Consider the following 1,153,433-nt stretch of genomic DNA (forward strand, 5'->3'; position numbering starts at 1 on the left):
CTGCATCAAGTTAATTTGATAAGATTGGTTGTGGAAAAATATTTGACCTTAAGATATCACTATAAGACAAAATTGGAAAATATTAACCGGAATGTAAAATCTAAACGAAATCTGTTTAAAAAACAAATTCAAAGGGAAGGTCATTAAGAATAAATAATAACTATCGATAGCTTTAGTTTTAAAAAGTTGCATTGTCTTTTTTAGTGTGACGTGTTTTATTATTATTTTGTACAACAGACAGGTAAGTCCAATATTGGTACAATTTTCTTACAACTAACAATACATATACATAATTTATTTTAAACATGGTATAGTGATATTAAACACATCTATATTTGCTGGTAGGGCATTAAGCAATGTCATACCTCTTGTCATGCTATGTTGAGCCATGACATCTGTGCGGTATGCAGAATAGGGCGTGGCTACGAGTTCGACAGTGTTTATCAGGAGCGAATAAGCCACAGCATGACAGGAGATATGGACAATCGATAAGATGTTTTAATAACTTTAATTCAAATACCATGAGTCCGGCATTACGCATGGTCTCCAGGCTATGATAATTTGTCTCCTTTAGCATTTCCACGTGATGCATGAATTTCGGATATATTCCGTATGATCACATGTAAACGTACCTTAGGAATTTTTTTTGAATTTGGTCAATCATATTTATGTATTTAAGTTGATAAGGTATCCAGACACTACTTTTTAGGTAGGTATAGATTTACCTGGTTGTGGGCCACCTTCTTTAATTGATGATGATAAAAATTTAAATTTAGACACAGCGATACCTGCCGGCCATTTGGCAGCGTCTAGGAATGTATCTTTCTTATTTTCCGTATTTCTTGTTTATTTGTTAAAAATAATCAAATAAAAATAAATCTCTTTTAACAATGATTTTCTTTTCATTTATATCATTATATTTATGTAGAAAACTATCTTACTTAAATGAATTCAAAATTAAACGAATTATAGGTCCCGCAAAATCGAAACATATTTTTTCCCAACTTTTTTGGGAAATACTAGGGAGCTGGTATCACTCAATACGCCTACAGTGACGTTAAGCGCTTACGTCAACGATATAAGTTGCGTATACTTGTGTGCGTGACACGCACACAAGTATTTCAAATCTGGCCTGTTCTTTCTGTCGGAATAACAGTGCGACACTATATCTAGACATTTATATAATCAAAGGTTCAAACCAAAGATATTTAACTTCAAACCCAAAATAAAAATTTGTATAATTTATTATAAAATAAATAAACGAGACTGGGGGAGATGGTTTTGGTAGATTGAACTGACATGGTTAAAGGTATCAAATCAAGATATTACTTTCCTCTCAGCAAACTAACTACGGAGATGAAAAATACCTAACTAATTTACTCCTCACTAAAGAGGAAAATCTCCTCCGAGAGGGCCCGATTTGAATTTGTTCTATAAATAGAGAATCGTATTCCATACAAAGTATCGTATTAAACAACTACCTCTAAAAGAGAATCCTCTCTCCTGAAGAACCATCTCCAAGTCTCCAAGAAATATTTTGAAGTGTTTTATTCAGTATTAAATTCAGTTTTGCCAGTAATAAGTTCTTTTCGTCAGCTCAGATTTGGAAATAAATTCCTTTCTGAACTTGGCTTTAAACTTCACTACAAACCTCCACTACATCCACCAAGACTGAAACGCTGACAAGTGTACCCAGCTTCCTTCGTATTTATAGTTATTGTACGGATGGTAAATTGTCTCGTACAGATGTATTGGTGTAAATGTTCCAAAAGAAGAAAATCTTAAAATCACAATAGAATGTAACTTTTAAAAAATAGGGTGTGAAGACTTACTGGACAACAATAACATAATAAACTCCTACACCAACCCCCTAAAAAAATTATTACCTCAAAAATGGCCACTAAAGAAGCAAAAAAGTTTGTGTTCTTCTTGGCTCCAAGAAACTTGTCATTGGTTGTGTCTACATTCCCCCATCCTCTTCAACAGATATCTACAAGTCACATACTGAAGCAGTTGAACGTATTTCCATAAATGCCGATTCATTAATTATTTGCGGTGATTACAATCTACCGAAGGTAATGTGGCTTAATGACAATCATGGTGTGAAAACTCCTAGTAATATTTCCCTTCAAGCTTCCATAATAATGAATCTATTTGCCTACTTGAACATGTTCCAACTAAACTCGATCCATAACTGTCAAGGTTACTGTTTTGACCTGATCTTTACTAACACGCCTAGCGTTTGTGTAAGTGAAACTTCGGACTCATTACTACCAATAGATAAATGTCACCCACCACTCGATATCAACTTCACTAATCCTTTCAAAAATGTTACCTTAAAATCAACGGTTACATACCACTACAAATTTAACAAAGGTAACTATACTAGCATGAACAGATATCTCGCCCAAACTGACTGGACATTTCTTGAATCGAACATCAATATTAACGATGCTACATTTAAATTCAACGAATGTAGAACTCATGCCATAGACTTATACAAATAATAATAATACTGTTGGTCATTAGGTACAAACCTAAGGGAACTTATTCCCAGCCTAAGTTTCCCATTTGGTTCAGCATGAAACTGAAAAGAAGTTGATAATCTAGAAAAATAAAATACACAAATTATTCAAATGTACAAACAACTTAGCGTATTATCAAAAATTTTCTTAGCTAACAGAACTATCCAAAATCGAATCTGCTAGGTGCTACAAATCCTACATCGAACTCACTGAGACACAATTAAATCTTAACCCTAAACAATTCTGGAAATTTGTTAAACAAAAACGTACTGATGATAATGATCTCCCTCCAAGTATGTTCTTTTATGAAAATCATGCTACCAACGGTCTCGACATTGCTAACCTTTTCACTGAACACTTCTCCTCCGTCTACTCTGATACCTCGTGCACTATCCCTCCACTCAACTATACTAATACTCAGTGCTTTTTTTTCCATTTAACGCGGTGGAACGGCGTTCCGGCACCTTTTTTCACGGTTTTATTTCAAAATCAATTAAACGAAAAAATATTTGCGCTTAAGTAATTAAATAATAATTCGTTAAACTGATAACATAGGGTACAGGTGGAAGCCATTTTGAATGTTGGCGTGTTAGTGTTAGTGAAGTAACCGTATAGTTTAAATAGCAAACCTGCGTATATAACTAGCTTCATACGTATGTCTTTGCGTATTATGATTTTGACAGTTTGACGTTTATCGCATGGCGATAAAAAATTTCCTGTTACTTCTCAACCACCGGCAGCGGCGCCGATTCCGCAAATAAAAAGCTCAAAACAGTAACAGAAACGATGACAGAAGATATGGAAATATCGGTACGTGTAGATGTTCCTGAATCATCTCGAGCTGATCTCGGGGATCAAGGTCGAACTCAAAACGATTGGCCAGACTGCTGGTCATTAGATCAAAAAAACGATTTTTGCTCAAAAAACGAATGGTTAAACGTACAAAAAATGAAACTTGGCTGCACAATTTGCAGAAACGTTGGAACTCTTGGAACTGAAACGACAATGGGAATGAAAATATCCAAAGAATGGGCCAATAATGAAATTACGTATTCTGGGAAAGAGAGGAAGCTACAATTGGGGTCACTTCGAAAAAAAAATTCAATCACAGAGGATCTATTGCACACAAAGCAGCATTAAAAATCATTTCTGAAGTCAAAAATAAGCGGAATGAAAATACTTTTTTAAAATCGTTATCTCGCGAAAAAGTAATAACAGCAAACATTTTTCGAACTGCATATAAAGTAGCTAAGGAAAATCAACCATTCAATATGTTTAAAAGTGAAATTAATCTCCAAGAACTAAATGGGATCGAAATGGGTCATATTCTCCATTCCACTAACGCATGTATTAACATTGTAAATCATATATGTGATGAAATGAGAAAAAATGTTTTCAAAGAAATTGTTCAATCGAAAAATATAATTTCTTTGATAATTGATGAGTCTACCACCATAAAACAAAAAACCACCCTCATTGTGTATGTTCGATGCTGTGTCGAAAGTGTTGGAATGAATTCACCAATTAATTTGTTTTTGGTTTTAATGAACTTAAAGACGTAACGGCAAAAGGAATATTTGAATCATTACTCCAATCTCTTGATTTATACGGGATGACAGAAGAATATTAAGAATAACATGAGACGGCGCTGCTGTGATGTTAGGTTCTAAAAATGGAGTGAAAAAATTGCTGACAGAAAAATTTCCTTCAATTATAGTTTGGCATTGTGCTAATCACAGATTAAAATTATCAGTGTAAAGAAAATTTCAGGGATCAATAGATTCAAATCATTTATTGATAAACTTTATGTTTTATACCATGCGTCGCCGAAAAATAATAGAGAGTTGCATTTATGTGCAGAATCACTAGGCGTTGAGGTACTGAAAATCGGAAGAGTTTTAAGTACCCGATGGGTGGCATCTAGTTTTCGTTCAGTTTCGGCTGTGTGGAATAATTATGAATCCCTTGTGCGTCATTTTGAAGAAGCGATGAATGACCCTACAAGAGATAACAATGACAAGTGTACTTAAAGTGACTTAAAGAACAAAATAACATCAACAGCATTTTTATTGGATCTAGCATTGATGTGCGACGCTCTCCAAGAATTGTCGAAACTTAGTTTGGACCTACAAAATCGCAATGTGAACCTTTACATTGCAAATCGAAAAATAAATGAACTCGTTCAAGTTTTTGAAGAAAGAAAACAGAATTTTGGACCCTATTATAAATGTGCTGCAGCTGCTATAAGCAATCTGCATTTTCGTGGAGTTTTACTTCACGAAAAAGTTTCTAAAATGATCCTCCTATTAATCCGAAAATATTTTATTCCACGTTGAAAACATCAATTGAAAAAAGGCTGCTAGATAATAAAGGTGTTGAGTTTGCACTTTGGGCTCGTGTACTTGACCAAAAATATTGGCCTGAAGACATTGATAATCGGTTGACATTTGGAGAGATGGAAATTAGAAACATTTCGATCAGGCTACAACTAGATGAACGAGAAATGATTCGTGGATTTCGCGAATACATTCTCGAAAAGACATATTCTGAAAAACTCTTGCGTTTGGTATATGCTCTGAATTCTATTCCCATTTCTTCAAGTGAATGTGAACGGGGGTTTTCGCAAATGAATCTTATTATTACCCCAACAAGAGCTTCGTTAAACACTAAAACAGTTTCGGCACTCTTGTTCATCAAACTCGTGGGACCACCCTTGACACTTTTCTAAATATGTTGATAGGTGGTTACTTAAAGGAAGACATTCGGCCTTAGACTCTAACACTAAGAAAAGGAATCGAGATGATGTATCAGACGAGAATTGGAAAAAACTTTGGAAATCACTCTAAACTTTTATTCAAGTTCATAAATAAATACATTACATATGTATTTACAATTATATTTTAAATTTAGTCTTATTTGTACAATATATTTCAAATATAATGTATGTATTTTATTGTTTCTGTAGCTTAGTCTTGACTAAAATAAAAAATTATCGTAAAAATCAACCTTTTTTTGTTCGCTTCGTGGCATAGCTCCTTTAAATTTCATTTAAGTGACATTTGAATATAATTTTATTTAGTAAAAAGCTTGACATGAAGTGAGTTCCGGCACCTTTTTTTTTAAAAAAAAGCCCTGCTAATACTATTGATTTAAATAATTGCCAAATCACACTTATAGGTGTCTTTAACTCCTTAAAAAATCTCCCCAACAAAACAAGCACTGGTCCTGATGATATTCCAGAAATATTACTGAAGGAATGTTAATTTACTATATCTAAGCCAATTTGTTTGTTATATAACTTGTCAATATCATCTGCCACTTTTCCGGACTCCTGGAAAGTTTCTTATATCAGACATATTTTCAAATTAGGCAATAAGTCGAACGTAGAAAACTATAGACCCATATCGATATTATCCCATATTCCTAAAGTATTTGAGTCAATAATCACGAAGAAAATCACACCTATCTTTAAAAACGTACTGATCGACGAACAGCATGGATTTAGATCTGCTAAATCTACACTACTAACTTACTATCCTTTACCAATTCCATCGTCAATGGCCTAGAAGATAACTCACAAATAGATGTTCTATATACCGACTTCTCTAAAGCTTTCGACAAAGTAAACCACTCAATCCTTATGGCCAATCTATATGCTATCAATATTAGAAACCCCTTGCTATCGTTCTTTAATTCTTATTTAAGCAATAGAAAACAAAGAGTTAAATTAAACAACTTTGTGTCTACTATTATTGAAGTAACGTCCGGCGTAACTCAAGGAGCACATCTTCTTTTTAACTTGTTTATAAACGACATTATTAGTATTTTCTCTCATACACGCTTTTGGCTTTTTGCGGACGACAATAAGATTCTAAAAATAATAAAAAATCACGATGACTGCCTTCTTTTCCAATCGGATATCGACTCTTTCTATGATTGCTGTAAAATTAATCGTTTGAAACTAAATGTCGATAAATGCAAAATTATGTCCTTCTATAGACCAAAAAAACCGATTGTCTTCGAATACAAACTTAATAATATTTGCTTAACAACTGTTACATCTATTAAAGACCTTGGTGTCTCTCTAGATAGCAAGCTTTCTTTTCGGGATCACATAACTGCAATCGTTAATAAACCCCTCAAACTACTTGGTTTCATCACTAGAATCACTTCGGACTTCAAAAACGTAAATACCCTTAGAACTCTTTACTGCTCCTTGGTTCGCCCAGATCTTGAATATGCTTGTGTTATCTGGTCTCCTTTTTATGCTGTCCACATTCGACGCATTGAATCTGTTCAACATCGGTTCTTAAGAGGGATTGCTAGGAGGCTAGGATTAGAAAAAGGCAAATACTCATATGATGAAATTGAACTAACTCTAAGAGCGGGAGCACACAGAGAGCGGTCAGGAGTTCCGAGTTCCGCGTTCGGCGTTCATTAGAATGTACTGATACTATAACAACAACGCACACAGCGGGCAGTCAGACCGCGGCGGTCAAAACGGAACGTCGCGTTCTAAGAGTTCTTTTCCCGCCGAGGCAGAGAACGCCAGAACGCCGCGATGTCTGAGGTTACAAACACGGAAAAGTTAATTGAATTGGTTAGGCAAAGGAGTTTACTATACGATTTAAGTGATGTAAATTATTTATTTGTATATATTGTTATTATTTCTAAATATTCTAATGTCTTTTCTTATCCTTAATAAATAAATACATACCTTAAAAATACAGCCAGCCTTTCTTTTGATGAAACACAGTTCCTTTAAAAAACTATTAATCGACATTATTATGATTCATTAAAACTATTAATCGACTATTAATTCGAAAATAAATATAGAATTGTTGTTCATCTTTAAGTAAATCCTGAAAAATACTAGTAAATTCGCCGTGTTCTTCTCGCGTTGTGTTGATTGGGTGCACCCAATACTTCCTTTTCTTTTTAGAAGCTGCTAAGCTCCACAAGAGCAATAATTCTTCATCGGATGATGAACTTTCTAGTGACGTGTTGCATATGCAAAGACCCAAACGAAACTAGAACAAGAGAATTTGAACGCCGCTTGTGTGCTTTGGAACTCTTGAGCGGTCAACGGTCACTAGAACGCAGAACTCTGACCTCTCTCTGTGTGCTCCCGCTCTAAACCTCTCTCCTTTGGAAGTCCGTCGGGAAAGAAATGACCTCATTTTCTTCTTCAAAATTATAAATGGTATTATTGATTCACCTACTCTACTGCAACTCATTCCCTTCAATATCCCCTCGCACAGACTCAAAAATAATGAACTGCTCCTCAACCATCATTCGACAAATTATGGATATTATTCACCATTGTCCAGAATGTGTAGACTGGTCAACTCAAGTCAAAACCTTAACTTTTTTGGAATAAGTCTGAATGATTTTTGCCAGTCGCTAAACAAGTGACGTAATATTATAAGTGTCCTGTGGTCCTGTCCCACGGCGTAGTCTTGACTTGATTCGACTTGTAACTTTATTTTCTTATATTATATCTGCCTTATGTCTTTGCTTTCATGTACCTTTGTCTACTCCTGTATTTTTCATTTTACTGTATTCGTGTTATTATTTTGTAATTTGGACGATGTCCGTTAATAAATAAATAAAAGATAGGATCATTTTCCAAAAAAAGAAAGCGGAATATTTCTCCACCAGAGACATCAACCACTCCTCTTCAGAAACCCCGATCTACATTAACGAAAAGCTGACGCCACATAATAAACAACTGCTCTAGCTAGCAAGAGCAACAAAAGCTGCGGGTTATCAATACGCGTGGACGAAAAACGGAAATGTCCTTCTCCGCAAAAACAAGGAAACACCAATTATATATGTCAAGGACGCGAGCGACATTCTTCTTCAGTGACTTGGACTCCCTTTAATAACGACCCTTGTAACGGGATAATCAAGTACCCCGTTATTTTTATTATTGGTGAGACGTCTTATATCTGGCGACACTAGTGAATGCAATCCCGGTATACCGGGATCCCGAAATACCAAGATCCCGCAGACATTTTGCGGGACTAATCTCGGCGAAAATTTTGCGGGATCCCGCTGGACTGGGATTACAGAGAAGCTTCTACAACTGCATCGACGTCCAGTTCTTCCACATCGGCTCATTGTGAACCTCAACCATCATCAAATTCAAATTAAACCAACACTTTGTGGAATCATACAAATTATTGTAATAGATTTAACGATTAGATATGTTATTGTAATGTTTTATATTATATTTTGTTCTTTGTTATTGTTAAATATTATGTTGTTTAAAATGTTTCTTTACGCCATATTCTTCAAAAACTACTTGTATATTTTTTTAAAATTCTTCACTTTTATAACTCTTAGTATAAATTCTAACTCGATAACTTATGTAAAACTTATTTATAATCTATGTAAAAGCCCCTATGGGCGTATAACAACAACAATAAACAATAAACAATAAACTTTGGCAAAGAAGCATAAAATCACTGACCATTTTTCAAGCGAAAACAATACCGTCGAAAAGAGGGTATCACGAATGGTGTCTAAAGATGGTTTACCATACCGAGTTTTCTGTACTTCGTCGGATTTGCGAGATCTTTTTAAAGCCAGGGGTTTTAACTTACCAACATCGTCTAATTCAATCAAATTAATGGTTATGAATTACGGCAAGACACTAAAAATGATGGTTATTCAAGATCTTTTAAAGCTGAAAGAGAGCATCTACAGATTTACCCTCACTTACTCTGAATTACTTCGAGTCCGGTGGATTAAAAGGCACATTACCTTCAATTCACTTACAATGCGCTAATGACTATTGTGCCAACCAGCGTGGAAGCTGAACGAGCTTTTTCAGCCGCTGGCTACCTTGTGTCCAATATCAGAAGCCGTTTATCAGATGACACAATTAATACTTTAACTTTTTTACGAAGCTATTTCCAAAATAATTTTTAATTAAACTTATGATGCTCATTGTACAAGAATATTGTGTATCGTGTGAACTTTGTTATTTAAATTTAAGTTTCAGTTCAGTTTCAGTTTCAGTGCCGGCAATCCGGGCGTTTATTTTATTTCATTTGTGTACACAGATTTCATGTAAATTTGTATATTATCTTATTCTTTGCCAATTTATGACTTAAACTTTACCTATGTCTAACTAAAGGTATACCTATTAATAAATCATTTAAAATGTCCCAAAGAACTTGTTTTATTATAGGTATAAATTTAAAAGTCTAAAAACAAGGTTGGTAGATCGAAGTCTTTATTATACGATTGATTAGATATCTAAGTCCACTCTGCTGGATCCCGCAAATACCTGGATCCAGCGGGACTAAGATTGTTCAGTCCCGCAAATACCTGGATTGACATTTTCTTGCGGGATTGCATTCCCTAGGCGACACTGACGGAGAGCGGTTTCAAGCTTGGCTGATAGAAGATTACAAGATGAGACAGCAGTTTTCAAGTGACAGCGCTTGTAGTCTGACGTATGGGAAAGAGGACTCTGCGGGATGGCGTTCGACACTGAATCAATCATCCAATGAGGTTTTACCAACATGCATTCATCTCTTTAGTTTCTCTCTTTTATTTTAATAATAATAATAATAATAATAATAATTAAATTTTCTAACTAAGGGTATTACTTATATGTTACCCAAAAGCGAAAATATTAATAATCCTTCTCAGTACAGACCCATTACATGTTTACCGACAATATACAAAATTTTAACCTCTTGTTTAACAGATTTAATATATACTCATTTAGATGAAAAAAATATTTTATCTGAACAACAAAAAGGTTGTCGCAGAAAACATATGGGATGTAAAGAACAATTAGTTATCGATTCTGTAATTCTAAAACAGATTCAAACTCGAAAACGTAATTTACATACTTGCTATATAGACTACCAAAAGGCTTTCGATAGTGTCCCGCACTCGTGGCTGATCAAAGTATTAAAAATATATAAAATTAACCCCATTATTATTAGCTTTTTGGAAAATATTATGTCCTTTTGGAATACCAATTTACTTATCAATTTAAAAGGTAAGAAAATAGTAATACCGGGCATTTCAATTAAAAGAGGGATTTTTCAAGGAGACTCATTGAGTCCTCTTTGGTTTTGCTTAGCATTGAATCCTCTATCTAAAATGTTAATTAAAAGCAAGTTTGGAATAAAAGTTAAGGGTAATACAAGGGAGAGTAGTACAATTTCGCATTTATTATTTATGGATGATATAAAATTATTTTCGAATTCTGAACAAAATTTAGAGAAAATGATCGAGGTAGTTAAAAACTTTTCAGATGGTATCAAAATGACATTTGGTTTAGATAAATGTAGAACGATCCATATAGAGAAAGGCAAAATTGTAGATGGGGACGAGAGTATATTTAGAAATTTCCAAATTACTAGTATGAAAAGGGATGAGGTTTATAAGTATTTAGGATACCCACAATCAAATAGATTAGACCATAGTAGTATTAAAAATGATATTAGGATTAAATTTCAAACTAGGATAAGGAAAATTTTAAAATGCAATCTATCTGCTAAAAATTTAGTAAAAGCAATAAATACTTGGGCAATACCTCTATTAACGTACTCATTTTGGCATAATTAAATGGTCTAATACAGATTTAGATAACTTAGAAAGATTAATTAGAACTACGCTAACAAAGTTTAATTGCCATCATCCAAATTCAGCTATAGAACGAGTTAATTTACCTAGAAATTTAGGAGGTAGAGGTATAGTCAAAATAACTTCTTTGAAACATAATCAGGTAGAAATGCTAAGAACTTTTTTCCATAGGAAAGCTCATAGCTCAGAAATGCACAAAATAATTTGCAAGGCAGATAGAAATATTACACCTTTAAATTTATACGATGAGAATGCCAACATTTTTATAAATCCCAACCAGGAATTATTAGATTCCTGGTCAAATAAAATTTTACACGCAAAACACTTCAATTATCTCAACCAAACGTATGTTGACAAAATTAAGTCAAACAAATGGTTGAGTATTGGAGAGTTGAGCGCAGAAATAGAAGGATTTATGCTTGCAATTCAGGATAGAGTCATTAATACTAAAAATTATAGAAAGCATATAATCAAAGATACAAATCAAATTGATGATTTGTGTAGAAAATGTTTGGCTTTTCCGGAAACTATAGAACATATTATATCGGGATGTTCTATATTAGCACCGTCCGAGTATACATTTAGGCACAATCAAGTTTTAAAAATAATTAACCAAAATTTGGTAATTAAACATAACTTGATTGACTGCCGTAATGTAGTACCATATTATGAATACGAACCAAATTCATTTTTAGAAAACGAATTTTATAAAATATATTATGACAAAACTATACTAACAGACCGAGCGATTAGTCATAATAGACCCGATATAGTTTTACATGACAAAATTAAAAAAATAACTTATATCATTGAAGTTGCTATTCCAAATTCCTGTAATATTCAAAAATCTGTTAGTGAAAAAATAAGAAAATACACAGATTTAGGAAATGAAATAAAAAGAATTTGGCATTCTCAGACTATAAAAATATTACCATTCGTTATTTCGGCTACTGGCATTATACCTAGCTCTCTAATTAAAAATTTAGGCGTATTAGATCTATCAAAAAATTTATATATAAAGATGCAAAAGTCGGTCATTTTGAATACATGTAGGATAACAAAAGATTTTTTAAATATTTATGTTGAGGGATCAGTAGGATTTATAGGCCCTGTTAGAAGTTCTACCGAGCCGAACCCTCTGATATGAAAATATCTGGAGACGGTGAATTTTTTTTTCCCATTTGATATCTGGTGATTTGACGTGTTGTTGTTCTTGTATTGTTTTGTATTTATTTTACTTATATAATGCACTTACATAGTGTTGATTGACTAGCTGATCATTTGTGGAAAAGTGAGTGGAAGGGTTAAGTTTTTCCTTTGGGGAAGACTTAACCCGGACAACTAAATCGGAAGTTTAAAAAAGAAATAATTCTTTATTCCAGGATGTGGGGAGGTTAGTGCAATCCCACACATCCCATAGATGAGATAAGTACAAATAATACATTGGTTAACTATAATTTTAATTATAAATTTCGTTTCATTTTCATTATATGGGAACGTTTGAACTGTTTAATTGTCGAATTGTTGGTCTTGAAAATGCTTAGAGTTTGTAAGAACTCAACCTCAGAAACATAAACTGACACATACAAACTGTATATTAATGATCAGAGTCAGACTAAACTTACGTTGTCGTCTCCTAGTTTACTACAAATAAAAATATTAAAAGTTAATGTGATCCAAGTGTAGAGAGAGAGTGAGGTGATAGGGGGTGGGGGGGGACTTGTAGGTTCGGGAGAGAGAGTGTGGTGACAGGGGGGGGGTATAGCATTATCTGCCTCTAATAAAAAAAAATCATTCAGTTACCAAATATAGAAAATAAACAATCTTATGGTTCTTAAACACAAGTTAATCAAATAACCTATACCAGGGAAGTTGTATCACTCAAGCGTAACGTTTAATATAAAAAACAGTGTCCAAAACGTTCAAATAAATAAAATAACAAGCGTTTGCATTTCGACGTAGACCGCGCCACTGTTTTGTAAACACGCAAGTACCCACAACCTACTTACTGCCAGTGTTGCCAACTTAGTGGATTTTCCACTAAAACTGGTGGTTTTCGTACTTCACTTAGTGGCGAAATATTTCATTTAGTGGCTAGTGGATTTTTCTAGTGGTTTCGAAAATTTTTGTTTCATTACTAAAACTACAATGACTCAGCCACTTATATGTTTAATCTTATACATACTTCTTCGTTCTACTTTCTTTAATTTTAAATGGAATTTACGTAGGTATACTGTGTAGGCAACACATCTTACTAAAAAGATGCGCAGTGTATATGGGAATCCCCATGTATTTGTACATGGGGATTCCCGTAAAACATTTTTCAGTCAACTCTTTTATTGAACTGTTCCGAGCAGCTCAGTTTATTGATTTATTGTGTTATCATTTATCATCACGAGTGCGCAACTATGTCGAAACCACAATATACGCAACATTTTCGGGATTCTTGGCTTCAAGATCCACATTTAAAAGATTGGCTACAAGTTATTGAAAGTACCACGGGTCAACTAGCGAAGTGTAAATTTTGTGGAACAACTTTAAGGAGTCACTATGGAGACTTAAAGTCTCATGGGATGTCAAAGAAGCATCTACAAAATAAAAAGGTAAACAACTGCTTTTTATTAATTGCTTATTTATTGGTCAGTTTTAAGTTTTTACACAAAAAAAAGAATAAAGCGTTAATCTACTCATTTACTTAACGCTTTGTATGTTTTAATTTTTTTTATGTAGACAGATTTTCGTTTTTATTTATTTATTTTGACATCTTAATTTTGATAAGTGAATGGTTTCAGGTTATAATTGCGCAGCCTAAAATCCTGTTCAAGCCCAAGCCCATTGGAAGTAAAAAAAAGGAAGAAGCCAGAATTGCATTATTCACAGCCATGCATACTAGCATACGTGTAGTTGACCATTTAGGAGAGGTAATTAATCACAATCATGAAAAAGATATAGAAAAAGTTCAACTGCACCGTTCTAAATGCACCTCGGTTATAAAAAATGTGCTAGCAATGCATTTCACTGACGTCCTAAAACAAGATTTTAAAGATCAACCATTTAGCGTATTAATTGATGAATCTACAGATATTGCTGTGCATAAATACTTGGGTTTGGTTATAATTTATTACAGTAATTTACACCAAAAAATTGTTTCCACGTATTTAGACCTCGCTGAACTGCATGAGTGTAATGCTGAAGGTATTGTTTCTGCTATAAAGAAGACGCTATTACGATTCGATCTCAGACTTGAAAATTTAATGGGAATTGGTACAGATAACGCTTCTGTGATGGTTGGAGTGAATAACGGAGTCTATGCCAAATTGAAAGAAGAGGTACCACATCTGATATTGGTGCGTTGCTTGTGCCATTCCTTGCAACTGGCCGTTTCTGCTGCTGCAAAAGATTTTTTACCAAGAAATTTGGAGTTCTTAATAAGGGAAACATACGATTGGTTTAGTCGCTCGTCTTCCAGACAATCGCTTTATAAAGAATTATACAAAACCATCAACGATGGACAGAAACCGTTGAAAATAGTTCAAGCATGTCAGACAAGGTGGCTTTCAATAGAGTCCGCTGTATCGAGAATATACACGCAATGGCTAGAGTTAAAAACACATTTTTCCATAGCTAAGGTGCATGAAAGGTGTCACACAGCTGAGGTATTGCACTCTATGTACGCGAACGAGTTAAATTACGCATATATTTCGTTTTTATATCCAATATTAATTGAAATAAACAGAGTCAATAAAATGTTCGAGTCTAAAGATACGGACCACACCAAATTGTGTGAAGAGTTGACCGGTCTGATAGATATGCTTGTCTGCAAGATTACGTTGCCTACAAATAAAGTTGATATTTTCACTCAGAATATTCGATCATTCTTGGATCAAAAATGTTATCTTGGATTCCGATTTGAAAAACAAATAACGGAAATGAAAGAAAAAGGATTACCAAAGGAAGAGGAAGAAATGATGCGGCATCGGTGTATAACGTTTATAGTCAGTCTAATTGAAGAAATAAAAAATAGGTTACCAGAAAATTTGGCACTGATGAAAAAAATTTCCCGAATAAGTGTTGAACAAGCACTTAATCACAATAAAGAACCACTAATTGACATAATGGCTCAGTTCAATAAAAATGCAGAATATATAGCAAGAGTCGATGATCAGTGGCGTCAAATTCATTTATTGAAATGGAATGAGACTAAAAACACAAAAAAATTTTGGAACGAAGTTTTGAATTTCAAAGATGCTCAAGGAGGGTCGAGGTTTAAGGAATTAGCAACTTTTGCGATTAGTCTCCTAATACTGCCTCATTCTAATGCCGATGTTGAGAGACTATTTAGCAGTATGAATATAATAAAAAACAAACAGAGGAATAGAATGAAGTTAAATCTTTTAACTGCTATATTGAGAGTACGCTGTGGTTTGAGGTTAGAAGGAAAATGCTGCAATGATTATGAAATTCCAGTAGCCGTTGTAAATCAAATCGGTACCAAAGAGTCATATCAATCTGAAACCGACGATTATGGTGCAGGCAAAAATGATTCGTCTGAAGAAGACGACTTAATTTAGAATTAGTCATTTCTTAGTTTCTTTATCTTTAAGTCTACTACCTATTATATAAATCTTGCGTTCTTTCTTACATATTATTTACTCACCAATTACAATAGTTTTTGTTACAAACTTACATGGTTCATTAATTTATAATGATTTTTTAATTTATATTATGATTTTTTAAACTTATCATGATTTTTATTTTAAAATTTATATACGATATTCTAACCTTACTTATTACTTAACCTTACTTATTAATAGTCGTTATTACTAACTTAAACGATCTTTTAATTTACGAGTACTATTTGAATTAGAATTCCCTCACCAAACACAAAGGCATTATCTCTTTATGGTGAGGAAAGGCAATTTTTTGTTTCTTTGTTAAAAATTTATGTAACTATGTTATGTAACGGATGTAACTTTATATGTATTTTAATCAGTATTGCCAAAATAAATATAAAAAAAAAATAATAATAATTGAACAATTTTTATATTGATTTACCTACAAATGTTATGTTGGTTACCAATGATTATTTTTGTAATAATAAAGGAAACTAATAATTTCTAAACTTGTTTTCTTTCATTAAAATTTTTTTTAGTGGATAATTTAGCGGAGAGTGAGTGTAGTACTATATTTTTTAGTGGTTTCCTGGTGGATTTAAAGGTTGAATCTGGCGGAAACCTGGTATAACTGTTGGCAACACTGCTTACTGCGGGAAGTTAGCCCTATTGCCTACTTGACAGCTGTCAGGTGCAAATTATTAACTAAACATTAACAAAGACGGTGATTCAAGTTGTAAACAACAAATTTTTCGTAATCTCGTATTTACAAAATAAAAACTCAAGATGGATCCCCAGAGCTACATAACAAAAGCAACGTAAGTGGTGAAACAGATGCAATACTGTATTAATGACGCTTCAACGAAACTCACCAAAGAACAAATGAATAAATTAAATCCAAATACTATAACAATCAGTGGCGGTCGGTGACTTTTTGTAGAAGGGATGCTGGACATCAAATGTTTATACTCGTACTTACTACGTACTTGATATCAAATATGCATATCTAGACGCTAGCCCTCGAACAAGATTCAATTAGGTACTGTCTAAAATTATCTCCATAAATCCATTAAGCTCCATAACTCAATATTTCCAGTATCCAGAATAAGTTTTTTTTCACAAATGGCCGAGACACAAAACTTTTTCGCATTAATGATTCAATTATGCAACCACACAAATCACTATCAACATTTAGAACACGTTGGCGAAGTATCCATCTTATTTTGGGTGTTCATTTTTATTTATTTAACCCGTAAGTGTCAAACGCCCCATTTATAAAACGGTTAGTAATTTCCGATTAAAACAATATCACATGCTTTTGTTTTTTTTATGACTAATAATTTATTTATTATGATTCCTTGCAACACTAATAGATATTTTTTACGCGCAAGATGCCATTTTGTTTTTCATTATTCACGTCAAAAGTGTCATAGTGGTCCTTGTAGCAATGTCGCGGAGAAAAAAGTAAGTAAATGTAATTTCCATAGTTTTGCTGCAAATTCGATATTATGTCATTGTATAATATGTATACTATAAAATAATAATATAAATAGTTTAATTAGGCAAAATTTCGGAATCAATCAAGACAGTTTTGTTGTACGCCCCATTTTAGGGGCGGTGAGCGCGGCAGTGTACACATTGTATAAGTGTTTCTTTCGATATAAACTTTCGATATTCCACAGTTGCACATAAAGATTATCAAATATTGTTAAAAATAATATCATAACAGCATACTATAATTGAATGCATCGCCCGAATAACGTTGCAAACAACAAAAAATCTTAAAGTGATTTTTTGGTGGAATAATGTTCTTTATGAGTACACCTATCTATCCTACTCTTTCTCCCTCTTTTAGTAGCATCCGCTGTGCGCTGGGGAGCCAGTCTCAGAGGAAAAACGTTGCGCGAGCCGACATATCGTCTGCACAGCAGGTAGTTTCGGTGTCTCCGTGTATGTTAAATAATATGAATAAAGGGAAAAAATGTAAAATTTCTTTTGAAAACTGGAAGGATAATAAGCAGAAGGCATTAAGAAATTCTTATACAAGTCGTAAAGGCAAAGCGGTTAGCGGCAAATCGCCCCCAACACAGGTTAGTGGAATAACGTTACACTTATATTTCTTATGTAAATAAGTTTTGAAGACAATATTAGCAATTTTTAAACGAAAATCTGAAACAGAAAAATCAGAAAAGGTGTAACGATTTGAAACTACTCGCCCCGGTGTCATGCGCTTGCAAGAACTGATTAACTTAAGAAGCGTGCAATTGTGAACACAGCGACGGCCGAGTACATAATCATAGACATCAGAGATTGCGAGCCAGTTCTAGGGAGATTGGACAGCGGTCAGGACGTGCGTCACGGAACGGATTCCAAAGAGGTTTTGCGCCATTAAGCACGTGAGCGATTGTCATCATGCTAATTTAGATTTCACAACATGGTTTACTTTAATTTATAAATTTGTTCTTCACAAGATGATTGGGAAGAGCTGGCGCCCTATGTAATCAAAGCAAGATTAATATTTGAGATGTGAAACTTTATCCTTTTAATTTTTAGTATCCACAGATTAGCATATTAGAATTGTAAATTCGCATCACTAGTCAGATTCAGTTTAACGATCTGAACATGCCCTGATTTTAATAATAAACGTAGAGTCTCTTGCTATTTAACTTGATAATAATGTAATTTAATAGATGATAAAGTACTTTGATAAATAACCTCAATAAATTTTGTTCTTAGCATCCACACTATTCTTTAATTTCAGATTCCCTTATTGAATATTGTGCAACACATGAGATATATGTTTACACACCTTTCAGAAATTTCACACCAATAAATCACGGTACATTTGGCCTCCCAACGTGGATTAAACCTAGTGATCTGTTACTTTGTGGGTAGGATGTAAATTTGTGCTCAATGTTTTTTAGTGTAGTTAAAAGTCTCAAGTGGTAATCTTGCTAATTTGTGAATATATGATGACGGTCACTCGCGGTTTTGATGCTCTGTGGATCTGTTTCGTGATGAAATTCCATAATTAAATAATAATTTTACAAAGTTTATATATTTGAATGTTCCCCCAAGAACTCTAGCGCTCTGCGTTTTTTACTGTTTATTGACTTACAGTACGCTGTAGTCAATTTTTTTTTTTACGAGGCAAGGTTATTGTCGTCGTGTATATTTGGTACATGTGCTAATTATTTCTTTCATACATAGCATAGTTTCTTCACGTCATGTCGGAACCGCAAATTGTAACGAGGAGTCAGGCCAAGATTCAGGATTCTGTGACAATGCTGAATCAAAATGAAGCTTCGCCGGAGGGAAAGGCGGAAACCCAATCCTCTTCCTGCAAGTCATTCCCCGTACACAAATGGAATCTGGTTTTTGACGGATCCACATGCGTACGCAATTTCATAGAACGTGTAGAAGAACTAGCAGATTCTCGTGGTGTAAGTACCAATAATCTATTTTCTAGCGCGATTGAATTTTTCACAGGCGATGCTTTGAACTGGTTCAGGGTGAACCGTTTTACTTTTAATTCATGGTCAGAGATTGTTGCGGGTTTGAAGGAGGAGTTCGAACTCTTGGACCATGAGAAACGTCTTGTAGCTCAGTTAAGAACTACATGTCAAAAACCCAAAGAAAACTTGGGTTCATTTATAACTACAGTCTTACTAATGAATAATCGCCTCTCTAAGAAATTGCCGGAAGAGGAAATATTAGAAATTCTAATGTGCAACATGTTGCCAAGATACATACATAAACTTTCTCTTACAGAGGTGACTAATATTACTGCTCTAAAGAAATATGGAACGATGATAGAATTGGCGGATAGTCGCACGGATACTAGAAACCATCCTGCAAATTCAAACTCTTACAATTCCAAAGCCAATAATTCTGCCAACAATACTTCATCTAATATTAATAACAGGGAGGCTTCTCGCAATAATAACAATTATAATCCTAATGTCAAAAGAAATCAAAGGTATTTTTATAACAATAATCAAAGCGCTCAAAACGTGAATTTCAGAGAACCAGTGAGATGTTTCCGCTGTGGTCAACCTGGTGTAAAGGCTCCTGACTGCAGATGCAAGAACCGAAAAAACTAGCAGCCCGGGTTGCCTGTGCAGTGGGCGAGGAGACGTCTTCATCTACTGTGCCGTGTGACCCGGAGTGGTCTAATTGGCTTGCTGTCGTGGAGAAATTCTACCAGAACCTTAGAACGTCAAAGGCGGAGAGAGCGGGTAACAATGATGGCCGTCCTCACATATCATTTCAGGTTCTAAATACTAAATTTTCTGGTTTCCTAGATTCAGGTTCTCACCTGTCTATTTTGGGAAATAACTTTCACACACATTTTGTGAGATTAGGATTTAGTTTGGCGATTTTAAAAGAAAAATTTTCTCTAACTTCTGCGACAGGTCACTCAGTGAAATGTACACAAAATATAACAGTTCCGGTGCTGTATAAAAACATTGTCAAATATTTCACTTTTGTAGTTATGCCTGAGATCACTTCAAATGTAATTCTAGGTATAGACTTTTGGAAACATTTTAATATTTGTCCGGAAATTTGCAAATATATATCACCACGGGAAATCAGTCACAGAGATAAAAGGATTAGAAAACAGCTTAAATTTATCGAATAGACAGAAGCATGAGCTTAAATGCGTTATAGACGAATTTAAAGGTATCTCGGGAGACAGGTTAGGTAAAACCGATTTGGAATATCACGTCATTGACACAGGTGATGCTCAACCGGTAAAACAAAGATATTACCCAGTTTCACCACACTTGCTACCGGCGGTACATAAAGAATTAGATAGAATGTTAGAGTTAGGAGTCGTGGAACCAAGTCATAGTGCGTGGAACAGTCCGATCTTACTTGTTCCCAAGAAGGATGGGTCATTTAGGTTATGTTTGGACAGTAGAACTTTAAACTCGCTGTCGAAAAAAGACAGTTTTCCTATTCCTTATGTTTCAAGCATACTAGATTCCTTAGGCGGTGCTAAATACCTGTCTACTATTGACTTGACAGCAGCTTTCTGGCAAATTCCTTTGGAGGAAAACTCTAAAGAGAAGACAGCTTTTACTGTTCCGAAACGAGGATTATTTCATTTTGCTAGAATGCCATTCGGTCTTCATGGGGCGAGCTCTAGAATGATGCGCTTAATGGATAAAATATTTGGACCTGAATATGAGGGCAAAGTATTTTATTACTTAGATGATATAATAATTATAAGCACTTCATTTGAGGAACACATGTCTCTTTTGAGGAAAGTTCGACAAAAACTTTCTGATGCGGGTCTAACTATCAATATGGACAAATCTGTTTTTTGTAAAGACTCATTAAAGTTTCTGGGTTATGTCGTCGATAGTCAAGGTTTAAGAACCGATCCAGATAAAGTTAAAGCCATAGTGGATTTTCCTATACCGAACTCGCAAAAAAGCTTAAGACGTTTTATAATACAAATTATACAAAACTATACAAAAATTATACAAAACAGCTGCTGGACAAAATTCAACAGCTTGAGTCAGATCTGGGTCCAGTAATGCGCCGTGTGGCTGATGCAACAGAGGCTAGCCTTTCATTTGCTGAAGTTACAAAGAAAAAACTCCCAGTGCCTCCACCACTCACTCGTACCAGTATCAAAATAGGGAAACCAAGACCATCTGTATGTTTTTTTCCCAAACTACCGGGGGTCGATGATAGCGATGGGACTAAAAAAATTATTAAGGACATCGTTAAGCCATCGCAATTAGGAGTGAGGATAACGGGAGTAAAAAACATAAAAAACAAAGGAGTCATTATCCACACTGCCAGCAGCCAGGAACAAGAAAGGCTTTTAAATGATCCTGTTATATCCAGCTCTGACTTGCTGAGTGCCCGTCTTCCAGTTAGGAGGCAGCCAAGGTTAATATTTTTTAACGTGCCCCGTGAACTATCGGATGAGAAATTTTTAGAGAATGCCCTCTCTGGAATCTCTGAAGGTGACAACTTTAAAGAGTGTGCATCCAAGTGCAAACTTAGTCATATGGCTGGAGCTCGAACCGGACCGTCTTGCCACAGAGTGTACTCGGTGCCCGCTAACATTCGTCATGCATTGGTGCAACAAGGTCGTGTATTCGTGGACTGGACCGTTTGCGGTGTGCGTGACTTTGTAGGACTTACAGTGTGTCTGAACTGTCAAATGGTTGGACATTCTCACAAGTACTGCAAAGATACAAAGAGATGCTCTCACTGCGGTGTAGAAGGAGACGCGCGCGAGGCCTGCCCCGCTGCTGCTGCAGCACCCAGTTGCGCTACATGCGCACGTTTTGGAAAGCCTGCAGTTTCCCGGGCCCACCCCACTGGAGATAAGGACTGCCCGGCGTACAAAGCGGCTTTATTGAAGGATCTCTCCACCATCGACTTTGGCGTTTAATCATACGGAAAAAGATGACGAGGCAGTTGCTGTTGATGCATTAAATATACTATATCAAAACGTGAGGGGTATTCGAACAAAGACCGTAAGTGTGCGCAATGAAATTTTAATCAATAATTATGACATTATTTGTTTTTCTGAAACATGGCTGAACTCAAAAGTGTTTAGTGAAGAACTGTTTGATGACAGATATATAGTATTTAGGAGAGATCGTGAGTCAACCAAATCTGCGTCTAAAGAAGGTGGCGGAGTTCTAGCCGCCGTTTCTAAAAAACTGCTTGTGTCCAGAAAAACGGAATGGGAGAGTGACAATGAAGATTTGTGGCTTGTAATTAAATCTCGTTCCAACTCGCTCATCTTTATTTGCATCCTCTATATTCCTCCTAGTGTAACTGTAGACAATTATTGTAATCAGATTGAAAAATTACAAGATCTGTATTTAAAGTATTCAATTTCCAATTCACAGTTTATTATTATTGGTGATTTCAATTTGCCCGAAATAAAATGGTTACCTGACAATTCATTTAAAAATAATGTACTTTCACCTTCTAATTATAAAAGCATGAAAGCACACAGTCTTGTCAACCTTTCATCAATTTGCAACTTGTATCAATTCAATAATGTACTAAATACAAATGAAAATTTATTGGATCTTGTTTTCTCTGATAAAGTTAACATAGATATACATATAGCACCAGGCTTAACCAAATTGGATCAATATCACCCTTCATTTGAAATAATGGTGAAACAGAATAAAGATCAATTTTTAGAAATCAATAGAAGTGACTCAAAATATAACTTCAGGAAGGGAAACTTTCATGAATGTCGACAGGATCTATTATCTGTTAATTGGATAACTCTTTTTAAAAATGAAAATGTGAATAGTATGGTGATCTTGTTCTATGAAAAATTATGGGAAATAATTGACAAACACTTTAAAAAATATATGACTAAAACAAAAAATCAATATCCTGTCTGGTTTAATCAGCATTTGATTGCTCTTCTTAAGAAAAAAACAGCATTAGACTTAAGGTAAAAAAACATGGTAACGAGTCAGATTATAGAGAATTTTCTTATTTAAGGAAAGTTACAAAAAAAATACAAAGCGAATGTTATAAATCATACATCAACTCTGTCGAAAGTGGTCTGCAAGGTAACATAAAGGTGTTCTGGTCATACTCAAAATCATTACGAAAAACCAATTGTATTCCTAAAGTAATGCATCTTGACGATATTTCCGCAAATGACGGTGAACACATAGCAAACATATTTTCTAAATATTTTTCATCTGTTTATACCAATTCGGAATCATCCACTAATGGTTCAATGCCAAAAATAACTGAACACAATCAAAGCAATTTGGGTAAAATACATATTGGTGCAGATGAAATAAAATGTTTTTTGAGTAAAATAGATTCCAACAAGGGTCCAGGCCCAGATAATATTCCTCCTTTCTTTGTCAGTTGCTTTGCAGACTCTTTATGTTTACCGCTTTTTATAATTTTTAATACATCCCTAACCACGGGAACTTTTCCTGATCTGTGGAAAAAAGCACATGTGGTACCAGTATTAAAATCGGGAGACCAATCTTTAGTAAAAAATTATAGACCAATCAGTATATTATCCTGTTTTGCTACGGTTTTTGAATCTTTGATATATAAAAATATTTTTTCGCATTTTAAGCCCCTTCTCTGCACTAGGCAACATGGGTTTGTTCCTCAAAGATCTATTAACTCAAATCTTTTGGAATTTTGTAATTATGTATGTAATTCTTTTAATGAAAGATTACAAGTAGATGCAATTTATACTGATTTCCAAAAAGCTTTTGATAAAGTTAATCACTCCATCTTATTAAAAAAACTTGAACAAATAGGAATACATGGAGATCTACTTCGCTGGGTGAAATCATATTTATATAACAGAACTCAATTAGTTCTTATTAATGGATACAAATCATGCCCCTATAATTGTAACTTCCGGTGTACCACAGGGTTCAAATCTTGGCCCCCTGCTTTTTCTTATATTCATAAATGACCTTGGCTCGAAATTAAATTGTGATTATGCTTTTTTCGCCGATGATCTTAAAATTTTTCGTAAAATCAAGTCTGTTTCCGATCATCAACTGCTTCAAAACGACCTCCACACACGTAATAACTGGTGTACTGTCAATGATATGCACTTAAATGTTGAAAAATGTTACATTTTAAACTTCACTAGAAATAGAATTATAAAGGATTTTTCCTATGTTATTAATAATATTATTCTCAAAAAAGTATCTTCAATAAGAGATCTAGGAATCACTCTTGATTCTAAATTCATATTTGATGTACACATTAACGACATTAAGTGCAAATCATTAAAAATGATGGGATTTATTCATAGAATATGTAAACCTTTCCAAGATCCTCAATCAATTCTAACTCTTTACAATGCCTTAATTAGAAGTAAACTTGAATATGGAAGCTCTATTTGGAATCCACATTACTGCAAATATGAAAATATTGTAGAATCCATTCAAAAAAAAATGCTAAGAATGTTATCCTTCAAATGTGGATTACATGACCATCTAAGATCATATGACGTACGTCAAGATTGATACACTTAAAACTAGAAGGCAATTGACTGATCTCATATGTTTACATAAAATTATTCACGGTCAACTTGATACTACATTATGTCTTAGCAATATTAAAATAAATGTCCCCAATTCGCATTGTTTAAGGCGCCATAATATTTTTCACCTGAATACATTTATAAATAATATCGCCTACTTTAGCCCTCTGACCCAGATGTGTCGACTATATAACAAGATAGAGTGTGCTGAAATAGATATTTTCGTCGATAATTTGTACGGATTCAGAAAAAAAGTTCTGGCGTTATTAAAAAATATTAGCTAATTCATTGTGTCAATTTTCTCTCTATGCATACCTCTCGTATTTCTTATGCCTCTTACCACTTGTAATAATGTAATGTGTTACTTGAGCGAGCTTGTGTATGATTGTGTATTTTATTTTTATTTTTTGATGTTTTTGTTTTCTAATTGCATGTATCTGTATTTAAATTGTATGTATCTGTATTTAATTTATTGTATCTTTATTTAATTGTAGATTTTTGTAATTGTACAATAACTGAGTTTTTATAAGTGGATTGTTCTCACGTAAGTGTGATCATCTGTAAAACCCAGTATAAATAAATAAATAAATATAGGCATACTATCTTGGTATAAAAGGTTTATTTGTAACTTTTCCATAATAGCAGCTCCGTTGCATAATTTAACAAGAAAGGAATTTACGGGAAACAAATTTAAATGGAACAGTCAGGCAGATATAGCCTTTAAAAAACTTAAAGATATTTTAGTGAGCGCACCTGTTTTAGCTTGTCCTAACTTTGAAAAACCTTTCATCATATCATGCGACGCATCCAACACCGGGATAGGGGCGGTCCTGACGCAGGTAGACGATTCGGGTAGAGAACACCCTATATCATTTATTAGTAGGTCTCTGAGTGCTCAAGAGAGAAATCATTCAACTACAGAGAAAGAGCTAAATGCAATGATTTTTGCTCTGGAAAAATTTAGGGCTTACATAGAAGGTTCTGTCATACCGGTTAAGATAATAACAGATCATTACAGTCTAAAATGGTTAGTGAATATTAAATCTCCTACAGGCAGATTAGCAAGATGGGCTGTCAGGTTACAGCAATTCAATTTTATTATAGAACACCGTAAAGGAAAAGATAATATAGTGCCTGACGCATTATCACGTGATCCCGTAGAATTAGCTGTAGTAGGACAAACTACACCAACCAAAGAATCGTGGTACGATAAAATGTGTAGAAATGTTCTAGCTTTTCCAGATAAATTTCATGCTTGGAAAGTTAATAATAGAGTATTGTACAAACACATACAGAGTATGGAAGCGCTACACAGAGTGTATGACTGGAAAGAAGTGGTACCTAAAGAGTCTAGGAAAGATATAATAACGCAATATCATGTACCTCCTTCGTGTGCTCATTTTGGTATTATGAAGACTTTGAATAGAATTAGTCAGAAATATTACTGGCCGAAGATGGCGGCCGACGTAAAATCATTCATTAGCAAATGTCACACTTGCTTGGGTCATAAGAGTACGAATCAGTTACCACCAGGTCTTATGGGTGATCCCAAATTGGTTCAACGTCCTTGGCAAATGATTGCCACAGATTTATTAGGTCCTTTCCCCAGCTCCTACAAAAAAGGCTATACATATTTGTTAGTAATCTCTGACGTCTTTACAAAATACTCTAAACTTTTCCCATTAAGAAAAGCTACTGGAAAGAATATTGTTGAGATCATGGAAAATGAGATATTTTACAAGTTTGGGGTGCCTGATACAATAATTCTGGATAATGGTCCCCAATATATTTCAAAAGACATGAAGGCGTTAGTTAGCAAGTTTCATATAAGACACCTCTTTTACAACTGTAGATACCATCCGCAAAATAATCCGGTTGAAAGGATTAACAGAGTGTTAGTGTCTGCTATTAGCTCGTACGTCGGTGGTGATCATCGGAGCTGGGCAGATTGTTTACATGAAATTGAACTCGCTATCAACACAGCAGTACATGAGGTCACCGGATATACTCCCTTTTTCTTGAACTTTGGTAGGGAAATTATTATTTCAGGAAACGACTACAAGTCTTCAGACTTCAACCCCGAAGATATCAGATTTGCCGCACGGGATTCTTGGGCTTCGGATTTGGACGAGTTGAACGATATTTTTTCACAGGTTCGTACGTCTCTAAGGCAGTCGTATGAAAAGAACAAAACTCAGAATAATCTACGTCGTAGGGACATACAATATGAAATTGGTGACATCGTTTGGCGCCGATCGTTCGTTCTTTCAGACGCTAGTAAGTATTTTTCAGCGAAATTAGCTCCCAAGTTTATTCGCAGCAAAGTCATTAAGAAATTGTCTCCGGTTGCTTACATTTTAGCTGATTTAAATGGAAAACCTGTGGGAACCTTTCACATCAAGGATATAATCAAACATGAAATCTCAAATTAACGTCGTGTAGGTCAGGAGCGTATTTTAACTATTTTATATACTTTTGTTTCCATTATGCGCAATAATGGAAGCGATTAAAAGATTCCATTTAACGTGAGAGAATGACTAAAACTTATGTTCTCACATTGAATGCAATTTTATATTTGTTTATGATGTTATTTTGTTTGTCCGTGTCCAGGTATTACTAACATATGTATTTTGCTATTTTTTATACTTGTTCAGTGTGCAAGGGTGACCTACCCTTACCCTTACGCATTGAATGTGTGCATATGAATGTACATAGTACTAAATTTTGTAAATTTATATATTCAAGTCATCAAATTTTGATTAAGTTTGGATGTGTGTGATTACATTGTACATCCGTTTGGGATTTTGATGATTTTCATATGTACTTTTACCATATTCATTTTTAAATGGTTATGTAATTAACTGTTTTCAAGATGCGCTTGCTAGTCCGGAATGGTGGGCGTATCTTCAAGATAGTTTATAGTAGAATACAGTTGGGTATTATGTTTCGTTGTCTTGTTCTGTTTCTTTGTCTTGTTCTGTTTCATTATGCTATTATTAATAAGTTTTTTTAATGCCCTTTGGGGATGTTACATACTATAAACTGGAGAAATAGTGCATTTTCAATTGCATGTGGTACAATACCGTGCCTATAGTTATCAAATGATTAATGTTAATTTGGGTTATCCCATTCATTAATCTATATTATCAAATGAGTATGTATATTCCTTGCAGGATCTGCTGGATATTGGTTACAATTTTCTTATAATAGAATTAATGATTTATAGTTAGTACTATTTATTATGTTGCTTTGAGTTAGAAGGCAAACCGAAGAGTTCATTCAGAATCTTTGGCATTGGGTTACTATTTTCATCACATGATAGCAATCAGATGCTTAGAATATCTATTTAGTAACTTTAGGAAGTTATGAAACCCAGCCAACGGTTTTCTATGTAATTTCTTTTGGTAGTGCTTATTTTATCCATTTGGGTTTTTTTTTCTTTTTGGATTCACATTTTATGTTGTTTTTCATCCTTACAAATTAGAATAAATATAAATATAAATTAATTAAATAGAGAGTTTTGAAATCCTCAACAAAAAAAAAAAAAGAATTGCATGTGGCATATGCCAACGTCGGTTTACTTTTAATTTTATTTTAAATATAATAAAGCTTCCTTCTTCGGGTTGCGGGGGTCATTCTTGAGCTCGGAATGACCTCAACAAGTCGAACTAGCATTCGATAATTCAATCAATACCTTGTTCTTGATCGAATCATTGAATGTTAATTGGTTCTTTATTCTTAGAGATTTACAAAATAGAAAAAGAATAATTCAATTTTACTGCAAATTGCATCATCGGATTACATTTTAACTGAAAATTCAAATTTTGATTTATAGTATACTACATTGGGGTATTACAGAATTTGTTTATTCACAAGCTAATTTATTTCTCAAATTTTATCAATATCAAAGACAAAACTTATTTTTACTCAGATCTATGGGAAGGATAATAATGTTCATTTTCATATAGAAATCTTAATATCTATTTCACAGTTAAAGCTTAAATTTTTAAACTTGGAATTAACTTGTTAGTAAAATTATAATAAAATTTATTTATAAAGATATTTAAAATATCATTCTATTTTAGAGGAGTGACATCTAGGTGGTCTGTTTTGAAACTTCAACTTATAACTAAACAATCAGTTCTAACTTAATTTTTTTTCTACTTTTCATCAGTAAACCATTTTATAGTACAATAGCTTAGTCTTCGCAACATCAAGAATTAAAATCAACGTTAGATCGCAATCATCACTACAAATTCAAGACCTTAACATATACTGTCCGGTGGAATTCATTGCTGCTTTTGGCCAAAACAATTACAATCTACATGGAAGGAAGAACTTCAAATTCATATGGACATATTTACATAAAATGGACCCGTCATCTGCACTGGACAATATCAAGAATAAAGACTATCAAAATTGAACTTCAACTTTCTTCTTCTACATTGATCTTCGGCTTTCATCTGTACACTCTTTGGATGCTCATCCCAGCAGTTTCAAAATTCATCATGGCCAGATTAGGAGGAGGAGTTTCGCTTTCATACAATCACCAAACAAACCTCTAAGCTGATAATCACCACTTCTGCCTTCAAGATAAGTTGTCTATGGACAAGTGAAAACAACAGCTGATTCTGACAGATCCATATTTAATGACAAAAGTAGTGAAATTTAAGCAAATTTAGCAAGTAATCAAAGTTGAAACACATAAACTAGTGAAAAATTAATCAAAATAATAGTGTATTTCGTGTTGACAGTGCGAAACAACTTTACATATTGCCCTGAAAAATTACGCATAACGAATTCACTGTCATTGTAAGCTATAACCACAGACAATTTATGTTTTTGAATTTTTGAAATCTTTTTGAATTTGTGAAGAGGTTTTTTTTTGTCATAGACAAATAAGTTAAATTAATTTTAACTCAATAAGGGGTATTTCTGAACAACTATAAGAAACCTACCTACAAACTAAGATATAAATCAACCAAAATGTCTAAAACTCGCAAGGTTTGCAGTGCAAAGAAAGATACATCTTCACCTTTAGCAACCACGTCTGGCCCTATTGATTCACCGTCGGCGCATCAGTCAATGATTAACATTGACACTGACTCATTAATCAATTTTTTTGAGTCGAAACTTGAAATCATGCGCACTGAAAACAAGAAAGCAATTGACGCTGTTCAGTTAAAATTAGATGCGCTATCTAACGAGTGGAAGGACCAATACACAAAAATTCTGGGATGTGTGAGCGTTCTCCAAGAAGAAAACTCAAACCTCCGGCAAGAAGTCCAGTCACTCCGAGATGCACAAGATGAGATGGAGCAGCGCAGCAGAATATGCAATGTAGACATCCATGGGATTCCCGAAGCAAAGGGCGAAAATTTGATGACATTAATAGAGAAAATAGGATCCAACATTAACGTCCCGCTTCCAAGTAGCTATGTGGTTTCTGCGCATCGCGTCGCTCGCGGCCACTCCTCGCCCTCCAACCGTCCGCGCAATATAGTCGTACAGCTATCCACAAAACGACTTCGTGATGATGTCATCGCTGCAGCAAGGACTCGCCGCGGCCTTACCACGGAACAATTAGGATTTGGTGCTCCCACCACCAATTTTTATATAAACGAGCACCTTACATTGAAAAATAAAATCCTATTTGCCAAAACACGAGCCGCCGGAAAAGCTAACGGCTTTAAATACATATGGGTGCGGAACGGCAGTATTCTGGCGAAGAGAAACGATCTCTCTCGGGTTTTCACCATTCGCCGTGAGGGAGACCTTCAAAAGATAATCACACATGATCAGCAAAACATGTGACTACAAACATGTTACTGCTGTCTTTGGTATCCGCTTTCTCACAGTATTCTGTATCCTGTAATTTGTTTCTTTCAAAGCTACTTTATATTTTTGTTTAGCGCGCAATATCCCTATAACTTTAAACCAATACCATGTTTCTCACATATTCATTCACATTCTAAAATGTCAACATATTTCACATTCATTGATCTAATAAGTAGTCTATGTTTTTTATGTAATTTCGAAGCCTCATATGCCCTGCATAATGTATCACTCGTGCGATTGTGGAATATGTCAAACGGCACTCCCACTCTGGTGAAATGATCTCATCATCATCTATAACCGTTTATTACCAGAACTGTGGTGGTATTAGGACCAAAACCCAGGAGCTACTAATTAATGTATTATCGAATAACTACGACGTTATAGTTATAGTTGAAACATGGCTTGTAGCAAATATAAATACTGCTGAATTCATAGATTCGCGTTACACGGTATTCCGACGTGACAGGGACCGTACACTCACTGGTAAAATGGATGGAGGCGGTGTTTTGGTAGCAGTGCGCAAGGAGCTTGCATCTTCCCGGCTCGATGACTGGGAAAATGGTCAAATCGAACAAATCTTCATTTCTATTCCGGTAAGGTCTTTCAATCTCATCATATGTGCAGTATACATACCTCCTGCCTCACAACCTACGGTCTATGATACGTTCTCCAAAAACCTGGAATCTGTATATTCATCACAACCAAATAATACTTTTTGTGTACTAGGAGATATGAATCTACCAACTCTGACTTGGTCATTTTCCGAAAACAGCAGTCAAGGTCTCGCCTCCTCAAATACGGCTGCATCGAAAACGTTGCTTCAAGCAATGTCATTGATGGACTTATTCCAATATAACTGTATACCTAACCATAATGAAAAATACTTAGACCTCGTATTCTACAGTCGTGAAACAAATGTTACACGTAGCAACAACCCTCTCATCTCTTTATGCTCAGATTAATGAGGACATTAATTGTATTGATTGGTTATCTGAAATCGCAAATTTATCAGCCGAAAAAGCAGTAGATCGATTCTATTTAAAAATAAACAATGTAATTGATAAGCTTATTCCAGTATTGGCACGACGAAATGACAAATTCCCCATATGGTTTACTCCAGAACTTATTAGGTTATCAAGGAAAAAAGATAAAGTCTGGCTCAAATGGAAGACATATAAAGGTCTTTCTGATTATCGTGAATTTTCCTTCTTACGTGCTACATACAAAAAATTGACTTATGAAACCCGAAGGTTATTTTTTGACAACATCGAAAGTTCATTTCAAAATAACATCAAAAGCTTTTGGTCATACATATCCTCATTAAAATCGTCTGATGGATACCCTGCTGCAATGTCCTTCGAAGGGCGCAAATCTGACGATGCCCAGGAAATTTGTGATATGTTCTCTGAATTCTTTAAGTCAACATTTGAACCTTCCTCTATCAATGACCCAATTATTAACATTGACCAACTTGAGGAAGTTCAGGACTCTGGACTTGCGCACATTCACACAATTAAACTAACGGAAAAAGAAGTGCACTCGAGTTTAAAATCGATGGACATAAACAAGGGTGCGGGTTACGATGGAATACCGGCGTTTTTCCTTAGATCTGCTGCGTCGTCACTGTGTGTGCCGCTTACCATAATATTTAATAAATGCCTGAGTGATGGAGTTTTCCCTGATAGGTGGAAGTTGGCATATATTATACCGGTCCACAAGGGTGACTCGCGTCAAAGAGTGGAAAACTATAGACCAATATCCATTCTCTCGGCGATCCCTAAACTATTGGAAAGACTTGTCCATAACAATATATATCCCCAGCTTGCTGCCAAAATTACTGAACAACAACACGGGTTTGTAAAAGGCAAATCTACCATGAGTAATTTACTTATTTACTCAAATTTCTTATTTACTAGTATGGATCGAGGCCACCAGGTAGATGCAATATATTGCGATATCAAAAAAGCTTTTGACAAGGTTGACCACCTTATTCTTATCAAAAAAATTATGTACAACGGAATTAGAGGAAATTTATTACGTTGGTTTATCTCATATTTAACAAAAAGACAACAAGCCGTATCATTACGAGGACACACTTCTACATGGGAACCAGTTACTTCTGGCGTGCCTCAGGGGTCAATCCTGGGTCCGCTGTTGTTTATTCTTTTTATTAACACTGTTACTAAATGTTTCGTGCATTGTTCATATCTTTTGTACGCTGATGACATAAAAATATTTGCCATTGTTCGGAATCTAAACGATTGTCTGCTCATACAAAGCGACTTAGTAAGGTTCGAAACGTTTTGCAATGAAAACAAAATTTACCTAAGCTACAATAAATGTAAACAAATAAGTTTTACTAAAAACCACAACGCTATCAAATACAATTATTGTATTGGTAATTATTTACTCGAGCGCGTTTACTGTATAAGAGATCTAGGCGTTCTTTTTGATTCCAAACTCCACTTCGATGCGCACATTGATAATATTGTGAATAAAGCTTACAGCATGCTAGGATTTGTCATCAGAAACAGCCGTGAATTTCGAAAACCTGAAACATATCTTCTTCTTTACCACACTCTGGTCCGTTCTCAACTTGAATACTGCACCTCCATATGGAATCCACTTTACGATATCTATAAAGAAAATATTGAAAGTATTCAAAAGAAATTTCTGCGTTGCCTCAATTACAGAATGAGCGCACCCAAACGCGGGTACATAAATATGCTCTCGAGTTATAAAGTCTCCACTCTATCTAACCGGCGAACATACCTTGATCTCATGACTCTGTATAAAATCTGTAACAACGTTATTGACTGTCCCGACTTACTGAAATTAATAAACTTCAAAGTACCACCCAGAGTAACAAGGCTTAACGACTTATTCCACATTAGCAGGACGCGTACAAATGCTGGTGTCAGGGATCCAATCAGAAGAATGTGCGAATCACTTAATCAGAACCAAAACCTCAAGGACTCTGACTTATTCTTTGATACACGCACTACTTTTAGTAGAAAAATGAAGACTGTTTTCCTACAAAGTTCACAGTAAAAAACTTAGACATACTTGTTTAAATATGTATATATTTTTTAATTTCTGTTTAACATTGTTTATCTATTTATATATATATATATATATTTTTTTTTTTGTTTTACTCTCTAAATTTTTTCAAAAATAATTTGTAAATTCTTATAAGGATATTGCGCATTTCTTTCATATCTCTATTTGTAAAATAATATTCTTATGTATATATTTTTCCCCTATTTATAAGTCAAAATATTTGTAAATGTTTTTAACTGCTGTTTAAGTTAATTCGTGAGAAATAGTTTGGATGCAGGTAAATTCTCTAGTTGATGTTTTGTATATTCTTGTCAATTGATATCTGTATCTGTTTTTTCTCCTAAATAAAAAAAATAAAATAAAAAATAAAGACCTGGACCCTGTACATGACCTTCATATTGGACATAAATTACCTGGTTTCAAGGTTACATTCTGAAATCAATTCTTCCAGAGCAAATCACCTATTGGCATGATCAGCAAGCTTCCTGTCTTGAAATGTGTAAAGGCGCCAGGAGGGCCTCAAATTTCCTTGGAAATTTTTTGAAGGGAAGGGAGTAATGTAACGATTTGAAACTACTCGCCCCGGTGTCATGCGCTTGCAAGAACTGATTAACTTAAGAAGCGTGCAATTGTGAACACAGCGACGGCCGAGTACATAATCATAGACATCAGAGATTGCGAGCCAGTTCTAGGGAGATTGGACAGCGGTCAGGACGTGCGTCACGGAACGGATTCCAAAGAGGTTTTGCGCCATTAAGCACGTGAGCGATTGTCATCATGCTAATTTAGATTTCACAACATGGTTTACTTTAATTTATAAATTTGTTCTTCACAAGATGATTGGGAAGAGCTGGCGCCCTATGTAATCAAAGCAAGATTAATATTTGAGATGTGAAACTTTATCCTTTTAATTTTTAGTATCCACAGATTAGCATATTAGAATTGTAAATTCGCATCACTAGTCAGATTTAGTTTAACGATCTGAACATGCCCTGATTTTAATAATAAACGTAGAGTCTCTTGCTATTTAACTTGATAATAATGTAATTTAATAGATGATAAAGTACTTTGATAAATAACCTCAATAAATTTTTTTCTTACCATCCACACTATTCTTTAATTTCAGATTCCCTTATTGAATATTGTGCAACACATGAGATATATGTTTACACACCTTTCAGAAATTTCACACCAATAAATCACGGTACAAAGGATACGGTCACATCTAGGACACGAACCCAGGACCCTTGTCTTTCCGGGACACTGCTCTACCACTGAGCTAATGGGACCCTATCCCCCTCGGTCACTTTTAACTGTATCATACTTCGAATAACAACTACCAACATTGTCTTCAATTTTTCACCGCACATTTTTTATTGGGAACTATCTTTATGTATGATCGCAAGATTCAACCCAAACTAAATGCAATCTAGACAGCGTCGTTTTAGATAAACCTATCTTATTTTTTCTTTTTAATGTGCGACATCTATTGACTTTTCTGCAAGTCTAGAATGAATATTTATTTTTCGGAATAACTTTATTGAGTAAAACCTCAAATTGTAATATTTAATTATTGAAGACAATATTAGCAATTTTTAAACGAAATACTATCCACTCAACTAGCACTCACTCACATTATTCAACCAATAATACAAAACTATGCGATTCTTTATTTAGCACCCCAGGCACCCTTACTATATTAAATCAAAACATAAGATCCCTAAACAAAAACTACGACGAACTAGACATACTATTGTCCTCCTTTGAAATAGACTTAATTACTACTATTAACAGGATGCTGGATCCCAACCTCTTTTACTGTAAAACACAAAAAAAACTACTCCTCATAATTCACAACAAAATACCAAAACCAAAATGATGGAGTTGTTGTTTACATAAAAGATAATCTTAACGCCTCTGTCTCAGAATTCACCCTAGAAAACTCAAACTGTTTACAAATAATCGCTGACCCAGATACGTGCATACTCGCTATTTACAGATCACCTTCATCACACAACATTACGCCCTTTCTAATAGCTCTCGATTCTCACATAAAAAAAATTACCCACTTCAAAAACATCATCGTAACTGGTGACCTAAACATAAATATACTTCCACAAGGCCATCCCCAGAATATCGAATACCAACTGATGCTCCTGGAACATGGCATAATAAGCGCCATCAACACTCCAACCAGAGTTACCAGAGACTCGGAATCATGTTTAGATCACTTAATGATCAAATCCAAAAACAAATTCTGTAGCGTAGTATTCGAATCCACAATCACAGATCACTACACAACAATAATAGGACTGACCACACAGGCATTGAACCCAACAATTCAAAACAACATCACAAAATTTGAAACTGACTACGTGAACCTAAAACATTGCCTAGAAAAACAAATGTATGAACACCTTAAAAAAATTAACAACACTGAAGAAGCCTGGAATTACTTTATAACATACCTACAAACGCTCATCACTCAAAACACCACAAAAACATTCAAATCCTTCACGCACCGCAAAATAAGACTTAAAAAATGGATTACTCAAAGCATAATAAATAGCATTATAAAACGGGACAAACTGCACAAACAAGTAAAACGCAACCCAAATGATACTTTTCTGAACTCTTTCTATAAAAGGTATAGAAATACTTGCTCTCTAATTATACGAAAAGCCAAAGAATTATATTACAGAAACAAACTGGTAACTGCTAACTTTGACCCGAAAAGCGTTTGGTCTATTCTGAGGGAAAGTACAAATACACAAAAAAACAAAGATGATGAAATAAAAAAATACTTATCAACGACGAAGAAGTCGACTTCCACAAAAATCCTACACTTATCCTTAATTACATAAACAGACATTACACAAATATCGGAGCTAGCCTAGCCGAAAATATAAAACAAAAGTCGTCTAGTAACGATAATCAAGAACCTCAAAAAATTCCGACTCAGTGCACTCACAAAAATAGTGACAGTCTATTCAAATTACATAGAGTAACTCTGGAAGACACCAACAAATTAATACATTCCCTAAAGAATAACACAACATCAGGTCCCGACGGAATAGACTCTAAAACAATAATTACACTAAGCCAACAACTACTTACTCCACTAACATACGTTATTAATCTTAGCCTGGAAGAAGGAATTTTTCCGAGCATCCTAAAAAAAGGTCTGGTTATTCCTATTCATAAATCAGGACCTAAAAATAATGTAAACAACTTTCGACCCATTACACTATTAAACACGTTGTCAAAAATTCTTGAAAAAGCAATAAAAGAACAGCTGCAACAATATCTGGAAAACATGCAAATACTCTCAGTTAACCAACATGGCTTTAGAAAAAATAGGAACACAGAAAACGCAATTGCCACTGTAACCGAGTTTATTACACATAATTTAGATGCAAAAAAAAAGTTATTTCAATCTATTTAGACTTATCTAAAGCCTTCGATACAATTTTGCACAAAAAACTTTTCAAGAAGCTAAAAAACATTGGCATAAATGGAGTAGAATTTGAATTAATGAAAAGTTTCATGTCTGACAGAACACAACAAGTTAAAATTGACAACAAGACAAGTGAACCACTTTTAATCACGTACGGAGTCCCACAGAGGAGTGTCCTTGGCCCACTAATATTCCTCATATACATAAACGAATTATGTGACATTGAAATTGATGGTAAAATCGTGACCTTCGCTGATGATACAGTTCTTCTGTGTCAAGCAGCCACATGGAAAGATTTATTCATAACAGCTGAAAAAAAATTGTCAATTGTCATAAAATGGCTAAACAGAAATACTCTTACCGTTAACACAGTCAAAACAAAATATATCACACATAGTATTACACAGAGAGGTCAACCTCCTTCTAACTTGGACTTGTTTTTGCATGAATGTAAACAAACATCATCCAATTGCCAATGCGAACACATCGAAAGGGTAAAACAAATAAAGTACCTAGGAGTTATTATTGATACATACTTACAATGGACTGAACACATTACTTTTATTACCAATAAACTAAAACCAGTCTTGCACCTAATAAAATCCATTAAAAACATTTTCCCACTAACAATACTCAGATCAATATATTTTGCACTGTGTCAATCCGTTGCCACTTATGGAATATTAGCTTGGGGAAGCGCTACAAACACAACAATTAACCAATTCAAAAAGTTCAAAAGGCAATAATAAAACTCATACTGCAAGTACCATTCTACACAGACTCAACCAAAATCTTCAAAACACTAGACGTCATGTCAATAAGACAACTTTACGCCAAAACTGCTCTCCTACACCTCATCCATAATAATCTTCATATTACAAATCAAGCAAAAGCCATAATAAAAACCAAGTCCTCAACAAATAAAACACTGAACATTCCGATAACACACACCACACACGGACAAAGACACTTTCAATACTACGCAACCAAACTTTTTAACAGTATGCCCATTACTTTGATACAATTATTGACTACACACACATCTACAAACTTTCTCAAAAAACATCGTAGCCTGGATAAAAAATCAAGATATTCACTTTATTCAAAAGATTATAATTCCAAACCAAACATAACCAAAATATAATAAGTAAAATTAAATATTATACACGTTCTTCAAGAATTACCACAAATACATACACTCTCATATAAAAGTGTTTTTTCATGTTTCAATATATGTCTGTGAAAAAAAATAATAATAACTTTCTACCACAACACATAAATACCTGTCACCCTTAATCACAAACACGTTAACACCTCAGCACAGGTTTTCCTAGCGAGGTGCTCACTAGTGATGGGAATGATCGAAATATTTATATAATCGATTTTTTTTAACCGAAACATCAAAAGAATCGAATGATCCATTCGAATGAATCGCTCGGAGTGCGGGAGCAATAGCTACGGACAGGGGCAAAAAATTTTCCGTCGGGGGGGGGGGGGGGGAGGATTCGAAAATAGAAACTTTGACCGGTCAGTGGTTGAGTGGGCATAGCGCTTGGGTCTCACCCGAGCGTCGCGTGTTCGATTCCTCGGCTGGCTAAGTCCTCCATCACAACACAAGCAACATTTTCGGCTTTCTGTGGTGGTAGTAGGAGATTTTCAAACATTGTTGGGTTATTCGTAACCCGGGAATGTTTGTCTTTCTTTTTAAAAAAAAAAGAAAAAAAAAAAAAAAGAATATCAAGACCATTCCTATCGTAAAAAAAAATTGTTTGCATATTCCGGTTGTAATTTATTTTCATGGTAGTATGGCAATATTTTTGGTAAGCAGGTACTAGCGAAATTTCAATCACTAATTTTCATTCCTGGCAATGATTCCCTTGTTGTCTGCTAGCAACATTAGTATTATTCCTGTTAGCCACGAATTTCAAATATGTTGTATATAATATTGTAAGCTCCTGCTGAATAGCTACTTAGTGTAGCCAGTAGGTACAAATTCCCATTAATAATATTTATAATGTACCTCTTAATAATAAGATAATAATTATATGCCGTTTTGTTAAAAATAACCTCTAAATCTCATGTACGTTGTAGGCGCCTACTAGAACCCAAAACAAACCATTCATTCATTTGTAATTTGTATGCAATTCACAAATTATTATTAAGTAAATAAAGTTATTTTACTACAGAAAGCGTTTAATTTTAATTACTAACTAAGAGACACCGATGTTAATTTCATTCATGTTAATTTCAAATAAATTAAATATATTTGTTCGTAGCATAGGTAGCAGAAATTGTCTAGTGAGTCGGGTAGCGCACATAATTTGTTAACAAATATTGATGTCAATAAACGCCCGGGTTACCGGCAAAAAAAAAAAAAAAATTATGTTTATATGAACGAACACATGTCACTTGATGAGTTTAATATATACTGAATATTGTATACTGCCCGAAGAAGCTACGGTTGTAGTGAAACCCGATCAGCATTAAATATAAAAATGGTGTTTGCTAAGTTATTGGTTTATTTTATTTTAAATATACACTACCCGAATGTCCCGAATAGATGATACATAACCTAAAAATAACATAGGTAGGTATTAAACCTTCAATTGTGAAAAACTATCACCATGAAAATCTTTTACACATAAACTATACCTACTGGAAACGTAAATCGTCACCTAAAAGTATTAATTCATAATTTACAATTCACACACGAGGTTGATTATAACATCAACATGCTTCAGTAGGCAGCCAACAATGTACTTATAAAATATTTCGTTTGTGTCAAGCAATCTGAGATATTTTGACATCTCGAAATATAACCTCTCGAATGTGAGAATCGATTTGCGTTTTCGAACGAATTCTGACAGTTTGAAAACGATTGTCTCGGATTGAACATTCGAATGATTTCTGACATTTCAGAGCGATTGTCTCGATTCCACTTTCGATGACATTTGAAAACGATTTTTTCGGACCGTGCATTCGAATTAATTCTGACCAATCACAACGCTTGGCTGGCATCGATTATTTCTGACCAATCACAGCGACGACTTTCGATGACGTTTCAAAACGAATGTCTCGGAGTTGCATTCGAATTAATTCTGACCAATCACAAGGCTTGGCTGGCATCGATTATTTCTGACCACTCACAGCGACGACTTTCGATGACGTTTCAAAACGATTGTCTCGGAGTTGCATTCGAATTAATTCTGACAATGAATCGAGATATTTCGAATGGTAAAAAAGATTGAGTAAACCATCGAATTTCATCGATTCCGCCCATCGCTAGTGCTCACGTTACATATAATATCACACACACACAGTTTTACCTAAATCAACCTATGTTCTTCATTTTTTATACATTTTTTCTGTAATTTTTTCTCTGTACTGCAATATAAACCACTGTAATAATTTGTAAAACGTGTATTCAAGAATAGACATAAATAAATAAAATTTCTATCTGAGAGATAAACAATTCCTTGTCCATTGTCAAGTTCTTCAATATGTTTTTATTTATTTCTCCTTTATTTTAATGGTTTTTTTAAATATTTTTTCATATGTACCCTTGTTTATGTCTAAGTAATATAAAACTTACTGTAAAAAATGGGATGTTTTCTAATAAAAAATCATTTAAAAAAGTTTTTTCTTGTTTCTGAAAAATCTTGTTTTTGTTGTTTGCAACGTTATTCGGGCGATACATTCAATTGTCCCTAAATTGTTTTTTCAGCTTGACGGTGGCCGATATATGCGATATACTGGAGCAGGATGACGACATCATAGAAGGGACGATATACACTTGTCCGCCGAGTAACCATTTGCTCAGTGATGAGGACAGTGATGAAGAAGACGCCCTTGTAGGTGATTTGAATCGGTTGTCTGGCAATCAACTTAGAGCGGAAGCACAACTGGATATAACCAGGAAAAGCGGAAGTGGTTTGCAGTCTTAAATAATAGAACAGGCTGTTATTAGTTACGAGAGTGACAGCGATGGCGACATACCTCTGTCGGAGATGGCATCGACATCAAACAATAGTCTGCCGCCGAGAAGTAGAAATATAAGAGTGGAAAGAGATTGAAAAAAACAGGACCTACCAGAGTACAGTAGACAAGAATGGACACAACCAAATTTCTTGAAAACTAACAAATCACCAGTGGAGTGGTTTGAATTCTTTTATGATGAAGAAGTCGTAAATATGTTTGTTGAGAACTCAAAAAATATGCAGTCTTTGTTGGCAACAATAATTTTGATGTGACAAAAGAGGAACTGCGCCTGGTTATAGGCATATTTTTGTTGAGTTTATGTGTTTATGCCAGAAATAGAATGTATTGGGATACTGGCTCAGATACTTACCACCCTGGTGTTGCTGAATCAATTTCCAGATCCCGATTTGAGCAAATCATGCGCTTCATTCATGTTTGTGACAATGCTGCTTTAGATGCTGAGGACAAGTTCACAAAGGTCAGGCCATTGTGGAAGATACTGAATGAAAATTGGATGGCATATTCTCCACAATTTCCGGAAGTGAGTGTCGACGAATCAATGATTCCTTATTATGGACACCACACCACCAAACAACATATACATGGCAAACCAATACGGTTTGGGTTCAAGAGTTGGTGCATAGCTTCACGGCTTGGTTACCTTATACAAGCTGAACTTTACCAAGGCGCGAGTACAGGAAACACTAATCCCGAGTTAGGCGTTGGAGGTTCTGTGGTAACTAACCTTATTGCAAAGTTACCGGCAGGACAAAAAGTCCATGTTTATATGGACAATTTTTTTACGTCTCTCCAACTGCTTACCCACCTCAAAGAAGCAGGCAATCAAGCTACAGGTACCATTCGTATGAATCGTGTTGAAAAGGCGCCTCTGAAAGATACTGCACAAATGAAAAAGCAAGCGCGTGGCAGTTACTATCAACTGACTGATCAAATATCAGGTATCTCCTTGGTCCAATACAACGACAACAATGTGGTAACTGTAGCATCCAAATGCGAAGGAGTCAGCCCGTTGGGCTCGGCTCAGCGATGGTCTAGCAGTGAAAAGAGAAGAGTTGCAATCCAACAGCCGTCGTGCTTTCTACAATATAACAAGTATTTGGGCGGAGTGGATCGACTTGACCAAAACATCGGTTGCTATAGGATAAGTATCAATCGCAAAAAATGGTACTGGCAACTTTTGATGTGGCCTTTGAATGCATCCATGAACAATGCATACCAGCTCTACAAATTGTCTCCAGCCGGTCAGGCAAAAGGATATTTAGATTACCTGGCATTTATACGAGAAGTTACCCGAACTTACCTTGGTCGATATTCATCAGCACGTTCTATCAGTAGACCACTGAAGCAAACGACAAAAAGACGAAGAGTCCCAGATGGAGTCAGGCTGGATGGTGTAGGGCATTTGATAGTATCAAGTCTTACACAAATTCGTTGAGCCGAGTGCCACAAAAATACGACTAAGAAGTGCAGGAAGTGTGATGTTGGCTGTCACACAAACTGTTTTGTCAATTTTCATACTTAGAGTTTATAGAATGTTGTGTTTAGTTGTAAGATTTTTTTTTATTTTTTTTTTATTTAATATTTGAAAAAAATATTTTTTTACATAGATAAGTATACAGGATATAAACAAGATATAAAACAATAGAAATTAAAGTAGCCTTTCCTCACCATAAAGAGACAATGCTCTTGTGTTTGGTGAGGGAATTCTAGTTCAATTATGTACATGTTAGTATTAAGGTAAATAAATTATTAAGAAACAACACAAGATTTAAACAATATTACTTCTAGATGTAAGTAGTGAACGTATTTTGGACTTATAATAGTTTAAGGTAATTTTTTTAATTTAAGATGAAATTCCTGAATATTTTTGATATTTTTTTAATTTAATGGAAGGTTATTAAAATAAATTATGCCTAGATAAAAATAGGTATTTTGAATGAGCTTAGTGTTAAATTTTGGGAATTTAATAGTTTTCTGGTATCTTGCTGATGTATTGAATTGCAAGTTATGAGTATTTGACTGTATTTCTTTGTAAATTTGAAGTATTGAATATTTTTGATACATTTTGTCTACTGTAGGTACTTTGAAAATTGAAAAAAGAATTTCGGTAGAAAATTTTTATGGTTTTTTCAAAATTACTTTGATTACCAATCTTTGAACTACTTTAAGTGGCTTCAAAATTTTATTATATGTTCCTCCCCAACCAATAATACCATATTGTAATATAGATTGAACAATCGCATAGTACACTCTTTTTAGGTTTTCTAGTCTAAGAATATTTCTAAGTCTTATAAATATATAAATACATTTCCTAATCCTTTTGAAGAGTTCACAAATATGTGTTTTCCATTTAAAATGTTGATCTATATATACACCAAGATATTTTATTTTGGATGTTGGACTAAGGATAGGACAATTTTGATTGCAGTTAGTTCTGCTACATTTGCGTTGGTGTATTATAATGTTTAACTCTGGTTCTGATTTAAATTTATTGATTGAAAATTGGATAAATTTGTTATTATTATACTTTTTGATACATTCATTTTATACTATAATCCCATTTTTATTCTCAACTTCCTAACATTTTTTTATGCTCGGTAATGCGCCCAGCGCCCCATTTTTGAGGCGGTCGATTTCTCTATAAAAAAATAAAATTATAACAAAAAATTGTATACTACATCATTATTAAAGACTAATCGAATACTAAAATGGACATATAATAAGAAAAATTTTAAAAAAATAAAGTTGAGGACGAACGGGTTAAATTATGATTAAAAAGTATATCGCAGGTTAATAATATTCAATAAGAATTCAAGCTCAAAGCAAACTGTCAAAGCAGCGCGCATACAATCCAATGGATTAATTAATACTAGAGTATACGAATCTGTGCATCATACGTATGAGCATTAAAGACGGTTTTTGTACGTTGGATGCTGTCATTAATATTGTATAAAGTTGACGAAGATATTGGTTTGCGGGTCTCAATGCGCATGCGCGGAAAGAACGTACATTCTAGCATTATTGGATACGGTTACATTATTATTGGATACATTAAGGTCGCTGTAGAAATATTAAAATATTTAAATTGCAGTATTGCTGTTTACGACTAGAAGTCCAAATCTTTTTACTCTAAAATGAAACGAATGACATTCCTTCAGAAAAAAGGACCAACTAACCGCATTGCACGTGAAAATAACTTATATCTTTCAAAATGTCTGATGAAAATTTTTTGTACGAAAATTACATTTGTAAACACAAGTGAACTAAATAATCACTTTAACGATGTTAACTTTTCAATTCTTAATATGAATATTGGAAGCTTAAGAAGGCACTTTGACGAACTCTGTATTCTTCTTGATACAGAGAACAAGAACAGAAACACAAATGAAAGAAGTAATCCCATATAACCTGCCAGGATATGTAACTATTACATCTGAATATAAATATACTGGTCACGATGGAATCACTGTATTTATAAAAAATTGTTTTAAAAAAACTGACTTCGAAATTCTAGACTTTAAAACAGCTAATGCAATTAAATTAACATTTACCCACAGTAATTGTACTTATCTGCTATTAGCTATCTATACATCACCTTCATTAAGTGAATCTCTCTTCACTAACGAACTTAATTCGCTTTTAAAAATGACCAAAAAAAATAACTTGCAATATTCACTGGTGATATCAATATAAACATAAATGAAATCAACAAAAGAGGAATTCTGTTGCTTTTTTTTTGTTCGAATACGAAAAAATCTAATTTTATAGCCTTGTAGGTTAAAACTATATTTTTTGTCCTCTTTGAGTGCCTTTATTGCTGACCAAGTCCAGTAAGTGTAATTTTCTCTTAATATACATTCCTTTTTGCCCCAATGGCCTTTGCCGTGGGTAAGAAGCCACCAGATCCCGTCCCCCCTGACCCTGACCCTATTAATTTTGAAAATGATATTGCTAGCGAGGTAGAAATAATGACGGATTCCTCTACTCCCAAAAAAAGAAAAGTTAGCGTCCTTCTGAAAAAGGAATATTCTCAGGTTACAGTTCCTGTAGACTGTCACTCCTCCACTCGTTTCTCTGTACCCGACTTTAGCAAAAGCCTCCTTCATTGTGTACATGCAAAACAACACACAAGGCCACTCCCTGCATCCAATTGATTTCGGTAAATTTGTAGGAAAAAAACCACTTGGCATTTCACCAAGTGGTATCAGTTCGAAGGGAAGATTCCGCATTTGTGTAGAGTTCACAACTGCACTCAATGCCAACAAATTCATAAATTTTATTGACTACCTCTCTGCCAAAAAATACAAGGCTTACAACCCTTCATTTAATGTCTCGCGCATGGGTCTAATGAGAGGTATCACCACAGACCTATCAGAGGAAGAACTCATCGCGGAACTGATTATCCCAGTATCTTTGGTGAAAGTTTTAAAGACTAGGCGGCTTAATTACAAAGATAGGACTCCTGATTCTATAGTTTGGAAACCATCCCAAACTGTAGTTCTTACATTTGAAGGCCAATCTCTTCCCTCTCATGTGTACCTTTTCCACAACTCTCTCCCAGTGGAAATTTATTCATACCCAACAATTCAGTGCTTTAACTGTTGTCGGTTCGGCTATTCCAAGCAATCATGTCGTTCTTCTCCTCGCTGCTTTAAATGTGCAGAAAGTCATTTAGAAGACCAATGCCCCTCCCCTTCCAATCCCCCTACTTGCATCAACTGCTCAGGCTCTCACACAGCCATTAATCCATCCTGCCCCGAACTTTAACGCCAAAAAAACATTAAAAGTTATATGACTTCCAATAGTGTATCATACTTCCACGCTTCTAAAATAATAGCTCCCTCTAAAAAAATCTTTTGCTGAAGTCGCCTCTTAACCACAGCTATCTCAAAACATTATTCTTCCAAACTCGTCATACAGGAAGACTGTAATGACAAAATCTGCTTCTCGTCCTCTTAAAACCCTCGGATATGATCATCTTGACCATAACTCTTGTTCCAGCTCTTGTTCCCAAATGGTAACATCAGCTCCCCATTTCCCCAAAATACCATCTTTCCTAACAGCAATACTTTGAACTGCAATGCCTTTATCCCTGAATCAAATGGCAATTCTTTAAACAACGTCATTTCTAATTGACAATTCTTATTTTATTCAAACTCTCATCATGTTACTTATCTCTATAATTAATAACAATAATTCCCTACCGTCCAACGCTGCCTCTTTACTCTCCTCCTTATATTTCGCCCGTTGTCTGGAGGTTTGTTTGGCAATATTTATAGCCATACCAACTAGAATGTTTGAGGACGTTCTTCACCTTATATAAGCGACAGCGGGAAGGAACGCTGGAAAATTCATTTTCCCAAGCCTACGGTGTCTTTCCTACACCCACCAACTCGCTCCGCCGAGCCTACCAGCCCAGTACGTCCACCCACTGTGTATAACCCTCCAAATACACTGGCATCACAGCCCGCTGCGACTTACCTGCGCTCCCCGACCGCACCTTCCTCATCCTACTCTGCCCGGTGACCTACCTGTGCTCCCCGACCGCACCATCCTCATCCTACTCTGCCCGGTGACCTACCTGCGCTCCCCGCCCTACCCTGCCCCAACCCTCCTGCCCAGCACAGACCACCCACAGCGATAACAACTAACTCTTCCAACATGGAAACCTACCTACTAGAGTTAGAGAAGTTAGATACACCATTAGATGCCCTGCAGACATATATGAAAAACCGCTCCCGCACCCTGACCAGCACCTATCCCCGAAAGGTCACCTTCTACCCGGACGGGGTAAACTTATCGGCAACAACTTTCATGCACACCACGTAAAACCCCGCCCATCGCCACCCAACCACCCACCACCTCCGCTTCCACCTCCACCGCCTCCGCCTCCGCAAACAACAGCTTGGCCATCACCACCGCTCTACCCCTTTTACCGTCAAAAAAATCCACGCTAGATTTCCCACCACTATGGACCACCCCGAGCAACCCAATCAAGACCAAACCAACCACGCCTCCTCAGACCCTCGCTAAAGCCAACTGTTTCCAGTCCCTGACCCCGCCCTCCTCTCAGTCAACAAACTCTGACACTGAAACAACTGACCGCAAAATCAATAACGTTTTAAATCTACTCCCCAATACAAATATCCATTTCACTACCCAGCCAAGGTCATCCGCGCTATAAAAAGCCGGAAAAATAATAAAGCACCCGGCCCGGACGGCGTCACAAACTTCGCTCTTAAAGCCCTCCCCCAAAAAGGAATACTTGCAATAGTAAATCTCATCAACATCGCTCTCAGACTACGCTATTTCCCGAAAAGCTGGAAACACGCGCACGTCATCCTTCTCCCAAAACCGGGAAAAGACCCCCTCTTCTGCAAAAATCACCGTCCGATCAGCCTTCTTTCAAATATTGGTAAAATTTATGAAAAAATCCTTTTGACAAGGTTCCTCAAGCACATTGACGAGGTTTCTACATTACCTGAAGAGCAACACGGCTTTAGAACAAATCACTCCACCCTCCACCAACTCCTCAGAGTCTCCGAAATTATCATCGGAGGCTTCAATACCAAGCGATCAACTGGCGCCATATTCCTGGATACTCAGTGCCTTCAAATCATTTCTACGCCTACGTACTTTTCAAGTAAAATACGGAGGAGCTCTCTCAAAACAACGCTTCATGACAGCAGGGGTCCCGCAAGGGTCTCCGCGTTCTCCTATCCTCTTCAATGTTCTAATTCACACAAAGCTCTGTACGCAGATGATACCACAGTTATGGTTAGATACTGTTCACTATCTCTACTATTTTATCTCCCGGCCTGCAGAACTAACTTGCCAATGGTCAAGCCTGTGGGGAGAGCAATCTTGCTGTTGAACAGAATCAATTCAGATATCGACATTTTTAGCATCAATAAAGCTTCCTTTAAAAGGCAAGCTCTATTATCACTGGCATAGTTGATATACACACTGTTAATATTAATCTAAGAATTCTTTTTGCAAAAATATTTTAAAAACGCATTGAAATTAACAATTTTGTAATGTTTTTGAAATGAATAACCAAAATTGAACTAATTGAATTCACCCAGGATGATTACTTACCGACTACAAAGAAACATCGAATGACTTCAAGATTGGTATGATAGATGGCGTATAGACGTGAATCCCTCAAAGAGCATAGCCGTCTTTTTCTCTCGTAGAGAGAAAAAAAAAAAAGTTTCACCCCTATAAGTTGCTATAGGCAGCCCACTCATCGGGTAGAAAAAAACCATCCCATAGGTACTTACCCTCACTTCAGTTCACAAGACATGGAGATTAATTTCCCCACTCTGTAAAGTTTTACAATAGGATACCGAACTCACCCCAGTCATCAATTAGCAGTTCTGCAGGGACCAACCTGTGAGCCCGTCAACTGCTTGCTGCCTACTGAGGCGGCCGGCTGCTACGGCCAGTTCCCCCACGTCGAGCCCTGCTGTTACTCCACTGCGCCGCTACACGGACCTACCATACCTACGCCCCGGCTCTGCACGGACTACGGATTACCATGGATTCTTCAGGATCGCATCAGCGCCCTGGCCCTGGATATTATGCTTTCTCTCTGATAATATAATCTCGCAAGTACCTGTTACACCCTAGTGACGTCTAACGGACTCTGGCGTAAGCTTTATGACTACCGCCATCTATCGATTAACACTCAACCTAATTACCATACATCACAGCTATTAATATTGATTGCAATGAGCTTAAATGATATATCTTTTAATTAGATTGTCAACCATCTCATTGAAGAAACCTGCCTCTTTGTCTATTCTGAAGTAAATAATAATCCTAATGAAGATAGTTAGCATTATGGGGATCGTATAATGCTCCCACAAAGTTACGGACAGCGAAAGTGGATAAAATCCGAACATATTAGCATACCGACCAACCTTAATACCTTAATGCCATTCCAAAAGACATTTTATTGTCTTCATTGTATACTTAAGGGACATTGTTGGCATTGTTAGTGCACCTTTCGGAATTTTTTTACTGTATTCATATAATTAGAGCAAATAATAATTTGCAAAGTGCAATTTGCTAAGCAGAGGGAAATGTAGGCGTACTCTTCAACCTACACTTAAGAAGTGAGAAATAAATAACATATTCCCAATGTATGACCTACACCAAGAAGTGAGCATTACTTGATGTTATTGCCTATGTCCAATGAATGAATGATTGTCCAATGCCGGCGGTAAATTAGCTCATTCAAAATTGAAATTGCCGAACAAATAAAAGCACTACATTATTAATTTATTTATTTTTTATGATTATTTAACGCCATCTCTGTCTGCATGCAAATAATATGCAAATCCTCTACAACTCAAGGCGTGCAATGCTCGTCCTGTAAGGAAAATCTGCACTACAAGTGTGGAGGTACGTCAGAGGAAAATTATAAAAAGCTGAAACTGGACCTGAGAAGTACTTGGCGATGCAGCAGGTGCAAATCTTCAAATATTGCCATCGGCGTCCACGATCTGACCACCATTATGGAAGATATCAAAAGGATCCAGATGGACTTGTCATCATTCAAGGCACTGCACGACGATATTAAAATCCTCCGTGAAGAAGTACAAGGCGTACAAAAGTCGGTTGAGAGCTGTCACCATGATGTAGCAACATTCGGAAACAAGATTGCCGATATGGAAAATCGACTTCAAAAGGTCGAACATCTGGAGGCAGAAGTCTCCCACCTGAGAACCGAAGTACGTAACATGATCGAGGAATCAAACAGAAAGGACCAATGGGCAAGACTGCAAAACCTTGAAATAAGGGGTATCCCGGATAAGAAGGGTGAAAACTTAGTAACCATTATTTCAAAAATTGCTAGTCTGAGCAACGTGGATATCGGCGAAAGGGACATGGAGTTCGTAACACGTGTTGCTCACAGAGGCCGTGAGACTGGGAAGATAAAAACAAAATCAATAGTTTTGAAATTTACCAGCCGAAACTTAAAAAACCAGCTTCTGCAGGCGGTAAAAGACCGCAAAGGGATATCATCAACGGAATTAGGATTTACGGGATTCCCGCAAAATGTCTATGTAGGTGACCATCTCACTAAACAAACAGCTATTTTACCGCGCAAGGCTTCTCGCGAAACAAAAGGGTTTTCAATTTGTATGGCCAAAATCTGCATAATTCACGCTCGACGAAATACGTCATCAGCGCCCATCATAATCTCAAAGGAGGCAGACTTGAAGAAGATGGACCGCGAGCCTCCGACCACAGGACCCAACCGAGGAGATGCAGCAGGCCCTCAGCCGAGCCAAGCCTCAAGATAAGACCATTCAAATTGATCGTATTTCATACTAACTTCATTTTAACTATTCTTAATGTTTTATATTACTTTAAATGTACCCTTCCCTCCCTCATCCCCATCACCTACCCTAAGGATCTATTCACACTAACACACTTTTCTTCCTTTAAACATTTTGCAAAAATATTTGGGAATTATATAAAAATAAACACAAACTTAATTATCGATTTTTCTCGGTCCAATGACTCTAAATAAATTAAATATATATTACCAAAACGTAAGAGGGCTACGCACTAAGACTGACACATTGCTGATGGCTGTTCGATCCAACGAGTATGACGTTATCGCTCTGACCGAATCGTGGCTTGTTGATGGCATCCGTAATGAAGAGTTATTTGATGATCGCTACGATGTACACCGCCGAGATCGGGACTACGCTTGCACAGGGCAGCGCTTGGGCGGGGGTATCTTAGTCGCTGTTCGTCGTGAACTGGTAGCTCACGAGCGCCCAGGGTGGCATTCACGAGCTGAGGACATCTGGATATCATTAGAATCCAAGGGATCCAAACACACAAATCTTCACATATGATGTGTTTACCTCCCTAAAGGACCAACATATCGTGAAAATATGGAAAGCTTCCTCACCCAAATTTCAGCACTTACGTTGCAATTTCCCTCAGACAAATTCATTATCCTAGGTGACTTCAACCTCTCTGACATTTCATGGAATAAGTCTCCCAATAACACGTCCTTTATACACAGTGATCGCTTATCGCCTGTTAGCACATCATTTATAGACTGCATGCATTTTTCTATTTTTAAAAAATACAATTTTTTTATTTTTAAAATGGAAGGTTATGACGACTGGAAACATATTGTAGACGCCATAGAAAGACACGGGACATCTAAAATTCACCTCGATTCTTGTTTAACGTATCAACAATAAAACATTACAAACAGAACACTAGATGAAGAGCAAGAATTCATGACCAAGAAAGAAAAATCTTTTTGGCGCCAAGTACTCTCTAGACTCCTTGATGTTACTCTGACACTTTCAACGTGTAATTTAGCCTTTCTTTGCCACTGATAAAAGGTAGATTGCAATGATCCAAGTTCCCGAGGAAACTTTTTGAGTATTGTCGAGTTATTAGCAAAATACGATCCGATTTCACAAGAGTTGTTAAGTAAATTAAAGGGCCAGATAAATACTTATGTTCAAAAATACAAAATTAGCTCATTCTGTTCTGGTTCTAAAAATTATAAAATCCATATCAAATCCAACCAAATTATTAAACCCATAAATCACAAATATATACCTCTAAATAAATGTCGAGGACAAGGATATGATGGTGCTAACGAAATGAAAGGCACTTGGAGTGGAGTTCAAAAACTCATAAAAGATATAGAGCCAAATGCGGTATATGTTCACTGTGCTTCTCATAACTTAAATCTAGTACTTAATGATGCAGTAAGAGAGGTTATTGATATGCAACATTTTTTTGAAACAGTTCAACAAATTTATAATTTTTTTGGGCATAGCATCAAAAGTTGGAATATCTTATCAAGTTTTATATCTGATAAAAAAGGGGAGTCTTCAACTTTGATAATATTAAAAACATTGAACCCCACTAGATGACCAAGACGTTATGATGCTATTTTTGCTTTAAAAGTTCAGTTTGTTGAAGTCCAAAAAGCGCTAACGAAAACAATTCTGTTAAATTGCAAATTGGATGAAAGAAATGAAGCTTTTTCAATCAAGAAGAAGATTGAGAACTACAGTTTTATTATGTTATTGGTTTTCCATTGAAAAATTCTACAAACTATCGAAAGTAGATATTATATTATTTAAGATAACATATTATACTGACAATCTTACAAGAAAAACCTTTAGGGGATGCCATACGTAGTAATTCAAAATCATGTGTTTTTGGTTTGAAAATTTGGTCGCCTAGAAATGTTTCAGATGCTTTAATTAAATACTGCGAGTAGAATACATCTTGGCCTTTGAAACAATCGAGTATTTTTTAGATCAGTCTTTTTATAAGCCCAGAAAAAAATAATGTAAAGGCCTATGAAAACTTGTTTAAAGTTCAAAATCTCCTACTTACGAACCCATTTTCGATTATGATTTTATTGTATAATGTGGCAAATTAAGTTATTTATAAAATGATCCAAAAAAAATTAAATATTTATGCCTGAACATCCACAAAATAAAATAAAAGGCACTTTTTGGCCATGTTTTTTTCTTGCATAAATCAAAACAGGCGGATGGTGTTAAGCGGGAATTTAAACCTTATCGCCATCTACGTAAGGGTTGTTATTGATAGCGGCTCTATTTAAAATACTAGACGACGTAGTGCATCGCCTTAATTCATTACGATAAAAAATGGTTTTAACTTTATAAGAGAAACATCATTTAAATAAGAATAATTTTTTTAAATATGTACTAATTTGATAAAAGTATAAAGTATTTGTATATATATATATAAGAGTTACATTATAATATATTATTAAAAAAAAAACTAAAATAATTCCCACGGTTTGAAAATTACCGGCATTTTAAATAATGGAGACTTATTGGTTGTTGTCTTTGATAAATTTTTCAATGTTTTCTATTATCTTCAACATTATGTAGCAAATGTAATCTCTTAATTTAAATTTGCTTATATTTAAGGCTGGCCGCATACATACGTTTCCCGTATTCAATTACCGAATTCGTTTTCCGTATTCGGAATTCCGTGAGACTAGCGCAAACGTTCGTTTTTCTTCATTCGGAATGTATAAACGTCAGTACCAGTGTTGCCAACAAGGGCGATATATCGCCATTTAGGCTACTCAGAGCGAGAATCGGCGCCGAAAAAATCTAAAAGGCGACTGGTCGCCAATTAAGCTACTTCAAAAACATCAATTTTAAACATGTCCCGAAATTCTCTAGCCACCCCCCCCCCCACGAAATTTTTATTTTCACGTAAAAACATCAATTTTAAACATGTCCCACCTAACAGCAAATTCGGCTACTTTACGCTACCTTATGTATGAGAAACGGCGATATTAGGTCAAGATCCGTTGGCAACACTGAATTACGAACGGAAATTTCCGTACGTTTGCGTCGGCACAAACAAACTGTATGCAATAGCTGCGTTCCACATGACGTCATTAGGTTTTTTTCCATTCGGTTTCTCCAAACGCGCCGGCTCGCATTCGGAACGTGCGTAAGGAATTTGTTCCGTTCGGAACTAAAACGAACGTGTGCGGCAGTTAATGTATTTTCTACTGATTCCGTGCATTCGGATGTCCGAATACGGAAAACGAATTCGGAAATCGAATACGAAAAACGTATGTATGCGGCCAGCCTAAACGACTATGGTGACCCTATACAAACTCGATGAAAACTAAAAGAGGTGGGCGTTGACCATTTACAATTCGAAATAAAGAATGCCGCGTCTTAACCCAATATAAATATGTATTTTATGTTTCTTCTTTTTTTATTTAAATATGTAGTTTATGTTACATGTGGATTGTAAATGGACAAATATCTGTTATGCACAAAAAAAAACCTAGACTCAAGAAATGATAAATACATACATACCATTATTCCCATTGTACAATTTTCCATAACAGATTATTTTCTTAAAGTTAAAAATAATGACAAGTTACCTGCTTGAGGATCGCTAATTTCTGGAACTACCCATATTGTTGATGACCTTTTCATTCTTATGAATGCACAGTTCCATAAAAGTAATACACAAAAGTAAAGTTTGACAGAGGACTTCCCTCTGTACGTCCGTTTGGCTGAAGTAATATTGTGTTATGGGATCGCCTATATGCAAAGGTGTGAGCCTGTCTATTATTTCACCTATTTCATCGTGTTTGTTTGTTTCTTCAAATTTATCAAGCATCCTGGCGATGACAGATTGAGATGAAACCCTCTCATTTCCCACAAATGTCCTGAATAATCTGAAATAATGTTTTAGCTAATTTATCATTCTTGTGGGATTTCTTGTGGTTTATGATATGAAAATTCACATTACTGGAAAGGAAAAAGAAATTGATTATTTTACAAAAATCACAGGAGTGCTCAAATACAACAAGCAAATATAAATAAATCCACCATTGAAATTTTAAAATCTAAAGTTATTTACAAGATGTCTATTAAAGGTTTTAGTGTAACGTGAAGCGTCTTGCTTTTAACCCTTTGAAGCCTGAATTTATTTTATTTATTTATTTATTTATTTAGTACAGGAAAGAAAGAAAGGAAAAGGTAGAAGCTTGTTCATATTTTAGATTTTTTTATTATTTTGAGATAGAATAAAAAAATTACAATTACGGCAAAATTAAGTAAATCAATTTTTACCAAAAATATGAATAACTCATTTTAGACATCATACAAATTAAAAATAGCGTAAGGGTAAATCATAAAAACAAGCTGTCTTATTGTGACATAACCACATTTTGATAATGGCCTTGAATGCCAAACAGCTGTCATCACAATAATAAAAATAAAAATGTAGAAATAATAACAATGTATTATGATATTTGATTTACTTTAACCTCTCAGAAAAGGACTTTTATTTACTTTGTGTTCCTTTGCGAACTGTCAAAACGCGGAAATTTTTGTGTTATTCACGAGTTTTGTTAAAAGCTCCATAACTCACGTTTTGGGAAACGTAGCCTCATTCTAAAAAATGTTTTGGAAAGATTATGAAATTCACTATCGTATTGTTTTGTTATACGTAAATATTTGCGTTTCTAAATATACATTTTCTGAAAACGTCAAAAATATCTAAAAATCGCTGACCATTATTTCAAAGCTGTGAAAAATGTACTTTTTTCTGAGTATCATAAAGAAATAACACTTTATATATTGAAGAAATATAATTAAAAACTATTGGTCACCTCAAAATATTAACCGTCCAAACTAAAATATTTTTAATAAATTATTTAAAAACGCAATAAATTACGAACGAACAAGCTGACAGATTCAATCGACTCAGAAAATGCACCTCTAGATTCCATAGATATTTTTTAATGCAGACGCGTAGCGTTATTCATTATCGATACTCTGTTTTTTAAATCATGGCAATCCGTATACTAGTGATGGAAATAAATCGATTTTTGTAAAATCTCGCGCGTTTACGTGAAAAGACGTACTAATGTCTTGACCGCTATTATCATATTTACGTCTTTTGACGTTCTAATGTTCCGAGTGGTTAAATCATAAAAAAGTTAAGTGGAGTTATGTTGTGGGGAACATTCATAAGAGCTGGGTGTACACAATGCTATTTTTCATACGATCGACAAATTTATAGAGCGAGTGATTGTGGATTGGCACACTAATCATTCAGGGTGTAAACCAAATTTTCAACCTAGCGAATAAAGCTGGCAACTGACTGAAATATTGTCGACACAGCAAGCTGAATACTTTCCACAAGCACTATGTGTTACACTAGCTTGTCGATTTTCTTGCGAATACCTTTGTTACAAAATAATTCAGTACAGACACTGAGTACAAAAAATAACAATTAAAACCAGAGTATCGTCGAGCCGAGTATGCAAAACAAGCATTTAAGGTAACCTAATAAAGGGTGTAATATAAAAATCTTACCTCGACAGTCATATTATGAAACAAGTAAATGTTTGAAATCAGTGGCCGCCTTGGATAAAATGCTCTTGTATTTTACCAAACACTTTATTTAAGGATTTGCTATGAGGAAAGAAAATCTTACCTTGATGGTAGAGTTGATCGAAGATAGAATACTTTATGATGAAATGTTTCCTGGTGATGTTCGTATTCTGAATTATCACCGTCAGTATTCACATTACTGGAAAGGAAAAAGAAATTGATTATTTTACAAAAATCACAGGAGTGCTCAAATACAACAAGCAAATATAAATAAATCCACCATTGAAATTTTAAAATCTAAAGTTATTTACAAGATGTCTATTAAAGGTTTTAGTGTAACGTGAAGCGTCTTGCTTTTAACCCTTTGAAGCCTGAATTTATTTTATTTATTTATTTATTTATTTAGTACAGGTGATGATACAATGACACATGTAGATAAAAAAATACTTTGACTGCCCAACTAGGAGGAATTCCCGTTTTAGGACAGTCAAAATTGAGTTAGTATTCATGCACGCATACATATTTTGTAAGAACAAAAACAAAAAAGGAAAAAAAAGAAAAGTAATATAATATATACACAACTAAAAAAATATATACATATATAACTAAAAAATAATGATACATTAAAAGAAAAATATTAGTATAAAAGATTAAAAGCAAAAAGTTATAAAGTTAACTGATGTTAACTTGTTGTTTGATTTGTTTAGTTTTGTTTATTTTCTTGTTTTCTTAATGTGTTTGATATTTTGTTTGTTTTATTTTTGGAAAAGTGTGAGTTCACGCTCTTTTCTCCCTAATTGGTGAAGCCAGACAGTGATCGATTTACGAAGAGCACCTATGCTTTCCTTTTTCCAAGCATCAGGTATAAAGTTGTAAAGTTTTGGGCCTAGGAATGAAAAATGTCTTTGAGCAAGTGAAGTTTTGGTTGTGGGTGGTACGATTGGATTCCTCCGTGAGTGTCGGGTGTCGTGACAGTGGTCGATAGATGGGTAGAGATGACGTTTTTTATGAGTGTTCAAAATTATTTTCCTCATGTATAATTGTCTGACATCTAGAACTCGTAACTCTTCAAATAGTGAATCGCTGTGGTGCCTAAAAGGTTTTTTCATGATTACCCTTAGTAAGGATTTTTGGGCCTTTGCTAAGTGGTCTAAAACCATTTTTGCGCATCCACCCCAGCCTAATGATGCATAATCTAATAGTGACCCACACATAGCGTTGTAAATGAGTCTTAAATCTTTTAGACATAGGATATTTCTAATTGGCATAAAGATATGCGTCAGCTTTCTAACCTTAGTAGTCACAAGGTCTATATGTCCGTCCCATCTAAGATGTTTGTCGATAACAATACCGAGATATTTTATACTGTTCACGCATTCTAATTTATAGCAATTACAGATATTTGATTCGTTGCATTTATGTATGAAAATATTGTATAATTCTTTGGGTTGGCCCGCTTCTGTCGCACTAAATCGTAAAAAATTTTGTTTTTTCTGAATTGAGAGTCAAAAGATTATAATCTAACCAATATTTAAGCTGATTAATACCGTCTTCTGCTTTGTTGTGTACAGCATTCCAGTTTCTTCCTTCAAATATTAAGACAGTATCATCCGCAAATGTTATGATGTGATTGGAGAGATTACTGTTACATAAATCATTTATATAAATACTGAACAGAAGTGGTCCTAGGGTACTCCCTTGCGGTACACCAAATTCTATAAGGGCGGGATCGCTAACTGTATCATTAATTTTAACTTTTTGGTATCTGTTCGCTAAGTAACTATCCATCCATTTGAATAGCTGTCCCTGAATGCCGATGGCCTGTAGTTTTTTCAGAAGTATTTTATGCGAGATGGTATCAAAAGCTTTTGCCAGATCAAGGAAGAGAGCGATGGACTTAACTCCCTGGTCAATATTATTGGAAATAATATCAGTCAGCTTGGCAATAGCATCTTCTGTTCCTAAACCAGGTCGAAAGCCAAATTGGTTCTTAGATAGGATCTTATGATTTTCTAGGTAGAGACTAAGACGATTTTTGACGATTTTCTCAATAATTTTTGAAATTGAATTTAGTAGAGATATAGGCCGATAATTTTGTATATCCGATTTGTCTCCATTTTTGTGAATCAGTATGACAATTGATTCTTTTAAGTGGTTCGGAAATATGCCTGATTTGAAACTAAGATTACAGATAAATGCAATAGTACTAGCTATAAGTGGTTTCAACACTTTTAGCAAATTTGTTGACACTTTATCTGACCCGCAAGCATTCGATGTCTTGAGTTCATCTATCATTTTCATTATTTCATTAGTCGTAGTTTGAATCTCATCTGCTTTACAATTATAAACAGTTGAAGGTATGTTGGCTAGATCGGATTCAGTTTTCTTACATTTATCGAGTATTTTGTTGGCGAGTGAAGCTCCTACGGAAGTAAAATAATGATTTGCAAAATTAGCCATCCCCTTGGGGTCAGCAGTGTTTGTGTTTTTAGTGTCTAATGATTGTATGAATGACGACTTATTATTTTTTGTTTTGGTGATTTTTCGAAATATATCCCAGAAACGTTTCGGAGTTAATGTGTTTTCGTATATATATTGTTTGTAGAATTTTTCTTTTGTTGTTTTAATTAATTTTTTGCACAAGTTCCTATATTTCTTATATTGTTCTTGTAGTAAAATATTACCTGGTTGCCTTTTCGCAATTTTGTGGAGTTGGTTTCGTCTGTGAATAGATTTGACAAGGCCAGGGGAGATCCATGGCATGAGTTTAAATTGTTTGTTTGGGATACATTTGTTGACAGTGTTATTAGATATGTAGAATTGCAATTTCTTAATAAATTCGTCCATTGCTTGGTTAGTGTCAGTCTGATCTAGTACGTTATGCCACTTTTCTGTACGTAGCTCCTCGAGCAGGCTGCTGTAATTTATTCTAGAAATATATTTATTTTTAGCAGCAGAGGAGGGCTTATTTCTTAGACCGAGCGCCGTGGTATAATGGTCTGAAATTGTTGTGTGTATGACAAACGAGTCTATGAACTTAATATTTTTTATGTTAATGTGATCTAAGCAGGATTTGCTCGTGCCTTGTACTCTAGTGGGGGTGTTAATTGTTGGAGTGAAACCGTTTTCGCTCAGAAAACATAAATAATCATCGCATTGACGGTGATTGTCTAAGATTATATCGACATTTAGGTCTCCAATGATTATTTGATGTTCTGAGTTGTTTGTGTTGTTAATGATGGAATGTAGTGAATTAAGAAAGGTATCAATATTGTTGAAAGATGGTGATCTATAAATTGCAAATATGCATACATTTTTGTTAAGTACTATTTTTAGACAATTTGCTTGTGATAAAGCGAGCTCGTCAACTTGAGCTTGTATTCCGTTCCTGACATAGATAACAATTCCACTGGATTTATTTATTTTTATAGATGTGTGGTATTCAGTGTAATTTTGTATTTCTTTGGAGGTATAGTATTCATTGATCCAGCACTCAGTCAAAACTAATATGTCAAATGTGAATTTAAGTTGGTCAAGAAATATGAGAATATCATCAATATTGGTAATACTTCGTATATTCTGGTGTACAATTTTTAGACTGTACGATTCCCAACAGTATTTATTTATGTCTTTAGGATTATCAACTACATAATTGTTGCATGTGAGCATAGATTCATCGGGAATTTCAAAAGAATGTTGGATCATTTTTAGAGTAAGTTATCTGTAAGTAAACCCACACGGTAATATTAATTTGGGATGGTAAATTTATGTTTTTGATGTGTGAACAAAGAGTACATAAGTTTGGTTGCTCAGTTATTGAAATAAAATAATATACATAAATTATTGTAATACATAAATTGTGAGAAAACATTAGCCATTTCATGTTCTTTGAATGGTACAAATAAAAATAACAATTGGTATTAGTGGTGAATTGGGGGTTAGCTAGTAATTTCTTATAATAGGTAAGTAAAGTAGTGGGGTCAGAGAGACACAATGATGTAGTTGTAAATTTGACATATGAGAATTTCCTGATAATGTGTGGGTAATATAAATGCACCACGATGTTAATAATTAAATTATTAATTGAAATGTCTGACATCGTGCTTATTTGGGGATTGAACAATGCAATATTGTAGTATTTTTTTGAAAGGAATAGAAATATCATGAAATATAGGAACACTCTGATTAACATTTTGAAAAGGGATACAGGTAGTATGGGTATGATTGCATTTGTGAGTCATAGTGCAAGTAAGATATTCTCAGAGGTGATATGTACAGCTCTCGATTCCGTGGTTTGGCGTATATATACTCGTCCCGCTTTTACCCATACGAATGCAAATTTTTTATCAATAGCCGTCTTCTTCGCTAGGTAAAGTAGGCGTTTATTTGTTGAAGTCAGGTGTTCCGATATATATACCGGCGTGCGCGGTCCGGAGAGTCCTATTGAGGTCGTGTTGAGTTTGTCTTCCTTTGTCACAGCATTCATATTGTACCTTTTTACATCGTTTAAAAAGTCATCTCTTACGTGAACGTGCTTAAACCGCACAATTATAGGTCTGGTTTTTTGGGGGATTGTCTTACCCGGAGCCCTATAGCTAGTCTCAATGTCATTTCTCGTAGTGTTTGTTTTTATTTCTTCATTTATGTTAAATAAAATATTTGCCAAATTCTCACCTTCAACTTCCGGTATACCTCTTATTTCGGCGGCAAAATTTTTTTGTTGCCGATCTTGATCGTCGATCTTTAATTCGAGCATAGTTAGTTTTGCCTCGAGTTCTGTGTTTTTTTTTTGAACGGAGTCTATGCTTTGTAGTTTTATCAGAGATTTTTTAAAGTCTTCTTCAAATCCCTCCATTTTGCTATTAAAGAATGTTAGCGAGGCCTTGAAGTCCTTGAATTCATCGAAAATTTCGTATAATTTCGTCTGGACATTCTTGAATCCCTGTAGCTCAGTCTTGATTTGACGTAATTCATGTGTGATTAGGTCGAGCTGTGTTTCTCCTACTTTAGTGGTGCTGGCCGCTGGGGTCTCCTTACTGGAAATGGAAGTAGAACGCGCCGTACTGCGCGTTTCCGTCTTGCAGCCAGTGCATTTGGTATTATTGCGTTTTTCTTGGGAGAGTTTTCGGTAATGACCTTCACTTACGCCACCGCAGGCGAAATGTAGACTCTCCTTGCAGGAGGAGCACCAGAACATTGATTCCCTCGTGAGTATGGGTTCCGGGCACTTGCTGCAGGTGGTGCTCTCCATATTACAGGGAGTTATTATGTATTACAATGAACAATCGACACAGAAACTGAGTTGTAAAAAAATTATATTTTAGTATCACAGTGTTGAAGGATTTGTATTAGAATATTATATTTAGTTTATTTTGTTGTTAGATTTAATATCACATTTATTTTTAAAATTACAGTAGGTATATATTTGATTTATTTTGTATGATTTATTGGATTGCCATCTGTTGGATAGTAAGTAAATCAAACTTCACAACGTAAAAAATAAAAATAAATGTTTACTCTGGGTTTCGAACTCACGTCCCAGGAAGGTAGATCGGAATGTGTCGGCGCCTCTCACCACTCTGCCAAGTACCGATAAACAGCTAGCGTGATTTATTCCAATATAAATGGTAGACTTGCGAAATAGTCGTACAGAAGGTCTAAATTGTGGTTTAGTTGTTTGACACTTATATAACGACTGTTTTTTTCGAAAATAAATCGTGAAATTCACGTTCGCGTACAACGGGTTCACTGGTTTAGTAGTAATTATTTTTAATGTTTGTTATTTAGATTCACTTTTCACTATGTTTATTGCGATTGTTTGTTGCCTTCTTTTGTATGTCAGAAGGTGTTGATATAAAACACAAATTTAATGTCGGTTTGTCGTTATTTAGAATAGCGCAGCTCACAGATAGTGCGCAAAGCAAAAATGATTATATTCACTTGAATTCTAACTTTAATTCTAACTTTAAGATTGTTTTATTTTTAATTTAGTTTATAGTAAAATGAGATGCGACTGGTCGGTAGGTAGTTTTTTCTTACGATTTTCTTACGACTTGAAAGAGGTATTAAATTAATATCCAATGCTTGATAACACCTTCAGTGAAATTATTTTGTACCAGTGCTAATTGACTGAGCATAGTGAAGTCCTTTTTTAACTCGACCGTATGGAATTTCATCTGTCTAATCAATATTATGGTACCTACCGGCACGAAGAAAGTTTTTTAAAGGAACTGTCATTAAGATGGTGACATTTCTTTGGACGAATTGCATAATTCCTTTTTTCAAATGAAGAAATGTTACGTAAAATATTTATGGTTGATAAATAAGGAGGTTTGTTTTTAAATACCTAATTATAAATCTTATGTTTTCAGAGGAAATTTTGGTTTAGATTTATTAGAGAAGAGAAAATTAGAAACTTTTTTGGTCGCAAGGTCTACAGAACTCCTAGTTTTAGCACCATACAGAATTTAAATTATTTTCGAAGAAAAGGGGTTACTACAATAATAATCAAGCCGACGATATACATATATAGAAATAGCGGATGAAGGCAAGTAGAAAAAGTTCACCTAGATGTAGGGTTGCCGATAATAGTTAGGGCAGAGGCCAGCATGGCAATCAGCTGGGACTTCTGCAGGTTGATATGCACAGTCTTAGGATTATTGGCATCAGCTCCGGCAGAGCGCAGAACAGTCGGAGAGGCCTCCATCACATACACATCGCTCCGAGGAATGGATTGGCAAATGGACCACACCTATAAAAATAACATTAATATTCAACACATAAAGTTATATTTTTCTGCAAAAAATAAATTACACTGTGTTAGTGATAGACATATTTGAGAATCAACAATAAAAAAATATATATAATTAGAACGAATTAATTTTCCAAAATTTTCATATGATTTTCTTGGGCGTCACTGTAAACATAAGAGAAACTTTTTCATCCATTTTGGCGTATCATGGTGGATTCACTATCAATATCACTTCATCATTATACCGGAACTTGAATCTATTTTTCGAGGTATGAATTAATGATTTTTTTTCTATAGCTACTGGGTCAATCCGCACCAAATCATCCAGAAAATTTTGGATTTGTCACCCACCATCTCAGATTTTGATGAAACTTTAAATTTTTAATCCTTCCATATAGATAAGAAAATATACCAAATTTTACCTTCCTACCTCAACTCGTTTTTTTTTTATGGGCAGTTGAAGTTTGGGCAAAATAAGCGTTTTTACATATTCCGAGCACTCCGGAAGAGCTTGTACCTTCAATGAAAAAAAATTGTATCTTTGTCATTTATAGTGCAAATGCAATGAAAATTTTCAATATTATCAAGAAAACTATGCTGATTGCAGAAAAAAATAAATAAACCCTTTACATTTATCTACTTGACTTTAAAAAATTACCAAAAGTAATTTTTTAAGTAATTTTTGGGACGGAAAAGGTACTTTACAAAAAAGCAATATCTCGGGAAGGTAGTGTTAATGAAGTAATTTTTTTTTTTATTCATATCTACAAATAGCATAGAATCACATACAAAAATAAAATTCATGGCATTTTACTTGCTTCAATAAATAAAATCCATTTTAAACTTTTTTCAAACTTTTTGTAATTTTTTTTTTATTCTTATCTACAATAAACATAGTACAACCTAAAAAAATAAAACTCCTGGTATTTTGTGTGCTTCACAGTGTAGAAACGTTTTTAAAATGAGAAATCTTAATCATACAGAATTGTTCCAAGTTTTTTAAAATCTAGATACTGTATTTGCAAATAAAAAAAGTCAAACTTATTCGGTCCTTTACAACATGCTGGTAAGCTTGCAATGTAAGCTTAAGGCACCAACAAAATAATGTACCTTGTTCCTTACCCTGAATGCATACACCATAGCAATATTTTATAACAAGATCAACTTTTTAACTCTTTTCAATACAAAGTTAACTCTTTAAAAAACAAATACAATAAAAATAAAACAGGCAATGTAGGATTAGGTTAAATGAAAGTACATTACAATAATATTGTTTACAAATAAATGTTCAAGTTCATTTTTTACTTTTATTCTTGATCTGACCCATAAGATGGTTGAACTTTTGATCAGCATGATGAACGTCTTTTTCAAGAAAGTAGTAAGCTCTTCCTGAACCTTTTGTTGTGGGAGGGTCAACGATATTAAAAATATTTTGTAGTGGAACAAAACAAATATCTTCTTTTTGATGTGGCCAGTAAAAGGATGGAGCTGGGCCAAAAGGATGCATAAACTTGATTGATACATCACACTCGTCTTCATCTTTGGAAACCACAAGTCCAAAAAACCAATGGTTGTCATATACGCAAGCTACATAAGAGTTTGTACAAATTTGTACCATACTTAGTTGCTCAGAGCGATTTCGTTCCCCACTGAAGTTAAAAATCAAAGCATAATCTGAATCTCAACTTATCCTTTTTGTGCCAACTTCATTTTCAGACAGAGGAACAAAGCAGTGGAAACCTCGAGTGCCTGGTATTGTTTTAGCTTGTGAAAAACGCTGCTGTAATTGTTGCCTGCAAGTGAATAAGCTTTCATTTCTCAGCAAGTAAAAATATATATTTTCTACTCTCGACTGACAAAACTTAAAAGTTTTGTCTACAGTTGTGATAGTGTTGCCAGGGCCAAGTTGCAAACTTTCTCTAGTTAGAAGACGTTTTACTGTTCCACCTATTCCATCACAGGGAGATTTCCCATGACTCGTAGCAAAAAACGACCAACATGCTTTCAAGTTGAAGTCTTTTTGATGGTGACACAGATTTAAAAAGTTTTTGCAGTTTTTATATTGCGCTGCGCAACCATCAGTAAAATAATGAACACTTTGAATTTGGGGAAATTTTTGATTTAAAAATTGAGCAACAATTTTTTGAGTTTCGTAAACGAAACTTACATCATGTTCCAAGTCATCTGAAATTACACACAAGCTTGACACTGTGAGATCTTTGCCAGGCTCTTCACAAGTGTAAATTACCACTGGGTGGAGTGAACAACTGTCTTGCGTCCAGTGGTAACCCTGGACTTCATTCTGGATAACATAGGAGAAGTTTTCACTGAAGTCTAATAACACAACAGCTTCATTTATCTGAAGCTGTGCTTTTAGGGACTCTTTGAGATATTTTGATTGAGACTTTGTTATAAAAGAATGAGGAAGAAGTTTTACAAGACTCTTCACAAGATGTTCTACATATTCATGAAAGGGAACTGTAACTGAAACCTGCTGTGTTCTATCAGTAGTTACCCATGCACTGTATGTAATTTCATCTTCTTGGTCCCATTCTTCAAATTTTTCTAACAAATGTTTCTTAAGATTTTCACTAGATGTTGAACACTTATCGCAATGTCGAAGCATACAGTCTCTATTGTTCTTTGAGCACACTAAGTAGTCCATTAAATCATTGTACGTTTCTTCACTGTCACAAGCATTAAGAAGCAACACTACATTTTGATGAATTGCACAAACGCAGACAGAATGAGAGCCTGGAGAACCTACTGGCACACACCATTTGGGACGCAACCAACAAAATTTCGAAATCCCAATTTTTGAAGCAGGGTATTCAAACTTGAAGGTAGCATGAAGTTCATTCAGGTTACAAAGCAATAGTCTTTTTTGTTCATAAACATTTTTGGTTATGCTAACTTTATCTTTTTTCCCTGGCATAACACGAGAAAATTCATCGTTTTGGTAGAAATTTTTAACCAAAGTAACTGTTCCTTGGTCTAATGGTTTTCCTTTTTTTGGATCAGGTAAAGCAATGATACCATTTTCATTTAGTAGCTCTCGTGCTTTACGAACTGAGTATTCACCAACACTGAATTCTTCAGCAACCTTTTTTCTACTCCACGAAGTTGGAGCGAGAGTTAGAAGCTGAATTCTCTCACGGCGTGTAACTTGTGTTTCCAATTTTTTTTTAACCAACTCAACAAGCCTGTCCATGTCATTAGCTTTTTCTTGAATACATCTTGATATTTTTGCATCACATTTTACTGGGGAAAATTCTTTTGCTAAAACTTTACTTACTTTTTTCTTTAAGAGTGGGTTATAGGGCATAATGGTGATTTGCTGGAAAACGGCTCCCTAAAACGGCTTAATACTACCTTTCGTATGTCATTCTCAGACTTCATATTTTTTTATACCAATTAATGGACTATTATTTTTCAGTCTGCCTATTTTTTTTTGTAGTTGTTGTAGGCATTCGACTATAAAAAATAAAAACATTGATACACCATACAACCCACTTTTAAAACTTCGATCCATGATTATCGCATTAAAAACGCTTTTACACAATATTTTTAATTTAAAATATGTATATAATACACACATCTGTAGAAGTACGGCCTCTTATTATCGTTATGATATCTGTGGATATTAACAATTAAATAAATACTTCATCTTGCACCAAATTTTCAAGACATTTCACAGTATTTTACTTATTACGGGTGAGAAGCCCCCGTGAACGGTACTGAAGTTATCGCTCCCTGTTTCACGGCGTATATATTTCGAAAATGCCATCAAAATGTTTCATTAATGGGTCTAAAAGTAGAATACCGACTCACTTGAAGCATTGCAATAATTTAAAGAAGCTACGAAAACAGTAAGTACTCACAAATTCTCTTTTTTCATATAAATTTGTCGCATTGTATATTTTCAAGTGTCAAATTCTTTGAAACGTGTAATATCCAACATTTAATATGCGTTCCGTTTCCTAACGGTTAGCACTAACGTCATGTTGTTTACTGGCGGCATCTTTATGCAAGTGTGTGTGAGAGAATTCATTGTCTTTACGCGCTCTGACTAAGTGGGAGATAGAACGTTTTTTCATAGGGCACGTTTGGTAATTGAACCAAAAATTACCATCTCACGCCGAATCATTTTTAGTTCATATCACCTTTCCGCGTATAAACACGTAACCATTCACACATTGTCAAATCAAAGATATTCTATCTATGTGTTGTGTTGTACAGTTTCAAATAATTATATTATTTTTCTCTTTGTAGATCAACACATGATTTATCCATAGCAGCCGGAAAAAATACTCCAAACAAGGTATGCTTCGAGCAACAAATTAATTTGAGTGCGTTGGAGTCACGGGGGGGGGGGGGGGGGGTTCTGGACTTTTTCATCATAATATATTTTTTTTTTTGCTTTTTTATTTAGGAAAAAATACAGCAAAAACACCAACATACGATAGAACCAAATGAGTCTACTGTAAATATTGCACACAAAGGACCAAACTTGGAAGATTTAGACCACGAGGATATTCTTATTGGTTCATCAGCCACTACTGTCGAAAAGGTACTTATATACTTCAAATATCTCGCATTTACTATTCGTCACCTCATTTGGATAGGGTTCTAACTTCATTTAACTTGTTCTGAGATATGAGGTGTCAAAGTTTGAAAAGACGATTTCTCATAGCCTATTTACCTATATTTAGAGATGGCAAAATTTAGCATTAATTTTCAGATTTTGTTAGCATTAGCAATTGGAAATTTAGGGTTTTATAGCATTTTGAGGCATAATTTAGCGTTTTGTAGCAAAATAGAAAAAAATGTATTTCGTGAATGTTTTTAGCGCATATTTTAAGTATTTTTGGTAAAATATATGTTTAACCTTCATTTGCAAGTACATATTTCCATGTGAAAGATTATAAATAATTATTTTTAATATTAAATTAATAAGGAAGGAAACTCTAAGTACGGGTCGAACACAAACACAACAAATGCAGATTGCGATTAACATCAATAGGCGTAATTTATTTCGCAAAAAATGGGTAATGTCAAAAAGCTATTTTAACCTACAGTATAAAAATATTAAATATTTACACATAAAATAGTAACAAAGTTATAAAAAATCGTAGGAAAGGCTTCCAAAAATTAAATAAAGTAGGCATAATACTTTTCCCTGCACATTCACATGAAACTACCTTCCTTATGCATTTTTCTCAATTATTCTTTAGTTGTACAGGACTAAATATTACTGTATCAGCTTCTCCAATTTGTATGGTTCTTTGACTTACAAAATACGCTATATTCTCGGAAAGCGTTTAAATTCAGCGTACAGTATAAATTAAAAATATTAAATATTTACACATAAAATAGTAACAAAATTGTAAAAAGAGGTAGGACAGGCTTCCAAAAATGAAATAAAGTAGGCATATTTGAAATACAGGTAAATACATGCAACAATGGATGTGGCACTTTACTGATTGAATGATAGCATTGCGCACGTTTCAATAGTGGGCTCCTTCATTCTCGTACGCCTGTCAGTCAATACCCGGTATTTTCGGGAAATTCGCGCCTATTTTGCTAAATAGAATAATTTAGCTGAAATACGGCCAAAATCACGTTTTTCGCGTTAATTCGCGAAATAGAAATCACTGGAAACACTTTCAAATGCCTTGAAACGCAAAGAAAACTTATAAATGCCCTATTTTCGAACCATAAATATTTTTTCGCGTTTTTTTTTGCCATCTCTACCTATATTCCTGATATATCGGAACACTTGTTACATGCACCTGCTTTAGCCCTCATGAAGTATATTGTCGAAAGGCGAGAATTTTTATGATTTCTATGACGCGTGTTCCCAACATCGTAATAATAGGTTTGTATTTTACTAAAATTTTATTTTATGTTCAGGACCAAAAAGACAGCAATTTTTTGGGGAAAAAACCTGTGACCAATGACCAAGGATGGAGCTGTGAAGAATCAGAGCAAGAGCTTGTTATTGAAAAGGCGATAGAAGAAAGCGATGATATTTGCATAGAAGGGCGGAGAGTAGTACAATTTGATTATTTTTTTAAACAACTCCAATGTATTAGTCAACATGATTCCCTTTTTAACTGCAATTTAAAGCATTTACGATTTACCTCAGAAAATAGAAATGGTTTGAACTCTACTTTTAATTTAAAATGTGTGTTATGTGGTAAACATTTTAAACTTAAAACGTCCGAAAGCATACAAGAAGGCATTGGCATCAACGAATCTTTTGTGTCGGGAATAATGAGCATAGGATCGGGTTATTCGGGCATGGAAGAAATATGTGCTACCCTTGAAGTTCCGTCCTTATCTATTGCTGGATATGGAAAATGCCATAAGAAGGTTTGTGAATGGTGGGAGAAAACCAAATTTACCAGTATGGCTGCGGCAGCCGATGAAGAAAAAAAACTGGCTATTCAAAGCGGCGATGTTGATGAAAACGGGACGCCAATGATCACTGTAGTAGCTGATGCATGTTGGTCTAAACGATCTTATAAAACCAACTACTCCGCCCTCTCAGGAGCTGCTACGATAATCGGTTACCGCACAAAAAAAATTATTTACATGGCAGTTAAAAATAAGTACTGTACGAACTGCGCAAGAGCTATAAATTTGAAAATTCCTGTGCCCGAGCACACATGCTTCAAAAATTATGTTGGTTCTTCAAGCGGAATGGAAGCTGAAGCAATTTTAGACGGATTTCAACAATCGATAAGTATGTACGGTCTTATATATTCAACCCTCATTGCCGATGGAGACTCCAGCACTTATGCCAGAATCAGAAGTAGTCACCCATATCCCAATATTACAGTACAGAAAATAGAATGCTCTAACCACTTAATTCGAAACTACAGCAATCAAATTGAAAAAATTACGAAAGATACCGGCTTTCCTTTGGAATTTAGAAAAATTGTTTCAACCAACAAACTTCGTCTTAGGAAGGCGGTAGTTGGAGCTGCAAATTACAGGATGCAATCAAATAGTACATTAGACCAAAAAATTATCGATTTAAGGAAAGATTTATTAAATGGACCCAAACATGTTTTCGGTGAACATAAAGATTGTTTACTGTACTTCTGCAAATTTAAAATTGATCCAAATAAAACATTAGACCACAATCACGTTCCAAAGTTACAAAACAATATTATATTTTCAAAAATTATGGAAGCTAATTCTCGTCTTGTCAACAATGCCCGGAGTCTAGTACATTGTTTAGACAGTAATATTGTTGAGAGTTTCAATGGAGTTATTGCAAAATTTATTGGTGGAAAACGAATTAATTATTCTTTAAAACAGTCATATATGGGTCGTTGTGCAGCTGCAGTAGTTTCTTTCAATTCCAAGCGACCGTATTATTCTTTACATAAGCAGATTTTCAACAGGAGCCCTAGTAATTTTTTGAAACGATTAGAATTGAAAAGAAAAAAAAGAAGAATGGCTTCTAAAACAAACGATAAAAGATCTTTACGAAAAAAACAAGGGAGACATTTACTTACAAAATCAGGAGCACCTGATATCCATTATGGCGAATTGTGCGAAAAAATGGATATGGAACATGATGCATATGAATGTGCTAAGGCAGAATTCTTAAAGCTACTCGACATTTCAAAAAGTGAAAAGAAGGCAGTTGAAAGACGAACTGTCTTGCAGTCTGATAGCGGGGAGTGGCTGCAACGCAGAAGAAACATGTTAACAGCTTCTTTATTTGGTAATATCTGTAAACGAAGTCAAACCATCAGTTGTGCTAATTTAGTTAAATCAATATTATACGGCCGCTCTCTAGATAATATAAAATCTGTGCAATATGGTAGAGACCATGAGCAAGTTGCAAAAAGGCAACTTTGCATTCAAGAAAATATTGTGGTCGATGACTGTGGCTTATTTATTGATGAAATTTTCCCATTCTTAGGAGCCACTCCAGATGGTTTGGTAAATGATAGTACAATATTAGAAATTAAATGTCCGATTTCTGCTAGTGGGATGCTATTTGAAGAAGCAATAGCAAAAAAAAAAATTACGTTCTGGAAGGAAGATAAAAACAAAAAAATTTTTTTTACAAATACAAATCACAACTGGTATTATCAAGTACAGGGTCAACTTCACATTTCCAATAAGTCTGTATGTATTTTTGCCGTCTGGTTGGGTGAAGCAATTCCATTAAAGATAGAAATAATAAAACGAGATGACAGATTAAGTACTTTCTTTATGGATTGTTTATTACCAGAAATCATAGATCCTAGATTTAAAAGATCAATGCCCATTCGTGACCCACAGTATATTATATCCGCGTTGGAGAAAAAACGAAAAGCAGCGACACAAATTCGAACAGAAAAACTTAAAAAATGCAAGAAAAATCTGTTACGTGTTATTGAAACTAATGTAAATATTGTTCAAATTTTAGATTCTGATACGATTTTAGATAACTTCCTGAAGAGCTCACTCTGAAGAACCCTTCCTTGAAGTTCCTTTTATGTAATGTATTAAACATATACACAGGGTGTTGAGGGACGTACTTGAGTTACTTTAACCAGTAAATCCTGATATTATTTGCAGTAAAAACTGTAAATGAATTTACGGTCACCGGTGACATTTTCGATGTTCGATGTGACATTTCCGGTGACATTTTGAAAAAGTCACAGGAGAACAAAATTTTATTTACATTTTTTCTCTAAATAATGTCAGGAATCACTGGTTAAAGTAAGTCAAGTACGTCCCTTAACATCCTGTGTATATTAAAATAAACCTTTGTTCCACCGCAGGGGAAGCTTATGGCGCAGACTACGCCAGTCGAAGAATACCATCATCACTGCCATGGTTGCCTGGATGGAGTCCCCCCTGATGGCCTTCAAACGAAACAGGAGCCTGTCAAATATCCCCCATGAACATTTATTAACATATACTATATTTTTTGTTTCTTTTCTGTTCCATTCTATGTATGAATGCATTGTTATTTTGTCAATATTTGTACTATTTTTGTACATTCTGGAATAAACTCTCATTATTATATTTGTTTTATTAAAATAAAGAGTGAGTGTCGCTGCAGTTTTGTCATGGTTTTCTGCGGCCTTGCACGACAGCTACTGCCATGGTTAAAAAATATTGTTGTTTAGTTGTACTAAATAACACAAAAAAATTAAAAAATAAAAAATATAAAAAAAAACTTTATTTTATTTCTCGAGGTCAATATATAAGAAGAATAATACAAGATTGCCATTACGGAGAATCAAGCAAAGCAACACTTTAACATTACAAATACAGTAACAATAAAATGTATAACATGATAACATTAAATAACATGTAAAATTTATTGATAATAATTTAATGGATTACTTGAACCATGAGATCCCAAACACCGTTTACAATGGAATAGCGCTCACTCCTACCCACACTTCAGTCCCTAACGAAACGCGACCACGAAAGGAACCAAGCAACCGCTAACGGTGCAAAACGCCGCTTACGGTTGCTTTCCTCCTTTCACATAATATCGCGAACTTAAAAACCTATTGTCAGCTCTTCAAACCTAATATGATTTACAATAACAAGCAAATGATGAAACATTTGTAAAAAAGATCATACTAAATACTCTACCCAAATTGTAAGTTCCATAAACAAGCCACATTTTGTTATTGGTTTGTTTTTTTACTTGAATATCTATATGTCTCTTCATAACTCACGTATAATGTTGAATATTGTACATCGGTGAAGGCATCCTTACTGCCACCTAGCGATGTAATAATAAACATATTTTGGTAGTTTCGGAAATCTGCCTTGCCTATTATATGCCTTTAAGGTTGAACAAGCAGAATCTAACTTCCGTTTAGCGTAATTAGACTTACTGTGGGATGGTATTGCATGTATGTAGTTTAAATGGAGATTCTCCAATGTCAGTTAAAGAAGTGTTGATTTCTTGTAAAAAAAATTTCTTTGTTTAAAACATTTTCAACTTCACTTATGTCTTCTTGAAAAGTGTTAAGCTCTTCAATTTCATTGTTAAGGTTTTGGCTCTTACTAATTTTTGCTCTGCATGCATTACAAATTTTTTGTCCAGGGATTGCTTTATTAGTTACTTTTAGAATGGTATTAATGTTCTCTGAAAATTCCAAGGATACTGTTCTTAAAGTTTTTGTAATTTTCCTTTTGTGGCTTTGGAACGGGTCAAAACAAGCTTTTTGAAATGTTTCATATTTATTTAAGTTAAATATTCTGTGGTGCTCACAAATGTTGAAAACCAAGTCTGTAGATACAAAACTTCTTTGTTGAATAAGCTTTTTTTCAAATTCACTTAACAAATCCACACTCGTTAATTTCTCTGACTTAGTATAACTTTTTTTGTGACATTCAGTACCATTATGTTGTCCCACACTACATTTAACTAAACTTGTTTCGATTAGAGACATTTTAACAACGTACACCATAACATGAAACAACTACTGTATTTATATAGATGATCACTGCTTTGAAGCTGACTCAGAACTAAGCATGTCAGAGGAAACAAAGCATGTAGTATCCTGCAAACTTAGTGATGAGGCAGATAGTAATTTTCATGTTCTGTCTTGTTCTTGTTGCAGATACATCATTTCCATGTAGTGACTTGTCTCTAGGACTGTTTCTTTGATATTAGTCCATTCATTCAACCTATATTACTAGCTATATACCTAAACTATAACTTGCCCAATTACAAACTAAAAATAGATATAAAAAAAATCACAAAAAGTTTGAAAAAAGTTTAAAATGGATTTTATTTATTTTTGTATCTAGATTTAAAAAAACCTAGAACAATTCTGTATGATAAAGATTTCTTATTTTAAAAACGTTTCTACACTATGAAGCACACAAAATACCAGGAGTTTTATTTTTTTAGGTTGTACTATGTTTATTGTAGATAAGAATAAAAAAAAATTACAAAAAGTTTAAAATGGATTTTATTTATTGAAGCAAGTAAAATGCCATGAATTTTATTTTTGTATGTGATTCTATGCTATTTGTAGATATGAATAAAAAAAAAAATTACTTCATTAACACTGTACCTTCCCGAGATATTGCTTTTTTGTAAAGTACCTTTTCCGTCCCAAAAATTACTTAAAAAATTACTTTTGGTAATTTTTTAAAGTCAAGTAGATAAATGTAAAGGGTTTATTTATTTTTTTCTGCAATCAGCATAGTTTTCTTGATAATATTGAAAATTTTCGTTGCATTTGCACTATAAATGACAAAGATACAATTTTTTTTCATTGAAGGTACAAGCTCTTCCGGAGTGCTCGGAATATGTAAAAACGCTTATTTTGCCCAAACTTCAACTGCCCATAAAAAAAAAACGAGTTGAGGTAGGAAGGTAAAATTTGGTATATTTTCTTATCTATATGGAAGGATTAAAAATTTAAAGTTTCATCAAAATCTGAGATGGTGGGTGACATGGCCTGGATGATTTAGTGCGGATTGACCCTACTCTGATATTGGGGTGTGCGACAAATTTGAATTAATAATTTTTTTCATTTATTATTTTCGCTCGTCATGGGCCGTGCGAGCTGCCGGCCCCCCACACGGATTGATGGTGTGTGAACCAATCAGAGCGGCGCTAATTTATTTAAGAATGACAACCTACTATTTCCATAATGTTGCTAAGCTGTAGCCTTTTATCATCCCTGAGGCCAAAGTCGAATATGTTCCAATCAGACAGGTGGTTGTTTTCCCGGTCTACTTGCGCCCAGCCGACAAATTTTAGATCTATAAGCAAGGCACAAGCAGACTTGATATTCTGAAAGTAGACGTACTAACATTAAAACACACATAAAGAAAATGAAACTAATACATAATATCACATTAACTATAGATATATTAATAAGATATTATTGAATGCCACACAAACTTTGTCTTGACACACACGCTTTACTACTTTCACACATGAGAGAATGTTTACTACATTCAGTCTACCTATGTCTTTCCTGACAATTTCATACCTCACTGCCGTACGTAAGGCCCATGGAAGTAAGAAGCCATGGAAAGGCAATAGAACCCATATTCCATACTAGAGAATAAAGCATATTTTTTGTGTCCCTGGTCGTGTTAATGCAGTTTTAGAAACAGGGCCGCATTTGGGATTTATGTTAAATAAATTTTGGATACGAGGTAATTTTTTTATTAACAAAAATACAACATTTATGTAATATTTACACAGGCTCAGAAGTACATTTATAATAAAATAAAATGTAGAAAGCATTATTCTTTAAAATATTATTTATACTCTAACCTAGTACTTGAATTTAAAAAACATCTTAAAGATGATGAACTGGTAAATATCTGCACTTAATTTTATTTAAAACCTAGATATGAGGGAAATTCGAATAGTTTCCGTCCTGTAAGTTTTTAGATTCTCACGGCCAAAAGCATTTTTGTTGTTTGTTTTTGGGGTGTTATGCCGTGTTGCGCTAACTCCTCACACATCTTCGGATCTACCGGATCTGCCCTGATGATGGACACTGCAATGCTGTCCGAAACGTCGGCTAAAGAAGGAGTTAGCGCAACACGGCATAACACCCCAAAAACAAACAACAAAAAAGTTTCCGTCCTCATCAGTTTTGGCCCTTTCATTTACAACAGTCAAACATTGGGTAGCCGAGTACAAACCGCTACAACTGATGAAATGGTCGATTTAGTGCATCAAACTGTGATGGAAGATCGTTGATTGACTGTTAAGGATATTTCTGAGACTTGTGGGATATCATCTGAACGGGTGCACAAGATTTTTCATTAAGATTTGGATATAAGAAAATTATCCGCACGCTGGGTGCATCGCTTTTTTGTTTTTCGGGAGCCCGGAATGTTCCTCGTCTAAAATGCTCGCTTAAACTGACCACAGTTGTTGTCAGTTAACTTTTCGAAAGTTACTTTGGTGAAATCAATTAAAGATATTGGCACAGCATCTAGTAATAACATTGATGTATTATACTAGATTAGCCCTGTCTAGTTAAATTAATTTTAAAAATGACACCACATAGCATACGTCCCAAATATGGAGATGAACTTAACAACCCAAATCTGTTTAAACTCCTTGTACAAGCGTTCAAACTCGTAAACGAAACCAAGGAACAGCGTTCATTTCGTTACCGAGTTGTTGTAATTTGAATACAAAGCCGTCACCAAATTAACATTTTTTGCTAAACCAGGTCTGAATCAGGACTAATAAATAACACAAAATGATTTTTATTTTAATATTTTAAGTTTTGGATTCTGTACACTACAATATTGAACCAAAACGGGAAACGTACACATATTTACTATTGAGTAGAAGTTTAATGAATTTACAAAATTATTTATATAAAATAGTATTTAATTATCAAAGAAAGCGTTTACTTTGTGGCTTGACACTTTAATCAAATGAAAAGTTATTTTGTTTTAACCGCTTTGTTAGGTTTATAAGACAGCATTATGTATAAAAAACTATTCTACGTACAAACATTAATAATGTATAAAATATAATATTAAAACAAAGCGAGAAAAATCATATTAAATCATATTAGACGAGAACAGAGCTTAAGAGAGGGTGTGGTGGGGTGGGACAAGGGAGGGTGGGGGTTACATTGTAATAATATCAATTTATTTATGCCCATTAAATAAGCTTTTACATTTTTATATTGTGTTTGTCTCCTTTTTTTCGAATATAGGCACAACTTTACATATCTACGGAAAAAATTATGATTGTACCTTCCTTCCCAAGGATTGGAGTGAACCGCGCCAACAACCTTGCCAAATGCATGCCGATCGGGTAGGACCGATATTTATTTCGTGTATTAACTGCTGTAATGTCATACGATTTCAGAGAAATGCCTATTCGGTTTATTTTTGTAGTGCCATTTTTGTGAAATATATAGATGGTGCTTAATCAAAGCTAGAAAATAACAACCAGTAATTAAAATAACCTTTCTCAGATTAAGTAACGATACCTAATTTGTGGGTATATTACATTCTCTCCTCCACACAGAATGCTCAAATATTATAAAGGACCTGAAGGAAATTGCAGTCTAAACGTTTGGGATGAAAATGATTTCAGCACACATGGTTCCCTGATGATGGTACGGTCAACGTGTTCCGATATCGTGATAATTAATGTATTCGAAATTTACTAAAAATTTAACAGGAAACCTGTTAATTCATTCATTAAGGGCCTGCAATCCCTTTTTTAAATAAATTAGAAAAAAGCTGTTCCGACATCGTGATAATTAATGTATTCGAAATTTACTAAAAGTTCAACCGGAAACCTGTTCATAGTGTTCATTCATTCGTTAAAGGCCTGCAATCCACTTTTTTAAAATAAATTAGCAAATACTCTTTTTTCCGTATTTGTAAACATACAATATATAATAAATATTACCCAGTTATTTTCACAAAATTGAATCCGGATTGCTTATATCCATTTCTCAATTTTTTCTCGGTTTGTGGGGAAACCTAAGCGAAAATAAGACATTTTAAGAATAATTATCGGAATGTATATAGAAAATATTTATTCCTATACCTAACATTTTAAGCCTACATGAACGTTCCTTTTCATGTAACATATCTTCCACCACCTTCATCACCTCTACAGCAATAGTTATAATAAAAAAGGTAAGTGTAATATATATATAAATACTTTGTAATATATATATTATCAATGAAAAGAAAAATGTAATTAAAATAGTAAACACAATAAATTACTCAACCACGCGATTTTTTCATATAATTTAACACGCAAATAATTGTGGACTTAATACAACCCTGAATTAGAGACAAGCCCTAAAAATAACCCATACTTCTAAAGTTTTTTGCGCAAGTTTTGTATCAAGTAAAAACGCGTGATTTTAACCAACACATCAATTATTATCATGTGCCAGGCTCGTGCCATGTCGTATTGTTTATATGTATTTGTTAAAAGTGTATAACACACTGCATGACATGACGTCATGATTGTGACTAGTTTGAAAGATTACATCAGAAAATTTACTTGTCGATAGTGAAATTCTATTAATTTCTGATATTTGTTAATGCGCTGCCTTCAAGCTATCTGTAAGGTACTTATATTTTTTTGTATTCAGATAGCTGATTATATTTTCTAAAATAAAGTCCGCGATAGGTACAATCTAAAATATTTGGAACTGGGTTATTTTTGTGATTGAAAAAATGAACTTGTCCAGCATAGCTGACAAGCAAAATAGCTTAAGGTTAAACGCAACGCTCGTTGTATTCTACATGTTCACAGATGGCGTTAATTAATTAATTTTGTTTAAATACGCTTTTGCAAGGTATTGCTTTACAGTGTTAACACGTAATACCCGGAGGTTGAAAATGAAACACATGCGGCGGTGGTGGGTCCAGATTGACCCGGCTGAAATGATGAAATTAAAAGGCTTTTTATGCATTTTTCGTTCATATTCTTACTTTTATATGATATTATTGTAGTTCCTCATTAACTCATAACATATCCCCTGTGTTTCTTGTATGAACATGAAAGTTTTAGAAATTAGTGTTCCGTAAATTTTGCGGTTCGTCGATATACAGCGGCGCGGACAACCCGCGCAACAGCTAATCAACGACTGAATCGAAGACGGCCCCGACGGCCGATGCGGGTGCCGGGCGATGGTCAGGGGAATGAGGAGGGCAGCGCGGGAGAGGGGGACAGGAAGCGTTCGTCAGCGGAAACAAACATTTTTATTTCTATAATTATTAAAATTTTCGATGGTGTGCATTTACAAGAATATCGTGTATTATTTAAAATACCAGAAATAAATCACGTATTTGATAATTTCCTTGTGGCCGTACCTCTAATAGAAAGATGTGTAAAGAGAAAATAAATTCAATTTATAGCCATATTAAACGATGATTGCTTATGCAAATATTAGAAAATATTATATAATGGCATTCAAATTCAAGTTTAGTATTTACTTCCTCACACATTTATTTGTCACAATTAAAACCATTGAATGACACACATTAACCTTTTCTATGCGTCATTAATTTGTATCACTTCGTTCACACGCGGGGCTATTTATCATCAATCTAATTTATGACTTTAAACAATAATCACGCATGGATTTTAAAATTTGTTTTAAAAAATACGTCGCTTATGTCTTGAATTATCTTTTCAAGTATAAATAAACAATCCGAACATCAATGGGGCTTGATAAAAATTCGAAGTATATATTCATAATGTAACTGATATGGTATGCCCGGGCGGCCATGTTTATTTCAAGGATAACGATACACATGATTATAAACATGCCGGAGTAGAGCTCTTCAACTGTGGTGCGATGTAAGTGGTTGATTTATGGGTGCGATGTCGCGTTTGACTGGATACATGAAATATTGACACACTTAAAAAGGTTCATATAATAAAAAATAACTACACTTAAATTTACAAAAATAATGAAATAATTTTTCTGTTATTATGTCACCGTAAATATGTATCACTTAATATATTTTTTTATCGTGATTTTGAAACAGTTCTCAACGCATAACGGCAGAATCATGGCTTTCATGTATTTCAGCAGCTTTGCAATTATTATCGACGTCACTGTCACTAATTTCAAAATCTGAATCTATTTCTAAAGTAGCACCAAATATTTCTTCGTCATTAAGACCACGACCCGACATTTTGTATTTTGGCAATAAAAATACTTTCAAAAATTGATAAAAAGTCAAACTTGTACAACTTTACACTTGATTTTTCACTATAAAAAAGTTTTAACCACGTATCTTTATTTGAAAATAATCTAACACTGACGAAATTTTATATTTCTTCAATAGTTTGAATGAATGTATGTAACTGAACTTATTTTAAAATATGATAAATCAGATTAATGTACACTGTAATTAAAATAGTTCATATCCACGAAGAAGCAAACAATAATTCGATAAAACAATGTAATCTACACGGCGAGCGTCTCTGTTTGAGAATCTTATAAAATGCGCCTGCGCAATAACGTGTGTAAAGACGCGGGAAGAATTCAAACTGATTCATTTTTCGCTCTGAGTTGGAAGATCCCTTCAAATCTTTGTATCCATGATTAGGATACGTATTATGGATAAATATCGTAAGATGTCAGTAGTGTAAAGATGTGAGATTTTTTAGGAGTATAAGTTTTACCGTGCTCAAGCATGTTTCATACCCATAACGCCGAAGAAACTTTGCGTCGCACAGATGTGCCACCCGCGTACAGGGCATGCACAGTGCGTCGCAGGCGTGCGTCTCCCGCGGGGATAGGGTTAAAATATACTAAAACTTTTATTTTTCAATATAACAAATTTAAATTAACAATTTTCATTTAAAAAAAAGGAATGAAAGCAATATTTTAAATACGAAAATACAAAAATGATTCGACGATCAATAAAATTTATATACATACACAAAACACCAAATGGATTTATTATTACAAATTCAGCGGCAAAATAATTATATAGCACTACCAATTATAAAAAGTTTAACAGTTTTTTATTAGTTAAAATATATTAAAAATGCTAAAATTCACAAAAATAATTCATCGATATATTATATCATTCAATAAATGTCATCGAAACGTATATTGCTAAAAATATAGCGGAAGCGATCTCTAGATAAAGCGGAGGGGAAAAAATGCTGCCGGAATAAATCCTCGGTAGTCCAAAGTTCGCTTAGTTCTAACTTTCGGCCGCGATTTCTTCCTGAAGCCAAAAGAACTCCAAAAAATGCATACATTTCTGTCTTCGTAATGTTAGGAAAGCTGGAATTTTTCGGATTGAGCTGACAGAATTTATTCGTATTTTCAATAATTTCCTCCACCATTTCATTTGAAATAAACAAATCAAAAGCATCTCTGATGGATACTATGTTCTGGCTACCGTTTTTCAATCCAGGGGTAGAAGAAATAATGTTATGGCTTCTGGTACGTAAGCTGGCTGGTTGCGCAGAATTCCATTGGAATCCGGAATTCGACACGTATAAATGTTGATCTGCAACGGATTCATTCGAATTTCCTACACTAACTTCATTATCACTTCCATTTCCACTTTCAGATATTTCCTCTAGTAATATTTCTTCCGGATCACTTTCAAATTCTGGATCTAATGTTTCGAATTCCAAGTCGCCATCATCACTGATCTCACTGTTCGAACTGTTAAGTAGCTTTTTGATCTCATTATCAGATAAATAATTTTGCTTTGCCATTGCGTTCGTACGCTACGAAAAAAAAAATTAAAACAAAGTCACTAACAAAAATCACAATACTAGAAATGTGCCCGAATGGTTGACAACATCTGCGCGGGACTGCGAGAGACAAAGACGGAAGGACAGAGCGAGAGATATGCTGTTTCGTCGGCTGCTCGAATTCAACTGAGAAGAAATGAGTTTTTGCGTGTTTTTAAACACAATTATTCTTATAACTTTTTTAAAACGTGTCCGATTTTAATCATTTTTGAGTCGAAATATGGGTAAAAATTTGATGAAAGAATAGACAAAAGGAAATTAGCCTAAACGAGATATTTGCGGCAAAATCTTTTTTTTAAAAAACACTGGGTCAAACCAGACCCATCACCGGAGTCGAGGTGTTAAGACAAATTATTTGTTTGCGCCCTCATATACGCAATATGAATATGAATAAATAGTTTTGTCCATATAAAAACTCAATTCTATCGAGAAAGGCATACAAATACAATATTGGATTGAATCATCGGTAAAATATTGTATTTGTGTGCCTTTCTCGAAAGAATTAAGTCTTTAAACGAACAAAACTATTGATTCATATTCATATTGCGTATATACGGGCGCAAACAAATGATTTGTCTTAATATTGTAAAGCAATACCTTGCAAAAGCGTATTTAAACAAAATTAATTAATTTACACCATCTGTGAACACGTAGAATACAACGAGCGTTGCGTTTAACCTTAACTCTAGACCAGAGGTCGGCAAAGTGCGGCTCCGGAGCCGCATGCGGCTCTTTAGCTGATTATATTTTCCATCTCCATCTCCATCTTCCGATGGTATCGGCGGGTGACGACTGTGGGATGCGCGGTGCGAGGGAGACTCTTCTCTCGTTTCAATAAGTCTGGTTGGCGTTGGATAGCACTGATAGCAGTCACCTCGCCAGTCGCGTTTGTCGCGTACGTGTTACAAGGGGTTTTTTTTCCATCCAGCTGCACATTCTACAGGTATTTACATCATTAATTTAATATTTATTTGATATATGTATATGATAATCATTTATATTATAATGTTATTTATTTAGTGTTGATGTCGGAAAAAAATTATATTATAATATGATAGTTATTTAGTATCGGTGACGGAAAAAAACATTTTTGGGATTTTTTTATAGGTCCCCTATTTCACATGGCTACTGTTATATACAGACTTGGTGGTACTGTGAGGATCTCAATAATTATACGCGTGTGCGGATAGAATGTTTATTAACACTTTAGAACGGATTGTCTACTACTATCTTCTTAGCTGTCGGTTGGGAAAAGAGAGCGAGCAGATGCATCCATCATCTTTTATACGTCGATCTGTCATCTCGCTCTTACACATTCAAAAAGCAGGCGTACCACCTAAAACCTTTCTTACAGCTACCAAAAAGAAGCAAAGAAAAACGGAAGATGAAAACCGTAAATTTAGAGTTGAGTGGACCGAGACTTTCGCGTTTATTCAAAACTTAGATGGCCTTCCGACATGTCTTATTTGTAAGGAAAAATTGGCGCATAACAAGAAGTGAAATTTGGAGAGACATTTAAAAATAAACACACTTCATTTAGCAATAAATATCCTGTCGGTAATGCAAGGAAGAAAGCAGTTGAGGAACTCCAGAAGACTCAAGAGACATTAACTTCTGTATTCGACAACTGGATGCAATCTTTCAGTAATGTTAATATGGCAAGTTTTGTTGTTAGTCGAGAGATTACTAAGAGAGGGAAACCGTACACAGTCGGCGAATACATTAAAAGTTGTTTTGTAAAGGCATCCGAAGAACTATTTCGGGATTTTAAGAACAAGGCAGAAATTTAAAAAAAAATTAAAGAGTTACCGTTGTCTGCCAAAACAATGAAAGATAGAACACTTAAAATGTCTTCGAATATAACCATCCAGCAAATCGAAGATCTAAAATTGGTTTAGGCTTTATCAATAGTAGTTGACGAGTCTTGTGACATAAATGATACAGCGCAAGTTTCGCTTTTTGTAAAATTTATTTCTCATACAGGTCCTAAAGAAGAACTTTTAGGATTATTGCCACTCAAAGGTCAGACGCGTGATCATCGCAAAAGCTGTAATTGGATGTATGGATAAACATCAAAATTGTGTCGATTTCAACAGACGGGGCCAAAAGTACGACCGGCCACAGAAAGGGGTTAGTTGTTCTTTTGAAAGAAAAAAATTATCACGAGATACTTGCTTACTATTGCATCATTCATCAAGAAGCGCTTTGTGCGCAGACATTTCTAAAAGAAATTTGTAAAGTTATGGAATTGGTGATTACGATTGTTAACTCCATTTTAGCTAAAGCTCTTAATCATGGCCAATTCAAAGAATTTTTAGTTGAAATGGAGAGTGAGTATGGTGATCTTCTGATTCATAACAAGGTACGTTGTTTATCAAGAGGGAACGTTTTAAAGCGTTTCGAATTGCTGTTTCCAGATATCAAAGCATTTCTCCTTGAGAAGGGTGTTAACTATCCAGAACTAACAGACGATAAGTGGATTCAAAACTTTTATTTCATGGTAGACGTTACGTATCACCTAAATAAACTTAATCATAAACTACAAGGGAAAGGAAATACAATTTTTTCGATGTTAGAAGAAGTCGTTTCATTTGAAAACAAATTACCCTCTTTGCTGAAGATTTTTCAAGGAAAACATTGTTTCACTTTCCGAGTCTGCTGAAGCATCGCCAAGAAAATAATTCTTTCATTGACAAGCACTACTAAACATGGAGCTCTAAATTTGAACGTCTTTGTGTTGATTTATAAATACTGGAGAAGAAAAATGTGAGCTTAGTTCACAACACAAGTGGTCTACCTTGAAAGACCTAGAGAAGGAAGACATGATCATATTCAACGCTTGGAATAGTATTCCCAACTCTTATGACCAGCTGAAAAAACTCGCTTTTTCTGTACTATCCCTTTTCGGTTCTACATATTAATGCGAACAATCTTTTCAAGCATGAACTTTATCAAGAGTAAACTGAGAAGTCGTCTTATTGATGACAACCTGGAATCGTGCCTAAAATTAGAACAACAACCTGCAAACCTGACTTACTCAAACTTTCAAAGGAGATGCAAGGGCATGGTTCGCATTAAGTACTTATTATGATTGTCATTGTCATGGTTTAATATATATTATTTTTAAACTGTTTTTTTAATTTTTCTTCGTACAATATTTTACGTTACTTAAATCTTACAAAACTGATCAATCAATTTGATTGTAAGAAATTACTCATTTTTCCTGTTTATTTGTTTGAAATAAAATAATTTTATCTCAACTTAATATTTGAATAGGTAATACATCATAATTACGTAATAGTGTAATACTTAATATTAAAATACTTAACTGATTATTATAATGCTTTTATAATTGGCTCTTATTTTTTTTTTAAATCGTTGTAATGTACATATTTGGCTCTTTGGCAAATAAGTTTGCCGACCTCTGCTCTAGACCAACAAAAGGTAAAACGCAATGCACAGTGCCCATTTCGCATTTCGACACAATGCGTGCGCCTTTTCATAAATTTGCACGAGAACCAAACCAAAATTGTGTTTGGGTTATTTTTCAACGGTTAGGCCGTGTCTAGTCGTATTTAGTCTATGAGAAATAATGATTAAATACTTTTTTTTAATTGACATATTATGTATTTTTAAACAGTTTGTGATAATGTGGGCCTCACTGGGTGTACTTTGCCCGTGCTGGGGCAATATAAAATCTAGTAATCTAGAATACCTTCTATAAATTAATATTCAACAAAAGTAGAAGAAAGCGAGATAAAGTATACATAATCGACGTATCTAGCCACTTGGGGCAAATGAGGTAAATCCGATTAAATGGGTACCTAGATACATGGAATACATTACCGTCTTATCGACCAACATTGTGAATTGGAAACCAAGGTCGGGCAGTAATGATTGACCATTTCTTTCGAAATTTAATTATTGACATTTGTTTAAGCTGTGAACCTTCTAATAAACAAATCAATTATTCTATGTTGATATCGTTACTTGGGCAATGAGATTTATAAATTAGAATTATTATTGCGATGCGTTTGTGATGATTTTCTGATTGATATGCGATGCATTATAGGTAATATAATGTTCACTTCGTGTCACAGCTGTTGGTTTTGGACTCCATGCCCGGGCCACGGGGGAGAGGTCTCAAGGAGAGGAGAAAAGGGGGTCGGGAACAAAATTCATCGCCAGTAAACTAATTCTCTATGAATCAACAATTAGCCATTATTGGCGTAAACAACATTCCTCACTTCGATTGTAGTAGTTAAATTTTAGTCACCAAAAATAAAAATAAATTATAATAATAGGCTGATGATGTAGCATAGGGAAGTGTAGCTGACCTAAGAAATCTAAAGTACATTAAATTTTCAGTATTCATGATAAAACATAAAAAATCACATGGTGGTCTTTAGGTTTCCAACTCAAATTTCGAATCAGTTTAATCGACGCTTCAATTCTCTTGGCAACTTGATGAAACAATAAAAAAAATGTTGTATAAGTATCTTAGAAAGGTTAAAATGAATTAAATTCACAGTAGAATATGCATGGAGTTTTAAACAGTTTTTTTTAAATAGGTGAAAGAAAGTTAATTTATTTAAAAAAAAAACCTCAAAATTTGATATTACACAAATGCAAAATAACAATTATTAATGCTTTACATATTTTTACTGGTTATATATTTAATTGGGAACTTTATAATTATAAAACTTTAACGATGGGTTGCACAGAATTTTAATAATTCATCAAATTTCAATGTTGATTTTCGCGTCCTGTGAAGGGTTTATTCAAGTGCCGTTATAATATCATTATTGTCCACTTGTTTCACAACACTGAAATAGTGATAGAACTTGAATATAACCTTCACAGAACTTGAAAATTATTAACAATTAACAATTCAATAACAAAGAAGCAATGACCTCCATGTTCAACGGAGTGGTCAGAAGCAAGCTGGAGTACGCCAGTACTGTCTGGATACCTTATCAACTTAAATACATAAATATGATTGAACAAATTCAAAAAAAATTCCTAAGGTATGTTTACATGCGATCATACGGAATATATCCGAAATTCATGCATCACGTGGAACTGCTAAAGGAGACAAATTACCAAAGCCTGGAGACTAGGCGTAATGCCGGACTCATGGTATTTGAATTAAAGTTACTAAAAAACCTTATCGATTGCCCATATCTCCTGTCATGCTGTGGATTATTCGTTCCTGATAAATACTGTCGAAATCGTAGCCACGACCTATTCTGTATACCGCAGGGTCGGACAGATGTCATTGCCCGACATAGCATGACAAGAGGTATGACCTTACTAAATGCCCTACCACCGGATATAGATGTGTTTAATATCACTATACCATGTTTTAAAAAATATATGTACATGTATTGTTAGTTTTAATAAAATTGTACCATAATTGGACTTACCTGTCTGTCGTACAATAATAAAAAAATAAAAATAAAAAATCAACTTTGAAATTTGATGAATTTTTCAAATTCTGTGATACAACTTCATGTATTAAAAGTTAATTTTAACTATTTCAGCTCTGGGCACCTTCAGTTAAATAAAGGTAATATTTTTTTTAAATTCACATTGTAAAACCGCCATTCGATTTAGATTTTTCATTGCTTTTGTTGGAACATGAAATCATCGACGAATCGAGCAACGAATAGAGCAACTGCGAGCAAATGATGTCTGTACAAATTTTTTCGACCTAAATTTCCAATTGTCTGACCTTGACCAAGTATGCCCTAAAAGCTGCTTACCATAATTTCCACATAGACTTCCATTCTTTCGGTTCTTACTTCCATGGTCAGGTCGGTATCAAAATCCATTGTTAACTGCAACTTGTTTGTATTAGTGACTATAGCACTCTAATGTTATATATTAATTATATTGGGTACATTCACCCATCTGTAATAATTATTGTCCTTAGCAGTCATCCTTGAGAACATACTTCCTAAGTAAACAAACTCATCCATTTGCTCCAAAAATCCACGATTAACTAGGCACATCGCAAAAGGGTCTTTGTATACTTTTAAATAAATACCAAAACTTACTAACAATCACCACTAAATCACTTTGATTTTGCAATTTTTCTGTACTATAAATAATGAACAGTTCACACATAGTTAGTGCCAAGGACAGTAATAACTAAATCACTGTCCTGAGGAAAGTAGTAAGTGCCATCCACGAGTGCTATTAATTAATTGATTTAGTAAACTATTGTATTTGTAGTAAAAATTGAGCACATGCTTGTACAATAAAATAATGTCTAATAAAATAAGTGTGTGTTTTATATATTTTTTCGTTATCAGTAATTTTAGTTACAAAAAACGTAAAGTGAGCCTTTTTAATTTGTGTCTGTATAAAATATTTTTAATAATAAAATTTGAAAGCATATTTTATCACCTTTCGAAAACCAGTTTTCAGATATGTTCAGAAATATTGCATTTATTTGGATTTTATTGCAAAGTGGAAATACTCAGACCTTCTGACAGAATATGCCTGAGGCTTTAAACGAGGAGTTAAACGTTCTTTTTACAACAGTTGGCTGGTACAAGGGTGAATAAAATTTGATATGAAAATTACCCTTCGCTGATCAGCTTCTAAAACGGGGTCCAAGATTTGTCCTTTTATTTTATTATTTCCACTAGGAGTTTGTATGGCTTTTTTTCCTCCGTTTAAAATACTATCACACAGCCTCTCCATCCCCGCTGCACCGATTCCTCTGAGTTCCAAAATATCAGAGAGTGAGGTGAATGGCCCCTTGGATTTTCTACTTAACAATTCCTGAAGACGGATTTGACTAATGGCTAACCTAAAAGAATGAAAATGTAATATATAATTAGATATCTTGATTTGATTTAAATGACTAAGGCTGGCTTACCACAGCCCGTTATATTGCAGGCCGGGCCGCCTTTGAAGTTACCCACTTGCGATAGATTGGGCACGCCATCACAGATCTTCTTGGGCAGCACCCTTCCCCTGGCATATTTGGCACTTCTAGAGTTAATCCCCAGAAATAATCTAGCATTTCGTGGTTGTGCTTGCAAGACCGGCTACGTGAGTTTTACCAAATTTTACAGGGGAAGCAAAAACTTCCCAGTTTTGTAATCAAAAGTGTCAACAAACAACGTTTGAATGGGTAATGTGCGATAATGCTTAAACTTATGCACATAGCCGAGATTTGCCCGATTACTTTATTTTTTAGAAATCTAAGGTGTAAAATACATTTTGCTAAAATCTGATAAATAGCTGTTTTTGCAAGCGCAACGACGATGTGTAGTTTCCCCGAAATAGCTAATTATATCCAGCGAAACGATTTTTTTATGTATCTTTTTAGGCACGTCCCCTGCAGCTAAATGTTTTCAAAACATCCAACAAAAATAAAAACGTCGGGGCAGGGCACGTTGTGGCCCCGACCAAATGTTTTGTCGTATATTTAAAAAAAAAAAATTGTTGCTTAAGCATACATTTAGGAGGTTGAGGGAATATAGTGTCGTTCTATTCAATGTCTTGCCCGGTTGTCAGGCGATTATGTCATGACTGAGCGCACTGATTCAGCAATTACCCCGGCAGGTCTCGTCCAGGGGCGGCTCTAATGGTCAGCATTTCAGAAAATACTGTCTCCTCCCCCCCTCTGCTGGGCCCCTCAGGGGCCCCCTTACAGTTCCGTCTTTACCCTATGGCACACGGGCATGAGATTATTGAGGTACATACCTACAGTAAATTAAAAGGTTACTTGAAACATGACACGTCATAACAAAAATATTGCCGTCATGCACGACTGTACATTACGTTTATGTATAAAATAAATTTGACGGGCTTAGTGCTAGATAGTCGTAACGCATCGTCTCTATCAGGGCTGGACTCCCGCCTAGGCCTGAGAGGCCCCAGCATAGGGCCTAATATAATTTCGGGTTGAATACCATCTGGTATTTATTTTAAGTTACAATAACAACTAATTTGAAAGTTTCATATCAATGGGATAACCAAGAGTAGTTTGACACATTATACTTTTCAAGGTATCTACTGGATTGCTGGATACAAACTTACTTGGATAATTCTTCTGGTATTGAAGTATTAAGCATGGTGAGTATTTTAAACTTTTCAGTTTCACTATATCTGGATTCATATTGTACTTTTTGAAGATCATCGTTCGTCCCTGATTTCAGAGACGTGTGAATGTTTGTTCCCAAACAGTTCGAAATAATCCGATTCTAGAAAAAAAAACATAATAATGTCGAATACGATAAAAATATGTTGTTGTTAATCATTGATGTATGTTGTTAGTTATCGGCATGTTATCGGTGAAATCACCGACGACCATTGATGTATTATACATTTTTTAGTCAATGCCGGCGACAGTCTGACGAAAATTTAACCTAAAAATAATATTTTTGTGCCTACCTTGCGAAATAAAGAACAACAATTTCGCATAATCACAGGAGTCATTTTGGAAGAGGTTTTTGATCATTTGACCATTAATCAATTCACAAAATCACAATTATAATAAATATTATTCTCGTGTGTAACAAAAGAACAAAAACATATACAACATAAATAAAGTTGATACACAACAAGAATCATACAAGAATGGTTCAGATTGTTCAGAACAAACTGGGAAGAAGAAACCAACAAACAACAAACCGAAACGCCCGAAATTTGTTTTTCGGATTCCGCAGTTATATTTTGTTTAATTTATATAGACTGATTTATAATCACTATAAACATAAACAAACCACTAACTATAAGTAATTATTCAAAAATATAATAATTTTTAAAATAACACTTTTTTCTTCTATGAGGCAGGGTTGCCAACGAACATAAATAAACCAATCACATATGTTCTAAAATACCTACAATCTACGAAACTACAAAGCGGTCCAAAATCCCCAAATTGGGGAGAACCGGGGGGTATACAGAGAATAAAATCTAATCTCTAATCTACAAAATAATAATATTCAAATTAAAAAACTCTCACCAAATTGCAGCCATGTATGTACCTTTGCAATTTTTTTAAAACAAAAACTAAATTATAATCAGCGCCCTTGAGGTGATTTTGCACAAAAACGGCGCTATACAAATCATCCAAATATTATTATTATTTATTATTATATTTTTTCCAACACCCAATTATAAACACATGAAAGAAAAAAGGGCCTTTTTGGCCTGGAGCTCTGAATGCCATTATATAAAAAAGTAAAAATAAAAACAAACAATTTCCCTTGAAGTTCATAACATGAACACTAACACTAACAATGACAAGGGACATAAGTCCATTTAAATGTAAACGTAACGTACGTTATAATATACGCTTTCATAGATCGCATTAATTTAATTATTTTATGAATTATGCAAGTTATGCTTTAAAATATTAAGACGAATCAATTGTTTGCGCCCGTACATACGCAATATAAATATGGTTATACTGGTTATTTCAATTTGCGCTCATCGGCGGTCAGTGTACGACTGATGTCGTAATTTATTTAAAGCATTCTCGAACCCTCATGGTGCAAAACATATGGTCACGTGATTTGCCTCCAACCCGTCGAAACCTTGTGAAACCCCATGAAAAAATCAAAATATCCCTAGATTTTGTTCACTTACTCTTTTCCCTAAAAAAATATTTTCTCCCCTAGATCTAGGGAAGTTTCCCTAGACATACCATCACTGGTTCGATGTTGTGAAAACTGCAGTCGGTTTTGCGGGTTTTGCCGCTTCTTTGCATTTGCAGAGAGTTGAACAAATTACGAAAAATTCATGACCTCCGGCGGAACAAAAGAGAACTAAAAAATTTACTTTGGTAAAGTACCTAATATTTTCGATTTCCATTCAAATTCCACTGCCGTTTATTGTCGATATAAACCTTGCCGCGAGGGTCGCAACACTCGCAGCTCTAGAAAAGTGTGTTTCCCTGAAAGAGATTCCAAATACAGCGACATCTTGGGTCCTTTTGTAACGCATAAATCTAAATCATACAGGAAACTGCATACATTTGGTAAACATCATTAATGATCCACGTAAACATCATTGGCGTTAAATATTATTATTATAAAATAAAATAATATTATTACGTCGCGGGTGGGGAAATAGCAAACAGCAGATATATTTTTTTACATAAGTTTATTGCCGCAATCCTAAAATAAGAAAGAAAAAGTATTCTAAATAGCATGATGTTAGGTGTGTGTTATTATTTATTGTTCCCGTCTCCAATCGTGATGTTTTCCTTTGAACTAAAATGTCTACGGAAAATGAACACATTCCGGCCGGACAAGGAGTGAATATATTATGTTATAATAATTAGCGTCAATAATTGACGACCCCTGAGATTATGAGAACAGTAGAACGGTTCTACTAGAACCGTTGAGGTTACTTAATAACATGAGTGAGAAACATTTAAATTGTGCACTCACTTATTATTGAAGTTATGTACCTAAAAAGTCAAAAACATTTTAACTACTACGAAAATACAAATGATTAGATACACTTATATTTCCTACCTACCATTTTAATGTGTCTATCTTTTTGAACTATTAACCTCTTGTTTTTCATTCGAATCCGTAGCTTACTAGTTTGTAGTTGATTCTCAAAATGAAATCCATCAATTTAACCTAACCCATCTGTTCCACACGGCGCGGCAACCGTGACAAAAATGAATTAGACATCACTTACAAAAATAGTACGTATACCTAATAATAATGACATGTTATGTAGGTTTTCAATTAACTTCTACAGATTAGTAGAATATAACCAGAGCAGAGTAGGAATTAGTAGAAGTTTGTGGCCAATCGGATGACAGAATGCGCGTGCTCGTGTCATGTTTTGTATTCTCATCTGGACATTTGCCGAGAAAGGTTGTTGCCGCTTCTACAACTCTGGTAAGTTGTTGTTACTTTTATCTTTGTCTATAGATGTCATGTTTTTGTTGTCTAATTGTCACCATCGTTGATAATATAATATGTACCTAGGTATTTTATCTTTATTCAACAATCTAAATGGGATTTATGATAATAATATTATTGAGGTTATTCTCACATCAACCAAAATGTCGACTTTTAGGATCAACGAAACGTCATTGATCAACGAGGTATTATTTTTGACAGATGAATCATGTTATTTTTATGTTTGGTTGATATAAGTACCTAATAATATGAACTTGTACGATTTCAACAACTGATTAAGGTAGGTCAGGTTAGTATATAGGTAGGTGCTACGTTTTTTTTAGGTTAGGTTATTATTATTCTTTCATTAGTTGGGTTAGGTCACAAATGACAGGGAGGTTAGGTTTTGCCAAATAAGAACACTGTCTTCGTTCAATCTTGGAGTTTGGAGAACGATGTATTTTCTCCAAGTGTTCAGTAATAAAATAACTGTTATTGTTAGGTGGGTAGATACCTATATTATTTTGTTTTGTATTTCCAGTGGTGTAGGTGGTTGAATTATTTTTATTCGTGCTACATTTTTCTATCGTTAATAATCGATTTTTAAGTATCTCCTTTATAAATGTAAAACGACGAATTTAGCCACTTACGTAATTTAATTTTTCAAATGCATGTGCATGTATACCTACCTACATACTTAGGAATTTTTTATCAACATAACCTTTTTATGACTACTTACCTACTATAAAAGGGACGTGAAGTGACGTTTTTTTAGTAAAATCTTATTTCCAATGTTTTGAATAACAAGATACCTACGCCACTGGTGAAATATTATCGGGCGCTCGAACAAAATGAACAAATGGCTTCGAAAACCTTCCATCCGTCATCCGATTTTCGTTGAATATTACCGATGACCAAAGATAATACCCTCTTAGTTTTTATTTATTCAATGAATATTACGATGTAGTTACCTACGCAAAAAACAGACCTAGAAAATCTGTCAAACATGCCGTAAACATCATCGAAATGCCCATAAATATAGGTATATCGGGAGAATCAATCGAAACCCGTTTTTGGTAATGTTATTAAATTGTTGCATTTCTTCACTTATGTCGTGATATTTCCATGCAAAAGTTCAAAGACCAGATCATCAACCTTAATGAGGTCAAATCTAGTTTTTCCGATAAAAAAAAATTACCATCCGAGCTGGTGGTCGCTGGTCTGGTAGTCAGAAGTCCACAATGCACCAATTTCCATAGTTCTGGCTGTGTAACCATAATAACTCCACTCGACCTCCCCCTTCAAACGGCGCTCTCTGTCTCTGTTCGCCGGGCGCGGTGCGAGCGGGACGCCAGCATTGGCGCGCGGTTGCCAGACGTACGCGCGGTCGATACCACGAACCACGGCTACTTTCATTTGTTCTGGGTGGAGCTGATCGCTGGGTCTGTTTACTCCTGCTCATTCTTTTGAAGACCATACCTCATCCGACTCCTGCTCATCATTCGGTAAGAACTTCTTAGCTGGAATATTAACACCTGCCGCTCTTTGTGATAGCATAATCGTTTGCTTCCGCGCGGGATATTTATGCATTACGGCGCTAGATTCCAACATGACAGCTCGTTTGGCTTCTTCCGACATAACGTTGACCCGGAGCCATTTTGATGCTTTAGTCCACTGCGGATTTCACATTATTTTAATGTTTTGAAATATTTACGTTAATCATAATTATTAGATTTTTATCACATCATTTCATTTAAAATATTATAATTATACTTTTTAGAGTATTTTGAAAAAAAAAAAAATTAAGTGGAGGGGGGGGGGGGGGTGTTTAAAAAAACTCCAATTTAATTTAATTTTTTTTAACCTCCCTCGTTTATAATTTACTGTCGGGATAAACAAATCAGACTTTTTTATTTATTTATTTTCTATATGCATTTATTTCAATAATTTTCTTCAAATATTTTGAAATTTTAAATAATTTACTAGTTTAAAACAATCTGTTTTTTTTTCGTATTACTTATGATATGATTTTACTCTTTCATAAATATATTGCGTTATAATTAGTCAACGATCGCTTACATTCAAAGTAAATACCGATCGATACCGAATGTCCGGATTTGGACAAGAATGTAGGATTCCTCTAAAATCTTGTTTGATTCAAGCTTTATCGAATCTGAGCGAAAACTTGTTGACCGCGCCACTCGACTGCAAAACCTTCCTACCTACCTACATACCACTCGTGCCGCGAGCGCCGATTTGAACGGACCAATTGTTATTGACAGCTGTAATGTGACGAGATAAGGATAATAATGTTTTCTAAAATTTAAAACGGCAACATTTTTGAGCATATGATATTTATTTATTTTCCAACTAATATAAAATTTCGGAACTTTTTTCTAAATTCCTAACTACGCATCCTTGTGTTAAAATTATTATAATTATAATTGTCATAATAGCTGAATAATTAAGTGAATTTTTCAATTTTGTATTAATATCACGATTTTTATCTAAATCTTCTGCCAATCAACTTATTTATTACCGCCTATTAATCTGAAAAAACGAGGTCAATGACATTTTTATAATATGACACCATCAAAATGTTCCCGACCCCTGGCTGCCAGCTGTAGAAGTTGGAGCTGTGGCGTGTACTTGGCGGTTTCGCCCGGCAACGGCGTGCTCCTACAGTTTGGCTTCTACCTCTCACCATTTTATTATCTACTCTTTGTAATTCCACTTCCGCGAAATCGCCAAGAGTTAGTTGGCGCATTAGAAAGACCGCCGTTGGAACACTACAGACCTTTTTATTGCGTGGTTTAATTTACTTGCAAATGCCGCAATCGCACGATCCAGCTGACAGAGACTGTGATATTATAATACGTGGCGCTTTAGGTGCTAGAGCGGGAGAGCACGATTTTTTATCATGTAGGCGTTTTCGTGCAACGAAATGAGTAGAAATTTTTCGTTTCGAAGGTCATTCTACATTATTTTTTTATGGAAATTACTATATTTCATAAAAGATTTGTTCCAGGATCGCGATTTCACCCACTAGACGGAAAAAAAACAATCATTAATTAACCTCATTACGTAAATATGACGAAAATGCATTTTGAATTTTACCTCTGTATTGCTAACACATCTAAATGCAATAACATTCGTCATTATCTAAATACATTTACATTAGAATGTTTTTTGTAAAATGTTGTTTCATACTTTATAGATATCTCATAATCAGAGAAAACAAACGGTGACAATAATATTTGATATTCTACTGATCTGTCAATATTCTACTCGTTCTACTGCGGGAACACGCGACTGCGCATGCGCGCGCTTCGCCGTTCTTGTGTTTTCAAGGTATTTGTGAAGAGTGGTCGCTGGCGGACGTGCTAGCGTATTTTTGATATTTATACCATAAAACCAAACCGGTAACCGGAAAAATCGCTGAAGACAAGTCTTGGGAGTAAGTTGATCTCTATTTTGACGAATATATCGCGGAAACCTTTGTCAACCAGCCGTAGCCAACGAAACTAAAAAATACATCTTTGACAACTCCGCTCAAGCTCAAACTCCGGTTGCGTTCACTGAAGTTCGTGAATGCGGTGTTGCCAGCTTTATTACTCAGAGCAGCAACACCGCATTTTCTGTTTTTCGTCCCCGTAATTTCATTTTGGCCTTGGGTAATAATATTAATACAATAAGTATTTATATTGCATTGGTGTTACAGTTTCGTTGCCATTACGAGGTCTTAATTAGATTATTCTAACCTCTAAAACAGATAATTTAAAATCATAATAATTAGAAAAAAAAAAAACGATTTTTACCCATTGTTGTATAGCTTTGATTTTACCTAGTTATTTCGAAAAAATATTTTTATAGGTAACTTTTCTAAACATTTTTGTATATATTTTATTTCCATTTCCATAGAGTGTATTTATGGACATTTTATTTTTTCAATATTTAAAAAAAAAAAAAGTGCAACAAATTTAGGGCCGGTATATCGGTCATTTTAGTATTGGTATCACTAGGCTTATCTTGCCGGGGCTCCCGCCTATCAGAGACCAAGTTGACGGACGTAAATATCTCACATGCCGAGCTTGAAGAGCAACTACTGCAATATCAGCCCTAATAGACTAGTTAGCATTGTTTGATTTCCGTGACTTATTTCAACCCTCCGTGCCCTTTACTACACTAAAATTCTAATATAACATGTTAATCTATTGGCGCGAATACATTTGCGAGCCGAGCCTTGAATTATGGGAAAGGGACGAAGCAACAGCAAATTGCGCGAAACGCCGCTTGCGGTTGCTTCGTTCCTTTCCCATAATTCGAGGCTCGCCTCGCGTTTCGGCTCGGAAATGAATACGCAGCATAATATTTTATATATTTTTGTGAACTGTCTTTGGATTACTCATTATTTTGTTTCGTCCGTAATAACTGATAATTATTTCGTGTAAATGATATTATCGTCTGCGCGACTTCCATTCCTGCCAAGTAATTCTTGGCTTGGAGTTATTTTTCATCCCAGTGGTGCCATTTTGCAAAATTTATCCCGTTATGCTATTGATCAGTTTTCTCTCACTTATGCTGTTATGGCCACCGGTAGTTTCTTCTCTTTTCCTAGATTCCTCTAGTTTTTGTGTCGTTTTCGAGTTGCCGAATTGTAATATTGGTTATTTTATTTATATAAATACACACATTCTGATTGCTTATAATAATTGTGACCTAATAACAACTCTCGGACGTTAACATCATCTCCGTTTTCGGAATCGGATTTATAATTTACAAACTTATTATTGTTTTATTTTATTTTTTATTATCAATATAAAGTTTCTTTTACAGGTTTTTTTTTTCGATGTCTGTCTCACTAGGATAAACCTGTGTCGAGACAGACGTATTTGATACATTAAAAATGTTTTCATATTTTTTGATACATTAAATATTTCACTACATTAAATGACATTGTGAAAAAGATAGAAAATAATAAATAATAATAATAAATGATACATTTGTTAATCAGCATCTAGTTGGAGTACATACTTATGTAGGGATTTTTGTAAAAAAATTTATCATGGATCTGTCTTGGCTGATGATCCAAGATTTGATGTCTGTTTTATATTTCAGAAAAAATTCGTTCAGTCTAATGGCTAGTGGGAGAGCATTATAGCCTTGTTGCAAAATATCTAAAATTTCTCTGGCCAAAAGTTGTTTTAGCGAAAGGGATTTGTAAGAAATTATGTCCTTTTGTTCTAGTATCACGAGCAGTTTGGATATTGTCAAAAGTAGTTTTGTGTTTGAAGAGGTATGTTAGTATGTTTTTGGCATAAAGTTGCCTAATGTCCATAACACAGATTTTCCTAAAGATTTCATCCGAACTGCTTGTGATTGGTAGTTTGAGGATAATCTTTATTATAAGTTTCTGAGCTTTAGATATTGGATCAATGGCGGCAGCGTTTGCTCCTCCCCATGCTATGATACCATACTCTATTAAAGATTGACAAAGTGCATAGTAGATTGTTTTGAGCTGGCTTAGGTTGAGAAAGTTGCGAGTTTGTCTAAAAAAATAAATGAATTTTCTAAGTTTGTTTGCTGTAGAGGTTATATGTTCTTTCCACTTTAAATTGCTATCAAAAATAATACCTAAGTATTTAATTTTAGTTACCTGTTCTAAATAAATAAGTTACGATGATGATATTGTCGCATTATAAGGCTTGCAGGATTCAGGGTTAGGTGAGGTATTTATACGGAATAGAAATGAAATAATGCCTTCCATGTAGATTTGTATGGAAAACGATGTCGCCGCTGACTTAGTAACTTTCGGTTCTAGCCCACTTTTTCGCACTTGCTTGACATTGTACATCACCATCATATTTAAATTTCATAATTATGATGATGAGTGGTAGATACTTTCAGTATCGCCCTGGTGAAATACCACTATTCAGAAACGTTGCTTGAAATGTCTTTAGCCGTGTTAACTGTTCGTTAACCTTCAGCCTCACAACAACAACAACAATTGGGAATGCCATGTCTCACTGGCTCCAGACGGTTGGGAGCAGTTGGTGATCTTGCTTGGTACTCGCATTAAAAATGATACAGTTCTGTTTTTTTTTTAAATAAGCAAAAAATGGTCGAGAACAGTCAATAATATCGTATCACTTAACACACCCACATCGCATTTATTCTGTTATTCTTAATTCTATAATAGGTACTTGCTATAAAATGAAGAAAAAAATAGTCGTCTATAGAATTTATTGACGGCAAAATTTTTGTTTTCCTTGTGTAAAAAAAAATGTTGTCCATATAATTTATTGACGGCAAAAAAAATAATTTTCTTGGTAACAATATTAGTTCATTATTTATTTTCATACAACAGATCTTGAGCAAACTTAATCTGATGCGTAGGTACCTACCTACTCTCGCCTCCGTGGCGTATTTTCGTTCCGTTTTTTACCCATTGTTGTATAGCTATGGTTTTACCTAGTAATTTCGAAAAAAAAAATTATAGGTAGCTTTTCTAAATATTTTTGTATTTTTTTATTTCTATTTCCATAGAGTATATTTAGAGACATTTTATTTTTTCTTTGTCTTTAGCCCTGTACTACGAAAAGGAAGAAAACTTCAGTACTCGCGTTAAATTTACAGAAGTGGTTCCAGCAACCTTTTGACTTGTTCCTCGCTAGTAATGCGTCATTTATCCGCCCGCCGCTGGGCACGGCGTAGTTTAATTTTGAGTAGGTCTCGTAAACATTTTGATTTTTTTTTAAATTTACGTCTACCTACATATATTTCCGAATTATATGTTACTTCATTACTAAGACTGTTAACACTGTGTTAAATTTATTTTGTCAGGTAAATACCATCATTCAAATGCGTTACTTGTTTTTTCTTTTGTTTACAAGAGTTATTACACCTACCTACATTATTAGCGAGTTAATGAAACGTGCCTTATTTCATTTTTTTGATGTCTATACTATTGAAGCGGCTGAAAGATAATCCGCGCGTCACCGTTTAAGAAACTTTGAGAATAAAACCCATTTACAGTAAAGGTTTTATGAATCTTTTTGAAGTTTTACAATAATAGTTCAATATTTTTATTTAAATGAAAATTATAAACGTCTATTTTATTTTTTTAAATTATCTACGCGTTCTCTTTCATCAGGATACAAAAAAGAAGGCCAAATAATAGACAAATAAGCTTAGACAAAATGTTTATAATAAGAGGTGATTAATTAGGTATTATTCTAAAAATAATATTATATTAATATAATATTAATAAAAATATCATCGAACATGATAATTTATGTTGTGGGTGTCTGTCTGTGAGTAACTGTAACTCTGGTTCGGTGAACTCGGTTTTATTTTAATGTACATGTATTTTTTTAAATTGGAACTGAAGGTTTCGAGAATTCTGAAAAGTGATAAAACATAGATAACGCAGTGAGAGTTAGTTGCAATTAAATAGCTAAGCATTGAATGTAGTTGTGTACTGTTATACGCTTCAACCAGCGAGAAACAGCCCTTTGTCTTGTTTACGCCTACTTATTGTCACTAGCGGAATAGGGACAGCAAATGCTTGTAGAATAGTTTTGTTAGGAAGCTTACAGCGTGTCCTATTTATATCGGTTCCAGTTCGATCAGGTGCATAATATCGCGAGTGATATAATCTGAGTTTTCATTATTTTAAGTTCGCGTCGCTATTAATAGATTTAAAATTTTAAAAAAGCCAAGCCAAAGAATTTTTGTAAATTTTACCTGAATTCGATAGGTTTTCAATTTTTTTTTTCGTAATTTCGGTAGGAATAGCATCACTGCTAACACGAGTAAACAATGCCAACAGTTGCTTGGAAAGTGAACGATTACTCGATTAGTCAATGCTCAGACTATAGCCGTCCCACTCTCACTATTGAAGTATACCGGTTGGAATGGATTGCGAAAATAAATTTTAAGCAATCAAAAGGCCCACCGAGAGTCCGAGATCTAAGAACAAGAATGTTATAATTTCACAAAATATAATATAAATGTTATCAATTTACGAGAACGAATTTTTGTTGTTATACGAATACCAAAATCCAAAACATAGAAAACTAAAACTTAATTTCAAAAAAATTTTGATTGGGCCGCAGGTTGAACATGCGTGGTCTAAACCAAACACGCTATATGTAAGTTATGCATCTGTGTGAGTATTGTCATGAAGTCAACTGAGGTTGATAGGCCTATTCCTTACCCGTAATATAATATATTATATATATGCCGTAGAAAGTAAATAAATTTTAACATCAAATTATTTTTATTTTCTATAATTTTCGGTAACTGATAGAAAAAATATTGTTGTTAGTTGCTACTGTAAATATTTTTTTTTGATCATTCTGAAGCAATTGTGCTTGTTCTGATGTGTTCTTTACATAAACTTCCAGCTTCACAAATCCTATAATTATAAGTATCCCCGTAAGGGTCTGCGCTAGTTATATAATAATTAAATTTATTATAAACGTTACGAAATTATAAAAAAAAAACAGAATCAAGGAGCTACCAAGCTAGATAACAAAAAAATATTATGAATGTAGGTATCAAAGCTAAAATGAATTTATGAGGTGTATTTACAAATAAAAAGTGTGATTTTGTTATTAAGAATATTTAATTGGCTATTAAAAGTTTTTCTTATTTTAAATTTATTATTTTCATTTAATTTACTTTTCTTTACCAATGCTCCCATGCTCTATTAAAAAAAATGTAATTTTTACACATTTTTAACACGGCTTTTCTTTTTTTTTAAATAAAAATATTAAAATATATATATTAAGAATTCAGGAGGCCTCAGCGCGGGTAAGCCACCCAGTGAGGCCAACATTACTGGAATGTACCATGAAATGTAAATTATTTTACAAAAAAAAAAAAAAAAATCAAAAATGAATGGCCTAGCCTCTGGGGAACAAACCCGAAATGTATTTAATTAGTTCTAGGTTCAGCTACACTAATAATTTATTTTCTAAAAATTCGCCAATTTAGAATTCGTTATTAGAATTTGAATCTTTTAGGTTAAGTAATAATAGTTATTTACAGTGGGTGGTGCAATTTTTAAGGTTGTTATTTTTTGAAGATGGATTGTAAATACTTCAATGACATTATAAATACGATACTTGCTATACTTCAAGAGACGTACCTGATTTTCTTATTATATCCTGAGCTTATTTGGACTAAAAAATGTACATCACATTTTGTTTTCTGGTGAGTTTTTTCAACAAAAAAATCGTACAAATCAGTATGTATTAGACTGTCAGGGTCGTGGTGGGGTTTGGGTGGTTAACAACACGTGAAGGAATTTTTAGTTTGTTTTGAAAAAAATATATTTTGCCACCTGATACCAATTTTTTTCTAGTACAGTAATATTAATAATCACTGGTTAAAGTGTTAGGTAGGTACGTATCGTACACCCTGTATAGATACAGGTACCTAAATCATTTTAAAGAGGTTCTTGCTTGTGCAGTGTTGGAATTGGAAAAATAATTTTATTATTATCTTGTTTCTGTTACGAATCATTGAAGAAAAAAAATTAGATTAACATTGTTGCGACAATTTATCCACTTTTTCTTTCGAAAATGTGAATCCTTTCTATCGAAAACTACATCTTCTTGAAAAACTGAAAACTAATTAAAAAATCTTTTTTTTTTTCAGAGAAATGCAAAAGATTAAATCCTGGTGCCACTGTTTGTAAAATGCAACTCATACCCGAAATCGGTGTGAAAGTCAGTGATAAATTACCATCTGAAATAACAGACCAAGCTGCCGACATGGAAGTTAGCGAAAATCCCACAGCGCAAAACGCACTCGATGATAAACTTTCTGGAAAAGAAGAAGGGTGCGCTTTGAATGGAATATGCCAAGAAGAAAGTCCGTTTGTAGCGAAACAAGAAAGTAATGCTAATGAGAGCATGGAGGTTGATCAAATAGACGATCCTGTTAAAACTACCACAGAGAAGCAAACTAATCACAAGGAAATTGTTGAAGACGATGCACCTCTGTTGAATGGTAATAATGTACTATTTTGCTTTGTTCTAATTTTTAAGTTATTATTCAGCTTAAAAAATAGTGTACAGTATAAATTTTTTTATCCATGTATATATATTTTTTCAGATGTGATGGTGATGATCGCTGATTTAGACCATGAGTTACTAACCAATGATCACTCTGAAGAAACCAGTAAGAAAATAAGCACGTTAGATGAGATAGAAATGGAAAAATCACTTCTAGCCTCCCCAACTAAAATCGAAGAAATGGACTGTGATGATTTGCCGGTTTGTGATCCCGTTGATGAGGAAGGTGAAGAGCCGCCCAAGAGCCCAATACCCATTGAGGAACCAGTATCTGAAAATTTCATAGACCCTTGTGTTAAACAAGAATTTGTTTCTGACCCAGCTTTTAACGATTCACATAAACCAATTGATGAAGATATTTTGAACATTCCTGAAAAATTTAATACTGGTTTATTGCCAACTGTAAAAATGATTGATTCAAATAATATAGATATAAGAGACAATGTAAGGTCCATCAATGGGATTGTTGATGCAATAGAAATTGAAAGTTCTCAAGAAACACCGCCGATAATCAACAGCCCTAAAGTTAATACTGTCACAACCAATGTCTCTTTTGAAATATCTGATGATGAAATTGATGTAATCAAGAAAAAAGTTGTTGAAGTTGATGGAGTTGAAGTTGTCGAGGAAAAAGCTGATAATGTTGAGCTTGAGGGAAAAGTTAATGAAGATGATAAAGTTGAGGTGGTCAAGGAAAAAGTCATTGAAGATGATAAAGTTGACATTGTTGAAGAAAAAACAATTGAGAATGACAAAGTTGACATTGTTGAAGAAAAAACAATTGAGAATGATAAAGTTGACATTGTTGAAGAAAAAACAATTGAGAATGATATAGTCAAAGGTGTTAAGGAAAAAACAATTGAGAATGATATAGTCAAAGGTGTTAAGGAAAAAATCGCTAAAGATGATGCACTTCCAGAAGTAAAAGATCCTAAGGAAAACGCCATTGAACATGAAAAAGAAGAAAATAAATCTGAGCAGACTATGTGTATAGAAGACGATGATGATGACATTGTTTTAATAGATGATTCAATAAAAGGAGACAAAACAGATATTACAAGTTCAATAAAAAACACCAATGAAAGTGACACTTCGAAAATACTTGATACAATGGAAAAAGACGAAGGTATTTCTATGAAGTCATATATCTTATTTTGTTTAGGCGGTTAGAGGAAAAAAAATTCTTCACATTTATTTACTTTCCTTTAAGGTTTAACTTCTTCAAGTGCCAAAAGTACAATACATTTTATTTGTGGGATTTTTACCTTTGGCACACTACGAAGGTATTAGGTCGCAGGAGCTCGGCATTCCAAAGGTTGAGCGTGCTGTGACAATTTTTTTCATATCTGGGAATAAGTGAATTTTTCTATAGATTTTTTCGGCCTCGTTTTTGGGTTGGCTGTCGTGCATTGTGGAACTTAAAACATTATGTATATTTTTTTTTCCACTAATAATTCCGTTCTTATTGTTAAGAATTTTTTGTGTGATAACAGAATAGTTTCTATTATTTATATTATTTGACTAATTTTACTGCAGAGTTATATTTGTGAAATATGTTATGTTACTAATATTTTACAATTTTACATGTCTAAAGCAATTATATCTAATTTTTAGACTCTACTGGAAAGAAGTCTCCAGGAAGCACTTTGGAAACTAATAATGGAAAAGAAAAAAATACACTAGCCAATGATGAAGAAGTATGCCCTTGGAAATTTATGAAAGAAATTCAACCTCCTTTAGGAGAGATGACTAGAGTAGATTTTGAAGAATTTTGTGTTGTGAAAGTTGTGGAAGGAATAGCAGGTAGAAGTGCACTAAGTGATTTGCGATTAAAGTTGAAAGCATATGAAAAGAGCATGGAGGAGTGGCGGAAAAAAGTTATCAATCTCAATAAACAGAATAAAGATTTACAAATAGTTTTAAAAACTGTTTGTGATGAACAGCAAAAGAGGGCAGTTGAAAAGCCCGTACCTATTAAAATAACTCGATCAGTTGGTTTACAAGTTGGATTCCCTACTATAAATAAAGACAAGATCGAACAAACCAATCCCACCCAAAAAGTTAATGCTCCAACCAGTACACCTGCATCAGCTGCATCTTTAAGAAGTAGAGGAAGACCTTCCAAAGCAAATATACCTAGTGTTACTAATTCTACCCCTACAATCAGTCCAATTGCACCACAAAAGTCAACACCAGTCAAAAAGAACAACAACGTGCCCATCCCTCGTCTGGTACCCACTACTTCATCATTGTCCAATTCTCCAAAAGCCACTGCTAAAACCCAACCAAGTGCTCCGTTGGCTGTCGGTAATGGTCTGCTCAAATCAGCCCTTTCAAACGATATCAAACCGATTGCAGAGAAGCGGTCAGCTATACAATCCATAGATCTAACTGATGATGAGCCTCCTGCCAAGCAAATTGCCTTGAAAACACCGGCCAGATCACCTCAGCAGGCATTCAGACCGGTCAATACACAGCAACTTACCAATCCTAATCCCAGGGTTACAACGTATGTTGTGAATGCCGGTCTTTCAGGTAGTGCAGGTCCACGCCAGGTGTTTATCCCTATCTCTGCCCAAGGTCAACCTGTTGGCCCCAATACTGTGATGGTACCACGGAAAATGTTGGCTAATAAAAATACTCAAGGAATTAGAAATTTCGGTCCGCTTTCTCAACAGAATCAAGCAATTCGAATTGGTCAAGCTATTCCCATTAGACCAAACAATATGTTCACTAATGCTTATCAACATCCCGCCCCATTACCCCAATCCATCAATTCTAAATCTCTTATGAATTCGGGATTTAAATGGATTCCCCCAAAGCCATCATTGAAGATTGCTCGAGTGGACAATGGTATTGTAATATCTTGGGAGATGGAAGATTTTTCAGAATCTCAACATGAGATAATTGCGAGTTATCAAATATATGCTTACCAAGAAGCCTCAACTCAACCAAGTACAGATTTATGGAAAAAGATTGGTGACGTGAAAGCCCTTCCCCTTCCAATGGCATGTACGCTAACTCATTTTATGGCCGGCTTCAAGTATTACTTTGCCGTGCGGGCCATCGATATCCACAGGAGGGTAGGCCCCTTTAGTTCTCCTGGAAATATTATGTTGCTAAACAATAAATCATAAGTCAGGAACAATGAAGTGCGAAAATTGAGATATGTATTATGCATTTAACATTATTATTGTGCTGCTGAACAGTTTTGATACTATGATTGTAATTTACCTAATTAGTACTTGTAGTCATCATTTTAAATAGGTAGGTACTATGATGTATGTTAGGTTATTTATTTTAGTAAATTTTGACTGAGATGTATTTGTTAATTATTGTTTTATATGTTTCATTAAACCTAGGTATTTTATATGTTAACTAACACGGCATTGTGCTGCAGGAACAAAAATAATGTGTGTGCTCCTCTTAAAAAGTGTCAATAGGTTTATAGATTTAAATCTTTTTAACTACAACCATAATTAAAATCGAAACATTATTAGTTAATTAAATTATTTGAGAAAAAATATTCTGTTTTAATAAGGCAGTCTGCAGACAACAGAATTTAGCTGCGGCGACAGTTGCGTAGCAACAGTTAAAGGCATAAAAATCCATTACGGTATATGGAGGTACAGTATGTACATGAGCGACAAAACTTTTTTGGAATTTGTATAAATTTTGGAATAGTTTCCGACTGCCGCAGCAACTAAAGTCTTTCGTCTGCGCGCAGCCTACGTAATAAATAATGTTTTACTGATTTCAAATATTATAGTAGAAATGGAAATAAATTTTTAAAAACTCTGTTGTATTTATTCTTCTTTTAAACTAAATATTAATATCACAGGCTTACACTAGGTTACAACCACCTCGCGATAAAGCAGTTATGCAGGATGCAGAGATACCACTGTCAAGTTTTTGTACCCTCTGTTCATGTCTGCACCATCTTTCCCGCCACCAATACATCTTTCATTCTACATTTCCCGTAATAGAAACCATAGATATCGAAGAGCTAATCGAAACCCACAAAGAAAACTTATTGAAGGCAAAAATTAATGGAAACGCACAAAGCTAATATTTTGCCAGCGATTAGTGAAAATACAACCAATGATATAGCACCCGATCCACCAGTTTAAACGTAGGAAACTAAAGAGCTTGCATTCAGTTTATATAGAAGGTGTGACAAGGGCCGGCCCCGAGCCAACGCGGCGCCTAGCATGGGTAAAATGTTGATGCCCCTTATCAAAATCAGTAGATGCTTAGGCGGGTATTCAATAATATTCGGATGATTTGTATTTTTGTGTAGCGCTGTTTTAGTGAAAAATAATCTCAAAGGCGATATGTTAGGTGCTGCGCCTTGATGATTCGGCGCTCAGAGCAGACTGCTCCAATTGCACCAGAATAGGACCGGCCCTGGGTGTGATGAGAAGTTACTGGCAGACTTTAACCTATTCCTGAGCTTATTTGAAGTTAAAAACATAGATGTCTTTTTGCTGTCCAGTGAAATTTTTCTCATGAACAAAATTATATTTGTCACTGGTTACAAGATAAAGCAAAAGGCGCCTCAACCATTACTGTCGAATATTGCAAGAATAGGACGGGGCAATTCACCTGATACCTGAATTACATCAATAATTTTTAATCCATATATTCTCAGGAATCAAAGATTAAAATTCTGCGAGGTACTTGATTACATCTGTATACTTTATTATTTAGATAATGGTCAACTAGCTTTACACAGCAACACTTTGTGATAAAATCACCTGGATGGGTACATTTCAGCTAGTTATTAATATGGAGAATATTAAATAATAAAGAAATCTCTTAATAATAATGAGTCCATTGGTATAAACAAAAAATATTTTCTTACAGTCCCATCTTAGATAATATATGTTCCCATTCAACATCCGTTCCATCCCCTCCCCCGTCTCTTCACTAATCCCTAGTCACGTCTCCACCCCTACATCAACAGTTAATAATATATGTTCTCCGATTATTTTGTAATTAAAATCTTTTTGTTCAACTTTTTTATTCCAGCATGACTAGGAGGATAGTGCAATCCCAATTTATATAGATATATATATACCACTATGTATATTAAAGAGAAAAATAAGAACAATGAAAAAAACATAAGAGATACTCCTAATGATAGCATAAAATCAAAAAATTACTTAAATTAAATTAAAGGATCGTCCATCAAAGAATCATTTGCCGTGTCGTCTGCATCCATCACTCATTAAGTGGAGAGCCACTCGGAAGCAACCACGACGATGACGTTTGTTGATTTCATGCCCTGCCCCAGAAGCCGGCTGGTCGGTTGTGAAGCAAGGCGGGGAATGAGTTAAATTAGTACGTGTTGTGTCCTGAGGAAGGAACGGTTGTTCTCAAAGCGGTCGGTGTTGGTATAAAAAATATGTTGGTTCGAACAAAGTAATATTGTTCAATTTATTTATTATGGCACCACATAGCCACATATAAAATTTAAAAAAATCAAAAGTATAGATTTATAAAGACACTGATGAAGACAGAGAGGACACAGTAAGAGGATTTTGCTTACTACTCAAGACATAGGTATGAATTTAAAAAAAAAATCACTTATGTAAAAGTATGGGGAATGACAATTCACAATACAACTACTTTTTCATGAAACTCATTATGGTCATAACCTTGGGTTGCAACCTATCTCTTGTATATCTGTATTATATCCTGAAAAAAAAACTACAAAATGATAAAATTTTTGCTATTTCAAAATAAATAATTTATTCAACTATCTTCATTTCTTTTTTCAAATACAATTTTGAATTAATTATCCCTTTAAAAATTGATCTTTCCTTTTTAGTAATGAAATTTGTGGGCTTACGCTTATTGAACTAACATGAGAGTATGTAACTGTTTGCGATTCATTCCTGCCCATCACTACCGCTCCACTGGCACCCGTATATGGATATACCCCATGGGCTTCGGCAGGGAGGGGGGGGGCGGCTGCCCCTTCCTAGACAAATTGGTGAACAATAAAAAAACGAATGGAAAAAAGACGTTCGTAACTGTCGCCAAAACTGCAAAATGTTTTTTTTTAATAAATGTGACAATACAGATATAAACATAACTCGTCATCTCGGTCGGGGCAGGACTTCCTTTTAAACCCGAGAGGTCTCAGCCTAGAGCTCTAACCGACCAAGAACCAATTTTTATTTTATTTTTTAATATGAATTCCGCACTGGAGGTCCCGATGGGAAATAAGTACCTTAAATCATAATATTGTATTTCATCTTTGAGGTTGCTGTGAAAATGGTACACATTGAGGACACAGGACTAAATATTTTCTACTGTCGTGTAAATGGAAAACTTTTTTGTGCAATGGTTGAGGACTTAGTAAGCTATGGTTTTATCTTGCGACGCCTGGGTGGGAATCCGACGCATTTGTTCACTCGGCTACTAACAGGTTAAGCTGGTATGTTTTAAATAGTACTCAAATATTTCTGTTTAAGAAAATACTAAAGAAGTTTTATCTAAATATCGATACTGGTCTCCAAAATACAAAAATCGAAAGCATTTATTGGTTAGGGCTTCGACCAAGAAAATTTTTTCCCTTCGGCGCTTTTTTCGTGAATATTATTATTCATATTCCACTCCCTTCACCCACACCACATAAGTACCCCGAAGGAAACCATGGAAAAAAATTATCGTCTTTTTTATTTATTTGTAACTTATTTTCCACTCCTCCCGCTCTTATCACTTATTCCACTTGAGGATGTCATAGTTACACAGGGCTCCGAGATTGTTGAGAAATTGGGACTGACGTGTGGTATTTACAATTATTTTTAATTAGTATTTGAAATTTTTTCTAATATCAATGTAGTTAATCTATACATGAAAAAAATATATAAACCCCGAGCAACGCCGGGGACACGTCAGCTTGCATGTAAATATTTGTAGTTTATTATAATTACTTCTTTGTTCCTTCCTTGTAAGCTCTATCCCCCCATTACTTTCGAAACTTTTTTGTTGTTGTAATGAAGTTAATTTTTCTGGACTTCTACGGTCAGTCAGAATTTGAACAATTCCTCAAATTTCAAAGTTAATTTTTAAGTTCTGTTTTTATTTAATTTTGGTTAAACAACTAGCATTAATATAATAATAGAACTTAAATGGGACTTTCACAGAACCCAAAAATGAATGTTCAAATTCTGTGAAACGACCCATCCTTAAAAAATTTCAGGATTGAGATTACTAATAATAAATAATATCCTAATCGAGAATGTTGTGAGTAAAGTTTCAACCTCTTTGCAGTATTGCACTATAATCAGGTGTGGCGAACCTTTTTGGGCCCGCGTGCCAAAAATCCTCAAATATTATTTCTAGTTTGTGTGGCGTGCCCAAGCTGTAAAAAAAATATAGAATAGATAAAATAAAAAAAGTTTTTTTTTTTCTTAATTTTATTCATAAGCTTAAAAATCACAATAGAGTTTCATAAAAATAAAGTCATAATCAATAAATGTACATATTATTTATTTATCAATGAGATTTTTGCTGTTGTACATTCGATGACAAATTCTTAATATCTGGATCATATTTCGTCACTTTTAGTAACACACACGACTAACTGGATTCATCAGTCATTCTCGTTCTTGAATCACATTTTATGAAATTCATTTCTGAAAATAATGACTCACAAGCATATGTAGAAGAGAAAATTGATAATATTGCTCTCGCTAGTTTTTTTGAATCGCTAAAGATTTCTGAATTTTCCAAGTTCTCATTATTTCTTATTCTGCATTTTTATTATTTATGTCCGTTAAGCGATCGCTTTCAATTATTTCCAAATCATTTCTCAAATCAACAAATTTTTGTTTCCATGGCGAACTCGATTGGAATTCGATAAATTGCATTTCAAAATCTTCTAGATTTAGCCACTCGAAAATCTCCAAATTGAGGTCATCTGCTGATAGTGTATCTGGATATAAAATAAATTTTGATATGTTTTCAAATCTCCTGAATTGTTTGAATCTTGAAGAAAACTCGTTGATTATCGATTGAATAACTACAGAAAATTCTTGTGTTAATTTGATTTGATCTGGCTTTTCTTCTGCAAAAAGTTTTTTTGTATTTGGGAAATATTTGAAGGTGTTAGATACAATGTCACGATCAAAAATTTGTAATTTAGCTTGAAATTCATATAACCATAATGTTTTTGTTAACGCCTTGCAAATTAATATTTAATTCATTTAAATGTAAGCACAAATCAGTAAAAAAAACATAAATTTTGAAAGCCATTCGAGGTCTAGTAACTCATTATATTTTTCAATGAGATTCTCATTTATTAAAAAAAGCCTAACTTCTTCCAAACACTCAACGAATCAACAGAATGACTGTTACATTTGAAAAGAAAAGAAGAATATGAACGATTGTTCAGATATTTTTGAAACAACTGGTCAAATCAAAAAAAAAGTATTTTTTAAACTTAAAAATTAAAAAAAAAAAAATTGAACTTGGAAATCGTTAGTGTGCCATCCAAATGATCAAACGTGCCACCTCGGGCACGCGTGCCCTAGGTTCGCCACACCTGCACTATAATATGCTAGTCATCATAAATATACCACTCTCCAGGGCTAGCATTACACTTGTAAGTTTGTTCGTAAATTTACGACTTCTAGCCAATGGGCATCTTGCATTTTGAAAATCCAATGTGCCCATTGGCTAGAAGTCGTAAATTTACGAAAAAACTTACAAGTGTAATGCTAGCCTGTTATAACTCTACTTAAGGGAAGTTAATAATTAATATTATTCAGGTAAAAGATAAGGAGGAACGAGTACAAAAAAAAAGAAGTTACTTAAGTTCGAACACGATTAAAATTTATTAAAAAAAATGTATAAAGAAGGGTTAGTCTTAATCTAGCTTAATGATAGTTTTAAATTGTAATTCTTAAAATTAATTGTCCTTTTTCTTAATCCTAAATTATTGTTCATTCAATGTCTTAAAAGTTGGGTCACGTTACGAGAAAAATATGCAAAAATTGTTCAGGCACTTCCCTTTACGATGATTCTGGAACCGCGTACTCCACGTTCGCACTTATCACTGATACACAAAAAGCGGCAACTTGGGCTGGTTCCGAAGGGCGGAATCAGTTCAGCTTGGGCCACGGCTCCGAAGGGCGGAGTCGGCAGGCAGCGACTTCTGAGAGGGCAGCTTCCTGGGCGGAAGTCTGGCGACCACTCTGGCTTCCTGGGCGGAAGTTCGCGGGGTTACGGGAGAAGCCTCAGTGACCGCTCCAAGGGGGGGAGGGCAAGAGGTTTCTCGGCGGACGCGAGATGGTGACTCCTGAGAGGCGAGAGCGTGACTGGCAGAGCTGAATCAGTTGTATCCACCCGCGCGATCCGGCGACTGTGGCACGCCTGTGGTGCCGTGCTGGAACTATCGTGGTTCCGCTTTACACCACTTCGGTGCGTCTTCTCGAGTCCGTGGCGCTGGCATCGCCATTCTCACCGCTAGATTGCGCTGTCTGGCTGATTCCGATTAACTAACGGTTCAAAATCTTAATTTATATTTAAGTATCTTAACATTATGCATGCATACACATAATTAATATCTGGTTGCAATTAAATTTCTAATCTAAGTTGACAATTACTCTTACATCTAGATTTATACTTAATGTTCAATATTTTAAAATTACGTTTTTAAATATGACCTTCAAACAATTACAATTTAGCCCAGCCTTGGGCGAAGGTTTGTTTTATTGCCGGGTCGCTGGCTTAACGTTCCCATTTCAGAATTACTACTTAATGAGGGTCTAGAGATAAATCTGCCGACTAATGGGTGTATTGCTTGAGTTGGCTTTCTAAATTTTTATTGCGATTTCCGGCAAGGCTCTTTACTAAATACTTAAGGTCTAATAATATCCGACTGCCGCCTCCGTCTGCGTGTAAAATCACAGTCACAGATGCAGGCGCACGTGTTTGCTTTGGCCTTTCTGTGAATTCAAGTCACATGGATACCTAGGGACATATCAATCGCCCCCGGTTTGTTTGACTTGAATTCACAGGGAGATTATAATTAACTTATTAGCTATTATTAACTTTACTATTGCTACGATATTAACCTAACAACCTAAATTTACATTATTATGATATTGATATTGGCATAAGTTATATAAAAAACTAGGTATCGCTTGGCGTCTGTCCTTCTGGCCTGGGTGCTGGACGCAGTTGGTCCGCGTGTACCTTACATGGTTTCCCTCTGCGTTCGATCCAGTAGATATTGCCTCGGCCTGTAGGTATTAGAATTTTATGAGGTCCACTCCACGTGGGGGCAAAACCCGCGTGGAATCCCGCTGCCAGGTCTGATTGAGGGTGTTCCCTCATAAAGACCTTTTGACCCGTCTCGTAGTTAGATCTCTCTTCAACCGGCGGGGCATAGCCCTCACTGTAATTTCGTTGGGAGTCCCTGATTGCTTGGTCTTGTTCTGCGCGCTGGCGTGCGGTACTTGCCGGGTTCGTAAATTCATCAGACGTGTGCACCATCCACTCGCCGGGTCGGGGGAGGTCGTAACCTAGAAGAGCTTGGCTAGGTGTTATCCCTGTGGCGGCGTTCTGGCGGCCACGCAGGGCCCCGAGGAGCGTGGGTATATGGGTATCCCATTGCGCGTGAGCCTGTCCTTGAAGGTAGATTCGTAATCCTTTTTTTATTTCTTGATTGCGCCGTTCCGTAACGTTTGCTCGGGCGTGGTATATGGCTGTAGTCCAATGCAGGCATTGCCAACGCTCGATGGCTTGGCTCCACAAGGCGTTTCTGAACTGGGGACCGTTGTCGGTGAGCAAGGCTCGAGGGTAACCGAATCGGTTGAAAACCTCTGTCTCTAACAGCGTTACTAACTGCGGGGCTTTACTCGAACGAATCGGGAAGGCTTCAACCCATCTAGTGAAGAGATCCGTAACCACTAAGATGAATCGTTTCCCTCTGGCGGTCGTGGGATATGGTCCCATCAAGTCGATGGCCACGAGTTCGAACGGATTTGAAGCTTGGGTACTGCCAAAAGGAGCCGCGGGGCGTCTTGGCCGGGCTCGTGTAGTTAAGCACACCATGCATGCTTGAACATGTTTTTCTACATCAGTGCGCATGTTAGGCCAGAAATAGTGGGCTTGAGCCGCCCTAAGGGTCTCCCTTGCTCCCGGGTGTCCGGCCACAGAACTATTATGGTAGGCGGTGATAACTTTGCTAATCATACTGGTTGGTACTACCAACTGGGGCTCGTTGTGGTTCCTTCTTCTCCAGAGGTAATCGCCCATTCGCTCGTAACTTCGCATGTAGCGACGATCTTGTGCACTGGGAGCATGTCGTGCGCTAATTTGGCGTAGCCGCCTAAGTTTATGTTGAGTTTCTGGGTCCGTTCTCTGTCGTTCTCTGATTTCTTCTGTTAAGGCTAAGTTGATCGGCGTGTCATTGCTCTCCCGGTCCTGGCCTTCCACCTCCTGGAGTGGGGAGTCGCTCTCCTGAGCGACTTCCACGTGCATCACCTGAGCACCTGATTCTTCAGTGCCGCAGTCGCGCGTGGGGTACATCATTCGGTCCAATTCCTCTATGTCGGGATTTATGTACGTATCGCTGGGCTGGCGAGATAAGGCATCGGGTAATTCATTATTCCTCCCTGGGCAATGTTCCAGCGTGAAGTCGAACTCCTGAAGAAGCAACGCCCAGCGCATCAGTTTGGCTCGTTGGTCCTTAGCGTTATGCAGCCACGTTAGAGCCTGGTTATCAGTCCGAAGTCTGAAGTGTCTACCTTCGATATATGGCCTATATCGCTTGATCGCCCATACAGCTGCCAACGCTTCTTGTTCGTTTGAGTGTAGACGTTGTTCGGCTTCAGTAAACTTTGCACTAGCGTAGGAAATAACGTCTCTCCCTCCATCTGGGCGGGAATGGTACATCACAGCCGATATTCCAAACTTACTCGCATCCGTTTGAATAATAAATTCTCGGCTAAAATCCGGTCGAGCCAGCGTGAGCGGGCCACTAAGCGCTTTTTGGATCCTCTTCATGGCATCCTGGGCGGCTGGGGTCCAACGGAAGTTCCTACGTGTGTTAAGCAGGTCTGTCATTGGGGATGCTAGCTCCGAAAATCGAGGGACGTACTCCCGCAGCCAGTTGCATAATCCTAAAAATCCTCTTAGCTCTTTTCGTGTCCGGGGAGGCGTGGCGGCAGCTATCGCTTGCTCATGAATAGGTTGTGGTTGGTTACCCCTGGCGCTGACCGTATGGCCTAAATAATCGATTTTTTTAGCGATTAGGTTGCATTTTTTTGGGGCACAACGGAGCCCAAAGTGTTGGAGTCGTTCGAAGACCAGCCTCAGGTGGTACAGGTGACTTTGTAAGTCGGGAGAGAATATCACAACATCGTCAATATAAACCATGCAAAATTCTCTAAGGTAGCCGGCAAGTACCTCTTGACTCATTTGACGTTGAAACGTTCCTGGGGCGCCCTTGAGCCCGAAAGGCATAACTCTAAATTGGTAACATGCACCATCAGGGGTAGCAAACGCAGTCAGGTGCTTCGATTCTGGGTCCATCGGCACCTGCCAATAACCCTTCGTTAAATCTAAGGTGGTGAACACCTTGGCTGTCCCGAGATCCTTTAGTGTTTCGTGGATAATAGGTAGTGGTGATATTTCTCCTTCGGTAACGTCGTTCAAACGACGATAATCAATGCAAAATCGGAATCCATTCCGTCCCTTCCGGGGAGCCATCACGACGGGGAAGCAATATGGCGATCTACTGGCTTCTATCACTCCATCCGCCAGCATTCCTTCTAGCTGATCGTATAACGCTTTCTTCTTTGCATCGGACAACCGGTGCGGGGCAATGCGAATTGGGTTTTTATCCTTTAGGTGAATGACATGTGGTTGCAGAGGCGCTGGCCCTGCATATGGCCGGAAAAGCTCTTCGAATTCAGTCAATAAATTGGTAACTGCCCGTTTCTGGGCGTCGGGGAGGTTAGGTATCTCCGGCAGTTCAGCATTCCCTTGACTGGTTGGCTGGCGTCGTGGGATTAGGTGAGTACTCAGCCGTTCGCCACGGCCAAAGTGCAAACATCCCCTGTAGAAGTCCACCACGGCTCTCTGAGCGGTAAGCCAAGCGTTTCCTAAGATTAGGGCTTCCCGTAATCCGTCTATAACCAAGAAATTATCTTCGAGCTCCCTTTCCTGTATGGTCCAGTGCAGTGTTGTCTTCGCTAAAATAGCCATTGACGCGGATGCGTGGGCCAAGTTTATTGTGTTAAGCGATGATTTCTCGCATTTATCGACTGAAACTAGTTCGGCCCTTACGAGGTTATGGGAGGCTGCCGAATCGATGAGTGCTTCGAAATCTCGCCCTTGAATCTTAACTCGAATACGAGGCATGAGGGTAACACATTCGGCTGTTGCTGTGTTGCACGTTGGATATGTGGAATGAGTTTCCATCTCGGGCATATTTGATACTATGACCGCTTGGTTAGGTATATCTGGGCTGTACGTACTTATTAGCGGCGGCACGTGGTTAAACTCATGTTGCGTAATATTCGTCAGAAGTGCGCGTTGGGTGTTTTCTTGCAATATATCGGGTGCTCCGTCTAACGTAGTAGAGACTGAGTACATATCCAGGCCACTTGGCCCGGCCAGCGGCTCTTGAGGTGTGAAATTAAATTGCGCAATAGTAAAGGCATTATCCGGTGTAATGGGCGCGCGCGTGTGAGGTGGGGGTTCCCTGACTGGAACGTAGGCAAAGGAACATTGAGGAGACTCTTGAGTGGTTTGTGGTCCAGTTCGCCCTTCTCGTGGGGTACGCTGGTAAAAATCTGGGGGCCCTAGGCGCGACGTTGTCCGACCTGTTCGGCGCCCGGGCTCTGCCAGTTTCCCGCCCTGCGGGGCAGACGTTCTGGGCAATCTCTATTCCAATGTCTCCCTGGACAAAATTGACACCAGGGGTCTAGCGGTTCTCTTCTATCGCGGTCGTTACCGCGTCTATCTCCCCTTTCCTGAGGTTGGGGTGGCGGCGTACGGAATAGTGGCTCCTTTGGAAAATCTATGAGGTTAACACGCGAGGTAAGAGTCTCCATCGTGTAAGCCCCGAAGATAAGGCCCGCCTCCAGCAGTTCCCTGTAGCGGGGCGTCATCAGCCCTATCAGCTCTGGGCACAACTCGTCCATGCCCGCTTGTCCAAAAACGCGTTCGTAAACGGCTCGCTTCCGTCGTAAGAAGCATACGCCACTCTCGTTGCTCCGTTGTTGATCCCCATACAACGTGACAATGAGCGATGTTCTGGCTCCATCTACGCCGTAGCGCCTGCGTAGCTGGGCTGTAAAATCTTCCCAACTCCACCGTCCGCGTGAATGTGGCAGCCACCATTTTTGCGCTTCCCCTTGCAACCTGTTAACTGCCTTCTCGACCTTCGTTGCAGGTGAGCAGCTTGTACAATTAAAATACTCCTCGCACGCGGAAATAAATACTTCCGGATCTTCTTCCGCTAGACCTCCAAATCGGTCTTCAAGAAGTCTTGGTTGGCACGTGGTCTGACCCTTGTTCTCCATTCTTGGGGGAGGCTGTGGGAGAGTTTCTACCGCTCCTGCCGCCTGACTAACTTCTGCTGTGGCCGCTCGCGTAGTCCGGGTGCTAGCTGACGCCATTGTTCAAAATATTCTAAATTGTCTAAAATTAAAATCTATTCCTAAATTTTAAAAATATATATACTTAATTTAATTTTCAAAAATCTATACCGAAATTAATAAAAAAATCAATACCTAAATTAATTAAAACTACACCTAAATTAAAACAAATCTGTACCTAAACTATTACTAAGATTTTTGGGCGCCAAATACTCTTTTGATATGGGAAGTATTAAACCCGGATGTACATATTATAGAGACGAAAAAAATACTGTAGAACATAAATCAAAATTGCCACTTAAAATTAAACAAAATTATAAATAACCTGAAAATCTTATCCTAGATTCTAACAAGGCTGTGGGCGAATAAATTATTTTACAAATTATGAAAATCGTTCCTCCTTTTGAATTAATTGCTCTAATCTCAGGGTCGGGAATCGGAAGTATGCACTTATACTTCTACCAGCCTAAAAGCCGGTAAGCCCCACGTTCAGGGCCGCCAATTGTTATAACTCTACTTAAGGGAAGTTAATAATTAATATTATTCAGGTAAAAGATAAGGAGGAACGAGTACAAAAAAAAAGAAGTTACTTAAGTTCGAACACGATTAAAATTTATTAAAAAAAATGTATAAAGAAGGGTTAGTCTTAATCTAGCTTAATGATAGTTTTAAATTGTAATTCTTAAAATTAATTGTCCTTTTTCTTAATCCTAAATTATTGTTCATTCAATGTCTTAAAAGTTGGGTCACGTTACGAGAAAAATATGCAAAAATTGTTCAGGCACTTCCCTTTACGATGATTCTGGAACCGCGTACTCCACGTTCGCACTTATCACTGATACACAAAAAGCGGCAACTTGGGCTGGTTCCGAAGGGCGGAATCAGTTCAGCTTGGGCCACGGCTCCGAAGGGCGGAGTCGGCAGGCAGCGACTTCTGAGAGGGCAGCTTCCTGGGCGGAAGTCTGGCGACCACTCTGGCTTCCTGGGCGGAAGTTCGCGGGGTTACGGGAGAAGCCTCAGTGACCGCTCCAAGGGGGGGAGGGCAAGAGGTTTCTCGGCGGACGCGAGATGGTGACTCCTGAGAGGCGAGAGCGTGACTGGCAGAGCTGAATCAGTTGTATCCACCCGCGCGATCCGGCGACTGTGGCACGCCTGTGGTGCCGTGCTGGAACTATCGTGGTTCCGCTTTACACCACTTCGGTGCGTCTTCTCGAGTCCGTGGCGCTGGCATCGCCATTCTCACCGCTAGATTGCGCTGTCTGGCTGATTCCGATTAACTAACGGTTCAAAATCTTAATTTATATTTAAGTATCTTAACATTATGCATGCATACACATAATTAATATCTGGTTGCAATTAAATTTCTAATCTAAGTTGACAATTACTCTTACATCTAGATTTATACTTAATGTTCAATATTTTAAAATTACGTTTTTAAATATGACCTTCAAACAATTACAATTTAGCCCAGCCTTGGGCGAAGGTTTGTTTTATTGCCGGGTCGCTGGCTTAACGTTCCCATTTCAGAATTACTACTTAATGAGGGTCTAGAGATAAATCTGCCGACTAATGGGTGTATTGCTTGAGTTGGCTTTCTAAATTTTTATTGCGATTTCCGGCAAGGCTCTTTACTAAATACTTAAGGTCTAATAATATCCGACTGCCGCCTCCGTCTGCGTGTAAAATCACAGTCACAGATGCAGGCGCACGTGTTTGCTTTGGCCTTTCTGTGAATTCAAGTCACATGGATACCTAGGGACATATCAAGCCCAAGTTGATTTATGCCAATCTCCACTCTCTAGTCATCTTTTGAGATTAATCCATGATTAATCGAAGAGAAATCCAGAAAACCATAGACAAGTAATTTAATTAGATGACGAATGTTGTCTTTCTATTGTTTTGACATTTCTGTCAAATGGCTTTTGGTCCAAATGGGAATATCCTATACTCGTAAAAATGTCCGATTTAAGATACAATTTAAGGAAATTAGAGTTTCCTTTTTGTGCTCGGGAAGCTTTGATAAGAATAGGTATTGCCTCAGCATTCTGTTCAGTTTATGAATACTATGTATGTGTTATTTTCATAACGCCCCGACAACCAGTTTTAATAACATAAAAACCAGTGTCAATAAACGATTATTCTTAGCATAATTTATTTGTCATGAGTGTCTTTCTAATACTTGTATGATTATTTGCAGAGCAATTGATAACTGGTAGGAATGTACCGTCTACAAAGCAATTAGACCTCGCCGTAGACTTGATGCGGGAATTTGTCTTCTGCGAATCTGACCGACGGGGAATGCGGAGATCTACTGGAATGAATCCTTTGCAAGAACTTCAACTGCTGGATGTTCTCTGTGAATATTTTTCTGGCCCATTAAACGAGACTGCAAAAAACACAATATTTTTATCCTTATTCGGGGGACTTGAAGCCAGTAGACGAATGAAGTTCATGTGTAAATTGGCCAGCATGGCTATTTCTGCATCTATAGCACCCGTAAGTTACTTCCTATCTAGATATCAATTTTTGATGTACTATGTGCGTAGTTCATTTGCACAACATAAAGGCATACAACTTACAGCTCCTTTGTAACCACCCACGTTTGTTACGCATGAAACCCTTTTGTCTCGCTTGTCGCTCCTGATCCCGACCATTGTTTCGCAGCGTCCTGTAGCCTGTGTGTTATACAAATTGGCTCGTGTATAGACTGTGTAGTGATGGCAGTGGTCATTAAATTTGCTCCGTAAACTTGTTATAAGTGTTGGACAAACCGCTGCATTATAAATTGCGACAACAACTTTATACAATATGCGACAACAACTTTATACAATATGCGACAGCAATATGCAACAAAAAAGCATTTAACAACATTACGCGATAGCACGCTAGGTCAGGCTAAGCCTATAATATTATTCCTGACCGTTTTGTATTGCATTAGTCTTCTGTTAATAATAGTGGCCCCCCACGGTAAGTGTCGTATTAGAGCTTGATTTCTGGACATCTACCAATATGTCAAGAATGACAGAACGCATACTAATTTAGGCATTAGTGTAACGTCATATTATTTGACCCGATATTGCTGAAGTAATAAAAGCTCCCGTATCACATTGGAATTAGATTTAACAATTTTTCAATTGTTAAATAATATACAATCTTTCCGTAAGCAAAAGAGGATAAACTTAATTTACACAAAATTTTTCCCTATTTTCGATCTTCGTAAATTTGTTTTACTTTTAACCCTTTCAGAGAAAGATAGATTGCAATGGAACTCTCAGCGGTAGGACCTAGCTACATTTTGACTAGACCAATGTTATTGAATCATACTACTACAATCATAACCTCACTAAGCCTGTGCCTTTATATTTGCTCGCCACAATTAGATTCACAAAATTCCATTAAATTATTGTAGGTACGAGTACTTATTACTTCTATAACTTCATTCTTGACTAAATTATACATTTTTTTATAATTATTGAAACATGATCCCTTGCAACCATAACACAGTATGAGGGGGATCAAGCTCCTTCCAGCTCGCCTCACAATCCTAAACAACATATACATCCACCTCCCAATAATTGGAAGTCCACTTGTATGTGAAGGCCATCGTGATGCCAAGCGAAATCTCGAACCCGTATGGGGGCTGGTTTGATGCTAGTACTAAATTCCCGGACTAATGATTAATGAGTGTTTAAATAAGTTGACACGAGAAGATTTATAATGATATGAATGTGCCAATTTTTGCTAATGGCTTTAAATGTCATTGGGCTTTGACATTTATGTTGTATACAGATAGAGAATTAGTTGACAATATTCAATGGAGCGATACACACCTGAAGAATGCGGAATTATTGTTACTGCTTATTTAACCGATTTCTGTCTGTTATGATGCAGCGTGAATGTCATCGTCCTGCACCATGTGAGCGAACGACCGGTCAGTGGCCGAGTTGGCATCGCGTTTGGGTCCCACCCAGGCGTAGTGTGTTCAATTCCTCGGCTGGCAAAGTCCTGGCAAAGATTTTCAAATATTGTCAGGTTATTCGTAAAAAAATTAGCGTTTGGCAGAAAGTCTCGTACAAACCTTCAAATAAACTTTCCGTGAAAACAGAGCCCAATTTTTGTCAATTCTAACAAAATGGCAGCCAATTCACATAATGACATTAATTTTGCTCCACCTTCGTTAAAACAACAGACCGGAAATTGGTCAAATAAGCAATAACAATAATTCAGCATTCTTGATGTGTTTGTATATTTGGTTATTTGAGCCAAAAGCCTAAAGCTAATAGAAATAGAAATCAAAAAAGAAACTAATACTAATTTAATTTGGTTATCGGGACGCCATTCTGCTTAAGTCCATGCTAAATGTGTCTCAACAAACAAATTGTAGTTAAGAAGGGTGGTCGTGCGGTATGCATCGTTGGTGAGGGGAAGGAATGTGCCACGCTACGTTTGTCAATAATTCGGTAGACTTTGCCCACACCGGCTGTTCGCCCTCCGCCGACATCCTTCACATAAAAGTTAGGTGCCAAGAAAAGTCTTAATACTTTGAAGTATTATCGATTTGATGAATAAAATTAAGAGGCAGCCATTTCACAAGTCTCAGCTCACTGAGTCAACTGGTGTACCAAAATCTACCACATCACGTCTTCAATTGGCTGGAATTTCAAAAAAGGATCAGTCATAGTTGAACTGAAGAACACAGAGTCAACAATAAAAATCCAAAAGGAAATCATCACTAAGCTTGGGGGGGATAGGTATGACATTGACATTCCTAAACCCAAAAATCCAACGGTAAAAGTGATAGTTATTACGGATAAATATACCGCTGAAGAAATCGAAAATAAAATAAGAATGCAAAATGAATACATAGACAAAGAAAACTCAAAAATAACTGTAAAATTTATAAAAGAAAATAAATAAAAGTAGTGGATACAATAATTTTACTGTATTCATAGAAGTAGATGGAAAAAAACACTCTAAAATGATAGAGGAAACGAAGATAAATATTGGATGGAACAGATGTGCTGTCTACGATCATCTCTCAGTTCTGAGATGCTTCAACTGCAACGGATATAGACATAAAGCAGGGGATTGTAAAAATAAAAAATCCTGTGGAAGATGTTCAAATGAACACGATACGTCAGAATGCATGGAAAACATTGACAAAATAAAATGTATTAATTGCCAACTCACAAATGATAAACTGTCATTAAATTTGAACGATAACCATCAGGCATGGAGCAAGGAGTGTCCTATTTATAAAAGAAATATAGAATCAGAGAAGAGAAAATTTGATTTTTTAGGATAAAAAAAAGCAACTGTATACTACCTAAATATTTCAAGCCTTTTGGCTCATGTAAATGAAATTGAAGTATTACTGCAAGAAGTCAAACCAGAAATTTTAATGCTAAGTGAAACGTGTATAACTAACGATGTATACGATTCTGAAGTATCATTTATAGGGTATTCAACTGTAAGATGCTATTCATATAGTCGGCATACGGGAGGAGTTATTATGTTTGTTCAAAATTGCATATCTTTTAAAATAATATCAAATGAAGTAGTTGATGAAAAAAATACATGGATGCTGGCAATACAAATAACAAAAAACTTGATTAAAGTAACATACACTGTATTATATAACTCACCCAACCAAAGCCATTAAAATTTTTTAGATTTTTTTCGAAAGTTGGTGTATTAAAAATATGAAAAATCAAGATATGTTTTATATAGCTGGTTACTTTAATATTGATATGAAAGTAAAGAATACCTACAGTAATAGACTCCAAAGTATAGTGAATGATATTTTATTATAGGAATGAAACAACTTGTGACAAAACCAACGAGAATATCAAACACATCAGCAATTATTGACTTGGTTATTGCAAATAATTTTTACTTGGATGTAAAGGTTGTGGATACACCAAAAATTTCAGACCACGAAAATATAATAACGCTATTTGAAACGAGTATAATTAAAAATGAGACAAGAGAAATTATGTATAGAGATAAAAGGAACTATGATCACTCTAAATTCTGTGAAATTTTACAAAATAGTATTTCACAAGTTACCGAGTCAAATTCCCTAAATGACAAAGCAGAAAATTTTGACTGCAGCAGTCGATAAAAATGTGCCGATAAAAAGGGTTAAGTTTAAAAATGCTAATAAATGGTATTCTATAACATTACACAACCTTCAAAAAAGAGAGATAGTGCATATAAAGCGGCAAAATTGGAACCATCCAATGAAAAATGGAATGCGTATAAAAAAAATCGTAATATTTATTCAAAACAAATTAAACAACATAAGTGCAATTACTATAAACAAATATTAGAAACACAAAAGAATGATCCAAGAAAACTTTGGATAACACTAAAAGAAATCATAAAGGGTAAAGAAAAAGGAGTTTTAAAATCGATTGATTTCCCAGATGGAACTGAAGAAGAAATTGAGAATATAGCGACTAAATTTAATAAGCACTTCATTTCGAGCATAGATCTTATAAGCGAAAGTATTCCACAATATCCTGTAAACCAACTAGACATAGACATGCCTGTATGCACCGATGGAGAGTTTAAGTTTAAAAATATAGATTTACTTAAAAAAAGTCTTAAATAACATGAAATCGAAAGAATCTCCAGACGGTATTACAATAAATATAATCAAAGACTCCATTAATATTATTGGCGAATCAATGGTCCAAATTATCAATGAATCTTTGAATAGTGGAGTGTTTCCCAAAACGTGGAAGACATCTGCAATAACTCCTATTCCGAAAATCGATAACCCAAAAAAATTTGACAAATTTTGACCGATAAGTTGTTTACCCAAATACGAACAAATACTTGAATACATTGTAAAGGAGCAATTAACTGAATATATTGAGTCAAAACAGATATTAGTTCGACAACAATCTGGTTTTAGAAATAAATTTTCTTGTGAATGTAATACATGAATGGAAAAATTTTACTGATAAAAACAGTAAAACTGTTACAGTATTTTTAGATTTAAAACGGGCCTTGAAACAATTTATTTATTTTATTTTAATATTACATTTAGTATTATTATTATTGCCCATCTCACTAGATGTGTAACGCCTGCGTTGAGATGGCAATTGATAGAGATAGACTAATAAAAAAATGAAGAAATATTGGAATTAACGGTAAAGAAGTTAATTGGTTTGTTAATTACCTATCTAAAAGAATGCAAGTAACAAAATATGGTGGTATAACATCTGAACCACGTCAGGCGTTCCACAGCGATCTGTCTTAGGTCCACTATTATTCATAATATATATAAATGATATTGTTAGTTTTAAAGCATTGTGCCATTAAATTATTTGCTGATTGCTATACATAGCCAGTAAAAACTTACAGGATGCTATTGAGAGAATACAAAATGACTTGAATAATGTAACGCTTTGGTTAAACCTAAACAAACTAAAACTGAATGCAATGAAATCAAAATTTCTGATTCTGGACAGTCAAGGTGGAACTGATCGTGCAATACTATCCATTGATAACATAAATATAGAAAGGGTTAGCAGTATTAAATATTTGGGTGTAATATTAGATGATAAATTAAAATTTGAATACATAACTCGGTCGGTGGCCGAGTTGACATCACGTTTGGGTCCCACCCAGGCGTAGTGTGTTCAATTCCTCGGCTAGCTAAGTCCTCCATCACAACATAAGAAACATTTTCAGCTTACTGTGGTGGTAGTAGGAGATTTTCAAATATTGTCAGGTTATTCGTAACCCGGGAATGTTTGACTTTCTTTATAAAAATAAAAAATAAAAATAACAAAAAAAATTGCTAAAAAAGTTGGCTTCTTAAAAAGAATGAGAAATAACTTGGATCTCAAGACAACGGACCTTGTATATAATTCTATTGTGACTCCTCATTTAAATTATTGTTCTAGTGTTCTATTCTTATGTAACGAAGCCCAGAATAATAAACTACAGATTATACAAAATAGGGGATGAGGATGATTCTGAAATGTAATATCTTTAATAGAGTTAAAATTATGTTACAATACTTAAATATGATGACAACTAAACAACATATAATATATAATATGTTAACAATGATTTATAAGCTTAAAAATAACATGCTCCCAAAATATCTGCAAACAAATATTATGTGAAATGAAAATATTCACAATTATCCTACGACGAGTTGCCGAGACTTCAGGCTTCCCAAAAATAGACTTACGTGCACACAGAACAGCGTGTATTATATAGGGGAAAAGCTTTATAATAACCTGCCAAGTGCCATAAAGGAAGCCTCAAGTCTTGACACTTTCATATATTAAAAAAAAAAATGAATTGTATACACTCACAAATATTATTGTCACCTTAACAGGAGTTAAATGTATTTTTGAAACTCTATTTCTTAAACCGGGGTAACTGTTTTTCTTAAGTATAGTTCTTTTTCCCTATAATTTTTCTATTTGTTATTTTATTTTGTATTTTACATTTTTTTATTACTAGATGTATTAAAAAATTTGCTTACAAAACAAAAACAACGACAAGAAAATCAACTGCATGACGAATGGGTGTTAAATGAAGAAAAAGCAGAGACATTGAAAAGAAAATGCGGGGAAAGGATCCAGATGTCAGGGAGGCACTAAATCATTTGTTTTCTATGGTTACTGGTCGAGGTGTGAATATGAGAGGCCTTGTATTGTAGTTCGCTTATTTGGAACAGTCGCTTATTCGGGACAAAATGTTAGGGAGTTGATGTATCCCAATTAAGCGGAATTGACTTATATGAATTTACACAAAGTGAATAATGCAATTCATAAATAATTTTTTTTTTAAATTAGGTTTTATTGGCGATGGGGACTTGGCTCCAACAAACGGGTTGTACATCTCCCCCCTCGCTGCAGCTCGCACACAGTCTGGTGAGGGACTACTTCATCCTGCACCCCACCCACGAGGGAGCCCTGAAGATTCTGCCCCAAATAGCGCCCCAATTCGTTGCCAACTTCATGACGGCCGTTGTGGAGATTTACCTCAAGGAGGGAGCCGGAGGGACCTTCTCACCTCCTCCCAAGAGCTTGTTAGAAGTCATCACTTCTTGGGTAACTTTATTTGTTTATTTTTAAACAACTGAAAAAAACATTGTACACCATAACAAAGAGAGATAAAGAAGAATCTTTAACATTTTTTATATACCCCAAACTAGGCAAATGCCCGTATCATGGTAACATAATACTATGATAAGCATATATCCAATAAAACTAAAAATAATAATATTAAAAAAATATATATATAATAATATCAAAACCAAAATAATATCAATAAAAAACTGACACAACACAGATTTACAATAAAAGCAACCTCGGAAGAGGAAATTGACAAAATAATAAACACATTAAAAAACCGAATTGCTCCTGGATTAGATGAGATAACAACGGATTGCATTAAGATATTAAACGATGAAATTTTAAAACCTATAACACACTTAATCAACCTTAGTATAACACACTCCTGCTTTCCTAGTACTCTTAAAAAAAGGACTAGTGATCCCCATTTATAAATCCGGAGACAAAATGGAAATAACTAACTATAGACCAATCACTCTGTTAAACTCGCTTTCAAAGATTTTCGAAAGAGTATTAAAAAACCAAATTATAAAATACCTAGAAGAAAACAAATTAATCTCGGATAACCGATATGGATTTAGAGACAAAATAGGCACAAAAGAAGCTTTGGCATGTACAATAGATTATATACATAGCAACTTAGATCAAGGGTATAAATGCATAGCAATATATCTAGATTTAGCTAAAGCCTTTGACTCAATCTGCCACAATTCACTTTTAAAAAAATTAGAAAACATGGGTATCAAAGGCAAGGAACTTCAACTATTAAAAAGTTATATGAGTAACAGAACTCAACAAGTCAAAATTAACAACCATACTAGTAAACCACTGCCGATTACATATGGAGTTCCACAAGGAAGCATACTAGGGCCCGTTCTTTTTACTATTTACATAAATGAACTTTGCAGCATGAAAATAGACGGTGAAATAGTTAGCTATGCTGATGACACAGTTTTACTTTTCAAATCTAATTATTGGAATAATGTATATAACATAGCGAATTTGGGAATCTCGCAAGTGAAAACATGGCTAGACTCAAACATACTTACACTTAACATATCAAAGACAAAATTCACAACATACAGTATAAATAGCACGGGACAGCCAAAAAACAACACAAACACCATAAAAATACACAAATGTTTAAACACCAACATCTGCGATTGCCCTCCTCTAGAAAAAACAGAACAAATAAAGTATCTAGGAATCGTAATTAGATGGATACCTCATATCAAACAAATCACAAATAAACTTCTCAAAACAATACACATTTTCCTAAACATAAGAAACATATATAAAATAAAACAATATATTTTGCACTTTGCCAATCAATAATAGAATATGGAATTATTGCTTGGGGAGGAGCAACAAACTCGGCTATCAATTACATAGAAACCGCACAGAAAATGATCTTAAAGGTAATACTTAAAAAACATAGACTGACTGATACAGACCAAATATTCAACAGCTGTGACGTACTAGATATACGCCAATTATACGTTAAAACACTACTAAACTACATTTTTGACAAAAAAAATAAATTTCAACATACACAAAATAACACTAACAGACCAGTTAGACAAGCTTACAAAGAAAACATAAAAACTCCGACAGTAAACTCAAGCTTTGGACAAAGACACTACCAATACCATGCTATAAAAGCTTTCAACAGTGTAAAACATGAAATTAAAATTGAGGAAAATAAAAATAAATTCACACAAAATTACAAAATGGATTAAAGAACAAAAGAGACAATATTACCAAAATGTCATAGCATAAAATAAAAATAAAACCCACACGTAACACACAAAACCAATATAAACACACATCACTCACAAACACACAAGATTATTTTCAATGTATTATTTTTTAATTTTAAATGTATTATTATGTATTACGTATTTTTAATTTTAAATTTATTATTTTCTTTTTAAATGTAATATGTAGATTATATTTATATATTATAAAATGAAGGCCTCAGCACGGGCAAGCCACCCAGGGAGGCCTACATTACTGGAAAAATTAAAATGTAAAAAATATTGTACCAAATAAATAAATAATAAAATAAAAATCATCGGTGCCTCGGTGTTGGTAGGCAAATCCGGAGATGTCATGTTGTATAACAGCAGTCTCTAAAATCTGCTTTTCCAGTCCTCAAGTCCAGTCCAGTCATCAAGTCAAGTCCTGTCCAGTCCAGTTCTCAATTAAGTCAGACAATGATTTTATTCAGGAAGCTTTCTGATTCTTTTCTGCCACTTTCTATCAGCCATGCTGTAATTAGCTTTTTAAGAGGGTCTGTTTTATGCTTACTGTATTGCTGTTTGAATCCATTATGTATATCTTAGAAACTAGGAACATATGAAAACGTTGTCCAAATGATTATTCAATTTGGTACTATCGCTCTTTGTTCTTTTCTTAGTCTTGTCGTGTAACTGCGATCTACAAGACTGTGAGTAGTACGTTATAAGTGCATGCATGTACATCTGCCTTACGTCTAATAACTTTGTTTCCTTGAATAAGGCTGTCGATGGATACATGTAAGGTTTTTTACCCATACTCTTACTACAGCTTTTTGCGTCTTAGCTAATGGATCTAGAATGGTTTTGGCTGCATCGCCCCAGCTTAGTATGTCATACCTAATAATTGAATTGCCCAATGTATAGTACACAATTAATCTTTAACATTGTACAGAGTTTGGAATAGTAAACAAGAATATAATATGTATTTGTATAATAAAGATTATCTTTGAATGCGTTAATCTGTGCCTTTGTGAACATAGAAAATAATGGTTATGCATGACCAATTCATGATTACTGCGATACAGATTTTAAAATTTGGACTTCTTGTTGAAGCAAATTATGTGAGACTTTGAAATTAGATTGAATGTATAACAATAATATAATTGACTACAATATGGTAGGTACTTGAAATTAGATCTAAAACAATAAAAAAAAAAAACTCGATAATGCTTCATAATATTATTAACTAACTAACCATCATGCCGCTATCCGCAGGAGTAGGCAGAGAGGACGGACCGCCAAACAACTCGGTCTTGGCACAAACTCTTTGCCTCATTTACATTCATACATCGTCTCATACATACTCTTCTATTATTCTGACTCTTGACATGGCCCAACTCAAGTATCTGATTCACTTGGTCGTGCCATGTCTTCCTCGGGCGTCCCCGACTTCTGCTACCATTCACATTTGCATCGTATATTCTCCTTACACTCCTTTCGTAGCTCATTCGCTCTACATGCCCAGTAATAATATACTGTTTGAATAACTGTTTATACCATCAGAAGTGTAAAAAGTAACATTAAAACCACAGACATATGAATATTAATAGACTAGAACTTAAAGGTGAGGGGTAAAATCAACTGTTGAAGAACGAAGAGGGTAAAGTTGACTGTGATTCGTCAATAAATCAATCTGACAGTATATAGGCATCTCGCATTATAACATCACCATTTAGTTCTTAAAAGTAAAATCTGCTTTTGAATGAATAGACATTTTTACATGGGAGCGCAAATTACTCGCCACGTTATGAACAAATTTGCGAAGTCCAAATTCGGCAAAAAAAATTTCTTCTATTTTCAGAGTCGAATATTTTGTTTACGTATTTAGTTAAGACACTTTTATAAATGTTCATAATTTACTTCCCAGTAACAACGATGCGCACACTTGAGAATCGCTACATTCGACCAATGTTGGAGGGTTGTCACAACCGCTCTGTTCCTATTAATAATAAAATATTGAAATCTTTAAGAAAATATATAACATTTCACTTTTAAGAAGATAATAGAAAAGTAAAACAACTAAAAAACAAATGAAATTATATACACACAGCTTTTACCAGCGATTCCTAAGAGTATTTGGAGTAAAAATTTGGACATCATTTTGCCTTCCGATGACACTTTTTCAATTAAAAACCAAAAACATGATTTTCTATCACACATCACTCGGTATAACCTAGCGCATTACGTGATATGCACTCCTTCTCGTTCCAGCAGTACCGTACATACGAAACAAGCGCGTACCTAACACGTGGTCCGTTGCGACGTGTGATAGTATGATCCAAAGATAATATGTGATCGGTGGCGACGTGTGATAGAAAAATATAATATTTTTAATTTTAATAGATAAAAAAATATCATCGGACAGCAAAATGACACATACATTTTTCATTCCAAACATGCTCACTGTATCTACATTTTACTTCCAAACATACCAATTTTTCACAATTGATAACCAACCATTTATCCTATATTAAGTGTTGTTTATGAGTTGTGTAAAATTCAAAACTCGTTTAGTAATAACGTCATTAAAGTGGAATAAATTTAAAAATGGTTGGTTTATTATCCTTTATTAATACGACGGAGTTCCAGCAAGATATAACAGATGAAAAAATAGAAGTTCCAAATGATACGATTATGGATTTTATCAAAGCGCAAAAGGCGAAGGCACATCCCTGATTCTTATGCAAACGGCTTTGTATTTTGCGTCCAGATGTATCTCGATGTGATAGTATATGTTTCTTCAACTGATCCATATTATACGATGTGAATAAGCTTAAAATAATGCTTACATATGGAATGTAATACGACAATTGGGTTTATTCTCTTTTTCACATCTATTTTTACAAGTTTTCATAGCACAAGCCACCATTTTGCCGTGTTATTTCGTAAAATGCCTCGACCATAGCTCGACGCTAGTTCGAACAAGAATGATGACGTCACATTTTCAAGATTCACGGGAGGCCATACGCGAGCCCAGCCGGCTCCAATGAAACCGGTATGGGGAGTGGGGAATAATACGCTTTTAATCACTTAGGGCAGGTCTACTAATATTCATATGTCTATGATTAAAACAGATTTAAAGAAGTTTAAATGTTATATGAATTTAGATCGCGTAATAATTTATGATTTGAATGGATTTTGGATGGCGTGTATACGACCTGTGACGTAATATCATTAGTAGCTACCCCAAACATCGCGTGAAATGTAGGTACCTATCCAGTGTATTTTGAGAAGTGGGATTTTTTCAAACAAAGATGCCGTATGTAATATGTCATCATTTAGGTTTTCGCCATTGTAATAAGGAATTTGAGTACATTTAAAAAAAAATAACAATTAATTATCGCAATCCAAGCAGTAAGAACCGAGAGCGTGCGTGACGTCATCTGTGCGCTGAACGCTGTGGTTGGTGCATTTTGTATGGAGATTTTTTTTATTCTTTAGTAAGGTATTCCATTACATTTTTTTGTCAATGTTTTCTGTCTAACTAAATTAAGGGTATTTTTTTTTACATCAAAATTTCATACTGAAATCAATTGTTGACGTTACAATTTGATATTCTCGTCAAAACATCGCCAGACAAAGCCCAACACTGAAGTCTACACGGTATCATCGATATACAGGGTGGCCACAAAAAACGGATTTCAAAATTCCCTGATAATTCCAGGTTTTCCAGGGCAGTTTCTATATTTTTCCCTGATATGTTTTATTTGGTATAAGGACATATCGTTCAAAATTTTATTTTTGAAACACGATTTTCATCTACGCCAGAAAATTAGAACAGATACATAAATAAAGGGAATTCCGACATCTAAAGCATTTATTATTTCCTTGCACCACAATAATCTATTCAAAACAAAATACACTTATTACGAATTTATGATATTTCGCCTGAAGACAATTTGTGTACAAATGAAAAGACCAGACAAATGAACAAAAGTAAGTACAGTAGAACCCCGATAATTCGAAAAAACGCGTGATTCGAAATTTTCGCCAAAAAAATTTCCGCAGAAAAATTTTTTCATACAAATTTTTTTTTAATTCGAAATTCGTTAATTCGTAATTCGAAATTTATTTTTGTCCGCGCACGAAAATTTGTTCGTGAAATTCGAAAAAAATTGATTTTTGCGAAAATAAATCATAATATTTCGTAAATCTGAATCTAAAAGTCAGCCGTGGCGGTAAAACGCCGAAAAATGTATTTTTACGTGGTTATACATCGTCCTAATTAGTATTATTATTTTGTAAATCTGAATCGATTTACACTGGAATGTTGTATTTTTTCAAATTTATTTCGAATATCCGAGTTTGAAGGGCCGAGAAAATACGTATTACGCGGATATATGTCGTATTTTTACGAGTTTACACCAAATATCTGTATTTAAAGGGTCGGCCGCGACGAAACTCGGCTGCGAAATTTCGATTTACGCGTAAATGTATCGTATATTTACGAATTTATTTCGAATATTTGAATTTAAATGGCCCGCTGCTACGGAAATCGGCCGCGAAATCTCGATTTACGCGTAAATATATCGTATTTTTACCAATTTATTTCGAATATCTGAATTTTAAAGGGCCCGCCGCGACGGAAATCGGACGCGAATTTTCAATTTACGCGGAAATATATCGTATTTTTACTAACTTTACTTCGAATATCCGAGTTAAAAAATACGGCGCGACGGAAATCGGCCGAAAAATTTCGATTCACGCCGAAATATGACATATTTTTACGAATTTACTTCAAATATCTGAACTTAAAAGGCCAGCCGCGACGAAAAACTGCCGATAAAATTCGATTTACGCGGAAATATTTCATATTTTTACGAATTTACATCAAATATCTTAATTTAAAGGGTCGGCCGCGAGGGAAATCGGCCGCGCATTCTCGATTTACACGGAAATATATCGTATTCGACGGAAATCGGCCGCGCATTCTCGATTTACACGGAAATATATCGTATTCGACGGAAATCGGCCGCGCATTCTCGATTTACACGGAAATAGGTATATCGTATTTTTGCGATTTTTTTTCGAATCTGAATTTTAAGAGCCGGCCGCGACGGAATACGGCCGCGAATTCTCGTTTAACGCGGAAATATATCGTATTTTTACGAATTTAATAATGATGATCTTTAAATTTTATTACGACCGTACTGTGTCCGACCCTTTTGACACTTTGTTGTAACTTTGCTAGCTTTTTCTTTACAGATTTCGCACCTACATAGTATAGGGGAAAAACCTAGGCGGGTGGTTTACGACATCATTGTGTTGCAAGGGCTATTTACGAAAATAATAATAAAAAAATACCTACTTATCTAGTTTGTCTTTGTCAGCATATCTTTTGTTACACACGCCGCAAGTAAAAGTAATAAAACACAACTTTGGGACTTCACAAATCGTAAATAACGAATTTCGTTTTATTTTTGGAATTCCCTGATATTTTAAGAATATTTCAAAATTCCCTGACATTTCCCTGATAATTCCCGGTTCGGTAAAATTCCCTGATAATTCCCGGTTTTCCCGGTTTTCCAGGTCTGTGGCCACCCTGATATACCTACCTAGCTCACGCTGCGGCAGTACGGCGGGCTCTCGCCAGCGGGGTTACTGTCATTGCTTTTACATAAATTTGAAATGACTTCATACTTACTCATTTTTACAAAAACCCTAAATTGTCATGTAGGCGATTTTAGTCGCGGTCGCGCTAGTTATTTCAGTTGCGTTATATTATGGAATAGCTTCCATTTTACCGCTTTGAATTTAACAAAACCTTCTAAAATGTTAGGAGATACTACGATGTAAGTTGAAACAATTGATAAAGTAAAAAAACGACCACAAATCATCTCAAAAACTCAGATTAACATACCTAACTATGCAATATAAAACTATATAGCGACCTCTCCTTCTTATTATCAAAGTACGCATGTAACAGAAAGAGATGTTTAATTATTAAATTGTACTAACTTAACACGGGGTACATTTGACATCAGATTTAATGCGACTAATCATGGAGCGTATGTACAGTAAAGCTGTTAAATCATTTTTCAAGAACGATTTATCAATTCTGAGAATAAAAATATAGAAATATATAAGTATATTCAAAATCGGTGTTTTTTTATCTATATATTTTATATATATATACCCGGTACCACGGTGTACCCGGCGTTGCTCGACTTTTCTCTAATTCAATACATATAATATCTATGTATTATATATATATAAATCTTTCGGAAGAAATTCTCTAAATTGTAGTGAAAACCCTATCAAACCATCAGACAGACGCGGATAATGACTTTCTTTTATTCTATTTAGAGATGCAAAAGGATTTAATGGTTTTTTGTACAAGTTAGTTACATTCGTGTACCTCCTAAAGTTTAAAAGGTGTAGATCAGATTCACCTGTTTGTTCACCTTTTAATGAGTTTGCTAAAAATATACATTTGGTTTATGTTGCAATTTGACACCTCTCGACGTTCTTACTTTGCTAAATCCACAATTTATTACTTAGTTGAATTATTAGAGTGAAGATACCAAAGATATTAGAAGAACGAGATATGCTATGTTGGCCGCCGGACCGTAGCCGGAGTACTACCTAATTAGGGTACTTTGAACGGTATCGGGACGTGTACGCACAGAAATCTGTTCTATGTATTAGTGCGGATACCTTAGCGATGCCTTAGCGTAAGCGAAGGTGTGCAGTAGTATTGGTGAACAAAACCGGCGACACTCGGCAAAACAATTCCACTCAGTACGAACTGCGCATAGCACATCTCGTTCTTCTAATATCTTTGGAAGATACGTTACCGAGACAATGCGCATGGTTTCACTGAACTAGGTCCAGTGTAGATACTTTAGTGTGCCATTCATGTAGCTATTTCATTTGTACACACATATTCTCTGAATGGCTATCCTTTCCATAAGCGGTACTACACTTTTTGTTCTATTAGTATGAATATGACGTGTCTTGTATTTCTATAATGTAATACCCAACTTTTTCATGGATGAAACAGAATTTAACTTTTCCTCCTGTAGTGGAGGAAAAGTTATCACAGAATCACAGAATTTATGTCTATAAATATATTTATTATGTATTATAAAATATTACCTTCACTTTGCTCCATGCAACATTATTTTGTTTTTTAGGTTTGTTCGAACCCAAAACTTTGCTTATCGGCTCAACTTAATCCTGCCGTCCTACCTAGCGGAGGCATTACAATGGCAGCTGTTTCACCACTGGCCGGATTAATACAATGGTGTGCCTTAGCTCCCCTCTACCTGTCTCTAGCTCATGAAAATGGTAAACTATTATTTATTGATGATCAAGATGAAAATTATTATTATTTTTTTTTAAATAGTCTCTATCGAAATATAAGTGCATATTTAAAAACAACAAGAGAAAAATTTATTGCCGCAACCATACAATAATAAAATAGTGAAGAACACAAGAAATGCATGTGGACGTGTTTCGTGATATAAAAGTCTGACCATTCTTTGCTTTACTTAAATTTCATAATATCTGCTGTTCTTTGCTTTAAATTTCATAATATGTAACTGTTTTCACCATCATTACGAAATTCACAGGTAAGTGTAAGAGAGACAGAGCGCGTGTTAAATTTTCAGTGGCGACATTGGTTTCCATTCAATTTCTAGTATTCTTTTTATTCTATGGCCACAATTCAATTCACCTATATTTGAACACCAGAACCTTTCGCTAACCGGGCGAAGTCTCTAAACAAATGAGCTATCGCGACAACCTTTAGAGCATCTGTGATTTGCCAATACATCTCTGAATAAAACTATTACTACTGTTTTATGTTTTTTTCTGTTGTCCCCAATGCAGAAATATGTTTTGAAAATCAATTGTTAATACATAAAAATATGTAGCACAATAATAATATCTTAATTCGAAGAATATTGCAATCCTTAATTAATTTTTATTTTTAGATATAGAAATGGTAGACTGCACGGCTCCAATAAAGAAAATCAAAATCGAAAAGCTGATGAACATGTCAGAGAGGATCACAGATAAAAACTCGTCCAATTCTCAATCAGAGCTACAGCTTTACGTTAAATTACATCTGGGAGTGCTGCAAAGCTTGTACGAAGGCAAGAGACCACATGGGCCTCCCAACACTGTTAGTGCTCAGCACCTTGCTCAAGTTGTACCCCCCATTCAGCTGAGAATAGAACAGGCCAGAAGAACGGAGAATAATGCCATCTCGGACGCTAGTCTACAGGTAATAATATTATGTTATGTATTTCAATGATTAATGTTGTGATGGAAGAGTCAAGCTTGAAATATTAATTCTAGACTAGACGAAGAGACAAGATATTCAAAAATAAAACTGGATAGTTTATGCATTACATCCCGTAAGTTTGCGATTTAGTTCTAATAGAATCTTGAATGAACATAACGATAAACTTGTCGAATTCAGCCTCACGCTTAAAACGTAAAAAAATATAAATAGTACATGGTTTCAACTAAATTACTACTAGAAACAACTATTTATGTCAGGAGGGATGGTAAAAGATGCATTAAATTCCATTTTTTCAAATGGAAGTTAAGTTAGAAGGTTAGGAAATAAGCATGAACTATTAAAATAACCCGAACCAACAACCTAATCTGTGCATGTTTACGTCTACCTCGATTTAAATAGTTATTCCCATTAGTAATTAAGTTGAAATCAAGTTTTTTTTTTATTGCATGCGTGAGGCGGTATTCATCAAATTTACTGAACATAACTCTGAAGAATGAACTTGAATATCAGTGATTTTCAAAAAATGGGCTGCTCGTGTGTAGACCATGTTAACTGACATTTTTGCAAAACTGATTTTTTTCATGTAAATAGTTTCTTCTTTTCTGGAAATTATTTTCACAGTGGTAGAACTGTTTTAATGGAGGATTTTAGCTGCGTATCGTATGGTATCTGACATACTGTTTCATGTAAAGAATGGTAAGTGATGCAAGATCGCAGACGGCTGATACATATGTACCACGTTCTGTGTCATCACAATTATTGTATAAAGTGATTGCAAACACTGTAAATTCTTATGACAGTGTAAAATGTTAGTGGGAATCTTCAAGTAGTGAAGATATGACCACGGTAAGATATTGATGCATTTCTAACCTTTTTCAAGTAAACCATGTGTTTTCACTTTAGAGAAACGTTTTCACAATCTAAATCCGATTGTCGGGAAAAAGTCCAAGTATTCTGTATTTACTGTACTTTTTCTGTGTGGTAACGGGTAGCGGGAAGGGGTCCCGAGTCATTGTGGTTTGAAATGTTCTTGGGACATTTTCATATCCTTTGCTATCTCGCTCACTTTAATTCGGCGGTCGTCTAACACTATTTGGTGAAGTTTAGCAATGTTATCGTCAGTAGTTGCAGTTTTTGGACATCCCGAATATTCATCGTCTCCCAAGCTCTTACGGCAACTTTTAAATTAAGCTGCCCAAAATTTCACTGTGGTAAATGATGGTGCAGAGTCCCCATACACAGACTCCAACTCATCTTTGATTTGCGTAGGCGTATTGCCTTTCAAAAACAAAAATTTAATAACAGCTCGATACTCAATTTTTTCCATTTTCACAAAAACACACACATTGACTCACTCAAACTTTGGTGAGTAACTGTCAAAAGATGCACAACTACATTCACTAGCTTTTATTGACGAGTACCGCCATCTTTGCGTTGAGGTCGGAAACTTTTCAGACCACCCTCGTATATAGCAAAAATGACAAGATAATAATATTGCAATAACTGTATAAGTATATTAAAAATAAGTACAAGTGTTATAGGGTAGTACAAGGGTTGATATTAGTTCCTAGCTAGGCAGATTGCCCGTTCTAAGGAACCAAATGCTGTTAAAATTGCTAAAAATTTATTCTGTAAAATTAAAGTGTTGTTGAATATATATTAAGTTTTTACTAAATGGGCCATTAATAGGTAAACATGTAAAATTTTAATTGACATTATTTAATAGTTTTCTGACTCCACCCTCCCCAAGCCTATCAACCATTTAGTTATTATTGAACCGATAAAGGTATACCAAGTAATCACATATGCTGTAAGTATACCAAGATACTTACAGCACATTCCAGATTGGTAGATACTTTCAGTATCGCTCTGTTGAAAGACCACCATTCAGGATCAAAATGTTGCTTGAGATGGCTTTAGCTGTGTTTATTGAATAGTCAGATACTTCCCAACCTTCCCCCCCCTTTACCTTCAGCCTCCCAACACAGCGCAATTGGAGATGATACAGTCTCACTTGGTTCCAGATGGTTAGGAATTTATTCATTAAATACATATATTGAAATATTAAAATAAACCCAGACACGCGTAAAAAAATTAAAAATAATTCTTTACCGTTCAAAAAGCTTTGTACCATAAAATCACAAAATCCAACGAACGTTATAAATTAAATAGTGACAGAAAAATACACAGATGCTGATGTGCGATGCAAGGTGTACATGTATTGGTTTTTGACCGGCTGACTACTACCCCCGGTCGTCTGGCCTTCCTCAGTCCTGTTCACGCTCAAATTGTGCAAATGCGACAAACTTAAAAATTCTTGTGAAATATGTTTCAAACTAAATTAAGGTTTTTGTGTAAACAAAACTCTTTTGTTTCCAAAGTTATCTACTAAAATTATGAATAAATTGCAATATTTTAGGGCTTATATTTTATAATTTAAAGCAAAAATCGGATACATATCCGTACTTTATAGAGTTTGATTTGGTATTTTAGCTGTAAATCCATATCTAAATTTTGTATGAATCAGGTCGCGCAGCCTTTCTTCTTAAGGCGATCCACTTTTATCCAAATTATTTCAAAATCGTGAGGGGCCTGGCATTTTGTGAGGGATTATAGAATACTTGAAAAGTCTGGACAGCCAATAAAAAGAAAGCACGCGACAAACCTGTTAACTTCTAGTTACGCCCTTAAACTCACACTGGTAAAATTTGTCTAAAAAACAAAAATTATAGTAAAATAAAATAATTATTTTGGATTATCAAAATACACTGTAAAAGTCTTACATCCACAGCTTAATATATTAATTTTTACAGTATGCAAAAAAACCTTTTTTCAAACTATTATGAATTTAAAAATTTAATACGTAAATTTATACAGGGAGCTATATCGCCACCGGTTGGGCAGCGTTATGGAGAGTGGTTAAGGAAGGGGCTGTAGGAAGGGATTTGTTAATGCTGGTTTTGAAGAGGTCCGGAATAAATGAAGGAGGTATAACAGTTTACGTAGCTCGTTCCACATACAAGTCGACTTACACAAAAATGAGTCAAAGAAACGACCCGTTTTCATCAACCAAGATCAACTGTGCACTGGTATTCTTCTAGAGTCTGTCGAATTTCGCAAACGTTCACCTATGCACAGGCGATCAATGCTGCTAATTCATTAGAGCAGGCTCCATTGAAATACCTGTAAAACAGACTCAGCATTCCTAGGATTTAAAAAAAATATATGGTAGAAAAAAATGAATGTGGTAGTTCAACCAGTAACGCTAAGTAAGTTGTTTTTTAATTAAATTTATAAGGAAAATAATTAACTTAATAATTATTAAATAATATAGGATTTTGTAGTTCGAAAGCGCCCGATATTTAAAATTCTGTCGAGACTCTATTTATCGCTAGCAACGGTACTTTTTTATATGACAAGGATATTTTTCACCCAGCGAAGCATTATGCAGTTAGAGTCACGTCCGTTCGCCATGAATCTGGGCAGATACCAACCGATACGATCTAAGTCCTTCGGTAGGTAGATAGGTTGAAATTCTCAGTTAAAAAATCAGTGTTTTAATTTGTTAAAAAAAAAAACATTGCCAAAATGGACATTTTATTTCATGAAATTTAGGCACAAATATAAAAAATATTTTCAGATTATTTTGTGAAGTATTTAATTTGCCACATTATACAATAAAATTACAATCGAAAAGAGATTCGTGAGTAGGAGATTTTGAACTTTTAAGTATTTTTTATAGGTCTGATAGTTTATTTCTAGGCTTATAAAAATATTTTTGAAAAAAATGCTCGAGTTTTTCCAAGGCCAATAATGTGCTCTAATTGCAGTCTGAAAGCATCTATAATATTTCATAAGCGATCAATTTTTCAAACCCAAAAAACATGATTTTGCATTAAATCGACTCTTGACTCTTGACATTATATGAAAGTTAAATAAAAAAATAAAACTACCCTTAATTTTTAACAACTTGTTATGAACCCAAACATTCAAAAAGCAATATCTCAAAACTTGTTTTCATCATGGTCTACACCAGTGTGTCCCACGGTGGGGCATAACGCCTCAGAGGTGGGGCATAACGCCTCAGAGGTGGGGCACCACGCTTCAGAGATGAGACACGTAGGCATTCCACATATAAAGGGGAATACTCATTAAAAACGAAATCGATTGGATATAACTAATATAGAGGGGACCTAAGACTGAAATTAAATAAGTTAGATTCGGACATAAAATTTCTTTGTAGCAAGCGTAACTGAATTAATAATGAATTAGGCGTCAATATATGTGTGTTTGTAATAAATTTCAATTGTAACTTGTGTTTTATTATTGTTTTAATTTTTATTTTATTCTACTTAATTATATTTTCAATTTGTCTTTTGTAATAATTTCATTTATAATATATGTATTAGAATAGGTTTTATTTAATTTCATTAGGGGTTCATATGTTTACAAACATATTACAATATGAATAGAAAATTAACCTGCTGTTTAATTAAAAAAGATGTCGGCATGGCATAAAGAAGGCTGGGAAACACTGGTCTACACCCACCCGAGCAGTTCAAATATGTGATTGATGAACAGATAATGAATAATTTGTTTGATTTTTATTTTCAGACATCATTAGAAAGAGTAGCTCAATCGACTCAAGTAGCTCTGGCCCGCGGTTGTGTCTACGGAAATATTCAGAGTCTCTTGACAACCCTGGGTACCTTACCTGAGAACCGAATGCTGAAGATTGTCATCAAACATCACCAACAGTGCACCTAGCATTCAAACATATTCATCAACTATTTTTTACATAGATAGTAAAGAATCTGAATCCAGTCAATATTTGAAAAGTTTCAAAAAATGGACTCAGCATGGTTCTGGCACAGCGGAGCATATCTTAAGATAGGAGTAGATTTAAAGAGTGTAATCCCTTCTACTTCGCTAACGCAGCATACCTTACATTATTGGGGATGCAATAAATACCCCCTACCTGGTGTTTCCAACTATGCTTAAACAATAATAATTAAAATGAAATAAACATATTTTATGCAGAAACGGCTTTTATTCACTGTTCTTAATATTATATTGTCTGAGGGTTGCATTGACTTTAAATCGCAGAGTAATAGACATAATATTACTGCACTACCTCCTACATTGTTGAAGTAATTAAAATGGTCTGAACCTTCGGGATTCTTTCAGTAAAGCTATTTTCTTTTTGTCCTCTTCGAATTTCTGCCGTAGAGTTATAATGTGTTTCATTTTAGATTCCCGAATTTGGAAGGAATAGAAGTTTGTCAATTCTTTCTTCTGTTGCCTATTCTTTTCCTGGGCCATGATTTTATTACCCACTGTTTCTTTACGCTCGAATCCCGGCTTCCTACTGTGTCGCGTCACCGTAATCCATCCATCATCGTCTTCTTCCCCTAACGATTTTTCTGTTTGGATTTTGTCTTTAGTTTTCTCATCATACTTTGTCATGAATTGTTCTATGTCTGCTTTAAGTTTGTTGATATTTGGTATAGAAGAATTATATTCCTTTATCCACTGAACGGCTCCACTATAAGCACTGGTATTGTCATCACACACTGGCGAAAGCTGTTTAATGCTAAGCGCATTCTTTAGTTCCGATTTCTTGCTGAAAACTAAGTATGCCACTTTAAAAGAAGCATTCAGAATATTGGAGTTTGTTACTTTTTCTGCCGATGGTTTTTCTTGTAATTGCACTGATTCAATGTCACCGGCTTTTCCAAATACATTTTTGAGGCCTTTCTCATCAACAAATGGTGGGACATTTAAAACAAACAATGTTCTCCCGGGTGGCCGATTATCACTATGCTCTCTTACTGAATGTTCCTTTATGTATATGGTATGTTCAGTGAGGCTGCTAGGTAAGTATTTAATCCTCATCACTGAAAATAAAAGAACAAGGTAAATATTTCCCTAACCTTCACACTTAAAAATAGGAACAGATTATGGAAATTACGCTTCATTTCAACTTAATTATAAAAAGAAACAATATTTACTTCAGGATAGATCGTAAACATGCAATGTAAATCCATTTTTATAGAAAGTTAAAATTTGCCTTATAAAACACAGATCCCTTTTCTGCTATTTTGAACTTTTTTGTATGGGGTGACACTTGCAAATGTTTCATTTCAATCTCATATGCATAAATTGCTTAATTAACCCAATCTAAGAACCTTTGTGCACGTTAATAGTTGTTTATTGTAGTAATTGTTGATACCAAGATTAATTTCCACAACCTGTTAGGAAAATAATTAACAATAAAAAACTATTCTGATATTATGTGAAATTATTTGTTTTTTTATGAAATACCTACTAAAATTGATTGTTTTCTATTTCCGGAAACTGAAATTACTTCCTTACTTCTCATTATTATCTAACTGATACAAAGCGTTTTTAAATTAAAACGTGAGTATTAAACGTGTACCTATTTTCTATATATTGATCACATTTTTTATTCAAGATGATTTTGACGTCAAATAAATTGGAAAACAAGCAACAAAAAATCATAAATGATAATAATTACCAGTGAATCCGTTTATTTTCTGCTCCCCCATCTTCGAGATACAATTTTACGTGCGTGTTGTTTTAAATATATTGTTTTCATAAACGTGTTTATAACCTATTAGCCATTATGTCAAAAATTTGATAATGTTCACATTCGCATCTTCGGGAAGAAACACTCATAGATATACCCATAAATATACCTGGATATACCCATAAACATAAATAAGCCACTTAATATACCACTCAGAAACCCGGTTTCATAAATAAACCACCCACCGCGATTTCTGTCTTTCTTTTAGGTTAAAGATAAAACCATTGAATTGAAATATGTCATTTACAACAAAGTGCAACAAAGTCAACAAGCATGGCCCAGTGTGGTCGACGACAAAATTTTTTTGTCGTAGAGCACAAAAAGTACCTACGAAAATGCAAGTGTAATTAAAAGAGTGGCTTTTTACGAAGTTTGAGATTATATTTCCATCTTTTATTTTGTGTGTTTTGCGTATTTTAGGTGTATCATGTAATGTAGGTACTAAATTTTAATCTACACTTACAAACATTCCACAATCACCCCTACTTGACATTGGCTAAAACACTTCTTTGGGGTGAAAAGCCATAAAAAAATAACTATTTTAGAAACTCAATACTGAAATATAATTTATTTGCTTACTGAGATTAGCCCGGGGCATAACAATAAAATAATCATCGCTCGATTTCCTTACTCCCAAATCGGCAACAAACTTGCACTTGAATGCATAATCCAAAATACAAGAAATTGATTATAATAATTGGAATAAGTAAATAGAAGAAAACCGTAAGTCATAAATGGAAAAATATGGAACACACCTTAAACCAGCAAGGTATTTTATAACCATGATGATAAACTTTTATGTTAAATCTATACTGAAGATAAATCCAGTAAGAAACCTACATTATTAATATGTTACTAGCGCAGACCCATGAAAAATCACTAAATAGTCTGAATTCTTGGAAAACTAGTTCCAATTTAAAATTAAATACAATAAAATTATTTGTACCTTCCAAAAATACGAGACAAAATTCCACCTTTTTCTGTGACAATTTCAAATCTAATTATCATGCGCACATATCGTTAAATCGAATACAAAATTTTGGTAATAAATTTGGTAATGTTGTTGATATATTTAGAGATTCCGTAGCAGTGCTTAAACGAAATCTACATAAACACTTTGCTGAAATGTATGACTTCTCCACTCCATAGTAAAAAACCCATTTTTTAGCTTCTGATTTTTCACTCTTTTCTTTTATGACTTTTTAACTTTAATATATATGTTTTAACTTTACAAATTAATATTGTAATTTAAATAACAATTCGAATATGATTTTAAGTCCCTATAAATGCTGAATAATTTCAATCCATTTATTTTTCTAAGTAAGTAAAAAAAAAAAAAAAACTGTTCTCCATAGTGGTATTCTGTATTATTTGTAAAACATTTATGTACTACAGATATAATAACTATTTTATTTATATATGTACGTAAACTTTTAAATGTCACATAGTTAATGTAATAACACTAATAACAATGTATGTAAAAGCCCAATGGGCGTTTAAATAAATAAATAAATAAATAAATAAATTTTGAAAATGACAATGAAATTCAAAGCTGATTTGAATTCATTGAACCAGTTACGTAGGGCGCACCGACAACGGAAATTAATATTATTGATGATGATGATTGATTGATGTCATAGAATTTCAGTAAATATCATCACAAAATCATTCGAGATCACAGTCCGAGACAATTGTTTCAAAACGTCACCGAACAAGGAAACGATTCTGTCAAAATCATCCGAAATCACAGCAGTCACGATATTGGTCAGAATCCATTAGAAAACGTAAATCGATTCCCAAATACGTCCGTGATACGAAAATATCTCGGATTGCTTGACAAACGAGATATTATCCCCGTATGTACATTGTGTTACTTAATACCCAATATGATTTAATATGCATTTGGGATTGCTAATTGTCAAATATTGGAATGTTAGGTATTAGATATTAGCTGTTTGATTATGCTATTATCTACCAACCGAAGAAGCTGCTAGTGTGTGAAAAATTCATTCATTTTTGGGTTGGGATTTACGACGCCCTTGCATTTGGTTGTGTAAAAAAAGCATTCTGACTTATAATATGTTGGGAAGGTTTCAGTAAAAATAAATAAATCATTTTTATAAGCCTTTTTTTGTACCATACTCTGTCTATTTTGAAGATTCGATTAAAGTATTTCGATCATGTTAATGTTTCGATCCTGTCCATGTGGTGGTTTATTTATGCTGTCCATCACTAGTACCCGTATCTTTTGGGAGATGACAACATTTTTTTTCTACATAGAAAAAACTTTATCTATGTAGCAGACGTTACAACATGTGTCAAACTTCACAAATATTTGCTACGATAGTTTTCTTTAGTATCGTTAATTTAACAATTTAATTTTGTATATATCACATAACCGAAGGAAAAATGATTGTTTTTTGGTCTGTCAAACTGTGTACAGTCATTATTAGGTAATGCTATCTAATAACTCTACTGGCAAGCTCAAAGCTTCCAAGAGCTCCAGGGATTTAGACTACGAAGCAGCTGATGATCCTGAAAGCAATCCATCAGGACGTGTGGTTGCTCGATCTCGCTCAAACATTAATTCCAACGAAAGCCGATTACACTCCTCCGTGGTGTATTCTCAGAAAGATGGACGTATTAAACCTCGCTCCAAGAATGTCAACGAATTTCGGGAGTTTCGTGGTCAACCCAGCGAAAGAAGAGGAGCCGGCCGATCACGTGGAGGGTTTGGGGGGAAGAATGACCGATATTCTTCCGAAAGTACTTACAGACGATTTCAAGAACCGTTGACCAAACAAAATATTGGGGATTCGAATGCCAACGTAAGTTTTACTTACGCTAATTCTAAATTCGACTCCGATGCTCTCATGAAATCGAACTTTGTTTATGCTTTACCCGAAGACACCAGAATATCTAAACTCCTACGAAGGCTATGCGGAGAAACTGATGTAGAGAAATCGCTGTCTATTTGCGCCAAATTACAAGAAGCTATAATGCTGCCAGACAACGTTAGATATATTCGTCGGTCCTACGATATTTTAGCTGACTCTTTACTGGAAGTGTTATATGATGCTCCCAGCTCCGAAACTAAAGGACAAGTATCTGCCTCCCTTGGCCGTATAGGCTACGTGATGGGCCCAGAATACAAAAAGCATCAAGACTGGGTCATGGGCAGATTTTCTATTCAAAGGAATGATGAAGTCAAGGCTATGCTCATACTATCATTTTCTCACCTATTTCTGCTGGATGCTGAAAAACCATCTTTGGGAGATCATGTGACTACGGCAATGACACAACTTCAGAGTGTTATAGAGGCAACCGATTCTGCCAAAATCTTTACTGTTGCAATAGAAGCCATTGTAACCTTGTCCAAATCTTATCCTGACGCTTTTGCAAAACATTTTATTGACATGGTGGACATACTGGTGGGCTGGCACGTGGACGCTGCCCAATCGAGGAAAGTGAAGGAGTTTGCTCTGGGAACTTTGGGAGAGTTTAGCTCCCACTGGCGAGCAGATCTTGCGTTCTCCGTCAAGTTGCTCGGCCAATTCCTGGAGGACATGTTGGCCTACGGAGAGGAGTTGACCCAACTGACCAACGGACACTTGAGTGACCAAGATGAACCTTCTGCTGGTCCTGAAGAGTGTGTGCAAAGAATCACATCTTTCATCAATGTGTTTAACACAGTCGCAAAGAGTTTAGGAGAAATGCTTAATCCTAATATGTCTTCATCCATCTCATGGACATTTTTAACCGATTCATACAGTAAAATGATCAGAACATATTTAGGCACTCTCAAAATTAACTTCAACGATGAATTGATTGTAGCTGGAAATGAATGCACTTACTTGTTTTTGGCTTACTTGCAGACAAAAGTTTCATCTAATTTCCCTTTGCTGTATGAGCTTATCAGCTTGCAATTGAATAATTGCTCCCCTATGTCTGACGAAGCCACAATATCACTCCTGAATTTGGTGAGAAAAACTATTAAAGAAATATCTGGTAATTTGCCAATAGAATTCATAAAAACTATTATCGGTAGGGATTCTAATCTACTGAAGCTCAGAGTTTCTCATAACCATATCATAAGAGAAGCTGTTATCGCCGTTTACCAAGGCTTGCTGAACTTGAAGAATATACCTCTGCTACAGGATGCCTATAAGTATGTCCTGAGGGATTTAGAAATTGCCTATAGAATGCTCGTTCCAGGAACAGAGATTCTTTCTTCCGAAGCACCTACCGATCCCACCATCTGCAGCCAATCTGAAGTGGAGATGATCATCCTGTTTAATCTACATTGCCTGACCGATATTGCCAACGCAAGCAATTCTATTATCGGCATGTGGGCTCTGCAACCGACTATTCTACAATTACTGGCTGTTAACTTGAAGCCGTATGACCAGAAACTAGCATTTGATAATCCATTGGTGCAATATTCAGTAATCTACTTACTGTATTCTCACTGCAAGAAGAATAACCATTTTATCGCTTCCAGTGACTTGATCTCTTATGGCCAACCGAGATCTAATGTGTGCGATATCTATGTCACTCTGGGAGAAGTTTCCAACGTGAGTCCAACCTCCGGGCATTTCGGAGTAATTGTCACATTATTTAACAAGTTGTTTAGATGCAAACTACAAACGGACACGTTGATTCTGTTATTAAATTGGACAAATGATATTTTTATTCAACTTCGTAAATATTTTCCTGCTGGATTGAATTCTAAATTATTATTGGAATTAGTAATGAATATTATCGAAACAGGATTTTCTATAAATGAAAGAATTGTCGAAGGAGTTGCCCTTAATATGAATACTCTGATGGACCATTGTACTGTACCCTGGAATGACAGCATTATGCTTAAGTTGGGTGAATTGTGCCTCATCCACTTAGATAACAACAATAATTCAATTAGGCAAAAGTATGCCACCCTTGTCCCATTTGTCCCATGGGATATTATCATCTTAGATTTAATAAGATCTTCCGATGTCAAAACTGAGAAATACAGAGCATCTCAATCCCTGCTCTTGAATAAGACAAATATTGTGAGTACACAAAAAGAACACTTGATGAGAGATACATGTGGCCAAATGTCAACGCAGCAGTTTAAAAAATTCATGAGCTATTTACTCAACGCCACTTTGTATAAAGATGGTTGGCTTCCTGAAGCATTTATAAATTGTTGGCCATTGAAGAATTCTCAAGGGAATGACGCTCACATAACCTTCTTTAGACAATGTTCACAGCATTTTGCCTCAGTGTTAAGTATGTGGGCCACGTGGGAATCGGCACGATTATGCATAACCCAGAAGCTGAGAACTCCCATCGGTAAACCTCAAGAAACCTTCACTCACATTGAGACTGCCATCAAACAGCTGGCTAGAAAATTAACATCCCATAACTTGGCAATTGATAGCAAAGAAATAGGTGAAATAGAAAAAGGCCCTGTGTCAGAATTAAGACGAAGCAGATTATTAATAGAATTCTTGGAATGCTTAGAAAAAGCCATACACAATGCGGCTGAAGGATGTGCCACAGTAATGGTACCAGTTATTCCAGCTGTTAGAACATTCTTCCATACCAACAAGTCCACCTGCCGAGAGTGGCTAAGCCGGGTGCGGCCCGCAGCGCTTGTGGTGGGGCTCCACGCAGGCCACGCTTCAGCCGTCATAAGACATGCGCATTCCCTACTGACCAACTCTACCACTCATTCACCCACCACTACACAGTCACTCTCAGCTGATGTCCTTACTTACTGCCTCTCATTGACCAGAGCTCTCATTCAGCTTAAAGAACCCGAGGCTCTGACAGGATTATATATGTGGATTCAAAAAAATTACAATGTAAAATTACCGTGGTTGAAAGCAGCCGCTGATCAAAGTGCTAAAAGATACGAATTGGCTATCGAAAGTTATTACTTCATTCTTTGTCAATTACCAAATGAAGTTAAACCTACTGAGGGCGAGACTTCTCGAGTGGAAGCAGTCCATGAGCTAGATGAGTTAGAAAAGCAATTCATTAATGATCAGATTCAAGAGTGCTTCAGAAACATTCAGTGCTGGTCCGATCTGAAGAATTGGATGGACAGAGACATAAACACCCTGTCAGAAAGTCCGCATGAACAAATTATAAATCAGTCTATAGAAATGTCGTGTCTGGATAAGTTTGCCAATGAAGAAATTATATTTCCTCAAGAGTTCTGTGATTGGGATAAATGGATAACCGATAGTCAAATATTAAAACAAGAATGGTCCTGCTTCAATCTTCTAGACAAAACCGAATCAAGACTGAAAAATGCCGCATTTAATGTCTTACTTCATCCCGACAGTCTACCAAATGCTGCCCAGACTATCGAAGAGTGCTTCGATACCCTCCAAGCCAGCCTTCATGAACTTTCTAGAAATCAACCTTGCGAATTTCTCTCCAATGTTCACATCCTGCATTATGCTGCCTCAGGCCTGAAGCGTATGATTAATGATGGTAAATTACTGATGAATCCCTTCTTCTCTTCCTTGGGTCACTCCACCTTGAAAAATATCGATCCTTCCACACTGAGCAAGATAATATGGTGGTCTGATTATTTTTTAAAAATAAATTCTTCAGAAATAGAGTTAAACATAGTGGAGAGTATGAGACTTGACTTGGTGAAATCCAGCCGCAAGTACTCCAACGTCGACGCTTCCAAAAGAGAATTAATAAAATATTATTCCACATTTAAGCATCAAAGTTTAGCGGATGCTTCCATTAAGCAACTAGAAGATGTTTATGAGTTATTTGTGGGGGCAAGCAACTCATATGATATGAATATGTGGACTTTGAATAACGTAACAGCCATTATGGAAACATCTAAACTTCTTTACCTACAAGATGGTACTAGAGAAATGGCTATCAATCTATGTGCCAGCGCTTCTCTCGGAGTATCTCAGCGATTGACATTGGCTGAGCACACTTATGAATTTAGAGAAAAGGGAACTCGAATGCTTTTAACCCTCTCCAAATGGGTGCAAAATGAAAATGACAAATTGCTTATTAATAATTTGCGTTCTCCACTGACCAAGCTTGTAACTGCTTTGCCCGAAATTGGTCTTGTGAATAATAATGTATCTGCAAATGTGATTCCCATATCTGATTCAGCAGTTGGAAAATTACTTCAGTTTAGTGTGAACCAATGTCCTGGTTTGGCTAAAGCCTGGTTTACGTTTGGTTCCTGGTGCTTCAGATGGGGTAGGAAAATGGTTGAGTACAGTTCTAAGATTGGAGGGCAGCTGACAGAAAATGACAAACTTCAAATACAAAGTGTAATGCTACTCGGCAGCCCAGAAGACTTTGAAACTATCTGTGAGATTTTATCTAAAACTCGAGTTAATTGTGATGATGAGGATATAGATTGGAACCAAATAAATACCTCAGAAATGATTGAAAGTCAATTGAGAAGTGTTCAGTCTCTACGCAATGCATATCCCGAGCACCTGGTATTGTTGGTTGATATTTGGAGACAAGCGCAGAAAAGAGTATTTTCTTACTATGAGCTTTCTGCCGATGCCTACTTTAAGTTCTTGGAGTTAAGTTCTGCCAGTGAAAATGTCAATCACAATGGAGAGTGTGCAATTGTGACAGCCACTTTGAGGTTGTTAAGGTTAATAGTAAAGCACGCCATGGAATTACAAAATGTCTTGGAATCAGGTTTAGCCAATACTCCTACACACCCATGGAAGGTTATAATTCCACAACTATTTTCACGGCTTAATCATCCAGAAAATTATGTAAGACGCAGAGTGTCTGAATTGCTGTGTCGCTTGGCTGAAGATACTCCCCATTTAATTACCTTCCCGGCAGTGGTTGGAGCTGAAGAAAATGAAAAAATTAATTTAGCAGACATAAGTTTTCCGAAATCTAGTATTATTATGGATGCTGAAAATATTGAAAGATGCACTGGCGAATCAGCTGATACTAGCGACGCAGAAAGTGAAAAAGATAATGATTTGAATTCTTGTTTCATGGACATGGTGGATACATTATCCAAACAGGCACCAGAAACTATATTACAAGTTCAGAAATTGGTTAAAGAGTTGAGAAGAATAAACCTGCTGTGGGATGAACTGTGGCTAGGAACCCTCGCTCAACATCATTCTGAAATAACCAGGCGCTTGGCCCAATTAGATATGGAAATATTAAAAGTTAAAAATAATGTCACCCTCCAACAAGATGAAAAAGAAAAACTGATTAGCGAAAAACACCGCATTATTTTAAAACCCATTCTTTATGTACTTGAGCAGTTGGCAGATATTACTTCTGCAACACCAGAAACTCCTCATGAAGAGAGTTTCCAGGAGAAATTCTTAGATTCCATAAAAACCATGTTGGATAAATTGAGAAATCCCTCAGATCCTGACAAACCTAAAGAATCTTGGCTGCCTATCAAAGAACTTCAAATCAAACTACAACAGAAATCTAGCAAAAGATCTTCATACATGTTAAAGATGTCCGATATCAGTCCCACTTTGGCGAGAATGACCGACACCGTGATATCAATGCCCGGGGTACATACGTCTTCAAATGTACGCATTACAATAATGTCCATTAGTAATACTGTAGCAATATTGCCAACTAAAACCAAACCTAAGAAACTTATTTTCCATGGGTCGGATGGTAAAACATACACTTATTTGTTCAAAGGCCTAGAAGATCTCCACCTGGATGAGAGAATAATGCAGTTTTTGTCTATAATGAATACCTTGCTGGCTCATGATAAAGAAGACAGTTGCGACCAGACGTACAGAGCTCGTCATTACTCAGTCATACCGCTGGGCCCTCGCTCGGGACTCATCAGCTGGGTGGACAACCTGACACCTCTGTTTGCGCTCTACAAGCGTTGGCAACAGCGTGACTCCGTCACAATGTCGGCCAAGAACAACAAGTTTGTGACAGTTTTGAGGCCATCAGAATTGTTCTACAACAAGCTGACTCCTCTTTTGAACGCCGCTGGCATCAACGCGGAGAACAGAAAAGAATGGCCTGTGAGCATATTAAAGAAAGTGCTGACGGAACTTATGGCGGAGACTCCCAAGGATCTCTTGGCCAAGGAGTTGTGGTGTGGCAGTGTGACTCCGGGACAGTGGTGGAGGACAGTGAGGCGTTATTCCTTCTCCGTGGCTGTCATGAGTACTATCGGGTACATCATTGGACTGGGTGATCGCCATCTAGACAATGTATTAGTGGACTTGAGTACGGGTGAATTAGTTCATATCGATTACAACGTATGCTTCGAGAAAGGGAAGACACTGCGAGTGCCAGAGAAAGTTCCCTTCAGGATGACCCCCAACCTGGAGCATGCCCTTGGAGTCACCGGTGTGGAGGTTAGTACATTTTTAATTTGCTCTTTGATTTTTTTATTCAGCATGTACAAGACAATTCAATATTCAATAGAAATGGATCCATAAATTGATTAGGTACAAAACATTTTTGAGGTTGCTATCTAAAAAATTATCATGTTTTCAATGGAGTGTATTTAAAAATGAATTTTAGCGATAATTCTAATCTGAAATATCTGGTAACGTTATCTTCTAGTGATTATAAGTACTTTGTTACCAATTTTTTTTCAAATAATACGGTAGGACGTGACGTTGTCTACCGTATACAATTTTTTTGCAAAGTTTGAGACATCTGTGGAAAATCAGAAATACTTTTATTGTACTCCGTCTCCAAAGCAGATATTTGTTTCCAACTTGAAACATAGATGTCTCATTACAAATTTTTCATCAGAAAAGTTTACTAATCGCTTATTTATTGTTTTGGTGTTCGTAGAACTCCATTTAATTTTTTTAAATAAATATAAAATAAATCAAATTTAATAATATTATAATAATTATTAAGTTCTGCAAGTATTTTTCTTATTTTTACAGTTTTTAATGTGACAGCTGTTTCGGCTTTTGAGGCCATTATCAAACTGTCATTATCAGTTTGATAATGGCCTCAAAAGCCGAAACAGCTGTCACATTAAAAACTGTAAAAATAACAGAAATACTTGCAGAACTTAATAATTATTATAACATTATTAAATTTGATTTATTTTAAATTTATTTAAAAAAAAATTACTAATCGCAGTTTACAGGCGGGACACAATAATATTATTTACTATTTCCTAGAGGAATAAAAAATAACAAACTGACATCATAAACGGATTATTCTTTTTCATCGAAATTTAGAAAAAATCTTTTGGAATTCTACGAAAGTTACGAGATTCTTTACATATTCGTAATATCACATTAAAACATTTATTTGTTGGTACTAAATTACTAACATATTATTATTTGTTTTGTATGAAAAAATAAGGAAATCGATAAGATTTAATTAGTATTAATTGGTGATAAGGTGACTAGTCCTGTATAATGTGGGAGAATTTCAGTGAAGGTGTAGGCGTGGTAATCGAACCTTTCAAATATGTCTCCAAAACTTACGTAAGGTACAATCATAAATCAAGATTAGGAATTTACATTGTTTTGTATTAATATAACTGTGTCTTGGTTTAAAAAGGCCCCAATGTCAGTTTTTTAAATTTTATGGGCTACATAGAATTTGGTCCTTTTAGCATGTTTTAATTTTAAGAAAGGCGATTTTCTGGTGTAACCTTTCGATTTAGAGAAAGGTTCTTTTAGAATTCGGAAGGTAACCCAATTTTGAGACGAAATCGCGAAAGTATATTGTATTAAAAAAACTGACATTGGCCCTTTTAGAAGCTAGCATATAATATGAAATTATTAGTTTTACTATCCGGCTTTGCCCGTAATTTGAATTTCACTGCAATAACTGAAAATATTGATACTTACGAGATAGAAAAACTGAAACAATCGTGCTTTTGATTTTGGTATAATTGATAATTTTATTTCTTTTCGAAAAATAAAAAAGAACCAACAATAATAATGTGGTCTAGTTTCTTATTGTTTTATAGTGTTTTTATTGACCTAGAAATTTCAGAAACAGCTATGCAAATTTCATGATGCCAAATCTCCCCATTCGAGAGTTTTTGCTGGTCCTGGATACAGATTTTCTGTTAAGATATCTAACAACAGTTGACCCGGGTTAATCTCACAAACGTTTTGCAAGGCGGTGTCGGATCTCGGTATCGGACCACCGATCTCTTGTAGTCCGAAACTTAGCCTTAGATGTCAAGAGAGCTAAGCCACAAAATCATAAAGCTGAGAAAACGGCGGAAAAAGATTTGGTTGGTGACAAAAGTGTAACATTTTATTTGTTATAACTTTTTTTTTGTTTTTAAAGGCAGAACAGTGAAACTTTGAACGTACATGCTTTGTAGTGTTATCTTTTTTATTATTTTGGTTGAATAAGTACAAAAAATAGCATTCTGGAAATGATGTGTTTTAACCCCTCCAGCATTTGAGGGTCATATATGACCGGGCTTCCATATTTAAAAAAATATTTTTATCTTTTTTTCTCTCATGGAAAATGCATAATTTTAGAAAGATTATACGCGTTATGCCGTACGTATACGTGCGTTAAAAGCATGTCGGATTATGGGGTTGCTGGATTAGACAGGGGCCGGATTACCGCGGATCATTTGCAGAGATGTGCTTTATTTCAAATAAATCCATTTCAAATGGAAATGCAAAATGCAAAATCGGTATTTTCCATTTTGCATTTTAAACGCTTTTCTAAAAACCATTTTGCATTTAAATGCTTTTCTCAAAGCATTTTCCATTTTAAATGCTTTTTTGCAACATTCTTCCTACTATCTCCACTCATCTTTTTTTCATACGCCCCAAATATCAGTCGGTCCTCAACCTCGCTATGAGAGATAATTTACATTTGTCAAGTTGCTCCCTGGTAGGAGCCCTGGCAATTGAGTGATACCATTACAAAAAATACTGATTCAAATACTGAACATGGGGCCATGACGCTGTAATATTAAATGTTAGATAGCAGTTTCTATGTTTTTAAGTTGGCAACATTAGTCCCTCGCAATTTTTTTGTGGTTTCATAATCTGTAGTCGTGGTGTTTTTGGATTTACCATCATGTAATATGTTTGTTCTACATTGATGTCCATTATTAAATAAAAAATTGTTTAAAAATTCTATAATTATTTTAATTGTTTGAAATGCTTTTCTAAAAACCATTTTGAATTTTCAAATGGAAAAGTTTTGACCCATTTCCATTTTCCATTTCAAATGGTTTTGGGTACCCATTTTGGACATCTCTGATCAACTGTAATGGTTAGGTGTGATATTTTCAAAAATTGGTTCAAAATATTAATAATTAATACTTAACCTCGCTTTAACTAATATAAGCTCAACCAAGAAATTATGCCCAAATTAAATCGTAGTTCTCACTTCTATGTTCATCAATTAACTCGTGCATTATTCACGCTTTACCCATTGACATTAAATATTAAAACATAAAAGTAATATGTGCACTGACAGAGAAATTTTTAATTTTATTTTTACATATTTACAAATACATATATACAAACATTATAATAAATTTAAACATTTTTTAGTGAGGAATGATTGCAGGAAATATCATAATATTGATAATTTTTAATTTACAACAACTATTCACACCAAGATTTTTTGAGAATTAACAAAAGTGTTGCAAGACCTACAATTCTTCATAGATATTAATAATTCACCTAGATTTTATTTACATCGAAATATAGGCAGATTTAAGAAGTACGTATTTTTTCTACGTTGTGTTTTAGCTGCTCTAAATAGGCATATTTTAAAATTGTCGGTTGATCCTTAACATAAGGTACGAGTATATCATTGCGTCTAAATCTAAGAAGTTCTATATATTATATCATTGAAGAAGAAGATAATACCAATAAATCTAAACGGAACTTGAAACAGAACAAGTCACAAAAAAATAAAAAGATAACGGTCACAACTAGGAATTTAACCCAGGATCTCTCGTCTTACCGGGACAGGCGGACCTATTCATTAAACGTTATATTTGTCGATCTCATATTTCAAATTGTTACCGTTATCTTTTTATTTTTTTCTGTCTTGTTCTGTTTCATGTTTCGTTTAAATTTATTAATATTATCTTCTTCTTCCATAATATATTACATTGATGGGTATTACCTTCGAAATAAGTTAAAAATAAAATTTTCAACATTAATTTAAAGTAATTGCCACGAAGGCTGCATTCCCGATTTAATAGATTTTCTTTACTTCTTCACACATCCTCTCCAAAATATATCTATAGTCTTCAGTCAATACATGAATAGTTTGTGTTAAGTGATTTGTGCATCCTGTCTCGTCTGATATAACTATGGTAACTTAATATTTTACCCAAATATACCCACAAATGAAGAGAATAATAGTCAATTTGTATAACGCGGTTTTGTGAAGGCTCACCTCTTGTGCACTTCACACTAAATAAAACACACTAACCGAACCAAACAAATCAACGAAACGTATTATTTTCGACTTTCATTGACAAAATTTGAAAGTTTTTCGGTTCTGATAAATATATATTTGCAATAATTTTCATATTTTGACCTAAGACCATAGATAATTACTTAAGCCGAACAGTTCTCCCAAGTTGATCTTCTGCGTAGAATCCTGGTTTCTGAGTAGCGTTTGAATGTGTTACATCTCCAAGACATCAAATCTCCGTTGTAGAACTGCCCAAAAATCTCGATATCCTCTGTAAACAAGTGAAAAGGAATGATTAATTCTTGTTATTTCATAAAAAAATTACAATGACAGATGTTTATAGCGAATGTGTGGTTGTATATAAATAATGTGTCTGATAATCAGTGGTTTCGGTATTCAATTTTTCCTAGAACGAAATAGTGTTCTTACAGAATACATTGTGAAGATTGTGAGTCATTTGTAAAAACTAAACACATTAGCATACCAAGCTTCTTCCCAGTGTGGTGGTCAAACGTCGTCGCCACAAAATCCCCGCCAGAGAAGGCCCTCTTCAGATTGACCTCTTTGTTGACATTTTGTTTACTTGGTCCCAAGAAAAAACGATATTCCTGGAAAAATATTGAAAATCATTATAATCATGTACGATTTGAGATATTCACGGCCAAATGATTATATTGATTAATTTTTAGGTTATTATATCAGGTTGCGCTTCCTCCTTTAGCTAACGTTTTGGACAGCGTTAATGTTTACAGCGTCCGAAAAGTTGGCTAAAGAAGGAAGAAGCGCAACACGGCATAACAACCATAAAAAATAATCACGATAAAATGTTTTATATTTTTGTTCTATTAAATATGTGTTAATGTTGTATGATACTAATTTGTTTTGAAAGAAAGTTTTTATATGTTTTAAAAAACTATGGTAATACTAAACAATAATAATAATTTTCACAGTTAAAATAGATTGATTTCCTTTCGCTTTTATCCGAAAAACGCTCTAATATCTTTTCATTTATTCCCACTTAGTGAATGTAGTCAATCATTTCTTTCTTATCTAGAGACATACTAAAACGTCTTCTAATCTACTTAGTCAAATATAGAATGTATTCGTCCTTCCTTCCGCTCTCGAAAAACGCACCGAAATATTCACACATTTGTATTGTTTATGTAAAGATAAAATCTTTTGTTAAGTCATTCAAATTCAAAGTATGAAACCCTTGCAAAAGTTTGTTCTATGACTAAATATAATATAATTTCGTTTTGCCTGTACCTGTACAATGCTACTGTTGACCATCGGCAGAGCAAAGCATCGCATCGTTGGGACAATATTTGAAAGTACACGGTTCTTTATTCTTCTTGCTGTTTCTTGGTCCATTCCGTTGATCTTCCAATTTCCAATGTGAGCCTGTTAGACTAGTGTCCGTGTCTAGCTTTGATATGTAATATTATTCATCTCCACATTTATTTGTGAGGAACTAAGTTGATAGCTTTATGCCCCAATTTTCTGCTGCATTTTTGTAATATCGCGTTTCTGTGCTTGCTGCAATAAGGCCCTAATGCGGCTCTTTAATTATTGGTCTGTAACTCTAATGGGTTGCTCGCATTTATCCGGTACTGCTCATATTTGGATATGAAATTCTCCATTTCTAAACATGGCTGACTACAAATTATGCTAATGGAATGTTGCGGGTCTACGTATTAACAATAATTGTATTTCGATAGTTTTTTAAATTTTATTTTTGGTTTAGAGTTAAAAGGGTCACTTTATTTTTGAAAGGAATGCATCGGTATTAGTTAAAACCACCCTAATTTAGTATTCGGAAGGAATCACGAGTATTTTATTATTACGACTTCACGCAAGTAAACTAAACAATCTATTTTAAATATTTATGTTTTGAGACAAAACACTTTTAGTCCTTCTGCTGATAGTCATAGATTTCTTTGAATTATTTATCTAATATTTTTTATGTCATCAGGGAGATTATCCGGACAACATTTAATTTATGATTTAAGTACAATTATTAAATATTATTTGAGATGAACATCGTTATATTCGGTGAGTTCATTGTCGTCATTGAGTATCGCATCCTATTTATTTATTATTTAAATCTGAATTATTTTTTGTCGATACTCAAGTTCATTCTTTATTTATCGTCCGCGTAAACAATGGTTGTATTCCAGTCATCGGCAGGAGCACGGTTACGTAAAGTATTACTTTTATGTCCATACCAGGCAAACTGAAAGAAGGGAAGGATCTCGGGAGTCGGGATAGTACCCCATTTCAACGGCGGCTATTATATTTTATTGAGTTCTATTGTCTTGTAAAAAAACTTCGTCTATTCATCGAGTCTGTCATAAACTCTACGGCATCAACGTATTCGTGATTTTCACGATGAATCCCCGGTGAGTTTTATTTGAGATCAAATAAGGAAAACGTTCCGTGTCAAGTGACACCCCCGTGAGAAAAAAATAACCACCAATTTATAGTCTCACATTGGTCTCACCCTGTAAAGGTCACTTTTAAGTTTAATTATACACCGTCGTTATTCTTTCGCTTAACGTCTTCACACATAGTAGTTTTGTTTGTTGACAATCTGAACGCGGGCGCTGTGCGTTTCTGTTTGACCTATGGGGAGTGTAGCCACCGAGTCACCGTCAGAGTCCTTACTGCTGGAGTCTATCATCTTGAGGTTTTGGCCGTCCAGAGCATCCTCGAATCCAAGGTTTTCTATGATATGGCACCCGCTGACACTGTCCGACATTCCGGCTTCGAATCCGGCATTTTCTATAATTCTACACCGATTACTTTTAACACTGTTATTGTTTGTCACTAAAGATCGATCTATCACGTCTGTGTCTTTGAATATAATGTTCGTACTATTTTGGTTTGTTTCTTCTATGTCGGTTGTTGGTGGACCGTGCGATTGCTCCCTCTGACTGATAGTTTCTAAAGGAAGCTTTCTTTCCGCGGAGGCGTTTGCCGTGGTGTGCCGGAAGCTCCTGCAGAACTCCGGGCTGTCGGGGGTCTGGCAACGCAGCAGGCGGAGGAAAGCTCTCCGAAAGCCCGTATTCTTCCAGGCGTAGATGATGGGGTTTACCCCGGAGTTGGCCATGGCCAGGGAGAACATGGCCTTGTACAGAACGGGGTTGTTGCTGGAGGTGGATGTCACCGCCTGAGCGCAGATCACCACTACGTAGGGCATCCAGCAAACGGAAAAACTGCCCAGTACCATAAGTACCACCTACAAAAAGAACGTATTATAATTTGAATTATCTGTACGAGAAAAAATGATGTATCGAGGAGACACCGTGCTTGCAATAAATCGAGGCCAAAAGGGAAGCCATGTTTCCTGGGAAATAGGGCGAAAACGGTGATAACGATAAAACAAACAAAGGTAAAATACTTCGGTTACCAACCTGGATACTTTTCCAGTCATTGGGTCCCGATGCTAAACAGGTGGTAGTGCGCATTCTCTTGGTGTGAAGTGCCGCCTCTCTCCATATCCTCCAGTACAAGAACAGCATCACCACCCAGATCATGGAGAACATGGGCGCTAGAACGTTGGTCGTGTATTCTTTCGGGATAACCTGAAACACGCGCCATTAAAATGTTACTTATTGTTTTCACAATATGCTGGAGTCCTTATCTTATCTGAGTTTGCCTAAATTTGAAAAATTCAATAACGTAATCATTCATTACATATTTTTTCTACAACACCCATCTATTATTATCGGAAAGAGTCAATAACATTGTCACTATTGAACTTTATCGCAAGGGAAACATGTCGTTTTGTTTCCTTGTCACTAGTGTATGTACAAGTACATGAATAAGATTGCAGCGAGCCGTTTCTCTGTTTGGAGAGCAATGCAATGATAACCATGTCCGATGGCGTTATAAGAATGTGCTGGTGGTGTATGGACCCCACACAAATATACAAAGCACTCTTTTGAGGGTGAATTGCCTTATACAAAAAAGAAACTAAACATATAAATATGCTGGAACCGTCTATATCCGGATGCAAGGAACTTATCCGAGGTTCATGAACCATATAGACTTACTTGAGGCAACAAATAGATTTAGCTTAGAAACTAGACGTTATGCAAATCTTGAAATAATTCGTTTTAATATAATTCATAACTTTATGATAGCAGGTTCCTCTTGGAATGCTCTGGCTTATACGTGCCTGAAAACTTCAGCCGTAGTCGTCGCCACAACCTCAAAATACCACACGACAAAACAGATGTTCTAGCACAGCATAGTATGACAAGATGAATGGCGCTATTGAATGAAATCTCTGAAACAGTGGATATATGTAATTGTTTTTTTAAGTGACCTTAAAACGTTTTTTTGTATATTTTTCTTCCAAAACGTTAAGTACATCAAAATAAGAGATTTTGTACTTTAATTTGATTAAATAATCTGTCGTACACTAATAAAGAAGAATAAAACAATAATGAGTTACCTTGTGCATATCGCAAGAACTGGCCATTCCCCAGTTATTCCAGAAGATGGGCACCAGGCTGATGCTCACCGCCAAGGTCCATCCCACCCCCATGAGGGTTGCGGTGACCAGCTTGCTCATATATCTGCTGTAGTGAAGAGGGTGCAGTATCGCCACGTATCTGAACCAAATTATACATCCACTGTTAAATACCTTTTTAATGATACAATGCATTTATTTTAAAACATTTAAGCCCTCATTGTGCATAATATGGCCAACGATGTTCATTAATATAACACTAGTCGAGTTATTTTTATATTATCCTCAATAATTTTTCTCTTATACTGTAATTACTTAATAAATATGTATTATCAAAAAGGCATTAACCATATGACATCTTCAATAAAGTTGTTTTTTTTAAATGTATCAAGACGATTTGTCGTTTTTTTTATATTCCTATTGAGACACAGGTATACCTGAAAGAATAAAATAAGCACACATACCTGTCCACTGCTATGAGGATTAGGTTTATGATGGACGCGCAGCACGCCAGTGTGATTAGTATAAACCTGAGAACGCAGGTGATCTTCATCCTTCCAAGATCATCGTTCAAATAGAATGCAAGGTGGTAGGGCAACGTGAGTCCCACGCTCAAGTCCGAGATGGCCAAGTTCAACACGAACTTGTTGGATATCAAATTGGATAGTCTTCTGCTAAGGGTTACGGCGAGGATAGTGAGGGTGTTCCCCCAGAGGATGAATATCATCAGAAGGCCGTCGATGATGGTCCATAACCACGTGGCCTCGAATGACTCCTCAATTGGCAGATGGGTGGTGTTGTCCGGGTGGAAGAATGAACCTGTCAAGTTGAACAGAGTCATCTCCCCTGCACCCAGAATATCTTCTGGGCGACTCATTTTGTACAAAGTGTAGTTTGTTAGGACGGGTTCCATTTTACACGTTCTTTATTTAGCTATATTTGGAATGTAAACATCACATTTTATTTTCTCCTTTGATTCACTGATTTTTTAGTTTCACAGTTTTAAAATAACTTTGTTTGAGTGTAAATTTTTGCCACTGTTACTTTAATGCTTGTATTTGTTCGTAATACGAGATATTCACTGCAATAACTCTGCCCTTCACATTTTAAAACTAACATGGTCGGTTGGAACTTCTGTCGCTTGATTTCATTCTGCAAATTCACTTAAAGTGTTGAATGTTTTTATAATTATATATGTATATATTTGTTTTACCTTATTTGGCGGCATTTTATTTAGTCAAATTTTCAGATTTTCACAAATTATTTCTCACTTATCATCCGTAGTAGACAGAATGGTTAAATCCACCTGAAAATAAAACCATTAATGTAGATATTAATGTAGATAATAATGGAGACTCATAAAAATCTGTAAAGAAAGCGGGTATGTACAAATGTATTTGTTAAATTATCTTATATTCATTTTTCATTGTCGATACCTATTATAAACGTTGGAAAATAGTTTCCGAACCGCATGCGTTTCGTTCGCCGGTCATAGTTTCCATTCACATAAGCCACCCCACCTAAATAAAATTCAAAATACAGATGTGAACGTTGAGAAACCAAATTCCATAAGTTTTAATCCATCTGTTTCACGTATGTCTGTCTTCACAGGGAAAGATTTCTGCTTCAATCAACTACTATTTTCCTATGTATCATCTAGTTCTGGTACGTATTTACGAATTTCGACCCTGACCTTAAGTTCCATCACCTCTTCGCGGATGGCAGTCAAATTGAGCTTTCGCGTAAAAGAGTTATTTTGTTCAATATCATGTGAAATCCAACTGCATTTTAACAATGACCTTTTCGTCTTTGTGCCGGAAACTAGAAAACCTTGATATACATATTTGTGGACGAAGCTTATTGAACGTCGCCTGCAGACGGTTCCAAATTCGGCCACAAAAACTATTGAAGAATAACTCGTTCATTAATAGTAATATCACTCTAACTAATAATTGCTCATTAGCACAATAATACAAAAGTTCACGTTGTATGTAAGTTGTATAAACTTGGTTATTCACAATTGGTATTTTTGTTAAGGTTCGCATTAAGTTCAACGAAGTTTACAATATATTTGCTATCCCAATTTTAATACGTTTTAATCGAGGAAGGTGTGTGTTAATTTTAGTTTTGTAGGCAACACTTTAACCGACACAATAAAATATTTTTCTGTTAACCTTTACATATCTTAAGGCGATGCCATACGTAGTGATGGAAAATCATGTGTTTTTGGTTTGAAAATTTGGTCGCCTAGAAATGTTTCAGATGCTTTAATTAAATACTGCGCGTAGAATACATCTTGGCCTTTGAAATAATCGAGTATTTTTTTAGATAAGTCTTTTTATAAGCCCAGAATAAAATAATGTATAAGGCCTATGAAAACTGCTTTAAAGTTCAAAATCTCCTACTTACGAACCCATTTTCGGTTATGATTTTATTGTATAATGCGGAAAATTAAGTTATTTATAAAATGATCGAAAAAAAAAATATTTATGCCTGAACATCCATAAAATAAAATAAAAGGCACTTTTTGACCATGTTTTTTTTTCTTGCATAAATCAAAACAGGCGGATGGTGTTAAGCGGGAATTTAAACCTTATCGCCATCTACTTAAGGGTTGTTATTGATAGCGGCTCAAATTAAAATATTAAACGACGTAGTGCATCGCCTTAAGGTAAAAATTACGTACAATGCGAAGGGGGGGTCACTCGCACCCCATATATCGCGGGGCGATGGTGTCTCTTGATATTCCTTTTCACCCCTTCCAGTAATACTCAGATATTAGTTAAAACGGTAAAAAGATAGTACGAAGTCGAGCATAAATCAAATACAGTATCATTGTATTTCCAATAAAATGCACCTTTTACGATCGCACTCGCGTAGTCAGGATTTGTTCGTGTGCAGGGACAGAGTAGTTTTTACACGAGTCCACGTGTGTCTTGAAGGAGTAAATTTGTTACTTTATACTTAACAGCGTGGGAAAGCGCTGAGTTAACGGTATTGTTTAATATCTTAAAGAATAGTAACGGCATATTTTTTTAATTATAGATCGATTACCGAACAGTTTCAAGGATTACTTAAATTATAGAGTATATAATATAATACATATTGTGTGATGTAAAAACAACTTAGATATCGCACAAAACTCTCTTTGGGGTAACATTATTACCCCCTTTCGGGACGGGAGATTAGATCAGCACCAAATAATACTCAGGAAAAATAAAGTCATTTCAAAATGTAAAAGGAAACTTTTTTTACTTATTGTTATTTTGAAACGAATGTTGAACATGTTAAACATATTTTCGTGGATTAAAATATGTATTTTTTATGATGTATTTCTTACTTCTTACTCTAAACACGTGTCTAATCCCCCAGGGACAAAATTAATACATTTCGTATTATACACCTACTAACTTGCATAAATTTTTCAAAAGCAACTATAGAAGTATTGTTTTACATTGAAATAGTCAACAATCTTACCCGTCGAAAAGCGATGTAAAAACTTACGTGACAGTTAATAAAAACAGCGAATTACGTAGAAGAAGTCTTGTAGAACGGATATATTTTTTAATTTTATAAGGTCACACACATTTCTTTCATCATGCAAATTCAACAGTTTGTGTTTTGCGCCCCAAGGTTTTCGTTCAGAGAATTCTGAATAAAATGGTTGGTTGGAAAATATACTCAGTATGGCTATGTGTGATGGATAACTTACAGAAGGTATATCAAATTTTCTTGTTTGCTTCATTTTTCGCAATATAAATGATGGACTGTTTTTTTACTACCTTAATGCCAAACAACATGTCTCCAAATTGGGTCGTTGAAATTTATTTGGCCCATTATATTTGATAAGAAAACATTATTTTGTTTATTTCCCCGTGTAGCAAGAGACTCGTTTAGCAATGGCATTGTCTTCTCATGCGCAATTAAAATGCTGAAAAAACCCCTCTCTGTAATCAACGTTTGCCGGCCTTTCCTATTGATAACATAACGAAAATAGATCTTTTAAGCCATTTAATACGATACCTTCCTATTGTTAATCCTGATCAAACTTCATCCGACGAGCGTCCGATACAAAAATGTTACAGTGTTAGAGAGTAAAACTTGATTAATGTACATATAAAATGGTACACACAAGATGGAGCACTCTTTTAGATTGGAAGAATATTAATATTGTTTATTCTGGAATGTAGGGAGGTTATAGCAAACCCACATATCTTAGTATACATACATACACATAGTTTTGATTGAGTTTTTACCAGCGACACGCTGCCTCGAATATCGAAAATCTCACCGGAGACCAAAATTTCACTTACATTTTCTACTCCAAATAATCTCAGGAATCACTGGTTAAAGCAAGTCAAGTACGTCCCTTATCACCAGTGTAGACGAGAAATAATAGGTGCATGTATTGTGTTCTTCCTGGAGTGAATGTTTCAGAAAAATACATTTTGCCGTATTTTAAAGTTGATTAGGTGCAGGAGTTCCCAAAAGTCTTGTTCCGAGTGAATAATTTGAAACAAAAAAGTTATATTTCTTCTATTTTCTAGGGTGTGTGTGCATTAAAATAGGGCACTCATTAGTTTTGATTCGATGTCGGGAAATTAAAATAGATTTGTGTCGAATGCATACAAATAATGTAAGGGTCATTCCGCCGTTTCGTTCAAATTTGCCTGTTTCCGCGGACTTTTTTTTTTTTGCCTTTTTACTATATATTTTTATAGAAATGGGTTCCCGTACCTATCAGATGTATAAAAGTGAAAAGGGCACCTTTGTGCGACACTTGGATTCGAAGAAAATTGATGGAAGGTAATGAAGGTGTGGATGGTAATGAAAAACTGTTGGATGGTAATTTAAAAATTTGGATGGTAATGAAGTTTGGTAATGAAATATTAATAGATGGTAGTGAACATGTTTAAGGTTCTTAAAATGTCTGTGAATAATGAAATTTGAATAGAAATTGAATAATAAAATAGATTTCAAATCATGCTAAGTATCATTTAACGTGGTGAGCGGATAAGGAAAAAGAAGAAAAACCTATTATAGTGAAAAACTAAATGCTTTATTCAGACTTTTGAACATTGGAGACAAGAAATACATTTTTTCATACGTAATCAGTTCTGCTTACTTATGCTTTTGCAATATCTGTATGAATTGTTAAAAAATAATGGAAAAAAATATCAAAATACAAATTAAGAAAAGGCAGCTGGAACATCAAACCCAACACAACTAAAATTTTCCTATTATACTACTTACCCAGAAATTATAAGGAATAGTCAAATTCTTTATAATTACGTTTTATAAGTAGGTTTGTACACAAGAAATACAAAATTTTCACATTCCTAAGCAAACATTGTAATATTTGAAAAATAGAAATAATAAAAATAATAATTAAAAATAAGAAAAAATCAGAAGTCAATTGAAATGCAGTTTAAAATAAAATCAGAGATACTTAAAACAAACACAACATATGTAACTAATAAGTACAAGATAAAGGTCTTACATCTAAATAGGAACATAATATTTAAGGAACTTGAGATCATTCTTGTGAAAGTTTTTGCTGGAAAACTATTTCAAATCAAAGTTCGGCAATTTTTTGAAAGTGAATTGTCCTCTTTCATTCTCATCTGGATCTTGCAAGCGCTGAAGAATTTGTGATTCCAAAATGAAATCTTCGTCACTAATTGTTGGCCAGACAAATTTTTTGGAATTCCCTTGAGCTTTTTTCAAAAAAAATACTTTGTACTCTAGTGTGTACTCATGTTTTCCAAGAATTTTCCCAATGAAATGATGTGTCGTGTTAGTTATTTTATATTGAACCATTATCCAGTCATCTAAGTAGTATTTGAATGGCGCCTCCTTATCCTCTTTGTTGGTTTCCTCGTCAATGTCCATGTGTGGGAGTTCCACAGTTTTGGGGGACTGCTGTTTTGATTCATCGAAATCAGGATATTCTACTCTTAGGGATCGGATGAACTTCTCGAACTCACATTGATCGAAAGGATTGAATTCTTGCGTACTATTTTTATAAAGGGAATAATGCTGATAGTCGAACGGGACGTTTGAGAGTATTTTCACTTTACATTTCTTTTCTATAGTTTTAGCAGGCTCTGGCGTTGAAGCAATAGTATCGTCCAAAAACATGGAGCCGTCGAATTCGCTCAATAGCATATTGTCATCAATATTATTGAAAATAGTAGGCGAGTCAATTTGTAGGCTTAAGTTTTCAATATTCATGTCAACTCTGACATCTACCCGTCTGGCTGTCTACATAGTAAAGTACTCCTGTATGAAGAGAGACTTGTCCTCGGCTGCCACCAAAATGAAAGGACTGAATTTCTTCATGGTATTTCAACCAATAGTTCTCGCTAAAATCAACATGTATGAGAACCTCCGTGTCTGTCAGATTATCTTTCAATTCTCTGATAGCGGAGTACTGCATTACGATGTTTCGTGTGTATTTTAAGAAAACATCCATGGTGGCATCTAACTTTTCGATTATTTTACAAGGGTTGTCCTCGAGCTTCTTTTTAGTTGCTATGGTTTTCATTTTCTGGATTCCATCATTTCCCCTGTAGGTTTGTTTTTCTATTGTCCACTCATAGTAGTTAATGTTTGTGCTGTTATTAAATTCTCCGTAATTATATCATTGAATAAAAAAATCGATTTTCAAATAAAAATTCGCAGGGTAAATTTTAACAGATTGTTTTTCCATATCAGTAAATAGATAAAACGAAAATATGTATTTCACCAAAACTGAAATTGTCCGACGCTAGAACGCAAGAAACTGCTTTTATTGATAATATTAACTTTTATGAACCCCCAAACATGGTCCCAGATGCACGTAAAAATAACCCTTACAAATTTATCATTACCCTCCACACCTCTAAATTACCATCCGGCAAAAAATTTTACGATACGGAAGGTAATGAGACGGAGGGTAATGAGGTTTTGACAATCTTTCCTTAATAACTCGCTTAATAATGACATTACAAATCTTTATGTTTCAATAAAAAATAGTCCGACTAATTATAGTTTATAGGTTCATGATTCGAATTTTTAAAACATGTACTTACTTTAAAAAGTGCTGGAAGGTAATGATGCCTGGTCGGTGACAAAGTCGTTTTCGAGCACGGAGATCGCAGATATTTCTTTATTCAGCGACGCACGTCCTCCCCCGTCCAGATATAGCGGTACACTGATTAGTAACGGAGGCGCGGGGTGGGGTACAGCTGACGAACAGTGACAAACACGGTCACAATTTTAATTACCGCTTTGGCGGAAGACGACAGCGATTTTTTCTGGACAAAAACAAAATATCAATTCTTTCTATGATACAGTAATTTTAAAAATAAATTAAACACCAATAAATATGCAAAATTAGTTGTACATTCAGGTCGATTAATGAATGTAGTGATTTTACTAGTGTAAAATGTTCTTATTTATTGATCAATTTACCGGTCCCTCATTTACACGGGGAAGGTAATGAGATTTTAGCATGTTTTTTGTATACCATAAAGTTATTAAGTAACAAATGCCTAATCCGGTAAATACTACTTTTTCCTTTTTTAAATAACTACATTTTCCAATAAAACTTTCTTGAAAAACATTATTTTTCATATGACTTTTTTGCAAGAACATGCGATTTGAACGAAACGGCGGAATGACCCGTAAATGTTTGTTCGGCGAGATCTTCTCGTGCAATCACCGTGAAGATTGGTTTTAATTCGCTTGAGGGGTTCCGCTTCTTTAAATTATAATTTATAACACTCTCCGTTTCTCCACGAGCACTGGGTAATGGCACTGACTTAACTTACCGTGAGATGGGCAGCTCCTAAGAGCCACTCGGTAGAAGAACATTAGTGTGTATTTCTATTACACAACCACTGTTACTGTTTATTTGTTATATACCCGAACAGCATCTTGTCTTGACAGTCAATTGGATATTTCAAAGCTCCACAGCTTGCGATGTAAATGAATTTGATTATCAGAGTTGCATTGACCTAGTAATTCCATTAACATAAAAGCTATGCAAATTTCAGAGCTCACCCTTTTGCCGAGATTTTTTTCTGGGACGTGCAACCAGGTTTTCTGGGACGTGCAACCAGGTTTTCTGGGACGTGCAACCAGGTTTTCTGGGACGTGCAACCAGGTTTTCTGGGACGTGCAACCAGGTTTTCCCATTTATAATCAATACTATTAAAACCTACCTTTTACTTCGCTTGTGAACTTCTACGTTGAAATTTTATCGAATTTTTACTAATTTATTTGACAGTAATTCAATTACATATAATTACATTTATTTTTTGAGCGTTAAGCATTAACCAGCAATTTAATATTGTAATTGTCTGTCTTTGGTAGATATATGCATACTAGATTATTTTTGTAATGATTATTATCATTACATTTAATCTTAAGATGATTATAAAATGGTGCAAAATGTTTAACAAGCGTTCTTAATGAATAATTGAAATTCATAAAATGAAATAATGTATGTTCATAGGTTTTTCCCATGGTAATTTATGTAAGTATGTAGATAGCGAATTTTAAGAAACGTCGCAGTTCGTATACTGTTTGGTGGTTTGGGAAAACGAACGCAATCTAAATTCGTCCAGTTTTTTCTCCTTATTGATTAAAAGGCTAAAAAATTAACGCGATTTTAATATCATACTTGTGGTTACTAAAAATAGGAAACAAACAATATGGAGTCTTCTCTTTTTTTACCCTTAAATGCACATTCAAAGCCTTATAGCACACGAGTAAAATGGCGTTGCACTCTTAAAATAGTTGCATTGGACTAAAAATTCGAGACAAAAATGTGTGCAAATTTCGTGACGTCAGACCTCACCGCTCAAACATTTTGGGGATTAATTCAGCATTCAGATTTTTTTTTAAATGTTTCATAAAGGGTTGGAATGGATTCGTTCTATATAATATTCGACAAAATATTCTTGTTCTGTTTTTTATTTGAGTTAGAGCAGTGATACGCAAACTGTACGTGAATTCATTCATAAACTTAGAAAGCCCTGGACGGAGCAATTCGGTAACAATTTGAAGCCGCAAGGTGAGAGGGAAGATGTATGAAAAATGCCAAAGCATACATAATTTTTTTAATGTTGTATCCTATTTGTTGTCTCATAAAACAATAAAAATGATAAGCCGTTATAACTGCGTTAGCAACCCAAAATTAAAATAATAATAATAGTTCATTATGCACCACTTTGCATACATATCAGTTCATAAGTTAGCCATACAAGATGTCTGCCAGACAATTTCTCCTCACTTAGATTTGGCTTCAATGCCATTCGTACAAAATCGCACAAATGCTCTGTCCAGGGCCTTTTTGATCCACGACGTAAATTTGCCGCCCTTCTGCTAAAAAGGTTGCGGCATCACTGATTTAATAATAATAGAATGACAGTCGTAGTACAGTTTCATAACAGCTAAACAATCAGAGGAAGAACGTCGTTAAATAAATATTTAAGAAAGGAATGAATTTATTAATTTTAGAAAATATTTGTACAGGAGATCTGCCTATTGAGAGGAATGAATTTTAAAAGGTTTTCCGAGAAGGTTTTTATCTGGCGAGAGACGCACATCGGGCAAGATAGGGAAATATTATTTTATCTGCTTGGTGAAGCGCCCCGCGACGTTTCTGTTTCGAGACATTCCACATGTTACCATTGTTTCGAAAACTTCTGCGCCGTTACTCCCTCACTACTTCTATATATTTATTACGTATTTGTAGCATCGGTTTCACTCGGTTTAGTTCCAGATTACATGATACGTTCGACATAAAACATACAGTCACTATACCAACATGCATCATGATTTTATCTTATAACCAGCGGTGACTGGTGACTGTTTTCTGACTGAGCACTTTTCCATTTTTCTTGCGGCAAAGATCAAAAATTGTACAATTTTTTTAGAAAAGTAATGTTTTGGTATGAACGCTCATAGGAATTTGTTACGTCTCTCCAAATAATTATATTATAAGAAGTTGTCTGCAAATGTTACATAAATAGGCATTTTCACTAAAATTTGTACAACATTTTATCATTTTTATAGTTTCCAATCCGTTGCTTTTCGTTTTATTTTTATGTTTTCATCGCTTTCATCAGATTACTAGAAGACGAGTTTTTTTTCAGTGCAGAAATTATGGGATTAACTACCACAATATGTACTCAATCAGACTTTGTTTCGTTGAATGTAGAAATGGGACAATTTTTACGTGGTAAAAATACGCTTCGTTTTGATCTAAATAATTAATTAAATATATACAGGTTCGACAGTTGTATTTAACTGACTAAATAATGCATATTAAATATTAATAAATTTTCATGTTAAAAATGTGTAACTTTCTAATATTCTGTAAGACATAACAGTGAAAAATCCAATAAAAATCGTGGGACATGTCAAAAATGATGTTTCGAATTTTAAATTACCTATCCCATTACCGATTAGCAATCTTAAATTACCTATCCCATTACCGATTAGCAATCTTAAATTACCTATCCATTACCGATTAGCAATCTTAAATTATCTATCCCATTACCGATTAGAAATCTTAAATATTTCGATTCAGCAGTTCAAATTGATTAAAAACATCCTGGAACCATTAATCATTCGTCTGTCGATCGATGTTCTCATCTTGGAATTATTAAACTTCCAGATATATAATCATACTTTTAGCTGTATTTGTTGGATTCGTTTCTACTCGAATTCTCATTAAAATAGATCCCGAACACTTAATACGATTTGCCTACCAAAGTTTGAATCCTTATCATGATAAATTATTAATCTGTCTTTTTTTTGTTTCGAGAAACATCATTGTTCGTTGTAACTACTTATGGGATAAGAAGTAGTTACATAAGTAGTTAGTAGTAGTAGTAGTAGTAGAAGTAATTATTAGTTGATATCTAGTGATTAAAATATTTGGTCTTCGTTTTTAAGCTACATTAGATCCTATATGATTGTGATTTGAATATGTAGGTACTTGTTTGCTGTAAGGCGGAGTTTTTTTATTCAACAAGTGGCGGAAGTTTGTACATGAGTCAGCATTATATATATGTTATTTAGAGGTCGAGGCATTTCAACTTGAACAAATTTTAATTGACGATCATATTTGTATTTAGTAAATGTCGCCAGCGCAATCGAAACACTGAGATAAATTTTTGATAACAAATAAATAGTGATAATTTTCTACTTAAATATGGTATCACTTTAGTTAAATAAAATTCAAAAGCATGATTTTCTATTTATTAGTTGAACTTTTTTAACGTAATGGTTTTTTTAACAATCAATTTTTTTTAAATGTTTTTATGTTGGGATCTTTATTACACTGTCTCCGAATATTAGCTTTTTTGTAATTAAAAGTTTTCTAACCAAGAACTAGGTTGGTTGGTTGATTTCCCGGAACATAAAAGAATTATAAATCAAATCAAATCAAAAATTATTTATTGTAAAATAAAAATTACAAAAGGTGTAGCTTATGGGTAGACCCCATTTCTTCCAGCTAACCACATTTTTTGAAGTGAAACTTCTTTACGCGCGTCATGCAATTTCTAGGACCGGAGTAAAACCGACTCATGACCGAAACGAAAATGCGGGTACCCCCACCACCGATTAAAGTTCATTTGATCTAGTCAAAGTTTTGAAGTAACATATAAATGCTTCTTAGCTCATCTCGACAACTGGCGTTGGTGGTGTAATGGTCAGCATAGTTGACTTCCAAGCAGTTGATCCGAGTTCGATTCTCGGCCATCGCACATTATTTTTTTGTTTTTAACGCCTTTTTCATTCAATATCTTATTTTTTAGTAGGTCAGAACATTTTTTAAAAGAAAATAATATTGCAAAATAATAAAAACACTTATCTCACTGTGATAAAACATTACTCCGCTAGAGCGCGCTTTGCGTTATTGTGTTGGATTAAAATTATTATCTAATCCGTATATTATGATAATTGTATTACATTTATTTAATTAATTTATTTATTTTGATAATATGTAATAATTTACAGAAAAAAAAATTAAAACTATCTCCCTCTGATAAAATATCCGTTCGCTAGAGCGCACTACGCGATCTTGTGTGGGATTCTATTTCTGTACATTGTACATTATTTTTAAAAATATATTATATTTTGGGTGTGATGTAGGTAACATTATAAAACATAACAAGCTCTCATATTTTCAGAACCTACATAATATAATCAATTTATGCGGCTTTGCTTACAGTTGGTGCTCAGCGTGGTTGGCTTTCAATCAGTTAAGCGAGGTTCGATTCTCGGCTGTGGCATTTTTGAAGTGAAACCTTGTTGAGGTGGGGGAGCCGCTCACGAACGTTCTCTCTCTTCTCTTCTTTCCTCTCTCTCAGACACCAGCGAACTGCGCCACGCCAAGCATCAGCTGAAACTAGAAGTTTCACTTCTGTCTTGCGTAGGCTTGACACACCCACTTTTTTAATTTTTGTAAATTATATAAGTGATATGGGGACCGATATTTGATGTGAAGCACTTTTAATTGGTTTCCCAGAAATGTGAATTATTTCGTAAAACTTATCGGAAAAAGAAATCAACACTAAAATTTCACAATAATTTTCATACATAGCTTATATTATTATAGTATACCTGAGGCTTGACTACCTGATAAAGCAATCAACGGTGTTTTCACTCTCATAATATCTCATTGTTACACATGTTTCTGATTGTATAATCCGAAACAGTATATTTTGGGCCGTAATCACCAATCGTATCTGGCGAGTATAAATTCTCCCACCGTTGGGTAAACAGCATGTACTTGTTTTCTATGGGATCTCCCATGGGCCCACTTCATTATAACACTATCTCGCTCATTGAGGATTTGATTAACATACCCGTATTGCTGTCTGATTAGATCTGCAAATTAAGAGAAGCTGAAATAAAGCGTTGAACACTACGGAGCTTCTCGTTGATTCATTCGAACCCTGTGACAGTCAGTCTGAAATCGAGATTTAATATTAATGCTGCATGTTTTATTCCGTTTGGACCAGTCATTCTCAAAGTGGGTGCAGGGGGTCCAGGTCAATGAAAAAATGGGGGTGCATGAGGTGTGGACGGGGGTCCACGAGAGTGGAACTTGCTCATTTGATACCAGTAGCAACGCGTTTCGCACTGCTCAATAGCAACGTTTGACCAAACTTGTGCCAAAGCCTTGCAAGTATGGCAATTGTAACCAATTGTTCTTGCACGGACTGGTTTAATTATTTATTTATAAATACAAGAGAGAGATACAAACACTGTTCATTTGTTTCCTAAACGAGAAAAAAAGTGTTAAGTAAATATTTTCAAAAATATAAATAGTTAACTAGTGTTTCGTAGACATATGTACGAGTATACCACGATAGTTAACTTTTGAAATATGTACATAATATTGAGATGTCAAATATTACTATTACTAGATTTGTATGTTGTATATCTCTATATATTATAAAACAAAGTCGCTATCCGCGTCTGTCTGTTGGTGCGCTTAATTCTTCTAAACAACGCAACGGATTTTGATATGGTTTTCACTATCATTTAGAGATTTTCTTCCGGAATTTTTGTATATATAATACATGCATATTATATTTACAGAAAGAAGAGAAAAGTGGAGCAACGCCGGGTACACGTCAGCAAGTTGCTTAATAAATGTGTAACTATAAAAAAACATATATGGTCTACGAGACAAATAAGTTTGGGAACCTCTGGTTTGGACTTACTTTGGAGCGAAGAATGTCTGCTCAATTCCTGAAAGTTTAAAAGTCAGCCCAAACGAATTTGGCACTTCGTGCATAATTGACTGTCTGAATGGAAAACTGTGTCGTTGCTTTGAATTCTTTCAGAAGCTGTCATTTTCCGTGAAACTGTATATCGTTAACATTATTGTGATTAATTTCAGACATCAGCACTGAACTTTCTTGGCCTCGGTTAATAAAATACCGGAAACTTAAAGGTCGCAAGTGCCAGAAAAAAGAATACGTTTTTGTTTTGCGGAATGTATAGTATATCACAAATTCCATTTCACGACTTAAAACATCTTTCAATTTCTCTGGCCCTTACACCCTTTTGTGTTCCCAATGGTGTTCTAATGCATTTCGTTCTCGGATCATCGGTGCAATGCTTTGATCGAGCTTTCAATGTTTAATGTAATGGCGTCGCGACTGTCTGTTTATTTCTGCAAACAAATTATCATTATTCCTACGTTAAATAAAGCCCAATGTTTCAGGGTCGCTTACATTTATTTACCTGAGGGATTTGCTCCGCCAAAACTGTGTGAAACATTATTTATTATTCAAGGTTGCCCGGTAATGTATTTCTGTGTAATCGGGCAATATGTTGTAATTATAACTTTAGTCGCCTTTTTATTTTTGCAATTGATTTTGTTACATCTCGTTCGTGTTTATTAATTATTTTATTATGTTTTTTTTCTCCATAATTTCTTAAATATCATGTACCTACTGTAAAGCAGAAATCTTACTTTATGAAGCAGTTAAAAACACTCGAATTCTTGATCAGCTTTTTCTCTGAAATTCCCATTGAGTTATAATTCTTTGTTTTTTGCTACATGTTGAACTTAAAATTTTCTACTTAGCAGCCAAAAATAAGATGGATTCATTAAGGAAAAACAATGTTGAACATCTTTGATGAAGCTGGAATACCTTCATAAAGATTCATGTACGAAATATTTCTTAGTTCATACATATGAAAAAAAAAGAAAATAATGTAAAAATATTATGGTGGGTTGTAAATTATAAATCTACCACGCTTCGTGAACACGCGAATAAATCTTTTGTTTATAATTATTTTTAATCTTATAATAGTAATTAAATTATTCTCGATGTTGTGGTCATTTTATTTAGCGTGAATATTTACGTTTTATCATTATTTAGCATCAAAGCTGCTTTAATAATATATAATAATAATAAACAAGTGTGTTTTGGGATTCTTATTTGATTCTGGGAGTCTTTACTTTGTACAATTTTTAACTTTAAAATATCGTTTAGGTATAAATATAAATATTGAATCCAAGAATCAACTTCGTTAAAGAGTTTTTATTTTAAATTGAAAATATTTTTGTAATGTAGCTAATCTGTTAAATGCGTGTAGTGAATCAATAAATGTTTATTTGTTTGCCGTTTAGATTAATGTAAATTTGATTAATCGTTTGTGAATGAATTACGATCTAACAATAATAAATTGTAAGATTTAATTACACCTAGTTCGAAGAAATGTTATAATTATTCAATGCGCATACAGCTCGCGTATTTAAAATACGAGCAAAAAACTTGTAAAATAATATTGATTAAAAACAAATTTTCAGACAGACGAAATGCAAAGTGGTCGATTTTTTTTTGCTACGCTCAGTCTAATACGTTTTATTATACCAACCCCAATATAACTTATTATAATAGTTTAGTTTACTTATTTAAAATACTGCAATCAACGCTACTTAAACTCATACCAAAATACAGCGTATGAAATTTATAATAGATTATGTAAACCGTTATCAAAACAAAAAATTGAATTACATATTACGTTAAAATATCAAATACAGTTTAGTGTTAAATACAAATGACGTTAATTTGGCAGATCTTGCGTCTTAAATAACTGCAGCTTGGCTAATACAAATTCGCAAAGCAATACCAGCATCTTGCCAAGGCTCCTCCCAGAGAACAACTTGACAGGTGTAAATATCTCTAAAGCCGAGCTTAAATGGCAATTGAAATACCGACTGATAGTGCACTGGACAGACCCATGTTGTATTTTTTATTAACGAAAAATGATTGCACATCGATTTTCCTTATCGTGATTTTTTGTGTGCCTACGGACTTTATCTTTTCTGGGAAGATACATAATCTTGTAGGTGAGCCGTGTTCGGTCGTTGGTACCTTCCCATGACCTATGATGTCATTATCAAGACGTTGTTCATTTCTTATTTGCGCCCGCTGTGCGGAAATCACAAAACATGTGGTTTGCGGTTAAGTTAGTTGCAACTGAAGTGGGTATCATTATTTCGTAGACTAACTTGCTGCCTTCTATTCGTGTTTTCATTTTAGAGTGTTTTGCTGCCAAGAGATTTGTGTATCTGCTTTTCCACTTGTGGAATTATAATCTTGGTTGCTTTAATGTAATTTTATTCTCATGTTGTAACCAAATATTTATATCCTTATCAACACTCTTATTTGATTCATCGCTAAAGATTATTATAAATTTGTGTTATTTGTACGTACAAAGATAATAAGTTTTTTGGCTAAGGCTAGCACGATGTATTTGAAATATAAAGTCTTTCATGTTGTCTTATTTATACTTCCCCGTCGGTGTATCAAGTGTTTGGCACTTGATGAATAGAATTGCTTAAAGCCTTTCATGTTGTCTTATTTATAGTTGGCACTTGATGAATAGAATTGCTTAAAGCCTTTCATGTTGTCTTATTTATAGTTCCCCGTCGTTGTATCAAGTGTGTGGCACTTTATGAATAGAATTGCTTAAAGCCTTCCGTGTTGTCTTATTTATAGTTACCCGTCGTTGTAACAAGTGTGTGACACTTGACGAATAGAATTGCTTAAAGCCTTTCGTGTTGTATTATTTATAGTTCCCCATCGTTGTACCAAGTGTGTGACACTTGATGAGTAGGATTGCTTAAAGTCTTTCATATTGTCTTATTTATAGTTCCCCGTCGTTGTATCAAGTGTGTAGTACTTGATGAATAGGATTGCTTCAAATTTTAATGTTCGCTTATTACCCGGTGCATAAAACAAGGTTTCCCATTTAATTGTTATGGTTTCTACCATTATGCCGTGTATCTAGACACTAGTTATTTACGTGACTATTTTCACGGTGGAACAAAAATTTTGTATTTAACAAATATCTGTTGCTGTGTAAAATTGACTTTAACGTGTACCCTTGCCCGCCTTAGTATTTTTGTTGGAGGGTGGTGGTAGCTACTACTAACTATCTGTAACCTATGTTCAACCCTTTACGAATGTTTGTCTTCGGTGTCGTATTTTACCTGCCAAAGCATTAAAGGGCGAAATCATGAAATCTTATTAATCTCTAAGATTGATGTTGGTTCTCTTAATTTCCGTCGAAGTTAATACCTCGTTAGTGCTGGAAACCGGACCAAGGTTTTTGAGGCTTTTATCTCCCCGAACTCGCTACCCGAATGCTGCCTCTCCCCCTATAAATATGTAACCTACTTACTTTTAGCTTCAGCGTTTGATATAATTGAAAGCTGCTTTTCATCTTCTTAATTTGATTATATTTATTTACATACTATTATTTACTTATCTGTTAGAATTTACCCATTTTAATTTTCATTTACTTATTGTTATTTTTTGTTAATAATTATTCATACTATCCCTATTAACATTGTCAGTAAGGTCACCCTATGATTTTAGCTGATAAGCCAACACGGGTACTTTGTAATACTATAAACGTACTGCAATAGTGGAATACGTTTCGATGAGATATACATAACAGCGCCTGTAATAGTATAGATCTATGGATAGACCTAACGTAAAAAAATATATTATTATTATCTTCGCTACACAAAAAAATTGTCTATTAAATTAAAAACATCTTCTATCGTTCTTTAGTTGGAATTATACATTCCTTACTAGTTCACCTCTAACATCTCACGATTCACGACATGGATTTATCAAGTTTATTTTTGGATCTTGATCCTCCATTATCTCTACTGTTATTAGGCATCTATAAAGGTATATACATATATGTAGGGGGGGGGGGGTTGTACCTCATTTTTTCCCCGCACTCCGCCACTCGCCCATATGAACCATCCCCTTTCCTCCACAATTAGAGGTATATTGTAATGGCGGCAGCGTCTCTTCTTATTAATCAACATGGACTAGCGTGTATTTACATTCCTAATTACGCAGCTGATACAAAATATTTCACACGAAAGGGAAACTCTACTAATTAGGAAATTAATTTCATTGGATGAACTCTTTGGTAAATCCAAGCATTGACAATGTAATATCTCCCTTTCCAGAAAATATTTTTACTATTGTCGATAGTTTAATTCAAATATTTTGTGATTAAAAATCGTTCACCCGTGTAGCGGGGTATAAATCTATCGTATATTATTTTTTGGCGTGGGTGTTAAAATATTAGCATATCCAATCTGCGCGAAAAAATTGACATGGAAGATTCTACGGTGTGCTATTTCGTCAAAATCAAGAGTCTAATGCCATCAGTTGACCTCATCACTCGGCCGTCAAGGTCACCAACTTTCATGGCCATATAATATTATATTAAAGCCTTGTTCGGTTCAAATTAAATGTACATGCGGAGTTTGTTCGATTAACTGATTAAATTAGATTTTTATCCATTTAATTTGCGCTAGCTTTCTGTGAAAACATCCAAAGCAATTTGTGCTAAATTTGTACCGTGTTCGGATAATAAATGGTTATGTTTTCACCAAGAGTGGATACTGTTCGGTAGGCTATTTATAAGTTTTTGTGTGGCCGGCTACAGATTGATGTTATGGTCACAATTGCACCGTTTTACAATTACGGACAATCTGCGAACAGTAACTGTTCACCCAAGCAATTACGAGTATGTCGTTTTTTAGCCTAAAATTTAATGTATTCTGTTCGGAAATTTATCCCAAAGTTATTTGTGTGGACAGCTTTATATTTATTTGTTTTCTGCCACATGTGATTGCGCCGCGTTACTTTAGTTGCAATCGCCGACTGTAATAGCGAGAGGCACTCTGTTTTGTTGCTGTATCGCGTGACGGTTAACATTATAAAACTTGACCGATACTTAGCAACAGTTCTAAGTACCTTGGTATCCTCAAGTTGAGTGCCATCTATACCTGTGCAGATCATGCACAGACAATTAAATGTTTATTGTTTTATAAAATACAAATAAGGCCAATTATTTTATAACTTTATATTGGCTGTTTACTTCCTGCAATTATTCTTGAACTATCGGGAACATAGTTTTTTTTCACATTATGTTTTGTTTAGAATTAAATCAAGCCAAATACATTTCTTTTAAAACTTAAACTTATTTTGTAAATTAGTGACTTTTTGGTGTAACATCATTAGTGTAACACTAACTTTGTGAATATCGCTTTATTTATAACAACATTCCAACTTATTTCGGTATCAGTCTATACGTAAAAACCGGTTGGAGAGCTAATAAACCATAGCCTTTAATTGTTTTATGTGATTGAATAGCAAATGTAAGTAACCATAGTTGTTTGGCAAATGTTATTTTGAATAGCTGTAATGAGTATTATTATTTATGACCGTCGAATCTAATGATGACTATGCAATGGCGCACTCCGGCCCCCTAAAATAAACCAATTTTCCATAGTTTTGGAGTTAATATTCCATTCTGACAACATCCGCGCAGTAATTACTCCTGATAAGGTGATCCCCCATGATGGAGTGCCTAACGATTATCTCTCCACTCCACAGCACACGTAGCTACGATTATCGTCCCGATATTACCCGGGGAGAAGCTGTGATGGGAGTAATCCCTACAATTAGCCCGGATTAACCAACTTGTCTTCTCAGCAGCTGAAAATGGCATTAAAGCATTCACCACATGTCATGTCGCGACTTTTGCCGCACATTTCCGACTCTGGCGGAAATGGACACTTAAACTGGCATGTAACTCAGATAAGGAGACTAATAAATAATATTTACTTGTTGATATACTTTTGTGTTGACACACTCACAATGTTCGGAGTCACTTTAACCACAATTCACTAGTTATGCAGGAGCATGTCTCACTCACTACACTGTTCACCTTATTAATAACAGATATAATCGGACGATTAATTAGATTACCACTTATCAAAATTGACGTGCTTATCTCGATAATCCCTTTTAATCATTCTGTGAATTGTTGGGATTGTATTGACGATCGGATGATTCAATTCAAACACTTTTTGCACTTTTAAAACCAGTTTCGAACAACAAATAAAAGATCCGTATTTAGTTGATCACCGTAAACAAAACTTTAAATGCCTTAATATAAATTTAACGAAGCAATTTTCCTTTGAATGCTAAGATTTCGGAAATTATCTATGAGTTACTTTGTTTCAACGCTTAAAATTATTACGATCTGTCATCTGTCAGCCGGCGTTTCGCGCGCTTTTTTGTGTAGTCTCGTTTGCACGTGCGGCGTGCTGCGTCGTCAGCGTACGACAGGCGACTGACGACTGGCGGCTGGCGGTTGGCTGACGGCTGTGTGCTTTGTCGCTGGCGAGGGACGCCGCGGACGGCCGCCGCGACGCCAGCGCCGTGGAAATTATGTAACGGGATTTACATTTTAATTTTAAATAAAAGAAGCTAGCCTGTTGATAGAAGCGGGGGATAAACGGTACACGGTTGGAAATTCAAATAATGTGACTGCTACTTGTTCGAACGGGTGACTTTGAAATAGGTTACCGCTTGAAGATTTCCATATCTGCTCTCGTAATACTTGTGTCAATCATCGGCGTGACGTGTGCTCTGAATTCCCACTGGAGTAAATGTCTATAAAATGAATTTCTGTTAAACTGCCGTATATAATCCTGATAGAACTCTATAAAAGGGGGAAGGAATTTTCTTTACGCAGCCACGATATTTGATTACAGAATTTTCTACCCTTCAAACATTTTTCTTTCTGATTAGGTGCAATTCTTGATATCTAACTTTATTATAGTATATTAAAACAATTCAAAACCTTCATCCAAATTTATATTATTTACCATAAACTATAAGCATATCGACTTGGTATGGTAAAACCCTTTAAGCCACAAAATAAAATCTTTACAGGATACCATAAAACGAACATTTCCGGATTCGTTAAACTAATTAAAAATGTTTAAGTGTGTCTGATTTGTTTTTCAAAATGTTGATGTAAAATATTGCAATTCTATTTATAGTTTTGAGAAATATGAGACTTGCGTATTTCATCTAGGGTTTTCTCGAAATAACCAAAAAAAATAAGCTTAAATTTAGCATTAAATAGTTAAAATCAGCGAAATTAATTTCCCATGCTGTACTTTGAAAACTATTCTATATGAAACCACTAAAAAGTGTTATTCCAAAAAACACGTGGCTTGAAGAGTTTTACCAAAACAGTCAATATAATATTAATATTACTACTCTAGTGATCGCTAAAATAACCGAAATATGTGTCCAGCGCTCGGCACTTTTAAGCTTTCGTTTTAGAAATTTCCCGCCCTCATTAAAAAAAAAACATACATCTGAATTTCAATATGAAGACATATAAACTGATTGTAGTGCTGCTATATAGCCTATGAATTCACCTATATTTTGCCGTTTATTCCATATGTTTATGATTAATAAAAAAAATCATCAACTTTATAAACACATGAATTCTGCATCCGTTTAAAATTGCTTTACTTAACACTTTTAACACTTTCGGATAAAAATTGAATATTTTATATTTCTGTTTATTGTTTATAGCCTTCTTGATACTCACAGATACAAATGTATATTACAATACTTAATTCTTAATCGTTAACAGCTATTTTGATAGTTTTTATGAAAAAATATTTTATAGAATTTGTGTTCGCGATCTGGCAAAATTGATTTCACTAAATTAGCACATTAAATACTTTCACCACATAAACTGGAATTGCTTTAACGTTAACTGTATTCTATTATCAATAAGAATAATCTCGATTCTTGCTTTATTTACTTCGAAAATTAAATAATAAGTTTTATACAGACAGCCATTTATACGACATTTGACTATGTAAAAGACACGTGACAGAGAATTTGCATCTTGATGGGAAAAATATTGAATAAAAACCACTTCACGTGAGTTAAAAACATGTTGAATATATGGATAATTCATTTACGAATACGCTGGTATGTATATAATATGTGATAGACATTGAATAAAACAAACATCGAAACTTCGATTCTGAAAGAATTAATAATCTTTGATTTCTAGAGTATGTCTACACTAGGCGTTAAACTGCGGAAAGACATCCATTGATAAAATAGCAAACCATTATATCAGTTCAATTCAACTAAATGTTTTACAATAGGTAAAAAATGGCTTATTTTGTCGTGCGATCACTCAAGACGTTTTGCAAAACTTGGCATAATATCCCGAAAATCACTCGAGTAGATGCATCACAATCACATCTCGATAAAAAACGTTATATACCTTTGATATTTTCAAAACCAAATACATATTATATAAAGGTATAATATAAATACGTAAAATCAGGCTATGAAAATAATTATTAATAATTTATTACCACCCCGATACCCCTACCCAAAAATTGTGTATATACATTTATCCTAATTTAAGGACAAATTGAACCAGTAGATAGATGGCCGTGATAAGCTGAAACCGATAACGGTCAATAAATTCAAAAGTCTTATTTCAATATAGCACAATGGAATTCCATGACAAAATTAACAAAAATAGAAATATTACTCTATTTTTAACCATAGTTAAATATAAGTAAGTTGAAGGAGATGGAACAAATTATTCAATTCAAATTCAGGTGCCATTTTTTGTCTAGAAGGCTAAATGAAAAGATCCTTCAGGCGTATTTTTATTCTATCAATGTTCAGATTGGTGTACCCAGATTTTTGGTACACAGTATATTTTTCGCATGCAATTCTTGGGATATTACTACGTTATGGCTGAAGGTCATTTGGTATGTGTGCAAGTGACGTGGGTATAAAAAGTCAATGCATATATTTTCATGAACTTTTACAGGTCTGGTCTAGGCTGAATCCCCGTTCCAAATAGTATTTGAAATAATCTTAAAACAAATTATCACATTAATCAAAATTGTAAAACTGTAGGTACGTGTATCTTATATTATAGCCTTAAAATGTATTTTTGAACCAGGGTACCTGATAAAAATAATGAAAACTAATGTTTAAAAGAACAAAACAATACATCTGATGCTACCCCTTACGCACCTCATTCTTCAAAGTTAATGCATACATTTGTCTTGTCATGAAAGGGGACAACTAGCAGGTGTTTACAATTGAAATCACAAAACATCTGGCTTATAAAAATGATTATTTACAAGGGTAGATAAACCTGGATATCTTGTTACGGAAATGGATGTTCTCGTAATTTAATATTCGCAACATTTTGTTGTCGTTGTTATTTTATACATTTTCTCTTAACATTTTATTTTTAAAATTCCGCTAAGTATAGTTATTTTTATGCACGGCAGCTGTTTCGCCTTCCGAAGGCAATGTCAATATATTAGGTACCTATTTATTAACTATATATTTTTATGACTAAAATTCTCGTCTACAAGCTGTTTTTTTTTTTAAATACCTGGCCACTAACAGACATGACACGGTGCGAATTTCATAACCCCAGACCTCACCGTTCAAGAGTTTTTTTTCACAGACAGATTCTCACATTTGTTTTGTGCTTCAGGTAATTCTAATCAATTGAAATCAAGTGAAAATCAATTAGTTTAATGTATTATAAGACCCCCGCCCTGCAATGAAAACGATTATCGATTAAAAAGGTAAGCACCTTACTCTAATATACATTATCCCTTACAAATATGTACGTAGGCAATTAATTACCCACAAACCTCTGGTCGAGCGTACAGAATAATTCTGTTACACACTACAGCTGTAGTTGTTACGATATACAGATATCGAGAGTGGATTGCATTCAGGGAATGAGGCCGACATTCCACCGCTTAACATTATTTATTATTACTTATATTGGGCGCGAAACGGTAATGTGTTTTTAATGCCTTTATCGAATTTCTCGACTCTATTTACCAGGGCCGCAGAGGAAACAAATGGTGGACAATGTGGACATATGAATTTTACCCCCTGTGATGTAAATCTGGAGGGATAATAATTTAATTGCGGTGCGAACTGTTCTATACTAATAATTTTTATATTTATATCTACAATTTGACAGAAAAAATAATAGTAAAACTAATATTATACACCAGGAAAGATTAATGTTCATTATTTAATTAATAAGTCGTTTCTCTTAAAACTGCCTTTTTGAGATGTTTTAAATATGGGGATGAGCGTATGAAAAATTTGTAATCCCTGTAAAGGTGATACAAATACTAATTGTTAAAGTAATTGAGAAAAACAACATACATTACCTTCAGGAACATTGTAAAAAAATTAAAGGTCCGAAAATTGAAGACATCTATAAAGAAGACTCAATATTACATTTATTCAAAGATTATTTTTAAATAACTAAGGCATAAATATAACATAAATTTCTATACTTTCTACACAACAAATGCATAGTAATTATATTTACCAAGGGATGAAATAGTTTAATAGTTTTTTATTTTTCGGAATAACATTATTGAGTAAAACCTCAAATTGTAATATTTAATTATTGAAGACAATATTAGCGATTTCTAAACGAAAATCTGAAACAGAAAAATCAGAAAAGGATACGGTCACATCTAGGACACGAACCCAGGACCCTTGTCTTTCCGGGACACATGTGACACGTCCGGGACACATGTGACACATGTGACACGTGTGTCACGTCCTAGATGTGACCGTATCCTTTTCTGATTTTACTGTTTCAGATTTTCGTTTAGAAATCGCTAATATTGTCTTCAATAATTAGTTTAATAGTCTTCCCGAAGAGGTAAAAAGAATAACAGATTTGGTATTATTATTCAAGAAAAACCTTATTCTTTTGAAAAAATTGAACACTAGTAACATAAAGAAAACTCAGTAACTTCACTTCAAATCATATTTATATTTAATATAACTAGCTGTACTCCGCCACGCGTTGCTATGGCTCAGTCTATATGTGTAGATAGAGAAACAATAGCGCGTGTTGCTTTACGTCCAACAACAGATGGCGATAATTAAAAAATCCATGTTTGTCCAACAGATGGCGCTATTTAAAAAAAATATGTTTTTACCTGTCACAGGTGACATCTATATAATATAGTTATATAAAAACACACGCGTATTCGAATGCAACCTTGTGTCAGAATTTAAAATCAATCGATGAAGAACTTTCAGAGATTTAAGATTTTGAACAGACGAACATTTACATTTTTATTTATATTGATAGATGTTACCACATCCTGTACTTTTTATAATATTGTACACTCTAATATTAAAGGTGACCGGTCGGTGGCCGAGTTGACATCGCGCTTGGGTCCCACTCAGGCGTAGTGTGTTCAATTCCTCGGCTGGCTAAGTCCTCCATCACAACACAAGCAACATTTTCAGCTTACTGTGGTGGTAGTAGGAGATTTTCAAATATTGTCAGGTTATTTGCAACCCGGGAATGTTTGTCTTTCTTTTTAAAAAAACCCTCTTTTATGCCCGGCACACGACGGAAGTTCCCGCTCTCGGGAATCCGGCATTCCATACGTTAAAGCAGGCTTGCGATTTTCTCAGTCCTTGTGCCTCAGATAATTGTTTTCATACATTATTATTGTGAAGACTGTAATAATAATAATAATAATATTTGGCTAATTTATATAGCGCCGTTTTTGTGAAAAATTACCCCACGAGCGCTGCAGTACCTTCCTAAGTTGAAAGTCTGTTTATATGAAGCAGATTAAATTTATAGGTCAACGCAACAGTTTTTTAGCTCACTATTTTATTTTATTTCGTCATAAGCTATGGAGTTTTAGTCGATTCATTGACCTGAAAAATAATAAATGCACATACGACCTCCGTGGTAAAGCTCTCGATTAGCAATCCGAAGGTCGCGGGTTCAAATCCTGGCGTACGCAAGTAAATGTTATTTGATTTATTTGTGTTATTTCACATTTTAATCATTTAAAATAATATAAGGTATATTTGCGGCACGTTCCAGAGTGCAATACTCTCAGTATCACCCTGATTTAAGACCACAATTCAGAATTGAAATGTTGCTTGTAATGGCTTATATAGCCGTGTTTAGTGACCAAATATGAATAGCCAGTTACTTCTCCATCATCCTCTCCCCCATCTCTTTCCCCTCCCCCACTACCTACAGCCTCACAACACACTCCAATTGGGGATGCCATAGTCTTACTGACTCCAGACGGTTTGGAGCAGTTGGGACTCGGTTTTCACATAAAAAATACACGCATAACAAGACGCATATTTCTTGTCTCAGATTTTCCAATTGTTCTCTGATAAAATGGATTTCGTAAAAATAATTTGAAATCTATTAGGGGTAATTAAAACTTAATTTTTCATATTTTTTAATTCTGAATCAATCACTTGAAATTTGAAATGAAGCTCTTTAATTTAATTATCTCGGGATGTGCGAATTTTACGTTTCGCTGTAAACTTTTTAGTCAAAAATTCTTGATTTTCGGTTGTAAATAAATAATTTGTAAATATTCCTTGTATTCCTTTGGCTATATTACCCTAAAAAAATGCTTGAAGTTAGACTATTTTTCTGGGCGCTAGAGTGGCATTACACTGGGCAAATTATAAATGGCCGGTGAAGCCGGACAGTAAAGCCATTAATTTCATAAAAACCACGTTTAAATTGTTATCTTTGTTCATATTGAATATTCATTCGGCCTCGGCCAGTATGGCCCTATAAAGGCGTGAAAACACGTGTAATTCTGAGCAGTCTACTATTTCTGTATACCTAGTATAACCTTTCCCTTCACCCTTTCTCTCCTATGCTCGATATAACCACTCTTTCCTATGATTCATGAGCCCCTTTGCACAGAAGGGGTTTCAGCACCCGATATATTATTTTTCCTTATTTATTTTTATTTATTTATTTAACGCCCAGAGGGCTTTTACATGGTTGGTAGTATAATTTTAATTTGACAAATACTTTGAAACATAAAAAATAAGAATAAAATTACATTTGATAAAAGCTATGCAACAAGTCATACAAACACAAGAAACAAAAACAGAAAATTACAGCTATTTGTTGGTTTACATGATGTGTTTAGGAAGTATTGTTGAAATAAATGTTTTAAATGATCCACAAAACTTGCCAAGTTGGTATTGAATATGTCAACATCACCCAAGTAATGATTTCCCATGGTGTGAAGTCGTTGTATCGGAGAGTGGGCAATGTAGTTACGCTTATGTGTGCTGCTGTAGAATATTGTATTTTGTCGTGTTGTTACTGTGGGTGTATGTATGTTTATAAGTTGCAGGAGTCCACAACAGTCGAATTTAGAGTTAAGTATTTTGAATAAGAACGTTAAATCGTTTATTTTACGTCTATCTTCTAATGTATGTATTTTTAGAGTATTTAATAAGAAATTGTATTTTAAGTATTCGGCAGGGATATTTAATTTAAAATTTATAAAACGTAGAAATATATAAATATAATTATATTCGTATACAGGCATCTAATTGGCACAGCACGGAACCTGGTCAGGGTTGAGCTTTTAAATCTGCACTAATTACTCACAATAAAATTCATTACCTACCTTTATTTTTTTATTCGAAATCTGTACTTATTCTTCAATCATATTACATTAGCTCGTATTTATTCTTATATTCCGTAAATGTTTTGTTACATTTTTCCTAGTCAAAACTCTGACTCTGGCGTCATTAAATTTGTGCTGCTTTTGCGGTCTTAAATCATGAGATAATGCGCCATATTGTTGTATCCTACCTACGATAATATATATTTTTTTAAAGAAATACAAACATTCCCGGGTTACGAATAACCTGACAATATTTGAAAATCTCCTACTGCCACCACAGTAAGCGGGAAATGTTGCTTGTGTTGTGATGGAGGACTTAGCCAGCCGAGGAATTGAACACACTACGCCTGGGTGGAATCCAAACGCTATGTCAACTCGGTCACCGACCGGTCAATTGAATACGTACAACTATGTTACTGTAAAATAATATTGGTATAGTCAGCTAACATTTTAAGCTCGTGGGATTGCACCACCCTCCCCGAGATCTGGAATAAACAATAAAAAAAAAAAATTAAAAATATATCATTTGTCCACCACCTTTTATCACTGTCATTTTTGCGATATTTTTTTTGATATACTTAATATCTAAACATAAAATAATATATCTACCCCATCTCTGGGCTGCGTTCTCCATTGCCATCCCGTCGGGAGCAAAGATTGAGGGACTGGTTTAAAAAAAAAAATGTTGTTATATATTTTTTTAAATTTATTATATATATCCCCCACCTTCCTCATCCCCATCTTCTTCCCCTCCCCACTACCTTCAGCCTCACAACATACTCTAATTGGGAATGCCATAGTCTCGCTGGTTCCAGACGGTTGGGAGCAGTTGGGTTTCTTGTGCGGTATTCACATATAAAAAATGTATTTTTAATTTTTTTTAAAAGCAGTCAAGGCCGAAACCCGAATCGTACCCAGGTTAACTTCTTAGAAGGCAACCCTTCTGAATATTACACCATGAACTGTTTTAAATAACTATGAAATTAATGCGTCGAAACCATATTTAACTTTTTGCTACTTGTTTTTGGAATTTGTAATTTTAAACGTTTTTTTATGATTGAATACCATCACGAATTGTAAGTATCAAAAATAGAAGTATTTTACTAACGGCGGTAATTTTTTATTATAATAACATAGAACTGAAAAAAAATTATTATAGTGCAGACCCAAGGTTCGTAGAAAATGTGTTAAATACGTTGTTTACGAACCCTGGAGTTGGAATATCACGGGTAGTCTTAATTCACCATTTTGTTCTGCAATTCTGAATTTTGAAAAAGGCAATTGAAATAATTTTCTTTTTAATATACAGGGTTTTCCAATAAGAGGTGTTATTTTGAATAACCCGCTATTTCGGTAGATGTTACTTTTGAAGCTGTCATTTTTTGACGTTTGACAAGTAGAAACTACGCCATTAATAAAAATGGAATGATATACGCTTCAACAACGCATTGAAATTATTAAAATTCACTTGAGTGAATCAAATGCAAATCATCTTGAGTGATGAGGCCCATTTCCACCCCGGTGGCTTCGTCAACAAGCAAAATTGTCGCATCTGGGGCTCGGAAAACCCAATAGTTATTGTTGAAAAGCCTGTCTATCCTCAACGTGTGACTGTTTGGTGCGGTTTATGGTCCGGCGGAGTCATTGGACCTTACTTTTTCGAAAATGAGGCTGGAGCAATAGTTACGGTGAATGGATTGCGCTATAGAGATATGATTAATTTTTTTATGGCCGGAATTGGATGGTATTGATCTGGACAACGTTTACTTTCAACAAGACGGCGCTACGTGCCACACAAGCAACGAAACCATTAATCTTTTACGAATGAATATCAAAATATTATAAATAGGTACGCACTTTATCGCGTCAGCATTCTGAAAACAAATCAATTTTTAAAATAACACTTAAATTCAAATCCAATCCGAATTCTCGAGTTCGTCGAATCAGAGGTTTCAGACACGACCGAAGTTAGTATTTTTAAAAATATTATAAAGTAATTTTATTTAAAATATTATAATAAGTTAGCCACTGGCATGAAAACTAAATTGTGGACAAAACGAAAACCGTGTGAGTAAACATGGGAGACAAAGGAAGTGTTACTTCTTCATATATTATATAAGTACTTACCCTACATGTTTCTATTTAAGGCGATGCACTACATCGCGTAATATTTTAAATTGAGCCGCTATCAATAATAACCCTTACGTAGATGACGATAAGGTTTAAATTCCCGCTTAACACCATCCGGCTGTTTTGATTTATGCAAGAAAAAAACATGGCTAAAAAGTGTCTTTTATTTTATTTTATGGATGTTCAGGCATAAATATTTAATTTTTTCGATCATTTTATAAATAACTTAATTTTCCACATTATATAAAATCATAATCGAAAACGTGTTCGTAAGTAGGAGATTTTGAACTTTAAAGCAGTTTTCATAGGCCTTTACATTATTTTTTTCTGGGCTTATAAAAAGACTTATCTAAAAAATACTCGATTATTTCAAAGGCCAAGATGTATTCTACTCGCAGTATTTAATTAAAGCATCTGAAACATCTCTAGGCGACCAAATTTTCAAACCAAAAACACATGATTTTGCATTACTACGTATGGCATCGCCTTAACATATATAGGTATATCACCGACCTTCTTTTGTAAGATCCGGTGCGATCGCTTCGAATAAAATGAAACATTGTTTTTGCCGACGGTGTGAGGTAAAGCAAATACTTATTCGGTGATTGAATGTCCCAAATCTGTTCCTGGGAGGCACAGAACATCATGTTCATTAAGATCTTTTTACAGGAAAACAGAACCCCCCCTTCCTTGATTATCAATTTATGAATATTAAAAGCATATAGCGATATGTTGATATCACTGAACGGAATTGAATATTAGAAGCATATAGCGATATGTTGATATTAAATATGGCCGAGCGGTTGATATCCTTGGACGTGTGCATAAATTTCACCCGTAATAGATATATATATTTTTTAATTTGAACAGCCAGCCATTTGAATCCCAACCTTCCTCTTTCCTATATCCCTCTCCCCCGTTCCCTTCAAAATCCCAACACACCTCAATTTGGGTTGCCGTAGTATTTTAAACGTAATGTATTTAAAAAAAATGTTGAATTTGAGATAATGATAAATGCCCATAATTATTGTAAAAATGTAATTAAAATACTATTGCATATTGAATTATTTGGCAGGTTTGGAATAAGCCGACGTAGCTTAATGATTGCAGCAGCTGACCGGCAATCAGAAGGCTGCGGGATCAATTCCTGCCGGCTGCATTTATTTTTCCAATTTGTATGAATGTTTCATCCGAATAATAATTTGTTATCCTTTGTTCTATGCATAAAAACTTTCGTCTTGTACATATACTAACTGACGTGTACCCGGCGTCGCTCAATTTTTCTATACTTTTTATAAATATAATATGCATGTATTACATATATATAAACATTCCGGAAGATATTCTCTAACTGATAGTGAAAACCCTATCAAAATCCGCTGCGTGGTTTAGAAGAACCAAGCGCACAAACAGACAGACGCACGTAGCGAACTTGTTTTATACTATTTAGAGATAATTTTATCATTTAAAAATAATATAATTATTGATTCGAAAAATAACTAAATGTACTTTGGTTCTGTGTTTAGTTTTCTTGTTTGGTAAAAAATGACATGACGCGTTATGCCTCCGTGCTATGTTGACGTAAAGCACAGAAGAGATCTCACCCTCGCTGTGCCAAATATGTTTATCCAAATGTATAAATATGTACATATATTATGTATTATTATAACCTGTTATTAATATTCATGTCGCTAGCTAAATGTTTGAAGTGGGAATCGCGTCCTGTTGATTTTACTTGGCGTGCGTTAATTGGTTGCCACTACAAACACGATTTACCTTCCCACTAATTGCACTAAAATTCGCGTTGAATGAAGAATAAAATTGTTGACCCAGTTTTGTGCCGACGACGTTTTAATACGGTAAACGTTCTTGGAAAAGAGAAAATGAAGACTTTGTTCACAGGTGATCAATGTATGATTCCACTTCCCCATATTTCAGTGATAAATTGATTTATTTGTGAAGAGAAGTGTATTGATCTCTCTTATATGGTTATTTTATTACCATCTTGAATTCTTCTGAAGGAAAGTCCCTTGAAAGTATCGACTACGTAAAATGATATGTTTTATTATCCGATAATAATTTTTGAAAAGTACCTCACCGTTTTAACATGTCATTTTTAGACACGCGGAAAAATATACGATTACCAGACACGCAACAATCAATAATAATAATAGGAATCAATTTTGAAATATATATTCATTATAAAGAGTATATTTTTCGCAAATTGATTAAAAATAATTTATTTTATGTTGAAATTAAGTGTTTATGGCGGTTTATTTTTATCGCCGATTTCATTATTCAATATTGTTCATAAAAGTAATCACTTAACCCCTCAAGCTAATTTGTTCGTTTTTGGGAACAACTCACATGGTCTCACAAAAATCGTTTGTACTGTCATGGAAAGAGAAAACACCACGCTTTTTATTCAAATCTCGAAGTTATCCGCAGAATAATTAAAATATACACTTCCATGAAAGCAAGGTTCCGTCCGCGTGAATTATTTTTATATGAAATGAAAAAAAAAAACGTAATGATGTTTAAAATCGATTTGTCTAAACAAATGTGTGTTTTTTCGTTACCAGTTATTCTATTTCAGTGTTTAGACGAAAAAAACGTAAGGTAAGCTATTTTTGAAAATTTTGAATGTTTGCATAGAAATTTTCAATATTATAAAAATTATATGTTTATTACTAAAAATAATATTTGAAAGCGTATTTCACCACCTTGAATAGTTTATAGTTTTCGGATGCGTTCGGAAATGTTCCATTTATATGGATTTTATTTCAAATCGGAAATACTCCGACCTTTTGAGAAAACATGCCAGAGGCCTGAGAGGTTAATATATATTAACATTGTATGTTATGTTACTTATTACTAAACGACCCGTTAACATGCATATTTTATATTATAGTGCTCGTAATTTATTTTTACAAATGTCGTGACTTTCACAAGTTATTAAGGGGTTAACCTTTTTAAAATTACATTGATGTTGACATTATCATTACAATACTTGGTCAAAATGGTAATTTACAAATATAACTTTATGTCTGTATTATGTTTAACTGAGTAAAAAATATTACCGTTTAGATTTTTAACAAAAAACCTTCAACTACTCAAATAATAATATTTTTATTGAAGAATGTCTTCATTTCTAACGTAAACATCATTTCCCCCTCGAATCACAATCACATTTTGTTGAATTTAAAACGTTTATTAAAGCTCCGATATTCTCGTGTATATTTCATAAATCTTATTCCCTCAAATATTTACGAATCATGACTATAAAGAAGTTATGGCTGATTTGATTGGGTTCTTTGACTAGAAACAACGGGGAACATTCCGTCATTGTGATTTTAAAATGTTCTGGATATTTCTGGCTCAGGAGCTTTGAATTCAAATGATGAGCTTTTTTATGGCAAACTAAATGAATATGGCCAAAATATCGCCAGATATACAATATTATAAGATTGTTTTGTCGTGATTGTAGACATTCTTGTTTTGACGGTTACATCCTATGCCAAACTTCCAAAAATAATAAAATTAAATACCATTTAAATATTTTAATAAAAAGACAAATAACTTTGTTTACATCACTTTATTTGTACACAATCAACATGTTCACTGGTCAATGGTATTTTTATTAAAATAAATAATGCCATCACAAAGTGAAAACCTTTCCGAAGAAGTTTTCTTCGAAAAATTAACATTTAAATAGTTTTCACGCACATTATTTGATTCGTTTACGTATTACAATCTCCTTTAATGAATTAAGCTGAAATCGGGTCTGGATATTGTATGAGTTGATTGCATCTCTTTCCTGTGCGAAGTTTGTACTATTATAACTTTAATACGAAGTTCTGATACTTTCTCCGGAACTGCTCTTAAAAGTCTATATATCTGGAGTATTGTACAGCAGAAAATCGTTTGGTGCACTATTACTAACTTTATTACATTACCCTATTCAAATTTCTGCCGTTTTCCCGAGCGCATTGCGGCTGGATTTACCCTTCTCACAGTTCGTAATAATAATATGCTTTCGAAATGCTTCGAACAAACAAACAAAAATCATTCGAAGTGTATTCAGAGAAACTTTTATTTAAATACTATCAACATGATACCATTTATAATATGAACACATTATTCAGGTCCTAAGATCTTTGGATATATTCACATCCAATCTACGGATCATTAGTCGATACCCATATTCCTACTGCAAGTCATTCCACAAATAATAATAATGCACCGATTCTGTACACCCACGAATCGGAAATGACTTACAAAGTACTGTGTACAAAATAATGTTTGAATTTGGCCTAGAGGAGAACCGGGTTGTAGGAGAGACGATACTCAAAAACCAGCAAATCATTCCACACCCGAGCTGTCAAGTTCAAGACAGCCGTTCAAACAACCCTTTACCACATGGAAAATGACTTGACCTAACTGTATCAAGATTTTTAAAAGGGCTAAAATATATTTTGCTAAAATTTAAAACAGTATCTTTTTTGATTCTTCAAAAATTATATAACTCAATAATTATTGATGTGCCTCTCGGAGAGCTCTTACGAAGGGATATTATAGATTAGATATAGAGAATATGCCCAGTTTGTTTTATAAACCAAAAGTCCAACAGTTCAACTCTACTACGGTATTCGAGGATATTCTAACTATTGACGCACCCCACCGAAAGCATATTATACAAGGGAAAGGTCACCGTGCCGTGCCTCGCATGTTACTAATAGTCCTCCGACTCCTTAGGCACTCTTCCTCTGGGAATTTTTCTAATCGAATAATGTAACACGTCCCGCTGTCCGTAGTCCTTTATCTATATTGCTTCCTGGAGATCCTGCGGGACGAAATGTATCGCCTATCGGTTCAGGGTCGTCCCCGTCCTAAGCTAACATTATTTTTCTACGTATTATGGGTAAACTTCGACCTGCTTCCCTATATCAAACTCGCGAGGGTAGTTTAGAATCACACCTAATAATTATTTCCATTTGAAATATTCAACATAGGTCATATTATTATTATGTTGTTCTGAAATTCTTTTCTAAAAATGCTTCAGTTTCTTATTTTTTTTTTTTTTTTTTTTTTTAATTGTACAACAGAACATTCGTTCCAGTTACAGTACAATTTTACAAACAGTATAATTTTACATCATATCAGCATTTGGGTAAGTGACTCTTCAATAATTGTTTTAGGTCGTTTAAAGAACAGTCATTTACATCCAAATTCTTTGCTAGTTCGTTCAACAGCACCACTCCCCTCGTCATGCTATGCTTTGCCAGGACGTCGGTTTTGCCTTTTGGTACTCTAAATAAGTCATGGTATCGACTTCGGCTGTAGTGGTCTGGTACATATAAATCATAGCATCCCAAGAGGAATGGGCTATCAATAAAATTGTTCCAAATTTTGAAAGATATAGTGGCTAGGCTTGCTTTCCGCCTAGTTTCCAGACTCACAGAATTGGTTTCCTCAAGTAAGTCGATATGGTGCATGAATCTGGGATAGGTTCCATGCGTCCGCATATAGACATACCTGAGGAATTTCTTCTGGATTTGCTCTATCATTTCAATGTACTTCTGGTGATACGGTGCCCAAACATCGCTCGCATACTCCAGCTTGCTTCTCAGTATGCCATCGAACAATGCTAACATAGAATCTTGGTTATTGAACTGCTTGCATGTCCTAATGACGAACCCAAGAAGTTTGTAGCAAGACTGAGTGAGCTGCGATATATGGCCAGAGAATTTCAGTTCGGGATCAAAGACGACACCGAGATCCTTTACGGAATTTACACGTGATAGTGTTTCGCCCTTTATCTTATAATCGTAAAGTATAGTGTTTAAAGAGCGAGTGTAAGACATAGTGACACATTTTTTTGTATTGAAATCTAATTTGTTTATCAACGACCATTCAGATAGTGCATCCAGATCAGCTTGCATTTTAAGACAGTCTTGTTGGGAGCTTATTTCCATTAGAATTTTAAGGTCATCTGCAAACAGTAGACATTTACTATTCTTAACAAAGTTTTGGATGTCATTTATTAGTATTAGAAACAACAGCGGTCCGAGGTTAGACCCTTGAGGAATTCCAGATTTCGCTGAGAATTTTTTTGAATTATGTCCATTTACCGAAACAAATTGTTTTCTGGATTTTAAATATGATGAGAAAAAGTTTAGTGTTGGTAGGTCGAAGCCTAGTTTAAACATTTTCCTCAGTAAGATATCATGGTTAACACGGTCAAATGTTTTGACAAAGTCGGTGTAAACTACATCTGTTTGGTGCCTTGAGTCTAAACCGGTGGCTACCAATCTCGAGAAAGTAAGCAGTTTTGTGACTGTTGATTTCTTTGGAAGGAAACCGTGTTGATTTTCTCCAATGAATGGCATAATCTGGAGACTTAATTTGTCACAAATCATTTTTTCAAATAGTTTTGGTAGCACTGATAATACGGCTACCGGTCTGTAGTTTTTGACGTCTGTCTTGTCACCAGCCTTGAAAATGGGACTGACTCGGGTCAGTTTCCATATCTGGGGGAAAGTAGAAGTCAAAATACTGGTATTAAATATATGACAAAGAGCTTCACTTATCATTGGCGCTATGCTAATAATAGTACTGGAAGGGATTCCATCCGGCCCTGTAGCCTTGTCAGTCTTCAGTTTACGGATATAAGCTTCTACCTCTGTCGGGCTCGTTAATCTTAGGGAGATGTTACCTACGTTCCATGGGACCTCTGTTCGCGTAAAATCTGTACTAAGATTAGGGGTTTCACTATCATACACAGATTGAAAGTAGTCTGCAAATTTCTGACAGATAGATTCTGAGTCCGTTATAAATTTGTCTCCACTATTCAGGCCGTTATGTGACCTGGAGTTAGCTTTCTGTGATTTTATAAAATCCCAGAAGCATTTGACATTGTCTTTAATCCCGTCCTGAATTCTGTTTAAATATTGTCGTTTAGTTACGACAATATCTTTTTTGAGCTCGGATCGCATCGCAGAAAACAATAAGTAGTCTGATTGCTTTTTGTGTACTCTATATTTTCTGCGATGCGCTTCCTTGATTTTTATTTTGTCAATAATTGATTTTGTGAACCATACCGGGTAGGTTGCACTCACATTTATTGACTTCTTAATTGGAACACATAAATCAAAAACACTTGTTAAAACATTATAAAAATACTCTACCGCAACATCAACAGAATGTATACTTTTAAGAAATTTCCAGTCAAAATGTGACAGAATGTTTTGACACAGTTCTATATTAGCACGTTTAAAGTTATATTACGAGTAGCAGTTGATATTGTGTGTAGACGAGGCGGGGCGGGCGCGGGCGCGGTGATGTTTGTGGCCGTTGCTATGTGATGGTGCGGCTCGCGTTAGACGCGCCGCGACGGCCAGTGTCGGATGATGATGGTCTTCCTTGACTAGCGGCTCTTCGCTTCTAGTCACTTCACACAGGGACAAGTTACTTAGGACGAGGTCCAGGATATTGTCATAACTGTTTAATACTTCACTGTGCTGAGTTAATCCATTTGAACCACAAAAATATTTAAAGTCGTTTAGCACGTCCTCAGGTTTATTATGTAGGTTAAAATCACCCAGTATAATAATATTTTTATTCAATAATAAATTGGATTTAGTATCTAGATGCTCATAGAAGTTGCGTCTAATTTCAGTATCGTCTGAGCAATAAAAATACGTAACACATATGACTACGGTAAAGTTAGATTTAACTACTTTTACCCATAGATGCTCGCCGTCTGTTTCTAGTTCCTTTAAGCGCATCGATGCAAGTGGTTTGCGGACAGCAAGAAGTACCCCTCCCCCTCGCTGCCCGTCTCGATCCCGCCGATGTACTGTATACTGATCGGTAAACAGTTCCTTGTCAAAAACAGAGGTTTGAAACCATGTTTCTGTCAAAGCAATTACTTCTGAATTTTGTGAGATAACGTTTCTTGAAAATTCATCTATTTTCGTGTTTAGGCCACGAACATTTTGATATTTTAATTCTAGTATCGCCATTAAGTCGGCACGCTTTTTCCTAGGAATTTATATTTTGAAATTGAAATTCCTGCCGGCCAATTTGCTGCGTTTAAGAATGTGTCTTCTTTGTCTTGAGGAACGCCAATTTTAAAGGAACTGTAGTTCCCTTTCGCATTCAATTTGACAATGTCAAAATCTATGTTTGCTTCTATAGACCTAAGAAAGGTATTTATATGCGCGATTTCGGTGTTCGGGCTAAAACGCCAAGTGTGAATGTAGAATTTACGTTCGACGGCGCGTAAAGAGGTGTCTTTCCTAGTACCCGTTATTGGTCGCGTGCGTTTCCGAGGTTTGCGGGCTTGTGTTTTCCAGTCTCCTTGTTCTTCCAGGTCGAGAGAAGGACGGTTTGGTTCTTCTTGATGTTGCGCAGCAGGCACCACTTTCCTCTTTCTCGGTTTTCTGTTTTTCTTCGGTTTTTCCGTTTCTTCAGGTTTATCTTCACCGTTGTGAAATATTTCGACAACCTCCGGAATTTTCGATGGTGTCGGGATATTGTCCGCAGGTAGGGCGGGCGGGGCGGGTGGGGCACCCGGATCGCTGGTTGCGCGCCCCTCCGTACGGTATGCCGCCTCTAGTGCTACTATCTTCGCCGATAGATTGGCGAAGGTAGAATTTTGAGTGACAATAATATTGGATTGCTCACCAATTTTGATGTTGAGCTCCTTTATATGACTTTTAAGTCCTCCTATTTGTTCCGTGAGGTCCTTTAGGGCCGTGGTAATTGTTTCCCAAGCTTGGGATGATCTGGTCGCCATATCAGATAGTTGCGATGCAGAGCACAGTCCGACACGTCCGACTCGAATTACGACAGTTCTTACGTTTGTCCTTGTAACTTGTTACGTTCCACATACATTTAAGACGTAAATTATTTATTTTTTATATTTTCCGATTTTATGTCCGGGTTAAATCTTCCCCATAGGAAAAACTAAACCCTTCCACACACTTTTCCACAAATGATCATCTAGCAAAATAAATACAAAACAATACAAGAACAACACGTCAACTCACCAGAGATCAAATGGGAAAATAATTCACCGACTCCAGATATTTTCATATCAGAGGGTTCGGCTCGGTAGAACTCCTAACAGGGCTTATAAATCCTACTGATCCTTCAACATAAATATTTAAAAATCTTTCGTTATCCTAAATGTATTTAAAATGACTGATTTTTGCATTTTTATATATAAATTTTTTGATAGATCTAATACGCCTAAATTTTTAATGAGAGAGCTAGGTATAATGCCAGTAGCCGAAATAACGAATGGTAATATTTTTATAGTCTGATAATGCCAAATTCTTTTTATCTCGTTTCCTAAATCTGTGTATTTTCTTATTTTTTCATTAACAGATTTTTGAATATTACAGGAATTTGGAATAGCGACATCAATGATATAAGTTATTTTTTTAATTTTGTCATGTAAAACTATATCGGGTCTATATTATTAAACATAATATTTTCGTTGGGTACTATCTATCTATGTATTTATATTTATGTACTTCAATCATCTTTCGTGTTGAGCTTATCCGTTTCAAATTATTTTTATTTTTAAATCATATAAAGCTAAAAGTATGTAAAGTTGCGTTTTTGAAATTACTTACGTAGCTTTTGAAAAAGATGTAGTCATCTGAAAGAGGTAAAAGAAAAATAGGCCACGAGTGTGTACGTGTACACATATACAATCTCCTTCTCGATAGCATAAAAACATAAAATAGAATAAACATATTTAATAAAAAAACTTTTATCTTAAGACATATTATTTGGAGTAAAAAAATAAATGATATTTTGCACTCCGGTGACTTTAGATTTTCTTTTTTTTCTACAAACACATAGAAAATCAGTAGGAATTGCACAGCTAGGGTCAATGTGAGGGGTTGGGCGGGACCAGTATCGGCATGTAGAAGATTTAAAAAATATTGTTATTTAAAAAACATTGAAAATATTGAGAAAAAAAATATCAAAAAAGTCACCGGAGACCAAAATTTAATTTATTTTTTTTACTCCAGATAATGTCAGGAAGCACTGGTTAAAGTAAGTCAAGTACGTTCCTTAACATCCTGTATAAGAATCATATTAATCTGCGTATACATACGCTGAACGGCCGAACTGAACCTCAACTTATGGGAAAGGAACGAAGCAACCGCAAATGGCGTAAAACGCCGCTTGCAGTTGCTTCGCTCTTTTCCCGTAATTCGTGGCTCGGTTCGCGTTTAAGTTTGCAAATGTATACCTACCATAATATCACTTAGGTAGTAAACAATAATATTAAGATATTTTTAATGTGTGCTTAAGTTAAGAAAGTGTTATGCATATATTTCTTTTAATAGTATATTTATATATACAGGATAGGGCAAATGTAATCACCCTATTGGAAAACGCTTTTGACATTTGTGAAGTAAACAAACGCAGAATACAAATCGACAAGACATGAATCGATTTACAAACAATTGAAGAAATTTCACCAGCAGTACCAACGTTTATCATGAAAAAAATTACAGCTTAAGAACATCGGGTGATTACTTTTGCCCCACCCTGTATATATATTGGCTTGACTGTTTTTAACATGTATATATTTATATTTGTATTTTATGTATAAGCTGTTTGTCTCTTACCTTTACCAATATATATATTTTATGCCTGCCGTGGATTAGGGATATCTACCGGGAATAATTTTATTTAATTTACTGTCAGAAAATAATGCTCAATTTAAATGTTCATAAAATAAATGAGTTGGTAAAAAAAACCAGCAGAACTTCATAACAACGTATAGGTACCTATTTATAGGAGTTAATGTTTAAACTTTGTTTATTAATAGCAAATTAATTATTTCTGCTATTACGTTATGAGTAATTAATTATTTACATTAAGGCTTGAAAAGTACTTAAATACTTGTAAACAAATCAACCCATAATTTCACTATAATACTTATGTTTTCAAATTAAAAAAAAATGGTTTTACCGAGGATTGATTCTTCCTACCCGGTAACTGGAGTCGACAACCTACCAACCGAGCCATATCTCGTTTGGAAAAGACCGACATTTATTGCGTATATAAACTGCTGTAATGTCATCGAATTTTAGAGAAATGTGTATATGTCTGCGTGATTGCCACCAAAAATTGATAGAATGCATTGTCACCGACAACCAGTCTATCTGCTGAGTTTCGGGAAGATCCACTCCCAAGATTTGCATTTATTCACGAAAACAAAAGTAAAATTCAAATAGATCTATTTACAAAGAATGTCGTATGAATGGCGTGTTTTCATTACCACACGACCGAGAGACAAACCCTTAAGAATTGCACTTTTTGACATTAATTTTGCCGTGAGATTATATTATTTGAAAGTGAATGTTCCAGTTCCTAGTTTATATTTCATGTTATAAACAATAAGTAAAGTGCTCCTCAACCGAAAATTCGGATTTAATTGAGCTTAATCAATTCGTGTAACTTTGTGGTCGCTCCAAATGACAACAGAAATAAACTTAGGGTTTGGAGGAGGAGTGTTGGCCTTACTAGTGTATTATTTTCCCCCTGTGCCTCGCAAGCTGTTAAGCCAAAAGTTCACCGTTATCATTGTTTTCTTTGTGTTTAAGGCGACATAAGACTGTAGTAACAAAATTTTGCTCGACCCTCACATTTTAATTATTTCTGATGAACGTATTACTAAAATCTGAAATCTTTCTAGAGGGATCCCTACGGATGTAAGTTATTTATATTTAACGTTAATAAAAACAGGACCATAACATTAAAATATTTTGTGTAAAACGGTTTGAAAATTTTATTAAACGTTTTTTAACTACAAAATAAGCACGAGGTATCAAAGTTTATTTTTTTAGACGATGAATTAATAACTTTCGGAGGGATCCCTCTAGAAACATTTCAGATTTTACTAATACGTTCATCAGAAATAATTAAAATAAACCCCTCGGAAAGATCGATTTTCTAGGCCTGCTAAGGCACAGTCGATCGTACGTCCGTCCATTACGTCGGGCCGCACGCCGAATATTGTACATACGTCGTTAAGATTCGCACTTAATTTAGAGATTTGATAGGGCAAATTCAACCGCATGTCTGTCAAATACACCTGGGCCACGCGACGCATATTTTTTTGCCCGGCTGCTTCACTTAGGTCGTTAAGATTCTGCCCTTATTTAATGATTTATGAAGGATATTGTCTCGTCTTAATCATAATGGATTATTTATGTATTCTGGGAATGTTTGTTTCAAACTATTTCCAACCACAGCTAAACGGGTGTATCATCGTGTCGCTTGACATTGAATACTTTAACGCTGTTGTTTTGATTATGAATAACTAGATGATCCCTTCAAATTAAATAGGATATTACAACTTAATAAAATGTATGGATCGGAACGGGCATCGGAAGGCTTTCGAAAGACTACCCATTTTTTGTGCTTGCTTCACACAACAACTCAGATTTTGACTCACTATATTTGAAGGAGTTCGCTACGATTGTTATATTAAGTACCGATTCGATCCTGCACGTAGTATTTGTGACATAGTTCCTATGGAATAAATCCGACACATGAGGTGTTACAGCGATTGCTTTTAAGCTTAAACCAATCGTACGTTATAATGTACGCGTACGTAGATGGCGTTAATTGAATTATTTTATTAAAATACACTTTATGGAAGTTATTCTTCGAAATGTTATTTTTTTATTGCACCCGTACACAGGCAATACGAATACGATTAAATAGTTTTATCCGTAAACAAAACCAATTTCTTTCAAGAAAGGCATACAAATACAATATATCGATGATTCAATCCAATATTCTATTAGTATGCCTTTCTTGAAAGTATTCTGTTTTTATACGGACAAAGCAAATTTATTCATTTTCATACTTCGTACGTACAGGCGCAAACAAATAATTCGTCTTAGTATTTAAATCATAAATTGCAAAAAGTATATTTTAATAAAAAAAACTTAAATACCGCGATCTACGGAAAAGCAGATAATGAATTATTTTAAGTTTACCCTTAACCGACTTGTTTTTTTATGTTATTCTTGTGAATTGTGACAATTCTATCGGCCTTGAATAGAATATTAAGGCGATGCACTACGTAGTAATGCTAAATCATGTGTTTTGGGTTTGAAAATTTGGTCGCCTAGAAATATTTCAGATGTTTTAATTACATACTGCGAGTAGAATACATCCTGGCCTTTAAAATAATCGAGAATTTTTTAGATAAGTCTTTTTATAAGCCCAGAAAAAAACTGTATAAGGCCTATGAAAACTGCTTTAAAGCTCAAAATCTCCTACTTACGAACCCATTTTAGATTAAGGTATATTTATTGTATAATGTGGCGAATTAAGTTATTTATAAAATGATCGAAAAACATTCAAGTATTTGTGCCTGAACATCCACAAAATAAAATAAAAGGCACTTTTTGGCCATGTTTTTTTCTCGCATAAATCAAAACAGGTGAATGGTGTTAAGTGAGAATTTAAGCCTTATCGCCATCTAAGTAAGGCGTGTTATTGATGGCGGCTCGATTCAAAATATTACGCGACGTAGTGCATCGCCTTAAGGAAAGGCATGTAAAAAAAGGCATAAATTGCAAATGGGCCTAACCGATATTGTTCTACTGTCACAACATTTACGTCAGCAATATTATATATAATGAGGTGGCTGACTGATCCTGTGGTGATTTTTGGCGCCGCATTATCTATCTCGTGTTTTTGATATCACACTTTAGAGGGTATCGCGTGTTGTACACAAGCGCGGTGGTATACATTCACCGAACATTAATAATTAACTTTGTTGTCTGACGGCTGCCGAAAATACACATATCGCGTGGAAATCTCTTCTCAAATACTGTGTCTGCTTTCAAATGAAGTGCCAACGTGATTGTTTCATTGTTTGGAGTTGACTTTCAATACAACAGTGTTTCGTATACCGAATACCTACCGCTACCAAACGTGAAATTTTACGAAAGCTATAGATTAATAATAATAATAACGCTATGATAATTTTCGCTTCCTTTCTTACCCGGACCTGTTTCCTCCAAAAATTCTAAATTTGGAAGAAAGGAATATTTATTCCGTTACGGAGTATTTTCCTTTTTTTCTGTTCCGTTCTTTAACAAACTTTATGCAATATTCACGCACATTGCCTTGAAGGGGTCGCCCTTTGCCCTGAGACTTAGTTACGAGAAATGGTATGCGATGAATAATAATTATTATGGAGGATTTTTCATATTCTGGGACCCTGTGAGTGTGAATTGTTAATTCTTGCGGTATTCCGTAACACATGCAAATGTCGTCAGGCTTCGTCATGTAGCTTGGCGCACTCCATCTCAAGTTCCAACCATCTCGAGACTGGAGGAGGCCGTTGAGTCGTTAAACTCCAATATCGCTGGAGATCTTGAGCAAACATTATTATAATTCAATTAGACTTTCTGGGAATCTACATAATACTACTTATTAGTTAAAATTAATATAAGCTTACTCATTTCGTAAACTTACAAAGATATCATATTTGTCATGTGACTGAGTAATGCACTACATTTTATCTATGTTTTTGTACACGTGCTTTTTAAAACCAGATTGATGGTTTTTAAACGTGTTGGACGGGTGGTAAGGGTTTCCAAAAAGAAGAGGAATCGTCAGGAAAAGGTAAATTAAAACGGTAAACATCCAACAAGTGTTACGGAGGTATCAACGGTGGTAATTATTAAGAGCAGTGGAATGGTGAGTGATTAAATTAACCCAAACGAGCCATAAAACTAATAAACATGGTAAAAAATTACTGCAGGAGCCATTAAGACCTTTAAGAGGATACTGACACTATAGGATCTCAAAGTCAAAACAGGAAAAGCTGAAAATAATAGGAAAGCAACGATACATGGGGATACATGTTGTGGATAATATCGTCAAATACAAAATGATTACCCAGGTTTATTCCAAATGGTACTATGTCACTGTAAGGGTTTATGGCAGAGTGCTCACGAAAATTATCCTGAATTCTGACCGTCTCCGTATCAGTGGACAAAAATAAAATTTATGTAGTCGTCCGGCCGGTGACCAGATAAATCATCAAAATGATCATTCATCACATCTTTAAAAATTTATATAAAGTCTTGGAAAGTGATGAAACAAAAAATGTATCAACTTGGTTAAGTAGGTTAGGTTAAATTTTTTTTCATCGTTTTAAATGACTTTATATGACTTTTTAAAAGTGTGTTGAATAGTCGCTGTGTTGAGTTTGCATGGAACCGTCCGGGCATTCGAGCCACCGCATTCCGGAAACTTAAGATTTCCAAATAATTTTGTATTACTTCGACCTTGTTAAGGTATTTTGAACTTGTCGTATTTAAAAGTTGAGACGTGGAGCTTCTTGGTAGTGATGGCATCGTTTCGTGTTCAGACCCTGTTATGTAGTTGTTGGTAACGAGTTTACAAACAACTACCCGCGCCTTCTCTCGCCCAGCGTCTCCAACTAGTATTATGTCGTGTGCAGTGCATTTTATCCGAACTTGAAGGAAATTAAACGCTCGGCATGTTTTGAATCCGACGCTTGACGTTTTGAGTGGGAATTCTTTCTTCTTTAGTCGTCGTTCCTTTGCGCCACAACTGCAACTTGCGGGGTTATTCACTGCGTCTTACACTCATAACGTGATTAAATATTACACGTGATTTTTTTTTGTAATAATTAATTGTATGTACGGTGAGCCAAATTAACTTTATACTTCTTCGTCAACCGGATGCAAATACAATAGTTGTTAGCAAAAGTCATTTTACACAATTTAACTCCACCTAAAGTTGAGCGTGAGACAGGTTGTATTAGATGCTACAAATTTAATTGGCCGGGATATCTTTTAAGTATACCAAATTTTAACAAAATAACAAACTATAATGACTGTGCTTTTATAGAATGACAAGTAAAATAAATTATAGACTCCGAGACGATAAATATATTTGTTTCGATAGCTCTTGAAAAACTTTAGCGTCTTGTCGGGTGCAAATTGATCGATATACGGGAACGGGAATAGGAAGTTCGAGGATGCCACCAGAATTAAAGGAAAGTCCTACCTTGTACTGGTATCTCCTTACAGCTTCCGTGATAGCACCAAACTCACACAGTATTATTCTATTTCCGTCACTAGGTATCGACCACGAAAGAAATGTCCATTGAAATGTATGACCCGAGACGCGTATCCGTAGGTGGTAGAAATTGTACTAGCGTGCGCCGGTCAGACAAATCCCTATATCCCGATGGCAAGGTGGGAACAATAGGATGTAGGTAATAACATAATTATAATTTCTTTGCGTTATGCCCGAACATATACCGCCCGCCAAAATTAACAATTTTTAAATACCCATCGAAACTGGTCGAACCCGAAAAAAAAAAAAAAAACAAATAAGCTACATGAAAACAGTAGGTATATGAAAAGAAACTTAATCCTAACAGTTAGTCTATTACTTACAAACTAGATGCACGCGAAACTAAAAATACACGTACAAAATACAAAAAAAAGTATATACGAACGTTACTATTTAGTCTATGGGTAAAAGGCAAAGCTTTGTCACAGGCCGTAGATATACCCCGTCGTTGGTTTGAACTGAGGCTACTCTAACGACCCCGTCCGAACCTGGTTTCACCTCCTTTATCCTGCCGAGCGGCCATTTTAAAGGAGGACTCCTGGTATCCCTAATGACTACCAGGTCATTTACTTGGAGGTTACGTGTAGCCTTGTACCATTTAACGCGATTTTGTAACTCTTGTAAGTACTCGGTATTCCAGCGCTGCCAAAAATGTTGCGTGATTTTCTGCAAGTGTTCCCAGCGATTGAGTCGGTTGGTCTTAACCTCGGAATAATATGTATGGCCTCAATCTTGGTTAAAATAGTAGTAAACTCCTCGTACGTTAACGAACTATCTCCTAATACCCTCTTTAAATGATTCTTTACCACTCTTATGTTACCTTCCCATAGTCCCCCGAAGTGGGGACTGGAAGGAGGATTAAAATTCCATACTATTCCCCTTTCCGAACATGTGCGCATTATAAGTTCATCATCACGACATTTATTTAAGAATTTTTGTGCTCCAATCAAATGGCGTTTAGCCCCAACGAAATTTGTACCACAATCAGAATAAATGGCTTGACAGATCTTCGACAAGACAGACGTCTTGAAACGAATCTATTAAGTGTAGCGATAAAGGCCTCAGACGAAAGATCCGAGAGTACCTCGAGATGTATCGCCTTCGTTGACATGCAAACAAAAATCGCAAAGTAAGCCTTGTATGTTTTAGCCCCTCTGCGTTTTCCTTCCTTTATGCTATATGGGCCCGCTAAATCCACCCCTACACAACTGAATACGCGACTCGGTGTGACACGAGCTTCTGGCAGACTGGCCATGAGAGGAGTTGCTGGTAAGGCTCGCAATCGTGCGCATCTCACACATTTTGAGACTAAATTCTTTATTTTATTGCGGGCAAATATAATCCAGTAATTTTGCTGAATCAGGAACTGCAAGGTTCGTGATCCGGCATGCAAATATATATTATGGTAATATAATATAAGAAGCTCAGCTATTTTACTATTCTTCGCAAGGATTATTGGAAACTTAGTATTGTAATTTAAACGAGAATTGCAGAGCCGCCCGCCAACGCGAAGTAAATTCTCGTTGTCAATGAAAACATTTAATTTTTGAAGAGCCACTGTGGTCACCCCATCTCCTTTGAGCTTTCGGAATTCAGCAGGAAAATGAAACTGCTGATCGCATTTTAACAAGACCATAGTCGCGTGGTTTATTTCTGAGCAGGTTAGAATTCCACGCTTACAACCGCTCTTGCTCTGTTGCCTAGCATTGTTTATGAATCTGAGGGACCACGCAACCACGTTCACGAGACGTGTCCACGATGAAAACCGGAAAAATCCTAGGCCCTTAAAATAGTCATGCGGCTCATGAACCGTTGAGACGTGAGACTTTACCTCTGGCAATTGTTCAACCTTTAATGTTTCCGGTAAAGCTAACGGCCACTTCTGTAACGACTGAACTAGCCACGGAGGGCCTTGAAACCATAATTCATTATCTATTATTTGAGGCGGATATAAACCGCGAGAAGCTAAATCTGCTGGATTCTCCTTTGAAACAACGTGATACCACCTTGCGTCCTCGACTTGATCGAGTATTTTAATTACGCGGTTCGCGACAAATGTTTTTAAGGTATGAGGAGGTGCCTTAATCCATGATAAAACAATTGTAGAATCCGAAAATAATATTGTATCTGTAATTGGTATAAGAGTTTCAATCGACGATTTCGTCATTTTTATCAGTTTCGAAAGCAGATGAGCTCCCAGGAGCTCAAGGCGCGGTATTGACAATGTCTTCAGTGGCGCAACTTTAGATTTACTAGTAAGCAATGTCACTTTAGGGTGTGCTTCCTTCGTAACCAAATATACACAAGCAGCATAACCCAACTCACTAGCATCTGAAAATCCTACTAAAATACAGTTTGACTGTTTAATTGTATTGCAATGTCTAGGTATTTGTAAAAAACGTAACGATGGTAATCCATTTAAGAAATTTTGCCACAAAATGACAATATTTTCAGGGAGCGAGTCATCCCAACCTATCTTGATTTTCCATATTTCTTGCAAAAGGCATTTTACTTTGAAAACCACAGGGGTTATTAATCCAATAGGATCGAATATGCGAGCAACACAGCTTAGTATTGCACGCTTTGAAAATACCGTTAATTTTTCTTCCACGGAGTATGAAAAGGTATCCTTTTCTGGATCCCAAATTAAGCCTAAAATTTTTAACGAACCAGATGTTTCATCATTAAATACAACCTGACCACTTGAGTGGATCCGATGTTCACTCGGGATGTCCTTTAATACCGGCAGCGAATTACTCATCCATTTTCTTAATTGAAAGCCTCCTTTCGCAAGTAGTTCTTTCAGCTCCCTCTGAAGCTGAAAGGCGCTGTCTGGCTCCCAATCACCAGTAACAATATCGTCTACGTATGTATCCGACAACAGTGCCTTGGAAGCTTTTGGGAATTGTGCACCCTCATCCTGCACTAGCTGATGTAAAGTTCTGATTGCCAAATAGGGCGAAGAAGTCACACCAAACGTGACTGTGCTAAGTGTGTATTGCCCTACCGGCTGCAAAGGAGAAAAACGCCAAAGAATCCTTTGATAGCTAGTGTCTTCTTCTCTTATTCGAATTTGCAAAAACATTTTTTGAATATCCGTAGTAAATACTACCGGGTATATACGAAACTTTAGTAAAATTTGTCCTATCTCATTTTGTAATTTGGGACCTGAATATAAACAATCGTTTAAAGAAATTTGTCGGTCTGATTTACAGGAAGCGTCAAAAACCACTCGAATTTTAATATCATTACTAATTTTTTGCACGACCGGATGATGGGGAATGTAATTGGTATTCCGTATCTCAGTCGATTGGGTAACTCTTGACATGAAGCCTTGATCTATAAAATCCTTCATATATTTACGATAATGTTCCGCTAAGGTTGGATTTAACGACAAACGTTTTTCCAAATTATATAATCTCTTAAGAGCGATATCATATGTACTTCCTAAATTTACTTCCGATTTATTTTTAAAAGGTAGCGCTACTACATATCTGCCACAAATATCCCGTTTAACCGTAGCCTTAAATATCTTTTCGCATTCACTATCATCTTTATTATGAATAATTTCGTTAGAAATCTCTTCGACTTCCCAGAAACGTCTTACCGCGTAATTTAAGTCGTTGTTTTCGACTGCAGTTAAAGCTGACGTCACAAAAGCCTGTGTTTCATCTTTCATTTGTGCTACACATGAACCCATGACTACGTATCCGAATATTGTATTCACGGCCAGCAAATTACATTTACGGCTTGAAATACATCCTGGTCTCCATATTTTTGATATCAAGTCAGTTCCCACTAAGAAGTCGATATCGCCTGGAAATTTAAAATCTGGATCCGCCAGCTTCAACTGTTTGAATTCTTCAAACGGTTCATGCATATTAACGGGCGGAAGCTTGGACGTAATATTTGAAATAACTATCGCTTGTCCTGACACAAAAGAATGATTCTGAATGGGATATATTTTACAAGTAACTAAACCTTGCACATTGTTGACTATTGCATTATTGACCCCAGTGACAGTACCTAACCATTTCTTCGATTTTAATCCCAAAGCATTATATAATTTTTCAGACATGAACGAAATTTCACTGCCCGAGTCAATTAATATCCTGGCGCGTTTTCTGCGTCCTGAAATGTCAAGGAATTCTGCCAGCGCGGTAGGTAAAATAGAGCGTTTTGTCACTGTGTACGCAGCATTACAGTTTGCTAAATTATTGTTTTCAGAATCGCGGTTCGGTGAAGGTGACCTTTCGTCACTATGTAAAAGGGTATTGTGTGACTTGTTACAACTTCTACACCGAAATTTAGATCGGCAATTTTTAATTAGATGTGGATTTAAACAATTGAAACATAATCTTTCTCTTTTGACGAAGTCCCTCCTACTGTCTACTTGTAATCCAAGAAATATTTTACATTTTGTAATGTGGTGATCGGCTTTGCAATGATTGCAAATAATTTTCTTCGTGTAATCGTTTTTAACAAATAAAACCCGTTTAGACTTACGATTTTCTTTTAAATCTGAAAGCATATTTACGCGGTTTTGCGTTGCCAAGAAATCAATTAATTTTTCGACATTCGGAATTTCATCCTTATCAATCCTAGATTCAAAGGACCGCCGCGTATTCAAATCTATTTTTTGTAAAACAAAATGGCAAATAAATTCCTCGAATAATTTGTGTCGTTTTAGTTCGTATAGACCGGAAAGATTTTCACGTAAACCATTTAATATCTCCACATTGCTAGTGAAATCGCAATTTAAAATAGAGTTTGCATAGTGTATAAATAATGCTCTCGACTCCGAAAATTGATTTAATAATGTTTCCCAGGCTAATTCATAGTTTTCTCGTATTATTGGAATTGTTTTAACCAGGGATAATGCTGTGCCCTTCAAAGAACTTAGTAGGTAGTGAAATTTTTCAATATTAGTGAGAACTGTATTTTCGTGAACGAGACTCCTAAATAAATTAAAAAACGGAGGCCAATCTCTAATGTGGCCACTGAACGATGGTATTTTTATTTCTGGGGCCAGAAAACTTCGTCCCGGGCGCTGCAATTCCTCGCCTGATGAGTCATTATGACCATTCTTATTCGCCTCGAGAGTGTCACGCGCCGACGTGACCTCGAAGTACAATTCATCAAAAACACGGGAAACTTCCAAAATATCATTTTTTGACTCAAATTCGGGAAGTGAAACCAGGTCCGCCAGTTCGCATTGTATGCTTTGAAATTCCTCATATGTCGGCTCGATTTTTTCCATTCTAGCCTTAAATTGACATAACTTTGAACTTATACTTAAATCTTTAATAAGATCATATGCGGCTTGTATACGCCCAAATAATCTTTGCCTTTTTAACTTTAAAGAACCAATCTTGGATTCATTCTTGTCCATATTGAAATATGTACTGAAATTACTACCCACCTATGAAATGCAACCGCGGCGCGCGGTAAGAAATAATAACTACTTGAAATAATCTTTTAATCGTACGATTATTGAACCATTTACTATTTGAATACAATTTCTACGCAAATCTTATCCGGCTGAAGACCAATGTTTCGATAGCTCTTGAAAAACTTTAGCGTCTTGTCGGGTGCAAATTGATCGATATACGGGAACGGGAATAGGAAGTTCGAGGATGCCACCAGAATTAAAGGAAAGTCCTACCTTGTACTGGTATCTCCTTACAGCTTCCGTGATAGCACCAAACTCACACAGTATTATTCTATTTCCGTCACTAGGTATCGACCACGAAAGAAATGTCCATTGAAATGTATGACCCGAGACGCGTATCCGTAGGTGGTAGAAATTGTACTAGCGTGCGCCGGTCAGACAAATCCCTATATCCCGATGGCAAGGTGGGAACAATAGGATGTAGGTAATAACATAATTATAATTTCTTTGCGTTATGCCCGAACAATATTTATTTAAAGTACAACTGTTGACGGTAAAAATGGAAGAGGGCGACTGTCACGCTTACTGGCCTTTTAGACGATATACCTTATGCGTCGTACATTCACCTGAGACATACGTTTACAATTATTCCTACGTTCATTACACTAACTAAGTACAGGGTTTTCCAATAAGAGGTGTTATTTTGATATTCCATCGTAAAAGATCAATGGTTTCGTTGCTTGTGTGGCACCTAGCGCTGTCTTGTTGAAAGTAAACGTTGTCCAGATCAATACCATCCAATTCCGGCCATAAATCATTAATCATCTCTCGATAGCGCAATCCATTCACCGTAACTGTTGCTCCAGCCTCATTTTCGAAAAAGTAAGGTCCAATGACTCCGCCGACCATAAACCGCACCAAACAGTCTCACGTTGAAGATAGAGAGGCTTTTCAACAATAACTCTTCGGTTTTCCGAGCCCCAGATGCGAAAATTTTGCTTGTTGACGAAGCCACCGAGGTGGAAATGGGCCTCACCACTCAAGATGATTTGCATTTGTTTCACTCAAGTGAATTTTAATAGTTTCAATGCGTTGTTGAAGCGTGTATCGTTCCTTTTTTATTAATGGCGTAGTTTCTACTTGTAAAATATCAATAAATGACAGCTTCAAAAGTAACATCTATCGAAATGAAGAATAAGGCATTTGATTGGTTCAAATCGTACCTCACAGACAGAAAGATATTAGATCCATTAATTAAAGCTCAAAAATTGATAATGCGTCTATTTACAAAGTACACTATATTCACCCCACGAAGGACTTATTTAACGACTTCAAAGTACTCAACATAAAATCCTTATACGTCAAAAACATATCCTCCTACTATAAATTCAAACATACGAAAAAAAAAATTTTGAATCGACCCATAATACAAGATATTCCAACAAATCGAATTATACTATTCCCCCAATAAAAACCTCAATGGCACAAAGACAATTTAACTTTCTTGCTCCAAAAATATTCAATAATTTAACGCATAAACCATCCCATTCAACTAGCATTAACTTTGGTGTGCCACAGGGCAGTGTACTCGGTCCCACACTTTTTCTCATTTATATCAATGACTTATGTAAACTATCTATTATTGATGGCAATATAATCACTTTCGCCGATGACACTGCCCTAGTACTAAAAAGTAAGACATGGGAAGAAACATTTCACAGAGCGGATCTAACATTGCAAATTATTAAACAGTGGTTGGATGATAATCTACTCACCTTAAACATAACTAAAACGAAATATATAACGTTTAGTCTTAATATTCCGAGTCAGCCTTCAATCAATCATACACTAAAAATACATTCTTGTAGAGATAACTCTAGTTGTCTGTGCAATCCACTAGAACGAGTAGATTCCATTAAATATTTGGGTGTAATAATTGACAATAAACTACGATGGGAAGATCACGTAATAAATGTTACAAACCGTATACGGAAACTGGCATATATCTTCAGGTCATTACGAAATATTCTAAATAAAAATACACTAAAAACGGTATACTTTTCTTTATGCCAATCAATTATATCTTACGGTATAATAGTCTGGGGAGGATGCTCTAACACGATATTAGATCCATTAATTAAAGCTCAAAAATTGATAATGCGGACTATTTACAAAGTACACTATATTCACCCCACGAAGGACTTATTTAACGACTTCAAAGTACTCAACATAAAATCCTTATACGTCAAAAACATATCCTCCTACTATAAATTCAAACATACGAAAAAATATATTTTTGAATCGACCCATAATACAAGATATTCCAACAAATCGAATTATACTATTCCCCCAATAAAAACCTCAATGGCACAAAGACAATTTAACTTTCTTGCTCCAAAAATATTCAATAATTTAACGTTAGAAATAAAATCAATAGCCAAATACGACAGTTTCAGGAAAGCGCTCGGGGATTTTTTGATGTGTGATTGTTATAGTGTTAGTAGCCTATTCCAAGTACTCAGATAGAGGTGTATATATTGTTTATATGCGTGAGGATGCGTCATATGGGTGTATGTATACATGTGCTGTTATATGTATATAGGTATGTCTGCTGCTATATACACATGTGTGCTTGCATGCACACATATTAAAAATTATATATATAATTATGTACATTTTTACAATCTAATGCTAATTTACTTCTTTCTCCTTTCTAATTTCTATCTTCTACTTTTTATTACAATTTTTCCAAAATTTTAGCTTCATCTATAGTTACTAATTTCATATGATTACACTAGATTTCATATTTCATACAAATTAATTACACTCAATTGGTCACCATGAAACAGGCAGCCGCCTAGTATGGTGATTCATTATATCTACTTTATGTAAATTTCATAATAATGTAACATGTATTAAATAAATAAATAAATAGCGGGCTATTCAAAATAACACCTCTTTTTGGAAAACCCTGTATTATGCATTATAATTGTTGTATTTATTTTCCATTGTAATTGAACATGAACGAGATAGTACGTTTAGAAGAACAATAAATACATAAATAATTTTAAAAAAACAGAAATAATAAGTTGAATCAACGATGATTCTAATTTTGACTTGAAACCCGCGAAACCCACCACTTATTCAAAACTGCTCCTCTTTTACCGTATCCGAACAGTTTTAAAAGTGTGTGCTTGTTTGATTTGATTTTTAATAATAAATATTCACATTTTCTACCGCATCCTTGTTTTCATACAAAGTCTGTTAGTTATCTCAGAACAAGGTTAGCAGCAAGATTTGAGCGTGTTCCTCCAGCATCGCCGATCTGCTCATGAATAACGTATAGGGGCCTCCCCCGGCTACCCGGCAGCGCCCCCCGGTCCACTTTTTCGCCCCCCGGCCCACCCGTGCGCCCCCGCCCGAGGCGCTCAGGTATGCGGGACGTCCTTTGGCTCGGTTGGGTTGGAAAGCAGGCCCCGCCTATGGTAGATGTGTGTATGTAATTGCATTCCGCCGCTTTCTCTTGTTTTTCTTTCCTCACCCAAACTCCTGTTCTTTATTAGCATTTTCTTTGTGCTTAAATCATGTCGATTTTAATAAGCCTTGGTTAAATTTCTGTTTTTTCTTATGAAGTCTCTTCTTTCATCTTCAAATCACTTGTTTTACAAAAATAAACTAATTTCCTTTATAATATTTCACATATTATTATTTATTACTTTCTCAACTAAAATAACAGTAATACGTATTAGAAAGTATATTGTTTTATTTTTTTATTTTTTTATATATACAATAATATTATTATTGGGTTTATAAAAACAGTTTATTTTTAAACAAGTTCTGCTGTGTAATTATTAATACGCGTGACAGCTGTTTCGCCCTCTGAAGGCATTATCAAACTGTGGGTAGCCCACTTACAGACGATACATTTATATTATTTCTAGGTAGGTATTTTAATTTCAATTACTGATTTCTTAATTGATTTCTGTGTAAAACTGTTAGAAATTATTGATGGTTATTACCCTAGTAAAGTTTCCCCAATTAGTGTAATGTTTAAATTTGACTGAATGTCTTAATGTTAGTTAATCCCAAACGATGACTCATAGGGTTATTTTAATAGTATAATTAAGTACTTCAATGTGCACTCGTATTTGCACTAGGTTTGAAGATATCTAGTAGGGGTGAACGAATTATATTGGTTTGTTCATTAATTAGAATAGCTTTCGGATTATTATAATTTTTGTTAATTTCTAACTGCTCTAAAAGATTCAGTTTACGGCCTTTATTTTGTACGTGTAACGGAGTTGGTTTATTACTATCATTAAGTGAGTGATTTTCATCTAGGAGATGTTTGGCAAATTGAGATTGTATTTTATTATTATTTTTAAAAGATCTTATATGTTCTTTGAACCTAGTGTTAAAGGACCGGCCCGTTTGTCCAACATAAACAGCGTTGCATTCGTCACACTGGAGTTTATAAATGCCACTATTTTGTAATTTGAGTACCTTACTTTTTGAGTTTTTAAGAGATGATCCTAAGTTGTTATTTGTGCGGAAGGCAATATCTAAGCCACATTTTTTGAGGACTTTGGCAATTTTATTAGATGTCTGTCCGATGAATTCTAAACACCCGAATTTATTATTCGTCTTATTATTAGTCGCTGGGTAAATTAATTTAAGGTTATTTTTGTGTTTATTATTATTAATTATTTTTTCAATGTCTCTACCCTTGAAGCCATTATTTTTAGCAATAGTTAGGATTGTATTTTTTTCCTTCTCGTATGCTTTCTTGTCGAGTGGGATGTTAGTAAGCCTATGCACCATTGAGTGGTAGGCAGATAATTTATGTGACCATGGATGTAAAGATTTATAATTAATGGTCGTATCTGTAAACGTAGGCTTACGGAAAATTTCGAACGTATGTTTATTATTTTCTCTACCGATTGTTAGGTCTAAAAAATTAATTTTCTTATTACACTCTCTTTCAACCGTAAAGCAGATTTTACGGTTGATGGAGTTAGCAAATGTGACAAAAAGATCTAATTGTCTGTTGGTGCCTTTCCAACAGACCAAAATGTCGTCAACATAACGAACATAGTAAATGATGTGTTTGCTAAAGATTGAATTTAAAATTTGTTTTTCAATGTAATCCATGAATATTTCTGCAAGAAGTGGACTGAGGGGCGATCCCATTGGTAATCCGTCGTTTTGTTGATAGAATTTATTGTTAAACTCAAAGTAGTTGGTTTCCACACAAATTTTAAATAGATCGAATAAGTCTTTTTTAGTAATTGGGTTTATTTTAGATTCGTCTAAAATATCTTCAATGATTTTAAGGCATTCTTGAATAGGTATATTGCTAAAGAGGCTTACTACGTCTAAAGATATGAACTGGCAATTGTGCGGTAGATTTATGTTTTTTTATTTTATTTACAAGTTCGAGAGAATTTTTAACGCTATGTTTTGGGGAGAATTTAGTATGTTGTTTGAAAAGAAAGTTAAGTTTTTTGGCGAGTATTGTCGTTGGGGCGTTTATAAAAGAAACAACGGGACGTATGGGGATATTATCCTTGTGAATTTTAGATTGTCCGTATAATGCAGGAGCCCTTGGATTCATCACCATTGCACTTCTTCTAGCGTATTTATTTGGGAATATTGATTGGCAATTATTTATTAGGTTGCGCACGTTTACTGAAATTTTGTCCGTTGGGTCCTTTTTTAAGATTTCAAAGTCTTCTGGTTTTAGGAATGCTTCTACTTTATTTAAGTAATCAATTTTGTTTAATATAACGACGGAATTCCCCTTATCCGCTTTAGTAATTGTGAGGTCGCTATTTTTAATTTTGGCTTTAATATCATTTAAAATTTCCGTTTCTTTTATATTGAATTTATTTTTATTTTTACTGGTTGATTTCAAAGTTTTTCTCAATATATCCGCTGTTATTTGTTTAGGTAATCCGTTATTTTTTATTTTAGACAGAGAAATTTCTGTGTCGATTGCCAGACATTCAATTTGTTTTTTAGTGATATCTGAATTTATTTTATATTTGAAGCCTTTATCTAGTAAATTTATTTCATCTTCTTCAAAAGTTTCACCTGATAGGTTAATAGTTTTTATATAAAACTCCGTATTTGTATTACTTTGATATTCATTGACTTTTACATTTTTATTTTTAGATTCGACAAGTTTTTTAAGTTTATTTTCCTGAGTTTTGAATTTATCAGATATAATTCCGCCGATGTGTTCACGAGTATCGTAATCCAGGGTATCAAATTCCCATGGATGCAGTTTAAAAGTTAATTCCGAATGCAATACCTTGACGTAGTGAAGTATTGTGTCCCTTTTCCGACAACATTCCTTAGTCTCCTCCTTCAACCATATCCTCTGCGCTCGATGCACTGTTTATGTTGGACAAACGGGCCGGTCCTTTAACACTAGGTTCAAAGAACATATAAGATCTTTTAAAAATAATAATAAAATACAATCTCAATTTGCCAAACATCTCCTAGATGAAAATCACTCACTTAATGATAGTAATAAACCAACTCCGTTACACGTACAAAATAAAGGCCGTAAACTGAATCTTTTAGAGCAGTTAGAAATTAACAAAAATTATAATAATCCGAAAGCTATTCTAATTAATGAACAAACCAATATAATTCGTTCACCCCTACTAGATATCTTCAAACCTAGTGCAAATACGAGTGCACATTGAAGTACTTAATTATACTATTAAAATAACCCTATGAGTCATCGTTTGGGATTAACTAACATTAAGACATTCAGTCAAATTTAAACATTACACTAATTGGGGAAACTTTACTAGGGTAATAACCATCAATAATTTCTAACAGTTTTACACAGAAATCAATTAAGAAATCAGTAATTGAAATTAAAATACCTACCTAGAAATAATATAAATGTATCGTCTGTAAGTGGGCTACCCACAGTTTGATAATGCCTTCAGAGGGCGAAACAGCTGTCACGCGTAATAATAATTACACAGCAGAACTTGTTTAAAAGTAAACTGTTTTTATAAACCCAATAATAATATTATTGTATATATAAAAAAATAAAATGGAGTTCTACAAATTAAACTTAATAACAATAAATATATTGTTTTATGCAATGATTTTTTTGTATGAATTATCTATTTTTGTTTGATGAATGGATTTCAGTTTCAGCGGCGATAGATCGGTGTTACAATTATCATAATTAATTTGCTACATAATTAAATTGTATGTTTTACATTACGTACCTCCCTAGGTGTGAACTGTCGTACGGTGGGTGACAGGAACGTCCAATAAAAATATTTCAGAACAATGATGTTATCAGATTAGGTAGAGTTAAATTTAAATATGTGAAGGAAAAAAAATTATAAAATATGTGTTGTGTAAAAGAATGATTATTACAAAGCTACCTACCTATTCACTAAGACAACAATATTCAGCTTTATAAGTTTTCCTATAAAATTGCAAAAAATAATTTTACTCATCTAGAAAAAATGATTGGTGAGCTTTTCGCACTGTGAACGTTCACAAATTTCTTTGAAATATCGAAATGCTTTGACTCCGCAAGCTTTCTTTTATCGTTTGTACGTGTTCTGAACTTACATTGTTTGGTTTTACCATTTCAGAAAAGCTCCGTTAAGTAAATACATTCCACTTAAATTTTGTTCAACGCATTTGTCAAAAGTTATTTTTTCAGCCTAATAATACCACCGAAGCTCGAGACGGGGTACAATGCCTGGCGGGAATCGCTTTGAACTCTTGGGACTTTTCCGTCTTGGCACATTCATAATTTGAATGTATAAAAGTTTGAGTAGTTACTGTTCATTTTGTTACTTTTACTATTTTGTTGTTATTTGTTTTGGTAATTTTTTTCGCTGGTCGACTATTTCGCCCTTTTGTTTGAAGGACTATTCTCAATAATACATATAAAAAGAGATAAACGTTTCGCACGGATAATGCAATTGTTCTTTGTTATAGTAAATACTATTCAAGAAATTTATTTTTTGTTTCATTTAATTTGACACCAAATAAATTTAATATACTTACATATATATGCATGAAGTTATTAAAACTAATCACAGGAACCTCATTAAAAATACATCAATTTAAGAATGTGTTATCGATTTGCCTTGATAAAATCATGACGATATAAAGAATTTTCGTTGTAATAACACGTGTTCCGACATCATGATAATATATGATTTTTTTACTAAGAGTTTTTCAGGAAACCTCTCAATTCATATCATAGCTTTTTATTTGCTCGGAGCTTTAGCTATTCGAAATAAATTTATTATTTATTCTGTTGATGCAGTTTCCAGCATTGAGAACACCGTTATGAAACAATCCGTGAATATATTACGTGATATCCTTGTTTTACGTATGAATTTTGGGGATGCAAAGGAAGGTTTAGGTACACATCCAAATTTATGGTTTATTTATGTTTAGAAGCTCGTATTTCCATTTTACCTACGCAAATATCCCCTTATCTGAGAGAAATTCGACAGATTTCTGTATACATACTGCGAGAAGGCCAGAGTTGCACATACTAAACTTTTTGATGGGATTCCTACTCTAAAAAATTGAGAAATAAAAATAAAATTAGTTAAACGAACGTTTGAATTTCGAAACTTTCTTGCAGTATTGTCTAAACGATAATTAATATTATAATAGATGCAGATATAACGCTCTTTTAGTGCTTACCTGACAAAATAACCATGCAATACGTCCGTTCCCTCACAGGGGTTGGCATATAAGATTGAACGTTCCACATACATTGGTTCATTCACATTCATACTCCGTCTCATACATACTCTTCTGTAATTTGAACCCTTAACAAGACCCGATTCTGATTCACCCAATCGTGCAATGTTTTCCTGGAGGCATATCCTACTTCTTTTTGTTTCCATTTGAACGTCATATAATACATATATTCTCCTGCAAGGCTTACTATAGTACCTACAGGTCTAGGCGCGCAACCACCAAATTACAAAGTCAGTGATGTCGATAAGTAAACATAACTGTTTAACTGTCTAATCACTCGATGGCACTGACTTTATCACGTGACACTTGCAAAACCAGAGCGCCCCAAGGCCTGTACTGTAGTCGGCATTGTTCTCCTGAGACTCCTTCCTTTTTTTTTCTATATTATTTATTACGCATGAGAACTTCCTGTAGGTTGCATTATTGTATCATTATGTCCGCCAATTGGAGCAGTTTACTCCGGGCGCCGACTTGACAAGAAACCAAGGCGCTGATAATACCTAACCCCTAATGCAGTGTCCTTGAGGTTTTTACTAGCGCCAGTTGCCATTTGACTCAGGGCCGGCCCTGTGTCCGCCTTCCACTTTCAGAGCATATTAATTAGGGTTAAGTTTTTAAATCACAAAAATTAATTGGATAGATTTGGGAACATATCAATAATCTGTGCGCTCGGACTAATACGATAACCTTTAAAACTTTCATGTCGTGTAATTGATATTTGGTAACTCGCTATAGCTGATATGGAAGAGCGAACCACGAAATGAGTTGATAAAAATAATTGAACTGTTTGGTGTAATCAATCATCGGATCAGCCGCGCACTTCATTGATCCGGCATTTTACGTTACAATATTTTCCTTTTATCCAGTTCCACCGTTTCATACATTACTTTAGATTATATCATTATGTACTCTATGTAGCAGTTGTCGGCAACATTTTTACTAAGAGGGGCACTCCGAGTGGCTTAGTTGATTTCGACAAAGGATATTATGTCTTAATTTTACTGGAAGAAGGGGTTGTGAGCTTTAGGCGATGCACACAGTACCGCGTGAAACATTCGGTATCGGTCGAAATCACACAGTCCTTATGTATACGACGATAAGGTTGAAATTCTCGCTTATCTCGCTTATAACAAACAATCGAATACTATAAAGCCAGAAAAACAACGGTGTACGCATGCTTCCTAGACTTAAGCAAAGCCTTTGACAGGGTTTGTCATAATGCGTTGTGGAAAAAACTGACCGAACGACAAGTTCCACCACAAATTGTTAATATATTGAGAACATGGTACAACCAACAGGAAAACTTTGTCAGATGGAATGAAAGCCTATCAGAAGCAGCCAAATTAAAGTGCGGCGTTAGACAAGGAGGCTCAATGTCCCCAGTGCTTTTCAACGTGTATATGGATGAACTTAGTAAAACACTAAATACGACAAGAATCGGATGCCATATTGCCGGGGTATGTATGAACAATATTAGCTATGCAGACGACATGGTCATACTAGCTCCATCGATAAGAGCGATGAGAAAACTTCTGGCAATATGCGAAGCTTACCTTGATAGTCATGGGCTGATGTACAATGCTAAAAAGTCATCCCTGCTGATATTTAAAGCAAATACTGGTCCCACTGTCATTCCACCCATACGTCTCGGCGGGGCCAACCTGACAATTTGCAGCGAAATCAAATATTTGGGGCATGTCATCACCGATGACCTAAATGATAAAAAAGACATAGAACGTCAAAGAAGAGTACTGAGTGTGCGAGCTAACATGCTTGCCAGGAGATTCAACAAATGCAGTCCTCCGGTGAAGAAGCAACTTTTCCAAACATATTGTATGAGCTTCTACACTAGCGAATTATGGACAACATACACACAAGGCGTCATGAACACACTCCGAGTACAGTACAACCACGCATACAGAGCCCCTGGCCTCCCCTGGCGATGCAGCGCCTCACAGATGTTCACCGAAGGAAGGGTGCATGGGTTCGCTGCTTTGATGCGCCACAGAATAGCCGGGACGAGTCAGCGCTACCAGAGATCGGACAACACTCTTGTCCAGGCCGTTGCCCAGTGGCAGGGAGCGCCTCTACACCAGAGATGGAGAATTTCACTCAAGCCACCATAAAGTCCTAATGTGCACATCAATGTATTGATTTTTTATTTTTATTTATTTCTTTGTTCATTTTATGTTTATGTATTAACTTAAATGTAAGCTTTTATGGCAGGCAGAGCATTGCACACACCGCTCTGTCCAGCTGAAATAAAAATTATTATTATTATTATTATTATTATGTATGTATGTATGCAAAAAACATCGCCAGAAAACATGTTTTATTTTATTTTGTGAAGTTCCTGCACAAATATTAAAAAGTTTTCCTTTGATTTACTAAGGAACTTTTTGCCACTTTATAAAATATTATATAAGTAGGAGAATTTGCACTTTGAAACAGTTTTTATAGGCCTATGATACTTTATTTGTTCTGGGCTTATAAGCAGATTTTTAATACATGCTCAATTATTTCAAAGGTTTGAGACGTGTTCTACTTCCAGTAGTATAACAAGTCTTTAATATTTCTAAGCGATAAATTTTTCAAACCATAACCATACGATTTTGCATTACTTCGCAGTGCTTCGGCTTAAGTTCAATAAATAATTAATAATAATAAAATTTTAAAACTTTTTTTTAAGAACTTGACTTTTTAAAAACAAATAAGGTCGGGGTATTTCAAATTTCATCGCGTTTGATGACCATCATAATCCATTTGAACGTGGCGTCGTTCTAAGCGAATGTTGCTTGAAGGGTAATAAACCTAATTCTACGTATAAATCCGCGAGCCGAACTGCCGAACTGAACCTCAACTTATAGGAAAGAAACTAAGATACCGCAAATGGCGCGAAACGCCGCTTGCTGTTGATTCGTTCGGTTCCTTTCCCGTAATTCGTGGTACGGTTCGCGTTTCGGTTCGCAAATGCATACGTACCCTAAGAAAAACGCCATAAAACACCGTAGGCATACATAAAAGTCGTTAAAAGTTACAAATGAAAATTGTAATTTAATTTACAAGATTTGCCAAATTTCTGAAGTTATTTAATTAATGTTTTCCTTTGTTTCAGGTAAGCATCACTTTTTACCGCCTTTGGAACATATTTGATTTAGTCAATTGTAAGTGAACATTTTAATTAGAATTTTTAAAATATCATTCAACCACGAAGAGCATGAGTTTGTTTGATACCACAGATTTTCTTACAGTATATTTCCGAGAGTATCTTTCCACACTTCACTTGAATATTCTTCGCAGGCACACGCGTCCCGTGTTGCCGACCACTGCCATGCGGGATCATATCCCTCTGGCTTTATTTAACCGTAAAGATAAATCATCCCTTGAATAACGACTCGGGAATATGACACGTAAAGTGAGCGCGTTAGTTTATTATTATTATTATCACCTACTGAAGAAACTTTTACAGATGTATGCAGAGCACTGGGAATATATTATTTACCGAGATGTGTCAATACATTATATGTGTGTTATACACATTAGCTATGTTTGCAGTCAAGTTCAGACTGTACCTGCTAGCTGCGGAATCTTGTGCAAATCCAATTCAAAATTGCCACATTTCCGCAATCTCCGCAATGACACTTCTTTTTCTTCTATCATTAATAATTCATGTTTAGAAAACCAAAACAATCACTTACAGCATTCGTTTTAAATTCTTATTTTATTAAGGTTCCGCAGAAAGCTTTCCAAAATAAGAATAAAATGGTTTGAAATGGAGATATGTAAGGGTACGTAGGGTAAGCCGAAACGGTAGAAAAAATCGCAAAGTAAGCTCCGAAAATGATTAGAAACACGTTTTGTTGTGTTATATAATATGTTTTGTCCTGTTATATAATATGTGTTGTTCTGTTATATAATATGTTATAGGTTTGAAAAAATACACAGGGTATATTTAAACGCAACTTATGCATTTACTTACGGCTAGAGATTTTTGCTCTATTTAAAACGAGTTGTGTTTGATGAAATATTTTCGCTTCTTTAAAGTTGTTTTTTTTTAAATATTAACGCGCTCCCTCTAACATTCATATTTACATACTTCCAAATTTTGGCTCTAGAAATGTTTAGATATTATCTTAAAAAATCAACTTTTTAGTAACTTAAAGAGTTCAAGAGAAATTTGTTATGAATCGGATGAAATTCGCAATGCGGGGCTTAAGGTTTAGTTGTTTCAACACATAAATAAGTTATCAATTTTTTACATTTGGACGAACCCCTATCAAATTGTGATCTATCGTCGGGCATAAGGGTCGAATAGCAATAATTAAGTAACGCTGATCGTCGATTTAATCATCATTCAAATGTGACAGCTTTCGAAACAACCCAACCTAATTCAAATGCTCCAATATCTCGCTTAACGGGAAACACGCTTTTCTTTAAAGAAAACGGTTTTTACTCTTTATTTCGTATCTCGAATTATTATAACTTGACCGATTTTGTGAACAAATAAATGGTTGAGTTCTTAGGGGGTGTAAGCACACCCAATCGCATTTCTGTTTTCTTTATGTAGAATTGTTTTACATATTTACGAAATAGTATTTGTTGCTATTTTTCTTAGAAACTATGTCATATTTTTTGTTTTAACGAATAGATTATAATGTGACTTTTCGTCACTCAAACATTGCGCTTGGTTACTATAACATAGCTCTAACAAAATTTAGTCCAAGTTATAATGTATAAAAAATATGATTTCTCGTGTCTCGCCTCTCTAAGGAAGTGTAAATGCTATGATTTTTGGTAAACTTGTCGAATTCCGCTGCATGCAAAGGCTCTTTAAAAAAACAACACTTAATTTGTACTTAAATATCGAAAGTAGACAACTATTTAACAGTAATAATGATATTTGGCTAATTTATATAGCGCCGTTTTCGTGAAAAATCACCTCAACGGCGCTCCACTACTAACTTAAAACAACGTGACTAAAATCTAAGACTTATATCTAGTGACTTACGAGTAAGGCCTATAACTACTATCTTAATGACATGTGTAGAAACTTACAACTAACATTAAGGTCTGGGGTATAAGTAAACATGCATGAAATAGGCTTTTAGGGCTTAGTTTGGGTTATTTAAATTTTTTTTAAACTAACTTTTATGCATCTTTTACCATCACATAAATAGTTATTTCTTATACTATTTAAGTTGAAACCAAGTGCTGTATATATATTTTTTGCTTTTAATAGCAGCGGAGTTCGACAAGACTAATCGATATTTTTTGTGTTGTTTTTCTTAATAAATTAAATTCGGTTTTAAAGGTGGTTGGAACCCCGCCATCGTAAGTCGCGAGTACGCAAGGTTGAAAGCGTTTTATTTTTATTTAGTATTTTTCTCGCCTGCGATATTAAGTAAAACGTTGCGTACATAAAAAGCAATATTAAAATATTCCAGACACGTCATTCAATATTTCTATTCAATGTTGAACGTTTCAAGACTAAAGACACGAACATCACGAATATTTCAATTTATTATTGAAATCGCCTTGAATGTTCATAAATATAAGTCCAAAACGACCCCTAAAAGTGTTTATTGGGCTCACACTGCCATGTTACCAAATACTGATTAATTTTGGCATTTATAGTTGTAATTTTAATTAACTTATCATAATGTATGTTAAAAGTTTGTTACATAGAAGGAAAAAATGTGAGCATTGTAAACGGAACAAGTTAATAAAATTAACAAAAAAGATATGTAATTACAATAAGTTTGAACCGATCACAGAGTAAAACTTGAGTTTATATGCTCGTGGTCTAGAACTAGTTCAGATTTGTATTTTAGTGCGTTAAAATTAGTTTTACAGTATTATAGTGATATTGATTTAAAATATATTTTGTGCTCATATTCGATTCCTACGTTACTTGATCTGGATATTGAGAAGTTAATATTATTTGTTTTAAGCATTACACCATAAAACGAATGTTGTACGTGACATTGTACGGTCGATTTGGAACGCGTGAATTAATTAAATAAATATAACAAAACCGGACAATCAATTAAGGGGGGGCTAGGATTAATTCGTACGAAAAAAGGCACTTTTTTGTGAATTTTTTGTGACAACACAGTTAATTTTTTTTTTATTAAATCTAATAAGATAGTGAAGTATGACATTTTAAGAATTTTGTATACATTTTCACGGAGAAATATTAAAAAACACGGCAATGGCAGCAATTATTCGGACGTGTCTCAAAAAAAAGTAGAATGGCGGTGACCCTCATAACTCGGTGCTGGGTCATCTGAAATCAAAAAATCAAAGTTCATTCGTTAGATAATAGTTTTTCCCAGGTAACGCTGGGAGGGTTTTTCGAAATTTTAATTTTTCACTTTTTTGGAACACTTTGAAGGGAAAAACGCTATTTTTAGTGAAAAAAATCGGCTAATTTGTTATTGTAAAATAATAATTATTAACAAATTTGAAAAAAACTCCAGCGTTACCTCGTAAATTATGTGCAGAAATAGTTTTCAAAATTTCAAAAGGATCGGTGCAGTAGTTTTGAAGTGATGACGGTCACCGACTTTGAAAACGTGACTTGTGGGAAAAACGCTATAAAGTTTTGAACACTAAAAAATCTGGTATTAAACGTTTATAAGCAAATTTTATCGGCTTACCTCACACTGAATCATCAATGCCAGGTCCATAAAGGATGTTGCTGTCATCCATGATGTCTAAAGCACCTTTTTTGCTCCTGTCTACGACGAATCCTGCCTTCTTTAGTTTGTTTCTCAGCTTCCTGCTATGCTCGGCTTATACGTATGGTCGGGTAGGGATTAAAATCCGACAGGTTAAAGTGTAGAAAATTTAAAATTGGGAGTGAGTCAGCAATAATCCTTCTGTTACATAACACGCTAGCTGATGTGTACCCTGCGTTACTGGGGGTTAACATTAGGAGATAGACATATGCCATCACGGAATTTTCTGTAGACCTATATATATCTTGTTTTGATGTATCTCATAAGATTTTGCCAGCGTTAGCAATGTACGAGCCCGAAAATATATAGTTTTACGACTTGATTAAAAATCATCGACTTTTCTCTACTTTCTACAAATATAATATGCATGTATTATGAACATAAACCTTCCGGAAGAAATTCTCTAAACGATAGTGGAACCCCTATCAACATCCGTTGCGTAGCTTAAAAGAACTAAACGCACAAACAGACAGACGCGGATAGCGACTTTATTTTATACTATTTATAGATTTACTGACTCTAGTCGGTAAGAAGTCATTATGAATCAATCAGTTTTAGAAGGTTTTTCACATAATTGAAGACCCCAAGGCAAGAAGTTGTTAACTTACATTGAAGGCATTCTGAGATATTTAGACTTTTGCGTTTTGCCTTATAATTTTTTATTTGAATGTCATATACAATGTACTGATCCTTCATGGTGTAGTAAACAAACCAAATTTACATTACATCTAGTAATATTAAGTAGTTTTGCAGTCTAAAAGTTAAAATAAACATGTTTTCTACAAAAAAATGTAGTTAACATGTTCATGCCATCTTCAGGGATAGGTGAGGAAGATACAGAATTGAAAGGCAAGAACATGTTAAATTCTTGTTGTTTTATTTAATCAAACAAATTAAACATTTTTTTTATATAAAGTAACTAAATAATAATTATTATTGAAAAGAAAAGGTAGCAGAGCATGTGTCAATTTTTTTTTGAGACTTAAGTCTATCAATCCACGAAAAACCTCATCCAGGTATGGTAACAATTTTTGGATATCATTCCATTTGGCCGCATCGATTTCTTTGTTATCTCTCACTTTTGATGACAGCATTGGCGGGGAAGATAATGTTTCACACCTTTTTTTAAGATCCACTTCTTTCCAAGGCTCTTCTTCGGAGAGTGATTCGCGATATTTATAAATCCCGAATTCCTCCACTCTTATCCAGCGAATTCCTTTTTGAAAGTTAACCTTTTTTCCGATAGTGTTTTTTGTATTGTGTATAAAGTTCAATTGCTGCCCTATTTCTTTAATATTAACAAACTTATCAGCCATCATTGTCACGATGGGTATATTTTTTGTGTTAGCCGACATCATTAAATTTACATATTGGTCCACTGATTGAATGGACTGGCATCTATTAATTTTTTTTCTACCAATGCAAAATCTCTATCAGAGTCCATATATGAGTGACCAACCTCAGGAAATTTATGGTCAATTATTTTGAATTTTTTTGCTAGAATTAAATATTTCCAAAACATAATAAATTATATTTTGACCGGCACAAGAGTCACTCCTCGCAATAAGGTAAGTAACTTGTTGCTCTGAAGTTGCATGGTGTTGACAAAGGCCATTAAACAACTGGCAATTTCCTCGCTCCCTCTGCCCCCTTCGTTTTCACTCCAAACATGGAAATATGACCTATTTAACTCCTTTGTCACACAATGTAATCCCAAATTATAGAGCCACAGTTTTCTTAAATAGAAAGCCACTTTGTGGATATCTTTGGGAGAGGTAGCGTCTTTTCCAAATCAAATGTGATGAAACAAGTTTCATCACATTCAGATGCCTTTTTCTTATCATGTTTTTGCATTTCAAATGCAGCTTTGTACATATTTACATGAATTTGGTCAGATTTTTTGCTAACGCAAGTCCCACAAGTGTCTGTCTTAGGCACACCAAACGACAAGTTGAAATCCTCTGTAAAGATTCTAGTGTAACGATTCAACGAAAGAGGGGCATACTCTTTTTCTCCACAAAACATATTATAGAGCTCATACAGTTTTGGGATTGACAAATCGGATGCGAGGTACAATTTACTCAATACTTTAAATCAAACTCACCAGTTTGATTTAAAGTATTGAGTATCTCATCTTGTTGTACGTATTCCAAAATTATATCTCCTGTACCAGTGGTAGTAGCGATATACTCTAGACTACTCTGATTATCTTCTGAAAATACAAAGTACAATAAAATAATCATTTTTAGTTCAATGTTCAAAAGAATTTAGTGTCACAATAAAGTATGTTTAAGTTTACCTACCATTAACATGACATCATATTGAGATATTCCTAATAATATCCCAAACTCAACATCAGTCAAAGAGTCTTGAACACTTTCTGAAACGAAATATTGTAAAGCATTAATGAAGGAATTTAAAACATAAGAAAACATAAAAGAATATTCAGAGTCACAGAGTAAAACATTTTTTTTGCATTTACCATCCATTAAAATTACATTATTTTGGGGTATTTCTAAATGCTTCTCAGGTTGTACTAAATTAGTGGACTCTTGAACACTTCCTGAAACAAATTAATAAGCATTACAATAAAAAAATTGTTGACTTTTAGACAGAAAAACACCAAAACAAAAATGATTCACCCATTTTAAAACTACTTTAAGGATAAATTAAGATGAACAATAATGTTTTATACAGCTTACCTGATTCCCTGATCATCTTTTGACACATCTTCACCATTTTTTCACCTCTGGAACTCATTTTCGATGATTTTTAAATAAAAAAACACCCACTGCAAAACTTTTTAAAACCACCAAAGTAAACGTTAAAGTGAGTGAATAACATGTTAACCATAGAAATCTAAACCAATGTAGATGGGAAGAAGTTGTTAATTACAGAATTACGGCAAGAACTTGCTAACTTAGTAGTTAACAAGTTCTTGCCCTGATTTTATCAACTTAATGTCACAGAAACACGTAGTTAACATGTTCATCACATTGATTTAAGCATGTTCTTGACGTTTTTAAGCTCTGGCATGGTGTTCATTGGAAAGAGCGTATGCGAATTAGTTTAGAGAGCATTCTAACTCATTTTTTACGAAAATGTAAGTTAACAACTTCTTGCCTTGGGGTCTTCAATTGTAATAAAAAACTAAGGCGGCTTACACAGTTAAAGTTTACGAGTCTTCCTAATTTGGCACGTGCATAAAAAAATCTATTTCATTGGATTAAGATTTTCGTTGCTTGAATTCCACAAAAGTTTATGAATTCTTTTGAGTTTCTCTTTTGAAGTCTTTTTACCTTAGCGTTATTGTGTTATCGTTAATGAATTAATTTCCTTCCATTATAATAATTGATAAGACAGCAGAGAATCCCGGGAAGTATGATGGGAGAATTTTCCCTTTGTTTGAAATTAAATGATACTCATCACAATCAGAATTTTATATTCCGCTTCAAGAAACTGCTGCTTTCTCAGCACCTGTTTTGAACATTTGTTAATTTAGAAGTAATATATTTCATGGTTAATATATATATGCTATGTTATTAAAATTAATATATATATACACAGAAAGTCGAGTTGTTTATACCATTTAATCACCACTGTGGGAATAATTTTATGTAAGTAGAACACTCCTGAAAAGTAGTATCTAAGTCATATATTTGTGTGTATAGTAAGTGTTAAGCGCACTCGGGGTGAAATATAACTAAATTGTGCTATATAAATGTAATATTATTAGTATAATCTCAATGTTTATTATAAATATTCCGTACGACAAATGTAAAGCATGATTTGTAAGGGTCGTTGAACAAGTAACATAAATTTTAATTCTGTATTAAATGAAATAAAATAAAGTGGTATTCAAACAAAGTTATTTTATTATAATTATGTGTACCCACAAAGTGTTTGCTACAAGTGAAAATAATTTGCGTTCGGAACTCCCAGCATTAACCTGCAAAGTCCAATGTGTAAACCAGTATTTCGTGATAAAATTCTAAATCAATGATTTTAAAAAGCCAATTTTTCTTTTCAAAATAATAATTTGTCACCAAACGCATTTAGTAACAGCAAAGCTTTATATTACTGGCCGTGGGAGCTAAGAGATCGTGTCCTTGGAACGACACGGTTATATCTGCCATTATTAAATTAAACTGAGATATTAAGGTTCAAAGTTTGAATCACGAATAAAATACTAACATTTGAAGTTTAGGAAAAAGTGAACATAAAGGACGTATTGTAATTGAATTTTCTTTCTGGTTAAGAACATAGACAGAAAACGCATGGCATTTAGCCAAACGACTTAGCAAAAACAACAAGATAGAACCTTATTACTCAAAAAATCAGCTAAACTGATTATATAAATGAGTTTTTTTTTGGCTAAAGGCCATATTTTTTTGCATATAATGGTCTTATATCTATAGATAATTCAATTACAACACTTTCTGCAGATAAATGTATTGTTGTTATACATTATACATTGTTGTCTCAAGTGAATAAGCTCAAAGTTCAACGCAAATGGAACCAACTGTGTTGCTCAAAAAATATTTTCTCTACGGCAGATGGAACTAAGTTCGGAAAACCGGAAAATTGCAAAAAAACCTTGTTCAAAAAATGAATAAAGGGTATTTAAATAAAACTTTGTTGCATAATTATATGCGAACTTAAATGGAAGTAGGACATATTATTTTTAATATGGTTTTAAAGAGAAACAAATTCCAGGAAACATTAATAATAATGTCTTTATTGAAATAATATACTATTGATATTTTTGTTTTGTTTTTTTTTTTTTTTTTTTTTTTATTTATTGTTTGTTTGTAAATATTACATAATACAATTAATGAACTTAAAATGTCCAACTAGGCGATTGCCCGTTTTAGGACATTCCAATATGATAATGTTTTTACATGTAAAATTATAGTGTTGACTATTCTGTTGTTAAAAAAAATACATATGTATATTCATATTCTAGAATACTTTCAGTTATATCACGACATATTTTACTATTGTTTAGCTGACATAATAAACTAAAGAAATATTAATAGATAAAAACAAGAAAATGAATTTGAAAATGAAACTGAATTGAAGAAATTCTGTTGGTAAAGTAATACAAATGTATATTCATAATCTAGTATACTTTCAGTTATACCACGACATTTTTTTTTTTTTTTTTTTTTACTATTGTTTAGCTGATATAATAAACTAAAGAAATATTAAAAGATAAAACAAGGAAATGAAAAATAACAAAAAATAAAAAATGAAAGTAAAGAAGGAACTTTTCCTTTAAGGAAAAATATCACGAAGAATTGAACAATTTTCGAACTTTCTTTATGTAAAAATACAGTTCCTGTAATGCTAATATAATACCAATATAAGTTAAAATGTAAAGAAGAATGTAAAGAAAACAAAATTTACAATTTAATTACTGTTTTTTAGCATATTCTCGCATTCAGCTCTCCCCAAGACCAGAAGCCAATTGTTTACCTGCATACGCAGAATATTAGTACTATTTGCCTTCCATGCATCAGGTATGAGATTGAGCAGTTTAGGGCCTAAGTATGAGAATTGTCTCTGTGCTAAAGATGAGGAAGTGGTGGGCGGAACTGTTGGGTTTTTTTTTGCATGTCTTGTATTATGACAGTGGTTTACGGAAGCTAAGTAGTGCCTCTGTTTTTGAGTATGTAATATGATTTTCCTCATATATAATTGTCTTACATCAAGAACACGAAACTCTGCGAACAATGAATCGCTGGGGTACCTGAAAGGTTTTTTCAGTATGACTCTTATAAGCGATTTCTGGGATTTAGCTAAGGGATCGAGTATGGTTTTAGCACAACCTCCCCAACCTAAGGAAGCATAGTCTAGTATGGAATTGCACATTGCAAAGTAAATTCGTTTCAAATCATTTAGACATAGAATATTTCTTATTGCTATAAACAGATGTGTAAGTTTCCTGACCTTTGTGGAAGTAAAGGCTATGTGTTTGTCCCATCTCAGAAATTTATCAATGATAATTCCTAGGTATCTTATATTGTCCACACATTCTAAGGTATTGCATTTACATGTAATAGTGTCGTAACAATGGTGTATTCTAATGTTAATAATTTCTTGTGGTTGACCCGCTTGAGTTGAACTGAAGCAGATGAATTTCGTTTTATCCGAATTTAGAGTGAGGAGATTACTATCTAGCCACTGTTTAACTTTGTTTATGCCAAATTCAGCTTTAATGCAAGACTCATTCCAGGTTTTGCCTTCGAATAAAAGTACTGTATCGTCAGCAAATGTAATAATGTGGTCTGCAAATGAAGTATTACATAAGTCATTTATATAAACATTAAACAATATGGGACCTAGTGTACTTCCTTGCGGTACGCCATATTTAATATTGGCTGGATCACTTAGAGTACCGTTAATATCCACTCTTTGGCTCCTGTTTTCTAGGTAACTAACAAACCACTTGAAAATTTGACCCTGTATCCCAATTCGCTGTAGTTTATTCAGCAGAATTTTGTGCGAGATAGCGTCGAACGCTTTAGCTAGATCTAAAAAAAGTGCAATGCATTTATTACCTTTATCTAGATTATTAGAGATGATTTTTGTCAAATTAGCGATGGCGTTTTCAGTGCTTAAACCTTTGCGAAAGCCGAATTGTCTACTAGAAAGGATGTTGTTATTTTCGAGATAGAGGATGAGACGGTTCTTTACAATTTTCTCCATAATTTTAGAGACAGAGTTAAGCAAGGAAACAGGCCGGTAATTATGTATCAGTGATTTGTCCCCACTTTTATGCAGTAAAATGACGATTGACTGCTTTAAATGGTTAGGGAATTTCCCTGATTTAAAGCTTAGATTCGCAATGAACGCAATCGGTATGGCTATGTATACTTTAATGATTTTTAGAAGATTTGATGAAATCTTATCGGGACCACATGCATTTGATGACTTAAGGTCGTCAATTATCTTCATGACTTCGTTAGTTGAAGTTGTGATTGAGTCTATTTTGTGACCGATCCTAGGGATAGTTAAATTGGCGAGAGCGGTTTCTGATTTCTTACACTTATCGAGAATTTTTTTCGCAAGTGTGTCACCCACAGATGAAAAGTAACTGTTTGCAAAGTTTGCCATATCTTTGGGGACTTCAGAGTTTGATGTGTTAATGTATAGCGATTTTATTTCAGAAGATTTATTGATTTTGGATTTGGTTATGTTGCGAAAGGTATCCCAAAAACGTTTTGGATTGCAGTTGTTTTCGTAAATGAGTTTTTTATAATAATTTTCTTTCGCCGATGTAATTAATTTCTTACAGAAATTCCTATATTTTTTATAATAACATTGTAATATCAAATTCTCAGGATATGTTTTTGCCTTTTCATGAAGATGATTTCTTCTGTGAATCGATTTAACTAGCCCCAGGGTGATCCATGGTGTGAATTTAATTTGTTTATTAGATACGGTTATATTACTTGTGTGTTTTGATATATACTCGTGTAGTTTGATAATAAATTCTTTCATTGCTAAGTCAGTGTCTGATTTATCTAGAACATTTAGCCAGGTTTCTGCGCTCAAGTCCTCAATTAACTTGTTGAAATTAGTTTTAGCAACGTATTTAATTTTCGAAGAAGTGGGAGGTTTGTTTTTAAGACAAAGAGATGTTGTATAGTGGTCTGAAATAGTTGAGTGTATAACAAAAGTGTCAATAAAGTTAATATTTTTTACATTGATGTGATCAAGACAGGATTTACTCGAGCCCTGTTCACGAGTAAAGCTGTTAATAGTCTGTGTGAAACCATTTTCCGTGAGTAGACATAGATAATCGATTGATTGACGGTGGTAGTCAGGGATAGTGTTAATGTTTAAATCTCCCATTATAATTTGCTGTTCAAATTTTTTCGCATTGTTTAAAATTGCTTGCAATGAAGAAAGGAAGGGGTCAATATTGATGAAGGAAGGAGATCTGTAAATGGCAAATATGCATATGTTATTATTCAATACTATTTTCATACAGTTTGATTGTGCTAAAGTAATTTCCTCTACATGAGCTTTAATTCCGTCCTTGATGTAGATGACAATTCCACTGGATTTGTTGAGGTTGGTTGTGGTGTGATATTCAGAGTAATTGTGGATTGATTTTACGGTGTAGTATTTATTTAACCAGCATTCGGTTAATATTATAACATCGAAAGATGAATTAAATTGATCCAGAAAAATTGTAAAGTCATCGAGATTAGATATGCTTCTAATATTCTGGTGTATAATTTTTAGACTATATGAGTCCCAGTTATAGTTGTTTAAATTCTCCAGATCTCGAATTATATTCATATTAATGCTAATTACAGAATCATTGTAATTATCCGAAGGTAACTGAAACATAATTATGATTAAATTTACTATGATGTGTGGTGGTGAACCCGTAGTTCTTTTGCGAAAAGTCTGCAAACAAAAAGTTAAAAACGAAAGTGTAAATTACTGTGTTGTTAATCAGTGTTTTATTAATATATTGTATAGTAGATTGTGAGTTCTGATAATTCGAGTATGATGCGTATTTTACTTCGAGATGAAAGTTGATTCCACTAATTATATTAGATATAAAAGATGTTATAAAAGATGATGGTGTTGGTATGTTTCGTATAGAGCAATCTAAGCAGTTGATGATTATGTAGATATCTGTCACGAAGGCTGCAAATACAATAAATATGAAAACAATAAAATCAATAAAATGGCCAAATGTAAAGTATGTGCTGATTCTGTAGAGGAGTTGATGCGAAAAAAAATGCCAAAAAACAATAATTAAATACCATAACATGCGAAAAATGCAAAGAAGAACCAATACTAGGACATATTTATGTAAATTAAGATTTTTTCCAGATTTACATAGATTTGTTGGGAACATAATCTTACAAAGATTCTCGCTGCTTGTGATACGTACATATGAGTTTGATTGAAGCACAGAGAGAGAGAATAGAGAGAGTGCAATATTATGAGATAATGAGAGAACATTATATAACATGAATGATAATGTTGATACATAGTATTCCAACCTAAAATATATTTTAACCGTAAAGTGCATACTATAGTGTATAATGCTTTTGATTGTAATTGTTAGGTGTGATAAAGGACAATAATTAAATTTAGTAACATGTGAAAAATGCAAAAGTATGATTAAAAATGTGCGAATAAAATATGTAAATAAAACAGTAGTAAAGGTTTTTGAGAAATACAAAAACATTATTTTGACCGAGCTCGAGCATTTGTAGTTAATGTAAATTCTGTAAATACAAGTGAATATAATAAAATTTAGCCAAAATAAAAAGATTATTGAAGAAAATAAGAGCATCATATAGTGAGTAAATAAGATATTACTACTCTGATTCCTACGAGAACATGCAGGAAGAATAATATTTACACAGTAAACAGATATTTTAAAGAATACTAAAACAGCGTGGTTTTTGTTGCTTAGAGGAAGAGTATGGTTAGAATTTTTAATTGTAAGATTCGCAATTTTTATAATAATTTTGATGTTACTAGGGAAAGCTACTAATGAAAGTAAGAATGAATTATTTTGATAAATATTAGGTATTATGCTTAGGGTGTGTGAAAAGTATATAGCGGTAATATTCAAATAAAAACTTGTAGTGAAAGTATTATTTATGGAGATATATAATTTTTTTTTAGAGAGAGCTAAAGAAACGTGAGTTACAGTCAAAGGAGGTAAATTATAATAAAAATAGTGAATACTGATATAAACAATTTTCACACTGATATTGTTGCTACATGGAAGAACTCCTAAAAAGAGTAAGAATGCATTATTTTCAATTAAAACATTATTATTTTTAAAGACAAAGAAAAAACTCATGAGAAAACTTGCGATGAATATGATATTATCCGGATTATTTTTGTTTAGCCGTGCAGTAAATGTTGAGGTACCCTTTATCATCTGTCACAGTTGTTGGCGTTTTTCTCGATCAAGATCAGTGATGTTTTTAATCGTAATAATTTTGGATGTATCCGTATGTCTTAGCAGAATGCGCCCCGATGATGACCAAGAGTATTTGTAGTTATTTTCTCTGGCGAATTTTTTAGTTTGGGAGAGTAAGAATTTTCCTTTTTGCGTTAGATGATCTGACACGTAAATCCGTTTTGCTTCTTGAGATAGCCCTAGATCTGCTGTATTGAGTTTGCTTGAACTGGAGGTAGAGGATTTTTTATAGTCTTTGATTTTGAGTAGGAAGTCATCTCGAGATTTAATACTATTGAACGACACTATTACAGATCTGGGATTTTATGTATATCCTATTATTTTGTTTATCCACTTTGTTACGCTATGATTTACATGAATTTGTAGTAATTTTTTGTTAGTATTTCGAGTATTTTGAATATTTAATCTTTTTTCAATGTACATATGTGTGCTTGCATATAGATGAGTGAGGATTTTATTCGTATATCTGTCGAACGTCAAACACATTCATATAATTATAGATTGGGTTAGTGGTGCAAAAGGTTTATTTTTGCCAAATTGTCCGATAGAACCTCGTTGTCTCAAAGACACGAGATATGCAGTGGCTACTCCATCGACGGTAGTATATATATTATACTTGCTCCTGATGAGGTGAACATTTTACATGAAACATGTAGAGGTTATACATATTAATGTGATGTAAACAGAGTTATTTGTGTTTTATTCTAATAAACAATGACATCACAAAGTGATAAGCTTTCAGGAGAAATTTTCTTCGAAAAATGAATATTGAATAATTCCCACTGGCCAGGGTCGAAGCCTTAACCTATCGATCTCATAATACCCGATTAATTTGATTCGTTCAAAAAAACCTGCGTGTTCTGTGACTTGCGAACGGCTGATCGAGGTCCCACTAACGTACCAATTTATTTACCTATTCGTCGAAGAAATTAATTAGACTTACTCGTATGTTTCGGACCTTTTTATTCAAACGGTAATTTATGTTATTACTCTATCACTTATTCATTGAAGAAACGTGTTGAAGCCAAATCATTGTTATTTATCGGTAAGTGTACAAAACTATATGTTCTAGGGAAAGCCTTATTTTTATGCCGATTATTTTGTTAAAGTTATGTAATATCTGAGAATTTTCATGATCTTTTCTCGATTTTTTTTTGCAAAATCAACATGAAATCCATTACGCTGAAATTAAAGTTTTAATGCGCGAACCATAAATTATGTATGAAGATACTAATTAGAACAAGCAAAGTATTCTAAGTCTGCAGGTGTGTAAGATGTTCAGCGAGTTAACGTTTTTCAAAAGTTTCTTTGTTTGCATAGTAAACTTATAATTTTTAATATGGAAATATCTCGGGAAATATGCAAGTTACTCGGCGCATTATTTTGTAGTGTCGCGAAAGTTTTCTTTTACTTGCTTGAACTTTATCTCCAGAAAAGACATGTTAGTGTTTGAAATAATGTGGAATATATTTAGGTATTATTACATTAGTATGCAGTCAAATCAGCTAGACTGCTCAGTTCATCCTCGGTTCAACTACCTAAGTAACTACTCCTAATTTGGAATTCTACGAGAATGCTCGACATTGAAATAAACATGACGAGATTGTCATCGCAAAAATTAAATAATTTTAATCTTAATTGTCTCTGGTGAGATTTTTAGTTTTCCTATACATCAGACCAGCAAAGTAAAACGATGTTCTTGTAATGTAATATAGTATGTAGGAATTATTAATTAAATCCTTCCAAATTCATTTCGCCGTTCTTGCAATAAGTGGTTTTGAGATTTACTCTCTGGACCATTCTTCATTTTTACACTCTGGATTTACCAGGCGGATTCTGCGTCAACGACGTTATTAGCTTTTTGAAACCTGCTGAATATGTCAAGTCACCCGACAATTTTGGCTTAATGCGCAGTCAAAATGTGCAAATATATTAACGGAAATAAAATAAAAACACATTAAAAAAATACAATAACTCTAGGGTTAACGAATAACCTGACAATATTTGAAAATCTCCTACTACCACAGTAAGAGGAAAATGTTTCTTGTGTCGTAGTTGAGGACTAAGCATCCGAAGAATTGAACTCACTGACTATAAAATAAATAATAAAATAGATCATATGTATTTGTACAGCGTCCTCGAGGTGATTTTGAACAAAAACGTCTCTACACAAATACAAATAATCAATAAAATATTATCATAGGTGTATTCAAATCGAATTTTACATAAATTAGTTGAAGCGGCCTTTACACAATCCAGTGTAAATGGCTAATTTAATTTCTCATTCATTTTGCCCATTATTCGCGCACATTTGCTCCTGTAGGGATATTCCCCTGTATAGAAGGTGCAGAACCTCAGCGAGTCCTTGGGTTTAGGAATAGTTTTACGGTATAAATCAAGGATTTTAAGGACTCGAAATTATGGGTTTCAAATGACCGACCTGATCTTCCCCCAGACTAGAATATAACAAGTCACCCTCTTAGAAGTGTGTAGCAAGCAGCAAGGTAGTCTTTTCATTCGGCGGCACGATCTTTCAAGGGTCGTAGTGAAACCACCGCTGGCACGCGGCGCATGCTAATTTTCTACAAATGAAACTTCGTTGTCATTACATTACCCGAAACCCGCGGGACGGAAATAGCCAACATTCCACCAAATGTATCGATCTTCTGTTTAACTGCTTTCTGCAGCATTCTAAAAATCGAAATATTTATCGTACCCTGTGAGTATGCTACACACGTCGTACGAGCTTTGCATCACTAAATTTTATTTGAACATACAGTTACATTTATGGATGCATTTCAACTGAATAAAAGTATCGTATCTAATGTATTTAAATAATTTATTGGATAAGTCAAGCAAGATGTTTCCTTTATTGGTGAAGTTTTTTTTTTTAAATTGAATCAAGGGACGCATAATCTTCTTAATGGTATGACCAATTTATATATTTTTTTATTCACAGGCTGCAAATGGTACAATTGTTTAATACTGCTACCAAGAAGACGTTGTTTTATAAAGGCCTTTCGGTAGAGAACTAACACTAACAAAAAAATCTTAAAATACACTGCTAGGAGTAACTGACGATTTCAGATGTATTCTGGTTCAATTCTCTCGCAGCTCAACAATATAATGTTATTATGTTTGGTTGTTCACTTTGGTTAACCTTACTATATGTTAGGCTGCTTGTCAGCTTTAGTCTTGGAAAATTTATAACAATAAACATTTTATACTTTTACGTGTCCATAGATGGGTGGGATTAAAAGTTGTAAAACCAGTAAAACCGACAATTACTAGAGAATAAAGAATGGGAAATTATTTGGGTATTTTCTTGGATTTATTTAAAGATACCGGAGTAATTTTATTTTCATATAATTCATTTGTTACAAGTTATATTCTATTTTTTAAATAACCTTAATTCTTCGTTCTTTCTCTTTAGAAAGAATATAAAAATAATGTAATTTCTTAAATTTTAAATGGACACATACATATATCCCGGATTCTAGTTTGGAGACAATTTGAAAATTCATGAAAAAAGAGTGCTGCCAGGTAATTTTACTAATCTTTCTTTTTGTAAAGTGAGTGTTGCCTGGTTTGGCTACGCCCTAAGCTTTAACTACAATTTTTGACAAGTAGGTGAAATACCAGGAATTCGAAAATATTTCATTTTTATGGGCACCGCTGAAGCATTTTCCATGTTCGCAGGGATTTATGCTACCGAAGGTTAGGTATCATGTTAGACATATTTTCGTATGTTGTTAGTTTAACGTCCCGCCATTGTGTGACGGTTCGCGTCATGATCCGGTCTTTCGACACCGGGTAAATTGCCGTCGGCATCCTGACAGATATCCTCCGCGGGTACGCGCACCACCCCGGTACGACCGTACTATAGTACCAACTTAGCGTTCACGATAATTTCATCCAACGGCGTTATCATTGGCGATTTTCAACTGTTAAAAATATGCGTTAAAAATAACGCCGACGTTTACGCGTTGGAAAATTAATGACGTAAAAACAGGTAACAACTATTCTTTGATGGTCACCGATATATTTGCTTGACTTTCACTTTTCCTTTTTATTAGGTGCCAATAGTGCCAAAAATAATAGGTAAGTAGGCGTTAGCCAGCGTTGGAAATAATATTAATATTGATAAATTCACGTTAACAGCTGCGCGCCAGCTTGGCGCTACGTATATACATATCGGATAGGAAAATCCCCAAAAACGTCTAGTGGGACTATACGTAACCAAAAAACCATTCCAAATTTCGCATAATATCGTTCACAAAGTGAACACTCTCAACCTTTTTTTGATTAATCAGGTGCCAATACCGCTAAAATAATAGGTACAAGCCAGTTGAATCGTTGACTACGTGGAATTATGTTCTTGATGCAACTTTTTTTAATAGAGTTTGACGTTGAAGGAATATAGCTATTATTTCCAACGGCTAGTTATATTTTGATACAGTATTTGTACGTAACCACCGAGCTCCGGGCTCTGGGGGCAACCACCTTGCGACCTTACGGGGTGACCTCCGGCGACGAAAAATATCGCCACTATTTATAGTGCTGGACTATGTAAACATTGCAGTTATGTATGTTAGTGCTTGTATCCACGATGTAGATATACTATGTAGTTTGGTAGGTAGGTTGTTTAAGGTAGTAACATCGGTATTTTTTGATATGCGAACCGCTGCTAGACACTCAAGTACACACAGTTAAGTACAGATGCAATAACCTCGTATGCGGCTTGCGGTACAACGCTCTAAATGTCGTGAAAACAATATTTTTACTCACAGTTGAACAACCAAGTTTTGAGTAGAAAAAGTAAGCAATAAAATGTTTTTATAATATTCGTGAATGCAACAGCTTTGTAGAAGCCATTTGGCAGGTACGACAACTTTAAAGTCGACAAGTCAGTATTACAACAAAATTTAATTTAAAATGATCTCTGAGAATCGGTTTTGATAAAATTTACTTACTTGTTACGGACTTTTTCGTATAAAAATGAATACTAAATCTTTTTGTGTACATGATCAAGCCTTTTTTTCTCGGGTGTTTGACAATTGGAAAAGAGTCATATATGAACATAATTGGAATATGAGTAATTGAAGGCCCGGCTGCAAGAAGTTCATATATATACGTAATTAGAATTGAGTAATGAAAACCCGGCTGCAAGAAGTTAGTTCATATGTATACATCATTGGAATAAGAGAAATTGAAAACCCGGCTGCAAGAATTTAGTTCATATGTATACATCATTGGAATATGAGTAATTGAAGACCCGGCTGCAAGAAGTTAGTTAATATATATATAAACTCGTACATAATTGGAATATGAGTAATTTAAGGCCCGGCTGCAAGAAATTAGTTCAATATTTTTTATGGTTTTAAGTTATGAACGCAAATAATAGCGAAAAAAAGTGTGTCTGCTTCGATTTAATAAGTCGATTTTATTTTATGAAATGAGCTGCATTTGTTTTGGATCACCAACAAAATAAAATGGGGCGTAAGTACATATTTATCGAAGTAACTTTTTTAATACATCTACTTTAATTCTGTGTATATTTCAAGACCTTTTGCTACGTCGCGTCGTTTATTTTAATTTCTCATTTCATAAATACCCACAATTATTTTTATTACAAAAAGCGTCTCATAACAAGCTCTCTGCTGCCTACAAACGTTTTAAAATAAAATTAACTAACTAACCATCACGCCGATTCCCCGCAGAGGTAGATGGAGAGGACGGACCGCCAAACAACTCGGTCTTGGCACACACTTCTTGCGTCATTCACATTCATACATCGTCTCATACATGCTCTTCTATTATTCTGACTCTTGACATGGCCCGACTCAAGTATCTGATTCACTTGATCGCGCCATGTCTTCTGCCACCAATCGCATTTGCGTCATATATTTTCCTTACACTCCTTTCTTCCCTCATTCGCTCTACATGCCCAAATCATCTAAGCGTCCCTTTCTTAATCTTACTAATTACGCTTACATCAGCCTCGCACTCTTTGCGGATCTCCACATTTATCACAAGATCATACATGGTTTTACCACACATACGCCTCTCATTTCTACAGCATTCAGTCTTTCATCCTTTCTCTGCCAGTTCGATGCCTCACTTCCATACATCAGGGTAGGTACCACCACTCCATTGTGGACTGCTAGCTTCGTTTCTTGGATATTTTTTTACTAGCGCTAACTGCGTTCGGTCCTCCATTAATGAAGTTATGGTTACCTGCATTTACCCTTCTTTCAATATCTCTGTCAGCCTTCCCATCTCTCTTAAACATACTTCCTATATAAAACCAATTGAAAAAAAATCCCGATGCGCAAAATACAGCATTCAAATAACAATTTTAAGAAATGTGATTATATTTGAAACCACTTGGTATATAGGTAAAATTAACACGGTGCCATTTTCTTGTATATTCCCGGAGAAGAGTATAAGTTCAAAGTTTTCTTCGTAATATATTGAATCTTCATAAAAGCCGTTCGGAAAATTACATATTTTCGTTGGGATATTGGACTTCCGTGTAGATAGTCGATGTTCCTCGGAGAATTGTTGGAACAGGACACGGTATGTTACTCTTACATACATGTGAGTTTCATTTTCTGCAAACAAGGCAACCAACTTGGTTTATTTTAACTTCAGGCTGTGTGCTTTTAAGCCGAAAAGAATTCTTCGAACGTAGCTCATCATAATCCAATAACAGCTCCTTGGAACTTTATCGGAAGAAAATGCCCATCCGAGGGTAAAAAATACAATTAAAAGTACACAAAAAGAAATTCGCAAGTTAATAATTACCCGACAATAAACATGTCATCTCTTAAATAAACAAATACATCTTTTGTGCAGAAGCAGCAATTTTGTTTGAATGTACTGTTGTGCTCGTAGCTTTACAATGCCCGGGTTCGTCCCACCTGTGGGAATATGTATGTATGTGTATAGCCAATCAGTCGCTAGGCTATGGTCTAAAGCTACGGTATAATGTTTGCTATTAAAGATTGGTTACACAAACACTTAATTTACTGTAAATATATTTTGATATATCATTAGGCACATAATATTATTTTTTCCTTGGGTTTTTTATAAAACACAGTATATAATATATTTATAAAAACTTCTTGTTCAACACTTTCAATTTACTAGTTTAATTTCCTCAACTGTATTGTTTTCTCTGGCCAAATGAATCGGAAGGCGCTCTCTGGAAAAACACAACGCCAAGCAGTGAAAACCTTTTTCAGGGCAACTTTTATTTTGTATTGAACTTATCGCCATTAACGTCATAACGTCATTTCTCGTAGGTCGGTTACCAATTCGCGCGAAATTATGAAATATTTATGATTCTCTTTTTCATAATTATTTATTTTTTTATTAATAATTTTTCTGGTACATAAATTGGTATAATTTTACAATAAAGGAAACACTTTTTATATAAACAGTTAAAAAGTAAAGAATAATACATTTAGCAGATTAACCAAAAATATCCCACATAGGCATCGCCACATAGGTTCGTGGGTATACTTGTGTTTATTAACAGTTAAAATTTTACTCACATACATACATTATCTTTGTAGAAGATTAGAAAATAAAATTGAAATAATAAAAAAATCAGTGTTTACTGAATTACAATTCAAAAGGCACGAATGAAAAATATATAATTAAAAATGTTAAGTTACATCAATTGTAATTGTATAATTTTTAATTTATGTTTTTTCCACTTTTCTGTTTTTATTTTGTTTTTCTATTCTGTTATGCAATGCACAACCTTTGCATACCTTCTGGAATCATTAATTATTATTATTATTATCTACCAGCTGCCATTCATCAGGGTTGGAATCAGAACCCCATTATGGATTAGTAGCCTCGCTTCTTTTGACATTTTTCCGTTTTTCAATTTCCTTTACGATATTTGTGATGTGTCTATCGGCTTCGTCCATCTTAAGAAGAGACAATACCCTAAAATAACGTGAAGAAGCCATTTACAGGATATATGCGACGGGCGGCCCTGGTGTATTGGACCTAGGGTTGTTTTTGCCCTAGCAAATCTCTAAAATAAAGTGTTAAGTGTTGAAGTCGTGTAAAAACAATATTCGTAGCGCGGCCCAGCGTAACGGACGGACCTACGGTTGAATTTGCCCTTGCAAGCCTAGAAAATTGATGTTTCCGTGGGGTTTATTTGAATTATTTCTGATGAATGTATTACGTTTCTAGAGGGATCCCTCGGGAAGTTACTAATCCATCATCTAGGTAAATAAAAGCTGGTGCTTACCGCTATAAAAATACTATACCACTATAAAATATTACCACTATAAAAATAGTTGAAAATGGTTTATAAATACTGTTTTTATTAATCTTAAATATAATAGTACGGATCGCTCTAAAAATATATACATATTATCGTAACAAATACGTCTGAATTAATTTAAATGTGAGCCTGAGCGAACTCCCCTTATTATAATCTTGTGCCGCCTTTGAACACATAACCACTTTTTGATTTTTGGCATATTATGGAAAGTTTGCAAAAACGTTTGGAGTGATCGCTTTTCATAATGTGCCATATTTATAAACCCTCAGTAAGCAGTTACTATGGTTCCATATTCATATCTTGAGGAATGATATGAATTAAATTGTGTAGTGAATGTATATAGGTGTATACAACCAATCGCTCGAATTGTTATTTATTATTATTTTTATTTTATGATACCTATAATGCTATTCCGGAATTTATTCTCACCATACATTTTTTATAGAAAGTTGGTCAAAAGATCACAGATATTAAATGTTCACTGCAATAATCGTCGTTATTCTCCACAGATACTGATCTAGGTTATTACCTATGTAGTTATATCCGAGATAACACGTTGTGTATTTTCAGCGGATGCTTTCGGTTTTTACACGTAGCGTTTCATCACTCATATTACTGACACACGCATTGTTTTTAACTATAATTACGAATTAGCAATTAGCACACATTTGATGTAATTCGAAATTATACGATCGTCCTACGATAACTGTGCCTCGGTTAAATAGTATATTAAAAGTGCATTTATATTTATTTTCGTGTTTAAAAAAAATAATAATTTAACTAATTATTTTATAAGCAATAATTATTAGCCTGAAACACTCATCCACATTGAAAAATCTCCTGATAAAAGATACATGACGCCAGCGGCATATGCTTTATAATGCTTATAAAATAATTGTTACCCTTCGTACTATTCATAAAAAATCTTGTCTTAAAACATTAGTTTACCAAAAAAATAATAATTTAAGTAATTGGTCCACTTAATAAGGCTAAAATTTGTTTAACAATGATTGCCGCATTTTTGATTAAGCACAAATAAATATTTTTTACCAAAAAACTGTCACATAACCTAATAAATTCAACCCGTAAAAACGAGGTTTAAAAAGTAAAAGTAAAAAAAAGGTTTCTATGAGGATTGAGCTTTCCTCCAAAATGTCCTTTAAAATTTAATTTAAAAAATCGTCTGATCTATGATTGAACCTTACTCCCCAGGGACTGGTGTCAACCGCGCTAACAACTGAGCCAAATCACAATTGACTAAGACTGACATTTATTTCGTATATTTACTGCTGCAATGTCATCCAATGTTTTGCATTATCATCTATCTTCCGAATTTCAGCTCGATCGGATGTCAGGAAGTGGGTCAATTTCCACTTCCACTTCTTTCGAGAAAACAAAAATGAAATTAAAAATCCCGTTAAAAACGGGACTGCAAGCCGCTTCCTGATAAAGTGTAATTCGTTTATTTTTTTCTTATTTAAACGTCCAAAGGACTTTTACGTTCACTCGTTATACGATATCAGTGATGATCAAGCCAAAATCCAGATTTTCCAAAATATAAAGCGAATCCATAATGCGGCCCAATTTTGGTGTCCATAAATTATTTTATGAAATATTATGCAAATATTGGGGCATAAAATTAAGTTTAATTTATCAACTCCCTACTTATTTTTGAAATATTTATGAATTTATACGTATAAAAATAAACTTTTTCCCCAACTGATAAACAACCATTATAGTATGTCAAATTGATGTTTATCATTTGTGTAATATTTGAAACACGTTTATTAGTAAGGCCCAAAGTATATATCCATGTTGTAATAATAATAAATGTTTAAACCATATAATTACGGATGTTCTGTACCTACGTAACATTAAAAAATAGATAGTAATTATTTTTTTCAGTACCCACATAAATATTATGAATTTATGCCGTAGTTCCTAAAATAGTTTGATAGTATAAAAATTGTCATTTAAAAAAAATATATATAATTAAAAAGGTGAAAAATTTCAGATTTATAAATTCTACAATTATAATATCCTGTGATTTTTCTTTGCAGGTATTAATAAAAAATACATCACTGGCAGAAATGTGAAAAAGGAAAGTTATTTCAGAAGATACAAAAAGTAAAGTTCGACTTGAAAAGTAATCTCCGAACAGATTTTATGCTGCAAAAAGTTTGAATTAGAAAAATAAAGTTTTCGGGTTTGAGAAAACATACCAAAAATATTTTTATCCAAAGTAGTTATTACTTGTTACTTACAATCCGGTGTGCGAGAAATAAGCGGGGTTTGGACAAAAATATGGAAAAGCGAAACCTTTCTTATTTTTTTTTAAATATGTATATGCGAGTTGAATGACTGGGTTCTAATGAAACAAACATCAAATTTTATGGGGCTGACATACTTCGCTTGGCTATTGTAGCTTGGCCTATTTTAGCATGTCGCTCGCCATACATTTCCAACGGGAATGTATGGCGAGCGATGTGTGGAAATAGGCCAAGCAACGAGAACACTGCGCGCTTATAGCGAGGTTTTTCACAGGCATTACTGTACAGAGTGACTGGTTCTGCGATGGATTGATGCGATATATACCTAGGCAATTTTAAGGATCTGGTTGGGCGGTAGATTCAAGTTTGACGGCCGGCATAGTCCAGTGGTAACGCATTGGACTGCCATTCCGAAGGTCGCGGGTTCGAACCCGGCCTGCGCAAATAAATTTTATTTGATTAATTTGTGTTATTTCACAATTAATTAATTAAAATAATAAATAGTATATTTGCGGCACGTTCCAGAGTGGAAGATACTACCAGTATCGCCCTGGTGTAAGACCACCATTCAGAATTGAAACGTTGCTCCAAATGGCTTTAGCCGTGTTTAGTGACTAGATCTGAATAGCCAGGTACTTCCCCACCTTCCTCTTTCCCTTCCCCACTTACCTTCAGCCTCACAACATCCCCCAATTGGGGATGCCATAGTCTCACTGGCTCCAGACGGGAGCAGTTGGGACTCTTGTGAGGTATTCACAGTAAAAAAAAAATTCACAATAAGTTTAGAAAAATTGTTTGAACGTTTTCTAAATAAATAAATTAATTAATTCCGAATTTCGCTAGATAACAGAATATTCCAATAGGTACATAGTAGTCTGCTAATACACGGAGAAAATTTACTGGTTTAAAATATTGCTAATTCCTTAAAAATCTCTTCAAATTTTTCGTATTCCTATTAAAAACGGGATTGCAGGCATTTAACGAATAAATTGATAGTTTCGTAATAAACTTTCAATAAAACACGAATATTTTATCGCGACGTGTTCATAAAGATTATAATATTTACGCATTTCGTCATTGTATATTTTTTAGAACAAACGCTGATGCATGAACATGTGTTCAGATAAATTATGAAAGTACTAAAAGTTTATCAGGAAGTGGCCTGATATCACGTTTTTAACAGGATTTTAATAAATCGGCAACACTCATTTTTCTCAGTGTAGTTTTTAAATATACGTATTATTTTAATGCAGAATGCCGATGTAGGTACGTTTCTAACATTGAATTAGCCTAATATAATCTTGTATATATATTGTAGTAGTAACACTTACTTGAAGCCACCGCATATAAATTAGACATTTTGCATTGACCATTTGAATCAGCAATGAATTTTTATTTGCTTTCAAGCCTTTTCTTTGATGCTATCGCAAAAAATATTGAGAATTTATATTATGTTCATATTTTTTCTCTGGTGGTCTTTTAAATTTCGCATCAAGTACCACACAACCTGTATAATCTTCCACTAGTTGCAGCTCGCCCCTCATGGGAAATTAATAAAATAATGAATTTTATTTTGCTTTCCATAATATATACATTTACACGTCCACTGAACAATAAAATGCAACATGTTATTTTGCTAACCACAAACATTTTTTATTACATTCGTTTATCTACTACAGTTTTTTAGAGATGATGAAACGGATGCGAAATTAATAAAACTTCAGTGAGTGCTTTTTTATTGTATTTTCTTCCGTTAAGTACTGAAATGTATTGGTTGTTTCGTTATATTTTCAAAATAAAGTAGCTCCTTAAATGAATGACATCGCTACATGTTTTATTTGCCGTGTACACAAGTACATCGACAGGTGCTCGATTGACAAGTGTGCATTGGTCATTTAATAATTCTTTCTAGTAATAACGAATCTTCAATCATTTTGACACTTCGCAAACTTGTCAATCCTGTATTGGAAATATCGGTAAAAATAACACGTTACATCATCGATGCTTACACGAAATTGTCGTATTGACTTTTGACATTCCTTGCAAATAATATGTTAAACAGAAGATTATTTTTATCTTTTTCTAGTATTAATTTCAGTATTTATTTGGCTTCCGTGGCGAGGCGTTAGGCACTCGACTGACAAGCTGGAAGTCGCGGGTTGAAATCCCGGCGTGCGCAAGTAAATTTTATTTAATTAATTTGTGTTATTTCACAAATTTATCATTTAAAATACATATATAGTATATTTTCGGCACGTTTCAGAGTGGAAGATCGTCCTGGTGTAAGACCACCATTCATAATTGAAACGTCTTTGGCCGTGTTTGGTGACCAAATCTGATTAGCTAGGAACTTCCCCACCTTCCTCTTTCCCCTTCTCTTCCCGACTACGTCCAGCCTCACAACATACCCCAATTGGAGATTCCATAGTCTTACTGGCGCCAGACGGCTGGGAGCAGTTAGGACTATTGTGCGGTTTCACATTTAAAAAAAAACATTTATCTTTTTCGCTCTTATTTCGTATCAACCTTTTGTTGAGTAAAACTATTTTACTGATTTTAAATATAGTTATGTATGTTTTTACTACTGATTAGGTATAATATATACTTTATCTTTTTACTGCTGATTAGAGTGATTAGGTATATACATAATCCTTTTTACTGCTGATTAGATGTATATATAATCCTTTTTACTACTGATTAGGTATATACTTAATCCTTTTTACTGCTGATTAGGTATATACTTAATACTTTTCACTGCCAATTAGGTATATACATGATCTTTTTTACTGCTGATTAGGTATATACTTTATTATTTTTTCATCTAAAACCCCATTGGGCGTTCACTATAATGAGTAGGTGTGTGTTTTTATGTTGGGATGAATTTGGACGATAGTGATCATTGTTTATAATGTGTCATGTTTATTCACTTGTGAAATTGTTAACTTCGATTCAGACTTAGTCCTAGCGAGGTTAGCGCATAATTGAATTATAAAACAATACATTTTAATGTCGCATGAAGCTGCAATAAATAAATAATAAATGTTGTTGATATCCTAATGAACAACACGCTCGGCCAATAGTCGGATATCGTAGGAAGCATTGCTATCAAAAAAATTCAAATTAAATTGCTCATAGTAGGTACCTACTTACAATGCATGATTTAATACAAGTAGTTCTGTGAACACTAGACCATAACCCCAAAATAAGTATATTTCTAATTTTATAAAATAAAACCAAAATTCCCTCTGAAATTATATTTTTGAGTAGGTACTTAAATACCTACCCACTTAATTAAAAACCACAAATTATGTGTAACATTTTTAAATTTTCAAATAACTTTGAGTGAGATATCGCAAATATTTGTTACTTGTTAGAAAAACGACACGAAACTTAAAAATGCCACTAATAGGAATGCGTAGGTATTTAAACAAAACTTGTACAAACATTAAGATATTAACAAATTATGGTGATTAAACATGTTATTACCCTGAGCGTGAGAGAAAAGAGCAAAAAACAATGTGTTCTACTATTATCGTCATATTTGCCATCAATAAATAAATAAATTTTAAGTAATATATATTTTTAAATGTTAAATAATATACGTTAATCAAAATAAAAATATATATATAGTTGCTTTTACTATGATTTCACATTCATTGTACGGTGTACACCTGTACACTCTTTTGTCAATATCCGTGTATTGACGTAGATTTTAATAACACATTAGCGTAGCGACACACCCGCTCCACGGCAAACTTGTTAACCGGACCCTCCTATTCGTAGCCTATTCTAATAAAATCGAGAGTCTTTGTCTTCGCCTTAGATTAGACTTGAACAATATGGAGCAAGTGCCTAATAATATATGACGTCTTGGCATTTCATAAAATACTTTTTTTTTGTATATGTTTCATTGCTCAAGTTGGAAACGACGCTACGAGTTATTTCAAGACAGAAACGAGCTGTACAAACTTTATAAAGCCAAAGCTCACCGTTTATATTGCGTATCTTTCACATAATGTACATTTACAAAAATATATATACATATTATTATCTGACGCGGGCCCCTTGGAGACCTGGACCCCGGACGACTACCCCGGCTACCCAAGTTGTTGCTACGCCACTGAAATTACAACATTTCCTACAGCTATGAATGATAACATCATTAGGATGTTTATCGATCGCCAAAACTAGTAGACCCTCGGTAATAATGATAATTGCGACCATTAAAATAGCCGGTAGTACTTGACCGCTTTGTTAGCTTTATCATCGATCACCAATTTCAATTTTCATTAACATCACTCGGAGGTTAAAATAATCAATATTTGGTTCGTCAAACTTGGCGTGAAATGCTTCTAAAATTATAAACGATTTAGTAGATTACTTTGAAAATCAATCGAGTCATGAATAATGTTTCACGGGAAACTTACGTTATTAGAACAATCAATAAAACTAGCAGTTAAAAACCCGCTCCGCGGGTTTTTTTCTGCTAGGCCCTGCGGGCGGCTCTTTGTTGGGCTTCGCCCATTTTAAGTGATATTAACAACAGTTACATTTAATAGATAGATATTAGGACGTTCACAGAGAGAGGGTGAGTATATATATTGTTAAAACACGGAACAGAAAGGAGTTAATTAATAATAACATGCTAAATTTACGCATAATAAGAATGACAGTTGTTTGAATAAATTAAATTTTACGTATTTGTGATGGATTATTTCAAATGAAACACTATTATTGACTACATGTCTACAACTGATATTAACTGTTATCTTAGGTACCTAATATAATTAGCTCATAGGAGACTTGCAGTGCTTAAATATGTGTTACAACCGTCAATGTCTATAAGTTGAATCAATATCGTTTAGTTTGTCACAATTAAAGATAGTTATAACAAAGTTGACTTAAATAATAGATTATTACATATTGATTAATTGTACCCGTGTTTATGAATAAAAGGAGGGTAATTGTGCGATGAGATTAGAAGTCAGTTTAATTAAAAGGTGTTAATTTTACTCCAACTGGTGGTAATTCTTTACCTACAACTGTTACTGTATCTAATAAAGTTTAAAGTTAGATTATATATACAACATCATCAGGAGAGTAAAAATCTATATATAAAGGTAGATTATTACAATATAGCGCCCCTGAGGTGATATCTCACAAAAGCGGCGCTATGCAAATTGTCCAATAAATAAATAAATATAATGTTTACATTTTATTGTGTATACACCGAAGTCAAAAATTAAATATAGATTGCAATTGGGAAAGAAGAAGTGGAAGGAGGGAGGGGGGAGGGGTAAGAGTAGGCTGGGTTTATAATAATTAGGAATTACAATATCGTTAGACGGGAAAGACCAGTTGAGTGGGAAAATATTTAAAAGAGAGTTTATAAAAAAATTCTTGTTAATTATATCTGCTTTTATATTAACATGTTTCCTCGTTTCCAAAATTTATATATTATTTATAGTGAAGTATTTTAAGACCTGAAAAAAACAAATAGCATACAACCTTAAAACAATATATCCATAAGACAAATAGCATTTAATAACGGTTATTCTAATAAATTGATAGTTGAAATACTAAATAAAAAAATTAAACATATTCTCTTCAAACGGTCTTTCTAAAGATAGAAATAAACAATGGCGTAGAATTCTGTTTGTGGATAACGATACTTCTAAAATTATATATAAAAACAATCCTGATACTATTCAACTGGCGTTTTACACTAATAACAATGAAGAAATATATTCTTAATAAGAATGACAGTTGAACAAAAAAATCAGGAGTTTAAAAACTCAACTGGGATGATTGTAATTTCTTTTACAAAGGTAGAACCAATAGAAATTTTGAAGTCAGAACTAAAGAATATCGCACGACTCTAAATGGAAATAGTGAATCTGAGTTTGCAAATCATCTTTTGAATAATGATCACACTTTCGATAAAAAATTCAGGTCTTAAAATACTTCACTCAGGATATAAAGCATCGCAAATAAATAATTTTGAAATTAGAAAACATGTCAATATAAAATCAGATATAATTAATAAACAAAAAAAATATAAATAATAATGAAAAATGCCATTACAAAGTGATAAACTTCCAGAAGAAATCTGCTCATCGTAAGTACTCAAATATTGTGAGCTGCATATTTAAATATTCGCGCCATTCATTTGGTTCGTTTTTAGACCGCCAAAGGTGCGCTCTGTCGGCGATCTAATCTAAAGCCGTGCGTATCGGCCATTGAAGGATCGCGTGATTTTTTTATAAACGTCAAACATAATTACGTAACTGTGGATAATTTTCACTGTAATGTAATTAATCCAATGGATTATGAACTTTCTAAAATATATTTTCTTTGATATTATCCAAAAATTATATGAGGAGAAACGATGCTTTTGAAGAAATCTCGTATTATTATGAGGCGATCCTATTTTAGTATGAAATCGTGTCATTTTCAAGTTGGCGGAATTTAACCGAAACAGACAATTTAAATTTGACCAATCAGAGGGCCTACACCGTCCAGACGCTGAAGTATTAATACTATCAGATTCTAAAATAAATTAAGAAAAATCTCCCGTTTGCAGAACCGGCGCGTTGACAATTTTTTCCTCAGAACCGCCAATTTTCGAATTTTCGACAGTCATTTGTGACCCCCGAAAGAGACGTGGCACAATCAAAAAAAATAATCCGTCGGGTGGCGACAGAATAACAGAAGAATACGCATGAGACAATGTATGAATGTAATTGAAGCAAAGAGTGTGTGCCAAGGCAAAGTTTTGCGGACATTTATCATCTCTGCCTACCCCTGCGAAAACGGCGTGATGGTGGGTTAGTTATTTCTGCTGTTAGAAAATTATTTAATTAATTAACAGTATCGTTTCTATTTATTTACATTTTTTTTATTATGCACTCATTATCTCTTCTCTTCGATGGCGCTACAGCCCATATCGAGCTTTGGCCTCTTGCAACAGTCGCCTCCAACTCCTCCTGTCCTCAGCGGCTGACTTCCAGTTTGTCACCTGGAGAAGCTGTGCTGCATCCCCTCTTACCTCATCTTCCCACCTCAGTCTGGGTCTTCCCACTTTTCTCTTTCCACCTGGGTGACCAGTCAGAATTCTTTTTGGGACGCGTGTATCCGGCATTCTCTGTACATGCCCAGCCCATCTCAGCCTGAGGAGTCTCATGTGTGCAGAGATGCTAGGGGCCTTATATATATCGTACAATTCTATATTGTGCCGGATACGCCACTGTTCGCCCTCTTTCACGGGTCCACATATTCTTCTCAGCACCTTTCTTTCAAAAGTATCCAGCATTTCAGCCATCTTTACCGTCAGTGTCAGCGCCTCACATTCATATGCCAATACAGTTCTTACAATGGTCTTATATATGGTTATTTTGGTTTTTCTGTGGACACTACGTGACTTAAACACTGGCAGCAAAGAGAAGTATGTTTTGTTGGCTGCTGTGATTCTCCTGCACTTCTTATGCACTCATTATACTAGACTATATTGGGTACATTCAAATGTTTACAATTTTGTACATAAGGGTTATAAACAATGATTGCAAAAATAATTACTTACGTTACAGTGGTTTACAACAGGATAAAATAAAATAATTTTCATTATTATAAACTGCAATTATCAGAAATAATATCCTGCCATAAAAAAAATGTTTCGGTATGTTTTAAACATCGAATTGGTTACATTCAAAATTTCGTATCATTGGTTAAATATTATCGTATTATTCATTTGCTAAACTACCTATGTAGACAAGGAATTGGTGAGTTTGCTACACAATTTGTTTGTGAATGGTGACATTGAAATAGGTCCTTATATCATCTTGTGTCGAGTAGGTACTCTTAAATTGACTAGACTCAGAAGTTCGCAAAAGTCGAGCTCTGAATTTACAATTTTCGAAAAGAAGCATTGGTCGCTTATCCTATGCCAGTCCTAATGTGTATTTTAAGGTATTTAATAAAAAAGAGTGGTTCATTTGTTGTAAAGGGATACTTTACTTAAAATTAATAAATCGTAAAATCTTTCGCTGAATTCTTTGTGAACATTTTGAATGTGAATTTTATGGTGAGGTGACCAAATAACGGAATTATGCTCTGATTGGCTATGAACTAATGAGACAAATAAAATGTTCATGACATTTAAAGTTTTTGATGGTTCTCAGCAAAAATCATAATGTTTTCATACTTATGTTTGTATTGTGATTTGTAGGGTGTACAAATTTTAATTTTTCTCCAAATATAATTTTAGTTAATATCTCCAGTTATATATGGTTTATTTTTTGATGAATTATCGCACCTAGTTGTGGTTTTTCATGGAAATTTCAACATCGGAATCGACACGACGACGCTGTGAGGGAAAAGTTTTTGCGTTGTATTTGAAGTTTGCAGCAGAATGTATTTTTCAACCAATATTATAACAATTCATATAACATGTACAAATAAACATAAAGTCCGCTTACGGTTTTTTAGTGATAGGAAATGCAAAATATTCGTGGAAAAGCATTTTATATTTATATCAACCACGAAGTGACCGTTATCTACGAAAATACCGTCTTCATAATTCTATTAAAATTATCGATGCGGCAACTTTGAATGAGGATTTTCCAGGCTCTTGGTTCGAATCTTAGCTTCTAGACTCCTTACAGTAAATTTTACATAGGGAACTACCCCTGGCTGAATAAAACATCAGCTTGAGGGTTGAGGGAAGTAAGTTTTATCGTGTGCACTTGCACACGAGATGAAACGGGCCACTTCCTATTACAGAATGTAGGGCAGTTGTTGTATGGCCCAGAAAACCGCCCAACCAACCCCATTTTAATATATTATTAGTTTTGCTACCCGGCTTCGACCGACAAATCGATTTTTTTTTTAAAGAAGACAAACATTCCCTGAACAGGAAGGTTTCGTAGGTTTCTAACTTATGGGTCGCGACCAATGGTTTAATATAATAATTATTTTTAATTGTTTGTCTTGAAATGTAAAGTATTATCATTTTTTCGCCTTAAATTTGGTATAAAAAATGTCGAACAAACAACTTACCGTTTTGACTTATTTTTTGACAAATGCATATTTAAACATTTGAATTCATCGTGGAGTTCTATATTTACTCACCTTTATATGACGGTCATCTTTAGACTGAAATCGGTCCGGTCATTGATAAAAAAACTGGAAGAATTTACAAAGGTTTTTTTAATCCATAAAAAGTCATATTAATATTTAGTAAAAAATTATAAGCTCTCAATGGAACTGACGTTTATCCACGTTTAGAAAGTATTTTTTGGAGTATTTATGACGCCAGACTCTAGATAGTTTTTGCTACGACAAACAAAATATCTGGTTTATAGTTATGACATTCACGTGCCGATAAGAATACGTTCAGTGGGCGGTGATGACTCCGCTCTGAACTGCATCGACACATTTTCCAATACTCTCCCTGCCTCCTATCTGTACTCTGTATAGTACAGTATATTCTAAGGTATAGGTACAGGGTGCAAACTTCGCACCGTGCATTGTTGGAAGTTACTCGAGCAATAGATTTCACGGTGAACTTTGTACGCTATGTCGCCGTTGGTAGCAAACTAAGTATTTTCCACTAGAATCGCTTTCCGTTAAGAAAGTAAAAGGAAAATTATTATCACAAAATGTTTAGTATCCTGATTGCACAGAGAATTACCGAAGTTTGCCGATCCAGCAAAAGCTCTCAAAATGCCAGATTTGGCTCAGTGAAAAGTAGTAGTAGTTTTTAGTTCAAACTAAAATTTACAATTCGGAAACAAAAACGCGATGTTTTTAATTTTATATTTCCAAAATAATCTTATTTTATATTTATACAAATAATTGCCAAAGTTGTCTCTAAAATCATTATTTAAAAAAAAAACTATTGATGTATTTTGTGGATTATATGTTATTATTAAAAAAGTATCCTGATCAATAAATATATATAAAAATTATTATAAAAAAAAATTATATTAGTGAGTTAGTTTAGCCAATCCAAATCAAAATATTATAACAAGGCACCTCCCACCTCACACCGCACCGCGAGCGTTTCTCCAAAACTCTCTTAAATTTACACACTTCTCTTGTGGAGCGTATGTATGTATGTTAATTTTGACATTGCCATTAACCTATGTGTTATTTGTTTTGAGTTCTCGGTTATAACAATACAACAAGATTTTGACGAAACCACGACCTTTAAGTTAATGATATTCTAGTAAAGTTATTTGACTTTCAAATGGGAAATATATTCATTCGATGGGCTCATAATATTTCTTGGAAGATTATTCATTTCTCTGCTCATCCGAACAACCGAGTGTTATATCAAGAATACCTTTTTGAGTAACTTTCCCGTCTATGTTCGTCAGCGAAGACGAAAAAATGATCTTGATATGAAACAGGCTTTCGAATTCTCATAGACACGCTTTTTTCACAAGACATTTTTAAATTTATTTGAAGGTCGTGTCAGTTTTCAAGGTAAAAAAAGGCAAGAAACCAGAAATTCTATAAAACCAGGAATTGACGGAATTGTAGAATTTTTAAGAGTAAGAAAATGGAATTCTTATTTTTATAACGCTTGTCCCATATCGCACAAAGAATTTTTTTAATTTATAAAGAATCGATGTTGATTTATTATTTAATATTATCAAAAAAATAAAAAGTATTCAGCATCGTAGCAACAATATTGGGAAAAGGGGATAAATACAACCGAACTTTTGTGACGCTTTCTATTGTTGTCAATTTTGGAAAATTGTCTACTACTTTACCTAATTTTATTTATTCTACTTAAATGTTTATAGCCTCAGAAAATTAAAAACAGGTTCTAATTCAAAATATTATTCGATTATCGTGGAAAATAATGATATAGTATTACCGTCACTGCAGCGAACACCATTCCATTCCTTCTGGGTTCCTCGGAAAGTTGTTAAAAAGAAAATCGTTTCCGTCAAAGGGAAACTCGAGTAAAGGCCTCAGTACCCCTTTCCGCAATACGTTGGACACAGTCGCAGTTCCAGAATGCTCTTCACAGTCGAAGAACAAAGCTCCAGATCCTAATGCAGCGGGAGTTGGGAGCTTTACGCGCCCAAAAGGTCCTCGAGTCGTTTTCCACTAGGAAATAAATATCCGTAGAATGGTCACGGTCGACCTTTGCAGACATAAGGCCACTACTAGTTGCTTCTTTTTCGATCGTTACCGCCTGTGACTAGCATTTTTTCCACGAAACCCGACGGACATTTTCTATTAGCATGTCCATTGACCTGCACCCCGTGGCAGTGGCCACATAAAAAATTGACGTGATGAATTTTCTCATTAGTGTAAGTTTATTAATTTAAAAACTTTTAGTTGGTAACTGCCAGCAGAATAGTGATATTTTATTTTAATTCCTTTAACTCCAGCGTTTGAGGGTCATATATGACCGGGCGTCCTTATTTTATAAAAAGTATTTTTATCTTTTTTCCATCATGTTTAAATACTTGATTTTTTGAAGTTACAAAAAGAAATAACAATTCTTTCTTGTTTACCTTAAATATTTATTCTGGAATCCATTAATACAATCCTAAAAATAGCCAATCACTCTTTTCAGGGTGAAATGCCTAAAACCAAAAAAAATGAATAATTCATATTTCGCGTCGCTATCGTAACAATCGGCTCAACTTAAAAAAATATTTCTTATTTTTTATTATACGAACGAGATAAAAGTGCAAGTCCAGTTTTCTTACAAATTACCTAAACAAAACGAATGTGTTTTCGAAATATCGAGTTCTCTCAATTTTTCTTTAATTGGAGTAAAAAAATAAGTAAAAATGTGGTTAGCGTTTTCAACAACATTTTTCACGATTTATATTAAAATGTTATTATTTAGAAATAGTAATGTTTATTTTAAATGCATAAACCGGAAAGATAATTTTATTTAGTTTCTAAAGCAGTATTTTTTTATTGGAAAATTTAAAAATATGATTATATGGTCCATTTGAATAATGCAATACACAGAAAACATTGCAAACTGAACAAATGTGATAAATGTACTTAAGGGTTAACTGTGATGATTGCCGGACATTATTCTTTCGAGAACATCTCGGAAGAATAATGTACCATTGAGAATAAAATTATAGAAACAATCATAATATTATTAATTTAAAAGAACGCTGTAATTTTGTGTACATCAATTTATTTTATATGAACACCTCAACTAGTTTCGAATTTATCGCATTTTGTCTCAATGTTACTAATTTGCAAAATATATTTTTGTCAAAATATAACACATAAACGCATATCCTTGAATATCGTTACGAAAGCTGTAACACAGCTGTGTTCATGCTTTCTGCATTGAATTCAAGATTTCGAATGAGCGAGGTTTCTGCCGGAGAAAATGCATGCAGCAGTTGGAACTAGTTTACAATCGGTAAAGGAAGTGCCTTAGAAATTACAATACATGTATGCTACTACAGCAATATGAAATGTTACGTGGTACATAATAAAGGATAAGGTCGTGCCGGGCGCATCAAAGAATGCTTCGAGACCTTTCTTCTCTACGTCGTTTTATTTATTTTTTAAATGTCACTCTTTTCATCATCTGATAAACTTATTTCAACATCCCCTTTTTCAATCTGATCTATATAATTGAATTTTTCTTTTTTAATTTGTTTCAGGTAAGCATCACTTTCTACTGCCTCTGCCGCGTATTTAATTTCTCCAAATTTAATTTCTGGTAAGTGAAAGTTGTTAAAATCTTAAAATCAACTCGTAAAAAACAAGTTTTTTAAAAACTATAATACATCAATTTTTTAATAGACTATTGGGCCCGTGAGACGGTATCCTGCCACAGACCGCCTTTTATGTGGGGAATTAAAATTTTGTGGTTGTATATATTTTTGGATGAGAAATATGAAGAAAAAAGATCATTAGATCTCGACAACAGCGCCTCCTATCGAGTCCAAAATCCTAACTTTCAAGCTGGAACCAACCATACACACTCACTAAATTTCGTTGAATGGGTTGGGCGGTTTCGGAGATTAGCGTGTACAAACACAGTGACAACTGATTTTTATATATTTAGATGTATTTAAAAAAATGGTGTGACTGAGGATTGAACTTTCCTCATCAGGGGCTTGAGCCAAATCCCAATTGGGTAGGACCGACATTTATTTCGTATATTAACTACTGTAATGTCATCCAATTTCAGAGAAATGCGTATATGCCCGCGGTGTATATGCGTGATTGCCACCAAAAGCTGTATTATCATCGACAATGAGTCTCTTCCAATTTCCAATTTTCATCTGGATGGGATGTCGGGAAATGGCTTGATTTCCCCTTCCAAGATTCTGCTTCATTATCCATTCATTCTAGAAAATAAAAGTGAAATCAGACAGAATCAGCCATGGTGGATAATATGAGATAATTTGTGTTTTTATTGTATGTATAAGTCGGAACTTAGTTTGGGCTATTGCAAACTCCATCACATTTAATAATCATCAAATCGACAATCAGCGCCATTTTGAATATTCAACACATTTTTACACGGCCCCCGTTAAATGCAGATTCTCGGCCTGTTATAGTTTTGATCTCATTGTGACTAACTGAAAAGCATCAAAACGTGACCGCTATGCTTGACAGCTTATCAAATTCTGATCAAAAACTGAAACGGGCTGAGTATCTTGTAGATGTTTAACGGCAACCGTTAAAATTTCAAAATGGAGCCGATCAACGGCTTTGAAACACTCCAGCCGTAATAATAAAATGATAAGTTATAAGCGGCCGCTACACTACTCGCTTCGGCGCTTCGACGAAGTCCTCGACGAAGTTAGCCGAAGTCCGAAGTGCGTGCCCACACACTCGTGCAACTTCGCGAGTAGCTCAGTCTCTCGCCTCTCTCGGAGTCCGTGCACTAGGCAACATGGACGTTCAAGTGGCAAATAAAGGATGAAATTAGATTAAATGCTGTTGATATGAGATCCCTGAGGCGTATAATAATAATAATAATAATAATTGGATAATTTGTAAAGCGCCGTTTTTGTGAAAAATCACCTCAAGGGCGTATGTGTGGTAAAACCATGTTTGATCGTGTGAGGAATGTGGAGATCCGCAAAGAGTGCAAGGCTGATGTAAGCGTAATGAGTAAGATTAAGAAAGGGACGCTTAGATGGTTTGGGCATGTAGAGCGAATGAGCGAAGATAGGAGTGTGACGGCCGGCATAGTCCAGTGGTAACGCATTGGACTACCATTCCGAAGGTCGCGGGTTCGAACCCGGCGTGCGCAAATAAATTTTATTTGATTAATTTGTGTTATTTCACAATTAATTAATTAAAATAATATATAGTATATTTGCGGCACGTTCCAGAGTGGAAGATACTACCAGTATCGCCCTGGTGTAAGACCACCATTCAGAATTGAAACGTTGCTCCAAATGGCTTTAGCCGTGTTTAGTGACTAGATCTGAATAGCCAGGTACTTCCCCACCTTCCTCTTTCCCTTCCCCACTTACCTTCAGCCTCACAACATCCCCCAATTGGGGATGCCATAGTCTCACTGGCTCCAGACGGGAGCAGTTGGGACTCTTGTGAGGTATTCACTATAAAAAAAATATAAAAAAAGGAGGATATATGATGCAAATTTGAATGGTAGCAGAAGTCGGGGACGCCCGAGGAAGACATGGCACGATCAAGTGAATCAGATACTCGAGTCGGGCCATGTCAAGAGTCAGAATAATAGAAGAGTATGTATGAGACGATGTATGAATGTGAATGAGGCAAGGAGTGTGTGCCAAGACCGAGTTGTTTGGCGGTCCGTCCTCTCTGCCTACCCCTGCGGGGAAACGGCGTGATGGTTAGTTAGTTATCTTTATGGTCCCTTTCAATTGGGTCCCAAATAACCGCCTCGGATTGGAGTGTTTCTAGGAACAAAAAAATTAGGTCCTGTGACCACAGTGTAGAAGCCATATTTTATTACGTATAGTCACTAAGTCACTATGACTCTGCGCACGCACAACCACCAAACACGACGTCTCGAAGCGAACTGAAGTGAACCGAGTAGTGTGGGCAGACACTTCGTGTTCGAACTTCGAGTCCTTTGACTCGGGCGCATTTACCGACAACAATCGGAAGTCGGGCCAAGCGAAGCGAAGATGCCCGAAGCGAAGCGAAGTTCGTGCCCACACTATCGTATTAGGTCAACTTCGATCAACTTCGCGAGTAGTGTAGCTGGGCTTATAGGATGTGCTTTACATTATAAGTTAGCATTTTCTTCCGACATTAATATCCTCCAATCGTCCAATCAGTATTTTTGCTGGGAAGATGTTTACAGATCCGACTGTGGCAGATCAAATCACGCACGTCGGGTTGACATTTAAAATTCCTGTGATTAATATTGGAAAAAAAAATGTTTTCAATAATTAAAATTGTAATTTACATTCTTAATTCCAAATTGTAAAATTCTCGTTATTTGGACGATATAAAAGTTTTCTGAGATTTTAGGTAGATACCTATTCATTCATGTATTTTAAAAAGAAGTCATTGATTTGTAGTAAATTTTTGTATGCCGAACAACTTTGATAAATCAAATCAAAATCTAGGTCATCTGAAAACCTTTCACTGTGTTTTTTTCATTTCGTCTACATACGTATGTATTATATCCACATACCCTCGAAAAAACATGAGGATTTTTTTCGCTAATGGTAAGGTAATGACTGCTTCGAATACCGATTAGTTCATTATATTTTAAACAGTTCACATGACTTACAGCGAAACGAGTCTAGTTCAGAAATTAAATATAAATTTTATAATTGCTAATTGAATCTTTGTCACGTAATATTATTATAATAGCCATGTTTGGCGTAATAATTCCTACGAACACTCGTTTCCATAAAGAGCAGTGGATCTTTGAAGAGAGTGAGACGAATAGGTGAGTCTCCATAAGGAGTAGCGCGACGCGCGACCTCACCTAGTCTCTGTCTACACCATACAATCAAGACAAATTAGTTCTCAATTATAGTAAACAATTCAATAAACGACATCAAGTAATTTTGGCGCAGCCGGTAAAGTATAAGTTAATAATAAAAATAGTGATTTGTTCCATGTTTTTCACGTGGTTTGTATTAGCGTACATCTATCTCATCGTTTTCTTCAATGTCACCAGTTTACGTCCGTCAGATTCTTCATTTTTATTTACCGCAAGAAGTAAGAAGTGAGGGTTTTACGACTATTTTTAGAGATGCATTACATAAAAGTTTGGTTCCCCTCAAAGAAGCCGGCAATCTGCACGAGCTAAATCGTCAGCGTTTTCCCTCCGAAGCGATAAAGACCGAAGGCTTCCGGGCCGCTCTGGAGTGGACGTGGAATGCGAACGAAGGATGCAAAGACTGACTTTTCTTTTTTACTTTGTTCACTTGACGCTTCGAGTCTCGGGCGAAATCTACACTGCCGTATTGATAGAGCAATAGATACACGACAATGATAAATTTTTATGATAAATTCGATAAAACTCCTTCTTTACTTAAAGTCCACGGAGAAAAATGAGTACGGCTGATTTATTAAAATCCTGTTAAAAACGTGATTGCAATCCATTTCTAACCTACTTAACCCAGTTAATAAAGTTTTTGTTTCATCACTTTCCATGACTTTATATAACTTTTTAAAAATGTGATGAATTATCATTGTGATGATTTATCCGGTCACCGACAAAATGTAATTTGAACAGATTTTTAATAAATTAGCAATATTTTGTATCGGTAAGTTTTCTCCGTGTATTTATTAAAATAGTTTTACTCACCACTTTATGATGTGTAATATAAACATACATTTTAGCATTTTAATTTACACTTTGCTTATTTCTAATACTTATTTCATACACGATTTTAACATTTTTCTTTAAATTAATATGCTCATCTCGGTACAATCTTTTTAGTCTAATGTTATTTTATGTGGTTTATGTTGTCTGTATTTTAAAGTAGTTTGTCTTTTAAGTATGTTGGGTAGTAAATTGTTAAATAAAAACCTGTAGATAAAGGTTAAAACGTTATAGATAATTCTTTCTTTAACACTAATTATATCCTTCGCATTCTCTGTATTGATTTATGTTTGTTACACTTCAAAATTTGTCTCATTGCTTTATTCTAGATTGTGAGTTTTGCTAAGCTACCGACACCATTAAGATAAATAATATTAGAACATCAGTCTAATTGTGATGCAAAAATTGTTTTATAAATTATTAACCTTGTTTTTTTTTTATCGGTTTTTTTTCTAATTTTTCCAAGGAAAGACACCTTCTAAACAATTTTTTTTGCAATTAAATTGGCTAAATATGTCTATGAAGTCTAGAATTATTCCCAAGTACTTTATTTTATGGACGTATTCAAGCATACCGACGTATAAATGGGTATGTCTGCTTTCGTATTGTGTCTTATTTACCAGTATTTGTACAATTAGTGCGACAATAAACAGTGTAAATAGATATACACTATACTATAATCTGTTATTATTAAGTCTACTTATGCTGAATATTACTCTAAGATCACCCACAAAATTTCTACCAGAAGACTATTACAATTTGGAACCAGTTCACCACATTTATCTTCTTAACCATTTCCAAGTTTTCTCCGTCCATTATTATGTTCATCGTACTTTTGGTTACCAAGGATCATGTACTTTTGACTTTCGGTTACCAATGATCGTGTACTTTTTACTTCGGTTACCAATGATCATGTACTTTTTAATTTCGGTTACCAATGATCACGTACTTTTTACTTCGGTTACCAATGATCATGTATATTTTACTTTCGGCTACCAATGATCATGTACTTTTTACTTTCGGTTACCAATGATCATGTACTTTTACTTTCGGGTACTAATGATCAAATCCTTTTTATTTGAGTTTGTTATTCTCAGCCATTTGCGTAAATACCTGTGATATAAATAATCGTATAACCGCATTTTAATGGTTAATAATCTTCATCTTTATTATTTTTACTTCACTGACAATGATTACATGTTATGATTCGCGTTGTCGTAAACAGTTATGTGCTACGGTTATTTATCGGGGATAGTGGAGGTTGGAAGAAGGTTATTCGGAGCCAGGCGGGAGTGTTTGTCGCTACCGTGAAACGAATTTCCTGATCCTAGACGGGATTCAAATTAATTTCGCCGTCGCGAATCGAATTAGCTAGTTAACTCCAATTTCCAGCGTGCTCTCGGCGGCTGGGTGCATTCGATCCATGAAATCACCATCAGATATTTCATACTTACAGTGGTAGGCATTACAGGTAACTCTTTATAGTACTTAATTTTGTGAGTACCTATATAATTAGGATACTGGAGAATTCTCTCTCTTCTCTCATTATATTTGGATATTTATCTTTATATAAGTTCTCTCATAACAAATAAAGGCGTAATATGATTCAGTTGCGTTCGAAATCACTAAATCCCTGAATAATAATTACGGCATTGTCAATAGCTAATTAAATTTACCTCATGACGTTTTTCTGAGCCTTTTCTATGTAATTCTTTGCTCCTACGTGAATCAGTTAAAGAACACTAATTGTTTCTGCATTCAGAATAAAAACGTTCCTCGAAATGGCAATAGCCATATTCATTGACCAGATTTGAATAGCTATCCTTCTTAACCTCCCCCACTCCCTTCAACCACACTGTATAACCCCAACTTAGGAATGCTATAGTCCCATTGTCTGTTCACGTAAAAAAATGTATTCAATTAATTTCATTTTTGCTGCCGTGTAAGTTGAAAATATGAATATCCAATGAAAGTAGAAATATTTTCGAAACATAATTAAAACTTTTTTAAGTGGTCGCAATATTGTATTGCCATTGTCGCCCAGGGCCCCGATTCTCGACGAAGTCATTCCACTCCAACGAGTAATTCGACCCACTCGTCGTTCGAGTGGAATGACTTTTGGCGTTTGGCGTATGTAAGTGTGTAACCAAAGATATTAGAAGAACGAGATATGCTATGTTGGCCGCCGGACCGTAGGCGGAGTACTACCTAATTAGGGTACTTTGAATACTATCGGGACGTGTACGCACAGAAATCTGTTCTATGTATTAGTGCCAACTGAAACGATACGTCCTTAGCTTTTTTAAAAAAAATTTTTTATATTAACTCCACATAGGAGGCCCTGAAGAAAATAATTTCCCTCAGGGCCTATGTCATCTTTGGGGATGCTGTGTGGAAGCTTAAGCGAAGGTGTGCAGTAGTATTGGTGAACAAAACCGGCGACACTGGGCAAAACAATTCCACACAGTATGAACTGCTCATAGCACATCTCGTTCTTCTAATATCTTTGGTGTGTACCTTTGACGAGACTCAAGAATAAGGATGTCGACCAGTGTATGTACTATCGACGGCGATGGCGAGCGGCCTGGATTGGAGAATCAATACCCTGGATTTTAACCGTGGGAATATTATTTCTTATCCGTTCTGTCCGCTACGCTGGCTGCATGTCAACATTCTGCGAAGTTCTACTACTGTCAAGTACAAGCCACGTCAAAAGTACATTTTCCGTTTCCTGTCGTATAACGAGATTCTTGTTACGTCTTGTTCTTTATTCGTTCAAATGCCTGGCGAAATGAAGGGCGCGGCTTAAAACGTAAATGGGTGTGGCATCCGTTTCCAATTCTGTTATATTGTTTATTTATTATCTCATTGAATTAGATTTTATGACGAGGTACATTTTTACCTTTAATTGATTGAAATTATAGCTCCGAGGAAGTATTAGGAAATGCCCTATAATGGGCACCCATCAGTAATTAATCAAAGACGTCTTATTTCGGTTACTTTGGTACACACAAACATATAATTTAGAGTATCAATTGCTTAGAATCTCTAAAATCCTAAATGGATGAAGATATATATTAAGAAGAAGAAAAGTGTTAATGTATATACTCGCGACATCGAAACATATTTGTGGTGGGAAGTTAATTTATTTATTTGATTTTTATGAATTTAATTTATTTATTTACAGACTTGTTAATAGATATACGAAGACCAAACTAGGCACTTGTCTGTCTTTTGGTAATCTGCATCTCGAATCTGAAAGTCAATTGAAACTGCGATGAGTATCATAATGATGTATACTTGTAAAATTATTTTGTGGTGTTACTGTAAATTAAATGAAAATAACCAAAGTTGTTAACACCACTATTTTCAATAAAAAATATTACCATTTTTCAAAACTAAAGGTTTCTTCATCAGTATAAGTATACATTTTTTTTATTTATTAAAAATAATTTTTAAACAAAATTGGTTATTTTCACTGAGGAAGAAGATATTACTAATAAATCGAAACGAAACGTGAAATACAACAGAAAAATAACAATCTCGACTTGGAATCGAACCCAGGATCTGTCTTTCCGAGACAACGCCTCAATCAACTCGGCCATTGCACGGAGAAAACTTAATGATATAAAACAATTTCTTATTTATTGTAAGTCTGGTCGAATTATTCGTATTCGTAACGAATTAATTGACCGATTTCCTATTAAAATATCGGTAAAACGCGAATGTGTTATGACGACGGCGGAACGCGCGTTCGTTGAAATTCTAATATTGTGGCTTTTCGTCATTAAATTTATCACTCAAAGGACACCTGCATATGTTCCGGTTTATTATGAATAGACTGATATTTTATCAGGAAATGGATTGCAATCATGTTTTAACAGGATTTCAATAAACCAACCATGCTCATTTTTCTCCTTGTGGGATCTAATTATTTTACATAATTTTTGTTGATCCAATATTTCAAATTAAAAATTTTCTTTTTCTCAAGTATTTTTTTTTCATTTATTTTTTTATTTTTGACTGCTATCTTTTATAATGTTTATAAAGTTCTATGGAATTTATTTGTAACGTAGTTAGTATCTAGGTTACAAATAAATTATCTTAATCTAGACACATATTGACTTTTAAAAAAGTTTAAATGATTTTTCAATTTTATATGAATAGCTAGATTTTTAAAATAAAATTTGAAAAAGATTATTATAAAAGTTATACCCACCAGTGAAATATATTATAAAGAGTCGGTGATGTGTGAATGTGGTGCGGTGCAGACCACCGAACATGTGGTGAATGAATGCCCGCTCCATTCATTCCCCGGCGGGATTGATGAGGTTCACATGGCGATCCCTGAGCCCCTAGAATGGCTTGCAGACCTAGATGTCCCCCTCTGACCCCCCCACCATACGAAAGAAGAAGAATATATAATAGAAGAAGAAGACAATTCTAATAAATCTATGCGAAACATATTCAATTATATATTATGTTGATGGTTATAACCTTCAAAAGTTTAAAAAAAAAGTTATTGCGGTTAATATGAAATGTCGTTTTTTCCACTGTATTAGAGGAATTCCATCGTATTAATAAAATATAACAATAATATAATAACTCTAATAATATGTTTGCATATATAAAGTATGTAATTGGTTTTCTTATGTTTTATAACGTAATGACTTACTGCGGAAGAGTGGGCATTTTCTCCGTTGGAAGCTTCTCAGTCAGACATTCTAAAGTTCTTTACTAAAGGGTAGGAATTAAGGAAAGTTCAGGATAAGGCTTGCTTCACCACTATTTTAATTCAATTAAATCAGGATAACCGTAATAATGTTACCAGACCATTTAAACCAACATGTTCTATAAAATGTATGCAAATTAGGTGATTTATTATATAACAGGTTTTATGAAAATTTCATTATACGTGTTGGGAGCTATGCAGAGCTTTTTTTCGTTGTTTTATCACCTCGGCCATAATTCACGGGATAATACGTGAAACGTTCACTTATTTATCCTACATGTATGCGGTATCTCTCCCTTTCCACTACCTGCGCTCCTGGTTTACTTTACAGTCATAAAATAAACACTTTGGCCAGAATTCCGAAACAACAACCTAGTCAAATTTTCACTCTAAAGCCGATTAAGTATGACATTATGTTGCCCATTTCAGAACGTTAAATGGTATTCGCAGTTCGTTCGTGTTTTGTAAATCGATTTCATCTGCGTAACCTTCAGTTTCGTGTAGGTAGGTTCGGGCCATTTTGCATGCCCAAGTAGAGTATTTTTCTTGCCACGTGTGAGCGGTAAAAAGTGATTGCCCGTTGTTTTTATCATTATTTTACTGAGATTTATTTACCTTTGTTCCGGCCGGAAAAGCCGCTAAGCTAGGTTTTATCTTTTTGGTAACCTTATTATTACCAAGCATAACCAAAAATAAAACCATGGCATAACATAAATCCAGATTCATCAGTATTGCCCACAATTAGATCATTAATTATTACTTGTTACGTGTTTTTTTTCTGGAAAAAAAAATATTTCTACGTAATTATTTTTTCGCCTTGTTGTTATCTACCTCAAAACATTTTTCAGTAAATATTCTTCTTTGACGTTTTATGGCATATGAAATATAAGCTTGTCCCTTCTTTCTTAATGGTCCATGTTTTCATTTTATTTTTATATGACTTCTTTGAATGATATTATTTAGTACTCCTACACACTTTTATTTTTACACGGTTTTAAGAGGATTACACAAGCCAAATTTTGTATATTCTTAGTGTGCCTTATATCAACCACGAATACAGGTAACAGGTATTTCTACTATCTTGGTACGAGATCACCCCTATGGTAGGCAGGAAAACAATTTCTTCTTCTTCTTTTCAGCACAGCAATTTTATTTTTATTAAGTACCAACACAAATGTTAATGACTATCAGCCACGGCTGAAGTTTACCGGTAGGTACCAAATTAAGGGTTTAATTTAATCAGTAGTGGAATTCCACTACCTACCACATCTGATAGACGTCTGTCACAGCCTACTCTCAGATCAAGGGTCTAAGTTCCCTTAATCAGTAGTGCTTATACTCTCTACCACTTGTGACAGCCTACCGTCTCAGACTATTTTTCGAGACTGCCTCTGGATGACAGCTCTACATCACGGACTCCGTTTTCTGATTGACTCTACATGACTAAGCCCCGATACCCGGGGTATCTGACTTTTAACTAAAAATACAAAAACACAATAAAAAGTTGACCTTGCTAAGGCCCTTTTCTCCCACGTCTTGGTTGTCATGTGGGGTACATTTTTTTCTTAGCCTAAAACAATATTTTTTAAAGGAACGTGACATTAACAATAGGAATGTATTTACATTATCTTAGGCAGAGGCGGTTCCTTGGTACGTGCATTTGTGCATTGCACTGCTTGTCTTCAATCTCCACATAACAAATTACAACGACATCTGTGCCCCAGTGATCGATGTAAGAAATTCGTAATTCCCGTCAGGTCATTATTTGAGCTATCTTCTAGTAAAAAAATCCCGCGCAAGAGCAAGCGGTCGTGCATACCCCGATATGCACAGAACCAACTTTTACCATACTACTAAAACAGCGTCGGGCGGTATCGAGATAGCCCGAAGTAGCCGAAACGGTGACATGAGCGAGACAGATTACACTCTTAACGTCAAATTACGTGTTAGAGCAGTGCAGATACATAACCCATCCGTGCATTATCGAAGTGCTTTGACGGCGAGTGAATTTTGCATCACTTTGATCATGCGTAATCCAATGCGTTTGGAATGGATTCGCTTAGAAATACTAATGTTCAATGTTAACGCAACAACATTAACACATTGGAACTCGTTCGCGGTGAAATCAAACGGTTTCGCTATATTTTCAACGATGAATTGAGTGTCCTTTATTTTCAACAAAATTTTGTATTATTTAATCAGTTATTTTACAAATATAACTTAAAAGATAGAATAAATTTCAGTAGGTGTTCCCATTCATTAATTTGCTCCACCTAAATTACAGACTAGGTACATTTTAAAAGTGAAATGCACTGCTGGTAATTACAGTCACGGGCCGCGTCTGATCTTAGGGTTGCATTTTGCAATTTGCTAGCTCTTATTTTATGATAGGTTAGCGGCATCCTTGCAATTATTACATTCAGAGTTTCATTTTTAAAATCTTCCAAATTTGGAAGATTTTAAACAACAACAAAAAATATGCAGAGGCTTCAGAAAGGTACTTAAAAGTAAAACTAACCGACACTAAAATATTTTAAAGAGAAATAATTTTTAAATCTAGAAAGACATTGTGATTATAAAATACCGGGCTGTTATATATTTATTTGGGATTTTACATTTCAGATGTGGAAAAGAAATATTCTGTTGTGCTAATGTTAAAATTAAAAATGGTGGTAAAATTAATCTTAAGTCCAAGTTATTTAAAATGGGTATTGTCGCATTCTGGAATGAACAACTTTTTTTTTGTTTTTTTTTTTTTTTTTATTATGAAAGTTGTTTCTTAGATACGTTAAGGGGGGACTAGGGTTAATTCGTACGAAAAAAGGCATTTTTTTGTGAATTTTTTGTTACAACACAGTTAAAATTTCTTTATTAAATCTAATAGGACAGTAAAGTATGACATTTTAAGAATGTTGTATAAAATTTTCACGGAGAAATATTAAAAAACACGGCAATGACAGCAATTATTCGGACGTGTCTCAAAAAGAAGTAGAATGGCGGTGCCCCTCATAACTCGGTGCTGGGTCATCTGAAATCAAAAAATCAAAGTTCATGGTTCAGTTCTGGGAGGGTTTTTCGAAATTATAATTTTTCACTTTTTTGGAACACTTTGAAGGGAAAAACGCTATTTTTAGTGAAAAAAATCGGCTAATTTGTTATTGTAAAATAATAATTATTAACAAATTTGAAAAAACTCCAGCTTTACCTCGTAAATTATGCACAGAAATAGTTTTCAAAATTTCAAAAGGATCGGTGCAGTAGTTTTGAAGATATGACGGTCACCGACTTTGAAAACGTGAGTTGTGGGAAAAACGCTATAAAGTTTTGAACACTAAAAAATCTGGTATTAAACGTTTATAAGCAAATTTTATCGGCTTACCTCACACTGAATCATCAATGCCAAGTCCATAAAGGATGTTGCTATCATCCATGATGTCTAAAGCACCTTTTTGCTCCTGTCTACGACGAATCCTGCCTTCTTTAGTTTGTTTCTCAGCTTCCTGCTCTGCTCGGCTTATACGTATGGTCGGGTAGGGATTAAAATCCGACAGGTATAAAAATACTCGTAATTTCGTCAATTTTGCTCCAATCAACTTGAAATTTGAACACAATATTCTTAACATATTAAGCATTTATTTAAAAAAAAATTAAAAAATGCAAAAAAAAATATTTTAAAACCCTAGCCCCCCCTTAATACATTTCTAATGAAAACGTACATGTTTTGGTAGTTTTCACTTATATTTTTGGCCAACGTTTATACATTGCATCATTATTTTGTTTGTTACGATCTTGTAAGACCAACTAAATCATTATTAACAACTAGACACGACAAATATTACAATGAAGACTTACTGAACACTAGGAAGTTTAGTCTTTTTTGATATTATGACATCTTTTATATAAAATAAATAATTTATTGCGTTTCTTGAAACCCCATAGGGTCTGTAAAGTTGAAGGAATTATGATTATTGCCTTTTCTGAAACTGCTTTCGTAGCAGTGGTGGCCGGTACGTACACGGAGTAAATGAGTATTGCTTATTTATTAAGAATGAATAGATTGGTTTCATGTTATCACAACGTATTATCATAATGTCGAAACACATGTTCATAAAGATCATAATATTTTCGCATTTCGTCATTATATTTTATGAAGGCCAATGCAGATGCATGAACACGTATTCCGATAAATTAGGAATGTACTAAAAGTTTATTAAAAATGGCCTGCAATCCCGTTTTGAACCGGATAATGTAATAAAAATATTCTACAAATAACAACGTGAAAAGACCTTTTACGCTGTCAATAAAACAACATTTTTTCAGTCTCACAATAAAATATCGTTCTATAGCACTGATGCCTTACGAGATATTTTATTTAAAAAAAAACGTTTTCTGGTACAAAAATGTAAACGATAACTTACGCTATATTCAATATTAGCCTTCTGAGAAGAAAACGCACACTTCCGCCACTGTTCCGTAGTAAACCTTTAACTTGTCCCCGCGTGGGCGGGAGCGCCTATCTCCGGGCGGCAATGTCTGCCGTGGGCGGCCGTACCAAAACCCTTACTCTGCGACCCTGGCTTACTCGTGCCGGCAATGTAGACGTGTATTTTAAACTGGGCCAAATTTACTTATTCACTGCTCTGTACTTTAATTAAATGCCGTATCAGAAAGCTGATACCTGCGCGAAACTTACTTATCGCCGAGTGTGATCTTGAAAATGTGGGTGATTATTATCTATGCGAAATTAAATAACCAACAGTGAGTGACAGATTTCGTGATTACGTGTCACGAATAATTAAAGACTTGTGATATTTGTATAGTATATATCTACATGAACATTATTTAACATCTTTAAAATGAAACAAAATTACACAAAAGTAAATTAAATTCTTGAAACGGCTTTGTCAAAGAAAGTAGGCGTGGTAGTAACCCTATTATAACGATGGGAATAATCGAAACATTTCATTTATCAAAGAATGTTTCGGATTGTTGTTCATATACGTCTAAGATATTTAACTAGTTTTGATTTTAAATTGTGTTATATTTTCGTTGTCGTTGGAAGGGGTAACCGGATAAATCATCACAATGATAATTCATCACATTTTTAAAAAGTTATATAAATTCATGGAAAGTGATGAAACAAAAACTTTATTAACTGGGTTAAGTAGGTAAGGTTAAGTTTAAAAAAAAATTCATCGTTTCTAATGACTTTATATCACTTTTTAAAAGTGTGTTGAATTGTCACTGTGTTGAGTTATCATGGAACCGTTGGAACGATATTGATTGCAAAATAATAGTCTCGTTGATGACTATATTTATGTCACAAACGGTGGCGGTTTTCTCTAATATACGGATGTGCAATGAACGCTCAAAAAATAACTACGGCCAACAAGTGTTGGATTATGGTTGGTATAGGGTAGGCCAACATTCGTTATTCGTCTGCGCCGCGATGACGTTGTTGGACAGAACGAACTTACCTTTAATGATTATTATAAACTTATACTTAAAATTTAAGAACATTACTGAATGCATTCGGGTGACATATTGTCTAATCTGCATCTGTGTGTGGGCTCCGAACCTAGGCACTTGTGCAGATTTATCAACCTTTTTTAATAATAATCATTTATTTATTAAATAATTGATCAATTTACAGTATAATAGTATTACAGAGTATAATCAATAATGTTAACTAAATTAATGCATACAATTATTTTTCACTGATTTTGATTTTTTAATGTTCCTCTTCTATAGAAGCTGGCGCTTATGTCTAGAAGAGTGGTGAGCATCAAGATTAAGAATATTTAGTGTTTGTAATTATGAATATTAAAATGAATAATTAATTAAAAAGATAGTTTCATCATTTTGGTATTTTTACATTGAACTTCTTTTTAATTGCTTTTAGTAGGTGTTTATCGTTTTCTATTGTTCTGATATTTTCGGGTAGGCTGGTGAAGTATTTTTTTCCTAGATATATGTAATGATGTTAAGCAAAAGTGGTGTTACATTTTTGTCTTATATATATGTTTTTGACGAGTACGACTTTCAGTTAAAAAGCTGTGAATTAGTTTTTCTTTTATTATTTCAGTTATTATGTTTTTTTGGACAAGATCATTAAATTTTAATACTTTAAATTCAACAAAAATTAGGTATGTTGGATAATCTCTTCGTTTTTTTATAATTAGACGTTGTACAATTTCAACAGGGAGTAGATTGGTTTTGTATGCAGCTCCCCAGCTGATTATTACGCACATCGCAATATTTGCTTAATTATTATCAAGTATATCCATATTTTATTTACTTGTGTGTATGTTAACAATTATTTAATATTTGACAGAACATATAAATCTTCTACAAATGTGACGATTTTAAGTAAACTGCTATTTTCGTATTTAAATATACTTTATGATTGCAACTTGTTATACGTATTCCTAAGCTACACATGTATTTGTCAATATACGTATTATTTCAAGTCGCTATTGTAGAATGATATTTTTTACGTTTGTTTAACTTCGTACACAAATAATTATGCTAATTCTTTTCAAAACTGTAGAAATGCAGTCTTGTTAAATGACGTGACTTCATATATTCGATGAAGAAGGAGATCTGCTAACTGAAAGTCGATTTTCTTTCCTTTTTTAAATCGCTTTAATGTTGACTAACTAAACTCCTGATGATTTATACCACGAACCGCCACTTTTCACTTACGAAAAGCTAAAGCCCCATTCCGACTATTAATTCATTTCTATGAATATTATTATTATACATATTAATTTGATCTTTTTCGTCGCGAAAGTAGTCTGGACAGAGTTTTATGATGTCCCCAGTGTTCCCACATACCACCCCTGTGACTCGAATATTGTGTGAGTTAGTTACGTACATTCTTGTGTATGTAATATTTTATACGGCGAATCCAAGCATAGTTTACGAGCATCTCTCACACGGCAAAGTTTTGCCAGTCGCGGTAATGAGTTCTGAAGACGAGACCCCATAATGGCACCAACTTGCTTCACCAATTTGTGAGGAAACACCAGTGGCGTGTCGTGTCGTATAAAAATGATTTTATAGATTTTTCAAAGCGAAAAATATTATTTTAACAGCCTCTCCAAAAATACTGTGTATATAAGAAGAGGGATATACACAGCACCAATTTATTCTTCAGCTATTTTTTGTTTGTTTCGAACATCTAGTAATTTGAAAAATACAAAGCGCATAATTTTTGCTGTAGAAAATCGTTATGATCTATAAAAAGTCGACAGCACGCCCCTGGTAACCGGATCTGACATAAATTTCTGAAATTCTTCACGTGTTCGCATTATCGGAAACGTGTGTTTGACTATAACAAACTTTATTGAGTGTGGTAAAAATGTTCTGAAATTAACGAGCAATCCATCACGTTTTTTTTCTAATTAAAATATAAACTATATAAATCGCCTTGTTTTTTTATAAACATTTTTTACTTAAGGCGATGCACTACCTCGTGTAATATTTTAGATCGAGCCGTTATCAATAACAACCCTTATGTAGATGGCGTTAAGGTTTAAATTCCCGCTTAACACCATAGGCCCGCTCATCTGGAATAGACTTCCCTCAGCTCTTACTAATCTCCAGAATTTGGCTGAATTTAAACGGGCTTTAAAGACAAAATTATTTAAAAAAAATCTTACCATTCATAAATTTTAACTTCTTTTCAATATTTTATAATAACCCATATTCTAAAACTTCCGGTAATTGTTTGGTTTTGGTTGTCTCCTTATTGTACCTTTTTAAAATGTCTGCTCAGAAAATTCTTATTTCTGAGCACAAATTGCCTCCTGTTTTATATTATGTTTTAGTTTTAATATTCTTGTTTTGTCCTGTCCTGCTGTTATTGCTATTCTAAGTTTTGTCATCACTTTGTATAAACAGTGTATTTAGTGTTATAATATTAGATCTGTATTGGGTAAGGCACACTGTAGGAATTATTTTAAGAACCACTAATACTGAATTACCATTTTTTATGTTTGTTATACGAGTAGTTAAGCGCACTTGAAGTGAAATGACACTAAACTGCGCTATATAAATGCCATGTTATTGTTATTATTATTAAACATTAATAGATGTCTTGCTGTACCATGTTCCCTGTTACTTCATCAGAATACAAAATTTAAAAAAAACATTATAAAGATTTCTAGTTATGTATGACACCAAAGTCCCAATAAAATATGCAAATCATATTCCGAATCAGTAGGTTTGTAGGTTACACTATCATGCGTCTATTTACTTACTTTAATAGAAAAAGTGCTTACGAATGGTGTTTTTTAAACTCAGACATTGTATTTTGTGCGATAAAATAATATTTGTACAAGAATTATCATTGGAATACGTCCCCAAAATGTTATGCGGTAAACTAAAGACATGACAAAAAAAAAAACAAATAAAACTTTTTTCGTAATTTACTAGCACCAATCAAGGGAAATATAATTCCTCGAATGGAATTAAAGCTTTAAGGCGATGTACAACGTAGTAATGCAAAATCATGTGTTTTTGGTTTGAAAATTTGGTCGCCTAGAAATGTTTCAGACGCTTTAATTAATATTTTTCATTTGAAATATACTTTAATATGTATTTATAAATTGGAATATTTTAATTTAAAACGTGAAAGAAGTTGAAAATAAAACACATATTTGTACTCCAAACAAATTTAGAAAACACACTCCTTTTTTTAGAAAATCTGAAAGAAAACTGTCACTTCACTGTTTTTTTTTGTCATATAGGTATATGAGAAAACATTATTGTAATAATTCCAAGAGAGAGATAACAAAAGAAAAATTACACTTTGATTCATTTCTCGGATTCATATTGACCTACACTTGCGTAATTATTATGTTATTAAAAAACACCACTTTCACAGAATACTTATGAAATCCACGCGGTAACAGTCTATTAAAAAATAAACAAATGTCCGAAATAACCTCACTCTATCTAGACGGGAATTTCAAGTGTCAGTCTGCTGAAATGTTAAGTTGCCAGCTCGGGAGCTCGGTGCACTGTTTTTTAATTACTACCAAAACGAATCTGAGCTTGTACAATATTCATTCAATGTGCTGCTAAAACATATTTCAACGGTTGGGAAGAGTTTTTTATTAGTGAGGCTTTACATATTTACATTCAAAGGTATTTTCAAAAATTAAATCTTGCTGCCTACACGTGCTTATTTTTAAGGTGATAATCATTTTGCAGCCTGCGTGTAAATTGGAAACCCGTGCACCGCCTGCTTTGTAATTTCCTCAAAGGAAATGTATTTGTAATATTACTATCCTCAATTTACAAATCTTTAAAACATATTCACGTGAAATGAATACTGGTTTGGGAAGACCCTTTGACCGCTCCAACCGGTCTCTCGAAGTGGGAGAGATATATTCAGAACTCCTTCACTCCTGGACATACTGTTCCCTTGATCCCTCCCCAACCATCATACCATTTACCCTCCCAGAAGTTCCTTTCCTTAAAAAAGACCCTCCACACAGAATCCCCAAAGATGACAAAATAATTTCTCTCAGGGCCTCCTGTGTAGGGTTAAAGTAAAAAAAAACTCATAAAAGCTTACGAATATTAACAGTTAACAGTAGACCTCGCGTCCAAAAAAGTGTGTTTCTAATTTTCTCTTTCTTAAAAAATCAAAACCATTTTCTTCAGAAAAGATTTTTAAGCAGGTATTTAAATACCTACCTACTTAATTATGAACTATATTATATTTTATTTCAAGTAAGATATTATAAAGTTTATCCAAAGAAACGTCACAACTCAATGACAATTCTTTTTTTAAACATTTTTCGGGTACATCAAAAATGGTATATTAAAACAATGCTAATAAGAAAGTCCAAATAAATACACATTTCCACATTTGAAAAAAGAATCTTAACTGAACCATACTCAAAAATAGCCATCTAATCAAAATAAGGCTTGCTTGAATAATAAAATGAACGCAGCATATTTTGGATACTACGACTGTACTTTCGAATATCCAAGTATCGCTCGGAACTGAGTTGAATTGCATAGAACAAAGTCATGATACTCGCTTGTACCTGAATTGCATGCAGTTGGCAACACTTTCCTAGAAATTGTTGATGTGTTCAACTGCACGGAATATAGTTACAAGAAGGCTATAATAACGTGCCTCCATAATAATTATTAAGGTAAGCATAATACTGTTCTTCTGCATGGGTTCTATATAATTTTAATAGCAAATTTTACTTCATGGTTACTGTTCCATTTATGTACAGTACTTATCACATGTTTGTAAAAGCTCGTATGGGCGTATAATATATATAAATAAATAATTATTAGCCGCCAATTATTTTTTCCAAAAAACAATTTATGTGCAAAGGATATTATTTTGCAGGGTCTTCTGTCGTGTTTAAAATCAATGGCTTCTCGTAAAATTCAATACTGTGAATGTAGTTGCGTTCCCAGACAGACGAAAACGCTTGATATAATAAAGGAACATAATATCTACGGAAAAGTTTCACTTGGGTTTGGAAGAATAAAGGTGGATGAACCCTTTTCCCGCGTTCATGAACTCGTCGCTATCGTGAACTTGATTTATGTTTACGACTTTAACTTTGATTTACCGTAAGCCATTGTTTATTTTGTCACATCAATGGGGAACACAGTATGTTAGGTTTACCTGAAATCGTTATATTTATGTATCAGTATTAAAATCTCTGAAATTCTCTACTTTAAGTTCGAACAGTTAGAGTAAAGTTGCGGAAAATTTATTTCGTGATCAGTTTTCACTTTAGCTATCCCTACTTTACGTCTATTTTTTTCATGAAATATTTTTAATTTAATAGTTAGAGCTTTTGATTTAATAGTGAAGTTCGAATAACGTCGGTATTTTTGTGTTTAGCAATGATCTTTTGTCGGTTACGATTAATACAAAATGTTAGACAAAAAATAGAGATTTCAGTTTGTGATTAAATTATAAAAGGCAAAGTATTATGATAAAAAATAATCGTTTAAACTGATTGTTATTTTATTTTAAAGCCGTTCGTAAATTAGTATTTGAAATATATTTTCTTTAGTCGTGAATCGAATTAGTTTTTTTTTAACTGTAAGGCGAAGTCGAATGAAAGAAGTTCAACCGTGTTCAATATATTTACCCCCTTATTCTTACATGCACCTACTGACGGGTAACCATCTCGTATACAAAATATACGATATTAGAACTGCCAAAAATTCACATTTTTTCCAGGTGATATGTTATTCCCTTGGAATTTTTGGCCAAATCGACTTTTTTGCACCAAATCTCTTAGAATTTTTCTCTTTAAAATATGTCCAACTTCCATGTAAGTTCGCAATTAAGTTCTATTTAAAATACTTCATTATTATTTTTTAGCGCAACAAGGTTTAACAAGGATTATCAATTTAACAGCATATTAGTTGTATGTAAAAGAAAATTATATTCACTTTTAGAACAACAAAGGTTCTTTTGCAAATTTCACGGGCAACTTAGTTTTATCTACCACAGATAGAATATTTTTGGAGCAACATGGTATCATTTGCGTTGTACTTCGAGCTTATATTCGCTTAGAACAAAAAAGAGAAAATAAATGAAAAATTACATTTATGGAAAAGTGAATATGTAGAAAGTATTGTAAGAGAATTATCTTTAGGTTTCATAAAATTATTTGCAAAAAACGTGTTATTTGGTCAAAAAAACTAATTAAAATGATCAGATTGGACCTTGTTGCTCTTAGTTTAGCTGATTTTTAGAGCAACATGATTCTATCTGTTTTTTTTTGCTTAGTTGTTTGACAAAATGCCATGTGTTTTTTTTACCGAGAATGTTCTTAAACACAAAGAAAATTCAATTACAATGCATTTTTCATAATATTTTTTGATACATTTCGTAGTTCATCGTCTTAGTATTTTATTCGGGATTTATACATTGAATCTCAATATCTCAGTTTCATACAAATTGTTGTATTGCCCTTGATGTTCCATGGGCACTATTTCGATTCTTACCTGGCTAGCTTTTTTTAGGATACATTTTAAAATATTTAATTTTACAGCGGAAAACAGCTCTTTTCCATCAACACATTTTCAGAACACTCAGTTTTCCATATATTTTGCATAGAATCCAAGTCCCGTTCTAGTAAAGCTCTGTTTTCATCACGTGTAAAGCTCATCAATTCATCACTCTACAGTAAAACTCAATGCACTCCGACCCGCCCAACATAGTTGGGATTAGTTTGTTACCATAAGGTGCCGGTGTCGGTGCCGGGTGCCGGGTTCCTGGTGCATGACTCTGATAGCACGTCATAAGTCAGTGTTGTGCGGAATCTCACGGCATTAACAGCGACAACATCATTTCGAGTGGGATACGTGATCAAGTTGTATTAGGTTGTTACAGCGGAGACGTGAGAGGGCCTACGTCACTGTTTGGAAAACTTAACAGAATACATTTGGCAAGATCTACTCCAGAAGTACGCAAACTTTATCAAACAGAACATACAGTTACAATTCTTGTGAGAAATTTTGATATAATTACGTAGGTACCTTAGAAAATAATAGAAAAAATAACTTACTTCCTATGATCTGAGGTAGGCACTGAAGAGTGTAAAACCTAGATTATGCGAAACAAATGAAGCTTTAAAGCACCATATGATATATATGATTTTTTGTCAGAATAATCGAGGTTCTATAATGACAGTGTTTTGCGTCCTTATCAGCCATTTAGGCCTGAAACCCAATGACAGTGATTTTTTTTTATCTGTTTCGATGTACAATCATTTTCCGCAATTCAGCAAATTTTCACCCACGTACGCTTTACTCTAATGGCTAGCTGTTATTATCATGATATACATTTTCATATATTATCTGTTTGGGGGTGCTATGTTTACTCAAAATTACATAAATCGTGGGGTTAAGATAATGAAAATAGATAATTAATCTAACGTACAATCATGTAATTCTATGTCGAATATGATTTTTTTAAACTTAAAACCTCGTTACCGTTAGTGTGTGTATTTCAAAAATATACAAATTTGTGATGTAAAAGCCCCTTGGGCGTATGTGAAATGAAATAAAATACGACCTATTGGTATTGGCACGATTGGTATCGTGTTGCGCCGCAAGTCGATTTTTTCACCAGATCCAATTGTTTTTTAAATATATTTTATTTTTATAAATTTAATATTTTATATCTAGTGTACATCTATTCTAAAACTACTATAAAAATATTCCATTACCTACGTACTAATATTTGGACTTACTCACAATATTGAGATATAATTCATGAAAAACTGCAAGACTTTTGGCTTCCTTAACATTTAAAGGGAGTTCATTGAAGATTTTGAAACCTATAATAAATATTGTTTCGAGTTGTCGAAAAATTTGTCTTAGGAAGCTTAAAATCATTGCAGCTTCTCGTAGGATAGCCATGGACTGTACTATTAATACTAACACTTTTTAACATATAATCCGGTAACATTTTATTTTTTAACTTGTATATAAATACTAGGGATAAATAATTACACAGTAAACGTTGCCACACACTTAATAATGAATATTTAGTTGGCTAATGGCTAATTTAATGCTCACGTTTCCTGTGCCACAGTTTCCACACACCTGCTTTATGCTATTCTTTTCGGTACTGTTGGTAATTTCTCCCGAAAGCATTGCTTTTATCGGAATCAATATATTTTCACTCATGACACCACACGCTATACATAATATGTTCAAATCCCCAAGCCTATCAATATCCGACTCTACTTGTAGCTTTTGTTTATTCTTCTGTCGAATATCAAGATTATAAATGTATGATGGTAAAGATAATAATAAAAGGATGGAGTATTAAGTATATACTGGGTTTATACTACGAAAGACATACCCAGACATAGAGCAGACACTTTAAAAAGGTACAATAAGGAGACAACCGAAACCAAACAATTACCGGAAGTTTTAGAATATGGCTTATTGTAAATATTAAAAAGAAGTTAAAATTTATAAATGGTAAGATTTTTTAAATAATTTTGTTTTTAAAGCCCGTTTAAATTCAGCCAAATTCTGGAGATTAGTAAGAGCTGAGGGAAGTCTATTCCAGATGAGAGGGCCTGTTACACTAAAAGAACGATCATAGTGAACAGCTCGATTTGACCTAGAAATATAGGTATAGCATAACGTATATCGTTAGTTTTATGGTATGATTAAGTTAATTTAGAAAATTCCGTAAAGAAATTACACTTTTTTTTTGGTTTTTTCCCTATAAAATTTCCTTATAACACAAATTAATTTAAGATTATGTTTTTACACTAAGTGTGCGTCTTTCCTTATTAAAATCAAATTTAGATTAATCTTGTAAAGATTACAATACATCCTATCTTTATTGTGTATAATATTTATAGGTTGCTTATTCATGTTGATGTTGATCTTTAATCCAATCCTATAATCTTATTCAGACGTCTGTGTTGGGATTAACCTGAAATGAGACGCGCGCGATTAGCATTATTTATCGGGGGATTATTGAATTCTGATAAATGTTTTGTTTAGGACATTTCATGGCCGAAGACGACAGGAACATTTGCAAATTGAGAGCTCGGAATCAGAGCATCTTAAGCGCCGCTAAATTAATGATGGAAAAATAATGATTACAAGTTTTATTTATCCATATTAGTTTTTATTGCTGTTTATGAATTATGGAGATGAATTTTACTTAATGTATCGCCGTACGAGTACGCCGTATCATTGAACCAGTATCAATGGACAAATCTACTACTTACTTTGACGGCCTACGTGGTCGAGGGGTAAGGCTCTCAACTAGCAAGCTGGAGGTCGCAGGTTCAAATACCGGCGTGCGAAAGTAAATTTTACTTGATTAATTTGTGTTATTTCACAAATGACTCACTTAAATTAATATATGGTATATTTGCAGCACGTTTTGGAGTAGAAGATATTCTCGGTATTGCCCTGTAAGACCACCATTCTGAATTGAAACGTTGCTTTAAATGGCTTTAGCCGTCTTTGTTGACCAGGTCTGAATATCCAGGTACTTCCCAACCTTCCTCTTACCCATCTCCTTCCCCCTTCCCACACTACCTTCAGTCTCACATTATACCCAAATTGGGGGTGTTATAGTCTCACTGGCCCCTGACGATTGGGAGAAGTTGTGCGGCTTCACATTTAAATTTTTTTTATTGTATTTATCTTCCAGGATTATTATAACATGTCTTTTTTACTTTAAGATTTGTAATTCGTAAAATTATATAGATAAGTTAATTAATTGTTTGTATTATATGAAATTGATTGAGTTTTCGCTTAAAACTTGGTATGTTGGTTCGTATCCCCAAATATATATTATGTTCTGTTTAAATGACATTTTCCATTCAATTTAAATGTTTTTCTACACATTTATTTTGTTATTTTTTTTATTAAATACTTCAAAATACAATTACTGAATAATGAAGTTTGAATTTCCAACTGGGAAGGTTTTCCGTTTCAGGAAAATCTTAGTGGGTTATATAAAACAAAAACTTAACCATACACATACAAACATTGATTATGTGGCAGGAAATTCAGAGTCAAACTAAAGCTTTTCTGGTTCTGACCGCTTCGAACGCTCGGCCTGTTTCTTCGCTAAATTAGTAACCATTTCCCCGTCTAGATAATATATTTTCTTACCCGGTTTGATACCATTGTACGGTGTTGTATTGTACAATTGGTTTTAGAAATCCGCTTGCAGGCGTAGTAAACACAAGGAATGGTTCACTTTTCGCTTCCACGTATTTTTTAAATATACTTACTTACGGGGAATTGTATTTAATCTCCAGGCTCTAATGCAAATGTGAAAATTCCATCGCATTTGAATTGGTCAATAGTGTCATTCATATTTAATTAAATTTATTTATTTTATTTTATGCGAAAACCGTAGAAGATTTCCAACCTTCTGGGGCCAGCGGGACGATGTGGAAGGGGAGGTGAGACTTACTAGAATTTTCAGTTCTGGTCACCAAACATCGTTTATGTCATTTCAAGCAATGTTTAGATTTTAAATTGTGGTTTTCACTATGGCGATACTAATAGTAACTTCCACTGTGCACGGAGAAAAATGATCCTGTTCCTGATAAAATATTATTCATTCAGAATATATCGAGAACAAGTGTTCTTTTCCTAATAGAAATCATGACAGAATGCGACAGTATCAGTATTTGTATGAACATGTGTTCCGCCTTTCTCATAAAACATTCGTTTTTGACTGTTATATTGTTAGGAACTCTTTCAATTAATTCGTTGTAGGCCTGCAGTACCATTTGTAACAAGAAAACTAATAATAAATTAACAATGAGTTTTCTCCGTGTGGAACGTGCCGCAAAAATAAGTACCTGTATAAAAGTAATGCGTACGATCTTAAATTAATGCGTGAGTATGGAACGTATCGGGAAAATCTCCTATCCTTATCCTATATTCCTCTTCCTCTCCCCCTTATCTAAAATTAGTATTAAGACGCAACAAAACTCCATGTTTAAGCAACTTTAGCATAAGTAAGTTTTTGGCTTAACTTCAATTAACATTTAAACTGTGTATAAGCTGTATGTTTCTAACGAATAAAATATTTTTAATTTGAATTAATTCCTAAATATCATTAATTTAATAATCACCACGGATGCCGCCGAGGAATAATGAGTTAAAGGTTTTTTTCTACTAGACACGCCTGTGGTTATTATGATGAAAAATGAACATCGCATCGATTTACTGTCATAATATTTTTTTACACTGGCAGCTTATCATCAAAATGATACAGACGACAGCAAGCGATTGATTTGACGGGCTAATTTGATTAACACACTTACCAGACTGATGAATATGAGGCTTTCTTTGTGTAGCAAATATTAATCTTGCGTATTCCATAATAATGGTATGTTCAATTATTAATTCTCTTCTGGGAAATTTTCTTTGGCCAAATTAAGTACCCGTTCTCGTTCTTTTCAAGAAAAGAATCTGTGAACTTTATTCATTCCAGAATTCAATTAAATGTTTCTTTCATTTTCTTAGCGGTGAGATTGTTACCAGTTTGCACTATTTCGCGAGCTCTATTATAACTTTAAAATTAATTTGCACTCCTTGATTGAATTTTAATCTTAACCTGTATTGAATTAAACTTCCCATTTCTCGTGTACGATTTTCAGCTCTCACAACTGCAATAACTTCATCGCGCTGTTCTAAATTTAAAAACAACAATGGATAGATTTGTTGCTTTATTCATGTTTGTTCCCATTTTCTTCCATTTGATCCTAATTATTTAATTGAACTTCAAACAGTGCACAGTGAATTGACTCTAACAATTTAACTAGACAAAATTCAAAATGTAATTTCCATTTTTTTTAGGAATTAAAAAAAGTGAAAACGAGAAAATCCAAAATAGTGTACGACTAATTCCTAGTGTAGTTTCACAAAACTGAAGAAACGAATGACTATGTAAAACTTTGTATTTAGACCAACTATCTATCATTATTTTATCAGTTGCATTTAGTTACGTCTGGTGACTTAATCGTTCTATTCAATTAAAGAACCGTTTTAAAGTTTTCTGTAACGGATATAGTGAAAAAGGTGCGTTTTATGTTCCCAATTAAAAAAATATTGATTTTGTTTTATTTTTATTATATTATTTTATTAATTTTTGAATACATCTAAATTTAATCATTAATTTATAGAAATTTCGAAGCATCTCAAAAGTTTTTACCTTTTCTTTCGCGATATTTTTTAAAATAATATTTTCACTAAGGAAGATGATTAATAATTCTTTTAACGTTGTAGCTTGAAATCGATTCACTGTGCAGTGCTGGGGTTTCTACCTACACATTTGAGTGGGGTGACAAACCTTTCCAATGTGGGGATTCCGACTACATAGTTCGTAAAACTTTCCATTATTTATGTCTCGTGCTTCTCGAATTGGAGTTGAACGTCAACAGGGATGATCTTTAGCTATACTGAAACACTTGGCCTCTGAAGGAAAGCATACTTGCAACAGTTGCAATTACGTAACCTGCTATATGTATATGTACCTACTGTGCGTTTGTAAAGCATATAATGATCGATTACTAAAAAAATTCTAACACCTGTGGTGCTGATGATTAAAATGTCTTCATGCCCGGAAAAGTCTTTCTTATGGGCATCGCAGTATTGTCTTCAGTTTCTGGATATCACGATGTGTCTTTTTTGCGCACATTGTAACATCTCGTAGAGTGTGTCGAGTAAGTTATGTACGGTAAATGATATTATTTGGTCTGAAAAATATTTTCATTAAATTCCAATGATAAAGTTAGCATCCGAAATAATCTAAAACACAAACTAAATACATCTTGTGGGTAGCAATACGCAATCTCTCAAGAACAGAACCTTGCGTCGGATACCTTATGTGTTTACCGAAGTTGCCAAATCGCCTGAGGGTTGGATCCTGAAACTAGAATGTTCCGATAACCGTGACCAGATCCGACTCCCGTCGCCCGAGGATAAAATGACCCTCATACCCAATATAATAAAATACAACACGTAAAGAGAAAATATCATTTTCGGACCCGAAAAGCAAAGGTGAATTCAAATGCGCACATTCTACTCAAAATGTGTATATTTTTTTAAGGAACATCAAACTATTTCTCGACTCATTATAATATTTTGATATACTTAGTTTTAATCAGTACGGGGGAGTTTCATCTAATTGCGTTACGTTTTTCTTTTACAAGTATGTGTTTTTTCTTCTTTGCTCGGTGCCCTTGGAAACCTGATTGGTGAGGATAGGACCAAGGCGGATAAGTTTTCCCCCGGGACCTGCACACTGCGCAGATGTATTTTTCTTCATTCTACCGCCTGGAGTTAACGAATAAAAACAAAAGGAGCTTTTTGTCGAGTCGAGTTGGCAGCCTGGAAAACCATTTATATTTTCTTACCATCACGAGAATTGTGTCTTTTTAATTTACTACTTCCAATATTTATTCTTGCCAATTAAAACATTGTTAGGGCATGTTAGTCTCGGTCTGAAAGCGTTGTTTTTAAAAACACTTTGTTGAACAAAAATATTGCAACGTTTTTAATTACTGAACAAACTTACTGCTTATCATTGATCTTTCTCCTCCTGAAATGGCTCTGACTTCTTCTATCGACTCGCGCGTCAGTAGTCTCCTAACACTCCATTTTTTAATTACTGAACTGACATACTACTTTCCATTGAACTTTCTCCTCCTGAAATGGCTCTGACTTCTTCTATCGACTCGCGCGTCAGTAGTCTCCTAACACTCCATTTTTTAATTACTGAACTGACATACTACTTTCCATTGAACTTTCTCCTCCTGAAATGGCTCTGACTTCTTCTATCGACTCGCGCGTCAGTAGTCTCCTAACACTCCATTTTTTAATTACTGAACTGACATACTACTTTCCATTGAACGTTCTCCTCCTGAAATGGCTCTGACTTCTTCTATCGACTCGCGCGTCAAGTAGTCTCCTAACACTCCATTTGTTAATTACTGAACTGACATACTACTTTCCATTGAACTTTCTCCTCCTGAAATGGCTCTGACTTCTTCTATCGACTCGCGCGTCAGTAGTCTCCTAACACTCCATTTGTTAATTACTGAACTGACATACTACTTTCCATTGAACTTTCTCCTCCTGAAATGGCTCTGACTTCTTCTATCGACTCGCGCGTCATGTAGTCTCCTAACACTCCATTTTTTAATTACTGAACTGACATAGGTACTACTTTCCATTGAACTTTCTCCTCCTGAAATGGCTCTAACTTCTTCCATCAACCCGCGCGTCATGTAGTCTTCAGAATCAGGTGGTATCAGAACTCAGTTGTGTACTAGCCTTATTTCCTTTAACATCTTTTTTTTGTGACTACTATGTTCAGTCCGCAATGATTTGATCTGCTTGCGTATACATTGTACACGTCGTTGAATGTCCTTACAAGACTAAAATTTAAAAGACTACGTTTGCTCCAAAGATCCACCGTCTACAATAATAATTAAATAACGCAGTATCCTCGCTAAAAATCCATTAATTAGAAAATTACATTAATACAAAATCCTCGCTAAACGTAAATACGAATTATTTACGTTTATCAGAACCATCCTTAAAACAAGAGACTGCACTTGTTTAAGAGTTGAAATAAGCATTGCATCATCAGCAAACAGTGCAGATTATTCGTTTTAGTAGATCTCAGTTACAGTTCTTTTATAAAACTTTACTATTGATGTATATTAGGGTGTCCCAGGACATAAGGAAGAATTTTTTTTCATGAATTTAAATATGCATACCCTCTTATTTTATTCCATTTGATCCCAATAACTCATATAATAAATATTATTTTGATTAAACACCGGCAACCCGTGCCGACTTGATGCCAAACATATGGTATATGGAAGGATTTTCAACTTTAATTTTTGTCGGATAAATAAAATTTAAAAATGCACAAATGTTCAATTATGTAGTATTTTATATTTAAAAATGGTTTATTGATTAAATTTTTTCTTCATAGTTTGTTTTTTACAGTCAGGATAAATCTTCCGGTGTTCCTGAACCCATCGTAGCAAAAATTATTTTTGTTCCTCTTTGACCGTGAGATTAAGCCATGAAAATCTTGCATTAACTTAACAGTTCTTTCAGCTGTATCATTCACTACCCTCAGCGGCGACACCTTCTTTCTGACTTCTTGATACGAAGCATTATTTGACCACATCGTAGGGAATTCGTTAAGAAAACTGTCATCTGTGTTCAGACGATCAAACAAATACTTGCTCTTAACTGAAATGAAGTCGTAAATATTTTTCTCTGAAACAAAAGTCACTAAATTATGATATGAACAAAAACCTCAATACAAAACATAATTTAAACTACTTAATAAACTTACCATAAAATTTACCATCAAGATCTTCCTTCGATGGGATGTAACGTTTGTCATGGGTTGATAATTTTTGTTTTTTGATATTTCGAGCATTTTTATTTTAGTTATTTGATCCACAGCGTCGTCAAACAGCGATAAAATAGATCCTTCATCGGTCAAATACCATAACTGCTTACTGAACAGAAATAAAGCTGCCATTGAGATGTTTTCATCAATTTTTTCTTAAGCCTTCATCGATTTCAAAAAGCACAAGTCCTGGTAAGGTGCTTTAACTGCTATAATACATTGTAACCATGGCTTGACATAGGATGTTACTATGAACAGGCAAACGTCTAAAAGTGCCGCCTTATCCTTACCGGTAATTTTAAATTGCGCACAAATTAATGATATTTTCAAGGAATAAAGCGCCTTTGCCATCCATCGAGCACCTGGAGGCCAAATCTTAAATTTTCTCGCTGTATCTCCTCCTAAAACTATCACACAGAGCTTTAAAAACTCTCAATAGTCATCTAAAAGTATTTTTGTTGTCAGTGCAGTATGGTAAAAGTCAAGCAAATCATTGATTTCGGAAGCGGTTAGGTCCAATGTGAGATTTTCTCTGTAGCAGTGAATTTGATCGGGATCAACATTTTTACAGTTTTCTCGGAACTTTTTGAAGAGTGGTATATCAGGGCTTGTAGTCACTTGACTGATTTTTACTTCAAACACAGCTTTAAAAAAACAACTATGGCTATATTTGGTATATATATATATATTTTTTTTTTTTTTTTTCCTTTATTCATGAAATATTAATGTGTACAGTTTTTACATGCTTTTCGACTACCACACTAGACACACGCCCGTATTATGGTAGTCGAAATTTATATACATAGGTTTATATAATTATATAAATGTAATATTTGATAACTTGTTAATCTAAGTATTTTTTTTTACATGCAATGTATGTGTATAATAGGTGACACTTTTACTGGTTCCCAGTTCAGTAGATTGCTCAAGTGTACATCAACCGTATTTTAAACTGTTGATATTAATGAGATAAAATGAACACAATCAGCAAATAAATAGGTTACTTTACTTGTTAAAATAATGAAAATAAAGTAGAAATTATGAAAATGAACTTGTTGAAATAATGAAAATAAAGATTAATTAATTAATTATTAAACTTTTTTCTTTACAGAATTGAATGAAAAAACAAAAATGACTAATAAAGAATATTGACAGTTAAATTCACTTTCCGGATATTGTAGAACAAAACTTCAAGAACTTGTCCATTAGATGGCAGTTTAGAACCCGATATTTGGTGTTTTACGACTCCTATTAAAAATATACTCTTTTCAGAAGTGCGTAAATCTAACAACATCTTGCCTGAACGAGTGATTTTCGTTTACTAACAAAATAGCAAATTACTACAAGCTCATCAACACGTTTGTTCGCTGGCGTCTTAATGTACAAGTACCTACTGACATCTTTCGATGCAAGTCGGCACGGGTTGCAGTTGTCCAAAGTAAACGAAATTTTTTTTATAAGTGTTTTGTCATTATTAAAACAAAATTAGAGGGTATGCGTTCAAAAATAACAACTTTAATTTTTTTGGGACACCCTAATGTATATAGTTAACAACCATGATGAAAATGTAGTCTTGCTTAATAACTTAGCGCACGTAAAGTGTAAATATTTTTTTATTATTTATTTGTTCACGAAGAAAAATGAGTATTGCTGATTTATTAAAATCCGGTTAAAAGGGGGATTGCAGGCCGTTTCCTGTTAAACTTTTAGTACTTTCCTAATATGTCATTATATATTCCTGCACGTGTTCATGCACTTGCATTTGCCCTGATAATTTATAATGACGAAATGCGAAAATTTTATAATTTTTATGAACACGTGTTCGGACATTGCAATCTTACATTCCTTTTTTACTATAACGTTTAAGATGAAACCTATCAATTAGTTCATTATTTACCTGCAGCCTCTGTTTTAACCGGATCACGAATAATTTGAAGTGATTTTTAATAAATTGGCAATGTTTTATATCAGTAAGTTTTCTCTCTGTACTAATTACTAGAATAAGGTCGTATATTTTTCCTTTTAACTCTAAAACAAACACCTTATTCGAATATTCTCGAAAAACGAAACGATGTACGGCCTCCGTTATGTTTTAGAACGTATCCAAAATTAATTATAATATCTTCCATTATTTTATATACCCATCTTAAAGTTTGTAAATTATTTAATTTTTCGTATTCAGATTTCGTATTCAAGATTAAAACTTTGTTCTGTACGTGTACAATACGTTGTATAAGAATTTGACACGCTTCTATGCATAACGTGTTAACTCTGTTAAGTTAGAAGCTCGAAGCATCACTGGAAATATCTTGCAATAAATTGTTCGCAATTACGTTTACCTGTGTAGGTGTAACTGTATGTACTACACTGCTTCTGATAAAGTTTAAAAGTTATTTTTGCGCTTCGTTTAACATAATTATAGATATCTTGGAGAAGGTACTGTTGGGTAAAACATGACATAGCAAACATTTTTAACTTTTCAAATGATAAGTCAAAATATTTCACCATTAAATGAAGATATAATATATCTCGACGCCAACTAGTGAGAAATTAACTATTTAACAATAGCTTTCCTACAGACATAAAGTTGGTGGTTTTCAGGTGAAAAAATTTTAAAAAGCAATAATTGTTGAATGAAATACCTACTAGTATTTATTGAATTATTTGGCGGTTAAAATAAGCCGACGTAGCATATCAAATTTAATATTTCCTCATTGAGGTAGGATAAATTTTGGCATGTTTTCGACTAACAATGAATCATGTTATTATCGATAACGCCGCCCAGTATTCGGTTAAACAATAAACTGTGATAAGGGAAAATAAAGGACATTGTAAAACAGTTATCAACTTGTTTCGGGGTTCATTATTATTTGTGCTTCATCTAAACAATAATAATATGTGCTTACCGATATAGGTAGAGATAGTAATATTTGAGCGTTGATAATAAATGTGTATATATAGGAATGGTATGTACTTTTTTCTAGAATTAGTGATAGCTGGATTCAAATGTCAAGGGTGGATACCCGGCATCGAATAATTCACTGTAAAACTAATGACTGAGTGGCCCAAAGGGCAGAATGCCATTGCCAAGCATGGCGGGTTCAATCAACCGTCACAGAACAAGCATTTTTGTTAATTGAGTGGTTTTAAAAATATTAAAAATAAGTGTTACACGATAACTCAAAACGATGACAATTCAACACACCTTTAAAAAGTGATATCAAGTCATTAAAAGCGTTGAAAATAACTAACCTATAAACCTAACTTAACCTAATTATAATTTCATCACTTTTCATGACTTTGTATCACTTTTTAAAGATGTGTTGAATTGTCATTTTGGTGAGTTATCCGGTCACCAAAAAGAACATGTCGGATTTATACGTAACTCAAGTGTCGAAAAGGGGGAAAGAGAATGCCAAATCTTTTCAAAAATATTTTACATTTCATAGTACAATCCAGTAATATTGGCCTCACTGGGTGGCTTACCCGTGCTGAGGCCTCTAGTTTAGGAAATACTAATAATCTACATTTTGATACAGTATCATATACGAGAACTATTGTTTTAGTAAAATTACGCTTACCTTCTTCCCGTCTTAGAAGGAAGCCGGTGTTCGTGTGAGTGATGGTGCGAACTCTTTGCGTATTCTTCATAGAATGCTTGCCCCTCCTGAACAACAATTTAGATTTTTATTGGGATTAAATTAAATCAAGCAAACTTTTTAAATTCTCTTTTTACATATCAATATATTATTGAATCATTTCTGTCTGCACTCGTGGACAAAAAGTCAGTTCCGCCGTTTGGTATCGGCTATCGGATCAAAACCTGAACATGAAATCTGTGTTGGCTCAGCCGACGTCTCGGCATCTTAAGCTTCAATAAGAGGAGATTCTGCAATGTGCCTCTTGTGTACTTGGACAATATTGGACAAAGAAAGCTCAACGGTCGATTCTTCAGGAACAAAAGATCCATTGAAGCTGTGTCGCGCTGGTCACTCGTGAAGCTTAATTAGTTAAATCATGTTGCCTCACCGAACTTTGCTAATGTTTGTGAATCAAGCAATGTTTTTACTGGTTTCATGCTAACTCAACACAATGATTATTCAACACACCTTTAAAAAGTGATATAAAGTCATTAAAAACGATGAAAAAAAATAATTTTTAATCTAACCTAACCAACCTACTTAAATCAGTTTTTGTTTCATCACTTTCCATGACTTTATATAACTTTTTAAATATGTGATGAATTATCATTTTGATGATTTATCCGGTCACCGTTTTTACTCACTGTCTGTTTGAAAATCTTTTAATGATAAAATGATAGAAAAATCTCGGGGTAAAACTTTGGTTATTGCATCCACTTCAGTTCTATGATCCAGTCTTAAGCTTGCACCAAGAAATCTCGGCTAAGTTTGGAGCGAATTTGCAGTTAGTGGAAGAGAAACTTCTCTTGGACCGAAAGTCAAACAATGGAAACTGCAACTAATAACCCTTTATTGTTATTCTCCGAACAACTTTGGCCGTATTTTAATACTAATTCCGACTGGGTATCGATCAATGTTCAATAAGTTCAGTACGTGGTAAAGTCAGAGGTGTAGATGAATGGTTTCTTCTATAGCTTCTGACTTTTCCATGTACCCACCAAGATATTCATCGTTTGTTTTGCTAATCAATTTTCGAATATTTTTTCGGATTACTCATTTCAATCTCTTTATTTTTATTATTTTTCGGCCATAAAAAATATTGTTAGAAAGAATTAAAATTTTCTCTGAAGATGAAATGAATAGCATTAAGTATACTTTGAATACTGACGCCCTCGGAACGTTCTTTCAGCATTTTTTAATAATAACTGGTTTCACTACTCGGCTTTGTCCGAGATTTAGTATAAGAAAACTCATATACACCAAACTCAAGAGCGAGTTCTCTTCATTGGCATAGAAATACATTAAAAAACTTACATAGGTACCTAATATTTGGTGATGCCACTATGTTTAGAAAACAATAATTTAATTTAAATTTAAAAAAAAATAAACAAACAATTCTGCATTTTCTTTTATTTATTTTTTACTTTTAAATTTAATTTAAGTATACTTTAAAGATCTTGTAGGTTATGGTGGAAATATCGATGCAGGCTTAAAATTCTTGGGATATTATATACATTCTAGATATTGTAAAACCTGCTACAATTTCGTGAAACCAGAGCACACCGTTTGCAAGTTATTAGTGAGACACAAACGATTTAATGACTTGTAGTTATAACTGTAATGATTTTTTCTTCATATTTCAAGCTAACTTTTCCACATAAGTAAGTTACTACTAAAGTTGTTTTCAACGCATATTTTTATGTACGAACATCCGTAGGCAATAGCAATAAAGGGCCGATTGCATCGCAAATAGTTTAAGTTACAATGTTGTTGAAGTTAAATGAAAGTAACTTTTTTGTCATTTCTCGCACACATGGGTTGTTTCAACTTCGTTTAGATAACATTTAATTAAATAATTATAAAAGTGACTTTTATTCGACCCAGCCATGATGAGAGTTTAAAGTTAGATTTTGGCTTAGGTAAAGCAGTCAGTAAGTTGTTTTCCGTCACCGAGGAAAGAAATACTGTTTGAAAAAAATTTTTAAAAATCTGACAAGCCGGGTTTTAATAGAATACAGTCTTGTCTCAATCGTCCGAGTTAGACATCCCCCAATTGGGAGATGTTGTGAGACTGGCGGTAGCGGAGATGGTAAAGAATGTCTGTAGTGTGGACACCCATAAGAATAACGGTAAGTTTATTTTGAAATTATGTTTATATCAAATCCAACGAAAATGAAGAGTATTCGATGGTAATACTGGTAACTTTAAGCTAAGTTTAGTAATGTTGATGAAACTCAATTGTGGTGAATTGCAGATTAAGTTTAGTTTAGGGCTTAAACTCAGTTTAAATATTTAACCTTTTTTAAACGTACTAGATATACGCCAATTATACGTTAAAACACTACTAAACAACATTTTTGACCAAAAAAAGCAAATTTCAACCTACATAAAATATCACTAATAGACCATTTAGACAAGCGTACAAAGAAAACATAAAAAAACTCCGACAGTAAATACAAGCTTTGGACAAAGACACTATCAATACCATGCTATTCATGCTATGTTAAAAGCATTCAAAAATCTAACAATTGAGAAAAATAAAAATAAATTCAGACGCAAAATTACAAAATGGATTAAAGAACAAAAAAGACAATATTACCAAAATTTCATAACATAAAATAATAAAACCTACAGGTTACACACACAACCAATATAAAACACACATCACTGACAAACACACAAGATTATGTATATTTCTCTCAAAATGTATTATGTATATTATTATTTTATATTATAAAATGAACGGGTAAGCCACCCAATGTGAGGCCAACATTACTGGATAACTATGAAATGTAAAAAAATATTGTACCAAAAAAAAACTTCACTGAATACCCCCGTAATTATTTTTACAAAAAAATATTTCTAGTTTTTTTTAAATATTTTAACATTTCTCGTCCCCTTAAAATTTTATTCATACCTATTTTGTATTCAAACTTTGCAAGAGAAATATCAACATTATTACTCCCATACTCTCTTTTGTACCGTAATATCGGTTTCAAGGGTTAACGGTAATTAAAATTCAGCTTCATATTTCAAGACTGCAATAATTATGATGATTTAATGATTATGATTGTTCCCAGCCAAATTTTAATTGCTTATGATAATAATGCTCGACATTCGATCTTTTCAACCATCAAACAATTTATTGGAATTAGAAACGAGTTGTTTGTTCTATTTTACAAATCAATGTTCTAAGAAATTTGTCATTTGACAGATAACACCCGCCCAATGTGCAATTTTATAATTGTATCGTGCATCTTTTGTCACATAAACATGTAACAGAAGGACAAATTCTATCACCTTACTAACTACCGCTTTTTTTACCCAGAGAACGATTCATGATATGCTTATACTTTTTAAATTACTGAATAACATCATCTACTTAAATATCTGTGTACGTGTTAAATCTAATCGACTCCGACATATGTTCAACTGTGACAACCATAACACACACTATTCGTTATAAAGTATAACTGACCAATAGCACGTTTTCACCGAAATGCTAATACAGTGACCCGCGCTAATCCGACAAACGCTTTCCAAGGCGGTGTCGGATGATCCTACGTACCACTGGCCTCTTGTAGTCTGAAACGTTTTTGAAAAGGAGTACCTTGTAATCCGACACATAACACACTTATAAACATGGAAAGATCAAATCTATATGTGCTACATAATATAATTCATTACGATTTAGGCGGTCCAGAATATTTTTTCTTTAATTGTTAATATGTCTCAAACCCAGCAGCCATTGAGACACGTGTAAATACGCGTTGTACGATGCGACAGCAATATATGAACGCCCGCGATCACATTCACTATCAAACTGAAGCGATACGCGTCAACAAGTTACAACATGTTGCATTGAAGAAGATTTTCCGTAATAAATGTGCTTTGTTTGTACTATCGGATTATAGGGGGTGCCGGATTAGACAAGGGCCGAATTACCGCAGGTCAACTGCAACTATAAAGTCTTGCACCAAAGCAAAAAAAAAAAGGTTTGAATGTATTTATTTATTATGAAGTTTCTAATATTACGTTTGTAATGTTAACTAACTACCTACTCGGATTCTACTGTATTAAAAAAATAATCAACAGGTATTAAAACAAAATCAACCCGTAAAAAAAGTTTTTTTTTACTATTACCTCTGTTCGGAGTTTTATTTTTTATAAAAAAATTGTTTTATTTTTATGTAATTTTTTAAGTTTCCAATATATTTTTATCAGACTGTTGTTTCCACTAGTGAAATGTAACCAGAATAACCTATGACAGCTCTTCTAAACTTGCTATGGGTATCTTCAGACCTGCACTTTTTAAATGTTATGTAACATGTTGTGTTATAAGTCACATCTAGGTCAGGGGTGAGACTTAAAACCGCAGATTTTGCGAAACCCTTATACATTTTCGACTTTTTTTTTTTGTTGTTTGTTTTTGGGGTGTTATGCCGTGTTGCGCTAACTCCTTCTTTAGCCGACGTTTCGGACAGCGTTGCAGTGTCCATCATCAGGGCAGATCCGGTAGATCCGAAGATGTGATGTGATGTGTCTACCGGATCTGCCCTGATGATGGACACTGCAACGCTGTCCGAAACGTCGGCTAAAGAAGGAGTTAGCGCAACACGGCATAACACCCCAAAAACAAACAACAAAAATGCTTTTGGCCGTGAGAATCTAAAAACTTACCATTTTCGACTTTGTTTCTTTTTGTACCCAACTAAATAAGTGGAACAAAGACAAAGTTTTTTAATCATAGAAGAGGTGTGGAAGCTATCAGTATATTTATTTATTTATTTTATTTTACGCCTATTAAGGCTTTTACATACATACATAACAATATTTAAGAAATTATACTCGTAAATAGTGCAGGAAATGACTGTTTAAAACACATATATAAAAAAATATTGTTGAATTTGATCCACACAGTATATAGGTACAAAATATAAATATAAAATATCCAAAATAATTTTTTTGTTTCAGCCGACAAAATACTGTCAATATAGCCGGCAATATACTGTAATACTGTCAATATTGAAAATGGTATGGATATAACTAGAAAACTCGCGAACAATTAGACGTGGCGTCATGAAATTTGCATATTTTTCCTTTTGGAATTTTTAGGTCAACGCTTTTTTTTAGTTAATTTTCAGTTGACAATGTTATTTCCAACATGAGTTAAATGAACGGCTGTGATATGATTTCCCGGCCTTTGTGTTTCCTAACTCTACGGCATGGATCTCTTGATGGCCCAGGTTCACTGCTTCCTTTCCTCAAAAAGACCCGCCACACAGCATTGTCCATCGCCCAAAGACGACATAGGTCCTGTGGGAAATGTTGCCCGCAATGTTGCTTGTAAGATTTAGTTGCGTCGATTTGATTTAACTCTCATAATACAGGGTTTTCCAATAAGAGGTGTTATTTTGAATAGCCCGCTATTTTGGTAGATGTTACTTTTGAAGCTGTCATTTTTTGACATTTGACAAGTAGAAACTACGCCATTAATAAAAATGGAACGATACACGCTTCAACAACGCATCGAAATTATTAAAATTCACTTGAGTGAATCAAATGCAAATCATCTTGAGTGATGAGGCCCATTTCCACCTCGGTGGCTTCGTCAACAAGCAAAATTGTCGCATCTGGGGCTCGGAAAACCCAAGAGTTATTGTTGAAAAGCCTCTCTATCCTCAACGTGTGACTGTTTATGGTCCGGCGGAGTCATTGGACCTTACTTTTACGAAAATGAGGCTGGAGCAACAGTTACGGTGAATGGATTGCGCTATGGAGAGATGATTAATGATTTTTTATGGCTGGAATTGGATGGTATTGATCTGGACAACGTTTACTTTCAACAAGACGGCGCTACGTGCCACACAAGCAACGGAACCATTGATCTTTTACGGTTGAATATCATAATAACACCTCTTATTGGAAAACCCTGTTATAAGACAAGATGCATCGACCAACGAGCAAGACCCTATTTTGTTTGCTAAAAAAATACATATAAATATTACAAAAACAGGCAGCTGCGGAAAATCGGATACTTAGTATATAATATTTACTGCCAGTATACTGTTGACAAACCTTACTTCTTCGCGCAGTCGAACTCATCACCACGACACGAGTTTTATTAGCGCCAAAGGGTCATTAGCGCTCTGCATTTGTGACACGTCCGCGCCCGTACGTGGGATCTGGCTGGTGGCTCTTCTTTCGTTACCTATGTCCACCCACTATTTTGTGAATTTCCTCCAACAACCGGCGGACGTCGACATAATCTTAGCTGAGAACGATCAAACAGTAGATACTCGATTAGATGAGATATTTGCTAAAAAATATTATTAAATAAATTTCTCAGTTAATCCAATTTTTTAATAATCTGTATAATATAGATAAATAGTGGCGGTTTTCTATAAGGAGCGCATGTACAGTGAATTCCCAAACATAAAAAAGACAAACATGAGTAATTATATTATATTTTCGTAGAAAGCAATCACTTTGTGGTTTAACATTTTAATGAAAATTAATTGTTTAAAACCACGATTTTTTATTAATTTTAAGACCGACCGGTTTCGCTTCACTCAAGCATCGTCAGGGTACAAAATTAAACTAATCAATAATACAAAATGTGTCTTTATATATACATACAGAGGGAGAGAGAAAGTAAAACCAAAATGAAACAACAATATATTAAAAGAAAACGATTAGTGTATATAAATATTATAATAATAGAGAAGGCATTAATAATTGTAAGGTGATTAAGGGATACTGGGAATTTTACAGTTTACGGGGAATATTCCCAGTATTGGGCTTTTTGACAAATCTAATTGATTATTCAGAATTAAACTTTTGGTTTTAATGGCTTTCTTTATTTCTAGTGCTTCTAGGTTATTCAATTTGTTACTATGGTCTTTTTTATGGAGAATCTTAGCACCGGTGCTTTTATTGAAGGTATGATCTTTTTCAATAAGATGATTGGCAAACTCTGAAAAGCCATTGCTATTTAGGCATCTAAGATGTTCTTTAATCCTAATGTTGACATTGCGCGTTGTCTTCCCGATATAAAACGCTGGACAATTATTACAATTAATTATTATTAATTGTCCAGCGTTTATATCGGGAAGACAACGCGCAGTGTCACAAATTCGTGGTTTTAAACAAAAAATATTGTTTTATTTTCATTAAAATGATATTATATTCTACATTTTGAACGGCGCGCCACTTAAACTCTACTCATAAATCCGCATGAAAATATCGGAATCCAGAACGCACCTATGAACAGATAATTCCCATGAAATATTTCATTGAACAATATGCTGTCCCGTAGAGTGATAGGTATCCACCTCTCTATCGCCAGGGCAAAAATATTCGTATTTTGTCGGTCGCGGCTCACCGTCCACTAACATTTACCATACATTCTGCACGTGACTTTCGAGCTTTTATAAAATTCTCCAGATGTCACTTTCGAATAATGACACATTTGTGTGCGGCTCGAACGAAAGCGAAACACATTTTTTTCATTATGTTGTTCAGTAAAACTTTTTTTTCTACATTTTTATAAATGCATATATGATGCATTTACAAATACAATAAAAATTGAAGAGATTTTTATATTAATTTGTTTTCCTCGCTAAACTTTGATTGAACTCCTTTTAAGAATGACCACGAACCGCCACTGTACAAAACTCGGTTTTTCTAGATGTATAAAAGTTAATATTTTTATATATCGCGCATAGTTTGGTTACCAATATTGAAACAGTTAAATAATATATCTATTTTTCCTCCATCTTTAGAATTATTTTTGAGGTCAATAATAAAATCTAGATGTTTGAACCCGGGTTTATGACGTTGTTGAATGTTACAGGAGCTCAAGCACCTTAAGCCTAAACACCAGTCTTACTTGCAGCGCTGGTATAGCTATGCGGTGATGAGGACCGTATACTGCTCCGGTTAAAATACTTACTCATAATATAATATTTATTCATCCAAGATTATTTTAGACTGGCACCACTTTGTTCCAATCCTCAAACACCTGTTAATTTTGCATTTCGCGTTTAGTCGCTAACTTGACATTTCTTCAGATGACATTTGCGATGTCATAGACCAGGTGTGGCGAACCTTTTTGGGCCCGCGTGCCAAAAATCCTCAAACATTATTTCAAGATTGTGTAGCGTGCCCAAGCTGTAAAAAAATTAACCAAATAGATAAAATAAAAAAAGTTTTTTTTTTTAATTTTATTCATAAGCTTAAAAATTACAATAGAGTTTCATAAAAATAAAGTCGTAATCAATAAATGTACATATTAGTTATTTATCAATGAGATTTTTGCTGTTGTACATTCGATGACAAATTCTTAATATCTGGATCATATTTCGTCACTTTTAGTAACACACACGACCAACTGGATTCATCAGTCATTCTCGTTCTTGAATCACATTTTTGAAATTCATTTCTTAAAATAATGACTCACAAGCATATGTAGAAGAGAAAATTGATAATATTGCTCTCGCTAGTTTTTTTAAATCGCTAAAGATTTCTGGAATGGCTTTCCAAGTTCTCATTATTTCTTCTTCTGCATTATTATTATTTATGTTCGTTAATCGATCGCTTTCAATTATTTCCAAATCATTTCTCAAATCAACAAAATTTTGTTTCCATAGCGAACTCGATTGGAATTCGATAAATTGCATTTCAAAATCTTCTAGATTTAGCCACTCGAAAATCTCCAAATTGAGGTCATCTGCTGATAGTATATCTGGATATAAAATAAATTTTGATATCTTTTCAAATCTCCTGAATTGTTTGAATCTTGAAGAAAACTCGTTGATTATCGATTGAATAACTACAGAAAATTCTTGTGTTAATTTGATTTGATCTGGCTTTTCTTCTGCAAAAAGTTTTTTTGTATTTGGGAAATATTTGAAGGTGTTATAGATACAACTTCACGATCAAAAATTTGTTATTTAGCTTGAAATGCTTTGATTAAATCAAACATAACAATAATTGTTTTGTTAACGCCTTGCAATTTAATATTTAATTAATTTAAATGTAAGCACAAATCAGTAAAAAACATTAATTTTGAAAGCCATTCGAGGTCTAGTAACTCATTATATTTTTCAATGAGATTCTCCTTTATTAAAAAAAGCCTAACTTCTTCCAAACACTCAACGTATCTTTGAAGAACTTTTCTACGACTTAACCATCGCACATTGTTGTACATAAGTAAGCCCTTATATACTGACTTTACCTCATTTAACAATTCTTAAAATTTTCGTTTGTTTAATCCGCGTGCAGATATCAAATTGATCAATTTTGTTACAAGAATCATATCTTCCAGTGACTTAAATCCGTGCTTTGCGCATAAAACTTGCTGGTGTATAATGCAATTAAAACCCACAACGGAATGTCCAACACGTTCAGTAAATAAATTGACAAAACCATTTTCCTCTCCAGTCGTACTGCGAGCGCCATCTGTCGTTACTGATACAATTTTGGAAAGATCTATTTCTCTTTCAGTTGAATGAAATTTTCAAATGTAACGTAAGTTAAATTTTTTTGTGAAGAGTTGAAACAACCCAATTCTGGTTTGAAAAAAATCAACAGAATACCTGTTACATTTGAAAAGAAAAGAAGAATATGAACGATTGTTCAGATATTTTTGAAACAACTGGTCAAATCAAAAAAAAAAATTTTTAAACTTAAAAATTAAAAAAAAAAAAAATTGACTTGGAAATCGTTAGTGTGCCATCCAAATGATCAAACGTGCCACCTCGGGCACGCGTGCCCTAGGTTCGCCACACCTGTCATAGACCATGTCGTGCTTTGAATTTCCTCAAAATTTGGCCAATTTGATAATGTGTTCCGTATTTGCTTTGTTAAATCGATATTTCGATTTAAAATATTCCTCTGATAGTGCTGTCCATGGATATTACTGCTTGTTTATATTTTCACTGCGCGACCGATCGACATTTGTCGAATCAATCAGATTGTCAACAAAGTCTGCAATCTCCGTCATACGATAGTAATACTTCCCTAATCCTGGGGGTCGGGCGGTTTAAAAATCAGCAACTAATACTGCGGTATTCCGGTCGGAAGACGCAGTACGCATGCGCGTGATTATGAAAAACGTTTTTCTACTAACCTGTTCTTCCTTATTATCTATTATGAGTAAGAACGAACTTGTTTTAGTTTTTTTCTGTCATAATTGCAATTACTACGAGAAAAAAAAAATTGGTATCACCGACAAACAATGACAGACGTAACGTTTGGACCGATTAGTGACTGAGTGACCCTAGGCGTCGTTGGTTTATTCCATTCCTGGATAAGTCCTCTATCATTGAACAAGCAATATCTTCAAAAGTTCAATGTTTTATTTTTCATGTAAAATTCTAATTTATGTTAATATTGATGGTAGTACAAACATTGTCCGGTGTTATTCGTAATTCGGGAATAATTATTTTTTATAAAAAAAAATTAAATTGTTACAAGACAGACAGACAATGAAACAGTTGACGAAGCTTTACTACATTTAGTTATTATGGACCTGCATAAATCTTTTGGGTTTTCGACGTGCCAGTTAAGTCGACCCCTGATTAATCGAGAGTCCACTGTAGTACCTAATTATAGATTATTTTATCCGTGTTATCTACGTCATGATAATTTCGTGTACGTACGCTGAGTAGTGTCGTATTCAATGAATATGGACACGATAATTGATTGACAATCTTTTTGAGAAGTGATGCAACGATTACGATTAACATAACCGTCGGTAATAAGTATCTTTAAGGTTATCATAATTACCGGTTATCTGTACTATTACTATTTAACTGCCTTGACGGTCTCCGTGGTCGAGGGGTAAGGCTCGCTACTAGCAAAACTGGAGGTCGCAGGTTCAAAACATTTTATTATATGTTATTTCACAATTCACTAATATAAAATAATATATAGTTTATTTGCGGCACGTTTCAGAGTTTGGCCGTGTTTGGTTACCAGATCTGAATATCCCGGTACTTCCCCACCTTCATCTTCCCCATCTCCTACCTCTTCCCACTACCTTCAGACTCACAACATAGCCCGATTGGGGATGCCATAGTCTCACTGGCTCTGGACGGTTGGGAGCAGTTGACTCTAGTGCGGCTTCATATATGTTTTTTTTTATACTGACCTTTTTCTGTGCGCACTACAGTTCAATGAAAAGCTAACTATTCTACGGCGTGGGGTAGGTACCCACAGTGTTAACATATTTTCAAAGCTACTTAGCTTGGCTCAAAGTTTTATTTTTCTTGTACATTTCTAAATTTGTTGTTGTTAAACATTTTTGGAATAAAATTATTTTTTACTGCTTGTAGCTATATTGTATTTCGCGAGCTAACTTTACATTGTGTAAGTATATTTTCTATAGGTACACGCTAATAAATTTGGATGTTCTTAATTTATTCTTTAAACACTTTTCTGCAAAATATGTTATAACATTAAATTTGGTTAAATATTTTTGTTAAACATGACCTCTTCTTTGTATGAAAAAAATCAAGCACTAGGAGCAACTTTAATAATAATTTATTTATTTAGTGGACAATTTGTATAGCGCCGCTTTTGTCAGATATCACCTCAGGGGCGCTTAATAATATAGTAAGTAATATCTTTGTGGCTTGACATTATAATTTAAGTGAAAAATGACTTTGTCTCAAACCATTTTATGATACAATTTTACAAATAGTCAACTAGTTTCGGTTATAACTAACCTTCTTTAGTACAAACTAACCTAAAATTATAGACATTTACGTGTATATGTAAAGAGTTAACAATAACATATATATGTAAATATTTGCATGGAGAAAAAAAGAGTATTGTTAATTTATTAAGAATATTTTAAAAACGTTAAAATCGGGATTGCAGTCCTTTAACGAATGAATTGATAGGTTTCATGTTAAACTTTTAGTAAAAGAGGAATGTATTATCATGACGTCGGAACACGTGTTCATAAAAATCATAATACTTTCGCATTTCTTAACTATATATTATCAAGGCAACTGCAGGTGCATTAAAATGTGTTTTCATGAAACGGCCTGCAATACCGTTTTTAACCGGATTACAAATAATTTGAAAAGATTTTTAATAAATTTGCAATACTAATTTTTCTCCGTGTGTACTGAAATTATGTTATGTTATTACGGTCCTGAAGAAGGTTAGTTATAAAGTGGTTTAAAACAAAGTAAAAACATTAGTAAATCAAGACACGATTGTTCATAATGATTCATGTTTTAACCTTTAGTAAATTTCTATACAGATTTCATTAAAAATCGTACCAGTAACCGATTGTTGATACTATATACTATAACTGATGAGAATATAATAGTTTGTCACAATTTTTTTTTTGTTCATAAATGTAAATGACATTTTTTTATGAATTTCGCATGCTAGATTCATACCCGTATTCAGTGGCGGTTCGTGGTTTTTTTAACAGGGGGTTCAGAAATTCAAGAGAAGATAAACATATCTAATTAAAATTTACTTACTGTTGTCCTACGTCAAATAGTCGAATACGGCAGCAGTCACACAACTTAAATAAAGTTAGTGGGAGGGGTACCGACATATTATTGTTTTTAAATCACTTTACCTAGACACAATTATTAGATAATGAGAAAAGTTTTATAGGAATTAAATTGTTTAATGTTTTTATAGCACTCAATGTAGGTACGTTGCTAATTATTATTGTTTTTTAGAGAAGAATAATTTCGTAGAATATATAATAGATATTTTAAAACATCAAAAAAACAAATAAAGGTGGCACGAAATAAATTTAAAAATAGGTAGTAGATTTACAAATGCCATAAGCAAACGGTTGGAGAAATGCAGAAACAAGAAAACAAAAATATGTACAAAAATGACTACAAAGTTAAATACCATAATATAACATAAAAAAAATAACACTTAACTTGCATCCCTATGGTTCAAAGGTTAAACGTCGGCCGCGAAGTTCTCGGGTTTCTTCGGTTACATTCGTCAATGTTCGGAGGTCACGTGATATCACAACGCGTGTTCGGCGCACACAATTTGTCTTATTTTTGCAAAGAAAGACCAAATTTTGTATATATCACCGTCATAGGGTCTGTACCGGCTAAGATTATTTTGTATGGAGAGTTTGGCGCGGATTTTAACTCGCACAAATTTGGAATAGGCATCGTATTTTTCGGTGGCGCGGGTTTTGAAGGCGAAATTTTAATAGCGTGCTATCTATAATGTGCTTATATTATTATAAAACAAGGATGTTTTATTTTCTCTTATTTTTAATGGGGGTTCGCCGCACAAACGCACTTTAGAGAAAACCGCCACTGCCCGTATTACAGTAGTCTTATATGATTTAAATTATAATGTAAGTCTAAGAAAATAATATTTTGTAGAAACTTAATAAAACATTATAAAAAGGCTTTTTAAGAAAAAAAAAAACAATACGTGTTTAAACCATTAGAACTTATTAGAAATAAAAAATAAAAAACCAAAATATTAAAAAATATTAAAATTGTGTAAAATTATACCAATGATTGTATGGAAGACAAAAATTATACCATTGATTGTATAGAAGTCAAAAATTATATCAATTATTGTATGGAAAACATAAATTATACCAATGATTGTATGAAAGTAAATAATTATACAAATGGAATACAAAAAATATACCAATTATTGAATGGAAGTCAAAAATAAAACCAATGATTGTGTGGAAGAAAAAAATTATTCCAATGATTTTATGGAATTAAAAAAAAATATACTAACGATTGTATGGAAGACAAAAATTATTCCCTTGATGTTATGGAAGACAAAAATTATACCAATGATTGTATGGAAGACAAAAAATATACCAACGATTGTAAATAAGACAAAAATTATACCAATAATTGAATGGAGGACAAAAATTTGAACTCAAGTTAATCATGGAAGTTAATCTACTCGCGTTCAAAACAGGTAATTTCCAATTTTCTGATCTCACCACACATCATGCCCTTGTTTCTTTAATATTATTGTGGTAGCGATAGCGTGCAGGGTTTGTGCAGTTCAAACAGTTTCGTGCGAATATTTTTCTTCCACTTCGAATATTATTTTATTTTATTTCAAGGCTGGAACATAATGGCAAATAGTAATCAATTCTGGCTTCGTGAATTTAGGAATGACATTCTGTTTTATTTTTAAATTTTATTTCAACTATGTCAATCCATCACGTTACTGATTTTTATTCACTCTAATAAATTTTTGTAGCACACATAAATTGCATTATAATAATGCATTAACGTTGCTTGAAATCGTTGTTATATATCGTGGGGTTACTACCAAAAGTTAGCAACTACATTTTTGTTTTTTTGAGTTAGCGATGATTTTAATGTTTACGTGTTATACATGCTATGCCTGGAAAAAGTTTGGGACCCCTTTTATGCCGGTATGTAGGTTATTACTGATATTTTTAATTGTATAATTAATAGACCAGAAAAATATTATAAAAACACTTCTAAACATAATCATGTTTGTTTAACAAACAACACATTTTTTTTTAAGTTAACTTTAATATTTTTTCCCAAACCCTGATGTTATAATGAAGATAAAACTTTAAAATTGAGTTTACTCCAAAACATGTTTTTGTAAGTTACCAACTTTTGGCAGTAGGTAATCCCACGATATGTTAAGTAACAACATCAGTATAGCTAGCTTCTGAACAACATGCCTCTTGCCCTTCTCCTTTCCTTCTTCTATTTCGTTGAGCCAACATTCCCAAAATGGAAGAGCCATATTCCCAGTGGCAGCAGTTTTAACTCTAGTGCTGTATCCTTCCATGTATATTATAGTTTAGTTGATCTATGGCTGAATTATATTAAAATACATTAAAAATTCCTAAAACAACATACGAGACAGTACAAAGCAATTCTGATTTCGTTTTCACATGCAGTAATTTTTATTGTTTTTCGAAATTATGACAGATGATACGAAGTATGAATATTTGTAGTGTACTGATAAATAATAAAAATGAACGTTTCAAATGTAGGCTTTTATTATTTGATTAGTGCCTCCGGCGGCATGTCGCGAAAACTCAATTAAACACATGCCCCCCGACGGGGTAGCTTTTGATGGGTATTCGAAATTGGATTTTGTCGTTTGCCGCCCGATACTGAAATATGTATAGAAATATTGTATCCAGTCGTCGGAATTAATTTGTTCCGATATTGAGGGCAGTATGTTTTATTTTGATGATTTGTTTTGTGACAATTACAGTCGCGGTTAAATGTTGTTTATAGGGCACCGATAATTGCATTCATTGTGCATTTTAACCCCTTGGGGTCTAATAGCGCGCACCAAGAGACAAACATATTTTTTTAGTACGATTTTAAGTTTGCATTATGCAACACTATGTTAATTTTTTTTCTGAAAGAAAGAACACTTTCCTCGAATGTGGTACGCTTCTTCTAGAAAAGGCAAATTGCACTTTTATATAAATAAATTCCCAACATAACGCATGTTTTTATGGTATGTATATAACATAAATCATTTTGCAAAGTCGTTTGTTGTTTTGCAATAATCCCTTGCAGTTTCCACATAATAAATTATTCTTCATACATGGAGTGTATTTTTTGAGATTGAGTACAAGGATTTCACCATAAATTAAATATGGTTGGTTTCCGTGTGAATCTTTTGCAGGATTTGGATCGCCGTTTCAAATTCCTGAAAATGAGACGTAAAAAATTAAATAGCAAGAAAATATTTTGTATCAATATCAGATCAGATATAAAACTTCAGAATGTCGATAAATGTAGCATGCATTGTTTTCTGTTGCCATTTCACGATTTTTGTTTTGAATCATGTTTAGTGGTTGACTTTATTTTTATTTTCACCGATTATAAATTTCATGTTATTGCAGTAGAAACGTGCTTCAGGCTCGGAACATGACACGCGGAACGCCAATAAGTTTACTGACAAAACTATTGTTTTTTTTTTTTTTTTTTTTTTTTTATTTGTTTAAAGATTACATACAATATTATTTATACCCGCTAAGCTACTGCAAGTAGCTTGTCAGCAGGAGATTAGTTGCACCTATAATAATAGTATAGTACATACAATTAAAATAATCATCAACGCTTTAGCGTAGTAATACATACATTTCTACAAAAAAAAAAAACCAAAAAAATAAATAAAAAATTGTGTAATACCTTAAATTTGAAAATACAGAAACAGTTTTGTGGGGAAAAAAACAGTCTTAATACATGAGGTTACTCCTTAGTAGCCATGATTTTAATATTAAAGAGAATTTACTAATGTTATTTTATACATTTGTAGTCTTGCGGCAGAGCGTTTAAAAAATTGTATTATTATTTTTTTATGTTACGTTTATTAAATCGAAATACTCAGGATAGCATTTAAATCGAAAGAAAAATGAGAAGAAGATGGGTTCTAAACAAATTCACTGTGATACATTATGCTTGTAAGTTGAATGTTTTGTTTCTAAAAAGATTCATTATGAATTATGATACATTATGCTTGTAAGTGAAGTTGAATGTTTTGTTTCTTTATGAAAACTTTGGTGGTTTGATTTTAATGTCTCAACGGATTTATTACATTTTCTGATTAACATTTTTTTTATTTTTTTTAGTTATTACTTCATTAGCGTTTTTAGAAAGAAGTTGCTTGGTTCGTCTACTTTTTATGTAATAATTACATTACATATTTTTTGTTGTTGTTGACTTTAATGTTAATTATGCGTACTTGACATTTTTTTCTGTGTTCATAGTATAATTTTTTTTTACATGCTTTTCGACTACCACACTAGGCACGTGTCCGTATTATGGTAGTCGAAATTTGTATTATTGTATATAAATTATTTATATATATATACGTAATACCTGTTAATTGTTAAAAATACTGTTTTGTTAAATACAATGTATTAGTATAAAGAAGAAATCTATAATTTGTTTTTCAGTTAAGTAAATTGCACATGTATAAACCAACCATTTTATATTTTCGTTTTTTATTTCCCTAAAATAAAATAATAAATAACTTTACTTGTCACAAGAATGGAAATATCTGCAAAAGAAGATACATAATTACGTAAAAAAAAATAATACAGCAAGTTAACTTAATTTATAAATTTATGTATTTCTTCCCTTTATAAATAACCATTTCTGAATGAATACAATATTGTTTACATGATAATGACAATTTCTGTATAAATTCTTTTATTTATTATTATTATACAATCCTTATAGTTTCTTAATGTTAAATTAATACCTCCCTAATTGAGAAATTCCCATTTTCAGAGAGGGACTACTATCAAGTGTTTTTTTAAGAATATATTTATTAATGTTCATATTTCCTTAAATCATAATTAATTATAGATACAGAATATTTTTCAGCCTGATTCTCGCTCCTCTTATACAAGCGCCCGCTTCAATGGGAGAGAAACATTAAAGAATCTGAAAAAACTAATTTATAATTACTAATTAGCCATACTAATTTTCTCCATAAATAGTCAAGTAATAACATAGATCACTGTAGAAATGTATTATAAGTTTGTACAGCGCCCTTGAGGTGTTTTTGCACAAAAACGGCGCTATACAAGTCATCCAAGTATTATTATTATTATTATTAGCCATATATCAACAGTAATACATATTTATATCAACCGTCCAATATATAATATATGTTCCACGATGTTAATTAATACCTCCCTTAAATTATTGAGAAAACTCGTATTTAGGGAGGGAGTGTCGTCTTAATTTTTTAACATTAAATAATTTTAGGAATACTACCATATATATATAAACATATGTGTACAGAATAACAGATGTCTATACGCTATATATTACAAAAATAAATTGTTATAGGTACATATAGTGAATGTTGTAACAGTAACAAATCACATCGATATTAATTATTAATGAGTCTTTATCAAGTGGTCATCAATTTATTTTTGCTTTTCAATCGACTAACCGACCATTAAGCCACGAGGGCTATTTCATACTGCTGTAGCAATAGTACCCGGCAGACATCTGGATATGTACGTTGCACCCCGTACTGCTAGGATAGAATACTAGATACTTCCTGTGTGATTCTGCTGTCGTGCATGTGAACAATAGCGCATCTCCTCTGCATATGGGCCAGTATATCCCATTATTTGATAATCTCATTACGTTAGGGATTTAATGTTTGATATACGTCCTAGTCTCTAATGCAGTAATTCTGGAATCGCAAGTGCAACAAGGTTCTCCAGGGAAGTGGGTTAACGAGCATGCAAGAGTTGGTGCGCCTGTTTATTTTCCCGCGGAAATAATTAACTACCCGTTTGTTGAAGCCGCTGAATAAATGTTTTCGCGCACCTAATCTGCGAGCCCCGCGTTGGGCGCCAGCACTATACACCTCGCATAAATAATCCTGTTTATTTTTCCGACCGCTTGAAATATTATTTTATCCGATATTTGTGTCGAAACTTTTTTTTAATCATCCACCAACCAACCCATTTCGGGTGCTTTTCATTTAAAAATATGTTTAAAATTCAAGCGGAAACAATGCTTAGTAGAAAAATTCTTTTTAGTATAGTGTTTTAGCAAAGCAGCGGTTAAGTTAATCCTAACTATAAATTTGAATTCTGTTTGTTTGTCTGAAGCAGCAAAAACCCCATCAAACGGTAAATTCTGACTTCAAGAGCACAACTTTTCTGTAAAATGTGACTGTTCACCTCGCAACGACGTTTTCATTATATGTTGCTCTAACTCTTCGTCGGCATTATAAGTAATAGTTTTTAACTCTTAACTGGCCGAGATGCCAAATAAAACGTCTGTAACCAAGTGGGTCTTCCGACGACCCCATGCATTTTTCTGTCTTATGGGCTTTTAAACTATAGAAATCCCAATTTTTCAGCAAATTATTACTGGTAACTTATGTATTTGCACATAAATAAATATATAATAAATACGTAAAATAATAAAACTACCTACTCCCCCACTTAGTTGCGGGATAGTTAATGCTACCTATATATTATATAGAAAACAGAAATTCTTCCGTGAAATTCATTTGGAAATATGCTGTTTGCGCTAAATTAAACTTTTTTGTCTATTTATTTTCTTTTTCCGATTCCTTCCTACTCGCACCGCACTTTTCTCCTTTTAGCAGGTTATTCTGTATAAATTTTATTGAGTCAGTTTGATTAATTTAATTATGGGCCTGTATATTATCTGACTATATGTATTATAAATAAAAAAGTACATTTTAATGCAGCATCACGTTAATTAGTCAATTGCATTGAACATATTATATAATAGACCGGTCAGTGGTTGAGTGGGCATAGCGCTTGGGTCTCACCCGAGCGTCGCGTGTTCGATTCCTCGGCTGGCTAAGTCCTCCATCACAACACAAGCAACATTTTCGGCTTTCTGTGGTGGTAGTAGGAGATTTTCAAACATTGTTGGGTTATCCGTGACCCGGGAATGTTTGTCTTTCTTTTTAAAATTAAAAAAAAAAATTAAAAAAATATTTTAGCATTATTGATCGGTGCAATCTAATCTAACCTATTGATGGACGCAGTCGTTGCTATAATATAATATTAATTTTGCCCCTTGAGGTGATTTTTCACAAAAATGGCCCTAAACAAATCAACAAAATATAATTATTATCAAGTTTCAAACTGTAATTCAATCTTCTCGAAATCCCAAAATATGTTTTTATTGAAAACTGAAAATATCTAAATTGATTCATTGAATGTGCGAATGCATCACATATACACATTATTAAATTTACCTGCTTTCTCCACACGCTCTTCTATTCTATTCAATTGGATCAATGCAAATCAAACTATAAACAGAATTTATGCTTGAACAGACTATGTAATAATTATAATAACGTGATATCGAAAGTAGACATTTTCAATTAAGAGCTGAATAAAATTTATAAAAAGTCCGTAAAATAGTGTTTTTCCGACATGTCACGAGTAACTTTTATGTTGTTGTTTAAATAATTCTGTTACGAATTTAATTTGTTTTATGTAAATTATACATCCTGTCTTCTTATTATAATATTATGGTTTTTGTTTTAAATAATTATGATCATTTCTTAAAACAAGGAGGAAAGCCTTAACTGTGTTCCCAATGATAATTTGAAATGTATCTCAGTTAAGGTGCACTAGTATTTGGTCCCACCCGGTGTAGGGAGGTGGTTTAAAAGAAGGGCGAGGTCGCGATCTTGGTTCGGGTCGGGTCCCGGGTCCAAGGGCGCGCCCTGCGCCAAATTCGCCTCCGATCCTCCTCTCCCGAATCTATCACCAGCCAAGGTCCCTCGCCTCCAATTACCGGGACACTGGGGACGCTAAATCACACGAGAAATCCTCCCGTAAGATTTACCGCCGTTGTTCCTTGAGACGAAGCGCCGTTACCCTTCGGTTCATTGATCCGGCGATTTAGTCTCTTCTCTTGTAGCCGACTAACTACCGTTGTTTACATGTCAGACTACACCGAATCTGTAACCTTGTGTCGAGTACAAATCAGTGGCGTGTCGGGATTATGATACCGTGTCAAGTCTATGGTAGCCACCTTACTGAGATCACACCACGTGTCGTGTAGATATGTAATGTGCACTTCTAAAACCTATCACGATTTGTCATTATGGACTTGACACGCAATATTGTGTGAATGGACAGTATATTTATTTATTTGAGCAAATATTTTCTTTAATGTTATAAATTCTGTTTTTCATACCACTGGTCTTTGCTATAATTGCTTATGGATATTTGTAGTTCCTAGCCAGGTTAATTCTAATCAAAACACTTCTCACATTTCTTTTTTTAACTCAAGTGTCCTTTTTTAAAAAATTAAATACGGTGAAAATACTTATATAAGCAATATCCAGACGAAAAAGCTATGCAAAAATCGTGATAACAGAATCTCGCCGCTCGAGAGCTTTGCTACTTCAGAAAACAGATTTTCTGCGTAAATCTCTATCAGTAAATATAAATCGGATTATGTGTTTAGCTTCGAAGTGTTATTATGTCGTACTTAAAATTAAAAAAAAAAAACATTATTTTACCTACTCCAAAGCTCACCAATTCCCGAAAATTGGGACTTTCAAAGTAGGTATGTAAATATTATATCAATACTTGTTAAGCTCGGAATAATGGAGATAAAATAATCGCAACGATATATTATTACTCCTCGCCTTTCACAACATCTCTAATGGGAATTTCGCCTCTACAGGTGGCGATTGTTTATCTTCATTTTGCTATAAAAATGCTTTCTCGTAATTATTTCCGCGTCTATGAAGATTTATATATACAGCCATCAGTTTTCATAGTGGTAATTGAATAGTCTACCCAAATAAAGTAACTTAACTATTTTTAAATGCATTTCGTTACCTCAAAAGTTCATTATTTTTACATTTACCTTTTTTATGCTGCATATCGTGAAGTAATGTTTTTATAGAGCATCGTTTCTTTACAAAATACCTACTTTTTCGAACTTGCGATACAGAAACACGACTGACTATCAGCTATCGGAATGTTGAAGGAACCAAAGTGCACTCCATACACTCGAACTACCTATAATGTTCGGAGATCGCTTCCCGTGTGAGACCCTAAAGCTTGGAATAGACCACCACATGACAAGATTCTACAGAATTTCGAGCGAAACTCAAAATTCATATCTGTATAAAGTCATATCCTTAATAACGTAGAACTGTAGATAACGTAGAGACGTTCTTTCATAGGACTACATTATATCGCGTGTGGTACATTTTATTTATTTTGTTGTGTCCCCTTGTCGGAACTGTAGTAACCGTTTCATAAATACCAATGTTAGGTAATATTACCTAGGTACGGTTTTTATATTCTTAATAAAAATGGCGCTATAAGAATTTTCCAAGTATTATTATTATGAAGTTCGTTTTTTCTAATATTATTCTCATTTCTGAAGTGCACTACAAATATAACATTTTTTAAAGATTGTATTTTCAACTTCATAATTCTATCTCCGCCTGTCTTTTGCAATATACCCAACCTTAGCAGGATGACAGCCGAGATCGGACAATGCAATCCGACTTGCGCGAATGTAGTATTATTATTAGCGAATGCATTTTATTTGGGTAATCCATCCAGCGTGAAAAGCGAAAAGATTTATCCAACCGCATCGAGTTTGGGGAAGTAAATCCTAGTTGGCTTTCCCATTTTCATTTGAGATTAATTCCCATGTTTTAATGCGATCTAGTAACTGTCTTTCTAGGACTTTCAATTGTCGCCTTAGTCTAATGTGGTTATGGTAACTTGGTTTGTTTTTGTGAACTGATAAAATCGATGGGCATTCATCGTACGAGTACTTTACTTTATCAATTACCTTTGATAAATTATTCATATTTTATGTCTGAGCTGGAAATAATTTTAATCAAATTTAAAATTTTAATCCCAACAATTAAAATACATTATTGTCCCGAGTAAGAAGGTTATGTTCTGTTCACCGATAATAAATCTTATTCAAAATAAAGAGTACATTTCATAAAATAATTTATTAAAAAATGGTGTATTACAATAAAATCATAAGCCGCTCATCTCACTAGGGAATTCCTGTGTCGAGGTGTTCAGCTTTATAGTTATCTTAAATAATAAATTTAAAAATAATAGCGTATTTTATCTAGTACCTACTTGATAAAATTATTTTGTCTGTCATCCTTCAATTTATACTTAAAAGTCCTGTATTAATTTGCATTTAACTCCAGTAGAATGTACGTGACAAAAATGAATACGCGCAGACTAACATCGGATTATTTTTCTTGCAATATGCTTTTAAAAGTTATCGAAAAGTTCTTAGTAAAAAGAGTTAGCTTTCTGCATGTTTTCAAGATACAATACTATTGTGTCGTTGTAATTTAAATAAATAAAATAAAAGCAAACAACTATGTAGGTGTTTTAGGCCAATTAGAGTTCAGTAACACATTTTATTATGAGGCAAGGAATACAAAATCATAAATCGGTTGATGCTAATGATAAATAATAATACTCTTCGCTATGCAAATTGCAACTGTGATCTTTTCTTATTAGAGAAGGCCATAAATTCCCTTCTACAGAGCTCCAACCCCCGGGGTATTGCCTCTCATTATTATTTAAATTCCTTTCAAATAATGCCCCAAGTGCATTATACTGCACTACTTACTGTCATCATAATATATATTTAATAAAATATAAACTTTACTTTGATAAAAAAAAACTAGGGTTGGAAATCTATGTTTAAAGTGCCCACACACGTGCGCTGTGTCAGTTGGAATTTAGAACTAGAACGTCCTTGCTGAGAGTTCAGGGTTCTTCCCATCTGGCTATCGACCGCTTAACTACAATGTGTTGATATTATAAAAGAAGTTTTAGTGTAACAAAACAGTTCTATAGCTTTGTTGGAAATCTCTAAAAAATCAGCAATATTTCAGAAAACCATTTCCGCAGTAGTTTCCTTCGTTATTTATTCATGCTTTGTTCGAGTGCAGTAACATGCATAAATGCAAAGAGATAAAATGGCTGAAAGCATTCGAGGAGTATCATTTATATTCCCATGCGCACAAATTCGACTGTACAGTGATAAAAATTTGCAATTTTAGAGAAATTACTTTCATACTGCAAACATCCATTCCTAAGACTTATTTCCTGAAAATATATTTAGTTAAAATATATCTAATATTCAGAGCTTTCAGGTAGATAATCAACATTAAAGAAAATATTCTTACTCCAACGCGCCCGAGGCGATAGAATAAAGGAAGTCATTTAGACGTCTGAAAGGCTTGTAATTATTTCTCGCATCCTGCAGCATCTCGAGGGTTTAAAATCTCCAGGACTAAGATGCTGTAAGCCGTTGAGAGCTTTTATGTCATAACATTGTTCAGCATAAAAGCACACAATATAATTTATAACACAAATTTTACTATAAATTCAACGCGGTATTCCTGAAACTCATATTACCCTCTGAAAGGAAATATTTCTATATTCTTTACTGCATATTTTCTGCATATTATGAGTCGTTTTCAATACACCCGAAATTTAATCCCAAGATTTTTTGTGTTAAACTATTTACGAAATATTTCTCCGTTTTCATTTTCTTTGTGCCCAAAAATTTCCAAAATGAATTTTCGTAGTTTCTTTGTCCATGTTTTATTCATTTCATAAAAGTAGTCGCATCTCTCTTTCGTTATTTTCGTGTCGCGAATGTGTTAGTTGTTTAGAAGCAACAACTCAAATTATAGATGTAAAGATAAGAAGAAATCTTCGACGGGTGTTTTTTTCAAAATGTTATAGTTATTGCGACTTTTTGAGATTTAATGTGTTATGCTTTTTGGATCACTGTGTAGATATAAATAGTCTTATGGCTCTCCCTAATATAGCGATCAGTGCGGGTATTATCCGCCCGTATGCAAAACATCTCGGTAATCTGCATTATCCTCATCTATACAAGTTTATGGGGGTTCCCTGGGAATTAATGTTTCTAACTTAATGAGATGTTACGCTGCTACAGGAGTTTCTTGACAGGAGATAGAAACAGTAACTAAGCGTAGCCTTTTAGATTAACAATGTAAACTGTGAAATTTATAATATGTAACCTATCCTCTGGATTATGGATTAGTGATTTTCTATTGTAAGCGTTCTATTTTTAAATTAATCTTATTATTAATCGACTTCAACAAAAGTGTGTGTGGTTGAATATCAAAATGATTCAAAAATACGCATGTGATTTTATATTATGTCTATTATTATTTTCTTCGTCGGGATTAGTACTCAATACCATATTCTTATTACTCTTACCCACTATTCGAAGGGGTGTGTCGATCTTCGATATAGAATATAATTTTAACAATTTTTACTTTCGTTTAAAAATTCATGTAAATAAATCTGAACTAGTTAATTTTTTCTTCCTTTCCGGCTTGTTTCTCTTTTTGCTGGTAATTTGTGAGTCTCCAGAAAATACTTGATACTTGAATTTACGAAATACCCATTTGAGATCAAATTTCCTATTTCGATTCTTGATTAGTTTCGAACTACGAAATGGAAGGCCAAACTTAATGTGAGATTAAGATGCCCAATTGGCAAAAATATATTGGATGGATCGAAACCGAATAAGACGAGAATGGAGACAGGGTAGGGCAAATGCAGTGCCGTGCACATGATCTTAAATATTTGTTCTTCAAATTTTTATATATATAATATATATTGATTTATTGTATTGTATTGTATTGTATTGTACATATTGATATATATTGATAATATATAATATATATAATAATATAATATATATAATATATATTGATTGATTGTATTGTATTGTACATATTGATTGTCAGCAGCATCGTTAAGGTGTGTATAGAAAAATTGTTTTAGGAGAATAGATTTTTTTTTCATACGAAAGTTGTAGTTTAAAAAAAAAAAAAAAAAACTGTTAATTTATTTTTGAGGAATTACGAAATTCGGAAAATGCGCAGGGTAAAGGTGTGGCCTTAGGCAAAAGGTAAGGGAGATTGACCCTTTTCACAGGTATCAATAAAATCCTCGGTTAATCAGCTTTGAATCTAACCCAAACTAACAAAAGGTGAGAAAAAAGCTATGATTAATCGATAGGTTCAAACTGAAGCAATTTAAATTGCCGATATCGATGTATATCTTTTTGGCACAGTGGAGTTTGGACTCGGAGACTCGAGATAAGCAAAGTGCTTTCAAATGTAGATGAATTACCCAAACTTATTGTCAATACCTCAGTTTCAGATGTATAAATTTTTTTCTTAAAGAAAGACAAACATTCCCAGGTTACAAATAAGCTGGCAATATTTGAAAATGTTCTACCATCATTTTAAGCGGAAGATATTGCTTGTGCAATGATGAAGGACATAACCAACAAAGGAATTGAACCCACGACGATCGATCGTTTTGAAACAAGCGTTATATATAATCTACGCTTTAAAACATTATTGTTACTCTTCACATTAATCAGTTAACATTCTGATTAATCGCATTAATGTTTTTTTAAAGAAAAACAAACATTGCCTGGTTACGAATATTTGAAAATCTCCTACTATCATCACAGTAGGCGGGAAAGTTCATAGTGATGGAAGACTTGGCTAGCAATTGTCCGGTCACACTTCCACCTCGTGCATGCTTAATTCCTCGAGCACTATCCCGCTGACCCTGGTCTTTAGAATGTTGTAATAACGAGGTCCGATGTCCGGTCATACTTCCACATCGTGCATGCTTAATTCCTCGAGCACTACCCCGCTTACCCTGGTCTTTTGAATGTTATAATAACGCATATAACAACAACGTATTTTCAAAGAAACAGCATGTTCTAAAAAAAATCTCCTTATTTTTGTTTCACGATTGAAATATTACCTGGGGCACCTAAGTTCCAAGCTACGAACGATGATAAACAGGAGGTTTATTTTTACTTTCCACCCATTTACTTTCTAGAAGCAATAATTAATTACTCGTTGAAACTGATTCCTTGAAAGACACAAGCAGACCCCACATTTCAACAATAATTGTAATTCCGGCAACGAAATAATAGCTAAAACGACGGTCAAACTTCAGGGTGTTGTTAATCTGGACGCCGAACTTTTGCTAAAAGGCCAAGTGTATATATTGGAGTTAGCACATCACTTTAACTTGAGACTGCTCAAACCAGTTCAAAGAAACCTACAGGGGCGACTGAATCATTATAATAATATAATAATAGCACGTCAGAAAAAATAGTTGTCGGCTGGTTGAAAGAACTGAAATTTACAAAAAGTAGGAGTATCAGGCAGAGGCGGTTCCTTGGTACGTGCATTTGTGCATTGCACTGCTTGTCTTCAGTCTTCACATAACAACTTACAACGACACCTGTGCCCCAATCATCGATGTACGAATGTACGCTGCAGTCGTAATTCCCGCCCCATCATATTTGAGCTATCTTCTACTACAAGACGCCCGTGCAAGAGCAAGCGGGTCGTGCATACCCCGATATGCACAGAACCATGTTTTACCACACTACTGAAACAGCATCGGGCGGTATCAAGACAGCCCAACCTAGCCGAAACTATTATGAATTATGAACTATTTTAAAGGGTTTAAATTTATCTTTCAAACGACCGATTTACGTTGGAACACAAATTTGTCTTATATAAATTTGAATTTCCGTCAAAAAAACGCCTTCTTACGATGTTTTATATTTCATTGTATCTACATAGTACATTGGGAAAGATTATCTTTCAATAATTATCATCAACTCTTGAGATTAAAAATTGTCAAAGTTTCTTCAATAATCTTTAATGGCCTATATTTTCGAATTTAAAACACAAATAATTAAAACAGCACATATCCATTCTATATATTTACTAAATCTTTAGATTAAGAAAATAATTATTCAGTTGGGTTCAAGTATTTTGTCCTTAAATCTAATTTTTTTAGTTTTGTTTGAAGAAGGCCACGCTGCCGTTCCTCTTGAGACATTTCTTCTCCAATTTTTAAGTCTGTCGTTTAACTGCTTTTTTTTGAACATACAAGAAATCTTACGGAATTAAAACACTCTAGTCATAATACTATTTTGCCTGCGTACGAAGTCATTTGGAGTTTGCATCAGTTGTTTGGTCTCCATTTTACAAAATCCACATAAACTAAATCGAAGCAATTCAAACCATATTCCTAAAATGTCTTTGTTAGAAGTCATTTGTAAGATTTAATAATTATGCAGAGGTAGCTTCATACTTTAAAATTGATTCACTGAGTGTACGGAGGCATCATAAGGATGCACTATTCCTGTATAAAGTAGTTAACAATAATATTCAATGCCCAGAGTTGCTAAACAAGATTCCATTCAATGTACCTGCGCGTTCAACACGTGACCTGTTCAGGGTTGATCAATGCAAAACGAACTCTAAGCAGAATTCTTGTCTGAACAGACTATGCAATAATTACAATAGCGTATTTTTATTATTTTGTTATTTTACAAATAACAAAAATACTTTTAGCCGTTAAAATCTTAAATCATATTTTACAATAGCGTATTATCCAAGGTTGATATTTTCAGTTGCGAACTTACCAAATACAAGACGTCCATAAAAGAATATTTCTCTGATGGTTTGTGAATAATGTTTATGTCTCTATTGTTTATATCTCTATTATGATTTGATTTATATCTACAACCTCTCTCCATGGCTATAAATGTATTGTTTTAATTCATATTCCTTTCTTACAAATTTAATTTACATATTCCATATTATGCTGTCTCAGTAGAGGTAAAGTCACAAGGAGGAAATCCATAATTGGTTTATTTTGGCTATATAATAATTAGGTACAAACTGATTAAATGTAAACTATCGATTTCCCGAAAATTACTAAATAAAATAAACAAATAATAACTTTTTTTACAATATTGTCTCTGTTGTTTTCACGCGCAAATTGTTTTGAAGACGCGATAACAAGTTAACAAGGAAGTCATAAATTCTTCAATGGTGGCTCTAAATCTCTTCCTTCCCTTTTATTCATTTAACTCACTGATTCCCCCTCGCAATCCCCCGGAATTCAGGGAACCCCTTCAAATCATTATGAACCGTTGATATATTATTAAAATGGTCACACTGACCTACATTTCTAGCCCTTGACAAAGGATTTATATTTTATGCAGTAACAAATAAGCTGCGCTTTCAAAAAATGAACCCACATAACGCTGAGCTTTCGCGGGAAGAGTGCTGCTGTACTCACTGCTACGCTGAGGATTTATTATTATGTTATAGGTACCACTGATGCAATTTCGGCTCGGCCTTAGTACAATTTATGCTCGGCAGATTGCGGTCAAGTTCCTGAAAGAGAAATGAAATTTGAATGGCGGGGTCTTATAATGGCGTTGCGGAAAAATGTTAATTTTAAGGTGCAAGCTTTTGATACCTTAACCACTTAATAATATGTACACTCTTTAATTATTTTGAATTACATCTATTTTAATTTCGATTTTTTTTTCATGAAAACATAATAAAGATTGATTGAATAATTGGTGTGTAATCTTGCAAGTGGAAATTAACCCACTTCCCTACATCCGATCGAGCTGAAACTCTGCAGATAGACTCGTTGTCTAGTTTTGGTGGCACTTATGCACAAGCGCGCACAAACTCATTTTTCTGAAATAAGATGTCTTTATATTCAGTTGATATAAGAAATAAATATCGGTACTATCCAATTAGGATTTGGCTTAGATGTTAGCGGTGTTGACTCCAGTCCCTGGGGAGGAAGGTTCAATCCTCAGATAAACCATTTTTTTCCTTTGGAATTGGCTACTAGCCGTCCCAATAGATGGCGCAACAAGGTCAAAAATTGAAAGTAGTAGTAGTAAAGTATATTATAGTAAAAAAACTTAGTTTTTTGCGGGCTGATTTTTTTTTATTAACCTGGCTTCTCCCAAGTTTCAACACTCTTGTTGTACAATTTAAATATATTGCAGAAAATAAAAACAATATGGCGTCTTGTTTCAGATTTTGACAGTTGCTCAGAGGCTCGTATCTCTTGGTGGAAATAAACTGAAAATACTTTCGTGTGAACTGAGAATATGTTTGTTGTTCTATAAACTTCACACAAAAAGCTGCTATAATATCGTGTAGCGAACACTCAATCTTCGAGAGTTTTTCTGCTTTACATATCGCACAAAAAGTTTTTTATGATTTTTAGTAACAGCAGATTTGAACTTGTTTCATTGGAATGAGTCGTACTTGACTTTTACTGTTTTTACTATTTAGTTTTTATTTTTTTAGCTGCTTAATGATTTTTATAGTGTTTTTTTAATCTCTATTTTGAAAATCAACATTAACAGCTGCAGCCCGAAAGCTATTAGAATTTGAAAATACTAGTCACAAATACATCTCGGAATCTATGGTACCTTATATTATTAGATCGATCCATTCATATTATGGATCACTTAAATCCCTATACGGAGAAAATTATTCGTTTTCTGTTGAAAAAAGGAATAGAGTTCTATAACGAATGATTTGACAAATTTCACAACACTCTATCAGTAAAGCGCGAATATGTTATAAAGTCGGAACAGAAAAATAATAATACTTTCGTAACTCGTCCATTACATCTATTCGGACAAGGCCACCTGCATGACCACGTGTTCATATATATTCCGTGCCTACTTATGGTTTATTAGGAGTGCCCCCTTACTCAAGATCATGCCACGCCACTGGACCTTTTCACTATGCGCTATAATAGACTTTCGCTAAAATTATTTCTGTAGTAGATTTTACAATTATTTCGTATTAAGAATTTAAATTACCCAACCTTTAAAAGGAAGTATGAACCTTTGTGGGTAATTTTCGTTACATTTTCTGTTAGCGCCCAGTTACAGATTTAATTACGAGATTTTAATGTACGTGCTTTTAGTAGCCGTTGTCTCCAGACATCGTATTTCATCATGCAAAAAAATTATAGTTTTTTATGTGAATACTGCACATGAGTCCTAATTACCAGAAGCCAGTGGGACTACGACGTAGAGATAATATGGATCCTGGGAATTAGGTTATATTTATACGGCGCCATTGGGGTAATTTTTCACTAAAACCATAGACATATGAATATTAGTAGACCTGCCCTAAGTGATTAAAAGCGTATTATTCCCCACTCCCCATACCGGTTCCATTGGAGCCGGCTGGGCTCGCGTATGGCTTCCCGTGAATCTTGAGAATGTGACGTCATCATTCTTGTTCGAACTAGCGTCGAGCTATGGTCGAGACATTTTATGAAATAACACGGCAAAATAGTGGCTTGTGATATGAAAACTTGTAAAAATAGATGTGAAAAAGAGAATAAACCCAATTGTCGTATTACATTCCATATGTAAGCATCATTTTAAGCTTATTCACATCGTATAATATGAATCAGTTGTAGAAACATATACTATTACATCGAGATACATCTGGTCGAATGTAGCGATTCTCAAGTGTGCGCATCGTTGTTACTGGGAAGTAAATTATGAACACTTATAAAAATGTCTTAACTAAATACGTAAACAAAATATTCGACTCTGAAAATAGAAGAATTTTTTTTTGCCGAATTTGGACTTCGCAAATTTGTTCATAACGTGGCGAGTAATTTGCGCTCCCATGTAAAAATGTCTATTCATTCAAAAGCAGATTTTACTTTTAAGAACTAAATGGTGATATTATAATGCGAGATGCCTATATACTGTCAGATTGATTTATTGACGAATCACAGTCAGCTTTACCCCCTTCGTTCTTCAACAGTTGATTTTACCCCTCACCTTTAATTTCTAGTCTATATATTCTTATGTCTGTGACTAAAACTGTATAAAATATCCAACAAAAAATTCTCTAATTAGGGTACCTACCTATGTTGGGAGTGGGTGCGGTTGAGTGAGGCTGAAGAGATTGGGAGAAGGCTTGAAAGCATTGGATATTCAGATTTGATCTCTAAAAACCGGCTTAAGTCATTGTGTTTCGATTATGAATGGCGTTGCCAGTCAATTTGCGTATCTTGCCAGGACAATACTGAGAGTAGGGGAGGGTGGGGCGTGTTGTGTTTACTCAGCACTGTAAGTACCGTACTTACACTTGGTTAGTTTGGGTATCGACCCCGCGATCTCTGGATCCGGAGCCGAGGATGTTCATAGACCGACCACGGAAGCTACTTTCTAGAATTGCGGGACCGCACTTTAGAAAGCTCGCATTCTTAAATCTAACTGTTGGTACTATGAAATTAGCTACTAGCTATGTATGTACTACTAATTTCAATTCTATCAGCATTTCGTATTGAATCACATTTATTTGAGATGTTCTGGCCGACAGCGCCGTTATTAATGCCAGTCCAGAATAGATGGCATTCTAGTGGCTCGTAGAGGTGGGCAAAATTGATTGAATTAATTCCATGAATTAATTCAATCTTGTAACACAATCGATCTTATTCTCATTTTCAAAAGGAATTGAATCTTAATTCCTTATCGTTGGCATTTTTTTCTAAACATTTTACAATTAAATTATTTCATGACAATAAGGTAATAATTAATAATGATGTGCACTTTAAATGATTTAAATATTATAGTGTTTCATAGAAATCTAATTAAATATTATTACGGTACTATGGCGGCGCGCCGCGAAGTTTATATGCACTGTGCCCTGTCGCACTAAATCGCGTATCTAGTATTCCGCGTCCCGCGCCGTAATCCAAAAGACTCTTTTCATCGAGTCCCCAGTCAAGGAATTAACGAATTTATTCCGTTTTCAGTTGTGACGTCACGCGTCGTGACACAAATCCTATGTCCCATGTACCGAGTCTGTCCGGACAAGCGCTCAATCTCAGGGAATAAGTGAAACAGGACAGAGACAGTGACACTCGAGACAGAGTTCCCAATTCCCTATTCGTTATCGAGTCCCTTTCCTTACTAGTTACAGGTCCGTCCGCACCGTCTGCAAGAACGCAATTCATTAATGTCGCAGATAGACACAACACACTTACTAGTCAGAAGTTCCTAATTCATTGCACTATGTCAGCTGTAAATCGGTTCGTCGTTAGTTCCCGCGTGGCTAAACCTTCGATTTAGTACCTAGTCAGGTGAAAACTTTCTACTTCGGAATCTGAATCCTAATAAAAAAGCGAAAGTATCTCCTGTATTCTTCTCCTTTCCACATGCAAAAATAATGCAATACGCTTAGAAACAAAACGATGTTTACGTTATTGTTCTTATAAGTATGTTTTTTATGTACCTGCCTACTTGTAGACGTAAAACGAGATCAGTTGACTGTCGAATTGTGGGTGATGATAACAAGTAATTTGTTTTGATTTCTGTATTTTTGTACTGAATTGTATGCCACTCAATTTCAGACTTTCAATCAGTTTTTATTTGGCGCATGGATTTAAAATTACCATTAAGGTAAGTACCTGCAAACATTAAAATAAATAAATATAATATATATGTGGTTGAAGCTTATTCCAGGTGAACGGGTCGGATATACAAAAGTGGGATAATAATAATACAGTTCTTATAATTGCTTTAAGAACGTATCTCATTGCCCCTAAATTAATATATTTTTTATGTTAACGTACCTACTTTTTGTATTAAATATATAGATAGTTTTACGAAGAAAGATAATAATAATTTTTATTCTGGGATTCAGTTTGCCAGCAAAAATTTTCTATGCAAAAAAAGAAAAATCGAGTGGGACTTTTTATTTTTGGTATCGTTTAATGATGTTTTACCTTCGTTTTTTATAGGAAAAGGCAACATATTGAATAGCCAAGATGTCTTCCAGAAAAAGGATCGAACTTTGGTGTTACTTTTCTGAAGTAGATGGAGGGATGCATTGCTCCACAATTTAGAAATGGCAGTTAAAAAATAAACATCCGACTATTCCTCTCCAGGTCCAGCGCCCTGCGCCTTCCATTTCCTTTGCGTCACCCATTTCAACGATTTTATTAGTGACTTGTAAAATTACTTTTTATTTTTGTTTGTAAAATAACATATTTATTAAAAAGTTTGTAGCATGTTTATTTTGTGGAACGACATATCTTTTTTTACTAAAGTTACTCCAAAGCTCTCCTCGCTTTAAGAACTCTGTGCTATAAAGTGTAAAGCTTAAAAATACAGGTTTTCTAAGTAAAGTTATAAATGTACTTCTGCAATGTACAAAATAAATCCCTATATTTGATATTTTTTGTGTGTTTATTTAAAATGTTTTTTTCAAAACGAACAATTTATGTGAATGCGAAAAAATGGTTCATTATTGCTTTCTTTAAGTTTCCTAAATGTGAGCAATCTAGGTACAAAACCAAAATGAAGTGTCGATTGAAGGAATTAAAGGAATGAATTTAATGAATTAGTTCACTTGACCAGGTGAATAAGACTGAATTGATTCATTATTGTGAATGAATCTGCCCATGTCTAGTGGCTCGGGCAACCATTATGAAATGCGCGGTAAACCCGAGCCCGGGCGATGGTTGGGGGTGGAAATACCAACGGAAAATAGGCCTAACGCCTGCTAACAAATACTTCATACCTCACAGTAAATGCAGTAGGCAAAGCGCTGGTCGTTATGTAATTTACCCGGTATTTTATGTTTTTGTGTGAACATCGCACAAGTGCCCAAGTCAGTGAGACTATCCCTAATTGAGGTAAGTTGAAGGGAGTGGGAAAGGAGGAGGTTAGTTGGGAAGTACCGGGCTGTTCAGATCTGATCATCAAACATGGCTAATGAGGAAACAAATAACATTTCAATTTGAAATATTTTTTAAATTAAATTGGTTTTGAAATTTTCAAATACAAAATTAAAAGATGGATTAAAGAATAAAAAAACAATATTACAAACAAATTATAAAATAATAAAACATATATACCAAATTCTCAATACACACATCATTATTTACAATCATACGCCTCATAATATTTGCCGATTACTTTTTCATTACCGCCTTTATTATGGTATTTTTTTTACTTCATCTCAGTTTTATTTTATTTTATTTCAAATTGTTATTTCATATTATCTTTTTTATTGAATAATATTCAATTGTAAAACGGGGGGCTCAGCACGGGTAAAGCACCCGTGTGGCCCACGTTATTAAATAATGTTTTAAAATTATTGTACAAAATATAAAATTTGTCATCTCAAGCAATGTTTCGATTCTGAATGGTGTTTTCACCTAAGAGTATCTATGGTTTATAGTTTGATGTATTTACTGTAAACATTATTATTTTATTCATTTCACTGTACTCTCGCAGTTTAAATATTTTCATAGATATCACGATTTTTTCAAATATAATGTACCTACATTAGTTATCAACCTAGATCACGTCAGAAAACTTCTGGGCTTAGTGTACAGTATGAACGTAGTTATTAAATACTGGGTTGCATTATTTTCTCTTGTAAAGGAAGCTTTTACTTATATCATAGTAACTTGCATCGGTACATAAAACATTGATGACATGGTAAGACTAAAAAATGTCGCGCGGTTGTATGATCTCAGAATATAGAGTGCTGTCCAATTAATGTTGGTTAGATTACATTGCAGCCATCATTGTCCAGTGTCATTCTTGCTATTGCTGCGGTCCATGAGTGCTATTGAGAGGGTTGCTAATTCGTCCATCGTGTTATTAGGAGTATATACTCTATTATTGCTAGTCTTTGAGTGCTATGCCGATAGTTAGTAATTCACTTGCAACGTCTATTTCTGATGTTGCATGCATTAATATTTCAAATTCTACAACTACCGTCGTACTTAAATTATACTTGTCAATTTAAGCCAAATATAAATGTTGGCTTTATCTAATCGGTTCTCCAAGCTGGGAGAAGTAAAGATGTTTATTATTCATTATTATTTCGTCAATGTAAAGTAGATATTGAAAAATAAACTCAATCGATGAAAAAATATATTTACGTAGTGGTTTCATAGGTGCTTTTTCGATGTTTTGCGATTTATTAAAAACTAGTCAGCTTCAAACTGAAACAACGTGATGTTCTAGAGTATATATATTGTAATTTTTACTCCACCACAATTTTCTGAGGAACGGCAGCCATTTTCATACAATACTTAAATTTGAATTTGAGACCAAAATACTAAACCAAACTGAAATATGATTTTTTTGGTTCCATGATAACTCAACTTTCAAAAAGTGATATAAAGTCTTTAGAAACGATGAAAACCTAACCTAACCTAACCTACTTAACCCAGTTAATAAAGTTTTTATTTCATCACTTTCCATGACTCTATATATGTAAAGATGTGATGAATTATCATTGGGATGATTTATCCGGTCACCGATTTTTTTTAAATCAAAAGGTACAGCAAACATATAGAATGGATATGTACCATTTTATTTATTTGTGTTTAAAATTAATTAATGTAGACCATTTAAAGAAGACAATTTTTAACGATTTTAGAAGCATTTTTTTTTTAATTTTTCATTAAAAATATATTTCCAATTCGAAAAAGGCCGCGCAGCCGTTCCTCTTAATAATTCTTAAAATATGAATATTCCTCAAATATTAATTTTTAAATAATTTACAAATGGAGTTTTCCCTTTTCAAGAAACTCGGGCAACTATGGGTGTTAATTTTAAGCTCGAATTGCCAGAAGTGTTCTATACATTCGTTATTAATTTGGTGTTTCTATGCGAGCGCGGTTCATAAGTGGAAGTGGTTTGCTATTCAGTCACGAATCACAATAATGATTAATTCTGCGTAATTATAATTATCTTTGCGTCTCCTTGTAAACGGTATCCGTGTAATTTGATGGGAAGCATCATAATATGACAACGCGAATAAAGCTAAATTTACTACAGACAATAATTATTTGCTAGTTAGCTCATAGGTACTAGGTACCACATATTATGAATAATACTAATCTCACAAGGGTGCTATACTATCATAATATATATTATATGTGGGCTTGGACTATTTCACACATACATGCTCGCCATACATGTAATACACAGTGGGAATGGTATGATCTGGTGAAATAGGCCAAGCTGGCATATATTATGAGCGTATAGTGCCCGTGTGAGACTAGCTTTAGTAAATTAATAATTATTTAAGGGTTGATTTTTCTTCTCATCGTGTTTGAATCTTGGGCAGACAGTTTTGCCTAAAAGCCTGACAGTTGTGTGCAACATTACAAAGTATATTACTGCTGTCCTTAGTAAAGGGTTGTTACGATTATAACTATATTATACATACGGAGAGTCATACGCACCAAAATTCTTGCTCTAATTATTTGATAAGACAGCTCATCAAATGCCAACTCAAGGGATTTGACTGGTTTGTGATTATTTGTCTAGGACTTGGAAACGTGTTGATCCCAGTCAGTGGTGTGTTACTCAAAGGTCTACCAAAATCTGCCTAGGCACACCTTATTCAATATTAATGTACGTACCTTTCTCCTAGTTTATAGTGGTTGAATCATTTTCCTAATTTATGTGATAACCGGCGGTTAGCGGGAGTTGTTCGTGAACTTTGAAAATTAAATTAAATGCTACCATAATGTTTCACCGTGGGCTGATGTTATAATTTATAGTTCTTAATTAATAATAAACCTTAAGCACCTGATATAACGGCCAATGAAAAATACAGAGAACACTTTAATTTCCATGGACAATTTATTTTAAATTTGGATTTCTTTTATCAAAGTTTTCCAATCTCTGGGTAGCGAGCCGATTTGTAGTAGATCGCGAAAAGTGTGATTTTAGGTCACTTTTACAACATACCTACATTTTACTATATAGAAATTGTATTTGTCATTGCAGCAATCGTGAGGGTATAAAACATGAGAGATTTTCACACTACACCAACGTAGCTATGACTTCTTAACTTCGTAGGGTTTTTAAATTGTATCCGTTGACCAAACAAGAACTAGCTCTACCACCCGTGCTTAAGCCCTCGCATTCCGAATTTACACCGATTTATAACATATTTATATTGAACGCTTTAAGTTCCTAAAAAAATATATTGTTTTGGAAGATAATATCATTTGTAGAACCGAAACGGTAATTAAATGAAATTCCCTTTATAGAAAAAAATTCAATGTACGTATATGCTCCGATAATTATTAAAACACATTTTGTTCTGTTATTTAATATGTCATAAGTATGAAAATAATCACAGTGCATCTTTAAATGCAACTTGGGAATTTGTGGAGAGATTTTGGCTCTTTTTTAAAGGAGTCTGGTTTTATTACATATTTACACAATTATCGCTTAATTATTATCGTTTTTTTAATATTAACGCGTTCTCTCTAACATTTCTAATTACATCTCTACCTTTTCAACCATCTTCTTCTTTTGAGCGCTTACTACAGAGCTTTAAGAAAAACTTTTCGGCTGCGACGTTACTTCTGAACAGTATGGTTGCATTCGGATACCAGAAATTTATTGTACCTTTCGTTAAGAAAAATCAACGTCCTCCTACATTAGGTGGGTCGTAAAAGGTTGATATTATAGTTAGCAATATCTACGACAAAATTTGTAAATTGACTATTGGTATTGGAGTTAAATTCAACTTTATGCTGCCCTTTTCCTGCTATGGCTGTAACTGTTCATTGTACGGTAAATCCTTTCTAACCCGATGCGTGTTGGGACGTACAGGTTAAATTCTGTTTTATTTATACAAAACCTTAGGAACACACAATACCACATATTAATCTAAATAAACTGTTTTATCTTGATAACGTATTCGAATTCAAAACGGTTGCGTATGTTCATCAAATATTCACTTTCCCTCTTAGTTAGCTATTTGATATCTCTCTGCTAACATTATGTATTATGCATTGTTAAGATTTTGCGGGTATTGTGAGCTAGTACTTCTAAAAACCTTTGTATAATTCTATTTTTAACGCATGAATTCGGCAAATTGGTTTTTTCTTACTTGTAATTCTCGAAATTCCGACGTTCGCGCACTAACTAGCAGTTGTTACTAGAGCAATGTTATGATGATGATCAGGAAAGAAATCGTGTTTGATTGCAACCGCTTAAAATAATAATGAAGGACGGGTTGTTTCGGAGAATTTGAATAATTCATCAAATTTCAACGTTCATTTTCGGGTTCTGTGAAAGTCCCATTCAAGTTCTGTTATCATATCATTACAGGCTAGTTGCTTGACAGAACTGAAATAATAACATATGAAAAAATCTTCCGCAGAACTTGAAAATTAACTTTGAAATTTGAAGAATTGTTGAAATTTTCCGAAACAACCTTAGTCTTCAAAACTTACATAACTTTTTCATGGCAAACCTGGGTTAGAAATTCTTAAATTCTCACGTGATTTAACCTGATCGTTTTAGTCCGAGTATGGATTTACAATCCACATAGGTTTGGGCCATTCAAATTTCATAATCAGAATGTTTAAAATGGTCCTTCGAGTCGGATTTTACCATCGCCCTACAGCAAACCCGGGCTTTCCCAGATTCTTAAGTGATCAGTATATTTTACTTAAAATGGCCCACTCAGCCAAATTTGAATCGGCGGTTTATGAATGTACGGTGTGTCTACAGCAGTCGCAGCATTTAATATGTAGTTCATTCGAGCTGCAGCTTTTAAAACAATACAGTCTTCAAAAGTTTAAGCACTTCTACCCGTGGTTAACTCGACCTTCCAGGATCCTTAAGTGATTTGGATTGGCCTATGGATTTACAGTGTATAACATTTTTTGGCGCTTCGACGCAGTGATGGGTAATGGCCCCAACTAAAACAATACACTTATTATTTGAAAGGGAGATTAGCTTAACTTAAGCGGGGCGCTTAAGTCGTGCTTGCTTTCCGCTAGCCCTGTCCGTGTTAATTGCTTTTGTAATTGCATCAACTCTAGTGAGAGAATGCATCTCTGGGGGGAAGTGCACCACTCTAAGCTCTAAACGTTGAATTAAGCGCCCTGGTTCAGCTGCGATATAATATAGTGGATTCGCAACGTGTACATTGCGCAATTACAGAGTAACGTCTTGTTAAACTAACTGGCCACTATTGAACAATGCGTTTATTCTGGATGTAGGTTGTGATTTAATTTGATGTTAGACTCGGTGTGGTGATTTAATTCAATTCTCAGTCGTGGTGTAGTATTATAACGGTTGGTAAAGCGACTTAAACCACATGGCAATTAATCATGAAAGTTGAGCAACGTTCGTAGAAGCTAACTGGTTTATTAAAATACTTCTATGCAAGATGTACATGTTACACCTATCTGGTTAGACACACTCGATAAACTGTCAATCTTAACTGATTTCATCACCATTGATAATCAGATCATCGAAGAGGCTCACCCAGGTGTCCTATCTTGCTATACTTCATTAGGTTCGGTCCATTGTAGACCCAGTGTCTTCTCTCAGCATATTCCTAACTATCTAACTAACCATGCTGCAATGCTCCTCCGCACACTTCTGTCTTAGCACACATTCAAACATACTCTTCTGTTATAGCGACGTGATCCGAGTCAATTAATTGTTTAACTTGATAGAGCCAAGGGACGTCTCTGATTTCTTTTCCGTTTCCTTGCGCGTTATATATTCCCCTGACACTATTTCTCCGTCCCTTTCTTTATCTTCTGGTGCTTAGGATCACAAGGACCTAACTACAAAAACTTATATTATTAGTTATGCTTGGTTTCGGTAATGCCGTAATCATATTTTTTTTATTTTTTTATTTATTCTTAAATATATTTGTATTACAATGGTATGGTATATTATTTGTTAGTGACACGAAGCTCTATCTCGTATACAGTTGGGCATCCAGGTGGGCATATGAGCATTCTAATAATTATTTGCGTTTATCTCAAAACTATGTATTTTTTGTAGATAGGCCCCTGTGATCCTAAACCCCCGTCTTGTTCTTTGTACATTCAGAAGACTTGCACAGATTTCGGATTTCCGGATTCGTAATACGGTCCTACATGGTTTTACCATTTTACCACATATACCTTCATCCCAAGCCAAGCGGTCCATCATTGTACAAGCAACAAATTCAGCATTTTATGATGGGAGGTAACCAGGGATGTTTGTCTTTCTTTAATTTTTAACATATCTTTTTTTTTTCAGGGTATATTCCGTCTGGCCTCTGAGCACGTTCTTAAGACTGCGAAGCGCGGCCGCGAGACCCTGCTGACCCTGCTTGAGGCCTTCGTGTACGACCCGCTGGTGGAGTGGGGTGGTGGCGGGGGTGCGGGGGGCCCGGCCGTGCCTCACACGGCGCCCGGCGGGGCTTCTGGTGCGAGGGGGCGCCGCGCCCGCCTCGAGATGCGGTGCGCGCGCGACATGCTGCTCGTGCGTATCGCGGAGGTGCGACACGACTGGAATGACAATAGGTAACGTTACATTGGTTCTAATATATATTTTTTAAATTTATTAAGTCACATTGCATTGGTTGTAAATATAATTATATATTTTTTAATTTAAGTGAGTTAAGTATCTATAGGTAAGGCAGCGAGAATTGATTCCAATAAACAAGCTTAGCATTGAAAGTATTTGTGCTTCGGTATACGCTTTCACCGGCGAGGAACCGCCCTTTGTCTTGTTTACCCTTACTTATTGTCACTAGCGGAAAAGGGACAGGGAGTGTATATTGTGGTTTTTTTTTTATTCTAGATAAAAGAAAATTACATTTTTCACTTATTTAACTAGAAATAAAAAATACATTACACATAAATATATTACACAACGATATTATTCACTTTCATTGTTTTGTTGATTGAACATAAAACTGAACAATTTTTTTTTGAATGTACCTACACTTTTTTCATTTTTAATTTCGTCTGGGAGGCAATTATATATGTTGCTCCCCTCGTAACCAATGGATTGCTTTGCCATAATGGGTATTTATGGTGTTTAAATGTATTTTATCGTGTTGCCGTGTAAAGTGTGTGTGTACTTAGGACGTTTTAATGAGTTCTGTATTTGTATGTATGAGTTTATTATTTATTTTGTAAATAAGGAGACATGTATTATATTCATATAATTTTCTTAATTTTAATAGTTTTGTTTCCATGTATAATTTTTTGTTGATGTTCTAGGTTTGAAATGAAATAGTTTTTTGATTACTTTGTTTTGTGTTACCTGTAGTTCATTTATATATGTTTCAAATGCATTTCCCCAGATATCAATCAAGTAGTTTAAATGTGAGTGTACGAGGCTATAATATAGACCTTTTTTTAAATTTTATTTGGTAACAGATATGATATCCGGCTAAATACGCTAATCAAGGGGGTGATTTTATCTTTAATATCTTGAATATGCTGTTTAAAAGTTAGGTGTTTATCAATGCACAGCCCAAGATATTTCTCCTGTATCAGGATTTGCAGGTTGTTATATTCAATTTTTAAGGGTAAATGAGGAGGAATTATTTTATGAGTTGAGCTTAAAATCATGTATCCTGTTTTTTTAACATTCATTGTTAGGATATTTGATTGGAGCCAACTGTTAATTTTGTCTAAGTCACTCTGTGCATTTTCTAGTAAGATGTTTAAATCTTTACCCCAGTAGAAAATTGCAGTATCATCTGCATATAAAAAAATATCACCGTTTAAAACTAATTGGGAGATATCATTTATATAAATTTGGAACAGAGGTGGTCCTAGTATGGATCCTTGCGGAACTCCGTAGTTTATTGGTAGGTGGTTGCTATTTTGATTATTGATGCTAACGAATTGCTTTCTGTTAAGATATGATTTGAATAGATTAAGAACAGGACCAACTACACCAATGTTCTCGAGTTTCCTGAGAAGTTTGTCATGGCTTACTGTATCGAAGGCTTTTTGAAGGTCAATTAGTATAGATAAAATATAATTTCCACCATATCAATGCTGCTTCTAAGTTTACTGATTAAGTTATTTATTGCCGCAAGTGTGTTTGATTTTTTCCTAAAGCCATATTGTTTTTTATACAAGAACGATTTTTTTGATACAAAATTGTTTAATCTATCGTAGATTACACGTTCAAAGATTTTAGATAAGATTGGTAAAATAGAAATTGGTCTGTAATTTGAGGTATTCGTTTTGGACCCACCTTTGTGAATTGGTATTGGTATCGTTGTAAAATAATATCGTTAGGAAGCTTACAGCGTGTCCTATTCATATCAGTTCCAGTTCGATCAGATGCACGATATCGCGGTGAAATAATCACTAACATACATACTTACATATAACGGGAAATTTTGGCTTAAATTTGAGGTACCTGCCCAATTTCTCCCGTATTCAATTTTATTATTATTGTATTTAATGAGCAGAGCAGGCAGCATTCTGCTGATGCGTTCAGTTCACAATAAGTTTAACTGTAATAACTAGATAACAGTAAAAATACTTAGAACATTTTTAAATCTATGTATGTCCAACATATATGTATTGGCCGATGTTGCCCAATGTTGATATTTCTTTATAAATACTTTGTTCGTTCAGCTTTAGAATCGGTATTTGTGATCACAGTAATCGGTACGTTAGGCATCGGCCTACCTCAATTTTTTTTTACAGATTTATCTGTCCTTGGCATCTCTCCCATCCGTAGCCAGCATTTTCTTCAAATCGCCCATCATGTGCGCGATCTCTGCTTTTTTCCTCAACCTAGTTCGCAATCGGCTTAATTTCAATTTCAGAAATCCGGAAACTCAAATTTGGAATATCAGGAAAGCAATTAAAAAGATTTTATAACTGGCCGAGAGATTTACCTACCTAGTTAAGTTTACTTGGTTTATACAATTTATTGTTTAAAACTTCCTCCGTTTGTTCCGCGGAGTCCTTCGGGCGTCTCTTGGAACTTTGTCCTGGCGACCACAACACTTTAATACGAAATAGTTTAGTAATGGACTGAAACCATATCGATGACTGAAACACAACATTAATTTTAAACTTTGATCTATTTTCGTCGTCGTCATCTTTTAAAAGAATTGTATAATATTTCTGCAATTTGTAATGCGATTTCTGCAATGCAAGATATAAACATGCGACCTATTCTTCTTCAATGTTTAAAATGAATACGAATAGGTCGCAAGATATAAACATGCGACCTATTCGTCTCCAATGTTTAAAATGAAGACGATAATAATAATATTATATATTCTTGATTAATAAACTTAGTTTCGTTCACTATTAATTAATCGATTAACACGAGCTTTCACAAAGATAACATATTCTTTTTTATTACGGTGTTTTGAGTAATTGCCAATTATTGCCAGAGTGAAAGATACTGTCAGTATCGCCCTGGTGTAAGACCACCATTCAGAATTGAAACGTTGCTTGAAATAGCTTCGGCCGTGTTGGTGACCAGATCTGAATAGCCAGGTATTTCCCCACCTTCCTCTTCACCATACCCTTCCCCACCCCACTACCTTAAAAAAATGTAGCAAATTTTCCCTGAAATTCTCTAGCCACACCTCCCCTCCCCTTACGGATTTTAAAAATTACTGTGGCGATTCATACTTCGGAATTCCATTGGGAAAATTTTGTGGGGAATTATCCAAAATTTTGGGCATACCATGACTGTGCCATGGTCTCACTGGTTCTTTTCGTTTTTTTTTTCGTTCCATAAATTATTCTGAGCTATTTTCTTTCACATAAATATTGCGCTTGAGATGGTTGGGTTGGGTCATATCTTTTAATGAGCGGATGCCGCGACAAAGTTCTGGGAGTAAAAAAGGCACGATGGGAATGAGAATTATTCATATTAATGATACTGTATTTTGTGAATTTATTTTTTAAATATATAAATTACAAACAATACAAAACAAAATGAACCTTTGTCTGTCCAACTGGGAAGGATTCCCGTTTCAGGACAGCCAAATTGTGTATTTAGTACATAATATTCTTACAATGGAATGGCGATGCTGTCAAAACAAATTTTGAGAACATTGTTGATTGCATTCGAAGTGACAGGATGGTTTCTTTATCCTTGAAAGAATCGCAAAGATGTAATTTATTACCAGGGTCAATTTGGATAGCATTAGTAATTGCATTCAGAACAGATGAATGGTTTCTTTCGGGACATCACAAGTCTGAGATTCTTTCCAGGGCATTTTGGAGAACATTTACAATTGTATAGTTAGAATTTCCACATTTATAAATCAGTATAAGACATATAAATCCTATAGTACTTTTTTTAGAATCTTAGGTGATAGAAATTACACATTACTAGACCAGAATATATGCCGTATGACATATGAATTTCCAATTTTAAAATATCGAATCTTTATTTATTAAATGGCTAGTCATTATTATACAGTAATCGAAATAAAACCGCGCAAAAAATTCGTAAATTTAAATTTAAATAATAACAACAATGAAGATCAATTATTAGGAACAAAAATAACCATTTTTAAACTTGAAATAAAAGTGACTTTAGATCCTTATCTCTCATAAGTATAAAATAGCCTTTTGTATTACCTTCTTAGTTGTGTGTATGTTTACTGAAGACAACCTGGTGATGTCAGATAATAAACACTATTTCATCATGTCCGTCTCATAATTATGTTAGCAAACATCACTAGTTTAAATAACACTTCTTGTCCATCGTCAGTTTGTTTATTTTTATACTGACCGTTTCGTAGACCATTCGAAAATCCAAATGATGTTCACGAATGCCGTAAAGTGCAAAACGAAATGAATGGTTCAATTACGTAATAGTAGATTTGTGTGGATTTCTTAATGCGTTATTTCATTTTGAGCCTTAAAGCTTTTTTCTTGAATTAATGAGACTAAGTGATTGGCCCAGAAGCCAAGTGGGTTCCGAAATCAGCTTAAATAGAATATAATTTGTCGAGGCCGTAAATCTTTCGTTGAGTTAATTGATTTATCACGCAGGGGGTAGGTAGACGATTTAAGGCGATGCACTACGTCGTGTAATATTTTAAATTGAGCCGCTATCAATAACAACCTTTACGTAGATGGCGATAAGGTTTAAATTCCCGCTTAACACCATCCGCCTGTTTTGATTTATGCAAGAAAAAAACATGGCCAAAAAGTGCCTTTTATTTTATTTTGTGGATGTTCAGGCATAAATATTTAATTTTTTTTCGATCATTTTATAAATAACTTAATTTGCCATAGTGATACAATAAAATCATAACCGAAAATGGGTTCGTAAGTAGGAGATTTTGAACTTTAAAGCAGTTTTCATAGGCCTATACATAATTTTTTTCTGGGCTCATAAAAAGACTTATATAAAAAATACTCGATTATTTCAAAGGTCAAGATGTATTCTACTCGCAGTATTTAATTAAAGCATCTCAAACATTTCTTGACCAAATTTTCAAACCAAAACACATGATTTTGCATTACTACGTATGGCATCGCTTTAACGTCATACATAATGTGACAAGTCGCACTTCTTCCAAACCCGTACATTCTGATCATAAAATTTTGTTTGCTTTTTTTATCCGTTGCTACTACGATCAGCTGATCGTCCCATCCATCGAGCTACCGACCATCTCTTTACAATGCAATTTCTGCTACAAGTTTCCTAGCATTTTTCGATCGTCATGCCACTTCCCAAAAAAAATTTATCGAAAAATTGATTTTTCAGAATGTTATCTATATTTATATTTATTGTTATTAAGTTTTATTGAATTCTAAACACCCGAATTTATTATTCGTATTATTATTAGTCGCTGGGTAAATTAATTTAAGGTTATAATTAATGGTCGTATCTGTAAATGTAGGCTTACGGAAAATTTCGAACGTATGTTTATTATTTTCTCTACCGATTGTTAGGTCTAAAAAATTAATTTTCTTATTACACTCTCTTTCAACCGTAAAGCAGATTTTACGGTTGATGGAGTTAGCAAATGTGACAAAAAGATCTAATTGTCTGTTGGTGCCTTTCCAACAGACCAAAATGTCGTCAACATAACGAACATAGTAAATTATGTGTTTGATAAAGATTGAATTTAAAATTTGTTTTTCAATGTAATCCATGAATATTTCTGCAAGAAGTGGACTGAGCGGCGATCCCATTGGTAATCCGTCGTTTTGTTCATAGAATTTATTGTTAAACTCAAAGTAGTTGGTTTCCACACAAATTTTAAATAGATCGAATAAGTCTTTTTTAGTAACTGGGTTTATATTAGATTCGTCCAAAATATCTTCAATGATTTTAAGGCATTCTTGAATAGGTATATTGCTAAAGAGGCTTACTACGTCTAAAGATATGAACTGGCAATTGTGCGGTAGATTTATGTTTTTTATTTTATTTACAAGTTCGAGAGAATTTTTAACGCTATGTTTTGGGGAGAATTTAGTATGTTGTTTGAAAAGAAAGTTAAGTTTTTTGGCGAGTATTGTCGTTGGGGCGTTTATAAAAGAAACAACGGGACGTATGGGGATATTATCCTTGTGAATTTTAGGTTGTCCGTATAATGCAGGAGCCCTTGGATTCATCACCATTGCACTTCTTCTAGCGTATTTATTTGGGAATATTGATTGGCAATTATTTATTAGGTTGCGCACGTTTACTGAAATTTTGTCCGTTGGGTCCTTTTTTAAGATTTCAAAGTCTTCTGGTTTTAGGAATGCTTCTACTTTATTTAAGTAATCAATCTTGTTTAATATAACGACGGAATTCCCCTTATCCGCTTTAGTAATTGTGAGGTCGCTATTTTTAATTTTGGCTTTAATATCATTTAAAATTTCCGTTTCTTTTATATTGCATTTATTTTTATTTTTACTGGTTGATTTCAAAGTTTTTCTCAAGATATCCGCTGTTATTTGTTTAGGTAAGCCGTTATTTTTTATTTTAGACAGAGAAATTTCTGTGTCGATTGCCAAACATTCAATTTGTTTTTTAGTGATATCTGAATTTATTTTATATTTGAAGCCTTTATCTAGTAAATTTATTTCATCTTCTTCAAAAGTTTCACCTGATAGGTTAATAGTTTTTATATAAAACTCCGTATTTGTATTACTTTGATATTCATTGACTTTTACATTTTTATTTTTAGATTCGACAAGTTTTTAAAGTTTATTTTCCTGAGTTTTGAATTTATCAGATATAATTCCGCCGATGTGTTCACGAGTATCGTAATCCAGGGTATCAAATTCCCATGGATGCAGTTTAAAAGTTAATTCCGAATGCAATACCTTGATGTAGTGAAGTATTGTGTCCCTTTTTCGACAACATTCCTTAGTCTCCTCCTTCAGCCATATCCTCTGCGCTCGATGCACAGTTTTTATGGCTGCCGAGGATTTGCTTTTGGTAGAAATATGCACGTACTTGGGGATCACGTTTAACTTCAAACACTCTTGGTTAAACCAAAGGTTTTGCACTATTTTCCGATGTTTTAATTTTAATCGTCTGTAAAAAATCACTTGGGTAGCTATATCAGCAACCTTCAATTTATTTATTGTTATTAAGTTTAATTTGTAGAACTCCATTTTATTTTTTATTTTTTTATATATACAATAATATTATTATTGGGTTTATAAAAACAGTTTATTTTTAAACAAGTTCTGCTGTGTAATTATTATTACGCGTGACAGCTGTTTCGCCCTCTAAAGGCATTATCAAACTGTGGGTAGCCCACTTACAGACGATACATTTATATTATTTCTAGGTAGGTATTTTAATTTCAATTACTGATTTCTTAATTGATTTCTGTGTAAAAATGTTAGAAATTATTGATGGTTATTACCCTAGTAAAGTTTCCCCAATTAGTGTAATGTTTAAATTTGACTGAATGTCTTAATGTTAGTTATTCCCAAACGATGACTCATAGGGTTATTTTAATAGTATAATTAAGTATTTCAATGTGCACTCGTATTTGCACTAGGTTTGAAGATATCTAGTAGGGGTGAACGAATTATATTGGTTTGTTCATTAATTAGAATAGCTTTCGGATTATTAGAATTTTTGTTAATTTCTAACTGCTCTAAAAGATTCAGTTTACGGCCTTTATTTTGTACGTGTAACGGAGTTGGTTTATTATTATCATTAAGTGAGTGATTTTCATCTAGGAGATGTTTGGCAAATTGAGATTGCATTTTATTATTATTTTTAAAAGATCTTATATGTTCTTTGAACCTAGTGTTAAAGGACCGGCCCGTTTGTCCAACATAAACAGCGTTGCATTCGTCACACTGGAGTTTATAAATGCCACTATTTTGTAATTTGAGTACCTTACTTTTTGAGTTTTTAAGAGATGATCCTAAGTTGTTATTTGTGCGGAAGGCAATATCTGAGCCACAGTTTTTGAGGACTTAGGCAATTTTATTAGATGTCTGTCCGATGAATTCTAAACACCCGAATTTATTATTCGTATTATTATTAGTCGCTGGGTAAATTAATTTAAGGTTATTTTTGTGTTTATTATTATTAATTATTTTTTCGATGTCTCTACCCTTGAAGCCATTATTTTTAGCAATAGTTAGGATTGTATTTTTTTCCTTCTCGTATGCTTTCTTGTCGAGTGGGATGTTAGTAAGCCTATGTACCATTGAGTGGTAGGCAGATAATTTATGTGACCATGGATGTAAAGATTTATAATTAATGGTCGTATCTGTAAATGTAGGCTTACGGAAAATTTCGAACGTATGTTTATTATTTTCTCTACCGATTGTTAGGTCTAAAAAATTAATTTTCTTATTACACTCTCTTTCTTATATTTTTATCTATATTATTATACCAACTTCAAAGTTCGCTGGGGAGCTTTTGTTAACATTATTTTTTTAAAGATATATTCGGCAGTCAAAATTTACGATATTTTTCAAACGTCAATGATACTGATGAAAAATTAAAATTGCGTAATTATTTGCTTATATTTTTAGCAACTGTTTAGTGACTTCACATAAAACACTATGACACACCCTTATTAGGTATAGATTGAAAACCCATACAGTAGATTAACGTGAATTTCTATTAATTCATCAGTAGTAAACGTAACATGTATTATATCTTGATGACCTGTTAGCTCTTTTATTTGATATTGACTTTCTTTCAATGGATTGTGAAATCATGTTTGAAAATACGATATTACCAATTCTCGTCAGGTCAAGGGAAAGCATTACATGTTTAAAATTCTTTAAAAAAATATGCGTTTTTATATTGGTGGTTTATTTTCCTCGTTCCTAGTCGTATTCGCGATCGCTCGGTAAACGGGCGGCGTATTTACAGAGCCTGTACCATTTCAGTCACAGTGATAACTGTAGTAAGAGAATCACTTTTGTTGGTGGTACAAAGCTTACACCATTCGGTCGACAGACTTTAGTTTATCACTTAGATCGAAAGATACATTATGAAACAAAATTTAGTCTAACGCAGTATGTAGCTTAGGTTAGGTTTGCACAAACAAAAGCAAATCTTTAATTATTGAATTAATTTATAATTTGAGGTTTTAGTCAAGAATTATTCCAAAAATAAGAAAAAAGCTAATCTATTATAGTCGTCGCCATGACTAAAATGGTGTAGGTTTTGAAAATGAGCAAACGGTGAGTGTAAAATCGATCAAATGGCAAGAACGATATTTCAGTCTGCTAGTTTAGACGTAGCGGCGCCAGAACAGCTGTGGACTGTACTCGTCAGGTCAGGGTGAAGGGCCAAGGCCTAGCCATTGTAGTACCTACCGTAGTAACCACTTGAAATCTTTTTGAGGAACTAACGAGGTTTTATCATAAATTAAATTACGTATGCTAAACGGCGATATGATTCTCACGGTCACTACTATTATTTTTTTTTTTTTTTTTTTTACAGTATTACCGCACAAGAGTCCCAACTGCTCCCGTCTGGAGCCAGTGAGACTATGGCATCCCCAATTAGGGTATGTTGTGAGGCTGAGGGTATTGGGGAGGGGAGGGAGATGGGGAAGAGGAAGGTGGGGAAGTACCTGGCTATTCAGATCTGGTCACCAAACACGGCTAAAGCCATTTCAAGCAACGTTTCAATTCTGAATGGTGGTCTTACACCAGGGCGATACTGAGAGTATCTTCCACTCTGGAACGTGCCGCAAATATACTATATATTATTTTAAATGAATTAATTGTGAAATAACACAAATTAATCAAATAAAATTTATTTGCGCACGCCGGGTTCGAACCCGCGACCTTCGGATCTGTAGTCGAAAGCGTATACCACTAGACCACGCCGGCCAAACGAGTACCTACCTATTAGGTAGGTACTCGTTTTTTTTACATTCAATAGAAATGGCTTATAGAAATTAGCTATTTCTTCGGAGTAATTAACGTCCATTGATCATTCTGGAAACCAGTAAACCTGGAGTTTTTCCCAATATGTAATTATCTTAGTTTGCCCGTAGATGCCCGTTTTCAATTAGGGTTTTTTTCCGCCGGTAATGCGGGCGGTGCTATCCCTGACCACTGACCTCCGGAGAATCACTCATCTTAATGGAAAAAAGATTTAAAGACAGACTTCTCCAATCCAACACTGCCGGTTATAATATTGAGGTCAGCTAAAGGAAGGTTCTAGAATGTGCGTGTTGCGACGGTCGTTGACCTCTGCCATGGAACTTTAATCTTGATCGTCGAAAATACCAAGTTCACGTGTTTTAGTTAGCATTATTTATAAATAGTTATTTTTGTTTTCAGGGAAGAGATTTTGAAACAGATTGCAGTGACGGCGAGTAACGCGTCGAATTGGCTAGAACACCTTCGCGCCCTTACGTTGGCGGAGGGCAGCTTGCAGCACGACCACAGGCAGATGGCTCTCGTGAAGGAGCTGGAGGCGTTAGGCCCCGATCTCAGCGAGCACCCGCTCTTCTCCGCAGCCCAGAGGTACACCGCCTATAAGCAGATGAGAGACGCCCTGGACGAATCGGCCAAGAATTTAGTCGACCTTTACGAAGATTGCGGTATCAAAACTGAAAGCTACACTAGAGCTATGGAAACCATCAAAGGTCCCCAACTTACGCAGTGGATCCAAGAGCTGAACTTCCCAATCGATCACGATGGACATCTGGTATTCGACCTCATCAGGGACTTCCTCCTCAACGCTGGACAAAGCAGCATGATCGCGCAGTGCGAGCAGTCTGAAACGGAGCTTGGACAAATCGCCAGGCAACAAACCATGCTCATCAAATCCTGCTTAGAACTCCTCACCCAATACTCGGCGGTTGTGCAATACTATCCGCAAAGCTTCATAGAAAAACATCGCATCGTCCTCTACCGCAAATGGGCGGGAATTCTTCTAGAAACCGACTCTCCAGATGTTTGCCGCGAAGTTATCAACCAAATCCAGAATTATTTGAACTCGGATAACGTGACCCATCCATCAGTTCAACAAGCTGTCACATTCTCTTATAAACTACAGGCGAATCATAATGACACCAATGTTAAGTTGAAGAAATTGTATGAACGTATGCAAGTTGAAGGAGGACAAGAAGCTCTGCCGAGATGTGAAAACAGTCTGTTAGATTCCAAGTCCACAATTTCTGGTTTCATTTTGCAAGAGAATGGTGCGGACAAAGCCATGGAATGTGTCACCATAACGGCTCTGTGCGCCTTGAACAAGCGTTACTTGATGCTAGAATCCGGTGCCCTGAGCGCTGGAGATTGCCTGGTCGACTTGACATCTCGAGATGGAGAGTGGTTCTTTGATGACATGAGCATAATTTCATCGCTGATAACCGAGTTCATAGCATTTATACCTTTGCACCACAATGCTTCTACCAAGAATGATGACAGAATACCTCTTGCACTAGACTGCCTGAAAGCAACTAAATCCATATTTGTAGACCTTCAAGAGTTGAGTTACAACTTTCAGATGATCATTTTGCCGGAAGCCGTAAAGAAGATTCAGTCGGAGGAACCGTCTGTATTGCTGATGATCAACGAGCTGAACACTGTTGTACTAGGCACATCCTTACCACTAAGTGATCTCCTCACACAACTGGAGATGCACTTGAGATACATCATCATGGAGATGGAGGTGTGTATTATGAAACGTTCACATATAATATTTATTCTTCTGAACTTGTTTATTTATTTCTTTATGTTTTGATTGCAGTCTCCGGCAGCAAATGCCCAGATTATCGTTGCAGACCTCCGGCAGCGTTATGATAACCTGGTGGGAGGCTCCGACCCGCCCACCTCCTTACCCTCGGCGGGTCGGATGCTGCTGATGGGATCCGACGGGCTGTTCAAGCCTCTGGTGGGGCGAGGCTCCGCTGTACTGGATGCCTTGGCTGCTCTGCACCTGCCACATGTCTGGAGGAAGATCGATCAGATTGGAGAAGCTAAGGATCTTGCTGTAAGCCTAGAACTTTACTTTGTTTCAACAGATATTCTGTAATCTTGACGTGGAATGTCGCCCCTCTTTTGCTCTTCTTTAAAATCTTTAGTTTATGAGCGTTTTAGTATTTCTCTGTAATATTTACATTCTTCTCAACCCGTCACATTGCACTCAACACAGCCACTGGCCGGCCAACTTTGTACTAATCTGTTGTAACCCCATTTTTATTCAATTGTATTCTGATTTTCTAGGCACCATTAAATAATGAGCTGCTCCGTTCTGTTCTGGAGGACATCTTCTTCATCAAACGCATCCAGGCTCTAACGGAATTCTTCAGCCTGTGCGTGCAGATGTCGTGCGCTTTTAAAGGGGTTGGCGCTCCAACCATACACGATGATGACCGTCTCTATAAACCTATTAAAAGGTATTTATTTACTAGTCACATTAATTATCCTTATTTAAAATTTTATAGACTTATGGCACCATCTGTTGTTAGATTTCTAACTTTACCCAAGTATGCACCAAAGTTACACTTTTACTACCCATTGATATTATTATAGTGTTTAATTATTACCAAATATTAAAAATTTATTTTATTTATTTTTATGTATTTTTTATTTTTCAGATTCATAGCAGACTACATCCGTAGGCAATTCCTGGGAGTGCAATCGCAATGTGTGGGTGTCACCATCTGCCTGCTGATGCAGAGGCTCGGCTTGAGTGTGAACATGGAGATTGAACAGAGAGACATTGGTATGTCCACAATTAACTTTATTCACTCATTCACAAAATAAAATCATCCTTCGCCTTTCGTTTAACTCATAATCTCTTAATCGTTAACGCCCTTAAACGGTGAAAGCCAATTAAAGTAATAGCAATCATATTTATGATCTTCAGTAGCATTGAATATTTGTAATTTTATTTACAGGAGTGTCTTGGAAGGTGCCTTTAGAAGAACTTAGTGAAATTTGTATCAGCAACGCTATAAAGGCAGGTGTTGTAAGTGCGTCCAATTTACAGCAAGCCAGCGCTCTGAATGCCAACTTGGAGGCTGCCTTCAGGAGACGGTAATAAAAACCACTACTTATACATGGTGTCCGGAAACTAGTAGCACAAGCCGGGAAATCTACATAACATTTGGAGTCGAATTTGTGTTATAACTTTTTTTGATTTGAGCTTTCGTTTCGAAACAAATCGAATCTGAATTTGGAATTTATAAGGTCAAATTTTTTAAAAAGTCAATCACTATGGGGTTACTTACTATCTGATGTTTATGGTCTTTTAAAATGCATTGAAGCGTAAACCTGGCTGCAGTATTTTTAACCCAGAAAAAAAAGTAGAAATATATACTCGGATTGAAAAAAAGAAACAGTTTTTTGGGTTCTCTGTAATGTGGATTCATCAGTTTCCAGACACCATGTATAGCATTATATCTGATAGCTCCACTTTCCCTCCTTCTCGTTCTCAGTGACAGGATCATTCCACCGCCTTCCAGCAATTCAGCCTCTACTAATTCTTGACTAATTTCAAGTTTAGTATTTTATCTCCAACAGTTAAATGTGAAATGTTACATTAATTATGTCAATTGCATCTAATAACGCTGTCTGACAATAGAATTATGTCAGTTGTGTTACACAGAGTTATTAACAACTTAATTGACATCAATGCCATCATTGCCACTATTAAATTCTATGTGCCGACTAGGAACACAAGACAAAATGTAACATTCTTCTGCAATACATACACAACCAAGTATCAGACACACTCACTAACCAATAACCTAAAAGATTGTGCATCCTAATGTACGATCTGGCAACAAGATTGGGGTACTATCGGTATATTTACTGACTACATTTATAGAATTAAGCGTAATCTATACCAGCACTTTGTTAAATCCTACAAATTATAGTAGCATTGGTAATGTAGTTGTAGTGATTTTTCTTATATATAGTATTGTTCCAGTTTCTATATGTATTATTTTATGTTATTGTTACATGCTTTACTAATATTGTTTCATATTCAGTTTATCAGTTTAACATTATTTAATGCTATAAAAACTTTGTGTATAATATTCGATAGCTCAATATTTATATTCTTTTCTTAAAATAGTTGTAAAAGCCCGGATGGGCGTAAAACTAAATAAAATAAAACTTCTAATTTGATTATGGCTAAGTTTTTCTCGGACAAAATTACAAACTTATATCAAAGAATCCAAGATACAATTCATTTGACTTTTCACCTCTTTCAATACATTAAAATATCACCTTTCTAAAGTATATTATCTTTTCCAGTGAGGCGATGCGAATGCTGGATCGCACCATCGACACTTTAGCCGCCAGTGCAGCGCGCCTGCGACTACAGACCACGGCCCACGGCTGGCTGCGGGCGGAGGGGCGTCCCAACAACACTGCGGTACCCCTCCCGCCCTCCCCGGGGGCTATGTTGCACCCTGCGCCCCCGGCTGCCGAACTGCGGCGAGCAGCGCAACAGCTGGCTTCATTGCAGCCGAGGATTGCAGCCGCATTGGAGAAGCACAGGGCTCTTGTAGCTAGCGCGGAACAAAGGTATAGATATTCTCTCTAACTTAATACCCCCTATTATAATCTACAGTGCATTTTACTGAGTATATTATTACAAAGTTCAATCGAGATGCAAGCTATTAAAGCTGCGAAGCCAGAGAAGTTGGGCAGAAAGAGGAAAATTCTTAAATTGCCACTATAACCACTGGAACACCAAGATATTTACGATAAAATGCATTGAGCGCCGGAGATTTATGTGCATTTGGTTTTGAATTCACCCGCACTCATTATAAATATCATACCTCCAAATATTAATACAAAAACAGATGAACTGTTAACTGTCGTTTAAAGCCAATGAATTTACCTATATTACGTAATTTATCTTAAGTTTGTAGGTTTTATAAAAAATAAATAAAAAATCATAAAATTCACAAATGCGTGAAATTCGTCTGATAGTTAACAAAAATGGTTTAATTATTTACTTTATTACTTATTACAGGAAATTTTGTGAACATGTTTTTAAAGTTCAATAGAACTAAAAACAAGGTTTAAAATGGTATATTTATAACATTACTCATTACTATTTTAATTTTAAAATAAATTAGAATGTTTTTATCGCTTATCTATTTCTTTGTTATGAATCACTCTAACTGAATTAATAAAAAAAAAATACACATGTATTAAATTATAAATTATGTAAATTATACCTTATTGATATTCAATACATAGGAGAATTTGTGTAAAATAAACATTCACAGTAATTTTTAACGATGTGGCAAACCATGATGAAAAAAATATCTCGCAACTGACATTATTTTGTTTATATTTGTATTGTAGAAAGATGAGAGACATTTGTTGAAATCATTTGCCGTATGAAAGTATTAGCTCTGTAAATACTGCAGATACAAAGATGCAGGAATTTTTAAAATAACTTCTAAAAAAATGTTCATACATATATCTCTTCAAATTGGTCACATTTTAACCAGCATACATTCGTCCGTTTTGCAAATTGGCCAAAATGTGTAAATAATAAACATTATAGAATGAAAGTCCATAAAGTAGAGTTCTGCTACAATATTTAGAGGAGTGGCATCTATTGACATTTTAACAAACTTATTTAATAATCTTTTGCAATAACCTGAAATAAAGTTCACAAGTATTTTGCACTGTGAAAATATAACATTTTCTAACTGTGACACTGGCTATCGACACACAACAATTTAGTCCAATTTTTTTCATTAAGGTATACAATATTTTTCCAATATCGAGGTGCTATTGAGCACCTCTTTCACCTCTTTCTATCAATCTTCTTTCCTTAACCCTTAGAAAACAGGATAATATTTTGTAAATATCTCAAAGCCAAATATAATATTGAAAATTATATTTTTAAATAATTGAAAGGCATCTACAATGTCAACGTTTTACTTAGGAATTTTGATGGACAATATTGAAAAGCGTTCAAAACATCTAAAACCTAGCTCTATACACTGCACATTGTATTGCACCTGAAGGTTGTCACGATTTTACTGAACTGCTATTGTAGTTGGTCGTTTCCTAAGGGTTAAATAAAATATTGATAATACATAATGGGCCTTACTAATTGTACCCGATGGATTGACTTGCCTCGGTCCCGCTTTGTACCCACTACCTGCCGGCCATTAATTTATTGTTTATTGTTTACAAATTGTTTCCGCGAATGTCGACAATCCCAAATAGTTTATTAATGTCACATCTGCGGATTAACATAATACACAAAAACAATAAAAATTTAATTCTTCAAATACGACAGGCTAGCGTCAGATATAAAAAACAATATAAAATTTATTCTTAAAATATAACACACTAGCGACAATATACTAATAAATGTGTTTTAAATTTTACACAACTGATAGACAACCGTTAATGTAATGTTGTTTATCAGTTGTGTAAAATTCCAAACGCGTTTTTATTAGTGAGGGGTAAGGGGCCGTTCAAGTATTATGTAAGCACTATAGGGGGCAGGGGGGTCTTTGCTTTGCTTATTTTTGATGACATGGGGGGGTGGGGGGGTCGAGATAGTGATTACGTCAGCACTGCTCAGCAGTAGTTATTTTTTTTTTACACATTGGCAACCCACACATTGTCTATGTTTGAAAACCGAATACATATTCGGGGATTCCCACAAATAATTAATACGTTTAGGTACTCGCTTAGTTTGTTTAAATGAATATTATGTGCATTAAAGTCCTCTATCCTAACTCTATTTTATAAGTGCTGCTTATGAATCAATAAAAAAACAGAATACATTAACAGAAAAATGCATATAGGTACCAATTTTTACGTAAGCATGGGAGGGGGGGGGGGGGGGGGGTAAGAGCTTTGCTTACTTTTGGTGACAAGGGGGAAGAGGGGGTAAATAATTGTAATAAATCTGCTTACGTAATACTTGAACAGCCCCTAATATATAAAAATATTTTTTATAATACCAAAGGAATGTTTCTTGTTTTCAGGTTAAAATGGGCAACAGGTGCCAACCCCGCCCTGATGGAAGTGATGGCCGCATTCGAGTGCGCCGTCAATATCCGAGAGGACCGGCTGGGCGTGGAGCGAGCCCTGGCGCAGGCCGTGGGCGTGACATGCGGAGCCCTCGGAGGCGCGGCGGAGCTCACAGGGGGCCGGGGGCTGCCCATGCTGGCCAACAGAAGGCGGCACGCGCTGGCACTGCTGGCTAGGGCTGCCCCTGCTCCTGCACCGCTGCACGAGGCGTTGTTGCAACTGCTGACGCCGGAAAACGGGATTGACGCTTTTTGGGTATGTTTTTAATGGTGTATTTTATTTGTGGTCTTTTGAGTTACAGTGTCCACAGTAAGGAAAGGAATATACTTGAAGTCACACGGGAGAGGAAACAAAAGCTGACAAAACAATCCACAGTAAAACTGTTGAGTGCACAGTTGTTGGGCACAAGTTCCAATGAGTAACCAGTAGATCACAGCATTTTCACTTGACGTTTAAAATCAAATTGTATATTTTTAAACTCGAACAAACACTAACTCAACTAATAGATTTTTAGATATTTTAATAATCAAGAATGTGTTATTTATATCTTGACTCCTACTTTCCAAAGTTTTTTTTTCAATATATTTTATTGGAAAGTTAATCTTTTGTTAAAAAAATATATGATTTATCTTTGCAGGTAAATAATGTATCCGCCTTGCTGACAGACATGATAGGCCAACTACAAAAGCACATCGGCGATCTCAAGAACAATCTCGCCGCCTCTGAAGATACACTCAAAACCTCCGCCAACAAGCTCGCCAACTTCCGCAACATCCACGAGAGGCTCATCTTCGATGCCAAGGGGCTGCTCAAGTCCATCTCCAAGAACCAGGAGGCTGTCGGGGCCAAGGTGGAGGAATATCTTAACAGACACGAGACCTATATGGGAGACATGTCCAAGCTGATAGACAGCCTGTGCGCTGACTTCCTGACTGAGGATGAGATTTCAGTGGCCATCGTGCTGTCTTCCAAGCTGGAGCAGGATACAACCGACATCTATAGTGATCTTATTAGGTAAAATAATTGAATTAATAAATGTTGTACCTGCTTTACATAGAGCTATTCTTAACCTAGGGTAGTATATCACACACTTGTTGCTTGGATTATTATTGGTTGTGTAGTAGCTCTTGTAGTTTAAGTACACCATTACCATTATGATGGTTCACTTTGCACCCTTCAACTGATAAGGAACGAAGCACAGATGAGGTGATGCGAAGAACGGTGAAGCGGAGGGACCATGCCTAGGCTCTCTTTGGTCTCACCGAGAATATAGAGCTGTCATTATAAAAATTATTTTCATTTTAGCTTTGAAAACGGGTGGAACGAGGATGGCTCAGTGATGAAGCGCCGAGGAACTCTGGTCCGCCAGGCAGCAGGGAACTGGAGCAGTCCGGCCAGGCAAACTACACCGCCAAAGAGTAAGGAAACATCTTTGAAATTCTTTTTAAATTGTACACAGTAGAAATCTTGAAACAGGCTAGGATTCCACGGCTAATGAAATTTTCAACATTGTAATACAGCAGACAAGTGGGGAATGCGGTTTGCAAACCAGTCTACATACATTCTACTAGAGAGGACACGGCAGTGTAGCATGATTAGGCATGATTAGCGTAACTACATATAATTCATTTGATTTTGTTCTGTTATTAACCACTTACATACCGGACCCTCAAGGGTACGAAAACCTCAAACATTGCATTTAAAAAATATATCTTCTTCTTCGATGGCGCTACAGCCCATATCGAGCTTTGGCCTCCTGCAACAGTCGCCTCCAACTCCTCCTGTCCTCAGCGGCTGACTTCCAGTTTGTCACCTGGAGAAGCTGTGCTGCATCCCCTCTTACCTCATCTTCCCACCTCAGTCTGGGTCTTCCCACTTTTCTCTTTCCACCTGGGTGACCAGTCAGAATTCTTTTTGGGACGCGTGTATCCGGCATTCTCTGTACATGACCAGCCCATCTCAGCCTGAGGAGTCTCATGTGTGCAGAGATGCTAGGGGCCTTATATATATCGTACAATTCTCTATTGTGCCGGATACGCCACTGTTCGTCCTCTTTCACCGGTCCACATATTCTTCTCAGCACCTTTCTTTCAAAAGTATCCAGCATTTCAGCCATCTTTACTGTCAGTGTCAGCGCCTCACATCCATATGCCAATACAGTTCTTACAATGGTCTTATATATGGTTATTTTGGTTTTTCTGTGGACACTACGTGACTTAAACACTGGCACCAAAGAGAAGTATGTTTTGTTGGCTGCTGTGATTCTTCTTCTGATTTCTGCTGGATCCTCATTGTTCTCTGTCAGGCTGGAGCCCAGGTAGGTGAATTGATCGACCACTTCGTATGAGTAGTTGTCTTTAAATAGTGCACTACTTCTTCTTCTGTGCGAAGGGTTCCTGCTCTGTACCATCATTTTTGTTTTGTCAACATTAACTCGCAGTCCTACTTCCCGCGCCGCTATTTCTAAAGGGTCGAAGACCTCCTTAATGGCTGAAATTGATCTTCCGACAATGTTGATGTCATCCGCATATCCGACAACTTGACTGCTCTTGAAACAAATATTGGAGCCAGTGTCTATTAGTGTTTTTCGTATTACATGTTCGAGCACAATGTTGAAGAGAGTGGGAGCCAGACTGTCCCCCTGTTTAAGTCCCTGTGATACTGTAAATTCTTCCGACAATTCTCCGTCTATTTTGACCTGACATCTTGAGTCTGACATTGTGGCTTTTATGAGCCTAACCAATTTAGGTGGAATCTGGAATTGTAGTAGTATGTCATATAGACACTCCCGATCTATGCTATCATATGCTTGCTTGAAATCAATGAATAGTTGGTGTATGTCTATGTCAAATTCCCAGCACTTTGCCAAGATCTGTCTGACGGTGAACAGTTGGTCTGTTGTGGATCTACCGGTGCGGAAGCCTGCCTGATACTCTCCCAGTAGGTTTTCTGCATATTTATCAATTCTTTGTTTCAGTATCATGGTGTAGATTTTATATGCTGTGCATAGGAGTGATATGCCTCTATGATTTTCGCATTTTAATTTATCACCTTTCTTGTGAATTGGGCATATTATGCTTATTTGCCATTCCTCTGGGATTTTTTCCAGTGTCCATATTTTAGTTATTAAATTGAGTAGCAGATTTCTCAGATGCTCATTTCCATATTTGAACAACTCTGCCGGGAGGTTGTCTTTCCCAGGTGATTTGTTGTTTTTAAGTTTCTTTAGTGCAGCATTTATTTCTTGCATTGTTGGTGGATTCGCTGATTCTTCATTACTTGATTCAGTGGGGATGTTGGTAGGGTGACTTCTCAGGTCGCTATTAGGGTTGAGAAGTTTATAGAAGTAGTTTTTCCACACTGTTTTTATTTGTTCCTTATCTGATATAATTGATCCATCAGCGTCTTTGCATAGTGTTGTATTCGGTTTGAAACCCTTCTTGAAGAAGTTTACTCCCCTATATGCTTCTCTAGGATTATTATTGACAAAGTCCTGTTCCATTTTTAGCAGTATATCATTCAAGAATTTTCTTTTCTTTCCCCGTATCAGCTTATTCGTTTCTTTTCTCGCTTGTTCGTACGCCTGTTTTTTGTTTCTTGTTGACGTTTCCAAGTACTTTTTTCTGAGTATATTCTTTTCAGCTATCTTTCTTTCACACTCTTCATCAAACCACGGGTTCCTGGGCTGTCTGGGCATGTTTCCGACACTTGATTCCACTGCTCTTACGATTGCTTCTTTTATATCATTCCAATCTTTTTCGAGTGATTCTTGGGAGTTCTGCTCAGTGATCTGATCTGGTAGTCTATTTACAAGGGCGTTGTGATACTGCTCTTTGCCTTCTGGTGTTTTTAGAGCTTCCGTATTGATTTTTGGAATAGTTGGTGATTTTTGTGTCCTGTTGTTTGCAATTCGGCTCCTATAGGTGGCCACCACCATGTAGTGGTCTGAATCACAGTTGGCACCCCTATACGTCCTTACGTTTGTGATGCTCGTTGCCCCCCTTCTTTCTATCAGGACATGATCAATTTGGTTATGGTGTCTACCATCTGGCGACGTCCAGGTCCGTTTGTGTATGTCTTTTCTTGGAAATTGAGTCGAGGCCACGATTAGGTTTCTTGATTCTGCGAAATCAATCACTCGGGTTCCATTATTGTTAGTGTGCTTGTGTAGACTGTTCATTCCTGCAATGTGTTGGAGCAGAGGATCCTGTCCTATCTTGGCGTTAAAGTCTCCAATTACCATCTTAATGTCGTTCGATGGTAATGTGTCGTAGACCTGTTCGAGTTTCTGATAGTATGTGTCTTTCATTATGTCCTCTTTATCTTCCGTTTCAGCATGTACGTTGATCAATGTTACGTTGAAAAACTTCGTTTTTATGCGTAAGCTGCACATTCTTTCATTAATGGGTTTAAAGTCTAATATGCATTTTCCCATTTTCCGGTCCACAATGAAGGCCACTCCGAATTTATGATGTCTTTCATTTCCACTATGCAGTATCGTATGCGTTCTTGTGTCAAATGGCTCAGATCCTATCCATCTGGTTTCTTGCACCGCCATTATGTCAATTTTATATTTCGTCATCTCCCTAGTGATCTCTCCTAGGGCTCCACTTCTATACAGCGTCCTTGCGTTCCAGGTAGCTATTTTCAAAAATATATATATATTATTAAAAAATTTTATTAGTCACAATTTTTTATAATTTTATATCGATACAGTAGAACCCCGTTAATTCGAACCCCGATAATTCAAAAAAACCCGTAATTCGAAATTTTCGCCAAAAAAATTTCCGCAGAAAATTTTTTTCATACAAAATTGTTTTTTAATTCGAAATTCGTTAATTCGTAATTCGAAATTTATTTTTGTCCGCGCACGAAAATTTGTTCGTGTAATTCGAAAAAAATTGATTTTTGCGAAAATAAATCATAATATTTCGTAAATCTGAATCTAAAAGTCAGCCGTGGCGGTAAAACGCCGAAAAATGTATTTTTACGTTACGTTATACATCGTTCTAATTAGTATTATTATTTTGTAAATCTGATTTTGATTTACACTGGAATGTCGTATTTTTTCAAATTAATTTGGAATATCCGAGTTTGAAGGGCCGAGAAAATACGTTTTACGCGGATATATGTCGTAGTTTTACGAGTTTACACCAAATATCTGAATTTAAAGGGTCGGCCGCGATGAAACTCGGCAGCGAAATTTCGATTTACGCGTAAATGTATCGTATATTTACGAATTTATTCGAATATTTAAATTTCAAATGGCCCGCCGCGACAGAAATCGGCCGCGAAATCTCGATTTACGCGTAAATATATTGTATTTTTACGAAATTATTCCGAATATCTGAATTTTAAAGGGCCCGCCGCGACGGAAATCGGACGCAAAATTTCAATTTACGCGGAAATATATCGTATTTTTACTAACTTTACTTCAAATATCCGAGTTAAAAAATACGGCGCTACGGAAATCGGCCGAAAAATTTCGATTCACGCCGAAATATGACATATTTTTCCGAATTTACTTCAAATATCTGAACTTAAAAGGCCTGCCGCGAAGAAAAACTGCCGATAAAATTCGATTTACGCGGAAATATTTCATATTTTTACAATTTTACATCAAATATCTGAATTTAAAGGATCGGCCGCGACGGAAATCGGCTGCGCATTCTCGATTTACACGGAAATATATCGTATTTTTTGCGAATTTATTTCGAATATCTGAATTTAAAGAGCCGGCCGCGACGGAATACGGCCGCGAATTCTCGATTTACGCGGAAATATATCGTATTTTTACGAATTTAAATTCAGATATTCGAAATAAAGGGCCGGCCGCGATGAAATCGGCCGCGAAATCTCGATTTACGCATAAATATATAGCATTTTTACAAATTTATTGCGAATATCTGAATTTAATGGGCCGGCCGCTATGGTAATCGGCCGCAAAAATAAAGAAAAAATTGGCATTAATACGAATTTACTCCTAATATACCACCCGGATTTGAAGAGGCGGCCGAGAAAATCGATTTTCGGCGTATTTTTTTATTTATTTTTTTCATTAAATTTCGAATTACGTGGGAATTCGTTAATTCGAAATTTGATTTTTGATGTCCGGTGGATTTCGAATTAACGAGGTTCTACTGAACTAGGCTCAAGCCCATATTATGGTAGTCGTGCATAATGTAAATTATAATGTAGCTACTAGGAAAATAATATTATTTTGTTGAAACAAGTAATAAAACATTACGCTATGTACACGCGTATATTCATGCTTGACGGTTAGGATCGATCGAAGAAACATTAAAAGTGACACAGAAATGAATAACTTTAGTCCGCCTCAGCACAGATCACCCTAGTGAGGAGGACTAAGAAATACAATTTACCATACATATATTCACTATCATATTTTGTATGTACAAATAGTCGCTACAGTAAAAAATAAAAATATGAGCTGTTCCCTAAAGCGAACAAATTGACTACGGGTATAACTGTTAAAACTGTACGCAAAAATGAACAAATTAGCCGGAGGGGTTAAAGAAAACAAAAATCTAAATATTAAGTCAGATTAAATACATCATGTTAAATTATAGGTACGAATTATTTTACATAAGACAATAAATTTAATCGTGGTAGGTACCTATCTAGAAGAGTATATGTTTATGGTCACATTTGAATTTAGTGGTATGAAAAACAAACTGCGAAAATATAGAGTAGATATGAAATTTCTTTTTTTGTAAAAACTTTAGAATTGCACCGCTTTATTCTTTAGTTTGATTAAGTGAAGTGGTTAATATATTGTATGTTATTGTTGCCAGGCCGAGTGATCCAGCAGCAGAATGCGTACGCTGCGTCCGTGTGGAAGAGGGTGCGCCTCAAGTTGGAGGGGAGGGATCCCGACCCTGCCAGGAAGCATTCTAACCAGGAACAGGTCTCTACAAATTCTTATTTAACTATTAAAGTATTCATTATTTTATATTATTATTATGCCCATCACTCTAGGACAGTCGCTTTCTCAAACCTTGTTACTGTGTGACTGCAATCTGTATTTATTTTTTGTGAGGTTAACTCCTCAGCCATATTCAGACGGTCGGAGGATTTCCGCTTTGCAATAAAATCCAAATAAATGGAATATTTCTGAATGTATCTGAAAACTGAAAGCTGTTTTAGAAAGGTGATGAAATATGCTCTCATATTTTATTATTAGAAATAAAAATATATATTTTTAAATATTAAAATTTTGAATTGAAACAAAAAAATTATAAAATTTGTCACTTTACGTTTATGAAACAAAAATTAGTGATAACGAAAAAAAAATATAAAAACACATTTTTGACAAATACTGTCACTTCACTTTTTTGTCGTTTCATAAACGTAAACGTAAAAATTCACTTAAGTTTTTTTTCCAATTTGCGATCGGTACCTTTGGTTTCATAAAGGTGCACATTTTAATTCTTCTGTGGTTAACTTCTAGATTCCTATCTGCGTTTAGATCATATTAGACCATATGAGTTGTTCCCAAAAGCAAACAAATAAGCCTGAAGGGTTAAGAGTTGCCGTTGCTGCCATCATTTTCCTTTAGTTAACTATAAGACGAATTTCAGTGTGTATTGTTTGCAGGTGGAATATATAATGAACGAGGCAATGTCTCTGGACAATCTATGCTTGCTGTACGAGGGGTGGACGCCATGGGTGTGAGCGCTGAGGGCGGCGGCCCTCGCTCCCCACCTCCCCTCGCCCCCCGCCCTAGCAGGGGGCCAAGCAAGTGTGACGGACAGACGGCCCCAGCGGCCGGGTGTGACGGGTCGGGCGCAGGCCAGGCACCGGTACCAGTACAGTACCAGGTCCCAGGTCACCCGCACTCAGCTCATCCGCAGTCAACTCTTCTGAGCTCAACTGCATTCAGCTCAACTGAGTTCATCTACAGTCAGCTCTTCTGCAGAGCCAGTGACTGCGAGAGCGTAAAACAAACAAAGCTCGTTTTGAAAGCGAACTGCGCAGATCTTTCGCTTGTGGAGCCAAGTTTGCCCCTGTGATCTAAACCGTACGGGGTAATATACTCATCAAAGATATAATATTAAATTATTATTGCCGTTGTCAGCCTATCATTCTCGACGGTCAGGTCAGGTGGCTATACTATATAATACTAATCAAACAGCATCAGAAAAATAAACGCAACCAACTTTCAACTATCATTCTGTGTCAAATGTTTCCACATAAGTTAGTTGTTTTATTGAATGTTTCCCATTTAATAACACAATATGAATGTTTTAAATTAGTTCCGATGTAAAGGATTGGTAGTTAATACGTTACATTGTTTTGACAATGACTTCATTGATCCTAGACTATTTGAACATCTCTAGCTCTATTTCTTGGAGTTTTATAATTTCACGTTGAAACATCTTTATCTAAAATTGGTGTTATGTATTAGTTATGTATTATAAATAATATGTTCAATTTTTGTCAAAATTCTTTAAAACTTTTATTGATTGGTATTTTTTCAGAACTCACTGTCAATGTTATAAATTACAGGATTCTTATCCTGATACTTTTTTCAATCATTTTAAACAAAAATTATTTTAAATTCATTTCATTATCATCAAATAGTTGCATAAATTTCACAAAAATGTAGATTTAATCAATACTCTATTTTTAAACATTCTTTCTTCTTCTTTATTAATTGATTTTAAATTTATTATAATAGTATTCTCATAGAAAAATTGTCATTGGGTTGCTTCGCTTCATCTTAAATTTAGAAAAATACTTAAATATTTTGCTCTTAGAAAATAAAACTTTTTTATTTCACTCGCTAAAATATAAAAGGAAAATAAGTGTGCCAAATAAAAAGTCTAAAAAATATTTATATTTAATTTAACATATCACAGTTGAAAATAGCAACCCGGCATGCATAATTCATTAGATACATAGTTTTTAGTTTTATTTTTTTGCTTATTTTAATTTTTGCTTAAATTTTTTTTTGCACTTTTCAAAACATTAATATCAAATTGTAATACAAATTTTCTCAATTGGCAACCCATAACCATTCAAACTTAAACTCAAAGTAATAAAAACATTATGAGAATTTTTAACATCACCACCAGATTGATTACACAATGGTTACAAATTATCTAACCTTTAATTTGATATTATTTTAATGGTTAAAAATCAGTTTCATTTAAAGATTATTTTCTTTTACAAGTTGACTGACTATTTCACAATGTGATATTAAAGTTCGGATTTGTGGCACATTGTGTAAAGGCAAATCGCGCTCAAACAACTTTAGAAAATTATTTTTAGTCTAAAGTAGTCTAATCCTAGCGTAAAAAAAATAAAGCTTAATGTTGTCCTATACATTGAAAGCAAAAATACAATTAGGTTAATGTGACAAAGGGTACTTCTAATACAGATTTTTATTTTATCTCATATAAGCTTCTACAAATTGATGTTAATATGTATGTATATGGATGATTTGTATAGCGCCGTTTTTGTAAAAAAAATCACATGCAGGGCGCTGGTTCATATAATCTTGTTCATCTACACATATGTAAAAGACTTGTAATTTTTACCCGATAAAAGTATGTAAATCATCATTCTAAAATTTGCCAGCTAAAAAAAAAAATCAGTTTCCATCACAAAAAGCACATTGAATTTCCATTTTGTCAAAAATTGGGTCCTCAAATAAACAAAGAAAATTCGAATTATTATTACTAAATTAATTTATTGGTTGAATTTGTTTGAATTAATAGCTCCTAATCTGTGTAATTTCCAAAATGTTATAGAAAACAAATTACCAAATAAAGGTAACTTTGTACCTATATAGATACTTTTAAGGTAAACGTCCATAGGTCCGCATCGAACGGATCGCATCTAACAAATTTATTAGGCGCAGTGTGCGGTAGTACGTGCACTTTATTCGGATTGCAGACGCGACGGCCATTCGCAATTGAATTTTCAACATTAAGTATTCGGATTTTTGTAGTGAGCGGACAAACTGTATGTTCGAGTCGAATGCAAAAGGCGGCCAAGCACTCGGCTGCGTCCACAGGATCAGAAATCCGTATGATGTCATCGGCACGCAGTTGGCCCTCTGAGAATTTGCGTCGGCTAATCCGGTGGTCCAGTGCTGATCAGTGGCACGCTTGTATGACTAACTATACAAAGAATTCTAAAATCCGTTTGATCCGTCCGATGTGGATCTGTAGACGCTTACGTCTATACAACATTTAGAGAGATAGAAATAAATTGTATGTCCATCTGGCTCTATGATTCTATTTCACCGAGTGACATTTTTGTTGTAAATTCGGATTTTCTGACAGTGTTGCTTTTCCGTGATGATTTTTTTTTTACCTTTGCCCTAATTTACCAAAATGTCACATTTAGAAATAACGATGATGCTAGTAGTAGTAGTACTAATACTAATATAAATAAATAATAATATGACAAAATGCAAAGCTTCTTTTGCTCACTAGCTGTATTTTATTTTCAGATTTTACTCACTATACTTTACTTGTGTCTATGTCTATTTTTATTTTATTCAAATAAATGTTTTACATTCAAATACAATATTATTATCTACCTTTAAATCCTCTATCCATTCACTCAGTTCTTTTGAGTACATTATAAATAGCTGTCGGTCCAACCAGTGGAAAACCCTGTGCAGACACAATTGGAGCAGTCCGCTCCGGACGCCGTTTTGCCAAGGCTCTGATATCCAGGCCCACCACAAAAGGTTGTGCAGTGTTCTTTGAAATCCCCAGGATACAAAGCTATTCTGAGGAACTTCGCATGCGGTCGTTCAGGTGGCTAGCGGCGGCCTGATAATACCTAGCCAGGCTCAGGGCCAGCAATAATATTTTGTGCTCTGTTCAGTCATGAGGGTACTTTGTGAAAGGGCTCCACTGAAAAGTTTAAACCCGAAGAAAGGTCAATTTTCCGAGCAGCTTGCACCGAGAGGTGAGGATAAGTGTTGTTGGCTAGCTGCCAGCAAGGCAACAGCAGCTGCCGACTCGATAACTTGCAGACAGTTGTTAAAACATCTGTGTGCTGTGAATGAATTTTTTATGTGACAACTGCAAACTGCCGAGATGCGGCTGCTGCTAGCTGCACATTTTTAAATAATTTTAATTTCATTGCAAAATGCTTCAAACCTTTCTAAATCTCTTTGGATGATCAAAAAATCATCTAAATTCTTTAATATTTTTTATATCATCACTCATCAGTGTACAAGAGAAACAATGGTGCATGAAACATTTAGTAATGGTAAACGCATAAATAACAGCAGACCCAGGATTGATCCCTGTGGCACGCCAGAGGTAACTGGTTGCCATACAGAAGTATGTCCTTGTAATCATACAGCTTGCTGTAGTTTTATTAAATACAATACAAACCGAAGTAATAAGTTACCCCTGATTTTAATAAGAACTAGGTAACTTTATCAAAGCTTTTTTGAAATCACAGTAAATCTCCTCTACCTGGTGGCCTCCTATCCATGCTGATAAGAAATTTGAAAACCCATGTTGTTTTTTCCTTGTGTTTGTGAACATAATACAGTCAAACTTGGTTATAACGAGCACGAGGGGAATGACTAAAATTGCTCCAACAGCCGTTAATCGTTATATCCAAAATAGGTATTTTAAAAGTCATATGTACCCACCTACCTGCCTCTACTATCAATATATTCGCAAAAGTACAGTATATTTTCCAATTAGAGTAGGTATTACTTAAATTATTAGAAAAATACACTTCTTTTACTCAAATTTATTATCAGATTTTGCTTTCATGCTTCTCAATTTTCACTTCAAAACAATCAACGCATTATTAATAATGTAAAATTGACAGCTGTCACTCAAATCAGGGACTTGGGTGTTATATTTGATGAACAGTTAACATTCAATCCGCATATAAATGAAATCACAAATAAAGCCCTAAAAATGCTTGGGTTTATATGTAGAACCGCATGTGAATTCAAGTCACTAGAATGTTTGAACACACTGTACACATCTTTAGTAAGAAGTCAAGTAGAGTATAATTCGCCTATTTGGTCCCCGTTTTATAAAGTACATTCCAACAATATTGAAAGGGTACAACACAAATTTTTAAGATTTATTAACTTTAAACTAAATATTCCAATCCAAAATATAAATTATATCCAACTCATGCATCAACTAAATTTGATTACGCTATCAGATAGGCGAATTATCTCCGACCTTGTTCTACTAAATAAAATTATTAATTATAGAATCGACAGCCCTGAAATTCTTGCCACAATAAAATTATTTGTACCTTCCAAAAATACGAGACAAAATTCCACCTTTTTCTGTAACAATTTCAAATCTAATTATCATGCGCACATATCGTTAAATCGAATACAAAATTTTGGTAATAAATTTGGTAATGTTGTTGATATATTTAGAGATTCCGTAGCAGTGCTCAAACGAAATCTACATAAACACTTTGCTGATATGTATGACTTCTCCACTCCATAGTAAAAAACCCATTTTTTAGCTTCTGTTTTTTCACTCTTTTCTTTTATGACTTCTTTTATGACTTTTTAACTTTAATATATATGTTTTAACTTTACAATTTAATATTGTAATTTAAATAACAATTCGAATATGATTTTAAGTCCCTATAAATGCTGATTAATTTCAATCCATTTAATTTTCTAAGTAAGTAAAAAAAGAAAAAAAAAACTGTTCTCCATAATGGTATTCTGTATTATTTGTAAAACATTTATGTACTACAGATATAATAACTATTTTATTTATATATGTACGTAAACTTTTCAATGTCACATAGTTAATGTAATAACTCTAATAACAATGTATGTAAAAGCCCAATGGGCGTTTAAATAAATAAATAAATAAATAAATTATAACTATCATCACCTGGTTCAAGGCTTCCAAAAAAATATCATTGACTGTCCTATTTAATATCACTACCTTGTGCGTACTGTAACTACCGCTTGTAAAATCGCACTTGTCATAAATAACTACATAGCTTGTGAGATTGTTTTGATTTTCGGCTGTAAAATTTTACTTGTCAGAAACCAGTGATGCACAACCCGCGGCCCATTCTTGCGGCCCGCATGTCAATTTCATACGGCCCACTTGGCTATAGAGAAAAATCTAAATGTTTGTGGTAATTCTTGAAAACCCTAGCTGAGAACAGATTTTTATAGAGTTTTGGTTAATTTACGCTGCATTTCCTAAATGGAACCATATTTGAAAACTGGTTTGCATAACCCAAAAAACAAAAAATCAACAGAAACCTTATAACTCTTGAATATCGCTGTCAACCCTCTCCCCCTCAAAGAAAACAAAAAAAATCCGCTTGTAGGTCGCGGCCTGTTTGAAAAATAGGCAAACCGGTCCCTCTCCTGAAAAAGTTGTGAATCGCTATCATAAATTTACCCCGTGCAGGGATGAAGGTACTCGTAACTAGGTACCTTCATAAACATATTTATTGATTTTTAAAACAAAATTGATGATGAGTTGTAATACAAAAGAAGATGTAAAAAGGGAACAAATTTGCGAAGCTCAAATTTCTCAGATTTTATAACATTTTTACATTGTACCCGAATGATAGCAATGGTTCACATAGCTGTCAATCTTAGGTAGTGCCATAAAAATATGTATCCGTCCTAACCTAACCTAACAGGATAGGAAATTCTTGAATAAATAGCAACTATTTTTTCAGACCCAACGACCCATTCATGTATTCAGAAATTGTGTTGAAAAAATTATTTATTCGTTATATCAGTGAATCGACCTCGTTATAAGTCAACAATTATATGAAGATAAGGCTGAACTAAAATATCATTGTGTAATTATTCATTATAGCCGGGAACTCGTTATAACCAAGTTCGACTGTAATTCATATTCCATTGCCTTCACCCAAATCACATACCTACCCCAATTGGGAATACCGTAGAAAAAATTTCTCTTGCGGCGCTTTTTCCGTGTGTTTGCGAACATAATAATTCATATTCCACCCCCTTCACCTACACCTACCCCAAGGAAACATCATGGAAAAAAATTTCAACTGCAGTGCTTTTCCGTATCTTTGTGAGAGTTGTAAGAAATTTTCCACTTCTTTCGCTGTCGTCACTTACTTTGTTATATTTTTATTATTATTTTTGTTGGGGTGTCATAGTTCCACACGGCTCCGAGATTATTAAGGAATTGGGACTATTTAAATTTTATTTGACCTCTCCAAATGCAAAAGAATATTTTGGGCCTTAATAATAATGATTAATATTTCACGACTTAAAATGGCCTTGTTCATAACCCCGAGCAATAATAGCAGGTACACGTCAGCTTGTTTGTAAATATTTATAGTTCTTTCTGACTAATAATCATAATGATTGTTGGATGATTATATAGCACCGTTTTTGTGCAAAATCACCTCAAGGGCGCTCTGTACAAGTAAAAATTTCACCCGAATCATTTGACCTATTTTTATTTATTTTCTTAGTTGTCAGTCAGTCCATGAAATATTTCTCCTATTTCCATCGGTCCGCAGATGTAAAAAAGTTGAAAAACACGTTACAGTGGGATTAGGTGGCAACATTTTTAAATAAAATGAATATTAAAAATACAAGCTAATGTTATTATGAGTATTTTGTCAAAAGTAGCAAACAAAGCCCTGAGTACTCCAATGCAAAATTTTAGCATCTGATCTGTAAAGATGTGGTTTTTATAAACAGAATGAAAAAATATTTATAATGAAAAATATTGCATCATAAATTTTCTGGCAAAACGTGGCTTGCTTAGTTATAAAATCGTAGGTAGTTAAAGAACAGCTTATCATCTCAGCTTGATTTCCACAAACATTCGTCTTGAAATTTTAGAATGGCCTTGTGAATGTTGTCCCCAAGACTAAAGTAAAAGTCCAGGATCGGAAGATGTGTTTGGATTCTCATGGTCCAAGGATGAATGCTTCAGATTTTAAATAAAAATTTGTTGACGATATTAGCAAGCAGATTCGTCGGTCCCCAGCCACACGGTGCCTGCTACTCTGGGCTGTTGAACAATGAATGGTTTGTTGCTCCCATTTCAATCCTGAGGTTTTATGAACTCATCACAGCAACCGATAACGGTTAGGGACCATTAACTGGTTGTGGCCCAAAATATTCCAGGGTTGGCAATCTGATCAATGCAGAATGGTCAATGCGTAAATGCTGGAGGTGGTGTATGTGTAGAAGGATCCATACATCTTGTTACAAATCCCTTATGTAACAAACACATTACTAATCTGAGGGACGTTTTCAATAAAATCATGTACAATAGCAACTTTTCTATGCAAGTGCAAAACAATTTTTTTTTGTCCAGTTATAGTAGAGTTGAAAAACATATTATTGTCATTGCACTTGCAAGACTGGCTATGTGAGTTTTACCAAAGTTTACAGGGGGAGAAAAAATTTACCAGTTTTTTTATTCAAATGCGTCAACAAACAATGTTTCAATGAGTATTGTGCCATAACAATTTATGCACAAAGCCGAGGATTGGGTCTGATTCCTGGATTTATTTAGAAATTTTTGGTGCACAAAATCATTATGCTGAAATCATGCACCTAGTCGTTTTTGCAAGCGCAACAACAATACATGTTAATGTTAAAAGGGAGAGCATGCTTTCGAGAAAAATGCTAATATTTTGGTGGGGAATCATATTTTTTTTACCATCTTCATAAGGCCTGGAATTATTTGAACACGGTCGATATGTGAAAATGGTTTTTAAAATAAAACAAACAAAAATATATCCTTTCATAATATAATGATGATACATAAATATGTATGTAAACACTAATTTGAATAATAACAATTTACAAGATAAATAAAATTATATAACAATATTCCAAATATGATAAACTATATAATTTATTTCATATGACTATAAATTCAAAGTATATGTACATATGATAATAATAAAAATGTAATACTCAATTCTGCAAACCCAAACTACTATATACAATTTAATAAAGCACCCATTTGGTAGGATTTATATTACTATTTAGTTGTATAAAAATTTAATCAACTACAAGTTTTATTTTAACCAGATATTATACCGGGTTTCAGGCAAGCGATTTTGACTTATATTTAGCTTTCGAAAGTAGTCATTCAGTTGTGAAAAAAAAATCATTTTCCCATACAAGCAACATTTTTGTTAAAATACATTTGATAATGACGTTCATTCAGTTAATCTTGTGGAAGAATTAGAAAACTGGAAATTAAAGGTTGTAAAAAAATTGCAGTCAGTATGTGTAAGGATTGAATTGCACCTACTAAACGTTTTTAGACAGATGTATAATATATGTGAAAGAAGAGGTTTAGTTAGAGAAAGGTTAGAGCTACGTCTTGTGGAAATTATGTACAATACGCAAGTGTTATTAAATTTGTAGGTAATGTCAAAAGGAAGAGAATGTTTGGAATTATTATTTTAACCAACGAGAAGGTCGTTCCAATAAATTAATTGATATTACAATCTAACCCGTCGCATGTAGACGTCATAGCAGTTGTTGGGTTACAAGCTACTGTGCCCCGTACAGGGACGTCACAATAGTTGTCTTGCAAACACGTTTAAATGAAAAGTGGTGCGAACAGGGGCAGATAGCATCGAAACATAATGCAATTAAAGAGTCAATAGTTATGAAGCCAAATTTTTAAATATTTTACTCTACGTACTTTAATATTTGGAAAAGCTAAGGAATTGTGTTTTGACCAGGGCTAATTAAAATCACAAAGAGATGGTATTTGAAATCCCTGCAATATAATATGTATGTACATTTTAATAAGTAGTTACGTACAGTACAATCAAGCGAGGACATATATTTATAACAACAGGACTTGTCTTTTTGGACATGAAATGAGTTGTGGAGTTGCAAAACCCGCATTTGGAACTTTTCGGAGATAATCTCGAAAAACTTGAATATAAAAACAATATACCTTTTAGGCTACATATCAAAATTATTAAATTATTTTGAAATTTAAAAAAATATATTAATTTCATATTTATTTTTAAAACCAGCAGAAATTTCCAGAGCTGGTTTTGCATCTTTACCACTCAAATATATTATTATGTATTCATTGATTGACAAAGAAGTAACACAAATGCTGCCATTTTAGAAATGATGAATGATGATTATTAAAATGTAAATGTTTTAAACAAAATGAATAAATCTACAATTAATATAAACATTGTGTCGAACACAAAAAATAATTTAGTTTTGTCGACAACTGACTTTTACTTGGCACCATCGAAATAAGTATGGATAGCATTACATAGAAAAATACATACAAGGTACCGTAGTGTATACAAAATTCTGAATATGAACAAACAAACAGTCATTGACTATCAGCTATACTTTCTTTTTCATTTAACAAAAAAAAACAATAAACAATCCGTATTTATCCAAAAATTAATGTGAAAAAATAATCGGCAAAGCTAAAGGATTGATATTATAATTCTTTTAGAAATCTAGAAATTTATTCAAATGGTACAATGATTTTTTTTTCATTACTATGTCAACACCAAGGTACTCCTTTGTCTTTGAAATTTGTTTTTCACATTTAAATTTCTTCAGATTCGAGTTTGAAAGTTTATTTTAAAAAAACATCAACTTCCAAAGGGAAAATGACATATCTCGATTTCTTAAATTTAAATGAAAAATTACTTTATTTTAAGCCACTTTATTATACAATTTTATAAATACATAGTCAACTAGTTTCGGTTATAACTAACCTTTTTCAGGACAGTAATAATACCAACAAACTTAACAAACAATAAGAGAGTTAAAAAACAATAGGAGAGAAAAAAAAATTAGAGGTGGCAAAACATCACAGCAAGGTAGGTGGTGAAGTGGGAGGAGGGCGGGGGAGAAAGGGAATAGCTTTAAAATTGGACTTTTGGATATTTTCTTTTGTTTATTTAAATTAAAACCTTCTCCCACCTCTCTCTAACTACCACGCTCTGATGTCCAGTCCATTCTAAAAAAAAATTCAATCTCTCTTCTAACAATAGTTAATTCTTTATTTTATGTAAATGTCTGTATTTAAGTTAGTTTATATTATTACGGTCACAAATAAGGTTAGTTTTAACCAAAACTAGTTGACTATTTGTAAAATTGTATACATAATAATAAAGTGGTTTAAAACAAAGTAATTTAAATTTTTTTTAGATTAATAATTTTAAGTTGTGAATTTGGTTTTGTTTTATTTTGATTAAACATGTAATTAATATATGACTATTTTGATACATAAATTTCAGTAATATTAAAAAATCGCCTATCCTTGCAAAGCGTTGAATAATAAAAAACGTTTTAGCATAAAATTGTCGCAGAATCAACATCCTTTCGTAAAGTATCACTAATTTCAGAACACTGTTCAGTTAAAGTAAAAAATATGCACTTATACTTTTTATAGTGATTTGTTTTTAGGGTATTATGCCATGTTGCGCTACCTCCTTCTTTAGCCAACATTTCGGACAGCATTGCAGTGTCCATCATCAGGGCAGATGTGTAATCTAAGGTTGTGGTGAAATTTCTGCTTATGTATGAAGATGCGATACCGTGTTGCCAGCTCTAACCCTCTGACATTAACATATACTTTTAAATTGGTTTTCTGCGTTTAGTTCTGGTGTAAATCAATTCTTCAATTGATTAAATCGCCAATTACCGGATACCAAGAACTACTGAGCTAAGCTCCATCATCTCTATTAATATTTACGGGATTTTTGTGAATTTCAATGGCCTCCGTAATCAGCAGTGCTCTATAAGTTTTGGGACTCCCCAGGACTTCAGGAACTTATACTTTTCTTGAACTTATATTAATTTTCCTAAGAGTTAACTTGGGTGTTGTCATTTGAAACCTTTTGAACGATTGCAGAGCCCTAAATTTTTTTCTATGTACTATTAAATCTTGAAATGCCACCATCCCACGACGTAGTACTCCTGTACTCCCGACAGGGATAAAATGCTAATCGGCTGACACTATTTTCGTAATAACATGTTTTTGGCAAAATTATGTTTTTGTAAATTGTACTATATTACCAAATAACATAACTTAGGGGGTATTTCACTATGTCGGGCTAAATATCTGACTAGCTATCCGTTAGCTGGCTTTAAAGATCAGAATAACTTCGTTATTCAACGGCGACCGTTTCACCATTTATTCCGAGCTTCCGGATAGATAACACTCGAAATAGTCTGGCAACATCGCAAAATGTTTGCAGTTACTCCATCTACTGCCACGGCTGTCATGCGTCACAGTCCGCACACCGCAAAGTGTGCATTTTTTTGGTTATGTTATGTTGATTATCAGGTCATTTTAGATAGATTCGTGTCGAATTAATACATTGTTTCTTATTTTGAACACAATCAAATAATTCAGGATGGATCATACAAGCATTCAAATTCATTCAACAAAATTCGACTCACTTCTCCGCTGTCAAACTCGGAATGTTTTGACGCCATCTTTGATTCGAGGAATAGCGCCTAACGTGAGGTTCGAGCACTGATTAGTCAAATCGAACTTTAACCCGAGCGTTAGCGTTATTCAGATATAGTGAAAACGAAAAAATTACTAATCCGTGGATTAGTGCTTAGTCAGAACATAATCAGAGATAGTGAAATACCCCCTTAGTATGCAAGAAGCATTTTTTGAGGTTCAAAATATCCTCAAAATCGAGACAAGTGGAGTGAGTTCCTAGCAAATCCCCGGTGGATTTGCCGGCAAACAACAAGTACAAACGTCAGAAATCCACGGTGGATTTCTTGGCACACTAGAGGTTAAACATTAAACTGTAACATATTTCAGTAGGCCCAGAGAGAGGTCGTACACATGTCAATGATGAAAAATCTTCCTTCTCACACATCTTGTATGAAAACAAAAAAGACAGAAGATACTAGAATGATGAAGTCACATAAGACCTCTGTCTGGGACTAACATAATGAAACGACAGTGATACAATTGAAAAGTAATATGTAACACCTTTTAACTTTTTTATATTATGAAAGTTGCTGTCAATACATAAATTTTTTTTTTTCCGATTGCCATATTTTTTAGATACAATGATAATTGTTGAAAACTTGGGTTTTTCATAACAATAAAATATAGAAAGATATGTATTTCAAGGATGTTTTGACAACACATGGTATGATGTGAAACAGATATTCAAGGTATAAATGTGAAGGAGACAATCTGTAGGTGTGAAGGAAGTTGGATGTGTTGGGCAGGACAGAACCCCTCATCTCTGATGTCATCTCTGATCGATCTACTCTGTCCATCTATGTTTGATGATAAATATTTATAACTAAAATAAGTAAAGATAATATCATTAAATCGTTAAATAATCGTTATTTAATACTTGCCGATTATGAATACTGCTTTAAAATGAAAAGGCAAACTCTGATCTAAATCACTCTTCAACAATGAATATAATATAATTGGATTTGAAGACTTGAATTGTATTATTTACACATTCACAGTGCTTGAGAGCTTTTTCCCACTTCCACTTCTTATTTTTGACAGCAGTATTCACAACGGACAACGACTCTACTTTCCAAGATGCTTTAGCACTTATCACGACGCCGTAGCAACACTGAAGAAAGAATTTTGGCCCACTTATTCTTTAAATCTCATTTATTATTTCTTTCAGCTGCTTGTCTCTTCAACATCAGTATTTCGTCCAGCTGCATCTTGTACATGTCCTTCACGTCCTGCAGGTCGAGCCGTAACTCCTCCATCTGCTCCTCCTTCTCCCCGTACATCTGCAGGAGGGCATCATATTGATGCTGAAGACTCTGGAATTATAAAAGTAAAGAGTGTCAAAAGACTAAGCAAGAACAAGGAAACATTTTATGTTACTGTAAAAGTAATATATTAATGAGTGAGAGCAATAAAAATTGGCAATTCCAGGGCAAACTTTTATCTTTATATTTGGTACAGAGTCAGATCTTTCGTCCGCAAGGCTATGCAAGTATCTAATTCTAGTATCGATTGAAGTATCTTGGCGACTGCTGCCAATCTGCACGGAACTTCGTAAACAGTTGCTGACATTTTGACACCAGTCTTCCACGACCAGCTAGGAACAACCAGTACTTCATCATCATAAAAGTTCCCTAGCCAGTCTTTGAAGGTAGGTACAGCTTTTCTGTCTTTATGGAGTGCACCCCATTGGTTGATAGTCCTACTAACTCCTTCTTTAAGTTTCTATCTATGTTGAATATGTCTGGCCTTGTAGTTAGTAAAATGAGTAACCTTTGTTGTTTAGGATTAGCACTTTAGATTAGGGATATTATTGTTTAGACCGACCTGCATAGTGTCCAGTTCTGCCGCGTGAGCCGCCAGTTCCCGTGCGAGGGCAGCGCGCTGTGCGTGAGAGGCCCGCGTGGCGCGCCGTGCCGCCTTCAGTTCACCTTCTCGGCGCTGCAGCGTGGCCTGCAGCTGTTCCATGGCCACCAGCCCTGAGTCGCCGCACGTATTCATGCCCACGCTACCCATGGCGTCCGCGTCGTCCTGGAATATTACATTTATATTCAGCAATTTCTTACAGCTATCATATAAGAAATTTGTTTTCATGATTTGGATTTAATCCTAAGTTTGTAAAACTTTTCCTACAACCTGCGTAACAAGGTAACCTACTACAACCTCACCCTAGATTACGGAACTTTCTCTATAAAATGCATAGTATAAATTTAATTTCAATTAGCCAATAAGGATGCTTCATTACACAGGCCACATCTCTGAATCAATTGTAACTAGGAGAGTAGTCGTCAATTTCCACAACTTTAATCAGTGAAATTCCTGTGACGCAATTTAAAGCGTAAATCAAATAACAAAATCTGACTTTCTATTTGTGTGTTTGTAAATAATTGTGTAAGGGAGAAAATAAAGTTACATAGCTTGTTTAAGGCAGCCAGCAGATGAGACAGTTACTCGGGAATTCCGGAATAGTTTCCTTTGAACTGTCACCGCAACTAAAGTCTCTCGTCTGCAGGTGGCCTTAATCTATTATTTCCTTTAAATTTACTGATAAAGTACAATTTATTCCAAGTGTAAAAAGTTATCTATTTAGTTGTTGGTGACATTACCTACTATTGTAGATATTGGTTAAGTTCGGTTTAAGGTCGTCTTTTGGCCGCCTCGTCCATTCCTTAGGGTCGTAGAATAAAGAAGAAAACTAGAAGTGCCTTCCATACAAATTTGAATGGAACAAAATGCTCCATTTAACCAACTAAGCACGCGCTCTGTCTCTCTTACACTCGCATGACATTGTAGATATCCATCACATTGGAATTTCCTAAACACAGTTTTGTATTGGAAATTTAAGGGCCGGTTGGCCAAAAATTTGGATCACGAAATACGCCCACATCACATAATGTGAAACCGCACTAGAGTCCCAACTGCTCCCAACCGTCTGGAACCAGTGAGACTACGTCATCCCCAATTGGGTACGTTTTGAGGCTGAAGGTAGTGGGGAGGGCAAGGAGAATGGATAGGTATAGGAAGGTGGGGAAGTACCTGGCTGTTCAGATCTGGTCACCAAACACGGCCAAAGCCATATCAAGCAATGTTTCAATTCTGAATGGTGGTCTTACACCAGGTTTTTCTTGTGTTCTTCTTTATTCTATGCTTAGGGTCTATTTATACTGCTTGTCACCATTCATTTATTAATCTGTACTAATTACTCACTAGCCACATTCCGCTAGCCAGGGATTCTGAAGCCAGTGAGTCTCTGCCGATGCTTCCATGGGGCGAGGGGGCCTCTGCTCTGTCGGGAACGGAATAGGGGCCCTGCTGGGGCACCTCGGAGGCCCCACTGGGCCCTGCGCCCATCAGGCGAGCAAGGAGTAGACTAGATTCTCCGTGCTCACCAGCTGCGTGTGATGCTTCTCTCAATTGCTCCTGGAATAAAAAAGGATAAAGCATTTAAAACTTTGTAATTATACGTGAAATCGTCACAAAAATAAAAAGCTTAATTCAATAAATTAATAAATAATAACACCCCTCAGTAAATTTCAAACAAACTGTATGTTTTGGATAAACACAAGGTAGATTTAAAGGTTAATGTAATAGCTTAGTGATTACAGCAGCCATCCAGACAAAGTGAATGGAATTGTTGTAAGTTCAGTTCCCAGTCAACAACCATTTTTTTATAATATCCACTTGAGCAATTTTTGGCACACTATGACAAGTTGGCAAAAACGTTTTGAGCAATCGCTTGTCATAATTTGTAAAACCTAAAAATATGAGATAAACGGCGAAATCTGGATGTATTCATTGGCTTTAAACCGCAGTAAGCATTTCACATGTTTCGATAATAATATTTTGAGGAATGATATTAATGAAATAATATGGTATATGTATATACATACAACCAGTCACTCGAGTGGATATGAATGATTGCATATTACCATTATTAATTTTTTAGAATACACACCTGTAAAATAGTATTCCTACGTTTCTCAGCATCACATGCTGCTTTCTCTACGCTCAGATGTTGCTCCATATTCCTAAGCCTCTCTTGCAGCTGATTCGAAGTGTGAATAGCGTCTCTCTTGTAATTCTCATATTCTTTTTTCACTCTGCAAAAATTGGTATGTATAGCAATGCATAATTTTGTTGGAATATCTTTTCCCTTTCACACACAGAAAAATAAAATGGATATGGAGTAACTTTTCAGTCGCATGCGACCACACTTTTTTGAAATTATTTTGCAAAGACTTTGTTGATAGATTTAATGTTATTGATATAATATAAACATTCTTTAACTAGGATCTTTCAGTAAGTTGAGCTAGCTAATTTTTGGTTTTCAAGTTTAATTAGTAGAACTCCATTTTAATTTAAAGTTTTTTTGTTATTTAATAACAATATTATTAAAAAAATATATTTATTTATTTCATTTAAACGCCCATAGGGCTTTTTTACATACAATGCAATTTTTAACCATAAAAATAAAGAGTTTACATAATATATAATAATATACAGATTACATAAAATATAAGATTAAACAAAGCGTAGGTTAAAAAAATATAGGTAACATGAAACATAAGACTTTACGAAACGTAGGTAACATGGAATCTAAGTAAGTGAAATAAAAATGGATGATCTGCCAATATCCTCCAAATCAATTAAATAAAAAAATATAAAATTGTTTTTCACATTAGCCTATAAACTATGTAACTTTAATTAAAAATTTCTATTACGCAAGATTAGGATAAGAATCGACGAAAGGTCTAATAGAAAAACATTTATATCTAATGTAAACAATCCATTAAACACTAAGTTTAATTTTTGACACTGATTGGTAGTGCTAAACATCGATTGAACTATACTTATTACCAAGTCTGTGTAATCTTTGAATAGGCGAGTTTAAAAAATAATAAAGTTATTGTTTGACATTTTTATATGTTAAGAAACAGTTCATTACGGGTGCACCACTCTTGTAGCCTCATAAGATTTCATGAATGAAGAAAAATAACTTAAAGTAGATGATAGAACAGGTATCCGTGGCCCCTAAGTACGCAAGCTTTAAAAATGTCGAGCAAGTTCATTGGAGATGCAACCGGTTTGAAATTTTGCTCATAGCCCGCCTCGGCTTGCGCGTCTGTCATTACCGCAAGCTGCCATTTTTTAGTTTTTCGTAATTAACATTTCGGCCGGGTATTTTTTCGTTGGCGCTATACTGAGTCCGGGCGAAAATAAAGGTCCCGTGCGAATTTCTTTAACTTGTTTTAAATCGCTATATCTTCAAAAATAATCAAAATATTTTAATAAAAATTTCTACATAGTAACTCAGTATACCCAAGATATAAAAGTACTAAACGAAAATCGAATATTATTTGAAATGCAACTCAATTAACCTTGTTATATGTTTATTACAGTCCGCCTATCGGTATTTGCTGATACCTGCTTTCTTTAAATACGCCCGACATCTCTCGCTCGCTTGCACACAGGAGTTGAGTGGGTGCGGAACGGAGAATGAGATTGGAATCAGGTTTCACAGTCATAAAAACCCTCATTCCAGGAATTGAATTACTTCACTAACAAATAATATACTATCCTTTTGTTGAAATACCGATGTAAACGAAAGGCACGAAAATAAAATTAAAAAAAGACTTGCATTACGATTCGACAATTATGTACACATAGTTGGGACCTTTACAAAGAGATTGGTATATAATATTCATGTAAAAACATTGATTAATTCCATCTTTTCTGCCATTAAAATGTGGCCGGCGCAAAAGGTAGAACTACCCTTCCCGGCCGTAAGCATCAATCGACCGAACGGGTAGAACTACCTTTCCCAGCCCAAGTGTGTTAACATGCCTCCATTTATTCCAAAATCCACATAAATAAATTCGTAATTTGCATTAGCCATTGCCATTAAAACAAACTATAATACCCTTTATAATTAAATAAATGTGATTCAGCACCAGCATGAGGCACAATGTTGATTTCCCGTCAACAGCTACTAAGCAATTTGGAAATTGCCATCTATGCTAAAACTCATCAGCAATGAGGAACAGTAGTCCATTTTGTAATTTAAAAAAAATCATAAGTGATTCTAACTTATATACCTGTGTAAATATATTGTTTTTTAAAGTTAGTTGAATAGTTAAAATAATTATCAAGGTTTTCATTTTCCAATGCCCTCTGAAACGCCCGTGATGTATCAAGTAGCTTACTTTTTGTATCAACAGGGTCAACTCAGTACTAAACTGAGATGGACTCATAATATAGTTGTTATATTTCCTTTTGTATTACGGTGAGACATATGATTTAAGCAGTGTTAGAAAGAAATAACACCACGCTTTGTATTTGCATCTAAAAACTTACCATACACTTACAAAAATTGTAATATATTCCAAAAAGTGATTGTTCGTAAAACTTTACATGTTTGCGAAAGATTTGCTAAAGTTGTGCGAATGTCTAACAATTTTTATATGAAATGAAAAAAAACAAAGTGACAATAACCTCTATAATATGTCTGTGTAATTATATATGTTTCCAGTTTCATATAAAGTGGTATTTCTACAGTTTATAAGAAAAAACAATAGGTAAGCGACAAAAGAAATGTAAAAAAAATTCTCGATTTTCGAAACCAGAATTATTATATTTGTAATTGTATTTGTCCGTTTATAATATTAAAATCTGAAAGAGTCTATCATCCACTTTCAAAACCAGTAATTCATTTTTGTATAAATTGAAAAACAGCGAATCAATTCACAAATTTCTGATACATACAATACGAGAATTTAAAACCCGCGTAGATCTGCAGCGTAACTGTAGAAACAGCTGATGCAGTGATGCCAACTAAGCAGGGCGTTTTGAAGAGAGACAATTTAATTCCACATATAATTATGTAATAAAACTTATATATTCAGAATTGGCGTTTGTATGAATAAATATTTTGCGCCATCATTTTTTTCGCGTGTTTGAAGTTTGCCAAATTCAAATTATTGTCAAATACATCCATACCGTTTAAATATAAAATAATGGATGTATGTACCTTTCATTGCTATCCAACGCAATATTTAGTTGCGCCATGTGCTCCTCGCAGGAGGCCAGTCCGCTGTCCAGCTTTTGAGTGGCGTGCATCAGGCTGTACTCCTGAGTGGACAACTTGGCCCGCAGGGACTGGCACTCCTCCTTCAGCAGCTGGTGGGCCGACAACGACTTGGACAGTTTGGCCTGCGACTCGGCTGTAAAAATGTTTCTACTAATGTAACTTTATCTACGTGGCTGTCTCATGTGACCCATTGGAGGCTATCCCCGTAAGTGGATGTCGCTTATATGATCCATGAAGTTTCACTAAGATACGTAATGGGATAGATTGCGTTGAAACTGCCAGCGTTGTAAAGGTTAAATATTATCAGGGATTTTACTGAAGACAGTTTTACTTTACATCAACATTCATGATATATCACCGAATAAGTCATTCTGGAATAGCCAATAATGGTGGAGATTATCCTGCATTGCAACGGTAGAAATGAAGTCAGTTTTTTCCATTGTAAGCAAAGAGTTCTATAATGGTAACAGCATTATAACATCGCTTTGAATGTGTTAAGTTAGGCTGATTTTTTGACGATTTGGAAAGTGACTTATCAAATTTGCATCGACTATTAATACAATGCATTTGAAACATTATTCAATCATAAACTTTCAATACTATTCACGAGTAATTGAATGATTGAAATTTACGATAAAATGGCACACTGCATGTTGATGATTGTAAATGAGTTAAATTATTTGATTAGAATACAAACACCATTATCCTCTTCCCACACACAAAAATTAAATAAAATTAGCAGAATACCAATTTTCAATGGCATTATCCTACAACGCTTTATATTCTGTATCAGTTATCACAATTCACATTACAATATATCCTCCAAGTAAAATATACCATTCAATCAATGCAAATAGAAATATGTTCAATAAAATTATTTCTTTATCTTGGATGAGGATTTGAAGCGACCGAGACAGATTTCAGCTCGTTTCAAACCTTCCACGTTGGCAGCAGCCTTGTTGAGTGGGCAGGCGCTATAGATGATTAATGCAATATCGGTAGAATGTGCACTGCATTTTTTTTAGGTTGGTTTTTTAGCGAATTTAGGAAGTTTATTTAACAATCTCATTTTGCTGAATTAATGTGTTTTAATTATAATTTTAACTAAAACAGTGAACAGAAAACGAAATTTTAAATTAATTTGAATTTTTTAAATATAAATAATGTAAGTGAAGAAATGTCATCTTTATTCTCAAAGTTTAAAAAGAAAAACATTTATAAGACTGCGTACAGCATAAATTAGCTAAACAAATAAAACAAATCCGTTTTTCAAAAAACCGCACATGATATCAACGCACAGATCAAACATATTTATAGCAGGTTATAAAAATTCAAACACAAACAGACGTGTATGTACCACTCTGTACTGCCTGGTAATATTTCATTTTGTTTATACTATTTCAAAACAATCACCTTGAGTTATTTATTACGATTGAGTTATTAATAGTTAAGATATGGATGCATTATTTGAGCAAGGTTTACACTAAGAATGTTTATGTGAAATTTGTTTAATTACAGTTTTTAAAAGCATTATCGGTTGGCAAGACGAGGTGAAAAAAGGCTACATGTGGGTGACTTCACCCATAAGGGATTTAATCCATGATACAATACAATACGATTGTACCACCCCAGCCAGGAGCACTCCTTGCATCTTCTTGCAACTTCTCGTCCATTCTTAGCTAGTCTTGTCTCTTTTTGGCCCTTCAGTCACTTCATGGATCTTCTTACCTCAGCTTGCATCTTCTTGCCCCTTCTTGTCTAATCTCATTACTTCCTGGCTCTTTTTGTATCTTCCTAATTCTTATCGACCCTTATGGTCTATTTCTATGCCTTCTAGCCGACATCTTCTTGCTTCTTCCGTGGCTCTTCGAGTATCCCTGAAATACCTAATAAGATAAAACTAAGAAATAAAAATAAAAATATCTCATCTATTCACATATTCCATGTACAAAAGACACTTCTATGAAATGTATTAAATAATAACAAACTGGAAAACAAAACAAACAATCATGAACAAAGAACAAATTTAATGTTCTGTAAAGCAGTCCTATGGTAATGTCCGACTAAAATATAAACGAATGTAATACAATAAGTTAAATTGAAAAGATCTTATCTCAGTCTTGAAGTAAACCATAAATCACAAGCGTTGAAGTAGGTGTGATCCGTTGTAGCTGTGTTATAAATTCTCTTTTGTTCTCTTGGTGACACTTTGAAACTTTTTGTTATTTTTCCACTCTCACACCCGAAATGCACTCGATATTACACTTTGCACCACTTGAGTTCTAGCGACGCGTTCTTGCTTTCATCTGCGTATTATGAATATTTCCAACAAAGAGATTTGATTATTTTTTAAAGCATTTGCCTTAAATCGAACATAACTTCTTTTCCGAGAGAGATAAAAATATTTCGGTAAATGCGGCAGATTCCCCTCGTTATTATGCGCATGTGTGGCAAATTTCAGATGTATAGCTTTATTAAAACACTAGTTATTTGAAAAAGGAGCCAGGAGCAATCTAGACACATGCTGTTCCAACCGTACACCACTTCACTCTCCGCTGCAAAGGGATTTAATCCATCTGGTTAAAATCAGTCAATCCACAATAGTTACCTGCCACCTGCTGCAGCTGTCTCTCCCTGGCCTGAGCCCTGCGGTCCCTGTCCAGACAGGAGTCCTGCAGGGCCGCAAGTTGCGCGAGCAGTGCCCCCCCGTCCTGCCCCGCGCCCACTTCCCCGCCCTCGGCCCCGGCGCAGCCTTGCAGAGCAGACTCTGCCTCCTCAGCGCGGGCCATCTGTCGACTCACCTCGCTGCGGAGTGACGACTCCCGACTCATCCAACGCTGTTCGTCTAGAAAAAAGGAACACCATTAAGAAAATATTTGGAGTCATACAAGGAAATGGTGAAAGAGAGAAAGTACTGGTGGACAAGGTAAAATCATGAGTTATACCAATTTTTTGAGGAGTCATTAATAAAAAGATTTATAAAACTTGGACTCTACTGGGCAGGACATGTAGCAAGGATGGACGACAGCCGACCACCAAAAAGGTTACTCTATAATGAGCCTGCAGGACTAAGGACTGTAGGGGACTTAACCACTCAGAACATTAGAACGTCAAAAGACGTAAATATGATAATAGCGGTCAAGACATTAGAACGTCTTTTCACGTAAACGCGTGAGATTTTACAAAAATCGATTTATTTCCATCACTAGTATACGGATTGCCATGATTTAAAAAACAGAGTATCGATAATGAATAACGCTACGCGTCTGTATTAAAGAATATCTATGGAACGTAGAGGTGCATTATCTAAGCCGATTGGATCTGTCATCTTGTTCGTTCATAATTTATTGCGTTTCTAAATAATTTATTAAAAATATTTTAGTTTGGACGGTTAATATTTTGAGGTGACTAATAGTTTTTAATTATATTTCTTCAATATATAAAGTGTTATTTCTTTATGATACTCAGAAAAAAGTACATTTTTCACGGCTTTGAAATAATGGTCAGTGATTTTTACATATTTTTGACGTTTTCATAAAATGTATATTTAGAAACGCAAATATTTACGTATAACAACACAATACGATAGTGAATTTCATAATCTTTCCAAAACATTTTTTAGAATGAGGCTACGTTTCCCAAAACGTGAGTTGTGAACCTTTTAGCAAAACTCGTAAATAACACAAACATTCAAACACGTCAGGAGTGGAGGCATTTCCTAGTGACCAGGATTTTAAGGGTAGTAGTGCCAATGGTGTAAAGTAATTTTTCAGGCAAATTAAGACAGCAGTAAAGGACAACAATAATATTTGTTTGTAAGTTGACCCATCTATTGCATGATAACAGAGATATCTTCAAAAATCTTAACATGACAAATAATTTAATAGCTGACCTACATAACAATTCATGCTTCATGAATTGCTTCGAATTTCAAAGATATTCAACCAGTTATACAAGGCCTTTATGATTAATCATAAAGTGTTGACGACTTTCTAACAGACTTTTTACTAGTGCACTGACAATAGAAAAACACCTTTAGCATACCTATGATAAAAAAGTAATTAAACCACAGTAAAGTGAACTAACTAAGCAACACAATATCAGCAAGAGCTCGTAAATTTAGGTAACGCAGAAAGAAGACCAAGGATATTTTTTAAAATCTCACTTGTCTCTACAGCTTGGAAAAAATGAGACTATCGATTTCCCCAATTTGGAGTACATTGTAAGGATAAAAAAAATGAGGAGAAGGAGATGGGAGAGAGGAGTGTTGGGAAGTACCTAGTTATTCAGATCAGGTCACTAAACATGGCTAATGCCATTTCAACCGGTCGATACTGAGAGTATCTACCACTCTGGAGGTAAATATGGTTTATAATATAATATTATTTTATTTTATTTATATGCGAAATAGAAGATGCGCTGGGGTTCTGAATCCGCTAGCTCTGAGTCTGGAACTTACTTCTCTGCCATCAGATCAGGAGGTTGTCAAACTTCTACAACAAAAATAAATTAAGGCCCTTCTTCCACAGGAATACATAAGTATCCGATACTTGATGATTCAAGAACCTTGGCGACTACTGACATACATCCAAGCGGAGGTTCGTTGCTGACATTTTGTAAACTCGTCGGTGACGCCAGTCTCCCGTGACAAACCGCTCGAAGTCGTTACTACTCACGACGTCGAGACTTTAAACATGGTGGAGCAGTTAATTATGACAGTCTAGAAAAAATCATAGTCTCATCGTCACTTTCGTCAGACACTTTGTAACAATGCGTGTACAAAGTTAGATCAATGCTAGGAACGAAACAGTCAACCAAGATGACAGCTACAGCAATTGTGAGTGAGGTAATGAAAGCTAGTTTTGACAATTCGAGAGTTGAACAATGACGAGGGTCTCTTAATTTCAGTTGCGACGTATACGGACTATGCGCGGCAAGTTGTTTGCTGTGTGCATACACAATACTTTAATTATAATGCGTACATACCTTGTCTTAGTTTACTGCGAAGCTCTTCCAACTGGTGTGCAAGCTGTTCATTTTCAGCCTCCATTGTGGCCTTTTCCTTCTCCACGCCGACCAGGGCTTCTTGCCTCTTGGCCAAGTCACCGCTGTTCTTGTTCAACTCGTACAGCTCTTTCTTAGCAGCTTCCAATGAAGTTTTCATTGTTTCCAACTTTTGATTGCTATCGTCTAATAAGGCTTTATTCTGAAAATTTATGGTAAAAATAGATATATGATGAAATTATGAAAATTTAGAAAATCAATCATTAACCTTTTTGTCCCAATTATTATATATGTATAGGACTAGCTGAAGCGCCCAGCATTGTTCGGGCTTTATTCTGCTTTAAAGGGTGGGAAAAGAGGATGGGGTGATTTTTCGAAATCTCATGTAGACAGTGATCTTCTTATTGTTTTGAAGGTCAAGTCGGCAAAATTTCATCACTCTCTGAATAAAACTTTAGTTTTTTTCTATAAAAAACAAACCCACGGACGACACTCTTGTTTATATACATAGTGTTTGGAAACTCGTAGTACAAGCGTACAAGGAAACTGGTGAATCTACACCACGTTGAGAACCCATTTTTATGTTTTTCCATCGCATTTTGATTTTTTTTCTTTTTTCGGAAAAAAATCTTCTGGAGCCGGGTCTGCGCTTTAACACATTTGAAGACATTAAACAGCTGATATTAGCCACACAGAGACCAATGTTTTTAAATTTGACCTAAAATTCCACGTTCAGACTCGATTAACTCAAACGAAGGCTCAAATCAAAAAATTTAACACCACAAAATCAACTCCAAAAGTGATAAAGATTCACCGGTTTCCCGCTTTTACTACGAGTTTCCAGATACTGTATGTTTATATAGATAAAGTGGGTTTGTGACACTCTTTGTGGCAGTCATATATTTTTTAAAAGGATACATATGTTTGGTTTTGCATTAGGGCTTTGGATAATTTGTGCAAAATAGTAAATGAATAGTGACGAAAGGGTTAATAACAGGCAACTGCCTAAAGGATAGTTTTGCCCAGACTAGTTAGAAGTTATCCTTAAGACTATGACTATATATATCCTTAGGAGTACTCACGTCAGCTAATTCCGCATCCAGTTTTTTAGTATTTGTGGTCAATTTATAAATAGATTCTATCTGGGCACACTCCACAGCTTCCTTAGCTCCTATGGACCGCTTCATCCTATCCAATTCTTGTGCTTGCTCGGCTACTTTATCTCTGAGAACAGAAACCGAGATACATTAAGACCTATGAATGATGAAAACGGAAACTTATTTCTCACAAATCCTGTTGCCGAAAGAATGAAAGCAACTAACCTCAATGTTTTAATGACTTGCTCATTTTCCTTTTCCTTGGTTCGCAGTCTCTTGATGATGGTGGAGTGGTGCAGTTGTTGCTTGGAGAGCTTCTCTCCTTCTTCCCTCAACTCTCTTATTGTCTCATCTCTCTCTCCGATGGCATTCTCCAACTCGCCCGAAGTCATGCGTGTTGCAGCCTCAGATTTGTATGTCTCCATTTGTTTACGCATTGTATCCTTAAATAAGTTGTTAGTAAACATTGTTAGTAAATGTATAGCATTCTAAAGTGTTTATATCATTGCCAAAAGTAGCATAAATACCTTTTCTCTAATGGCCTGCTGAAACTTTTTTTCTAGATTAGACATTCTTTGTGTATACTCCTCTGTTATTAAAGTGACATCCCCCACATCTTGTTTACCTTGCAGATTTTCAATGAGATCTTTCAATTCTGAATTATTTTCAGCAAGATCAATATTTTTTCGACTTATTTCGATTAATTTAGCTTCCCTGCATTCCAAAACCTCGGCCATGTCTGATAGTCGTTTCAACAGCCTTTCAGTTTCAGAACAATGACTGTCATCACTGTTGTTGCTTTGACTCGAGGCTTCAGATAATTCTCGATTGTGACCTCTGATTTTGCTAGCGATTGTTTTGCCCAGTACAAAATCTACAACATTGCCGGATTGCTTAAACTTGTTTGGAAGTTTAGCCGGACTGTGTCGACTCAAACTGTACACGCTCCCGTAGTCACCATTTGGACTGGGAATTATTTCAATATCCGAGGAAGTGGTTGTTTCTAGGTCATCTCCCGATGTATGTCCCGATGTTTGTTCCGAACCTATCTTCACCATATCCCCACTCCGCCCTTCAGAACTCACAGGAGAGCTTTGCTCTCTCGTTGCAAATTCTATATTAGAAAGTGTGACATGTTCCAAATGGTCTACGGATGCTTTATCCACTTCCTCGTAACTTTGACTAGAACTTGAGAAAGTGCCGTCTTTCCAAATGGAGTTAATATTATCTGATCCTTCTCCAATTTTACAGTATGACGACTCACTTGTTTTATCATTCAGTTTGTCATCTATTGCATCTTCTAGCAAACCTTTTACGTATAAACTTGTGGGAGCTTTTTCAGCGTTGGATGTGGTAGCTACCAGGGTTTCTTCATTACTAGATTCTGTGGTATTTTCTCCTTCGGGATTCAATGTTCGGTCCGACCAAGAACCTTCATTTGAAGAGGAGTAACTTTCAAGAGAACTTTGACTATTAGGATTTGCTTGAACACCATTATCATTTCCAAAGTTAGATGGTTTTTCGGCTATATCTCGCAGCTGAACATTTGAAAAACTGGAAAATTGTGTTACATTTCTGCTTGGGGCCCTCGTGATTGGGAAGTCGTCATTGCTTCGAGCAGTTGCTGATTTATCTGGACTGACTGAATCTAACATGTCATTAGCGAATGGGCCACCAGATTTCCTAGGTGGTGCTTCTTTATTCCTAACAATGTTAAAGGAATCCAAAATGGTGGGTGCTGTGAATTCAGATATAGAATTGTAAGAAATTGTATCTTCGGCAGCGGAAGTTTCATCATCATCATTATTTCCAGGGTTCAATTCATTAAGAATTTTGATATCTTCATCAGTTGTTGTTTTACTACTAGCTTTGGTACCGAGAGAAACCTCATGATCTACAGGTGAAGTGAGAGGGGAACGGAACTCGTCATCTGATTCATGCGATTCGCCGGAGTTACTGAAGCCCAGAAGTTCCACCGAGCTCGGGGTCATAAGACTGTCGGGCAATATTTCCACCGAACTCGATGGAAGTTTTAGTCCCAAACTCCCTTCAGAGTCTGGAGTTGTCTTTAAGCTTTGTGAACAAAGTACTTCAATTGATTCTGAGCTATTCTTCCCACTCTCCGAGGAAATAATGGACAACCGGTTAAGGTAGGAACTATTCTGCTTATCTGATAATCTGCGTAAAGTGATTGGATAGTTTTCTCCAATAGTGCTTTTAATGATGGAGGACAGATCACTTTTATGACTACTAATATCGCAATCCTCGACAGATGATGAATTATCAGTATTGGTTTTAGAACTCTCCACCAAGTTATCATTCTCGCTGTTGAGTCTGGAATAACTACTGCTTCCTTCGCTGTCTTCCGATAGTCCATGCACAACTAGTTTACTTTTACTGAAAAGATCATCGCCTACTCCCACCTCACTAGAGTCGTCCGCTATCATTTCTAATTGAGCTTTCTTTTCTTTCTCCGCTTCATCTTTTTGCAATTCAGTCTCAAAGAAAGATCCAGTGAAAGAGCCCCATAAAGTCTGTGCCCCAGCTTTAGAGGGGCTCTGCGTTATAACAGAGGGAGCGCTGTCAGAAGTGACTACGCTGTCCGACACAGTCAGGCCCCAGGAAGAAAAGAAGTCCCCCTCTTTGGCAGGAGTTGGAGTCGGATCCGTGAGAGATTTCTCTTTGGCCAATATTTTTTCTGGGTCAGTTCCATCTTGTTGAATATCTAGAGCTTTGTCAATAGTTTTCTGAGCTTCTTTAAAGGCGGACTTAGCGAGACTAGTCAACCCTGTTGTGTCAAACCAACTCATCGTATATTGGTGTCATTTGTGTACTGAAAAACATCAGAACAGCGCGTTAAAATAATGTTCGACAACTTTTACAAAAAATGTGTAAGTTTCTAGTGTATCCATAGACTTTTTTTAACAAAATCAGTGCAATTTAAATGTCATTCATAATAAAAATAAAACGTAATTGAAAATCAACCTTTAAAAATGATGGTCGAAAAAACATTACCGTAATTTTCCTTGAAATGCGCAGTAATCCTATCGTTTGAAATATTGCTGAAACACTTTTATTTTGTTTATTATAAAAACTTATTCACTGACAGCTTCATTGACAACACAACACGAAAATATTTATAATATTTGATTCGCGTAGTTGTCAAAATGGCCGTAATTGGCCGTAATGTCAACATCTACTTTGACTCACGTAGTACTTTGAACCAAATCTGTTTTTTTGACGGGAGATTTAAAAGCTCCAGTGGCGCAATTGGTTAGCGCACGGTACTTATAAGACAGTAAATTTGTGAGCTATGCCGGGGTTGTGAGTTCGAGCCTCACCTGGAGCATGATTTTTGGAGATTTTTTTCTCAAGCCAATATTATTTTCCTTAGTAACTCTGCGTAATAAATTGTGCTTCTTTTATTACCTACCTAAAGCAATCTAAAATTGATTTATTTTTATCACATGATTTATCATAAAAACTACCCACTTTTTGTTAAGTAATTTATTAGCTGGTAAGGTATTTTGCTAAATGTTCAAACTTCCAAATTACAAGACTTTAGTGGCACATTTTATATAATAAATAATAAATTGAATAACATATAACTAAAACACTATTCTTCTTCATCTTCTGTGGAAATCACAATATATTATTTGATAGGTGTACCTACGCATTTTGATCGTGGATTGTTGGTTTGAGTTTTGGCGCTTTTTAAATTATCGAAGACCCTGTATAATGTTCAATTAGTACCACAGACATAGGAATTAATAGACGAGAAGATAATGGCGAGGGGTAAAATCAACTGTTGAAGAACGAAGGGAGTGAAGCTGACTGTGATTCGTCAATAAATCAATCTGACAGTAAATAGGCATCTCGCATTATAATATCACCATTTACTTCTTAAAAGTAAAATCTGCTTTTGAATGAATAGACATTTTTACATGGGAGCGCAAATTACTCGCCACGTTATGAACAAATTTGCGAAGTCCAAATTCGGCAAAAAAATTCGGTTCTATTTTCAGAGTCGAATATTTCGTTTAAGTATTTAGTTAAGACAGTTTTATAAATGTTCATAATTTACTTCCCAGCAACCAAACAGCTTTGTGTTTCGCGTCCAGACGTTTCTCGATGTGATAGTAACAACTGATTCATATTATACGATGTGAATATGCTTAAAATAAAGTAAAATAATGCTTATATATGGAATGTAATACGACAATAAGGAAGTTGAGTGAAAAATATTTTGACTTATAAAAAATATGTTCATGTAGATCAAAAAATATCGATTCTAAATATATAAATATATTTCTATATTATTATTCTTACAATTAGTTAAACGTTCTTGAAAAAGCATTCAATAGCAATATACTGTATACGCTCCACGATTGGTCGAAAGAATTCTGTCGTCACATGTGTCGTGACTTGTACGTACAACGGAACACCTATGGTGCATCTCTTTCTATTACATGAGAGATGGTCGATTTAGATGAGAGAGGTGTATAGGCCAAAGGTTTATTTGGGTTTGTCAAATATATGTACGTATTTGTTATTATTATTATATGAAATGGATTTCTAAAGATACATATTCGTATAGTGCTTTATAATAATATGTTGTTTATTGCATAACTTAGATGTTTTTATTATTATACATGTCACAAAGCATGTGATACACTTCAGGCCGCCGGCCGCTCAGAAAAGTCTCACAGTGAACTGGGCTGTAAACCGTTATTTTACTTTTGGTCTTTACTTTTCTGCGCGGTGGTCCTGAATTCGCGCGGGGAACGTCAACAAGTAGCGACGGCGATACCGTACAAGTACCGTATCGGGCGTGAAAAGCAAATATTCTAACTTAAAATATTAATTTAACTATGAAATCTTAATCAATTTTCTTTTTTTTTTTAATAACATCAATTATAATAGACGGTTAACATTGGTAAAAAAATTACTGGAATTCCTTGTTGAAGAATTAAATTTTTTTCCATACATAATGCTTAAGCGACGTGGTTTTCACAGTTCTAATGACGTCACACTACACCCCGCCTGTTACCGCTCGGATTCCGCTCGTTTTGGCGGGCTTAATAAAATTTAAACTTTGAGAATTAATTTAACTATGAAAACAAACTTTAAAAAAAAAAAAAAAATACCAGTATTTAAGTTTGAATGCGAACATTGATAAAAAAAAATAAAAAAATGGACTCAACTTCCTTATTGGGTTTATTCTCTTTTTCACATCTATTTTTACAAGTTTTCATAGTACAAGTCAACATTTTGCCGTGTTATTTCGTAAAATGAACCGATGATGCCTCGACCATAGTTCGCACAAGAATGATGACGTCACGTTTTCAAATTTCACTTGAGGCCATACGCGAGCACAGCCGGCTCCAATGGAACCGGTATGGGGAGTGGGGATAATACGCTTTTAATCACTTAGGGCAGGTCTACTAATATTCATATGTCTATGATTAGTACAGAGGATTGTATTTTGATTTTCTATACGGTTCATCGTTAACCTAAAAAGCCATGGAAAGAGCATTGGAAAGCCATTAGTACGATTTTTATGAAATCTAGGGTGAGGGGAAATTGCCTGGCAGCCATCTTGTACATATATCTTTTGAAATGATTTGCATACAAAGTGGTATACAGTGAAATATTTTAATTATATTTTTGTGTTGTTAATGCAACTATAACGGCTTTTGAGTTTTAGGGAATTTGATGAGACAAGGAATGGGATATGTCATTAAAAAAAATTAAGTAGTTTTCCCCCTCACCCCTCGGTTTAATTTTTTTACGAATATGGCGATTCATACCCAAGGTTGTTGGGATATAGGTATATATACACAGAATATATTTCGTAAGAACCGTTTGCATTTTGGACTGTCTTTCTTTCATTGTTGAATATCGTGGAATCTGAATATGTAGGTATCTGGATATTTATATATGAACGTATATAGAATTTTAAAAAAATTACTAGTATTATGGAAATTCATGGACGTCTGGGATGTTCATGGAAATGCTTGGACACGGATATTTTACTATGGATAGTAAATGCATATTTATGAAAATTTACGAGTTTTATAGAAATTCATTGATATCAATGGATATTTATATAAGTGCATGGATATTTTATGTAAACAGGGTGTTAAAGGACGTACTTGACCAGTGATTCCTGACATTTTTTCTTCAAAAAAAATCAATTAAATTTTGGTATCCAATGGCATTTATAAAAATATTTTTTTTCAAAGTTTTTTAAATACTTACAATTTTAAAAAAAATCTCCTACGTGTCGTCTCGGTAATTCAGCCGAGTAACCGCTAAACTCCTCACATCGACCCTAGCTGTCCAATTCCTACTGATTTTCTTTGTTTTTTATTATAACAAAAAATATCAAAAGTCACCGGGATCCAAAAATTCATTTGCTTTTTTACTCCAAATAATGTTAGGAATCACTGATTTAAGTAAGTCAAGTACGTCAATTAACACCCTGTATACAGGTTGTCCAGGTAAAGTGCATAAACTTTAGGAGGTGATTCTACATGAAAATACAAGCAAAAAGGATCGATAACTTTTTTAGAAATTTTAACGTTTTAAGGTACAACAGTTGAATTGTTTGTATGGGAAAAATAATATTCTTCTGTGGAAAAATATTTATGAATGGGAAAAAACCGAATTTCGAAAATTTATTTATCTTTTTTACCATCGTGTAGAATCACCCCCCGAAGTTTGTGGACTTTACCCCCGGACACCAAAATGTGTGGAAAATTTAAGAACATTTAAGAGTTTTATGGAAATTGGAATTTCATTGGTACTGTATGTGTGGATATTTATGAAAATGTAAGAGACTATGGAAATTCATGGATAGGTACCCAAATTGCAAGGGTATGTATGGATACTTTTGAATATTACATGGATATTTATGGATTCTTTTGAATATTACATGGATATTTATGGATATTTGTGGATATGAATGTTTAGGATGTTTAGATATATTTATGAAAATTTATCAGTTTTATAAAAAATCATGAATATCCACAGAAGTTCATGAATATTTGTGGAAATTACCATATATATGTATGGATATTTTATTTCAATGCCATGCCATGGTGAGCCACGGTCCTTCATTCCTCAGTCTTTCACCGATTGAAGGTTCCTCTACTTTCCTGCCTTCTACTTTACCAGTGGAAATGAAACTGTAAATAACATATATCATTTTTTATTATTTCTAGCAGATTCACCTATGTCCGGCTGCTTATGGAATTTTGGCCATTCGAGGTTCCCACCACTTACCCGCCCCGGTATAGGTAACTTATGGTTACCCCTTCAGGGCTCTTGCAAGGACGCTAATTTTTTGTTAAGAACGACTCTACATTTAATAGGAACGAAGATTTAATTTTTTTAATAATTTAATTTTGGCCAGTAAATCACAAGGGAGCCGATTAATTTCCTACCACTGACTTTGAGTACCCTGTTTCCACTACACATAGGGAGAAAGGGAAAGATCGCCACATAAGAAATCACGTCCAGACTTAAGAAATAGTTGGACAATCAGTGATGTGCCTTGTGGACATTAATAAAATAAAAAAAATAATAATCCTTTCTTTTGTTTTCATAATGTTATGTTTTTCTCCATGGTATTATACAGGGTGTATCGGCACTAACCCGACAACCTTTAACCAGCTATTCCTTAGCACATTTGGAGTAAAAAATGTTATGGGCACTTTGCTGTCCGGTAGCATTTTTTTTTCAATTAAAAACAAAAAAAAATAAAATTTCCACACTACATCACTGTCATTGGCATTGCGTTTCGTGTTCAACAGCTGTTATAAGCAAGTATGTCAAAAAGCGTCTTCGCTCTTTCGCACACACTAAATAATAATAGTTAAAAATGAGACGAATGGTGCCGTGCCATTTCGCTGTGCTTGTAAAAGTGCGTCAATATAGGTACACACGTGCATTATTCAACGGAATTCGAATAAAATATTTGCCAGATGGGTTTTTAAACTTTGACAAAGGATAAAACAGTGGTGACATGTGGTGAAAATATGAATAATAAATTTTTTATTAAAAAAAAACATTACCGGACAGCAAAGTGCACATAAGATTTTTTACTCCAAATATGCTAAGGAATAGCTGGTTAAAGTTTGTCGGGTACGTGCCGATACACCCTGTATATTGCTTAATTTCAATATTTATTTATTTATTTATTCAAAGTAAAATTATTGTACCCTAATATCTTTCTCGGGCATCTCCGAATTCTTCCACCATTCACTACCGTATACCACAATGTTACTGTTAAAAAAATACATTACATCGACTCCGTATCTCATTCCAGTGCAGAGATATTGCATTAAATATTCCTCGGGCGCTTCCATCTTCTTCTACCATCCAAACCACAATCTAAACACTCCTGGCACTAATAGCAACAAACTCAGCAATATCGGTTGATTCTTTTTTTAGCCTACAGGACACAAACATACAAACATTGCCTGTTCATTCCAGAATGAATGCGACAATACCTATTGTAAATAATTTAGTCATAAGATTCATTTTCCCACCACTTTTAACATTATCATAACTTAATATTTTTCCCCACATCCGCAAACAAGTAAAATCCCAAATAAAATAATTTATCTAACAGTCTGGTATTTGATAAACACAATGTCCTTTAATGATGTCACGAATTCTAGGATTATAAATTATTTCTCATTGTAAAATGTAAGTTTAAGTGTTGGTTCATTCGCATTGACCAATACTCTTAAGTACTGACTTTTCGAAGCCCTTGGTTATTATCATTCTAGGGCTGTTTTTAAAATTTCCCAAAATTTAATGCATTCAGCTCTAAACAAGAAAGTGTCAAATTTTATTGCCCAAACAAAGTGTAATAATTGCAATTAAGGCAATGCTAATATTTACCCTTAACAAAGAACCCCAATAAATATTTCAAATTTCAAATGCATTTTTTTTTTATTGTTGATACATTATTTTACAATATTTCATATTCTAATTCAGTAATGTTGGCCTCACTGGGTATTTCTACATCCCCCTTCCCCCACCCCCAAAATCACCCCACTCACCTTATAAAATCTAAATCTTTCTGTACTTTTATAATTCTTAAGTTAGTTTAAGATTGATAGTTAATGACACGGTTGTGTCGAAACCAGTAGCAAAGTAAATGAAATTTAAGTAACAAATGTACATTGAAAAATAAAACTCAATATGTAAAACAAAAAAGGTATAGAAGTACCTACAGACTAAGGAAAGTTAGACCCATAGTATGGAGCTTAGTGGTTTTGGAGATCACAGTACACTTCAGCCGCAGCTGATAGTTAATAAACCTCTGTATGTGAAGAGTATGCTGAAGAAACAAATATGTTGTATAACCCCGCTAAAACGGCTCAATTGGTCATAAGTCTTGGGCAAGGCCCGAAAAATATTCCTCCAGCTACCCTGAACGGTGTAAACTTGAAGGTGACCGAAGGAACTAAATACCTTGGACACATAATCACCAGTAATCTGATGGACGATGATGATATCGATAGACAAAGACGAGCTCTCAGCGTTAAAGGAAACATGCTCAGTAGAAGATTTCGCCTTTGCAGTACCGCTGTAAAAAGGACGCTCTTCCTTTCCTTCTGCGCAACGTTGTTCACGTGCGAACTATGGGCAAACTACAAAAAGAGTAGAATAGAAAGACTACGGGTCCAATACAATAACGCCTTCCGCACAATGTTTTGTCTACCCAGATACTGCAGCGCTTCCCGTATGTTCACGGAGGGGCGAGTTCCCGGATATGCAGCCCTTATTAGATCCAGGGTGGCAGGAATGAGGGAAAGGATAAGCAGCTCTGGAAATAGCCTCACGATGGAAGCCCGCCTCACTCCATCCTCCAGCATTGACGCACATTGTAGAAAAATACTAGCGCTAAGTCACGGCTCCCTAAAGGCTTCAACTTTCTATTATTTTTATCATTCTATTCTGTTTTGTATTCAATTCAACTGTTATTTTTGTTCTATTTTTTGTTTTTGATCATATTTTTTTGTACCTCTATATGGAATGTGTGTGACCGCACTAACCTCCACGCATACCGGAATAAACACTTATTATTATTTATGTTTTATTAAAAGAAATTGATGTGAAGTAAAATTGAGGTGTTTTCCTGCCTACCATTGGGTGTATTCGTACCACGGTAGTAGAAACATTGCCTTTTGTAAAATAGAAGATGGCTAAGCACTTAGGTGTTTTTCGCCCAGCAATTCAAATGGAAATGCGTATCTGTCTGCTCAGCCACACTGAATAAAAGCATCCTACTTTGTGTTACTCATGGTCATAGGAGATTGAATAATATGTATAACAAAATAATGACAGTGGGTTAACTAGTTTTCAGAATACCATTTATCACCGACTCTAGAACTAAGTGCAAATAATGTATTTTTAATGAAATTATGTGTGTAATAATTCACATAAATTGATTATAATTAAGAGCATGATTAAGATGTTGCAGACCATTTGTGGCATCCCCACTCCCGGCTATGTTGTGGGACTGAAAGTACTGGTGACAAGTACCTGGCTAAGAAGAACTGATCACCAAACACGACGAAAGCCATTTCAAGCAACCAGGGCGATACTGAGAATATTTACTATAAATAATAATGGTTCTGCTATGAATTATTTTAGTTAAATTATTTATGATATAGTCAACATAAATTAATTAAAATTCAAATAGAAGATTTTATTATTATTGTTATATGTAGGAGCTTTTGTGTGACAACCCTAACTATATGTATCATTAAAAAGTAACGCATTCACTCAGCATGCACATAAGCAAATTATAACTCATTTGCACAAGTGTTTAACTAAACACTGTAACAAAATATTTGATTTTCGAAAAAAGCAGAAATTTTTCACAGGATTTGCAATAACGTTTATTACTGTTTTAATGTTTATTGCTGCTAGCAATTTCGAACGCGCTTTTGTAAAAAAGGACTGGTAATTCATACGAAGATTTTATTTTCATGCGAGTTGCCTGTAAACTGTCGGATTCATTTATTGACCAGTCATTGAAAGGGTGACGCCTACACCACGCCCCACTCCTTGCAACTTGGTTTTTTCCCCCTCATCTTTATCGGCATGTCAAATATCAAAATTATATGTTTTGTACAGATTAATTATTGACTTTTCAATATTAAAAAAATAGGCAAAGTAAAATACATTTGTAGTGGTTTTTATTGTGCAGTAGGTCATCAAAATGATAATATAATACTTTCAATACTAAATATGTAAATGCTTCTTTAGCTCCTTTGGTAGAATATACCTATCAATAAAGGTTTCTTTGAATTCGAACATATAGTTTAAAGAAAGCATAATATAACAGAATTAACTTATAATGGGAGTAGAGACCAAGTTGAATAGTAAAATCTAAATCAAGAAAATACAGTTCTTGTTTATTTCGGTCACTGCAATTCGACATTACTAAAAATACGGATAAATTTAATGTTTCACTGTGGAAAAAAAGCTGCTTTAAATAAGGACGGCTGCGGTACCAAGATAGCAGGGAGAATAAAATAAAGCATGAATGCACAAAGTGGTTAATCCACCTCACATTGTCACCCAACCCGGTGGAGATGTAGTTCCCCTGGATGTACACTGGGCTCTTGTAAGGTATGATATAAATACAAAATGATAATGCAAATTCTTTTAGTTTCAACGACACCGTAAATAATGGAAAATATAAATCACAATAAGATTTAATAGTAAGATATAACCTACAATACTTATATTATTTATCAATAAAGGAATTTATACAGATTCATAAATAAAATATAATATTATTAATAATAAACATCACATCAATGGCCAACGTTTGAATTGGCTTTATTGGCTATGCCAACAACAAACGTCTGAATTGACTCTATTGACTACATCAATGGCCAATGTTTGATTTGGATCTATTGACTACATCAATGGCCAATGTTTGATTTGGCTCTATTGACCAAATCAACGACCAACGTTTGAATTGGCTCTATTGGCTATTGGCTGGATAGTTGATTAGATGATGCCAGTTGGCTTGCTGGTGGTGGGCTGGGCGGGCTTGGGCGACATGAAGGAAGCCGCATTCTGGAAGATCTGCTGCTTCACAAAGTCAGATGTGACGGATGAGAGATTCTCCTTTGTGCCAAACTTGCACTTGACGTATCCGTAGAGGTTGGCTCCGTTTAAAGTAAGGGCAATCATCACCAAAAGCTGAAACAAATAACATTATTGATTATTTTATTTAATGGGTATTGAAGATGACAAATCAATTGTTACCAAATGAACTATGCCAACTCCATTTTTTTTATGATTTTGCTGTGCGATTTTTCTGGTGTATCTTGATTACTATTGGATCATAAAAAGATTATTATCATATCTTATTATCTCATAAACATCAGATTAGCAACATTATCAATATAATATTAGGTAGGTATATAAAGTGATTATCTTAAAATATTTTTTAATGAATCGGAAGGAAAATTCATACATGTTAGAGTAATACATACCAAATTAGAGTAATTTTTAAATTTCAGTTTACAAGATACTGACAAAATAAAGCAACATGCAATGAGCAACATGTAGTGAGTCCATTTCTTGCGGCCTACGAGCCTTTTCGTACAACTCACTTGGCTTAATAAAATATCTAAAAATATTGAACAATTGATTCGACCTTGAACTAGCAAAATTTTTGCCTGTGGCTCTTTGATTGATATTTTGCATGTGTTCTGTTTTATAAGAGAACGCTTTCAAATGCTTTTTCCGAATTACATCATAAATCAATTTGAAACAATGAAAAAATAAACAAACTCATGTTTGTTATTCGTTGAAATTTGATACTTTTTTCAAATGTTTATGAGAGACACTACTCAAATAATGAAAATATAAATAATACTCAATGACATTACAAAACTTTTAGACATGTTGTAGAGATCTCAAACCCGCGATCAAAAGGTACGGTAGCTGCCGTCTTTTCGATTTAATACAAAATTGTCATGCATCGCGTGAGTTCATGTGCAACTAATATTACTTATTATAAATTAATAATACAATTATTTTGATTGTGTCTGTTATCTTTGTTGTACACTACTGAAAGTTTGAGAATTTACTGGAAACTTGTGTGTTAGTTACTTCCCACATTTTGTGAGTCAATATCGTGTCTATATGTTTGTAATGTCATTCCAACAATGATTTGAATATTACAGAGAGATTCAAGAAGTTATTGCTCATTATTGTAATGAGAAACAGGGTGTTAAAGTATTTTCTAAGAATCAAAAACAGGAAAATTCAATAAGAAAAGCATGTAACAATGATTTTTTTTGACAAATTGACATATAGGCTACCGGGCCAATTAAGCCCCCTGCTCTTTCAAAATAGGAAATTATTATAGGTGACTTTAGAAATTAATGTTTTTGTTATGAGAAAACATCACATACTTAATTGCAGTATAGCTGCGTTACAATTTCATCGTGGTATCTTTAACTCGGATATTAGAGAATAATTGGTTGATACTCACCAGCCACTTGAACTTGAGTGCGAAGAGCGCCACGATGAAGAAGATGCCCCACATGGCGGGGCACAGGATGAGCGCCATCCAGAACATGCGGCTCTCGTGGGGGTTCACCCGTCCCTGTGGGGAGCCCTATCGTTATATAAACTTTTATGATTTCATTACTAAATGCCTCGCTTTGTATTGCACTGAGCAAACTTCTGAAGGATTAGACCAGTGTTTCCCAACCGGTCGATCGCGGAGATAGTTTCGATTAATCCAATGACGTTACAATATATCTAGACTTGTTATTGTCTCACAAAATGAAGGTAAAATGTGGCTATTAAGAAACACACTTATGTTGCCAGCAAATTCTTAAAACAAACATTGCTCATGTATGACAAAGACAAACAAAAAAATGTATATGTTTATGAACGGAATAAACGATAGAACCGACTAAAGTAGGGGGCGTGGGCACCTGACAGATTTTGAGGTGTCAAGTGATTAAGTCAGTGCCGTGCCATAATAGGGCAACAACAGTTTGAAAATGGCAGCGATTCTTGTTGATACTCGTCGTTACCGCTGATTTTTATGTTATTTTACAGCAAGCATATAAATATTAGACTGTTTCAAACAGTGAAATTTAGTTGGCGACAGTACTAACTTTGTAATTTGGCTGTTGCGGGTCCAACCTGTACTCTAGTCGACCTTGCATTTTCTCTATGATATATAAAATCTTTGAACGGGAAATAACTGTATTATTTATAATAATAAACAACAAATAAATAAAAATTGTGTGTATTTACAAATTAAATGTTATTCCTTGGCTTTAACTAGTGTTTGAAAAGTAATTAAAACGCTTTCTCATCATACACGAGGCCATATTACTACTTTTTTAAGGCAATTTACTTGGAGGTAGCACATGACTTTACGCGATGCGTCACAATTGAAATCGAAAGTACTACAATTGATGTACATTTCGCTGGTCACTTTGAGATTTCTACAGCGCGTCTAATACAGTACAGTATATACAGTAACGTCATTGGAATGATCACAATAATTATGTGAAAAAAATAAATTATTTCAATACATTATTTTTAATTTACAACCATGGATGAAAAAATTTATATCCTGGTCACACGACAAATTGGTTTTTGCTTGATTCGTGGTTTAATGGTAAAATTTTCGAAGAAATATAAAAAAAAGTAACAGAAAAAATTCTTGTAAGATTCTTATTAGAAGTTGATCCCCATGAAAAGGGTAAAAAGTAATCATGGGTCGATCAATCATTTTAGAAGTATCCGATCTTTGACTGGGCAGTTTAAAATGTAGAAAAAATGCCACAGATAGATGGATGTGTTGACGTAGACCATAGATTTATAAATTCTGTAGACGGGGCATCTCAAGCCTTGTTCTCTTATACAGAAATAGAGATGGTTAATCTGAAATGGACATTGAAATCTGAATGGTTTCAGACTGAAAGTGCAATGACAGCCAATATCAGATATCTATCATCTCTGTCGTGAGAACGAGATTCGAGACGCCTGATCTACAATAATTATACATGTATGGTTGCACGAGTGCTCACTGATCTGACAGCACATCGATCAAATGTTTTTTGAAAAAGGGATTGATCAATCATTGGTGGTTTGTGATCGGGTCAATCGAAAAGGATCTAGTAAAATTTAGCTCCCAACTTCAAAAAGGTTATGAGCCCTTGGGTTTTAGACTGATCAGTTCATTCAATATTCAACATCAGAGAGCAATTTAAAGTTTATATTAAAATTATAAGGTCTTTCAAATGCAACATTCAATAAAATTACAACACTACTATATTTTTGCAAAACTGTTATAAAATGCCCAAATTGTTAATTAGCAAGATATTTTTAATTCAGCCAACAATTTGTGCTTCAGGGATTGTAGGAATGGATTCATATTCAGGGATTCTATTGTCAAAAAAAAAAGTAAATGGATGGGTGGATATTTATAAATACAAGGCTTAGACAAACTTGGGTTCGGTTCTACTGGGGTTTTTATTAATTATTATTTTATTGCTTATGAGGCGATGTTCAGCAGGAGATACAACTCTTGTAAGATTACTTGGTTTGTTTACATTAATCAAAACTGCTATTATTCACGATGTAATTGATCTTTTCAAAACTATAATTGGTAAATTTGCATAATGCAAGAGATGACATGAAAACATGCATAAGTACATATAAATTTTCAAACGTTAATAAATACAAATTAATTATTGTGAAATGAAATAATACTCGGAACTCAATAGGGTATTTTCACTGTTTTTTAGTATTCTGGAAAAAATTACGATAATGAAGGTATTCATATTTTATTTTTATGTTGGCCAATAAATATTCTGCAATTTAAAATGTGCCACTTTTGATTTGCTCTTTTTTATTTGTGAATTCAGCGATTTTGGCGTATTCTACATCATAATGACGTAGCCAGATGGAACTGTTTCAGGATGTGAGGTTTTTCAAATCAATAATTATGAATGAATATATTAAAATTACACATTTTTAGTACAATGATCAGAAACAGAAAATAAACTTTAAATCTACTGCACACTTTTAACTGTATACATACTTAGTTTGTGAAAATACCCCATTTATTTGGTTAATATAACAACAACAAATGCTTTTTACAGTTAATAATAGAAATTATTAATAGATATTATAAAGTGATAGATATTATAGTGACAGCGTGCGATGATATTGTCACTATCTTTTGAACTTTTCTCATCATAGAAAATGCAGTGTTATCTTATATTTTTATTATTTAATCTATCAAATAATACATGCTTTGTCCAAATATAAATAAATAGTTTTAAATAATAAGACAAAATTATTTTTGGACGTAATAAAACTTTTTCATCATTTTTATTGTCGGCTTATGCATATTTTCACGAAAATCAAATAAAAAATACTGCCAAAACACGACCACGAAAAATGATATGTAATTGAATCGGCAAATGTTATGTTTGCGAGTACGAAAAACAATGTCTTTCGTGGTGCAGTGTGCAAAGTTGAATGTTTGAGCAGTATTGTTCATTTATAGAAGATTAATAATTAGTACAATTATTTACCCACACCGTGTTAGCTCGAAAAACTAGTATACTTAATATGCCTGCGATTGATTACCTTTCTGGCCTCAAAGACCCAATGAGATTTACCATCGTCGTCAACATAATTCCACCACCTGAGGCCGACTAGCAGTCTTCCCGTTATGTTCTTCACGGTCCAGAAGTCGGCGGAGAGAAGGAGGATAATGCACACGAAGCTGGCTATGAAGGAATCCGAGAACCACCCGCATAGGATGTAGATCACTATTGCTGAACACCGGAACACAAGGTGGAAGAATACTATGTAGGGGTGGCTGGAAAAGAATGGAATCGGGTTTAAATTATGAAGTTAAGAGGGAAATGATTGGATATCTTTTATTGTAAACTTTAATAATGGTTTTCTACACTATTTCAATATAAGATTGCAGAGAACGGATGCTTTGATTAGTTGATTTTGGAGTGTAGGATTACAGTTCTCAGGGCCAGCCCTGATCCAAACGGCGCCTGGCGTAATAAAAAACCTCAAGGGCGCTGTGTTAGGTTATTTTTATGGCTTGGCTCCTTGGCAAGTCGGCGCCGGGAGCGGACTGCTCCAATTGCGCCTGCACAGGACCGGCCCTGACAAGGCTCTATCTCTCTGTTTTGAACATGAGATAGACCCCGTGATCCCGATTTTAAGGTGTTTTTTTGTTGGAGAGTGTCGCATGCCTTGTGAACTATATTTAAATGTAAAGTTTTTAAAGCAACTTATTAGAATTTGAAAGGTAATAATAACACGTGAACACCTACGTGAATTGCTTATCTCCCATGTCCTCCTCGCCAAAAGCGACGGTGTCATCGTCCAGGAGCGGCACCTGTGGTACACCCTGTTTTCAATAACAAGAAAAAGGGAAAGCATTGAGCAAAAAAGCAAAAGCGTTATTATCATTTTTATTATGCGAAATTAAATAAACTGCAAAACAAATGTACACATCACCAACAGTTGGCATTACTGGAGAAACGTCAGTGATACTAAACTACGGCATGCTGTAAAACTAATGTAAATAAGTAATATTCTAGAATAAAATGGGTTTAATAGATTAATCAACTCGATAAAAACAACTCTTTACTGGTATTTCAATAACAAATCACTTTTAAACGTCAAAAACCTTACCGTGGCGGAAGCCATAGTTGTCGGATATTATAGCGACTGAAGTTAGATACAGTTGGCAGGAATAGGAACTACGGCTGAAGGCATGACATCTTCTGTCAAACGCGTATGTAAAATCCATACGGCCAGTGCTGTATTTACTTCCATCCGCGCATACTTCAGACGAAACGATCAGCCGTCATTTTTCCGTTCTTTATCGTCTCGGCCATTTGTTTCTGTGCAAAATGTCGCCTTCTGTCAAGGGTGGTATTTTAACGCGAAATTCTGGAGTTCCGTCGATGTAAGTGTATATTTTAGAGTGGCATCGGAACCCTCGTCGCTTTTGTATGTAAATATAAATCGTGATGGGTGCTAAAGCGAGCACTACGAACGGCGGGCAGAGTCCTCGGACCAGAACTTTTTCGACGAGCTCGAGCTCTGAGGTGGTCGCGGGCAGTACCGGTTTCAGCTTGTTGAGGGCCATCCCGGGGGTCCAAGTGTCTAGTGATAGGCAGCGGGCTCGCTCGCTGTCCTCGGTGCCAGACCTGCACGCGTCCCACGAGGCTATCGCCATCCCCGCCAACTCGCAGAGCTACGATGTGTCCGCTGGCGCCAGCCCCGAGACGGACTCCAGCTCCGCCGAGGAGGCGGCCGCGGCCCCTGGGGGCGCTTCCTCGGCCTTGGGCCGCGTGTACGCCGCACACTCGCTGCCCTCCCACATCTGGTCTCTCAACGGGATGTTCCCAAGTACGTACTCCTTACTCCTTGTTCTCTTCTGTTTACCTTATCTACTTACACAGGCTCTGTGTGTTGTGGTCTGTGCGTATCCATTACTTAATTAGATAATAGACCTTTAACAAAACAATAAGACAGACCGCTAGACTTGACTTCCTTATCAAATCAATTGATGGTAAATAAATGACGTCATTCGTGATATTATTATGCTTAGGCTGCCTGTGTGTTTACATTAGCACCACATTATTCGTGCGTATTAGATCGCAGTTTTTCTGCGGAGTTCTTATTTGAACGTGGTTCATCTTACATCATTGTTAGTAAATAAACAGATTATGTAACAAAATTGGATTTATCATTCCATTGTGAGGGTGAAAAGTTAAAATATAATCCAGAAACCTAAATATTATTAATTACTTTGAATACACGACGAGAAGAAAAGCGATGTCGTGCTATGTATTCCAGCCTTATCTGAATAACAAGCAGATTACATACGTATGACGAGTAGAATAATAAGATGCTAATTTCCATGCCAAATATAATATTATGCATTACACCCAATCGACCTAAAATACCCGTGCAAGGCAGTGCGACCGTTCAGAACAGGGATGGGAAACTACGACACATTTGGTACCTACCTAGTTGTTTATTTATACTTTTTAATTAAAAACAGACCAGAGAGGGAGGCGGATGTTGTTATTTTTTTTACATTTTATTATCCCCGTTCCAAAGATTTTTTTTCCCGGAGCCAGTAAGACTATGGCATCCCCAAATGGGGTATGTTGGAGGGTATGGGGAGGGGGAGGAGATGAGATGGAAAAGGTGAGAAAGTTCCTGCCTATTAAAATCTGGTCACTAAACACGGCTAACGCCATAAGTTAATGATCGTTTTCCAGCTTTTCAATGAGTGCTAGATCAATTTTACTAAACATGTAGTAATAAATTCAATGAAAAGACTAATCTGACATCTGGAAACCCTGTTTATTTCTATAGCGTTACTATTGTGCACACAGTGCCCTTGAGGTGATTTTTCAATAAACGGCGCTATAAAAATCAGCCAAATATTATTTTTGTGAAGTAGGTACCCACTACAAGGGCGCTTCGTAAAGCCCCAAAGAAATTTAAAAAAATTAAAATGTAAGTTACTTTCATTTTACTCAGTGCAATAATGTATCAATAGATAAGTGACATTATAAATTTTTTTATTATAATTTCATTCCGACTCTGTTATAATTTACAATAAACTATTGTTATCGACTTCACAAATGCATAACATTGTAAAAATCTGTCATTTAATGTATTTATAAATATGCTTTTTTACGTTTCGATTCAGTTTGACGGCCTCCATGGTCGAGAGTAAAGCTCTCGACTAGCAATTCGAAGGTCGCGGGTTCAAATACCAGCGTGCGCAAATAAATTTTATTTGATGGATTTGAGTTATTTCACAAATTAATCGTATAAAATAGTATATGGTATATTTGCCGCACGTTCCGGAGTGGAATATAATTTCAGGATTGCCCTGGTTTAAGACTACCATTTAAAATTAAATCGTTGCTTGAAATGGCTTTAGCCCAATGGTGACCAAATCTGAACCACCATCTTCCCCATCTCTTTCCCCTCCCCACTACCTCCAGCAACATACCCCAATTGGAGATGCCACAGTCTCGATGGCTCCAGATGGTTGGGAACAGTTACGACTCTTGTGCGGTATTCACATAAAAAATAAAATTCAAAGTTGACAATACTTAAGTCCACAGACATATGAAATATTCATATGTCTATGCTTAAGTCCCATTACTAAATTCAAATATTATGTTCCAAGTCAACAGAAAACAAATAAACTCGATTAAAAATTATAATTATGTGAGTAAGTAGGTAGGTAGGTACTCATTGCCTACCCGCAACCCGCAAGTATGATTTTTTTCAAACTATTTTTGATCAGTTATTATAGGTAAGTACCTACCCAAACGTTGTTTATTTATTTATTATTGTTATAATAAATAGTGTTCGTTGGGTGCACTGAAGATAATACGTTGTTCTATGGTTGGGTACCAGTTGCTGGTGTATTTCATTGTATATTATTATTATTTATATTGGGTGGCTGCGAGCTGCGAGGCGTATCAAGGAACAAAGTAGTCGGCCATGAATCTGGTCTTGTCTTTGTTGTCTCATTTTTTACACTGTGCTCCACCGCACTTTTAAATCAACCAGACGAATTATTTTATATTTATTTTGTTTTCTATTGGAAGTGCAAATACGTACTGTTCAATTAACAACATAATTTAAAACTTGATTTTCAAGAAATGTGGAAATTGTTTTACATGCTTTATGTAAGTAACGTCAATGTATTGATTTTATCTAGGTAGGTACCGTCCAAAGCGTGTATTGAACAATACTGTCCTTTATAATTTATTTATTATACTAACATATTTTTTAAATGTCAAATGTTTAGGTACCCACATCTCAACTATATTTCCCGTCTCAGGTCGAACATTATCTAGTAAGTCGGGTAAAGTATAACAGGGTGGCCACAGACCTGGAAAACCGGGAAAACCGGGAATTATCAGGGAATTTTACCGAACCGGGAATTATCAGGGAAATGTCAGGGAATTTTAAAATTTTCTTAAAATATCAGGGAATTCCAAAAATAAAACGAAATTCGTTATTTACGATTTGTGAAGTCCCAAAGTTGTGTTTTATTACTTTTACTTGCGGCGTGTGTAACAAAAGATATGCCGACAAAGACAAACTAGATAAGTAGGTATTTTTTATTATTATTTTCGTAAATAGCTCTTGCAACACAATCATGTCGTAAACCACCCGCCTTGGTTTTTCCCCTATACTATGTTGGTGCGAAATCTATAAAGAAAAAGCTAGCAAAGTTGCAACAAAGTGTCAAAAGGGTCGGACATCCAGTACGGTCGTAATAAAATTTAAAGATTATCATTATCAACATTTTTACAAAGTGTCAATACAGTAGAACCTCGTTAATTCGAAATCCACGGGACATCAAAAATCAAATTTCGAATTAACAAATTCCCACGTAATTCGAATTTTTATGAAAAAAAAAAAATACGCCGATAATCGATTTTCTCGGCCGCCTCTTCAAATCCGGGTGGTATTTTAGTTGTAAATTCGTATTAATACCAATTATTATTAATATATTTTCGCGGCCGATTACCGTAGCGGCGGGCCCTTTAAATTCAGATATTCACAATAAATTCGTAAAAATGCTATATTTTTACGCTTAAATCGAGATTTCACTGTCGATTTCGCAAAAATACGATATATTTCCGTGTAAAATGGAGAATGCGCGGCCGATTTCCGTCGAATACGATATATTTCCGTGTAAATCGAGAATGCACGGCCCATTTCCGTCGCGGCCGACCCTTTAAATTAAGATATTTGATGTAAATTCGTAAAAATATGAAGTATTTCCGCGTAAATCGAATTTTATCGGCAGTTTTCCGTCGCAGCGGGCCATTTAAATTCAAATATTCGAAATAAATTCGTTAGGTTTATTTCCGTGTAAATCGAGAATGCTCGGCCCATTTCCGTCGCGGCCGACTCTTTAAGTTAAGATATTTGATGTAAATTCGTAAAAATATGAAGTATTTCCGCGTAAATCGAATTTTATCGGCAGTTTTTCGTCGCGGCCGGCCTTTTGAGTTCAGATATTTGAAGTAAATTCGTAAAAATATGTCATATTTCGGCGTGAATCGAAATTTTTCGGCCGATATCCGTCGCGCCGAATTTTTTAACTCGGATATTCGAAGTAAAGTTAGTCAAAATACGAAATATTTCCGCGTAAATTGAAATTTTGCGTCCGATTTCCGTCGCGGCGGGCCCTTTAAAATTCAGATATTCGAAATAAATTCGTAAAAATACCATATATTTACGCGTAAATCGAGATTTTGCGGCCGATTTCCGTCGCAGCGGGCCAGTTAAATTCAAATATTCGAAATAAATTCGTAAATATACGATACATTTACGCGTAAATCGAAATTTCGCGGCCGACCCTTTAAATACAGATATTTGGTGTAAACTCGTAAAACTACGACATATATCCGCGTAAATCGTATTTTCTCGGCACTTCAAACTCGGATATTCGAAATAAATTTGAAAAAATACAACATTCCAGTGTAAATCGATTCAAAATAATAATACTAATTAGGACGATGTATCAGAACGTAAAAATACATTTTTCGGCGTTTTACCTGACTTTTAGATTCAGATTTACGAAATATTATGATTTATTTTCGCAAAAATCAAATTTTTTCGAATTTCATTAACAAATTTTCGTGCGCGGACAAAAATAAATTTCGAATTACGAATTAACGAATTTCGAATTAAAAAAAATTTTGTATGAAAAAAATTTTCTGCGGAAATTTTTTTGGCGAAAATTTCGAAATACGCGTTTTTTCGAATTATCGGGGTTCTACTGTACTTAATTTTGTTTATTTGTCTATTTATGTCTGGTCTTTTCATTTGTACACAAATTGTCTTCAGGCGAAATATCATAAATTTGTAATAAGTGTATTTTGTTTTGAATAGATTATTGTGGTGCAAGGAAATAATAAATGCTTTAAATTACGGAATTCCCTTTATTTATTTATCTGTTCTAATTTTCTGGCGTAGATGAAAACCATGTTTCAAAAATAAAATTTTGAACGATATGTCCTTATACCAAATAAAACATATCAGGGAAAAATATAGAAACTGCCCTGGAAAACCTGGAATTATCAGGGAATTTTGAAATCCGTTTTTTGTGGCCACCCTGTATAATTATGTAAGGTGAAAAATAAAATTAAATAATGAACCCTCAATGTCTAGCTATGACTAAACCAGTGTAATGGTTCGATTTTTAGTGTGGTCCTTCACCATGGCGTTACTGACATTATCTTCCACTCTGGAACATGATGCAGTTACATTCCTTTATTTTATACGTAGTTGGTAAATTAACTCTATAAATCACAGTCAATTTTATTTGTCGGTTTCGAACCTACGCGTTCCTAGAGTCATGGAGCCTACAGCTCTCCCACAGCCGTCGTCACGTGAAAGTAAATATATATATATATATATTTTATTTTTTTATGATAAACTAATGTTTTTAAGAAAAGGTTTTTATGCATAGCACAAAAAATATTTCCTACAAAAATAAATTTGGTTGTTTGCAGATGAAAAATATAATAAGCAGTAATTGTCGATTGAAGTACTTGTACATATTGAATTATTTGGCGAGTTGGGAATGCGCCGACGTAGCTCAGTGGTCCAGAGCACCCAACCGGACATCAGAAGGCGCGGGTTCAATTCCCGTCGGCGGCATTTATTTTTACTCGGGAGATATTTTCAATTTGTATAGATATTAAAATTTAAACAAATTATTTACTTTAATACCATATTTTTAATCTACAAGATAATCAATGGCCATACGTCTAGTGAATTCCTAAGAAAAATTGATAAATTACAGAACAAACACACACATGAGACGAGGAAAAGAAATGAATTGAGACTCCCCTTCAGGAAAAAAAAACTTACGGTCAAAAGTCATTGATGTACGGAGCGTTGAAGATATTTGGAGAGCTACCAGAAGAAATAAAATCAGAAGAAAACATAAAAACATTTAAAATTAAACTACGAAAATATGTGATTGATTCATTTTAAATGTGTCACTATAATTATATGTATATAAGGATTGTATTAGGACATAGATAACTTAGGCCAGTGCAATTAGCGATTCGCGATCGAAGCAATTCCGGTAGTCCCAATTTTTTTATATGTTATATAAACTGATCTCCTGATGTAAAATCTGAGTTTCCGACCTTGGCGCACCTGTGCTCGCGCCGCCATTTTGAAAAAACTGGCCGAAATCGGGCCAAAATCTAGTTTTTCCCAAATATCTCATTTCCAATGCAAATTTCGGCTAAAGTATCTAAACAAATATAATATAACATAAAATAATCTACAACTTTTTTAAAAACAAATTTCTTCTATTTCTAATAGGTACCGAGGTAGAAAGTCGTAAAGGTGCGTATATTTTTGAAAAAACAAGTTTTTTGCGCGACTAGGTTTGGTTTTTTATAAATACCTCGTTTCCAGTACAATTTTGTGAAAAATTTATTGATAATAATTTTGTAGAAAATAAAATTTCGTTAAAGAAATAGGTATATAATTTATATTTTTTATCTCTATTACGTATCCAAACTCTAATCCACCAAAACCAGGCCAAAAATTGAAACAGAGGTTAGGTGTTTTAAACTTGGCATTCCTTGATTTTATTTTTCTTTAACAATTATTGTTCTAAGAACATATACGTTGACAACAATCGTCATGACTGTATCAGACCTAGCAATAAATATAGTAGATAGACTATTTCAGCATATCGGTCGCCATACATTCCCAATGGGAAGACCACTAAAATTGGCCAAGCCACTACATTTGTGGTCGCAGCTTGGTCTGACATGCATATCAACGTAATCACAACATACATTTAAGATTATTAATACAATTAAGATGATAAGGTACATAAAAAAGATAAAAAATTGGTATTTTCGTAAAATTAACATTTATTGACATTCTTTTCTTTATTAGTTAAGTTGTCAGCATAACAAAAAATAAAATTAATGGTAGATCAGTTTAGACAGAAGTACGAGCCCTTGACTATAGTTTCTTACTTCTTACTTCTGGCCCTGAATAGCTTCTTCATCTGTCTCATCACCCAAATTTGTGGCGACTGGGTCATCATATTCATCGTCATCGTCATCAACAAAGGCTTCTACAGCATTCTCGCAGGAGTTGCCATTGCAATGAATGCAGAGTAGGGAACATTTCAAACCCGACTTTCTGCAGGTGCACTTTCCAGCGCAACCTTTTTTGCATTGACATGATATGAAGTTCAGCAAGGCCTGAGGTGCAGCTTCCTTCAACATTGTTACTGGAGTAAGTAACCCAACAGCATCCTTTTTCCACCCCCATTCAGTCGGATCTTTATCGTGACCAAGCCAAGTCTGCACTTGCAAGTATGTTCTTGAAGCGTCTTACTGGATTGCATCTTTGGTGGGTGGTAGCCTGGATAAATTGAATTTGTTCTTATTTACTCCTTTGACAAAAATGATGTACCTTAAATTTTCCAAATTTGATTTCTCGTTGCCGCCATACAAAAGTGCAAATAGTTGTTCGGCAGCCAAAGTGATTGTTTCTGTCTTTGCTTTTGGGTCTTGAAATACACGAACAAGTTCATTCACTGAGTGGTTCTTGAGAAGAATATTACAAAATTTGTGTTTGCCTTGACCGAATGGAGCTCCAGTTGTATCGCAACCTTATGGCATGAAGGAATAAAATGTTTTCAACTATTTCAATGTGTTTAAAACATTTGTTCGAGTACAACGCGTTAGGTGATTTACCTTTTCCAAATTTTTGGTAATATACGTCGGGAGGTGAGAGAGCTGTGAGGAGTACCAGCAGATCAATATCCTGACCAACGATTATGACTACATCATGTTGAGATGACAATGAATTTGCTGTGTTCAATATGAGAACGTCAGCATCCTCTTCAGCTTGTACTGTCGTTATGTGGGATCGTGCAAATGAGGTTCTGAGTAGGGAAATAAAACGAGACTTGTTCTTCTCATTTCCCAGAAACTTTTCCTGTGGCACTTGTGGGTGCATGCTTTCAAAAAACAAAACTTCAGCAGAAGTTGTAACTCTGGCACGCCGTGCTCTTTCCACCCCTTTAGTGCTTTTCTTTTCCATAGAATCTGGGTATCCATCGAATACCACTACTGCATTGGATCCATAATGATTTTGTACATACCTGACATATTGCTGGAAAATTACTGAAAAAGGTTGAGCACGACCCCATACCACTTTGTGCAGTAAATATCCTCCATCAATTACGTGTATTTTACTGCTTCCCAGTTCTGTATTATTTGGTAGAGGGTTGAATGATGAATAAAATATAGACTTCGTTCCTTTGCGCATGCATTCCTCTGAGAAAAGAGACAATGGTACAGGAGAGAGTTCATATTGAATAGCATTAATGGATCTATTGCCATAGTCACACCCTGATTTTTGACACTGCTGGTCACCGCCGCAAGAGAAACTATCGCATCATTACGTTTTAAGTGTAGGTTTCCAAAGTTCTGGTTGATAACTTTAGACATAGCTAATTTCCCCATCTTTTCAGCCACGTGACAAGTGACTTTGCGATCCCCGATTGTGCCACTGCTAATAGACATAATCACGTTTGTTTTAGGAAATGGTTCATGGCAAGCAAACCAATCAATGAGAGTTTGAACGTCTCGATCATCCCTCTTAATTCTTGTAGGCCTCATCTCTACATGTTGCTCTGACGTTTCTGATTCAATCCCACAGAATGACTCGATACCCTCACAAATGTTATGCAGATAAACGAATCCAGCAGTCCAACGAACGATGGAACTGTCTGTGAAGGGAACCGGAAGGGAGGAGTAGAAGGGTGGGGGGGGGTAGCCCCCCATACCGAAGTGCCCTCTAGTAAATTTATAGATGTATGTATTTAAAAATGCAAACAAAAATCTAATAACGTGATAATAAACCGTGATAGATTTTCTGTGCGTACTTACCTAAATTTGTTTATTCTTTATATCGGTAAAAAAAACTATTTTAACATAAAAATTGCACAACTTTTTTTGAAATTTTATGTTCTACAAAATTGGTACCAATAAAATTTTCATGAAATTCCACTGGAAACGAGGTATTTATAAAAAACCAAACCTAGTCGCGCAAAAAACTTGTTTTTTCAAAAATATACGCACCTTTACGACTTTCTACCTCGGTACCTATTAGAGATAGAAGAAATTTGTTTTTACAAAAAATGTGGGTTATTTTATGTTCTATTATACCTGTTAAGATACTTTAGCCAAAATTTGCATCGGAAATGAGATATTTGGGAAAAACTAGATTTTGGCCCGATTTCGGCCAGTTTTTTCAAAATGGCGGCGCGAGCACACGTGCGCCAAGGTCGGAAACTCAGATTTTACATCACGAGATCAGTTTCTATAACATATAAAAAAATTGGGACTACCGGAATTACTTCGATCGCGACCCCCTTTTTGGCGCTAATTGCACTGGCCTAACTATGTACCTACTTAAAATACCGCAATAAACAATAAACAATATTTCAGGCGAGTTCAATGCTTATAATAATTTGTTATATATATATATTTTTGCTATTTTACTACTTTCATACATAATAAAGACGAAAATTATCGATTGCTTGGTAGGTATCTTGTTTTATATTCTCTCCGGTCCAATTTGTATCGGCGTCCACAATAACTTAAATTGTTTTCCAATACATATTTCGTCCGGACGGGTTCACAGGGTCATTCGGCATACTTGATTACTTAATTCACCATATTCGTAAATTAAACAAGGCCTCCGTCTACCAGGAAGGAACCACTGCAAATATTATTTGTGGTTGTCATTTATTTAGCGATGATTGTTAATTACATAAATTATAATGAATTTAAATGTGTAAATAGTAGTTTGCTTTAGTAACAAATGATAAGCAAATGCATTTATTTATTATATCGTTTTCATAATATACAGGGTGTATCAGAGCCAACTAGGGTTGCCAGCTCCCGTTTTATGAATTAGAGGATTTGATACGATTAAATAAAGGACATATGATGAAAATAAAGGACGTCAATATTTTTTTAATAAAATGCTGTTATGGTATCAGAAGTTACATTTATTAATAAAAAACAATGTTAATCGAAGCCAAGTAAGTAGTACGACCTTAATTATTCATTTTGCATTTAAAGTAATAAAAAAAGTTAATACTTGGTATTACTTTTGGCTGCTCTAAGAGCTTCTTCGTTTGCTAAAATGAAATTATAATTTTTTTGCATTTCATGTTGAAGTTCGACTTTATTTGTAGTTCTGCTTTTACAGTATCAATATTTAACTTATTTCGGTATTTGGTCCACGTATTCGTACACAAGGAAAAATCCTTTCGGCTTGGGCATTAGAAACGGGGATGGAAAATACGTATTGTATTATTTTTAGCAGATTCTTGTTTTCATCCGTAGATTTGAGAATCTGAATTCAAAATTCAAGAATATTTTCACACTTCTTATCGTCTATAATTTTCGTCAGGAGAGGCTTTAATATACAGAACTCTTCATACAATGCATCAATTTACGCTGATTCATTTATTTTTGCTAAATTAAACGATAAAGTATTGTCCTCTATTGAAGATATTAAATTAGAGGACAAGATCAATTTTTGGGTCTGAAATAGAGGACGTCCTTTAAAATATATGACGTCTGGCAACCCTAGAGCCAACCCAACTCAATGTTATTGAACCAACCACTGAACATAATTTAATTAGCTTCTATTCATAGCAACTTTTGGATACAATAAGTATTCCTCAAACCTTTAACAAACAGCAACCATAGACATAATGAATTATTATTACACAAAAGTTTGCTAAAAATACTCACTCAATACGCAGACCTAACACACTTTAGAGGAAAGCTGCGCTACCCTTTTCACACAAAACTTAAATTTGGATTTGAGGCCAAAACACTCAGTAATATCTAGTTTGCTACTTTTAAATTATAAAATATAGCCCTTTAATATTTTCGAGTATTTTTGCCACAGACATAGGAATTAATAGACGAGAAGATAATGGCGAGGGGTAAAATCAACTGTTGAAGAACGAAGGGGGTTAAGCTGACTGTGATTCGTCAATAAATCAATCTGACAGTAAATAGGCATCTCGCATTATAATATCACCATTTAGTTCTTAAAAGTAAAATCTGCTTTTGAATGAATAGACATTTTTACATGGGAGCGCAAATTACTCGCCACGTTATGAACTAATTTGCGAAGTCCAAATTCGGCAAAGTAAATTTCTACTTTTTGCAGAGTCGTAGTTAGTTTCAGAGTATTTAGTTAAGACACTTTTACAAATGTTTCATAATTTACTTACCCCAGTAAATAACGATGAGCACACTTGAGAATCGCTACATTGTGATGTGATAGTATATGTTTCTAAAACTGATCCATATAATACGGTGTGAATAAGCTTAAAATAAAGTAAAATAATGCTTACTTATGGAATGTAATACGACAATTGGGTTTATTCTCTTTTTCACATCTATTTTTACAAGTTTTCATATCACAAGTCAACATTTTGCCGTGTTATTTCGTAAAATGAACCGATGATGCCTCGACCATAGTTCGCACAAGAATGATGACGTCACGTTTTCAAATTTCACTTGAGGCCATACGTGAGCCCAGCCGGCTCCAATGGAACCGGTATGGGGAGTGGGGATAATACGCTTTTAATCACTTAGGGCAGGTCTACTAATATTCATATGTCTATGATTTTTGCCTATAATAAATTCCAAATAAATGTAATATTTCTGAACGTATTAGAAGACTAAAAACTGTTTTTGAAAGGTGATGAAATACGGTTTCAAATATTACTATTAGAAATAAACATATATTTTTTTAAATATAAATTTTTTGAATGCAAACATAAAAAAATATATAAAAATGAAAAACGTTTTTTATTACTGAAATTACTGACAGTAAAAAGTATATAAAACACACGCATTTTTTTTCATTTCACCTCACTTTTTTTTCATTTCATATAAAAAAAATGTTTCATAATTTTTTTTCAAATTGTGTTCCGAATCTTTGGTTTCATAGCGGTGTACTTTTTAATTCTTCTGTGGTTAACCAATGCTTTATAACGTCTAAATGTACTCATTGTATCCACTACGCGATATATTTTGCTAAATAACGTATTTTATTATCAAGAAGTTATGGATAGATACGTAGGTAGTGTTATTATTATTTTTACTATGTTATTTTGTACATTTTACCGTATTGTGGAAACAGCTGTGATTATTATTTATGATAAGACATTTGATAAGGAGGTTATTGCAAAACCGCAAAAAGATTTCCAAGTTGAATAATTACAAATCAGAATATTCATATCATCGTATTCGAATAAGATTCTAATGTTTATGTTAACATGCTTATCATCTGTAAACATAATATTATGTAGGCATTATTATTTCGATATTTATCAAATATACTATTATGTCACAGATAATATTGATTGATGTATTGGTGAAATACAGGATACAATACCGCAAAGAAATATTATATTATTGGGAAGGTGATTTGAAACTTAATAACGAACTATTATGCTTTAAAAACACTATATCATCAAACGCTGATTCTGAATATGTCATTTTTATTTTATATAATTAAACACAATTTAATAAATCAAAAGAATTCATATTTTTTGAAAATCTTAAAATCGGAATTTGTTGATTTCATACCAACCCGAGTGGGATTGACCTTGTTGTTAAACGACAAGACCGAGGCACGTGTGACGTCACGCGTACCCCGACAGATTTGCAAAATATTTTAACTCTAAAAACGACACTTGTAAAAAAAAGGTATTTAAGTTAGAAGGTGAACATTGAAATTTAAAAAACAACTTGACTTAAGTTCCTCATTATTGCCATTTTCTCTTATCATTTTTTAAAATTGTTGGCACTCCCTGGCAGAAGGATAATGATCGGGAGGGGTACACAGATAATCTGTATGTCTTCCCACCCGGGAAAACAACCTAATTTGGAGGTGTAATAATACCTAGGTCCTGCAACCTACGTGTGAACATAGGTTGACTACTTTATAATATTACATATGAATGTGGTTTAAAAAATCACTTTGTTGACAATTTTTCTACAATGGTTTCACAGAATTAATTACCGAACCACATCAATATTTGATAGGAATTCAAAAAATTTCAAAATCTACAAAGTTACGCCAAAACAACTTTAAAAAAAACAAATTAATTAATTAAGAAAATACCCAAAATACACGAAACACGACATTCATCTAAAGAATACCCACCAAAGCCCTAAACAATAACTACACACGAAACACCGCTACATTCATCTAAATCTAAAGAATACCCACCAAAGCCCTAAACAATAACTACACACGAAACACCGCGACATTCATCTAAATCTAAAGAATACCCACCAAAGCCCTAAACAATAACTACACACGAAACACCGCTACATTCATCTAAATCTAAAGAATACCCACCAAAGCCCTAAACAATAACTACACACGAAACACCGCTACATTCATCTAAATCTAAAGAATACCCACCAAAGCCCTAAACAATAACTACACACGAAACACCGCTACATTCATCTAAATCTAAAGAATACCCACCAAAGCCCTAAACAATAACTACACACGAAACACCGCGACATTCATCTAAATCTAAAGAATACCCACCAAAGCCCTAAACAATAACTACACACGAAACACCGCTACATTCATCTAAATCTAAAGAATACCCACCAAAGCCCTAAACAATAACTACACACGAAACACCGCGACATTCATCTAAATCTAAAGAATACCCACCAAAGCCCTAAACAATAACTACACACGAAACACCGCTACATTCATCTAAATCTAAAGAATACCCACCAAAGCCCTAAACAATAACTACACACGAAACACCGCGACATTCATCTAAATCTAAAGAATACCCACCAAAGCCCTAAACAATAACTACACACGAAACACCGCGACATTCATCTAAATCTAAAGAATACCCACCAAAGCCCTAAACAATAACTACACACGAAACACCGCGACATTCGTCTAAATCTAAAGAATACCCACCAAAGCACTAAACAATAACTACACACGAAACACCGCTACATTCATCTAAATCTAAAGAATACCCACCAAAGCCCTAAACAATAACTACACACGAAACACCGCTACATTCATCTAAATCTAAAGAATACCCACCAAAGCCCTAAACAATAACTACACACGAAACACCGCGACATTCATCTAAATCTAAAGAATACCCACCAAAGCCCTAAACAATAACTACACACGAAACACCGCGACATTCATCTAAATCTAAAGAATACCCACCAAAGCCCTAAACAATAACTACACACGAAACACCGCGACATTCATCTAAATCTAAAGAATACCCACCAAAGCCCTAAACAATAACTACACACGAAACACCGCGACATTCATCTAAATCTAAAGAATACCCACCAAAGCCCTAAACAATAACTACACACGAAACACCGCGACATTCATCTAAATCTAAAGAATACCCACCAAAGCCCTAAACAATAACTACACACGAAACACCGCGACATTCATCTAAATCTAAAGAATACCCACCAAAGCCCTAAACAATAACTACACACGAAATACCGCGACATTCATCTAAAGAATACCCACCAAAGCCCTAAACAAACGAAACTTCAGATATTTTGTACTTTTTGTAACTATATAATAACCCGACGAAACAAGACAAATAATAAGCCTAAACCAATTTAAAATCGCCACTTAATAGTGGATATGCAATAAAGGTCGTGCAATAACCATCAACATAAATACAAGGACGCTTTATGTTCATAATAATCGAATAAAAAATATAGCTTGTTCCTGTTTCTAGATTAAAATCGAACGCCTGAGAAAAATAGCCACAACGAATTTGTGCGAATAAATAAAATGGCTTCAAATAACATCATACATAGCTATATGAACGGAACGCATTAAAAAGAGATAGCTATTCAAAGAATATGTGTACGGGTAAAACGGCTACATAACTATGAACACCCCTCGTTTCTATTGCCTCCTCGCGACACCAGTTGCGAGCTTAAAGCCGCCCACTGACGGGCGAGCATGTCCGCATGTCAGCATGTCAAGCATGATGTCACAGACGAGCAACGAGCATTTTTGTATCGACGTCATGCTCAGACTGCTTGCCGCGCACATGCTCGCCCGTCAGTGGGCCGCTTTTACTTTACATCTTGATAAACAAACGACCAAGCAGTGTAGTAGAATTCGACGTACGGTCACTAGGTTGTCCTTCATACTCTTATATGTTTCTGCGTTCGCTGTCTTACTGTATTTTATTCGAAAAGCATTGTGAACAATTTTATTTATTGAAACGTGTTTGGGGCAGCCGGTGACAGCTTGTCCGACCGACGTACTTATGTGCGATACTAAACGCAGTAAATCACCAGTTTGTCCACTGGACCCAGTTCGGTGAAACCACGCACGTCGTGTCAGTAACCTATATTTCCTTTTAATTCATCTAAGGCAATAACCAGTGAACTCAGTGACAACAGTGACGATGAGTTATGTTGTACTTGTATAGTTTTTTTAGCAAAATAATATGTTAAATCTATTGCTAAATCATAGACAGTGTATTAATTAATTTTGCTTAAAATTCTGCCTCAATACAGGTTCGCCTAGTGAGGAAGGCTATGTCCACTTTAAATACACCTACTATTTTTCTGTCATTATTGATGTGCTATTGTATATATTTTCTACAACTACTAAGTAGCTAATGTTACCTTGATTTGTGTGCATGTTTATGTTCCTGATATATTTTTGATGATAAATAAGTTAATTAAAAAACTCCTTATTTTTTTCTAAAATAGGGCATTAATGATTCCGTGAACATGATTATTTATTTCTTCAGCTCTACCAAAACTTTTAAAATTCTATTTGAACATAGTTTTTTTGTCTTTTATTGGGCGTACAATATCCTAAAATTTTATGTTGAAAACAACTTAGGGAGACCTCTCCACAAAGAACTTATCTTGTATTTGTAGCCTTTCTTTTCCTTGCCTCCGTTCGGCTTCCAGGAAGAAGTTTCCATCTAAAGTTCCCGTGAATATTTCTTGAACAATACTGCAGAGTATCATGATAAATCGTATCTGGTTCAATGTCACTCAAGCTATTTAGATTAAACAAATATTGTAAGGATGTATTATAAATTATAACGTTATTGCCGGTTTTTCAGTAGGTTATACACTCGGAAAAATTATGAGTGGATTTGTTTGCCGGTAGTGGCGATAACAACTTGACGTAAGTAAATATATCTCAATCCAAACTTAAGGCTGGGTTTACACTTGTAAGTAAAATTTACGACTTACGTAAATTTTTGATAAGTTACTCACAGGAGCACTTACTTATGCATTCAACTTATCGTAAATAATGCTCACGGAAGTTGTTTAGAAGTTTAATTTACGAACTTCTCACATAGACCGCTACACCAGTAATTCTAGTTTTGGTAAGATGGCTTCCCGACAACAACGCGTTCCCGCCGACTTTGACAGCTGTCAGTTAGTAATATTTGATAACAGGGATTTGTTTATTTACGGTTAGATCATGGATCCCCATATAATACCCATTTCCGAACACAACGGATTACCGCTGCGATAATATGCACAATTTTGTCAAACAAAAACGTAAGGGCCCGCAGAGTTTTGGATTAGGAGTTGGCTTCAAAGAAGAAGTACTGATGGGGCTTTCGTTCGTTTAACGGTAGAATTATGAATTGAGGATCAACAAAAATTCTTTAATTTTATCCAAATAACAGCAACTGACTTCTAATACATATTGGAAATGATTGGGCCGCTAATTAAAAAAGAATGATACTTGTACGGGACGGCACTGTAGTCGCCGGCCGCACAGACGATATAGCGGGAGTGGCCGGCTGGCCGCTTCGACGCCTTGGAAGGGAAGGTCGGGAAAAAGTAGGGAGAATATTGAAAAAATGGGGAAAAATATGGGGAAAATAAAAAATGGGGAAAAATGTGGTAAAAAATGGGAAAAAATTACGAAAGGGAAAAATGGGGAAAATGTGGGGGGAAATGGGGAAAAATATAGGGAAAAGGGAGAAATGGGGAAAATGTGGGAGAAAGGTATAAGGCAGGGGGGAGGAAGGTAGGGGGGAACCTGCGCCCTGACTAGGGACGCTTCGACTATTGTGAAAGTTTCTTCTTGATGAACACCAGGGAGCCGGAAGAAAGAAGAAGGCCAAGTTGAAGTGAAGGTCCAGGGCAGAAGAGGCTTGAAGGCAGTCAGGGCAGTCCAGGAGAGGTGTTGATCGTCCGATGGTTGCTGGCTCTCTCCCGAATTGCACAAGTTGTCCGCCTTTTAAAGGACCAACGGGCCTAGCTCTCCCTTTGTTAGCGACAAATTCCGAGAATTATTTTTGGGTTCCCGGAATTTGTCACAGGAGAGAGCGCCGTTGTTGCGTAACTTGGAAGGGGACGATTTTGACTAGGTCCTGACTGTTCTTCAAACCACTTTGCCCGTGTCATTTTTATTCAATTATATTTTGTGAGTTTGCACATATTACAGAGAGAAACATATATTTAAAAGGGGAAGATTTGCACAATATTCAATTTTGTGCAAACGGCAAGTTTTGTAAAGGAAACTGCGTTTGCACAATTTCAAAATTTCATGCAAATCTTCCATGTTTTGTACAGATGATAGGTATTTAATTTATAAGAGGGTGTTGGGGGGTCAAGCCTTTGTTTTTTGTCTATAATGATGACTGCTTGACCCCGTGGTTTTATTTATTAATCAGCAGATAAGATTTATAGTTTTACACAAGTGCAGATAAGATTACAGATTTTTATAGAGAGAATTTTGTTGCCTAAATTCGAATATGCGCAGAGGTGAGTTTGTAAAGGAACTGCCTCTGCGTAAATTCAGATTTATTAAAATTAATTTAAGTCGGTGGAGGTACGTCCGGTACAATTCTCCCCCCGGTGCAGTCACGGCTGCGCCTAGCGGTCCGGACGTGTAGGTCGGCGGCGTCCTCGACGTCCGGTTCCCCTGGGCCGCTGGGGGTTGTGGCTCCCATGCGGCATCCGTGGTCCGGGTGCTGTAGAGGGCGGCGCTGGTGCTGGTGCCGGTGCGGGCGCTGGTGCTGGTGCGGGGAGGATGAGGGCGAGTTTGACAGCAGGGCGGGTGTACGTTCCTGTGGCTGTTTGGACCCGGGCTGTCCTCACTTGGCCGTCGGCAGCTGGGATGGCCTCAACGATACGTCCGCGCGGCCAGCTGTTGCGTGGCAGCGCGGGGTCTAAGATGACCACCAAGTCACCAGCTTTGAGGGGGTCAGTCGGGTGGTGCCACTTCTGTCGGGCGCCCAGGGTGGGGAGGTACTCACGGAGCCACCGCCTCCAGAACATATCGGCGAGCTGTTGGCTGATACGCCACTGGCGACGGAGACATACCTCCTCCTCCTTGCTGTCGTAGAGTGACAGATGTGGGCGGTTCCCGGCAGACCCCATGAGGAAATGATTCGGGGTGAGGGGCTCTTCGTCCCGCGGGTCGACAGAGACATGAGTTAGTGGCCGATTGTTGACCACAAACTCAGCCTCTGCCAACGCTGTGCGCAGGGTTTCCTCCCTTGGCGCCCTCTCCTTTAAGGTGGCGCTCAGGGCTCGTTTTACCGAGCGCACCAACCTTTCCCAGGCTCCCCCCATGTGGGGACTTAGGGGGGTGATGAAGCGCCACTCGATGCCCTTGGTAGCCATGGCGTCCGTCATCCTGTCATCCTGCTGCAGGGCTGCCGTGGCATCCCGAAACTCCGCGTCCGCACCACGGAAGTTCGTCCCGTTGTCCGAGTACAACACCTTGGGCTGTCCTCTTCGGGCGGTCATCCGTTGTACGGCCATAATCGCTGAGTCGGCAGACAGCGAGACCGCTAGCTCCAGATGGATGGCGCGGGTGGAGAGGCAGGTAAACAACGCTCCATAGCGCTTCTCCCGATGTCTGCCGACGGTGACCTCCATCGGCCCGAAGTAGTCCAGTCCGCAGTGTGTAAAGGGGCGGACGTGGTGAGCCAGGCGGGTCGGCGGGAGGACCCCCATTAGTGGCGGAGAGGGCTTGCTCCGTCGTAAGCGGCAGGTGGGGCAGTCATGGCTGATTTTCCTGCTGATGGTACGGAGGCGCAGGATGAAAAAGCTGCACCGGATCTTGGCCACAGTTTTCTCCGTGCTTGGATGGTCCGCCTTTTCGTGGTAGTGGCGGATCAGCAGTCGGGCGTATGGATTGGAGCCATCCAAGATCACGGGGGTCTTCGCCACGCTCGTGCTTCCGGTGAGCTCCCTCAGCCGTGAGCCCATCCGCAAAACGTCATCAGGTCCGAGGAAGGGGGCCAAACTGACGAGACGACTGGTGGCAGGTAGCGCATGGCTGAGACGGATGGTGTGCAGGTCAGTGGAGAAGGCGTCTTCTTGGGACCTTCTCACCCATCTGCGCTCAGCCTCTGTCAGCTCATCTGCTCGTAAGGAGCCTTCAGGGGGTCGGTTTGGGCCCGTCCGACAGCGCCTGATGAAGCGTAGCACCCACGCTGTAGCCCGGATCAGCCGGTGCCATGACGAGAACCTCTCGACCAGAGGTAGGGCCTCTCCGGCTGTGGTGATGTGCCCGACGTAGTGTCGGGGCCGGGTCTCGAGGGTCTGGTCGTCTGGCTTTGTGAGGGTGCGCTCCTTTGGCCAGTCGCTCTCCGGTGTGGTGAGGAAGGCGGGGCCGTTGAACCATCTTCCTTGGAGAGACAGGTCGGGCAGCTCCAAGTCCCGGGTGCCGATGTCGGCCGGGTTCTGCTTGGTGGGGACCCACCTCCAATTGGCTATGGAGGTGAGTTCATCTATCTCGCCCAACCTGTTGGACACGAACGCAGAGTATGTGCGTGGATCGGTGCGTAACCAGCACAGCACTGTGGTCGAGTCCGTCCAGAAGATGGTTGACGCTATCTTCGCTTGGCTCTCCAACCGGATGGTTCTGGCCAATCTAGCCGCCATGAGTGCGGACTGCAGCTCAAGGCGGGGTATGGATAGCGGCTTGAGAGGTGCCACCTTACATTTGCTGGCGATGAAGGTGGCTTTTAGGGTGCCCTGCACTTCCTCCACGAAGTAGGCGACGGCACAGCAAGCTTGCTCCGAGGCGTCGCAGAAGAGGTGCAGGGTCACGCTGCTTGACCTCTGTCGGAGCGACCGTCGTGGGATGGAGACGCTGCTTTCCTGGAGCAGGCTCATCCAGTCCCTCCAGCGTTCAGCGTGCTCCGAGGTGATGTGGTCGTCCCATCCAACGCTCGAACGCCACACGGCTTGCAGTAGGATCTTCGACCGTATGGTGAGGCAGGAGACGAAGCCCACCGGGTCGAAGATCTTCATGACGATGGAGAGGAGCTGCCGCTTTGTAGGCCGGGTGGCTTCCTCTAGACTGGCCGCTTCCAGGAAAGTGTAGATGAAGCGGTCGGTAGATGGGTCCCACACCAGTCCCAGGACCCTCTCGGTCTCGCTGCTCCCGCTGCTGATAGCTACCGTGGAGGTGGCGCGGTCTTCGGGGGGCACATCGGCGATGGCGTCCAGGCTGTTTGAGGCCCAGTTCGTAAGGTGGAACCCTCCCTTTGCAAGGAGGGCCCTTACGTCTCGGACTAGGGCAGCAGCTTCGTCAGGGTTGTCCACTGCGTCCAGGTAATCGTCCATGTAAAACCGTGAACGAATGGCTGCTGCGGCGGCCGGGTACTGGTGCTCGTACTGACCGGCCACCCTGTCCCGCACGTACTGGGCACTGCTAGGCGAGCAGGTAGCCCCAAACATCATGGACGCCAGCTGGTAGGTGTCCGGCTGTTGCCGGTCCGGCGACCTCCACAGGTAAAGTTGCGAAGACTGGTCCTCTTTCCTGATTTGGATCCTCAGGAACATCTCCTGGATGTCGGCGGCGATGGCTATACCGCCTTCCCGGAATCGGAGGATGTTCCCCAGGAGAGAGGACAGCAGGTCAGGGCCAGTGAGCAGTTGGTCGTTAAGTGACGTCCCTCGGCATCGGCTGGCGGCGTCGAATACAACCCTTATCTTCCCTGGCTTGTTCGGGTTGGTGACGGCGAAGTGGGGAAGATACCACTTCCGTGGGGCAGGGAGCGACGCCTCATTGGGGGAGAGGCGTCTGGCGTAGCCTTTGGCGACAAGCTGCGTCATTTTATCATTGTACGCCGCTGCCAGGGTTGCGTCCGCTGCGAGCTTTTTCTCGAGGGACTGGAGCCGCTTCAGCGCACACTGCCGGTTGTCGGTCTAGCTTCATTTATATACTTTGTAGAGCCGTTTATTCAAAAATTAGATTCATGCGAGAGCTCCGAAGGGGTGACCATAAGTCACCTATACCGGGGTGGGACAGGGCGGGTGTAACCTTCAATGCCGGTTGTCGGGTAGTGTGGCGTCAGGGTGTCTCCACAGGAGGCCAGTTTCCCACCGCCCAGAAGGTAGGGGGCGGGTGGTTTCTGCCATTAATGCCATGGCCTTTGTGTCCATGGCATTGACTCTCGCCGCAGACGTGACGCCGAGGGAGTCGACGGCAAAGTTGGATGTTACCAACTCCCTCAGGCGGGCATCTGCAGCGGTCTCCGACTGGAGGGCCAGTGTGGTAGCTGGCCCGTCATTGCTGAGGCTCGAGCCTCCGTGGGCGATCCACCCCAAAGCGGTCCGTGACACTATTCTAGTAGTGCTATTCTCACGGACCTCTCTTGACACGATAAGGTGGGCATTATCCTGCCCGATCAAGAGTTTTGGGGTGACGCGTCTTCCAGGAACGCGCTGCTCCGGCAGGCTCAGGTCAGCTACTGTGTGGGCGGTGATGTTGAAGGCGGGCTCCAATCCAGCGCCCCGGATCGTCAGCTTCACGCGTTGGGAGCGGGCGTCGGAGGTACACATCCCCTTCGCCCCGTGCAGCCGCAGACTGTGGACTGGGCCGCGTGCGCCGATCTGCGTTGCGGTGTCAGCGTCGATGAGGGTGATGGTGGATCCCTCATCCAGAAGAGCGAACGTTGACACTTCCCCGTCCGTGGGGCCCCGCAACACAACCGGCACTATTTTTAGCAGCACGCGGCTGTCCACTGTCTGGCGTCAAAGGTTTACCTCCGCGACCGTCTCCCGGTGGAGCAGCCGATGATGCGGGTAGCGACACTCACCCACACCACACCACACTGTCTCCTTGCAGTCCCTGGAGTGGTGCGCCTCCAGGCACTTGCGGCACAGATTGTTAGTACGCACTGTCTCCCACCGGAGGGAGAGCGATTTCGCAATGAATTCGCGACACTCCCGGGTTCTGTGTGGCTCACCGCACTGAGCGCACGCACTTTTCACTTTGTTTTTGTTTATTGTTCTCACTACGGGTGGTGGTGGGCGGTTGGCCTTCCCCTCTGGCGGTGTGGCCACAGCGTTGGCCAGCACATGTTCCCGGCGCCCTTTGCCGGATCTCAAGGGATCCACCATCCCGCTGACAGGCAGCCAGGCCATCCTTAATGTGCATGGCATCTTGGCAGTGATGTCGGCCAGCAGGGCGGGGTTGGTGAGGTAGCCTCCCGTCCTCAAGTCCCGCAGGGAAGCCACCAGGTTCTGGATTGTCCCGGAGAAGTCAGCAATCTCCTCCAAGGTGGCTTCGGCAGACAGGAAGGGCAGCTTCCTCACCTTGTCCAGCATCAGGTTCGCTATCGAACCCGATCCGCCGTACCGCTCCTCCAGGGTCGAAATGATTTCGGGCACGCGGTCCGGGTTCAGTAGGAGCGAGTATACGTTTTCCCTCGCCTTCCCCTTAAGCGCACGCTGCAATCGTATAAGATTCTCGCTCAGCGTGAGCTTGCAGGTCGAGGTGGATTGCTCGTACTGCGCAATCCAGGCCGGCCATTCGAGGGGGTCGCCTGAGAATATGGGGAGGTCCTTGGCGGTGGACTGCCGGGCAATGAGGGCGGTCATCCGAAGGTCCTCCTCTACTGAGGGACGAGGGCTGTCCTGGGCACGCGTGGAGCGGATGGCGTCAGCCAGCAGGGTGCTCAGCTGTGCCAGGAACGGGTCGGCGCCTTGTCGGACCCACTCGCTGGTGTGATGGGCAGTCTCATCGGCGGTCGGCTGCGGGGGAAACAGCGGCGAGAAGCTCTGAGATGAGGCGCCAGGGTAACCGGCAGGTGGTGCGCCAGGGTAGGCACCAGGATGCGCTGCAGCGGGCGCAGCAGGGGGCCCGCCCCCAGGGTAGGCGCCAGGATGCGCAGCAGCGGGCGCAGCAGGGGGCCCGCCAGGGCGCTCAGCAGGGTAGGCAGCGGGATGCGCACCAGGGGGCGCGCCGGGGTGCTCGCCAGGGCAGGCGCCAGGATGCGCAGCAGCGGGCGCAGCAGGGGGCCCGCCAGGGTAGGCGGCAGGGTGCGCACCAGGGGCCGCACCAGGGTAGGTGGCAGGGTGCGCACCAGGGGCTGCGCCAGGGTGCTCGCCAGGGCAGGCGCCAGGATGCGCAGCAGCGGGCGCAGCAGGGGGCCCGCCAGGGTAGGCGGCAGGGTGCGCACCAGGGGGCGCACCAGGGTAGGCGGCAGGGTGCGCACCAGGGGCCGCACCAGGGTAGGCGGCAGGGTGCGCACCAGGGGCCGCACCAGGGTAGGCGGCAGGATGCGCACCAGGGGCCGCACCAGGGTAGGCGGCAGGGTGCGCACCAGGGGCCGCACCAGGGTAGGCGGCAGGATGCGCACCAGGGGCCGCACCAGGGTAGGCGGCAGGGTGCGCACCAGGGGCCGCACCAGGATAGGCGGCAGGATGCGCACCAGGGGCCGCACCAGGGTAGGCGGCAGGGTGCGCACCAGGGGCCGCACCAGGGTAGGCGGCAGGGTGCGCACCAGGGTAGGCGGCAGGGTGCGCACCAGGGTAGGCGGCAGGATGCGCACCAGAGGCCGCACCAGGGTAGGCGGCAGGATGCGCACCAGGGGCCGCACCAGGGTAGGCGGCAGGATGCGCACCAGGGGCCGCACCAGGGTAGGCGGCAGGGTGCGCACCAGGGGCCGCACCAGGGTAGGCGGCAGGGTGCGCACCAGGGTAGGCGGCAGGGTGCGCACCAGGGTAGGCGGCAGGATGCGCACCAGAGGCCGCACCAGGGTAGGCGGCAGGATGCGCACCAGGGGCCGCACCAGGGTAGGCGGCAGGATGTGCACCAGGGGCCGCACCAGGGTAGGCGCCCAGGTGGGTGCCAGGGGGGTCCGCCCCTGGCAGGTACTGCGTCGCGGTGGGGAGGGCTGCGAGCAGCACAGCGAGCTGCCTGCTCATTGTCCGGTTCGCCTTCCGGAGCTGCCTGACCGTGTCCTCTGTTGTGATTGAATCCTCCTCTGCATCGGAGGACGGTGCGCTGTCAGGGCCGGCAAAGTGAGTGTCAGCAGGGCTGGCAGCGCGTGGGGCGGCAGGTCCGGCAGGGTCAGGGCCGGCAGGGCCGGCAGGGTGAGGGCCGGCAGGGTGAGGGCCGGCAGGGCCGGCGGGGTGAGGGCCTGTCACCAGCTCCACGTCGGGTTGTGAATCTGGGGTGGAGGCTGAAGCTTCGCGGCCACTCCGCAGGGACGGCATCTTGGGACGTCACTGGGAGGCGTGAAGGAGTGAAGGCGTGAAGAGGCGATCGCGGCTCGAAGGACCATGTACGGGACGGCACTGTAGTCGCCGGCCGCACAGACGATATAGCGGGAGTGGCCGGCTGGCCGCTTCGACGCCTTGGAAGGGAAGGTCGGGAAAAAGTAGGGAGAATATTGAAAAAATGGGGAAAAATATGGGGAAAATAAAAAATGGGGAAAAATGTGGTAAAAAATGGGGAAAAATTACGAAAGGGAAAAATGGGGAAAATGTGGGGGGAAATGGGGAAAAATATAGGGAAAAGGGAGAAATGGGGAAAATGTGGGAGAAAGGTATAAGGCAGGGGGGAGGAAGGTAGGGGGGAACCTGCGCCCTGACTAGGGACGCTTCGACTATTGTGAAAGTTTCTTCTTGATGAACACCAGGGAGCCGGAAGAAAGAAGAAGGCCAAGTTGAAGTGAAGGTCCAGGGCAGAAGAGGCTTGAAGGCAGTCAGGGCAGTCCAGGAGAGGTGTTGATCGTCCGATGGTTGCTGGCTCTCTCCCGAATTGCACAAGTTGTCCGCCTTTTAAAGGACCAACGGGCCTAGCTCTCCCTTTGTTAGCGACAAATTCCGAGAATTATTTTTGGGTTCCCGGAATTTGTCACAGGAGAGAGCGCCGTTGTTGCGTAACTTGGAAGGGGACGATTTTGACTAGGTCCTGACTGTTCTTCAAACCACTTTGCCCGTGTCATTTTTATTCAATTATATTTTGTGAGTTTGCACATTGTTACCGGCCATATTTTATATTAAATGCCATCCCGAACTTTGCAGATTTTCTGCGCGCCAATACTCGGTCCTCGAGTAATGTTCGGGATGGGCAGAGCATGAAACTGTCGCCAAGGCATGGGCACACAAAGGATTACAGGTTCTACTGATTGTAGTGAAATGAAAGCAGTAGTTTTGTTTTTGCACATTATAAAACATGGAGAATATATTTAAGTAAACATGTTACATATTATGACTCGGCACTTACCCCCAGGGATCAAAAATTGGTTCTTAATTCTATCTAAAACTGATTAACCACTTAATTACGGAAAGTGAGCGGGGAGCTTCCATACGGCCGGCGGTGGTCTGTCCCAGACAGATCGAGCTGGCACCATCAGGGCTTTGGTCCAGGAGACGGGTCCAGCGTCTCCGACAAGGTGGCTGATAAGCGGTTCTGGAGCGTATCGGGTCTATCGTTTATGTAACATTAATGGAGCGAATCCATCCATTGAGCTGATCGGCAGATTACTTGAGCGGGTGCCGTCCGGGCTTGTGATTTTATTATCCGTATCTTATTAAGAAAAATACGGCTTGTATCGCGCCACTTGAGGTGAATGCTTCATTTCCCGGAGTCCGCGGAATAACGATTTGCAAGGGATCGCGTATATAAACTTCAGTAGAACATTATTTGTGATCTTCACGAACACACACACGGTCATCCATTATACGGACGTTTATTTAATAGAGCCTGCACCGACTTGGTTTTTGTAAAAAAGAACCGAACAACCCGCATCAGGAATACTGATGTACACTTTTTTAATCCGATCGCCCATCCAGGGTAAAAATGAATTATAATCTCATTGACTGTGCGATCATTACACGGCCGTCCCGCTCGTGTAACAATTCCAGAGTACCCAGCGAAAGGAAACGGAAACAAACAATAGACTGCCCGGCGGTCTATTTGTTGCCAGACCGTGCTCTCTATAATTTTAATCAAAATTAATGCTATGAATGGTACTTGTTCTGAAGAGGTGTTTTAAATAATTACTTTTAAATAAGACTTAACACCGCTTCATAACATTACCCCCCGCGCCACACAAATGTTTGTCCCCAAACATTAATACAACTCTAAAAAAAACTACAACTGCAATAACTAAGCTTGAAAAGATCCTCTGGGTTTCTAAAAAAACAATCAACAATTATACATGAGCATCATAATTTGTAAGATAAGTAAGGAATAAGACAAAATCTACGATTTGGATAGCAAAACTTATGATGAATGGGTGTGCCGCAGCTTCAATCGCACCCATCGAGCGTGCAGCCGGATGGTTGAGCCTGCGATTCATCCATTCTAGAACTTAAAGATAACTTAAGATTAATGTAACTTAATTACAAATTTTAGAAGATATTACGTGAACGGAGTCTGCAAGCACCCACAGTATCGGAATACCGGGTGATGATAAATTGACGATTGTCGAAGACTGCCGTTAGCGTTACATCTGTGACGGAAAATATTCTTAAACAAAATTGTAGGTAAACCTGTAGGTATATAAAAAAATATTATTGTTCTTCTCAACACATCTAAACAACTTAAGCGTTAAAGCTTCACTGGCCCTTTAATAGGGCGATAAGCCACTCAGGCAACACTTTTTTAGGGAGGTAAACCAACCCTCACTTTTCACTGAGTCTACTTCTCCGTTGGAGATAAAACACACTTCGAAGAAATTCTATCTACTCTACCTGACCTGGTTATTGGGTAAGTTTTTCGAAGAGAATTTATACAATAAGACAAAATAATCATCCTTGGAAAGCATTATTTCGTAATAGTAGAAAAAACTTTTAACCTTTACACGCACGCAGGTGTGTAAGGTGGTTTAATCGAGTGGAACTGTCAACAACCAATCTTATAGATGTGGTGCAATTAGTAGTAGTATACATCCATTGTTGTAAATGGCGTCATTGGTCGAAAATTGTATACATCCATTGTTGTAAATGGTGCAATTGGTAGAAAATTGTATACATCCATTGTTGTAAATGGTGCAATTGGTAGAAAATTGTATTATTGTACTAATTTATAGATAAAACCTACTTTTACTTAATATAACTAAAGTTATAGAAGGAATTTAAGGAAAAAACATATGCTGAACCAGCTCTTATAATTGTATCATTAATTACTATGAAATTATTAAACAAAATATCAAGAGTACTAACATAAGTATACCATTTCCAAACATGACAAGATAATTATAATAAAGTAAACAAAAATATATTTGGTAAAATGCAATTCTTAATAATAAAATTTTTAAAAAAACTGCTTAGAAAACAAAGATGTACTGGACCGGTACATCTTCACTTTCTAAGTAACGGGCGAACGTATACAATATGCACATAAGTATATATTAAGAACCTAGAATATACGGGAATAGTGGGAAAGTATCACCGTGCATTCCAAGCTTTGGGCAGTTTATATAACCCATGCTACCTAACTTTCACTTGTTTAGTCAAAGCCATATTTCACGTCGTTTTTTTTTTTTTATTTTTATTTTTATTTTTATTTTTTTTTAATTATTGTCTTATAAGCTTATCTGAACAACATCATTGTCGTGTAACAAACTCGAGTAGGATACTAGAGTGTTATACTAAATTTATTATGTTTCTTTCTATTATTTACCGATTATACTAACCATTTTACGAAATTTCTATATTTTCTAAAAGAAAATTAACTAGGACAGGACTAAGGACTGTCATAATGCTGGGTCGCTCCAACTCGGGTGATCAAGCCGCTTTGTGCTCCCGTGCATTGAAAAATATTTGAAATATTAATTAATTGAGAGTACTTGGTAGGGTGGCCAGACCCACCAAAGCACTATCAGAAACATATTAATCCGGTATATTTTCTGACTTGACGATGTCTTTCACGTGAAAGTTACCAGTTTCCTTACCTTTGAGGTCTGCTAATGTATAGATTAAGTCTGATTTTTTCTTCACGACTATATTTTGCACAAAGCGTGGAGCTAGTTTCTGTGCAAAGTAATTTAAAGCGTTTGATTGGACGAAATTTCTACGCCAAACCCTGTCTCCGACTTGAAAACTAACATGTTTTCTCCGCAGGTTATAATGGTTTGCTCCTTTTTGATAAGCTTTTAGTAAAGCATCTGAGACTTGCTCATAAACTGATGACAGTTCTTCTAATTTTTGTGCGTAGATTCTCTGACTAGTATAATTTTGTGAATTAGATTCCGTATCAGCTATAGGGTTACGATGCAAATCACCGTCTAATATTTGCTCCCGACCATGCATTAGAAAATAAGGTGTAAAACCCGTAGCGCAATTTACGGAATTGTTCATAGCTGATTGTATTTGTGGTAAAAATTTTGACCAATTACGGTGGTCTGATTCAACTAATATCGATAATGCGGTGCCCAAAGTTTGGTTATATCTCTCTACCACATTATTTTGAGGGGTATAATAAGAGTTATAAAACGGAGGAGGTATATTATAATTATTTAATAAGTCCTTAAATTCTTTGGATACAAACTGACGGCCGTTATCACAAACAATGGTGCGCGGTACGCCATGTACAAGAAAGATACTTTCTTCTAAACTCTTCACAATGCTTCGCGCGGTACCTTTGCGCAACGGGAACAGCCAGGTAAACTTTGAAAAAACATCGACACAGGATAAAATAACGGTAAAACCAGAGTAACTTCTCGGTAATGGACCTACCAAATCCAACGATAACATTTGCATTGGACGTGTAACTTTTTTTGGATGTGATGAAATACCGTTAGGTGAGGCCGTACTGATTTTGTGGGCCTTACAGACCGTACAGCGATTTACAAATTGTTTAATGTCTCTGTACATATTTGGCCAAAAATACCGTAATTGTGCTTTTTTATAAGTTTTAAAAACGCCGGGGTGACAAGATCGAATAGACTCGTGAACACTACTTAAAATGTCTAATCTTTTTTCTTGAGGAATTACTTTTTTCCACGCAGTGTCTTCACACAGTGCTAAACGAGTTTTCGTGTGACGAAATAGTTCGTTTTCCCGAATTTGGAAGTTCTGAAAACGTTGGGGAAATTCTTGACAACCCTTCCAAATATTTTGATACCACTCATCTTGAATATTTCCTGAATCTATAATGGAGATTTCGGCAAGATCCATCCGCGAAAGGACATCTGGGACTATGTGTTGAGTACCTTTACGATGGATTACGTCAAACGAGAATTGGGATAGGCGTGAACTCCAACGCGCGAGACGACCGCTGGGGTTGGACAGAGAACCTAACCATTTTAGGCTTGAGTGGTCGGTTACAACTGTAAAATGAGTTCCTTCAATGTATGGTCTAAAGTGTGTAACGGAGTCTAGTACGGCTAAAAGTTCGCGCTCAGTTATTCCATAATTACGTTCGTGAACGTTTAAGCATCTCGAAAAATAAGCAATAGGGTGCTCCTGTCCATCTATAGTTTGAATTAATACCCCCCCAATGCCTACGGAGCTTGCGTCACAGTGTATAGCGAAGGGTTTCGAAAAATCTGGACAACTTAAGACTGGGGCAGAAGTAAGTGCTTGCTTTAGTGCAATAAATGCGGATTCAGCTTCCGGTGACCATTTAAAATTACTAATTCCCTTATTTGAACCAGTAATACTTGTTAAAGGAGCTGCAATGCTTGAAAATCCCTTGATAAACCGTCTAAAGTAACCGCACAGGCCAACAAATGCCCGAATTTGTTTAGCATTTTTCGGTATAGGAAAATCTTTAATACTATCTATCTTACTTGGATCAGTGCGAAGTCCCTGGGAATCCACCATATAGCCCAAGTATTTAAGCTCGGCTTTACAAAATTCTGACTTTTTTAAGTTAATGGTGAGACCCGCGTCTCGTAGACGTTCGTACACCCGATTTAGCAAGTTTAAATGTGATTTCAAGTCTTCCGATACTAATATAAGGTCATCTAAATAGCAAAAAACATTATCATCGAAATCAGGTCCAAACAATGCATCCGCTAGTCTTTGTAATTCGCTAGGAGCATTTTTCAAACCAAACGGCATGCGAGTGAACTCAAAGAGGCCCCGCCCAGGAACAACAAATGCTGTCTTTTCACATGATTTTTTGTCCAAGGCTATTTGCCAAAATGCCTTGGAGAGGTCAATCGAGGAAACATATCTGGCACCGCCCAGTTTATCTAGGATACGCGCAATATAGGGAAGAGGGTAACTATCACGTACCGTGACGTTATTAATTTTTCGAGAATCAAGGCAGAATCTAGCTGTTCCGTCTTTTTTTGTTACAATTATTACTGGACTGGACCATGGTGAACGAGAAGGTTGAATAACCCCTAATTTTAGCATTTCATCAACTTCTGTTTCTAATTGTTTCTGCCGTGCGGGTGAAAGAGGGTAATACCGCTGTTTGATGGGTGGTCCTGTTGTAATTATTTTGTGTTTAACTAAGTGTGTTAGACCTAACCCCTTTTTTTCAAAAGAAATTGACTCGAATTTTTTAACTATTTTAGAGAGTTCCCTGTTCTCTTCAATAGTTAGGGATGAGGCTGGCCGAATAGCCCGCAACCCACTAATATTTCCTTCCGAAACAGGAAGAGTAGCTTTCGAAAACAGTTCCGGTGCGATGTGGAACTCCTTCCAAAAGTTAACTCCTAGAATAATTGAAGGCGACAATGTCGGGATGACGTAGAAAAGAATTTCCTTTGTGGATGATTTATACGTGACCGGCAATGACATTGTCCCTAAGACTGGTTGGTTTGAACCGTCCGCTGTATAAACACTAAACTTAACTTTAACTAACTTAATACCTAATTCCTTAAAAATTTTATAACTATTGCCTCCTAGACATGACAATGAAGCGCCGCTGTCTAGCATTCCACTGTAGAAATTATTTATAATATGTACATAAGTATAAGGACGGTTATCATTTTCAATAGCCATCTCCCGTGGCAGCGGGCCCACTGTTCCGGTTGATGGGGATGAAAGAAATTTATCAACTATTCGGAGCCAACTCTCCCACTCGCTTTTCCTCTGCGCCAAGGACGGCTTGTAGCAAGAGAGACTCCGACCTAGTTTTTTGACTTTTTATGAGCTTTGTCATTGATAGCTCCCACTTTAGGATTGTTAGACCTTGAATTTTTCTTCCTGCAATCTTCTATAACGTGTCCCGATAGTTTACAATATGAACAGAATGGTTTATTGTAAAACGTTCTAGAATTTTCGTGTTCAGTTTTTATATATGTGTTAGAAGTAGAAGAAGACGGTTTATTGTATTTATAATTATTATCTCTGTTTCCAAGACTAACTTTAGTATAGTTGTTGGAATAATTGTTGTTATTTGGTTTTCTGTACTGATTTTGGTTATAACCTTGGTGTCTATGCATATTATTATTATTAAAATTAGGTGTTTGTCTAGCAGTACTATCAAATTTCTCCGGTTTATTAGTGACAGGTAAGTCTACTTTTGGTTGAGAAACGTTGAAAGATACGAAATCATCCGACAGTGATGCATAAGATTCCAAGTTGCCTGCATGAGTAGTCAATTGCTCGAATGTCGATATATCTCTTGAGACTAGTAAATTTGTATACATAGGCAATAAAGCTTTTTTTGCCAACCGCAAAAGTTCTAATTCCGGTAGTTTAGCTTCAAGCATATTGTTTAATGATTTCATTCTGAGAGTGAATTCTAGCACTGACATACCTTTAGGTTGTGTCATGTTAAATAGTTTTACCTTAAGATCTGTTTGAAGGTCGTTTGCTTCAAATTGTCTTATCAAAAGTTTTGAAAGATCGTCCCATTTCAAATCCTGAGTGTAAATAGACCTGAACCACAGGAGTGCTAAACCTTCTAAAAGATCAGGAAAAACGCGTACAAGATGATCCTGGTTAAAATTTTTTGTCCTACATTTCTCCTCAATTAATAGTAAGAATTCCCTTACACTACTTTTTCCGTCATATTTCAGTTTCCAACCGTCTACGTTATTTGAGTGTGAGTCCCTATAAATAATCTTCGTTTGTTTAATTATGTGGGCTTTCTTAATGGTTGTGTCGTCTAATTCAGAATCCGATGATTCAGAATTCACTTCACTTATAGCAGGTATTTTAATCTCTTTATTATAAGCGCGCGCCTGTAAACGTAACTCATGAGAAGTCGACGATGGATCAATATTCCTGTCTTTAAGTTCTTTAATGAGAACCTCCTTCGAAGCCCCATTGATATTTGGTATTGGTATTGGTGAAGACATGATTACGTTCTTTGATGTTCAGATAGAAAGAAAGAAGTAAAAGAAGAGAAAAATAAATATTTAATTTTTTTTTGTTTATAAAACAAAAGAAACTCTTCATTGACGGCTGTAGTATCATTAGACGTAATATTAGCTCAACTTCTATTGTACAATTGTGAAAAAAAACAAAAAAAAATTGTTAAAAAAAATATGCTCCACCCTAATGAGAATTGCGAAAAATGGACCACCCTATTATATTGTGAAACGTTATTAAACGTCGGCCTAATGTAATTGTCAATCAAAGATATCATTTAATTTGGGCGAAAAAAAATGACGTAGGTATGTATATAAATAATATTGAGTGTTTGTTGACTTACGAGTAATTAAAACGCATATCGATTGTAATGTGGACTTACAATTTGTATTGTAGAACGCCGACATAAATGTTTTTAATATTATGTATATTAGCGTAAAAATCTAATAATATTATAAAACGCAAATATGCCTTGATCAAACAAGTGAATGACATCGTAAAATAATCGTAAATAATTATGAATTAGACAGTTTGACATAACCTCCCATATAATCATCTTGTTTACCAATTAGTGTTGACATAAAATTTGACAGCTACAAAAGCATAGATAAATCATAGATTTCATGAAAGATGAAAGTTTACGCAAGATTTTACCATAGAATAACGCAAATTATGAATTATCGTTACAAGAATACTGAGTGTATTTGAGGTTATGAAACAATATTCAAATCACTTGACATATGTGATACAATATTATGTCAATTAATCATGAAACATTTCACCAAAATCAGCACAACATGCAATCACCACGAGCCAAAACACGTTGAGGCGCCAATTGTTACCGGCCATATTTTATATTAAATGCCATCCCGAACTTTGCAGATTTTCTGCGCGCCAATACTCGGTCCTCGAGTAATGTTCGGGATGGGCAGAGCATGAAACTGTCGCCAAGGCATGGGCACACAAAGGATTACAGGTTCTACTGATTGTAGTGAAATGAAAGCAGTAGTTTTGTTTTTGCACATTATAAAACATGGAGAATATATTTAAGTAAACATGTTACATATTATGACTCGGCACTTACCCCCAGGGATCAAAAATTGGTTCTTAATTCTATCTAAAACTGATTAACCACTTAATTACGGAAAGTGAGCGGGGAGCTTCCATACGGCCGGCGGTGGTCTGTCCCAGACAGATCGAGCTGGCACCATCAGGGCTTTGGTCCAGGAGACGGGTCCAGCGTCTCCGACAAGGTGGCTGATAAGCGGTTCTGGAGCGTATCGGGTCTATCGTTTATGTAACATTAATGGAGCGAATCCATCCATTGAGCTGATCGGCAGATTACTTGAGCGGGTGCCGTCCGGGCTTGTGATTTTATTATCCGTATCTTATTAAGAAAAATACGGCTTGTATCGCGCCACTTGAGGTGAATGCTTCATTTCCCGGAGTCCGCGGAATAACGATTTGCAAGGGATCGCGTATATAAACTTCAGTATAACATTATTTGTGATCTTCACGAACACACACACGGTCATCCATTATACGGACGTTTATTTAATAGAGCCTGCACCGACTTGGTTTTTGTAAAAAAGAACCGAACAACCCGCATCAGGAATACTGATGTACACTTTTTTAATCCGATCGCCCATCCAGGGTAAAAATGAATTATAATCTCATTGACTGTGCGATCATTACACGGCCGTCCCGCTCGTGTAACAATTCCAGAGTACCCAGCGAAAGGAAACGGAAACAAACAATAGACTGCCCGGCGGTCTATTTGTTGCCAGACCGTGCTCTCTATAATTTTAATCAAAATTAATGCTATGAATGGTACTTGTTCTGAAGAGGTGTTTTAAATAATTACTTTTAAATAAGACTTAACACCGCTTCATAACAACATATTACAGAGAGAAACATATATTTAAAAGGGGAAGATTTGCACAATATTCAATTTTGTGCAAACGGCAAGTTTTGTAAAGGAAACTGCGTTTGCACAATTTCAAAATTTCATGCAAATCTTCCATGTTTTGTACAGATGATAGGTATTTAATTTATAAGAGGGTGTTGGGGGGTCAAGCCTTTGTTTTTTGTCTATAATGATGACTGCTTGACCCCGTGGTTTTATTTATTAATCAGCAGATAAGATTTATAGTTTTACACAAGTGCAGATAAGATTACAGATTTTTATAGAGAGAATTTTGTTGCCTAAATTCGAATATGCGCAGAGGTGAGTTTGTAAAGGAACTGCCTCTGCGTAAATTCAGATTTATTAAAATTAATTTAAGTCGGTGGAGGTACGTCCGGTACAATACTCGTTTTCGGAATGCTATTTTACCAGCTGAAAAATTAATGAGATTCCTGAGGCGTATGTGTGTAACACCATGTACGATCGTGTGAGAAATGCGGAGATCCGAAAAGAGTACAAGGCTGATGTAAGCGTAATGAGTAAGATCAAGAAAGGGACACTTAGATGGTTTGGGCATGTAGAGCGAATGAGCGAAGAAAGGAGTGTAAGAAGAATATACGATACAAATGTGAATGGTAGCAGAAGTCGGGGACGCCCGAGGAAGACATGGCACGACCAATTGAATCAGATACTTGAGTCGGGCCATGTCAAGAGTCAGAATAATAGAAGAGTATGTATTAGACGATATATGATTGTCAATGAGGCAGGAAGTGTGTGCCAAGACCGAGTTGTTTGGCGGTCCTTCCTCTCAGCCTACCCCTGCGGGGAAATGGTGTGATGGTTAGTTAGTCAATTGTTGCAGATTTCTGTTTTACCATCCCGACACACAGTGGGCTGAAAATCGCCTTTCATAGACATAGAGACTTGAATTTTCAAGGGTATTTTTTTTTGCTAGAAATGGATTCTGATGATCATTAATATGCTATAAAATTTTGTATGAAGCAATTGCGTGTACAAATGAAGGAGTCATAATTTTTTTAAGAAAAATTTGTATGGAACTGACATTAAAAATGAGGCTATCTCTGGAATCATAAGGTTGGCCGTTCTATCCTTACACACAAATATACTACTATTTATTTGTATTTTTTTGACATACTTTTTATTGTGGCGAAACTAGTGATTTTTTTTTTTAAATCCTCAAAGTTAAAAAAAAAGCTTTTTTATGTTGAAGCTTCATTTTAATGCTTAAATGCTTTACATATGAGTATGCTTTGTCTAGTTTACAATATTTTATTTACACTTCAAGCCTAAAAGCATTTAAGCATTCAAATGAATCATCAACATTAAAAAGGGTTTTTTTCAACTTTGAGGATTTAAAAAAAAAAAAATCGCACCTTGCGCCACAATATGAAGTATGTCAAAAAAATACGAATAAATAGTTGTATTATCTGTATGTAAGGATAGAACGGCCAACCTTATGATTCCAGAGATAGCCTCATTTTTAATGTCAGCGCCATACATTTTTTTCTTAAAAAAATTATAACTCCTTCATTTGTACACGCAATTGCTTCGTATGACATTTTATAGCATAGTAATGATCAGCAGAATCCATTTCTAGCAAAAAAAAATACCCTTGAAAATTCAAGTCTCTATGTCTATGAAAGGCGATTTTCAGCCCACTGTGCGACAGTGACGTCAAAACTTACTGTAAGTCGCTTACGTGAGCAACTTACGGGAAAAAACTTACAAGTGTAAAGGCAGCCTAAAAGGCAACGGAAATACCAGCCATTAGTCGTATGTAATTTTTATAACTAGCCGTACCCCGCCATGCGCTGCTGGGGCTCAGTTTGTCTAGTGTGCAGATAGAGAAAAAATAGCGCGTGTTGCTTTTACGTCCAACAGATGGCATTGTTAAAAAATTAAAACACGTTTTTCCAACAGGTGGCGCTGTTTTTTTTTAAAGCATGTTTTTACCTGTCACAGGTGACATCCATATGGGAATATAACAAACGAACATTTAAATTTTATTTATATAGATAACTAATGGGCCGGGCAGACGTTGTTCTGCCACAGACCGCGTTCTATGTAGACAGCATTCTATATAGACCTCATTTTATGCGTTTGGTGCCGTTCTATACCTACTCTTAAAACTGAAGTATATTTCTTTCACAGTGTGACAGATTGCCATACGAATACTATCCATACAAAACAATTTCGATTATCATTTTTTATTTATTTTTTTATGCATCTCATTAAATTAATCTCATCTCATCTCATTAGTGTAATAAATTAATGAAAATTCTTAACTGGTAATGGATAAAAATTAAATGTTATAATTGAAGAAAATAAAGATTGTTTTTTTAAGTCTATTAAATATTGTGGTTTTAAATTATAGTAATTGGTTTTAATTTAATATAGTCCGATTTGGAGAATCATGTTTTTTGCCAATCCGTCGTTTGCGAATATGAACAGATAAAGCTTACACAACTTAAAAATTGTATTTAGTAATATCGAGGGGGGGGGCGTGTAGAGAAGTTAAAATTTGTGGTTGTATATAAAAAAATAGATCCCGACAACAGCGCCACCTATCGGGTCCAAAATTATCCTATGTTTCAAGCTGGAACCAACCATACGCATTCAGAAAATTTCATTGAATTCGGTTAGGCGGAATCGGAGATTAGCGTGAACGTAGGTAACATGGAATTTAAGTAAGTGACATAAAAATAGATGATCTGCCAATATACTCCAAATCAATTGAATAAAAAATTATGTAATTGTTGTTCACATTAACCTATAAACTACGTAACTTTAATTAACAATCTCTATTAGGCACGATTAGGATAAGAATCAACAAAAGGTCTAATAGATAAAGATTTATATCTAATGTATTCCATTAAACTGAATTTAAATTTTGACACTGATTGGTAGTGGTAAACATCGATTGAACTATACTTATTTCCAAGTTGACGGCCGGCATAGTCCAGTGGTAAGGCATTGGACTGCCATTCCGAAGGTCGCGGGTTCGAACCCGGCGTGCGCAAATAAATTTTATTTGATTAATTTGTGTTATTTCACAATTAATTAATTAAAATAATATATAGTATATTTGCGGCACGTTCCAGAGTGGAAGATACTACCAGTATCGCCCTGGTGTAAGACCACCATTCAGAATTGAAACGTTGCTCCAAATGGCTTTAGCCGTGTTTAGTGACTAGATCTGAATAGCCAGGTACTTCCCCACCTTCCTCTTTCCCTTCCCCACTTACCTTCAGCCTCACAACATCCCCTAATTGGGGATGCCATAGTCTCACTGGCTCCAGACGGGAGCAGTTGGGACTCTTGTGAGGTATTCACTATAAAAAAAAAAAAGTCTGTGTAATCTTTGAATAGGCGAGTTTACGAAATAATTGTTAGCAGATTTTAGAACATTATACAGGGCATTCAGTCGAGTGTCCCGTGTAGGTACTCGCAACGAAAGAACGCTTGTTAAATCTATGGCGTCCAGTCTGCCATTCGATAATTAAGATAGTAATGCTTTGTTGGCTTGTATTGAAGTATCACCTCGAGGCTGCTTTCCAGTAAGAACAATAAACAAATTACAATTAAAGAAGTATGTATAACTATTAGATAAGAGTCATGATGGTCATATTAGGATGCTGAGTTGGGGTGGTACGGAATAGCCATTAATCTCATCAACCTAGTCAACTGACGGTGTAAGGATGGGGAGTTCGATACTCTTTACATTAATACATTTTCAAAATGTCCTCCACAAGAGGACCTGAGGATATTATTTTTCCTCAGGGCCTACCCCTTTTTAAGGAGGGGAAGACGACCTCCGTGGTCGAGGGGTAAGGCTCTCGACTAGCAATTCGAAGGTCGCGGGTTCAAATCCCGGCGTGCGCTAGTTAATCTTATTTTATTGATTTTTGTTATTTCACAATTAAAATAATATAATAATAATAATCATTGGATAACTTGTATAGCGCCGTTTTTGTGAAAATTACACGTTGTACAATTTATTACGATTTCCTAGTCTCTATCTAATTTTATTATTTACAAAGAGATTCAGAACAACATACTTATTATTTACAGATACAGAAAAACATACTTACCTGGCTGGTCACTTCAGAAAAACACATTTTTATTAAAAAGTTAACGACTTTCACGCTGAGGACACTATAGTAAAAACACCGGACATTGATTTACATTTGCTATTTTACCCTCCATTACTATTGATATTACATTTATTAGAAGATTGGTGACAAAAAGAGAGTTGATGTTTCTTTTAAAAGACTGGAGAATTTAGGAATCTTTAGGACAGGAGAATTTTAATTAAAAGCTTACAATTTATTTTTTACATTTTTCACAAATTTAGTTATTTACAACTGCGGACTGTAAAGGTGAAAAGTTTCTGACTTTATGGATATGACTGTCTAAAAAAGAGAGTTTTAAGTTTAGCTCTGAATTCTGTCGAGTCTGTAATCATTCTTAAATTATGTGGCAGTCCATTCCAGGCTTTAGGTCCTGACACTCCGAAAGCACGTTCACCGAACTTAGTATTTGGTGTGCGCTTTGGTTCCTCCAACCTTCTGATAGATGATGACGCTGCTGACCTAAGGGTCGACTGTCGTGGGTTGGTATTTTCCAGAATATACATTTCAAAGCTATATAATAATATATAACAAGATAAGCAAGCCGGGGGCATTCCGTTAAGTGATTTAAATACCACCCAACAGTGCTTGTACTGGATTCTTTCAGGACATTTAAACCAGTTAAGATTTTTGAGGTGCTCTGATATTTGGGAATATTTAGATACACCGGTGATAAGTCTTGCTGCAGCATTGAAAACGGATTGCAATTTGTTAATTTCCTATCTGGGGAGAATTGCATATATTGCATTGCAATAATCTTGACGTGAAACAACATAAGAATTGACTAACAACTTAGTCGTCTCTTTCGGCAGGTTTCTCTTCACTGCTTTAATTTGCATTAATTGAAAGAACCCCGTTCTAATAGTTCTGTTTGCTTGAGTTTTAAGGGAAAAAAAATCAGCAGATAATATAAGGTATATTTGCGGCACGTTCCAGTGTGGAAGATACTCTGAGTATCGCCCTGGTGTAAGACCACCATTCAGAAATAGAAACGTTGCTTGAAATTAATTGCTGTATCAATTAATACTTGTTGTACCAATTAATATTCATTGAGCACTTAAATATTTTTGGAATTTTAGTAAAAAGTAACTGAAATTACGGTAAAATCAATCACCATGTACAATATTTTATTTTTATTTAAACCACTGTTTTAAATATCCACATACAAATAATAATGCCCACGCACAGGCCTCGCCTTTGTGGGATTTTTTTTGTTACTCTCTTTTATTTTTTGTTATTATGTATGTACCTGTATATATAGGGTAAGGGAGGGCAAAGTGGAAGGAGCGGGCAAAGTGGAAAGTTCATATAAAACAAAAAATAGCGACTTCCCCCCCCGCTTCGCTCACTTACCGCAAGTCACGTGTTGCCCTTATGCCCCTTCAGAAATTTAGTATAGCTACGGCGACCCAGCGCGGTGCACGTCTATGTTGAGTGATTTGTGCAGATTCCTTACGAAAACATTCAAACTTCAACGGTTGATTTTTCATTGAAAGGTAAGGATTTAGTTACATGCTATTTATTATTATATTGCATATAAGTATAATTCAACGTTATTTTAATACGTCTGTAATATTTTGATACGATTTTTCGAAATATTAATTTTTTTGTTCCTTTCACACCATTTGGGCAAAGTGGAAAGTTGTATGTGAGGGCAAAATGGAAACCTTTCCACTTTGCCCGCGCTCGTGATTTCTTAGAGACATCCAGTTTTACTCTAACGTAACCATTCAATTTTATTTTCAGATGGTTAATAAATATATCAAGCGAAGCAATCAGGGTTCATGGAGCGAAGAAAACATGAGAAGAGCCATGGAAGAATCGAAGACTACTTCCCTATCTGCTGCATCTAAAAAATATGGCATACCTCTTGGGACGCTGCATCGGCATTTGAAAAGTGGAATATGTACTAAAAAATTAGGAAGATTTCGTACTGTATTTTCCGAAGCTCTAGAAAAGCTAATTTGTGAACATGCCAAAGAACTGGATAGTTGTTTCTATGGGCTAACAAAGGAATCCTTGCAAACTTTAGCCTACCGACTAGCTGTTAAAAATGACGTGGAACATCCATTTCAAAATGAGAAAGCTGGTCGAGCATGGGTTACAGGGTTCATGAAAAGGCATCCTGAACTAGCATACAGAACCCCGGAACCAACATCTATTGCACGTTGTGCAGCTTTTACCCAGTTCCAAGTGAATCATTTTTACGATAATCTGTGGACAATGTTGGCACAATATGATTTCATCAACCGCCCTGACGATATTTACAATATGGACGAAACTGGCGTCAAGACAACTTCTGAAAGACCTCCTCGAATAATATCAATAAAGGGTAAAAAACAGGTAGGAGTCATATCTTCCGCTGAAAAAGGCCAGTTGACTACACTTGTGTGTTGTTGCAGTGCTACAGGAAGATTCATCCCACCATGTTTTATTTTTGGAAAAAGAAAAAGGATGAACGAGCGGTTATTGGATAATGCTCCTAATGGTGCACAGGCATGGTGTTCGGATTCCGGCTGGATCGTCAATGATATATTCAATAAGTGGCTGCAAGTTTTTATTGAAAAGTCAAAACCTTCAAAAGAAAAACCCGTTTTACTTATCATGGATAATCATTCCACCCACCAAAATCTGGAAGGATTAAATATGGCTCGCGAAAAGGGCGTTATAATTGTAACCATCCCTCCACACACTAGCCATAAACTCCAACCTCTAGATGTTTCAGTCTACAAACCATTCAAAGTTGCCTTTGAAAGAGCTGTGGACACTTTCCAAAAAAACCACCCTGGAAGACGTATAAACCAATTCGACGTCGCAAAACTTGTTCGATTTGCCTTCGAAAAAGTGCAACAATAGAAAATGCAGCAGCTGGTTTTAAAAAGTGTGGCATTTTCCCATATGACAGGAATCTTTTCACTGATTTAGATTTCGCTCCTTCTACGGTTCACTACATAGCGGAAAACACTGAGCTGACCACGAACAATGCCACATTGGTTGAAACCGTGACAACATCTACAGTTCCAACGTCTGTAGAACTGGAAAATCAACAGCCCACCGAAACAACTTTGCTGAATTTAGAAACCAACGATGGAATAAGTTTTCAAAATTTATCTTTGGACTTAAACATCACTAGCCCTACGAGTCCAAGCAGAAAAACGTGCGATATACCCCCAGATGAAATAATTGCTGTTTCTCCGAGAGACTTAATTCCAATACCAAAATTTTCTAGACCAGTTAATGAAAAACGTGTCAAACGGCCATGTCAAAAGTCAGAAATTCTAACCAGTTCGCCCTACAAAAATCAATTGGAAGAAAAAATAGCCAACAGGACGAAAATTATCAAGGAAAGAGAGCAGAAATTAGAAATATCAAAGAAAATAAAAATTGAGAAAATGGAAAAGAAAAAGAAAATTTTTAAAAACAAAAAAATTAACAAGAAAGACGAAGAAAAGATTTCTCGAAGAGAACCAGTCAAAGTGAAAATTAATTTTCAACCTCAGCCCGGCACATCGAAACAACAAAATTTGACACTTTGCATGTTTTGCCAAGAAATTTACATTGATCCTCCAACTGAAGAATGGATTCAATGTAATGTCTCTCAAGAATGGGCACATGAACTGTGTGTCGATATTGACAATGATGGAAAATTTACCTGCTTTAATTGCCAATCCCATTAGAGGAATCATTCTATCGCATTCTACATTTTATTGTTCTATATTATAAGTTTCCACTTTGCCCTTTCCACGTTTCCACTTTGCCCTGCTATGCGGGCAAAGTGGAAAAAAGTGAGGTTTTCAAAACTGGGTCTCCATTACTAAAACTGTTCGTTTTTATTATTATTTTGTTTCAATTACCAAAAATATGTAAGTTCCTTATTTTAATAAAATTTTAAAAACTTTAAAAAACTTACATTTTCTTAATTAATCTGTAAGCTAAAGTTAAGTTTTCCACTTTGCCCCCCCTTCCCCTATGTATCAAAAAAATTTTCAATAAAAAAAAAAAAAAAAAAAAAAAAAATGGCTTTGGCGCTTTTTTGTGACCAGATCTGAATAGCCAGGTACTTCTTCTGCTTCCCCATGTCTTTCTCTTACCCATTACCTTCAGCACCACAACGTATCCCAATCGGGGACTCCATAGTGACACTAGCTCCAAACGGTTGGGAGCAGTTGGGACTCTTGGGCGGTTTCACATTATTTTTATTTCTTAATTACGACTTCAATGTGGACATACATATATAAATATTATATTCTATGAGCTGTTTATTTTCGTACACATGAAAGCGTGGAAGAGTGTGTCTAAAGCGTAAGTCATAATTCCCTGGCATTTCAAGAGATCATAAAAGTTCACTAAATACGCGAATGAGGACTTTAGTAATTTAAATAACAAGATTTTTACAAAGTCTTAGTTGGAGGCACGTGTTTTTTGCCCGTGTCCACTCGTTCGTGACTTCGTTGTTGTAATCTTACTTAATTGATGATAATTTGACCATTTCGATGACGAAAACAAAGCGATGAATTGTTTGCTCTAACAATATTCATAGTTATGTGCACAGGAACTGTGTATATTCCCGTGAACGGGAATATTCCCCGTCCTAATAGAAATTCCCCAAAGACGGCAATTTATTTATTATAGTAAGAAATTTGTCCTGAAAGATTTTTTTTTATGAAAATTTATTATTATTTCACAGACGGGATTTTATTATTTCTATTAAGAAATTTATTCTGGTTGTTGTCGTTTTTAAATGAAAATGTGTTATGTTCAACGAGTTATTAACGATAGTAAAGTTAGTTTTTCGATATCTCCAAATATGTTATGAGATTTCAAAGTGAACTTGGGTAAAACGTATACAATCGTGTCTTGTAACGTCACAATAGACACAATTCATAATTCGAATGGCAGTGCTGCAGTACGGCTGCGCCAGTCGTTATATGTACCTCGACATAACACCTATACACGGTGTCCGGAAACTCGTAGTACAAGCGGGAAACTGGAGAATCTACACCACATGGGGAACCCAAAAAAACATAAAGTTTTTTGATTTGACCATTTTCAAAAAAAAAAAAAAAAAACAAAAAAAAATATTTTTCGGCTATTTTAGGGTTAAAGTTTTTTCTGGTGTTTAGGGTAACAGATGTTTTAACCCTGCAGAGCAGAAATATTTCATGATTACACCGGGTTAAATGAAGGGTGATTTCAAAATAATGCTTCAAATCCGAGTTTCTTCATTTGTTTTACTTTCAAATAGTTTTAATTAGTTGGGTACTTTGATCTTCTGTAATAATTTATAAGAATTTGATTAAAAAAAAAATAAAAAATAAAAAAAAAATCAACTTCAAACTCGATTTACTCGATAACGAAAGCTCAAATAAAAAAAAAAATACTACAAAATCGACTCCAAATGTGATGTAGATTCACCAGTTTCCCGCTTGTACTACGAGTTTCCGGACATCCTGTATAGGCCCGCTGCAAATATGAACTTTTGGATTGGCTTATTATACCTTCGGTACAATTCGGTTTTTTCCAAAAATTCTTAAATTTCTGTCCTCAACATGCTCAAATTAATATGACACGTTTGTAAATATCATGAAATTTCGTTGTAGGATATTTCACCATTTAGATGAAAATTCCCGGAATATTCCCTATTTTGTTAATCTTCTCGGGAATTTTCCCCAATAATATATTCCATCACTAGGTAGTTCAGACTAATACGAATGGAAAATTAACTAAATCCAACCGATGCTTAAAATATAATACTTTTACCACATTTATCCCTAGGATCATAAAATTAGTAAAATCTTGTAATTTGGAAAATCTTTTAAAGCGAATAATTAAATGTCTGCCTTACGACGTCCATTAAAATAAAAGTGGTTTTAAAATTTTATGGTACCATTATATTTTAAAATGTGCGAGCCTAAAAACCAAAATATGAATATGTCTCGACAGTTAAAATATATTATTAAATAAAACATATTATATGACGGGTCCGTAAATGAAATGTTATATCGATAAGAATTTACACTTGGAATTTGAACACTTTCATAAACAATTATTTAAAACAAAATGCTAAAAAACAAATTATATTATTTCCTTGTCCTTCACATTATAATTCCTTGTTGTTCTTGCTTTAATTCCTTGTTGCTCTTGCTTTCTGAAAGGATTCCGATATGTAATAAATAGGCTGCCTTTACACTCGTAAATGTATGACTTACGTAAGTTTTTGATTACGTTAGTTCTTTGTTTGAATCCAACTTATGGTAATTAATGCTCACGGAAGTTTAACGTAATTTTATTTGCGGTAAGATCGTTTCCAGTCAACAACGATTTGTTGCTGTCAAATTTACGTGATTTTGTCAATAAAGACATAAAGGCCCAAATAAAAGGTAGGAATAGAAGTTGGCTCGAGAGAAACAATTCTCCACGCGCTTTTGTTCCGTTAACGGCGGAATTGGTGGAGTTCTTTAAATTTTCCCGAATGACAGCCAGATGACGGCAACCGATTTCGAATTCAAATACGTCATGCTATAAACAGAACGATTGAGATTAGAAAAAATAAGGTTGCTCATTTTCAGAAAGCATTTTTCCACCTGAAAAATAAATTAAATCTTTTCTGTTTTTGTAATAAGAAAATTTTCTCTCCGTTTACATTCGTTTTCGTAGGTACCTAGTGGTTATTTGAGTTTTATCTAGTGTATTGTCCATATTGTTTTCGGGAGATAATAACGTGCTTATCCACTAATCCTTATCAGATTTTAGTTCATACGAATAAAATAGTAGTTTTTATAGGAAAAAATCCTGCGAAAACCTGTTATTTAATTTTTGACATCTCGCATCGGCGCGTTTCGATACCATTCCTTACGGTAACTTATCAAACTGATTGTCTTAAGCTGTGAGTGTGATTAGACCTGTCAAAAATACTGTAACTTGCTATAAATTACAGTAAGAGGTCCAGTTACTTCACCACCTAGGATTCTTGCTGCAGAGTCTCCATCTTCTATCTTCGTCGAACGTCACAGCGGTACTACCAAGGTCTTTTACCTATGTGAGGATATTGTGTCAGCGCTTTAATAGCAGCAGACACATGTCAGCGCTTTATTAGCAGCAGACACATACCTGAACGGATGACGAACCTCGTGCTGGTACTGTTGGTGGACGCGGAGGACTCTCTCCCTGCAACAGCAGGTCCAGTTTCTTCACCACCTAGGATTCTTGCTGCAGAGTCTCCATCTTCTATCTTCGTCGAACGTCACAGCGGTACTACCAAGGTCTTTTATCTATGTGAGGATATTGTGTCAGCGCTTTAATAGCAGCAGACACATGTCAGCGCTTTATTAGCAGCAAACACATACCTGAACGGATGACGAACCTCGTGCTGGTACTGTTGGTGGACGCGGAGGACTCTCTCCCTGCAACAGCAGGTCCAGTTTCTTCACCACCTAGGATTCTTGCTGCAGAGTCTCCATTCTCTATCTTCTTCGAACGTCACAGCGGTGCTGCCAAGGTCTGTTATCTATGTGAGGATGTTGTGTCAGCGCTTTAATAGCAGCAGACACATGTCAGCGCTTTATTAGCAGCAGACACATACCTGAACGGATGACGAACCTCGTGCTGGCACTGTTGGTGGACGCGGTAGTCTCTCTCGCTGCGGCAGCTGGTCCAGCCTCTTCACCACCTAGGATTCTTGCTGCAGAGTCTCCATCTTCTGTCTTCATGTCTCCTGTTCTTCATTTTACTTTACTTAACTTCACTTTATTTTGGTAATATATATATATTTTTTTGTAATACCTGCATCAACTGTAAAGCGCCCCTGAGGTGATAACTCACAAAAGCGGCGCTATAAAAATTGTCCAATATTATTATTATTATTATAAGAGACTTACACTGTCGTTTACATTGGTAATTTTTCCAGAAGTCACATACGTAAGTGACTTACGGAAAAAACTTACGCGTGTAAAAGCAGCCATATAATATACTCAAAACAATATACAAGCTACAACAGGTGGCGTCCTGTTTATTGTCGGTAACACGTTCGTCCGATGTCGAAAGTTATTGGACATTCGTTGGTTCTTCCCAAATTCATGATACCTGTTTTAGGACCTATCTTTCTTTATATCCCATTTTAATTCATTCATATTCATACATTTATTTTTCCAACTTCTCAACATTTTCTTTAGATTAACGACCCTGCGTGTTAGGAGGGAGGTGAATCTGTGGAAGCGACCTACGAAAAACGTTATCGAAGCGCTGGAATAGGGCACGGGAGCCTAAAGTGCATTCTATATAATAAATAATAACGTTATTGTAGTGCACTCGTATCGTTGGTATGTTTTTTTTTATATTAACTCCACACAGGAGGCCCTGAAGAAAATAATTTCCCTCAGGGCCTATGTCATCTTTGGGGATGCTGTGTGAAGGGTCTTTTTGTGGAGAGGAAGGAGTGAACATGGGTCTTGAAGAGTCCCATGTTGTAGGAGGGAGGAAACACAGAGGCCGGCAGTTCGTTCCACAGCCGAGCTGTTGAACTTAAGAACGAATCGTAGAAGCGACCCGTTCTCATGTGACAAATGTCAACTGTGTACAAATGTTGGGCGCGCGTTTGGCGTGTATCCCGACTACGCACTGGTGCCGAAGGGATCAATGACGCTATGTATCTTGTTTATTTCAAGTTTTTTTATTATTCAAACCTGCTACTACTACTAATTTTGTAGTTTATCAGCGGATTCATATTGACAACAGTTTATGTAATAACATGGTACATTTTCAAACGGTATGTATGTATAATAATTATGATGATAAATTAACAGTTAAATCCATGGGTTAAATTAACGGAACAGTATAAATAGCATTATAAGCATTGTATATGTTTTATGGGATGTGTAAGATTGCACAAACCTCATTATAACAATTGCGTTCGAAACTTTTGGTTTCATAAAAGTGTCCATTTAAATTTTTCTGTGTTATCTTCTAGATTTTAATATAAAGCACATTGTTTTCTCTTTCTAACACCAATTAAATCATATTTCTCATCATGACAGTAAGGGAGATACAACGATTTCTATGAGACCATGTGAGTTGTTCCCAAAAGCGATCAAATTAACCTGAAATGTTAAATATGTTTAGGTACAATATTATAGTTTAGGGTTCTTTCACCGTATTTATTGGTACGTTTTGAGAGAATCTTGTATTATATTTAAGGTGAACTCCTTCCCTATCATTGAGTTATAATATAAATAGAATCTACATTCCTTGCAATATCAGTGTGAAATGTTGTTCCCGTGCGGGAAGTTGGAAGTAATATTCCTCGAGCAAATAAAACGTTTAGAGACTTGTATATTAATTTAATGTTTCCTTTGTGTGCATCGGTATATTTATGGATTTTCAGTTTTGTGATTTTCGGATGTAACTCATATTAGTTTTACAAGAATGTCCCCAATAACTAATTTCATATCGCATTGTGGATTCAGCCAGAGATAAGTGGATTAATTTTGAAGAGCTTATAGGCACTTTCGTTCGAAGGTACCTGCTGTTAATACTTTTTTATGTCCCAACCGTCTGGAGCCAGTGTGACTATGGCTATGACTATCCTCAATTAGGGTATGTTGTGAGGCTGAAGGTAGTGGGGAGGTGGGTAAGAATCTGGCTATTCAGATTTAGTCACCAATAGATTTAGTCGTCCTTTTTAAAAACAGAATTTTGTCTGATTTCTGTAATTTTGGTCCTGTCACTGACTGGTTTAATCCCACAACCAGAATAGAGCCCGTATCATCCACTTTGATGTCTGTATCTCATCCCATCTCATCTCGAATAGTATTTCTTCTAATGGGCGCTTGAGTGTTGACGGATAATCCGTCTCTTGGGGATTTATTTCATATTTATGCGTGACATTTTATGAATTGAATTTCGTTCACAAAGGGAGGAAAAAAATACGGGTTGCCTCTTTCACGGACCGGAACGCAAATTTCATTACCGGTACGTGAAAAGTTTTCGAACATGGCATCGTCATATTCTTTGATCTACATGTTATCGAGTTCTGTAACTTCTGTATCTACAATATTACCTTCCCTGAAGGTTCCTCCCAGAGGGATCTCTTACTAACTGCGTCATGGGTCGGTTCAATATGTTATATATAAGTGTGTGAAGCTATTACCTCCTAGAATAGAAAGTAAGGAAAACTGTCTGTTTTCTAGTACCTATATTCAATATAATATTATTCATGCTTTACGATAAATTTGCTAAACTTCCACCGAACCCAAAAAGCATGGGGAGAATTCAATTTAAAAATCGTACCTTCTATATTATTATCAAACAAGCTTTAAAATTGGTACACCTATCAATAATCGTCACGTGCTGTCTTCGTATTTATATTTTAAATACGAAATGTGTAACCGCACAAGAGTTCCAACTGCACCCAATCATATGGAGCCAGTGAGGCTATGGCATCCCCATGTTGTTAGGCTGAAGGTAATGGGGAAGAAGAAGGTGGGAAAATTATATTAGAAACTCACATAGTTTACCCCTTTGTCTGAAGTCTGATGCATTACGATAGTTAATTTTTTGTTTTAAACGCGTCCATAATATTTTAAAATAATTTGATTTGTCTCTACTCCGAGTAATATGTTTTTTCCTGCTACAAGGTTTGTTATATAAATATAATGACAGCATAAAAATCAACCTTGTCTGGCATTACACAATACGCTAAAATCTATTTCAGATTTGAGAAGGTCGATGGAACGAACCTTCGGTTTAGTGCTTTAGTGCTGTCTGTGTCTCTGATCGTACAAATATGTTAATTTAAAGGTTTTTCCAATAAGACCAGTCACAGGTACACAAGTTCTCAATTTGGTTAACCCAATTTATGATCAGTACAAACATTATTTATCTGAAACAATTTATTGATTTCAACAATGTCTTTTGCCTAAACCTTTGTAAAATGAAGTCTTTCCTTTCAGAGCTAGAACATATTATTATTCTACAACTCTTGCTTTAAAACGTAGGTGTAAGCAATTATATGCTAATTATATTTTAATTTACGCATTCGAAAACCAGGATAACTTTGCACATACAACCTCAGCTTGATTCAAAAGATCCTCATTACAACAACCTACAACTAAACCATGTAATATTTATTTATAAAATATCAGTCAGCTGATAGGTGTTTGTGCGTAATTCCCATTGCCTTGAAAATTAACGTTGCGTTTAAAATGAATAAAAATAAAAACCAGTTATTCTAATTTTTCCGTTTTTGGCGGTATAATCCGTGGTTCAACAATCTCTTAATCGTAAAGTGCATTATTATTGTTAAATCAATTACGTGGAATGTTCTGAGGAGAAAAATAGTTTTTTAAGAGTCGAAATACTACGTGATATAAACATTGAAATGTTTGCTAGAGGTGCCCCTGCACTTCGCTGTCCTAGTGATTTTATAATATCTTTTGATTTCCGAACGAAACTCAATGGATTATTTATCACGATGAAACCAAATGTATTTTGTTGAACTTCTGTATTTATGTAATTGACAAGGAAAATTTCACGCTCAATTTTTCAAATGTTTCGCGTATGGCTGGCTGGCGGTCACATTTCAGCTCTAATGAACCGATTATATTATTGCTTTTTTTTCAATGTCATTCCTAAAAAAACATATACTATCCAAAAAGTTCTGTAAAACATCCCGATTTGGCTCGACTGCCCTTGGTTCAAAACTAATTAAAGCAACTTTACATAATTGGTACGGGAGTAAAATTATTGTTTTGAAACAATCTGTTCTAAAGCTGTGTGTCCGCATTTGTCCATTCATAGAATGTATGATAGTTTTACGTCAGTCATTAATACGTGATCAAGGTTTTAAAAATGGATTGATATACATATCAGGAATGTGAAGCGTTTTGAAATAAAGCTTATAATATCTCTTGAATAATAATATGCATAATTTCGCATTAGAACTACCATAATATCTGCCATCCTATTGTACTATTAGCTGCAAGTAGCAATATGCATGTTGGCAAAATTGGTAAGCTAAGTTGTACGAATCCCATCTCGGATGTCTTGTTTACGTGGACTATTTGTGTCCCTTTCTTCCAAAATATACACCACGAAGTCACGAGATCTCCGATGAGATATGTATATATATTTGGATCCTTTTAACAAACCAGTTTTCCGACCCAGCGCCGACGGTGTTATTGACCTTGTGTCCGCGTCCTATCGCGGCGCGGCGCGTCTTCCCAATCGGACGATCCTCACGCAGATTCTAAACTGATGGTGATGTTTTCATGGAAATATTTAAATTTACTAATTATTATTTGACGGCCGGCATAGTCCGGTGGTAACGCATTGGACTGCCATTCCAAAGGTCGCGGGTTCGAACCCGGCGTGTTGACGGCCGGCATAGTCCAGTGGTAACGCATTGGACTGCCATTCCGAAGGTCGCGGGTTCGAACCCGGCGTGTTGACGGCCGGCATAGTCCAGTGGTAACGCATTGGACTGCCATTCCGAAGGTCGCGGGTTCGAACCCGGCGTGTTGACGGCCGGCATAGTCCAGTGGTAACGCATTGGACTGCCATTCCGAAGGTCGCGGGTTCGAACCCGGCGTGTTGACGGCCGGCATAGTCCAGTGGTAACGCATTGGACTGCCATTCCGAAGGTCGCGGGTTCGAACCCGGCGTGTTGACGGCCGGCATAGTCCAGTGGTAACGCATTGGACTGCCATTCCGAAGGTCGCGGGTTCGAACCCGGCGTGTTGACGGCCGGCATAGTCCAGTGGTAACCAGTGGCGGCTCGTGACTTTTGGGTGTACTAGAGTGCTAATATTTTAAAAAAAATGGCATTTCTGATGTTGTTATAGCTGAAAACGATTTTTAATTTTTTTTCGAAAATCGATTTTTTGTATGAAGATTTTCAGGAAATTTCAGTATAGCCGTGCGCCGCACGGAATTCCTGAAAATCTTCATACAAAAAATCAATTTTTCGAAAAAAAATAAAAAATCGTTTTCAGCTACAAAAACATCAATAATGCCATTTTTTGTAATATTAGCACTCTAGTAACACAAAAGTCACGAGCCGCCACTGGTGGTAACGCATTGGACTGCCATTCCGAAGGTCGCGGGTTCGAACCCGGCGTGCGCAAATAAATTTTATTTGATTAATTTGTGTTATTTCACAATTAATTAATTAAAATAATATATAGTATATTTGCGGCACATTCCAGAGCGAAAGATACTACCAGTATCGCCCTGGTGTAAGATCACCATTCAGAATTGATACGTTGCTCCAAATGGCTTTAGCCGTGTTTAGTGACTAGATCTGAATAGCCAGGTACTTCCCCACCTTCCTCTTTCCCTTCCCCACCTTCCTCTTTCCCTTCCCCACTTACCTTCAGCCTCACAACATCCCCCAATTGGGGATGCCATAGTCTCACTGGCTCCAGACGGGAGCAGTTGGGACTCTTGTGAGGTATTCACTATAAAAAAAATAAAAATAAAATTAATGAGCGTAGCGAAGTCCTGTTTTAACTCGACCGTTTTGTATTTCATCTCTCTGTAAATCCATTTCAAGATGGTAGCCGTTTTAATAGTTCAGTAAAAATTCTTTTTTTCAAATGTGAAATAAATCGTTGTGTTTATTTGGACTTCCTTATTCGCATTCTTCTGCCCGAAGACCATTTAAAAATAGAATTGTCATTGAGATTATTACGTTTTTTTGTCAATTTATAATAATTGCATAATTTATTATTATAAAATAAAAAATGTTACTTTACATATAAAGGGGTTTATATATAATAACTTCTGCTGCTTTGCGTGATGTTGATTATTCCGATTTGACAACTTGTGCCCCAGAGCGTATGAGCGCGCTCTAGCGATATAAAAAGGTACTATCAAACACGACTACCGCTTAAATAGGATTGACCGGACCCGACACGTACACATATTTACAGACAGACAAAATGCAAAGTTGTCGATTTGAAACAGGACTTCGTTACGCTCAGTCAATTAAGTAAGTAGGTATTTAAATACCTACTTACAAATCTCATGATTTCAGAGGAAATTTTGGTTTTGATTTATGTTAAGGTGCTTCATAAATCAAAACCAAAAAATCAACGGACGCGAGGTCTACTGTTACCATTGATTTTGTTTTATAGTCCGTTTTGGACGTAAACTTTTATAGTCCGTTTTGGAAATCGGTGACTTTTTTAGGAAATATAATTGGCCTTTGAGAAAATTAGGCTTTTTATGTGATACTTACCTGCTAAGTTGCTTCAAATAGGTAGTCGAATGAAGCACGTGGACAAAATGTTTGCGTTACAGAAAAGTACACAAATATATTATACAGGGTGTCCGTGGGTAAAGTGCGCTAACTTTGGAAATTGCATTTTCTCTTCGAAAAAAATTGTTCATCTTTTTAACTTATAAAATCATGTAGAATCACCCCCGAAGATAGCGCATGTTACCCCTGGACACCCTGTATATGTAAATCTGAAAGAAAGTTTTGAAGCCAGATAGATAGATCACCTTGTAAGAATAACGTTCCCCGTATGCAATTTTCATTGTTCCGCGATGATTTAAGTTTTTTCCTTGTTCCGTGAGAAATTTTATTATGGCTCTGATTGAAATCCAAATGTCGATCCCGGATTGAAGGGTTTAATTGCTGATTGCTCGATAACGTATGAGCCAGTTTCAAAACACACCCTAATACCAACTCATCATACCGTAAATTAGGTGCTTTCTAGGAAAAACTTCATTAGCTTGCAGTCATTTCATCACCCCGATTCCGCGAACTTAATAATTATTCTCTAGTTCTAGTTCCAGAAAATAATAATTATTATTATAAAACCAGCATTTAGATATTTTTGTTATCGGGGAAATTTGTCTGTAGAAATTAATGTACACCTATACATTTTGTTGCATCCCTTCCAAAACGTACTTCTTGGGAAAGCTACCATATTGAGAAACGAAAATAGACTTCTCAACTGAAAGTGCATATCTCCTGTGAGAAAAGTGCCACCAGGGAGACATTTCATGTTCACTGTTTGTGTTGGGTCAGTCCGCCCGGCCCCCGAGATGAGTTCGAAGTTAGAACGGGCCGAGCGAATGCGGTTCGGAGCGGGCAGCGGGCAGCGGGCAGCGGGCAGCGGGCAGCGAGCACTAGGATGGACAGTACGGGTTACGGGCACCCGGAAAGCTTTCCGCGTCTCGCAGCCCGCAGTGGGATGCCCCGTGCATTTCCCGGAGCCGAGGGCCCGCTGCGCGCACGGACGGAAATAGAACCGCGTGTATATTTTGGATCGGACCACGAGCGATTCCTCGTATCCGCCAATGCCAGGGACGGGAAATTTCGCCTACGAAGCTGAATCGATTTTGAAATAACGCCGGCCGGCTTCATTCGCGTGGCAGAACGCACGCAACGTATTAACCGTTTGTATTTGTTTATCAATACTTTGACTACGGAGGATCACGTCTATTCTCCGAAGGAGCACACACAGTAATTGCGATTTAGAAAATTTTAATATTCGTTGCTACCAGGCTTCGCCCGAAATACGTACTTTTTCTCGATTTCTTTTCTATCGATAATTGGAAGCAACGTTTATGGCGTTTCTGATAGTTAATATTTCTAGCTGAACATAGTTGCGTTCTGGATTGATCAGATAAAACTGTGCATATTTCTTATACAGATTTTCAGCTTTATAATTAAGATTGACTCGACAGTAAAACTCTATGTGTGGTTTCTGTTCGACTTTCAAATTTGTTATCAAACTTCTAGTATTTTTGAATTGCAACGTTTATCAACCCTGAAAACACTCAATAAGCAGACCAAAAAGGCAAGATATTATTCATTCTAATTTCGGTTGTTGGTGTACTGGAATGTTTGTAAATAATCATCGTCTATCATTTTCATAAGCGGTGCTACATGTTTTGTTAGATTATTATGAATATAGCCTGTCTTATAATGTCATTGGATAGATGACGCAATTTTTCAAGCTTTACTTGATGGTTACATTTCTTCTTTTAAAATACAATGAATGATCCTCAGGTAAATATTTTTTTAATTGTAAAATACATTAATTTTCATAAATCTTACAATTATAATATCTCGATTTTTCACGTGTCTGCGCTAGTTTTGAAACAATCGTATTTGTCGATATTACTCGTTTGTTCTTGAACTTGTGATAACAAGTTTTCGCAAATTAATTTGTTTGTACAAAACGTGATAATTTTTTTATTGCTGTTTGCTCAATGCAAGATGTTTAAAGTGGTTTTATGTATCTAGGTTTAAATACTGTCTTATCAACTACTTAGCAGCTAATACCCGGCTTCGCCCGAATCACAGCACTGCACTCACTTGCATTCGTATTGAACATGAAAAATGTGGTAGGTAGTAAATAGGTACCTTCGTACGATATTACGTCTTGTCTTTTTTACGGTTTAATGTAAAATTCAAAGCTCATGATGGAATGATATAATTCCGGACAGGAAACAAATGGTTTTGCTGCTTCCGAAATTATTTTCTCTTCTATAATGAGAGATAATTATTTGAATGGTTCTTTCTTTTATTAGGTAATGACTTCCATGGATTGATCTATACAATGAGAACATGATGATGTTTTCTTATTATTCATTTTGATGTAATAAATAATTCAATTCAAGTGTTTGTGCAGAATACGAGTAAGCGTCATATTCAATAGATGTATGTCTCACACCCCTGCCCTGGCTAACAGCGCCTGAACTTTTGGCATTTTGAAATTAATAGACCTAATTAAATGTCAAATTTATAAGACCCCTCTTTTGACGCCTTTCATTTAACGATGTCTGTCCGACATGTTATTAATATTGTAATAACTTGCCGATGCGCTTCGAAGTACTTACAAATTTTTTGATTGATTCTTGTGATATTATTTTAAAACGGTAATGTAGGCCATTAACGAATGAATTGATAGGTATCCTGATAAAAACTTTAGGTAAAATACCAATATTTTTTCACGTTGTACGAACACGTGTTCATGAAAATCCTATCATTTTTGCATTTCGTCACGATATATTATTAAGGCAAACGCAGGTAGATTAACACATGGTGATATTATTACGAATTTACCAACACTTTATCAGGAAGTGGCTAGCAGTCCCGTTTTTAACAGGATGACTAATAATTAGAAGAGATTTTTTAATAAATCAGCATTCCATTTTTCTTCGTATGGATAGTCAAATTATTTACTGTTAAGTTTTCTCAAAGTTAACCTTTGCGATGTTAAGACCAATGGCCGGTATTTCAGTAGATTTTTAAGCTCGTCTTGAGAAATTTACGCCGGGAAACCTACCCGATAGAATAGATGAACGTAAATATCTTTCCAAGCCGAGCTTAAAAAGCAACTCAATTACCGGCCCTATGTCACCAGTGGCTTTCCGCTAACCGTATAGTGCTGACGTTAATATCACAAAATCCACCGTGTTCCAATTTATCTACTCGATTACATCTCCAAATACTATTTCTTTTATTTGTAACTCACGGATTTGTATGTATTATGGCATTGTAGCTATGTATTACTTGACCCAACTTCGTTGATTCATAGACGATGTTTCATTTAGTTAATTATTAGTATTTATCAAATTACAACTATGTATTAGTCAGTATTTTATGTGATCTAATTGTAATAAATTAATAAATAAATAAATTGATGTTATTAATATAATTGTGCGTGTTTATTACCCTATTTCTTTTGGAATTTCATTATAAAGTTGCAAATGCCGTTGAGTTTTCCCATTAGGTAATTATTCTATGCACTTTTCATTTCTCGAATCTGGTTCGTGTATTTCAAAAATATGTTTATAACAAAGTCTTTACTTTTCCTCCGTAGATTTGTTTAGCTATACTTGCCATTTGGGGCATGCAGTATTCCTGCTTTAAGGATTACAACAGATCCGTTGTGTGCGGGTAGACAATAGAAATAGCAGCCCGGTATTCATAAATGGTTCACAATATTCGTGACTCGGGTACAAAAATTATTGTCGCCGACTCATTTCTTTGTGTAATGGCTCGAGTATAAGCTTTGTTTCCATTCCTTTCTTCTTCACAATTTATTTTTATGGCTTCGTTTTAATCCTCTGAATGATTTAATATCAGAGACATAGATATGATGGTATTATTTTATTATTGTGTTTCAAGTACCTACGTGTAGGGAGCACAAAGAGTCCACGATTTGCTTACAGATTGTTATGAACGAAAACTCGCATTTCTTTCTCGTTTCCTGATTCTTAGCGTTGCCAAAAAACTTCATGTTTAGGTGAGCTCAAATTTTGTTCGCGAGTGACAAGAATTAAATTGCGAATGAAAGATCCTGAAAAATATGTGCAATGTACTTTTTATAATCCCTCGACACAATTCTTTCGTCCGCGCAGCATTTGCTGAACTGTAAAAAAATGTAGAAATCGGGAAAGTAGGCCGTCAGAGTTGGTCGCCTGGTAGGTCACCGCCGCGGAAGCTGTAAGGGAATCGTCACCGGTTTTTACGCGGACGCAGTCTGCCCCCACCCTTACCACCCGGCGGGGCCATCGATCGCCACCTCTCCTCGCTCCTGCTCTCCGGTCTCCGGGCCGGCAGATCCATCCCGGCGCCGCGCGGCAAACCAACCGTCCTCCTCAGCCAACGCGAGTACTGTCGCTAGTACCGTTACTCTTTCTAATCTTCTGTGTCCGCTGCACTCCTGGTAATTTCTCTTACATTGTACGCCCTCTTTGTCTCCGCCACTATTAACCGACCAACCACCCTGTTTCGCGTTGTCTGCCACGTTTTTTCCTCCGAACCTTTCTGTTTTCCGGGCGATATTTTGTGTTGTTGTTTGTTTTGATTAGACTATCCTTTGCATTGTTTTTTTAACATAAAATTTCTTTCATCTTGTCTTCTGTGTATGTTATGCAGCTTTTTTACTTCTACAATTTCATTTTGATGTTTTGATTATAGTGCTTTGTATACCTATTTAATAATTTTTACCGTTTGATAACATTCTGACTTTATTCAATGTGTTCAAATTAATTTTGACAGTTCTTCTCTTCAACTAATTGCGAAGTGAATTTCTTATCAATCTTAACCAATTGAGCTAATTTCAATGGTTTGATTTGAACTGTGAACCATATTTAACCGTTCAATTCACTGAAGTAGCTGCTAAGATTCTAACCTTTTTCATAATAAATAACATGCTTGTTTTCTTTTCCATTTTCCCTGCGGATAATAGTTTCTTTTAAACTAAGCACTTTCCACCTCCACTCGGTTTTTCCGTAATATTTTTTAGCCAGCCTTGTGATATATTTTCCAAGCAGCACTAACTAGTCCCTGGTTGTCAGAATATACGGCTCACCTACTTCCATTTAGAAGGTCACGGTCAAGACAATTATTCTATTTTACAACAGAATAGTTACTTGTGCTTTATAACATTTTCCTGGTTTATCCAACTTTAACATAATATACTCCCGACACAATTTGGTTTTTAATTGCGAAGATCAGTATCACATTAATAAATAAATAAGTTTCTCTGATTTTAATTAGGTTTCTTGTTTGAACCTTGAGTCAATTTAAGTTCTCTTCAAAATAATAATTTCTTTTCGGGGCTCTTGTAGTTTTCAGATTAAAAAGTAAAACTTGAATTAAAGAACTTGACTTTTTTCTATTGATATAATCGTTTAGCACTGGGTTCCATAAATAAACATCGCCTTTCGTATTGACGTAATATCATGAAAAAAGCAGATAGTGTAATGAAAAACATCTTCAAATGTTCGTATGTTCTCGCGTGCACTCTATTTGCAAGAAAACGGATTAACTGGGCCACAAGTGTACATATTATTCTTATAATTATAAATCTACTCTATGAGATCTTAGTTGTGCCTGAAATTTCTTTTTATAATTTTTTTTTATAAGTTTTTTTAAGCTGGATACGGTAATACATCAAGCCTTTAACTTCCAAGTTTTCTTAGAATGTTTAACATCGATCTTACCCTGACGTAACAGAACTTTCCTGAAATTACGTTATAGTAATGGCGAGTGATTTATGATCACATTTTAAAAAAAACTTTTGAAATTCAATCAAATTATTGAAGTGCCTTGATGTGTTGGAAGCAAAGTTAAACCACCATTAGTTTCCTAATAACACTTCGCTTACATTGAATAACCTCGTGCGTCACAGAAACGTAACATTATCATAACTTTCCTGAAAGCATGAAATAAAGTTACATAAACTTATAATTGTTAACTTTTTGGGCCTCTGAAAACAAATCGTTTCGAGGCCATTTCTTCTTTTGGTACCTTCTCCTATCAGAGGTTGGCTATCATCGGGCAATCTTCACTCTGCAATTCTACTATCATAAAAATAGCTTTTCCCGATGACTTAAAATTAAGTTTATTAAGTAAGCTTTTCATGGCTCTTGGCAATTTCATATTTAAACATGAATTTTATTTTCGGTTCGTTGGTTAGTTAAGGTGATGCATGGCCGTTATTAGATAGGTACTCTATCTTTCCAAGATATTAAATCTTAATCATCTCTTTTTATGAATAAAAAAACTTAGTCCATTTCTATTTCCTCTTCTTCTGGCGTATTCTATCAGAGTTGACTTAATCATCTGGGTAATCTTCACTCCACATTTCTACTAACATTGATAAAAGTTCCTAACAACTCTGACTTAATCATATCATAACCTTTAAAATTAAACTCTTACATAATGTTTTGTGTTTTAAAAATTAATTCCCTTTTTAACTGTTGACTGACAACTGCCAACTCTTGCATGAATAAATCAATAAGTGCCTTTTTTTCTCTTCCGCAACTGATTGGTATGAATTTGTGTACAAACGCAGCCGCCAACCATGTACAGACGTTATCCGTCCTACTACTCGAGGGTATCCGTGTCTTCGTCCCTGTTGAACTCATCGGCCTCCTACAGGAGCCGTCTCAGCGTGCTCCCGAGCCCGCTGCCCTCAGTCACCGGCACCCGCACCACCTCGTCGGACAAAGGTACAAGGCTATAGCTTCATCCGGTTCTATGACTAAATAGAACGGTGGCAAAAAAGGACATCGAAGAAAAGTTAGAAAGTGACTCTATCTCGTGACGCACTTCTTGCTTCAGTCACATTCTTACATACTCTTCTGTTATTCTAACACCTCAGCACAGATTCTCCTGGTTAGTGTTCACAAAACAGTACCAATAACCCATATACATACATTTTTCAGACTATTAACATGTTCTGTATATTATGTATATGAACTGTGATCATCTTTAAACTTTATGTACGAGAATAGAAATTCTGACTCTTGATACGGCCCGACTTTAGTATGTGATTCACTTGATCGTGTTATGGTCCTTCTCATTTTTAACGCGGTCATTATTGACTAAACCTTACCTAAACCAACCTAACCTCACCCAATGACTCCCAACCTTTTTGGTCCTATTGTCCACAATTCATGTTGCCCCTCCCCCTCCTCCCAAATTGTAATAGTTCCAGGGAAAAACCAATAAATAATGCTGTTGATTCTTATCGTTCAGAAAGTTTAAAAAATATATCACGAACTCTTTTGGAATAGTGGGTAACTTTTAAATTCCACCAAACATAGATCTCAACAAAAGAAACGCTGAATTATTTATGATAGTGTGCACAAATTATGCTTATCGCCCCCCAAATCATTTTGATCCCCCCCCCCCCCCTTCACACGTTGAGAATCACTGATCTAACCCAACTTATAATTTTGTCGTGTTCTTTTTTGTGACTGTTCTGTTCCGGTTACCCTCCGTCCAGACACTGGCGCACGATTAGGTCGCTACTAGCAATAATTTTGCAGTCAAAAGGGCAAATAAAGTGTATGAAATAATGGGGGTATTTTCAAAATTTATTGAGAGATATGTAGTTAAAAATGTGTTGAAGATTTAATTTTTATAGTATTTTCAGATCCTTCTCATCTCACTGAAAATGCTAACGTTTAATATTTTCACTCATAGATGTGTTGTTTTTAAAACCATATCAAATCGAGAATTTGACTAGGTCATTAAGATATAGAATAGTCACCGGGACCTTATCAACGTTGGCCAGTGTGACGTCACAGAGGCCCCCTGCACTAACGTATCGTTTTGGAGGCAAATCGAAAATTGTATATTTTTAAATTACAGACAATTTATTCGTTAACATTAAAATATAATAAAAATACCGATATCATATTTGTTTCTTAATTTTTACCGGCAGTAAAAACAGTGAAAATAACCAATAATTTCAATTGTTCACAACCTTTTTGAGGTTAGGAGCTACTTTCTACCTTAATTTTTACCGGTAATAAAAACAGTGAAATTAACCCATAATTACAATGCTTCCCAACATTTTTGAGGTTAGGAGCTAATTTCTATCTTAATTTTCATGGAGATCGACGTCTAACTTCTTCTTCAATCTTAAAGAGTTTTTCCGTCACTTTACTGGTTCTTATGTTATTTGAACATTAAATCGTTTCATTATCAGTACCTAGGTAAACACGAATCTATTAAAACAAATTTGTCCTGCAACTATGATACTTTTTTTTTTCTTCCGTGATGGAAAATTAAAATATTTTCAAAATTCACAATCGCAATTATTGGGATCGATCAAATTTTGGTTCGCGTTCGCCCGGTCCTGAACAATTTCCCTATTTATTTTTTATAATATTGATAACATTTTATGCTTTTGACTAGATAAAATAAGTATGTTAAAACGAAGATACATAAAACTACATAAAAAAGATACATAAAAAAGATACATAAAGGCGTTCGTGATAAATAATTATCAAATTACATTTTTTAGTAACATTTCAGAATCAGTCCTGCCTAGATCCAACAACCATTTGTCACTCTTGGGCCGAAGGATTCAGAATTCACACAGTTTCAGAAGGGATTTTATTATATATTTTAGGACCGAGATATGAGAATATTTTTTGATAAGCCGCTCTGTTGCTTGTTGGAACGGAAAGGTCATTCCTTCCCTTACTTCTGGTTTGTTGTTTGTGTTCGGCTGTTTTCATTTTGTTTTTATTTTTCTGAACATGGATTACTATTTTTTTATATAGCACTGTCGGACATATATTATATTAAATTCCTTGAAGAGAGCGTCGCTCGAATATCTGAAAGGTTTCTTCATAATAACACGTAAAATAGATTTCTGTGCCTTCAATAACGGAAATATTGCAAATACTTCAATATTGTTACCTTAATAATATCTTAGGGCCTCTCCATTAACGTTCAACTTAAACGTGCTCTTGAGGTGATGTACCCACGAAAACGGCCCTATAGAAGTAATCCCTTTATTATTAGTATTATTGCTTGATTTTTGTCTAGTTAATTCGACGTCTGAATGATGTTAAAGTGCTACAATACACACACACACACACAGCGCTAACCAAACTCAATACTCGTGCCCAGATTATCCTTATACATTTTATATTGGTATTTCTCAGAATCTCTGTACAATCTGTCTTGAGAAGTTGTCTGATGATTCCTTGTGTTCTAGGAAATATGACGGGTCGTCAAAATTGATATAAAGCAATCAGTGAGGCGACGCAAAAGTGATTCCAGTTAAGGTGATCTTTTTTACGGTCCAACAAATATGTCAAAGATTGTAATATTCCACGTGACATAATCATATTCTTGTTTTCTACGTGATGAAATTGGTATTTTGGGACTACATTTTAGATTATTGACTTGTGACTATTCTACACTTATATATGTCTTATAGTATGTCAAAACATGATGGGCCGAGGTTTGAAAGATCTCCACGCTAAGAAAGTGATAATTTCGTTGTCCTCATATCACACGTCCGATGAGAGAAGTAAATTACGAACATTTCACAAACATTGAGATTCACTAATAGCAAGTCAATATAACTAATTTAATTAGCCACCTGAACGTATGGGCCTTACTAGTAAACGTTTTTTAAAATTTACACAATTGATAACAACAGAGTGAATGGTTGCTTCTCAGTTGTGTCAAATTTAAAACACTTTTATAAATAAGGAATCTCTATGTTTTGTCACTAAGTTTTCGGTTGTTTCTTTGTTCTTTGTTAGTAGTCTGATTTCATTGCATACTCTTAAATTATTGAAATTATATGGTACATGGCATAATAACGTCAGTCAATTTTTATCTTCATCTGCTTTTCAAAATTTCTTGAAAAACTATTGTACGGGACCAAGTTAGTGAAGCCCGCACAAATACTGCAAATTCAATAGGGCACCGGCACACATTGACACCTTGATCTGAGAGTTTTTGCAGGGGCAGTAGGAAAACATTAAATTAAGCAAGTATTACTTTCCCGAGAACTCTCGGATGAGAAGTGACTGTTTGTACCAGTTACTTCTCTATTTATTGGACAAAATTATACATTAAATTTCACACATGTTCAATGAGAGTAATTAGCGATCACCCTTATCTCTTCACTGTGTTGAACAAAACAAAAACATTAGTTTTTAAATGTATGGTGGCGCCGAAAATCCATTAATATTAACTATAGCAGTCGCACATTAAGGATGTGGAATAATATTATAGTATCATATTTATTTTGACGCAGATATCTAAATGGTTTTATCAAAAATATTAAGGACATCGTAAAAACTTGAGATCTTGTTATCTCATAATGACTTTGGCTCTGCACGTCCGATATACTCCCCACGGTGCAGTCTCTGCTGCGCCCAGCTACTCCGTCGGGCGTGTTCTGTTTCATCCCAGCGTCTCGTGTTTGCAGTTGATGTCATAGCAAGGGGTTTCGGCTAGGCAGGTGTTGTCGTGCTGGTGATTGGATCGGCTAGTGTTGTTGAAGCAGGTAGTATGACGGCGATTTTAATGGCCGGTCTAACATATATTCCGGAACTTGTCTGGATACGGGCTGTCCTGACTTGTCCGTCGGCGGTGGGCACGGCCTCAAGGACGCGGCCAGCTGTTCCGTGGCAGCGTGGAGTCCATAATGACCACCAGGTCATCCTTCTTAATGGGTGTGACCGGGTTGTGCCATTTTTGCCGAGCTGCCATGGTGGGAAGGTATTCTAGAAGCCACCGCCTCCAGAATATGTCTGCAAGTTGCTGGCCGATACGCCACTGGCGGCGAAGGCATATTTCCTCTTCCTTTTTGCCAAACATGGACAAGAGGGGACGCTTTCCAGCTGACCCTAGAAGAAAGTGGTTGGGGGTCAAAGGCTCTTCGTCGCGTGGGTCAACTGATATGTGAGTGAGTGGTCTGTTGTTCACTGTGAATTCAGCCTCTGCCAGGGCCGTGAGTAAGGTTTCTTCTCTAGGTGCCCGTTCCTTAAGTGTGGTGCTCAGGGCTCTTTTTACTGACCGTACAAGCCTCTCCCAAGCTCCCCCCATGTGGGGCGTCATTGGAGGTATGAAATGCCACTCAATGCCCTGGGTGGCTATGGCATCAAGCATTCTGGCATCGTGGCTCAATGATACCAGAGCGTCTCTCATCTCTGCATCGGCTCCATGAAAATTTGTTCCATTGTCGGAGTACATGGCTGCGGGTTGTCCCCTTCGCGCAGTCATCCGCTGTATGGCCATGATGGCTGAGTCTGCGGTCAGTGAGGCGGCCAGTTCTAAGTGAATGGCGCGGGTCGAGAGACAAGTGAAGATGGCTCCATATCGTTTTTCCCGATGTCTGCCAACCGTGATCTCCATAGGCCCGAAGTAGTCGAGCCCGCAATGTGTAAATGGGCGGATGTGATGCATCAGTCGAGGTGGTGGTAGCGCCCCCATTAGTGGTGGAGAGGGTTTGCTTCTCCTTATGTGGCAGGTGGGGCAGGCGTGTGCTATCTTCCTGCTTGTAGTGCGCAGACGCAGTACAAAGAAATCGCCCCGCACCTCTGCGACCGTCTTCTCCGTGCTGGGATGGTCCGCCTTCTGGTGGTAGTGGCGAATCAGGAGCTGAGTGTACGGGTGGTCTCCATCCAGGATGACGGGAGTCCGTGCTACACACTTCGTTTTCGCTAGAGCTCGCAGCCGGGTACCCATCCGCAGGGCGCCGTCTTGTCCGAAGAAGGGGTTTAATGGGTTCAGACGACTACCAGTCGGCAGCATTTGGCCTTGCTTGAGGGTGGTCATGTCAGTATTGAAGGCGTCCTCCTGAGACCTTTTTATCCATCTGTCTTCCGCCTCCTTGATCTCTTCCGCTCGCAGTGGGCCCCCTACAGATTTGTTAACTTTCATCCGACATTGTTTCACAAAGCGGAGAACCCATGCTGTTGCACGAATCAGCCGTTGCCATGAGGAGAATCTCTCGATGGATGGTAAGGCTTCCCTTGCAGTTGATAGAAGGCCGACGTAGTGAGGCTTAACCTCTAGTGTCTGGTCGTCGGGCGTTTTGACAGGTGCACGCTCTTTTGGCCACGCACTCTCAGGTAAAATGATAAAGGCCGGGCCGGTAAACCACCTTCCTTTGGGTGATAGGTCGGGCACATCTGAGTCCCTTGTACCGATGTCAGCGGGATTGAGCTTGGTTGGCACCCATCTCCAGTCGAGTATGTTGGTTAACTCATCTATTTCGCCCAGTCTGTTTGCCACGAAGGCAGAGTACGTACGTGGGTCAGTTCGTAACCAGCACAATACAGTTGCAGAGTCTGTCCAGAAGTACGTTTGGGATATACGGGCCTGGCTTTCCTTGTGGATGGTCTGGGCTAGTCTTGCCGCGATGAGTCCGGCTTGTAACTCAAGGCGGGGAATGGAGAGGGGCTTCAGTGGCGCCACTTTGCATTTACTGGCCAGAAATGTCGCCTGTAGGGATCCATTTACTTCTTCGGTGTAATAGGCGACAGCGCAGCAGGCTTGTTCTGACGCATCGCAGAAGAGATGTAGGGTCACGCTGTTCTGCTTGAGATGGAGGCAGCGTCTCGGAACTGAAATGCTGTGTGTATTCAACAGGCTCAGCCATTCGGTCCACCTCTGTGTATGTTCAGGGGTAATGGGGTTGTCCCAGCCTATACTCGAGCGCCACACGGCCTGCAGCAGTATCTTCGACCGGATTGTAAGGCAGGAAATGAAGCCTACTGGGTCGAAGATTTTCATTACTATTGAGAGCAGCTGCCTTTTCGTGGGTCGCGTGGCCACTTCTGGGGTGATCGCCTCTTGGAATGAGTACAGGAAGTTATCAGTGGATGGGTCCCAAACTAGTCCGAGCACTCGTTCCGTCTCCGTACCTCCACCGCTGATCCGCACTGTGGAACTGGCCCGGTCTTCTGTGGGAACACCGGCTATGGCAGCTGGACTGTTAGATGCCCAGCTAGTTAGGTGGAATCCTCCTTTCGCGAGGAGGGTGCTCACACCGTGGACGAGTGAGGCAGCTTCCTGACAACTGTCTACCGCATCTAGGTAGTCATCCATGTAGAATTTAGAACGAATGGCTGCTGCGGCAGTCGGGTTCTCATGTTCGTATTCCCCGGCTACCTTGTTCCGGACGAACTGGGCGCTGCTCGGTGAACAAGTGGCTCCGAACATCATAGATGACATCTGGTAAGTATCAGGTTCGTGTTGGTTCGGTAATCTCCAGAGGTAGAGTTGGGACAGCTGATCTTCCCGCCTTATCTTGATCTGCAGAAACATTTCCTTGATATCTGCGGCAATGGCGATGTTTCCCTCTCGAAAGCGCAGAATATTCCCTAAGAGGGAAGACAGCAGGTCAGGGCCGGTAAGCAGCTGGTCATTAAGGGAGGTCCCTCGGCATCGACTGGCGGCGTCAAACACTATCCTGATCTTCCCTGGCTTATTGGGGTTTGTCACCGCAAAGTGCGGCAGGTACCATTTTCTGGGTGCGGTTGTTGACGCTTCCAGTTTAGACAGCTTCCTGGCGTAGCCTTTGTTGACCAGCTGGCTCATCTTGTCGCTGTAGGCTGCTGCCAGATTCTGATCTGCTGCCAGCTTCTTCTCAAGGGAATGAAGTCGTTTCAGCGCGCACTGCCGGTTGTCAGGTAATGTGGCTTCCGGATTACGCCACAGGAGGCCAGTTTCCCACCTCCCAGTGCGAAGAGGCCGGGTAGTCGTGTTCATTAGTGCGATGGCCCTTTGTTCGCTTGCCTGGGTTCTCACCGCGGCAGTTACGCCAAGAGAGTCGACGGCAAAGTTGCATTTTACCAATTCTCTTAGGCGGATATCTGCGGCTGATTCAATTTGTAGTGCCAGCGTCGTGGATTTATTGTCACTGCCAGTCCCGACACCCCCATGGGCGATCCACCCCAGTGCGGTTCGTGACACTATTCGCGTAGTGTCATGGTCTTCGCGCACTTCCCGTGAAACGATCAGATGAGCATTGTCTTGCCCTATCAAAAGTTTTGGGGTGACAAGGTTTCCCTGGGCCTGTTGTTCTGGCAGGTTGAGGTCGGAGATCGTGTTGGCGATGATGTAGTAGGTGTCACTGCTATCACATCCTCTTATGGTCAGCTTCACTCGGCGGGAGAGTGTGTCAGAGGTGCACATCCCTTTGGCGCCATGGATCCGTATGCCGCGGACTGGGCCGCTCACCCCGATCCGTGTCGCGATGTCAGCGTCGACAAGTGTCACAGTTGAGCCTTCGTCGAGGAGCGCGAACACCAAAACTTTGCTTCCTTGGGGGACGCCCAACATAACCTGCACAATTTTTAACAGCACGCTCCGGTCCGTCGTCTGGCGTCACAAGTTAACCTCACCGACAGCACCTTCCGGTATGAACTGTGGGTCATGAAGCAAACGGTGATGTGGTGATCTGCACCCTCCTATGCCGCACCATGCCTTGGTTTTACAGTCCCGCGAGTGGTGTCGATCCAGACACTTACGACACAGGTTCTTCTGTCGCACCATTGTCCACCGGAGGGCGAGACTTTTCTCCGCGAACTCGGTGCACTCGCGAGTTTTGTGGTTGCCACCGCACTGGCCGCAACTTTCACTAGACAGTTTGCGTTTACGCGTATTGTTCATTTTATTTTCGCGAGGCTCACTCCTCTTTCGCGATGTAACAAATTCAGCGGGTCTAGAGTCTGGTTTAACTTCTTCACCGTTTACTACATGCACCTGCTCGGTCCGTCGCGGTCGAGGTCGCACTGGGTCGATCATCCCGCTGTTGGGTATAGCGTTAGCCATACTTTTCAGAAATGCTGCCAGCTGAGTTATTGTAGCTAGACTCGTAAGACCACGTGTCTCATACAGCCAGGTCATCCGTAGCGTAATCGGCATCTTTGTTGTGATGTCATTCAGTAGGGTGGGGTTGGTCAGGTATCCGTCAGTCCTAAGGATCCTAAGTGATGTCACCAAGTTCTGGACGGTTCCGGAGAAGTCTGCCAGGTCCTCGAGGGTTGCGTCTATTGTGAGATACGGCAGCTTTTTCACCTTTTCCAACATCAGCGTGGCTATTGCGCTGGCGCCACCGTATCGCTGCTCGAGGACAGAGAGGATCTCTGGAACTTGAGCGGGATCCATGAGGAGAGGGCCGACTGCATCCCGAGCCTTCCCTTTTAGTGAACGCTGCAGCCGGATGAGGTTTTCAGATGAAGTCATTCTGCAAGTGGTTGTGGATTGGGTGTACTGGGCTTTCCATGTGGGCCACTCGAGCGGGTCACCCAGGAAGAGGGGAAGATCCTTGGCCGTGGTCTGCCTTGCGATTAAGGCGGCCATCCGTGTATCGTCCTCTATCGTGCGAGGGCTTTCTTGGGCACGGGACGTGCGAAAACCCTCTGCTATTGCTGAGGTGATCTGGGACAGCTGATCAGCGCCTTTTTGCACCCACTCGTGAGTGTGCTGTGCTGTCTCATCGGCCGTAGGCAGTGGCGGAAACAGTGGTGAAAAATTCTGACTCGTAGGGAATTGCTGCGATCTGTTATGCGTAAATTCCACTTCTCCAGGTACTGCTGCTTGGGGTACTGTGGTAGAGTATAATCGGCTATGGGAATGCTTGCCACGGGTGCCGTGTGTCCCGTAGTTTCCGACAGTATGTGCACTGAGCGTGCATTCGAGGCGGGTCCGGGTTTTATGATAGCGTGGCCAGCATTTGAGGCGGGCCGTGTTCCCGGCAGTGTACGCACCGGGCATGCATTCAAGGCTTGCCCGGGTGCTGTGATAGTGTAACCGGCTTTCGAGGCGGGCCACACTCCAGGCGCTGTTTGCACCGGGCATGCATTCGAGGCTTGCCCGGGTGCTGTGATAGCGTAGCCGGCATTCGAGGCGGGCCACGCTCCAGGCGCTGTTTGCACCGGGCATGCATTCGAGGCTTGCCCGGGTGCTGTGATAGCGTAGCCGGCATTCGAGGCGGGCCACGCTCCAGGCGCTGTTTGCACCGGGCATGCATTCGAGGCTTGCCCGGGTGCTGTGATAGTGTAACCGGCTTTCGAGGCGGGCCACACTACAGGCGCTGTTTGCACCGGGCATGCATTCGAGGCTTGCCCGGGTGCTGTGATAGCGTAGCCGGCATTCGAGGCGGGCCACGCTCCAGGCGCTGTTTGCACCGGGCATGCATTCGAGGCTTGCCCGGGTGCTGTGATAGCGTAGCCGGCATTCGAGGCGGGCCACGCTCCAGGCGCCACGGGGGCTTGGGTAGTTGTGAACCTGGAATCGGCAGGTTGGTGGCCTGCTTGCAGTGCGGCGGATGTCTTTGTTGCTGCTGCCAGGGCTGCAAGTAGGTTGGCGGTGTGCTTAACGTGCTGCTTCTCTTGAGTGCGCAACTCACGGCGCAACATTTGTATTGCATCCTCAGTTGACTCTGACCGTTGGTCATCATCCTCTCCGTCGGACTCCTGGGGGGCCGGGGAACTGTGGGTCAGGATGGGACCCCAAGCTGTGGTTGATTGTTCAATGGAGTCCGAGGCAAGCATAGCTTGATCAGCTTGCTGGGGTGCATCTTGGCTAATGGGAACATCAGTCGGAGAGTTGGAAGTAGGGTCCGGGGCTCGGCGAGACATACGTTTGTCTCGGTCTGCGGGAACGCTGGTTGCTGATCGCGACGCCCCGGATGACGTAGAGATTTTATGGCCACTGCGAAGCGAAGGCATCTTTACTGAAGCACGATTAAAGGCGTAATGCGTAGAACCGGCACGAAGGACCAATTTGTACGGGACCAAGTTAGTGAAGCCCGCACAAATACTGCAAATTCAATAGGGCACCGGCACACATTGACACCTTGATCTGAGAGTTTTTGCAGGGGCAGTAGGAAAACATTAAATTAAGCAAGTATTACTTTCCCGAGAACTCTCGGATGAGAAGTGACTGTTTGTACCAGTTACTTCTCTATTTATTGGACAAAATTATACATTAAATTTCACACATGTTCAATGAGAGTAATTAGCGATCACCCTTATCTCTTCACTGTGTTGAACAAAACAAAAACATTAGTTTTTAAATGTATGGTGGCGCCGAAAATCCATTAATATTAACTATAGCAGTCGCACATTAAGGATGTGGAATAATATTATAGTATCATATTTATTTTGACGCAGATATCTAAATGGTTTTATCAAAAATATTAAGGACATCGTAAAAACTTGAGATCTTGTTATCTCATAATGACTTTGGCTCTGCACGTCCGATATAACTATCTTCTTATCGTATCAATTATTATAGTTTTCTTCGCAATATTTCATTCTCGTGTAGACTGTGGCGTCGCAATGTCTCGATATAAATAAGCTCTCCAGTTTCTAGTCGATATGTACACATTTAAAACAGAAATACATGATGTCGTCTACTGTTGGACACCTGTTAATGATCATTTTCCACTTCACAGCTGATCACACTTTATCAAATCGCTGATTGTATAATAATCAAAGGAAAATAATAGAATTAGATACTTGTTCTAAAGTGCTACGATGTTTTATTGTAAGTTTTTTAACTATATTTTATTTAGCTATAATTTTTTAACATTTTATATCTATTCTAAAACTACTTTAATAATATTCTAGGTATAAAAAATTGTATTTCACGGGATTGAGACATAACCCACGAAAAACTGCAAGACTTTTAGCTTCCTTAACATTTAAAAGGGAGTTCGTTGAACATTTTAAAATCCTTGTAATAAATATTGTTTTGCCGATAACTTTGTCTTAGGAAGCCTAAAATCGTTGCAGTTTCTCGTAGGATAGCCATTAACTAGTAACACTTTTTAACTTATAAATAAAATTGCCACACACTTAAATATTGAGTTGGCGTTACATTGTTTTTATCCTATTATATCTGCTACAGCACAATATAGACCATGTGAATATGTTTTGAATTATTTCCATTCTTTTAACTTGTGTTTTATTGCGTATCTTGTGAAAAATTACACTTGTGCAGTTATTTAGGTGGGATGCTACATTTGCGATGCAGATATGATGCATTGGTGATGCAATATCCTAGTTTTAAGGTCTAATTTTCCATGCTGTATAAATATTAATTTTCCCGAGAATTTATTACTGATTAGCAAAAATTAAGTTTGAAAGTATACTAAAAGTATTTCAAATACCAGTTTTCTGTTTGAAATTGATTTACTTAAACCCAATTTCTTGAGCGTTAAAATAAAGAAATACTTTTTCGAATTAGTTTGACCGCAGAGAAGTTCGCTCCCGTCTTGAGTCTTCAGTGTTCAGTGTCTCTGTAGTCGGCTGCTGCGGATTTTCTTATCTCTTAATGTGATATTATTTACGAGTGACGGCACCAGCAAAATAGAGATAACCTTCGTTTGACACGCCTACGCATCAAAATTAACTCGTGCTTTCGTCAAATAGATGGAAAATCTGGAACGAGAATATTAATGGTTCGTCGATGTAGAATTACTTACCTATCTATATATTCTTATATATATATATTTTTTAAAACATATCATATAAATATAAGTGTATAATATAAGTGTAGGTATACTCATATGTATTTAAATTAACATTTAAAATGACTGCCTCAACACGTGCTAGCCTAGTGAGGCAGATTATGAGAAAATTCTACTTTATCTATTTTAAAACATGTATTCTTAGTTATAGTTGCAAATTTCTTAAATAAATATATTAGTATAAAAAAAATTACAAAGCTCAGTTTGCTATTAAAACGTGTGATTACACTGAGCGAATCACGAAACTACTCGTAATAAGCTTACCTACAAAAATACATTTTTAATTTTTGTAATAAACGGTCGTGTCGCCAGATTTACTGGTGATATCTGGATCTCATTAAATGGCTTGTATGGTTATACATGCAATGGTTAAAAACATAAGTTCTTGTTAAAAATCAGTTTTACAATATTTTAGTTATTAACTGGTATAATTATTCAATATATTTAGTACGTGTAAATCGCAAAGAGAAAAGCACCAAGTTAGGCATTTTAATTTTCAGTATCAAGAATTCGGTACACGAGTAATGCCTTAATCATTTTGAAAACACGGAGAAAACGTTCCTATATAAAATATTGTTTATTTATTAAAAACCTGTTATACCTGTTACAAACGGGACTGGGGGCCTAAAACGAATGATTTGACTAATTTCATGACAAACAATAAAGCATGAAAATGCTATGTTGGAACACGTGTTATTACTAATAATATTTGGTTTAGCGTCTCGTCCATTATATTTATTTCGACAAGGCCATCTGCGTGACCACGTGTTCAGATATTCATTTTTTAATTTTCAGGAAATCGACAGTTTACATTTAATCAGTTTGTACATAAGTATTATATAGACAAAATAAAACTAATTATGGATTTTCTCCTTGTGACTTTACCTCTACTGAGACAGCATAATATGGAATAAGTAAATTAAATTTGTAAGAAAGGAATATGAATTAAAAAAATTATACAAACAAAAGATTATATAAAACGAAATATTTACAAAACAATACATTTATAGCCATGGAGAGAGGTTGTAGATATAAATCAAATCATAATAGAGATATAAACAATAAAGACAAACATTTTTCACAAACAATCAGAGAAATATTCTTTTATGGACCTCTTGTATTTGGTAAGTTAACAACTGAAAATATCAACCTTGGATAATACGCTATTGTAATTATTACATAGTCTGTTCAGGCAAGAATTCTGCTTAGAGTTCGTTTTGCATTGATCCACCCTGAACAGGACACAAGAGCGTGTAGAACGCGCAGGTACATTGAATGGAATATATATTCATATATTCTGAATGACTAATATTTTGTTAGGAATTGGTTATGCAGTCACATTTTAGCAATATCTTGATAAACGCCGTACTTATTTTTCTCCTTGAAGATTCATTCACTTATTGCCTTTCTAAAAGTTGTCTCAAAACACTCATAAGTGACTAATAAATTTGTACCCTGTACATCCAAGATAAATATGATTTTTTTTACTTAACTTTATTGATAATTAATATAAAAATATACCTTTATGCATAGTTAGGAACTACCTCCTCAACTAACCATTTGGTAACATAACCTTTTATCTCGGCATTCAAGCGCCAGGGCACCAGAGCGTAAAAATATATCCCGCGTAATAATGCCAAGTCTTTTCCAAACGCGTCCGTGAACTTCGCTAAGCGAGAAAAGTCGTGGCGCCGCACGTCATTTGTCATCTCATCTCCCATCAATCCTGCGCTCCCGTCCTTGGTTAATATGCCTCACATGTCCGACCCCAATGCCATCAGTTCAATTTTCTCAGATCACTTATTCTTTTCCGACACATTTAAAAAAAAATCCACCAGCACAACGTTGATTTATTATTATTTGAAATAAAATACGCTTCATGTTTATTTTGAATACATTCATCAGTTTTTTTATGATCCAATATATTATCTCCCTTTATTTTCTTGTAAATATTTATCTATATACATCAATGGAATAAATATACCGGATTAAATGTTCAGATGCCGTTTATATTTTTTATAAATAAAAACCATATATTTTAAGTCTGTGACCTTACTAATCTGGTAAATTTTGAATTTTTAGTATAAAAAAGTCTGTCAATTTTTTTCGTCAAATTAGTTGCACGTGTTGAAATAAGGCTAATTTCTGCTTTATGTCCAGAGTGGAAGATACTCTCAATATCCTCCTGACGAAAGACCACCGTTCAGAGTTAAACGTTGCTTGAAATGCCAGTTCAACCTTCCTCTTCCCCATCTCCTACCCCTCCCTTATTCTTTCGGCTAGCTCGTCTCACTGGCTCCAGGTTGTTAGGACCAGTTGGGTCCCTTGAAAAGAGCGTATGTTTGAAATGATAATGGTACTTCAAAATTTCCTCTTCCCAATCTTCTTCTCCGTCCCATTCCCCTCAGCCTCATAACATACCCCAATTGGGGATGCTGTAGTCCCAATGGATCCAAACAGTTGGGATTCTTGTTCGGTATTAAAATATATTTACTGAAATATTAAATATTGTGTTGCGGTGGGAATTGAATCAGCAACCTCTCTTCTAGTTGTCAAGTAGATCATCACACCACAGATTCAAACAACAGACAAAACAACAAAACAACAAAAAACACAAAACATAATATTTTTGTTAAATGATTTTGCATTCGGATTCAATTACACGTAAATGTTTATTTGTGGTTGGCATAATTGGCTCATGAGTTTACATTTTTTGTAGTTGTATGTACACACATATGTATAAGATTGTTTTTACTAATTATACATGACGGATGAGTACACTTTTCATGTATGCTTTTACTTCATTTTTTTTGCAACCGTCCTGTGTTTTTGTGTGTTTATTTACGAAGCTGTGATAATTTGTATTTTCCTGACAGTGTAATGAATAAAAGTATAGTGGCATTTGGTTGTCCCCGTCTCTGTGCTTAAAATAGAAGCCTTGTTGGCGAAAAACTTGCATATTTCCGTTCAATGAAAATCGAACAGCGGTTGAGCTTTTTTTTGCTGAAAAAAATATGGGTGTATAATGTATATGCAATGATATTTTTTTTTTAAATATCGAAATGTTTGCAGACTTCTATCTTAATTAAAAACTGCTTTATATTAGAATGTGAACCCACAATTTGAGTAATACGGAAAAAAAGATATTGTCTACGTTTTTTAGCACGTTTCTCAAATTATAATAAATGTATTAATTAGTGAGAAGTACTGCACGTGAATTTGTATTTTCTCTGCCTTATATTATTTACCATTTTTCGTTGCTTTGCAACGTATTTAGTAATACACGTGACAGCTGTTTCGGCTTCCAAAAGTTCATGTTTGACTATAAAAATAAGTACAATGTATTTCTAAGGAGGTTTTAGAAATAAACACAGAAATAATAACTCTTATCTGTAAGCGTAATTTCTATTAATAAAACGGCAAGAACTCTCGAATGGTGAGCTCATTTTTTTTTATCATCTCTGCAATAATATCTGTATCTATCAATACTATATGCATGCGTTACAAATAAAACTTGGCTTAATAATTAATTATTCTAAATTTTCCAAACTTCTTTCTAACAGTCTAAATGGTAACGGACGTTCTTCGATGGATACATTTTGATGCGAATATCGGTTTTCATGAGATTTCTTTAGTATAACAGATGTTCAATAATTGATTTTTTGGCCTCTTGACTCTGAGGCTTCGAAAACTCTGAGGCGTTCGAGAGCGTCTCGACTACCTATGAGGCGTCGCGGCGCTGTCTTCAGCAAGACGGAATTCTTCTGATATTATTCTTACTATTTCCCGAGAGTCTACAGAATAAGTGCCAAGGTCGACAGCTTCGTGTGGACAACGCAAAGTATATTTTTATATGTTATATAATATATGTATCCTTTACAATAATATATGTTGTTACATTGGCTCTATTTTTTGTTAAGGCGATACAAGACTAATAACGGGGGTTTGCTCGAGACTCACATTTTAATTAATTGCGACGTTTTCGTAATAATGATGTATATTTTTTTAATGTTCCCCATTGATGCAAGTTATTTTTATTGAAGATTAATAAAGCAGTACTTTACCATTTAAATATTTTATATAAATCGGTTTGAAAATTTTACAAAATGTTTTTCGGCTGTAATATTAGTGGTAAGCACCAGATTTTTTTTCTAGACCTTGAATTAGGAGCTTCTGGAGGGATTCATCGAGAAACATATGGGATTTTAGTAATTCGTTCATTAACCAGAAATAATTCAAATAAACCCCACGGAAAGATCAATTGTCTAGTCCTACTAAAGCAAATTCTACCGTAATTCCGTCCATTATGCCGCCCGAGCCGAGGACTGAATATTGTTTTTACACGACTTCATCACTTATGTCGTTAAGATTCCAACTTTATTTTAGAGATTTTCTAGGGCAAATTCAACCGTAGGTCTGCCCAATACACGGCCGCGCGTCGCATATTTTTGTGCATAGCTTCTTCACTTGCGTCGCTTTATTAAGATTCCGAGTTTATTTTAGGGTAGTGTCTCGTCTTAATATTTTTTTTTTCGAAATTCCCGATTATTCGTTTTTTTTTTTTTTGTTTTTTAGGGGTCAACCCTTTCAGCCCCAGTGTTAATTCAAATTAATACGAACTTTGTGATTTTTTTACCGTAACGGTAGCGATTAAGAAAAACAATGTTTTTGTTTTCCTATAGCTTGTAATCTTTTCTGTGGCATCTATTTTTTCCGCTCGGTTGAAATCCTTATTCCCTCCACAACAGCGATAAATATTTTGACATCTGCTGATTGTGAGTTTCATCGAATTTCTAGCGTTATTGATTATTTATATTTATTGAAAATATCAATAATTTCTACTCGAATTACAAATATTTTAACGCATAACGCAAAGATGTGTTCAATAATAGTAACATCAGCTCAATTCACTGTCCACAGTCATTTCCAGAATTTGAAATGAATTTCAAAGTTCATTCAAATTAAAACTGGTAGCGACGAACATGTTTTCGACTAGTATGGCGAATTTTTAAAGATTTATTGTCCTAGATTATTTATTTATTTCTGAATGAATTTTAGTTAAAATGTTTTTTGTTTGTACCTTAGAGATTATCCCTACATTGTAAATGTGCATTTTGACATTTATTTTACCTCACTATTTAAAATATACCCTTTGACGTCCAAATTAAGCCAAATTAACAAAGATAAATTCTAAAAAAAAAACAATAATTTAAAAAATAAACAGTTTACAGTCGAATTTTAAGAAAGAAATTAAGTAACTTAATGATTTACAAACTCTGGAAAACCAGAGCTGTTCCGGATTACTCCAGTTGAATCTCAACACTGGATTAAACAAAGAGTTATGTCTGAATCTGTCTACTGTTTCAACTCTCATGAATCATGGAAGAAGTTTTATAGAGATTTCATGAATAAATATCTCATAAAACTTCTTATTTTTATTAAACTGTAAGTTATTAAGTTGTATCCATTATTTGATAGCCCGAAAACATAAAATATAATTAACTGCTTAACAATGGCTTTTCTTATGAACTGCGTTGGTTTAATCTGGATGGGCTTTTAGAAAATCATTAAAAGTTATTATTATTTGCATAAAATTGGGTAAATTTCTTATTCATGAGATTTTATTCAAATTTCAATATTAAAAAAAAGCATTGAAATTGTCAAGAAAATGTACCGACTGATAATAGTAAGTTACATAAAAGTCTCAATTCAAATATTCTCAGGTCTAACTGAAGAGCTACGTTATTATAGCCTTCTTGTAACTTCTGCGAATTTATTGCCTGCATAAACTGCATGCAATCTATGTACAAGCGAGTATCTAAATGACTCGGTCCCGATATTATTGTTGTAATTAAAGTAATTTTCGATAGACTAGTTAATGTGTTGAAAATGATAAGACGCAATAAATAAAGGCTGTCTATAATTCATGAATAATTTTAACAACAAAGTCTGAAACCAGTCTTCCATCTGAGAATTTAATAATAAAGTTGTATGTGTAAAACGGTAAGTAGCCTAGTTAAAAATCCATTAAGTTTTATTTAAAATATTACAAAAATCGTACAGTAAATGAATATATGTGAAAATTATCGGTAAAATATCTATTAGCTTGTTGAGGCTTTTCGATAAAAATCTTTTTTTTTCATTGGAACAGCATTTCTCACTTTTAATTGCATCAGTTAATCGTAATGGTGCTGTGCAGCTGTCGTGTTGCATCTGGTTACATACAGGGTGTATCGGTACGTACCCGACAAACTTTAACCAGCTATTCCTTAGCACATTTTGAGTAAAAAATGTTATGGGCACTTTGCTGTCCGGTAACGTTTTTTTAATAAAAAATTTACTATTCATATTTTCACCACATGTCACCACTGTTTTATCCTTTGTCAAAATTTGAAAACCCATCTGGCAATATTTTATTCGAATTCCGTTGAATAATGTACGTGTGTACCTATATTGGCGCACTTTTACAATCACAACGAAATGGCACGGCACCATTCGTCTCATTTTTAACTATTATTATTTAGTGTGTGCGAAAGAGCGAAGACGCTTTTCGACATACTTGCTTATAACAGCTGTTGAACACGAAAATCAATGTCAATGACAGTGATGTAGTGTGGAAATTTTTATTTTTTTTGTTTTTATTGGAAAAAAAAATGCTACCGGACAGCAAAGTGCCCATAACATTTTTTACTCCAAATATGCTAAGGAACAGCTGGTTAAAGTTTGTCGGGTTAGTGCCGATACACCCTGTATATATTCCCTGATGTTCTAGGTCTTACACTTAGCGTTGAGGATGGTTCGGATTCTTTAAAAACTTTTTTTTTTTAAATCAATTTCTCTCGTTTAAAAATCTCCTGCTTTCTTGAGAATAACTTTAATAATATTTATGTACTATCGGATACTAGTTATTCTTATAAATGCTTCCCCATGCAATTACACCATACTGCAACACCGACTGTAGGTACCTGAGCAACCTAAAAAGTAAATGAATTAAGTTAGGAAGTACTTACTTTAGCAACAGTGAAATAAACTTTTTAAACATGTACTTTAAATACAGGGTTTTCCAATAAGAGGTATTATTTTGATATTCAATCGTAAAAGATCAATGGTTTCGTTGCTTGTGTGGCACGTAGCGCCGTCTTTTTGAAAGTAAACGTTGTCCAGATCAATACCATCCAATTACGGCCATGAAAAATCATTAATCATCTCTCGATAGAGCAATCCATTCACCGTAACTGTTGCTCCAGCCTCATTTTCGAAAAAGTAAGGTCCAATGACTCCGTCGGACCATAAACCGCACCAAACAGTCACACGTTGAAGATAAAGAAGCTTTTCAACAGTAATTTTTGGGTTTTCCGAGCCTCAGATGCGACAATTTTGCTTGTTGACGAAGCCACCGAGGTGGAAATGGGCCTCATCACTCAAGATGATTTGATTCACTCAAGTGAATTTCAATGCGTTGTTGAAGCGTGTATAGTTCCATTTTTATTAATGGCGTAGTTTCTACTTGTCAAATGCTTCAAAAGTAACATCTACCGAAATAGTGGGCTATTCAAAATAACATCTCTTATTGGAAAACCCTGTACTTAAGGCACAGTTATTATTTATTGAATAATAAAACGTAATTTTAATTTAAAAAACTAAATTAACTTTAGGTAATTTGAATGTTTGCGTTGCGTCTGCGCGGCCACTAATTATATTGAGCGAACTTTACCCATGAGATATGATGTAAGATTTTCAACGCCAAAAGTATTTTTGTTATTTGTTTTTGGGGTGTTATGCCGTGTTGTCCTAACTCCTTCTTTAGCCAACGTTTCGGACAGCATTGCAGTGTCCATCATCAGGGCAGATGTGTTATTTTAAATTTTAATGTGTTATTTTACAAATTATAAGATAATAATAAGATTTACGGCAGACCATGTGACATTTGTGTAAATTCGCACGAAACACAAATATTTTAATTTTATTTAGTTATAACAATATAACTTGCTTAGGTCGATCCAACGCAACTCGGAGTTCAATGGTCCTTGACCTTTACTCGTATAGGCTACTTCGAGTTGCTTGGTCTATACTTACAGGATCTGATCACAAAATACGTCATTGGATTTGATGGAAATCTCTTAAAGCTTCCTTTTGAATTAATTTTGTAGGGGACACTCACGCCCATTGGCTTTTTTTTCCATTAACCCCATACAGGAGGCCCTGATGAAAATAAGTTTCCTCGGGGCCTAAATCATAATTTTGGTTGCTGTGTGGAGAGTCTTTTTTAAGGAAAGGTAAAGTGGAATGGGTAGAAATCTAGGGATCGCGGGATAATTCGCGGGACGGCGGTACCCAACCCCACCTCGCAAATGGATGACTACAAGATAGTCGTCGGCTTCCTCATGAGAGACCTAAGGTGAGGTTCAAAAATGAAATAGTTAGTAATAAGGTCATAAGAACTGATTCGCTGTGCGAATCACATCCCTTTTTTGGATAAAAATAATTTTCACGTTAATAAGGGTACTTATTCTTATCTATACTGGAATTCGTATGAACCGTATGAACAAAGAACAGTATTTTTTGTGGACTATCAACAATTTTTGATTGTCGTCGGGTAGTCGGTGCTTGGAGAGGTGAAACTTGCGTTCATAAATGATTTTTAATTCTTTTCATCGTTGCAGTTCATTTGCTATATATTTTCAGTATTAGCCAGGAGAAACACCACAAATTATTGGAATTGAAACATTGCATGAAATGCATTTAGCCATGCCATATGTACTTTTACTACTGTAAGCATATTGAAAAATAATAAGAATATGGGGTAATAAATATTATTATGTTTATAGCTGTGATCTGAATAGTCATTTTCTCTCTCTATCATTTTCATTCTTTCGCCCCTAAACATTCTAGCACAACAACATCGAGGGTGCCATAGCCCCACTGGCCTCGATAGGGAGTTAGACATTTGTCGTATCCACACCAACAATAACAAAAAATTACAAATGCTGAGAAAAATAATTTGGATGGTCCATCCGTTGGCTTTCAAGTACTTATTAAAAATACATCGTTGTATGTTTTTTTGTTATAAAATGTATTTTCGTGGAAAGAAGCCGTAATGAGCTGATTTCAAGATAAAAAAATGCAAATTACGTAAATAATTGACAAATTCTCTCTTTATTATATTTTGAAACGTTGCCAGGAGCTTAATGACGCAAATGAATTTCATTAGACTTTAATATCACCTTAGAGGTTTTAATATAATCTTAGAGGGCATTACCAGACGCAACCGAAAATTAGTAATTTTAAATCGAATTCTATACGTATCGACTCTTTTCTACAAAAAAAGTATAAATTGATTTCGAATGATTTTTCTAGTAATAGCGCTTTTCAGAATTTCAATTATACTTCAAATAAAAGAATTCGAGCACGCATTTCGTGTCGAGAATCCCTCAATTTGACTATTTATTTCCGGACCTACAAAACGATAAATTTCATAATTTTTCAAACACATGTTTTACCCAGACATTTTTGAAAAATTAAAAACAATTATGACCAAAAAAGAATAAATGAAAGCATATGATTCTAATGAATTTACGAAACTGAGTGCTTTTTATTTTGCATTTGACGCGAACGATCCTAGTGAAAATTCTCCACTATCTGTATCTCCCATAGACTAAATACAACTAGACTAGGTGTAACCAGTGAAAAATAACACCAACTCAATTTTGTTTTGGTTCACGTGCACATTTATGAAAAGGCGCACGCATTGTGTCGCAATGCGAAATTGCAACTGTGCATTGCGTTTTACCTTTTGTTGGTCTAGAGTTAATCTATTTTGCTTGTCAGCTATGCTGGGCAAGTTCATTTTTTCAATCACAAAAATAACCCAGTTCCAAATATTTTAGATTGTACATATCACGGACTTTATTTTAGAAAATGTAATCAGCTATCTGAATACAAAAATATATCAGTACCTTACAGATCGATTGAGGGCAGCGTATTAACAAATGTGAAAAATTCAACGAGATTAGATTTATTTCCGGCAAATTTGTGACGTCACATGCATAACACACCTCCAAGTGATTCGACCAATAGGGTGATTCAAGTTAATTATTATCACATGGTGAGCATACGAAAATCACGCAACCAACGCGTGATACTTATGGATGTATTAGTCGTCTAGCGTTGACACGCATTGAGAGGCGCGACAACTCATGTGTATGTGTGATTTATTTGGTCCGTGCATTTTGCTAATCAGGGTTGTATTAAGTCGTCATTGCCTTTCGGGCTTCGCCTTTTCGATTTTTTGCAGAAGAATTGATAGAAATAAAATTGCGTCATTTAATAACTTCATTTATTTTTTGTGTATTTTCGCTTAGGTTTCCACATAAACCGGAAAAAAATGGAGAAATGGTTAGAAGCAATCCGCATTCAATTATGTGACAATAACTGGGTACCATCAGCAGGAAACCGCGTTTGCTCTAATAATTTTCACGCCAAACATATTTATTCAACTGCAAGCGGCTTCCGACGTGTAGACTGAAAAGCTTTGCCTGTTATTCCGGTAATTATTTGGTTTGATTTTCGTGTGAAAACTTAAGCAAGTTTATTATGTATTGATTGGTTTTAATTTTTAAGTTTTTTTTTTAAACAGGTTTTAATTGATAATGTCGTTGTTTATTGGACAGTTGCTGTCCACCATGGCCACAGGTCCTGCGAAAGGAGATACCCTCATTGTTTCTTCTCGAACAGGACTGGTTCTGGATCCTGCTGAAACTTCTTCTGTAATCGACAAGCCGGTTGTTCCTCTACCAGAATTGCAACAACCGATGTGCGTGAATGCCGTAAATAACATGTAAAATTCTATTTAACGGGCGTAAATAAATAAATAAGTATGTATTGTAATCATGTAACCTCCACCCCCTCCCCCCTTACCCCTCTCCCATACGATCCCTGAAGCTCTGTCCTCATCATTGCTGCTTATTCATTTGCGAACCGGAACGCGAGCCGAACTACGAATTATGGGAAAGGAACGAAGCAATCTTATATTTCTTAATAAGTCGTGGTTCAGCTCACTTGTGAACACGCAACATTATATGATTTATCTCTCTCTTTATGTTAATCTTACATTATGTTTAATGAAAAGTCGTTTAGTACTTAGGTTAGTTTTCAATAATGCTATCTTGAAGAAGGTTGATAGACTATTTGACACAATGTCTCAATTCTAACAAAGTGGTTGAAGACAAAATAACTTTTAATTGAATGATAGTGGTATAATTATTTAATGCTACATAGTGTTGTTCTAGTCTCTATAATTTTTATGTTACTGTTAGGGCCCGTTCCCACTTCCGTTTTCAAATCGGAGGCGGGTCCCGTTTTAAAAACGGATGGCCAATGGCCCTGTTCACACTACCGTTTTAAAAACGGACCATACTCTACGAAAAAAAATAATTGTCGATTCAACAAAAACATGTTATTTGCTCATTCTTCAGTAATGGTGCGCAATGAACGACGATGAAGCTCTTGTTGTCATGTTGTACTTATTAAAAAGAAGGAAAAAAGTGAAAAGAAAATTTTGGGTACACCCAATCATAGCCGAATGATTTTCTGTAGGAATTTTCCAAGTGTTAATTGGTGAGTTGAGAAGTGATGAACTAAAGTTCTTTAATTATTTTAGAATAATAATGATTGGATTATTTATATAGCGCCGTTTTCACCATGAAAAATCACCTCAAGGGCGCTTAATGGCTTAAGAGAATGTCTATCACTTCCTTTAACCATCTACTGGAATGAGTTTCAGAGAACTTAACATATCAAAATACAAAATTGAGAAAGTGCATTTGTCCTGAAGAAAGGCTGTCGATATTTTAAAGTAAGAAAACAATAACAACTCAAATATTTTTTATTATGTGTTTATTAAAATAATAAGCTCTTCCGTGCATCTCATTAAAGCTTTAAAATTTAAAAAAAGTAAACTTAAAAAAATAAAAATAAAAATTTTGATGTACAAAAGTTGTGTACACCGAGTGTTTTGTTTTTATTTGGTTAAAGATAAAATATTACCATACTCTTTCTTCGACCAGCGGTATTAAATTTTCGGGATTTATTTCCTTATCCATTATTGTAGTTTTGATTTATTTACTTAACAAAATAACCAAATACAAGCACGCAGCGTGCCTGCTTCCTTGCGACAGGGAGCGGGCGGGGAGGGGTCGGGGTTTGGCGGGGACTCTGCCGGAACGACTGGACGACAAGTGTGAACAGCTCCATACAACACTATGAGCGAGCGTGTGCCGACACGATTTGAAAACGGACGCGCTGCGTAGGCGAGCCATCCGACAAAAAATGTCGGATCCGTTTTCAAATCGTGTCGGACAAGTGTGAACAGCTCCATACATCCACTACAGCCACTAGGGCATCCGTTTTTAAAACGGGACCCGCCTCCGATTTGAAAACGGAAGTGGGAACGGGCCCTTAAACGTTTTACTAATATTATTTTATATTCATCAGCTTTAATTATTTTGTATAATTTTCGATAGCTTACTAGATATATTCTGTATTAAAATGCATGCAAAAGCCCGACTGGGAATAAAACCAAAGAAAATAAAATGATGTCAAGTCACAAAGTGATTGCTTTCTTCAATATTTATATACCATTCTATATAAAAACTATGGTAAATTAAAAAAAAAAAACCTATGCACAGTAATAAAAATAAAAACGTTTTTGGTTCTATAGGACCTGTATAAAATTCAAAAACACAAATAAAATAAATTAAAATCATTTTGTGTTTTTTATCAATTCTTTTCCTGATTCAGCCCTTATTCAGCACATAAAATTTGCTGTAAGTGTTAGTTTCTTTTTGGTTTTATGTCCATATTACAACACCTCTGACAACAAATTCTCCGTGGTTTCGCTTACGAGTTTGAACGGTTGTACAAAGAGTTTAAACAGAGTTGGGTTGTTAAGTTCATCTCCATATTTGTGACGTACGCGCTATGTGGGGTCATTTTTAAAATGGATTTAATATAGACAGGGCCAATCTAGTATAATACATCAATGGTATCTCCACTATCTATGTAATTCGCATTTATCTGCCGACACACGGCAGCGAGTAGACGCGGGGGGGGGGGGGTTTCGAAAATGTGCACATTTTTCCGGTCGCAAAATATCATATCAAATACACATCAAAAATACCCATCGAATATACCAGTCAAAAATACCTACTAAAAATACCCATCGAAAATACCTTTCAAAAATACCTACTAAAAATACCCATCAAAAATAGCTATTAAAAATACTCATGAGTATTTTGGAACCAGGTATTTTGGAGATCTGTCACAAGTATAAAGTATCGCATGGAAATACCCGGTACTCTTACTGGGTACGATAAATACGCCTCACCTCTAATATATTATGAGAAAAAAACAAAGATTATTTAGTGTTGTTTATTTTCTATAGTAAAGAACCAAGTAAGAATTTATTTTAATTCTAAAGTAAAGCATGTTTCATCAGTATGTGTGATTTATACGATTATGTAAATAGGTAAAATATTTAAGTGACCGATTCAACCGTAAATATTGAGGTAAATTGTAAACAATAATATCATTAACTAAATTTGAATTTCCGCCCGCTGGTTTGAGGATATTCTAAATAATTATTGACAAACTTAAATATAATATTTTTACAGTGGAATAACTTAATTAGTAAAATTGATAAAATAATATTTTATCGTTGAAGACTATATTATATTAACGACTCTCAAACGAAAGATGTGAAACAGAAAAGACAGAAAAAAATTCAGTTCAATTTGGGTAAGGATTTGCAAAGAAACACAACTTGCGAATGTCGTCGGACAACTGACTGGTTGAGCCAGTTGTTGGCGTATTTATTGGGTTCAAATTCAATAATTTCTACACGTGTTAATGTGGAGCAATTATTCTTAAATCTAAACATATACTAAGGTCCCACGGTTTGTCGTGCGAGTAATTCATCCTTGAACTGGCGATATGACACGTGTGCAGTGATTAAAAATCTTATCATCGTACGAGACAAGCCTCAAAGGAGTCGGCATCGTACAATGTGTGACATGAGACAAACATTTATTTTCTCGGTTATTCAATAATTATTTAGGTATATCCATCTGCTGTCCGGTACACGCATCTTGAAATGCGATTCCTATGTGCGACTGTCTTTTCTGTTTCACATCTTTCGTTTGAGAGTCGTTAATATTGTCTTCAATGATTATATATTATAAAATACTTTGTTATAGGCTATAGCTATAGTAAAGTTCATCATATTATATTTTCCTGTTGATGTGATCTGGATGGCAACAGACCGAGAAAACTAGGAAAACTTGGAATCTTTCAGGAAAATTTAATTGTTAATTACCAGTACGAAGCGAGGGAAATTATATTTTATGGAGTGCCGGTTTTTTTTGATTTGCTGTAAATCAGAATTTTATAGTAGTTACCTTAGGAGCTTTCCACTAAGCATAATTTGTTAATCAGTGAAGGAATTAAGCAGGTACCCGCTGTGAGTATCGTACTCAGTCAATCCTATAATTAGAACACACGGACAAAAATTATCCTGTAAAAAAAATCATTCAGAATATATTGAGAACACGTGTTATTTTCCTCATAAATATCATGACGAAATGCGACAATATCAGTACATCAATATCAGTATTTGTATGAACACGTGTTCCGCAGTCCTCATAAAACATTAGCTTTTAACAGATACTTTGTTAGTAACTCTGTCAATTCTTTCGTTGAAGGCCTGCAGTCCCGTTTTTAATAGGAAAAATGAATAATTTAACCAGATTTCTAATAAATTAACGGTATTTTATATCAGTAAGTTTTATCCGTGTAGCTTTAATTCATTACGAGTTCTTACTTTTTCGATTGAAAAATTGTTATATGTCGTCACTGTAATTGATAAATAATTGTCATTGTCACATTGGCTACACTTTTCTATTTGCGGATGTCTAAAAATATTATATCTCGACTAGGTAGGCTAACCTAAGAATTGTAAGAAAATTACAATTAATGAATTGTGAGAAAATTATAAAAATACGATAAACGAATCTATTCCGAAAAACTAAACTTTCTGAACTTTTTTTAGGATTAGGTGAATTAGGTATGTAGTTAAAGTAGTGGAAAGGTACATATATATTCTCATAAAACTTATGTCATTTCTCGTGTCACGCTTTCTAGGCTTTATTGAAAGGGTGAAGTTTTATATTGTTCTTTCCCAGTTCGGATGAAACAATGAAAATGGAAAGGTCGTTTATGCGGAAAAAGCTCCCAGAACAAAGGAACCGGCTCTTCCACAGATGATGTTAAAGTTTGGCTATAAGGTGTGAATGTCCTGTGAATGTATTCTGAACTCGGCGGGAGCAGACAAAGCGAGGCTTTTCATGAATATCGTTTTACCGCTCTTCGTTTATCAATAAATGTCGGGGATCAAAACTCCACTCAAATTTGTTGAATTATTTTATTAGAATAAATTATGCACAGCGGTTTGTGGGACCCACTTAGGCTAAATATTTCTATTACTATTTATAGATACTTCCGACGTTGTCACTTATCAGAGTATATTTTGAGTTTTTATATGTTTTTTGTCGACTTATTATTTATGCATTTAATTTCCATATTTTCAAATGGTAGTTAGATACATCAAAGAAACTTCACACGTCATTTTTATTTGACACGAATAAAACATTACACGAAGCTGAGCTTTGGTAAAAATAATTGCCTTGTGTCACGCGTCACGAAGGCATACACAATGTGTATGCCTTCGTGACGCACTTTCAGAAAGTATTTTCTTACGGCTTGCTCCGTAGTAAGCTTTCAAAAAGAAGACAAAGATGATTCGAAAGGGAGACAAGTAAATAAGAATGTTAGAGGGAGAGCGCTAATATTAGGCTAGGCATAAGCGTTAAGTATTTCCTTAAATATTACTTCAGAAACATTTCAAGAATCTCTTGAAATTAACAATAATTTGAAGAGATTCTTGACTAATTAGGAATACTCATTTTTCTCCGTGAATAATCAATGTCTCTGATAATACGATGATAGAGACTAATCAATACTAATCTAAACATCCAATGAGGGTTTAGATTTCACGATATAATTATGTTCTCATATCTACCAGAAAATGAAGTCAATCCATAAAATGAGTACTTTTTCCCACATCACCATTAAAGGAGTGCTTTCAAATGCTTCTATTATTATCAACCACTGAAGAAATAAATGCATTGTATCTGAGGATACCCTTTGTTTCATTATCTCCTATCATGTCAATCTGCTCGGTTACTGCCATGTTAATGGTTATTTTGGCTTCAACGAGTCCTTTGTCTGTCTGAGCGGCAGTGCAGTGCCCCGCGCCGCCCACTACCGCCGCCCCACGCAGCCGCCCAAGCTGAATGCATCAAGAGACAAAACTGCATTTTGGTCATTTTCGTTGCTGTTAACTCTGATTAATGGCCTCTTCCGTCACAGGCAGTGCGAATTATGCACATTAAAAGTGATTAAAATTTTGTGATTACATGTCAACCTCACTCGAAAATTTATGATTTAGGTCTTTGAAAGTTAGATTAAAAATATAAATGATAAATATTTCTTTTCGCTATTTTTTTAACTGGTTAACTATCCCGCAGCCAAATGGGGGAGTAGGTAGTAGCCAAAATGATTATCCTCCTCATATTAGCTTAAGTAGGTACTTGACATATCATTTTAGTATTTTACGTATTACTGCGCAAATACATAAGTTACCATTAATAATTGACTGAATAGTTGGGATTTCTATAGTTTAAAAACCCATAAGACAGAGAAATGCATGGGGTCGTCGGAAGACCCACTTTGTTACAAACGTTTTGTTTGGCATCTTGGCCTGTCAAGAGTTAATCAAGTTTTTTTTTCTTCTTTGGCTCAGCAATAATCTCCAATTGTTTGTTAACATCTTGAGGAGCGACAAATACAAGTTTAGTGTGGAAGATTTATGGAAAACGTAGTAGAGAAATGTGCCGTACTTCATGACATCGAAATCTGTGCAAGTGCAGTTCCGCTGTATTTCGGGGCAGGGCGAACATTTCTGCAGTGTGATTGCCAACCTCCAATAGGAGCTCATCAGAAGAAGAATACCAACTAAGTCGTTAAACTTTACAAAATTGAACACTAATAAAAACCTGGTTACAAATAAGTTTCAACTGATTTTTACTTACGAAAATTTGCTCTTTTCAAATAAATTCGCATGCAGTGCTGTTTTAATAGAAATACCGTATTCAGTCAATTTCATGTCTAATAAAATAAACTACGTGAACCTACAGACAAATAACCATCTATATAAATAAAAATGTAAGTGTTCGTTTGTTCAAAATCTTAAATGTAATTAATTTTTAAATATGTAAAACAAATTTAGTTTGTATAATAATATAATTTTTTTCAACGGTAAAAAAATATATCCAGAAATCCCCAAAGACGATTTCTGTGCCAACAGACTTCTTGTACGTTTAATATTTACGAACGTCAGACTTTGGCGTAGTAAGCCATAATTCTGTCCGTTTTATTCGATTGTAAACGCTGCTGATACTTATCTTGCTAAAATAATCGTGGGCGTCAAATTGGCACCGTTTCGTATTTGCTTTTCCCATTCGACATATTATTTTATTAGCTTCATCTTAACTGTCAAAGCTGCTTTTGTCTTTTTCGCTGGGAACTGAGTGAATGAAATAATATTGAATATACGTAGGCACGTACCTATTTTTAAACCCCTATTTATGATCCAAACCACGTACGCTTGAATTAAGCGTAGATTACGACAAGGTTGGGTACTTAACGATAAATTTTTTTTATTGATTTAAGTCATTAACGACATGAGGCGGCATGTGCACGAATTTTATGGTCTAGTTATTTAAATTAGGTCTCAAACTCTAACTATGTTCGTAAAAGACAAAGCTATTGGGTTTGATACGTTTATATTAATTTGGGGATATGAGGGCACGTGTAGTCGAGGGATAATTTATTGAATAAAGGTGACGGAGCATATCGTATCAAAGCTCTTTGATCCTTGACAACTTAATCATCAAATCAACAGAGAATCCAGAGCGTTTTCATTATGGCGAATTTCAAAGCGTGTTTATGTTTAAAACATATTATTTATTAACACCTTTTCTCCAACCCCATTCTCAACCCACATAACGATGCCCAACCGGTTGCTGGCAATATGGTCTCCTGGTTGTATACAGTGCAGAAAGGAGAGGTCGTAAATCGTAAGGTATCACGTAAACAAGATAAAATATTGGATATCAAACCCCCAACTACTCCTCCATTTAGTTCAATCACTAAGATTTCAATAAATAAAACAATTGAGACTAAATGACACTATGTACATAACTTTGTCCAGACTCCGAAAGCTACAGGTTTCATGGCCAACAAGTGTAACAAAAAGCAATATATTATAATAGTTACAAATGATTTCATACACTTTATTTTGCCCTTTTGACGGCTTAATTGACTGAACAAATCGAAGTCCTCTTTTAACTCGACCACCATGTATTTATTTCACCCTGCCAAGATGGCAGCGATTTTTGATAGTACCTTTTTCTTCCGCCAGAGCGCATAAGCGTTGCGACTGTTTCGAGCTGTCAAGTCGCAGTGATCAACATTACACGAATTTTCTAAATGGTCCATCGGATACGCCGTATTTAATTTTGAAATCAAAATTGTAATGTGTATAATACTAACAAGACTAGTTCTTTTGTATAGCTACTCATTTTTAATATCCTCAATGACAACAGATGACGACTGTCGAACATTACAGTTGCCAACTTGACTCCTCAGGCCTCGGGCCTATTCTATCAGAGGGTCGGAGTATTTCTGGTTTGCAATAAAATCCAAATAGATGTAATATTTCTGAACTCATCCGTTTTTGAAAGGTGATGAAATACGCACTACGCTTTTTTTTAAATGTTAAAATTTTGAATGCAACCTTAAAAAATAATTAAAATGGTTTACTTTACGTTTTTTGTAACTAAAATTACTGATATAAAAAACACTTATTTTATTAGACAAATGTATTATAAACATTGACTAATTATAATTGTCTTATTACATCAATGATTATAAACGATAATATCACCTGACTTTTTGTCGCTTCATCTAAAAATAATTAATAAAAAAAGTCTCATAAGTTTTTTTTTTCTAATTGCGATCAAATAATTCTACTATGATTAACTTCTAGATTTCGATATAAATCGTGGTATTTTCTCTTTCTCACACCGTTTAGATCGTATTTCTCACCACAACAGTAATAATAATATTTGGATGATTTGTATAGCGCCGTTTTTGTGCAAAATCACCACAAGTGCGAATATATAATAAATTTCTAGGGAGATACAACGATTTTTTTGAGATCATATGAGTTGTTCTCAAAAGCGAACAAATTAGCTTGAAGGGTTAAATACAAAAAAAAATGGAGAGAAATTTTAATCCGGCGTGATGGACTGCCCTTTACCGTTCACAAAACTTCTAGGAAACTTTGTTTTTAAAAGTATTTATATATTCAGTTGTCAGATTGATAGTGCCTTCAGAAGGCGAAAGAGCTGTCACGCGTAATAATAATTACACTGCAGATTTTTTTTATAAAATAAAAATGGAGTTCTAAAAATTAAACTTAATGAAAATAAAAAAAAATACATTTTCTGTTTGGGAAAGGCTCACGTGCGTTGTGTGGGATGTCTGGACGAAGCTATTGGCTATGACCTGTTCTCACGATGCTGGTCTTCCTAATATAAAATATAAATATGGTCTCATCAGCGCTAGAGAGTTCCATGCATTGATATTGATTTATTGAGGCCCCCGTAGGGTCGCCGCAGACGGTTCGGCGGGCCCGGCCTCCACCGACCGCACTTCTAACCAGTGGCGTGGAGGCCGCTCAGGCTGCCGATTCTAGAAGGTTGAGTAAATGGATTTTTTTTAAATAATTCTTATTATATTTATTTTTAACAGAAGTAAATATTTTACTGCGGCGATAATTGATTATCCTTGTATTTGGTATCTCTTCTTTTTAGGTAAATATGTATACAAGCTTATTGTTGATTTTGTATTTACCATTACTATTGTCATGTTCCTTATTATTATTTTCCCCTTCACAGTGCGTTCACACAGTCGAAGTATTGATTTCCGTAAGTTGTGCTATAGTTATCATTGAAACTGTGCGGTTCTTGCTTAATAATTTATCACATTTTATAAATGGGTCTGAAAGAGGATCGTAAATCATTCTCTAATCAAATGAAATTGATTGATGCGAATGAATTAGAGCTGGGTCAATCGATCGTTTTACAAGACCCGGGTCGCTCATGACTACCAAGATATTATCTGGAATTTAAATATTAAAAAAATTTCAAATCGTTATTATTGGTATTGACCAAATTTTGTCCCACGATCGACCTGTTGGAAACGTTTGGACTAAAATGAACCTCTTGTTATTCTTATTTACTAAAAGGTTTCTCTGAGGGTTGGAAGTCGCCACGCTACTGGTTTTAGTACCCAGCTGTAAGAACAACTTTAGTTTCTTTTTGCATTTTCTTTAAAAATCACCCCTCCGCGCCATTATCCCCGGCCATTCTTCCGTCGAGGATGCTGCGTCATTAATCATTTGATATTCTTGGGATCTCTTTAGCAGAGAGTATGGCTTGACTAAAACTGTTTTATGATAAAACAGAACAGTGATAAACATAAAACAATGATTAAGCAGAACTGTGATTGAACAGAACAGTGATCAAACAGAACTGTTATTGAACAGAACAGTGATCAAATAGAAAAATGCTGAGACAGATCAGTAATGAAACTGAACAATGATGAAACAGAATAATGATTAAAAAACAGTGATTGATTATAACAATGATAAAACGGAACAGAACAATGATGGATCAGAACAGTCGTGAACAGAATAATTATTAAACAGAACAGTGATCAAATAGAACAATGATGAATCAGAACAGAATTAAAACAGAACAATCATGAAATCGAATAATGATACAGTGATAAAACATAACAGTGATCAAATAGAACAAAGATGAAACACAACAATGGCTAAAAAAATAACATTGTTAACACCGAATCATCGTTAACTATTTTATCACTGTTCTGTTTGTTCCAGTTACTACTAGTATCTTTATTTTTATCCTGAAACTTTCTGGAATGTACTAAAATTTTAAAATGTTGAACTTGGAAATTGATTGAAAACACCATAAAATCTTTGGAGTTTAACTAACGTTTAATTTATACTGCTCTCAATTATTCAATTTAGACTTAAGTAATTCCGCAATTTAATGTATCATTTCATAAGTCATTTTAGTACCATGTTTAATGGCTTCATCAGGCATGTGATACGTATATTAATGTCTCTGTGCTTTCCAACTCATTCCACCCTCACCCTCCTTTACTAGATATGTTCGGTGATCTTTTTAGCTTACATTTCCCTTGTGTATCGTATCGTTCATTCTGTGCAATTAATGTCATTACTCTAAGTTAAATTGATCAATTGACCCCGAAAACCCACAAGCCACGCCCTTATAGATTCTTTATTTCCAAAGAATTTTAAATATACATAATTTTTATGCGAATGCTTACCGCTCAAGTGTCCCAATTGTTTCAACTTACGAAGCCAGTGGGACTATGACATCCCTCATTGGGTTTGTGAGGCTAAATGGAGCATTGAAGGGAAGGAGGTAGCGAAGAGGAATGTTGGGGAAGTACCCGGATATTAAATCTGGTCACAGTGGTCTTTAAATGCGGCTAAAATCGTTCAAGCAACATTTGGTTTCGAATGGTTGTCTTGGCGATACTGAGAGTATGTTTCACTGTATGGAATAGTCTGGAACCTGCTGCAAATGTAATAGATATATGTATAAAATTTACTTCAGCACGCTGGGATTCGTAATCGTGCAACGTCGTGCGGGCAATGCTTTTGCATTGAGGTAATTTTAAATGAATTAGTTTTTTTTTTTTTTTTTTATTAATATCAATAGCAAAATTTGTACATTATGTAGGTTTAAAGTATATTTTTTGTATTTTTTTTTCACAGTCCTCCTCACTAGGGTTTCCTGTTCTGAGGCGGCCTGTAGTTTTTCTTAAATTTTTGTATTTAGTTTTGAATTGTCTTTACATTGTCTTCATAATGTTTGTAAGTTGATTATTACTTTGATCTCTAAGCCATGTTTTGACTTTTGTTTTAAATATACTCATTTCGTTTATTTTTTTGGTTTCATTTGGTAGAGCATTGAACAATTTTATAGCATGGAATTTATTATTTCTCTGTCCAAAGGATGTGTTCAAATTGGGAGTAATCAGGATATTTTCGCTTTTTGCCCTGGTTGTGTATTTATGTTGGGCAGTGGAGTATTCGGATATGTTTTTTTTCAGTTTAAATAAAATATTTTTTGAATATAGTTTCTGTACATTGTAAACATTGAAGTTTTTGAATATTTCTTCTGTCGGAGTTCTAAGCGGAACTTTCAGTATAGTCTTAAATACTCCTTTTTGTGCTATATTGAGCCGCTCTGTGTGAGTGCTCAAGGCAGACCCCCATCCCGTTATTCCGTACTCTATTTGTGATTGACACAAAGCATAGTATACTTTTTTTAATATCGTTTATATTGAGGATATTGCGAATGTTTCTAAAGAAGTATATGTACCTGGTTAGTTTTTTTGTAATTACATCTATATGTGAGTTCCAACGGAGATTATCATCAATTTCAATTCCAAGATATTTGATGCTTTTGGAGTGTGCTATAGTGGGACAGAGGCATGATAAGCCTTGATTTTTTTGATAAATTCCTTGGCATGAATGTAATTTGAGATTAAGGTCCTCTGACGGCTGCCCTCTGGCTGTTTTAGAAAATGTCAGATATTTTGTTTTATTGACATTAAGCGTCAGATGTGACATCTTCGGATCTACCGGATCTGCCCTGATGATGGACACTGCAACGCTGTCCGAAACGTCGGCTAAAGAAGGAGTTAGCGCAACACGGCATAACACCCCAAAAACAAACAACAAAAATGCTTTTGGCCGTGAGAATCTAAAAACTTACGAATTAGTATTTTATTTATTTCTGGTACTACTGTTCGTTTGAGGAAATGTAAAATTTATTAGTGCTGGTAATGCTGTTGGTTTGAGGAAATATAAAATTAATTAGTGCTGGTACTGCTGTTAGTTTGGGGAAATGTAAAATGAATAAATGCTGTGGGTTTTGGAAAGCATGTCTTTTTATTAGTTTTCTTTACAATCTTCAATCTTCCTGACCGGTTTGCATCGTGAAAATTTTATTACAACTCATGGCCAAATTATTAATTACAATAGAGTTTTTTCTTATTATTTACAGCTTTTAATGTACATATAAATATTAATAAACTTGATAGAAAAATACCTATAGTAAGTCAGAGAACTAAACAATGAGAGTAAATGGATTCACTGCGCCTCTAAATTATCGAAAAATTCGTGACAATTAGCCTTGAAAACGGTAGAAAATGTTCAAAGGAGGTGTGCTAGTTAGGGTGCGAAGTACGAAAATTATAAATGAAGCTGGAGTTACTACTTCTGCTAGAACAATCAGGCGGTCGTCTTGTGAAAATGGGGTAACTGACGCCTTGGGAGGTTCTAAATATTAAGAGATTTTTATTTTTGTATTGTACTTTTTCTCAAATACCATGACCGTAACCGTATCGATTATGAATGAATATGAAACAACGGCCACTAGACCGTTCCGTCACCGACCAACACCGTAGCGTGCCATAACCGTATCGTCAACATATCCACGGCTAGAAAATTTTGCCGGTGGTGATACGCTCCGTCCATACGAATACTGCATACATACATGCGGGCATAAAATGCTGTCGATCCGTTGCAGTGGGCATAGTAGTGCGTGTCGTGTTTCTTTTCGTGCTTGATAAATTCATAGCACGGTCATGGTATGCTCCAGTTATGTGGGCAGACTAATTTATATTCGAATTTCAGTGTCTTGACCCCTTCGAACATTTTGAACGTTCTGTTCTGGTGAAAATTCGCCTTTTGTTCATGTTTCTGTACAATATCAAAGGAGATGGCAACTTGCGTATAGTATATTTGACTGCCTCCGTGGTCGAGGGGTAAGGCTCTCGACTATGAATACGGGGGTTGCGGGTTCAAATCTTTGCGTGTTCATATCCTTGCGTGTTCATTTATTTCGTAGTGATTTGTTTGACGTCGAAAGTTGCCATTGTCAATAAGTAACACTCAACTTTAGACACTTTAAAATCGTATTATTTTCAACCACATACGAAGTTGTTCGAATTACCTTATTATCGACGTTTTTTAAAGTGCTGGAACAAATTCACCGTTCGCTTGGAAAACGCAAAACCGTACCACCGCTTCCGTATAAATGGCAAGGTTTTTCTGGTTTATTCCATACCATTTCCAATTGTTTATGGTCTGTGACGGCTATGGTCGAAAGCTGACTTTATTGGCTTTACTGCCTCTAGTGCAATTCGCTATGTGCATGTGAATGCACACATTGCACGGGGTCCTGCGCCATCGGAAGTGGTTTATTGCTGCCGTGCAATTGTAGACGACCGCCTTTGCAGGGATTCCATTAAAATCATCTGCCAAAGGGATTTTTTTTATTTATTTTCTAGATTCTTATTTTCCATGAAGTGGTGAATCATTTAAATTTACTGCTTTTAAAGTTAATATTCTTAAACAAATAGAACCCCGTTATTGCGCCTCAAACAATTTTTCCCTCATATGGGAGTTTTATTAAATTTCCAATCAATGCATTGAAATACGCTACCGTGTAGAAACAACTTAAAACTCATTAAACTGTTAATAAGAAGCAGAAAAACCTTTTTAATTTTCTCAAAGTTAGCTCTGGCGTACAGAAATTTGCACAGCTTTTTCTGTCTGGATTTTCTAGACTGGTGAATCAGAAAGGGATCCAGCTCCTCAAAATATTTTCCTTTCATGGGGGGTAGGCAAAATATTGTAACAGCCAAGGTATATCGATATCTGCTTTTATGACATGTTCTGATGTTGTTCGGGTGTTGTTTCGGATATTTTTCTAAAAATTATTGACTCATTTCAATATTAATTTTAATTGATCAGGCTCTAACTTTTCCTGTGAATTGTATTTTCCCTGTCCTCAATAGGACAACTATCTGGATCGCTCACGGCGGACGCGTGGATAATGAAACGTCGGAAATATTCGCCCTGATTTTAATTCCCGGCGCTGCTCCAGTAATCCGTTTACTCTCAATTCGCCATCATTAATAAACGCCTTTTCTCGTCCCAAAATACATCTGATGGACTGACAGTACAGCCGGTGGCGGGAATATGATTAAATTGCGCTTTTTCACGCAAAATAATTATAATGATGCTAGAAGTCGTAGTGTTAATCCAGAGACAGGATTTTAAAGGCGAAATTATTGGGTTTTAGAATTTGAAGAATTTTTCATTTGGACCATGCAAAAAAATCTGTATCTATATTATTATATTTAGTAAATAAACAATTATATAATGTGATAATTATATTGTGAAATAATATAACATAAACCAATTATTTGAGCGGTTTATATATACGTCGTCGACGGCCTCCGTGCTCGAACGGTAAGGGTCTCGACTAGCAATCCGAAGGTCGCGGGTTCAAATCCCGGCGTGCCCAAGTAAATTTTATTTTGATGAATTTATATTTCACAATTTATTAATTCAGTTCCAGAGTGGAAGATACTCTCGTTGTGGCCCTGGTGTAAGACCATCATTTAGAATTGAAACGGCTTTAGCCGTGGTTGGTGATCAGATCTGAATAGCCAGATACTTCCGTCTTCCTCTTTCCCATCTTCTTCCCCTCTTCACTACCCTCAGCCACACAACATACCCCAATTGGGGATGCTATAGTCTCACTGGCTCCTGACGGTTGGGAGGAGTTGGGACTTAATTGGGAAAAAATACGTTGTAACGATATAAATACAAAGAAAGGGTTTTATTCTGATTTGATGAACTTTTGCAGACTTCACCTGCACCTTTGCACCTTCGAAACAGGAGAAAGTTCAAAGCCTACATTAGATTTTATAAACCATCCCCACCCCCTTTTCCCTCCCCTTATAACAGAATATTAATACTTTGTCTCCGGCGTTGCCCGGCCTTTGAGCAGAGTTTTTCGAAATTTCGTGTAGACAGTGATTTTCCTCTGGTTTCGATGGTCAAGTGTGCAAAATTTCATCATTCTTGATATAAAAAATGCTCGCCACACAATCTTTATATAAATGGATATCATTTTTTTCTGTATTTAGATTCCAGTAGCTGTAAAATATTTGCACTGCTTTTAAGTTTTTCTCTTTCCAGCGCCCCATTTCCAGCAACTTTCTATCAACTCAATAAAATTTGCTCGCTCGTTAAATTTTGCCGTCATTATCTCCCTTTGACTTGATTGATAATTATTTGATGATGCTTTCATCCAGGGAATCTTAATTTTCCCCAGCCGACTTTCATGGCGTAGTCTACAATTTTCCTCTTTATCGAGAGTAAAATAAATTATCTGAGATTTTTCCTGGCAGCGCCCACCTCTCTGTGTGTTGTGATGTTGATATCTGATATTTAGGTAATAATAAAAATGATGTTGCAGCAGCTGTCTAAGGAACGTTGATATATAATTTATTGACAATCTACGTCATCCAAACATTCTGCCCTGTCATAATCTTTACTGATTATAATAATATACTTAGTTTTAAAATGATAATAATACATAATTGATAATAATAAATAAAACGGACATGAAAAAAATCTATTACGCCTTATGTCATTCTCGTATTGAATTATAGGATCTATATATTCTGTATCTAAGTATATACAGAACCTGAACACAATTCAAAAAGGAATCATAAAGACCATACTGAAAGTACCAATAAGAACGCCTTAGATTGAAATTTTCAATAATTTTGATGTACCAAATGTACAAAAATATATGCTAAAAATATACTATTGAAACTATTCAAAAATACTACAGTACTGCGTATTCATCACACTAGGTCAAATCACAATGACATCAAAAATATTCCAGGTCATAAAACCACATTCGGACAAAGAAATTATATTTATTTCGTGACGAAACTCCACAACATCCTTCCCCCTGATATAAAGCTAATAGAAAATTTGAATGATTACAAATCAAGAGTAAAAATCTGACTGAAAGAAATTAATGAAAAAACTTTGAAAAAAACTTATAGAAAAGTAATAAAACAGAAATGAATCACTTTAGTCCGCCTCAGCACAGGTCACCCTAGTGAGGAGTACTGAGAAATACAATTTACTATAAATATATTTATAGTAAATTGTATTTTGTATGTACAAAGTTTAAATAGTCGCTATAATAAAAATAATAAAAAGAAAATGAGTTTCTCGGGAAATTCAAATCATGTTTTTAAAGATGATGATTGTGTGTCTTGAGATTTTTTTGTATTCCCGGAATACCAATAACCTGATAATTTCCTACAACCATCATTTTGAGCGCAAAGTGGTGCGTGTGGTAATGATGGATGACTTAGCTTGCCGAGGAATTGAACCCGAGATGCCTGTTTCGAACCCGACGCATTTGTGCAGTCCGCTGCAGGCTAGTCGGTCGAAATCGCGAATGATCGTCATAGATTCTGATAAATTAGGATAACCCGGAATTAGTTTCTCTCTGTCTCCGAAAGATCCGATAAAACATAAACATCAATATTATTTACAATTGGGATGAAATATAACTAAATTATGCTTTATAAATGAATTTTTATTATAATATTTTATAATAGGATATATTTGTCCGAGACACTATCTAGGATACAAACCACTTCTTTGGAACTTTGTGATCATTTAAAACGATAGCTGCCAAAAATATGTGAAAACTTGGTTTCAAGATAATATTGTTAATTTTGAATTCTGATCGACAAATATGGCGTATAATAATTAGGTTCCAATGGTCGAGTGGATAAAGACGTTGTTCCGGGAAGATAGACATTCCCAGTTGAGACCATTATCTGTTTTATTGATTTGTATTTAATAACTTTACTTTATTGTTCGATAGTTTCGTAGTTCTTAAACTTTCTACAAAATGTTCACATTGTTCTGTCGGCTCGTATCAATTTTCTTCCAAAAATTGCTCGTTCAAATGCTTCGAGCGCTTCGCTCATGTATTTCCAATAAAAGTAATTATAAAGGTTTTCAGCTCTGAATGGAGTGCTACCGGCACCGTCCTACGGTCTCCCAAGTCGGTGCTGACATCAATTTTGTCTCTCACTCTCCCGCCAAGGAGCGGTGAATGAACTGTTCTACGAAATCGTTCACCCAACCAACGGTTGATCACTCGGGTATTTTGGTAAAGTCGTGTACGTGAGATTGCTATTTATTGTCTCCATATATGACTGTATTTATCTGTCTGACAAGCCGCGAACTGCGCAGCGTGTGCAATGTGCATTCGTTCAACTACGAATATTATTAGTACATACAATTCTTGATTCTGGTGCGTTTTGCTTTTCGTATGCATTTGTGCATAATTATAATTACTTCATTAAGCTTTTAGCGTCTGTCCACAGGTGACGCTGGCGTATGTATTATTCACTGACTTGTTATGCAACTGTTGACTGATGACAGTAATGACTATGACTTTGTGAATCATTTTATTCTCGATATATATAGCGCAAAACTATCTGGTTTCGTGCAGCGCAAATGTGAAATTCAACGCGAATCGAGGCTTGGAGAGGTAAATCCTCTGACCTTATCAGTAAAATATTGAGATCAATGGCTGTGTGAACCTGTGACGTCAGCACACCTGATCTAACCTTTAAATAATCTTGACTCCGGCTTATAGACAAACAACAGACACACACGCAACTCCTACATTGAAATGATTTTCTTGGAAGCGAAAATTACTGAATAAAATCTAATTGATTTAATCCCTTTGAAACACGATGGCTTGATCAATTAAGAAGGAAGAAATTATGATCGGTTTATGGGTTTATTATCCGGGATTAAAAAAAAAACGCGAACTCTATATTACTTAAATTGAAAATGAAATTAAAATCTATCGGGCAGACAGTATATGTATTTTCATTTTCAAGTCTCGATCAATTAGGTATTATTGTCTAGAGATTATCATCATAGAATTCACTTCGACCTTCGAAAATGGGTTAAGTAAATAACGAAAATGCGTAAATAAATCAAGAAGAGAAAACTCTGGCAGTTTTTTTCAATAAATGACTGGCAGAGCTGTGCTTGCTTACCCGTGAAATTGATTAAAAACATAGATTTAATTAATTCTGAACAGACCCGAATAAAAAGGGCTTCTTTTAGTGTGTAGGTACTGGGTTTAGAGTTCATTATGTTGGCATGCTTTACCCGGCGGTGTATTGTGCCCGTCTTTCCTTTATTATTCTGAGAAATTAATACATGTCAAGCTTCCTTTATTGTGTTGCAGAAAAGTTGCCGGGTAGGTAACTGGTAACTTTCACGTAGGATATAGGACCTACAAGATTTATTAGCCAAGATAAGGGATCGTTGAAAACGTTGCTAACTTTTGTACGAAGTTGTATAAAATATTTCCAGTTTTTCTAATGCATGATTACTCGAATGTACTGTTACGTTGGAAAGAATTATTTATTTATTTGTTCATTTCTATTCATGTACAAACGGTTTGCATAATAAGTTCCAGTAATAGAAAAATTTTAATAATCTATAACTAGGCGATAACTGAAATAATAACAGAACTTGAATAGGACCTTCACAGAACTTGAAACTCAACTTTGGAATTTTATGAATTGTTCAAATTCTCTGAAACAACCTTACATTACTTTACTTTCAGGTTTTTGTCTACTATTAAAAATGCTATTTGGTGTAGATGATTACATAGCTTCAATTATGTTCCGTTTTAAATACTTATACATTTATTATAATTAATACAGAGATTACAGAGTGTTTAAAATTTGACGGTAGGTGAGAGAGCTTGAACTACCTACATTACTACATTACATACTGTCTTATCAGTATTGCCAGAGTTACCATTATTATTATCCTACATCTACTATTCAATTTTATTGAAATTAATGTACCTAATACTTACTCTAAATTTATGTGATATTCAAGAAATTTTACCAAATAGCCAAATAGACGAGTCCTTTGTTTTTTTAGACAAAAGCAGAAAAATAAAGCGTGGTTCCAAAATCTTAACCATCAAGTAGAACATTGTATTATGCCTCATTAAAATCTCACGAACGGTGACCTCTTATGTCAAGAAATTTGCACAGATTATAACTTGTTGGTTTAGATTTTTTCCAAAACGAACGTTGAAACTCTGGGGAACCACAAATAATTGATGATTTCATTAGTTCTATTTAAAGTTCACTAAGATTAATTTCGTTCTCAATAATAAATACGTTCGCTTCCACCACGTAGCCCCGCTGCGTACCCTAATCATCCCCCTACAAGGCTTTAGACTTCTTGGAATGGGCTAACCAACCACCCCGAGTAGTTTGCCTCTGTATCTTTCTAGTTCCCTGATGCGGAAATGTTCCAGTTAAGTGTAAGTGATCATGAAACCATCCTTATTGATTAGAAATCGATAAGACGTTCCTACCCACGGCTGGATGGTTCTATTTATTATCTTTCGATTGAGCTTAATTAAATTATCAATTATATCGGCAGCCTTCAATAAATACTTGTCACTTCAACTTGTTTGAACACCACAGCGCTCTCTTTTAATGTAAGAGTGCTGGAACTGAATTAATTACTGGCGTGGTTTTATACATGCCTGAACAGGAACAAAAGGTCTAGCACGATCGATCGATAAAACCCTAAATAAATACGATATTTATGATATTCGTAATCTATTGTTAGTTAGCGATATTTGCGAGCACGGTCAGAATATGATTACGACGGTCGGTTGACAAAAGCCGCTACTTTGCGCGACCTCCAAGGTGTTGGATAAGCTGTCAATGTGCACAACTGTTTGGATAATATCTTTCGTAAAATAACTGGCTTATTAATGAAAAGAGGAACTTACTAATCTCTTAGAACTGAAAGAAATCTTATACACGATCCATAGCCTTACCTAATCATCTAAGAAGCGACCAATTTATTCCGTTCCAATTTTGAAAAACAAAAGTTGTCATTTATGAGTTATGACTAATGACATCATGAACTAATTACTTCTCTTTTCAGTGTCAAAAGTACCTATTTATACTAAAAGTTAATATTTCATTTCGACATTGTCAATTTATTTGTCTTTTTAACATTTACGTAGCCGTTTGACGTTTAGGAATGTCAATAAGTAGAGAGATTTGCCAGTGTATATCGAGTTCTGATTTATTGCATTATCAACATCGGTCTGGATATCAATAGTGCGACCGTGCTCGAGAAATCGGTAAAAATCATCGGTAGTTATGCCTATCGATCAGGCATTGCAAAGTTAATGATTTCACTGTACTCCCCCAGATTTTGGAACGGCGGCTATTGGGAGCATTCGGATCACAAAATAATTATTATTGCTCCAGTTTTATTTATTTATTTTTAATTTAGGGTGTTTTTCTCGTCTCTATTCGGACTTCTTTCAAAACATTCCGGAGTTATCTAGTTATGTACTTTGTTGGAACAAACTGTTGTCTTATGTTGATGTGATTACTTTTCGAAGTAGTGTCGTCATTGATATATAATACTAGCGCAGACCCGTGAAAAATCACTGGATATTGTAATTCAAATCCAGTGATTTCAAAATTTCATTTCAAAAATTCAAAGTAAATCCTAGAGTTCAATAAACCATAGTTGCAGACAGATTCATACCCAAAATTTGTAAATTGCTATTTTTTGTTGTTGTTTTTGGGGTGACATTGGAGCAGGTATCTCGTGGTTGGAGTTGATTAATTTTTAACGTCCATGTTATTTCGTAACGTCCATTTCCCAGTAAATGTATTCCTCGGTGGTCTTGTTATTTTTATTGAAACATAAACTGTTGGCGAAGCTGCATTTTTGCTGCGATAACGTTGCAAAGTAATATCTATCATTAGAACATACTACTTCAGCTCCTGGGGCTTGGTGTCACATTTAAACTTTTCGCATTCTTTCACCACGCCTAAGTTGCTTTTAAGCAGTTAGATTATAAATGATACCGAAACATGATTTTTTAATAATAATAATAATAACATGGCATTTATATAGCGCAGTTTAGTGTCATTTCACTTCAAGTGCGTTTTACTACTCGTATAATAAACTTTTAAAAAATGGTCATTCAGTATTAGTGGTTCTTAAAATTATTCCTACTGTGTGCCTTACCCAATACAGATCTAATATTATAACACTAAATACACTGTTTATAAAAAGTGATGACAAAACTTAGAATAACAATAACAACAGGACAGGACAAAACACGAATATTAAAACTAAAAGATAATATAAAACAGGAGGCAGTTTGTGCTCAGAAATGAGAATTTTCTGAGCAGACACTTAATTCTGAGCAGACACTTAATAGACGCTTAAAAGTTAATGTTTCAGTTGTTCAATAGGGTCAAAATTATTTTATGATTCCATTTATAAAATTTATAATTAACATACTCTTTCTTTTCACTACTATTTATTGTTATTATTATTTTTTATTTTAATTTTCAATTTGGAAGGCGGGTTTGGGTACCGCCGCCCCGGGAACAATTTATTGGATAACCAACACCTCTGCCGTAGGTCACCCCAAGTGGTTCGCTACGTTTGGTAATTTAGCAGGGGTGATTTGTTCAGAGGCTGGTTAGGGGAGATCCTTTGACTTCTCCAACTGGTCTCTCGACCCATCGCCTTGCGCCGCAGTGGGATGGATACATTATTTCGTCTGTCGCTCCTGAACACACTGATCCCTAGATTCCTACACTCCCCTCATACCCTTTTCCTTCTCGGGACTCCTTCTTCTTCCTTCCCAAAGATGACAGGCCACAAAGATGTGGGGTTGATGTAAAAAGAAATGAACACCGTCCATTCTTCTGAATACAATGTTTCAATTATATGTTATTTTTACAATCCATTTAATTGCATATCAATACAAGCAATAATACCATTCGATGCATTTAGCAGCTAGGTTTTCGAAAGGAGTTCTATTGCCATTTCAATAACCTCGGAGACCGTAACCGCAAATAGCACATTTCATTTGTGGTAATAGCCCAGGTCGGCCGCGTCGTATAACTTCCCCTCTGTTTGTAGCTTGTACCATTGTATTAAGGAATAATTAACCTCAAATAATAATGTTGTTACGACCATTGTCTATATTGCTGCATTTCCAAATACCTTCGGATTGTGGAAATGTTAAATGTAGCTAGATTATAAAAATATTTGATTTTTATCTTAGTTATTAGAAAGATTTATAGGTACTATTAAAAATAATAATAACCATCTTGTTTTGCTTTGCTACAACGTTTTACATCGCTAAATTTATTTATACGCCTCATTGTATTAAGGAATAATTAACCTCAAATAATAATGTTGTTACGACCATTGTCTATATTGCTGCATTTCCAAATACCTTCGGATTGTGGAAATGTTAAATGTAGCTAGATTATAAAAATATTTGATTTTTATCTTAGTTATTAGAAAGATTTATAGGTACTATTAAAAATAATAATAACCATCTTGTTTTGCTTTGCTACAACGTTTTACATCGCTAAATTTATTTATACGCCTAAAATTTTTATGCATAAAAGTGATATATGATTCATGAGATTATCTGCATTTCCTATTATATAGGAAATAATAACAGTATGTAGATTTAATCCATTATAAAGTAGGTACAAAATAATCTATGAATACCCAAATAAAAAAAAAATTGTAATTACAAGTATAATGAGATTATAATGATTTTTTTTAAATAATAAAAAAAAATTATACAATATTAGTAAAACGTAACAGTAACATAAAATAAAATAGAAACTTGAACAATAATACATATAAGACAAATCACTAAAAATACATTACCAATGCTACTACAATTTGTAGGATTCATGTATGTAATATTTGTTTTTAAATTATATGAGTTTGGAGGAAGCTACAAGCCAAAAATGTGTATATTCTTTGTATATCATATATTGTAGGCATTAAAATCGCTTGGCAAACGGAGTCTAGAAACGTTCGATTTCAAGCACATAACTGGTTTTTATTTATTTTGTAAATAATTTTATAAGAAAGCAAAAAAGTTGATCAAGTGAATCTGTCACAGATAATCTTAGCTATAATACTGTATTTTAGCTATAATAAGTTGTTTCCTTTACGCGTTCATACATTTGTATTGACATAATATTTTTTTTATTAGTTCATTTATATTTTTTATTGAGTAATTTATTTTATTTATATCCTACTCAAGCGAAATGATAGGAAAACCTTCAATTTATCTAAAGCATATTTTTGGTATTCATAATGTAAACCAATTCGTTAAAATGATTTACCATTAAGCTTCGCCTTAACTAGTAGTTTTGTGAACAGTAAACCTCTTAACCAATTTTTTTCTAATATTCTCTTATTTAATTAATACAAACCAAAATTTCCTCTAAAATCAATAATATTTGTAAGTAACTACTTAAATACCTACCTACTTAATTATAAACCATATATTTGATGTAACTTAAAATATATATATATATATATATATATATATATATATATATATATATATATATATATATATATGTTATGGTTAAGGTTTTCACGGGTGTAAGATGTAGAATAATGTTCTCGGTTTACCCGCGTAAAGTAGTCCTTAAAAGGACTTTTTAATTTCTGACGTTTCGGACAGATCTCACTGTCCATCTTCAGAGGCCTTATGTCCTGAATTTCGTCTCAAACTGAACGCAGTTCGGAACGGAATTCTAATTGAGTCATTTAAATGACTCAATTAGAATTCCCAACACCTGGAAAGTTATAATTGACCAAAATAACCCAAAACCGACATTTCCAAAATTCTCAGAAACACTTCCAACAAGTTCAAAACAACCCAATCAGGTCGCTACACACATACTGCTTGATATTGCCAACCCCGCCCCCACCCCCTCTACCGTCAAATCACTATCAACACGCATACTTCGTCCTAGACATAAGAATTGATAAGCACCCACTTGTATCTTGACTTCCGGACCGAACAGACACGCGAAAGCGTTCAGTTTGAGACGAAATTCAGGACATAAGGCCTCTGAAGATGGACAGTGAGATCTGTCCGAAACGTCAGAAATTAAAAAGTCCTTTTAAGGACTACTTTACGCGGGTAAACCGAGAACATTATTCTACATATATATATATATATATATATATATATATATATTTTACAATTTTGTCCAAAGAAACGTCACTATATCAATGACAATTCTTCTTTCAAACTGTATGCAAGCATGTGGGTACCATAATATTGACAAAAACACGTATAAAAAAGTCTAAATGAACACGACTTCTTCTCATTTCAAAAATAAATCCTTACTGAACCATTAAAACGGCCACCATCTTGAAACGGAGACGGAAGGTACAAACAGGTCGAGTTAAAACGAAATAAGAATTATTATCGTAGAAAGCATTCATTTGTACCCTAATGATGGGGCAAAGCAGAACCAAGCGGTAAATAAATTCATTTAAAATCGTGGTTTTTCACAAATTTGTGTGTTTTATTTTTAGAAATAAGAATTATTCTTATACGTGTTTTATTAAATTGTATTTTTTAATACTCATACATTGTGACCGAAAACTAGTTCTACCAGCGGGAAACTGGTGAATCTACATCACACTTGGAGTCGATTTTGTTGTATAACTTTTTTGATTTGATCTTTCGTTTTTGAGTAGAAGGAATTGTTGGTTAAAATTAATAGAAAACTGTTGCTACGTGGTTTGTATCAGCTGTTTATTTTCTTTAAAAAAATAACATAGGTTCGGCTCCAATAATTTCTTAACTCTAAAGTTACCGATAAAAATGGATAAAGAAAAAAATAAAAATATTCGTTCGTACCTCTGGATTCCGGATACCTTGTATTATTTATCAATTTACGGACTCTATACACGAGTAAAATACTCACTACTTTGACATATTGTGTTGCATGACAAACATTTGAAATAACAAGTTTATATTTACGATCCCCCACAAGATATTAATGATTTGTTTTCTTTTGTTTCAGGTAAGTGTGACGAAGTTGCCACCCCCCTCACACACCCCCTACTCCACTCATCGTTTATCCCCGTAACGTGGGGCGCAAAAACTGGTGAAATTTGAATTAGTTAATATTATTAATTTCTGCAAACCGATCGGCAGTCGTCACCGAGAATCACAATAGAGATGACTCGTTCATGAACGAGTCACACATTTGAGCTAGCTCTTTTTGAAGAGCCGTATTCTTACGACTCCCGGTAAACCGCAAAAAGACGCAATTGAACGGTATCTTTTTTTTGTTCAAGAGATATTTTACAAAAACGACGCCATTTAAATTAATTGTTATTTCATATTCAGAGACGTGATCTTACAGTCCGACAGCTGTACTTTACATATCTACCTACCTACGCCTACTAACTACCTAGCATCATATTTTTCTCGTTTTACGAGGCGGCGCGTACCGGTACCAGGAGTCGTACGATCCATACGCTTACGCTGGGGAGCGGGGAGTCGTATCTGGGGAGCACAATATACTCATTGCTCATACGCTCTGAGCTCACGGTACCCGTTCAATTAAGCCGTCGTTCAATTGAGCCGAATCTTTGAGTCGTACGACAATGAGTCATGACCAATCGCCACAGTATTCTCATTGCTCATACGCTCTGAGCTCACAGCTCCCGTTCAATTGAGCCGTCGTACAATTGAGTCGGACTTTTTGAGCCGTACGAAAATATTGCGCTGGTACCGTGGTTCCCGCTCTCAATAAAATGAGTCGTAACCATCGCTACAATGTTCATTTCGTATCACAAAGCAAACAGCAGCGTCTCGGCCAGTTCCGTAAACGAGAAAACCTCTCATCGCCTCACCTTCTCAGAACGACGCATTAGTTATCTTTTTTTGGTTATTTGTTCATTTGTTGTGTACTTTGTGAGTAAGCGATGACTGAAATCAGCGCTACAATGTTATGATTCTTGTAATTACGACTCTCCACGTAGGGAACATGCAAAAAATAATTTTTACTGTGTTACCACCCTTCGTATAATTTATTACCAATGTAAAAAAAATGTTTGTCTTTTAAGCACGATACTTTGATAGATACTATATATAGCCTTCTTCGAAATGTATTTTTTATTAACAAAGGAACATTGTAACGAACGATATGTCATGTCCTAGCTGTAGGATATATTGCAAAAAATATAATTCGGTATTGCCATTGACATCAATTTTTGTCCATGGGAATTGCGTTATTAGATAAGTTTGTATTCATAATTTATCAGCACTATCCTACTGGAACCTGGAATATCTGTTTATTTAAAGAACAGTGTCTGTTGCGGGCGGGCCTGGCTATGTTTTTTGTTTACAATTTATTTAAATTTTACAAAGAAAGACAAACATCCCCGGGTTACGAATAACCTGACAATATTTGAAAATCTCCTACTACCACCACAGTATTCAGAAAATGTTGCTTGTGTTGTGATAGAGGACTTAGTCAGCCGAGGAATTGAACACTGGGTGGGACCCAAACGGGATGTCAACTCAGCCACCGACCGGTCATATATCTATAGGTTTACCCGAGATTGTTGATTTTTTCACACTTGACCTTCGAAAAAAAACACTGCGAAAGCCCGGGCAACGCCGGGGACTTCTGCTATATTATTCTCACGTGGGTCATGCAATAATGCAAGTTCATGGAAAATTTAATCCTTTGCCGGCCCCATTTTTTTTGTTTTTGTGATAATTGTAATTTATTTCGTAGTACTTTCTCGGGCACGACCAGCATTACAGCCTCTGACTGCACTACTTTAACCAGATCCAGAATTTGATTTCATATTAGATACACAATCTGTATATTTCGTGGACGATGTCCACTTCTTCAGGAACAACTGTAAGCTAAATGTATGAAATTAAAATATACATATCAACTTTGAAGAAGGGGGTTAGAGTGGGGGAGGCTTTTTTGTAATTCGAAGAGAAAAATATTTAAAAAATGTTAACCGTTCTTTAACTCTAATATCGTATCTTGTAGTAATTCTACCCATAAAAAATTGCAATAATCAATTTATTAATTTTAATTTAATAACAAAGTGAAAACCATTTAGAAAAATTTTCTTCAAAAAAAAAATTATTATTACTTACGATTTAAAACAATGTTAAATGATTTGTTGTCTATTCTTCCGGATGTTTAGTTGTTAATGACGTCATTACCGCCAGGACCATTTCCACGGTTTCCAACAGTTATCACGGTAATGAATATGTATTTAAGCTTTGACCCAACAGGTTTTACAAATGTTTGTAATGTGTAAAGACTGACTTTATTTGCCTGTGTGGTTGTGACTAGGTAGTTATGTCTACGAGGTTATGCTGTGTAGTTAAGCATATCATATTATGGTGGTGTCTGGGTAGGTGTGTGCGTGCAGTGTGCACCTATGTAGTGTGTGTACTGGAAGCAGGAACAGGAAGAGAGGTGAACTGGGGGGGCAGAGGCGACAGGGAGCGCGGGAAATTAGCTGTGGTTTCATTTTGTGGGCGAGGACGTTCCGCGAAGCCTTCGGATATTCGTTCTCGAGAGGATCTGTTAGTCACAGAGCTTGACACCAGTGGCGTCTCGTGACTTTCGGGTGTACTAGAGTGCTAATATTACAAAAAATGGTATTATTGATGTCGTTGAAGCCGAAAACGTCTTCTTTGTTTTTTCGAAAATTCGGTTTTTTGTATGAAGGATTTCAGGAAATCCGTGCGGCGCACGGCTAAACTGAACTTTCCTGAAAATCTTCATACAAAAAATCGAATTTTCGAAAAAAAATTAAAAATCGTTTTGGAATAAACAACATCGATAGTGTAGAAAGTTTTGCTTAATAATTCGTGTTCTCACAGAACTAGAGAGATTCCTGTTGGCATGGGTAGCGGTGACTGATGACCATTGTCTCTTTGTTTCCTGAAAATTTCCATCGGTAATTTTAAATTACCTGTTTGTTTCTGTGATATATACAAAAACCTTCATGTAGTGCAATTGTCGATTTATCAAAAAAAATAGGTATACCGTAATCTAGAAACTAATAGCACCAATTGTCACAATTGGGGTTTATTGGGTTTTTATAGTATAAAGTACATACATGGTTAATTAACGTTAACCAGGAAGATTCATTAATTATTCCAATCACCGCATCCATTTCCTTTTGAGCAATATTTTAAGTTTTTTATTTATTTATTCACGCCATGTAGGCTTATACAATGTTTAAGGTAAGCTGATCAGTAGTACTATAATGAGTGTATTCCATAGCATAATAGACCGAGTACGGACAGTATAAGCAGGTACAATACAAGTTATCGTTGAGAGTTGTTGTATATTCAAGTAATAGTTGTTCAATAAATAATACAAGATAGGTACTCACTACTTGGTACTATGAATGTAGTAGCGATATTTAGTAACATATATAAAATAAATATGAAATGTTTAGTGTTAAGCATAAGCATGTTAGTATTTAGCAAAACTTTATAATGCCAGATTGGGTATTATACAGAACCTAGCTTAGCATTAGTATGAGAATAAACAAGAATGGTTTGTTGTGAAGCAAATTTGCAATCAACAAATATTTATTTCGCCCGATTGGGAGTTTTATGGAACGTAGAAAAAATTATATAAAGTGTGCATGTAAGAAAAAAGAAATTTTTTAGATCAGTTACAAATATTTTAATATATTGTTCTTTTTTTTAATTTTTACACTGCGTGGTGGCGGTAAACATCGATTGAACTATACTTATTACTTAGTCTGTGTAGCCTCTGAATTGGCAAATTTTCGAAATAATTATTATCAGACTTTGGAACTTTACAGAGAACAGTTTGTCTTGTCTTACGCATGAGTACATGCAAAGTCATTTGTCATTCGATATTTCGAAAAGACAAACTAAATCAGTCACTGTGCGCTTTGCTAGTAAATGGGTCAAGTTTAGTAAGCCCATTAAAAACGTGTAATTAAGATCTTCGACTGGAATTCCTAATTTATAATTAGATATTAGAAATTTATGTTGCACTCTCTCAGTTTTTAGTTAGTGAATCGTGTACAATGGAGCCCAGATTGTCGAATTATACTCTAGATTGCTTCTCACCAACCCAATGAATAGTAAATTAAATGAATGAATTAATTTTTAAAATTTTCACCGTCCTCAAAATAAACCCCAAAAATTTAATTGCCTTGTTTGTTATTTCATTTATATGAGGAGCAAAAGTTAATTAAATTAAAAATTATATTAAGGTCCTTGATTTTCTCGACTCTTTTTAGATTAATTTTATTGATGGTGTATTGATGCTTGATATGATTTTTGATACGGGAATATTTAAGTCGAACCTCTGAATTGTAATTCACAGAACCCCTTTACTACACTAAATCTACAGTGCTTTGGATTGTGAACTACGCAATTTTACTGCTGTTGCTGTTAAATTAGTATTAACGAATATTCATTTTCAACAATTTTGCTCTATTTCATAGCTGCACTGCGTCCGGCTAATTTACATCATTATATGTCATATAAGGTAGCGTTCTCGCCACACTGCGTCCAATTCTGCAATCGCTTTCGGATATTTACGTGTCCCTCTCCTAGGGGTGGAAAAGGGGAGGGTGGAGTTTTGGCTGCAAATTGCTACGTGTTCAATTGGTAACCCCTGGCCGATTTGGAAAACAATCCCATTTCAAACGCAGAATACACAGAACGTAAATTGGATCCACTCTCAGCTGGACCATTTAAAATCGGGATTCCGGACTTTGTGGAGGAAGAGTTTGTGAAAGTAGGATTGAAATGATTTCAGTCCGATTTACACGCTTCCCGTTATAAATCCGTGGAACAGTTACGAATCCTCATGGGGGGATTACCTGAATTCTTGTACATTTAAGTATTCATTTCATATTCTCTCATATTTCACTGAAAACGCTGAAAACATGCCTGCAAAAAAAGCTGAAACAAAAAAATTTATCCAACAACATTATTTTTTCATATTAATGAACAATGGGTAAAATTCAATAATAAGGCGCCATGTCTTATTTTGAGTTCATAGATACTTCAAAACTCTATAGCTCATGATGGAAATGACGTAGCGTGTTGAAAATAGTTGTATCTGTCTCGAAATATCAGACAGAATGATATTCACAAATTTCAGATAGCAAGAGTTCACCGTTCGTGATTTTTTTCCTTGTGACTTCATTCACAGATTTTCTGCATGTTAGTTGCAAATTAAAATTATTCAAACAAATATCATTACAGAGTGTAGCAACGCGTTCTTATAATTGAACTTATTATTGTTAAAACACCTATATAGCTGATGGGTAATAATAATGAATTATTTTGTTTACTCTGCTACAATGTCTTCGTAGTACCGGCACTAAAAGAAGTTTTTTGCTGAACAATAAACTGATGGATGTTAAAACCCATACTCCCAGTCGTCTAGGAATCGGATGAAATCATCTCACGCTGATATTAATTATAATTATTGAATTAAAATAATCATTAAATCAATTTATCACCGTCTTGAACAATCAAACAATATCATTTCCATTCTGACATTTTAAAACTTCTAACGGATGTAACTACAATAAGTATGAGTTGTGAAAATAATGACATAACATTTTCTAATTGTAAGTCAAACCTTTTTAAATAATTATAATAGGCATATATTTCATTATCTGAGCAGCTTCATCCAATCCAAACCACCTACGAACAGATTTGTTTGTCAAATGCCAAATGCTTTTGTACGCCTACATTTTGATGGGCCTACCTACTTGTGGTTTCTCAGAAAACAAATCATCATCGTTCCACAGTTGAATTCACTGTCGTTTCTTTTTCTTTCAGGAATCAGTGAGTTATCAACGCTTTTTGGAAACAACTCATATGGTCTCATAGAAATCGTTGTATCTCCCTTACTATCGTAGTGAGAAATATGATCTATACCGTGTTAGAAAGAGAAAACACCATGCTTTATATTCAAATATAGAAATTCAACACAGAAGAATTAAAATGTGCACATTTATTAAACCAAAAGTTCTTCATTAATATTTTTTTTACATAAAACGATAAAAATTCAGGTGATATTAATTTTTGTATATATTTGTCTAGTAAAATGCTTGTGTTTTAAATAAATATATCGTTATCAAACGTAATGTGAGCCATTTTATCTTTTTTTAGCATTAAAAATTTTTACGTATCCAAAATTAAATTTTTATTTCTAATAATAAAATATAAAAGCGTATTTTATCACCTTTCAATAGCAGTTTTTAGTTTTCGGATACGCTCAGAAATATTCGATTTATTTGGATTTTATTGCTAAGCGGAAATACTCCAGCCATAGTCAAAATATGGCAGAGGACTGAGTAGTTTTTTTTTCCGAAACAACATGTTTCATGTTGTCTTCAAAGCGTATGTATTCGGACAAGAACCTGTATCTTCAGAGATTCTATCTAATACGTAAACCGCACCTGCAATAAAATATTAATAGGGATTTTCAATTTTATTTATTTCTATTTTCGTACATACATTTTACAGATGATTGCAGTTTCCATAGGTACTATGTTTCGGTAATACAAACATGTTAATAATCAGCAAGTCTGTGTAAATAGGTTGGTAGTTGTTTTGTGAACACCTCATTGGGAAAACCTGCGCTGAGGTGATCGCAAGTTTCAGATAAAGTTGTATTCTGTCGTCCATAAGTATCTTATCTAACACAGTATCTTGATAGACTCAAGGAGGGCACTGTGGTTGCATCCATGGCGGCAGTATTGTATATTGGGATATTATATTAGGTTTTATAGACACAACCTAGTATAATGTAGTGAAAACAAAATGGTTGTGTATGAAGTGAACGTAAAAAATTAGATGATCTAATGCCAGTTAGGTTTTTAAAACACTACGAAATTATTATATGTATACAATAATAATCTCTTTTCAAGTAAATCTAATTATACAAGAACAACTTTTTCGTTTTAAGGCGATGCACTACATAGTAATGCAAAATCATGTGTTTTTGGTTTGAAAATTTGGTCGCCTAGAAATGTTTCAGATGCTTTAATTAAATACTGGGAGTAGAATACATCTTGGCCTTTGAAATAATCGAGTATTTTTTAGATAAGTCTTTTTATAAGCCCAGAAAAACATGATGTATAAGGCCTATGAAAACTGCTTTAAAGTTCAAAATCTCCTACTTACGAACCCATTTTCGGTTATCATTTTATTTTTTAATGTGGCAAATTAAGTTATTTATAAAATGATCGGAAAAAATTATATATTTATGCCTGAACATCCACAAAATAAAATAAAAGGCACTGTTTGGCCATGTTTTTTTCTTGCATAAATCAAAACAGGCTGATGGTGTTAAGCGGGAATTTAAACCTTATCGCCATCTACGTAAGAGGTGTTATTGATAACGGCTCGATTTAAAATATTACACGACTTAGTGCATCGCATAGACATATGAATATTAGTAGACCTGCCCTAAGTGATTAAAAGCGTATTATCCCCACTCCCCATACCGGTTCCATTGAGCCGGCTGGGCTCGCATATGGCCTCAAGTGAAATTTGAAAACGTGACGTCATCATTCTTGTGCGAACTATGGTCGAGGCATCATCGGTTCATTTTACGAAATAAAACGGCAAAATGTTGACTTGTGATATGAAAACTTGTAAAAATAGATGTGAAAAAGAGAATAAACCCAATTGTCGTATTACATTCCATAAGTAAGCATTATTTTACTTTATTTTAAGCTTATTCACACCGTATTATATGGATCAGTTTTAGAAACATATACTATCACATAACAATGTAGCGATTCTCAAGTGTGCTCATCGTTGTTTACTGGGGTAAGTAAATTATGAGACATTTGTAAAAGTGTCTTAACTAAATACTCTGAAACTAACTACGATTTTGAAAATAGAAGCTGCCTTACTTTGCCGAATTTGGACTTCGCAAATTAGTTCATAACGTGGCGAGTAATTTGCGCTCCCATGTAGAAATGTCTATTCATTCAAAAGCAGATTTTACTTTTAAGAACTAAATGGTGATATTATAATGCGAGATGCCTATTTACTGTCAGATTGATTTATTGACGAATCACAGTCAGCCTTACTCCCTTCGTTCTTCAACAGTTGATTTTACCCCTCGCCATTAGCTTCTCGTCTATTAATTCCTATGTCTGTGGTGCATCGCCTTAACTTATTTTCAAGGTTATACCCATCAATAACGGTCACAACTAGGATCTCTTGTCTTACCCGGACAGGCGTCTTACATATATATACATATATGGTACTGTTTTACGTATCGTTTAGATTTATTTGTATTATCTTCTTTTTCAATTACTAATTATACAATATCAATACTTTGTTTCTACATTAACCCCACATAGGAGGCCCTGAAGAAAGTTTGAAGATGCTCTGTGTTTTAAGGACAGGAAGAAGAGGAAGTTATGAGAAGGAAAAGGTATGAGGGGTGGGTAGAAATCTGGGTATCAGTGTGTCCAGGAGTTACGGACTTATGAATCTATTCCTACGCTGCGGTCCAAGCGATGGGTCAAGAGTTGGAGACGTCAAAGAGTTTCCCTAAACCAGCCTCTCCATATAGTGAATACTCCCCACCTTCCTCTTCCTCCTCCACACCACCTTCAGCCTCACGACATACCCCAATTGTGGATGCCATAGTCTCATTGGCTCCAGAAGGTTCGGAGCAGTTGGAACTCTCGTGCGGTATACACATAAAAAACTAATGAAATTGTGTTATGTTTCGTTTAATTTTTATTTAGTCTGGTGATCTGTTCAGCAGTTGAATTTAAAGTAGGTGACATGCAGTTATACAGTTTAATAAAATACTATTTAAACGATCTTTGACCGTGGGTGGAGTGCTCTAGTGGGATGTTAAGGGTTAGGTTTGTATAATTAATACCTAGTTATTATCGAGGATTGAGATTGTAAAGGTATGTGTAGTTTTAGACTATTTCTAGTGATTTAAACGTATTAAAAGTCCATTAAATGTTAACGTAAGACATTAGTCATTCTCAGCGATCTGATTCAGCTGAATCTCTGCTCCGAGTGCTCTAATACATTTACTTACGCTGAGTGGAAAGAGAAAACTCTCCAGTGAAATCGAACCACATGAAACGCTGTATTTTACGTTAAATTATTCGTATCCGTGAAGTGGATTGTTTAACTGCGAGATGGTTCCGCCGAAATGCGCGCAGGCTGGGCTATAGATACTTATGTAATCTATGTATTATTAAAGAATCAAACATTGCTGTAATATGATAATTAAATTTAGAAATTAACATTAAATAAACTGAGTAATTTTCTATAATTAAGCAGTTTCTACTTATTCTGGGTGGTTTCCAATTCGTGGGGAATTCACAAAATTGCGGAGAATTTCTAAGATCTTCTCAAGAATTAGGTATTTTATTGGGTATTGGGTATTCTCCCATAGGTATACATCAGCATAAAAACAGTCATACATATATAAAGACCTCATAATACAGGACATCATGTTCTGATGTTACTGAAAGCGTCTCTGTTTCACGTTGACAAACGGCCGCTTCCTCCTGATTAAGGTTTTCTATGGTTTCCCTTCATACAACAGGCGAATGGGGAGGCATTCCTAAGAATAGGCCATAGCCGACTCCTTCCCGCTCCCGACACAACACAAACAGACATATATGTAAAATATGGCCGCGGTTGGCTACTGTCGCTGATGCAAAAACATGCAATTTTAGCAGGGTTTTTATAGGAAACAATTTTTTCCCTACCGTGAAAATATAAGGCCTCAAGTCTATAATAGCCAGGTAACATCTTAAACACCCATATGAGGTAAAAATTGTGAGGCGAAAATGACGCCGTTCTATTTGTATAAAGAAAATTAACTTTAAATTCAGTAAATTTAAATGATTCACCACTTTATGGAAAAAAGTATCTATAAAATGAAAAAAAGATTTTTTTTGCGGGGAGAACGTATTGTTGTCGATGACCCTGATGAAGCTATTCGACAACAATTTGAAGCCGCGGGGTGGAGGGAAGATGTATGAAAAATTCCTTTACCTTCCTAATGTTATCATCTCATGTGCCATTCCCTGTCACATCAAATACTCCCAAAAATCTTAAGCCATCGTAACCATATTCATTAATAATATTAAAATAAAATTTAAATAGTTCATTTTATATCACTTGCAAACAAATCATTTCAACAGTTTGTCATACAAGATGGCCGCCAGGAAATTTCCCCTCACCCTAGATTTGGCTTCAATGTCTTTCGTACAAAATCGCACTAATGTTCTGTCCACGGATTCTTAGGTTCATGCCTATTTATCGTAAATTTATTGGCGACGAAGACATATTAGAAGTAATTATTGAAAACATTGCATATTTTTTACCATCACTTGAGGAAATGCAATATATTATATAATGATAATATATTAAAATAATTGAATTAATTCCCATTTGATCTCTAGTGATTTGACGTGGTGTTTTTGTATTATTTTGTATTTGTTATGCTTAGGTTTATAATGCACTTCCATAATGTGGATTGACTTGATGATCATTTGTGGAAAAGTTTGTGGAAGGGTTTAGTTTTTCCTGTGGGGAAGATTTAACCCGGACATAAAGTCGGAAAAAAATGATCATACGATGAAATCGAGAAAAGTTTTCGAATCACGAAACTACTCAATAGATGATCCTTTACAAAATTATTAACTCAAAGGATGACTGCCCGGAGTTGGTAAACAAAATAAATGTCCTCGCACCGCTTCTATATAGCAGACAGAAAACCCTTTTCTATATTGACAAATGCACCAACTCCAATCAAAACGAATTTATGAACAGAACCTGCAATTGGTACAACAAAAAACTTGCAAATAATAACAAACATGTTGACATATTCACTTGTAGTTACTATCGTTACAGAAGTTCATTATATCACATTTTAGGTGTGAATAGCACAAAATCATGAAGATTAAATTAATTGTACCCTATTTTATCTTTAATTTGCTAATTGATTATTATTTTTTAATTTCAATTGCGCGGCAACATTCCCTCGTCTCTTTCCTCCCCCATCTCACTTCAACGCCAAAACCCGTTTCCCACTCTATCCACCCTGTATAAACACATATATTATTGTATAATGCATTATATAAGTTCATTACATTTGTTCTACTTCCATTTTTATACTTATTGCTTAGTTCGGCTTTTAAATTTTTTACTTGTTCTGCTTTTTATATTTTGGTCTACGTACATGCAGTAAATACTTAGTTGTATATTACCAATTCAACCATCTGTGAAAATTTATAATTGGTCTGTTTCTTTTCATACTCCGCTGTATATTATACTAATATTAAGACTTGTTATATTATATTGTCGGTATATCTCCCATTCCCAGCAACTGTTCTGTATTCCCAGATTTCCTCTACTAACAAGTTTAGTGATGCCTTACTTTTCCAGAGCAATATTTCATAGCATTCAACCTACCAACATTTCAGAACTCAATTTGTATTCGTCCCATGATTAAAATTTTCATCTGAATCGCTGGCTTCAGACCGCGCCTCAATGCCTTTCCTCTGTTTTACGAAAGAATATTTAAAAAAAATGTTTTTGCAATCGTACTGTTCGTCCAGATCTATATTATTTATTGTTTTGGTGTTTAATTCGTAGAACTCCATTTAATTTTTTAAATAAATTTAAAATAAATCAAATTTAATAATGTTATTATAATTATCAAGTTCTGCAAGTATTTCTGTTATTTTTACAGTTTTTTAATGTGACAGCTGTTTCGGCTTTTGAGGCCATTATCAAACTGTCAAACAGTTTGATAATGGCCTCAAAAGCCGAAACAGCTGTCACATTAAAAAACTGTAAAAAATAACAGAAATACTTGCAGAACTTGATAATTATAATAACATTATTAAATTTGATTTATTTTAAATTTATTTAAAAAATCTATATTATTTATTTATTCATTTTCGGGAAATCGACAGTTTACATTTAATCAGTTTGTACATAAGTATTATATAGTAAAATAAAACCAATTATGGATTTCCTCATTGTGTCTTTAACTGAGACAGCATAATATGGAATAAGTTATTTAAATTTGTGAGAAAGGATATAATCCGCACTCACAAATCTGTACTTGTAAATAGATACTATCGAGCGTGATTCCGTTATTTCACTAATCAATATTTTGTATTTATACCTGATAATAACTTTGTATTTATTTATTACTAAAAATTCAAATGATTTTTTTCTTTTAAAAATTCAAGTCGTATGAATAGTTGCATAATCAAGATTTGTGTGTTTATGTTACTAATCCGCCAAATAACACAATGAAGATTCGTTTAACTTGAAAGCACGTTGGCCTGGGTGACGTTTATACACTCTAGCCAGAACTTAAGGGTAAACGGAACATGCGTTCGTAGATGGCGTTAATTTTAATAAAAACACCTTTTGCAAGCCATGCTTAGAAATATTGAAGAATTATTTTTTGGCGCATGTAAGATTTTGAGACGTGTATTAATGATGGACCCAATTTTTTTTCTTATTTTAATTTTTGTTTGTGAAGAAAGACAAGCATTCCCGGGTTACGATTAATCTGACAAATTTTTAAAAATCTCCTACTACCATCACACTAAAATGTTGATTGTATCGTGATGGAGGACTTGAAATTGAACTTAACTAACCAACCAAACCAGACGCGACTCCAACTCAGTCACTGACATTAGGATCGTGTCCGTATCATGATAGTCACATTCAGGTGCGTATATAAGTGGGGGGTTTCCAGGGGGTTCAGTATTTCGTATATAAAAAATGAAGTAGTTATTACAGTTTCAATTCATCGAAAATATAATAATATTTGTATTTCATATCAGAGGGAACCCCCCTCCCCCGACCTTGGGTATGCTTTAACTACGCCATTGGCCATTTTTTATGCATTTACCCTTCGGATTTTTTTTTTGCCAATAGACTTTTTGAAATAAATGCTACAAAACAAAATATATTATTTATGGTATATTTTCATTTGTAATGTGAAACCTTAGAGATGATTTAGCAAATTGTTTGTCTTGAGAAGGGAGTTAAATGAATTGTTAAACTTTCGAAAAAGAAATGTGTATTGGATTGCGAACGGTCGCGCTAAGCGTCGGGTAACTAAATGACGCATCACTAGAAGGAAATGGGAAAATAATGAGTCTTTTGTGGCCAGTAATGGAAATGGCACTTGGAAAAGGTTCAAATTATAAAATTGTAAGTGCTTCGCAGTGATTTGTGTTTTAATTAAGTGCGTAGACGTCGGCTGTTCGGCTTTAAATTCAAATTAAAAAATGAGCTGTCAGCTGACTTGTTGGATATTTTAATTAAAAATACTTCTAAAACAATATTTACTCCTCCAGTTTTGATGGTCAGGCAATTTTGTGGGCACCACAGATAATTCTTGTTATGACTTCTGAAAATCACATTTTTCGATGAACCTTTACCCATAACGATGCTCATGCCAAAATTTTAATCATTGTGACCCTTTCCGTGCTAGCGAAAATCAGATCAAAGAGGATCTTTTGAAATCTCCTAACAATGGACAGACCTTGTCTTATCAATTCGTCGCAATTGGAGCAAGCCGCTCCGTCGTTTTTGTAAATTGAATGCGTAGATTACCACGCTATGGATACCATGGATAATATGAATATGAGATGGACTATCACTTCGGCGCTTTGCGTACCGGAGAAAAATGATTATTGCTAATTTATTCAGAATCTCTCAAACTTATTGGTAATACGGTTAAAAACGGGATTGCAGACCTTAACTAATGGATTAACAGGTTTCCTGATAAACTTTTAGTTAATTATGAATATATTATCACTATGACGGAAAACGTGTTCCTGAAAATTCGAAAATTTTCGCATTTCGTCACGAGATACTAGGTCATACAGAAAGTAATACTCCTTATTAAATTAATATTACACATGTTTCTCCGTGTATACATATATATTTATATTAATATACCTATATATTGCGCTTTTAGAACAGTACTTGACTATGTAATACATTTTGTATTTGTGCCAATATTTAAACTGCTCTTTGTGTAACCAAAGATAGCTTTGTTTTTCATGCAAATTGTATTATTATCACTTCGCTTCTATCTGTTTACTCCACCAATTGCAACTACAATCGCCCAGTTCACCGGCATGTTTTTATTAGATTGTAAAATGTTTTCTGAAGTAACAGAAATAATTATAATGTTAATTATTCGCTGGCTGGCTAGTTTGTTAGTCCGACTGAAGGTCGCGATCGGGGAAACCTGTTCTCTCTTGTTGTGGACACGGGGACCTCCCCCCACCTCCTGGCTTATATACCTGTCGGTGATTGATACCATTATTGTCTATACATGTTTGCATCCTATAAAATGCCGGTCAGGTTTTTCATGATTCGATGGGCAAGTTTTTCTTGCGGCGTGATTCGGTTCGGCATCTCACAAAAGATGACGAACTTCGTTTTACTCCAGCCATAAAATGATTTTACATGTTTGCGGCCAGTCTTCATACTATGTTGATTATCTTATTTATTTTTCCATGTTCTTATTATGATTAGGTAACAATTCCAAAATTCCTTTTTATTTCGCTATACAGGTTGTCTGGGGGTAAACAGCACTAACTTCGGGGGGTGATTCTATATAATTTTAGAAGAAGAAAAGCTTAATAACTTCTTTCGAAATTTCAAAATTTTAAGGTAGTTTTTAGGTAAAAAAGTTGAATTGTTTGTATGGGAAAATAAATTTTCTTCTATGCCAAAATATTTTACTATGATAAAAATAAGTTGTAATTTCGAAAGAAGTTATTTATCTTTTTTACTTATACCATCATGTGGAATCACCTCACGAAGTTATTGCACTTTACTCCTGGACATCCTGTATATTAGTTAACCACCTGGTAAAGCTACAATGTTTTAAAAATGCATACTGTGGGGTTTATTAAAAAATCTCCCTCACAATGCATTATATCAGGACAGTGACAGGTGTCCATGTAATTAGTGTAACTTTCCAATGGAATGTTAATTAAATTATCAGCTATTGACTTGAATTAAACGAGGCATTATTAATTCATTTACACACGGGCTCAGATGCAGATTTTTGGGATAAACTGTCCAAAATTATAACAATTAAAATTTTAAAAAGGTGACCTAAATGTGGAAAGTTTTTTATTATTACATAATATAATGAAGAAATATAACAAAGTATAACAAAAGAGAAAACTCCCAATATACCACTATTTAGTAGTTTTTCAATGGGTGCTTTTGAAGTTGGAAAAACGTATTATACTTGGTAAGGTTAAGGAAGATATGTATATCACTTACACATAAATGTACAAGCGTGTGTAACATACAATGACTTACACATATGCATGGATATTATAAAATATTAATAATATTAAAATGGAAATAACAAAAATAATAAATAATTTTATCATTTAATCCATTCCTAGTTGGCTAGTCAAAGTTTACGCATATGTTTTATTGTATAATTTTATGTGAAATATATTATTATTATTATTTTAAATGTCAACCATGTGGCATGTCAACAGTGATAAAATTTAACAATAATTATGTATATATATAAATATACTACAATAGGTAAAATCTAAAGAGTTGTAACGTAATATAAAAACTATAAGAATATATAAGTAGGTAGTACTTGTTTGTGTTACAAATAATACTCTAATAAAAACTTTTTTTTCAGCAAGTAAAGTCTTCAAAATATTTTTTTTTTATTTCGGCAGCTTAAGGTTATTTAGTAATTAGATATCATGTAGCCCAGCCTTCTTAATAAATCATAAACCTAGAAAAGAAGTTAGTTAGAAGTGTGGTATGCAAATACGTTATATTTAATTGATTCGCAGGCTGATTTTCAATTAAAATAAATATGAATTTTGAAACGCTAATGTTTGATTTTTTTAAATTATGTGCATTATTATAGAATGAAATCTTTGAACCTTTTCTCATCGTTCGTGTGTATTCGTGATACCTCATCTAATGATTATGACCAATAACAATTGTCATTTGCGAGCTGTGTCACGTGCTTTGTCGATATTGGCCAGTAAAGATAATTCTACTTTTTTAATTCATTTGCAATCATAAAATGAAACTACGACATTATTGCACTACTTGATAATGCAACTTCTGAGTGCATATTATACTGTAATAAAGCGTTAGTAATATAATTCCACTAAAAATTGAAGTTGTGCTATAAGTCTTTACAACTCTGGATTTGTAAACTAAACCTACCTTACATTCACGATAGAGTTATAAACGAAGTTGTGGTGTTTTTTCAATGTTTAGTTTGCGGTCTAGACTGGGACGATCATAATTATTATTATTGAATGCTTATAATTTTCAAGTAATAATTTATATAAAATTATAACTAGTTTATTGATGGATCGTAGGTTAGTAATAACCGGATGTCTGGGGTAAAGTGCACCAACTTCAGGAGGTGATTTCACATGATAGTACAAGTAAAAAAGAAAAATACCTTTTTTCTAAATTACAACGTTTTAAGGTAGTTTTCAGTTACAGTCCCCCTCACTAGGGTTTCCTGTTCTGAGGAGGCCTGTAGTTTTTAAACTTCTGTATTCGTGTTTTCAAGTTGTCTTTACATCGTCTTCATAATCTTTGTAAGTTGAATATCACTTTCTTCTCTCAGTCATGTTTTTAATATATTCGTTTCCGTTATTTTTTGTTTTTGTTTGATTGTATAATTTCGTAGCATAGAATTTAATATTTGTCTGTCCACAAGATGTATTCAAAGTGGCAGTAACCAGTATAGTTTGGCTTATTACTCTGGTTGAGTATTGGTTGAGTTTTATGTTGGGCAGTGGAGTATTCAGATGTTTTTCTTTTTTTTCTTAAATAAAATATTTATAAATAAAGTTTTTTTACATTGAACTTGGAAGTTTTTAAATATTTCTTCTGTCGGGAGTTCTAACCGGAACTTTTAGAATTGCCTTTAGTACACTTTTGTTGAGCCGATCCGTTGGAGTGCTCAAGACCCCCAACCAGTTATCCCCTACTATATTAATGATTGACACAAAGCGCAGTACACTTTTTTAATGTAGTTTATGTTGAGGATATTACGAACGTTTCTAAAGAAGTATATGTACCCGTTTAACTTTTTTTAAATTACGTCAATGTGTGAGTTCCATCGAAGATTTTCATTGATTTCAATTCCAAGATATTTGATGCTTTTGGAGTGTGCTATAGTGGGACAGAGAAATTAGAATCATCAGAAAATGTCAGATATTTTGTTTTATTAACATTAAGTGTGAGGGAATTTCTCTTAAGCCAGTTTTGCAGGAGTCCAAGTCCATGTTCCGCTTCTTTGTGGGTACTTATCCAATTTATTTCTTTAAATAAAATTACTGTATTGTCAGCTAAACTAATGATTTTTCCCCTCGTTCCTTGTGTTCCATCCGTGTTACACGTATCATTTATATATATTAGATATAATATCGGTCCTAGTACGCTTCCTTGCGGTACTCCATGGTTGATTAGGAGAGGTTTGTTTTTTCTTTTGAACTCTCTGTGTACGCTCCATCATAAAACTTTTTTTATTTTATATTACTCTAATTATTAGTTTAAAGTTGTATTTGACATACCAATTTTTGAAAGTTTTGCAAAGAGATTTTGTGATCTATTGTATCAAAAGTCTATGAAGACTGCTAATGTTTTTCTACACTGTCTAAATTTTTTGTGAACATATCTGCAATAGTTTCTATGGCGTCACCAGTACTAAAGTTCTCTCTAAAACCGTACTGTGTTTCCGATAATATTTTATTATTTTGTAAGTAGGATAGGAGTTGTTTTTTTTAGTATTCTCTCCAATATTTTTCAATGTTCAATTATTGGTATAACAATAGCTTTTTTGAGAGCTGTGGGAAAAACGCTTTCAGTTATAAACAGGTTGACTATACGATATATACTGTACGATAAGTTCTTTGCAGAGATATTTATTTGCATTGGTTGTGATTAAGTCCTCCCCCGAAGATATATTTGAGTTTAGAGAAAAAAAATGTGTTTTAGTATAGTATTTTATATATGTATGTTAATTTGTACTTTAAATAATTCTGTTAAAGCTTCTTTCCCTGCTCAGGAGGTTCGTTTATTTGTATTGCTTCATTATATTGCTTAGCTTGCTTTGCTAAATACGATCCTATATTTATGAAAAAATAATTGACATATTCAAAACACATTTAACTGATACTTTGTTAGGAACTCTGTCAATTCATTCGTTAAAGACCTGCAGTCCCGTTTTTACCAGAAAAACTAATAATTTTACCATAATTTAATAATAATTTGACCATAATTTAATAATCATTTCATTTTTATTTAAGTAACAGTATTTTATATCAGTAAGTTTTCTCCATGTAAGGAAAATAATATTCTTGTGTGAAAAAAAAATTGCATGGAATTTTTTTTTTCAAAAATTTATTAATCTTTTTTTTCTACAATCATTTAGTATCACCTCCCGAAGTTTGTGCACTTTACCCCCGGACAACCGGTATATTATTAGGATCTGACTACCAAAGTATTGCCTCGATCTTATTGTGATTAAATACGAGCCTTTGTCTTTTTTGGCCAGTGAAAACCACTAAAAATGCCGCCTTTGTTATCGGGGCAACCATTAGCGACATTTTTAGGGGCTGACATTAGCTAGAAAGACTCCGGGTGGTTTTTCATAAACCTAAATGCTAAATGCGGCGTTTTTCTCCTCTTCCGCCATACCTTCCCGCTTTACAAAATTGTGAGTGCCTTAGTTCCACTGGCACCCGCTACTGACTGTGGTGTCACATAAAAAGGACGCCTGTACGCTTTTCATGAATAATTTATTATCCCTGTCGCTGCAAGTAAAAAATGGAATTTAAAGGGAATTGGGTTAAATCTGTCTCCATTATTCCGCAGTCTGCAGAGGTTGCCAAGTAAATTATCTTAAACTAAAGCCAAATCTTGTTTCAGATGCATTTGCATTTTCGTATTAATTTAGCTCACGGTTTTTCTTAAAATTCGGAATAAATTATGTTACCGTTTCTAGTGAACTGAAAGTAGGTGTATTCAGTTTTAAGCTGAAAGTTTAACATTTTTCATGGAATAGTTTTCATTTTTCAATTTGTTTAATTATTTAACTAGAAGATTTATACACATTTTATTCTAGATCACAAATAGCTATTGTACTCTGTACAGTTGTCTGGTACGATTAATTTCACATTGGCTCTTGCAATTATTTTTTATGAAGAGAATTAATATGCTGGGTATTTCGCCAAATTTTTGTGCATGGCGTTCTTCAAGTTTTGTGTTGTTTTTCCGTAGTTTTATATTGCAGAATATTGGAAAGTTATATATTTGTAACATGCAAATTTACTTTATCAGTTTGGTAGTGTGTTTTTACCATGTCCCATTTCTACATTTAAATAAACAGTGTCTGATTTGTAATTTAATTTTTGGTATGTAAAATTTATTTTGTGGTATCTAATATAGCTGGCATAATTATATATGTGCGTAGATGAAGGATTACCGTGAATGCAATAATAAATCATCACACATTAATTTGTGTGAGATCAGAATAATCTCTTTTAAAAGTAGACATTACTGGTCTGAACTCCTAACTAAATTCTTGGAAACGATGATTGTGTCTGACTTGATTATTTTTTAGCGAAAACACTCTAAGAGGCCACCGGCTTCTAAGTATTTTATTAAGCTTATAATTATTATTTAAATTACGTTTTAAATATTCGTCGAATTCGCATGATATTTAATTTGTTATGTTTTTATTTGAAGTTCATTACCGCGGACCAAAGAAAACAAAGAGTCTTAATCGTAACACTTACTATTTTATATATAATTTATATTTTTTTTTTTCACAATTCGTAGAATAATCAACCAGTTATTAATTATCCATGGGAATACTTGAAACAATTGACTGAATTTAATTCTCATGAATTATTATTATATAATCGAAATGATATTGTTTTGAATATTTATATAGGTAGGGGAGTAACTTACTGTGGTAATAGGTCCAGAAGGGGTAGGCAGTAGGTAGAGAGGATAGTGTAGTGACATAACTTCCTTTTCCTTTCCCTCCACACAGCATCCCCAAAGATGACATAGGCCCTGAGGGAAATTATTTTCTTCAGGGCCTCCTGTGTGGAGTTAATATAAAAAAATTTAAAAAAATACTCTCTCTCGGCACATCCTTGCTTCATTTGTATTCATATATTATCTTCTCACGCATATTATTCTAACTCTTGGCCTAACCCAACTGACGTATTTGATTCACTTGATCGTGCCATATCTTCATCGTGTGTCCACGATGTCTCCTTTCTCTCCCTTTTTCGTTCATCCACTCTACACGCCCAAACTATCTTTTGACACTGTCAAAAAGATATAGAAACAAAAACAAATTTTTAATATACAAAGCATCATTTTATCAAAATACGTAATTAAAATTTGGACTTCAAAAATATTTAAAAAAATCGTAACATTGCCCCCGTGAGGGCAAGTTATTAAACGCTGGGGGCTTGATGTTACCATGCAATAAATAGTTCACGAAAGATATCCCTGTTACTACGAACCCCGTATTAATTTCCGTTGGTTATTAACTTGTTTACTAATTTTAATAACCCCCTTTCCGAGGAGAACAAATGAATAATTTAACACAAGAATTGAATAAGGCTAAATTAATTCCATATTTGCTTTGCTTTTCACAGCTTTTAAATATTTTCACAGCCGTGATTACCATTAACGAAACACTTTAAACGCAAAGTAAAGTGTTAAGTCAACAAATAAACGGTAATGACGCGTGTGTTTGAGATACTTTGATTTCTATTAGCTCCTAAGGTAATAATTTCATTCACAGAAGCGAAGCTTGAATAAAAATCTCATATTTAAAACGAAACATTTGATAGTATTATAATGTTAACATAAAAAAAGGAAATGCTCGTAGTTAACTCGAGTTTAAGAGAAAGCTACAAGCCGAAAATGTGTATTTTCTTGGTATGCCTTATATTATAGTGTCACGAATGTAGTAATAGGCATTAAAATAACTTGACAAACGGAGTCTAGAAATGTTCGATTTCAAGCACAAAAATGGTTTTCATTAATTTTGTAAATAATTTTATGAGAAAACAAAAAAGTTAATCAAGGGAAACTGTCACAGATAATCTTAGCTATGCTAATAATGAATTTTTGAATAGTTGTTTCCTTTACGCGTTCATAAATATCTATTGAAAAAAAATATTTAGAAGTACATTTATATTTTTTATTGAGTAATTTATTTTTTTATTTGTATTCTACTTAAGGGAAACGATAAAACCTTCAATTTATCCAAAGCATATTTTTTGGTATTCAGAATTTACACCAATTCGTTATAAAGATTAATCAAAATAGTGATTTAGGATAGAAAGCGCTTTTTAACATCGTCTATTTTACAACTGAATAACTAAGAATTGATATTATTATTATTCATAAATGTATTTGTTTTCCAATTTGGCAGCAGCTTTGTTTTTTCGGGTTTTTTCCGACTTTCGAACTATTTATCAGAACAATGTGTTTTACGTGTTTTGTATGTGAAAACTAACTGTTTTTTTTTATGAAAGGAACTGCAAAATAATCTCCTTCCAAAGGGGTAATAAATAAGAAGGTATTTTTGGGTTTACGAATAAATTTTCTGTAACAATTATGCCATTTTCGATTTGCTGCAGTTTTCCTGTCACCTATTTTTAACCGTATTAATTTATTGTAAAAATATCCCATTTTTTATCCCGGTCGAGGAATTTTCTTTTAATCATTTAACTTGGAACAAAAAATATATTATTACACAGCCTATTTTATTTTAGGTTTTAAGTAACTGGTTTCGGAAGGTACCGTGCCTTCTTTGGGACAGATTGACATCAAACGATTATAAACTTCGGTAGGTACCTACCAATTTTCTAAACGATTTTTTTAAATTATTGTATTTATGAATTCAATTTAAATTTTATTTTTATTTATAAACTAGTTCTGCTGTGTTTATAAATAAACCTTTTTGTAAATTGAATAATAATATTATTGAATTTATAAAAGATAAAATTAAAATGAAGCTTTCCAAAGTATATTATTTGATACAGTAAAAAGTTAATAAAATCGAAGATTTAGTAAATTATTTTTTTTATGATAAAAAGTTCGTAGGTAACTTACTCAAAATTTCATTTTCTTCTTTCAAGTGTAGAAATTGCGTATAAAACTAATGCTTTATAAAAAAATATTTTTAGCTGTCTTCTTCTTTGGCCGATCTTTTCATAATAATAATAACAGTTTCACACTCAGTTTAGTGAATTGACATGTGTGTGAGTGCTGCAGTGGCAAAATGTATAGTCCTTGCAGCGGCCCTGGTCCGCCTGCAGCACTAGCAAATGGCTGGCGGAGATAAGGTTTTCGCACGGCCAACGACCAACTGGCGCGTTCCGTCACAACATGCCCCGATCAGCCAGAGCGGCGAAGCGAGCAACGAACAGCGAACAACTCGCAGCTCGGCAACATTCAACATTCGCCAGCTGACTGTACTGAGACGCGGGCGGAGGCGCACGTCCACCGTGAATCGACCCGATCCGCGATCGACCTATCCCACTATCACTCGCTGTTATCACCGAATCGATATCGGATCCGCATCGCTAGTCCTAATCAGTTTCCCGCGCTCGCATGACGTCTGATTGTGGCCTGCGGTCCCAAAGGACGTTTTCTTGGATAGTCTTGTATCACCACCACCGAAGAACAAAAGTTTCTACGTGCATAGGCGTCGCGCGACCTCGACCAGTGAATAAAGTGCGATGTAAAAACTCGATACAATTATAACAAGTTAATAGTGCCATTTCAAAACTCTCGTTATATTATTTCATCACGTGAATTAAATAAAAACATATAAAAAAACAAACAAACAAAAAAGTGACTCAGTGTTTACGATTTGAATCTACATACAAATTCACACAGTTTGCTGGTCAAATTGTATTATACTTTTGTATATTTAATAATTTGAAGTTGAGTTAGTGTTGTCACCCTATTGTGTCTTCCTTGTCGGAAGAGTTCGATAAAAGTTTCGCTTGGATTAATCTTGGATTTCTCTCAACATGGGGCAAGTGTTCGGGTCGTCCAATCATCACCAACATCCACAAAGGTGCAGAAAGGAATTCGGTGAGTCGAGTCGATCATTTCACGGTCGTGTAAAGTGTACAATGCAAACACCCACGACAACAACGACATTGATCTTTCAATGATATTTACAAAGTGCCTTGTTAATATTACTAACTCCAGTTTTGTCGGGCTCATTATTAAAAAACATAGAAACCATATCGCTATTTAATAAAAAAAAATCCACAGAAGTTTATTGTTTACGTCTCATAAACCTCCATACGTTTTTTTTTCTATTTTTACTTAGTACTAGAATGGTATACATAATATTCATGTAGCTAATTTGTTTTGTATTCTTTCAGTATTCGTTTGTTATTCTTGAGTATTGGTTATTCTACTTGATATACTACATCATTTTTTGTTTGTTCTGTGTCGAATTTCGCCTAGTTATTCGTTGGTTGGTTTACTTCGTATAAATACCTATATTAACATTTGTTTGTACGTTTACCCTTAACCCTAAGAAGGATACGCAGTTTAATGGTTTTTTTTAACAAATTATGAATCATGCTGTGTTGAATCCGTTAAATATATTCATGCCTATCACTATTCACAAATACTATGTATGAAAGCATGACTCGAGTGAGTAACTTAACTGACCCCTTTTGGTTAAATTATAAAAACGAGGTTAGTTTAGGATCAGGATGGTTTTGTGTTAGCTTAACATTGTATATATTTGTGTTGGTTAACTGATTATTGTAATCGAAACTAAGATAATCAGAAAAATTCAAAATGTGATTCGGACTTGATACATGTGAAATTAAACAAGTATGTACCTACTCACATTTAGCAGTGACGTATACATATGTATATATATATATATTATAGATGTTCACCTACATTTAATACATTGTGGACCCCTGCCAGATGATTTCACGTCTCTATCAAAGTTTCATCACACATGTGTATATCTATCATACAGGTGGTATGTGTAGATAGGCAGAGGCCTCCGCAATAACCACGTACGCCGTGTTTAAAACTTCGCAATATTACGTTTTTATCGATGAAAACATCCTGTTTTCTCATTTTTGCGGTGATTTATGGGCTGTTCGAATGATTAAATAATATGTTTTTATTATATGGGCGATTATTACAAATTATTTATCCAAATCTGCAAATCCGCTGATAATAAGTTATTCACCCATTGCTACTGAATTCACTAGATGGACACATAGCGAAGAATAGTTACGTGTATTGTCGTCTTTAGTAGAATTCGCTAGATGGGCTCTTACCAAAGAATAGTTACCCGTATTTTCGTCTTTAGTAGCGGTCTTGAGTTGATTTTCTCACGAAAACGGCGCTATATAAATTATATCAAGCATTAATTTTGTTTATTTAGCCGTGAATGTAATTTATGTTCAAAAAATTCCTTCCTACAGTTCTTCCTTAACCCACCTCACAACGTCACCCAATTGGAGAACTCTTGTGATGTAAAACTTTTCACTTGGTAATTTAATATACCAAAATATTAAATGGGGGTAATTTTTTCACTTACGTGGGATAATCTTAAATTAATTGCGAATGCCTTTACCGATATTTATTATTCTGCTCAAATTACGGAGAGTAAAATAAGTACTCTAAATACATACTTGAATACGGTTTTCCAAATATTTGATTAGTGGAAATTCCTTTCCTCCATTTCAACTCATTTTTATTAATATCTGTTAATAAGACTTAGTAAATATTCTTATTTAATGGACCAACATTGAGTGAATTTTATATTATACATTTTCCAAATTTGTACATACGTTTTTTTATTTATTTTATTTAGTAAAGTGAGTATATATTGACCAGTCTGAAAATGTCCGTAGTAGGATGAAATCGGTCCCGGTGAAAATAAATAAGTGGAACAAAGTACAAAAGTTGTAAATTTCAATTCTTATATATACATTTAGAACATGTTTTGACTGCCTAACCAGTGACGGCTCGTGACTTTTGAGTGTGTTAAGTTTGAAAATTCGACTATATTGATGATGTTGTTTAATCCAAAAAGTTTTTTTTTTCGAAAAATCGATTTTTTGTATGAAGATTTTCAGGAAATTTCAGTTTTGCCTTGCGCCGTACCTACGGATTTCTTGAAAATCTTCATACAAAAAAATCGAATTATCAAAAAAAAAAGAAGACGCTTTCTGCTAAAACAGCATCAATAGTGCCATTTTGTGTAATATTAGTACTTTAGTACACCCAAAAGTCACGAGCTGCCACTGCGTCCAACTAGGAGGAATTCCCTTTTTAGGGCAAGCTACTTATAATTTCTCCTTTGTTAAGCAATTTTTATGACAATAAAATTTATTTTTTCTGTAAAATTTTACAATCAATATTACAACAGTTAGACTTGTATTTTAAAAACCCACGTTTATATATTTTTGCACTACGCAAGAATGGAACTCCTAACCCCTTAACCCACCCTGTCAAATACGTATTTTACTCGTACCATCATGCTATTGAAACCTAGGAAAAAAGTTAATTAAGATTTATGAAACCCGGGAATCATGATTATGTGCCACATAATAGCCACATAAAACAAAGGTAATTCATATATATTTTTTAAATATTTGTAACTAAAATGATTGAAAACGAAAAAAAACACACACACATTTTATTAGACAAATTAATTATGAATGTTATTGTCTCTTTAACTCTTTTGTCGTTTAATTAATAATAAAAAAATCATTTTTTTTACTGTGGTCGGAACTTTGGTTTCATAGAGGTGTACATTTTAATTCTTATGCGGTTAACTTTTAGATTTGAATATAAAGCGTGGTGTTTTCTCTTTCTAACACCGTTTTGATCATATCTCTCACCATAACAGTAAAGGAGACAATGGTTTCTATGAGACCTTTACGAACATATTAATTAATCAATCTGAGGGGTCAAATCTTCATATTGTTCTTATAAGGGTAATGTCTGTTTTTAATATTTAGTGAAATTAAGAACTTGAATCATGGTCACTAAAACATAAACGATTCGTATTATAGTAGTCCAAGAGAGGTTTTACCTGACGTCAACGTTCTAGTATCTTCTATCTTTTGCGTTTTCATACTAGACGTGTGAAAGTGAAGAAAACGAGACATTGACGTATGTAATCCTACTATACTTGTTGGAATTATGTATTCCTGGAAGTTTATCGGTCTTCCTATTAATAAGTTCTTCCCCTAATGTACCATATTTTACGATTCGAAATCATTTTTCTCGGAAGGTAATAAATAACAATCATTTGAAATGTCAAGGAAAAAGAGAAATCATTGTGCCTTAAATAGAATCATGAAATGCCTATATTTAAGTGTACTAAATATCGGAGGAAGAAACATTTTGATTTTCAATCAGTCTTTTTAATCAACAAGTCCCGCCTACACCTTTAGATCTGGGTTCGACTTCTTACTTTACACTTTACAGGCCTCCAACATCATAGATTTGTTTAGAGCAGAAGTTTTGACTGTTAGGTTATTAATTATGAATCCCAGGTGACGCTTTTGCCCATAGTATTATTTATCCTCCCGAGTATTCCCTCGCGAGCCGTCTGCAAACTTTCAGATACCAAATTGTTATTTATTTTCCTATTTGTGTATTACGCTATCAAACTAATATTTATTATACCTATTCTTGTACTTTGGAAGTTGAACGTTGATACCACTACTTACAACAGCGTTTCCGTGTAACATAAATATTGATAATGATTTGACGATTCGAATGATAATTTAAGCCCAAGGAACCTAGGTCGTTACTCGGTAAATATCACTTATTCATGTAACGTCTGTTCAAATATTGACTAAATATCAAATAATATCGATTGTGCACTGTGTTAAGATGTTGTATACAGTTCATATGACTGTATCAACTTATTTAAAGTGTCAACTCAATTAAATCGTTGTTACATATTAATTCAAGCGCTGGAAATATTTTCGAAACTTTTTGTGTTGGTTAAATTCTTTATTTGCATCAAAAACAAGGTATTTTAAAATATCTAATGATGGCCATAAGAGAGTCTTCATAATAATTTAATTATGTTTAATAAACCCGCTTGATACTGAAGTAATATTCCATCCCAAAAACTAACTCCCTAGTGTTTCGATCGTTTTTTCGTCTTCCAGTCCATTCTAAAAATAACGGTGTTATTTGTTTCTTTCTTATATTCATGTGGACTTTGTGTCTTATATTGCTAGACTGGTAGTCCATAGGTCCCATTCCCAGTTCATCTGCCCTCGGATCCTTGTGTCAGGATCGCGAGCCCCCCCAGCTCTGTCAATTGTTCGTTTTCCCATACAATGGTCCCGTTACTGCGACTTGATTCAAACGCCAATCAAGCGAGAAGTGTTTGATTATTCCCGCACAAGAGAATGAACCGACTGAGATCATTTTCCTATTCTACGAACCACGAGACTACTTGTCGTCAAGGGATATTATTATTAGATAGTATTTCATTTGATCTTTCCCTTTACCTCGTCGTGATACTTGACGCTTATCAGTTCTTAGACAGTAAATTGATATCTTATCTATATAATAAATTGAGTAAATATTCGTAACTTTGCGAAGTAAACCATGGTCTTAAAACGGTTAGCGTCATAGATCTATACAATTAGATGCGGTATTGCGTACTAATATCTCGTCAAAACACTATTGGAACGCGATAATCGGCGCGGGTAGATCAGAATTTGTAGTTTTCGGTCGTTCGGTGTTAGAGCGTTGGATACCAAATGCAAATGTCAACAAGTCGGCATCGCACGCATTCGACGGATCGTATGAAACGGATTTTAAAATTCTTGTGACATTTAGTCATACAAGTGCTTTCACTAATGATCCACACCGGACGGACCGCACTACGCCTAATAAATCAGTTAGATGTGATCCGTCCAATTCGTACCATGTGGACCCGTGGACTCGTGGAACCTTACCTCAAATCGGATTATTTGGTCGTACAAAATTTGAACCTGTTTTTTCGCTTTATTTCTCACCTAATATATATGGTTAGCGTACTGGTATTACTGTTTACGAGCTGGGTTTCGACAGTATCCTAGAAATAATTATATTCTCTTTTGCGGGTAGTGATGTATAAATTCCCGGGAATTTATTTCTGGGGAATATTCCCCTGGACGGGGAATTTTGGGAATTTTGATTTTAACAACATAATACCTCAAAAATAATAATATTTATTAAATATAAAAATAAAATATACACACATATGGTACATATAGAGCAGGATAGATCCATAAAAACTATTCCCATATATAGGTATAGGATCCAAGAGAAAAATAACAAAAAAACACCGATCAAAATTATTTTTAAGTGATTAGTATATCTATATAATTGTATACCGTACAGTATTAGTAGCCTATATACACTTTATGCTAGTAAACGGTACATATGACCGGTCAGTGGTTGAGTGGGCATAGCGCTTGGGTCTCACCCGAGCGTCGCGTGTTCGATTCCTCGGCTGGCTAAGTCCTCCATCACAACACAAGCAACATTTTCGGCTTTCTGTGGTGGTAGTAGGAGATTTTCAAACATTGTTGGGTTATCCGTGACCCGGGAATGTTTGTCTTTCTTTAAAAAAAAAAAAAAAAAAATATATATAAAAAATCAATCGTAAAACTGTAAAAATGACACAACTTCACAGATCGTTACTGTTCATCTGATGATACCGATTGGACACTGACACTATCAACTTCGCTTCCACTTTCACCTTCATATTTACGAAGTTGTTGATGACTCAGCATTATCTACGTTTTCTTCTTCCTCAGCACAGTCAATTGGATGTTTGCGTTTGCGAGTACCAGATAGGTTTGAAACGTTATGATGCGAAGCAATCTGCTCATCCGTGGAAGAAAGGGTTTTCTTGGGAGCAACTTGAGAGCCTCTTTCAGAGGAAAGAAGTTTCCAATTGTGTGCCACAAATGTTATTTTCCCTTCTCTTTTAGTTGTTAGACGATTCCTCCGTGTTGTATGAATGCGACTAAACGTGCTAAAAGATCTCTCAGTGGCTGCTGAAGTAATGGGAGCAGTCAATATTCTTATGGCAACCTGTGACGAATCAGAATATCCGCACATCCCCTTCCACTAGGTCACTGGCGTGATTTCATCGATACACTTCCATAGGAATGCCTTGCTCCATGATTCTTCTTTAGCCCTATAATTGGCTAAATCAACAAGAACATTTGCACTATCAACAGTCTCCATATGACTTGCTACTTGATCAATGAATTCAAGTGCTTCAAGTTGCTGTGCCGGCTGTGCGTGGCTTAGCAGATGTCCTTGGGAACCTGGATCTAGTAGGGCAGCAGCCAGATGTATTGGAGCAATAGCAAGTGGTAGGGAAGTCCCTAGATCAGGGGATGTCGTCTTAGATAACTGCTAACACTCAATAAAGTATCCAAGAGAAGTGTAGAAACCATTTTATTAAAAATAAAATAAATTCCCCGTTTTCGGGAATTTATTTCAGGTCGGGGAATATTCCCGGGTCTACATCACTATTTGCGGGTAACTATTTATATACAGGGTGACCGGGGGCAAAGTGAAGTAAAAAAGATAAACACCTTTTTTCGAAATTCCGACGTTTTAAGGTAGTAAAGTTGAATTGTTTGGATGGGAAAATAAACATTCAGATTTCGAAAAAGTTATGTATCTTTTTTACTTCTACCATCATGTAGAATCCCCTCCCGAAGTTATCGCACTTTACCCCCTTACTTACATATATATATATGTATAATGTTGCGTGGTAAAAGAACCGTAATTCGAAGGCAAGGTTACACTTATTACCACCTACCTTACAAATATCACGTACTACACAAAGCAAATAATAATATACGTTTTTTCATAAAACGTTATTAAGTCTAGCGTTCTAGCAAAATAATTGTATTGCTGTACAAAAAAACGTATTTCTTAGAACTACTTACCACTTCTATACATAAATAATAAAAAATATGCATGATGCTTTGCAAAGAATAATTTGACTCATGAATGACGAACATATTAATTCTATGTAAACTTTCATAATATCTTCAATGTGTTTAGCTTGCATCGCTTTCTCTACACAACTCGCAGATTAATCGTGACTCATCTAAAATCTACTCATATAATATTCAATCATTCCCCAAAAGTCAACATGACCTGACCCTCAAATTATTTGTGTGACTTGATCGTGCCATGTTATACAGTTGAACTGCAACATCTCGGACTCATCCCCTACTTTCATATCTATCATAAATATACAACTTTTTAAAATTATTTACACATCTTACTTTCATTTATTTCTAAGGTCCATTTTCTAATTAATTACAAACCAAAATTAACTTACATACTTGCTTACATTACCTGGATAGATAATGAAATCCCTCTCACCCCCGAACAAACAATAGGATTAGTAAGTACATACTGAGTTTTTACCCCATACAAAGGAGGTAAATTCTTAAATAAAATGGAGAAATACCTATGACCTTAATGTTTATGATTCTAGTCAATATTGGACTTTATTAAAAGGGTTGAAAATATAACATATTTTCGTTTTTCAGTGAATATTTAGATGGGATAGACTACCTGTTAGGGTTGTTAATACCAACAATATTGTTAAATAAATTCTTGAATTTTACAGTATTTGGCCATTCGTTCGAGACGAACCGCTTATCTCTAAATAGTATAAAATGAAGTCGTTATCCGCGTCTGTCTTTTTGTGCGCTTAGTTCTTCTAAATCACGCAACGGATATTGATAGGATTTTCACTATCATTTAGATAATTTCTTTCGGAAGGTTTTACATATACATATAATATATGCATATTGTATTTATAGATAGTAGAGAAAAGTCGATGTTTTATAATCAAGTCGTAAAAATATATTTTGAGCAATACATTGCTACCGCTGGCTAAACTTATGAGATACATCAAAATAATGTATTACGGAATTGTATATCTTTAAAAGGCCCACAGAAAAGTGCGAGGTTGTGTATGTCTAATTTCTAAAGTGTCAGCTACACTACTCGCTTCGACGCTTCGACGAAGTCCTCGACGAAGTTAGCCGAAGTTCGAAGTGCGTGCCCACACACTCGTGCAACTTCGCGAGTAACGCTAGGAGTCCTTTGACTCGGGCGCATTTACCGACAACAATCGGAAGTCGGGCGAAGCGAAGCGAAGTTGCCCGAAGCGAAGTGAAGTTCGTGCCCACACTATCGTATTCGGTCAACTTCGATCAACTTCACGAGTAGTGTAGCTGGGCTTTTAGGATAATCCCCAGCAACGCTGGGTACATGTCAGCTATTTTGTAGCCATATTAGATTTAAGTTGAGTTTTTCAAAATAAACAATACACTAAAAAATTTTGTGTTTCACATTCTTAAATGGTCATTCTTTACATAATATTATGGATCATAACTAGAATCAATATTGAATTTACGCACACGCGTATTATTTATTTACGTTTTTAGAATTATTACACAACATACGTCTTAATTACATTAGCATATTCAAATTTACATAATAATAATAAAAATAGTTTTTTTACCCAGCTTAATGAGTGGTACATGTAATTCAATTTATCCATAATGGAACTGTGTCAAACAACAGAATGTAAAAAATATATGTATTGGAACAAATTGAATGGACATAATAAATATTCTTCAAACAAATTCAGATAAGTACCTACAGATACCTACAACAACAGTAAACAGCAGAAGTAGGTTAAAATTTAGGTACAGATTATATTATAAACCATGCCTACTAATTTTTGTTGTCAATGCATGGGTGCGTGCGTGATTTTTTGTGAGTATACCTGCGTAATGCGTAAAATTATTCAAATTCAACGAATTTTTAATTTTCAAAACAGGAAGATATAATTAATTATATATGATAGCAGACAAGCTATAGGGGAGGTATCAAATTTATTTTGTTAATTAATAATTATTTATTTAAAAAAAAATGTTGACCGATCTGCTTCTTTCAAAATTAATGACAGATTTAAATCTGAATGACTAATGATTTTTATGTTTGCTAACGGCGTTCGTTCGATGTAATACTAGTCGTCTCTTTAATTATGTCAACAAAAAAATTATATTATTTAGAAAATTGTTTTTTTTTTGTTTTTGTTAGGCAATGGATCCCGGGCAAATATTAATATATCAAAATTCAGCCTGTTTTTGTTTATGCTCGTAAAACTCGAAAAGTAGTCTACCGATATCGCAGAAAATTTCAAAGTTCTAAAATAGTTTGAAGTCGAGGACGCCCGATGAATACTTACCACAATATCTCTGCATCGAAACAAGATACGGAGTAGAATTAAAGTCGATGTAATATAGTTTTTTCGCAGTAACATTTTGGTATACAGTAGTGAATGGTGGAAGATGTCGGAGATGCCCATTATCGGAGAAGACATTATCATTAGTGAAGCACTGCGAGGTCCACTAGTATTTAGCTTCACAAAGCCTACAATTACAACATCTTGTAATTTTTCATGGGTTTGCACATAGACATATGAATATTAGTAGACCTGCCCTAAGTGATTAAAAGCGTATTATCCCCACTCCCCATACCGGTTCCATTGGAGCCGGCTGTGCTCGCGTATGGCCTCAAGTGAAATTTGAAAACGTGACGTCATCATTCTTGTGCGACTATGGTCGAGGCATCATCGGTTCATTTTACGAAATAACACGGCAAAATGTTGACTTGTACTATGAAAACTTGTAAAAATAGATGTGAAAAAGAGAATAAACCCATTTGTCGTATTACATTCCATATATAAGCATTATTTTACTTTATTTTAAGCATATTCACATCGTATAATATGAATCAGTTGTTACTATCACATCGAGAAACGTCTGGACGCGAAACACAAAGCTGGTTGGTTGCTGGGAAGTAAATTATGAACATTTATAAAAGTGTCTTAACTAAATACTTAAACGAAATATTCGACTCTGAAAATAGAACCGAATTTTTTTGCCGAATTTGGACTTCGCAAATTTGTTCATAACGTGGCGAGTAATTTGCGCTCCCATGTAAAAATGTCTATTCATTCAAAAGCAGATTTTACTTTTAAGAAGTAAATGGTGATATTATAATGCGAGATGCCTATTTACTGTCAGATTGATTTATTGACGAATCACAGTCAGCTTCACTCCCTTCGTTCTTCAACAGTTGATTTTACCCCTCGCCATTATCTTCTCGTCTATTAATTCCTATGTCTGTGGGTTTGCACTAGTATAAGCGAAACAATATATTAAAAATTTCCAATTAAATTTTGTTTATATGGAAAACTAGCTGACGAGTACCCGGCGTTGCTCGAATTAATCCAATTACTTTTCTGTATTTTCTACATATAATATGCATGTATTATATTTATATATAAAGCTTCCAGAAGAAATTCTCTAAATGGTAGTGAAAACCCTATCAAAGTTCATTGCGTTGTTTAGAAACAGACAGACGCGTATATCAACTTTGTGTTATACTATTTAGGGGTTATTATGACTGTCGTCACAATGAATATATTGAAGGTACGGGTGTTTTAATCTTTAAGTGGGTAGATAAGTACATGTCATTATATTATACGTAATTTAACCTGTTCTATCTTTGTGCAGCGCCCTTGAGGTTATATTTCACGTAAATCATACTATAATAAGTATTATTACTACAATGACGTGTTTCTTAATGAATCAATGGATTGACTTCATTTTTGTTGCCCTCATTGAAACTTACGCAAAACTAATAATGCCACCGAACTCGGATTTTTCAGGTTCTAGCGGTCCAGTTTGCTGTATTGTTTTTTTTTATCAACAAATTAAATTATGTGATAAAATTGATTATTATTTATCATTGCTTATCCAGTGGCGGTTCGTCGTCTTTTTCAAGAGAAGATATATTTAATCAAAAAGTACTTACAGTTGTTGTCGCAGTATACTGGAGAAAGCTCAACAAAATATTGCATAACTAGCGACTTGAACAATACGGGATTTGTCGAAATTTTCGTAAAGTAACCAAGGAATATAGCGTCTTATCTAAAAAAAGGGTTGAATTTTAAATATGAAAACATAAGTATAGATACATCAAATCTGTTCATTTTACTAGTAGATTTACAGATGCCATTAAGCAAACGGTTGGAGAATGCAGGAACAAAAAAAATAAAATGTACACAAATTTTTCTACGGATATATAGAATATTAATTACCAAAATATATCAAAATTAATATCATTTAATTTGACCCTTATAGTGCTCAAAGACAGGTCGGCCGCGCCATACATCAATCATGCTTTGCGGCGCACCAGGATAGTGTTGATTTGGCATAAGTTTTTTGAGCGATTGCGATTTTTTTATGAAGCATTTTGTCCTGATTCAATAACGCACAAAATGGGAATACCGGGTTGCTCTTCAAACTCTTTTTCGTTCGCGTGGATTTTGATTGCGGAATTTTAATGGCGTACTGTTTATAATGTGCTGATATTATAATGCAATTTTTTGTCTCATCTTTTTAATGAGGGTTCACCGCCACTGGTCTTATCGTATACATATTGTTAAATTAATGTACAATGTGCATGTTGATAAATGTGTATTTTTTATTGATGATAGTGTATTGTTTATCACTGTCTTTTATTACGTTTTTAAATAATATCATTTGTTCTAAAGACCCCATACACGAACAGGCCAAACTGAACAGACCAAACTGCATCAGTTTGACGTGTTACGTGGACATACGCATTGTGATGACTTCAATTCTCCCTCTCTTCAACAGTGAAGATGAATGAACATGTGATGGAATGAATACGTATATAAATTACAGAAAACGTCGCCTCAAGTATATTCCTCGTTGTTTCGTCTAATCTAGATTGTTTATGCATTTATTATGTGACCGAGTTTTATAACACTTTGGTACATTATGATATTTACAGAAAAATAATAATGATAATTGCGACTTTTGATTGCACTGTCTCGTCAAATACGATTTTAACGACTTTATCGCTTTTTATCTCACATTATTTCACTGTGATTATTTTGTCTCGGCGCACAATAATATTTTTATGAATACATTTCCTTGTTTTTCTATTTCAGAAAAAATATTTTTAGCTCTGTATCTCGTTTTCTTGTATCCAACCTGAGAACGATAAGACAACCAATTATGAATAGAGATAACAATTATTATCTTCCTATATGTATTATTTATAAAATATATGACTTTAAAAAAATGGACCTTCCTTAAGTTTTCAGATCGTTGATCTTGTTTAGTTTTCTTCAAGTAGCTCTCCGCTATGATTTCCGCTAGTGCGTCTTATTGCAACTAACATTTTTTGTCACGATGTCCAAACTTAAGTGGAACCATGCTGGCAGTAATATGACAAGACTAACATAATATGCCAACTTAGAGTCAAGCACCATCCAATGATCCAACGAAGTCTGCGGCATAGAAAGAGCAGCATAGGTCGCACACAAAATATAAATTTAATTTAACCTTAAAAGCTTTTCATGTTTTCTATTGGTTGTTAAAGCGTTCCACTTTTTTTCGCAGTCTTGCATATTATCTCTATGTTGGTAATGCAAATAGTCTATGTTTGTTGCCAATATGTTTGCGTAATTTATGACATAAGACATCTCGAAATACGTACTCACAACATACTGCTGTGGGGCATCTGTGGGGTTATTGGCGTATGCAAATCAATACTGGTTTGTCACGTTCACGTTACGATAATTATTTACATCTGCCCGAGTAAGTAAGATCAGAACGTGCCTAAAATTATGTTAGTTACTTGAATTAATCATATTCTCATTAAGCTTTCCTATAACGTTTATTATTTCTTCGAATTACTTTTGGCACAAAATCCGTAGTACAGGTGCAGCAAAACAGGCTGCGCAGTTTCGAAAGGCAAGTCATCCCTTGTGTTGGTTTTAGAAACCTGGGAGGGGTCTCATTGTGCTGGGAGAGTCGTGCCGTTTTCAGTCGTTACCATGGTTTGGTCCGGACAACACCGGGGCTTTGCCGTCCGCACGTTTCTTCAAAATGGAAGTTCTTACGTCGCCACCCACCGGGCCTTCCGGCCGCACTTCAATCTTTCGCGCTCACCTGATTTGAGCATTTGCGACTTCTTCCTGTGGGGCCACCTGAAGGAAAATGTTTTTAAACATTGGCCTCACACCTCGGAAGAACTCAAGGATCGAATTAGGGGGGAAATCGCCGCTATGCCCGTCGAGATGTGCTAAAATGCTGCCGAGAACTTCAGGAATCTCCCTTAATCTACGAGTATCTATAGCTGCTGGGGGCAACTGATATCATCTTCAAGACTTGATGCATAAAACAGCATGATGTTCAGAATAAAATTAAATAAACCCTTTTTATGTAAGTTGTGCCGTCTTTTTTAATAGCCCTTCCAACTTGCACTGTCGGTTTTGCTGTGTAATTCGCATATTCATTAACCTTTGAAATGGTTTATCTAACGCGATAATACTGATACACATTCATGCGATGTGTTAATGGATTTCAAAATAATACTTTTGTTTTTGGCTATTTTACATAATATTTTTACATGTGTATTATTATTAGCCTGTGTAAATAAGCTCCTAACTTTATCGATTCATAATTTGTTATTATTTAACTTGATATTCGTGCTTCAGGCTCCATCGTGAGCGTTCAAATAGAAGAAGATGGTTTGAAAGGGAGACATTTAAATACGAATATTAGAGGAAGCGCGATAATATAAAAAAATCGTTAATATTAATTATTAACGATCAAATGCTCAAATTGTGAAAACATTTTACACGACTCTTTTAAAATAGAACAAAAGTCTAGAAAAATACATAAGTTGCATTCCAAAGATACACTGTAAATTTTTTCATACCTATAATATGTTAAATAACAGAACAAAAGGTGTTTTTAATAATTTTCGGAGCTTACTTTGCGATTTTTTCTATCGCGAGAATTTCTTATAATTACCCTTTCGGCTTTACAAATGTATAGATATTATCTTTAAAAACAACAGAACAGAAATATGTTATAAAACGGTAGGAATTCAAAATGCGGGGTTTTAATTAGAGTTGTCATTTATATTTTGGTATTGTACTTATCTTATTATAAATAAATTCGCGTCATAAACTTTTGTAAGCAGTTTTAAATTATTTATTTTATTGTGAGTTCATTGTATTTTATAATTAAAAAATATTTTAATCTCTCAGACTCTATCTCTATATTTGCACATACAAAGATGGTTCATTGACTGACATTGACTGTTTTGTTTTCTCAGTCACGGAAAGCAAACATGACCGATATCTCCTTTGCGGAACAACAACCCGCGTAATCTCCACACAAACTGGGAATTTCTTCATTTATCGCAAATTAATGTTGCAATACGCCGCAAGATAATAACGAGTAAAAATAAACCCCATATGAACGTATCATAATTATGTTGCCTTTTGTTCAGCTCTACTGCGCATATTGATTTGATAAGGATTGAGGTCTTGATTTTAATACAACTGTCTCTACAATACCTCCTCAACACAGGTTCTCCTAGTGAGGTGTTCACGTAACTTACAATATCACCCACACACAGTTTTACCTATATCAACCATTTTTCTTTATTTTTTTTGTACCTTTTTTCTTTCCTTTTTTTTCTGTACTACAATATAAACCACTGTAATCATTTGTAAAATCTGTATTCAAGAATAGACATAAATAAATATAATTTACTGTACATGATTGGTTAAAATTAAAAGTCCTGTTTTTTGTCACCAATATTGTAGATTTAAGCATTCACCAGATAATTGCCACCAAAGGAGTATTGAATAATATTTGAACGTGTCAACAAGCTCGTAAATATCAATCCGTCATAAATATTACAATTCTCTACAACACTTATGTGTTGAGCATAGAACATATAACCACTCTCACGGGTACTTAAATATGCACCATCGTCAAAGCAATTCCAAATACCGTACTAAGTGACAGTAGTAGTAAATATTATGTGGCTTATGTACGAACATCATCAACATTTGCACGTGCAAATAATCTACCTACAGTATTACAGTAATGTACATGTCTAATACGCTTAACGACACAAGACGCTTTATATATATACATTTAATTAAATGATAATTAGCTTTTCCTTTCACTGTTGTGGCCCAGTTGTTATTAGATATAATATTGCGTTGTTATGAAACCGCATCTGGGACAGTAGCCCACTGCGGAGTTGCGACAAGTTGGTCGCACTGAATGTAACTATATCCGACAAATTCGGCTTGCTTTGTCACCATCATAACTCAGTTACTCTTACATGTCGTAAAGATAAAATGATATAACAAAAGAGCCAAAAATAATCTCTAGCCCGCCTTTCTCATTTTAAGAAAAATTTCGCGACACTTTTTCTTTATATTTATTTCCCACGAGGAATAATAGCACACGCCAGCTCTAAAAATTCTTAGAATATTCTTGTCGTTTTGTCCTTTACCGGCTAGCATTATTTCCGAATAAAAATGCCTATGAAATATTAATGCATTTTATCTACATCCTTTCAGCACTTTCAGGAAAGATGCTTTTTCAGGATAGAGGCAAATGATTACCATTTTCCATTTCAATTCAACAACACAAAGGATTTCTTTGCCAAGTGCAATCGTATACTTAATTTAAATTATTCATGAGTTTGCGACGTAATGTCTTCCGCTTTGGGTACTAAGTGTTATTCGTTCGTTTCTTGTTTGATTATTACTGTGTAATTAAAACGTACAAATGAGCGTGCTATTTTTTTAAACTTATTTTAATTTTCCCTTTAATACCTTGCTTCATCTGATGTACGCTACATCACGTTCTAGAGTTACACTGTCTCCTCGTTCACCCTTTCGGGAAATATCTGTTTTTTTTTTTTTTAAAGAAAGACAAACATTCCCGGGTTACGAATAACCTGACAATATTTAAAAATCTCCTACTACCACCACAGTAAGCTGAAAATGTTGCTTGTGTTGTGATGGAGGACTTAGCCAGCCGAGGAATTGAACACTACGCCTGAGTGGGACCCAAGCGCGATGTCAACTCATTTGTTATCGTGCTTGCTCATTGATTCCTCATGCAATATGAAATATTTATAAGTAAAATAAACATTCTAAAACGGGTAATTTTAACCCCTCCAGCGTTTTAAGGTCATATATGACCGGGCGTCCATATTTTATAAAAGAATTTTAATCTGTAATTTTATGAATAATTCATATTTTGCGTCGCTATTGTAACAAGCGGTTTAACTTTTTAAAAAAAATCAATTTTGAAGTGAAACTTCTTTAGGCGCGTAATGAATTTTCGGGGACGGAGTAAAACCGAGTCACGATCGAAACGAAAATGCGGGTACCCCCACCACCGATTAAAGTTCATTTGATCTAGTCAAAGTTTTGAAGTAACATATAAATGCTTCTTAGCTCATCCCGACAACTGGCGTTGGTGGTGTAATGGTCAGCATAGTTGCCTTCCAAGCAGTTGATCCGAGTTCGATTCTCGGCCATCGCACATTATTTTTTTGTTTTTAACGCCTTTTTCATTCAATATCTTATTTTTTAGTAGGTCAGAACATTTTTTAAAAGAAAATAATATTGCAAAATAATAAAAACACTTATCTCACTGTGATAAAACATTACTCCGCTAGAGCGCGCTTTGCGTTATTGTGTTGGATTAAAATTATTATCTAATCCGTATATTATGATAATTGTATTACATTTATTTAATTAATTTATTTATTTTGATAATATGTAATAATTTTCAAAGTTTTGAAGTAACATATAAATGCTTCTTAGCTCATCCCGACAACTGGCGTTGGTGGTGTAATGGTCAGCATAGTTGCCTTCCAAGCAGTTGATCCGAGTTCGATTCTCGGCCATCGCACATTATTTTTTTGTTTTTAACGCCTTTTTCATTCAATATCTTATTTTTTAGTAGGTCAGAACATTTTTTAAAAGAAAATAATATTGCAAAATAATAAAAACACTTATCTCACTGTGATAAAACATTACTCCGCTAGAGCGCGCTTTGCGTTATTGTGTTGGATTAAAATTATTATCTAATCCGTATATTATGATAATTGTATTACATTTATTTAATTAATTTATTTATTTTGATAATATGTAATAATTTACTGAAAAAAAAATTAAAACTATCTCCCTCTGATAAAATATCCGTTCGCTAGAGCGCACTACGCGATCTTGTGTGGGATTCTATTTCTGTACATTGTACATTATTTTTAAAAATATATTATATTGAAGTGAAACTTCTTTAGGCGCGTAATTCGGGGACGGAGTAAAACCGAGTCAGGATCGACACGAAAATGCGGGTACCCCCACCACCGCTCACCGTTCACTGTCCCTCTCTCACCATATGCGCTTGTTGAGGTGGGGGAGCCGCTCACGAACGTTCTCTCTCTTCTCTTCTTTCCTCTCTCTCAGACACCAGCGAACTGCGCCACGCCAAGCATCAGCTGCTTGGTTAGTATACTGCGTCGTGAGTGTAATACGAGTGAAATACGTAATTGATTGTGGTTCATACGGTTTAACAAAAGAAGTTTCACTTCTGTCTTGCGTAGGCTTGACACACCCACTTTTTTTTTTATTATAATAACGAGATAAAAGTGGAGTTGCAGTTTTCTTATTAATTCTCCAAACAGAACGATTATGTTTTAGAAATATCGAGTTCTTTCAATTTTTCTACGATTGGAGTAAATAATTAAGTAAAAATGTGGTTAGCGTTTTTGACAAAAATTTTCACGTTAAATATAAAATTTTACTATTTAAAAATAGTAATGTTTATTTTAAATGCATTCACCGAAAAGATAATTTTATCTCGTTTCTAAAACGGTTTTTCTTACGGAAAATTAAAAAAATATGATTTATATAGCGCATTTGAAATACACAGAAAACATTGAAAACTGAACAAAAGTGTTGATAGTACTGAAGAGTTAAAGCCAAATAAAGAATACTTTATTAAATAATATCACATAAGTAAGATAAACAAGAATTATTTATAAACCGCAGATGATTAAATAAGTCACCGATGTGTCTGTAATCCGCATGTTTACGTTTGCAGAGCGATTATAGATTATAGATAACCCAAATTTCTATTTAATCTCTTAATCTTTGAGGCACCTACTGGTCTATAAAACGTATTTATAACTATAACGTATTTAATTCACGAACTATGTTTTTGGCATCAGTAATAAATTAATTGTGCCTCACTGGGGCTCTATTAAAAATCAATCCACTTTCAAGTTGCACATTTGCTTACGTCAATTATTCAACACATTTTCCTTCGCATCTTAAGTCTGCAGCGTAATCTGCCTTCCCATCGATTCCCCATTGAACTCAAACGGAGCCAAGTCAATTACATTATTTGCAATCGACAATTTGCTTCTTCGCATCGCCGATGAAAGAACTACGGTTGACGTTGTTCTGCTGCAATTAGTTGCTTCAAAAGACGAGAAGACTTCTTAGCAGCTTTTCAAGGGAATATTCATCGCTTTGCTCTGGGAATTAACTGAATTCATTTACTACTTGTATCTTTCAAGAAGCACTTCGTAGCCTTTCCTACCACATGTTTTTTACCGGCATCAGTAGTCCTGGATGGGTTTTCCAGAAAATGACTGTAGATTGTATATAGTATCCAATACACATTATACATTACGAAGGGAGTTGACACCTTTGCTCTTTTGGGGTGTACAATGTTGGAATACATACTTCACTAGAGTCCCATCTGCTCCCAACCGTCTGGAGCCAGTTGTCACTATCATTGTGAAAAGAGGAAGATGAAGTTGAGAGAAATATCGGGCAATTCAGAACTGGTCACCAAACACGGCTAAAGCCATTTCAATTCTGAATGTCAGTCTATCACCAGGGCGATACTTCCACTACATCTTCCACTCTTTACTAATATTATTTACTATCAGCAGTGGAAAATTTATGTTTCGCCTAATTTACGTACTATTTTATTTTTCTTTATATTAGTTTTTTGTACGTAGTTTTTACATGCTTTTTGACTACCACACTAGGCACATGACCGTACTAAGTAGTGTTAATTTTTAAAAAAGTAGAAGATAATGACGAACTACGTTTTTTCTATGGACAGAACTGAGATTTGTCAATTATATCGAAATAACGCTGGACCAAAGGTTTACTCCCCTTTAAATGTACTGCAATTAGAACACATTTTGTTCTGATTGAAATACATCTTGATTTTATAATTCATAAAAAAATTTAATATTAAATTAATTCTTTGATATATCTCTGCAGTATTATAATCAGTGGCGCACTCGCCGCTTGGATAATGTGAGCCCATTGGTTTGGTTGCCATGCAATGGCGATGCCTGCCATATATATTTAAATTCCCTCAGCCGCTTTTAGACCTGATTGCGGATATGGTAGATGACGACCTATTTACCAGGCGTTTGTTTATTTACACTGCAGCCATATGGATGCAAATGTGGATTGCAACCATTTCGAAACATACCCGTTCACTTTGCCGCTTTAACGTTTCTTGTGTCAACTTCAAAGGGAACGCATTGGGTACGATAATAATTATTACGTTTATTTTAACAGCACTGGTTGAAAATCCTTTTGGTTTTTTTATGAATCTCTCTGTATATTTGAGAATAACAGTAACGGTTTATTCATAGCTCCATTCTTACCTCTCCATCTTTCTTATACGACGCACGTCAAAATAAGCGATTGCAATGGATCGGTCAGCGGCTGCACCGTATGAACTTTTTCATGTACAAGAGAAGCAAAGAATCAGTTTATATGAGTAGCCCATATTATATTCGTGCTGTTTAGGACATTGACAAATAAGGTCACAAGTTGTTTTTCTTAAGATAATGTTATTTTATCTCAATTAACTTTGCGTATAAATGGCATTTTTTGGTTTAATCCCTTAAAATCTCCTACAATGAATCTAAAATAGTTGTTTACATCAGCTTCCGCGAATTTAGCACTACAAACAAACATGTTTATGCAATTTTTCAAAAAAACAAATATATAGATACACTTTAAGTCTACCTCGTACAGGTAATTTTCGTATACCACAAGGAACTATTTTGGGTCCATTTCTATTATAATGTATTTATGTTAACGATATTTTTTTAACAAAACCTCAGTGAAAGTGTTATTTCATACGCTGATGGCACGATCATCACAGTAGAGGATCTGATAGGTGGGTTTGGTTACCGCCGCCCCGGGAACAATTTATTGGATAACCAACACCTCTGCCATAAATCACCCCAAGTGGTTCGCTAAGTTTGTTAATTTAGCAGGGGTGCCTATCTTCATCGGGTAAGGTGTAAATATTGAGATAATTATACACATAAAAAATGTAACAAAAATTTATTTTTTACTCAATTTTAAAATACATTAAACAGCTGATATTAACCCCCTAGCGATTTTTTTACTTTTCAAATTTGACCTTCAAAATTCTAATTTTGGAATCGATATACTTCAAGTCGAATAAAAAAAAGTTATTACCACAAAACTGACTGCAAATGTCATGAAGATCACCAGTTTCGCGCTTGTATTACGAGTTTGGGACACCATGATGAGTGTGCAAAAATTGGTATGACTGTAAATATTCATAATAAAACGTGTACAAACCTGTAAAAATATATGTAGAATGCGTTTATTATTACAATACACTACGTTTTTATTTATAAATCGATTGTAATGAATATTACCTACGTGGAAATTGATATATGTAAGTAGTAAGTACATTCTCACTTATCAAGGTTGTATTTAAATTAGTTGTAATAATAATAATAATAATTGGATAATTTGTAGAGCGCCGTTTTTGTGAAAAATCACCTCAAGGGCGCTGTACTGTTTATTTCCTAGGATCTACATTTGTTATTTAGACCAACTGTGCCAGCACGAGGTTCGTCATCCGTTCAGGTATGTGTCTGCCGCCAATATAGCGCTGACATGTGTCTGCTGCCAATAAAGAGCGCCGACACAACATCCTCACATAGACAACAAACCTTGGCAGCACCGCTGTGACGCTCGACAAAGACAGAAGATGGAGACTCTGCTGCAAGAGTCAATTCAATTCAATTTGTTTATTAATTTCAAAAACATTACAAAATTGTTCATTTCAAAGCGTTTTTAAAATAATTTTTATAATAAGAATTAAAAGATTCATATTTACGGTGTGTATATCACTATACCAGTGATAATAAAGCTTGCCTTTTAAAGGAAGCTTCATTGATGGCAAACATGTCGATATCCGAATTGATTCTGTTCAACAGCAAGATTGCTCTCCCCACAGGCATGACCATTGGCAAGTTAGTTCTGCAGGCCGGGAGATAAAATAGTCTATGTTGTCGGTGACGTAGATAACCATCGGGAACATAGAAATGAATGCTCTCCATGATGACCGAGTTTTCAAACCATCCACGAATCAGTCTAAAGAAATGTGTAGCAATGCGCACATCTCTCCTGACCCGTAGATAGTTCATTCCGAGCAAACCCAAAAGAAAGTCAGTGGGATAGAGCCACGGGTAGTAGCCATACTCCCTCATGTAGAGAAATCTCAAGAATTTCTTCTGAACTCTCTCCAACATGAGAGAATACTTTACCTGGTGTGGACTCCAAATCACCGACCCGCTTTCAAGTCTACTCCTTACTAAGGAATTAAATAAAACTATAAGCACCCGGTTATCTCTGAAATTCCTTGCAGTGCGTAGAACAAAGCCCAGAATTCTAAGTGAAGTGCTACATGCCGCCTCAATATGAGCATGAAATGTCAGTCTACTATCAAACATGATTCCAAGATCCTTCATTGTCCAAAGTGAAGTTTATGTGTGTCATCTGTAACAAAATACATAAACAAAAACAGAAAATAAAAACAAAAAATTGTAGCAATATGTGACTTCCCATTATTACACTGCGTTTAGTTGTTCGACTTACTCAAATTGACACTTCATTCGAACATCGTCACACGTTTTAAAAAAAAAAAATTATTATTTTTTTATTTTAAACTATTTATTTATTTAAAAAAATCAGTTTTTAACATAAAAAACTTACTCTGCACATCTTACCAGGGCATTCCTGTATCAAGATGTGCAGCTTTACAATTATATCATTTAAAACAATACATATATGTAAACTTTATAATAATAACATTAAATTTAAACCTAAAAAAGAAAAGTTTATGACACGTTAATCTGTAATAATATACCTCCGACTTGTAAATGATATAATACGATGATGCGTATTTACATACGTTTCTTCGAATGAATTTTGAATGTAAAAGTCAATATTTTTTCTTCGCGTGTTTTTTAATCCTCCCACAAGATTTTAACACTTTCTTTTCTCATATAACTATTTTATGACTGTTTATGTTTTGAAATGTCTACGTTGGCTTTCAAGGACCACTGCTCACGATGAAATTAAAGTTGTGCGAGCTGAATCAAAACGTTGCTTGAAATGGCTTTATTCATATTAAGTAACCACCATCTCTTCCCAGTCCTTTCAGCCTCACAACGTGCCGTACTCCCACTGTCGTCGGGCAATACAATTGGGACTGTGGGGCACTCACATAAAATATATAAATCTGTTTCAGATATTATCAAAACTGCAAATTTCGTGACGCCAGGGCTTACCATTGTACAGATGTTCGACTTTATTGACTGAGCGTAGCGTCCTGTTTTGACTCGTCTGTAAATGTTTTTTATGTATTGTTATTTTGTATGGACATTCTTTCAAGATGGTAGCCGTGTTGGATAATTCCTTTTTATTTAGCCAGAGCGCATGAGCGTTGCGACTGTTGCGAGCTGTCAAGTCGGAGTAATCTACATTACGCGAAGTGGTGTTCACAGAACTTCTAGTAATATTACCGTAATTGATTTGTACTAAGATTGCACTTTTAAGATTCTAGTATGATTTAACATTGCCAACATTTACGACCGTACTATACGTTTCCGCTGCTCCGCAACGTGAACTGAAACATACCTAACTCAAAAAACACGCTCACCTTCCTTCTAATACTCGACCTGGGCAGCAATATTAGTTGTTGGTAATACTGGAATAGCAGGTAAAAGCTAGTAGCAAAGAGCGGCGTGTAGTCAAGCACCGCTCGTCTCGGTCGGTTGGTCGAACGCCTTTTAGCCGTAGGTAATAAGGTAAGCACGTAGCGTGCTTGCCCGCGTGGCGTATCAAGTGCATCGGCCTTAATGGTAAATGTTGGTTTTCCTCCTGCGGTGACCTCGCCTTTACCGTGGGGGCGATTCTGTATCTTTTCCCAAAGCTAAATCATATTCTAGTGGAAAACTGTCTACAAGCTTAAGGGTAAAGTTTTTTTATAGTTTTCACCCTTTTCGATATTTTGTAGAAGGTTTATCAAAATCAGAACATTTTAAGGTTTCTTATCCAACCTAATGTTATGATATTTTTAAAATCGTAACATGTATTAAAATATTAACCTATTCTTTATACTCATATTATCTTTCTTAAGCTCAGTTTTGTTTTAAAACAAGAAGTATGTATAGCTCACCGACGTCATCATTTCAAGCCGGTTTATGTAATTTTCCAAATTTCCAAATATTGTTAACGACTAATATTATCTTGTGTTTTTCTTTAGATAATATCTCAAAACCCGTTTGTCTGTGTCTGTTATCTCAACACCTTTGTTCCAAGATGATTTTCATATTTATTTTTCATTAATTTAGGCCAAGAAATAACTTAAGATTTTTTTTAAATTACCATACATCAAATAAGAAAAACTAACAATAACTCAAGTTTTGTCGTCTCGGATGGTTCAAAATGTGTATAATAATTACCATTTTTGCGTAAATTCAAGCAAATTCTAATAATTCCTCTATATAGCATCTCCAGTTCACATTGAATGGTAGAATTAACTAAAATTAGACTCTAACATAAATTAATTTTTGTAATTTAATTTTTTCAAACCTGTTTTATACTGATGAATAAATTATAAGACATTCATCTAATTGATAAATAAAGTATAAAACAGGTTTAAAAAATATTAATCTGGTGATGGATCATTCTTGCGAGTCAAGGCACAATGCCCTCAAATATCTTCAAGAAATACAAATTCCAACGCTCCCATGGGCTGTAAATAGTCCTTAAATGAACCCTATCGAAAACCTATGGTCGAATGTGTCGAAAGAATTGACGAATTAAAATTTAACAACCACCAAATCTCACCGAGGAACTCATTCAAGTATGGCACCATAACCAAGAAAAAGAAACGGCAGCAAACATTTGGTGCACGGCATGCCAACTAGGATTATTGCTTCTTAAGAATAAAGGAATGTTCACAAAATATTAGATATAAGCCATTCATGTAATTAATTTAAGTTATATCATTAAATTTAGAAAATTAAAATCGAATTTGAATCTAATAATCTGCACACTTGCTGTGTAGGTACTTTTCAGTTGAAACTCGCCCCATTTGCGTGAGCTGCATGAGATGGCGAGATACGTAGTGCTATTACTCCTTAATTAATTGTTTAGCGTTGATCGTATACTTCAACTAGGAACTTCCTCGGATCGCGTGCCTCGGCCAGAACTGGCGTTCTCTTAGGCAACTTTTTTTTCTAGCTAGTTTCCTCCGAACTGGTCTCGTATTTTTTTAATTCTCTTTTCCACTCCACTTATTTTTCAAGGACTCGCGGTCATTAATATTACGTAGAATCCTATGTTTGATTTACGTTCAAATCTTTGACGCGACGGAAGTAATCCGTCTTTTGCCAATCTTTTATAATCATTGTGTGACTACGAAGATTTCAAAGATTTAAAGCATCATGTAAGTACAAAGGCATGTGATAAAATATTCATTACATCGTTATCATTCAATTCATCTAGAAAAATATTTGATGTGATAACACAAGGGTACTTCTCATATTATGATCTCTCACTAGGATGATTTTTTGTTGTTGTTTTTGTGTGAATACCCCACAAGAGTCCAAACTTCTCTCAACCGTCTGGAGACAGTGAGACAATGGCATCACCAATTGGGGTATGTTGTAAGGCTGAAGGTAGAGGGGAGGGGAAGGAGATGGGGAAGAGGAAGTTGGGGAAGTACCTTGCTATTCAGACCTGGTCACCAAACACGGCCAAAGCCATTTCAAGCAACGTTTCAATTCTGAATTGAGGTCTCACACCAAGGCGATACTGAGAGTATCTTCCACTCAGTAACGTGCCGCAAATGTTATATATTATTTTTAATGAGTAATTGTGAAATAACACAAATTAATCGAATAAAATTTACTTGCGCAAGCTGGGATTTGAACCCGCGGCCTCTAACTTGCTAGTCGAGAGCCTCATCCCTCGACCACGGAGAATACCGAGAATTTATTCCACTTGGACACATTTTCAATAGATTTTATAAATGCGAGTAAACCCATATAAACAATAACCACATTTTTTGCTCACTAATTTAAGAGGAACGACTGCGCTTACGTGTTCATACAAATTTATAAATTCCCTGACATTTTGACCCTGTTGATTACCGGATTTCATTTACATAGTGTGTTTATATTGTTTATACCGGTTTATATTTACATAGTGTGTTGGGCAAAATCATATTTTGAAATAATTGTACTTACATCATGAATAATTGCCAAATTTGATTCTAAAATCGTGAAAAAATTATTCCTTTCATAGCTTTTATTTTATAATATGAAAATAAATTAGCACATACATATATGCCATACCTTTAAACAAACAAAAACATATTCAGTTTGGTCAAGTATTTTGGCCTCAAACCCAAATTTAAGTTTTATATTAAAAAGACCGCGCAGTCATTTCTCGTCGCAGAGGTTGTCATATTCGCATACCTATTTTTTGTCCCATGTATCTCCATCTTTTAATTTATTTTTCGGAACCGACCGAAGATTTATTATCATTTGCAGATGATATATCAGTCGGTATGTAATGTATGCACATATATCGTGAAGTAACATTTCATAGTGATATGTAACTGGTTCACGTTTCTTCCTCATGCGGAGATGACAGAATGCCCCACATTTATATGTTTATTATACCATTCCATTTTCACACATGACACATGGCGGTCGTTTATCTCGGCGTATTCCATAACCGCCTATCCGAATGTGTATCGCCCATCGATATAAAATAACAATAGGTAAGCCCTATCATATCTAATTTCAATCTAAAAATAACACTACCACCACAAGCGTAATTTCATAATAAAACTCCCCATCATAAGAGCGTTCATTTGGCGGCAAAAGTGTTGTAGTTATTTGTTGCATGAAGTCGTTGTTTTGCTAAAAAGAAATGTAAGATTTTTTATCAATTGTTTACGTTGATCGATAAGCCGCCTCGTAGCTGTTATTACATTGTTAATGATAAAGTCCGCTGGGGTATCTACCCAAAATATTTCTAACTGCCTCAAAATCGTGTTTGAAAAAAAATCTTCGTATTGATGGTTGAGACGAACTTGCTGGAAGACGAATTTGCTGGAAGACGAATTTGCTGCGTACAGACCAACAATAGGTAAAAAGCGACACTTCTTTCGATATTTCGACTTCTAGATTTAGTTATTTATTTATCAACGCCCTACCGCGTTTTTACATAAAGATCACAACATAAATTTAAAACAACATCTCTAAATAGTATAAAATTTTGTGTCCGTCTGTTTGTGCGCTTCTTCTAAACTACGCAAGATATTTTGATAAGGTTTTCATCATCATTTAGAGATTTTTTTCAGGAAGGTTTATGTATATAATGCATGTATATTATATTTATAGAAAATAGAGAAAAAATGTTAATAGTATGGATGATGTACAGTCTCTCGTGTCTAGGATGAACGAAGTATGCATGAAGAATGAGTTAATGATGAATGTAAGTAATTCTAAAGTAATGGTGTTTGAAAGAGAGAGTACGAAAACAGTGTGCAATATAGTTGTGAATGAGGAATGCTTGGAGCAGGTGGATGAGTTTGTGTATTTAGGAAGTATGTTTACGAGAGATGGGAAGGCTGACAGAGATATTGAAAGAAGGGTAAATGCAGATAATTCCGTTAATGGAGGACTGAACGCAGTTGGCGCTAGCAAAAAATTGTCCAAAGAAGCGAAGTTAGCAGTCCACAACGGAGTGCTGGTACCTACCTTGATGTATGGAAGTGAGGCATGGAACTGGCAAAGAAAGGATGAAAGTAGATTGAATGCTGTTCAAATGAGATCCCTGAGGCGTATGTGTGGTAAAACCATGTTTGATCGTGTGGGGAATGTGGAGATCCGCAAAGAGTGCAAGGCTGATGTAAGCGTAATGAGTAAGATTAAGAAAGGGACGCTTAGATGGTTTGGGCATGTATAGCGAATGAACGAAGATATGAGTGTAAGGAGGATATATGATGCAAATGCGAATAATAATAGAGTAGAATTATAGAAGAGTATGTATGAATGTGAATGAGGCAAGAATTGTGTGCCAAGACCGAGTTGTTTGGCTGTCCGTTCTCTCTGCCTACCCCTGCGGGGAAACGGCGTGATGGTTAGTTAGTTAGTTAGAGAAAAGTGGAGCAACGCCGGGAACACGTCAGCTAATTAAGAAATAAATAAATAAAAACTTGTTCATTTATTATCACACTTACTTAAAAAAACTCTTAAATAAATTGTGAATAATTATGAGGTATGAGATAATGTTTTTTTATAAATGTTTTCTTAAACCGATATGTTTGGTGTCGGTGTTCATTTTTAGGTTCACACGCCCTGTCTAGATAATACTTGATCGATGGTTCCGCCTGATTATGCCCAACCTTTGCTGACATTTTCTCGACCTCTTTCCTCTCTTTATCTCGCTCCTCCTCTCAACTGCATACTTATCTATTTCACCTTAAAATAGAATTATTTACATTTCAAAATTTATTATATTTTCATGCAAGATGCTATGTTATATTTTGTAATTCAAAAATTCATTATTATTCTCCTTTAAAATTTCTGTGTTTTATTAGTTTTCCTTCAAAATAATATTGATATATGTAGTTGAGAGAGAACATTGATAGTTTACTATGTTATTGCCTTTCTTTGTATTTTTTGAGTTGTTTGTATTTTGTTGCTACAGTAATAATTACACTACAATTTTCGATATTAGTATGTTTTATACAACATAGTAGTTGTGTTGTGGGAGCCAATATTAGATGTGTCGATGGAAGCAATTTTACGTCACTAGGTGCTTAATTATGAAGCATGGCCGCAGTGTATAGAATTGCAGCATTATTTTTCAATTAACCACTTATAAATAAAAAGCTGTGGTTTCCCTTGGTATGCCTTTCTTTTCTTATGATGAATTACTCGTATATACGTCCCAGATTATAGAAATATACACAATCTATGAATGTGTCAATGTATTTGACTATTTTGAGGATGTGTATTTAGTGTTGTTAATTCATTCAATGGATTTTATACAACTTTTAGTTATTAAGTTGATGCTATTGTTTTGCAACAAAGTATATGTCATTTTCATTTTCTTGTAGAGGAAAGAAATATTAACTTTTTAAAGTTACAAAAATCATAACGTGTAAAGTTTGTTCACAAGAAATAATTAGCTTTTGTATAGTTGACTTTACAAATTATTTCGCTACATTCAGAACGAATGTACATTTGTGAAGTTGTAATTTTATAAACTCAACACGACAACAACCGACCTTTCAGCTAGATATGAGCTAGATTCTCTCCGACTTTAGCGAAGAAGTTATTAAAAATGTTAGCAATTTTTGTTGTTACTTTTGTTGTCTCTATTATTGCCTTATTACCTTTATTTATTTTTATTACCTTTGCCAATGATTTTATTGATTGTAGCCCGGACTTTTTTATTTACTTTACCACTTTCCTCAATTTAATTTTTTTTTAAGATAATAGCTATATATTTGTTATGCCGAAAAGTTAGTTATGTGAAATTCCCTCGATAGAAAAAAAATCGCCAGGTAAGCTCCCAAAATTATTAAAAACACGTTTTGTTCTGTTATTTAATATGTTGTAGGCATGAAAAAAATCGCAGTGTAACTTTAAATGCAACTAAATCATTTGTCGAGAGATTTTTCCTTTATTTCAAACGAGTCGTGTTTTATTAAATATTTTCATTTAATTATTATCGTTTTTTTTAATATTAGCGCGCTCCCTCTAACATTCCTATTTATATATCTCCCTTTCAAACCATCTTTAAACGCTTAATACGGGGCCTAGTAGATAATTTTTTTCTGCTACGCTGTTTGAGTTAATTTCGCTGTTTCAGCTTGTGAAATATAGCTCCAGGTGTAATGGATCTCTTCACCCACACAGGATTAATTTTCTACTTTCTTTTTGCACGGGAACTTCCTAAATGATTTGATATTACTTTATTTTGTAAGTTTTCCATCCCCGACTGCATCTCCTGTGCAAAGATGCGTGATGGAGGTACTCAGTGTTCGCTGTTGGTTGGTCGGTATTGACGAATATCCGCACGCTGCAAATTGCGCAACCATCGCATGTGCTTTAAAGTGGTATACTTGCAGCGTGCATGGCTGCATAATGATACGGCTAATAGTGCACTGCCCTTTCTTGAGCGGGCTCTAACTCCTAACTGCTGGCTGTTAACTGGGCTATAAATGCTGATCTACGAAGGACGCATTCTACTCAATAACCATTTTCAGTAGTCTATATTTTCACATACCCGTTTTTCATGCTGACGAAATAGTGTTTTCAATACATACTATGTGTACTTTACATTTTAGAAGTGAATTATTATATTCTGTAAGATATTGTATCTTTTATTTATTTTAAAATTGATAAAAAATCCACCAGTCAAAAACTTTTTTTTTCACACTAAAATACGTTTATTTTTATTAATAGATCTATTTAAGGATATGTTTATTTTGTTTTGACTGAGGATTGAACTTTCCTCCACAGGGACTTAACTGCTGTGAACTTTCAAAATGTCGTTTAAAACTTTAAGAAATGGTTTTACTGAGAATTGAACCTTCCTCCCCAGGGACAGACTAACATGAGTGAACCGCGCTATCACTTATGCCAAACCCTAATGTCCCAATAGGATGGTACCGACATTTATTTCGTATATTAAAATTAATTAAAATTTTATAATGTCATCCAATTTTAGAGAAATGCGTATATGTGTGCGCATATGGAGCGTGTGTTCTGCCGAGTTTCAGCTCCATCGGATGTCGGAATGTGGGTTAATTTCCACTTTCAAGATTCCAATTCATTCATTCAAGAAAAAAAAAATCAAATTTCATATAGATAAGCATTGTTGGTCATGGATGTCTTAACAAAAAGTTGTCACTGCATTAGATTTTATTATTCAGTTTTATATTTCTTGTATTATTTAATTTTTAAACCGTCAACCTAGTTTCGCCACGTCCCACGGTTGAAATACAATACTCCCTCCTGAAAACTTTTTAAAAGTAAAGTTAAAGATCCGAGATAGCAAAAATAAATATCTCACCAGAAGAGCGAAGCAGACCTTATTTCGTTTACTTTGGCTTGTGAGCGCGATGTGCAAAGTAAAGTTACAGTACAGAGTACAGAGATATCTCGTCTGCCCCACAATAGAAAACATTGAGGTTGTTTCGTGTTCTTGGTCACTTTTATACTTTCAAATAAACTTTTATCCATTTGAAGTTCGGTTGTCGCTGGGGTTGTAAAACGAATTTGGTATATTTTGACCACCGGAGTCAGTATTTTAGCATAATTTTCCTGCAATCGCTTCTCCCCATCTTTATGTGTCTCGTTCTAAGTCTTAAGGATATTTATTTGAAAGTATTACCATACTTTCGTCCATTTTATTATGTCTCTGTCCATGAACAATTTGTCTACCATATTTCAACACATTTTTATTATAATAAATAATGAATAATACATACACAACCAACCATCAGACACACTCACTAACCAATATGATGCATGATCTAGTCAACAATTTTGGGGGTACTATTGATATATTTAATGACACCATTCATTGAATTAAGCGGAATCTATACCAGCACTTTGTTGAATCCTACAAATTACATTAGCGTTGTTAATGTAGTTTTAGTGATTTGTCTTATTTGTAGTATTGTTCTAGTTTTTAGTTTTATGTTATTGTTTTACTAATACGTTACGTTTTACTAATATTGTTTCATATTTAGTGTTTTTTTTTTAATTTTTAATTTATTATTTTCATTATATTTCCATTAGACTTGTGATCATAATTTTGTATTTGTGTATTCATAGATTATTTTGTACCTGCTTTATAATGGACTACATCTACATACTGTTATTATTTCCCATATAATTCAAATATTCCCCTACGTACACTGCATCATGTATCACTTTTATGTAAAAGCCTTTTTAGGCGTATAAATAAATAAATTATGCTCCGCGTTACACGTTCGTGTAGAATTTTTAGGGATGTCTAAAGGTCGCCTCAATCGTGTTAGATTAGCCCCTTTTTTTCGAAATATCTGGAAAGTGAAGGTGCGTTTATAAAAAAACCCTTTGTGTTAAAACGGATGCGAATGGGTGCGCATTGTTGAAATAACAATAAATGTTTTGATTAGATTTTCATGTAGTTCATAATAGTTACTTGCTGACATTTCAAATGCGATATGATCGTGAAGACGGTGTACCTTGAGTAAATATTTTATTCTGCTTTTCTGTTCTTTGATTACTTTCTTGTCTTACAGTCCATCGTATCTCGGTTCTACTTCGCATCCCCAGATAAATAACTCGAGTTTTCTATCTATTTCGAAATAAACTTTCTGCAAGGTGCAAACTGAATTATTCATGGTGCGCCATACGAACCTTTCACATCTTTAATAACTGGTATAGACATAGAATTATACGGCTTATGAAAGTGTAAATAAATTTTTCATTGAGTGTGTGTGAGTCAATTAACCGGTGGACACATTATAACAAACAAATAACGAATAAACTCCACAAAACAATACACATTTTCCTAGACATAACGTACAATAACGGAGCAACGTACTTAGCTATCAGTCATTCTGAAATTACACTGAAAATCTTCTTAAAGGTAAACATAGAATGATTGACATAGACCAACTATGTTTGATGTACTAGATATTCGCTAATTATACATAAAAACACCACTAAACCAGATTTTTTACCAAAAAAAAAAACAAATTTCAACACAAGCAAACTATCATTAATAGACCAGTTAGACAAGCTTACAAAAAAACAATATCTCCAACGGAAAACACAAGCTTTGGACAAAGACACAACAGTTATAAGTCACCAGAAATTAATATTAGTTGCTATAAGCCACTAGCTACTAAACTTAGTTATAAACCGCAAGTATTAAGTTCTAAGTCAAAGTCATCGGAATACATTAAATGTATGAACTAAGTTGTTAAGCGCCCTTGAGGTGATTTTCTCACGAAAACGGCGCTATACAAATAATAAATCATTATTATTTTTATTATTAAATACCAGGCAATAAAAGCATTCAACAATCCTTCACTAGATATAAACAAATGAGGGAAACAAAAGTATTTCAGATACAAATTTAAAATATGGATTAAAGAACAAAAAAGCAATATTACAAAAAAAATATTAAATAAAATAATAAAACATATATATATATACGTAAAACACTATTACAAAACATACATACACTCATAATATTAGCTCTTTTATTCTTTATTTTCATTACCGCATATATTATTGTATTTAATTATATTTTATTTTATTTCAATTTATATATTTTTATTTTTTATTAAATTGTAAAATAAGGGTTTCAGCACGGGTAAAGCACCCAATGGGGCCTACGTGATCAAATAATGTTTTAAAATATGTAAAATTGTTGTATCAGAAAAAACGCACATACAAATTACACGTAGCATTTATTTTTGCCTGCATTTACTGAAAGTACGACATCGCCGTTGTGTGACTAAACAATTATCAAGTAGACAAGATACATTTTGATTATCACTTGTCACGTTACGTAATGGTGATTTTGTGTTTATACTGATTTAGTAATGACCGCTGTCAGTCAATCGTTCAGTGATTTTCAAGTAGTAAACAAATTAATTTTTATTCCACCGGTGACCAGGTAGGCAGGCACATCACGGATCAACGGATGTGTCGCCAAGTTGATATCGGTTTTGATCGCAATTTGACTTAATTAAGTGAGAACTAAATTGATCAACATTGGCAATAGGTATTTGCGTTAAAATGCGTGATCTTTGAATTAATTTTCCGCTCATGCACCTTATAGGTACTTACTGTTAAAATAATTCTGCACGTAGTCCACATCTAATTTAAGGCGATGCACTACGTCGTGTAATATTTTAAATCGAGCCGCTATCAATAACACTCCTTACGTAGATGGCGATAAGGTTTAAATTCCCGTTTAACACCATCCGCCTGTTTTGATTTATCTAAGAAAAAAACATGGCCAAAAAGTGCCTTTTATTTTATTTTGTTTATGTTCAGGCATAAATATTAATTTTTTTCCGATCATTTTATAAATAACTTAATTTTCCACATTATACAATAAAATTATAACCGAAAATGGGTTGGTAAGTAGGAAATTTTGAACTTTAAAGCATTTTTTCATAGGCCTTATACATTATCTTTTTCTGGGCTTATAAAAAGACTTATCTAAAAAATACTTGATAGTTATAAAGGCCAAGATGTATTCTACTCGCAGTATTTAATTAAAGCATCTGAAACATTTATAGGCGACCAAATTTTCAAACCAAAAACACATGATTTTGCATTATTACGTAGTGCATCGCCTTAAACGTTATTTTCTACAAGAGCCTCGATTACTTGTGCAAGCAATTCAGGCTTCAAATTTATGTATTCCTACTGGCTTTCATAGTTGGGGTTTCTCGACTGGGGAGTTATCAAACTGCAGTTTAATCTTGGTTTGAATTGGCCTTAGAGCCTTGATGTTTTCATTTTATTTATGCAGCTTGCCTGGTTCTTGTTTGTATCGCCGCACAGTGGCCAATTTTGATGATTTGGCGCGACATCGCTCTCGGCGTTCGACCATTTGGCATCGTTGATGTTTTTTTTAAAGTATTAATAAGAAATACCACTTATTTTTTGCTAATTCTTATAAGTTGAAATGTTGATAATGATTTTATAAAAAGTAGCGTGTAACTTGGGCGCTAAGTTTGTAATTAAGTACTATCATTTCTTAAAAATACAATTACTGGAGTGGCTGGCTAAAATTGGTGATGATTTTTTTTTGACGTGTATAAAAAAGACACAGCAATAATATCCTATTAAAATTAGCGTGAAGACTCGTGAAGATTTTTATTCCTACTCCATTAAAGGCAAAAAATTGGAAAAAATGGTAAACTTTGAACCAAGGCAACAGTTATAATTAATGAAAAAAAAAAAAAAAATTTCAGTTATTTAAATAAAGCACGTATCTTAATGAATATCTTAAGTGATTTTTAAAAATACTTTTTTTGTACTAAATGTTCACAAACAACCTGATTTCGCACGCCTTCAAACTCGCCTAGATACAGCAGCATAGTTGCGCGCCCGAATATCAGTGTACCCCTGTTCTGCGACTAATGACATAATATTTGGGATGAATTACATAATGATTGGGATGGTCCGATGCTCTGTAGGAAACTCGCTTGCACAGCGCGGGTGTAAACTGTGCACCCTAAAGTTTAAGTTTAGACTTACGGAATTCAATACTTCGTTTGTGTGAAAGCACTATGAAACAATAATAATTGAATTTCAGATGTTAATTTAAATTGACAGTAAATAATTGTGAATAACTAAAATTTTATTCTAACGGTACGCAGAACTAAATATTACACAAAGTTGATCTTTCTTTGACATATTGGAGTCAAATATTGGATTCTGAAAAAAAATTGACGAAAATTAAGTACAATCATTTCTTAAAAATACAATTACTGGAGTGGCTGGCTAAAGTTGGTGATGATTTTTGTTTTCCGTGTACAAAAAAGACACAGTGATAATATCCTATTAAAATTAGCGTGAAGACTTGTGAAGATTTTTATTCCTACTCCATTAAAGGCAAAAAATTGGAAAAAATAATTGTAAAAAAAAAGGTCAACTTTGAACCAAGGCAACAGTTATAATTTATGAAAAAAAAAATTTCAAATGTTATTTAAATAAAGCACTAATCTTAAAAAATATCTCAAGTGAATTTAAAAAATACTTTTTTTGTAAAATAAGTACACAAACAACCTGATTTCGCACGCCTTCAAACTCGCCTAGATACAGCAGCATAGTTGCACACCCGAACATCGCAGTTCTGTGCGTAGTTACCGAGTAAGTAAGCTTCGGATGTTATTTTCAATGGTTTTTTTAATGTCAGTGATTAATTGAGAACACATTGGTAAAAAAAAATTCATTTCGGGAACATGCCGATCTGGGGTCAATGTCGCGCCAGCGCTCAAATTTAAGCCACTGTGCGCCGCCGTGCTGTCTGTCTTTGTTCCGGTGTCTCTTGTTGTCTTTGTCAAGCTTCCGTTTGATAATAGATGCATCGGTATTGCAATCATCGCATTTATGGTATCTTTATAGTATGTAAGTTTTTTTTCCATATATTTTCTTTTTAAATGGATTATATTTATTTAAAAAAGAGAGACGATCATTTTCGGGTTACGAGTAACCTAACAATATTTGAATAAATTTCGCTCCATAATTATTAATATACGAAAAATGTTGCTCATGCAGAATTGAAGGTCTTAAGCTATGTACACACGTGTATTCATGCTCGACGGTTTGGCTCGATCGAATGTGTTGATTTGGAACCATGCTCGTTGTTGCCTCCACACGTTCAAACAGCTCTACAAAAGACGCCATAGATATACCACCAAGACGCTCGTCAATTCGTAAATTTCTGTCGAACATCGAACAAGAATTACGGTCCTCGAATCTTTTTTGTATCGAGCCATTGGCTCAATATCGGTTCTAAAGGCATTGAGCAAGAAGGTATGCACGTTGAGCGTATAACCATCGAACATGAACATGCATGAGTAGATAACTTTAGCTAGCAGAAGATTAAACCTTGCGACGCCTGGGAATCCGACGCATTTGTCCACTTGGCTACTAACCCTGCTACTGTGGGGATAACAATAACACTTTCTCGATACCAAAAGTTGATTACGAAACAAAATCATTTCATTAATTTATCAATTGTTTTTGTGTTTAATTTGTAGAACTCCATTTTTTATATAAACACAAATTTAGTAATGTTATTATTAAGTTTTGCAAGTATGCTACCGTGGGATTAAGTGGCAACAAATGAATGTAAGGATGGGTTTATTATTCAGAAATAAAAATGAATATTTAAGAATACTAAAATACCTACTATTATATCTATCTGGCAAAGGGCTTTCATAGGTAAAATGAAGGTATTATACCAGTTCGTTCTTGATGCGAAGTAGTAGATTCTGGTTTTTCACAGCAACTGTCCCAGTTTATAATTTATCCAAAAAATAATGCTGTAGTCCATTGCAAAACTGCCTCGCGCTGCTGGTCTCCAAAAGGGTCCCTCTCAACCAATCAAGGTCTTCAGATGCCATCCGATTCCATCAATCCAATGGTCAACGCTCCATATGCAGCTGATGCTAACAAAAAATGGCGAATCTGTTCGTCGAACCTCAGCCAAGAGGAATGCCCGCTGTTCTGGGCTGGTGATCAAAGAATGGCCACTGCTTGCAATGCAAATCACAGATTCTTGCTCCCTCAGGTTTGGCAACTCTCCAAGTCAAAATAGACCAATAGCAAAATGACAATGTGTAGGTACTTAAAGGTCCCACACACCAAGACCATAGATGCGAAATAAATAAGTGATGCACACACCTTGTTACAAATCTTATATGTAAAAAGTATTTTAGTTTTTTTTTGTTATTGTGACAGCTGTTTCGGCGTTCAAGGTCATTTTCAACTGTGAAAGATATTCGTAAAATCGATTATAATTTTCTTGAATCCCTATTACAAATTTCACCCCTTAACCTCTCTGCTCATGCATTTTGTGATGAGAGATTTGGTTATGAAAAAAGCTAGGCCTTTGAATAGATTTAACTCCGCGTTTTCAGCCTACATAATTATGTAGGTTTTACAGCCAACCTTTGTAAAGCGTGTCTGCAGTTCGTATGATGTAGTTTTGGTATAAGGCTTGTATTAAAGTTCATGTGTACTTACACCGTGCATGCATGTAGATTCGCGTTCCCTAATTGCTACCCGCGGCCCGTCTAGGCGTATCAAACCCCTGCTGCATGTTTCAATTGAATTTCAATGAAAGTTATTTAGCAAAGCATATTTTATGTGTAGAACTTCACAATGGCAATTTAAATTCTACCGATATTAAACCGCGTTGAATCTATACCGACCAAACTTATAAATGGAATTATTAATGATGGATTAGATGAAAAATATTTCATAAACTTTACTTTAAATATATTTTTTTATAATCTTGATTTCTTTTCCCAAAATAGATCATTCATAGATAAGCCCGCCTGATACGGCGTAATTACTTCGCGGAACGATGATTCATATGCATGTCAGACAATACACGTTTTGTATTGTTAGGTAATAATAGAGTCCCCTATCGTAATAAACAGATCGGAAGTGTTGGGTAAGAATGCTGTGATTGGCTTACCGATATTTTAATGCAAGGTGCTTAGAAGAACTAGCGGGAGCATGCCGGGAGGCACGCCAATCGCATACCCAACTGTGAGAACGAGACGATTTTTTGACATATTCTAATAATATGATTCAGACTCGATCTTAATACGCGTTATAATTTGCAAAAGCAATACGTAATTTCAACTTTATTACCGTAACATGACCGCAAACTAAAAGCGGAGAATTACGCATATATTAATTTTAACAAAATACGAATTTAAATGTATTATTTTCCATTTCCGCCAGCTTCAATAGTTGTTTCTTACAGTAATTGAGTTGAAACGGTAAGTTATTTCAATAATCTATGCGTATTAGGGCGAGTCAAACTTGACCCTCATTCTCTCTTGACAGGCCAAGATGCCAAACAAAACGTCTGTAACCAAGTGGGTCTTCCGACGACCCCATGCATTTTTCTGTCTTATGGGCTTTTCACTTCAGAAATCCCAATTATTAACGGTTACTTATATATTTGCGCAGGAATACGTAAAATACTAAAATGATATGTCTAGTATTTAAGCTAATATAAGGAGGATAGTAATTTTGGGTACTACCTACTCCCCCACTTGGCTGCGGGATAGTTAATACCCATGTTCACTTATTTCTTTCATTTAATAAGACTTTCCACAACGGTTATCTGCGCGGAGTTAATATGTTTAAAATAAACATTGTATACTAGCTGAATTCCCGGGCGTTGCCAGGGCCTTACACGGAGTTTTTCGAAATCAGACGCAGGCATTAATTTTGAACGTCAAGTAGTGAGAAAAGGTGCGTGGTGGTTTTTTGAACTCACGTAGACAGTGGCCATCTCCTATTTTGAAGTTCAATTGCTCAAAATTTTATCAATCTCGGAGTAAAACTGTTGATATGTTATATTATTTTTATGTAAAAAGAAGGTAGATTAAATTTTTAAAACCAGCAACAACTTTAAAGTAAAGTTTTCTTAATATGTCGACTGTCCAATTCAGTTGTATTCTTTTTCGCCTTGAATGCAAGCGGGTAAATTCATTACGTTTCCTCTTGCTGGGTGTTTGACGTCAGCACAATAGAAAGAAACAATTTTTGTCTTCTTATTTAATTAACGTTTCGCCGCGGCGTCGCTAAGAAGATCTTCAGAATACTTTGTGGCGTCGTCGGCGTCGGGGCGCTATTACGACGGTATAAATCTGTCAAAAAATTGTAGACAAAAATGGCGGATGCTGCTAAGTTTGAATGCAACATTAAAATGATTTAAAAAAATTATAAGTTTAAAAAATCACTACGGTATCAATTAATTATTGAATATTTTTCACATTAATATTAGTGGTAATTTATGAAAGTTATTAGTCGTACTTCTACGTCAAATTTTAAGGAAATTTAATATTCGAATTGTTGTTATTTTTGTAGCAAATTAGCATGGAAAACTATTTTTGAAATATACCTACATATCAAAGAAGCATATTAGATGTTAAATAAAATATATTATTTTAAGTATGTGGATGATCGCACACTTTTAGCATTTCTTGTTTTAAAATAAAAAAATATAGTTTCCTCATTTTTCCATACCATACTTTACTTTGAACTATATACCATAAATACTTTATTTTTCATGCAATACTTTACTTTGTGTTTCTTAAAGTAGTTACTAATATCCTCATAATTGAATCTGTTATAAATTTTGTGCTTAAATCAGTGTTGCTACCGTTTGAAGCCATCCTTCGTTTGCTCGGCGCCTGGCAACACTAAACACTGAATACACATATATACTAGAATATCCAATTATTCCAGGCCTAACAACAGTGAGGCGCAACTCTCCTTGGTTATTAGGGAAAATCTGGCAAATCCCTCTACGTGCGTTTCGATCGCAGTGCTAAAATCAAATAACTTAGTAGTTTACTTCGCCCATCTTTAGAGGCCGTACACGAACAGGCATCGGGTGTTATATTATTAAACTTCGCCGAAACCATATTGGAACTCTCTTGGTCGGAGTTTGTTCAACTGATCACATTACACCCGAGCATTACTTATTAACATTTCTGCCTGTATAACGATTTCTTGGAACCTTCCACGTGCGGTTCCTTGTAGTAGTATCTGTACTAACCGGCTTCACCCCAAATTTCAACGCTCATTTTTTGTCTAAATTTTGTCAGTTCAATTAATATTTCAAAGCTTCGTAGCTCATGATAAAAACGATTCGGCGAACTTAAAACAGTTGTATTGTCCTAGAAATTTCCACATCGGAGAAACTGTAATGAGATATAATGTACCTATAATCGCATAAGTCTAAATATTAAGTGTGCTTTTGTTTCATGTTCCGAGAAAAACAAACCTGCATTTAATATGCTACTAGGATTGATACGTCAGGCGAGAAAAACTGTACTTGCACAATTGAGTGATAGATACCTCTACCCTACAACACCATAAAGAAATAACACCATAGTAAAAAACAACCATTCCGAATCGAAACGTTCTTTGAAATGACTTTAACCGCGTTTGGTGACTAGATCTCAATAGCCAGGTACTTTCTTTACTTCCAAATATTCCTCCTTTTTGTCACCTTCTGCTCCCCACCCCCTAAAGCCTCAGACCATACACCAACTGAAGATTTACATAAAGGCGATGCCATACGTAGTAATGCAAAATCATGTGTTTTTGGTTTGAAAATTAGGTAGCCTAGAAATGTTTCAGATGCTTTAATTAAATACTGTGAGTAGAATACATCTTGGCCTTTGAAATAATCGAGTATTTTTTAGATAAGTCTTTTTATAAGCCCAGAAAAAAATAATGTATAAGGCCCACAGACATAGGAATTAATAGACGCGAAGATAATGGCGAGGGGTAAAATCAACTGTTGAAGAACGAAGGGGGTAAAGCTGACTGTGATTCGTCAATAAATCAATCTGACAGTAAATAGGCATCTCGCATTATAATATCACCATTTAGTTCTTAAAAGTAAAATCTGCTTTTGAATGAATAGACATTTTTACATGGGAGCGCAAATTACTCGCCACGTTATGAACAAATTTGCGAAGTTCAAATTCGGCAAAAAGTTTCTTCTATTTTCAGAGTCGAATATTTAGTTTAAGTATTTAGTTAAGACACTTTTATAAATGTTCATAATTTACTTCCCAGCAACCAACCAGCTTTGTGTTTCGCGTCCAGACGTTTCTCGATGTGATAGTATATGTTTCTACAACTGATCCATATTATACGATGTAAATATGCTTAAAATAAAGTAAAATAATGCTTATATATGGAATGTAATACGACAATTGGGTTTATTCTCTTTTTCACATCTATTTTTACAAGTTTTCATAGCACAAGTCAACATTTTGCCGTGTTATTTCGTAAAATGAACCGATGATGCCTCGACCATAGTTCGCACAAGAATGATGACGTCACGTTTTCAAATTTCACTTGAGGCCATACGCGAGCCCAGCCGGCTCCAATGGAACCGGTATGGGGAGGGGGGATAATACGCTTTTAATCACTTAGGGCAGGTCTACTAATATTCATATGTCTATGATAAGGCCTATGAAAACTGCTTTAAAGTTCAAAATCTCCTATTTACGAACCCATTTTCGGTTATGATTTTATTGTATAATGTGGCAAATTAAGTTATTTATAAAAAGATCGAAAAAAATTAAATATTTATGCCTGAACATCCACAAAATAAAATAAAAGGAACTTTTTGGCTATGTTTTTTTCTTGCATAAATCAAAACAGGCGGATGGTGTTATGCGGGAATTTAAACCTTATCGCCATCTACGTAAGGGTTGTTATTGATAGCGGCTCAATTTAAAATACTACACGACGTAGTGCATCGTCTTAATAGGAGGATAATAATTTCCCTTCCAGCCTATTAAACTCTTAGGTGTGCTGTGGGGAGGGTCTTTTTAAGTAAAAGAAGGAGAGGAAGTTCTGGGGAGGAAAGTGGTAGGATTCTAAGGATCAGTGTGTCCAGGAGTGAATTATGAATCAAAACATTATGAATCCACCCCCCCCCCCCGCTGTGGTGCAAAGCGATGGATCAAAAGAGACCAGTTGGTCTTCCCAAACCTATCTCCCAATCTGGCCCGCCACGCAACTGGTGGGCAGGCGCATCCTGAACACACCTCACCCGATGGACCCAGGGATCCCTGCTAAATCATCATCTTGGGATGATCCATGGCAGAGGTGTTGGATATCCACTAAATGGTTCCCGTGGCGATCGTACCCAAATTGAAAATATAGTTTATATTTTATAATGGAGTTCATCGCTTTGTTTATAGCTCGTACATACAGGGTTTTCCAATAAGATAATTGATATTCAATCGTAAAAGATCAATGGTTTCGTTGCTTGTGTGGCACGTAGCGCCGTCTTGTTGAAAGTAAACATCCAGATCAATACCATCCAATTCCGGCCATAAAAAATCATTAATCATCTCTCGATAGCGCAATCCATTCACCGTAACTGTTGATCCAGCCTCATTTTCGAAAAAGTAAGGTCCAATAACTCCGCCGGACCATAAACCGCACCAAACAGTCACACGATGAGGCTTTTCAACAATAACTATTGGGTTTTCCGAGCCCCAGATGCGACAATTTTGCTTGTTCACGAAGCCACCGAGGTGGAAATGGGCCTCATCACTCAAGATGATTTGCATTTGATTCACTCAAGTGAATTTTAATAATTTCAATGCGTTCTTGAAGCGTGTATCGTTCCATTTTTATTAATGGCGTAGTTTCTACTTGTCAAATGTCAAAAAATGACAGCTTCAAAAGTAACATCTACCTAAATAGCGGGCTATTCAAAATAACACCTCTTATTGGAAAACCCTGTATTTGCCCGGTCTTGTGGAGTAGCGACTGGATAAAGCAGGAGGTAGGAGAAGCCACGATAATGTAATTACTCTGCTTCTAACTTCCATCGCTACGACGTATAATGTGTTGTGCTACTGCTGTTTCTTTACTTTGAATATTTAATTTTATGGATGGCGTACAAGCGCTCTCATTAATGTTTACTGCGTCCTGTTACAATAATTATTAAATGCAGTGCAGTTTTGTTTGACTTCTTAAGAATACGATAAAACTAGATGTCAGACCAGTGTTTCCCAGTCTTCTTTATGCCATGCCCCACCGTAGTCTTTTCAAAAGTCGGATGCCCCACCGACATCTTTTTTAATTAAACAGCAGGTTAATTTTCAAATCATATTGTAATATGTTTGTAAACATATGAACCCCTAATGAAATTAAATAAAACATATTCTAATACATATATTATAACTGAAATTATTACAAAACACAAATTGAAAGTGTAATTTAGTAGAATAAAATAATAATGAAAACAATAACTAAACACAAGTTACAATTGAAATGTAGTACCAACACACACATATATTGACGCCTAATTCATTAATAATTCAGTTACGCTTGCTACAAAGAAATTTTATGTCTGGATCTAACTTAATTAATTTCAGTCTTAGGTCCCCTCTATTAGTTATATCAATATCCAATCGATTTCGTTTTAAATGAGTAAATCGCTTATGGTGCTAATATTTTTTTGTATGACCGATGAGTATTCCCCTTTATATGTGGAATGCTTACGTGTCTCATCTCTGAAGTGTGGTGCCCCACCTCTGAGGCGTTATGCCCCACCGGTGGGGCGTACGCCCCACCTTGGGAAACACTGTGTTAGACTATTCTAAGGCGTCGTAGGAACTAAAAGGTGTGTAATGAATTAGTTCCCTTTTTGAAACTTGCCTGCAAATAAAGCGATCTTCTTTAGATTAGTTCACCAGTCAAAAACAGTACGTATAGTAAGTTTATACAAGTCAAGTGATCCACAACATGATATATTTTAATAAAAACAAAACAATTACTGTGTTTATAATCAAATTTATTTAATGTGTCATGGCCGACCGTTTTCGCTTCTAGCATCTCATGGTACAAAATTTAAAAAGAAAATCATTTTCTCACTTCATATATAGGTACATATAAAGTGTGTTTCATGCATATGTTTTGTCTCACTTTATATGTATACCTTTCAGGTTTTAAAATATTTTAACGTACAAGTCCCAACGACACGGTGAAATTTCATGGAATTTCGGAACACTCCCGAGGTATCTAAAATGCGCTACATACCTATGTCTTATTCTTTTGAAATCAGATTTTAGAAAGTAGTTAAAATTACCTTTGAAATGTTAGTATTTGAAATAAACATATCAAACATGATAATGTTTAAAAAAAACTTACCGGGACATTTTGACTCGAAACATTGATAATTTAGAAATAATTTTATTAATTTCTAATTACTAAAAAAAACTGCCTTTTTCACTTCACTTCACTTTTTATACGGTATACACAATAAATATACATAAATATTTTTTTTAGCTTTTTTAGCTGTCAATGAAAAATTCCCGCCAGTTTGTAATTAATTAATTAATTTGTACACACTTTGTCATACACTTTGATTTTTTTTTTGATTTCATCCATATAAATCATGTATAAATATTTGAGACAAACTAAGAAGAATAATTCTGTATCTTTCCAACGACTAAAATCACATCAACATATAAAAAAAGTTTAACATAACTTTAATAATGTATGGACGCCCCGGTCAGATATGTCCTTCAGAGCTTCTAATGGAATATGATGTTTGTGGCTAGTAATGTCCTTCCTAGGCGTGAAGGGTTAAAATTGAACAATTAAATATTCCTGCTGGGTAATCCTTTCTTTCACTTTCACTATCCTTGATTTTATGACAGCCGTAGATAAGATTTGAACTTTTCCGCTATGAAAATTTTCAAATACCTACTATCTTTTGTTATCTCCGTGTATTACTTAATTTATGCTCAAAGCCCCAAAGCAATTTCAACCCAAAGAAATCCCTGGGCGCTCGCGAACCGTTTTGAGATTGTGTTTCTTCGTTTAGTTATGACAAATGTTATTTTCTCCAATGTTTTTATCTACCCATAACATGGCCGTTTTGGCTGTGGAAACTTTACAGAAAATCTCATATAAATAATATTATGGGCTCTAAAGTTAAAGCCCGGGGATAAGGTTCTAAACCAGGGCTGTCTTTAGTTTTTAATATAAAATATTCAGTGCTGAAAACCGTCCAACCAACTAAATCTTTTAATGTGATGCCTCACAAGCGCCTAATTGCTCAGACCCAGTAATTATGCCAGTTACGGATTCCGCTTGAAAAATGTTGTGTAAGGACCTTGGAGAGGTGAAGGACAGACGAGTAAAATATTAAGGCTGGGAAGTACCTGACTATCTTGATTTAAGGATATTAGAGAGGTGAAGGACGGATAAGTAAAACATTGAGTTTGTGGAAGTACCTGTTTATCCTGATTAAGTTACTGTTCTTTTTTTAAAATTTTTGTGGAATCGAAATTATTATTATTATTTTTTTTTTATGCATTTCAGTCGTTTCGCATTAATAGCTATAAGCATTTCAAACAACTAAGAATTGTGGTTTCTCTCTAACGAGGCGCTAGTTGCTATTTTTATTATTTTAAATTATATGTGAAGACAATCACACCATCAAATTTAAACGTCTTCCCTTTTTAAAATCCTCGACCTCTGGGCTCAGATCCAAAGATCCTACCGCTCTGCCAATGAGGTCGACCTATGTATCTATGTCAAGTTCGATGGATGAGGTTTCAATTAGAATGACATTTTCAGGATTTAAATCGGATAATTGTTTTATTCTTATTTTAATTTTCGTGTGTTTTATTCTGGAGAAAAGTGATTCACAAACAACAAACCTTATGTTATCCTCGGTGTGTGTTATTTTTGTAAAATATATTATTTATTAGTAGATACAAATAAGTGCTGCGCATTAAAAATGACCTCGTCTATTCGATATATTCTTAAGTGCTTCCTGTAAATCGTGTATGATAAAGTTCCTCTTATCTACCCCGGAAGCGAATATAATTATTAAACGTCTCCAAGATATTTACTAATTAAAGAGATTAGATTTTAAGTTATTCTAAACAGGTACTCGGTCTTCCTATGTATCCCGTAAAAATACATGATTCTGATAACAAACTCAGGTACAAACCATGTGCTGGGTGATAGGCACTCCACGCTAAATAATAGGTTAATTGAACATAGTACTAACTTTGGAAATGTGTTGAGATGAGGGATGAAAGTGACATTAGTAAATAACAGAACTCAATTTCCTTCTCCATTTTTTTACCATTGCATTTGTATGTGAATGCGAATATATGAATACATACATTGTGATGAAAAATATCATTCCACCCTTTTACCCGTCATAAATGGGGCCTTATACTCGTACATCCATAATGAATACAATAAATTCTTCAATGTTGCCCTCCTTGCTTATGTTTTATATTCTGCGCGGTGACCTTTACCGAATACCAGTCGCTTTTGAACCATTGGCGGCTCGTGACTTTCGGTGTACTAGAGTGCTAATATTACAATAATGACATTATTGATGTTGTTGTAGCTGAAAACGATTTTTTTTTCTTTTTTAGAAAATTCGAAAATTTTAATATGAAAATTTTCAGGAAATTTCAGTTAAGCCGTGCACCGCGCGGATTTCCTGAAAATCTTCATACAAAAAACAGAATATTCGAAAAAAAAAAAATAATTTTCAGCTACAACAGCAGCAATAATGCTATTTTTCGTTATATTAGCACTCCAGTACACTCAAAAGTCACGAGCCGCCGCTGAGTTTGAATCCCCTGCCTTTGGTTTTATAGTCTGGCAAATCTAAAACCGACGTTAAAAGCGGTCGTTAAAATATCTACAACGCTACCTTTATATACATCGTAATATTTAAACGAATACGTTCTTCTTTCGGTTTGCATTTTTTCGGGATGAAATCGATCCATTTACAAGGTTTTCTGGTGACTGACAGGTTTTACCCATCCTCTATTCCCTGTCAATATAGCCCACCATAGACGCAAAGGGGTTACCATCCCTTCGCAGACAGGGTGAAATGAAGATGGATGCGCCGTTATTGCCGTTAACTCTTCAACTCTCAAATCTTAAATTATCGCTCGCTTTGGTTCCCTGAACCTGCACAGAATTCATCTCGTTTTGCTGAGGGTGAGAAACTCGGGAGAATATTTTCAGCAAGTGTCAATCGGGGATTATTTGATTTTAGTCAACATTTACCCTATCGTGAAACCTTATTCAACAGGGAGTAAACTTTACTCTTCAGCGCATAGAATTAGACTTCAGCGTGGCGTGTGAATTTCCCGACTACCTCGCATTCCGTACAAATACAGGATGGCTTCCTTCCCAAGTTTCTTCCTCTTTGGTTACATTTAAATAACTAGTTAATCATTTTCCGCCCCGGGTAGCAGAAGTGTCGTGTGGTGTGCAGTGTGCAATCCCCAGTCCCTTGGTACGGGTGAGCTCTGAGCGGTAACCCGCGCGCCTCGCGTTTTACGTGACGCGAATAACGCCCTGCGCGGAGCAGAAGCTACGGACTTAACAACAAAGCGACGAGACTTTACTCGCGCACTGTACGGACGGAGATGGCAATCTAAAATGGATTAGGTGAACATCTTAAATGTCCATCCATTGTGCTTATTTGTTTGATCAATAGTACGAATCGTCTCTTTTTTGTCACTTAAGTTGATATTGCAAAGTTCCATAGGCCATTATTGAAATGGTGTTGTAAGTTGAAACTAGTTACCAGGGCTAATAAATTGAGCATATTGTGACGGTTCTGTGGCTTCCGAAAACAGGTTTTTAGGGCGTTAGCAAGGGCGCTTCCAGACTTGTCTATTACGATGTTTATTTGTTGGACCTCACTAAAAAAATGCTTTCTATTTTCATATTTGTTTTAGCTTTCGGCCGATGAAAAGTTTCTAGTAATTTTTCACGGATAACGAAACACCGTTAGTAGAATACAGTATGGTGTGTGTTTAGGTACTCAAATCCCGGTCTGTTGCACAATTGTGCAATCCGGATTCCGAACCCGTTCGATTTATACATCGTGCTCCTCCCGTCTCCCCGGTCGGGTCGATGAATTATTTATTTTATACAGTGGCTTTTTCATCGCCGTAATGGAAAATCCCTTTCATGGGTGTTCCTGTTTCATTCCAACACCTTTTTGGGCAGCTATTTTTTTATTATTTTGAAACCATTGAACCACCACTTAATTGTGTTCAAATATATTGTACCTATCAGTAAAAATAGCTGTTAAAATCCCAAACAATTCAAGCATGTGTTTGATTTCTTCAATATCTATATTAGTTTGCCGGTCCCACCTATCAATTTGACACTTTATTTATTTATTAAACGCCATAAAAGGCTTTTACAGTAATGTGAAACATTGGATTATAAGTACACAGTTCAGGGCTGTCAGAGACTTGACAATTAGAAATAGCATTTTTCATTAAAATAATACATCCGCAAGCAGTTTTTATTGATGCTATACATATACATTTCACATATATGTATATATGTGGAACACCATATATATCTTACACATAAAGAAGAACACAACAGTCAGTATGATGCAGTACAAACAGACATTAGACACTTGTTTGATTTTTAGTTTTTTTATCATTCTTAAGGTAAAACGACTTATTTAAATAGTTTGAAAAAAACACGTGAAAAGTTTTCAAAGCTTTGCTTTCAATATACTTCTCTGCGAATAATACAACTCCGCCGCGTTATTCACGGAGTTGGTACCTTGTCAGGGTCTCTCCAAGAAAGTTGTTTTGTTTGCTGCAAACATAAATAAATTAAAATAATCAGTTGTTTTACTGCTTCCTGTAAAGTCGTCAAAAGTGGAGTTATATCTCATCGACATATATTTATTACTTCGTCTTCAAAAAAAAGCTATTGATTAATTCTACTGGCACACGACTCTATTATACTGAGAACGTTTTTGGGTGTGGCCTATATCACCATATTGTTCGCCATGTCTCGTGAGACAGATAATATACATATTATACGTGTGGGCGTGGCCTAGATGATGTGTCGTGATTTGCTAACCATCGATATTTGAAAATGATGCTGATGAATTAGCGAGGTATCGTGGTCAAGCGGCTGTCATCTGTCAAAGTGATATGTATACATAAATGATAGTCCCACTGCTAGGGGGGGAGGAAGATTATAGCTTCCGTGTGACATTACACATACATAGGCCACGCCCGAAAAACGCTTTGAGAGTGTAGCGTTATGTGACACAACCATTATGTTAAGAATAAAAGTGATAGTTTTCTATTTATTAAATTAATCATTTTTCATCAGTTAAGTCCGGTCTTGTCTACTAGTCTGATATACTGTTGTGAGGAATCAGAAGACCATTATAATAATGCAATATTATTTATTGGACTACTCTGGTCGACAATCGTTTTACAAGTGACAGCTGGCGGATATATATACCGAGTGGTTGATAATAATATAGAGTAGATACTCATAGACAAGTACTCGTACCAATAAAGTCCAATGCGTTATTTTGTATATGTGGGTACCTACATTAAAATTATAAGATTAATCACGAAGGCTGAAATGCTGCTAATCACCATATATAATATTGAAATAAGTTGTTAAAAGGTTTATACTAGATATAAACGTGTAATTTTAACTAAATAAAGACATACAAAAAAAGACTGAAGTGAAAGTTCATCAATTAGTTGACAGCTCGGAGTGGCTTTATTGTAACTTAATACTTTTGTATGCAACCCGTTGCAATGTTCTATGATTCGTTTATTATTTACCATGAGATACGATTGTAACTAGAACATCGGACCGATCATTTAGAGGTTTAGCCAATAACACTTCCATTATCAAACCTTTATTAATAATTGATAAGGTTTTGCCATCGGCTATTCAACAGACTAGAGCGATATCTATGACCATAATAAACACTAGAATATAATAAGCATATAAAATGATCCCAACATCAAAAATCATTACCGAGGATTTAGATAAAATAAGATATATTTAGTACAATGCTTTATTTACGTCACTAGCACTGTCCGCACACCGCGCTCGAGGCAGTTCCCAACTGACAACAAATGCTGTCAAAAGGACAAACGAAATCAGTAAATAGTTTTCAATCTTTGCATTAATGTTCAACTATTGCTTGATACATGCTCGCACTCGCCTTTGTCATGTGTCGCAATCTCCGCGGTGCCAGGTCGGACCTAATTTAAAGGGTTCGCAGAGTTATTTTCGCTTTAGACAGCTGCCGTAAGGAGTGCGATGTGTTTTCACTTTGAGGTAATTGACTCCGCTTAGACAAGATGGATAAGAATAATGGGCACTTCTCGTTAAATTTTAATTCCACACCCCCGACATAACATCCCCCGAGCGCCCGTCACCCCCTTCCGCCTGTGTCACTCTCGCACGAGTCATGTGAGTTGTGTATTGGAAAACACCTAAATACTAAACACTGAGGTGTGTATTATGTCGCTTTACCTCCATTTGAAATGTACTGCGGTTTTTCGAGCTTTTAGAGCGCCTGGCTAATGGGATTAAATCTACTCTAGTGGTGTGATATTACAAAACATCACATTCCTTTTATTTTTGATATCTACGACAGCGTTTTCCTATGTTTACGATATCTACTCTTATCATGTGTTCACAAAGGACTACCATACTCATTGGTTTTTATCCTGTAATTGAACAATACCGCAATGAATACCTAGCATTTGAATTATGAAGCAGAATATTAGCTTTTTTTGTCTCGGTACCTAACTACTTTCAAACGGTGAGCTCTGATATCTCTAACATCTAGGGTAAGTACACCCATATTAGCAGCCAGTGAAATTTACAGTTTTTTTTTTAAAATTGGAACATTAGAAAATACAGGGCTGAAATAAAATTTCGCGACAGTATGAAAAAAATGTTAATAAAAAAATCCACAAAGCCTGTGCACGGGCATTATAATAATTTTCACATTTTTATGATTTAAGCTTTTTAAATTAAACGTAAAATTTGAAGTATGGTGAAAAGTACTAATTTTCATTTTAAATTTTATATAATTATCATTTGAAGTGACGTTTTAAGGGAAATAAATACAGAATTTACTGTTATTAACGCTTTGAAAAAAACATTTAGATGCTAAAAATGACATAACCGATGGTCATATCCGATGGTCTAAAAACGGAGAATCGAACAAGTAAATTTAAGAAAAAAAACTATCCGATCTTAAAATAAGCGAACAGAATGTATGGTGATTATTACGATGGTATGTTATGGAATATTGTTATATTGTTATTGTTATGTGTTACTTATTATATAGCTTAAATTTAGTTAGAATGTAAAATACTTGTATTTCTTTAACTTTAACTTCAACTATAATATGACATAATACTAATTTAAAAAATATTGTTTTAGTTCAAATGTTTACCCTCCTCAGAGATGACATAGACCCTAAGGGAAATTATTTTCCTCAGGGCCTCCTGTGTGGAGTTAAAAAAAGTTCAAATGTTCAGAATCAGAAAATTGATTTTGAGATTTTTCAAATTTTAATATTTTGAGCGAGGCCGGGTAGTAACTACTCGTACATATCTTTATAAAAATCGGACAAAAGAGACGTTAGGTGGTTTATCTAGACATTATATCATTGTTCAAGCGCCCTTGAGGTGATTTTCTCACGAAAGCAACGCTATATAAATAATCCTATCATTATTATTTTTTTTTAATTCTGTATATTTTATTTAGTTTTAAAATTTTAAATCTATTAGAAAACCTATTCTACAACTAACAAATCGCAAGACAAACGGAGTTTAGAAACGTTTGATTTCAAGCACAAAACTGGTTTTTATTTATTTTGTAAATAATTTTAAAAGAAAGCAAAAAAGTTAATCAATTGAAACTGTCACAGATATTCTTAGCTATAATACTGTATTTTTTAAAAGTTGTTTACTTTACGCGTTCATACATTTCTATTGAAAAAATATTTTTTTTAATAGTTTACATATGTATTTTTTATTAAGTAATTTATTTTTTATTTGTTTTTTACGCAAGCGACACGATAGGAAAACCTTCAATTTATCTAAAGCATATTTTTGGTATTCAAATATGACCTACACCAATTCGTTATAAATAGTGATTTAGCATCAAGCATCGCCTTAAGACATAACACGCGGAAAGCTGCAAGACTTTTAGTTTCCTTTATTTTAATTTCTTAGAGATTCAATAGAACAAAATGGTAAGTTGAAGATTAATAATATAGTTATTTATAATTACAATAAATACAACGGATATTTTATGGAATTCCCCTTCTTTTTCCATTTTTTTGCTTTTTCTGCACATTGTAGGTACGAATATACTTTAACACAAGCATTGTATTCATGTTCACGAAAAGCATTATTCCAAGGCTCAATCGAACTTCAACACGTATCTCCTCTCGCTGGTAATGCAGTTTCCACCTCAGACTTAAACCGCAATCCTCAGATGTTTTCCTCCGAGACGTCCTTTTTGCCCCCCGAAGTGCCCTCCGAGGTTCACTCGAGCTAATCGGTAGTAACCGAAGATGCGATGCAGTTGGTATCCTTCTAGAAATGGCGATTGGCCTCCCCTGCCTTTGTGGCCGGCCTTTGTTTCTCCTATTTTCCAATGAATAACCTTTTAAGGCGTACCGCTGATAGCTCCGTTGTAACCTCTCCCCTTTTCTCATGAACAATGCATTTACCGAAAAGAGAGGTTACGGCGGAGCTACCGGTGGTGTGCCTCTATTTTTGTGTTCGAAAAACATTATTATCCACCGGAATTGTTTCCAATCAATACAATAGGAATTCTTCGGCCCGTTTGTTTGAGGATTGAATCTTTGATTGTTGGACATTACTTTTGTTCAAAACTTTTAATGTGATTTAGTTGTTCTAGCGATTTATATCAATTCGCTTGTTTTTGTCAATGAGAAATCAACTTTATAGAATTAAAAAATAAGTATTCAGATTTTCGCATTTCATTAGTACTTCTGTAAAAAAATATACATCTATCTCTGTGTCCTACTTAACCCTCGAACGTTGAGCTCCGGCGTCATGAAATGTCCACACCTTTTCAATGTATAGTTCTACGCACCACTACATATTATTTGTTTCATATATTCCAAATATTTAACAAGGAAAGCAAGTGTCGAAACTATGTGTTTGAAAATTGTTATGACTTTTTGATAATGGTTATTTGCAGATTGTCTTCTAAACGGTTTAACCTCAAAATATCAGAATATAAAAGTTTTTGCTTCAGATTAGATCAAATCCTACGAAATCCTGCGATAAATAAGCGCCCTACAGACAGTGACTTACTCCGTGTATACCTATTAATGTATATTATAATATAGGTATATTATGAACGAAAAATATGCTCCGTTTTCAACTCCGGCATTAAATTTAGTTGACTAGGCATTTAAAAAGTTCACCTCGGCGTGTATTTCAGGACCAAGCACTTAATGCTACATAAATTAAGTTTCATCTTATGAATCACTCTCACTGTATTTCTTAAACCTAGGGTTAATAAGTGTATAGGTTAGGTCTCGTTGGTACGGTGGGGTGCATGTTCGTTGCTGCATTGTGCAGGTTTAGGTAGACATTATACGTGACAGTTCCGATATATCGGGACGGATGCCAACCCTACTTAAACCCCTTATCCGAAATTTATTTTATGGATATCTGATTGTAACTTACATATTTGAAACCGGTTGGTTAATGCACTACCCAGGCGTAGTGCATTAAATTCATCGACTGGCTAAGTCTTCCATCCCAACACAAACAACATTATCCGCTTACTGTGGTGGTAGTATGAGATTTTCAAATACTGTCAGGTTATTCGTAGCCCAGGAATGTTTGAAGTTTGAAAAATAAAATAAAAATCGTATATTATTTTTGTACTGAGTTGAAAACGACAGTGGTTCTGAACAGTAAAAAATACACTCGATAAAAAAAAAACAATTAGTGATGTCTATACATTTTTCCACAGAGTTCGATTTGTTTGTTTTTTGTGTGTTTAACGTTTGGACCGTCTACTTCTGTAGTGTCAACATGGTTGATACTAATAGTGTTGCCAAGGAAGCGAGGTTGTATTTATCATTTACAAAAAACGTTTCTTAGTTTCCTAAATAGAAGATAAATATTTATTTGTTATTGATTCAGACCGGCACTGGTTGTGAGACGAGAATGGAAGTTTGTAGCAACTATTTCGTTGTTAATGGGCAATAATTTCTTGCGTCAGCAATGCAGATTTTAAGACGTGTCTTTGTGTAATGTCAAGACTATTAATAATTCGGAGTAGCGATATTTTTTACTATGTATGGTGTAAAACATGTTGTTTTGAACTTTGTCTAATAAATTGTCTCTTTTTTTTCAGGTAAGTTGTCTCCGCAAATTGGATTCGTGTGTGAAAAGATGGAGGTATTTCTCCCTGAAACGGATTGGAGATAAATTCGTCTCTTGAAGCAGGTTACAAAAAGTAATATTTTTCGCCTACGGTAAGATAAAATCAAATTGAATATTCTATATCTCCTCGGAAGGTTTCTTCCAGATTACTTTGAATTGCGAATAGAAATACAATATGCCGGAGTGCTCTCTTTATCCGGCAAGTTTCAGTTCAATCGGATCCTCTCGAAATCTCCTTTCTCTTTACCCTCTAAGCGCACCTCACACAATGCCATACTGTAGTAATTTTATACATATTTCTCAACGAGGAATATTTATCTATATACAGGGTGTCCGGGGGTAAATTACTCTAACTTCGGGAGGTGATTCTACATGATGGTAGGAGTAAAAAAGATAAATAACATTTTCAGAAATTTCAACTTTGTTTTTCATAAAAAAATACTACTATACATATTAAAAATCCTTAGTGAGAGGTACGAACTTACCCCATAAATTCACAGTGAGCTTACCGAGAACGAGGTGGCAACGTTGTGATCGGTCCGTATCCATTGAAACCGCGTGTAAACAATAACATTAGGCCGAGTGTTCGACGTTTACAATTATGGTATAATTCGTATGTTTTAAACGAAATTCAAAAGAGAACTGTACTAAAAATTATAAAATGTAGTTACACTTTGTACGATAAAATTATTTAACTATTCTAAAATGCCATTGCTTTTGACTAATATAACAAATTTTCAAATGTGTGTATTTACATCATGTAGCCCGTAAAACTAATGAATGTCTGCCCAAATGGGTGTAATCTCATGGGTGAAACCAGACATTTTCACAGTAATTAAAATTACGCACAAATAAACAGAATGTTAAAAGTATTAAGAAAACACGCACTGAATAAAGATGTTCTTTCAAGTAAGTCTTAATAAATGCACACTATTATAAATATATACTACTTAACATTTGATTAAAACAATCAAGTTTTTAAAATTAAACACTGCTAGATACATTCAATTATCAGATCCTTTGCGAATAAAATTAAATATTAACACGAAGCCCGGAAATTAAATAGAACGACAGCGTTTGGGCGCGGAACGTTAGATTTAGCAACAGCGCAAAATAATAATGCCAGACACACACGGCGGACCAATTTTACGTTTTTACCTGAAAAGCACCCCTAAAAGTTTGAATTTCGAAAAAAATCATCCATCTTTTTTACTTGTACTATCACGTAGAATCGCCTCCTGAAGTTGTGCACTATTCCCCCGGACACCCTGTACAATAGTACAAAAATAGTAGCTGTGGCCTGAAATTATTAAAAAAAAGGTAATTATGTTAGCGTGTGCAGTTAAAAATTATTTGAAATAAACACATCAGATATGCTCCACAGTTATATTAATTTGTCTGTGAACTCTTTCCTTCTCTGGGATATTCCTTGATCTGTGCTCTATACCGGTATTTCACTGAATAGTAGATCCCGTCAGTGCGATATTCTCAACGGGCAGCTACTGGAATTTCTAAGATATATATCTCGACTGAAGGTGCGACTGCGAATGAAAATTGTAGGAATGCCTTTTTCAAAGCGAACAAATAATGTTTTTTGTCGTGCCGGCAATAAAGAGTAAAATTCTCGGTGAAAGAATTTAAATACAGTTCGAATTTTTATTTGCAGGCTTTGCGGGATGTTTTATTATACCCATCGTTTCACGATATATACAAGTGTTGTATGAATTTCACATTTATTTCGGTATAACTACATTCTCTGTGGTAATGTCAAATTGCGAGAAAACCATTCTGGAATGTTTTGAATATTTAATTAATGAATTGATATGACATAAAAATTATGGATGCCAGATAGTATTAGTATCTATTAAATGTTTTTATGTTCAATTCGTAGAACTCCATTTAAAAAAAAATGTTATTAAATCCTGCAAGTATTTTTATTATTGTAACGGCTGTTTCGGCATTTAAGATCATTTCAAACTGTGGTTTGGCCACATTGGGACGACTTAATTATATGATTCTATTTACCCGCACCCAGTTTTCATTATGTCTAAAATTATTAATTGTCGGTTTAACCGATTTACTGAGAAAGTAATTGTTCTGTTTCAATATTCTCTATTCTGTGTGTGGGGTACTTTGATATCTGTGTTCCCCACGCTAAATGGTAATATTTTCTTGAATGTTTAATAATGACGTAACTGCTATTAGCTTATTTAAATGTAGGGATTAAATAATTTTCCTTACTTTATTTATTAATATACAGGGTTTTCCAGTAAGAGGTGTTATTTTGAATACCCCGCTATTTCGGTAGATATTACTTTTGAAGCTGTCATTTTTTGACATTTGACAAGTAGAAACTACGCCATTAATAAAAATGGAACGATACACGCTTCAACAACGCATTGAAATTATTAAAATTCACTTGAGTGAATCAAATGCAAATCATCTTGAGTGATGAAGCCCATTTCCACCTCGGTGGCTTCGTCAACAAGCAAAATTGTCGCATCTGGGGCTCGGAAAACCCAATAGTTATTGTTGAAAAGCCTCTCTATCCTCAACGTGTGACTGTTTGGTGCGGTTTATGGTCCGGCGGAGTCATTGGACCTTACTTTTTCGAAAATGAGGCTGGAGCAACAGTTACGGTGAATGGATCGCTATCGAGAGATGATTAATGATTTTTTATGGCCGGAATTGGATGGTATTGATCTGGACAACGTTTACTTTCAACAAGACAACGCTACGTGTCACACAAGCAACGAAACCATTAATCTTTTACGATTTAATATCAAAATAACACCTCTTATTGGAAAACCCATATTAATATTAGGATCATTCGTTCGTTTACTGATTTCTAATAGTTCATTTAAATTTAATCTAAGACCCTTTCTTTGTATATTATGTAAGGGTTTAGGCTTGTTGTCAAGCCGAACGTGATTATAAGGTTCACTGGCCGCATTAATTGCATAATATGAAGTTAGATATTGTTTCTGCAGTTCAATAAGTTTTAATTTTTAATTTATCACTATAAAACATAATTATAATTAATTTCTCCACGTCTGTCTCACTGGAAAATCGTTGTGATGACAATTTGCATTGCGACGCATGTGTTCGTTCCTTGAACCCTCTGTTGGTTATTCTCCTATCCTTTATCTGACCCTGGTAGCGCTCGCGTTAAACAATACCCACTCGAGCTATGCAATCTCCGAGTGTCTTTTTCCCGCAAGTATTTATAAATATTTATACAGTGAATTTCCGAGATCATCGACTCTCTAAGTGCAACGCGCTAATCTTCTCTGTGATTTATGTGTTCCCACTTGTGTTACCCCGACGCTTGTAGGGTACATAAATACCTACATAGTTTTTGTTATTAGCACTTATTGAGATCAATGAACTGCAAATCATATGCGAGCACATTCTTCGTCTGAATCGTTTATAACATGTGTTTTGTGTAAAATATTAACGAATTTATTCAGACATAACTGAATCTTTGTCAGATGTTTGTTTACATGAAACAACAAGTTAATAATTATTTTTAGTATAGTATGACGATTGTATAAACATAGCTTCCTTCTTAATTTGCTAATAACAAACACATAATTATTGATATATTTTTGAGGTAAAAGTAACAATATTCGACAACAATTGAGTCGTGTAATTTCTATACCCGCTATATCAACTTTCATTGATTTGGAGAAAACCGCAAAAAACTGTCACATCTCTAGCGTACATAAGTAAATGCATTACAATTTTTTATATAATGAATTGGAGTAATAAAATTTCGAAAAGCATTTATTTTTCTATATATGTCTAGCAATAATTAAGTAATTTCGATAAATAAAATGGATATAGCGGATTTTGATACTCACTTCGTGATTTTGAAAGTCAACTGAGCCGACATGGCGGGTTTAGAAACTCACGCGTAGATCATTTTGACACACGAGCGTGGCGTCAGAGCGGCGGCCATATTGTATTTTGGCAAAATAACTGCTTGTGATTCGTTGAATCCGATATAGCGGGTTTTGATAGTAACTTTCTGTATGATATAGCGGATTTGGTTTCTCACTCGCAGTTTAAACATGGTTTTTGGTCGCGATAAGGAGGGTTTTGAAACTCAATTTTAGGCTCCTCTTGTTGCTCGCAAAAATGTGAACAAGATGTCATACTCAGATCATTTTGTCAAAAAATCGGATATAGCGGGTATAGAAATTATAGGATTCAATTATTTGCGCGCTGTCAGTTTATATAAAACTCGTACTACACTGTCTTCCTGCAGAATATTTTGTATGAACATTTCTGAAATATGTACTTACTTTTAATTAATTTAAAATACGGTCTTTGTTTTAAATCTTGTTGCAAGATAGTAATATAAAATCTTATTACATAATATTTTTTGATGTTGTAATTTTTTTACATTGCTACAAATGTTTAATGACGTATTACTATCAAATAACCCATCTACTTGGGTACACGACAGATATTTTTACTAATATAAGTTTATAAAAATCCCATCAACCAAGTGTGGGGGCAGCTTTATAATGTCATTTCGCAAAATATGTCGGTTTTTCTACCCACATAGGTTTGGAAGCCTCTAACTTTTAACATTTCAGGTAAAAAATACTATTCTTATAAAAGTTTTTTTTCATGTTAGTTTATTTATCCAAGATACACAATTATTATCTTTGTACACTTGCATAGAAAATAATGTAATTATAGTAAATTCTTGGTAATTCGTTCACGCATCGCGCGGCTTCCCGTTTGTTCCGGTGCAATCCAACAAGTTTTTTTTTGTTTGTGCAAGCGAGTGGTTGTTAAATGGTAGCCTATTAATTAACCTCAATATTACGGACACATTGTATCAAGTTATATTTTCGTATTTTATATAAATTATTTTACTCCCTTTTTTCTTTTCCTTTACAATTTTACTTTCCATTGAAGGGTATCATCATACCCTGTTCTTGTTAATTTATTTTATTAAAAAGGTTGCACTATATTATAGTTCGTTATTTTTTTCGTTCGTTCGTTTGTTAACTCCGTTGTTGTACATTTTCCGCGAGAATCTACGTAATATTGCAGTCCAAAGAGTGCAAAGTGTAACAGCTAAATTTAAAAATGTTTAATTTATATTTTTGTTTTTATTCCGTACACCTCCATAACTTTTGTTTCAGTTAAAGCTTTGAACATTTCTTTGTTGTTGGTTTTTTCTTTGACAATTTCAAATTTATTTTAATTACGGTTTTATACTATCTCCGCATTTTTTATTCATAAAATGTCGTAATGGGTTCATTTATATATAGATCAATGCTTTATTCGCATTCAGCATTTCGTGTTAAATATCTTTCGAATAAATATTGCTGACTTCAAAATATAACTTATTGTTTAATAAGTTAACAGTTGCAACTCACGCATAGCTTGAAGTCATTGTTTGAACACATTACATGCTTAAAGAACATCAATTTTTAGAGTCAATCCCTATAAAATATTTTATTGTTGTTTTTTTTACATAAACTAATACATTAATACTCAAATTGTCAGACAGAAGAATTTTGAGAAGACTTGGTATTTCCATATAAAATTCTAAATGATTTAGTTGATAGTCCGGTATTGCTAGAATTGATAAGCTTTCGGATTCCACAACGTAATACTAGAAGTCAGGATTTATTTCAGTGCAGAAATTCTGGGACTAACTACCATATGTATTCCTCTTTGCCCAGAATACTAATGGAGGGAAACAATTATACCAAGTCAGTGGACATCTCCAATTTATGTTTAAACAAATATAAAATGTTGTTAATGAAGTAATTCAGTTATGTACAATAAATAATGTATATTTCTTAATATTCTCACGTAAAAGTCCCGAAAAGGGTGTTAATAAATAAATAAACAAATAATATATTACATTAATATAATATTTAGTTAGGTGAATACATCCAGTAAGGGGTTAAATTATGAGACTAATGTTGCAATTTATGCCTAATAGTGATATGCGTACTCATCATATCCATTTTTATAATAATCGATTATGTAGGTATTACCTACATTAGATTCATTCAAATCACTAATCAGTTCTTGAAATATAAATATATATGTATGATAACTCCACACAATCGGCCCGAGGAAAATAATTTCCTTCAGGGGCTGTGTCATCATTGAGGATGCTGTGCGCAGTATCTTTTTGTGAAAAGGAAGGAGTACACCTGGGTCTTGAAGAGAGTAGGAGGGAGGAACAACACAGGCCAACATGTTAACATTAAGAGATTACTTCTGCATACAAACAATATGCCAAAATTTATATATATTTCAGGAATTAAAAGTAGGCCTCTGAATAAATAATAATATAGGCATTATAGTCTTTTGAAATCGTTAGAACCTATCCCTAATTTATTAATTACGATAATTAGTTGTGAAATCTGTTGCTTACTTAATTTCCCCAGGGTAATCGCTATAAACGTTCACGTATTAAGCTGTAAACCGCAAAAATTACAGTGTATTTACGCTAATCATGTAAGTAATATTATATATTACTCCGACGGTAATTTGAACGTCTGCCTATGACAGGCCGAACGCGCTGCATATTGCACATTGCATGTCGCATTCGTAATGTGCAAGTTGCATTGTATTTGTCCCTTCGCGTGTCACCTGTGCACTGTTCACTGTGCAGCGTGCACCTCACCATCGCACAATACAGGGTGTAACGTCATGAACCTAGGAGGTGTATATATTTCCATTATTTGACTTAACCAGTGATTCTTTGACTTATTTATTAGGAGTTCAAAATTATTTTGTTTTTTTCATGCATAGACATATGAATATTAGTAGACCTGCCCTAAGTGATTAAAAGCGTATTATCCCCACTCCCCATACCGGTTCCATTGGAGCCGGCTGTGCTCGCGTATGGCCTCAAGTGAAATTTGAAAACGTGACGTCATCATTCTTGTGCGAACTATGGTCGAGGCATCATCGGTTCATTTTACGAAATAACACGGCAGAATGTTGACTTGTGCTATGAAAACTTGTAAAAATAGATGTGAAAAAGAGAATAAACCCAATTGTCGTATTACATTCCATATATAAGCATTATTTTACTTTATTTTAAGCATATTCACATCGTATAATATAGATCAGTTGTTACTATCACATCGAGAAACGTCTGGACGCGAAACACAATGCTGGTTGGTTGCTGGGAAGTAAATTATGAACATTTATAAAAGTGTCTTAACTAAATACTTAAACGAAATATTCGATTCTGAAAATGGAACCGAATTTTTTTGCCGAATTTGGACTTCGCAAATTTGTTCATAACGTGGCGAGTAATTTGCGCTCCCATGTAAAAATGTCTATTCATTCAAAAGCAGATTTTACTTTTAAGAAGTAAATGGTGATATTATAATGCGAGATGCCTATTTACTGTCAGATTGATTTATTGACGAATCACAGTCAGCTTCACTCCCTTCGTTCTTCAACAGTTGATTTTACCCCTCGCCATTATCTTCTCGTCTATTAATTCCTATGTCTGTGTTTTCATGACATTTAAAAGAACACTGAAAATTCACCACTATCTTTTTGATAAAATAAAAAAAAAACTAAGAAAAATGCACATATTGCTGCCAGATTGTTGCTTTTTTAGGTGATTATATAATTTCATTTTTATTAAGAAAGTAAGGTTGGGTTGTTTCAACTTCAAATTACATGAACAATCGTCGATCAGATGACAAGAATGACAAGTTGACCTTTATTTTTGAAATCCTTCATAATTTGATAAAAAGCTGAAGCGGGCCGAAAATCGGTGCATTGTTTCTGATGCAATGTGGTTGTAAAATCGACTAACCACTTTCCTATTTAACCCAATATTTGTATTATTGTTTTTACGTCGCTATTATGAGTCTAATAATTTATTGAAAAGTGAGAAAATAATAAGAAGAACAAAGTTCGTGCTTCAAGAGTTAAGGGGACGTACGTTCTGGTACGTCCTGTTACACCCTGTATACAGTGTATATTGTGCAGGTGGGTTCCCATTCCGGCAGTAATTTGCATATAAGTGCAGAGAAGTAGTGCCGTCTGGCCCGGGGGCGCGGCGCCCGGTACTCTAAGGGTGTCATTACACGGCGCAGGCGTCTCGTACAATCTGGATTAGAAAAGCTTTATTGTGGTACTGGTAGTTAATGCACGGCTGCACCCGAGTTTCATCACACTTCTATGGAACAAACAATTTGGCGTATTTTGCTATGGTTTTGATTTTTAAATTTCACAAAGGGTATCAGTTAGGTGCCACTTAATGCTTATAACGTGTAAAGACACTGAGTCACAATTTTAAGATGACGAGTTTATTTGAGGTGTTATTTAAAAATGTTTGGCGAAGAAAAGCCTTCTCCAATATCAATACTAAGGACGGGTTGTTTCGGAGAATTTGAACAATTCATCAAATTTCAACATTCATTTTCAGGTTCTGTAAAAGTCCTATTCAAGTTCTGTTACTATATATTACTATAGTCTGGTTGCTTAATAGAACTGAAATACTAACAGATCTTTCACAGAACTTGAAAATTAACTTTGAAATTTGAAGAATTGTTCAAATTTTGAAGTTAATTTTCAAATTTTTTCACATTATGTCACTATTTCAGATCTGTGAAGCACCTGGGTAACGATTCTCCAATCCAGGTCGCTCGCAATCGCCGACAACAGTACATAGATCGGTCGACGTTCTTATTCTTGACTCTCTTCGAAGGTAAAGTCATTCCACTCGAACGACGAGTGGGATGAATCACTCGTTGTACGAATGGAATGACTTCATCGAGAATCGAGGCCCAGGCCCAAAATGCTACAGTAACAGAAATTGAATAGGACTTTAGACATAGACACAGAACTTGAAAAATAACGTTGAAATTTGATGAATTGTTCAAATTATAAGAAACAACTCATCATAAGAGTTGTGAGATAGGACTGCACTTAATAATTTTTGTTCTCTACATTTTATTAATTGCAAACGGAATGTTAAATTTGTTTGAATGAGAATTTCCGACAAACTGCAAAGGTGATGCTTCTCACAGTAACGTGCAGACGATCGTTCCGCAGTCTGATATTTTCTGTTAGCGTGAGAAGCTTTTGTTCACGTTAACGCCAGAGTCGCGTTTCAACTAAATTCTACGCCTGCTGTATTCTATTGAAGACTGTTTCTAGGCTTCAATAGAATCTAGAAGGTTTTATGTAAAACGTTTTCATTCGAGTTTTTTTCCACTTTAAAGACACTTCAATTAGTTCACATTCCTTATTATTATCTGCATGAAATGCTATTAGATATATTATTATACACATATTCTAGAAATATAATCTACTTAACACGATTGTTGTTAATGTATTGTTTTGTGATAAGTATCTCGTTAATGGCACGGATAAGCAGAAAGATTACGTCCAAAAATAGATGTTTTTTTTGTTTTGTGCTGTGTGGAAAATGTACATTAATTATTTACAGAGCTTTGGATGTGCTCGTCATATTGAATGTGAATGAACTTTTTTAGGTCTTTGGTATTCGAAGGTTACGAAATTTCTTTAAAAACGTTTCATAATGAAGGCTTTATTTGTAAAACTTTTCCCTGCAACAATATCTTTCTGGAACGACTTGAATATTATGTAAAAAATAATATGACGTAGGTTCAATAAAAAATGCTATATTAGATCATTAGGGTTTTACAAGTAAACTTTATTTCATGTATCTTCTTTGATCCGTATACATTGTCTTTTTCAACTGTTTTGTCAAATTAATTCATTTGTATTCTTTTTACACTGTATAATTCAGCTGTAATATCATCATATTTGGTTTTTTATTGTAAATTTGTCTATTTTGCTTGACCTATCATGATATTTCTTTTTAATGTTCCAATTTAGTAGTAGGTATCTTATAATGTTTCCTATTTTCTAGTTCGGTTATCGCAGTGCACTTTAAATCTTTTTCAATTATAATTAAACCAATTATATCTACATTTCAACATGGTTTTATGTCAGACAGATCTACGTCATCTAACTTATTGCTTTACGAAAACTGTCCAAGGGTCTTCAAGTTGATACAATTTATACTGACTTTAGCAAAGCCTTTGATACTGTTTCTCATCGAATTTTAATGGAAAAATTAGAACACTTGGGAATAAGCGGCAACTTTCTCGAATGGCTTAGAAGTTACTTATCATACAGAAAATTATCTGTAAAAATTACCTCCACAACTTCTTACACTTTTTTTGCCTTAAGTGGGGTCCCCCAAGGTTCCCACCTAGGACCAATTCTTTTCCTACTATTAATGACATTTCACTAATTTTCGATAATATTCACTTTCTTCTATTCGCCGACGATCTAAAGATGTTTAAATCGATCGGTAATTCTTCTGATTGTTTAACTCTACAAATGAACTTAAATAAACTTTATGAATGGTGCATCGTAAACAAATTACATCTTAATATCAACAAATGCCAAACGATCCGTTTCCATAGATCTAAAACCCCTTTATTATTTGACTACTCAATTAACAATGCCAATCTAAAAAGAGTCTTTGAATTCAATGACCTTGGAGTTATCTTTGACTCCAAATTACGCTTCTTGAATCACATTAATAGCATTACCAGTATGGGATTACAAATGCTTGGATTTATTCTCAGAATCGCTTAAGATTTTAATAATATAAAAACTATAAAATAACTATACACGTCTCTGGTTAGAAGTCAGGTTGAATACAATTCAACCATTTGGTGTCCTCATTTCAACTCTCATTGTTTACAAATTGAAAAAATTCAAAATAATTTTTTACGTTTTATTAATTACAAAATTGGTATTCCTATTATTGAAATCAATTTTGTCAATTTACGCAGTAACCTTAACTAATCGACATTATCTGAAAGGCGAAATATATTTGATCTCCTTTTATTATACAAAATTGTTCATTCAAGGTTAGACTGCCCTGACACTATAAATTTACTATCTTTACACATACCTCCAAAATATACTAGACGGAATATTTTATTCTACAACAATAACTTCGCTACGAATTCTGTGTTAGAAAGAATACATAGGTTGGGCAATGAACTAAGTGATGTCGCTGACATATTTAATTTAAACTTCAATACATTCAAAGCCAAATTAGTCCACCACTTTTTAAATGTAAATAATGTATGAGAAATCATTATATTTTATTTCGATTTTCTATTGTTTGTTTTATACTGTTGTTAAAAATGAAATTTGTAATTGTTATGTACTTAAAAGCCCAATAGGGCGTCAATAAATAAATAAATAAAATATTGTCAGATGAAATCTCATTTTGCAAGTTTGTAGAAATATTTTCAATTCCCTCAAACAAAAATACCAGAAAGCACACTGCCGGTATTTTTTTCTATGGTCTATGGTTCGTCAGCAATTTATGTACTTTGTCTATTATTGTGGTTCCAGTTTTATTTCCTCTCGGAGTAAGTACACTCGTGCGCGAGTCGGGGAAGCGGGGAGGGGGTGGGGAAAAGCGGAGGAGGCTGGGGGTAGATAGGGGAGGATAATGATGAAGTGTCTGGGGAACTGTTGTCTACGTCTCTACATAACATCAGACACTCTGAGCTGTGCGCCGCGCTATCTTCAATTTGGACCCGAAATGTTCTGGTGTCAAAATGTTATCATTTGTTCGGAAACCTGTATTGTTTTGGCTGATACGCACTTTATGAGATACGGAATGAGCGGCGGAGGGCGTTCGAGCTTTCAAAATTTTCTCGAATTAGATTGTGCTTCTGTCATATGAACATGATATCTGAAGTAAATAATTTATGGTTAGGATGATATTACATTTTCTCTCCAGTTGACGCCAAGGACACATGAACTGGTAGCGTATTATTGAAATATTGCACGGTGACGTTTTATGATCGTCATTCATAAAAGAACAACCTTTCGACTATCTTAAAATGGCACCTTTCGATTATCATAAAATGTCACCTTTCGATTATCATAAAATGGCACCTTTCGATCATCATAAATTGACTAATGCGATCTGCTTTCTATGCTTGTCGTATTAAGTATAAGTAGTCTTATCATGAATTGATAAAATTCGATGAGTAGTACCTATTGACTTTTTAATCACGTAACTCTTGGCTTTCATTGTCAATACAGCAGAAAATACTTATAAACGGAACATACGTTATACATATATGCGTTAACAAATGGCACTAATTTAATTTTTTTACAAAAAAAACCACTCTTGCAAATTCTGCTTTAATATTAAGATGTATTATTTGTTTGCGCCTGTACATACGCAATATGAATGAATATTTCTGTACATATGCCAACTCAATTCTTCCAAGAAAGGCACACAAAAATAATACTGTTTCAGTGATACAATATAATTGTATTAGAGTACCTTTCTGAAATTTAGAATGGACAATAGGTACCATTTATCCATATTTAGCAGACAAATAATTCATCTTATTATTTTAAAGCAAACCTGCGGGAAGTGTTTTTTCCTAAAATATGTCCGGTCGGTGGCCGAGTTGACATCGCGCTTGGGTCTCACTCGGGCGTAGTGTGTTCAATTCCTCGGCTGGCAAGTCCTCCATCACAACACAAGCAACATTTTCAGCTTACTGTGGTGGTAGTAGGAGATTTTCAAATATTGTCAGGTTATTCGTAACCCGGGAATGTTTGTCTTTCTTTAAAAAAAAAAAAAAATTAAATTAGCGCCATCTATGAAAGAGCAAATTACGAATTATTTTAAGAATACCCTTATTCTCATCTCATGTACTACTCAGTCAAAACTGTATAATCAGGTCCCCGTATGTATCACTTTACATTTCAAACATTGAAAGAATTCTTTAAATATTCTTACTTTTTTTAAGCCTGCATGGATCGTTTCTATATTTATACCCATATTATTATTATTCTAGGTATGACGTACTACCATTCACTAGAAATGCGTAGATGTTTTGTTTTAAATTTAATCAGCGACCGCGTTGAGAAAATTGAGATTCTGGCACAAATCAACCTATTTGTGCTACTCGGGTACGTCGCCACAACTTGTTAATTGTCGAGTGGATCGTTCAAGTCTGTATCTGATTCACCTGCGGGGACAGCGACTTAGCTAAATTCGGAAACGTACAGTGAGTTTACAAGAATTTTGGCAGTACAAAATAATATACTGCATACTAAATGTATCAATGGTACTTTTAAAACCAATTAGATGTTGATATATCATAACCTGTAATGTTGTGTACACTGTACACGAATAAAATAAATATCTGTTGGGTGACGATTGTTTTCCCCGCAGTGGTCCACGGTATCTCTCGCAGTGACAGGAATAATACGTATTGAGGAGGCAGGGGATGTCTCGAACGGCAACATATCCACATACTTTCCCCAGACTTGTTAAGCACTGCGAGTTTTCAACGTGACACGCCTAAAAACCAACGTTTTCTGGCACAAAAATTGACTTTTGCAGCAGTGACGAAAATGAAGGCTCTTTCCGACTTTCAGTCGGTAACATTTGTAACCCAATTCGCTTCACTTGGTTTGGGTTTGCATTATGTGCTATTTGTCTAACTGATTTGTACCCCAATTCGCCTCACGGGTTTAGCTTTGGGTTTCTATTCTGTGCTATTTGTCTGATGATTTGTGGTTTATTTGGTACCATTTGTACCTCAATTAGCTTCACTTGATTTTGGGTTTATATTCTGTGCTATTTGTCTGGATGTTTTGTGATTCATTTGTCAGCACGTGTACACCCCAATTCGCTTCACCGCCTTGCTTTAGATTTGTATGCTTATGCTGTGCTATTTTTCTGTCTGTTTTGTGATTCATTTGATAACCATGTGTACTTCAATTCACCTCACAGTCTTGCCTTGGGTTTCTATTCTATGCTATTTGTCTGAATGTCTTGTATTTAAATTGGTACCATTTGTACCCCAATTCGCTTCGCCGACATATCTTTGGGTTGCTATTCTATGCTATCTGCCTGACTGTTTTGTGATTCATTTGGTACCATTTGTATCCCAACTCGCTTCACCGACTTAGCTTAAGGTTTCTATTCTATTCTATCTGTCTGACTGTTTTGTGATTCATTTGGTAACATTTTTACCCCAAATTCGCCTCACGGACTAGCTTTGGTTTTTTTATTCTGTACTATTTTTCTGACTATTTTGTGGTTTATTTAAATAATTGAGCTTTAGTAGATTCTATTAAAATTTCGAAAATAACAGTACCTTTCCAATTTCAAAGATGTTTTATCCAATACCCTAATACCTCAAGCGAATAAATACGAATCGTTTGAAATACATCGATGTAAATATAATGTAAAATTAAACAGTTATCTAACCGGTTGAACAAAAAATATCGATTGTGTATTATGTCAAACGCTTGAACATAATAAATGTTTGCTGTAAAAATGTATACAAAATTTAAGCGACGTCGGTGATTTCTTATTATTTGCGTTTTTCGTTTACCGACATTTCACTGAACTCGAGCCGCCCGTGTAATTTTTCCGCCACAAAACATTACATGAGCAAATAATATTATGTTTTTCAGCAATTTATCTGTGGGATATTGGTAAATGTGTGTATCATGCCTGTAACTAGTAGAAATCCCCCTATTCCCTTTTTACATGTTTGAATCGGTGGAAAATGAAGCTATCAAGTATTTTTATCTTGTATCTTACAATATTTTAAATTTATCTTTCGTAAAAAAATTATACGATAATTTCCAACATATTTGCTACTTCCTGTCGATTCCTAAATAACTAACCTTTAGTTGTTTCCTCTCAGGGGTTGGTAGCGAGAATGAAACGCCTTACAACTCTACTTGGCTTACGCTCCTTGCTTGATCTACTTAAATTTAAAAAAAACTTTTTCTCTTTTATTCCGTCTTCTTGCATAACATAACACATTTGATCGTGGTGTGTCTTCCTGGGGCTTCACCGTCCGACTTCCCAGAGTCAGTCAGGATCCTTCATATTAAAGGATGTTGTTTGACTGAAGGAAGTGGGTGGGGATGGAACCGGGGAAGCAGAAGATTGAAAAGTATCTGCGTTCAGATTCGTAAACCTTGCTAAAATTAATAATTATATTTTCATGTTGTATTTTTTTCTGTAATAGTCCTAATTAAATTAATCTCTTTCGATTTTCTATTGTACAACAGTATATAGACTAACGACAAATGGATCAACTTTTGTCCCCTCGCATACAACCTTCGGAGCTCTAATGATTACGGGGTTTGATTAAAAACTGTAAGCACGCCGAATCCCTTTCTGTGTGTCGCCCACTAAAACTTTATGTACTTTTAAATTCAATCTACAGAGTCATTTTCCGGATTCGGTCCCGAAACGAATGCTTTGAAAAAGTTTAATCGAAAACGACAAACAAAAAGAAGGAATAATGAAATGAGAAAAAAAAATTTAATCATGAACTTCATCACCAAAAATCAAAAGTAGCAATATTAACTTAAAGATTATTATTTATTTATCTTGGACTTACTTTATATTTTGCTTTGTAGATTTAAACAGAAAGTTTATGCTTAAATTGTTATTATTATTACTTTGATTGACACTAATAAAAAACAGATTTCAGAAGTACTCAAACAACATATTAATAATACCCTCAACGAATACTACTTTTGGACAAAGGACATCTTTGTCCTGTGTCATTGCACAGCTTAACTTTGAACCAAATTGTATAATTTTATTCCGGACATAATTAAAACGCAAAATAATCAATCTAGCTTTCTAAAATGAATTTAAAAACACTGGAACAAGTCAACAGGAATAGATTTCATAAAAAACTGGAAAATATACATATACACGAACCATAAACACAACACAACTAACAGAAGCAAAACACTTCTTTTTAACTGGTCTATTTTCTTCTTTAGGCCTAGTACATTTTTATCATATTCATAGGTTCATAATGAACTTATGAAATCTGCATTTTTTTTAAATACTCTTAAATGTACTCTTTATTTTTATATCAGTTTAATTTTTAATTATTAGATTAAATATCTCCGATTGCTTCGTATAAATGTTATCATTGAGATATTTTTTCTTTAGGAATTAAACACTTTAAAGCTTTAAACCTTATTATATACATATTTACACCATATAGAACATTGTTCTGAACAATTTTGTTGTTTTTATATACCGCAGGGTCCCAACCCAACTGTTCGAAACCAACAAAGTGACCGAAACCAAAATCTAACAATGGTATCCCATTTGGGGAACGTTGTGAAAGAATTACAGAAAGGAGAGTAGGAAGGTATTGGTAAATGTATATTCAGATGTGTATTACAACTTACGTGGCTATTGCCATTTACGGCAACGGGGTTCAAGTTTAAGTAAACCAACGATTAACGGAATATTCATCAATTTTAAACTGTTTGTAGTTTATCGTTTGTCTGATATGATCAGTAGTTCCAATTTTGAAAATTTAAAATTCATTGACTTGAATAATGTTAGGGATTTTACAGGAATATTTCACTTTACTTCCTTGCCCATGCACCAACAACGAAATTAGTATGTTTAATTGTTTGATCTCGGTATTTCATCTAAACCAATAAAGGACTACCCTGCTTTTGTCTAGTCTGGTTACGACGCAACGTTGCGTCACATCCCGGTGAAAGCTTCAGCCGTTCCCGCTGTAAAAAGGGCAGTTATTTTTCCAAAGGCACTACGAAAGTAAACCGTTAAAGTTGAGAAACATGAATACGCTACGTAGGACTCGCTACGGTCAGTTAAACCCCCAATAGTCAAAGATTATTCCGAGCTACTCTATGTTTTATTGTAATTGTTTGGGAAAAGGGGAATCGAAATCGATGAGATGGAATTGAAAGTAAACCGAAGGAGGGAGGTTTATTGAAATAAGACTAGGTTTAAATGCTTAACAAACTTTCGCCTGTTTTCGACCAAAAACTCGCACATCTCTGGGGAGTTAGATTGGTCGTTAGGTAAACGGAAGTTGGTGGGATAGTAGGAAAATAGATGGATATTAGATTGCTTAACAGTTATAACTGAGTATTACTTGGTCTTGTTATGGGTTCGCAAATTGAGGTTATGTGTTCAATTCTTGCATTTCATAATAAAAGTTTTTGCTTTTCGTTATGCAGCCGCTCTAAGACTAAGAGTAGGTTTCTCATATTGTTTTGAAACCTGCGCGAGGTAGCTGAGCACTTAAAATTTAAGCTCACTTTAGAAAGTAAGAAAGTTTTCTTTCAAAAGCTTTCTTTTTTACAAGCTATACGTGATAAATTCTCAATAGTAAAGACGGCTGGTGCTTTGCGTCATTCCATCTTGGTTTACAACGTTACAGATTATTAAAATATTATCCTCCAAGTTGATTAATTTATATTCAAATTAAAAAAAAAAATTATTGCACAAAAATACAGAGTACAAAGGGTATAGCTTATAGGTTACATCATATTTCTTCCAGCTAACCCAACAAATACACATTATATTACATAACCCAACTATTAAATGTTAACAAATGTATGTAAATAATAAATTAAAAAACAGAGGTATTTACATTATGTAAGGTTTTCATTTAAGGTTTGTTTAAAAGAAATGTTTTTAGTGATGATTTAAATTTAAGTATATCGGTTATTTGTTTGATGCTACGTGGAAGGTTGTTATATGTATACTTTAATGGCCATGTAGTGTGTTCCTTTTTCAAATATAGTTTTGTTTGCTTTTGGGATTAATAAGTTTTCTGTGCACCTTGTAGCGTGTTTATGTGTTGAGTTTTTTTGTGGGAACTTTTCTGCAGATGATCGAACTAACAGGCATAACTCCATTATATATATTTCCGTCATTGTCAGAAGTTTGAGATTTTTAAAAATTGGTCTACATGATTAAATTATGTTTTACAAAAGTCAAAACTTCTCTCGTCATTTGACATTATAGTCCTCGGTTATAAGTTGTAACCGGTTTGCTTTGAAATAGTGATTCTGCCGTACGTTTGGAAAATTTTCCAGAATATTCCGGTATATTATATGAGTGAACAGAAAACAGCGAAACAAGTCTTTGCATGTTGAGTTATAAGAATTACTTTCCGCTGGACGCAGTTGCCAGGTAGGTTCCACGGTTTACGGATTACCATCGCTTATTTCCTCCCCGTCTTGCCTCCACCCTTTCTAGTACCTTTCTACCACCTTTTAAAGAACCCCCACCCTCCTACCCGTTCAGGAGCTCGGATTGCGAGCCGTGCCATGAAAAACAAATGAATTGTTCCTTTTGTGAGGTTTCGCATTTTTATTTTTCAGTCTTTATGGTCAGCATAAAACCCACGATCAGAAGCCGAGCTGATTGTAAATATTAAGAATAAGGCATTTTATGCAAGGCTTCGCGTTCTTTGTTGTTACTCCTTGATTGCTTGTTGTTATGCCTTGATCACTTTCTATGACTTCTTCCTTTTTTATTATTCAAAACGTACATACAGAAGACAGGTAAATGAGGTACTGGAAACGTACAATCCTTGATTTTCTCCAAAGCTTCTTCACTGTGTATTAAGTCAATCTAAAATATTCAGAACCTTAATTTTTGCGAACATCTTGTGTTTCCTCCCTCCTACAACATGGATCTCTTGAATTTAAGAAAACCCGGGTGCTATCCTTCCTTTCCTCAAAATGATCATCCACGTAGTGTGGTGATCTTCCGTGCTGATCATCCAGATTTCTTTGTAATTAAAGAATGTGGGTACTCCGTTACTATTTGGTTTTATTCAGGTAGCTACAAGTATTGATACAATCGATAATATAAGAGTTTGCTATTGAAAAGAGGACGAGTTACAACAGACATGCCTTTTTATACGTCTCGGTCATGCTGTCTCACTCAGATATGCCTGTCTCTTTCATACCGACAGACTTACGTTCACCACACGTAGTAACCCCAAAGATGACATAGCCCTAAATGAAATTAATTTCCCTTGAGTCTCCTGTGTGGAGTTACATTTTTATTTAAAAAAAAACAAACGAAATAATTTTTTTTCAAATAAGCTATTTACTTAGTTAATTTTTATTTAGCCTTAACCTCCGTTTGTATCCTACATTTCGATATTTCGTTTTCTTTTAGTTTTATTATTTATTTATCTCAAAGGCTTGGCCTTACCCAGGGATTTCTTTGTTCCTGTTTAATGGATACTGAGTGATAATTCCCGTCGTAAAGAGTACTCTAGTCCAAATAAATCATGCGTAAGGTATACCTTAGAAAAAATTATCGCCGGTACACATCTGAGGCAGTCTTTACGGCGTATTTATGGTTCATTCCTTTTAATCTTAGTTCATAAAGGAAAATGTTAAAATCCGTAGCCAAATCCGAAGGGATTTCTCGTTTTCTTCGTATTTAATTCCCACTTGAATCAGATATTATTATTATTTCACATTTATCGGTGACAGTAATGTGTAATAATGTTACACAGAATATAGTGAGTAAAGATTATACACAGAATTTGTGTAATTAAGGATTCGTCCTTGGATAACTGAATTAAGTGCCCGACTTAATTCAGTCATCCAAGAATTTCAACACTCTTGAAAATAGAGAATTCTTATGTTTAGGATATTTTTAAGCTTCATAATCCGGTCAGTGGCTAAGTTGTCATCGCTTCGGGGTCCCACCCAGGCGCCGTGAGTTCAATTCCTCGGCTGGCTTAGTACTCCATCTCGACACGAGAAACATTTTTCTGCTTACTGTGTTGGTAGTGGAAGTATTGGCAGGTTATTCGTGTGTCGTTTTTTTTCTTGTAAAAATAATAATTCAACAGCACAAGAAAGAATGTCATTTCTAACTGAAAATAGTAAACCTAGAAATAAATTTTTAATGGTCAAGTAAAAGTTCGGTGTCTTAATTCCAGGTTTTACAAGCAGCGCTTCAAATTTCCATCTCGACGTTTTATTATATTAGTGCCGAGAACTGACATTTTACTTTATAGTAATAAAAAAAATGGTATTTTAAATTTATTTACTTCTCAATTAGTCGTGACATCGCGGCTATGTCGTTCCTTTTCTAATGAAATAATAACTACGTATTTATTTGTCACGCAAAATAATGGCAATGTAGCTAAAAGGTTTTTCGGGTAACTACTTTAATATTTTCCCTTTATATTAAATGTATTTTGAGTTGACATTTGTAAAGGTCGCTAAAGTTTTTTTTCACCGCGCGTGACTACTTTTATTGCTTTCGGAAACGGTCCACAACATCTCCAAACGATTTGTCATTTTTGTCCCGTGGATTCCTTTCGCAGTAATTCGCCCGCACTAAGCCATGTGTTATGTCCGATGTGTCATCCGTTCCGAAAGTTATGTTACCCCACGTTCGGTTGGGTCGCCATTACGGCGCTGTTGTCGCTGCGGCCGGCGGCGGAACTAACACTCACCCCAACCATTACGGACCGGGCTGCGTTGATTTTCCCATTGCACGTACGACATACAACTAACTTAACGAACCGAATGTGATTCCTACACCTATAATTAAACAAGCTTATAAAAAGGTATAAAAACATTACACATACATAACATTGCATTGTACAAACTAATGGGAACATTTTTACATCGTGTCTATTTTAGTTCATCCTGTTTCGATGACAGCCGCGTGGCACTTATTCAAATTGTTATTTTACATCATGGTGAGCCTAAACGATGTGCATGTCGTAAGGGTGACTTTTTTCCGTGTTGGCTTTGTTTCGCTTTCGTGCTGTTTTTGCGGGGGGCTGGGGAGGCCTCACCGAGCGCGGGAAAGCCGCCGGAGCTTTCCCGGCTCGGGCGCATGCGCGCGGACATCTGCCGCCGCTAAACTCGTTCCTTGTGATTTTCCGTAGCAGTACCTAACCAGATGTGCGAGCGGCGGGAACGCGCGCGTGCCGCCACTTTCGGTCTCCCCTGTAGCCGTTTGTGCGATGTGGACATTCGAAGTGTTTCCGCATTCGAAATTTAAATGACTTTTAGGCGGGATTTATATTAACCTCTCTTGGAAAATAAGAAAAATTTTATCCTGTGCCAAAATATAACAAAAGTTTTGATAAAAATGAAAAATAAAATAAGAGAACCATTGTAATTATTATTATTAAAAAAATATATTTTTCACAATCATAAAATGTCAATAATTAATATAATGTAGGTGTACCTACACATCATTTATTATTTGATTAACTTGCCTATTTGTCAGTGTTTTTTTTAATAAGATGTTAACAATAAATAAAATAAAGACGTTTGGTTAACATTGCAATAATCATAATAATGTAAAATAAGTGAAAACCTAAATAATATTTAATATTGTGTTAATTGCCGCACTTTATACTTGAAAAAACTTTATATTGGTATCTATTATAATGTGTATTTTATGTCATTACTTTATTATTCATTGGTAATTCCATTTAAATAAATGATATCACGATAAATAATTAATCACTTGTACTCATTACGTATATATTTTTATCGTGTAAGTGACTAATTGATTTTAAATATTGAAAACAACCTCTATTCATTTTACCATTATTGTTGTTTTGATATCCAATTATTGTAATAATAGTCTTATTCACCCATTTAATTTTAATACTTATTGTTGTTTTTATTTTACGGGGATAATATAAATAATATAATAAAATTATTCATTAAAGTTGATAAGTGTGTATAACAAATAGTTGCAAATGTATACAGGGTGTCCAGGGTTAAAGTGCACTAACTATGTGATTTTAAAAGTAGAAAAAAAAAGTTTTATTTTTCCAACTTTTTAAGGTACCTAGTTTTTAGGTAAAAAAGTAGAATTGTTGGTATGGGAAAAAAAATTGGAATTTCTAAAAAGGTTATACACCTTTTTTACTTCTACCATCGTGTAGAATCACCTCCCGTTCTAAGTTAGTGCTCTTAACCCCCGGACACCCTGTATTTTCAGCATTTTCACCCTCCCGCCACCCCTCTTTGTCTAAAATTTGTTCGCTTTTTTCTTTTGTTAGAATGTTCCAATAGAATACTTGTTTTCTTCTTTGAGAATGATTGAGTTCTGATTCCCGGATTTGTTGTTTCAGTTCCTAGTTTACTTTTCTGTATCTCAAAAGTATTTTCGCTTTGTCTATATTTTTATTTTTTGTAAATGTGGTTGGGTAGGATTTTTCCCATCATGCAGCTCTTTTGAGCAGTATTTTCCCCCTCGTGTCGTAGATTTTTCTTTATATATATGATACCCGAGTCCTTTATCAAAGTGAACAATTTGTCCTCATTTCAGAAATCTCGTGTTGATGTTTGAATCGTAAACAACTATGTATTTGAAGGGTCTGATGGAAAAGCAATGTATTGCCGTGTTCTTCTTTCACCAGCAAGAAATTGCCGTAAAAAGTTTTTTTGTTTACCAGAGCCTTCAAAAAGAAGCCGGGGATTCCCCAGATCGGCGTGACTCTATCGAGTTAATCAAATAATCGAGACGAATAATGTCAAGAGTCAGAGTAACAGAATAAGATTTGACGGCCTCCGTGTTTGAGTGATTACGATCCTTGGCTACGAATCCGGAGTTCGCGTGTTCGAATCCAGGTGTGCGCAAGTAAATTTTTATTTGATTATCTTGTCTATTTAGAATACATTCATTTAAAATACGTTATAGCATATTTGCGGCACGTTCCAGAGTGGCAGATACTTTCAATATTGCCCTGGTGAATGATTCAGAATCGAAACGTTGTTTGAAATGTATTTAGCCGCGTTTGGTGACCAGATCTGAATAGACAGGTTCTTCCCCACCTTCCTCTTCCCCATCTCCTTCCCCTCCCCACTCCCTTCAGCCTCACAGTATATCCCATTTAGGGATGACATAGTCTCACTGGATCCAAACGGTTGGGAGCAGTTGGGACTCTTGTGCGGTGCTCACGTAATATATTTATAAATGTAAATAATGCAATGAGGGCGCGTGGCAAGACTGTGCGTCTTTGTATCCACTTTACCTATCCCAAAATCAAAAATAATCTCCCGTTTTTCAGCGATCCTGAAATGATTATTGTTACCATCCGTCGCTGGCAGCGATAAATTTCATTAAGGCGATGCTCTACGTTGTGTAATATTTTAAATTGAGCCGCTTTCAATAACAACCCTTACGTAGATGGCGATAAGGTTTAAATTCCCGCTTAACACCATCCGCCTGTTATGATTTATGCAAGAAAAAAACATGGCCAAAAAGTGCCTTTTATTTTATATTGTGGATGTTCAGACATAAATATTTTTTTTTTCGATGATTTTATAAATACATAACTTAATTTTCCACATTATACAATTAAATCGTAACCGAAAATGGGTTCGTAAGTAGGAGATTTTGAACTTTAAAGCAGTTTTCATAGGCCTTTACACTATTTTTTTCTGGGCTTATAAAAAGACTTATCTAAAAAATACTCGATCATTTCAAAGACCAAGATGTATTCTACTTGCAGTATTTAATTAAAGCATCTGAAACATTTCTAGGCGACCAAATTTTCAAACCAAAAATACATGATTTTGCATTACTACGTATGGCATCGCCTTAATCTTTTAGACAACTTTTATCTCTTTTTAGTTGGAAATGATAGAATTTTAATGTGGGATTACGAAGGGTCAAATAATAATAATTTTAAACGGGGTTATTAAGTAATGCGGTGCCAGAGTTGAATTGGAAAATTAAAAAAGGAAAATTATATTACATGGTTTTAAAGTGTAAATGAGAGCTTGGGTTTTGTGGTATTCTTGTTTGTAATTATTATTTTTAAATTCACAATAAAACGGTTAATAATGATGATTTGGTTATTTGTATAGCGCTGTTATCGCTGAAAATTGCCTCAAGGTACCTTTAAAACTTAATTTATTTAACCTATAAATTATCACTTGAACTTACTTATAACTAATAACTTACAGCCAAGCTTTATTACTAATAACTTATAACAAGGCTAGTAACTAACTATTGAGACTTATCACATTAATTACTTACATTTATTTTTTTAGATACACACATTACATTTAATTATAAGTGATATAATAATCCCAGCGAGAGATCGTACGTGACGTCATCGTTCTAGCATCTTCTGTCTTTTTCATTTTAAAACAAGACTCGTGAGAAGGAAGAGGACGAACGTCGATGACGTCCGTATGAGCTCTCGCTGGAACTAGTTTAAGGTAGGTATATTGAATTTTACGTACTTTTTAAAATATTTATTCTAGAAAAAAGAAAATTGCATTTGTCGCTTGTAAATTGGTGACCTAAATTACGTGACTAATTACCAAATTACAATAATAGGTATTACAATACGATGATTATCTAAATAAATACATTACAATAAATAGTATTATGTATCACCTATACATTTATTTGGTCATTTAGTTTCACAGGATTTTTTTCATAAACTTAAACTATTTTTTTTAATATCGTCTGGAAGGTAATTATACAAATTGCCTCCCTCGTAGCCAATGGATTGCTATATATCGTGTATGTATGGTGTTTAAATGTATGTTGTCGTATGAAGCGTATTTACTGGAGACGTTATAATGAATTGTGTGTTTGTATGTGTTTATTATTTATTTTATGTATTAGGAGATATTATATTCATACAGTTTTCTTGTTGATAACAGTTTTGTTTCCTCGTACATATTTTATGTATTACGAGACATTAAATTCATACAGTTTTCTTGTTGATAACAGTTTTGTTTCCTCGTACATATTTTATGTATTAGGAGACATTATATACATACAGTTTTCTTGTTCATAACAGTTTTGTTTCCTCGTACATATTTTATGTTTTAGGAGACATTATATTCATACAGTTTTCTTGTTGATAACAGTTTTGTTTCCTCGTACATATTTTATGTTTAGGAGACATTATATTCATACAGTTTTCTTGTTTATAACAGTTTTGTTTCCTCGTACCGTCGTACACTTAGCTAATGACTTAATGCTAATACATATTAATGACGAAGCGGATCATAAATATTTTTCTTCTTCAGACATACAAACATCATAACTAAGATTACAGAATAAATGTAATCGGTTGACATCGCGTTTGGGTCCCACCCAGACCTAGTGTGTTCAATTCCTCGGCTGGCTAAGTCCTCCATCACAATACAAGTAACATTTTCCGCTTACTGTAGTGGTAGTAGGAGGTTTTCAAATATTTTCAAGTTGTTCGTAACCCGGGAATGTTACTTTTAAAATAAATGTACTTTGTCAGGGTAACGTGGGTACCAGCGCATAATGTGATTGAGATTTTTAATTCAGATATTCAAATGAGCTTGTTTCAATCCCCCTTGCTCGCGCAGTGCAGTCGATTAAGCCGGGGCAGCTTCCCGCGGCCTTGAAATTTGGTCACGAATTCGAGCGAATTACTTACTACAATGCCACAACCCCCGCCCCGTCAGAAGCTAAGGGTCGGTTGTTTAACCAACCGTCACATTTGGCAACGTCACTAATCGACGGTAAACGTTTAGCTGATTCTAGGCCCATTTTTAACTTAGCGCATTTTTGCATTTCTTCTGTCTGTAAATTTGTTTGTACTTTCCTTTTTAATTTCAAGATGGTGGCCGTTGTGATGGTTCAGTAAAGATATTTTTTTGAAAAAGAAATATCTTTGTGTTTATTTGGACTTTGGACTCTTTATCGCACTTTTTCGGTTGAAGTTTGTTAAGTTTGTTTTAAGAAAGTTTGAAAAAAGAATTTTTATTGAATGGTGACGTTTCTTTGGACAAATTATAAAATTTCTTATTTCGAATAATATTTTTTTGCATAAAATATATGATTTATAATTAAGTAGATGGATTGTAACTACTTACTTATGATTTCAAAGGAAATTATGGTTTTGATTTGTTAAATAAGATAAAATTACGAAAGGTCCAACTATTGTTACAAAACTACTACTAAATTGTGGCTCTATGATAACATGACTGCCTCAACCGCTGAATATTTTTATTAAGTTCTGCAAGTATTTTGGTTTTTATTATTGTTCAGCTGTTTCGGCTTTCAAGACCATTTTCAAACTGTGGTCGTACAAAGTTTAGACGACTTATTTATATGATTCTACGTTACCCCCTCCCAATTTAAATTTTATAATGTCTAAATGATTTATTACCGGGTAAACCGATAAAATAATTGTGACAATAGATTTCTTATTCTGTGGGGGTATTTTGAAGTCTGTTTTCCCCACATTAATTTAACCTTAATTGCTTAATAATGACGTGATTGCTATTAACTTATTTAAATGTGTTATATTGTCTAGGTTTTGTGAACATACTTATAAGTGGGGAATAAATAATTATAATTACTTTATCAATTCATATTTTAATGCTTTAATAAAAAAAAATGTTAAATGGGGGCCCGCTTAACGTCCCATAGCCACAACATTTGATGAAGTATTCAGAATGATGCTGGTCTTCTTTTGTGACGATGTCAAATGTAACGGTCGGTCAAACAACCGGCCATAAATCTGCCTTAATTTTATCGTGCCCGATTTTACACCGCTATTATTATTTAATTTATTCGCCTAAATACTGTTTTGGCAGCTTTTTATTTTTGGAGTAATTCAAGGACCGCCCACAAGGTCGCGTTTAAATCCTGAAATTGGTAGCATTAAGCTTTGGCAGTATCGGATCGGATCAGTACAAACTAGCAAGTGCGTGATCATAATATTTCATTTCCATAACATTGAGAGTGTCATTTTTTTATTTTTGTGTTACACCTCACAATAGCGCCACTCAACTACACAACTGTGCGGGTTAAGGTAGAGGCTGTAGGAAGGGATTTATTAATGCGGGTCTTGAAGAGGCCCGGATTATATGCACGAGGAAAAACAGATGCCGATATTTATAAAATAGTATTCAATCTATTCTGAACAAAAATGTAGTTATATTCAGAGAATATATATTTTGAAAAATATCTTTAATTCTTCAGTACTTTCATCACATTTGTTCAGTTTGCAGTTTTTTCTGTGTTTGTCGAATTCACTAAATACATATATATTTTTTTAATTTTCCGTAAAATCAAATACTGTTTTAGAAACTAGATAACATTATCTTTCCGTTGTATGCATTTAAAATAAACATTAATATTTCTAAATAATACAATTTTAATGTCAAACTTTAAAAATGTTGTTAAAAACGCTGACCACATTTTTAGTTTTTTTTTTACTCCAATCATAAAAAATGAGATAAAGTTGAACCGATTGTTACGATAGCGGTGCGAAATATGAATGATCCATGTTGGCTATTTTTAGGATTTTATTAATAGAATCCAGTAAATATATTTGAGTAAAACTTGAAAGAATTATTATATCCACCTAAAGTCAAAAAAATTATGTATTTCCGCATGATAGAAAAAAAACTTTTATAAAATATGGACGCCCGGTCATATATGACCCTTCAACGCTGGAGGGGTTAAGGATATGTTGGCACACAGGCCTTCCTATATCACCCTAAAATGGGAATTCCATATTTACACTTGCTCCTGGGAGCTGAAACTTTCAAACTGTATTACATAATGATGTTCCGGTGGTCTTGAACTCGATTTTCATAAGCGCTTCGATTTAATATAAAATCGATGAAGTGTGTTCTAGTACCTATAGTTGTAATTAGAATTTTCATTTCAGTTTAAATTGGTATGTACGGTCTCGCAGATACTGCTTTCAGTTTAAAACTAAAAATACGAGTGTTTTTCAAGTTTCTTGTTACGGCCGGCGCGGCTAGCGTAGCGGAAACCTGCATTCGGCGCATGTACCAGGCACGACCTATCCCACAATAAAATGTCCCCGCTAGTACCTACCTCCATCCCTCACCCTGGCCCCTACCCACAAGTGCCTGCTTTCAAAACCACCTCAACCAGGCCGGAACACTGAATCCATAGTTCACATGAGGACAGGACAATATTGTAGTGTCCCAGCTCGGGACTCATTGTCGTTGTGTGGACATTGTCCTAGAGGGTAACCGGATAAATCATCACAATGATAATTCATCACACATTTAAAAAGTTATATAAATTCATGGAAAATGATAAAACAAAAACTTTAAAACTGGGTTAAGTAAGTTAGGTTAGGTTTAAAAACAAAATTTCATCGTTTCTAATGACTTTATATCACTTTTTAAAAGTGTGTTGAATTGTCACTGTGTTGAGTTATCATGGCACCGTCCTAGAGATAGACGAACAGGCTATCTCCACTAGACAATGTCGTGTATTCATCAGCTTTCCGCGTTTGAACTACGCTCAAATTGTTGTATTAGCCCATTTTATTGTCTTCTGTATTGTCCTCGTGTTATCTCGGAATTATGCAAAATCTTCCTATTTTCCCACTCCATTTATAAATGTTTTAATGTTAGGCATATATAAGGTAGAAATGACTTGTAACGTATTTAGGTCGGAAGATCTTATTATGTAATTAGCAGGTCAACTTGCTTAGTATCCTGGCCTTGGTCGGTGTGGTTTTGCTACCTCCTAGACCCTTCCCACAAGTCCTACCCCCGGGTCCAAGTGCCCCGGCGGGACAATGCGGCGCAGTTTTTCAAAGCGCGCCCTCCACTCGGGATCGCAACCCGTCGCGTATTTAATGAGATCGTTAGCGAAACGAGCCGTGTAAGTAGTGCGAGGCAACTAGTTTGAAAAAAAAAAATTATATTTTATTACCCGTCTCACCCGGTCGCCCCGCTTTCCCACTCGACAGTGTCGTTAGCGTGTTGCGATATTAATGGTAAATATTTTTCATAACTGCAATCTAGCGTTTTCTATCTGATTTCCAGCTTGCGTTTATGCGAAGCTTTTGCTGACAATTTCATTTTTCAAAGCGACAATGCACCTTCTCATTGTATTTATGTTGACCTAAATTATTTCCTTCTGGAAAGGTTTTCGTGCATTTTCTCCGGGATATTTGTTTAAATACGGTCAATGTTGCGTGAAAAATTATGCTATACCAACTCTTTGTTCCCTGAACCAGTTTTCATTTCCTATACATTTTTTTAAATAAATTTTTTCGATTATCGGACGAAAAATTGTTCTCAATTTTTCGCTTTCTTTGTAATTGGTTTACCTGCAACCTTTTTACAAATATGTATATTATAGGTATTTACTTTATTTTATTAGGGGGGTATCGATTTACTTAACCCCTAGTGTGCTAAGAAATCCACCATGGATTCGCCAGTAGCTCACCGCTGTTGCCTTGATTTTATGGTATTTTAAACCTTTAAAATGTTCCTAGCATACTAAAATATTAATATTTTATAATAATATTTTATTCGCTTGGCAAGGAAATAATGTATCTTAATATTATTCTCGATTGTCGTTTCGTCACTATGTTTATTTTATCTGTGAAAAAGCGCATCGCAAAATTCCATGTCAAGTGTCCTAATTCCGAATTTCAAAAGTTATAAGTATTGTATAAGCAGGAAAACATAATAAAATCAGCCATCTCAAAAACGACTAGCATACAAAACAACAGTCACCAAAAAAATCACACCAGCCGAAAAGACAACTTCTTCAGCGCGGTGCTTGGCATGCTGACTGGGGAAAGGTAGCTGTACATGGTTCTACCGGCAAAACCCGGTACTACAAAAACTAAGCCCCCGCAACATCAGTTCGGTTTCTTTTGGGTACCCCCTGGTATGTAAATATGAATACAATATTATATTAGTACCTACTATATTCCGTGAATTTCGATCTTTCAAACAATACCTAAATCATTACAATTATTCATTACAGCGAAGCCTCTAAGGAATTCGATAATAATACCCCACTGTTAAACAATCCTTTGTGTCTTGTGTTATCTAAATTACATTGATGCTTGCGCCTCGAACACAGAACCCAGTCCAACTCCAGCTGAATCCATCTTACAATAATAATAATTCAGTGTCTTTCTGTCTTTGAGGGCCTGGGAGTTACCATTACGGTTGGTTGTAAGCAGTCGACTGAATATTTTATTCTAATGACTACATTCGTCATCGTCATCATCAGTCTATCAACAACGATTACCATTTCTGTCTAACTCTCTTTGTCTCACAAAGCATAATGGCCCGAATAAATATTTACATTGCTCCCTAGTTTCCGTTGTGAAATTTTCATTATTTAACCGACGAATTTTGTGTATACAAATTGTATTCCCAGAATACAGCTGTGCACATTTAACTAACTTTCCATATTAAATTCATATGACTGGTTGGCTGGTCGTTCGGGATTATGCATTATGATAATCGGGTTTACCGAAATTCAAATGCCCTCTCACCGGAATATACGTTATAAAACATTTCCTGGGAATAAATTTACACTGTTTTTGTTTTGCATTAATTCAAGGGAATCCAAATTTGTACTTATTTTTCCACTAGTAAATTGTATACATCTCGTTCTAAATTGTAAGTTATCTCTCCATAATGAGAGACCATAATCGTAACTATGTGTGAAATGGCTTTTACTGTGTTTATTGACTATATCTAAATATTCAGGTACTTACCAACACTTCCTATTTCCCTTTTATGCTTTACCTACCGAAGTGATTTCCTCGTTTTAGAGATGAGATTGATCACCAAGTAAAGTCTCTTTTTGATGGGTAGTAAAATTATACTTTTGTAGGTAGAATATTCTGGGGTACAAGTTTCAATCTCAATTTAATGTAATAAGTAATAAGGTAAAATATGTGGTATTCACGGTATCCAAGCATATTCATAACGTACCCACAATCATGCTGTCTCTTTCATACATTTTGACTCGCGTTTCCTTACTCCTACCCACTTTCAATTGCATGCATTCATAACATTACCACCATTCGCTTCATTTTCCGGATTCTAACTTGAATATAAAAATCTGCACCTTATGTCTCATAAACTGTCCCTTAGATACATCATAACTTTTCGACTTGCACGAGAATTCAAACTCTATGGTGTCAGTGGAATTATGAGGTCCTCATTTTGGGAATGGAGCAGGGTTGCCAATGCATTTGTTCTAAAGTTCCCCACACGTTCCTTTAACTTCAAAATTATTCAAATTCTATTAAAATTATAATTTATTTTATATTATCTTGTCATTTTCGGGTTTTCTCTTTCGTTCAGGGTTTAAAACTAGATTTTTTTTTTAAATTGAATTAACGAAATTATAGTACATTCTAATAATTATTTTAAATATTCTTTTTAAATATAGTTGGATATCGAAAAATGCCCAGAATCTCCGTATTTTCCCCACAAAAAGGTTGAAAATTCTTGGAAAATCTTAGAATTTCTCCGCAATCTGGGGAATTTCCCACAAATTGGTAACCCTAGAATGGAGTGAGACTGAGAGTAGCGAGGAGTAGAATGGGAACACGAAGGTTGGAAATGTACTGGCGATTTAGATACAGTCTCTAGGCTTTAGGCTCAATCCATCTCAAGCAACGTTTCGATTCTGAATTATGGTTTATCATAATAATAATATTTGAAAGATTTGTATAGCGCTGTGTTTGTGCAAACTCACCACAAGGCACTATGAAATTATACACGAGTTCGGGTATTCTCCGAATGACAGAAATAATCATGTCATAAAAGCGCGCGTAAAGCGTTAAATAATGCGATTCGCGGCGACTCAAATCCATTTCGGTGATTGTTTACTATCGGCACACGTCGGTCTGGACAATCAAAATAGATGAATTAATAATAACGGCATTCACGTGCCCGCTGCCCGCTGCCCGCTTTCCGGCGCTATCGTTATCAGTGTTATCACACCCGGTGGCAATATAACCCGGACTTGTAAGCTCTAAGCAGCAGTTACGATTGTGTCGCGCGATTTATTTTGACCATCGACATTAGACAGACGACGGGTGTCGATAAAACTGCTTATGGGAAATTCTAACGACTTTTCGTCTGTATCTGAACTACCTACCCACGCACGAGGATTGTCTTTTTGGTTAGACAACGTTCGAGCTATGATCCTGGCACTGAAAGCTCCGGTGAAACCTTCCTTTCTGTTACATGCTTCGCCAAAGAGATAGAGGGTGAGGTTACAACGGAGTTATCAAAGGTGACTCAATGTCTTTTACGCATCTCCAATATCATTTTAGTAGAGGAATTCTGCATCCATAGAAGAAATAATAAGGTTTAACCCCCTTCTTATGAAAAGGGTAACCAAGAAAGCTTTTGCTGAAGTATTTTTCTCAGTTGTAAGACAATTATTTTTATTTCTCTGTTTCCTAGGGAAAATTAATTGTTGGTATTTTTATTTGAAAAGATTTTTCTGTTCATATTTTGTTCGTAATAAAAATACTGACAAAAGTTATTTCTTTCCTAAAACAGTAATCTCTACGAATAATGTACTCCATACAGATATGTAGTTGAAATTAAAATAAATTGGATAAAATTATTAAAATAAATCCACAGGACGCCACTACACTCTTTTTTGTATCATAAAAGGTTGCTTTTTTTCTCGAAAGTTACACATAAATTTCACTAACGATCATTTTAATGTTATAATAAACTCTATTTTTCTTCTGCATTTCCCCCTGTTTTTCATTCCCTTAACACACGATAATGTAGCGTCCTCGGGCGTTTCGATTAAAACTGAAATACGCTTTTCCATTCCCGGTATATTTGGTTATTCAAAGAATTCCTTTGAATTTTCCAATGTAAATGTAGGCAGTCTTAGGGGATTCACAATAGAGTCCGAGGCCTTTCCATTAATCTTCTATAAGAATTGATCAACACACATGGTAGTACATTCATTAAAAAAATCCGTGCCTTCGCAATTTCTAATGAATACTATTTTCTTCACACAAAATTTCTCGAATCGATTTATCAAATTGAACTTCTAATTTTCCACGTTATTTATTTGAGGCAGTGTCTGCTTGACTTTTACACTGACTTATTATGTATTATGTGCCCCTATTTCATTGCCCTGTTGGTCCCGGTTCTCGAGTCATTCAATTTGTATAAAACATGACATGATGTTATCGTGACATTGAAAATGAGGTTGCTCCTGACTCCATTGTATCCGCCTAACAATACTGCCGTGTCTATACTACTATCTATACTGTAACACACTGTGTCGAATAGTTTTATCATTAGATCACGCGAACACGTTCAAATCAGCTGTTATGAATTGAAGACAATTTAGCCAAAGGTTGGCGCGAATGTGAAAATCAATCGCGGCCATGGGAACTAAACTTTTCAAACCTAAAGCTCTCTTTGAAATGGATTTATACTCGTATAATGTATATAGGTACCCCTTGCTGTCGTGCTGCACAAACACGGAAAGGGACATGTTGAAGTTGTATCGAGTCAGCGCGAGCAATATGTCGCCGCATCGCACTGCCAATTTAGATGTATGAATATTTAATGTGGATTTGCATGTAAAGTTGAAGAACGGGAGCCGACGCTTATTTACGACCAGGTCTGGAGTTGTTTGCCAGAAGGAACACCCCGCACGTTATTTAGTGCCCTCGCCTGAACTTCTCAAATTCATACATCTCTAGCAGATCAAATGTGAGCACTTTATTGGCACTTAGTAATAGGGGTTTTGTTTGATTTATCGTTTTGGGCTGCGCGACCTTTCCGACTCTTCCCCACACCTCTGAACTTTTAAATTAAACCGACTGGGACAAAGGTTTTGCAAATTTAAATTGTTTTGGGGAATGGGATTAATAAGTAAAAGGATTGAACCATTTATTTTTTGAATTTCAAACAGGCTCGTACATGCAAGTTCGCTAACTAACTTTGACCTTTGTAAGAACTTGAGGAGATATCCGGATCAAATCATCAAAACAATGAACATTTTAATAAAATTGTGCTAACAAACAGTGTATGGGACTTGAATAATAATAATCATTTTACCATGAAGTTATCACATTTCTCCGCGAGCTCCTTTCAACCGTTTATCGGTCGAACATGGCAACGAGTAAAGTACGTTTTTCAACCGGGTGGTTAAAACCGCCCGAGGGCTCTCCGCTCGGGTCTCGTTTTATTTACATTGCGATAAAAACCTGAAATACGAGAATAATAGGCAGATGGAGAATCCGACCTTCGCCTCTGCCAGCCCCGAGTTCCGGTCCCGAGCTATACGACTGTCGACTGACGACTGTCGATTGACGACTGAGAGGAGAGTGGAGCTGCTGATACATATTGTTATAATGGTTTTAAACGGTTTTTCCGGTTCTAGATCGTCGACGATTATTTCTTCCATGAAAAATCACGGGATAGTCTGAATTCTTGACAAATAATGTTCTGTTCAAATATTATATTATAGGTGAGTACCTTCGTTACGCTTGTCTGAATTCTTCACACAATCATTTTCAATTTTGAAAATGACACTTAAATTCAAAGCATATTTGTACGGAATAAATTTTAATCAGATTTCACGCAGGACTAATTGACGCACAGCACAGACACTCGTATGTTTGACAAACGCAGACCTTATAGTTGTAGAATTTGCGAAGCAGAAAGTATTTATAAAATATTTGCCTCGGGATCATTGCCTTTCAAAACAAATATTGTCAATTGTATTTATAATATAATTATATTTTTTGTTGACAAATTAAGAGAGTCGATCAGAAATTAACTTTTCGAATGAACACGGTTAGTAAACTTGAAAAAAAAAAGAAATCTGTTAAAAAATTAAACAAAAGAAATACAAATTTCAAATCCCGTAACATACTATTTTTGTTATATTCACACACACAGGCAGTGCCTTAGTTCCCATGACTTAGTTTTGTTTTATATTTAATACACATGTAATTTAAAAATATATGTATAACTTAAAAACTAATTACTAACGCACACCACAGACAATCGATATTAGTATGTTTGATTATTCAATCGTGTTTTTTCTTTTTTTCACCATTAAGAAATTATTAGAAATTCATTCCACAAATCCTAATCATTTTACAATTAGACACATCTATAAATCAGCATCAAACCTTCGTTTACGTTACTTTCAGTATTTATGAAGCTCTTTTCAAGTGATATTTCTCACAAAAACCTTTATTACAAGTGGTATGGTACTAAAATGTATCCCCACTTATTTAACTCCCACTCCAAACTTTATAATAGGGAAAATATTTGTATACTTTTGTAGAATCTTTGCAAAGCTTACTGCGGAGTGATTTAATATTTCATATTATTTGTATACCCTTGCCTACCTGGATTTTATCTTGCAACAGGTTGTTCATTATGAAGAACGATAATGGCTTTCATTGTATCGAATATTTTTACGACAGAAGAATAATATAACGAGGGGAAAAAATACCTGGTTGCTATGACGATAAAGTGATTGGATTCTATTTCCCTTTCCGTCCCTTCATTGATTCCATTGCTTTCAAGGTTATGTTGGTCCTGTTCGTACTTCAGCTCGGGCTTAACTAACACAAATAATAAAATATTGCTACCTAACAATTTGTTGAAAAACTCTCTTTGAAACAAAACTCATTTGAAAGCAAGGTTAGCCAAATTTTCGCCTTGCTCCGATTGCCTTTTATTTTGTACTTCGTTTTTCATTATTTGTTTGACAAGTGTTTATTAATTATTTATAAGGTACGTAGGTTAGGTTCTATGTTTTAAGTTTCAATGTCGCTATTTCATTGGCTTTTGATCATATTGATCATATTCATATTGATCATGATCATATTCATATTGATCATAACGACATTAGAAAATAAAAGAAAAATCCGATCTATGAGCAATTGTTACGTTCGATTGCGTAATTAAAATAATGTTCAAGTTTGAAGGCCGCCAAAATTAACGAAATATGACGGGTACGCGTGACGTCATACGTGCCTCGGTTTCTGCCAATCCCACTCGGGCCGGCATGAAATCAACAACTCGCAATTTAACAAGATTGCCAAAAAGCTTTCAATTTTTTTTTAAATAATTTGTATACCACAGTGGTAACTCGTGTTCGAGTCTACTCAGCGTAACTTTGGCGTAATCACAGGGCGTTTATGTCGCTTACGGTTTTAATCATTTTTAAATGACGATTTATTAATTTTGCATATAATTAAATTAAATTAAACCTTCATAGTCAGAATCAACGTTTGTTGATCGATATGAACATATGGTTTTTAAGCCATAACGTTTTTTTTAACTCTTTTTTAGCTTTTTTAAATTCCTTATCTTAAATATTCGTCTCGAACATTGTGTGTAATAACATGTGCTTGATAATACGCGATGCTTATAAGTTTTCCGAAAATAAGTGCTTACAAATAAATCTCTTCTTTAGTTCTCAATTTGATTTAATAAAAGTGCACCTACACCCGTACTCGTTGGTAAAGGTGCTAGAAACGGGGGTCCTGTCCCTGACCAATATTTCAAATTATTCTCCGCGACTGATACGGCTTCTAGACGACCGTAAACTCTCGATCACACCACGTACAAGCGGTACAAGGTAGATCGATTACTGTCCACGAACCACGTGATCATTATTTGTTTTTATTGTAATAAAATTATTTTTTCCTCTGTTCGAGTGTGCTCGCTGCTAAAACTTCACGATTCAAATTAATTATGAAGCAAAATCCAAGTAATCGCACACGTTCATTTTCGATTCGTTAATTACTCCGTTAATTATTTATCAAAAAGTTGGACGGGCTTGGGACGATGAAGATAATTAAGGTTCTAGATACTGATTTTCCGTGAAATTCTTAATCAGTTCGCTGAATTGAAAATGAAATTTAATTTACAGTAGGTAAAAATAAAGTAAACTGAAGGCCTCATAATGGGCAGATTACGTGGTGAGGCCCACATGTAATAATTAAATCAGCGTTTGTTACGTGTTATGTGTTGCTTCCGTATGAATTCTGTGTTATTTCTATTCTAATCCTAAACCCGTTCAAGCTTATTAAAAATGTATGCGAATGAATCAGTTCTGACGTATTTTCACACTGGAATACTTATCGATCTTGTTGTTTGGATTTAATAATAGTACACACTTGTCATTTGAGGCTTCTTATGCTGCGTATTAACAGGAGAAAAAATGCACCTTATACGTATTATTTTTAATAATAATAGGCTAATATTTATAGTGATGTTTTTTTCTGAAAAAAATTACCTAATCTACGTCATATCGATTTGATAAGTAAGATTGGTTACATAATTACAACAATATTAGTTTATCATTTAAAAAAAAATTAATAAGGATATCTGTCGGTAAATTTTCTCGTGAATTTCACATTTTCTAGTCATTCTCGCCGCATATATGAATCAATTTAATTACCCTCTGCGGTCTGTAAACAAATTTCCTCACACATTGTTTCCAAGATTTAATCATATTTTGGTCAAGTCGCTTTCCGGCAACACAAACGAGAATGCAATATAAGAAAAGCAGTTTTGAATAATGTTATCGTGGAAAGATAGTAAAGTTTTCAGAATGTAATATGTAATTATTTTAGTTCCAGCCTCCGTCACATCAGTGGATACGTTGATACCGATTCATTACGCTGATCATTACGTCACGGACGGGCCTTTAAGTTTCCGGTGATGTATCGTATTGTTCTCAGATTACATACAAAATCGTCTCACTTTCAACAACTAGAAAGCAGTTTGTAGTTTTGTACCGACTACAAGCGAGAGAATTCCGAAGTTTTCCGGTCGAGTAGCCGCTTGCCGCTTCCCTCTTCCCTCGTCAGTTCTGATAAGTTCATAGTACCTACCTACTTAGGAATGCCGGAGTAAATTCGTTTGAGATTTAGATTAATTTCGTTTCATAGCCTCGTCCGTGCGTTATCCAGAATTCGGACAGTAATGCCTTTGGTTTTGATGAGATCGTTCCTGAAAGATGGATTCCCGACCGAGTGTTTCGTGGAGCGCATTCTACTGTTTAGCAAACAAATTAACATTAAGTTGGTGATGAAGGCAATCCTGTCGGAGAGAAGGAAATAAATTAATCTTTTATTTATTTATTTGGCCCCTTTTTATGGACTTTTAGATATGATTAGTAATAAATATATAGTATTTATTAAACATAACTGGTTATCTAACACGGTCGATCTATAAAGAATTTGTCGGTAATGTCCAAGTTACCGACATTATCGATAAAACCTTTATCAATCGGCGGCGCTAGTTACCCTGAACTGCCTCAGTAACAATGTTTTGTAATTGTTTAGTGATAAATTGAAGTTGTCCACTACTGACTCGGTATAACTATTTCCCTCCATTAGTATTTAGGGCAATGAGGAATACATGTGGTAGTTAGTCCCACAATTTTTACACTGAAATAAATCCCGACTTCTAGTATTACGTAGTGGAATCCGAAAACTTATCAATGCAAGCAACTCTGGATCTTAATGTGCATCATTTAGAATTTTATATCGAAATACAAAGTCAGTGAAAAACCTTCTGTCCCAGAAATTCAAGCATATTCATATCATTTTAAGGTGTGTTGTAGTTCAACAAAATTGCTGGAATATCCATTTTATAACTCAGAAAACGTTAGAATTTATTTTGTATTCTTTCAATAGCTTATACATGAATATTGTAATGTGGGTTTCAAACGGCAGAATTGTTAACAACACTTAATATTGTTGAAATTGTTAGTTAACCTTTAAATCCCAATATGCCTAAGCCCTTCTTAGAGATTTCCGTTATGTGGTTAGCAAATAATGATGGATTTGATTGAAAATTGCTGCATTAATTTGTCCTTAATTCGTTTTAATGTCTCGAGAGTATTGTTATCAATGTTGTAAATAAAGATCACTAGAATTTTATTTCCAGAAAATCTGACTATTTGACTTTTTGAGATATTTAAGTTAAGTCTGTTTTCATTACACCAAATTTACAATTTATAATAGTGTGCGCTTTGTCGTGAGCTTATCGGATTATTTTGCGGCAAGATAAGAAACAAATTTATAAGAATACTACAGATCGTACTTTAAAAGGTTACATTTTGTTGTAAATTTACTCTATGATGTCTTTAACTAAGCTCTCTACCTTTCGATTTAAATTGTAAATATGCAATATTATTAAATTCTACAGTTTTGTTTACACCAAGTTCGTAATGAAATTCAGAGCTAATTTAATTTAAATCTCTCGTTTAATCATTTATATTTCTATAGAACATAAAATTTGACTGCTTAGTAACCCTGAAATTTATTTCGATATTATTTTATCTATTGCAATATATATGAAACATTCATAAATAGATTGGAAATATGCTATATTTGGATGTCTAGCAATTATAAATGAACAATGGAAACCATGTTATAATATGGTGCGTGCTTACAGAAGAATAACAGGTAATTATTGCTCATCTACCTCTGTATTTATCATTACCTACTTATATCTAATGCAATCATAATTAAAGCGTCGTAATAATCATTTAATTTAAAGTCGTATTGCGCCCGGCGCGGCGACCCGATTAGGTCCATTGTGTTTTCTATCGCCCTGAGATGATCTCTGCAGATGCGGATTAGATCTTCTTATATATTATATTGTTCCTCAGCTATCGACTGCGCTGATCGGGGCAAAGTCTTCCCTATTTCTTTTTTTCATTTAAAAAATAGACCCACCAAACTAAGCGATCGCTCGGATTATTGTGATAAAAATAATTATAATACTTTTTTATAAACAATAATAATAATTGCTTATTTGCTATCATTTGTGCTTTACATAAAAAAAACCTTGTCTGTAAACATAAGTTTATCTTTAATAAAAATTTATAATTATTTATTAGTATAATAGCAAAAATAATACTAATTCAACGTCTCCGTTCCATTGTTTGTGCAGATGTCCCGTTGTGTTTAGTAATTCGACGTCTCCGTTTATTGTTTTGTGCAGCTGTCCAGTTGTGTTGAATAATTCGACGTCTCCGTTCCATTATTTGTGTAGATGTCCAGTTGTGTTGAATAATTCGACGTCTCCGTTCCATTATTTGTGTAGATGTCCCGTTGTGTTTAGTAATTCGACGTCTCTGTTCCATTGTTTGTGCAGATGTCCCGTTGTGTTGAATAATTCGACGTCTCCCTTCCATTATTTGTGCAGATGTCCCGTTGTGTTTACTAATTCGACGTCTCCGTTCATTGTTTTGTACAGCTCCCCAGTTGTGTTTAATAATTCGACGTCTCCTTTCCATTGTTAGTGCAGCTTAGGGTGAGGATGATGAAAGTCGGGGTTGATTGATGTTAGGCTACTGCCTCCTTTTTGGGTGTAATTTGATCATTATTTTGACACTTCACTCAATTATCTTGAAGAACTCCTTTGCGTTTTAACTATAAAGTAGTAAATTGGTTGTTTGTTCGGTAACAACAAAAAGTTTCGGACAGTGATTGAGATCGTGATGTCATATTGTTTGTTCCGTGTTTTTCAATTTTTAAACAAGGAAAATAAATTTGTTACTAAAGTATCGTTAAATTCAAAGGTTAATTATTGTTAATTCTTCCTCAAGAAAAAGACTGGATTTGAGTTTCATTCTCATTTAAAATGTTGCCTTTCGATGGCAATAAATTATTAAATTATTTGTATTTTTTATTCAAGCCTTTTCAATGATAGTTTTTCAATAAGTGAATCATTTGGGTCTTATATTTTCGATTGCGAACGAAATTTTGTATTTTGGAAACTGGTGTATTTTCCTGTGCAATGAAACCTCTCTACACATAATTTATTATATTACGACATTTGAGTGTATGTATAAATGGGTTTTGTACATTTGTCATTTACAATTGTTAGTAGGTACATTGCGCGACTGAAAGTATGCTAATCCTGCTATCAGCGTAAGTTGATTATCTGCCCTTTGCAATATATAAAAATAAATTTGTTTCTTATCTTGCCGCGAAATAATCCGATAAGTCCACGACAAAGCGCACACTATTCATGTAATATATTAACCAAAGAGATCGCCGTCCCCCGTTGATCAGGGCAATAAATAATATTCCACATGTATATAATATATACTGGGTTTTCCAATAAGAGGTGTTATTTTGATTATTAATTAAGGAATTAATGATTTTTTATGGACGGAATTTGATGGTATTGATCTGGACAATGTTTACTTTCAACAAGACGGCGCTACGTGCCACACAAGCAACGAAACCATTGATCTTTTACGGGAAAAGTTTCCGGACCGTGTTATCTCTCGAAGAGGTGATCACAATTGGCCACCGAGATCTTGTGATTCAACACCTTGCGACTTCTTCCTTTGGGGGCACGTGAAAGAGAAGGTCTACGCCAACAGCCCAGCGTCGATTCAAGACCTCAAAGATGTAATTCGTGAGGCTATCGAGGACATAATGCAGACACTTCGCGATTTGGTTATGGAAAATTTCATGAAAAGGATATGGTCCTGTAGGCGTGGTCGTGGTGGTCATTTGACTGATGTTATGTTGGTATGTAAAACATGTCATGTATGTACAGTAATTCTACAGTGCCATGGGCGGCAGGAGTATCTGACTGAACGGTGACATTCACCTCACTTAATATTCTAGAAAAATCAATGTATAAATACCGGTACGCCTTCGTGTATGTACAAATAGGTTTATTATTGTTATTTGTGAAATCAATCGATACCCACTCGGTATTTTAGTTTTATTTCAATTTGCTTTCGACATTCTGTCGTTACGTGTTTGTTTGCCGAAATTATGTCGAGTCATTTTCAGTTAGGGGATGAATACTGAAATTCAGTCATGTCCGTTTTCAGTTTCACGTTGTTTCGGAAAATGAACTTGAACAGTATGAACAGTTGTCGGCAGTAAATTTATGTTTTATTTCAGTATCATCTTTTTGCGTCACGGTTTAATATTTTATATTATTTTTTAAGCCTTCGTATTTGCGTCACGTGATAATATTACGTGCTGGGAGTAAAAACGTAATAAGTCTAAACATTTATTTTAAACAACTATAGCGTAAAAAACATATTTTCTATTATAATATTCCTAGTGGCTTGTTTATCGTGTTTTATAACTTTAGCGTTAAAAACGTTAGTGTTACTTTTGGCGAAAATGAACCCTTTTTCACCATCAAGAAGAACGTTTCAAATAAAATAATTATTGTTTTGGTTTTATATCAGAAAAAGTGTGATACATAGAATATAAATAAAGTGAGAGCATTAAATATGTCGTGCTTAGTTCGTGCAAGGCCAAGCTGAAGGACCTTTTCAGGATGTTTTTCTTCATTTTAAATTCATAATGCAAAAGCATTTTTAACATTGAACCCAATTTAGCTAAAGCTACCTATACCTATAAGCTTTAAAGCTACCTATGACGTGCGGAGATTTAATTTCGGGAAGTTTTATGGTTTTGACCCACACCAAGATTTGGTATTGTAGGAATATATTATTCCGTGAAACGAATTCCACACACGCAGCAGCCAGCTCTCCTCAATTCTTTAGGGTGTAATTCAATGCCAACCCCTAAATTATTATTTGATATATTCATCGAGCATACCCTTACCTACCTGGATTTTAGATGTAAAGTATACTAATTCTATTTATAAAATTCCGCATGTAAAGTATATTCCGCAAGTTTGCAACATATATGACCGGTCGGTGGCCGAGTTGACATCGCGTTTGGGTCCCACCCAGGCGTAGTGTGTTCAATTCCTCGGCTGGCTAAGTCCTCCATCACAACACAAGCAACATTTTCAGCTTACTGTGGTGGTAGTAGGAGATTTTCAAATATTGTCAGGTTATTCGTAACCCGGGAATGTTTGTCTTTCTTTTTTTATATATATGTTTGTAAGCATAAACCCGTTTGTTTACCTCGTTTTACTATTAGACAACGTCTCTCGTTGTGTAATGGTTGAACTTAGTCCTGTCGAAGGAATTATTCTTCTGATGTCAGCCAATAGTTTAAATAAATTAAATTTTACCTTATTCTAATCTATTGGAACTATGTTTGTTTTGGCCATAATTAACGAAATAAGAATACTTGTAATTGACTAAATACTAACCTACCGTTATAAGCAATAAATCTGATGAATGATGATACTACATTTGTGTGTTTTACTTTGTAATCACCAAAAAATCATAATTCTTCTTGGCGAAAGTAAATTATTCATTTAAAAAAACTCTTAAAACCTTTAAAATTATTCAGGATAAAGGTAAACCTAAAACCTAACTATAGATGGCTCTAAACACTTTTTACAAGTTAGGTTTTTATATTTTAAATTGAATTGTTTATTTGCGCATCTAGACACGGAATATGTAAATGAATAAATGGTTTTGTCCGCATTAAAACTAAATTCTTTCGAAAAAAGAATACAAATACAATATTGGTTTGAATCACCGATACAATATTGTATGTCAAATTATTATGAGCAATAATTATTCGCCTAAAATACCCATAGCATTTGAAAATATCTCCCGAGTAAAAATTGTTCCTTATTTTATAGAATTTTTTATATCAGTTTATTATTTAAGTAAATAGTAATTTTATGTATTTCTTGAAAGAATTGAGTTTGTATACGCGAACAAACAAATCGTCTTAATATTTTAAAGCATAACTAGTAAAAGGTATTTTTTTAACATAATTTATTTAGCGCCATCTATGAACAAGCTGTGTATGAATAATTTTAAGTTTATCCGACATGCCAATAAAACACGTCACTTACATAGTAAAAGTCTGAAATTTCTTTTTTAAACTATTTTTCCATTATTCAGCCCTACACAAACACTAAATATATATCAAGTGGAAACCGTTCTGGTCGGTTCTCGCTAGTATGAGTAATGGAAAATACCACGCTTTACATTCCCAGAGCTTTGTTTACGCAGTCTCCCCAAAGCTCGCCTGATCTCGCAGAGTGCCTGCACTTCTCCATGAGTTATTATCCCGATTACACTGTACTTGTAGTTTGGTGCAAGTTCCGTCCCGTCCCGACCAAGTGCCGGCGCAACTCAAGTTACAAGTTACTCCAGAAGCTCAGCTCGCCGAGAGGCTGTATCCGGGGAGCTTTTTCCTCTGAAAACGACGAACAAGCGAATTTAACATTGGCCGGACTCGGAATGGACGATACTAATCTGGCGTCTTTTTAATAATTTATTTTACTGGGAAATATCATAAAAATTGGGTTTTAATTGTTCAATTTCCGACTGATTTTATTCTACCTGTCTTCTATAGCTCATGAAACATTTCTCGAATAAATATTTTTTTACTAACGACTTAAATATTAATTTTAAATACTTACAAGATTCACTGTGAAGCCCGTAGTAATTTATGAGCAGAAGAAGTAGGTAAAACCTTGTTAACAAATCTTTGTTTGTTTTAATTTTTTAATATCTGTTTTCAATAATATAAGGTTTAAAGTTACATATTTTATCAAATTCTGCATTGATTTTCAAACCATTTTCTTACTGATATACCTTCAATTTGAATAGTCAGCCAATGACTCAGCACATTTGTGCCGTAGCCAGTAGCCAGTAGCATGTAGCCTAGTAGGTGCTACTCTTACCTCCCTTATTGGGCTGCCCTGTTACTTGCTACCCCTGCGCCTGACGAGAGTATCTATACCATTTCTTGTCTAATGCAGCCCGTAGGTTAGGTTACGTTTACTTAGCTTAGATTAGGTTAAGTTAAGTTATTTTAAGTTAAGTTTGCTACGCTGACGATTGTAGCCGGGCCGTTAATTTCCCCGCCAGCCTAGCGCTACTCCGCCCAAGTTTCGAGCTCCGCCGCTTCCATGCCTGTTCCCATCGTAATCTTAAACAACGAGAAATGTTTATTAGCTTTTCATCCTTTTATTTTATTTTTTTAACTTACTACTCTCCTGTTGTATGAATTTTATTTCTAGGGCACTCATGTAATCAAGTTAATGCCGCCTTTTTAAATTGATTTTCCGATATTTTTCATTCGAATCGCTTAGGTACTTTAATTTTTGTAATTCACATTTTTTGTTATTTTCAATTTTTCTTTTCAAAGTACAATGTGTGATTGATTAGCTTGGTATTGCCAGTATTGGAGGCTGGTGGCAGTTAGTAAACATATTTATTATTTATGTTTTTGTACCCGAGAGTATGTCTTTAACTTATTTAATAAAAAATAGTTTTTCATATATTTCTCGTACCGGTGTTGTGATATTTTGTGGAAATAAGGTAAGCTTTGGCTTTTTATTGAAGAAGGTAATTTATTTAAATAAGAAAATATAAATTTTATTTTATTCTGGACTTCAAAAAAGACAAATAACTGAATGACATAATTTTACTTTTTGTTCAGATTATTTGTGAAGAATCGGGAATTTCGATTCCAATTATAAATTTATAGGAATGATTTTTTAAGTCAAAATTAAAGGGGCGCCTTTTTTTTAAGAGGTGTGATGATAGTTTCCCGGCGTTACGAAAATTCTGGAAGTATTTAAAAAACTCCTAATGCCTTTATGTAATAGATTTTTGTTTAGTAAATGTTATTTTTGGGGTAGATAATGACGAAAAAATGTGGTTAGTGAACATTTTAGTCTTTTATCGTTTTTTTATGAATCACAAGCCAATTCTTCGTACCCACGTAAAAATCAAAGGCCTGAACAAAAGCAACCGTACATCTGTAGTATTGGTATAAATCTGTAAATAGACTAAGTTATAATTTTGTCTGCTTTATCTTTGATCAATAATCGTATTAATTTCGCCTCGCATTATTCACTCCTGATTGAACGCATTAGCGTTGTTTTAAATTTGTTTTTCTCCTTCAAACAGTGTTGGATGTTGAACATCTTACGATTTGAATACTTACCAACAAACTTTGCCAACAGTTTTACATGAATTATTTTCCGTACTCAATTCTCTTTGAATAATTACCACGGTAAAATTCTTCTTCTGGCGTCCTCTCCTATCGGAAGTTTGCTACCATCAGGCAATCTTCATCCTATGGACTACTGTCCGTAAAAACTGCTATCATACCTTCATACCTATAGATTTCGAAGCCACGAGGTGCAGCATCTTTCATGGTTTGCATCAATATATACATATATAGATAGCCCTGATTTACTCAGCCTAATTACCTTTCATATACCAACTAGAACTACTCGATCGAAAATTATTTTTAATTGCAACAACAATATGAGGGCTGAGTCATTTAGATTTTCGCTTGTACCTAGATGCAAAATTGTAGATGAGTTAACTGCACGGAACATACTTAAAAGAAGGCTATAATAACAAACCTCAATAATAATTATCATTATTCTGCTTGGGTTTTGTATAATTTAAATAGCAATTTCATTCGTTTTTACTGTACCACTGAATTATTATGTATGTGATGTTTTTATCATTTAATATAAATACATATTTTTCTCGATTTTCATTTGGGTGTGGGTAAAATTTGCATTTGTCGCTTCTTTCGACGTGACCAAGATGTGATTTTCGTCCTTTTTGTCGTACAATTTTCAATGGATTAGTTTCCCTATTCTGTATGTCCACACGCCTGACAAACAGTATTTGGTAAAAAAAAATTGATACTATTTCGTATTATGTAGCTAATGCTGTAAATGTAGTGGTGTTGGTACTGGGTTGACCGATTTCCACCCGATATAAATTACAATTGTCCGCGGTGACGTCACCCACAGTAGCCTTCACATAGTAATGGTGATTTGTTGTCACTCACTCGATAGGGTTTCCTAGGCGTCCGCCGTCAATATATTTTACAAACCACACAGGAGCACATTTCCGTATTGCGTTGCGACTTTTTACGTAAATGAATTCAGCTCGAAAATTTTATGTGTCAGAAAGTTATAGATCAATAATTTTTGGGAAATCTTTTATAAAAATAAAAATTAAAAATACGATTTAATTGGACGATTTCGTACTTTTTGAATCTGATGATGAAAATAATTGAAGTTATTTATTTAAAATCGATGCTTACTTTTAAAATGCAATTACGTCGTTGTGAGTATGAATTTCCTTTTTACTAAAGCCCTTGACACAATTTATTGTATTTATTTTCTCTGACCTAATACCTAATGACCGTTTGACGTTTTATTATACGAGTATTAGGGACTATTTATGTATTGATATATGTAGGTACCTACTCCTTCCACTCCATATTTATGTAAGCTTTAGAAATCTATCTTCTATTGTATTGTAATCTCTACTAATGTATGTATAACAGGAAGGATTTAGGATCTGTAACGTTGAATCTCCATATTTAGCCTTCGTCAGTAGCTTCATTACAATATAATATGGGAACACGTCAAGGTTGTACAGTTAAAAACGTCCCATTTAAATACTCATTATAATATTAACTTATTAACTTATTTACCAAATAACCTCAGACTTTAATGTAAAATACAAAAAAACACGCGCACGATAAGCAGTTCTGATATTCACTTTCCTACATCATTCCTACCAGTGAGACTCCACAATAAAGACGCTAATACATGTATATATATCATCATTACAAATTCTTCACATAATATATTTTAATTTATCTAGTAGTACACCCGTCTCAAACTAACTCTGACTGGTATTATAGATTCCCTTTCTGTTTATTTTCCCTGAATTGTATCCAGTCGTTTTATTTTCAGGATACTTTTATAATCCAGCGTTAAGTTCGCTTTGCATGCGTAAGCGTCCCGACGCATGGCGGCAGGCAGCGGGCGTCGCCATTGGCGCCGTGACAAATTCAGGTCTTTCAGACGTCGACTCTGATTATTTCCTGTACCGGATACGTCCGTCCCATAAAGCCTCCTGCGTCCATCACAATCTAGGGCTTCCCGACGGGGGTCGATCACGCGCCGAAGATAATACACTTCTGGGATAGGGAAAGGTTTTATTACGTATTATTATTATTTAAATGTATTGAAGGCGAATTTAATGCCTCAAAACCTGAAATCTTTGTTCTTTAAAGATTGTAATGCTTGTTTTAAACTAGCCTCTAAATAAAATAATGTCAGATTCATGATAATGAAGGTAAAATTTAAAAAGAACGAAGTCATTCAGTTTGAAGTTATTTATTACGGCGAAAATTTCACATTTAACTCAGAAAAAAAAAGACTCAGAAGAAAAAAAACTTAAATCTCAGGGCATTTCTTATCTCAAACTATAAGAAATGGGTGCCAGTTCTGACAGTGAAAGTAAGAACAAATTCAAAAGAAGGTAAACCAAAAAGTAAAACCTGATTGTTGTTAAATGTGTGCAACTAAACTCTCGACGGTAGGTAGTTGAAGTTTCCAGGTTTTTCACGAGTACCTAGAAACATGTTGGTACCCAACTGTGCTCGATATTATATATTTTATTTCTTGTAAACCAGGGTCTGAATTTTAATTTGTCACAACCTAGAGAAATAATATTTTTTGTTGTTAGCCGTGCGATTGGATTTTAAAATCGGGCAGAAAACTTGTATTGTTCTTAGAAACACGTCAAAATTTTGTTCGTAAACTTAAAAGTTCAATTTGTGGGCTAGTATTGGCCCCTAACACAAACACATCAATATTGTCGGTAACTTTCCCGAGCAAGATTGCAGATCTGCAACGAACAAGCATCAGTAAAGAAATCTGAAAAAAAGTCTGTCCCTGTCCCAACCGTTTTCATTTAGCGCTGAAATTATGTTCTTTAAGTAGGTAAGTGAGAAAATAATGTTTTTTTTCTACAATAGGTAATGTTAAATGCCGTTGATTAATTTATGTATCTTAGTTAAAATATCTGGTTATAAAGAACGAAAAGATATAGACTAATTAATGCCTTAATCATCTGGAAAAACTATTATTTTTGCCGTTACGGAAACGTTTGTCTTTTGTATAGTTTTGTATCCATTGATGTGTCAATTCTGAGTAGATAAAACACTTCTGAGTACATAAGATACTATACTATAAAGATTAATATGAATAGAATTTACTGAAAAGTAAAACATTTAAATGAATACGATACTGTTAATCTCTTCTGTCTATTCATGTTCCATTATCGCCATGAAGCCTTCATATAATATTCCATCCGACGAGAATAGTTCAAATAGCACGTTTTCAGCAGAATTTCATGCAGAATTTGAGCGGTCAGGCGAACTGACTATGAAGCTGTCACGAACAGGAGGGAAATGCCACTCAGCCCCCACTTAGTGCAACACAATACCATACCACAGTTCCACCAGGCTTGACAGTTCACAGTGTCTGGAACGGCCTTGATACTTATAGTTGAATGATTCGTCACATTCGACATTATATATTTTTGCCGTATTAGTGTTTTTTTATTGAAATTAATTCCAATTTAGTTTTCTGTAGTATCATGATTTAATTTAGTTTATAAAGAATAAAACATATCTCAGCAAGTTCTAAAAAAAATTACAATAATGATGTATGTAAATATCAGTACATTGCACTCAAAACTGTTTGTATGTATGTATGATATTGTTAGTTATAATAATTAGGTATGTGGATACGAGGTTACACTTTAATTTAGTTTTATAACTTTAGAAGCAACTTACAGCATTTGCTGTAAAACTGTGAATTGTTTTCATCGATCAGACTTGCTAGAGAATATTTCGATTTAGGTATGATAATTAGGTTTATCGACGAAGTAAATATAAAAAAAACCGCCAAAAATGGTGCTCCTTGTAAAATAATTCATTAATTTAGAGAAGTCAGTGACCGAATGTGACATTTACAATGCTAAATCAGGAATAAACATCGACTATTTTCTTCATTTTTGTAACTTTATATGATCCCTCGTCTTTCTTTCTTCTTCTTTCTCTTTGTCTCGTTTCTTCTGAAACAGTTTTCCTTTTAAATTCATTTTCCGTAATATCTTAGTTATCTTTGCGAGTCAGGTTTTGTTGTAAGATGCCAGCGCAATTAACAGGGCAGGATTACCACTTCGCCCACGGAGGGTTTACAGGTTTAAAACCTGTAAATAATTGACCCTGTACCTAGCGTCAAAACGGAGGTCAACAACACTGGGTAATAATTCATCCCGCGATATTACTTGGGCGGTGAAAATATTTAATTCAATGCGTCGGCGTCCGTCTATGTCGCGCCGGGAAATATTTCCGTCTGCAGACAATGAACCAAGAAGGGCGATAAATACGACACGCTTCGCTGAGATAAATTTGATCATTGTTTGGTCAATCCTGCGTGCCAAGGCCACTTGTCAAATAACTAAATATAATTAAGTCCTGACACTGAAGTGACTGTTTTATTGTTCAATTTGTCAAAACAATCGTCAGTTCATATTATGTAATTTATTGGTTGTTGTGCTTATTCAAAATAATGTTTTATTTCAAATGAAACCCCCTATCAGTTCTACTAGCACAACTAGGATAGATACGTCCAATGATATTCTTCACGGAATGATGTCGTGTTCATTTTAAACTTTTATACTTTGCAATGAAGTTATTAAACTAATAAAGAGCAACATTTTCACAGAAGGCATTTTTATGGTTTGTCATAATACACATTACTGTAAAATTACATTAGCATGGTGTGAACAATTTAAAATTAATGGTCTGGATGTATTCTGACTGACATAATATATGATTTCAATCTTCTTGAGGAGGATTGTGTTAGTTGCAGACAAAACTATATACCTAAACCTTTTCGGCAGTTTTTTTGTCATTTAAGAAAATGCTTATTTTCCAGTTAAATACTGCGGTACATTTTTACTTCAAATTAAAGTCATATATCTATTGTTTTAACGTGTAGTAGATACTGTTATTATCATTTGTTACCCGAGCGTACCCAGGGATAATCTGTCCTCCCGCGGGTGTTAACCTAGCGCATCCATATCTATATTAATATTTATTTCACCGAGGGTGCCCAGGGATAATCTGTCCTCCTGCGGTGTTAGCCCAGCGTTCCTATATTATTATTTGTCCCAACTAGCGTACCCAGGGATAATCTGTTCTCCCGCGGTGTTAACCCAGCGCATATATATTAATATTTATTCCTCCGAGCGTGCCCAGGGTTAATCTGTTCTCCCGCGGTGAACCCAGCGCATCTAAATTATTTAACATCCTGCCTGAATCTTTAACGAGAAGGGGCCCGTGGCAGTTAACTTGACTAATTTTTTATTTTTTATTTTTTTTTTTATTTAATGCAATAAACAACATAATATATTATAATTTTACTGGTCTTCCATTAAAAGCCTTAGCTTGTGGATGGAAGAAGAGTTAACATTTCACATATTATGTACAAATAAAGTCATGTGTACAGTTAATACAATGCAGTTAATACAGTTAATACATTTCATATAATTACAATTACTATTTACTATAATCATGTATTTCAATATATATGTATGTGTAGGTAATATAGACACGTGGCAATCAGACCATGTAATGTAATTAAAGCTCTGAAAAATATTACCTTTATTATTAATGTTATTATTTTGCTACTCCATTGTTCTTACGTCCTCTTAATGTATCAATTTGTTAAACCCTCGTTCATCTATTCAGACCGTTTTTTTTTTATCATTTTTTCCGTACGAATTTCAGGTATTTTTCATTTTCCGATAAAGCAGAAATTATTTCACCTGAAGAGTTTGAAATTTATTACATTTTTATATTATCGTAAACATGCTTACGGTAGATGCCTCGAACTCGAAGAATATAAATAAACACTGTTGTATATAACGAACTGTGTTGATGGCTCCGTTGCAAACTTTCCCTCTTTCTCATAAACGACGCATGTAACAGAAATAAAGGTTTCAGCAGCAGAGTCATAACATTTTTATTGTTTTTAGTGTCCCATCGCAAATCATTTTACTTTTATGAAACGTTCATAGATCGAGGAAGTTTTCAGTAATAAGAATAAGTGAATCTGTTGTAGTCTGCCATAGATATATAGTTTTATTGTGCATTTACAGACTGGATGAAAACGATGAGATGTTCGTTTAAAAGTTAATTCAAAACTGATCATTATCGGAGAAAACAATAAATGTCCAATTTGTTATGGGAGAGAACAATATAAATATGTCCCCTCTTAGTACTGCTTTACTTTTTATCCTACACACTAACTTATCGTTTTATTTTTACTTTAAACGATGAACACGAATGCTTGTATTGTTTTATGTTAGTTATCAATAAAAATGAATTCTAAAAAATGTACATGTAAACATGTGAAATTGATATGAAAACAGTCTCACGAATTTGAAAAAAAAAGTGAAAAAAGGCAGCAAAGGACGTTCGTTGTTTTCTCCCAAATATTTACACACCTTGATTGTACATACTTTTTTAATGATCTGTAAAATATATTTTTTTATTCTTCTTTATTCTGTTAAATAAAAATAATAACATCTTTTAAAAATTATGAATTTGTTGTATTTAAATTATTCCTATACTATTTATTGCAAGGCTGCCCAACCCCAGGCCCGCGGGCCACAATGTGGCCCGCGAACGAATTATAAGTGGCCCGCGTGAACCATTTTCAAAAAACCCGCCAATCCGCCAATTTGAAAAAGTGTCGCGGGCCCGCGGTAAAACAAACAATGCAGCTTGCGCGCGGTCACCAGTGTTGCCAACGAAGGCGATTTATCGCTATTTAGGCTACTCAAAACGAGAATCAGCGACGAAAAAATCTAACCTGTTGAACTTACGTTTTAAACAAAAATACACCGGTTTTTGATATAATATTTTTTGCGTCCGAAATGGAATCTTGTAGCCACCCCCCCCCCCCCTCATGGAATTCGAAAAATTGTTGTGGGGAATCACATACGATGTTTTCGGGTGCGCGGAATTTTTTCTCAGCGAAGTTCAGTAACAACCACCCCCCCCCCATGGATTTCAAATATTTTGTGGGGAGCACTCATTTTGTATTTTTTTGTGGGGAATTATGTTTTATAGAAATTCTCTAACAACCCCCCCCCCATGGAAATAGGAACCGTCAGGTATTCAGTGGCCCGCCAGTGATTGAAAATCGTCAATTAGGCCCAACTGTTAAAAATGTTGGGCAGCCTTGATTTATTGTATTTAAAATTAAAATTCAATTATCAGAACAATTAAATTTTTAAATCTCATTTTTTCCTCCCGACACCTAATCTATTGCATTACTCTAACAGTGCGTCGAAATAAATAATTAAAATAATATTTACAAACATTGTGATTGATATTCGTGTTTGTGTATATCGTAACAAACACAATAAAAACTGTCGAAAGTGATTAAAACTACAAAATTAACAGTGTTAAAAAATCAAACAATCAACTCCTTATGGCCTAATTCGTTCGCCATGTTGTTTTGGGAAAAGCGCGTGCTCTGCCGCGGGCGGCCGCTGTCTGAGGCGGGCCAAGTGCGCGAGGCGAGCTGATCGGGCCGGTGCCGGGCCGGTGCCGGGACGGGCGGGGCGGACAGCGGACATGGGCATCATCATAGGCACGTGCGTGCCGGACAGCGAGCCCGAGCCGGTCGCCTACAACACGCGCGCGCTGCAGAACCACCTGCTGCAGCGCGGCCAGCGGAGAATTGTTTATGGTAATGTTGGATTATGTTCAGTTAGTACCTACATCTCCTGCCGTTAGGTACTGGTATTCTATGGTATTTTTTATAATGTTTCAGTTAGTACCTACTGCTGACGTTAGGTACAATTTGTGTATTTTAGATTTGCAATTTAAATTGTGTTCGGCTAGGTATTATACTTTATTTACTAATTTATTAAGAATTTCTTCAATTTCTGGTTAATTTTGGTTAAAACGGAATTACAGGCCTTACGAATGAATTAACAGGTTTCCTGACAAACTTTTAGTAAATTACGAATATATTATCATGATGCCGGAACAATCGTTCGTAAAAATCCGAATATTATTGTATTACAACGAAAGTTCTTTGTATCGTCATGACATAAATCGATAAAACATAATAAAATTAATGTTTTTTTTTAATTTGGCCTGACAAATTGATGAAACATTTTTATATTCATGTTTCTATTAATAAGACCTGTTAATTTATCGTGAGGGCAAAAATCGATTTCTCTCCATACACAGCCAACAGGGTTTGTTTTACCAACAGTGTTAGGAAGATAGGTGCTTTGTTCACTCGTTTATTGTGGTTTAAACTAACTCTAATTATATACCTGCATTATCTATGGTTCAACTACTGAAGGGATGAATAAATGTTGTAACTCTCACATTGTACTTCATCTATCATTTGTAATGTAAAAAACAATGCGCATTGAATATTGCTAACGCCTAAGGTTCTCCGTGCGTATTTCATGATTGCATTAATTTGGGGGTTTGTCGTTGTACCAACACGTGAATATTGGCGACTCTTTGTGGCAACAGCTAATAAAATTTCCGAGGTCTAATTATTTGGCATTCAGTTTCACTTGTACTTACTTTAAAAGTAAAATAAAGCATGTTATTCCGCTGTAGTAATAATAAAAACACAGTCACGATTTTGTAAACGCCCAGTCTCGTGGGAAGCGTACCTTATGCCTTATTTTTTAATTTATAAAAAGCAATAAAGTGTCGTATTACTTCTTATACGGTATAACAATATTAGTATTTCCACTTTTAGTGTGTGCAAATCTCTGTTTGTAACTTCTGACCTATCACGGTTCTGACGTTACTCCAAGGTAACTTACTAAATTAACTTCTCCCTTGAAAGTTTTAATGTTAAAAAACAATTAATCAGAAACGATCAATCCGTTTAGGAAATACGTGTAATTATTATACGCAGGGAAAGTTACAGCAAGCAAGTTACTTTTTTATGCTAATAAATATGCCAATACAAAAATCGATCCTTTTTTATTTCTACTCGATAGTTGCGAGTTCACTCTGAAACTTTATTTTTCCCACTAAATAACCATCCTTCAATATAAAATATGTCACGAGATTTAAAAAAGATCCAATTTTTTTTATTATTACTGTCAATAATAACAAAATATTGACGGCCGGCCCAATTTTACGCTACGTATAAACAGGACAAAATTTCCGCGAGCCGAGCCGCGAATTATGAGAAAGGAACGAAGCAACCGCAAGTGGCGTTTCGCGCCGTTTCCTTTCCGGCTTGGGGAAATTTTGTCCTGTGTATACGCACCCTTATGTATATACAGATAAGAAATATATTCTCATTTTACTACCTATTTATTATTTTAAGGAATATACGTGATGTGCGTGTCATTATTTATTAATATATTGAGTACATTATTTCGTAATGAGTTGATTTCAAATTTAACTAATTGAGTTTCGAGTAGGGTAAGGTAAGGTTATACACCAAGTATGTTTTTTCAGGTGGAAAATCGATATTCGATACATAAGAAATAATGTATTGGGTATTGACCAAATCTAACATCTTTGGTAATTTACCCTACGAATCATCAGAAAAATACTGCATATATTAAAAAAATAAAAACAACTACTCTGAAAGAAAATAACGTCAAATGTTCGGCGCTTAAATTGTGAAAACTGTTACAAGTAAAAGATAATAAATTGGGTTGCGCAAATAATATACATATTTATCACTGTATTTTTCTATACTTTTGCCTTTGTATATTAGATAAATTTCAGTACTGAATCCAGTAATACATTCTGGATGCCAATGCAGTGCCACCCCTTCCCATACCAAATAATATACATATTTATCACTGTCTTTTTATATACTTTTTCCTTTTTATATTAGATAAGTTTCAGTACTGAATCCAGTAACACAGTTTCAGGATACCAATGCAGTGCCACCCCCTCCCATACCAAATAAGATTTACATTGTAACATTTTAGGAGTCCATCCGTTGAAGTACGATAAAACTACTAATAATAACAATAATTTATTTTATTCAGGAATGTGGGGAGTTTAGTGCGATCTTACATAATCAACAAGCAAGAAACAACAATAAAAAATACTTATTATTTTTTTAAATGATAAACTAACGCTTATAAGACAAGGTTTTATGCGTAGCATAAAGGATAACAAATAATTATAAGCTATAATTAGTCATCCGAAATACTAATACACATTGAAAATATCTCCCGAGTAAAAATAAATGCCCGTTAGCGGCAATTATTGCTTATAATTATTTAATAAAAAATACGTTTATGGTATGTGTAGCATACAAAGTACTGAACTGTCTGAGGGCTCGTTTTCTACCTACCTGATTATTATTATGAAGCCTTCTAAAATTCAACATAAGATAAACGAGTAAAGTTTCACTAAAAGCACACAACATTCATTCCAATGCTTTTATCGATAAAAATGTGTCCCATTCCGTTTGTATCTTTTATAAAGCCTTTGTTCGGTTGGGCGCGGGGGGTAATTTTAGGTCATAGAATTTAACGACTCAATAAATATGTTTGTATTGTTGTTCAATTTGGAAATTGATTAAACCGTATAATGTGACCGTAGCGGATGATTGATGCGGAGAACCCGCTAAACTTTAATTACGATTGACCATATCATTTGGCACACTGTACCAGATAAGTCCTGTATTAGTTTCACACTGTTTGCACACGAGTGGACATGTAGAACATTGAAATAGGTCCACAGAAGTAAGTCACTGCGATTTTCGCAAATTTTCTCAACAATAAGTACCTGCCTATTTCTATTGGGTATATTTAATTTTGTGTGTGCTTGTGTTCGACTCACATTACATTTAAAAAAAATGTAGAACGTTAGACGAACGTTGGACACTCTACTACAACTACAATTAAGTCATAATTCAAATGTAATAATTTTTTTTATGAAACAATGAATTTATAACATATATATCCCGGGAGATATTAAAGATAACTGATTTTAATCGTTTGTTATAAGGTCTGTCTTATACATTGTTTGCGTGTGTTTATTATTGGTGGGGTTATTTAAAAAAAACAAGCATTGCTTTAGTGACAGGCTTGAGTTGGATTTTGTATGAAATAACAATGATTGTTTGGTAATAGGGAACAGCAGCCTGAAGCCTCGTTGTAGTTAGTAGTTATCACGCCTGGTCGGCCACGTGATGCAACTTTACTTAGTAGCTAGTATCTACATAAATATTCACCTACTAGTGAGTAATTCAACCTCTCTAACTCCACTATACGAAAATATAAGTCGAAAAGTTGAAAAACGATACTTTAAGGTTAAACGCAACGCTCGTTGTATTCTACGTGTTCACAGATGGCGTTAATTAATTAATTTTGTTTAAATACGCTTTTGCAAGGTATTGCTTTACAATATTAAGACAAATCATTTGTTTGCGCCCGTATATACGCAATATGAATATGAATCAATAGTTTTGTTCGTTTAAAGACTTAATTCTTTCGAGAAAGGCACACAAATACAATATTTTACCGATGATTCAATCCAATATTGTATTTGTATGCCTTTCTCGATAGAATTGAGTTTTTATATGGACAAAACTATTTATACATATTCATATTGCGTATATGAGGGCGCAAACAAATAATTTGTCTTAATACTGTAAAGCAATACCTTGCAAAAGCGTATTTAAACAAAATTAATTAATTAACGCCATCTGTGAACACGTAGAATACAACGAGCGTTGCGTTTAACCTTAAATACTTTTACTCTTGCGCCACGGTAAAAGGTTATTATTTGTGATGTATGGTAATAATGTTGAGTATTTAATCGATAGATGGCGCTAGTCATAAAACTTACTCCAGAGTCCGTCAGATGTCGCTAGGGTGTAACAGGTACTTGTGAGATGATATCGTCAGAGAGCAAGCTCCTCGGGAGTCAGAGAATTGCCTACCCTGATACCCTCGGGTAATGAACAGTGTAGCTTAATTAATGTTTAGTAACTAGATATGTGTTGTCACGCATATTTATGTGTCATATATTAATATCACTCACCTTTTCCTACGTGATAAATCTAACCAGAGCAATGAGAAAATTAAACTTAGGATTCTTAGGACAAAACGATACCGTTTTCCGTCAAAAAGATTATTGATAAAACAAGAACAAAATGCTTCTAATAATCAATATATTTGGCATATTAAGCCAGGGAGTGAGAAAAAGAGAGGAATTTTACGAAAGCGAGTTCTTTAGGATTGCAGGTTGCAGGTAGCAGTTTCTTCCAAGCGTGCTCTTACAGGACATCTTCTGGAATCATGGCAACGAGGTTCATCCCTCGTGTCCCGGATTCAAGCGACAAACCGTCTCCGATCTTCTCTCAGCCAACTGCGTACATATGAGCGGGACGATGACAGCGTCAATTTCAGGGCTGGTTTTCAATCCCAAAAGAAACGCTCGCATCAACCATGGCAGCCATTTTTTCTATTTTACGTTTTACGTATACAATCAGCGCAGGAGAACACGCCGTCAATGGGAGGAACCATGAACTCGGTTGAAAACTCCTTTAAATATCATCACTAGGTAGAAATAAAACACTCCTTTTAAAACTGCCGATATTCCAGGCAAAACCCAAAAACCCAAAATTCACGTCCATCGCCATTTTCGCTTCTCCACTTACTCCGGTAAACTTGCCATAGCACAAAAACAAGGTGCATCCACATTTCTTGAAGTAAACTACGTTACAGTGTGTATGAGTATAACGGACCAACCTCTTGATTTATTTCTACCTCACAACATTCTCCAATTGGTGATGCTGTACTTCCCCTGACCCTGACTCACACATGTCGTAATCACCTTTTCCCGTAACTTTGCTTTAATTGGCTGTTTTTAGTGAATTGCTAGATGTTCTTAGCCATTTTTATTTCCCTTTATGGTCCTGGCCCAGTCAGCTGACTCTCGTGGTGGACGCTTATAATGTAAATTAGCATTCGTATTTCGTATACCCGTTTCGTAACAAAAATCGTTTCATTCTTTTTCACAATGCAATTAATTTCGTTTCTTGCTCTTTTTCCTGCAAGCGAGTTTGACTATTCTATGGTGGATTTTAATTTGTGCTTGCGCTCTGTGCAATTCCTGAATTCAAATCGGCCCACGTAAACCTACGTGTTTAATTGAGATTTCGTTCGTTCCGAATAGTATTCATTTCAGAATTTCTGAATAGGTTGATGGTTAAACATATCAATTACAATTTTGGTGTAGTGTATAGAAAAAATATAAACCTTAATATTAATTATCGAATTATAGAAAATTAGTAAGAGAAAATCTCTGATTTCAATTTATGGTTACGCCAACAACCATTTTTCTTACGTGTAATTCATATATTTTTCAAATCGGGATTGCTGACCATTTCCTGATAAAATTTTATTAAATTTCTAATATATCGGAACACGTGTTCATGGACGTGTATTTGGCTTGATAATATATAATGGCGAAAATATTAGGATTTTCATGAACACGTAATTCGAAATCGTTTTAATATATAATAGTTCATTCGTTAAGGCCTGCAATCCCGTTTAACTTTAATTTTAACCGAATCACCAATAATTTGAAGAGATTCGCAATACTCATATTTCCGTGTGTGAAGTGAGTTAACGTGATTTTAGCGATTTATTATTTTATTCGTCTGCTAATATGATGTATAAATAAGAATTTAAAAGGTAGGAATATTTTTAAGACTTAAGTGCATTGTTTTGTTTAGTTTTCTTCAATGTCGTAAAATTATACCGATTATAATATATAGTCCCAAATACTCCCGATTGTCCGGAGCCAGTAGGATTATGTCATCTTAAATCGGGGCATGAATATTTAGATCTGGTCAATAAGCACGGCTAAAGCAATTTCAATCAACTTTTCTATTTTACAATAATCTAATTTTCTCCCATAAACATTTTTTAAACACGTCCTAGTGGGGGTTATTTCATATTGTTTTAACCCACCCTGTTTCAGGACTACATAACTCGTCTGAAATTGCTTTCAGTCCTTAGCAAGGAGGTTCAGCACCAGGGCCCGATAATAACTTATGTTATATTTCGTGTATTATAATATTATTTAGAGGGCTATTATGTTTGAATGGCGTTCCGCCGTAATGTGTTAAACTGCTTGAACATAGTTTGGAGATACGTAGTAAGTAATGAGGGTTTAATGATTCGGTGAAAGTGATGAAGTGAAAGTTATTAGGTATTACTAACAAGTAGAGTACACTGTCTGTCTGTCATTATACAGCCTCCTGAAAGGTTCTCTCATGGACCATGAATTATAAGTAGGTACTAGGTATGAATTGGGATGGTGGTGTAATAGTCAATAGATTGTAATTAACGCAACGCATTAGCTCTGGGAAGTTAAATAACTACCGACACCAAGTAAAATGGTAGGAAACTGTTTTCTTATAAATTATAGACTGTCCAAAATAATTTCAAGTAAACTTTCTACATAATTTACAGACATACCATTGAAGTACTAATTGGACTTGTAGGGAGGTACTATTTTTTAAAATTTTTGCGTTTTTCATTATGGCTTCAGCAGACTGTACGTAATGTGTGCTTTAAATTTTCACATCATTAGCAGTTTTGGGTACATTAAACTGAACGCTTGTGACAAGGCTTACAAACTCCTGAAAACTCCTACCCCTAAAAGGTACCCTCCCACGCCCCCGCGGTCCATTCCTCCTCTCCACTTCCCTAGTACTACTTATCGGAAACTTTGCTCCCGCGGGACTTCCGACTCTTCCCAGCCAAAACACTCGCAACCTTTCAAAAATACATATTTTCACAGCCAAACATCACACTAGAACAGTCCCTAAAACACATTAGTGTAATATTTACTGCATTCTAGCGTTATTAAGATATTAGTTTAATAGATTACCCATAGATGGCACATAGCTGTTGATACAGCAGAGATTCAGACTTAGATAAATACGATTGCAAACACAGGATCGGAGCCCAGAATCATTTCTCCGGCCTGCTAAATGAGTAATCCATCACTAAATAAATTTCATCAAAGTTTTGTTGACGCCTGAGTTTTTATTTAAAGAGTTTGTGAGACAACGCGGAGTTTTAACACATGCCATTATATTTCCAGTTACAGCTATCTCTCATAAACGAAGTTTTTTTTAAATTTTAAATAAGATAAACATATTTTGTAATCCACCACATTATTGAATTTAATGTAAAGAAAGCCTGGTGGTGTATTACATATTGTTTCACTTCTATATACACCACCACTTCTTACATATCTAAAAACACACTCACACATACTTTACACTACACATGTCACCCGGTAATTAATCAATATACCTACTAATAAGAAATTACAAGGAAACATATATTATAATTGGTACCCACTATGAAATATTTAATATGTGTAATATTGTATCACTTCCATTGTTATCTATGGAGGGTACATTCTGCCTAACTCGGATACAATGAATTCTAATTTGCTTTGAATTTAAGTGTCATTTTCAAAATTTTAACTGATTTTTTGAAGAATTCAGACAGGCTTTATAATAAGCCCATCTAAATTATTTATTTGTAATAGTAATAAATAATAATATTTGGCTAATTTATATAGAGCCGTTTTCATGAAAAATCACATCTAGGGCACCATTATATCTTGTAATATTGTGACAGAAAATTATTTTATCGTCAGTTTCAAAATAGAAACTGATTAGAATTCTGAATCTCTCGTGATTTTTCACGGTTGTGCGCCGGTCTAAAATATAAATTACTTGCATCCCTAGTGCATTTGTTAAAAATATTTGAATTTATTGTAGACAAACCCCTATTTTTGGACTGTTAATTCCTCAATAATAGCTATGTATTATTCTCCTTGGTATTTGTTTTTCGTTATTTAGGTACAAATAACGCCTACGTCACGTTCCCAATGTATTTATAATATTATTGGCTATTTGTTGGAATTAAGACATTTAGGGTTTGGTACGACGCATTCATTCATGAATCACGCGTACGTTGGCAAACATCAGGTAAATATTGCTCGCTATGCGTATTATTTCAACTGAGCACATATTTGTTTTGCCTAAGCCTTGTTGGAAATTCTCCAAAATTAGAAGCCCAAATAGCAGATTGTTCATTATATTATTTACGTTACTAAATTAATTGTGTTTTCCCGTGACGAACTGCAATCTGCAGAACGTAGAACATAAACGCCAAGTAGGAATGCTGAGTTTATTATTCTGCTATTTCAATTCAGGTACTCACACAATCGGGAGACGTGACAATTACTTGCCTAACATTATTATGTAGTCGGTTGACATTTTCCGCTTTTGTGTTTGTTCTCGCTTTTACTAAATAGATCCCCCTCACTGCTGCTGCTTTAAAAATAACAAAAGCCCCGAGGGAAATTGTAGAGCCTTCTATTTGCATTTAATAATAAAAGAAAACAATTCATAAAGTTATCGGAATTGTAGAATTTATAAGGATTGATTTGCCCGATTCTAAAATATAGCCATAGACAAAGAACACATACCCGTCGCGTCAGACGCAACCTTTGTTGTAATATTATTATTTCATGCCCAGCTGTGGGCTGTAGGTAGGACGTATCGTGTGGGCGTCTGTAGGGCACAAAAACACAATCGGAATTCATACGGCGGGAATCTATTCGAATTCACCGCCGTCTCTGCGTTTTCCCCATGTTTTCCGATATCGCGGCGCCTGTCGGAAAGTGTATGCGCTTCTACAATAAAAGCTTGACATTGACATTTGAAAATGGAATAAATTCAAATGTTACATTTTTAATCTAATGATTTTTAAATAGTGCGATAACTAATAGTTATGCATTAATGACTGCGTAATATTAAAATGGATTCTGTTTTCGCAGAGTCCTTGACATTCGCTTTAGAAATACGTAATAGTAAACGTACAAGTCGGCGGCACTAAATACTATGATATTATGTAAATTGGCTGTCAATATTTACGCCGTGATAATATGTTTTTGACGAAACGTGTTATAATATTCCCTAATACATTGAATACGGATTTCCAATAAGAGGTGTTATTTTGAATAGCCCGCTATTTCGGTAGATATTACTTTTGAAGCTGTCATATTTTGACATTTGACAAGTAGAAACTACGCCATTAATAAAAATGGAACGATACACGCTTTAACAACGCATTGAAATGATTAAAATTCACTTGAGTGAATCAAATGCAAATCATTTTGAGTGATGAGGCCCATTCCCACCTCGGTGGCTTCGTCAACAAGCGAAATTGTCGCATCTGGGGCTCGGAAAAACCAAGAGTTATTGTTGAAAAGCCTCTATCCTCAACGTGTGACTGTTTGGTGCGGTTTATGGTCCGGCGGAGTCATTGGACCTTACTTTTTCGAAAATGAGGCTGGAGCAACAGTTACGGTGAATGGATCGCTATCGAGAGATGATTAATGATTTTTTATAGCCGGAATTGGATGGTATTGATCTGGACAACGTTTACTTTCAACAAGACGGCGCTACGTGCCACACAAGCAACGAAATCATTGATTTTTTACGCTTGAATATCAAAATAACACCTCTTATTGGAAAACCCTGTACATTAACTAATACGTGATAATGCAAACCGAAAAATACGTTTTAAAATATACACGTTATTCAAATAAGTCAACACTGATAATGTGATTTTTTTTTCATGTTCACGTTTTATCTATATATTAATTTTATCTATTATTGTTTTACAGAACATCTATTATGTTCTGTAAAACACCCAATCGGGAGTAATAAAGGTTTGCTTAATATACACATGCCTTTAACAAACTGTTCATGTTTATTTTTTATAAATATCGACAAAGTTCCAACAAATTGTTCTGTAACTACTTTCATACTACCTTAAGTATTTATTTTGTACTCTTGCTATTTACACACTATTTAACTCACTTTACTAGTATTGTACCTGCGTATATCGTTCATACTCAGTTTATTATGTTATGTACTGTTAGCAATAATAAAACGCTAACTAAATGGTTATGATGTAATATAAAATTGTTTTCACGATCTATGACAATAATAACATCCTATGCCTAATACAAAAAAAAATAAAAATAACATCCTATATTCAGTAAGATTCTATCGCGCATTGCGCAGTTCAAAATCCCAGCCGTTGGGACGGGGGCGCCTCTTTGTCCAGCCAATCCCTTCTTTACCGGCCGATACGTACGGCAGCTGGAGTAGTTTCCCTGTTGGCCGACAGAGCACACCTCTGGCGGCAGAAGAGCGAACCAAACGACTATAGCGCCTATATTTAAATATGCAGCTAACACTACTATACACTTATTGTTGTACTTATGAACAACTTACCTATATACACGTAAAAAAGCCTTCAAGGTGTTAATAAATAAAAAATCTTTTTTTATTGCATGAAAATGAATCAAATCGAGAAAGTTTCGGCGGTAGCCCATTATACTCTCAATGCCCCCAATTAACTGTTCAATTCCGCTGCTACTATCTCCTTTAAGAGTGATTTTTTAATCACCTTATTAATAACATGCAGTTTGATTTCAAATAATTTACTAACTTTTGTTTGTTTTCTTTCTTTTTCAGGAATAAAATGCCCAGTGTGCAGCAAATTTGTTCTGCCAGACGATATAGAATGCCATCTCGTGATGTGCCTAACCAAACCTAGACTTTCATATAATGGTGAGTATTTCAACATCATTACTATTATTTTTTTTTTTTTGGTAAACTAATGTTTAAGACGATTTTTTGTGCATAAGATAAGATAAGATTTTTTATGCATAGCACAAAGGGTAACAATTATTTTATAAGCAATAATTATTACTCGACGCCATCTAGTGAGAGTGTTAGCACTTACAATGCCTTTCTCATATAAAATAAAATTGGTTGTTTCAGGTGAAAAAAAAAATGTAACAAGTAGTAATTGTTGAATGAAACACTAGTAAATATTGAATTGTTTCGCGGATAAGAGATAAGCCGCCATAGCTCAGTGGTCAAAGCTGTCGACCGGAAATCGAAAGGACACGGGTTCAAGTCCCGTTGGCGTCATGTATCTTTTGTCAGGAGATTTTTCAATATGGATGAGTGTTTCTGGCTAATAAAATTAATTGCTTATAAAATAATTGTTATCATTACTATTATTATTATTTTACATTAGCTCCACACAAGAGGCCCTGAAGAAAATAATTTTCCTTGGGGTCTAGTCATCTCAGGGGATGCCGTGTGGAGGGTCTTTTTAAAGAAAGGAAGGAGAGGACGTTATGGGAAGAAAATGGCATGAGGGCTAGGTAGGAATCTGGGGGTTAGTGTGTCCTGGAATGAATCCATCCCTCCAACTGCGATGCAAGGCGATGGGTCGAGAGAGTCCTGCTGGAGTGGTCAAAAGGCCTCCCTCAATCCGGCCAGCCACGCAGTGGGTGAATGAACCTCATACCATGCACCCGGTCACCCCTGCTAAGTCACCAAACGTAGCGAACCACTTAGGGTGACCTATGGAAGAGATGTTGGCTAACCAATAAACGCTTCCCAAATGCGCCTCCCAAACTGAAAATTATTAATTTTCTTTTTCTACAGTTAAATAATTTTAAAGAGATTTTCGCATGTTTAGTGGTGTACTGAATTAATAAAAAGCTAAGTAAGCTGAAGAATAAAACAAAAGAACATAGAAAGAACATTGTCGAATAGAACCGCAAGTCTAAATTGAGACTGGACTGCGGACGGATGTTCCAAACTTTTTCGAACCTTTAAATACTTCCATATGCACAAGTACATTCAAATGAAAGCTCTTTAAAATAATTTGCCTGTATTACAGATGTTTGGTTCAAAATCACAGGGAATCTTTTGTTTGCTGGTTGCATCGACCAATTACCTTGGACATGATATTTGGTCTCCTGTCATCTGTCGTTCTTACAACATGTCTGGCCCATTATATTACTTTAAATTACTAATGTTCTGGTCATTTAACCTCATTTAATTCTAGTTCACGAAAATAATAATGCACGGTATTCGGAAACTTGCAGCACAATCGGGAAAATAGCGAATGTACTTCACAGATATTTGAAATTAATACTTCTTTTTTTTCAATCTGAAAATTTCGTTTTTTTTAACTTTTTCACAATTTTTTCAACAGTTAAAAGGTTAAAAAAAACTTTTTGAGCCGGGTATATGCTTTGACGAATTTTAAAAGACATTAAACGCCTGAGGTTAACTCCCCAAAAAAAATCCATATTCGGACTCGATTTACTCGAAAATGAAAGCTCAAATCAAAAAAATTGTACCACAAAATGTTCCCAAAATGTGATGTAGATTCGCTAGTTTTCCGCTTGTCCTACAAGTTTCCAAACACCATGTATAATAATATGAAAGTATTCAGGGGAGTAAGAAAGTGTTTTCAATAATAAATTTTACTTCAAACTATTTAAAAGGTGACTTGGAATACTGTCATTTATTTTCTGATCCTGCAAACTTTTATAACGTTCTGTCATATAGTGATATTGAATGTGTGTATGTTATTATTCCAGAGGACATCTTGAGCGACTCTAAAGGGGAGTGTGTGATCTGTCTGGAGGAGCTCTGCGTTGGAGACACTATTGCACGCTTGCCGTGCCTCTGCATTTACCACAAAGGGTTAGTATCTCTCATCCTCATTACCTTCACTCCATCACATCTTTTTCATAGAGTCTACCATCTCATCTTCAATCCTATCCTTTGAACCTTCTTGCTCACGTCGGTCCATAGAGGTAATCTTTTGGTTGTGTTAGTTAGCTCAACATTACCTTCACTCCGTCACATATTTCTCATAGTCTACCATCTCCTCTTCAATCCTATCCTTTGAAATTCCTTGCTTACATCGGCCCATAGAGGTAATCTTTTGGTCGCGTAGGGTTAGCTCAAGTTTTTTAACACCCCCATATTATGGAGTTTTATCGGCAACGAATTTTGATGTATTTTAACCTTTAGGTTGCTATGCCAGCGTATCAATGCTGATTTCTTGCCTTATTTGCCCATTTCCACCGCGACAAATATAAGTTGGCAAAAAAGGAGGGCGGTGTGGTCTTTGTCATTACAATAGCAAGTAGGTGTGGTTTTCAGATTAAAATATTAAGGGTAAAGTGTTAGTTCATGTTTACGCCACCGCCAACTTATGTTTGCAGCTCTGTAATTTTATTTATTTATTAATTTTCGGGAAATCGACATTTTACATTTAATCAGTTTGTACATAAGTATTGTATAGCTAAAATAAAACCAATTATGGATTTCCTCCCTGTGACTTTATCTCTACTGAGACAGCATAATATGGAATAAGTAAATTAAATTTGTGAGAAAGGAATATGAATTAAAAATTTATACAAAACAAAAGATTATACAAAACTAAAAATTTACAAAACAATACATTTATAGCCACGGAGAGAGGTTGTAGATATAAATCAAATCATAATAGAGATGTAAACAATAGACACATAAACATAATTCGCAAACCATTAGAGAAATATTCTTTTATGGACCTCTTGTATTTGGTAAATTCGCAACTGAAAATATCAACCTTGGATAATACGCTATTGTAATTATTGCATAGTCTGTTCAGGCAAGAATTCTGCTTAGAGTTCGTTTGCTTTGATCATTTTGTACCAAATGTAATCTGTCTTCACCTGCCAAAATTAATATATAGAGTTAACTATTGATCTTTTCTTTGAAGGTTTCACAAGAACCAAGTACTAGAATCTTTTTTATAAAAGTGGATAATTTTCTTTGAGACGATTTGTGATGTAGTAAATCGCACATTAAAGCTGAATATTGTAATTGTTCCATAGAAGGTTTGTTTTTTAAATTATTTATTTTTATTCTACTTTATGCGGGAAGTTAGGTCTACCTTAAGGACACTCCAACTTTAACAAAAATGGACAAGTTGTACAAAATTTTAATAATTACTATGTATTTGTGTTTTTCCGTCTTATACTTACATTGTTTTTCATCATCCAATGTTATTTAGTATGAAAAATATTATATAACTGAAGCGGTATTCCATTTATATTGTTCATCACATATTATTAGTAATGTAACCCAATATTTTAATAATTTGTTTATCTGTATCCTGTCTTATTTCTTCAAGAATTATCAAAAGATTATTAGTATTATTTGTAATGATAATGATTTGTTTTTTAATTCGATCTTTAGCAATGTCAACCTGTTTCAGGTTGGGATGTTTCATAGAAATTCAAATGTGATATTGTCTTCAAATGGCCAGTCAGCAAAAATTAATTTAATGTCCAAATGTAATATTATCATCAAATGTCCTCTCCACAAAAAGACCCTCCACACAGCATCCCCAAAGATGACATAGGCCCTGAGGGAAATTATTTTCTTCAGGGCCTCCTGTGTGGAGTAAATATAAAAATAAAAAAAAAGTCAGCGCCATTTTTTTTTCATTTGAAAGGTCGCCGATAAACGCAGATCCTAGGTCCGTTTTAGCTTTTAAACAATGTTTGATGGGCAGAAAAGCACAACTGTTATTTTGTTATGCTTTTCTGCTGACCACAATTTGATAGAAAGATTAAGTCAGCCTAAAATCGGCTTTTAACCCCCGTTCAGGTTCCCCGTTGGCTATTTGAAGACAATGTTACATTTGAATTTCTGAGAAACATCCTACTTAACTTATCTTTATTTGAATTGAAGTTTGTTTGTTGTAGTGATGTATGTTGTAATGTTCTGTTTCTTTTCAGATGTATAGACCAATGGTTTGAAGTAAACCGATCATGTCCCGAGCACCCGGGCGACTAGGGGTGAGCGAGCTGCCGTGTTGTGCCGTGCCGTGTCTAGTGGGGGTGAGGGTGAGGGTGGGGGGGGGGCTAGTGCCCACATTGACTGCAATCAAATATAATATAATAACCTAGTGATAAGGAGCGGAGAGCTGGCCTCTGCCTACTAGAAGTGAAGCCTTTCAGAATGAGTGAACACCGACTCCAGTGGCGAGATCTGCCATCTTGACATCCCACCCGTCCAACGAGAACTTCTGTGCTTTCACTTATTTTGAACGTGCCAATGTTTGCCATTTAATATTAGTAATACTTTTTTATTTGGACTGAAGACTGTCGGCCGGTTTTGGTCCTGAATGTAAATATTTACCGAACCGTCGTGTGGAACCAAAAGGATACAAAATGATAATATTATTGTTTTACCATTGGCAAAAATGCATCTTCATTCTTGTGAAAATATTATAATTTTATTGAATTGTTAACCAATGTTTTATGTTTAGACATGTGTAAGTATTTGCAAAGTTTTGATACCCACAAGCTTACTATTTGGTTATCGTAGTCATAATAATTAATTGTAAATCACAATGATTGTCTGGTCAGGTTCTGTGGGTGGGGCCCGGGATGTGGAGGGAGAGGGGGGAGGGGGGGGACTGCTACGGGAAGTCGGGGGTCTGGTCAGGCTTTGTGGGGGGAGGGGACTGCTACGGCAAGTCTGTGGTCTGGGAAGAGTTTGACGCAATATTATTGTTGTAATTTTTTGGGCTAGACTAAATATTTTTGATACTTTCATATCAAAATGTAAAGAAAAATCAGTATCTGGCTATTGCACTCAATATTTGACACCATTTACACTAATTGAATGCATAATTTAATTGTCTTCTCTGTCCACTTTTTGAATACAACGCATATTGTGAATAACCATTGCTCAGATTGAATTCGGCGTATCTTTTATTACAATAATAATTGTCTCATTGTATAATACTTTGTTGTTGCTTATTAATATAATAATTTACATTACCGTGAATAAAATGACTTGATTTAAATTTGTCAATTTTCTGCAATGCTGTGCATACGTGTGGCTGACTGGTGGCCGACTGGGTGGTTGCTATGGAAGTTTGCTGGTTGCCATTGTCCTAGCGTATTGTTATTTCCCAGAATAGGTTGACCCTAAAGTGTTTGTATCTTGTCGGTTTTGGACCAGTATCTTAGTTTTTCTACCAAATATAAGTTATATGAATTGACATCCAAATGATGACCAACGGCTGGCTTGCAGTTTGTTGTAAATTCTAAGCTATTTTAGTTTGTTTGTTTGTTTGTTTATCAGTTGGCTAACTCGACAAGTGTTATGTTAACAAAATAGATCTGTGATTTTCTTAATGGCGGCTGGATTGTGAAATTATAAGGTGCTAGAGAGGCACAGCAAGAATATTTCATGTTATTTTCTCAACAGTGTGTTTCTGATTACGAGTGCGGTTTGTAAATGGGAAATTATTAGAAATAATCTATAGGGACAACTATTATCCATTTTACTTTTTGTTTTATTATGTAACAATGGATCATGCATTATGTAAATATGTAACTATCGTAAAATTTCTCTGATAAATAAAAAAAATGATGTTTTTACATTTTTCTCTTTATTTTTTCCCCTCCTTATTGTATTTTTTTTTTTTATCTGAACCTAAACTTATGATAACTTCCTTTATCATTTGATATCATTTTAAATGAAATGATGCTCAGCCACATCCCGTTTGAGCAGAGCTCCAATACCACGGAGGACTTCCTTTTGTGAATACCGCAAGAGTCCTTCAACAATTATCCGGAACCAGCGGGACTATGGCTGAAGGGTAAGTGGGGGTGGAAAGTGCTTGTTTTTTCAGATCTGGTCGCTACACAGTATTTTTTTTATATATTAAAAAAAAAAAAATTACCCTACAGATCAGCCCTGACAATCCATGGGCGATGTGTTATAATTTTTTTGTTTGTTTTTAATTGAAAAAAAAAAGTCATCAGCGAGCAAAACAATATCTAAACCACTAATTACTATTAATCACAACCTTACTCCAAATATGTTCAGGAATCGCTGGTTAAAGGTCTTCAGGTATGTTGTTCAATATTCCACAACTCTTTTAATTCTATAATAAAGAGTACAAAGTGATTATTTATCAAGTGAAAATAATATTATAAGGAATATTCAGGAAAACATACTCACATTGAATGGTTGACAGGAACCGAGAATTAAGTAAGTAAGCAAGCATTTAGTAGAACCCTAACTACCCCGGGCCCACTGAGAACTTTCTGTGCCCCACGTCAATTTGTAAACAACAAATGAGTTACTCTGTTGTTTGAATTATAATATCACTTAAATAAGTCATAAGCAAAGTTCATAATTTATGATATGCCATGTACGATTATTATATTAATTATTATTTGTATCATTAACGCCTTTCAGCTTTTACATAATATAACTTATAGTATAAGACAGAAACTATAACATGACCTATTAGAATGGCGTAAGTAATAAAGAGCCCTTAATAGCTTGTAAAACAGCAAAGGATAGTAAATAGAAGGAAAGTTTGAACAAATAATTATTAACGAAGGAACAAATGCTTATGGGTAGGTATATAATAACTTAAGTATATTTCAAGTTGAAAAGATATCTAAATGAGAATTGTGTAAGCAATAAACAAAGAGATCCTGTAATTAATTCAATATTGCAATGATATGTAATTAACCTCGCATAAAGACGAGTTACATAGTAAATACTTGCGGGTAGGTATATATATATAACAAGTTAAATATATTTCAAGTTGAGAAGATGTCCACATACTATAAGAAAAATAAACCTAATTTCCAATGAAACAAGGAATTCCAGTGGAATAATTATAAATTTACATAGATCAACGAACGGTGATTCTCAATATAAAAGTATTTTTATATATTATTATACATAGAATTAATAAATCATCATTTAAAAACCAATAAAATACACCACTTGGTTGATATGACTGAAGCTACTCATTCATCACAACCAGTCTACGTGAGTAATATATGTATGGTCTACAGAATCCACCTCAAGGTTGCCAGTTCGTGGAGAATTTCCTAAATTGTGGGGAATTTTTCCTTTTGTGCAGATTCTGAGCATTTCTTGATTATCCAACCATATTGAATAATAATATTTACAATAAATTTGAGAACGCACTATATTTTGCAGCAAATTTTAAAAAAAGATGTCTATTTTTAAAGCCTGAACGAAAGAGAAAATCCGAAAATGACAGAATGAATGAAATTCCAAAAATTATAACATTAGCGACGACATGCTAACATTTTACCTAGTGTTCTCCAATGTTTAAAGTGGGTAATCTTAAGAATAAAAAACGTCTTGACTCCCAAACAAAATACAGCACCGGTTAAAAAAAAAATAGGCTTTGTGAGACTGGTAACTGGTGACCTCACGGATCGCGTCCATAGACTTGATGCGTTTTCGAGAGACCCAAAAAATTAAAACTTTGAAAAAAAGTTTTTTAAAACTCTTGACTCCCGGCACCGCCATACAAAATATTGTTATAAAATGTTGAAATAAAACCTAGGCTTTTTGCGACTGCTGACGTCAAACAGACAACTATAGGGTGCGACCGGCTTTGATGGTGGGATTTTGGGAGATATGAAAAATAAATACTTTGAAAATTATTTTGACTATTAAAACTTTAACATTAAAAAATATACTGGTATTTAAGTTAGAAGGTGCTTATTGATAAAATAATATTAATATAAGTATACAGTTGAACCTTTTATAATCCAACCATTATTAGTACATATATCATTAACCTCAGTCTTATTTAAAGGTATATTTCCTAACAAACTCAAACTTGCACTTGCTTGCACTAGTTCAACCAATTTTTAAGACCGGAACCCCAACCTTAACCCCAACTGACATAACAAACTACAGACCTATTTCCATAAATAAACCACTCTCCCTATTTCCACACTGTCATCACTATCAAAAATTATTGAAAAAATAGTTTAAAAAAAACTTATCGACTATCAAAAAGCTTCAATTACCGACCATTACATGCCTTTGCTCCATTACGATATAATAATACCCAATACCCCAAACGGCAGATCATCATAGCGGACAATCGGGTAATAATAATAAAGAAATAACTGTTGTTAATATCGAATCTTTAATAATTAAATTGTCGTCTGAATCATGGTTGGATATACTCCCAAATGATGACGTCAATGAGTGCTGTAAAATATTTGAAAATAGATTAACGAATTATATAAACGACTCAAAAAAAACTATTCATAAAGGAAACTCGGCAAAATTTCGTAAAATCAAACCTTGGAAAACACACGGACTTGTTGTGTCCATAAGAGATAAAGAAATGCTTTACAAAGAAACAAAAAAAAACACTAGACATAAATTTAAATAACCATTTTAGAGAATTCAAAAATAAATTAGATAATCTCATAAAAAACACTAAAGAAAAATACTATAAAAATAACATTGATGATTCTGAAAACGACAGTAAGAGACTTTGGACTATAACAAATGGAATCTTGGAAAATAAGCAGAAAACTAAATATAATACAATAAAGAGCATAATATAAAACTATAAAATGTATACTCGATTTACATTAAATGAAGGACTAATCGTACCAAAGCATGTAAACAAATATGGAAAAAGAACGCTAGACTACATGATACCAAATTGTTTAAATATGTTACCTGCAGAAATCAAAAAATGTACAAATATAAAAAGAAATTTTTTGTTGAAAAATTGGCTAGCTGAAAGAAATAGTTTGTACTAGACTCTAATACAAACTATTTCTAACTGCATACGCTTTAATTGTTTTTTATTTTTATTGTATTACACCTCTCATGATATGAATGTATACATTTGATATAATCTGTTTAAGTTAAAAGCACCCAATGACAAACTACTTTAAAGTAGTTTATTGGGACTTTTTGATTTTTGTATATTATTTTGATATTTAATAAAAAAAAATAAAAAAATTGAGGAACCTAAAAAATCAGCAAATGCATTTAATGATTTCTTCGCGACTGTCGGAAAGAATCTAGCTGAAAAAATCAAAATTAAAAAAAATATTACCGAAAACCAGTACACAAAAAAATAAACTAGAATTTTTTGAACTAACCAATCCGCCCGAAGTTGTACAAATTATATCAAAAATGCGAGGTGGTTTTGCCCCGGGTTTCGACGGTCTTTCTGTAAAAACATTAAAAATTATGTTTCTAGACCAATCTCTCATATAATAAATAACAGCTTCAAGAAAGGAATTTTCTCCAGCATGTATAAAAAAGCCATAATTACTCCTAATATTAAAATCCGATAGTCCGTAGGACGTTTCTAATTATAGACCAATTTCACTGTTATCTAATATTTCGAAAATATTTTAAAAACTTGCTAAAAAAAGACTCAATGCATTCTTAAAAAAAACTCAATCATAAACGAAAATCAATTTGGATTTACAGAGGGAAAAAGTACTCAAGATGCCATCGCAAAAATCTCATCTAGTATTCAGAGTACCCTGTACAAATCAAATAAATGTATAGGAATTTTCACTGACCCAAAGAAAGCATTTGACAGCATTTCCCATAAAAGACTTGTATTAAAATTAAAAGCAAATGGCATAAACCACATAGCCCTTAAATAGATAGAAAGCTACTTAACAGAGAGACCTCAAATTGTAGAATTAAACCAAACATTTAGTACATCACTAAAAAGTAAATTTGGCATTCCTCAAGGCACGGTTCTCGGTGCATCATTATTTCTAATATATGTAGATATTAGATACATTAATTATAGCTCAAAAATTGATTATGCGGACAATCTACAAAGTACACTACATTCACCCCACGAAGGACTTATTTAAGTACTTCAAAGTACTCAATATAAAATCCCTATACATCAAACACATCCTCCTACTACAAATTCCAACATACGGAAAAAAAATCAACCTATAACACAAGATATTCCAACCAATCCAACTATATTATTCCAGCAACAAGAACCTCAATGGCACAGTCACAATTTAATTTTCTTGCTCCTAAAATCTTCAACAATTTACCAATAGAAATAAAGTCAATTGCCAAATACGACAGTTTCAGGAAGGCGCTTGGGGACTTTTCGATGAGTGAGTGTGATAGTGTCAGTAACCTGCTTCTCGTACTCAGATAGAGGTGTGTATATATTGTTTACAAGTGTGAGGAAAAAGATACATGTATGTAAGTATATGTATGTGTGTGTATGTATGTATATGTATGTATGTATATTTGTGCGTGTGTATGTGAAATGTGTGTATGTGTTTTGTGTATGTACATATGTGTACTACTTTATATATTTGTGTTTATTTTATAGAAAACTTTTGCGATTTTGTGAGTTATTGAAAACATTTTGTTACAAATTTTCAAATTTTTTTTTGCAATTCTTCCAAAATATGTTTACACTAGACTTAAATTCAAACTAACTATTCCTCCATTGATCACCATGAAACAGGCAACTGTTTAGTATGGTGCTCTAATCTGTCTTCTCTAAATAAATGTATTAATCATGTAACATGTACTTATAAATAAAAAATAAGGGACTGGAGTTCCTATGGTGTAGACCAGGGGTCTCCAAACTTTTCAGCTGGAGGGCCACATTGACTACTCCAGTGAGTTCGGAGGGCCAAAACCGTTTTAATTTCTAGACACCCATATATTCTGTCCTAGGGAGGGGGGGGGGGGGGGGGGGGGTAGACAACAGAATTTTCAGGGATGAAAATATAGCTTTAGATAACGTAGCTTTAAAGATAATTTTTGATACTCGTTTCTCAGACCTTGATATCGTTGCGAATCAAATAAAGATTTTTCAAAAAAATCCTCTTGATATATTTGCGCGATACTTGTGGACGCAATGTATTGGTGCCAAGAACCTCGCCAACGAGCATATTTATTTAAAAAATTCGCGGAGTTTTCGCCCCTTCTGAGCAAGGTCTAAGCCATTAGCTGTCGCGGGTCCTTGATGACACTGGTCATAAGATGTCGCGGGCCGGATGGAAGACACTGGCGGGCCGTAGTTTGGAGACCCCTGGTGTAGATATTTTAGGTAGGTACCATAAATAAGCAGGTACAGTAAAGTTCATGTACAGTTTGACTAGAAAACGTAAAAATTTAAACTTCTTCTTTGAATGGTGGAGGTCAAGTGGGATGCCGAGGTTATTCAGCCAGTCAATGGGATCAGTCAGTTGGTCAGCACAGATGTGCCAAAGGAAAACTCAAAGGACATTCTTCCCCAATGCGTTCTATTGGTTGAATTTGTCCACATTAACACTAGGCACCATTTTGCATTTTTGGTAAATATGCAGCCTCTACCAAAACGCACAAATAATAAGAAATTAAAACACTTCATATCAGTTTAATTAAAATGAGAAACAACTACGTCAGTCGACGGAGAAGCAAAATAATGCATCTTCATTAATATTTGAAAAGTTTTTCGTGTTTATTTTGAGGCCATTTGGTTGTGATTTACTTAAATACGACATAATGAGTTTTAGGATAGTTTTTTTATATATTTCATAAAACCCAACTAAGAACAAATTTTACAAAGTAGGTTGTTGGGTTCTTACTTTGGGTTTAATTATTTATTATTTATTTATTTATTTATTGGACAATTTACAGGGACAGGGCGCTTTACAGTTGATGCAGGTATTACAAAAATATAAATATTACAAAAATAAACTGAATTTAAGTTAAGTAAAATGAAGTACAGAAACAGGTGACACGAAGATAGAAGATGGAGACTCTGCAGCAAGAATCCCAGGTGGTGAGGAAACTGGTCCATCTGCTGCAGCGAAAGAGTCCACCGCGTCCAACAACAGTGCCAGCACGAGGTTCGTCATCCGTCCAGGTATGTGTGTCTGCTGCTAACAAAGCGCTGACACAATATCCTCTCACAGATACCAGACCTTGGCAGCACCGCTGTGACGTTCAACGAAGATAGAAAATGGAGACTCTGCAGCAAGAATCTTTGGTGGTGAAGAAACTGGACCAGCTGCTGCAGCGAGAGAGTCCACCGCATCCACCAACAGTGCCAGCACGAGGTTCGTCATTCGTCCAGGTGTGTGTCTGCTGCTAATAAAGCGCTGACACCTCAGATAGATAAGAGACCCTGGCAGCACTGCTGTGACGTTCGGCGAGTCCATCATTCATTTCCATGTAACCCTGTTCCTGGTGATTGTTGAAGTGGTGCATTCTGCCCGCAATAAAAAGCGACGGGATAATAAATTACCATGAGCTTAGCAAAACACTTGCCTTCAGAGTTTCCGAGAATTCGGTTGAAAACATCTGGGGTGCATTTACCGATCGACGTTTGTTTCGAATATATTTAAAAAATGTATTTATAATTATATTTAAAAATATCTAGCCTAAGATCTATTTTTGTGCTTTTTAAAATAATGAGATGCACATAAATAAACCCATCATGCACCTCTGCGTATTTAACACATTTTTTAACCTTCTTTGAACTCGAAAAGCTGCACGCGGTAGGCAGGTACGTTATTTTAATAACAATACTTTGAAGATTATGAAATAATAAACATTCACAAGTAGTGTTACAATAATTGAGAAGTATGGAAAACTAGACTCTATTTAAAGGCTATTGCATGACTACAAATTTTGTTTTTGTACAGCATCGATTAGTAGCGTGATTTGTGTTTTTTCCTAGCAGTCGGTAATTTGTCCAGTGACGTTTTAAAGATGTCACAACATACCCCGGTTTTTCAATGCATGTTTTTTCCGAAATCTTAAAAAGAATAAAGCGCCATAAAGTAAATAAATGTTCAATCAAAAGATATGATTAAGATTTTTCGATAGCATTTTCTTTCAAAGATTTTTATTTTCGTGTTTAAATTTATTTCAAGACACTCACGAGATGCTTACGAATCGTTACGGCTGAGCTTGTTCAATGGTTGCCCGTCCCTAAAATATATAACAAATTTGTAAATGGCAGCATGTTTTGGATGCCGCTAGTATGGGTGAATCTTCGGATTTGTTGTTCTTTGATACATTTTCACATGAATCCAGTGAGGTAAGTGATTATAAATGATTTTATGAATACTATCTATCATTTGCGATACTTAAAGTTTTAAATCGGCCAATTTTCTGACATCTGTCATTTTTCAGAAATTAGTTCACTTCTAATCGCTTTATCACTGTTTCATTCAACAATAACGTAATGTTTGTCACATTCTAACATTCTCTCATCACAAATTTGTATTGTATTCAATTAACGATTCACTTAAATCAAATTACCATAATAATTGCATACATTTCAATTTCTAATGTTTGTTAAAATATCTGCATTTTACTGTAAAATGTCGTGCCAAGGATTTAAAACCTATCTGCCAGTATTCTAAAATCCTTCATTATGTTTTCTTCTTCGCCACTATACATTTTTTCGATTTGTATTATCATTAAGATCATACAATGTAGTCAGTTTTTATGGAAACTTTTATTGATCAAATTATATCAAATTCGAAAATGAATAATTATGTTCGTTCGTATTTATATTGTTATTTTCATCAGTAATTAGATGAATTAAATATGATATATTATTCTCCTACACTAGTATGTGACAATAGAATGTGGGGTTAGGAGGCTGGCGCACTTGCTGTGAAATACAGTAAAATATTACCAAACTGCACAATAAAAATGCTATTAGTGTGTTAAATATTTCCCTAGCCGCCGCACTTTTAGTAGCTACAGTTTATGGAAATTACACTTCGTTTCAACTTAATTACTACAAGAAACAATTATTTACGTCGCGAGAGATGGTAAAAGATGCATTATAATTACTTTTTTATTCAAAGTTCAAAATTTACCTTATGAAACGATCCCTTTGCCACCTTTTTGCACATTTTTAGTATGTATTGAAACTTGCGAAAGTTTCATTTCAATTCTAAAGACGTATAAATTACAATTAACCCGACGTAATAACCTAAAAACCTACTTTGTGCATGTCAAAAGTTGTTTCTTGTAATAATTGTTGAAACAAAGTTTCGACAAAACATTTCCATAATTTCGCGTCTAAAAGTGTGGCGGTTAGGTAAACAATTACCATAATTTTTTTATATTTGAAGGTAATGAAGGTAAACAAATATTCTGTTTGAATGTATTTTTACACTTCATCAGGTATTAAATCGGCAACCTCTGTGTCAAAGTCAGATGTTCATACGTCCTAAAGGCTGTAGAAATATATTATATTGTAGAAGATCAATTTGTGTGACATTTGTACCATCATAATTGTTTGTATCATACAATACTACTACATATTAATATTTTAATAGGTGGGTCGTTCGTGTAACTACCTGTTCATTGTAATCTGCTCACCTCTGTCCCGTGTGATGGTTGCCGTTGTGGCGAGTGTCCATAGATGTATAAATTTTTTAGACTGGGCATTTCGGATATCATTACTGTGCATTTTTTCCATGTGTAAAAGTGTTCGATCAAAGAGTGGGTACTCTCGACCCAATCACTTTGCCATCGAATCATGAGCGATCCAGGTCGTGTAAAATAATCGATGGACCCAGCCTAGTAAATATCTCGGTGGATAGTACGCTCGGCTAGAATCGGATAGGCCGAGTACAATACTCTCACAGGGTAACTGACTTACTTCCTTTTCAACACCAGTTATGACTATGCTCTAAATCTTCAACAGAATCTGATAAGAGAATAGGTTAGGTTTATTGTTTGTTTGTTGGTTCATTCGTTTTTTCTTCACTTTTCTCCATGTTCTGTTTTATCATGGAACCCAGATACTCCGCTTTCGGAGTATCTGGGCCGAAGGCTTGGAATAAACTCCCTCCGGAACTAAGATCCATAACAAGTCCAACAGAATTCAGGTCTAAACTGAAAACTTACCTTTTTGAGCTGTCGTACCCTTAAATTAAATATACCATTCCTAAGAGAAAGTCCAGTTGTATTCAATTTTTCAATAAAGTCCTTAATCCTGTATCTAAATTCCGCCAATAAACAATTCGATAATGTTAATAGTGTTAATCTCAAGTGACCTACCAGGTAAGTATTGTACTGTATATTTTCTCCATAAGTAGTTAAGTAAGAACATAGATTATAAGTTTGTACAGCGCCCTTGAGGTGATTTTGCACAAAAACGGCGCTATACAAGTCATCCAATTATTATTATTATTATTATTATAACCATAAATGTTATAGTTTATCGTCATCATCGTCATCTCTAAGCAAAATTAGAATAATAAACTTTATTGGCTTTACCTTATTTAACCCCTATGCATATATTTATATTTGTAATGAAAGCTGTTTGTTTCTTAATAATAAATAAATCACAGCGCTATATCCCATATGAGATTTAGCCTCCTCAACGAATGCCGCTGGCTGCAGTCCCTTGCCATTCACCTCCGGTTCCCCACCCGTCCCGTCCTGCTCTAATCCTCTTCCACGCAGTCTACTCACTCCTTCCTCGGTCTGCCTCCACTCATCACTCCCTGCAGGGCACTTATTTGGTGGCAAGCTTTCTACATGACCAGCCCATCGCAGTATTTGGTATTTACAGAATCTTACAATGGTTACAACTCTCGCTTTACGAGTTTTTCAGTTCATGATTCGTCTTTATCGTGTAAGATCTATTTTCTTTAGCAGGATCAATGATTTAAAAAAAAAAAATTGTTGTAGGAACTAAACCTAGACCTCGTCCAGTTCCCTAAGCCTGTTTATGTGTCGGAGGTGCGCATCATCCCGTTGGGGGCGCGTGTGCAGGGGGACTTCCCGGGAGGCGTGCGGCTCGGGGCCACCAACCCCACGCAGTTCCACATTGACTTTTTCGTCAATGACCTCGGCAAGCCCGGCGCCTCCACCTTCCAGACCCTCGGCAGTCTGGACTACTGTCAGAATGGCCGCATTCACATGGACTGCCAGGTGTCGGCCGAACAGCCCCGCCAAATCCCCACTGATGGACTCGTCTTGAGAGGTAATCACCTATTATTTCTTTCACTTCTTGTTGGGATCCCTTTTATCAACTTCTTCTCAACAACTTAGCACAAGTAAATGATTAGGGGGTGGGATCATCAAACAGTTGGGAACATGGTGGTTCCTTTCTAATTTTATGTAATGTATTGATGTAGTGATTATGATTACTTTTAGATATTTAATTTGCATTTAAGACGCTGATTTGGATGTAGTGGCGATTTTTCTAAGTATTGATTCTTCTAGGTTGGTACTCTACAATAACCTTGGCGGTGTATGGCAGCATCACCAAGAGCATAGCGGAGCCGGTGGTAGGGGCGGGAGAGGCTGTGGTCCGCGAGGTCCCCGTGCCCCCGCGCATCCAGACCCCCCCACCCACCCCCGCATGGCCCGAGCTGGGGCCCGCCGCAGAGGTGTACCCGCCTGTGACCTACACCCAGGAGGAATACGAACAGCCAGTCTATCCCCCGGAGTACTACAGCAGAGATGCCCCTAAAGACCCCCGAGCCTATCTGCACTCGGGTGAGGGTGATGGCCACTGGGATAGGAGAGACGATAAGGACAGACGAGAGATCAGCAGAGATAGAGATGGCGCAAGACCAAGGGAAAAGGAACGAATGAGACACAACTCCTTAGGCAGAGACGGAGGACGCACTCGCTCCAGATCTATAGAGCGTGTACGCAGTAGAGATTCTCCCCGTTATTCTCGATCTCGAAGTCGGGACAGAGATTACCCATCAACTCGGGTAGCTGGAAGGGACGAATCCTACCGCAGAGATGACTCCCGCAGCCCAGGGTACCGAGACCGGGAAAAGGATTGGGACCGATCATCCTACAAGAGAGATGAATACCGCAGACACAGAGCTCCTTCTTATGAACGATCGAGAGGAGGCTCTTACGAAAAGAGAGGTTCATCCTTTGAAAAGCGAGCTCCCTCTTATGAGCGGAGGGCTACTTCTTACGAGAAGCGAGCTCCTTCCTATGAAAAGAGAGCTAGTTCCTATGAGAAAAGAATGTCTCCTTATGAACAGAGGGCATCGTCTTTCGAAAAAAGAGATCCCACTTACGAGAAACGGTATGATAAAAGAGGACCTTCTTACGATAGACAAGACATTGGCTATGACAGAAGATCCCGCTCACCTTGTCGGGAGGATCCGAGGAAGAGGCCCCGGACACCCCCCATCGACCTCCCCAGGCGGCCCCACACCCCTGAAGAATCGAATGCCTCTTTGGATGAAGTGCGTTTGAGCCCCGGATCGTCTAATTCAGTTGTTTCGGATGAGTGTGTCATGGAATACGGTCACAACGGAAAACCCATCAAAGGCAAAGAAGTTCCTCCTCACAAGGGGTATAAAATTCACAAGGTAGATGATAAAGTGCATGCACCGAGCCATAAACAAGCCAACAGTTACATTGATCCCCAACACCTGAACATTCAGACTATTAAGGTTATAGATGGCCAGTCTTCTCCCGCCCAGAAGATCGGTACTCCGCTAGACTCTCCTTGCCCACCACAAGATGATAGTGTCTCTATAGATGTAGAACAGTTTGAACCTATTCTGTCTGATGAGGATATCTGCGATGACTTTGATGGGCCATTTGGTGACTTGGAATACGATGCTGGTGAATATTGCGGAGTAGAAGATATCTTGAAGTGCTACAACCCTTTCAGAGCCGAATGGCAGAAGTACGTGGCAAACAATAAGTCCCCTGTCTATCTGGCTCCTGATTTGGAGAATAAAAAACATGTAATGAATTGTTCCGTAGCCGAGTTATGCGCTTTGAATACTGACTTTCAAAAGTTGCTTGAAATTATAGAGGAATATAAGAAAGCTGAAGACAAGTTTTTACCTGGCAAGTTCATGGAACTCTTAACGGACGCCAAGGAGGAATGGGTTCACATCTGTGAACAATTGCCCCTATTGATTAACAACATAACAAGTGAAAGTGACATTTTACTAAGGATTTTCAAAGAGGTTGACTGTAAAGATTTGTCGCCTATCAGTTTCCAAAGTGTTTTGAATTTTACGTTGAATTTCTGCCGAGTCGGTTTAGACTATGAACTTGCGCTGTCTCAAACCCAAGCCACCTATAAAATAAGACATATTAAATGCGGAATTCGGCTGATAGAAGCACTCTGCTCTCACAAGTTCTCTGGAGATGTGGTCATTATGTTACTCAAAAATAATGTTGATGTGTTTGCTCGTCTTTTCCAACTGTACTCTAAAAACTATATGGCGCTCAGCATTAAGCTGATGATTCTGAAAGCGCTGGATTCTTGTCTAGCTTCGGAACTCGCTATAGAACATTTCTTGAGCAAGAATTTTATTCAACATGTCGATACCTCTGACAATAAGTCAAAGATCAAAATGGATACTAATTCCCATGAAATGCAATTAAAGAATGGCTATCAAATATTAATTTATATGTTAACTAAAAATCCTTTATCCAGGGTTAAATTTGCTATCAATTCTTTGATTAATAAACTGAATATTTATGAACTCATGAAGAAGTTACGGGAAACTATTCTTAGTCTTAGCAAAATGTCTGAAAACTACAGTGAGGGTGTGCTAGAGATTCCGGAAGCTGAAATAGAACTCATCATCAATTCTTTGGAAGAGATTCTGAGCATTTACAGAAAGGGCTCATTCGAGTTATCTCAGCCCAGGAGATTCCTGCCGGTGTCTGCACAGTTTGAGATCAACAAGAGTTCCATGAGTAATGTCTTGCTAGACTTTTTCCAAATACACAACTTATTGGAAACGTTCCTGTTTCTACTGACTTGCCCACTCACGTACAATTACCCTGTGATCACCAATCCTATCTACGAACTTATCTCTAACCTGGTCAACTGCCACGAAGGACTTATCTATTTATTTGACAACATAAGAACAAGCGAGATGCTCTTCAGGTGTCTACTGCAGCCGTTCACCCAGCAGAGTGAAGACGATCAGGCCATCATTCTTCAAGACGTCGGAAATTGCTCCACTCTCCAACAGTTAGGTCTGGAAATGGCCTACAAGCTCCAGGCCATGTATTACATCAATGCCATATTTGATATTCAATCAGCCAACACACCCAACGAATCCGAATTAGTGGAGAAACTTCACGGACTGTATTGTTTGGGATTTGGATGTATTGGAAAAGTTGCTTTGGCCAGTGTACTCAGCATGGGTGACAACATTCAGTGCCTTTTGAATGTGTTTGAGAAAGACATCCACATGAAGCAATCTGAAAAGGATGAACTGAAACCGACTAAACAAAAATCTCCGTCCAAAAACTATGCGGTGGATTTAACAGTTTCCACGGTACAGTTTTCTTCTGATGTCAACTTTTTGAAGAAATACGGAAGAAGAATATTGAATATTGCAAAAAAGTATGACATATACGAACAAAGCATTTCTTCTAATTTGCAAGAAGTGTTACCGTTCTTAAAACCACTAGAAAAGTCTAACATATTTTCATATGACAATGTCAATGATCTGGTTGATGTGATGAAAGCTTCCATGGAACGTGCCACTTCAGCTCCCGGGGACCTGATCACTTGCTTGAGGATTCTGAGATACTTGGGCATCCCCGAATACGAGAACAAGAAGATGCTCTTGAATGAGATGGGGCGCCTAGAGTACTTTGAGCTCAAGTACAAATACATGATAGTTCAGTTGTCTGCTTTAGATGGAGTTGTTCTTATTGTTTCTATTCTAGAGAAGCTCTGCAGCTATTTTGAGCAGCCAAGTTTGCATACGGCTACATTTGTTTCTGTACATGGCTTGCATATTGCCAACGTAGTGTTACCATGTCTGGAGTTATTAAACAAAATGCTCACCTACGTCATCCAGTGTAGAAATACTAAATTCAAGGATTTGACCGCTATTCCCGTGATTCTGCAAACATTTAACCTGATGCATTCATATGCCACCACGGCTATTGGCTACAAGTTGGCCCAGAAGGCGTGTAAGGAAGCCATTGACACTCTGCTGAGCTATACGCAGCCTATCGCCGAAGATGCATCGGAGAATGAACTAATACACAAGTCGCTTTGGACTTTGTTATGCAGTGAGATAATTAAATACATCCAAATTGCTCCGTACACGTTCATTCCTGGATTGCTGATATTTTCGGAAATGTTGCCTCTGCCGCTGCCGATTCAAACCAAATTCACGCTGAATGAAGGAGAACTATCGAACATGGTGAGCAACAGGAAGCTGTGGTCTGGCCATTTGCACACCCTCTCAACCAACATCACGGAAATGATTCACGTCATCTGCTTGTCGGCCTGCCAGCCCGTCATACAACTGCTGAGGAGAGTCTGCATTCAGCTCAGTGACCTCGCCTCCAACACGGCCATGTGTGTCACCAGGGCCGTCATGGACCTTCTCCTCACGCAGGTACTGGGAGATAACACACTCTCCGTTCACCCACGAGAGCCTGCCAATTTCAATGTGGCCAGATTATTGAATTTCCTGGCTTGGCTCGTAACCCACGCATCCATCAAGTCCACCTTCCTCCACCTGGTGCGGCAAACCTTCACCATTCCGAGATCGGAAGACCGCTACTGGTTAATAATGCCGGTTCTGTGTAATTTGCTAACAATTTCCAGTGATCTACCATCCCACGTGCAGTCTCAGGACTTTGTTGTGAGTATCTTCAACAATTTGTGCGACTCGGAAAACTCGCTCCTCACTCACATTGAAACCAACCCCATGATCAAAACTGAGGTTCACGAAGACGCCAACGAGAGTGGTAAAATGACAATGTCTTCGGAAGTTTACCTAGCTAATGCCTTGCCGCCGAAAGATACTATAATTTCGATTGTAAATGCTACTTTCGAGTACATATCGAGTGACAATAGTTCAGTAAATGTAATTGCATCAATAATGAGAATTTACTTTCTCCTGACGGAGCATGATTATGGATTCTATTATTTCAAGATGTGTTTAGAGAAGAATAAGCAAGTGTTTGTGCAACTGTTTACCAAGATAGTGGGTGGTTTGGGGAAGGAGTCTCCAGAATGTGTGACGACGTTCCTGGAGCTACTGAAGATCTTGCAGCTCACCCAGGATGACCTGGAGGGGACCGAAGGGATGCAATTCTCTCCGAGGACCAGTTTCCTGACTATCCATGAAGTAGCTGATATCATCGGGTGGAACAAGAGTGACAATCACCCAATCACTATTTTGGAATCTTTCCTAAAGGTAAAAATATTTATTTATTTTTTAAATAATATTTTATGTTGCACTGGAGTGTTCTGAGCTGTCACTCTTCACACATAACATTTTTTTTTCACAAAATGATCCCGCCAAATTCAAACCAGGAAGTTATTGAATATTTGCCTGCTCATTGATCCAGATCAGCAGTATATTGTAATGATTACATTATTGGCATTGGGTCGGTAAGGGTAAGGAATCGACATAAACAGAAGACTAAAGTTCGCTACAGTTTGCAGACTTTTCTGCGCAGGGTCTTCGGTTTATGTTGATTCTTTACCCTTACCGATCCAATGGGATCACAGGGTTTAGTGTAACTATGTATTTCAATTTACTCTCCTCATTAACCATTTGATTAACTATGCACTGGTGATAATATTAAATTGCTTAGGTGTACTACATAAAACATTTATTGCACTTCTATTCTTAAAGATATACTTAACTAACCAAATAACTAAGTAACCATCATGCTGTTTCGCCGAAGGGTTGGGCAGACTCAACAGTCTGTCTCAGCACACTCTCCTTCCTTCATCCACATTCATACGTCAACTCAAACACACTCTTTTGTTATTCTAATGATTTAAAGTATAATTTATTTAAATTGTAGAGCCACAATGAAGAGGAGCTCCTATCGCATGTGCGCCAGCTCCTGAGTTCACTCCGTGAGGCCAGCTCCCCCCAGAGCGCGGCTGAGCCCCCGCCGGTGCCCCCGCCCCTACTGCCACCTGCTCAGACCCTGACCACGCAGTTTGCGGGGCGCTCGCTGTGGGCGCAGGGGGACGCGCAGGACGAGAGGTTGGGCTCCGCCTACTGGTTAGGCGTGTCCCTGAACCAGATTGAGGATGATACGGCCGAAGCAGAGATGGTAACCTTATACAATTTAGCATTTTCTCCTCTGAAACTTTTTCAACCTACAAAATTATAAATATCTTTGATACATTATGTCCATGATTATATCCTTACAGAAAATTTTTATCTAAATCTGATAAATTTGTGTAACATTTTTTAAATCAAGGTAATCGCCAAACTCAAACAGCAAACCTAAACTGCAGTAGCGCGGGCCCTGTAAAAGATTGTTTTGAGATTACAGACATTTATCTGAAGATATATTAGATAGAAAAACCATAGTAATACTGCTACTGTATTTTGCTCTACAAAAATGTATTTATTTATTTAGTACAGCAAATCATTTCATATTAAAATGAGAAAGAATGTCCTAATAGTCAGTTTTAATAATTGTTTCTTTCCTTATGTTATGTAGGTGCTTGTATTAAAATGAAATGTTTGCCTCACCCCAGATACCCTGCGACCTGACAGAGGTGAGCCGTCTCTATCTGCCTGATGGCACTAACCTGGGCCTGGAGGCTGAGCGCTTGCTCCACCTGCCCCCTGTGCCCCCGCGGCCACCGCAGGACTCGCAGCCCATGTTCAGAACCAAGAGGCTGCATGTGCCCCGCGACAAGAGGCCTTATGGTAGGTTACTTCTTTATTCTTTCCCTCCGTGCAAAAACATGCTTCCGTGCTCCCATGATGTAATGCAGCGTTACTGTAGGAGTTTTGGATCTTATTACCCATTTCTATGTCGAAATATTAAAAGTTTATAAGTATGATAAAATATGTGTTTTAGGATTACCTACCTGTTTAAAGATATATGGATTTTAGATACAATAAATTGAAGGGTAAGGACAAAGGAAAAATCATTGTCAAGTTTTTTACGCAGCCAGAAATTTGCTTGTCATTTTAAAAAGGACTTGTAATTAGTTAGCATATTTTATTTTCGTGGACCAAATAGGGATTATAACAATGGAAGTTGCCTGTGTACTGTTGGATTAATTTATTAAGGAATCACGGAATGGGAGACTGTTGCGCCGCCTCCTCGCTCCGCACAACTTGGTTTTCTCCACTTTCCTTGATTAGCTGGTCTATCAATTTGAATGTCTATGTAAAACTCCTCCATAGGTACCTTATGTTACAGCTGTCACAGTGCCTGTGTCCATATGTACATTTGAACGCCGTATCAGCAATGTGATGCTTTGAGGAATGCGAGAAGAGGTCAAATTTTGTATTACAAGTAGCTCTGTATTACAGACAACCACAATAGCTGGTATCAAGGGTTGATACGGCTATTGATGCCGATTTCTTGTCGAATCTTCTGTAGTTACGATCGCGTGCAAACGGTTAATGAAAGATCATAAACATAAAAACAGGAAAGATTTATTATTTTAATCTTTTCTTTAAATATTATTATTTTCTGTGTAATGTATCATTATTGAATGCACTGTGTTTCTTTATTAAATACAACTATCGTATAGTACAAAACCCTCTTCCTTAACAGTATCACCTGCGCGCGGACGTGGAGGCGTGTCCCAGTCGCCGTTGCAGGGCTCCACCATGGGCAGCATGATGGCCAGCCCGGCGGCCCCGCGCCCACCCATGGACGCCTTCCGCTCACGCCCGCCCAACACCTCGCGCCCTCCCTCGCTGCACGTGGATGATTTCCTGGCCCTGGAAGGGTGCGGGGCGCAGCCCACAGGGCCCACGGGGTACAACAAACTGCCTGCTCTTCCCGCCAGGTTATTATTATTTAATGCGCAGGCACCATTCTGCTGATGCGCTCATATCTGATTTCACAATAAGTTTATCCTTTCTTCTCTTTAAATAAGAATTCAATCGAGCTTTAAATTGGTTTATATTAGTAGCATCGATGACATGTTGTGCAAGTTTGTTCCTTGCTTCCACTACACTATTTGCAAGGAAGTATTTCCTAGGATTGGATGCAAAAGTTAATTTTTTTAGAGACATTCACATTTTTGTTGGTGGTAAAGATGTCTTGGATGTCAGGGCAATTGTAATGTCCTAGATAAAATTTTGAAAGTTTCAATCACGTCACCTCTTTCTCTTCTTTCTTTTAACGTTTTTTAATTAAGTTCCTAGAATCTATCTTAATATTCTCACTTTAGATCAGAGGTTCCCAAAGTGGTTTATATGGACCCCCAGGGGTCCATATCGGCTTGCTGGGGGTCCGTGTCAGCGAGAAAACAATTAAGGGGTCCACCAGATTCAAATGGCAGTTCATACGAGCGGACTCCCATTTACATCAAGTCGTAAACATTCAGGAGTTCCGTAAATGACACAATACACCTAAAACAGTTTACGTAATACTAATAATAGACTGAGAAATTACTTATTTTATATTTCGTCAAATTGTTTTGAGGTATATAAATAGAGTCTACGTTCCTTTTCTTGTCAGAATTAATATATTGAAGCAAAACATTGCACATTGCACGGAAGCCGAGAATTTTTTATTTTTTTTAAAAGAAAGACAAACATTCCCAGATTACGAATAACCTGACAATATTTGAAAATCTCCTACTACCACCACAGTAAGCGGAAAATGCTGCTTGTGTTGTGATGGAGGACTCAGCCAGCCAAGGAATTGAAAACACTACGCCTGGGTGGGACCCAAAATGCGATGTCAACTCATCCATTGACCAGTCAAATATAAAAATATCATGTGTGTTTGTTTACCAATAAGTAATGATTGTAAATGTAATTACCATTTTGTAGAGGAGGCCGCGGCATGAGATCTCGAGGCGGCGCTACGTTCAAGGACTGTGGTAGGTTTGCTTCCTCCACTCCCTCAAACATCATGATGTACAACAATAGCAACAGGTGAGAACTCCTATTTTGCTAATACATATCAGGAATGCAGGGTAAACTATTGTCACAGTAAGGCCCAATGTCCACGGAGGCGTATCTTCATAGACGCTTCAAAATGTATAGTGCCGCTTGGGTTCTAGAAGCGTACATTTTCTCTCATTTACAATGTCATCAAATATTTCCATTTTCTTCAACAAAGTGTATGCAGCGATACAAATGTATGACATGTAGGACGATGGGCGTCATTAGCTTGCATTGCCGAACATCGAGAGAGCTCCCTAGCTATCAGAGTGCCCGCATTTGTCACCATACTTTGTGTCAATGTCATCATTGATACAAGGTTTTATCTATGTTTTCGATGATTAGTCAATTTTTGCTGGCACCCTCGCAGTCGGCAATGACTTTTCATAGTTGACATAGACTATTTTTATTTTTTATTATAGGAGACTGTTGACGTATGGTTCCCGTGAGCACTTAGGCCACTGGCCAATTGTGCTATCTCCCATTTTACCTAATTTCTTTAACAGTAATCTGTTCCTTTTTATAAAGTTCACCATGGTTGTCATTGGATATGTGGCTATGTCTTCTGGTTCTACAATGTGTCTTCCCAGGTATCCGAGCCTTGTTCCCAACAGTGCGAGACGTTGGCGCCAAAGGTGAATTGGAGTCTCTTCATCCTCTTCACATTTCCTGCATCTGTTGGTGTTTTCCACTCCCAACAACTGCTTGTGTCTCCTGAGATGGCAGTGTCCCGTTAGTAGTACTACCAGTTCTCTCAGCGAGTTAATGTCCATATTGAGTAGTTGTCTGTTTCGCCTTGGGTCTGGTCTGTTTGTGAGTGCTTTGGATTGCCTCATTCCGGGTGCCCTTACCCATTCCTACCAGTGCCGGGATTTGACCCACCTTTCAATATGTATTTTGGTGTGGCAAGCTGCTACTCTTACGGCTGGATTGGATCCCGCAAGTGGTGCTTTCGCCCCTTTCCTTGCTAGTCCATCAGCCGCTCATTCCCGCTCGTTCCCGCCCGATGCTGATGAACACAAGAAGGAGTCGTAGAAGCGACCCATTCTCATGTGACAAATGGCATTGGGGTCAAAGGATCAATGACGCTTGTTCCTCTTAGAGAATCTTCCATTAAATATCGATAGAACAAGGACATCACTCCCACCTGACATCTCTGATCGAAAGACTGCATTCCAAATGTTAAGATATAAACTGATTTGATCTCGGAGAAACAGATTTTTACCGTGTTTTGTCAACATTGTCATGTTCACAGTATTAAAATAGTTTATGATGTTTTTTAGGCGTGGGCGGGGCTCATGGGGCATGGGCGGGGTGACGGGGGGCTCGGGGTCGGCGGAGGACTCCCCGCCACACTTTGGCCGCAACAACTCTCAGCATTTCCAGCCGCCCATGATGCAGCACAACACCAATCAGTATTCTGGTTTGTTCCTCACTTTTTACTCAATTATTATCGACTTTTTAAGAGAGTTTTTATTTCAGTGAAACTCTTTTACATATACGCTTTTCCATGGGAAAAAGAACTTCTCTTGTTGGATAAATTGAATCATGTTTTACTTTCAGTCTTCAAGTGTCTGAAAAAATAACTTCTTAAGCATGAAAACTACTTACGTGGGAACTTCACAAGGAGGTTTCACTGTTATTTTACATTTTTCATGTATTTTTCTTCGTTTGTTGACGTGGTTGCAACTCCAGGACGCTCATCGTCATTAACATCTTCTCGGCCTTCTGTAAAGCGCTTGTACCACTTATAAACACTTTTTTTGAGACAAAGTAGACTCGCCGAATGCCACAGTCAACATTTTAAGTGCATTGGAGCACTTAATTCCATTTTTAACGCAAAATTTAATACACATTCTTTGATCCATTTTTTTCAAAAGTAAAAAATCAAAGAACACACAAAAACATGACTAACCTTTCCAGTTGTCAAAAACAAACCACTAATCCAAAATGACTGATAATGCTCACATATGTGTACCAACATAACAAAAAAAAATTCAATAATTGAATGTACACAGCCTACGAAAATTCAAAATTCACCTTTTCTTTTGAACAAACCTCGTATATGTAAAAATATGTATAAAAATAATTCATAAAGAATAAAATCCTTTAAAAAAAATTATAACCGTGTGTCTCGTATGAGAGAGATGGCATGAAAGCGATACAACTATAGGTGGCGATGGGTAAATTCCTAGGAATTTATTTTTGGGGAATAAAGTGCAGAATATTGCTGGAATTCTCATATAAATGGTGACATTGCTATGAGGTTGTGTCCTACAGTTAAATTTGTCTCGTGTGACGTCACTATTTTTATTTTTTAAAAGAAAGACAAATATTCCCAGGTTACGAATAACCTGACAATATTTTAAAATCTCCTACTACCATCAAAATAAGTGGAAAATGTTGCTTGCGCCCTGATGGAGGACTTAGCCAGCCGAGGAATCGAACACACTACGCCTGGGTGGGACTCATACGCAATGCCAACTAAGCCACTGACTTTGAATTAACTCATAACTTCGTCATTTTTGGAGATATCGAAAAACTAATTTTCCTGTCATTATAACTTATTAAATATAATACATTTTCATCAAAAAAAGAAAACCTAATTCAAAATAACTTTCTTAGTGAAAAAATAATTTCCGACTTTGGGGAATTTATATTGGGTCAGGGAATATTCCCGGATGCATATTACTAACTGTAGGTATATAAAGAGTCTACATAGTTCTCCGCTCTTTCTTCTTTATCACCTATTTCCATGATAATAAAGTGTTAATTTATTTTAAATTGTGTGTTTCGGGTAAATTAGGCGTAGGAAAATATCACGCATTCTAGGGTTCCTTGAAAAAGTCAATCGCTGCTTTACCGGCTGCAGGAGTAGTTTCCCTATTGGCCGACAGAGCGCACCTCTGACGGCATAATAGCGAATAATTTAATTTGAAATAATTCATAACAAATACGTACAATTTCATCTATTCTAACCACCAAACTACCGTTTTAATACTCATTTTAAAAGTAAACAAACATTTGATTCAACTTAATGACAATAAAAAACAACTCATTGCATTTACGATTTTTAAAAATATTGTTATATATTATTTACGTAAATAATAATTTCGCCCCATTTTACACAACACGGATATGAAGTAAAATTAGCCAACAAATCTCTAATCTGACAAGTACTTATTTGTTTAATAAAACAATTATTTTGCCAGGTGTATATATTTATAGACCGGTCAGTGGTTGAGTGGGCATAGCGCTTGGGTCTCATCCGAGCGTCGCGTGTTCGATTCCTCGGCTGGCTAAGTCCTCCATCACAACACAAGCAACATTTTCGGCTTTCTGTGGTGGTAGTAGGAGATTTTCAAACATTGTTGGGTTATTCGTAACCTGGGAATGTTTGTCTTTCTTTTTAAAAAAAAAAAAAAAAAAAAAAAAATATATAATATATATTAATTTGCCTTTACCCACTTAGGAAATAATTCGGGTTCTGGCAGGTTAGGTTAGGTTAGGTTAGGTTAGGTTAGGTTAGGTTAGGTTAGGTTAGGTTAGGTTAGGTTAGGTTAGGTTAGGTTAGGTTAGGTTAGGTTAGGTTAGGTTAGGTTAGGTTAGGTTAGGTTAGGTTAGGTTAGGTTAGGTTAGGTTAGGTTAGGTTAGGTTAGGTTAGGTTGGGTTATTATAGGTTAGGTTGGGTTAGGATATGTTAGGTTTGGTTGGGTTATTATTTATTAGTTATTAGTTATTATTTATTATATTGTTAGATTGGGAAAGGTTAAGTTAGGTTAGGTTGGGTTATTATAGGTTAGATTAGGATAGGTTAGGTTAGGTTAGGATAGGTGTGGTTGTGTTAAGTTAGGATGGGTTATGAAAGGTTAAGTTGGTTTTTTTTTAATACAAAAATATTTATAAAAACTTGCCTTAATACACTTATTTTAATAAATAACGGTTTTTATTAACACAAAATATTATTTACATAAATAATAATTTCTCACCATTTTGACAGACCAATAAAAATATGGAGCACAGCACAAGCTAGAAACGCTTCGTTGATTGTAAAATTAGCCAACAAATCTCTAATCTGACATTACTTATATGTATAATTAATTGTACATGTACTTATGTGTATAATAAAATGATAACTTAGGTTAGGTTGGGTTATATACAACCTCCACATATTTCATGAACGAGGTTCACCTCTTCAGGAGTAAGTATACACTGTAGTCAAAAATTAAATATAGATTACAATTGGAAAGAAGAAGTGGAAGGAGGGGGGAGGGGTAAGAGTGGGCGGAGTTTATCAGAATTAGTAATTACAATATCGTTAGACGGGAAAGACCAAGTGAATGGGAAAATATTTAAAAGAGGGTTTATAATTTTTTTGCTTATTAATTATTTCTGATTTTACATTGACATGTTTTCTAATTTTAAAATTATTTATTAGCGATGCTTTATATCCCGTGTGAAGTATTTTAAGACCAAAGTAATTTGTGTTTTAATAAAATAAAGTTTAATAAGATTACATTATTTCATCTATTTCCGTTGTATATCAATGCATATGTACGCAATAAAATGTAAACATTATATTTTAATAATCTATTAATTCTTCTTTGTTATAACTTTAAACTTTATTAGATACAGTAAAAGTTGTAGGTTAAGAATTACCATCAGTTTAAATTAACACATTTTAAGTAAACCGACTGCTAATCTCATCGCACAAATACGCTCCTTTTATTCATAATTACGGGTACAATTAATCAATATGTAATAATCTATTATTTCAGTCAACTTTGTTATAACTACCTTTGATTGTTGTGACAAACTATACGATATTGATTTACCTTATAGACATTGACGGTTGTAACACATATTTAAGCACTGCAAGTCCCCTATGAGCAAATTATATAAGATGCGGTAACAGTTAATATCAGTTGTAGACATGTAGTAAATAATAGTTTTTCATTTGAAATAATCCATCACTAATATGTAAAATTTCATTTATTCAAACAACTGTCATTCTTATTTTGCCTAAATTGAGCATTTTATTATCCATTAACTCCTTCCTGTTCCATGTTTTAACAATATATACTCACCCTCTCTCTGTGAATGACCTAATATCTACCTATTAAATGTAACTGTTGTTAGTATCACTTAAACTGGGCGAAAGCCCAACCAAGTGCCGCCAATGACAAAAAATTGTTTGTTAAATATGTGATATTTACAGGTAATGGAGGCGGCTGGGGACGGGGCGGTCGTGGCGGTCGCGGTCCTCGTCACACGCGCCCTTCTTTCATGCGGTAACATCCGTTCCTCAACAGGATCAGGCTTATGCCCTGAACCTGTTCATCCGACTGCCCAACCAGCCGGTATCAGTACATGACCACTACATACATCGCCGCTACAGACTGTATTACCCGACTGTAAGAACACACACAGTGTTACTGATGAGTCAGTAGCTTGCACCCTCACCATGAAGTTATTTTATGAAATTGGTCGAAGATCTTTAAACTTTGCAACGCTGGCCTTTTCAACGCAACCCATTCAATCACTCGGCACTTTATGACACAATGAATGTGTATGCATGCAGCTTCATGGATCGTATAAATATGTGACATCCATGTACGGATATTGCCGCCGATGGATCACATACGAGACAGCCACATAGAGAAGGTTAAAGAATATAACTTATTCTATGTCACAACTTATCACAACCAAGTTTCTTCAAGGGTTGATTATCATAGATCATATCAGTTTCTTTGAGGAAAATTTTGTACATATTATCATCAATCAAAATGGTTTCTTCAAAGTTCAAGCTATCACAGATCAAATCAGTTTCTTCAACGGTCAAGCTTGCTTCACGACTCAAATTGGTTTTGGTGGATCAATCATGCATTATCACGGGGAAGGCATATTAAATAGTCATGGTCGAAAATAAAATTGGTAAAAACATTGGGTATTGTGGTTAGTGCTATGTGTAAAATTATGCTGCACTTATTAATAAGAGTGTTTCCAAAATAGATTGCTAAAAAAACACAGTATGTTGGTAATTTTGTGACACGTTAGAATTGAGTTGAATAATTATTTCCTATTGCTGAAAATAATGATTCTGAACGTTAATCGGAGTGTTATTGTAAAAAAAAAAAATCGGGTACTTAAAAATGTTTTGGCAATGCAATTTAACAAAATGAACAAAACCATTTTTTGATCAGTTCCTGCTATTTAAACAGACTATGAACAAATAATTACGATTGGGTTTTCCGTACTGAACTTTTTGTGAACCGTTTTAAATAACAGTTTGAAACTTTATTCATTTGCAAAACTTTAATAAACCCAATCTTACAAATGAAATTAAAATTTATAAACTAGATGATTCAATCGGTTAATGTTATTATGTTGGTAAGGGAATATTGTGACTGTGACTAAGCAAATTGTAAATGTGTTCAGAGACATTGTTTTTTTATTTCTCTTTTAAACATTTTAGACATGACAAAAGTGAGTCTAGTGATAATGAAAAACAAAATGTATTAATCTATCAATTGGTGTGAATTTCAGTAGATTATTTAGATATTGTTTAAATTATTGACTACAAATTTAATAAATGTATCAAAGGTCAGTAAAATGTGAAATGTTTGTATTTAAAATTAAATGTATGTCAGTTAGCTCATTTTTTCTAGCTATCGAGGTAGATTTCCTTTCAATTATGAAATATCTTCTTGTTAATATATAAACTGCATTGTTTATGCGTGTTACGCTACTGTCATCAAATAATGTTGTTTCGCTAAGTTTACATAAAATTATACATTTCTACAATTAATTGTCGTTTTCAAAGTAGATAATTGTGATCCAATGCAAGAAATTATATTTAATTAACTAAGATTGCTAGCCTGATTGGTTGAATTGAGGTTTAATTATATTTAATTAACTAAGATTGCTAGCCTGATTGGTTGAATTGAGGTTTAATTACATTTAATTAACTAAGATTGCTAGCCTGATTGGTTGAATTGAGGTTTAATTATATTTAATTAACTAAGATTGCTAGCCTGATTGGTTGAATTGAGGTTTAATTATATTTAATTAACTAAGATTGCTAGCCTGATTGGTTGAATTGAGGTTTAATTATTTTTAATTAACTAAGATTGCTAGCCTGATTGGTTGAATTGAGGTTTAATTATATTTAATTAACTAAGATTGCTAGCCTGATTGGTTGAATTGAGGTTTAATTATATTTAATTAACTAAGATTGCTAGCCTGATTGGTTGAATTGAGGTTTAATTATATTTAATTAACTAAGATTGCTAGCCTGATTGGTTGAATTGAGGTTTAATTATATTTAATTAACTAAGATTGCTAGCCTGATTGGTTGAATTGAGGTTTAATTATATTTAATTAACTAAGATTGCTAGCCTGATTGGTTGAATTGAGGTTTAATTATATTTAATTAACTAAGATTGCTATCCTGATTGATTGAATTGAGGTTTAATTACAGATTCAATGTTGCGTAAAGTTAACGTTACATTAGAATTCTTATTCCTCCGTGGAAGCTTAGCGATTGTTGTTTTGATTATTTAAGAGTCACTGAAAAAATGAATGTTTGTCAAAATGTATGTATATTATAGGTATTCAAATTATATGACTTCCATTTGATGTTGTTTTTAATATTAGTATAATGGTGTTGAACCTAAAGGCGGCAGGATCGCAGCAACTATGCCGCTGTTTAGATATTCTGCTTCTACTGTTACTTTACCTTGAACATAACTTATCACTGTATGTAATAAATAAAGGATATTATTTAAATAAACATTCAAATTTGTTTAATTTATTTTACGCTGACATTTTATTTTAGATGAGATGATGCCGTTGCATAACTCCAATCGAAAATTGGAACCGTTAATATTGTGACGTCATATTATTGCCTAATTACATCCACCAATGAAAAACTCTAAAAGTCTATGGAATAAACTTTCAGAGTTTTTCATTGGTGTATAGTATAATAAGTAGGCACCGAATGAGAATTATTCTGTCTAAAAATTGGTATATTTAGTTTTTTTTAGGACCAATTTGTTTCATACAAAGAGTCCAAAGATATTGACCTAGTGAGTGGTTTATTTATGGTACATACTTACCTACTCATCACAAGCAACGAAGTTAGTTTAGAATTTACATAATAATACTTAGTTATAAATTAAGGATATTGTAGTATGAGAATTATTATATTTAGATGTAAAAATTGTGAAAAATAAAATTTTACCCATGGTTCAAAATAAATAAAATTGGAAGGGTAAGAATAGGATCTTAACAGCAGCAATTCAGATCTGGGATCTCAACTATACAACAAAGTCATTATTGAGGAATATAACCAATAGTGGTGGTTATCAAGTGCTCCCGAGCGCTGAACAACTTGCAAAATTTCCTACATTCTGTGAAGAGTTGAAAGAGTAGGTACATATAAACAATTCTTTCCCAATTTTAGCACAGCGGATGCCGTCTACACATTTACCACCACATCGGAAGGAACGGTTTGTTAAGTATTGTGTCTTCACTTTTTATCTACTCTTTTCAGCCAACATTCTGCTAGATACAACCAGTGTTGACATCTCGATTTTCAAAATAAAGCCAGACGTACATAATTTTTTAAAGTCCATACAATACAAAAACACATATTTATCACCTCTGAACACAATTGTCAATTCTGTATTAATCTGTACTTTATTTATCAATGCTATCGATTATTTTCTAATCATCAAACTATATTATAAACTTATAAACTACCCTTCCCATTTTTTCTACCTTACAACTCCTGTTTTTTTTAACTTTACTCTACCGGTTTTGTTTTATATTAAGTGCTAAATTATAATATGAACTAAACTTGTCAATTTTTATTTTTCGGAATAACTTTATTGAGTAAAACCTCAAATTGTAATATTTAAATATTGAAGACAATGTTAGTGATTTCTAAACGAAAATCTGAAACAGAAAAATCAGAAAAGGAAACGGTCACATCTGGGACTCGAACCCAGGACCCTTGTCTTTCCGGGACAGTGCTCTACCAACTGAGCTAATGGGACCCTATTCCCCTCGGTCACTTTTTTAACTGTATCATACTTCGAATAAGAACTACTAACATTGTCTTCATTTTTTCACCGCAAATTTTTATTGGCAACTATCTTTATGTGTGATCGCAAGATTCAACCCGAACTAAATGCAATCCAGACAGCGTCTTTTTAGATAAACCTATCTTATTTTTTTATTTTTAATGTGCGACATCTGTTGACTTTTCTGCAAGTCTAGAATAAATGTGCGGTGAAAAAATGAAGACAATGTTAGTAGTTCTTATTCGAAGTATGATACAGTTAAAAGTGACCGAGGGGAATAGGGTCCCATTAGCTCAGTTGGTAGAGCACTGTCCCGGAAAGACAAGGGTCCTGGGTTCGAGTCCCAGATGTGACCGTTTCCTTTTCTGATTTTTCTGTTTCAGATTTTCGTTTAGAAATCACTAATATTGTCTTCAATATTTAAACTTGTCAATTTGACTGGCCTAAAACAGGATGCATTCCTAGTTGGCTAGTCAAAGTTTCCGCATGTTTTATTGTATGATTTTTATGTGAAATAAAATTATTATTATTATTATTTAAAACAATATTAACAACAATATTTTCAAAATAAAGCCAGACGTCTCCCGAAAAGGAGCTGAAAAAGAGCTGAAACCTTTTACAGCCCAAGACGAAACTGTGATAGTATGCCCAAAATTTTTATCACCCTAATATTCCCCACAATATTTTATTTTCGTGTCCTTTAGTGCATGTCGGGTAAAAAGTTTCCAGATTCGAAATTTTCTCGGAATATTTACCGAGAATTTGCCCTAATTTCGTCAACAATCAGAATTTCCCTAGATTTTTATGCTTTTTCCCTTTTCCCTAAAAAATATTGTTCTCCCATATTACATATTATGTTAGAAAAGGAGAACTGTATACAACATGCAATTTCTTCACAAAACCAGGTTTTGTAATTATATTACTGGGCTCGCTAGTAGCATTGAATTTATTGATTGTATCACTTAATTTCAGCAACAGCGGGAAATTCGATATTCTTAGAAACATGACAATACTTACTAAGTATGCGAAGATTATTATTACCTACTGCATATGACCATAACTAATCACTCATATATGACCATAAATATACCACTATATGACATACGAGTGTGTTTTCAAACTTGGAACATATGTCTAGGTACCTACGTGGAAAATTAAAAACATAATATTTTCAAACTTAGATAAGCGATTTTAGTATATTTATATATATATTTTGGCAAACATTTAGCTGGGATCCCACCCCAACCCAGCCTGAGTTTTTTTTTAAATTCTGTATTTTGTGATGTGATTTTTCAAGAGCTACTAGTAGGTACCTACTCACACAAATAAATAAAAAGTATTTCAAGAATTCCCGAAAGAGTCAAAAATTAAAAAATCCCGCCGGCATAGATACTACTCGTACTATTTATTTTATTTGCGGCCGTGATATAACTAACTGTATTCGGTAGGTACTTTTTAAAACTATTATTTAACGCGAGGTATCGTTAGAAAAAGCGGTTTTAGCGAGAAGTACATAAAAAGAAGTACCTACCGGACAACAAATTAATAATAAATAAAAAAAATAAGGAATGGATATACTTTTTTGTGCATTTATGCTCGCGACGGCCTCCGTACCATGCCGTACCAGGCGCGCCGGGGCTACGACCCGGTTATGGCCTTTGCTAGAACAAATAAACATAATATATCTTTTAAGCAGAAATCTGTGTAAGTATATTCACGGTTAAGATGCACTACCACGAATCCAGAGGTCGCTCTTTTAAATCCTGGCTTTCGTTTGTCACGTTTATATTACCTATTGTCACATTTAGTTATTATTAAATATAATCTTATGCAGTATATTGCGGTACGTTCCAGAGTGCTATATACACTCACAGTCTTGTGAAAGATCACGATTCAGAATTAAATTCTATTTCCCATCTCCTTCCCTTCTCTATTCTCTTCAGTCTCACAATATACCTTAAGTAAGCAGCGTTTTTTTCCAAATTATTAACAGCGTAACAAAATTTACTTTAATATGTGAAAACGTATAAAGTATTTTTTGTTGAAAGAACTCACTTATATGGGGATGTCATAGTAATCATCAATAACATAAAATATAATAAAACTATCATCTGCCATCATAAATATATTGTGCACAGCTTTTTTGGTCTAGATTTTTAAGGTCAACTGTTAACTTTATTTGGACTTTGGGTTATGGAGATATAAATTTTCGTGCGTTTAAAATAAATAAAAAAGACAATACGCCACATTGACTGTCAGATATTTTAAATAATTGAACAATGCGAAAAGTTTTCGAGAAAATGAAGTTGGAATACAACGTAATAAAACAAATATATTTACTCTCTACAATCCACCTATCTGTGTTAAGTTAGATTATTTTATAATGATTTCAATAAAACAGATTATTTTTTACGATTACAAGAACACAGGTAATGAATTGAATGACATATCTTATAAGAATTTAATTGAGCTGTCTTTGAAATTAAAATATATACATATTTTGGTGAAATTGCTCATAACCAGTAACTTCAACCAATAATTCGCACCTTACAACCTTATTGCTATCGCTCTCACGACTTTCTTGCATCCTCCTCCCACTCTTGATCATCCCTTTATCTTTTATATTTACCTCTCACTCTTTCTAAATTCAGCGTCTCACCGGTGTCTCTGTCAATTCCCTCCTCTTGAATATATTCCACCTAAAACAGCCATACACTTCTTGTGCTGTCGTCAAACATGTCGTCCAACACGCCCGTCAAACCAAAACCATGATATCGAATTTATTGACAGATGCACACACTGCGTACAATATATTATGCTGTATATCATCATTCGCCAATATATTTCTTTAGCCACATAAAATAGGAATAAATCGTTACAAATCTTGAATTTTACAGATGCATACAAGCAGAGGCGGATTTGCAGTCTTGGCCGCCCTAGGCCCCAGACCATGTAGCCGCCCCTTTCTCAGTACCCATCATACTGACCAGGAGTATCCAAACTTTTCAGTAAGTTCCTAGGGTCAAAACCGTTTTAATTTTCCTGCCATTATCATTCATGGTTCATGTGGTGAGATTTGTCCAGGTCTTGGCGGCGGATACGTCTGCCCACCTGCTGCGTGGCGAGCCGGATCGAGAGAGACTGGGTGAGGGAGGCCTTTTGACCTTTCCAGCCGGACTATCTTGACCCATCGCCTTGCACCGCAGTTGGAGGGATGTATTCATACGTATGTCACTCCTGGACACACTAATCCCCAGATTCCTACCCACCCCTCATACATTTTCCTTTTCAGAACTTCCTATCCTTCCCTTCCTTAAAAAGACCCTCCACACAGCATCACCTAAGATGACATAGGTCGTTAGGGAAAATATTTTCCTCAAAGCCTCCTGTGTGGAATTAATGTAAAAAAATACGCTTGCTAAATTCGCTAGTTCAATAACTGTATAATTGTCGATTGCCGCAGGCCGGATTGATGAAATTGGCGGGCCGTTGTTTGGAGACCCCTGATATAGACTATAGACTACATAATGAATTTACTTAATTGACAACTTTTATCGAAATATTTAGGTACTTAGGAAGTAATTTCTTGTTATAATCTGTGACTTTTTTGTCACGATTGGCCGCCCCTAATATCTGGCCGCCCTAGGCCCGGGCCTACATAGGCCTAAGGGCAAATCCGCCTCTGCATACAAGTAAAATATACACACATAGGTAGGTACATTTTTGATCTTGGTGGTAGGAGTCTATGCAAAGTGAGGTGAACTGCAGTATGTTCGGAATATTCGAGATTTAGAACGAATTTGATTAATGTTTCATTTAAAACATGTTTAGTGACAAGATCTGAACAGCCAGGTACTTCCTCTTCTCCATCTCCCTCCCCTCTCCTAAAAATCCCCAATTAATGGGGATGCCATAGTCCCTCTGGCTTCGGGCAGTATTCGCATGAACAAAAAACACAATACGTCGATCAACCGGTTGGACGACAAGTCAGCAGATGTATGCGCCATTTCAGATCATTGTGTACCTTAAATGGACGTGTTTTATGTCGGCGTCTCACTCCCGCAGCCGCGTCAGACGATGGTGTCGTCCCTCTCCAATGTTGGTCAGGTAGAATCCGATGTCACCGACCTTTTCCCACAGTTAGTGCAGCGTCAAAATAATAAATGTGCGGGGTCTATATTGGTGGGATCGCATACATTAGAATTTATTAGTGTCCTATTGAGGTTTGCTACTAAATAAAGCCGATTCGTGGGGTTTTTTCAAACCCGCACAGAATGCTTATTAGGTAGACTGTAGTAATCCTTATAACCCAGTTGTTTGTTGTAAATATTTTAATTATTTATTAAGAACAAAATTTACCGAAAACAAATGATACATAATGGTAGGAAGAAAAAGCAAGTAAAATCATCCACTTACATATCTCATCACGCGTTGATTATTGGATAAACAAATAAATAATTAAATACGGATTATAAAGTAGAAAAGAAAAACAATAGTAGCAAGGGCAAATAATAATAAGAATTAAAAATGAGATATGATTTGAGATTTTCAAAAATATTATAGTGATTTATTTTAACCTGATCCTGTCCGAAACGTTGACCAAAGAAGGAGGTAGCGCAACACGCCATAATACCCCAAAAATAAATCACAGAAAATAAAATAAAAGTATTTATATGAAATTTAAGATTTGTTAGAATTTTATTTTGAGAGAGAGAGAATGAGAGAGACAGAGGAGGTTGAAAATGCTGTTGAATATTTCTAATCTAAATTTGTTTTGTACTTTCTTGTTTTTTTTTAAAGGCGAATATTCTCGGCTTACGAATAATCTTACAATATTTGAATACATTTTCTTGACAAATAGCAATTAAACGTGTTCAACAATTCGCCTTTTTAGTAGGTACCATTGGTAACTAATACCGATGGAATTGAACTGATTAATCTTTACAAAACCCAGCATTAAATGAGGTTACTTGAAATACTGTTTCGTGACCAGATCTGAAGAGCCCGGTTCCCAACCTTCCTCTTCCCCATCTCCCTTTTTTCCAACTCCATTCAGCCTCACACCATACATTGTTCTGTTTTATTATTGTTCGTTTCATCATTGTTTTGTTTTATCACTGTTCTGTTTAATCATTGTTCTATTTCAATATGGTTCTGTTTTATCACGTTCTTTGCTGTTATGTGTTACCACTGTTCGTTTTATGTTTGTTCTGTTTTATCATTGTTCTGTTTATCACCATTCTGTTTTATCATTGTTGTGTTTCATCATTGTTCACTTCATCATTATGCTGATCATCGTGCTATTTTACATTTGTTCTGTTTTATCACTGTTCTATTTTATCTTCGTTTTTTTATCATTGTTCTGTTTTCTCACTGTGCTGTTTTATAATTGTTATATTTTTATTTTTAGTACTGTACGGTTTTATAATTCTTCTGTTTTATTACTGTTCTCTTTTATCGTTGTTCTGTTCTTTCATTGTTCTGTTTTATGATTATTCTGTTTTATCATATTCCGTTGTACAATGGAACCATTTCAAATACAGGGTTAAAAGTTAAAATGCGTTTGGAATAGATAGGTATACACCTGGGTTAGTGTTCTAAATTGACTGTCACGAGAAGTTTTGTCGGTGTTCCGCCGCGAGCGGAGACATGACACACGATACAAGATGATTGGTTCTGAGTTCTGATGTCGATCTCATCCCGAGATGTTTATCATGGAATAATAGTATTGTAATCACTTTAGTTCGTACTATCGTCGCTCTACGCTGTGCAAAAGAGACGTCTTATATTAAAATTTTCTTTCGGGAGATCAAAAATAGCTCTTTATTAAATGTGTTATTTTTTCATTAGTGTCATTACAGTTATCACAGTTCGCAGCGAAGGATGAGGCGAACACATTATTCCCACAGATATTTGTTTGCATATACATATCGTGTTTCAAACCTCTTATTTGACTGAATTCAGAAATTAATATTTCAGAAAAATTAAAAAGGAGTTAATTTTTAATGAATACACATAATAAAAAGAAAACACTGTAAAACTTTTCATAATCGATCAACATATTCGTATACCTACACTTGTGGTCCCTTTTTCGCTTAAAATAGTATGAGGCGTAAGAGTGACAAAAGGCTGTTTCTCAGTGACGTTTTGCAAGGGTATCACTATCGAAAGTGTGAACATAAATACCAATACACACAATCCGAAGAACTGTACCTAACCATTCAAAAATATAATCGCTCTTTTATAATATTTGTTATTTTGTAATAATGGTTTTTTTCTGATTAACAGAGTTTTTATTACAAATAACTATGGACTTCAAAGAAGATTCGCGTTATTTTTTAAGAAATGTGGTGGTCTTTTTGGTGAAATTCGCGTTATTTTTGACATGGCATTTCATTTGGTAACGAAAATATACGATTATTCGCGTTATTTACCGAAAATTAAGGGTTATTATAAAAATGCCAAAATTCGTGTTTTCGCCGAAATATAACGAATTGGCTATAAATAACCCACACATATTTAAAAATTCCTTCTACTTCCATCGTTACTAAGTGGAAAAGATTGCTTGTGCAATGATGGAGGAATTTACTAGGAAAGGATTGCAACCACGACGCGACGCCAGGATGAGAACCCGACGCCTACCCGATATATAAATACTAAACGATCATATATCCATTTAGAACGAAACGCCAGCTTTGTACCCCTATCTCAACGGTCAGCAAAACCTGGCCTGATGCAAACCCAACCCACGAAAAAAAAGGTTTCGCTCTTTACCACGCGTAAAGGGCCAATAGTTTAAACAAATTCCATCGATTATTTTTAATGAATGAGAATTTTTGTATCGGTGTGTTGATTCGAATCAATTACTTACATTGGCGCTGCCCGTGAGTGGGCAATATAAGTAATTGAATTTTAATTATTTAAGTAATATAATAGCATGCAAGTACATGAATGCATGTAATGTTGAAGTTACAGTACATTATGTAAGCAACATTGTAGTTAAGTAAAACAGATGGAACCTACAAATAAAATCAATGTTTCAACATACTATAGGTACATAGGTAATCATTAGAACATTATTTTACTATGAAAGTAAATACTCCTCCCATAAACACGAGCTCCTGGAGCTCAACTTATGGAGTAGTAGAATAATAACGAAACAAATATATATAGTCTGAATTATTTTTATAAGCAATAATTATTAGCCTGAAACACTCATCCACGTTGAAAAATCTCCTGATAAAAGATACATGACGCCAACGGAACTTGAACCCGTGTCCTTTCGATTTCCGTGTAATAAGCAGTAATTGTTGAATGAAACACTAGTATATTTTTTTTTATTTTTATTTTTTTATTATTTTAATATAGATCATAGTTACATTAAATATAACATAACATAGTTATATTGAATTATTTCGCGGATAAGAGATAAGCCGCCATAGCTCAGTGGTCAGAGCTGTCGACCGGAAATCGAAAGGACACGGGTTCAAGTCCCGTTGGCGTCATGTATCTTTTATCAGGAGATTTTTCAATGTGGATGAGTGTTTCAGGCTAATAATTATTGCTTATAAAAATAATTGTTACCCTTTGTGCTATGCATAAAAAATATTGTCTTAAACATTAGTTTACCAAAAAAAAAAAAATTATATATAGTCTGCATATTGTTATCATTTGTAATGTTAAATAATTTACTTATAATAATAAAAAAAAACATACATTCTATAATTATATGTTCTTAATTTAGACTGGTCTTTCACAAAGTGGGCGATAATGCCCCCTTGTGGCCGCTTGAGGCTTTCAGGGGGCAGTAGAAGGCTTAAAGAAAATAAGGGGCGTTAAGGAAATCTAGAGGAACGATGGCAGACAAATTCTATGTAGAAAAATCCGACGGAATCAAGCTGAATTAAATAATAATAGTTTGTTTACTTCCTTATAACAAAGCTGGATAATCGTCACTTTCTTATAATAATGGAATTACATCTTTTCTATCACCGTCATTGGTTCCTCAAAGTTTGTATGGAAAACTGTTTCGGACTATCCACCTTCAGTTCGTGCCGCGTTTGTGGCAATCCCTATCGATCCTATCCATTTAATAATGCATATTTAAAAATTATACTTATAATAACTGCTTTTAAGATAAGTAACAGATGACAATGTAAGAAGGTAAGGTACAAATATGGGAGGCACTAGTATTTACTTAAATTTCAAAATAAGTGGTGGTCAAAATAAGTTTGAGAACCTGTGATTTAGACTTAGACTTGAAGTTAGAAAAACATTATTTACACTAGCGCAGACCCTAATAGTCTGAATTCTCTACAAATCAGTTCGAAAAATATGGAAAATGTTAAAATATTATATTATACGTAGGTACTGTATTGCTTGTTTGAATTATTCAAACAAACACTTCCAATTTTGAAAATGTCACTTTAGTAAATACATTGAACCGTAGTTAAAGCAGAGTCACAACCGAAATTAGTATTTTTAAGGTAGAGTTAATAACAACTATAATAGGTTGTAATAATTGTTTCATTGAAGAAGAAGATAATAATAATAAACCTAAGCGAAACATGAAACAGAACAAGACAAAGAAAAATATATTTACCATCTTTTTCAATGGTATATTACATTGATGGGTATAACCTTAAAAATAAGTTAAAGACAAATTTATTACTTTATAATAATTGTGTTTATTTTAACTAATCTTTATAACGAATTGGTGTACATTATGAATACTAAAAATATGCTTTAGATAAATTGAAGGTTTTCCTATCGTTTCGCTTGAGTAAAATACAAATAAAAAATAAATTACTCAATAAAAATATAAATGTAAACTATTAAAAAATATTTTTTTTCAATAGAAATGTATGAACACGTAAAGGAAACAACTTTAAAAAATACAGTATTATAGTTAAGATTATCTGTGACAGTTTTGCTTGATTAACTTTTTTGCTTTCTTATAAAATTATTTATAAAATAAATAAAAGCCAGTTTTGTGCTTGAAATCGAACGTTTCTAGAGTCCGTTTGTCAAGCGATTTTAATGCCTATTACCTACAATATAAGATATACCAAGAATATACACATTTTTGGCTTGTAGCTTCCTCTTAAACCGGGCCGTGGTTGTCAGTCAAGTTGGCCGCAAGGTCAGCGCCACGTAATATTATTAACACCGCGTTTATAAGTGCATGTGCTGCCGAGTACAATTTTCAGATATTTTCTGTTCGTTCTAGGTGCAATTTATACTACCTCATAAAAGTAGTGTAAATATTAGGCGGCGCATAAGGTCAGAATAGTGAAAAACTCAACTTATAACCACGGCTTTGAACAATACCAGAGCTGAACTAAACCGGCGCGTAATGGTGTTATAAATAAGACGACCTGTCTTTATTTAGTTTTTCATTCATTTCACTATTGACACTTTACATCAGAAATCTTAACATTTTCACAATAATATGAGTTCACAACAAGTTGATGGGGCTGTCAGATTACGCTATACGCATCATGGCTTGGCCTATTTCAGAATATCGCTCGCCATACAATCCAGATGGGAATGTATGGCGAGCGATATGATGAAATAGGTCAAGCCAGGAGAATATAGCGCGCTTATATCGTGGTCTGTCACTGGTTTTATTGTGGTGATTTCTCGTTTTGTAATATTGAAATCAATCACCAAATAAATATATTATTGGCTTTTACAAACCTAATGTAAGTCATATTTTACATAATGTAATAATATTTGGCTAATTTATACAGGGTGTATCGGCACGTACCCGACAAACTTTAACCAGCTATTCCTTAGCATATTTGGAGTAAAAAATCTTATGTGCACTTTGCTGTCCGGTAACGTTTTTTTTTTAATAAAAAATTTAATATTCATATTTTTACCACATGTCACCACTGTTTTATCCTTTGTCAAAGTCTGAAAACCCATCTGGCAAATATTTTATTCGAATTCCGTTGAATAATGCACGTGTGTACCTATATTGGCGCACACTTACAATCACAACGAAATGGCACGGCACCATTCGTCTCATTTTTAACTATTATTATTTAGTGTGTGCGAAAGAGCGAAGACGCTTTTTGACATACTTGCGTATAACAGCTGTTGAACACGAAACGCTATGCCAATGACAGTGATGTAGTGTGGAAATTTTATTTTTTTTTGTTTTTAATTGAAAAAAAAATGCTACCGGACAGCAAAGTGCCCATAACATTTTTTACTCCAAATGTGCTAAGGAATAGCTGGTTAAAGTTTGTCGGGTTAGTGCCGATACACCCTGTATACCGCCGTTTTCGTGAGAAATCACCTCAAGGGCGCTGTAGAATGTAGTAATACAAAATAATGTATTATATGATCACCATTCAGAATTAAAATGTTTGAAAATGAAAATTTGGTGACCAGATCTGAATAGCTAGGTACTTCCCTTACCTTCCTCTTCCTCATCTCCTTCCTCTTCCCACTACCCTTAGACTCACAACGTGGGATGCCATCGTCTCACTGGCTTCAGACGGTTGGGAGCAGTTTTACATAAACAAACGATAGATTATGTTACATGCTCTGAATGTATGAAGATTGAGACAAGTAACGCAGTAGTCATACGTTTTGATAACATAAGCACAATCATGCTGTCTCATTCATACTTGTTTTCTCTTTCATAGATTAAATTATACCTTATTCCCTTACATTTATTTACTGTGTAAGTATATAACCAATCCCGCTGTAACCCTTGCATCACTTTGGTTCCCATCTCCCAGTATCACAACTCAAAACAAGCGGCCTGTAGTGACCGAGGCTGTGAGGTCGGAGTAGAGGTGAAGAGAGGGGGTGCCAATTGAGGGTCCGGAAGTCTCCTGACCGGCCTCCTAGCCACTGATTCAATTACAGGTCCCTCTGTGCTCCGCCGAGATCCGTCTCCACTAATAAGCGACCTGTTGTCTGCTGTACACTGGATGTGAACACTATTGTTGCTACAACTGGCCCGACTGAATCCTACTTGGTGTCTGTATCTGTACCTACCCACATAGATACCTCCTGTCTTCTTCTGCTAGCCGGGGAATGTGACCTATCACGCAGTTAACATGATAATATGGTATGTGATCCGAGTAGAAAATTGAGAATCCACCTACTTGGATTGCCGACTTGAAAGCAATGAAATTTCACTTGAGAATCAAAATAATGGAAATGTGACCAATTGTTTTAGATGTGTTTTTTTCTATCTACCCGGGGAATGCGACCTTTCACGCAAATAATATGATAACTCAATATATTGGGTAATTGAGAACCCACAAACTTGGTTTGCAGACCTGAATACAATGAAATTTCTCTTGATAATAAAAGTAACCAATGGAAATGTGACCAAAGCTTGGGAACGTGACCTATCGTGCAGTTTACGCAATACTATAGTGGAGTTATATAAAGAACTTTTCACTTTAGATTATAGGTATTATAGACCCTTTAATCATATTTCAAAGTTTCCCTAATTTGTTCAGAGTTATGTTTCCATATTTGCCTTTTTTTCTAGTATTCTTACTAAAATTCATGTGATTTTCTCAAAAAATGTATAAGGTAGGTACCAACGAGCCGGACGCTAGAATTCCCTCCTGCATCATATACTTTTCAACAACGAAATACAACACGATTTGCATTCTGGTCTGTATGGTCTTTACTACTCTTATTTTACGGACGTTTATTTATTTATTTATTGGATGATTTGTATAGCGCCGCTTTTGTGAAATATCACCTCAGGGGCGCTTTACAGATGATGCAGGTATTACAAAAAATATAAATATTACAAAAATAAAGTGAAGTTAAGTTAAGTAAAATGAAGTATATGAACAGGTGACACGAAGATAGAAGATGGAGACTCTGCAGCAAGAATCCCAGGTGGTGAAGAAACTGGACCAGCTGCTGCAGCGAGAGAGCCCACCGCGTCCACCAAAAGTGCCAGCACGAGGTTCGTCATCCATCCAGGTATGTGTCTGCTGCTAATAAAGCGCTGACATACTATACTCTCACAGATACCAGACCTTGGCAGCACCGCTGTGACGTTCGACAAAGATAGAAGATGGAGACTCTGCAGCAAGAATCTTAGGTGGTGAAGAAACTGGACCAGCTGCCGCAGAGAGAGAGCCCATCGCGTCCACCAACAGCATCCAGGTATGTGTCTGCTGCTAATAAAGCGCTGACACCTCACATGGATAAGAGACCCTGGCAGCACTGCTGTGACGTTCGGCAAGTCCATCATTCATCTCCATTTAATCCTGTTTCTGGTGATTTTATTACGTTGCAGATGTTATTATTATTCGTTACCTACACCTACAATATAAAGGTTTTATTGCACATTACTGAATGTGTTTTCTTGTAATATTCTCAGTATATAAATAATATTCATCGTTTAATAGCTGATAGGTACAGACAAAGCTGGTTTGAATACCAATGGTGCTCTTGGCTAACCGGTTACATCAATAATAATAAATATTAATCGTGAGATTAATATATATTATTATTGATGGTATATGATATATTGATATATATATGATATATTGTACTGGACGGGAGTCCGCACAAGACTGTAGATTTAGGCGCCGGGTCCAAACCGTGTCTTCAACCGATGAGAATGCTCCTTTACGGCCGATGATGATGATGATAGTAGTATATTTGATGAAATCTGCCTCCCGCACCCAGGCTTGGTGAATAGTGGGCACTGGGTGTGCTGTCGTCTCTGCTCGCTTCTGGCGTTGGCGGTTTTCCAGAGGAGGGCCGGCTGGTCTTGAAGAGGTAACACCAGAAGATCTTGGAGCAGAAGACTTGGCGAGGTGAGGCAGATGTTGGGCAGGAGTCACTTGTAGATAATAAAACGCTTGGTTTCGGTGGTAAAGATGAAGATTGGGTTTAAAACAATATTTCATTATTGATTCAAAAGTGCAGGATAAATGATAATGCTGTGTACCTTCACAGCTCGCGTAATTAATTTAGTTCACCTAAAAATCACACATTTGAAGTAAATTCAGTTTATTGTTGCATTTGTTTTTCTCTTCCGACAGTAATATTTACATCGGACGTGACAGATAACATTATACGTGCATTTATTTTCCAAAAATAATTAAAAACTGACTACTGATGAGTGATTATTCGGTTGAATAGTTATTTCTCACATTCATACCATGATACATCTTTGATAAAATCATTATCACTCTTCAAGTGTGGGACCAATGCAATAAGGTACTTTTAATGACTTTTTGGCCTTATCAGACATTTTAAAAGAATGTAATTTGTTCAACGCTACTATCACATGTATTCCTGTGTGTAGGATATAAGAATGATCACCACTATTAAAATAATTACCCCTATTGAACACATCGAAGAAATGTACAATTTGACCCAATAAATAAGTTTAAGTATAATGCCTGATGACTGGAGTTGTCAAATAATCATCCCTATTTTAAAAACAAACAAATCACCAAATTCTGGATCCAACTACAGGCCGATCGCTCTTTCATCCACCCTCAGTAAACTTTATGAAAAATTAATTAAAAACCGATTAGAATTTTTTGTCGAGAGTAAACAGCTTCTCTCTCCATCTTAATCTGGATTTAGGAAAAAAAATCCACTCAAGATAACCTTGCCATCATCAGCACTGATATTAATTTATCAATTTCTAAACAGGAAGTTTGTCTTGCCGTCTTTATAGATATAGAAGGCGCCTTTGACAATGTTTCCATCCCAATCCTGAAAAAAAAACTTCTAGGCCTTGGCCTTCCCCCCATGTTTGTCCAATCTATTATTAATCTATTTCTAGATAGAAAAATTTTCATTGAACTTCCAGATATTTCTCCTCAAAGTAGGTCTGTTTGGAAGGGTTTACCACAAGGCGATGTATTGTCCCCCTTACTGTATAATATATACACATATGATATGCATGTCACTATTCCCCCACAAGTAAAAGTTATTGAGTTCGCAGATGACATAGCTTTCTTCTTATCATCCAAAATCATCCCTCTCGCCGTCAAATATCTTAACGAAGCCATGAATGCCCTTTGCACATGGCTCACCTTAAATGGTTTTGAACTTTCAATCCAAAAGACTCAGTGTGTCACCTTCTCAAACCGCCATAAAAACCCCCCCGTTCAAATTTTATTTAAAAATTCTCCAATCCCCAACGCTTCTGAAGTAAAATTTTTGGGAATAACATTTGATAGGAAACTTAAATGGTCTTCCCATATTAATAATTTAGTTACTAAATGCGAAAAAAAATTAAATATCATCAGATCCTTATCTGGCGTTTGGTGGGGAGTTCACCCTACTTGCATTATGTTGCTTTACAACGCACTTATTCGAAGCCATCTCGATTATGCCTGCCCACTTTTTAGTACTGCCTCAAAAAATGTACTTGATAAATTAGACAAAATTCAATCTAAATCTTTGCGAATTATAACTGGAGCGATGCAATCGTCACCCATCAATTCCCTTCAAGTAGAATGTTCTGATCCTCCTCTTTATTTAAGGCGTCAACTATTTGCTGACAAATTTGTTCTTAAATGTTTAAATTCTAAATGTCATCAGGTTATCCCCAGCGTCTCGTTGTTCATTGACTCAACCCATTCATCTACAATCAGAGCTTCAACTAAACCTCTTCCTGACATCTGTAAAAATTTTAAGTCTCTCTCAGAGCTTTACATCATCCAAAATGATCTACTTCCCTTATACAAATTAAAATATAGTCACGTCACCCTATCCCCAACAATATTTGAAGGGATCGGAATCCTTAAAAGTCATTCCAATCTCCCGGCCCGAACTGTCAATAATATTTTCAATGACATTATTTCATCTAAATGGCCCAACTTTTCTCTTTTATTTACTGATGGATCCAAATCTCCCGACTCTCCAAACTGTGGTATAGGTATTAACGTTTACCACAATAATTCTAATGACAGAATATTTCATTCAATTTCAAATCAATTTTCTATATTTTCAGCCGAGTGCATTGCAATAATAGAATCTCTCAAATATATAATCAAAAATAATTTCGAACATTCCTTCGTTCTCTCTGACTCTCTCAGTTCCCTCCAAAAACTTAAATCCAGTCCTCTTCTTCATCCTGATGATCACTTTGTATGCCTTATTCGAGAGATGATAGCCTCCATTCAAAGCTCTGGTAAAACTGTAACTCTGATTTGGATTCCTGGACATGTTGGTATCATGGGTAATGATATTGCGGATGCCTTGGCAAAACAAGGAGCGTCCAACCCTGTTGTTACCCTCGTAAACCACATTCCCCTATCTGACATTTTTTCCATCATCAAAGATAGATCCCGCAATGTTTGGGCAGAGTATTGGCACATTGCTAGTCAATCCAAGGGAGCCTGCTATGCCTCAATACAAAGAACTATTCCATCAAAACCGTGGTTTCAGCAATTCCCTCATTTTTCCAAAAAAGAAATTTCTTCACTCATTCGAATGAGGATCGGACATTGTTCCGTTCCTTCCCATCTTTTTAAAATTCACGTTGTTGACTCCCCAGATTGTACATTCTGTGGTCTAGAAGTGGGAACTTTAGATCACATATTTTTTGGTTGTCCCTCTCTAAACAAATATCCTCTCTTCTATCAAGCCTTATCTAAAATTGCCTCCCCTCCATTCAACATCTCATCTCTTCTAAGTCTGAACTCGACTCCAATTTTCATTATAATTTTGAAATTTGCCCATTTAAATAAAATTAATATTTAAATTCACCTTTCATTTCTCAATAATTTTAAATGATGGCCAAGAACACCCTTGAAGGGTGAAAGCCAGAAATAATGTTAAAAAAAAAAATAAGTTTAAGCAGAAAAGTAAATGCGTTGTTTTAATGAATTTCTTCCTAGTGCTAATACAAAACTCCTGCCACTTTTTTACATTAGCTCTACACAGGAGGCCCGAGGAAAAAAATCCCTCAAGGCGTGTGTCGTCTTTAGGGATGTCGTGTGAAGAGTTTTTTTAGGGAAATGAAGGAAATAAACTTCTGGAAAGGAAAAACGGTATGAGGTGGGAATCTGGTAGTCTATATGTCCAGGAGTGACGGACGTGTGGATCCATCCCACCCACCGCAGTGCAAGGCGATGGGTAGAGAGAGAGTCCGTCTGGAGAAGTCAAAAGGTCTCCCTAAATCAGTCTCTCGCACGCAATATGTGGGAAAACGCATCCGCCGCTGAAACCTAAAAAAAACTCACCCAATGAACCCGGGCACCCCTGCTAAGTTACCAAACGTAGCAAAACACTTGGGGTGACTTATGGCAGGAGTGTTGGTTATCCAATCAATGGTTCCCGGACTCTACATACAACTTCTCGGATCAAGGTGTTCATGTGTGACGTTGTCCTTTTGAATTTACGTGATTTGTGCGGGTTCCAATTGTCCTATATATACCTACCTACATGTTTGGTTTTTTTTTTATATAATTTATCTTTATAGGGTTAGCCATTTGGGTCCAACCTGTCGATAAGGCAATTCTAGGATGACTGTTCAACGGCCAAGTTCTTTTCAAAATTGCATTAGGTGAGACACTGAACACCTTGCCCTCATTATTTATCTATATAAATAAAAATGTCAATGTTCGTTTGTTCAAAATCTTAAGTTAGTTATATCTGTTAGTTCGATCATCTGCAGAAAAGTTCCCACAAAAAACTCAACACATAAACACGCCACAAGGTTCACAGAAAACTTATTAATCCCAAAAGCAAACAAAACTATATTTCAAAAAGGACCACACTACATGGCCATTAAAGTATATAACAACCTTCCACGCAGCATCAAACAAATAACCGAAATACTTAAGGTTAAACGCAACGCTCGTTGTATTCTACGTGTTCACAGATGGCGTTAATTAATTAATTTTGTTTAAATACGCTTTTGCAAGGTATTGCTTTACAGTATTAAGACAAATTATTTGTTTGCGCCCTCATATACGCAATATGAATATGAATAAATAGTTTTGTCCATATAAAAACTCAATTCTATCGAGAAAGGCATACAAATATTGGATTGAATCATCGGTAAAATATTGTATTTGTGTGCCTTTCTCGAAAGAATTAAGTCTTTAAACGAACAAAAATATTGATTCATATTCATATTGCGTATATACGGGCGCAAAAAAATGATTTGTCTTAATATTGTAAAGCAATACCTTGCAAAAGCGTATTTAAACAAAATTAATTAATTAACGCCATCTGTGAACACGTAGAATACAACGAGCGTTGCGTTTAACCTTAAATTTAAATCATCACTAAACACAATTCTTTTAAACAAATGTCACTACACCTTAAATGAATACCTCGGTGTTTTATTTTTTATTTACATAGATACATTTGTTAACATGTAATTGTTGGGTTACGTAATATAATGTGTGTTTGTTGGGTTATCTGGAAGAATAAGGATGTTACCTATAAGCCATACCCTTTGAACTCTGTATTTTTGTGCAATAAATATTTTTTTGAATTTGATTTTGAATTTAAGTCTCCGAAAGTTCTTCATAGATTGATTTGAAATTCTGACACAACATTGCATTCGAATACGCGTGTGTTTTTATATACCTATATTATATAGATGTCACCTGAAACAGGTATAAAGAGCGCCATCTATTGGACGTAAAAGCAACACGCGCGGAGTCTCAGCAAGAACCACAGAAATGCGTGGCGAGGTGTACCCCGCCAATAGCTGTAGCTAGTAAGGTAATAAGTAAGTAGTGACAGAAAACCTTTAGCAGTGCAATAGGTGCACAGTACAGGTCTGTTTAACCCCAAAAGCCTTTGACATTTTGCCATTTACTTCTCATGTGTTACATTCGAATCCAGATAAATTCGCTGTTTTTGAACGTATTTTAAAATAAAAGCAGTTTTCAGATTTTGATATTAAAAATCGACAAATAAGCATTAAAATATTGGAATTTTTAACGCGAACATGGACAAAGTTTTTAAAGTCGCTTATCGATGGTTTTTATTGTGAAAACTGTAATTGTCAGTTAACACGAAGCTAAAAATGATATGGTTTTATTAAAATTCATAAAATTGACAACCCAATTAGACCAGTAGTATCATGTTGTAATGCCCCAAATTTTATAATATCGTCATTTATTACTAAAGTGTTAAATAATACCAATGTTTTGACTCCTAAATACACAATTAAAAACTCATTTGCATTAGTAGAAGAATTGAAAGATTTGGTTCTCCCTAATAATTGTAAACTCATTTCGTTTGACGTGGTTAATTTGATTCCTAATGTCCCATTGGGGAAAGTAAATGTTTAATATCAGACTTATTAAATACTTCTAATTTATCCAAAGACTTTATAAATTATCTCACGTCGTTATTTAATATGTGCCTAATTCAAAACTATTTTCAATTTAATAATGTAATATATCAGCAAAAAGAAGGTTTACCTATGGGTGCTCCCATTAGCCCTTTGATTGCCGATATATTCATGTATAACTTGGAGAGTAAAATACTAGCCGGTAACTCACCACTTATAAAAAACGTCTTTCTGTGGAAAAGATATGTCAATGACATATTTTGTATATGGACAGGCACGGAACGTCAATTAAATTCCTTCCTCAACCTTATAAATTCTTATCATAAACATATTAAATTTACATTAGAGATAGGCATTAATTCATCCTTCAACTTCCTAGACCTATCCTTATCTCTCATAAATAATAAAATCGATTTTAAAATGTTTCGGAAACCTACCTACACCGATATTGTCATACATAATACATCCAATCATCCTTTTTCACACAAACACTCAGCATTTCACTCAATGGTCCATCGCTTGGTCACGATTCCATTACCTAATATTAATTTCTCTAACGAATTATCAATAATTAAAAAATAGCGTCTAAAAATGGATACGATCCAGATTTTATTGATAGAATTTTAAGTAAAAAACTAAACAATTAGCAGTTAAAAACTTCTTATTCGCGAGTCCACATAATATTATTAATAATAATCTTCTTTTCCAATGGCGCCGTATTCTATTCTTTAATAATTTTTCTTCCTGCAGTATAGTTAACCTTCCTTCTGAAGTCAAACTGGCGTTTTATACCATCAACAATTTAGGTAAATTTTTAGTCAATTCTAAAGATAAAGATGACACACTTAGTCATGCAGGAATTTGTAAATTAAATTGTAATAATTGTCCAGCGTTTTATATCGGGAAGACAACGCGCAATGTCAACATTAGGATAAAAAAACATCTTAGATGCCTAAATAGCAATGGCTTTTCAGATTTTGCCAATCATCTTATTGAAAAAGATCATACCTTCAATAAAAGCACCGGTGCTAAGATTCTCCATAAAAAGACCATAGTAACAAATTGAATAACCTAGAAGCACTAGAAATAAAGAAAGCCATTAAAACCAAAAGTTTAATTCTGAATAAACAATTAGACTAGCAGTTAAAAACCCGCTCCGCGGGTTTTTTTCTGCTAGGCCCTGCGGGCGGCTCTTTGTTGGGCTTCGCCCATTTAAAGTTATATTAACAACAGTTACATTTAATAGATAGATATTAGAACATTCAGAGAGAGAGGGTGAGTATATATATATTGTTAAAACACGGAACAGGAAGGAGTTAATTAATAATAACATGCTAAATTTACGCATAATAAGAATGACAGTTGTTTGAATAAATGAAATTTTACGTATTTGTGATGGATTATTTCAAATGAAACACTATTATTGACTACATGTCTACAACTGATATTAACTGTTATCGTACCTAATATAATTAGCTCATAGGAGACTTGCAGTGCTTAAATATGTGTTACAACCGTCAATGTCTATAAGTTGAATCAATATCGTTTAGTTTGTCACAATTAGTTAGTTTTAACAAAGTTGACTTAAATAATAGATTATTACATATTGATTAATTGTACCCGTGTTTATGAATAAAATGAGGGTAATTGTGCGATGACATTAGCAGTCGGTTTAATTAAAAGGTGTTAATTTTACTCCAACTGGTGGTAATTCTTTACCTACAACTGTTACTGTATCTAATAAAGTTTAAAGCTAGATTATTATACACCTTCATCAGGAGAGTAAAAATCTATATATAAAGGTAGATTATTACAATATAGCGCCCCTGAGGTGATATCTCACAAAAGCGGCGCTATGCAAATTTTCCAATAAATAAATAAATATAATGTTTACATTTTATTGTGTGTACACCGAAGTCAAAAATTAAATATAGATTGCAATTGGGAAAGAAGAAGTGGAAAGAGGGGGGAGGGGTAAGAGTAGGCTGGGTTTATAATAATTAGTAATTACAATATCGTTAGACGGGAAAGACCAGTTGAGTGGGAAAATGTTAAGAGAGTTTATAAAAAAATTCTTGTTAATTATATCTGCTTTTATATTAATATGTTTCCTCATTTCTATAATTTCAAAATTATTTATAGTGAACTATTTTAAGACCTGAAAAAAACAAATAGCATATAACCATAAAACAATATATTCATAAGACAAATAGCATTTAATAACGTTATTCTAATAAATTGATAGTTGAAATACTAAATAAAAAAATTAAACACATTCTCTTCCAACGGTCTTTCTAAAGATAGAAATAAACAATGGCGTAGAATTCTGTTTGTGGATAGCGATACTTCTAAAATTATATATATAAACAATCCTGGTACCATTCAACTGGCGTTTTACACTAATAACAATGAAGAAATATATTCTTAATAATAAAGATAGCAAAATTCAAACAAAAAAATCAGGAGTTCAAAAACTCAATTGAGATGATTGTAATTTCTTTTACAAAGGTAGAACCAATAGAAACTTTGAAGTCAGAACTAAAGAATATCGCAGGGCTATAAATGGAAATAGTGAATCTGAGTTTGCAAATAATCTTTTGAATAATGATCACACTTTCGATAAAAATTCAGGTCTTAAAATACTTCACTCAGGATATAAAGCATCATAAATAAATAATTTTGAAATTTTAGAAATTAGAAAACATGCCAATATAAAATCAGATATAATTAATAAGAAAAAAAATATAAATAATAATGATAAATGCCATTACAAAGTGATAAGCTTCCAGAAGAAATCTTCTTATAAAACGCTTGTTAATGGTAAGTAGTCAAGTATTGTGAGCTGCATATTTAAATATTCGCGCCAGGCATTTGGTTCGTTTTTAAACCGCCAGAGGTGCGCTCTGTCGGCCATCTTGAAGAAACGCGTGAATTTTTATAAACGTCAAACATAATCACGTAACTGTGGAGAATTTTCATTGTAATGTAATTAATCCAATGGATTATGAACTTTCTAAAACATATTTTCTTCGATATTATCCAAAAATTATATGAGCAGAAACGATGCTTTTGAAGAAATCTCGTATTATTATGAGGCGATCCTATTTTAGTATGGAATCGTGTCTTAATATTCAAGTTACCCGAAACAGACAATTTTAATTTGACCAATCAGAGGGCCTACATCGTCCAGACGCTGGGACAATAATACTATCAGATTTGTCAAAAAGCCCAATACTGGGAATATTCCCTGTAAACTGTAAAATTCCCAGTATCCCTTAATCACCTTATAATTATTAATGCCTATTCTCTATTATTATAATATTTATATACACTAAATATTAATAATATATCGGGATGTTCTATATTAGCACCGTCCGAGTATACATTTAGGCACAATCAAGTTTTAAAAATAATTCACCAAAATTTGGTAATTAAACATAACTTGATTGACTGCCGTAATGTAGTACCATATTATGAATACGAACCAAATTCATTTTTAGAAAACGAATTTTATAAAATATATTATGATAAAACTATACTAACAGACCGAGCGATTAGTCATAATAGACCAGATATAGTTTTACATGACAAAATTAAAAAAATAACTTATATCATTGATGTCGCTATTCCAAATTCCTGTAATATTCAAAAATCTGTTAGTGAAAAAATAAGAAAATACACAGATTTAGGAAATTAAATAAAAAGAATTTGGCATTCTCAGACTATAAAAATATTACCATTCGTTATTTCGGCTACTGGCATTATACCTAGCTCTCTAATTAAAAATTTAGGCGTATTAGATCTATCAAAAAAATTATATATAAAGATGCAAAAGTCGGTCATTTTGAATACATGTAGGATAACAAAAGATTTTTTAAATATTTATGTTGAGGGATCAGTAGGATTTATAGGCCCTGTTAGAAGTTCTACCGAGCCGAACCCTCTGATATGAAAATATCTGGAGACGGTGAATTATTTTCCCATTTGATCTCTGGTGATTTGACGTGTTGTTCTTGTATTGTTTTGTATTTATTTTGCTTATATAATGCACTTACATAATGTTGATTGACTAGATGATCATTTGTGGAAAAGTGAGTGGAAGGGTTAAGTTTTTCCTTTGGGGAAGACTTAACCCGGACAACTAAATCGGAAGTTTAAATAAAAAAAACTAAAATTAATAAAAATTCATGGTTTAAACAAAAAATATTGTTTTATTTTCATTAAAATGTTAAACCACAAAGTGATTGCTTTCCAAGAAAAAAACTAAACAAACTTATTTGATTAGACAAAGTATTACAAAAATTACTGTCACTTCACTTTTTATTCGTTTTATACAATTTGCCAACTTTGAAAAATATTTTTCAAATACTAAATGTTATTTTGTAGAATTATTTGAAAATTTTCTGGAGCGTCTATGGAAATTTTTTTACGCCAACTTAAAGCACGGTATTATCTCTTTCTAATCATATATGTCACCAATACAAAATGAGATAATAATACCAATCGCGCAAGGGGTTTTAATAGAAAAAAAATAAAATTTGATGGCGTGATTATCATTTATTTATCATTTGTACATGAAGGTAAATATGGCAGAAGCCCCGCTATCATTAAAATCTATTATCTAGATTCCAATTACCTATATTTTTAAAATTAATGTGTTATTGAGATGACATTACCATTGAATTGCTTTATTACTGTGATTACTCCGGAGGGATTTCCCGAGCAGTAAATAATAGTTGTTTTGCATACATTTATTTACTAAGTACCTACCTTCGGTATTGAATAAATACTTCGTGTCTTACCGTACCAGGCATCTCCGGAGCCATTAAAACAAAACACGAAAAAATACAAAGAACAACACGTTGAAATCTGCATCTCCAACACGAATCTTCGGACAAAGTCATTTGTATAACCACAAGATAAGTACCCAATTTCAAAGGATTGTTGACCGCAAAAAGTCTGCTAATATACAATACTAGCTCAAGTGTACCCGGCGTTACTCGAGGTTTTATAGAATGGTTTGCGGTAAAGTTTTGAGATTGTGAATTCTAGAGTATCTGACAGCTGAGTGCATTTTTAAGATGGAAATTATATTATTGTATTGCAGTAAGTATTTGTTTCATTTGATCACGTCATGTCTTCCTCGGGCTTCCTCGACATATTCAACCATCCACTTCCAAGTCATACATTCTCTTAACAGCACCTTCTTTGTTCATCACTTATGTCTCATTTTCCCACTTGATTCATATTCCTCGAACATCCCCAACTTTTTCTACCTTTCTCGTAGCATCTCATAGAAATCCTAAAAAACTACACTAAGTCGATTTTAATTCGACAACGTATCTCATTCAAGTGCGGAGATTATGCTTTAAGTCTTTCTCGAGCGAATTCTCCTACCATTCAAACCACGCTCTAAACACTCCTGACACTAATAAGAACAAACTTTGAAATTTCAGCGAAATCAGATGAATGGTGTAGGAACGCGTAAGGAACACACAGAAAAAACATTCATTTTTATACACAGGGTGTCCGGAAACTCGTAGTACAAGCGGGAAACTGGTGAATCTACATCACATTTGGAGTCGATTTTGTAGTATATTTTTTTTGATTTGAGCTTTCGTTATCGAGTAAATCGAGTTAGAAGTTGATTTTTTTTTAAATTTTTTTTTTTTAATCATATTCTTATAAATTATTAATGAAGATCATAGTACCCAACTAATTAAAACTATTTGAAAGTAAAACAAATGAAGAAACTCGGATTTGAAGCATTATTTTGAAATCACCCTTCATTTAATCCGGTGTAATCATAAAATATTTCTGCTCTGCGGGGTTAAAACATCTGTTGTTCAACCCTAAACACCAGAAAAAACTTTAACCCTAAAATAGCCGAAAAATATTTTTTTTTGTTTTTTTTTTTTTTTGTGAAAATGCTCAAATCAAAAAACTTTATGTTTTTTTGGTGTAGATTCTCCAGTTTCCCGCTTGTACGTTCGGCAAAATTGCAAACACATCGCAACTAAGCCCGTAAAACCGAAATAGTAAATATCAGAAATCGCCAACCCTTGGATAAAACACTTGGCAACCAAAGAAACCTTATTTCGTGATGGAACATTGTTGATATTTATAAAAATAATAGTGCGCGTCCGTGAAAAATCACGAGATTAAATACAATTAAAATTTTAAATATTTTTTCTGAATTCTCCCAACAAATACAGGATTTTCCAATAAGAGGTGTTATTTTGAATAGCCCGCTATTTCGGTAAATGTTACTTTTGAAGCTGTCATTTTTTGACATTTGACAAGTAAAAACTACGCCATTAATAAAAATGAACGACACACGCTTCAACAACGCATTGAAATTATTAAAATTCACTTGAGTGAATCAAATGCAAATCATCTTGAGTGATGAGGCCCATTTCCACCTCGGTGGCTTCGTCAACAAGCAAAATTGTCGCATCTGGGGCTCGGAAAACCCAAGAGTTATTGTTGAAAAGCCTCTCTATCCTCAACGTGTGACTGTTTTGTGCGGTTTATGGTCCGGCGGAGTCATTGGACCTTAATTTTTTGAATATGAGGCTGGAGCAACAGTTACGGTGAATGGATTGAGCTATCGAGAGATGATTAATGATTTTTTTTATGGTCGGAATTGGATGGTATTGATCTGGACAACGTTTACTTTCAACAAAACGGCGCTACGTGCCACAAAAGCAACGAAACCATTGATCTTTTACGATTGAATATCAAAATAACACCTATTACTGGAAAACCCTGTACTTTCAATTTTGAAAATGAAATCCAAAATTAGTATTTTTAATTAAACAGTGATATTTCTATTTTTATTTCATCTGCGTTTCACGTACCTACCTTCTAATTTGTATAAATTCTGGCTTAATTTCGGCTTAGTTGTTACTTTGTAAATGGCAGTACATACATACATTTATTCACTTGAATGTTTAATTTATTCTTGTACACAACACTTGAATGTTTAATTTATTCTTGTACATAACACTTGAATGTTTATTTATTTTTGTACACAACACTTGAATGTTTAATTTATTCTTGTACACAACACTTGAATGTTTAATTATTAAGTTCTGTTATTTTGGTTGATAAGTTGAAAATGGAAAAATAAATAAATAAATCATCGTTCCAACTAACAGAACTAAATAATAACACTAATTAAATTTGATGAACTTAAAATTAATATCGCATTTACGACACTGACACCAGCAAAATGTTACCTTGTCGCACTCCCAGTAAGGAAATGGCATATTAAATAGACCTTCATCCAAAAATAAGGTTTTATCAACCTCAATTAGTTTTACCTACTTCATATTATAATGCAGGCTTTAGGTCACCACCGCGCCTGAAGGGTAAGACGATCTGAAGGTAAGTATCGTTACGCAGACAGTATCATTTTCCAGGTCAATTAGTATTTAATAACCAGATAGATCAAGAAAGCGGAGGTACCTGGCTAGCTCAACCTATATTATAGTATTTATTTATTTTTATTTATTTATTTATTTATTTATCAAAAGAAAGTACATATTACATATTGGATGCTTTGCCTGTCCAACTAGGAAAGTTTCCCGTTCTAGGACAGACAAATTGACATGTTTAGTTCATATTATTACTGAAATGTACATAATTACATAACAAAAACCAAAAAAAAAAAGTTTCATTTTTCTCTGAAACTAAGTTGTGTAATAAAGAAAATGTATATAATAAATATAAGTACACATACATTGTTTTGTGAGAAGTAGAAAAAATTAATCTGGTAGCATATATTATAATCGGATTTACCGAATTAACCTGGTAACATAAAATATTAAAATTTACAGAGTATGAGGTAAGCGTTGTAACTAGAATGTGTAATAAATTATGTGCATGATTGTTTTCACTGAATTAAAACATGAATTCAGAACAAATTATATTATACGGCAATACGAATATATACCGCGCTCATTTCTTGAACTACTGCTAAAATGTAAAAACAATAACTATATATATAGATAGAAATATAAACTATGAAACATAAACTATGAATATAAATACATAGTACCTGATTTAGTGCTACTTTGGTGAAATTGGTGCATTACTTCGTACGCCATATTGTGTTATGTATTTATTATAAATCATTACCGTAGTAGGTACCAAGTTTCACACAGAGTTAGTGTGCGACGTACAAATGTGATACGCTTTACAGTAGTGATGTACCTAATGAGCAGACAGGCTTCAGGGGCGCATAACCATAAATCTTAGGTTGAAAAACATCAGAAGTTTGGTGATTTTGTTTAACAGTTGATTTGGTGATTTTGTTTAACAGTTATACAGCATACGTTCACTTTCGACTCTCCCTAAGTTTAGAATCCAATCATTGACTAATTTACGCAGGACGCTTCCACTTTTCAATTTCCAAGAACCGGGTATAAGGTTGAACATTTTTGGACCTAGGTAAGAATATTGTCTTTGAGCAAGGGATGTCATAGTAGCAAGTGGAACTATTGGATTCCTCCCTGCATGTCGGGTGTTGTGATAATGTTCTACGGAGGGGAAGAGGTGACGATATTTTTGTGTGTATAATATAACTTTTCTTATAAATAGTTGCCTCACATCCAGAACTCCTATCTCTTTGAATAAATCATTACTGGGGTATCTAAATGGTTTTTTAAGTATGACCCTTAGTAGTGATTTCTGTGCTTTGGCTAAGGTTTAAAGGCTAAGTTTTTCTAAGGCTTGGCTAAGTAACAACGCACATCCAGTGAACAGATAATTCCTAGAATGGTGATCGATTTAGATGCTGGGCTATGAAAGCAGAGGTGGCGGGAAACAGTATAAACCTTGTAAATCACAATATTTTTTAGAACGCCGACTGTTTCGAAACAATCGTCCCTTTCCTCAGGGCAAAATATATGCTCACTTAACATTTTTTTATTTAATATATATAAGTGGGTACAGGATGTTATATATCTACATATGGTTACAAAATATATTTATGTTCGCCATCTCACCAATGAAGAAACTGGTTATTGTGCTTGGTGAGCGAGTTACACTGAATAATATTTCAAAATTATGGGTGAACATTATATATTAGGTGTCAAAGTGGGGGCGGAGGTGTGTTTAGAGATTAGTGAAGAGTAGGGGAAAGAGATAGAACAGACTGTGAATGGAAGCATATCTGAGATGGGCATATAATGTAGTATTTTTTGTTTGTTAATAATGTACTAATGACTATTTAAAAAAATAAATAATAGAGAATAAATATCATTTTATTTAAATTTATTTGTTTGCCCTAAGGGATACTGTTTTCCTCGGTACCTCCTGTTTGCAGTTAATGTAAAAAATCTAATTAATAAATTATAAATAATAAATAAATTAATACCTAGAATACAGATCCGAAAAATACATATTCCAGAGTGATAGATCTCCGTATAACTGTTTTGAAAATTCAGAATTGAAACTTTGCTTGAAATGGCTTTAAATGTGTTTGACCTTCCTTTTTTCGATCTCTTCCCTTCCCCACCAAATCAGGCTTACAACATATCCCAATTGGTGATGCTATAGTACTACGGACGGAATATATTTGTGAATTTTCGCATAAAAATATCTCTTTGAAAGAAAGCGGACGTCGCCAAAATATTTAAGATAGAATCCTAGGCCCCAGACTGGAGAAAATCTATTATATTTTTAAGAGATAATTTCGATATTTGAAAATCTTTCATCCATTTTTCTGACACGCCCACGACCCACTTCTACCCGTATATTTCTTCAGTGCACAGGTCACGCACCACAGTTAGTAGTTAATACAACACACACACGTGGAAATAGCATTAAAAAGTCCCGTTACATCGCCCGCGCCGGTAACAAGAAAGTTTCGTTTGGGGCCTCGATTCTTGCTGCTTGCTTGCTGCCTGCCTACATAATACCGTTACTCCGGTGTTAGTTTGGCGAACAACTACTGGCGAGCACTGAGCCACGACGGCCAACTCTTACTCTCATCTCCAATAAATAATTACACCCATATATTATATTTTGAAATGTAATACCCAATTTGTATTATACCCTGATTTATTATATACACATTATTGCAGTGTATTAAAAAAACGGTTCTTAAAGCATGGCTCGTGCTCTTTTCTTCCGGAGGTAAATTTCGGGAATTCAGGAGGTTATTCTACATGACGGAAGAAAAAAAAGATAATTAAGTTTTTTAGAAATAAAATTGTTTTTTATTTCATGCTAAAATACATTTCCATAAGTACTTACCTGTTAGTATTTGACTGTTTTATTTTAATTTATTTATTGTTATTTTCTGTTAATAAATTATGTATATTATCCCTCACCTCATTGCCAGTACGGTCACCCTATGATTGTGGCTGATTGAAGCCAACACTGGTACTTTGTAACACTTATTTAGTCAGTTGAATGTTATTGTTGCCAAAGTACTGCCCAGCTGTAATATTAGTTTGAGTAATTGTAGTGTTTGTTTTTATAATAATTTTGTAAGTTTATATATTCAATATTATATTAAGTTCACCTGTATTTTTTATTACCTAGTACTATAATTGTAAAGCTACACATCTCAACAAAGGAATTCCCTAGTGAGATACTGAGATGGCTTATGATTTTATTGTAATATACTTTTTTTATAAATAAATAAAAAATATTATAATCAATAATTATTAAGGCGATGCACTACGTCGTGTAATATTTTTAATTGAACCGCTATCAATAACAACCCTTACGTAGATGGCGATAAGGTTTAAATTCCCGATTAACACCATCCGCCTGTTTTGATTTATGCAAGAAAAAAACATGGCCAAAAAGTGCCTTTTATTTTATTTTGTGGATGTTCAGGCATAAATATTTATTTTTTTTCGATCATTTTATAAATAACTTAATTTGCCACATTATACAATAAAATCATAACCGAAAATAGGTTCGTAAGTAGGGGATTTTGAACTTTAAAGCAGTTTTCATAGGCCTTTACATTATTTTTTTCTGGACTTATAAAAAGACTTATCTAAAAAATACTCGATTATTTCAAAGTTCAAGGCGACCAAATTTTCAAACTAAAAACACATGATTTTGCATTAATACGTATGGCATCGTCATAACCTGAAACACAAATATAAAATGAAAAAAATCTTCCGAGAATTTTTTTTTATATGAGTGTTTCAAGCTAATAATTATTGCTTTTAATAATTTGACATCCTTTGTGTGTTGCATTAAATCCTTGTCTTATAAACATAAGTTCATCTTATTTAAAATAATGCTTAAATTCCACACAAACAAAACGACCTTTTATACGTGAAAACTACCAACGTTGCAATTACGAAAAATGTTTTTTATATTTTTAACTTGTACTATCATTAGAATCATCTTCCGAAGTTGTGCACTTTACCCCAAGACACCTTGTACACACACTCCTTGTACTAGCGCAAACCGGTGAAAAATCTTTGCCTTTCGAAACCTTTCAAAAACAAATATTGTCAATTTATTTATAATATATGTAATTATTTTTATAATATAGTATTTCTTTGATTACAAATTAGAGAGACTTCAGAAATATACCTTTCGATTGAACATCGTAAGTAAACTTGACAAATCATCTTTCAAAAAAAAAAGAATACACGCATCATTAATTAATTATTAAAAAATAAAATAAGTTTGTACCTACTTTATGGCTTGTGTAAATTGTTCCAACAATCAGTTCCGATTTTCGTTCGTTGAACATGAAAAATTTTGCACACTGAATTTTGTCTAATGTTGCTAATAACTTTTAAATTTTTTCGCTGAAACTATTTTCCCTCAAATAATTAATTTTTCCAACTATTTTGCTTTTTTAGCACACACATGGTCTTTAACCAGTAAGTGCTTTAAAGGTGTTCAGATCTTTATATTTTTTCACTATGGATACCATTGTCATCGACTCGGACAATTTAAAAATGGACTTGCCCAATTGTTTTATTTGATTTCGAGATACAACATTTACCTAACTGATGCCAATGACATTGATACTCGAAGGAATTAAATATAATGTAATGAATCAACTCGCGTAAGTGTGGTTGAATTTGAGATATGTATAAAATTTATTCATAGGATAATCCGGGGTACGAATAATGGGAACGTGATAACTATAGGAAGTAGCTGCACCTTCCTAACTTTATCTGAAAACGTATTAATTCATTACTTTAAAGTTATGCAATCCCGTTTATATATAATAATTTGAAGATTTTCTAGATAAGCGATACTCATTTTTCTCCGTGCAGCCAAATTCCGAACAATCAAAAGAAGATTAAACAGGGCATTACATAAAGACATTGTTGTGAAATAGGCCACTTGTGTAACATTTAAAAAAATTCGACTTAGGCAAAGATTTTAAGAGATTCTGCCTTTTTTTAATGAAATTTTCGAAAGACGGGACATAATTCTGAGGTGCGAATATATTTTTATTAAATGGCTAAAAACCATTTCCAAAAAAGCCAGCCAGTACAGAAGAAGCTGTTGTTATCCGCAGATTGCTGTAAATTTCTTAGAATTTAAACTGATTGGTAATTTGGTATTTGTGATGTGGGGAAAATGCAAGGATTGTACAATACAAAAACTGACATAAATATTACCGATTACGAGAGCATTTTGTGATGATCCAACCATATTGAAAAATAATGTTTACAATTACAAGAATAAACTATAGTTTACTTCCGCAAAAAAATTTAAACAAATTTCTATTTTTCTAGACTGAAGGAAAAAGAAAATCCTTAAATGAGTAGATAGTAAAAAAATAACATAATAAAAAGATAGTAATAAATATTTAACTTACGTAGAATTTTGTTTAATTTTAGAAGTAAAGGAACTTGTGATGAATTTGTATTGTATGTATTTTAGAACATAAAGCAATTTATTTATTCAGCATTGGCAACCCTGGCAACAATATTTGTCAAATTTCTATGATTTTCTACGGCTTATAATATTATGCCGTCAAATAATAAAAAATGTTAGGAAATACGCCCAAATCATTAAAACTAACCCAAACTAAACCCTAAAAACCTAATTTGTGCATGTTTACTCAAACCCCAGACTTAAATAGTTGTCTCCATTCGATAAGTAAGATGAAATCAAGTGTTGTTTTTTTAAAGAGCCGTTGAATGCGGCGGAATTCGACAAAACCAACTTAATTACTACAAGAAAAAAAATTATACGGTGGGAGATGGTAAAAGATGCATTTGAGTTACATTTTTTCCAAAGTTATGTTTGTTGGTCAGGCAATACGCAAAAAAATACAAATAGCTTAAACTAAACCCTAAAAACCGTGTTTTCGTAAAACCCCGACTTTAATAGTTTTCTCCGTTAGATATTTAAGTTGAAATCAAGTGTTATTTTTTTAAAGAGCCTCTGCACGCAGCGGAATTCGACAATCAAATATTTCAACGGGCGAAATACATTGTTTATTGCCGTATTATGAACATGTCCATATTATAAGTACATACTTACATATACATAGTTTAAAGAACCGGAAATTATTCGGAATCGCTGACCACGGATAATACGAAATATATTGAATTAAAAACCTTCAGATTTACCTTAATTACTATAAAAAGAAATTGACTGCATTTGGGTAATCTTTAATTTTAGCATTTAAATTTTTAATTACGTAAAATGAAAATTCGCTTTCGTTGTATGGGATGACAGGCGGAATAATTTCTGTTGTCAATATTTTCTTTTATTGGTATTCCTAATACCATTTGAGTGCCTAGAATTTTTACCATTTACTCTATGCAAATACTAGATAGGTATTTTTTGACCGAACTACCGTTTTAAAATAGGTATACTAACGTTTATAAATAAAGTAATATTATAAAAACGGTGAGGTGATAATAGGTTAGGTTATTGTAGATTAGGTTAGGTTAGGTTATTATAGTTTGGGTTAGGATAGGTTGGGTTGGGTTATTATAGGCTAGGTTATTATAGGTTAGGTTAGGTTAAAATAGGTTAGGTTGGGTTGTGATAGATTAGGTTAGGTTGGGTTATTATAGGTTAGGTTAGGTTAAGTTGGGTTATTATAGGTTAATTAAAATAAAATAATAACAATAATACCTAAATAAAAAAATATGCTTTTTACGTACGCAATAATTTTGCCAGAATATTGTATTAGATTATTCAATTGTCTCTAGCCCTTTCTTTTGTTTCTGTTTGCAAATTAATCATCCAAAATAATTTACTTATTGGCAGGATCTGGTGGGACCTGTGACAAATATTAATATGTCGTGTAATTGTTGTTCTTTTGGTTTATTGTGTTATTTTTAGAAGTAGCTTTTAAGTTATTTGAATGGCCGAGAAGTCACAACATAATCCAGCGGGAAAAAAATGTGGAAATGTTTGTAGTTTTACCAACCTTTTATATAGATGTCGAAAAACTGAAATAGTGATTGTCGGTCACATGCGTAAAATCAGGATACCAGTGCGACTTTCAAGTAATTCTGATTAAAGGTTTTTTTGACTGACGCGACAGCTCGTAATAGAATTTTGGGCGGTAAATGCAGCGTCATGTCTGAACGATCAAATCATCTAATTTCAGCATTTTTCTAGTCAGAAGATTACTTTATAATTTCTCAAAACAACGCTTGCACAAGTGAAATAAAAAAGTCATAATAAAGAAACTCACGAACATGTAATGTCAAATGTCAAATATATTTACGTAGATGTCAAAAGCAACGGAATACAGTGTTGCTATTTAAAAATAAACAGTGTGGAATTTTACAAAAAAATATCGAAGACGGATCATTTTTACGTAGTGATGTCACTAGGTAAAAAACGGATTTATTTATTTTATTATTTGAAAAACTTTAAATTTATAATTTTTTCTTGTAACATTTTAGTTATCTTGGTAGGAACGACTATCCACATGATTTTTTTTCAAACCATTATAAAACTCGTGCAATTGGACTATTAGATTTAACTAAATGATAATTAATTTTGTTTATTGTTTCTTTACGTTGTATCTTTTTTACGTTAGAATTTTTAATCTCACTAGGATAAGTTTGACAAATTTTACAAAATAATAAAATAACACATAAGTTTAAATATTGAGAGAACAATAGTGTTACATTAATGTTACTACAAATTGGGTACCTACATGGTTCCTATTAAGACGAAATAAGATCCTAAAAAAATATCAGTTATGGGCGTGAACGCGATTTAAGTGGGCGAAGCAAATTAGTTTCACACGCGCTCCGCTCGAATTAAATATTATAATATTTCGGGGTGCAGATGAATGAAGTACGTTGCAATGGGGAACACCCGACACCACGAACAGTTCGAAGTCAGAGCAGCGATGAAATCCACTAGATGGTACCCATGAGTAAGGTTTGAACATGAAATGCTTAATAATGGGCGTCTTTCAAACTATGTGAATAGTAATATTAAGTTGAATGTGCATGTTTTAGGCAAATTTCGATAGAAACGTTACCTATTGCAGAAGGAGCTCATGATTTTATGATTCTTATCAGATTTCTGTAACCATACTGCTAGACGGTAGGCAGTAACTTATGACTCGTAACCGACGTGTTCTTCATTGACAGATGTCAAAGCAATACGGTATTCAATCACGAATCATTTTCATAATATCTGATCATAATTATATCTGAATATATTGACAAGATAAATAAAATATCAGTCATTTTCAATATTTATTATTATCGTTTACAAAAAGTTACATAAAACAAATAATTATGTAATGTAAAAAGCATAAGATGCAACTTTTTTTGTATAAAGGCCATCATTTATTATAATATAAGTTAGAAATAGTAAAAATAATTTTATATAAAAAACGAAAATAATTATTCAATAAATAGCATTTCGTCGAAATCTAAACGACGATTTCCAAATTGACGTTCTTTACATACAATATCTAAGATATGTGGAGGATCACGAACATTCATAGACCTTGTGACTCCAGGATCGATAAGCTCGACAAGAATGCAATCCATTTAAAAATTAGTTAATTTAATAAGCATTTTTTCTTCCCAGAACTTGTCATCTCGAAGTATACGCTCAACTATCTCTAAGTTAGATAATTACAATCATAAAAAGAGTCGTGCTGCGAAATTCTATTTAATACAGTTAAAGAAAAAATATGTCTTCTATTCTCCTTCCTTCCAGAATAACGGGTTTCTTCTCTTCCTGTGTAAACAAAACTTTTACTTTATTTACGTCATTTTTTTTTTTTTTTTTAATTTTTTTTATTAAAAGTATACAATACAGAATATAGTATATTATATAAAGCATTGTACTCCCAGGAGTTAATAAACTCATTGCGGGAATGATACGCATTACATGAAACATATAGCTGTATGTATTAAATGGACATATGATGGGACATACACAACATTATTATTTCAGATAGTCATTAATAAGATGAAGTTTGAGCATGTTAGTTTGGGTCTATTTACATTGACTTGCACATTTGATCTCGTTGTGTAGTTGATTATATTTTGTGTGAGCTATGTATTCCAGGGATCTTAGTCCATATTTTGTTGATTTGATTTTTGGTATATGTAGTTTGTTGTGATTTCTTGTGTTGTGTTGGTGTACGTCGTAATTGTAATAGAGTGTAGTGTTGGAATGTGCCGAGTGTTGAATTACTTTTAATATAGTTTTCGTTATTTCAAAAGTGGGAATGGTATTAAAATGAAGTATTTGGGTGTTTCTGTAGATGTCTTTGACATGTGTGTCCCAAGGTAAACTGAAAATATTTCGCAGGGCTCTATTTTGGACGACTTGGACTTCTGAAATCATTTTTTTTGTAGCAAATCCCCAGATTCCGGCGAGATATATTAGATGTGAGTGAATCATAGCATGGTAAATCGATTTTAATAGAGAGGGAGGAAGTAACCCGCGAAGTCTATATAAAACACCAGTTATATGAGTAATTTTGGATAGAACATGTTTAAATTGGTGATTCCATGTGAGTTGTGAATCAATGAAAAGGCCAAGATATTTTGTAACATCAGCCCTTTCAAGGCGGTTATTATCAAGACTTATATTAAGACATACATTTTTTTATTTGCAAACAGTATGTAATGTGTTTTTTTTTATGTTTAGGCTAAGTTTGTTTAATCGCAGCCAGTTTGCCAGGCAAGCTACATCACTTTCCATTTCCTTTTCAAGTTCGTTTAAATCATTATTGTGATAAAGAATCACTGTATCATCTGCATAGAGTTGTATTGTACCCTTAAGTCCCCATTTAGCAATATCATTTATATATATTAAAAATAGTAATGGTCCAAGTACGGAGCCCTGAGGCACGCCACATTTTATCGTTCCCATGCTGCTTGTCCCCTTTCCAACAAAGGTCTGAGAGTGTCGGTTAGAGAGGTAGCTACACAGTAACTTCAGGGGAGTGCCTACTATGCCTAGGTGTTCTAGCTTCTTTAGTAGTATCCCATGGTCAACCGTATCGAAAGCCTTTTTTAAATCTATAAATAAGCCTGCAGCATGCTTACCCTGGTCTATATGCTTTTGGAGGGCGTATACAAAATCGAAGGCAGCACATTTTGTGTTAGATTGGTTTCTGAATCCATACTGTTGGGATGCGAGTAAATTGTTTGATAGGAGATATTTTGTGAGCCTAAGCTTAATAACCTTTTCAAAAACTTTAGAGACGACAAAGAGGATGGATATAGGACGGTAATTAGAAGGATTTTTTTTGCAATCATCTTTGTAAATCGGAATTATTTTTGCTATCTTTAGTTGATCTGGGAAGATTCCACTATTCAGGGATTGATTAATAAGAAAAACAAGGTGGTCAGCTAATATATCTTTGCGAAAGTTCAGGTACACTGGTGTAATTCCATCTAAACCTGGAGATGCATTAGACTTTAGTTGAGAGATGATACTGAGAACTTCTGTTTTATTTGTTTTGGCCATGTATAAGGACTGGATTGCTTTTTGATCCGTGTTTATAGTGATAGAATCATCTGGATATGATGCAATTGTAGCTGCTAAGTTTTCCCCAACTGATATAAAGAAGTTGTTAAAAGTTGAAGCTATCTGTGTTGGGCATGTTATTTCTTCATTCTTAATGAGAAGACAATTTAGTGTCATAAGAACTAGAGCCAGCAAATAGTGAAAACTTTTCAGGTTCATTCATCTCTGGTCCGTGCTGAAAAATAATGTCAGTTTTTGTTAATTTTTTTAGAGCGCTTATTTAATCATATAAAATTAATATTATTTACTTTATATTTACAGAAATTGTGAAAAAATTACCATGTTGAGTGTCGGTATAGTGTTTAACACAATACTCGTATTTTCTTTATTATTTGCAATATTATCTGGATGAAGTCTTGCGGAATTTTTCCTAAAATGAGAAATATTGTTAATTATTTATACTGTCTCTATTCCCTAATTATTTAGAGATGTATTAAGACATGCCCGACAAACTTTCACCAACAATTCCTGAGCTTATTTGGTGTAAAAAATGCATTTCGGTAAAAATAAAAATATGTCACCGGAAATCAAAATTAATTTACTTCTTATATTCCAAATTCAATATGCTCAGAAGTTTATCGACTGCGTATATATGTATATATCTACATATATAAAATTATTTAAGCTGACATTGTACAATTATGTTCTGTAAAAAACGTATCCCAAAGATCTATTTTTATGTGTGTATTTAAGTAGTACCTTCTCCATTCCGTTAAACATTTTCCTTGGTGCCGTAATTTTGTTCGGGATAAAACTCCTTTTGTCTTCTGTTTTCCCATATTTAACTGAAACGTAAGTATATATTAGCCAAGAGATTTATTATAAATTGGTTCAATTTTACCTTAAATTTGAAAATCATTTCAACGTAAGTAAGTGCAGTAACTTGGGGAGATAATTGCACAATTCTATCTACAACAAATGATCTAACAATCTAAACTTAAAAGATTAATGACTCTTTTTAATATTCGAATGACTTTAGGTACTTTATAGGTGACATATGTCTAATTGTCTGTATGGAGAAAAACTTTCGATGTAGAGTTTTTGTTTTATGGAAAAAAACTTTCGAATTTCAAAAATTTGTTGTTGGGTAATTTAACTGGTTTTGGTGGATAAGAGCTTGGATACATATTAGAGTTAAAACACATAAATTAAATACCTATTTATTTTATGAAATTTTATTTTCTACAAAATTAGTATCAATAATTTTTTCACAAAATTGTACTGGAAACGAGATATTTACAAAAAACAAAAGCTAGTCGCGCAAAAAACTTGTTTTTTTCAAAAATATACGCACCTTTACGACTTTCTACCTCGGTACCTATTAGAGATTGAAGAAAATTGTTTACACAAAAGTAGTAAGTAATTGTATGTTCTACTTTAATTGTTTAGCTAATTTAGCCGAAATTTGCATTGGGAATGAGATATTTTGGAAAAACTAGATTTTGGAGCGATTTTGGCCGGTTTTTTTCAAAATGGCGGCGCGAGCACAGGTGTGCCAAGGTCGGAAACTCAGATTTTACATCAGGGGACCAGTTTATAAAACATATAAAAAAATTGGGACTACCGGAATAATTACGATCGCGAATCGGTAATTGCCCTGGAGTATTAGTAATGAATCACAAACACTTTATTGAAATATAAGAGAATACCACTCCTTAGTAAAAAAACTCCTTTTATTTTACCATAATTTATTAGATATTCCATTGTTACAACTAACATGACTGTATAATTAGAAATTAATGCAAAAGCCCAGTAGGGCGTAAATAAATAAAACTAGGAAAACGATTCTATAAACGGCACTCTATAACATTCTGTGCCGCTGTTGCTGCCACAACCGGACAGACAGCCGCGTCGCGTGAGAAAAAAGATTAATAGTAAAAAAGTCTACTTGGGCTAGAAATGATATATAATAACATAACGACAATACTTTAGTGTCATCTTTTTTCTCAAGTGCCTACACATTTACGCATTTAACAATGTATTCTTTTGTATTGGTTATTATTTATATTTATATTTATTATTTATATAAAAAACCTTTACTCACTTGAGGAAGAAGTTAAATTATAAAAAACAGAAAATTTCACTAATAGATTTCAAAGTAATCGTTTGATTAAATAAAAAAATACGTAAAAGAAATGACCGAAGCGACGGGCCGGGTGACACAACCTTACAGGCCGGAACTTTCGCGGCGTCTGAATCAATACGTAGTAACTCCTTGTCAACCCGCACACAAATATACTACGCACAATAGAGAGTTTTGAAGTACTGGCGGTCGTTTTTCGTGTATCTGGCCAGAAATTGGATTTTCGCGAGTGTTTTTATTTTAATTAATTCTTATGAATACATTAATAAAATCTCTAATCTTTTGTGAGGGAGTCGTCGGGAAGTTACTAATTCATCGTCTAGAAAAATAAAATCTGGTACTTGCCGCTTATCTTACAACATTTTACATTTAATAAAATGTACTTATCGTTTTACATAATATATTTAATTGTAAGGTCCTGTTTTTATTAATCTTAAATATAAATAACTTGCATCCCTTCGAATCCCTCTAGAAACATTTAAGATTTTAGTAATAAGCTCATCAGAAATAATTAAAATGTGAGCGTCGGGGCAAATCCCCGTTATCAGGGTATTGTGTCGCCTTAAGCTAATTCCATCCAATTCATTACAGTATAATGAAGTAAACGTGTAGGGTGACCATAAGTATTTATTTGAAAATAATAAACTATGAATTTTTAAAGGACCAGAGAAAAGAAAAAAAAGAATTAAATTATGAAAGGACAAGAATAAAAAAATTAACTTAATATGCCATTAATTTAAATTGATTAAAATGATTAATCATGTTTATTAAATTAAAGAAAAACGTTAAAACCTGTAGGCAAGCTCCCTTGAGGCCCTTTGCATGACTATTTTTCTAGTTATAATCAATTTTTTTGTAATATCAATGTTTTATAATAAAAATTATAAATAAACTTTGAAAACAGTAAGTACATACCTAAAGATAATTGAAAAATAAAAATAGTTAAAATTTACCTTACCAGAAGATTCCGCGAGAAATATATTATGGGCGTGTCTGGTGTGCCCGACGAAAACAACATTTAAAAAACCCAAGATTGTTACAGACACACTACAACTATTATTATAATATATAATAATAGTTGTAACTAATACTTATAACTACTTCATCAACAACAATGGATATTAATATTATCACGCCTATTGTTTCATACAAAGAGAGTATTTTCTGATAAGAGTTATTTAAGTACGCCAAAGAGGTTGATGCAAACGGAATTGAATATTATACTGATCGAAACTAACTTTAACTAGACTTAACTAGAGCACAAGCTTGCAAAAAAGAAACTTATACCGGCCCAGAAGAGCAATAACAAATTGATGGCTGTTTCCGATGTAAACACGAATTCTAGAAAGTTCATGGTTCGACTTAATGTGTTTATTTTGACGGTGTAAACACAGATGCTACTTAAAAATCTCTGAAAAACTTTTACGCTTCGAAAGCTGAAAAATATATTTTAAAATATTGTTCTTGCAGATGGATCTTAGGACCAATTAGTTACTGTAGGAATAACTCTTTCACAGGCGGAAAAGGTTATATCAATTTATTACTGTTCAGGAGAGCCAAATTAAGCTTTGCTTGTCTCCGAAAAACATGTAAATTGTCCGTAAAATATCAGGAATCCAACATTATTTTCTATGTACATAATAAATACGTCGGTATATATTTGTAAGTTTATCAATTAATTCTTTAAGTTTAAAGACTTAGTTATAAGTCTGTATTTTAACATAATTATTATGTGTCTTCTTTTGGATAATAGGCTATTAACATAACCTAACTTAACCTAACTTAACCCAACCTAACCTAACCTAACCCGACCTAACCTTGTTTGAAAATTATAGCCTCCGAAACTTTACTAAATTTCTTGAACCTCTTGTTCTCACTTAACCTCACTAGACTCAAAAAAAAAAATTTATTGCTTCTCACTATCATGTTTTTTTCTCTTAAAAATCAACCTCACTAGGACTAAGCCTGTATCGAAGTTAACAATTTACATTTGAGTGAAGCAAACATAGAGTAATCACAAACATAAAGTAATACTACATAGAAACATAAAATACTTCAAAAAGAAAAAAAAATAGATGAGTTACCATATATAGTTAAAATATATATATGATTACATATAATATAATAATATATAATATATATATTGTATATTATATTGTAACAATATTTGAACTAATCATTATTACAAAGAAGAATCGAAGTAGATAATAAAAACAGCTAGGGTGACATCCAGTTCAAAATTATTCTGTTTTGTTTTTTGTTATTGTTGCTTTATATACTTAATATTTTATTCTGTATGTATTATAAGTATGTGTAACAATAGATATACTAGGGTGCATAAATAACAGGTTTTTTGTAAACTTCTAAATACTGAGTGCATATAAAGTTGTCTCTATAGACCCGCATAAAGGTACCGCAGATATATTAGCCCAATTGAAAAACATTTAGGTCTCCCGCAAGAGGCCTATGTTAAAAATCATCTTAAAATTATTTTTTTTATTTTTGTAATAAACGACGAAAAGATTTTGATTCAAGTGGAAAAATTTAAACAGTAGGGGGGTGCAATAAAAGTACATTAAAACATGTTTTAATGCAAGGTTCAGGTCTCTCGCACTTGAGTTATTTATTAAGGCAAGAATAAGACAGAAAGTAAATATTGCTACACATAAATCCAATGGAAAAATTCGGTGTTAGTGGCGGAAAATATAATAAATTGCTAGCCTACTAGATATCAACCTAATAGCCCATGTTAATAATTCGAGGTCGTGATTCCATTGTAATTACGCAATATTTTGCCAAAGCATTTTATTTAGCAATTTTAATTCATGTCAGGTCATTACGAAAAATTGCTAGGATAATATGAATAGATTTTTGTTGTGAATCCATAAATCCGTGTTGTTCTATACAAATATAATAAGGTCAGGTATTAGGCAATACGTATTGTGGTTATTAAATGAATGGCGTATTCTTTATAATTAATCGTTTTTTTAGAGCTGAGATATATTACGCAAGGTCAGAATGAATACATTATGTTTAAATCTCCATTATAATATTATTATGCTCTGCCAAAAGTCACACACATTTTATATGATGTAACCAATACCTATTTTAAAATAAAATGTTTTAATTTATTTATTTTTAATTTTAATACGACTTAACACAAGAGTCCCTACTGCTCCAAGCCGTCTGGTGCCACTGGGACTATCCCCTTTGGGTATGTTGTTAGGTTGGGAAGGAAAAAGAGATAGGGAATAGGAAAGTGGAGAAGTAACTAGATATTCAGATCTGGTCACCAAATACGGCTAAAGCCATTTCAGCCTACGAAACGTTTCGACTGTAGTCGAGTAGATGTAATAATGCAGCTTGTAGATAGTCAGGAAATTGCTGATGATTACGTTAACGATAATATGTAAATTGTACTTAAAAAAAGTGTTATTTACAACAAATATGAGAACGCATTTTTTTTTATTCGGGAGAAATATCAAAAGTAAGAAAATGTCAGATATTTTTTCGCACTACAATCATCTGTTTACAGCGCCCTTGAGAGGATTCTGCACAAAACCGGCGCTATAGAAATCATCAAAATTATTATTATTATTATTACTATGAGCTTGGTAGAAATGGTGGAGGCATGATTTTTTATGGTTTAGTTTAGTGGTATTCAGAAGAGAGTGAAGAATGACCCCCCTCTAAAACGACTTCAAATTGTTTTTTGTACTCTAGCCTGAAAGCGGATTTATTCACGTTTCAGTAAGTATTTTTGTAAAGGCGGAAATTATTGGATTAGTTCATTAATATTTCTGTAGAAGTTCTAACAAAACACATTGAAAGTTCAGCGATTTGTCCGCGTTTTAATTCATGTCAATAGTTCTCAAAAGTTTCTTAAAAATTCAAACCTCACAGTGATGTTAATGATAAATAGTACCTACTTCTAAATAATTAATATAGGTACATATGTAGTATATAATATAAAACCCCATTTTTTGTTGTTGTTCTGATATCTTTTATATAGCTTTGTTATGTGTATACATGTATTTGGGGATCAGTGGTGAGGCACGAAATAAAAGACGTGTGGTGAAGGTCTCTGTGTTTATTGAGTCAGTTGCCGAGACGAGGAGATGACGTAGGACAGATGTTGAATACTCCGGTTGCTGCGATGGTGTGGTGGTCAAGCGCGGGTCAGTGAGTCGACGCCGGGCGCTGGTGACCGGGACTCGATGACTGTCAGGCACTGGCGTTCTGGGGAATCAATAATCCAGTGCTGACGGAAGGCCGAAGGTGCGGCGGACCTTGTAGGCGGTTAAGCGGGAGCGGCGTAGACCAGTGAGAATTTTGCGTGTCCTCGTGGTGGTCATGGTGGCGTGGAAGAAGCGCTGGCCAGAGACGCTGGAACCAGGGCGCTTGTAATCCGAGTAGCGCTTGCCAGGGACGGCGATCTGGACAAGGCGCTATGATGATGTCCCGATGGAGTCCATGATGGTACGGGCGAAGCCGGGTACGTTGTCCTTCGCGCTAGTAAGAGTCTGATGAATGAGACTGACTCGCTGCGTCGGGCTTATTTATACTGTTCGGTCGGTCAACAGCAGGTAGTTAAATGGCAACTAAATCGAGGCCACTCGCTCGGTCTGGCCCTTTCCCGAAGTTTCGGCGGCGCGGCAATTATGCCTAGGCGGTAGACTCGAACCTTCTGGCGAGTTCTCGTAATGTGAAAGACGGACTTGCGATATTATTGTCGTCAATAGACAAGTAGGTGCTTGTAGTACGTAGGTTGCCCTGTTTTGATTTCGACTGCGAGTAGGTACGTACCTACGTAGCAAGTAGCAAGTACGTACCTAAGTAACGTCGAGCTGCTTATTATTAATGAATTAATCTGGATTCTTCTGCTACATGTATATATATATGTTGATTTTTTATCTTATTTTTTCACTTTTATTGGTATTCAAATATAATATCATTCATTTAATAAAAAAAATAGTTTACTTATAAACAAGAGAGGCTGGTTTCGTAGTTCCAACTGGTATCTCATCCAATCGCCTTGCTCAGAAGTGGGACGGATATAATATGTCCGTCACTCCTGGACATATTGATCCCTAGATTCCTACCCAACCCTCATACCCTTTATCTTCCCAGAGCTTCCTCTCCTTCGTTTCTTTTAAAAAGACCCTCCACACAGCATTCCAAAAGATGACATAGGCCCTGAGGGAGATTATTTTCTTCAGGGCCTCCTGTGTGGGGTTAATGAAAAAAAGTTCAGGTGTATAATTATTATTACGAGTAACAGCTGTTTCGCCTTTTTCAAAATATAAAGTGAATGATAACATTATTGAACATGTATATAAACAAATTCGAGTTCTACAAATACAAATTGATAACAATTAAAAAAATAATGCAACTTTGTACATTAGCTAGTCCGTTTTCATTTAAGTTAACTTTAATAGTTAAACTACACCTGGTTAAAAAAACATTACCTTCCGCTTGAGCATGAAATAAAAATAAAATTACCGCAATGAATAGAAAAATTAAGTTAAAATAAAAATCACGTACGAAAGTATACTTGTAACCCACTTATCTACGTGTATTATTATTATTTCACATGCATAATGATTGGCCAACATTTTTATGCACCAAATGCAAATTACCAGGATATAAATTTGGATACAGCACTAGAATTAAAATACAGAGTACCTACTCACCTTCTTTACGAGTATAAATGTAGAATTTACACGAGGATATTTCGGTACCAACACGGTTGTCGAAAAATTTTATCTGCCGATGAATATTCAAATGAATAATAATGAAATTTAATTATCCACTTATGTACGTTGTAATTAACGTTCTACGAAAATGTTTATAATCTCACATAGATAACAGGATATATAAATTTTATTGTTTTACTCGTTATACAGAGAACTGCCATTTTGTAATGTAATTATTTATTTATCCACGTGCTGAACAGAGGCTGCATTAACTTTTTTTGTATTACGTTTTGTTCGGTTGAAAATATCATTCGACCAACCAAATATCAACAAAAATATATATCAACGAAAATATCAACACAACCAGCGACTTAATATATTATATCGATTGACATAACAAAATAGATTTTGCGTAATAAATTAATAAATAATAAATCCGTGTATTTCTCATGACGTCACTCGATTTGAATATCCGATTTTAAATGTACATACGTATTTATATCAGCAAATAATTTTTTTATATTTAAATACCTATCTAATCCAGAGATACTCTCTCTCTCTGCTAAAAGATCACCACTCTGAATCACGATAAGATTTGAGTAACGTGTTTATTCTCAACCTTCATTTTCCCATCTCCTTTCCCTCCTTTAAATCTAACAACTCACCTTAAATAGGGATGCCATAGGCCAACTAGCTCCAAGCAGTTGGAATTCTTGCGCAGGATTAAAAAAATAAAAACTTCCAATTCAAATATATGGTTTTAGTTTTAATATTTGTTTTTGACTATTTATCTTTCTAAAAAGGATGATATTTATACATGAAATAATAAATAACCTTAACCTACTTATGTACTTAAAAAAATATACAGCAAGGACATTCATTCACAGATATAACTCAATGAAATTAGGCTACAAAAAAGGAGAAAGAAAATACACAAAATAGTTTTCCATGCAAAGGAATGCAATATTATAATGAGTTGCCGGAAACCATAAAGTCTGCACCAATTGATAGAATCAAGCTAAATTATAGGAGCCATAAAAACCAAAAGAAAAATGTAACAATGTGTGTAAGTAAGTAATAATAAATTATACATCTATAAACTTGGATGTACAAATGGATTAAAATAAAATTTAAAAAAATACATCTTTCTAGAAGGCTCCGGATTTTGAACAAAATGTTAAAATTTCACAATATTTATGAACATTAAATATTCAAATAATTTATCTAGTTATATAAATACGCCTGTGGCTCTCCGGGATAAGTGCGGAAATACGTCGATGTGTTGTAATTTGTAATGTTGGGGTTCAAAATCCGTTTAAATATGTGCAATTGATGTGTGTATTTTGTGTATGCAAATATACATCATTGGTACACCAGCTGTGCGTGTCTCTGTCTGCAGGGGTGGACTGGGCAAGAGGACGATATCAGATAGTGCTTGTTATATTTCATTATATGTTATATTTTCATTTTTAGTGAGTATTGTGCAATCCTAGACTGCCATATTACGTATAATGTTACAACTATTACATCAAAGAGAAAAATAAGAACAGTGACAAGTAAAAATAAAATGAAAAAAATAGAAATAAAACGTAACAGGTAGTAACAGCATTATGTGAATAAGTTAAATTAAATAAAATTAAAAAAGTTATAGAACTAAATCAAGTGCAAATGTTTTGCACATTCATCAGTTTCTCTTGTCTCGTCTTGTACTACGAGTTTCCGGAAACCGTGTATATCGATGGCCCCACCGCAAGGAATGAATTATAAATTAATGACACTTGAAGTGATCTTAAAATTATAAAACAAATTACCATTAGAATCACTCTGCTGATTTTCAAAGCATATTCTGCCTAAATGATTGAGATGAATTGAAACTCGCCGGGTGATACGAGTAATTATAAATTTAACTACATAATATGGCTCGCTTTCTATGATGACCATGAAAACAGCGAACTTTAGAGCAGGTTAAAAACAGTTTTTTTTAAATAGAAAATAAAACATTTTTTAACTTATTTCCACTTGTTTATTTTACCAGTACCGGTTTCGTCCTATTATGGACATCTTCAGGCTGGCAATTGAAATTCTTTTGTTACAGAATTTATACAAAATTAGGTACACAATGTCAAGGTAGGTACATTTGTTTGGGTTATTAAATTACAATGGTTCTTTAAGGTTAATATGTCATAAATAAGAAATAATAATATAACAATGGTCACTATAGCAGAATAATCGATAATTTAGTAAATAAAATAATGAATTTTCCTGCATACCACGCATGAGAATCCGGAAGAGAAGAATCAAACTGTATAAAAGAACACCTCCTTAGTTGGGCAAATCAAAAAGTGGGGGGGGGGTTATGATCTATTGAACATAATTTTGCATTTACCAGAAAATTATTTCCACAAAGATAGAGATGTCAAAACTCTTAACGTTTGCAACAAAGGATCAGAAGATTACATAATTAAATTACACAACTGTTATTTAAGGTAAATAAGTCATGAATAACAAAATGTTCAATAATCATCAATACATACATCGAAAATTACTTAGAATAAAATGTTACCTCAGAGTCTAAGGTAACATTATTCAAATTAATTACAATGGATATATTAATGGCGACTGAGCACCATGTTCCAACTGTTTATTCATGACATATTTACGATCAATTTTCTTCGTTAGGCGATTAATTTCTAGTAATTCTAATCTGTCTAATTTCTGTCCCTTTTCACAAACGTGAAGAACCTTGACATCTCTATCCTTATCAAAAGTATGTTGGTTCTCTAGCAAATGCAAGAGAAATTAATATTAAATCTATATTAATAAGTTTTCTATTTGGATGCCAATCTGTCCCTGTGGGTATGAAATACCGCCCCACTCGCTTTGTAATTACACTGCATAATGTGGATGACTAGTTCAGTGACTGTCAAATATATTCAGGGAGTTCCCAAAAAGTTTCTCTGTAATTCTTAATAGATACCTATAAATGAATCAATATCACTTTGTTTGAACCATTATATATTTGTATATACTCCAACCGATTTCGGAACAACCTAATAATAATGAGTCCATTTTCAATAAATTAAAAAATATTATCTTACAGTCGCATCTTAGACATGTTCTCTTTCACCGTTCGTTCCATCTCCTCCCCCACTCTTCATTAATCCCTGTGGTCTGATATAAATAAAGTTACATTTATGTATGGTGGATAACTACAAAGTTATGTGGTCTGATATAAATATAGTTAAATTTATGTATAGTGGATAACTACAAAGTTATGTGGTCTGATATAAATATAGTTAAATTTATGTATAGTGGATAACTACAAAGTTATGTTGTCTGATATAAATATAGTTAAATTTTGACCATTTAATTTTACGTTTCTTGTACTCATTACATACATATTTTTCGTTGTATTTTCTTATTTTTATTTTTATCTTCCTTTTGTTTTTTTTTACATAATTTATTGCACAGTTGATAGATAATATGTTTTTTCTCCTTTAAGCAGACGAGCTTTGAAGTATAACAGTTGTGTTAATTTAAAAGCAAGTTTGTAGTCGAGTGGAAAAATGCGTCGGGTTCCCATTCAGTGATTGCGTATTCAATCAAAACCTCCAAAAAATGATTTTTTTTAATCAACTAAAACTCTTTAGGATGCTTTCATAAATTATAATAAAATGAAAAAAAAAATAAAAACGATTTTTTTTTGTAAAATCAAATCAGTGGCTGCTTTGTTCAATAAAAATAATAATTTGATATTAAATAATGTGATTGTTACAAACATTAGTTTTGTGATGAATCGTTTATAAGAAAGGTTATAACGGATCTATCTGCTGTAGGTTGCATATACCTGTAGGGTTTAGTCTATCCTATAATTTATTTCAGCCTTTCTGTCCGGAATGCTGGGTATACATAGCCTCGCCGACAAAAAAAACCGCTTTGCTGATAACAGCACAAAAAAACATAATATGGTCAGATTATATGATATTCGCAATCATTGTTAATGTATATTTAAGGTAATATTTCAATTCGACATTGTACATTTATTACTTCATATTACAACATGTAATACCTATTATATTATTAATTACTGTGCACTCCTGTTCCAAACACAAGCTAACGCTTCTGTGGAAGAGTAGTATTCAAATCTCATAATATGTAAAAACCCACTGTAAATAAAATTTTATATTTAATAATAAAAATAAATATTTTTTAACTACAACGTAACCGTCTGACGTTTAGGAATGTCAATTCATAGATACAGGGTTTTCCAATAAGAGGTGTTATTTTGATATTCAATCGTTGAAAGTAAACGTTGTCCAGATCAATACCATCCAATTCCGACCATAAAAAATCATTAATCATCTCTCGATATTCCATTCACCGTAACTGTTGCTCCAGCCTCATTTTCGAAAAAGTAAGGTCCAATGACTCCACCGGACCATAAATCGCACCAAACAGTCACACGTTGAGGATAGAGAGGCTTTTCAACAATAACTCTTGGGTTTTCTGAGCCCCAGATGCGACAATTTTGCTTGTTGACGAAGCCACCGAGGTGGAAATGGGCCGCATCACTCAAGATGATTTGCATTTGATTCACTCAAGTGAATTTTAATAATTTTAATGCGTTGTTGAAGCGTGTATCGTTCCATTTTTATTAATGGCGTAGTTTCTACTTGTCAAATGTCAAATGCTTCAAAAGTAACATCTACCGAAATAGCGGGCTATTCAAAATAACACCTCTTATTGGAAAACTGTATATGCGCCATTGTTGCCTGCAATTATCGAATTCTCATTTATTGCGTTATCAATATCAGTCTGGATATCAACAGTGCGACCGTACTCGGAAAATCGGTATAAAATCGTCGATAGTTACGCCTATCGAACCGACATTCTAATGTTGTCGATTCACTGTGCTAGACCTCCCGATATGCTAAGTTTGATGGGATTCCAAAGGAGTTGAAATAACGATAGTAAAATCGATAAATAAATAAACAAAGCGCCCCCTATGTTGGCAATACGAACAAGTCGATAAACATAACACACGGCCGATCTATTATGAAAATGGTGCTCAACCGTTTAATGAAAAGAAAGTTGATTAACGATTGAAAAGTGATGGCCTGTACATTCGTGTTTGTGAACGTTTGTCACGCACTTATCGGAGCCAAGTGACCAAGCGATGAAAAGTTCTGATAGCACGTGGTTTGGAAATATGCAGACGACGAATGGTATTTAAAATCACTTACGCTACAGATGGAACGTGAAGATAGTATACATATAACACTTCCATGGCAGAGGGGTAAGACAAGGGAGATTGACAGTGAACCGTTATTGAATGAAACATTATGAAACCACGAGCCAAAACATTGTTCACTTATTCTACCTACAGGTAAAATATGATTTGAGAAATATAATGTTTACAAACTAGGTCGATTGAGGTACCGTTTAGTATATTTTAATTCATGCTGAATCGAATGAGACGATTCTCCCGATGATACTCCTAAATCGATGTAATCAATAGTTGATAACATAATACAGGTATTTAGTAGGTACATAAAAACAGTTTAGTACATAAAATGAGTTGAAAGGCGTAGTGTGTTCAATTCCTCAGCTAGCTAAGTTCTCCATAACAACACAAGCAACATTTCCCGCTTACTGTGGTGGTAGTAGGAGATTTTAAAATATGTCAAATTATTCGTAACCTGGTTTGTCATTATTTTTTTTAAAGTAAAAAAAAAATAATAAGGATTAGCCCCTTTCATCAATTTATTTTGGCTGGACTCTGCATATCTTCATTTCGGAAATATATCTTAATGCGCTATGGAAATGTTCTTTAAGGGACGAGTGAGACTTTCTACCACCACATGGGAAGCTTATGGCGCAGACTACGCCAATCAAATAATACTATTATCACTACCATGGTTTCTTGGGCGGAGTCCCCCCTGATGGCCCTCTTGAGACAGGAGATGTTCAAATGTCCTTCATAAACGGCTGCTTGCACACATTTTTCACTTCTATTCCGCATTGCCTATCTGTGTATTGTTATTATTTGTCCGTGATTTTAAAATATGGAATGGATTTCTTTGCACTACCCTGCATAAATTTTGAAATACACTCTTATAATTATTTCTTCTTCCAAGAAGAGATACGAGGAAATTTTCATGAATTTTGTCATTATTTTGTTCATTTGTGTATTTACTATTCTGTAGATACTACTAGGTACTTCAAATCACACCTAAGTACAGCGGCGGTACTTCGCATTTGTTTCTGTGTAACAAAACGCATGTTTAACATCAATAAAGCAGAGATGCCTAGCTTTGTTACTGCTCATATAAAACCTGTTTTCCTTACATACATTAATCAATATTATCAGTAAAATGAATAAAAAACTTTGTAATGTATTTAAAATGATTAAAATTGATTTTAAATGTGATAGCCCGGTTCTTGTTCGAGGGATCATGAATTCAAAATCTAATGAACTTGTCATAAAAATTTTGTGCTAAAAACTGATAAAGTTGAAATTCTGTCCTGAAACAGCAATCATTGTCACGAAAATTTATAAATTATAGTGTATTCAGGCCTTGCCATCAATTTTCCCGTATTTATTAACTTACTTGCTAGTTGGGAACGGCTCCGTGAATTGTGCGCGGGTTTCGTGTGGACGGAAGTATTGACGTAAGTATTCGTATTACGAACATACTCAGAGATGCAAGTAAGTAATTAAATAAACATAATACGAAATTAGCAGTTGTTTTTACAAGAAACAATAAAAAAACACTTGCGGTACCTGGAACAACGTGGTACCGATGTCTTGGGTTTTTCTTTTTCTTATTCATTTTCAGGAAAAACGACAATTTTTATTAGTACTACCAAGAATTATAAAACACATAAAAAATGATTGAAACGGAGAAGGCAATAAATAATACATTTTATGTATTTTTAACAAGAATCCAGGGATATTTATGTAAAATGACTAATTTATATTTTCCAGGAAACGTATTGAGATTTGGTGGCAAAATTTGTGGTGAATTTATCTATTCATTTTATTGAGATCACGATATCATTTTGTGCAAACCTAACCTAATCTAAACTAACATAACCTAACCTACCATACAATCGTATAAGTAGTTATGTGTATTTTTTTAATATTTATTCTGGAATATCAGTAAGCACAAAATATTGTTAATGCAATGATGGTGGACAGAGAATTGAACCCACAACGTTTGAGAGGGAACCAAGCTCAGCTACTAACCAGCCCTATAACCGAATATCTCCATCAATTTTTATTTTTGTTGTGAAACATCTTTTGGCGCGCCTCTTGGGGTAAAACCGACTCTTGCTTATAAGTGTGGCAAGACGGGATGACGTTATTTGCAAGGAAACGGGACGACGCTCTTGCATGGAAACGGGATGACACTCTTGCATGGAAACGGGATGACACTCTTGCATGGAAACGGGATGACACTCTTGCATGGAAACGGGATGACGCTCTTGCATGGAAACGGGATGACACTCTTGCATGGAAGCGGGATGACACTCTTGCATGGAAACGGGATGACGCTCTTGCATGGAAACGGGATGACACTCTTGCATGGAAACGGGATGACACTCTTGCATGGAAACGGGATGACCCTCTTGCAATGAAACGGGATGACGCTCTTGCATGGAAACGGGATGACACTCTTGCATGGAAACGGGATGACACTCTTGCATGGAAACGGGATGACGCTCTTGCATGGAAACGGGATGACACTCTTGCATGGAAACGAGATGACGCTCTTGCATGGAATTACGATTCATTCGGTCAGCCATATATTTCTTTCTCTTTCATTCAAATTTAAATTATATTATTAAAATTTAAATCATTATTAAAATTGGCATGGGATCGATTCTAAATAACGGTAAATTTATAATTTTTCATATCTTTCTTTGTGTACAATTTTAAATAATAAAATGATTGTTTTGAAATAAAAAATTTGAAGAATAGTTGTCTTTCATTATCACTTTCTTCAATAATGATCAGTTTCGATATTTCTCGATTACTTTATTTTATTTTTATATAAAAGTCCTAACTGATCTGAACGTTTATGGCATCCTCATTTGGGAGGCTGAAGATAGTGTGGAGGGAAAAGATGAAGGAAGATGGAATAAAGGAAGGCGGAAAAGAAATTGGCTGTCTTGTAATGTTTCAAGAAAGATCTGGAATTTCAAGCATAGTTTCAATGGTGCTCTTTCACATGGTCGTTACTGAAAGTATATACCACTCTGGAAAGTGCCGCAAATACACCATTTATTATGTTTTATTAGTAAGTAACACAAATCAAATTTACTTGCGCACGCCGGAATTTCAGAACGTGCCCTCCTCCACTCAACTACCGAGGCCGTCAATGTCTCGTTTGCTTATTGAATGTTTTAGTTAGACACAACATATAAGCATCCTAAGGGTGCTAAATTAATGCCATAACTAACGCCCTTGAGGTGATTTTTCACAAAAATAGCGGTAAATATAAAAATTATCAAAACACAAATCAAAAATCTAGTTAGATGGGCAGGTCTAGGCTTCCAAATATAAAGCAGACAAGTAGTAAAGGAATTATTGAAATGACTGTCGGAGCGTGTGAATAGCCCCAACAAAAACATTGGTTTTTCTACCCAAGAAAGTATTCTCACCTCAAAGATTATGGTCAAGAATTGCCTAAACGTATAACAAAAACGTGTACTAACCTGTTGAAGATCCCTTCCTGCAATCGTAAGGTTTCGTCTGGCCCATGCAATATGCGCAGCAGATTTTTTTTTACCAGGTGGCTCATTAATCAATTTGTGAGGAGAAGAAAATTATTCAAATCTGTAGATGCCAGATTTCAAACACAGTAAGTGACAATAGACTCCGAAAAAACACAATGACAAGTAGTTTTATTTTTGAAGCCTAGACGAAAACCATTTGTCATGCATTCGGGTAAGTACTTACCAGATAAGTGCACATTATAAATACATAGATAAATGAATCGTAATCATTGAGGTACTTATTTAAAATATTATGAAATTATAAACAAACCAAAAAATATAAAATATAATGGTGCTTAACCAGACCCGGTATGTCTGAGATCGATACATTTATGGTATCAGAGTTCTGTGTGATCTGATAAGGCGGGTATGCGCTAGTGCTTTGATCAAAGACTTTCAGACAGAAGACATACATCTTAATCCATATGTAAATTATATGTGCATCTACTGTCATTACTTGAGACAGTAATACCTGAAGGAACTAAAATTTTTTTTTTGAGAACATTCAACAAAACAATGCTCAAATGAAAAATGTATGAATAATCCTTCATTTATTGTCAGTGCTATCATCTAGCAAGATCCTGGAAGTTTGAACCAGCAGGACTGGGTGGATGGTGCAATCCCAGTCTGCCATATACAATATACATGTCTTCATAAATAATTTCCCATAGTTAGGTCAGGATCCTAACTGATAATTAGTTCCGGATAATTTCACGCGAGGCCGCTTATACAGCAGTCTTTTTTGGTGAATTAACGAGCTTGCAAAATTTGTAAAATGTTTTTTAGTTTATTGCTTGAAGGAAATGGATAGATTTCATGACAATGACAATGCAGAAATCAAAAATTTTGATAAATCAGAACATTTTTGAAAAGTGATGTATATAATGTCGTGAAAAGTTGGTTAACTGGGTTAGGTTAGGTTAGATTTTTAGGATGGTCATTTTTAATAACCTTAAATTATGGAATTATTTTCCACACGTCCTGTAACGTATGATCTCAAAGTTTTAATTAAGTATCATTTTCCACACGTTCTGCGACGTTTGATCTCAGAGTTTTGATTACGTACTATTTTCCACACGTCCTGTAACGTATAATCTCAAAGTTTTAATTACGTACCATTTTCCACACGTCCTGGTCGGTTTTTTTCACCAAATTGGTTTTACGGAAAATGGATGACACTACCGTCTATTAGAATAGGTACATAGATGCATGGATCGGGAATGGCACAATTGCAGCCTTTAGCAGATTCTGATGACGTCTTGCGATGCAATCAGTCTGCGAGATAGCGCTCAGAGAACGTATGTGAATATTCTGATTGCTTGATCTTATTTGATGTCGTAGCTATCGTGTGCTACATAAGAAAATAAGGATTATCCTTGACTGTTCTCTCCATCTCAGTATCAGCTTTAGGAAATGCACCTATCTTGTATTTTGAGAATGATTACTTATAACTAGAGATATGAAATTTTAATTTCATTTTCACGAAAGTAATTGCGAAATTAGCTATTTTCGGGCATAAAACGTGAATTTCCTTAGTTTTCAAGTGATATTCCTGTATTTTAAAATAAGAAAGTACTAAATATTTGATATACATTCAGACATTCATTCAGATGACCCCTGGATGCATGGAAAGAACGCAATACATGTCCTGTTAGTTCAAATCCTCAACATGGAAAGCTGAAATCACGTTTGAGGCCGTAGTCACGTTTTTTAAATGTCAAAGTCACACGTTATTACATTTTTCGAATGTCTGCTAAATGCTGGAAGCTGGGTGCACGGAAAGAACATCAAATCGATAAAATATTTTCATTTTTGTAATGCTGAAATCAAATTGCCGTCAAAGTCACACATTTAGAATGTCAAAGTCACGCTTTATCACAACATTTTCGGATGACATTAGGAGGCATAGAAAGAACGCAGTACATGTCCTGTTAGTCTAAATCCTCAATATGGAAAGCTGAAATCACGTTTGTCATGTTTTTTTAAATGTCAAAGTAACGCTTTATTACACATTTCAAATGCGTGCTGAATGCTGGCATCTGGGTTCACGGAAAGAACATCAAATCGATAAAATATTATCATTTTTGTAATGCTGAAATTAAATTGCGGTCAAAGTCACACATTTAGAATGTCAAAGTCACGTGTTATCACACTTTTAGCTAACTGCTCGATACATGGCAGGAAGACATCATAAAATTGCCTGTTAGCCACTATCGACAAATTTTGCATGCTTAAATAAAATATTTGGGCCTACTTTTGAATGTCAAAGTCAACCGTTATCACACTTTTCGGCTGATCTGGTTGTTGGTGAGGCAGAAACACGTCATACGCCCGTTTTCCAGTGATGAGCCACGAGCAGTTAGCAGTGAGCCTTCAATAGCCTCTTTCAGCTGAGAGTCGGAGACGAGCACAATGCGCCATGAATGAATGACATGATTTGATTCAACAATACAAACCGCTATGGCCGGCCATCCACTATTGTCAAGTAAGTTAAGCATGGATATACCAGCCACACGGCACAATGTATCAATATGCCGACTACACACCGACTAACCATTATACCTACCATCCTATTACATAAAACATCCTGTTAGACCATACTACACTACGACCTAGATACTAGGAATAAAATAAAAACTTAAAATAAAATTTACTAAAACAAAAAAAAAATCGTAGACAAATGGTTTTCAGAAAATCAAGAAATAACTATGAATTTAATTAAGTGATGTGATTTATATAATGATTTCTTAAATCTTCTTGGTTAGTTATTTGCAAATAAATCGTCCTTGAAGTATTCTGCCCACATGCATTGATCAGATAAACGAAGTCGCTTTGTGTTGTAGGTAGGTATGGGCTGTATTAATGTAGGTAGGTTGTGCGGGTTTGGTTAGAATAACTGTTAACAAATAAATAATACTGCCAGTGAAATAAAAACACTAGAAAGACCTTTGCTGGGTTGTAGGGGGCCACTTTAATCGAATTATTTATTCGTTTCAGAAACCAATAAATATTTCTATTTTATGCATGAGATTCGTGAAAAGAAAATCCGCCTTTTTTTAAATTGTCTTTTATGTCTAGTCTAGTAGAAAAAGATTTGGTGCCTATATTAAAATGGACGTACTTTTACGATATGTTTATGGATTTGACTTTAAATTGTCGGCATTGAAATTTTTTTGTATTTTTGTAAACAAATTAAAGTTCTGTCTTGTTAAGTGATAGTCGTTTCGCCATATGCAAAGATTTTCAAACTGTGTGGTCACACACAATCATATTGATTTATTTATTTATATCACACTCTCTCAACGCTTACGAGTTTCTTGTTAAATGTTTTTGTAAACTTTTCTTCTGTACGCGGTTTTGTATCATCTGTTTCAACTTTGTGTGTCTCTAAAATAATAATATGATTTCTTAATAAATGCTGTCCTTCCCAGAATGAATTTTATAACTCAGTTTGGAACAATATATTACATCTTATCATTTTTTAATGTCTATGCAATGGAATATTAATATGTTCTTTTAAAGGTTTTGCTGAAATTAATTTAACAGCTGAAACCATTGATGTATTATTATTATACGCTGGAACGCATAAATATAAATATACATTTCTTCTGTGATTGACATTTTCAATTTGAACCAAAGAGAATTTAAGACGGCAATAAGCATACTATTTAACAAATCTGGTTAATCAGATAGTATTGATGTACTTACCCGTGCAAATAAATGTATGTACTTACTTAATTTATAAACTGTAATTTATAAACTGTTATTTGTGAAATGTAAATGGATTATACTGTTTTTCACAATAAATCAATAAAATAAAAATAAAAAATATAACATCTAAACTTGCAAAATTAATTAATTAAATTTCGCTTTATTTGCTTTATTTTGTGATTTTATTTATAAGTTTCCTTCAATACTAGATTTCTAGAAGTTTTTTCAGTTCAGAAATTCTGAGACTAACTACCATAATATATACTCCTCATTGTCCAGAATGCTAATGGAGGGTAGTAATATGGATTCTCCAGAAGACATCTTGCACGAAAACGGCGTTATAAAAATCATCCAAATATGATTATTACTATTTTAACTTTAAAATGAACGGATAATGTTTGATACCTACTAGTCTTACTACATCGAAATGATAACATCATGTTTTATCGAGTCCATTAATTTTATGCGCTCAGTTAGATATGAAGGGCTTTCCTGGTATAATTTATACCATTGCATGCACCATTGAATTGCATTAGTTTGCCCGTTGGCTTTGTTGGAGGAATAAAGGCACGATGGAATAAATAGCAGTAGGTAGGTTCTATCTGTATCTGGTATCGCCTCGGAACATCCAGAACCAGAATTAGAGCAGCCAATGCGGTGTTTTAAAGCGACCTGTCATAATATATATATATATATATATATATATATATATGTATTATAATTATTATTCCATTGTTTTAGGTGCGGTGAAGAATGGAGTATGGTTTTCGAATCAAGGTTATAGAGTCCGCATTTATTTATTTGTTTTATGGTGATTGTAGGTGGTTATAGGTAAAATGATAGTAAACAAAATGATCTTTTATAAAATGATCGTAATCAAATGATTGTAACTCTCAAATGATCGTAAACAAGATGATCGTAAGCAAAATGATCGTAGGAAAATGATAATCGCGACATCCCGACATGACCAACTTCAGCAATTACCGGCCAATATCCTTAGCAACTATAACTGCATTATTATTTAAAATTGTAATTCTAAATCAAATACACGGTAAATTAATGTCTCAATAACCAGATGGGCTTTAAATGTACATTATCCACTAATAATAATAGTAAATTATTGGATTATTTGTATAGCGCCGTTTTCGTGAGAAAATCACCACAAGGGCGTTTGGCAACTTAATTTATTTTATTTAATCTATTCCTATCTCTTAGACTTATAACTAAGATTAATGTCTAGTGATTTACAACTAATACTTGTAACTAGTGCTTTTAAAACTAAACATATTTTTATGACCGAGTCGGTATTTACACAATATCTACTGCTATAATATGACTTACAACTACGGCTTAAACTAGAGATTTACGACTAACATACATATTTACGTTTACAAATACAGATTGTTATGATTTCTGCCCGTGGTAAAAATATTACAAAAACATTTTATGCATAATAAATGGTTATTACATTAAAGTGGGTAGTCAAGGAATATGGTAAATCCCCTGGACTGAGCATTGCAATATTGCTGGAAAAAATGCGTTCATTATTCTGGATATGACAAGTTGAAAAGGTGAGTCTTTAGTTTTGCTCTGAACTCAGATGAGCTGTCAATTTTTCGCAAATGGGAGTTTGTTCCAAGCTGTTGGGCCTACTACTGCAAATATGGCAATAAACACTGCGAAGCAAATAATATAACTTTACAAGAAACGAAAAACTACCGTATACGGGTGCTTCCTAGACCTAAGTAAAGCATTAGACAGGGTTTGTCATAAAACCTTAGTGGATAAATTGAAAGCTAGGAATATACCTACAATATATATAAACATACCATCCCGATGGCACTCCCAGTAGGAAAATGTTGTAGGGTGGGTAAGTACATACTTCCAGCCGATATACTTACGGTCAGGAGTAAGGCAAGGATGGTGTATGTCCCCCATCCTGTTTAATGTATACATGGATGAGTTGTCAAATCGCCTGGATATCAGAGCGGACTATCGTATTAACAATGTATGCATAAGTCACACAAGCTCCGCGGAGGACATGATCCTCCTAGCTCCGTCGATCAAGTGATTGAGATTTCTACTAAATACATATCTGTGAAGAATATGTAAAACAGGTCATATTCACATATTTAATTTACAATCAATCTGTAAATATTGATGAGACGTGTGGGATTGCACTAACCTCTCTATATTCTGGAATTAAAAAGGATTATTATTATTAATAAACAAATAATTATCAAATGGTAATTTACGGTCATTTACGATCAAATGCGCTTACGATCAAATGATAATTACGAACTTTTGATATAGGATCTTTTGCATACGATCTATTTTGCTTACGATAATTTGATTGCTATCAAAACGTCGGTTACCACTGTGGTTAGTTGCAGTTGCAGTTACTGATTTTGTTTAAAGTAAGTTTTCTTACTTAATGACTAAAAATCTATTATTTCATTTTTCATCAACGATTAGAGGTCAGAGCTATTCTCGTCCGAAGGGCATTATTAAAAGTCTTCGTGGGTTTTAGGCCATTTTATTTTTAAAAGGCCTCTGTCCGAATTGTAGGTATTCTTTTATCGTTTAAAAATCTGTTTGTATATTTTAGTAAAAACCACTTTTCCTGAAATTCATTGGTCACCTATGAGGCTCTGAAATATGCAAAAAATTTGTAAACATATAAAACATGACCTTAGACCATTTTGTTCATGTCATTCGATATATCGAAAAAAAGAGCTAACCTCGAACAATAATAATTATAATTACTTAATACGATACTAAATTTTAATAATATGTGTATGAAATTCTAATCACGGGAGATCTCAGTAAGGATATTATTATGTCCATGGGCCGGTATATCAGTCAGTCCGTATCCTCGCTATGTTAGACATTCCTCGCGAAAATTTAAGCGAGCTAAATCGAACACCGCAGAAAAGTCGTAAGCCGCAGAAAAGCTCCTTCTTTGGACACCGAGGCGCCAGAAGTAACAAATGTCAAATATGACATTTACGTACTCGAATCTCACGGAAATATACGTAAATTGCATAGTTTTATCAGTATGGACATTTATTTATGAAATGGACTGTTACATTCATCGAGCGATGGTGGGGGGTGTTGACGTTATTGATTGATCGTAGTATGTATGGTGATAAAACTTGCTGTATTTGTATTGTGTATATGCTAGTAAAAATATAACTAAAATAAAGTATTGCTGTATAGGAACCTATATTCAACATTTGTAAGTAAACCATAGACAAAATGTGAGAAATAATTATCTAAAATATCTGCCTCAACACAGGTTCGCCTAGCGAGGCAGGTTATGCACAACTTAAAATATATTATGCCATATCTTTATAACACTCATACATATTTACGTTCTCTTCTATTAGAAACTGTTCTATTATTGTAACATTAGTTTTTCAACAATGTCATTGTTACTAACTTACATATATGTATTTTACTTACTAATGATATATTCTGTAATTTATTGATGAAATAAAAACAAATTTTAATTTAATGTAATAATCAATCTAAAATAGACAAATAGTCTGGCAAGGTATTATACGAGGAATTTTTCATCGTCGGGACAGTGTTTTCAGTGGTTTGTTTGTTATTCTATCATGAATAGCTCATTGACTACACAAAAACAAATTCTATTTAAAATTAGTATCTTCGCGTATAGCACCATGCTGATTGAAGTGGGGAACCTTATAAACAAATCAGCTTCAAATCAAATCAAATCAAATTGGCCGCCTAAATCATTTGACATTTTGAAAGGTCTCGATCTCTCGATGACATAGGAGCATAGATGTACCACTCACGAAACATAGAAAATCAAGTACTTTTCTCTTATAAAATCATAGACAATAGTGTAATATTGCTGATATCTCGGCTTCCAACCTACATGGATTATGTTCCAAGCCGCGCTAAGTTCCACATTCCAACCAAGCCTAACTTTTAATCAACCGATATGTGTTACAAAAAAAGGAAGATTATAAAAAATTTCTTAATGTAATACATTGAATATATAGCGATTTTTGTAGGCGCTAAAACATTCGTAATAATAAAAGCCTCCGTTAATCAGAACTGGAAAAAAACTGATATTTGGAATGGGTTTTAATTTTAAAGGCGGTTCTCGTGAAACAAAATTTAAAAAGAAATGAAACAAAATATTGGGGCGTGGCCACAATGCCCTTGTTTTCAATGGGCGATGGAAAACCAAAAAAAAAAAACAAGTGGCCACGCCCCAATGTTTTGTTCAATACATTTTGTTGTCTTAACCGAGTTATGTTTATTCTGATGTCAGTGAACCTAACTCATCAACGTCGTCCAGTATCCAGCTCATTCGTTTCCTAACTCTTCCTACTATTCAGCACTAGTGGTGCCAAGAGTGCCAAGCGAAGTAAAAAAGTGAAGCCAACCACCTGTGAGTCGTGAGCGTTGAGCGGTGAGCGAGTGAGGCTCGCGTGGTAGTTGCAGAGAACTAGCGGTGGTGTTGGAGCGAAGGCAAACCCGAGAGAGGCAGAGTAGGCAGCGCGGGCGGTAGTACGATCAGGCACTAGGCACACTAGGTACTCGAATCAAGTTATTAGCCCCCCGCCGCACTCCCCTTCCGCCGGCAAAACTTGCGAGCCCGCTCAGTCAGTGAGCGAGATTCCACTAGGCGAGTCGGTCGTGTGGAGCATCTCTACGGAGCGCTTCTAAATTAATACGAGTTATATTGTTGTCCGGGCACCTGCGGGAATTGTCGACACGTAGGCAAAACCTGAGAACCATCAATCGGACTAACAAATCATCGCATTATATTCAAACAGTTGACTTTATCGAACGTTTTACCTGTGCCGGTGTAAAAAGTGAACTAATCGGAAAGTTCGCGGTACGTAATAAAAACTTATACAGTGCTTTATATGAAGTTTTAGCCGACTTTCCTACGAGTGCAGCAGGAACCGGCTACCGTGACGGGAGTGTGCTTTATTCAAACCCGATCCCAAATAAGTGCTTCTCGGTTCGTTAATCAAATAATAAATGATTATATTTTCCATATTATTGTTTAAATTTTGTATTTTAAAAGTTTTCATTTCTGTTTTGAGCGGCTCCGGACGGCGCGGTTCATTTCGGAGTGATTTTGAACTTCCCAAGTCGGTGATAAGTTTACCGTTGTATAGACGTGCCTGCACATGAAATCAGGCGGACAACGTCATATTATAACTGTTCCCACCTTGTGACTTGTGTCACGACTGTGCCATTCGCTGATCAAACTTCTAAATTCCCCAATAAATTAGTATTATAATCAGAATACATTTTAAATTTACTATTATCTTAGGGGCATAGTATAGTCATTAGTCAGACACATTATTTTTATAATACCAAGTATTTTTGAGAACAATTTTGGCAGAAATACTTTTACGATTAAAGGATTACCACCTTAGAAACATACATTTTTTTGAAGTTGCTAAAATATGAATAAGTAGGTACTATTGTGTTACAGGCAGCATCATACTAATCACATATTGTAGAAACGTTACTTAGGCAAACTCATCCAAAGTTTGTAGGTACCTTCAATTTTACGACGGGGGATAGAAGTTAATGCGTTGAAATCTTAATTGAGTAGGTACCTGCGCGAATAATAAATGAGTACTTAACTAGACAGGATACCAACTCGGTTCAAATCACTCAGTGATTATTTTCAAATAAAGAATAATTTATGGTTGTTATAAATAATATCATAAATTTGAAATAAGTACAGTACCTAATCATTAGGATCATTACAGGGTAGGTACCTACTTATCTTTTTATCAGGTACCCACCTATTAGTTCAAATAGAACTAAAATCATTTTTGAAAATTTATGTTGATATTTAAAAAGTTTTTTGGATAGGTAGAGGTTCCTAAAGAATGATTAGGACACTACAGTATGTTCTTTTTTTATTTATTTATTTTTTCTTCAGATTGACAATTATAATAATTTGAGAAACTGAGTACAAAGTGTGTAGGGTAGTGTTTGTTGTGTTGGGGTAGTGCCTATGAGTGGGTAGTGGAGTGGACTGACAGGACGCGATGGCGGGGAGAGGGGTGTGGAGTGCAGCGGTCCTGCTGCTGACTGCGGGCTGGCTGCTAGCGCCCGCCGCACCTGACACCAGAGGCCTAACAGGTATTAACTATTTTATATATTTTGCAAATATCTACTCCATGAAACCGCGGCATCTTTGGGGAAGGGCTTCTCAGTCTAGAAGAGGCCAATCTTATGGGAGGGAGGAAACACTGATGTTTAACCGGCAAGTTATTTCTAATCTGAATTGTTGCTCAACGAAGACACTAATTGTAAAAAAATAATAGTTTGACTCACGATGATGTGTGTTTTTTTTAAATATTTACACATAACCTAACATATTATGTGGAATTAAAATGAAACCAAAATTTTCAATAATTTTTTTTTCACTGTAGCATTTATTTATCTCTTCTTTGTATCATTATCACAATATTAATGTCGACCTTTATTATCAACACTTCATCCAAACGATGAGCTCTGGCGTAATGAAATGAAATACTACTACTGAAATTAAAATTAAGACATGAAATTGTATTACTTTTCTATCTAGAATTTATAGCTGAACGTAACTGTTTTCAGCTATGCAATGTAATTTGTGTAATGTTTTAATTGTAAGTTAAATTAAAAAATGAGGAAAAAAGCTATATTTTTCGTTTTTACAATAAAAAAAAATGTTGTGAAACTTGGGCGACGCCGGGTATTTGCTGTTAGCGTTATGACTCATAGTCTGCATATACCTCCAAAACCAGATTACGCTTCGCTAATTCCTTGTTTTTCAAAATACCTCAACTCTGTAAATCAGAACATCCTGTAGATATGTTTTAAATTTTAAATTAAAGGTGTTATTAGAATGAACTAGCTGAAGTGCCCGGCGGTTCCCGGGTTTTACACAATTCTTTGAAATCTAACGTAGACAGTGACCTTCCTCTTGTTTTGAAGATCAAGTGTGCAAATTTTCATCAACCTCGGAATAAACCGCCCGTCGGCCGCCCATCCGCCACAAACAGACGATCAGCTTTATACAATAGATTATCACATCACGAAGGAATTTAATACATTGTTTTACAGACGTACAGTCTGGTTGGTACGAAAAAAATAATCATCGAGTATCGATTCGTTTTCAATCATCTTCGTCGACATTCGTATAGTATATTCGAGTAGTCTAGGGACATGAAATCGAATTCGAATTCGATTAATACCGGATATAATATTCGGTAGATCTCGCCTGGAAAATGTTTCACGAATACCCCAATCGCCAAATAACTCAGTTCAACTATTACCAGTGTTAGTTTACACATCTTACGACTTACGACTGAGATAAAACATCTGATTGTTCCGGAACGTTTGCTTTACGTATCTTGCTACATACATTATGTTGTGTGTATATTTATTTATTTATTTATTTATTTATTTATTTATTTGGAAAAGTTGACAGCAAATCTTTGATTATATAATGATACAATAATAATATTATCAATTATGCCAATTATGAACTTTCCACTGATGAATAGTTAATGGTGTTACAATGGTGTACAATGGCATAGAGATGTTCTCTTAAATTAATTTCTTGTTTAGTTAAAATAATTAAAATATTAAAATAAAGGAGGGTGGGGGGGGAGGGGGAAATATAGGATAAGGATTAAGAGGCAAAGGACGGGAATATATAGGAATTGAACTTCTAGTTTGAGTTTTGTTGATTATTGAGTTTTTGTTTTATGTCGCGTAAAGTCGAGTTAAATATGTCAATATGGTTATAATTTAAGTTAAAAAAGTGTGTGGATCTGTAGATAAATGAGTTTTGTTTGGAATTTGTCTTACAATGAGGGAGATTAAAAGTAAGCGACTGTCTGCTGTTGCGATTGGGAACATGGAATAATAGGCGTTGAAGAAGATCAGGACTATCGATTAAATTGTGTGTAATTTTGAATAACATTACCGAATCTGCTACATTTCTTCGGAAAGTTAACGTCTGTATATTGAAGAACTTTGCAGAGTCTTCATTACTGATATGAGATCGAAAAGAGCGGAAATTAAGGTACCTTAAAAATCTATTTTGAACACTTTCAATTCTATTTTTATGTATTGCATAGCCTGGGTTCCACACTTGAGATGCGTATTCAAGGATACTACGAGCGTATGAGAAATACAGTGTTTTGAAAGTAGCAATGTCTTTGAATTGTTTACAGGAACGGATTATGAAACCCAGCATAGAAGATGCGTTAGTGACTACGTGGTCAATATGTTTATTGAAATTCAGTTTACTATCAAGTATAACCCCAAGGTCCTTAATTTCTGATTTGGTAGATAAAGGTTGATGATTAATTGAGTATTCGTGTATAAATATGTTTTTGTTTCTAGTAAAGCGTACGATGAAGCATTTGGATATATTTAATTCCAGACAATGGGCATTAACATACGCGTTTAAACGTTGTAAATCCTTTTGCAGCTTGTGACAGTCTTCGATTGATTTTATAGGTGAGAAGATTTTCATGTCATCTGCATATAGGATGGTCTGCGAGTGTAAAAAGCAGTGACCAATATCATTGATATAGATATTAAATAGTAACGGTCCTAACAGGCTGCCTTGAGGAACTCCCGATGTTACAGCAACAGAGTCGGATTTAAATCCAGCAACCACTACTATTTGACTACGGTTGGAGATATAAGAAGAGAGCCAACGATAAAGATTGCCGTGAATACCAATCTTTAAAAGCTTGTTCAACAAGGTTGAGTGATCGACCTTGTCAAACGCCTTACTATAGTCGGTATAGACAGTGTCCACTTGTATTCTGTTATCCAAATTATCCTGCAGGTACTCTGTGAAGGTTAACAGATTTGTGGTTGTAGATTTACCACTAATGAAACCGTGTTGGGTCGTATTCAGGCTGGGCTTAAGAGCAGAATATAGTTGGTCATAGACTATTTTTTCAAAAATTTTGTTAAATATACAAAGTTTGGAGATTGGCCTGTAGTTTTTAACGTCTGTTTTTTTGCCATTTTTGAAAATAGGAGACACATAAGCAGATTTCCATATAACAGGGACAGTGCAATCGGTTAGGGAACGATTGAAAATTAAAGAAAGGGGTAAGGCTAGATTGTGTGCACATTGTTTGATAAAGATTGAAGGTATTTCGTCAGGACCGGCACCTTTGCGAGTATCAATTTCCTTAAGGTATTTTAAGACAATTTCTCGTGTCACCTCAATATTGCTTATATTGGATGTATGGTTCCCGACGTCAGTTGGATCAAGGGTAAGTGGATCGGAGGGTTTACTGAAAACTGAACTGAAATATTTTGAAAATAAATTTGCAATTTCCGTTCCATTATTGGCTTTCAGCTCTCCAAAATACATACATTTTGGGACACCTTGGGATGCGTTAGAAGATTTGACGTGGCTCCAGAAGTTTTTAGGGTTTGAGGAAATATTGTTTTCAATATTACTCAAGAAACGGGATTTGCTTTTCCGACATAAGTCTTTGTGCCGTTTACGAAGCAGGGAAAATGCGTCATAGTCAGCCTGGTTCTTGTGTTTTTTATATTTGCTAAAGTATTTTGATTTTTCCTTAGTTACCTTAATAAGGGCAGCACTGTACCAAGGAGGATATTTCGAGTTCCACGAAAGTTTATGAGGAATATGAAGATTTATGAGGTATTTCAAAAACGTATAGAAACCGTCAAGCGCTGGTTCTATTTGAGAGGTAGAAAAAATGGAAGCCCAGTCAGCTTGTTCAAGGGCGAAATTAATTGAATCGTAGTCTCCACGATTATATAGAAAAACTTTTCGTTTCGCATTTGTCAATGAAGGAGTTTCCTGAAATGGCACACTAATGGATAGAGCTTTATGATGTTCATCTTCGGGAACTAGCGGGTCGTCATTAGATTCGACGGAGATTAGTAGATTTGACAGAATCAGATCTAGGATATGGCCGCTTGAGTTTAGTTCACCGTTATATTGAGAGAGGTTCAGAAAATGCATACAGTCTACGAAGTAATTACTAACGTGAGTAGAGTAATTACTAGCTGCATAGTGAGCAGATGGCGTAGTTTGGATCCATGAAATTTCAGGAAGATTAAAGTCACCTAAGATAATAAAAGAATCATTGGGGTTATTTGATACTACGTCTGATAACATGTTCAGGAAATTTTCGATTAAATATTGATGTTGAGTCCCTCCGGGGATGTACACGCAACATATATGGACCAAACTGTGAGGTGTAGTATTGGTGCGAATGGTGACCCAAATGTCTTCAGCACAAGAAGTCCATTCTGGTCTGGCGACGCTGATCAGCTCCTGTTTAATAGCTATCACTACACCACCGCCAAGACGCTGACCGGTGGAAGCGTAATCGCGGTCTCTACGATATACATAGTATCGAGGATCGAAAAGTTCTTCGTCTCTGATACCTTTGGTGAGCCATGATTCTGTGAGGGCAATTAAATCGTAATCGTTTGAAAAGGTATTTTGAAGGATCGTCGTAGTCTTGGTACGAAGACCTCTACAGTTCTGGTGATATATTGCTAAAGACATGGGGAGTATTCGAATAAATATTAGTGAGTAGGCGGTAAGTTATACATATAAATGATAACTTCAATAAGTGAGTTCGGTTATAGTGGTCATGCAGTTTTACAAAGTAAGTACATCTAACACAATAATTTCTTGGTATGGGTGCATAAAATAGTTTAAAATAATAATGGTATAGAAATCTTATAATACGCATCTCTGGCTCGGCTAGTGATAATATTATTCTGATGTTGATATAATTAGATAGAGGTAGATATCCATATTTGAGGTAAGAGCGGTTAATAATACTATTCAGTTTATATTTGAGTGAAATATTTGTTGACAAATGAGTATACGGTAATTTGCTTACCACGGCGGAGAATATAATTAGTGTGTGTGAGACCGCGATTGTCCGTCGAGTAGGTCTGATTGTCGGGAGTGCAGGGGGTCGCCAACATGCGGTAAAATGTATTCCAGGTTGGTTCTTGAGAAGTGTAGACTGATTTAGAAAAGAATAAGAAAGTTTGTGGGAGAGGGTGAAATGGTAGAGGGAGGGTGAGTGTAATAGGAGTGGATAAAAGGAGGGGGGAAATGTATGGGGAGACACATGAGTGTATGAAAAATCCATTTTACGACGCGAAGAGAATGCAGATCGACTCAGGCTATTTTCTTTAGGTCCTCTTCCTTGAAAATTGGTATGGGAGGCGAAGTGGGATTTTTTCTCACAAATATCCTGGTGTTTTTTATCCACGTGAACTGGAATCCCTTCTCCTTGGCAATCCCCTTGGCCCGAAAAAGGAGGTTTTTGTTAGAACTAGTCAGATGGTCGTTGACATAGATTTTTCTATCGTCACCAGGGTAATTCAGGTCCTTCGTGCTTATTCCTTTCCTTCGTCGAATTTCGGTGATGAATTCATTTTTACGCGAGCGGGTGGTAAATTTAACAATTATTGGTTTGATTAATTTGGAATGAAGTGGGTCTTTCGCCGAGACTCTGGTGGCGAACTCAATTTCGTTAGTTTTAAAATTGTGTAAGCCAAGTTTGTTTGCCATCTCTGATAGAATGTTTGGAATGTTTTCATTGTTATCTTGAGGTATTCCTTTTATTTCGACATTTTGTAGTCTCATCCATTGCTCCCTTTTGTTGGAATCTTCTTGTATTTGTTTGATGGTCGATTTAAGGGAGGAAACTTCTTGTTCCAAAAAGTCTACTTTGCTCATTGACTGTTCGAAAGCTTGGAATCTATTGGAAAAGTCATCCAATTTTGAGTTGTTGAAGTCCACAGATTTTTTCAGTTCTGACATGTCTTCCTTGACTTGCTTATTAAGTGTTTTGAGAGAGGCAAGTTCAGACGATATTTTTTTCTATTTCTCTTTACTACATAATATCGTCCAAGTATTATGTAGTAAAGAGATTAGAGTCGAAAATAACCATAACAGTTATGTTATGTCCCAGAAGTTATTTAAATTGAAATATTGCAGACTTTATAGCGATAACGCCTTTTACCCAAGTTCTCCTTATAATTTATATTTGTAGTTTTAGTATTTTCTATTCGAAGCAAAATTAAATCACAATTCTTCATTTATTGAAATAACTGAAAATTTATCTATTTCCGACGATCTTTCTCATATCATAATTGCGGGAATTTTTTTTTAGACTAGACCAACAAATATTTAGAGTACGTTATGATCTCAAATTTATTGAAATAAATGAAAAGCAACGTATTTCCGACGTTCTTCCTCGTATGAAATCATAGAAGCGTGTATTTCTTTTTTGTAGTCAACCAACAAATAAATAATCACAACATTATTTGGGTTATGTCCTCAAGTGTCCTCAAATACCTCTAAATCGTTACTTCTAGTTTTTCGCCTATCCTCTTTATGTTATTATTACATTTTATGTAATAATAACTGAAATATTTAATTAGGTTAGGGTATAATAACGCATACAAGTTTCAATTCCAACCTTTTCGCCTAGCTTAATTATTCCTCGATAATCTGTTATTTAGATTTATTTTACAACTTTTTACCGGCTGACCATTCTTGTTTACTTCGATCAGTTAACCAGTTTTGTAAAAAAAGAGGCTAAGGTTTACAGGTGAGGCTATTAAAGCTAAAGTTGATTTTTGGCAAAAATATAGTTGTTTGCTATTGAATTTAATGTAGGTACCATGGCATGTTGGAACATGAAAGATTACAAACAATGTTCTAATAATATTTTTATATCTGTACCTACCTGCGTTCCATCATTGATTCGAGAAATCGTCATCATTTTGGAAAGCATAAGTTGTGTTTGTCAATGTTCAAGTCGAAGACAGCGACAGCATAGATTGTTTTGTCTTGCTGCCAATAGTTTTGCAAGTGAGAAGGTGTTTATTGTTGCTGAATACAATCGTTTCTGACATTATAATATATTTTACACCAGTGACGAGAGATTCAAAAGGTAAGTAAGTCCTTTTGATTCTTGAAAGTATCTCTCATTGACGTGACCTTCATAATACATAATATGATGTATGTTATTTTACACTGGTATCTCTTCTGCGTTGTTTTAAGAATTCATTATAAAATTAATTAAGTCTACATTGGGGACTAGTGTAGACTTATGAATATGGATAGTTTACTGCGATGGACAGGTCAGTTATGTCTGGAGTAGTCCGTTGTCGTCATGCTTCACGTCCGAGGAGTGTCTAGCGTCTAGCAGCAGCAGGTAGCTTTCTACCAGTAATGTAAAGTGATGGGCGCTGGTCGCGACTGGCACGGGTCGCGCGCTTCCGATTCGGTACAATCGATCACGATCATCGCTGTGTCTTTGCCTTTACCATTTCTTGTTCGCCGATCGATTCGATCCGCTTTCTATCGATAATATACACTTTTTCTTCATTGTTTAATGCTGCTTTAAACATTTCAGCTTTTTGTCGAGCGAAATTTGACCAAAATACAGCCGTGCAAAATTTGCCATTTCTATCTACCATGTTAAATGCATAAAAATTTTCCTGAACATTGCAGCTAACTTTCTTCATCGTTTGATTTCTTCACCTGGTTTCTTTTGAAATGGTTGAACTGTTGACTTTTATTTTCACTCTATTTTAATTGTTAGGAGAGAAAACTCTAAATCTTGGTCGTAGTACTAGGAATTTAACATTCGAGATTACCCAATAATTGATAATTCTGGAGATTAATGCAAAACGAAATGGAAGAATACGCCATACTTCATAGCTTACGTGAATGATAAGAGTGCTTTTGTATAGGGCAGCAGCCTTCAGGTTGAAGATGAGAGCCAACCTCGGATAAGAGACGGTATCAGAAGAAGAAGAAGGAAAAGTTTTCGTCGATGTTCTGAAACGTCATAACACAGAGTGATGAGCAAATACGAACTCAGAAAACATTCAATATTCTTCACCTTTCTTCGGCATTCCTGTGTGGCATAGCGTATCCAATTTGTATCCTGACGTGCAACATTAGCTCTTCCACTCTCCTGCGCTTGCCCACCCGTCATTCACTTATTCCCTTCAGAATATGCGATATTTCGACATTGGCTCTTGTGCATGACTCACCGTGGTATTATTTTTGCTTGTCACCCTACACTTATTCTACTGCAAATTGCGCATTTCTTTCCAGTATCAGCAAATAATCCGTGGTAGCCGGTGCTCATTTTAAATGGTCAAATATTTTTATTAATTCGTGTCTTAATTTATTTGTTTTCTGATGCTTTTGGCTTTGACCTTTCAAGGGTGTTCTAGGCAACCATTTAAAGATATTTATTTATTTTCATAGTCTCCATAAAACAGTTGTACACCAATAGCTATATTACTGAGAGAGGGAAGGCCAATTTTTATTTATTTTATACTTATAAGTATGTTTTTATGTAAAAAAGTTGAATTATTTGTATGGGAAAATAAAAAAAAAATCTATGAATAAATTTTTAGGATGTGAAAAAAAAGTTGGAATTTCAAAAAAAGTTTATTTTTATTTTTTACATATACCATAATGTAGAATCACCTCCCGAAGTTAGTGCACTTTACCCCGGACACCTGTATAAACCAATAGATGTACAAAAAATACCAACGGAAACGTGAAATCACATTATCCAAGCACCAAACTAGCAGCGTTAAAAAAATCGTTCGATGGTTTTACCTCAAGAATTTTAACTTGCAAGAATTTACATACAATTATAATTATTTACAAGTTCCTACCTACCTCCTTTCCCTTGACACGGTTTAACTATTTATAAGTTTTATGCATAGTCACTATCATTATTGTCTACGTTTGCCACATTTGTATTTTTACTTGATCCATTTACCTAATTTAAAAATAAAATGTTTTGATGAGTTGGTATTGGAAATAATTATCTTAGGACATTGAAAAAAAAAACTTTGTCACCAAAAAAATATTAAATATGTTTATCTTTTCTAGGTCAATACAACCGTTATTCGTTACAACTATTTATTACATAATTTATTTTTTGACATGACGTCATGATACACTACGAAGATGACTTGTTAGCATTCGCTTTACCTTAATTTCTTTTAAAGGCTTTTTTTATCAACCAGGAAAATAATAACTTCAAAAATGTTCAAGCGATTATCAATTATTTATTATTCATCGTTTAATACGTTTGACGTGGTCATCTTTGATTGGTCGATATCATAGACTTATATTAGTATAGTACATCAATGGTCGATATGCTTGTTTTTCAGAATATTTCTTTAGTGTTACAATATTCTCAGTATACCATTAATTTCTAACAGACTTCCCAACTTCAGAAATATTTCGGTAATTTAATGTACTAACTATCACAGAATTGTATAAAAGAAACGCCTTATATCTAATTATACTTACAAATTAAACCATATAATTTATAAAGAATAATTCATCAATAAAATCGATGTTAAGAATCCATCCCAATGTTAGTGCACTATACAATGCTAAGAACGACCACGGCTCAGCACCACTAATTGAACAAAACAAATTAAGGTAACAGAAACTCTGAAATATGAACAATTCAGAAAGAAAATTAACTCCTTGAACAATTTCAAGGAGTTAATTTATATATCATTATTATTGAATAATCATATCGTCTATATATCAAATTATCGTTCGTATTATAGCTAAGATTATCTGTGATAGTTTCACTTGATTAACTTTTTTGCTTTCTTATAAAATTATTTACAAAATAAATAAAAACCAATTTTTATTTTCTTGAAATCCAACGTTTCTAGACTTCGTTTGTCAAGCGATTTTAATGTCTATTACCTACGATATAAGGTATACCAAGAATATACACATATTTGGCTTGTAGCTTCCTCTTAATAAATATACAAATTAATATTTGCCATTTCACTCAACCAGGATATCTTTTTCTCAATAGAGTTAATAATGAACTTGAGCGTTACAGCAGTCGTTGGCAATCACGATCATTCCAATAATTACCGGTGGACTTATTTAGCAGCAATAGTAACAGGTACAGAGAACGATTATTGGGCTGATTATTATTGAATTCGTGATATGCCCGGCACTGTATCGTGATGTCACGCTTCTAGTGGGCATGGTTTCGGCTTGGAAATATAAAATAATAACGTTATAAGTGCTTATTTTTAAGCACATAATAAGCTTGAGGTGAAAGACCGGTTTAAAAACAGACGAAATTAATTTGATTATCATTTAATTGTATTTAACTTTACGCCAGTTTTGTAGGAGGATACAGCCGAACATACATGTATCTAATAAGATTTCAAGTACTGGCATATTATTTATTATTCGTAATTACAAATTAAAAAAACAAGAAGATTGTAATAATAGTGTAAGCGTTCACCCGTAGATGGCAACTAGGTTAGTCTATTAGTTTACCCAGTTTAGCTGTCGAGTATTCTAGACCGACTGTAGATAAATAAGGTGGAAACCTCACAGGTCGGGGTCCACATTATTTCAACCGCTTGCTAAATAAGATATTGGAGATCATTTATCAATCTATCACATTATAAGTCGAAATGTTTTGTTGAAGCTGGAGTTTTATTTAATAAGATGTTTGTGAGAAAACCCGTAGGTACAACAAAGACAAAGGTTTTTGTTACAACTGGGACTGAACGAATGCCATGTAGCTTTCGTCATATAATGTAACTAACTGCAATATAAGCTTAGTTACTGCGGATAGATCTTTTATAACCTTCCTTTATATTTTAATATATATGTAACTGAAGGTAATTATTTAATATACGTGATAGGATCAAATCAAAAATTATAACGGACCTCTCAGGAACAAACTATATCTAAAAACCGGTAAGCAGAGAGGATATCAATCACCTCACCTTGAATTTAACACAAACATTCCATTTTTATCCACATTTACACTCCGTGGCGGCTTGTATTAAAATGTATTGAAATTATCCGTATACGAACTGGGAACTAAAGTGGTGCCATCTCGGCGCGAAGTTGAATAAATGTATCATGTTTTCAGGTATTTCCGCCTCGCCGAAGAGTTTCGACATTGATGAGCACCGCTCATGTTTCGGAGAAATTTCAATACAATGGTCAAGATCCACCCTCTGTGCGCATAGATAATTGAAGTTCCCAGGCGAAATTTCTTGTTGAGCTTTATGGAATCCGCTCTCACCTCGTGACTTATGACACATGATACAAAAAACAATTTTTCGAGCCGGTTGAATTTAACTTAATATTGTATTTCTGTTATTTGCTTAGCACTAGCCGCCGTTGTTGATACTTGATACCTACTAACAGAAATTCTAAATAAATTGATCAAACATAATATTATATTGAAGCCATTTTCCTGTGAAGGTGCTCTCAGCATTCTCCGTGTGGCATTGTCTTCTTCCCACTTCTAATGTGAAATGCAATTATCGTGTGCCCAAGTGTGTTGGATTCCAGTAAGCGATTGTTTGAACAGCACGGTGGCACTTTTCTCCGGAATTCAGTCATTTTGTTTCTCCTCCACGGGTGACATAGAGGCAAATTTCACACCACTGGCAACGTGTTGACTCACTCAAATGTGAAAGTTGTGACTTTATAACTACAAGCTACCTTTGAACCATGAAACTTTATGCGAAGTTTGTTTTTAGTTGATCCGAAATACTATGAGTGAAGTTACAAACTTTTATTGATATCGTAAAAATGTGAGTCAAATGTGCAAGGTGTGAAAATTTTGTCAACATTTTACTACAAGTGTTTGAATTGTTTTAACAACAATAATTATAGTTATTCAGATACGATATAGCCAAACAGGATTAAAAAGGTTATCGTTCGAATATGCGTTAAAAAGGACATTTTTTTTGCATTTCAGATGCTGGTTGTACCGTGATGATTTATTTTGCGTTAGGTACCTAAATATAAAATATGTTACAGTGATCGTTTTCAGTACAAACTTCAATTGATTAGAGAGTATATTCATCAAAAGATAAACTAAATCTAAGCTTCAAAGTTTTAATACCGAGGTGATATAATCAAAGTTTCTAAAATTATATATCTGTTATAGGGTCAGCAAAATATATACTTTCGCCAAAATACACTATAAAGCATTTATCATACATTCCACGTCGTATCCTAAACATATTCCATTAGATCCCGTCCGCCTGAGTTCACATCATCAAAGCAAATCAATTCTTCGTTTATCTCAATCCCAATATCGATGTTTACAAACGAATGAATCAGTGTATCGCTACCCACTCCTCGCGCAGTGCTTAGCTAGTTGAGCAGGATTAAAACGTTCTTTACGTTTTATAAACTATCTACTTCTTGAAAACCCGATGTTTTAATTTTCCACACATCGTGTAAAATCGCTAATCTACAAAATCGTACACGTACATTACTCATCAAATTCAACCAAAATCTCCAACCCACAAAATCGTACATGAAGACAGTTGCAGTAATGAGGAACATAACCAATTCTTACCAAATTCCTACCAAATTCGACCAAAATCTCCAATCATCAAAATCGTTGTTGTTCAGAACACAAAATACTGATGTTATGATTAGCGTGTAAAATCATTAAAGAATCTTTAAGGGTCGTTAGATGGGAAATAATGAACATGTTACTTCAACGAAAATTTCCAATCTAGTGGTTGTTCAGGAGAAACAAAAAAACTGATGTACAGAAGGTAGCAGGTAGATCGCCGCGGCCATTATAATTTTATCTTAGTTAAATATAGCTAGAATCTCTGTGCCCGAGCTACACGAGGCTAGTATTTCAAGTTCGAACAGCAAGCTATTACTAGTAATCTAGCAAGCTAGTCTATAGCAACATCTAAACAGTAAGTTAGTGAAGAAGCCATCAGGCTTGCATCTCAAGCCAGGATAGTTTAATAAGATGGGGTTATATTATTTGATCTAGTAGCGCCTCCCACCATCCAACTAACTATCCTAGTTTCGTGTTTAGCTTCATGTGGCCTGCAAAGCTAGTAATTGATCTGCTAATGTAGTGCGTTTTTCCCCAAGGGTGTGTAGTTACTTTAGTCCCTGCAGTGAGATACTGGCTTAAAATTTCCTAGCTTCGTGTAAACCTCTCTAGCTTGTACCAAGACAGAAGGGTAATCCATGATCTTGCCACGATAGGACGCCGGAAGGGTAGCTTACTATCATGGCTTGAAATACTAGCATCGCGTGGCTTGTGTATTCGAGACATTCAAAAGGCAATACGGAGCATATTTCAACCAAAATCTGCAATATACAAAATCGTGATTGTTCAGGAGTGACACGTTTGGTTAAAATATTCTTTTTCTGTTGGTAGAATCTCTTTAATATCTAATGGGTAATAAAGAACATATTTCAACCAAAATCAGCAATCTACAAAATCGTGATTGTTCAGGAGTGACACATTTGGTTGTTTAGCTAATCCTTAACATATTCTCTTTCAATTGGTAGAATCTATTTAATATCTAATGGGTAATAAAGAACATAAAATTATTATAGTAAAAAATTTATAGTAAAAAAATATATAGTAAAAAATATTATTATATATAGTTTACACATAACATAATATTATAACATAATCTAAGTAAGAATCGTGGCTCCCTTATCAGGCACAAGAGATCCTCTTTTCTGATAAGGTATACATGACCAAATATGAACCTAAATATTATATTTTGAAAAATATGTATGTATTAATATAACCCATATGATCTATATTAAAATAATAAAATAAAAAATAAAAAAAAATATTTCAACCAAAATCTGCAATCTACAAAATCGTGTTTGTTCAGAAGTGACACATTTGATTGTTGAGCTACTCCTTAAAATATTCTCTTTCTATTGGTAGAATCTCTGTAATATCCAATAGGCAATAAAGATCATATTTCAACCAAAATTTCATTTGACTCGAAAATGTAAATTGCGATTTAGATTGTCGAAACTTGACTTAGTTAGATATCTCTTTTTAATATGTTTTTAGTTTATTGATTACACCGAAAGCGTTCTACTATTATAAGACGTAATTTAAAAGTGGTCAGACTTTATTTTTAATGTTTAATAGCTCTAAGATATTCGTAAACATTAGACACTAGTTAGAATTTAATAGTGTGGCAGAGGCACGAGCCTCTGGCGGTAGTAAAAGCTCCGATTTCAACTGTAAAGTTCTGTTTTCAAATTTACTACGAGAACAACAACAGCTCCTTCACAAGATCTCCTAACTTCTATTCTTATTTTAATCTCGTTACACGGCTGTTCAGTTATTTTGTTCAACATATATTTCAAGTAGAAGGTGCTTGAAAGAAGACCTTATTAATTCAAGCAGGCTCCTACGAAGAAGAGTTTTTTAATACTTGAATAATTTTGAGGAACCATGTCGAAGCCTTGTGATCAATGATTTCCTGCCTCTACATTTATAATTATAGCTTATATTAGAACTTATTTGTAGCTCACGAGGCAGCAATGGAGCTCCAAAAATCTTTGAAAATCTGTAAAAAAGAAAAGACGTAATATATATATTGGTAATATTCATTTTTTTAACCTAAAAACTATCTTTAAACATTGGAACTTCGAAAAACTTCATTAATATTTTTAATTCTAAAATCACGTAGATTTACCCGAAGTTAGCGCACTTTACCCCCGGACAACCTGTATACATATATATTTCGATATAAACTTCAGAGGGAGGCCCTGAGGGAAATTATTTACCCCAGGGCCTCCCTTGTAGAGTTAAAATAATTTCCCTACGTCATCTTTAGGGATGCTGTGTGGAGGGTCTTTTTGGGGAGAGCAAAGAGTGAACATGGGTCTTAAAATAAAGACCCATGTTGTAGGTTGAAGGAAACACGGAGGTCGGCAAATCGTTTCACAGCCGAGCTGTTGAACTCAAGAAAGAGTCGTAGAAGCGATCCGTTCTCCTATGACATATGACACCGGTGTCGATTCCTTTATGTAATATTGAAATTCAATATAACACCTTTATTATTTCCTTTATCATCTTGTTTTTTGTTAACCTACACAGTTGCAAATATATGCAACCTAAGTTATATCACAAAATTCAATAAGTATCGAAACTGGAAAATGCTAACTCGGAATTTACTACGTGAAACTTATTATTTGGGTTACCTACTTATTAGTGATGATGTGTCTTTTTGAGGAAGGGTACGATTGAAACACAATCTTGAAGACAACCATGTTGTAGAAAGGAGGAAACTCAGAACTCGGCAAATCATTCCACTGCCGAGCTGGTGAATATAATGGTATACATTTGCGAACCGAAACGCGAACCGAGCCACGAATTACGGGAAAGGAACGAAGTAACTGTAAGCAGCGTTTCGCGCCATTTGCGGTTGCTTTGTTCCTTTCCTATAAGTTGAGTTTCAGTTCGGCAGTTCGGCTCGCGTATGTATACGTAGCATAAGAACGAGTCGTGGTAGCGACCCGTTTTCATAAATTGTGACAAATGCTGTCAACCATGTGCAAATTAACCATTTGAATAAAACACAAATAACTTTGTTTACATCACTTTAATATATTTAACCTCTACATGTTTCATGAACAATGTTCACCTCATCAGGAGTATATACTTGCTTATATATATTAAAGTGATGTAAACAAAGTTATTGTAACAATTATTTTACAAGCAATAATTATTCGCCTGAAACACTCATCCACATTGAAAAATCTCCTGATAAAAGATACATGACGCCAACGGGACTCGAACCCGTGTCCCTTCGATGTTATTTGTTATTTGTGTTTTAGTACTTGAAGAATTGTGTCCCTTCGATGTGTCGAATAACTGTGTCCCTTCGATGTTATAAGTTATTTGTGTTTTATTCTAATAAATAATGACATCACAAAGTGATAAGCTTTCAGAAGAAATTTTCCTCGAAAAAATTATTTTTTACAAATTAACGGTGATTGCGCGTTTGACATATTTACAAAGGAGCTCTCAGCGGTTGAACCCTGGATACCTCCACTTCTAATATACCTTCACCTTATTCTAAACTCAATGGTTTGACTTGTGGCATGGACACGTATTCCCTGATGCTTTAGTACCGTTCCGCACATAAGTGGCGTTATTTTCGTGATTTTAATAAGTTCCGGATCTTTTCTTTGTGAACTACCTAATTTCCTTCCGCATGAAATATTAAAATAAATTTATGACGGTTTAGCCGAGCCTGACGTGGACTGTCATATTTTAACGTCAGGTCAAACGAATGTCAAATTCGTGATATTTATTTATGTAGCAGGCTGTAGGTATAATTATTTTTTAACATAATGTTAGGGGAATACTAAAATTTGTTTTAAAAAAACATGTGTGATACATTGTTGTATCCCGGTAATAGGTATATACTATAATCGACCAAGCAAAGGCAGGAATGTTGAAATAAATTTTCACATTAACTTTCTATTAATACATTACATAATTATATTATAGAGAACTTCACTTAAAATAAAATTTTCAAAATAATAATAATAGTTTATTCCAGAATGTATGCAAGGGTAGTTCAATGCCATGCATTCCATATTTGGAAATACTAATAAAAAAATTAGACAATTTAACAATACGTTCATAGAATAAAAATAGAGAAGTGAAAAATATTTAAAAAAAAAATTATGCCGAATGCCCTTTGTGGAGGATATTTGACTGTCTCCTGTCTCCAGAGGGCTATCAGATGGAACTACATCCAGGCAACCATGATAGGCTTCCATCAGGAACGTTTCCGTGGCGCTGCAGTATCTCGGTAGGCGGAACAGGTGATGATAAGCAATATTGTAAGAGACTTTTATCATATGTCGTTTCGACGCAGTGTAATCTATCCATAGTTCTGACGTATACGGCTTCAGCTTCCTCATACAAAAAACTGCAGGTATATCTACTATCTGTTTTTGCTATATCTAAATTTTATACATATCCTCGAACACACACACGTACAATTACAACTGTCTAGTAGAAATGTGTTATTATTATTTTCAATTTTCTAAATTTATCTATAACATAAAATAAGGTAGTTGACATGAAAGTAAATTATTTTTCGCTCGTCGTGTTAGGGATGTCTCTATATTACAGCGATCGAATACATTTATCGAATAATAATGTTATCAAACATATGAGTTCATTATCATTATCAAACAGTTCAATTAACAGCGCCAGAGGTGATTTTGACTAAAGCGGCTCTCCACAAATCATTAAAATATTATTATTCCTAAGCCACGTCTCCAGTGACACTGTTTGCACAAACATTGATAAAATCACGTACACATTTAGTAAATGCTTACATCGGGTCACAACGTTTTTTGTTTTCCATCGGTAACGAAAAACAAAAACATTGCAATGTTTTGAAAAAAAATTGTCGCTGGAGTATTATCTGTATGAATATTAAGTTCATGCTAGTCTAATTGGTGGGTATTTAATAAATTATAAAAAAAAAAAAAATCAACAGAGGACAGTGATAATGTTAAAAATTATTAATAAACCCTATCAAATTAAATATCATTTTTTAAAATGTGTCTTTTATAGTATTATTGGTATCGTACGATTGACATCATCTACATTTTAGATCTCATATCTTTCTGGGACATTCCCGTCATTACACAAATTATTATTTGAAATAACTACTAAAACATTTTAATGATAGTCTTCAAATATATTTACGCCAAATTGGAAAATAATGTTGTATTTTAAACGTGTCCAATATAATTATTCTCAAATCAATTTGCACGCAAATGCACTCCATTCTATTGCGAAAGAATGTTAAGTGCCTACCGAAAGATAAATGCATACAAAATACAAACTAATGACTTGCATTACTTGACTGTAGCAAGTACTTTGGTATTAATTGAAAAGCCATCAGTAACGTTGCGTCACCGGCCAGAAAATACATTCAATTATTCAAATATGTAGTCTCAATCAATATGTGCTGATGTCAACTCCCTCGTATGTTATGCCCTTCACGACTTTATTTGTAACATTACTGTTTATTATGCTACAATTTGGTACATTGTTGACACTGTGTTAAAAATTATTGGTTAGTTTAAGAAAATATATTTGTTGGCACACGCTCCTTGTTTTTTCTTAGTTGCCTGCATCGGGCACACACATTTAAACATATATTTGAATGCATTTGTGGGCACACACTCTTTGCTTCATGCATATTCAAACATCAAATCATAAATATAAAAGTAGGCACACACTCCTTGCTTCATACACATTCAAAAATACATATTTTATTATATTTGTAGGAACACACTCCTTGCCTTCCAGGATGCCATAGTCTCACTGGGGATGCCATTGTCTTATTGTCCTGTCAATCCTGTCAAGATGGTAGCGGTGTTGGATAATACCTTTTTATTCCGCCATAGCGAGTGAGGGTTGCCACTGGTGCTAGCTGTCATTGGTCGTAGTAATCAACATTACGCGGAGTCAAGAGTTCACAGAATTGGTTTTATTTCATTCACCTCGTTCAAAGTTATTTTTTTAAATTTATCGCTGACGGACAAGTGTTCCAAGCAATGGCGCATCTTCTCCAAGACGAAATTAGAGCAATTTGAAGATTTTTAAAATTCAAATTCGCAATTTGTCACGAAAAAGTAATAAAAAAGGCCATCAATCTACACAGACCCGGCGGATCTCCCCATCCCGCATTTCCCCGCTACGGATCTATTGAATTTGTATCTGGTAATTACATGACTGACGGTTTCATATCAATCACTCATTAACACGACGAATTGGAAAGTATTCAATGTCGGTTAAAATTTCATACCAAAAGCCACAAGTTCGATACTCTCCCGACGATTATGAATTCTCATTATACATGATGATTCGCTGCAAAAGTGGAAGAACGAAAACTTTACGGAAAATTACTTTCTATGCCTGTCGTAATTCAATACATCTTGACGAATAATGATGTCGTTGAACGAACATTTTTCAAGCGCGACCTTATACAGTTTTCTTCTTCAAGATTACCTGTTGCTGTTTTCAATTCGTTTCCAGGGTGTATCATTCTTTCAGAGGATATTATTAATGAGTACAATCGAAACATTTAAAAATTTGGTTGATATTTCAAATTAATCTTTCAATAATATCGATATTTATTCGAAATCGACCATCATCCCTACTGATTTAATTTCGTGTTTTCTCCCGTACAATAAGGTACAAATGGCCCATTAGTTATACTATAATCAGTTGGATTACGGATTTCCCGTTTTGGAGGAGTCTGGAGAAGAGAATAAGGCGGTAAGTCAGTTTGAGTATATATCAGCCATTAAAAATTAAAATGAAAATTATAATCTCTAAATTCTGGGATTTGAATACGAACCCATAATGTCCATGAGCTTATACACCGTTATAATAACTTATGTTTTTTCCTTATTGCTCACTAATTCATTCGAATAAATTCGAAAATGTTACATCGATTACTCGTGTATTCCATCACTGGCACTGGAGTAAATTGACAGAGATTGTGACTTGAGCCTTTAAAGTGACGGTCTGCGTCGGTTCAACGCTTGCCTCTGCCAAGATGGCTAATTAATTTTCATTTTTAACTTGTCCAAAACCAGTCGCTGGGAATTTCGGCGGGAGAATGCGACTGCGATCCCATCATGACCATTACCATCCGCCATTACGTAACGCGGTATTTTTGCGCGCCAAGTTTGGCCTTGACCTGCCGCCATCTTGCGAATGTCCGTCGAAGCCATATTATTATCTTGACAGCTTTTTTATCATCGTTTTTATGACGGCTATCGCCATTGCAAGGGTGGACGCTAAGGCTTCGATTGTAACCTCTCACTTTTTCTCATAAGCGACGCGTATAACAGAAAGAGAGATTAGATCGGAACTCTCAGGGGTAGGGACATTGTTGCCTCGTAAAGCTTCATTTGATTTTTAGATTTGTCCCTCGTGTACATTCATGTATGTAAAGATGGATCCAGGAGGGAGAAACAAAGGATTGGCTCCTAAATCTCGGTTACCAATATACTGAGGAAATCCCTAGACAAATAACCCTACAAATGGAACGAGGGATATACGACCTCTGTTACGTTATAATGATTATAAATTTCTTTATTTAAGTAGGACAGAGTGGGAAGTGCAATATCGTGTCTTCCATAAATATTATATTTTAAAATATTACACATCTCCACTATAAAGCAGAAAATCTGTAAACAGAGTAATAAAAATATTTTTAAAAAATATGTGAAATACCAAAATCTCCTTTTCAAAAACTGATTTTGGGATTGTATTTTTTTCACTCATTTCTTCTCGTACTAAGAAATAATTAGGCAAGAGGTTAAATGCTGCAAAGTTTTTTTTAGCAGGTCCTAGGTACCTAACTACATAATAGAATCTAAACGAAATGTAAAAATGGTATATATTTATTTAAATAAAACCGCACAAGAGTGCCAACTGCTCCCAAACATCTGGAGCCAGATGTTCCCAAAATGGGGTATATTGTGAGGATGGAGGTAGAGTAGAGGGAAAATAGATGAGGAAGAGGAAGGTGGGGAAGTACCTGGCTATTCAGATCTGGTCATCAAACATGAATAAAGCCATTTCAAGCAACGTTTCAATTCTGAATGTTGATCTTACACCAGGGCGATTCTGAAAGTATCTTCCACAATGGAACGCGTCGTATGTATATTACATTTTATTTTAATTGAACAAGATTTGAACCCCCGGTCTTCAGATTGCTAGTTGCGAGCTTTACCCCTCGACCGCGAAGGCTGTCAGATTAGAATATGAAAACAATGAAAAAATAAATAAAAAACGTCGGTAAAAAATAACAATTTTTCAGTGACTTCTTCACTTTGAATCATTGTAGGTTTGTGTTCGATACCTGCTTTTATGAATATTTATTTTGGCGTTGCCTGTCTGCATTATTCTGTTTTTTACTAAACTTTAGAGTGCGCAAAAAACCTGCAAACGATTACTTTAAAAATAAGCTTTAGCGAATGACGTGTAAAAGTATAATTCGGAACATTCCGTTTAACGAACGATAACAGCTATCTTAAGTTCTGGCATCATAAAAGAAAGCACACAAATATATCCGTTTAGCGTTTGAGAATCTATTTGTTAGTATTTATTAACTTTGGAGAATTAAAACCGCACATGAAACATTCGATATTTATATTTAGTCCGCATTGATAGGGTTTTTATAAACCGGTACTTTTTTGGCGCCATCCCGTACTCAACAAACGTAATCTAGTAGTACCTACCTCTTGCCAAGTTAGAACAGTTATCGATCGAATAACAACTATTTGTGTCAAGTTGCTACCGCTTGACCATTTCTCATGGGGGAAAGAAACCATGAAAAAAATTATATGGCACATTATTTTCGTTGTTGGGCCTTTCGTAAATTATTTTACTTTTTGAACGCATTACCATTTATTCTAGCACTAATCAAGCAACGATTTCGACATAACGAAATTTGGTATTTATAATAAATTATATTTAGTTATTTAATGTTGTTTGAGGTTCGGTTACAAATCAAAGTAAGGGATAAAGTGGAGCCGCTGGCATCTGTTTTTCCTTCTTCGTTATAATCCGGGCCTCTTCAAGACTCGCGTTAACAAATCGCTTCCTACAGCACCAATCTTAACCCGCCTCACAACGCTACCCAACCGGGCGGTGATATAATTCCCCTTTTCACTGTACACTCAGGGGCGCTCTTGTGAGGCGTCACATGAAAAAGGGAAGATTTGGACATTTGGAGGGGGAAGGAAACGAGGAAGAGGAAGGTGGGGGAGTTCTTGGCTAGTCAGATCTGGTCACCAAATACGGTTAAAGCCATTTAAAGCAACGTTTCAATTCTTACACCAGGGCGATTCTGAGAGTTTCTTTCACTCTGAAATGTACCACAAGTATACTATATTTTAGATTAAAGAATAAATTGTGAAATAACACTAATTAATAAATAAAATTTACTTGCGAACGCCGGGATTTGAACCCGCGACTTTCGGCTTGCTAGTCGATTCAGTCGAGTGTCAGAAGCAGCAAACCATTTTATTTACTAACAATTTATTTATTTTTCATGGTCTCCATAAAACATTTGATTTTTTGAACATGCTTGATTTTTGAGATTATAAGAACATTGAAATGAAACTGGTATCCGAGCGCAAATAATGGAAATATATATCTATTCTAATAATAATCTTTTGTCCGTAGGATTTAATTAAAAAATATTAATATAGCCTTTGATTATTTTCTGTTTCAACTTTTAATTTAAATTTATTAATGTACTGAATAAACAGCACAAACCTGAAGGATTTTAAGCAGAGATTTGATCACTTTGGCGTTTAAAATGTAGATGTCATTTTGCGGTCCGGTGATATATTTTTTTCGATCAAAAACAAATATATTTTTCTGCCACAAATTGCGTTACGTCGCTCTGTCTCGTTTGTATAAAGGTAAAGTACTAAATAGGTCTAAATATCCCAGGATCTATTTTGATGGACTTGATCCCTAATTATTCTGACCCATCATGACCATAATACAGACACGATTAGTTCTCATAATTTAATGGAGTATATTAATAAAATTGCTCTTTACGCTTTTCTGAAGTTTTGTCATAAAATACTACCATTATAATAAAAATTATGGTTAGCCCTTGGCTCTAATATCTATCAAACAATGCCACCAGCAGGCGGACTCCTTTACTGAGGTTTTTTTTACTATTTTAGCAAAGAAAAACTTTTTGTGTGGTTATGTGAAAAGTCATTCGTGAGAAGACAAGACCTTGGAGGAATATTATTACATCTACGAGTACCTAAAAATTCAATTGCATTTTATTTGCTGGCTGTTATGCCTTAATATAAATTTATTTGTGTATAAATAAATAAAAAAAGTTGCACATTTGACTAAAGCAGCAAATAATAAGCATATGTATCACTATAGCTTTTAAAGTATAGTGGTAAATGGGGTTAATAAATTTCCTGGATTTTTAGGTATGTAAACAGAAGGATTGGATGTAAATATTTAAAGAAGGTAGCTACCTATATAATATTGTTTCATTTATAATAACTTCAATGGAGGAATCCACGATGTCAGGGAACAATGCTGTTTTGTGGAAATGCTATGCTATGCAAATTAAACAATCTTATAATTAGACTTTTCCTGCGCAGTAATCATATGTTTGTCACGTGTTTTTACTAACCATATGTCATGCAGAGAAAACAAGTTAATAATTTTGCATTTATTTTGTAAAATAAATACCAGTGCCTTTGCCTAAAAATAGTTCTAGACCGTCTTAGAACAATTGAAAAACATAGAAATTTAGAGTCTTATCATTATTTCATTCCTATTCAACTTTAAAAAAAGTTATATAGCTCATGATGGGAATACAGTTGTGAGCTAAGAATAGTTGCACTGATATTGTAAGAATTACCAAACTAATACACCTATATTCCCGTCATGAGCCATATAAAAAGTTATATAGCTCATGACGGGAATACAGTTGTGAGCTAAGAATAGTTGCACTGATATTGTAAGAATTACCAAACTAATACGCCTATATTCCCGTCATGAGCCATATAAAAAAGTTATATAGCTCATGACGGGAATACAGTTGTGAGCTAAGAATAGTTGCACTGATATTGTAAGAATTACCAAACTAATACACCTATATTCCCGTCATGAGCCATATAAAAAGTTATATAGCTCATGACGGGAATATAGTTGCGAGCTGAGAATAGTTGCACTGATATTGTAATTCATCACATATATCTGAGGAATTTTCATCGCGCTTCAGCTCACTGTTCGAGAGTTTTAGCTGATAACAGATTTCTGATTTAAACCTAGCTTACTGACCTCATTTCGTGACGAGTTCTGTAAATCATGATAGAAATGACGTAGTTAGTTGAAAATAGTTGCATTAGTTTTGTAATTCTTGACAGATATATCTGTGCAAATTTCACCACGCTTGAACTCTTCGAGAGTTTTAGCTGATTTGACTAACCCATGACAGATATCTGATTCAAACATAGCTTCCTTATCTGAACTGACGTATCTAGCTAAAAATAGTTGCATTTGTTTGGTAATTCTTGACAGATATAGCGCCAGATATCACCGTCCGAAAGTTTTTGCTGTTTAAGATCACATGTTCTTCGGTTCATTTAATTCACGTTTGTTATTTCAAGAAGTTAGTATGCAATACATGTTTTTAACTGACCTCATTTTGAGAGTATATTGAACTCTACTCATTTGCTTATTATTATTTTTGTTTTGTTTTAAACTAGTTTCTCCTACGAATAAAAAAATAACTGTTTCGACATTAGATCGTATCACAAATAATCGTTTGAAACTAAGAAGAAGCGAAATCTTCAACACAACTGTTTTAAACCCGCACCGTCATTTCCGACATAGTGGAAGATACTCTCAGTATCGCCCTGGTGTAAGGTCACCATTCAGAACTGAAACGTTGCTTGAAATGGCTTTAGCCGTGTTTTGTGATCAGATCTGAATAGCCAGATACTCCCCCATCTTCCTCTTCCCATCTCTTCCACCTTCTCACTATCTTCATCCTACAACATACCCCATTTGTGAATGCCTAGACGGTTGTGAGCATTTGGGACTCTTGTGTGATATTCACATAAAAAAAATATATATCGATTTTCCAATAACAAAAAATTGTCTTCGTGCCTCGGAATTATTTAAAAAAAATATATAACTATTGTCGAAGATAACATCAAAAGCTGTCAATGAAAATATGAAACAGACAAAAAAAGTTAACGGTCGAAACTGGGATTCGAACCCAGGTCCTCTAGCATTACCAAGGGTGACTGGCACTCTAACAACTTAGCTATTGTTACTATTTTTTGTTGGTTGTCTTCGTCAATGAATAAATATTAGAATGAGGTTTATAAGCTTCCACAAGTAATCCCTAATAAAACTGAAAATATTATATTTTCCCTTATCTTATTAGATGTTTAAAGGGATAGATACCACTGATTGTTCTCTGCCCTTTTTCTCATGAACGACCCATACAACAGAAAGAAAGGTATAATGTTTAAAGGTATAATAATAACCGGTATAATTTTCATCTCATCAACTGAGTTTACAAAACAGTAAGTTAAATGTTACCCATTTCAACAAGGGACAGCTCGAGTTATTTCGTTCTTACTAATCTAACCGTAAAAAAGTTAATTTTCAAAGATTGTGTGCACATTGAGCTATGGATATTGGATATTGAATATTGAACAGAGACCGCGTGGAACATTTACACGATATACGTTGTACAGGGGTCATTGCCTTGTTGATTCATATTATGCGGCTGGGAGAGGTTGAAAGAGTAGGCAGGCAAATTGCAACGGGAAAAACAGCTTCTTGGATGTGGTTAGTTCAACGCCTAGCATTCAAAGGGCGATACATTGGGATCCCTTATGCCTCGTTGGTGCCAAATTCGAGTACGATTAATATTTTTGTATCTCAAAAACAAAAAAATAATAATACTTCTAATGAAAAGTAACGGTTTAGTAATATTAAACTTGAAAAAAAACAGTACAATATGATGTAACAGTACAATATGTATAAAAAAAACAGTACAATATGTACAAAAAAAACAGTACAATATTATGTAACAGTACAATATAATGTAACAGTACAATATGTACAAAAAACAGTACAATATAATTTAACAGTACAATATGTAAAAAAAACAGAACAATATTATGTAACAGTACAATATAATGTAACAGTACAATATACAAAAAACAGTACAATATAATTTAACAGCACAATATGTAAAAAAAAAACAGAACAATATTATGTAACAGTACAATATAATGTAACAGTACAATATGTACAAAAAAACAGTACAATATAATTTAACAGTACAATATGTAAAAAAAAAACAGTACAATATTATGTAACAGTACAATATAATGTAACAGTACTATATGTACAAAAAACAGTACAATATAATTTAACAGTACAATATGTAAAAAAAAAACAGAACAATATTATGTAACAGTACAATATAATGTAACAGTACAATATTATGTAACAGTATATTATAATGTAAAACAGTACAATATAATATTATTGTTTATTTTTCGACCACCAGTCGGTTTTTATACAGTGCAACAGATGATGAAAATAAAGCAAATACATGATTTAATATCAAAAATACTAATTTCGGTTGTTTGTGTTTAAAATCTGGTCAATTAATGAAAATTTAGTGTAATTTTCAAAACTCATATCGGTTGTTTGAAGAATTCCGATATTTTTTTATCTTAAAATATATTTTTTTTTATTTTTATTTATTCACATTTAAACCCGCTAAACTACTTATGTAGTTTGTCAGCAGGGACATAGAGACAACATTTATACATTCATAAGATACAATTTGAACGGTACATAATTACATAAATTGGTTACATTGCAGAAAAGTTTAAATAGCAGCATAAAAGCCTTATATAATAAGCAAGTAAAAATAAATGTATGAACAAATTAGTATTATCAACATAAAACATAAAAGCCTTATAAAATAAGCAAGTAAAAATAAATGTATGAACAAATTAGTATTATCAACAAGTACATCAATAGTTTCATAAATAGAGGTAGGTAGTCAGGTATTACAAAATAATTGTTTTTCCATTTTCTAAGAATATGAATTCCATTTCAGGGGCATCAGTATAGATCATTATTATCCAATAACCATTTCCTTAGATTATATTTAACATTAGCAGTATACATGTTATTATTTTTAATTGTCATTGGTAATAAGTTAAACATTTTGGGTACTATATAGTTTAAAGTTCTTTCACCATATTTATTAGTACATTTCGGATATTTAATTGGCGTTTTAAAAATTGGTTAAGTATTCATACTAGCCCGTGATTTTCATGGGTCTGCTAGTAAATACATAAAAGTTAAACTTAACTTACACTGTATGACAAGAAACACTACCTTTAGTCCTCCAGAATTACAATTTAACCTCCTTCCCATATTCACATAGTCGCACCGGGGCAGGAGTGCTCGAGAGGATGGGGTGATACATTCGTATCGCATCGAAATACTACATTTAGTCTCCCAGATTTACAATTAGAACTTTAATTAATTCGTTATATAATACATATATATGTTAAGGCGATGCCATACGTAGTAATACAAAATCATGTGTTTTTTTTTGAAAATTTGGTCGCCTAGAAATGTTTCAGATGCTTTAATTAAATACTGCGAGTAGAATACATCTTGGTCTTTGAAATGATCGAGTATTTTTTAGATAAGTCATTTTATTAGCCCAGAAAAAAATAATGTAAAGGCCTATGAAAACTGCTTTAAAGTTCAAAATCTCCTACTTACGAACCCATTTTCGGTTATGATTTTATTGTATGATGTGGAAAATTAAGTTATTTATAACATGATCGAAAAAAAAAATATTTATGCCTGGACATCCACAATTTAAAATAAAAGGCACTTTTTGGCCATGTTTTTTTCTTGCATAAATCAAAACAGGCGGATGGTGTTAAGCGGGAATTTAAACCTTATCGCCATCTACGTAAGGGTTGTTATTGATAGCGGCTCAATTTAAAATATTACACGACGTAGTGCATCGCCTTAACTTGGTGCAAATGCTCAAAGTAATCCAAACATGTTTTTTAGGCCGTTAGTTTATATTTCTGTATTATAAAGTAACAAGTTAACTTACGACGTATATCTTAGTTAAACACTAGAATTGCTTAAGTTTTCGCGTGCAGATAATGCTTTATAAATAATATAATGCATTATCTGTAAGTACATCGCACGCAAGGCAGCCGATATTATTTGTCGGAGCACAAATTCATGTACTGCAGTTGAACAAAACAAGCATATTATTATGTTTCATTCGCTTTTTTTCACTTTCCCTTTTGACGAGCAGCGAGCGGGTGGATGTTGGGTGTTTGCGATCTCACGATCTGTCCGAAAAATCATCGTGGAATGGAAACCATTCTTCGAACTCTTGAGCCGTAATGGCTTTCGAGATAATTGGCGGAAAAAAATGAGTGAAGATGTAATCACAAGCTCTGTAGACAAATGGGCGTTTAGCCACCTCGTTTGCTGGGGCTCTGTGCCGTTCGCTTTTATGTTCGGGTTAATGTTACCGAATAAAACCTGCAATAATACAGATGTTGCTACGTTCAATTGCTTAGGCGTGATGACCATTCGACCCGTGGGAAAAATGTATTACTCGCACTGAGAAACTAGAAACTCCACACTCGGGATGCGAAATTGATGCTGAAACTCTCGGAAAAATATAAAGCACCCTTTTTCAGAATCATTTTGAAAAGCTTAGGTTAAGTTTTAAGTTCTATAAATTTTGGCTTCAAATAAAACGGATTGCTAAAAGCAGTCGATATTAAAATTAATTCACAGACTGTCGTGTTATTCTGTAATGTTTTTTTTCTAAGCCGTTCTTCTAACTAGGGCATTCCTGAGTCTGGATGTGCATCTTTACAATTATGGTAATAAAAATCGACAATTTTTTTTTCTTTTTTTTATACAATATTTCTGTCTTTGTTAATAGATTCAGTTAATAGACGTGCAGCTGGACAGTACGGTTATAGTTCGCAATAATAACATTCTATTGTTAACTAAATAATCATTACAAAGTACCTGTTCCAACCCAAGTGCCTTTTCTAGTTCAAGTATATACATTTTTTTTTTTTTTTTTTTTTTCATTTTAGCGACTATATAAAATAATTGTTACATACAAAATATAATGGTGAAATTAAGTATAAAATATTGTATTTCTTAGTCCTCCTCACTAGGGGGTCCTGTGCCGAGGCGGACTAAAGTTATTTAAATATGGTTTATTTGTCTTCTATGTCGTTTTTAGTGTCTTCTTTGTCGTTTTTAGTGTCTTCTATATCGTTTTTAGTGTTTTCATTAGGGTTTTTTCATTGACCTCTTTCAGCCATATTTTTATTAATGATTTGTATTCATTAGGATTTTAGGATTAGTTTTATGTCTTGGGGAAGGATGTTATGGAGTTTTGTTGCAAAGTATGTATAGTTTCTTTGTCCGAATGTGGTTTTATAACTTGGAATATTTTTTATATCATTTTTGTTCGATCTAGTGTTATGCATACACAGTCTAGTAGAGGATATGTTATTTTTGAAGAGCTTCAATAATATATTTTTGGCATATATTTGCTGTACATTTGGTACGTCAAAGGAATTGAATATTTCAATTGAAGGCGTTCTAATTGGTACTTTCAATATGGTCTTTATGATTCCTTTTTGAATCGTATTCAGGTTGTGTAGGTACGTATGTGTAGCAGATCCCCATCCTATGATTCCATATTCAATTCGAGAATGACATAATGCGTAGTAGACCTTTTTCATATCCTTTTTATTTAATACGTTTCTTAGATTTTTAAAGAAATATATAAGGCTTGTGAGTTTTTCCGTAATACCTTTGATGTGTAGGTCCCATCTAAGATTTTCGTCGATTATTACTCCGAGATATTTTATGTTTTGTGTTTTTTCGATGACGGGGCAGTAACATTGTATATTATTTCCATGGCATTCGTGTAGTTTTAGTTCTAGTGATTTTATTGGTTGGCTCCTTGCGTTTATTGAAAATGTTATATAATTTGTTTTGCTTATATTAAGGGTAAGCGAGTTGATTTTAAGCCAATTTTGAAGTGCACTAAGCCCCTTTTCAGCCTCATTAAATGTATCCGTCCAATTTTCTTCTTGAAATAATAAAACAGTATCATCAGCAAAACTGATTATGTTTCCTTTAATGGTAAGGTTAGTTAAATCGTTGATATAGATAATGAATAGGATCGGTCCCAGTACACTTCCTTGAGGGACGCCATAGTTTAAAGATAGTAGTTTGCTCTTTTGTTTGCCAATTTGTACTTGTTGTTCTCGCCCTGTTATATATGACTCTAATAAGTTCATTGTTGTTTCGGCCATTCCTATTTTTTTTAGCTTAGTTAGTAATATTTTATGGTCTATTGTGTCAAAAGCTTTTTGAAGATCTATGAATAAAGCCAAACACTTTTTCCCTTCATCTATGTTTTTTATGGCTATGCTTGTTAGATTTTCTATGGCATCATTGGTGCTTAGATTTTCCCTAAAGCCATATTGGGATGGTGATAATAATTTGTTTTGTTCAAGAAATTGAACAATTTGCTTCTTCATTACAGTTTCCAGGATTTTTGAAAAGGAGCTTAAGAGACTTATGGGTCGGTAGTTATATATATCCTTTTTGTTACCACTTTTATGTATAGGTATAACTGTTGCTTTTTTAAGGCATGAGGGGAATACATTTGTAGATATAGACAGATTGACCAAGTATGTCAAAGGGAAGGTCAGTTCATTTTGGAGTTGTTTTATTGTTTTATTTGAGATTATATCATTTCCCGATGATTTATTAACATTGAGGGATACAATTGCGTTTCTGATTTCAGTATTGGTTACATTAGTTAACTTTAATTTATCTATCTGGTTCATACTTTCCTTTACTTCTGGTAAAATGCTAGTTTTTGGATGTCTGATTTGCTTTGCCAATTTTGACCCTATATTTGTAAAAAATTCGTTTACGTATTCGAGAATTTTGTCCGGATGCTTTTCGAAAGAGATTTGGGTATTTTCAATTGTTAGTTCATCTATGCTTTTGTTATGGGATGATTTTGCACTTGTAATTTCATTAATGATCTTCCATAATTTGCGTGGGTCATTGTTACATTCGTCTATTTTTTTCTTATAATAATTTTCTTTGACATTGCGTACAACATTTTTGCAAATATTTCTGTATCTTTTATAATATCGTTGTATAAAAATATCACAAGGATTTAAACTAACTTTCCTGTGTAGTTCATCTCTTTTTATAATGCAATTTATAACGCTTTGGGTTATCCATGGTTTGAGATGTTGATTTTTATGTGAAATCTTTTTTTCTATTGATTTGGTATTTGACATGATGGTATGAGTTATATATTCAATGAATTTACTCCAGGCACTATTTGTATCAAGGTTCTCCAGTAGGTTTATCCAGTTTGTATTTAGTAATTGTTGTTTTACTTCATTCCATATGGTTTCTGTCTTCTGCACGATAATTGGGTAGGGCTGCGATCTTTGTATTTTCTTTTTGGTAATAGATAGAATTGTTGTATAGTGGTCGGTTATAGTAGAGGTGAATATGATAGAGTTGGTTGGTTTAACAGTCTTACTGAATATGTGGTCGATGCAAGATTTGCTGTCATTTGTAACACGCGTAGGATTATTTATCAAACTTTCAAGTCCGTGGGCGGCCAGTGTTTGCAGATAATCAGTTCTATTTGGATGACCGTTTTCTAGAATGTCAATATTTATATTTCCGATGAGGAAGACATTTTTTTGTTTTTTAGAAGATTGACTTCATTAGAAAGCGTTTCAAGAAACTGATTAATATTAGTTGTAGCTGGTGATCGATACAGAGCTAATATAGTGGTTTCATCACCCACTTTGATTTTCAAACAGTTTGCATTTGGGAATTTTATTTCATTGACTTCAGTTTTAGTGTCATATTTAATGTACACTATCACACCATCATTTTTTGTGTAATTCAAATTGGTTGCATATGAGGTGTAATTATTTATATGTAAGGGTGAATATTTATCCTTTATCCAGCACTCAGTGAGGATAATTATATCAAGATTAATTTTTAGATTCTTAATTAGTATTTGAAGTTCATCGAAGTTTTTGTTGATACTTCGTATATTTTTATTTAATATATTAAAATTGTTTTTAAGAGTTAGCAGTTCATCTGGTTTGTTTGTAGTTATTGTTTCCTTATCCATGTTCTCAGTAGGTATTTCAGTTTGGTGTGTTCAAGTAAGTGATTTGTTATATTAATTTATCGAGGTCGTCCAGATGATTTACGTACAAAATTTTTTGATCATGACCTTTTCGAACCATTATTTTCCCATTTTTGATCCAAACAAATTCATAATTTTTTTCTTTGGCTAGTTGCTTTGCTTTCCAAAGCAACCCTTTTTTGTAGGGACTTATTACTTCACCTATGTACACTTTTTCGTTTGTCAAATCCTTTAGTAAATTAAGGTCCATTTCTCTTTTTTTAGATAGAAGGATTTCTTTTAGTTTAATTTCTGTACATTTTACTAGGATTTTTGGCGGAGTATTAAGTCTTCGGTCTGTAGTTCTGGTCACATTGTTTATATCAGCGTGTTTGATTTGAACTCCAGCTGCAGATGCGACTTTTTTTATAATTTCCTCCAGTTGTTCACCATTTTTTTGTGGAATTCCTGCAATTTCTAGGTAGTGCAGATTTGATGTATATTCAATTTCATCTAGTCTTAGTTCCATTTTTTTTATTGTAGCGTTTTTTCCCACTTGCTCTTTTTTTATATTTTCAAGTTCGTTTTGGATTGATTTATTTTGGTTATTATTTGTATCCAATTTTTTAATAATTTCGTCATATTGAGCACTTATGTACTCAATACTTTTTATAGATTCCGTATTCTGACATTCAATTTTTTGAATTATATCCTTTTTTAAAGAATCAAACTTTTTGTCGATATAATCAAAAATTTTATCCATAGTTTGTTTGTCCTCTTTATCAAGGTTTGATTTATTGCTACGTGTTTGGGTATTAGACATTTTGTTCACAGTTTACAAGAAAGTTGGGTTCAAAAATGCCCCCACTTCAATTCAAATTCAAAATATTGTCTCTGGTTTCAGTGACAGCCAGAACAATATTTCATTAGGTTTATGTCTATGGCTTTAAATGTCACTTGTCACGCAAATAAGATTTTGTTTTTAGAATCACTGTTATAGTAGATGTGTTCACACTTTGATTATTTAATAATCGGAAAACGATCCACTTTTTGAATGTGATACAATTAGTTTTTGTATGAAAATCACAATGTAGATAACGATTTTTAAAACTTTTTGTAGGACGAAAAATTTGCTTGCTTAATTGAAAACTTCATAGAAGTATTTTGCATTTACATACTATGCCTTTATGAGGAGTAATAATTAAACATAACCTAATCTAGACTCTTCCTAATGTTACCGCAGAATACAAAAGAACTATACACAAACACAATAAAGACATCAGCAAGAAATTAGAATATTAAAAAAAAATAATTTGAGTATATTTTGAAAAAGTAGTTTAAGATGTTGAATATAATATAAACCGTATTTGTAAAAAACCATTAACTTTGTGGCTCGTCATAATTTACAATAAAAAAACACAAATTTGTTTTTGACCACTTTTTACTCTACCGAAAGAACCCTTTCTTCATCAGGAGAACATTAAAAACTGGTTTTTGATATTCATTAAATTTGTTTTTTACTGCATAAAATAAACCAGTTAAGTTGCATTTACAATATTTTTATGGTTACAAGTTAGGAAAGAAGATATTTAAAGTTATAAAAGAAAGGAAAGGAAAAAAGCTTAGGGAAATATCGGAAGAAGAACTAGCTAATATATTTAAAACATCATCTTAGTCGCTGAAAACGTATACTAACATATATAGACCCCCTCAGCACAGGTGAGGAGGACTTCAATGATCTGTTTTAATTATATATATATATATTTTATTTCATATGCCATACGAAAATGTACCTAATTATTTAAAAAAGTAACTAAATAAAAAAATAAAAAAAAGAATAAAAAAGAAAAAATAAAATATTACTATATTTTATTTTGAGATTTTTTTTCTGTGATTGGAATCTTTCCACTTGATAAGCTCTGTGGCAATCAGGTTAAATGTTGAAACTTAATCATTCTATTCATCTATTATGTTAGTGCTGTTGTAAACGTTTATCTTGTAATTTCGCCCTTAAGGTTAGTAGCGTCAGCTACAGACATCGGTGACCCGCTTTTATAGGTCCCGTTGCAAAATAAAGTTAGATGAAACCGGTCCATTCACAGAGCAGATTAATTCGAAGAATTAAGTACATTAATCCTGCAAGTTCGTTGAATCACGAGAATAGTTATTTGCCTTGCCACTTAGAAGGTATCTCCATCCCTCTAATATATTATTAAACTACCGTCTAATCTTTGCAATGATGGTAATAATAAAAAAATTATAGTAATAATAAAAAAAAATGTATATCTATATGGGACGTGTGGGACTGCACTAACCTCCCCACATTCTGGAATAAAATATTATTATTATTATTAATCCTTATATTTGCAGGATTAATTTCATTCGTCAGTCACTAATAATTTCATTCCAGTTTTAAATAATATTTTTTTTATAAAATTAAATTGTAATTTTGATTTCGATAGACGATCAAATATTCTTTTGGATTCTTGAATACGAAGATCATTATAAGTATTTACCACGCGGAGAAAAATTACTATTTTGATTTATTTAAATCCGGTTAAAATTGGGATTGCATGGCGTTTCCTGTTAAACTTTTAGTATTTTCATTGTAACTTTTAGTGTTCATGCACCTGCATTTGCTCTGATAATATAATATAATGACGAAATGCTAGAATATAATGATTTTTATGAACACGTGCACCAACATCACGATAATACCTACATTCCCCTTTTACTACAATTTTAACAGGAAGCCTATCGAATCATTCGTTAAGGGCCTGCAATCCAGTTTTTCTTAATAAAATAGCATTATTTTAAATCATCAACTTTTCTCACAATATTTACCGTAAACCTAATTCCTCAATGAAACACCCCAGAATGGAACTAAACGAATATGATTTAAGATTTCCACGGCCAAAAGTATTTTCGTTACTTGTTTTGGGGGTGTTATGCCGTGTTGCGCTAACTCCTTCTTTAGCCAACGTTTCGGGCAGCACGAAGAAAACCACTTTAAATAAAAAATGATACGTTAATGTTAGCTCAGAGGGTTGGAGCTGGCAACACGGTATCACAACCTCATACATAAGCTCACATTTTAACACAACCTCAAATAACACATCTGCCCTGATGATGGACACTGCAATGCTGTCCGAAACGTTGGCTAAAGAAGGAGTTAGCGCAACACGGCATAACACCCCAAAAACAAATAACGAAAAGAACTAAACGGTCTATGGGTAGTTGGAACTGTGATCCAGTATTACATGAAAAACGCTTCAATTTCGTTTATTAATTTATTTTTATTTTGTTCGTTACCTTCGCTCTAGCTCTATTTTAGAGGCTCCAATTCGTAATGTGTACATTATTTTAATCACATATAACTCATAGATCTCATTTCTGACTCTAATGTAGCTAGTCAATTGTCACAAATGCAGATAATTCGCTCTAACAACTCTTGGAAATAAGCGTGCCAAATCGTTAATCTGAATAACAAACCATTCATACAATTGGATGAGTGCGTCCACTGTCCATAGGTCCAGTGTCCAGAATCCCGAAGTACGCAAGAGTTTATTATTATTATTATTGGATAATTTGTATAGCGCCGCTTTTGTGAGATATCACCTCAGGGGCGCTTTACAGTTGATGCAGGTATTACAGAAAATATAAATATTACAAAAATAGAGTGAAGTTAAGTTAAGTAAAATGAAGTAAAGGAACAGGTGACACGAAGATAGAAGATGGAGACTCTGCAGCAAGAATCCCAGGTGGTGAAGAAACTGGTCCAGCTGCTGCAGCGAAAGAGTCCACCGCGTCCACCAACAGTGCCAGCACGAGGTTCGTCATCCGTCCAGGTATGTGTCTGCTGCTAATAAAGCGCTGACACACTATCCTCTCACAGATACCAGACCTTGGCAGCACCGCTGTGACGTTCTACGAAGATAGAAGATGGAGACTCTGCAGCAAGAATCCTAAGTGGTGAAGGAACTGGACCAGCTGCTGCAGTAAGAGAGTCCACCGCGTCCAACAACAGCGTCCAGGTATGTATCTGCTGCTAATAAAGCGCTGACACCTCACATAGATAAGAGACCCTGGCAGCACCGCTGTGACGTTTGGCAAGTCCATCATTTATCTCCATGTAATCCTGTTCCTGGTAATTGTTGAAGTGGTGCATTCTGTCCGCAATAAAAAGCGAAGGTTGGGTAATAAATTGCCCTGGGCTTAGTAAAATTAGACACTTGCCAGTGTCCAAGCTTGCCCAGTTTCCGAGAATTTTCTTGAAAACATCTGGAGTGCATTTACCGGTCGCCGTTCGTTTCGAAAGTCCGATATTTCTGAGCAAATTTCAGAATATTCACTTTAAAACACTGCACTCAAATCACATATTATAAAGTTCTAATAATTATTAAGTTTATTTTTATTTAAGTTCAAATGTTGATGGATTGATTTTAAAAATAATTTCAAAGGGATGTTGCCCTATGTCGTTGATCGTGTAGCCAGTGGGGAGATATCCTTATTTACCGAGCATAAAAGCTCTGATTTTCTTCTTGATTACGGAACGGTTCTCAATGACCCGGCTGTTGGGTCCCTAAAGGGGAAAAGGTTTTTGTTTTATTTTTTTAAACTTTCTGCTTTCCTTTGTGATTTTCGAGCGCAAAGATTAGTTGAGAGTTTAGAGCATAAAAGAGCACAAGAAATGCGATGTGGGCGTGTTTAGTGTTCCAAAATTCTGTCCAATCGGGCCTTAAATTTCAAATACAGAACTGTGTTTCATCGTCATAAAATTTTCGTATGCGATGTCTGGTAAGTATATGTACTTAAAATGTACTAGTACACAAAAGGTATCTAGTCAGCGGTGATATTGGTTTCCATTTAACTCTCAAAGGGAGGCATTTCTAATGTGTATATGCACACGGTTAATTCGGTGGTTCAGAGCCTTTGACACCGTGACATTTAAGACGTACAGTTTAATTAAAGAATTCGTTTGAAAGAATGCGCTGTACACAAATAACTCCACTCTCATGTATAATAATGAATCTATAACACAACGATTTGTAGAAAGGTAAGACACTATGAAACTTTTCCTGTATTGATTTTTTCAACTATTTTTATCACGATGTTATTTAAATCATTAGCTACGGAAATTTGAAATATCGAACATAAAAAGAAAGATAACACGCTATATTATGTTTTCTTTTTTTAAACAACTAAAAGATTTCAGAAAATAGACTTTGAAACTAGGTAGAAAGTAATTAATCGATAATTTTTATCTCATTTTTTTACCCATTGATTCTAAACGAAACATGAAACAGAACAAGACACAGAAAATAAAAAAGAAAAAGGTCACAACCAGGAATCGAACCTAGGATCTTCGTCTTACCGGGGCAATGTCTTAGCCACTCAATTATTGGGACCTAATTATTAAACGTCATATTTTTCGATCTCATATTTCAAATTCAGAATTAACAATATTATCATGCAACCATTTTTTCTATATTTTTGGCATCTACATTTTAAATGATTTTTAGATTTAGAATTTGTTAGTATTATCTTTTTTTCCATTATTTAATAAATCTTTATTTTTTACATTATTAATTATTAGCAAAATTAATTAACTACGAAATTTTTGACGGACAGGGGGTTAAAAGACAGTTTAGGTTGAAGAATTATATTAATCAATTCAAGAAAATCATTTCAGTACCTGTCTTAAAATAATGTATATTGTCTTTAGTCTACGATATGCAATGAGAACAGGCCGCATAGATAACGCTTCGAATTGCATCGCCACAGGCCCTTTCAGGCCTTTAAAGGGCCTGTGAAAGGACTTCACATATCATCATAATATCAATTCATTTTTTAGGCCTTACGAACTGCCAGGAATAATTTCGTAAGAACCGACTATAGACTATTTATTTTCCCTGAAAGTAATAGGGAATTATTGATGATCAGATGATCAGTTTGCTCTGGGAAGAATGATTACTAACGTAACAATAAATAAATCATCAATTCAATAGATGTTTTCAATCTTCTTGCAGACATCAATGAAAGTGTCAAAACGTAAAGAAAAAAGACCTTCGTGAGACACTAAATACTGATTTATGCATGAATCAATCAAAGCTATTGTTCACCGACAAAGAATTCGATTTCCAATATGAAAGTCAGACAGTTTCCTGAATAAGCAGTTTTATTTTATTGATTACACAGAACAAGAACGGTGGAAAGGAAGAAGATAAGTGACTTAACCCAAAGTTTGCTTTAAATGCTAACCGAGAGATAAAGCATTTAGTCCACAGACAATGGTCCACAGAAAGTGAGGAACCTTAACAGAAGGTACTTCAATTACTTTTACCTACCTCAGCACTCCGTTCTTCGATAGTTTATTTTTTACTTGGATGAGGAACACAAATATTGAATTTAACCCAAAACTAACAGCAACTGTTTTCTACATTTTATTTGTCAATGTTCTGTTTGATCTGTTAAATCCATAATTGTTAGAATTGTAGATAATAGGTATGTTCAGTATTTTAATTTTTTGGTAAACCATCAAGAAAACCGACTACCTTGACCGTCCTTCCTGACTAAAAGTCACTATAGGCAATCCACAAGCTTTAAGAAATTTCGAGGGTAATAGCTTTTATGACATTGTTCTGAAATAACATTTTATAAAGGCGTTTGGAAAAGCTGGAGAAACAACTTGATACAGTCGCTAAGGCGATGCACTACGTCGTGTAATATTTTAAATTTAGCCGCTATCAATAACAACCCTTACGTAGATGGTGATTAGGTTTAAATTCCCGCTTAACACCATCCGCCTGTTTTGATTTATGCAAGAAAAAAACTTGGCCAAAAAGTGCCTTTTATTTTATTTTGTGGATGTTCAGGCATAAATATTTAATTTTTTTTCGATCATTTTATAAATAACTTAATTCGCCACATTATACAATAAAACCATAACCGAAAATGGGCTTGTAAGTAGGAGATTTTGAACTTTAAAGCAGTTTTCATAGGACGTATACATTATTTTTTTCTGGGCTTATAAAAAGACTAATCTAAAAAATACTCGATTATTTCAAAGGCCAAGATGTATTCTACTCGCAGTATTTAATTAAAGCATCTGAAACATTTCTAGGCGACCAAATTTTCAAACCAAAAACACATGATTTTGCATTACTACGTATGGCATCGCCTTAATGTTAATGGCAGAATTAGATAAGTGATCTCACAGAGCGTTCAAAGTAGAATTTACGAAAAAAAAAATATTTACTAATAAACTATGAACGCAATCTTTTTCTTCTTTCATCGCCAATTCCATTGTGCTGACTCGACTCCCTGGTGTTTTATTTAACCAGAGACATTGCCAAACGTATAATTGAGTAATACGTAGGTAAGCCAAGGATACAGGGTATAATGTCATGATGAGCCGTTTTCTCTTTACTGTCAGTACCTACCTACAGTAGAGTGGATTTATCACGATTTTGATTCTAACTTGTTGATTACAAAAACACCACTCCCATAAACAAAATACATATGTATATTATACCTACCTACTGAAAATGTGTCACTTAATTTTTCTCGTAAACAAACCCTCGATGTGCCGTTCTCTTGTGTGAATTTTTCACTTAAAACGGAACTTAATAGAGCAATTACTCAAAAAAGATGTGAAAAAGATCATCTTCTATCTATTCATGTTTTTAACGAACGTAGTAATTAGAATTGTTTAAAAATATGCATATTTTTATTCGTATCTTCTAGTCATAGTGATAGACTTGATGAGTTTTCTTTTGTGTGCCATTCTTTGTATGGGATTCGAGATTGGGAACATGTTGACCTTTTGAAAATTGGAAATGACTAGGCAATTCTGGTGTCCAATTTGCAGTGAACGTGTCCAATCTTGAACTGACGAAGCCCTCAAAAAGCAAGGCACCGTACAACGAAGCGCCAGAGGCCGTGCAAATCGCAAATTATTCACAGTGCATTAAGTTGGCCCCTTCCACTATGCACCATTGTGTTAGTTGCCACCATTCGGGTTTGACACGTAGATGTGGAATATTAGTAGACCTAGATAAGGCTGGGAATCGGATGGAGCCTTTTAAAGAAAGGTTTGCGGAACGTAACGACTTAACGACCACTTGACCAAATTTAAAGTTTCAAAATGAAAGGCTCACAAGTGTTATGTTGGCCTTTTTACAGCCACACTCCAAAATCCAATGCTGGATGAAGTGAGGAAACTGAATAATTTATTATTCTGACTCTTGTTACTACTGTTACTTGACGAAAGCTAAATTATGATTAATATGCAGGATTTTTTGCACGAGCTTATCTTCTTTTAGCTTATAGGTAAATTTGTCTAACAAAATTCCAAAACATGAACATTAACTAACGTTTATGAGACGAGGTTTTATGCGTAGCACAAAGGATAAAAATTATTATAAGCACCTGAAATACCCTTACAAATTGAAAAAGTCTCCCGAGAAAGAATAAATAACCCCGACGGGAATTGTACCTGCAGTCTTCTGATTGCCAGTCAGCTGCTCCAACCACCAAGCTACGTCGGTTTATTATTACAAAACCGCAAAATAATTCAATATGTACTAGTATTTTGCAATCAACAACAACATGCTTTATTTTTGTAGGAAAGGCTTTGTTCGTGCTAAATTTCCCACTAGATGGCGTCCAGATAAATTATATCTAAATTTATTGCTGAATTATTTTGACTTGTCAAATATTACTAATTGCTTAAGGCGAAGCTTAATGCTAAATCACTATTTTTATTCATCTTTATAACGAATTGGTGTACATTATGAATACCAAAAATATGCTTTAGATAAATTGAAGGTTTTCCTATCGTTTCGCTTGAGTAGAATACAAATAAAGTACTCAATAAAAAATTTAAATGTAAACTACTGAAAAATATTTTTTTTTCAATAGAAATGTATGAACGCCTAAAGGAAACAGTACTATAGCTAAGATTATCTGTGACAGTTTCACTTGATTAACTTTTTTACTTTCTTATAAAATTATTTACAAAATAAATAAATAAAAGTTTTATGCTTGAAATCGAACGTTTCTAGACTCCGTTTGTTTAGCGATTTTAATGCCTATTACCTACAATATAAGGTATACCAAGAATATACACATTTTTGGCTTGTAGCTTCCTCTTAAAGCAGCTGACTGGCAGTCAGAAGGCTGTGGTTTTAATTCCGTTCGACGGCATTTATTATTTATCCGAAGATTTTTTCAATTTGAATGGGTGTTTCAGGTGAATAATTATTGCTTATAAGAATTTGATATTTTTTTATGGTTCATTCCTTGACATAGAGCTTTATTTTTACTTTTTTGTTGGTTAGGGTTTAAACATTGACCAGCTGCTGACCCTGTACAAGTCTCAAGTCCGCCCAACTATTGAATTTGGGAGCCACCTTTGACAACCCGTTGTTAACAGACCGATTGCCTTCTCTAATGCATAGACGCAATGTAGGCATGCTGTGTCTGTTCTACAGGTATTTCAATGGAGCCTGCTCCAAGGAGCTAGCAGCATTGATTCCTGATGCACCGGTGCACGTGCGCGAAACTCGACGGACACGAACTGAACACCCGTTCACGGTTGACGTTGGCTTCATGAGAACGGGCCGTTTTTACGACTCGTTTTTGTGTAAGTCGGCTCGTATGTGGAACGAGCTACCGGCATCTGTTTTTCCTCCCTCCTATAATCCGAGCCTCTTCAAGGCCCGCATTAACAAATCCCTTCCTACAGCCCCTACCTTATTCCGCCTCACAACGCCGCCCAACCGGGTGGTGACATAGTTCCCCTGTCTGTACACTGCACAGGCAAGGACACTCTTGTGAGGTGTCACATAAAAAAATATATATATATATATGTACAATTAAACCAGTATCTCTATATGTGTAATTAAAAATATATATTACCTGCTGATGACTATTATTTATCATGCTTCAGTTAAAAACTGTACTAGTTTAATCAACATCAACATGAGGTTTAATGATCTGTGTTTCGCATGGTGCGTCTTGAAGCGAGGAGTGGAGGAAGGATCCATCAAGAAGGCTTGACAAGACAATGCCAGGCAGTTTCACGGGCCGTTGCACCGGCGACCGTTCCGAGTCTGGGTCAATCTCGTTTCCTTGTTTTGATTCATTGTGGGCGTTTCTCAGTGGTATATCTGCAACTAACTGCAAGCAGGATTCTAATATTGCAAACTGCACTTCTTGGCTTATGTATAAACTTGTTTTAGATGAAGTTAACACTAGTTCAAAACGAGTTTTCATGGAAGGTCTTGCTTCTGCTCATTTTGAATCGTTGCTGATATTATTATTTATTAAAACTCATTGAGAAGTGCTTTGAAAGGGGAATAACATAAAATGTACAATATTGTTGTTTTTTTTTGTTTTATTTCAATTAAAGCATTGATTTTTACGATTCTTTTCTTTTTGTCTACAGGTAAAAACACATTTCTACAAAACAACAAGAATAACACTGAATCACTTCTTGTAGCTTCAAACTGTCTTTGACTAATCTCCGAAGATCCTTTTGCAATGGTAAGTCTAGTACAAACATTCAAGAATTAATATTTTCAGGAGCCTACTTTTTTTATATGTTTAAAGTTCACAGGAGGCCATCAGTAAAATAATTCCTCTCAGGGTCTGAGATATCTTTGGGGATGCTGTGTAGACGGTATTTTTGGAAAAAAAATAGAGGAAGTTCTGGGAAGGAAATGGGCATGCGGGGTGGAATCCATCCCTCTCACTGCGGAGTCCCTCTGGACAGGTCAAAAATCTCCCTCAACCAGTCTTTCGCGATCTGGTCAGCCACGCAGTTGATGGTTTGACGCATCCGCCGCCAAGAGCCGGAGAAACCTGACCACATAAACCCGGACACCCCTGCTAACTCACTAAACATGGCGAACCTACGGCAGAGGTGCTGGTTATCCAAAAAAAGATTCCCGGGGCGGCCTACCCATATATACCCATACCCGCCTCCATTTTATACATTTCATCTTACATTTTGAACATTCAACAAGTTTTTTTTTCAGTAGCCGGATCCAAGTATCTGTTAAAATAGACAAAACTTCTTATTATTTTAAACATTCAAGAATGAATATCTTCAGAAGCCAGTTCCTAAAGTTATATTTATTTACGTTTAAAGCTATACTTTCTATTACACTGTAGGTATGTCTATTATCTGTTTATCCGTAACCATGCTGAACTGTTACAGGTCGCCGTATATCATGTGTCAGTCACATTTTTAAAAGACAGCGATAACCAACAGCGGTTCTCGCTAGGTCACGACCTCAGTAAACATTATAAAAGTCAAGACCCAATGCCACAATCGTAAAATAAATATATAATGTTATGAAGCTGAAACTAAAACTGATAATGTTATTTACGTAGTAGTTGATTTCACGGTCAATTTTGTAACACAAATTATAATTTTCTCTACTAATTTATGACATCATTATTACATGGTTGGTTCAAGTTTTTTTGTTAAGTGTCAATACTTCTAAATTTAAACAACGGAAACCAAGTAACTCAAGAACAGTGGCACTCAAACACACTTCACCATTGAAAATTGATACAAAGTCATGAAAAGTGATAAAAGTACGTTAAATACACCGAGAAAATAATCATATTTCTATCAATTTCCGCTTTGATGCGCGTAAAGCCTACAATTTTTGAAATCTATTCATTTACTTCGTAAATTGATCATCGATCAATCACCTCCCGAAACGGCTCTCAATATTCGGAGGGTATAGTAATTTAATTTCGAGCAATATGTATTAGCAATCATATTTCTGTAGAGGCTTAACGAAACTCGGATACTGTGCCGTGATCGGACTTCTAACCTCGTCAGCATCTCTGGCGGAAATTATCCTTACACCATAAATAAATTTAAAAAAACAGTTACGACGAATTAACCATTTAGTCATTTCTCATTTTACGATGCTTTATTGGAATAGTTAACAGTGATTCTTATTTTCCCTCATTTTGGAATCTGCCAGAACTGGATGAAATCCGAACAAAAGTAATCGAATATCATTAAAATAATACAATTTTAATTTATTATCGAAGACAATATTATCGATTTCTAAACGAAAATCTGAAACAGAAAAATCAGAAAAGGATACGGTCACATCCTTTTCTGTTTTTTCTGTTTCAGATTTTCGTTTAGAAATTGACAATATTGTCTTCAATAATTAAATATTAAAATTTGAGGTTTTTCTCAATAAAGTTATTCCGAAAAATTAATTTTATTTTATTTTGTTTCCCTTAGACCAGATTTTTTTTATCGGCTCATTCCCAGCTAGTAGATAACTATTTAATTATTCATAATTTAATTTCATGAATTATTGTAGAAAAAATATTATTTGATTAATTTTTATCATTAATTTGGCGAGTTCATTATCCAAAGCTTGTAGATTTCCTATATATCTTTATTCAAGAAAGTGTTCACATTACAACTAAAAATGCATATTATGATGTATATTGTACATTGCTTTGTAACTTTTTTTAAGGTTATAAAATTAACAGAAAAATACAAAAAAAATAAAATAAAAGTACAGTTAGTTGAGGTTTCTCAAATACCGCCTCACTAGGCTAGCCTGTGTTGAGGCAGAATTACTACCTAATACCTTTGAACATACCTATAATTGTATTGATGTATTCGATCGATAATGTGGTTACTCAATAACTGCGAATTTGGGTGAATCACCGGTAAAGACCCTATTCTTATTTTTAATTCAAGTTTTTACATTGTCTTTGAAATCCACTTTTAATTATGATCATATAAAATAGGTTTTGGCCTAACTAAACTTCATGTCGTTGCATAGCAAGGGAAGGCAGTGTAGATAGAACACCACATTCATAAGCCTTGCTTCGTGTACCTTTGTACCTATTTGATTCATTACCTCTTGTTTTTTAAAACTTAATAATATATTCTTTTGACACTTGTTTAGTTACTGTCCATCCGCGGTACCTATAGTGTACGTGTTACAAACATCAAAGCATTAATTTATAATTATATTCATCACCTTTATACGACTTTGCGTTCTTTGTGGGTCCCCTCATTCGAAATTCAGTCAAAAATGGGTTTACCTCGCATACAGTACAAGTAATAATATCATTTTAACAATTTTCTTTCATTAATAATTTTCGCCATTCCTCTGCCAATTTAAATGTCTCTCCGCAAACTTCAGTGGTGGCATCAGAACTTCGCCGAGGACTGCAAGACTCTCTTAGAAAACATAATAATACATTAATATCCAAAATTATTTGCGTTCAGTCGCCTGCAATACTATGTATATTATATATTGAGGATGTCCCAAAAAATAGTCTCAAGCTTAAGTCCATAGGCAGAGCACCCCTAGGGGTGGGTACCCAAAATCACCCCTTTGTATGTTCAGTGATTTTTCGTAGTTTAGAGTTATGATTTTTTTGTGAAACCTTTACTTACAAGAGATTATTGGTCACAGAGACATGAATTATTGAGACACGTGCAATAAAATCACAGATTTTTTTTTGTGAAACCTTGACTCACAAGAGATTATTGGTCAGAGAGATACATATACATGTAAATAATAGATTTTAAGTACTTATATGAAATAAAGGGTCAATTGTTTCACATAACTTGATATTAACTTTGAAATTGTGAATATTTAAAATTCTGTGAAACAACTGGCCCTTAGAGTAATTAGTAAGTGATTCGTCATCGTCAGTCATTCATAATTTCTTTTTCAAGTGTGAATAATAAATTACGAATATACTTTGTTTCTTTCAACCAAGAAACTGACATGGAATAGTTTCGTTCACTTCCTTGAGATTGTTTATACCTTTGTTTAATAAATATATTACAATCTCGTTTCATTCTTAGTTTGATCACGAAGTATTTAAGTTTCCGTGTACTATTTCCAAGAATTAATCTTTGCATAGACCATACATAGACTTTGTATTGCTAACCCAGAATAAGTATTTTTGATAAATAACAATGTCTCAAGGTAAATGCAACTTGCTTGTGAAGGGTTTTATAATTTATTTTACTGCAGTAAGCGATTGGATTATCGAAATATCGTTTTAGAAATTTATCTCTAAAAAGTATAAAATAAAGTCGTTGTCCGTGTAACTGTTTTTGCGCTTAGTTCTTCTAAACTACGCCACGGATTTTGATAGGGTTTTAACTATCTTTTAGAAAATTTATTCCGGATGGTTGATATATATAATACATAAATATTATATTTATAGAAAGCAAAGAAAAATCAATATCTATACTAGAATTCACAACCGAAAAACTTACACCTAATTATTCATAACCCCGAGCAACACCGGGTACACATCAGATAGTTCATATATAAATGATTTACTACAATAATAATGGTTCAACTCGATTACGCGTATTGAGTCGTAAAATGTTTTAAAGACACACAAGCCGAAAAAATTCCAATATATTTTTTAGAAAAACTTAAAATAAATACACTTTACAACTAATGTTAGGTGTGTATTACACAAGTGAAAAATATTAATTAATTTATAAAATAAAATTTCAAACGTTGAAAAAAGTTATTTAAAAAAATATAATACATCTATTTTAAAATGTCTTTTAATTATTTTTTGGTTTGACTGAGGAAGTGGAGTCAACAACCCTACCAACCTGGCTAAATGCCGATAGCGTCGGCCTGACATTCATTTCGTATATTAACTGTTGTGATGTCATCCGATTTCAGAGAAATGCGTGGGTGTATCTCATTGCTACAAAAAGTTGATAGAATGCATTGTCATCGACAACAAGTCTATCTGCCGAATTTCAGCTCAATCGGATATCGGGAAGTGCGTTAATTTTGGCTTCCAAGATTTACATTAATTTATTCTTTCATTTCCTAAAACAAAAGTGAAATTGAGATAGATGTGTTAAAAATAAAATTTTTAGAACTTAGTCGAAATAATTGAAACATTTAAAAAATTGAATGGTGTTCAATGAATTCAAGGATACCATAGCTATTATATGACCATTATATTCATAACACATACTTAAGATTGTGTGTATTGTCGCGTATTTATACACTTCCGACAGTGATGTCCCTGCGAAACGTCGCGTCACTGAGAAACAACCTTTGGCTTACTCCACCTACTTATACGTTGATCGAATTAGATTTTTTTTCTGTATTTTATTTTTATATATGTATTAAAAATTTTTCACCGGAATACGCTGTATGTTTTATTTATACTGTTTTTATGCGCCCACTGGCTTTTCCATGGGGTACATTGAAATGTTTACGTTTTTTTACGGAAGGGTTAAAAACAATGGTTTACAAAATATATTTATTAGTTTACATTGGTTTACAATTGGATAAAATAAAAATAAAATTAATAAATTGAAATTATCAGAAATAATAAAAAAATTGTAACATTAAATTTTTTTATATCATTGGTATACTAATTTGCTATGGTGACATTTGTGAATGTTGATGTTGAAATGGGTCCTTACGCCTAGTGTGTCGAGTAGGTACTCTTAAATTGCCTAGACTCAAAAGTTTTTACAATTTTGAAAAATGTGTGCAAGCAATGCATCTGCGTGAGTAACGTGTTCGTACAACTCTGACTGCGATACCTTTAGCTTTTTAATAAATTATTATAACTAATGTTTTTTCTGTTGTTTCACAGTTTTTATTATTACACAATACCAATAATATATTGTTTTTGTTCTCAATGCACATGAAGCATTATTATCAAGTTTACATTTGAAGAAGACATAATAATATTTAGTGTTTATATTCATTATTATGATGTGATATTATTCTATTACAACATTGATCAGAAAACAAACATTTAATCCTGCTTTTTAGTATCGGTTAATGTATAATAACATTATGCAAATCTTTGATAAAGATAAAACTCCAAATTCATAGAGCTATCATTAGAGGTGCTACTGCTTACTAATATCTCGTCGAAACTTGTTCCACTATTAGAACGCGGTAAGCGGCGCGCGTAGACCGGAATTGGTAGTTTTAGTGGGAGCGTTGGGCGAGTTGGAGGTCAAATAGCCCAATTATTTTTTGGCTTCATTTTTCATCTAAATTTAAAACATCAATGTCCAAAATAAATTCAAAAATGCACACTTCAGAAGATGGACTGTAACATAATTAATCCGCTTCATACTATAACTGTTCTTATTGTTAAATATAATCGGTATATACCTATGGTTCTTTACAATTTACGAAATTGAAACGAACTTATTCCTGTCTTATAAATGTGCGTTGATAGTAGCTATTTCTATAAGAAACTTCAATGAACCTAATTATAGGGGAGGATCTAAATTTATAAGAGCACTGTTACAATAATCAAACTGCATTGTTCACACAGTGAGTACTTTACAAAAAAGCAATTATGTTTATGAGACATAAAGCGATAAATGGGATCCACTTTCTTACCGCCAAGTGACCTCCAACGCTCCACCTAAAACCACCGAATCAGGTCTACGCGCACCGCTTATCTCATTCTAATAGTGGAAACCGTTTCGATTAGATATTATTACGCAATAGCACCTCTAGTTGTATCGCTCTATGGCTCATACTCAATGAAATCATTCGAATAAATTGTGGACCGAGCGCAGTTGTTTTCTGTCATACTTTAGATTTATAATATAAAAAATATCATTATTCGTATTTGATTTGATTTTGAGAGCGGCTTTAAAAATCTTCCTGCACATTTGGATATTGCAGATCGTATGAAATTAAATAGGGAGAAGTTGATTATTTTATATTGTTACACCTGTTGTAATTGTATGCCGTCGATGTTTAATTATTTTTTTGCCAACAGCCTAAGCACCTACGAGTTTGTATCATTTAAGAGGAATACACGAGTCAGAAATGTGTATATTCTTAGTGTGCCTTAAATCACCACTAATGTAGGTAATAGGCATAAAAATCGCTTGGCAAACGGAGTTAAGAAACGGACGATTTTAGTGCAAAAGTGGTTTTGTGTTTCGTATACGCTTTAGTACATTTCTAATGAGAAAATATTTTTTTTAGTTGTTTAGGCTTCTATTTTTTATATAGTGATTACATTTTTTATTTTAATTATACTCAAGCAAAACGATAGGAAAAGCTTTGATTTATCTAAAAAATATATTTTTGGTATTGATAATGTAAACTGATTCGTAGTAAAGATCAATTGAAAATGGTGATTTCCCTTAAGACCCGTAGTAGTACTTAAGACCGTTCAAAGATGGTTCGAAAGGGAGATATGTAAATACGAATGTTAGAGGGAGCGCGCTAATATTAAAAAAAACGATAACAATTAAGCGAAAATGGTGAAAATATTTAATAAAACACGACTCGTTTGAAATAGAACAAAAATATCTAGACAAATGCTTTAGTTGCATTTAAAGATACACTGTGATTTATTTCATGCATATAATATATTAAATAACAGAATAAAACGTGTTTTTAATAATTTTTGGAGCTTACTTTGAGATTTTTTTCTATCGAGAGAATTTCATGTAATTAAGTTTTCGATGTAACAAATGTATAGATATTATTTTCAAAAATAAATATTTTTTTAAACTTAAAGAGTTAACGAGAAACTTGTTATAAATCGATAGAAATTGAGAATGCGGGGTTCAAAGCTTTGCCTTAAAATATGTTATTTACTAACGTAACGCGCAGTATTAACGCGATTTCTACGTTTGAAAATCATAATATTACTCGTAATTCAGCATACACAATTTACGTAACCCATCTTCAGCGTGCCACTTTCCAAACTATAGTTCGAACTCACTCCACCAACTCCTAAATGCATAATGTTCGATACCTCAAAGTTTATTAATTTGATGCAAGGATCCAACCACCCTTCTAAGTGCAAGAACGGGAATAGAACATTATGAGGGGAAACCAAAAGTACTTTGCTTTGACGCATAAATTTTCATATTCCTTTGAATAATTTTAGGAACCCACCTAGAAGAATTGGGCACTCCAAGTTTTGAAATATAATTCCCCTTTTCAGTAGATTTGGTATATTGTGGGTTCGCACGTGCCCAGGAATTGAAAAATACTTCTATAAATCAAGCTGAAGTTCTCAATGTTTAGTTGGATAAAATATCACGTTCAATTTTATTCCATGAATATAAAGATGGGTGTAAATTTGCGAGCCGAACAGTTCGCGAGAAGCTAGTGGACCGTTCGTTTAAATTTCGTTTCGTTCGTTTATTTTCACAACCAACTCCCAGCTAATCCATGGAAAAAGAACAAAATTACTCGCACATAAATTTCGGTTCACTTGAAAAAAAAAATAAATGACCCCACAAAGCAATTTTGCAATTATTATTTAAAAAATAGATTTAAATACAAAAAAAAGATATTGAAAATTAACTGATAATATTATTTGTACCTCTTCTCAATAAATTTTGATGAAGGTAAATACTTACGCGTAAGTGACAGACATAAAGTAATAATAACAAAAAGTGTGTAGGTACGACTTAAATACTAGAATGAAAAATTTTCTAGGCAAGAGTTCATAAGTTTGTTACGATGCTATTATGTATACAGGGTGTATCGGCAAGTACCCGACAAACTTTAACCAGCTATTCCTCAGCACATTTAGAGTAAAAAATGTTATGGGGGCTTTGCTGTCCGGTAACATTTTTTTCCATTAAAAACGAAAAATAAATAAAAAATCCACACTCCGTCACTGTCATTTGCATTGTTTCTCGTGTTCAACAGCTGTTATTAGCAAAGCGTGTCAAAAAGTGTCCTCGCTCTTTCGTACACACTAAATAATAATAGTTAAAAATGAGACGAATGGTGCCGTGCCATTTCGTTTGTAAAAGCGCGCCAACGTAGGTACGCACGTACATTATTCAACAAAACTCGAACAAAATATTGCCAGACGGGTTTTCAAACTTTGACAAAGGATAAAACATTAGTGACATGTGGTGAAAATATGAATAGTAAATTTTTTATTAAAAAAAAATGTTACCGGACAGCAAAGTGTCTATAACATTTTTTACTCCAAATGTGCTAAGGAATAGGTGGTTAAAGTTTGTCGGGTACGTGCCGATACGCACTGTATAAATAACAAAAAAAAATGTTTTTAATTTTTATTTTGGTTTGTCGGAGAAATAATTATCCTTAAAATAGACGATAGAGCCTGTACATTCACGAGCAGCAAAACAAGCAATAAACTAAGCACGTAGTCGTTTTTGTGTTTGCGACAAATCCGACAGGAGGCGGATTGCCATGAGCGGTTCAAAAAAAGTTCGTTCGGCGTTTCAAACCCCGGCAAAAAATTGTAATCATGAGACCCAGCCACTCGCGAATGACTCGCAAACGGTTCGGCTCGTAAATGTATACCCACCTTTAAAAAACACAAACAATTTTTTTATTGGAGAAATGGTCAGGTTGTGGTAATGTCATAAACTACCAAATACAATAGGTACAGGGTGTATCAGGGGAATCAAGACGTACCCGACAGATCATAACCAGCGATTTCTGAGAGCATTCGGAGCAAAAAATGTTAATGCCATTTGTTGGTAAAATTATTTTTCAATTATAACAATAAAATCATTATTTCTTTTACAGTGTCATGTCATATTTTAATTCATCCAAACATGAAAGGTGTTTGGTGACATGTGTTTATTTATAGACTCTTAAGGGTATCTGCACAATTCGTTGCTTGATATAATTAATATTTTTAGTATTTTTTCTTAAAATTTTGTTGGTACGATCTCACTCACTTTTCAAATATCGAATAAATTTGGCTTAAGTGTGTCGGTGTTGTTCCACTTATTGTATCCAACCTTTGTCATAACCTCGTGACCTCGTACGTGGAAAGAGTCGGGTTTCTAACTCCGAACTCTGCTTCTCACGTATCCTGAAACGGAAATAAATGTTTAAAGTAATTTAGAAAATCCTGGACATTTTAATATGTCACTTCTCTTTCTGATGTCAATTGAATGTATGTATGCAGTATAGCAGCGAGTTACCTTTTTAATAATCTTATGTATACAGTATAGCAGCGAGTTACATTTTTAATAATCTTGTGTATACGGTATAGCAGCGAGTTACTTTTTTAATAATCTTATGTATACAGTATAGCAGCGAGTTACATTTTTAATAATCTTATGTATACAGTATAGCAGCGAGTTACATTTTTAATAATCTTATGTATACAGTATAGCAGCGAGTAACATTTTTAATAATCTTATGTATACAGTATAGCAGCTAGTTGCATTTTTAATAACCTTATTTATACAGTATATCAGCGAGTTACATTTTGAATAATCTTATGTATACAGTATAGCAGCTAGTTACATTTTTAATAATCTTATGTATACAGTATAGCAGCGAGTAACATTTTTAATAATCTGATGCATACAGTATAGCAGCGAGTAACATTTTTAATAATCTTATGTATACAGTATAGTAGCTAGTTACATTTTTAATAACCTTATTTATACAGTATAGCAGCGAGTTACATTTTTAATAATTTTATGTATACAGTATATCACCGAGTTACATTTTTAATAATGTTATGTATACAGTATAGCAGCGAGTTACATTTTTAATCAATCTTACACAGTGTCATTTTGGTTATCTGCATCTTAAAGGTAACGGCCGTGTGACTGACCTATAAAATCTAGTATGAAAGAGACAGCATTAGAGAGCGACAAGTAAGGACTATAAAATAGTATGAACGGTTGTCCAATGTATCTTCTTCATCACCGGTTACTCTAGATTATGCATTGTGTTACTTACAGTCTAATGACTATTATTCCGCCAACCCAATTCGTGGAATAAATTAATAATGTTATAAAAAATATTAAACGAACATTACACTAATGTTATACTGTTAAAATTTCTGCAACTGAGATAATTTAATTTAAAAAAAACGATAGGACTTCATATATACATTTTTATTCATAGATGACTACTAGAAATCCCAGTGTTGCCCGGGCTTTACACAGCGTTTTTCGAAATCAGATGTAGACGGTAATTTTCCTCTAATTTTGAAGTCAAGTGCGCAAAATAACATCAAAAAGTAAAACTTCTGCTTGGTGGGAAAAAGAGGTGGGGTGGTTTTTCGAAATCTTATGTAGACAAATGCGATATGCGAAAGATATATTGAAGATCAGTGTGCAAAATTTCATCAATCTTGGAATAGAACCTTAGAATTGTTTAAAAAACAAACCTACACCGGAACACTCTTCCTTACCTTTTTTATAAAAGTACAGATTAAATTGTCGTAATATTATTTTCATATATTTATTGAATAACGTTTGAAGCTGTTTACCGGGACCTTAACATAATTGGAAAGTATTAAAAAAATGCCGAGTTGTGTTTATTTTTCTACCTGTTGAAAATATTAACGCAATCGAAAATCCCCGCAATAAAAGCTTAATTTTCACAATTTCCCATGAGTTAAATACGTTTATTCCCCAAAAAATAACCCTCCGAGCAATTTCGCTCTTTTTAATATCCAATCTTCCCATAAAGCGTAGATTAAAAGGACGCAAAGGATGAAATGTGTTGCTGAAATGCCTCAAAAGAATACTCATTAATGGAAACAACATAGAAGGAAAATCTACGTTTTTTTGCGGAAAATGTGGAAACCTTGTTGACGAAGCCTTTGATAAATAAAATTATCTGCTGTTTCGTGGAATTTCAATCTCGGATATTTCACTTGCCCGTCATTAGAGTTTTGTTTCCACAGAAGTGAACGGAACGAAAAATTAATTGAAAATGCGAATTAAAATTAATCTGGTTCTCTTTGTGGACACTTTAAATTTTTAAAAGCCAATTGACGCTTTTCCCCCCAACTCAATAAAAATATTCCATAAACGTTCAACTTCTGTTATCATGTCGCTTTATACGCAGGTAATATATATTGCCTTACTTATAGATACGGTGAAGAGGCCCGTATACCTCTGGGGTTAAAATATTTACCCATAATAATATTCAGGAAAGATTTATTTAGACTGGTACCACTTTGTTCCAATCCTAAAAAACACGGTAATTTTCGCATTTCGCATTTAGGTGATAACTTTACTTTTCTTCAGATGAAATTTGCAATATCATTGACCCGGTCTCCTTTAAATTACTTCGAAATTTGGCCAGTTTAATTGTGCGTATTTGCCTAGGTAACTCGATATTTCGGCTTAAAATATTCCTCCGATAGTGTTGCCAATGGGTATTACTGCTTTTGTTTTTGATATTATTGACAAAAAGGTTCTTACTTCTCCAAAAACTCTGCGTATAGCCCGGGCAACGCGTTCTAGTACAAAATACATTGTGTTACCTATCGGTGGCGCAAATAGAATTGATTCAAACAACTCAAATTTAGAATTTCTTGTATTTGCTGCATATTAGGTATACAAACTTCAGACAGAGATGTCCTAGCGAAACGTTACTGAAAAACAGCTATTTGTCTTGCTTACGCCTATAGTTTTTAACCGGGCAACAAGTTAGTGTTTACATTGTTTGAATTTTCACTGGAATTTTATTTTGGTAAGTGGAATAAAAATTTTGAAAAATGTTGCATGCAAGCAATGCACCTGTGTGAGCACTGTGTTCGTTACAAATTGATACTTATTCTACTTACCAAGTATAGGTTCAGCTTAATCGTACCTTCTTCAAGACATACTTAATAACTCTTTTGTACCTACTAAAGAATTTTATTATGTCTTCCCTGTCGATTTATGTTCTGAAATTAAATATTTTTGCTGTACTAAGAAGTGTTGTTGTTTTTTAAATATCAAAATTAGTCATTTCCATTTATGGAACAAAGGCAATCAGTTGGTAAAAGCGTAGAGTTGAAAGTCGAGGTTAATATTTATCTTTAAATTTATGATTATTACCTTTACTTAATTTATATGGCACCAATTAGTGTTAAATCGTATCATTTTAATTAATTGTGTTAAAATGTAATAGTGGTATAATGCAACAAAGTTTGGTGCCGTCACCACCGTATGCAATGAATTAAATTAAATGTTAATTTATTGAAATAACTTTTTTTAATAAATTTAATAATAATTCGATGATAACTCAACACAATGACAATTTGACACTCCTTCAGAAAGTTACATAAAGTCATTAAAAGTGATGAAAAAAATACTAACCTATTAAAACCTATTTTACCTAGTTTTTGTTTCATCACTTTTCATGACTTTTTATCACTTTTTAAAGGTGTATTGAATTATCCGATCACGTTCTGTTACATAGTTTCAAATCTTACGGTAATATTAGATAATCCTTCCACCGTGTCATGAATGCAAATTGTCCAATCAGATCTCACGGTCGTTTTAGATGTGCGTAGGTGTGCGTATTTTAGAATACCCACACATACAAGATCCGTGAACTTGAACTCTTCAGGAAATACGGAATAACTGTTGTTCAGAAATTAACCGTTATTATTATTTGTCATCATTATAAGTGTTTTTTCTTCCTGTCTTTTATGTTTGTAACCTAATTTGATCATTTGGTTTGATCATCTATCCAATTATCATTGTTTTATTTATGTATCTATGCTTTGGTATTCAAATAATCATTTTACAAGTAGAACAAACAGAATAACGGTTAATTTTCTTTTCTCTTGGAAGCCAAACTTTTATATTAAATTGGTTTTATTCATTTATACTGACTAATGCATGTCGATACCTGTGGTATAAATTTATTATGTGTACATTACACTAATTACAGTAATTACGAAGGGTGATTTATGTAGAGTAATACCTAGTATGAAAGTTGACATTAAGATTTTAAACATTGTGTTATTGCGTTAATTTACTATCATTAACGTTATCAATAATAACTTTTGTAATAATATGTCATACCATCATTATCAAAATCATGACGGAAATAAACCGAACATACCTAAACTAATTGTATGTATATAATGTTTTATTATTAGTAATTAGGGGTTTTACAAAGCATATTTAAACAAATGCTGTTAAATCACGTAGCAGCTTGACACACGTAACTTTGCAGGCCGCCAAAAGAGAAAAAAAATACTATTTTTGTAATTCAAAAAATGTACACTTGGGACTTGCTTGGGACGCTGTCTGTGTTGCCAGATTATTATTTTTCCAAACCGGGATTTTTGTTCTGAGAAAAAAAAAACTGGATTTAGTAGCAAAAAGTTGGACACCCTAAAAATGATATCTGGATATACTATGTTCTTCAAATGTTTCGCAAATCACATTTGTAATTTCATTATCTGTTTCTTAAAATATTTGTTTTAGAATAATCGAGAATTTATTTATGGTTTTTCCTAAAGTTTTTTGGGACGTCCCGCAACAATCGGAAAGTCCGGTGACTGCAAAATAAATTTTGTCAAGCCGTACTTGTTATTGAAACTACGGGAATAAAGCTAGGTATGGTAAACATTCCAAAACTTTAAAAAGAAAACAGTTTCAATTTACACAAAGAATGTATTTATCTGGATAACCTTAAAACCCCATTTTTATCAAAGAACATTTTATTGTTTTCAATTTGTGTCGGTCAAACGCATTCTGTTCGGTTCTTAAGCATATTGCTACCAAATAACTCACAAATAATAAATAATAGATTTGTCGTAAAACATTTAGGTATGAACTTATTTATTACCCGACTTCGTCCGAGATTTAAAACTTAGAACTTTTTGGAAATATTTTTTCTTATTTAGATAATGTGGATTTTTCAAAGCTCTATAGCTTATGATGAAGATTAGGCAGCAGGGTGAAAATTATCGGGCCGACCTATTACTCTACACTAAAAAAAATATGCAAATTTGGTGTTCGTGGGGCCCACCGTGCGAGCTTTTTAAGTCCCGAAACAGTTTTCTGTCGTGTAGTCAGGTCTTAACAAACTCCTGTTTTTAAAACATCTTCACCAGGTAAACTGCGTTTATTCGCTCAATCAATAGTCACAACTCCCAACATTACAATTCCCGTAAAATTAGCACGAAACACAGCCAATAAAGCAAGGTTACTGTGAATACATGATGATAATGGTATGCCGAGAAATGTTCAAGGCCTAAATCGTGTTGTGTTTAGTTCTACCTCTATCGTTGAACTAACTTAATTACCTCTCCCACTATGTCGTTCCTTCCCTATAGGCCGTATAGGGAAGGAACGAAGGAACTTTGGCGGAATTCAATTAGAAAGGCCTAGTAAATTCTTGATTTCTATTGTTCTTTGAAAAAATTGTATCTTTTTAGAGTGATAACCTCTTATAAGGTGATAACGATACCCAAATAAAGAAGTGTAAGGAGGAAAAATCAACATATTATGTAAATAGAATAGGTCTGGGAGACCTAGTAAAACATGACAAGATTAGTTAATTGATTGTCCGTTGTTGGTCGGCGTTGGATTCTCACCCACACGGATACTAATATTAAATATTACTAATTTATTAAAAATCTCTTCAAATTATTCGCAATCCCGTTAAAAACTGAAATTCAAGCCCTCAACGAAAGAATCAAATTGGTTTCCTAATAAACTTTTTGTAAAGTACCTACGAATTCTTTTAGTAACGTGTTCATAAAAATCTTAATGTTTCCGCATTTCGCCATTGATTATTTATTATGAAGGCAAATTCAGGTGCGTGAATACGTGTTCCGATATATTGGAATTATACTTACAGTTCATCAGGATTATCCCGTTTTTAACTAGAAATACCAATCATTTTAAGAGATTTTTTTAATAAATTAGCCATACTAATTTTTCTCCGTGCAGGCTTCACTCGTTCGCTGGCTACTCCTACATCATTGCAAAAACAATATTTTTCGTTTATTACGATGGTAGTAGAGAGAGTAAAATATTGTCAGGTTATTGGTACCTGGCGATGTTTGTTTTTATTTAAAAAAAAAATCAATTTCTCGAATCGGGTAATGTCAAAAGTCTGTAAAACTTAAGACAGTATGAGACGATGTATGAAATTTAACGTAGCAAGGATTGCGCCAAGACAAAGTTGTTTGGTTATCCATTCTCTTTGTCTATCTCTGCATAGAATTTGCGGGACGGTTAGTTATTGTTCACATCCTTGCTTATCTAACAAACTTTTAAAAGTGGCGCAAATGGTGCCAGTTGCTACAGACACTACATCCCCAGATAATCTATTTGAACCTTTCTCTAAACTTGTTTCTACAATTTATTTTTGTTACTTGATTGAAGTTGAACGAAATGTTCAATACTTTTTTCAGTGTATCAGTAAAAAGATAGTATTATACTGCCTTTGGACTGGTTGGTTTTTATGTTGTTCCTTATTTCCATGGGGAATGGTTTCATTGATCATTGTCTAGTGTTCCAGATTACTGGACGTGGTTTAATGTCTACTGCGCGGTTGAGTCACAATTCTACACTTTTTACGGGAAAGGCCGACAAAGGGACCTTGTTGACTCAGGTCTGGTAGTGACCCAGTTATTTGAATGCAGGTAAAGCGAAACCGAATAAATCATGACATAACAAAGTGGAGCAAATATCCAAAATAGACCGGTCCGTGGCTGAGTTGACATCGCGTTTGGGTCCCACCCTGGCGTAGTGTGTTCAATTCCTCGGCTGGCTAAGTCCTCCATCACAACACAAGCAACATTTTCCGCTTACTGTGGTGGTAGTACGAGATTTTCAAATATTCTCATTTTATTCGTAACCCAGGAATGTTTGACTTTCATTAAAAAAAATTGAATACATGAATGTTTCAAAGTCGGGAAAATCGGAAATTATCGGGAAGTTCGATTGAACTGAGAATTACCAGGGGAGCTTTTTAGAACATCAAAGGATTTGTATTTTGATATAATTTAGACCCACTTGCTTGTATAAAACAGAGATAATAATGAATTCCGGGAAATAAATAATGATTTAAAAAATGTATGTTGATCAATAAACATTGATTTTGAAAAATCACATTTGAGAGAATGTGAATTCCTCCTATTTCCGTCATTATAAGCGAAAATATTGCTCTTGCAATGCCTGTGAACTCAGGTAGTAGAGGATTGAACCCTCGACGTCTGAATCGGAACCCGATGCTCTACACCAGTTGTGGCGAACCTTTTTGGGCCAGCGTGCCAAAAATCCTCAAATATTATTTCTAGATTGTGTGGCGTGCCCAAGCTGTAAAAAAATTAACCAAATAGATAAAAAAAGTTTTTTTTTTTAAATTTTGTTCATAAGCTTTAAAATTACAATAGAGTTTTATAAAAATAAAGTCATAATCAATAAATGTACATATTAGTTATTTATCAATGAGATTTTTGCTGTTGTACATTCGATGACAAATTCTTAAAATCTGGATCATATTTCGTCACTTTTAGTAACACACACGACCAACTGGATTCATCAGTCATTCTCGTTCTTGAATCACATTTTATGAAATTCATTTCTGAAAATAATGACTCACAAGCATTATGTAGAAGAGAAAATTGATAATATTGCTCTCGCTAGTTTTTTTAAATCGCTAAAGATTTCTGGAATGTCTTTCCAAGTTCTCGTTATTTCTTCTTCTGCATTTTTATTATAATGTTCGTTAATCGATCGCTTTCAATTATTTCCAAATCATTTCTAAAATCAACAAATTTTTGTTTCCATAGCGAACTCGATTGGAATTCGATAAATTGCATTTTAAAATCTTCTAGATTTAGCCACTCGAAAATCTCCAAATTGAGGCCATCTGCTGATAGTGTATCTGGATATAAAATAAATTTTGATATCTTTTCAAATCTCCTGAATTGTTTGAATCTTGAAGAAAACTCGTTGATTATCGATCGAATAACTACAGAAAATTCTTGTGTTAATTTGATTTGATCTGGCTTTTCTTCTGCAAAAAGTTTTTTTGTATTTGGCAAATATTTGAATGTGTTAGAACGTCACGATCAAAAATTTGTAATTTAGCTTGAAATGCTTTGATTAAATCAAACATAACAATAATTGTTTTGCTAACGCCTTGCAATTTAATATTTAATTCATTTAAATGTAAGCACAAATCAGTAAAAAACATTAATTTTGAAAGCCATTCGAGGTCTAGTAACTCATTATATTTTTCAATGAGATTCTCATTTATTAAAAAAAGCCTAACTTTTTCCAAACACTCAACGAATCTTTGAAGAACTTTTCCACGACTTAACCATCGCACATTGTTGTACATAAGTAAGCCCTTATATACTGAGTTTACCTCAATTAACAATTCTAAAAATTTTAGTTTGTTTAATTCGCGTGCAGATATCAAATTGATCAATTTTGTTACAAGAATCATAACATCTTCCAGTGACTTAAATCCGTGCTTTGCGCATAAAACTTGCTGGTGTATAATGCATTGAAAACCCAGAACGGAATGTCCAACACGTTCAGTAAATAAATTGACAAAACCATTTTCAAGATCTATTTCTCTTTCAGTGAGTGCTTTTACAACTGCATTGCAAATATCTATTCCTTTTGTTGTTGTTGCTAATGATATTAAACTGATCAATTCTTCTTTGATATTATTTCAATTGCAGTATCGAGTAAAAATCGCTAAACGAGCTGATCCAGTTATATCAGTACTTTCATCAAGGCAAAGGGAAATTAAATCGGAAGACTTTATATCTATGTTTTGCTGATGAGTTACATTTTCGGCCATTTTAATGATTCTATGTTTTACTGTATTTCTAGCCAAAGGCATATCATTAATTCTTTCAATATTTTTTTGTTTGTTTTCAAAATCTTCAAAGAGATTGGGAGCGCATTTTAGCCATGCTTTTTCCAGATATTCTCCATCGCTGAATGGTTTTCCGTGTTTAGCGATTACGTTTGAGGCATCAGAACTAGCAGCAGTTATATTTGAACAACCGCCTATAAATTTCATTAGGGATGTTGGTTGTACAAAAATTTAAACTAAAAAATTAAAAAAAAAATGATCTTGGAAATCGTTAGTGTGCCATCCAAATGATCAAACGTGCCACCTCGGGCACGCGTGCCCTAGGTTCGCCACACCTGCTCTACACCACTCTACTACTAAGTGAACTCCAACTAGCTACTGAGTGACCTCCTGATTTGAATGTACGTACACTCTCCGCCATTTATCACGTCATTTTTTTTAAATTGTACAGATTTTTCAACATTTTTTAAATTTCAACAATAAAAGTGTGCTGCAAATTTATACTGAAAATCGTTGTTCGTAATTTTAGCGATTTCCAGCGACCCAATGTTGATTTTTCATCGAAAATTCCAATATTTCGTAGTTGGTTTTAATTATTCTCGGACGGTTGTAAAACACAATTTGGAAAATCAATAAAAGATTTGCGAATTCGCCCAATGAGTAATTAAAAAAAAAATCAGGTTAAATGTTACGATTGCTCTAAAACATCTGCAAAATATCATGGATTTTGAAAACAGTTCTTTGTGACCATCCTGTTACAAGAATATATTTAACTTGCTCGAAAATCTAAACTAGTATCTGATTATATTAAAATAATCAAAAGCTGAGAGCTGTAAGAGGTTCTGAGTGTCGATTCTGCATACATAACTAACGGTGACCCAAAATCATTTAGACGACAGTATCAAAATACGGAAAAATGAGAACGAGAACTATTAAGATTAGTGAAGTTAAGGCGATGCACTACGTCGTGTAATATTTTAAATTGAGTCGCCATCAATAACAACCCTTACGTAGATGACGATAAGGTTTAAATTCCCGCTTAACACCATCTACCTGTTTTGATTTATGCAAGAAAAAACATGGCCAAAAGGTGCCTTTTATTTTATTTTGTGGATGTTCAGGCATAAATATTTTTTTTTTCGATCATTTTATAAATAACTTAATTTTCCACACTCTACAATAAAATCATAACCGAAAATGGGTTCGTAAGTAGGAGATTTTGAACTTTAAAGCAGGATTCATAGGCCTTATACATTATTTTTTCTGGCCTTATAAAAAGACTTATCTAAAAAATACTCGATTATTTTAAAGGCCAAGATGTATTCTACTCGCAGTATTTAATTAAAGCATCTGAAACATTTCTAGGCGACCAAATTTTCAAACCAAAAATACATGATTTTGCATTACTACGTGTGGCATCGCCTTAAAATTAATCGTTTAGTTTTTTTATTGAAAAGGGGGCTTGCATTTCCGCAGATAATGAACGAATAATCTATATTGTGGGCGACAATAAATCCAAGTGTCAAGACGAGAAATTTACAGTTCTGCCAACGAAAGACTGTATGTCCCATTCATTAAATATTACACAATTAACATCTTTTTTAAATAAACTCAGATATTGTACGCATTTACCATAACGCTACCCAAAAATATATTGCACATTACTATAGGTTGGGTTATTTCGATCTCTCGTATCACATTTTGATCAGCGCCATCAAATAATGTATGACGTTTGAACTGTTACCGTTAAAAGCTGATTCTTGATCCGTTTCAGGCTTTGTTCAAATTGTGAAAAATTATCGAGGATGACGCCAGTCATCCGATTTGATCACAATTATCCTACGAGAAGATGCCGAGATTTTATGCTTCCCAAAACAAAACATACGTGAACACAAAATAGCGTGATTTGTAAAAGACAAAAATACATTGCAAATTAATTTAAGAAAGCAACAAGTCTTTACAATTTTCGTAGGATATGTGCTGTATATGTAAAATATATGTTTTGTTTATATTTTATTTTCTATTCTTTTATACCAATTTAACCGTATATCTCAAACTGTATATTCATTTTTACTAGCTGTATCCACGCCTATCTGTGGCTCAGTTTGTCTGTGCAGATAGAGAAATAATATAGCGTGTTGCTTTTACGCGTGGCGCTTGTTTTTTTATAAAGCATGTTTTTACCTGTCACAGGTGACTATATATCAAAACACACACGTATTCGAATGCAACGTTGAGTCAAAATTTCAAAGCAATCGATTAAGAACTTTCGGAAATTAAAGATTTTGATCAAACAAACATTTTTATTTGTATAGATTCTTATTTCGTATTTAATGAAATTTGAAGATTCAATAACATAACACATTAGCCTTCGTATCTGTTTTGATTCGTAAAAGTGGCCGTTATAATACATCTTTAAAAAATCTTAAATTTTACAAAATAATTATATATTGAGTTATACTGGTCTCTTGTTGTCAGTAGTATATATAGTAACCGTGGACTTGACAGCGACTCGGGGCAGAAAATCGACTGTCGTAAATAAACAAAAGACTGCCTGCGTTGACCTCTTTGCCAAATTAAGGTCATACGCAAAGGTGAATAAAAAACAATAAACCAACCAACTAATCGCGTTTTATGGTTTTCGTCTCTTTGTTATATATTATTTCTATTATTTTTTTGTGGCTTTTCGAGATTTTTCTACTGCTACGGAAGTTTATCACATCCGAAAAAGTATTAACCTCTTCCCGCGTGACGCGGACGGCGTCATCCGTTGCCAGGAAATTAAAAAAAATGTATTTTAACTCCCGCGATTGGAGATCATAAAAACACTATACTTCACAAAATTCATAATTTTTTTATTAGATATCAAACATTGTCCTTTATACGAATTTCGACACGAATAAAAACGGTATATCAGATTTAAAAAAATTTGATGCCTGCAGTTTTGATAAACAAATAGATTTAAATTGTCCATAAAAAACACTGTTATCATAGGTAAGAACTTTTTCAAACACTAATGATATCTTTTTTAAACAATTTTTAAGTGTTTTTTCTTTAAAATACATTTATAACCAATCTCTCTCGAGATACATATTTAAACACAGTTAGAAACATGTGGCAACACATGATGACATTATGCATGTGAGGAAAGTCCATAACAACTCTCATGGGATTGAATTTGAGTGATCAATAATTATTGCTCACTAATTAGTGGTTCAATTGAATTTTAACGGCCTTCAACATATATAAAAATGAATAGTACGCACTACAAGTTCAATTTAATATCCTGTCTCTAATAGATTTTATTTTATTTACAAAATTTAATTTTTAGTTAGAATTTAAATATCAAGGGGTCTCTGGGTTGAAAAAAGAAACAGAGGTCGCCCACAGATGAGGCCACGCATTCTTCTCTTCTGTAACCAAGAATAAGGACATTAAAGGATGATACAAGAGTACCATGTAATTTACTTCATTATCCGTGCCACATGACAACATGTTTCCATTTCATAGTAGAAATTGCGACATTAATTTCACCATCGTTCTTCTGCTACAAATCCACTTACGACGCTCCTGCCGTTGATAGTTCTATTGTAACATCTCCTTCTGGCACACCCATAGTTTATGGGAAAGAAGGAGACGTTAAAACTGAGCTATCGTGGTAATATGACTTTGGCTTTCTCACAAAGAGACACCTAGAAAACGATTATGAGGAAAAATCGTCGGGTATTTAACGTTCTTCATAAATTTCTAACAGGAATGTTATAATACCATGATGTTTTTACGACCGTAGTCATTTACAGCTAGGCCGCAATAAAGCGAGGTTTAATTTGACGTTTTTGACGACCCGACTATGCTTCAATGATTCATCCGTTCCACTTCCTCGAGATATTCTATTTCCACGTGCTCAAGCGGAACTTGTTATTTAAGGTTTAACACACAAAAATGTGAATAAATCTGGAATAAACCAATCGCGAATTCTTCCATTTCAGTATTTCATGGCCTAAATAATGAACTCAAACATCAAAATTTGTTCATTTATTTATTTTTATTTTTTACTAACTGACGTGTATCCGGCCTTACAAGGGGGACTTATATATCGTTTGGTGTAGTGTTTAAATGATGTGAATTGTAATTATTATTTATACCTTTAATATGCAAATGGGTACATTTTAAAGGTATAAATAATATTGTTGTATTATTTTATGACAAATTATTATTTGATTCATATCTTCCTCGGTTATCCCTGACTCTTTCTACCATTCGCTTCATGTAGTTAAAAAAACTATATTATGTCGATTTTAATTCGACTCCGTATCTCATTTCAGTGCAGAGACAAAGCGTTGAGTCTTTCACGGGCGTCCTCGACTTCTTTTACCATTCAAACCACTATTTTAGATAAGAACAAACTTTATACACTCCAGCCAATAATAAGAACAAACTTTAAAATTTTCAGCCAAATTAAGGGAATGCTATAGAAAAGCGTACGGGACAAACAAGAAACATTATGTTTTATATACATATATAGATTTTTTGTATTCATATAAAGATATTTTCAATATACATAAATAGTTTTTTTTATATACCTACATATGTATATATATTATTTTTATATACATATATAGATTATTTTTACATACATATATGGATTATTTTATATACATATATCTAGTAATTTTATATACATATATGGATTATTTTTTATATACATAAATAGTTTTTTTTTTATATACCTACATATGTATATATATTATTTTTATATACATATATAGGTAGATTATTTTTACATACATATATAGATTATTTTATATACATATATCTAGTAATTTTATATACATATATGGATTATTTTTTATATACATATATAGATTATTTTTAAATACATATATATCTATTAATTTTATAAACATATATGGATTATTTTTTATATACATATATAGATTATTTGAAACATTGAGAGGTTGATGATATTACATACAATTGAAAGAAATAAATTAGGTTACAATAACCAATGTTCACATCATGCGAACATATTACGGTATGTATACATTTGCGAACCGAAACGCCAACCGTACCACGAATTACGGGAAAGGAACGAATCAACTGCATGCTGCGTTTCGCGCCATTTGCGGTTTCTTCGTTTCTTTCCCATAAGTTGAGATTCTGTTCGGTAGTTCAGCTCGCGGATGTATACTTAATATTACGTACGTAACATCATATAATTTTTATTATATGTGTAAACTTAACAATTATAAATATAAGTTTATAAACTTTACAACGTCTTTCAGAGCAAGTACTAGGCATAATATTATTTAGATAATATATTCATTATATAAGACCTACAACTACTAACATAATTTATGTAAACCAGTGAATATCTTTCTAATTTTATAATAATGGAAAAATACTACTACACTTGGGGTTTTATTCAGATTATGTTTTTAAAACATTTTTCTGAATGCATTATATTTAAAATATTTATGCTACATGAAATGGAACAACGTTTTTACAACCAGTTTAACGGGAAGTAGTTTTTAAACAAAGTATGTTTCTATTTCAAGAATAATGTAAAACTAAACGATGATTGCTAAAATGTGAAATAAGCCAAGTTTCCAAATTTCTGTTGAATGTAAATTTATGTATGAGTATTAATGAATAACAGTAATTATTTTTATACACTAAATGCATTGATGTATTATTTTAGTATATGACTAAATGTTATGCTCACGTCCTCAAGGTTTACTTAAAACTAAATTACAAACAATTAATTCCTTCAAATTGCTTTATACTGGGTTGGTAAGAAGTAATTTGGAGTACAACTCAACAATCTGGGCTCCATTTTATAAGACTCATCAGCAAAAAATCGAAAGAGTACAACATAAGTTTCTAAGGTTTATTAATTACAAACTTGGAATACCAATCGAAGAACTTAATTATACATATCTAATGGAATTACTAAACCTAAGCGATTTAACTACAAGACGCACAGTGAGTGACTTAGTTTGTCTTTTCAATATATCAAATGAAAACCTGGACGCCCTCGATTTAACGAGCTTAATTAATTTGCGTATACCTACCCGTGATACTCGTTTAAATGCTCTATATTTTGTTACCAAATCTGCTAATAATTACTTTGTAAACTCACCAATTCAAAGGCTTCATACACTTGGAAACAAATATAGTTCAATCGATGTCTATCATTTCCAATCGGTTTCCAAATTTAAAACCAAAATATTAGAACTTTTAAATTAAAACAATAAACATCTAGCTATTGCACTTCTTATTGAATTATTTCTTCAAGATTGACAAAACAGGCTTATACCTACAAACTATCATGTTTAGATTTGCTTTTTGCTTGGTTTTATATGTCTAAAGGTTAATGTTATTGCTTTACTATTCTTTATTTAGAATCTTCACAATATATTTTTTATATAAACTATTGAAAATGGCTGACCGATCGCCCTCGATTTAGCAGGCCACTACAACCAGTCAAATGCAGTATATCTGTTAACAATACTACCAATAATTATTTCGTTAGCTTTCTAACTCAAAGGCCTCATAAACTATGTGTTGTATTGTATCATGTTACTGCTGCCACTACCTAGCATTTACATTATTTATTAACTAATTTAAGTCTGTATAACATAGGAGTAGGAATATTCTTATTTTTGTACTATTTACTTGCTGTTATTATATGGATATGGTTATATGTATTTTTTCTATTATTTTTGTGAACTTGCAATCTTCAGAATATTACTTTTTTATGAACTATGTATGTAAAAGCCCAATGGGCGTATAAAAAAATAAATATATATATATATATATATATATATATATATATATATATATCGTCGTAGATGATAAATGTAGTGGAAGTGGATAAATACAAGGTTTTTCAATAAGAGGTGTTATTTTGATATTCAATCGTAAAAGATCAATGGTTTCGTTGCTTGTGTGGCATGTAGCGCCGTATTGTTGAAAGTAAATGTTGTCCAGATCAATACTATCCAATTCCGGCCATAAAAAATCATTAATCATCTCTCGATAGCGCAATCCATTCACCGTAACTGTTGCCTCATTTTCGAAAAAGTAAAGTCCAATGACTCCACCGGACCATAAACCGCACCAAACAGTCACACGTTGAGGATAAAGAGGCTTTTCAACAATAACTTTTAAGTTTTCCGAGCCCCAGATGCGACAATTTTGCTTGTTGACGAAGCCACCGAGGTGGAAATGGGCCTCATAACTCAAGATGATTTGCATTTGATTCACTCAAGTGAATTTTAATAATTTCAATGCGTTGTTGAAGCATGTATCGTTCCATTTTTATTAATGGCGTAGTTTCTACTTGTAAAATGTCAAAAAATGACAGCTTCAAAAGTAACATCTACCGATATAGCGGGCTATTCAAAATAACACCTCTTATTGGAAAACCCTGTATATGTAGTAGACAAAGTCTACGTACAGCGCCCTTGAGGTGATTTTGCACAAAAACGGCGCTATACAAGTCATCCAATTATTATTATTATTATTATTTAAAGTTGTTGACTGTAGGGGGTGGGATGATAATAATGAACAAATTTAGCAGAAAACCATCCCAAAAGATTATCTGATTTTCTTATTGTAATACAATATTAATTTTACTTTTTTACTGCCTTACATGATGCAATATTCGAAATCGTTTCACTTATTTTTTAAGCACATAAGATGTATTTCTCAAAGTTGTGGTTACTGATTTTTGTCATGCTTTTTGACAATCTGTAGTAATTATTCCTGAATAATGTTGCAGTATGTGTGCTAGCCTTTTTCACATACCTGTCTGAGGTGTTTCAACCTAAAAACAAATTTAATATGAGTGCTGTCTAGACTAGACGGAACACACTGCATAAGGAAGTGAGCAAACAGCCGTTATAAAATATGTAATATCCCCGACTTTCCCATTTAGCGGGAGAAACTTGATAGGGATGTTATTCCTGTTGACGCAAGTCTATGGCAGCCTTTTGATTTATGGTCTACGTACAAATGAAGGTGAGGTACTTTTGTATACCGCCATCTAATAATATGATCCGAGTGTTCACGTTAGTAATTGAAATACAATATACACTAGATCAGAGGCTCTCAAAATATGAGTCGCATCGTTTTTTTTTTTTTTAATATTATTAAAATATAGGTATTTTTACAAAATATAATGAACTTTATTTTTTATACAGGGTGTCCAGGGGTAAAGTAGGCTAACTATGGGGGTGATTCTAAATGATATTACAAATAAAAAATAAACATAACTTCCAACGTTTTAAGGTAGTTTTTAGGTAAAACAGTTGAAGTATTTGAATTTGAAAATACATATTCTTCTATGGATGAAATAGTTTTGTATATGAAAATAAATATTGAAATTTCGAAAGAAGTTATTTAATTTTTATTTCTATTATCATGAAGAATCAACTCTCGAAGATAGTTCACTTTACTCCCGGACTCAATGTATGCACTGAGAAAAATGAGTAGTGCTAATGTATTACGAATCTCTTCAAATTATTTGTAATCTGGTTAAAAACGGTATTGTAGACCTTATCGAATGATTTAATATAATAGGTTATAAAATTTTAGTAAATTTCAAACATACAGGGTTTTACAATAAGAGGTGTTATTTTGAATAGCCCGCTATTTCGATAGATGTTACTTTTGAAGCTGTCATTTTTAAACATTTGACAAGTAGAAACTACGCCATTAATAAAAATGGAACGATACACGCTTCAACAACGCATTGAAATTATTAAAATTCACTTGAGTGAATCAAATGCAAATCATCTTGAGTGATGAGGCCAATTTCCACCTCGGTGGCTTCGTCAACAAGCAAAATTGTCGCATCTGGGGCTCGGAAAACCCAAGAGTTATTGTTAAAAGGCCTCTCTATCCTCAACGTTTGACTGTTTGGTGCGGAATATGGTCCGGCGGAGTCATTTGACCTTACTTTTTCGAAAATGAGGCTGGAGCAACAGTTACGGTGAATGGATTGCGCTATCGAGAGATGATTAATGATTTTTTATGGCCGGAATTAGATAGTATTGATCGTATAACGTTTACTTTCAACAAGCAACGAAACCATCGATCTTTTACGATTTAATATCAAAATAACACCTCTTATTGGAAAACCTTGTATTATCAGGATAACGGAATACGTTTGCGAACACGCTATAATGACGTTAAAATATAATATATTATAGCTCTATACAGGGTGTATCGGCACTAACCCGACAAACTTTAACCAGCTATTCCTTAGCACATTTGGAGTAAAAAATGTTATGGGCACTTTGCTGTCCGGTAGCATTTTTTTTTTCAATTAAAAACAAAAAAAAATAAAATTTCCACACTACATCACTGTCATTGGCATTGCGTTTCGTGTTCAACAGCTGTTATAAGCAAGTATGTCAAAAAGCGTCTTCGCTCTTTCGCACACACTAAATAATAATATTTAAAAATGAGACGAATGGTGCCGTGCCATTTCGTTGTGATTGTAAGTGTGCGCCAATATAGTTACACACGTGCATTATTCAACGGAATTCGAATAAAATATTGACAGATGGGTTTTCAAACTTTGACAAAGGATAAAACAGTGGTGACATGTGGTGAAAATATGAATAATAATTTTTTTATTAAAAAAAACGTTACCGGACAGCAAAGTGCACATAAGATTTTTTACTCCAAATATGCTAAGGAATAGCTGGTTAAAGTTTGTCGGGTACGTGCCGATACACCCTGTATATAGCTCTCAGTATTAAAATGTAAATCAGTAAAACCTTTGTACATTTCATTATTTTTTCGTCGTAAATACAGATGCGTATTTCACATTTATTATGTATTGCAAGTATTAAACGTGAAGATTGTTGTAAAATCCGCTCGTCTTCTGTACTCTGCAGTAGGTAGTATTCTGGGTGTCAGGTTGCCATCTTATGTTTTGCTATTCACATATGCGCGTTCCAGGTAATAAGACTCCAGAGTCTACACGCGACACGCGAGCGAAGCGTGTACCCACTTCACTCGCTTGACAGGTAGCGCGAGACTATCAATCGCACATTAGCTTATAATAAAAACGGTCCAGTTATTATTTCAATAAAAATCCCAGCAGCATAATAAAAGTCAGTACGTAATAAAGATTTGAATTAATTTTGACATGGTTCACCGAGTATGTGAATTTTATTTACTTTGTCGAAATTTTATATGAAATTTATTTTTAAAAGAACCTTACACACATCAACTACTTCGTAATGTTTTTTCTTATGTTACGTTTTCTCTGACTTTTGGTTTACATTTTCTAACAGGTAGCTGCCGAAACCGGCTCCACTGAAGAAAGTAAAGGCTTTATGTTTTTGAACAATAAGGAACTTTAGTGCGATGTTACGTTGTGTAGACTCGCACACGGGTTGTCACTGTGTTACACAAATTATTTCATTATTGTAGACACGATTAGAAATTCCTAAACGAATATTTGAAACAGAAAAATTAGAAAAAGATACCGCTCTACCAAGTGAGCTAATGAGACCCTATCTCAATCGGTCATAAACTGTATCATACTTCGAATAAGAACTACCGATATTGCCTTCATTTTTCTAACCGCACATTTTTATTGGCTGCTATCTTTGCCTATCTGTGCCCCGGCAAGGCAAGGGTCATGGGTTCGAGTCCTAGATGTGACCGTATCTCTTTCTGATTTTTCTGTTTCAAATATTCGTTTAGGAATTGCTAATATTGTCTTCAAAAATTAAATATTACAATTTGAGGTTTTAAGCATTAAGTTATTCGAAAAAAAAATACAAATTATATCAAATAATTCATGTTTTTTATAAATCTTGAAAATATTTACATTGGAATTTGTTGATTTCATACCGAGTTTATTGACTGGATAAACTGACGATGTCAATGTGCATTTCTCCGATTAGGTAAACACATTCCGGGAGTCTTTAGTAGGAATGCGGAGTGTCCAAATTGAGAATCGGAATCTCCGAATGAATGGAGTGAATTTTCCGAATAATTATGGAAGGTTGGCAACCCTAGTTACATAAGACTTTTATCAAAGGTACAATATTTTTTTGATGATGGTATTCCAAAGAGATTTTTTTCTGAAAGCTTTTCGACTACTTCACTAGGCACATGCCCTTATTGTTGTAGTCAAAATTTGTGTACATAATTATATACACGTTATGTTATGTTTTTAAATTCAATGTATTGGTATAATGAGGAAGTCTATAATTGGTTTCTCAGGTGTAAATTGCATATGCACAAACCAACCTAATTGTAAACTGTTTATTTCCCTAAATTAAAATAAATAATTAATTGTTGATAAATAATTGAAAGAATGCAAATGTACATAATGATTTTTTTAAATATTAAAATTATAAAAAAAAATAATAAAGCAAATTAACTAATGTTATTTACCTAAGGCATGCTTAAAGTAGTTAATTCCCTTTATAAATAACAATTTCTTAATACTTGTGGTAAAAATACCATCTGTTTTTGATTTCCTGTTAGCAATGCTCAGTGAGTCAAACGTTTTGAGAGCAATATGAACTGTCGCTGGGCGAAAGCAGTTTTCGTTTAAGGAGTTATGCATTTTAGGTGTGATGAGTAACGGGTGTAAATTTTTGGTTGTGTTTTTTTCTATAATTTTTTTTCCATATGTAAGAATTGTCTTTGAAAAATGTCGAAAAAATTAGAATATTATCTTTAGATTGATATTGATTAAAAATAAATTGAAAACCGCGGGATGAATTGATGTTGCGAAACCTCCCCATCCCACCATACCCTCTGTAGCAATTGATTGAAAAGGTGTAAAGTGAACACACCAGAGTGTGTAGGTATAGGATTGATCTGAATTCATACGGGCCTCCCATCAGGTGATAGTCTATTATTATTATTATTGTCACGTTATCCATTACTAGCGAATAGGTACACACTGTTTTCCGACTGCGAGATATAGCCACTTCTTTATGTATGACTACTAGTAACGAACTTTAAAACAAAGTAAAGTATTATTAATTTGAACTTGTCTTCAAAATTATAATTACGACTCTAATCTTGGTGCAATCGCTTTGTCGCCGTAAACAGAACTGGCTGAGCCGACAAATCTTTTACAACTTTACGATATAAATCTAAAGTAATTAACGCTATCCTGGCGAAAGCTGTTCATTTGTTGTACTTGTACAAATCCAAGATATGTACCTAGTCTCTGTTAGCACTTACTGTTGGTTTTATTTTTGCTTTTATTAGCCGATAAAAGACCCGTTGTATTGCAGATGTTATCATTACTGCAGTCCATTGTTGACTCGGCAAACTTTGCAGTTTATAAATGCATTGTTACGGCGTTACCATTATGAAACTTTCTTCTTAGAGAACAATATTCGCTTAAGATATTTGATTGTATTGTTGTGTTATTATTAATTGAGTTGGAGATAGTCTACACTAGCGATGGGTCATGACTCATTTTATTAAGAGCGGGAGCCAAGGTACCATCTCAATATTTTCGTACGGCTCAAAGAGTCGACCCAATTGAACGACGGCTCAATTGAACGGGATCCGTAAGCTCGGAGTGTATGAGCAACGAGAATACTATGCTTGCCCAATACAACTCCCAGCGTATGAATGATCGTATGACTCTTGTTACCGGTACGCTGCCTCGTAACACACGAGATAAAAAAATTGCTAGGTAATTAGTAGGTATGGGTTATATCCAAGTCTATATGTTGTACTGTCAGACGCCGTTCACGTCTCTGAGTAAGAAATAAGAATTAATAATATTATGGCGTTATTTTTCTAAAATATATCTTGATAAAAAGTCTGACCGTTCAACTGAGCCGTCTTTACCGGGAGTCGTAAGAATATGGCTCATCAAAAAGAGCTAGCTCATTTGTGCATCAATAAACGACTCATCGCTAGTCTGCATATCTCTCGTTAGCACTCTGCACATTTGGGACGTAAGAAGTGGCGGTTCTTGGCTTATATCATTGGGATTTCAATCGGAGATTAAAAAAGGGAGAAGAAAATTACCCCATTTCTATTTATTTATTTTATAAATAAAAATGTAGGTATTTTTAAATAACTAAAAGTATAACATCACATCACTACATCATATATTAAAAATATACAATTTGGCAGTTCCTTAAGAGGAAGCTACAAGCCAAAAATATGTTTATTCTTGGTATACCTTGTATTGTAGGTAATAGGCAATAAAATCGACAAACGGAGTCTAGAAATGTTCGATTTCAAGCACAAAACTTCTTTTTATTTATTTTGTAAATAATTTTATAAGAAAGCAAAAACGTTAATCAACTGAATCTGTCACAAAATATCTTAGCTATAATTCTGTATTTTTAAAAAGTTGTTTCCTTTACGCGTCCATACATTTCAATTGAAAAAATATTTTTTTTGGTAGTTTAAATTTATATTTTTTATTGATTAATTTATTTTTTATTTGTATAAACTGAAAACGAAACGATAGGAAAACCTTAAATTTATCTAAAGCATATTTTTTGGTATTCATAATGTACACCAATTCGTTATAAAGATTAATCAAAATAGTGATTTAGCAATAAGCTTCGCCTTAAGGCATCTGTGGTTAATGGATATAATGTCGTAGGTAATTAAAAAATGGATAAAATATTAAATTAACTACTCACGCAAAAAATAGTCGTTTTATATGTTAAAATCTTTTTTTAACATCTTTTTTTTTTAACCTATTTTAATAACAATTTTAAACATGATAATCACAGATAAAAGTGTATTGATTCTTGCAAAATACTTTTCCTTACAAATTTGGTTTTATTTAATCTCATAGTTTGTTTTAATTCTTCAATCCAAAAATAGAAACTGATTCTATATTTTTTAACATAACAAGAATCGAAATTCTTCCTGTATACAATCACAACAAAGGCGATAATCAATGGTTGTCCAGCCAGGGTCACATAATAAATGTATTATGAAAAAAATATTACACGGAATAATAGCTTCAGTATCTATGCCGCATTTAGTTACAATCCAGTATGATCTCCATGTGTCCATATTGTTGAATAATTTATAAGAATTTGCAATTGAGATTCTAAGGCGAGATTATTGAGGTTTGAAATTCAAAGACGAAAAATTCATTGAGAATAGTTTTAGGGTTTGGTGAAACCAAAATGCCATTTTCTGTTGGACGGGATATCGTCACAACTGAAATGACGGAAAGACGACTGAAATGAGCAGGAGAGATTTTTTAAGGAAACACTTTAATACAGGAAAAGCGCAACGATCCTTCGATTTTACTGACTGTTACTGAACTATTCTAAATCAAGACGTTAGTTGAGTTTTTTAAGGGATTCGACATTGAATTATTAATTAAAATATTTATTATTAAATTTTTGATTTATTATTAATTTATAATTACATTACAGAATTTATTATTACATTAGTAACCTTATTATTTTGAATTAATTTATAAAAAACCTTCATTTAAATTATTATTAATTGATTTAATGTATGATTACATAATTGAAACAATTATTATACAATTTATTATTATCTTACTTTAATTAATACATTTTAAATTTGATTAATTTGCTGTTGATTTTATTGATTTATTATTTTATTTATTAATTCATTATTATAAAAAATATATATTAAAAAAAAAAAACATTTTTTTTGCTATTTAAATTTGTTAATTTATTTAAATTTTATTAATTTACTTTAAATTTTATTAATTTATTAGAAATTTTCTTAATATGCTATTAATTCTGTCAATTTATTATTATTGATTTTACTAATTCATTATTAAATTTAATTATAAAATAATGTATTTAGTGGATATTAATTAATTTAATTATTAATTGCATCAATTTAATGATGCTATTACCCCACGCTCGGAATTTTACTAGCACAGTCGTCTCTGTCATTCTAGAAAAAATATGCTCTAACGTCTAGAACGAAAAAAAATATTGTTGAACGTGAGTTGTTTCGTGTCTTTTCTTTAACTTTTTAAAACTTTTCTTTATTCGGAGCTCGACTGTTGCGAACTCCTGAATGTAGTTAATAGAAGAGTACCTAATCAACACACTAGGCATGTTTCATTGCCACCTATATAATTCCTCGCCTACAAAGTTTAGCAAAAGAATATACAAATTATGCTCTAGGTCCACATTGTTTATTTGAGGATAGTTACAACATTATACCCACTTTATAAAATCTTTATCCCCTTGTATTTATATAATCACCGCTAATTCTCCCGGCAAGTTGACCATTTATCTTCGGTGTCCATTGAGTCGGTAATAATATTAATTTTTATTCAGTCTCGCGGTGTGTATGCTGTGTAGGTACCGGCGTCGGAGCTATTATGGTCGGCTAAGTGGACCACGGCACCGACACCAGCGTGTGGCATCGTGGTAGTTTTTCTGCTCGCTCGGCCGCGCTTTCCCCGCTCGGCGAATCCCGGGCGAAGTCGGGTGCTGTCGGGTGTGCTTTGGATTGGATACAATATGCTTCACATGACATTATACTATGCTTGAATTGACTTACATTTTCATTGATAACTCTTCAGTGGAATTAACCTATTTTTTCATTGTTAATGTTCTAACAATTTGAATTAGAAAAACTGATTTGGGTACTAGTACCTACCCCGATGTATGTCAGTGAGGCATGGAAGTGGCGGAGGGAGGATGAAATATAAAAAAAATGGATATAATCGTGTGAGAAACGTGGAGATTCGCAAAGAATGCAAGGCTGATGTAAGCGTTTTGAATAAGATTAACTAAGGGATGATCAGTTGATTTACGCAGAAGAAGTTGGGGATGACCGAGAAAGACATGGAACGATCAAGTGAACCCTAAACTTGTGTCTGGCCATGTCAAGAGTCAGATTTAAATAAAGTTATGTATGAATGTGAATGAAGAAAAGAATATGTGCCAAGGCAAAGGAGTTTGTGATGGTTCGTCTTCTCTGCTTGCCAGTTACTGGAAAATTTAAAATTCCCAGAAATCTGAGAAATTTTCTTGATTTAACCAAAACTTTAGTTTTTCACTCCCTCCCCCACGTATGTGTATAAAAAAATGCGAAAAATTGTACCAATTTTTTGCTTTTCCGATTAAACGAGGAATATTTTGAACATTTTCGTGTATTTGTATTTAGGCACATATTTTGGCACGATCTATGTGTATTATGTTGTCCTTTTTTAGTGCATATAATCACAATTTGTTTCTACTACCTCGTACTTTATCAATCCCAAGGTAATGTCTAAACACGTTTAGGTACCAGGTACCATTCAGTTCAAAAATCATTAATTATTTTTCTCAAGGCTTTTAAGTCTAATGATACAGGATTCTGGACTAGTCACTGGTCGGCATGTGACAGTTATATAAATGCATAATATCCCATGAGATTACATCGTCCCAGGCGAGGTGCAACATTTTCTCAGTTGAGCTCTCTGCCAAGTTAATTAACTATTCCACTGGCTTATAAACTGCAGAAACGTTTGAAGCGAACTAAGTACTGAGAGTGAATGCTTTACTAACAAGATAAATCACTGTCAATACGTTATACATTTTCATGTTTAACCATGCTTTACGTTTTTGTAATTTGATTGTCCCAAGAAGGTCAAATATCAAAAATAATGACGATGTTATGAGGTTTCAAAGTGTACTTACAACTCAGTCATCGTGAAACTCTTGCATGGTTCACTAGACTAGCGACTCTACGCTGAATAAATTAATTATTGATGATTATTAATGATTGCAGAAGTTCATTTACTTATCAATTATACTTGATAAAATACTCTGCAATCGTGTAATCACACGATACTGCGGATAACAAACAGGGTGTAACAAGACGTAGCCGACGAACCTTAACCAGCGAATTTTTTAATTTTTTATTTATTTATTTGTTTGTTACAAAAATATTACAGCATAGATTTTGACTGTCCAACTAGGAAGGTCTCCCGTTCTAGGACAGTCAAATTGACAGTGAATATACTTAATGGTGAAATCACCGATACAATTTATTTTGAGAGATTACAAGAGTGAAAGCGAGGATACGTGTAGCCTTTATATTACTATATTTTAATACATAATAAAATAAACAGTAAAATAATATGAAAATAATAGAAATAAAAATAAAATAAAAATAAAAATTTAAATTTGTAATAAAAATTTAAATTTGTAATAAAAATTTAAATTTGTAATAAAAATTTAAATTTGTAAACATAAGAAATAAATCAGGCGCTTGTATCACATAATTATCATACAATATTTTTTAACATCTTATTTTTTAACGTAAAATAAAATGAAAATAATAGAAATAAAATTAAAATTAAAGAAAATAAAATAAAAATAAAAATTTAAATTTGTAATAAAAATTTAAATTTGTAAACAGAAGAAATAAATCAGGCGCTTGTATCACATAATTATCATACAATATTTTTTAACATCGAAATAAGACTATAAGACTTAAGAAATAAATCAGGCGCTTGTAACACATAATTATCATACAATATTTTTCAACAGTATTTCTGACTCCAACCTGCAAGTCTAGTAACCATTTTGTTATTTTTGGGCCAAAGGATGGCATTTCACACAGTTTTAGTTGAAGATTTTTATTTATTGATTTATTTTTATTTATGAATTTTATTTTAGTTTATTTTTTTTTTTTAGAATCAAATCATCATTTTATAAATCGTCATTTTAGTCACCAGTCCAGCTCGTTTGTACCGCGCACCGTTCCGATTCCGCAACACTGGACAGTAAGGGATGGTCCAAAAGGCGAACATTGCATGGCCTGGATTTTGGACCCTGAAGTATTAAATTTTATCAATAATCAGAAAACTTTTTTGTAACCTCCTAACTACCTGTCGAAATCTTATTTTTTTAATATTAAATAAAAAAAGTTGTCAAATTATTCGTTTTACTGTTAAAAATGGGACTGCAGGCCTATAACGAACGAATTGAAAGAGTTCCTAACAATGTACCAGTAAAAATCTTATTTTTTTATGAGGACGGTGGAACACGCATTCATACATATACTGATATTGTTATTGACATACTGATATGTATTAGGAAAAGAATACGTGTTCTCGATATATTCTGAATGACTAATATTGTATCAGGAAGTTGGCATGTTGTCACTTTAATAACATGATCATTTTACTCCTTGTACGCTAAGCGCGCGGCTGGTGGTATTGGGACACCAATATGTATAATAAGCTTATACTGTCGGTTACGTGTCGCTACACCCTGTATATCATAGCCAGTTGGTCCGGTGGCTGGCCCCAGTTTCCTGCAGAAGTGTATTCTCGGTATCTTGATCTTGGCAGTGATTTCTTTTCGCCGTCCGGTTTTTGCGCGGCAGAACAGGCTCGCCATCGCTGGAGGCGGTCTATGCTCCAATATGGCCGCTAAACACAATATTATTATTACGTTCGTGATACGGAATACGGACCACGGCACTCGCCGTACAAGATTCTCGCTTTTTGTGCTCGGTCTACCCTCGCTGTAGATCCTTTCGATTATAAAATTGGCAAGTCCGAAAGATTTTGATAAAGTCTGATAATTCTTTGCATTTATCGAAAAAAATTGTTTAAAAGACGGCAAGGAATTGTTAAAATTAACCTAACTCAACCTAACCCTGCCTAAAATAACCCAACCCTTTCTAACCTAATCTTGAACTAACTTTAGGTTTTCGGAATTTTACTGAATTTTTTAGGCAAACGATGGAATTTACCGGTGAAACTTAAAATTTTACCTATTTTCGGGCCATTGCAATAATATGTGTATTTCTGCATAATATATAAATATATATACAAACGTACGCACGAATTTCAACTGCCCGGCAATAATGGAACTATGGCACCCACGTGTACGGGGTTTGTAAGCCTTAAGGAGAAGAGGAAGTAGATGACGATAGGAGCTTGTGAAGTAACTGGCTATTCAGATCTGGCTACTTAACATTGCTAAACCCATATCAAGAAACGTTTCTATTCCGATTCTGATTGTAGCCCAGAACGTCGATACTTAGGTCATATCAACTCTGGAACGAAGTGTTAATAATGTACAGGGTTTTCCAATAAGAGGTGTTATTTTGAATAGCCCGCTATTTCGGTAGATGTTACTTTTGAAGCTGTTATTTTTTGACATTTGACAAGTAGAAACTACGCCATTAATAAAATTGGAACGATACACGCTTCAACAACGCAATAAAACTATTAAAAATCATCTTGAGTAATGCAAATCATCTCGGAAAACCCAAGAGTTATTGTTGAAAAGCCTCTCTATCCTCAACGTGTGACTATTTTGTGCGGTTTATGGTCCGAGCGGAGTCATTGCACCTTACTTTTTCAAAAATGAGGCTGGAGCAACAGTTACGGTGAATGGATTGCGCTATCGAGAGATGATTAATGATTTTTTATGGCCAGAATTGGATGGTATTAATCGAGACAACGTTTACTTTCAACAAAACGGCGCTACGTGTCACACAAGCAACGAGACCATTGATATTTTACGATTGAATATCAAAATAACACCTCTTATTGGAAAACCCTGTATTTAGTAATCTTGAGTAAGCTTAATAAGCTTTTAATAACCCAGAGCCGGTATTCGAACTCGTCAACTCTGGGCCCAGGGTTAAAGAACTGCTATGCCCAGAAGGTTGTATTTTAGATAATTAATTGAAGTGCAGTTTTATCGATCGGCATAATTATCCAAACAAACTACATAAAGGTGAACTTTCATAATATTGCATATTGAACGCTTGTCACTATTTTTAAATTGTCCCCAGGCTGCCTGTCAAAAAAATCATTCATAAAGTAATGTATACTGGTAATTAATCTTGGTTAATCAATATTATAATTGAAAATTATTTTCATAGTAGCATTTAATAATATATATTTTTTAAAATATTTGATGCAGAATAACAAGATGATTTTTAAATTCTTACGATTATTACTAACCGTCTCAGAACAGACATCTCCAGGTGGGTTAGTTACGGACATTTATGTAGGAACAAGTATTCAAATTTAATGTCAATAAACCCATACTTACTGGCAATGAAACTACATAATCTATGTATGTGGAATCATAAGGTGGTGCGCTGCGAAGTAATTCAAAATCAAGTGTTTTTGGTTTGAAAATTTGATCGCTTAGAACTACTTTCGATGCTTTAATTAAAACTTAATTTAATTGAAATAATAGAGCAAATTTTTTGGCAAAGTTTTTTTATAAGCTCAAAAAAATATAAAGTGTCAGGCATATAAAAAACTAATTCAAAATGTCCTTACGAACCCCATTTCGTTTATCATTTTATTGTATAATGTGGCAAAATTAAGTTTTTTTAGATAATGATTACAAAACATTTACATTTTTGTGCCTGAACTTCGCAAAATAAAATAAAACACGCTGTTTGGCGTCGATGTTAAGCAGGAATTTAAACCTTACCGCCATCTACATAAGGAGTGTTACATTTGGTCCGATTCCAAATGTCATACAAACTGGTGCATCTCCTTGACGAAGTCATGCAAAACTCAGCTTATATTTTTTTCTACATGTACTTTTACATAAGTCATTTTCATTAAGTTTTGTGCATTAATATTTTTTTCTTTCTGTTTCAGGTATGTATCCACAAATCAAAGTAACATTATTGATATAAGAAGGGGCTTTAAATGCAAGTAATATTTTTGTAATATTTCTTTTATTTTATATTATTTCGGTAAATTAAATACTTTAATAACTCGTGTCTGCAAACTATTTTCATCTCCGTTTGTTGTTTCAAACACCAACTACGAGATTTTCAAATATTCATTTAGCTACCAAAAAATAAGTGGTTTGTCCTCCACAATCTAATACATATATTATAAAAAGATACCCGTGTTTCCCTACCCGCCTAATTTTCTTCACAACCAGCCACTGTCACCCATTCGAATGTGGTGGTAGAAAGCCCTTGGTGTCACATCGAAAGTAAGAGAGTTTGGTGGGGGTGGATGAGCATGGGTGGGAGTGGGTGACGAAAATGTTTGTTATGGGAAGGCCGCGAATGCTTCAGATTATTTCTGAATGGGCCTGCCGACTGTGTCGGTAAGTCTAAAAGGTTCCATAAAGTTCATGAAGGTTCTCAAATGCTCTTGAAGGTTCTGAAAGGAGAAAGTTCAAGAATGTTCTATAAGGTAATAATTGGGTGGCGGAGTGTGGCGGTGAGTCTAGAAGGTTCCGAAAAGTTCGAGAATGTTCTTGAACGTTCTGGAAGGAGCCAAAGCAACGCGAGGTACAGCTAGTTAACATTTACAGAGTAATCATACAGTTGAAATCGCGGAAAAAGCCGGGTAGTATCGTGCCATTTCCCATACTACTTGATACTGTAGGCATATTCATATTAAAATATTTTATTTCATTCTACCGAGTGGCCGATTCAGTCCGAATTATCAATAATGATTACATAATTATGTGGGAGTGACCATTTATGTTGTTTCACCTTGCTTATGGCGATCATGTTATGTTTGTTTAGATCAATGTCTTTATCTGTATAATGTTATCATTTCAAATATTACAAGTCCATGAAATCAATAATTATACCTTGAACTGGTGTGATTCGAGTTCATCAACTATCTACCGCAGCTTAACCAACAATACATACATTATTTAATAGAGGCACTTGATTTAATTAATTACCTTAGTACCTACATATATTATATCTCTTATGTTAATTATATTAATATCTATGCCTTATAGATATTTAAATATACAGAGGATAAGTTCGATTCCTGGGTTAAAAAAGTAATACCTTAGTTACAACTTTTAAATTCTAGAAAGATAACGAATGAAAATGCTCGTATTAAATGGTTGATACATAAACAGTCACATTTTTACTAAGCGAAGAATTCAAAGGATTTATTTTATTTGTTTATATGACTATTTTATAGGCCCTTGCAGCTTTTACATAACCCAAAATGCTTATAATTTTCATGAAGGTATTAGTAATAAAAAAATAGTTGCTCAGTAATTTTAAAATGTAGATTAAAAAATGATGATACGAGTATAAAATTATTAGAAAAAATATTTTGACACAAAAAAATTGCGTCGTATTTAATTTTTTTTTATTATTTGTATATTAGTTTGAAACCGTATAAGCGAGGAATTGGCGAGTGTGCTTCATAATTTATTTGTAAACGGTGACATTGATAAAAGTCTTTAAGCACAGTGTGTCAAGTAGGTTACATTAGGTATTATGTTGACTAGACTCTATATATAATCTTTGTGATTTAAACTACTTACCAGGTAGTTTTACTTGCATCTATCATGATGTATTCATTTCTAGCTGGAAGCTGTCATTGGTTGCCATCTTGTACATCTGAACCGTTGACAACAGTAAGAACTGTAAATGAATGACCTGCGTATAACCAAGAAATACTTGAAGAATTTGGAAAGAACCTTGTAATGTCATATAGAGTTTTTTTGATTATGTTATGACTTTCGCTCTTTCTTTTGGTAGCAGATCAAAACATGTTCGTAAATTGAACTCATTGAAGAAAGGCAAATTTATGTAAAAATAGGTAATTTGGAAACGACCTTCTGTAACGGTTATAGTTCGAAATAATAAATCTTTAACGTTGTCAATTCATTTTTAAACACCGGTATTTACTTTGAAGCACGTAAATTTGAAGGAAAATATTTTTTATATTCCCAACATCCATTAAACAAATTGCGTCCTTTCTGCTCTTTCAACCCATTCACCGCTAGACTTGGTTATTTAAATCACACAAATGTGGTATCGGAAGAGCATTGTGATTTCATTAGATTTTACGTTCTCTGTTTTCGATAGTTAGTGGGCTATGATTCAGAAAATGCCCGTACTTGGAATTAATAGTAACTAGACCAAAAATACACATAGATGTAGACACATTTGTATTTTTCACCATTTTCATAAAAAAATAAGGGTCAGCTCTTACGTTTTCACTCTCAAAAATGTAGGTATCCTTTAGAATTATCAAACTATTTCCTCTCCCAAAATAGCAGTCACCTTGGTAACGGCCTCCTTAATTGTAAGCATTCCATCTTCCAGAGTGGAAGATACTCGTATCGCCCTGGTATAAGACCAATATTGCGAATTGAAACGTTGCTTGAAATGGCTTTAGTCGTGTTTCATGACCAGATCTGAATAGCCAGATGCTTCCTCATCTTCCTCTTCCCATCTCCTTCTTCTCCCCACTACCTTCAGCCTCAAACCATACCTCAATTGATGATGCCATAGTCTCACTGGCTACAGACGGTTGGGAGTCGTTGGGACACTCGTGCGGTATTCGCATAAAAAAAACAATCATACGATCTTTGAGGTGGAGTTGAAAACTCTTTTAACCGAATTTCTAGCTTTTTGGTCAAATTTAGCGCTAACAGCACCTTGATGAAAATCGAGGAGTTGCGATATACAATCATAAGTGCCACTCTGCACACGTTTAAATAGTTCAGCATTAAAAAAACTAGAGAAAATATACAGATAGAAGCGAGGAGTGTGCATGTTTAGGCTCATTTTTTCATTACTGTTTGTGAAATGAAACAAAGTTAAATTAATATTGCCAGATTTGAATCCGGTAATGCCGCTGCCAATAGCAATCCGTTGCAAGTATCCTGCTCAACACAATTCTCCTGATATAGTTAGATAATATTCGAAATACCTTGTCGCATACCTTAAATCTTACGATCATTCCGAAACTCCAAACTATACAGATTATATTCCGTCCTACGCATAACAAGTAAGATTATGTATTGCCTACTTAATAGCTTACTGACATTTGCCGACAACTGTATTTCAAAGTACAGTTAAACCGCATCCGTAGATTACTGTCATATTCCTGCTACATCTTGCTTCCTGAACACATGGTCAGATGTTATTGATGGGTCCGGTTAAATTTTATCGTATAGGTAGATATAACCGGCATTGAACATCTATTTTAAAAAGACGGCACTTTTCAGTAAGATTTTTTTATGTTGTTATTTTTCGTTTTCGTTAACAGTAATTTTAAATGAATATCAATACATTTTTTTAAAGATATCAATATTGTCACTTTTGAGCATTCGAAAGTTGAAAGTACCTCAATTCTAAAACCAAATTGCAATTAATAACGATAATGTGTAGTAAGTATCCCTAAGATATTTTATAAGTTGTTTTTATCTGCTAATTACTGCAGTATTAGTATATTAAAATGTGTAATGCTATTATTCTTTTCAATTGAAATTTGTTTTTTTTACAATGACTGTCAAGTGTATGTATAGAATTCTTTTAAATTTGTATTTAAGTACTGTTGACGCAATTGTATGCATCTCCCTCTAACATATGTTCCTGCATTCTCCACCCAACCTGTTACCCAATTACTTGTCCCTCTCTGACAGTTTGGAATACCTACGTCACTGACATTTGCATCGATTTATGTATACACGTCAAATGTTCCATCAGTGCGTTTAGTTCGAGTATATTACCGAGCTTGTGTATTGATGACAAATCAGCAATATAGATCGAAAAGACCAAGGGCAAGTCAGCATCCTTTCCAATTCTAACTGTTAACCACAGCTACCCCAAAAGTTGTGTCAAATGTTGATTACAGTCCACAAACTGATTCGCATACAAGTACTTAAAAAGTCTGTGGTCTAATCCTGTTTTCTAGAAATTTCTGATGAATTCTTTAATATTTTTAATTTACACTGACTAACTCAATTAGACACGAATTGTAGGAAATTACACTTGTTTGGTTCAGAGAGCAGATTGATGTTAATTCAATAAATTCAGAACCTGGGCTGATTCTCCTGAACTGAATCTCAATCTAAATGCAATTAGCATCTCAAAGTGTGAGTTCTGACAACTAATCTAGACGTCTATTTAAAATATCAGCAAAGTAGTGAAAATGTAATTTATATACAAACTACGAGTACCTACCTACTTATGTAACTAGATATGTATTATAATTTAATTAAATTTGGAACTAAACACTTTCATTAACATGGCAACACAAAGCTACTAACTTTGTTTTTGAATCTTATTGACATTCAAATTTCTTCAAATTTGCTAGGACGGGTTGTTTCGCAGAAACTCAAATGTAACATTGTCATCAAATGGTCATTTTGTTTTTTTTTATACAGTTAAAAGTCCGTTTCAGCTTTTAAAAAGATTGTGACGAAAATGAATAAGACAACTATCATGACATTGTCAGTTTATTACAATACGATAGAAAGCTGAAACGCATCTAAAATCCGCATTTAACGAGGAATTTTATTCCGCCTTTCAAATGTTAAAAAAACTAAATGACGCCGAATGGTCACTTTGACTTTGTCTAAACAACTGAGCCTTAAAACAATTAATTTCAAATAAATAAGGGAAACCAACAATGTTCGCTACTTTTGGTGACTTAGCAGAGATGACCGGTTTCATGGAGTAAGGTTTGTCCGGGTTTTGGGCGCAGATGCATCTCAGCCATCGGGAAAGACGGGTTGATGGAGATCTTTTGATCATCGCCTTGCATCGCGTTGGGAATTATGAATTCATACGCCTGTCACTCCTAACACAAACCCCCAGATTCCTATCCACCCCTCATACCCTTTTCATTCCCTCCTCTCCTTCCTTTCATAAAAAAGACCTTCCACACAGCATCCCAAGAGTTGACACAGGCCCTGGAAGAGAATTATTTTCCTAAGGGCCTCCAGCGTTCAAAACAAATTCTATTTAATTTAACATCTCACAGCGCTCAGTCTTGACTCCTCAGAGTTACCGGTAAGCACGCGGCCCGCGGGTTTGTTACACGATACATCTCGCTGGGAATCTGTTACGGGCGAGGTGCGTTGACCCGACAAACATGTTTGTATCGGCCACCTCAATTATTGTGTGTGTTGTGTATCGCGGCTTATTGTATTTAATTTAACGCCTCGGCCTAGTGACGTGACGTGACGCGGACAATGAACCAGCCACAAGAGAGCTTTCTAGAGGCATTAGGAAATGGCGGAAAAACAAAAATAATTATAAAATTAAAGAAAATTTTAATTTTTTTTCCTTTTTATTAATGATTTTTACGATGTTTCGGTAAATATACAGAAAATAGGTCACGTTTAATACACACTACTTAAGGCGATGCTTAATGCTAAATCACTATTTTGATTAATCGTTACAACGAATTGGTGTATATTATGAATACCAAAAAATATGCTTTAGATAAATTTAAATTAAAGGTTTTCCTATCGTTTCGCTTGAGTAGAATACAAATAAAAAAAATGAATTACTCAACAAAAAATATGAATGTAAACTACTAAAAAAATATTCTTTCAATAGAAATGTATGAACGTGTAAAGAAAACAACTTAAAAAATACAGTATTATAGCTAACATTATCTGTGACAGTTTTACATGATTAAAATTTTTGCTTTCTTATAAAGTTATTTACAAAACAAATAAAAACTAGTTTTGTGCTTGAAATCGAACGTTTCTAGAATCCGTTTGTCAAATGATTTTAATGCATATTACCTACAATATAAGGTATACCAAGAATATACACATTTTTGGCTTGCAGCTTCCTCTTAATAAAAAAAACACTTTGTAGTAGTAAGATAATAATTAGAAGTAATTATTTCAGTTTTAGGAAATGAAAAATAATGCATTTATTTCATTAAAAATAAAGTAATTCGAAAGTTTTATGGTAAGTTTTGTTTCTTGTCTTATTTAAGCCAGTGATCCAAAAATAGGTTCTTATACTCTTAGTTTGGGTTTAATTAAAAAAAATTAAAATAAACAATTTTGTTATGTTATATGTCAATACATGGCATGAAGAAAAAACTTCAAGGTATCATTTTTTAACGAAATGACTACTAAAATGAATTATTTGCCATATTATTATCTACTTCTGTATACATACTGATGTTACCACAGAATGAATGCCTTTTTAAGAAATTTTGCTAGAAATTATTTATGAAAAAAAGTAATAAGATACGCGTACATTAACTAATATCATTTGAAATGAATTATATTGAATTTTGGGTTAAAATACTATTAAAACATGAACAATGATTGCTAATATTCCTGGAATCGTCATTATTGTCATTAATTCCTTATTTTAAAACTGGCTTTGCTAAAAATAATAATATTTTTTTTCCAAAATTATTGTAATTTCTGAATAAAAAAAATGTTAAATATTCACCACAGCTTTGTGGTGAACATTTAATTGTTTGGCGATTGGTTGTCTAATGTAAGATATATAAATTTGCATTATACAGAGCTTAGTTTAGTTCAGTTGGTAGGTTTTTCTCAGTAAATCTGGTGAAAGCGACATTTTGTATTTGTGATACTATGAAAAGCTGTAAGATGAAAATGGGATTGATATTCTCTACATATGTTTACTGTGAATCATACAGATGCATTGCTTGCATACAGCATATTTAAAACACATATGACTTGAGAAAAATTATTTAAGTCAAATTGAAAATGAAAACATACTATTTTCGATTGTCTCTGATTTGTTATGATCATTCCTGCATATTGTAATGTTATTAAAATTATTCGCATTCAATTGACTTTTATTTTTCTAAATTGGAACTGATAAATATAAATCATATCAGACTAGAACAGGTACCAAAATTATTTTATTAATTTATGATTTTTTTTTGGACGTGTTTCTTTTCTTTAAATATTTGACTGATGTCGTAATTTTTCAATTAATAAATTTCTTCTTTTGCAAAGCAATAGTCCTGAGGCAGACATATTTATATAAAATACTTTCAGCATCACAAATCCTGCATTTATAATATCCCGTGATTTTTCTTAGTTATAAAATGATAATTTTTGTTCGTTTAAAATGTAAAAACTATAAAACTTTTCGAATAATTTCAAAAACTTTTCAAATATTTGAATTCGATCAACGTCTACACGAAACTTGTTACGCTTTTGATAAATGCAATGAGTAAAAAAAGACAAAAGCCTTTTTCTCAGTGACTTTTCACCGTCGGAAGTGTACGAATATATGTATATGAATCCTAAATTTAATCCTGTTTTTTTGCTGTGAGCGGTGATACCTTAATCAAGATTAGTTTTCTCTCCATTTTAATATGACACGTAACAAAATTTTCATCTCTTCCTTGCTAACATTATACAATTATGCAAACTTTCGTAATTTAAAATATTTTTTTATTAATAATAATATTTTAGCGTCTCTCGTTCATTTTATGTCTGAAATAATGTTTTTTTATGATTGATTCATAATCCCTGTCATAGATAATTATTTAAAGTTGGATTTTGTTTTGATGTTCTGATTTTGTTTGGTTTTCGTAGTTATTTTTGTGTATTTTTTGAAGACAAATAATTAATATCGTATCTCATGTCGTGACTAAGAAATTATGGTATCGCACGCCAAAAATAATTTTTATTAAAAATATGACGTTTGTTTGACAGTAGGCTGAAAATTCATAAAATTAATCTCGTCTTATGACAGAAGACGCTGACTGAAGGAATTTTTACTTATGATAAAAACGTTGTAATAATACGCCAAATTATTAATAAAAAAAAAAACACTTTCGTTTCAGTTCAATAACAATGAGGATCATCTATTTCAGTCTATCGAGAAGTAAAATACTGCATAGATATTTCTTTAAAATTAAAATGGTCAAACAAATTCTTCGTTTTCACTTTTTTATATGAATTCCTACCGCCCACGAGTCTTAGTTGCACCCAACAATTTGAAGCTAGTCAGGCTAATGCATGCCTAATTGGGGTTTGTTGTGAGGTTGAAGACAGTAGGGAAGGGAAGGAAATGGATAAGAAAGGTAACCTGGCTATTCAAATCTGGCCACCAAACACATCTAAAGCCATTTCAAACAATGTTTTCGATTCTGAAAATATCTTCTAACATAAATTTTTTTAAATTTGTTCCCTCTTTTTTCGAATTGCTAGTCGAGATCCCATCTTTTTTTCATTACTGTTGATGTTTCATATATTTTATGAAAATAGGTTTAAACGTTAGGATTTTTTCGTCAAAGACATTAAATTATTCGTATATTATTAATTTGAACCAAATAGCTATTTAAATGCATTATTTTGCTTCTACGGAGACTGAAATAATATTTTATTTATTGTTTTTGTTTGTAATTCGTAGAACTCCATTTAAGTTTTTTTTGATTTATCTTATTATTATATAAAATATAATAGATTTCATATTCTGTGGGGGTATTTTGAATGTGAAATCTATTGTCACAATTATTTAAAATATAATAGATTTCATATTCTGTGGGGGTTTTTGAATATGAAATCTATTGTCACAATTATTTTATCAGTAAATCGGTTTAACCGGTAACAAATCATTTTAAATTGGGAGGGGGTAAAATAGATTCATATAAATAAGTCGTCTAAACGTAGCTAAAACCACAGTTTGAAAATGGCCTTGTAAGCCGAAAGAGCTGTAACAATAACAAAAAACAATAAATACTTGTAGAACTTTATAATTATATTATTAAATTTGATTTTAATTAAATAAAAAAATAATAATATTGTAATAATAAATGTAAAATATAGAGAAAATAATATTCTGAGGAATTCATTTACACATTATTAAAATTTAGTAGTATGGTTAATATAAAGTAATTATAAATATATGCTGTTTTTTTTCAGTTGAGTGGTTTCGGGTTCTGTCTGTATTTGGTGTCAGTTTATTATCTATTTCTGATCTCTCTATGTTTTGTAACCAGCTTTTTACTTAAAATTTAAATACTCCTTATTGTTATTAAATTGTACGTATTAAGGATATCCAGCGTATCTGAATATTTACAATTTTTTTACATACTTTGAAGTAAGATTCAAGATTCAAATGTTTATAATTCTCGGTCTGTGAAGCATTTTGTGCTCATTACGGCACCTTTAAATTTCTCCCGCTGAAAATTTCTTGTGGATGTAAAATATAATGTTAGATTCTATGGTTAGTATTTACATTTCGTTATTTTTGTTTGTTTTCGTGCTTGGGAAACTTTTAGCTTAGTTGTTCAGCAAACCATTTCCATTCTCTCTTTCCCATCTCGTGATAATGCCCCTGCCTTCTTTACGTGGAAGAAAGTCTAAGTCAATACATTTTATTGTTACGTGAAGAGAATTTTTGAACAAACGTAAATGGTGAAAGCCATGTTCTTTGGAATAAGTAACATTTTATTAAACGTTTTCGTATGTTATTTACAATGAGAAACGCTCATGTTTCAAAGTAAGTCGTATTATTTGATCTATTCAAACTTTTGTTTAACCAGTAACCTAAAACGAATATATCTACAATTTGTTCCACTTTATAAGAGGGTTAAATTGCATTGACATAGTACTTTTTGTCTGCGTAAATGGTAGCTGCTCGTCTGGTGGTGTGAGGTAGGTTGTTTATTGTTTAATAATGTTATGGCTGTCTAAAGTAACTTATTATTTGATTACAATAAATACATTGTGATAACAAAGACATTTTCGTCGTACATTCAAGCAATAATAATTTATAATGCATATATTACTTACATCGTTTTTAAATTATAGTTACGGTTTTTATTTTAAAATGATTTAATTACGATAAACAGGACACAGAAGAAAGGAAGGACAACCATTTATCCTACATTATTGGATAGAGCATTAGTGCGATTTTGTATGAATGGGATTGAAGTGAAATCTAGGTGAGGGGAAATTGGGCAGCCATCTTGTATGACAAACTTTTGAAATGATTTGTATGCAAAGTGGTGCATGATGAAATATTATAATTTTATTTGTGTGTTTTTAATGCAGTTCATGATTTTTTTTGGGTATTTCATGAGACGAGGAATGGGATACGTCATTAAAAAAATGAAAAATGTGAAGGTTTTGGTTTTTATCATACATCTTCCCACTCACCACGCAAATTGTTCTCGAATAGCTCCATCCAGTTTTTAGATTCATGACATTAATGGTTGATTATCAGTTGTGTGAAATTTAAAACACGTTTATTAGTATGGCCTTAATTGTATCCCAAACTACTCTTAAAAAAGTAAATATAACAGCACAATTGTATATCTACAGCCTTATTTTATTATTATATTATTTTTTAACTTGAAATAACAAAATTAATATTAATTAACGACGTTGCGACATTCCAAAGTAGATTGTTTTAATATATAATAGCTGAAAAGTTTTTAAAATTCTTTCTTTTGGGTTTTAAAAATAATTTTCTTCCTTGAATTCATAATAAACCTATTTTTTCGTCAGAATAAATTATAGGCAATTAAAAACATTTTGCATTTGAAATTTTCAGCCAAAAAAATATTTTGTCTATATAAATATACTGTACACGGTGTGCGGAAACTAGTGTTACAAGCGGAAACACACAGAGAACCCAAAAAAAAACTTTTGTTGTCTTGAGCATATCGATTTTATATTATTTATTTAATTTTTCTGCAACTATAGGGTTAAAAAACTTCTGATGCCGCACAGTGGGCTGAAAATCGCCTTTCATAGACAAAGAGATTTGAATTTTCAAGGGTATTTTTTTGGCTAGAAATGGATTTTGCTGATCATTACTATGCTATTAAATTTCGTATGAAGCAATTGCGTGTACAAATGAAGGAGTCATAATTTTTTTTAGAAAAATTTGTATGGCACTGACATTAAAAATGAGACTATCTCTGGAATCATAAGGTTGATCATTATATCGTTACACACAGATATAGTTCTATTTATTTGTATTTTTTTGACATACTTCGTACTGTGGCGCAACTTGCGATTTTTTTTTTTAAATCCTCTCAGTTGAAAAAAAAAACTTTTTTATGTTGATGATTCATTTTAATGCTTAAATGCTTTACATATGAGTATGCTTTGTCTAGTTTACAATATTTTATTTATACTGCAAGCCTACTCATATGTCTATGAAAGGCGATTTTCAGCCCACTGTGTGCCTGGTCTATGCTTTGACGCATTTTATAAGAAAATAAACAATGATACTCGATTTATTCGAAAACCTTTGCTAATATAAACAAAAAATTATATACCACTAAATCGAGTCCCGCTTGCAACACTATTTTTCGGACAGTATGAATATTTTAAAGTACCATCATTCCTAGATATATTTATATTGGTCTATATATTTGAACGAATCAATGTAGTATATTTTTTTGTGTCAACCCTAATCCCGGGTCATACATAATCTCACAAAGAATATTGAATGAAATGTCCCCCTACCGCGGCGGAGTGCCAAGTCCCCGCCTGTGTTTGCATTAAAACTGACCAATATCCTTTAAGTAAACGATTCTCCTCCACTTTATCGAGTCACGTATTTAAGAGGATTAGCGGTTGTGTAGGGCCGACGCAACCACTTTTTTAATTCAATGAATTTTTGTAATACAATAATTGTGGTTTTGTAACTCCATGATAAAATTTGTATGCCTAAATGCGAACATGCCAACCGGTTTCGACACAACCACGCATTCGTCATTTTTCACAGCACTTATATTGTGATTTATGTTTCTTTTTATCATACAGAATTAATAAAACCACGAAGACAATAGAACATAAAAAACGTGGTTATTTTTCAACTGGAAACTTTTGCAATTCAACATACTCAAAAAATCATCTTTCGCTATGTTGGTGTTGATTTTTTTTAGTTTTGCCGTTTAACTAGTTCCATCCGTATACCTACATTTATTCCTGTTTTACTTCCCACTTCAATTTGTGACCTATTTTCCAAAATGCAAAAGAAAAGGTGTGAGTATTTTCTGATGTTTAGAGTTAATTTAAATTTTTGGAATTTTTCGTGTTCACGTGTTTTTGACATATTTTCAGGACATAAGTTAAATTAACAACAATAAGAGAGAAAAAAAAACAGGATGGCAAGTAAAATAGGAAGATGAAACTGTTTTACCGGCAACATAAAAAAATAACATCAGAGAGAATTTTTCAGTATATTGAATTGCAAAAGTTTCCATTTTCAAAATAACCACATGATTTTGAATGTTCTATTGCTTTCGTGGTTTTATAAAGTGTATACGATAAAAAGAAAAGTATGCCTAGCGCAAAAATGCTTTGATCACAAAACGTTAATCATTTAGGTAAATTCTGTTTTGATTAAACAAGAAGTGTTCACTTTAACCGATGAAAAATGTATTGCATTTGGGAAATGGAAACAAGAGTTTGATTAAATCATTACACTCGGAGCTCTTTAACTCTTTCAGAACAAAAGATTCGTGGCATGCGCTGTTTTGGTCAAATTATTCTGATAATATTCACTGGTTGAAGCTTAATAGGATTGTAGAAGTCAGTTATCCCAACATATTATTCCTGCAAAAATTTTGTCTGTCACAACCGACAATAATGAAAAATGGTCCGTTTAATAATATTAGTGGGGAATTTAAAAAAAATATAAACAGTATTTATTTTTTGTTAGGGATAACTTATAGAAGCTTTAATGAACCTCATTGTTTATTGAAGTAGAAAATATAAACAACTCTCAATGAAAATTCTTTGAGAGTTTAGAAAGATTTTCATTAGGAGTTGTTGATATTATGTTTTTAAAAGATTCAATATTAAATTGTTTCATATTTAATATAACAATCAGAAGACTGCGGGTTCGATTCCCGTCGGCGGCATGTATTTTTTTCTTAATTATTGCTTAAATATAATGCTATCCTTTACGCATAAAAAACCTTAGTTTGTTATTAAAAATTATAATTTTATCAAGAATCCAAACTGCTTCTCAGACTATGGCATTCAATAATAGGGTTATGTTGTGAGGCTGAAGGTAGTATGATAGGGAAGAGAGGGTGGGGGAGTACCTGGCTATTCAGATACTGAGAGTATCTTCCACAATGGAACGTGTCGCATGTATACTATGCATTATTTTTGATTTGAAAATGGTTAAATAACACAAAGATGAACCTGTAACCTTCGGATTGCTAGATAGCCATACCCTTCTACCACGGATGCCGCCATTAAATATAAAATTAAAATAATATTGAAGAGTTTTTATGCACTAAGCAATAAAATCTTAGCAAAGTTGTTACAATCTTAGCAATTCTATAAAGGTGTTCAAATTTTACTGACTTTCTCTTTTATGCATGCAATATAATTTGTACAAATAATTAATTGCAATGTATGAAGATGCAGTAGGTCAAATAGCACGCAGAATGCACACATGGTGTTGTATTGTTTACATTATTTCACGTAACAGGCATATTGTACTCATCACGCCCTGTAGAGTGTTGCAACTAGATTTCCACTGATTGTTTCGCCAATTGACGTCAATGAACGAAATCAACGTACTTCTTGGAACGATTTCTATAGGGTCCAATAATTGGAGTGTGATTGGTGACTGTCCATGGCACGCACGTGACGCGGTACGTGCACATCACTTCCTCTCAATCTGATCTCCTTTAATCCCCAACGCATTCAAAGCCGCAGATTCGATTTCAATCGTGCATTTACACGAGTTGAGGATCGATATTTATAATCCTTGTAGTGGTGGAGACATAGATTATAATATCACACAGCTCCATCTTTGTTTATTTCAATTCTTACATTTTTTTAACGTGAACAAGAGCCACAACTGCTCCAAACCGTCTGGAGCCAGTAAGACTATGACACTCCCGATTGGGATATGTTGTGAGGCTGAAGGTAGTGAGGAGAGGAAGGAGATGGTGAAGAGGAAGTTGGGAATGGACCTAGCTATTCAGATTTGGTCACCAAACACGGCTAATCCATTTCAAGCAACGTTTCAATTCTGAATGGTGGTCTTACATCAAGGCGATATTGAGAATATATTCCTCTCTGTAACGTGCCGCAAGTATACTACATATTATTTTTAATGATTAAATTCTAAAATAACACAAATTAATAAAAAAAAAATTACTTGCGCACGCCGGGATTTTAACCCGCCACCTATGACTTAGTCGTCAAGAGTCTTACCTCTCGACCACCGAGGTCGTCATGTCTACTTCTGATTTCGAAAAAAAATGCGTAAAGCACGAGCAACGCCCGGGACTTAAGCTAGTATTTTATAAAATTGATCGTGTCATGTTCCATAATCTTTAAAACTTATGACGCTGTTATTTTCACAATTACGCTACACTATGCATTTTCACAATAGATATGTATTATCTTCTCATTTTGTTATAACGCCAAAAAAGCTGTCACAATAAAAATCTGTAAATAGTATAAAATAAAGTCGCTATCGGAGTAAACACTATAACTATCATTTAGAGAATTTCTTCCAAAAGAGTACACAAATTCCGGTGTAATCCAAATGCGTTCAAATGATGTAATATTTTCCACACAGTTATTGTAAACGAAGTGTTATGTACCTTTCTAATACTTGTACAACCTTTGAACCTATTATGCTTCATTCACTATCTATTATTTGTCCGTCGCACCAATGTATATCAAAATCAACATTTTGATTGTCGCCATATCTCTTGTCTATTGTAAATTTCCATGTTTACTATTAATTGACTTTATTTACCACACTAGTTAAATACAAGATTACTATAAGATGCATTACGCTCTGTTTCAAGGCAGATTCATTCTAGATTTCAGTTTGGAAACATTTCACTTAGAGACATTTAACTCTGTAAAAACTCTACTATATAATATGTAACCATAAACAATTGTAAGACTTACAAATAAAATTATAAAACCGTGTTAAGTGTTTTCATCAATAGAATCCATAACAAAAAATTGGTGTCAGAAGTGCGATATGGTCTAAGTTAATACTACATGGAAACATTATTTCGATAATACTGTAGTATTCTTGACTGTAACAAAAGAACTCTGGATTCTACGAGTAACTTTTAATTATTTGTGACTAGTGACGTTGTTGCAAAAAAAAAATTTTTGCAAAAAGCCGAACAGCACCAAGAAGAAAGAAACAAGAAGATTCCCAAACATCCCTGGATCTTACCACAAACACAACAATTCTACACTTCACCTTCACCTTCACATCGCGGACCTGCCTTGCTGAGTATTTTTGATAAAGTACGTTGTTGCCCTTTGCTGTGCAAATAGCCGAAAATCAAGAAGATTCTACACCTTGACGTCGCACGTCGCGGACCTGCCTTGCTGAAGATGGAATGGTTTTTCATATTTTTGTAAGTTTGATTATTGTTTCATGAATTCTAAAGAATCTCATACGTAGCATTTAAAATCTCTTTTCTTATTATTAATTTACAATTATCGCTTTGTTAAAAATGACTGAACAAGAAGTATCTCTTCAATTTTTAACACAATTCATTAGTACATTTGATGGTAATACAAATAATCTTCACACATTCATTAAAAATTGTGATTATGCTTATAAACTAGCATCTAAAGCTCAAAAAGATATTATTTTTAAATATATTCAAACCAAAGTTACTGGAAAAGCTGATTTAATAACATCATGTAGAAATTTGCGTACATGGGAGGAATACAAAAGTTTTCTTGAAGAAAATTTTGCTGATTCGAAAAGTTTTCCACAACTATTATTAGAGTTGCAGACATGTAAACAAAATAGAAATGAGAGTGTTCTCAACTTTACACAAAGAATTGAAAGGTGCTATTCAAATTTAATGAGAGCTACTAAAGCAGAAACTGTCGACATCACTGAATTAATAGGAAAAAATTCTATGATTAAACAAATGGCTCTTCAAGCATTTTTAATGGGCGCATTACCGCAGTACAGCATTATTTTGAGGGCTAGAAACCCAAAAACCTTTGAAGAAGCTTCAATATTTGCAATTAACGAAGAAAAAATGCTCAATTTTACAGAACAAAGTAATTCAAACCAAAAATTTTGCTCTATTTGTAAAAAATCAGGACATATATCTATAAATTGCTTCCACAATAAAGATAAACGTGTCAACCAAGTAAAATCATTTAGTAACTTCACTTCAAAAAATTCTCAGTGCAAAAATAATAATACTGTAAACACGCATCGAAACATCACAATAACGTGTTTCTTTTGTCAAAAACGTGGACACTACAAAAAAGATTGTTGGAAATATAAAAATTTCTTAGAAAAGAAAGCTTCGGAAAACTTCCAAGACCCTTCGTTCCCTACCGAAACGAAGAAGGTCAATACGTTACAGGTAGAATATTAAATAATCTCGAAAATATTACAGCATATATCAAAATCCCCATTAAAGAATGTAAAAATAAATATGTCAAACTATTATTAGACAGTGGCGCAGATATATCACTAATTAACCCTATGGTTTTAGATGGTGAAACAGTATACAATGATAAAGAAATAATTAAAATTAGAGGAATTAACGCTGAAAAATCGACTGAAACGTTAGGATCTGTCAAATTGAACTTATTATTCAACGGTATCCCAATTTCTAATAAGATGCATTTATTGCCTCGAGCAACAAATGTTCCACTCGATGGACTTATCGGAAATGATTTCCTAAGAAAAGTAAATGCCAAAATTAATTACAGCAACAATACATTATGTATAGGTAAAAGTTCTATGCAAATCCATTTTAAAACAAAAAGTTCGGATGTCAAAAACAATAATTCGGTAATTATTGTACAGGCTCGCACAGAGACCTTAGTTGAATTCAATGTTTTGAATCCTGAAATAGGAGAGGGACTCGTTCCAGAAATAGAGATTATGGAAGGAGTTTATCTTTGTAGAAGTATAACAAAGGTTAATTCAAAGTCAAAAGCAATTACGTCTATTTTAAATACGACAGAAAAAGCAGTAAAAGTTAAGAAAATGGAATTGATATTGGAAAAATTTAGTGAAAAAGATAGCAAAATGTTAGAAGCTGATTGCGATGATAGAACGATAAAAAGGAAAGTTAAATGCAAAAATAAAAACATTTTTCAATTCAACAAAATAACAGAGAATATTGATAATAGGTACGAACTTTTAAAAGCATCATTACGGACTGAACATTTAAATAAAGAAGAAGAACGATCACTTTTTTTCAATTTGTCGAGACTATAACGATATTTTTCACTTGGAAGGAGATACATTGAGTCAAACCGATTCGATAAGGCATGAAATAAATACTACAACACAGATTCCAATACACGCAAAAACATATAGATACCCCGAGGTACATAAAAAGGAAGTAAATGATCAAATAAAAAAAATGTTGGACCAAAGAATAATTAAAGATTCAAATTCAGCATGGTCATCTCCTTTGTGGGTAGTGCCCAAGAAGAAAGATGCAACAGGTCAAGTAAAATATAGAGTAGTGATTGATTACCGTAAATTAAATGAGGTCACTGTAGGCGATGCTTACAACTTACCCAACATCACAGAGATATTAGATCAATTAGGACACTCAAAGTACTTCACCACCTTAGATCTTGCATCAGGATTTCACCAAATCCCAATGAAACCGGAAGATTCACATAAAACAGCATTTTCCACCCCTCTAGGACATTACGAGTTTTTAAGGATGCCGTTTGGGTTAAAAAACGGTCCTGCAACATTTCAAAGGGTTATAAATAACGTTTTAGCTGGTATACAAGGAATAAGATGTTTCGCATACCTAGATGATATAGTTATTTATGCCGATACAATAGAGACTCACGAGGTTAGGTTAAAAGAGGTATTCCAAAAATTAAGATTACACAATTTAAAATTACAGCCTGATAAATGTGAATTTATGCGTAATGAAGTCATGTATTTAGGTCACGTTATATCAGAAAATGGAGTTAAACCAAACCCAGATAAAATTCAAATCATAAAAAATTACCCTATTCCAAAAAATCCAAAAGATATGAAGTCATTTTTAGGACTTGCTGGATATTACAGACGTTTTATTAAAGATTTTAGCAAAATCGCTCAACCTCTCTCCCAATTATTAAAGAAGGATATTCCATTCATTTGGAAGGAAAAACAACAAGAATCTTTTGATATACTTCGAGAACATTTAATTCATGAACCAATATTACAGTTCCCCAATTTCAGTAAAACATTTAATGTCACCACAGATGCAAGTAATTTTGCTATCGGTGCAGTATTATCTCAAGGTGAGATTTCTAAAGATTTGCCAATATCCTTTGCTTCCAGAACTCTAAATAAAGCCGAATCAAATTATTCAACGACAGAACGTGAACTTTTAGCTATAATTTATGCAGTTAAACATTTTAGACCTTATTTGTATGGTGTAAAATTCAATATAATAACGGATCATAGACCTTTAGTTTGGTTATTTAATACAAAAGACCCTGGCTCTCGCTTACTTCGTTGGCGTTTAAAATTGGAAGAATATCAGTATAATATAATATATAAACCCGGAAAACTTAATTCTAATGCCGATGCGTTATCTAGAATTGATCATTCTCAAATATTACACTTTAGAATAAACCCTGAACCAAATTCTTACGAAGAATTTATAAAGTCTCATTATAAAGATAAAACCATTATTGACTGCAAAAATATTGTTGAAACAGACGAATGTCTTCTAATACGGAAAGATAATTTATGTAACTTTATTTCCAATGATAAGGAAATGTCCGAAGGTTTGTCTATGGAGATAAGGAATTTAATCAATAATCACGATGATATAAAGAAAAGTAAAACGAATGTAAGAGATATATTATATTCAGAACTAAATAACATATTTAACGTTTACCATCTTATAACAATGGAACATTTTTGGGATAAACCAACATACGAAGATATTTTCTGTTGTTTTCTTAAATTAAAAAATGTATTAATTTCACAAGGAAAGAAATCGCTTTCAATTCCTGAACTAGCTCGCAGTGATAATAATTTAAATTGGAATAAAATAAAAACTATTATTTATTACGTCTTTGCAAACTCCGGAATCATGGTAACTATTTGTAAAAATAAAATAAGTTATCCAGATCCCAAGGATATAGCTAAATTAATAGAGGAGAATCACGATTCTCCACAATCAGGACACTCGGGGTTTCATCGAACGTATAATAGAATGAAAGAGAGATATAATTGGAAAAATATGAGAAAAGACATAAGAAACTACATTAAAAAATGTGAATCATGTCAAAAAAATAAAAATTCTCGTAAAAGATTTATTCATCCAATGGAAATAACTACAACTTCTGAGAAACCTTTTGAAAGGATATCTTTAGATATTGTAGGTCCGTTACCCTTATCCGAAAATGGAAATAAATATATTCTCACGTTACAAGACGACCTAACAAAATTTTCGCAAGCATTTCCAATTCCAAATCATGAAGCAATTACTATTGCAAAGGAGTAAGTCAATAACTTCATTTGTGTATTCGGAATACCAAATCGAATTCTTACAGATCAAGGAAAAGATTTTACGTCAATTATTTTAAAGGAAGTTGCAAAACTATTTAAAATTAAACAAATCCAAACAACAGCTTATCACCCCCAGTCCAACGGTGCATTGGAAAGGTCTCACGCGACCTTAGCAGATTACTTAAAACATTACATTTCAGAAAAACAAACAGATTGGGACGAGTGGATAAATTTAGCAATGTTTTCGTATAATACAACGCCTCATACCAGTACTAGGTATACGCCATACGAATTAATTTTCGGTTTAAAACCAGAACTTCCAACGTCATTAACACAAAAACCTCAATTCAAATATACATATGATAATTATGTTGACAATTTAAAGTTGAAACTGAACAAATCACAAGAAATTGCACGCGAACATGTTCAAGTCCAAAAGATAAGATCAAAAGAGAACTTTGATAAGAACATTTCTAGTAATGAACTTTATAACGTTAACGATTTAGTCTATTTAAGAAACGAAACAACGAAGAGTAATCATTCCAAAAAATTATCACCTAATTATCAAGGCCCCTATAGAATTGTTAAAATTAATTCGAAAGTAAACTGTACTATACAAATAAAGAAAAAATATGTTAAAGTACATTTCAATCGTTTAAAAAAGGCTATTGTTTCAGATTGATGACATGGTTGCCTTACGGTAATGGATTCAACTGGACGCAAATATCTTCGTCCGCAGGGATATATTATGAACACGTTAATATGATTAATTTTATAGAGAGTTATTGGAATGTAGTAACATACATTGATTTAGACATATATTTTGATAATAAGTTAATATTAATTGATAAAACATATAGCAATATACAACTATTATGTAATGACGATAACATCATGCATAAAAGTTTTTCTCCTTGCGAACCGCATTTAAATATTTTACATCAACTAATAATAGTATTAAAGCAAAAGGATAAGACGCTAAAACAATTTATAGGACAACCAAAAATAAGAGTAAAACGTGGTTGGATAGATATGGTAGGTACAGTATTTAAAACTGTATTTGGAACCTTAGATAATAATGACGCGCTTTATTATGATGAAGCAATTGATTCTCTAAACACAGGTGATAAAGACTTATATAATATGTTAAAACAGCAAACTCAAATAGTGAAAACAACTATAACAAATTTTAATAATACGATAACTAATCTTGAAAGAAATGAAGAAATATTTAATCAAAATTTCGTAAAATTAAAGTCGTTTACTACAAACATTAGCGATGTCATATTTAATTTAGAATTGAAGCAAGAAATAGAAAAACATCTTACCCTATTGAATTTAATCACAACAGAATTACAAAACGAATATACGCTTATCATAAACGCATTAATGCTTTCCAAAAATAATATAATACACCCATTTATTATCACACCTCAGCAATATATTGAAGAAATAAGTAAGTCCTTGCCTTATTTACCGAATTCCGTATCTTATCCTGTCCCACCAAATATAAAAAATGTTAATATTTTAATGTCAATGGTAAAAATTGACATTGCATATGTAAATAGAAGAATAATTTTTGTTATATCAAACCCTTTGTGTAGTTATGTAAGCTATAATTTATACAAGTTAATACCTTTGCCTATGAAAAGACAAGACGATTTATATGTTTTTATTATGCCTAATGTTAAATATTTAGCTATCGCCGAGAGTAAAACAAATTATGTTACTCTTGATAATATAGATTCGTGTAAACAAACCATTTTAGATAAAGCGATTTGTAAAACCACAAACATTTATTATAATCTACATGAAAGATCTATTTGTGAAACAGAATTACTAATCGAACCTTCTCATATGCCTCCGAATTGTGAAACCAGAATAATGAATACGATTAACGAAATTTGGCATACTACAAATAAAGGAACGAAATGGATTTTTGTGCTCCCTAAACCAACATTGGTTACAATTAAATGTAAGAATTCTGAACCAACCGATGTTAAATTACAGAATACAGGAATATTAATTATAAAGCCAAAATGCAAACTTTACACTAGTTCAACAGTGATTGTTAATGTAGAAGACCAATATTATAATATATCAAATCAAACAGCTTCAAAATCAATAATTCCCCTGTTCAATATAACTGATGATAATTGTTGCAATATAAATCAAACACAAAATGTCAAAATAAATATTCCATTAATAATACCAAAAATATTTACTCTAGATAAAGATGATTTAATTTTAGCAAGCCATAAGTTAAATAAAATGTACGATGACTTGGAAAATATACCCGAAGACCATATTGTAATTAGAATTATGAAAAATAACTTTTTTTCCTATGTATTTTTAAGTTTAATAATCATTTACATTTTATATAAACTATTTAAGTGTTACACATCTAGAAGAGATCATTTTAAAGGTGATTCTCGTGTAAGATTAATAAATTACTTGAACATTTGTAAAACAAAAGACAAAAGAGAAGCAAACGTAGAAATGGAAGAAAACGTTACCGGGTCCACTGATGAATCCCTAACGCTCAGACGAAGTACAAGACTTCGAACTGATGTGAGATAATGATGGACGCCACATTATCTCATCTTAACGAGGAAGGTGTTATGTACCTTTCTAATACTTGTACAACCTTTGAACCTATTATGCTTCATTCACTATCTATTATTTGTCCGTCGCACCAATGTATATCAAAATCAACATTTTGATTGTCGCCATATCTCTTGTCTATTGTAAATTTCCATGTTTACTATTAATTGACTTTATTTACCACACTAGTTAAATACAAGATTACTATAAGATGCATTACGCTCTGTTTCAAGGCAGATTCATTCTAGATTTCAGTTTGGAAACATTTCACTTAGAGACATTTAACTCTGTAAAAACTCTACTATATAATATGTAACCATAAACAATTGTAAGACTTACAAATAAAATTATAAAACCGTGTTAAGTGTTTTCATCAATAGAATCCATAACAGAAGCAAGTAATACAGAAAATATCCATCTTTGCACTAATAAATCCATGACAGCATAATACGTTGGTATTTTAAAAATAAAATAGAATTCATAATATTAAACGGAAGAGTTAGGAACTCAATTATAAAACACCATTGCATAACTTGTGTAGTTCCTCGCATGCCTAAATGACTGGCGTACTTTTATGTCATGTTTGTCTATCGATCATGCTTTCAAGAGGCAAGACGTGATCGTTGCTTACGTAACGTTTGACTTGACGCCTGAATAACACTAATCTCTCTAAGAACATCTGCTTTACTAAGAGTTTAACATCCCTCTTCATCTCCGAAGCTTTTAAACTTTTTTCGCTTTCGTCTCTCGTTAAAACGTCCCGATTGATTGGCACGAACAAAGAAACAAACATTAAGCTAGTTTTTTCTTTTGAAATTCTTCCGTCTTTTTATAAATCTTAAGTCCAATTATTATTAGACACCTACTACCAAGTTTCGTAACTTTTCATACACGGTGTACCAGAAATTCGTATTACAAGCGGGAACTAGCAAATCTATATCTTAAAGAAAAAAAAAATTAATCCGAGTTTTAAATTTTTTAATTATTAGTAAATTATTTCATATTTTTTGGCAACTGAAGGTTTAAAAGGATTTTGAATACAGATCTACGCTTCTACGCACTATACAAGACAAAACAGCTTAAATTAACCCCCCCTTTCAAATTGAATTGAAACCAACGCTCAAATCAAAAGGTCGACTGGAAATGAGATTTAAATTCACCAGTTTCCCGCTTGTACTACGAGTTTCCAGACATCTTGTATAATGTATCTATTTAATCTAAAAAACATTTTCTGACAGTTAAACATTTTTTTTAACCTTTTGGGCTCCTGTGTTGTTTTCAAACGACATTTTTTTTCCATCTCATGTTTTTCCTCACTATTTTATTCCTCGATACAAGCAGCTATCATTTAAAATATCTGAACTGCACGATTTTCGTTTAAATGTCTAATTGTTGTGGACATAATGATATAATAACGCATGAATTATAAATAATGCGTTAACCTTTAATCAAAACATTAACCATTAAAATCACATAAAACGAGCTTAAAATTCATTTTAAGTTGGTAACCCCTCTTTTTTTCGTTACTAATAAACTGTCGATCAGTTTCAAAAGAACCTTTCCTTAGTCAAATTTAGTCACTTCATCAGTTTAAACTAATGTCCCAATTTGGGCACAAGAATAGTTCTTAATATGAAGTATTTTTTGTTATTTCTTGTTGAAGACTGTTTAAGACAAGCGCAAGGGTGGAATTTAGCGTTAACAATATTATAACGTATTACGTGTGCAAACAAGCGCCTTATCTGTCAGATACACGTGTGATGTGAGTGCCGATCACCCCATGCTACACCGGGCATACGAGTAGCTTTAATCTTCCATTCCATGATAAAACAGAAAAGAACAGTGACAAATCAGAACATCGAAGAAAACATTCCATTTAACTCGATTTCATATTTGAATAAAAAAATCTTTTCTGAACGTACAAACAAATTTACAAACATACGCACGCAAAACAGTCGAATTAAAATAGGATTTCGTTGTACTCAGTCCATTATTTTACGGTGTTCTGATTTCTTTTTATCGTGTTCCGATTTGTTTTTTTTTAATGTTTTATCCGATTACCGTTGATCTTATGTCTTGTAAATATAAGGTGTTCAATATTATACCTACCGTGGATTCTTCTCCGATCACGCTACGTAAACTGCATAGGCATACGAGCAAAGTTGAAAATGAAGAACAACAAAATATCAAATCTAACTTAAATTAACCCATATAGGTATATATCCAAAACTTATCAATTTTATAATAGTGTTCTGTTTTGTCACTGTTTTGTTTTTTCACTGTTCTGTTTTGTCACTGTTCTGTTTTGTCACTGTTTTGTTTTGTCATTGTTCTGTTATAAATAACAAACTTAACTTACATTAACCATACCAAACCCAATCTAACCAATCCTTAAATATTATAGTGTTCTGTTTCATCACTACTATGTTTTGTTACTGTTCTGTTCTGTCACTGTTCGGTTCCGTTACTTTTATGTTTTGTCACTGTTCTGTTTTGTAACTGTTCTGTTTTGCCACTGTTCTGTTTCATCACTGTTCTGTCACGGTTCTGTTTTGTCAGGTTTCTGTTTGGTCACTGTTCTGTTTTTCCGGTTACCGTTTATCTCATACGTTTTAAATATACAATGTTCTGTATACTTACCGTTACTTCTTCTTGTTAGATTTATAGGTCTCCCCTGAAAAACCTTTGTTTCAAGGAGTTTATGCTAAACTTACTCGTGGCCCCGAAAATCACGGGAAAACTTTTATTCCCTGGAAGTTTAAATTAAATTTTAAATTTATACTATGTTAGTACCTACTTTCTAACTATCAAAAAACGAATAATTGGATTTCTGTACCTACACTGCTTTTGAGATGTTTTAAATATTTTAATGAAATAAAAACGTTTTATTAGTTACTAGACTAGTAGTTCTGTGACCAGACTTTGCGTTCAAAAAATTATGTTTTCGTATTGTTGTTTTTAGTATTTCTGTTATTTGATCTTGAAAATAAACTAAATCTCAATAATTTCCCACAAGTGACTGCTTTTTCTCTGAATATATAAAAAAATATTTTAATATCTTTATTTCTATTTACATTATTTTCAATACGTTTTAGCTACCTACATTCATATCACATTTAACAAACAAGTAATACAATTATTTTTTTGCTTTCTCACTGTAATGTACTTACTACATCTCAAAACACATGTACCATTATTTATAAATACATTATTATTACTTGTAAATACATTATTATTACTTATAAATACAGTAATGTACTGTACACTCCTCTTCCAACCACAAGCTAACGCTTCCATGGAAGAGAAGTATTCAAATATCACAAATTGTACAAACACAATGTAAATGAATGTACAACACAAGCAACGTTTTCAGCTTACTGTATTAGGAGATTTTCAATTGTCCGGTTATTCGTAACCCGGGAATGTTTGTCTTTATATAAAAAAATACTATTTTATGTATAAATACCTTTTTTTCTTTAGTAAATATATTAAAAATAAAATAGTTTATTCTTTGGAGATCTAAGATTCTAAGATCACAATAATATTTTAAAATAAAAAATTATATTAATTAGTCAATGTATACTAGTGCTGGCACACAAATAATTACACGAAGAATAATAATTGAGTCGAAATTTGACTTGAGGTCGACAGTTCACCCTTGTATAAGCAGGCATTCTGCAGTGCAGAGCATAATTTTATGGCTCCAATATATTTTCCAGTAGGCTTCGATGTGGGAATCTGTGTTGAGACAGGAATTCCTAATGAGAGCATTTTGCGAGGTGTATAATATCATATTATCACCCTCCTTCTTACAAGTGTCGCAAAGCTACTATAAATTCCCTTACAAATTGCTAGCGCTTAACTCGATCTGCGTTAATTTAGTTGCAACTCGTGAAAATGCCATTATATTTATGAACAGCCACATTTTCAGGGGGTTTTAAGCAGATTGCAGATTTAAGGCATTACCGTAATTCACCGGGCAACATTCCCTGTACTTGTGCCCTGTTCACTCTACACATTGCGCCGTTGGTAGTTGGTCGTTGCCATTTGCCGTGGTAGGGAGACCACGGCAACCGTAATGTGGTAGTTACGGCTTCCTAAGGCGCTATTGCCGGTCCCAGGCCGATTTTCCGACCCATTATCCCGCGAGTCTAGACATTACCAGTATTACCACTGCGCCAAAAGCCCGCCGGGCCCGCATCGCTAGAACCCGCCTGGTTGGGACCCGCCTTGTTCGAACTCGCCCTGTTGGAACTTACCTTGTTGGGAATTACGCGGGCCCCGTGGGAGGCTTTGACTCGCCTGAAATACTCCCAACTTTGTGCAGTTTTTAATCGTGTAATTTGTCGTGCTTTAATTTTCGTATGCATTTGGTTCACTGTAGAAATGTTAATATTAATAGTCAAAGCCTTTTTTGTACTTTTATGAATAATACAAATATACCTAAACAAATAGATAGTAGCGGGCATAAGTACTGTACACATTGGAGTTATCAAGTACAACAAAATATCTTGGTCACAATTGTAAACATTGTTTGTTGTTAAATGTTTTTGATCCTTAGTACAATATTTGAGAGTACCACATGACAAGATAATTTTAAATTATTTATTTTCATGCTTATACATACAGTTTACAGGTATATTATAACTATATATTATGTGATATTGCACATTAATTATAAGTGCAAATATACAAAAAATATTTCTAATGTAAAAAATGGTAGTAGAGTGTAAGTTATTACAGTAACTATAATGGTTAAGAAGTAATGTTTTGTGAACACCTCACTAGGAAAACCTGTGCTGAGGTTTTCGCATGTTTTAGACAAGTTATATATTAGGTTAGTAGCAGTTAAAATACACCATAATATAGTAGATATTTAGATATAGTAATAATATAGTGAAAAGAAAAGTATAGGATCTTTAGTTTTTCCATCGATGTTCATATAACTACATAAGGTCACATTCAGTTAGTGCCCAGGAGGAAAGGAAGTTGTGGGTTATTCCCGTAAAACACAACATTGTCCAATATAACGTTGAACAAGAGTAATATGATTATATGAAGGTGTTCTACTTTGTTGTTTTCTTAGTATTAGCATATAGACCTCGTACGGCTTGGCACGGGTTCCGAGAAATTTTCTCAATAATTACTCGTGTCTCATTTGCCTCTGACCGCAACAAATGCTTCTACGTATTTAAAACCCCAACAATAACCAAACATCACATTATTGGATATGCGCTTTACGGAGAGCTTGTGTTTACTTTTTTTTGCGGAGTACATGTATTGTGTATGAGTGCATCTACTGACGTTTCAGTTTCGTTATACAAGTCATTACCAAAATCTCATAACTGTTGTAGCGGAGCTCGTTTTTTTCCCATTGGACTCCTAGAAATTTAATGGAAGTGTTACCATCTTACTATTTTAATGGAAGTGTTGTCATCTCTCTTCTTTTTATTTTATTTTCGTGCATAAAGCAGGCTATTTGCCCAAAACTTACATGCGTGAATGGGAAGAGTGTAATAATTATTAATTTAAACAATATTTAATAGCAATAATTAGCTAATATTTTTGTTTAATATATTGTACGATCAAGATTAAAGAGGAATTAAATACATGAACTGTTTCAGAATTTTCATTGAACGACACTCACTATTCCCCGTTTTATGCCATGCTGTGCCAGAATATCTGTTCTGCCGTGTGGTATCTTAAACCAGTCGTGGCGATGACTAATGCTAAAGTTTTATACCAAAGTAAATGACAAATAACTTGAATATGAAAAAAGTAGAATACATATGTATATAAACGTTTTATTATTTGCATCTGTGCTGATATCACACTGATTTGGTACTCCATATTGCCTGACAATAAAAAAATACTATTCAAAGACGCAAATTATTTTGTCATTGTATTTATTAATTTATATTGAAAAAATCTTTGTTTTCAATTGAATCTAAGAGCAAAATGTTCGAAATACTGCTACCTAATTAATAATAATATACAGGGTGTATCGGCACTAACCCGACAAACTTTAACCAGCTATTCCTTAGCACATTTGGAGTAAAAAATGTTATGGGCACTTTGCTGTCCGGTAGAAATAGCGGTTCAATTAAAAACAAAAAAAATAAAAATTTCCACACTACATCACTGTCATTGGCATTGCTTTTCGTGTTCAACAGCTGTTATAAGCAAGTATGTCGAAGAGCGTCTTCGCTCTTTCGCACTCACTAAATAATAATATTTAAAAATGAGACGAATGGTGCCGTGCCATTTCGTTGTGATTGTAAAAGCGCGCCAATATAGGTACACACGTACATTATTCAACGGAATTCGAATAAAATATTGCCAGATGGGTTTTCAAACGTTGACAAAGGATAAAACAGTGGTGACATGTGGTGAAAATATGAATAGTAAATTTTTTATTAAAAAAAACGTTACCGGACAGCAAAGTGCACATAAGATTTTTTACTCCAAATATGCTAAGGAATAGCTGGTTAAAGTTTGTCGGGTACGTGCCGATACACCCTGTATACTGTGTTTATTTTTCTGCTTCCTTCCGTATGTTTACTTTTTGCGCATACCAGATACAGTATTTATTATAAGTTCATAAAAATATGAATTGTTTAAAGAATTTTCAATTATGGATTCTATTCTCAAATTCATAATGGGTTCGCCGATGTAAAGCAATTTATGCGTGGCAATCTCGTCTTACTAAGGGCTTAGCGCCAAAGTGAACATCCCTGATTTTCTAAATTACCATTAGATACTTCGACATTAGAGTCACACGTATAGGTGTACAATGTACGTGGCTTCTGAAATGTACGGTAGTATTCAAGCTATTGAAATGCATCCTACGTAATTCAACTTTTTAACTCTGTAAAACAGAAATCTGGAAATTTTGGATCGCCCTAAAAACGTAAATAACGCTCTTCGGATAGGGATGGGCATAATTGACTGACGTTTCGAATTATAAATCACTCGAATACAAACGACGCGACGCGAAGTTGGATTCAGATATAGACAAAAAACTAATTTATTATTTATTTACGTTTGTACCCATTCCGAGAAATTATTTCGAAATATCACTCGATTATGATAAATATTTTATTACTAGTTGAAGTCTCCAGCGTTGCCCGGGTATTACACAAAAGGTTTTTCAAAATCGGATGTAGAAAATTATTTTTCTCCTATTTTAAACTTCAAGTGTGCAAAATTTCACTACGAAGTACCAAAATTCATTTTTTAGATGTGAGAAAATGAGGCGTGGATGTTTTTTAAATATCATGTAGGGAGTGTTCCTCCCTCCTTAAGGTCAAGCTTACAATTTTTTATCAATCTCGAAATAAAACTATTGATTTGTATAAAAAAACCAAGACACACCGCCACAGATGCTCTTCTTTATATACTATGCAGAGTTTTTTGAAATCTCTAGTAGACAGTGACCTTTCTTTTGTTTGAAGGTCAAGTGTGATAAATTTCATCAATATCGGAATAAAACTAGATTTTTATAAAAATCAAATGCACTCCGTCCGACCACGTGCCCTTCCTCAACAGCTACTCTTCTTTATATAGATAATAAATGGATACATAGATTTGACGATTAATGATTTATTGTTTTTATTAAATAAACAATTTGTGTTCCGGATTATCGACTTACATATTAATATATTTAGATGAATTGAATTAGTGGTGTGGGACTACTTTATTTCCTCCCACATGTGGCAATACTAACGCGAATTAATCCGCCGCTAAACGCAAGCGAGCACGAGAAGAGAAATCTCCATTCCTGTTTCAACCTTCGATCCTACCGCCACTCTCTCTACTCTTTCTGCCACCGTCTCCGCGTTCTGTAAAATTGTAATATTCGTCCTCACGAATAAATTTCATTAATTGTGCAGACACTCATTTCAATCTCCCATCTCCTGAACACAATTTACGGTTCGGGCAGCCGTTTTGCGTTAGTATCGCCACATGTGGGAGGAAATAAAGTAGTCCCACAGTGGTAACATTTCGCTAATATAGTCATAAAATATATATTTTTACAGGACTGCAAGATTTGAAGGAAAATAGCAAATTAATTAATATGGTCTCTTTAAAATATTTTATTATAAATGTGAATCCCTAAATAAAATCGCGATAAACCTTTGAAGTTAAAATGTTTCAAAAATATATAAAACGAAAGCAGCTTCAGCTCGATAAGCTTTTCAGCTGAATTTTTATCGGAGTATTGGATTTATCGGCCTTTATTTTTGTTGAATAGCGCCCCTCACCGGATCGTTTTCTTTTTACCGCCCCCCGTTTCCGGTCTTATCGGGAAACTTCAACGTCTAAATCGTATCATTTCCCGCCCTTTCGAATGTTTGATAAATTCCCGCTTTCAATTTGCCCCCCGAATACACCCTTTGTCTCTCGAGACGTTTTACACATAACGGAAACGGCGTTTCCTCTACTTTGGATGTTAAATATTCGAACCCACTCAAAAGCCATCAAAGATAAAACTAAAATTATTTATTCGTCCGAAAAAAGTAAATTAAAAATAAAGGCGTATGTTCAACGGAATAAAGATTCAATCAGTCGTTTTAAGAATTGGTACATTTTAATTTAATGACATTAGTAAAAATTAAAATCGATGTTTGGACACAATTCAATCAAACAAAAGTCCAAGAGAGGGTCAATGTTTTAAAAGCAAGTGTGGTAATATCTTGTTTTTCTCACCCAAAATAAAATATTTTTTTATTTGTTTATTTGGGAAAACCAACAGATTTTTTAGTACCCATCGAGCTGGTTAGAAATATTGTTGACACACAAGTTCTACGTTTGATGAATTTATGCGGAGGACAATGCTTAACCAAGCGCAATAGGGTTTGCAATTCCTCACCCCGCAATCCCGCGGGATTTCAGCAGTGTTTGATCCCGATGATTTTTGCGGGATTTTCATGTACGGGATTCGTGGGATAAAGAAACTAAATTTACACCAAAAACATTCTGTTTTGATTTGCGCATGCTTTCGAGATGCGAATCACGTGATACGCAAACGCCAAAATGCCCAGAAGTCTTCTTAAAATACTTATCACGTTTCTTACTCGGAACGGCCCACCAAGTTTAACTTGCACTGAAGTACTATTTACACAGGTGTACCACAGTTTTTTTTTACTTCTTCATGTTATCTTTTATCGTTAACCGTATCACACGAAATCACGATCACATCTCGAATTATATTACAGCTTGATTGAATTGAGATAATGATTTATTTTTTACAATCATGTATATTATCCACATCATAATTTCTCGTTAAATGAGATGATGGATGATCAAAAATATTGTTTTATATATCTCACAAATAATTATCAAGATGAAAGGTAGTAAAAAAATTATCGATGATTAAATGGCTGTCAATTTTGAAGATTTCTTATTATTTCGTTGTTTGATGAGAGTAAATATAATTTATGTGATGTGTCACCGCATGTTATATGTTTACAAATAGTAATGAAGGGACTCATTTGCACACAATAGGGAATGACAGAGTATTATTTCGAGCGTTAAATTATTATTTACAAATGTTAAGTTTGCCGTAATGGGTGCGCTGTGGGAGAACGGGTTGTTTATAATAGAATTTAATAAAAAAGACCTAATAGAAGGGAAATAATTCCTAGTCATTATCTTGTTTAGTAATATAATAATAGATAATTCAAGATTAAAATTACAAGCGATAATCAACATTATTAGAAAACAATATTTATACTTACTTATGATAGAGTTATAAGTGTTAATACAATTATTTATGTAATAATAATCGAAAATATAATAATTATCTGTTTATTTAATACATATTATATAAAGTTGAATTATCAGTAACTCGGCATTGTGACTAAAACAATTTTTATCTGTTTGTTATTTTGTAAATTAAAAAATGGTTTATTAATTTGGAGTTTGAGACTTATGACTGGGATTATTTGAAAATAGTAAAAGTCAGAATTTTTCAAAACCATTTTTTTGAGTAAATACAATTTGATTCGGATCGATTTGTACCTCATTCCCTTTATATTCATAATCTTTGAACTTTTTATCTTTTCCGACGACCAAAATAACGGTTAATAGTCGATTGGCTCAAAGCGTCCGGTTCCCACCAGGGATTAACAGATTTACCTCTAGTTACAGCAAGTTAAGAACACCCGCCCGCAGTCCTCTCTTACTCCGCAAGTGCCCAAAGATATGAGTTCGTAGCGACGTTTATCAATTCCGTTTAAATTTAGACTCGCGATTTCAATCTACAATGTTCTTGTTATGTTTTTTGCTAATTCCTCAGCTTCCTAACACAAACAAAATGATTATTAAATTAAAGTATTTTTTGATACACCCAGTACACCACCACACAGGTTTTTACATCTACAGATAACTTTTAAAATGCAACGAAAAAATAAACAAAAATCGTTAACTATTAAATTTAAAACAGTTTGTATTTAAAAAAAAAAATGGGTGTGTCAAGCCTACGCAAGACAGAAGTGAAACTTCTAGTATTCTTCTCTCTCTCTCTTTTCATTTCATTCTCTCTTTTTTTCTGTCTATTGACATATTTATAAGTAGCATGTGATAAAAAAAATTAAAAGTTATAAAAAAAGAAAAAAAAAATTAGTTAAAGCGGGGATCGAACCTCGGTTCTTCACGACCACAGTCGTGCGCTCTGCCTGTAGACAGCGAAGATGAGTTAGGAGAGTGAGTTAAACTAGGTATATAATATTTACACCTTGCTAATGTTTTCAGTATTATTAGGGCTTTTTTATACTAATTTTCATATATTTATTGGCAGGTAGAGTAGAAATTAATATTGTTTAGCGTTTGCCAACGACCATACCATGTTGAACACACCGGTTCTCGTCCGATCACCGAAGTTAAGCAACATTGGGCGCGGTCAGTACTTGGATGGGTGACCGCTTGGGAACACCGCGTGCCGTTGGCCTATTTTTTATTTTAATTTCATGTTTTTTTTATTTTTTTATCATTACTATAATTAATAATATCATAAAATTCTTTAACTTTTCAAGTATGCTACAGGCCTAAAATATTACTTAGTGGATTGATATTATGGTCAACCATTGAAAAAAAAAATTCCTACAAACTTATTAATGTAATTACGATCTTTTTCAAGCGCGTATGTAATGATTATTTTTATCAACCTCGCACACACCTTGCTAATTTTTTCAATATTATTAGGGCTTTTTTATACTAATTTTCATATATTTATTGGCAGGTAGAATAGAAATTAATATTGTTTAACTTTTGCCAACGACCATACCATTTTGAACACACCGGTTCTCGTCCGATCACCGAAGTTAAGCAACATTGGGCGCGGTCAGTACTTGGATGGGTGACCGCTTGGGAACACCGCGTGCCGTTGGCCCATTTTTTATTTTAATTTTATGTTTTTTTTCATTTTTTTATCGTTAACATCATAAAAAATTTTATATCATTCTTTAACTTTTCAATTATGCTACAGGCCTAAAATATTACTTAGTGGATTGATATTATGGTCAACCATTAAAAAAAAAAAATTCCTTAAAAACAAAAAAATAATATTCCATGGCCGAGAATCGAACTCGGATCAACTGCTTCGAAGGCAACTATGCTGACCATTACACCACCAACGCCAGTTGTCGAGATGAGCTAAGAAGCATTTATATTTTACTTCAAAACTTTTACTACATCAAATGAACTTTAATCGGTCCCGCATTTTCGTTTCGGTCATGAGTTGGTTTTACTCCTCGAAATTGCATGACGCGCGTAAAGAAGTTTCACTTCAAAAAGGAGTGCACTGCCCGGGAATCGAACCCGGGTCGCAAGAATGGGAATCTTGCATGATGTGCTTCCGCATTCCTAAAATAATTGTGAAATTATAAATACATCCCGGCTGCCAAAAGTCCATATTGAAAAATTAACAATTTTATGATTTTTTTCAAGTCACTGCTTGTATTTAATAAAATGAATTCTTAAAAATATCACCTGAAATAATCAAAACACAAATTAAATAAAACAGTATCTCAGAAAATTGACCAAAAATAATTTCCGGTACCGGGAATCGAACCCGAGCCTCCTGGGTGAGAGCCAAGTATCCTAGCCACTAGACCATACTGGACTTGCGAAATTGTGCGAAAATACGTTATTTAACTTGTTTAATAATTACAACGAATTTTGTACACCATTTTTCTGAACGGTGAGCGGTGGTGGGGGTATATGAATATAATATGAAATAAAAATTTATTTCATACTACTGGAGCTAAAATACAATATCAAAAATATCCTTCCTTTGAAAAATAATGATTCTCCATAAAAAAGGAGTGCACTGCCCGGGAATCGAACCCGGGTCGCAAGAATGGGAATCTTGCATGATGTGCTTCCGCATTCCTAAAATAATTGTGAAATTATAAATACATCCCGGCTGCCAAAAGTCCATATTGAAAAATTAACAATTTTATGATTTTTTTCAAGTCACTGCTTGTATTTAATAAAATGAATTCTTAAAAATATCACCTGAAATAATCAAAACACAAATTAAATAAAACAGTATCTCAGAAAATTGACCAAAAATAATTTCCGGTACCGGGAATCGAACCCGAGCCTCCTGGGTGAGAGCCAGGTATCCTAGCCACTAGACCATACTGGACTTGCGAAATTGTGCGAAAATACGTTATTTAACTTGTTTAATAATTACAACGAATTTTGTACACCATTTTTCTGAACGGTGAGCGGTGGTGGGGGTACCCGCTTTTTCGTTTCGATCTTGACTCGGTTTTACTACGTTCCCGAAAATTCATTACGCGGCTAAAGAAGTTTCACTTCAAAAATATATTTTACCAAGTTGATTTCAGAGTAAAACCGTTTTCTCATTTCGTTTTTCTTATTTCAAAATGAGATCGAAAAGATTTTTCTGCCACAATTTTCTTATGTTTCGCGTAACTGGACACGAAATGCACTTGCCGAGAGTCCGGCAGTCCATTTTGTGCTCCAGAATCGATTTGTTCTATCTTTATAATACCTGTCCAGTCTCAGTCGGAACTGCAGATTGCACCCGTGATTTATTTACAGCTTTTCAATAAACACTACAGCTAAATCTTTCTGTACGTGATGCTGGATACTGCGCTTTTCCCTTGACAGACGAATGGACCTTTTTATGGCTCGAGATGGGTTGACTTTTAATTTAGTGCTGCAATAAAGGAAATTCGAAGTTTTTCTTCTGTTTCGATAGGCACTATGAACTTTTACTGTATATTTAAAAGTTTTTGTGGAAATTAAGAACATGTTATCAGGACAATTTTTATGAGTAGATTTTTAGGTGATTTTTTTTCAGTTTTTTAGAATACGTCTTACTCGGGTCTCAAAAAGACACCATTTTAACTCGGCATTAATTTGGTTTTATTGTACATGACGGCTTCCGTGGTCGTAAGGTAAGGCTCTTAACTATCAATCAGGAGGTCGCGGGTTAATTTGTATTTGATTGTTTTGTGTTTTTGTGTTATTGCGTATATAGTATATTTACTTCCACATTCCAGAGAGAAAGATACTCTAAGTATCGCCCTGGTGTAAGGCCACCAATCAGAATTGAGACGTTGCTTGAAAGGGCTTTAGCAGTGTTTGGTGATCAAATCTCACTAGCCAGGTAATTCCTCACCTTCCTTTCCCACATCTCCTTTCTCTCCTAATACTTTCAGCCTTTCAACGTACCCCAATTGTGGATGCCATAGTCTCACTGGCTCCAGACAATTAAAGTTTGTTGGGGAGCAGCGGTACTCTTGTGCGGTATTTACACAAAAATGTACCCGTATATGTTACTATTATGCATTATTGTGTATAAATTATGTTTTATGAATTTTATTTGGTTGAAAAAACAGTGCTCGTTAAAGCCACAAAAAGTGAGCTCTGGCGTCATGAATTATTGCATTTATTTTCTTTTCGAATTTTTAGACCCAAAAAAATATTTTCATGTCATAAAATCATTTTTTTATTTTATTTTTATTTTTATTTAGTTACTATATTACATTTTTTTAAACATTTTTATAAGAATTATATATATTTATATGATTAATTGATATAGATTTTTATAGTCCTCCTCACTAGGAGATCCTGTGCTGAGGGGGACTAGGTTTTGAATAATTTTTCAGCGACTTCTATGGTTCGACTTCATGTTTTGGGTAAGGGTTTCCAGAAACTTCTACGACGATGTTTTGAATATGCTAGTAAGTTCTTTTTCCGGTAATTCCTTAAGCCAAGATTTAATGTTCTTAATGCAGTTGTTTTTTGTTTTGATTTGTTTGATACTAAGTGGGAGTTTGTTATATACCTTTACTGCTAAAAATTCAGAGCTTCTTTGTCCAAAGGTAGAGTTACACTTTGGTATAGTTAGTATCTCTGTTCCATCTTGAGTTTTGAAGTAGCTGTTAAGTGTCGCATATAAGATAAGATACCATGTTATTTGTTAAATATAAATAATGTTTATTTAAGTAAGTATAATTATATTTTCTGTAGTTGCCACAATATTAATAAACGTTGGCAATAATTTTTTTTTTAAGTCTGATTTGCATGACACTTAATTAAAATTATGTTTTGCTTGAATAAAGACGATATAATATTGCACCGGCTGCTTTCTGAGTTGCGATTTCTACATATTGGATGCATTGAATTTTTGGACAAGGAAAAAAATCAAGCATAGAGTCGTGAAGCCAAAATTCTTTTTATACCGGCTTTTCCCGTGGATATTATCCGTATATGAACATACAAATATCAATGTTTTTTTTTCAATGTTACACCTTACAAGAGCGCTCCTCTCTGTACTGTATAAAGAGGGGGAAACTATATCGCCACCCGGTTGCGCAGCGTTTTGAGGCGGGTTAAGGTAGGGGCTCCAGGAAGGGATTTATTAGTACAAGCGGGAAATCTGTGAATACATATTGAGTCAATTTTATGGAGTGTAACTGTTTCGATTAAAGCTTTTGTTTTCGAGTAAATCGAAAGTTGTCCGATATCTATATTTTAGAAAAATTCGTCGCTAGGGGGTTAGTGAGTTAGTTTAGGGTATTTTAAATGCGTCGAAGCTTAGGCCCGCCTTATTTTTTAAACCCTTCAGTTGCCGAAATAAACGAATTACTCAAATCGAAAAAAAGGTTTTTTTATGTTCTCTATTTGATATTGACTCGCCAGTTTTCCGCTTATACGAGTACCAATAGTTACCGGACGCCGCGTATACAAACACGTGAAATTACGCATTCTAATTATTATTTTTAAATTGCTCGCAGGGTTTCAAACCAGTGTTCTTTGGATCCAGAGGCGTGAAAATCAGCGATATTCCTATAAGGGTGCGTGTTTAAGTCAGTCGGTACCCATCTTCTGCGACTTAAACACACACAACGTCTCGGGTTTATAATCACGTTTGCTGTTTGATAGGGCCTCTAATTACTGTTTATATTGGGCGCCTCGGAAGCCACGTGTCTCGGAGACAGAGACTCTGGGGGGTACCTGGCCGCCTCTCAATCAGCGAGACTCAATCAGCTTCATTAAAGGAACCACGTGCACCGGTACACGTGCAACACCCAATTAAGATGGGGCGTTAAATGGGGTGGCGTACACGCCAACTAGGCTAATTTACACATATACGCGTAAGGGTGCAGAGTCAAAATATACACAGGAAAATGAAGCTATAAACCGAGAGACTTATTGCACCTACACACTTATTCGCTTAGCATAATTTGTTCTTAATAGCGAGTATGTGTATTTAGTTACTCGTTGTGATTGAAATCGGTCATCCTGCAAGTTGCGCCTTCTACCAAACGCGATATCGATCACCCGAAGGATACGATTTAACCCTTAATGTGCCGAAAAATCCACCGTGGATTTTTGACGTTTGTACTAGTAGTGTGCCGAAGAAGCCGCTGTGAATTCGCTAATGGTCACCGTTCTTTTATTGTATTTTGTAACAAAACGACATATAATTTTTTTTATTCTCTTGGCAAGGAAATAATGTATTGTAATACTATTCTAGATTTCCTTTTGTTAAGTGCAAATATATTCATTCTTTACTCGGAAATTCAATATTTGTGAAAGCGAAAAATATTTCCGATTTTCAAAGGTGCTGAATTAAATTATGCAGGAAACTATGATATAATTTATTTTTATTGTGAAGATCACTTATTTAGCTTTATGGAAAATATAATAAAACCCCTATAATATATTCGTATTTCTTTACTAAAAGTTTTTTTATAACATAAGTAGTTATCTTGGGAAAAATACTATAGACGGATAAGTTGAACTGTCGGTGGCTGAGTTGACATCGCGTTTGGGTCCCACCCAGGATTCAATGTTCACCCAGTGTTCAATTTCCTTCAATTCAATTCCTCGACTGGCTAAGTCCTCCATCACAACCCAAGCAATATTTAACACTTACTGTGGTGGTAGTAGGAGATTTTCAAATATTTCAGGTTAATTGTAACCCGGGAATATATGTTTTTCTTTAATAAAAAATATATATGTATACATTTTTATAAATATATTGAAAAGACATGAGGTAAGATGGTACAATTTACAAAAACATAAATTTTCAAAAAAACAGAAGTTATTTTAGAGTATAGTGTCAACTGGCGGAATGCGGGGAATAGGTATGTATCTATCCTTGGCCAACAATGAGTGAAAGGGTGACCGGATAAATCATCAAAATGATAATTCATCACATCTTTAAAAAGTTATATAAATTCACGGAAAGTGATGAAAAAAAAACTTTATTGACTGGGTTAAGTAAGTTAGGTTAGGTCAGGTTTAAATTTTTTTTTCATCTTTTCTAATGACTTTATATCACTTTTTAAAGGTGTTTTGAATTGTCACTATGTTGAGTTATCATGAAACCGAGTGAAAGATCGCGGGAGGTCGGCATTCCACGTGTTAAACATTGATAAACACAATATTTTATGAATGAACAGTTGTACCCAAAATTTGATATCTTATCTTTATTATTATTATAAAAAGAATTGTATGCAGCAACAAAAACTCTTTATCTATGAGCTATAACGTTATGAAATATCGGACTTTCAAATAAATGTTTAGCTGTCAAAGTAGAGAAGAATTTGCCAGTAAATATTCTGGCACCTATCAAAACACTATCCCATAAATATACAAACACAAGAAAAAACTGTTCTAGAGGTAATACAAGTCGTAGATGGTGAAATTTTAAATTTTATTTTATTTTGTTGAATATAGAATATTTCGTATTTACCCACCCGACTTAAAACATATCAGGGCATCCTTAACTATTTTAATTAATTTTCAATTACGAAACACCATAGGGTATGCTTAGGTTTAGATTCGCAAAAGTGTTAGTGAGGATCTCATAAACCGGAGCGTTCTTAAGTGTTAAAGTTGTCACTTGTGTAAATCCCCACGTTGTCAAGCAGTGAAATCTCCCCACCTTCTCACCTCGGTACAGTTGGAGAACTTTTTGCGGCTTTCTTCCTCTCGTGTCGTTTGCGGTTTGGCTTTAAATCATTTTACAGCAATTCTCGGAAAAAACGAAAAATGCTGCTACTTTTTTGTTTGCGTTTAAGATTATTTAGATTCAAATGTTTTTATTTATTTATTTATTAAAGCTGAAACGGTATACCGATAGTTCCCGTGAACACTCAGGTCCATTGTGCTATTTTCCATTCCTTTAAGTTTGTTTCCAGGTCCCGTAACGGTCACTGTTGTTCTCGAATGGATGTCCTATAAGATCCTGTAGCGGTCAGTGTTTTACCATCGGAAGTGTTTGTAATCTCTGAAGGCCCCACAAGCAGACGCGGCCCGTGACTGTAATTACCAGCAGTGCATTTCACTTTTAAAATGTACCTAGTCTGTAATTTAGGTGGAGCAAATTAATGAATGGGAACACCTGCTGCAATTCATTCTATCTTCTAAGTTATATTTGTAAAATAACTGATTAAATAATACAAAATTATCTTGAAAATAAAAGACACTCAATTCATCGTTGAAAATATAGCGAAACCGTTTGATTTCACCGCGAACGAGTTCCAATGTGTTAATGTTGTTGCGTTAACATTGAACATTAGTATTTCTAAGCGAATCCATTCCAAACGCATTGGATTACGCATGATCAAAGTGATGCAAAATTCACTCGTCGTCAAAGCACTTCGATAATGCACGGATGGGTTATGTATCTGCACTGCTCTAACACGTAATTTGACGTTAAGAGTGTAATCTGTCTCGCTCATGTCACCGTTTCGGCTACTTCGGGCTGTCTCGATACCGCCCGACGCTGTTTTAGTAGTATGGTAAAAGTTGGTTCTGTGCATATCGGGGTATGCACGCCCGCTTGCTCTTGCGTGGGATTTTTTACTAGAAGATAGCTCAAATAATGACCTGACGGGAATTACGAATTTTTTACATCGATCACTGGGGCACAGATGTCGTTGTAATTTGTTATGTGGAGATTGAAGACAAGCAGTGCAATGCACAAATGCACGTACCAAGGAACCGCCTCTGCCCACAAGGTGGTCTAATCGCTCCTCTCCACTCACCTTGGTTTCCCAAAGGCCCCGAAAGCGAAATGTCCACCGAGGTGGCCTCAACTCTCCTCCCCTGTCCCCCTAGGCCCCCCAAAGGACCATGGTTTTTAGTTTGAACTGTCCATTTTTGGTCCCACGAGTGTCTAGAGAAACAGAAAGTCCACTCCAGCAGGTAAGGTCTAAATACTCGGAGGTGCGATCTTGTATCTCGGAGGCATCGTTCGTGACGCTGTTCCCCAGTGTCATTCAGCCTGAGTATGGTAGTTCACGCCTTGGCTCAGAATGGATATGGCAGCCATCTATATGGTTATTGGAGGCTATTTCCACTCCCCGAGCAATGTGTTAGCCACACTCGCTACTCTAATTAATATGTTTAACCTTAATTAAGATCATTTTTAATTACCACTGTTTTTTTTTTATTTTTAAAGTAATTCTGGCTCAAATAAATTTCTTTGTACCATAGTCAATCGAGGACGTTACATAACCTTCTGTTACGTCGAACAACCCGCACCAATTTAATCTTTACAACTCACATGGGGAAAGCTACTTGAGAGCTGTACGCGGTGCGGTGGATCAAAAAAATTATGTTTTGTATGTCCCATTTAAAAAGATTTTCGACATTGAATATACATTTTATAAACTGTAAAATTATAACGATTTAAATCCGCAAATCTGTAACGTTGTTATTTTGTCTAATTTATTTTTCTCATTATTTGTCTGAATTATTTGTTGTTATTGAATGCATTGCATTGCACTACCCGTGCATACATTTTGAAATATACTGTTATTATTATAAAAATTTGAACGAATTATAAAATAACATAATTTTGAAAAACATACCTACTTGTGTTAGAATTTATTTTTGCTAACCAAAAAAATTAACTACAAACGACTAGTGTAATCAAAACCAATTATTAGGCTTAATTTAATAGTTATTCATTTTAATTAAATAAGCAGCAATTTGCATTTCAATCTAACTTATAATCTTGCTTTTCAAATGCAATTCATCCAAGAACTTAATATTACAATAATATTTTTTTACTTCCGATTATGTCCGGGTTAAATCTTCCCAATAGGAAAAACTAAACCCTTCCACACACTTTTCCACAAATGATCATCTAGTCAATCAACATTATGCAAGTGCATTATATAAGCAAAATAAATACAAAATAATACAAGAACAACACGTCAACTCACCAGAGATCAAATGTGAAAATAATTCACCGACTCCAGATATTTTCATATCAGAGGGTAAAACAGCTCGGTAGAACTCCTAATAGGGCCTATAAATCCTACTGATCCATCAATATAAATATTTAAAAAATCTTTCGTTATCCTACATGTATTCAAAATGACCGACTTTTGCATCTTTATATATACATTTTTTGATATATCTAATACGCCTAAATTTTTAATGAGAGAGCTAGGTATAATGCCACTAGCCGAAATAACGAATGGTAATATTTTTATCGTCTGAGAATGCCAAATTCTTTTTATATCATTTCCTAAATCTGTGTATTTTCTTATTTTTTCATTAACAGATTTTTGAATATTACAGGAATTTGGAATAGCGACATCAATGATATAAGTTATTTTTTTATTAATTTTTTCATGTAAAACTAATATTTCAATTTCTTTCTGTTTCAGGTATGTTCTTACAAAGGGACCCATTTGAATATTATGCGATAAACGTGAGTACAAGTTAAAAAGTTATTCATATCTATTTTGTAGCCGAATGGTACAAAGTGTTGGGTTCGCAGCCAGGTGTTGTGGATTTTATCCTCGCAACCAACTTTCCTCATTCACAACCCATTCACAAACAACATTTGCAACTCTTTTTGGTTGGAATAAAAACATATTAATGTGAACAGTAGTGTACGGGACGGCACTGTAGTCGCCGGCCGCACAGACGATATAGCGGGAGTGGCCGGCTGGCCGCTTCGACGCCTTGGAAGGGAAGGTCGGGAAAAGGTAGGGAGAATGTTGAAAAAATGGGGAAAAATATGGGGAAAATGCAAAAATGGGGAAAAATGGGGTAAAATTACGAAAGGGAAAAATGGGGAAAATGTGGGGGAAAATGGGGAAAAATATAGGGAAAAGGGAGAAATGGGGAAAATGTGGGAGAAAGGTATAAGGCAGGGGGGAGGAAGGTAGGGGGGAACCTGCGCCCTGACTAGGGACGCTTCGACTATTGTGACAGTTTCTTCTTGATGAACACCAGGGAGCCGGGAGAAAGAAGAAGGCCAGGTTGCAGTGAAGGTCCAGGGCAGGAGAGGCTTGAAGAAGGCAGTCAGGGCAGTCCAGGAGAGATGTTGATGGTCCGATCGTTGCTGGCTCTCTCCCGAATTGCACAAGTTGTCCGCCTTTTAAAGGACCAACGGGCCTAGCTCTCCCTTTGTTAGCGACAAATTCCGAGAATTATTTTTGGGTTCCCGGAATTTGTCACAGGAGAGAGCGCCGTTGTTGCGTAACTTGGAAGGGGACGATTTTGACTAGGTCCCTGACTGTTCTTCAACCCACTTTGCCCGGGTCATTTTTATTTAAATACATTTTTGTGAGTTTGCACAAACTACATATTAAAAGGGGGAATTGACATCCAAAAGGCAGTTTTGCACAATATTCAATTTTGTGCAAACGGCAAGTTTTGTAAAGGAAACTGCGTTTGCACAATTTCAAACTTTGTGCAAATTTACATTATTAAAGGGAGTTGGTATTAAAGGGGAAGATTTGCACAATATTCAATTTTGTGCAAACGGCAAGTTTTGTAAAGGAAACCGCGTCTGCACAATTTCAAATTTCATGCAAATCTTCCATGTTTTGTACAGATTTAATATAAGAAGGTATTTGGGGGGTCAAGCCTTTGTTTTTTGTCTATAATGATGACTGCTTGACCCCGTGGTTTTATTTATTGATCAGTTTTTCATATAAGATTTACAGTTTTTTATACAAGTGCAGATAAGATTACAGATTTTTATAGAGAGAATTTTGTTGCATAAATTCGAAGGTGCGCAGAGGTGAGTTTGTAAAGGAACTGCCTCTGCGTGAATTTAGATTTATGCAAATTAATATAAAGTCGGTGTACACGTCCGGTACAAGTAGATACAAAGAATTCACAGTACGTAAACAATCAATACCAAAATTTGCTCCGAAATCAATAGATTTGCAAGTACGTAATTAAATACCTACCTACTTAGCTACAAGCCATAAATATTTTACGCAACATTTTTTTATTTCAAATCAGGAATTATATTTATTTTTTATAACTTTCTTCAGACCAGTACGTACCATAATATCGATTAATCTGATTTGACAGCCGGGAACACCGATCATAAAACAAGATAATAATGTAGTATCCAACACGGTGACCATCTTGAACCGGAACCGGAACCGGAACGTAACATGCAAATTTCCAGACAAATGAAATGCCGAATGGTCGTGCTAATACAGGACTTCTCTCTGCCGCATCATGGAGAAGAAAAAAAAGGTTGAATTAAAATACATATATTACCCGGCTCAGAACAGATTACCCGGCTCAGAATAGATATTGTCTAGTGAGTCGGGTAGCGCACATAATTTGTAAACAAATATTGATGTCAATAAACGCCCGGGTTACCGGCAAATTTAAATTTAATATTGTCTCGTATTCTCTTTTCCATAAATTTTGATATATATTTACATAATGAACAGTTATACAAATAAAATTAAAATGTAGTGTATATACACTACATTTTAATTTAATTCTTTGATATCAAAAAATACCACTGAGGAAAATCCTGTGTGGGTATTATAGTACATATTATCACAATTCTAAGAGTACAACGTAGAATTAACGTGTACGTTTTCTTTCATGATAAGTAATATAAAATTAAGCTTTAAAAGTAGAAATAAAAGATGAAATGAAAACAAAAAATCGCTAAAATGTGACATTATCGGTGAAAGTTTTAAACCTGTCACAAAAATAAGGTACCAATTAATGTTTTTCAAAAAGAAGAGTCTGTTTTTCAAATAAAAGTACATAAATATTATGCTATTTGTACAATCAAAAACAACACCGTGTACTACAACTACTACACAAAATGATTGTCGACTTATAAGAAAAATAGACATTTTTCGGTGTATTTTAGCCAAGATTTGATGTGTTTTTCATGAAAGTCAATGTTTTGTCGTAACAAAGTTGTAAATAGTGTGTTGTATATTTTAGGGGCAATAAAATTAATATGCCTTTGGACTTATCTAGTTTTGTGACTAGATTAGATTTATTTTTTATTTTTTATTGTTGATACATTTTTTTTACAATATTTCATATTTCAATTTAGTAATGTTGGCCTCACTGGGTTATTAGATTATTATTATTAGATTAGCCAGGTACTTTACCGGGTACCGCCACCTTTCTCTTCCCCGTCTCCTCTCCCTCCCCACTATCCTAAGCCTCACAACGTACCTCAATTGGGGATGCCATAGTCTCACTGGCTCCAGACGGTTGGGAGCAGATAGGACTCTTGTGCGCTTTCCCTTTTTTTAAAACTAAGTCTTATTTTAATTTCGAACGAATGAATGAATGAATGATTTGGCTTAAGCGATAGCGCGGTTTTTTGTTGTTTTTTTTTAATTCTGTGAAAAAGTACGGTAAATTCTGTTTGGAGTTTAAAAATGTCCACCAGTGTTCTCGGATAACATTATTTCTTTTCTCGACTCGATGCAAAACCAAGTGAATGTACTTTGTACCGTACACTCTGTGGAATGCTCAACTTCCAGTAAAGTAATGAGACCACAAAAACATTCCAACGGATCCTTTTTTATGCTTTGTCTTTTCAAATTCACCCACAATTCAACATAGCCCACATTGCAGTGCGCTAGTCGGGAGTTAAATTACATGCTAGAACGAATAAGTTTCCTAGTATTTTCATTTAATCGGTAAACAGAGACTTTCAGTTGAAACTTAACAAAATTCTATTAAATTATTTAAATAATGTACTTGAGGATTGTCTTCAATTTTAAATATTATTTGTATCAATAATACACGTAGTTCCCATGCTAGATATTATTTAACGATACAAGAATGAATATTAGGGAATTAGGACGGCGACTACGACGGACGTTAAAATTCTGATGGTGCATTCAGTGATGGTATGCCCAAAATTTTTATTTCCCTAGATTTAAGATTTCAGGCCGAAATTTCCCTAGATTTCAGAATAAATTTGTAAGAGGTATTCTAGATTCATCAGTACAGGATGGCTAGAGAGTGACTACTTTATCGCTTGTCTTAATTATTGACACGAACTGTTCCAATTTAGGAAATTACTCTTATATTCAAAACAAATCCGATTTCATTGAACCAAAATTACAATCACTCGCAGACATATCCACTACTGAAATTAATATTAAGATGATAGTAGACGAAGCTCGGCCACGGAGGTTCAGAAGAAAATTGGAATAAATAACTACGTATTATATTAAAATGATTTTGTATTTTTTAAGGTTTATATTACGGAAGGTATTTTGGTATTTAATAGCCCCCTGTGATCCTGAACTCCTGTACGAAGCACAAGTCAAAGGGAAACTTGGTCTTCATAAAAATGTTTGTACTTCGTGTAATTTTTTAAAGTTTTTGATTGATCATTGCAATCATTTAGGCGTGATCTCAACGGCCACATGAAACAAGAGCCTGATTGATTGAGTTTAAATGAGTCCGAAAGGCACAGTTTAACGTAAACATGTTTTGACGATGGTTAAATTGATTACCTTACACTTTCTTCTGCCATCGCGATGTAATTTGATAGTCATGTTTTTGAGGAAACGATCTATTAAGTGATTCTTGAGAGATGCCCGCAAAGTGACGAGCCGGAAGTGGCCCATGTAAAGTTAGTATAACAATAAAACGCTTCTGAGAAACAGCAATTGAGCAGCTTTAAGGAACCCACTGAATAAATAGAAGTGGCTTTAAAAAGTCATATTATTGCTAGTATCGAGTGTACGTACATAATGTTCTAGCTGTCTTTACTACAAAGCAGTAATCTGTTAGTATGAAGCTGCAAAAACTCTCGAACGGTGAACTCTGGCATCATGAAATACAGCACAGCTTTTTTCAGCTTGCTTAAAAAGCTTAAAAAGATTATGAACAGCTTGAAATATTAATTTAATAGTAGAAAATTAAATAAGATGCCATATTGTTCATTTAACGTTTTTTTATTGTATCGAAAACAAATCGCAGAGTCTATCTTGTGAGTTCTGGCATTATGAAATTCGGATGTATTTTCAGCATCGAATTTCTAGGTGAACACAACCATTTCCAGTTTAAAAAAGACGACACGACGTATCGTCGGTTCCGTATTTTCCAATTATTGTCTAAAATAAATTTAAACTTGATGTCGAAAAAGTGTATTCAAACTGTGGCGAAACCGGTTAGTAAAGTTAATAAATCAATATAACTCTCGCGATAAACTGTAAGACAGATTTTTTCAAGTATTGAACAATCGAAAGATGCCGTACAATAATATTTTTATTAACCAATGTATTGATACAATTTCTCGCATGTGGGATCAAACAATGACATTCTTAGATATTTGTTTTGTAATCATTTTCTTCTCACGTTTGAAATATATTAATTTACTGTTATTGTGTTTAATTTATATACGTTCATATAATTTTATTTAAAGTTAAATATATATTACGTAATAGTGAATCCGGTTCGCTTATTATTATTACTTTCGAATTGAAATGTAAGTGAACAGAATGCCTTCTAAACCTAATATGGAAATGGTACAAAATGATGGAACGGTTATCGTCCTAGCAGAATTGAAAGATCGAGCGGTCTAGATCTGCAAAGCTCCGATCTGATACGAATCCTTATTATATGGAAAACGGCGGAAATCCCAGAGTTCTAATATCCAAACTTGGTACAGATCGACATAGTAATATTTGCAGCTAGGAAACTAGCAGCCAGTATTATCTGATAGAATTCTAAATACTTTGTATACACCATTTTTAATTAGTAATAATCATGTTTCAAAGCAAAAGGCTTCTTCGTCAGGATAATGAAAATTAACGAATTAAAAAATAGAAAAGTATGTACAAATAAGTACATATAAAAAAATATATAATGAGAGTTGATTAATTAGTTACTGTAACATTAAATATAACTAATTATTATTAAAATAAAATTTAAATTTTTAATTGTATAAAATAAATAAATCATCAAAAAATAGTTAACTATTACATTAATACATCATTTTTTTTTATAAACTAAGGCAATTATGTTTAAATGGAAAACTTTTATAATTCAACATAAAATAATCAAGGAGTATTTAAAATGTATAATAACAACAAACTAAATAATAAAGTTTTTATTAATAAATAAAAATAAAATTTGGCTAATTTGTATAGCGCCGTTTTCGTGAAAAATCACTTCAAGGGCGCTGTACAAATATATTTATTAAATAATTAATACTAAAACTAGTGACTTACATCTATACATAAAGGTATCAAAGCGAAAATAAATTTTAAGGGATTTAAGGCTATTTTTAAAGTTCTATTTATTTAGATTATTTATTTAAGTTAATTTATGAAAAATCTGGTCAAATTATTCATTTTTCTGTTGAAACGGGACTGCAGGTCTTTAACGAATGAATTGACAGATTTCATAATAAACTATCAGTAAAGCACGAACATGTTATGAAGAAGTCGAAACTCGTGGTCTTAAAATTATGTTTTCGCATTTCGTCCATTATATTTATTAGGACAAGGCCACCTGCGTGAACACGTGTTCAGATATATTCTGAATGATTAATATTTTATTAAGAAATGGGCATTCACATTCTTAACAGTAACTTTTTTTATTAATTTATTTTTAGCTACGAGTGAAATTTTTAATGCAATATTTTCAGATTACCTACTTAGTTATTACTTTTTTTTTACTAATTACAATTTTTTCATAAATTATTATTGATTTCACATATTAAGTTGTTGTTTTCAAAGTAAATTTTAAACGAAAGTAAGTTTTAAGAAAGAAATTTTAAGTTTTCAGAATATTTCCTTTGACTCGTAGCAGACAATGAAAATTTCATATTGCGAAAGTTTTTATTGGGGCAGACAAAAATCTAACGGTTATTATTAAAAATACAATTTGTAACATATTTAACACCTACTCTACTCGTATGTTCGTTGTACGTGTACAATATATAATATCCAATAAAATAGAGAATTTAACGTATAAACTGGCACTCGACTCTTTGACGTTTGGCGTATCTAATTATATACCTTCGACGAAACTCAAGAATAAGAATATCGACCAAATACTTTCGACGGCGATTGCGAGCGGCTTGGTTTGGAGAATCGATTCCCTGGTCTCACATATACTAAATAACATTTTAAATATATATGACACCTCACAAGATTGCCACTGTGTACACAGAGTAAGGACAGGGGGGGTGAAGGGAATTATATCGCCACCCGTTTGGACAGCAAGGAGGAAAAACAGATGCGGGTAGCTCATTCCAACTACGAGCCGACTTACACAAAAGCTAGTCGAAGAAACGACCCGTTCTCAAGAAGCCAACATTAACTATGGACGGGTGTTCCGCTCGTGTCCGTCGAGCTTCAAAGTGCAAAGGAGATCAGTGCTGCTAGTTCTTTAGAGCAGGCTCCATTGAAATACTTGTAGAACAGACTTAGAATTGCAGACCTACATTGCATGTGTGCATTAGAGATGGCAATGGATTGCCAATCAGACGGAGTTCCAATTCAATTCGGAATTGCAATTCCTTAAAATATTTTGAGTCTTTAGCCGAGAGGTGGCTCCCAAATACAATTGTTGGACTTTATGAGATTTGTACACTGTGCAGAGTATAAAGCAGAGTATGTATAGTAATTTACAATATATACATATGTAATAATGGTAAATATTATGATTTTATGTATTTGTTTCCTATTATTTTTTAATGATAAACTAATGTTTATAAGACAAGATTTTTATGCGTAGCACATAAAGGATAAAAAATATTATAAGCATTAATAAAATAAATGCCGCCGACGGGAAATAAACGGGAAAAAATATAATAAGCAATAATTTCTGATTGAAGTACTTGTACATATAGAATTATTTGGCGGGTTGGGAATAAGACGACGTAGCTCAGTGGTCCAGAGCTCTTGACTGGAAATCAGAAGGTTGTCGTCGGCTGCATTTATTTTTAATCGGGAGATATTTTTAATTTGTATGGATATTTCAGACGATAATGCTTATAATCATTTGTTATAGTTGTTTCCTTCTACAATGACGATTCTTTGTTTTTAAATTGTTAAAATATACATTTATTGTATCAAAGACTAAAAGCCTGTTGCATTTGATGCTAGAAAACCTTGAAATGATAAATAAGAGATCCCATGCACTCTACTTCGAAAACGAGGACTTCTGCCTATCAGAACTCGCTAATCAACAGAGCGACTCAACTGCAAAACGATCCTGGATTGACCATCGACATTTTTAACGTCACTCACAGACAGTTTGGCAACTATCTTTTAACGCATGTCACACAATAGTAAAATTGTCCCCATGACCTTTTATTCTTACATGTACTTCAAAATTTTAATCTTCTCCGCAATATATTGGTGTAAAACCGTTTATGGAGAACATGAATAAATAAATAAATAAACACAATTTAATAATTACTCTATGTTTGTAGTATGGTTATTATTTCTTAATCTTATCGTGTGCATTTTGCATTCATTGAGCGAAAAATTACATTCTTATTTTATCACCTGAAACTGCGGTAAATATTTCATGGTGCTGAAGTGGTTTACTTCGTGTCAGAAACAATGCATATTGGAAGTAATGGGGCTATTATAGTGATGAATGTGGGTGCACATGAATGTTATATCCCATCTTGACTGCATTTTTAAATTTAAAACTCCAGTCTGGATGTGTTTATTCCTTGTTTACGTTTTAGAAAGACTTGTGGCGTCGGATTTTAATCCTTAAGAATGCATGCACCCTTGTGTGAAAACAAGCGTCGTTTTGGCTTATCATGTTAAAAAGAAAATAGTGTTTTTTGATGGAAACTGATGATGGACACTGTAATGATGTCCGAAACGTTGGCTAAAGAAGGTAGACCAACGCGGAGTGATATCCCAACAATAAATCACTACAATACTTTTTGCCGTGAAAATTTCAAATCATAACCGAATACCATTCTTGTGTAACATATCTGGTTATGCGTCATACGCGTAGATAGGTTATTTAAGAAAAATCATATTTAAATTACATCTGCCATACTGAATCAGCAGAAACTCTATACAAATATGAGCTCTCATGCGAGTGTCATGGCATTGAACCAGCAACCTCTGGTTTCGAAGTCGAGGATCTTAACCACTCGACCACGGAGGCATAGAGGGATATTTGTGACACCAGGAGGGTTCGAGAATGCTTTGAATAAACTAAGACATCAGTCGTACGTTGACCGCCGAAGAGCGCACACTGAAATAACTAGACCCTGCGCAGAAAAGTAAAGTTCACTAAAATAAGGCAACGGTTTGAAGCGCAGTTCTCGGTAGCGCAAGATTTTCTATGCAGGGTGTGAATGTTAGTTTTTAACCGAACCGTCTGGCTTAGCGACGCTAAAAATGAGCGAGATAAGTAATGTATTACACACTTGTAAAGTGTCTTAACTAAAAAGTGTTAAAAATATATTCAATTTTGGAAACATTTACACATTTCAAAAAGGGTGCACCTCTGCACTCCGCGCAACTTGGTTTGTTTTCCCTTCCCTGATAGGCTAATCTATCAATTTGAATGTCAATGGGTAAACTCATATATGATCTTATCACAGATGTGGAGATCTCTTATCCCTTCGGGATTCAAAATATTTTTACCTACAAGTCCCATAATACATTTTATAAATAATGTCGACACTCGGGTGGTGACCACTAATTTTAAATAACGTGAGTAGCACAGCAACTGAATAAATCCTCAACCTTATCGTGAGTTGACAAAAATCAATTTAAATTACCCCCTCTAAAAATAACCACTTCATTACTATGGACCATTATATGTAAATCCAAACCCATTTGGTACAGCCTCCTTAATAAAAGTAATATATTGACATTCAAATTATTTTAATTTAGATTTTCTTTTTTTACTGAAAAGTCCATTGAACCTGTTTTTTTCTGTTGTCGTTTGTGACATTATAACAAAACATAGGTACACTTTTTAGTGGACAGCCATCTATCAGGTTTCATATCAATATACTATAAGCAGGGCATTGATAGCAGTGGCGGTCTGTGGGCTTTCAATGATCAGTAATGTCATATTTTCAATCTTAGCGCTTTAGCTCACTGAAAACTCACGGACCGCAACTGATTGATAGATACGCTGTAATCTGAAAAATAGAGGTTAGGCTGGGCGATAGCAAGAATTGTTGAATCCGAATCTGGTCGATTTTACAGGCAAATTACACAGCAAACTCGCCAATTCCTCGCCTACATATTGTAGTACCTACAGTAAACGAATTTTCCAATTTTCTCGACATTTTGAAAACATACTTAAAACTTTATTTTTTTATGTGAAGATATTATTTCTGATAATTTTAGTTTATATATTTTTTAAATCAATTCAAACCGCTGTAATTTAAGAAATTATTTTTCGCAACCATTGTTATAACTTTTATTTACAAAATTGTAAAAATTTCTATGTACCAATTGTAAAAGCCCCATGGGCGTATAAAAATAGTAAATAATAATAATAAAACTTTTAATGTCGGATTCTTCGATTCTGGAACTAAGAATAAAACACACCTGTTTTTAGGTAGTTTGAACAATTGGTATTTTTTCTCTTGTCAGTTAACTCTCTAGCTTTTGATTTGCTGTTTAGGAAAGTTCTTCCTGCTGTCCGGAACAAGTGTGTCTAATGTATCCCAATTAAAATAAGTTGTAAGGGGAAGTTGGAAAGGGACGGAGATGAGTAAGACAAAGGTAGAGAATCACCTGGCTATTCAGATCTGGCCGTAAACCCGTTTTAATTGTGAATGGGGGCTATTCACCAGGGCGATACTGGCAGGATATTCCACTCTGTCTGCTGATACCTAGTACCTAGTGCGATAAGTTGGATTATGTTGTGATTTTAATGATGATCAGGTTTGGTCGTGGATATTAATTACGAGATTTCCTGTGACTTCGCATTCTCGTTTGCTAATGATTATAACCGGACGTATTAAGACGGTATTTTTAAAATATTCACTATCGCACATATTATATCATGTGTACGGTTATGTTGCTGAGAGTTCCTATGCAACCTCTCTTTCTCCGTTTCCGGTTTCGAAATTATCCTTTATCCACTTTATTATTCAAGAAAGCCTTACTTTGACTCGCACTCTAACTTTGACTGACCTTTGAATATTATGTTACCTACCCTCCTTGAAGAAAGTTTAAAAAAAAGAACAGTTATTAATATAATGACGTTTCTTTGGACTAATTGTATAATTCATTATTTGAAAAAAAAAAAAAATTCTTTGAAGGAAGCAAATACTTTGGGGTATGACATTATATATTAATTGAAAAAAACACATTTTGTAATACTCCACTTTTATTGAATAAATACTTGTATCTCGAGCTTCATTAGGACTTTTATATTTACTATTAATATAAAAGCCCTGACGATGCTTGATATAGCGAAACCTGTCTTTTATTAACTGGCTGTAATGTATTAATTCAATTAAAGTGGTGTATTACAAAGTGCGTTTTTTTATTATTTATAAAATATATGTTATATAAGTACCTATTTACTCATCTTAATAATAAAAGAAAATTAGAAATATATATTTTTGACGTGAGGTCTACTGTTCACAAATCTACTGTGCATATTGAATGATGAACAACATTTGAACATAATTTCTGTTCGTTCATTGATACCCAAGAGGAATTAAGAGGACTCCAAATTCTATACAAATTCGGAGGGTATGTTGCACTTCACAGTAAGGAATTAATAGAGATTAAGGGAGAAATTATTTTTATTATTTACCTCTCCATTAGTTAACGTATCGTCAAATTTGTTAACATATTATCACATTCGTTGATATATCGTCACATTCATTGCAAGATTTTCATATTCATTGATATATCGTTACAATAATTCATATCCCTTGGGTCATATTCATTGATATATATCGCCACATTCATTGAAATATAGTCACATTCATTGATATATCGTTACAGTGATTGATATACCTTGGGTCATATTCATTGGTATGTATCACCACATTCATTGCTAGATATTCATATTAATTCATATATCTTTACAATAATTGATATAACTTTGATTATATACACCACATTCATTGATGTGCGGGTATATTCAAATTCGTTGAATTATTCATTTATATGTTTATATAATGGTTGATTGGTATTTATATATATTTATGGTAAACATATGTATAATATTTTATGGTAAACATGGTCAGTTTAATGATAGAACATCAACAGTCACATTGAAATAATTCCTAGACACCCAGCATGATCACTTAAAACTCGAACCATATAATAAAACACCGCTTTTACTAAAATGCTAAGTTGAATTTCAATACATATTATTTGTCCTTTCAATTTGACTCTTCGATTCTTTTGTCTGGACATTGACACCTGTCCCCTGTCCCCTGTTCTGTCTCACAGACGTTTCCAATTGTCATTCAATTCACGACCTCAGGGCGGGATGAAACATTCCTCATATGCTAAAAACTGAGGGACCCTTCGAGGGTCCCAGTGCCGGAGGAGTAGTGTGATTCTCCAAACCAAAAATAACATTCTCATGATGCTTTTACGGGTTTTTACTTGAGCCGTTCCCGCGAATGCACGAATTCACTGTTATTAAAAGGTTCGGAGACTCTTCAACAAGGCGGTGTGCGCATTGAACAACTGGTTATATTATTTCATCTACTTCTCGTATTTCTAGACAGTTAACATATTTAATAAGCGTGTGGTTTTCTGATCCAGTTAACTTGTCTCATATTTATATTGTCTAAAAATGATGTCTTAGCAGAATTCTTGCCTGAACAGACTAAGCAATAATTACAATAGCGTATTTTCCAAGGTGGATATTTTCAGTTGCGAACTTAAAAAATACAAGAGGTCCATATTTCTCTGATGGTTTTTGAATAATGTTATGTCTCTATTGTTTATATTTCTATAATGATTTGATTTATATCTAAAACCTCTCTCCATAGCTATAAATGTATTGATAGCTTTTTTGTTTTGTAATTTTTCGTTTTATATAATCTTTTGTTTTGTATAAATTTTTGAATTCATATTTCTTTCTTACAAGATATTCTGCCTCAGTAGAGGTAAAGTCAAAAAAAGGAAATCCATTTTTGGTTTTATTTTGGCTATAAAATACTTATGTACAAACTGAAATAAATGTAAACCATGTAAATAAATAAATAATAAGTACAATTTTTCGTTAAAAGACTTTGAACTGAAATTGGTTAGAAAGGTTATATATTGTTTCGATTATCATATGATCAATTGGGAGTGGATTTATACAATATACGATTACCATATTTTGATCAAACGAACTAGATCACAAAACGAAGTGAAATGACGTACTTTCACAAAATGTCCAAACTAATACGTATTAAGACCAAAGACCACATAAATTTGTTGTTGTTGGTCGAAAGGTACAGATCACATGTAGGTGTAGGTACTACCAGTCAGTGGCCCTTTTATACAGGTCATCATATATAATTATTAGTATTAGATTGTTCGGGGGTAAAGTGCGCTAGCTTCGGAGTAAAAAAGATGAATATTTTTTTTCGAAATTACAATTTTTTAAGGTAGTTTTTAGGTAAAAAAGTTGAATTGTTTGTATGGGAAAATAAATATTGGAATTATTTTTTTTTAATCTTTCTAATTTTTTATTTTTATTTTTTATTTTTTACTTCTACCATCATGTAGAATCACCTCCCGAAGTTAGAGCACTTTACCCCCGGACACCCTGTATCTTATTCTGTTGACACTTCTCATGACGACGCCTACCACAGACCCATTTAAATAATTTTATCAAATTGATTTCGTATTGTTATGTTATATACCCACGATGTCGAGTCATGTTATTTTTTATCTCCCTCCTACTCTGCTCTTCTATCGTCTATAATATTTTCTTTGAGAATGAGCCTTTGTGACTTTTATACGGTTTCCCAAGTAGTCTGCTGTGTTTTTCTTATTGCTTTCATGATTGGCTTGATGTTTTATTTTTAGCTTGAAAAGACTCATTTCTAAGGCCTATAGACGTTGCCGTATTTTTACGTATAAATCCCAACAAACAAACAAGAAATAATAATATTTAAAGTGTCTACGCCACTGGAGCTTTTTCATGTCGCTACGCAGGTACCATGCAAAGTTGTGTTTGAATCGTTTTTGCATTTAATTTGTCAACTGCGGTGATGTGTTCGACTTTATTCCACGAATTTTCTCTTATATCAACGTGCAATTCTTGTATTTGAAAATATGTTGTCTTTGAAATTCTATTATTTAACAGCTTTCACAAGAGATTTTTTTGCATATTTATTGCTTTCCAAATATTTTCTTCTATTTATTAGTTATAAGAAATGTTTCTTTCCTTTTCTTCTAGATGGACCACATAACGCAATTAACTTATCAATGAAGTTATTTTAACCATACGTTGTTGTTAATTAAGCATTATATTAAGCCTCATTAAAAGTCTTTCCAGAATTTACAGTAATTTCATCATAATTTCTTACCCAACACAACAATAGGTTTGTTAGGATTGTTAAATAAATTTATTTTCCCACCGCGTCCAAAACCGGGTTTATTTAATTAACCCAAAAAAATATGACTGACTTCCCCAGCGGGTTATTTTTCCTCATTTTTAATTATATTCATTTTCGAGAGTAAAAGAGAGTTTTCAGAATTCCGCTTAACAATTCCATTATCGCTCTCAGCTTAGCATTCATAACAAGCTAACGTTGCTGCTACACTGGAAATTGTTTTTACTTTACTACTGCAAGTATGTAAATACTCTGCCACTGCAAATGAGTTATTACTACGCAATCTAAATACTCCGGAAAATGTACATTTTAGTTTTTCCGACCGCCCAAAAAGAATCATAAATATTGTGTTCGAGTTCGAAATATTTCAAAATTATTATGTTCGAAATTTATAAATGTAATTTATATTCGAATTTTTTCAAAAATTATTTATGTTGAAATTTATTCGGTATTTCATGTAACGTAAATCGGGTCTTAACGAGATGCTGAGAGGCTAAGAAGTCGTTAACATTTATGTAATGCGGAAAATGTTTTTTTTTGTAATTCACATTCAAGTAACACTTATTTTCTCGTGTTTGAGGCCATTAGGGCTTTGCGATTTCTTAAAAATAACATTATTATTAGGTGGTTGAGGAAATTCGTTAAGTAGGGGCTTTATTCGTTTGAATCTGTAAAATTTTATTTACTCTCTTTTTTTCATTTTTTAAAGCAAACATAAAACAGCTAAATATAATGTTACCAGATAATACAGAACCATAGAATAAAGAATAACACAAGAAGTGTGCATGATCCATGATCCAAATATGTGCCTTATCGAAGCTTAAATTTCCAATTTAAAATGTTTACGAATTTTAAATGCGATGGAGATCTACGATGTCAGACGAGTGTAGTGATGTATAAATTCCCGGGAATTTATTTCTGGGGAATATTCCCGGGAATATTCCCGGAAATATTCCCCTGGACGGGAAATTTTGGGAATTTTGATTTTAACAACATAATACCTCAAAAAGAATAATATTTATTAAATAAAAAATAAAATATACACAAATATAGTACATATAGAGCAGGATAGATCCATAAAAACTATTCCCATATATATAGGAATAGGATCCAAGAGAAAAATAACATAAAAACACTGATCAAAATTATTTTAAAGTGAGTAGTATCTCTATATAATTGTAAACTGTACAGTATTAGTAGCCTATATATACTTTATGCTAGTAAACGGTACATATAAAAAATCAATCGTAAAACTGTAAAAATGACACAACTTCACAGACCCTTACTGTTCATCTGATGATACCGATTGGACACTGACACTATCAACTTCGCTTCCACTTTCACCTTCAAATTCTTCTTCTACATCCGACCCTGATGAAGTTGTTGCCGACTCAGAATTATCTACGTTTTCTTCTTCCTCAGTACCAGATAGGTTTGAAACGTTATGATGCAAAGCAATCTGCTCACCCGTGGAAGAAAGGGTTTTCTTGGGAGCAACTTGAGAGCCTCTTTCAGAGGAAAGAAGTTTCCAATTGTGTGCCACAAATGTTATTTTCCCTGCTCTTTGAGTTGTTAGACGATTCCTCCGTGTTGTATGAATGCGACTAAACGTGCTAAAAGATCTCTCAGTGGCTGCTGAAGTAATGGGAGCAGTCAATATTCTTATGGCAACCTGTGACAAATCAGAACATGCGCACATCCCCTTCCACCAGGTCACTGGCGTGATTTTATCGACACACTTCCATAGGAATGCCTTGCTCCATGATTCTTCTTTAGTCCTATAATTGGCTAAATCAACAAGAACATTTGCACTATCAACAGCCTCCATATGACTCGCTACTTGGTCAATGAATTCAAGTGCTTCAAGTTGATGTGCGTGGCTTAGCAGATGTCCTTGGGAACGCGGATCTAGTAAGGCAGCAGCCCTACCAACCAGTATTGGAGCAATAGCAAATTCTTTGCGCAGCGCCGCCTTTTCCGGTATTTGCTTCTCTTCGGCATGTGACAGTAGAGAAGCTGGAAGAGTTTTACTTAGACTGCTCTCAATATCCTCAAAAGCATACAATGATTTGTGTGTTAGTAGATCGTCTCCCTCTAGCTGTTTAATCCAGGAAACAATCGGTCGCAGAACATCGGCTAATGATGTCACTCTTGTCCAGTAAACATCATCATCCAACAGGCTGTTCTTCATATCACGAGGCAGCTTCGTTTACTGCAAATGTTTGCAGGCTTACTTTACACGCTAACACTCAATAAAGCATCCAAGAGAAGTGTAGAAACCATTTTATTAAAAATAAAATAAATTCCCCGTTTTCGGGAATTTATTTCAGGTCGGGGAATATTCCCGGGAATATTCCTGTTCCCGGGAATATTCCCCAGGGAATATTCCCGGGTCTACATCACTAGACGAGTGTAAGTGAGACGGAGCGCTGGGCTGTTCGGCTAAATGGAACATTTGTTTCCATTCATATTTGTATAGAAGGCACCTCTAGTGCTATCGTTTATTCTATGTACAGAATAGTGATAAAACGGAAAAGTTATATAAAATCATGAAAAGTGATGAAAAAAATGTTTAGGTTAGGTTATTAGTTTTTTTCCATTTTTAATGACTTTTTAAGAGTGTTCGGTTTTACCACTGTTCTGTTTAGTCATGGAAACAAATAATATAGGTAAACTAAATTTTGTAAAGAACATAGCAGAAAATGTGTTTAAATTATGTCTTTATTTTTCGGGTAAATAAGCTTAATGACACATTTAGCATATTTTACTAAAAGCATTAAAAATGTTTGATACAGACATCACCTGTCAGACTAGGCTCATTTTATAGTGAAATTTCAGAATTGATCCATTCCCAAACACAAATTTACATGGTGCTGGCGGCGACACTATTTGCATGTTGATTTCATTCATACTTCTGTTTTATTCATTGCATTTTCAACTCACGTACAGTGCTCTAGTTTGTTTTTAAATGCAGCACTAAATCCTCCGTATAATACAAGGTTATAGCATTTTAACTACGGGTTAATAGCACGGTAACTGACGGATGGAATGAAAATGTAGGTTAACTGTTTTTCTTCCATATTATATATCTTTTTACGAGAAGTATTATCATGTTCTCGGTTACATAGGTTAATCACAATAATATCGTGGTATAAAACGTACATAATATTATAATTGGATACAATACTTAAGCAATAGCAAATAATTTTTAACTACTTCCTGGGTTTCTACAATAATGGTTAAAAAATAAAGGCACTCTCGCAAACAATATCATGTTCGAAAAAACCTTATCATTGTGACTTATCTTAGTTGTATAAATCAACTAAACGAAAGAATAGTTGATTTTATTCAATAAGATAAAATTAAATAAAATAGTTGATTTTATCTTAAACGAAATACATTATTTTATCTTATAAAATAATTTATTTTATCTTAGTTGTATAAAATCAACTATTCTTTCGTTTAAACCACTACATTTACTTAAACCATTAACCGGTTTGAAAGAACCATTTTTTCAGAAAATGAGACTTACAAACTAGTTTCTTTTTAGAGTGAAATAATCTACACAAGTTTCGCGTGACATTAGCCACTCAACACACTTTTTAAAAGTGATGTAAAGTCATGAAAAGTGATTTTTTTTTGGTTAATTAGGTTAAGTTAGGTAACGCTTATAAGGCCTTTAAGTGTGTTGAATGGCTACTGTCACTTGAAATAGCTTTAGCCATTTTTGGTGACCAGATCTGAATATCCAGGTAGGTACTTTCAAACCTTTGTCTCTTCACCGCCTTCCCTTCTCCACTAAAATCAGTCTAACAACACCTCCCGATTGGTGATGCCAGATACTCACTGACTCCAGATAGTTAAACACTCTCGACTCTTAAAAAGAATGATTAATATTCTTCATTATTTGAATCTTTTACACATCCTTTTTCAATTCCACTACATATATTTACTATTCCTTTCGAAATATGACTTCAATGGTACAAAGCAATTAATTATTTTCTCACAGATTAAGCCTAATACTTGTCAAACCCTGCTCACATTAAATATCCTATCTTTATCAGCGAGTTTAGTGTAACCACTGAATAGATAAACCGACAGAAGTGTGCTGTGGGCGGGTCTGATATGCCAGAAGTAAGCTCTGAGTTTCCGTTGAAAAGCTTTGCGTGCAGTGTCGGCATATACTCACATAAATGAGTGGTGCTCTAAAAATATTGCTATTCTTTCCCTTGTCCATACGTCAATTCAGGTAAAGGGTAAAGGATACAAGCAACTAACAATTTTGAAGCTTATACTGGACCTGCTGAAATTATCGGTATGCGAACTGTGAACTAAAGAGGCACCATCTCGCCGAAGAGTTTAAGAGGCATTTGTGAGCTCCATATTTTTAATGTTTGTATTTGAAATAAACATTGATATTTCCAAAAAAAAAAAATTATTATCAAACGTGAAAATGTCAACAAAAAACTTCGGGACATTTTGACTCGAAACGTCCGTAATTTTTAAAGAATTCGATATTTAGAAAACACATTTCTTTTGTTTAAAAAATAAGTAAGAATATTGTCACTTGACTTTTAATGCCGTTCATACAATAAAAAAATATAAATAATTTTTTAACTTTCAACTGTCAGTTAAACAGTCCCGCTAATTTGTAAAAATACACTTTGACAATTTTTTAAATTTTATCCATTCAATTATATGTAAATATTTGAGATAAACTGAGAAGAATAATTATTTTTCTTTTCAACGACGATCAAATTACACATCTGAGCATCATATAAAAAAAGATAAAAATAATTTTACGATGTATAGGCTTGCCGGTCAGATCTGTCCTTCAAAGCCTGTTTGTATCTAGTAATGTCTTTTCGAGGCTTAAAGGGTTAAGCGACATTAATTCCTAGAGCTCGAGTATGCATAGTTTTTTTTTGTACACAAGAAACCAGTTTTCTATAATGAAATAGCGAACATCCGCTCCTATTGCCACTAGTATAAACGAGAAATTATAACCTATGTTGTGATGAAAGGCTTTAAATCACAGTGAAAGAAAAAACAGATAAACCATAGCTGCAAGAAAATATGCAAATTATTTATGAAAACGGACATGCTAACGACATCTGGCGGAGAAAGAATTGATCCAGCTTGCTTGCAGTAGACTCCTGTAATAGTTGAAATTAAATCAAGGTTCCGGGACGAAAGCAGAGAGGTCGTAAAATCGTCTAGGACGACTGGTACTTCCCCTTTCCTAGGCCTAAAAATAAACATTGAATTTTGTCAACCAATTAGATCTGAACAAAGAGCTATAAAATCTTGAGTAACCAATCAGTGAGCGGAGGGGAGTGTGTCTACGACAGACAAAGGAATAAACTTTGGATCGGGCAATGAAATAGATAATTAATGGCTTCTTCTTTCCCACAGAAATTAGAGGTGAACGCACTTTAGGGTCAACATCGACTTTCAAGGTGACAAACTCCTGGGAATGTTTACAATAACTGAGACGTTTATGGGGTATCGAACCATTGAAATCGGGTGCTTGGAAGTTTTACAAGTTGTAAAGCGCACACACAAAAATGCAATGAAAAAAATTATAAACGTGATAGTATAAAAAAAGGACGGGAAAAGCGAAGGAAAATCACTGGCAGAATTTTCAACTGTAGTACAATTATTTATGATAGAAGGAGGGTGTCATGTTCGATAAAAATCGTACTAAAGAGAGGTGAGAGTTTTGGAAACAATGGAAATTAATCGTTATCAATTTAAGATGAAACGGACATATTGGTAAATCAATTTTGAATGAAAAATCTCGCAAAAAAAATACACATTTTAGAAAAGTGTGGCGATCGAATGGAAGGATAATACAGAGATTTTAGCTGTTACAAAGGTCCTAGGAAAATGAAAATCGAGTATCAGAAGAAGACAGTAAAACTAAACATATAGCGATAGATTAGATTCAGGAAAAGTAGACATTTTACATAATTATTAGGTTAGATATATATTAGAGTTACCCAATATTACGGAGGGATCGAAACAAGATAAAAGGTTGGCGGTCTCATGTATATTTTGAAGGATAAACAATCAAAATCCGAACATGATTTTTATTTACGTTAAGGTAATAAACGATTAGAAAAGCGATTAACTTTAACGTGGACCTTATGAAGTATTTAGATTAAGCAAAAGAGATTAAAATTAATAGGTTTGAAATTAAATTAAATTTACGAGTCTAGTACCAAAATTTTAAACGTAAACAGGTGTCCAGACATATAATTTATGTGAAATCTTGTAAGTGAGGGATGGAGGATGGGGCGGAGATTGGATCAGGCAATAAAAGTGACAGATATCCCAGAGTCAAATTAGGTATATCTCCCATAGAAGTGTGGAAAACTATATATTAATTAATAATAGATGAAGTATGAAATTTTCCTGGAGACCACACACATCGGGAAAAGTGGAGAAAAGATAAAAGAAAGGGTAAAGAACGGAGATAAAGAATAATCCAAGTGGAGAAAAGTGATACAATTCAAATTTATCCGTGAAATAAATAAATACGACTTGGAAAATAATTAATTATAGAGTTATGAGAAATAACATAAGAAAAAAAGAAGAAATTGTGCAAGAAAACGTCGCGGATAAAAGAAAATCCAAGAAGATAAGGAAAAATTCAAACCTGCGGCATTAAGAGAGAAAGTACTGGTGAAAATGGAAAAGCCCATATAAGGGACAATAAAATTGAGTAGAATTTAGACGAATCGAAATTCAAAAATGCGTAGTAAAGATTTCAGCATGGATTTAAACAATTTCGCACGAGATGCATAAAATTGAGATCTATATATATGTTATTGAGGATGGACCTATCGCGAATTGAGAAAAAAAAAGGAACACAAAATCATGAGATTTTAACTACATTTTTGTATGAACAGAGGACAAAGGGAGCTTGGGCGATTAACGCAGACTTACCCGATTCGGACCCTATCGACTTAGATTTGTGAGATGGAAACTGACCACCGCCTAGAGCCGGAAAGCAGAACATCTTATGGAAGCACAATCGATATTGATGGGAGGGGTGTTCGGATTTACGAGTTGATAGGAGATAGAATTAAGCATCAAGAGAAATTCAGATACGTCTTTTGGAACCTGAGAGGGGTATAAAAGATGGAACACATCAGTCAGGAGACAGTCGCGCCGAGGATTCGAAAAGTTGTTACGTGGCAGTACTACGTCTTTGGTAGGATTAACAGTGAAAAATCTTTAAGTGTTAAATTTTAAATAAGCCCCTGGACTTAGGAAAATTTTGTGAAAAATATAAGTGCTAGAGTCAGTGAAATTTAATAAGTCAGTTAATTTAAATCAAACAGTGAAAATAAATACAGTTTAAACTCAGTGCTTTGAAAGTAAAGTGTGAAGTGCTTAAAAGTGTTAAAAGTGGATAGTGCTAAAAAGTGAATTGTGAATTAATTAAAATTTTAAAAATAATTATTTCATTCAAAGTGAAAACATTAGAATTTAGTGGAGAGTTTTATCGTTAATCTAGAGTGAACGGGTTCGCGGATTGATATTTAAAAATAGATTATAATTTAACGTCAATTTGGTTAAAAAATAATAATAATAGTAATAAATATTTACGTCTTAGTTTAAAATAAACACAATCTAGACAGTTCTAAAAGAAATAACAACAAATGCTCAAACCTTTGTTCTAAAAGTAACAGTTCGGAAAAGAAATTAATTTATTAAGAATAAAGATAATTAAAAGTCTGCGCAATTCGGAAAAAATTTTCTTATCAATTTATATAAAAAGAAATTTAGAATTAATAAATTGTTCAATTAAAATCCATCGTGCGTATAGCGACAGTGTTAAAAGTGTTTGTCGTTCTAACCGGAATTTTAATCATCAGTCTATCATTTCGAAAAAGAATTGAAACAGCTATCATTCAAAAGCCTAAACTAGAAAGGTGTTATTAAATCAACGGGTTTTCTGGATTAGGATTTCGTTCGGAAGAAAAATTAAATATCAGCTAATTTATACGATTCAAGCGAGAATAAAATATTAAATAGGAATAAATAGTCGAAAAGATTTATTTTGAAATTAGTTGAAAAATACAATTAATTAGGTAGGATTTCTTCATCAAGGTTGTTGTGTACTACCCGACCGGAAATACCTTGACGTGGGTGAGTTTTCCTTTTATAAATAATTTTCAGGTCCCAGGAGACACAGAAGGGCTGTGAAGTGGAAGTATATCAATTGAATATTAAATTAAAACAACAAAACAAAGAATTACACATTAATATATGTATATTGTATATTTGTATATATATTTATCTATATAAAAATAAAGTAAAATATTGTATATAAAGAATATATATATGAGTAATGTAATTATAAATATGTATTTTATTTATTAATCGAAGCATCGAAATGGTAGCGATTTTAATACCTACCCGAGGACATACCTATATTATTGAAAAAGAAAATATGTATTTATTAATATTCCAGACTATGTAGAATCATATATTTTATATTTATTTATTAATATATGTACTCTTATTTAACATATTTTGACAATAGAGATATGTGTACTTAAATATATATGTATATTTATTCTTCAATTAAACCTAGTAAGTTTACTAAATTCGGAAAATGAAAAATAGTTTAACTTCAATAAAGGATTTAAAAATATTTTAATTAATAGTGCACAATAAAAGTAAAGAGGCACAAATGACTTCTAAGGAATTTTAAAATAAACAAATCTCACATTTAGGTTAGTGTGTCAGGAGATGTTTATATTATTTGTTTACAAATAAAGAGCTCACTGGAGAATTGGGTCAACTGCATAGTTTGGAAACGACCTTGGCCGTAACTAGATAATTTATCGGAGTTATAAGGATAAACATCAGGATGTTATTGTGCAATGTGCAGCGATTTGGGTCATTCACAAATGCTTATCGTTCGCAAACGACAATTGAAAAATCACGGGTTAGCCAGATTTATATCGAAATTACACAAAACATTTGAATTTCATTGATTACCTGAAACAGCTGGAAGATGCGTGCTCACAAATACTTATCATTCACAATCGACAATTGAAAAATCACGGGTTAGCCAGATTTATATCGAATAATTATACGAAACATTTGAATTTTATTGATTGGGTGCTCATACAAAACCCCATCAGTTGCCTGAGATATTTGAGGGTCGAGTACTCTCTAATGTGGCAATCAACCACTTGAAACAATTGGAAAATCACGGGATAGGATGAACAAAAATTAATGTTGAACCCTGGAGGTAAAATTTAAAACAAATACAGTTCATCAATAGGAGGCAGTGGTCGCTCCTATAACAAGACCATTAACCAAATCCAATAGAGATGGCGATTCTCTTAAATAAAAACGTCAAAACCAAACAAACAAAAGCCTGGAGTTCGATAGCTCTCCAAAACAAACTATCAAATATGACCTTATTCTACTAGTATTTATTAGTATCACCTTATTAGTACGTATATATTCGGTTACCAGACCTAGAGCTTCGCAGAGTTCTTGGCGCGAGATCCGAGCTCGGGATGCGAGGTAGATAGCCTCGTATTGCGAGTTATAAACCTTTCCCAAACTGTATGTATACATATATTTATTCGTATGTACTGTTTACTGGAGAATGCGGACCTGCATACAGCTTGCATTTTAGGTCTTATAGACCACTCTCGCATTTTCTTTTAAACGTGGAATGAGGATTCACGACCCGTAAGTCCACACCAACCGTGAGTATATGATTGTATATAGGACGAAACCGGTTCGCCCTAAGTAAATTGTAGTCCAAGGAGGGGTCGGAATTTGGGGGTATCGGGACTCGAGGGGAAACTTGAATGCAGTACATGATGACGTGGAAGGCTCTTTGGGACGCGATAACTTAGGTATCAATCAAAGAGCCGTGTCAAAGGATTGTGCAAATTTCTTGTTGACTCACGATCATCTCGTTTACTTGCAGGAGGATTTGGAGCCAAATTATGCCAGCAAATGGGCTATTCCGAGTTCGTCAAATATGCAATTAACTAATTACATTAACCTACTAAATCAATCTTTACATGTACCTTATAGCAGCAGAATCAAAAAGGAGTGGCGCCAAACAGACCCAAGAGTTTACCAAAATCAAATTTACTAACAATTAACCATTTGAGTTATATCAAATTACCTGTCCAAATAAACATGTATAATATCTTTTATCAGCGTTTAACTACGATTTTGTTAGGGTGCAGGGAATCAGAAAATTACAATAGGAAAGTTAGCTCATCCAGAGAATTCATTTAAGTCTAGGTTTGCAATGGAAAGACCAATAAAATTGTGAAACTCAACACCTCGATCAGAACCAAGGGGGTTACCACAAAAATGAAGGTAATTAAAATCCTATATCATAAATCAAAAAAATTACACAACGTTTGATGGAATTTAATTACAATATAAATACGGAAATATTTGCGTTCAAGTTCGTAAATAACGTATTAATTAGTTAAGTACATATGTCTGCAAAGATATATAGTACAAGAGAGCTTTAAGTAGCTTTCTGTAGATATCAAAGAAAAGGGTCCAATTTTCATGGAGGCTTATGTGTTGTAGGGGAGGAATTTTCCATCCCTGCGAACACATATGCAAAGCCTTAGAGAAAAAATTAAATATCGGTCATAGCCAAGAGAGAAGAAAATTTTATATTGTTTTAAACAAATAAAAATAAAAGAAAATGGTGAAAAGGCGAAAAATATTACAATGTTTACCCGTCGCGCGGTGAAAAAACCGTTTTGGAACGTTTTATTAACACTTAGGTCACTGAAATGTCACGAATTGGACCAAAAAGCATATTAATTTCTGTAATGTAAACCAGACCGCCGTTTATGATGTTCAGACATGGCGTTTCACGAGACATGTTTGCTTAATATTATGTATGTTATTCACATAAACGGAGTTATAAACGTTATGCGCGATGGGGGAGTATTTATTATTTATTTAGTCGGCTAACCCGAACATTTGACATCACGTTCCAAAAGGACCCTCGGCTTATCTCGTAAGGAACGTGTGATATGAATTTGGGTAGGCTGCTTGATAATTAGTTATTTTCTGATGAAAATATCTTTTGTGGGCATGTTTTTTCCCCGCACAAAGTAATGGATAGTGTAAACCTAGCCCGTTATACCTAAAATCATAATACAGCATTTTATTTTGATACTTTAAAACACAACTGTATATTTTTCTACTTTTTAATTTTTTGTTTTTTGAAATTTTATCTCAGAACTTAGAACCTTCTCACATTTTAAGGCATCTGCAAATATATTATAATCGATTATCGTTCAAATATTTTTTTTCAAATTATTGATAATCCGGTTAGGAACGGAACTGCAGGCCGCTTCCTGATAAAGTTTTTAGTAAATTCGTAATCACCCGAGTTTGTTTTAATAATATTAATTGACGAAATGCTAAAATGTTAGGATTTTTAAGAATACGTGTTTCGACACCGGGACAAATCATTTATTTTTTATTTTTTTTATTTATCTATCAATATAAAGTTTTTTACGTGTATTTATCGACATCTGTCTCACTAGGGTACACCTGTGTGGAGACAGACGTATTCAGATACTTAAAGAATATTTACATGCATGACTAAATCAAAATACAAATTACAAAGTTGTATACACTTTAAACTATGGAGTCAATAGATAGATAATAGAAAGAGTAGGTACAGGTACGACAATATTGTAAATATATATGCAAAATAAATGCATTTAGTTGGAGGACGTAGTTACAAAGGGGTTTTTATAAAATTATTGATTCTAATATTTTATTTTGTATTTGAATTGTTGATATTGTTTACGTGTAATTTGGTTTACAGTTGTTTGCGATAGTGGGACGCCCAACACTTGTTATCCATTTCTTTATTTCATGTTTGAATTTGGTTATTGACTCTGTTTGTCTAATCGTGGCTGGTAGTGTATTGTATAGTTTGCAGCTGTGTATTTAAAATGATTTTGCCCAAAGGTGGTTCTAGCAAAAGGAGTTTGCAGAAGTTCTTTATTTTTGGCTCGGGTATTGTGTATCGTTTGAGTTGGTTTGTATAGTTTTTGCTGTTTTGGTGTAAATTAATCAAGATGGATCTTGCAAAGAGCTGTTTTATGTCCATAACGTTGATAGTATTGAAGATAGTATCAGTGTTGGTAGGAAGAGGAAGTTTGAGAATTATTTTTATGATTAATTTTTGTGCTTTAATAATGGGGTGGAGGGCACTAGAAGAAGTATTACCCCAAGCTGAAATTCCATATTCTATGTGTGATTGGCATAGTGAGAAATATACTGATTTTAAAAGTTTAAGGTCAGGGAAATTACGTGTTTGTTTGAAAAAGTAAATAGATTTATGAATTTGGTTTGTAATGTTATAGATTTGTTGTTTCCAATTTAGGTGTGTGTCAAAGGTTAGTCCTAGATATTTGATATTGATTGCTTGTTCTAGGCATGGGCAGTCACAATTCCGGTCAAGGGGAGAATTTTTGCAAACGTGTATTTTTAGAGTTAGGTTTGACATTGGGATATTGGTGAGACTAAACATTGGTATGTTACTAAAAGTTTATCAGGATACTTTTATCAATTAATTTATTAATTTGTATATAATGGTATGCAATTCCGTTTTTTAACCGGATTACGAATAGTTTTTAAAAAATCAGCAATATTTTTATGAGCCATTTTTCTCCGTACGGTCTGTCTAAAATGGTGGTGTCATGTCTCTCAGAAATTGGTAGTTAAATATTCAAACCCATTAAATTTCATGGGTTTAATTGGTAGAACTGAGTTGAAAACATGATACACCAACTTGATAACATAATATAGTCATTTTCTCATCTATTTGCTTTTTATGCGTTAGTCATGTGCAGGAAGTAAAAAAATAGTACACCTATTGAGAGGTTATACAAGTGTGTCAGCCATTCATTCTTGTTCTTATAAGAACGAGTTATATTTCAAGGTTTTTTTTCAAAGATCGATTCTTGAATGGAGTTTGTTAGTTTTAATTCTAAAATTTTTAATTTAAAATTACCTGTATTTATAGGTGTCCGTGACTACAATATTTATTTGTTCGAGTAAGTGGTTTGTATTCATTTCGAGGAGAAATACCGGTTTAGTTTTCCTCGTCTATTCTTCACAATAAGTAGTGTTCTTGTATTAGAATAGTTATTAATGAAAGAGAGAGGTAATCGTTGAAATCCTAGCGTGGGAATCTTATTTCGTTTGAATGCACTTCGCAAACTAAGTTTTTATGATGATGGAAATTGTGTAATGCGAATATAATGGCAAATGCCACTTTAAGAGATTATATGATACGATCCACCCATTAAAGTAGAACATACTAACATTATAGACATGGATATTAGGTTTACGTATTGTGTATTGATTCTTCCATTGTAAGCAAATTGAAGGAATAGTAATTTAAAAACTAGTAGTTAAAAACCTAATTTGTATTTACCTAAAATATACTAAAAATGTAATTGTATTGTAAAACCTAATTTGTATGCACCTTAAATATATTAAATATGTAAATGTATTGTAAAACCTAATTTTTATATACCTAAAATATATTAAATATGTAAATGTATTGTAAAACCTAATTTTTATAAACCTAAAATATATTAAATATGTAACTGTATAATAAAACCTGAAATATAATCCGAAATTATCACACGTCAATTACTGTAGCAGCATTTTATACTTCTAGGACGATAGATTAATAAAACATATGACGATACTACAAAACAGGGCTTTGAGAATTATCAGAAAGAAAAATAGATATACAAATACGAGTATGTATAGAAAATCGAACAAATGTTGAAGGAGTTAAATATCTTGTCATTTAAAGAAATCATTTACATCATTACCTTTTTTTTAATCTACAAAATAATGAATTATGACCATTGAAGTTGTTCGATGATGGCCACACATTAATTGAATTTCTAAGAAAAATGTAAAACCTGCCGCACAAATGAAACGAGGAAAAGTAATAAAATAAGAGTCAAAAGTTTTTGATGTCCGAAGCAATGAAGATATTCGGAAAATTGCCAGAAAAAAAATAAAATAGAAGAAAACTTAATTTTTTTTACTTAAATTAGAAAATATGTGACTGATTTATTCTCAATATTTTAAAATTTTATTTTTAACTAGCTGACGTGTACCCGGTGTTGCAGGGAGTTGTGCTTATGAGAAAGATATATATTATAGCAGACTTTTATGTAGGCCCTTTTAAGATATACAATTCAGTACAACATTATTTTGATGTATCTCATAAGGTGTACCCAGCGTTAGCAATTTAAGAAACCGAAAATATTTTTTACGACTTGGTTACAACACGTCAACTTTTCTCTACTTTCTACAAATATAATACCCATGTATTATATATTTTATATGCCCATGTATTATATATTTTATATACCCGTGTATTATATATTTTATATACCCATGTATTATATATTATCTATGCATTTATTTAAAATACCACAAATAAATAAAAGCAACAACAATATATATTATAGTTATTATTTTCGGACTATTATGCAGTGTCAGGGCAGATGATGACACCGTAACGCAGTCCGAAACTTAAGCCACAACAAGTAGGAAGCGCAACACGTTATAATAACCCAAAAAATAATCACGACGAGACTTTTGGCTGTGAAAGTAAATATCACGATTATCGTATAATATATGTATCAAGCAATCTGTTGTTGAGTGACCAGATCCGATTAACCAGGTTCTTCCCAGCCTTCCTCCTTCTCATCGCCTTCCCCCTTCCACCCCTTCTGCACACATTATACAATTTTTCAACAGGCAGTTCATTTTCAAACGTAATTAATAAAACGAATATTTATTTTGATACAGCGCAATTTATTTAACCACAATACAAGCGCCCTTTTCAAATAAATTAAAAGATCAATACAAAACACAGCGAATGAATTCTTCAATTTATACGTCGTGTGACATCCTTTTCACCGTTCCGTGGTATTGGTACCCTTGACCGCGGCCGCCATGTTGGAAAATAATCCACTTTTCCCGCCATTATCCGAGCCAGTTGTGCCACCGTGACCGCCATGCACCGTTGCCCGAGAAATATAATATAAGTTCCTACCAGACTTCCTGCCACGCTTTGCCCGAACTGTCTAGGCGGTGTGGTTTATCGAACCGTGGATGCTGCAGCGCACTTATGATAGTAGTAGGTACTTAACCGAAACTATTGCTCCAAGATTATCCAAGAGAGCTTTAGGTTGGGGTGTTTCAAACTTCATTACATTTATTATACCGCCATTTTTACCTTTTAACATTCGAACCGTCCCCGTCCACTCTGACGCTGATTCTGAAGCTATTTCAGCTTTTGAACGTATTGTGATTAGCAATCAAGTGTAATGGTCGTTATGCTTATCAGCTGAGCACAATTTCAAATTATCAAAACTAGGGCGGAGTTCAAAATGGCCCTGATTGTCGATTTGACAAGAGTTTGACACAATCCAACCTTAATCTTGCATGCAAATCAGTAGAAAAAGTTATTTATTAGACTAATTCATACATCAGACATTCAGACATCTATAAGTAGTTTAAAATAAAGTCGCTATCCGCGTCTGTCTGTTTGTGCGCTTAGTTCTTCTAAACTACTAGGGTTTTTACTATCATGCATATAATATTTATAAGCTTTCCGGGTATTTATTAGCTGCCTTGGTATCGCTAGTATCGTCATAAAGTTGCATTATCGGTACATTTTTATGACATGTGATGTAGTTTTCTCATCATGTATTTTTTTAATTCTTTTTCGCCTAAATTCTTTTGACAGTGTATCTTTGTAAAAATAGTTGACCCGTTAGTAGCTAAGGGGTCACATACATCGGGTTCCTACCCAGGCTTCGCGTGGTGGGTTCAATCCTCTGCTGGTCCTCAATCATTGCGTAAGCAGCATTTCCCACTTATAATGATGACAGTAGCAAGAATTAAAAAAAGTTGTCAGGTTATTGGTAACCAGGGAAAGTTTGTCTTTCTTTGTTAAAAAAAAAATTATATATGTAGGGTGTCCGGGGATAAAAGTGCGCTAACTTCGGGTGGTGTTTCTACACGATAGTACAAGTAAACAGAAAAATATTTTTTTCGAAATTCCAACGTTTTAAGGTAGGTGTTCCGTCACGCCGTTTGCTTTTGACAGGCCGTGTGCTAACCAATAGTATGGTCAGAATTTGAACTGTGTAGTTTAAATTCACACACGTCAGCTATAATCACGGAGTGCCGTGAGCCACACAATCGCACAAAAACGTTCGTCCTGTCAAAACCAATGTGTACACTATCGCCGGTTATGTACAGGAATAATCCCTTAATACGTATTTTATCGCAACCAATTCAAAATAATGAGTGCTACCGTACAACGATCACCGTTCCAGTGCTGACAAATGATTCTCGAGATGCAGATTTCATTCGCCACCCGGTAAGTTGATTGTGAATTAACCTTACGAATTGTGTTTTCGCATTCGCCTGTCATAAGCCATAGGATCATTCATGCTGTGTGGAATAGACCTTTGAAGTACGGCTATCCCAACCCTTGTTAGTTCCTCGAACAGTAGGTTTTAGGTAAAAAACGTTGTTTAAAATTGTTTTTATAGGAAATAAATATTTTACTATGGGAAAAAAGTTCTAATTTCAAAAAAAGTTTGCGCACTTTCCCCCCAGACATCCTGTATATATTCTTTCATCATTGCATTGGCGTACTCTTGATAAGTGCGCCATGAACCTAGATACCTCATGAATTATTTTTTAAGTCACTTGACGACATTTTAACCGGCTCTTGCTTGCGCTCCTGGTACCTGGTAGTGGCGACAAAACAAACAGTCGACGTTTGTGACGTCACAGCCAGGTCATGGGTTTGACGGCCCCGGTATTGAAGATGCAGTGCGCTTTGTTGACTGTTGAGAGGTATGGGCTCAATAACCTATAAAAATAACAAAGTTTTTGATTTTGTACGTAATTTCTTTTATACATCTCTATGGATGTGTTGAAGTTAAAAATATATATGATCACATATCGACGTATAATTGATAGTATATTGAAATTGTAAACGATTAAATGGAATTTTACTTTTATCTTCCTTGAGTTAAAACCTTAAATTATTAAAAAACTAAACTGCAAAAAGAAATCTCTAATACACAAAAAATTAACCATTTTATCATATGATCCCAAATTAGAACGTAAATATTTTATTATTTTTTTGGTAAACTAATGTTTAAGACAAGATTTTTTATGCATAGCACAAAGGGTAACAATTATTTTATAAGCAATAATTATTAGCCTGAAACACTCATCCACATTGAAAAATCTCCTGATAAAAGATACATGACGCCAACGGGACTTGAACCCGTGTCCTTTCGATTTCCGGTCGACAGCTCTGACCACTGAGCTATGGCGGCTTATCTCTTATCCGCGAAATAATTCAATATATACTAGTGTTTCATTCAACAATTACTGCTTGTTATATTTAAACCACAGATCTATAAATATAAACTCTTTTTTACAGCAAATTTGTCACCGAAAAGCATTCAATTTGGATCATTCGATGTGGTTAAGCTAATTTTGCAAGGCCTAATTTTTTATCTTGATAATAAGTATTACTCTATAAAGGATATAATATATATAAATCTCTGTGGCTGAGTTGGAATCGCGTCTGGGTCCCACTCAGGTGTCGTGAGTTCAGTTCCTCGGCTGTCTAAGTCCTCCAACATGATATAAGCGACATTTTTCGCTTTACACTGTGGTGGTAGTAGGATATTTTAAAATTATTGCCAGGTTTATTCTTCAGGTTTATAATAAACCGGTAAATTTGCCTGTCTTAAAAAATAAATAAATATATATTTATACCTCAGGAGGATAGGTATCAGCACTTTCTTATGGACTACTAGCTTCGCATCTTTGGAAAATTAGGAAATTATTATTACATTACAGAGATCCAAATTTTCAACTTCGTTTACATTATTAGAACGATAAGTCCACGATATACATATTATACAAGGTGTGAAAAAATATTATCAAAAGCAGAGTAGCATCTAGTTTTCGAGATTCTCGTTTTGATTTGACATTTTATTACAGGATGTTGTCTATAAATACTACTCCATTCCCCACTATATAAGTCGTTTGTAGATGGATGTGTCTGCCCAAAAACCCTTTACGGTGGCATACGGTGGTAGGGACTAGGGAGTAAGGGATAATTCATAGGGGAGCATAAACCAGTAAAAGGGACAAACAGTTATTTACAGCCTTCGCAGAATAATATCCAGGAAGATTTTATTCAGACTCTGTAAATATTCCGCAGAGCATAACGTTTGCGGATTAGGACCTAAAAAGATGAATTAATATTTTTATTGTCTTACGAATTTATGTTATGACACGTAGCCATGTTTCTGAAATTTAGTTATTTTTTCTCCCTAAAGTCTGAAGATTGCTTCAAACACATATAGCTTTCGTGCTCGAGAGGTTACGGTTAGATTCCGACCACAGTGCAAATTATATATATACACAAGCTAGTAGTCCACAAGAGAGTGCTCATACCTACCGTGATGTACGGCAGTGAGTCATGGAAATGGTAGAGGAATTATGAGAGAAGAATGCTGTAGAAATGAGATCTCTGAGGCGTATTTGTAGTAAAACCATATATGATCATGTGAGAAATGTAAAGCGAATGAACGAAGCAAGGAGTGAGAATATGTAACGCGACTGTGAATGGTCGAAGAAGCCAGGGATGCCCGAGGAAGACATGGCATAATCAAGTGAACCTAATACCGAGTCGGGCCATATCAAAAGTCAGAATAACGGAAGAGTATGTATAAGACAATGCATCAATGTGAATGAAGACAGGAGTATGTGCCAAGAAGGAGTTGCTTGGCTTATCTGCTTTTTTATAGTTTTTCATGGCTCATTTTCACCATAAAGTGGAGATACAGTGCCTTGGCTTGATAACATGTCCATCGCGTTATATATTTTTTCAAAGTCTTAGCAAGCTTTAACGTGACCAGAGATTATCCTAACGCGAAATTGAATTCTTAAACAATCACTGTAGAATCCTGTGAAATAGGACAATAAGGAAGACAGCTGTTTTCAACAAAATGCATTTAAAGAAAAACCTCTCCAATCTAGAAAAGCTCACTTTAGTTTCATGGCTTTTTGACAATTAAAAGTTCTCCCCACAATAAGGTAAGCAATTTGACCATATTTATTGTGGATACAATATCTCCAACAATCGAGAGAACATCTATTGAGATGTAATCAGAATATCAGAAAAGCTCGCATACCGAGAATGTTGGTCGCCAAAAGCTTGCCACGATAGAAATGAGGACTGCAGGAACCGAATAACTTTTCAATGCTTTCTATGATGTATATAGAACCTGAAAACTTTCAGAAAACTTGTCCCTCTCACTTTATTACTCCGATTTTTTTTTTAAATTCGCCGACAGCAAATAAATCTTTGGAGTTATCGATAATCCATTTTTACAATACTTGCTGTTTGTTTTAAAGATATTTATTTTTGACGTTAAAGTAAAGGAAGCTCATTATCTCTTACCAAAAAATCACCCTACTGTGAATTTTAAAAGAAAAGTGTCTGAAACATTGATTTCCTATATTCTTTAAGTGCTATTCGCCTGACGGAATTTTTCACGAAAATTGAGTAGATTCCCATGTTACAAAGTGAAGAACCTAATGGTTTCTATATAAAGCTATGGATATTTCTGTAGATTTTGATCTCTAATACTACTAAGTATTCTGAATTAGTTTTGTTTTCTAAAAATACATTTTTTGGACATTGGAGTTCCTCCATAAATATGCAACATTTACATACCTGCCGATAATTAAATGTGCCGACTTTAAAAGGCGATTCGTTTGATTTATACGGTTTGGAATTATTCATTCAATATAAAATCATTGAAGCTATTCGATTTCATTCGAAGAAAATTGTAAATATTATTTATGCATGGGCGAGATATTATTCTGATAAAATAATTCCCGGAGGTAAAACAGAAGTTATTAAAATATTGCCTCCAATAAGTGAAAACATGGAATTAAATTATATTTGACAATTAACACTTTCTTTAAATTGGTTGAGCTTCACTCACGTTTTAGCGCTTTTTTGGATTAAAAAAACTTATTGAAAAGTAAAAAACTTATTGAACAGTAAAAAAACTTATTGAACAGTAAAAAAACTTATTGAATAGTAAAAAAATGGAAAATTCAAAAATTATATGTCGTCTTGTTTTTTTACAGTAAAACGAATGTTTTAACGTCTATGGTTGAATTATGCTAGTTGTTGACCGACCGTCACGTTTGACATAGTCACAAATAGGTGATCGATCAGCGCCATTTTGATTATTTTATCATTTGAAGGGACCCCGTTAACCACTGATTTTCAACCTGTTAACGTTTGGTTATTTTTTATGACCGTTATGTTTGACGGCTTAAAAATCGCCATGTTGGAGACTGTTCAAAATTCAAAAAGAGCTGATTACTATTTATTACAATGTCAAATGTGACAGTCGGTTAAACAACTGAACATTTAAATACAGAAACGATACTTTATCTACATATAAAGATATAGGTTTAAGTTGTGCTGGACTATTTAATTTTCTGTCTTTTGCAAACAGTTCAACAGAACCTGCACGGAGAAAAATGATCCCGTTCAAAAATGATAGCATGCCAATTTCCTGATAAAATATTAGTCATTCAGAATATATCGAGAACACGTGCTCTTTTCCTATTAAAAATCATGACAAAATGCAACAATATCAGTATATAAATAACAGTATTTGTATGAACACGTGGTCCGTCATCCTCATAAAAAGGAACTCTGTCAATTCATTCGTTAAAGGCCTGCAGTAATAGTAGTTAGGGTCCCTTAAGGTCCGGCCAAAACTAAACTTGTGGGAATAATTTATAAAGGTTTTATATCATTTAATCATATTGACAATGAAATGCATTTGATAATACACTACTTTTCTGTCGAGGCACCGAGCTGTCCGATACGTAGGTACCAAAGAACTGATGCAAGAGGAAGTGAATAATTCATTTAGTACGGTACCTACCCAGCACAACCTGGTACTATCTGGAACAGTCGTGAGTAAGCTACTGAAACTAGTAACTACCGTATGTTGATTGAGCAGCTTACTGGACTGTGATTCATCCCTTTAGTTCATTCGAGTGTTAGATTCACTACTGGGAACCCACAGATGGAGTTTCCTTTGATTTCGTTAATCAAAATAAAGATTTATTTTCATAATAAATTACTATTCTAAGAATTTCAAGTACCGAAGCGACATATTAAAAAAAATAATACATCAAATACTAAAAGAAAAAATATCAATACAGCAAATGGTACTAGATTTAATTTCGTATTCTCAACACGTATTTGCACCACATCTTTAAACACACCAGCGAATAAAATTCTTCGAAAACCTACCTGAAGACATTATACAATATGTACAATCCGCTTCTCTACTTAAGAATTGATTAGCATAGAAGCGAAGTAATGTAATAGAAAAATAATGTATGTTATCAATTTCATTAATAAAAAATAAAAATGAATCTTATATATCTTATAGAAATAATCTTAATAAAAATGGTCGAGGGGTAAAGCTCTCAACTAGCAAGCCGAAGATCGCGGGTTTAAATCCCGGCGTGCGCAAGTACATTTAATTTAATTAATTTGTGTTATTTCATAATTTAAAATAATATAAAGTATACATGCGGCATGTTCCTGAGTGGGAGATACTCTCAGTATCGCCCTGAGATCCTATATATCAGATCACCATACAGAATCGAAACGTTGCTTGAAATGGCTTTAGCCGTGTTTTTTGACCAGCTCTGAATAGCCAGGTACTCCCCCACCTTCCTCTCCCACATCTTCTTCACCACCCCATAACCTTCACCCTCACAACTTACCCCAATTGGGGATGCCATAGTCTCGCCGGCTCCAGACAGTTGGGAATTCGTAATAAACCCGAGTCTCAACTACACCCGACAGTCCAAAGCCAGCGGACTATGGGTTTCGTCGTGAGACTAAAGTGATTGGGGAGGGAAGGAAGTGGAGAAGAGAACGATTGGTAAGTTTTGAGATCTGTGTCCGAATTCTGCTTAAAGCATCCTTTTGTTAATAAAACTCAATTAATTAAACTTTTTCCCAAACGGGAAATATGAGATCAGAAATTATTCAATTAATTACAATATAAGCAAATAAACACTGTACCGTAATTTCAATCAGTACCAATTTGATGATATTACAAAAATAATATAATTTGAATCACAACATTGTCTTGGAATTTCATCAAAAATCAATAGTTTGAAAAACAGAGTCGTTCTTACATTTTATAACTGTAAAATTACCATCAACACATCTTAGCGAACAAAGATCAGCATATTAAATTTGTGTATATTTCCAAACGGTAGATCTGCTCAAAGTGTGTTTGTTCTCTGCTGAAACGACAATGGGTTAATTAATTCCGGAAATGAAGGCGATGATACTAAGGTATGCAAATTAAACTATTGGGATTGTGCTAGATATGCAAACAAGCTGTCTTGGTATATAATTTAGCATTTTAATCAAAGGTCGATGCAGCTTTTGTACGCAAGCCGAAAGGTAGAAATAATATAAGACCTTTACAATTACTATTGTTATTAAAACTGTTCGTTTTATGGCGACATTTAAATAGCCCTATTATTCCGGAATACTTCTAATTTTATTTAGATCGAGAGTATCAAATAATTGTAGCAGTTTGAAATGGCCTATTATTTGGGATTAATGTAGCTTACTTCTAAAAAGGCCAGTGTCAGTTTTTCGAAGTTTATTTGTTTGTAATTTAGCCTCAAAATTTGGAAGTCTACCGAATTTTAAAGAATCTATATCAATATCTGCCTATTTTTAAATTTTCGTGGCCAATTTTATGCTAGAAAAAGGCGTTTCTTAAAATTAAAACTTGATAAAAATACCAACCCTCGTGAAATTTGAAAAATTTAAATTGGCTCTTTTAAAAGCAAGTCCTAGAATTATATGGTTATATTTTCGCTTTGTGCCTTTCTGGTTTTTTTATTTCAAAACTTCGCTGTATTTTTCCGCAGGGGTAGGCAGAGAGGAAGGACCTCCAAACAACTCGGTCTTGGCACATCTTGCCTCATTCACATTCATTCATCGTCTCTACATACTCTTATTGTATTAAATTGTCCATAAATAATTTACAACGTTAGAATTACTTTATTTTCTTATTAATTATTCTATTTGATCAGTTTGAGAAGTAAATGACATGATACTTGTTATTTGTACATGAAACTTGATAAAGTGTTTTGTTTCCTTTGAGATGTGTTTTTTTTAATAATCGGCACTAGATCATACGGAAATAGCTAATATTACATTTTTTTCATTATTTTTTTTTTAAAAGAAAGACAAACATTCCCAGGTTACGAATAACCCAACAATGTTTGAAAATCTCCTACTACCACCACAGAAAGCCGAAAATGTTGCTTGTGTTGTGATGGAGGACTTAGCCAGCCGAGGAATCGAACACGCGACGCTCGGGTGAGACCCAAGCGCTATGCCCACTCAACCACTGACCGGTCAAGTTTTGTAAATGCCAATCAGAAAGTTATTTTCATATTTACCTACCTCGCATATTGATTTAAAAAAAATTGTATTTCATTTGTGTATCATATTTTAGAATTTAATTTGAAATTCTGGTGGAATTCACAACATTATTATCACATAACATTTTTCTGGCCAATTCAAAAATTTTCGAAATATTCCAACATACTTGAACATATTTTCACTAAAGTCACGTGGAAAAAGCGTAAAATAAAGCTCATGGGTTGAGCTTTACGTGTGACCTGGCTTTAATTGAAAATGTATGAACTTACGAGAGCGAACTTACCCAACCAAAAACTGCTCTGTCACAAAGCTTGTGGTTGTGATTGTGTTAGCGGCAGTTTTACTAAATTTACTGTTTTCATTTATGAACCTTTGTTTTTTAGTGAAAGTTTATTTGATGTTTTTTTGTTAGTACATTGGCTTTGTATGGTAAACAAATTCAGTTGAATTTGTCGTAATTACAATTATAGTAACTTTCATAAACAGAAATTATAAAAGTTATTTTGATTTGGTGTGCTTTTGGTAGTTCCTAATTATTACGGGATATATGATATTAATATTAATGAGTTAATCTCATTAAAAATCTCTTCAAATTATATGTAATCCGGTTAAAATTGGCCGGAATGCAGGCCGTTTCCTGATAAACATTTAGTAAATTTGTAATAATATCGGGATCCGTGTTCATGACCTGCGTTTGTCTTTATAAAACATAATGAAAAATTTTGAATTTTCAAGATCACGTTTTCCGACATCGTGACAGTACATTGGTATTTTACTAAAAGTTTTTCAGGAAACCTATTAATTCATTCGTTAAGGGCCTGCAATCCTGTACTTAACCGGATTACAAAAAATTTGGTAAAATCTTTTATAAGTAAGTTTTCACCTTACTATTACCTTACGATTATAGATTATAGATTTTCACCTTCTATTACAAGATGTACTTATTACTAATGTACTAAGGTGTACCAAGTGTCATAGTATATTGGAATCAAATAACAAAAATATATGTTTTTGAAAATGTAAAGTGAAACCAACAAAACAATATACTAGGGCCAGCAAAATTTACCATAGACAACTTTTTTTTAATGATGCCTTTTGGAGACATGGAAAACCTATTGGAGACAATTCATATTATAATATGTATATATTGTTATTACCTATATTCGTGTGTTGAAAATCTATTGCCGACACTAACACAACATACGAGTAGTATGTTCGAAATGTATGGTAGATACAAAGTAATGTTTTTATGTCGTGTTACTACGTCGTATCATTGTTGACACCAGAAACTAATTTGACTTTTCTCTTTTTCAGGTATGTTGAAAAACCCAACAATTGAATTCATCACCAATTCAACAGCTGTTGCCGTGTGGAGTATTGCTGTAATGATGTACGTAGTTTTTTCTAAACATTTCCTGTTATGACCCAAATTAGCCATCAATGAGTAATTTTTACTCCGTATTGACATTTCTGCATGGTAATTGTACAATGGGCAACATGTGGTAACTTTACCGGTAACACCCGACAAGTAATTTTTTATTGTGTTTCAGGCGTAACATTGTTTCAGCGGAATTTCGAAACATTCTGGAATCGAATTGAATTTGAATTCAATATGAAAATTTTCATTCTTTTGTTCCATTTTTTAGTTTTTTTTTATGTCCAATTGATTCAATTAATACTGCTCTTCAGTACAATGAAATGCCACATATACTTTCGAAGATTGCTTGGATTATGTTGGTTGTATAGTAACTACTCTGGCTTTCCGGCCGCATATTTCATTTTCCGTGTTCAATAGGAGGCAGTACTGCCTTGAAACACGCACGGATTTATTACGCTAATTCTGTTTTTAAACTCGTGTTTAATTGATGGCGCGCGCACGGGTTTGCAATGCAAACTCAACCAATGTGCGTGGTAACTAAAACCCTTGGACAAAAATACGCTCTCTGGTCGCATGACTTGAACTTTTTTATGAATGGATTATGAGAGAGAGATTATGGCCGAGTTGTTTCGCAGAGAATCGAACATAAAATTGCCATTCAGCGCCTTTTTTTTGACTTTGAAAGATCTCCCTTGAATGCCGATTATGAGAGATTTGCAGCTTTCATCCAATTTTAATAAGCCGGCAAGCTTAACACCTTTGCTGATCATAACTTGTTCAAAAACTGGATCGGACTTACTATCAACTTTTAACGGGAACCTTTCAAATGTCAAAAAAGAAAATGGCACTGAATGGTAGTTTAATGACAATGTTACATTTGAATGTCTGCAAAACAAACAAACCGTTGAGTAACGCTACTCGTCAAGAAAATACTCGATTTTGCCGCCACGCTAATCCTATGATTTAAGTATCTTGAAGACTAGTTACTCGCCTGTGATCTGAATCGTGTAAATTTTTGTGCCTGAGCCATAATACGCTAGAGATTGGGACGGGGAACTTGGAATGACCAAACGCGGCCAATACTTAGATATGACGATCACTCTATATATAAAATATTTATATATTTAGAGCGATCCTTACGGATATTAGTTAATTATATTTAAGATTAATTAAAAACGATACCTTAACATCAAAACATTTTTTTGTAAAACGGTTGGAAAAATGTATAAAAAGGTTCGTAAAAGTAATAAACGTAAGCACCAGATTTTATTTTTCTAGACTTATTAACTTCCCGAGGGATCCCTATATAAACATCTGAGATTTGAGTAACACGTTCATCAGAAATAAATAAACTAAACCCCACGCAAAAATCAATTTTCTAGGCTTGCTAGGGCAGTGTCAACCGTATGTCCGACCATTAGGCCGGGCCGCGCGCCGATTATTGTTTTTACACGACTTCATCACTTATGTCGTTAAGATTCCCACATTATTTTAGAGATTTGCCAGGGCAAATTCAACCGTAGGTCTATCCAATAAACCAGAGCCCCGCGTCGCATATTTCTGTGCATGGCTTCTCCACTTACGTTGTTAAGATTCTGACGTTATTTTCAGTTATTGTCCCTTCTTAATCAATAATAATCCATGCAACAACTGCGCGATATGATCATGTAGAAGCAGCACTTGAACTCCCCCACCTTCCTACCAGATGTATCTGTCACGTTATCCAGAGAGTGTAAGAAACGTATAAAAATTCGTTAAAAATAATCACGGGATTTTAGTCACGAGGAATGATGAATTGAATAAACACAGACTGGTAAATATTATTTTGAAGAGCTCAGGTAAATATTGTGTCCTTGTTTAATTTAGAATCATCATGAACACGAATAACATCCGATATATGAATGATGTATGTATAGACAATGCAACATATGCCAACTAAGAAAATATATATGTACAACTTATAATAATACTATAAATGCTTTTGAGAAATATTTCCGCTATTCTATTTATGTTGTTTTTTAACGCTAAAAACAATATAATTTTTCAATAAAACATAATATTACACAACAATGAAATTAATATTTGTTCTTCCTTAATAAGAAACACGCTTTGAACATAATAATATAACATTTTATTATATTTCATGTAATGCGTACCATGTAGGTAACTACGATGTAAATATAAGTAAAGTTTGTTTTTTAGACAGGAGAATAATATAATATAAGAAAATGAATGCCTTGTGAATATGATGTTATGGGCATGAAGAAAACGAAGTGTATTATATTAATTTTAAAAACCTTTAAATTCTCATCATTTAGTTTCATTCGTCTGACCAACGAATAAACGATGAAAGTAGTTTGTTGACATTTGTTCGGAATATAAAAGAACTAACAAAAGGTCATTTAAAAAAGGTAAAATAAACTATTATCATTCATTATTTAGAACGAATGAATAATTTACAAAACTATATTATAGAATGGCTTTCAATGGGCTGCATTAATTTATTATGTAATAATACATGACTTTAGTTTTAAAAAAAAATTTCTTTGTAAAAAATCATCTCAAAGATCCTGTTTTGAGATATAATATGGCTTAAACACCGTAAAATAGGTTACTCGACCAATTAGAGAAGTGACAAAACAGGACACTTTTGAAAAAAAAGCCAGTGTAGGTTGGGTTGGATTAGATTTTATCATCACTTGTAAAAAGTGTTCCATTTCGTCACTTTTCCTTTGACTCTGTGCAAAAAATTGATAGATTCCCCAATCTTAACAAACGGACTGCAATCTTTAGAGCACAGGCGTCAGGTAGGTATGCTGTCCTTGTTCTATCGTTATTACAATGGAAGATGCTCCGAGGAACTAGCGTCATTGATCCCTTCGGCACCGGTGCGTAGTCGGGATACACGCCCAACGCGCGCCCAACATTTGTACACGTTTGACATTTGTCACATGAGAACGGGTCGTTTCTACGATTCGTTCTTAAGTTCAACAGCTCGGCTGTGGAACGAACTGCCGGCCTCTGTGTTTCCTCCCTCCTACAACATGGGACTCTTCAAGACCCATGTTCACTCCTTCCTCTCCACAAAAAGACCCTCCACATAGCATCCCCAAAAATGACATAGGCCCTGAGGGAAATTATTTTCTACAGGGCCTCCTGTGTGGAGTTAATAAAAAAAAACTTTTCAGTTCATCAATGGAACCAAACACACTTTCATCGGTTTAATGTTATTTTATTTTTATTATTGTGAATACCGCACAAGAGTCCAAACTGCTCCGAACTTTCTGGCGCCAGTGGGACTTCGGCATCCCTATTCGGGTTATGTTGTGAACCGAGGGAAATGTCAACGGAAAGGAGATGTGGGAGGAGGGTTGGAAAGAATCTTGATATTCAGATTTCATTACCAAACTCAGCTAAAGACATTTCAAGGAATCTTTCGATTCTGAATGAAGGTATTTATATGTATAGAATATTTAAGTATTACTCAAATCACTTTTATTAATTTATCTAGCAACAGAAAAATCGTTGTGGATCCGGTGTATGAATTCCATAATATTTAGTGTCAAAATTAATTCTTAGTTGAGAGTCTCGACCCTTTCAGTCATTCTTCAAAATAACATATAAAACTAATTCATACAAGTAATACCTTTGTTGCGGGTTCAAGTACCTTGCGGGCCACGCCCTTTCCTCAGGAGATTGATGAGTTGATATTATTTAATAAGGAGTTGTTGAAAGCCCGTCAAGAATAGCAAGGAAAAAGCATTTTATTTGTGTAACAAAGCTTGGTAAATCATAAAAAAATACTTTAATTAATGATCTTTAATTAATGATCTCGAAACAAATCGTTAATAAATTATTTATTTACCAATCGATAACCTATGTTGTAGTGAAAACTTTTTTCTTATTTTCTAATATAAATAAGAATTTTAACAAACCTTTGTGAAACAGACTTTGTACATCTCCACAATGCCCATAAGGAAAATACATAGTATTTTTTTGCGACCGCATTCTTGCAGTAATTGACATACGAATATTTTTATTTGAATATAGAAATACAGAATGCTTGTTTTATAATATATTGTTGCCACAGACATAGGAATTAATAGACGAGAAGATAATGGCGAGGGGTAAAATCAACTGTTGAAGAACGAAGGGAGTGAAGCTGACTGTGATTCGTCAATAAATCAATCTGACAGTAAATAGGCATCTCGCATTATAATATCACCATTTACTTCTTAAAAGTAAAATCTGCTTTGGAATGAATAGACATTTTTACATGGGAGCGCAAATTACTCGCCACGTTATGAACAAATTTGCGAAGTCCAAATTCGGCAAAAAAATTCGGTTCATTTTCAGAGTCGAATATTTCGTTCAAGTATTTAGTTAAGACACTTTTATAAATGTTCATAATTTACTTCCCAGCAACCAACCAGCTTTGTGTTTCGCGTCCAGACGTTTCTCGATGTGATAGTAACAACTGATTCATATTATACGATGTGAATATGCTTAAAATAAAGTAAAATAATGCTTATATATGGAATGTAATACGACAATTGGGTTTATTCTCTTTTTCACATCTATTTTTACAAGTTTTCATAGTACAAGTCAACATTTTGCCGTGTTATTTCGTAAAATGAACCGATGATGCCTCGACCATAGTTCGCACAAGAATGATGACGTCACGTTTTCAAATTTCACTTGAGGCCATACGCGAGCACAGCCGGCTCCAATGGAACCGGTATGGGGAGTGGGGATAATACGCTTTTAATCACTTAGGGCAGGTCTACTAATATTCATATGTCTATGATTGTTGCTGAGCAACAATATATTTTTTTAAATCATTCAAGACAATATTAGCAACTCTCAAACGAAAGTTTGCTCTGAGCAAAGCCCGGCACGGCTGAGGTCCTTGGTTCAACTTTTAGATGCGACCTAATCTTTTTCAAATTTTTCCGTTTAAAATTTTCATTTAAGATTCTCTAATATTGTCTTCAATGATGATCACATAGAAAAGTTGACTTACATCTTAATCAGTTCATATTAGCATTATGTATTTATTCGCATGGGATTAAAGCTTCTAAAATCTCTCAATTATCCTTTGTCTGGAACCGTGCCAGCAGCCACTCCTTATAGCTGGGTTGGTGATTTTGAAATCAGGCTTAACGGGATCCTCTCAATGGTTCATCCACTGCACTTGAATTGATAATCCCTGGAACACTTTTGATTATTTCTAGTCAAAATCCGTCTTAACGTGAAATCACTATTTTCGATTAATCTTTACTACGAATCAGTATAGATTATGAATACAACAAAATATGTTTTGGATAAATTTAAGCTTGTTCAAATATGATTTAAGATTTTCACGGCCAAAAGTATTTTTGTTATTTGTTTTTGGGGTATTATGCCGTGTTGCGCTAACTCCTTCTTTAGCCAACGTTTCGGACATAAATAAGACATCTGCCCTGATGATGGACACTGCAATGCTGTCCGAAACGTTGGCTAAAGAAGGAGTTAGCGCAACACGGCATAATACCCCAAAAACAAATAACAAAAAAAATTAAGCTTGTTCGATCGTTTTGCTTGAGTAGAATTGAAATAAAATTTTATTATAAACTATTTTTTTTCAATAGAAATGTATGAACGCGTATGAGAAACAACTGTAAAAAATACAATATTATCTGTGACAGTTTCCTTTGATTAACTTTGTTCTATCTTACAAAATTATTCACGTAATAAATAAAAACTTTTTTTTTACCAAAAAAAGCATTTCTAGACTTCGTTTGACACGCGATTTTTATACCTATTTTCGTGATTATTTATTTATTTTATTTTATTAATCTTAAGTTAGCTCACATCTTCGTGTGTGCTAATAGTTTTATAAACATATAAACATGTACATTGTTTGGCAAACATAATCTTTCTTTAAATATTTCAATAAAGTCACAAAAAAAGAAACATTAATAATTGAGATAGACATATTTTCTTAATTCATTTTTGAACTTATTAATATTTTCTATCACAGCAATTTCCTTCGGGATTTCGTTATAGAGTTGAACGGCCTGGTACATCAGAGATTTTTGGGTGCTTGTTTTTTTTCTTGTTGGCAATCTAATTTGCTTAGAATTTCTCGCCCCGTGTCCGTGTATCTCGTTATTGTAATTTATTTTTCTTTTCAGTTCCTTAGACATCATCCCTAAGTTAATTTTATGTATAAAAATAAGTACATTCAAATACACAGTTTGCTTCACCGTCAAAATATTCAGCTCCTTTAACATGTCTCTTATCCGTGTGTATATGTTGCGCTTAAGTATTATTCGCATTGCTTTATTTTGCAGTATTTGCATTTTTTCATTTTCTCTTTATTGCAGAGAAAAAGAATACTTGAACAGTAATTAAAGTGTGGTGATATAATTGTATTGTATATTATCTGGCATGTTTATTTATTTACTTTGTTTCTGATTCTACCAAGAAATAATTTTTTTTTTGCAATTTTTTTAATTTTCTTTTTTTAATTTTTTTTCTGCATTTTTTGAGAAGTTCAATGCATTAATTATGTATTAATTGTTTTTTGCAAAGAGTGCAAGACTGATGTAGACGTGTCAGTTAATAGTAAGATCAAGAAAGGGACGCTTACGTGGTTTGGCCATGTAGAGAGAATGACCAGAAAAAATAGTGTAAGGAGAATATATGATGCACATGTGAATGGTAGCAGAAGTAGGGGACGCCCGAGGAAGATATGTCATGACCAAGTGAATCAGATATTAGAGTCGGGCCATGTCAAGAGTCAGAATAATAGAAGAGTATGTATGAGATGATGTGTGAATGTGAATGAGGCAAGGATTCGTCCGTCCTCTCAAAAAAGTCGTGATGGTTAGTTAGTTAGTTAGTTTTTTAGTAGTTTTGTGTTTAATTCGTAGGACTCCAATTTAAAAAAAAAAAAAATTTAAATCAAATTTAATAATCTTATTATTGAGTTCCACAACCAATTTTATCACTATTGTGACAGCTGTTCCGGCGTTCAAGACTATTTTTGAACTGTGGTTAGGCCACGTTAAGACGATTTATTTAAATATTTCAATTTTTATGATATCTAAAAGGATTAATTACCGGTTAACCGATTTACTGAGAAAGTAACTGTGGCAATAGATTCTCTATTATGTGGGGGGACTTTGAAATCTGTTTATCTCAAATTAAATGGTAATGTTTTCTTAATTGCTTAATAATGACCTGACTGCTATTAGCTTATTTAAATGTTTTATATTGTTTAGGTCTTGTGAACACACGTTAAATTTAATCTAATAATATACACACTTTGGGCTCGGTATATCTCCTAACTTACAACATATTCCCACTTAATTGAAGAAAAATGGTGCGATCGTTGGAAAAGAAGAATTTGAATTTGGAACGTGATTTCAAATTTGCCAACTCTGCCAACGGAACATACTCAAAGATAAATAAAATACCATAATATAACGATGAGTAAGTAAGCTTAGTAAGTCCAAAGTTGGTTTTAATCTGGAGCATGACACACATTAAAAAGTCAATACATTGCAGGTAGGCACTTACTAATACTGTATACGAATTAACAAAGCCTTTTCTTAGTAATTATACGTCGCACTTCTGAAGTAAGAATTGCTTGGTTTATCTCATTGCGACCGTACTGCGTACAGAATAAAAGACGCAATTGAATAAATAATATAATCACAGTGTTATAAAGGATGTCTCAAAAGTTAACGTTATCCCTTGGAGGACTGATAGGCCAATTCATGGTGGACAAGAAAATCATATAACCTCAGTAAAATGTCCTTAGTTTTCGAGATATTCGCACTTTATTAATTTCTTGAAAATCGACACCTCAGCTCACTTTTTAGAGTGACAAAGTTAAAAAATTCTATAGTATAAGATTCTAATTTTAATGAAACTACTCCGAATAGTCAAGCTATTGATCATAGTCCAAAATAAAACTAACAGTGCATTTAAAAAATATTTAACTTCGGCTCCTTACACTGTTACAAAATGTACCATGCTATTAAAGATATTAAAGTTACTAAAAGCACAAGATATTAAAAAGTGTTGCTTACCCAAATTAGTAACTTTTCCTTCGAATTCTTAATTATTTAAATAATTTCACAATGAGCTGTTTTTGCAGTAAAATACCATTTTTTTTCTCAATAAAAAGCCACACTAAAAACTGTTTTTTAAATAACTTGCCAGATTAGTGTGGTACATATTTTAACAGTATGATGAGGCGAAGTTTAACTTTTCATTCTTTGGAACTTCAAAAGAACTTTGGAGTTCCTAAGTTTATTTATTTTAATGTATTTATGAAATATTTTCCATTTAACTGTGTCTGTCTAGTCTGTTTTAAAATCTATGTACACTGTTCATTAAACTCCCTTTTAAATTCGTTTTCTTATGTAAAAATATTTTTATTTATTTTATTAATGTCGTCTTTCCCGAAATGAGTTTTTTTTAAACTCATGGGAAAAATATATTTTGTAATGTATAGTCAAGAATATAATGAAAATATTCTAATAATGTGGAATTTTGTAAGTATGGCAAACTGATCATAGGTGTCTATTTTTACGAAATTCATAAAATTGCTAATATCTCAAATGTAAGGACATTAGTCATTGTATTATGGTCCGTCGTGAGTTGGCCTAACAGTCCTCTACGGGATATCGTTGACTTTTGAGACAACCCTATACATAAAATATAGAAGTAGTGTTTTCACGGTGGAATGTTAATTAATTGAAATTACAAATGCAAAATTAATAATTATGTTTTTCATCATTACACTTTTAAATGACTAGATGGTGTTCAGATTATTTTATGCTGGTGTTGGGAGATATATCGGGTGTTGACTGTCACCTTACACTAGTAAAGATATAAAATAATTAATAATAATAGTAAATTAATTATTCTGCTATGTTTAATAAACTTGTGACCATATGTATACATGTTAACATAATTTATTTATTTTTAAATCATTAATTTAATCCTACGCATTTTATGAGGTATATGCATCAAAATAATTAAAATTAATGTTGATGGTTCAAAACCCTTTACAGATCATTCAATTTGGTTGGTTCATCCGTTGTGTGTCAACCGTTATGTTGCGTAAAGTCGACGCAATGGTTGGTTCAATATCTTCAGTTCACCCTATTTTATCAAAAAACAATAGTTTGCGATCACTCCAGAAGCATCGTTGACTATTAATATAAGAAGAAAAATACAAACGTGGACAAAAAATGGCCCACGAAACGAAAAAAATCAGTCATATATGATGCTACTAAAAGAACAAAAAGATAGCTTTTTACGGTTTGATCGAGCATCATTTTCATTACATTTGAACTGCTCCCAAGGATCACAAGAACTTCGTTCTTTGTATCTCTATCAGAGTAATTCTTGCCTTTAGTATCGTACAAGTAAGTTAAATCCTTAGCTTAACTTAATTTATCGATCATTATTACTCATGCCTGTTGGAGAAGCATTAGATTTAAAACTTAATTTAAAATTATTTTAATATACAAACATAATTAATTAATTAATTTTTAAAAATAGAATAGACAAAAAGCGACATCTCTTGTCAATTTCGCATAGTATTTTCTCTGCAGGTGAATGATAACCAAATTGCGGTCACCTGTTACATCTGTTCAGTAGATTCATCTGAGACATGATATTTCGTCAAAAGAGGTCTATTTAAGATAAAAATAATTAAAATATATATTTTTGACAAAATAAAATGTCACAAATTCGACACTGTGTGTTACGATGAATGTGCTGATTCATCTCTATCATTAATAATTTTTCTCTCTTGTGAGCTGGTTGTTCCTTATAACCTTTTCGAGTGCAAATGCAAAGTGATTGCTGATTGCTGCCTGAAACCGAAGCTGATGACAAAAATAGAAGACCTCCATTTGTGAATGCCATTCTTGGGTGAGTTTTTCTGTTCATTTGTATTTTGGTGACTGGTTTGTTATTTTTCTCCCTGCAGAGATAGTTTATTAATCCACAATATATTTTTCATAGGGAAATATTATATTCCCTAGATGATCTGTGCTACCTACACGCCAGATCATCAACCATAAGTTTGGTCCTACGTAGCTCGGATATATTGCTAGCGAAAATTGATTAATATTTAGTGATTTAGATTTGGAAACATGATAAATGGATGTTCTATTCACGTAATTTTTTTGGTGATTTAAGAAGTACCTATCAGTACCAATTTCTAGCATACATAAATAATTTTTCTAGCATTAGAAATTTGCGTATTTTTTGGTAAATTTCATTAAAGCTCAAATTACTTAATATTATTTAGGTATAGTGAATTTAGTTTCGTTTTTTTTACGTATTCTTTGGTAGATTCGAAACATATAATATATTGGAATTGTCGTAATTTTTGGAGAATTCTAATTTACAATACTTACAACATTATTGTATACTTTTTTTGGTTAAGAATATTTTGTCATCTCATTAAAAATGCCGAGAATTACTGAAGAAGTTTCTGGAGATATTCAGGATAGAACGTTGACTCTTTTGACGGCAAAAAAGGAAAATCTTTTTTTGCGGATGAATGAATTGTATAATTTATCAAATAATTTAAATACCTTCGAGTCAAGAAAAAATGAAGACTTCATGACAAAGTCGGATATGATTGAAGACTTGAGAGTTCAGTTTGAAACTGTTATTGACAAACTTAACGACCGTCAGTTGACTTTGGACGACTCATTTAAACCGGATTTCCAACAATTAAATGCATTTGATGATATTTATTTGAAGGTCAAACGAAGTCGATTTAACCTTCAAAACGCGTCACGCAACGATTCGCGGGATCATTGTATTATTAAATTGCCACCTTTGGAATTACCATCATTTGATGGTCAAATGGGAAATTGGCCTACTTTCTACCAAGCTTTCAAATCTAATGTACATAATAATAGACAATTAACCGACGCCCAGCGTGTTCAATATTTAATTGGTAAATTGACACACGGCGCTTTAAAGGTTACTTCAGGCATTGTACCTGGAGGTGACACATACAATATAATCTGGAATGCTTTGGTAAACAAATTTCAAAATAAACGTGCACTAGGCACACATTATTTAAATAATATTCTTGATGCAAAAAATTGTACAAATACATCTGGCAGTCTTGACTTTTTTATTGAAAATTTTTCTGCATCAGTAGCAGCGTTAAAACAATTAGAGATTGAAAATTTAACTGATTTTATATTATTTCATTGTGCATTTAGAAAAATTGATTTTCAAATCGCACAGATTTTCGAGCTGTCAGTCAGGAATAAAGAGATTCCGACATATGACGATTTAGTCTCGTTTGTTCAAGATCAGGTTAAGATTTTAGAACGTTTAGGCAATTCAAATGAAACCGGTAAAAAACTGCCCACTACGTCGTCATTTCGTTCTAATAAAAATTTTAAATCGTTCCTTGCTAGCAACGAGAATGTACCTCGGTTTACGGCTTCGCGCACAAATTGTTGTCTTGTTTGTAATAAAACTAATCATACAATTAAAGATTGCGTTAAATTTAAAAATATGAGCTCTTCACAGGCGCGTTTTGAATTTATAAAGTCAAAACATGCTTGCGTAAATTGCCTTAGTGGAGGGCATACAATAAACGCGTGTAAATCGGTTTTAACTTGTGAGTTTTGTAAAAAACGTCATCACACTTTGTTGCATTTTGGCAGTGCTGATGACAATGCTAAAACTCCATCAAGTACCCACGCACACACGTCGCGAACATCTACAGGGACATCTGAAAATTGTGATACACAATTAGAAGAACCTCCGCTAAACATAAATAACTCATGTTCCCTTTCTGTGAAAGCGACACATAATACGATTCTATTATCAACCGCGCAAGTATTCGCAAAGAGTAAAAATGGAAATAAAGTTATTGTTCGGTGCTTAATGGATAACGGTTCACAGAACAATTTAATTACTGTTGATTGTTGCAAGATCCTCAACTTACCAATAATTCCTTTAAACAATTCCTTTGTAAAAGGAATCGGTTCAGCATCCAAACCAATTTTGGGTTACGTTTATTTGGACATTGAGTCCCGCGTGTACCCGAATAATAAATATAATATTTATGCGCTTGTCATTGACAGTATTACAGATCAGCTACCTAATCACTATATAACCAAGGGTGATATGAGTTACTTAAAGGGTATACCTCTCGCTGACTTAACGTGGAATATTCCTGGATGCGTGGATATAGTATTAGGTGCACAACTGTTCCCATATATTTATTTAGGGAACAGGGTTGAATCTGGTAACGGCGAACCTCCGGCATTAGCGACTACTTTCGGTTTTGTATTAATGGGTGACTACCCTAGTAATGTGCTTAATACAAGTACGTCATTTTCGGCACTTGCGCTTAATGACTTAGTACAAAAATTTTGGCTGTTAGAGGAAATACCCAACATGCAATTTCTAAGTCCGGAAGAGACGGAATGTGAGAATTTATTTATATCATCCATTTCTCGCACCGTCGACGGAAGGTATTCTGTTGCTTTACCTTTCTGTAAAGACCCGAAGCAATTGGGTAATTCCCTTGCTACTGCTCAGCGCCGATTTATGGCTTTGGAGCGAAAATTTAAACATTCACCGGCTTTGCGGGAGAATTATAATAAAGTTATTCATGAGTACATTGAAAACGGTTATTTAGCAAAAGTTTCAATGTCGGATATTACCGATGACGGATATTACATTCCGCATCACGCTGTCACTCGCCCGGATAAACCTATGCCTCGGATTGTACTTGACGCGAGCGCTAAGACACATACAGGATTGTCATTAAATGACGTGATTTATACTGGTCCGAATTTGCAAGCCGATCTGTTTTTGCTTCTGTTAGACTTTCGTCTTTTTCCCATTGCTATTACTGCAGACATAAAGCAGATGTATTTGCAGATTGAGGTTCCAAGCAAGCATCGCAAATATTTGAAAATTCTATTTCGGTTCGCGGACAACGATCCCATACAAACCTTTCAATTCAATCGGGTCCCTTTCGGACTAACAGCTAGTCCATACTTGGCAATGCGCACTGTTCGACAGTTGGCCCAGGATATGAGACAACATTTTCCGGACGCTGCCAATGTGGCAGAGTCTAAGTTGTATATGGACGACCTGGTATATTCTATTGTAGATGAACCCAGTGCCGTACGTCTGTCGCGAGAATTGATCTCGTTGTTTAAGTACGGTGCCTTTGATTTGGTAAAATGGACTAGTAATTCTTCAGTGGTACTTGAGAATCTTCCAGATTCGCACCGAAGCCCTGTGGACTTTACTGTTGGTTCTAACAATGCCGCTAAGGTGTTAGGCCTTTCGTGGGAACCAGCTGATGACAGCTTCTTCTTTACGTCTTCTTATGTTCAGGAGAAGTGCACGAAGCGGAACATACTCTCCATAGTAGCCCGCTTGTTCGATGTTCTCGGCTTGGTCGCCCCTGTCATTCTGTATGCGAAATTACTTATTAAGGAGCTATGGCTGTGTAACATTGGTTGGGATGATATACCCCCTGAGAGCGTTATTCAAAGGTTTTCGGCTCTCACACAGGAATTTCCTTTAATTTCGACAGTAAAAATCCCCCGCCATGTTGGCGTCCTAAAGGACAGTACAGTGCTCGTTGTCGCCTTCTGCGATGCGAGCATGAATGGTTATGGCTGCGTGATTTATTTGCACACCACTGATCTCTCTGGAAATATTTCAGTGAGGTTATTGTGTGCAAAATCAAAGGTTTCTCCCACGAGAGTGACAACTCTCGCTCGTTTGGAGCTTTGTGCCGCAGTTTTGATGTCAAAGTTGATACGGACGGTTCAAGATAGTTATCGTGCGCGTCTTTCTATTGCAGGAACATACGCGTTTTCAGATTCTACCATTGCGCTCTCCTGGATACATTCCTCACCGCATCGTTGGTCGGTGTTTGTTAGCAATCGTGTAGCTCAGTGCCAGGAAAATTTGTCTCCGGAAAATTTTTACCATGTCGCCGGTATTGAAAACCCGAGCGATTGCCTTTCTCGTGGCATGCTACCCTCTCAACTCGTTTCACATGATTTATGGTGGAACGGCCCATCATGGATTCGCCACCCACCTTTGGAATGGCCAGTAAAACCGTTTCGCCCCACCAATACCGGTGAAATGCCTGAACACAAAGTTAATGTGCTCACTGCAATGGTTCTGGGTGAACAATCGGTTCTGGGTGAACTGGCCCAGCGTATATCCACTTGGGATAAACTACTAAGGAGTGTCGTTTATATTCTCCGATTCATAAAAAAGATATCACCTTCCTCTGGAATTGTCAATAATCTTGTGACTGCTGAAAAGGCTGTACTTCGTTCCGTGCAAAATGCTCATTTTTCAAATGATATTGCTGCACTTCAGAAAGGCAAATTCCACTCCAAAAGGCTTCAGGGTTTGTCTTTATTTCTTGATGAGGACAATTTGTTACGTATCGGGGGACGCCTTTCTAAATCGGACTTACCTTTTGAGGTTAAACATCCGATATTACTACCTAAACATGACTGTGTTGTAAATCTTATCATAGATCACTTTCATGTCGTGAACTGTCATACCGGTCCAGGACTTCTTATGTCTATATTACGTCAGCGCTATTGGATATTAGATGCTAGGACGGTTATTAGGGCAAGGGTGCGGAAATGCAACTGCTGCTTCCGCTCAAATCCATCACATCCTACCCCAAAGATGGCAGATTTACCTTCATATCGTATTACTGAAGCAAAAGCCTTCGTTCACACCGGTGTTGATTACGCGGGTCCTCTACGTATTACGCTTGCTCGTCGGAGAGGACAACATTCGCAGAAGGCATATATTTGTCTGTTTGTATGCCTTGTGACTAAGGCCATTCATATTGAGTTGGTCTCTGACTTAACTTCAAATGCTTTCCTGGCTGCTTTCAGCCGTTTTATTTCACGGCGTGGCCCTGTGTCGTGCTTGTATTCGGATAATGGTACCAATTTTGTGGGTGCAAAGGCACAATTGGATGACCTTTACAAGTTTTTAGTTGAATCGGAATATGAGCCCGCGTTAAAACGAGAACTCGCCAAGCGTCGTATCGAGTGGAAAATGATTCCACCCCGCGCACCCCATTTCGGAGGTATGTGGGAGTCTAACGTGAAAAGCATGAAAACTCACTTATACCGAGTGATCGGAACTCAGCTTCTCACTTATGAGGAGCTTCAGACTGTGTTGGTGCAAATAGAGTGCATAATGAACTCTCGCCCGCTCACAGCCGTATCTTCCGACCCTGATCCGGAAATCATAACACCTGCGCATTTTTTAATGACTACACCATTACAATACTTACCTGCATCTATCCCGACGGGCAGTAAAATTAATTTCGCTCAGCGCAAACGATTATTGGATAGTATGGTTCAGTCTTTCTGGAAAAAATGGCGTGTGGAGTATCTGCACACTTTGCAAGTCAGGCAGAAGTGGGCTACCCCTGATCATCCGATTGAGATCGGAACTGTCGTTCTAGTGGGACAGGAAGATTCCCCTCCGTTGAACTGGCCTTTGGGTGTAATCACTGAGGTCCATCCCGGATTGGACAAAATTGTTCGCGTTGCGACGGTGAAGACACGATTTGGGTTCTTCAAACGACCGGTTATCAAGTTATATCCGCTTCCGACTCAATAATTTGCTTACTTCTATTTTTTGTTTTTATTTTTTGTTATTTTTTTTGGTAGTTCAAATTATCTCCGACTATGCCATGATATTCCGTTACAGTTAATTGTACTCTTGTCAGTTGAACTTTATTAAGTTTATACTTTTCGTTCTGTTGAAAGCTTTTTTTTGGTGACCTTCCGACGTAATTCTTGGATATTATATGTGAATAGAGTCACTTGAAATGATTTGACGTTTATTTATTTGTGCGTTGTTCTCTTACTTCTTTGCAAGTTCTGAGAACTTCCAAGGCGGGGAGTATGGAGAAGCATTAGATTTAAAACTTAATTTAAAATTATTTTAATATACAAACATAATTAATTAATTAATTTTTAAAAATAGAATAGACAAAAAGCGACATCTCTTGTCAATTTCGCATAGTATTTTCTCTGCAGGTGAATGATAACCAAATTGCGGTCACCTGTTACATCTGTTCAGTAGATTCATCTGAGACATGATATTTCGTCAAAAGAGGTCTATTTAAGATAAAAATAATTAAAATATATATTTTTGACAAAATAAAATGTCACAAATTCGACACTGTGTGTTACGATGAATGTGCTGATTCATCTCTATCATTAATAATTTTTCTCTCTTGTGAGCTGGTTGTTCCTTATAACCTTTTCGAGTGCAAATGCAAAGTGATTGCTGATTGCTGCCTGAAACCGAAGCTGATGACAAAAATAGAAGACCTCCATTTGTGAATGCCATTCTTGGGTGAGTTTTTCTGTTCATTTGTATTTTGGTGACTGGTTTGTTATTTTTCTCCCTGCAGAGATAGTTTATTAATCCACAATATATTTTTCATAGGGAAATATTATATTCCCTAGATGATCTGTGCTACCTACACGCCAGATCATCAACCACCTGTAATTTTATTCCTTAAATGTAAGCTCACAAAAAACTACGCACGACGGGTCCCTAGTCTAAGTAGGTTCAATCGCTCAACCATGCTACAGACGATCCAAAATAGTTGGCGGTTGGGTTGTTGGAAGATAGTTGGATGCTCTGGCGATACAACTGTTCGAATTCATAGGCACAGCCCTTTACCGCATACAACGCATCTCCACACGGTTCAACTTTACGTTCAATTCAACCAGATTGGTACAACCACTCGACGAAATTGAATGGTCTGTAGCGCCCATCACAATATTAACTCCAGATATCAAAAATATTGTGGCAGCGGAAGACACCAAACGTATTATATACTTACCACAGATTTTGGCGCCGCGAGTTTTATTCAATTTCATTTAAATTTTGTAAAAACTGTCTTGGGAGATATATCTACCAGCTGGAGATTTTAAGAGATACCGCTGAAATATAGTACACTCCTGATAAGCGAAAAAAACATAATATCTGGTGTAGTGCACTTCCCATCCCGGGTAAGGTAACAGCATCGCAGCTTATCGCAGTCTGCTAATAGCTAAAGAGCATGCCTGTTCCTCGATTACACGAACTTAGACGGGTGCAAGCGATAGATTTACAGAGCACACAGGCAGCAGGCTTAAGTCATAATTATATTGTCTCGGTGTCAAGTGAAGAGTAAACGATGTTCAATACAAATTTTAGCGACCTATAGAATATTGGTTAGGTATATTGAACCCCTAGTACCCAGCTTTTCAATTTTGACTGTCATATTATTTTTAAACCCCTCAGGCCTCTGGCATATTCTGTCAATAAAATTAAATTGAATGGAATGTTTCTAAATGCATCAGAAAACTAAAAGCGGTAAACTATTTGAAAGGTGATGAAATACGCTTTCAAATTTTATTATTACAAAAAAAATATGTAATTTATAAGGTTTACAATTTTTGGATGCGAACAGTTTTTTTAAAAATAGCTCAGCTCAAATTTTTTCTAACTAAAATTACTTATAAGGAAAACAAACAAACACATATTTTATTAGACAAATGTATTATAAACGTCAATGTCATCTCACTTTTTGTCGTTTCATGTAAAAATACTGAATAAAAAATTCACAAAGTTTCATAATTTTTTTTTCTCAAATTGCGGTCAAAAACTTTGGTTTCACGCAGGTGTGTACATTTTTGCTGTTCAATTTTAGATTTGAATATAAAGCGCGATTTTTTCTCTTTCTAACACCGTTTGGATCATATTTCTCCCTATCAGTATGGGAGACAACGATTTCTATGAGACCTATTTGTGTTGTTCCCAAAAACGAGCAAATTATCCTGAGGGGTTAATTATCTAATCCTGTGTTGTTTTAATATCAAAGTCATGTATTTTTGTTTGGTTATTTAAGTGCTGTACCATGGAAATATTATTCATATTTTCGGCTATAATAATTACTGTACCATGTCCACCATAAACAATGGACGCATGACAAAAGAAATTCTAAAGAAGTTGGCCTTTATTTCCCCAGAGTGACAAATACATTAGGAAGTTTACAATTCGTTTGAACTTTGGCATAAATATAAACGTCAAATGTAATGAACACCACCTACACATAAATTAATATACATAAAACAAAATAAAAAATTATATAAAAATCAATTGTGGTCGCAGTAGTTAATTTATTATACAATGTGTTTGGGGATTAAGTACACTAACTTTGGGAGGTGATTCTATATGATAGTAGGTCTTACAAGTGAAAAAGATAAATAACTCTTTCGAAATTACAATGTTTTAGGGTAGTTTTCAGGTAAAAAAGTTGATTTGTTGGTATGAAATATATATTTTTAAAATTTTTATTTCTACCATCATGCCTCCAGAAGTTAGTGCACTGTAACCCCGGACATCCTGTATATAGTAGAACTTCAAATATAAATAGACAAATGTGTCGGGTTCCCCGTTACAATATGTTTTGCTTTTAATGTAAAAGGTAGAGTGGGGGTTTTCCAATATATCAGTTTATTCGTATTCTGAGAATGTTTGTTTTTCCAAAAAGGTGACTTAGGTGCTAATTACATCACGCGTATTTTTGAAGACCTTTTAGACTTTTACTGCGCACAATGCCTTCTCGGTATTTTGAACAAAATTAATGTAGAAATTTGCCGATATAAAATAGTGTTAATTTATTAAAAAATCTGGTCGAATTATTCGTCTTCCTGTTAAAAATGGGACTGGAGGCCTATAACGAATGATTTGACAGTAAAGCACGAATATGTTATGAAGATCTCGGAACATGTGTTTTTGTATTTCATTTATTTGTTATTGTTCTTTAAATTATTATCTCGTTAAACTACAATTAAGCAGTTGGTCAACAGGATGTACATTACAATGTAAATATGCACACATAAGGGCGTTAAATAATAAATAAATAATATTATTACAAATTATAAATATACATAATATTGCTACTACTTATTAAGATATTCAGATATTATTATTAGCACATACAATCTAAAATAACACTAAATCTACATGCTAATAAAAAAACAACTATTGATTGATAGTGATGATTGGTATAAAGTATTTCTACTTATGAGCCATGTTTTTAGCATATATCTGATGGGCATTTACAATTTTTTATGTTACTCGGCAACAAGTTGAACATTTTCAGCACTTATATACATTTTATGTTCTAGGATTCGCTGTCCATATTTATTGTTATATTTTGTAACAGCATGCCTCCATTCTTCGTGAATCTAGTGTTGTGTTTATCTTCCAATTTATTTTTTTATTCAGAATCAGATATATGCTGGGTAAGTTTTTAGATTCTCACGGCCAAAGGCATTTTTGTTGTTTGTTTTTGGGGTGTTATGCCGTGTTGCGCAACACGGCATAACACCCCAAAAACAAACAACAAAAAAAGATATATGCTGAATTAATGTTTCGTCCCATAAAGGCAAAAGGTTGTTCTTAAAAATAATAATATTATCGCATCTCGTCCATTATATTTATTCGGACATGGCCACCTGCGTAAACACGTGTTCAGATATATTCTGAATGACTAATATTTCACTAGGAAATGGTAATGCAGTCACATTTTTAACAGTATCTTGATAAAAAAATCCGTACTCATTTTTCTCCGTGTAGGGTCACTTTTTCGGTAGGTACTTTTGGTAGTGGACTTCTCGCTGATGAATAAATAATTCTTATCTTTCATCCTGCTAGAACCCTGGATCGAAATGCCAGAGTCGTTGGCGCTAATACAATCAGTCCATTAGAGGCGAACCATCCCCTTTCTATCCCACGTCACTCCCGGTCCAGTGGACAAAGCTCTATCTCCCACAGATTAGCGGTTGGCGGAGGCTCTACCAAGTTTGAGGGATGGTTTTGGAAAAGCCTCGCCGAAATTCGGCTCTTTGCAAGGTATTAGCTCGCAGTCGCCTAAACGAATCAGGCTTTGTTTTCGCTTTTGCGAAGGGTGGCACAGCGGAGAAGGGGGGTTCTTCGAGATTTAAATCAGGAAATATTGTGTGATTTTTCATCTGAGTATAATTTTAATTTTTAGTAAGCCCATATCGTTACCATACTGCCAACCAAATGAAAACCCGTTAAATTATTAACAGAATTCGATGTAGGTAAACATTTTTCAGTGTATAACATTTTATTTATGTCATTGGCACTTTCGAACAGAGGGTTTTACAATTGGATTATTTTATGTTAACTTTTAAATGTCCTTATAAACTATTTTTTATGTGAATACAGCATAAGAATCCCAACTGCTCCCAATCGTCTGGATTCAGTGAGGCTGTGAGGCTTAAGGTAGTGGGGAGGGGAAGTATATAGTGAAGAGGAAGGTTTGGAAGTACCTAGCTATTCAGATTTGATCACCTAACACGGTACAAGCCATTTCAAGTAACTTTTGAATTCTGAACGGTGATCTTACGCCAGTTCGATTCTGAGAGTATCATTATGATACGCGGAAGGTAAATTACACCGCAATAATTATACATCAAAATCAGCCCTGCTTATAGGCAGGTTATTCATATTTTTATGTTTGCTGTATGGCCTCAATATAGTCGTATCGAGTAATAAAGATTTTATTATAAGTGCTGATTAACCGTGCGTACCTCTATTCTCATTTGCTTTACATAATTTTCTTTCAAATATTATATTATTATGTAAATAAACACATTTCTGCATGATATGGGTAGTAAGAATAACATATCGATCGAATCCATCGATAAGTATAAAATACTCACAAATCATCCATCAAAACGATTTTAAGTGATAGTAGGTCTTCATGATATCGAAAAAAGTCGTAAATAAACTTATTCATGAATATAAAAGTTGAAGAATCCGTTCGTGTCCGTAAAATACGTATTTTTTATAACACCACCCTCAAAAATTTACAAACCACTTCCTTATAACGAGGTCAACCACTGTCAAGTGTTCCCAGGGGGGTTAAGTCAGTATGAAGCTGTATTTTTCTACGCGATTACTCCTCAAACTCACCCCCGAGTAGGCAGATACTAGTTAGTTGCTACTTGCCACCCCTATTTTTGTTTCCCGACCCGTCAATGTGCCGACAGATAGGAAGTAATGAGGCTGTTGAGAGTTTGATAACAGTAATGACCGACCTGTTATGACCACTTAAGAAAATGTGCCGTCTAAGAAAACTATATTTTCCCCCAGAACGATTTGTGAAGTAGCTACGCACTCGTGAATCCACAGAAAAACAACGCTCGTTTTTTGACTCTCGTTTTTTTTGTTTGTTTCATATTTTATGGGGATGATGCGAAAGATTATACGGATAAGGCGAAGTAGTATAATAAGATAAGGTTCTTAAAGCTTCAAGGGTTGGTTTTAGGAAAGTACAAACTTTTTGTAGAGATTACATTAAAGAAGCCTGCTGATTTTTCGTCTAAGATTAGATAATGTTTGTCAGTTGCTGAGTTTAATGCGATCTTATTTATGTACATAAAATGTATGCATACCACAGACATAGGAATTAATAGACGAGAAGATAATGGCGAGGGGTAAAATCAACTGTTGAAGAACGAAGGGCGTAAGGCTGACTGTGATTCGTCAATAAATCAATCTGACAGTAAATAGGCATCTCGCATTATAATATCACCGTTTACTTCTTAAAAGTAAAATCTGCTTTTGAATGAATAGACATTTTTACATGGGAGCGCAAATTACTCGCCACGTTATGAACAAATTTGCGAAGTCCAAATTCGGCAAAAAAATTCGGTTCTATTTTCAGAGTCGAATATTTCGTTTAAGTATTTAGTTAAGACACTTTTATAAATGTTCATAATTTACTTCCCAGCAACCAACCAGCTTTGTGTTTCGCGTCCAGACGTTTCTCGATGTGATAGTAACAACTGATTCATATTATACGATGTGAATATTCTTAAAATAAAGTAAAAAAAATGCTTATATATGGAATGTAATACGACAATTGGGTTTATTCTCTTTTTCACATCTATTTTTACAAGTTTTCATAGTACAAGTCAACATTTTGCCGTGTTATTTCGTAAAATGAACCGATGATGCCTCGACCATAGTTCGCACAAGAATGATGACGTCACGTTTTCAAATTTCACTTGAGGCCATACGCGAGCACAGCCGGCTCCAATGGAACCGGTATGGGGAGTGGGGATAATACGATTTTAATCACTTAGGGCCGGTCTACTAATATTCATATGTCTATGATGCATACACATTTTATAACACGTAAACACACATTATATATTACTTAAACACGGTGAAAAATGAGTATTACTAATTTATTAAAAAATATCTTCAAATTGTTCGTAATTCGGTCAAAAACGGGATTGCAGGTCTTAAAGAATGAATTATCAGACACCTGTTAAACTTTTAGTAGATTTCGTGTATATTATTGCGATATTGGAACACGTGTTCATGAAAATCTGAATATTTTCGCATGTGAATGTGCATTTGCCTCGATAATATATTTTAGGAAACCTTTTAATTTATCCTATAATATTATATTTTAAAAATGTACATATCATAAATATTTAATTTTTAAGATTTTGTAGAAGTTGCATACATAAATTGTGAGACCCCTAAAACATTTCTATTTTCAGCTTAAAAACTTTTACTAACTACTTTGGGGCTAACCTAACCTAACAACTGATCCTCATGCTCATGGCTATGCTCATGCTAATAAGCGGGCACGTGATCAGATAACAACAAGCACAATACAAATTTTCGAATTCATCAGATTTTTTTCCAGATTATATCGTAAATAATCACCTCTTGAATTTTGCGGTACCATCAGAAAACACGGCGTGTGTTATATTATTGTTCAAATTGAAAATAAAATCATACTAATCATTAAATAAATAAATAAACGTATAAGTAATCTTGCTTTTACAACACTGGTAATATTCAAGATTAGACATTCAACAATATAAATCGGCCTCTTGTAAATCTCACTACTACCATAGTCCACGTACCATCTGGTACCAGTACCGCCACCGACACCGACATCATCTCTGCTTCTATAACAAGAACATGGAATGTAATGTACATAAATAGACGTATAACGAACCTACTTCAGAACCGGTATGTGACTCCCTCATCTTGAAACAATCGATAGTTATCTAATGGAAATAATACAAACAATATCGTATAATAAATATTACGTTACCTAACCTAGTACCCACCCATGCCAGTTATTTTATTAGGTTGTATTTGTTGAATTTTCTACAGAGCTAAACAATGTAATATGAACTTTCGTATTCTGAAATAACGTTTAAGGTGTGTACATATTGAATATAATAATTGAACTCTATCCATGTATGCTGGAGTATGCTAATAGTGTATCCAATAGAAAAAAATCCTAGGTAAATATCTATGCGGACGCCTAAAACTTTTCCGACGTTCATGCACCGTAAGGGACTTGAGGCAAATAATAGATGTATTTTATATACCTAGGGCATAACTCTTTTGATGCCATAGTCCTCGCTACGCATAGTACTTGCTACTTGTTTATGATTCCACACGGTAGAACACATTTTCAGCACGGCGTAGCATGACAAGAAAATGGTGCTATTGAATGCATTTTATAACGTTATTATGCTTTTTATTCACCGTATTGACTTGAGGCAAATAATAGATTTAGCTTAGAAATTTAATATATATATATATATTATGTTTTATTTTTTATATGGTACAATATTTTTTACATTTCAAGTTTTCCAGTAATGTAGGCCTCACTGGGTGGCTTGCCCGTGCTGAGGCCTTCATTTTATAATATGAAAATATAATCTGCATAATACTTTTAAAGAGAAAATTATACATTTAAAATTAAAAATACATAATAATATATTTAAAATTAAAAAATAATACATTGAAAATAATCTTGCGTGTTTGTGAGTGATGTGTGTTTACATTGGTTTTGGGTGTTACGTGTAGGTTTTATTTTTATTTTATGCTATGAAATTTTGGTAAAATTGTCTTTTTTGTTCTTTAATCCATTTTGTTATTTTGTGTGTGAATTTATTTTTACTTTCCTCAATTTTAATTTGAAGTTTTACACTGTTGAAAGCTTTTATTGCATAGTATTGGTAGTGTATTTGTCCAAAGCTTGAATTTACTGTCGGAGTTTTTATGTTTTCTATGTACGCATGTCTAACTGGTCTGTTAGTTTTATTTTGTGTATGTTGAAATTTATTTTTTTTTGTCAAAAATGTAGTTCAGTAGCAGAGGCGGCTCTAGGGATCCAATCGTGGTAGGTTATTTGAAAAAAATGTGTGACTAATCTTTATTTGATATTGTGAAAAATGCCCATTTATTATTATCTATATCAATTTGTTATAGTATTTAGAGTCCGCGTATTATGTTAATATAGTAAATTGGAAATAAATACACAATCTATGTACTTACAGCAAATTATTTTTAAGATATTAAGTTTTAATGTAGTTGTGTACAACATTAAAGTAAATAAGAGTTTGATTCTATTTGACAATGATCTTTTACATTTTTTGTTTTGTTTCATTCTTCAGCGTCATTCTAAATCGTTAACAACATAAATAATTATTCCAAACCTTTCCCGAACTATCCAATTGAAAAACAATCGTTGTTCCACACACTACAAGCGTTTGAAATGAAAAACCGACTTTGTTTATGTCACCATCTCTGTAAAACATATAATATTCATCGTGTTGTCTCCCTCACGGTCATGACCTAAGCGTCCCTAAGCTTTTTTCGTTACCTAATTTTTACTTCGACAAAAAATATAGTGCCATCTCGTTTATTCTATGGCGCGCATAGGGACAGAAGATACCAAAGTGGACATTCTTTAAATTGACCCAGCGAATCGTGTGGACTTGTGAATGAAAGCTTCTATTAGAGACAACAGATGTCACTGCTAGTCACTGGCCGCCGCCGCGCCGCTCGCAGCTCTGCTATTTCGCGTTACATTTTAAATAAATTAATAATAATGCCAGTTGTGTTGGTGCACATAATTGATTATTATTGTTGTTTTATAATTTTGGGGGGTCAAACACCAATTGACCTAAGGGAAGAACCGCCACTGTTCAGTAGTGTTTTAACGTATAATTGGCGTATATCTAGTACGTCACAGCCATATACCTAGGGGACAACTCTTTTGATGCCATAGTCTTCGCCACGACTTATGATTTCACATGGCAGAACACATGTTTCAGCACAGCATAGCATGATAGGAGGAATGGTGCTATTGCATGGGTTTTATAAAACATTAATCTAGTGTTTTGCTGTAAATAGCCGTACGCACGTACCTTCACAGTTTGATTTTTTTTAAATAAAAGTTAAATAAGTGTTGTACTATCAATTTACCTTTGCCCTGTTGCCTATGTTCTCTGGAATAACAATTTTAGGATGTATCTAAATAAATTTTACCTCTCCTACTGTTGAAAGTTGTACTGATTATAATGCGTTATAGTGTGTTGACCGTATGTAGGCTGTCAATATTGCAGTCGATTTTAATTTTATAATTATTATTAGCATCAATTTTTGCAACTTATACGGTTATGGTATGAGACTACAGCTCTCAAGGAAAACAACATTCATCTTCTTTATCGAACGAAGGATATTTTAATGAGAAATTATCAGCTTACAAATAAATAAGAAACATTATGTACCTACAATGATAATTAAGAGATTAATTTTTGTCCAGAGATTTTTACCATAGTATTTTGGTTTTCAAAAATGATAATTGAAATAATATTATCGAAGGCTTAGTTTAGGCACAACTGAGGATGAGTTGTTTCACAGAATTTGAACAATTCATCAAATTTCAAAGCTGATTTTCAAGTCCTGTGAAGGTTCCATTTAAATTCTGTTATTATTTCATTTTTGATCAGTTGTTTCACAAAACTGAAATAATAACAGAACTTGAATAGAACCTTCAGAGAACTAAAAAAAATGATGAATTGTTCAAATTCTGTGCAACAACCTGTCCTAAGTATCCATAATGCCGTTTCCCCGCAGAATAAGCACAGAGGATAGAACGCCTTACCAATCTGTCTCGGCACACGCTTCTTCCTTCATTAGCTTCGTCCACAGACTCCCCACAATGCATGTGAGCCGTTCCCAGCAAATAAATAATAAAGCTAAATTTGAAGTACGAGATCGACAAAAATGACGTATAATATTGGGCCGAGTGGTTAGAGACGTTGTCCCGGTAAGACAGATGTGTCTTGTTCTGTTTCATGTTTCGCTTAAATTTATTAGTATTATCTTCTTCTTCAATAAAATAATAAAGCAATCAAGAGGGAAAAATAAAGTGTATGAAAACAATTGTGACTATAATAACGCATTTGTAGCCTTCCCATCAATGTTCAAGCATTACATTCCAATATTATCAACTTACTTGATAGATGGGAATTGGGAGTCTCTGGAAAAAGATATTCAAATTCATACTTTTTCTCTTAATACTCTTCAATTGAATCCCCTATGAAAAAAGAGGGCGCTTGCCTCGAGAAAAGTTGCTCGGAACAGGTTGTTTTTAAGACTCATTGTGGTGCTTCGTTGTGGGACGACTTGTTGGCTTTCGTGCATCCTCCCACCTATTACATTACATGCATCTCTTCAGGATCCAGGTTAAATCCTTCCTCTCCTCCCCCCCACAGAATAAAAAAATGTTTGCTGAATAAAAATGTAACAGTTAACAACATGAATTTTGCCAAATTGGTTGAGTGGGAAAATAATAATCCTGCGTTAATTAACACTGACGCCTGGAGTTATGGCTGGAGTAATTAATACATTGGCGTTAGTTACGCCCATTGATCTGACAATCTACCTCATTCAATCTGTGCAAGGCTGAATTATTATTGTGCTCTATTTGTACAATTCTGTCAATATTTTCAATTCGTAATAATTAATTGCTTATTGTCATTGAGTGGTCTATTGTATTTGACGCATGCAGGTGATCAATTTTAAGCAGAGTCTGTTATTTAAAATAAAAAATGATAAAGTATTACTTCCGTGGTAAAGTGGTTTAAGACTCGTCTTGTTACTGAGGCCACGGGTTCAAAACGCAAACACAAAAATGGTGCGATTGGTATGGTCTTTTTCGCAAGGATCACCAATTAAAAATAATTATGATATGTTTGCTTTTGATGAAATGAAATGTGTCAAAAACTGAAATGTTTTACCAACGTTTAATTACATGATTTCTTATAGCCAGGTACACTATTCGTTCTCTTCTTCTTCTAAATTTAATGCATAATACGTCAGTTTATGGAAGAATAGGTAAATCAAGGACAGGTCACAATTCAAAATTGGAATCTTTGTCTGAAATGTTTTTAGGTACGTTTAGTAACTTGATTCTTATAGCCATGTACTTTATCCGGTTCCTCCTTCTTCTTCATTTAATACATTATACGCCAATGGATGGAAGAATAAGGCAAGGATGCTTAAGGAAGGCAAGGCACGATCAAATTGATGAAATACTTAAATTATCTCAAGAGACGGAATAAGAAGGATACGTGGAACTCAATATTATCTGTCAACGCTTTAATAGAGTATGCAGTTGGTTACAGCAGTAATATTTCCATATGTCCTTATGAACTTCTTTATCATCTCCTACAGGAGGTAATTTTACTTTTTCTTTGTGAATACCAACTACTCCCGACGACAATGGAACTACGGCATCCCCAATTGGACCATCCAATCCACAATTTGCAAATATTGTCTTTTTTGTTGAATCCTACTCATCAATATCGGTATTTTCACGTACTACTGAAGACACGACACCCAACCCAAAAGTTATATATTATCAACATTTATGTGCTTTCAGCATTCTTCACATAAAAATTATTTTCCTAGAAAAATTTAAAAATTGCAGAAAAAAGCCATATAAGGGCTTTGAGATTATTATTTGTTAGTAAAATGTAACTTTATTGACAAAATAATCGAAATTTTTAATAAGACACAGCAAAAAATGCTTTATTGTAATATTAAAAAAATCTAATTTGTACCATTTAACGCTGTGATTTTTCTGCATAATATGGTCCAGTTGGCGTTTGTTGTGAGGCTGAAGGGATAGAGATGGGGAAGAGACTGGTTGGAAAGTAGGTACCTGACTATTCATTTCTGGTCACCAAACACGGCCACGCCATTTCAAGCGTCGTTTCGATTCTGAATCTTTCACAAGGGTAATATTGAAAGTATATACCACTCAGGTATGTTGCTTAGTTAGTTGGCTGATAAAATGTGGAATGTAAAGTAATTTACATTTGGACCGGCTAGTGGCCGAGTTGTGTTGAATTACTACCCAGGCGTCGTGGGTTCAATTCTTTTGCTAGCTAGTCCTCCACCATGACGGCAGCAACATTAACCCTTTACATGAAGAGTAGTAGGAGTTTTCAAAATATTGTTAGGTTATTCGTAACCCGGAAATGTTTTTTTAAAGTTTTTTTTCAGGCTAGTTCAATATCTCAATGTCTATCATAAAAAATATATTTTAAAACGAAATTTCAAATTTTTGTCATATGTCACAACGCTAGTGCAGGGACTAATAGAAAGGTGCAGCGTGCGTGTGAAACGCAGATATAAATATGAAATCCAATTAATCCAACTGTACAAAAGCAGAATGTCAGTCGTGATTTATTGGAAACGCCAGTTGGAAGCGTCATTGAATTGTAGGCGGATGATGAAATGCATATTGAATGCAAGGTTAGGTTTACCTCGGGTTATATGACTGGGCAGGACACAGAACAGTCATCAGTCATGTCAATTTAAAAAAAATCCAAATTCAATATGTACCGAAAAAAAATTTGCGAACGATTTTACAAAACGTACAGTTTTAATACCACTTTATTGCATATATTTTCTGAACCTTCATCAGGGTTATATAAAAAATAATAATATGTTTTTGTATAACCTTGACGAAGGTTGAGGGTGAACTGAAATCCCTTGGTTTTATATTCCTTAGTTTAATTTTTCCGATGTCCTGCTGTTTATATTAGACCTCTACAGTGGGTCAAACATATAATTATAGTTACTTTGCGATCATTGCGTGGTCTGATATTATTTTTCTGCATGCCCTTCTCCCCCGAGAAATGCGGAAAACTTTTTCATTTGTTAATCGAGTAACGAACAATAACAACACTACAGAGGAGATCCAGAAGCGCATCGTGAATGCAAACCGCTGCTATTTCCGCCTACAAAAACAAATAAAATCCAGACTGCTTTCCAGAACCACCAAGGTATTAGTGTACAAAACACTAATTAGACCAGTGCTTACGTACGCAGCCGAGACGTGGGTTCTAACTAAGAAGAATGAGCGAGCACTGGATGTTTTTGAAAGGAAAATTTTGAGGCTCATCTTCGGACCGGTTCTAGAAAATGGATTTTGGCGCAGACGTTATAACAATGAGCTCTATACTCTGTTTAAGGAGCTAAACGTCACAAAATTCATAAAACTGGGAAGACTTCGGTGGCTAGGTCATGTGGAGATAATGACCGAGCATCAAGAACCAAAGTCCCTGCTGAGCTCAAGACCGATAGGCAGAAGGAGCCTGGGAAGGCCAAGGTTAAGATGGAGCGACAACATCCTCAAAGATTTATCTGCCTTGGAGCTTCGAAACTGGAGAGAGCTGGCGAGGGACCGAGATGAGTGGAGGAAGACTCTTGAGGAGGCCAAGACCCACCAGGGGTTGTAGAGCCAAAAGTGATGATGATGAATCGAGTAACGAGTTTCATTTTTACTATTTATTTTATATTATAAAAAAATAGTACACTGGTTACAGTGATGAAATTTTTTTCAGATATTAAATATTTCCATGATATGTTTCGTTGTAATATATTAGGGTACGTATACATTTGCGAACCTAAACGCGAACCGTACTGTTCAAGTACGGTTCAGTTCAGCAGTTCGGCTCGCGGAACTATACGTAGCATTATATGTGATATATACATATATTTAGTAATTACCGGATGACGTACTGACGTGAGACGTTTACAGTGTTTATAGGTGTTTGTGTTTATATGAGTGTGTGTATACGTATGCGCATTGAATAGATTATATTATTGACATGATGCTCCGTTTAAATATATACAGTGAATCCGGAAAAATGTCGATGTTGGAGTTTATAAACATATTAAAGTTTACAATCATTTGAAAATATGGAGAGAGGGAAGGTTAATTTATATTTTCATTTTGTTTAAATTGATAAATTACTTTTAAATTTTGTTTCAATTGGCAAAGATTGGAGTCGAATTCAAACATAGAATTTTAGATTTCATTCTTAATAGAAGAGAGGATATTTGTTTAGAGAGGGACAGCAAAAAATATGTGATCTAAAGTTCCCACTTCTAGACTAGAGAATGTTCAATCTGAGGAGTCAAACATGCGAATTTTAAAACGGTGAGAAGGAACGGAATTATGTCCAATCCTCATTTGAATACTAAGTGACGAAATTTCTGTTTTAGAGAAATGGGTAATTTACGACTTAAAATGCCAACAAATTTGCAATTATTTTTTGTTAAAATTATACATTCGTGTTCTAGGCATTGTTAGTTCACATATTGACTTTGTTGGTGCTTATATTCCGATTTCTGGTAATTCCCAATTATTAAAAAAGTAACATACCCTTATTAGCGTAGTTCTTTAGTAATTGGCTCTCCCGCCAGCCATTGTTTCTGGTTTCAGCGTTTCGTGAGTTGGTTGTGCAGGGGACCCAGTAAACAGGAATTGCCTCGATTTTCGCTCAAATGTCGCTTGAGGATCAAATGGCACTCGTGATAATCCAGAGGCTTAATTATTATTCAGTGTCGACTTTCATCATTTTATACCGGATCAAAATACTGCTAATATGACCTATAAAATGATCTGATCAATCACTTTAGCTTTACGTTTGATGCGGAAATTAAAGGATTGATTTCATATCATAAATACACTTACTACTATCATAATATTCTTTTACCTAAGATAATTTGAAATTCACAACATTGAGACAGAACCCATGAAAAACTGCAATACTTTTAGCTTCCTTATCACTTAAATGGGGTTAATTGAATATTTTAAAACATTAATTAATGACCTGTAATCCCGTGTTTAACCGGATTACGAATAATTTGAAGAGATTATTAATACATTAGCTTTAGGTACTCATTCTTTCCGTGTGGGAAAAATCTATGATTATAGTAAGATTGCATGACAATTACAATTTTTTTATTAAAAATACAAATAACTTAGTTCAAATCACTTTATTAATATTCGCTTTATTAGGAGTAAATGCACACTGAAACATGTAGATTGTGTGTATAAAAATAAATTAATGTAAATTAAGTTATTTTCCTTTCACTAAAATAAATAATAACATTACAAAGTGATTACCGGTTAGAAGAACCTTTCTTCGAAACATTACGTTTTGTTCGAAATCGTGTCAATGATTGAATGCAAAAAAATAATTTTTGTGCTTTGGAAAACTATCACCTAGCGGGTGTAAATTATTAAAAGAGAGAAAAAACTCGTAAAGGATAAGTAATAGCAAGCAACCGATTAGGTACTTATTAATGACAATAACAAATAACTTGTTAACACTGAGAAATGTTTTAGCAATTATCAACGATAATCTACATTATTTTATGTGCAACCTCACATAATATACATTATTTAATGTCGATTAAAACGTGCAAAACATTAATCAAACCATTCAGCATGTAGTCAGTTCTTATAGTTTAATGTGAATGAACAATTCTAACTTATTACATAAAGTGATAGCACTAGCATATACTATTGTATGAAGATCTAAAAAGCTAATGTCTTCATATATTATTTTTGGTAAACTTATATTATTTAATTAAAAAATTAATTTATATTACTTCTTTGATGTATGCAATTTAGGTAATTTTGGTCTAACTGTGGGCTCTACATCTATATATCTGTTTATATTATTATGAAGTAAGTTAGCTAATTCTACTACATTATCATCTACTAAGTTTAAATTTGCAATGTTGATTTCCCTAAGATTACAAAACACGTCGTTTTGTAATCAAGTTGAGTTATGGAATTAGTTAATTGAATCTACTGTTATATCATTGGACATTTCGACTAGAACATTATCTAAAATATCTACATTCAATGTATCTGATTTAACATTATTACTTGTATTAATTTGTTCTAAATTATTTCCCATTTGCAATATATCTGCTACTTCCTTTTTAATCTGATATAATGTCGCCTTTGGTCTGCTAATCTTTGTTCGTTTACTCGGTCAATCGGATAATTTTGTTAGAATAGTAAATGTAATTTTTTCCTGTATAACAACATATCTGTTTCTAGTTTAGTTATATAAAAATACAAACGAACAATGAACAAGTACGTAGTAAAAGTAAAAGTTAAGCGTTACAATCGCAAACGCAATTGAAGAGCGTTTTCACAAACAGTAATATCTTCCCCAAACGGATTTTTAAAAATTATTATTGTTCTCTCTGTACTGTGTTTTCAAAATGGCTAATTCAGATTTTCTAAAAAATCTGTATTTATACCTACATTACATATTATAGAAAATGATACATTTTCACTAAGTGAAACATCTACATACCTACCTTATACATATAAAAGTAAAATATCTAGGTAGGTATATAATTTAACACACCCATTATTATTTTATTTCAATCTATCTGCGTAACCCCCCAGTTATATAAAAAACTATCTTTACTTATTACTAATTCCTTATCAAAAAAATTGCCTGCTTATCGGTGTTAGGTTTTTATCATATAATTTGTTTTTTATTACGATGTTTTATAATTACATTCATAAGATATTTTTTTTATTAAAAACAATCATTTTAATGTTGAAACAAAATGTGTTGACATTTCACTTTGAGATTTAAAAAAAAATAAGTGTGTATTTATTTTTTGTTAAAGTTTGAAAAAAAAATCTATTTTTGACACTTTAAAAGATAACTTTTTGGCTACAATAATTTAATTAACAGTTTTTTTTTCAAATTTTCTCTTTTTCTAATATTTCTTACGAACTTCCGACGTTTGCAAAGGTCAATCTTCCCTACAAAACAAAAACTTTAAAAAAGGATAAAGACTTTGTCTTGTTGTCAACTAATAATTGGCTTCATCTCCAACCAGGTTCATAAGTTAATATCATGTTTTTTGTTCGTATTCGGGAATATAATTAATTACATATATTTATTTTAATTTGACAAATATGATTTTTTTGTTTTAATTTTTATTAACTCATGCCAAATGCTGAAGTAAGTGCACATCAACACAACTTCTTCAATGATCGTTTATCAACTAAGGTACTTAGGTTAAGTCATTATTTTTTTAATGATAAATTAATGTTTTTTAAGGCAAGGTTTGTTTTATGCATGGCACAAAGATTAATAAATTATTATAAGAAATAAATACTCTTACTTTATTATTACTAATTACTTTATTTTTAATCGGTAAATATTTTCAATTTGTATGGATATTTCAGACGAGTAATTATCGCTCATAATTTTTTTTTATTCTTTGTACCATCATACAAAAACCTTGTCTTATACACGTTAGTTTATCATTAAAAATAATAATATTTGACAAGTCTAAATATTTAACCTCCAATGTAGATATAATATGTCTCGACGCCATCTAGTGGGAAATTCAGAATCAACAAATCCTTTCCAACAAAAATTAAGTTTGTTGTTTATAGGTGAAAAAATAAAATAAGCAATAATTGTTTATCGAAATACTAGTACATATTGAATTATTTGGCGGGTTGGGAATAAGGCGATGTAGCTTAGTGGTTCAGAGCACCTGAACGGTAATCAGAAGGTGCGGGTTCAATTCCCGTCGACGGCATTTATTTTTACTCGGAAGATATTTTAAATTTGTATGGATATTTCAGGCGAGTAGTTATTGCTTATTTAACGTTAAGTTGTTGCAAAACAATTAGAAGTTTCGGTTGCATTTTTCTGAAACTTGACTTAAGACAACCGTTTGTGCAATTGACTACTACTTATTGTGTACTTTTTATTGAATGCACGGTGTTTAAGGCTCCGTTGAAAGCATTCAAAAAGAAGAAGAAGATGGTTTGAAAGGGAGATATGTAAATACGAATGTAAGAGTGTAAATATTTCATAAAATTACGACTCGTTTAAAATAGAGCAAAAATCTCTCGACAAAAGCCTAACTTGCATTTAAAGATACACTGTGAATTTTTTCACACCCATAACATGTTAAATATTAGAACAAACTGTGTTTTTAAATATTTCCGTAGCATACATTGCATTTTTTTCCATCGAGGGAATTTAAAATAATTATATAATTACCACTTCGGCTCTACAAATATATAGACATTTTCTCCCAAAACAACATATATTTTTAGGAACTTAAAAGTTAAAATTATCCAAGATAAATATGTTATAAAAAGTTAGAAATTAGGAATCGTTTATTTGAAGAGATAAAGATTGGTTAAAGTTTATGTAGTATCGCCCCTCTCCAATAAGTATTATTCCTACAGAAAATATAAGAAGATATATACGAACTTAGATAACCAATATATGGATTAATATACGCGTAACTGATTCCATGTAATTGCGAATTCATTTATTCATTAAAAGTATTCAAGAGAAATATACTATAAATCAGTAGACATTCGGAATCGTTTATATAAAGAGCTGAAGATTGGTTGTAAAGTTTATATAGTAGTGCCCCACTCCAATATGTATTATTCCAACAGAAAATAGAAGACTACACGAACATAGATAACCAATATACGGATTAATACATGCGGAACTGATTCCATATAATTACGAATTCATTTATTCATTATCCCTTGAATAGTAATTTTATATATTAAGTATAAAGCAATTTCATTATTTTGCTTTGGTGATCATATTACCAATAGCGTCCGGTGTTCTGAGGAATCAAGGTTATATTTTTTATCTCTATCAATCAATTAATTGTACGATTGAATTGAATACAATTTATTTATATTTTTTACAAAACAACGACAATAATTTGTAAGGTAATTTTTTTTAAACATGTTTGTATTAGTAAATATGAAATCTTTATCGTGATTTGTTTTGGGTCATTATGCCGTGTCACGTTTCATCCTCCTTCAGTCAATGATTCGGGCAGCGTTACAGTGTCCATCATAAGGGCATATAAGATTAGATGTGATGTAACATCTGTTCTGAAGATGGACGCTGCAACGCTGTCTGAAATGCGTACTCGTTGTCGAGGAAGCGCAACACGGCATCATAACCCAAAATGAATCATGATAATACATTTCGCCGTGAACACCTTAAATTATGTTGGAAATCTTATTTATTTTAATTTTCTCAATGAGATGACACTTTATTAGTTCGATAATCTGATGTTTAATGTAATATTAAAGATTATCATACAATTAAAAAAAGTTGGTAGGTAGCTACCATTTTAATTTATTTCAATGGATTTCATATGGATTCGAGTTTAAATAAAAATAAATAAAATAATAATAGTCAAATACCTTCAAATGATTGAAAAAATAAAAATAATCAAATACCTTCAAATGATTGAAAAAATAAAAATAATCAAATACCTTCAAATGATTGACACAATAATAATAGTCAAATACCTTCAAATGATTGACAAAATAATAATAGTCAAATACCTTCAAATGATTGACAAAATAATAATAGTCAAATACCTTCAAATGATTGACAAAACTCACACAACGCCATTTAGGATAAGGTATTTTAGTCAAAATTGACACAAACGCAGTACAGTACCTACCACAGATGAATTGATTGCATGCAGCATGATTAAAACAAAATAAGATTTAAGTAAAGAAAATGTACTTCTAATTTTTCGAATAACTTTAAATACTACACTAGACAATTAATGTATACACTTGTCACTTTCTCGCTAATAACAACAATTAGGAGTAAGTAAGACAAAAAGGTTACCGGAAGCGTAAGCTAATTGCACGACTTATACGATAACTAGGTATCCACACATCCCCACAAAAATTAAATAATTTTAAACGCAGAATAAATAACGAGTACCTACCGTCTAACATTCCAACGGAATGCAATGAGAAAAGTGATTCACAGTAAGCCTGCGCATAGGTGTGGACACATAGAAAGTATTGCCAGTCCAAAAATGTGCATTTAACATAAACAAATTAAATTCATCAGGGACGCCCATCGGCCGTACATGCATGACATGCGTATAGTACGCATACGATTATAAATAAGGTTAATTCTTTATTTCTACAAATTTTGTATTTGTTTGGTGAATTTTTCAATCCGTAATAAAAATCTGACGTGTTTTAAAATTTAGATACCTTATAGTGAATCAAATCTGATAGTAATGGAAATTCCCGAAAACACGTTTCTTTTATCAACAGCCACATTAAAAATACACTTCGCTCAAACCTGATTTTTTCATCCTCAAACAGAACGCTTAATTGGCTCGTCCGCAGTCCGTATAAAGAGCCGACTGGTACGGAAAAACGTGTTCAGATAAAAATACATTGAATCTACGACTAACAATCATCGCTGTTTGCCCATTGCATGATTGTTCAAATTGCCATTCCATTTCGTTTTTAGTATTTTGCGAACATAAACAGTAAACTGCATCCTTTCGAATAATAATTACATACGAATACGTATTATTGTATTGGAATATTTTATGAAAACTTCAATAGTTCTCTTTGAAAATTGTAGATGGCGGCACTTACGTTTGTAGCCAGCGAGTAAATGGATAGTGTAGGACAGACATTAGCAAATTAATACTGTATATTTTTGAGGGGTTGACCTTTCATTTTGATCACGCGTAGAAATGTATTAACTATTTATTATCTGCATGCAAATCTGTTATTGTAAAAGTCATATGTTGATATAATAATTATTACTCTTAACCTCCGATCATTGCATATTACGTCATAGTATAGCTTCTCATCGCAGACTCTCGATCATTTCATGCAGCGATAGAATGTTAGATAGATACTACTTAGAATACAGAAAGTTGTTCAAATGTCACGCAGCATACAATTTTGTGGTATGGTATGCGTCTTTTGTTTGAATCAGGCTCTTCTGAAGGTTTGATTCTTAACGGGTCTATTAGCCAATAGCTAAGATTTGCTAATCGACTGACCTTTGTTGGGGTGTATATTAAGAGAAAAAATATTTTTTACCAAATAATAAGTAATATTATGGTGTAAGTAATAAAACAAAAGTAATTAAATTTAAAAAAGGGCATAAACACCTTCATTTTGAAACATTAAACATATATTGTGAGGCACTTGAATGTTACTAGAATATTATTCAATTATAATTCATAACCGTAATAGTTTGAGTATCTTTAAAATAAGAAGAAATCGGGCGCAATGAAACAGAATATATACGTCACATACTGCTCTCGAAGTTGTCAGGTGAGAAACTGAATAGTAGGATTCAATACGCCTCCTAAAAATAGTAAGTTATTGGGAAGGGCGGGATCCAACGCCACTCTGGTGGGGAGGAGGTTGTTCAAGATTTTGGTCTGTGCCTGTCAGATCAGGAGTGCCCGACGGAAGGTTAATGACTAGACCAAAAAGCCAGGTAGTTTTAAAACTTCCTATTCAACTTATCCACTATATAGCCTCATGATATTCTCCAAATTAGAGAATCCCACTGGCTCAGGACAGTCGGGACTCTTGTACGGTATAGCCTTGACAAGGAAGGTATGTAGAGGAAGCCTTATCAAGCCAGAATATTTTGTGCATTGCAGTAACAGGTTTTGAATATGTTATTCAATTTCCTAGAATTTTCGTAGTGATGTTGGGAGCGCTATTTGACGTATTGATTGCAAAAAAACATGTCTATGATGCTTGCAAAAAATCCCATGGTAACATCATGGCAGTCCGTGAACATCATTCAGCCACGACCTTCGGCCTCGAACAATAGTAATTATAGTGCTCTATGGACTGCTACGATAGTAATTTGTCGGTGGACGTTGTTATTAATTTTTCCATGCAAAATTACGTGCAGATAAAAAAACACGTTTTTCTTTGTGAAGAGAATAATTGAATTGAATCGGTATTACCGGAAATTTTTCATTTTTGATATATTTTTATTCATTACGCCGAGAAATTTTACTGATATAAAATACTGTTAATTTATAATAAATCTGGTCAATTCGTTTTCCTGTTAAAAACGGGAATATAAGCCTTTAAAGAATAAATTGAAAGAGTTCTCACAAAGTATCAAGCGAATGTATTATGAGAACGGCAGAACACGTGCCAATACTGATAGGTATTGTCGCATTCCGTCATGATATTTATTAGGTAAATATCACGTGTTATAGATATATTCTGAATGACTAATATTTTATAAGGTAATTGGAATGCTAACACTTGACGTGATCATTTTTCTTAGTGTAACAATCTAGTTTTATTTACTACATTTTTGTTTCGATTTTGTCCCCGACCTGAATAGGAAAAAAAGGAAAAATAAGATGATGACAACGATGATGATGATTTTTTTAAATACAATTCTAATACGTCTGTGGACACAGAATACACAATTATTACTACTACTAAATTTACCACACCTACCTATAATATCTTCTGTTGATATATTAATATTATAGAATCATGTGCGTAGGTGCGTAACTAAATTCTTGAAGACCGCGTTGTAAAAGGGAGGAACCCAAAAAGTTATGTTATTCTAAATCCGAACTGTTTAGACAACTGGTCCTAGAACTGATTCTCATGTCAATGTAGAAACATGTTCTTTTGTGGCAATTTGCATTAGCTCTGTTCAGACACCACACTGTGGCAACGAGTGCGAGCAAGTATCAAGCAAAAATTGAACATTAATACAAAAATCTAAAGTATTGTTACGGTCACAATTGATTTATTTTGCCCTTTTGACCGCGTAATTTGTTTTACTGCCGGTGTGTGGACAGGCTAATCGTAGGTATAACACGCGTTTGACTTGTTTTCCGAATGTAAAGTAATAAATTTATGTAAATATTTTATTGGGTTCTTACAGATATTACACACATTAATTTTACTTGCACAATTAAATAGGTACATAGAAAAACATAAACCTACTCAGTGAAAGGATTCATAATATTATGAAAAGTCACTCAAATGACAAATAATACAAAGAAAGGCAAGCGACACGAGAGACACAAAATACACTAGAGACATATAGACACTAAACACAAGAGACATAAGAGATACAATAGACATAGAGGGAGACAAAAGTGATACATAATATAATTAGCTTAACAATTGTTAGATATTTTTAAATAATAGAAGAACATTGTTTCCGAATCCGTATAAATTATCGACCAAAATTTCTACTTCTGTACACTCCTTTTTATACAGTCGACACATTTGGGTCAGAGGGCTAAAATGTACGATATTATTTTTAATCAGAGGAAACATGCCATGGCCTCTTAAATAATAGAAATTAAAAATATTTCTAAGAAATATTTTAGTATCAAGATGACCGTGAATTATTTTATTTAAACATCTTAAATCAATTAATTGCATTCTAATTTTATTCAAGACTTACGATAAACACACAAAGTTTATTATATAACCTTTAATTGCGTATCTTGTTGGTATTAAAATCCTTAATAATATTTTCTTAAATATTTTTTGCCCATTTGAAAACAAATCAAGATTCAATATTTTTAATATCGCTAAATCATCAAAACAGTTTTCGTACTAATATATGTATTTGGATTAACTGATACACATCGTGTTAGTACCATTTTGGTAATAGATCTTCAACTCGTTATGGAACTAAACATGAACAGTAATGAGCGGTATCAACGCTCCATTACAACAAGTAGTTTCAGGCCAAATGATAGAATCTCCTCTCACTAGACCTTGGATAAATAATTCATATTTAATCTCCTTCGCGAACCGCCTCAGGCAAGATGCATCATAGTTTGATCGCCGAGTTTGTATTGAATTTGGTAAGTACAATAAAAATTCTGGGAACTTTTCTATATTTAAATCACAATGGTGAATATTTGATAAGGTCGAAGATGTATCAGTAGATTGATGTTATTTTCCGATGAATTCAATGCATTTTGTTCTCGTGATTTGACTGTTTTTATGGATGATTAATGCTTACTTTATCGTGTTTAATTAAGTTTCGTTTTATTCCATTAACTCATAAATGATTTAATTTTATTAATTTTTCGGAATAACTTTATTGAGTAAAACCACAAATTGTAATATTTAAATATTGAAGACAATATTAGTGATTTTTAAACAAAAATCTGAAACAGAAAAATCAGAAAAGGAAACGGTCACATCTGGGACTCGAACCCAGGACCCTTGTCTTTCCGGGGGAAAGACAAGGGTCCTGGGTTCGAGTCCCAGATGTGACCGTTTCCTTTTCTGATTTTTCTGTTTCAGATTTTCGTTTAAAAATCACTAATATTGTCTTCAATATTTAAAGATTTAATTTTAGTTTGGTAGCCTTTTCATATTTGAAATGTTTTAACATTTGTGGTCATTGAACAAGCTTTCTTTGTAATTTGAAAGAAGGCGAAAAAGTAACCTTATAAAATAACGTAGTTGAGGTGATTTTTCACATAAACGGCGCTGTAGAAATCGTCAAATATTGTTATTATTATTTAAGCCGAACTCGTGACTGGTACGAGTGCAAAGTTGTTTAGCTAACCTTCGGTAAGAAAGGTCATAAGAAGCAGGAAAAAATATTAAACTAATGCAATACTGCGCGGAACCAGTGGATCTATGATACTAAATTGGGAAATATTTTGAGACTAAAGAATGAAAAGAAAATAGGGAAAAAGTTAGGGAGTGTTTTTTCATATTTTTATTTTTACTTTTTAGTTTACAAAAATATCACGACAACAATACTACATCGCTCACATATTAAATGCATACATCCATAACAATACATTTTTGCTCTGCAGTGGCATTTGAATAATTTGAAGTCAAATATGAGGTAATCATTACACTACCGATTCGACTAATGGTTACATGGCACTACTGAAAGTAACTTTCACTCCCTTATCATATGTATATAATATTGATATGTTATCAAATAATGTTAATGCCAGTTTAATCAGCGTTTCTAATTCAATTGGCGTAATTTAATCGAATTGTGATGGTTTACGACGTGTTAACATATTATTTGCCTCAACCATTTATGATTACAATGCTTTGCAATTGAATTATAATCAATTGAATGAATTGAGTTCATCAATAAATCATTTATTGCTTTCAAACACGTCGATGGCAGGGCTGTACCGGCTGGTCTATGTCTACGCTCATATGCACTTATGGAAATGGTTCGTGAAATTGTAGCAACCGATACGATACACATTTTGTTTTACTAATCAAATTGTTTTTATATATAAGAAGTCACGATCATGGCACGACCAAATGAATCAAATACTTGCCACTGTAGTTATGTTCAGAGTCAAACAGAAGAGTATGTATGATTGTAATTTAAGCATGTAATGCGTACCAAGATAGAGTGGTGTGGCGTTTCACCCACTCTGCCTGCCTACGACTCTAGGGGAAATGGTAGACTACTTTGATGTTTTGATAAGAATGCAGTTTCGGTCTCACCAAGTTAAACTCAATTTTTCTTGCTTCAAGTGGCCTACTAGTCTAATGGTTCAATATTATGTTTTATTTCAAATCTGTATAGATTCACCTGTTCGACCTCCATATTGCGTGTTCCGTGCTGTCGATAAGTAAACTTCCCGATTCCCTATTATCACTCTATTTAATATGAATGCAAACTATCGTTGCTCGATGGCACTGACTTAATCGTGTACATTCTAGTCAGCCTTGGTTCATTGCGTGTGACGTAATTATATTCATTTCAAAACAGTAATACATTTATTTGAGTCCTTCGTGTTTGTTATTTTAAAACCGTATTTCTTATTAATTTTTTATCTATTTCTTAATTAATACTTGCTGAACTATTACAGTAGTTTCTCAACAGGTAAATTGTTACATCATTTTAAAAATTTATTTATTTATCCTTTTCTCCATGGTTATGCATCAATATATTACGGGGTATTACTATACTAAGTTTACAAATTTGAAGTACATGTAAGTACAAAAGGTGATGGGAGCACTTTTATTATTTTGTGACATGCGTAAAAGAATAGTTGCTAAACGTTGGAAATGTCGATGGTTAGTGCAGAATCCTAAAGTATGTATGTATGTAGGTTTATATCGTTAATATGGATCTTATTCAACCGCCTCCATATATGAAATTTGTATGCGATGATGGCAAGCTTAATGGACTTAGCCTCTTATGACTGTCGGAAGAAGGTCGTTAAGTTAAAAACATATGCTTTTATTTGTTTGGTAATCTATAAAAACCAGTTATTTCGGTGATCCACTTAATACGTGTTCTGAGATGCAATTGACATTTAAACATACAATCAAATTAGTGTGTCACGACTAAGAATGATTTTAGTCTCTCTGTTGTATATGATAGTGAAACGTCGAAACGATTGTGAAATTTTTACAACTCAATTATGTTAATAAATGATTCCTACAGTTATACATAATAGCATTTATTAAATTTGCTGGCAACTTGATTGAAGTTATCAGTGATATTTTTTCTAAGCTTGAGGTCGAACTTTAAAATCTTTTTCGTATTTGAGACTTGGATTTGCAAATCCCGCACCTTTTTCAAATCCCGCGTGATTGCGGGATAGAATTTTAAAATCTGCTGTGTATAAAAATGCTAACATTTCTTAAAGGTTTATTAATATTTGGTATTAATCATTATCTTTAATACTAGTATATCATTAGTAAAATGGCATTGAAAAGTTAACATAGTTAGTAACATAATTTAAACATATTTAAAGGGGTCAAATATTGCTGAAATCCCGCGGGATTGCGGGATGCGAGATTGTGGGATTGCAAACCCTATTTGTGACCTCTTGCAAAACGCTTTAATTTAAACGTTAAATTTGGGATTTTTTATTATTATATCTACCTGCTTCCAAATTGAATGCCACGATGATGGCATATTGGATAATCTAGTATTGAGTGGAGAATGGATAACATTGATGTAATTTAATCTTAGCTGTGAGATCCTGCTCGTGTTTTTAAACAGGTACTTACGTAATACACAATTCTCCTTAATTAATTGTACTTAAAAGCAAGGCTTACTGTTTATAAATATATTAACCGTTTTATTATTTTGAAATGTTTTAAATTTGAAGAAAAAGGTTATTTTCTTTTTTTTGGCCACTTGAAACTAATTTTTACATCGTAATTCACTTTTATTAGATAATATAATAGGAGTGTGGAACGAGAAATAACATCTGGTTTTTAGAAATCAGATGTACAATTAATTTTCCCCTTATTTTGATCATCAATGTTTTATATTTTACATATTAATTAATGGTAAACGGTTGTATATCAGATGTGTTAAATTTAAAACACGTTTATTAGTAAGTTCCCAAGTGTGCAAAATTTCGCTTTAAGGGATGGGAAAAAGGAATGGTTTTTTTAAATCTCGGGTAGACAGTGACCTTCCTCTTGTTATGAAGGTCAAGTGAGCAAAATTTCATCATTGTCGGAATAAAATTGTAGATTTGTTTAAAAATACAAACCCACACCGGGAAATTATTTTCTATATTAGTAATTGACAGATATGATAGACTTTTAGAACTGAATATAGTTGCGTTAAGTTTGAAATTGCAAAAGGAAAAGCAGAGAAAATGTCGCTAACAGCATTTTTTTTAGTTAATGCACGTAGAAATGTCTGCTTGTTTTTAATGATTTCTTCTCGTTGAACAGTTGGGGGGACCCACCATTTTCCCATCCTCTTTTTTTAAATTTTTATATTAACTCCACACAGGAGGCCCTGAAGAAAATAGTTATTATTATTATTAATTATAAGTAACAAATATGGTTTCTTCTTCAAGGCGCACTACGGGGACTGTATTTTTTATTTGATTTGTGCAGATATACGTGGATGATGGATTAGTTAACAGTAACGTAAATTCAGCAGATAACAAACAATAACTTTGAACAAAATCACATTAATAGTTGGAATTATGTTATGATACAAAAACAGAGTCATCAATATTCTTTAAAAAAGTAAACAAAACGATGGTCAAAAATCGCATTTTTTGAGCAGGGACGAGGTCTAACCATCCCCTTGAAGAGGAGGTTGATGATGCAATAAAAATAGTTCATCAAGTGAGCTTGAACAGAAAAAAAAAATATTTGTAAATAATTACCAATAGATTTGTGTCACACCTTTATAACAGGTACAATAATAATTAGTAATAATTGCGCTCGTTACAATGCATGTCGGAATACTACTTACTGTATAAGGCGATACTCATTGCATTCAGTTCATGCACCTGAGCAGGTGACGTAATTTATTTGTCCTCGTTTGTTAACAGCCAACAATTGTCATCTAATATAATGCACCTTCTCATAAAGTCAATGTTGTATTACCCACAATAAAGTTCCATTTATGGTTTTGATGGTCAGTGTAATGCATTGATGTTTTATATTATTTAGATGAGACACGAAAAGAAAAAAATGGTTCCACTTTTTTACAATCAATTGACTTCCAACGCTACCAACGGTCAACGGGAAAGATCGGAAACTAAATAATCTTATCCCCACTGCCGATTTTCGCATGACAATAGTACAACACGTTTGGATAAAATATTGAGTTTGCAATAGCGCCTCTAATTATTATCACATTCTACTAGGTGAAGTCCCCGGCGTTGTCGGGACTTTACATAGTGTTTTTTTTTTTAATATCTAATACAGACGGTGATCTTCCTCTTGTTTAAAGGTTTGAAGTCAAGTGTGCAAATTTTCAGTCAAACTGTAGATTTGTAAAAAAAATCAATGCCACTCCTTTCGCCCACTGTCTGCCTGCCCGCCAGCCATAGACACCCTTCTTCTTCTCAACAGATAGATAGATGGTACATTTATGTGCTGACTCATTTTAGATTTATTAATAAAGTGGATAAGTTATTAGATATTAGTGAAATAAAGCTGAAAATATTGGAAAAAACTCAAGTTTAAAGTAGGTACCTACTAGGTGCATATTATAATTCGTGTTCGTAGACATTATTCATATTTTTAAAAAGTGGAATATCTGTACTAAGAACTGCTCTCAACTGTCCGGAAAGGGGCTTTGGAATCCCTTATTGAGGTATGTAAGATATACTTTCCATTCTGAATGTTGGCATTTCATCATAGCCATAATTTTGACGGGTTGTTTCGGAGAATTTGATAAATTCTTCAAATTTCAAAGTTTTTTTTGTTCTGTTAATAAAGTTCTGTTTTTATTTCAGTTCTGTTAAGCACCTAGCCTATAATGACATAATAACAGAACTTGAATAGGACTTTCACAGAACCCTAAAATTAACGTTGAGATTTGATGAATTGTTCAAATTTTCCGAAACAACCCGTCCTTAGAGAATCTGCCAATCGTTTTCTATGTTAAAATCCCGAATGTTATGATTAAAAAATAACTCTAATATTAAAAGCATTCAATAAATTAAATATTTTTTTATTAAAAAGTTAACATGTTGATTATTCACAGTGTGATTTATACTTCCTTGATTGCGTGACGGAAATTACCATGTTAATAATTAATAACATTCATGACAATTGGTGGAATGCAGAATTACATGCATAAATGGATGGTTTTACATTGTGGTTAGAGTTTGAATGACAAGTCAATTGCTTTTCAACAGTCACTATGCTACAATAACTGAATTATGATAAGGTGTTGTGTAGAACGACGGCAAATATTTTAAATGTTATTCTATAATTTTCAGAGTACGCCTGATGAGCAAAGCAAAGCTCATTATAGTATATGATATGAGTAAGCTAGAGAAATAAAACTACTTTATTTGTCTTTTATGACTTAGTTGCCCTAAGTGTGTATTATTGTTATTATGTATAATTCGTAGAACTCACATTTTTAAATTGAATTTAAATCAATTTTTGTAATGTTGGATATTATAAAGTTCCCCAGTATTTTAGTTTTATTATTGTGACAGTTGTTTTGCATCAACTGTTTTGTATCACTTAACCAAAATTCGATAATGGCCCTGAACGTCGAAACAGCTGTCACAGTAATAACACTAAAATACTTGCAGGATTAAATAATACCGCTACTAAATTTTATTCATTATAAATTTTAAAAAGTGTTACGTGTGTAAATCAATAATCGATATCAACCATGGTGTGCAAATAAATTATAAATTTTCCCAAAGGAATTAGCACTGTATACCTTAGACAAGTGTTACTTAACTCATTTTTCTATTGTTATGTATCTACCTGTGATAAATGATATCTGATAAAGCTCCACCAGCGCGGCATATTGCGGCGGCATTGCTGATATAATTGTAAAAATAGTTAGTGGATACATACTGGTTCAAAAATAAGAACTCAAATTTGCTTTCAATTTAAGTGACATTTTCAAAGTGACATTCGAACTGATTGTTATTTGAAGAATTCAGACGAGCGATCCTCTCAGAAAAGGACTTTTATTTACTTTGTGTTCCTTTGCGAACTGTCAAAACGCGAAAATTTTTGTGTTATTCACGAGTTTTGTTAAAAGCTTCATAACTCACGTTTTGGGAAACGTAGCCTCATTCTAAAAAATGTTTTAGAAAGATTATGAAATTCACTATCGTATTGTTTTGTTATACGTAAATATTTGCGTTTCTAAATATACATTTTCTGAAAACGTCAAAAATATGTAAAAATCGCTGACCATTATTTCAAAGCTGTGAAAAATGTACTATTTTCTGAGTATCATAAAGAAATAACACTTTATATATTGAAGAAATATAATTAAAAACTATTAGTCACCTCAAAATATTAACCGTCCAAACTAAAATATTTTTAATAAATTATTTAAAAACGCAATAAATTATGAACGAACAAGATGACAAGTCCAATCGACTTAGATAATGCACCTCGAAATTCCATAGATATTCTTGAATGCAGACGCGTAGCGTTATTCATTATCGATACTCTGTTTTTTAAATCATGGCAATCCGTATACTAGTGATGGAAATAAATCGATTTTTGTAAAATCTCGCGCGTTTACGTGAAAAGACGTACTAATGTCTTGACCGCTATTATCATATTTACGTCTTTTGACGTTCTAATGTTCCGAGTGGTTGTATTTATATATACATACACACAGTAGACAAATTGGTTCCATTTTTTTAAATATTAAAATATGATATTTCTGGACTAGCACAGATTTGTGAAAAATCACGGGATATTCTGAAGTCTTAACAAATAAGTTTCAATTTTGAAAACGGTAATTACAAAATAAGCTGTGTACATAAAGTGTACTTACTTCGGGAGATGATTCTACGTGATTATTCAGGTAAAAAAACATGAATAACATTTTGCGGAATTCCAAGTTTTCAAGTAAAAAAAGTTGAATTGTTTGTATGGAAAAAAATAAACTTTGGAATTTTTTTTTTAATTTTCTTTGCTTCTACCATTATGTAAAATCACCTCCCGAAGGTTGTGCACTTTACCCTTAGCTACCTAATTTTAATTACCGTTTTCAAAATAGGAACTGATTTGTTGATAATTCTGATTATCCCATGATTTTTCACGGGTCTGCGCTAGTTCTGAGTGAAACCTGAAATATCATATTTTTTTATTTAAAAAAATTGGAACTGATTTGTCAAGAATCATGAAAAACATACTATAATATAATCCAGTGATTTTTCACGGTTCTCAGCTAGTTTTACAATAATTTTAATGGTGAAAAATGCAAAACAAAATTGGAAGAGGTCGCTAGGCACTATTATGTAATTTTTGTACATCTGCTTAAGAATCCCGTATTCATTCATTTTCTCATGTTGTACAATAATATTATTATTTTTATCGAATATTGATTTATATTATTCAGTCGCGTAAAACACTTGTGTAAAGTATTAAATGTGCCATTTGCGGTTAATGTGTGTTTCATATACATAGTAATCATCGCGACTGAATGTAGGTTTGTGTTACGCTGTTGGCTAACAGATGTAGTCTTATTGCCTTTTACAAAGAGGCTCTAATTAAAATGAATGCTGGTAATGCTAACTATTTACCGTCTGTCACCGGCAACTTCCGCTTAAACAATATTTGTATAAATAACTATAGTAAAGAAGAATAAAAATAAACCCGTAAAAAACATTTTTACTATGAAAAATCAATTTTCAATTTACAACCTATTTGCGCCATCTCTTTGGCAGGCTAGTATTCCATTTCAGGTATATATAGGGTTTTCCAATAAGAGGTGTTATTTTGATATTTAATCGTAAAAGATTAATGGTTTCGTTGCTTGTGTGGCACGTAGCGCCGTCTTGTTGAAAGTAAACGTTGTCGTTGTGATCTCTCGATAGCGCAATCCATTCAACATAACTGTTGCTCCAGTCTCATTTTCGACAAAGTAAGGTCCAATGACTTCACCGGACCATAAAACGCACCAAACAGTCACACGTTGAGGACAGAGAGGTTTTTTAACAAGAACTCTTGGGGTTTCCGAGCCCCAGATGCGACAATTTTGATTGTTGACGAAGCCACCGAGGTGGAAATGGGCCTTATCACTCAAGATAATTTGCATTTGATTCACTCAAGTGAATTTCAATAATTTTAATGCGTTGTTGAAGCGTGTATCGTACCATTTTTATTAATGACGTAGTTTCTACTTGTCAAATGTCAAAAAATGACAGTTTCAAAAGTAACATCTACCGAAATAGCGGGCTATTTAAAATAACACTGAGTATTGACTTTTCCTTCCCAGTGATTGGAGTCAACACCGCTAAAACCGTAACGACATCACATAGTACCGACATTTATTTCATATATTAACTGCTGTACATTTTAAAATATAAAGTCATTCAATTTCAGAAAAATGTGTGTGTGTGCGCGTGAGTGCTACCAAAATTTGATGTTGAAAAACGAGTCTATAAATCGAGTTTCAGCTCAATCGGAATTTCCACTTTCAAGATTCCATTTCATTAATTCAATCAAGAAAACAAAATTTGAATTCAAATAGAAGTAAGCTGTCGGGGGATTTGAGAAGTACAAAATAACTACAATGTTTTTCATAATTGCAATGTTTTAAGGTAGTTTTTAGGTAAACAAAATTTGAATTTCCCCCGGACACTCTGTATAAAAACAATTTTGAGCTTTGAGCTCTACGACATCTGGAAAGTGCACAGCTTTTCTGTCTGCTTTTTCTAGATCTTCGGAATAATTTTTTTGTTCGCTCTGTCATTTCCATCATGAGATAAGGTGCCTTTTCTTCTTTCGTATTGTGGAAGGCCCAGAGGTGACCATCTCGGTCTGCGAGCCAGCAGTCTATGAGCTAAAAACGTTCTTAAGGTTAAACGCAACGCTCGTTGTATTCTACGTGTTCACAGATGGCGTTAATTAATTAATTTTGTTTAAATACGCTTTTACAAGGTATTGCTTTACAGTATTAAGACAAATTATTTGTTTGCGCCCTCATATACGCATTATGAATATGAATAAATAGTTTTGTCCATATAAAAACTCAATTCTATCGAGAAAGGCATACAAATACAATATTGGATTGAATCATCGGTAAAATATTGTATTTGTGTGCCTTTCTCGAAAGAATAAAGTCTTTAAACGAACAAAACTATTGATTCATATTCATATTGCGTATATACGGGCACAAACAAATGATTTGTCTTAATATTGTAAAGCAATACCTTGCAAAAGCGTATTTAAACAAAATTAATTAATTAACGCCATCTGTGAACACGTAGAATACAACGAGCGTTGCGTTTAACCTTAATTTAAAAAAAAAATACTTGTTTTTTCTCGTAAAAAATAATAATTGTATGATTATTAATCGTTTGTATGTTTTTTCAAAGTTTACGAGCTGTTTGCACACCGTAAAAAATATTATTTCACCCCCCACGTGATTATTACACTTTGGGATAATAGTATTATGAATGCAAATTACAAACACACACAGATAAGCTTGAGTGTTCTTGGTATTAATTGATGAGTCAATATTTTTGAGAGCTTCAAATACTGAACAAACAAATTTTACACTGTAATGTGTGTTGCTTACCTAGTGTGAAAAAATTAATACAAAATGTTAATGGAGATGTGATTGTTATATAAAATGCAAACTAAAACTATCCAGCCAAATAGTATCTATGCATATTGTGACCATTTCTGGTTCTGTTTAAATACGTCTATTTGAATGACAATTTTATTTTCGTGAATAAATTAATGTAAATCTTCGAAGTGGAAATTAACCCACTTTTCCGATATCGATCAACTTGGCAGATAGACTCGTTGTCGGTGACAATGCATTCTATCCACTTTTGGTGCCAAACACGTACACACACGCGGACATTACGCATTTCTCTGAAATTGGCTGACGTAACAGCAGATTATTTACGAAATAAATGTTGGTCGTACCTAACAGGGATTTGGCGCGATGTTAGCGCGTTTGACTGCAGTCTCTGGGGAGGAAGGTTCTATCCTCTGCCAAACAATTTTAAATTTTTTTTAAATACATGTATTAAAATAATTAGATAAATTAAAGTAAAAAAAACATTATTTTTCACGGGCGGATTTTTAACGAGATTAATAAGATAAAATGTACCTCTTCTTTGTGGTTATCTTAATTTTAATTCGATTACAACATGCTGACATTATTCAAAACGTTAAAAAAAAATTGTTAATCGTTTGCTTACATTGTTTTAATTTTTTTTATTATTATATTTGCTAGTTCACTGTCTCAATTACGTCTTTTGATTTCCAATGCCTAAATTTATATAATTTGTTTTGGGTTATATAAATCGTTTTTCATCACTTTGTTATTGATCAAGTCCGGCGAAAAGTCTTCCCAATAAAAGTACAGGGTTTTCCAATAAGAGGTGTTATTTTGAATAGCCCGCTATTTCGGTAGATGTTACTTTTGAAGCTGTCATTTTTTGACATTTGACAAGTAAAAACTACGCCATTGATAAAAATGGAACGATACACACTTAAACAACGCATTAAAATTATTAAAATTCACTTGAGTGAATCAAATGCAAATCATCTTGAGTGATGAGGCCCATTTCCACCTCGGTTGCTTCGTAAACAAGCAAAATTGTCGCATCTGGGGCTCGGAAAACCCAAGAGTTATTATTAAAAAGCCTCTTTATCTTCAACGTGTGACTGTTTGGTGCGGTTTATGGTCCGGCGGAGTCATTGGACCTTACTTTTCCGAAAAAGAGGCTGGAGCAACAGTTACGGTGAATGGATTGCGCTATCGAGAGATGATTAATGATTTTTTATGGCCGGAATTAGATGGTATTGATCTGGACATTGTTTACTATTAACAAGATGGCGCTACGTGCCACACAAGCAACGAAACCATTGATCTTTTACGATTGAATATCAAAATAACACCTCTTATTGGAAAACCCTGTATTTTTACTATTCTTGTGAATTTATTAATTAAATAATGTTTACCTTTACTTTGTTACCTAAAGTGCTTTTAGAATGATCCCTACCTCTGAGTAAATCTTAAGTATACACTTCCAATTGTCGTATTTTTTCAGATTATCAGGAAGATTTTCTGTGGTAACCTAATTCCCAAGGTTTAGAATTTATATAAAAAAGATTTTCTCTGGAATAGCACTTCAAGGGGAAAGCAGTGCCTATTCTAATTTGCGTTATTAAACAAGTTTAATTTCCTCCTGAAAAGTGCCTCCTATCTTTATTTATTAAAATAAGCCGAAAATCTTTATAGTTCTTTGCCATTTGATGTTCCTTGACTTGAAACCTTTTTTGGATTTATTCTATAGAGTTTAAATTTACTACCCCAAAGTTGTTGCATGTCAAACCCCACTGTGTGTTATTTATGTAATATTTACTGCGTAGTAAAGAAATTAAGCAACCTATTTGGGAATTCACAATTTATGTTGATGACCACAATAGCTTAATGCGCATTTGAAACGGGTCAGTAGCTTAATGCGCATTTGAAACCGATAAGTAGCTTAGTGCGCATTTGAAACGGGCAGTAGCTTAATGCGCATATGAAATGGTTAGTAGCTTAATGCGCATTTGTAACGGGTCATTAGCTTAATGCGCATTTGAAACGGGTCAGTAGCTTAGTGTGCATTTGAAACGGGTCATTAGCTTAATGCGCATTTGAAACGGGTCAGTAGCTTTATGCGAATTTGAAACGGGTCAGTAGCTTAGTGTGCATTTGAAACGGGTCAGTAGCTTAATGTGCATTTGAAACGGGTCAGTAGCTTAATGCGCATTTGAAACGGGTCAGTGGCTTAATGCGTACCTTTTTGAAACGGGTCAGTAGCTTAATGTGCATTTGAAACGGGTCAGTAGCTTAATGCGCAATTAAAAGGGGTCAGTAGCTTTATGCGTACCTATTTGAAACGGTTTAGTAGCTTAGTGCGCATTTGAAACGGGTCAGTTTTCAGTTTTTTTTTTAAATATATGTTTTAATTTCACTTTTGTTTTCAATAATGAATGAGTGCAAATCTTCAAAATGAAAATTAACACACTTACGGACACCCTATCGAGCTAAAATTCGGAAGATATACTGCATTCTATCAGCTGGTGGCAATGACGTACATACGCGCGGACATATATGCTTATATATTTATCTGAAACCGGATGACATTTAGGCAGTTAATATACTAATTAAATGTCGGTCCTACCTTATCAGCATTCAGATCAGATCAGGTTTGTAGATTTTTCGACTAAAGTTCCAGGGTAGGAAGGTTCAATCCCCAGTCTTACCATTTTTTATAAGGTTTTAAAAACATCTTAAAACAGATGTATCATAGAAAAAATCATTTTCTCAGATTTTTTAAGATTGGCGCTGCCAGTTTGTATAATAAGTTCTATTGGCTCTCTAAATAGCTTAGCAATTGTAGTGATGTCGTAAAGAATATTGATACAAAATTTTTCAGTCTTCACGATGTGACGTTTTGAAAATTAATTTCAATTTTCGTTTGATAGGTTGTCATAAAATATTGTTTCTATATCGATAAGCTAACAAGGAAATAAAATGGAAATAATTTCCTATGCTTAAATAACAATTGCCATAATATATAAAATTATTATTGTTTTGCTGTTTCACCTTCACTGATATTAACTTATGAATGACTTGCGCTATTAGTCTACACGTATATAAAATATGTACATGATTTTTTGCTCAATAAAATGTCGATAAATTATTTATTTGCCATAGTTTATAGTTACGTTGATTATTATTTCACAATAATAAAATGCGGTTCGACATTGAAACAAATCTAACTACAAACGATAGATTCATAATAGAAGCATGGAAAAAAATCACGAAGAGTTAAAAAAATATATATGTCGAATCTGCTCACTTGGGACACATCGGGCCCATTGACGTATTATATTTAGATGAGACATGAAGCGAAAAAATAGGTTCCGATTTTTTACCTCCAACAGACCTCCAACTCTCCCAACGCTCTAACTAAAACTACCGAATCAGGTCTAAGCACACCACCGTGCCAGTTTTGACAATATAGATATTAGTACCCAGTAGCGCCTCTAATTGTAGCTCTAAAAGACAAAAAACAAACATTTTATTATTACAACAGTAGTTCAAAAAACAAGATTTCTTACACTTATTTTTTTTTACTGCGATCTGAAAAACTTAACGTTGACGAACGTCGGCGGACGGGAGCAGCCGGCGTAGATGAAGTGTACCGCATTATTGTCGAACGAACTAACATGCGTTCCTCTCATCTGCGCCGCATACCGTACGCACTTCTTGACTAAAATTCGTTTACTGAGACACGTTTTGTATCGACTTCAGATCAGAATCTGTCCCAACGGAAAGGTGTCCCACATCTTTTCTTTATTTAGTTTTTGTTCCTTAGGTTCTGGCCCAAATATCCGTCTGTCCCGAAAAACCGGTGAACCAGTTAAGCGGAATCGATTGTATAAATGTATTTCCGCGACTCAATAAAGTCAAAGATTAAATAATTTTTGTCTTATTGTGAGAACGTTCTTTTATTCTTTTTCTTGTTTTAAAATAGAATAGTTTCTTCACGATCTTAGTGAAACGATATATTACCGATAACATTAGCGGAGCCGTTGAGAAATTTCCGAGAAGTGGATTGTTGAAAACAACAATGAATTTGATTGTATTCTGTACGGTGTGTTATGCCTTTACGTGGGAGGGGTATACCCATTAATTTTCAATAACACCCTCTCATCGTAAACAATTTTTTTTATCTCCGTTCCTCTCAGTCATGTGGGGCAGGTTTCTCAAATATCTATAATGTGAAATGACTGAATACTTTTTAAAGCGTAGCTCTGTAACATTATGACTATCGCTAAATTTATGTTAAAATTACTAAATAGCTAGCGCAAGCACGTGGAAAATCAAACTTTTTTGTAACCTACGACGTGATATTCTTTGGTCAAAGGCGTTTTAATTATTAAGCTATGCTTAGCTCTGGTGCAACGATGTGATGAAATTTCTTTAGGTCTTGGAAAAAATGTATATAATATGGAAAAGACCAACATAGGATTTTTTCTTATACCTGAGGAAATTTTTCTTCCTTTTAATCTCAGATTGAACTCTCTGGGACATAGGCCTCGTACCCCCACTGGAGCTACGCATTCCTATTATTATGTCAGGTGAACTTACCACAGGTGTTTGTTATACTGGGAGGAACTGATGTAAACATTATTGGTGTTAAGGCGATGCCATACGTAGTAATGCAAAATCATGTGTTTTTGGTTTGAAAATTTGGTCGCCTAGAAATTTTTCAGATGCCTTAATTAAATATTGCGAGTAGAATACTCTTGGCCTTTGAAATAATCGAGTATTTTTTAGATAAGTGTTTTTATAAGCCCAGAAAAAAATAATGTATAAGGCCTATGAAAACTGCTTTAAAGTTCAAAATCTGCTACTTACAAACCCATTTTCGGTTATGATTTTATTGTATAATGTGGCAAATTAAGTTATTTATAAAATGATCGGAAAAAAAAATTATGCCTGAACATCCACAAAATAAAATAAAAGGCACTTTTTGGCCATGTTTTTTTCTTGCATAAATCAAAACAGGCGGTTGGTGTTAAGCGGGAATTTAAACCTTATCGCCATCTACGTAATGGTTGTTATTGATAGCGGTTCAATTTAAAATATTACAAGACGTAGTGCATCGCCTTAAGTTTTCCATGTGTATTAATAGGAAACAGCATGTTTTATAGCCTTAAGGCTGGTATCTTCTTCCCTTTTCACTCCCCAGTCTCACAACATTCCCCAATTCGGAACATGAATAAAACATATTATGGCTTAAAATATATGATATTTTAACATCATATATTTATTATTATTTTTTATATACCTATTCCATTATTTTTTTCTCACAAAATACACATGTACATATTATTATGTTTTTCGTCTGAAATAAATAAAAAAATACATAAGTTTTATTGACTAAGCGTAGCATTTTGTAATACTGTAAATTTGTTTGTTATATTCCTGTTAATAATTTATGTTTTAATTAGTTTATTATTTTTTTAAATGTTTTAATTAGTTGATTTCATGCCGACCCGTGTGGGAATGGCATTACCCTTAACCGATATTACGTATGGCAGAGGTGCGTATGACGTCACGCATACCTCGCCAGATTTCGAGGCTTTGGAAAATTCAAAATTTAATATTATTTTCAATTTGAAAAAGACATTTTTAAAAAAAATTACTGGACTGTATATTTGTTTGAAGGTGACTGAATTTGACCGAAATTCCTTATTGGGGATGCCGTAGTACCAATGGCTCTGGACAGTTGGGACTTACATAAAAAGGGTGATAAAGAAAGAAGAATAAATCTGTGAAAAATTCAAAACGATTACAATCATTCCATCGGTTAAGTGAAGAAGAAAATAAAAACATGTCTGACAGCACGCAATAAAGATCTGCATATATAATTTTATGTTCATAATGCGTAAAAACGCATGTCAGTTAAATGAATAATTTTACATGTAGATAATTCATTAATGCACGACTAATCATGATTATTCCATACATTCAAATGCATAACAATAATTCACGCTTCTTGGAAAACGGCCATGTCTTAACAAAATATTATTTTTGCCTGTTTACTTGTGGAAGTGTTTTCTAGGAATGATAAAATTCATTGAAATGATTTTCCTTAACATTTCTATTTGTTAATTATGATTAAATATATTTATTTTGAGTGCCTTTAAAAAAGTTGAATGAATGCCAGTGAAGATCATTTTAAATCTCTCAAAGAAAAAAATAACTGTGTTCTTGGAAGTTTTAACTATCTTAAATTCAGATTCGTGAATAAAAAATCTTACAATTGGGTAGTTTGATTAATTACTTTGCAATGAAAATAAATTCTAATCTTGTTTTTCCTTTTTGTTTCAGGTATGTTTTTACGACTCAAAATTAATAAATCATTATTAAAGAAAATGCTGTCGACTTGGGTAAGAACAATTGTAATGATTTATTTGATATAATTATACATATTATTATTGTTTAAAATATTATTTAAATAAGTTTCTACAGATTTGCCAAATCTTGCCATTTTTCAATATCAGAAGTCATTAGTGAGCCGTGCTACGTGCTCAAATAAAATTCGTTTTTATCAATTAATCGGCTTTCACAGCGTGGTAGAAGGTACTTTCAATGTTGCCCCTGTAAAATACTACAATTCGGATCAATTCGTTGCTTGAAATTACTCTTTAGCTTTGTTTTGTGATTAGCACTGACTAGACATGCATTTCCCAACCTTCCTTTCCCCCCAACTCCTTCCCCTCCCCATTCCCTATGATAGGGATGCCTTAGTCCCACTGGCGCGGGGCAGTTTGTTATTCACGTAAAATGAAATAATTTAATTTTCACAATTAGCAATCACTTTGTGGTTAGACATAATTATAATTTTATAAAAATTACTTTCATGAAAACAACTTCATAGAGTAAATAAACAAACATAAAATACCAACCAGTTTCGGTACACCTTAACCTTAATCACGGTTGTATAAATATATACTAAATAAATACAGAATTGCAGTAAGTTTAAAAAAAAAAGATTTAATTAAGATGTAATTTTATCAGTATATATAGTAAAGGATTTTCCAATAAGAGGTGTTATTTTGAATAGCCCGCTATTTCGGTATATATTACTTTTGAAGCTGTCATTTTTTAACATTTGACAAGTAGAAACTACGCCATTAATAAAAATGGAACGATACACGCTTCAACAATGCATTGAAATTATTAAAATTCACTTGAGTGAATCAAATGCAAATCATCTTGAGTGATGAGGCCCATTTCCACCTCGGTGGCTTCGTCAACAAGCAAAATTGTCGCATCTGGGGCTCGGAAAACCCAAGAGTTATTGTTGAAACGCCTCTCTATCCTCAACGTGTGACTGTTTGGTGCGTTTTATGGTCCGGCGGAGTCATTGGACCTTACTTTTTAGAAAATTAGGCTGCAGCAACAGTTACGGTGAATGAATTGCGCTATCGAGAGATGATTAATGATTTTTTATGGCCGGAATTGGATGGTATTGATCTGGACAACGTTTATTTTCAACAAGACGGTGCTACGTGCTACACAAGCAACGAAACCATTGATCTTTTACGATTGAATATCAAAATAACAACTCTTATTGGAAAACCCTTTATATATTTGACGATGGCTAAACATATGTGGTAATGTTGGCGAATGCCACCTCTGGCACGCAATGAAAAACTCTTGATTTTAACTTAATTACTACTGAAAACAACTATTTAAGACGGGGAGATATAAAACATGCACAAAATAGGTATTTGAGTTGTAAGTTTGGGTTATTGAAATAATGCATGCATATTTCCTAAATTTAAAATTTAACTATGATAGTGATACAATGGAACCATCTCACCCGATATAAACAGTAGTTTCATGTAGGAGCCAATTTAATTTTTTCAAGGATTACGGTAACTTTATCGAAAAAAAATAATGTTCTTAGCAAAACCCACAATTCATAGATAAAATTTTTCACAATCACAACATTCTCGTACTACCTACCTCAATTAGCTCGACTACAATCGTGTTGAAAACTGTTGACATTTCATGCAATCATCGTGTACCAAGAGCCTCAGCGGGCATGCAAATCACGGCCAGGTACAGGTATAATATACCTCACAACTTCCAACCAGTATCCGCATCATTTACCTAACTACCTATCTATCTATCTACCTGCCAGTTGATAACACGAGGCGAGGAATATGTCGACGAGGCAATTTTACAACAATTATGACCACCTGACATCTATAGAATCACAAGACGACTCTCAATAAAAGTTGCTATTGATTTAAAAAAAGATAAAAGCCATGAAAATTTGAATTCAATAAAATACATCGTATAGAATACTTTTTGGGCTACTTTTGATGAAGAAAATAGTTTATAATGTTTACGAAGGAAGCAAACACTTTGGAGTGTGACATTATATATTAATTGAAAAAACACAATTTGTAATACACCACTTTTTATTTTGAATCAATAATGACAGCCAACCGGGTTTCGCTTATCTCAAGCTTCATCAGGGCTTATTATATTTACTCAAGATAATTACATACAGAGACATATTTATTTTTCTGTTCACAATATTATTTTTCTTGGTACCTATCTTTATCGCTTGTCTGAATTATTCAAACGATCGGTTCCAATTTTGAAAATCTCTTTATATTAAAATTTTTGGTTCACTGTACCAAATTTCAAGCAGATTAATTCACGGCACAGACAACCGTATATTTTATAATGTGGCAAATTGGTCAGTGTGACAAAGCTATTCCAGTGAAAAGAGTACTCGATTTCAAGGTCATCAAATCAGAATAAGAATCGCCTTTAAATAAATTTAATGATGAGGTAATCACTGAATAAAGAAGAATTAAAAAAAGAAATACAGTATATGTAGATAATTTTTTAATTATGTATCTGTTTTTGAGTGGGAATACAAGTATAGAATATTTTTAACGCGTAGGTCTTTTACAGAGAAAGATTTTATGTACAGTCTTGTTATTTTCACCCTTGAACGCAAGCCAATAAGTTGGGTAATCATTAAACTGTTAATATTCTATAAAATAACAAAAAAAGTATTGTGTTTGTAGCAGATAAACAATGTAATAATATGCAAGGTTACACAACGCACGTTTTTCCCGTAAAATATGTTTAAAACCCGGAAAAATACCATTGAAAACCAATAATTCTTTTAATTTTATGTGTCAAAACTCTTTGTATAATAATTATTATAGCCTATACATTTTTATTCAATCAATTCACTTAGGGAAATTTCCCTTATTGTGTTTCCCAAGTACTGGTGATTTCTTCCGTGTGGAAATAAAGCATAGGAAATAGCCATCTCTTCATCACACAATAGTCTAGTAATGCAATTAATTGAATTTGTTAATATTTACTTTTTTCGCAGCTACATACGCCTCACAAACAAATACAGATCTATTATATTGGTGTATTGTAGCTCTTTGGATCTACTGCGTTTTCCCCGGCAACACCATCGTCACGAGTGTGGTTTTGCAATTGAGGCTGTGTTCAGATGTTCATTGCGTTGGTTGGCTGTGTCGGTGTTTACCTGTGCCTGGTACGGTCGCAGATTCCCGCCACCGCTTCGCCCCTCTAACCTCAGGTGTCACCTCACCGCTCTCGGCTCTCCCGAGCTATTTTTCTACTGCGCCAACTTGGAACCTTTAAAAAACTAGACACATTTTAATTCAATTCAATTTTCTGTCTTTTTAACTATCGAGGCATTATTAGCAACAAAACCTATGAGTTTGTTGTAGTACAGCACACTTCAAGTAAAATAACACAGAACTGCGCTATTTTTGTGTTGTGCTATTATCATTATCACTTTCTAAAAACCTTGTATATGAAATTTTATTATGTGTACCTAAGTCAGTAATGTAACAACATTACGGAAATCACTATGAATTAGGATGGATGAATAGTGGTCAAGAGACCGCAAATAGATTGTTAGACACGTTTAAAATCTTCAATAGTTTCCTAAAGCAGTCAAAAATCTATAACAATGAGCTCTGGAGTAATGAATTTGTACAGATATTTTTATTTATAATTTCGAGGTCAGCGCTGGTATTTATATCTCTAAGTGGTTTCCGTCGTGTACCATGGAACTTAGAACAATCTATGAATTAATTTTTAATCTAGTAATAGTGCGAATGACGTGTCTTGTTATAATCTTCTATAATTCCCTTTGTAATTCAATCCGATCAAGACTGATTGTCGTAAAGTTTCAAACTATTGAACGGTGAGTAAGCATTATTAGATCTGTTTTCCCTTTCCTGTAATCTTATCAAATTTTGCATTTAGATTAGGGTGTTTAAAACTCTGGTGACGGTTATCAAATGTGACGAGAGTTTGAAACAACCATACCTTAGTCCATGGACGACCTACGTTTAATCATAGCTTCGTCCTGATTTAGAGTCGCGCGATGCATGACCTAGACAAAGTGCGGCCAAATATCAAGTAACAGTTGAACATTAATGCGAAGGCTCGAAATATAATTACGGTTACAATTGATTGCTTTTGTTCTTTTGACTGCGAAAATAATATTTGTCCGTTGGGAATTGCTTCGATCGTAAGAGCGTGTGGAGAGTGCTAATGCCTAATTGAAATGAGCCGCTTGCATGATAAAACCAATGTAAATATGTATTTAATTTAATTATCATTTAAAATATTTATTAATTAAACTTAATTATATTATTATCAATTATATTGTGAAAACATTCCATCTGTAAACTTCACCCGGTATAACACAGGGACATGGTGGGTAAGATCACACTAAACAAATGTATTCACCGTAGTAAATTAATTTACTTTATATATAAAAAAAAACACACACACTTACGAATGATTATTTTGTAGATGACGAAAAATGTACTTAAAAACTTAACCCGTAAAAAAAAGTTTTCCAACAATTTTGTTTCTCTTTTTTCAATTTTTGACCTGGTTGTTCCATCTCTTGGGCCGGCTAGTAGTCAATTTCAGTGTTTTTTTTTTACTGAGGATTAAACCTTCCTCCTGGGATTGGGACTGGCTCCTAAACTGCTTTGAACTTTTAAAATGTCTTTTTTGTTTTGACTGAGCATTGAACCTTCATACCCATGGACTGGAGTCAATAACGCTAACGACTGATCCAAATCCCAATTGGATAGGACCGACATTTATTTCATATGTTAACTGCTGTAATGTCATCCAATTTCAGAGAAATATGTATATGTCCTCGTGTGTGTGAGTGATTATCACCAAAATGCATTGTCATCGACAGCGAGTCTATCTGCGGAGTTTCAGCTCGATCGGATGTCGGGAATTGGGTTAGTTTCCACATTCAAGATTCCATTTCTTAGATACATTCGTTCAAGAAAACAAAATAGAAATTCAAGTAGAATTATAAAAAAAAACAAATAGAACCAACTCTCACTGAATTGTCGAATTACGTAAATGACATCTTTATCCTTAACTTTCATAAGGTTTATGATCGTAGAAATAAATCGTTAAAAACGTGTGCTATCACAAATGCTCAAGATATTTTACCAATTTAAAATTATTATTAAAATGACATTTCGAGAATTTTTTTGTTAGTTTGTTGTATTACAAAATAATTACCATATTTCATACGATTTTTCAAAAAATTTAAATGTGCACGCATGAAGCTCATTGCATGATAATATGCACGAAGTTGTACCAAAAAAAATATGTTTGCTCTTTTTTAATGAGGTTCTTAAAACCAGTTATAATTTATCAAAAAACTCATCCGAACAACATGTTATTAAAAACCGAAGCGATCTTCCAAAATACAAGGATATATTGTTGTGCAACATTGTTTTTTTTTTTATTAACAATGATGCATCGATAATTACTTTTATTGAAAATAAAATAAAATTTATGGTAATTTAGCACCTGATTAATTTACATAGTCAATGTTATTACGTTATATTATTTGTTTACAAGTTGAACTGCAACAATGAAAAACCCATCACTCATGAAATTTGTAAATGCTTGTTTTTAGGTCACTATTATTTGCAGTTCGTTATTATTTTGATTAAATGAAACATCACTCGACATGCAATCGAAGGTATTATGCAGAGATAGTATTTGGAATGTACGTTAAAATTTAATAATGTTTTTGTGTTTCGAAAGGTTGTATCAGCGAAATGCTAATGATCTATTGAAATCAATTAGGCCTTGTTGTTTGAACACCCATTTTACATTATTCAAAGAGACAAACAATTATTTTTTAAAATGACATTTGACGACGCGACGTCAAATGTGACGGGAGTTTAGAAAACTGGGCCTTTTTTATATGAATATCGCACAAGCGTTTCGACTGCTCCCTACCGTCTGGAGCCAGTGAGACTATGGTATCCCCAATTGGGGTAAGTTATAACGTGTAATTGGGTATCCTGAAGGTTGTGGGGAGGGGAAGGAGATGGAGTAGAGGCAGGTGGGGGAGTACCTTGCTATTCAGATCTGGTAATTTCAAGTAACGTTCCTGAATAGTGGTCCTACACCAGGGCGATACTGAGAGTACCTTCCATTTTAGAACGTGCCGCAAGTATACTACATATTATTTTAAATTAATAAATTGTGAAATGACACAAATTAATCAAATAAAGTTTACTTGCATGCGCCGGGATTTGAAGCCGTGACCTTCGGCTTGCTATTCAAGAGCTTTACCCCTCGACCATGGAAGCCGTAAAACTGGCCGCTAGGCTGTCAAGGGCCTAACCTTGATCAAATAATATTTTTTTTAAACTTGCTGGTCATTTCCTTGAAATTTACAAAAATGACATACTATCTTCTAAATGTATACGATTTATTTGTTTTTTATTGTTAATTTTGTACATTTAACAGAATAATAACATAGTATAAAAGGTATGTTCATAGAAGTCGTAATAATACTATTCATAATTCCATGGAATCAGCAAATGACGGAGGTTACTAATGTATAAGCACTAACATAAATTAAATCATCGTCATCCCAAGACGTTGTCACGTAATAATATATACTTTCCCTTAGGTACCTTTGCAATCAAATGATATAAAGAGTTATTATTTGTAAAAATATCCAACGGCCCTCCACACTAGAGAACATAATTCCCTTAACCCTTCAGACCTCTGTCATATTCTGCCAAAATGTGTGTATATTTCCGCTTTGCAATAAAATCTAAATATATAAAATGTATCCAAATTTCTCCAAAAACTAAAAACTGTTTTTTAAAGATGATATTAAAAATTTTGGCTCACCTTATGTTTCTTCGTCTAAACACTGAACTAAAGTTGCTGATAATTATAAAATAAAATTTAAAAAACACACATTTTACTGTCAACATTGTTGACACCTAACTTTTGTGTCTTTTCATGTTAAAATAAACAATTAAAAAAATTACATCAATTAATAAAAGTTTCAAATGTTTTTGTCATTCATTGGTTTCATAGAGCTGTATATTTTAGTTCTTTTGTCGTTAACTTCTAGATTCAATATAAAGCATGGTGTTTTCACTTTCCATGAACCCAAATGAAATGTTCCCAAAAGCGAACAAATAAGCAAGAGGGGTTAAGCGAATTATTTTTATTTATTTATTTATCGTTCATTAACGCCCTATCGGGCTTTTAAAGAGGAAATTGACAATTTATGCATGTAAGTGTAACATAATACATAGATAATAGCATAACTATATACAAAAAAAAATAAAAATCAAACGCTAATAAGAAAAATAATGTCTGTTGTATCTATAGAAAAAAAAGTAATACTTAAGTAATAACGTAATACAAAATACCAACGCCGTAATTAATATCGAATAATTATGGAAAAAAATATTTGAAAATTAAACAAAATAATATTTATTTCTAAAGGTGTTCCACAGGGATCAATTTTGGCACCAACGTTTTAAAAGATGAATAATCTGAATCGATAGGAAAGTATATTTCTGTAAGGAAGATTAGATTTTTAACAACGTATACACGAATTTTCTGCTCAATCAGTCAGTCTTCTGTTAAAGCCACGAATTATTTTTGTGTGACAAAAATGTCGGTAAAATTAAATAAAAGATCATGATAAAATTGTTTATCTTTCCAAAGCATTGATGTCAGTAAACCAGTTCTCTGTAAATAAATGCTTTGAAATTGGTTAGCCCTAAATGTCCCAGTTACTCGAAGTATATTAATTTAATTTTCGAGACTCAACGGCGCTGGCAAAATGACGAGAAGTGATTAGGTACTGCGGCCGAGTGGAGGAGGGAGCAGTGAAAGTTTCCTACGATTTTCCCACGGATCTTAATGCCAGCGGTACCACGATCTCATCCCGGCACGGTGGCAATTGTGAAACTACACACAAACGGCGCACATTCAGCTTATCTACCGAGAATAAGACATTAGCAAGCATCTAATGTCGAGAAGAAAATGACGAAGATGATTCCGGCCCGTTGAAATATATAAAATTCTTCAATTGTATTATTTCTCTAAAGCAGTGTTTCTTAACCGGTGTTCATAAATCTTGCTTTTTTATTTTATTTTAGTTTGAGTACCGCATAAGAGTCCTGTACCGTCTCTAGTCAGTTAGGTGTCATTAATAAAAAAAAATTACCTATACGAGTATACATCGCATAATATAAAACGTGATATTGTTGATATTGTCATATATTGTTATATATTAATATATTGATATTATTGATATTGTATTTTGTGATATTGTTGAAATCTGCAAACTCTGTTTCCCATAGACATTCAAATTAATAGACTTGTCTTAACATAAAGTCTCGGTATCATTTTGACGAACTGAAGGCAAACCACGTGACCACATTTTTGGCACCAGTAGTATTCGAGAATACTTTGAATAAACTATGACATCATTGACCACCGAATAGCTTACATTGAAACGACCAGACCATGCGTAGTAAAGTAAAGTCCGCTAAAATAAGGCAAAGGTTTACAGCGCTATCCAATGTGGGACTTATCTGCGAAGGATCTGAATGTTTGTTCTTAAACGAATCGCCTGCCGTAGCGACGCTAAAATTGAGTGAGGTGGCTAAATTATAATATATATGTAAAAGTGTCTTCCTAAATAGTGTAATAAAATATTTTTTTTATATTAACTCCACACAGCAGGCCCTGAAGAAAATAATTTCCCTCTGGGCCTATGTCATCTTTGGGGATGCTATGTGGAGGGTCTTTTGTGGAGAGGAAGGAGTGAACATGGGTCTTGAAGAGTCCCATGTTGTAGGAGGGAGGAAACAAAGAGGCCGGCAGTTAGTTCCACAGCCGAGCTGTTGAACTTAAGAACGAATCGTAGAAGCGACCCGTTCTCATGTGACAAATGTCAACCGTGTACAAATGTTGGGCGCGCGTTTGGCGTGTATCCCGAGTACGCACCGGTGCCGAAGGGATCAATGACGCTAGTTCCTCAGAGCATCATCCATTGTAATACCGATAGAACAAGGACAGCATACCTACCCGATGCCTGTGCTCTAAAGATTGCAGTCCGTTTGTTAAGATTGGGGAATCTATCAAACGGACCGCCCGTTTCTGTACAGAGTCAAGGGTTTTTTCAGGTATTTTGGGGCTCCGGACCAGAGATGCCTGCCAAATTCGACAGTAGGGCGCACTATATAAAAATTTGGAAACAAGCCTGAACTTTTGTTTACCCGATTTGGGATATGCAATTCGCCCGCCATTGTAAAAAGGACTTGTAATTCGTAATCAGATTTTATTTTCGAGGACGGAATGGCGATATTATAATGCGAGTTGCCTGTATGCTGTCAGATTCATTTATTGACTAAACACCGAAAGTGGGACAGTGGCGCCGTCTCCCGCGCTCCTCGCAAGTTGGTTTGTTCCCCTTTCCCTGATTAGCTCGTCTATTAATTTTAAATACCTACTATGCTGGTACCACATTCAATTTAATTTAAAGGTATATTGAATATTTAACAATTGTAAAGTACACATTTTCAATTGTAAAATACTTTAGGACCTTCAAGATTTCAGTGATCCGCATTTGTTATATTCAGAAGTGTTCCGTGACGAAAAGGTTAAGCATTATTGCTCTAATGCATCATCATGATTTCGTACAGGCCGCTAGTGGAGCGATCACTAGGTCAACATTGCTTTTTTGCCCTCGTCTCATATTCAAGAAAAATCAGCTGTGCACAAAAAGTGTGAATCAAATTTGGTTCAATCATTCTGTTCCATTTGAATTAATCGAAAATCTAGACAGAATACTCATTATAACGAAATAAAAAGAATATACATCTCTTGGCCTACTTGGGTATATTATTAATGGTATCTAGCGCAACAAATAATAGATGCCTTCAAAAAGCTATTTAATTTTGAATGTTTTTAAATGTTGATTTCACGCATCTTGATCATTGAACGTGATAGATTTATTTACTGATCTGAGATAAAATAATTGAAACAACTAAAAAAATAAATTGTTAAGAAGTCAGAGCTTTATATATGTGTGTTTAAAGTTGATTTCTTTCTGGATACTTTTGGAAAAGCAATTATATTGAAGCAAATTCTTCAATACGTACATTGAATGGTTTAATTAAACTTCAGTCATACTTAGCTTTCAGAATGGTCGAGTGATGATCATTGGATATTGTCTCGTTTGTCTCTCTTTATTTGTGTTCAATAAAAGTTTTTGCATGTATTTGGAAATATCTTTTCACGATAAGGTAAAATTAAGTCATTTGAACGTTTATATGTATACGTATAAGTATATATTTTAATAAATTCTTGAGTCTTATCTTGTGTACTTGCGTACTTAAGTGAAAAATTAGATAAACATTTGTGTAGAGTTCATTTTTCAATACATTTCATGTTTACACGACATACACTACGATCGATTATTATAGAATTCAGAGTGAAACTCAATCTCTCGTTGAAACGTCATACACATGCATAACTAAATAGATAACGAGAGATATTTTTAGAGCTAGCCCTTGGTAGGTACCTGAATCTAATAATATTTTATTTTTGCTGTAGTGTGCAAATTTGCATCATTTTTGCCTATTTCATTTCGTAAGTTTATGCAAACCTTTTCACAGCCCGTCATTAAATATAAAGTCATTTTTTTTTTCGTAGTGCTTCTTTTAATCCAAGTATTGTTAATGTCGTTGTAATATTTAAAGCTCCAACGACTTTCGGTTGAAATTACAGAAAAAATTGCTTTGCACAACTTGGATGTGTCCTTCATTTTATTAAACACTAGTGGACAACAAAATGCTTCGCTATTGCTAATGTCTTTCTCGGACGTTTCTTCTCTTTTCTTCTTCCACCATTCACTACTACACCATACTGTATACCACAATGTTACTGTTAAAAAATTACATTACATCGACTTTGATTCGAATTCATATCCCATTCCGGTGCAGAGTTCAAAACGCACATTCAAAACACACTGAAACTAATAAGAATAAATTTTGAAATTTTCAGCGTTATCGGTGCAGAGCTTTCGGAGATTTGAACAAATGAACATTTACCTTTTTATTTATATAGAAGATTGCAAATCACTAAGCAATCCCAGCGAAACTAAATGTTATAAAATATTATTATATCTATATTCATTGAGTTACCAACCCACTTTTTGATCACATCATTGACTGTGCGATTGAAAATAAACGACTTAGACCATAGAACAGCGACAAACTTCCGTGCCTCAGGGCAAGATTGTAAATCACGAACTATCCGAGAGATAGAGACTGGAGCTGAATATATTATTTATATATAAGGTCTTGAGCACCTTTAAAAAAACATTATTACAATGCATCCTTACCCGGAAAGAAACGAGCCTCCAGGGTGGTCTGCGACTCTGTTTGGACTATATCCAATTCTGTTTGTGTCAAAAAACTAAGATAAAACTCTTCCACTACACGTAGAATTTTATCGACAGGAGAGAAATGCATCTTCACACCTGTTTAGTTATTTTGCAATCAATTTCTGTCTTTTACCAAGTACCAAAGCTTTTCTTTCAAACAAAAAAGTAACAAAAAGTACGTCATCCTCAATTCATTTTATGATAATTAATTCTATTTTTCAAAGTTAAATCATTATGAAATGAATGCTAAGCTAAAAAAGTTACATATTGAAGACAATATTTGTGATTTCTAAACGAAAATCTGAAACAGAAAAATCAGAAAAGGAAACGGTCACATCTGGGACTCGAACCCAGGACCCTTGTCTTTCCGGGACAGTGCTCTAACAACTGAGCTAATGGGACCCTATTCCCCTCGGTCACTTTTAACTGTATCATACTTCGAATAAGAACTACTAACATTGTCTTCATTTTTTCACCGCACATTTTTAATGGCAACTATCTTTATGTATGATCGCAAGATTCAACCCGAACAAAATGCAATCCAGACAATGTCTTTTTAGATAAACCTATCTTATTTTTTTATTTTTAATGTGCGACATCTGTTGACTTTTCTGCAAGTCTAGAATGAATATTTATTTTTCCGTATAACTTTATTGAGTAAAACCTCAAATTGTAATATTTAAATATTGAAGACAAAATTAGTGATTTCTAAACGAAAATCTGAAACAGAAAAATCAGAAAAGGAAACGGTCACATCTGGGACTCGAACCCAGGACCCTTGTCTTTCCGGGACAGTGCTCTACCAACTGAGCTAATGGGACTAATAATAATAATACTGTCTTCAATATTTAAATATTACAATTTGAGGTTTTACTCAATAAAGTTATTCCGAAAAATAAATAAAAAAGTTACGTTCATCCAGAAATTTCAGAATGAAAATGCAATTCAAGCTGAAACAGTGTCTTTCTGTAACAATAATTTAACAACCAACTTATGAAAAAATCTCATTTTAATTACATAGATTTACATAATTATTATGCAAACTGGTGAAACTATGTAAAATTTATTTATTAATCAATAAACACAATCTTACAAATACATTCACTAATTACTTAATTTCTAGTCTTTTTAAACTTTATTTTTAAAGTGACTAACAGTTCTTCATCATTGCAGTTAATTATTGATTTTATACTTATTTTCCTCTAATATCGCCTGTCAATTCGTAAAATTTAAATCGACATCCTTCTAATGCTATTACCGGCCGAGGCCAATGGACCTTGGTACTGTTGAAGTTTTCCAGACGAATTTAATTTCGCAAGTGGGGCGTGATCTCGGAGTACAAAGGGAAGTTCTGATCTCTCATTTGGCGTATAATAATACCTTGCCATGTGTTGCTGCCACCCTTTCTCTATCTTCTCCTCATCCCTTATTCTAACCCTTCCTCCCCTGGGGGCGGTGAGGAGGTTAACTCGAGAACTGTTTCTCGGAAAAGAGTTCTATCTGATTTCTTTGCGAGAATTCTTACTGTTATTTTTTTAAACATCTCCATTTTTTAGTTAGATAATGAGAAAATAAGATGTGTGATTTGGAAAATTTAAGAATTTAATGATTATCAATTTTAAATAGCTTTAACCTCATCTTTCTTTTTCCAAAATGGGCATGTTATAATTTCATTTCCTCCACATAAAAAAAGTATCAAGATTTGTAATATTTGAAATATTTTACCATTTAATGTGAATTGGACTTTTATGTGATCTATTTTCTTTTCAATTGTTTATATTGTATATTTATATGTTTATATGTTTTATATTTTTTAGTTTTTATATATATATATATATATATATATATATAAAAAAAACATATAGTTCTCGGTAATGTACGCAAAATAATAAAAACATACGGAATATATTCGAAACACGGGAGAATAAACATTCTGTTTTTCTAAGTAAAAATTCGAGTCCTCTGTTTATGTACTGCGTATTTATTTATCTCTCTTCAGACTCGGTAGGAAGTAGAAACCTCCGCTTCACAAACACCCAAAAGGAAAATATTAATTTTCCATGTGGAAATTGCAATCTCGTTTGCCCATCTTAAATCCCGCCCCTTAATAGGTAGTCTTTGAACAATAATGTGACCGCATCAAAGGATTTCGTATTCAAAATCAGTTAGCTAATGGGATAACCAAAACAATGTTGAATTAATTGTAATATATTAATTTATTTTCTTTGTTCATTTATTATCCTCATTGCGCTTGAACAAAATTTTCACACAATTTTAAAGTGAAGACGTTGGCTTACGTTCTTTATTGTGTAGGCACAGATCAGAGAATTGAAGATTTATTTCAAAATCTCACAAATTGCAAGCTTTCGCTTCTTTCTCTTTTAAATCGTCAATAATTATTTGTAATTTTACCTAAAACAACAACAAAAAAATTCTATTGAATGTCCAACAAAATCGAAAAAGTTTCAATTCCAACTATTTGTCATAAAAATTAATGTTTTTTATAAAAACAAAAATGGTTAAATTTACGAAGAGATGGTTGACTTCTACGCCTCTTTTTCAAACATTTTTTACTCATTTAACAGATGTTAGAAAAACTTTATTTACCAATTGATTGAAAAAATTATCAACTATGAATCACTATACTATCTGAGATCAAGTCATGTGAACAAGTAATGTCATACCTAAGATACCATAAGCATTTTCTTGTTATCTGTGTCACTTGCATTCATAATTGGATTCCATGACTCTTGATCCCCGACTGGTAGCCCCCCGACAGTTATCCCCCCGACAGTTAATCCCTCTGGCATTGAATCCCCCAAAGGATTCTTTCTGCTGGCCGTATAACGAAAGTTGATATACTTATACTGCAAGCGTCCTGAGCGGAAATCTTCGCCATACAAAAATTTTTGCTAATAATACCGTGTCCTCGAACAAGTATACAGTGAGGGTATACCTCTGAATAACAAAATACGACATACTTAACTATGCGGTAAGCTCAGGGAAAATAGTCTAAATGTACCCACTTGCATATAATATATCAATATGTCTCCGAAAGGGTATGCAGAAGAGATATGCGGCTTATAGCCAAAGTGGAAATCCGCATCCAAAATTCAAATATTTTTCATGGCTAAAATGCCGTCTGTCCCGGGAAACAATTGTTTGGGAGCCGTATGTCGGGGTATCAAGAGTCGGGTCACCATAATATGAGATCCTACCACTAAAACTAGAATCTAGAATTCCGTTCGCAACCGCGTAATTAAATTTGATGAATGTGCATGCTATGTACTCATTTACCTTGATCCAAAATCAACTGCACTTAGCGAAGAAACCAAGCACTTGGGTACTTATGTAGTATTTAACCATGTTTTAAAAGACTGTTATTATTTTATTTACGTAATTATTTTAGTCTTTTTAGAGAAACCTCTACTCTTGCTTAAAGTTTCAGGAAATAGAGTGCATTTTTGCAGTCTTCTAAGGTCTAGTACAGGGATGGCGAACCAATGACAAGCGTGTAATTTTTGTGAGAAATTTTGTTGGCACCCGAGCAAAGGTCGATTTTTGAACCAAAACTATGAAAATGATCACACTTTTCACCATATCTGTTACATTTAAGACAATAAAAATAGATTCCGCCCCAAAATGGGTAGGATTAAAAGTTTCTATCTATAAAACTTGAATTAAAAAGTAATAGATAAACGAAATAAAAAAACGAAATAGAAACGAAAAAAAAAATACTATTTTCGGTTGTCGGTGCATTCGTGTGTGATTTGAAATTGTATTCCAAAGTAGTGAATAAAATTATTCAAGTCCAATGAATAGGTAGAACAAAATTTCAGGATTTGTTTGTCCCATCTTAAGTTACTGGCGATTGTGATCAATTACAATTGATTGCGATAAATTAGGTATGGTTTTGGATACACTCAAAGAAATATAAACAACTTAAAAAATAAAACTTTTTTTCAAAACAGTAAGAACATTTCGAATGGGTAAGTTCATGCGATTCCTCTATAAAACCAGTCCTAATAAAACAAATGGCGATTTTGAAATTTATGAGTCCCCATCAGAACTCATATAGACTATGTTTTTAATGCCCTGAATGTAATGTCTCTGAATAAATTTTGTGCAAAAGATATTTAAATTTTCGCATTTAATACGCGACTTAAAAATAAGTATTAAGATATGGACCATGTTAACGGGATGTTATTTTATTCTTCGTCTGCTTTATAATTTTCTTCTTGTAATATTTTAACATACTTACAAGAGCTTACTTAAAACATACTTACAAAAATCCTAATTTATAGTTCTTACACAAAACCATGTACAATGTGACCTTAGAACGGGGTACCCCAGTGAGGTCACATATTTTTCGACTTTTGTAAAAAAAAAAAGTTACCCATCCCTGGTGATATATTTCAGGGGTGGGTGGTATCGGATTTATTTTTTAACTGTTTCTAGATCCTGCACAGCCATCGCTTTAGATCCTGTGTAAGTTCGCAATTCGCACCTTGAATGGGTCCCACGGTCCCGCTTGCGGGATTCGCCGCTTTCAGGTTTTCAGGCTCCAAAGAGCGCAATAAATATCTCGAAACCGTTTATTTATTGAACAGCCCTGGTGAGACTGTGCCGACCTTTCAGTGAGCGTTGGCCTTCCCTGGCCACTGCTGCAGTTTCTATTTAAAGCTGAGCGCATCGAATTAATTTATGTTGAACCTTTTAAATACGAGTATTTAATTCTTGGTAGCAGCATCCCTTGCAGGGACATTGAAATATTTCAAAAGGCTTCTAATGGCGTTTAAATAATCCTCAATTAAAAGATTGAAGCATTTTTTTGCTTTTGTTGTTAACGTTTGATTAAATTTGCGAAAATTATAAAAGATTATAGATTAAATTAGAAAACAGGTAAATAAATTTTCTTTAAACTTAAACAAACAAAAAAACAAACTGTAAACAAATGTCAGAATCTCAAACAACCATGTTTTTTTCTCCCGGAGTATTTTACTCAATTTACATAATACACTCATAAACTGTGCAGTAGATAAGTATGGCTGATATAAATATATTTAAATAATTTACCGGTCAGTGGTTGAGTGGGCATAGCGCTTGGGTCTCACCCGAGCGTCGCGTATTCGATTCCTCGGCTGGCTAAGTCCTCCATCACAACACAAGCAACATTTTCGGCTTTCTGTGGTGGTAGTAGGAGATTTTCAAACATTGTTGGGTTATTCGTGACCCGGGAATGTTTGTCTTTCTTTTTAAAATTAAAAAAAAAAATATATATATATATACTCATAAAATGTGCAGTAGATAAGTATGCCTGATATAAACAGATCTACATAATATTCACATAAACTGTGCGGTAGATAAGTATGACTGATATAATCAGATTTACATAATATACTCATAAACTGTGTAGTAGATAAATATGACTGATATAAACATATTTACATAATATACTCATAAACTGTGAAGTAGATAAATATGACTGATATAAACATATTTACACAATATACTCATAAACTTTGCAGTAAATAAGTATGACAGTTATAAATATATTAAAAAGAATGTTGAATGAATTTTAAAATTCGCCATAGTTCATGATGGGAACGACATCGCTAGTTGAAATTAGTCTCATTGACCTCACAAATTTCATGATACCAGAACACACCAAACACGTATTATCCTGTTTGATTGTGTGATGATAACATCCTTTGATTGCGATATAACACTGTTCCAAGAACTGCCACTTAAAAGATTTTTTTTCATGGCGTGGTATAAAGAACCACAATGTTAAATCCAATAAAAACTATCCAGTTTTAATACATCTGTCATCTTTGGTTTATCACAAAATTGGGAAAAACAAATTTAACTAAGCTATCTCCCTCCCACAAGTAAAATTGAACATCTCCCGGTCGTGTTTCATCTCCTCCCGCCCGATCTTTATAAATTATATTTGGTGCGTTGTGGCGGATTAAAGGGTTCGCGGAAATGTATATTTCGAGATTGATAAACAATATTGTCGGTTTATGAAAATTTAATTAAATAAAGGCGGGACCAAAGCTATGTTGTACGAGCGAATATCGTGATTTATCCAACTGTGCATAACGAGCTTTGGCTTTTAAATGAAAACATGCCCCAATAAGGAAAAGAACTGGCACTGACGAAATCTTCACGTCAATTTAACAATTCTATTCTAAAAAAATACTCGTTTACGTTCACAAATAAAAAAAAAAACGAGAAAAACCAACACGAATATTAGAAACACTAGATCTTAGGGTCAAAAAAACATATCCGACAAGCAACTACAAATATAACATTTAGGCAAAAAAGCTTCCTGTACCATGAAACTCCCACTCTCTTGAAAAACTAACTATTATAACATTTAAATCTCAAATAAAAAGGTGGATACAAAACATAGGGAGATCGAAAATAGAAAGAATACTGACATCAAATACTGACTGAACACGAAACCTTTCAACTGCACTGAAAAATATATTTATAATTATTTCACAAAAAAAACACTACTTAATATTTGTTTTATATTTGTCTTCATGTTATCCAAACTACTAAATTTAATAATATGTAAATGAAATCCTCAACACGGGAGATCCCAGTGAGGATAGCTTTATCTCTATTTGTTACAATTTTTTTTTTTTTTTTTTGACTGAGGATTTAACCTCAGTGAAACAAAATTAGCTAAATTCTAATTGGATAGTACCGACAATTATTAAGTAGGTATATTAACAACTGTATTTTTTTATTTACTAAACATTTTATTTTATTTTTTTATAGTTAATACCTCACAAGAGTCCCAACTGCTCCCGTCTGGAGCCAGTGAGACTATGGCATCCCCAATTGGGGGATGTTGTGAGGCTGAAGGTAAGTGGGGAAGGGAAAGGGTGGGGAAGTACCTGGCTATTCAGATCTAGTCACTAAACACGGCTAAAGCCATTTGGAGCAACGTTTCAATTCTGAATGGTGGTCTTACACCAGGGCGATACTGGTAGTATCTTCCACTCTGGAACGTGCCGCCAATTTACTATATATTATTTTAATTAATGAATTGTGAAATAACACAAATTAATCAAATAAAATTTATTTGCGCATGCCGGGTTCGAACCCGCGACCTTCGGAATGGCAGTCCAATGCGTTACCACTGGACTATGCCGGCAGTCAAAACATAATGTCATCCAATTTCAGAAAAATGTGTGTGTTTGCGTGTTTGTGCATGAGTGCAACCAAAAGTTGATAGAATGCATTGTCATCGACAGTGAGTCTATTTGCCGAGATTTCTATTTGTTGAGATTTCACTTCATTCATTCATTCAATCATGAAAAAATCTAAATTCAAATACATGTATATAATAAAAATATCATATGCAACCACATTTTTCAAGAGATGACGCACGACTTTGAATTGTATATTTATCCTACCCGCTTTACAGTAGTTACGTAACCTTGCTTGATCTCACTGGTCCATCTGAGATGCTGTGGTCGCGATGTCCCCTTATGCGGGCCTTCTTTGAAGATTTGTAGAGATTACGGGGGTTCGTTATGAACTCATCTTAGATAATACTATTACTGTGACACTGGCAGACTTCCTATGCCGGTAACTAGTGTATAATACTACGTACAATTTAGCTGGTACTTGATGGGATACGCAATATCAAAGCACCATATTCAAGAAATACATTATTTAGCTTTTTTAAATTAAAAAAAATTACATATACATGAACTTATCTGCACTGACGTACTGTCCATCTAACTGGATATGAAACGAATATGTTGATATGTCAATTTACAGGAGCGGTTGTTCAGCTCTGTTTATTTTATATTTAAGAAACAAACGGATTATAATTTTTTTAAACTAAATTAAAAACATGAAAGGTTAAAAATAATTTTGATCCAGTTCACTTTAATGAAGTAATGTTAGCAGTACAAACAAATGAAAATTAAGAATAATACAGATTTTTAAATAATATACATAAACATACAATTATAAAATATAAACAAGGTTAATTGGAGTTGATCAATGATCTAAAGAAACTTTTGGCCCACGTTTTTCTATGGAACTGCGTAGGGAATTTGTTTGTGGACCATAAATTGTTCAATTATAAACACAATATAACCTACCTACACGAAGAATACTTACTGATAAAAAATATTGCTAATTTATTAAGAAATCTCTTCACATTATTCGCAGTTCGAATATACTTTAAAGAATGAATTGACGAATTGAAGTTTCCTAATAAACTTTCAGTATAACACGAAAAATTTTTCAGTATAAAAATTATAATATTGACCGGTCGGTGGCCGAGTTGACATCGCGTTTGGGTCCCACCAAAGATATTAGAAGAACGAGATGTGCTATGAGCAGTTCGTACTGAGTGGAATTGTTTTGCCGAGTGTCGCCGGTTTTGTTCACCAATACCACTGCACACCTTCGCTTGCGCTAAGGTATCCGCACTAATACATAGAACAGATTTCTGTGCGTACACGTCCCGATACCGTTCAAAGTACCCTAATTAGGTAGTACTCCGGCTACGGTCCGGCGGCCAACATAGCATATCTCGTTCTTCTAATATCTTTGGGTCCCACCCATGCGTAGTGTGTTCAATTCCTCGGCTGGCTAAGCCCTCCATCACAACACAAGCAACATTTTCAGCTTACTGTGGTGGTAGTAGGAGATTTTCAAATATTGTCAGGTTACTCGTAACCCCGGGAATGTTTGTCTTTCTTTTTAATTAAAAATTAAAAAAAAATGGATTTCGTCATTGTATGTTATCAGGGCAAACGCAGGTGCATGAACACGTGGTCTGATTTATTATGAATGCACTAAAAGTTTATTGAAAACGCCCTGAAATCCCATTTTTAACAGGATTTTAATAAATCAATTAGAAACAAATCGAAATTAGAAACAATAAAAAAAGGTGATGGGTACATTAGTAGAAAGTGTTAAGTTTAAGCCTGAAAAAAGTTAATTTTACCGAGGACATTACCTTGCTGTTTTTGATTAGAATATATTTAAAAAACATTTTTTTATTAATTTATAGAAATTTAAATATTTTGTGTGCTAGGATTAATTTAAACTAAAGATTTAAAATGATTATTTTCAATTTACAAAAACTTAATAAAATCTCAAATTCAGGAATCATTTTAAATTCAGTAATTGAAAACAAGGGAAGGACTCTCGAACGAAAGATGTGAAACAGAAAAATCGAAGTGGATAGTGTTGAATAAGCTCAGTGATAGTGCAAAGTCCCGGCAAGGCTGACGTTCCTAGATGCGACTGATTTTTTTTCTGATTAGAGAGTCCTTCTTTCTGATTAGAGAGTCCTTAACATTGTATTCAAGGGTTGAATTAAAAATGATTCCCTAGACTTTCGGCAAAATACCAAGAAAATAATTTACAAAATAATATTAACAAAATACACATTGCTGTTTTTATTATAATATGTATTTAGAATAGATTTTTATTTATAGAAATTATAATTTGCGTGTGTGCAAGGATTTATTTAAACTTAAGATTTAAAATGATTTCCCAGTCTTTCAGAATAATGCCAAGAAAATAATTTACAAAATAATATTAACAAAATACACATTGCTGTTTTTATTATAATATGTATTTAGAACAGATTTTTATTTATAGAAATTATAATTTGGAGTGTGCAAGGATTTATTTAAACTTAAGATTTAAAATGATTTCCCAGTCTTTCAGAATAATGCCAAGAAAATAATTTACAAAATAATATTAACAAAATACATATTGCTGTTTTTATTGTAATATGTATTTTGAATAGATTTTGATTTATTTATTTATAGAAATTACAATTTGGAGTGTGCTAGGACTAATTTATAATTCAGATTTAAAATGATGCGTCAGCCTTTCAGAATAATACCAAGAAAATGTGTTACAAAATGTTCATACAAAGTATTATAATTGCTTCAACAATAGTACCTAATTGAAACCACGCGACGTTTTTGTACTCGTAGATGACTCTGAGATATTCGTATAACATTTAATAGAAGTTAACTTAGATGTCTGTAACATACAATAAGTCTCCGGCTGGTTTTCCAAGACATGGGTTTGTGGAACAATTTTCATTTAATTTTCCTGAATATATTGCTCCTCTGGGATGTTTCAGTTATTTCACGCAGTCTTCTTTATCCTCTAGGGCATTTCTCAATCCAAACAACATGTTTTATTTTTGTACCCCAGAATTATTATATTCTTCTATCCGACGACGTTGAAAAATTCTTATGCAAATTCAGCCCACAAATAAATGGTAAGAATTTGGTTGCATATCTACACACTTTTATAATTTTTTTAATTTAGGAATTTCTAAAAATATAAATATTTAAATGATTGAGTTATATAATGAAGATATAGTTCTCTGTTTATCGCAGTAAATGGCTTTATTGAGATTTGTGTCGTTACTGGCGCAATTAATCGAAATAAATGTTTATATTTTTCCATAAATTTTTGGTGTTACTTATTCTTCGGTCTTTATAGAATCGAGTTAGTTAAAATGAACAGCGGGATAAAAGTGATATTATTCCTATTTAACGTTAATTTAGTATACGTATCATGTGAATTATTTAACAAAATAGTATTATATGTATTGATGAAACAAATAAAAATAAGTTCTAGAAAATTGATGTATTAGAATTATACTGAAGAAAAATAGATAATAAAGGAACTTTTAAAGTAGTTAAATATAGATTTTCTAAGAAGAATTAAAAACCTGCAGCACGAAAACACACGAGATTTTAAAAAGAGAAATGAAATAAACTCGCCTTCAGAAAAATACCCAGAGTCAAAAGTCGTTGATATAAGGAGCAATTAAGTTATTTGGCGAATTACCAGAAGCAATAAAATTATTAAAAAAACATAAACATATTTGAACTATATTGGAAATATGTAATTGATTGATTAAATTTTTTTTTAATCGATACATATATTTGTATTAAGACATAGATAACCATGTACCTATTCAAAATAGCACAAATAAATAAATTATCGGTGTATCGAAAATAACAATTGAAGGAAACGTTATTTAAGTAAAATAATAATTTATTTTAACGTCGTTAAAATATCTGCTTATAAAGACGTTATCATCAGTGCCGTGCACAGAGTTTTAAATCAGGGTAGACAATATGAAAAACAGAGAATTAATTTACCATATTACTGCAGACGTGACAAGTTTTCGCTAAGAATCGCTAAGCTGCATGCTTTAGCCGATGTTAATTAGGATTACCATACAAATAATATTCGTATAAACGCTTCATTTACTCGTTATACAAGCCAAATACTGTACAACATGTATAAAATTCCATATTTTTTTCTATTGCACGAAAGAAAGCTAATATTTTTTTGTTTTTTTAGTAAAATTGTGTTACTTAATAGTTGTACCAACATGTTGCACTGATTGATACATTTATATTTTTCGACACTAACACACTCGAGTATTCCCTTGAATGCGCATTGCGCACATGTCATCATTTTTTTGTGGAATGCAGTCAACATTTGAATATCATTTTGTATGTTTAATTTTTGTTTTTGACACGTTATATTAGGGCGGTCGTAGAGGTGTGCAGGCTGCCATTCGTAGCTGGAACTTCGCGCTTATTTTTGAAAGTGTAGGTTGGTTAATTTATTGGAATAATTTTACAAATTTATATTTATACGAAAATAAGGAAGGATAGTCCTAACGTGCCTGTATGAAAAACACTACACTGGTTACATTAAAAAAAAACACTATACGTACATTTGAAATAATAATCTAATCTGTTAAAAATACAACATTTTACGAGTGTACCAGTAAGTATAAATTTGATAAAATCTTCACGTAATACCTTTTCCTGCTGGGCATTAAGCTCGCTTTCTAATATTTTCATTACATCCTCCTGTTATACAAATTATCCTTTAACGTAATGAATATTATGTAAATCTGAAATAATCAGCTTATAACATTTCATATTAGCGCAGCCATGTATCGCAAGGGTAACTCGAGCATCCTATTTTATGATTGACGGTTTTTCTGACTTTCTGCTGACGCGAGAAAGAAAGCTCGGCAACATCTCAACTTCATATCTCAGTTCCCCCGAATAAATCCTACCTCTACCGGATGTGATGTTTACCGCATTATTTTGAATGTCAAGCAATTTTTAAAGGCATAAGACAAGATATAGAATAGAGTGGCTCGTATATTGGTTTGTTTGTAAAGTTATTTTCTTATGAAAGTTTCTGGAATGTTTTTTTTTCTGTACTTCAAAACTCTCATTTGTGTTTGTGTGGGCTATGCTTAGAGGTATCGTTATATTTTTAGCTTCATCGAAAAGATAAATAAATCCTTAAGGCTCAGTTATTTCGCAGAAATTCTAATGTAACGTTGTCATCAAATGGCTTTTTAGCGCCATTTTGTTTTTTTGACATTTGAAAGATACCTGTTAAAGGCCGAAAGGCTATCTTCTTCTTCTTTCGTATGGTGGGGGTGGTCAGAGGGGGACATCTAGGTCTGCGAGTCATTCTAGGGACTCAGGCGTCACCATGTGAACCTCATCAATCCCGCCGGGGAATGAATGAAGCGGGCATTCGTTGACCACATGTTCGGTGGTGTGCACCCCATCACATTCACACACAGCTGACTCTTTAAGGCCCCATCCACAGCGGCTATGGGAGCACCTTAACCTATTGATGGCGGACCAGGTTTTGTGAAGCAATGAGAACCCAGGCTGTCTCTCGGTGGGATTTCAGCGGGACTTTATTAAGCTGTCTAATTTAACAACATGATAGTTGTCTTCTTCTTCTTATCATAATTTGTTCAAAAGCTGAAATGGACTCCGAATCGGCATTTAACGGGAAGTTATCAAGTGTCAAAAAATAAAACGGCGCTGAATGGCCGTTTGATGACTTTGTCACGTGTGAATTTCTGTGAAACAACTGGGCCTTAGTCTACACTCTATTTAGAAATATCTTAACCCTTCAGGCCTCCTGCATTTTGACCGTTATTTTTCTTGTAGGTGCTGTCAGAAAGTCGGGGAATTTGTTCGTATTTCCACTTTTTTTGGAAATTTTTAACTTATCCGAAATTATTTTTTTTTATAAAGGTGTTGAAATAAGCTTTCAAATCTTAATATTAGAATAAAACATAAAAATTTTGAAAAATTAAAATTTTGATATCAAACATTGAAACGAGATTATAAAGGTGAAGGGCATGATTACCTCAGGAAAGGTTGTAACATAAGTGTAGTAAATAAAAGAGAGGAGAAAATGAATTCCAAAATACAACATTTATTTCTACGTCTTTTAAATAACATGAGAACTCTTTTAATTAATGACAAATATCTCAGGCGTGTGCATCAGCCGAAGGTTGAATGGACGATTGGAAATTTAAAAATTGCATTGAGAGCGACAAATGGATGGTGACATTTAATATTTAACTAACCTGATGATCGGTAATAATGGGCGCCAAGCGATGCCGTAGGCAAAGCTAATATTTATATGCAGAACGATGGATGACCAAAGGCAAAATACTAAACTGCGGCGTCATCATCGTTCGTAAATGGTGTCGGCTCATGGCGTGGTTCGTGTCTCCTCTCTGTTCACAACGTCCCGGAAGCGCAGCCTGTTGAATACTGGCGGCTCGAGGTGGCCGTCCTGACCGCAAGCCCGTCCGTGTCATCTTGTCGCGAAGTTGCCATCCTTCAAAATAGCCGTAAACTAAAGATGGGCACTGATTATAGCTGAGACTCTGTAGCGGGCAGGAAATGACTGCTACAACATTTAAGTTTTAAAAATGACTCTCCTTACATTTTTCGTAAGGCGAGTTTTACTAACCTAAAATTACTGATTGATTTAAAAAATTCATATTTCAATGGAAAAATGTATTATAAACATTTCTACCACCTCACTTTTTGTCGTTTAATATAAATATAATTAATAGAAAAATCACATATTTTCATTTTTTTTTAAAATTACTCTCGGAACCTATAGTTTCAAAGAGGGAGAGAGAGAGTTTCTATATATAAGTTATAGTTAACTTCTATATTTGAATATAAAGCTTTGTGTTTTTTCTATCTAACACCGTTTATTTTTTACTATATATATTTCTTACTATGGTGGTAACAGAGACAACGATTTCTGCGAGACCATATATACTCGTATACCATCAGAAACTTTCCAAAACCGAAAAAAATAGCTTGAGGAGTTTATTGTCGATAATGGGAGATGGAATTTTGTTCTTCTTGGCTCTTTCTCGACACTCTTCCTTGTTCGACGTCGACGACTCGACGGTAGCCTACTGCCTGACCGTAGAGTAGAACAATTTTAAAGATATTCTAGTTTGTGTAGTGGTGTATTGTATCCTAAAACTACTGCGGGGTAAAACGGGACTGCGGGCGGGTGTTCTTAAATATTTCGAACCAAATTGAATCAATATCGTTGTACACAAATATCTGATAATAAGTCCGAAATAACCTCGCTTTTTCCGATAAGATGAAATTATATTATGGATGAAAACTGACAAAAACTAACACATATAGTAAATATATTGAATTATAGGAATATAATAGTGAATTGATCATTAGAAACTGACGTGCAATGCGCACGCGTAATAGTAGCGCATGCGCATAAGTCTGCCAAAATTTAATTTTAGGAGACATTTTTTATTAGAAATAATTCGAAATAGAAAGTGTACAGTCTTTGTACAATGTGTAACAAAACTCCGTTTAACGGTTATGAAGTGATTTTTTATTAGTAAGACGTAAATCTATTGTGCAATGAAAGTTTCAATGCATTTCAGTGAATTTTGTACACATATAATCTAACTTATTATTTTAGATTCGCGAATGTATTTACTAGTTTCCTCGTAGTCGTTTGAGCTCATTCTGCTTGTGATCAACTCTTGAATAATGTTTTCTGAAGTTCATATAATGTAGGTACATCTCATTTCTTGTGTAATATTCCGTTATAGTTAAGTTAACCGATGATTACGCAGATTGTAGTTAAGCACTCCACTCCTTCCCAATGTTCCTTTGATATCCACATTTCCCCAGTTAATTTCTGTAGAACTCGTATGCACTTACGTACAAGAATTGTCAGATACAGTGCACGTTCTACTAGAGACAAGAGTACGAATTAAATTAACAGTGGTCGTGGGTCCGCCTTCTTGCCACAAGCTTAATTATTTGACCAGAAGATTATTTTTGATGCCCTAACTTTATGTGCTCTTTTAAATAAAAAACAATTACGTATTTTGTAAACCATTTATCAAGATTTCTTACTTTGTAAATACATGTTTCGTGGGATATTTACACTGTATTTCAGATAGAATGAATAAAAAGCGGATATTCATATTAATTTTGTTGCCTTACATCTTATTATTATATTAACCTGGAGCATTCTTTATAATTGAATGTTTATAATTTTGTTGCTTTACATCTTATTATTAACCTGGAGCATTCTTTATAATTTTGTTGCTTTACATCTTATTATTAACCTGGAGCATTCTTTATAATTTTGTTGCTTTACATCTTATTATTAACCTGGAGCATTCTTTATAATTGAATGTGCAGTTGTAATCTTAATCAGAAATTTATTAACTTAATCCCGGGAAGTTGCCTACTGAATATTTACACTTGCTTAATTAGGAGTTGGCCTTCAAGTGCGTCGGTTATTGTTGAGAATGACTGAATAATGATTGTTATTGAGGCTGAACGTGACAATATCCCAGCTTTAGGTGTGCTGAAGAATGTCTTTCCATCACGATCATCCAGTAATAATCATTTTAACGATAAACACAATATGATAATAAGTTTTTGTTTTTTTTTTAAGATAACTTATATTATTTAATCATAATCACGTACCGCCTTCGTCTCGATTTACTCCTTTCATCTGAGGCAAGCTTCAGTTTCTACACTGGTCAGTGTAGAAACTTCAGTTGGCGTACTGGTCCATTCCATCAATAATCATACGCTGTCCTTCTGCTAGTTTCCATGAATATTTCCTTTCAGGTTCAATAATAGATACTCTCAGTATCGCGCTGGTGAAATACCAATCTGAATAGTCAGATACAGGGTTCTCCAATAAGAGATGTTATTTTGATATTCAATCGTAAAAGATCAATGGTTTCGTTGCTTGTGTGGCACGTAGCGCCATCTTGTTGAAAGTAAACGTTGTCCAGAGCAATACCATCCAATTCCGGCCATAAAAAATCATTAATCATCTCTCGATAGCGCAATCCATTCACCGTAACTGTTGCTCAAGCCTCATTTTCGAAAAAGTAAGGTCAAATAAATCCGCCGGACCATAAACAGCATCAAACAGTCACACGTTGAGGATTGAGAGGCTTTTCAACAATAATTCTTGGGTTATCCGAGCCCCAGATGCGACAATTTTGTTTGTTGACGAAGCCACCGAGTCGGAAATGGGCCTCATCACTCAAGATGATTGGCATTTGATTCACTCAAGTGAATTTTAATAATTTCCATGCATTGTTGAAGCGTGTACCGCTCCATTTTTATTAATGACGTAGTTTCTACTTGTCAAATATCAAAAAATGACAGATTCAAAAGTAACATCTACCGAAATAGCGGGCTATTCAAAATAACACCTCTTATTGGAAAACCCTGTACTTAACAAACTATCGGTTCCTTTTCCACCTTCTCCCTTCATCCCTATTCGCTAAATGGGGATGTCGTAGTCCCGCTGGCTTCGGATAATTCGAAGCAGTTGGAACTCTTAGCAATTATAATAACTTAACTTTTGTAAAGCGCAGTTTTGTTTTATTTCACTTCAAGTGTGATTTTCATTCATACAAAAATCTTAAGGGGCTACTAGGATATTTTATATGAAATCGTATTGAAAGTATTAAGAGATGTCTTAAAAACGCGGTGACAATAATGAGAAAAATTATTTTTGCTACTTTATTAGGAATCCTTTAAAATTATTCGATATCCGGTTAAAAACGGGTTTGCAGGCCCCTAACGAATGAATTGATAGGTTTCCTGTTAAGCTTTTAGTAAAAGGAATGTAGTATCACGATTTCGGAACACGTGTTTATAAAAATATTTTCGCATTTCGTCATTATATATTATCAAGGCAAATGCAAATGCATGAACACGTGTTCCTGTATATTAGGAATATACTAAAAGTTTTTCAGGAAACGGATTGCAATCACGTTTTTAACCGGATTACGAATAATTTGAAGAGATTTTTATAAATCAGCAATACTCATTTTTCTCCCTTGCTTAAAAAACTAATTATTTTATCACTTTCTGCTATAAACTTCAAAGTTAATGCCGTTAATGTCCTTATTGTCACCGATAACAAACGGGCCATGCATCAAAGTATAATTTTCAACTCAATAGAGCAATCCCTTTTAAATAAATGAACAAAATGTGTTCACAAAAGCTCAAAGCCCCTTTCACATGAGATGTATTATATTTTAAGTCTCATAAATTCTGTTCGCTAGAACAGTCTTGTGTGTGAACAAAGTGGAAATCTTTTGAAGTTTGAACACTGACATCATTTAATCTAAGTAAGTAGGTAATATCGAATGTGTTTTGGTAAAACCATAAAAACATCGTTTTTTCACTTCCTCATTATAATCTAAGTAGGTAATATCGACTGTGTTTTGGTAAAAACCATCAAACCATATTTTTTGAAGTTCGAAAACTGACATCGTTTATTCTTATTTCTCCATCATTATAATCTAAGTAAGTAGGTAATATCGACTGTGTTTTGGTTAAACCCATCAAGCCATATTTTTTGATGTTCGAACACTGACATCGTTTATTCTTTTCATCATTATAATCTAAGTAAGTAGGTAATATCGACTGTGTTTTGGTTAAACCCATCAAACCATATTTTTGATGTTCGAACACTGACATCGTTTATTCTTTTCATCATTATAATCTTAGTAAGTAGGTAATATCGACTGTGTTTTGGTAAAACTCATCAAGCAACATTTTTTTGAGGATGTTACTTTTCAGTGATTTCATATATAATAATAATAGTCTTCAAAATACAAAATGGTGCGGTAATTTTTGCTGATTAAAACTAAAAATGAAATTTATGGTTATTTAGAAAAATAACGTAGATGAAATTACTCAACTCTGAAATATTTCGTATTTATAAATACAATTGCAATAATTTACGTTCAAAATTTATAACAATTAACTATTAATACTAATAATAATATTCTTATAAACGAATTACGAATCCGTAAAAATTTCAGATTAAACCTGAAAACAGGTATTACTCTCTTTGCGTAGAAAGGTTATTGTAAAATCAAAAATGTCAAATAGCTATAGGTATCGTAATGAGGGTTGACGTGAACAAGGCACTCGCATAGATGCACTTCTTGCTTACAGCAATTTTGCTATTTGACTGAATACCAAATACTGTGATGATCATTATTATAATACCTACACCCGTACAGGCTTTTCCTTTGTGGGATTTATTGGTACTACATTGTATATTTACTATTTGGTGTCTGTTCCAATGACACGTTACAAATTTTCAATAAAAAATAATATTACAAATCTTCTGAAAGATCTAGAATCGTAAATTTAAGCGACTAAACCAAATTCGATTAATTCCCAAATAAAATTTGAAGTTTATCTCGAACTATTTGACTAACTAACTAACCATCACGCCATTTCTCCGCAGGGGTAGGCAGAGGGGACTTACCGCCAAACAACTCGGTCTTGGCACACACTCCATGCCTAATTCACATTCATACATATTCTTCTATTATTCTGACTCTTGACATGGCCCCACTCAAGAATCTGATTCACTATATCGTGCCATGTTTTCTCGGACGTCCCCGAAATCTGCTACCATTCACATTTGCGTCATATATTCTCCTTACACTCTTTTCTTCGCTCTAATTTATACATATACATATTATTTTGACATTGATCAAATTCTAAACCCTAAAGTCATAATAATAATATGAAATATTTTCAAAGTTTACGTAATGTATTTAGGAAGTATATAATATGAATCATAATGACCACAAGATTAGAGTCGTCTGTACGAACAAGATTTACGTAGCTCCGCTCTGGTACGTACACAAGTTGTTAGAAGCTGTCAAGAGTGAAGTTTCTCCCGAACTGGAAACATGGGGTGAGACTGGGTCTGAACTAAATGGGAAGTGGTGTGGGTCCTGGATAGATGGGAAGGGGTGGTTTAGGGGTGTGAATCCTCGCTAAATACAATCCCGCAGTGATGTTAAAGCTATAGCGAATGTGACCAGCGTAATCGAGTTTACAAAGATTAAATTAATATTTAATATGAACGCTGCCTGGTCTGGGTATTAAGATTTTGTACGTTGTTTGATGAATCTTATAGATTAGTATTAAGATTTTGCTTAATGCACTTTAAAACATATGTCTTATGTATTGAATTTAATACCTATTTTAATGGTTTATATCACTATAAAAGTAAAAAATATAGATGCAAAATATACCATTTACTGTATTTAAACACTAATGGTCTGTTATTTCACAGAATTGGAAAATATTATCCATATTAAAAATTAATTTTCAAGTTCTGTGAATGTTATTTTCAAGTTCTGTAAAACAACTCTCCTGTAATTTCATGATAACAGGACTTAAATAGAACATTCACACAACATGAATAATAGCATTGTAATTCTATTAATTGTTCAAATTCTGTGAAACAACTGGCCCTTTGAGCGCTAAATACTCAATTCGATTAATTGTTAAAATTCTGTGAAAGAACTGACCCTTTGTGTGTTAGATACTCAATTCGATTAATCGTAGTAGCAGCTCTTAATGACTTGATTGAATCCCAATGAATTCCCATCTTCCATATTTTCCACACAGCCCTACACCATACCCCCTAATTATTAGGATTATCATAGTTCCACCGACTCCCGACGGTTGGGAGCTATTCGTAATTCTGTGCCCTATTTACACAAAAAACTACTATTGTATTGATTTTGTGTACTAGAAAAAAACAACATAAATTTTCATCTGTTATTATATCATAGGTACAAAATGTACAGTATTTATAGCAAATTAACTATTAGAGTAAAGCGTACAAACTGCGCCATATAAACGTATTTTTCTCAATATAATAAATACATGTAATATAATTATCAGTTGGATAACCCTGATATATTAATTTTGATTACTTTCATGTTCCTACCAATTATAGTGCATTTGCACACATTTAGTAATTCTCATGCTATGTTTGCTGATGTTTTTAATAAGCCTGTATTGGAGTATAAAGCTGTCCTAATTAAACATTTTTACTTAAATAATATTATAACTTTTATTTTCTTTCTTCTTTCTATATTGTACTATGCTGTCAATAACTATAATGTATGTTAATGGCACTTGTGCCGTTAATTCTAAATAAATAAGTATGAGAGTAGTTTGGACTTTATAGCATCACCTTTGCAAATACATTTTTTACGAGAATGTACCAAAAAACCACTGAATAGATTACACATTTAAAATCCCACACCCCACTGACTACTCAATTCTGTGCATAGTTGCCTGTAAGACAATAAACCAATTCATAAGCCCTCGTTTTAGCATTTTAAGCACCATTCGTAATAATTTTACTACGATATGTAGATGATACCAAATAAAACAGTATGTACATATAACTCATCTGTTCGTACAAGCCAATTCATTTATTTGAAAATCTACAATTTGAACAAAGCTTCATCCACAACATTTCTAGAATAGTCCTAATCTGTCAGTTGCAAGGTCTTAGCTTGCTGATCATATCGTATGTCCAACATTAGTATGAGCTCAGGGGATCGTGTGTGCTAATGGCTAACTGCTAACTACTGGCCACCAGAACTGGTACATCCATCCTTGCTCATACGTCTTATTGTTTGCTCCACTAACTTCTTCTTGAGCTCAGTTAGGTTCAGTTTTTTCCTTACGTTAACAAAGAGGTTAAAATAATATTTTCGTAATTATAACCCAGTTAAAACCAAAAATAAAGGAGACCCATATTTTAGGGTAGAAGAAATTAAATCGGAGACATGGAATTATTCCTAAATTTAGATAAAATATGCAATACTAAACTTCGAGTAATCAAAATTACCCCAGTGGATTTTGATTTGAGTTCAAATGGAATATTTAGCCCAATTCCGAACGATTAACAACTCGTTCGGAGCTTTTGTAATAGTTGTTTGATGGATATATATAATATACGCTTATGCTAAATACAGATTTTAAATATTTATTAAACGCAATAAATCTTAAAGGATGTGCTCTGCCGACGTGAAATTCACACAGCTTTGTCTTTAAAGATTTTCAGGTTGTAAAGATATTCTTATCATGTGTTTGGGAGCATTAAAATATCCACATAACAGAATTCAACAGTTTCAGAATTCAATTCGTTATTAGTTAGTTATTTATGAAATGCAAAAATTACATATTTTCCTTTAATTATTTAAAATATGTGTTTATGAAATGGATATTTATTAATTACTAGCTGTTCCCGTCACGCTTTGCTATGGCTCAGTCTGTTTGTGAATAAAGATAAACAATAGCGCGTGTTAAGTCAAGTAAGTTGAGTCCAACAGATGGCGCTGTTTTTATACAAAAAAAGTTGTTTGTCTAACATATCGCGTTGTTTTTTTAAATCATCTTTATACCTGTCACAGGTGACATCTATATAATATAGGTATATTAAAACATATATTCAAATGCAACTTTGTGTCAAAATTTCAAAGAAATCGGGAAGAAATTTCGGAGATTTAAGATTTTGAACAAACGACCATTTATATTTTCATTTATTTAGAATAACTTGATTGCTTGGTTAAATAATTGCGAAAAAGCATAGAACAATATATGTTCTGTATTATTATATATATATTTAAAATTATTTATTAACCAATAAATTAACGTACACTTATTTTTTGGTATAATCCACCTCACTAGGCTGAGCCTGTTCCGAGGTGCCGGGAGTTTAATCTAATTTTAGATAATACGAATTTACATAGAATCAGAGATATATGGAAAAGATAAATAATTAGATAGATAAATAAAAAAAACATAAGAAATAATGTAAATACAAATAAATGAATGAGAACAAAAAAGAAAAATACAGCCGTGGAGTGTGCTATAATTTATAGTATTGTAGATGTAATCTGTGCGCAGTATACAATGCCTTTGTTGACTATCCATGCTATATTAATGCTATATTATATGCTATATTAATTAATAATAAAACTCTGTTTGTTTCAGGTAAGCGTCAAAGGAAAATGCTTTCGAAGAAAAACGTGGGGACGGACCAAAACCAATCAACTCCGTGGAAATATTCATTTGGAGCATCATTGTAAGATTTCTTTTCATTTACCGTAGTTCGTAGTTTGAGCAAATCGTACAAAAAGGCTGCAGGTAATTAGTTTTTAAACTACTCTCTTTTTACATCAAACACGAAGACGGCAAGGTATAAAGGTGAAGTTATTTTCTTTGATCTCTTTGTGCCCGGATGGGCTGCGCATTAGACTGTGTCGTGACATGATATCGTTGCTGCTTCGTAGTAAGGGCGACTATACAAAATCACAATTTTCTAGAACTCTTCTCATTATTTTGTGAGATGTCTACTAATGATTTGAAAATTATTACGCGTTTACGGAGGAGTGTAAATATGATACTCACAATCTAGTTAATAATGTGAATACATCTATACATTTATGTTTATTTAAAAATATGTATATACCGACATCCGAAGGTTACGATTAACCTGACTTATTAAACGGAATATTTGAATTCAACCATCAAACTTCATGGGTTTAATTTATCTGTTAGATAAGTCATCTATAATTTATTTATTTATACTATGGTCTTACAGTTCAAAGAACTTAACATAATTAATAAAAAATATAAAACCCAGCCAAGTTGTATAAGTGTATATATTGTGTAATATATACACAACGTGTACCCGGCTGTACTGGAGGTTGTCTTTAGGATATATATATATTTCCTATATACTCCTATATACTCCTTTTATCAGGAGATTTTTCAATGTGGATGAGTGTTTCAGGCTAATAATTATTGCTTATAAAAATAATATTTCATGATGTTTAGCCAGCGTTAGCAATGTAGTTCCCAAACATATATTTTTACATCTAGATTGTAAAACATAGAATTTTCTCTACTTTCTATAAATATAATATGAATGAATCACATATGTAAACCTTCCGGAAGAAATTTTCTAAATGATAGTGAAAACCATATCAAAATCAGTTTAGAACTAAGCGCAAAGACAGACGCGGATAGCGACTTTATTTTATACTATTTACAGATAAAATCTCTCTCGAATGGCATATAATACCTACATAGAGACAGTCAAGAGTTATTGTTACATGTTTTTGAGAAAAAGCAGGATATTTTTTCTAATACTTATTATAGACGAAAATGGACGAAAGTGTCTATTTTAGCACTCTCTGTCTTATAATGTAGTCGATATTTTTGGGTCAGAAGGCTTTTGAAATAGGTAATATTATTTTTAAATGTATGAAGTTGAAAAATATACTATGGCGTCTTAAACAATAGAAATTGGGAACATTTATTTCAATACTGATAAACATCGATATACCGTTGGCTGATGCTGCTAAGATATAATGTAGTATCGAGATGACCATACATTATTTTATATAGTTCATATTAAATCAATCAATCGCATTCTAATTTAGAGTGTATTAATGAAGAAGTATTTAAAATGTACATCACATTTGAAAGCTAAAATCATTGCAAGCCTATAATGATTGTAGTGGGAGTTTTTCAAATACTTTCAGGCAATTTGTAATATGGGAATATTTGTCTTTCTTTGTTTAAAAAAGAAAAGACATCAAAAGATTGACAAGTACGTAAGGATTAAAAAATAGTGAATTCGCCTGTCAATCTTTTGGCTGCCAGTAGATAAATGTATCAATCTGTAATTAAAATTGGCGAATATTTAATTAAAATTTAATTATGCAACAAAAGGTTGATTTAAACGGAGTAATAGGTTTTTTTTGATAGATACTTTTACCCCAAAAGTGTCATTTAGCGAAAACAATTAATATCGTTGAGATGACGATGATTGTTTTACGACAAAATAATTACGGAACACGAGTTGAGACGGCTAAAGCGGAAGTTTCCCATTTCCGCCCGTGGACGAGTTTTCCGGAAGTGCGGCTGAAGAAGTGACAAGTTTTTTTAAAACTTTGTTTAAACGAGGGGTTAAACAGGACCCCTGAAGATCTAAAGCGGAACTTTACTTGTTTGTTGGGCTATTTTCAATTCCAAAATTCAAATTACAATTTAAAGACGATTCTCTAAAGTTCCGCACTTTAATCTTTATTTTAGTATTCAGAGTTTAAAAAAATCTATTATAGTGATTTATTTATACTTAACTTCAAGAAATCTACAATGCTTTATTCGTTTTTTTTCAATGTTTAAATTGTTGGTAAAGATGTAAATTTTGAACAATATACTTGCAATATTACACCGAAGTGGGCAAAGTTTTGTTATGAATATTATAACTGTACAGTTTTTATGTAAGAAGTAGGTGCAAAGTGCAAGTCTAGATGCATAAAAGTTGTTGTTTTTTTACGTTAGCATAACGTCTCCATGGTAACAATAGTTTATTTATTTTGTAAGAAACAAACAGTTTTTATATAATATACAACGATAGATATAAATATACAAGTTTCTTATGATAAAGTGAATTAGAAATGAAGTTTTAGTATCTTAAAATTTATTTGGTGTTAAAGGAAGGGGAGTGGAACAGGAAAATAGGAAGAGGATAGGAGATGCTGCCGATACATTCTATACTCTCATTTTATTTTTATTTTTTTTTTTATAGTGAATACCTCACAAGAGTCCCAACTGCTCCCCGTCTGGAGCCAGTGAGACTATGGCATCCCCAATTGGGGGATGTTGTGAGGCTGAAGGTAAGTGGGGAAGGGAAAGAGGAAGGTGGGGAAGTACCTGGCTATTCAGATCTAGTCACTAAACACGGCTAAAGCCATTTGGAGCAACGTTTCAATTCTGAATGGTGGTCTTACACCAGGGCGATACTGGTAGTATCTTCCACTCTGGAACGTGCCGCAAATATACTATATATTATTTTAATTAATTAATTGTGAAATAACACAAATTAATCAAATAAAATTTATTTGCGCACGCCGGGTTCGAACCCGCGACCTTCGGAATGGCAGTCCAATGCGTTACCACTGGACTATGCCGGCCGTCAAATTAATAATCGTCTCATATTATCGTACGCATTACTTCATATCGATATTTCTTTAGGTTATTACCAAAAATGTCAATGCTATAAAATTTTGTATTATATTGTACACATATACGAGGAATTGGGGAATTTTTTCGAATGTTTGTTCTACACAAGGGTAGATAAAATAAATCAGATTGTCGGGTTGATCTAGACGGAATATGAAGATTTATTAAATTGGTAAGTTCTGGTGAGTCCAGACAATTATTTAGGATTTTAAGTAATAAGATTTGATCAAAAATTAGACGTCGTGTTTAGAGGGAGTTAAAATTATGAAATTTAATGGATTCGGTATAATTTGAGAAGTGTAAGTTTAGTTTATAATTTATGTGTTTAAATTTTTTTGTTTGAATTCTTTCGATATGGGCTTGGTATAAAGGAGTCCAGATCAGTGTACAGTGTTCCAGGTGCTGGCGAATATATGAGGTGTAAAGGGAATATAGAGTGTTTATGTTGTAGAAGAGTTAATGTAACATCCTTGGTATAAGTGTAATATCACACCATAGATGGCACTAGATTAGTATTATGTTACCCATATATGGCGTTTAGTTGTCGAGTATTGAAGGGACCGAGTGTATAATAAATAAGGTGGGAACCGCAAGGTCGGGGTCCAAATAATTCCAACGGCCTGTTTATTAAAATATCGAAGCCCATTCTCAATTTATCACATAGTCTAAGTGTTTTGTTGAAGCCGGAGTTTTATTTAATAAAAGAGTTTGTGATAAAACTCAGAGATACAGCAGTTAAGAACTTTGACTCGAGATCAGTGATCGTCTCTGGAGGTGTTTTGTTTATTTAACAAAAAATACCAATAGCCTTTGTGGTTTAAGATAAATTGAAAAATATGACAAATTGTTGAAATGTGACATTTCGATCAGGATATTGTATTCGTCTTTCATAAATCCGCTTGTGGCGTATCTTTAAAATTTATCTGTATTAACTCATAAGAAATGGAAATATTTATAAGTGCGGTAAATGGTTACGATGATCTTGATTGACAATCCATTGTTAACAGACCGATTGCCTTCTACCTAAAGCACGGACGCAATGTGGGAGTCCGTTCTACAGGTTAATAGAGCCTGGCCTTAGGAGCTAGCAAGCGTACGTGAAACTCGACGTCCACGTGCGGAACACCCGTTCACAGTTCATGTTGGATTCATGAGAACGGGTCGCTTCTTCGACTCGTTTTATCGAAATATAAGATAGTTCATACGCAGAACAAACCTCACATTGCTGCCCAATCGGGTGGCGACATAGCTCCCCTTACACTGTATAGACAGGGTCGCGTGAGGACTTGCGAGGTGTCACATAAAAAAAAAAAAAAAAAACAAAAAACCGCGCATTAAAACTTATCCAACAAATAACTACTAATTCAACTTTTGGGCAAAAAAGCTTCTTATATCATAGTATTAAACTCTACAATAAAATACCACTCTTACTCAAAAACCTCAACACTTTAACATTTAAATCTCAAATAAAAAGCTGGATACTTAACATAGAGAGATCTGAAATAGAAAATTTACTGAGATCAAACACAGACAAAAACAGAATCAACTGAACTAAACCAAAAAACACTTCATATATATATAACCATACCAAAAAACAGATGTTTTTTGATATATATATGTATATATATATATATCAAAAAACATCTTACTTATTTTAAAATTATTAAAAAAAAAAAATATACTGCATGATATATGTTCATAATTAAATTCATATGTAACTTTGATATAATATTAATTTTCTTATAATTAAATTATACATAATATGTAAATGAAATCCTCAGCACGGGAGATCCCAGTGAGGATATCATTATATCTATTTGCTATACAAAAAAGATAATAAATCACTTATTATTATTATTATAGAATACAGCCTCTTATACCTCTCTGAACCTGAACGGTTGTAGTTTAGGTTCAGATTTATTATTATATCTTTTATAAAGAATGAATTAAAAGGTCTCTTAATATAAATAAATTACAAAGTATCTTAACCCTTTTTGAATAATATTTCACTAAATAAATTAAAATTTCAAGTACCTGTAATAAAAGTGTCAAGTTATGCATACTTTAGGGATTTTAGTGTGATATAACTTTTGTAACTCAAATATAGCGTAAGTGTCATCTCTCTTTATAGCATCTTTTATGCGTCAAACGCCACCATTTTAATACTTTTCAGACACTGTTCTGAAGTATCGAGCGATAAAGGAAAGTTTCACTCTGCCACAGGAAATGACGCTCTAACTGCGGCCCTGACTGTACATTTACACAAGGAGAATTCACATAAATATTGTACCTATCTATGTTAATATTATTCTCTCCTTTACTGTGTATCTTATCACAGTCTATACCGCAGAAACCTACACGTCTTGCATGGAAGTAGTGACTACCGGGCTTTGGCCGAGTTTTAACTCTTCCTAAAAATACCTTTCATATTGAACTATATTTAAATATATGCAACAAATAATAGTTATTGCATCATGTCTATGAGAGTTAAATGATTGCTACAAAGCTTCATACCCCATGATGGACATATTTACTTTGCGAACTGTAAAAAGTCCCGTTTAAGCTGCAAATTCCAGGCAGAAAAAAGTGTGAAAAATTCAAGACACCAGAGAACATCATTATAGAGATTTAACTGCTTACACACAGAGATTAGTAATTCAGATTTAGTTTTAAAGTCATACAATGTTTCTGTATCTCTCACCAGGGCAATAAGAGTATGTTCCACTCTGAAACGAACGGAAATATTTTTTTCTCATTAAGGCGATGCACTACATAGTAATGCAAAATAATGTGTTTTTGGTTTGAAAATTTGGTTGCCTAGAAATGTTTCAGATGCTTCAATGAAATACTGCGAGTAGAATACATCTTGGCCTTTAAAATAATCGAGTATTTTTTAGATAAGTTTTTTTATAAGCCTAGAAAAAAATAATGTATAAGGCTTGTGAAAACTGCTTTAAAGTTCAAAATATCCTACTTACGACCCCTTTTTTATTTTATTGTATAATAAGGCAAATTAAGTTATTTATAAAATGAGCGGAAAAAAATTAAATATTTATGCCTGAACATCCGCAATATAAAATAAAAGGCACTTTTTGCCATGTTTTTTTCTTGCATAAATCAAATCAGGCGGATGGTGTTAAGCGGGAATTTAAACCTTATCGCAATCTACGTAAGAGCTGTTATTGAAAGCGACTCAATTTAAAATATTACACGACGTAGTGGATCGCCTTACATTTTTTTACACAACACATTATTTTAACCTTCGACCTCAGAGGCCCATCTAGCCCCCACTTCCCAGCCTTCCACTTTCCCATCTCCTTCTTCTCCCCACTACCTTAAGCCTCACAACATAGAACAATTAGGGATGCCATAGTCTCATTGGCTCCAGACGGCTGGGAGCAGTTTGGGACTCTTGTGCGGTTACACATACAAAAATAGCCATAGTATCTTTCCTCCAGGTCGGTAAAGTTATTACTTGGACCACAATATCATTAAATTCAATTCGTTGTCAAAAAAAGGTCGCCATCTTTGGAGTTTAAATACTAAACTAAATTTCTAAAGATGTCGCCTGTCGCGGGGCATCTGTGCTGTGAAAACATACTGATTTCTCGGGAGATGTCGTCTCTATAGATTGTCGAGTAAAATCAACGACGGAGCGTTTGAGCGGTGCGCGATGCTCGCACTCGTTCTTATTTGATGGAAGGCTGGGGAAAATGTAATTACTCAAAAAGCCCGATACGGCGCTGTTTGTAAAGTATGGATTTATTTGAATAATTTCAGAGATGCGGATAGTTGGATCGTTTTATTTTGTACGCGGTACACAAAATATTGACGGAATATTCAAATTATTAACTTTCCAGAAAGTTATTATAAACCTGCTACAATTTTATATATCATGTTTGCAGTATAATTGCGTTGGTTATGCCCCCATTAAGAAAATGTTGTTTTATTTATTTATTGATTCATGTTTTCCATAAAACGATTATGCAGCAAGATATTATGGAGAAGATTCGAATTTTGAGGTAAATACAAGTATAAAAGGTCTTGGGGCAGTTTTGCATTGTGTGACAAGCGTCAAAAGATAGCAGTCAAATGGCGCGTTCTAATACACAGAAGTCATCGTTTTCGGAGCATAGGATCTCCCACGAGTATTCTTGCTAGGCACGTATAAGTTAACCTCTTTCAATATATGTGGGTTAAGAAAATTACAGAGATTAATTTAAAAAAAATGATTATTTAAAAATATTATTTCTGTAAATTGTCTATTCAGGATGACATAATTACGAATATATGATAATTACAGTTAATCTGTTTAGTGATTCAAAATATCAGGGTTATCAATATCTGTTCTATTTTCCCACAAACAGCTCTCCAACTCGTCGTGGAAGGAGATTTAAAAAAATAGGTTCTTTGTGTTAGATCAGGGATTTATTAATACTTATTAATAGTATTACAATGGTGACTCGATAGTCGACCTAACTAGGAGCTGGCTAAATGAGATCTGAACACGCCAAGTTTGTCTGGGAGCATTCTAACTGGTCCTGGTCACTACTGGCTACTAGCTGCCATCTTGTGGACTTCCAAGCAAGCTCTATGCACTGTCCTCTATGAGCGCATCTGTGAAGCTCTTACTTCCCAACAATAATGCTGTTGTAAAAGAGCATTATGTGTAGGATTTCTATTGAGGTATTACCTGAAAAAAGTGAAAACTGATTTGCAAAAGGTACTGTGATTGAAATCCCCGACCGTTCAACAATTAATTTTGACTCCATTGTATCTATTTATGTTTCTGGAGAAAGCGCACAATTTGAATTTATTTATCACCCGGAGCTAGTGTCCCCATTTGGTGAATGATGTGAGACTAGAAATAGTGGGAAAGTGAAGGAGATGAGAAGAAAAAGGTTGAGAAGTATCCGACTATTCAGATTGGATCGCCAATCATGGCTAAAAAAAATTTAAATATCGGATTTTCACCAGGGCGATACTTAGTATATCTACCTATCAACCCCTGTAATAGATAAGAATCTTTAGAAAAACAATTACAGATACAAATAAATGGCAATGATTATATGTATGAATCTAATGCCAATTTTTTTTGTGTTTTGTTGTTCTCTTCAGATTAAGACCATCTAATTATTTTGAAATTGAGAATCAGATTAAAACAGAGCGTGGATTTCTAATAAAAATATCTACCTTCCAAGTACTCGTAGTAAGCCGCGCCCTTTCCTGATTTTTTTCGTACGCGTCTCCAGTGAAGCCACTATTAATAAAACTTTCACTGGAATCTAATATTGGTCATGTATCTTTCCAGCTGGCTGGGTTCCTGGTAGCGCCGTAACCTTCAGCCGATAGTTTTTCCGCTGAGTGCCTCCGTATGCTGCGGGACCCAACTTTTCTTTTCACCAAATTGCCTAATTCTTTCAATGAGAAACTCGTTTAATAGTGGGCTGTGCTTTTGATATTTTTGACCTCGTGCTATAGGCTCCATCATAAGCGTTCAAAAGAAAGAAGAATATTATTAAAAATGGTGTGAAATGGAGATAATATGTAAACACGAATGACAGATGAAGCGCGCTGATATTAAAAATAATAATTATTAATTAACGTACTGTTGTGAAAATATTTAGTTGAACATGATGTATTGAAAATGCAGCATTTAAAGAAACACTATGATTTTTTTTATATTTGTAGTATGTTTATTAACCCTTTCAGTACCTCACTTTTATTTCCACATATAAACCATATTTCAATTACATCTCAAATGATTAATTGAAAAATTTTAATTTATAATTTTTTTTCTACTTGCCAATTTAATTTTTTTTTCTAATTTAAGTTTTATCATTTTATGGATTTAAAAGGGAAAATCACATAAAAAATTGTTTAATTTTTTTAAATTTGTAGTGTTATTATAATTATAAAATAATACGGAAAAAGTGTAATTATGAGGAATGCAACCAGTTCATTGTAATAAGATGAATTTCAATAATTAATTAATTACTAAATTTTTCGATTTGAGAAAGAATTTAAGGGACAATGTTCAAATGGGTATGTGTAGTGAGGCAGAAGGTACTGGAAGGAGATTGCATAGAGGAGGGTTGGGAAGTACCAAGTCACTAAACATGGCTAAAGCTATTTTATGTATCGTCTCGATTCTGCTGGTCTCCTTCCCTTCCTCTAAAGTCTGAAAGATCCTCTACAGAGCATCCTCATAAATTACTTGATACCCGAGATTTATTTCAGTTGCTCCCGTGTAGAGTTATTAATTTTAAAAACCTAAGACTTAAACGTGACCAAATGTTCCAATTAAAAAAAATTGTGAAACTTAGTGAATTTTTTTATTAATTATTTTTGTGCGAATCGACAAATGGTGAGACGACAGTAAAGTTTGTAATTAATTTTTCTAATCAAACATTTATTTTTAATAAAATTTTTTATCAACAATTTTAGTCACGAAAAACGAAAGGTTACACATTTTTTTTAATGTTCGCATTCAAAACTTGAATATATCTAAAATTATATTTTATTTGCGTTTTCAGATGCGCTCATAAATATTCCATTTATTTGTATTTTATTGCAAAGCGGAAATACTCCTTCCTCGTGTCAAAAAATAGCAGAGAATTGAGTAGCTAAATTATTTCAGATGATTCCATCATAAAAACGTGCGGCTTACAGCTGCGTGATTGGAAAGCTAAATCTCATAACATTATTGTTTTTTTTTTAAATTACCATATTATCTCAGCAATCTTCAAAATTGAGGTACATGTTTTATCATCTCGAAATGTACAGTAAAAATATCGCGACTTCTATTCGATCCCGAGATTCTACTTACATATATTTGGAATTTGACCGTTTAACCTCTGCTCTTTTCTGCGCCTCTTCACGACTATTTTCCCGACTCCGTCCGTACGTTTTCATGGTTTCTTACACACATATAGAGATGGCTAGAAGAGAAGAACCGGTTATTCTAACCGCTATGCGAGAATTTTCGACCCAATGACCGAAGCGTCACGAGCCACGAGCACAGACTATTTTACCGGTATGTGCAATAAGGCAATATGCCACGGACTTAGGAATGTATGGACATGTGCTTTATTTTTATTTTGTTTGTACAATACAACATTCTAACTCGCTGGAGTGAGTTGTTCTTACACTATCAGAATGTGGAAGAAGGAAATAATAAATATAAGTAATCAGAGATATACCAGTTATAGATCTTTGTTGTTTGCTATAGGTAAACCTCTTTCAAACACCGTTTAAATTCAGAACTGCAATCAAATAAATAAGTTTGTTTAGCCAAATATTATTCACCTTAAATGGACTTGTACACACGAACATAACATTTTTAATAAATTAAGACAACATAATGAATTATAAACAAATACGGTTAAAACTGAAAGTTGTAAAAGAAACATTCGCCATGAGGGTATACACATTTACAATCTTCTTCCCAATAGCCTGAAAACAAAGAATTGAATAAATACATTTAAAATCAAAGTGTTTAATCTAAAGCTAAGTGAACCGATTGCTTTGAAGTTTTAACACAGCGTTGCATTTGAATTCGTGTGTGTTTTTATAAATTAAATGTAAACTAGGTAAATGTAATAATATGTAAACTAGGTAAATGTATTTATGTGTAAACATTATCAGCATTTCCCGTACGAATGCTTGAAATAATTTCCTCCATTCAATATTGATGGCATTTGGAACTGATTCTGTTTGTTAGTTGATTTGGCAAACCCTCAATTATTTAATGAGATTTAGTTATACAGGTATTCGGGGTAAAGTGCATTAACTTCGGGGGGTGATTCTACACGATTTTTGAAGAAGAAAAGATAAATAACTTTTTTAGAAATTCCATGGCTGATTAGATGTTGAAACACTGTTCATACAAATTCTTTGCAAACATTCATGTTTCAATTTTCATTACAGAATTACCATAACTTTTAAATTTACTTCGTTTGTAAACACACTTGTTATTGTATTTAAAATATATATAAAATAAAAAATAAATACATCGTGAAACAACAATATTCACTTCCTAACAACAATATTACATTACCATACCGGAAATTATATTTTTTGCATTACAACTTTCTTAGTGTTGTATTTTAGTATTTTATTTTGTTTAAAAAGTTTATTTCTATTTTTATTTCATAAGTATTTTATATTATATTATCCACGAATAGGCAATGCCTTTGTGGGTTCCCTTAAAACTAACATTTTATACGTATGCAATATTTTATTCTAAAAATGTGTATACTCTGTAAAAAAAATTGTAAATAAAAATGTCCACCTTAAGAATTACTATTCCATAAATTCTATTCCATTCTCATTCCAACCCCTATCCGTTAGTATTTCAAATATTAATTCGTTTCAATATATTTATTTTACATAAACTAACAATCCCTTTCTAGAATGTTATAATTACTTTCATTGCCAGAGAAAAAGCGCCCTAATAATTACGTCTCATTTCTATGTTTTATCTATTTTCTACGATCTTCAGCGTTAACTACCTGTGATTTCATTTTTCCTTTGAACCTTTTGATTCTTTGAGTGATATTTCTGTATTCTGTACTCTTTTTCCTTCTCCCGTTTAACCTTTGTCATAAATGCAAGAAACGTTGGCTCTTCTACAGGCGGTTGTTATAGCCGTATAATAAAGAAGAAAACTTAAAGTGCCTTCCATGCAAATTTGAATGGAAATAAATATCGCTGCACTATGCAAGATGCTACTGAATTAGTATATTTTGATTCTAGACTATTTAGCACGCGCTATGTCTCACTTACACTTGCCTGACATCTTCCATCCCATTTGAATATCGTGATCATGTTGAGAAATTGGAGGGGACCCACCATTTCCTAACGGCTGTGTGAGGAAACTGATTGTTTAACCTCCTTAGCCGCACACGTCAGGAGTTTTTTTTTGTAAAATGAAGCTACATTTATTTTTAAAACGATTCTGGACTCTCTAATGTCCCTGCATGCATGAATGTATGCATACTAACATTAATAGTAACTCAAAATAATGACAGATGTGTAGATGTGAAATACAGATGTGTTCGTCTGAAATCAAAAGTGAAATAAAAAAGAAAGAAAACAATATTTACAGGTGTAAGTATGATTAAAATATGAAAATATACAAGCCGCTTATCGAGGGCAGTTTACCCCACTATCGCGGGGCAGTCCCGGCAAGAATGAGCGTGGCGAGCAGTAGAATCAGTTTTGAATTGAAAATTCCGAATATTTGGATCACCAAACACGTCCGTTTGGCTTTTCTGTGTTTTTTTTTATTCTATGGTTAGGGCCGACACCTAAGGCCATGTCCGGGTCAATTTTAATCTCATTTTTTACTAAATTTATTTGGCTTCTACCTAACCTAATCCGATAATTTATCGACTTGAAAATGATGATTTTTGATAACCTTATAATATAATGATGAACGTCTTAATCAACATCTTCATCTAATGGCCGAATCTGTACTATTACTGAGATTTGTTAGACGTAGACGACGTTCTTCAAGTCTTGGAAACGTTTGTGCGTGGCTCGAGTGCCTATAATGATTATTGAAACGGCTTCTCGTATAATGCTTCTTTTCTCAATGTTGACATCCCCTTTCTTCCTTCACTCCTTTCCCCTGTATAGCCTGACAACAAGCAAGAAGAAAGAAGACAACCATATACTTCGTCGTTGTGGTTATGTTGCAATTAATTGGCTCGGTATCGGTACCGAAACAACAAAAAACGGAGACGATGATGGCCTCCGTGATCGAGGGAGCTCTTGACTAGCAATCCGGCGGTCGAGGGTTCATATCACGGCGCGTGCAAGTAAATTTTATTTGATTCATTTTTGCTTTTTCACAATTTAATATTTTAAAATTATATGTAGTATATTTGCCGCACATTCCAGAGTATAATATACTCTCAGTTTAGCTCTAGTGTAGGACCACCATTCAGATATCAATAGCTTTAGTGGTGTTTGGTGGCCAGATCTTAATAGCCAGGTAATTCGGCACCTTTCTCTTCACCTTCCCACTACCTCCAGCTTCACATCATATACAATAAAACATTTATTAAAAATATGTTGATTAATTTTTAAGAAAAAAAAAGTTTTTCAGAATACTGTCAGCAGTTTTATACTACTAGTAGCCGAATTACAAAAAAGGTGTTTTTAATCATCTTATGGAATTCTGCTACAAAAGTAAAAGCCGTCGGGACTTTTTGTCGATTCGGTACCAATGCCAAGCCAGTGGGACGACGGGCTTACTCGCTGGAATTACAACCAACTAAAACTATCCCTAAACGTGTTCCAATAATCGAATTGTTAATATCGTGTATAACTTCTGTCGAGCTATATTGTTCTAAATGCTCTTCTGTGCATCGGAGCGTTAACAGTAGTTCTGCTACAGATATTCCTGGCTGCAGTAATGAGAGCTAACCTCTGATAGGAGAGGGCACCGGAAGAATAAGACTGCTCTGTCAATTTTCGTACCTTAAAAAATACACAATAGTACTGAAATCATGAAATCTTGTAGAGTTTATTAATAAAATACATTAATTGTTTTAAATAATATTATTCATCAATTTTTTTTTTTAAATATTGTTACAAAGGCTCTACCCAGTTTATAGACATCCGGCCTTTCTCCAACCCCACCTGATTAAAGGTCTTTAGGGGTGGTCCGGGTCGGAACTCCGAGACCGCGCCGGCCTAGCAGACCTCCTGCCACGACGATTTTTTCCATTTCTTAGGGATCAGACGATAATAAATGAACCCGCAGAGTCTCCTTTCTCACGATCTGATTAATATAACTGCGTAAACTCGTACACAATGACCCGAAAAAGCACTCTTTCTCCGTGACTCATAAAAAGTGAGCTGCAAAATAATTAGATGTATCAGTTAGGAATGCGCGAAACCTTACACGACTTTAGTAAAATTTCATGTAAGTAGTCCTTTATTCTTGCTACATATACTATTGAAAATCAGCCGTCACGGGACGCCTGGCTAATGTGAAAAATCGCAATTGATTTTCTTTATTGAAGTCTTTATTTTCTTGGTAGTATTATAGGATGGTATTGTTAAAATACGCGCGAAGAAATATATTAAAAAATCATCATCGTTTAGAATAGATCCACTGTCAATTTTATTGAGAACCGCACCAGCAAATACCGAACAAAGATTTTTAGCTGACTTGACTCTCGAAACATAAGACGTGTAAATTTTTGAGTTTGGTCGAAGGTACATACCTACTTACATACGCCAAAAGTCATTCCATTCAAACAACGAGTGGGACAAACCTCTCTTTGTTCGAGTGGAAGGACTTCGCCGAGAATCGAGGCCCTGGTCCGATGAAGCGTCGTTCCGGACAAGAGCGTCGTCCCGTCTTGTCACGCTTTTGATGTTTTACATCATTTTTTTAAAATTCAAGTTTGCTGGTTGGCCACTTTTCTATGAAATTCTAAAATTGCGCCCTGTAAAAGGTTTTATGGACAAATTTTGAAATGTAAAACTGTAATATAATTTTGAATATATTATCCGAGGAACATCGCGAGCCTAAAAGATGCTACAAAAGCTTACTGGTTAGAGAAGGTTCCCAGATTCACGGAGTCACGTCGCTTCAATAAGTGACCCTTTTGGTGAAAAAATATTTTTATATTTGAGTTGTCAATCCGGAGTTGCCAGATAGTTGTAACAAACCTACATATTCTATGCTCATATTCTTGATAAGTGTCGCAAATGATCTTTGTGAACACATCTATGTGAACGAGATCGTGAGAACCTTTTCTAGCCGTAAGTACAGATAATAATACACGCCACTTCCTCTCACACTATGTACTCAGTACTCTACTGGTTATATTACTGTATGAGATGCGGATGAAGATGGAATTATGTAGCTTACCAAAACAATCCATTTGTGATGGCTGTATTGTTGTGTTGCCCCTAATTAAACACGTAGCGCTCCCCCTTCTTAAACATTTGGACCGAACTAATAAATGTGTTTTATGATGAAATGCGAAAATATTACAGTTTTTATGAACGCATGTTCCGACTTCTCCTTAACACGTTCGTGTTTTACTTATAGTTTTTTAGGAAACCTGTGAATTCATTCGTTCTCCAGTCTTGTTTTCAACCGGAATACAAATATTTTCATCAGATTTTTAATAAATTAGCGATATTTTATATCAGTATATTCTCTCCGTATACGAATATGTGCAACATAGATCCTTCACCTATTTAGAGAAATTCTACCTAGACCCCGAGTTACTGCATTTTTATCCATAGTATCATTTTAATAAATGAACTGTATAAATTAAATGTATATTTTTAAGTAATAACGCATCGTCCAATATCTTTTCATCAACTTGTGTCTCTGGCAGGTGGAATTTTTTCAATTTATTTATCTTTAAGAACGAAAGCGGTTTGTACTTGCTTAGGGAATATACAAAACACAGTCTCAAATAATGTAGTACAAGGTACTCACAGTGTTTCTTTGGTTTTCCTGTATTTAAATATGTACTTTAAATCTACCCTCATACAAACGGCACACGAATGTCAAATCCCTTCGGGTTTAATTTGAAAGCTTTCATTCTGTTGTCACGTGAAAATAATCAACGATTTTTGTAACGTAGATAGCGATAAACAAACCAAGTTTTCTGTATTTGATTTAATTTTATTTGAAAAGGTTTTTGTTATTGAATACGTCCGCTGGGCCATTTTTACTATGAAACGTTCGAAATATCATTCTATTCATCTTTTTATTATTTTTTTCCAAACCATTCAATCTTTATTAAAGTTATCAAATATATAATATTTTTGTATTGCCTTGCCAGAAACGAATTGAAATAAGTTTATTACCTAAACATATGTAATAATCTAAGAGAGTTTTGTTGTCTTGAAAATTTCCCGTGCATTTTTTCGCTGAACATTTTCTAACGTAAGAAATGGAGACTAAAATGAATAAATGAATGTAATTCAAAAACACAATTCCTTATTTTCACTATAAATACCATTAATTTGCTAAACTAATGTTAAAAAAACATAACCATTATGATTTAGGTACAAGCACTTAGGAGGTTAACCGTGTATTGTGGCCCGGTCTCATACTCGTGTCTGATGCGCTCAAAATACGTAAAAATTTCCCTTACTTCTGGAGAATTTGAACAAACCTTTTCAGATATTGAAATTCTTTTTTGTTACGAGTCGAACTGCCTTACTGGCGACATCGGTTTTCTTTAAAATCGAAATTAATATTTTTTTACACTAACCCCATTTCCGGGGCGGTGATACCCAAACCCGCCCCAAAATTGAAATATTTTTACCATTACGAAAAAAAACCCGTTCGGCAGCTAAAATATTATTATTACTAAGTTTTTCTTGTAACGTGATCTCAGGATCATTATCTCAACGTCACATTGACGATTAGTCAGAAGTAATTCCTTCGGGATCCGAACTCGACTTTTTCATTCGTTTTTTTCCTTTCGAGAGTTTTCGAGGAACAGAAACGTTTTATTTCTGTAGGTGACTTACGGGAAATAGCGTAGATATATAGTACGGAGGAATCCAGGTAGGGATTACGTAGAGATTCGAGAATTTACGTAGAGTTTTCGTCTTCCCGCTGGGAAATTCTCCCCAACGCTCTTCACGTTTTTTCATGTATGCATATAACTGTTCATTATTTCGTACATCGAAAGAGGGTGATTTAGAAGGTTTGTTTATAAAACGGTAATGTCACCTGGTTAGCGTTAAATCGAATATCTGAGCATGTATATTTTTGTGGAAACACACTATTGTTTTCTATTAATTTTTGAGCCATAAATTTTAATTTTTTAATAGAAAACTGTCACTTTATATTAATTAATTCACACATATTAATTAATTTATTTATTTATCAACGCCCTACTGGGTATCTTAAAGATCACAAAATAAATTAAAAAACACAGCAAAACAAAGATTTAATAAATAAAAAAACTTATAAAAAGAGAGATTGAAAGTTATGTACGTGCAATAAAAAATAAAAATAGTTTAATGATATTTTGGATATTTAATTAGGCATATTACGCCTAAATTAAAATTATCTACTCGTTATTTACACGAAATTAAAAAGTGCTAAAATCAATTTGCATTTTATGTGTCTAGATTTAGAAGTTAAGGAGTTATTATTGCGAAATAATATATTCCATCTAGTATGTTTGGGTGGTACATGTAGTGACAGCAAACTTATAGCGTCAGGGCAGTCAAACATTGAATTAATATTTTTTTTAAATATAAGGAGATCAAATACCCCAGGAGGAAATACTCTCGAGATAACCGTCCATTCTCTGCTTCAAAGCCCTCCGAGCCGTTGGAGTTTGTGTACCCTTTGGGGGCTTGTCAAACAAAAAGCTATCATTAACTGTACTGTCATCCGCGTAGCAATGAATCGGTGCACATGTCAAAAGGTCATTGATGTGCAACAAAAACAAAGTCGGAGACAGAACCGATCCCTGTGGGACGCCAGCATTTATAGAGTGTGAGGAAGAGGTGAAACCGTCAGCAACCGCCTGAATCGACCTATCCCTTAAAAAGTCAGCAATCCACGTACACAGGGATGCGGGAAGTCCGTTTGCTCTAATAAACAGACTTTCTGTTATATTGTCAAGAATAATTATTTTTAAACCTATGACAGGTAAGTTACACCATTAAATTAAGTACTACAGCCTACAAACAATGATATTTCTAAGAACAACCTCCCTATTTGTATGTCCCATGCATTCCACATTCCATCCTGCTCCTACCGATGCGTCACTCATCTCCAACAATAGAACGACTTGTGTACCGAATAAACTGTACAATGTCCAATTATGATTTCCTACACGTCTCGCCCGGCATCCGTCCCTCCAGACATTGTGGGAGGATGCTGAGAAGTTGGGAAATATACAACAATTGTATTTCCTGTTGGAAGATGACGTCTCGGATTCAGGGACGAACTGGGAATTAAAATATACTCGAGAAATTCGTCAAAGTACACTGATAATTTATGTAAGAAATAAAAAATTCAAAGGAAGTAAACTCGCAAGAACTTTAAGAAAAATCCTCAAGTATTTTGTGACATATCATTGTTCATTACGAACTTCATTGTAAAGTATAGGAGATCCCATGTACATTTTTATGCGCCGAAAGCGAGGACTATTGGACTACCGAAAGCCTATCAGAACGAGCCAATCAATAGAGCTCCTCAACTGCTTAGCGATTCTGCATTGACCATCGACATTTTCGATGTCACTTACAGACAGTTCAGCAACTATTTTTTGATGCATTGAAATAGTTAAACTGCCCCATGCTCTTTTTATTGGTGTATAATCGTTTTATGTAGATAATACATAATGTACAGACAAGATTCCGACAGAGAAACACCAAATAAATATGTTATGGGGTTATTCACTACAAAGTACCTTCAATACATACCACGTCAGCTCAAATACAATTTTTCTTCGTAGCTCCTAAAATTTTTAACCTTATCCCTGAAAACCTAAAAATCGTGAGTCAACCACATTCCTTTAAAAAACAAATTACGAAATGGATCCTTACACACGGAATGGAATACATTACAACTAAGATACCCATTCATTCTAAAATCTATCAATTTAATCACCTTTCAGACAAAACATAATATATGTTTATTCACTAGCGGTAAAGTATGTACATAATTAATTAGTGTGATCTGTTTACTAATAATTTCTCAATTTTTCATCTTCTTATAATTCTCTAACTTCTCCATCCTCTTCTTGCAACCCAAACTAGCTATACATAATTTTTATTATTTTTTTATATTATAGTAATGTATAGATACTATGTCCGCAAACTGTAAAATTCACCCGCCATTACACAGGGTCATCCCTAGCATTGATGGTGAACACAAAAAACCACATGTACTCTCTAAATCATGTATAAATAAATAAATTTTACGTCGCATTCTTCCCATTTAAACATTATCTTTATCAACACATATTGACCATTAAGGAAAAACGGGCTCTTCGCAAAACAGACATGTTGTCGTTTTTACCACTCACGATTGCCGAGGAGGCTTCTGGTAGACTGACTGCCGCTGAACCAGCAGTCATTCTACCCATTTTCAGTCTTGAGGATTAATTGATAGTACAGTTTTTTTTAATTACATATACCCTACAGGAGGCCTTGAAGAAAATAATTTCGCTCAAGGCTTATGTCATCTTTGGGGATGCTGTGTGTAGGGTATTTTTAGGGAAAGGAAGGAGAGGAAGTTCTGGGAAAGAAAGAGGTATGAGGGTGGGTAGGAATCTCGGGGTGTGTGTCCAGGAGTGACGGACGAGTGATCTGTCCCTCCTGCTGCGGCGTAAGGCGATGGATCATGAGAGACCAGTTGAAGAGGTAAAAGGATCTCCCCAAACTGTCCTGAACCGGGAAGCCTCGCAGCTGGTAGGCAGGCACGTCTTGTACACACCTCGCGATGAACCCGGGTACCCCTGCTAAATTACCAAATGATAAGAACCACTTGGGGTGACCTATGCCAGAGATGTTGATTATACCCGGTGGTCCATGGTGGTAAATGGTCCCCGGGCGGCGATACCCAAACCCGTCTCTCAAATTCTGTTTCCTAACCGTGTAGCTGTCAGTAAGTAACATCGTGTCTTCTTTTCTCATTATGATATGTTCTGCCGGATATTGGTGAGGCAATCGAGTAATTTAATTATTCATCATTAGCTGATAACATTTTTATCTCTCATGACGATCATTCAAAGAGAAATTTCGGTAAAGGCCGTGAACCTTCCTTGACATGCCGATAACGTGGTGTTATCGGAATAATTGACTTGCAAGTGTAACTGTGAGATAAGCGGCCGATGGCACTGCCTGACACGAAAAATACTCGTTACATTGGTGGTTTTTGGTGGAATCATTTCGACTGTGAAGATTATTTTTCGATCCTAACAAATTATGACCGGTCAGTGGTTGAGTGGGCATAGCGCTTGGGTCTCACCCGAGCGTCGCGTGTTCGATTCCTCGGCTGGCTAAGTCCTCCATCACAACACAAGCAACATTTTCGGCTTTCTGTGGTGGTAGTAGGAGATTTTCAAACATTGTTGGGTTATTCGTAACCTGGGAATGTTTGTCTTTCTTTTAAAATAGTAAATAGTAAATAGTAAATGTCTCTTATTTTCTAAGATTGACCCATCAAATTTAGGTATTTTTAGTAATAGTCGAAATTAAACTAAAACTCAAGACGATCAATAATAACATACAAAAATTTGCCATTAAAACTTAATGTATTAATATTATCAATCCTCAATTCTGAGAATTGTTTGTCTGAGGAGAACTTTAAAAATATGCAACATAACATTTTAAACCGCAAACCAAAGTAGTACTTACTCACTAAGCAAATTGTAAAATTGCATTGACATTGCATAAGTATTGCTAATTTATTTAGAATATCTTAAAATAATTGGTAATCCTTTTTTAAAACAGGATTTTGAGCCGTTCCCTGATAAACTTTTAGTAAATTGCCAATATGTATTGTATAATAAATAATAATAATAATATAGGATGACATGTTCATGCACCTGCCTTTAACAAACTTACTGCAGTAGCCAATTTGCCTTGGTAATGTAAATAAAATTGGTAATGGTAAGTTAAAGTAAATTGCTACAATTACGAAATGCGGAAATATATGGTAGGATTTTTATGAACACTCCGACATCGTAAAAATACATTAGTTTTTTTACTAAAAGTTTATTAGGAAACCTATCAATTCATTCGTTAAGGGCACTAAATCTCATTTTTAACCGGATTGCGAATAATTTGAAGAGATTCTTAATAAAGTAGCAAATTCGAAGAACAAAAATTTCGCGCTTTAGTTCCCTTTCAAAGAAAATCTTGGGTTGAGTTGTTTCAAAATCTCGTCACACTTAATGTCCATCAATTCGACAATCAGCGTTATTTTGATTTTTAGAAAATGTATTGGTCCCCGTTAAACGCCGGTTTTTTGTTCTTCGATCAAAATTTGTCAAGCGTAACGGTCGTGTTGCTATGCTTGTCAGCTGAACACAATTTCACAAAAAAGCTGCAACTGACCAAGAACCGGAGTTTAGTAGGGATCATTAAATGTAGAAAAATCAAAATGTCGCTGACTGTTGATTCAATGGACAATCAATGTGACGAGAGTTGGAAACTCAATAAATTTTGATAGTTTTAATTATTCCGCCAGCCAGGAACGTTACTTTTAGTTCGGTCCTGTACCGGCCTTAACCTTGCCGCGGAAACTTTGAGTGATGCCCGCCATCATTCTTCCTCCTACACCCTTTCATTCCATATGCAGATTGCGTATAAAATCATCAAGCCGTAATGGCCCCCGACAATGGTGGAACGATTGGACCCAGTTTTTTTGTTGTTGTTTCGTGAAGATGTTTTATTTATATAATATCAAAGTTACTTACTCATTTTTATTCCCTGGAAGTGACACATTGAGTAGAGGGTCCCGGAAACTTTTATTTATAAAAAACAAGTACAAAATTGAACATTTTTTCTACCTACAATTAAAAATAACGATTTCGGTGATGTGTAATTCCTGTTCATTGAAATCTATCACAGGGATTCGCTTTGATTTGTGTTTAATTTGAACTGATTGTGGAAACGATTCCGACAAGCGATGTAGTGTATATAATTTTTTTTCTATATATGAAATTTTGTTTAAATTTTCTGACAAATCTCGTAATTTTTCAAATTTACTAACATTGATAAAGTAAAATAATGAATTATACGTTACTGAGATAACTCTAGTGCTTTCACTGAACTAGGTCCAGTGGACTTACTTTAGCAGGCCGTTCATATAGCTATTTCGATTATACACACATGTCCTTGGAATGGCTATCCTTTTCATAAACGGTGCTACATACGATTTGTATTCGATTAGTAGAAATATAACCTCTCTTGTATTTTTATAATGTTATTGTTTACCGGTGTTCATTCGAAAGGTTAATTTCTCATCTTCTTTTGAAAGTCAATGATCGTGAGGCAAATATTTTTTTAAAAACACTTTCAGCTTCAAAAATCCCACAATTGTAATATCTAGTAACAATAGCTAGTAGCAAAAATAATTGTAAAGCCTTTTTTATAAGGCCCATCTAACATAACAATGATCTTTGGAACGGTGATTATGCATAATATGTATATCTTTCCTGTATTTACATACTTGGTTCTAATTAGTGTTTTGATAACTAATAACTTGCATGGAATAACTTAGATTAGATAAATATGTAGGTAAATATAAACTATTATAAGAAGTTTTGTATCAACAATATCGGAGACCATCTTAGAAGTCAGTGACTAGGACTTCTGCCTATAGTAACGCGCCAATCAACAGAACATCTCGGCTGCTTAACTATCTTTTGACGTATGTCACAAAATAATAAAACTTCCACCTTTTCACCAAAGCACCTTTTCAAAATTCGCAGAACATCTCTTAGTAAATAATCACGTCCCGCTTGACAACAATGAACTTAAACCCTTGCACATAGAAAGAAAAAAAAAATTACTTGAACAATTAGAAATCAATAAAAGAACCAATGACCCTAATATAACATTAATTAATAAAGTAAGGACAATTATTTATTCCCCGCTTCTAAGTATGTTTACAAAACCCAAACAATACAACACATTTAAATAAATTAATAGCGGCTACATCATTAACAATTAAGATAACTTAGATATCAAATGGACACGGGTTCGAGTCCCGTTGGCGTCATGTATTTTTTATCAGGAGATTTTTTCAATGTGGATGAGTGTTTCAGGCGAACAATTATTGCTTATAAAAATAATTGTTATCCTTTGTGCTATGCATAAATAAAATCTTGTCTTTAAAACATTAATTTATCAAAAAAATAATAATTAATATTTGACAAGTCCAAGTATTTCACCTAAAAAATGTATACAATTTGTATCAACGCCATCTAGTGAGAGATTTAGCACTTACAATGCCTTTCTCATATAAAAATAAAGTTGGTTGTTCTCAGGTGAAAAAATGTAAAAAGCAATAATTGTTGAATGAAACACTAGCATATATTGAATATTTTCTCGGGTAAGAGATAAGCCCCCATAGCTCAGTGGTCAGAGCTTTCGACCGGAAATCGAATGGACACGGGTTCGAGTCCCGTTGGCGTCATGTATTTTTTATCAGGAGATTTTTTCAATGTGGATGAGTGTTTCAGGCGAACAATTATTGCTTATAAAAATAATTGTTATCCTTTGTGCTATGCATAAATAAAATCATGTCTTTAAAACATTAATTTATCAAAAAAATAATAATTAATATTTGACAAGTCCAAGTATTTCACCTAAAAAATGTATACAATTTGTATCAACGCCATCTAGTGAGAGATTTAGCGCTTACAATGCCTTTCTCATATAAAAATAAAGTTGGTTGTTCTCAGGTGAAAAAATGTAAAAAGCAGTAATTGTTGAATGAAACACTAGCATATATTGAATATTTTCTCGGGTAAGAAATAAGCCCCCATAGCTCAGTGGTCAGAGATTTCGACCGGAAATCGAATGGACACGGGTTCGAGTCCCGTTGGCGTCATGTATTTTTTATCAGGAGATTTTTTCAATGTGGATGAGTGTTTCAGGCGAACAATTATTGCTTATAAAAATAATTAAGATAACATTAATTTAGGGAAAACAGACTTCAAAATACCCCAAAATATTTGTCACAATTATTTTTATCAGTAAATTGGTTTAACCGGTAATAAATCATTTTAAATTGGGAGGGGGTAAAATAGAATCATATTAATAAGTCGTCTAAACGTGGCTAAACCACAGTTTGAAAATGGCCTTGAAAGCCGAAACAGCTGTAACAATAACAAAAACCAAAAAATACTTGCAGAAAATTAAAAAAATAAATAAAACTTCCATCAAGTTTTTTTTTAACTTACTTGTAGGAATTTATGATCTTATTTTAAAATATTGGTGCATAACCGTTTTATGGAGAACCTGATTAAATAAATAAATGTTTATTTTTAAGCAATAATTATGAAACACCTGTATATATAAATTGAAAAATCATCAAAAAAATATATAAGCCACGACGAAAATTGAACCCGCAGGGTTCTTACTACCGGTCAGTTGCTCTACAAAAATAATGTATTATCCTTTGTGCTATGCATAAAAGCTCTGTCTCTTAAACATTAGTTTATAATTAAAATATAATAAATAAATATTTATTTTTTGTTTTGATAACAGCATTAGAACAGTTATGCAAAAAAAATCCCAGAAGGCAAAGTTTTTTTTGTAGTTATTTCAACATTTCTTTGGTTTAAGTATAAATCAAGTGTAAATAAATAAGTGACTACACAGAGTAAACTTAATGATAAAAAATCCGGTTAAAAATGAGATTAAAGGTCATTAACGAATGATTTGATAGGTATCTTGGTAATTTTAATTTTAAATGTCCATAAAAATCGTAACATTTTCACATTTTGTCATTAAGACTAAATTAAATTAGATAAAACAAAACAAAAAATCTACGTTTTATAAATTTTACATTAAATATCCCACTAGAAGACTTACAATATCATTTCTTATTAAATACTCTTAAAATATACACATTGGAAGACAGGCGTAAAATAAACGACTTAACTTTTTTATTCAAAATTCTAAACTCTAAATTCGACTGTTGCGAACTTCTGAAACTCATAAACTTACGAATACCTACAATAACAACACGACAAAATACACTATTCCACTGCAACACACATAAGCGCAATTATATTGCGAACTCCCCAATACAACGGTTTCACACTATGGGAAACCAATACTTAGGTGATGTCGATATATTTAATATTAACTTTGCGAATTTTGTGGATCACGTAAAAGACATATTTCAACACTATTCCTAAATGGAAGTTGTATTTTTGTAAACCAGTTAAATCGCTGTATTTTTTAATTTATGTTCTTGTTCTTTTTAATTTTGTTTCTTGCATATATTATTTTTTAATGTAATTTTATTTTTATTATTTCTTTCTCATGATTCAAAATTGTCTGTCATCAAAATTGTACCACCTACATGTAAAAGCCCTCTGGGCGTTAAATAAATAAATAAGAAAAACGGAGGTGTATGAATACGTGTACGATATTATCGTGAATTTAAAAAAAAGTTTATCAGGGAGCGGCTTGCAGTCCCGTTTTTAACCGGATTACCACTAATTTGAAGAGATTCTACACTTCCAAAAGTTCACTACGTCCACTCCACGATAGATGGACGAAACAAATAAATCATATTGAAATACGAATAATACAAAATTAGATAGGTAGGTATCATTATCGGATTGAGTTTTCTAAAATTCCACCACGTGCCTGTGAATTAAATCGTTCCGATTCGTTTTGGAGCACACCTTATTTGGTCGCCCTCCATTTGTAGATTATTAACGTTTCGTTCTAGATGTTCCAAGAATGGTCTCTATGGATTGGCATCTTCGCTTTCTTTGGTGGAGAGCACGAAGACAATTCCTTCTACTCAAATGCCCCGATACTGCGCTTTAGTTTTTACCTTTTTTAAAAGTCATTATATTAAATTGAAAATCGGACTTGCGATGAGTGCATTTCATTAGATCAATATCAGAAAATGTCTCACTGTATCTTTAGAAGTTTACTTAAACAAAAATAAAGACATTTATCGTATGTGTGTAAATTTATTCATATGTCTTGAAAATCTCTGTGAAAAAATGGTTGTCTGTTTGCATTGTTTCATACTATTTCTCCCGAGCCTAAAAAAATAAAATATCTTGAGACAAATTCTTGGGATAAACCACAGACATAGGAATTAATAGACGAGAAGATAATGGCGAGGGGTAAAATCAACTGTTGAAGAACGAAAGGCGTAAGGCTGACTGTGATTCGTCAATAAATCAATCTGACAGTAAATAGGCATCTCGCATTATAATATCACCATTTACTTCTTAAAAGTAAAATCTGCTTTTGAATGAATAGACATTTTTACATGGGAGCGAAAATTACTCGCCACGTTATGAACAAATTTGCGAAGTCCAAATTCGGCAAAAAAATTCGGTTCTATTTTCAGAGTCGAATATTTCGTTTAAGTATTTAGTTAAGACACTTTTATAAATGTTCATAATTTACTTCCCAGCAACCAACCAGCTTTGTGTTTCGCGTCCAGACGTTTCTCGATGTGATAGTATATGTTTCTAAAACTGATCTATATTATACGATGTGAATATGCTTAAAATAAAGTAAAATAATGCTTATATATGGAATGTAATACGACAATTGGGTTTATTCTCTTTTTCACATCTATTTTTACAAGTTTTCATAGTACAAGTCAACATTTTGCCGTGTTATTTCGTAAAATGAACCGATGATGCCTCGACCATAGTTCGCACAAGAATGATGACGTCACGTTTTCAAATTTCAATTGAGGCCATACGCGAGCCCAGCCGGCTCCAATGGAACCGGTATGGGGAGTGGGGATAATACGCTTTTAATCACTTAGGGCAGGTCTACTAATATTCATATGTCTATGGGATAAACTGAAAATCCTTAATATCTAATGTCATGTTTTGAACAAAGTAGTGAGGTGATGACATCTTTTCTTGTTGGACGTAAAACTGAATTCTTCTAACACCCACAAAGAAGTTAAGATGGTACTGCATAAACTGCAACAAATTGAGATGTATATCTCAAGAAAAATGCTTGGTATAAAATGAGATTCCTTCACAATCAATGATCAATTCATCATTAAAAATAAGACTGCCTTCTGCAGACTTCTACAAAGTAGTCATCAATAATTTTGAGTTTCCGAAATTGTTCCTTGAGAGGAAGATTGGTTGAAGAACAGTTCTGAGTAACTAGCACGGTCGATCGATAAAGATTTTATCGATAATGTCGGTAACTTGTCATAGCTCACGCGCATGTCTACAGATCAACAACAGTTCGCGTTGCATAAATTAAGAATACTTAATCGTTTTTCATTTGCGATCTGCAGTCGAGTTCAGGAACGATGACAAGATAAAAACCTTTATCGATCGACCATGCTAGATACCATACGTAGGAAGATGATCAACGCTATTGATGAATGGACCAGCATCCAGCATGCCATTGAGACATCTGAAGCGTGTAGAATATGACAGGGAGGAGTATATAATGAAATAAGTTCATTACACTGCATAAATAATTTCATACTGGCTTTAATATCTCAAATAAAAACACATGCTATAATATGCTCTGTTTGCAAATAATATAATTACGTATAAGGATTCCATGAGGCGTAACGTTTCTACCCGTATTTGTATGTTGAATATTTTTGCAAGACATTATTACCGTCGTAAATGTCCATATTTGCCATGTAGGAAACACTTTCTTTTATGGCATGTTCACAAGACGTTGACTGCGAAAAATTCTATGTAATATTTTTTCTAAGTACGTCTAGGCAAGGAATTCTATTCTGTTTGCGATAAGACAGATTCGTGCGAGCAGGTATGTTCTGAATAAATTATTATTATTTTATTAATGAAACGAGAAATATACTGTTTTTATTTCTGTCTTCTTCACGTGTAGTGCAAATAAAATTTTATTAAAACTAGGTTTTTTACGTGTACGATATATTTGTGTTTCGTTCCAAAGTGTTACATTGGAACGAAACACAAATATATCGTACACGTGAATGGGCCTTTCAACACAAATAATTTGCAACACACATAAGCGCAATTACATTGCGAACTCCCCAATACAACGGTTTCACACTATAAGAAACCAATACTTAGGTGATGTCGATATATTTAATATTAACTTTATAGCGAATTTTGTCGATCACGTAAACGATTTATTTCAACACTATTCCTAAATGGAAGTTGTATTTTTGTAATCAAACCGCTGTATTTTTTTAATTTATATTGGTGTTCGTGTTATTTTTATTTTTGTTTCTTGTATATATTATTTTTTAATGTAATTTTATTTTTATTATTTCTTTCTCATGTTTCAAAATTGTCTGTCATCATAATTGTACCACCTACATGTAAAAGCCCTCTGGACGTTAAATAAATAAATAAATATTTGTGTTTCGTTCCAAAGTGATACATACAGCAACAATGGAATGGATATATATAACGTATATATATATAATGATGTTCTCAGTTTACCCGCGTAACTAAGTCCTTAAATAGTGCTTAATGTAGTCTTAATAAGAAAATTAAGGACTACATTAAGCATATATAAATATCCATTATATATATATATATATATATATATATCCATTCCATTGTTGCATTATATAAAAATGATAAACTAAGATTCAAAATCTAAATCGAAATTCCCAAAAATAGCTTCAACTGAGTAAGTTAACTAAATCTGAATAAAAAGTTTCCCCTTCTTTATTTTCTTTCTTATTCCATAATTCTCCAACTTTGGCTCTTATCACAGACATATCGATAAATATTTAATCGAAAACGCCGGTTATTAATCAATTTGCTACTCAGCTGCAGATTGCCAACGAACAAATTGGGCCGCTTTATTCAACGTGAACTAATTTTTCGTTAGCGATCTGCAGTTACTTTCGGCAGATCGATGATAAAACTTTTACCGGTGTGATTGTGCTAGGTGCACAGGAAGGCTATAATGATATTGTCCCTTGGTAGATACATTTTTGTATGATATTTACGTACAACATCTTAGCTGTCATATGCTTACAAGAAGGCGTATCTTTCCTATGGTTTTTCATTTGCTATTTTTTGAACGAAACCGTTTCCAGCATATTATTTGTTTGAAATATGTCAGGTTTTTTCACTGCTGTTTGACAGGTTGCTTTACGTGGGTGTGTCTCTAGTGATACAATATCTGTATTTATTTTATTTGGTCGTTGAGCTCTACCGTTATACCGGGTTGGATTTCTTTACCTGAACAATGCAACGGCAGGCCATTTCTAGATTGCTTTTTTACATTAACTCCCCACAGGAGGCCCTGGGGCAAATAATTTCCCATGTCTTATGTCATTTTAGCGGATGCTTTGGAGAAGGTCGGAAGATCGTTTAGAGTTCTAATTATTTCTGCAAAAACTTGATATTGATCCAAAATATGTTTTTTTCGTTGGTAAATATATATGTCATTAATACATAGTTATAGGCCTTAGTCATAAGTCACTAGTTTTAAGTGAGTAGTTATGAGCCTTATTCGTAAGTCACTGGAAAAAAACAAAATATTATCACCATCCCAATATGGCTTTCGGGAAAACTTATGTACCACTGATGCCATAGAAAATTTAACAAGAATAGTCATAAGTAATATAGATGATGTGAAAATATGTCTGACTTTATTCATAGATCTCCAGAAAGCTTTTGACACAATAGACCATGAAATATTATTGTCTAAGCTAAAAAAAATAGGAATGGCAGAAACGACAATAAACCTATTGACGACATATATAACAGAGCGAGAACAACAAGTACAGTTTGGCAAACAAAAGCGTAAACTATTGCATTTAAACTATGGCGTCCCCCAAGGAAGCGCAGTGGGACCAATTCTATTTATTATCTATATAAATGATATTACTAACCTTAACATTAAAGGAAATATAATCAGTTTGGCCGATGATACGCACAAACAGAGAGACGTGGATGGCAACTTTATTTTATACTATTTAGAGATAACTAAAAGCATTGGTTCTTTTTAAAGTCATTCTCGAACTGAATGCAGAACCACAAATATATTCAGATAAGCAAGTCAAACTTTAAAAGTTCTCGCTTTATTTTTCCCATTAACTTTTCAGGCAAATGAATAATTCAACTTCATGAAATTTCCGAGTGTTTTTCTCGCGATGGAAATGCATTCATGATTTGATGCAAGCGCCCGCCATCTGTTCATAATGCTCAGCGTTTAAAGTTTGCGCCTTTGTATGCATTTCATAATTCGGAATAAAGATCTCCAGAGGAACAATTAGCGGATTGCATATTTATGAGTTCCTCGGCGGCGAGTAATTGCATCGGAAAATGGAAAATGTACAACCGCCGCCTCAATCCATCTCCGTGTTCCTATCATTGTTTCTTGCACCCCTTGTCCCCGCAGCGCTGTTTCGCTATGGTAACTCTATTAAATTATTATGTCTTGGAATAGCTTGCATTGCCCGTTTTAATCTGCAAATGTATTCAGGTGGTAAATTAATTAGACGTAACAGTAAAGTAATGCATTTAGGAAATAAATTATTGCAAAAGGTGGCCATTATTCGGAGTGAGAACGATAAAATTGGAGTGAATGTGTTTAGCGGGTGACAGCATTGTCGCGTCTTTTCTTAGAAGAGTACCCAGCGGTAAGAATACCTTTACATAATAAACTTCCTCACATATTACACTATAGAAAATTAATATTGCGAATCTCTTCAAATTATTGGTAATCCAGTTAAAAACGGGATTGAAGGCCGTTTCCTGATAAAATTTTAGAAAATTTCTAATATATCTGAATACGTGTTCATATTCAAGTGTTCATTTGACTTTATAATATAATAATGTCTAAATGCGAAAATATAATGATTTTAATGAACACGTGTTCCGACATCGTGATAATCACGATGAAACCTATTAATTGGTTCGTTAAGGCCTACAATCCCGTATAAGAATAATTTTATGAAATTCTTAATAAAGTAGAAATACTCATTTTTTTCCATGTACATAGATTAGGTATTCCAAAATTATGAAGAAAAAAAAGTTTTCGTGGCTCGATATTTAATTTTTTTTTAGTTGTTTTAGATTCTCTCCGTGAAAGCTGCCGAAATAAAAGCGCACTTTAAGCTTTATAAATTTGCCAAAATTGAAACTATTATCACCGGCTGCAAACAAGTTCAATGGGGAAGATAAACGCGCCCCGCAACTATTCCGGAATACTAAAGAATTCTCCCGGCCATATATCTCCCGGCCTGTTGTTACTGCTGGCGGGGCCAAACCTCACGGCTCGTGCTATGGGCACAGGCACAATGGGCACGTGGGGAAAACACGCTATTCTCAACCGACTCTGATCAAGAGACAGCCTATTATACATATAAAAATCATTGCACCCACATGAATTGGAAAGGAATATGTTTTATATATTTTCTTCTTCTTTTTGCTGCCTTATGTTATCGGGGGTTGGCGAACATCAGTCCTTCAGACTGCATCCCAAAATTGCCTGCACTTCCTACTAGCGAAACAAGTTTTGAAGCTATGAGGTATTATCTGTATAGCCCGAGTGAAAGCTAGCGATTCAATCATTAATTTTGTTATTTTTTTAATGATAAACTAACGTTTATAAGACAAGGTTTTATGCATAGCATAAAGGATAACAAATAATTATAGGCAATAATTAGTCATCCGAAATACTAATACAAATTGAAAATATCTCCCGAGTAAAAATAAATGCCGCCAACGGGAATTGAACCCGTGCCTTCTGATGTCCGGTCAGGTGCTCTGTATCCACTCAGCTATGTCGGCTTATTTCCAACCCGTCAAATGATTCAATATGTACTAGTACCTCAATCAACAATTACTGCTTATTATATTTTTTCACCTGTAAACAACCAACTTTATTTCGGATGACTAATTATTGCCTATAATTATTTGTTATCCTTTATGCTATGCATAAAACCTTGTCTTATAAATGTTAGTTTATCATTAAAAAAATAATAATATTTGACAAGTCAAAAATATTTCACCAATAAATGAAGATATCATATGTCTCGACGCCATCTAGTGAGAAATTTAGCACTAACAAAGCCTTTCCTACAAAAATAAAGTTGGTTGTTAACAGGTGAAAAAATATAATAAGCAGTAATTGTTGATTGAGGTACTAGTACATATTGAATCATTTGGCGGGTTGGAAATAAGCCGACAAAGCTCAGTGGATACAGAGCACCTGACCGGACATCAGAAAGCACGGGTTCAATTCCCGTTGGCGGTATTTATTTTATTTTTACTCGGGAGATATTTTCAATTTGTATTAGTATTTCGGATGACTAATTATTGCCTACAATTATTTATTAATTTTGTTCATTGACCAGCTCTGATTTTGCATTTTCCCGAATCCTTCTCTACCTTTTGCTTCTTCTTTTCCTTCCGCCTGACGTGTGCACTGTTGCCGTGAATTGTTGTGCATTCCCTTAAATTTCTGGTGCCATGTCCATTTGGTGGGAACCTTTCCATGTTAAAAGGTCACATTAGGTGGTAATCGGGCTGCATTGAAGAAAATTATATCAGACAGTTGCTATATTGTTTTTATCTCACAGTCCCTCTGACTCCGGGAAGTTGGGTCTCTTGGTATTCGATACATTAAACCTTTATAACTATCGTTCTTAGAATAATGATGAATCAACCCTTCATACGCGACGTGAGTTATTATCCGAGTAAAGTAAAAATCCATTCACCACATCACAAAACCTTGGATTAAAATATCTTGAGTTAATAAAGATCAAAATAATTTTGCGTGTGGGAGATATATTTTATCTCTACTGGGGTAATGACCGAGAATTTCTATTTTAGAAAGAAGAGGATTCGATTATAATTTTTGTGAACTCAACAGCAAAAAGTCCATGTCATGGACGATTTTCATGTTGAAGAATTTTTTTTCCGTAGATATTATGGTAGCATTACCTTTGAAGCTTTTGCTCGTATACATAATATAAATCATAAGAGACAAATGTAATAATATTATCACTATAATAAAACTGATGTGTTTTGCGAAATCTTTTTGTTCTGCCTTTTGTAGCATCTGGCTTTCAAGAAACTGGGCGTTATATATAGGTCTAGCAGATTCTTCAGTAGTAACCAGCTGCTAACCTTATAAATCTCTCGAGTACCAACAATTGAATTTGTGAGCCACCTCTGGGCTCGATCCCCACAATACTTGATAAACCTACTTGATAAACCTACTTGATTCTGTGCAAATGAGGGCGGTCAGACCGATTGCCATCTCTAATGCACAGACCCAATGTGGGAATGCTGAGTCTGTTCTACAAGTATTTTAATGGAGCCTGCTCTAAAGAGCTAGCAGCATTGATCCCCGGTTCACCGGTCCACGTGCGAAACACCCGTTCACAGTTGATGCTGGCTTGATGAGAACGGGCCGCGTTTTCGACTCTTTTTGGGTAAGACGGCTCATATGTCGAACGAGTTACTGTCATCTGTTTTTCCTCCCTCGTATATACCGGGCATATTCAAGACCCGCATTAATAATGCCTTCCTACAGCCCCTACCTTAACCCGCCCAACCTGTTGGCGACATAGCTCCCCTGCTTTTACACGGTACAGACAAAAGCGCTCTTGTGAGATGTTAAATAAAATGATGTACATAATATAAATATATATCTATAAGAAATAAATCATAAACAAATCCATGTAATAAGTTATTAATTTATGTAATTTGTAATCCACAAATATACACTTCCACAATTCGTACTTTGGAATCCACAAATTGTTGCGATGTAAATTTATGTTGATCGACTAATGGTTCATTACCTTCTTTCAAAATTAGTTCTGCTTAATGACTCCTCATCTAAATGAATTTATGTTTCTGTAAACATATTTAAATACCTTTAAGAAATATCAGTGGATAAGAATTTTACTTTATTTATCATTAAATTTTGCCAATATAATAAATTAACCTTTTTTATTTTCAATCTATTTACAGTCTGTTGAGTAATTGGGTTCACAAGTTCAAACGGCGTACTTTGTGCCTACTAAATTTAATTTTGAGCATTTTAATTATTCAATCATTTCATTCGAAAAGCGATTATCACTGCAGTACATAACATTCAAATCTCAGCGAGAGGTCGTTCGTGACATCATCGTTCTAGTATATTCTGTCTTTTTCTTTTCACACAATACGTGTGAGAAGGAAGAGGACGATCGTCAATGACGTGCGTACGAGCCCTCGCTGGGACTAGTATAAAAAAAATTATTTACCGTTCTTTTGAATTCTTAGCGATATTTGTTAGATATTAAAATTTTATAGATACATTATTTTAACAATAAGGTTATCATACCTCGCAATTTTTCAGGTATACCGACGCAATACCGGTATTATCTGTAAAATTCCTCTAAAAGGCAATAGCTGGTAGATTGATTCTGCACCTTGAAATCCTGAGCAACTTTAACTGCGCTGACTCTAGGTAATTATAATAAATTATAGACATTGAAGAGGTAAACCCGTAGAAGTGCATTATGAGCATGGCTGGAAGCCCGAAAAAGAGTCAATTTTACTTCAGTTGAAATTGGTAAAAATTTCAAATATGGAAATTATCTTGTAACAGATAATCAATTTCATTGACCTGTCCAAAGTGTCTAGGGCCAAAGAGTCGGAAGATCTCATTTACATTTGCAACATGCGCTTTCATTTAAATATGTAGTACGGATTTTCTTTTCTTTAATTATACAGGGACTTAACCTTCCAGTATTTTCTCAGATTATTTTAATAAAAATGTAGATGGAAATTTGGTCTCCGATGACTTATTATTAAAAAAATTTTGTAACTTAAAACACACAAAAATCAGTAGGTAATTAATTGGACAGTTAAAAGTTATTCTCCTGAATGATCGGTGACGTTTTTCAAGTATATATTGAAAAAAAAAACATTGAATTATCTTGTATCTTGCGTCCTGATAAATAAAAACCGTTGGTTTTAAAAAAATTGATGAGTTTTTTTAAATTAAATAGTTGTTAAAACAAAGTTTGTTATTATCATTGAATGAAAAATGTCACCGAAGACTAAAATTATACATACATTTTTTACTCCTAAAATGTCAAAAATCAGTCAGTTCGATGCGTACTTTTACATGAATTTATAAATTGACCACATATTATATGATACAAACATAAAAATCATTTTGAACGTAGGAAGGACAAGTAATGCAAACTAGAATAAACTGACGATCATAATTAATAGGTGAACGGGTCTTTTCTACGATTCGTTCTTGTGTTCAACAGTTTGGCTGTAGAACAATTTGCCTCTGTGTTTTCTCCCTCCCAAATACAACAAGGGCCTTGAAGACTTGTCTTGTCTCTTCAAAAAGACTCACCACCCAGCATCCCCGAAGATGGTATAACTACAGACGACAGAAGCCATGAAATTATTTTCCTCCGGCTTCCTTGGTAGAATTATTGAGGAAAAAAAAATAGTGGCTATGTATAAAATATATGAATAGTTTTAAGTCACTAGTTCATTACTCTTAGTTTATAAGCCACTAGTAATAATCGAAGTTTTAAGTCTAAGTGATAGGGTGTAGATTAAATTTAAGTCTAAATCACGTTGGAAAGTTCCCTTGAGGTAAATTTCTCACCAAAACGGCGATACAGAATTAATCCAACATTGATATTATTTATTATACATAAATGATATTATAATTACCAAATAGTAAATAATTATTATTTTAAACATTTAAATTCATGGAAAAACTGTAGGGTTGTTCTAAGAACTAAAATAATTATTCTAAAAAATATTTAGAGTTCAAACAAATTACTAAAAAAAAAATGCCTAGATTTTAAACAAATTATTTAAGAAAATAACTTGAGTTCAAAAAAAAATATTAAAGAAAATATCTAGAGTTCAAAAAAATTATAAACGAAAATATTTAGAGTTCAAACAAATTATTAAATAACATATCTAGAGTTCAAACAAATTATTAACGAAAATATGTAGAGTTCAAACAAATTATTGAAGAAAATATCTAGAGTTCATTCAAATTATTAAAGAAAATATCTAGAGTTCAAACAAATTATTAAAGAACATATCTAGAGTTCAAACAAATTATTAACGAAAATATGTAGAGTTCAAACAAATTATTGAAGAAAATATCTAGAGTTCATTCAAATTATTAAAGAAAATATCTAGAGTTCAAACAAATTATTAAAGAACATATCTAGAGTTCAAACAAATTATTAAAGAAAATATCAAGAGTTCAAAAAATTTATTAAATAACATATCTAGAGTTCATTCAAATTATTAACGAAAATATGTAGAGTTCAAACAAATTATTAAAGAACATATCTAGAGTTCAAACAAATTATTAAAGAAAACATCTAGAGTTCAAAAAAAATATTAAATAACATATCTAGAGTTCATTCAAATTATTAACGAAAATATGTAGAGTTCAAACAAATTATTAAAAAAAATATGTAGAGTTCAAACAAATTATTAAAGAAAATATGTAGAGTTCAAATAAATTATGAAAAATACTTGATGAAATAAAGTAATATGTTCTCACAGTTGAAAGGTCTGTGCTCCTCTGAAAAATTCAGCCACTTAAATTGAAAAGAAATAATATGCTATTGAAGGCTTTTAAAAATTCGTTGCCAGGAGTTTATACAAATAAAACCATAGAATCTACTCGTACAATCCTCATTCTCCCGCAGAATAGCTGAAGCTCCACCGTGAGATATTTCGCGAAAAGGCGGGATTTGCATTAAAAATGCTTAAAATAATAGGATTAGTCTAATTCCGTGAACCTCAAAAAGCTTTTTCCACCACCGGGGCTTAAAGGATCCTCTACTTGATTCAAAGTGGCTAACATTTAGACACGAGGGACTGCGTAATCTACATTTTCATGCATTTACATTACTGGTAGCATTTCCACAATTGTTTTTTTTAATAGTCACGTACTGTAACCGTATCCAATTTTTTCATTTAGATTTTTGTGTTAAAACGCTAAAAATAATGTATGCTATTTTTTTGCATTCGACTCTCGGAATGAATATTTCATTTCTTTTTTCGTCATTAATTAGTTTGTAATTAAAACTAATATAAAAAAAGGCAATTTTTACACTTTTTCTCTATTTTCGTCAGTGGCGGCTCCAACACTTCTTCGATGGTGGGGATCGAAATTTTTATTACTTGTACTGTACCGAAATCTAACTATCCCGAGGATAAAATATAATTAAACAAATTTCAGGGACACGCAATCAGACGTCTAAACAAAAAATAAATTGAAATTATCGCTGGTCGAGTCGATGGTTCTAGTTCTAGTTAGTAAGCTCCATGACGCGATACTGATTTGACGCCTGTCGCTTGAAAATGTTGGAATCAATTTTTATATTATATTTCTTGATAAAATTTTAATTGCTTTTATATTTGTAGAATTCATTAATTCTGGTGTAGATAAAGCATCAACTGTTATTTTTGGTTAGCAGGTTTTGAGAATATATCTGCCCGGGACTGTCAGTCTGTCCCCCTGTGAAGAGCCGCTCCTCAATTTCAACATTCAGGTTCACACGAGTTTAGAAATATTCCATTCATTTATTCATCGATTGCGGCGGCATTCCTCTCAAAAACGATATTTTAGACACGGGAATATCAAATACGTAAAATGATCTCGAATGGCTTCCGTATCCTATAGTCGTTAACACGCATCGACTACTTCCGCCTCCCAGCGGCAAAACGACAAGTTTATTGAGATAACGTGTTCACAGATACCTACTACTAGACATCGGTAATGTTGGACAAAGTTAGAATTGTATTCATACGACTTGTATATTTAAACATTTTTAAATGTTTTTTCCCGAAGCTCGTCGACTTTTTTTTACATAACTCCTCATAGGTCTTGAAGAAACCTATGTTTTAGGTGGGAGAAACACAGAAGCTATTAAATCGTTTCACAGCTGAGCTGAAAACGCAAAACGAGGCGTAGAAACGACCCGTTCTCATCTGAAAAATGTCCTCCGTGTATAAATGCTGGGCGCGGCGTTTGACGTGTTTCCCGACTATCCACCGGTGCCGAAGGGATCATTAAATTACTCTTGTTCCTCGTAGCATCTTCTATTGAAATACCGGTAGAACAAGGATAGCATTCCCACCTGACGCCTATACTACTTTTACCCTTACAATCCTAGGTGATTCGATCAAATGGAAAGCTCGTTATCATGGAATAAATATCAATATATTTACAAAGAAAAAGTAGAACCTGCAGACAAGATAACTTGATGCAGCTTTGCCTGACTATTTTTTTTAGTTATTTAAAAATTATAGCAATATCAATGTTTTATAATAAAAAATATATCTCTGAAAACTAAATAGTAGAACATTTGTTGTTTAGGATTTTGCTTTACTGAAGGAATTATGACAAGGCGAAGTGGAAGTTTGGGAAGTATGTGATTATTAAGATATAATAATAGCTAAGTTGTAAACTATTCTAAAGCAACGTTTCGATTGGGAATTGAGGTGTCGCCACCCTATCACTGTGGGTATATTTCATTCTAGATGCAAATACACTATGATTTAATTTGCATGAAAATACCAATGGAAATTGGATAAATCTGTATTTTCTGATATTTACCCAATTCTGGGTTTGAACACGTGACTTATGGGTGGTAGAACTTTTGTTTTAATTAACAAAGATTCACGTATAAAATTAAGAAACAATATAAATAACACTCTGAATGAAATGGACAACAAGTTAGGTGCCCTTTTCCTAGCTTTGATTTTATTCTATTATAACAAAGATTATGCCCCTCAATACTAATGTAAAATCCCATTCCTAACAGTATTTGCATATTAGATATCATATGATGTAATTAGGTATTAATAACGAAAAGGATTCAAGCTTGCATTTTGCACTAACGCTAGACCATCGCGGTCTGCAATTTACGCTGCACGATAGTAATCCATATTCCTTTGTAATCCCTCCCGATTGTTCGGCTTTTCCTGTCTAGAGTCTATAGTTCTATAGAATACAGTTCCTGCTCGCTACCTTTATCCATTGCTGTAGGGTCTCTAGCGGAAATAAAATTTACCGAGAAACGTTAAATGTATCTCCGAAACGTTCCCTCGAGGATGCCTTGTACAAATCCTGCTGAGGCTTAGCGATGCCGCGGAGATACGTCTTTTGGTATGAGATGCTCGCGGTGTGCACACAATAAATCGGTAATCGATAATAATAAAGAAAAAGGTAAGATTAATTTAAAAGTTTGAGATGGATCTTTCATTGCCTCTAAGCAATATGTTTACGTACGATAATTAGCATCCAAATTTAGATAAATACATGAAAGCAAGTTTTTTAATATAAGTATCATCGGGTTTTTGGTTTCGTTCGACAAACTTGAAAAAAATTGGGTATATTGATAAAAGTTTATCTTTCACTAGCTGACGTGTAGGAGATAGACATATACCAACGAGAACTTTTCTGTAGGCCTTTTAAACATATCCAATTCCGTAGAACATTATTTTGATGTATCTCATAAGGTTTAGCCAGCGTTAGCAATGTAGTAAGTGCACGAAAATATTTTTTTACGACTTGATTGCAAAACACCACTTTTTCTCTACTTTCTTTAAATATTATATGCATATATTTCTTTCGGAAGAAATTTTCAAAATTATAGTGAAAACCCTGTCAAAATCCGTTACGTAGTTTAGAAGAACTAAGCGCAAAAACAGACAGCCGCAGGTAGCGAATTTATTTTATACTTTATATTAAATGAAAAAATATACTTTGTAAAACACCATTTTTATTTTGAATTAATATTAACAGCCAACCAGGTTTTGCTTAGCTCAAGCTTCGTCAGGGCTTATTATGTCAACTAAAGTTATTTTCATACAGACACATATATATATAGAAGAAAATAAAACAATGAGTGAAAGAGATAGAAATAAAATACACTAGTGAAAGAGATAGAAATAAAAGAGCAGACACCTTATTAGTGCTAGAACGAGAAAGGATGTAGACTGATTACAGGATGGGTAGGAAGGGAGCGGGAAGGGAGGAAACAGTTATCAGAGGTTAACGGAATAAATTAAATATTGGACTATCAGTTAAATTGATTTGATTGTTGATTATATTTGATTTATTATTGACGGCTTTTTTAATTTCGAGGGCTTCTAAATTGTTTAACCTAATTCCAATTCCATTTCCATGTAATATTGTAGTCCCAGAGGTTTTATCAAATGAATGGCTAGTTTCTAGTAGATCTACTCGATTTGGCACGGTTCTCCCAATAGTGCGAGCAATTAAAAGATATCTAGGGAACATATAATTTCTCAAGACGAAATGTATAAATAATTTATCTATGATTAAATTCGAACTTTTTGCTGTAGGTTAGGTACCTACCGCGATTGTAGAAGAAAGCCAATACAAAAGTAGCGTACATCCGACAACACCGCAAGATAATTTATAATAAATAATATTAAAGTGCTTTTCTTTCCAATTCATGAGAGCAACCGCCTTTGTGCATTCTTATTTTAAGGTACTTTTACGAACATTGATTTTCCGAGTAGCTCTATGAAAATCCTCTTTGTATTACAGTGCGGTGGTTCAGCGTTCAAATTCCGCGCGGATCTTTTGCATGCCGTTCTAAATTTAAATTTCTCGGAATGTATTCTTAGCCTTTTTCTTTCAATTACTTTTGTTCGGTCGCCTTATCTTCTATCTCGGAAGAGAATAATTTACTTTCTATATATGATTCAGAGTACTGCAGCGTGGCTTATAATGGCACAAAATCCCATTGCCAACTTGCGAGAAAGAAATGAGGAGAAATAATAACGAGGAAAAAAAAATAATCTAGATTCTAGAATATTGCAAGGATCTATGAATGCATAATTCTTTTCTTAAATAATTCAAACTAGCGCAGAACAGTGAAAAATGACGAGACATAAAAAAAAACTATGTCTTTGAAATAATATATGTATAAGAATGTTAAATTAAAACAACAAAAAATTGCAAAGGCCCGGTGTCGAACCAGTATCAATTTTTTGGAATTATTGTAAGAACTGAGAGATAAATCCATTTTTATATGAACTGAAAATATAAAAATGATCTATTTTGAATTTTAATATTTTGAATAAAATTTTAGTGTAAATCAAATTTAATCATGTTATTATTTTAGTTACGCAAATATTTTAGTTTTTATTATTGTGAAGTCAGAATTTGAACACCGAAACAGCTGTAACAATAATACAAATAAAAAAAATATTTGCAGAACTTAATGATAACATTATTATATTTGATTTACATTAGTTTTTTTATAAAAATTAAATGGAGTTCTACGAATTAAACACAAAAACAATTAATAATTACGCTCACATTTTAGAATGTTACGTATACTGAACGGAAATTATTTTGTTTATATTAATACAAGCAAGAGTCCCCGGCGTTACCCGCGCTTTACTCAAAGTTTTTCCAAATATCATGGCGTCCCCAACTTCTTACCATTTAAACCACTCTCTAAACACTCTTGGCACTAATAAGAACAAAAACATTGATATTTTCAGCAAAATTTGTCGATTAGTTTTTGAATAAAGTAATAGGGCACACACATACGAAGATTGAAATTTAGTAAAATATATATTATTTTTTAACATCATATATTTTTTTAATCTAGATGGCCCTAGCATAAATAGCTTTTTTCCTGTATCAATGAACATTGTATGAAAAGAAGTTAAAAAAATTCTATTGGTCAGCATGAAATTTGAACAACATTTCTTGACTATAATATCAAGGTTAATATAATTTTTTTTAGCTGGATTAATATTTTCAATCATGAGCTATGGAGCTTCGAAACTTTCCCTAAACTGTTAGAAAATAAGTTGAGACACCAAATTGTTTATCCCCTCTTATTTTTAAATAATATTGAACAGAGTTCAAATTTGCCAAAGAAACAAAATAAATCTTTTGTTCGAATCACCTAATTAAATTTAGGGTAAATCATTTAAAACTTATTTTCAGATGACTTATTCTGATAAAACTTTCAACATGTTTTATAAACACTACGTCTCCTACAACAAACGAAAACAAAGATTTACAATGCAATGCAACGACAACATACAATTCCCGTATGTAAATCAAAAAATTCCTGTTTATCTGTAGAAAGATGTAAGGTAGAATGGAACGCTTTCCGCGAATGTTTATTCTCCCAGACTAAGTTCCTATTCTCGGCGGTATTGCCTTTAAATTAGTTTGACAACATGAGATATTGCGGCGCAGTGTGCAGCCTCTCAAGACGCCCGGATGCATTTTTCATTCCGCATTTTCCAGGGAATACCCGGAATAGATTTTCGGGGGGAAAATATTAAAAAGCCCGCGGGAATGTGGATTAGTTCCCGCTTGAACTGCCTTAATCTCCCGCGCGGCGCGGGGATACCAGGTAAAATCCATGATTATCAATGTGAATTATGATTCCAGTTTTTTTTTATGTTGAGAACTCTGCGGATTACGAATTCATTATCCAAGTATTTATAAGTATATAAACTTCGATTTTCATGGTTTCAGTGGAAAATAGTTTTCTTCGGGCCATTAATGAGAAAAATAATGAGTTTGCCGTCTCTGGTTTTTTCTTTCGATCTTTCATGCTGTATTTTTTATTTTTTTATTTCAGTAACGGTTTATGCGCTGATAAAGTAGCTAGACTTTCACTTTTACGTATGTTTATTAAGTTTATTTTAATTTTATTTATTTAGGAAAACCAACAGATTTTTTTACATCTTATAAACAATACAAATAAAATCTAATGACAGGTTTTCACATAAACATAAAATTATAACAACAAACTAAGGGTCCAGTACCCGTGGGCTAAAAATATTTATAAAAAATACAAAATTGTAAATTTTAAATTTTAAATAAATTGAAAATAACATCGAATATAAGAACCCAAATAAATGACAAAATGTTAATTTTATCCTCACTGACTACACCAATAATTTCTAATATATATATCTACAACTAAACTGAACAAATGTTTATAAAATGAATCACATGCAACTGGACAGGGTTCATATCAACAACGTGATAACTTGCAGAATGTTATTAATAATTATTTAATAATAGCTAAGGTATATTTTTGAAATGTTGTGTTTAAAAATATTGTGATGATAGTATGTCACTTCTTTGACTTTAGCTGTGGAGAAGTGGAAACAATAGTTAATCCTATTTATGTAGTAGCGCTATCTCTTTCGTCCCAGCAGCCCCCTGGTAAGGCGAATGTCCTGGGTTCAAGTCCTGGATGCGACTGTATCTCTTATGTTTCTAATTTTTGTTTAAGAATCGCTAATATTGTCTTCAATTATTACATATTACAAGTTGATTCTTAACTCATTAAGCGCTTGTTATATGATAGCGAAATTTCGCAAACTGTCAAAATGTCTTCATTTTTATGTCACTAGAGGGCGGTAGTTGTACATTAATGAACTTGTTAAAATATAACGTCACACGTGCGTTTGTCGCAAAGCAATGAACGTATAATATGAATGTGAAATATTAAGTAAAACAAACAACTTAGTAAAAAAGTATGACTTATTTGCAGAACCTACTATTTTGGTAAAGCATTTAATTTGACATTTTTTATAAATGTTTCATCATTCACTTGCTGTTGTCATTAGTGTTGAGGAACATTTCCGATACATATAGTTTGTTTTACACGGTGTTCGGAAACTCGTGGTATAAACGGTAAAACCCTTTATAGGTCATAAGCTAAAAACGGATAGTTTTGAAACCTGCAACATTAAGGTTTATATTTCTTTATGTTTACAAGTTATAAGCCCTTGGGTTGTAATCATTCTGAGGTAACGCACAGAGGTCTTGAATCGAACCAACCGCCCAAAGTTCTCACATGTTGAGTAAATTTACGAAAATCGCGTCCTGGTCAGTTTCTCTATAAAATTATCAAAGCAGTTATTCATTTATTGTCAATTTTGGGTTATGACTTTTTTTATTTGAGCTTTCGTTTTCGAGAAAATCGAAGGTGGATTTATTTGGTAAATTTCTTAATTTTATATTTGATAGAATATCTATACATATTAATACCATCATTAATAAATTGACCTCGAGAAATGAAAGAAATTTTATTTTTTTATTTATATATTTGTTAAATTATTCTGTGTTATTTAGTACAACTAAACAATAATCTTTTTTCATTTATTCGTTACTTGAAGCATACCTTGTTTGGAGTATTTTTTCCGGCTACCATGGATAAATCATAATATTGATCTACAAAGAGAAAAATAATATTGGTAATTTTTGGTTCAATTACCAAACGTGCCCTATGATAAAACGTTCACTCTCCCACTTGGTCAGAGCGCGTAAAGACAATGAATTCTCTCACACACACTTGCATAAAGATGCCGCCAGTAAACAACATGACGTTAGTGCTAACCGTTAGGAAAAGGAACGCATATTAAATGTTGAGTTTTAAAATATGACACTTGAAAAAATACAATACGTCAAATTTACATGAAAAAAGAGAATTTGTGAGTAATTACTGTTTTTGTAGCTTCATTAGATTATTGCAATGCTTCAAGTGAGTCGGTATTCTACTTTTAGACCCATTAATGAAACATTTTGATGGCATTTTCGAAATATATACGCCGTGAAACAGGGAGCGATAGCTTCAGTACCGTTCACGGGGGCTTCTCACCCGTAATAAGTAAAATACTGTGAAATGTCTTGAAAATTTGGTGCAAGATGAAGTATTTATTTAATTGTTAATATCCACAGATATCATAACGATAATAAGAGGCCGTACTTCTACAGATGTGTGTATTATATACATATTTTAAATTAAAAATATTGTGTAAAAGCGTTTTTAATGCGATAATCATGGATCGAAGTTTTAAAAGTGGGTTGTATGGTGTATCAATGTTTTTATTTTTTATAGTCGAATGCCTACAACAACTACAAAAAAAAATAGGCAGACTGAAAAATAATAGTCCATTAATTGGTATAAAAAAATATGAAGTCTGAGAATGACATACGAAAGGTAGTATTAAGCCGTTTTAGGGAGCTGTTTTCCAGCAAATCACCATTATGCCCTATAACCCACTCTTAAGATAATCCATAAAAAAATCATCATAGACTTGCAGGAAAGTCAAAAGATGTCGCACATTAAAATAAAAATAGGATATATTTATCCAGATTGCAATTTGTTCGAGATGAATCTTGCGGCATACACAAAAATAGCAGCCAATAAAAATTCGTTAAGAAAATGAATATAACGTTGGTAGTTCTTATACAAAGTATAATACAGTAACATATGACCGAAGGAAATAGGGTCGGATTAGCTTAGTTGGTAGAGCAGCGCCCCGGCAAGCCGAAGGTCCTGGTTTTGATAATCGCTAATATTGTCTTCAATAATTTAATATTACTGTTTGAGGCTTTACTCATTAATAAAATCCAAAATAAATAAATTAATATGCTTAAATTGTCGGACAGAAGGATTTTCACTGACTTATTGTTATGACGGTATTTCTATATAAAATTCAAAATGGTTCATTTTATAGTCCAGAATTGATTGCATTGCAATTGCTTTCAGATTCTACCACGTAATACAACAAATCGGGATTTATTTCAGTGCAGAAATTCTGGGACTAACTATCATATGTATTCCAAACTGCCCAAAATACTTATGGAGGGAAATAATTATACCTAGTGAGAAGTGATAATCTTCAATTTATCACTTATCAAATACAAAAAGATCGTTACTGAGGCAGTTTACTGAAGTATTATAAATACATTTTAATTTTTACCATTCACACGTAAAAGTTCATAAAAAGGGCGTTAATAAATTAAAACTATACACAACGGAAGTCATATTTTTTTGTTATTTTATATCAAATCGTTAATTTTATCTTATGTGTATAATTAAAACACGTTATTTTCTCAGTTGAAGCTGCGTTTTCAGAAGAAGTTATAAATTAGTTTACTCATCAGACCGGAAAATACACAAACCCAACCTAAAAGCGGCAGGTAATACACACTTACAGAATCCAGTGGAATCTAGAACTCCATTTTACAGCGCAGTATTTGCACTGTCTTTGTTTTCCGTTCACAATATTCCGAGTAATTATTTTTGGACCGTACAGAAGTGAACAGCCAAAACAATTATTTTCCATCTGTAAATAAATATTTAGATTTTCCTGAGAGTTTACTGTTTCTAATCGTGCCTGTTCTGAACACACGGTGTTATCAGTTCTTACTCGTAAGCCATTCTGCTAGCTTAGGTATTACTTATTACCAGGAAATTATAATCGGAAAACAATGGTGTTACACATATTTACACAGTGAAACATTTAGACACTCGTTTACGTGTTTTGTATAACTCACCTTTCTGCATACACGTTAATTTTATTGTTAGGTTAATGACGTTTTGTTTTACACAATGCGTTGTTTGAATAGCACTGGAATCAGGGCAGGAAGAAGTAATAAGCAAAATAAACTCATGCTCTCGAAATCGAATAAAGTAGGGCACGTCAATATTTAATTGCAAGAACCATAAATCTCAGTCGAATGGAAAAAAATACCAAAAAATGTAAAGTAGTAAATTTATTCTTGCTAACATAAAAAGTGAACCACATAATTATTGCGAATCAGGGGTTTTTGATTGATATTTCTATTATGTTATACCTACTGTATAAAAATACAAATTTTAAATTTGAGCAGTAAACAATATTGTAACGGACAATAAATTAAGAAATTACATATTTGCGAGTGGCTGAACTAAACTGAAACTGGAAACTGGAAAAAGTTCTAATATTTTCGCATCTCGTCATTATATAATAAGAGGATAAACGTAGTGGCGTTAACACGTGTTACGATATATTATGAAAGTATTAATAATTTATTAGGAAATGCCATGCTATCCTTAACATGCCTACCTTTTTAAGATGATATTAAAAAATCAGCAATACTCACTTTTCTCCGCGTAGAAACCTATACCTACATAGTGTTTTTTAATATTTTTAAAATTAGATATATTTATGTGGAAACTAAAATATTAAAGTGCTAAAGCTCCAGAGGTCTAAATGCAGTCCTGACCTCACGTGCACAGTATGTGGCATTTATTTTATCCTCGGTGCATAAAATTGCCCAGTCCCCTGAATAATCAGTTAGCCTAGTCACAACCTGACTGATGCATTTCTATTTTCGTCCAGCTGTGACCACTACTGCGTCCCAATTTTATCTTAATTTTATGATCCTCTGTTTCAAGCTGCTATTGTTTTGTTTGCTCCACTCAGGTAGTGAAGATTTATTAAGATAGAAACAAAGAAACACTGGAATTGCGCAGGCAAATACAGATATCCAAATAAAATAAAAGCGCAGTTATTCACCAAGTAATTTGTTGTTGGAAATAGTGCATAACTTCCCTAAGACTGTTTGTAAGAGAAGTTATCTTATTTTTTACCTATTATATACGATAAATTATGTATCTCTGACCTGTATTTTTTGTTTACATTTCACACAAGTAAATAATTTCCCTCTGGGCCTATGTCAACTTTGGGGATGACGACGCGACGTTGAGAGAAAGTTCTGGAAAGGAAAAAGGTATGAGGCGTGGTTAGAAATTTGGGTTCTGTATGTCCAGGAGTAATGTATGGTCGAGAGATAAAAGAGTTTCCCTCATCCGGCCTCTCCTGATCCAGCCCGCCACGCAGCTGCTGGGCAGATAAATATACCTCATGAACCCGTCAGTCGCCAGAAAGTCACCAAATTAAGCGAACCACTTTGGGTGATCTATGGCAGAAGTGTTGGCTAACCCGCCTCCCAAATTGTAAAATTATTAGAAAAATTATTCTGACATATATTAGCAAAATTCTCTTTGAAATTGAGAGTTCGTTTTACTAACTAATGATTTCGTGATACAATTTACAACTCTTTTGAAAAATTGCATTATTTTAATTTAACCACAATCCACAGGAGTAAGCAGAAAGGTTAAAACTCTTTGACTAGATCTGGTTTGAGACATATCTTTTTTCATCCCCATTCATTTATCGTCTCATAAATTCTCTTCTGCATCAGGAACGACGAAATGGTTGCAACGAAATGATCTTTTTCTTCTGGTCTTCCATTATCGGACGTTGGCTATCATCAGATTCTTTACCCAGACTCCAGCCCAAAACAACTCATTCATCAAACAAGTTCGCGGAAATAAAAAAGCCAAAATAAAAATGTACTTTTTCATTTTGTTTCTAATGTGTTGGGCATTTAAACTAATTCTATTTTTTCTTTGTTGTTTCAGGTAAATCATCAAATCTCTACAATACAGCAGAAGCTATCAGAAATACTCAGAATATTGATTAGTAATTGGTAAGTATTAAGTTAAACAAAACAAATCAAGACACAAAATTTAAAAAAAAGGTAACGGTTCAAACCGGCAAATAATTCAATAAATACTCAATTATTGCTTGTTAATTTTTTTCACTTGAAAACAATCAACATTATTTTTGTAGGAAAGGCATTCTTAAATACTTAATATTCTACTAAGTGGCGTCAAGATATATTATATCTTAATTTACCACATCTTGTATTATTAAACACTCTATGATGTTACTTTTTACTCCTACACCAAACTCAAGCTAGTTCTCTTAATTGGTGTTGAAGTACTAAAAAACATATATTTATTTATTTTTTCTTATACAAATAACTATGTATTATTGTAAAAATATTATAAATTAAAGATGTATACGTAGCTTTACGTATTTTCAAAGAACAGATTGTGAAAAAACATAATTTAAAAAAATATATATGATTATATATTTTTACTTGTTTTCAATTTCAAATTCAAACTTCAATTCCCGTCGGCGGCATTTGTTTTTTCTTGGAATTTTTTTTCAATCTACATTTGTGTTTCAGTCTTATAATTATTGTTTATAATAATTTTAATTAATATTATCCGAAAGAATGCATCGAAACGTCGTCGTTTAGCGGGTTACACTTTCTCTGAGGAATTCCACTTACACTTGGGAATTAATAAACCAGCTGCAGCTCTGCAGTAATTACCTCAGCATCTTCCGTTCACGGCTTTAATCGTGCTTCTTAGTTCAAAAGTCACTTCCGCCTAATGATATGAAAGTTCACCACTAATTGGTAAATTTGCAGGTACGTCATCTTTTACTCACGCGACGCACGGGAGGCGGGAGAAAGTACAGGAAAATGTACGCTCGACGTAATTGAAGAGTCAAATGATGCATTTTTTTTATTAATGTCAAAGATAAACTATTAAGGCGATGCACTACGCCGTGTAATATTTTAAATTGAGCCGCTATCAATAACAACCCTTACGTAGATGGCGATAAGGTTTAATTTCCCGCTTAACACCATCCGCCTGTTTTGATTTATGCAAGAAAAAAACATGGCCAAAAATTGCCTTTTATTTTATTTTGTGGATGTTTAGGCATAAATATTTAATTTTTTTTCGATCATTTTATAAATAATTTAATTTACCACATTATACAATAAAATCATAACCGAAAATGGGTTCGTAAGTAGGAGATTTTGAACTTTAAAGCATTTTTCATAGGCCCTTACATTATTTTTTTCTGGGCTTATAAAAAGACTTATCTAAAAAATAGTCGATAATTTCAAAGGCCAAGATGTATTTTACTCGCAGTATTTAATTAAAGCATCTGAAACATTTCTAGGCGACCAAATTTTCAAACCAAAAACACATGATTTTGCATTACTACGTATGGCATCGCCTTAAATATGAATTATTATTTCATTTCAACATCAAATGTGACAGGATTTTTTCGCCATTTATATTTTTAATTAAAAAAATAAATGAAGAGATATTTTAAAATTGCACAGTAAATACTTTTTATTTGTATTATTTCATCCGCTTGCTAGGGATGTCGCTCTATTACGGTGAGTGAAGATTCAGATTGAATTAATTCACAAAAAAAATATGTTACATATTTTACAGAATATATAGTAATTTTTTTATTTAATTAACACCTCTCTAATTGAGAATATCTAGTATTTTACTGTTTGAAACATTTCATAGTATGATACGTATTGATTTTTGTTCTACTATTCTGTTTGATTTAAAAATATTTTAAATAATAATTAAATTAAGAAAATTAAAAAGGGAATGTGAGACCTGTCTGAAGGTGTTCAATTGGTTAGAGTGTAGAATGTATAGGTATAGTGATTGAGATTGCAGATGAAAGGATCCATAGCGATATTTGTTTTTAGGTATGGAGTTGGGTTTCGTATTTAAAATTAATTAATTATCTAATTTCTTTTCCGACTTAATGTCCGGGTTAAATCTTCCCCATAGGAAAAACTAAACCCTTTCACACACTTTTCCACAAATGACCATCTAGTTAATCCACATTATGCAAGTGCAATATATAAGCATAATAAATTCAAAACAATACAAGAACAACACGTCAACTCACCAGAGATCAAATAGGAAAATAATTCACCGACTCCAGATATTTTCATATCAGAGAGTTCGGCTCAGTAGAACTCCTAACAGGAATATTAATGAATTATTATGAAGAATCATTTAATAATTAATGAATTATTAAAAATAATCAATTATAATTTATAAATTATTATTATTGAACTGTTATTAAATTATTATCCATTAATTATTTTTAATGAATAGTTATTAAATTATTATGAATGTATTATTAAGTACGATATGTTATTAAAAATAATTTTTAAAATGGAATATTAAAATTTGAATTTGAAATTATATAATTTTATGTGAATATCATCTGTGCCTTTAAGGGTCCCGCCGCCCCGGGAATTATTTATTGGATAATTAACACATCTGCCACAGGTCACTTCAAGTGTTGCTGCGTTTGGTGACTTATCAGGGGTCCTCGTGTTCGTGGGGTGAGGTTTGTCCGGGTCTTGGCGGCAGATGCGTGTGCCCACCAACTGTGTGGCGTCTGGTTGAGAGAGATCTTTTGACCTCTTCAGCAGGACTCTCTCGGAACATCGCCTTGCACCGCAGCGGGAAGGACAGATTCATACGTCCGTCACTCTTGGACTGACCCCCAAATTACTACGCAACCCTCATACCTTTTTCCTTCCCAGAACTTCCTACCCTTCTTTTCCTATAAAGTCCCTCCACACAGCATCCCAAAAGATGAGCGGAATTATTTTCCACAGGGCCTCCTGTGTGGAGCTAATGTAGAAAAAGGTTGTAATTAAAAAATATTGTTGACCTTCATCAGTGATACCTCTTGCCTCCGGGTCGCTATTCGTGTGATTTCATCACAGACATATGAATATATAGACTAGAAATTAAAGATGAGGGGTAAAATCAACTGTTGAAGAACGAAGAGGGTAAAGCTGACTGTGATTCGTCAATAAATCAATCTGACAGTATATAGGCATCTCGCATTATAATATCACCATTTACTTCTTAAAAGTAAAATCTGCTTTTGAATGAATAGACATTTTTACATGGGAGCGCAAATTACTCGCCACGTTATGAACAAATTTGCGAAGTCCAAATTCGGCAAAATAAATTTCTTCTATTTTCAGAGTCGAATATTTCGTTTACGTATTTAGTTAAGACACTTTTATAAATGTTCATAATTTACTTCCCAGCAACCAACCAGCTTTGTGTTTCGCGTCCAGACGTATCTCGATGTGATAGTATATGTTTCTACAACTGATCCATATTATACAATGTGAATATGCTTAAAATAAAGTAAAATAATGCTTATATATGGAATGTAATACGACAATAGGCCACTTGCAAGGATTTTCTAATGACTTGGAAAAAAATGAGTGGATAGATTTCTCTACTAAGATTACGAAAATGTTACTCAAAAAATTTTGAAATGTATAGTTTTTTTTAAATAAAATAAATAAATCTGTTATTTTTGGCTTGTGACGTCACCACTTGAAAATGTTCCGTCTCCAATATTATTGAATTAATTTTTGTAAAATTCCACACTGATTATTTTTTTTATATGGCAACACCTTGATTTCCGGCGACTTGTGAATTTGAATATTGACACTTGTTTGGGGTTTGGCTGTTTGTATTGTAGTCCGCTAACTTTGTTGAGAAATTAAGCATATATTATTTGGAAATGATTGAAGTAGGTTTTGTTCAGGGTCAGTCTGACAATTTGCCGAACATAGATTCATTTATGATGGCTACTTTTCTAAGTAATAATATGAATTTCATTGGAAGCGAAATTAGAAATGTCAAAACAAAAAGGTTAGTATTTTTTCTGTATCTTCTAATATACGAATATTATGTTATATATTTTGACAACATTTAATATGTACTTATATATTATGTTTCCATCAATTATTATTATTAAGACAATTGTTAACATTCAGTTATATGCAACTGTCTTTTGTTTTCAACGTGTTATTATTATATATTTTAAAGGTCTGCACGTGAAAGTTATGGTGATAATGCTATCGGGTATGTGCAGGTAAAAAGAGAAGGTCCTATCTGCACAGTGAAAGCAAAAATAACCCCCGAGCACCGTGTCCGCCAAAAAGCATACTCTGTTGTACTTTTGTGTGATGAGATGGAAGATGAAATACAAGTCTTAGAATGTCAAGACTGTGCAGCTTCTAGAGGTTAGTTGAACTGTATGTCGCTATATTGTAAAATATGTTTCTCTCCTCTAACCTCTACACTCTTCTACCCTATGGAGATGTGGGGAAGAGCAAACTCTTGTGTGATGTAACAAACACAGAATCATTGCGAGGGTCTCTGCCAGCTACCTGTTGACAAATAATTTATATTTGGAACATTTTGCTTTCAGGTGGCTGTAAACATGCACTGGCATTTCTAACATGGCTCCATAGGAGAAGTGAAGAACCAGCGTCGACATCTGTCGACTGTTATTGGAGAAAATCAAAGTTATCGTGTGTCGGAACCTCCCAAAAGTTCATTCTGGCATCCCAAGTTGGCAAGAACGCAGTAAAAAGCGTGGAAAAAGGTAATGGAGATTTCCTGGCAGCAGTACTCCAAAGGAGTCTTAAGGAGGGGCTTCGATGCCAACTGACTCAACTTTACATTGATCCGAAGCCCACTGACTGTTTGTCCATGCACAGGATGATTTCTGCTTTTAAGAAAACACGAAACCTGCACAATACAAGTGCTACAGATTTCATCAATTTTATTACATGTGATCTAAATATTCCTCCAAATATCTTCGAGGAAGTTTTTTCATTAACAAGAAAGCAGGCTAACTGCCCGTTATGGTACGAAATGCGATATGGCAGAATTACTGCATCCAAACTATACGAGGCAGCTAACTGCAAAACATTGGATGGAACATTGACTGAAGTCATCTTAGGGGCAGCCAAGATTCCAGACACAAAGGCTATGCAACGAGGTCGGCTTTTAGAACCTTTGGTGTTAAAGGTACTAGCAAACCAACTGGGACACAAATATAAAGAATGTGGTTTCAAAATCAGTTGCAAATTACCAATTATCGGTGGCTCCCCGGATGCAGTCACTGATGATTATATTGTTGAGGTCAAGTGTCCAGTCAAACATAGTACAATGAAAAATTACTTTTTTGAGGGTGTTGTTGCCAGAAAGTATTATGCACAAATGCAAATACAAATGTTTGTACTGAACAAATTCAAGGGAGTGTTTTGTGTTGCTGAACCCAACTTTGAATCATCTGGCAAAATAAATGTTTTCCACATCGATTACGATGAAGAATTCTGTGTCGAAGCTATTAATAAAGCCATGCTGTTTTGGTCCAGAGCTATATTTCCTGTACTTAAAAAAAATGTATAGGTATACATTATTTGAAATAAATCACGTATTTACTGCACTACACTCGCTTCTTTATTCATAATAATACATGATTATATTGATTATGTACAATAGCATCATATTATTTTCATCCCATCCACCATAGTATAATATGTATTTGTATAAAGTGACAGAAAAACAAAAACAAAAAGTTTACATAAGACATATTTTTACATTTATACCTAGTATTTATTTGATAATACGTACACATGTTATTGTATTATCGCATAGATTTTTTTTGTATTTATTATTGGAAGTAAGAAAATGATTACAAAGTGGAAATTCTAACACAAATAGAAATGTATTAAAAAGTGGAACATGATCACTTTGCTACAACACAACTGTATTTATATAAACTTGATGTAAAAGTAAGGCGTAATGAATGAATAGCAATCAATCCACTCTCAGTAAAATATTGGAAGCATTATTATAGTCAGTACTTGCACTGACTGGTAACGCTGGCCGCTAGATGGCGCTAGTGTAGCATGTTGCATTTCTTCGGGACAATACAAACCTAATGGCGGGCTTTAATATTCTTTTTACGTGTGAGCATAAGAACAGTAAGGTCGTATGTAGGTTACTAAATATTTTATTTTCGACTTATATAATTTATTAACGTAAAATAAAGAAAACATTTCAAATAACATGCATTAAAAAAAACCAACCCACAGAAGTCACGGGGCTAGGAGGCGCTAGTATAGCATAATCAGAATGTATGGTAAATGTAAGAAGTTGAAGGTGTTATACATAAATTATTCTACAGTATTTGATATTATCCCTTTTGGTGGCTTCATTGCCTATAAACTCTAAGTAAAAGCTCCAACATATGTTTTTATAAAAAACACATACTGGCGCTATAATTACATAATATTATACACTTTAGACTTATTCTATATACATTACATGAAGGATAAACAAAATTACACTGGTACATATTATGAATATTTATATTCAAGTTAAAGTTTATATGATAATGAAGCGCACATAACATTTTAAACTAAACATTAGCGTAGAGCACAAAACACTAAAAGACTAATAATATTAATAAGACTAATATGATCAAATTATTGGTTTTTGTAGATTTATGAGTCCACATGCAATCATAACAATATGGTCAACTTGTTGAGTCAAATGGAAGTCTATACAAGAATGTGGCTTTAGAATATTATACTCTCTGAGCCGGCTTATTACACGTTCAACGTGTATACGCAGGGCTGCTATTTGCTTGGATAACTTCACCTCTCTTTTAGTGCTATTTACACCTGTAACAACACTTGGTGGACGCACAAGTTGACAATGTTTGCCTTCTAAAATAGTAGCTAGTTGCTTAAAACCTCTATCTGCCATTACCGACATGCCTTCAGACAAGTTGTCCAAGAAGCCGCACTTTTCCACAATCATCATATCTGTAGTACGTCCACCAAAGCCCTTTGAAATGAAGTTAATAAAGCCATCAGGAGTGATTGATATTAGGTACTTGAGTGTATTGCATTTTTTATATTCTGACCAAGTTAGTGCCTGCTGCAGTGGATTTGATGGCTTCTCTATCTGAATTTCAAAACAGTCTATGATTGATACGACATGTTTGTATCTTGCTCTGAATGGAATTGGTAGTAAGGCTTCTATTGCTTCTGACTTAGGCCAAAATACCAGTTCTGCAAGATGACGAGATAACTTCGGTAAACTTTGCTTAAAGATTCTTGAAGCTTGAGCCTCAGAAAGGCCAAATTCATCACCTAAAATGCTGAAACTAGAGTTTAATTTAATTTTTTTTAAAACGATTAAAACATTTAAAATGTTTATATTTTCAAGGAGTGCTAGGGTTTTAACAATCCAATAAAAATCTTTAAGGATTCCTAAATACAGCTTTGGTTTGTTTTCAATATGCTGCAGAGTTAATTTCAATGACAGACTTTTGAAATCACTATTTGAACTACTATCAACGTACGAATCTGACGTAGCTTGTTGGGAGTATTCTGAACCAGATGCCGATTCCGAGGCAGAACTGTCTGGCTGAAGAGTGACATGCTTTAGTTGTACATTCTTGGTATTTTTATTATGCTTCACAGGAGAAGTACTTACGTCACGAGTAGTTAAACACTCGATTGGACCCCTACTGTGTTCTTTTCCTGTATTTGTCAATTTACTTTTGAATTTCTTTTTCAAATTGCATTGAATGGCTTTCGAATCAGTTGCGTTCTCAACTATCAACATGTGAAAGTTTTCTTCGGAGCTTGATGTATCTTGTGGTCCATCCACATGTTGTTGAAGTATTTGGAGTCCAGAGCATTGAGGCTTCTCGAGAGGAAACGACACTTCCAGTTCAACGTAGTCTTGAGGTTGATTGATGATCTGTTGTGGCACAGACTCATCCACATCAGACAGGCAAGGAGACATTGGCTCGAGACTTGCAACAAACACTTCACCGCCTTTAGATGAGCTTGGATGCTGATCCACCACATTGAGTAGATCTCGCCCATCAGCTCCAATTTGACATTCAAATTTATGAGGAATGGTTCCTTTTTTTAAAAGCACCCTTTTACTTAGATGTTGGGGCCATTTCCGAGCATCCACGCTTAACTGAAAATAAAAATACAACTTATCAAGAGACATTGTATTTATTCAATACAAACTTAACAATGCAAATATAATAAGTATCTTCATTTGAGAATAGCCTGCAAAAGTGTAACAATATTGTAATGTGTGTAGGCTTGTTGTCACTAGGTAATAGACCCACCTACTCAACCTACTGTACTGTACAGCAAACTATTCGTGAAGCATGCAACAAAGAAAAATATGTATTTTTTAAATATTGTGTTCAAACAATAATATTGTAAAAAATATACTTACATTAAAATGATCTTCACAGACATATCGTACGGTTTTATTTGACAGTTCACCCAATTGACTGGACCTATGAATTGCAATACACCATTGTTTTCTAATTGCTGAAATTCGCGGTACAACGAAAAATCTTTTTTCCTTAGTAGTCGCCGAAGTATTTGGGCACAAAGGAACCATACAATATTTATAATTATTTTTACGATCTCGGATCCTACGGTTACTACACGAATCCATGTTTAATTAAATAACAAAACAGTAACAAAACGCAGCGTTAGAATTGGAAGTACTTCGTTTTGACATGACAGATATTATTCAGAAGTGACAGATGTTATGATGTGAAAATCGTACAGATTATCCTTCCGTGGCGGCTGTCTTAGAAGTATAATGGTGATGGTCCTGATTTTAACAAAATCAAATTTAATAATATATTATTATGAGTTTATGAGTACAAGAATAATTTAAATCGCAACATTTGGATAGTATCAAACAAGAGGTACAATATCAAGTTATATGTTATATAACTAGAATGTGCAGCTGTTAAAAATAGTCTCATTGCAAAAACAAAAACCAACCTTGGTACATATAGAATATATAGGTACTTCGACCAACTAAATATATTTTATGAGAACCTTCTTTATACTTGTTTATATATTTCATATTGTTGATAAACCTTCCCCTTTAATTCATTTAATTTTATGTACATTAGGTTTTATTGTAAAATATTTGGATTAAGTGACTGAACATTATAATCGTATATATTCATCAATCCTATAATATTGTGTATAAGTATATTTATATTATATGTCATCTCATTTAATATGGCAGACTGAGATTGCAATATCCTCCCAGTACTGCTGGAATAAAACTTTAAATAAATTAATAAGGATTAATGATCAATAAGAAGGTTCAAGGAAAAAAATATTTATGAGATGTAATATTTTTGGTATGCCTCGTTATTCTCCTCTGCCATTCGTGTGAAATGCGTCGTTTTTTTTTTAAATGTTTTTGGGCTATGTAATTATTTTGTTTTCGCACCCATAAATTATGTTCCGTCTTTCCGGTTTATGAAAAAATGGTCCGATTTTTCGGATTAAAATTTTCAAAAAATCGCCATGGTTTCAAAAATACGATTAAAAAAAAAAAAAAAATACAGAATGTCTTAGAATATTTGCCTAAACCGGAAAATAAAATAAAAAAATGGGATGCAAGAGGCCTATTGGATTTATTCTCTTTTTCACGTCTATTTTTACAAGTTTTCATACCACAAGCCACCATTTTGCCGTGTTATTTCGTAAAATGAACCGATGATGCCTCGATCATAGTTCGCACAAGAATGATGACGTCACGTTTTCTAAATTCACTTGAGGCCATACGCGAGCCCAGCCGGCTCCAATGGAACCGGTATGGGGAGTGTGGAATAATACGCTTTTAATCACTTAGGGCAGGTCTACTAATATTCATATGTCAATGGATTTCATGTTATAATTTAGAATTGATTTCTCATCCTCGTATTTCTCTTTGGATGTTTTTGTAGATATCTAAATACATTACCTCCTTACCCCAGAATGATTATTTGTATCTCACTCAACTTCAATATATTTTCCGGAGGTTTTTCTGTCCTCCATTTTTACCTATTTTTTTTCAAATGAATAGTTATAATGCCAACTCACGTAATTTAAAAATAACGTCATTTTATTCAACTTAAATATTTAATGTAATTTAGAAAATATTTTCTCATGGTCATTTTTATAAAGATCTTTTATATTTTACCATTGAATGAACATCGCGGTCAAAATAATCTTCTTGAACCTAATTTCAGATGAAAGTTGTCAAAATGCTCAATTTGTCACGAGATTTGATTACGGGAATCTTTTCATTGTTGGGATGACACTCTGTTTGAATCACACATTATTATTGTCATTATACACATCAATTTTCTACTTGCCAATCTTTTGTTGATTTGGACTTCTGGGCTCTATTAAAATATCGTTATTTTATATTGAAGTACCTTTCGTTCTTAATGATGATTATCTAAGGCAGTCGTCCCATGGGTCGACAAATAATTGACAGTGCGATAATATGACAAAAAATCTGATTGATATGATTTTAAATCGTTTTCAATTGTTTACATTTTTCTGCCGACTTCTCAGTCTTTTATCAAATTACGATTTATATTAATATAGTAAATTACCTGTTACGATCTTACCCTTATAATAGTACCCGTGAGTCAATTTGATTATGGCGGTAAATGCGAAAACAGAAATCTGCAATACCGACAGCTTATTTACAAGCTATAAGATTATTAGTTGATATCTGCCGTGTGAAGAGACCATGCAGCATTCATCGCGCAATATTTCCCGCATTCTTACAGCACTCGGCTTATGTTGATTCCTTACCGATCCGTGGGACGACCGCCTTAGATCATTTTGGTGACATTCATCAATATTTCTATCTAACGCTTTAATGTAGAAATGCATCATTTTCAATGATAAAAATCATATTTTTATGTTGATTATTTTGATCATTCTCTGCGTGATAAGTCTTGATGGCATCAATCTTCTAAAATTGATATTTAAGTAAGTTAGTAATATGATGATGCCGTTGATATTACGTTTGGCTAGTAGTCGGACGAATCAAGTTCGATACCCACTCACAATTTACACGGAGAAAAATGAGTATTGCTGATATTAAATACTGTTAAAAATGTGATGGCATGCCATTTCCTAATAAAATTTGAATACATTTATAATATATCGGAACACGTGTCCATGCACCTGCGTTTGTCCTTATAGTACACAATGAACAAATGCAGAAATATTTGACCGGTCGGTGACCGAGTTGACATCGCGCTTGGGTCCCGCCCAGGCGTAGTGTGTTCAATTCCTCGGCTGGCTAAGTCCTCCATCACAACACAAGCAACATTTTCCGCTTTCTGTGGTGGTAGTAGGAGATTTTCAAATATTGTCAGGTTATTCGTAACCCGGGAATGTTTGTCTTTCTTTAAAAAAAAAAAAAAAATATTCGAATTTTTATGAACACGTGTTCCGACATCGCCATAACACGTTCGTGTTTCACTGATAGTTTATAACGAAACCTGTCAATTCATTCGTTAAAAGCCCACAGTTAAGAGATTTTTAACAAATTTGCATATTTTTTCTTACGCGAGTTATTTATTCTGTGTAATATGGTGCCAACTATATTAATATTTTATTTATTAAAAAGATTTATTTTTATAAAATTTGTGTTGTATGCGTGTTTGTGTGCCAATTTCCCTTATCTTCTGCCGAATTCGATAGCAAAAATAATAAAAAAAGGTAAACAATTTCACTCGCGTGTCTATGGCCTAGGAGTCAAAATGTATTATGTAAATTGTTGATTTCAGTTATCTTTCAAATCTGTATACCTACACATTTCTAGAGAATAGGTGTTCAGTGGTTTATACCGTGCCATTACATCAACGTTCATATAAATGTTGCACATTTCCAGCGTCAGTTCTGATCACGAACATCCAAATTATTAGACGAGCCAATCAGGGAAAGGTTGGCTACTTAAAAACCTTAACTATGTATCCCAAATCGGATAAACAAAAGATCGGGCATATTTATAAAATGTAATATTTTGCTACACCATTTAGTTCGACACTTTTACAAATGTGTTATAATTTATCAACTTCACTCAATCACTCAATAGCGTCGCTACGCCAGATGATTCATTTAAGAACTAAAATTTAGAACCTGCGCAGAAAAGTCCCACGATAGACAACGCTGCAAACCTTTACCTTGCTTTAGTAAATTTTACTTTCCTTTGCATAGTCTGATTGTTTCAATGTGCGCTCCTCGGCGGTCAGTATAGACCGATGTCATAGTTTTTACAAAGCATTTTCAAAACCCTCCTGGTTCCAAAAATATGAGTGGTTTGTCGCCAGCTCGTCGAAATGATACCCAGATTTCATGTCAGGGCAAGTCTATAAATTTGAATGTCTATAGTTCTGATAAATTTCAATGTTTTTCTATGGGATGTTACCACCTCCTCATTAAATGCCTCGCTGCATTGGCTTACACATACCTTTTACATGCATTTCCGGTTCTTCGGAATCTCTATTCAACAGCTGTAAATATTTCATATCTGCAGTTTATTTCTAACTCAGCTCTGCGAGTCAAAGATATGACTTTCAATAGAATTCTGGTACGAGAGTTTTCGGAAATTTTCCTAACTGCGTGGGAATACAAGCTGCCAAATGCAGTCGAGTTAACTTCACACCTGAGTTGCGCTACTCGATAATGAGGCAACACTGCGAGGTCTCCCCTCTCACTGCTGATAAAACTCCACACAGGTTGCTGAATTATTAAACACTGAACTTCTGCAATTTATTTTTATCATGGCAACACTTTGTCTCTCTCGGAGTTTTATTCAGTTCTCTTTTTTATTATTTACTTTAACGGTGCATTGATGCAGAAAATTCAGGAATTTTACCAATCCGTTATCCATTAAGGCGAAGCTTAGTACCAAATCACTATTTTGATTAATTTTTATAACGCATTGGTGTACATTATGAATACCAAAAAATATGCTTTAGATAAATTGAAGGTTTTCCTATCGTTTCGCTTGAGTAGAATACGAATAATAAATATAAATTACTCAATAAAAATATATATGTAAAATACTAAAAAAATATTTTTTCAATAGAAATGAATGAACGCGTAAAGGAAACAACTTAAAAAAAATAAAGTATTATAGCTAAGATTATCTGTGACAGTTTCATTTGATTAACTTTTTTGCTTTCTTATAAAATTATTTACAAAATAAATAAAAACCAGTTTTGTGCTTGAAATCAAACGTTTCTAGATTCCGTTTGTCAGGCGATTACCTACAATATAAGGTATACCAAGAGTGGTTCCATGATAACTCAAACACAGTGACAATTAACACTTTTAAAAAGTGATATAAAGTCATTAGAAACGAGGAATTTTTTTTAACCTAACCTACTTAACCCAGTTAATAAAGTTTTTGTTTCATCGCTTTCCATGACTTTATATAACTTTTTAAAGTTTGATGAATTATCATTGTGATGATTTATCCGGTCACCACCAAGAAAATACACATTTTTGGCTTGCAGCTTCCTCTTAAGGATTATTTTAATTGATCACAAGGAGTGTTTTGATATACTATGGTATTCTTTAAAGCAAGAACAGACTTAGGAAGATATCGTTCATCACAACACCTCCCGTCGGAGTATTTAACAAATGTATTATTCCAGTATTAAAGTTTCAATTGCAAAAATGGACTCTAAATAACGTTATAACGAAAGTTGCCTCCATAAGGAGAGCCGTATTAGATATATCTTTGTGAGATAAATAAACGTAAGAGTGAATAACGAGCAACTCTAAGGTGACCTATATTATAATCAAAATTTTCAATTTTTAGTAGGACTCTTTATGAATTGCATTAAAATAACCACAATAAGCTTCCGCTAAAATGATATTGTAACAAACTTGACGGTTTATATTCATCAAAGCTTTCCAAGTAGAGCTCTGTACCATGATGACCGAAGTCCCCATTATATGCGCCTATTCCCACTTCTCCCAAACAGCGAGCTTTATGAACTGGCAGACAATAGAGCAGACGATTCGGCTATGAAAATATATGTACCTATAATAGCTTTTAGGGGAAGTTTTCGGTGCTTGGGCGGTGTGCGGAATTCATACCTACGCGTTATATTTACTGTCTGTCTAGCGGCTGAATCAGGGTTCGTTAGTTTGCAATGTCGATAAAAAAACATTTTACAAACCACGCGGAGAAAAATAAGTATTGCCAATTTATTAAGAATCTTCTCCAATTATATATTATTGATAATCTCTTCAAATTATTGGTAATCCCGTTAAAAAAGTTTTGCAGGCCTTAAACAATGAATTGAAGAATGAAACAGGTATCCTGATAAAACTTTATAAAATTACGAATATGTTATCAAGATGTCGGAATACGTGTTCATGAAAATCCGAATATGGTCGCATTTTGTCATAATATATTGCACGTGCGTTAGCCTTGATAATATGCTTAACAATAAACTGTTCATGCTGTCTATGATAACTTGTATTGTACCTGCTTATATTTTTTATATTCAGCTTACTATGTTATATACTTTACACTTATCATTTTACTCCTAAACAAGTTCCCTATAACAATGTATACATGTTAAAGCATTCTAGGCGTGAATAAATAAATAAATTATATACCATCACGAAATGCGAAAACTTTCAAATTTTAATGAACCCGTGTTTCGACATAGTGATACATGTTCTCAATTTACTAAAAGTTTATCGGGAAACCTGTTAATTCTTTCGTTAAGGTCAGCAATCCCATTTTTAACTGGATTACCAATAATTTCACTAAGAGATTCTCAATTAATTAAAAATATTCGTCCGTTTTTGTTTTGGAATTGGTTGGATAATGGACTCACCTCTCCCTATGTAATTACAATATTATTTGATGTGATTGAATTTAGTAATCTATTTGCGATTTTTGAATCTTTTAATAATGTTTGCAATCTAGAAATGTATTTAAGATAATATTCAAAAATGTGTGCCCTCTTTGTGCCCCCCTTTTTAGGAGGTTGACTATCATCGTGGCAATCTACGGAACTGCACTGTTACCAGTCCCGTAGCTAAGGCATGAAGTGCGGCATCCACCAATTTTTCCCAAAATGATAAAATATATAAATATATATATATATATATATATATATATATATATATATATTTTTTTTTTTATTAATTTTTCTTTTTTATCGTATTTCTAAGAGCGAACGTTGTGTTTCGGATACATACAGTCGAATTATTTACATAAATGCAATTTTAATAATAACAGTTTCATTAAATTATACAAACACGTCCACATTAATCATTCTTTAATAAATGTATTTTCATAGGCGTGAATTTTTTTGTATCGCTTTTCCTCCACATAAACACAACATTGTTTTACCGGTGTTTTAATGGTTTGATCAGAAGAACTAGCGTGATTGATCACTTCGGTACCGGTGCATAGTTGGGAAATACACCAAACGCGTGCCCAACATTTGTACATAGTTAAAATTATTCACATGAGAACGGATCATTTCTACGACTAGTTCTCGAGTTCAACATCTCGTCTGTAAAATATTCTTCTAATGACTCTCCACACATCATCCCCAAATATGACATAGGCCCTTAGAGAAATAATTTTCCTTAGAGTGTCCCTTGTGGAGTAAGTATAAATAAAAAAAATCTTTAAAAGATGTTTATCTGCTAAACCTGTATATTTTTCTGGTTTTTGGACTTTACTGGAAACACTTTTGTCGTATATTAACTTTTTTTATTTCGTATCACAAAACATGCTTTTTATAATATCTACGTTGACAATAACAATTTATTGATAACGGGCCCGACCCTTGTACAGCTAAACACTGTTTACTGTAATAAATTTCTGAAGGAAAGAACACTTTTTTACTGGAAACAGGCCCTTTATAGATTAAAAATACTAATCCATTGACAGATTGATATACACAATGAAAAAAAGGCAACAGCATATCGACATATTAGAGCTCTAAAAATGTTAGCACAGATTCACACCATTTCTAATAATCAACTATTCAAACAATCCATAGATGGCGACTGTATCCAGAATTATTAAAACTTATATTTTACAAAATTAAACAAAACCTGATTAAAATATATTCTTCAAATCCTTTGTCTTCCGCATTATCTATTAAATACACCACTGAGAAAACCCATTACAGAAAATTCCTGAGCTGTGTCGCTTAACGCTCACACTGCGCTTACGAGGGATCCTTAGGAAAACTTTGACGCCCTCCCTAATGAGCCGCCCGGGTGCAACAATCACTTGTTCCCCCCTGAACACTGAACATTCCTTAATATCTCAATCCGTATTTGCATGTGAAAGGATAGCTGTTCGATGCACCGGGAACGGCAGCGACGGTGCTTTATCCGCCATACTGGGATCCGTTAGTCTGTGATTCCCAAAGTTGGCGATATCGCGGTGAGAGATTCACGGGGCACTGGAGGACGGTAAAAAAAGCAGTAAAAAGTTTCAAAGCTTTTTTTTACTATATTTTTCTACTTAGTTGTGCATTTTGTCAAGTGAGCTATCCACTAAAATGGGTTTAGTACAGGCCAACCTGATTACTGTCGGTTTTTCGTGTACAGGTTCTGCCAACAGCGTTCACACGTTGGCGGGTTAGCGCCAAAGTCGGCCCAACGTATACTGGCAGCTTTAGGGTACTTACTGGCCTGAAGTAAATAAAGGATTGTCATTGAGACGTTACATTTTTATGGACATATTCTATAATTCCTTATTTGAAATTAAAAAAATTATAATTTGATTTGTAATTATATAGGTAGGCATTTAAGTACATACTTACAAATCTAATGATTTCAGAGGAAATTTTGGTTTTAATTTATTAAATAAGAGAAAATTATTTTTTTGGTGCTACGTCTACTTCTATTCAAAGAACTACTAATGTAAATAGCTATAAATAACTATGTTCTTTGTCCGACTGTCAAAATTTAAACAAAGCTTAAAAAGTAGTCCAAAAAAAGACTTTTTTTTTGTTTACTTCAGGATCTGGCACTTTTGATGGGTGTTTTTTAAAGGTATAATCAATGTTAGCTATACGGTATGAAATAATGCACGAAAAGAACCAAAACTGCAGTGCTAGTGCATTGGGTGTGTAAAAATAAAAGAAAACGGAACGGGGGACTGCATAAAAAATAATCAGTGAGCCAAATAGGTTTGGGAAACTATTCGATAGACCGGTAGAGCAGAGATTCCCAACTTTATCGGGCTCACCGCCAACTTTTAAAGTATATTTTACTCAACGCCCCCCTTAATTAAAAAAATCATGTCAGCATTCATGTAAGGAAAAAAAAAGTCCCCGGAAAAAATTTTTAAAGTGAAAATTACATGTTTTGAAATATCACGACACACAAACAAACAACAGTTTGGTAGTTATTCGTTCCCGCTCGGGCGTTGCGGATTCTATTTTCTTTAGTTTAGTTTAGTCCTCCATCATTGCATTAGCTACATTTTTCACTTAAAATGATAGAAATGGGTGGATTTTTCACATTCTGAGATATTTTCTGAATTATTATTATTATTTTTTTTAATATTATCAATATAGCAAAAATACTATTAATTCATCAATAGTACCTAATTATTAATGGAAATGTTCATATGCTATAATCTTGTAGTGGTGTACCTACGACTTACTCGAATTCATTAAATGTGTTTTTTTTTTTAATTCCTCTGACCGGCATTCACCGCCCCCCTGGATATTACCAACGCCCCGAGCGAGGCGGTACCGCCCCCGTTCGGAACTACAGGGTTAGAGGAATAGTGGGTAGTGGCCGGGTTCATGTGTACCCGCGTTAAACAGAGCGCGCGCGGTCAAACATTACTAATTTGCATTCGTTTGTGGTTTCCGCTAAAGATGGGACTTTTAGCTATGTCATTTTCCATTTGGATCGCGGATGTTGTGACACGTTGAATGCACTATGGCATTTGTAAATGATTGTCAATATGCAAACCGGTTTCGGAACTACCGTGTTTTCGTCATATATATATATATATATGATATAGATATGATATAGGTATATATATATATACCTATATCATATATACCTACATGCCCTGGCGGTGGCATAAAGTTTTTGTGTGTCTTGAACCTAAGTATTTTAATAAATATGAAAAATAGAGATTTCTTTCAATCAAAATGATTGCTTGATTGATTGAAATTAGAAACCGCACATACTGCTGTCAAACGTCTGGAGCCAGTGAGACTATGGCATCCCCAATTAGGGCATGTTCTGAAGCTGAAGGTATTTGGGAGGGGAAGGGGAAGAGGAAGATGGAGAAGTACCTCGCTATTCAGATCTGATCACCAAACATAGCCAAAGTCGTTTCAAAGTATCTTCCTTTCTGGAAAGTGCCGAAAATATATTGTATATTATTTTAAATTAATTATTTGCGAAATAATACGAATTAATCGAATAAAAATTAGGCCGTCGATGTGACGTAAGTTCACCAGTTTCCCGCTTGTACTACGAGTTTACAGACAATGTGTATAATTTATAGATATTATATTTTTTCTCAACTGACTATCTAAATTGCTTCCACTCTTGTGTTTGTTGTTTAGCATTCTCATCATGAACTGAACAAACGCAGCATCATTTTATTCTGGCTATCTATGCAGGAACAGAATGCCACTAAGCAATAAGCCAACCTTTATGCAAATACTAAAATGTATCACCACGATGGAAGGTGACTGGAAATTTTATTTCATAAATAAATCAGGCCCAGTTAGAAGGTCCACAACGAGTGATATACCTTCAACGTATTTTTCTTGAGTGATATGTGACTTTTAATGATTCATAAATTTCTTTTAAAAGTTTGCTTTAACTGATAAAATCAATCAAAATTGAATGAATACAAATGCATTTTCCAATGATTTATTTTTCTTTACCCAACTGTCCGGAACCAGTGGGATTATAGCAATCCCAAGAGGGGTATATTAAGAGGCTGAAAAGAGTAGGTAAGGGAAGGGTATGGGGAGAGGAAGGTTGTGAATTACCCGGTTCTTCACATCTGGTCACCAAATAGTCTAAAGCCATTTCGAGCAAAGTTTCGATTCTAGACAGTAATTATTCACCAGAGTGATTCTGAAAGTATTTACCCCCTCGAGTGGCTTAAAACGCCGCTGGTTTCGCAGTCTTAACCGTCTGTAAGCTAAATTTTTTCCAACATTTACCAGGCAAAAAAAAAACAGTTTTTTGTGACTAAACTTTTAAAGAAGACTTGAAATACTATTGAATAACGCAAGAATATTTGTCTCTATGTTTTTAAAAGATGTTTGAGTAGTTTGACACAATCGATTATAATCTACTAAAACATTTTCCTCGGGTGCTTTTTTCAACGATCTCTCTGAAAGTTCTTCAGGGGTGTAAAGTTTCAGTTTGACTTGTTGGCCTTTGCCTTTGAAAGCATGAGGCCACTCGGCGCAAAAACCCTCTTGGAGAAAAGTTTTGATACATTTTGTATTCTGTGTCAAAAACTCTCGTCGCTTGCTCAGACTAAGCGACGATTCTAAAGACCTGAACAAATATCTGTTGTGTTCAATAGAGTTTACGTCATTCACGCTTAATTGATTTCAGCAAGTTTTAACGAGTTTACACGTCTTGTAAAATACTATATAGATCTTACATGTATTACGCGAACGAACATTTATTTGAAGAGCACTGATTGCGAAAAAAACACACGTTCTTTAAAACACAGGTTCCCAATAATATTTTTATCAAACTAAATAATTGATGTAATAATGGTAACCAATTCATATTATAAGCAGTTTGGCATGGAAATAAAAGAGATGAAGTTCTGGGAAGGAAAAATGTATGAAGGTAGGAATTTGGGGGGGTCAGTGTGTCCAGGAATAACGAACTTAGGAATCTTCCCCTCCCACTGTGGTGCAAAGCAATATGTGGAGAGAGTTTAGTTGGAGAGAGGTAAATGGAAACACTCATCTGTCCTGTCGACACGCCATAGATGGTCAGACAAAGTCCGAAATGGTTCCTACCATACCATGCGCCTACCAAATTGAAATATTGAATAGGAAAGATTACCGCAATGATAAGTGCTCAGAAAGCGGAGATTGCTAGAGAATTTAGACACGTACACGTTTTGTCAAAAATCACACCAATTCATACTTTAATTTTGCTTGACATTTTTTAGGAACAAATTTATTAATTTATAAATTTTCATTTTATTAGGTTCCTAGAATTGCTTTTGATTTTAATAGACACGTACTATTTTTATCAAAAATTACACCAATTCATACTTGAACTTTGCTTAACATTTTTCTTGTTTTATTAGGTTCCTACGTATGTAATTTTTTGTCTCCTGCCAAACAAGATATACGTTTTATTTCATACATTTAATAAACACGGAAGTTATTGCTTTCCTTATTTTGGATTTTCTTTCTATCATTTTTCTTGGAATATTACATTATTTTATAATTTAATAAAGAAGCAAAGAAGTAACATTTACATTAAAATTCATAATATAATGTTTTAGCTTTAATATTCGTACTTTTCAACAGGCACGTCATCAAAATCTTTGTGCCCAGAAATAAAGACAAATAATTTTTTTTTTCATATTGGATAGAAAAAACATTTTTATTTTCTCAATTAATCAAAAAAACTTTATGTACACCACTTATTCTTGTTCGTCAAGATAGTGAAAATTAACGAATTTAAAATAGACAAGTATAGACAAACAACTACGGACCTGTAAAAAAATATTAAATTGAGAATTGATTGATAAAGTATTATTATGAAATAAATATGTATTATATATATATATATATATATATATATATATATATATATATATATATATATATATATATATATATATATATATATATATATATTTATATATAATTTTATGTCAAAATATCATAAAATAGTTATTACATATATGTAAAGGAATAAGTACTAATAAGTACCTACCTAGAAATTCCCAGGAATCTTTTGTGTTTGAATTATGAATTTTTATTTTATTTTATGCGCTTTTAAAATGTCATTGATGTGTTGTCTTGGTTACAAATTAAACAGCATTATTGTTTACTCGCTATGTGGCTGACATTTGAGTGATTGAAATATTTAATTTGTTTAATATAAAAAGATCGACAAAAAAACTTTAAATGTCGTTTCTTTGTATTTCAGGTAATATTTGTAAAGTTACAATAATTTGATTAGTATTTTACTAAATGTGAAAATAAAAATAAATCTTTGTATTTCGGAGCAACACATGGTTTAATTTGTCTTATATACATTTAAGTAAATTGCAAAACAAAAATTTAAACTAACATATTTATAAATAAATCTTAAACTGTTATAATTCAACATAAAATAATTAAGAAGTATCTAGGGTAATTATTCGGAATCGCTGGACAAGGGTTATATGAAATATTTATATATTTAATATATAAGTGGGTACAGGTGTTATATGAGAACATATGGGTATAAAGTATATTTATGTTCGCAATCTCACCAATGAAGAAACTGGTTCTTGTGCTTGGTGAGAGAGTTACACTAATTATTATAAGAAAAATGAAATACCACTTTGCTATATGTAAGCATATATATAATAGAACAAAATATAAAGAGACAACATCTAAATACAGTGGAGATGAGTATAGACTGATAATAAATATCAATAATGGGAAAAACAGGCCATTATTTAGTTAATTATTTCTGAAAGTGTAACTTCAGTTTGAGTTTAAGTATGTTAACATCCTTTAATTTCTTTATTTCAATCGGAAGGTTGTTGAAATACTTTATTCCGAAATAGGTATAGTTATTTTGCATTTGATTGGTATTACATTTTGGAATTTTGATATTGTATTGATATCTTTTAGATAGGTGGGTTTCAAATTTTTTGATTATATTATTTTATTACCAATATAGGTATCACTGCGAAAATGAATTTAAGGGATGGCTATTTTTTAAATATATGGTTATTTAATATTTAATTGACTATAAACACTTTTTCTAATTTCTAAAATTAAAAAGTTATCTAATTGTAAAACATTTTTAGCCTACAAATAACCCGACGATACTCGAATTCCTCCACGTACCGTGTTTGTGAGCACAAAATATAATATATACTATCTAACAGGAATATTGATAAGGTTGGGTCAAGTTACGATAATTTGCTTTTTTTTAGTTGCAGATACTTGGGCATCATTAATCAATATTAATTAATTGTTACAAGTAGGTACAGGCCAAATCACAATGTATTATAACCCAGTCTGAAAGACGACCATGTCTGTAATCCGTTTATTTGCTGGCCTAATGACTCTAATTAGTTTCCAAGTATCTCCAGCCCTTAACGACAAGGGGGCTTCATTACGACAAGCCTCGATATATTGTTACTTGTTACCTTGACGAGGTTTGGTAGCGTGTTATTAATTCTCCTCTTATTACTTACTCTTTGATAAGGTAACGCACAGACAAGGCCTGGTATCTTATATTCATGTCAAAAGAGACATATTATACTCCTGTCATGTTTGGAATAAATAGTTGCTGAGAGGATGGGAAAATTAATATGAGATATCTAACGTTAAACAAGACGCCAATGTTTGCAGTTGAATAAATGAACGAATTGATATATTGAAACAAATTAAAAAAAAATTTCCACTTATTTTATTTTTGACCATGATCTATTTCAACTGTTTTTATCCATCTTGAAACTGGTACAATTATACCTTTTTTTAATTTTTTTTTTGTTATTTATTCACAATTAAACCCGCTAAACTACTTATGTAGTTTGTCAGCAGGGACATAGAGACAACATTTATACATTCATAAGATACAATTTGAACGATACATAATTACATAAATTGGTTACATTGCAGAAAAGTTTAAATAGCAGCATAAAAGCCTTATATAATAAGCAAGTAAAAATAAATGTATGAACAAATTAGTATTATCAACATAAAACATAAAAGCCTTATAAAATAAGCAAGTAAAAATAAATGTATGAACAAATTAGTATTTTCAACAAGTACATCAATAGTTTCATAAATAGAGGTAGGTAGTAGTCAGGTATTACAAAATAATTGTTTTTCCATTTTCTAAGAATATGAATTCCATTTCAGGGGCATCAGTATAGATCATTATTATCCAATAACCATTTCCTTAGATTATATTTAACATTAGCAGTATACATGTTATTATTTTTAATTGTCATTGGTAATAAGTTAAACATTTTGGGTACTATATAGTTTAAAGTTCTTTCACCATATTTATTAGTACATTTCGGAACTACCAGTCCTTCATTTTGAGTGAATCTTGTGTTATGTTTATGGCAAACTCTTTCCCTATACAATGAATCAGACAATATAACATGTTGACTTACAATATTATAAAACAATAATCCTCTGACAGGTAAAATATTCAGAGACTTGTATATTAATTTAATGTTACTTCTGTGTTGATTGTCATATTTATGGATTAACAATTTTATAATGGAGTTTTGTAATGTTTGTATATAGCTTATATTAGTTTTACAAGAATGTCCCCAAGAAGTAATTCCATAACGTATAGTGGATTCAGCCAGAGATAAGTAGATTAACTTTAAAGTACTTATAGGCACGAAATATTTTATTTTATAAATCCTACCCACAATAGCTCGTAGACGTTTACAAACATTAGCAATTTGTACATCCCATTTCATGTAGCAGTCAATAGTAACACCCAAATATACATAACTTTTGACAAAATCAATGGTTTCACATGAACAGGGCTGTGCAACATTTTTATGTATGCAGTCAAATGTGTGTGTATATAATGAAGGAATTACATTACATCTAGCGTGTGGAGATCTGATGTGCATAATTTTAGTTTTTTTGGCGTTTATAAAGAGGCCTGCATCATGCGACCATTTCAGTAGGGCAATAAAATCATGTTGCATAAGGTTCATTGCAGTAACCAGATCTTCGTGCGATATTACGAGCGCCGTATCGTCTGCATATACAAAATGTTTAGCAAATGAAAACAATTTTCTCATAATTGAGACATAAATAATATAAAGGGTTGGCCCTAGAATTGACTCCTGTGCAACACCTGTTGAGATATATTTTCTTTTGCTAAATTTTTTAAGAATTTTTACTCTTATTTGTCGATCAGTTAGTAAATTTTTTAATAAAACTAGCAGCTTTCCTCTAATTCCTATTGCCTCCAGTGTTTCTAATAGTTTATTTGTATCAATGGTATCAAATGCCTTAGAGTTATCTATGAATAAAACCAAAACTTGTTTTTTTAGATTTAATTCATAATTTATGTGATTTGAAAATAAAACTATGCTTTATGTGCATAAGATTCGTTAAAGGTCTGCAATCCCGTTTTAACTGGATTACCAACAATTTTAGAAAAACCGATTGATTCTTTTTATCCTACACTTAATGCAGAATTTTGATACTTATTTATGAAATTTTGTGAAGATCAAAATTGGAGGAAAATTACTGTCTACATCTAAAACTCTACGTAAAGCCCGTGAAACGCCGGGGACTTCAGCTAATTTCAATTTATTTTTTATCGAAACGACAACATTCTAACTCAAAGTTATTTGAGTAGGTATACGATTATTCAACGGAAGCCGAGAAAACTTCAATATTTGTGGTGATTATATTTTATTCGGATTGTTAATTTGTATATTTATTGTATACCGCTGTTTTTTTAAAATAATTTATTATATTTATTTCCTTGAATACCAACTATTGAGACTGTTTCAACATAGATAAAGCCATTAACTTGGGAGGCGGGTATGGGTACTGCCTCCCCGGAAACCATTTATTTAGATAACTAACATCCCTTATATAGGTCAATCCAAGTGATTCGCTACGTTTGGTGACTTAGTAAGGGTTGCCGGTTTCATGGGGTGAGGTTTGTCTTGGAGGCGGATGCCGTTTGCCTGCTGTGTGGCGAGCCAGATCGAGAGAGACTAGTTGAGGGAGACCTTTTGATCTCTCCAGCCTGACTCACCCCTCATACATTTTTCTTTCCCAGAACTTTCTCTCCTTCCTTTCCCTAATGATACCCTCCACACATCATCCCCAAATATGACACAGACTCTGAGGATTTTGTTTCTCCAAAGATTCCTGTGTGGAGCTAATATTAAAAAATTAAAAAAAATTGCATTATATTAATTTAGGTTTTTAACCATAATGCGATAGTATTAATGTGTTGTCATTTTAGCCTCATCCATTTTCAAATTTCGTTTTAAGCAACATGCAACGTCTCGATTCTGAATTTTAGTTTCTGACCAATGTACGTTAAATTACTATATCTGATTGAAAAACACGAATATTACTCAAATCTCCTTCCAAATCTAACACGCTTAAAACTATTTTCATCACAACCCTCTAAACAGGGGTTACGTTTAAGGCTCCGCAGTATGCGTTCAAAAAGAAGAAGAAGATGGTTTGAAAGGGATATATGTAAAAAAAAATTGGAGGGAGGCGTAAGCGAAAATACTTTGAATGACTTATTTAGAATATAGCAAAATTCTCTCAAAAAATGTTCAAAGTAGCCATTAAATAAACACTGATTTTTTCATACCTTTAACATATTAAATAACAGATGAAGATGTGTTTTTAATATTTTTAGAGCATGATTAGCGATTTTTTTCTATCGAGAGAATTTCATATAATTGCGTTTTCGGCTCGGCAAATGTATAATTTAATAGCCTTAAGGCGATGCACTACGTCGAGTAATATTTTAAATTGAGCCCTTACGTAGATGGCGATAAGGTTTAAATTCCCGCTTAACACCATCCGCCTGTTTTGATTTATGCAAGAAAAAAACATGGCCAAAAGTGCCTTTTATTTTATTTTGTGGATGTTCAGGAATAAATATTAAATTTTTTTCCGATCATTTTATAAATAACTTAATTTGCCACATTATACAATAAAATCATTACCGAAAATGGGTTCGAAAGTAGGAGATTTTGAACTTTAAAGCAGTTTTCATAGGCCTATACATTATTTCTTTCTGGGCTTATAAAAAGACTTATTTAAAAAATACTCGATCATTTCAGAGGTCAAGATGTATTTTACTCGCAGTATTTAATTAAAGCATCTGAAACAATTTTAGGCGACCAAATTTTCAAACCAAAAACACATGATCTTGCATTACTACGTATGGCATTGCCTTAAACAATATTAAACATAGTGTTCTAGGGAAATTTGTTATAAAACTAAAAATTCTGAATCTGGGGGCTGATGATATTTAGTTCGTCAATGAACAAAATATGTTATACCTACCTGTTCCTCGCGATAAACCAGTCATATACCTAGTTATATCGCTGACATTGCGTTAGACTTGTGTTACGGTGCATGGCACCGAAGAGATATACACATAGAAGTGGGCTGTAGGCGTGACCTAAGTAAGGTCAATTTAAATAATAATTGAGCAAACACTTTCAAATATTGACTTAACTTTTATTTTAAAATTGTAATATTATAGGTAACACTGGTACTTATTTACTTAACCTTATTTCCTTTTATATACTCGTAATATGGTATCTGAAAGCTAGTTTAAATTTAACTGAACTGAATCTTTAAGATACTTTCGCCTAGATTTCGTGTAGTTTGTGATACATACACTACACAAAGATGGCTGATGAATTTAACTGAAAAATTAATGAAAAAACATGTTTGATTTAAATTTAATAATAAAAACATCACTATCTAATAAAAAAGGATCAATATGTTTCAAAACAAATGGTTTCTTAATGAGGATAAACGTATAATGACAATTAATAAATTAATTTTTTTTGTCTGGGATTCAATTTGGGATGATAACCAACACCTCTGCCATAGGTCACCCCAAGTGGTTCGCTACGTTTGGTGACTTAGCAAGGGTGCCCGGGTTCATGGGAAGCAAGGTTTGTATAGGTCTGGGCGACGGATGCGTCAGCTCACATAGTGCGTATTGTGTGCCATATCGAAAGAGACTGACTGAAGGAGGTCTTTTGACCTCTCCGGTCGGACTCTCTGGAACCATCGCCTTGCATTGCAGTTGGAGGGATGGATTCATACGTCTGTTACTCCTGGACTCACTGACTCCCAGATTCCTACCCATCCCTCTTACCTTTTTCCTTACCAAATTTTCCATCCTTCCTTTCCTAAAGAGACCCTCCACACAGCATCCCTATAAATTTTATTAAAGTTTTTGCCATAGTTGTACATAAATGCGAAAATTACCTTTTTTATGATAATTATTTTTATTTAATTAATTTTTATAATAATGACGCATTAATCACCGCTCATTGTAATATTTTTGTGTAAACTTTTTTTGTCAATTTTTCAATTAGTTAATTTTCACTAAATCTTTCAATTTGTTTTCAAACACGTCGATCCCTTTAAATAGTTGTGTTTTAAAAGTTATTTATTTTATTCAAATTAAATTGACGCCACATAGTGATTATGCAATTATTGAAGAATACATTAATATTTTCGCACATTCTCCTTTGCGACGTTAGTTTTCTAAATCGCTATAGATTACTGATCACACTTCCAGAGATAGTATGTTCGGTGGTGCAGGGTGTATGTATGAAGGCTTCGCATAATAATATCCCTCCACAGCGTCGTAGTAATTTATGACCACGTTCCGGTCGGCAACCTTTAATGTTTGGGGAGATATTATTTATGTGCCGATATTTCAGATGAGATAGGAAATAAAAGGTCTTTACGCGGCGTTCCTTCCCCTAATACATACATTTATATCTGTATGCATCTTCAGTCAAGTATTTTTATTTGCGGAATTGTGGAATGTATTTTAGAAATTGTTCGAAAATGTATGAACTTTTGTACTCAAGAAAACTTTTTTAATGGTATATTATGAACAAAAAAAGCTAGTTATCTTAAGATTATACATGACCTGACTTTTTTTCCCGAGAATTTGATAAATATTTATGTTGTTCTTTCTTGTTTTTAGAGGTTTAATTGAATTATCTAATGACCTCTGATGGAAAAGACTTTTGTTAGTTTAAATTTGCGTTTTTTTACACTTTCTACCTAAAAACTTCAGAGGTGCAAAATTGCATGATGTTAGAGCTCATTGTTCGATAGCTTTGCTATTCAGACAGGTTTCCGTACAGATGTTCTGTTTATAGGTAGGATTTTTCACTGCGATTATCTACATAAATGTAAAGAATCTTATGTTATTTTTTATAATTATGTACTTATATTTAAAATCTTCTTAGCTTATTATGCAAATAAAGTTGCGTTGACATAAAAATTCTAGACAGAAATTGTTCGAGAGTTTTTGCTTGAACTCAAGTTTTATACAAAAAAAAGAAAAAAAATTGTGCCTACTTATTACAAAGTAATTAACACTATACCGACTATATCCTAACGCATACATAATCTGACATCAAATGTGATATTCACTCTTGATGAAACACACCAAATAATCACAGATTTGTATATGATTAATGCCAACCTAAAGAGTATCCTTCTCTCTATTTTAATTATGCATGTCGGCATTAGTTTGTACCGCGCGTAGATTATTTCCCCCAAGACCTGTTTATTACAATATTTAACCAACTGAAGGTACGATTCAGCGTGACTACATAATATTATCATTATGTATAAAGCCTTTTGAATGATCAATAAGACTTCCACATAGCCTTTGGGCTTCTAACCTCCTGACCCGAGGTCTGTCATAATGCGATCAAAGTTTTGTGCATCTGTAGCGAGATTTTCTTGAAGCTCCTAGGATTTCTGCGCTCTTATCTGGATCGCTTAGGCGACAAGGACAATCTACCTTGATATCCCTGGAAACTTTGCGAGGATCTTGTATAAGTACCCAACTTTCTTGCTAGCCAAATGTTTGGGCTAGCAAGAAATTATACGAGAATCTTATTATACGAGCATTCCTCACTTTTCATTACTCAGGGTTTTGTTTATATACAACTAGCTGATGTCCCCGGCGTTACCCGGGGTTTATACATATTTTTCGATATCTGATGTAGACAGTAATTTTCCTCTTATTTTGAACGTCAAGTGTGCAAAATTTCATCAGGAATTATCGGTTCTGCTGGGAAAACAGGGGTGGGAAAACAGGATGGGCTGATTTTTCGAAATCTTATGTAGACAGTGACCTTGCTCTTGTTTTGAAGGTCACATGTGCAAAGTTTATCCAAAAATGTTGTGCAATCTAAGTATAAAACGCACGTCAGTCATAATCAGTAATAATAAGTACATCATTCGAATGGCTATCAAATTATGAAAACACGTTTAATCGAGCGCCTTATCAACCGGACTTAAATAATCGTTATGTATACCCGTCCTTTTTATACGAGCTTTACATTTTTTTTCGTAGATTTCAATCGATGTTTTAAATAGTGTTATATTTAAGAAGTTAGTTTCTTTGTGATGAAACATTATTCTTAAACATTGTTATAACACTGTTAAGATCACCTTATTTATAAATTAAATTTAGTCTCAGTTATTTAAACACTATAATCCTTAATTATAAACATGTTTTAAATTTTATACAACTGATACCATACCATACGGTAATTATGACGGTCGCGGGTTCAAATCCCGGCGTGCGCAAGTAAATTTAATTAGATGGATTTGTGTTATTTATTTATAATATACAGGGTGTCCGGGAACTCGTAGTACAAGCGGGAAACTGGTGAATCTACATCACATTTGGAGTCGATTTTGTAGTATATTTTTTTTTATTTGAGCTTTCGTTATCGAGTAAATCGAGTTTGAAGTTGATTTTTTTTTTTTTTTTTTTTAATCAAATTCTTATAAATTATTACTGAAGATCAAAGTACCCAACTAATTAAAACTATTTGAAAGTAAAACAAATGAAGAAACTCGGATTTGAAGCATTATTTTGAAATCACCCTTCATTTAACCCGGTGTAATCATAAAATATTTCTGCTCTGCAGGGTTAAAACATCTGTTATTCAACCCTAAACACCAGAAAAAACTTTAACCCTAAAATAGCCGAAAAATATTTTTTTTTGGTTTTTTTTTTTTTTTTTGAAAATGCTCAAATCAAAAAACTTTAGGTTTTTTTGGGTTCCCCATGTGGTGTAGATTCTCCAGTTTCCCGCTTGTACTACGAGTTTCCGGACACCGTGTATAGTATACTCGCGGCACGTTTCAGAGTGGAAGATCGTTCTGGTGTAAAACCACCATTCAGAATTGAAACGTCTTTGTGACCAGATCTGAATAGTCAGGTACTCCCACACCTACATCTTCCCCCTTCTCTTTTCCCTTCCCACTACCTTCAGCCTCACAACATACCCCATTTGGGGATGCCATAGTCTTACTGCCTCCATACGCTTGGGAGCCGTTAGGACTCTTGTGCAGTATTCACATAAAAAAACTAAAAAAACACCCCATCGTAGTTTTAATCCGTAGAATAAGGTAACCTGTATTAACCATAAAATTTATGAATTTCATAACTGTTATATTTACTCATTTGTTCAAGTATATTTGTTGGTCTCACCTGTTTCTTTCCCGCTAGTAAGCTTTGGAAAGTAACTTCCCGTCTACTGATTGATATGTTCTCAGTTTATTTTATTGCAGTCTTCTTCCTGTCGGTTTCTCAAAATATATTTGCAGGAAGCGAATACGAAACTTTCTTAAGAAAAAACCTATAATATTGTTTTAAAATGGTTTCAATTTCATACGCTTACATTGAAAACTTGAAACACTTGATATCTTAAAAATAAATCGTGATTTATAATAAAACTATTTTTTATTAAAAATATGGCTTAATAGTTGTTATGTCAAGCAATACATACTACATCTGTATAGCACAATACGTTCACTACATTAAATAAGTACCGGCTTCCTCGTAGGATGACTCGTTCGAGAAAGTTGAGGTTATGTGAAAGAAAAAAAATTGAAAGTTTTCGGAAAACTGACCTTAAATCCAAATCATTAATAATTTTGTTTGATTTAATTATAAATGCAACCATTTATTCGTAATTAACTATAATTTCTAATGTAAGTAAATATAAATTGAATTATAAAATGCTTTTCACAAAACGTCATTGCTTACCAAGTAAATGTAAATATTACAGCAATCCTTTTTCTCGTGAAAATACTTAAAATTTGAATGGAAAAACCCATTTAAAACTTATTCCATATTTATTTTCAGTAGCACACAATCTTTTGTTGAACATTTCAGTGTATTTCAACACGTTTGTTTATTCATTTATGTATGCAGTAAAACTAACAAAGCTAGGTAGTTCCATGCTAAATTCTTGTGGAAATCCGTCTAAAATAATGTGAACCATTTTAGGAAAACGTGTTAATTATTGTACTATGTATGTACGTGTAGCCGAACAGTGTTAAATTGTAGTTAAATATCGCAGTTGTAAGTATCTTACATAAGGTACAGTATTTTATGTTACTCTTAACATTTTGTTATGCTTGTAGTTCCATATTTTTAAAAGTTAATCTCTAGAACTGTAGTTAATCTACTTATTTTAAAAGAGGTTAGATTATAATACGCCCTTAACATGCACACTCGTGGCAGATCCCATGCAATTTTAAATGCTCTGACAGTGAGGACGTCTGCCTATAGGAATGCCCCATAAACAGAGCGACTGTAACTTGTGACCAACGATTTCTGCATTGACCATCGAAATATTCAACGTCTCTTACAGACAAACTTGTCGAATTCCGCTGCACGCTTAGCACGCAAAAATATAAATAGCACTTGGTTTCAAATTAATTACTACAAGATATAATTATTTATGTGGTGGGAGATGGTAAAAGATGCATTCAAGTTCGATTTGTTTTCAATTAAAGTAATGCTTGACTGTTAGGAAATACGCAAAAACTATTAAAATAACCCTAAAAACCTATTTTGTGCATGTGTGACTTAAACCCACGACTTTATATCCTACAATTCAACGCCAGCTTTATGAATCATTACTTTCTCCGTTAGATAGAGAAGTTCAAATCAAGTGTTATTTTTTAAAGAACCTTTGCATTCGGCGGAATTAGTTTACCCTTACAGACAGTTCAGAAACCATCTTTTGACGCATTTCAAAAAGTAGTACAACTGCCCCCATGACTTTTCAACATGAAGACATAAATAATAAATATTTATGAAACCTTTCTCGTGTTTTACCACAGTCTATATCACATGTCTCCTTATTGTGTCTTACTTTATTGTTACCTCCGATGAGCGATCGTGGGTCACACATTGTGTCAGCGTCGTCCACTTCTTGACTAATGGACTAATATATCCACTTCCTTCCATCAGGGACTAGGTACCAGGGACCAGGGGGCAGGGTGACAGCATTGAGAGGAGGTATATTATCCTCGCCGCAACAGTTCATTGTACCCTCGTCCACTCCTGCTTTCCTGTCAATTATTGTTGGAGATGTTTCACAATAGCTGGTTCATAAAGCTGGCGTTGAATTGTATGATATGATGACGTCGCTCTTTAGCTATAAGTATGCACTATGCGTTGAATTATTTTGTTTACAAATGTTTAGTTGGCATTTTAGGTTTGGTTATACGCTTACTTATTAAATTTTAATTGGGTAATATTATTAAACGTATCGAAACATTAGACGATACGAACCATCGACCTTTTAGAGGAAATTATGGTCTAACCGAAAATATATAATTAAATCTTTTTACTTTTAGAGTTTACTTTTCATTGTATAATACTGAAAATTAAATGTTGTGTTTTTACTGTCTCTTCAATGGTTTGTAGACTAAAAATGCTTTTCACAAAATAGTCTTTGCCTAGTAAATATAAATATTACAGCAACCTGTTTCCTCGTAAATATACTTTAAATTTGAATTTTAAATGTCATTTTGTGTTTATTTTCAGTAGCACGCAATCTTTTGTTGAAAAATTCAGTGTATTTCAGCGTGTAAAACAATCTGTAAACCGTACTCAGAGCTGACGAAACCCTCGTAACATAATAATGGAGATGATATTGTTTTAGAAGCTGAATCCCGTTTCTCTCAACATGATAAAATCCGCCTAGTCAGTTCCTAATATGTGTCAAAACGCCGCTTTACTCAAAAACATGGTGAAAACAGAGGGAAAACATGGCGGCCGAGTATCCCAATCAATTCGTCATCAGCCCGGTGAACAAACAACAAATGGCGGGCGGACTGCGGGTTTTGGCGCCCTTTCTGAGTATAAACAAGATGGCGGAATAAAACCCGCACACACGTTTCACATTTGTACCCGTCGGCTTGTGTAAACTCGCCAAGAGCGCTGGAAAACATTGCGACAAAGGAAAACAGATGTCAAATCTACGTCTGTTATTCTTACCGTTGCATTATTAATGGCCCGCTCCTAGATCTTTTTTCACGACCCGTTTTCGTGCGACTCTGATAGTTTTTTGCTCATTACTTCTCGACGAATAGAGTTCGGAATTCGATATTCGCTGGTGTGTGAAGGCTTTGGTAACAAAAATAAATTGCTTTGTGAAAATTGTTATTATTTTTTCATTTGAACATTTTGTAATCGAGAAAAATCATAAGCATTATTACTTAGTTAGACGTTCTATCTATGTTATTATATTAGCTGCGTGCAAAACCAATATCGTCAAAAATATTTTTTAACTTCCTTTTGTAGTTAAATAGGTATAACATTTAGGTAACTTATCGCACGGAAAAAATTTCTGATATAAGATTATAATTATTTACAAAGAATCTTTTCAAATCCGGTCTAAAACTGGATTGCAGGCCTTTAACATATGATTTAATAGGTTTCCTAATAAACTTTCAGTAAAACATGATTGTATTTTTGCGATATCACGTACCAATTTCAATTCCAATATTTTTACATTTCGTCATTGTATGTTATCAGGACAAATGCAGGTGCATGAACACGTGTTCCGATATATTAAGAATGTACTAAAAGTTTAATGGGAAATGGCAGGAAATATAAATTAGCAGTGTTAATTTTTTCCGTGAATTTACTAAAAATAAATCAATATATTATCAACATAATTTTTTTTGTTCGAGTAGTGTAATATTTATTTATTTGATTATTTTAACGACAGAAGTTTTAATTTTATTTCTGAAATTCAATACAAACAAGTATCTCATATAAATCCTCGAATTAATAGTTAACGTTAATTTATCCTCGTTATGTGCACAATGTAAACATTTTTGTATACACCGGACTAAATTAAATATTGATGGAATTAAGTTTAAATTCATTCCATTTCCAGGTTCGCCAAAATTAAAAGCTTTTATTTGCACTGCTTTGATTCGTCATACAAATTAACGCCCCTAGATGCGAAAAATTGAATAAATATCGATAAAACCGTTATTATTGAAGCGATGTGCTTTTATCCTCTCAACTAGGGAATATTTTCGCATTCCCTGATTCATTTTCGGTAATATTGATTGAAACAATGATTCCAGTTAAATTACGTCTATATCATTAGGTTGGTACTGTGGTACTACTAAGTCTAAAAATATAAGAAGTGCGATGTGGGCGTGTTTAGTTATCCTAAAGTCTGATCATTCTTAGCTTACTTTTCTAATTCGATCTCAAACACAAAATCAAAATTAAATCCAATGGTGAATACGAAGTCAAGCAGCGTAAGAGAGAGACTTATTTCGTAAGTGGTTGGCTGCCTCGATCTAATCAAAATGTACCTACTATTGGCAGTGGCGACGTTGATTTCCATTCAAATCTACATGGAAGGCATTTCTATTTGACGTTGTGCTTGTATTTATACCTAATATAAATGCCTATTTCTTGTATGCTTTACGGTTTATTGAAGCAGTTATCAATTATTTAGATTAAAATATTTTTCGTAATTTTTTATGTAATTTATATTTCTTATACCTATTTAAAAATAAATTTGAACACCTATCATCACCTATAATCACCTAAGAATAGATATCTCTTCTGACGTAGTTAGGTAAACATCAAAATAACATAAAACAATAATTTTAAATTTATTTTGTTTCTTTATTTATTACAATTTCGGATCAAGAAAACAAATTCTGAATAACTTTTATAACCAAAAAACAATTAATTTTTTCGTGTTTTCCATGAATCCTTTATTAATTTATTTGTCTGTTACTAAACCTACATGTTTTAAAAAAAATAATGCATAAAAGTCCCAACTGTCCGCAGCCAGTGGGACTGTGATATACCGTAACAGAGTACGTTATGAAGTGGGGAGAGATAGGATATGGGAAAGTGGAAGATTGTAAAGAACATTGCTTTACAGATCTAGTCATGAAACACGGATTATACTATTGGAATTAACGTTTAGATTAGTGTCTACCAATATAAACGAGAATAATACTTACGTTTATTTTAAAGCCAGATAGTTACCAGTAGTAACTTTCTAATAATATTACAAAATTAACGATGTATTAAAATCGAATTCTTAGCTGTTTATTTATCGCGTAATATAGCATATAAAACACTTAAACAATTCAATTTCTATTAACCCATCTTATTATCTCACTAGTATATTTATATCACAATAATAATAAAATATTTATCTGTCACATTCCTACACTATACAGGTTGCGGCAAAAATTGACAGTGCAGTTTTAAGGGCTATTAGAAAAAAAAACATATAATACATCATGCCGTTTTAAGCATCAAGTCCTGAAGATCACCTCCAGATGAAAGATGATGGACCCCAGCAGCGATCTGTTGATGAAGGCGATTTCTACAGTTTTTGGCTGCATTTTGGTACATTTTGACGGATGTAGCGGCGATTTCCTCCTGAATTTGATAATTCGGTTTTTCCAAGGTGTGAGGCCGATGTTTCAAAATATTTTCTTTCAGTTAGCCCCATAGGAAAAGTCGCAAATTGCAGCTGGAAGGCCCGCTGGGTGACGACGAAAGAACAGTTATTTCCAAGAAACGTCCGGACGGCAAAGCCCCGGTGTTGTCCGGATTAAACAATGGTAACGACTAAAAACGGAACGACCATCTCGACACAATGAGTTCCCTCCCAGGTTCCTACCCCCATCACACGGGATGTACCGGCCCTTCAAAACTGCACTGTCTGTTTCGCTGTACCCAGTACTTCGCTTTACATTCTCAAAAAGCTCTCTGTGAACATAAAGTCAGAGTCTGATGGGAAATTCATTACAGAAATCCAATCTTATTGAAAATCACGTTCCACAGGAAAATTATCGATCTTATATTGAAGGTATTGATTGTTCTAGCTCACCCCAATTATTTAATCCAGTCGTTAAGTTAATTAAACTTTTCTTCGTGATCTTTATGTATATTTAAATGAAAATGCAAATTCACATTTTAGGGCCTGTGGAATTATAAGAGACCTCTCCGCTAAGGAAACAAATAACTCTTCACTTTTCAATTTTTATGGTAATACTTGACCCCGGGGTGGTTGAAAGCTATTTTTGCATTAGTCGAAAGAAATAAAAATTCTTTCAGAAGGTTGGAAATTGTTTTCCGCTCATATAATTCATGTTTTTTATATTATTTGTCATGACTTAGAACCTGTGCAATTAATGCATAATATGTTGATTGCAAAGATAAAAGCGAATAAAACAATTAAAACATGTTTTTAAACAAATACAGTATCTAGTGAAATTTAAAAATTACATACATGTGGGGTCAGTTGGAAAGAACTGATTAACAATTATAATCTGACAGCAGGTTATATTTTTTCAACAAATCTGCCAAGTAGATTTTAAACACAAACGGCTGATTTAATAACGTTTCAGATTTAATATCAAAAGTTTTGAATTTTTAAAAGAATTGCCGGGAGGCAATGGGACTGCACTCCTAATTGTGAGGATTGAGAGAGTGGGAGAGGAAATACATCGATTCTGAACAGTAATCTCTCAACAAGGCGTTACTGAGAGTATCTACCACTCTATGAAATAGACCAATTCAACTATGTTGTATACAAAGAAAATCGAAAAATTTTGTGACAAAATTTACAATTTAATATTTTTATGTTACAACTCACAAGAGCACCCCTGTCTGCATATTTTAAATACGGGGAACCACATCGCTACTCGTTTGGTCAGCGTTGAGGGAGGGCTATATAAAGGGATTTATTAAGAGTAAGCTACAAGCCAAAAATGTGCATATTCTTGGTATAACTTATATCGTATAGACATTAAAATTGCTTGACAAACGGAGTCTAGAAACGTTCGATTTCAAGCAAAAAACTGGTTTTTATTTATTTTGTAAATAATTTTATAAGAAAGCAAAAAAGTTAATCAAGTGAAACTGTCACAGATAATCTTAGCTATAATACTGTATTTTTTAATGTTGTTTCCTTTATGCGTTCATACATTTAAAAAAAAATAAAAATATTTTTTTTAGTGGTTTGCATTTATATTTTTTATTGAGTAATTTATTTTTTTATTTGTATTCTACTCAAGCGAAGCGATAGGAAAACCCTCAATTTATCTAAAGCATATTTTTTGGTATTCATAATGTACACCAATTCGTTGTATATATGTATAACAAATACAAGTAGTTGACATCAACTAATATCTAATGAACACGTTTCACTCAACACAATTATGTTGTTTACCAACAATGGTTTTTACACGCCTCAATTAATTTCAAAATGTTTTACGAGGTCAATTCATAACAACGAAACTACAGGTTATCAACTTAATAAGGTTATTCACGTACAGGTACATTGTACACAGGCCTGGCACATTACGTATTAACGTGGATGAAGCGGGTGTTGGACATCTCCCGAGGGGCAACTTCCCGACTGACCTACTTCTCGACAACTAAAATTCTGGAAGACAGACTTTCCAAATGACCGAATACAATTTTATGGTATAATACAATGTTATGTTATAACGTCTGTATCCACAATGTGTTTACTAAAATTTGTAGAAAACTTTAAACAGTCAGTTCAAGTTGTATTTTGTTATAATAAATTGGTTATTTGACGAGCTTATTTAAGTGATGCTAAGGGATGCTTTCCTGATGCCTTTCAGGAATCGTGATGCAAGCGTCTTTCGGGATTATTGTCATTCGGGATGTTTGTCATTAGGGATACATATCATTTGTGATGCCTGTCTTTCGTGATGCTAGCTTTAAGGGATTCTTGCCATTTGTCGGTTATTATTTTGGTCGATTATTGCCTTACTTTCGCGGTGCTAGCATCATTTGGGATGCTTGTCATTCGAAGTTCTAGACATTTTGGATTTTGTGCGCTGTGGTAAAAACAATCGCGGTGTTAGTTTACGCGGATAAGTAAAATTTATTCAATTTATTTTTATTTAAATCTAGTTGAATGTTAGAATGTGAATATTCGTTCCATACCTCTACATATTTTATCGCACGTTTAATCTTCAATTTTTAGGTTGACTGCCCTATTAAATTTGATCAATCAATTTTCATTTCCATCATAAATTATTTGACGTTTTTCCTGGATAAATCCCACCGACGTCAAAAAGGTGACGTCATTTCATTTCTTCCCCCCAAAATTGCCATCGACATGACTTTGTCGTGATGTATTATCGTCGTTTGAAGTTTTTGAACCAAGTTTCACGGGGCTACGACGCACGAGAAGATTAAAATAAGTTTTCGTTTCGATAGTATTAAACCGCTGTTATTCAAGATCTATCCCCTTCTCATATACTAGATTAGATGAAGATTCATAGATAAGATAGTGGGGAGAGAAAGGAGATGGGGAAGACGAAGATGGGATATTCAGATCTGGTCAACAAACACGCTTAAAGCCACTCTGGAACGTGCCGCAAGTAAACTACATATTATTTTTAATGAATACATTGTGAAATAACATACATTCATTAAATAAAATTTACTTGTGTACATCGGGATTTGAACCTTCGGATTTCTTGTCCTCTTGCCTTGCCCTTCGACCACGGAGGACGGCAGTTAATCAATAACGAAATGTATTTGTAGGTAGTTAATAATAGTACCATCTCGGAAATTATTTATGTGAATTAAGTTTTAAACACGCCGTAGTCATCTAATATTACAAACCTAAGAAAATCATCAAAGCACGTCTGTTAATTGTTTTCCTTTGAAGAGTTCATAAAAACTTTAATCTGTAAACGACCGATTTACTAAGAATTGAAATGAAAAAATCTTTCAACTTTCAGACTTGATTCTCAGAAAAATTTCTACCCTGCCAATATCATAAATATATTTAATGATTGGTTTAATAATATACACGTTCTACATAGAAAAGCCCTTTCTCCCTAGAAAATGCTAGACTTCAATGAAATATTGAGAGCTTTGTGGTTAGAAATAGACGTGTTTTAAAAAGCATTCTTCGGTCCGTAATAAAAGCTCGAATTTTGAATAAAATCTTACAATGTTACTATCTAAATTATTTTTAAACCAAATCCCCGGCAATCGAATTCCTTAAAGATTTCCCAGCCTCTTTTCGTAATTTCGACAATTATGACTTCTATAATCTCTCGAATGGGAGAAAGATTCTCTGCTTCACCTAAATTCAGCTGTGGGAGTTATATTTTAATAACACAACCAGCCCCGACTTCCTGGTGGAATTTTCCTTGCAATTAAAGAAATTAGTCGTACAAGATTAGCATAGCTGAGTGGAATTTACGTCGTACGCTCGGGGATGAATATTCAAATCTTTTCGTGAAAAGAAGTTCTCTCTTATTTTAAGCCACCGATTTATTTAATTCCACGTCAACACATCTCTAATTCATCTAATCAATTTAGCTGAATCCAAGAGTGATCTATTTGTTTACTAGATTTTACTACTACCACGATATAATTGTGTTTAGAAACTCTGCGAATAATATAAAATTATTCATTCTAGAATAATATTCCTACAAAGTCGTAAGATCCGTGGATATCTAGAGAATTTCAGAAACTTCAAAATCTTCAATCAAAAGTGTCTAACACATGTAAGTACGGTCGTATTAGATTTCTAATGAAACTAAACATTTTGATTAATTTATTAATTTAGCTCTGCAGGAATTATGAACGGTGTATTTCTCATTCAAAACAATTTATGATGAAGGCATTGACATTTACCGATTTAAAAAATTAGATTAAATAATGAAATTGTGGAGTTTGAGACGTAATCCCGACAGACTTAACTTCCGGGAACCCAAAATCTAGAAAGCTGATTTCCCGATAAACCCCTTAACGATTAGTTAAAGTATATGTGAACATTATTCATAATAATTATCAATGATTAATGATTAATAATGTACTTTTATACTCCGTACATTTTGTGAGATATTTTTTCATGTAATCGAAAACTTAAATATAGGAAAATCGTCATTTGGATAGTATCTGGTGTTCATAACATGTTGTTTTGTAATAAATAATAGTGTAGCATGGACATATTTATACATCAATGTAAAAGTACACATCATGTATGGCAGTTCATAGAGTTTCGACAACAGTTGTAATTTGAAAGATGCGAAATCAGTTAGTGCCTTCCGCCCATGTCTTTATTACAAAAAAAATACAGAGACATTTAAAAAAAAAATTTGGCCCTTTTTGAATTGTCACTGTCCTGTGAGTTGCCATAGAACCGTATTTCTTATACCACAAATTGATAAAATAAATAAAATAATTTTTTTTTTTTCAAAATAATAAAATATTTTATGTTTATTTTTTCCAGGTAAAAAGAAAGATGACTGCCTTACAGACTTCGCTTCGGTCGTTGAGTGCGCGAGGAGAGGTAAAATATCACACAAATCTCATTCACAGTAGTTATTATTCCCTTCCCGTTGAACTAACAAGTTAACCTATTTTGGTAAAACCTCAAACCAGAGGCACTGTAGACTACTGTAGAGGGTAGTGCGGAGGAGTATAGTACGGTTAGAGGTGTTGGTAATTTTATGTCAGTTCTATCCAAGAATTTGAGATATTGCCAAGAATTCTCCAGTTTTTGAAAGAAGGTTATTGAAGATGATTGAAGAGGATTTTATTCTGTATGCTATCTGGAATAAAAATATAACATATTTTGACAACGGGTAATGGGTGCATTAAATTCGAAACGTGTAAACAAATTTATGCATTATTTTTACTAGGCGACTCCAACAGAAACTAACTTTAAAACTACAGACATACCAAAATTGCAAAATTGAAGTTTTACCTAAATCAGAGTAAAAAAATAACATCACATTAATCTCATTTTACCTAAAATCTCTTTACTAAAGGAGCAAATACTCTTGTACGCCATTCTATCATGATCTATCTTTGAATGTAACAACATATTATAACTTTATTTTGCATTTTTTTTATTTTTTCGAAAAGCAAAAATATTTTTAAAAATTAGTGTTCAAACTAGTGCGAAGCCGGGTAGTAACTATATACAAATTACACGAAGTATGTTCGTGGGTAAACATGAAGTATGCCTAATGGTACGCATACATTTGCGAACCGAAACGCGAGCCGAGTCACGAATTACTGTAAAGGAACGAAGCAACTGCAAGCGGCGTTTTGTGCCATTTGCGGTTGCTTTGTTCCTTTCTCATAAGTTGACGTTGAGCTCGGCAGTTCGGCTCGCGTATTTATACGTAGAGCAATATTGCTTTCTGTTACGATATGTAGAATCTAATATCTGAGACAAAGTTTTCATTAGACCCTATAAATCGAAGCCTTCGCACGATCGTACATAAGTTGCCCGGTGCCTACCCCAAACAAAGAAAATCAACCTCCTTCAAGCGGTTAACCTCTGTCAAACCCTCGGCGGGAAGACATAAATCACTGCATACTCATGGGAGACTGGGAGCTTTCTGTATATTTAACTACTCGCTTGATAGTGTTAAGTCACATTGCACTTACATCAAGTGCCATATGCGGGACACTTGACAAATGGGATGGTTTTCATTTCAAGTCTGTCTGGATAAATGCTTTATTCTTCAGTATGCTTCTTTTAATTCGCTTTAACAGTATTATTAAACATGCTTATTTAGGTTTTTAATATATTTTTTTATTTAAAAAAATATATTTTTTATTTATTTTTTTACTTTTTATTTTATTTTAGTTTTTCATATATACGGCATAACGTTGCCATTAAGAAATTAATGTGAAATATTCCTGCGTAATGAGTAACACTATTCAAGTTCAATCAAATCTTAATTTTCGTTTGACTACTTTTCATATCAGACAAGCTATTTACGTATTTATTTTATTTACATGCTTAACAGGTGCTTTGATAAATTAATAGAGCGAAGATTAGTTGAACTAGGTCCGTTGGACGCACTTTAGCGGCCCGTTTATAATGGTTGTCGGGGGGTAAAGTGATTGAAATTTCACCCCTAACGACAATTTTTCTTTTTTAAATCAGAAATTAAAAATAAATAACAACTTATAACCTATGTATTTATTTCGGCCAAAAATTATTATCAATCATTAAAATGATTTTTTTATTTGTGTGCCTGTCTGTAACTTTGGTTCAATGAACTCGGATTTGATTTGATATTTAGTGTCATTTTTCAAAATTTGAACTGATTGTAATAAATTGATAACGATAGTAATAGATTTTTTCTTAAATTTTGGTTATGGTCGAGGGGTAAGCTCTTGATTAGCTAGCCGGAGGCCGCGGGTTCATATCCCAGGGTCCGCAAGCACATTTAAATTGACTTTACTTTACTCCCCGGACACATACATTTTATTTCTTCATATGAAGCGGTTACTTTGTGATGTGACATTATAATTTAAAATTAAACAGTAACTTTGTAAACATCACTTATAAGTGATGTTTACAAAGTTACTGTTTAATTTTAAAACATACATTTTATTTGAATGGAAATCTTTTTTGTAAGAAGTTCCACGTTTTATGTTCGATTAGTACGATGAATATAACTTCTTGTATTTTTATAAACTAATTGGATAAATGTCGTCATTATTTTTTTTTCAAGTTTACAACTTTCGATAGATAAATTTCTTTCTTGAAATGCAATTATCCTGTAGCAAATATATATATTTTTATTAATGTTTATAATAATTATAATATCCCGTGATTTTTTGCGGGTCTCTTATAGGTAGTCTTTAATAATTATTATTGTAGAAGAATAATCCCTATCTTATTAATAGGTACACGAAGCAAAACGAATATTGCTGATTTATTAAAATCCTGAAAAATATGATAGCATGCCGTTTCCTAATAAACTTTTAGAACATTAATAATATATCGGAACACGTGTTCAAGCACCTGCGTATTTTAGATCTATAGTCTCTTTTTGGTAAAGTATAGCGACAAACTACGTTACTTTATTTTTTTACTTATTTAATTGTTTTTTTTTCACTAAAAACATGTAAGCATTTGAATGAAGCACGTGTTTGTAATTATGTAATATTTTAAGGGGGCATCTTCCAAGATGACGAACTTCTATGCCCCTGACAATTTGTATTCCGGATCGGCATATCTCCTCGCCTCTGTCCCGCCTCCGTTCTGACACTCTGCCCTTCGCTCCTCGTAAATGAATATAATCGCGAATGAGGTGGCTTACTCGGACAAACTTTGAAATTGCTAATCATCCACTTTTTCCTCCCCCGGGATTACAGCGCCTCGATAAATTGCCCCCGTCTAATTCTGCCATCCATTTTTTTTATCCCATTTAAACTTTCCTTGGAAAAGAGGAAAGTTCCTTAGCACTTCTTTCCACTGGCCCCAGATCCATCCACGCACATAACTCTCCCTGCAGTGAGTGATCTAACAAAGGGGCAGTATTTTACAACGTTTTTAAGCACTCGCTAATTTGTGTTTGTTTTATTATCTCGCCGTGATATTTTCTGGATGCTGATTGTTTAACATTTATTATCTCGTTGAATTAAAAATTTAGACGTTGCAAAATATGTCTTGTTCTCAACAATATCAATTGTCGTCCAAAGCTTTTGATATGCAACTGCTAATTTGTTAAAGTAAGCGAAGATGGCCGCTGCAGAATCAAAATAAAGGGATTGATGTTGTCGTTCGATTAAATAGTTTTATTCGTAGTTTCTGATTTCGCCAAGATCTCTTCAGTTGAAGTTTATTGATTATTTAATGTTGAAATCTAAAAATAAATTATCTGTAAGTTAAATCTTCGATTAGAAATCCAAAATAAATGTACTAGAAAACAAGTCATCTAAACCAAAAAGCAACCAAAACGAGTTCACCCAAATGAGTGCTTTCTCTACCTTATATATTCCAAATAGTCCGGATAAACTGATTATACATTTAATCTTTCTGAATTGAACACGATCCAATATGCGTTTTAATTATTTGGCAAAAAAAAGCCAACAAGGCCAACTGTCTGATAGCTAATTAAACGGGAGTTCCCGATTCTAGATTTATGCTTTCTTTCTTTATGAAGCCCTCCTGCGACCTTTGTTTTGTTCTATTTTCCGCACTTTATTTTCCTCACCATTGATATAGGAAACACAGATGATTTGCCCAATATTCACTAGAATATAATATCGTTGGAAAATTAAGGGCAAGCGTGGCACTACGAATTCATCATTGTAAGATACCATTCTGAGGCATATGTGTGGTAAAACTACGTATGATCGTGTGAGAAATGTGGAGATCCGCAAAGAATGCAAGGCATGTGTAAACGTTATGATTAAGATTAGGAAAGGGGCACGTATTATGGTTTTGGTATGTTTTTTTTAATATTTTTTTTTTATAGTGAATACCTCACAAGAGTCCCAACTGCTCCCGTCTGGAGCCAGTGAGACTATGGCATCCCCAATTGGGGGATGTTGTGAGGCTGAAGGTAAGTGGGGAAGGGAAAGAGGAAGGTGAGGAAGTACCTGGCTATTCAGATCTAGTCACTAAACACGGCTTAAGCCATTTGGAGCAACGTTTCAATTCTGAATGGTGGTCTTACACCAGGGCGATACTGGTAGTATCTTCCACTCTAAAACGTGCCGCAAATTTACTATATATTATTTTAATTAATTAATTGTGAAATAACACAAATTAATCAAATAAAATTTATTTGCGCACGCCGGGTTCGAACCCGCGACCTTCGGAATGGCAGTCCAATGCGTTACCACTGGACTATGCCGGCCGACTATGTAGAGCGAATAAGCGAAGAAATGCTTAATAACTTATTTGTCTGTCTCACTAAGAAATCCTGTGTTGAGAATTGAAAACGTACGTTTTAATAATTTGTATAGCGCCGTTTCTATGAAAAATCTCATCAAGATACATATTTTATTCTGTGATTTTCAGCACGTAGAAATAATATTCAGAACAAATTGCGCGCTATAAATGTACCTAAATAAAAAAAGTCAATGAAAAAGTGTAACGGTTGCGTGATATAATTTAAGAGGGATGTGTAATGTGTATGAAAAGATGTGAAATATAGATTAGAAGGGAAGAGGAACTAAAAACCATTTACGACATTGTGAAGGAACGATTTTTTGCAGGGATTTTGAGGTATTTAAAAAAAATTACATCGGCTTTAGTGGAGTTCCAATCCAGTGATTATTACGTCAGTGGGCCTTGTCTATGGTGGTTTATCCCCCACGGCACGAGCCACCGAGGCAGCGAGCAGTGGAGGTGTTAATGCCGGCTGTACAATTTACGGCTTAATCTGGCTTCGGCAATATACGCCATAGAATGGGACAGATGCTGGGAATCTTTTAACGTTCAAATTTATTAATAAACCTCGTTAAAAACTAATGTTTTCTTCGAACTGATTGGTTTATCTTAATTGAATTTTCGTATTAGTCAGACGATAAGGCATTCACGATTTTCACAACGATAGGTTTTGCCTTTTTTTTAAATTTTGACAAATATGAAATGTTTTACTTCTAAAAACAGTTTTAAATTCCTATATACTAACCTTTCAGACTTCGTAGTAAACGTTCAATAATAAGAAGAATGTGGTTTGCAATGAATATATGTAAATATGAATGTTAGAGGGAGCGCGCTAATATTTAAAAACGATTATAATTAGTGTAAATAGGTGTAAGCGAAAATATTATTATAACATTACTTATTGAAAATACGGGAAATATGTCTTAAGTAACCTTCACAGAAACACTGTCAATTTTTTCACACCCGTAATATGTTAAATAACACAACCAAATGTGTTTTTATTGTTAAGGAGCATTATTTAGGATTTTTTTCTTTTCACGTAATTAATTTTTCAAATCGGCAGATGAAATAAAAAAAGTTAAAGTTAAAACTTAAAAAGTGTTGAAATGGAAATATGTTTTAAATCGGTAGAAATTCGGAATGCAGGGGTCGTAAGTATACTGCCTGCATTTTAAAACCTTTATTTATATTTTTCGGTTAACTGCCTTTTTTGAGTATATAATATTCATGAACTTATATATATTCCACTTGTTTTATTAATGTAGGCTATTATCTTTGGTGTTGTCTGATATTTACAATAAGATTATCATTTAAGTAATCTAATATCTTTAAGGGAGCCAAGTTTGAAGTTGTTTTTTTATAGTTTTGTCATAAATTATTTGTTGTTTACAAGTATAAAGTTTCTAAGACTATATTATCTTCTAAAATATGAAGATAAAACTACCAAAAAAGCACTTAAACTTTGCGTCCTTGATTTGTAAAGCACCTCAGGTGAAGCTCGACGATTTTGCTGTTTGTAATAATCTTTGTCTTATATTATTATATTAAAAACCTTTTAAAGCGTATGCAGAGTATCTTATCGCTGCATTTAATATTGTAAACGTTTTAAATACGTCACTTATATTAACACCAATTTATACCAACTATCTTATTTTAAACGCTAGATGGCTTAAATGGAAAACTTTTGGATGCTACCAACAAGGCTTTGCCTATTTCCCAAGGTTTCTAACCTATGCAAAGATTGAAGATGTATAATTTACGTAAGGTTTATGTGTAATCCTTATTGGGTACACCCGAACAGATAATTTACCGGCTCCGGTCTCGTGGCATATTAAAATCTCAGCCTAACGTGATTTGTGTACTTTTAATTATCAATTCTAACTTTGCCTAGAGGTTCGCTTATTGCAGAAATCGGTCTGTATTCTCAACAAGCATAATACCTACTCACTTTTGAATAAATTTGCCTTATTATATTCAAGCTCGCTAAACTTGTAAGGAACTAGAAGCAAAACAACCTTTATTATAAGGAGTTGTCGACGTTCTTTATTTTTTTTTAAATATGTAGTACCTTAGTGTTTATGGAATGGTAATTAATCTATTTACATAAAGAAGAAAGTCTGTTCAACACCGGACGTGCGGCATGGATTTTTATTTTTATAAAAATCTATAGTTTTATTCCGAGACTGACGAAATTTAGCATCTTTGACCTCCAAAACAAGAAAAAGGTCACTGACTAATTATATTTTGAAAAAATCCGTCTAAAACCAAGGACAACGCCGGGGACTTCAGCTAGTATTAATATAAATTGATGACTAGATTTTGTTTGGCAGTGGTTTTATTTTTTCATCATTTTTAAATTTCATATTTTTTTACTTTTTTTTATTCACAAATAGCTGATATTTTTGGTCCATTTAGTTTCCATTATGTGTATAAAATAACTTGTGAAAAATTCATCCAAAATATATTTAAAAAAATGGGATGGTATTTTCAGTCTAGAATTTAACTCCATCTGTACTCATTAGTGGTACGATTTAGTTTCAAGAAATTCGAAGAAAAAGATAAAAAGTTTGCAATTGCTTAATACTTCACCAAAATTTTGTCACAATTAGTGTGTGTAAATGCGTTCTTTAAAATAAACGCTTTTTTGTATTATTCTAAATAATTTTTTTTTGGCAGTCTTGTCTTAGTAATCTACTTTGTGATTAATGTTAATTACGTGATTTATTTCCAAGATGCGGACGTCTTTAGTTTTCTTACGAGTAGAATATTCCCCCAGTGATTCCTTTCATTCTCTGACTTAAGGAGGCTTTAAGAATTAACTCGAGTCGTCCGATTGGATTCTCGAGAGAAAACACTTCGGTGTTGTCGAAATACTCGTAAGGCCTAATTCACTGTATTACATCCCATACTTAACAATTAGCGACGTTAACTCTAACTCTAACCCGATCTCAGTAACTTAAACATACATTTAAACGTCTTGGATAAGACAGAGTAATATAGCTTTTTGAGATAATCGAGATTTTATGAATTGACAAAATAATTGTTTTAAAGCTGAGTTTTCTTTGTAAGGTCGTGGGTTCAAATCCCTGCGTAATTAATTACTTTTTGGTTTAAAATTAAACAATAACTTTGTAAACATCACTTATTGGTAAATACTTAATGCCGACCGGGTTTCGCTACAACCGTGGCTTCATCAGGGCAGTATAATACTAAACATCTCAAATCTAAATTAACATGCGTTGATATCACGGTGAGTGGACAGTCTGAGCTACAGTGGAAGAGGTAGGGATAGGTGGGAGATTGAGAGGCGAGTGCTCTTTGTCAATAGGGAACAATCTGAGTATAGGGCTTTTATTTAGGTTTATTTGGTTGTTGATGACTTTGCTATTGACGTTTTTGGCTTTCCTTAACTCTAGCGCCTCTAAGTTATCTTCCACTGTAGCTCAGACTGTCCACTCACCGTGATATCAACCCATGATAATTTAGATTTTAGATGTTTAGTATTATACTGCCCTGATGAAGCTACGGTTGTAGCGAAACCCGGTCGGCAATAAGTATTTACCTGTAAGTGATGTTTACAAAGTTATTGTTTAATTTTAAATTAAAATGTCACATCATAAAGTAACCGCTTCATATGAAGAAATACTTTTTTTTGTGTTTAGCAGTAACTTTGTGGTTTGAAATATTAAATATTAAAATATAAAGAAAAATAATTTTGTAATAATAATGTATTTTGAAATCGTGCACTTCCGTAGAAGCTTTGAATGTAGAAATTCATTACGAAACTACAATATTCGGTTATAACTCCAATTAGTGCCGATGCACGTGGTAAAATAGTTACTCTTGTACACGTACAAGCAAAATTACTATTCGTTTAAATACTACAGGGTTTTCCAACAAGAGGTGTTATTTTGATATTCAATCGTAAAAGATCAATGGTTTCGTTGCTTGTGTGGCACGTAGCACCGTTTTGTTGAAAGTAAACGTTGTCCAGATCAATACCATCCAATTCCGGCCATAAAAAATCATTAATCATCTCTCGATAGCGCAATCCATTCACCGTAACTGTTGCTCCAGCCTCATTTTCGAAAAAGTAAGGTCCAATGACTCCGCCGGACCATAAACCGCACCAAACAGTCACACGTTGAGGATAGAAAGGCTTTTCAACAATAACTTTTGGGTTTTCCGAGCCCCAGATGCGACAATTTTGCTTGTTGATGAAGCCACCGAGGTGGAAATGGGCCTCATATTCAAGATGATTTGCATTTGATTCACTCAAGTGAATTTTAATAATTTCAATGCGTTGTTGAAGCGTGTATTGTTCCATTTTTTTTAAAGACGTAGTTTCTACTTGTTAAATGCAAAAAAATGACAGCTTCAAAAGTAACATCTACCGAAATAGCGGGTTATTCTAAATAACACGTCATATTGGAAAACCCTGTATTACATTTATAAAACCAGATTTGCTCATATTTAAATGCCGTCCACTATGTATCAGCGAGTACATGCACTTATATATTCAGTGATGCAATTTTACTTAAAACTACTTCCACAGTGGTGTTCACGTAATATAAACAACCTAAGTTGTAGCTATGTTAATATTTATTCAAGATATTTCTGCGTTTTATTAATGCAGGTGCATTGGCAAAGTACCAAGCTCGGGTATGCAAGGTCGCACCTCTATATTAAATTTGCCCGGTTGTATTCATTTGCAAAATTAGGTGGAGGTTCTATCTACCCCGTTTTGAATAAAAATACAATATTATCTTAATACTCGCGCAGTACGTGTCAGTGGTACAAATTTGAGAAAATGCATGCAATTACTTCTGTGCATTTTGAAAATGCAGGGGATGTTATGAAGTTTAAATTTCACACTACGAAGTTTATAATCTACTTGGCGCGCGAAGCTTTGACAAGCTGGGAGTAAAATTCTACGTTAGTAATCAGTTTGCGCATTTTCCTTTAATCCTCCTTCGCGCTAAATTTGATATATTTATGAGCTTTTGATAAGGGAAAGTGCTTTGTTGAATTAATACGGTATATTATTGTATTATTAGTGTGTGTATATGTACCTTTTGTTGCTTTTTCTCGTGTGAAAAGGAACTCTTAGGAGTAATGTCCCTTAATGGCTGTTTAAAATTAATATTGGTATAAATTGGGATGGCGGATTATTATTCACGAGGTGCTCTATAAAAGGCATTGGACAATCGTTCATACTACTCTCTTTTCTAGATGCCAATCGCATGGTCTTTATAATAGTAGAGATCAACATGCAATATGAATACATTTTATGAGGTATATATTTCAATGATAATTAATTGATTGTTTTTTGATTTGTAATTGTAAAGCATGTCTTCAAAATTAACTTTTAACATTTAGTTTTTAAACTAGATAAACATTCAAATATAACGTTGGGTTTAATTAATTTTAAATACACCCCAATGCATATCCTTGCATTCGTTGGGTCAAATAATATAATCCACAACGTCAACAGATAACAAAAATTATGACATGCGATTCTAATCTATTAGTTAGATGTACGCTGAAGCAAAAATATAAACCGAACAAATGAATAAAATATAAAAACGTCAAATTTAATATTAAAATTGCTTCTGTATTTGCAAATTGATCTTTAAAATACAATGTACCGATTATATAAATAATAAATCACTCGAAAGTTGTTAATATCGACATTCCTTAATTTCTTCCAAAACCAATTCCGTTCATTTTAATTATTTCGGCATCAATTAAAACCAAGGGGTGTATCTGCCCGGATTGCGCCTAATCTTCATTATAAAATCGGTGATCGTCTTCTCTTCTTCCCCTCCCCTAACCATCGATCTGTGACGGAAAGTTGGGCCACGACGGGGATTGAAAAACTTCTCGCATATCAGCTTATAGCTTATCGTCCCATTTAGGAGGACAGATGTTACAAAGTTTCGGGCCACGCTCTGGCCGCTCTTTGGTTCCTAATCATTTAATGCTTACCAGTTTGTCACTTTAAGAGAAAATATTGTGGACGTATTAATCATTTGAGTGATGGAATATCTCTAAACATTTGATAATGTGATTTTGAGACATCTCATTGACGATGAATAATGTTTGTTTGATTAAAGCTTTATTGATAATTTATATTAAACTCCTCCGGCGCTTTAAATAAGAAAAACATTTTTTTTCCCTCAAACTCAACTTATTTTACCAAAATAACATTGTTAATTGTTTTCTACTTTATTATCGTAAGACGATTACGATGAATATGTAGCAGGACATTCATCCGTTATATAAGAGACTCTGAGTTATTCTAACGAGGGAAGCAACTTGAACTGAGCTTCCGGCGTAAGGATCGTCTGTACTAGATATTATTCGGTTAGAACCGACATGTTGTCTCTGTCATGTGGCGTAACTATCTCCACCTATGTAAATATTTTACATAAATGAATAACAATAACTTAGATCTACACGCTTTGATGATATCTGTTAAATCTGAAACTACACCCAAATATTAACACTACAAGTATGTAAATAATAAAACTTAAATTATTAAACGAATTCATTCCTCACAATTGATATTTCTTTCATCTCTCTTTTTGCAATCCTAAAGCTCACCCAAGCTTGTGTAAATAATGAATACCTCCGGGTGGGTTTCTTAAAGGTAAAGGGTTCTGTGATACAGGTCATTAGGGCTTGCCTTGGCCCTGAATTTCACTCTTTCATGTGATTACGTCTCACGCGTTCCTGAGTCGTTCCAGCTTTTCTCATTTCAAACACCCGAACCCGATGATACCTACCAACATAAACATAGTCATGTAACGGAATCTCAATACCAAACCAATGATCCTTATATTCAATAAGTTAGTGTAAAGTTTATTTTATCTTGAAGGTTCACCTCGCCTGGCCCTTAATAACCGCCTCTTATTTCTGCTCACCGAAGCGATATTTGTATCTTAATAGATTCCCAAACCGGAATATCGTTTTTCCTCCGTCATCTTGCGAAACTTTCCCGATAAGTCCTGCGGGGAAATTCTCAGATATTTCCCCGAGATAAAAAGTGTTAACGGTTGGAAATAATTTGTCGAAGGCTAGGAAATTATTTGTCGAAGGTTGAGAAATTATTCGTCCATCGCTTTTGACTAACTCTGTGAGAGATTTTCTGTTAATTTAATTATCTTTTCAGTTGTGAAAATGGATATTGAAATTTGCTGACTTTAAGCTTATGATTAAGCAAACGTTCACTTTAATCTGTTCATCTGTTGCGAAGGCTTCAACTTCCAGAGGCAAACAGACTAGAGCATTTTCAGTGAGGAATTAAATAAATGAGATTAAAAAATACTGAGCATCAATTTCAATTAACTATTAAACAAAGTTTGTTTTTGTAATTATTCCGTTTCACTACGTTATTATATTCGTTAGAATTTTCTCCCTTTAAACGCTAAAAAACTTTTGGATCGGTTATTTGATCGACTGGTCTAAAGCGTTGGGGTCCCACTAAAGGTTTGCGGGTTTAATTTAAAAATAAATAAATAATTTGAATACTGCCGAAGAGTCCCAACTGCTCCATACCATCTGGAGCCAGTGATACTATGGCATCTCCAATTGGGATACGTTGAGAGGCTAAAGGTAGTGGAGAGGGGAAAGAAATGGGGAACATGGAGTTGTGGAAGTAGCTGGATATTCAGATCAGGTTACCAAACACAGCTAAAGCCATTGAAAGCAATGTTTCAATTCTGAACGGTGTTTTTACACCGAGGCGATACCTAGAGTGTTTTTCATTCTAGATCGTGCTGCAAATATACTATATATTATTTTAAATTATTAAATTGTGAAATGATACAAATTAAATTTATTTGTGCACGCCGGGATTTGAACCCGCAACCTCCGGATTGCTTGTCGAGAACCTTACCCCTCGACCACGGAGTCCGCGGTGCTGATCTGCTTGCTTCATCGTTGCGCAAAAAAAATGTTATATCATCATAACTTGGGAATGTTTTTTTATTTTTCACTTTATATTTTTCCTCGGGTCATGTCCTCTGAATTTATGTTTTTTCGTCCTGTATGTTTATCGAGAATTTATCAGAATTTCTGATTTAATTTGAAAAATAATAGCTCGTATTTTCTTTGAAGGCGGGGTTTTATTTTAAACGTTATTATTATAGCTTTATTACTAGTGATTTATCATTTGTACTTTTCAATGGACTATGGTACTAGAGAGAAAATCAGGAGCGGAGTAGAACGGCAAAACATGAGTAAGAGATAGCAATTACTGCGCGAACACAGGTGATGATCGTCGTTCATAATGATCTCGTTTAGATGCTAAATAGCAGTTCGTAGATAGCAGTGGCGCCCAGTGACGTTGTACCGATACTGTTTTTTAATGTAAGACAATTATAGAAAAACATAATTTTTCCTTCACGATAAATAACAGTCCTTATTAATAAAACATTCATTTAATTTGATTTGCATTGATAATAGACGATACCAAATTGTTTCGTTATAATGCAAAAATATTCGAATTTTGAATCTGAATTACCAATGATTTGAAAAGATTCTTGATAAATTATCAACAATCATTTTTCTCCATGTATACAGGCTAAACAATAATCAACTTGGTTGCCTGAATGAGCGCCTCATAAATTACTTACCCGTTCTCTTGATTCATGCTATCTGTTTCTGTTAAAATACAACCCGACGAAATTTAGAACATCCTTGGTTCGATCGTCTTCCAAACGATGTGTCTTTTCAACGGGTTTAAATTATGACAGTTACTTTTTTGTTTTCTTATGCATTCTTAGTACAAGCGGAAAACTTGCGAATCTTCAGCGTATTTGATTTTGTAACATAATTTGATTTGACCTTTAGTTTTCTAGTAAATTGGAATGAGATTGGAATTTATTTGGTCAATTTCGAAAAAAAAAATGTAGCTAGGGGGCATATCAGCTGTTTAGTGAATTTTTAAAATGCGTAAAATCGAAGGTCCGGTTCCAACAGTTCTGTACCCCTTTAGTCGCCGAAAATAATCGCAATGCTTGGATGGAATTTTTTTAGGTTCTTTTTGATGCACCACTTTTGTAATCTGAGTTTCCGAAAACCGTAAGTAGGCTGATGATTTTAGTTTTCTGTGTTAAATCATCAGCTTGACTGCGTGGATGAGCGCCTCATGATTTCTGTTACCATGTCTGTTTATATCGTCGATCCAAAAACTTTTAACATTCTTGAGCTCTCTTGTAAATATCGTGATGTCGTGATTTGTCCGTTGATCATATTCCGAACAACTTGTCTTTTCAATTTCCATTTTTTTGTTTGAATTATTTTAGTTACTATTTTGTTTTCTCATTATTTCGCTTCCGAAGAGAATCATTATTAAGACATATAATTTTATAAATACCACCAACTAATACTGTCAATACATAAAATGTGCCCCCCACCGCAGTAGTTACGTACTATTAATGTTACCACTTAAGCCAACTTTTAGTACTAGACTATCGATCCTGCTTTAACGTGCAAACACCGTTGGACGGAGAGGCGGTATCAATAATCAGTTTCCACTCTGCAAGAGTAAGTTGAAAATGTTACCCAATAAGAAAAGGGAATTAGACAGTTTTTAATAATATATCTTTAAAATTAGGTTTAAAAATATTTTCTCTGTAACTTAGTTTAGTGATCAGAATCGACAAGTAACTCATCCTTCAATTTTACCATCTCCTTTCCATCCACATTCCTCACAACTTAACTGCAATAGGGGATGCTTTTTCTTACCATAATTTTTTGAATCGGTACCAAATCGTCAAAAAACACCTTGAACACAACCATAGATTACATAAAAGCATCTATCATTTGCCTTTGCCGTTTCCACCAACATATCAAGTAATAATGCGAAATTCACAATATTGAACAGTAATACACGTTCACAAATAGTAATAATATTATATTCCCTTTTCTCAACACTTTAAATGTAAAACGAAATAGGCAAGCGACATTCCTTATTATTTAGTTACATAAAAAAAAAAATGACGACAACAAATGTCAAATAATGTCCGCCATCTCAATCGATATTTTTCTCATCCCGAATCCATATGGAAACTGGACGAAAAAAAGCATCGTGTAAAACTCCCATTGGTCTCACTATCTTCGAACCCAATTTAATATGAGAATACGTTTATTTAAATACTATTGTGGATGAAGTTAGAAATAACATATATATTTTATAAGTACCTAGGTAAGGAATTTTTCATTTAAATAATTTTTCGTTGAGAGTGAATTATGCTTTGTTTACCATTCTTATTTCGGTGCAGGCTTTCCGGACACCAATATCAATCGGCGATGTCCGGCTAATTCCGCCTAATTCCGGAAGCATTAGGTATTCACGGACATATAGGGGGAATACTAGCGGCACGGTTTCACTAAAACACATTTCCCTGTACGATGTAAATAGCTCTATCGGATATATCCGAATTCCAGTGGCGAGTCATGATTCCTTTTCCAAAAGCTTACAATTTTAATTTAAACTGTTTGAAGTCGACTTTTCATTGAATATGAATAAAAATCGCTTGAAATTTCATGAGTTTGCAACCTTCTTGATTGCTTCGAGTGCAGACAGTCCTGACTTCAGCCTACAGGGTACAAAAATAGATCAAAATGATTAGTCCTTAGAGCATAACCCTTAATTTCACAATACTTTTGAAAAGAGTGTTTGCTCAATTCAATAGATTATATTTTACCGCTCACCTATTTTACCTAATCTATCCTAACCCAACCTGCAAAAGCTAACTTTTCCATAAAAGTCAAATTATTAAGCTAAGCGAAAAAACTTTGCGGTCGCTCCGTTTGATAACTGACAGCGGTTTTTTCCGCTTTATAACACAAAATAAAGATGAGATCACAAAAATAGACACGTCTCGCCCCTGACTTGTGCCAACTACACCCAGTTTCGTAAATCCAATGCAATATAGAGCAAACCTACATATATAATGTACCTCGTATGTTGCGGGCCCAATTATGCAAAATATGTAGATAGATCGGCCATTTTAAATCCAGTGCACTCTTCGTGACGTCAGATTTAATAGGATTTTATAATTGATCGGCTATCGCCACCGACAGGCAGGGAGAGGTTGATACCATTGATTTTCAGCCAAGGCAGAGAGAGGTTCATACCGTTGATTTTCAGCTGTGGGCTCCTAGAATTTCCCTTTTTTACCGATGAGAGATTTTTATGCATTTCAGAATAAGGCACAGAATATTTTCCTTTCGTAATTAAGCTCAAAAACGTGCTATGGAGAGGATTTGTTATTCTGTAACGAATACCTCACAAGAGTCCCAATTGACCCGGGTAAGAGAGCCTACGGCGTCCTAAAGCTTGGGGTAAGCTGTGAAGTCGAATCCCTCCGAGGGGAAGGAAAGAGACGAGAAAGTGGTCGATGGAGAAGTATCTGGCTATTCGATTAATGATCTTTCACTAAGTATCTACTGCTCTGGAACTTCGCGCAATATACTATATCTAATTCATCGAATTTTAAACGATTTAAATCAATTTCAGTTTGAGCCATTTATATCTACATTTGTAATTGAATGACTTTTAAAATATCAAGAGATTTGGCGTAAATATGTATCCACAGAAATTTTGTTGTTGTTTGAATAATATAATATTTTTGGAAATCATGGACAATGTTACTCTCCTGTACATTTGCTAAATTAAATATGCGTCGTTCCATTTCGAGGGCTCAAGATCATAGTGTCCTAACTAAAAAAACGGATGATTTGAGTTAAGCTTGGTTTCGGTAATGCCATAATCATATTATTTATTAGTGACTTGAAGCTCTGTCTCCTACATACAGCCGTTTAAGTGATACTCTTGGGCGTACGAGCATTCCAAACTTTACTTGCGTTTATCTCAAAACTAGGTTTTTGTAGATAGGCCCCTATGATCCTTAGCCCCCGATTTGAAACCCTCAAATGTTGTTTGCTTTGTTACTCGGGCTGTGTTTATTTTTAAACGTATTTTGTTATTCTTCTGTGACACGTTTTTAATGGCACTGTTTGTATATTCAGGTCCAGAATACATTATCGAATCTTCGGCGGCCTTTCCTTTGCATAAAATATTTATTTATCCCGTTCAAAATGAAAAAACGGAAATATACACTGACAAATTGTATTTGTCGGTGAGGCAGTATCTGATATAAAAGGGCGCATCGAATAATTTGTTTTTTTGCGACGATGAATTTTTTTAAAAGCTTTTTGAAAATAATCTTAAAATTTCGTGTGGGTTGGACTCTAATTTTAAATTGTTATCGTGTTAATAATTAACGTGGGCAGTTGTTTTTTGTTGCTAAATTTGTAAGCAAAGTTTTTATTTACAATAATGCTACGGTTTACAAATGTCTTTTAAAACAAAAACAAGAGGTGCACAAAGAAAAAAACTAGAGTTGCCTTGTGGACGTGTTTCGCTATCCAAATATTTACCTAATCGAGACTTAAATTTTCAATACAAAATTGTATTTACGATATCCAAATAGAATAGAGATCTATGATGCCAGGCGAGTTAAAGTGAGAGAGAGAGAGCTCTGGGCTATTGGGCTACATGGAACATTGGTTTCCTTTCTTATTTCGTCTATGGTTTTTTTAAATTTTTTATCTATTTGGAATTATTATCTGTTTGTCTGAAGCTAAATAAACTGATCTTTTCACAACGTACACAAGGGAAGTCGACGCTTTATGAAATGAGCAAAAGAGCCATCATTTTCAATCAGAACGAAGTGGCTGTGAACTTATTTAGACGGATTTATTTCACAATAACCGCACACGAGGCTGTAAGCTGACGGGGCAACAATGTCACCATCGTAGTTTGTCATATTTCTGTACAACGATCGAGTGGTTTCCTGGAAAGGGAAGAGACTGAGTACAGGGGAAGATTAGGGATGGGAAAATTACGATTCGAATTAAGAAATATAATTTTTTTGCATTCTAAAAAATTTGATATTTTTCCTAAAATAAATACGTGGGATGAATGAGTGCTGGAGTTTGTGGCTAATGGGATTTTGCTGGCTATTTACACCGCAATTATGTGCGGGTGATTTTTATACCTCATATTGGGTGTAAGCAACTCGAAGGAGACAATATTAGATCAGTAAGAGTCGAGTCTTTTCTAGAGGATTGTTGTATTCACCGCCGATGATGATGACGATAAGTTATAAGGTATTTTGTTATTGCCTTACAAAGTTGTATTTACGTTGCCTCCATTAGTTAATTTAATTAAAAATAAATGGTTCGTAGATACAATCAATGTTTATGAAATGAAGCAATTAATATTTGTATTCAATTGATATCTAAAGAGAAGCGCGCAAAACATCATATGTATATCGTCTATGGTTAACTGTAGTGCTAAGATCTGAAATTTCCGCGTCCCTTATAAACTAGCCGAAAAATTAATAGGAGTTGTTTAAAGCCACAATAAATAGATTTAAATTAAAGTTTAAACCTTCTACGTTTTGTGGGATCAAAAGTTTTAGTTAAGATTTCAAAGTGTGAGTGATTTTTGCGCAAAAACTAATTAAAGTAAAAAAATATTAAATGTCAAGTTGAGTGACTTTGTCTATGCAATAAAACAAATATTAAATAGTGATTGCCACCATCAATTTTTCATCAAGCATAATTATAGAGGGGCATTTGTGAACTTACTAAAATAGTGATGTCTAGCACACGTAGCAAAACCCCAATAATTTCGGAAGATAAATTGAACATGGATAAGATTATTGAATACATTGATAAAAAATTTGAAACCCTGAAAAAAGATATATTTACAAAAATTGATTTACAAACTACAGAAACTACAAAAAGTATTGATTTTATCAGTGCTCAATACGATGAGATGTTAAAAAAAATTGAGGTCTCAAATAATTTAAATCGAGCGATTCAAACAGATTTTGAAAATATAAAAAAAGACCAAATGGAAAAAATATGATTATTAAAAAACTTGAAATCCGACTTTCTGATTTGGAAACGTTATCAAAATCTAATAGTTTGGAAATAGCAGGAATTCCACAACAAAACCGCGAACAACCTGTGGAAATTGTTAAAAAAGTTGCTGCCGCAGCAGGAATCCACCTCTTACACACTGATATAACTGACGTCACGAGAGTCTCAGACAGACGAAATGAAGCCCCTCCTAAACTTCTTGTGACCTTTTCCGATAAAAGAAAAAGAGATTCCCTCCTTGATAAGAAAAAGGAAATAAATTATAATGAAATCAAGGATCTGGCGACATCTCGAATCTTCATCGGGGAAGAATTAAGCCCGTATCATAAAGAAATCCTATGGAAAACAAAACAATTATCAAAAGAAAAAAATTACCAATATGTATGGTACAAACAGGGTAAAGTTATGATACGCAAAAAACAAGATGATAAAATTATCTACATTAAGCACCTTGATGATATGGTGAAAATAATTTAGTGAATAATATGAACAACATTACTTAATCCACTTAATAATTTAAATTGAGAAAATGAATAACGCACTAACAACAAACATACCAAACATATCATCCATAAACAATAATTTTAACATAATGCACCAGAATATTAGAAGTATCAATAAAAACTTTGATGAACTACAAATATTGATGAAAAGCTTAAATTTAAAATGGGATATTATTATTCTTACTGAATGTTGGCTAACTGATAAATACTACCCCCTACAAATTGGGAATTATGTCCCTTACTCTACAATAATGAACAACACAAAAAATGATGGTGTCATCGTATATATTAAAGAAGATATAGAAGCTGATGTCAGAGAGATCTGTATCAATAATGCAAACTGTCTAAGTATATCAATCGGTAATGACACAACAATACTCGCAATTTATAGATCTCCTTCTACACAAAATCTAGAACCATTCCTCAACTCCTTATCTAATCAACTAAGTCTACTAAAAAGAACTAAAGATGTATTTATCATCGGTGATATAAATATTGATATTCTTGAAAATGGCCATCCAAAAAAATTTGATTATATGCAAACACTAGCATACCATGGATATAAAAGCCTAATTGATGAACCAACACGTGTATATAATGAAAGCAAAACTTGCATTGATCATATCTTTTGTAAAACTAATAGAAAAACTCAAGCCATTATTTGTACTACCACACTGACAGACCATTATACAATAATTCTATCAATTACAAAAAAAAATACATATGTAAACCAAAAAAAGAAATCACTCCTAACGAAATCTGAAACAAATTGGGAAAACGTCAAATGCGAGTTAACAGTGAATGACTGGACATGCCTTCTGGAAAAAGATGATACTGATACTGCTTGGAGTTATTTTATAGAAGTTTTACAGAACATTATCCTATCAAACACCAAAACCATAGAAAAAAAGTTATCTCATAAAAATTTACACATTAAACCTTGGATTAGTCAGAATATTATAAACTCAATCAGAAAAAGAGATGAACTGCACAAAAAAGTCAAAAACAACCCTTATGATATCCTAACACTTCGATTCTACAAAAGATATCGTAATACATGTAAAAATGTAATACGTTATGCTAAAGAAACATTCTATAAAAACAAGATTGATGAATGTAATAATGATTCACGTAAACTCTGGCAGATCATAAATGAAATAACTAATGCTAAAGCCTCACATAATGACAATAGCATTAAGGAATTAAACATTGATGAGATTCCCACATCTTTTACAGAACACCCGGACAAACTTCTTGACTTTATAAACAACTATTTTTGCAATATAGGCTCAAACTTAGCAAATAAAATTAAACAAAATTCAATTAGTACTATCGAAAATACAGTGAGGATTGACGATGTAAATCAAGAAAACAGCCTCAATATTGTCAAGATAACAAGTGATGAAATAAGAAATATTATAGCCTCCCTAAATATAAATACTTCATCGGGAAATGAACTGATATCAAGCAAATCAATTAAATATCTACAAAATGAGTTAATCCACCCACTGACGTATCTTATAAATCTGTCAATATCAAATGGTATTTTTCCTGCTTGTCTTAAAATTGCTACGATCATTCCAATATATAAAAACGGTCCCAAAAATGATGTATCAAACTATCGACCAATTAGTATTTTAACTACACTATCAAAAATATTAGAAAAAACAAATGCTTACATTTTTGGATTCTAATAAAATATTATCATCTACGCAGTATGGTTTTAGGGAAAACCTGGGTACTGGTGACGCTATAGCTAATGTAACAAATACAATTATTAGAAAATTGGATGAAGGCAAAAAATGCCTAGCAGTTTTCATTGATCTTCAAAAAGCTTTCGATACCATTGACCACGAAATACTGTATTTAAAACTAAAAAAAAATGGAATAACCGAAACAACCCTAAACCTACTTAGAAGTTACTTAACGGGAAGAGAACAATTTGTACAAATTGGTAAAAGAAGGAGCAAAACTCTACCAATTAAGTACGGTGTCCCCCAGGGAAGCGTATTAGGACCTATACTATTTCTAATTTACATAAATGACCTTATGAATCTTCCCATCAAAGGAAACATAATGAGCTTTGCAGATGACACTGTAATTTTATTCCATGAACAAGATTGGACAAGCACATATAAGGAGGCTGAACATGGCCTAACTGTTCTTCAAAACTGGCTTAAAGCAAACTCCCTTACATTAAATGTGAATAAAACCAAATATTTAATTTTCTCCAAAAACAAAAGAGGAAAACCAATGAATGAGCATATACTCAAACTACATGAATGTCAAAAAAAATTTCCTCAATGTTCCTGCTCGATTATAACTCAAACCAAAAGCATAAAATATCTTGGTATTGAAATTGACGATAAACTACACTGGGATTCACACATTGATCGTACTTCAAAAAAGTTAACTAAACTCATCTACTTCTTCAAAAAATTACGGAACATTTTGTCAGCTAGGGATTTAAAGAGAGTTTACTATGCTTTATGCCACTCTAAATTGGAATATGGAATAATAGGATGGGGCTCAGCAGTATCAAAACATATAAAACAGCTGAAGGTAACTCAGAATTGCATCATAAAGACCATACTAAAGGTTCCCATAAGGACATCAACAACAGAAATTTTTAAACAATTTGACGTTCCAAGCATACAGAAAATCTATGCCAAAAACATTTTGGTACAACACCTCAAAAATAATTCTCAGGAAAACACCTCACATACTCATAATACCAGAGCCAAACAAACAGAGATACTAACTATACCAAAGTGTAACTCTACCTTTGGACAAAGAAGCTCTGAATTTTTAGCAGTAAAGGTATATAACAAACTCCCACTTAGTATCAAACAAATCAAAACAAAAAACAACTGCATTAAGAACATTAAATCTTGGCTTAAGGAATTACCGGAAAAAGAACTTACTAGCATATTTAAAACATCGTCGTAGAAGTTTCTGGAAACCCTTACCCAAAACATGAAGTCGAACCATAGAAGTCGCTGAAAAATTATTCAAAACCTAGTCCCCCTCAGCACAGGATCTCCTAGTGAGGAGGACTATAAAAATCTATATCAATTAATCATATAAATATATATAATTCTTATAAAAATGTTTAAAAAAATGTAATATAGTAACTAAATAAAAAAAAAAAAAATATATATATATAGAAACCATCGTCAACGTATGTCGGTTGTCTGTGATGTGTGTTAGTTATTTCAATAAACTAAAATTTGCGCAGAACTGATTCTTCAGAATGAAGACTTCAGACCTACGCACAAGGTTATAATTTTAACATAAAACTATTTTAATTTCCATTTTTTAAATTGGAACTGTTTTATTGAAATTTTTGCGGTTCTGCGATAATAATACACATAGGTGATTTTTTTCGTAAAAAAATGTGCTTTAGAATTATCGTGTATTTTTATTTATATAATGAAGAGTGTCTGTGGCGGGGCTTTTATTTTTATACAAATCTGCAGATTTATTCAGAGATTGACGAAATTTTGCATACTATACCATCAAAACTGGTGGAAATTCACACCCTATTTTCCCACCCCTTAATGCAGACTTATGATAGTTCTTAATTAAGTGTTACACACTTGACGTTCAAAAAGAGCAAAATTACCGCCTACATCTGATTTCGGATAATTCCGTGTACAGCCCGAACAATGCCGGGAACTTATTAGGAACAGTTAGTTATTATTATTTATTTTTAACTACGGGCTGTAAATATTGTAAAAAGTTAGTAAATCTTAAAATAAGTTAATATTTAAAAACAAAGCGTGCAATTATATCTTTTAATGTATTGAGGGGCGTTAGTAAATAATTCCACATTAAAAAAGCTCAGTTAGTTGCCATAAGTGGCAGATATTCTTTCTCAATCTCACGCAGAGTAACACTATAATTGGCAACCCTGGGCCAGCTTTTCTCTTGCCGTTCGATTATACATTTATAAAGCTCCTCTTCGCCGATTGTTCTAAAAGAATATCACGGTTATTGACATGCGAACATATAGCCTTTTTACTGAATTATAAAAAAGACTCTCCTGTTTTTTGATAAAAATGTTATTATTTTCATAAAAAGCTTTGCACTATAGATATTATAATTAATTAAAAAGCAGCACAGATTTTACGTATATCATCATGTATAACTATTAATTACCCACTAGAACGAACCGGTAAAATTGTGGGAAAATTGTTATGTTAAGTTTTTAAAATTAACACCAATACCCGAATAACTTTAAAAGCTTTCTCAATTAACAGTGATAATTTTAGACGAACTTTTTCTTACTATAAAAATGTTAAAACTGCTGTAATATTTTTCTAAATACGAGTTAATCCATACAGTCTTCGAACCTACAAACGATATCTCATTGTTCTTCTGCTTCTAATTCTATTTGGGTGAAATATGTCTGCTGATAATGCGGCTGGCTTACGTCATGTTAGGATGCACTCAGTTCCTTAATCTTGGGCTGTCTGACTGCAATTTGACCAGGATTAGTGCTAGAGCTTAATTGGAAACTATGCAGAGGTTTCCAGAATTACGAAAATTGCGCACCTTACCATGTTTAGCAAAAAAAAGGGAGTATCTTGACGACATGTTCCACAGAGGTAGACGCTCTCAGTCCCGCCTTGGTTACAGACCACAATGCTTTGCTTGAAATGTCTTTAGCCATGTTTGGTGATCAGGTATGAATAAGCCCTTCCATCGCAATGTGACAGTTCCATAAGTTCCTATAAGTTAAGAATCTTGTGCGGTAAAACATGTATAGCATTATTTTTAAAGCCACTTACATACATTTTTTTCAATATTAACCGCATACAGGATTAAGGCCTATGTCGTCTTTGGGGATGCTGTGTAGAAAGTCTTTTTAAGGATAGGGAGGAGTAGAAATCGAGGGGTCAGTGTGTCCAGGAGTAACGGACGGATGAATCAAGAAAGTCTTACTGGAAAGGTCAAAGGATCTCCCTCAACCGGTCCCTCTCGTTTTTGGGCACCCCTGCTAAGTCACCAAACGTAGCAAACCATTTGGAGTAACCTATCGCAAAGGTATTGATTATCCAATTAATGTTTCTTGGGGCGGCGGTACCCATACCTGCCTTCCAAATCGAACGTTTGACTTTTGCATAACGCACGAGGTAATTTATACGTTGCGACAATTTCTTGTCAAACCATCAATTACCTCTTTCTTCTCGTTGTTTGTTGCGCTTGTTTTGGCGTTGGTTAAATATTGTATGATTCGACAGATATTGGTAAACAAGAAATACATTTGCAAAGCGAATACTCGGAAATGATGATCAACCTACCCCCTTTTTATAGAATGTCACCCCTGGGAGACTAGTCTACCATTTCCTAACATATTATCCTTAGAAAACTAGTGTTTCAAATCGAAATTTGGTTAATTTGAAAACCCATTTGAAAATATTACAATTTCAGTATTAAAAATAATAATTTTGTCTTTGAATAAGATTCAACAATCTGTAATAAACTTTTAAGACCCTCGACTAGCAATCGACTAGTAATTTAAAATTATGGCCCATTTGTAATCACAAAATTTACTGAAAAGTAATTTGTAAATTTCAGTCCGAAATGAATAGTAATAACCCTCTTTTACGTTTCATGAAAACGTTATTCCTTCTTAAAGTTTTCATCATATTAATGGATCCTGAAAGGAACACTACGAAGCTTTGAAATAATAAGTGCCTACCTTGGGATGTGAATTTTGAACGCATTAAGTCAAAATGGAATACACATCAAAAATGCAATCGATCGCTGAAAAAACAATATCTCATGCCTGTTATGAAAAGCAGCATTGTTTTTTCTTACTGAATAATTATTTAAAAAATATGGTTTATATATGTTGTCATTTTTAAATACATCAATGTATTTGAATTTAACTTTTGTTGTCTTGAATGAATGTATGAATGAAGTGGAATTTTGGAAGTGAAAACTATCCTTCTTCCCGACATCCGATCGAGCTGAAACTCTGCAGATAAACTCGTCACAATCGGAAATAAGTGAATTTCTCTGAAAATGGATGACATTACTGATGTTAAAATACTAAATAAATGTCGGTCCTACCAATTGGGATTTGGCTCAGTTGTTAGCGCGGTTGACTCCAGTCCCTGGGGAGGAAGTTTCAATACTGTCATCGTGTGTCGATTGGTACTCAACGAATGAACTGTAAATTTGAACAAGAGAATAAGAATGAACAATCGTGTTTATCACAAGCAGAAATAGGTGTGGAAAGGAGGACTTTACATTGTCAATGTTGTGGCTTCAATTGGAAGTTCCGATGCTGCTCTTGATCTGGGCACTGTAGTCTATAGATGTACATCTAGTAATTGTTCACAAAACGAATGGTTTTTCTATCACAACATCAATCGGCTCATCGGCTCTTCGATCACTCTGGAGCCGATTAATCATAAATAAACTACTCACTAGATCGATATCTTCGGGATTATTCTGTGAAAAAAATTGGACATAGAAAACCATAGATAAGATATGCCAATATATAGACAGTAAAATTCTCATTCGGAGCCTACTTATTATACTATACACCAATGAAAAACTCTGAAAGTTTATTCCATAGACTTTCAGAGTTTTTCATTGGTGGATATAGTTAGGCATCCATATGTCGTCACAATATTTCGTTTCCAATTTTCGATCCAAGTTATACACCCCCTGCGATTAATTATACCGATTTCCGACCATTATTACGAGGGGCGACAAATATGAAACGACATGCATGGACGACAATAATATCAATAATAATGTCACTTGTTTTTCAAAGGCAAAACTTCTATGAAATGGAATAAACAAGGGAGATGGCAATTTAGGTATGAACCGGATTGGAATAACCATAAAGATGTTTCAATACTAAACAGCGGGTAAAATAGCAAATTTAAATCATGAAATGTCCTGTGTCGTATGGGTGAAAAGTCGTATCTTCTCCAAGCTTCAACGTTCTAATAAAAGTTTGTGTATCTGAAGTGATAAGTCAGGTTGGTTTGTTTTCTGTAAATTATAAAATTTGTTTAGGATTTCATAATAGAACATACAGTTCCCGTGATTTTTCACAAAAACAGCGCTATTAAAATTATCCAATTATCAAATATTAGAAGGTCACATTAAAAATCCATACGAATTGGTGTCAATTCTCGTCGCAAAAACAGAGACTATCTGCATTACCGTCGCCTAATTATTATCGGTTCGTGCCCACATTTATTCCCCTTATAATGAGTTTATGAGCCGCTGTCAATATTTACTTACAAAAATGAATGAAACATGAAACAAGCGTCTCCTTGCCCCGAACAAATACAATCGTATTCCGACTCCTATCGATCGTTCTGGGAAAACTTAGATGAGGAATAATAAAGACTACCTAGGCCCTAGGCTATCTAAATTTTATTTTTCCTCTGGACATTAGGGCGGATGGAGACTGACTGGCTTATTTTGCTCAGGGGTCGTTTTCTTCAAATTATATTGACGATGATAGGGGGGTCTAATGGTCCTTCAATATGTTACTCGAAGAGTTTCAAATTATTTTTTGTTCTATATCCTTTTGGACTTTGACAAAATGGATTCTGTCAAAGATAATTTCGCCGATGTCCGTTTAAAGATTTCGTATTTAGAGTTTTATGGTCACATTTATGGCGAGAAATTAATTATTTAGGACATTTATGAAACATGCTTGTAGGTTAAAGAAACATAATTATTGTTAAAATATAAATGTACATAGACTAATGCGTCTGCAATATTCACATGAATGCATATTGTGTGAGAAATCTGAAGATCCGCAAAGAATGCAAGGAGTAATGATGGAGATTAAGAAAAGGACGCTCAGAAGTCATGTAGAGCAAATAAACGAAGAAAGGAGTGTAAGGAGAATAAATTACGCAAATGTGAATGGTGGCAGAAGTCGAGGATGCCCGAGGAAGACACGGCACGATCAAGAGGATCAGATTCTCGATTCGGGTCATGTCAAGTGTTAGAATAATAGAAGAGTATGTATATAAGACGATGTATGAATGTGAATGAGGCAAGGTGTGTGTGCCATGTACGAGTTGTTTGGCGGCCCGTCCTCTCTGCCAATGGCTTGATGGTTAGTTAGTTAGCCACATAAACAAATACATAAAATTTGACAGTGCTGTACAATACACACACATACACACCCTCACACACACACACACACACACACACACACACGGACACAGTCAAACACACACATACACAAACATGTCTGAATCCGTTTCAAGCAATAGATATGAAATACGTTAGCATAATACGGTCATGGATAAATAATATGTACAATTTACTCTGTTTATACAATTCTGTAGAAAATGTGAGTTTGCGTTAACTTCTATGAGCATAGTCTGTGAAAAACAGGTTGGCCAAAGGAAGATTGTAAGGAAGTGATAAATTAAATGCAGCGACTCGCTGAGAAATGAGAAGAAGTTTTCACAAGCTTACAGGTCCTTACGATTTTGTTCCGTTGAATGCTTTGAATAAACTTCATCGGTTTTCTGCACGTGCTTATCTCCCATGGAAAATAAAAGCAACTGGAATAAGTTAGTATTCGTCGAGCATTAAATTATGCTCAGTTTATTTTTTGCATTTCAACGAAAGGAAAAATAAGACGTTGTATATTTAACATTATGCTTTTTAATTTTTCAAATAGTATCTTTGAAATTAATTTTATACATAATTCAATTAAAATATACGCGTTTCTATTAAGCGATTATTGTGTAGAGAAGCGGAAATCTACAATGGACGAAATACTACCACAAACGGTTCGTGGCTGAGCTGACAACCCAGGCGTCGTGGGTTAAATATTCCACAGCTAGCTAAGTCCTCCATCATTGCACACGCAACATCTTGTCCTTGACACCGCTTTTGATGAAAGGATTTTTTCAAATATTGTCAGGTGATTCGTAACTCAGGGAATGTTTGTCTTGCTTTTAAAAAATAATTAGATAAATTATTATATATTACTTGAAGAACTAAGAGGTACATTTTTTAAGTATAAAAGTACATCATATTTTTAAACAGCACTTTGTCGAGTGAACAGGTTTCAGACAATGGTGACGAAATTATTGTAAACGTCCTGAAATTCAAAAAGGAAGTAATATTCAATAGACTAAAAATATTTTGTTTAGTTATGTTATTTTTGTGGAATTTAATCTGATTATCAGCGTGTCGGTTTAAACCGACAGATTAATCTTAGCTTTTTTAACTTGGTTATAATCTCACACTTCTTTTAAAATCATACTCCTCGTTGTAGCTACTTCAAAACTCGCTTTCGGTGCAAAACCTTGAGTTTCTTTGATCAAAAATACATTATTTTCAGTTTGTGATCATAGATACAATGGATTTCTGTATTGTCTGTCGAGTTTGTCCTCCATCTTACCACAAACTGAAAACTTAAGTGTATTTATTACTTGATTGTCTTTGGCGTAAGAAACACTCGTATTTTGGCTGGATTTATTGCAGATATAAATCTGAATAAATATGAATTAAGTTTTTCCTCTTAAGCCATGTAGGAACTTCCGAATTGTATGAAACTTTGAAAGTTATTATCGCAGATGGTTGATTTATTAAAATCCTATCTTATTTATAAGTACAAAAATACGGAAATCCGTGTAACTCCGACCTCCTAAGGTATTTTAGTAATTGATTAAATTTTGAAAATATTTTTTATTATTATTAAAAATGAGTTAGAATGTATGCACAAAAAGGACCAAGGAAAACTAAAATTAAAATAGTTAAATTGGTTAAAAAACAAAACAATCGTTAAATAGGTACTATAATGAAAACCAAACCAATCATTAAATAGGTAATGTAATGAAAACCAAACAAATCTTTGAATAGTTAATATAATGAAAACCAAAGCAATCTTTAAATATTAAAATAATGAAAACCAAACCACTCGTTAAATAGGTAATATGATGAAAACTAAACCAATTTTTAAATAGGTAATATAATGAAAACTAAACCAATTTTTAAATAGGTAATATTATGAAAACCAAACCAATCTTTAAATAGGTAATATCATGAAAAGCAAACCAATCTTTAAATAGGTAATATTATGAAAACCAAACCAATCTTTAAATAGGTAATATCATGAAAACCAAACCAATCGTTAAATAGGTAATATAATGAAAACAATACCAATCTTTAAATAGGTAATATAATAAAAACCAAACCAAGTGATTCTACATGATGGCAGAAGTAAAAAAGAAAATCATCTTTTTTCGAAATTCCAACGTTTATAGGTAGTTTTTAGATTGTTTGTATGGAAAAATATTTTTGCACGGGAAAAAAAGTAAAATTTAAAAAAGATATTTTTTATCATTTCTATCGTCATGTAGAATCACCTCCCTGTATAATGAAAACCAAACAACTTCAAAATAACAGAAACCAAAAAATAGCTTATAGCGCCGACCACCACGACTTTGTCCAAATAAATCTACAGTGAGCATAAACATTAATCATACTAACCTCGTCTTTCCATATAAATGTCAAGGTTTAAAGTTAATTTTAAATATAATAAATCTCGGTTGTTATCTCCTAAGGTCATATTTTGCGAATCTGTTTTAAAAACTGTACGGTGAAATAGTTTAATAATGGTTCTCATCCTTGAATGCTGAATGCTTTCGATTTCATATGTTTTTAGGGCTTACGTCATTTGACCCTCCAAATGGCTAGTTTTTACATATAACATCTAAACCAGAGTTTCTCAAACTTTTTTGGATCACCTTCAAGTATTTTTTTATCCCGCATACAAAATAAAACATTAAGCAATATTTTTTTATGAAAGGCCTTACCAACCTTCTTATTATCCATCACTTTCCATTACCAAGTCTCTTCAGCCTCACAACATACCCCAAATGAGGATGCCATAGCACCACTGGCTCCGGACAGTTGGGAAATGGGATACTTTTGCGGTATTCACGTAAATACCAAATGTTCTTACGTTCAAGAAGAAAAACGTTATTATTATAGTCAACCAATTTTAACCGCATTCTTATTACTCGCACCGACCCTAACTGCCTTTTAATGCCCCCGTTGTTTCCCATGAGGTTATCACCGCCCCCTGGATGTTTCCAGCGCCCCTGGGGGGCATTATCAGCTACTTTGATGACCACTGATCTATACCATATAGAAATGGTTAAATCGAATTGCGAGACTGTCCATTTCGTCAAATGACGAGTTAGATAGTTCCGTACGAAAGAATTTTTTGTCGGGAAGATTTATGAAAAAAGGTTAACGGATCCCGAATTCAATGCATTTCTTTTTTGAATGAAAAAATACGCACAAAAGAGGGTCTGTATTGTAATTTAATGAAGATACATATCATAAATGAACAAAAGCTTTTCTTTCCTCGATATCCCTCTCGTGATTTATAACCAGTCGTATATACGTTTTGTTATGAAAAATTCATTTGAATATTTTTCACAAACGAAAAGGGTTCAAATTATTTTCAATATTCAAGTTTAACAAAACTTTTATTCATTCAATAAGTATTGGTATATCCATCAAAATATTTTTTAAAACATCGTTTTGTGTTCTTTTTGGCATTATTTATATTTTTGAAATGGTTAATTCGTCGTGAAATGATTTTGATTAATAATTTCCAGTCAGAGTTTCAATGCAAAGTAAAACGTATCCGTTTAAATAAACAAGTTTGCATATTTAAATGAAATAAATACACCACTATATGCGTTGTGTTCTCACAAACAGTTCTCCAACTCGTTGTGGAAGGAGATTTTAAACAATAGGTTTTTTGTGTTAAACCAGGGATTTATTATTACTTCGCGTATTACAATGGTGACTCGATAGTCGACCTAACTAGAAGCTGGGTAAATCAGATCTGAAAACACCAAGTTTGTCTGGGAGTATTCTAACTGGTCCTGGCGACTACTGGCTACTAGCTGCCATCTTGCGGACTTCCAAGCAAGCTCTATACACTGCCCTCTATGAATGCATCTGTGAAGCTCTTACTTCCCAACAATATGTTTAGACTATTATTCAAAAATGATCTACATGTATCAAAACAAATGGTTTCTGCGTCAGGATAACGTTTATCCCAACGAATAAACCATTGGTTTTGAAACAGGTCGATGCTATTTGATTAAATAGTGGTGAATACAAAGTTCATTTATTTTATTAGATTTTACAATAATTGAAGAAGTATGAAATACGTTAAATTTAAGTTAATTTCGTTCTAGTTATTAATTCTCCTATTTATAAGATTCCTAGGTGCGTATTTTCAGGAAAGTAGTAGAAAATACAACAGAATTTTCATTTAATAATGTAAAATGTGTTTATTTGCCTATAACAATTTTTTTTATGAATGCATTGCAAAGGGTCGCTGTTGAAAAAAATGTTTTGAATGTTTTATTTTTTTCTTTTATTTTTAATTTTCATTGTAAGTTAAAACCTCAATGGTACTTATCTACGAAAATACGTTTATGCTACTAAACCGGGCCAGCTATTCACCGCGTTTGAATTAAAAATAAACCAAATTCGAAAGCTCTTCTTTGTACGGCGCAAACCTTTGATGTCAAAAATTCCATCAATTTTCAATCAAGCAATGAAGCTTGAACTTTCATTATTAATACAACTTTTTTGGCTCAAATCGAATCAAGAAATAATTATTAAGCCAGGCTCTATTTTAATGGTCGATAAGGGTATTTAATTCCAAAAAACTTATGAGTCATTGTTTTCCAAACTATGGGTTGCGACCCGGTACCATGCAATGAAAAAATACCGGTTCGCGTATATTCCGTTGCGAACGACGCACTAAATATACTGATATTTGTAGAAAATATTCCGAAACTTAACGATTTTTTTTTCAAATTTTGTACCTCACGACACGATATGTATAAGAATGCATTTTTTTAAGACGTCGATAATATCAATATTTGTGTTCGGAACATTGGAGTGATTTCTCTCCCGACAGCCTTCGTCCATTGCAATCGTTAATTTTTGGTTTTGAGACGTTAAAACTACTTTCATAATATTGAAATGTTTTCTTTCCAGAGCTAGCAAGAACATGATTCTTTGAAGATATTTTAGTGATAGCCTCTCCGTTCCGAACATGGAAATGGTTTCTTTCTCAACGATCTTAAACAATTTCAGCATTTATGTTGATTTTTCGATATTAAAACACTTCATTCTAAGTGCCGAGAGTATGTTTTTTTGACAATGATAGTTTTATGACATCATAAATAGTTGCATTCATGTCATGGGAATGGTTTCTCTCCTGAATGCTTGAATGAATTTAAATTTAAATCATCACTAAAAATATTTCTCTTAAACAAATGTCACTACACCTTAAATGAGTACCTTACATAAATTAAATACAATACCTCTGTTTTTTTTAATTTTTTTTTTATTTATATAAATATTTGTTAACATGTAATGGTTGGGTTATGTAATATAATGTGTATTTGTTGGGTTAGCTGGAAGAAATTGGATGTAACCTAAAAGCTATACCCTTTGTACTCTGTATTTTTGTGCAATAAATAGTTTTTTGAATTTGAATGCAATATTTTTTGAGACTATCAATAGTTACATTCAGAATATGGGAGTTGTTTATCTCCCCTTCGTCCCCGTCCCCTCTTCAACCGTTGGTGGGTCACGAGGGATAGTATAAAAATACTGGGGCCACTGAAAATAAAGTTTGGCAAACACTGAACTACTAAGTTTTTGCTACTTAATTTTGAATACAATTTAACATAACTTACAATTATTATACAATTAGAGGCGTTTTTGTCTATTTATATCTTACCGATGCGTATTCCACTATTAGAACGCGAGAAGCAGTGCGCGTAGGCCGGATTCAATAATTTTAGTTAGAGCGTTGGGAGCGTTGAAAGTCAATTGGAGGTAAAAAATTAGAACCTATTTTTTTGCTTCATCTGTTCCCAGGAACTACTGCATCCTTAATCGGGGTATGTTGTGAACTTGGAGAGAGTGAGGAGTGGAAGTAGATAGGGAAGAAGAAGGTCAGGAAGAACCTGACTATTCAGATCTGGTCCTGCGTGTATCGAGATAGATGACCACCATAGAATCATTTATTAAAACTACGATCACGTGTTATCAATTACTATTGTTTGACTTGCTTGTCTACCCCGACATAAATTTAGACCAAATTCTACAATTTGAGTGGTCTAAATAAATTTAAAAATCTTTCAACGAAACAAATCATACTTTTTTTGATAGCCTTTTCTTAAATGGCAATTCAATTTAGTATATTTAAACGTAAATATATATACTTTTTGACAGCTGTAAACAATTTTCGCAGCTGAAGTTCTGACCCTTATGAAGGTAAATTAATACATTTTCAAGTAAATTTATTTTTTCGCTGGAAATCGAACCCATTACCTTTCTGGCTCAGAGTCAAATGCGTGAACAGTTACATTACAAAGACGCTTCCTATTATTTCACTCTCATAACGTCTCTTCATCGGCCAATTTCCTCTTCTGTTAAGAATTATTACCGGAAGAATAATTTATTATAACAAACGGGGTTCTCGCTCAAACTTTTAATTTATATTCTATTTGAAGTTGGCCGAGATGTCGTTGTTGTAAACTCATTATCCGGTCCAGCCCGTAGGCATGGGTCTAAGGGCGGGGGTCTAGGGCGGGGATGGGCGAGTAAGGCTGAAGGCTGTAGGTTATCAAGGATTTGTGCCGTAATTAAGGTACCTGCCTGAGCTCGTGGCCCGCTCAAAGCTTTCGTATCAATCATGTATTGTCATTTTGGGTGTTGAAGTAATTGCCATCTATAGGCTTTGATCTTCTAACATTCATTGAAATTATTATTTTGGATACCGAAGCTTTATCTCTTAATGCATCAATTATTTTTGTGAAAATACATGTGATTACAGATGTAAATCTCTATTTATTGTAATTTTCGGGAATACAGAGTGAACCTGTGCTTTGAGGAGACTTGTCCCCCGACATTCAATAGTAATAATAATTGGACGATTTTTATAACGCCGTTTTTGTGCAAAATCACCTCAAGGGCGCTGTACAAATTTATAATACATAACTATAAATAAGCGCAATTGAAGTGAAATGACACCAAACTCGCTATATAAATGCCATGTTATTATTTTTATTATATGGAGATAATATACAGTACAATACTTACCTGGTAGGTCACTTGAGATTAACAGTTAATTAACATTAACTAATTGTTTATTAGCGAAATTTAGATGCAGGATTTAGGACAAAATTGAAAAATTGGATATAACTGGACATTCTCTCAGGAATGGTATATTTTATTTAAGGGTATGGCTTAAAAAGGTATGTTTTTTGACGCATTCTCAGAGTATTTTCCAGTTGCATTACAAAATTTCATTGGTTACAAAGAGTTCCATGTTTGGTTTATGTGAAACTAACAAATATCATAAAATACTACTTTCAATTTGCTGCAACTTATTTTTTTTAACTATTAATACAAATTTTATCCTATGTTTACAGAAGTCGTCTTCTTGAATAAGGTATATTATTTGATTCAACTAGATGCAACTAAAAATGATTTGTTTTCATGTTATTTATATTGGGAATCCTTTAATGATGTAAAAAGGTGATATCAGTGACAGTGATGTTGAACGACGTCTCGCTAACTTTGAGATTTTACTTCGAAATGAGATGAAAAAACTATTTATCATTTGTATCTCTCAATTTGAAAGTTTATGCAGTTCTAACTACGCGAGGAATAAAGAGCAACATGTGCATTTTGTTATTCCCATTAGAGAAAAGTAATTGTCTTCTGGACCGACTTTATGGTCTCCGCGTCCTCTCCAGAGATCTAATTATGGTTGCATGTTGCAATCCTCTAGAATAGTCCAGAATCTAGAGCACTGACGAGAGTCAAGAAGTCGCTTTTTTGATATGTTAAACATGCTTCAATTGCAGGAGCATGTCATGATTTTTTTGGATTATATTGCAATTTTCGTAATAAAAGTTTAATACATTTACTGGTGAAAAAATATTTTTTTTTTTGTCGAAAAACTGAAACCTATATATTTCTAATTCGGACAGTTTTTTTTCCAAAAAATGGTCAAATTTTGATTTTCAACTTTATATTTTTGAAAATTGTACTAAGTAAATTGGGCTATAGTTTTTTTTACTATAAATAAGCAAGTAACTCTTTGATTTATAGTTCATACCCCTCAGACGGTGAGTATCGAATTCTATCTGCCTAACCCCTACGCGCAAGGCCACCCCCCACCTCATTTGTAGATCATTGTTAGTTTAAAAAAAGATTTGTTTTGAATTTTAATTCTATTATGATTATTTTGAACTTTGTTTTGCCTCTCCCTGTTTTAAAGCTTTTAAGCTTTTGGCTCTCAATAAAAAAAATACTGTCATTACTTTCAACATTTTTTCCAAATAATACGGTAGATATAGCCATACAGAAGATACAGCCATAAATCTGAAGGGTTGAATGAAGCCTTTTAACTTTGCCGAAATAAATTTATCGAACCGAGGCATTTTTAAACGACCATTGAAACAGTATTGGGTTCTTTTTCCGGGACAGAATCAAGTTCTGAAAAACGTAAAACGCTAAAAAGGCTCCACATTGCTTCCTTTTACATTTGGATCCTAGTTAATTTGAGTCGGTTGAAAATGTATTTCTTCCGAAGCCCTCGAATAAAGTATAAATTTAACTGGATCAATATATTTTTAATAAGGCAGTCGAGTTACGTTTACGATCAGAATTGACTGAGTAGCGATTTTGTTTCCTGTAAAGGCCTATTTACACCTTATCAAATTGGGAAAACTTTTAAAGACTTGTTGGTGTGTCTCTGAATCATTGAATTAAAGTCTTATAGGCTTATTGGTAAATCTCTGAATCATTGAGTTAATGTTTTAAAGACTTATTGGTGTGTCTCTGAATCATTGAATTAATGTTTTACAGACTAACTGGTGTGTGTCTGAATCATTGAATTGAAGTTTGAGAGACTTATTGGTGTATTTTTTTATTTTACAATTTGTATAGCGCCGCTTTTGTGAGATATCACCTCGGGGCGCTTTACAGTTGATGCGATATTAAAAAAAAATGTTACAAAAATAAAGTGAAGTTAAGTTAAGTAAAATGAACTATAGGAACAGGTGACACGAAGATAGAAAATGGAGACTCTGCAGCAAGTAAACTCTGCAGTTCCTCTGAATCATTGAATTAAAGTTTTACAGACTTATTGGTGTGTCTCTGAATCATTGAATTAATGCTTTACAGACTTATTGGTGTGTCTCTGAATCATTGAATTAATGCTTTACAGACTTATTGGTGTGTCTCTGAATCATTGAATTAATGCTTTACAGACTTATTGGTGTGTCTCTGAATCATTGAATTAATGTTTTACAGACTTATTGGTGTGTCTCTGAATCATTGAATTAATGTTTTACAGACTTATTGGTATGTCTCTGAATCATTGAATTAATGTTTTACAGACTTATTAGTGTGTCTCTGAATCATCAAATTAATGGTTTGCACACTTATTGGTGTGTCTCCGAATCATTGAATTAAAGTTTTACAGACTTATTGGTGTGTCACTGAATCATTGAATTGATGCTTTACAGACTTATTGATGTGTCTCTGAATCACTGAATTAATATTTTACAGACTTATTGGTGGGTCTCTGAATCTTTGAATTAAATTTTATATTATTTTAAATTTAATTAATAAAGTGTTGTCAAATTACAGTAGTTGTTCTTTAGCAAATGTTATATTACTTGCCATTGGGAAATAGAATTTAACATTTTAAGAGGAATCAACATTATTCATTTCACATGCAAAATGTAGTAAAAATATAAAGATAATTAATATAAACAATAGATACAAAATTTAGTAGAGATAAACAATAATAATAATCACATACCCAAAGTAGGAATTTACAAAAAAATAAATTTTTTTGAAAAGCTTTTATAAAATATATAGTAGCCGAATAATGAAATATTTAAGGGTCTTTACGAACATAAATAGGTAAAAGAACATTTACAAAAACAGTTCTATCAATTATATTTTATAAGAACAACAGAAATAGAGAAAACAACCAATTATAAACCTTGGCCCAATCGTTAAATTACTTTTTTAGGTCGAGATTAAAAATAAAATTAATAAAGTTTCAATCACTATAATAAATAACATGGCATTCAGTAAATGTTTCATTTTTTCCAGATTCAAAATGGTCACTAGTCGGTATAAGTAAAGTACGCTGACAGCAAAATAATAAAAAGGCGGGTCTGCTGCGCAAAAAAGGTTTTTTTTTTTTATTTACACAAACCATTGAAAAATTGGGACGTGTCCACAATTTGTTTGCTTTCCGTGGCCGATGAAACTACTTTATATACGTGAATATATATTTAAAAAAATTGTATCGCAGTTAAGTCTTACTTCTGACTGCTTGCGAAGATATTGTAATCAAACTTTACGTAAAACGGGATAATATACAATTTTTTTTATCAATGGTTCAGATTTGTGCGAATTCGACTTAAAACGAGCTTCCCTTAAAAATGATTTCCGAATGTAAATATAGATCTAAGTAAACGGATATACATAATATAACCAAAACTCCACCCAGCATTAACTTCTATCAAATTAATTAAATTAAAGTAATTACGCACTCCATTAAATAGAAATTGTTCCAATGAGATCTGAGTCGAAGCCTCTTGGAACAATGAACGTATTATCATATTTTAGGCAGACTTAATGCTTGAAGCTATATATCTCTAGGTAGGTGATATCTCTTCCCGTGCGTGACGTCATTATGAGAGTCTCTCCAATTTCCTGACTAGAATGAGACAATAAGATGTTATTAAAACAATTTGCAATTCCTTATCTCTCTCGTAAATATTACATATTCCCATAGACCAGTCTTTCTCAAAGTGGGTGATAACGCCCCCTTCTGGGCGCTCGAGGCTTTCAGGGAGGCAGTAGAAGGTTCAAAGAAAGGCGACCGGCAGACAGATTTTGTCTATAAAAATCCTACGGAATGTAGTCGAATTAAATAATAATAGTTTCTTTCTTCCATATAACCAAACATTTTTATAACAAAACTGCGTATTCGCCACTTTTTTAGTTAGTTTCTATCACCTTCGTTGATTTCTCAAAATTAGTACGGAAAATAAAATTCAAGAATGGTCACCAAGAATTTTGGATGTAGTTTTTAAGATACGGGCGGTTGGCGAAATAAGTTTGACAACCTGTGCCATAGACATTCAAATCAGACCAGCCAATCAGGGAAAAGGCAAAGGTGCGGAAGGCGGCGTTACTGTCTCCCATTCTGTGATCTATCTGTCAACAAATCAATCGGACAGTATACAAGCAACTCGATTTGTAACACCACTATTTTTTCCTTTAAAATAAAATGTGTTTACGAAATATTAGCCCTTTTTAGAATTACGCACAAATTGCTGACTGCGTAAAAAACGTAACTACAAACCCATCGAGTGAATAAAAGTTCGGGCCTGTTTCCAAATTTTAATATTTTGTTACACTATTTAGTTAAAATTTTCACTTTCATTTTTTTTTGCTGGTTTTACGAAGGAATATTCTGAGAAGTCCCACAGTGGAGATCGCTGCAAACCTTTTCCTTACTTTTTCGAAATTTGCTTTTCTGCGCAGGGTCTGGTTATTTTAATGTGCGCTCTTCGGCGGTCAATGTACGACTGATGTCGTAGTTTATTCAAAGGATTCTCGAACACTCGTGGTGCCATACATATTTTCACGTGGTTTACCTCCAGCTTGTCGAAATGATACCCAGATTTCACGTTAGGGCAAGTCTATGAATTTGGATTTCTATGCATATTCCCCATTTTGGACTCCCTTGACATCCAATTAATACGGTTACATTTCCTCAAACGCAGTTTGCGTTAGTTAAAGGTTTCCAAGTGTAGCGGCAAGAATATTATGTAGGTTATTAAGAGACTATATGACTTGAATTATTTAACCATTGGTCTCTGGTGACTTTTTTTCAGCTGAAATCATAAAAATTCAATGATTGGTCATATTCTCGGTGGAGATTAAGTGGTCACTCGGCGGAATGATCAGTTACATTTGATCGAATTTCTTGTTTTTTTATTTAACAAAAAAAATCTAAAAATGTCACCGGAGACTAAAGTTTCATTCACTTTTTATAATAGGCTGAATCACTCTTTTTTTAAATCGAGTTTTGGAGATAAAAAGTTTCATGAAAAGAGTGGTGCTATCATTAACTGTGAAATAAGTGTGGTTTAAGGAAATGCATACTTACATACTTAAATGGTTTTTACCGATTCAGATTTTAGTGATCAGATTTGAAAACCTGGTTCTATACAACCGTTCTCTTCCCGAGTTTCCTCTCCTACTCCGTTTAGCCTCCCCCAACATACCCCAATTACGTATGCCATAGCCCCACTGGCTTCTGGCAGTTGGGAATCTTATACGGTGATAAAATAAAAAAAATAAAGCTTAACTTCGAACCATTAGATTTTTATTGCACATTTTTAAATCTGTAGGTAACCAATATTAATAATTGTCCGTGACAAATTTGCAAACAGTAATAAATTCATTAACTTTGTAAAAACAATCGAATTCAGCCGTGTTCCCGTGCATGGAGCAAAGTTCTCTTGTTCCAGTTGACATAAATGTATGCAGGCTACACTTAGCCAGGGTGGTAGTTGGGGACCTTTCTGTGCACGTGTATTTTACGTGAAGGGATGGGGTACGGGAAGCACCCCACCCAGTCGGTGTTGGGTGGTTCTGTACTCCGCACCGCTGGTGGGGGTGATTCTGTACCCCACCGCGGGCCATGAATAATTCAATTGCCCACTATAATGGAAAATGAATGTGCCAAAGAAAACATTGCCAGTTTCCCGCGACAGAGTTTCGAACATTACTCCCGAAAGCACACGCCGTTCTATGAAGAATATCAAATGATTTTCGGGGAGGATGTTGCATATTTTACCCTTTGGACGGCTTTTGCATATTTCGGACACACGTTTACAAGGCATTGTTTGTGATATTATGAAGGGTGTTGGATTTAAAAGAAAAAAGCCAGAATATAGAGAAGAAAGAAAATTTACTCATTTATTGTTATTGGATTAATCTGATATCTGATATATAGTATTATTATCTTAATTTTTTTCCCCTGTACCGCGAACATTAAGAAATTATAACATCATACATGGCTCTAATAATGAAATAGACATTTTTAATGACCAATTTAAACACTTCAAAAAAAATGTATTACCTTTAATCGTATTTAGCTGATATTGTGATGAAGCCCTTTATTTAAAGAGAAGCAACATTGTACCTACCTAATCAGTGTCTCACCTGTACAGGTGTGACAATAACAAATCGTTTATGCATATATTTATATTTACCTTTTACCCATTCTTATTTGTTATTTACTTGCATATTTAGCTTACATATCATTATAATAGATTAATATTACTTACATTTTCCTTTTGTTACTTTTTTTGTTATTATCATTTTGTTATTATTATGTATTTAAACATCCATGTATGTAAATTTTTGGGCACCATGCCTGTTTTATGTACTTAAATAAAAATAAATAAAATAAATAAATTAATGACTGTACAGCTTAGTACTGTTGTAAAAGGATGTGGCGTCCTCTGTTATTTTCAAAAATAACCGTTGAAATTTTCAAACAGCGGCAGTGGGTTTTTATCTGCCAGTCAAAAGTTCTGAAGAAGTTCTAGTCCATCTCTGAACATTGGAAGTTTTATTCAGACGGTTCAATGGTTTGCGGAGCCAGTAAAATTTTTTGACAGTCGTTTGAAGAAAGTTGCAACTCTGTGTACATAAAGCATAAAAAATTCTTATAAATCTATTTATGTAAAGAATGAATGTACGTGGCGAGGGGTTTGGATTTAATTTTTATACAAATTGACAGATTTATTCCGAGATAGATAATGTAATTTTGCAAATTTTACTTTCGAAACGATAGGAAGGTCACTGTCTCTATCTGTAATTTCCTTGCACTCCCTATGATTTAGTCTCATTAGATTGCGGTTCTGCAGTTTCTAACGCTCATAGCATAGTCAGAAGAAATTTATTTATCATTGCACTGGGTTTACTCACTCACGTGAGAACAATCCAATAACGAAATCTCAGTTACACGATACATATTTTTTTTATCCTATCCCAGTAAGACGATACATATTTCATGTTTATTGTATACCAGTTAGACAAAACATATTTTATAATTAAACTAGGTGAAGTCCCGGGCCTTACCCGGGTTTTTGACAGTTTTTTTTTTAAATCAGATAGAGACAGTGACCTTCCTATCGTTTCGAAAGTAAAATTTGCAAAATTACATTATCTATCTCGGAATAAATCTGTCAATTTGTATAAAAATTAAATCCAAACCCCTCGCCACGTACATTCATTCTTTACATAAATAGATTTATAAGAATTTTTTATGCTTTATGTACACAGAGTTGCAACTTTCTTCAAACGACTGTCAAAAAATTTTACTGGCTCCGCAAACCATTGAACCGTCTGAATAAAACTTCCAATGTTCAGAGATGGACTAGAACTTCTTCAGAACTTTTGACTGGCAGATAAAAACCCACTGCCGCTGTTTGAAAATTTCAACGGTTATTTTTGAAAATAACAGAGGACGCCACATCCTTTTACAACAGTACTAAGCTGTACAGTCATTAATTTATTTATTTTATTTATTTTTATTTAAGTACATAAAACAGGCATGGTGCCCAAAAATTTACATACATGGATGTTTAAATACATAATAATAACAAAATGATAATAACAAAAAAGTAACAAAAGGAAAATGTAAGTAATATTAATCTATTATAATGATATGTAAGCTAAATATGCAAGTAAATAACAAATAAGAATGGGTAAAAGGTAAATATAAATATATGCATAAACGATTTGTTATTGTCACACCTGTACAGGTGAGACACTGATTAGGTAGGTACAATGTTGCTTCTCTTTAAATAAAGGGCTTCATCACAATATCAGCTAAATACGATTAAAGGTAATACATTTTTTTTGAAGTGTTTAAATTGGTCATTAAAAATGTCTATTTCATTATTAGAGCCATGTATAATGTTATAATTTCTTAATGTTTGCGGTACAGGGGAAAAAAATTAAGATAATAATACTATATATCAGATATCAGATTAATCCAATAACAATAAATGAGTAAATTTTCTTTCTTCTCTATATTCTGGCTTTTTTTCTTTTAAATCTAACACCCTTCATAATATCACAAACAATGCCTTGTAAACGTGTGTCCGAAATATGCAAAAGCCGTCCAAAGGGTAAAATATGCAACATCCTCCCCGAAAATCATTTGATATTCTTCATAGAACGGCGTGTGCTTTCGGGAGTAATGTTCGAAACTCTGTCGCGGGAAACTGGCAATGTTTTCTTTGGCACATTCATTTTCCATTATAGTGGGCAATTGAATTATTCATGGCCCGCGGTGGGGTACAGAATCACCCCCACCAGCGGTGCGGAGTACAGAACCACCCAACACCGACTGGGTGGGGTGCTTCCCGTCCCCCATCCCTTCACGTAAAATACACGTGCACAGAAAGGTCCCCAACTGCCACCCTGGCTAAGTGTAGCCTGCATACATTTATGTCAACTGGAACAAGAGAACTTTGCTCCACGCACGGGAACACGGCTGAATTCGATTGTTTTTACAGAGTTAATGAATTTATTACTGTTTGCAAATTTGTCACGGACAATTATTAATATTGGCTACCTACAGATCTAAAAATATGCAATAAAAATCTAATGGTTCGAAGTTAAGCTTTATTTTTTTTATTTTATCACCGTATAAGATTCCCAACTGCCAGAAGCCAGTGGGGCTATGGCATACGTAATTGGGGTATGTTGGGGGAGGCTAAACGGAGTAGGAGAGGAAACTCGGGAAGAGAACGGTTGTATAGAACCAGGTTTTCAAATCTGATCACTAAAATCTGGATCGGTAAAAACCATTTAAGTATGTAAGTATGCATTTCCTTAACCACACTTATTTCACAGTTAATGATAGCACCACTCTTTTCACAGTTCTGAGTCGTCAATACATAAAACTTTTTATCTCAAAAACCAGATTTAAAAAAAATACTGATTCAGACTATTATAAAAAGTGAATGAAACTTTAGTCTCCGGTGACATTTTTAGATTTTTTTGTTAAATAAACCAACAACAACCAACAATAAACATTATTCAACATGAAATATCGATACAGAAATAAGTCAGTTCATGAAATAAGAGAAATTAATCATAATTCATTTCTATATTATAATGTATTTTTTTTATTGTTTCATTATTCGTATAAGGCATAATAGGTAGATTAATAGTTGTTATTACGTACGATAACTCTTAATTAGCAGGCACTTAAATTCATATGCACAAAGTACATAATTGCTTCCAGAGCTATGCGCGTTAGAAACTGCAGAACCGCAATCTAATGAGACTAAATCATAGGGAGTGCAAGGAAATTATGTTATCGTGAATGCAACGTAATTTCATATAAAAATTATTGTTGCTAACTGCCCCACGATGTGGAAAGTTATAAGGAAGTTAAATTTAGATTGTATAAAAATTAAATTAGGTGAACACGAATGTGTTGAAGTGAATCTTTAATGTTTTAGATCTTCGAATTAATTCACGAATTGAATCATTAATGTTTTAAATCTTCGACTACATAATTGTGTATACGAGGCTCATAGAAACTAAAATGTTGAGCAATTGATTGGAAACAATGAAAAATATTCAAATTGTTGATCAGTGGAAGTGAGAATTAATAGGTAATGGCCTAAACACAAATAAATAAAATGGCTCTCGTCCGCACTGGAAACTTGCTTAAAACAGATATTCTTTGTGTATTTTAGCCTCAAATTCAAAATTAAATCTTTTTATTAAGACGAGCTGCTGGCAGTTTATGTTCAGTTGACAGCTGTATTTTTTTATGAATTTTGTGTTTTAAATCAATTTTATACTTATGCTGATTAAAGAATATATGTGTGTATTTTAATATTCAAAGCTGTAAAATAAATTACAAAATTCATATACTAAACGTTATTTTCGAAGAAAGCCTATGTAGCCTTACAATGCTAATTTATCAATGTCAAATTGTTCAGATCTACACAGATATGCGCAATCGGTCAAACAATTAACTAACGAACGAAATCTTTTTTAAATCCATTAATATTTTGTGTTCATTATATATGCAGTGACAAACCTCCTCCGACTACACAAGTTTGTCGATATGTACGCTATTTAAAAAAAAAAATTATGTTCATTCTATTTGAATATCCCAAAAGAATATCTTAACGTTCTAACCAAAGCTTCCAACAAATTTAAAGATATTTTTAGAACGCGTTCGCAGAGTTATTCAAATCGAATATCTATGGTTTTCACAAGTGAATAATTCACGTCAAGTAGGTACCATAAAAGATTTAGTGATCTTTCAACTTATCCTTTTGTGCCTTATCCGGCCTTCGAGAAATGTTTTAAATAAATCCCCGGTGTTGGCACTCTAGCTCAGGCGAAAGGATTCATACATAAATAATGTACAAATAAAATGAATTTTTAAGAATGCGTTAAATAAGTTAAATGGCTCGAACTGCCACCCCCTCCCACACCCAGATAAAAAATATCCACTGTGTTTTTACTTACTATTGTTAAACTCACAATATAAAGAAAACGCGGCTTTCCTTTCTGAATACGAATTAGTCAACCGACTTCGAAAATGTTTTAACCACTCTAAGGGCTTACTCAGAGCCCTTTTCTTATAAATAATCCACTCTTATGTTATTTGTATAAACGCATAAGACACTCCAGTGGCGTGCGATTATATTTATTCCTGGTCACGCTAAGATATATGCACGTTCTTTATAATGTATTTACCTTCAAGTAGGTAGATACTGGTAATGCGCAAATAATTTTATTAACAAAAGGAAAAAATAACTAAAAAATCGGCCTATGTAGTTCCTCCCTCCATGAACCACATTTCCATAGACATTTTTTTTCCATCCCCAAAGATAGATCTTGCAATGTTTGGGCAGAGTATTGGTACGTTTCTAATCAATCCAAGGGAGCTATGACTCAATACAAATGACTATCCCATCAAAACTGTTGTTTCAACAACTCCTCTTATTTCCAAAAATGAAATTTCCTCACTTATTGGTATGAGAATTGGACACTGTTCTGTTCCTTCGCATCCTTTTAAAATCCATGTGCTTGAGTACTCTCAAGATAGTACTTTATGTGGTCTAGAAGTGGGAACCTTAGATCCATCGGTATTACAATGGAAGATGCTCTGAGGAACTAGCGTCGTTGATCCCTTCGGCACCGGTGCGTAGTCGGGATACACGCCAAACGCGCGCCCAACATTTGTACACGGTTAACATTTGTCACATGAGAACGGGTCGTTTCTACGATTCGTTCTTAAGTTCAACAGCTCGGCTGTGGAACGAACTGCCGGCCTCTGTGTTTCCTCCCTCCTACAACATGGGACTCTTCAAGACCCATGTTCACTCCTTCCTCTCCACAAAAAGACCCTCCACACAGCATCCCCAAAGATGACATAGGCCCCGAGGGAAATTATTTTCTTCAGGGCCTCCTGTGTGGAGTTAATATAAAAATAAAAAAAACATGTTTTTTGGCTGTCCCTCTTTAAACACACGTTCAACGTCTCATCTCTTCTAAGTCTGAACTCGTCTCCGATCTTTTTATTTTTATTATTTTTAGATTATTGGGGAGACAAACAGTTACACATTTTTTTTAATATAAATAATAACATTTTACATTTTTGCACGAACCTAAGAAAAACATAAAACAACTGAATGAAAATAACTTAGATATCTTACACACAGCAGGGGGAGAGGGTATTTGATACAAACATATTTGGTATTGACAATTTGATTTAATTTTCTCCAATATGCATTTAGTAAACAAATAAGGACAATTGGAAAATATCGGCGTCTATCGAATAGTTTGTTTGACCGTTTGTTTCAAATAATTATGAAATTTATCAATTTAATTATAAATTCAATTCCCTCGCTCCATAACTTGGCCTAGGTAAAATGATGTACTAGGGTAAAGGGTGAAGGGTGAACGCCAGAAAAAAAGGAAAAAAAAAATTTTACAGGTTTCGTATGAATTCCGTGGTTTTGATTTTAGCAAGAAGGAGTCCGAAATATCGATATATCTGGCACACGGGTATATTCGTTTAGCAGCAATTTTAAAATTCACCATAATGTTTGATAAAATATAACCTTGAAAAATATCGCCACACTAAATTGATTGATAATTGATTTGCTAGGAATTTATTCATCGTCAATAAATCAAATGTATCTTAAATTTTCTTTTGAAAAATCTTGTGTTTAATATAATACAGAACACAAAGGTAATACCGAGATATTATTATATATTTAATTGTTTTTTTCTTCAGATTAAATTAATTAAAATTGTTTTATTGACATTGAATCACTAATTACAGGATCTCATTGTTTGCTTTTTCTTTAAATATGTTTTATACTTCTATTTTCCATTATTTGTTATTTTGAGTACTGTTTATTACTTTCAAAATCCTCATTTAGACATCATTCAACTTTTCATGTACTTCATTTATTAAGGCGTATACTGTATACCTCATCTTTATTTTAAGTTAGTTATACATATTTTTAATTCTAATATTGTACTATTTAAACGGGATCTCATTTTGCTTTTTCATTTCCATATTATTGCGTTCCCAATAGAGTTGGTTCCTATGAGTACTTTTCGTTACTGGGTACAATGAGTATAGGTACAAAGAAATACCTGGTAAAAATACCGGTGACAAAATACTCTAAGTATTTAATACCGACCTGAGGATTGATTCAGAATAAGTCCTGAATTCTGCCCACATATTCCCCACATATTTTTCTACGTTAGCTTGATTCCCCAATAATTATTCGAAATTCATGGTAGGGGTTGTCACAGAATTTTTGTGATACATAATTCCCCAAAAATTCATATGTGATTCCCAACAATAATTTTTCCAAATCCCCACATTTTTCCGATCACAAAAAATCATCACAAAAAGTAACAGTCAAAAATTCCAATATCAGGTATACCCATCCGTCAAAAAAAATACCTACAAAAAATACCCATCAAGAATACCCATCAAAAATACCCATCAAAAATACCCATCAAAAATACCTACTAAAAATACCCATCAAAATTTGGATTATACCAAAAAAAAAAATGTATGCTAATTTATTGGTTAGTAAATAATTTAAAAAAATACCTATTAAAAATTAGTCCCGGTATAAAATACTTGTGAGTATTTTGGAACCAGGTATTTTGGAGATTTGTCACAAGTACAAAGTATTGCATGAAAATACCCGGAACTTCTACTGGCTACGATTAATACGCCTCAACTCTAGTTCCCAACTTCTATTTACTATCCTATCCTGTTTTACATAAAGGCTTTTTATCACTAATGCAATTCTAATTTCATTCTATAATTTACGTTTAATACCGTTTAATAATAATAATTAATCAGTTACTACGGCCCGCCACTGTGATATAGACACTTTAATTCTCTTCGTACCTTCATGATAATGTTGTGGCGTGTCAACTCCCTAGTTGGTTCGCCTTTCTTTTCTACCGTTCTCTCGTTTCTTAAAATGTTTATTATCTACTTTATTATTAAGTCCTTTACGGAATTTATATCAAGCCCATTTGTCTTGTTTGTTTATCACATGGAAAAAATATTCAAATTTTTTTCTCATGCATACATTTACATATTGTTTGTAGGTAAAAAAACTGAATCTTAACCCCACAAGGAACACTAACAGTATTTTTAGTACGGTACAGTTTTTACCACACAATTTGAGAATAGAATATGACAGAAATATTCTTAGCCTTCTACTGATTCTTAGGAGGCTCCAGTCTTATTCTAAAAAATCAAACATACAAAACATCAAAATACAAAATCAGAATGGTGAAAATATCGTTATGCATGAAAAGCCTTTTTGAGGTTACATGTCGAAATTACACAGGCGTAAATTTCACGTCCCAATATTGGAAGTCGATTTTGTAGTATTACATTTATCTAGTAAATTTAATTCGAAGTAAAAAATTAAGCAAATTTAAAACGCACAGTTAATAATAAAACATTATCACAAGTTTATTTTTTCCATCTTTATTGTGTAGACCAGTGATTTCCAATTACTTTTTCCCGAGTACCCCTCCGAGAAAGAGCCCAGATTCGCGTACATCTTGTAGCCAAAATAAATAATTATTTTATTGGGTGGGTCAAATCCTAGCACAGCAAAGAATGGGAGAGGGCAGCTGGAATGAGACAATCCAAAGTACTCATAAAAGGACCAGACCCTAGATGAACCAAGAAACTACTCAACATGGACAGAAACTCGCTGAGGGAACTGGTAGGACTACCAACGGGACACTGCCATCTTAGGAGACACATGCAGATATTGGGAGTGGAAAACACAAATAGATGCAGGAAATGTGAAGAGGATGAAGAGACTCTAATTCACCTATGGTGCCAATGTCCTGCCCTGGTGGGAACTAGTTTCAGATACTTGGAGAGACATACAGTAGAACCAGAAGACATAGCCACATACCCAATAACAACCCTGGTGAACTTTATTAAAGGGACTGGGTTGTTAAAAGATTGATGTAAAATGGGAGATAGCACAATGGGCCTATGGCCTAAGTGTTCACTGGAACTACGTGTAAACCGTCTCTGCTTTAAAAAAAGGCATATTAATTCTAATGATACTGAAAATTTTTCTCGGCATTATTTTCGATTCAAAATTTAACTTTCTTTTACATGTAGAAACAATCACCAACAAAGGATTAAAAATGCTCGGCTTCATTCTCCGAAATGGCAGAGACTTTAAAAATATTTCAACACTAAAAATCTTATATTCCTCACTTGTTCGAAGTCAAATCGAATACAATTCTCCTATTTGGTGTCCTTAGTTTAAAATCCACTCCGACTCTATTGAAAAAATTCAGCATAAATTCCTAAGATACATTAACTATAAACTCGGTCTACCTATAGAATCAATAAATTACAATCACTTGATGAAAGAATTAAACTTACTTAAACTCTCAGATAGAAGACTTATTTCCAATTTGACTTTTATTTTTAAAATTGTCAATGGTATTATAGACAGCCCTGATATATTAAGCCTAATTACCTTCCATATACCCACTAGAACCACTCGATCCAAAATTCTTTTTAATTTCAATAACAATATCAGGACTGAGTCATTTAGAAACTCGCTTATACCTAGATTGCATGCAGTTGGCAATGCTTTCTCAGAAGTAGTAGATGTGTTCAGCTGCACGGAATATAGTTATAAGAAGGCTATAATAACATACCTCTGTCGTAATTATCAATGTTATTAGGCATGATTCTATTCATAAGTTATCACAGAACCTAAACTATGCACTTACATCAGATATCAGACAGATGAGTGTTATCTAATAATTTTATATACTTAATGAAAACTATAATTTTTCCCATAATTGTTATGAGATGTCTTACTGACAGCCCTGATTCAATAGAGCTAATTCTTAGTTCTCAGCAAATTCAACCAAATTCAATATTGAAGGTAACAATAACCTCAATACTAAACTACTGTACGGATTGAAAATAAAAATGCTATTGTACCTATGTATACCAGATGTTATTCTTGTTTAATTTTCAACATAATTTCTCAGTAATTATTCTGTTAAACATAATACTGTTTCGCTCCTGTGAACCACTGTAAACATAAATCATGTATATTGTAAAAGCTTTTTACGGCGTATAAATAAATAAATAAACAAAATCACATATTATTATGTAAATTTAACGGGACAAATGTACTAGGTTATATTTCGGCGATTTTAATTTTTACGATTGCGTTCGTCTTTAAGCAATCTCAGGTACCCCTGGTACGCGTACCACTAATTGGGAACCACAGGTGTAGATCATTCATCATGGTGGGTTGCGTTAGGTTAGGTTATTAAGTAAAAACATCATAGATTATGTTTCCATCTTTATTGTATAAACCAATTGTTATCGTGGGTTGGCTATTCCATTACCCGTGTACAAATCAATTTCCGTGAAGCGTGTATAAAGTAGTTCTCTGACCCGTGTATTCCCTTGTTCCAGGCGACATCGTGTGTCCGGTGGGCATGTTCAAGTGCCCTGAGGGAAAGTGTATCCCTTCACTGTGGGTGTGCAACTATCAGAAGGACTGCGACAGAGGGGAAGACGAGTTCCAGTCGTGTCGTAAGTTATTTTTTAATCTTTGTTTATTTTATTTTTTCTTCAGCTTTATCAGAAAGATTGGCAAACGCTAAGCTAATTGCGGATATAGTAATTTCTTTCAAACTTAAAAGTATCTTGCATAAATAAAAATAACTGAACTACTGAAAATTTCTAGTTTTGTACCTGAAAGTGGTTGCAGTCCATAGAATTTTCTGAAAAATTATATATGATTTCAGTGTTAGATAATACGGTGTAATCCGGTTTGCAGTTTTATTAGTACCAGACAACATAATTCCTATATGTTGTATAGGAGAGTAATTCTTTGGTCACTTTCAAAACAAAGGATATTAGTATTTTCATTTTGTTAATTCTTTAAGTTTTCTTTAAGTTAGTATTAAAATAAAACAGGACAATTTGTGAATTGGTGAATTTGTGATAGTATTCTAAATAACGAGAACGACGATACAATGATATTACTAAGTGATTTATTAGATCCTTTCGGTCGACAGTAATTAGAAAACTAGTAATATAGACAAGTACATAAATAATATACCCACATAAAGTAATTAATTCCAGTTTAACACCAAGTTTTTTTTCTTAGTTTTTTACAAGTAAGTATTAAAATTTAACAGGAAAATAAAACGAATGGGTAAAATTTTGATAATACTCTAAATAATGAGAAACGACGTTACGATGATATTACTAAGTGATTTATTAGATCGCTTCGGTCGACAGTAATTTTATAACTGATAACAGATGCAATACGAAAACAAGTACATAAACAACATACCCTCATAAAGTAATCAACTCCAGTTTAACACCCTTTCTTATCATTTTTGTTATATGAACTCTGTGAAAAAAAAGCCATTATATACTTTTTATATTGTTTATAAAAATTTATATTTTAGATTTAAATATTTATTGCTGATCTTAAGCTTGATTGTGATAATTACTTACAGTGCCTACAGCATTAGCAAAGTGTCTGTAAACAAATTGTAAAGCACGTAAAGAAATGTTGTAAAAACTGAGCAATCCTTATTTAAATATCAAATAGAGTCTTTGTGTTTTAGAAAATCTTCATTTCCCTGCATTTTTTTGTTATATGTTTTTGAATGGCGTGCATTTTTTAGGCCACCATCAAATCCTACCTAGCGCTCCCCTTTCTTCCGAATATCTCCATAATGTGTCGATTTCACCCCCGAGACACGTGGTTAGGGCTCAGTAGGGTTGGGGAGGGTGGTTCTATCGGGTACCTATCGTAACCCACATATTTATGTAAAGAGTGTGACAACTCAAAACAATATCGGAAAAGATGACAAAATAATATGTTATTTTTGGTGTTTTGAATTTACACGTTCATATTAGCTTTGTTGGGATCGTTGGTAAATTTTGATAGAGGAGAAATAAAATCTTTCAAATGCATATTTAAAGAAAAGTTAGTTATGAAGTTAAGTAGTCAAACATACTTATTTCACCAATGGCAAATGAACTTTTTTCTTCCTGAATTTACTAATAACAAGATTCCTACCTCCCACGAAGTAACTCTTAGCACGTGATCCTATGATTTCTTTCGAAAAAAAGTACCAAAAGCAGTAAAAAATATGATAAGTTTAACTTTTTAAATAACAAATTGTGTTCAACTGGCAACCGTGGCTATATGATTGATCAAAATACTGATCACAATTTGATCAAAAGCTGATTGTTGACTTGATGGTCATCAATGTTGCGAAAATTTGAACAACTCTGACCTTAGCATTTTAAAAATAGAAAATGCCTTTAGCATTTGCACGATTTCTTTTCAAATTGTATCACAACTTGTTGAATGTAATAACACGCTCAAGGGTTCGTTGGCCATTTTTATTTAAAAAACGTTGTTAGTATCATTCTTTGGTTTTTTTCAAACGTATTCAAATATTGTCGTTTTATATGAACTTTAGGTTATTTTATATTGTAATTTAGATGCCATCAAACCGCTCGAACACTTCAAATGTTACTCCATAAAACTTTGAGTCCAACAATATTAATTTCTCAATGGATAAAGATATTGTGTTACGCTTTGTTAAATTGTAAGAAGAAACACTATTACGTTCGTTAGTGAGTTATTAGACGTATCAATTAGAATTTTGCTCTCATCTCTAAATATCTGCACAACTCTTGTATTTGAAAATATCATATTTGGATTTAGGCTTATTATTTTTGGCTAAAAGCTCTAACATTGGAGACTCAACATGAGAGCTTTAAAATGAAAGGTCTACTATTCACGGAACTAGTACATAGTTTATCTAATAACACCATATTATGGTGATATTATTTAATATATTCGTGTACGCAAGACCTAGATTAATGGAGAACGTCAGGCATGGACAGAATGACACGAGATCCCAGACTCAGTTCTGAACTTTTTTGACAGAAAAATTGTCGAGATAAATGGGCCCATCAAGGCAATTTCGTCCTGAAATTTTTCAAGGGAGATAAGCGATTGTAGTTTGTCCTGTTTATGAGATAGCTGAAACGATTTGGCTCTGGGAGACGTTTTAAACATCAAACGCTGCATTTTAACTTTATCATAATACTTTTCTTAATTTTAGAAAAATTTAATCGGAGATTTTTCTTTTTTGAGATTTTGCTTATGTATCCTACCACACGTTAACGTTATTATTTTTTATTGTAAAGAACTTTTCAAAAAAGTGATTTTATTTTTTTATTAAATAGTTGTTGTCAGTTATTTATTTAATTTCAATAAATATATTGTTTTAAATAAATATACTGTTTTAAATATCGACGGTCTCATGTCTACTTATGATAACTTCAACCTGTAGTTTCCTCAAAGTCGGTTTACAGCTCGCATTTAATAATATATTTCTGATGATATTTTCAACTCTGTATTGCAAACCAAACATTTTCCTAATTAATTCAATTCACGCGTATTTTTATTGGCTGCTATCTTTATGTATGATCGCAAGATTCGACTCGAACTAAATCCAATCTAGATAATGTCTTGAATAAATATATCCTATTTTCCTTTACATTTATATTGTAATATTTATTTATTTATATTGTAATATTTATTTATTAAAGATAATATTAGCGATAGTAGAACACCGTCGGCGTCGTTGCAAGACGAAGGTCCTGTGTTCATGTCCCAGATGCGCCCATATTTTTTTGAGATTTGTATGTTTCAAATTTTCGTTTGAGAATCGCTTGTATTATCTTCAAAAATTAAAAAAATACAATTAGAGGCTTAACTCGTTATTAAAAAAAAAATACACATATATTATTATCAAATATATATTTGATAATAATATTTAGTTTTTAAACAGCGCCATTTATATTTCTCTACCCACAATTCAAAATCAACTCATCTGAAGTTCGCCTCAATGATTCAAATGTCGAAAGAAATCATTAAAAAGATTTCTCGACAGTTTACAGTTAACGTCTTAACGTTCAAATTCCACCCTTTACAGAAAATTCATCGGTAAATATTCAACCCCGACTTGACCCAACGGATTTTCCGTCTACATTCTTCTGACTCCTCAAGCTCCCTCAGGGCTGTAAGTCGGGATAGCACCTACATATTGTTACAGTAGATGTAGCAGGGGGTGATTCTGCCCCTTTTTTGTCTTACTTTAATTTATATTATTATTACTCCTTCAAAGTTTTCATTTTAATTTTTTTTAATTTTATTTTAGTAATTTGTACATTTAAGTTTACAAAATACTAATTAATTTGTTACATATAAATATACTATATTTTTTCTTGCTTGATGTGGCTCCTACACAACATCTTGAACTTTCCAATTGGGGCAGACTTTAGGTTTTCCGGCAGCGCGTTATAGTATTTCATCCCTTTATATAGTATACTATTTTGAGTATTTTCCTTTTTTGGTAGCCTGATTTCATTGCACGTCCTTGTTTTATGTTTGTGTATGTCCTTGTTGAATACAATTTTATTTGAAAAATATTTGGGTAGCAGTTTGTTTACTATTTTGTGTACAAATATCATCGTGTTCAAGGTCAACATCTGTTTCACCGTTAGTCAATTTAGTTCCTTTAACATTTTATTTACTTTTGAATATCTATTTCGTCTGAGTATTGTTCTCATTGCCCTATTTTGGAGAATTTAAAATTTATTTTGCTCTCGGTCGTTACACAGGAAAAGGATATTTGAGCAGTAGTTAAAATGTGGAACAATAATGGAGTTATAAATAGTGATTGCAGTTTTTTCGGACAGTTTTTGGCGAATTCTTCCCAAAAAAGATATCTTTTTTCCAAGTTTCTTTTGGGTATATTCAGCATGTTTGTTAAAGTTGAGTTTGGAATCTATTATAACTCCTAACTATTTTATATCGGTAACATTTTCAATAAATTCACCATCAATTTTGATTTTGCTTTCACGGGATGTCTTCTTATAACCACTTACCATACATTTTGTTTTTTTTTAATTTTTTATTTTTATTTAGGCTTATTTATTTTTAGCCATCTTTATACATTATCTAGTTTATTATTATAATATGTATTAGTTGTTCATAGTTTTCTCCAATTATATATATTAGTGTATCATCGGCAAATAGTCGTACTTTGCATTTTGAAAATATTTTACCATGTCAATATAGAGTATGAACAATAGAGGTGTTTAAGAGTCTTCATGTAACGCCAAAAAGAATATTATGAATATGTTTACTCATGATCTTCACTTCAAAATACATTTTTAATATTGGAGAGTGCTCTTCTCATCTGAAAAGTTTAGTGTTATTTGTTTAAACAAATCATTTTTTTCGAAATAAGTTTTCTTAACTTTAAAAGAGAATACGCTGAGCTCTGGCATCCAGAAATTTTCAATTTATTCTGTATGGAATGAATGTAGGTACAAAATACAGCCCACAGCTCCATTTCCGTATAGATAATATCACACGGCGCTATTTAATAATATAAATTAAACTCTTAGAAATGACAACTCAACACACCTTTAAAAGGTGATAAAAAGTCATGAAAAGTTATGAAATGAAAACTAGGTAGGGTACCTAGGTTTAAAGGTTATTTTTTTCATCACTTTATTGACTTATCACTTATCACCTTCTGTGTATTGAATTTTCATTGTGTTGAGTTTATAATAAAAATGAAAAATGCACTTTGTGAAACATTATTTTATCACTTTAATATTTAATCAGACGAGCGAGTTTCACTCAGGCTACAAATAATTATATAGCGCCGTTTTCGTATAAAATCTCCTCAAGGGCGCTGTACAAATATATTAACTAAATAATCAATACTAAAACTACTGACTTAAAACTAGTGACTTCCATCTACGACTTATATCTAGTGACTTACGATTAAGGCCTATAACTACTGACTTAAAACAAGCGACTTACATCTAAACTTATATGTAGTGACTTACGACTAAGTCATTTAACAATAATGTCACACCACCAACTGTTTGCTTCCCTCGATAAAAAAGAAAGTATAATATATTAAATAGTAAAATCGTCTCCCAGCTCCTTGTGTACCATGCGGTCCTCTTCGTTCGTCCTTCGCAAATACTTCCGCTTGAATTCCCTCCGAGTAAAAATAAAAGAAATTCAATAATCCGCCAGTCCGGCGCGACGAGAGTTGCGATGTTCCGTAGACCAGTTTTGTTCAACTTTAGTTTCTGGGTAGGAACGGGAACTAGCATGAACACGTGTTTTTGACAGAGTTAACTACTGTTAAGAGGGAATTTAGTTGGGCAAAGCCTTCGGAAAAAAGGTGCCACAAACCCAGTAACTACTTCCGGCAGATGGGAGCTTTTCACCCTGAGAGCTTCCTTTGTATTAAAAAGTTCTCCAAATCTATCTCGAAACAAAGACGGATATTTTTCTGTATCGAAGTACTGATTCAGATACCCACACAAAATTCTAAACGGTTTGATTAATAACCTTTAAAACTTTTTTACTATTATCTGTTTCAAAATTTTAAATAAGAAAACTCAATTCTTAAATTCCAAAATATGTGCTCTGATTCAAAAAAATCTTTCAACGGTGAGCTCTGGCGTCATGAATTTTGCCCAAATTTTTCATTTGAAATATCTTTATCAACGCAGCTTTATTGTTTAATTCGCAACGTCATTTGTGCGTTGAACTTTGCTGCTTTTATATGCATATATAATTCTTGTTACACACTAAGAAAAGACGTTTGTTTCAAATTTGAAAAAATGTGTGGATTAAAAGAATATTTACTATAGGCATACTGATAACGTACTGACGTCTCAAGTAACAGTAAATAACGTTACAACGGAGTTCTCAGCGGCAGGACCATATTAACAACAGACTTTTCGGTTTTCCCACGAATCTTCATTGATTTACCTAGTATTCACAGAAATATCGAGTCACAGAAAGTATTTTTTTTTTTTTTTTTTTTTTTTTTTTTTTTTTTTTTTTATTGAATAAATAGTTAATACATAATATCAAAAAACAAGTCCTGCTAAGCCGATTGAATTGGCTTGTCAACAGGTGCTTAAAGTTAGTTTCAAATACATTTTTTAAAGTTATAATTTACATCTTATATCTACAGAATTAACAATATAATATTTTTAAAAACATCAAAGCAGGCTTTCACATTTTCCGATATATTTCCACTTTCCTATAAGGGTCCGCTCACACTTCACGCGCTATTAAACTCACCCCGACTAAACTTAATCCTACTGACGTATTGCGCCTTTGCCCGTTTTCCGTTTTCCGTTGCCCGTTGCCCGTTGCCCGTTGCCCGTTGCCCGTTTCCCGTTGCCCGTTGCCCGTTGCCCGTTGCTAGTCACCCGTTATCCGTCCATTCGGCTACCAAGTATTTCGATGGATGAATAATCCAATTCGTTGGATTTTAGTTCACAACGAGGATTGTTAGTGGTTTGGAAGGTATTCATTAATCACCGTTGGCTATTCTGTCATAGTTACAATTCTCATGACGGATTTACAATGATCTTAATAGCTGGCTAATAACTGAAAGCGTTGTAATAATAATACATTTACATTTTAGTGACATTTAATCACAATAGCGCTTTATTATGATATCTTACTTATTCCCACAGCATTCGACAGTACCTAAGAGATAGGGTGTAGATACCACGTTGTACGCAACATCACTTTCAATGTTTCAGGTATCATTGTTTTCTATATTAGCACATGCTTTGATCCCAATTAGCTTAGGTTAAAATCCATCGGATACTTCATATTCTATAAAGTGATATTCTGATATTTCATGTTAATATACCTATATCAAAAGTACCCATCTTTCTTGTTTTAAATGTTTAGTATTTGGTTCTGAAATTCAGATATAAATTATAACCATTTGATAACTCATATATTTGTATCGGAGATTTATAAGTCCTTGGCTGTGGCTTGGTTAGTTCGGTGTGCTTGTCGCATCTTCCATCTCTCGGGATCTTCGGTCTGATCGCTTATCGTCCTTGGGGAAATCGCTTTCCGCTCAGCTCCTTGCAGTACATCGCCACGTGCATTATTTGTATTTCCAGAGAAAAAATGAGATTATCTGGGAACGCCAAAGAAATTATATTTACCTACATGAAATAACTTTCTACAGGCTATCGTAACGAATGTTTATTTATTTAATAATAACAACGGTATAAATATACCATAAACAATAAATCAAATACAATGACATCAGAAAGTATAAAATGATCAGAAACTCTATAATGATATTAAAGTAAGAGATGCAGGTACACGCAAAACTTCTAAGTAGACTTTCTAGGTTCAATTAATATGTATTGAAAATATATGATATTATAGCCTTCTTGCAGTTAAATAGATCCGCCATATCTGCTTATCTATTACTAACTTCATGTATAATTTAGTTTAAGTGAGTATTTTGTTTATAGTTTCCTAAAAATTGGGAATATAAATCAAATACATACCCTGTGTTCCTAGCCGATGTCGACCTATTTCGGTAGAACTATTGTTTTATAATAATAATAATTTTAAAATAAAAAAATAATTTTTTTATTGACCGGTCGGTGGCCGAGTTGACATCGCGCTTGGGTCCCACTCAGGCGTAGTGTGTTCAATTCCTCGGCTGGCTCCAGTCCTCCATCACAACTCAAGCAACATTTTCAGCTTACTGTGGTGATAGTAGGAGATTTTCAAATATTGTCAGGTTATTCGTAACCCGGGAATGTTTGTCTTTCTTTAAAAAAAATATCTTTGTTAAAACTACTATTAATTAAGAAGACTATCGACGATCTACTTTGTTTCGTTATCATTATCTTCCTTATAGGAACTTTTCATTATCTTCATTATAGGAACCTTTGGGTCTAAAACACGTACATAACTTTTATTAAGTGGTGATTTATATTTACAAAATATTTCTGTTTAATAAAAATGAAGTCACAAAGGGATTTTAAAATTATGGAAGAATAATAATGATTATTTTCATTATTTCGGGAAGTGGGAGGTTATTGCAATCACACTCATTCCATAGAGAGTATAAATATATACAAGCAGAACATATAACTAAGAATAAAAATAAAACAATAAACACCAAAGGGAGTAGGTAAAAGGGATTTTTTTTATTTTTTTTTTATAGTGAATACCTCACAAGAGTCCCAACTGCTCCCGTCTGGAGCCAGTGAGACTATGGCATCCCCAATTGGGGGATGTTGTGAGGCTGAAGGTAAGTGGGGAAGGGAAAGAGGAAGGTGGGGAAGTACCTGGCTATTCAGATCTAGTCACTAAACACGGCTAAAGCCATTTGGAGCAACGTTTCAATTCTGAATGGTGGTCTTACACCAGGGCGATACTGGTAGTATCTTCCACTCTGGAACGTGCCGCAAATATACTATATATTATTTTAATTAATTAATTGTGAAATAACACAAATTAATCAAATAAAATTTATTTGCGCACGCCGGGTTCGAACCCGCGACCTTCGGAATGGCAGTCCAATGCGTTACCACTGGACTATGCCGGCCGTCAGGGATGCCGGCAGGGATGTTAATGTTGCATAATATAAATTATTAAAAAAAAAAACTATGATCATTGATTCATCAAACTACGAGTAAATGATGATTCTATGTTGAGGACATTTCTGGAGTTGTTGACCGTCTTGATTTATTTTAAATTATAAGAACGGTAGGTATCGCCTAGAGCAGAGGTTCCCAAACTTTTTTGCCCCGTAGACCACTTGCCAATTTTTTTTTTCCGTTGACCCCTTGCCTGCCGAATATTGAATTTTCCTCAAACTATTAACGTCCCATGTGATAATCATTTTTTTAATTCAAAATATTCCCTTTCACTGCCTGCCCAACAACCGGGTGGCGGTATAGTTGCTCTGTCTTTATATTAGGCAGACAGGGCCACCCTTGTGAGGTATTACACCAAATAAAAATGATGCAGGATAAGCAACGGGAATTTCTTTCTGTAGCTAGCCCTACAGAACTGTCCTTTAAGTTCTTTGCCAGTGCTTATACCGGTCAGTTATTTTTGTTACATGATATCCGATTCTTCAACGTTGCATTTCCATAGTCAAAATGTCCTCAAACTTAGTTTTAAAGTCTGTGTGAACTGCATTTAAATGTTGAAAGTCATTATTACCCTGGACGTTTTCAAAAACAAGTTGGGAAACTAGGAAAATTCGCTTCCAATGTGCAATGTTTTGATTGAATATATTAATTCTGATGAGAAAAGTAAAGTAGACTATATTTATATACCTCAATTAACAACTTTACGAAATACAAACATACAAATATCAAATAAGTAATTTCTCATTCTATTATATTTGTGTTAGGTCTATTGTGTCATTTACGGAACTCCTAAGTGTTGACTTGAGGTAAATGGGGGTCCGCTCGTATGACCCCTAAATTTTTTTCTCGCTGACATAGACCCCCAGAATGCCGATATCGACCCCTGGGGGTCCATATAGACCACTTTGGGAACCTCTGGCCTAGATGAATAGCACTATTCAGAATCGAATTGTTACTTGAAATGGCTTTAGATTTATTAAATGACTAGAACAGAGTAACTAGGTGATTCTCAACCTTCCTCTTCCCCTCCCATTTATTTCAGCCTCATAACAAACCACAATTGTTCAAAATTCTAAAAATCACAATTCCATGTGCCGAATAGGAATACAAGACAAAATATAACATTAATCTGCAATACATACACAACCAACTATCAGACACACTCACTGTCCAATATTATGCATGATCTGGGCAACAAGTATTGATATATTTACTGACTCTATTAATAGAACTAAGCGTAATCTATACAAGCACTTTGTTGAATCCTAAATATTAGAGTAGCGTTGGTTATGTAGTTTTTATGATTTGTCTTGTATCTAGTATTGATCTAGTCTCTATAATATTTTATGTCACTGTTACATGTTTTACTAATATTATTTTATATTCATTTAATTTATTTTTTTTGTATAGCTTACCATATATATTCTGTTTTAAAATGCACGTAAAAGCCCTGCTGGGCGTAAAACCTAATAAAATAAAATAAAACAAGACAAATATTTTGGATGCTATAGTTATCTGTTTATGAGTTCTACCTAAATATCGACAATGTCATCCCATATTTGGGAAACTTGGCGCTTATTTTTGTAAGCACTATTTAGGTCGGCGATGTGTGCAGGTGACAGGTGTACAGATGGAGGCTGCAGTGGGCACCCAATTTATCTTGGGAAGATAGTTATATAATTTATATTGAAATGTGGCATTCTGAATATATCATACGTATATAATGCATGCACACGTTTGTTGAATCATTTAAATTGACTATTAATTTGAGTGATTTACAATTTATTGTTACGAAATAACTTGCTGTTTACGTTTAATGTGTACAAAGAAAGAACATAAAATATCTCTACTGGGATTTTTTTACGTAACCCGTCATAAGTGCAGTGTAAAGGCAAGGATCTATGTCGCCACCCAATTGGGCAGCGTTGTGAGGCGGGTTAAGGTAGAAGCTTATTATTGACGGGCACACATTCCTCTTTTGCACAAAATACATTAGGTTTATCAAGTATGTTGGGTTCCAGCCCATAGGTGACTCCGAAATTCATATATTTATAAACACGTATAGGGTAGGTATATGTATGTAGAAAATTAATTGATGTCATCGTCAACATCATCCCTGAAATATTCAAACATTGGCTCATAAAGCACACCATAATGCGGATAATAATTTAATAAACATGATAAATTGTTCATATTTGTACGTCCTCCCCTTTACTGCCTTAATTTCGCAAGCGGTTGCTCTCCACTCTTTCAACTCCCCCTTTCCCCTTCGCTTACTCATCCCAAGAGGGTAATTTATAAAAATCATGCAATAGATAGTGCATGCTTTTTATACACCAACTTGATTTACAACCCTTCGGTACCAAAAACTCTTGAAAGCATAATATTATTTATTATTGTGGGAGCACCATAATATGTTTTCAGGATATCTGTTTTCGCTTCAGTAAATGTTAATATTGAAAAATAAATTGTTTGCTTCCCACGCTGCTTATTTTTATATGATTTTTATTATGTTCTCACAGTAAACATCTGCTGACCCTGTCGAATTTGACAACCACCTCTGGTTTGCAACCTGAAAAATACATGAAAAAAAACACTTGAGTTGGTCCGTTTGATAGATTCCCTATCTTAACAAACGGATTGCGATCCTTAGAGCACAGGCGTTAGGTTGGTATGCTGTCCGTGTTCTACCTGTATTATATTGGAAGATTCTCTGAGGAACTAGTGTCATTGATGGTGTCAATATATTTATACTGTCGACATTTGTCACATGAGAATGGGTCGCTTCTTCGACTCGTTCTGGAGTTCAACAGCCCGGCTATTTTAAAACGATTTGCTGGCCTCTACTTTTCTTCCCTCCTACAACATGGTTTTCTTCAAGACCCATATTCACCTCTCCTCAATAAGACCCATCACACAGCATCCCCAAAGAGGACATAGGCCCTGCGAAAACATACTTATCCTCAGAGCCTCTTGTGTGGAGTTAGTGTAATTTTTATTTTATTTTATTACATATATATTTTTTTCAATATTCCCAACTGCTCCTGACAGTTAGTAGCCACTTTTCCTAAGTCATGAAGGTTGGGAAGAACCTAGCTATATCACCAAACACGACTAAAGCCATTTCAAATAACGTTTTGATTTTGAATGGTTGTCGCTCACCTAGGCGATACTGAGAGTATCTAGGTACAACTAAACGTTTACACGTTTAACTTTTAACCGGTCAGATAATTATCTGATTATAATCAACGCCATAAATAATAATATTCTTTTCATTTTCACTTCTCGTTCAAAATAATAATCCCCGATTCCGTTTCGCCCAAAGTGAGAGATTACGTTTCAATCACAGGAAAAGCTTTCTACGTGGAGTTCACAATGCTAAAGGGATTTCTGTGTTTGGTGTTGGAATCGTTCTGCGTTTGAATGTAACAATATCAACTGAACCTACTCCATTTTCAAGAAAACAAGAAACCCTTTTATTAATCAATTCAAAGAAGTCGAAAATAACTTGGCTGGTGGAATATTATATCCTATTTAGCATATAAACAGGACCGCTCTGGGGCACTGATTCTCGACGAAATCACACTACTCGAACTCGTGGGTCGAACCATTACCGTTTGACGTATGTAATTATGTACCTTCGAGGAGACTCAAGAATAAGATTGTCGACTGATGAATGTACTTTCGACGACGATTGCGAGCGGCCTGGATTGGAGAATCGATACCCTGATCATCTCTACTAAAATGCATAAAGGCTGGACACTATGAAAACAACTCTAGGTTAGTACTTGTGGGCAAAGTGTCACACAGATTATGTGAAATTTTGCAATCTCTGTAATATAATGGTTTATCTGTTTTATCAAAAATAAATCATCAAAGAAGAAGACAATACTAATAAATCTAAACAAAACATGATACAGAAATAAATAAAAATAAAGTTATCAACTTTAACCACACGACTATTGGGACCTAATTATTATATTGAGACTTTTAGAAAAAGTCAATAGGTATCCCATATAAATAAAAATCTGATATATTTATCCGAGATAGTATTTAGGTTAGAAACTAGTTCTTTAAAACTTTGTGATCATTCAAAAAATATCTGCCAAAAATGTGGGAAAAATTAGTTGCAAGATAATACTTATAAAGTTGATAACAAAATACAAATCTAAAATTGTAGCTATTAACTCCCACCTATGTATTGTAAGTTCCTCTCGTCCTATAACGAGTGTCGTAACGCATCGGGATTGCTGTAGCAAGAAATAAAAATAATGAAAAAAAAAAAATTTCAATTCTGAATTTGAAATATGAGATCGATAAATATAATGTAACCATTAGATAAAAAACGTTGTCTCGGTAAGACACAGATACTGGGTTCGATTCCCAATTGAGATTGTTGTTTTTTTTTTTAAATTTTATGTGTCTTGTTCAGTTTCACATTTCGTTTAGGTTTATTAGTATTATCTTCTTCTTAAATAAAATAAATAAATATTCATAAAAATAATTTGGTAACCGGTTGACACTTTTGTGGTCCCAGAAGTAACAAAACCGCTAATATGTAGACGAAAGGAATTTCATTCTAAATAATACATAGTTTAAAATAATACTCGTAGATGCTGCCATATCAAATAACTTTAGATCATTGTCATTTAATTGTTTATGATTCTGTAATAAGTAATGTGTATAAATCTGTAAACATTCCCACCTTAAACATTACTATTTTGTTTCTCCGATGTACTTATTATTATTACTGTAAATACTGTGTTTAATAGCCCAGCTACACTACTCGCGAAGTTGATCGAAGTTGACCGAATACGATAGTGTGGGCACGAACTTCACTTCGCTTCGGGCAACTTCGCTTCGCTTCGCCCGACTTCCGATTGTTGTCGGTAAATGCGCCCGAGTCAAAGGACTCGAAGCGTTACTCGCGAAGTTGCACGAGTGTGTGGGCACGCACTTCGAACTTCGGCTAACTTCGTCGAGGACTTCGTCGAAGCGTCGAAGCGAGTAGTGTAGCTGACGCTTAACACCGAACACGCGCTAAATCAATTCAATCTAGATTTTCTCTCTGCCGCAGCGCATTGTTTTGTGACAAGATGAAGAGAAACAATATTTTGTGTTTGTTTTCAATTAAATGAACCACTCTGAACCTTAAATGAAACTCGCACGTTTATATAGTGTTTTATTATTTTTTATATGAATACCGCACAACTAACCCCATTAATTTATAGCCAGTGAGACTATGGCATCCCTCATAGGGTTATTTTGTTAAGATGAAGCTAGTGGGGAGCAGATGAGAGAATAAGGTGGGAAAATAATAGTTCCGAACGTAAAAATTTCCAGCATTTCGTGAAATTTTTGCAGATATTGCTTGCCTCCTACAACGTGGGCCTCTTTAAAACCCTGGTTTACTCCTTATTTTGCTTGAAAATACCCTCCACATCGCATCTCCAAATATGACATAGATACTTATGGAAATCTCAGGGTCTCCGGTGTGTAATAAATCTATTATGTATATTATTACAATTTTATACAACTTTTAACTTAAAACCGCTCTCAGCTAAAATATATTTTTCCACGCCCTAAATTAACGACTTTATTTGCACAAAATTATTATACTTACCAAGGAAGAACTTTTTCAATCGATTACCGAAAGAAATAAGAAGAATTGATGATAAAATCTAAATAATGAACTCTGAAAACAAAATTTAATAGTTACAAAAAAACCCTTGAATTAATCACAAAAATAACAGATATCCCATTTATTTTCC

At 34.3% G+C, this 1,153,433-nt stretch overlaps 11 protein-coding genes, 2 long non-coding RNA genes and 3 other non-coding genes across 24 annotated transcripts in view; 11 read left to right on the plus strand and 5 right to left on the minus strand.

Moving 5' to 3' along the window:
• Window positions 1-49,435: 49,435 nt before the first annotated feature.
• On the minus strand, window positions 49,436-89,835 carry LOC149422596 (transcription elongation factor, mitochondrial). Of its 2 annotated transcripts, none has more exons than XM_089633389.1 (7): window positions 89,696-89,835; window positions 89,102-89,265; window positions 87,635-87,863; window positions 74,435-74,587; window positions 62,615-62,799; window positions 56,152-56,247; window positions 49,436-54,382 (listed from the first exon to the last, which is right to left on the minus strand). In XM_089633389.1, exons 2-7 carry the CDS (start codon window positions 89,134-89,136, stop codon window positions 54,097-54,099), a joined length of 984 nt encoding a protein of 327 aa, XP_089489515.1. In that variant the 5' UTR covers window positions 89,137-89,265; window positions 89,696-89,835; the 3' UTR covers window positions 49,436-54,096. The 2 variants fall into 2 exon arrangements, with proteins under 2 accessions (XP_089489515.1, XP_089489514.1); XM_089633388.1 differs by having other exon boundaries at window positions 89,456-89,829.
• On the plus strand, window positions 66,544-71,013 carry LOC149422597 (uncharacterized). Its single transcript, XR_016302405.1, has 3 exons — window positions 66,544-66,668; window positions 67,072-67,120; window positions 67,232-71,013. It is a non-coding gene; the product is annotated as an uncharacterized LOC149422597 (long non-coding RNA).
• A 1,965-nt stretch (window positions 89,836-91,800) lies between the features above and the next one.
• LOC149422598 (uncharacterized) lies at window positions 91,801-105,788 on the plus strand. Of its 4 annotated transcripts, XM_089633870.1 has the most exons (5): window positions 91,801-91,926; window positions 101,596-101,949; window positions 102,055-102,855; window positions 102,895-103,140; window positions 103,629-105,788. In XM_089633870.1, the coding sequence occupies exons 1-5, from the start codon at window positions 91,866-91,868 to the stop codon at window positions 105,149-105,151; spliced, it is 2,985 nt and encodes a 994-aa protein (XP_089489996.1). In that variant the 5' UTR covers window positions 91,801-91,865; the 3' UTR covers window positions 105,152-105,788. The 4 variants fall into 4 exon arrangements, with proteins under 4 accessions (XP_089489996.1, XP_089489995.1, XP_089489999.1 ...); XM_089633869.1 differs by having other exon boundaries at window positions 102,055-103,140; XM_089633873.1 differs by lacking the exon at window positions 91,801-91,926 and adding an exon at window positions 93,307-93,434 and having other exon boundaries at window positions 102,055-103,140.
• A 12,715-nt stretch (window positions 105,789-118,503) lies between these two features.
• On the plus strand, window positions 118,504-140,841 carry LOC149422599 (integrator complex subunit 15). Its single transcript, XM_089633390.1, has 6 exons — window positions 118,504-118,670; window positions 118,839-119,137; window positions 125,467-125,724; window positions 134,684-134,837; window positions 135,485-135,777; window positions 140,413-140,841. The coding sequence occupies exons 1-6, from the start codon at window positions 118,598-118,600 to the stop codon at window positions 140,563-140,565; spliced, it is 1,230 nt and encodes a 409-aa protein (XP_089489516.1). The 5' UTR covers window positions 118,504-118,597; the 3' UTR covers window positions 140,566-140,841.
• LOC149422600 (ribosomal RNA-processing protein 7 homolog A) lies at window positions 140,835-142,686 on the minus strand. The gene is made up of 2 exons (XM_089633391.1): window positions 142,337-142,686; window positions 140,835-141,695 (listed from the first exon to the last, which is right to left on the minus strand). Exons 1-2 carry the CDS (start codon window positions 142,365-142,367, stop codon window positions 140,953-140,955), a joined length of 774 nt encoding a protein of 257 aa, XP_089489517.1. The 5' UTR covers window positions 142,368-142,686; the 3' UTR covers window positions 140,835-140,952.
• Window positions 142,687-144,714: 2,028 nt separating this feature from the next.
• nonC (serine/threonine-protein kinase Smg1) lies at window positions 144,715-360,055 on the plus strand. Its single transcript, XM_089633392.1, has 13 exons — window positions 144,715-151,770; window positions 334,065-334,330; window positions 344,540-345,878; window positions 345,957-346,199; window positions 346,433-346,605; window positions 346,807-346,934; window positions 347,110-347,248; window positions 348,473-348,745; window positions 351,190-351,490; window positions 351,873-352,249; window positions 352,541-352,653; window positions 358,051-358,163; window positions 358,853-360,055. Exons 1-13 carry the CDS (start codon window positions 144,865-144,867, stop codon window positions 358,928-358,930), a joined length of 10,449 nt encoding a protein of 3,482 aa, XP_089489518.1. The 5' UTR covers window positions 144,715-144,864; the 3' UTR covers window positions 358,931-360,055.
• On the minus strand, window positions 155,068-180,376 carry mAChR-C (muscarinic Acetylcholine Receptor, C-type). Its single transcript, XM_089633393.1, has 7 exons — window positions 179,975-180,376; window positions 160,748-161,589; window positions 160,266-160,425; window positions 159,220-159,390; window positions 157,073-159,044; window positions 156,291-156,414; window positions 155,068-156,077 (listed from the first exon to the last, which is right to left on the minus strand). Exons 2-5 carry the CDS (start codon window positions 161,194-161,196, stop codon window positions 158,367-158,369), a joined length of 1,458 nt encoding a protein of 485 aa, XP_089489519.1. The 5' UTR covers window positions 161,197-161,589; window positions 179,975-180,376; the 3' UTR covers window positions 155,068-156,077; window positions 156,291-156,414; window positions 157,073-158,366.
• A 7,031-nt stretch (window positions 360,056-367,086) lies between the features above and the next one.
• Window positions 367,087-387,045, minus strand: Tmf (TATA element modulatory factor). The gene is made up of 11 exons (XM_089633395.1): window positions 386,917-387,045; window positions 384,429-386,734; window positions 384,127-384,344; window positions 383,887-384,028; window positions 382,787-383,006; window positions 380,409-380,645; window positions 377,741-377,933; window positions 374,669-374,813; window positions 373,921-374,133; window positions 372,541-372,744; window positions 367,087-372,029 (listed from the first exon to the last, which is right to left on the minus strand). The coding sequence occupies exons 2-11, from the start codon at window positions 386,709-386,711 to the stop codon at window positions 371,865-371,867; spliced, it is 4,020 nt and encodes a 1,339-aa protein (XP_089489521.1). The 5' UTR covers window positions 386,712-386,734; window positions 386,917-387,045; the 3' UTR covers window positions 367,087-371,864.
• A 111-nt stretch (window positions 387,046-387,156) lies between these two features.
• TRNAI-UAU (transfer RNA isoleucine (anticodon UAU)) lies at window positions 387,157-387,250 on the plus strand. The gene is made up of 2 exons: window positions 387,157-387,194; window positions 387,215-387,250. It is a non-coding gene; the product is annotated as a tRNA-Ile (tRNA).
• A 7,851-nt stretch (window positions 387,251-395,101) lies between these two features.
• Window positions 395,102-401,785, minus strand: LOC149422605 (putative Golgi apparatus membrane protein-like protein CG5021). 4 transcript variants are annotated; one of them, XM_089633399.1, is made up of 5 exons: window positions 401,650-401,785; window positions 401,286-401,350; window positions 400,576-400,810; window positions 397,445-397,558; window positions 395,102-396,141 (listed from the first exon to the last, which is right to left on the minus strand). In XM_089633399.1, exons 1-5 carry the CDS (start codon window positions 401,662-401,664, stop codon window positions 395,947-395,949), a joined length of 624 nt encoding a protein of 207 aa, XP_089489525.1. In that variant the 5' UTR covers window positions 401,665-401,785; the 3' UTR covers window positions 395,102-395,946. The 4 variants fall into 4 exon arrangements, with proteins under 4 accessions (XP_089489525.1, XP_089489524.1, XP_089489523.1 ...); XM_089633398.1 differs by having other exon boundaries at window positions 397,445-397,570; XM_089633397.1 differs by having other exon boundaries at window positions 401,286-401,362.
• Window positions 401,786-401,834: 49 nt separating this feature from the next.
• On the plus strand, window positions 401,835-656,470 carry LOC149422606 (uncharacterized). The gene is made up of 4 exons (XM_089633400.1): window positions 401,835-402,372; window positions 650,682-650,777; window positions 652,616-652,721; window positions 654,815-656,470. Exons 1-4 carry the CDS (start codon window positions 401,991-401,993, stop codon window positions 654,870-654,872), a joined length of 642 nt encoding a protein of 213 aa, XP_089489526.1. The 5' UTR covers window positions 401,835-401,990; the 3' UTR covers window positions 654,873-656,470.
• LOC149422607 (uncharacterized) lies at window positions 638,166-639,828 on the plus strand. Its single transcript, XR_016302406.1, has 2 exons — window positions 638,166-638,247; window positions 639,418-639,828. It is a non-coding gene; the product is annotated as an uncharacterized LOC149422607 (long non-coding RNA).
• A 7,121-nt stretch (window positions 656,471-663,591) lies between the features above and the next one.
• Window positions 663,592-683,510, plus strand: vir (VIR_N domain-containing protein). The gene is made up of 10 exons (XM_089633401.1): window positions 663,592-663,679; window positions 663,773-663,939; window positions 666,561-666,855; window positions 667,098-672,046; window positions 672,666-672,923; window positions 673,357-673,531; window positions 674,394-674,631; window positions 675,626-675,730; window positions 677,023-677,162; window positions 680,958-683,510. The coding sequence occupies exons 2-10, from the start codon at window positions 663,883-663,885 to the stop codon at window positions 681,032-681,034; spliced, it is 6,294 nt and encodes a 2,097-aa protein (XP_089489527.1). The 5' UTR covers window positions 663,592-663,679; window positions 663,773-663,882; the 3' UTR covers window positions 681,035-683,510.
• A 62,508-nt stretch (window positions 683,511-746,018) lies between these two features.
• mgl (low-density lipoprotein receptor-related protein megalin) overlaps window positions 746,019-1,153,433 on the plus strand; it is a 485,387-nt gene continuing 77,972 nt past the window's right edge. Inside the window, exons 1-3 of one of the 2 annotated variants that reach the window (XM_089633402.1) lie at window positions 746,019-746,366; window positions 747,309-747,511; window positions 1,138,561-1,138,680. In XM_089633402.1, coding sequence (XP_089489528.1) covers window positions 747,418-747,511; window positions 1,138,561-1,138,680 — 214 coding nt within the window. In that variant the 5' untranslated portion in view covers window positions 746,019-746,366; window positions 747,309-747,417. The remainder of the gene's footprint in view (window positions 746,367-747,308; window positions 747,512-1,138,560; window positions 1,138,681-1,153,433) is intronic. The other variant, XM_089633403.1, reaches the window with a different exon arrangement.
• Window positions 861,303-861,421, plus strand: LOC149422610 (5S ribosomal RNA). Its single transcript, XR_016302452.1, has one exon. It is a non-coding gene; the product is annotated as a 5S ribosomal RNA (ribosomal RNA).
• LOC149422611 (5S ribosomal RNA) lies at window positions 861,744-861,862 on the plus strand. Its single transcript, XR_016302475.1, has one exon. It is a non-coding gene; the product is annotated as a 5S ribosomal RNA (ribosomal RNA).

The sequence above is a fragment of the Hesperophylax consimilis genome, chromosome 7 (genome assembly GCF_061612785.1).
Source record: "Hesperophylax consimilis isolate HC1 chromosome 7, BYU_Hcon_1.0, whole genome shotgun sequence".
Lineage (NCBI taxonomy): Eukaryota > Metazoa > Arthropoda > Insecta > Trichoptera > Limnephilidae > Hesperophylax > Hesperophylax consimilis.

Coding starts and splice junctions, on each gene's coding strand:
- LOC149422596 (XM_089633388.1), bottom strand. CDS start 89,500: ATGACTCCTGTGATTATGCGAAATTGTTGTTCTTTATTTCGCAAG. Junction 87,864..89,101: donor ATACCAGAAGAATTATCCAA/GTAAGTTTGTAT, acceptor TCATTCTTTTAG/GTTAGCCATTAGTCAAATCC. Junction 56,248..62,614: donor ATCGGCAACCCTACATCTAG/GTGAACTTTTTC, acceptor TTTCCTTTCCAG/TAATGTGAATACTGACGGTG.
- LOC149422598 (XM_089633869.1), top strand. CDS start 91,866: ATGTTTTGTATTCTCATCTGGACATTTGCCGAGAAAGGTTGTTGCCGC. Junction 91,927..101,595: donor TTGCCGCTTCTACAACTCTG/GTAAGTTGTTGT, acceptor TTTTTTTTTCAG/AGAAATGCAAAAGATTAAAT. Junction 103,141..103,628: donor TACAATGGAAAAAGACGAAG/GTATTTCTATGA, acceptor TCTAATTTTTAG/ACTCTACTGGAAAGAAGTCT.
- LOC149422599 (XM_089633390.1), top strand. CDS start 118,598: ATGTCCGATTTAAGATACAATTTAAGGAAATTAGAGTTTCCTTTTTGT. Junction 118,671..118,838: donor GGAAGCTTTGATAAGAATAG/GTATTGCCTCAG, acceptor GATTATTTGCAG/AGCAATTGATAACTGGTAGG. Junction 134,838..135,484: donor GTCTCTAGCTCATGAAAATG/GTAAACTATTAT, acceptor TTTTATTTTTAG/ATATAGAAATGGTAGACTGC.
- LOC149422600 (XM_089633391.1), bottom strand. CDS start 142,367: ATGGGGGAGCAGAAAATAAACGGATTCACTG. Junction 141,696..142,336: donor GAAAATAAACGGATTCACTG/GTAATTATTATC, acceptor TTTTATTTTCAG/TGATGAGGATTAAATACTTA.
- nonC (XM_089633392.1), top strand. CDS start 144,865: ATGCTATCTAATAACTCTACTGGCAAGCTCAAAGCTTCCAAGAGCTCC. Junction 346,935..347,109: donor GATTGAACAGAGAGACATTG/GTATGTCCACAA, acceptor TTTTATTTACAG/GAGTGTCTTGGAAGGTGCCT. Junction 348,746..351,189: donor GTAGCTAGCGCGGAACAAAG/GTATAGATATTC, acceptor TCTTGTTTTCAG/GTTAAAATGGGCAACAGGTG.
- mAChR-C (XM_089633393.1), bottom strand. CDS start 161,196: ATGGAACCCGTCCTAACAAACTACACTTTGTACAAAATGAGTCGCCCA. Junction 160,426..160,747: donor ATCCTCATAGCAGTGGACAG/GTATGTGTGCTT, acceptor AATTTGGTTCAG/ATACGTGGCGATACTGCACC. Junction 159,391..160,265: donor GTTCTTGCGATATGCACAAG/GTAACTCATTAT, acceptor CGCGTGTTTCAG/GTTATCCCGAAAGAATACAC.
- Tmf (XM_089633395.1), bottom strand. CDS start 386,711: ATGAGTTGGTTTGACACAACAGGGTTGACTAGTCTCGCTAAGTCCGCC. Junction 374,134..374,668: donor GTAGGAATACTATTTTACAG/GTGTGTATTCTA, acceptor TTTTTATTCCAG/GAGCAATTGAGAGAAGCATC. Junction 372,745..373,920: donor TGGCTAGCGGAATGTGGCTA/GTGAGTAATTAG, acceptor GTAATATTCCAG/GACGACGCGGACGCCATGGG.
- LOC149422605 (XM_089633396.1), bottom strand. Junction 397,571..400,575: donor GGGTCTTTGAGGCCAGAAAG/GTAATCAATCGC, acceptor ATATAACGATAG/GGCTCCCCACAGGGACGGGT. Junction 396,142..397,444: donor CACTCAAGTTCAAGTGGCTG/GTGAGTATCAAC, acceptor TATTTGTTTCAG/CTTTTGGTGATGATTGCCCT.
- LOC149422606 (XM_089633400.1), top strand. CDS start 401,991: ATGGGTGCTAAAGCGAGCACTACGAACGGCGGGCAGAGTCCTCGGACC. Junction 402,373..650,681: donor TCTCAACGGGATGTTCCCAA/GTACGTACTCCT, acceptor TTTCTTTTTCAG/GAATAAAATGCCCAGTGTGC. Junction 650,778..652,615: donor ACCTAGACTTTCATATAATG/GTGAGTATTTCA, acceptor TTATTATTCCAG/AGGACATCTTGAGCGACTCT.
- vir (XM_089633401.1), top strand. CDS start 663,883: ATGGGTGAATCTTCGGATTTGTTGTTCTTTGATACATTTTCACATGAA. Junction 673,532..674,393: donor CCGCGACAAGAGGCCTTATG/GTAGGTTACTTC, acceptor CTTCCTTAACAG/TATCACCTGCGCGCGGACGT. Junction 677,163..680,957: donor CAACACCAATCAGTATTCTG/GTTTGTTCCTCA, acceptor TGATATTTACAG/GTAATGGAGGCGGCTGGGGA.